The following is a 1,153,433-nucleotide window of genomic DNA, read 5'->3' as shown; positions in this document are numbered from 1 at the left end:
TGTGGCTTTCTAACAGCTGGGAAACATGCGGCCGCGGGGACTCAAAAATGTTTCTCGAGCACCCGTGGTACTCGGTGCATACCCAAGCTCGACCACCCTAGGCAAACTCGACTAACAAGCACTTATACTCATTACTAGCAGTAATCAAAACTATAAGTTGTTTCACAAAAAACAAGCCCTCATCAACTATGTCGATGGAAAAGTAAAAAATGTATGGCTCTTGGAAAGAGGGGAGGAAAAAATAGAAGCAAAAAAATTCCTGGTCATAATGAGTATTACATCTTTAAAAGAACTGTTGGCAGTAACAGTTATGAGTAAAAACACAGCTGCTCAAAATGAATTGGTGTGCTGTCAATATTTTTTTAAGATGTATTAACATATACAAAATTTATCACAGTAGCTCAAGTTGGATGGTAAAAAAAACTATTGAAGATGCATGACCTGCCTTACAAACTTCGGTATTGTGCTCTTACCCGAGACCCCATTTGGATAAGTTACTAAAGTAATTTTCATTCAAAGTAGATAATATTTATTTACCTGTATAATAGGATTACTTGTGGTCTCAACTCTTCAAACGCTATAGGTGGGTATAAGCTGTATTCTATACTAATTAAAAAACATGGCTGGCTAAATGGATTTTTGTTAAAATGAAAGCAGTCACCAACTCCGCAGCAAATTGCAAAATAAAATGGAGTAGATTCATGCCTCCAAACATGATAAAATGAATGAACAGGAGCTAAATTGCTGTGACTGAAATGTAAATACATGCAAAATACCTGGAAGAGTGCAGATTCCCACTGCACGCAATAATATATATGCAGATATATTTCATATTATTTCTTTCGTTTGCATTACAGGTACTTTAATATTTTGCAATACATGTGGGGAGTGCTATATATAGCTGACATATAACTAGCACTGCACCAAAGTGTCCAGATTCTCCCATTAAAAAAACATTGGTAGCACTGTGTGCTGACACGACAATATTTATGTGCAGGTTCACAAATTAACAGCTATTGCCTTATGTAGTCATCCTTTTGTGTTCCAATACATATTCTTCCCACAGAAATGAGTACTAAGAGCTCCTATGGCATCCCATGTATAGAGGCTATAATGTAGGCTAAGTGTATGGAATAGATACAATGGTGGTAATACAATAGCACACAAAAAAAATATCAGTTAATATGCTAATACATATTAAAGGGGTTGTCCCACGAACTAAGTTAATTTTAATAGATCTCGGAATAATGATAAGTTCCACAAATGGATGTGTTTAAATAAAATGTTCCTGTGCTGAGATAATCTTATAAATGTTCCCCTGCTGTGTACTGTGTAATGGCTGTGTCTGACCGTGCAGGAACATGGCCTGATCATACCACAGCTCCTGGGTAGGGGAGGAAGCAAATGAGTATACAGACAGGACTGCATAGCATATAGCAGACGAATCTTTCTGTGAGGTAAAACATTTTCCTACCTGTTTTAGCACATCAGCCTTTCTGTTGCCGAAACACGGGCATTCTCTGCATGTTTAGCGGCGGCGTATCAGTCACGATACATGCAGCTGTAGCTATCTGAGCATTTGACTTGAGCACGCCGGCTCCTCTATCCAAACCCGAGCATGCTCGCTCATCCCTAATCCCTAGCTCTCTGAGCTCATCATAAATCAAGTCTGTGACATATGAGCTCAGCAGCAGCTGGAGCTCCTACTGATTTGATTTGTGATGAGCTCAGGTAACTGGAGAGGTGACAGAAACACTTGCTCATGTGATAAAACAGGCAGGGTAATGTTTTACCTCACAGAAAACAACAGCTGCAAGCCACTGCTATGTCATTTGTATTATCACTTATTCTTCCTCCCCTGTCCAGAAATTGTGGTTTGTGCTAACCATGTTCTTGCATGGTTAAAGGGGGAACGCTTCTCCTTGTGGAGAGGGCCAAGCCAGCATATATAAACTAAAGGGACAAGCAATGCTCCTCGGGTTTAAATATGCAAATAGCCCACCAAAACACATGTTTACAAATGGTGTTTCTGGTTTGGCTTCTTATCCTAAGTCATAACACATGGCTTGTTAAAGGGTCGTTGTTGACTTTTAGGATTGCTACATTCAATATGTGGTGCCAGAAAGCAAGTCCTCTCCCTTCTGAAGAGGCTATTTGCATATTTAAATTCCCAGAGGAGTATTGCATGGCCTATAAGTCTCCTTACACCGATGTGACACTTTCCACAAAGAGAAACGTTCCCCATTAGACCCCAATCAGAGGCTTCTCACCTAGCCAAATCAGATCTCCTGCTTTTCACTGAGGAGGGGCAACACCCTGAAACATGTGTCTGTAAATGTAGTTTCTGGTTCGACTCCTTATCCTAAATCATGTGGCTCGTTAAAGGGTCGATATTGACTTTTAGGATTGCTACATCCAATAGGTGGTACCAGAGATCAAGTTCTCTTTCTTCTTAAGAGTCTATTTGCATACTAGCATAGTCAGACACAGTCATTATACAGTACATTAACATTTTTAAACACATCTAGGTGTGGAATTTATTTTTATTTGAATATCTATTGATTAAAATGTACTTTGTCCATTGGACAACTCCTTTAAAGAGTTATTCAATCGCATTATTTTTTACAAAGTATAGTAAAGGTATACTTATTTTTAATATACAGGCTAAGCAGAAGTTTCCTTCTTGTACTGCAGTATATCACTCCTTTCAACCCCTCTATATGCAGCTTATCCATCAGTATATCACTCCTTTCAGCCTCATACATATAATTATACAAAGCCCCATCCTGCAGCATATCACTCATTTCAGCACCATCTTGTAGTATATCACTCATCTCAGCCCACTATAAACAAATCAATCCTGTAGTATATCACTGCTTTCAGCCTCTATATACATAACCTCATATTGCACTATATCACTCTTTTCAACCCCCTATATACAGCTCTATTCTGCAGTATATCACACATCTCAGCCCACTATAAATAAACAAATCCTTAACTGAAGTATATCACTCCTTTCAGCTCCTCTATATATGCCTCCATTCTGTAGTATATCACTCCTTTAACCCCTTTGCATGCAGTCCATCCTGCAAAATACCACTCCTTTTAGCCCCTCTATATATAGCCCACCCTGAAAGTATTTTTCTTTCTCAGCCTCATATATACAGTCTCTTCTGCTCTCCTTTACAAGGCCCCGTCGTGCAGTATATCAATCCTTTCAGGCCCATCCTGAAGTATATCACTCCTCTCAGTCCCCTATATGCAGCCCCATTGTAACATACCTGGCGGCGTCCTTGCATAGTGGTCCATCTCCCACTGTGCAGGAGCGCGCACTTGATCTCCTGTCCAGAATGTCTCTCTGGCTTCCCTCCATGCTGTCTGTTTGTGTCTGTCTCTGCTGCTTAAGGGCGGCGCCCGATCACTTCCTGCTTTTTTTTACCTGCTGTGGGTCACGCCCCTTGTGCGTCCTCAGCCTATTGCTGTCTGACACTTGGTATATAGCTCAGCAGCTCCCTTCTATCCCTGCCTGTGCATAGTGTTTCCTTCAGTGTGTGCTTGCACTCTGAAGGTGCCAGGTCCCGTCTTTGTTTCCTTGTCTGCCTTTCCTGGAGGCTGTATTTCCAGGCCTGTCTGAACTTAGTCCTGTATGTCTCCTGCTTTGCGGTATCAGCTCCCGTGTCTGAACTGTGTCCTGTATGTCTCCTGCTTTGCGGTATCAGCTCCCGTGTCTGAACTGAGTCCTGTATGTCTCCTGCTTTGCGGTATTAGTTCCCGTGTCTGAACTGAGTCCTTTCTGTGTATCTTGTCTGTCCTGTCTGAACACGCTCCTAGCCTGTTCCTCCCGCCTTCTAGGGGCCGATTACCTAGACCCGCTCCTGTATCTTGTCTGTCCTGTCTGAACACGCTCCTTGCCTGTTCGTTCCGCCTCTCTGGGGGCAGTATTCCCAGACCCGCTCCTGTATCCCGCTGCAGTGTCGGTCTCCTCCGTACACTCAGTTCCAGTCTGAACTCTCTCCTATCCTTTACCTGTTTTGCCTCTATGTCCGTTCCCTTCCTTTTTCTGCAGAGTCTGAACTCGTACCTAACTCCTGCCTGTTGTCTCTGTACTCCCGTTTGTGAGTTTGTGGTCCACTCGCTACTTCACTGCAAGTACCCTGTGGGTGTCTGGCTCTGTCTTTCCCTTCCTGTCTGTTCCGTGTAAACAGAGCCCTGTCCTCCCTGCTCAGCCTTGTCTGCACTCTAGCAGTGCTTGCCTGTAACCCTCAGCCTGTATTGTTCCTGAGTCCCGGTGTGTACTGGGTCCTATCCCGCCTGTGTTCCTACCTGCTAGTGCCTCCCTGTCTGCACTCTAGCTGTGCTTGCCTTTACCCCCCTGCCTGCATACCCGCCTGCCTGCATACCAGTCGTGCCTGCCTATACCCACCAGTCTGTGTGCCAGCCTACCAGCCTGTTCCTGTATTCCCCTGTGTGGGTCAACAGCCGTGTCCGGGGTCTGTCCTGGAGTAGCACCTGGTCCCTCTGCTCGGTTCCTCCTTGGTGCACTGGCGTCGTATGCCGTCGTGCGACCCTGGTCGGATCGGGTGAATACTTAGTCACGCCCCTCCAGGCATTCACTCTCCGGCACGGTCCAGTGGAATCACTACCAATCACACGCACACGCCGCTTAGCCCGGGCGTGTGCATAACAGCATGCTCAGGCCATGGTTCCCGTTGAGCCCCACGGCCTTCGCCCTCTGAGAAGTTTTCCAGCGAATATATGCATTAAAATAAATAAATAAATTTTTTTTCTCTTAGCTGAGTTCCAGGCGAAATTACGCACCGTCCAGATGGATCTATCAGCTCTCGTTCCTGCGGATCCGCCACGTTACTATGGGGATCCAAGACAGTGTCGTGCATTTGTGGAGCAATGCATGCTACACTTTAAGGCCTACCCTCTCTATTTTCCTTCCGATTGGGCTAAAGTGGCCTTTATTATGTCTTACCTGGCGGGTGATGCCTTGGAATGGATCAACCCCCTATATGAAACACAGGATCCGATCCTCCGGGACCTAATGGCCTTCCTGGTGGCCTTTCTAATGGTCTTCGATGATCCTAACCCGGAGGCTCCTGCTGAAGCTTCACCTCCCAATATCCCGGAGCAGCCCCGATGGGTAATGTGTGTGGGTAGCGCAATAGTCCTCCAGCCCAATGAGACTACTGCCCACCCAGAATCCTCACAGGGTGACTACGCTTTCCGGAATACTTCTCTCAACCTCAAGAGGCAGTCCAGACGTGCTAGACTTAGAGGCAAGCCGTCACGCCAGGGTCTGTCCTCCCTGAGACCTCCTGACCCCAACCTTGAAGTCCCTACTGAAGCTTCATCTCCCTGTATCCCAGAGAAACCCCAATGGGTAATGTGCGTGGGTAGTGCACCAGTTCTCCTGCCCGAAGAGACTTCTGCCCATCCAGACTCCACACAGGAGAACTTCCTGCACCCGGCATCAGATGCTTCTCTCTCTTTAACCGGTGTGCATGTCCAAGGATGCTCCAAAGCTGTGGTTACCTCTGAGTCTGTGCACCTCTACTACCTGGCGGAGGATCCCCTGTTGCCTCCTGAATCCTCCGGGATACCACTCGATGACAAATGGAGAGAGACTTCTCTACACCCGGTACTCAATACTTTGTCCGCTTCGTCCTGTGAGCCTGACAATGGGTACCCCAAAGTGGTAGTTACTCCCGAGTCTCTACACCCCTCCGACCAGGCGGAGGACCTCCAGTTGTGTTCAGAACCCTTCGGGGTGCCACCTGGTGGTGAATGGACAGAGACTTTCCTATACTCGGTACCCGATACCTCGCCTGCTTCCTCCAGTGAGTCCAACCTAGTGTACTCCGAAGCAGAGGTTACTCCCGAGTCTCTACACCCCTCCGACCAGGCGGAGGACCTCCAGTTGTGTTCAGAACCCTTCGGGGTGCCACCTGGTGGTGAATGGACAGAGACTTTCCTATACTCGGTACCCGATACCTCGCCTGCTTCCTCCAGTGAGTCCGACCTAGTGTACTCTGAAGCAGTTGTTTTCTCTGAGCCTCTGCACTCTTCTGACCCGGCGGAGGACCTCCAGTTGTTTCCTGAATCCTCCGGGGTACCACCAGATAACAAAGAGACAGTGACTTTTCCTCATTATGTACCTGATAACCCGTCTATTTTTTCCTGTGAGCTTGACAAGATGTACCTCGAAGCAGAGATTACCCTCAAGTCTCTGTCCCCCTCCAACCCAGTGAACGACTGGTCCTCGAATTCCCTGCGGAAGATTCTGGCAGGCCTGAAGAAGAGGGGGCGTAAGGGGGGAGGTACTGTAACATACCTGGCGGCGTCCTTGCATAGTGGTCCATCTCCCACTGTGCAGGAGCGCGCACTTGATCTCCTGTCCAGAATGTCTCTCTGGCTTCCCTCCATGCTGTCTGTTTGTGTCTGTCTCTGCTGCTTAAGGGCGGCGCCCGATCACTTCCTGCTTTTTTTACCTGCTGTGGGTCACGCCCCTTGTGCGTCCTCAGCCTATTGCTGTCTGACACTTGGTATATAGCTCAGCAGCTCCCTTCTATCCCTGCCTGTGCATAGAGTTTCCTTCAGTGTGTGCTTGCACTCTGAAGGTGCCAGGTCCCGTCTTTGTTTCCTTGTCTGCCTTTCCTGGAGGCTGTATTTCCAGGCCTGTCTGAACTTAGTCCTGTATGTCTCCTGCTTTGCGGTATCAGCTCCCGTGTCTGAACTGTGTCCTGTATGTCTCCTGCTTTGCGGTATCAGCTCCCGTGTCTGAACTGAGTCCTGTATGTCTCCTGCTTTGCGGTATTAGTTCCCGTGTCTGAACTGAGTCCTTTCTGTGTATCTTGTCTGTCCTGTCTGAACACGCTCCTAGCCTGTTCCTCCCGCCTTCTAGGGGCCGATTACCTAGACCCGCTCCTGTATCTTGTCTGTCCTGTCTGAACACGCTCCTTGCCTGTTCGTTCCGCCTCTCTGGGGGCAGTATTCCCAGACCCGCTCCTGTATCCCGCTGCAGTGTCGGTCTCCTCCGTACACTCAGTTCCAGTCTGAACTCTCTCCTATCCTTTACCTGTTTTGCCTCTATGTCCGTTCCCTTCCTTTTTCTGCAGAGTCTGAACTCGTACCTAACTCCTGCCTGTTGTCTCTGTACTCCCGTTTGTGAGTTTGTGGTCCACTCGCTACTTCACTGCAAGTACCCTGTGGGTGTCTGGCTCTGTCTTTCCCTTCCTGTCTGTTCCGTGTGAACAGAGCCCTGTCCTCCCTGCTCAGCCTTGTCTGCACTCTAGCAGTGCTTGCCTGTAACCCTCAGCCTGTATTGTTCCTGAGTCCCGGTGTGTACTGGGTCCTATCCCGCCTGTGTTCCTACCTGCTAGTGCCTCCCTGTCTGCACTCTAGCTGTGCTTGCCTTTACCCCCCTGCCTGCATACCCGCCTGCCTGCATACCAGTCGTGCCTGCCTATACCCACCAGTCTGTGTGCCAGCCTACCAGCCTGTTCCTGTATTCCCCTGTGTGGGTCAACAGCCGTGTCCGGGGTCTGTCCTGGAGTAGCACCTGGTCCCTCTGCTCGGTTCCTCCTTGGTGCACTGGCGTCGTATGCCGTCGTGCGACCCTGGTCGGATCGGGTGAATACTTAGTCACGCCCCTCCAGGCATTCACTCTCCGGCACGGTCCAGTGGAATCACTACCAATCACACGCACACGCCGCTTAGCCCGGGCGTGTGCATAACACCCATCCTGCAGTATATCATCCATTTTAGTCCCATCCAGCAGTACATCACTCATCTCAGCCCACTATAAACAAATCTATAGTGTAGTATATTCCTCCTTTCAGCTCCTATGTACATAAACACATACTGCAGTATATCATTGCTTTCAGCCTCTATATACTGCCCCATTTTGCAATATATCACTCATCTTGTCCCAATATAAACAAACCCATCCTGCCATATTATACTTCTTTCAGCCCCTCTATACATGACCCCATATTGCAGTTGATCACTCCTTTCAGTCCCCATTTACAGCCCAATCCTGCAGTACATCACTCCTTTCAATCCAACATACACAGGCACAGCCTGCAGTATATCACTCATCTCAATCTATCCAAATACATTACTCTCTTGCAGTATATCACTTCTTTCAGTCCTACTATACACAGCCTCATCCTGCAGTATATTACTCCTTTTATCCCCATCCTGCAGTGTATCACTCTTTTTAGTCCACTAAATTCAGCCCCATTTTGCATTCTATCAATCATATCAGCCTTCTTATATACATCACTCCTCTTAGTTACCTCTTTATACTACTGCTGCTTCCTTCTATGAGCTCTGCCATGTAATATCATCACTCACAGAAGCAACTATATTATAGACATGATCCAGCAGAACTATGCTGTCAAAGACAGCAGAGAGAGACTGCACTGCGCAGGATCGACAAGTAACCATGGAACTCCACCAGAACAGTTCCAATGGCAACTTAAGAATAAATAGAGCCCGAATGGCCATGCTTTGGGAGTTGAAAAAGGGATAATTTTTCCATGGCTTTATAAGAAACAACTGATTATTCTATTTCCAAGCAATAAACCAGTTGCTGCTTCCAAAAAAAAGGATAATTTTTGGAAGGGTTGTTAAAAAACTCTATGGTTTTGAATCATGAAGGTGCTTTCATCAGTTTTCTTCATAAATAAGTTTCAAATTTGGCAAAAATGTAGTACAAATTGAAGTTTTTAATGCCAGTCACAGCCAGCTCCTTCAAAATGGGTGGAACATGAGTATGGCAGGGTATGATTAAGCCTGGCCATCTAATTCATCAAAAATTGTGTTACTTTGGTGACATAAATTTTACCAGGAATTTACTTCAGTGTCTCCACAAGTCACATGCCAGTTGCAAAGGCCGACTAATTCATTAAATGGCATATGTCTCTTAATGAACTAGGCATATCTCACTCTAGAAATCATTCCTCATCACTAAGGAGGACCTTTCATCAAATGTTTCAAGTTGAACTGCACACCTAATAAAATAGACACTGCAGAGCAGAAAATAACTTTTATTATCATTATTATTATTATGATTCTCCATTGCACAGATGTTAGCAATCAATGTATTCAGCATTTTTTTTTATGTCCAAGTGGGCATTACCAGAGAGATTTCACTGGGGGCATTTACTTCTTCCTATTTCTGATGCTTAGTGCTGACCAATCATAAGCAGGCAGCAGCACATTGGAGAAAGAAAAAAAATCACCCCCACAAAAACTCATGTTCAATGCAAGAATTAATGAGTCTGCTCTGCTCACTGAGTGAAAAGTGATGACATGTGCTGGAGAACAGCAGACCTGAGTGTTATTAACTGACAACTTTCAGCTTTCATCTCTGGTAGTGAGAGTTGAGTCTCATTACTCACTTATATTCATTCTCCTCTTAAATTCAAATGATTTTTATTTGCAAGACCAAAAATACTGTACATTAGCTTAGCTCAGGCAAGTTTACCGCTGCCAACTCTGCTGTACTGCCCCTCCCCTACACTGCTTCAGATGAAAGCTGTATATCACACTCAGGTCTGCGGTACTCTAGCACATGTAATCACTCTGCAGTGAGGAGAGAAGACTGTGTTATGCCTCATGCAAGGCTTATTATAAGCTATAGTGTATGTGTGTGTCGGGGGTATTCTGTTTCCTCTTGTATGTAGATGCCTGCTTATGATTGACAGAGCTGGCAGTACTATGAAAAGAGAGCTACTAGAGGTGTTTGTAATGAAACTCAACTCTGACTGCTGGAGATGAAAGCTGTCAGTTAATCACTCTCAGATCTGCTGTTCTCCTGCACATGTCATCACTCTGCAGTGAGTAGAGCAGACTGTCATAATGTCATCACACTCTATTGAGAAGAGCAGACTTTTTGTCAATACACACAGTATCTAATACTGAGCCTAGTTCTAATATATTGTGGAGGGCGTGTTCTTGTTTCTGCCTGCTTATGATTGGTCAACATTAGAAAGAGGAAGAAGTACACACCCCCAGTGAAATATCTCTGGTAATGCCAACTTGGACTAAAAAAAAACTGTTCAGGTGCCAAATCATTTGATTGCTAACATCTCCACAACAAAGAAGCCAAATTTAAAAGAAAAAATGAAAAAGAAAAAATAAGCTTCATTCTATTATGCAGTCACTGTTACATTGTGCGTCCAACATGAAAAATTTGGTGAAAGGTCTTCTTTAAGAATACACCAATAGCTTCTTCATTTAACAAACTAACCTATTGCTGCTCTCCAAACAGGGATACTTTTTGGACCATCGCTTGTCAAAAAGCCACAGCTTCTTCTGTGTACACAACTTTTATGTAAACAATGTCCCTACAGTTTTCAGCCCCAAAAAATAGACAATTTTGAAATCAGTTTTCCATATTAAAAAGCATAAAAAGTCTGTCAGTGCAGTGTGTTATTAGCCAGGCTTGAAAGGGGTTCAATATAGTTATAGGGGACCTCAAAATGTTATATACTTTATATCTTTACAGGCAATTGGAGGCTTCGTGATTGCAATTAGCAACAAATCAATTATCTGCAAATTCCATTTTTGGGAAAAATGTTATGAAACTGGCAAATATGAATTTCAAATCATTTGTTTATCTCTATTTATCGCCTTTCAAATTATCTCCTATCTTGCCACTAGGATTTCCATGTATCCAGAGAACAGGGCTTTTAAAAATACTGTTTTATTAGAGTGATGATAGTGTAGAGGGCTGAGGGTGATGAAGACGTCGAGTTGAAAATGGGGTTAATAATTGTTATATGTGTTTATATTTATTTGTGTGATAAAAATGTGTCTTGCTGTGAAATCCTTATGGCCGATTATTGTATGCCGGTTCTCCTATAGGCTTTTCCTAAGGCCGTCCCTGGGATGCGGGAGGTCTGCCCAGCAGGGGGAGCCATACAATAGAGATAGGGATTTAGTACACTACACTGCTTAGACAACCAGAGGGTTATGATAAGGGTTACATCATCAGCTGGGAGGAGTTACAGCAGAAGAACAGTTTTTACAGAAAATCATTTCCTGGTTACAGACAGTCTAGGAGGGGAGAGTGAGGAGTGAGGAATATTAGGCAGTGTACGCCTGCCGTTAGGAGAGGCTTGTGCCAGGCCACTCCATTCCTGGGTTCAAGACCCAAGTGCACAGAATCGGGGTAGGTTCTGTTCCTATACACAGAGAGAGACGGAGTGTGGAGGACAACTGAGCATATAGGAAAGCAGACTCTGACAGCAGTATCAGCAGTGAAGAAGTGTTTACTAGTGCAAATTATCTGAACAGAATGAGGACACATTTGAGACAGAATCTGAATGCTGGTATTGTCCTAGGCTCATGGCCTGTGAGAGGTGCTCAGTGCGAGGCCTCTGTTTCTCTAGAGAGGAGTCTCTCAGCTAGGTCTCAGAAGATGTGGAAGATGTTGAGACTCAGGAAGGGACGAGAACTTACATTGGAAAGGTACATTCCCAAGGGAGCTTCACTAACCAAAGAACTTGTCTTGATCTGTATACTGCAGCTGTGTATGGAAGAATTGCACAGTAAAAGTGAGTTTGTTATCCTGGATCTACGATCTCCTGTCTTGCTTGCGGTCGGTGTCAGTCCTGGTCCAAGGGACAGCGTAGTAGTGAGTACAGCAATTCCTCCATTGCAGCACACACTCCAGTCTCAGTCCTTAATAGTAGAGGGGATATTCAGCGAAGAAAAGATAGTTCAGGCACACAGCATGATGGTAGCGGCCCTGGGTGCTCCCCTCTACAAGTGGCGTCGCGAACAGGATGCGAGTCCCTGGAAAGTAAAGAAACGGAAGAAAATGAAGAAAACCAAGAAAGCAGGGAAACTAAAGAAGAAGCAAGATAAAAATGCCAGAATGGTGGATGGCAGGAAGTTAAAGAAAGGAACAAGTGCTGTGTAGGTGAAGAAAAAGATGAAAAATGCCAGAATGGTTAATGGCGATGAGTTAAGTGAGAAAAGTGCAAAATTCAGTACCTTAAAGAAGAATCGTGACATAATTGCCAGATTGGTGGATGGCGGTGTGTTTCCAAAAATGACGGACAGCGACGTGGTTCCCAAGATGGCGGCGACCAAGTGTCCGAGAAGGAGAAGTTCGGCCCATCGTGGGCGTGGTAAGAGACCAAGAGCGCGAAAATGGCGAGTACAGCCCACCAGTCGACCACCCCTCACAGGGTGGTCCAGAACCAAAGTGCAGCCCAGGAGAGGTGGAGCCATATGGAAGAAAGGGCGTACCAGGAAGAGAGAGGCCTCACCTGGTAAGAGACAACAAAATCAGTGGGCGTGGCAAGAGGCGGAGTTGAGGAGTGACTGCGGAGATGTCATCAGCGTCACTGGTGCGACTGGCAGGGTTTGTTGAGCAGGAGACGCACCGAAAGTGACTTGCCAGTGCCATTCTGCTTCCAGCTCAGCACACGAGGAGACGTGGGTCCAGAGCTGCTGCTACGGAAGAACATGAGCCACACCGCGCGTTTCACCAGAGAGTCAGACGATATGGATTCCACATCGGATGAGGAGGTGATCTACTTAACAACCCCGGGGGCCGCAGCCGGGAAGATTGTACAGGAGGAGGAAGAAGCCGTCCCCATGTTGGCCGCCGCACGATAGGAGGCAACGCCGCGACCGGAGCTGAGTCCGGTCCAGCACGAGATAAAGGTGACCTACTGGACCCAGATGGAAGAGGAAGAAAGGATGCCACCGCTCGAGTGGATCCACGAACCAGGTCGGTGTACTCCCCCTGGGCCGTCTGTATCTCCTCAGATGGCCGAAGAGGAAGAAGAGCTTACTCTTCCTGCCTTGCTTCCCCAGAGAGCTCCCATTACGCGGCCGGTTCCTGCTGTGCGACCTGCCCCTACCCCTCAGCCTGCTCCTATCCCTTTACTGGCACCCAAGGCTCCACCACGGTCTGCACCTGATGAATTTGATTGGGACAACGGGTACTGGGACCCCGCTGTCTGTCCAGGGTCCTCCTCCTTCAGTTTATGCTGGCCGCAGGAGCTACCTGACTTGGTGGAGGAGCGTATGCAGGCTGATGCACTCGCTCAAGAGTGGCTGGCAAGCCAGAGGCGGGCTCAGTTTGTGGAGCAATGCACTGAGGGGAGGGTTGTGGACTTCAACATGGTGAGAGGATTTGACTTTATCAAGGAACAGGGCACAGGCGATGATGTGTACGTTAACAGAGCCATGGTAAAGAGAGACACTTTGCCATATTGCATGCACAGTCTGTATGTAGAAGAAAAGTGGGGTTTGGAAAAAGTTAAAAATGTTTTTATTATTATATATATATATATATATATATATATATATAAGTAGAATGGTCGGGGACGACCAAGTTCTGAAGTGGGGGCATGTAGGGGGCTGAGGGTGATGAAGACGTTGAGTTGAAGATGGGGTTAATAATTGTTATATATGTTTATATTTATTTGTGTGATAAAAATGTGTCTTGCTGTGAAATCCTTATGGCCGATTATTGTATGCTGGTTCTCCTATAGGCTTTGCCTAAGGTCGTCCCTGGGATGCGGGAGGTCTGCCCAGTAGGGGGGAGCCATACAATAGAGATAGGGATTTAGTACACTACACTGCTTAGACACCAGAGGGTTAGGCTAAGGGTTACATCATCCGTTGGGAGGAGTTACAGCAGAAGAACAGTTTTTACACAAAATCATTTCCTGGTTACAGACAGTCTAGGAGGGGAGAGCGAGGAGTGGGGAATATTAGGCAGTGTATGCCTGCCGTTAGGAGAGGCCTGTGCCAGGCCACTCTAATCCTGGGTTCAAGACCCGAGTGCACAGAACCGGGGTAGGTTCTGTTCCTATACACAGAGAGAGACGCAGTGTGGAGGATGACTGTGCAGATAGGAAAGCAGACTCTGACAGCAGTATCAGCAGTGAAGAAGTGTTTACTAGTGCAAGTTATCTGAACAGAATGAGGACACATTTGAGACAGAATCTGAACGCTGGTATTGTCCTAGGCTCATGGCCTGTGAGAGGTGCTCAGTGCGAGGCCTCGGTTTCTCTAGAGAGGAGTCTCTCAGCCTGGTCTCAGAAGATGTGGAAGATGTTGAGTCTCAGGAAGGGACGAGAACAGACATTGGAAAGGCACATTCCCAAGGGGGCTTCACTAACCAAAGAACTTGTCTTGATCTGTATACTGCAGCCGTGTATGGAAAAATTGCACAGTAAAAGTGAGTCTGTTAACCTGGATCTACGATCTCCTGTCTTGCTTGCGGTCGTTGTCGGTCCTGGTCCAAGGGACAGCGTAACAGTGAGTACAGCAAATCCTCCATTGCAGCACACACTCGGGTCTCAGTCCTTAATAGTAGAGGAGACACTGGGCGAAGAAAAGATAGTTCTGGCACACAGCGTGATGGTAGCGGCCCTGGGTGCTCCCCTCTACAATAGGAAATGCACGCTACTTCTATTAATTGTCAGTTGAGACTGCCTGACACTGAGAGCTCCATTTTTGGTGACATCTTGGGTGATCATCACTGTGAATATACTGTAGACACTTTGCAGGAAGCCACTAGAACCTATTTGATGCTGACTTGTACAGTTATCTTAATTACCTCTCTTCTCTATTCTCCAACTGTACTCTCTCCTTGTTGTTACCTCTACATCTACTCTCTCTTCATCATCTCCTTGCCTTCTAATTCCTCTTTTTCTCCAGTCTCTTCTACTCGCTGCTGTACTAAACATGCTACACTACATCTCTCATTATAGGACATGATTTTTTGCTGCCTATATTTCAATTCACTGGTCACCAACATGTTGAGTGGCGAGGGACATATCCATATCCCATAACCATTCCTATGGACTTGGGTAAGCTCCTCTACACCTTTAAGCATGTTCTGAGCTGATCTGAGGGTATGTCATTCCATACCAGTAGCTTATTGTCATATTGGCACTTTGGACAGCCAAAGTTTCCCCAGGAGGCTTAGAACCCGGCCCTGGGCAGTTGCCCAAACCACTCATATGATAATCCACCATTTGATCTGACAGTCAACTAGGCAGTAAAATAACTCCAGAGTCACATCAAAAATCACTGCACAGTGTATTCTTAAGCATACATAATCATTTTCAGTCACAATGGATAATATATATTGTTGTTGACAGCTCATCGCTTCAAGTGAGTACTTTTAGGGTCATAAGAAAACCCCACTGAATCAACGGTGGGCAGACTACCAACCTCACACATCATGAAGGCTTTAGATGCAGCCCTTGTCATAAGCCAAGGGCTGCAGATGAAAGTGGCCCCCAGCCACTCAATGACTTTGAGTGTTGCCAATTTCTAGTATGACAAATAGAAGATACCATACAGAAGCAATGACTTGAAACCTTGTTCTTATTTTCTCTCCTTGAAAAAAAATCACAGCATACCCTAGTCTGGTCTTATTTATGTGCATCTAAATAGCAGGCAGCTCATGCACTGTCCGATACAGTATGTGGATGAGCAACCAGAGCTGAACACGGAGCTGGTCCATGTCCACAATTTGCAAATGTGGCTGGTTCATTCAGCTCTAAAACTTTATATATCGCTCTTACTTGCCCTTTTATCCTGTAAATTGTAGGTTCCCTGTCTTGTATGTAAGATTTGATCACTTTTCTATCAAAGGGGTGGTCCGAAACACAAATACATTTTAATTTTAAATGCTTATCTATTTAATGTCATCATTTATTCTATTTTCTAATATACTTTACTTAAAAAGTTCCTATCCATTCCTAACTATACTATCTAACTGCTTTTTTATTTATTCATTTATTTATTTTTTACTACTTCCGTTTTGATGATGCTTTGTTTGAGAACCCTAGTGCATGCTCCCTGAAATGAAACATCATCAGTGACCTTTGTTTCAGGGGTTGGGCTAGTCCCTGCTCTGCTGCATGTGGTGGTTGTCAGTTCCGATGTATGCTCAGTAGATTATTGTTACTGTGTGATTTACACAATGAATGTGCACTCTCTCACCGGCTCTAAGTAGAAGTGGTGAGCCAGCAACAGAGCGACAGTGCGGGGTGGTGCTGGTCTCTGCATGCCAGGTAATCATCTTACAACGCACACTGACAGTGTTCTCTGTTGCTGGCTCGCTACTTTTAATTAGAGTCTGCAAGAGAGCGCACTGTCATTGTGCACATCGCACAGTAACAAGAATCTACTGAGCATATGTCGGAATTGACAACCGACACTTGCTCAGTAGAGCAGGGATTAGCCTAACCCCTGAAATGAAGGTCACTGGGGGGCAGAGGCTGTGGCAGTGACTACCACCTCTGCCTCTTGATGACGCTTTGAGCACCCTAGTATGCACTGGGATTTTAAAACAAAAAGGAAGTAGTAAAAAATTAAATAAGTAAAGTAGTTCGACAGTGTAGTTAGGGAAGGATAGGGACTTTTTAATTAAAGTATATTAGAAAATAGATTGGATTGTGGCATTGAATAGAAAGGCATTTAGAATGAAAATGAAATTGTGTTTCAGACCACCCCTTTAATAAGTGACTATCACTGTACAGTACAACTGTATAACATGTCATAAATATTAATACTAATAGTCTTGAAACAGGAGAAACACTTGAGTATGCTCGCATAAGAAACAATTTTTATTATAATATAATTAAAAGACAATCATCAGGTATTCAACCACAATACATGGAATGGGTTGTAAGGTGCAGTGTGCCAAACAGAACAACGCCACAGGGAGTGAGAGGAACCAATTGAGATTCATATCAGAATAGCAATAAAAGAAAGGGGAGAGCAGTCAACATGTTCAGTCAAAATATGTAACGGAGTCCCAAGAGCCATAGTGGGTTAGTGTAATAGGACTCAAATAGACACTGACAAATTACATGCTCACCAAATTAAAGCGGAGGACCTCAGGCTTCAAGGGCGTCTCAGAGACAAGGTGGGTGTGTGAAGGAGCCCCTACGTGCGTTTCGCCTGTTTTTTGTCAAGAGGTGCATAGAGACTGCACCAGCAGGACCTTCCTAAATACTTCCAGAGTGTGGTCATGAGACCACACATCATGGAGTATCCATAGGTCACATTGGAGGTATATCGTCGCATGCGCCAGGAGCCCTGCCCCCCACTGCGTGCACCCAGGCCGCAATTGGTTCCTCTCACTCCCTGTGGCGTTGTTCTGTTTGGCACACTGCACCTTTCAACCCATTACATGTATTGTGATTGAATACCTGATGATTGTCTTTTAATTATATTATAATAAAAATTGTTTCTTATGCCAGTATACTCAAGTGTTTCTCCTGTTTCACCTTGCTTAGATGAGTAGGGATTGCTTCAGCCCACGGTCTTGTCACTGTTGACTTGTTCCGTGGCCTGATCATTAACATGCTGAGGGCCGCTGTTTTGTTTTTAATATTCTTTCTAGTAATTTCTATTTCAAAATGTGCATCCCCCCATACTCTGAATATTTGCTGCAGACTATGTTTATGTAGATAACCAGACTTTTAACATGTAACACACTTACTTTACTAGATCAAGGACATTACAGGACATGGAGGAAAACAGATTTTCCAAGAAAGATTTTGTAAAGGATTTAAAGCCAAGAGGGAATAAACATGCAGAAAATATTTTTACTGAAGATGATGAACGTATGGAGCAGTCTCCTGGTGAAGAATGCAGAAGCAGAAAAAGAAAAGAAAACGCTTTAGTCTCATATTGTCAAAGAGGATCAAAAAAAATTCACTGTTTTCTATCTGAAAATGAATTTAAAGCAAGGAGCCGACGCGGCTGTGCGATCTTTTCTTTAATTATAAATATGCCAATTAACTCACTTAATTACTTATTGTTCTGGCCATAGCAGGAGGAATTGGCCTAGATTCCTTAGATATGCGACCTGACCTCAGCAGGTTGTGTTTATTGATAAAATGGCCCAGAGTGCTTTCAGTAGAGCGGCTGCAGCCTGTTCTGTGGCAAGACTTGTTATGGTAGCGAGGGAAATATTAAGGGCAGCACTGCCCTGGGGGGACTATAGGCAGAAAAATAGCATCAACTGCATAAACAGAGCTCCCTAAGAGGTATCAAATAGGAAGCACAGCTTGGCTTCACATGTCAACAGAGACATCTACATCCCCCCTTCCCTCTTCACCCCTCCCGGCGTATAGATGGGGAAAAGCTGTATAAAATTGACTCTTATCTTATTCAAATCCAGGTGTAAGAAACCCCCCTGATGTGCAATCAGTTTGGTTGAACACCCTCTTCTCTGTCTTTCCAGTCTATTATTAGAATGAAAAGCTTCACTGCGAGCATTGAACGTGCGGCTGCCATTCTCTACCTGCCTGTTATATTCCACGGATTCTCCATCACAATGCCGCAATGTCTCACTGACCAGCAGATTTCATTTGTCAGAATTTGTTTCCTTCATGAAGTCGTAAAGTTGGTTTAGTTGCTTCCGATTATAAATTAAAAATGCGCTTTATCCAATGGTCATTAGGTCTTTAGAATTAGAACTTGTCAAAATTCAGACACTATAATGACATCGACATTCCCATGCAAATATAGGGCTTCCCTATTAGCCAGGAATTAAGGTTCACGATACAGATTAGACTAAATTAGGGTGGGATCGACTGACAATCTAATGTGTTTGGGGGGCCTCCCAATTCACCCCCAACAATTGATGACGGGGAAGATAAGGAACTAGCAGCTTGAATTTTAATGCTCTACACCAGGGGTGGGGTACCTTGGACCATTTACGGCCCTCAGTGACCTTTTATCTGGCTTCCAGGCAGATTCCTGGGGACTGCAGTGTTTGGGCCAGCAACTGTATATTGACCCTTTAATTTCTTCTTAATCTATGAGTACACGGACGCAGTATTCACTGCTGAACGCTGAGGCGCGAGCAATGGAAGATTACGTCCTGACACCAGTTTTATTATCAGGACGTACTTTGCGGGCTGAGTTAGCGCACAATTTGTACGACCCCTGTAGAAGGTTATAAATATCCATAAGGCCCTTGACAGTAAAAAGGTTCCCCACCCCTGCTCTACAATTTTGTTATGTAGCAGATAAGCCACCACCAGAGATGTCTGACAGCAGCCAAGTCAAATTTTCATGTGTATGAAGGAGTGGAGAGAGATAGTGGTCAACTGAACTATCATCCAGCCAACAGCTATCTACTGGGTATCTACTGGGTCCTTTCAACTATGATCACCTATAATTTAGGGATTACATCCAAGGGCTTGAGGTTAGAGTAAAAGGGTGCTATTTTGCTAAGGTGATTTCATGCATACGGATAGTAGATTTTAAAGGAAAATTATTTCTATCTCTATGTCTTGCTGGTTTGCAAACCTTGAAAAAAGACTTGATTGCTGGAGAGAAGGATACATATTAGACAGATGTTGGCAGAGCCCACTGATTTCAACTGGATCCACTGAGAATCAAATGTGTATCAGGGCAGACTGAGTGAACTTCACCATTATCTCTGAAGGAAAATTACAATTAAAATGGTAATGACATTTTGACAACTCCTTTGTGAAGTGAAGGTATACACAACAATCAGCCAATTTGTGAAGGTCCTACTACTGAAAGCTATCAAAATCAGCTATTATACCCAAGAAAAGATGAGTCAACCATACATTTCCTTTGTTATATTTTTCAATGGGCAGTCAATGACATGAACAACATGAGTTTGTAAGTTGAGAGCTTCTCTTTTGTAGCTGCTTTCCATTTTGGTTCATAAAGGAGATCCTGAATATGAGACATCCCTCTATGAAATCCATATACCATACTATTAAACAAGTTCACTTAAAGGGAATATGTCAGTAGGATCAATCTTCCTAACCATCTGCGATCTAAAGTCTTATTCCAATGGAATCCACATTTTTCTTTAAATGTAAATAAGCTGTTAAGATTTGTGGGCCGGACACTGATCTGCATGAGAATCTGCCTTCAGAACTTATTTTAAATGAAAGGGTGATGTCCCACCCATAGATCTTAACAGCTAATTTACATATTAGGAAAATCATGGCTTTTTCGAAAATAAGAAATCGGATTGCAGATATTAAGGTATCATTTTATTCCGCTTCCTATGACCTGCATGTCCATATAGACAGCTTAGTAGTGTTCATCCTACTGAAAGATGCCCTTTAATGAGATGACCCCCTTAGGCATATTCGATTTTACTCTGCCAGATCTTATTCCCCTGAAGACACAATGGGGGCCAAATGTGATTGCCATTGGGTTAAACCCCTAGATTAACCTTATAAAGACACATTCACATGCAGGGTCGGACTGGGGAGTCTGGGGCTAACAGGGGGAATTGACCTTAGGGGCCCACCCTACACTTATATGCAAATATCCGTTAGCCGTTATAGTGGAGCATTGTCTGTAAAACACAGGCGGCTCCTGCACATCTACTGTGCGCCACTCTAACTGGGATGTACAATTATGGTAGTTTGCATTAAAGGGCTCTTTGATGAAAGCAAGTCATCACTGATCCATAGGTTAAGAAGGTGATAACTTATTGATCAGTGGAATCTGACCCTTGGAAACCGCACAGATGAGAAGAATGGGGGAACTTTTATCCCTCACAGGACACTTTTATCCCCATGTTAATATAGAGCAGCAGGTGGGACGTCTGACCGCAGCTCCATTCCCCCATTCTTTTTGGGCTTCCAGAAAAAGCAAAGTGCAGCCCCTTAGGGAATGAATGGATCAGTGGTCGAGTCATACATGCCATACTAATGGGGAAAAAAGTCCCACAATCTGCAGATCGGTGCAGGTCCCAGCAGTTGCCCCCCCCCCACCAATAAATAACTTCTCATTTATTCTTTGGCCATATTCACACGTTCAGTATTTTACCTCAGTATTTGTAAGCTAAAAGCAGAAGTGAAATAATCAGAGGAAAAGTATAATAGAAACACGTCACCACTTCTGTATTTATTACCCACTCTTGGTTTTGGTTTACAAATACTGAGGTAAAATATTGACCAAATACTCAAAGTGTGAACGTGGCCTTAGAATAAGTGATTACTTGTTTTTACTGTAGAACTCCTGTAAGTGCATATTTGCTACTGTGTAATAGTCACAGGACAGGGAGCGGTTAAATGTTCAAGTAATTAATCTCTATAGGAAATCAAGAATCTTTCCCTTATTGATATCAGAGAGAACAAATTACCTCCATACACAGCACAATCCACTATACCAAGACCAATAACACCACATTCAGTGGACAAATACCGCCACAACATGACCAGACCACATATTACCAACACATAGTGACCTAATAATAATAATAATCCCCATCCTTGGCCCCTCCAATTAGTAATGATGTCCCCATCCTAAGCCCCTATGTCACCCCACCCTAGGCCCCCCACCTAGTAATGTCCCCATCCTGGACCCCCCACCTAGTAATGTTCCCATCCTGGACCCCTACACCTAGTAATGTCCCCATCCTGGACCCCTACACCTAGTAATGTCCCCATCCTGGACCCCTCCACCTAGTAATTTCCCCATCCTGGCCCCCTCCACCAAGTAATGTCCCCATCCTGGGCCCCCCCACCTAGTAATGTCCCCATCCTGGGCCCCCCCCCACCTAGTAATGTCCCCATCCTGGGATGCTTTGTCACAGTCACGGAGGGTGGGGGAATAAAAAAAAAATTCTTCTTACCTTCCTGTGCTCCCCCGGTGTCCTCTTGCGGCTTCATACTTGGCGCGGTCTTTTAAATGGCCGCCGGCTGCAGCTGTGTCAGGGCGCTCTGCTCTGACAGGCTGTGCTCTGACTTCAACTTCTGACCAACTATTGAGAGAAACTTGTAGAAGGATATCCCAAATGTTTGACCCAAGTCATTCAGTTTAAGGGCAATGGTACCAAATACTAATGAAATGTATGTAAACTTTTGAGTTTGCAGTAAGTAATAAAAATGCCTGAAAACATTCTCTCTCTCACTCATTATTCTGGCATTTGGCAAATATTAAAAATGATGGTAATCCTAATTGACCTAAAACGGGAAAGGTTTATTCTGATTTCATGTCAGATATTGAGAAAAACATGCATATGTGTCTTTTTATATAGTGTATGTAAACTTCTGGTTTCAACTGTATATACTGTGTTAAATTTACATAGAGCTGCATGTGAAATCTACTACATTATTGTAACTTAGAGCCATCACAATGCCTAAATGATGCATCTACACATAATTTATTAACAAATTGAGAATTGAGTTCTACTACATCTGTCCACAAATGAATTCTAAAAAGTGATAAGGTATCAGAGGTTTAAGGATATTCTATAGCTAATAATATAGAGCGTACTAATAATGTTGGAGAACATAATTAATTTGTACTTTTTAGAACTCGTCAGTATGGTATATAAGTGTTTACTTGCGCTCGCTCAGCTTGTGTTTTGCTTGCTGCTCACAGACTGCCTTATTCTGATTCCCCTCACACTGTGCGATTGCCCCTCCATCCTCTCTCTCTCCATCTTGTCTCCCTCCATATCATCTTCATTCTCTCTCGCTCACTCCTCTGGTTTCTGGTGACTCCATTAGATACTCTTTGGGGACCTTCCAATCACCTGAAAAATCAGCCACAGCTGTTTAAATGCAGCTCCTTTCCCAGAGGAACCGCGCAGAGCTGCTGGACTTATATTTTTAGAAGAAAGCAAACGTCTTGTTTGAATGTTTGACTTCTTTCCACCTGAACAAAAGACACTAACTTTCATTCCCTGCTGGCAAAGCAAACAATGTGACTTTAGTATGCTCCAGCTTGATATAGCCAGGAAATAAGACATGGGTGGTGGGGAGAAGAGGAGGTGAGCAAAGTGCAAGCTTGGGAGGGGGTCTTAAAACAGCCCAACACCTAGCACAGACAAGCACTCAGCTAAGAAACATGGATTAACCCATTCAAGTAGAAAAGACAGGAGATTTTGGAACGTTGTGAATATTTTAAAATGACAGGTCTGTACACAAGGATGAACACAGAACTTGGCACCGATGTAGCAGAGAGATCACCAGGCTAGTGGTAGAGAGACTAAATGGTGTGTTTTGATGGATCAGTGGAGAAATTGCTGGGCTCTGAAAGACCGGATTAGCTTTACCTGTGACAGACTACACAGCAGAGACATTATTAACAGCACTGCAAGTCAGCCACTAAAATGTATGCTCTCATGGCAGGGACAGTAAAGAGATCATCGGCTTTTCTAAAAAATCAACACGTGTGGTGGTTTTAACAGCAGGGTGACCAGGTCTAATGGAAATTGTAGACTTATGTTAGATGGCCATAAATGAAGGGAACTGTTCTACTTTATGTAACATATTAAATATATTCTCTTTTACCATCATTCAGATCAAACATTTGTAATGATGAAAACCGCTATACACGTACCATATTAGGGTATATTGATGTCATAGTGGAAGGCCTACTGACTAAGATTCTCATGTATGACACAGAAAAGAAAACTACTAAGTAGGAGCAGTTCCTTCTCTGGCTAACCTGGTCTGTCCATGTTTTATATAGTTGGGTATTTAATTGAATAATGGTGTCACATCTCCATCAGAACCTACTCCTGAAACTTTTGCTTCTGTCGCAAAGTGCTGCCATATTCACTCTGCGGGCGGCACTAGTGATAGAGGAGATGTCAGAACCAAAAGCTCTGGATGGCAGGCTCTGTCCAACCACTAAGGTAAGAGTGGCTGGGACCTACAGTGCTTTCCAGTCTGATAGTGTGTGTGCTGTCCAGCTGGAGTTATCAACTGCAATTGGAGAGCACCACACCCTACTTAAGCTTCCAGCTTACTGCTGGAAGCTGCCATATATAGCTTTGTGTTTCTATGGTTAAATGTGTGTTTTCTGCTTCTGTTTGGTTTTAGTGTTTTCCTGTTTTGACCTTGGCTTATGTTTCCGACTGCGCTTATGAATTCTGATGTTGTCCTTGATGTGACCTCTCAGCACTGACCCTGCTTGGTGACCATTACTTCCTCTGGATGGCAACCCTTCTGTGGTAGCATTCCACTGGGTCCTGTTGTAAAACCAGATCCCTATGCAGTGGTTAAAATATTTGTCTGGAATCTGCCAGACGGAGAGGCTTGTGCCAAGTCTGTCTGAGGTATCCATTTGAGCCTGTGGCCTCAGACAGACATTACAAATGGCATGTAATTCTTCCTTTCTCCTGTCCTGTAATGACTACTGCAGGGGTATTATTTGGCCAGTGGTGGCTTCCCTGTAACGTGACATTCCCAGGAGGAAGCTGTACAAAAATCATCCAATGTTAAGGTTTGTTTGCCAAACAGTAAATCATGACAAATTTGAAGAAAAACCGCATCCCATACACTTAAATGGGGTTTCCACAATCCTGTTCACTTGCAAAGGAGAATTTAGGGTGTATTTTTTAACCCAGGCAATGGGGCTAGGGCACTTTACAATCCATTGATAAGAATGTATTTACAAAATGGGGAGAACCCCAAAAGAGACTCCTCTCTAACAAGCCATAAAACTTAAATAAAGCTTTTATTTCATATTTGATTAAAAACGCATAGGCGTATATAAAAAAACTTTGTTCCTAATCTGCCTTTAGTATTTTATAGTGGTATTCGTATTTCTACACACACTTAGCGGCACCCTGGTGCCTTCATTCAAACGGCAGAATAGGACAAACTATATTCATAGCACAAGTCCCCCCAACACGTTTCACCACATGTGCGGCGTCATCAGGGGATGGGACACTGGCAAATATTTTTAACATTTGACACTATGCATAGTGATTTTAGGCTTGGGTGCAGATGTTCAGTTATGGAAACCAATTTCTTGAAGTTCCCAATGCACAGTTTGTGCACTGATATAATTTTCAGACAGTTTGAAGCTCACTAGTGAGTGATGAAACAAAGCAAGACGAACTTGTAAGTGTGACTAGTTTCAGCGCTCAGCAGCAATGCTTTGTCAGTCCCAGTGGTCTACTACTTCATGACTGAGCCTATGTTACTCCTAGAGGCATACATTTTACCTGGGCCAATCTAGCAGATTAGAGACTTCTTGTCGCAAAAGTGGCACCTTTTGAGGCCTTGAGTGCTTAATTTCATGCTCCTGGTTGCAATGGGACTGTGTGAAGCACATACAGGCAATAATCAAAAGCCCACATACGTTTTAGGGGGTGCAATGGCTACGGTTGATACCAGACCTGGTACCAGAGAGAGTCCAAAGTCCTCTCTACCATATTGAAAGGCACACATATTTTACACATAAGTTTTGGAAGTCATGCGCTTAATGTTTTTTCTCCTTTTCTCCTTTCAGCTGTTAAAAAGGGTCTCACAATACAGATACAAGGAACTGCCTACTGCTCCTTTTATAGACGTAATTGTATGTTTCTAAAGCTCTCAGAATTGACAGAAGAGCGTTGGTTTTGCTAAAAGCAAGGGAAAGCCTACTACACTAACAGATTGTCCTACAGTATAAAAATATGGTGCGGAAAAAGAAAATAAAAAAAAGATACATTTGTGTTTGGTTATATACTGTGCTTAAAAGGCCACAAACTTGAAGAAAAATGGACCAACTAAACTTAGTATTGTTAAATGATGATGATGAATAATATTATGCAGATGATGGAACCAAACCATTGTCAATGTGTAGTCACATTCCTTAAATTATAGTTGAAATATCAGTGCTAACTTTTAGAGGAGACAAAACCATGAAAACAGTACATGCCCTGAGTAGGCTGTGCTCAATATGGATTAGAATGGGGGACAGAATCCCATCCTGCTTTCTAGGTTTAAATGGTAACTTTAAAGGGAATCTGTCATCAGGTTTTTGCTATTTAATCTAAGAGCAGCATAATGTAGAGCAAGAGAGCCTATTTACAGCGATGTGTCACTTACTGGACTGTGTGTTGTAGTTTCAATAAAATCAGCGTTTTATCAGCAGGAGATTATCACTGCAGGACTAGATCTCATGTACATGGCAGTCCAGCTAATCTGTGTTACCTCGCGCCAACCACTGATTGGCAGCTCGCTGACAATTTACAGTGTACACAGGAAGCTGCCAATCAGTGGTGTGGACAGGGTTATACATAGGTCAGCTTTTTGACAACTGCTATTTCTGCAACAGTTAAAACAAGGTTTCTATGAAAACTGCAGCAAGCAGTCCAGTAAGTGATACATAACTGGAATCAGGCTTTCTTGCCCTATGTTATGCTGCTCTCAGATTAGATAGCAAAACCCTGCTGACAGATTCCCTTTAAATGATCAAGTCTCATTGTGAGTGTTGCATAAGCAAACATCACAGCTCAATACCACAAAGCAAGAGTCTGTGTATGAACCAATTTATTGGCACTTCTATTCTTTGCTTTTACATTTGCATTTTCTTCTTCCTCATTGTCTCTTTGGTTGCCATTTAAATTTAATTTATTTTATATTTTTTTTATTTAAATAGTAAATCAATTCAAATTTCAATACATTTATTTACATATGATTCTACTGACATTTAACTTGATTTCATCTACTATATATAGAAATTCATATGAATTTCCAACCCATTATTTCAAATAGGTTACATGGTCCACTAAAACATTATCATTACTGTATACAGTCATGGCCAAAAGTATTGAGAATGAGACAAATAGTAATTTTTCCAAAGTTTACTGCTTCATTTTTTGTAATGGCACTTTGCATATACTCCTGAATGTCAAAGAGTGATCAGCTTAACAGCAATTACTGTACTTGCAAAGTCAATATTTGCCCAGAAAATGAACTTTAACCCCCAAAACACATTTCAACATCATTGCAGTCCTTTAAAAGGAGGCTGGTTCTTGGTATCATTGTTTCTCTTCATTTATCTCTTAAGAAACACGTGCAGCCATCATTGCACTGCACAAAAATGGCCTAACAGGGAAGAGTATCGCAGCTACAAAGATTGCACCTCAGTCAACAATCTATCGCATCATCAAGAACTTCAAGGAGAGAGCTTCCATTGTTGTCAAAAAGGCTCCAGGGCGCCCAAGAAAGACCAGCAAGCGCCAGGACCGTATCTTAAAACTGTTTCAGCTGCGGGATCGGACTTCCAGCAGTGCCGAGCTTGCTCAGGAATGGCAGCAGGCTGGTGTGAGTGCTTCTGCACGCACTGTGAGGCGGAGACTCTTTGAGCAAGGGCTGGTTTCAAGGAGGGCAGCAAAGAAGCCACTTCTCTCCAGAAAAAACATCAGGGACCGACTGATATTCTGCAAAAGGTACAGGGAGTGGACTGCTGAGGACTGGGGCAAAGTCATTTTCTCTGATGAATCCCCTTTTCGATTGTTTGGGACATCTGGAAAACAGCTTATTTGGAGAAGAAGAGGTGAGCGCTACCACCAGTCTTGTCTCATGCCAACTGTAAAGCATCCTGAAACCATTCATGTGTGGGGTTGCTTCTCAGCCAAGGGAATCGGCTCACTCACAGTCTTGCCTAAAAAAACAGCCATGAATAAAGAATGGTACCAGAATGTCCTCCAAGAGCAACTTCTCCCAACCGTCCAAGAGCAGTTTGGCGCCCAAAAATGCCTTTTCCAGCATGATGGAGCACCTTGCCATAAAGCAAAGGTGATAACTAAATGGCTCATGGAACAAAACATAGAGATTTTGGGTCCATGGCCTGGAAACTCCCCAGATCTTAATCCCATTGAGAACTTGTGGTCAATCATCAAGAGACGGGTGGACAAACAAAAACCAACAAATTCTGGCAAAATGCAAGCATTGATTATGCAAGAATGGACTGCTATCAGTCAGGATTTGGTCCAAAAGTTGATTGAGAGCATGCCAGGGAGAATTACAGAGGTCTTGAAGAAGAAGGGGCAACACTGCAAATATTGACTTGCTGCATTAACTCATTCTAACTGTCAATATAACCTATTGGTACTCATAATATGATTGCAATTATATTTCTGTATGTGATATAAATATCAGACAAACACTAATAAAAAACAGAGGCCAGCAGATCATGTGAAAATATAATTTTGGTGTCATTCTCAAAACTTTTGGCCATGACTGTAATTGTATACTTATCATCCTCTGATCGAACCCACCATGTGTACCTGAAGTGTGTTTACTAGCATTTCCAAGCTAACTATATCATTATTTACCTCTAGCTAGTATGCAAGGACTAGGAGTAATGCCATCCAAGGTTTCTTTATCAAATCATGGAGTTAGCATCCGTAGCAAATGTGCAGCAGTTCCTGCTCTGTATAAAGGGGAATTTGCACTGCACGTATATCATGAATGAGTATTTCCAAGAATGCTCATTTCTAAACAGCCTACCGATCACTCAATGAATGAGAAAAATGCTTGCTGATTAGGTGATAATCTTTTCGTCAAAACAAAAGATCATATCGTTCCATGGCAGCTCACCATCCTGTGTAAGCAGTTTCTGCACTGCTGAGAACAATGGCAACCTATGCACACTGAACGATCTTGGGAATGCCGAGAATGATGATCTTTTATGCAAAACAAAAAAGCATATCACCGGTTGAACATTGACGCACCTTCTGACGGTGTAAACAGGCTATTAAGAACTGCCGATCCGCAAACAAATAGGTGATTGGCAGTAGTTGACTGGTGTGAGCAGACCTTACGTCTTCTTGCCAGTGAAAGCCTATTCATTGGTACTTGAGCTAACACACATAGGAGCAACCATGATTTGTTATAGCCAGCTGAATTTTACAATTGTCATCTTGTAACGTGATTTAGAACTGACACCATCCTTATTGCTCTGCGTCTTGTCAGACCTGATGAAGGTGTTTATGTGTCACATATAAAATAATGGGGATGCATTATTCTATCTGTTCATCCTGAAGTTATCTTGATTGGAACATCAGGTAGCACATTACCTCCACCTGTTTGGAAGCACAATTCAGAGAAGCTCTTTTTTTCTCACTAACTTTTCCTCTATCCAGTCTTTTCTGAATGGAGCAACCAGGTTCATCTTTCCAATTGGTTCCCATGTGCCAGTCTAGGAGCTTAATAACTTAATAATTACAATTTAAACATACTGCTGTTACCCACAAAGCTCTCCATTGTGTTGCCCCGCTCTACATCTCCTCCCTAATTTATTTACCACCCTGCCTGTACTCTCCTTTTTTTGTCACGTAAGACTAATACTCTCCATAATCTAAACCTTCTACTTTTGTTTCCAAGACTTTTCATGCTGTACCACCTTTCTGAAATGCGCTCACCTAGATCCTCAGATTAATTGTTAATGCATCTATCCCATTTTATATCTATGAGCTGTGAATCAAAGTACCGGGGCATGCTTATAGCTGGTGCTCACAGTATAGTGAGTGGTTCTATGAGTGGTGAGTGTAGCCGCTTTATGCACTCTCCCTAGAGGAAATAAGTGCACTTTTCTCAGGTAGTTGCTATTTCAATAAAGTGGCCAGACAGCTTTGTAACACTATTTACCTGCAGATTAATCCTAAATCTGCAAGTAAATAGCATTTTCTGAGGTGTTAGGTTTCCTTTAAATGGGTCAACACTACAAATATAACAAGTCCTCCAAATTTATCACAAAATGCCATTTTACTGTATATGCATATGTCTACTGTAGTCTCTTTAGCACTAAAGCCCCCGTCTCACATAGCGAGATCGCTAGCGAGATCGCTGCTGTGTCACGGTTTTGGTGACGCAACAGCGACCTCACCAGCGATGTCGCTATGTGTGACACTTTTCAGCGATCAGGCCCCTGCTGTGAGGTCGCTGATCGCTGCTGAATGTCCTGGACCTCTTTTTGGTCGTTGCCCTCCCGCTGGTCAGCACACATCGCTGTGTGTGACCAGCGTGAACAGCGATCAGGCTGGTAACCATGATAAACAGTGGGTTACTAGGGGCGCACGCGCACTTAGTAACCCGCTGTTTATCATGGTTACGAGCCTGCTACAGTGAGCGGTAACCTCCCGCTCACCGTAGCAGAGTGGTAACCATGATAAACAGCGGGTTACTAGGTGCATGTGTGCCCCTAGTAACCCGCTGTTTATCATGGTTACCAGCCTGCTCCTGCTTCAGCAGGCTGGTAACCAGGAGCAGGACATCGTGGAAAGATTCATAGAGCCTCTGTTATGCTTCACTGTAGGTAGGGTGCTCTTTTCAGCGTAGGCTTCATTTTTTTTCCTTTCTCCCCCGATTCCCAGCTCTACCTTTGATCCGCAGGTCCCTAAAGTTGCAGTTGTGTTTCATCGCTTCATAGAACAGAATACCAAAACTTCTGTGGCCTTATTTATATGGTTTGAACTTTGTGGAGCCAAATTTTCTTGCACCTTTGGGTGAGTAAAGGTGCAGTTCTTCACACGTTAAGTATTTGGTGGAGAAATTTCTTCGCCTTTTTTGCATCTCTTGTCAGGAAATATATATAGGGAAAAATGCATGATTTTGCCACGTCTTTGCTGAGTTTTTTACTTGCGTTTTTGGGCAAGATTTTTCCCCACTTATTAGTATGGAGGAAATCTGCAGCACAAACGCTGAAAGAATTGACATGCTGCAGATTTAAATCTGCACTTAATCTTCATGTCACAAATAAGCAACATGTGCATGAGACTTCAGGAATCTCATTCACTTTGCTGGCATCAGGAAACCCTTCTGGTTTTGTGACATATCTGCACTGAAAAAAAAAGCAACAGAAACGCAAAGTGTGCACAAAGCCTTAGAGGTCAGGCATAGAGACTTTCAACACTTAATTTGTGCCTTACTGTTGCCACCAAATCTTGGTGACTTTTTTTTTGCAGTCACTGAAGGGTTTCCTCAGGAATCTGGTGGCAGTCAATGATAGCTTTTTCTTTCTGCCACATCTAGGTAGTATAGCCAATGCTCTTTTAACTTTTAATCTACAAGCTATGTCTCTAGGAACATTTATGTCTTTGATATATTTTTTCATCCTTTTACTTATTTGTTCTAGGCAATGATCTCTTCTCTTAACTTTTTAGACCTCACTCTTGCCAACCCAAGAATATTAGTGAACTGGAGACAATTGCCCATGAGGAATGGACTAAGAATCTCAGGAATGGTGCTAGAGCCCCGGTATCTAGCTTTACATCACGATTGCACAAGGGCATAACAGCCAAAGGTGCTCAACTAAGTGCTAAAGACGCTTATCATGAAGGAGGTGGATAGTTCTGAGACTGCAGTAGTCAGTAAAAGCATTTTGTGCTGAATTTGGAGTAACCAATGTTATATTAGTTGTGTTGAGATAATTCATTTGTTCTTGTTTGAGTGGTTTATTATTTATTAGTCATTTATTAGTTTATTACAAATGGCAGAAAGTTTGTAAATTTTACTAATAAACCTAATTTTCAAAGGAGATATTTTATTGCAGCTGTATATAGTATTTTTTATAGTTTACTACTTACTAATTTTGGTTGCTTATTCATTTGCACAATAAAAAAAATATATGATTCTGTTAACGGAGCTGTGTGAGGGCTTTTTTTTTTGCACACTGAGCTATTGTATTGTTTGGTATAATGTTGGTGTTTGTTTTCTTTTTGATTACTTTCTTTTTGGCTATTTGTGAGACTGTATAGGAAAAAACATCAATTTTATAACCAATTACCAATACTAATCATTTTGTTTCATATACTAGACAAAGAAAATGGGGGGGTGTCACATTTTTGTTTGCTTTATAGTACTTTTCAGTTTTTTATGTTTTAATTAAGTGATTGCTTTATCACAACTGTAATGGTTATGCATTGTAATATTTCCTCTGACTGAAGCATTGACATAGGTATAGTAAGATGGCTATATCAACCTGTGGCAATGGCATGGGGGGACATTGTGGTTTGTTCCCTCCTATGGGAAGATTATCCAACCATTTAGATGCCATGGTTTCCATTGACTGTGGCTTCTAAGGAGTAAAAATGGCTGTGATCACAGTTAAATCTAAAGCTGAAAATGTACTGCTGCTGTCTATATGACCCTAATATCAGAAATGTATTGTGCATGGTGGCTAGAGGTTAACGTATTATCTGGCTACAGCACATTAAATTAAAAAGAACTATTAGGCCACGTTCACACGTTAAGTATTTGGTGAGTTTCTTACATCAGTATGTGTAAGCCAAAACCAGGAGTGGGTGATAAATACAGAAGTGGTGACGTGTTTCTTTTATACTTTCCCTCTGATTGTTCCTCTCCTGGTTTTGTCTTACACATACTGGAGGTAAAAAACTCACTAAATACTCAACATATGCACGTGCTGGATAAAAACAATAAAAAACATTGCAAAACACAGCGTGAGAAATCAGCCATACTATAACATTTCAGCAACAGAAATATCTGACCCTATTTCCATACAGTGAAAAACAGTAAGATATAAAAATATGTATAAAAACTATTAATAAAGATATATATTGCACTGTATACAAGCATACCATACACAAACCTACCTACTTCTTTATACAATGCCTGATTATGCAGACATGTCAGGCCAACCATGTTGGGTTTTGTTCCGAAGCGTGTTACACGGACAGGAACATTTGGCAGGTGCTCCCTTAAGATGCAATATTAAGGCTATGTTCGTGTCGGCAGTATCCCCTAATGTATACCTCCAATGAAAGCCTACAATGTATTCCACTATAAAGGCATACATTGGCTATTGGCTCACATCCATTGTAGAATAAAAATAAAAGCATGCAGCCGGGTACATCTTTTTTATTGAGTCCCTCTGTATAGGAAAGCGCGGCAGATTGAGGTCTCCTAAACAGTAAAAAAAGAGAATGCCGATGCAGAGCAGCACAGCATATGTCAAGAGGACACGCTTGGCAAATGCTGGATGTGCTTCAGGAGCTTTTCGGACATCTACTCTGATTGTAGAGTAAGAACAAAAGGAACAGGTCTTTAAAGGGCTATTCGAACAATCAAAGAGCAGTTTTTATTTTTTAAACGGCAGTAAGAAAATGAAACCTGCATTATGATTGGTTGTTTAGGGCAGGGTTCCACAACTGCAGTCCTCAAGGCCCACCAACAGGTCATGTTTTCAGGATTTCCTTAGTATTACACAGGTGATGGGATTATTGCCTGTGCAGGTGATGGAATTATCACCTGTGCAATACTAAGGAAATCCTGAAAACATGACCTGTTGGTGGGCCTTGATGACTGGAGTTGGGGAACCCTGGCTTAAGGCAACAAAGATAGTATTGGATCAAAAAGAGGACATGATGCGCCCCTGGGCCTGTGTCGCGCTGCGTTGCGCACGCGGGAGCTTACCCGGAGCCGGATCTCTTGAGGGTTGTAGTCTCGTGGCGGTGATCCGGTCCGTGCCCAGGGAGTCAGACTAAGTGGCGGTCTATGGCAGTAGATGTTAACTTGATCGACTACGCCACCCGTTGAGTGCGGCTTTGAAGCCGCCACTGCAGAACAGTCCACTGAGGCCAGGTGTATGAGGATGTGCAGCGTGGTGGTATAGCCCCCAACGGGAGGGGTATGGCCTCAGGGCAGCAGGGATAGATGATGGGGGTGATGGTGGTATACGAGCGCAACAAAGACAACTCGGAGTCTTGGTGGTGCAGTTCAGGGTCTTTACTCACGGTTACTCGGTTACTGCTCCAGGCCACCGCTGCAGAGGTGGCCGCCTGTGTCGCGCTGTGCTCACCAGGTGAGGGGCTCGGTTAACTCCCAGGTCTTTCTGGAGTGCTTTGCAGGACCCCCTTTATGTCCCCTGTCTCTGGTCTTCAACCCCACTAGTGACCACGCTTATGTCCAGCTGCCTCGGACCTTCTTGGTGGGCAAACGTTGGCCTGCGTTTCCCAGGTCCTATGTGGTGCCTTCCTAGCGGGTGTGGTGAGGGGCTGCTCCACATGTAATGTCGCAGCCTCCGGTTCTTAGTTGAGGGTAGTTTCTCTCCTCCACTAATTTGGGATCCGGTTCCCATCTTCTTGACCTGACCCCCCTACTCAGGTAGCGGCGGGCGTGTGGTGGCTACCAGCCAGTCCACACCCCTGGGGTCCCCTCTGTCCTTCCTGGAGCCCAGTCTGCTCCTCTTCCTCCTTCTTCCCTCCTCCAGGCTCAGGCCTCCTGACAGGGCCTGCCTGTGGAGCAGAGCCCATAAAGCAGCTCTGCTCCCTGTCTTCTCCTCTCTCCACTCACTCCCTTTCCAAGATGGTGCCTCCCTTTATACTCCTGTACAGAGTGCACCCAGGATCTACTTCCCCCACGCACACACTACCGGGTTCCCTTCTCTAGGTGTTCCCTCCCCCCACTCCAGCCAGGGACATGCTCACTCGTGCCTGCATAACTAATGGGAGCACCGTCGAGCTGTCCCCCAGAAATGTGGTGTAGTGCATGTGGGTGTTAGGGTCCTGAGCCACACTCCATCCTTACCTGGAAGTGAGATATCGCACATCTGGGTGAGATGCAATACCTCTGTAGCAACCGAACCCTCGGGGTGCTACAGACACATGGGGGAAAATATACCTGAAACACAAACACTTACAGAATTGGAGAAAGGATGATTAGAAACTCTATATAGGGTGATGCTAATGCTATCTGTGCAGAGTGGAGAGCAGGCGGCCTGGAGAAGAAGCAGAGTGTTTATGGGAAATGCAGTTTATAGTGGTCACATAGGCGGCACTAAAGGTCCACCCGCTTGACACTGAGCATAGGGATACAGTTATGGAGGAGCTGGAGACCAAATAAAATGTAAAACATGAGCCGGTGAGGTTCTAATGGTATCACTTGGGGAACTTTACAAAGGCTATTAGACTACAGTAAGTTTGAAAAAAAATAATACATTCTGGGATAATCCTTTTTGATTTGTTCTAAAACAACAATTGCAACTGAAAAGTAAAGCAAAATTAAGCCACAACTGGTAGCGGATTCTAAAAAAGTGAGTGCTTATTTATAAAAGTCAAAAGAAGTATTCTACAACTTGAGGTAGTTTGGTAGTTCCACTATATTTCTTAAAGAGAATCTGTCAGCAGGATGTTGCTATCCAATCTGAGGACAGCAAAAGCTGAGACATAGACTTCAGAGATGGGTCATGTTTTAGGATGTGTGCTGTTGTTTACTTACAATGAAGGTTTTATCACCAGGAGATTATCATTGCCTGATCCCTGGTCTGAAACAGAAAAAACTGACGGCATTTCCAATACAAGAAATAGGTGTGAACAGGTGCTTACTTGGAGCTGCTACCTCCATATACAACTAACAAATAAAGTAGCACTCTGCAATGCTAAGTATGTAAATGTGAAGTATGAAATATGAATAGCATTACTCCTGTAGAAAATAGTAATAAATTAGAAATCTTAGCACATAAATTGCCCAATTCATGTGTACCTGACAGCCGCGGTAAGGCGTTTCTCAATGTCAAGACGCTACCAATGTGAATACCTCTCTAAGGGACATCCATCTGCTTATATGTGGGAAAGCAGTAATGCTATTCATATTTCATACTTCATAATTACATACTTAGCATTGCAGAGTGCTACTTTATTTGTTAATTGTATATGAAGGTAGCTTCTCCTAGTAAGAACCTGATCACACCTATTTCTTGTTTTGGAAGTGCTATCAGTTTTTTCTGTTTCTATGTATAAGCTCTGACTGAGCACTCCACCTCTATGCCACAGGCGGTTTTAATTGCAGTAGGATCTTACTTTCCCACATTTAAGCAGACAGAGATCCCTTATAGAGATGAGCGATGTTCGACTAGAACTGTTCGCCAATCTCAAATTCGAGCTGTTTTGGGCGGTGTTCAAGTCGTTCGACGAACGCGAACGATTTGCAAAAAATTCGGCTATTTGAGGTTATGTTCGATAACTGTTCGTGCACCAAAAGCGTGTCCTGCATGTCTGGTGCTATTTAGAGCACCAATCATGCAGGGATTGTCTGCCACTCACTGTAATGCCACAGCCATGGTGGTTGTGTCATTACAGTGGTTGCCCAAATCGATTGGAACAGTGCTCACAGTGAAACATGAAAAGGCGGCAATTCAGCAGCGGCATACACCGGTACCCGACAATTTATAACAGAAAGAATAGAGCATCACACATAGATTAGATAGATAGAAACATGTCAGTCACATATATAATAAGTACAGTGACAGTGCTGGTTACTGTACTTGTCATTTAGTGTTAATCCCTTTACAGCCCATGACGTATTAATACGCGTCTGTGCCCTGGGCTTTAAGAGCCTGACCCGTATTAGTACGTCATTGCGATCGCGCGTGCACACAGGCTGTGCGGGCGCGATCGCCGCCGGGTGTCAGCTGATAGTACCGGGTGTCAGCTGTGACAATGTGCAGGGAGCGGTCCCGCACCGCTCCCGGCACATTAACCCCCGCAATGCTGCGATCGAAGTCGATCGCAGCATTGCAGTGGCATGGGGAGGTGATCGGTATACTCACCTCCTCTTCCGGCCTCCAGCGCTGTCTGCCGCGGCTTCCCGGGTGTTGCCATGACGACCCGATGTCGTCATGACAACATCCGGGTCACCAGGCAGCAGGAACATTGTTTGGTCATGCGCAGTGCACGACCAAACAATGTTCTCACTGTGCAGCGCTGACTGCCTGCATGGCACAGGGATGGTGCTCCATCGCTATGCTGTGCAGGCGATCAGAATAAAAAAAGTTAAAGTCCCATAGTGGGACAAAAAGTGTAAAATCTCTCAGAAAGTGAAAAAAAAAAAAAAATTGTAAAAATATTTTGTAAAAAAATAAAAAAAATAATCCACCAAAAATAAAAATATAATGTACCCATCAATAAATATTATTATGAAAAAAAAGCAAGCAAACAATAAAAGTACACATATTTGGTATCGCCGCATCCGGAACTACCTGACCTATAAAACTGTCCCACTAGTTAACCCCTTCAGTGAATGCGGTAAAAAAATAAAATAAAAAACAAAGCAAAAAACAATGCTTTATCATCATACTGCCAAACAAAAAATGGAATAACACGCGATCAAAAAGACGAATATAAATAAAAATGGTACCACTGAAAACATCATCTTGTCCCGCAAAAAACAAGCTGCAATACACCTCCATCATCCGAAAAATCAAAAAGTTATAGCTCTCAGAATAAAGCGATGCAAAAAAATATTTTTTTCTATAAAATAGCTTTTATTGTGTAAAAGCGCCGCAACATAGAAAAACGATATAAATGTGGTACCGTTGTAAACGTACTGACCCGAAGAATAAAGCTACCTTATCAATTTTACCACACGCAGAACAGAATAAAAAAAAACAAAAAAAACAATTCCTGAATTGTTGGTTTTTGTTTATTCTGCCTCCCAAAAATTGGAATAGAAAGCGATCAAAAAATGTCTCGTGCCTGAAAATGGCACCAATAAAAACGTCAACTCATCCCGCAAAAAACAAGCCATCACATGACTCTGTCTGCCAAAATATCGAAAAATTATAGCTCTCAAAATATGGCGATGCAAAAACTAGATTTTACAAAAAATGCGTCTTTTAGTGTGTGACAGCTGTCAATCATAAAAACCCCATATGATTCTGGTATCACTGTAATCGCACCGACCCGAAGAATAAAGTAATCTAATCACTTATACCACACGAGGAATGGCGTAAAAAATAAACTCTCGGGTTAGGGTTGTGCTAGGGTTAGGGTTGTGCTAGGGTTAGGGTTGTGCTAGGGTTATAGTTGGACTAGGGTTAGGGTGGTGCTAGGGTTAGGACTGGGGTTGGGGATGGGATTTTTTTCAAAAGTAAGAAAAAAAGACGATATGGCGACTAGTTGAGTTGAGCGCAAGTGCTCGCTACTTGAGTTTGCATCTGGTGCTCTGGTATGCATTGAGTATCGTGGGTATTTGAGTGACATGCTCGAGTCTCCGCCCCATATGCTTCGCGGCCAAAAAAACTTTGCGGGGATTGCCTGCCATGCACGAGCGATCCCCGCATGTTTTTTTTGGGGTGTCTAATAACCGTGAAACATGCGGGGCAGGGACTCGAGCATGTCACTCGAGCACACAATGCAAACTCAAGTAGCGAGCACTTGCGCTCAAGACTAATGACAACTTATTCAATATGATGACCTAATGTTATCAAATTCTGTGTCGTACCTCTGGGTTCAAAATGTTCACTATACCCCTTGATAAAATCCTTGAGGGGTCTAGTTTCCAAAATGGGGTCACTTGTGGGGGGTTTCCACTGTTTAGGCACACAGGGCCTCTCCAAACGCGACATGGTGTCCGCTAACAAATTGAATGGAAAATCGGCTCAAATTGTTAGCAGACACCATGTTGCGTTTGGAGTGCCCCTGTGTGCCTAAACATTGGAGCTCCCCCACAAGTGACCCCATTTTGGAAACTAGACCCCCCAAGGCACCTATCTAGATGCATAGTGAGCACTTGGAACCCCCAGGTGCTTCACAAATTGATTCGTAAGAATAAAAAAGTGGAAAAAAAAATACTTTTTAATTTTTACGAATCAATTTGTGAAGCACCTAGGGGTTCTAAGTGCTCACTATTCATTTAGATAGGTGCCTTGGGGGGTCTAGTTTCCAAAATGGGGTCACTTATGGGGGAGCTCCAATGTTTAGACACACAGGGGCTCTCCAAACGCGACATGGTTCCAATTTGTTAGCGGACACCATGTCACGTTTGGAGAGCCCCTGTGTGCCTAAACATTGGAGCTCCCCCACAAGTGACTTCATTTTGGAAACTAGACCCCCCAAGGCACCTATCTAGAAGCATAGTGAGCACTTGGAACCCCCAGGTGCTTCACAAATTAATCCGTAAAAATAAAGTGTTTATTTTTCCACTTTTTCATTTTTACGAATCAATTTGCGAAGCACCTGGGGGCTACAAGTGCTCACTATGCATCTAGATAGGTGCCTTGGGGGGTCTAGTTTCTAAAATAGGGTCACTTGTGGGGGAGCTCCAATGTTTAGGCACACAGGGGCTCTCCAAATGCAGCATGGTGTCCGTTAACAATTTGAGCCGATTTTCCATTCAATTTGTTAGCGGACACCATGTCGCGTTTGGAGAGCCCCTGTGTGCCTAAACATTGGAGCTCCCCCACAAGTGACCCCATTTTGGAAACTATACCCCCAAAGGCACCTATCTAGATGCATAGTGAGCAATTGGAACCCCCAGGTGCTTCACAAATTGATTCGTAAAATGAAAAACTGTAAAAAAAAATACTTTTTCATTTTTACAGATTAATTTGTGAAGCACCTGGGGATTCAAAATGCTCACCACCCATCTAGATAAGTTCCCAGGGGGGTATAGTTTCCAAAATGGGGTCACTTGTGGGGGGTTTCCTCTGTTTAGGCACATCAGGGGCTCTCCAAACGCAACATGGCGTCCGATAATTATTCAAGCAAATTTTACAATCGAAAATTCAAATGGCGCTCCTTCCCTTCCGAGCCATGCCGTGCGCCCAAACAGTGGTTTTTTCCCACATATTGGGTATCTGCGTGCCCAGGGGAAATTTCACAACAAATTTTGGGGTCCATTTTTTCCTGTTACCCCTGCAAAAATAAAAAAAATTGGGTCTAAAGTAACATTTTTGTAAAAAAAAGTTAAATGTTCATTTTTTTCTTCCACATTCCAAAAATTCCTGTGAAGCATCTGAAGGGTTAACAAAGTTCTTGAATGTGATTTTGAGCACCTTGAGGGGTGCAGTTTTTAGAATGGTGTCACTTATGGGTATTTTCTGTCATAAAGACCTCTCAAAGTGACTTCAAATGTGATGTGGTCCCTAGAAAAATGGTTTTGTAAATTTTGTTGGAAAAATGAGAAATCGCTGGTCAACTTTTAACCCTTATAGCTCCATAACAAAAAAAAATTTTGGTTCCAAAATTGTGCTGATGTAAAGTAAACATGTGGGAAATGTTATTTATTAACTATTTTGTGTGACATAGCTCTCTGATTTAAGGGCATAAAAATTTAAATTTTGAAAATTGCAAAATTTTCAAAATTTTCACCAAATTTCTGTGTTTTTCACAAATAAACGCAAGTGATATCGAAGAAATTTTACGACAATCATGAAGTACAATATGTTATGAAAAAACATTCTCAGAATCAGGGGGATCCGTTGAAGCGTTCCAGAGTAATTACCTCATAAAGTGACAGTGGTCAGAATTGTAAAAATTGGCCTGGTCATTAACGTGCAAACCACCTTGGGTTGTAAAGGGGTTAAAATAAAGGATTTATTAAAAAAAAATTGGCGTGGGGTTCCTCGTAATTTTAGTCTCTAGCGGAGGTTAAGCAGACGGCTGGGGCAGACGTTTGAAGCCTGGGAAGGGGGTAATACCCACGGAGATTCCCAGGCTACTAATATCAGCCCCCAGCTGAATACCTAGCCTTTACTAGCTATTAAAATGGGGGACCCCCAAAAAAATGACGTGGGGTCCCCCCTATTTTAATAGCTAGCAAAGGCTAGGCAGACAGCTGGGGGCTGATATTGATAGCCCAGGAAGGGTGCCATGAATATTGGCCCCCTCCCAGGCTAGAAACACCAGCCGTCAGCCGCCCCAGAAATGGCGCATCCATAGGATGCGCCAATTCTGGCACTTACCCTCGCTCTTCCCACTGCCCTGTAGCGGTGGCAGTGGGGTAATAGGGCTGGGGTTGATGTTAGCTTATAATGCCAGCTGACACCAAGCCCAGGTTAGTAATGGAGAGGCGTCTATAAGACACCCCCATTACTAACCCCATAGTCAAAGTTAAAAAAAAACACAAACACCCAGAATAAAGTCCTTTAATTGAAATAAACACACAATTGTTTATTGTTCTAAATTAAACCATACTTACGATCACGCCCATTCCAGCTGTTGCCAATGTCTTCTGCAATAAAAGTAAAATAATAAAGCAACATCATCCTTACCTTTCCATGGTTCCCACGACAGCTTCAGCTCGGCTACATTCACATGACAGGCTGGATCGCAGCCGAAAGCTGCCATCCAGCTTGCCATGCCGCAGACACTGAGAAGCGTAGGCATGCTTGTGCTCCTCAGTGTCTCGCTGTGACGGCATAAAGATGAGCCGAGGTCATGTCCAATGAACTCAGCTCACCTCATGCACGTCACTGACAGCGTGGGAAAATTCTCCTGCGCTTGCAGTCAGCATGAAAGAATTCTCCAGCTGAAGCGCTGAGCGCAGGAGAATTTTCCCACGCTGTCAGTGACGTGCATGAGGTGAGCTCATGTCCAATGAACTCAGCTCACCTCATGCACGTCACTGACAGCGTGGGAGAATTGCCTGCGCTCTGCAATGTCTATGAAGGATGGCATGCTGGATGGCAGCGCTCAGCTGCCATCCAGCCTGTCATCTCAATGCCATCCCAGCGTGGGAGAATTCCCCTGCTCAAGCGCTGAGCGCAGGAGAATTTTCCCACGCTGTCAGTGACGTGCATGAGGTGAGCCGAGTTCATTGGACATGACTTCGGCTCATCTGGATGCCGTCACAGTGAGACACTGAGGAGCGCAAGCATGCCTGCGCTTCTCCGTGTCTGTGGCGTGGCAAGCTGGATGGCAGCACTCGGCTGCGATCCAGCCTGTCATGTGAATGTAGCAGAGCTGAAGCTGTCGTGGGAACCATGGAAAGGTAAGGATGATGTTGCTTTATTATTTTACTTTTATTGCAGAAGACATTGGCTTCAGCTGGAATGGGCGTGATGGTAAGTATGGTTTAATTTAGAACAATAAAGAATTGTGTGTTTATTTCAATTAAAGGACTTTACTCTGGGTGTTTGTGTTTTTTTTTAACTTTGACTATGGGGTTAGTAATGGGGGTGTCTTATAGACGCCTCTCCATTATTAACCTGGGCTTGATGTCAGCTGGCATTATAAGCTGACATCAACCCCAGCCCTATTACCCCACTGCCACCGCTACAGGGCAGAGGGAAGAGCGAGGCTAAGTGCCAGAATTGACGCATCCTATGGATGCGCCATTTCTGGGGCGGCTGACGGCTGGTGTTTCTAGTCTGGGAGGGGGCCAATATTCATGGCACCCTTCCTGGGCTATTAATATCAGCCCCCCAGCTGTCTGCCTAGCCCTATTAAAATAGGGGGGACCCCACATCATTTTTTTGGGGGTCCCCCGTTTTAATAGCTAGTAAAGGCTAGGTATTCAGCTGGGGGCTGATATTAGTAGCCTGGGAAGCTCCGTGGGTATTACCGCTTTCTCAGGCTTCAAACATCTGCCCCAGCCATCTGCTTAACTGCCGCTAGAGACTAAAATTACGGGGAACCCCACGCCAATTTTTTTTTTAATAAATCCTTTATTTTAACACTAAATGACAATTACAGTAATCAACACTATCACTGTACTTCTTATATATGTGACTGACATGTTTTGTTTCTATGTATCTAATCTATGTGTGATGCTCTATTCTTTCTGTTATAAATTGTCGGGTACCGATGCTGAATTGCCGGCCGGCTTTTTTAAAGAGACGGTGCATGTAAACACTATTATTTTTTTTAATAAATCCTTTAACACTAAATGACAAGTACAGTAAGCAACACTGTCACTGTACTTCTTATATATGTGACTGACATGTTTCTATCTATCTAATCTATGTGTGATGCTTTATTCTTTCTGTTCTAAATTGTGGGGTACTGGTGTATGCCGCTGCTGAATTGCCAGCCGGCTTTTTTAAAGAGAGTGTCTTCTGAGCAGTTTGTCATCTTTTGGACACCTTTGAAGGTGTTTTCTATGTGTTTCTATGTGTTTTTGTTTGCCTGCCATTGGTTTTAACGGTGTTCGACGGTGTTCGACGGTGTTCTAAGCTGTTCGACGAACAGTTCCACGAACATCCTGGTGTTCGACGAACCGAACCCGAACACTACGGGGGTGGCTCAACACTAGTCCCTTAGAGAGGTATTGTAACCGGTCTGGGAGGTGGAACCTCTGAGTAACTATACAAGGGGGCAGTCCTTGTAAGGAAGCGGGTGGCTCCCAGGGAAGACGGGCAGGTACTCACGGCAAGTGACAGGGACAGTCTCTGGGTAGAAGGGCAGGTAGTCACGGCAAGTAACAGGGACAGTCTCTGGGTAGAAGGGCAGGTAGTCACGGCAAATGACAGGGACAGTCTCTGGGTAGAAGGGCAGCAGACAGGTGGCTGGTGAGCGCTCCCAGGTGAGCGGGCGAGAGTCTCTGGACAGGCAGGTGGTCACGGCAAGTGACGGCAGAACCTCCAGGTAGACTAGCAGACAGATAGCAGGTGGACGCTCCCAGGTGAGCGGGCAAGAGTCTCTGGACAGGCAGGTGGTCACGGCAAGTGACGGCAGAGCCTCCAGGTAGGCTAGTAGGCAGGTAGCAGGTGAACGCTCCCAGGTGAGCGGGCAAGAGTCTCTGGACAGGCAGGTGGTCACGGCAAGTGACGGCAGAGCCTCCAGGTAGGCTAGCAGGCAGGTAACAGGTGAGCGCTCCCAGGTGAGCGGGCAAGAGTCTCTGGACAGGCAGGTGGTCACGGCAAGTGACGGCAGAGCCTCCAGGTAGGCTAGCAGGCAGGTAGCAGGTGAGCGCTCCCAGGTGAGCGGGCAGGCTGGTCCATAGACAGACTGACAGGTGTCGGAAGGCAGACCGTCGGACCGCAGGCTTGCAAGCAGGTAAGCGGATATCAGGCAGGTATCTAGCAGGAAACTGTCAGGTGACTGGCAGGTAACAGGCAGGAATCTGGCAGGTGACTGGCAGGTAACAAGCAGGAATCTGGCAGGTGACTGGCAGGTAACTGGTAACGGGACCTGAGGGCTGAAGCAGAGTGAAGGCTTTGCAACAACATTGCTCGGGAACCTCCATTTTGGAGGAGGTGCCTTATAAATGGAGAGGTCCTCCGGCCATTGGCCGGGGACTCCTTAGGACGGCGCGCGCCCTAAGCACAGAGGCCGGGAAGCAGCGCGCGCTGCCAGCAGAGCGGGAGGAAGCCGCCGGGCACGGAGCGGAGAGGTGAGGGGAACGGCGTCCCTGCCTAGGAGGGGCAGGGACGCCGACGCTACAGTACCCCCCACTATTGGCCCCCTTTTTTAGGCCAGAGAGAAATTTAGCAAGGATGAGAGGGGCATGGATGTTCTCCCGGGGCTCCCATGTTCTCTCCTCAGGACCAAACCCCTTCCAATCTACCAAAAAAAAGGTCTTTCCTTTTACCCTCTTAGTGGCCAGAATACTCTCTACCTCAAAGACGTCTTCAGCGGAAACCGGAGCAGGAGGAGTACCTGGATTGTTGGAAAAAGAGTTAAAGACAACGGGTTTGAGGAGAGATACGTGGAAGGAGTTGGGAATCCGTAAGGTGGCCGGGAGTTTCAATTTGTAGGCCACTGGATTAATTTGCCTGAGGATTTCAAAAGGACCGATGAAGCGAGGACCTAACTTGTAGGAGGGTATCTTGAGCCGTACATGTTTGGAAGAGAGCCAAACCTTGTCTCCCGGACGGAATTGAGGCGGATCCAGACGTCTCTTATCAGCATATCGCTTCATCCGCTCGGAGGACTGAAGAAGTGCAGACCTGGTACTCTCCCAAATGGTAGAAAACTCGCTGACAAGAGACTGCGCGGCAGGGTTGTCCACAGAGGCGGAGACGGGAAACGGAATCCGGGGGTGCTGGCCATAGACAATAAAGAACGGGGACTTGGAAGAGGATTCGCTCTCGTGGTTATTATAAGAGAACTCGCCCCAAGGAAGGAGGTCCACCCAATCAGAATGGTGGGCATTAACAAAGTGCCGGAGATAGCTGGTAAGGATCTGATTGATCCGCTCCACTTGACCATTGGTATGAGGGTGGTAAGCGGAGAAGTCCAGGGTGATGTCCAGCAGTTTACATGTGGCTCTCCAGAAGCGTGAGGTAAACTGAACCCCTCGATCCGACACAATGTGGAGGGGTAGGCCATGGAGACGGAAGATATGGCGAATAAAGTCCTTAGCCAGCTCAGGTGCAGACGGAAGACCAGGCAGGGGAATGAAGTGGGCCATTTTAGAGAAGCGGTCCGCGACCACCCAAATGACAGTACACCCGGCAGAGACAGGAAGATCGGTAATGAAGTCCATAGCGATGTGTTGCCACGGGGCAACAAGTATGGGAAGCGGCAGGAGATGACCAGCTGGTAAGTGTCTGGGAACTTTGTTGCGGCCACAAGATGAACAGGCAGAGACGAAGTCTACCACATCCTTACGCAGGGTAGACCACCAGTAATGATGGGAAATGAGTAGGAAGGTCTTCTTTTGACCGGCATGGCCAGCTAGTTTAGAAGAATGACCCCAGCGAAGAACCCTCTCACGGTCTGGAGGCGCCACGAACGTCTTGCCGGGTGGATGACGAGTCAAATCCAAGGGGGCCACATTCATCACCTTGGAGGGGTCGATAATGTGCATAGGCTCCTCCTCTTGGTCGGAGGACAGGAAGGATCGGGACAAGGCATCAGCTTTGACATTTTTGTCCGCTGGGCGGAAATGAAGGATGAAATCGAAGCGGGCAAAGAACAAAGACCACCGGGCCTGACGTGGATTAAGTCTCTGGGCATTTTGGAGATATGCCAGGTTCTTGTGATCCGTATAGATGATCACCGGGTATAGAGCCCCTTCAAGCAGGTAACGCCATTCCTCCAGCGCCAATTTAACGGCAAGCAGTTCTCGGTCTCCTATGGAGTAATTGCGCTCAGCGGAGGAGAAGATTTTAGAGAAAAAGCCGCAGGTTACCATTCTCCCGGAGGAAGACTTCTGGGTGAGCACCGCTCTGGCTCCAGAGGAGGAGGCATCAACCTCCAGGTAGAACTGTTTGTTGCAATCCAGACGGTGCAGCACAGGGGCAGAGGAGAAGGCTTGTTTCAGGGAAAGGAAGGCCTCCTCAGCTTCGGATGACCATACCTTGGGATTGGCTCCCTTACGGGTGAGCGCGGATATGGGCGCAGTCCGTGATGAGAAGTGAGGAATGAAGAGACGATAGTAATTAGCGAAGCCCAGGAATCGCTGTATCGCCTTCAAGCCCTCCGGACGGGGCCACTTTAGGACAGCAGAGAGCTTCTCGGGATCCATTCGCAAGCCTGTCTGGGAGATAACATAGCCCAGGAAAGGAAGAGAGGTCTGCTCAAAAAGGCACTTCTCGTATTTAGCATAGAGGTGGTTCTGCCTGAGCCTAAGCAGGACCTGACGAACATCCCTCCGGTGTGTGGGAAGATCCGGAGAGAAGACCAAGATGTCGTCCAGGTATACCACCACGCAGGAGTAAAGAAGGTCACGGAAGATGTCGTTGACCAGTTCTTGGAAGACGGCGGGAGCATTGCAGAGACCGAAGGGCATCACACGGTACTCATAGTGTCCGTCCCGGGTATTAAATGCTGCTTTCCACTCGTCTCCCTGACGGATACGGACCAGGTTATATGCTCCGCGTAGATCCAGCTTGCAAAAGATCCTGGCGCCTTTAAGACGATCAAATAACTCAGAGATGAGCGGAAGCGGGTATTTATTTTTAACCGTGATCTGATTGAGTCCTCTATAGTCAATACAGGGGTGAAGCGAGCCATCTTTTTTTTTGACAAAGAAAAATCCGGCTCCAGCCGGGGAAGTAGACTTCTGGATGAATCCCCTGGCCAGATTCTCCTCTATGTACTCAGACATGGTCCGGGTTTCTGCTGCAGACAATGGATAAATACGCCCGTGGGGTGGAGTGGCACCAGGTACCAGGTCGATCGGGCAATCATATGGCCTATGAGGAGGCAATGTCTCTGCTTCCTTCTTACCGAAGACGTCAGCATAGGGCCAGTAAGGAGCCGGAAGACCGGGTAAATTAGCTGGGATAGGTGGAGGACGAACCGGACGAACCGGAACCAGGCAGGTCTTATGGCAAGCCGGCCCCCAACGGAGTACTTCACCGGAATGCCAGTTCAACACGGGTTCATGTGTCTGGAGCCAAGGTAGACCTAGCAATAGGGAATGGGAGAGTCCGGACAACACATGGAAGGAGATTACCTCAGAGTGCAGCATTCCCACCTGCAGTGTTATGGGTTCCGTGACGAGCAGGATGGTCACCGGAAGGAGTCTTCCATCCACGGAGGCGACTGACAAAGGTTCAGCCAGAGACTTGGTGGGAATACGGTATTTCTCAACCAGGGACTGAGAGATGAGGTTTCCAGCGGATCCAGAGTCCAGGTGGGCGAGTTCAAAGTGACGGTTCTCTCCCCAGGAGATAGATACAGACAAAGTCAGGGTTGGAGAGGACTTATTTTTGTCTAGGGCGACCTCTCCGAGCGGTCCTAGACACTGGAGTTTCCCGACCTCTCCGGGCAGGAACGAATCAGGTGCTCCTTACTGCCACAATAGAAGCAGCTCCCTTTGGCTCGGCGTGACTCTTGGCGAGATTTGACCAACTTGGTCTGGTCGATCTGCATGGACTCGGGTGAGTGCGCCCGGGGAGTGACAGAAGAGGAGACAGGTTTCTGGAAAGTAGGAGCTAGGCAGGGAATCCTTCTCTCACGGGTGGTCTCTTTGGTACGTTCTTGAAACCGGATGTCAATCCGGGTGGCCAGAGACACCAGGTCATTCAGGGTGGTAGGAATGTCCCGACCGGCGAGCTCATCTTTAATCCGACCGGAAAGGCCCTCCCAGAAGACGGACACCAGGGCCTCATTATCCCAGGCAAGCTCAGAAGCGATGGTGCGGAACCGTATGTCATATTGACCCACGGTGAGACTCCCTTGGCGGAGACATAGCAAAGAGGAGGCAGATGAGGTCTTTCGTCCCGGTTCATCGAAGACCCCTCGGAAAGCAGTGAGGAAAGACGACAGGTCGGACACCAGGGGATCCCCTGTCTCCCACAGAGGGTTAAGCCATGCCAGTGCCTCCCCAGTGAGATGGGACATGATGAATGCCACTTTGGCTCGGTCGGAGATAAACTGGTGGGCCAGGAGTTCAAAGTGCAGGGTGCACTGGTTTTTGAAGCCCCGAGCTTGAGCGGGGTCGCCTCCGAAGCGAGGAGGTGCAGAAAGCCGGGGACCGGGGTAGGATGCCATGGTATTGGTGGGCAGCGGCGCTGCCGGGTTGCGAGTCATGACACTAGCGATGGTTGCTGGTGGAGCAGTCAGAGTGTCCAGGCGAGAGTTGACATTCCGCAGGTGGCTCAGGATGGACTCCTGTTGGGACCTTTGACGGGACAGTTCATGGCATAGGTCTGAGAGCGAGGGAGATTGGGTGCCACCGGGTTCCATGGCCCGAGCAAACTGTAATGGGTCTGGGAGGTGGAACTTCTGAGCAACTATACAAGGGGGCAGTCCTTGTAAGGAAGCGGGTGGCTCCCAGGGAAGATGGGCAGGTACTCACGGCAAGTGACAGGGACAGTCTCTGGGTAGAAGGGCAGGTAGTCACGGCAAGTAACAGGGACAGTCTCTGGGTAGAAGGGCAGGTAGTCACGGCAAGTGACAGGGACAGTCTCTGGGTAGAAGGGCAGGTAGTCACGGCAAGTAACAGGGACAGTCTCTGGGTAGAAGGGCAGGTAGTCACGGCAAGTGACAGGGACAGTCTCTGAGTAGAAGGGCAGCAGACAGGTGGCTGGTGGACGCTCCCAGGTGAGCGGGCAAGAGTCTCTGGACAGGCAGGTGGTCACGGCAAGTGTCGGCAGAGCCTCCAGGTAGGCTAGCAGGCAGGTAGCAGGTGAACGCTCCCAGGTGAGTGGGCAAGAGTCTCTGGACAGGCAGGTGGTCACGGCAAGTGACGGCAGAGCCTCCAGGTAGGCTAGCAGGCAGGTAACAGGTGAGCGCTCCCAGGTGAGCGGGCAAGAGTCTCTGGACAGGCAGGTGGTCACGGCAAGTGACGGCAGAGCCTCCAGGTAGGCTAGCAGGCAGGTAGCAGGTGAGCGCTCCCAGGTGAGCGGGCAGGCTGGTCCATAGACAGACTGACAGGTGTCGGAAGGCAGACCGTCGGACCGCAGGCTTGCAAGCAGGTAAGCCGATATCAGGCAGGTATCTAGCAGGAAACTGTCAGGTGACTGGCAGGTAACAGGCAGGAATCTGGCAGGTGACTGGCAGGTAACAAGCAGGAATCTGGCAGGTGACTGGCAGGTAACTGGTAACGGGACCTGAGGGCTGAAGCAGAGTGAAGGCTTTGCAACAACACTGCTCGGGCGCCTCCATTTTTGAGGAGGTGCCTTATATATGGAGAGGTCCTCCGGCCATTGGCTGGGGACTCCTTAGGATGGCGCGCGCGGCCCCTTTAAGAGAGGGGGAGCGCGCGCACCCTAAGCACAGAGGCCGGGAAGCAGCGCGCGCTGCCAGCAGAGCGGGAGGAAGCCGCCGGGCACGGAGCGGAGAGGTGAGGGGAACGGCGTCCCTGCCTAGCAGGGGCAGGGACGCCGACGCTACAGGTATTCACATTGGTAGGGTCCTGACATTGAGAAATACTTTACCGTGGCTATCATGTGGATATGATGCAATTCAATTCAACTCTCTTCCAGACCCGGGTACCATAGTACCTGTAGTTAAAAAATAATTAAAATAAAAAAAAACATTTACTCACCTTCTGATGGCCCTCTGTCTGCTCCCAGTGGTGCTGATGGCTCTTCAGCTGCTCGCGGTGGTAAAAGGACCTTCCATAGCGTCATTTAGTCATGTGACAGGTCACGCGACCGCTGATGTCGGTGGTCCTGTGACCTGTCACATGACTAAATGACGTCATGGAAGGTCCTTTTACACCACCGCGAGCAGCCGAAGACACCGGACGCACTGCACAGGAGACCAGGGGCCATTGGAAGGTGAGTATAATGTTTTTTTTTATTTTTCACCATTTTTATTCTTTTTTTTACTATTGATGCTGCATTTGCAGCATCGTGGCTTGGTCACACAACATAAATCCATGCCGGTTGCATGGATATATACAGTGTGACCAAGTTGTCAAGCACTTTCCAAGTCATGCTAAAATCGCTTGGAAAAGTGCTTGACAACCCGCATGCGAAATCGCATGTTCAAAACGCTTCACAAACGCTTCTACCTGGCAGAAAAAATGCATGTAAAATCCACATGCGTTTTTTCTGCCAGGGAGATGCAGAAACGCTCAACAGCATTTTTGCATCGTGGGCACTTAGCCTTTGGGTCTCTTTTCCTACGTTATGCTGCTTTCTGATGAGGTAGCAAAAAACTGGTGACAGATTCCCTTTTTTTGTCATTTGTTTTCATGGGGAATATGGCATTTTCCATACCTTACTGTTGCCATATTATAGTTAATTTTTTTTAAGCTTTAGATTTTTGTCAAGAATTCAATGGACCCAGGTAAAGTATAATTGCAAGAAAACTACAAGTAATCGACTATCAGATTGTTATAAATGAATAAGGTTTTTATATACAATCACTACAGATCAGATCTAACAATACAGTAAGACCAATATAGCCCAAGCCATATTGACCCCAATCTCCTATATTATATAATATTATATAATGACCTATTTTTTTTTATCATCACTCCCATAGATTTCACCTTCAACTTACAGCAATGTTCTATGGCAAGATATGAAACCGCCTAGAAATCCTAATGGCATTCCCTTGCAAAATCTGTTCAAAGACAAGAAACATCAACTATGTCAACAGTAGCTGCTTTTATTAATTAGATGATTGATGGATATGTTTTAGCAGCAAATTAGCTAGCTACTTTGTGCAGTAAATAAAAGTAGCTTGTATTACCCTTGTCCAGTATTGTAAAGTCAATGTTTCTTCACAGGAGAGAATTCACTTCGTATTCCCATTCATCATTTGTATGGCATTAACGTGTTTCAGAACGCTGAGCAATCAACAGTATACAAGTAGATGGATGTATTCTGAATCCTATAAGGAAGAATGCATTGTTAAGTAGAAGTGGCATGCTAAAAATACTGCATACAACTTGGACTGACTGAATTGTTCAAAGGAAATTCGAAGTGGTCAAGGATCCACTTAGTTCCCCAAAAGTGACACTGGCAGCTTTGAAGTTCCCAGTATTCGCTGTACAAGAAGGGTGGTGACTAGAAAGCTTTTTTCTCCAAGCAGGATCTGAGGGTTGAGAAGTGTACTTGTAGTTGTGTATCAGTAATAGACAACACATATATTCGATGAGCTGCAGGGTCATATACAATCTGGGGTTAGAGGATAAAGGTTGTTAGCCAAAATAAGAAAGTTCTGGTAAGAATTCAATGTGCAAGAAGGGCGCAGGCCTTTTTCAAACTGAAAATGATACACAACTGTAACACCAGTGAACCCAGTGTTTTGTCACCTGTAAAGGGGTTGGCTACTACTATGATATTGATGACACCCCTGTTGATCCGCTGTTATCCGGTCTGACAGTGTCCAGATTTAAACAGTTTACAGATCAGAACACCAAAGCTCCATAGAGTGATTAGTGGCTGTTCCTGGGTAGTGTGGATCTGCTTACATTGAGCTGCAGTTGATAGTTTTGCATCATAGAAAAGTAGGGGATACAGTGGTGGCCAAAAGTATTGGCACCCCTGCAATTCTGTCAGATAATACTCAGTTTCTTCCTGAAAATGATTGCAATCACAAATTCTTTGGTATTATTATCTTCATTTAATTTGTCTTCAAGCAAAAAACACAAAAAGAATTGTCCTAAAGCCAAATTGGATATAATTCCACACCAAACCTAAAAAAGGGGGTGGACAAAAGTATTGGCACTGTTTGAAAAATCATGTGATGCTTCTCTAATTTGTGTAATTAACAGCACCTGTAACTTACCTGTGGCACCTAACAGGTGTTGGCAATAACTAAATCACACTTGCAGCCAGTTAACATGGATTAAAGTTGACTCAACCTCTGTCCTGTGTCCTTGTGTGTACCACATTGAGCACGGAGAAAAGAAAGAAGACCAAAGAGCTGTCTGAGGACTTGAGAAACCAAATTGTGAGGAGGCATTAGCAATCTCAAGGCTACAAGTCCATCTCCAAAGACCTGAATGTTCCTGTGTCTTCCGTGCGCAGTGTCATCAAGAAGTTTAAAGCCCATGGCATTGTGGCTAACCTCTCTAGATGTGGACGGAAAAGAAAAATTGACGAGAGATTTCAACGCAAGATTGTGCGGATGGTGGATAAAAAACCTCGACTAACATCCAAACAAGTTCAAGCTGACCTGCTGTCCGAGGGTACAAGTGTCAACCCGTACTATCCATCGATGTCTGAATGAAAAGGGACTGTATGGTAGGATACCCAGGAAGACCCCACTTCTTACCCCGAGACATAAAAAAGCCAGGCTGGAGTTTGCCAAAACTTACCTGAGAAAGCCTAAAACGTTTTGGAAGAATGTTCTCTGGTCAGATGAGACAAAAGTAGAGCTTTTTGGCAAAAAGCATCAACATAGAGTGTACAGGAAAAAAAAAGAGGCATTCAAAGAAAAGAACACGGTCCCTACAGTCAAACTTTGCGGAGGTTCCCTGATGTTTTGGGGTTGTTTTGCTGCCTCTGGCACTGGACTGCTTGACTGTGTGCATGGCATTATGAAGTCTTAAGATTACCAACAAATTTTGCAGCATAATGTAGGGCCCAGTGTGAGAAAGCTGGGTCTCCCTCAGAGGTCATGGGTCTTCCAGCAGGACAATGACGCAAAACACACTTCCAAAATCACTATAAAATGGTTTGAGAGAAAGCACTGGAGACTTCTAAGGTGGTCAGCAATGAGTCCAGACCTGAATCCCATAGAACACCTGTGGAGAGATCTCAAAATGGCAGTTTGGAGAAGGCACCCTTCAAATATCAGGGACCTGGAGCAGTTTGCCAAAGAAGAATGGTCTACAATTCCAGCAGAGCATTGTAAGAAACTCATTGATGGTTACCGGAAGTGGTTGTTCGCAGTTATTTTGGCTAAAGGTTGTGCAACCAAGTATTAGGCTGAGGGTGCCAATACTTTTGTCTGGCCCATTTTTGGAGTTTTGTGTGAAATGATCAATGATTTGATTTTTGCTTCATTCTCTTTTGTGTTTTTTCCTTACAAGCAAATTAAATGAAGATAATAATACCAAAGAATTTGTGATTGCAATCATTTTCAGGAAGAAACTGAGTATTATCTGACAGAATTGCAGGGGTGCCAATACTTTTGGCCACCACTGTAGATTGCAATCACTAATTGGTGCATCTCCCTGGGTCTGATATAGCTAGATATGACACGGGGTGCCATAGGTTCCATTGAGAACAGGGGCATTTATGCATATAGCATTTATGCATCCTTTATCGAAGTGCCATAGGTTATCAAAGTGCCACGGTAGTTAGATATGGCAATTATAATATTCATCTTTCTTTTCTTCTTACAGGTATATATATCTCACTACTCTGCTACGTGTTGTCTATTCTGAAACCTGCATTGTATCTCCATGTTACTTGCAATGCTCTGCAGCTAATCACTGGTATACATATCTCACTCCTCTGCTACATGTTATCTATTCTGAAACCTGCATTGTATCTCCATGTTACTTGCAATGCTCTGCAACTAATCACTGGTATATATATCTCACTCCTCTGCTACGTGTTATCTATTCTGAAACCTGCATTGTATCTTCATGTTGCTTGCAATGCTCTGCAGCTAATCACTGGTATATATATCTCATTCATCTACGTTGTTTCATCCATGATACTTTAAGGTCATCACACTTACTTTAACAGTTTATGATCCATGCTGAGTTGCTAGTCTGTTTTTTTTTTCTGCAGTTTTATTGTCTCCTATTGTCTTAAGCTAGTTGATTGATTGCTAACTAGTTAAATCTGCGTAGATCTAAGCAGATACGTCCCTATATATGGAGACATAGTCAAGGGACAGCATTTATGCAGGGGCATTTATGCATATAGCATTTATGCATACTTTATCGAAGTGCCATAGGTTATCAACGTACCATGGCAGTTAGATATGGCAGTTGGACAGGGTAAGAGACAGGTAAGACATGCAAGACAATTAAACAAACTTGATTCCAGGTCATCTGTTTTGAAAACAGTATTCACCATTTGTATTTGTGCCATTTATATTCTGGCTGCTACAATCATCCACATTCACCGTTCTCCCACAAATTTGACACACTTCATCCATATTAACCCCTCTCTCCTCTATTCTCCTATGTACAGCTGTCATGCTCTCTTCACAATCTTATACCACACAGATCCATTCATTCCCACGATACAACACAGGAAACGCTCTCACAAATCACTCAACCATCTGCTCACTCTATGTTAGAGATGAGCGTTGTTCTACTCGAACTGTTCGCCAATCTCAAATTCGAGCTGTTTTGGGCGGTGTTCGAGCCGTTCGGCGAACACGAACAATTTGAGAAAAATTCGGCTGTTCGAGGTTATGTTCGATAACTGTTCGTGCACCAAAATCATAACTGGATTTTTTATCAGTAATGATGAAAATTAATGTTAATACGCAGTTTGAGTGTACAGCGGGGTGGGGGGAGGGGCAGGGGTTGGATCTCTGCAGGAACAATGAAGATCTCCATTTTTTTTTCTCTTACCCGCATTTGCAGTGGGGAGGTGCAATCTGTCAGCCTATCAGCAGCGCACACACGGAGCGAAGTGCTTTTTTTCACACAAGCAAGGGCATGTGTCATTGGCAGTGTATGTCACATGTCCTTGCCCTATAAGACCAAGCCATTTTCCCCGTCGCCACCATTTTCTCACTGCTGCAGCTGCGTGTTAGATGGACCGCTGTTGCTGTGTGCGCTATACCTTGTTAATTTCAAGCCAATTTTCGCACAAATCTACAGATAGCTTGGGAGTAGGGAATAGTTGTGATTGCAGTCCTTTTAAGGACTAGGTTACAGCATTTCCTACGACTTTTATCAGGCAGGTCTGTGCTCTTAAATAGATAGATTGTGGGAGTAAAGACTAATTGTAATTGGAGTCCTTTTCAGGACTAGGTTACATCAGTTCCTATCAGTTTTTGCCAGGCAGGTCTGTGCCAGTGCTGTGCAAGTTTTTTTCACAGCATTTGGCTGAATCTAGCAAAGCTAATCCTTTTTGGCCTATTGCAGAGTGTGTTAGTCAGTGGAGTAGCCTATCTGTGTTGCAAGATATACCACCTGTGTATAGAATACTAATTTTTTTACTGCACCTAGTGAAGTAAAATCTTTTGGGCATAGCATCATTCTATTAGTCCATCTATACTGACCTCCATCAGGTTGCAAATTGAATATAATTTTTTTCTGCATCTAGCTCTGAAAAAAATATTGGGCTTCTAGCTGTGTGTGGGACTTGTTCTATTAATCCATCTATACAGACCTCCATCAGGTTGCAAACTGAATATATTTTTTTCTGCATCTACCTCTGAAAAAATATTGGGCTTCTAGCTGTGTGTGGGACTTGTTCTATTAATCCATCTATACAGACCTCCATCAGGTTGCAAACTGAATATATTTTTTTCTGCATCTACCTCTGAAAAAATATTGGGCTTCTAGCTGTGTGTGGGACTTGTTCTATTAATCCATCTATACAGACCTCCATCAGGTTGCAAACTGAATATATTTTTTCTGCATCTACCTCTGAAAAAATATTGGGCTTCTAGCTGTGTGTGGGACTTGTTGTATTAGTCCATCTATACTGACCTCCATCAGGTTGCAAACTGAATATATTTTTTTCTGCATCTACCTCTGAAAAAATATTGGGCTTCTAGCTGTGTGTGGGACTTGTTCTATTAATCCATCTATACAGACCTCCATCAGGTTGCAAATTGAATATAATTTTTTTCTGCATCTAACCCAGCCAATAGTTTTGGCCTAATACCACAGTTTGGCCACTCAGCTCTGCTCGGTTCCCATCCATTGTTTTATTGTGCAAACAACTCCAGAGTTGTGAATTAGTTAACCACCAAAATGAGTGGAAAAAGGCCTGCTGCTGGTGGAAAGGGGAATGGGCGTGTTGGGAAGGGGAAAAAAGGTTGTGTCCGTGGGGTAGGTGTTAAAGCAACAGTAACATCTGCAGAAGAAAGACCATCTTCCAGCCAAACTAAAATGTCTACTTCTTTTAGCGGACAATGTGATAAGATCCCTTTCTTACGGCCACGCCAATCGCTACAAATTCCAGATGAGGCACAAAAACAGCAGGTGCTTCAACGGATATCAAGTGCTCCTTTAAGTGGGCTCTCCTCCACATCAACTTCAACATCACAAATACTCCAGTCCTCAAAGGTGTCACCCCAATCGCACTTGCTTCCTCACAGCTCCCAAATCTCCAGCTGCCTGTCTGAGTATGAGGTAGAACAGATGGTTGAGTCTGCAGAGCTGTTTACTCATACTATAGCCTGGGAATCAGAGGTCGACTCCAGCGCTTCTGTGAATCCAGACGAGGAAATGATCTGCACTGATGCCCAGAATCTTTATGAGTCGGATCCAGGACCAGACGCAGAAGGTTCTGACCATAATGTAGACCCTCATTCCCAAACTGTAACTCCTGTTGGTGGAGACAATGAGGAAGACGATGATAAGACTCAAATACCTGATTGGAGCGACAACTTTAGTTTTTTGTCAGGGCAGGAACAGGTTGGCTCTGAGGACGACGGGTGTGATAACGCACAGGGTGATGATGATGAGGTTGGAGATCCCACTTACTGTCAACCCACAGTCAGCCAAGAGATGAGGTCAGCAGAGGAGGTGGAGGAAGATGCTAGTGACGACGAGGTCAGGTTGCGTCTTCCTGGACAGAGACGTAGTACTGGAAGCACGTCAACAACTGCATCCTCAAACACAACTCTGCCTCTCACCACAAGTCGTGGTGGCTCTTCAGGTCGCATGGGTGCTAAGCCTTGCATAGCCTGGGCATTTTTTCAGATCGATAAAGATGACCCAACTCGTGTTATCTGTAACATTTGTCAGCAAAAGCTAAGTAGAGGCCAAAAAATACATAGTTTGTGTAACGGGTCTGGGAGGCGGAACCTCTGAGCTACTATACAAGGGGGCGGTCCTTGTAAGGGAGTGGGTGTCGACCAGGGTAGACGGGCAGGCAGTCACAGCAGGTGACTGGGACAGTCTCTGAATGAACGGACAGGAGGTCACGGCAAGTGACCGGGGCAGTCTCTGGATGAACGGGCAGGAGGTCACGGCAAGTGACCGGGGCAGTCTCTGGATGAACGGGCAGGAGGTCACGGCAAGTGACCGGGGCAGTCTCTGGATGAACGGGCAGGAGGTCACGGCAAGTGACCGGGGCAGTCTCTGGATGAACGGGCAGGAGGTCACGGCCAGTGACCGGGGCAGTCTCTGGGTAAAGGATTGTTACGACCTGTGGCGGCAGATGATAGACGTGAGCTCCCAGGTGAGCAGGCGAGAGTCTTTGGATAATCGGGTGGTCACAGCATGTGACGGCGGAGCCTCCAGGAAGACCAACAGACAGGTAGCAGATGAGCGCTCCCAGGTGAGCGGGCAGGAGTCTCTGGACAGGCGGGTGGTCACAGCACGTGACGGCAGAGCCTCCTGGTAGGCTAGCAGACAGGCAGCAGATGAGCGCTCCCAGGTGAGCGGGCAAGCTGGTCCTTAGACAGACTGACAGGAGTTGGAAGGCAGACCGTCGGACCTCAGGCAAGCAGGCAGGTAGAAAATGTGCGCTCCCAGGTGAGCGGGCAGGCTGGTCCTTAGACAGACTGACAGAAGTTGGAAGGCAGACCGTCGGACCTCAGGCTAGCAGGCAGGTAGCAGGATATCAGGCAGGAATTAGACAGCAGACTGGCAGGAATCTGGCAGGTATCTGGCAGGTAACTGGCAACGGGACCTGAGGGCTGAAGCAGAGTAGTGAACAGTGCTACAACATTGCTCGGGCACCTCCATTTTGGAGGAGGTGCCTTTTATATGGGAGGTCCTCCGGCAATTGGCCGGGGACTCCTTAGGACGGCGCGCGCGGTCCCTTTAAGAGAGGGGGAGCGCGCGCGCGCCCTAAGCACACTGCCGGGGAAGGAGCGCGTGCCGGAAGCAGCGGGGAGAGAAGCGCTGGAGGACGCCGCGCCAGTAGCGGGGAGGTGAGAGGGACGGCGTCTCTGCCTAGAACGGGGCAGAGACGCCGATGCTACAGTACCCCCCCCTTTAGGCCCCCTCTTTTTTTGGCCAGAAAGAAATTTCTCAAGGAGAAGCGGGGCGTTGATGTTCTCCCTTGGTTCCCAAGTTCTCTCCTCAGGACCAAACCCCTTCCAATCTACCAGAAAAAAGGTTTTTCCTCTTACCCTCTTGGAGGCCAGAATACTCTCTACCTCAAAGATGTCATCAGCAGAAACCGGAGCAGGAGGGGCACCTGGATTTTTGGAAAAAAAGTTAAAGACAACGGGTTTGAGGAGAGATACGTGGAAGGAGTTGGGGATCCGTAGGGTGGCCGGGAGTTTTAATTTGTAGGCCACAGGGTTAATTTGCCTGAGGACTTCGAAGGGGCCGATGAATCGAGGACCCAACTTGTAGGAGGGTACTTTGAGCCGCACATGTTTGGATGAGAGCCAAACCTTGTCTCCCGGACGGAATTGGGGCGGATCCAGACGTCTCTTATCAGCATATCTCTTCATCCACTCAGAGGAGAGAAGAAGAGCGGACCTGGTGCTCTCCCAAATAGTAGAAAATTCGCTGACAAGAGACTCCGCAGCAGGGTTGTCCACAGAAACGGAGACAGGAAGTGGAATCCGGGGATATTGGCCACCGACTATAAAGAACGGGGATTTGGAAGAGGACTCGCTCTCATGGTTGTTATAAGAGAACTCGGCCCATGGTAGGAGATCCACCCAGTCCGAGTGGTGAGCATCAACGAAGTGCCGGAGGTAGCTGGACAAGATCTGATTGATCCGCTCCACTTGACCATTGGACTGAGGGTGGTAAGCGGAGGAGAAATCCAGGGTAATGTCCAGCAGCTTACATGTGGCTCTCCAGAAGCGAGAGGTGAACTGAACCCCACGATCCGACACGATGTGGAGGGGCAGACCATGGAGACGGAAGATGTGGCGGATAAAGTCTTTAGCCAGCTCGGGTGCAGACGGAAGACCAGGCAGGGGAATGAAGTGGGCCATCTTAGAAAAACGGTCAGCAACAACCCAAATGACAGTACAACCGGCAGAAACTGGAAGGTCGGTGATAAAGTCCATAGCGATGTGTTGCCAAGGAGCAGCAGGTACGGGAAGGGGCAGGAGATGGCCGGCAGGTAGATGTCGGGGAACTTTGTTACGGGCACAGGATGAACAGGCCGCGACGAAGTCTACCACGTCCTTACGCAGGGTAGGCCACCAGTAATGCCGGGTAATAAGTTGGAAGGTCTTCTTTTGGCCAGCATGGCCAGCTAGTTTAGAAGAATGTCCCCAGCGAAGAACCCTCTCCCGATCTGGCACAGCTACGAACGTCTTACCGGGTGGAAGACGAGTCAGATCCAAGGGGGCCACATTCATCACCTTGGAGGAGTCGATGATGTGCGTAGGTTCCTCCTCTTGATCGGAGGACAGGAAGGACCGGGACAAGGCATCAGCTTTGACGTTCTTGTCCGCCGGACGGAAATGAAGAATGAAGTCGAAGCGGGCAAAAAACAACGACCACCGGGCCTGGCGAGGATTGAGTCTCTGGGCATTTTGGAGATATGCCAGGTTTTTGTGATCCGTGTAGATAATTACCGGGTAGAGAGCCCCTTCAAGCAGATAGCGCCACTCTCCCAGTGCCAATTTGATGGCTAGCAATTCCCGGTCTCCAATGGAGTAGTTGCGCTCCAACGAGGAGAAGATTTTGGAGAAGAAGCCGCACGTTACCATTCTCCCGGTAGAAGACTTCTGGGTGAGCACCGCTCCGGCTCCGGAGGAGGAGGCATCAACCTCCAGGTAGAATTGTTTATTACAGTCCGGACGGTGCAGGACGGGAGCAGAGGCGAAGGCTTTCTTTAGGGAAAGGAAGGCCTCCTCGGCTTCAGGCGACCATGTCCTGGGGTTAGCCCCCTTACGGGTAAGTGCAGATATGGGAGCAGTCCGAGACGAGAAGTGTGGGATGAAAAGACGATAATAATTAGCGAAGCCCAGGAATCGCTGTATCGCCTTCAAACCTTCAGGACGAGGCCATTTTAGAACGGAAGAGAGCTTCTCGGGATCCATTTGCAGACCTGTTTGGGAGATGACATAGCCCAAGAACGGAAGGGAGGTCTGATCGAAGAGGCACTTCTCGTATTTGGCGTAAAGGTGGTTCTGCCGAAGCCTAAGCAGGACCTGACGAACATCCCTCCGGTGTGTGGGGAGATCCGGAGAGAAGACCAAGATATCGTCCAGGTATACCACTACGCAGGAATACAGGAGGTCACGGAAGATGTCATTGACTAGTTCCTGAAAGACCGCGGGAGCATTACAGAGACCGAAGGGCATCACAAGGTACTCGTAGTGACCGTCCCGGGTATTGAATGCCGTCTTCCACTCGTCTCCTTGACGGATACGGACCAGATTATACGCTCCTCGTAGATCCAGCTTGGAGAAGATCCTGGCGCCCTTGAGACGGTCAAACAATTCGGAGATGAGTGGCAGGGGATATTTGTTTTTTACCGTGATGAGATTGAGTCCTCTGTAGTCAATACAGGGACGTAGCGAGCCGTCTTTCTTTTTGACAAAGAAGAAGCCGGGGAGGTAGATTTTCGGATAAATCCCCTAGCCAGATTCTCTTCAATGTACTCAGACATGGCTCGGGTCTCGGCTGCAGACAACGGGTAGATACGCCCACGGGGAGGAGTGGTGCCAGGTACCAGGTCGATCGGGCAATCGTATGGCCTATGGGGTGGCAACGTCTCAGCTTCCTTCTTACCGAAGACGTCCGCATAGGGCCAGTAGGGAGCCGGGAGACCAGGTAAGTTAGCTGGAGTAGGCTGAGGGCGAAGTGGACGGACCGGGACCAGGCAGGTCCTATGGCAGTCAGGACCCCATCGGAGTACTTCACCGGACCGCCAGTTCAATACGGGTTCATGTGTCTGGAGCCAAGGTAGACCTAGCAACAGGGAGTGAGAAAGTCCGGACAGCACATGGAATGAGATCTCCTCAGAGTGCAGCATTCCCACCTGCAGGGTTATGGGTTCGGTGACGAGCAGGATGGTCTCCGAGAGAAGTCTTCCATCCACGGAGGCGACTGACAATGGTTCAGCCAGGGACTTGGTGGGAATATGGTATCTCTCTACCAGAGACTGGGAGATGAGGTTTCCAGCAGCTCCAGAATCCAGATGGGCGAGTTCAAAGAGACGGTTTTCTCCCCAAGCAATAGAGACCGGTAAGGTCAGAGACGGAGAGGGCTTACTTTTGTCTAGGACGACCTCTCCGAGTGGTCCTAGACACTGGCGTTTCCCGGCTTTTCCGGGCAGGAACGGATGAAGTGCTTCATACTGCCACAATAGAAACAGCTTCCCTCGGCTCGGCGAGATTCTTGGCGAGAACCGACCATCTTGGTCTGGTCGACCTGCATAGGCTCAGGAGAGTGTAGCTGAGGAGAGACGGAGGGAGTGACGGGTTTCTGAAAAGTAGGAGCTAGACGTGGAAACCTCCTCTCACGGGTGACCTCTTTGGCACGCTCCTGGAACCGCAGGTCAATCCGGGTGGCAAGAGTTATTAGGTCATCGAGAGTGGTAGGAATGTCCCGACCGGCAAGTTCATCTTTAATACGGCCGGACAGACCCTCCCAGAAGACGGAAACCAGAGCGTCATTATCCCAGGCCAGCTCCGAGGCAAGGGTACGGAACCGTATGGCATATTGGCCCACGGTGAGACTTCCCTGACGGAGGCGTAGCAGAGATGATGCGGATGAGGTCTTCCGTCCGGGTTCGTCGAAGACTTTCCGGAAAGCCGTGAGAAAGGCAGGCAAGTCGGACACCAGGGGGTCTCCTCTCTCCCATAGAGGATTTAGCCAGGCCAGGGCCTCTCCGGTGAGATGGGACATGATGAAGGCAATTTTGGCCCGGTCGGAGTTAAACTGGCGAGACAGGAGTTCAAAGTGCAGGGTGCACTGATTTATGAAGCCCCGAGCCTGGGCGGAGTCGCCTCCGAAACGAGGAGGTGCAGAAAGCCGGGGTCCGGGGTAGGATACCATGTTATTAGTGGGCAGTGGAGCTGCCGGATTGCGAGTCATGGCACTGGCGGTGGTTGCAGGCAGAGCAGTCAGAGTGTCCAGGCGAGAATTGACATTCCGCAGGTGACCCAGGATGGATTCCTGTTGGGACCTCTGACGGGACAGTTCATGACACAGGTCCGAGAGCGAGGGAGCTTGGGTGCCACCGGGTTCCATGGCCCGAGCAAACTGTAACGGGTCTGGGAGGCGGAACCTCTGAGCTACTATACAAGGGGGCGGTCCTTGTAAGGGAGCGGGTGGCGACCAGGGTAGACGGGCAGGCAGTCACAGCAAGTGACTGGGACAGTCTCTGAATGAACGGACAGGAGGTCACGGCAAGTGACCGGGGCAGTCTCTGGATGAACGGGCAGGAGGTCACGGCCAGTGACCGGGGCAGTCTCTGGGTAAAGGATTGGTACGACCTGTGGCGGCAGATGATAGACGTGAGCTCCCAGGTGAGCAGGCGAGAGTCTCTGGATAATCGGGTGGTCACAGCATGTGACGGCGGAGCCTCCAGGAAGACCAACAGACAGGTAGCAGATGAGCGCTCCCAGGTGAGCGGGCAGGAGTCTCTGGACAGGCGGGTGGTCACAGCATGTGACGGCAGAGCCTCCTGGTAGGCTAGCAGACAGGCAGCAAATGAGCGCTCCCAGGTGATCGGGCAAGCTGGTCCTTAGACAAACTGACAGGAGTTGGAAGGCAGACCGTCGGACCTCAGGCAAGCAGGCAGGTAGAAGATGTGCGCTCCCAGGTGAGCGGGCAGGCTGGTCCTTAGACAGACTGACAGAAGTTGGAAGGCAGACCGTCGGACCTCAGGCTAGCAGGCAGGTAGCAGGATATCAGGCAGGAATTAGACAGCAGACTGGCAGGAATCTGGCAGGTATCTGGCAGGTAACTGGCAACGGGACCTGAGGGCAGAAGCAGAGTAGTGAACAGTGCTACAACATTGCTCGGGCACCTCCATTTTGGAGGAGGTGCCTTTTATATGGGAGGTCCTCCGGCAATTGGCCGGGGACTCCTTAGGACGGCGCGCGCGGTCCCTTTAAGAGAGGGGGAGCGCGCGCGCGCCCTAAGCACACTGCCGGGGAAGGAGCGCGTGCCGGAAGCAGCGGGGAGAGAAGCGCTGGAGAACGCCGCGCCAGGAGCGGGGAGGTGAGAGGGACGGCGTCTCTGCCTAGAACGGGGCAGAGACGCCGATGCTACAGTTTGAGTACTTCATGCATGAACCGGCACATGGACATGAAGCATAAGTTGCAGTGGGAAGCTCAGTGTGCTACAATGCGGCCTAGCCGGCCGGGCCAACCACCGTCTGCCATATCTTGTGCATCCGCGGCCTCTTCATCCTCTGTGACTGGGGGGACAGCAGTCACACCTGTTTTGGGGCGCAGACCTGCCACCTCTTTACCCGCAACAGCCAGCGTGATTGGCAGGTCATCATTTTCTTTGGAGGTGGTAACACCAGCTGGTGTTGAGCGCTGTCCGACATCGATAGCACCACCTTTGGATCAAGGCAACCTAACATGTCTGCATCTTCCTCACTGACCGGCAGTTTGCCGGGGACACCCTTATCAACCCCGTCTAAGCACAATAGCCAGCCCTCGGTCCCTCAGATGTGGACAAGTAAAAGACCATTTCCTCCTAGCCATGAGAAAGCTAAGAGGTTGAATTTCACCATCTGCAAGCTCTTGGCTACAGAAATGCTGCCTTTCCGCCTGGTGGACACAGAGGATTTTCGAGACCTTATGTCCGTCGCAGTGCCCCAGTACCAGATGCCCAGTCGGCACTACTTCTCAAAGAAAGGTGTGCCTGCGCTCCACCAGCATGTCGCACACAACATCACCGCTTCTTTGAGAAACTCTGTGTGTGACAGGGTGCATTTCACCACAGACACTTGGACGAGTAGGCATGGACAGGGGCGTTACATGTCGCTGACTGGGCACTGGGTAACTATGGTGACAGCAGGACAAGGGGCTGCTGTCCAAGTCTTGCCATCCCCACGAGTTGTGCGTCAATCCTCTTTATGTCAAAGTTCCTCCACTGCTTCTGCCTCCTCAACCTCCTCTCTTCCACCTGCACCCAAAACCTGTCTGGTCATGCCACAAGCTTTCTAACTGCGCAGAAGGGATCCTGCACACCTCCTTACTATGCTGGCAGTAGGGCTCAACGTCATCAGGCGGTTTTTACATTGAAATGTCTGGGAAATGTGAGTCACACAGCTGAGGAGTTGTGGTCAGCTCTGGAGAACGAATTTCATGAATGGTTGTCTCCACTGGACCTGAAACCAGGGAAGGCCGTGTGCGACAATGCTGCAAACCTGGGTGCGGCCCTTCGCCGGGGCAATGTCACACACGTGCCTTGTATGGCTCACGTGTTGAACCTGGTTGTCCAGCAATTTTTAGCCCACTATCCCAGACTAGATGGCCTTCTGCAGAGGGCACGGTCGCTGTGTGCTCACTTCCGCCATTCGCATCCCGCAGCTCAGCGACTTACATCTCTACAGAAGTCGTTGGGCCTGCCACTTCACCGGCTAAAATGCGATGTGCCTACCCGGTGGAATTCAACTCTGCACATGTTGCAGCGACACATAGTCAACGCCTAGAGACGATGGTACAGGAGTATCTCCAAGTAAATATTGAAGCCACGACTGTGTCACTGGACCCTTGCTCTTTTTGGGCTTCCAATCTGGATAAATGGCCGGAGCTAGCCACTTACGCCTTGGAGATCTTGTCATGCCCCGCAGCCAGCGTTCTGTCTGAACGTGTGTTCAGCGCTGCTGGTGGTGTGCTGACAGATAATCGCACGCGGCTCTCCACTGATAATGTAGACAGACTCACGTTCATAAAGATGAACAAATCATGGATCCGAAACGACTTTTCTACCCCTGTGTCATCCTGGGGAGAGTAAAAGCTTGATGATTGGTTAAAATCACCCTACCAACCGTTTTAAGCTTTCAAATTACTAATCATGTTTATCTGTATCTTGGCTGGAAAATAATTTGGGCTTTGTAGCAGTGTGCAGCACTGATCCTATTAGGCCATCTATACTAAAGCTTCACCAGATTTAAAATTAATAATAATTTTTAGCTGCATCTAGCCCGGAAAATAATTTTGGGGCTCCGAGATGCGCAAGACACATAAGTGCCTTCTTGCTGCACTACCTGCAGCATGACCCTCATATTGTCAGAATTCGAAGTAATCATGACTACTGGGTTGCCACACTCTTAGACCCCCAAACTTTTCAATCAACCTTTTCATTTTAATAAAGACCAAAAAAATGGTCATTTTTGAAATTATAAGCATTAGCAGGTTGTTAGAAACTGAAATCAAACAGTTTTCAACTCAAAACTTTATTCTAGGTGATGTTACATTTTCACATAGGACCCCTTGTTCGAAAGGAGCTTCTGAACTCTCTGGTCCATTGAATTTGTCAGGTTTTGGATGGTTTCTGCTTCAATTGTTTTGCATGAGGACAGAATACCCTCCCAGAGCTGTTGCTTAGATGTGAACTGCCTCCCGCCATCATAGACACTCCTTTTAATGATGCTCCAAAGGTTCTGAATGGGGTACAGGTCAGGGGAGCATGGGGGTCACACCATAAGTTTGTCCCCTTTTATGCCCATATCAGCCAGAGATGCAGATGTTTTATGTGCAGCATGAGATGGTGCATTATCATGCAGAAAAATGATCTTGCTGTGAAATACACGGTTCTTCTTCTTGAACCATGGCAGGAAGTGCTGTTTGAGAAAATCCACATACATTATGGAGTTCATCTTTAGCGCCTTCAGGGATCCTAAAGGGGCCGACAATCTCTCTCCCCATGATTCCAGCCCAAAACATTACTCCACCTCCTCCTTGTTGGCGCTGTAGCCGTGTTTGCGTGGGGTGTCAACCAGCCATCCTCCACTCCATCCATCTGGACCATCGAGCGCTGCACGGCACTCATCCGTGAACAAAACAGTTTTGAAATCAGTCTTCATGTAATGTTTGGCCCACTGGAGCCGTTTCTGCTTGTGTGAAGTGGATAGAGGAGGTCGACAGGATGGCGTATGCACAGCTGCAAACCTCTGAAGGACCCTGCATCTTGTTGTTCGGGGGACGTTGGAGGCACAAGCAGCTTCAAAAACTTGTCTGCTGCTATGACAAGGCTTTTTTGCCGCTGCTCTTTCAACCTGACGTAATTGCCTGTAGGAAAGAGTCCTCAATTTGCCCTTATCAGCACGCACACGTGTGTACTGTGAATCAGCTACATACTTCTTGATTGCCAAGACACTTCATCCTGATCATCGCACAATGTTGATTGTAGTCATGCCTTGACCTAAACACTCCACAATTTGTTGCTTCTCAGCAGCCGACACATCCTTTTTCTTTCCCATTTTGGCAGAAAATGTAGGCTGCTTAATAATGTGAGACAGCCTTCTTAAGTAGTCTTGCCTTTCATTGGACACACCTGCCAAACTAATTAGCACAGGTGTCTGCAATTGCTTACAGTGATATAAAGAGCCCTGACACACATCACCATCAATGAGTTTAACTGACAAACAAACAAATTCTTCCCTTATCACTCCTAAACACTTTTTGCATAATAATTTGGAACGCAGTGTACATGTGCTTTTCCACAAAACACCAGTGGTTCACGTAGTGAATTTTACAGTTCTAACGTGCCAACCGTGGTCTGTATGGAGTTGTTCAATAAAGGGCCCAAAATTAAGATAACATAGATGGGAGAGGTCTCTATGAATAGGAATTCCTAAGTATTTGATACCCTGTGAGGGCCAGGCAAAGGGAAAGTTGGACTGGATGGAATCCTATATGGATTTGGGGAGGGAGACATCGAGGGCCTCAGACTTCGCTGCATTGATTTTAAAATTTGACCATGTAACAAAGTGATCTATTTCAGCCATAACAGCAGGGATGGATATATGTGATTGAGTGATATATACTAGGACATCATCAGCAAATAGAGAGCACTTGTACTCGGTGCCTCCCACCTCAATCCACCTAATATTGGGGTTATGGCGAATTGATGAGAGCAGGTGCTCCGTCACTAGGATGTATAAGAGAGGGGACAGAGGACATCCCTGCCTTGTCCCATTGGTGATTGTGAAAGGTGATGAAAATGTTCTGATGCACCCCCTGGGCCTTGGGACACCCGGAGCCGGACCCTTTTTGGTGGATGCTGGTGGTTGTAGTCTTTGTGGCGGCGACCCGGTTCCGTGGCTCAGGGTGGTCAAACCAGTGGCGGAACTATTTATGTGGTTTTGATGTTTAAATGTCCGACTACGCCACCCGTGGATTGCGGTCAGAGTGAACCGCCGCTGCAGGGCAGACCGCTGAGGCTGGTGTTGTGGGTGCAGCAGAGCGTAGCATAACTCCCCACGGGAGGAGTATAGCCTCAGGGCAGTGTATGCGGAGGATGGGGGTGATGGTGCAGGGCAGCAGCAGTAACGACACGGAGTCAGTGATGCAGTCCAGGGCCTTTACTCACAGTTCTTATTATCCAGACCACGTCTGCAGGTAACGGCTGCCCACGTCGTACTGTGCTCACCAGGTGAGGGGCTCAGACAACTCCCAGATAACTTTGGAGCGCTTCACAGGACCCCCTTTGTGTGTCCTTTGTCTGGCCTTTCTTACCAACCCTTCTGTCCGGCTGCCTCGGGCCTCCTCTTGGTAAACTTGGCGCCAGTTTCCCTGACCCTATGTGGTGCCTTCCTAGCGGGTGTAGCGAGGGGCTGCGCCACATAAAATGTCACAGCCTCCGGTTTCTAGCTGAGGGTCGTTTCCTGCCTCCACTAGTTTCGGGGACCGGTCTCCCCCTTTGGCCTGACCCCTCCACGCAGGTGGATTCGGGCGTGCGGTGGCGACTCGCCCGTCCGCACCCCTGGGATCCCTTCATTCCTCGTTCCTGGAGCCTTCTCCGCTCCTCTTCCTTCCTTCTCCCTCTTCCAGGCCTGGGCCTCTGTTACTAGGCCCGCCTCCGGAGCAGAGCTCATGCAGAGCCCCTGCTCCCTGCCACTTCTGCTCAGACTTCTCTGCACTGAACTAAGATGGTGCCCACCTTTTATACTCCCTTCTCAATGCACCCAGGAACTGCTTCCTCCCTGCTCCTGCACTACAGGGTTCCCCTTCCTCAGTGTTCCCTCCCCCCACTCCAGCCAGGGACAGGGACTGTCATGCCCATCTCAGAGGCATATTGGTCGCCCTGCCCCACGGCAATGTGGTGTAATGCATGCAGGTGTCGGGTCCTGATCCACACTCCATCCTAACCTGAGAGTGAGATATCACACCTCTGGGTGAGGTGCAATACCTCTGTAGCAACCGAGCCCTCAGGGTGCTACAGTTCCATTTATCTTCAGCCTAGGTGACGTATTGTGATACAGGGCCGTGATTTTGGCTATAAAAGGGTCCCCTAGACCCCTACCCCAAGCTTTTTAAGAGAATCATATATGGCGTGCCAGGAGACTCTATGGAATGCTTTCTCAGCATCCAACGAGAGTATCTAATTACAAATTTTTAACTGCATCTAGCCCAGGAAATACTTTGTGCCTAGTAGCAGTGTCTGCTAGTCAGCGGATTATCCCGGCTGTTAAGCAAGCTACACCACCTGTAGTTTAGACACTTAATTTTTTCAAAGGAAATGCTTCGGGACCATGAGATACTCAGTGAAGAGCATCAGGAGGCACCCCAAGGCATAGGGGCTGGGACTGGCAGTAGGATGCCTTGCGGTGGACAGCCGAGCTCGATCCTTATAAAAGCTTTTTAACTGCAGCAGCTTTAGTGGACGCTACTGGAGCTGGAATTACGCGGCTGCTGGCATGAGACTTGCCCTCCAATAGATCCTTGTAAATGGATTTAAAGTGTATTCATTCAAATTAGAGAGACAATTTAAATTAAAAAGCTTAGAGCTGCCTCCACCACAGGGGGGCTCGCTCGACCCACCAGCGGACAGGCACCAGTATTGGGAGAGGGGGGCTGGCCATCAGGGTTCACCGCGGCTCTGGCACAAACTCGGCGACACGGAGGTGGCACGGGCAGGAGCGGACTGGCCGTGTCGGCTTCTCACTTTTTGGATTTTAGAAGGGCATGACATGCCTATATCTGTGTCTCCCCCTCCTTTTACTCCTCCACTTCTTTTATTTTCGCATGACTATATGTACTTGTCACTTTTCCATGTGTTAGTTATGTCTTCTGAGCAGTTTGTCAGCTTTTGGACACCTTTGAAGGTGTTTTCTATGTGTTTCTATGTGTTTTTGTTTGCCTGCCATTGGTTTTAACGGTGTTCGAAGGTGTTCGACGAACAGTTCGACGAACAGTTCGGCGAACACACGGGTGTTCGACGAACCGAACCGAACTCGAACACTACGGGGGTGGCTCAACACTACTCTCTGTATCTTCCTTCTCTTAGTTGCAGGTGATATTTCTCCTAATCCAGGACCCTCCAGTAATGTTAACACTAACTCTTTCCCTGATACATTCAGAAACTCTGCTTATCTCATTAATATTCCCTGCATATCTTCTGTCTCATTCAACTGTGCCCTTTGGAATGCGCGCTCAGCATGTAATAAACTCTCTTACATGCATTACTTTTTCCTCTTTAATTCCCTCAACCTTCTGGCTCTCACCAAAATCTGCATCCAGCAGTCGAACACCACTGCCGCTGCAACTCTCTCCTATGGTGGCCTACACTTCTCTCATACCCCGAGACCTGACAACAGATCAGGTGGAGGTGTTGGTCTGCTTCTTTCAGCAAAATGTACTTTTCAGGTTATCAGCCCAGTACCCTCCCTTATCTTCCCTTCTTTTGAGGCCCACACAGTCAGACTCTACTGGCCCTTCTCCCTGCGAGTGGCGGTTGTCTATCGCCCTCCAGGTCCCTCCCATCAGTTCCTGGATCACTTTGCTGCCTGGCTTCCAAATTTTCTATCTTGTGACATCCCCACTCTAATCATGGGAGATTTTAACATATCCTAATTGGCGATTCTCTTTCCCCATCTGCCTCTCATCTTTTATCCCTAACCTCCTCCTTCGGCCTTTCACAGCTTGCTAATTCTCCTACACATGAAGACAGGAATAGAGATGAGCGTTGTTCGACTCGAACTGTTCGCCAATCTCAAATTCGAGCTGTTTTGGGCGGTGTTCGAGCCGTTCGGCGAACACGAACGATTTAAAAAAAATTCGGCTGTTCGAGGTTATGTTCGATAACTGTTCGTGCACCAAAATCATAACTGGATTTTTTCTCAGTAATGATGAAAATTAATGTTAATACGCAGTTTGAGTGTACAGCGGGGCGGGGGGAGGGGCAGGGGATGGATCTCTGCAGGAATAATGAAGATCTCCATCTTTTTTTCTCTTTCCCGCATTTACAGTGGGGAGGTGCAATCTGTCAGCCTATCAGCAGCGCACACACGGAGCGAAGTGCTTTTATTCACACAAGCAAGGGCATGTGTCATTGGCAGTGTATGTCACATATCCTTGCCCTATAAGACCAAGCCATTTTCCCCGTCGCCACCATTTTCTCACTGCTGCAGCTGCGTGTTAGACGGCGCCGCTGTTGCTGTGTGCGCTATGCCTTGTTAATTTCAAGCCAATTTTCGCACAAATCTACAGATAGCTTGGGAGTAGGGAATAGTTGTGATTGCAGTCCTTTTAAGGACTAGGTTACAGCATTTCCTATGACTTTTATCAGGCAGGTCTGTGCTCTTAAATAGATAGGTTGGGATTAAAGACTAATTGTAATTGCAGTCCTTTTCAGGACTAAGTTACATCAGTTCCTATCAGTTTTTGCCAGGCAGGTCTGTGCCAGTGCTGTGCAAGTTTTTTTAACAGCATTTGGCTAAATCTAGCAAAGCTAATCCTTTTTGGCCTATTGCAGAGTGTGTTAGTCAGTGGAGTAGCCTATATGTGTTGCAAGCTACACCACCTATGTATAGAATACCAAATTTTTTACTGCACCTAGTGAAGTAAAACCTTTTGGGCATAGCATCATTCTATTAGTCCATCTATACTGACCTCCATCAGGTTGCAAACTGAATATAATTTTTTTCTGCATCTAGCTCTGAAAAAATATTTGGGCTTCTAGCAGTGTGTGGGACTTGGTCTATTAGTCCATCTATACTGACCTCCATCAGGTTGCAAATTAAAAATAACTTTTATCTGCATCTAGCTCTGAAAAAATATTTGGGCTTCTAGCAGTGTCTGGGACTTGGTCTATTAGTCCATCTATACTGACCTCCATCAGGTTGCAAATTCAATATAATTTTTTTCTGCATCTAGCTCTGAAAAAATAATTGGGCTTCTAGCAGTGTGCGGGACTTGGTCTATTAGTCCATCTATACTGACCTTCATCAGGTTGCAAATTAAAAATAATTTTTATCTGCATCTAGCTCTGAAAAAATATTTGGGCTTCTAGCAGTGTGTGGGACTTGGTCTATTAGTCCATCTATACTGACCTCCATCAGGTTGCAAATTAAAAATAATTTTTATCTGCATCTAGCTCTGAAAAAATAATTGGGCTTCTAGCAGTGTGTGGGACTTGGACTATTAGTCCATCTATACTGACCTCCATCAGGTTGCAAATTGAATATAATTTCTTTCTGCATCTAGCTCTGAAAAAATATTTGGGCTTCTAGCAGTGTGTGGGACTTGGTCTATTAGTCCATCTATACTGACCTCCATCAGGTTGCAAATTGAATATAAATTTTTTCTGCATCTAACCCAGCTCTGCTCGGTTCCCATCCATTGTTTTTTTGTGCAAACAACTCCAGAGTTGTGAATTAGTTAACCACCAAAATGAGTGGAAAAAGGCCTGCTACTGGTGGAAAGGGGAATAGGCGTGTTGTGAAGGGGAAAAAAGGTTGTGTCCGTGGGGTAGGTGTTAAAGCAACAGTAACATCTGCAGAAGAAAGACCATCTTCCAGCGAAACTAAAATGTCTACTTCTTTTAGCGGACAATGTGATAAGATCCCTTTCTTACGGCCACGCCAATCGCTGCAAATTCCAGATGAAGCACAAAAACAGCAGGTGCTTCAACGGATATCAAGTGCTCCTTTAAGTGGGCTCTCCTCCACATCAACTTCAACATCACAAATACGCCAGTCCTCAGAGGTGTCACCCCAATCGCACTTGCTTCCTCACAGCTCCCAAATCTCCAGCTGCCCGTCTGAGTATGAGGTAGAACAGATGGTTGAGTCTGCAGAGCAGTTTACTCATACATAGCCTGGGAATCAGAAGTCGGCTCCAGCGCTTCTGTGAATCCAGACGAGGAAATGATCTGCACTGATGCCCAGAATCTTTATGAGTCGGATCCAGGACCAGACGCAGAAGGTTCTGACCATAATGTAGACCCTCATTCCCAACTGTAACTCCTGTTGGTGGAGACAATGAGGAAGACGATGATGAGACTCAAATATCTGATTGGAGCGACAACTTTAGTTTTTTGTCAGGGCAGGAACAGGTTGGCTCTGAGGACGACGGGTGTGATAACACACAGGGTGATGATGATGAGGTTGGAGATCCCACTTACTGTCAACCCACAGTCAGCCAAGAGATGAGGTCAGCAGAGGATGTGGAGGAGAATGCTAGTGACAACGAGGTCAGGTTGCACCTTCCTGGACAGAGACGTAGTACTGGAAGCACGTCAACAACTGCATCCTCAAACACAACTCTGCCTCTCACCACAAGTCGTGGTGGCTCTTCAGGTTGCATGGGTGCTAAGTAGTGTTGAGCGATACCTTCCGATATCAGGAAATATCGTATCGGATTGGATCGGGCCGATACCCAAAAAGTATCGGATATCGCCGATTCCGATACCGGAAACCAATGCAAGTCAATGGGACACAAATATCGGAATGAAAATAAACCCTTTCTTTCCTTGTAGGTTAATTCTACATGAAGTAAAACAACTAAGAATAATGTAGAATGACATGAAAAGCCGGCAATTCATCAGCGGCATTCACCGGTACCCGACAATTTACAACAGAAAGAATAGAGCTTCACACATAGATTAGATAGATAGAAACATGTCAGTCACATATATATGAAGTACAGTGACAGTGTTGCTTACTGTACTTGTCATTTAGTGTAAAGGATTTATTAAAAAAAATATTAGTGTTTTCGTGCACCGTCTCTTTAAAAAAGCCGGCCGGCAATTCAGCATCTGTACCCGACAATTTATAACAGACAGAATAGAGCTTCACACATAGATTAGATAGATAGAAACATGTCAGTCACATATATAAGAAGTACAGTGACAGTGTTGCTTACAGAACTTGTCATTTAGTGTAAAGGATTTATTTAAAAAAATAATAGTGTTTTCATGCACCGTCTCTTTAAGAAAGCCGGCCGGCAATTCAGCATCTGTACCCGACAATTTAGAATAGAAGGAATAGAGAATCACACATAGATTAGATAGATAGAAACATGTCAGTCACATATATATGAAGTACAGTGACAGTGTTGATTACTGTACTTGTCATTTAGTGTTAAAATAAAGGATTTATTTAAAAAAAAATTGGCGTGGGGTTCCCCTTAATTTTAGGCTCTAGCGGAGGTTAAGCAGACAGCTGGGGCAAATGTTTGAAGCCTGGGAAGGGGGTAATACCCACGGAGCTTCCCAGGCTACTAATATCAGCCCCCAGCTGAATACCTAGCCTTTACTAGCTATTAAAATGGGGGACCCCCCCAAAAAAATGACGTGGGGTCCCCCCTAATTTAATAGCTAGCACAGGCTAGGCAGACAGCTGGGGGCTGATATTAATAGCCCAGGAAGGGTGCCATGAATATTGGCCCCCTCCCAGGCTAGAAACACCAGCCGTCAGCCGCCCCAGAAATGGCGCATCCATAGGATGCGCCAATTCTGGCACTTAGCCTCGCTCTTCCACGCTGCCCTGGTGCGGTGGCAGGGGGTAATAGGGTTGGGGTTGATGTCAGCTTATAATGCCAGCTGACATCAAGCCCAGGTTAGTAATGGAGAGGCGTCTATAAGACACCCCCATTACTAACCCCATAGTCAAAGTTAAAAGAAAACACAAACACCCAGAATAAAGTCCTTTAATTGAAATAAAGACACAATTCTTTATTGTTCTAAATTAAACCATACTTACCATCACGCCCATTCCAGCTGAAGCCAACGATCTCCTGCAATAAAAGAAAAATAATAAAGCAACCTCATCCTTACCTTTCGATGGTTCCCAGGACAGCTCCAGCTCTGCTACATCGAGATGACAGGCTGGACCGCAGCAGAAAGCTGCCATCCAGCCTGTCATCCCGCAGACACTGAGAAGCGCAGGCATGCTTGCGCTCCTCAGTGTCTCTCTGTGACGTCATCCAGATGAGCCGAGTTCATGTCCAATGAACTCAGCTCACCTCATGCACGTCACTGACAGCGTGGGAAAATTCTCCTGCACTCAGCGCTTCAGCGTGAGAATTCTCCCACGCTGTCAGTGACATACATGAGGTGAGGTCATGTCCAATGAACTCAGCTCACCTCATGCACGTCACTGACAGCGTGGGAAAATTCTCACCCTGAAGTGCTGAGTGCAGGAGAATTTTCCCACGCTGTCAGTGACGTACATGAAGTGAGCGGAGTTCATTGGACATGACCTCGGCTCATCTGGATGCCGTCACAGCCAGACACTGAGGAGTGGAAGTATGCCTGCGCTTCTCAGTGTCTGCGGGATGACAGGATGGATGGCAGCGTTCTGCTGCGGTCCAGCCTGTCATCTCGATGTAGCAGAGCTGAAGCTGTCATGGGAACCATGGAAAGGTAAGGATGAGGTTGCTTTATTATTTTACTTTTATTGCAGGAGATCGTTGGCTTCAGCTGGAATGGGCGTGGTGGTAAGTATGGTTTAATTTAGAACAATAAAGAATTGTGTGTTTATTTCAATTAAAGGACTTTTTTCTGGGTGTTGTGTTTTTTTAAATACTTTACTAGAAATTCATGGTGGTCATGTCTAATATTGGCGTGACCCCATGAATTTTGGGCTTAGGGCCAGCTGATAATGCCAAGCTGGCCTTAACCCCTTTATTACCCAGTGAGCCACCGCACCAGGGCCCTGGATGAGTTGGGTACAGCGCCAGAAGATGGCGCTTCTATGAACGCGCCATTTTCTGGGGCGGCTGCGGACTGCAATTTGCAGCGGGGGTGGCCCAGAAAGCTTGGGTCTCCCTGCGCTGCGGATTCCAGCCCCCAGCTGCCTAGTTGTATCTGGCTGGGCACAAAAATAGGGCGAAGCCCCACGCATTTTTTTTTAAAATTATTTCATGAAATTCATGGAATAATTAAGAAAAAAAGGGCTTCCCTATATTGTTGTGTCCAACCAGGTACAAATAGGCAGCTGGTGGTTGGGGGCAGCCCATTCCTGCCTGCTGTACCTGGCTGGACACAAATATAGTGCGAAGCCCCACGTCAATTTTTTTTTAATTATTTCATGAAATAATTTTTTTAAAAAAGGGCTTCCCTATATTGTTGTGTCCGGCCAGGTACAAATAGGCAGCTGGTGGTTGGGGGCAGCCTGTTCCTGCCTGCTGTACCTGGCTGGACACAAATATAGGGCGAAGCCCCACGTCAATTTTTTTTAAAATAAGTCCTTTATTTTAACACTAAATGACATTTGAGGAGTTAATAAAGATGCAGTCCCTAAATTATTATTTATTTTTTAATTAATTTTTCCCAAAACTTTTGACGTGGGCTTCGCCATATTTTTGTATGCCAGCCAGGTACAGCATCCAGCTTCTATGAACGCGCCATTTTCCGGGGTGGCTGCGCACTGCAATTTTCAGCGGGGGGAGGGGGGGGGGCAGAAAGCTTGGGCCTCCCTGCGCTGCAGATTCCATCCCCCAGCTGCCTAGTTGTACCTGGCTGGACACAAAAATAGGGAGAAGCTTCACGTATTTTTTTTTTTTAATTATTTCATGAAATTCATGAAATAATTAAGAAAAAAAGGGCTTCCCTATATTGTTGTGTCCAACCAGGTACAAATAGGCAGCTGGTGGTTGGGGGCAGCCCGTTCCTGCCTGCTGTACCTGGCTGGACACAAATATAGTGCGAAGCCCCACGTCAATTTTTTTTAAATCATTTCAGGAAATTCATGAAATAATTTAAAAAAATTGATGTGGGGCTTCGCCCTATATTTGTGTCCAGTCAGGTACAGCAGGCAGGAACGGGCTGCCCCCAACCACCAGCAGCCTATTTGTACCTAGCCGGACACAACAATATAGGGAAGCCCTTTTTTTCTGAATTATTCCATGAATTTCATGAATTTAAAAAAAAAAAAACGTGGAGCTTCGCCCTATTTTTGTGTCCAGCCAGGTACAACTAGGCAGCTGGGGGCTGGAATCTGCAGCGCAGGGAGGCCCAAGCTTTCTGGGCCCCACCCGCTGCAAATTGCAGTCCGCAGCCGCCCCGGAAAATGGCGCGTTCATAGAAGCGCCATCTTCTGGCGCTGTACCCAACTCATCCAGGGCCCTGATGCGGTGGCTCACTGGGTAATAAAGGGGTTAAGGCCAGCTTGGCATTATCAGCTGGCCCTAAGCCCGAAATTCATGGGGTCACGCCAATATTAGACATGACCACCATGAATTTCTAGTAAAGTATTTAAAAAAAACACAAACACCCAGAAAAAAGTCCTTTAATTGAAATAAACACACAATTCTTTATTGTTCTAAATTAAACCATACTTACCATCACGCCCATTCCAGCTGAAGCCAACGATCTCCTGCAATAAAAGAAAAATAATAAAGCAACCTCATCCTTACCTTTCCATGGCTCCCACGACGGCTCCAGCTCTGCTACATCGAGATGACAGGCTGGACCGCAGCAGAACGCTGCCATCCAGCCTGTCATCCCGCAGACACTGAGAAGCGCAGGCATACTTCCACTCCTCAGTGTCTGGCTGTGACGGCATCCAGATGAGCCGACAATGAACTCGGCTCACCTCATGTACGTCACTGACAGCGTGGGAGAATTCTCCTGCACTCAGCGCTTCAGCGTGAGAATTTTCCCTCGCTGTCAGTGACGTGCATGAGGTGAGGTCATGTCCCATGAACTCGGCGCACCTCATGCACGTCACTGACAGCGTGGGAGAATTCTCACGCTGAAGCGCTGAGTGCAGGAGAATTTTCCCACGCTGTCAGTGACGTGCATGAGGTGAGCTGAGTTCATTGGACATGACCTCGGCTCATCTGGATGACGTCACAGAAAGACACTGAGGAGCGCAAGCATGCCTGCGCTTCTCAGTGTCCGCGGGATGACAGGCTGGATGGCAGCGTTCTGCTGCGGTCCAGCCTGTCATCTCGATGTAGCAGAGCTGAAGCTGTCCTGGGAACCATGGAAAGGTAAGGATGAGGTTGCTTTATTATTTTACTTTTATTGCAGGAGATCGTTGGCTTCAGCTGGAATGGGTGTGGCGGTAAGTATGGTTTAATTTAGAACAATAAAGAATTGTGTCTTTATTTCAATTAAAGGACTTTTTTCTGGGTGTTAGTGTTTTTTTTAAATACTTTACTAGAAATTCATGGCGGTCATGTCTAATATTGGCGTGACCCCATGAATTTCGGGCTTAGGGCCAGCTGATAATGCCAAGCTGGCCTTAACCCCTTTATTACCCAGTGAGCCACCGCACCAGGGCCCTGGATGAGTTGGGTACAGCGCCAGAAGATGGCGCTTCTATGAACGCGCCATTTTCCGGGGCGGCTGCGGACTGCAATTTGCAGCGGGTGGGACCCAGAAAGCTTGGGTCTCCCTGCGCTGCAGATTCCAGCCCCCAGCTGCCTAGTTGTACCTGGCTGGACACAAAAATAGGGCGAAGCGCCACACATTTTTTTTTTTAATTATTTCATGAAATTCATGGAATAATTAAGAAAAAAAGGGCTTCCCTATATTGTTGTGTCCGGCTAGGTACAAATAGGCAGCTGGTGGTTGGGGGCAGCCCGTTCCTGCCTGCTGTACCTGGCTGGACACAATTATAGGGCGAAGCCCCACATAATTTTTTTTTAATTATTTCATGAATTTCCTGAAATAATTAAAAAAAAATTGACGTGGGGCTTCACACTATATTTGTGTCCAGCCAGGTACAGCAGGCAGGAACGGGCTGCCCCCAACCACCAGCTGCCTATTTGTACCTAGCCGGACACAACAATATAGGGAAGCCCTTTTTTTCTTAATTATTCCATGAATTTCATGAAATAATTAAAAAAAAAAAAACGTGGAGCTTCTCCCTATTTTTGTGTCCAGCCAGGTACAACTAGGCAGCTGGGGGATGGAATCTGCAGCGCAGGGAGGCCCAAGCTTTTTGCCCTCCCCCCCCCCCGCTGAAAATTGCAGTCCGCGGCCGCCCCGGAAAATGGCGCGTTCATAGAAGCTGGATGCTGTACCTGGCTGGCATACAAAAATATGGCGAAGCCCACGTCAAAAGTTTTGGGAAAAATTTATTAAAAAATAAATAATAATTTAGGGACTGCATCTTTATTAAGTCCTCAAATGTCATTTAGTGTTAAAATAAAGGATTTATTTAAAAAAAAAATGGCGTGGGATCCCCCATAATTTTAGTCTCTAGCGGAGGTTAAGCAGACGGCTGGGGCAGATGTTTGAAGCCTGGGAAGGGGGTAAAACCCACGGAGCTTCCCAGGCTACTAATATCAGCCCCCAGCTGAATACCTAGCCTTTACTAGCTATTAAAATGGGGGACCCCCCAAAAAAAAATGACGTGGGGTCCCCTCTATTTTAATAGCTAGCAAAGGCTAGGCAGACAGCTGGGGGCTGATATTAATAGCTCAGGAAGGGTGCCATGAATATTGGCCCCCTCCCAGGCTAGAAACACCAGCCGTCAGCCGCCCCAGAAATGGCGCATCCATAGGATGCGCCAATTCTGGCACTTAGCCTCGCTCTTCCACGCTGCCCTGGTGCGGTGGCAGGGGGTAATAGTGGTGGGGTTCATGTCAGCGCCAGCTGCCATGAAGCCCAGGTTAGTAATGATGGCCGTCTATATGACACCCCCATTACTAACCTACAAAGTGTTAAAAAGAAAAAACACACTACACCCAGAAAAAAATAATTTATTTGAAATAAAACACCATTTTATTTAATTCTTAGTTTACTAAAAAAAAAATAGTTACCTGTCCACGTTCCTGCGCTGATCTCCCATGCACAGCTGTCACATCTGGAGATGGTGACAGCTGTGCATGGCTGCTGTAAGCTCACGCTGCCGGGAACACGTCCGCTCCCGGCAGCGGGAGCCACTGACTGAGGTCACCGGAGTGCATTCAGGCAGCGCAGCTCCGGAGACCTCCTTTACGGCAGTGCTGTACCGTGGGAATTTCTCACGATACAGCAGTGCCGTAAAGGAGCTAACCGGAGCAGCGCTGCCTGAACTCCGGTGAACCCTTACGGCCCCGTCATTCTAGCGGCGGCAGCGGTTCAGAGCGGTCACATTCTATGTGGCTGCTCTGAACTGGAGATCTTCGTGGGACACCCGTGGACTACTACGGAGGGGTAAGGATAAGGTTGTGGTTTATTATTTTATATTTTATTACAGGAGATCGATGGCTTCGGGGAATTAGGTGTCTTGGTGAGTATAAGTGTAGTTTTTTATTTTTTACTTTATTTTAGGTGGCGATCGGCGGGGACAGGTAATGTATGAACTAATTTCTTTTAGGTAACCACTGGCCACCAATGACATGTATTTAACATTTATTGGGGACACAGTAGGGCAATTTAAATAGCAGGATCAGGCTGATGGGAACTACTGCTCCCATCGAGCTGATCCTGCTGGCAGGAGTGGACGGGGGACAGACATAGGCCGATGGGAGTAGTAGTGTCACATCGGCCTATGTCTGCCCGCACACACACCCGCACACACACCCGCACACACACACCCCGCACACACACCCGCACACACACCCCGCACACACTAATCATGACGGGTCCGGGAGGTGAGGCTGACCTGTGCGGCCGTGGGAAAGTTGATGTGAGTTCATGCAGTCAAGCATGAACTCACATGAACCCTCTAAGGGCACCGCGGCTACTTCAAATGAACAGCTGATCGGCATCACCTGATACCTCAGCTGTTCATTTGAAATAACCGGCGGGAAAGCGCAGCACAGAACGGGAAAGCCGGCGGTGAAGTCTTTTCACTGCCGGCTTCCCCGCCCGGGTCCTTCGCTCCTTGGTGCTGCGCTCCCCGCCCGGTCCTAATTTACGATCGGGATGGGAGGTGGTGAGGGGAGCGGAGGATCGGGGTGGGAGGCTGCGGGGAAGCAGTATGGGGCTGCGTGATTGTTTAAAAGCCGGCGGCTTTTTACCGCGCGCCGGCTTTTAAACAATCAGGAGAATTCTCCCACGCTGGGATGGCATTCTGATGACAAGCTGGATCGCAGCTGAGCGCTGCCATCCAGCTTGTCATCCTTCAGAGACACTGCAGAGCGCAGGCATTATGGGAACTTCCGATTCCGGTATTCGATATTATAAAAGTATCGGAATTAAGTATCGGAATTCCGATACAGTGAATATCGGCCGATACCCGATATTTCAGTATCGGAATGCTCAACACTAGTGCTAAGCCTTGCATAGCCTGGGCATTTTTTCAGATCGATAAAGATGACCCAACTCGTGTTATCTGTAACATTTGTCAGCAAAAGCTAAGTAGAGGCCAAAAAATACATAGCTTGAGTACTTCATGCATGAACCGGCACATGGACATGAAGCATAAGTTGCAGTGGGAAGCTCACTGTGCTACAATGCGGCCTAGCCGGCCAGGCCAACCACCGTCTGCCACATCTTGTGCATCCGCGGCCTCTTCATCCTCTGTGACTGGGGGGACAGCAGTCACACCTGTTTTGGGACGCAGACCTGCCACCTCTTTACCCGCAACAGCCAGCGTGATTGGCAGGTCATCATTTTCTATGGAGGTGGTAACACCAGCTGGTGTTGAGCGCTGTCCGACATCGATAGCACCACCTTTGGATAAAGGCAACCTAACATGTCCGCCTGCATCTTCCTCACAGACCGGCAGTTTGCCGGGGACACCCTTATCAACCCCGTCTAAGCACAACAGCCAGCCCTCGGTCCCTCAGATGTGGACAAGTAAAAGACCATTTCCTCCTAGCCATGAGAAAGCTAAGAGGTTGAATTTCACCATCTGCAAGCTCTTGGCTCCAGAAATGCTGCCTTTCCGCCTGGTGGACACAGAGGATTTTCGAGACCTTATGTCCGTCGCAGTGCCCCAGAACCAGATGCCCAGTTGGCACTACTTCTCAAAGAATGGTGTGCCTGCGCTCCACCAGAATGTCGCACACAACATCACCGCTTCTTTGAGAAACTCTGTGTGTGACAGGGTGCATTTCACCACAGACACTTGGATGAGCAGGCATGGACAGGGGCGTTACATGTCACTGACTGGGCACTGGGTAACTATGGTGACAGCAGGACAAGGGGCTGCTGTCCAAGTCTTGCCGTCCCCACGAGTTGTGCGTCAATCCTCTTTATCTCAAAGTTCCTCCACTGCTTCTGCCTCCTCAACCTCCTCTCGGTCCTCCACCTGTACCCAAAGCCTGTATGGTCATGCCACAAGCTTTCTAACTGCGCAGAAGGGATCCTGCACACCTCATTACTATGCTGGCAGTAGGGCTCAACGTCATCAGGCGGTTTTTACTTTGAAATGTCTGGGAGATGTGAGTCACACAGCTGAGGAGTTGTGGTCAGCTCTGGAGAACCAATTTCATGAATGGTTGTCTCCACTGGACCTGAAACCAGGGAAGGCCATGTGCGACAATGCTGCAAACCTGGGTGCGGCCCTTCGCCGGGGCAATGTCACACACGTGCCTTGTATGGCTCACGTGTTGAACCTCGTTGTCCAGCAATTTTTAGCCCACTATCCCGGACTAGATGGCCTTCTGCAGAGGGCACGGTCACTGTGTGCTCACTTCCGCCGTTCGCATCCCGCAGCTCAGCGACTTACATCTCTACAGAAGTCGTTGGGCCTGCCACTTCACCGGCTAAAATGCGATGTGCCTACCCGGTGGAATTAAACTCTGCACATGTTGCAGCGACTGTGGCAGCACCGACAAGCCCTGGTGCAATACGTTCTGACGTATAGCCTGGGCCAACGAGATCCAGAGGTGGGGCAAATCATGCTGGAGGAGTGGTCTCAGATCAGGGACCTATGCACCCTTCTGCACAGTTTTGAAATGGCGACGAAGATGTTTAGTGCTGACGATGCCATTATCAGCAAGACTATTCCGGTGATTTACATGCTGGAGCACATGTTAAACAGAATTCGGAGTCAGGTGGTGGCACAAGAGGAGGTGGAGGAAGTAGAGGAGGAGGAGTTGTATGCGGAAGGGCTAACATCTGCAAGGTCCAGACGGTCAGCAGCACCAAGGCGGCAGGCATGTGAGGGTGGGGGAGATGGTTTTACCAGGGCGCATGGTAGCAGCCAAACTAGTGAGGAAGGTGCAGGAGCCCAGGAAGAAGTGGAGGACGAACTGATGGAAGACTCATCAGATGAGGGAGACCTTGATCACATTTCTGTTGTGCGAGGTTGGGGGGAGAGGACAGAGGAAGGAAGCATGATTGTTACCTCGCCACCAACACAACAGGGACTTGGTGCTCCTGGATGCGCAACACACATGAGTGCCTTCTTGCTGCACTACCTGCAACATGACCCTCGAATTGTGAGAATTAGAAATAATCCTGACTACTGGGTTGCCACACTGTTAGATCCCCGGTACAAAAGTAAATTTGCAGAAATTTTTCCTGCCATAGAAAGGGATGCACGCATGCAGGAGTATCAGCAGAGACTGTTGCAGAATCTTACATGTGCTTTTCCACAAAACACCAGTGGTGCACGTAGTGAATCTCACAGTTCCAACTTGCCAACCGTGGGACCGTCGAGTGTTCAGCACTCAAACCGTAACAGAAACACAGTATCTGCTGGTAACATCAATTTTGCGGAATCATTTTACCATTTTTTTAGCCCATCCTTTGCAAGGCCACAGGAGACAAGAAGTCTGACACATAGTCAACGCCTAGAGACGATGGTACAGGAGTATCTCCGAGTAAACATTGAAGCCATGACTGTGTCACTGGACCTTTGCTCTTTTTGGGCTTCCAATCTGGATAAATGGCCGGAGCTAGCCACTTACGCCTTGGAGATCTTGTCATGCCCCGCAGCCAGCGTTCTCTCTGAACGTGTGTTCAGCGCTGCTGGTGGTGTGCTGACAGATAAGCGCACGCGGCTCTCCACTGATAATGTAGACAGACTCACGTTCATAAAGATGAACAAATCATGGATCCGAAACGACTTTTCTACCCCTGTGTCATCCTGGGGAGAGTAAAAGCTTGATGATTGGTTAAAATCACCTCACCAACCGTTTTAAGCTTTCAAATTACTAATCATGTTTATCTGTATCTTGGCTGGAAAATAATTTGGGCTTTGTAGCAGTGTGCAGTACTGATTCTATTAGGCCATCTATACTAAGTTCCACCAGATTTAAAATTACTAATCATGTTTATCTGTGTCTTGGCTGGAAAATAATTTGGGCTGTGTAGCAGTGTGCAGTGCTGATTCTATTAGGCCATCTATACTAAGCTCCACCAGATTTAAAATTACTAATCATGTTTATCTGTATCTTGGCTGGAAAATAATTTGGGCTTTGTAGCAGTGTGCAGTACTGATTCTATTAGACCATCTATACTAAGCTCCACCAGATTTAAAATTAATAATCATGTTTATCTGTATCTTGGCTGGAAAAAAATTTGGGCTTTGTAGCAGTGTGCAGTACTGATTCTATTAGGCCATCTATACTAAGCTCCACCAGATTTAAAATTAATAATATTTTTAGCTGCATCTAGCCCGGAAAATAATTTTGGGGCTCCGAGATGTGCAAGACACAAAAGTGCCTTCTTGCTGCACTACCTGCAACATGACCCTCAGATTGTCAGAATTCGAAGTAATCCTGACTACTGGGTTGCCACACTCTTAGATCCCCCACACTCTTCGATCAACCTTTTCATTTAATAAAGACCAAAAAAATGGTCATTTTTGAAATGATAAGCATTAGCAGGTTATTAGAAACTGAAATCAAACAGTTTTCAACTCAAAACTTTATTCTAGGTGATGTTACATTTGCACATTTGGACCCCTTGTTCGAAAGGAGCTTCTGAACTCTCTTGTCCATTGAATTTGTCAGGTTTTGGATGGTTTCTGCTTCAATTGTTTTGCATGAGGACAGAATACCCTCCCAGAGCTGTTGCTTAGATGTGAACTGCATCCCGCCATCATAGACACTCCTTTTGATGATGCTCCAGAGGTTCTGAATGGGGTAGAGGTCAGGGGAGCATTGGAGTCACACCATAAGTTTGTCCCCTTTTATGCCCATATCAGCCAGAGATGATGATGTGTTATGTGCAGCATGAGACGGTGAATTATCATGCATGAAAATGATCTTGCTGTGGAATACACGGTTCTTCTTCTTGAACCATGGCAGGAAGTGCTGTTTGAGAAACTCCACATACATTATGGAGTTCATCTTTACCCCTTCAGGGATCCTAAAGGGGCCGACAATCTCTCTCCCCATGATTCCAGCCCAAAACATTACTCCACCTCCTCCTTGTTGGCGCTGTAGCCGTGTTTGCGTGGGGTGTCCATCAACAAGCCATCCTCCTCTCCATCCATCTTCACCATCAAGCGTTGCACGGCACTCATCCATGAACAAAACAGTTTTGAAATCAATCTTCATGTATTGTTTGGCCCACTGGAGCCGTTTCTGCTTGTGTGCAGTGGATAGAGGAGGTCGACAGGATGGCGTACGCACAGCTGCAAACCTCTGAAGGGCCCTGCATCTTGTTGTTCAGGGGACGTTGGAGGCACCAGCAGCTTCAAAAACTTGTCTGCTGCTATGACAAGGCTTTTTTGCCGCTGCTCTTTTAACATGACGTAATTGCCTGTAGGAAAGAGTCCTCAATTTTCCCTTATCAGCATGCACACGTGTGTACTGTGAATCAGCTACATACTTCTTGATTGCCAAGACACTTCATCCTGATCATCGCACAATGTTGATTGTAGTCATGCCTTGACCTAAACACTCCACAATTTGTTGCTTCTCAGCAGCCGACACATCCTTTTTCTTTCCCATTTTGGCAGAAAATGTAGGCTGCTTAATAATGTGGGACAGCCTTCTTAAGTAGTCTTGCCTTTCATTGGACACACCTGCCAAACTAATTAGCACAGGTGTCTGCAATTGCTTACAGTTCTAACTTGCCAACCGTAGTCTGTATGGAGTTGTTCAATAAAGGGCCCAAAATTAAGATAACATAGACGGGAGAGGTCTCTATGAATAGGAATTCCTAAGTATTTGATACCCTGTGAGGGCCAGGCAAAGGGAAAGTTGGACTGGATGGAATCCTGTATGGATTTGGGGAGGGAGACATCGAGGGCCTCAGACTTCGCTGCATTGATTTTAAAATTTGACCATGTAACAAAGTGATCTATTTCAGCCATAACAGCAGGGATGGATATATGTGATTGAGTGATATATACTAGGACATCATCAGCAAATAGAGAGCACTTGTACTCGGTGCCTCCCACCTCAATCCACCTAATATTGGGGTTATGGCGAATTGATGAGAGCAGGTGCTCCGTCACTAGGATGTATAAGAGAGGGGACAGAGGACATCCCTGCCTTGTCCCATTGGTGATTATGAAAGGTGATGAAAATGTTCTGACACGCCCCCTGGGCCTTGGGACACCCGGAGCCGGACCCTTTTTGGTGGATGCTGGTGGTTGTAGTCTCCGTTGCGGCGACCCGGTTCCGTGGATCAGGACGGTCAAACCAGTGGCGGAACTATTTATGTGGTTTTGATGTTTATCCTCCGACTACACCACCCGTGGATTGCGGTCAGAGTGAACCGCCGCTGCAGGGCAGACCGCTGAGGCAGGTTTTGTGGGTGCAGCAGAGCGTAGCATAACTCCCAACAGGAGGAGTATAGCCTCAGGGCAGTGTATGCGGAGGATGGCGGTGATGGTGCAGGGCAGCAGCAGTAGCGACACGGAGTCAGTGATGCAGTCCAGGGCCTTTACTCACAGTTCTTATCATCCAGACCACTTCTGCAGGTAACGGCTGCCCACGTCGTACTGTGCTCACCAGGTGAGGGGCTCAGACAACTCCCAGATAACTTTGGAGCGCTTCACAGGACCCCCTTTGTGTGTCCTTTGTCTGGCCTTTCTTACCAACCCTTCTGTCCGGCTGCCTCGGGCCTCCTCTTGGTAAACTTGGCGCCAGTTTCCCTGACCCTATGTGGTGCCTTCCTAGCGGGTGTAGCGAGGGGCTGCGCCACATAAAATGTCACAGCCTCCAGTTTCTAGCTGAGGGTCGTTTCCCGCCTCCACTAGTTTCGGGGACCGGTCTCCCCCTTTGGCCTGACCCCTCCACGCAGGTGGATTCGGGCGTGCGGTGGCGACTCGCCCGTCCGCACCCCTGGGATCCCTTCGTCCCTCGTTCCTGGAGCCTTCTCCGCTCCTCTTCCTTCCTTCTCCCTCTTCCAGGCCTGGGCCTCTGTTACTAGGCCTGCCTCCGGAGCAGAGCTCATGCAGAGCCCCTGCTCCCTGTCACTTCTGCTCAGACTTCTCTGCACTGAACTAAGATGGTGCCCACCTTTCATACTCCCTTCTCAATGCACCCAGGAACTGCTTCCTCCCTGCTCCTGCACTACAGGGTTCCCCTTCCTCAGTGTTCCCTCCCCCCACTCCAGCCAGGGACAGGGACTGTCGTGCCCATCTCAGGGGCATATTGGTCGCCCTGCCCCACGGCAATGTGGTGTAATGCATGCAGGTGTCGGGTCCTGATCCACACTCCATCCTTACCTGAGAGTGAGATATCACACCTCTGGGTGAGGTGCAATACCTCTGTAGCAACCGAGCCCTCAGGGTGCTACAGTTCCATTCATCTTCAGCCTAGGTGACGTATTGCGATACAGGGCCGTGATTTTGGCTATAAAAGGGTCCCCTAGACCCCTACCCCAAGCTTTTTAAGAGAATAATATATGGCGTGCCAGGAGACTCTATGGAATGCTTTCTCAGGATCCAATGAGACTATCTAATTACAAATTTTTAACTGCATCTAGCCCAGGAAATACTTTGTGCCTAGTAGCAGTGTCTGCTAGTCAGCCGATTATCCCGGCTGTTAAGCAAGCTACACCACCTGTAGTTTGGACACTTAATTTTTTCAAAGGAAATGCTTCGGGACCACTGGATACTCAGTGAAGAGCATCAGGAGGCACCCCAAGGCATAGGGGCTGGGACTGGCGGTAGGATGCCTTGCGGTGGACAGCCGAGCTCGATCCTTATAAAAGCTTTTTAACTGCAGCAGCTTTAGTGGACGCTACTGGAGCTGGAATTACGCGGCTGCTGGCATGAGACTTGCCCTCCAATAGATCCTTGTAAAAGGATTTAAAGTGTATTCATTCAAATTAGAGAGACAATTTAAATTAAAAAGCTTATAGCTGCCTCCACCACAGGGGGGCTCGCTCGACCCACCAGCGGACAGGCACCAGTATTGGGAGAGGGGGGCTGGCCGTCAGGGTCCACCGCGGCTCTGGCACAAACCCGGCGACACGGAGGTGGCACGGGCAGGAACGGACTGGCCGTGTCGCCTTCTCACTTTTTGGATTTTAAAAGGGCATGACATGCCTATATCTGTGTCTCCCCCTCCTTTTACTCCTCCACCTCTTTTCTTTTCGCATGACTATATGTACTTGTCACTTTTCCATGTGTTAGTTATGTCTTCTGAGCAGTTTGTCAGCTTTTGGACACCTTTGAAGGTATTTTCTATGTGTTTCTATGTGTTTTTGTTTGCCTGCCATTGGTTTTAACGGTGTTCGAAGGTGTTCGATGAACAGTTCGACAAACAGTTCGGCGAACACACGGGTGTTCGACGAACTGAACCGAACTCGAACACTATGGGGGTGGCTCAACACTAGACAGGAACACATTGGACCTGATCTTCTCCCGGCTTTGCGCGGTACATGAATTTACTAACTCTCCCCTTCCACTCTGACCATAATCTTCTTTCATTCTCTGTCAAGAACTGTGAGGCTACTCAAGAAACCCCCACTTTTCACACTTATAGAAATATATGCGCCATTAACACGCAGAAATTTATGAAAAAGTTGCAATCATCATTGGCCCCAATCTCCTCCCTCTCATGTCCCGACTCTGCATTAAAAGCATTATAACAAAATATTGCTATGTGCCCTGTATGAAGCTGCACCTCCTACACAAAGAACAATTCGGCATAGACGGCGACAACCCTGGCACACGCCTCAAACACGTCTTCACCAGAGGTGCTCCAGGTGCGCTGAACGGCTGTGGAGAAAATCTAATCTGCCCGAAGATTTCCTCCATTATAAATTTATGCTGAAAACATATACCTCTGCCCTTCACCTTTCCAAACAAACCTACTTTAACAATCTCATCATATCACTTTCCAATAATTCTAAATGCCTCTTTGACACGTTTAATTCTCTCCTCAATCAAACAGCACAGGAACCGACCACCGACCTCAGCGCTGATGATCAGGCCAATTATTTCAAAGAAAAAATTGACCATATCCGACAGGAAATTTTCTCTCAATCCCCAAACGTTATGCATGCTCTCCCCCGCCACATTGTATCTTGCTCACTTTCTGACTTTGAACCAGTCACGGAAGATGAAGTTATCAGGCTCCTTGCATCTTCTCGCCCTATTACATGCACCAGTGACCATATTCCCTCACATCTCCTTCAGTCCCTTTCTCCAGCTGTCACCACTCATCTAACTAAAATGTTCAACCTCTACCTCTCACCTAGTATCTTTCCCTCTTCTTTTAAACACTCCAGCATACATCCATTACTTAAAAAACCATCCCTTGACCAGAACTGCAAGGCCAACTACAGACCTGTTTCCAATCTTCCATTTATCTCTAAACTCCTGGAATGCCTGGTCCATTCCCGTCTAATCCGCTATCTCTCAGACAACTCTCTTATTGACCCTCTACAATCTGGTTTCCGCTCTTTACATTCTACTGAAACTGCCCTCACTAAAGTCTCTAATGATCTACTAACAGCTAAATCTAATGGTCACTACTCCCTGCTGATTCTCCTGGATCTCTCTGCAGCATTCGACACTGTAGATCACCAGCAACTCCTCACTACGCTCCGCACTATTGGCCTCAAGGACACTGTTCTCTCCTGGTTCTCCTCCTATTCCTCTGACCGCTCCTTCTCTGTGTCTTTTGCCGGCTCCTCATCCTCTCTCCTTCCCCTTACTGTCGGGGTTCCTCAAGGATCAGTCCTTGGCCCCCTTCTTTTCTCCTTATACATCGCTCTTATTGGACAATCAGCAAATTCGGTTTTCAGTACCATCTCTATGCTGATGACACCCAATTATACACCTCTGCTCAGGACATCACCCCTGCATTACTACAAAAGACCAGTGATTGTCTTTCGGCTGTGTCTAATACTATGTCCTCCCTCTGCCTAAAACTGAATCTGTCAAAAACTGAACTACTCATATTTCCTCCCTCCACTAACCTACCTGTGCCCGATATTGCCACTTCCGTTTGTGGCTCAACCATTACTCCCCAGCAACAAACCCGCTGTCTTGGGGTAATTTTTGATTCAGATCTTTCCTTCACTCCTCACATCAAATCACTCACTCGTTCATGTCATCTACACCTCAAAAACATCTAAAAAATCAGGACATTTCTCACCTTTGACTCGGCAAAAACTCTTACTGTAGCTCTTATTCATTCTCGTCTCGACTATTGCAACTCTCTACTAATTGGTCTCCCTCTTACTAAACTCTCCCCTCTCAAATCCGTCCTTAACGCAGCAGCAAGGATCATATTCCTCGCCAACTGCTACACCGATACCTCTTCACTGTGCCAGTCAATGCATTGGTTACCCATCCAATATAGAGTTCAATTTAAACTTATCACGCTTACCCACAAAGCGCTCCATGCTTCAGTACCCCCCTACATCTCCTCCCTTGTCTCAGTCTACCACCCTAAACGTGCCCTCCATTCTGCCAATGACTTAAAACTAAAATCCTCCATAATCCGAAATTCCCACTCCTGTCTCCAAGATTTCTCACGTGCTGCGCCAATTCTTTGGAATGCACTACCCAGGACAGTTCGATTAATTCCCAATACCCACAGCTTCAAGCAGACCCTAAAAACCCATTTCTTTAGACTGGTGTATCGCCTAAACACACTGTCGGTCCCAGTTTTCCCCCATATTAAAATTTTCAATTTCAGGTTCATACCATCCATGTACTTAATAGCCTCGGTCAGGACTGTACACATACTGGCTGGCGACCAGTGCATGTATTATTATTTATCCTATTTAGTATATCAAGGCTGCATTATACAATATATGTACACTTTACCTTTTGTGTCTCCCCCATTTCCTCATAGACTGTAAGCTTGCGAGCAGGGACCTCACTCCTTTTGATTTGTGAAATACTTATTCTGTATTGTTTGTATAACTCCCCCCTAAAATTGTAAAGTGCTGCAGAATATGTTGGCGCTATAAAAATAAAAATGATTATTATTATTATTATTATATTGAGAGTATAGTCCCTGTGTGCTGTTCCAAGCAGAGTAAGGCTGGCCAGCCTGTAAGGAGGAGTTAGAGCTGTCCGCTAATGAGAGTAATGGGGTAACTCACAATTGATAGGAACTGAGGAATTTATGCCTGTGGGAGAGTTGGAAATTGCCACAGAAGAGCAAGTGTGCCCGCATGTACTGTCCACTAGAAAGGTGAGGTGTCACTACCCATAAGAGAAAGATGTAGAAGAGCCACACCCAGAGGTGCCTCAGATCGAACGAGCCCTTGAATGAAGTGACGCATCACAGCAGAGAAAGCTCAGTATAGCTATGGATAAGGGCAAGAAATGAGGTGTGCATATGGCCATGCAGAGACTGCTGCCAGTGGAATGTAAACTGCCAGAAGAAAGTCCTAACCCATGCTTCCTGTTGAAAGATGGCCCAACAAAGACAGCATCCTCAGCATGATATCCTCCTGTAGAGTCTGGCACAAGATTGAGGGAGTACAAAAGTCCACACAAATTTACAAATTTTGAGTGAGAGTGCAGTGAGTACACCTCCATAGATCCAAGTAGAGAGTGGATGTCTGAGAACTGATGAGACCCTGATGGGTCAGAAAAGTAATCAGAGAAGTTGTATATTGTCAGCCTTAAGCTCTTGTAAAGGTGGTAAATAGTTTCTCTAATGTTGTAAGCCAAGAAACGCCCTGTGCATGAGTCATCAACTGTGTCTATCCATATCTTCCCTATGTTCCCATTTCATTACAGGCCCAAAAATCCTGGTAAAGGGTCTCACCACACATAATGTGCATACCTCTTTTTACAGTGTATCTACATTGGGTTCTGGGAGTATGGCAGCTACACGTTAAACCCTTTATGGGCATTGGTTTAGATGACTCATGAAAGAAACACTTTAAGAATATCTGAATGTCAACATAGACAACGGGATACAAAAGACCAGATTAAAAGAAAAATCAATATAGTTCTCAGTTACTCGAAGTAACTATTGCACAGATTGGAAATGATGAATGCAAGTTGAGTGAAGAATCATTAGTGATTTATTACTAATGTAAGAATTTATTGTATTTTATTGATTTTTTATTATATAAAAACAAACATTTCACTTGATGACTTATTTGTCCCTACTTTCGTGGTCCGCCTCCATATCTGCCTCTATGAATAGTAAAATGTGATTTCTGATCATTTGTCTCCCGTGTGTCTGCTAATAAAGAGCAAGAGTGAATTTTCTTTATGAATATAGAAATCTTCAGCATTCCTCATTTTTATCCATTTAATGTATTATGAGGTATGGTACTGACATATATTACCCTGTACCGTGTTCTGTGGGGTGCTTTTTGTAAATCTGTCATCAGCACTATCTAATTAAACATAAACCTGCGTGTAATTGGAAGTTGTGCCATAAAATAAACATCTCGGAGTTAGAAAATTATTTTCTGAATAAAACATGCTGCTGATGCAAGTCAAGATATTCCATTGTAAAACCAATTTTTATGTTGTTGTGGGTATACAAAGAAAAGACAGTACATTTCTTACAACTCATTATTACAGTTTCCCGATAGCAGAAGCTTGAGACTACACAATCAATGAAATTATATAATCAATTATCATATTCAATCCATGCATTAAAATCCCAAGTATAAATAGGCACATCTCATGAATTTTACAACATGACATTAAATCTTTCGTAATTTACTTAAAAATGTCAACGTCAAATTTTTCTACAAACCTACAGGTGCCCTCCCAAAATTTTTGTTTTGCTCCAAATAGAATACACAACAGTGTCCTATTGCAAATTGTGAAATAAACTAGGAAATTATAAATCCACACTCAGTACTACAAGGCAAAAAGACTATATTGCTCTCAACCTTAATTGCGAACACTATAGTCTAGATGAGGGGTGGGGAACCTCAGGCCCGCAATGACCTTTTCTCCTGCCCCCGGGCAGATTCCTGGGGGCCACAGTGCTTGGGCGGACTGCTGTGTTTTGATGGCCATCTGCCTTTTAATTTATTCTTGCTCTGTGAGACAGAGTTAACACACAATTTGTACAGCCCCAGGAGGATGGCTTGAATATCAAATTGGCCCTTGGAAGAAAGAAGGTTCCCCATCCCTGGTCTAGATGCCTATACTAAATTATAGTAATGATTTGACCCTCACTTGTGCACAATAGTTCCTGGAAATGCCAACTGCCTGGGAACCACACGTAAAGGAGTAGAATGTCACATTTGGCTTCCAAGTCATCAGTTAGGCCCCAATTCATTATATCCATCCAGTCTCAATGAAAGGACGTGGTAGAGTAAGAGGCGCCTGATTCATAAAGAGATGCAAGCCATTTAATGAATTAGGCGCATCTTACAAGAGGCATTCACCTAAATGTGCCTCTTGAGAATTCATACTCCAGTAAGGGACTTGAGTAATATTTCTGGCATAAGATACACTACAATTGATCATGAATTAGATAAGTTTTTATTGCCAACTCACCTTGTCATAGCTGGCTGGAACTGGCTTGAAAAGGCAAAAAGTTGCAATATTTAGATGCAACTTCCAAGTTGTGCAAAAATATTACAACTTATGAAGGTGTTTTACCCTAGAATTCTGGCATAAAAGCCATAATAAATTTGCTCCTTAAAATCTTCTTAATTAAAATCTATTAATTCTGTTAATTACATTCATAATCAGTATAAATGTAATTTCAGGTGACTTTTCAGAATGTATTGTGTGTATACTTGTGGAATAGCACTATTCATTGTATAACTTGTATCTCCCATTGTTCAGCAGTTTTCTTACTTTAAGGTTGAGTGCACACGATGCAGTTTTAATGCGTTTCCGCGGCGGTTCTTCTGCTTGGTAATAGGTCTGACATGTATAGCAATGATAATTCGCATGTGCTGTGCACATGATGTGGAAATTTCCGCTCTGGATTATCATTGCGGCAAAAACCGGAGCATAACCAATTCAGGCGTGATTCTGCAGCAAATTTGCGCCCATTGACTTGCATTGATTGCAACAAACCCGCATGTATAATATCTATACATGCGGATTTGCTGCGTTTCAATGAAACTCAATAGGCGCAAAATCGCACCGGATTTGCGCTGCGGCTGGTACCCAGGTCAGGAGAGGAGACTGCTACTCCTCTCATCCGACTGCTACTCTGACTGATAACAGCGAGAGCAGCGTGGATGGAGAAACAAAAACCTTTATACTCACCTGACCGGCAGCCCCTGGTGTCAATTCTCTCTCGTCGGTGGCCAGCGGTACACTGCAGTGTACTGCCAGGACCTGCGGTGACGTCACTGATCACCTGATGGACACGCGACCATCAGCTGATCGGTGACATCAGCGATCACCTGATGGTCACGCGACCATCAGATGCTCGGTGACGTCAGTGGTCAGCTAATGGTCGCGTGACCATCAGCTGATCAGTGCCGGCAGCAATCAGCTGATAGTCATGTGACCATCAGCTGATTGCTGATGCCGGTAATCAGCTGATCTGTCTCATGACCGATCAGCTGATGCTCACCGTGGAGACATTCACCGGAGCTCATCAGCTGATGAACCCCAGTGACCATCTGCAGCCTGTATACGGACAGGGGGGGATTTTACACCCCTGTCAGTATACAGTGCTATATTCTACAGCAGTGACATCAGTGATGGCTGATGTCACTGCTGTAGAAGTGACCCGGATCATCGTGGGACACTCGTTGGCAGTACGTGTATTGCGTCATTGACGGCGGCAGGTGGGGAATATTGTTGTTTGCTTTTTTAAATTTTTTTCAGGAGATTGAGGGCTTCGTGGAGGCGTGTAATAAAAAAAATTGTACAACTGTGTGTGTTTTATTTCATTAAAATACTTTATTCTGGACGTGTCTTTTATTGAAGCAGCGACCATTTTACCACATGGTTAGTAATGGGGGCGTCTTACAGATGCCCTCCATTACTAACCTTGGCTTCACATCAGCTGCCAATACAAGGCTGACGTGAACCCCAACCCCATTACCCACTGCCACCACGGCAGGGCAGTGGGAAGAGCGATGCTAAGTGCCAGATTTGGCACATCTTATGGATGTGCCATTTCTGGGACTGCTGAAGGGTGATATTAATAGCCGCAGAGGGGGCTAGTATTCATGGCCGCTTCCATGGCTATTAACATCAGCCTGCAGCTGTGTAGTTTAGCCTTTGCTGGTTATATTTTATAGGGGGACCCCACGTCAGTTTTTTTCTGTGGTCCCTCTGTAATCTAGCCAGTAAAGACTAAACAAACAGCTGTGGGCTGATATTAATAGCCATAGAACATTGTTGGCTAATGGCCCCTTCCGCGGCTACTAATATTCAACCCCCAGCGGTCAGCTTTCCCTCTGCTGGTTATAAAAATGACGCGGGAGCCCACGCCATTTTTTTTTACATTTTAGGCTCTGTGCCCATAATTTAGACATAGCAGCACTTTGGATGCAAATTTTTGCTGCGTCCAAAATGTTGCATTCTATTGAACGCAGGTAAATCCACATGTGTTCACTGAACCATGCGGATTTACCACAATTTATACTTTCTACTGGTCAAATTTATGTTGTGGAGACTAGCGACTCTGCAAGAGAAATTGACATGCTGCGGTCCTGAAAGATGTGCTGCATGTCAGTGTCCACGGGTGATTCGCAGCCTCTGATGCACGCATAGCTGACATGGGATTTCTAGAGATCTCATCCACTATGCTGTAATATCTGGACGCTGCGGGTTTGATGCTGTATATACATGCAGTGTCAAACCTGCAGTGGCTCCTGATCGTGGCCACGTACTCAAACTCACCCGCAGCATATCAATTTCTGTAGCGGACACGCTAGTCTCCGCTGCAGATTTTGACTGATTGAAGTGTCATTATATACGGTGGATTCACATGTACCGACAACAAAAGTGCGGCATTAGAACACCGCGTTTTGGACACAACATAAATACATTGTGTCCAAAGCACTGCTGAGTGCTGATTGGGGGGGGGGGGGCGTAGTGGCTAACAAACCAGCTGTGAGATATTATTTAACACTAGAACTACCGATGGAGTCATTTTGACTCCTCGCAATTTTTATGTCTCATCTGTGACTACATTTTTCCGAATTCCGGCTTCAGACTCAGTGACTTTTACTCATTCAGGATGCGAAAAAAGATTTTGTGACAATAAATAATTTTGGAAAAAAAAGAGTACCTTTTTTTCAAAATTTACCTTTAATTACCAAAGGGAGTCATTTTGACTCCCTACTATATTTTGATAGTCTTTGTAGCTAAATGTTATTATTTCTTTTAGTCTTCATTTCATTTTCATTTTCCGTCAGTGAACTCTCGAGTGGACTACATAATTTCTGAAGAATACAGCCTGCAGTTTTGCTAATTGCTAATATGGCTAGAAGACGTGCGCTAAAGCCTGATGATATTCTTGCTATTTTCCATTCTATACAGGAGGATGAATCGGAATGCGAATCTGAGGAAAATGAATTTGATGCTGACACTGACGAAGATTTCAATCCTCAAAACGTTTCTAGTGAATCTGAACATTCAGAAGGAACAAATCCGGAAGGTAAGTAGTTATGTATATTTATTTGTTCTTCCATACACTGAGTTACAAAAAAATACAAAATATTCAACAACTTTTTTCCAGATGTTGCAAGCTCATCAACTGGGGATCACGCTCGTGTGGCGTTGTTGCCTCGCGACCATCCTCCAGGTCGTGGACAGAAACAATCTGCAAAACGTGGCAAAAATGTATCCTCAACAGATAACGGCGGCGGCGAAGGCGATGCAGCCACCAACACCACAGAAGGCAATGACAAATCTCCAGGAATACTTGTTTCAGCTGATGGAATTCGATGGAAACCTCTCGAGATTGGAGAACACTTACCTGGTAGGCGTGCAAGCCAAAACATACTTAGAGAAGCGCCTGGCCCTACAGGATGCACGAGAAGGAAAGTAATTAGAGATAGTCCTTTGAGTGCATAGCAATTATTTTTCGATTCGTTCATCATGACTCACATAAAGAGCTGTACAATTGCAGAAGCACGCAGGAACAATGATGAAGACTTTACTTGTTGCGCTCGCGCCCGGACTGACTGTCGTGAGCGTGATTAGTGATCCCACTGTACCATGAACCGAGGAGTGCCTGGAGGGGCGTAACTAAGTATCAACCCGATCCGACCAAGGTCACACGGCGGCTCAGTCGACTCCTTGAACCAGGGAGGAACCGAGCAGAGGGACCAGGTGCTACTCCAGGTCAGACCCAGGTCACAGCTGTTGACCCACACCGGGGAATGCAGGAACAGGCAGGTTAAACTGGCATATTGACTGGTGGGTACTGGCAGGCACAGCTGGTATGCAGACAGGTGGATATTGACAGGCACGGCTGGTATGAAGACAGGTGGACACTGGCAGGCACGGCTGGCATGCAGACAGGTGGGCACAGGCAGGCACGGCTGACATGCAGACAGGCGGGTACTGGGAAGTAGGAACGTAGGCAGGATAGGGACCAGTACAGACTGGGATACAGGAACAGAGCCGCAGGTGCGGTAGACAAGCAGAGCGGAGCAAAACCCGCAGATGCGGTGAACAAGCAAAGCAGAGCAAACACTCGCAGATGCGGTGAACAAGCAAAGCAGAGCAAAACCGCAGATGCGGTGAACAAGCAAAGCAGAGCAAAACCCGCAGATGCGGTGAACAAGCAAAGCAGAGCAAAACTGCAGATGCGGTGAACAAGCAAAGCAGAGCAAAACTGCAGATGCGGTGAACCAGCAAAGCAGAGCAAAACCCGCATATGTGGTGAACAAGCAAAGCAGAGCAAAACCGCAGATGCGGTGAACAAGCAAAGCAGAGCAAAACCCACAGATGCGGTGAACAAGCAAAGCAGAGCAAAACCGCAGATGCGGTGAACAAGCAAAGCAGAGCAAAACCCACAGATGCGGTGAACAAGCAAAGCAGAGCAAAACCCGCAGATGCGGTGAACAAGCAAAGCAGAGCAAAACCGCAGGTGCGGTGAGAAAGCAGAGCAAAGCAAAACCCGCAGATGCGGTAGACAGGACAGGGCTCTGTTCACATGGAACAGACTGAGAACACAAGAAGATAGCTGGAACACAGGAGTTAGATACAGAGGCAGGGAAACAGAACGAGCAGAACCAGATACACACAAGGTACTTGCAATGAAGTAGCGAGTGGACACAAAACTCACAAACAGAAGTACAGAGACAACGAGTTGGAGTTAGGTGCAGGTTCAGATACTGCAGGAAAAGGGGAAGGTACAGACATAGAGACAAACTGGTAACGGACTAGGACACTGTTCAGACAGGATCTGAACCAGGAACAAGATACAGGAACAAGCCTGGGAACTCAGCCCCCAGGGAGGCAGAACAGACTAGAGTCAGGACAGGACCTGGCAACTCAGTTGCAAAAGACAAACTGAGTGAAAGTGTTGCTCAGGCCCCTCCTACTGGGTGGAGGGGGTTTAAGTATCCAGTGACTCACAGCAATAGGCTGGGGACGCATTAGGACTGTGCACACAGTAGCTATAAGAAACAAGCAGAAAGCCGCGCCGACGCCCTAAGCAATCAGACAAGAGACATGGACACAGCAGGTACTGAAACAAAGAGTGCAGCATGGACTTACAGGTAAGATTGCGGTCTTGCATGGTGGGAGGTGGTGCACCATGCAAGCAAGCCGCCAGGGATGTTATATTACTCTTTCCGATGAGGAGCTAGAGGCATTTTTTGCCATATTTTATGCTCGCGGAATATCAGGCACGAGCCATCACTCTATTGCCAGTATTTGGTCAAATGACTGGGGAATACCATTTTGTAGAAGTACGATGTCTAGGAACCGTTTTGTACAAATTTTGCATTACCTAAGATTTGATGAGAAGTCCAATCGATCGCAGCGACTCAAAACCGACAAGTTTCCTCTCTTTTCTATAGTGTGGGATAGATTCATTGATAATTGCATTGCTTCTTACAAACCTGGTCCATACATTACTGTTGATAAACAACTTTTCCCCAGAAAAACTAGGTGTCCTTTCACTCAGTATATTCCTTCAAAGCTGGACAAATATGGCCATAAATATTGGCTAGCTGTTGACAAGAATAGCAAATATCTTGCAAATGGCTTCCCTTATCTTGGAAAAGATGATTCACGCCGTGCTGATGAACGTTTAGCCGACCACGTAGTCATGAAACTAATGCAGCCGTTTTTGAAAAAAGGAAGAAATGTTACCACAGATAACTATTTTACGTCAGTTAAACTTGCTAAACAACTAAAAAGCCAGGGAACGACCATCGTGGGAACGATAAATAAGAAAAGACGAAGTGCCTAAAGAGATCAAATCAATGAAGGAAAACTTGTACAACACTAAAGTTTTTATAAACGAAGATGATTTTACACTTGCCGTGTATCAAGGTAAACCAAGCAAGAATGTTATAATTTTGAGTTCCATCCATCCCGATGTCGGGGTTGCTTCAGAATCTGCTAAAAAAACCTCCTGAAACTGTAAAGTTTTATAATGAAACTAAATACGGAGTAGATGTCGTACATCAAATAGAATGCAAATACACCACAAGAACATGTACTCAGAGATGGCCTGTTCACTCATTTGAAAATACCATCGACTTAGCAGGTATAAATGCTTGGATAGTGTACAAGGAGACAACATCAGAAAACATTTCACCCAAGGCATTTTTGCAAAAGCTTGTTACAGAATTGGTGTTAGAACCCTCCTGTTTGTTTTTTCCATTTTGTGTTTTGCGGTCACGTGACCATCTGCCTTTATATTCCAGCTCCGCCCTTTTGGCTGTGCTGGACTTCAGTGTTTGACTGTTTCTCTAGCCAGGTGCTTCGGTGCCTTTCTCTGTCAGTTCGCTTGGTCCTTCTGGGACCTCTAGTACCTTTTTGTCAGTTTGTCTTTTTGTGTTCTGCAACAACTTCTCTGTTTAGGAGGTGTCCCATTTTTGTCCCAGTCCTTAGTTCTTTTAGGGACCCCTCCGCTTATGCTATAGGTCTTCGTTCAGACTAGCCAAGGACTAAGGCGGGTCTGTTCGCTAGGAAAAGTCAGCCCACTACATTGTAGGGATTCAGCTTAGTCTTACTGTAGGAACAGCTTTCCCCTATCTTTCCTTAGTACTTGTTGCAGATCATAACAGTTGGGTGGTCCTTACGTTAGATCTAGGCGAAAGTGTGGCGTGTCCGAAGTCGCAAATTCTTCTGATGGGATGCTGCAAACAAAATTTTGCCAGATAAAACAAAAATGCAAAAAGAATAGATCAGTTGGAAGTTGTATGACTTGCAGTAAATCCTTGTGTGGGCAATGTACCGCTGTAAATGAACGACGATGCCTGAACTGTGAAACAACTTAGACAAATGTTTAGTATCTCAATTTTACATACTTTTTAGTAAGAATTTTACTATCTCTTTTGAATTTACATGTTTGTACTTACCGCATTTTATGTCAACTCACCTTCAAAAGTTTGTTGTTGTTTCTATGTGTGTACTTTCGAAACTTACAAAATAAGTCAATTCTCAGTTTGAAATCAGATTGTTTCAAGCAAATACAATTACATTTATCACTATGATTGCTTTTGTCAGCCAAGTTGCAATTCAAAAGTAAGTTCAAAGCAAAAACTAACAATGTATTCCATCTTCTCTTATGTGTAGTTTAATTTTCAACATGTTGTGTATGCATTTGATCTTACAAAATTAATAATAAATGATTGTAAAACGTCTATTATTGTTTTACTTAGTTTATTTTTGTTATTTCCTGTAGAAAAATATGAAAATCAGAAAGAAACATTCCACAGCACTACTGTTGGATCACACAATAAAAACACGTAAGAAAAAATAGAATTATTATTAGAAACCACAAAAGAACTCTAAAAATAAATGAAAACAAGCCAATGACTCCTTTCGGTAGTTCTAGGGGGGGTGACCAGTCCAGTAGTCCTAGTGTTAATGGGCAGGGAAATGTTTGCCTAATGGCACCTTCCCAGGCTAACAAAGACAGCTCCCAGCAGTCGCATAAAATTCATGAATAGAAATGCTAATGAAGATTGAGTGAATGGGACTAGCTGACACCCAGCTCTTATGTTTGGTCATGTCAAGGTTTCAATCAGACCTTTTCATGACCAACCAAAGTAAAGAAACACACAGACACAGTGTAAACATTATATTTGAAATACAACAGACCCATTCTTTAATCATTTAAATAAACCAATATACTCACCCCAGTTCTTATGGTAATCCAAGGGCTTAAGCAATGTCCCACCAAATAACTTTATTTAGCTCCAAAAATCATTCATTGATGCTCAAAAACGCTTCAAAACCGCTTCAAAAACGCATGTTATAATGCATATAAAACTGCATCAAAAATGCATGCAAATTAGCATGCATTTTTTTCTGCCGGGTTGAGGCAAAAACGCTCAGGAAATTTCTGCTTCAATTCCTGAACGTTTTCACATACCCGAATACTTTGCAGTTGTCTACAAGCTAATGGGTAGAAGCAAGCTGCTATCATGCCTCCCATATAGAGTACACCGATATATGAGAGATTACTCTCTTTTAGTTTATATGTAGCATATTTTGATAAGTAACAGAATAGACAATGTTATGCAGCAGATAAGAGCAATGTAACTGTAAATCCAGCTCTAGAGTGAAATAAGCATTTACTAGAAGGCTTCTGCACAATTTGTCTCTCTGCTTCCCTCACTCTGCTTTACCTATCCCCCTCTCCATAGACTTTAATAGGCAGGCATAATCTAATTGATCAGTGAGCTGGCAGAATGAGAATTTAAGAAGGGGCTGTCTTAAGAACCGAAGAAAGTGTATCCATGCTAGGGAACAGGGGAGAGTAGTCTAAGAAGGATACAATAAAGTCAGTAGTGTTTTAGAATAAAATCCTAGAAAAGTGGCAAAACACATTGAGTCCTGCCGCTTTGTTTGGTTACTCTTCCTATCACTCCCTTATCCTCTTTCTGATATGTGACACATGTTACACACATGGTATCTTGAGCTATATGTGGCATGGATACCCACATGCACCTGCCAGGAACCAAGATAACTCGGAGTGCCAAAGTCATTTCTGCTATATTAGTACTTCTATAAGAGAATGTTGACAAGACAATAAACTGCAATGTACCAGAGACTGAACAATTTCAGACTTAACCCCTTCCTGACATAAGACATAATATTACGCCTTATGTCATATCCTTGTGTATGGAGCTGGCTCAAAAGCTGAGCCTGCACCATATCAGGCAGATGTCAGCTATAATGTTTAGCTAGCATCTGTCTGTAAATACAGCGGCCTGAGCGTGCACCAATTGCTGCAACACAGTAAAAAATGCAATAAGAAGCAATCAATTATTGTATCTACCCAAAATTGAATTAATAAAAACATGAGCTTGCCAAGCAAAAAAAACAAACCCTTACACAACTTCATTAACTGAAAAATGAAAACATTATAGGTGTCGGACAATAGTGAAACAAGCTATTATTTTTTTTTACAAACTTCTGAATTTTTTACTACATTGATATAAAAAACTATACAAGTTTGGTATCACCGTAATTGTAATGACCTGCAGAGTCATGATACCAAGTATAAAGAATGCTGAAAAACCAAAAGCCAAAAAAACAATTATGGAAATGTGTTTTTGTGCAATTGCACCACACTTCGAATTTATTTTCCATTTTTCTCTACGTTGAATGATAAAATGAATGGCACATTCAAAGCTACAACTCCTCTCATGAAAAAATAAGCCCTCATATGGCTATATTTGTAGAAAAATAAAAAAGGTAAAAGCAAAAGCACAAAAATGTAAAAATCGCATGGCCAGGAAAAGGTTTAAAAAGGACTTGTCACCTAATCAAAGTAGCACATTTTCACTCTAATTTTATTCCCGCTGCTCCCCTGACTATTCCACATTTTGTTGTTGGTTTTTTTAATACATTATACTGTTGCAGAAATACTGGTTAGTGCTAACGTTTTATGTTTTTTACCAAGAAGGAGCTGCTGACAGGAATCTTAAGGGTGAGTCTTTAGACTGCGCGGCATTATTACCTGCATTATGCCCCCTTGGTAAAGACCATAAAAATTAACACTAAATAAAAGAGTTCTCTCTGGAATCATATGGTAGATTAAAAAATAAATAGAATACTTCGAGCAGTGAGAATAAAACACAAGCAAAAAATTCCACTTTTGACCTGATGACAAGTCCTCTTAAAGGTCCCTAATGAGACTAAAAGAAAACGATTAAAAAGAACTCAGAAATAGATCAAACATATTTTAAAAACCACAATATGGAAAAGTCAAATCTCTTTTCCATTTGTTAAAAAAATGTGGTGAACACTATTATAAAAAAGGGAGAATTGCTATTTGTGGTCATCTCATCTCTCTAAGAAAATAGAATAAAAAGTGATTAAATAGTCATATCTACCTCAAAATGGAACCAACAAAAGCTACAGCTCTCCTTATAAAAAAGCAAGCTCTAACATTGCTCATTGGTTCTGTAGAATCAAAAAATAAAAATGTAAAATTCATATCTACGAATAAATATAAAGCTTTGCCTCAATAAACAATCCCTTACACAGCTCTATCAATTGAAAATTAAAAAATGTTTTGGGTATCAGAATACTAGATCGATTGACACATCCTATCGACAAGGGAAAGGTAAGGGTACATACAAATGGTGTTTTAGACGCCTGCGTACCTGTATCATTTTTGAAGAAGAAGATGCTTCAGGAAACTGCAGGCAATGTTTTCCCTGAAGAGTCCTTTCTGATGTCTTCTTGGACAGCTTTTAGAGGTGGCCCTACCATTAGCATTTTCTTTTAATTCTATATATAATACAGTAGTGGCTTCAAAGCAGAAGCCACAAGAAGGATGGACCTGTCACTTCTTTTCAAAGCTTTAAAAGCTTGAAGCAGTTAAAAGAATTTAAAAAAGACAGAATATATGCTCAGCAAGTTGGTTTGACATTGCTGTGCACACGTTCATTCTTTTTGTCGCTTTTTAGTGCAATTTCTAGCGGAATCCGTCTGAAAAAGACATTGTGTGAACATGCCCTAAAGCTAAGTTGTCAATTACACAAAGACTTTCTGAAGTTCATATAATTGATTTTTGAGTGACACCTGAAGTTTGCAAAATTGCAGTAACTAAATGTATGATTGTATGCTGCAGCTCCATGCTTAAAATGTATTAGTTGCATTACAAACAGTTTCTAAATGTAAACTGCCTTTTCAGAGAAAGAGAGCTTCAACTCTAGCACCACCTATTGGAAGTATCAATACTAAAAGTCAATATCAACCCTTTATCAAGCCTTGCAACATGACTTAGAGTAGAAGCCAAAACATATACTCTATTTGCAGATACATATTTCTGGGTTTGTGCCTCCTCAACAGTACAAAGCACTGTTGGACGAGAGGTCTCTGACGGTAATCTAAGGGGTAATATCTCTCCTTGTGGAGAGTGATATGTCTGACATGCAAATGTGAGGAGTCTTTTAGGTCATGCAGTGTTGTTCTGGGTAATTAAATATAAAAATTGCCTGTTCAGCGGGAATGAAGACTTAAACTCTAGTGCTTTCTATTAGAGGTAGCTTTTCTAAAAGTTAATATCAACACTTTACCGAGCCTCACCACGTCACATTGCTACTTCCAATATGTGTCAGGAGAGATTATCATAGCCTGATAAAAAGCTTAGGCAGGGAATGAAGCAACCGTTTAGGATGATTTACAAGAGGGAAAGAACATCAAAGCTCACAGCTCACTAAAAGAGACAGGAAAAGAAAGGCCTAAAGCATTGGACAAATCCTCCGGACAGTAATGCATAGGTGAAAAAGAGGAGTGTAGTAGTCTGTGAATAATACAGAGATTCAATTGATAGGGAAAAACAGAAAGAAAGGAAAAGCGCCAGCAGCAGCAGTGCCAGACACAGTGTCATTGATCAGGGTTATGGTGTGTCTGGCATTTTTTCAGCTTCATTTGAATTACAATTACACATTTTTTTCTTCATTCATAATGCACTAGAAAGCAGTAGCAAGCAGGACAATATTTTTCACAGAAAAAAAAATCTGAAATCACTGTCAGTCAGAGACAGTGTGTTTGCTAGTCACACGTTTTTGCAATTCTTGTGCAATACTTTTTGTGAAAGGGGAATAATTGTTCTTTTAAAAAAAATGCACAATAATATTCCCCAAATCCAAACATTTAACTGCCTCTGTCTACCTCACAAAGTGTGCATGTCACAAGCTATTGTTTTACATCTCTGTTTTACTGGTCAAAATTTACAACTGTACACAATTCACCAATAAAGTACCCCCCACTTTGAATTTCTTGTTATGTCATTTTTGGGAAGAATGTTGAATGTTGTTAAAAAATATATCTTTTCTATTTTTAAATGTAGACATTTTCCTAAAAAAATTGATTTGTGGTAAATTTATTCACTGCAAATTGCAGGTAGTTTAATTGTGCTGAAATGATGTGGCTAATAGTATGAGGTTTCTTAGCAGTACATGGTGCAAGTTTTAATAGGTTTAAGGGGTCTATCATCTCAATAAGTTGGAAGTGAAGGGAAATATAAGAGAGACCGAGAGATCGGGACAGTTCTGTGTTAAGTCATGATCCTGCTTATGGACATGTGAATCTAGTGTCTATTGTCCGTCATTATATAATGGTAGATTTTTTAGAGGAACGATAAGTGAGAAAAACAACAGGCACCACTAAGGAGGAGAAATGAGAAGCTATTTATAGGAAAAAAAGAAGTATGTGTGGATAGAATCGCTCATTACTTGAATTGGAAAGGATCTGCAGATTTTAGGAAACGCAACACTCAAATTCGTTTAGCATCAAATCAATTAGATCATCTCTACTCTGCACGTCTGTTTTTACGTACCTTTTTTACTTGTCTAATTTCACAGCCACACACACCACACCTATACTGCAGCTTGACGCCACAGTTTGCTTTCTGCCTGTATCTACCTAATTAGTATTAAATCCATTTTGGTAAAGGCATAATAATTGCGGTTGAAAAGTTTGCCAAATGTAAATTGTTGTTTTGTACAAAATGTATGGTAAAAGAAAAGTGGCAATGTGAAATGCACAAAGTAGTGTAAGAAAAAAATAAACATATCACAGTTAAGGCTAAGAATGTGGGGAAAAAAAGGGGATCCGGCCCATTCATTCACATTGGTTTTTCATTGCGGTTTCTAAGCACACAATCTAGATTCAACAGCTGATTAGCTGTCTGGATGGTGCTTACCAGGAAATAGTCCAAAGAGTAATGTAAGGAAAAAATGGGTCACTCACCACTGCGCGTTAAAATAAGCTTTATTTGCGGTTCCAAATAGAGATTGTGGAGACAATGTGGCTGACAGCCGTTTGGCATGTAAGCAGGGGCTGGCTGGCAAATTCTGGCCCGGGGCGGCAAGCAGACAGCAGTGACCCACGAACAGCGGCCCATCCTCATTGTGTTTACAGTATGAAGTTCTCCATTGAGTGGGTTACATAGAAGCAGTGACAGGACCAAACCTACTACACAGATATGGTATCAAAAACAAGCTCAGGGTAGATACACATCTTTTTCAGGTGGATTCTCCCTGAAAAAGAGCTGCAAAAACAGCACAAAAAATGGACATAATGCACAGCAATGCATACAGACATTGCTGTGCACATGTTCAGTGTTTTGTTATCTCTTTTAAGAGTTTCAGGGTATGGAAACCGTGAAGAGTCTAAAAGAAGTGACATGTTCATTCTTTTGTGAACCACTATTGTGTTAAAGTGAAGAGAAAAGACGAATTAAAAAAAAAAGACAGAGACATATCCTGTATATAACATGTGATATCTGTGCATAGTACTGCACATACATTGTATAGGATAATATATGACCGGTATCTGATATACTGAGTGCAGACACCTGATATCATATACAGGATAATATATGACTGTTGTACACTATGACTACACATTTCAGATATTACACCAGTCACATAGTATCCTGTATATAACATCTGATATCTGTGCACATAGTATAATACATACCATCATATATTATCCTGTATATACTGTCTAATATCTGCAGTCATAGTATATCATATAACGGTCATGTATTCTCCTATATACAATATGTAATGTACTCTGAGCACAGATAGATGTTATATACAGGATAATATGACTGCTGTATACTATACTATGATTACAAAACTCAGATATTACACCAGTTAGATATTATCTTGCAAATAACATCTGATATTTGTGCACATAATACAGCACATACAGGAGAATAAATGACCGTTATATGATACTAGCTATTGAGTCCGTTCTACGCCCGGGTGGCAATCATTTTTATAGGTATATGGTCTCCCATGCTGGTATGTGCTGCCCCCATCCTGGTATTTGTGCTCCCCAATCCTGTTCCCCCATCCTGTTATGTGCTGCCCTCATCTCTATCCTGTTATTACTGTTATGCATGGCACCCCTCATCCCTAATCCTGGTATGCAAGGCACCCCTCATCCCAATTCTGGCATGCTTGGCACCCCTCATCCTGGTATGCCTGGCTCCCTCATACCCAATCCTGGTATGAATGGCACCCCTCACCCCAATCCTGGCATGCATGGCACCCCTTATCCCAATCCTGGCATGCTTTGCACCCCTCATCCTGGTATGTGTGGCTCCCTTATACCCAATCCTTGTATGCATGGCACTCCTCATTCCTATCCTGGTATGCATGGCACCCCTCATCCCAATCCTGGCATGCTTGGCACCCCTCATCCTGGTATGCATGGCTCCCTTTTATCAATCCTGGTATGCATGGCACTCCTCATCCCTATCCTGGAATGCATGGCACCTCTCATCCTGGTATGCATGGTACCCCTCATCCCTAACCTGGTATGCATGGCACCCCATATCCTGGTATTAATGGCCCCTCATCCGAAACCTGGTATGCATGGCATCCCTCATCTCTATCCTGGTATGCATGGCACCCTTCATCCCCAATCCTGGTATGCATGGCACCCCTCATCCCCAATCCTGGTATGCATGGCACCACTCATCCCCAATACTGGTATGCATGGCACCCCTCATCCCCAATCCTAGTATGCATGGCACACCTCATCCCCAATCCTGGATCCTGGTATGCATGACACCCCTCATCCCCAATCCTTGTATGCATGGCACCCCTGATCCCCAATCCTGGTATTCATGGCAACCCCATCCCCAATCCTGGAATTCATGGCACCTCCAATCCCCAAACCTGGTATGCATGGCACTCCTCATTTCAAATCTGGTGTACATGGCACCCCTCATCCCAATCCTCGTATGCATGGCACCCCATCTCTCATCCTGGTATGCATGGCCCCCTCATCCCAAATATGATATACATGGTACCCCTTATCCCAATCCTGGTATGTATGGCACCCCTCATCCCCCAATCCTGGTATGCATGATATCTAATCCCTTATCCTGGTATGCATGGCTTTCTCATCCTCAATCCTGGTATGTATGGCCCCTTCATCCCTATCCTGGTATGCATGGCACTCCTCATCCCTATCCTGGTATGTATGGTACCCCTCATCCTGGTATGCATGGCAGCCCATCCCTCATCCTGGTATGCATGGTACCCCGCATCCCTATTCTGGTATGTATGGTACCCCACATCCTGGTATACATGGCACCCCTCATCCCAATTCTGGCATGTATGGCATCCTCATCCCTCATTCCTGGTATGCATGGCACTACATCAGTCATCCTGGTATGCATGGTACCCTTCATCTTTATTCTGGTATGCATGGTACCCCTCATCCCTATTCTGGTATGCATGGTACCCCTCTTCCTGGTATGCATGGCACCCCATCCCTCATCCTGGTATGCATGGTACCCCACATCCCTATTCTAGTATGTATGGTACAACTCATCCTGGTATACAAGGCATCCCTCATCCCAATTCTGGTATTTATGGCATCAATCATCCCCCAGTCCTGGTATGCATGGCTCCCTCATCCCCAATCCTGGTATGTTTGGCCCCCTCATCCCTATTCTGGTATGCATGGCACTCCTCATCCCCCAATTCTGGTATGCATGGCACCACATATTCCTATTCTGGTATGCATGGTACCCCTCATCCCTATTCTGGTATGCATGGCACCCACCATCCCCAATCCTGGTATGCATGGCACTCCCAATCCCCAATCCTGGTAAGCATGGCACTCCATCCCTCTTCCTGGTATGCATGGTACCCCTCATCCCTATTCTGGTATGAATGGTACCCCTCATCCCTATTCTGGTATGCATGGCACACCCATCCCCAATCCTGGTATACATGGCACCCCAATCCCCAATCCTGGTATGCATGGCACCCCTCATTTCAAATCTGGTATACATGGCACCCCTCATCCCAATCCTGGTATGCATGGCACCCCATCTCTCATCCTGTTATGCATGGCTCCCTCATCCCAAATTTGATATACATGGCACCCCTCATCCCAATCCTGGTATGTATGGCACCCCTCATCCCCCAATCCAGGTATGCATGGCACCCCTCATCCCCTAATCCTGGTATGTATGGTATCCAATCCCTCATTTTGGTATGCATGGCTTTCTCATCCCCAATCCTGGTATGTAAGGCCCCCTCATCTCTATCCTGGTATGCATGGCACACTTCATCCCCCAATCCTGGTATGTATGGCACTCCTCATCCCTATCCTGGTATGTATGGTACCCTTCATCCTGGTATGCATGGCACCCCATCACTCATCCTGGTATGCATGGTACCCGCATCCCTATTCTGGTATGTTTGGTACCCCGCATCCTGGTATACATGGCACCCCTCATCCCAATTCTGGTATGTATGGCCTCCTCATCCCTATTCTGGTATGCATGGTACCCCTCATCCCTATTCTGGTATGCATGGTACCCCTAATCCTGGTATGCATGGCACCCCATCCCTCATCCTGGTATGCATGGCACCCCATCCCTCATCCGGGTATGCATAGTATCCCTCATACCTATTTTGGTATGCATGGTACCCCTCATCATGGTATGCATGGCACCCCATCCCTCATCCTAGTATGCATGGTACCCCACATCCCTATTCTAGTATGTATGGTACAACTCATTCTGGTATACATGGCACCCCTCATCCCAATTCTGGTATGTATGGCATCAATCATCCCCCAGTCCTGGTATACATGGCTCCCTCATCCCCAATCCTGGTATGTATGGCCCCCTCATCCCTATTCTCGTATGCATGGCACTCCTCATCCCCCAATTCTGGTATGCATGGCACCACATATTCCTATTCTGGTATGCATGGTACCCCTCATACCTATTCCGGTATGCATGGTACCCCATCCCTCATCCTGGTATGCATGGTACCCTGCATTCCTATCCTGGTATGCATGGTACCCCTCATTCCTATTCTGGTATGCATGGTACCCCTCATCCCTAATGCTGGTATGCATGGCACCCTTCATCCCCCAATCCCGGTATGTATGGCACCCCTCATTCCCAATCCTGGTATGCATGGCACCCCTCATCCCCAATCCTGGTATGCATGGCACCCCTCATCCCCAATCCTGGTATGCATGACACCCCCCATCCCCAATCCTGGTATGCATGGCACTCATCATCCCCAATCCTGGTATCTATGGCACCCCTCATCCCCAATCCTGGATCCTGCTATGCATGGCACCCCTCATCACCAATCCTAGTATGCATGGCACCCCCCATCCCCAATCCTGGTATGCATGGCACCCCCAATCCCCAATCCTGGTATGCATGGCACCCCTCATTTCAAGTCTGGTATACATGGCACCCCTCATCCCAATCCTGGTATGCATGACACCCCATCTCTCATCCTGGTATGCATGGCTCCCTCATCCCAAATTTGATATACATGGCACCCCTCATCTCAATCCAGGTATGTATGGCACCCCTCATCCCCCAATCCTGGTATGCATGGAACCCCCCTTCCCCCAATCCTGGTATGTATGGTATCCAATCCCTCATCCTGGTATGCATGGCTTTCTCATCCCTAATCCTGGTATGTATGGCCCCCTGATCCCTATCCTGGCATGTATGGTACCCCTCATCCTGGTATGCATGGCACCACATATTCCTATTCTGGTATGCATGGTACCCTTCATACCTATTCCGGTATGCATGGTACCCCATCCCTCATCCTGGTATGCATGCTACCCTGCATTCCTATCCTGGTATGCATGGTACCCCTCATCCCTATTCTGGTATGCATGGTACCCCACACCCCTAATGCTGGTATGCATGGCACCCTTCATCCCCCAATCCCGGTATGTATGGAACCCCTCATTCCCAATCCTGGTATGCATGGCACCCCTCATCCCCAATCCTGGTATGCATGGCACCCCTCATCCCCAATCCTGGTATGCATGGCACCCCCCATCGCCAATCCTGGTATGCGTGACACTCCTCATCCCCAATCCTGGTATCTATGGCACCCCTCATCCCCAACCCTGGATCCTGCTATGCATGGCACCCCTCATCACCAATCCTAGTATGCATGGCACCCCCCATCCCCAATCCTGGTATGCATGGCACCCCCAATCCCCAATCCTGGTATGCATGGTACCCCTCATTTCAAATCTGGTATACATGGCACCCCTCATCCCAATCCTGGTATGCATGACACCCCATCTCTCATCCTGGTATGCATGGCTCCCTCATCCCAAATTTTATATACATGGCACCCCTCATCCCAATCCTGGTATGTATGGCACCCCTCATCCCCCAATCCTGGTATGCATGGAACCCCCCTTCCCCCAATCCTGGTATGTATGGTATCCAATCCCTCATCCTGGTATGCATGGCTTTCTCATCCCTAATCCTGGTATGTATGGCCCCCTGATCCCTATCCTGGCATGTATGGTACCCCTCATCCTGGTATGCATGACACCCCATCCCTCATCCTGGTATGCATGGTACCCCACATCCCTATTCTGGTATGTATGGTACCCCGCATCCTGGTATACATAGCACCCCATCCCTCATCCTGGTATGCATGGCACCCCATCCCTCATCCTGATATGCATGGCACCCCATCCCTCATACTGGTATGCATGGTACCCCTCATCACAATTCTGGCATGCATGGTACCCCTCATCCTGGTATGCATGGCACCTCATTCCTCATCCTAGTATGCATGGTACCCCACATCCCTATTCTAGTAGGTATGGTACAACTCATCCTGGTATACATGGCACCCCTCATCCCAATTCTGGTATGTATGGCATCAATCATCCCCCAGTTCTGGTATGCATGGCTCCATCATTCCCAATCCTGGTATGTATGGCCCCCTCATCCCTATTCTGATATGCATGGCACTCCTCATCCCCCAATTCTGGTATGTATGGCACCACATATTCCTATTCTGGTATGCATGGTACCCCTCATCTCTATTCTGGTATGCATGGCACCCCCATCCCCAATCCTGGTATACATGGCACCCCAATCCCCAATCCTGGTATGCATGGCACCCCTCATTTCAAATCTGGTATACATGGCACCCCTCATCCCAATCCTCGTATGCATGGCACCCCATCTCTCATCCTGGTATGCATGGCCCCTCATCCCAAATTTAATATACATGGCACCCCTTATCCCAATCCTGGTATGTATGGCACCCCCATCCCCCAATCCTAGTATGTATGGTATCCAATCCCTCATCCTGGTATGCATGGCTTTCTCATCCCCAGTCCTGGTATGTATGGCCCTCTCATCCCTAACCTGGTATGCATGGCACTCCTCATTCCCCAATCCTGGTATGCATGGCACTCCTCATCCCTATGCTGGTATGTATGGTACCCCTCATCCTGGTATGCATGGCACCCCATCCGTCATCCTGGTATGCATGGTACCCCGCATCCCTATTCTGGTATGTATGGTACCCCACATCCTGGTATACATGGCACCCCTCATCCCAATTCTGGTATGTATGGCCTCCTCAACCCTCAATCCTGGTATGCATGGCACTCCATCCCTCTTCCTGGTATGCATGGTACCCCTCATCCCTCTTCTGGTATGAATGGTACCTGGTACCCCTCATCCCTATTCTGGTATGCATGGTACCCCTAATCCTGGTATGCATGGCACCCCATCCCTCATCCTGGTATGCATGGCACCCCATCCCTCATCCTGGTATGCATAGTACCACTCATGCCTATTCTGGTATGCATGGTACCCCTCATACTGGTATGCATGACACCCCATCCCTCATCCTAGTATGCATGGTACCCCACATCCCTATTCTAGTATGTATGGTACAACTCATCCTGGTATACATGGCATCCCTCATCCTAATTCTGGTATGTATGGCATCAATCATCCCCCAGTCCTGGTATGCATGGCTCCCTCATCCCCCAATCCTTGTATGTATGGCACCACATATTCCTATCCTGGTATGCATGACACCCCTCATCCCTATTCTGGTATGCATGGTACCCCGCATTCCTATCCTGGTATGCATGGTACCCCTCATCCCTATTCTGGTGTGCATGGTACCTCTCATCCCTAATGCTGGTATGCATGGCACCCCTCATCCCCAATGCTGGTATGCATGGCACACTTCATCCCCCAATCCTGGTATGCGTGGTCCCCTTACCCCCCAATCCTGGTATGCATGGTCCCCTCACCCCTTTTCCTGGTATGCATGGTCCCCTATTCCCCCAATCCTGGTATGCATGGTCCCCTCATCCCCCAATCCTGGTATGCATGGCACTCCTCACCCTCCAATCCTGCTATGCATGGTACCCCTCACCCCCAATCCTGGTATGTATGGTACCCTTCATCCCCCAATCCTGCTATGTGTGGCCCCCTCACCTCCCAATCCTGGTATGTATGGCACCCCTCATCCCTTTCACGCTGCACACATTAAAAAAACAAACACTTATACTCACCTTTCTTCCCTGTGTTCCACCGCTGCTGTGTCCTGGTCTGCCAGAGGCCTGGGGAGGAGTGCGGCGCCGGAGTACGCGCGTGCCCATACCGAGCCGTCCGGTGCCATTTTGCTGAAGACACACTGCAAATGTGTCTTCAGTAAAATGGCGCCGGATAGCGCTATGCGCATGCGCCGATTCCGACGCCTTCACTCCGCCCCCGGTCTCCGGCCAGAAGAGAGGCGCCGCGGCAACGCTCCTCCAGGTCAGGTAAATATGTAAGTATGGCGCCGGAGATCGCGGTATGCATTCAGTGTCTATGCATACAGCGATCCCCGACGCCATACACACTCCTCTTACCTGTAACGGCTCCATGCATTCTTCTCTCTGGAGCCAGATTGCGCAGGCGTGTCGCGCTTGCGCAGTCTATAGCGGCTTCAGACAGAGGGACGCTTGTATGATTATATTATAGATACTGTGACTACAGATATCAGACAGTTTATATAGGATAATATATGATAGTATAAAACATTCCATGAATCTACACATCAGATATTACACCAGCTACATATTATCCTGTATATAACATCTGATATCTGCACATATTATACCACATTCAGTATATAGGTAATATATCAAAGGTGTATTATATATTGTGACACCAGATATCAGATGTTACACCAGCCCTTATTATCCTGTATATAACATCTTCAGGGGCGTAAAGATCACGCTCACAGAGGGTGTGACTGAGACCAGGCCCATGGAGTCACGGGACCCCCAAAACCTGCCCTGTCTGCAGTTAATGTGCGTCCGCAGATGCACATTCAGCTGAAATGTGTTGGACGCAGAAATGCACCAGCTCCCCGCACTGCAATAGTGGCCGCCGGCGTATCATAGACTGGCAGCTGATGTCGGCATGCCAGACATGGGTGGCACATGATGTTTACTGCCATGTGCTATTCGCCCCCCTGCGCCAGCTAAAAGGAAGAGGACATTGCTCACTATGGGAGTGAGGACTGGGGAGAGGAATCTGTTATTTTCTTGTATTTAAATGTGTTTGATGAGAGCGCTAAATGGGAGCATTATTACAGGACCGGGACATTATTACAGGACATGGGATGTTATTACAGGACGGGGGACATCAGTACAGGATGAGAACATTATTACAGGATGGGGGACTTTATTACAGGACGGGGGACGTTATTACAGGACGAGGACATCAGTACAGGATGAGGACATTATTGCAGGACATGGGATGTTATTACAGGACAGGGGACATTATTACAGGACATGGAACATTATTATAGGATGCGGAACATTATTACAGGATGGAGGACGTTATTACAGGACGAGGGACGTTATTACAGGACGATGGACGTTATTACAGGACGGGGGACGTTATAGCAAGACATGGGATGTTATTATAGGACTGTGTACAATATTACAGGACATGGGATGTTATTACAGGACGGGGGACATTATTATAGGACATGGAATGTTATTACAGGACGGGGGATGTTATTACAGGACATGGGACGTTATTACAGGATGGGGACATTATAGCAAGACATGGGACGTTATTACAGGAAGAGGTACGTTATTACAGGACATGGGATGTTATTACAGGACGGGGGACATCAGTACAGGATGAGAATATTATTACAGGATGGGGACATTATTACAGGACGGGGGATGTTATTACAGGACGGGGGACATCAGTACAGGATGAGAACATTATTACAGGATAGGGGACTTTATTACAGGACGGGGACATCAGTACACGGTGAGGACATTATTGCAGGACATGGGACGTTATTACAGGACAGGGGACATTATTACAGGACATGAAACATTATTACAGGATGCAGAATATTAATGCAGGATGGGGGACGTTATTACAGGACGAGGGACGTTATTACAGGACATGGAACGTTATTACAGGACGGGGAAGTTATTACAGGACATGGGACGTTATTACAGGATGTGGGACGTTATTATAGGACATGAAACATTATTAAAAGATGGATGATGTTATTACAGGACATGGGACGTTATTACAGGATGGGGGACATTATAGCAAGACATGGGACGTTAATACAGGAAGGGGTACGTTATTACAGAACATGAGATGTTATTACAGGACAGGGACGTTATTATAGGACATGGGACATTATTACAGGACGAGGGACGTTATCACAGGACATGGGGTGTTACTACAGGACGGGGGACGTTATTGCAGGACAGGGGACATTATTACAGGACGAGAGACGTTATTACAGGACATGGGGTGTTATTACAGGACATGGAACATTATTACAGGATGCAGAACATTATTACAGGATGGAGGACGTTATTACAGGAAGGGGGACGTTATTACAGGACCGGGAACATTATTACAGGGTGTGGGATGTTATTACAGTACGGAGGACTTATTGCAGGACAGGGGATGTTATTGCAGGACGGGGGACATTATTACAGGACGGGGGACATTATTACAGGGGCCCAAAGATCTGACCAACATACTGATAGGGTTCTCGGTCCAAATTTTGCACCGGGGCCTGTAGGACTCTAGTTGTGCCTTTGTCCATCTGATGTCTGTGCAGACAGTACAGCATAGCCAGTATACAGATTAGTATATACTATACTGTGACTACAGACTTCAGATGACATAACAATTTTGGGTGTGTTATAATGTGCACAGATATACAATATAATATGCACTGACTGGATCCTCGGCCTACAGGACCCCTTATGCTATAATATATGGTCCTATCTATACTATATGATGTCCTGGAGGCTGATGATCAGTCAATGCTGGGTCCTGCATACACTGCCTGCAGTCTCTATCTGACTCTCACTGACTTATTGCTGCAGACTAAACTTCCATACAGATCGGATGACACTGGAGCCGATGATCCCACTGACCTGATCTGTGTGAGGGTCCAGGTTGCTGCAATAAATCAGCCTGAGCCACAGACAGAGTGACTGCAGATAATGCCATGAATATTGTCCTGTCACCTCCTTGTTCTTCACTTCCTACCTTGGCCTCATGTTGACCTCCATCTTGCTCCCCAGCTCCTCTCCAGCCCAAAGAAGCAGCCTGGCGCTGGTGAGGTGAGTTCAGCAGACTCTGCACACCGTGTGGGTGTGTATGCAATGCTGGGATGCGGCTGCCGGGACTTGTACACATTCAAATGTACAGCGTCAGACAACCAGCGACCTGAAACTGCTGCTGGGGGACCGGCCTGGGGGGAATATGCCCTACTTTTTCCCCTGCTCACATGAGTGTATAATACTACACAGCCACCCCCTCCATATATTGGTAGGTTATATAATACCACACAGCCACCCCCTCCATGAATTGGTAGGTTATATAATACCACACAGCCACCCCCTCCATGAATTGGTAGGTTATATAATACTACACAGCCAACCCCTCCATGAATTGATAGGTTATATATTACTACACAGCCACCCCCTCCATGAATTGGTAGGTTATATAATACTACACAGCCACCCCCTCCATGAATTGGTAGGTTATATGATACTACACAGCCACCCCCTCCATGAATTGGTAGGTTATATAATACTACACAGCCACCCCCTCCATGAATTGATAGGTTATATATTACTACACAGCCACCCCCTCCATGAATTGGTAGGTTATATAATACTACACAGCCACCCCCTCCATGAATTGGTAGGTTATATAATACTACACAGCCACCTCCTCCATGAATTGGTAGGTTATATAATACTACACAGCCACCCCCTCCATGAATTGGCAGGTTAGGTTATATAATATTATACAGCCACCCCCTCCATGAATTGGTAGGTTATATAATACTACACAACCACCCCCCTCCATGAATTGGTAGGTTATATAATACTACACAACCACCCCCTCCATGAATTGGTAGGTTATATAATACTACACAGCCACCCCCTCCATATATTGGTAGGTTATATAATACTACACAGTCACCCCCTCCATGAATTGGTAGGTTATATGATACTACACAGCCACCCCCTCCATGAATTGGTGGGTTATATAATACTACACAGCCACCCCCTCCATGAATTGGTAGGTTATATAATACTACACAGCCACCCCCTCCATGAATTGGTAGGTTATATAATACTACACAGCCACCCCCTCCATGAATTGGTAGGTTATATAATACTACACAGCCACCCCCTCCATGAATTGATAGGTTATATATTACTACACAGCCACCCCTCCATGAATTAGTAGGTTATATAATACTACACAGCCACCCCCTCCATGAATTGGTAGGTTATATAATACTACACAGCCACCTCCTCCATGAATTGGTAGGTTATATAATACTACACAGCCACCCCCTCCATGAATTGGTAGGTCAGTGAGTGGCTGTCTGCATCAGTATCCTGAATATGTGCTGCCCCCGCCTTTACCATGGAGGCTTGCTGCATCCTGCAGTGCACTGGTAATCTGACCTGGTGTTGGTAAGGCATTATCTTTTACTGCGATGTTTTTTGAAATGATGTCCAATGTTAACTCGGCAAATGACACGCTTCCTCTGGGATGGCTCAGAGAATGCGTGACTTACACGCAAAACAGCTGTCAGCTACATTGTCTCCACAATCTCTGTTTGGAGCATAAAATAAAGCTTATTTTGGTGAGTGGTGAGTGCCTCATTTCTCCTTACATTGCTAAGAATGTGGGATCTGCTAGTATCAGCAGAGGCGCCACCAATGGCACTAGCTGTCATGACAGTAGTACTCTCAAAAGCAGGTCACATTTGGCCTTCAATGTCTCTGCCAAGTGTATTATTGGGGAGGAAATGAGACTGTTATGCAATATATGGCACATCACTCATGTCAGTCACAGCAGGATGAAGTTACCTCTGACAATGACACCATCAGTTGTAGCCATTGTTTTCCATAGAGTAATCTGCCTGATAACAAATGACTAAGAGGGATAATGTTTGGATTCTTTTTTAATATTAAAAAAAAACATTAAAAGTCTGTCAGTGTGCTGTGTTATTAAATGGGCTGATGGTTACTATTGAGTTATCGGTTTCTATGCTGAGGTCACTATAACATTACTAAGTCAGCGTTTGCGTTCAAGAGCTTAAAAGGGGTTGACTACAGTCCTAGGAGAACTCAAAGTGTTCCACATGTCTATTCAATTCAGTTGGAGGCTTTATAGTATTGTAATTTGCTTTGAATTGATTCGCTGTAAATCAAATTTTTTGTCAAAACCCGTCGAATTTGAAGTTCAAAATATTCGACCATCTCTAATATATTTGATCGCCAATTCTGTTGTATGTGCTCAGTTTACTATACAGGCTGTTATATAGCATTTATTTGATATTGTTGCTAAAGACATTGGTAGGGTCTAGAGATGAGCGGTATTCGACTCGAACTGTTCGCCAATCTCAAATTCGAGCTGTTTTGGGCGGTGTTCGAGCCGTTCAGCGAACACGAACAATTTGAAAAAAATTTGGCTGTTCGAGGTTATGTTCGATTACTGTTCGTGCACCAAAATCATAATTGGATTTTTTCTCAGTAATGCTGAAAATTAATGTTAATACACAGTTTGAGTGTACAGCGGGGCGGGGGGAGGGGCAGGGGATGGATCTCTGCAGGAATAATGAAGATCTCCATTTTTTTTTCTCTTTCCCGCATTTACAGTGGGGAGGTGCAATCTGTCAGCCTATCAGCAGCGCACACACGGAGAGAACTGCTTTTTTTCACACAAGCAAGGGCATGTGTCATTGGCAGTGTATGTCACATGTCCTTGCCCTATAAGACCCAGCCATTTTCCACGTAGCCACCATTTTCTCACTGCTGCAGCTGTGTGTTAGACGGCACCGCTGTTGCTGTGTGCGCTATACTTTGAGTGTTAATTTCAAGCCAATTTTCGCACAAATCTGCAGATAGCTTGGGAGAAGGGAATAGTTGTGATTGTGTAGCACCCTGAGGACTCGGCTGCTACAGGGGTATTACACCTCAAGCCAGAGGTGTGGTATTCCACTCCCGGGTAAGGATGGAGTGTGGGACTGAGCTCAGATAGCTGCATACACTACATACATCCCATTTCCGGGGGACAGTCCGACGGTACTCCCACCAGTATATGTGCAGGTACGACAGTGTCTGTCCCTGGCTGGAGTGGGAGGGGGGTGGAACATCCCAGTAGTGTAGGGGCAGATAGGGGGAGCAGTCTGGGTAAGGCTAGGAGCTCATTGGGTGCTGGTCACCTGAGCTCACACATAGAGGGAGTATATAAGGTGGGCACCATCTTAGATCAGGGTCAGTCTTCTGTAGAGGGTCAGTCAGTCCTGAGAGAGGTCCAGGAGCGCCTGCAGAGAGAAGAGAGAGAGGAGAAGAGAAGGACCCAGAGGGGGAGAAGAAGGAACCCCAAGAACCCAGTATACAACCAGAAGGGTGAAGGGTTGGCACGCAAGGGAACCGGATCCCAAATTAGTGGAGGAGAGAAACTACCCTCAACTAAGAACCGGAGGCTGTGACATTACATGTGGAGCAGCCCCTCACCAAGTCCACTAAGAAGGCACACCGAGCATAGGGTCAGGGAAGCCAAAGAAGGTTCACCCAACAGGAGACCCGAGGGAGCCGGATATAAGTGGACCCCTGGTGGGAACGGCCAGTAGAGAGGACAGTCAGAAAGGGAGCTCAGGACCACGCTCCAGAATTGCTTGGGGGTTGGCCGAGTCCAGGACCTGGTGGACGCAGCACGGCTCGGGCGGTCACTCAAGGCCAGAGTGACCAACAGAACAGCAGTAAGTAAAAACCCTGAACTGCACAGCCTGACTCTGAGTCTTCTTACCATCCACACTGCACCACCACTACCACCATCCTCTACACCTGACCCCCTGAGGCTATACCCCTCCCGTTGGGGGTTATACTACCACAGCTGCACATATACCACCAGCCTCAGCGGACCCTGCTGCAGCGGCGGCCTTTTGACCGCAAATCAACGGGTGGCGTAGTCGACACTAAGAACAACTAATAACATCTGTAAAGACTGCCACACACTGAGTTTGACACCCTGGGCACGGACCGGGTCGCCGCCACTCGGAGACTACAACCCCCATCTGATCCGGCTCCGGGTAATCCCCAAACAGCACTGGCCCAGGGGGCGCGTCAACTTTGGCGTAGTCGGCAGGATTTCGTGCCCGCAACCACCGGGTACTGCGTGCCTGATGAAAAGTTCAAATTTACCTCAAGAAGAAGTCTCCCGCCGGTTCCAGAGGGTCCCCGCCATGGGACGCCATCACGGATCGTTTCCCGCCGGTTGCCCGCCATCTGCAGCTTTTTCCCGCCATCCACGGAGTTTCCCGCCACTGGGAGACGATTCCCGCCATTTCCAGAAGATTTCCCGCCTTGGAAGAGCGGACGCCATTATGGGCGTGCCAGAGGGTGGCAAGAGGTCACCTCCCATCGTGGGCCAGGTCAAGGAATGGCGCCAAAAGCGGAAACCGCCCCCACCAACGGAGACTGTGATGCTAGAGATGTCCATCAGCGTGAGAGAACTGCCCCTGGAACTGACAATCACAAAGTTGCCCCGGGACCACCTTCAATGTGGGCGGAGACAGAACAAGAGAGCGAAGATGGGTGCAGCCTGGAGGAGTCTGGAGAGAGCGCACCCGGAGACAAGAAGTCTGGAGAGGACTCCGGAGAAGTCGTACCCGGAGATGGAAGGAGAGTCAGGCAGCACCGACCCTGTGGTCAGGAGCCTGCTGCAAGCAACAACCCCACTAGGCTTAGTGGAGATCCTGGCACAGCTCCCCCGAGACCGGGAGTGTGCGCAGACCGCGCTGGAGCGCCTCGCATGGAGGATGGCCCAGGTGCAGCGAGAGACGCTGACGGAGTGGAGCCGAGAGATGGCCCTGCAGGCAAGAACCCGCCAGCGAAGCACGCCACCCGAGACGAGGAGACAGACCGCCTCTGAGGATGGTGCAGGAGGAGTGAAGGCTGGAGACGGCACCGAAGAGGGAGCTGAACAGATGGAGGCAGGTAAAGGGGACGTCACTACCCCGAGCCGAGAAACCGCGTGCCTGCCCCAGCTCCCCGTCGCAGAGCCCGAAATTCCCCCTGCCGTGCCCGTCGCTGCATCGTCACCGCTCCAGACAAGGCCTCAAGCAGAAGCCGCGGCCGCGACCCCTGTGACGTCACGCGCCTCAACCCTGAGCGCGGCAAAGCAGGAAACACCACCGGCCTGGTCGCAAGGTCTAGTACCCCCGGGCGCCGCAGTACCAACAGCGCCCTCTACCTCCACTGAGCCACCGGCCTGGTCGCTGGGCCAAGTAACCCCGGGCGCCGCCGTCTTCACGGTGCCCTTTACGTTCAGGGTACCCCAGGCCTGGTCGCAAGGCCTGGCGAACCCGGGCGCCGCTACCACCACCGCGCCCTCAACATCCACAGCGCCACACCTGGGTGAAGACCTATTTGCCCAGCATACGTGCCCGGATGGGCAGCCCTTTAGATGGCCAGCGGAGTACTACCAACTGGAACTCCAAAAAGCAAGGCCCCTGTGCGAGCCCCTGATTCCGGCTCCGAAGCCCGTTAAGAGGACCCCGCTCCCGCTGGAAGAAGCGCAGTTCGAGTGGGACCCCACCGGAGGAGACCTCATGGGGTTCACTCAGGAAACTCGGGCAGCCGCAGCGGAGCGTGTGGAGTGCTGCCGCCAGCAGTTGGCAGTCTTCGAGCAAGAACGGAGAGAGAGGCGGGTCCGTGAGCAGCGACTGCAGGAACAGAGCGCAGGGCAGAAGAGCAGGACCAGGAGAGACCCCCGTGCAGCTCATGGTCCCCGTACCACCGGGACTGTGATTAAGTTTCAATTGCAGCACGGGTGGGGCTTCATCAGGGATCACCACACCCCCGGCGACGTCTTTGTGACCAGAAGAGACGTGGAGTCCCATCTGCCGGAGGGACACAGAGGTCGTGACCTATATGTAGGGGACGAGGTCACGTTCACCCGGCACAAGTGTGCCAAAGGACCCTACGCCCTCCATGTACACCGGCTGACGGAGGAGGAGCTACGGTGTGAAGAGGAGCAAGAGGACCCGGACGGGTCTGAAGGAGGAGCAGGAGTACGCCGTCATTAAAGTACGGTAAAGAGACTGTACATAGTTACCCGTCAGGGTATAAGAACTGTTACTGCTGCTAGTTAAAATATAGTCCCCGTTGGGACCAGCAAATTGAACTGAAACCCGTGTGTCCCTCTTCCCACTGACCGAGGACTGAGAGCGGTCATTCCTTTCCTAATACCTGGTCGAGGACTGAGAGCGGCCATATTTCCCCTTGTATATAGTTGCGCTTTTTAAGGCGCCCCCTACTGGTTTTATAGGAAAGCTGTGTTATTCTACAAGAGACTGTCGCACTTTACCCGGTCACAAGTTGCACCGTGGCCGGAGGAACAAGAAAGTTTACAAGAATGTTTATTATGAAAAAGTTTTATGCTGCAGAAATATATATATAATGTTTTATATGTTTATGTTGTTATGAAAAAATTGTATGTTTATGGATGTTTTATTCTCTTACAGCCCGAGGACGTGCTGTGATTTACCAGGGGGGAATGTAGCACCCTGAGGACTCGGCTGCTACAGGGGTATTACACCTCAAGCCAAAGGTGTGGTATTCCACTCCCGGGTAAGGATGGAGTGTGGGACTGAGCTCAGATAGCTGCATACACTACATACATCCCATTTCCGGGGGACAGACCGACGGTACTCCCACCAGTATATGTGCAGGTACGACAGTGTCTGTCCCTGGCTGGAGTGGGAGGGGGGTGGAACATCCCAGTAGTGTAGGGGCAGATAGGGGGAGCAGTCTGGGTAAGGCTAGGAGCTCATTGGGTGCTGGTCACCTGAGCTCACACATAGAGGGAGTATATAAGGTGGGCACCATCTTAGATCAGGGTCAGTCTTCTGTAGAGGGTCAGTCAGTCCTGAGAGAGGTCCAGGAGCGCCTGCAGAGAGAAGAGAGAGAGGAGAAGAGAAGGACCCAGAGGGGGAGAAGAAGGAACCCCAAGAACCCAGTATACAACCAGAAGGGTGAAGGGTTGGCACGCAAGGCAACCGGATCCCAAATTAGTGGAGGAGAGAAACTACCCTCAACTAAGAACCGGAGGCTGCGACATTACATGTGGAGCAGCCCCTCACCAAGTCCACTAAGAAGGCACACCGAGCATAGGGTCAGGGAAGCCAAAGAAGGTTCACCCAACAGGAGACCCGAGGGAGCCGGACATAAGTGGACCCCTGGTGGGAACGGCCAGTAGAGAGGACAGTCAGAAAGGGAGCTCAGGACCACACTCCAGAATTGCTTGGGGGTTGGCCGAGTCCAGGACCTGGTGGACGCAGCACGGCTCGGGCGGTCACTCAAGGCCAGAGTGACCAACAGAACAGCAGTAAGTAAAAACCCTGAACTGCACAGCCCGACTCTGAGTCTTCTTACCATCCACACTGCACCACCACTACCACCATCCTCTACACCTGACCCCCTGAGGCTATACCCCTCCCGTTGGGGGTTATACTACCACAGCTGCACATATACCACCAGCCTCAGCGGACCCTGCTGCAGCGGCGGCCTTTTGACCGCAAATCAACGGGTGGCGTAGTCGACACTAAGAACAACTAATAACATCTGTAAAGACTGCCACACACTGAGTTTGACACCCTGGGCACGGACCGGGTCGCCGCCACTCGGAGACTACAACCCCCATCTGATCCGGCTCCGGGTAATCCCCAAACAGCACTGGCCCAGGGGGCGCGTCAACTTTGGCGTAGTCGGCAGGATTTCGTGCCCGCAACCACCGGGTACTGCGTGCCTGAAGAAAAGTTCAAATTTACCTCAAGAAGAAGTCTCCCGCCGGTTCCAGAGGGTCCCCGCCATGGGACGCCATCACGGATCGTTTCCCGCCGGTTGCCCGCCATCTGCAGCTTTTTCCCGCCATCCACGGAGTTTCCCGCCACTGGGAGACGATTCCCGCCATTTCCAGAAGATTTCCCGCCTTGGAAGAGCGGACGCCATTATGGGCGTGCCAGAGGGTGGCAAGAGGTCATCTCCCATCGTGGGCCAGGTCAAGGAATGGCGCCAAAAACGGAAACCGCCCCCACCAACGGAGACTGTGATGCTAGAGATGTCCATCAGCGTGAGAGAACTGCCCCTGGAACTGACAATCACAAAGTTGCCCCGGGACCACCTTCAATGTGGGCGGAGACAGAACAAGAGAGCGAAGATGGGTGCAGCCTGGAGGAGTCTGGAGAGAGCGCACCCGGAGACAAGAAGTCTGGAGAGGACTCCGGAGAAGTCGTACCCGGAGATGGAAGGAGAGTCAGGCAGCACCGACCCTGTGGTCAGGAGCCTGCTGCAAGCAACAACCCCACTAGGCTTAGTGGAGATCCTGGCACAGCTCCCCCGTGACCGGGAGTGTGCGCAGACCGCGCTGGAGCGCCTCGCATGGAGGATGGCCCAGGTGCAGCGAGAGACGCTGACGGAGTGGAGCCGAGAGATGGCCCTGCAGGCAAGAACCCGCCAGCGAAGCACGCCACCCGAGACGAGGAGACAGACCGCCTCTGAGGATGGTGCAGGAGGAGTGAAGGCCGGAGACGGCACCGAAGAGGGAGCTGAACAGATGGAGGCAGGTAAAGGGGACGTCACTACCCCGAGCCGAGAAACCGCGTGCCTGCCCCAGCTCCCCGTCGCAGAGCCCGAAATTCCCCCTGCCGTGCCCGTCGCTGCATCGTCACCGCTCCAGACAAGGCCTCAAGCAGAAGCCGCGGCCGCGACCCCTGTGACGTCACGCGCCTCAACCCTGAGCGCGGCAAAGCAGGAAACACCACCGGCCTGGTCGCAAGGTCTAGTACCCCCGGGCGCCGCAGTACCAACAGCGCCCTCTACCTCCACTGAGCCACCGGCCTGGTCGCTGGGCCAAGTAACCCCGGGCGCCGCCGTCTTCACGGTGCCCTTTACGTTCAGGGTACCCCAGGCCTGGTCGCAAGGCCTGGCGAACCCGGGCGCCGCTACCACCACCGCGCCCTCAACATCCACAACGCCACACCTGGGTGAAGACCTATTTGCCCAGCATACGTGCCCGGATGGGCAGCCCTTTAGATGGCCACCGGAGTACTACCAACTGGAACTCCAAAAAGCAAGGCCCCTGTGCGAGCCCCTGATTCCGGCTCCGAAGCCCGTTAAGAGGACCCCGCTCCCGCTGGAAGAAGCGCAGTTCGAGTGGGACCCCACCGGAGGAGACCTCATGGGGTTCACTCAGGAAACTCGGGCAGCCGCAGCGGAGCGTGTGGAGTGCTGCCGCCAGCAGTTGGCAGTCTTCGAGCAAGAACGGAGAGAGAGGCGGGTCCGTGAGCAGCGACTGCAGGAACAGAGCGCAGGGCAGAAGAGCAGGACCAGGAGAGACCCCCGTGCAGCTCATGGTCCCCGTACCACCGGGACTGTGATTAAGTTTCAATTGCAGCACGGGTGGGGCTTCATCAGGGATCACCACACCCCCGGCGACGTCTTTGTGACCAGAAGAGACGTGGAGTCCCATCTGCCGGAGGGACACAGAGGTCGTGACCTATATGTAGGGGACGAGGTCACGTTCACCCGGCAGAAGTGTGCCAAAGGACCCTACGCCCTCCATGTACACCGGCTGACGGAGGAGGAGCTACGGTGTGAAGAGGAGCAAGAGGACCCGGACGGGTCTGAAGGAGGAGCAGGAGTACGCCGTCATTAAAGTACGGTAAAGAGACTGTACATAGTTACCCGTCAGGGTATAAGAACTGTTACTGCTGCTAGTTAAAATATAGTCCCCGTTGGGACCAGCAAATTGAACTGAAACCCGTGTGTCCCTCTTCCCACTGACCGAGGACTGAGAGCGGTCATTCCTTTCCTAATACCTGGCCGAGGACTGAGAGCGGCCATATTTCCCCTTGTATATAGTTGCGCTTTTTAAGGCGCCCCCTACTGGTTTTATAGGAAAGCTGTGTTATTCTACAAGAGACTGTCGCACTTTACCCGGTCACAAGTTGCACCGTGGCCGGAGGAACAAGAAAGTTTACAAGAATGTTTATTATGAAAAAGTTTTATGCTGCAGAAATATATATATAATGTTTTATATGTTTATGTTGTTATGAAAAAATTGTATGTTTATGGATGTTTTATTCTCTTACAGCCCGAGGACGTGCTGTGATTTACCAGGGGGGAATGTAGCACCCTGAGGACTCGGCTGCTACAGGGGTATTACACCTCAAGCCAAAGGTGTGGTATTCCACTCCCGGGTAAGGATGGAGTGTGGGACTGAGCTCAGATAGCTGCATACACTACATACATCCCATTTCCGGGGGACAGACCGACGGTACTCCCACCAGTATATGTGCAGGTACGACAGTGTCTGTCCCTGGCTGGAGTGGGAGGGGGGTGGAACATCCCAGTAGTGTAGGGGCAGATAGGGGGAGCAGTCTGGGTAAGGCTAGGAGCTCATTGGGTGCTGGTCACCTGAGCTCACACATAGAGGGAGTATATAAGGTGGGCACCATCTTAGATCAGGGTCAGTCTTCTGTAGAGGGTCAGTCAGTCCTGAGAGAGGTCCAGGAGCGCCTGCAGAGAGAAGAGAGAGAGGAGAAGAGAAGGACCCAGAGGGGGAGAAGAAGGAACCCCAAGAACCCAGTATACAACCAGAAGGGTGAAGGGTTGGCACGCAAGGCAACCGGATCCCAAATTAGTGGAGGAGAGAAACTACCCTCAACTAAGAACCGGAGGCTGCGACATTACATGTGGAGCAGCCCCTCACCAAGTCCACTAAGAAGGCACACCGAGCATAGGGTCAGGGAAGCCAAAGAAGGTTCACCCAACAGGAGACCCGAGGGAGCCAGACATAAGTGGACCCCTGGTGGGAACGGCCAGTAGAGAGGACAGTCAGAAAGGGAGCTCAGGACCACACTCCAGAATTGCTTGGGGGTTGGCCGAGTCCAGGACCTGGTGGACGCAGCACGGCTCGGGCGGTCACTCAAGGCCAGAGTGACCAACAGAACAGCAGTAAGTAAAAACCCTGAACTGCACAGCCCGACTCTGAGTCTTCTTACCATCCACACTGCACCACCACTACCACCATCCTCTACACCTGACCCCCTGAGGCTATACCCCTCCCGTTGGGGGTTATACTACCACAGCTGCACATATACCACCAGCCTCAGCGGACCCTGCTGCAGCGGCGGCCTTTTGACCGCAAATCAACGGGTGGCGTAGTCGACACTAAGAACAACTAATAACATCTGTAAAGACTGCCACACACTGAGTTTGACACCCTGGGCACGGACCGGGTCGCCGCCACTCGGAGACTACAACCCCCATCTGATCCGGCTCCGGGTAATCCCCAAACAGCACTGGCCCAGGGGGCGCGTCAACTTTGGCGTAGTCGGCAGGATTTCGTGCCCGCAACCACCGGGTACTGCGTGCCTGAAGAAAAGTTCAAATTTACCTCAAGAAGAAGTCTCCCGCCGGTTCCAGAGGGTCCCCGCCATGGGACGCCATCACGGATCGTTTCCCGCCGGTTGCCCGCCATCTGCAGCTTTTTCCCGCCATCCACGGAGTTTCCCGCCACTGGGAGACGATTCCCGCCATTTCCAGAAGATTTCCCGCCTTGGAAGAGCGGACGCCATTATGGGCGTGCCAGAGGGTGGCAAGAGGTCATCTCCCATCGTGGGCCAGGTCAAGGAATGGCGCCAAAAGCGGAAACCGCCCCCACCAACGGAGACTGTGATGCTAGAGATGTCCATCAGCGTGAGAGAACTGCCCCTGGAACTGACAATCACAAAGTTGCCCCGGGACCACCTTCAATGTGGGCGGAGACAGAACAAGAGAGCGAAGATGGGTGCAGCCTGGAGGAGTCTGGAGAGAGCGCACCCGGAGACAAGAAGTCTGGAGAGGACTCCGGAGAAGTCGTACCCGGAGATGGAAGGAGAGTCAGGCAGCACCGACCCTGTGGTCAGGAGCCTGCTGCAAGCAACAACCCCACTAGGCTTAGTGGAGATCCTGGCACAGCTCCCCCGAGACCGGGAGTGTGCGCAGACCGCGCTGGAGCGCCTCGCATGGAGGATGGCCCAGGTGCAGCGAGAGACGCTGACGGAGTGGAGCCGAGAGATGGCCCTGCAGGCAAGAACCCGCCAGCGAAGCACGCCACCCGAGACGAGGAGACAGACCGCCTCTGAGGATGGTGCAGGAGGAGTGAAGGCCGGAGACGGCACCGAAGAGGGAGCTGAACAGATGGAGGCAGGTAAAGGGGACGTCACTACCCCGAGCCGAGAAACCGCGTGCCTGCCCCAGCTCCCCGTCGCAGAGCCCGAAATTCCCCCTGCCGTGCCCGTCGCTGCATCGTCACCGCTCCAGACAAGGCCTCAAGCAGAAGCCGCGGCCGCGACCCCTGTGACGTCACGCGCCTCAACCCTGAGCGCGGCAAAGCAGGAAACACCACCGGCCTGGTCGCAAGGTCTAGTACCCCCGGGCGCCGCAGTACCAACAGCGCCCTCTACCTCCACTGAGCCACCGGCCTGGTCGCTGGGCCAAGTAACCCCGGGCGCCGCCGTCTTCACGGTGCCCTTTACGTTCAGGGTACCCCAGGCCTGGTCGCAAGGCCTGGCGAACCCGGGCGCCGCTATCACCACCGCGCCCTCAACATCCACAGCGCCACACCTGGGTGAAGACCTATTTGCCCAGCATACGTGCCCGGATGGGCAGCCCTTTAGATGGCCACCGGAGTACTACCAACTGGAACTCCAAAAAGCAAGGCCCCTGTGCGAGCCCCTGATTCCGGCTCCGAAGCCCGTTAAGAGGACCCCGCTCCCGCTGGAAGAAGCGCAGTTCGAGTGGGACCCCACCGGAGGAGACCTCATGGGGTTCACTCAGGAAACTCGGGCAGCCGCAGCGGAGCGTGTGGAGTGCTGCCGCCAGCAGTTGGCAGTCTTCGAGCAAGAACGGAGAGAGAGGCGGGTCCGTGAGCAGCGACTGCAGGAACAGAGCGCAGGGCAGAAGAGCAGGACCAGGAGAGACCCCCGTGCAGCTCATGGTCCCCGTACCACCGGGACTGTGATTAAGTTTCAATTGCAGCACGGGTGGGGCTTCATCAGGGATCACCACACCCCCGGCGACGTCTTTGTGACCAGAAGAGACGTGGAGTCCCATCTGCCGGAGGGACACAGAGGTCGTGACCTATATGTAGGGGACGAGGTCACGTTCACCCGGCAGAAGTGTGCCAAAGGACCCTACGCCCTCCATGTACACCGGCTGACGGAGGAGGAGCTATGGTGTGAAGAGGAGCAAGAGGACCCGGACGGGTCTGAAGGAGGAGCAGGAGTACGCCGTCATTAAAGTACGGTAAAGAGACTGTACATAGTTACCCGTCAGGGTATAAGAACTGTTACTGCTGCTAGTTAAAATATAGTCCCCGTTGGGACCAGCAAATTGAACTGAAACCCGTGTGTCCCTCTTCCCACTGACCGAGGACTGAGAGCGGTCATTCCTTTCCTAATACCTGGCCGAGGACTGAGAGCGGCCATATTTCCCCTTGTATATAGTTGCGCTTTTTAAGGCGCCCCCTACTGGTTTTATAGGAAAGCTGTGTTATTCTACAAGAGACTGTCGCACTTTACCCGGTCACAAGTTGCACCGTGGCCGGAGGAACAAGAAAGTTTACAAGAATGTTTATTATGAAAAAGTTTTATGCTGCAGAAATATATATATAATGTTTTATATGTTTATGTTGTTATGAAAAAATTGTATGTTTATGGATGTTTTATTCTCTTACAGCCTGAGGACGTGCTGTGATTTACCAGGGGGGAATGTAGCACCCTGAGGACTCGGCTGCTACAGGGGTATTACACCTCAAGCCAAAGGTGTGGTATTCCACTCCCGGGTAAGGATGGAGTGTGGGACTGAGCTCAGATAGCTGCATACACTACATACATCCCATTTCCGGGGGACAGACCGACGGTACTCCCACCAGTATATGTGCAGGTACGACAGTGTCTGTCCCTGGCTGGAGTGGGAGGGGGGTGGAACATCCCAGTAGTGTAGGGGCAGATAGGGGGAGCAGTCTGGGTAAGGCTAGGAGCTCATTGGGTGCTGGTCACCTGAGCTCACACATAGAGGGAGTATATAAGGTGGGCACCATCTTAGATCAGGGTCAGTCTTCTGTAGAGGGTCAGTCAGTCCTGAGAGAGGTCCAGGAGCGCCTGCAGAGAGAAGAGAGAGAGGAGAAGAGAAGGACCCAGAGGGGGAGAAGAAGGAACCCCAAGAACCCAGTATACAACCAGAAGGGTGAAGGGTTGGCACGCAAGGGAACCGGATCCCAAATTAGTGGAGGAGAGAAACTACCCTCAACTAAGAACCGGAGGCTGCGACATTACATGTGGAGCAGCCCCTCACCAAGTCCACTAAGAAGGCACACCGAGCATAGGGTCAGGGAAGCCAAAGAAGGTTCACCCAACAGGAGACCCGAGGGAGCCGGACATAAGTGGACCCCTGGTGGGAACGGCCAGTAGAGAGGACAGTCAGAAAGGGAGCTCAGGACCACGCTCCAGAATTGCTTGGGGGTTGGCCGAGTCCAGGACCTGGTGGACGCAGCACGGCTCGGGCGGTCACTCAAGGCCAGAGTGACCAACAGAACAGCAGTAAGTAAAAACCCTGAACTGCACAGCCCGACTCTGAGTCTTCTTACCATCCACACTGCACCACCACTACCACCATCCTCTACACCTGACCCCCTGAGGCTATACCCCTCCCGTTGGGGGTTATACTACCACAGCTGCACATATACCACCAGCCTCAGCGGACCCTGCTGCAGCGGCGGCCTTTTGACCGCAAATCAACGGGTGGCGTAGTCGACACTAAGAACAACTAATAACATCTGTAAAGACTGCCACACACTGAGTTTGACACCCTGGGCACGGACCGGGTCGCCGCCACTCGGAGACTACAACCCCCATCTGATCCGGCTCCGGGTAATCCCCAAACAGCACGGGCCCAGGGGGCGCGTCAATTGCAGTCCTTTTGAGGACTAGGTTATATAATTTCCTACGACTTTTAAAAGGCAGGTCTGTGCTCTTAAATAGATAGGTTGGGAGTAGGGACTAATTGTAATTGCAGTCCTTTTGAGGGCTAGGTTACATCAGCTCCTATCACCTTTTGCCAAGCCTATCTGTGTTGCAAGCTACACCACCTGTGTATAGAATACAAATTTTTTTACTGCACCTAGCCAAGTAAAACGTTTTGGGCATAGCATCATTCTATTAGTCCATCTATACTAACCTCCACCAGGTTGCAAATTAAAAATAATTTTTATCTGCATCTAGCTCTGAAAAAATATTTGGGCTTGTAGCAGTGTGTGGGACTTGTTCTATTAGTCCAGCTATACTAACCTCCACCAGGTTGCAAATTAAAAATAATTTTTATCTGCATCTAGCTCTGAAAAAATATTTGGGCTTGTAGCAGTGTGTGGGACTTGTTCTATTAGTCCATCTATACTAACCTCCACCAGGTTGCAAATTAAAAATTATTTTTATCTGCATCTAGCTCTGAAAAAAAATTTGGGCTTGTAGCAGTGTGTGGGACTTGTTCTATTAGTCCATCTATACTAACCTCCACCAGGTTGCAAATTAAAAATAATTTTTAACTGGATCTAGCTCTGAAAAAATATTTCGGCTTGTAACAATGTGTGGGACTTGTTCTATTAGTCCATCTATACTAACCTCCACCAGGTTGCAAATTAAAAATCATTTTTATCTGCATCTAGCTCTGAAAAAATATTTGGGCTTGTAGCAGTGTGTGGGACTTGTTCTATTAGTCCATCTATACTAACCTCCACCAGGCTGCAAATTAAAAATAATTTTTATCTGCATCTAGCTCTGAAAAAATATTTGGGCTTGTAGCAGTGTGTGGGACTTGTTCTATTAGTCCATCTATACTAACCTCCACCAGGTTGCAAATTAAAAATCATTTTTATCTGCATCTAGCTCTGAAAAAATATTTGGGCTTGTAGCAGTGTGTGGGACTTGTTCTATTAGTCCATCTATACTAACCTCCACCAGGTTGCAAATTAAAAATCATTTTTATCTGCATCTAGCTCTGAAAAAATATTTGGGCTTGTAGCAGTGTGTGGGACTTGTTCTATTAGTCCATCTATACTAACCTCCACCAGGTTGCAAATTAAAAATAATTTTTAACTGGATCTAGCTCTGAAAAATATATTTGGGCTTGTAGCAGTGTGTGGTACTCATTGTATTAGGCCATCTATAGCAAGCTCCACCAGCTTTGAAATTAAAAAGAATTTTTAGCTGCATCTAGCTCTGAAAAAATATTTGGGCTTGTAGCAGTGTGTGGGACTTGTTCTATTAGTCAATCTATACTAACCTCCACCAGGTTGCAAATTAAAAATAATTTTTATCTGCATCTAGCTCTGAAAAAAAATTTGGGCTTGTAGCAGTGTGTGGGACTTGTTCTATTAGTCCATCTATACTAACCTCCACCAGGTTGCAAATTAAAAATAATTTTTAACTGGATCTAGCTCTGAAAAAATATTTGGGCTTGTAGCAGTGTGTGGTACTCATTGTATTAGGCCATCTATACCAAGCTCCACCAGCTTTGAAATTAATAAGAATTTTTAGCTGCATCTAGCTCTGAAAAAATATTTGGGCTTGTAGTAGTGTGTGGGACTTGTTCAATTAGTCCATCTATACTAACCTCCACCAGGTTGCAAATTAAAAATCATTTTTATCTGCATCTAGCTCTGAAAAAATATTTGGGCTTGTAGCAGTGTGTGGGACTTGTTCTATTAGTCCATCTATACTAACCTCCACCAGGTTGCAAATTAAAAATAATTTTTATCTGCATCTAGCTCTGATAGAATATTTGGGCTTGTAGCAGTGTGTGGGACTTGTTCTATTAGTCCATCTATACTAACCTCCACCAGGTTGCAAATTAAAAATAATTTTTATCTGCATCTAGCTCTGAAAAAATATTTGGGCTTGTAGCAGTGTGTGGGACTTGTTCTATTAGTCCATCTATACTAACCTCCACCAGGTTGCAAATTAAAAATGATTTTTATCTGCATCTAGCTCTGAAAAAATATTTGGGCTTGTAGCAGTGTGAGGTACTCATTGTATTAAGCCATCTATACTAAGCTCCACCAGCTTTGAAATTAATAATAATTTTTAGCTGCATCTAGACCGGAAAATAAATTTTCTTCCCAATAGTGGTAGCAATAGAAATATGGGGTGCGCGCCTGGCTAACAAAAATATACGATTCATTACAAAAAACACCAGCCTAGCGCACTGCATTAATAAGATGGCATCATCGTCTCTCCCAGTGCTAGGCCTACTACGCCGGCTAGCATTCCTGTGCCTAAAACACAATGTATGGGTCCGCGCTAGCCACGATGCTGAGGGGTCTAAAGATGCTGCTAACGCTTTATCACAATTCAATTGGCAGATTTTCACAGAGCTCCTCCCCAATGCCCACCCATCGGGCAACAGTTGCCCACCCTCCCTATAGGATCTAGTGGCGAATAGTTGATGCCATTAATCAGAGCGTCAGTTGCCCCGTCGACGTGGCAAGCATAAGGTAAGGCATGGGAAGAGTGGACACGACTAGTAGCAGGCAGACGGGTTGACCAATGTGAACAAGCCAGATCACAAGTCACCATAGAATTTCCCCACCAGCTAATGATGAGGGGCATATCAGGGGCATCAGCGCAGCGGTGTCTGACCGGAGTAGCATTTCACTTCCAACTACTGAATTGGGGAGATGTGACAAACAGATTCATCATCAGACAATCCATAAAAGGGTGGAAAAGGGGTCAGCCAAGTCAGGAGTGTAGACGTCCCGTCCCGTGTCACTAAAACTGATTTCTCACATCATATCCCTAACACCATTAACATGACACTCACAATTTGAAGCAACACTACTGTCTACTGCATTTGCGATCGCCTTCTTCGAGGCGCTATGAATAAGCGAATTAGTCCCTCAATCCAAAATTACCACCAGTGGAGGCTTATTACACCAGGACGTAGTCATAGCCAATAATGCAATACGTCTACACATACGCCAATCGAAAACAGTTCCAGCGGGCAGGGGCATTTGGGTACTTCTACAACCCACAAACGGTACACTGAGTTGGGTAACAATAGCAAAAACATATATAACCATCAGATCACAAAGTAATTTCTTCCTATCACACATTGATGGAATGCCATTATCAAGATACCAGTTCCAAGCTATATTTAATAAATGCATAACATCGGCAGGGAACCACCCCAAAGATTATGGGACACACTCATTCCGCATAGGCGCGGCCACGGAAGCAGCAAGAGCAGGACTGTCAGAAATGGAAGTTCAGAGGATAGGGAGATGGTGATCCACGTGTTTGGCGAGATACATAAGACCGGACTTGTTATCCTAACGTGGTTTGTTTCTTTTACAGGTGACGCTAAGCCAACAGTGTGGGTAATAGGCCACTCGTATATATATTGGGCAGAAAAAAGGGCGAAAGTCCGCCCAGGCGGGAGGAAATTAGAGTTTCATAACACATATTTCAACTGGAGAGGTATTAGAGGCCTGCTATGGCCACAGGTACTAATGGAGGTAATCAAGGTAGTGAGAGAGGCAAGAGGTCCGGTCATCTTAGTTATACAGGCCGGGGAAAACAACCTAGGTCATCACAAGAACGCATAACTAATGGCAATAATGAAACTAGACACTGAGCGCTTCAGAGAATTTTTCACAAAACTAACTATAGTATGGTCAGAGATTGTTCCGATAGTGGTATGACAAGTTGCGCGAGACATCACAGCCATCGAACGGACAAGGCAGGTAATAAATATTCGGATGGCAAAATTTAGAAGAGACAGAGGCGGTGTAGTGATACAACACCGACAACTGGAAGGAGATAAAGCAGGCCTCATACGGCCCAACGGTGTTCACTTAATGGATATTGGACTGGACATATTCCTGTCAGGACTCCAGGACGGAGTGGAACAAGCGTTAAGAGTGATGGATGGGGGTCAGAGTCCTGCATACGAGTACTCAGGATCCTCCGTGGCCTGGAAATAGAAAGGACATGTTGGAGAGTTACACTTGTTGGCCAACTTACCGGTGTGGAGACCCAAGGCATGCTGCAACAAGCTGTATTATTTTAGAAATAAAATGCCTTTCTAATGGAACGAGTATAAAGAGTTAATAAAGCTGTGATCGATCCTCACACATCCAGTTGTAAGAGTTACATTATTGTATTGTCAAGGAAAGGGGGACGGTAGGGGGGCTGAGCGTCTGGGTTTGGTTGGTCGTCCCCACAGTCTGCCTAGGCTAGATGCATTTAAAAATTCTTATTAGATACACAGGCGGTGCAGCTTGCTTCGCAGCTGGGCTACTACGCCCAAAGTATTGCCTAGGCTAGATGCAGTTAAAAATTCTACACTGACTAGCAGACACTGAAGCTTTGGAGCAGACCTCTGAGTAAACAGCTCTTCAGAATCAACCATTTGTGTTACCCCAAGCCATAGTGTATGTAGTTTCTTACAGTTAAAGGGGGAAGGGGGCGACCCAACCCACCTGGAATTGACGATGCCAACGTCACGTAAAACAAAGCAAGGGGTCTCCAAAAAGAGTCTCCATTTTTTCCAAAAATTATGGCACAGACACCACTTAAGTGGCATCAATTGCCCCAGAGTTGCTTAAAACGGTTGGTGAGGTGATTTTACCAAATCCTCAAGCTTTTAGTCTCCCCAGGATGACACAGGGGTAGAAAAGTCCTTGCGGATCCATGATTTGTTCATCTTTATGAACGTGAGTCTGTCTACACTCTCAGTGGACAGCTGCGTGCGCTTATCTGTCAGCACACCACCAGCAGCGCTGAACACACATTCAGAGAGAACGCTGGCTGCAGGGCATGACAAGATCTCCAAGGCGTGAGTGGCGAGCTCCGGACATTTTTCCAGATTGGAATCCCAAAATGAGCAAGGGTCCAGTGACACAGTCATGGCTTCGATGTTCACTTGGAGATACTCCTGTACCATCCTCTCTAGGTGTTGACTATGTGTCAGACTTCTTGTCTCCTGTGGCCTTGCAAAGGATGGTCTAAAACAAGTGGTGAAATGATTCCACAAAATTGCTGTTACCAGCAGATACTGTGTTACTGTTACTGTTTGAGTGATGAAGACTCGACAGTCCCACGGTTTGCAACTTAGAACTGTGAGATTCACTACGTGCACCACTGGTGTTTTGAGGAAAAGCACATGTAAGATTCTGCAACAGCCTCTGCTGATACTCCTGCATGCGTGAATCCCTTTCTATGGCAGGAATTATTTCGGCAAATTTACTTTTGTACTGGGGATCTAAGAGTGTGGCAACCCAGTAGTCGGGATTACTTCGAATTCTGACAAACCAAGGGTCATGTTGCAGGTAGTGCAGCAAGAAGGCACTCATGTGTCTTGCGCATCCAGGAGGACCAAGTCCCTGTTGTGTTGGTAGCTAGGTAAGAAACATGCTTCCTTCCTCTGCCCTCTCCCCCCAACCTCACACAACAGAAATGTGATCAAGGTCTCCCTCATCTGATGAGTCTTACATGCCCATCGCCAGTTCGTCCTCCACTTCTTCCTCGGCTCCTGCACCTTCCTCAACAGTTTGGCTGCTACCATGCGCCCTGGTTAATCCCTCTCCCCCTCCCTCCCATGCCTGCCGCCTTGGTGCTGCCGACTGTCTGGACTGGACCTTGGAGATGTTATCCCTTCCGCATACGACTCCTCTACTTCCTCCACCTCCTCTTGTCCCACCACCTGACTCTGAATTCTGTTTAACGTGTGCTCCAGCATGTAAATCACTGGAATAGTCATGCTGATAATGGCATCGTCAGCACTAAACATCTTCGTCGCCATTTCAAAACTGTGCAGAAGGGTGTGTGGCGCCCCTGAAGGTTCAGTCGCCACAGAGGTACTGCCTCTCACCCAGAGGTGTGGTATCTCACCCTCAAGTAAGGAAGGAGTATGGCTCGGGACCCTAACACCTGCATCCAACACATACCCGCAGTGGGGGTAGGGCGAGATTGCTCCTAAGGGAGAGCACAGTCCCAGGTCCCTAGCTGGCGGGAGGGTCCTATGTAGTGGGTGTGGGTGGAGAAAGCAGCTTAGGGGAGCACATGACAGGGAGAGTATAAATAGGAAGCCATCTTAGAAAGAGCAAGCCAGTCAGAGGAGGAGAAGTGACAGGAGCAGAGGCTCTGCATGAGCTCTGCTCCGGAGGCGGGCCTAGCCTGGGAGGCCCAGCACTGAAGGAGAGAAGAGAGGAGTGGGAGCAGGAAGGCTCCAGGAACCGAAGGGACCCTAGGGGTACGGGCCATGCAGAAGGCCACCCGTACGCCCGCTGCTACCAGGAGATAGAGGGGTCAGGCCATATAAGGGGAACCGGTCCCTCAACTAGCGGAGAAACAGCAAGGCTCAACTAGAAAAAGGAGGCTGCGGTATTTAATGTACTGCAGGCCAAAGTCCACACCAGTCTCACTAAGAAGGTAGCCACATAGGACCCAGGGGACGGAACACACGTCGCCCGCCAAGGCTCGAGGATACCGGATAGAAGTGTCACTCACTGAGTGTGAGGTGCAGGGAGAAGGCCAGAGAAAGGACACTCAGAAGGGGGTCCTGCTAAGTACTCCGGAGCTATCTGGGGGTGGACTGAGCCCCTCACTGAGTACGCACAGCACGACGGGGGAGATTGCTCTGGTACCTGTAATCTGGACTGCAACAACTGTGAGTAAAGATCTTGGGACTGCATCACACGGACTCTGTGTTCATTACTGACTCCCTGCACTACAACCACCATCATCCACCCACACTGCCCTGAAACTACACTCTTCCTGTGGGGAGTAATAATACCATTGCTGCAAAACCACCAGCTTCAGAGGACTGTTCCGCAGCGGCGGCCCCTTTGGCCGCACTCCACAGGTGGCGTAGTGGGACATTATAAAACCCATATATACAAATTACCCTTGGATTGACCGCCCTGGGTCACGGACCGGGTCACAACCACAGTGACTACACCCCCCAGCGTCTACCGGCCCGGCTCCGGGTACCCGACGGCCCAGGGAGAGCGTCAACTTCATAGGTCCCTGATCTGAGACCACTCCTGCAGCGTGATTTGCCCCACCTCTGGATCTCGTTGGCCCAGGCTATACGTCAGAACGTATTGCACCAGGGCTTGTCGGTGCTGCCACAGTCGCTGCAACATGTGCAGAGTTGAATTCCACCATGTCGGCACATCGCATTTCAGCCGGTGAACTGGCAGGCCCAACGACTTCTGTAGAGATGTAAGTCGTTAAGCTGCGGGATGCGAATGGCAGAAGTGAGCACACAGCGACCGTGCCCTCTGCAGAAGGCCATCTAGTCCGGAATAGTGGGCTTAAAATTGCTGGACAACCAGGTTCAACACGTGAGCCATACAAGGCACGTGTGTGACATTTCCCCGGCGAAGGGCCGCACCCAGGTTTGCAGCATTGTCGCACACGGCCTTCCCTGGTTACAGGTCCAGTGGAGACAACCATTCATGAAACTGGGTCTCCAGAGCTGACTACAACTTCTCAGCTGTGTGACTCACATTTCACAGATATTTCAAAGTAAACACCGCCTGATGCCGTTGAGCCCTGCTGCCAGCATAGTAAGGAGGTATGCAGGATTCCTTCTGCGCAGTTAGAAAGCGGGTGGCATTACCAGACAGGCTTTGGGTGCAGGTGGAGGACCAAGAGGAGGTTGAGGAGGCAGAAGCAGTGGAGGAACTTCTAGATAAAGAGGATTGATGCACAACTCGTGGGGACGGCAAGACTTGGACAGCAGCCCCTTGTCCTGCTGTCACCACAGTTACCCAGTGCCCAGTCAGCGACATGTAAAGCCCCTGTCCATGCCTACTCGCCCAAGTGTCTGTGGTGAAATGCACCCTGTCACACACAGAGTTTCTCAAAGAAGCGGTGATGTTGTGTGCGACATGCTGTTGTAGCGCAGGCACACCTTTCTTTGAGAAGTAGTGCCTACTGGGCATCTGGTACTGGGGCCCTGCGACGGACATAAGGTCTCGAAAATTCTCTGTGTCCACCAGGCGGAAAGGCAGCATTTCTGTAGCCAACAGCTTGCAGATGGTGAAATTCAACCTCTTAGCTTTGTCATGGCTAGGAGGAAATGGTCTTTTACTTGTCCACATCTGAGGGACCGAGGGCTGGCTGTTGTGCTTAGACGAGGTTGAGTAGGGTGTCCCCGGCAAACTTGCCGGTCTGTGAGGAAGATGCAGGCGGAAAAGTTAGGTTGCCTTGATCCAAAGGTGGTGCTCTCGATGTCGGAGAGCGCTCAACACCAGCTGGTGTTTCCATTTTCAAATGAAATGATGACCTGCCAATCACACTGGCTGTTGTGGGTAAAGAGGTGGCAGGTCTGCGTCCAAAAACATGTGTGACTGCTGTCCCCCCAGTCACAGAGGATGAAGAGGCCGCGGATGCACAAGATGGGGCAGACGGTGGTTGGCCCGGCCCGCTTGGCCGCATTGTAGCACAGTGAGCTTCCCACTGCAACTTCTGCTTCATATCCATGTGATGGTTCATGCATGAAGTACTCAAACTATGGATTTTTTGGCCTCTACTTAGCTTTTGGTGACAAATATTACAGATAACACGAGTTGGGTCATCCTTATCGATCTGAAAAAATGCCCAGGCTATGCAAGGCTTAGAGCCCATGCGACCTGAAGAGCCACTACGACTTGTGGTCAGAGGCAGAGTTGTGGTTGAGGATGCAGCTGTTGACGTGCTTCCAGTACTCCGTCTCTGGCCAGGAAGGCGCAACCTAACCTCGTCGTCAATAGCATCTGTGACGCCCAACTGCGCTTGGTATCACCGATCCTAGAAGAGTGCATTGATGGAATCCTCCACAAGTGGCCCCCATAAACATTCACACATCTCCCCCTTCCACCTCAGACCAGCAGAGGGAGCCCGTTAGGGATATAAATACGGAAGGTGGAGCTAGGCAGTTCAGTTCCTCTGAAGAGTTCCTGCAGTAGAGAAGCCTAAGAGAGGTCAGTCTGCAATGGAGCTCAGTCTAGTCTTGAAAACTCAGTTAATAGTTCAGCAGTGGAGCACGAGGCTCCTATTAGCTAGATTCAGGGAGCCCAGTTAGAGCTTAAGGTGTGCCGGCGCCATAAGATCGGTGAAGCGCGGCAAACTGCCGTTAGTGTGTATAGCCTAGTGAGGGCCCGAGTAGGCCAAAGGCGAGTGGAGAGTTAGTACATAGGGGGCAGAGGAGCTTAACCAGCTCACCCCGAAGCATTTACCGGACACCGGATCCGAGCTTACCGGGAACTCTATGACCCAGTAAGGCATAACCGGAATCCCTGGAGAACTACAAGTCCCAGGATCGCTAAGGTGCTGATACGTAACAGAGCCACGAGACGCTTAGGCCCCGCATACTGGGAGCGTGAACTCCAAGACAAGGCCCTACCACAATGTCAGCCAGCGCAGGATAGAGACAAAGTTAGGCCTAGCTCCAGGCAGGTCAGAAACTTACTGCACAGAGGCAAGAAACAGGAGGCCCTAAACCCGCTCATTGGGGAGGATCCTGATATGCACCCTTCACCCTACAGTGCTCCGGGATGTGCCTGAATTTCCACCAGTATAAGGTACTGAAGTGACTACCTTATCCGTTCCCGTTCTTGCTCTGACCCAGCTGGGTCTCGCCTGTCCTACATTCCCCCTGCATATGCTTTTCTGAGGCCTAGCTCCACCTGTGGAGAGCTATACCATCGAGCTGCCTTATCACCGGCCTCAGTGGACTGCTGCAGCGCTGGTGCTTCTCACCAGATACCACATTGGCGTCACGAACTCTTATAAAATTAACAATTATCCAACCTTTTAAAGAGTGACCCCAGGGTACGGGTCCGGGAGCCGACCACCGCGACATCCCCAAGGCCAGGCAAAGGCCCGGGTACCGAGTCATCCCCATCCCCTGGGCTAGTCACATCCTCCTCCACCTCCTCTGCTGATCTCATCGACTGGCTGACTGTGGGTTGACAGTAAGTGGGATCTCCAACCTCGTCATCATCACCCTGTGTGTTCTCACACCCGTCGTCCTCAGAGCCAACCTCTTCCTGCCCTGACCGAAAAGTCAAGTTGTCGCTCCAATCAGGTATTTGAGTCTCATCATCGTCTTCATCATTATCTCCACCAACAGGAGTTACAGTTTGGGAATGAGGGTCTACATTATGCTCAGAACCTTCTTCATATGGTCCTGGATCCGACTCATAAAGATTCTGGGCATCAGTGCAGATCATTTCCTTGTCTGGATTAACAGAAGCTCTGGAGCAGACCTCCGTTTCCCAGGCTCGCCCGTAACCTCAAAGGGATGCGCAAGCGGCCTTTCTTCCCAGGGCTGTTCCCCGCCCAGCAGGAACTTGGGGGAGCTCAGGTCGGCCTTCCACTGTACTCCCTTACCTCCCTCGCCCTCTTTCCTTCTTCTGTTCTCCATCTAACCCCTCGGCTCTGTCGTGTCCGCTCTCCCCCTGCTCTCTCCTTCTCAAAGGTGGACTACCGCGTGTATTCACACTGTGGCGAATCTTTTGGGCCCAGGCATAAGAAGTTGTCGAGGTAATGGATAATATGTGCCCCCTTAGAAACGTCCATTACAACCCATTCGAGGAAGCAACTAAACGCCTCAAATAGTGAGCAGGATCTGGAGCACCCCATGGGCACACAGCGATCTATATAGTATGCTCCTTCCCAGAAGCAGCCCAATAGGTGGACACTATTCGGAGGCACAGGTAGTAAGTAACCGGAATGCCGCATCAATGTCTGTTTTGGCCATTAGAGTGACCCTTCCCAACTTCTTGATCCACCTGATTGCCTTGTCAAAAGATGTACAGTATATACTACTGTACTTGGTTCCGTGTCGATGTTGTCGTTTACTGACCTGCCCCTTGGATATGACAAATGGTGGATTAGTCCGAATGTATTGGGTTCCATTTTTGGCACAACTCACAACGGGGATACCACTACATCTTGTAAGGAAAGTGTTCTGAATGGAACCGCCATTCTACCTAAAGATATTTCTTTTTTTAATTTTCTTGTTACGACGTCTGGGTGTTGGTAGGCTGATTTTAGATTTTTACTCCAGCCTTTCTTGATTTTAGAAGGGCATGACATGCCTATATCTGTGTCTCCCCCTCCTTTTACTCCTCCACCTCTTTTCTTTTCGCATGACTATATGTACTTGTCACTTTTCCATGTGTTAGTTGTGTCTTCTGAGCAGTTTGTCAGCTTTTGGACACCTTTGAAGTGTTTTCTATGTGTTTTCTATGTGTTTCTATGTGTTTTTGTTTGCCTGCCATTGGTTTTAACGGTGTTCGAAGGTGTCCGACAAACAGTTCGACGAACAGTTCGGCGAACATACGGGTGTTTGACGAACCGAACCGAACTCGAACACTACGGGGGTGGCTCAACACTAGTAGGGTCTAAATATTAACCCTGTCACCATTGCATCAAGTTGTCTGAATACTGTGTATATTATAATAAATAAAGTACATCGGTTATTTTGCCAACACTTCTAGAGTGCCGCAAAATGTATCTACTGGATTTACTAGGAGCTACCCTAGTCGACTAGCTCCTTCCAAATTTGTGATTGTGCACACCAATTTCTTTAAGCTTTATCAGACTCCTTGTATATACTGTATACTGTATAAACAGCTCAACCAAGTATTGATGTGTTTTCATGGGGAGACGGAGAGGTTTCTGCCCAATCCTTGCCTGACAGTTGTTGTGGGGAGATGGACTTCAGTCCCATTAAAATCTGTGGGTTTTGCAGACTTTAATCTAATGTTTATGGGGACCTTAACATATTGGGTTTCCTATGACATCAATGAAGAAAAAGTTGTAATCCACATGCAAAACCCATGATAGTCATTTACACATAGTGCAAAAAATTGTGATTTTACCTACATAGTTTTAGAAATTTTCTTTCCAAAATAAGCTTTGCCATATTATTTATGGGACCAAATCCTGAAGACAATATAAACCCATGGCACAAGCTTGAATGGTTGACCTCAATAAAGATCCATATTTACCCCTCTATTTCTGAATGTTTCTAGTCTGAAGCCTATTAACTTGAAGTCACTTTATTATGTTAGGGAAAGATATGGTCAGCATTTATATATATACAGTGTAATGGGTCTGGGAGGTGGAACCTCTGAGCAACTATACAAGGGGGCAGTCCTTGTAAGGAAGCGGGTGGCTCCCAGGGAAGACGGGCAGGTAGACACGGCAAGTGACAGGGACAGTCTCTGGGTAGAAGGGCAGGTAGTCACGGCAAGTGACAGGGACAGTCTCTGGGTAGAAGGGCAGGTAGTCACGGCAAGTGACAGGGACCGTCTCTGGGTAGAAGGGCAGGTAGTCACGGCAAGTGACAGGGACAGTCTCTGGGTAGAAGGACAGCAGGCTGGTGGCTGGTGAGCGCTCCCAGGTGAGCGGGCGAGAGTCTCTGGACAGGCAGGTGGTCACGGCAAGTGACTGCAGAACCTCCAGGTAGACTAGCAGACAGGTAGCGGGTGGACGCTCCCAGGTGAGCGGGCAAGAGTCTCTGGACAGGCAGGTGGTCACGGCAAGTGACGGCAGAGCCTCCAGGTAGGCTAGCAGGCAGGTAGCAGGTGAGCGCTCCCAGGTGAGCGGGCAAGAGTCTCTGGACAGGCAGGTGGTCACAGCAAGTGACGGCAGAGCCTCCAGGTAGGCTAGCAGGCAGGTAGCAGGTGAGCGCTCCCAGGTGAGCGGGCAAGAGTCTCTGGACAGGCAGGTGGTCACGGCAAGTGACGGCACAGCCTCCAAGTAGGCTAGCAGGCAGGTAGCAGTTGAGCGCTCCCAGGTGAGCAGGCAGGCTGGTCCATAGACAGACTGACAGGTGTCGGAGGGCAGACCGTCGGACCGCAGGCTTGCAAGCAGGTAAGTGGATATCAGGCAGGTATCAAGCAGGAATCTGGCAGGTGACTGGCAGGTAACAGGCAGGAATCTGGCAGGTGACTGGCAGGTAACTGGTAACGGGACCTGAGGGCTGAAGCAGAGTGAAGGCTTTGCAACAACATTGCTCGGGCACCTCCATTTTGGAGGAGGTGCCTTAAATATCGGAGGTCCTCTGGCAATTGGCCGGGGACTCCTTAGGACGGCGCGCGCGGTCCCTTTAAAAGAGGGGAAGCGCGCACGCGCCCTAAGCACACTGCCGGGGAAGGAGCGCGTGCCGGAAGCAGCGGGGAGAGAAGCGCTGGAGGACGCCGCGCCAGGAGCGGGGAGGTGAGAAGGACGCCTAGTACGGGGCAGAGACGCCGATGCTACATACAGTATATGCCAATTATCTTTTCTTTGGGAAGCAATTAGGGGTAATAGAGAAGAGAAGCAATAAAGATATCAAATTTCTCAGCACTTCTATAGACAGCATTTACCTTGAACTAAGGTGCTTCCATCACTACATTCACAAAATCGCAACTGTGTCTCTATTCACTCCAGTCTAAAGAGTAACCTCTCTCCTTGTGGAGGGTGACATGTCTGACATGCCAGTGTAAGGAGACTTATAGGTCATGTAAGTTTTCCCTGGATGGAAAATTAAATATGCAAATTGCCCCCTATTGAAATTAGCAATCCTAATAGTCAATTTCGACCCTTTAATGACAATTCACTGAAAAAGGACTAAAAATCAGAGGACTTGAACACTTCTGCCACCTATTGGAAGTAGCAATCCTAAAAATCAATATCAACCCTTTATCGACAATTCACAGAAAAATTACTAAAATCAATTAAAAACATCACTGAAAAAGAGAAATAACAGCCATACTTGCAATACCATGTCCAGACACAAATGCACAACAGGATGCAGCATGTCCCCCATGATAAAGGCTAGGGCAGCACACGTGCAAAATACTATTAAAACACCACTTCCTAACCCACCAAACATCTGTGGGGTGGCTGCCTAGTATTCAAAATGCACACAGGCTTGCATAGGATGCCTTTCATACCATTATGTGAGATGCACCTCTGTCAGTATAACAGCCTATTATTACCAATGCCCCCACTCTTACATCACCATATTTACACCCACAGGCCAGACACCCCACAATACCCAGGCACAACTTGAGGGACCCGGCCTGCACCCTGCATAAAAAAGTTCAAAAAAGATGTATATAATGCATAAGATATTGGTCAATATCCTGGCCACTCACGTCAAGGGTCCTCATGATCTTTGCACCTGTGCTGCCCCGCCTTTATCATGGGTGACCTGCTGCATCCTATTGTGCATTTGTGTCTGGACATGGTATTGCAAGTATGGCTGTTATTTCTGTTTTTCAGTAATATTTTTCAACCCTTTAACGAGCTATGCCATATGACTTAGGATAAAAGCCAAACCATAATGTCAATTTGCAGACACATGCTTCAAAGTATTGTCCCTCCTCAGTGAAAAGCATGAGATCTGATTTGGCTGCATGAGAGGCCTCTGACTTGGGTCTAAGGGGTAACATTTCTTCTTGTGAAGAGTGACATTCCTGACATGCCAGTGTAAGGAGATTTAGAGGCCACGCAAAGCTCTTCTGGAAATTTAAATATGCAAATTGCCTCTCCAGAGGGAAAGAGGACTTGAACTGCAGTGCCACCTGCTGGTAGCTGTAATCCTATTATCCTAAAAGTTAATATTGACCCTTTAACAAGCCTTGCCATATGATTTAAGATAAAAGCCAAACCAGACTCTCAATTTGTGGACTCATTTATTCACTCCATTCAGCAACACCAGGTTTTCATAAAATAATAGTCAAATTTCCTGCCATCGTCTGTTGGTTACATTTCTGCTACTTTTGTAAAGATATCTATTCTGGCAATAGGTACACAATATAAATTATGTAGCAAGTTATATCTCAAACTCAGACTGCCAAGAATTTCATCATGTATTTAAAAGAGTTAATCTGTAGGCCAAGGTTAGCGCTGTTCATCTTAGGAGCTGTGACATTCCAACAAGTCATTATACATGTCTTGTGGATCCCGGAGTTCGGGGCCTTATAATCCACACATTGATGGACCATTCTAATGAAAGGTGACCAATGTCATTAATATTGTATAAAAGAAAGCCCCTTTAAATATTGTCAATCAGATGAAAAAAGTAGACAAAAAAGAAGCTTGCAAATAATAATGTATACTAGATCTTCTGAAATACATCATAGCCATGATGATTACAGAAAAATAGAGAACGTAATGCCTTTATAGAGAACAAAAGGTAATTATATTTTCAAAAAACAGGCACATTTGAAAAAGTATAGTTGCGGAATGCAGTAAGGAATTTGTGAACAGTGAAAGTACAGTGTCGTTCCTTTCAGGATGATGAATATATAACAACAGCAAAAATAGAAGAGTCATGCAATGTTTATAACATAAGTGTTGCCCACAGGCAAGTGGAATCTTGTAAAGCACCATGAACAAGCGTAAGCAGGGTGGTGCGGGGAATATCCTGCAAACGTGGTTTCATGGGAGTACTTAAAGAGTTTGCTGGAGAACGCCAAAGAACCGTTCATAAGTCAGATCACGATGCAGTGTAGATTCAAAATAGATGAATGTGTAGGAGCTAGGTAAGGTGTGAGTGAATGTGCACTTACAAGAGTACTTGTTTCAGGCCCACGGCTTTTGCCGCTGGCAGTGAAGGATTGGAGGTACACGGAGGCTTTATAGACAGTAAGTCACACAGAGAGTTATAAGAGTCGCTAACTGGATAATCGAGGATTAGCAGATTAATGTACAGCAGTGTAACAGAGCAGCTCATTCCTCTCACGCTCCCTAGTTAGATATATTCATACCCTATTGCTCAACATTTGCATTAACACTTTAGAGTAAGGTATAAAAACTTAGCTAAGAGGTAACGGAGCTGTCTTTTTCCATCAAATCTACATATTTAAAATATGGTCCATGAGTAATCTTTTTTTTGCAGTTGTTTGAGATTGCAATCTGTAATCTGAGTTATATTGGTTTCCTAAATGGGTATATTCTGGAAGGTGACCAGTAGTGATGAGCGAGCACTAAAATGCTCGGGTACTCGTTGCTCGGGTCGAGCAAATTGGAATACTCGGGTGCTCGACCCGAGCAACGAGCCCAATGTATGTCTATGGGAAACTCGAGCATTTTTCAGGCGGCTCCCCCCGGCGGTGTGCAGAGGGCCTAAAAATTGCCCAAATCGATGGAAACAGTGCTCAAATGACATGGGGACAGCATGGGGAAGACCCCTGGAAGCATTTCTGACTTCCAGGTCACAGCTGTCAACAACGTTGTCAAAGGTATTACGCCACTTTTATGGACTCACAATAAAACATACCAAAACGAAACCAAAATGGATTTTCCTGGGAAATATGTTAAGGAACATCCTTTCCATGACATGTACAATGTATATAAAGAAAAATAAATAACCAAAAACAAAAATACTCCTCAACACCTTGGGCTATGTTCACACGTAGCGTTTTTGATGCATTTTTGCACTTTTGCATTGCTTTCAACCAAGACAAATGCATTCACCAGGAAATTTAATTTTAACATTTTCCAACCTTATCTGGCTATGTGGTGTGTGACACATCATCAGACACATGCATACAGTGCTGAAAAGTCATGGAAACAGCATGGGGAAGACCTCTGGAAGCATCTCTGACTTCCAGGTCACTACCTTAAATTGTGCACTACATAAGTGATCCTTGGCACATGCGAAGATGCCTCCCGCCATGAACCTGTCATTGCAGACTTGCAACAATCACCGTCCACGTCCTTGTCCCACTGCAGCGTTCAGTTGTCCCTACCCCATTCCTTGGAATGCAAGCGCAAGTATGCAACCAGCCACCCACCCACCCACAGGCTGCAATACTATACTGCCAAATTTTTGACAGCTGCTTGGACTTGAAATGTAGCCTTTTAGGCTCATGGAGGCGGAAGCTTTTCATAACCTCATGCCGGCGGCAGCCGGGTGTCCATACTCGGTCCCCAGCCGCCACTGTATTTCCCGGTATCGCCTCTGCCTTCCACAAGCACGGGTCCCACAACATTACCCGTGCCTTCCCCAGTCCCCAGTGCACTTACTCGGAAGGGCCGCCTAACCACAAACACGTGGACAGGTGAATGTGGCCAGGGACGGTACGGAGCCAGTCCACAACTTTTTTTGCTGACAGTTGTATTTAGCTCGGTGAAAGGACTGGCAGAGAGGGAAACCCTATCTATCCTGCTTGTCATTTCTCACAGGAAGTCCTGTAATGCAGCTTGTTGCAGAAGCAATGGCAGCCCGTCCAACATCAACTCGCCCTTGTCGGTGGTGCTTTGACACACACACATCTTTCTTTGCGCATTTAATTTCTTGAATACAGAGTTGGACAATGGCCTGATCTGTAATGCGGTTTGAGAAATAACATGCATAAGCATGGCCGATCCACATTGAAAAAGCAGCCATAGAGTGTCCGGGAACATTCCCCCACACTGTTCCTAGCCAGAGCTGCTTTTCGACAGGGTTGGACGGGCCCACCAGAGAACCGGAGACTCGTCCGGCGGGCCCTGGCTTCTCCTTCAGGAGAGTTCATAGTGCCGAGGTGAGGCCATGATGATGATGATAGAGGCCACCATCTGCTTTGTTTTCTGTTTCTTGGAATGCAAGTGCAAGTATGCAGCCAGCCACCCACCCACCCACAGGCTGCAACACTAAACTGCCAGATTTCTGGGCAGCTTTTTGCACTTGATATATGGCCTATTAAGCTCGTGGAGGCAGAAGATTTTCACAAACTCATGCCGGCGGCAACCGGGTGTCCATACTCGGTCCCCAGCCGCCACTATATTTCCCGGTATCGCCTCTGCCTTCCACAAGCACGAGTCCCACAACATTACCCGCGCCCTCCCCAGTGCACTTACTCGGAAGGACCGCCTAACCACAAACACGTGGACAGGTGAATGTGGCCAGGGACGGTACGGAGCCAGTCCACAACTTTTTTTGCTGACAGTTGTATTTAGCTCGGTGAAAGGACTGGCATAGAGGGAAACCCTATCTACCCCGCATGTCATTTCTCACAGGAAGTCCTGTAATGCAGCTTGTTGCAGAAGTAATGGCAGCCCATCCAACATCAACTCGCCCTTATCGGTGGTGCTTTGACACACACACATCTTTCTTTGCGCATTTAATTTCTTCAATACAGAGTTGGACAATGGCCTGATCTGTAATGCCATTTGAGAAATAACATGCATAAGCATGGCCGATCCACATTAAAAAAGCATCCATAGAGTGTCCGGGAACCTTCCCCCACACTTTTCTTAGCCAGGGCTGCTTTTCGGCAGGGTTGGACGGGCCCACCAGAGAACCGGAGACTCCTCTGACGGGCTCTGGCTTCTCCTTCAGTATCGCCTCCGCTTTCCACAAGCACGGGTCCCACAACATTACCCATGCCCTTCCCAGTGCACTTACTGGGAAGGACCGCCTACCCACAAATACATGGACAGGTGAATGTGGCCAGGGACGGTACGGAGCCAGTCCACAACTTTTTTTGCTGACAGTAGTATTTGGCTCGGTGAAAGGACTGGCATAGAGGGAAACCCTATCTACCCTGCGTGTCATTTCTCACAGGAATTCCTGTAAAGCTGCTATCACTTGAAATGTGGCCTTTAAGGCTCGTGGAGGCAGAAGCTTTTCACAACCACATGCCATGCCTCGTGTCCATACTTGGTCCCCAGCCGTCACTATTTCTCCCGGTGTTGTCTCCGTCTTCTACAAGCGCGGGTCCCCGAACATTAATGCTGGTACTTTTCTGTGGGAATTTGCTTGCCTCCTACCAGCCTGGAATATTTCCAGCAAACTATGGTACGACGCCATGGTATTAGCACTGCCCCCAGTACCAGTAGTGAAGCCATCCCCAATTTCCTTCTCAGGAATTTTATTTGGTAGACTGAGTGGCTGCACAAATACATTTTCTCACAAAGGAGCTGAAGATAGAGTTGCAGTAGGTGCAAGATTCTCCAGCCTGTCAGATATTAGAGGGTGAACGGCAGCACATTGGATCAGTGGTCAGCACTGAAGACTTGCAGCGCTGGGAACCTGGGTTCAAATCTCAGCAAGGACAACATCTGCAAGGACTTTGTATGTACTCTCCGTGTTTGCGTGTGTTTCCTCCTCAGTAAAAAAGCAGCCATAGAGTGTCCGGGAACCTTTCCACACACTTTTCTTAGCCAGGACTGCTTCTTGCCAGGGTTGGACGGTCCCACCAGAGAATCCTCTGGTGTGCCTTGGCTTCTACCTCAGAAGAGTTCATGATAGCGCTAACTTTGCAGCTGCTATGGGGCTCTTGAGTGGGGGAGAAAGGTTAGCCCTCAGAATCAAATCCTCTGGTGGGCACAATGTTTTTCAATCTGAAACAGCTTCTCAGTGGTAGTTGTATTTCAACACAGTTATATTCTTTAGCTCGGTGAAAGGACTGGCATAGAGGGAAACCGCATCTACCCCGGCTGTTAATTCTCCATCACCAGGTTCCGCCCATTGTCACACACGACAATGCCTGGCTGTATGTTCAGCGGTGAGAGCCACAGATCAGGCTGCTGTGTTACAGCTTTCAACAACTCTGCAGCGCTGGGCGGTTTGTCAATTAAGCATTAAGCATGTTATCTTCAGCACAGCCTGTTGCCGCTTGGACAAGGCAGTGCTGTCAGCTTGTGACTGATGTGGTCATTTCTGAGATGGAGGAGGAGGTGCATGAGCTGAACAATGTGATTACGTTGTTGTTAAATTGGTGACGCTGTTTTTTATGCTAAAGAAAAATCCTATTGTTTTGTATTTTTTCGCTTTTTTAAGACAAATGCATTCACCGGGAAATGTCATTTTAACATTTTCCAATCTTATCTGGCAATGTGGTGTGTGACACATCATCAGACATATCCTGTTTTATTTATGATGGAGGGACTCTGAAAGTCATAAAGCCTATTTTTATAGGGACATTAGATGGCCCTTACTATTCTTAAAAGGCCAGCAGTCGGCCCTAGCTATTGTTAGAGAGCCATCAGCCGGCTATGCTTTGTTGTTCCCATTATTAACAAGTGGGTCTCCTATACTGTTTTTGCATATCCAGTGACTGCAAAGGCTGCCAAAAATTTTGACGCAACCCAATACCCCTTTGAAGAGACATAGAGGAGGGTCTCAGTAAAAAAAATGTTCCCATTATAAAGGAGCGGGTCTCCTATAGTGGTAATGCCCATGCTGTGACTGCAAGGGCTGCCAAAATTTGGGAAAAACCCCACTAAGAATTTAGACACATAGAGCAGGGCCACAGTAACAAGGTACGACATGTTCCCATTAGAAAGGAGAGGGTCTGCTATACAGGTATAGGGTAGGCAGTGAGTCCAACGGCTGACAATTTTAGGAAAAACCCCACTGAGAATTTAAAGACACATGGAGCAAGGCCACAGTAACAAGTACAACATGTTCCCATTAGAAAGGAGAGAGTCTGCTATATAGTTATGGGGTATGCAGTGAGTCCAACGGCTGACAATTTTAGGAAAAATCCCACTAAGAATTTAAAGACACACAGAGCAGGGCCACAGTAACAAGGTATGACATGTTCCCATTAGAAAGGAGAGAGTCTGCTATACAGTTATAGGGAGAAACCAAAGACAAGAAAAATACCCAAATAACTGAAAGTAAATGTATAGATCGCACAGTGCAAAAATAATAATAAATAATAAAGGGTATTTAGTTAACATAATTTTGATCAGAATAATGTAAAAGCCATCCCGCCACTTCATGGCAACCCTTATGGGACAGTCCTAACTCTAATATTAAAAACCTTACCATTTGTCAAGTGACATACATATGGACAAGGGCAGAGAGACTGGATCCCTAGTGTAAGCATAAAACCGAGGCAGAATGAGCATCTCAGCCCAGACAAAGGGTGGCCACACCCTTTTATATGCACTAAAGCATACTGACTGCAAAGAAAAAACTGGAGGTCTGAACTGAAACGTAATTTGATGTGCATGCAAAATGTAAATGCATGTTCACACAAGGCCATTAAACAGAGAGAAACCAAAGACAAGAAAAATACCCAAATAACTGAAAGTAAATGTATAGATCGCACAGTGCAAAAATAATAATAAATAATAAAGGGTATTTAGTTAACATAATTTTGATCAAAATAATGTAAAAGCCATCCCGCCACTTCACGGCTACCCTTATGGGACAGTCCTAACTCTAATATTAAAAACCTTACCATTTGTCAAGTGACATACTGTACAGACCAAAAGTTTGGACACACCTTCTCATTTAAAGATTTTTCTATATTTTCATGACTATAAGAATTGTACATTCACACTGAAGGCATCAAAACTATGAATTAACACATGTGTAATTATATAGTTAACAAAAAAGTGTGAAACAACTGAAAATATGTCTTATATTCTAGGTTCTTCAAGGTAGCCACCTTTTGTTTTGATAACTGCTTTGCGCACACTTGGCATTCTCTTGATGAGCTTCAAGAGGTAGTCACCGGAAATGGTCTTCCAACAATCTTGAAGGAGTTCCCAGAGATGCTTAGCACTTGTTGGCCCTTTTGCCTTCACTCTGCGGTCCAGCTCACCCCAAACCATCTCGATTGGGTTCAGGTCTGGTGACTGTGGAGGCCAGGTCATCTGGCGTAGCACCCCATCACTCTCCTTCTTGGTCAAATAGCCCTTGCACAGCCTGGAGGTGTGTTTGGGGTCATTGTCCTGTTGAAAAATAAATGATGGTCCAACTAAACGCAAACCGGATGGAATAGCATGCCGCTGCAAGATGCTGTGGTAGCCATGCTGGTTCAGTATGCCTTCAATTTTGAATAAATCCCCAACAGTGTCACCAGTAAAGCACCCCACACCATCACACCTCCTCTTCCATGCTTCACGGTGGGAACCAGGCATGTAGAGTCCATCCGTTCACCTTTTCTGCGTCGCACAAAGACACTGTGGTTGGAACCAAAGATCTCAAATTTGGACTCATCAGACCAAAGCAGATTTCCACTGGTCTAATGTCCATTGCTTGTGTTCTTTAGCCCAAACAAGTCTCTTCTGCTTGTTGTCTGTCCTTAGCAGTGGTTTCCTAGCAGCTATTTTACCATGAAGGCCTGCTGCACAAAGTCTCCTCTTAACAGTTGTTGAAGAGATGTGTCTGCTGCTAGAACTCTGTGTGGCATTGACCTGGTCTCTAATCTGAGCTGCTGTTAACCTGCGATTTCTGAGGCTGGTTACTCGGATAAACTTAGCCTCAGAAGCAGAGGTGACTCTTGGTCTTCCTTTCCTGGGGCGGTCCTCATGTGAGCCAGTTTCTTTGTAGTGCTTGATGGTTTTTGCAACTTCACTTTGGGACACTTTCAAAGTTTTCCCAATTTTTCGCACTGGCTGACCTTCATTTCTTAAAGTAATGATGACCACTCGTTTTTCTTTACTTAGAATTTGTATTATGGCAAGAAAAAAGCAGTTAACAGTCTATTCAGTAGGACTATCAGCTGTGTTTCCACCAGACTTCTGCATAACACAACTGATGGTCCCAACCCTATTTATAAGGCAAGAAATCCCACTTATTAAACCTGACAGGGCACACCTGTGAAGTGAAAACCATTTCCGGTGACTACCTCTTGAAGCTCATAAAGAGAATGCCAAGAGTGTGCAAAGCAGTCATCAAAGCAAAAGGTGGCTACTTTGAAGAACCTAGAATATAAAACATATTTTCAGTTGTTTCACACTTTTTTGTTAAGTATATAATTCCACATGTGTTAATTCATAGTTTTGATGCCTTCAGTGTGAATGTACAATTTTCATAGTCATGAAAATGCAGAAAAATCTTTAAATGAGAAGGTGTATCCAAACTTTTGGTCTGTACTGTACATATGGACAAGGGCAGAGAGACTGGATCCCTAGTGTAAGCATAAAACCGAGGCAGAATGAGCGTCTCAGCCCAGACAAAGGGCGGCGACACCCTTTTATATGCACTAAAGCATATTGACTGCAAAGAAAAAACTGGAGGTCTGAACTGAAACGTAAGTTGATGTGCATGTAAAATGTAAATGCATGTTCATACAAGGCCATTAAACAGTTATAGGGTATGCAGTGAATCCAACGGCTGACAATTTTAGGGAAAAACACACTAAGAATTTAAAGACACACAGAGCAGGGCCACAGTATCAAGGTACGACATGTTCCCATTAGAAAGGAGAGAGTCTGCTATACAGTTATAAGGTATGCAGTGAGTCCAAAGGCTGACAATTTTAGGAAAAACCCCACTAAGAATTTAAAGACACACAGAGCAGGGCCACAGTAACAAGGTACGACATGTTCCCATTAGAAAGGAGAGAGTCTGCTATACAGTTATAAGGTATGCAGTGAGTCCAACGGCTGACAATTTTAGGAAAAACCCCACTAAGAATTTAAAGACACACAGAGCAGGGCCACAGTAACAAGGTACGACATGTTCCCATTAGAAAGGAGAGAGTCTGCTATACAGTTATAGGGTATGCAGTAAGTCCAACGGCTGACCAATTTTAGGAAAAACCCCACTAAGAATTTAAAGACACACAGAGCAGGGCCACAGTAACGACAAATTCCCGTTAGAAAGGAGAGAGTCTCCCATAGTGTTGGCCTATGCAGTGAATGCAAGGGCTGCCAAAAATTTGGAGGCACTTCAATGCCCCTTGGAAGAGACGTGGAGGAGGGCCTCATAAAAAAAATGTTCCCATTAGAAAGGAGCGGGCCTCCTATACTTGTAATGCCCATGCACTAAGTGTATGGACTGACAAACATTTACCCCTGGGGGGTATACATGAACATACTGTATAAAAAAAATTTTTTACGGGCATCATAAACACCCTTTACAAAAATTAGGTGGGTGTTGCATCACGGACCACGGAGGAGGAGGACAAGAGCAAATAGCCAAAATCAGAGAGCGTATACCCATGTGTGGGTGTGAAAATGGGAATACACCTCCCAAGAAAAGACACTGGATTGGAGTTTATGTTACGCTGCTATCATTCGGTGGTGTTGAGAAGTCATGCCCAATCTAGCCCTTGTTCATTTTTATAAGAGCCAGCCTGTCAGCATTTTCAGTTGACAGGCGGATGCTCTTATCAGTTATAATTCCACCAGCGGCACTAAAAACCCGCTCTGATAAAACGCTGGCGGCAGGGCAGGCCAGGACCTCTAAGGCATAGAGAGCCAGTTCAATCCACGTATCCAGCTTGGATACCCAATAATTATAAGGCACAGCGGAATCACGGAGGACGTTGGTACTGTCGGCAAGGTACTCCCTCAGCATCTTCTCAAACTTTGCACTCCTTCCGGCCCTCAGGGCCTGTCCGATGGGAGGGTCTGAGAAAACTCTCCCAGAACTTTGACAGTGTTCCCCTGCCTCTGCTGGATTGAAGTTGTGTCTCTCTCGCTTGTACGCCTTGGTTGTCCAACGAAGTGTGCCCTCTGCCACCAGCGTTCTGAGATGGGAATTTTTTTAATAGTTCCGCAACTAGGAGGAGGAGGCTGAGGAGGATGAGGTGCAGGAGCTGTACACCATGGGGGCAACCCTTATTGACCTAGGGCCCGCAATTCTTGGCGTCGGGAGGACGTGTTCCGTACCAAGGTCCGACTGGGTCCCGGCTTCCACTATGTTATCCCAGTGTGCCATCAGCGAGATGTACCGTCCCTGCCCACAAGCACTTGTCCATGTGTCCGTGGTTAGGTGGACTTTACCGATAACTGCATTGTTGAGAGCACGGCTAATGTTTTGGGACACGTGCTTGTGTAATGCGGGGATGGCACACCGGGAGAAATAGTGGCGGCTGGGGACCGAGTACCGAGGGACGGCCGCCGCCATCAGGTTGTGGAATGCTTTCGTCTCCACGAGCCTAAAAGGCAACATTTCGAGCGCAAGCAGTCGTGAAATGTGAGAATTTAGTAGTGTGGCCTGTGGAGCGTTGGCTGCATATTTGCGCTTGCGTTCCAAGGACTGGGGTATGGACAACTGAATGCTGCGCTGGGACAAGGACATGGACGTGCTTCCTGATGCTGCTACTTGAGAGTGTGCAACGACAGGTGCAGGGCAGGAGGCATTTTTGCATGCACCATGAACAGGGGATTGGCTTGCATGCACAACAGCGGAAGAAGCAATGGTGCCACCTGCAGACACTGTTCCTGGACCCTGGGGTTCAGCCCACAAAGTCGGGTGCTTTGCTGCCATGTGTGTGATCATACTGGTGGTGGTCAGGCTGGTCGTTTTGCCACCCCTGCTGATGCTGTCCTGGCAGGTGTTGCAAATGGCCTTTTTGGGGTTATCGGCAGAGTCTTTAAAAACTGCTGTGAACTGCTTTACTGACACACTGAAAGAAATTTTTAATGGAGGCCCGAAATGGCAGTATTTTCTGACAACGTATATGTAATCCGTGTGACGGAGAAAACACAGATTTAAATACCTGGCCTGTAGGTAACTGTTTTGAACAGCAATCTGGTGTCAATTACTTCACTGACACACTGAAAAAATTTTTAATGGAGGCCAGAAATGGCAGTATTTTCTGAAAACGTATATGTGATCCATGTGACGGAGAAAACACAGTTTTAAATAGATGGATTTTTAGCGCTGTAATACGGAAAGGACCTGGCTGTATTCTGCAGTGCCAACAAGCAAATGGTGCAGAAAAACGGTGTTCTCTGGATTGCTTTTTAAGCAAATAATGAGGACTAAGATGCAAAAAAAATTATTCCTGGCCCCTGAGACTTGGGTCTATTTCCAGAAATATCTAACAGCAGCAGCTGACAGAACTGGAAATGAGCCTCTTGTGCTATGTGCACTGCAGTCTGCTATATACACTGCCTGCCTGCCTATATACACTGCCTGCCTGACATCTCTGCAGATGGATTAGTTAGTCCTCAAAAGGACTGTTTGTTAAGATGGATATATGTAATGTACATGTTTTCTCCCTACACTACCTAATACACAAGCAAATCTCTCCCTAACGCAGCAGCAGCTCTCCCTACTCTGCCTGATTCCGGAGTGACTGTGACGAGCATGGCGGCGCCAGGTCTGATATACACCTGATGACGCTGTGCGGCCAGCCAATCAATGTAATGCCCACAACCAACATGGCTACGGCATTACAGTGCATGGCAGGCAATCCCTGCATGTTCATTGGCTCTCTAAAGAGCGCCAAACATGCAGGGAGGGGACCCGAGTTCCCACCCGAGCAACCCGGAAATACTCGCCGATTGCCGAGCTTGTCGAGCACCATGATGCTCGGGCGAGTACCGAGTAGTGGCGAGCACGTTTGCTCATCACTAGTGACCAGTAATTGTATCTCTAGGAATATGTGAACACATCAAAGTGAGTCAACTTTGAAATCCATCTGAAAAAGCACTTACAGAATGCTCAAAAGAATGAATATATATGCTATATATATGCACTGCAATGTCAAAACGACTTGCTGTGCATATGTTTGGTCCTTTTGAGCTTCTCTTGACTATTTGAGACTTCAAAAGTCGCAAAGAAGAGACCTGACCATTCATGAAGATCCTTATGCTTGGAAGCTGATGAATATTGTATACATAATGGAAACATATAAAAACGCCAGCGGCAAAATTGGCATGTTCCTAACACATCTTCCTATTGCAAAATGGGTAAAACAGCATCTGTAAGACATAGTGTTCACATAGCCTTATTGTGCCCAATTTTATTAATGAAATTTCCACAGAGCAGTGGATGGACAACCTGTTACGAAGCCAGAGCCAGAGTGTCAGACAGTGAACCAATCCCAAAGGGTAATACCATCTGAAACACTTATTTCATGCCCAAATATATGGTGTATATGTCTGATATATGCTGGTTTTTCTATTACAATTCCAACCCATCAAAAGAATAGGCGTCCTCCTCTCTTCCATTTTTACACAAAGAAGAAAAAGACTAGACTCTCTCAATTATTGTCATGTGAGTTAATAAAACAACCAAGTGTTTCTCTGTCCCAAAAAACTCCAATGTAGATAGCTTAATGTATTTGTGTCCACCTACAATCTCATTTGCTCTTTTCTCGAGTCCCACACAGAACTGAGTAGACCCCAAATCTACATAGATCTCAGAGATAATCACACAATGCAGCATTAATCCTTAACTTTTCTTCCTACAATGCTACGGAGAGAGAGAGACCCATAGCAGAGATCTATTATATTGGTTTGATATTTGCTTGCCATGACTTTTCCTCCAAATCCTTACTGCCTTTGGTAAGAACAAGAAGCGTCCTGGAACACAAGGGGTAAAACCAACAAGAGCGGGGCTCCCTCTCTCTAAGATAGGGATTTCAAAATCAAACACACAGAGGGCCAAAATGAAAAACATGGACAAAGTCGTGGACAACCAGTATACAGTATAATGGAATTCCACAGAAAATACACCTAAAATTTACAGTTTATTGATATAATTTAAAAATTCCCAGTATACAAGAAAAAACATCAAAAAAGCAAAAAAAAATGTCAAAAACAGGCCAGTAAAAAATTCCAGCCAATTAGACACAGATAAATGGGGAAGGGGCAATGCTCTGAGCAGACCCTTGACCTGTTCTTGCCTGTCAGCAGAGGTTGGCACCCTCTTGAATGCAAATGGTGCCCCCCCCGCGCTCCTCGACAGCTCTCCCTGAATGACCCTAGGAAAATGGGAATGATGGAAGTAAAGTACAGAATAATGGGCCCCACACAGTACTCCATACAGAATAATGGGCCCCACACAGTACTCCATACAGAATAATGTGCCCCACATAGTCCTTCATACAGAATAATGGGCCCCACATAGTCTTCCATACAGTATAATGGGCCCCACATAGTCCTCCATGCAGAATAATGGCCCCACATAGTCCTCCATGTAGAATAATGGCCCCACATTGGGGTGGTGGTTCTGGTGTCGTGGGCCAAATATAATCACCCTGAAGGCCAGATTTGGCCCATAGGCCAGAGTTTGACATGTACGCTCTAAGAGACGCATGGTCTGCCTCCATTATATAATCCCTTAACACGGACACTTATTGGTACATAAGTTGAATATGAATTTAAACACTAAGATAAAGAGTGACGTAGATTAAACTCAAAGTGTATGATATTATACTGCGAGGAACACAATTTTGTAAAGACAACTATAGAAAGTATTTTTTTTCTTTTTAGCCAAAACATGATTATAATTCATAAGCAATGCTGCATCTGAGGCAGTAATCTACGGGGGCCTCCTTGAGGAGCTCTTTATGACATTAGATCTGAATCACATTTATTAAAATGTCTCATGCTTCCTGAAGAATGTTACAAATCCAATTTAAGTAGCTAAGTACTTTGTAGCATCCACAAATATAAGCTCCCTATGACAGCACATAGGAGTCACTGAGCCATGAAGGTTTAATGATAAAGGAGGAAGGGTTTTCTTTTATTTACAGTGAACGTTATGTGCAGGAAATCTATAACAAACTCCACCTACATAAAAGATTGTATAGCACTCACTGAAATCAGTAGACTTAAAGGGGTTTTCCAAGATTAAAAAATACACTTTATATGTACAGAAATAGAAAAAGTAAACCCATTGTCATTCAATTACATTATGGACTTCCGGCCATTTTCATGTTACTGATCCTGGAGGTCACAGACATTCTTGTTTACCACCGACATGGGATTACGGGACATACATTGATGTCACTTCATGCAATGGTGATTGGCTGGAGTGGTCACATGATAAGATGTCACATGGATGTCTCATATATCTAGTGAATAAGAATGACCGATGTGGTGTAGTTGGCATGGACAATAATTTTTCTTTTTTTCCATTTTAGGCATATTAAATCTAATCTTCTTTCTTTGAGGTAAAACATTGCCTAAAAACAGGCAGTGAAATGTTTTACCTCACAAAAAGAATCAGCTGTCTTGTCTGTATACTCTTTTGCTTCCTCCCCTGCCCAGGAGCTGTGGTATGATCAGACCATGTTCCTGCACAGTCAGACACAGCCATTACACAGTACACAGCAGGGGAACATTTATAAGATTATCTCAGCACAGGAACATTTTATTTAAACATATCCAATTGTGGAACTTATTTTTATTCCAATATCTCTACAATCATCTTTGATTGTGTTTTTTTTAGATTTCTAACTGATTTTTTGGTGTTGTAAAGAAAAGCTTATAGAAAAAAAACATCATATAGAGGGCTTAGTGTATTTTGAAAAAAAAACAGTGACCCCAAAAAAAAACACTACCAAAATGTCATATTTTTATATAGAATCTAAAGTAGCATTTGGCTGCCATATTTTTTGCAAACCAAAATTGCTGGTTGAAACGCTATGACAAATGCCATAAAAACATGGCGCTTTTTTTTTTACAAAAACTGCTATGTGCAAACCATTCTTAAAGACACTCATTGATTTCAGTAGGTGTTCTGCCATGTTTCTGCATGGCAAACCTCTATTCACAATGTTCTTCGAAGGGGTTGAATCTCTCAGCAGCAACATCTTTCCATTCAGCTGATCTCAGGACCAGTCATAAATGTGGTAATGTGGTGAGGAATATACCACAACTGTAATATTATCTATATCTAGATGTATAGAAGATATAGCTGTGATAGACATATTGTAGAGACTATGAAAATATAAAATAACAGAGGGGGAAGGACAGGGCTTATTCTCTCTAGGCAATAAACACATGATTAACTAAGCTCAATTTTTTTTATTTTTCAGCATCTTAAAAATGTATGTACAGTTCTAATCTTTACGGCATTTACGAATATATGTAGGAGTCAAGTAGGATTCAAAGAATTTCCTATTTATATGTAAGACCTATGAATCAGAAAATCCTTTTGCCATTTGCTGGCTACGGCTTGCTAAGCAAGCAATAAACCAGAATAAAATTACTGATGTCGGCGCACGGACAAGTAAAGACTTGGATCACAATGTCCAGTCAATGAATGTTGTATAGCACATTGCTTTTAATTAGCACATCAATACATCAAACAAGAAGAGAAGTGAAACAGAGACTGGAAAAGGCCTCACATAACAATCGTGTACCCATCAGTAGATAGATGGGCTGATTGTGAAGGGGGTACTTGAGAGTCTGCAAATGCTAGCAGCAAATAAAGTACTGTGCTGAACCGTATCAGCACGCATACACACAGCACATAAGGCCACTTACAGTGATAATACAGGACGGCCATACATACAGAAACAGTGTTTTCTATTTAGGGTTTAAGCATGAAGATGCACAACCTCATGTTTTGGTCTTTATTCTATTGCTGCTAAAAGTTAGCAGATTGTTCTAAACTCAAATTTGCCAGTCTCACTCAATTTTCCCCAAAAATTTGATTTGCGGCTAATGAGTTTACACAAACCTCAATTTGGGGAGAGATGAAGGGCAAATTTCGATTTGTGAAACGCACCTCAAAGTGTTTGAATCTAAGAGAAACCACAAATTCCAGAAAATTCGACTCAAACTTGATCGATCCCCACATCTCCAACCACTGTGTTTTAAGTTTCTGGTTTTTCTACTATATATTACTTATACAGTGGGCAAAAAAGTATTTAGTCAGCCACCAATTGTGCAAGTTCTCCCACTTAAAAAGATGAGAGAGGCCTGTAATTGACATCATAGGTAGACCTCAACTATGAGAGAGAAAATGAGAAAACAAATCCTGAAAATCACGTTGTCTAATTTGGAAAGAATTTTTTTTTCAAATTTTTTAGTGGAAAATAAATATTTGGTCAATTACAAACAAGCAAGATTTCTGGCTCTCACAGACCTGTAACATCTTCTTTAAGAGGCTCCTCTGTCCTCCACTCATTACCTTTAGTACTGGTACCTGTTTGAACTTGTTATCAGTATAAAAGAAACCTGTTCGCAACCTCAAACAGTCACACTCCAAACTCCACTATGGTGAAGACCAAAGGAGACCAGAAACAAAATTGTAGCCCTGCACCAGGCTGGGAATACTGAATCTGCAATAGGCAAGCAGCTTGGTGTGAAGAAATCAACTGTGGGAGCAATAATTAGAAAATGGAAGACATACAAGACCAATGATAATCTCCCTCTATCTAGGGCTCCACACAAGATCTCACCACGTGGGGTCAAAATGATCTCAAGAACAGTGATCAAAAATCCCAAAACCACACAGGGGGACCTAGTGAATGACCTGCAGAGAGCTGGGACCAACGTTACACAGGCTACCATCAGTAACACACTACGCCACCAAGGACTCAGATCCTGCAGTGCCAGACGTGTCCCCCTGGTTAAGCCATTACATGTCCGGGCCCTTAGACAGCAAGTTACCAGTAAGTACTTCAAGCTGTTTTGAGAAAGATTTGCAATCTGATAAACTTTGATAAAAGCCAAATTATGATAGCAAAATGCTGGGTCAAAGCAAAACAGCAGGTCTTCTGGGGTGTTCCTGGCAGGCATACAGAGGATAGTTACTGCCTGAAATGGCCAAAGGAAGGAATGTGTGCACGTTTTGCTTACCTGGGTAAATTATGGCACTGGAATACAATATGGGACATTTGAGATGGGCGCAGCCGGCAGGGGAGCAACATCAGGCCACCTGATGTGGTGGTCCAAAGTGTCTCCACAGCGGCCTCACTTTGCTGTCCACCCACTGGAATGGAATTCGGCAGTTCTCAAAGCCGGATGCCAAGCTGACAGCCGGCTCAGAGAAGATAAAACACGCCTGTTCCCAGTTTTCAATCGTACTCTCGTCTATCAGGCACAAGTAAAATTGAAGCCCTCACGACTGGCACTTCCGGGTCAGGGCAATGTCAGCAGCATGATCAGGTCATCAGATCATGCTGCTGACGTCACTCTGCTGCGCCGCATAGGCGTAGTTAATGTTGCTCTGGTAAGCTCTCCAATGGAGCTGAAGAAGCAGAAGATTTATTGTAAAGTACTTTAATGTAAGAGGACAGTATGGGGGATTGAGAAGACAGTATGGAGTAGAATGTGTGATGAGAAAATAAGGGGAGCAGGTGGAGAATGTTCAAGGAGATAGTATGGGGAGTGGAGGGTGGGGCGGAATAAGTGAGGAGACAGTCAGTTCACACATTGCGTTTTTGCTGTGTTTTTTTTCTGCAGCAAAACCTGATCTCTTGCCAGGAGGTTTGTTCAGGATTTTTCTGGCTTTTTTGGTATATTTTTTTCAGTGTTTTTTTCACTGTCCTTTTGTCTCTTTTATGCATGTACATAAAGTTCAGTGTAAAAGAAATCTCATTTTGGTTTTGGCAGAAAAACGCTGAAAAAATGCTGAAAAACCTGACACCTGCATTTTTGATGCATTTTTTTTCAGCGTCTTTTTTACCACCCATTACTTCCAATGGGTGAAAAAACGCTGAAAAAATGCTGAAAGAAGTGACATGCTATATTCTGCAAAAAAACACGCAAAGCACAAAATCCTGATAAAAAAAACCCATCATGTGCACATGAGATTTCTGGAATCTCGTAGACTTTGCTGGTACTGTAAAATGCAGCTGAAAATTGTCATAAAAAAGCATCAAAAATGCTGAAAAAACCAAGATGTGTGAACATAGCCTAAGGGGAGTGGGAAGATAATTGTGTTAGGAGACAGTATGGGGAGCAGTGTGGAATGTCTGAGGAGACAATATGGTAGAGAAAGGTATGGTTGGAGAAAAAAAGTGAGGGGACATGTCGGGAGACAAGTATGAGGGGGGTCAGTATAGAGAAGGGACAGCATGGGAGGGCTGTGTAAGGGCACAGCAAGTAAGGGACAATATGCTGAGGAGGGGGAGTGTGAGACAGTGACACAGTATAGAGACTGGGAGGGGGCCCATTATTGAAGGGAGAAGACAGTTTGGAGGGCATGTACCATAAAAGGGACAGTGTGAGATTATCGATTCAGGGATACAGCGTAGAGCAAATATTTTTCTTCAGGCGCATTATAATCATGTTGCTCTTTTTAAAGGCACTGTGTCCGGATGTGCTGCAGAAGGCTGTATAAAAATCATCATAATATTTGGACCAGATGAAGAAGAAAGGGAAGGAGAATGACTCCAATCAGAGAAAATGTCACCTATAAGGTATCTGGATGTAAGTGTCTATTTGTGATACTGCCTGCACCTCATCAGCAATGTGCTTGCCAGTTCCAGTGGTCATCACATGACTACTCATATGTGATTTTCAAACTTACGGTCACTAGCTTCTCTTCCTTGTTCTCTCAATGAAGCAGAGGCAGTAGTATTTCATTGAACATTGAGAAGATTATGAAGAGCAGCTAGTCAGCACAAATCACATATGAGTGGTCACATGAAATCAGTTGCTGTGTATATGCTGAATTCTTGCCCCGGGTGCCGGAAAACCTAGATCTGCCTCTGGGCTCTAGACACTGAAACCTTGCTTGACTAATGATGAACAGAAAGTATTCAGATAAATACATTTATACAGCATACTTATACAATATATAAATACATACAAATATATGCATTATACTGTATACTAATATACACAAACTAAGAACTCATAGCATGCCAATAATTTTAGATGAATACAAGGTTTATTCATTCAAGTTCAGCGCTGAACAAGAGTGAATAAACCCTCGTTTTCATCTATAATATTTTTAGTGCTATAAGTTTTCCCTTTCTCTTTGAAAAGGACCTAGGATCAAGGTCGAGTTCACCCAATATACACTATTTCACAGTACTGCTTCTTAGAGCAACTTGTCTAAAACACCACCTATTTGAGAAGACCACTTCTTCGTGTACAGCAGATTTCCTCTTTCAGATTTTCAGTTCCATCATCTTTATACTTATCGATCATCTTCTATGAAAGTAGTCATATTTTCAGGTAGACACATTAAAAGAGGCTTTATAAAAAAAAATAATAATAAAATAATATACAGCAAGTGAAATAAGTATTGAATACGTCACCAATTTTCTAAGTAAATATATTTTTAAAGGTGCTTTTGACATGAAATTCTCACCAGATGTTGGTAACAACCCATCCAATTCACACAGGCAAAGTCATCAAAACATATATGTCCAAAAATTAAGTTATGTGTAATAATGAGAAATGACACAGGGAAAAAGTATTGAACAAATTAAGAAAACGAAGTGCAAAAAACTATGGAAAGTCACGACACTAGCTAAAATCTATCAGTAATTAGAAAGCAATCCTGCCACTTAGTGAAAAATAATATCAGCTGGTTCAACTGATGGCCTATAAAAAAGCATCTCATTAACAAGGTGCCACACGAGAAATATCTCATGATGGGTAAAACCAGTGAACTGTCTCAAGACCTTCGCAACCTTATTGTTGCAAAGCATACTGAAGGCATTGGTTACAGCAGAATCTGTAAACTACTGAAGGTTCCAGTGAGCACTGTCTAAGCGCTAATCCAGCAAGATTTCAGACAGAGGATTGAAAAGAATTATCAGAAGAGTTGTGCAAGTGCTAAGTAGAGCTACATAAAGGCCTGGAAATAGCAGGTACAATTGTTTCAAAGAAAACTAAAGGTAATGCACTCAACCTCAGAAGTGTTTAAAGTTTACTCAAGAACATTTATACAAGCCTGTGAAATACTAGGGGAATATAATCTGGTCAGATGAGACCAAAATTAAACTCTTTGGATGCAATAATACACATAATTTTTGGAGGCCTAAAGGCACTATATATAACCTCAAAAACACTGTACCAACAGTGAAGTTTGGAGGCGGGAACATCATGGTGTGGGGCTGTTTTTCAGTATATGGCACTGGCAAACCTCATGCAATTGAAGGAAGGATGAGTGGACAAATGCACAGAGACATTCTTGGTAAAAATCTGCTGCCATCTACTAGGATGATGAAGATGAAATGAGGGTGGACATTTCAGCAAGACAATGATCCTAAACACACAGCCAAGGAAACTCTCAATTAGTTTCAGAGAAAGAAAAAGCTGCTGGTATGGCCCAGCCAATCACCTGACCTGAATCCAATAGACAATTTATGGAAGGAACTAAAGTTTAGAGTTCATAGAATTAGCCCACAGAACCTTTAGGATTTGAAGAGTGTTTGTGTGGAAGAATGGGCCAAAATCACATCTGAGCAATGCATGCAACTAGTTTCTTCATACAGGAGGCATCTTGAAGCTGTAATCATAAACAAAGGCTTTTGTACAAGGCATTAAATAAATGTCAGTAAGCGTGTTCAATACTTTTACCCTGTGTCATTTCTCATTATTACACAAAACTTAATTTATGGACATCTATGGTTTGACTTCTTTGCTAGTGTGGTGTGGATTGGATGGGTTGTTACCGACACCTGGTGAAAATTCATGTCAATAGCACCTTTAGAAATATATTTTCTTGGAAAATTGGTGCCATGTTCAAAACTTATTTCACCCGATGTATATATGTGTATATATATCTATTTATATATAAATTATTCAGGATTTATATATACACTACCGTTCAAAAGTTTGGGGTCATTTAGAAATGTCATTATTTTTGAAAGAAAGCACTTTTTTTTTTCAATGAAGCTAACATTAAATTGATCAGAAATACACTCTATACATTGTTAATGTGGTAAATGACTATTCTAGCTGCAAACGTCTTGTTTTTATTGCAATATCTACATAGGTGTATAGAGGCCCATTTCCAACAACCACCACTCCAGTGTTTTAATGGTACATTGTGTTTGCAAACTGTGTAAGAAGGCTAATGGATGTTTAGGAAACCCTAGAAAACCCTTGAACTAGTATGTTAGCCCAGCTGAAAACGGTTTGGCTGATTTGAGAAGTTATAAAATTGACCTTCCTTTGAGCTAGTTGAGAATCTGAAGCATTACATTTGTTTGTTCTATGAAACTCTCAAACTGGCCAGAAAAACTTTTTCATGTGAAACTCGACAGTCTATTCTTGTTCTTAGAAATGAACGCTATTCCATGCGAGAGATTGCCAAGGAACTGAAGATTTCCTACAACGGTGTGTACTACTCCCTTCAGAGGAGAGCACAAACAGGCTCTAACCAGAGTAGAAAGAGAAGTGGGAGGCAACGCTGCACAACTGAGCAACAAGACAAGTACATTAGAGTCTCTAGTTTGAGAAATAGATGCCTCACAGCTCCTCAACTGGCAGCTTCATTAAATAGTACAGGCAAAAAGCCAGTGTCAACGTCTACAGTAAAGAGGCGACTCTGGGATGCTGGCCTTCATGGCAAAGAAAAAGCCATATCTGAGACTGGCTAATAAAAGGAAAATATTAATATGAGCAAAAGAACACAGACATTGGACAGAGGAAGATTGGAAAAAAGTTTTATGGACAGGCGAATCAAAGTTTGAGGTGTTTGGATCACATAGAAAAACATGTGTGAGTAGAGATGAACGGTGTTCGACTCGAACTATTCGCCAATCTCAAAATCGAGCTGTTTTGGGCGGTGTTCGAGTCGTTCGACGAACGTGAACGATTTGCAAAAAATGCGGCTGTTCGAGGTTATGTTCGATAACTGTTCGTGCACCAAAAGCGTAACTGGATTTTTTCACATCATGCAGGGATTGTCTGCCACTCACTGTAATGCAACAGCCATGGTGGTTGTGGCATTACAGTGATTGCCCAAATCGATGGGAACAGTGCTCACAGTGAAACATGAAAAGCCGGCAATTCAGCAGCGGCATACACCGGTACCCGACAATATAGAACAGAAAGAATAGAGCATCATACATCGATTAGATAGATAGAAACATGTCAGTCACATATATAAGAAGTACAGTGACAGTGTTGGTTACTGTACTTGTCATATAGTGTTAAAGGATTTGTTTTAAAAAATAATAGTGTTTTCATGCACCGTCTCTTTAGAAAAGCCGGCCGGCAATTCAGCTTCAGTACCCGACAATTTAGAATAGAAAGAATAGAGCATCACACATAGATTAGATAGATAGAAACATGTCAGTCACATATATTTTAAGTACAGTGACAGTGTTGGTTACTGTACTTGTCATTTAGTGTTAAAATAAAGGATTTATTAAAAAAAAAATTGGCGTGGGGTTCCCCGTAATTTTAGTCTCTAGCGGAGGTTAAGCAGACAGCTGGGGCAGATGTTTAAAGCCTGGGAAAGGGGTAATACCCACGGAGCTTCCCAGGCTACTAATATCAGCCCCCAGCTGAATACCTAGCCTTTACTAGCTATTAAAATGGGGGACCCCAAAAAAAAATGATGTGGGGTCCCCCCTATTTTAATAGCCAGCAGAGGCTAGGCAGACAGCTGGGGGCTAATATTAATAGCCCAGGAAGGGTGCCATGAATATTGGCCCCCTCTCAGGCTAGAAACACCAGCCGTCAGCCGCCCCAGAAATGGCGCATCCATAGGATGCGCCAATTCTGGCACATAGCCTCGCTCTTCCCACTGCCCTGTAGCGGTGGCAGTGGGGTAATAGGGCTGGGGTTGATGTCAGCTTATAATGCCAGCTGACATCAAGCCCAGGTTAGTAATGGAGAGGCGTCTATAAGACACCCTCATTATTAACCCCATAGTCAAAGTTAAAAAAAACAACACAAACACCAAGAATAAAGTCCTTTAATTGAAATAAACACACAATTCTTTATTGTTCTAAATTAAACCATGCTTACCATCACGTCCATTCCAGCTGAAGCCAATGTCTTCTGCAATAAAAGTAAAATAATAAAGCAACCTCATCCTTACCTTTCCATGGTTCCCAGGACAGCTTCAGCTCTGCTACATTCACATGACAGGCTGGATCGCAGCTGAAAGCTGCCATCCAGCTTGCCATGCCGCAGACACTGAGAAGCGCAGGCATGTTTGCGCTCCTCAGTGTCTGGCTGTGACGGCATCCAGATGAGCCGAGTTCATGTCCAATGAACTCAGCTCACCTCATGCACGTCACTGACAGCGTGGAAAAATTCTCCTGCGCTTGGCGTGAGCGCAGGAGAATTCTCTCACGCTCACGGCAAGTGCAGGAGAATTTTCCCACGCTGTCAGCGTCGTGCGTGAGGTGAGCTGAGTTCATTGGACATGAACTCGGCTCATCTGGATGCCGTCACAGCCAGACACTGAGGAGCGCAAGCATGCCTGCGCTTCTCAGTGTCTGCGGCATGGCAAGCTGGATGGCAGCTTTCGGCTGCGATCCAGCCTGTCATGTGAATGTAGCAGAGCTGGAGCTCGCCTGGGAACCATGGAAAGGTAAGGATGAGGTTGGTTTATTATTTTACTTTTATTGCAGAAGACATTGGCTTCAGCTGGAATGGGTGTGATGGTAAGTATGGTTTAATTTAGAACATTAAAAAATTGTGTGTTTATTTCAATTAAAGGACTTTATTCTTGGTGTTGTGTTTTTTTTAAATACTTTACTAGAAATTCATGGTGGTCATGTCTAATATTGGCGTGACCCCATGAATTTCGGGCTTAGGGCCAGCTGATAATACCAAGCTGGCCCTAACCCCTTTATTACCCAGTGAGCCACTGCACCAGGGCCCTGGATGAGTTGGGTACAGCGCCAGAAGATGGCGCTTCTATGAACGCGCCATTTTCTGGGGTAGCAGCGGACTGCAATTTGCAGCGGGGGGGGGGGGCAAGAAAGCTTGAGCCTCCCTGCGCTGCGGATTCCATCCCCCAGCTGCCTAGTTGTACCTGGCTGGACACAAAAATAGGGCGAAGCCCCACGTATTTTTTTTTTAAATTATTTCATGAAATTCATGAAATAATTTAAAAAAAAGGGCTTCCCTATATTGTTGTGTCCGGCCAGGTACAAATAGGCAGCTGGTGGTTGGGGGCAGCCCGTTCCTGCCTGCTGTTCCTGGCTGGACACAAAAATAGGGGGAAGCCCCACGTCGAATTTTTTTTAATTATTCAATGCATCCTATGGATGCGCCATTTCTGGGGCGGCTGACGGCTGGTGTTTCTAGCCTGGGAGGGGGCCAATATTCATGGCACCCTTCCTGGGCTATTAATACCAGCCCACAGCTGTCTGCCTAGCCTTTGCTAGCTATTAAAATAGGGGGGACCTCACGTCATTTCTTTTGGGGTCCCCCATTTTAATAGCTAGTAAAGGCTAGGTATTCAGCTGGGGGCTGATATTAGTAGCCTGTGAAGCTCCGTGGGTATTACCCCCTTCCCAAGCTTCAAACATCTGCCCCAGCCGTCTGCTTAACCTCTGCTAGAGACTAAAATTACGGGGAACCCCACGCCAATTTTTTTTTAATAAATCCTTTATTTTAACACTAAATGACAAGTACAGTAATCAACACTATCACTGTACTTATTATATATGTGACTGACATGTTTCTATCTATCTAATCTATGTGTGATGCTCTATTCTTTCTATTCTAAATTGTCGGGTACCGATGCTGAATTGCCGGCCGGCTTTTTTAAAGAGACGGTGCATGAAAACACTATTATTTTTTTAAATAAATTCTTTAACACTATATGATAAGTACAGTAACCAACACTGTCACTGTACTTCTTATATATGTGACTGACATGTTTCTATCTATCTAATCGATGTGTGATGCTCTTTTCTTTGTGTTCTAAATTGTCGGGTACCGATGATGAATTGCCGGCCGGCTTTTTTAAAGAGACGGGTGCATGAAAACACTATTATTTTTTTTAATAAATCATTTAACACTAAATAACAAGTACAGTAACCAACACTGTCACTGTACTTATTATATATGTAACTGACATGTTTCTATCTATCTAATCTATGTGTGATGCTCTATTCTTTGTGTTCTAAATTGTCGGGTACCGCTGCTGAATTGCCGGCCGGCTTTTTTAAGGAGAGTGTCTTCTGAGCAGTTTGTCAGCTTTTGGACTCCTTTGAAGGTGTTTTCTATGTGTTTTTATTTGCCTGCCATTGGTTTTAACAGTGTTCGACGGTGTTTGACAGTGTTCTAAGGTGTTCGACGAACAGTTCCACGAACATCCCAGTGTTTGACGAACCGAACCGAACCCGAACACTACGGGGGTGGCTCAACACTATTTGTGAGATGCAGAACAACTGAAAAGATGCTGGAAGAGTGCCTGACGCCATCTGTCAAGCATGGTGGAGGTAATGTGATGGTCTGGGGTTGCTTTGGTGCTGGTAAAGTGGGAGATTTGTACAAGGTAAATGGGATTTTTAGTAAGGAAGGATATCACTCCATTTTGCAACGCCACACCATACCCTGTGGACAGCGCTTGATTGGAGCCAATTTCATCCTACAACAGGACAATGACCCAAAGCACACCTCCAAATTAAGCATGAACTATTTAGGGAAGAAGCAGGCAGCTGGTATTCTATCTGTAATGGAGTGGCCAGTGCAGTCACCAGAACTCAACCCCATTGAGCTGTTGTGGGAGCAGCTTGACCGTATGGTACGCAAAAAGTGCCCATCAAGCCAATCCAACTTGTGGGAGGGGCTTCAGGAAGCATGGGGGTAAATTTCTCAAGATTACCTCAGCAAATTAACAGCTAGAATGCCAAAGGTCTGCAATTCTGGAATTGCTGCAAAGGGAGCATTCTTTGACGAAAGCAAAGTTTGAAGGAGAAAATTATTCTTTCTAATAAAATCATTATTTCTAACCTTGTCAATGTCTGGACTATATTTTCTAATCATTTTGCAACTCATTTAATATATAAAAGTATGAGTTTTCATGGAAAACACAAAATTGTCTGCGTGACCCCAAACTTTTGAACGGTAGTGTATATATATAGATATATACACTGCTCAGAAAAATAAAGGGAACACTTAAATGACAAAATATAACTCCATGTAAATCAAACTTCTGTGAAATCAAACTGTCCACTTAGGAAGCAACAGTGATTGACAATCAATTTCACATGCTGCTGTGCAAATGGAATAGACAATAGATGGAAATTATTGGCAATTATCAAGACACACTCAATAAAGGAGTGGTTCTGCAGGTGGGGACCACAGACCACATCTCAGTACCAATGCTTTCTGGCTGATGTTTTGGTCATTTTTGAATGTTGGTTGTGCTTTCACACTCGTGGTAGCACGAGACGGACTCTACAACCCACATATGTTGCTCAGGAAGTGCAGCTCATCCAGGATGGCACATCAATGCGAGCTGTGGCAAGAAGGTTTGCTGTGTCTGTCAGCGTAGTGCCTAGAGGCTGGAGGCTCTACCAGGAGACAAGCCAGTACACCAGGAGACGTGGAGGGGGCCGTAGGAAGGTAACAACCCAGCAGCAGGACTGCTACCTCGACCTTTGTGCAAAGAGGAACAGGAAGAACACTGCCAGAGCCCTGCAAAGTGACCTCCAGTAGGCCACAAATGTCCATGTGTCTGCACAAACAGTTAGAAACCGACTCCATGAGGGTGGTATGAGGGCCTAACGTCCACAGATGGGGGTTGTGCTCACAGCCCAACACCGTGCAGGACGCTTTCCATTTGCCACAGAACACCAGGATTGGCAAAATCGCCACTTGCGCCCTGTGCTCTTCACAGATGAAAGCAGGCTCACACTGAGCACATGTGACAGACGTGACAGAGTCTGGAGACGCCGTGGAGAGCGATCTGCTGCCTGCAACATCCTTCAGCATGACCGGTTTGGCAGTGGGTCAGTAATGGTGTGGGGTGGCATTTCTTTGGAGGGCCGCACAGCCCTCCATGTGCTCGCCAGAGGTTGCCTGACTGCCATTAGGTACCGAGATGAGATCCTCAGACCCCTTGTGAGACCATATGCTTGTGTGGTTGGCCCTGGGTTCCTCCTAATGCAGGACAATGCCAGACCTCATGTGGCTAGAGTGTGTCAGCAGTTCCTGCAAGATGAAGGCATTGAAGCTATGGACTGGCCCAATTGTTTCCCAGACCTGAATCCGATTGAGCACATCTGGGACATCATGTCTCGCTCCATCCACCAATGTCACGTTGCACCACAGACTATCCAGGAGTTGGCGGATGCTTTAGTCCAGGTTTGGGAGGAGATCCCACAGGAGACCATCCGCAACCTCATCAGGAGCATGCCCAAGCATTGTAGGGAGGTCATACAGGCACGTGGAGGCCACACACAATACTGAGCCTCATTTTGACTTGTTTTAAGGACATTACATCAAAGTTGGATCAGCCTTTAGTGTGTTTTTCCACTTTAATTTTGGGGGTGACTCCAAATCTATGCCTCCATTGGTTAATAAATTTGATTTCCATTGATGATTTTTGTGAGATTTTGTTGTCAGCACATTCAACTATGTACAGAACAAAGTATTTAATGAAAATATTTCATTCATTCAGATCTAGGATGTGTCATTTGAGTGTTCCCTTTATTTTTTTGAGCAGTGTATATATATATATATATATATATATATATATATATATATATGACGCGCCCCCTGGGCCAGTGCTGTTTGGGGATACCCGGAACCGGATCAGATGGGGGTTGTAGTCTCCGAGTGGCGGCGACCCGGCCCGTGCCCAGGGTGTCAAACTCAGTGTGTGGCAGTCTTTACAGATGTTGGTAAAGGTCCTTAGTGTCGACTACGCCACCCGTTGATTTGCGGTCAAAAGGCCGCCGCTGCAGAAGGGTCCGCTGAGGCTGGTGGTGTGTGTGCAGCTGTGATAGTATAACCCCCAACGGGAGGGGTATAGCCTCAGGGGGTCAGATGTAGAGGATGGTGGTTGTGAAGGTGCAGGATGATTCAGCAAGAAGACTCAGAGTCGGGCTGTGCAGTTCAGGGGTTTTTACTTACGGGTGTTCTTATGGTCACTCTGGCCTGAAGCGACCACCCGAGCCGTGCTGCGTCCACCAGGTCCTGGACTCGGCCAACCCCCAAGTAATTCTGGAGCGTGGTCCTGAGCTCCTGTCTGACTTTCCCTCTCTTCTGGCCGTTCTCACCAGGGATTCACCTATGTCCGGCTCCCTCGGGTCTCTTGGTGGGTACACCCCTTCTGGGTTCCCTGACCCTATACCTGGTATGCCTTCCTAGTGGATTTAGTGAGGGTCGTGGCAGATCCTGCCCACGACCTCCGGTCTCTGGCTAAGGTGTGCTTTGTCCTCTGCCAGCTTGGGATCCGGTACCCTGGGTGCCAACCCTTCACCCTGCTGCTCGTATTCTGGGGTCTTGGGGTTCCTTCTCCTTTTCTCTGGGTCCTTCTGACTCCTCTCTCAGACTTGGCCTTGGAGCTGGGCCCAGCCGGAACCACAACTCCCTGTCAGCCCTTCTGGCTGAGCTTCTCTGCTCTGCTCCTCTGACTCAACTCTGACAGACTGACTCACTCTACAAAAGACCCTGTCCTAAGATGGTGCCCACCTTATATACTCCCTCTATGTGTGAGCTCAGGTGACCAGCACCCAATGAGCTCCTAGCCTTACCCAGACTGCTCCCCCTATCTGCCCCTACACTACTGGGATGTTCCACCCCCCTCCCACTCCAGCCAGGGACAGACACTATCGTACCTGCACATAAACTAGTGGGAGCACCGTCGATCTGTCCCCCGGAAATGGGATGTATGTAGTGTATGCAGCTATCTGAGCTCAGTTCCACACTCCATCCTTACCCGGGAGTGGAATACCACACCTCTGGCTTGAGGTGTAATACCCCTGTAGCAGCCGAGTCCTCAGGGTGCTACATTCCCCCCTGTTAAATCACAGCACGTCCTCGGGCTGTAAAAGAATAAAAACATCCACAAACATACATTTTTTTTTTTTCATAAAACATAAACATATAAAACATCATATATTATCAGCATAAACTTTTCATAAATAACACTCTTGTTCTTCCGGCCACGGTGCAACTTGTGACCGGGTAAAGTGCGACAGTCTCTTCAAGAAAAACAACAGTTTCCTATAAAACCGGTAGGGGGCGCCTTAGGAAGCGCAACTATATACAAGGGAAGGTATGGCCGCTCTCAGTCCTCGGCCAGGTATCAGGAAAGGAATGACCGCTCTCAGTCCTCGGTCAGTGGGAATAGGGACACACGGGTTTCAGTTCAATTTGCTGGTCCCAACGGGGACTATATTTTAACTAGCAGCAGTAACAGTTCTTATACCCTGACGGGTAACTATGTACAGTCTCTTTACCGTACTTTAATGACGGCGTACTCCTGCTCCTCCTTCAGACCCGTCCGGGTCCTCTTGCTCCTCTTCACACCGTAGCTCCTCCTCCATCAGCCGGTGTACATGGAGGGCGTAGGGTCCTTTGGCACACTTGTGCCGGGTGAACGTGACCTCATCCCCTACATATAGGTCACGACCTCTGTGTCCCTCCGGCAGATGGGACTCCACGTCTCTGCGGGTGACAAAGAAGTCGCCGGGGGTGTGATGATCCCTGATGAAACCCCAACCGTGCTGCAGCTGGAATTTAATTACAGTCCCGGTGGCACGGGGACCGTGGGCTGCACGGGGGTTCCTCCTGGTCCGGCTCTTCTGCTCTGCACTCTGTTCCTGCAGCCGCTGCTCTCGGACCCGCCTCTCTCTTCGCTCCCGGTCGAAGACCTCTAACTGCTGCCGGCAGCACTCCGCACGCTCAGCTGCGGCTGCCAGAGTCTCTTGGGTGAATCCCATGAGGTCTCCTCCGGTAGGGTCCCACGCAAACTGCGCTTCCTCCAACGAGAGTGGGGTGATCTTAACGGGCTTCGGAACCGGAATCAGGGGCTCATCTAGGGGTCTTTCTTTCCGGAGTCGGGGATGGTGGAACTCCGGTGGCCACACAAAGGGCTGCCCATCCGGGCACGTGTGCTGGGCAAACAAGTCTTCACCCAGGTGCGGCACTCTAGATGTTGAGGGCGCGGTGGTGGTAGCGGCGCCCGGGTTCACTAGGCCTTGCGACCAGGCTTGGGGCACCCTGAAGGTAAAGGGCACCGTGAAGACGGCGGCGCCCGGGGTAACTTGGCCCAGCGACCACGCCGGTGGCTCAGTGGAGGTAGAGGGCGCTGTTGGAACTGCGGCGCCCGGGGGTACTGGACCTTGCGACCAGGCCGGTGGTGTTTCCTGCTTTGCCGCGCTCAGGGTTGAGGCGCGTGACGTCACAGGGGTCGCAGCCGCGGCTTCTGCTTGAGGCCTTGTCTGGAGCGGTGACGATGCAGCGACGGGCACGGCAGGGGGAATTTCGGGCTCTGCGACGGGGAGCTGGGGCAGGCTCACGGCTTCTCGGCTCGGGGTAGTGACGTCCCCTTTACCTGCCTCCATCTGTTCAGCTCCCTTCTCGGCGCCGTCTCCGGCCTTCACTCCTCCTGCACCATCCTCAGAGGCGGTCTGTCTCCTCGTCTCGGGTGGCGTGCTTCGCTGGCGGGTTCTTGCCTGCAGGGCCATCTCTCGGCTCCACTCCGTCAGTGTCTCTCGCTGCACCTGGGCCATCCTCCGTGCAAGGCGCTCCAGCTCGGTCTGCGCACACTCCCGGTCTCGGGGGAGCTGTGCCAGAATCTCCACTAAGCCTAGTGGGGTTGTTGCTTGCAGCAGGCTCCTGACCACTGGGTCGGTGCTGCCTGACTCTCCTTCCATCTCCGGGTACGACTTCTCCGGAGTCCTCTCCAGACTTCTTGTCTCCGGGTGCGCTCTCTCCAGACTCCCCCAGGCTGCACCCATCTTCGCTCTCTTGTTCTGTCTCCGCCCACATTGAAGGTGGTCCCGGGGCAACTTTGTGATTGTCAGTTCCAGGGGCAGTTCTCTCACGCTGTTGGACATATCAATCATCACAGTCTCTGCTGGTGGGGGCGGTTTCCACTTTTGGCGCCATTTCCGATCCTGGCCCACGATGGGAGGTGGCCTCTTGCCATCCTCTGGCACACCCATAATGGCGTCCGCTCTGCCAAGGCGGGAAATCTTCTCAGATGGCGGGAACCGCTTCCCAGTGGCGGGAAACACTGCAGATGGCGGGAAAAGACTGCAGATGACGGGCAAATGGCGGGAACTGATCCGAGATGGCGTCCGATGGCGGGGACCCTCTGGAATTGGCGGGAGACTTCGTTTTGAGGTAAATGCGAATTTTTCTTCAGGCACGCAGTACCCAGTTGTTGCGGGCACGTGATCCTGCCGACTACGCCAAAGTTGACGCGCCCCCTGGGCCAGTGCTGTTTGGGGATACCCGGAACCGGATCAGATGGGGGTTGTAGTCTCCGAGTGGCGGCGACCCGGCCCGTGCCCAGGGTGTCAAACTCAGTGTGTGGCAGTCTTTACAGATGTTGGTAAAGGTCCTTAGTGTCGACTACGCCACCCGTTGATTTGCGGTCAAAAGGCCGCCGCTGCAGAAGGGTCCGCTGAGGCTGGTGGTGTGTGTGCAGCTGTGATAGTATAACCCCCAATGGGAGGGGTATAGCCTCAGGGGGTCAGATGTAGAGGATGGTGGTTGTGAAGGTGCAGGATGATTCAGCAAGAAGACTCAGAGTCGGCCTGTGCAGTTCAGGGGTTTTTACTTACGGGTGTTCTTATGGTCACTCTGGCCTGAAGCGACCACCCGAGCCGTGCTGCGTCCACCAGGTCATGGACTCGGCCAACCCCCAAGTAATTCTGGAGCGTGGTCCTGAGCTCCTGTCTGACTTTCCCTCTCTTCTGGCCGTTCTCACCAGGGATCCACCTATGTCCAGCTCCCTCGGGTCTCTTGGTGGGTACACCCCTTCTGGGTTCCCTGACCCTATACCTGGTATGCCTTCCTAGTGGATTTAGTGAGGGTCGTGGCAGATCCTGCCCACGACCTCCGGTCTCTGGCTAAGGTGTGCTTTGTCCTCTGCCAGCTTGGGATCCGGTACCCTGGGTGCCAACCCTTCACCCTGCTGCTCGTATTCTGGGGTCTTGGGGTTCCTTCTCCTTTTCTCTGGGTCCTTCTGACTCCTCTCTCAGACTTGGCCTTGGAGCTGGGCCCAGCCGGAACCACAACTCCCTGTCAGCCCTTCTGGCTGAGCTTCTCTGCTCTGCTCCTCTGACTCAACTCTGACAGACTGACTCACTCTACAAAAGACCCTGTCCTAAGATGGTGCCCACCTTATATACTCCCTCTATGTGTGAGCTCAGGTGACCAGCACCCAATGAGCTCCTAGCCTTACCCAGACTGCTCTCCCTATCTGCCCCTACACTACTGGGATGTTCCACCCCCCTCCCACTCCAGCCAGGGACAGACACTATCGTACCTGCACATAAACTAGTGGGAGCACCGTCGATCTGTCCCCCGGAAATGGGATGTATGTAGTGTATGCAGCTATCTGAGCTCAGTTCCACACTCCATCCTTACCCGGGAGTGGAATACCACACCTCTGGCTTGAGGTGTAATACCCCTGTAGCAGCCGAGTCCTCAGGGTGCTACATATATATATATATATATATATATATATATATGACTCACCCCCTGGGCCAGTGCTGTAGTGCGGCGCGCGTGCGCGCGGGGAATACCCGGAGCCGGATCCGATGGGGGTAGTAGTCTTCGTGTGGCGGTGACCCGGTCCGTGCCCAGGGTGGTCAAACTAAGTGGCAGTTATTGGTATGATGGTATTAGTGTTCGACTACGCCACCCGTTGAATGCGGCTATGAAGCCGCCGCTGCAGGGCAGTCCGCTGAGGCCGGTGGTACGGATGTGCAGCGTGGATGGTATAACCCCCAACGGGAGGGGTATGGCCTCAGGGCAGAGGATGAGGTTGATGTTGGGAGTGATGGTGCGGATGTCCCAGCACTAATGGTGCGACAAGGAAGCACGGAGACGCGAGGGTACAGTTCAGGGTCTTTACTGATGGTACAAGGCAAATTCCCCCGGGAGTACTGGCTAGTAGTTGGGGCCTGGTTAGTCTGCGAGTAAGCCGGAGTTCCCCTGGCCAGGTGGAGTTGTAGGCCTTCCCGCTAGTCTGTACCCTTCCTGGCTACCCTGCTTTCGGCGATTACAAGTAGCCCACGTCCCTGGGTATACCGTGTGGTGCTCACCCGTATGGCTGGTGACCTGGGGCCTCCTGTTAGCCTCCGCTCCGGGATGGCGGTGCTGGTCCCTTCGTTGTGACTGAGCCTCCGGGCTTTTATGGCCAGAGGACCTGGAATCCCCTGCCGGATGGATTCTGCTGCTGGGTATATCTTAGTCCCCACAGCCTCGGACTCCTGTGTCCGGTTTTTGTACCTTCTCCCAGGGCGAGCTCTGCACAGCTCCAGCCCCTGGCGCTTCTCCTTGGCTCCTACAGAGCTCCTGAGGTCTATCTGTCCCTGTTTCTGCGTGTCCAGACCAGACTCCGTCTCTGTCTGGAACTCCTCTCTCTAACCCTGCTTCAGCCCCAGTTTATATAGGGGAAGTTCTTCCCCTCCCAGGACTGGGCAGGAGGTGTGGCATGCTTAGGATTCCTGCCCAGGAGACCTCCCACCTGCTCACAGACGTAATACTGCTATTACTGTGGAAACCAGACCCCTGGGGTGCCACATTCCCCCCTAGTGAAATTTAGTACTCCCGGACTAAACATAACAGGGTATAAACAATAACAATTAAATACATGAGATGGTCACGGCGTGTCCGTAACCGGGAAGCAATAAGGGTGTCCATTTCACCAAAGAACAGGGAGCCGTAACCAGGTAGGGGTCTGTCCTGCCCCGAGTCTTTAACAGTCTGTAGTCCATTCCTGGGTTACGCTCCAAACATATTTACAACAGAGTTCCGGTTACTCACTGTCCATAACCTGTCAGTTCATATAAAGAAACCTGTAACTGAAAAACATAATTAGCAACGGCTACAACAAAACAGGTAAACATAAAATAGTTAAAGCAACTAGCCAACTTAGATTCTCCGACGTACGGGCATCTGGCCTCTGGTAACCCTAGTGGACCTACGGAGCTCACTAACTGGTCCTGCACTACAGGGTGTAGGAGGTGTTATGGGCAGGCTGGGCAGCTTTCTGCGCACTCTTTGGCTCACTAGGGGCACGGCAGGCTCACTACTAGCAGAGGGTTGATCCTCCTGTACTGCTGGTGTGGACTCTTCTGCCTCTTGGGCCGGCTGCTCTTCCAGCTCTACTGGTTCTTCTGTAGGAACTTGCGGGGCTGGCTGGAGAAAGGTGAGGACGGGTACCACGACAGCACCGTTTACTTGTGTCCAAGACCGGGGGAAGTCTCCGAGTACAGTCCTGATCATTTCTTCCCTTTCCTCTGCGGGTCAAGGGTTTTCTTGATCTTCTTCTTCAGGGTTTTGCAGCTGCTCGGGACACTTCTTCAGGTGGTCCCTGGAGACAACGGCTGTGGTTTCTCCTCCATCCTTACTGATCACGCAAATCTTTGGGCTCTCATGGCTTGATGGCAGTACGGTGTACGGGTCCTTCTCCCACTGGTCGTCCAACTTGTGGAGCCGTCTTTTCCTCTTCAAGACCTGCTCTCCAGGTACCAGGGGAACAGCGGGAGCATACTGATTATAAGCCCTCTCTTGCCTTTCTCTAGCTTGAGACAGACTTCGCTCGACGCTCTCCTGTACTTTCCGATACTGCTGCTGCCGTTCTGTATCCCAGTCTGCCTCTGGCGAGGTGTCCTCGGGCGTCAGGACTCCCATATCCAGGTCGATAGGCAGCTTACCAGGTCTCGCTCTCATTAGGTAAGCCGGGGTACAGTTGGTAGAACCTACAGGGATGTGGTTGTATAGGTCCACCAGATCAGGCAGCTTCTCAGGCCACATACTGCGTTCTTCCAGGGGCAATGTTTTCAGGAGGTCCATCACCACCTGGTTCATCTTCTCGCAGAGTCCATTGGTTTGAGGGTGATAGGGCGTTGTTCTTATCTTCGTGCAGCCATACAGGTTGCAGAACTCCTGGAAGACTTCCGCTTCGAAGGCTGGCCCTTGGTCTGTCAGCACTTGGTCCGGGTACCCGTGTGGACGGCAGAAGTGCTGCTGGAAGGCTCTAGCTGCTGTTTGAGCCGTTAAGTCCTTGACCGGGACCACCACCAGGAACCGGGAGTAATGATCTACGATTGTGAGGGCGTAGACATACCCAAATCTGCTTGGAGCCAGTTTCACATGGTCCAGGGCTACCAGTTCCAGTGGCTGTCGGGTGATGATGGGCTGCAAGGGGGTCTTCTGGCTGGCACGGTCCTTCCTTCTTAGGTGGCACGGTCCACAGTCTCTGCACCACCTCTCGATGGCTCCTCTCATGCCTACCCAGTAGAACCGTTCACGCAACAAGAACTCCAGCTTCTTCCACCCGTAATGTCCTGCTCCGTTGTGGTATGCCTCCAGAATCATAGCCGCGTCTCGTCTGGGGACCACTACCTGCCAGTTCAACTAATGTGTTCGAGAGTTAACCATTCTCCGGCACAACTTCTCCCTGTAGAGGAACAGCCTACTTTTCTCCTTCCACAGTTGCTTAGTCTCCTCTGGGGCGTCTGGGTCCAGACTGGCATCGGCTTGGGTCAGCATTTCCTTCACCAGACGGACTGCGGGATCACTGTCTTGCGTCTCCGCCCAGTTGTAGTGGGGCAAGGGATTGAACGTCGCGGAGCGCCTGTCCTTCACACGGCTGGAATACAGGGTAATCCCATGACGGTGGAACGCAGGGAGCTCAACTTCTTCCAGATCTTCTGGATCTTCCCCTACGTCCGGTAAGTTCGGCATTCTAGACAGGGCATCCGCGTTGGCATTTGAGCGTCCTGCCCGGTATTTGATGGTGAATTCAAAGTTGGACAGGCGAGCCATCCATCTCTGTTCCAGAGCACCGAGCCCTGCAGTGTCCAGGTGTGTCAACGGGTTGTTATCCGTGTACACGATGAATTTGGAGGAGGCAAGGTAATGCTTGAAACGTTCGGTCACTGCCCACACTACTGCCAGGAACTCCAGCTTAAATGAGCTATAATTCTCAGGGTTCCTCTCCGTGAGCCGTAGCTTTCGGCTGGCGTAAGCGATTACCCGTTCTTTCCCCTGCTGGATCTGGGACAGTACGGCTCCTAGCCCGATGTTGCTTGCGTCCGTGTGGAGGATAAAGGGCTGGCTGTAGTCTGGATATGCCAGGATTTCATCCCCCGTGAGGGCCATCTTCAGCTGGCAGAAGGACTCCTCTTCCAGCTTTTCCCACCTGAAGGGCGGCTTCTGGTTTTTGGCTTTCCGAGATTGACCTATCAGGAGGTCCTGCATAGGGGCTGACATTTTGGTGAAACTGGGAATGAATCTTCGGTAGTAGCCTACCAACCCGAGGAACTGCCGCACTTCCTTTATGCTGGAGGGTCTTGGCCAGTCCTTAATCACGGTGATCTTATCAGGGTCAGGAGCCACTCCGTCAGCACTCACCACGTGTCCCAGGTATTGCACCTTTGGTTTCAGGAGGTGACACTTGGAGGGTTTCACCTTTAGGCTCTAGTTTGCCAGAGCTTCAAACACTTCCGCCAGGTGTTTCAGGTGGTCCTCGTAGGTCTTGGAATAGACGATGACATCGTCCAGGTATAACAGGACCGTCTCGAAGTACCGGTGTCCCAGACAGCATTCCATCAACCGTTGGAAGGTTCCTGGTGCGTTGCAGAGCCCGAACGGCATACAGTTAAATTCGCTGAGACCCATCGGGGTGGTGAATGCGGTCTTCTCCCGGTCTGCCTCTGCTACAGGAACCTGCCAGTACCCGCTAGTGAGATCCAAAGTAGAGAAGTTAGCAGATTTTAATGCAGCTAAGGACTCTTCTATCCTTGGTAACGGGTACGCATCTTTGTGTGTGATACGGTTGACCTTCCTGTAGTCTACACACATTCTCATAGTGTTGTCCTTCTTTTTCACTAAGACTAGTGGAGCTGCCCAGGGGCTACAGCTATCTCTGATTACCCCAGCCTCCTTCATGTCTCTAAGCATCCCCTTGGCGTGTTGGTAGTGTGCAGGGGGTACGGGTCAGTATCTCTCCTTTATGGGAGGATGGTCTCCCGTGGGGATGTGGTGTTCTACCCCCTTTACTCGCCCGAAGTCTAACGGGTGTTTACTAAACACTCTCTCGTACTCTTGAACCACCCGATAGACTCCTTGTTTCTGGTGTGAGGGAGTGGAGTCAGTACCCAGATGTAGTTGCTGACACCAGTCCTCCACTGGTTTCTTAAAGCCGTTACCTTCCTCTGGTTGAGATGGAGGCAAGGGTTCCACGGCCTGTACAGAATTCTGGTTTATGGTGAACAATTTGGCTAGCGTGGCATACCGGGGCAGGTGTACTTCTCTCTCCCCGATATTTATGATGCGAACGGGCACCCTCCCATGGCGTACATCGACCACCCCCCGTGCTGTCAAAATGGTGGGCCTACTGTCTGAGTAGACGGGTTCTACCATTGCTTGGTAGTCTCTACCTCTTAGACCAATAGCCGCCCGGCACCAAATCATCATCTCACTTTTTGGGGGCATGGCAATAGGGAACGGGTCACACATTCTCACGCTACCTATCTCACCACCAGATAGTTCCACCTGTTGCCGCTTCATCAGTGCCCGGATCTCTTTTTGGAGCACACGCTGCTGGCCGGAACTGGCGTTCTTGGCCACCTGCTGTAAAATGAGAATCACCTCTGCAAGACAATTTTCAATTACATTGGTTCCCAGGGTGATTCTAGGGTGACTCTCATGACGGTCTATGTCCACTATAATCAGTCCTTGTGCCGCCAGTTCGACTTTACCGATCTTAATGGTCACCTTTTTGAATCCCACCTGCGGCACGGGCTGACCATTGCTGGCGATGATACTCAGGTCGTCATCTGGGTAGCGGGTTATGTCCGAGTCATTCCAGTACTGCTTGAAGAGCACGTACGGGATGGTGGTGACCTGTGACCCGGTGTCTAGTAGGGCACTCATAGGAATGCCATCCAGTACCACAGGCAAGATTGGACGTCCCCCTACGTATTTATCACGCCAGTTTGATGGGCCTGATGGTCTTATGCCTGGGGGTTGGCCCTCTACCCCAGGTTGTGCCCGTTTAAATGACAGTACCTTGCCACATGTCCGGGTTGATTGCAGCGGCGGCAGATGGGTCGTCCATCCTCGTTGTATCTGTCGCTGGGTCTTCCTCTGGCCGGTGGGGTCCTCCTCAGTCGGCGCCACGGGACGTCCTCCGGTCCGGATGCCAGCTGGATCTTTCCTGGAGAAGAGACCTGTAAAGACTGCACAGTTCTGGTTAGCGCGGCAACACTCTTAGTCAGCTCTTGGACCTGATGGTGCAGGTCTGTTGCCGGGTCATTGTTCAAAGCCTGCGCATCAGCTCCCACAGGCCCTGCAGACAAGGGCGCCGTCTCCTGGTGATAAGTGATAGCAGGGCGCCTGTGGGTCACAGCGCCACCTGGTGCCGGTTCTCGGAGCACCCGGATGGCTCTGTCCTTGAACTGTGCAAAGTCCAGGTCAGGGTCCTGTAAGGCCATTGCCCGCAACTGGGTTCGGTGGGCATTGCACAGTAGACCCTCAATGAATTGTTCAGTCAACAGCTTATCTTCATTTCCCACGCTGTCAGGGTCTGCCTGCTTAATGGCTCTCAGGGCCTCTTGTAGGTTTAGAGCATAGTCTCTTATACTCTCATGTGCCCGTTGTTTGCACCCATAAAATCTTAGTTTTATTTCGGCTGAGGTGCGGGTGTCAAATGTGTCTTTCAGCCGGGTTAGTATGTCTCTGACAGTCCTCTTCCTCCCAGGTGGCCAGGACTTTACCTCCCTTTGGGCTGCCCCGATTAATTGGGACACCAGGATGCTCACTTTTTGCGCCTCCGTGAGGGGATACACCTGGAAGAGGCTATCCAGCCTTTCTCTGAAGTCATTTAGGGTATGTGACTCCCCTGAGTACTGGGGTAGCCAGGCTGCCCCCGGGATGTAGGGCATGGTGAAAGGCATGACCGCAGCAGCGGTGGTGCTGGCGGTGGCTGTGGCAGTGAAGCTCTCCTCCGTATCCGACATCCTCCTCCCCCCTAGTGGACCGTGGCCTACCTTGCGATGATCCTCTTCCGTAGACCGCGGCTCCGCAGTGGATCGTCAGGGTTGAGGACCTTCCGTCGCGCTCCTGTGACGTCGGCGTCTGCTGGGCTCCTTCCAGGACCTTACGCAACGTCCGGACGTGAGGCGGGGCTTCAGTTCTCGCGGGCTTTCGGAGTCCACGCCCCTCTTCTTCCCGCGCGGCGCCCTCAAGATGGCGTCCAATGGCGGGAAAACTCCACGGATGGCGGGAAGAAGGCAGAAGATGGCGTCGGATGGCGGGAATCGGCTCCAGATGGCGGGAAACGACTCCGGACGGCGGGAAACTTCACCACAGGTAAGTATAAAAGTCTCTTTTTTCAGGCACGCAGTACCCGGTGGTTGCGTGCACGTAATCCTGCCGACTACGCCAAAATTGACTCACCCCCTGGGCCAGTGCTGTACTGCGGCGCGCGTGCGCGCGGGGAATACCCGGAGCCGGATCCGATGGGGGTAGTAGTCTTCGTGTGGCGGTGACCCGGTCCGTGCCCAGGGTGGTCAAACTAAGTGGCAGTTATTGGTATGATGGTATTAGTGTCCGACTACGCCACCCGTTGAATGCAGCTATGAAGCCGCCGCTGCAGGGCAGTCCGCTGAGGCCGGTGGTACGGATGTGCAGCGTGGATGGTATAACCCCCAACGGGAGGGGTATGGCCTCAGGGCAGAGGATGAGGTTGATGTTGGGAGTGATGGTGTGGATCTCCCAGCACTAATGGTGCGACAAGGAAGCACGGAGACGCGAGGGTACAGTTCAGGGTCTTTACTGATGGTACAAGGCAAATTCCCCCGGGAGTACTGGCTAGTAGTTGGGGCCTGGTTAGTCTGCGAGTAAGCTGGAGTTCCCCTGGCCAGGTGGAGTTGTAGGCCTTCCCGCTAGTCTGTACCCTTCCTGGCTACCCTGCTTTCGGCGGTTACAAGTAGCCCACGTCCATGGGTATACCGTGTGGTGCTCACCCGTATGGCTGGTGACCTGGGGCCTCCTGTTAGCCTCCGCTCCGGGATGGCGGTGCTGGTCCCTTCGTTGTGACTGAGCCTCCGGGCTTTTATGGCCAGAGGACCTGGAATCCCCTGCCGGATGGATTCTGCTGCTGGGTATATCTTAGTCCCCACAGCCTCGGACTCCTGTGTCCGGTTTTTGTACCTTCTCCCAGGGCGAGCTCTGCACAGCTCCAGCCCCTGGCGCTTCTCCTTGGCTCCTACAGAGCTCCTGAGGTCTATCTGTCCCTTTTTCTGCGTGTCCAGACCAGACTCCGTCTCTGTCTGGAACTCCTCTCTCTAACCCTGCTTCAGCCCCAGTTTATATAGGGGAAGTTCTTTCCCTCCCAGGACTGGGCAGGAGGTGTGGCATGCTTAGGATTCCTGCCCAGGAGACCTCCCACCTGCTCACAGACGTAATACTGCTATTACTGTGGAAACCAGACCCCTGGGGTGCCACATTTATATGTATATATCTCTACTCACAAGCACACACTGTACATACTATATGATATATATTTTATGCTGTTTGACAATGTATGACCATTAGTGCTATTTGCACATATTTTGCCAATAAATAGTCCTGATCCTCCCATTACAAATATATAATAGGAGAATTTATTGGACACTTTTGCTGGAGAGTCAGAGCAAATTATTGATGAAATTATGTACTTATTGTATTCTATAGGCTTGCAAATTGGTGTGGATTGATTTAATCATCCCTCTTAAGAATGTTATTCTGTAATAATAGTTAAAAATAATAGTACATTACGGAAGTAAGCACATTGATCTGCCCCTTTTCGACAATTCGCTTGTTTGCTAATTCTTTAGATCATGAAATACAAATGCGGAAATAATTCTGAGTTGTTTCACATGTTGCAGTTTAGCAAAAATGTAGTTTTTTCTTTTTTTTTCTTGCTACATTTTTTTTACGGTGACATATTGCCATCTCTAACATTTGGCTTTGTATGTACAGTTTGCAAAAGATGTGTTTTCTTTTTTTCTCATGGTTTTTTTCAATAGGAGAAAGAGCATGAAAAAAAAATACAGAAAACTACAGAAAGGGGTTGTCATCAGATACACATTGGTGGCAGCTAGAAAAGTACCATCACACTTTGTCTCCTGGCTGCCTTGCTAGGTTTTCTTTGAAGGCTGCATGGCATAGGATGTACAGTATATAAATTAACAGTCTATAATAACCGAGGCCAGTCTCAGGCAATAAGTGAATACACTGCAATTTTTAATAGAAACACAATTATATACATAATCTTGACCTTAAAGAACATGAATTGCTCTGAATGGATCAAAAAACACCTAGAAATATAGAAAGAATCTTAATGTCAACCTTGGAAAAACTGTATGAGGGCCGATTTTAGCTTTTCAGCTGCCTCAGGCAAAAATTTAAATGGCGCACCTCCCGGTAGTATAATTTAAACCTGCAGTGAACAAATGCAATTGTATCATTGTTTTTTGGTTTATGCTTTTACGGTATTCATTCATTATTATTTAGTCCTCTTAAGGGACAGGAACCTGTGATCGTCTGATTACTTATATTGTATACTGCAATTCCATGGTATTCAGTATATAAAACAAATCACTGTCTCTTATGAATATATACAGCAACAGAACCACCATTAGTATAGGAATACAGCAACAGTCCCAACATCAATACAGAAATATAGCATCAGAACCATCATCAGTACATTAATGCATCACCAGAATCATTATCAGTACATCAAATCATCAATCATCAGTACATGAATACGGCACCAAAACCACGATCAGTGCATGAATGCAGCACCAGAACCACCATCATTATATGATTACAGCACCAGAACCACCATCAGTAAATGAATACATCACCAGCACCAATATCAGTATATAAATACACCACTAAGCTTAGTACAGTGATCCATTCATTCAGTATTCACAATGACAAGGAGATACTAGTAGTGGTTGTTAACAGCCATTATCAGACTACGGACCATATGGATTATAATCTCCACACTGCTTACTCTTATAAACTATAACACACCATCACCTTGTATGATCTATAATTTCCACATTGCTCACCCTTATAAACTATAACTCCCACCCTGTCGACCCTTAAAAACTATGGTTTCCACATTATCCCCCCCCATGACCTGTAACCTTCATCCTATCCCACTTATGAATTATAACCACCACACTTTTCAGCCCCTCATGCTGCCCCCTCAAGTCAATCTGCATCTTCAGTATGTCCCCCTCTCTATAATGTGCCCCTCTCTATACTACCCCTTTGTTATGTCATGCTCTATCTATTCTGTGGCTCCTATGAATACTGCCCCCTCTTTATGCTATGACTCCCCTCTACAGCCCCACATACACAGTATGATGACCCCCATACACACTGTGATTGCCCTACAGCTCCCACACTCAATATGATGGCTCCTACAGCATCACACACAGTATGATAGCCACCCCAAACAAGTATTATACTCACCTAATCTAGATTTCTCATCCATCACAGACTCCATCTTCTTTTGCAGCTCATATCACAATGGTCCAGCTCAAACATGTAATCATGCCACCTGACATCCCCTGGGTGGTGCCAACCTCTAACAGGCCACAGGGGAGAAGTAATCTGCGACTTGCTCTAGTAAGTGGTGAAGCAGAGAGCCAATGGATCTCTGCTCTCTTACAGCTGTTAACAGTATTGGTGTCTTAAGGATGAGTTTTGCCGGCCAATGTGGACTACAGCCAGATTGGCTTGGCTCCTAGTGGGTGGCAAAATTCAACCACCTGAGAGTCACTTCAGCCCGCCACCTTGGGCTGAAGCATACCTTGGCTGCACTTATCAATTGGATCATGAAGACAAGAACAAGAAGAACTGGAGAGCAGGGTCATATATGGTACATCAGGTTTATGGAAATTTGATAAATTTCTTACAACAATCAGCAGTTTTTCAGACTGTAATTTGCTTGAGTAGGTGGCACGCTTTAAGATAACATAATGAAGGCTACATACAGTAATGCAATACTTTTTTTATCATCTGCAGCACTTTAGCTTATCTTTGCACTGGTTTAAAACATTTAATAAGAATGATAATTGCAAATCTCTACAATTTGGGGGCAGCAGGTGGGCAGAGGTTGCAATCTCAACTCAATTCTGTTTTTGGATGCTGCAATATACCAATGGCAGCACCGCTGGTGTGTAAATGTAGTTTTCCAATATTCACATAACATGTCTGATAAATAAGGATTCCAACACTGAGATCTTCACCTTTTAGAAGATTAATTCCTTGACTTGCGATTGCTCAAGACTAGGCAATGTATAGTTTTTGTAAACAAAATCCAATCCCCTGTAATAGGTTTACATTTTTTATTTTTATTTTTTTTAATTATCCACTAGCAAGGTTTATTAATACAGAGTGACTGACTGTCCAATATACCTCAGCAGGATTCACGATTAAAATAAGACATAAAGAGGTATGTCAGGTGCTGCTTTTGAAGGACAAAATAATTATTTTTTAATATGTTATGCTACTCTGTGAACAACTCGATGTCACCTTCCCTTGCCTGGCACAACTGCAATATTTACTCAGAAAGTGACATATTACTTTGCCTCCTTCTTCACTTTGCTCTAACATGTTTTTGGATAAAGTCCATCCAATTCAGGTCACTAACCTATGTAAATTTCATCCCGCCATATTAGCTGCATAATAATGCACAGAAGGAAGTTATTTTACCTGCTATTATGCTATGTTCACACAACAGTTAAGAAACCTTGGAGTAAATGGTCCACCAAATTTAATATTCAAAAGTCTATTAAAAATATCAGAATAAATGGCATAAAAACATACAAAATAGTAAAAAGTCTACAGGGAAGACTCAAGCGAATGTGGCATATAGTCCACACATATAAAGTAGGGAGGGACAGAATAGATCTGAATTGCTTATTGTAATAGTTAATACATAAAGTGTGAAAAAGTATCATAATATATATCATCATTAGTAAAGATAGCATGAGATAGATTTAGATGATCTACATATAACAAGATTGTTAACTTAATTGCACAACATTCATGTATTAGGTATAAGCATGTTGCAATCGTAACAATCACAAGGCAGTAAGAAAAACAAATATAGAAATGCATAAAAATTGTTACATACTGTCACGATTCAAGCCCTCAGTGTGTCAGGGATACAGTTACTGACAGCTCAGCCATCCAATCTGGTATAAGGGTGAGCTGAAGCTGTCAGTACTTTGACAGCTCAGTGTCTAGTTTGGTGTAGGGGCGTGCTGAGCTGTCGGTGTTTTGACTGACAGCTCGGCCCTCCAAACTGAGACTGGGAGGTGCTGAGCTGTCTCCATGTGTTCATTGTCCAAGGTGATTGCCTGGCTACTTAGCGAGGCTGTTAGTGCCAGACCTCTGCCAGATGTAGCTTCAGCTAAGTGTGGTTTGTTTTCTCTGTGCCTAGTGTTTTGCTTGATGATCTTTCGTTGTCTGACCTTGGACCTCGTTTTGACCCTCCAACTGTTTAACACCTTTGTTCTGATCCACTATCCTCCTTGTATTTTGTCTTCAGACTGTTACCTGAATACACCTTTGTTTCTTCCCTCCGTTTATGATGTACCCTCCAGGCTTTTGACCTCGGACTCCTTGACTATTCCGACTCATGGCTTGTCCATGAGAAGTGACTCAGCGTCACATTATGTCTGGCTAATACATTTTCCTTTTTTGCCAGTATGAATCCTGTTCACACGCGTAGTGACCAGGTGGCGAATTTGACACAGATGGCTCAGGATCTGGCTAAGGCATGCCAGACTCTGGAGTCATCATAATATCAGTTGGAGGGTCAGATACTTCCTGTACCCCCTCCATTGCCCGCAGTAGCTGTGATGTCAGTACCATCTGACATACAGTTGGTCTCTCCCAAACCTGTAATAGCCCTCCCTGATACATTTTAATGAGAAAGACCAGTTTAGGGTGTTTAGGGAGAGCTGCAAGTTATTTTTTACTATGCATCGCTGGTCGTCAGGGGATGAGTTCCAACAGGTGGGAATAATCATGTCCTTGCAAAGGGGTCCTCTGACCTGGGCATTTTCCTTGTCCCCACAAGCCCCAGAACAGTCGTCTGTGGACGCTTTTTTTGACACTTTAGGAATGTTCTATGATGAACCCGACATGATCCAGGTCGCTGAGGCTAAGATCATGAACCTGGCACAGGAGGGGTCGCACAACTAAGGACTACTTCACTGAGTTCTGGTAGTAGTCCACTGAAGTTCTGTGGAACAATGCAGCTCTCAAGTGCCAGTTCGACAAAGGCCTTTGCAAAACTATTAAGGATGCTCTGGTCCTTAATAATGCCTCTTGTTCTCTGGTGGAAGCCATGACCCAAGCCATACGAATAGACCGCAGAATCCATGAGAGATGTGGTGAACAGCAGGCTACCCATTATACCTCCCAGGAGCAGGTCAATATGAGATCCTGTATGAGATCAGGTCAATATAAGATCCTGGAGGTGGCCAATCTGGTGGCATTCACATTAAAGCTTCCTTCATCCCTTCGCATCCCTAATGTGTTCCCTGTTAAAGGAGTTTGCCCGCCTCCTCCTGTTTTTGTCGACGGTGGCTTAGAGTATGAGGTTCAAAGGGTTGTGGATTCTCATAGAGTCCAAAATTCCCTCCCATACCTCATCCACTGGAGGGTACTTGGACAATAGGAGAGATCCAGGGTCCCAGTTCGAGATGAGAAGGCCGAGCAGTTAGTCAGGGACTTATATCAAAAATTTCCCGGGAAACCTGGGGGTCCGGTGCCCTCCCTAGAAGGGGGACTACTGTCAGGATTCCACCCCCTCTATGGCTGAGTCATCCTATCTGGTACAGAAGCGTGCTGATGCTGTCAGTACTTTGACAGCTCAGTGTCCAGTCTGGTCCAGGGGCGTGCTGAGTTGTCGGTGTTTTGATTAACAGCTTGACTGTCCAATCTGAGACTGGGAGGTGCTGAGCTGTCTCCAAGTGCTCATTGCCCCAGGTGATTGCCCAGCTACTTAGCTGGGCTGTTAGTCCCAGTACTCTGCCAGACGTAGCTTCAGCTAAGTGTGGTTGGTTTTCTCTGTGCCTAGTGTTTTGTTTGATGATCTTTAATTGCCTGATTTTGGACCTCATTCTAACCCTCCTTCTGTTTAACCCCTTTGTTCTGGTCCGCAATCCTGCTGGTATTTTGACCTGGGACCGTTACCTGACTACAGCTTTGTCTCTTCCCTCTGTTTATAAAGTACCCTCCTGGCTTTTGACATCGGACTCCTTGACTATTCCGACTCATGGCTTGTCCATTAAAAGTGACTCAGCGTCACGCATACACTATCCCAATGCAAAAGATCATGCCTTACCCATAACTCCCTATGTGGAACGATGTGCCTGCAGCCCCAGTGGGCAACCCTTTTATTGCTATGTTCACATCATGTTTTGGCCACATATTTGTGACACTGTTTGTAGTTCCATACAAACCCCTCCCAAAAAATGGATTCAGATGAGCACCAACTATGCTATTGTTTCAAACTTCAAAACTGCATAAAGCTTAAAGTTGCATGTTTTAGGCTCAGTGTGATAACCAAAGTCTAGGGGCATGCCCAAGTGTTATTGTCATGAATGTGTGGCCGAAATGTGATGTGAACTCGATCTAACAGGAACAGGTAAGTGATGGTTCTTTTAATTTTTTTCCATTTTATAAAGAATCTTGCTATGGGAAACTTTTTGAAAATCTCAGACACACAGAACTGCATCTTTTAAATTCACGCTTATGCAATAATTAGTTGCTCCATATCAGAAAGATCTGATACTGAAAAACATTCAGTAAAAAATACAGTAAACTATGAAATATATCAGACTTGAGTGTTGTATCTAAAATAATGTGGTGATTAAAGTTAAACTTTCACTAGTTAGTTATTCTTAATCTATATCAGACAAATATAATTCCAGAGAGAAGGGCAAGAATGGAGAATAAAAGCTTCACATAATGGAGATGGAGAATTATTATTATTAGTTTGTAAATAATAAAATGTTATAGATTGTAAGCTCTTGTGATCCCATTAAGCCTGATATTATGTAATGTCTGATTTTTGTCTGCACATGTACATGTTTTTTTTCTAAATAAAGTTTATTAAAAATTAGAAAAGAATGGACCTTTTGAAATTTAAACTCACAGCTTCACCAAATTTTCCTGAAAAAATTCAATTTGCAGTGAATAATTTCGCCATGAATCACATGATTAAAAAGCCTCTAATTGCCTTAAAAATATGTGTATAACACTCTGAATTCCACTTGGAGTCTATTGAATCCATTTTGAGCTTTGTAATGCAAACACAGCCTTCTTAATGTTCAAGTGACATCAATCTACAGTGGCATGTAAAAGTTTGGGCACCACTGGTCAAAATTACTGTTATTGTGCTCAGTTAGGCAAGTTAAAGCTGAAATTATCTCTAAAAGGCATAAAGTTAAAGATGACATATTTCCTTTGTATTTTAGGCAAAATGTAGATATATTGTCATTTTTTACAATTAAAAAATTAGAAAAAGGAAAATGGGCCGATGCAAAAGTTTGGGCACCCTTGGAGATTTATGTGCTCAGATAACTTTGATCAAGGTTTTAGACCTTAATTAGCCTGTTAGGGTTATGACTTGTTCACAATCATCGCTAGGACAGCCAGGTGATGCAAATTTCCCATTTTTATAAAAACTCAGCCCCTCTAACCTTGTGCCAAAAAAATAGTAGCCAAGGGTTCTTCTAAGCAGCTGCCTAGCACTCTGAAAAGGAAAATGGTGGAGGTCCACAAAGCAGGAGAATGCTATAAGAAGATAGCAAAGCATTTTCAAGTTGCCCTTTCCTCAGTTTATCATGTAATTAAGAAATGGCAGTTAAGAAGAACAGTGGAGGTCAAGATAAGGTCTCGAAGACCAAGCAAAATTTCAGTGAGAGCAGCTCATATGATTGCTAAAGAGGCAAATCAGAACTCCCTCTTGACTGTAAAAGACCTTCAGAAAGATTTAGCAGACTCTGGAGTTGTTGTACATTGTTCTACTGTTCAGAAACAACTGCACAAATATGGCCTTCATGGAAGAGACATCAGAAGAAAACCTCCCATGTGTCCTCACCATAAAATTCAGTGTCAGAAGTATGCAAAAGAACACCTAAATAAGACTGATGCATTTTGGAAACAAGTCCTGTGGACCGATGAGATTAAAATAGAACTCTTTGGCCACAATGATCAAAGGTATGTGCTGAAAAAAAGGCACAGAATTTCAGGAACAGAATATCTCGCCAACTACTAAACAAGGGGGTGGATGAATCATACTTTGGCGTTGTATTGTAGCCAATGTTATGGTGGACATTTTGCGAGTAGAGGGAAGAATGGATTCAATGAAATTTCAACAAATTCTGGATGCAAACATAACACCATCTGTAAAAATCTGAAAAGAGGATGGCTTCTACAAATGGATAATGATCTTAAACAAATGTAAATATCCACAGCAGACTACCTTAAAAGACGCAGGCTGAAGGCTTTACAATGGCCCTCACAGTCCCTTGATCTGAACATCATTGAAAATCTGTGGCTAGACCTCAAAATAGCAGTGCATGCAAGACGACAGAGGTATCTAACAGAACTGGAAGAATTTTCCATGGAAGAATGGATGAAAATCGCTCAAATAAGAATTGAAAGACTATTGGCTGGCTACAAAAAGTGTTTACAAGCTGTGGTACTTGCAAAAGGGGGTACTAGCCATGCAGGGTGCCCAAACTTTTGAATCGGCCCATTTTCCTTTTTATAATTTTTAAAATGTAAAAGATGAAAATATATATTTTTTTACTTAAAATACAAAGGAAATTAGTCATCTTTAACTCTAGGCCTTTTAGAGATAATTTCATCTTCATCTTGCTTAACTGTTCGCAATAACAGTAATTTTGATCAGGGGTGCCCAAAGTTTTACATGCCATTGCATCTAGCTAGGGGACAACGGATGGTAGGTGGTGGGAACCAGCAGCCTGTTTAACCAAAAACAGCAGTTTCAGTTTATAAGCCACTTATATTGAATACAAAGTCCAAAAATTATCCCTTTTAGAAGGTAGATTCATGTCTTGCTGTTGTTTATACACAGATGGCGCAAACGGAAAAAGCAGCCTTCACATGGGGAAGCAAAAAATATTCATGTGTGGGGAGTTAGAAGAGCTTAGCACTTAGCACTAAATGAAGAAGTGATAGCTTTTATTAATTAGTGAAACAAAATAGGTGCATTGTTTTGAACGTGAAGAAGGTATTGTTTCTCAACAAGAATTGAAAAATTATACCTTTTTGGAGTGTGCAACTAATTTACTAATCATGAAATTATATGGCAATTACAAAGGTGTTTTATAAAAAATTATCCCATTTTTTTAGGGAGACCAAACAGGAGTACTGTTTTCAAACTGAACAAGCTATGGCTTGTTGTCACCAAGTCTTTTCAAAAATTAGTCCAGTTTTGAGAGCTGTTTCATATTTGTATACCCTAAAAAGAATACAGGCCTCAGCATCAGCAGTACTGCAGTCCCAACAGCAGCAGTACAGTCTAGCACTATGAAATAGTGGTCAGCCAGGAGATGTGTTACAGTGCTGGATGTGCAGTGACTGTGGAAGGAGCAGCATGGTATTATGTTAGGACAAGGCAGTCAAGGAAATTTGTGACAGTTTAGGGACAGGAACGGCAGTTCCAGCAGCAGCACCTCAGTATAAATGATATGATGAACAGGAAGTAGATGCCCAGCTAACCATGGACAATTGGCGTTAGAGGCAGAAGAGCCGTGTAGAAGATAAATAACGAACAGTAAGGCAAGCAGGTGGTATGGCTGATTTAATCATTGGCATCAGCTATAGGTGAATGAAAGTTGGTACTGATTCATTCCCTATTCATTTTGCCAAATGTTACATATTCCACGCATGAGTTGGATAGCCTACTCTGTTAATTTTGTGAAAGAAAATTGCACTCATGGAAGTGAAATAATTTTGGTGGGGTAAATTTAAACGATTAGCCCTTTCTGACAATTTTTCCCTTTCTAACCTACCCTGTTTAGAGACCACACACACAGGGAAGATTTTACTCTACAGGGAGCCCTTAGTGGTCACCTGGTCATACATTCAGTCTGCAACCATCAGTTGTGCAAAAGCTTCACCAATTAGGAAACAGATTTCCATGGTAATATGGCAATTCCCTTGCCCTAGAAAATTTCTTAACAATTTTGGAAAAAAAATATATTTTTTTACGAAAAATTTCACTTAAATAATTCAAAGAATTTTGATTTGATGATTTTACACAATTTTTCCCTTTCTTTTTCCTGCGTGAGGGCCCCACATATGGGGTAGTGCTGACTCTGAAGGGAAGAAAGAGGAGTCATCTGGTCATACATGCAGCCGTCAACCATTTACTGTATAAACACTTCGATAAAAAAACAGAGAATTTGGTAAAAATAGATTTTTTTTTTTAAGAAAATTTTACTTAAGGAATTCAAAGAATTTTTGTTTGATAATTTTGAACAATTGTGCCCTTTCTCACAATTCAGACCAGAGTGATATTGGGAAAATGTAACCAGTTTATTGTACATTATATTAAGAAATTCGTACACATAACACGATAAAATTTGTTGTTGAAAAATGTTTGCATTTTGTGCTAAAACCTGGCTGGGATGGCTTTTTAGTGCAATAAATAATGTTGGCTAGGTATCTTCCATTAACCCTGATTCATGATTCATTTCCAAAAGGGAGAACAATCTAGGAGATCTAGCATCATTTCTGGTGAACTTAGACATATTTGAGTACAATTCCCACGTAATTGGAAAACTTAACCCATGTTTTTAGGCACACAAAAGAATAACTGTTCATACAATGGAGATAGATGAGGAAGTGCAAAGAAAGCACTAAGTGATAATGATGATGGGGTTGCTGAAACAACATATCATTACTTGCAGGTGCAGACTGGTTACCATTAGGGATGAGCGAGTAGTGAAATAACTACTACCATCCAGCCTGCCATCTCAATGTCATCCCAGCGTAGGAGAATTCTCCTGCTCCAGCGGTGACATCATTTGCTGGCACCGCATGCACAGGAGAATTCTCCCACGCTGTCAGTGACGTGCATAAGGTGAGCTGAGTTCATTGGACATGAACTCGGCACATCTGGATGCCGTCACAGCCCGACACTGAGGAGTTTCTCAGTGTCTGCGACCTGGCAAGATGGATGGCAGAGTTCTGTTGCGATCCTGCCTGTCATGTCAATGTAGCAGAGCTGAAGCCATCCTGGGAACCATGGAAAGGTAAGGATGAGGTTGGTTTATTATTTTACTTTTATTGCAGAAGACATTGGCTTCAGCTGGAATGGGCGATACGGTAAGTAGAGTTTAATTTAGAACATTAAAGGAATGTGTCTTTATTTCAATTAAAGGATTTTATTCTGGGTGTTGGTGTTTTTATTTTACATTTGCCTTACACTATGGGGTTAGTAATGGGGGGGTCATATAGATGCCTCTCCATTACTAACCTGGGCTTGATGTAAGCTGCCATTATAAGCTGACATCAAGCCCAGCCCTATTACCCCACTGCCACCGCTACAGGGCAGTGGGAAGAGCGAGGCTAAGTGCCAGAATTGGCGCATCCTATGGATGCGCCATTTCTGGGGCAGCTTAGGGCTGGTGTTTCTAGCCTGGGAGGGGGCCAATATTCATGGCACCCTTCCTGGGCTATTAATATCAGCCCCCAGCTGTCTGCCTAACCTTTGCTAGCTATTAAAATAGGGGGACCCCACGTCATTTTTTTTGGGGTCCCCCATTTTAATAGCTAGTAAAGGCTAGGCATTCAGCTGGGGGCTGATATTAGTATCCTGGGAAGCTCCATGGGTATTACCCCCTTCCTAGACTTCAAACATCTGTCCCAGCCGTCTGCTTAACCTCCGCTAGAGACTAAAATTACGGGGAATCCCACGGAAATTTTTTTTTTAATAAATCCTTTATTTTAACACTAAATGACAAGTACCGTAACCAACACTGTCACTGTACTTATTATATATGTGACTGACATGTTTCTATCTATCTAATCTATGTGTGAAGCTCTATTCTTTCTGTTCTAAAATGTCGGGTACTGGTGTATGCCGCTGATGAATTGCCGGCTGTCTTTTTTAAAAAGACGAGTGCATGAAAATCGGAGGGCACTAGTGTGTTCCAAGTGCCCTGCTATGTTTTTCATGCACCCTCTTATATACCCTGCCTGCCTGTCTGCCTATATATTCTGCCTGCCTGACGTTTAATTGAGCACTGTTCCCATCGATTTGGGCAATTTTGTATGCTCCCCCGCCGCCTCCCATCCCAATCCTAAGTTAGGACCAGGCGGGGAGCGAAGCACCAGGAAGCCGGGAGCGTACATCAGGGAGTGGTGAGCGCAGCACCGAATGGGAAAGCCGCCGGTGAAGTCTTTTCACTGCCGGCTTCCCCGCCCAGGTCCTTCGCTTCCCGCTCACTGGTGCTGCGCTCCCTGCTCCCTGGTGCTTCGCTCCCCGTCCGGTCCTAACTTAGGATCGGGATGGGAGGCAGTGGGGGGAGCGGGGGATCGGGATGGGAGGCTGCGGGAAAGCGAGTATGGGACTGAGTGATTGTTTAAAAGCCGGTGGCTTTTTACCGCTGGCTTTTAAACAATCATGCACCCATTTCAGCCTTTTCCTCAGCCCCCAGACCACTTTATAGGCTCCAGCAGACACTTACTCGGCTTACTCGCATTTCCCATTGACTTACATTGTACTCGTTACTCCTAGCGAGCAATCACAAGGAAACTCGGGCAGTAACGAGTAGCCCGAGTACCGTTCTATTCAGCGAGTACTGAATAGTAACGAATATACTCGCTCATCCCTAGTTACCAGAAAGACAATAGAGAGGAGAGGAAGGATGACAGTTTGAGCCTTGCTCACTATTCTGGTCAGTTTTCTTTCTCCACACGAGCAAGTGATGCTGTTTCATAGGCTGATGGAGTGATGCATCTCCTAGTCAATGTGTGCCAGGATGTACCCAGTACAACAGCACAACCTGCACACTGCAACAGATTAGTCCTCCAGCAACTTGAAAAAAAATTACCACTCAAAAGATGCCCACATGTAGGAATCGCTACCACCACAATCATCACCAAACTTTTAGGCACTGTTGATCCTCCTGCATTTACAACAGTCGCAACATCACTACTCCAGAGCTGATGGCAGAACAAGCAGATTTTTCTCCAGATGCTGTTTTAGTCACAAATCACATGCACTGTGTTTGCTGAGGCCAATAACCTCTTCCTCTGATGACATTGCCCCCTCAATGCCTCTGTCTGGTTCCCAGGTTTTGTCCTCCACAGAATCATCATTATCCTCATATTCTGTGATTCGGCTGACAGTTGCCTCAATGTGAAAAATTACCTGAATTCCTTGTTGCCCTGCCTGATTTCTATCTTGAGATTTGCCCTGACACAGAGGGCTACTACCACTGCCAGTGCCCATGCCAATATGGTTTGCTGAGCCAGAAACATAGCTTGGCATTAAAATCGTGTTCTCTATCTCCTCCAGGCCCCTTGTCATCCAGGAACAAAGGCTGACTATTCATCTCTTGCAATAAATCAACTGGAAGAAGTAGTATGTTCCTTACCCGCAAAGTGCTGTAGATTAGGGAATAATGGGGTAGAATAGAAATAGGTGTCATTGACAAAATGGAAATTCCTCTCTGTACACCATTAAGTATTATGGTGGCAGAGGAAGTGGACTGAGCAGTACACTGACTTCAGCTGATGATTTCACTGTCAGAGACTACATCATCCTGCTGTGATTGAGATGAGTGATGGATCCTAAACTCCAAAATGCCCTCCGCTCCATCTTTGCATACTTGTTTTCTAGAGACTAAGGAAGCAATATGTGACTTGTGTTTGGTACTACAATTGATGGGATGGTTGCTGCCAGCAGTGCCAGTGGTGTTGCTGCTGCTATCGGCTAACACATTCTTATTTGTGATATTAGTAGTATTTTTTTGTATCACCCTATCACATCAATTGCCTGTGCCTTGGTTGGGTTTACCATACATTTTGGACACAAGAATAACGTTTAATTAAAGGGGTTTTCCCATGAACGAAAGTTCATTTTAATCAATAGCCCTTGGAATAATAATAACTTCTACAATTGGATGTGTTTAAACAAAATGTTCCTGTGCCAAGATAATCTTATAAATGTTCCCGTGTAATGGCTATGTCTCACCATGTTTGGAACATGGTCTGATCATACCACATCTCCTGGGCAGGGGAGGAAGCAAAAGAGTGTACAGACATTACAGCCGGGGATCACAAATGATTCTTTTTTTGAGGTAAGACATTTCCCTGCCTGTATTTAAACAATGTTTTACTTCAAAGAAAGAATCTGCTGCAATCACCTGCTCTAATGTCTGTATACTATTTTGCTTCCTCTCCTGCCCAGGAGCTGTGGTATGATCAGACCATGTTCCTGTACGGTCAGATACAACCATTACACAGTACACAGCAGGGCAACATTTATAAGATTATCTCAGCACAGGAACATTTTATTTAACATCCAATTGAGGAACTTATTATTATTCCAAGATCAATTGATTAAAATGAACTTTTGTTCATGGGAAAACCCCTTTAATTTCTAAACTTTATTGACAAACTTCACCAATCTTGAAAAAATATGACATCGACCATAAATGGAAGGCATCGGCATGGTTCACGTAAAGGACAAAAAGGACAATTCAACAACAACCTGCCCATTATTAGTCTGCCCATAATATCAAAGTGATGTGTCTATTTCTCCAATTTGCCAATTAAAAAAGGTGTTGTAAAACAGACCTGCACTGTTAAATGTCTCTATTTACTGTAGTAATTTATTTACTATTTTTTTACGTTTGACATGAATTGCCTCTAACCAAAAAAAGCTTCTTTATAAAAACTATGACTGTGCCACTTCTTTTTTTGTCTTACAAATACTGAGGTAAAAAACTCATTAAATACTCAATGTGTGCACTTGGCCTTAAACCCAAATATGCTGGAGCATTATTACCTTTGTCAAGATGATTGTATTCACCTTGGTCTCTGTAATTTGGTAATTTTTTTCTTGTTATATCTAGTCGTTTCCTGTGCTGTGCTAAAGTCCTGTTTCATATTTTCCAGCACTGAGTTTCTAAATCCCTTTTTCTAGTTTTCCAGCCAGGTTCTTGCTGCTAATGGTGACAGCTAGATAAACTGAGTTAGTGTCTCCATCCTAATTTTTATTGATTGCCTAATCTTGATTCTAATTTTTGGCGATCTAAACTTGATATTGCTAGACATCCTCATTAGTGATGGGCGAGCACTAAAATGCTCGGGTGCTCGTTGCTCGTGTCGAGCAAATTGGAATACTCGGGTGCTCGACCCGAGCAACGAGCCCAATGTAAGTCTATGGGAAACTCGAGCATTTTTCTGGCACCCCCCCCTCCCCACCCCGCGGTCTGCAGAGGGACTGGAAATTGCAGAAATCGATGGGAACAGTGCTCAAATACCATGGGAGCAGCATGGGGAAGACTCCTGGAAGCATTTCTGAAACATACAAAAACGAAACCAAAATGGATTATCCTGGAAATAATGTTAAGAAACATCCTTTGCAGGGTAATGACTTGTATAAAAGGCAAAATAAATAACCAAATAGAGCAGAAAAAAGATTAGGGCAACAATGTTCATAATGGACCAAGACTCAAATATATAATGTATACCTACAATGCACCAAAATGGGAGTCATGAAGAGATCCAAAGATCAATCATTTTTATAGAAAATAGACATGTTTTTATTGGACAAAAATACATACAGACACAATAAAAATAACTGGGTCAGATTAAGCACCAGAGCAAGAGGAGAGTGCCTCATGAAATAAGAACGAGGTCCAGATACAGGCTTCAAAAAAATGCAGTGGAAATCACATTTATGCAGGAGGAGACTAAGGATGTTACTGGTGATAGGGCATTAAATTCCTCATCATAAGCAATAAGTCGCAATAATATATGTATATAAATATCAAATATAGTTTAAGTAAACAAAAGACAAAGGACTTAGCCCATAAATAAAAGGTTTTTTTTGCATAAAGCAACAAGATTTCACAAAGACATGGTGTCCACATCCAGGTCTCACATTTAGACCATAAGAGGTGCTTGAAAGATTAATACGTCATGTGAGGAAAAAAGTCTCCATCTGGTAAGTACCTACCCTGCGTCTGTGTACTGCTGGTTCAATGCCCCGTGCCCCAACGCACGTTTCGGTGCATATAGCACCTTTTTCAAGGGGAAAATGACCTAATATTCAAAGAGGCTTTCGTTTCTTATATGCTGCAAACGCAGCTGTGAAATCATGTGACAGGACGGAGTCGCGCATGCGCACCAGCACACATGCCGCACATCGCTCAGTGTCCGGGGAATCACAGTGACGCGCTAGGATCAGAGGGTGCACTAAATAAATAACCAAAACCAAAAATGCTCCTCCACACCTGGGCTATGTTCACACATAGCGTTTTTGATGCGTTTTTGCACTTTTGCATTGCTTTCAACCAAGACAAATGCATTCACTGGGAAATGTCATTTTAACATTTTACAACCTTATCTGGCCATGTGGTGTGTGACACATCATCAGATACATGCATACAGTGCTGAAAAGACATGTGAACAGCACGGGGATTAACCCTGGCAGCATCTCTGACTCCCAGGTCACTGCCTAAAAGTGTGCCCATCATAAGTGAATCTTGGCGCATGCGAAGATGCTTCCCACCATGCACCTGTCATTGCAGACTTGCAACAATCACAGTTCACGTCCTTATCCCACCGCAGCATTCAGTTATCCCCACTCCATTTGTTGGAATGCAAGCGCAAGTATGCAGCCAGCCAGTCACCCAATCACAGGCTGCAATACTATACTGCCAAATTTTTGACAGCTGCTTGCACTTGAAATGTGGTCTTTTAGGCTTGTGGAGGCAGAAGCTTTTCACAACCTCATGCCAGCGGCCGGGTGTCCATACTCGGTCCCCAGCTGCCACTATTTGCCCCGGTGTCGTCTCCGCCTTCCACAAGCACGAATCCTACAACATTACCTGTGCCGTCCCCAGTGCACTTACTGGGAAGGACCGCCTAACCACGAACACGTGGACAAGTGAGTGTGACCAGGGATGATACGGAGCCAGTTCACAGCTCGTCGGTGTGAGTTGTATTTCACCACAGCCATATTCTTTAGCTCAGTAAAAGGACTTGGGAAACCTTATCTACTCCAGCTGTCATTTCTCCCAGGAAGTCCTCTAATGCATTTTCTTGTATAAGCAATGGCAGCCCATCAAACATCAGCTCACACTTCTTGGTGGTGCTTCGACACACAAACATGTTTCCTTGCGCCTTTAATTTCATGACTACATAGTTGAGCAATGGCCTGATCTGCAATGCGGTCTGAAAAATAATATGCATAAGCACGTCCAATCCAGAGTAAAAAAGCAGCCATAGAATGTCCGGGAACCTTCCAACACACTTTTCTTAGCCAGGACTGCTTCTCTGCAGGGTTGGACGGTCCCATCAGAGAATCCTCGGGTGGGCCCTGGCTTCTCCATCAGAAGATTTAATGATGATAGCGCAAACTCTGAAGCTGCTATGGGGCTCTTGAGCAGGGGAGAAAGGTGGGCCATCAGAATCAAATCCTCTGGTGGGCCCTGTAGGGTAGCTACCGGGGGGGGAGTGGGGGATGGTGGCCCCGGGCCCAGTGCTGGTAGGGGGTCCACCCAGAGCTACGCTAGTGAAACTGTATCCGGCATTCGCAGCATGCCGATACCGTTACACTCCAGGACAAAGCAGGGAGACTCTATCCCTGCACTGCTCAGTGGCCACTATGCAGCCATTGAGCAGGAGGGGGGCCCCCGGTGCCAGCATTGGACCACCCTGCCCGTCACCACAAGCTCACTGAGAGAGGGAGCGCGATTCTCCCTCTCCCATAAGTCCCCTCTGATGAGTCTGACATCAGTGACGTCATCACTTCGCGCCCGGCCCGCTGTGCTGAAGATGTGCGGGCCAGATGTGGAACGAGGAGGAATGCAGTGAGTTCAACAGCTGCCTAAATTAGGGAAAAACCCCAATACCAATTTAAAGACACATAGAGGTGGGCTTCAATAACGTCATGTTCCCATTACAAAAAGAGTGATTCTGCTATATAGTTATAGGGTATGCAGTGAGTACAACGGCTGAAAAAAATTTGGAGGCAATCCAATGCCCCTTGGAAGAGACGTAGAGGAGGGCCTCATGAAAAAATGTTCCCATTATTAGGAAGTAGGTCTCCCATAGTGTTTGCCTATGCAGTGAATGCAAAAGCTGCCAAAAATTTGGAGGCACTCCAATGCCCCTTGGAAGAGACGTAGAGGGCCTCATGAAAAAATGTTCCCATTATTAGGTAGTGGGTCTCCCATAGTGTTTTGCCTATGCAGTGAATGCAAAAGCTGCCAAAAATTTGGAGGCACTCCAATGCCCCTTGGAAGAGACGTAGAGGGCTTCATGAAAAAATGTTCCCATTATTAGGAAGTGGGTCTCCCAAAGTGTTTGCCTATGCAGTGAAGCAACGGCTGCCAAAAATTTAGAGGAACTCTAATGCCCTTTGGAAGACACGTAGAGGAGGTGATATGGTATATATGGTGGTGAATGATTTGGTGATGGAGGATGAGGACAAGGAGGAGGACAAGAGCAAATAGACAAAATCAGGATGTTACGCTGCTATCATTTGGTGGTGTTGAGAAGTCTGGCCCAATCCAGCCCTTGTTCATTTTTATAAGAGTCAGCCTGTCAGCATTTTCAGTTGACAGGCAGATATGCTTATCAGTTATAATTCCACCAGCGGCACTAAAAATCCGCTCTGACAAAACGCTAGCGGCAGGGCAGGCCAGGACCTCCAAGGCGTAGAGAGCCAGTTCATGCCACGTGCCCAGCTTGGATACCCAATAATTATAAGGCACAGAGGAATCACGGAGAACTTTGGTACGGTCGGCAAGGTACTCCCTCAGCATCTTCCCAAATTTTGCACTCTTTGTGAGAGTACCCCGCGCCTCAGGGCCTGTGCGATGGGAGTGTCTAAGAAAACTGTCCAACAACTTTGACAGTGTTCCCCTGCTTCTGCTGGATTGGAGTTGTGTCTCTCTCGCCTGTGCTCCTTGGTTGTCCAATGAACTGTGACCTCTACCGCCAGCGTTTTTAGATGGGAATTTTTTTAATAATTCCGCAACAAGGGCCTTCTGGTACTGCCCCATTTTTGTAGACCTGTCCGCCTCAGGAATAAAAGATAGAAAGTTCTGCTTGTAGCATGGGTCTAGAAGTGTCACCAACCAGTAATGACTGTAACCCAAAATTTTGAGAACGTGAGGGTCACGGGAAAGGTAGCGTAACATAAACTCAGCCATGTGTGCCAGACTGCTAAGATGCAAGACTTCCATGTCCTCACCAGGGGGGCAACTGACCATGCTCTCCTCCTCCTCCCTGTCTTCAGGCCATCCACGCTGAACAGACGGTATGACAGTTGTGCAGGTAGTACCATGTATAGCGCAAGAAACAAGCTCCTGTACTTTCTACTCCTCCTCTTCCTCATTGTCACCCAATCCACGTTGGGATGAGATGAGGCTGGGCTGTGTGTAATCACCCTGTATGGTTCCTTGCTCCATCTCATCGTACTCCGCCTGCAATAAATACTCTTTGATTGTGAGCAGAGAGCAATTCAGAAGACAGAGAAGAGGGATGGTGACGATAATTATGACGTCATCGCCGCTCACCATCTTGGTGGAGTCCTCAAAGTTTTGGAGGATGATACATATGTCTGACATCCTTGTCCATTCCTGAGGTCTTATGTGTGGAGTCTGAACTGAATACCGACGGCCTTGTTGATGCTGGTAGTCGACAACTGCCCTCTTCTGCTCACAAATCCTTCCCAACATCTGCAATGTAGAGGTCCAACGTGTGGGGACATCACACACCATTCGGTAAGATGGAAGCTACAAACACTGCTGAAACACAGCAACGGCAGTGGAAGCTGTTGCTGACTTTCTAAAATGGGCACACAGAGGCGTACTTTGGCAAGCAGATCAGGTAGCTCCGGGTAGTTTTTGAGAAACCGCTGAACCACGAGGTTAAGCACATGGGCCAGGCATGTTACGTGTGTAAGCTCGCCTCGCCTCAGAGCCGCCACCAGGTTCCGGCCATTGTCACACATGACCATGCCTGGCTGTAGGTTCAGCGGTGTCAGCCACAGGTCTGCCCGCTCTTTCAGAGCTGTCCACAAGTCTTCAGCATTGTGCAGTTTGTCACCTAAGCATATTAGCTTCAGCACAGCCTGTTGCAGCTTGGCTGAGGCAGTGCTGCAGTGCTATCAGCTTGTGACTGACGTGGTCAATTCGGAGATGGAGTCTGAAAAGGAGGAGGGGTAGGAGGTGCAGGAGCTGTAGAATGTGGGGCCAACCCTGATTGACCCAGGGCCCGCAATCCTTGGCGTCGGGAGGACGTGTTCCGTCCCAAGGTCTGACTGGGTCCCGGCTTCCACTATGTTAACCCAGTGTGCTGTCAGCGAGCTGTATCGTCCCTGCCCACAAGCACTTTTCCACGTGTCCGTGGTTAGGTGGACTTTCCCAGTAACTGCATTGTTGAGGGCACGGCTAATGTTTTGGGACACATGCATGTGTAATGCGGGGATGGCACACCGGGAGAAATAGTGGCGGCTGGGGACCGAGTACTGAAGGGCGGCAGCTGCCATCAGGTTGCGGAAAGCTTCCGTCTCCACGAGCCTAAAAGGCAACATTTCGAGAGCAAGCAGTAACAAAATGTTTGAATTTAGTAGTGTGGCCTGTGGGGCGTTGGCTGCGTATTTGCACTTGCGTTCCAAGGACTGGAGTAGGGACAACTGAATGCTGCGCTGGGACAAGGACGTGGACATGCTTGCTGATGGTGCTAGTTGAGAGTGTGCAATGACAGGTGCAGGGCAGGAGGCATCTTCACATGGGCCATGGACAGGGGATTGGCTTGCACGCACAACAGCGGAAGAAGCAGTGGTGCCACCCACAGACACTGTTCCTGGACCCTGAGTTTTGGCCCACAAAGTCGGGTGCTTTGCTGCCATGTGTCTGATCATGCTTGTGGTGGTCAGGCTGGTAGTTTTGCTACCCCTGCTGATACTGGCCTGGCAGGTGGTGCAAATGGCCTTTTTGGGGTTATCGGCAGAGTCTTTAAAAAACAACCGGACTCGGGAAGACCTAACATTTGAACTGGCAACTTCCGTCGTGTTGGTGTTACGGGGAACGGTTGCCCACCTTCTGTCTGGGGCAACCACACTGCTTCTTCCTGCCTGTTGTGGTGCTACACCTCCCTCCCACTGTGTGCTGCTGTCCTTGCTCTGTATGTCTCCCTGCCAGGTTGAGTCAGTTACTATATCATCCACCACCTCGTCTTCCACTTCCGCACCATGTCCTCCTCCTGACTTTCTGGCAATTGTGTCTCATCATCGTCCACCTCTTATGACAGTTTCCCACTGTCACCTTCGTGTGACTGTGGTGGCTCAAATATTTGCGCATCACTACATGTGATCTCCTCTTGCCCAGCTTCAAATAGACTGGGCAAGAGGCCCAAATCTATAAATGGAAAATTGAACAGCTCTTCAGAGTGTCCAAGTTTGGGATCAGTTGTCTTCGGGCACTCAGCATAGTGGGAGGAAGGAGGATCAGGGTGAGGAATATGCAGTCCATACTCATGGCTACTGAGACTTGACCGTGTGGAAGACAAGGTGGTGGTGGTTTAAGTGACTGGCAGCATTATCTGCTATCCAACCAATAACCTTTTCACACTGCTCTGGGTTCAATAGTGATGTTCTGTGGTCCCCTATTATTAGGGACAGGAAGATCGAGCAAGAAGATGTGGGTGTTTGTTGTGGCACAATTTCAGCTAGCCCACGGCCTAGGCCTCGTCCTCTGCATGCCCCATCATCACCATCACGTCCACTTCCCCGTCCTATGCCAATATTTTCCACGTTCACTGGAAATGGCTGGATTTGAACCGCAGTGATATGTGATACGTGTGACGGAAAACATAGTTTTAAATAGATGGCCTGTAGGTAACTATTTTTAACAGTGAACTGGTGTCAATAACTTCATTAACACACTGCAACAAAATTCAAATGGAGGCCAGAAATGGCAGAATTTTGAGCGCACTTATATGTGATCCGTGTGAGGACAAACCACAGTTTTAAATAGCTTGCCTGTAGGTAACTATTTTTAACAGCGAACTGGAGTCAATAACTTTGCTAACACACTGTAACAAAATTTAAATGGAGGCCAGAAATGGCAGAATTTTGAGCGCACATATATTTGATCCGTGTGACGGACAAACCACAATTTTAAGTAGCTGGCCTGTAGGTAACTATTTTTAACAGCAAACTGTTGTCAATAACTTCATTAACACACTGCAACAAAATTTAAATGGAACCCAGAAATGGCAGAATTTTGAGCACTTATATGTGATCCGTGTGATGGACAAACCAATGCAATAAGTTTTATGTAATCCAAATTGTTATCAATAAAAATGCCTACTCAGCATGTAAACAATAAGCCCTCACACAGATACTTCGATGGAAAAATATAAATGTTACAGGCCTTACAAAATGGAGACACAAACAGAAAAAATTTTTTCACAAAACTCCAGAATTTTTTTCTCTTTACTAGAATATAAAAAGAAAACACTATTCAAGTTTGGTATCGCTGTAATCGTACTCACCTGGAAATACATTATTGACAGGTAATTGTTTTTTACTGAACACTGAATACAATCACAATAATACAAAAATAAAAAATAATGATTTTCACTATTCCCCATCACCCTCCTTGGAATTTTTTCCACATTTTTCAGAACATGTTACAGTAAAATGAATGTTGTCATTCAAAACTAAAGCTTGTTCTGCAAGAACATAAGAGTTCATATTTCTACATTGAATGAAAAATAAAGTTATGGCTCTTTAAAGACAGGACGTAAACATATAAAACATTGGGAAAAATCGTCCGGTCAACAAGGGGTTAGGAATAATGCAGCGATATTACACATGCCAGCATTTAAAATGAACCTGTCAGGTCTGATACATTAATAATCTACAGATATTGGGTTAATCTGCAGGTTAATAGTTCTATGAAGGTACCCAGCCGCTGCACTAAAAGTTTGGCACCCAGGAAAAAATGAACTTTATTCATCCAGGGAGTGGCCGTCTTTCAGTCATGCAGGCTTACCGGCACGGCTACAGTCACCACTCTGTATATAGTGAATAACGGCTGTAATCACACTTACACTTTGACAGCTGGTTTAGCAATGCATCAGGTCTGAGACACTTGTCAGACAAAGTGCCAGGATGGTGACTGCAGCCACTCTGGAACTCCTGCATGACTGAAAGCCAGCTACTCCCTGGAGGAATAAATGTAATTTCTCCTGTTGCAGTCCGAACCTGTATATCGTTAGTGCAGAAAAACATTTGTTAAAATTGATAAAAAAGTGAGTCAAAGGCATAGCAGTAATGACTGAAACTGTCTGATGACCCAAGTGCCTGATTGCAGAGTCTACACGATTATTACTTCAATAGACTGTTTTCAGCATTTCTTACATTGTGCCTTAGATTTATAGACTCTAGACTTGCCTCTGACTATCATGAGATTTCTGTCCTTTTAATGAAAAAATGAGATTTTTTTAATCCTTCACAGATGTTCCATAGTGGTCCAACTTCAAATGAGTGATGATTGACCTATTTGTCAACTGGGGAAGTGGGTACACCAGCAGGGTGCATGCGGTTTGGCAGTGTTTAGCCTTTTCTTGCTGCGAGTAAGGGCTGCCGAAAGACTAGTTGATTTATGTAGCAGCTTGCGTCCACTTTAATGTTGCCCCTGATAATGTATGATGTCAACGTGCAATATTCTGTCAATTGCAGGTGAACTCACTCTGTAATTATGTGCGTGTCGGAATACTGTATATGCTTCTGTATGCATTTTGTGCCTGTATATGCAATTAGTGCTTTCCTTTTGCTTGTGAATGGACACTTGCAATTGTTTGTATGTTAAAACTGTATACATTAGTTTTCTTGTGTATTTGCCTAATAGAAAATTATTTAACCAGTTAAAGGCCGCAACATTTTTCTCAGTTCATGATCAGGAACATTTTTGTTATCTTTCGTACATAAGGTTTTAAGAGTTCCAAAAAATGTTTTTGTCTGTAACGTTTATGTCATTTGTTATTATGTGATTTGTTATTTTTATAACACTTTTATAACATGAATATGCGTGTGTCTTTTTTGTATACAGACACATAGTTTTGTGTATTCAGCGATCAGGAAGGCACAGATGGTAATACAGTTTCTCTGTCTGGTCTATGGGGAGTCTGGCTGTAGCTTACAGACAGCTCTCTGATTCTGCAGTTGCATATCTCATGCTGCTGCTGACTCTGCAATGACATTCTAAACTGTCAGTACAGAGTTATATGCGGACCAGCTCAACGTTTTAAAGTTAATCTGTCACCAGGTTTTTGCCACTTAATCTGATAGCAGCATGATGTGATTCCAGCTATATGTCACTTGCTGGGATGTTTGCTGTAGTTTTGATAAAATCACTGTTTTATCAGCAGGAGATTATCATTAAAGGACTGGTAAACCTGCTACTAGGTAATCCTCCATATTTATAAGCTCCATATAACCCTTCTCCCACTACTGATTGATAGCTTTTTGCTTATGCACAGTGTACACAGAAAGCTGCCAATCAGTGGTGTGGGCAGGGTTATACAGAGCTCAGCATTGAGAAAACTGGTGGATCTGCAGCAGATATAATAGTGATTTTATAAAAACTGCAACAAGCAATACAGTAGGTGACACATTTCTGGAATCAGGATTAGTGATGAGTGAGCATGCTCGCCACTGCTCGGTACTCGCCCGAGTATCTCAGTACTCGAGATGCTCGGAGCTCGCTGAGTACTTGCGCGATGCTCGGGCGGGAGCTCGGGTCCCTGTCCTGCATGTTTGGCGCTATTTAGAGCACCAATCATGTAGGGATTGTCTGCCACTCACTGTAATGCCACAGCCATGGTGGTTGTGGCATTACAGTGATTGCCCAAATCGATGGGAACAGTGCTCACAGTGAAACATGAAAAGCCGTCAATTCATCAGCAGCATACATCGGTACCCGACACTTTAGAACAGAAAGAATAGAGCATCACACATAGATTAGATAGATAGAAACATGTCAGTCACATATATATTAAGTACAGTGACAGTGTTGGTTACTGTACTTGTCATTTAGTGTTAAAATAAAGGATTTATTAAAAAAAAAATTTAGTCTCTAGCGGAGGTTAAGCAGACAGCTGGGGCAGATGTTTGAAGCTTGGGAAGGGGGTAATACCCACGGAGCTTCCGAGGCTACTAATATCAGCCCCCAGCTGAATACCTAGCTTTTACTAGCTATTAAAATGGGGGACCCCCAAAAAAAATGACGTGGGGTCCCCCCTATTTTAATAGCTAGCAAAGGCTAGGCAGACAGCTGGGGGCTGATATTAATAGCCCAGGAAGGGTCCAATGAATATTGGCCCCCTCCCAGGCTACAAACACCAGCCGTCAGCTGCCCCAGAAATGGCGCATCCATAGGATGCGCCAAATCTGGCACTTAGCCTCGCTCTTCCCACTGCCCTGTAGCAGTGGCAGTGGGGTAATAGGGCTGGGGTTGATGTCAGCTAATAATGCCAGCTGACATCAAGCCCAGGTTAGTAATAGAGAGGTGTCTATAAGACACCCCCATTACTAACCCCATAGTGAAAGTTAAAAAAAACACCAACATCCAGAATATAATCCTTTAATTGAAATAAAGACACAATACTTTAATGTTCTAAATTAAACTCTACTTATCGTATCGCCCATTCCAGCTGAAGCCAACGATCTCCTGCAATAAAAGTAAAATAATTAACCAACCTCATCCTTACCTTTCCATGGTTCCCAGGATGGCTCCAGCACTGCTACATTGACATGACAGGCTGGATCGAAGCAGAATGCTGCCATCCAGCTTGCCATGCCGCAGACACTGAGAAGCTCCTCAGTGAAGCTCTTCAGTGTCTGGCTGTGATGGCATCCAGATGAGCCAAGTTCATGTCCAATGAACTCTGCTCACCTCATGCACGTCACTGACAGCGTGGGAGAATTCTCCTGCGCATGCGGTGCCGGCAAATGACGTCAACGCTTGAGCATGAGAATACTCCCACGCTGGGATGGCATTGAGATGGCAGGCTGGATGGTAGCAGAACGCTGCCATCCAGCATGTCATCCTTCAGAGACACTGCGGAGCGCAGGCAATGTCTCTGAAGCATGACAAGCTGGATGGCAGCATTCTGCTACCATCCAGCCTGCCATCTCAATGCCATCCCAGCGTGGGAGAATTCTCATGCTCAAGCCGTGACGTCATTTGACAGCACCGTTTGAGCAAGATAATTCTCCCACGCTGTCAGTGGCGTGCATGAGGTGAGCTAAGTTCATTGGACATGAACTCGGCTCATCCGGATACCGTCACAGCCAGACACTGAGGAGCTTCACTGAGGAGCTTCACTGAGGAGCTTCTCAGTGTCTGTGGCATGGCAAGCTGGATGGCAGAGTTCTGCTGCGATCCAGCCTGTCATGTCAATGTAGCAGTGCTGGAGCCATCCTGGGAACCATGGAAAGGTAAGGATGAGGTTGGTTAATTATTTTACTTTTATTGCAGGAGATCGTTGGCTTCAGCTGGAATGGGCGATACGATAAGTAGAGTTTAATTTAGAACATTAAAGTATTGTGTCTTTATTTCAATTAAAGGATTTTATACTGGGTGTTGGTGTTTTTTTTAACTTTCACTATGGGGTTAGTAATGGGGGTGTCTAATAGACGCCTCTCCATTACTAACCTGGGCTTGATGTCAGCTGGTATTATTAGCTGACATCAACCCCAGCCCTATTACTCCACTGCCACCGCTACAGGGCAGTGGAAGAGCGAGGCTAAGTGCCAGAATTGGCACATCCTATGGATGTGCCATTTCTGGGGCGGCTGACGGCTGGTGTTTCTAGCCTGGGAGGGGGCCAATATTCATGGCACCCTTCCTGGGCTCTTAATATCAGCCCCCAGCTGTCTGCCTAGCCTTTGCTAGCTATTAAAATAGGGGGGACCTCACGTCATTTTTTTTGGGGGTCCCCCATTTTAATAGCTAGTAAAGGCTAGGTATTCAGCTGGGGGCTGATATTAGTATCCTGGGAAGCTCCGTGGGTATTACCCCCTTCCCAGGCTTCAAACATCTGCCCCAGCCGTCTGCTTAACCTCCGCTAGAGACTAAAATTATGGGGAACCCCACGCCAATTTTTTTTTTTATAAATCCTTTATTTTAACACTAAATGACAAGTACAGTAACCAATACTGTCACTGTACTTAGAAACATGTCGGTCACATATATAATATCTATCTAATCTATGTGTGATGCTCTATTCTTTCTGTTCTAAATTGTCGGGTACCGGTGTATGCCGCTGATGAATTGCCGGCTGGCTTTTTTTAAAGAGACGGGTGCATGAAAATCGGAGGGCACTAGTGTGTTCTGAGTGCCCTGCTATATTTTTCATGCACCCTCCTATATACCCTGCCTGCCTGTCTGCATATATATTCTGCCTGCCTGACATTTAATTGAGCACTGTTCCCATCGATTTGGGCAATTTTTGACCTTCTGCAGACCGCCAGGGGGGGCTGCCAGAAAAATGCTCGAGTTTCCCATAGACTTACATTGGGCTCGTTGCTCGGGTCGAGTACCCGAGTATTCCAATGTGCTCGACCCGAGCTTCGAGCACCCGAGCATTTTAGTGCTCGCTCATCACTAATCAGGATTTCTACAGCTACCTCATGCTGCTCTCAGCTGTAGTAGTGAAAAACAGGAAAATGATTTGATCTAAATTGTTAGGCGGCCCACAATTAGTTAAAGAATACAGATGAAATTCAGAGATAATTAATCGCCATATGTTGGAATTGAACAGGTGGTGATATACAGTACACCAAGGTATTCTATATACAAGACTAATCATAGAAGAATCAAAAAGCCCTGAAAATGTAAGTTTTATTGAAATGCATTAAAAGTATTCAAAATATCCATTATTCTTAAAAGCAATTAAGGCATATGTGCCAGCTCTTATTCAAAATAAAGAGAAAACATTAGTGACGTGTAAACCGGGAAAAGTCAAGAAAGGTACACCAAATATAATCCCAAATTAAAGTAATAATCGGTCTGCAGTGCTAGAGTGCCATGTTGTGGAATTCCTTTTTGAGATCCAGAGGTGATAGCATATTGAGGGGTAAGGTGATTGGTGGTCTTACCCTTGCATTACCCTAGTTTACAATAATCAATAGTTCAACATATTTTGTTTGAAACCTGGATACATTTCTGTTTGTGATTTGGCCAACTTCATCATTGGGAAGAAAATTCAATTAGAATCCAGTAACAGAACATGGTTATTAGTAGAGATGAGCGAATCTTTTGATGTTTGGGTTCACCAACGAAACCCGAGCATCGGAAAAAGGTTTGCATTTGAGCACCTGAGCCTGAATGCAAACCCAAACGGGGCCCCGAAAAGTAGTTTCCCACGATGTCATCTGTATGACAGCTTGGAAAATAGAAGCTTTGATCTGCGGTAACATTGTTACTGCCGGTCACAACACTGCGGGATCACGCTGTCAGATGTTAGCGTGATCCCGCAGCTGTGACAATGACATGCGGTAAAAAGCTTACCACGGATCACAGACGCCGGCTGATGAGACTACTTGTCCCATCAGATGGCGCCTGTTGTCACTGTTGACAGCGAACGCAAGCGCCGCTGATGAGATGAGTAGTCTCTCATCAGCCAGCGCCTGTGCTGAAAGCAAAAAAAAAGTTAAAATTAATAAATAATTATTTAAATAAAAAGCACATTATACTCACCAACACCTAATCCCCGATGCCCATGTCACCTGTAATAAACAAAAAATAAAAAAACACCATATACTCACCTTAAAGGGAATCTGTCACCCCTTTGGAGTTATCAGACCTCTAATATGGGCATACAGGTTAAAGAAATGTAAATCTATTCTTACCTGTATGGCCCATATTACAGGTTTAATTGCAGAGAAATCGGGGGGACGCCAAGAAATGCCTGGCTATATGCTTAATTTAAATATCCCCCCCTCCCCTGCATATCACAGGGCCATGTGAAGTGCAGTCTAGAGCTGAACATCCTATGGCTGAAGGCGTTTATTTTTTTCTCCATGCACTATCTTACTTGTCTGCTCCAGTGCGCAGGCGTCGGAAGTCACTGTGACTTCAGCTCCAGTGACCTCCGGCGTGCGCAACAATGAGGTTTGGTCCCCACTTCCTGGCATCCTATTAAGTGGGAAGAGCGGAGGCTAAGCGCCAGAATTGGTGCATCTTATGGATGTGCCATTTCTGAGGAGGCTGAGAGCTGATGTTTTAGCCTCGGAGGGGGTCAATATCCATGGCCTCTTCCTAGGCTATTAATATCAGTCAGCAGCTTTCTGCCTAGCCTAGCCTTTGCTGGCTATGAATTACAGGGGGATCACCCATTTTAATAACCAGTAATGGCTAAGCATATATTAGTGGGCGGATATTAATAGCCTGAGAAGCTCCATGGGTATCACCCTCTTGCCAGGCTATAAACATCAGCCCCAGCTGTATGCTTTCCCTCTGCTGGTTAATAAAATTTAGGGGGGATCCCAAGCCATTTTTTTCTGAAATTTAACCATTTATTAATAAGTTACATATACAGTAAGCTAAAAACACAAAACACTGATTATATATCTCACTCACATATTTCTATCCATCTATCTATCCAGATATCTGTGATATCTGCAGGGCATTATGCGGAGGCCCGTGCTGCAACTCAAAAAAACATTAGCCTGCTCTTTGATGTTTCAGCAGTGTAGGAAATGGTGCAAGTTTTTATTTTTTGCAATCTGAATCCCAAAGTGCTCAACTTCATATTTATTAAGATTTAAAAAAAAATAATAATAATGCAATAGTATTTTGAAAAAACATTCATGCAAACTTTGGACTTACAAAATATAAGAATGGGAATAGTAAGGGAAACAATCAGGGGAAGAAAGAGGGGGAAGGGGAAAAGGTGCCTGAGAGGGAGTTATATTCTATATAACAGGTACAATTTGATAAATAGCGAGAGAAACACCTCAGTAAAAAAATGCCTAAGAGCTCACGTAGACCTTTGTTCAAATTAGGCCACCGCTCCACTATCAGTATTTGGTCAGTATTCGGTCAGTATTTTCTCTCAGGAGTGGGAGCCAAAACCAGGTGAGGAACAATCAGAGAAAGGTATAATAGAAACAAGTGGACCAATTCTGCATCACCCACTTCTGGTTTTGGCTCCCACTCCTGAGAAGAAATACTGACCGAATACTGACCAAATACTGATAGTGGGGCCGTGGCCTTAGTCTGATTTCAGACCTCTAATGCATAGACTGGCTGCAGCTCTCCCAACCCAAACGTGACAGGCTCATAAAAATACATGAAGCTGTCACTCTCATATTGGGAAAGATGTGGCAAGTCTGGGCATTAGCGGTCTATGCTCAGACTGATATGCAAGGACATCTGCAGGAGCCCTAAGTGTTAAAATTGTGATAAAACCATCCTGTGAAAATTCAGTCTAAGGACACATTTACACTGGCCAATTATTGGGTACTATCTTTCCTAGGAACGTTCATTTCCTGATAATCGTTCAGTGTAAACAGGCTGTCAATCACATATCAAACTAGCAAAACACTCTTTCGTCAGGTGAAATAAGTTGTAGGCTTGCTTAAAAATCAGTGATAAACTGTTGATAACTTGATGTTCTATAGCAGCAAAGCAATTATATTAGTGACGCGCCCCCTGGGCCGTGGGGTACTCGGTGCCGGGCCGGTCGTTGCTAGGGGAGATGTCACAGTGGCGGTGACCCCGTCCGTGACCCAGGGCGGTCATTCAAAAGGGGATTTTTATAGGGGATTTATGTACAAAGTTCGTGACGCCACCTGTGGTATGCGGCTAAAGAGAGCCGCCGCTGCGGAGCAGGTCCTCTGGAGCTGGTGTTAGTGCAGCAAAGCTGGTGTGACTCTCCACAGGAAGAGCTTAGCTCCAGGGCAGTGTAGATGTTATAGGCGATGCTGGGCGTTGTAGTGCAGGGGTGATGGGGCGGGTAATAATCACAGAGACAGTGGGGTGCAGTCTTCCGAGTTTACTCACAGTTGTTAAGTTCCTCAGGTTACAGGTTCTGGACTACAACCTCCCACGTCGTGCTGCGTTCACCAAGCAGGGGTTCAGCAATCCCTCAGGTAATTCAAGAGTGCCTGACAAGACCCCTTTCTATGTGCCTTCCTCAGTCGTCTTCCTGCACTGGTTCTCGCCCTCCTGCCCTGCGCCTCGCAATCAGTGTCCCAATCCGGTAGCCTCGGGTCTTGTCGGGCGACCTGCAGTCCCCTGGACCCTCTGTGGCCACCTTTTCAGCGATATAATTGTGGTTGTGGCCACTGCACCTTGCAAGTACTGCAGCCTCCGGTTTCTAGCTGAGCCTTGTAGTTCTCCACTAGTTTAGGGGCCGGTCCCCTCTGCGGCTCGATCCCTCCACCGCCTGGCAGATTCGGGCGTACGGGTGGCCTCCAGCACTTCCCGTACCCCTGGGATCCCTTCTGTTCCTGGAGCCTTTCTCCTGCTCCCTCTCCTCTTCTCTCTCTCTCCTTCTTCAGACTGAGGCCTCACTGGCTAGGCCCGCCTCCCGAGCAGAGCTCCTGCATGTAGCGCCGGCGTCCCTGCCCTCTGCTAGGCAGGGACGCTGTTCCCCTCACCTCTCTGCTCCGTGCCCAGCGTCCTCCTCCCGCTCTGCTGGCAGCGCGTGCTCCTTCCCGGCCACTGTGCTTAGGGCGCGCGCGCTCTCCCTCCCTCTTAAAGGGGCCGCGCGCGCCGTCCTAAGGAGTCCCCGGCCAATGGCCGGAGGACTTCACCATATATAAGGCACCTCCTCCAAAATGGAGGTGCCCGAGCAATGTTGTTGCACTGTTCACTACTCTGCTTCAGCCCTCAGGTCCCATTGCCAGTTACCTGCCAGATACCTGCCAGATTCCTGCCAGCTTGCTGTCTTTTCCTGCCTGATTATCTGCTACCTGCCTGCTAGTCTGAGGTCCGACGGTCTGCCTTACTACTCCTGTCAGTCTGTCTAAGGACCAGCCTGTCCGCTCACCTGGGAGCGCACTTCAGCCACCTGCCTGCTTGCCTGAGGTCCGACGGTCTGCCTTCCAACTCCTGTCAGTCTGTCTATGGACCAGCTTGCCTGCTCACCTGGGAGCACACATCTGCTACCTGCCTGCTAGCCTACCTGGAGGCTCCGCCGTCACGTGCTGTGACCACCTGCCTGTCCAGTGACTCCTGCCCGCTCACCTGGGAGCGCTCATCTGCTGCCTGTCTGCTAGCCTACCTGGAGGCTCTGCCGTCACGTGCTGTGACCACCCGCCTGTCCAGAGACTTCTGCCCGCTCACCTGGGAGCGCTCATCTGCCGCCTGTCTGTTGGTCTTCCTGGAGGCTCCGCCGTCACATGCTGTGACCACCCGTTCATCCAGAGACTCTCGCCTGCTCACCTGGGAGCTCACGTCTATCATCAGCCGCCACAGGTCGTACCAACCCTTTACCCAGAGACTGCCCCGGTCACTTGCCGTGACCATCTGCCCGTTCATCCAGAGACTGCCCCGGTCACTTGCCGTGACCATCTGCCCGTTCATTCAGAGACTGCCCCGGTCACTTGCCGTGACCATCTGCCCGTTCATCCAGAGACTGCCCCGGTCACTTGCCGTGACCATCTGCCCGTTCATCCAGAGACTGCCCCGGTCACTTGCCGTGACCTCCAGCCCGTTCACTCAGAGACTGTCCCGGTCACCTGCTGTGACTTCCTGCCCGTCTTCCCTGGTCGCCACCCGCTCCCTTACAAGGACCGCCCCCTTGTATAGTAGCTCAGAGGTTCCGCCTCCCAGACCCGCTACAGTTTGCTCGGGCCATGGAACCCGGTGGCACCCAAGCTCCCTCGCTCTCGGACCTGTGTCATGAACTGTCCCGTCAAAGGTCCCAACAGGAGTCCATCCTGGGTCACCTGCGGAATGTCAATACTCGCCTGAACACTCTGACTGCTCCACCAGCAACCTCCGCCAGTGCCATATCTTGCAATCCGGCAGCTCCGCTGCCCACTAATACCATGGTATCCTACCCCGGACCCCGGCTTTCTGCACCTCCTCGCTTCGGAGGCGATTCCGCCCAGGCTCGGGGCTTCATAAATCAGTGCACCCTGCACTTTGAACTATTGTCCCACCAGTTTAACTCCGACCGAGCCAAAATTGCGTTCATCATGTCCCATCTCACCGGGGAGGCCCTGGCCTGGCTAAATCCTCTATGGGAGAGAGGAGACTCCCTGGTGTCCAACTTGCCTGCTTTTCTCACGGCTTTCCGGAAAGTCTTCGACGAACCCGGACGGAAGACCTCATCCGCATCATCACTGCTACGCCTCCGTCAGGGAAGTCTCACCGTGGGCCAATATGCCATACGGTTCCGAACCCTTGCCTCGGAGCTGGCCTGGGATAACGACGCTCTGGTATCCGTCTTCTGGGAGGGTCTGTCCGGCCGTATTAAAGATGAACTTGCCGGTCGGGACATCCCTACCACTCTCGATGACCTAATAACTCTTGCCACCCGGATTGACCTACGGTTCCAGGAGCGTGCCAAAGAGGTCACCCGTGAGAGGAGGTTACCACGTCTAGCTCCTACTTTTCAGAAACCCGTCACTCCCTCCGTCTCTACCCAGGTACACTCTCCTGAGCCTATGTAGGTCGACCAGACCAAGATGGTCAAAACCCGTCAGGACTTACGCCGTGCCGAGGGGAGCTGCTTCTACTGTGGCAGTAAGGAGCACCGGATCCGTACCTGCCCAGAGAGGTCGGGAAACGCCTGTGTCTAGGTTCGCTCAGATAGGTCGACCTAGACAAGAATAAATCCTCTCCATCTCTGCTATTGTCAGTCTCAATCGTCTGCGGGGAGAACCGTTATTTCGAACTAGCCCAACTTGACTCTGGAGCAGCCGGGAATCTTATTTCACAGTCCCTGGTAGAGAAATACCGCATCCCCACCAAACCTCTGGCTGTACCCTTGTCTGTTGCTGCCGTGGATGGGGGCCTCTTACCACGCCCCATCCAACTCATCACCAAATCCATTACTCTGCAGGTGGGAATGCTGTATTCTGAGAGTATCTCCTTTCATGTTCTGCCTGGACTCTCCCACGCCCTCTTGCTAGGCCTACCTTGGCTCCAGAGACATGCACCCGTGCTTGACTGGCAGACCGGAGAAGTCCTTCGCTGGGGACAGGACTGCCATAAGACCTGTCTGGTTCCCGTCCATCCCGTCCGTCCTTCTCCTACCCCAGCTAATCTACCTGGACTTCCGATTCCTTATTGGTCTTATGCTGATGTCTTTAATAAAAAGGAAGCGGAGACACTACCCCCTCATAGACCATACGACTGCCCTATCGACCTGTTACCTGGTACTACTCCTCCCCGTGGGCGTATTTATCCATTATCCGCTGCTGAGACCCGGTCGATGTCCGAATATATTGAGGAGAATCTGGCCAGGGGATTCATTCGGAAATCTACCTCCCCGGCGGGAGCAGGCTTCTTTTTCGTCAAAAAGAAGGACGGCTCTCTCCGTCCCTGTATAGACTATAGAGGCCTTAACCAGATCACGGTGAAGAATAAGTACCCCCTTCCGCTCATTCCGGAGTTATTTGATCGTCTGAGGGGGGCTAGAATCTTCACCAAACTGGACCTCCGTGGGGCGTACAACCTGGTGCGTATCCGTCAGGGGGATGAATGGAAGACGGCATTCAACACTCGGGACGGCCACTATGAATATCTGGTAATGCCCTTTGGTCTCTGTAACGCTCCTGCCGTCTTTCAAGAGTTGGTCAATGACATCTTCCGGGACCTTCTCTACTCCTGCGTAGTGATGTACCTGGACGACATCTTGGTCTTCTCTCCGGATCTCCAGACTCACCGGAGGGACGTTCGTCAGGTCCTGCCAGGCTCAGGCAGAATCACCTCTTCGCTAAATACGAGAAGTGCCTCTTTGAGCAGACCTCGCTTCCGTTTTTGGGCTACATTATTTCTCAGACCGGCCTACGAATGGATCCAGAGAAACTGTCTGCCATCGAGAAATGGCCTCGACCGGAGGGGTTGAAGGCCATTCAGCGATTCCTGGGCTTCGCTAACTACTACCGCCTCTTCATACCACACTTCTCTTCCCGGACCGCCCCAATTTCCGCGCTCACCCGTAAGGGTACTAATCCCAAAGAGTGGCCGCCCGAAGCAGAGGAGGCCTTTCTTTCCCTAAAACAGGCCTTCTCTTCCGCCCCGGTGCTGCATCGCCCGGACGGCAACAAGCAGTTCTTCCTGGAAGTTGACGCCTCCTCCTCTGGAGCCGGAGCGGTACTTACTCAAAAATCATCTTCCGGGAGAATGGTAACTTGTGGCTTCTTCTCCAAACTCTTCTCCTCTTCTGAGCGCAACTATTCCATAGGAGACCGAGAGTTATTGGCCATCAAGCTGGCGTTGGAGGAGTGGCGTTACCTACTCGAGGGGGCTCTTCACCCGGTAATAATTTACACTGACCACAAGAACTTGGCTTACCTCCAGCATGCCCAGAGACTTAACCCGCGCCAAGCCCGGTGGTCCTTGTTTTTTGCTCGCTTTGATTTTGTTCTTCATTTTCGCCCGGCTGACAAAAACGTCAAAGCAGACGCCTTGTCCCGATCCTTTCTGGTGTCCGATCTCGAGGAAGAACCTAAACATATCATCGATCCCGCCAGAGTAATGCAGGTGGCTCCCGTGAGTTTAAATCGTCTCCCTCCCGGTAAGACGTTTGTTTCAGTACCTGATCGGAAGAAGATCCTACACTGGGGCCATTCGTCTAAACTAGCTGGCCACGCCGGTCAGAAAAAGACCCTCCAGCTTATTGCCCGGCACTACTGGTGGCCTACCCTGCACAAGGACGTAATAGACTTTGTTTCTGCCTGTGTGTCCTGCGCCCGCAACAAAGTCCCGAGACACCTGCCAGCCGGTCGCCTCCTTCCGCTTCCTGTGCCTGCTGCCCCCTGGCAGCATATTGCTATGGACTTCATAACTGATCTCCCCGTCTCCGCCGGTTGTACGGTCATTTGGGTGGTCGCTGATCGCTTTTCCAAGATGGCTCACTTTATTCCCCTGCCAGCCCTCCCGTCTGCACCCGAGCTGGCTAAAGACTTTATCCGCCACATCTTCCGTCTTCATGGCCTGCCCCTCCACATCGTGTCGGATCGTGGGGTACAGTTCACCTCACGTTTCTGGAGAGCCACTTGTAAACTGCTAGACGTCACCCTGGACTTCTCTTCCGCTTACCACCCACAGTCCAATGGTCAAGTGGAGCGGATCAATCAGAACCTGACCAGTTACCTCCGGCACTTCGTTAATGCCCATCATTCAGACTGGGTGGATCTCCTACCATGGGCCGAGTTCTCTTATAACAATCACGAGAGCGAATCCTCCTCCAAATCCCCGTTTTTTGTAGTCTTCGGTCAGCATCCTCGGATTCCTTTTCCTGTCTCCACCTCTGTGGACAACCCGGCTGCGGAATCTCTCGTTAGCAAATTTTCCTCCATTTGGGAGAGTACCCGATCCGCACTCCTTCAGTCGTCCGAACGGATGAAAAGACACGCTGACAAAAAACGCCTGGATCCTCCACAATTTCGTCCTGGAGATAAAGTCTGGCTCTCATCTAAATATGTCCGACTCAAGATACCTTCTTACAAGTTAGGGCCTCGGTTCATCGGTCCTCTGGAGGTCATCAGTCAGATCAACCCGGTGGCCTATAAATTGAAACTCCCGGCCAACTTACGGATCCCTAACTCCTTCCATGTATCTCTCCTCAAACCTGTGGTACTTAACTCTTTTTCCAAGTCTACAGGTACGCCTCCTGCTCCGGTTTCTGCTGAGGACGAGTTTGAGGTAGAGAACATTCTTGCCACCAAAAGGGTAAGAGGAAAGACCTTTTTTCTAGTAGATTGGAAGGGGTTTGGTCCTGAGGAGAGAACGTGGGAGCCCCGGGAGAACATCCATGCCCCTCTTATCCTAGCTAAATTTCTGTCTGGCCTAAAAAAGGGGGGGCCTAAAGGGGGGGGTACTATAGCGCCGGCGTCCCTGCCCTCTGCTAGGCAGGGACGCTGTTCCCCTCACCTCTCTGCTCCGTGCCCGGCGTCCTCCTCCCGCTCTGCTGTCAGCGCGTGCTCCTTCCCGGCCACTGTGCTTAGGGCGCGCGCGCTCTCCCTCCCTCTTAAAGGGGCCGCGCGCGCCGTCCTACTGAGTCCCCGGCCAATGGCCGGAGGACTTCACCATATATAAGGCACCTCCTCCAAAATGGAGGTGCCCGAGCAATGTTGTTGCACTGTTCACTACTCTGCTTCAGCCCTCAGGTCCCGTTGCCAGTTACCTGCCAGATACCTGCCAGATTCCTGCCAGCTTGCTGTCTTTTCCTGCCTGATTATCTGCTACCTGCCTGCTAGTCTGAGGTCCGACGGTCTGCCTTACTACTCCTGTCAGTCTGTCTAAGGACCAGCCTGTCCGCTCACCTGGGAGCGCACTTCAGCCACCTGCCTGCTTGCCTGAGGTCCGACGGTCTGCCTTCCAACTCCTGTCAGTCTGTCTATGGACCAGCTTGCCTGCTCACCTGGGAGCACACATCTGCTACCTGCCTGCTAGCCTACCTGGAGGCTCTGCCGTCACGTGCTGTGACCACCTGCCTGTCCAGTGACTCCTGCCCGCTCACCTGGGAGCGCTCATCTGCTGCCTGTCTGCTAGCCTACCTGGAGGCTCTGCCGTCACGTGCTGTGACCACCCGCCTGTCCAGAGACTTCTGCCCGCTCACCTGGGAGCGCTCATCTGCCGCCTGTCTGTTGGTCTTCCTGGAGGCTCCGCCGTCACATGCTGTGACCACCCGTTCATCCAGAGACTCTCGCCTGCTCACCTGGGAGCTCACGTCTATCATCAGCCGCCACAGGTCGTACCAACCCTTTACCCAGAGACTGCCCCGGTCACTTGCCGTGACCATCTGCCCGTTCATCCAGAGACTGCCCCGGTCACTTGCCGTGACCATCTGCCCGTTCATTCAGAGACTGCCCCGGTCACTTGCCGTGACCATCTGCCCGTTCATCCAGAGACTGCCCCGGTCACTTGCCGTGACCATCTGCCCGTTCATCCAGAGACTGCCCCGGTCACTTGCCGTGACCTCCAGCCCGTTCACTCAGAGACTGTCCCGGTCACCTGCTGTGACTTCCTGCCCGTCTTCCCTGGTCGCCACCCGCTCCCTTACAAGGACCGCCCCCTTGTATAGTAGCTCAGAGGTTCCGCCTCCCAGACCCGCTACACTGCAGAGCCTCTGCTCCTCTCACTTCTCCTCCTCTGACTGATCTGACTGAGCTCACTTCCCAAGATGGTTCCCCTTTTTATACAGCTTCGTTTCATGCTCCCCTTATCTGCTTCCTCCACAGACACCCACTACATGGTTCCCCCTCACTTGGTTCCCCTCCACTCCAGCCAGGGTCCAAGGACTCCCTTAGGAGCAATCTCGCCCTGCCCTACTGAAGTGGATGCGTTGGATGCAGGTGTTAGGGTCCCGGGCAGCACTCTATCCTTACCAGAGAGTGGGATACCACACCTCTGGGTGAGATGCAGTACCTCTGTGGCGACTGAACCCTCAGGGGCGCCACATTATCAATCGTTCTTTGCGCATGAAAATCCGATCAGCTTGCATAAGCAGGCTTTTAAATGGCTGTCGATGGCTCATATATAGCTGATAAGTGGTCATTAATAGTTGTGATTGGGCTGTGTCATAGCTCCCAACCATCCCAGATCCAGTGGGACACTCCCAGATTTGGGTCTCTGCCCCGGGCAGTCTATCGATTGTCCCGCTCTTCTATTCCCAAATCATTAGTGTAATGCTGTGCAACTGACGCGCCCCCTGGGACATATTCCTTTTTGAGGGGAATACCCGGCACCGGATCAGATGGGGGGGGTTGTAGTCTCCGAGCGGCTGTGACCCGGTCCCGTGCCCAGGGCGTCAAGCTCAGGGTTATGTGGCAGTCTTTACTGATGTTATTAAAGTTCGTTGTGTCGACTACGCCACCCGTTGTGATGCGGTCACTGTGGCCGCCGCTGCAGCAGGGTCCGCTGAGGCTGATGGTGGATGCGCAGCTTGGTGGGATAACCCCCAACGGGAGGGGTATAGCCTCAGAGGGGACAGGCGCAGAGGATGGGGGTTGTGGTGGTGCGGTGCAGCCGGTAATGATGACAGACTCGGGTAGTGCAGTTAAGGGTCTTTACTTACTGCAGATGTTCCTGGTCACTCTAGCTCCAAGTGACCTCCCGAGCCGTGCTGCGTCCACCAGGTCCTGGATCCGGCCAACCCCCAAACAAGTCCGGAGCGTGGCCCTGAGCTCTCCCTCTGTCCTTACTTCAGCCGTCCCCACCAGTGATTCACCTAAGTCCAGCTCCCTCGGGCCTTCTGTTGGGCAACCTTTGGCCTTAGGTTCCCTGACCCTTCCTGTGGTGTGCCTTCAGGGTGAATGTAGTGGGTGACCGTGACAGACACTGCCCACGGTCTCCGGTCTCTGGCTGGGGAATGTCTTTGCCCCCACCAGCTTGGGTTCCGGTACCCTCTTGCTGACTCCTCACCCGGTGTTCTTATTTGGGTTCTTGGGTCCCTTCTTTGTCCCCCTCTGGGTCTTTCTTCACTCCACTCTCTCTCTCTCCAGGGCTGCTGTTTCCTGCTCTCTGCATCTGACTTGTCCTCTGCAGCTGACTGACTGACCCTGATTCTAAGTTGGTGCCCTCCTTATATATCCCTCTATGTGTGAGCTCAGGTGACCAGCACCCAATGAGCTCCTACCACTACCCAGACTGCTCCCCCTATCTGCCCCTACACTACATGGGATGTTCCTCCCCCCTCCCACTCCAGCCAGGAACAGGCTCGGTCGCACCTGCACATTTCTAAGTGGGAGTGCCGTCGGCCTGCTCCTCTGGAATGGGATGTATGTAGTGCATGCAGTCTATCTGAGCTCAGTTCCACACTCCATCCTTACCCGGGAGTGGAATATCACACCTCTGGGTTGAGGTGCAATACTCCTGTAGCAGCCGAATCCTCAGGGTGCTACATTCCCCCCTGGTAAACCACAGCACGTCCTCGGGCTGCAAAGACAAAAACACCAAAACATACAAATTTTTATAAACATATAAAACATATAAAATATTATATATATATAACTTTTTCATATAGACATCATTATAACATTCTCGTCGTCTCTTTCTTTCTTCCTCCTCTGGTCACCGTGCAACTCGTGACCAGGTAAAGTGCGACAGTCTTTTGATAAGCAGTTTCTCATAAAACCAGTAGGGGGCGCCTTAGGAAGCGCAACTATGTACAGGGAAGTTTTGGCCGTTCTCAGTCCCCGGCCAAGTAAAGGGAATGGGATGGCTGCTCACAGTCCTCAGCCTGGTTTGGGTAGGGGACACACGGGTTAAACTGTTCACTGGTCCCAACGGGGACTAAACTTTAAAGCAGCCACGGTTACTTGGGTACCCCGACGGGTAACTATTTACATCTCCTTTGTACTATTTCAGTCATAGTACCTTCTAGCCTTGAGCCCGTCCGGGTCTTCTGGCTCCTCCTCCCTACACCGCAACTCCTCCTCTGTCAGGCGATGCACGTGGAGGGCGTAAGGTCCCTTGGCACACTTGTGCCGGGTGAACGTTACCTCGTCACCGACGTAGAGGTCACGGCCTTTGTGACCCTCTGGCAGGTGGGACTCGACATCCCGTCGGGTAACGAAGACGTCACCCATGGTGTTCCGGTCCTTTATGAAGCCCCACCCATGCTGCGCATTAAACTTTATTACCGTCCCGATGGTACGGGGACGATTTGCTGCACAGGGGTCCCTTCTGGTCCGACTCTTTTGCTCCGCGCTGCGGGTCCGGGCCCATTGCTCTCTGGCCCGCCTCTCCTCCCGCTCTCTCTTGAACTCTGCCAGCTGTTGACGGCAACACTCGGTACGCTCTGCTGCAGCTGCCCGAGTCTCTCCGGTGAACCCCATCAAATCTTCTCCCGTGGGGTCCCACACGAATTGGGCTTCTTCTAGTGGAGGCGAGACCCGAGTCACGGGCTTTGGAGCCGGAATCAGGGGCTCACACAGGGGACCTAACTTCTTTTGTCGCTCCAGTTCCAAGAATTCTTCGGGCCAGATGAAAGGCCGCCCGTCCGGCCACGCTAGCTGGCTGAAGGGGTCCTCTCCCAGATATGGCACCCTTGGTGTTTCGGGTGCGGGCGCGATGGTGGGGGCGCCCAGGTTACCCAGGCCTTGCGGCCAGGCCGGGGGCATCTGGAAGGTAAATGGAACTGTTAACACGGCGGCACCCTGGGCCACCTGGCCTTGCGACCAGGCCGGAGGCTCCGCGGAGGTAGATGGCTCTGCTGGGGATGCGGCGCCCGGAAACGCTAGGCCTTGCGACCAGGCCGGAGGCTTCCCTTCCTTCGCCACGCTCCGGGTCACGACGCGTGACGTCACTGGGGTCGCGACGGCGGCTTCCGGTCGGGGCCTAGTCGGTGGCGGTGTCATGGCGGTCTCGGGTACGGCAGGGGGACTTTCGGGCTCTGCGACGGGGAGCTGGGGCAGGTGGGTGGTCTTCCGGTATGGGGTATAGGCGTCCCCCTTACCTGCTGCCATACGTCTCGCTCCCTCTTCTGCGCCGTCTCCGGCCTTGGGTCCTCCCGCGTCATCCGCAGAGGTAGTCGGTGTCTTCTTCCAAGGGAGCGGGTTCCGTGGACGGATTCCAGCTTGCTGGGCCATCTCCCGGCCCCACTCCGCCAGGATCTCCCTCTGCACTCGGGCCATCCTTCCCGCGAGGCCCTCCAGGGCACTCCGCGCGCACTCCCGATCTCGGGGAAGCTGCGCCAGGATCTCCGCTAAGCCTAGCGGGGTTGTTGACTCCAGCAGGCTCCTGACCATCGGGTCGGTGCTGCTCTGCTCTGCTTCCGGCAGGCTCCTGGCCAGCGGGCCGGTGCTGCTCTGCTGCCGCTCCATTCCCGGGTCTACTCTTCCTCTTCTCGACTCCGGGTGCTCTCGCTCTGGACACCTTGCCTCCGGGTGCGCTCGTTCTAGACTGCTCCAAGCGACACCCATCTTTTCTCTTCTCTTTCGTCTCCTCCCACTTCGAGGGCGGTCCCGGGGCAACTCGGTGACTGTCAGCTCCAGGGGAAGTTCTTTCACGCTGACAGACACCTCCAGCATCACAGTCTCTGTTGGTGGGGGCGGTTTCCACTTTTGGCGCCATTTTCTGTCCTGGCCCACGATGGGAGGTGGCCTCTTGCCCTCCTTTGGCACGCCCATAATGGCGTCCGCTGCTCTTCCAAGGCGGGAAATCTGCGGTTTTGGCGGGAATCGCTTCCCAGTGGCGGGAAACTCTGCAGATGGCGGGAACAAGCTGGAAATGGCGGACAATCGGCGGGAAACGACTGGTGATGGAGTCCGATGGCGTGGACCCTCCGGAACCGGCAGGAGACTTCTTTCTGAGGTAAACTTGCACTTTTCTTCAGGCACGCAGTACCCGGGTGTTGCGGGCACGTAATCCTGCCGACTACGCCAAAGTTGACGCGCCCCCTGGGACATATTCCTTTTTGAGGGGAATACCCGGCACCGGATCAGATGGGGGGGGTTGTAGTCTCCGAGCGGCTGTGACCCGGTCCCGTGCCCAGGGCGTCAAGCTCAGGGTTATGTGGCAGTCTTTACTGATGTTATTAAAGTTCGTTGTGTCGACTACGCCACCCGTTGTGATGCGGTCACTGTGGCCGCCGCTGCAGCAGGGTCCGCTGAGGCTGATGGTGGATGCGCAGCTTGGTGGGATAACCCCCAACGGGAGGGGTATAGCCTCAGAGGGGACAGGCGCAGAGGATGGGGGTTGTGGTGGTGCGGTGCAGCCGGTAATGATGACAGACTCGGGTAGTGCAGTTAAGGGTCTTTACTTACTGCAGATGTTCCTGGTCACTCTAGCTCCAAGTGACCTCCCGAGCCGTGCTGCGTCCACCAGGTCCTGGATCCGGCCAACCCCCAAACAAGTCCGGAGCGTGGCCCTGAGCTCTCCCTCTGTCCTTACTTCAGCCGTCCCCACCAGTGATTCACCTAAGTCCAGCTCCCTCGGGCCTTCTGTTGGGCAACCTTTGGCCTTAGGTTCCCTGACCCTTCCTGTGGTGTGCCTTCAGGGTGAATGTAGTGGGTGACCGTGACAGACACTGCCCACGGTCTCCGGTCTCTGGCTGGGGAATGTCTTTGCCCCCACCAGCTTGGGTTCCGGTACCCTCTTGCTGACTCCTCACCCGGTGTTCTTATTTGGGTTCTTGGGTCCCTTCTTTGTCCCCCTCTGGGTCTTTCTTCACTCCACTCTCTCTCTCTCCAGGGCTGCTGTTTCCTGCTCTCTGCATCTGACTTGTCCTCTGCAGCTGACTGACTGACCCTGATTCTAAGTTGGTGCCCTCCTTATATATCCCTCTATGTGTGAGCTCAGGTGACCAGCACCCAATGAGCTCCTACCACTACCCAGACTGCTCCCCCTATCTGCCCCTACACTACATGGGATGTTCCTCCCCCCTCCCACTCCAGCCAGGAACAGGCTCGGTCGCACCTGCACATTTCTAAGTGGGAGTGCCGTCGGCCTGCTCCTCTGGAATGGGATGTATGTAGTGCATGCAGTCTATCTGAGCTCAGTTCCACACTCCATCCTTACCCGGGAGTGGAATATCACACCTCTGGGTTGAGGTGCAATACTCCTGTAGCAGCCGAATCCTCAGGGTGCTACACAACATGAGTACGGACCTTCTAATCTCACACTGCGCAGCACCGTACAGATGAGCTGACTCCTGCGTGCGTAAGGTGCCCAGGGCAGTAACGGTGTGCGAGCTGTTGCTTCTCCACAACCTGGCAACCCACAAATAAACAGTGTCCCAGTCCATCAATGTTTTGTTGTGTACAATGCAATGTACTCACTTTCAGGCCAGAGGCCTCCACTGGCTCTATGCCTCTAGATCCAGGAACAGCCGCACATAAATCAGGGGACACCCGCTTCAGCTTAACCAGTTCAACTTTACTTAACAGTCCAAGTTCCATAGATGACAAGATGCAGTATTGGGCATAACCTTCTTTTCTACTTAATTTCATAGCACCTCACATTTTAATGTTCTCTGTCATTTCAGCCTGAACTATCCCTCCACTTTCTAGCTTCTTCAGCCCCAGGGATTTTCCGTTCGGCTCCGCAGTGCTCACGAGATCTGCCACGTTCCCCTCATGCGTTTCCCCATCCGGCATCCACTGTAGAGAAGGTTTGTCAGCACTCTCCATAGCCACTGACACAAGCCTTAGGCTCCGGACATTCCAGGAATGTCCGCAGGGAGTTCCACAGAATCCCATACCACCAGAACAATCAGTACTTCTCGTGCCCACTGCCCATGAACTTGACTCTCTTGTCTATAATACTGAACGCTATCTCTGTCTGATCTAATCAGGAAACGCTTTCCCTTTTTCCCTGACCCATCACCTCTAATGATGGGCTGGTCCCAAACATATTAACTGTATCCTAACCTGTACACTATTTACTACTACTACTATGCCCACCACTGCATATTTCCCTTTCTTAACCTAAACTCTAAGCTATACTAAACCTTGTAGCATAAATCTAACTCTATACTTTTCCTATGCAATACACATTATTCACATTGTACACTGTACATAATATTACAAGAACCGCATCAATTAGTACCTATAAGATTCTATGCATTTTCACATATTACACCATTCAATAAAATAAAATAAAATCATAACACACATTTTACCATGATTGTCTTCAGGAGGAAAGGCATATGACAGTCCCTGTCACACTCTTATTTTTAGCTGGTGAGGACATTCAGTGTCCCCATAGAAGATAGAAGCAGTTTATCACCGCTATATATGTTTTCTTTTGCAGGCAGAGAGCACTCAATGAGCACCGTGTACTGAATAGAAATCTAGACACAGCTAGGCTTCTATTACAAGCAGCAATCACATGATCGCTGGGTCTCTGCCTGACACAACAAAACTGCTGGGTCCTAGCACACCCACATCAGCTTTGCCAGGGACTTCTCACTGGATGTATTCGCTGTCACTGCGGCTCCTAGAGATGCATTAGTTACAGTGGTAAATATATACAATAAAAAAAATGAAAGCTATGTCCCCCAGAGATATGCTATGAGTTCTTGAAGAACAAAATACTATCTATCACTATTTTGTCTATCACTTTCTAAAATGTTCTTAATGTGGTCAGGTGAGAATGAAATGGTATATGGGTATGGTTGCAATGCATAGTCTTTCCCGCTTTCTCTTCTTCAAAAGTTGGGAGGTATGACTGTAGAAATGCACCCTTATGATACAAATTAAGAATCAAAATGGACAGGATGGTTGGTGGTGGGCCCTGATGATTTGTCAGTATGTAATTGTAGCGCCCCGAGGGTTCGGTCGCTACAGAGGTATTGCACCTCTGCCAGAGGTGTGGTATTCCACTCCCGGGTAAGGATGGAGTATGGACCAGGGCTCAGTTAGCTGCATACAGCACACACACCCCATTTCCGGGGGACAGCTCAACGGTGCTCCCATTAGTACAGTAATGCAGGCACGACAGAATATGTCCCTGGCTGGAGTGGGGGGGGGGGGGGGGAAACCCAGTGATGTAGGAGCAGGAGGGGACGGTCTCTGGGCATAGGTAGGAGCCCATTGGTTGCAAGTCACCTGGGCTCATACACCGAGAGGGAGGTATAAAAGGTGGGCACCATCTTAGTTCTAAGTCAGTTCAGTCAGGAGGAGAAGAGAAGAGGAGTTCAGCCAGAGAGGGCTGACAGGGAGCTGTGGCTCCGTCTGGGCCCAGCTCCACGAGGCAGGCCTAGGAGGAAGGCCAGAGCCAGCAGAAAGGAACAGAAACAGAAAGGAACAGAAACAGAAAGGAACAGCAAAGAAAGAGAAGTACCCAAAGTGTTGAAGGGCCCAGAGACACGAAAGCAGAAGGAACCCTAAGGACCCAGGAGATTGCGGGTGACGGGTTGGCAGAACAGGGTACCGGATCCCAAGTTGGTGGAGGCGACTAATCCTTAACCAAGGACCGACGGACATGACCATTTACTGGTGCGACCCCTCACAACACCGACTAGAAAGGCACACCACATAGGGTCAGGGAAGTGGACACCCAGTCCTCCCAGGAGAAGACCCAAGGCAGCTGGACAGAAGTAGTGTCACTGGTGGGGCACGGCTGACGAAAGGATAGAAGGGAGTCCTGTGCCACACTCCAGAATTGCCTGGGGGTTGATCGAGCCCCCTGCCTGGTGGACGCAGCTCGGTTCGGGCGGTCCTATCTGTGCACAAGTGACCTGGATGAGAACTGTGAGTAAAGAACCTGAACTGCAACACCTTGTCTCTGTGCTTTCTCACCGCGTCAGCACTACTTGTACTGGGACGCCCCGCACAACCACCATCATCTCTCTACACTGCCCTGAGGCTATACTCCTCCAGTGGGGAGTTGTACTACACTCTGCTGCACCCACAACACCAGCCTCAGCTGTCTGCCCTGCAGCGGCGGTACACCCTGACCGCAATCCACGGGTGGCGTAGTCGGACATTAAACCACAAAAACACTATAAAGACTGCCACTTGGTTTGACCACCCTGAGCCACGGGACCGGGTCGCCGCCACGGAGACTACAACCCCCAGAGACCCGGCTCCGGGTAACCCACACACGTGCACACACGGCCCAGGGGGCGCGTCATAATTCCTGATGGCAGCCCTGAATACCGCCTCTTGTCACAGGTCAAATGGTGAGAATGGTGGCATGTGGACTAAAAGAGATGAGCTGTGCAAAGCCAGCCCTATAACTAGTTATTAAGAGGAAGTGAGTAGTACCTGCTATAAAAGATTTGCTACCCCATTGGCTTTGATAGGGCCACAGAGGGACAAGCAAAAATGTTGTGCTTGTAATGGAAAGTGTCTAGTATATCCTAGATGAGCAAGACATGCCAACTTGCTTGAGAGTACAGCTGATACTGAGAGGATGGGCTAAAAATCCAACACAATTGGAAACAGATATGCTTACTCCTGTGAGTGAAGAGTGCATTCACCAGTAAGGCAAATTGTAGCTGCCCACAAGGTGGCCTGACTGTAAAGAAGAATTTCAGAGGAGATAGGTGTCTGTATGTGAGGATCTGCTGTAAATGTGATGCAGTAGACAGCAGGAGTGTGCAGAATTGCCAAGGGCTGTAACACTCCCTAACAGAGTGCATTGTGATCCATTGTTGTGAGATACACAAAGATTGTGAAGAAATCAGGAGGAGCTGCTGAACAGATTGCCAGCAGACTGTGAAAATCCACAATTGTCAACTGTTGTAATTTCCAACTGTCTATCTCTGTAGAACTGTCTACAAACCCAGCCCATGCCTCTTGTAAGATAATTGGAGCTATCCAGTTTGTTGCCTCTTATAAAGCTCTGTAACCGCCAAGCTTGTTGACTTTTCATGAGTAAAATTGTTCTTGAACTGTCTTCAGTAAATAGCATTTCATTTACAATCCCTAACTGGGAATCCTCTCTAACATCAGGGGCACTGCATCCTATGTAAATGAAGGGGCACACAAATACCCAACCATGCTTTACACACATGTCATATATATGATGTAGAGCAGCAAAAGCAAAGAAACTGCAGATTGGAGGAGGAAAGCTGATCCATAGTGCATCTCCTAATAATCTTGTCCAACAAGATGGTTGAAGCTGAACCTTTTATCTCACAAATGCTGAATGAAATCTTAGGCCACGACCCCACTATCAGTATTTGGTCAGTATTCGGTCAGTATTTTTTCTCAGGAGTGGGAGCCAAAACCAGGAGTGGGTGATAAATGCAGAATTGGTGACTTGTTTCTATTATACCTTTTCTCTGATTGTTCCTCATCTGGTTTTGGCTCCCACTCCTGAGAAAAAATACTGACCGAATACTGACCAAATACTGATAGTGGGGCCGTGGCCTTAGGAGTATAACAAGGATGTCCCTATTTAAAGACTTATGCAAATGTCATTTTTAGCTATGTCTAAAGCAGACCCACTTGTGGACAATCTTCACTGTAGTGCACTCTATAGTCCTGTGCTAGGTTAAAAAAACATGAACACTGCATTTCTATGTAGAAGCAATAATCCATTGGCGGGAATACTGATGCCATTAGTTTTGTATTTTGCTTTGTTTCAAGAAGAATGGTACTTGACAACAAATGGAAATGGAAATTATTTGCAGCTTTGGGGCGACTTATCTTTGCTGCCCATTTGCCCTGAAGCATTTCGCTTTCCTTGGCTTCCTCTGTTTGGCCTTTTAGTTGCGATAATTTTATGAATGTTTTGTCAAGATGAAAGAAGTTATAAAACTCTCAGGATCAAGAGGAACAGCTTTTAACTTTCAATTCCGGAGGAGACACAGGGAAAGCTGTCTTGGGTCACAGAGAATAGAAGGAACAAAGAAAAGAGGAGTTCCACAATGAAGGAAGAGGCAATGAGGCAAATATAAACTGTCTGTAGGAATAAAACAGTAAGGAGCAGTAGGAAATGAGCAGAAAGACAAAAATACAGGGTGAACAGATTATATGGACATCTGACTAACAATCTGCAAATATCCTATATACAGACTGTACCATGAGACCAGGGGTGGATTAAGAGTAGCAAGGGCCCCAGGCAGTTTAGAAGGCGCAGGACCCCCCCCCCCACACACACACACACACACACACACGCCTGATTTATCACGTGACATGTCACATGATCCCCTGTGATAGATCATGTGATAGTTCACGTGAAATGATAATCCGCATGTGCTGTGTACATGCTGCGGTAATTTCCGCTGCGGATTATCATTGCGGAAAAATCCGCAGCATTACCAATTATTTTGCGGAAGCGCGGCATTTTCGACGCCATTGACTTGCATTAGAACGCATGGAATCCGCATCCCTGCATCTGTAGATGCGGAATCCATGCGTTTCAATGTGCGGATGGTACCTGGGTGTGGAGAAGAGGAGACTCTCCTCCGGACCCGGGTACCATAGAACCTGTAAAAAAGAATAAAATAAAAAATAAATATTATACTTACCTTCTGATTGCCCCCGGTGTCTTTATCCGAAGCGTCCTGGCTTGCCGGCAGCTCGTGATGGTCTGAAAAGGACCTGCCGTGACGTCATTTAGTCATGTGACGGGTCACACGACCGCTGACGTCGGCAGGCCATCAGAAGGTAAGTATATATTTTTTACCATTCTTTTACGGTCACACTATATAAATCCATGCTGGTTGCATGGATTTATATAGTGTAACCAAGTTGTCAAGCACTTTCCAAGTGATGCTAAAATCGCTTGGAAAGCGCTTGTCAACCCGCATGCGGAAATGCAAGTGAAGAACGCTTCACATCCGCATGTTCCTGGCAGGAAAACGCATGTACAATCCGCATGTAAAATCCGCAGGTAAAATCCGCATGCGTTTTTTCTGCCAGGGCAATGCAGAAACGCTCAAAAAAAATCCGGAACATTTCTGTATCGTGGGCACAAAGCCTTACATTAATTGTATGACTCAATATTGAGCACACGTAGCCATCTATACACAGCAGGAGGCTGCACAGTGCCATCTATACACAGCGGGAGGCCGCACGTAGCCATCTATACACAGCGGGAGGCTGCACAGTGCCATCTATACACAGCGGGAGGCCACACGTAGCCATCTATACACAGCGGGAGGCCGCACGGCGCCATCTATACACAGCAGGAGGCCGCACGGCGCCATCTATACACAGCGGGAGGCCGCACGGCGCCCCCCCCCAGAGACAGCAGGAGGCCGTACGGCGCCATCTATACTCAGCAGGAGGCCGCACGTAGCCATCTATACACAGCAGGAGGCCGCACGGCGCCATCTATACACAGCAGGAGGCCGCACGGCGCCCCCCCCAGAGACAGCAGGAGGCCGCACGGCGCCATCTATACTCAGCAGGAGGCTGCATGTAGCCATCTATACACAGCAGGAGGCCGCACGGCGCCATCTATACACAGCAGGAGGCCGCACGGCACCATCTATACACAGCAGGAGGCCGCACGGCACCATCTATACTCAGCAGGAGGCCGCACGTAGCCATCTATACACAGCAGGAGGCCGCACGGCACCATCTATACTCAGCAGGAGGCCGCACGTAGCCATCTATACACAGCAGGAGGCCGCACGGCGCCATCTATACACCGCAGGAGGCCGCACGGCGCCATCTATACCCAGCAGGAGGCCGCACGGCACCATCTATACACAGCAGGAGGCCACACGGCGCCATCTATACACAGCAGGGGGCCGCACGGCGCCATCTATACACAGCAGGGGGCCGCACGGCGCCATCTATACAGAGCAGGAGGCCGCACGGCGCCATCTATACAGAGCAGGGGGCCGCACGGCGCCATCTATACACAGCAGAGGGCCGCACGGCGCTATCTATACACAGCAGGGGGCTGCACGGCGCCATCTATACACAGCGGGAGGCCGCACGGCGCCACCTATACATAGTGGGAGGCCGCACGGCGCCCCCCCAGAGACAGCAGGAGGCTGCACGGCACCATCTATACTCAGCAGGAGGCCGCACGTAGCCATCTATACACAGCAGGAGGCCGCACGGCGCCATCTATACACAAGCAGGAGGCCGCACGGCACCATCTATACACAGCAGGAGGCCGCATGGCACCATCTATACTCAGCAGGAGGCCGCACGTAGCCATCTATACACAGCAGGAGGCCGCACGGCGCCATCTATACACAGCAGGAGGCCGCACGGCGCCATCTATACACAGCAGGAGGCCGCACGGCGCCATCTATACACAGCAGGAGGCCGCACAGCAGGGGGCCGCACGGCGCCATCTATACACAGCGGGAGGCCGCACGGCGCCATCTATACATAGTGGGAGGCCGCACGGCGCCCCCCCAGAGACAGCAGGAGGCCGCACGGCGCCAACTATACTCAGCAGGAGGCCGCACGCAGTCACGCATGCAGTGACGCACACACACAAACATATACAGACATATACATACACGCATAAACACATTTGAAACACAAAAATACATATAAACAGACATCACACAATGATATCTGCCTACACACACACACACACACACACAGACTCTCCATCCCCCGGCTCCATTCCTCCTGCCTGCTCTGACTTCTCCGTTGCAGCAGTGCAGGCCGGGCGCGCACTGCGTGACGTCACAGCTAGGAGACACGGCCACGCACAGGGCCGTGTCTCCTAGCAGTGACGCGGCCGGGCCAGCACAGGGAAGTTAACTGCTGCAGTGGTGGCCCGGCCGATGAAGAAGTAGCAGCCGTGCGCCGCTGCTGGGGGAGCAGTCCGGGGCCCCCCCCTCCCGCCACTGCTACCGGTATGTGCCGCAGCGGCCCGCACATATAATGAGGGCAATCCGGCATTAGACACCCCGCCCGGAGCCGCGGGCCCCCTGCCAGGGCGATGCAGAAACGCTCAAAAAAAATCCAGAACATTTCTGTATCGTGGGCACAAAGCCTTACATTAATTGTATGACTCAATATTGAGCACACGTAGCCATCTATACACAGCAGGAGGCTGCACAGTGCCATCTATACACAGCGGGAGGCCGCACGTAGCCATCTATACACAGCGGGAGGCTGCACAGTGCCATCTATACACAGCGGGAGGCCACATGTAGCCATCTATACACAGCGGGAGGCCGCACGGTGCCATCTATACACAGCAGGAGGCCGCACGGTGCCATCTATACACAGCAGGAGGCCGCACGGCGCCATCTATACACAGCGGGAGGCCGCACTGCGCCCCCCCCAGAGACAGCAGGAGGCCGTACGGTGCCATCTATACTCAGCAGGAGGCCGCACGTAGCCATCTATACACAGCAGGAGGCCGCACGGCGCCATCTATACACAGCAGGAGGCCGCACAGCGCCATCTATACACAGCAGGAGGCCGCACGGCACCATCTATACACAGCAGGAGGCCGCACGGCACCATCTATACTCAGCAGGAGGCCGCACGTAGCCATCTATACACAGCAGGAGGCCGCACGGCGCCATCTATACACCGCAGGAGGCCGCACGGCGCAATCTATACACAGCAGGAGGCCGCACGGCACCATCTATACACAGCAGGAGGCCGCACGGCGCCATCTATACACAGCAGGGGGCCGCACGGCGCCATCTATACACAGCAGGGGGCCGCACGGCGCCATCTATACACAGCAGGAGGCCGCACGGCGCCATCTATACACAGCAGGGGGCCGCACGGCGCCATCTATACACAGCAGAGGGCCGCACGGCGCCATCTATACACAGCAGGGGGCCGCACGGCGCCATCTATACACAGCGGGAGGCCGCACGGCGCCATCTATACATAGTGGGAGGCCGCACGGCGCCCCCCCCAGAGACAGCAGGAGGCTGCACGGCGCCATCTATACTCAGCAGGAGGCCGCACGTAGCCATCTATACACAGCAGGAGGCCGCACGGCGCCATCTATACACAGCAGGAGGCCGCACGGCACCATCTATACACAGCAGGAGGCCGCATGGCACCATCTATACTCAGCAGGAGGCCGCACGTAGCCATCTATACACAGCAGGAGGCCGCACGGCGCCATCTATACACAGCAGGAGGCCGCACGGCGCCATCTATACACAGCAGGAGGCCGCACGGCGCCATGTACACAAAGCAGGAGGCCGCATGGCGCCATCTATACACAGCAGGAGGCCGCACGGAGCCATCTATACAATGCAGGAGGCCGCACGGCGCCATCTATACACAGCAGGGGGCCACACGGCACCATCTATACACAGCAGGGGGCCGCACGGCACCATCTATACACAGCAGGAGGCCGCACGGTGCCATCTATACACAGCAGGGGGCGCACGGCGCCATCTATACACAGCAGAGGGCCGCACGGCGCCATCTATACACAGCAGGGGGCCGCACGGCGCCCTCCCAGAGACAGCAGGAGGCCGCACGGTCCAACTATACTCAGCAGGAGGCCGCACGGAGCCATCTATACAATGCAGGAGGCCGCACGGCGCCATCTATACACAGCAGGGGGCCACACGGCGCCATCTATACACAGCAGGGGGCCGCACGGCACCATCTATACTCAGCAGGAGGCCGCACGGTGCCATCTATACACAGCAGGAGGCCGCACGGCGCCATCTATACACAGCAGGGGGCGCACGGCCCCATCTATACACAGCAAAGGGCCGCACGGCGCCATCTATACACAGCAGGGGGCCGCACGGCGCCATCTATACACAGCGGGAGGCCGCACGGCGCCATCTATACATAGTGGGTGGCCGCACGGCGCCCCCCCAGAGACAGCAGGAGGCCGCACAGTGCCAACTATACTCAGCAGGAGGCCGCACGCAGTCACGCATGCAGTGACGCACACACACAAACATATACAGACATATACATACACGCATAAACACATTTGAAACACAAAAATACATATAAACAGACATCACACTATGATATCTGCCTACACACACACACACACACACACAGACTCTCCATCCCCCGGCTCCATTCCTCCTGCCTGCTCTGACTTCTCCGTTGCAGCAGTGCAGGCCGGGCGCGCACTGCGTGACGTCACAGCTAGGAGACACGGCCACGCACACGGCCGTGTCTCCTAGCAGTGACGCAGCCGGGCCAGCACAGGGAAGTTAACTGCTGCAGTGGTGGCCCGGCCGATGAAGAAGTAGCAGCCGTGCATCGCTGCTGGGGGAGCAGTCCGGGGCCCCCCCTCCCGCCACTGCTACCGGTATGTGCCACGGCGGCCCGCACATATAATGAGGGCAATCCGGCATTAGACACCCCGCCCGGAGCCGCGGGCCCCCTGCAGGCTTGGGGCCCCGGGCGGTAGCCCGGATTGCCCTCATTATAATCCGCCTATGCATGAGACTAGTCTGTAGAAATAATTATGAATCAGTTGTATACTGGTAAAACAAGACTGATACCGTACATATAGATATCTACTATATAATCTGGATTTCATGTGGTGACCAAATACAGTGGCTTGCGAAAGTAATTCACCCCCCTTGGCTTTTTACCTATTTTGTTACCTTACAACCTGTGTTTAAATATTTTTGTTATCCGATTCGTGTGTGATGCATCAGAATTCAGAACTAAATAGTCTAAGTTGGTGAAGTGAGAAAAATATAGGCATAAATTAAACTTATGGGATAAAAATAACTAAAAATTATATGTATTGATCCCTTTTGCGATGAAGCTCCTAAAAAATTCTGGTGCAAGCAATTTCCTTCATAAGTCACATGTTTAGTGAAAGGAAGTCCACCTGTGTGCAATCTAAGTGTCACATGGTCTGTCAGTACATACACACCTTTTCTGAAAGACCACAGAGTCTGCAATACCATTGAGGAAGAGGAACCACTAACCAAACACCATGAAGACCAAGGAGACCTCCAAACAAGTCAGAGACTTAGGCTGTGCCCACAATGCGTTTTTTAAGCGTTTCCGTAGCGGCAAAAACGCTGCAGAAACGCTTAAAAAATGCATGGTAGAAGGCCTGCCATGTTCCCCAATGATAATCCGCATGTACTGTGCACATGCTGCGGAAATTTCCGCTGCGGATTATCATTGCGGAAAAATCCACAGCACTACCAATTATTTTGCGGAAGCGCTGCTTTTTCGCCGCCAATTGACTTGCATTAGAACGCATGGAATCCGCATCCCTGCATCTGTAGATGCGGAATCCATGCGTTTCAATGTGCAGATGGTACCCGGGTCTGGAGAAGAGGAGACTCTCCTCCGGACCCAGGTACCATAGAAACTGTGAAAAAAAGAATAAAATAAAAAATAAATATTATATTTACCTTCTGATGGCCCCCGGTGTGCTTGTCTTCGCTTGCTGGCAGCTCGTGGTGGTCTCAAGGACCTGCACTGACGTCATAGTTATGTGACGGCAGGTCCTTCAGTGTACCGCGATCTGTCGGCAGTCAGGACGGAGCGAAGCAAGACTGCGGGGGCCATCAGAAGGTAAGTATAGATTTATTTTTTCTTTTTTACCATTCTTTTACGGTCACACTATATAAATCCATGCCGTTTGCATGGATTTATATAGTGTGACCAAGTTGTCAAGCACTTTCCAAGTGATGCTAAAATCGCTTGGAAAGTGCTTGTCAACCCGCATGCGGAAATGCAAGTGAAGAACGCTTCACATCCGCATGTATTTGGCAGGAAAAACGCATGTACAATCCGCATGTACAATCCGCATGTACAATCCGCATGTACAATCTGCATGCGTTTTTTCTGCCAGGGAGATGCAGAAGCGCTCAGGAAAAATCCGGAGCATTTCTGCATCGTGGGCACATAGCCAAAGTTGTTGAGAAGTACAAGTCAGGGTTGGGTTATAAAAAATATCCCAATCTCTGATGATCCCCCTGAGCACCATCAAATCCATTATCAGCAAATGGAAAGAACATGGTACCAAAACAAACCTACAAAGATAGGGCCACCCACCACATTTCTCAGCCCAGACAAAGAAGGCATTAATCAGAGATGCAGCACAGACACCAAAGGTGACCCTGAAGGAGCTGCAGAGTTCCCAAGCAGAGACTTGAGTATCTGTCCATACGACCACAATAAGCAGTACACTCCATAGAGGTGGGATTTATGGAAGAGAGGGCACAAAAAAGCCTTTACTTATACACAAAAATTGTAAGGCTCATTTTGAGATTGGCAAAAGACATGTGGGAGACTCCCCAAATGTATGGAGGATAATGGAGTCTTAAATCGCTAAAAGTTAAAACAGATTTTTATTAAGATTATTAAAAATATGTATCACAAATGACACATAATATAAAAGACATGAGACGAGCACACAAATAAGGCTGGGCGCAAACAGAGGTGTCAGTAATCAAAGTTTGGGACAAAGATAAGGAAAATCAGCGTCACTCAATAAGATGCGATAGACAAGATAAGTGATGTTGGTACATATATGCACAAAGGCACATGGGGATATTAACAGTCACACTTAATTAATAGCATAGTACAGAGTAAATACCCATGTGCTAAATCATGTGTAAATAGATGGTTAATCAAAAAATGTCCAACACGTACCCGAATAGGTAAGCAAACACCAATGGAGCAGCCAGCACAAGAAGACTTTGGGGCGCGCATGCGCCGCCGAGATATTTACACATTGGCTGCCTGTATACCATGTGACCTACCACCAGGGTGATTTAAGGTCCTGGAGGGTAAATTTTACTTATCCCCCTTGATGAAGCGGTGTAAGATGACAGCGAAACATGCGTAGGGGTCCGTGGGGGCTTCCTTCTTGTTCTGGCTGCTCTACGTATCGTGTCTATCGCATCTAATTGAGCGACGCTGATTTTCCATATCTTTGTCCCAAACTTTGATAACTGACACGTCTGTTTGCGCCCAGCCTTATTTGTGTGTTCGTCTCATGTCCTTTGTATTATGTGTCATTTGTGATACATATTTTTAATAATCTGTCACTAATAAAAATCTTTTTTAACCTTTAGCGATTTAAGACTCCATTATCCTCCTTGCTCTCCTTATGTACGGATGGGGTCATTTTGAGATTTTTCTTGGGGCACTGTTTCCCCTTTGACTCCCTGAATATGTGTTTGTTCCCATAGATGGGTGTTTGTTTAATAATTTTATATAGCATTAAGGAACTATTCTAAGGATAGCAATTACTGGTATATTGCAAGGTTATGCCACGAATGATGCGGTGGTAGGGATCTCAGCAAAAAAAAAATTAAAGTTATCTCTGAGCTCAACTCCCCATCATATATTCATATGTTATTAAAATGTAGCAATTCACGTAAATTGGGCTATGTTATACCAATACACAGCTGTGGGTTGGCAATGGGAAAAAAGTTTGTTTACCTAGTATTGCTCCCCTTACTTCTGGGCATCTGTTGAGGTCTCAGTGGTTTGAACCCCAAGAAATTCGACATTTCTATCACTATGTCAGTGTCATAAACTTCCAGTATACCTCTTTAAATTGGACATGATTAACTATGAATAAAAAGGAAGGCAAAGGGGATAATATGTCATAGGGCCTCCGCTCAGTATTTTGAAGTATTGCCCCTTGCAGTCACTATTTATATCAATAGTGAATATATTGATTATGCCTGGGTCCTCTCCCTCCCATGGGCCTCCCCTTAATGTTTTTTGTTGAGGGTCCTTTAACCTGGCCCTGGACATGACAGGTGCCTGATAATGAAATATCCTGGATTTCAAATTGGTTGTAGAAAAGTCTATAAAATTTACTCTAAAATGTTGAGAAACTCAAGGAAGAGCTTATAAAAAATGCTACCATAAAGTATACTACTATTCTAAATGGAGCCTAGCAATGAATATATAAAAGATGCACGAAGATGCACTTTTCGGTAAAGGGTATGACATTCCTAGCCCTATTCTCAAAGATTAAAATTAGGTCAGATTCCGCAGAATAAGGATGCAGCCGGTTTGTCTTGGCTCCTCAGTGTCACCACCTCCTTGGCTCTAGAGGGCATTGAACTTCTTTATCAAAAGTGGGTATCTACTTGGGCTACTAAACACATTGTTGAAAATACAGTAGTCAAACGGTATGGTAGTGGTGACAGTTTAGGTGGCAAAAGGACTTGACTGGTCCCCTATAAATTTCATCATAAACCGACCTGTAAACCATAATCCAATGAAATATTCCACACTTTCCTGGTCCCATAAACATTTGATTAAAGGGATTTTATTGCGTATAACATAAAAGTACTCCGTTATTACTTGTCCATATGTGCAGGCCTAAATTAGAAGAGCAACTTATTGTACCAAAATTGTTTAGATTGTTTTTTAATTATTATTTTTATGAGAAAAGGTGGATTTCTTTAGTAGGGTCTTCTGTGCAGCACGTGGTGGCTTTATAAATAGCACGGCACTATGTTATCTGTGGCATTGTGTGTGCTGTGTTCCCAAGTATGTTTATTTTTCTGTCAGCTGAAAAACAATGTGGCCTTTGAAATCTTTAATAAGCTTGTCGAAATGCGGTCCCTGTGGTGGGTTAGGGTCACACGATGCCTGACTCTGTGCATGTTGGTGTCAGGAAATGACCTCCGAGAAGAATTAATCTGGATTTATCTGTTCAGGCATGCTTATGGGAACCTAATAATGCAGTTAAAAAGCGTGGCTCACAGTTATGTTCTGTCAGAGGAGATACAGAAGCAAAAACTTTCTCATGAACATATGTTCAGATTGCAAATTAAATTACTTGAAAATTGAAAACGGATGTGTTTGGTATTCTTCAGTTTTTTAAAACACCTTTTTTTAATTCATCGACAGGGCCTGGCAGATGCCAGATTATCAAATTACCAGACAAACAGAATAATATATTATTAAACACATTATAATACATATTTTTAAACAAACAGCAAAAATGACTCTTTCCTTCTTTTCTTCTTTTCCTTCTGGAAAATATACATCCCAAATAAAATTACCATAGTAGGCAAAATAAGAAAATTCTAATCAAAAATATGCACATCGTGTCTCATATTGAACTATTTATTGCCCCTCAATTTCAATATCCAAGATTTCTATTGTAGAAACTATTTCAAAGTCAAGGTTTGTGCTTAGACTAAGACAATATGAAACACTGTCTGGTTTAACTAGGAAAGACTACACCCCATCTCAAACTTTAGAATGTCTTGCCAGCCCACTATTGTGTGCCTAAAGCCAAAGTCTGGTAAAGGGTACATTCAACAGAAGTTTATAACGAAGTCAGCATCAGGAGACTTTTAAGACATGCAATACTCCTCTGGGAATTTAAAAGGAATCTGTCTGCAGGTTTTTGCTACATAATCTGAGGACAGCGTGAGTAAGGGGTTAAAACTCAGAATTCAACAATGCTGTGTGCTGTTGTTTACTTACAGCGAAGGTTTTATCACTAGGAGATTCTCATTACCAGGTCTGATGGTCATGTTACTGTTGATCAGACTCCGCCCCCTCCTCTGATAAGCAGCTCACTGTTAATACCCTATGTACATACAGAGCCTGATGTGGGTGGGTGCAGCTTTCTCAGCTCTGCTGCATGCTAAATCTAAAAACTCTGATTGTGTCAGACCCACTGTACCCAATACACTAAGTGAGGATTCAGGATCTTTTTGCCAACATCATGCTGCTGTCAGATGAGTAGCAAAAACCTGCTGACAGATTCCCTTTAAGTATGCAAATAGCATCTTCAAAAAGGAAGAGGACATGAACTCCAGTGCCACCTATTGGCAGTAGTAATATCGACCTTTTAAAGGGCCTTGCGACAGAACTTATGATAAGAAGTCAAACCAGAAACTTTATTTGCAGACATATGTTTCGGGGTGTTGGCCCCTCATCAGTGCAATGCATGTCAGCTTATTTGGCTATGCAAGAGGCTTGACCAATATTGACCAATCATAGGCAGGGGGCATCATTCAGTGGAAAAAGAACACACTTTGCTCTCAGCCATGATCTCTGCAGGTACTGTGCAGTTTAGATCACAGCTTAGTGTCATTATAAACATTTCCAGATCTCCTCTCAGGCAATCAGTGCAGGGGAATAGTGAATGCAGCACAGCTGAATGCCATTTCAAACACTTTCAGCATCTCATGGCAGTCAGTTTACGGAGAAAGGGTTAGGCTGTGTGCCCACGATGCATTTTTTAAGCGTTTCCGCAGCGGCAAAAACACTGCAGAAATGCTTAAAAAACGCATGGTAGAAGGCCTGCCATGTTCCCCAATGATAATCCGCATGTGCTGTGCACATGCTGTGGAAATATCCGCTGCGGGTTATCATTGCGGAAAAAAACGCAGCACTACCAATTATTTGCGGAAGCGCTGGGTTTTCACCGCCATTGACTTGCATTGAATCGCTTGTATTCCGCATCACTGCATCTGTACATGCGGATTCCATGCGTTTCAATGTGCGGATGGTACCCTGGTCTGGAGGAGAGGAGACTCTTCTCCGGACCCGGGTACCATAGAATCTGTAAAAAAAAGAATAAAATAAAAAATAAATATCATATTTACCTTCTGACTGCCCCCGCTGCGCTTTTCCTCCCTTGCCGGCAGATTGTGGTGGACTGAAGGACCTGCGCTGACGTCATAGTCATGTGACGGCAGGTCCTTCAGTGCAGTGTACCACGAGCTGCCGGCAGCCAGGACGGAGCGAAGCGAGACTGCGGAGGCCATCAGAAGGTAAGTATAGATTTATTTTTTTACCATTCTTTCGGACACACTATATAAATCCATGCCGTTTGCATGGATTTATATAGTGTGACCAAGTTGACAAGCACTTTCCAAGTGATGCTAAAATCGCTTGGAAAGCGCTTGTCAACCCGCATGCGGAAATGCATGTGAAGAACACTTCACTTCCGCATGTCTCTGGCAGGAAAACGCATGTACAATCCGCATTCGTTTTTTCTGCCAGGGAGATGCAGAAACGCTCAGGAAAAAATCCTGAGCATTTCTGCATTGTGGGCACATAGCCTTACAGTAGAGCAGTTTTTACAAAAAGTTTGAGTCCTCTCATGATAGTATTAGTTTGCTGGAAAGGGACGAGATGACAGCTCTGTGAGAGGAGAGCTGCATCTGCACACTCAGCTCTACTTTGCTCCTCCTCCCTCCCACACTGACTGCCATAAGACAAGATGTTTAAGTGTTTTGTCATCACACTCAACTTTCATCTATGCTACGCAATATTTGCAGAGATCAAGGCTGAGAGCAGGGCTGTCTATCATTACATCTCACAGGAGAAAACACATTCTTCTGACCTTGTGAGGGAGTGTTCTTTTTTCCTACATGATGCCTCCTCCTTATGATTGGTCAACGACATGCAGAGGACAAAGTACACACCCCCCAGAGAAAACACTGTGGTAATATCAAGTTGGGCTTATCATAAATTATAACCAAAATTTTACAAGATAATATCTCCGTCATGGAGATCAGAAATGAAAAAATAAGAAATATGTTTTACTCAGGTCTGCAGTCACTATTTCGTGATGTTGCATGTTTAAAATGCTAAAATTAGTAAATGAGCCTCTTTAAAATCCTTCAATCTGATCAGGCAGAGCTGCAGTCTTTTTAAGCATGGAGTTAATTTCAGACTTACTAAGAGCTCATTCAGTCACTATTTTGTCATGTATGAATTCTACCTGTGTTTTTCACAGATAGAATTTGTAACTCTTATAATCTATAGGGCTGTTCACATACTGTATCTATGAATGTTTACGCAGAGTAGTCCGCACCAAAACATGTTTGATTTTGAATGAGTCACCAATGAAACTCGCCATTATAAGTGCAGATGTGTGACCTGGAGAGGAGAGCAGGGCTGTGTGTCATTTTTTGTATACCACTGTGCAGTATTCCCTGATGCCTGGGATACATGTGGAGTAATGTATGTAATGACTCACAACTCTGTTCTCCTGCATTTATAATCACAATAGGTTCCAGGGTAATATCAGTGTGACCTAGTTAAATATATTGGTCTTAGAAGATCACACAGAGAAAACTGGTTGTAAGTAGAGTTGAGCGAGTATGTTCTATTAACCCTTTCGCCGAGTATGCTCGGGCCCAGCTCCGAGTATTTACAGCTGCTCTGTGATGAGGTTAAATCGCTCCCGTGTGCATGATTTGACTGTTTGACAGTTTTATTACATGTGAGGAATGTCTATTTCTTACACATTCCTCACATGTAATAAAGCTGTCAAACAGTTGCAAATCATGCACACGGGAGCGATTCAACCATATCACCGAGTAGCTATAAATACTCGGCGCTCGGCCCGAGCATACTCGGACAGAACATACTCGCTCAACCCTAGTTGTAAGCTTTTCTACATGCAGTTTTTTTTTTTCTGCATGATGCTGCCTGTTAATGATTGGGCAGTCTCATACAGGGGAAAAAGTAGAAACATTTTTGCTAACACCTCTTTGTTATAGTGGAAATTAGCATATAAACTTTACAGGTCAATATCTCCACAACAGAGATAAGAAATAAATCATTTAATATGTTTTATTCAGATCTTCAGCTACTTTATCATGATGTGGCCAGTTTAGCATGTAAAAAATGGTGAAAGATCCTCTCTAACCCTCTGTCAGGCGCAGCTGATTTGACAGGCACAGCTCAATTAATTATGTTTCTCTTCCCAAATTATCAGAAAATCTCCGCCTTCCCAGTTCTTTCCAGTCTTTATATGCTCTTTGAAACCTGATCTCACATTTAAAGGTTACTATTTCCTTTTTTTATTAATCCCAATTGTTTATTTAGCTTGTTTTATGAATGAATAATGCAAAGTTTGTGGAAATAAGAAATAAAGAGCGTGGCCTCTAAGGCACAATGTATAGTAATAGTTAGGTCATAAAAACTGGAGGCTATTTGGTGGTAGTTGAGAAATTTGGTATTTTTAGTTTTAATATGTTTATGGTTATTAAATGTTTTTTTTGGCATCTGATTTTGTGTACTCTCTTTTAACACATCCCTATGAAGGTCACTGATTTCTTTTAGAGTCCTGAAATTGAAATTATTAGATATTATAGATGGTTTTGTAACCTCTGCCTGTCAGGCGCACTGCGAAAAAGACTAAAAGAACTTGCTGCCATTTGCAATTTCTTGGTCTCCAATTGGAGCCCTGGCCTCACAATAGTCTGTCATTCTGAAGTTGTTTGTAACATATCAAAAGGCAATTTAATATTATGCAGCCATTCAATCTACCTAATTCACTTTGCAGATACGCTGTATTAAGTTTTATAGTTCTGTCTGTGAGTCAGTTATATGGTGACATTTCATAGACAGAGCCCTTGTCCTCAGAACCAAATGGAAGCCCAGGGATGGTAGAACGCAGGGATGGACAATCCATTGGTGCAAACTGGGCAGCTGCAGAGGGGCCCAATAGGTAACGGGTCACTTCTACCTACAAAGCAGTTAGAATTGTGCAATATGATAATCTATTGGACTGCAAAGAACCCATATACTGCCCTTGCACAGGGGTCCTCCTTTCTGTGTACGCTCCTGGTGGAATATTCTATACATTTCAGCCACCATGTATGGTAAGTGAAGTACAATATGCTGCAGTGCTTTTCCTACTTGAATATTCGCTTCTGCATGTTGTGATACCTCTTTATCCCCAGCTGAAGGTGCCATTCTTTATCATATCATGAATGTTGAATGTTTATCACTTGGACCAACATATGTGGTCACCAGTAGTTATTCTGTGCAGCACAAAGGGTGACCTTGACCATACAGGAAGGAGCTTTTAAGTGGTTACTATTCAATGACTGCTATCTTACAAATGTCTCCTTAGCTCCATAATGGTAAGATTAGCTTTATACCGCTGCTTTGTGAAGGCTATTGTAATTTTTGAAAACATCATATGAGTATGTAATATGTTTATATGGCATTCAATTACAAGGTTATGCAAAATGCTCAACTTCCATATACTATAATATATTTCATTTAACCCATTGAAGAGAAGGTGCATTTTGAACTTGAGTAGATTTTTTTTCATAGTAGAAACCTGTCACGTGAAAAAATGCTATGAATCTGCAGATATGTGGTTAATCTGCAGGTTAAAAGCACTCTGAACCTGCCCGGCACCTGCACATTGAGCACGCTGAACTGACTGACAGCTCACTCAGTATTAGATACAGCTGTCAGTCAGTCGCAGGGGCGCGGTTACAGCCAACGCTGTCTATACATATTGCGGTGACTGAACCAGCACCACCAATGTGACTGAAACCCAAATGCTGCCAAGGGGAATAAAGTTAATTTTCTCTTGGCAGCGGGCCTCTCAGTGCCAGAACCGGGAGGGTTCAGAACGCTATTAACCTTCAGAATAACCCCATATCTGCAGATTAATAGCATTTTTTTACATGACAGGTTCCCTTTAAATATTTCTCTTTGCATTCTTGCGGTAATAAAATATTTGTTTTCACTTTAACATATCTTGTTCTTTACGGGCGAGTTGTGCTTTCTCTTTGCAATAAGTATAATACTTTAAAATGTACTTAAGGACCCTTGACGCCGGTTGCGAGCTTGCGTAAAAAATATCGACCAATACCTCGTGGTGTATTTATGTTATACACTATTTTTTATCTTTTTTACACATTTTTATGCAGGATGCAGCTAGGCCCTTTAATGTTGGCTGGGTGTATTGGGGCATTAGTCCTGTGGGGTGCATTTATAGTGTTGGCCAGCCTGCCTGATCTAATAGTATGGCCGTAAGCCATGCTATATTATAGGCTGTAAGCGAGACACTGTGCATCACACGTATCTGTGTGACCTATGCAAGCTCCCTCTGTATGCATGTATAATACTACACAGCCTTCCCCTCCATGAATTGGTAGGTCAGTGAGTGGCTGTTTGCATCAGTATTTTGCACATGTGCTGCCCCCGCCTTTATCATGGGGGTCATTGGTAATCTGACCTGGTGTTGGTAAGGCTATATCTTTTTCTGTGAAGTACTTTGACATTTAACATACTGTATACTGATTTTTATTTTACGCTAACAGTGCGCAATTTTTAGGACTTATCTAAGTAATGCCCTGGAATCAGCCATATTACTAGAAAACACTGGGTTTATAGTTGTAAAAAAATGGAATATCTACCTATAGATATTGATTACATCATAAGGACTTGTTGCCATTTCATGCAGGGATCATAGTTATTAGTGGCACACAAAGAGTTAAACGCTGTAGAGGGCATTGGTTGTGTATAACAGTGGTTGCCTAGCCATTGACCGAACTGTAGCAGTGCCTATGTAATCATGCGGCTACATCTCTCTTGCTCGTGACAGGCATACTTGTCATGTTTTGGCAACTGGTTAAAATTAGAGATGAGCGGTGTTCGACTCGAACTGTTCGCCAATCTCAAATTCGAGCTGTTTTGGGCGGTGTTCGAGCCGTTCGGCGAACACGAACGATTTGAAAAAAATTTGGCTGTTCGAGGTTATGTTCGATAACTGTTCGTGCACCAAAATCATAACTGGATTTTTTCTCAGTAATGCTGCAAATTAATGTTAATACGCAGTTTGAGTGTACAGCGGGGTGGGGGGAGGGGCAGGGGATGGATCTCTGCAGGAATAATGAAGATCTCCATTTTTTTTTCTCTTTCCCGCATTTACAGTGGGGAGGTGCAATCTGTCAGCCTATCAGCAGCGCACACACGGAGCGAACTGCTTTTTTTCACACAAGCAAGGGCATGTGTCATTGGCAGTGTATGTCACATGTCCTTGCCCTATAAGACCAAGCCATTTTCCCCGTCGCCACCATTTTCTCACTGCTGCAGCTGCGTGTTAGACGGCACCGCTGTTGCTGTGTGCGCTATACCTTGTTAATTTCAAGCCAATTTTCGCACAAATCTACAGATAGCTTGGGAGTACGGAAGAGTTGTGATTGCAGTCCTTTTAAGGACTAGGTTACAGCATTTCCTATGACTTTTATCAGGCAGGTCTGTGCTCTTAAATAGATAGGTTGGGAGTAAAGACTAATTGTAATTGCAGTCCTTTTCAGGACTAAGTTACATCAGTTCCTATCAGTTTTTGCAAGGCAGGTCTGTGCCAGTGCTGTGCAAGTTTTTTTCACAGCATTTGGCTAAATCTAGCTAAGCTAATCCGTTTTGGCCTTTTGCAGAGTGTGTTAGTCAGTGGAGTAGCCTATCTGTGTTGCAAGCTACACCACCTGTGTATAGAATACCATTTTTTTTACTGCACCTAGTGAAGTAAAACGTTATGGGCATAGCATCATTCTATTAGTCCATCTATACTGACATCCATCAGGTTGCAAATTGAATATAATTTTTTTCTGCATCTAGCTCTGAAAAAAAATTTGGGCTTCTAGCAGTGTGTGGGACTTGGTCTATTAGTCCATCTATACTGACCTCCATCAGGTTGCAAATTGAATATGATTTTTTTCTGCATCTAGCTCTGAAAAAATATTTGGGCTTCTAGCAGTGTGTGGGACTTGGTCTATTAGTCCATCTATACTGACCTCCATCAGGTTGCAAATTAAATATAATTTTTTTCTGCATCTAGCTCTGAAAAAATATTTGGGCTTCTAGCAGTGTGTGGGACTTGTTCCATTAGTCCATCTATACTGACCTCCATCAGGTTGCAAATTAAAAATATTTTTTTTCTGCATCTAGCTCTGAAAAAAAATGTGGGCTTCTAGCAGTGTGTGGGACTTGGTCTATTAGTCCATCTATACTGACCTCCATCAGGTTGCAAATTAAAAATATTTTTTTTCTGCATCTAGCTCTGAAAAAATATTTGGGCTTCTAGCAGTGTGTGGAACTTGTTCTATTAGTCCATCTATACTGACCTCCATCAGGTTGCAAATTCAATATAATTTTTATCTGCATCTAACCCAGCCAATACTTTTGGCCTAATACCACAGTTTGGCCACTCAGCTCTGCTCGGTTCCCATCCCTTGTTTTTTTGTGCAAACAACTCCAGAGTTGTGAATTAGTTAACCACCAAAATGAGTGGAAAAAGGCCTGCTGCTGGTGGAAAGGGGAATAGGCGTGTTGGGAAGGGGTAAAAAGGTTGTGTCCATGGGGTAGGTGTTAAAGCAACAGTAACATCTGCAGAAGAAAGACCATCTTCCAGCCAAACTAAAATGTCTACTTCTTTTAGCGGACAATGCGATAAGATCCCTTTCTTACGGCCACGCCAATCGCTGCAAATTCCAGATGAGGCAAAAAACAGCAGGTGCTTCAACGGATATCAAATGATCCTTTAAGTGGGCTCTCCTCCACCTCAACTTCAACATCACAAATACTCCAGTCCTCAGAGGTGTCACCCCAATCGCACTTGCTTCCTCACAGCTCCCAAATCTCCAGCTGCCCATCTGAGTATTGGGTAGAACAGAAGGTTGAGTCTGCAGAGCTGTTTACTCATAATATAGCCTGGGAATCAGAGGTCGGCTCCAGAGCTTCTGTGAATCCAGACGAGGAAATGATCTGCACTGATGCCCAGAATCTTTATCAGTCGGATCCAGGACCAGACGCAGAAGGTTCTGACCATAATGTAGACCCTCATTCCCAAACTGTAACTCCTGTTGGTGGAGACAATGAGGAAGACGATGATGAGACTCTAATACCTGATTGGAGCGACAACTTTAGTTTTTTGTCAGGGCAGGAACAGGTTGGCTCTGAGGACGACGGGTGTGATAACACACAGGGTGATGATGATGAGGTTGGAGATCCAACTTACTGTCAACCCACAGTCAGCCAAGAGATGAGGTCAGCAGAGGAGGTGGAGGAGGATGTTAGTGACGACGAGGTCAGGTTGCGCCTTCCTGGACAGAGACGTAGTACTGGAAGCACGTCAACAACTGCATCCTCAAACACAACTCTGCCTCTGACCACAAGTCGTGGTGGCTCTTCAGGTCACATGGGTGCTAAGCCTTGCATAGCCTGGGCATTTTTTCAGATCGATAAAGATGACCCAACTCATGTTATCTGTAACATTTGTCAGCAAAAGCTAAGTAGAGGCCAAAAAATATATAGTTTGAGTACTTCATGCATGAAACGGCACATGGACATGAAGCATAAGTTGCAGTGGGAAGCTCACTGTGCTACAATGCGGCCTAGCCGGCCGGGCCAACCACCGTCTGCCACATCTTGTGCATCCGCGGCCTCTTCATCCTCTGTGACTGGGGGGACAGCAGTCACACCTGTTTTGGGACGCAGACCTGCCACTTCTTTACCCGCAACAGCCAGCGTGATTGGCAGGTCATCATTTTCTTTGGAGGTGGTAACACCAGCTGGTGTTGAGCGCTGTCCGACATCGATAGCACCACCTTTGGATCAAGGCAATCTAACAAGTCCGCCTGCATCTTCCTCACAGACTGGCAGTTTGCCGAGGACACCCTTATCAACCCCGTCTAAGCACAACAGCCAGCCCTCGGTCCCTCAGATGTGGACAAGAAAAAGACCATTTCCTCCTAGCCATGAGAAAGCTAAGAGGTTGAATTTCACCATCTGCAAGCTCTTGGCTACAGAAATGCTGCCTTTCCGCCTGGTGGACACAGAGGATTTTCGAGACCTTATGTCCGTCGCAGTGCCCCAGTACCAGATGCCCAGTCGGCACTACTTCTCAAAGAAAGGTGTGCCTGCTCTCCACCAGCATGTCGCACACAACATCATCGCTTCTTTGAGAAACTCTGTGTGTGACAGGGTGCATTTCACCACAGACACTTGGACGAGTAGGCATGGACAGGGGCGTTACATGTCGTTGACTGAGCACTGGGTAACTATGGTGACAGCAGGACAAGGGGCTGCTGTCCAAGTCTTGCCGTCCCCACGAGTTGTGCGTCAATCCTCTTTATCTCAAAGTTCCTCCACTGCTTCTGCCTCCTCAACCTCCTCTCGGTCCTCCACCTGCACCCAAAGCCTGTCTGGTCATGCCACAAGCTTTCTAACTGCGCAGAAGGGATCCTGCACACCTCCTTACTATGCTGGCAGTAGGGCTCAACGTCATCAGGCGGTTTTTACTTTGAAATGTCTGGGAAATGTGAGTCACACAGCTGAGGAGTTGTGGTCAGCTCTGGAGAACCAATTTCATGAATGGTTGTCTCCACTGGACCTGAAACTAGGGAAGGCCGTGTGCGACAATGCTGCAAACCTGAGTGCGGCCCTTCGCCGGGGCAATGTCACACACGTGCCTTGTATGGCTCATGTGTTGAACCTGGTTGTCCAGCAATTTTTAGCCCAATAACCCGGACTAGATGGCCTTTTGCAGAGGGCACGGTCGCTGTGTGCTCACTTCCGCCGTTCGCATCCCGCAGCTCAGCGACTTACATCTCTACAGAAGTCGTTGGGCCTGCCACTTCACCGGCTAAAATGCGATGTGCCTACCCGGTGGAATTCAACTCTGCACATGTTGCAGCGACTGTGGCAGCACCGACAAGCCCTGGTGCAATAAGTTCTGACGTATAGCCTGGGCCAACGAGATCCAGAGGTGGGGCAAATCACGCTGGAGGAGTGGTCTCAGATCAGGGACCTATGCACCCTTCTGCACAGTTTTGAAATGGCGACGAAGATGTTTAGTGCTGACGATGCCATTATCAGCATGACTATTCCGGTGATTTACATGCTGGAGCACATGTTAAACAGAATTCGGAGTCAGGTGGTGGCACAAGAGGAGGTGGAGGAAGTAGAGGAGGAGGAGTTGTATGCGGAAGGGCTAACATCTGCAAGGTCCAGACGGTCGGCAGCACCAAGGCGGCAGGCATGTGAGTGTGGGGGAGATGGTTTTACCAGGGCGCATGGTAGCAGCCAAACTAGTGAGGAAGGTGCAGGAGCAAAGGAAGAAGTGAAGCACGAACTGATGGAAGACTCATCAGATGAGGGAGACCTTGATCACATTTCTGTTGTGCGAGGTTGGGGGGAGAGGACAGAGGAAGGAAGCATGATTGTTACCTCGCCACCAACACAACAGGGACTTGGTGCTCCTGGATGCGCAAGACACATGAGTGCCTTCTTGCTGCACTACATGCAACATGACCCTCGAATTGTGAGAATTAGAAATAATCCTGACTACTGGGTTGCCACACTGTTAGATCCCCGGTACAAAAGTAAATTTGCAGAAATTATTCCTGCCATAGAAAGGGATGCATGCATGCAGGAGTATCAGCAGAGACTGTTAAAGAATGTTACATGTGCTTTTCCACAAAACACCAGTGGTGCACGTAGTGAATCTCACAGTTCCAACTTGCCAACCGTGGGACCGTCGAGAGTTCAGCACTCAAACCGTAACAGAAACACAGTATCTGCTGGTAACATCAATTTTGCGGAATCATTTCACCACTTTTTTAGCCCATCCTTTGCAAGGCCACAGGAGACAAGAAGTCTGACACATAGTCAACGCCTAGAGACGATGGTACAGGAGTATCTCCAAGTAAACATTGAAGCCATGACTGTGTCACTGGACCCTTGCTCTTTTTGGGCTTCCAATCTGGATAAATGGCCGGAGCTCGCCACTTACGCCTTGGAGATCTTGTCATGCCCCGCAGCCAGCGTTCTGTCTGAACGTGTGTTCAGCGCTGCTGGTGGTGTGCTGACAGATAAGTGCACGCGGCTCTCCACTGATAATGTAGACAGACTCACGTTCATAAAGATGAACAAATCATGGATCCGAAACTACTTTTCTACCCCTGTGTCATCCTGGGGAGAGCAAAAGCTTGATGATTGGTTAAAATTACCTCACCAACCGTTTTAAGCTTTCAAATTAATAATCATGTTTATCTGTATCTTGGCTGGAAAATAATTTGGGCTTTGTAGCAGTGTGCAGTAATGATTCTATTATGCCATCTATACTAAGCTACACCAGATTTAAAAGTACTAATCATGTTTATCTGTATCTTGGCTGGAAAATAATTTGGGCTTTGTAGCAGTGTGCAGTACTGATTCTATTAGGCCATCTATACTAAGCTCCACCACATTTAAAATTACTAATCATGTTTATCTGTATCTTGGCTGGAAAATAATTTGGGCTTTGTAGCAGTGTGCAGTACTGATTCTATTAGGCCATCTATACTAAGCTCCACCAGATTTAAAATTAATAATCATGTTTATCTGTATCATGGCTGGAAAATAATTTGGGCTTTGTAGCAGTGTGCAGTACTGATTCTATTAGGCCATCTATACTAAGCTCCACCAGATTTAAAATTACTAATCATGTTTATCTGTATCTTGGCTGGAAAATAATTTGGACTTTGTAGCAGTGTGCAGTACTGATTCTATTAGGCCATCTATATTAAGCTCCACCAGATTGAAAATTAATAATCATGTTTATCTGTATCTTGGCTGGAAAATTATTTGGGTTTTGTAGCAGTGTGCAGTATTGATTCTATTAGGCCATCTATACTAAGCTCCACCAGATTTAAAATTAATAATAATTTTTAGCTGCATCTAGCCCGGAAAATAATTTTGGGGCTCCTAGATGCGCAAGACACATGAGTGCCTTCTTGCTGCACTACCTGCAACATGACCCTCAGATTGTCAGAATTCGAAGTAATCCTGACTACTGGGTTGCCACACTCTTAGATCCCCCACACTCTTCGATCAACCTTTTCATTTTAATAAAGAACAAAAAAATGGTAATTTTTGAAATTATAAGCATTAGCAGGTTATTAGAAACTGAAATCAAACAGTTTTCAACTCAAAACTTTATTCTAGGTGATGTTACATTTGCACATAGGACCCCTTGTTCGAAAGGAGCTTCTGAACTCTCTTGTCCATTGAATTTGTCAGGTTTTGGATGGTTTTTGCTTCAATTGTTTTACATGAGGACAGAATACCCTCCCAGAGCTGTTGCTTAGATGTGAACTGCCTCCCGCCATCATAGACACTCCTTTTGATAATGCTCCAGAGGTTCTGAATGGGGTTGAGGTCAGGGGAGCATGGGGGTCACACCATAAGTTTGTCCCCTTTTATGCCCATATCAGCCAGAGATGCAGATGTGTTATGTGCAGCATGAGATGGTGCATTATCATGCATGAAAATGATCTTGCTGTGGAATACACAGTTCTTCTTCTTGAACCATGGCAGGAAGTGCTGTTTGAGAAACTCCACATACATTATGGAGTTCATCTTTACCCCTTCAGGGATCCTAAAGGGGCCGACAATCTCTCTCCCCATGATTCCAGCCCAAAACATTACTCCACCTCCTCCTTGTTGGCGCTGTAGCCGTGTTTGCGTGGGGTGTCCATCAACCAGCCATCCTCCACTCCATCCATCTGGACCATCGAGCGTTGCACGGCACTCATCTGTGAACAAAACAGTTTTGAAGTCAGTCTTCATGTATTGTTTGGCCCACTGGAGCCGTTTCTGCTTGTGTGCAGTGGATAGAGGAGGTCGACAGGATGGCTTACGCACAGCTGCAAACCTCTGAAGGACCCTGCATCTTGTTGTTCGGGGGACGTTGGAGGCACCAGCAGCTTCAAAAACTTGTCTGATGCTATGACAAGGCTTTTTTGCCGCTGTTCTTTTAACCTGACGTAATTGCCTGTAGGAAAGAGTCCTCAATTTGCCCTTATCAGCACGCACACGTGTGTACTGTGAATCAGCTACATACTTCTTGATCGTGCGATGATCAGGATGAAGTGTCTTGGCAATGTTGATTGTAGTCATGCCTTGACCTAAACACTCCACAATTTGTTGCTTCTCAGCAGCCGACACATCTTTTTCTTTCCCATTTTGGCAGAAAATGTAGGCTGCTTAATAATGTGGGACAGCCTTCTTAATTAGTCTTGTCTTTCATTGGACACACCTGCCAAACTAATTAGCACAGGTGTCTGCAATTGCTTACAGTGATATAAAGAGCCCTGACACACATCACCATCAATGAGTTTAACTGACAAATTCTTCCCTTATCACTCCTAAACACTTTTTACATAATAATTTGGAACACAGTGTACATGTGCTTTTCCACAAAACACCAGTGGTTCACGTAGTGAATCTTACAGTTCTAACTTGCCAACCGTGGTCTGTATGGAGTTGTTCAATAAAGGGCCCAAAATTAAGATAACATAGACCGGAGAGGTCTCTATGAATAGGAATTCCTAAGTATTTGATACCCTGTGAGGGCCAGGCAAAGGGAAAGTTGGACTGGATGGAATCCTGTATGGATTTGGGGAGGGAGACATCGAGGGCCTCAGACTTCGCTGCATTGATTTTAAAATTTGACCATGTAACAAAGTGATCTATTTCAGTCATAACAGCAGGGATGGATATATATGATTGAGTGATATATACTAGGACATCATCAGCAAATAGAGAGCACTTGTACTCGGTGCCTCCCACCTCAATCCACCTAATATTGGGGTTATGGCGAATTGATGAGAGCAGGTGCTCCGTCACTAGGATGTATAAGAGAGGGGACAGAGGACATCCCTGCCTTGTCCCATTGGTGATTATGAAAGGTGATGAAAATGTTCTGACGCGCCCCCTGGGCCTTGGGACACCTGGAGCCGGACCCTTTTTGGTGGATGCTGGTGGTTGTAGTCTCCGTGGCGGCGACCCGGTTCCGTGGCTCAGGGTGGTCAAACCAGTGGCGGAACTATTTATGTGGTTTTGATGTTTAAATGTCCGACTACTCCACCCGTGGATTGCGGTCAGAGTGAACTGCCGCTGCAGGGCAGACCGCTGAGGCTGGTGTTGTGGGTGCAGCAGAGCGTAGTATAACTCCCCACGGGAGGAGTATAGCCTCAGGGCAGTGTATGCGGAGGATGGGGGTGATGGTGCAGGGCAGCAGCAGTAACGACACGGAGTCTGTGATGCAGTCCAGGTCCTTTACTCACAGTTCTTATTATCCAGACCACTTCTGCAGGTAACGGCTGCCCACGTCGTACTGTGCTCACCAGGTGAGGGGCTCAGACAACCCCCAGATAACTTTGGAGCGCTTCACAGGACCCACTTTGTGTGTCCTTTGTCTGGCCTTTCTTACCAACGCTTCTGTCCGGCTGCCTCGGGCCTCCTCTTGGTAAACTTGGCGCCAGTTTCCCTGACCCGATGTGGTGCCTTCCTAGCGGGTGTAGCGAGGGGCTCCGCCACATAAAATGTCATAGCCTCCGGTTTCTAGCTGAGGGTCGTTTCCCGCCTCCACTAGTTTCGGGGACCAGTCTCCCCCTTTGGCCTGACCCCTTCACGCAGGTGGATTCGGGCGTGCGGTGGCGACTCGCCCGTCTGCACTCCTGGGATCCCTTCGTTCCTCGTTCCTGGAGCCTTCTCCGCTCCTCTTCCTTCCTTCTCCCTCTTCCAGGCCTGGGCCTCTGTTACTAGGCCCGCCTCCGGAGCAGAGCTCATGCAGAGCCCCTGCTCCCTGTCACTTCTGCTCAGACTTCTCTGCACTGAACTAAGATGGTGCCCACCTTTTATACTCCCTTCTCAATGCACCCAGGAACTGCTTCCTCCCTGCTCCTGCACTACAGGGTTCCCCTTCCTCGGTGTTCCCTCCCCCCACTCCAGCCAGGGACAGGGACTGTCGTGCCCATCTCAGGGGCATATTGGTCGCCCTGCCCCACGGCAATGTGATGTAATGCATGCAGGTGTCGGGGTCCTGATCCACACTCCATCCTTACCTGAGAGTGAGATATCACACCTCTGGGTGAGGTGCAATACTTCTGTAGCAACCTAGCCCTCGGGGTGCTACAGTTCCATTTATCTTCAGCCTAGGTGACGTATTGCGATACAGGGCCGTGATTTTGGCTATAAAAGGGTCCCCTAGACCCCTATCCCAAGCTTTTTAAGAGAATAATATATGGCGTGCCTGGAGACTCTATGGAATGCTTTCTCAGCATCCAACGAGAGTATCTAATTGCAAATTTTTAACTGCATCTAGCCCAGGAAATACTTTGTGCCTAGTAGCAGTGTCTTCTAGTCAGCGGATTATCCCGGCTGTTAAGCAAGCTACACCACCTGTAGTTTGGACACTTAATTTTTTCAAAGGAAATGCTTCGGGACCCCGGGATACTCAGTGAAGGGCATCGGGAGGCACCCCAAGGCATAGGGGCTGGGACTGGCGGTAGGACGCCTTGCGGTGGACCGCCGAGCTCGATCCTTATAAAAGCTTTTTAACTGCAGCAGCTTTAGTGGACGCTACTGGAGCTGGAATTACGCGGCTGCTGGCATGAGACTTGCCCTCCAATAGATCCTTGTAAAAGGATTTAAAGTGTATTCATTCAAATTAGAGAGACAATTTAAATTAAAAAGCTTAGAGCTGCCTCCACCACAGGGGGGCTCGCTCGACCCACCAGCGGACAGGCACCAGTATTGGGAGAGGGGGGCTGGCCGTCAGGGTCCATCGCGGCTCTGGCACAAACCCGGCGACACGGAGGTGGCACGGGCAGGAACGGACTGGCTGTGTCGGTTTCGCACTTCTTTGCTTTTAGAAGGGCATGGCATGCCTATATCTGTGTCTCCCCCTCCTTTTACTCCTCCACCTCTTTTCTTTTCGCATGACTATATGTACTTGTCACTTTTCCATGTGTTAGTTGTGTCTTCTGAGCAGTTTGTCAGGTTTTGGACACCTTTGAAGGTGTTTTCTATGTGTTTCTATGTGTTTTTGTTTGCCTGCCATTGGTTTTAACGGTGTTCGAAGGTGTTCGACGAACAGTTCGGCGAACACACGGGTGTTCGACGAACCGGACCGAACTCGAACACTACGGGGGTGGCTCAACACTAGTTAAAATCTGCTAATTAAAATAAATCTTTTCAGTTATTCATTCAAAAGTATTACTATAATATGCCACAATGAACACTATTTCATCTTTCTATTTATTTTTCAAAATCATATCCAACCTATTATTTGGACTTATCACTTCAAAATAGATGTGCATTTCCCTTATGTAATACCCAAAATAGACAGAGAAGACATGGGTACAAGTCATAAACAATCCTAATAGACATGGAGACAGGAGAGGAAGAGTAGTGAGGACGAAGCATGACCGTGCAGGACTAGTGAACTGCTGAATACAGCAGGGTGACTAGCTGATCACAAGTACTTCCATAGATCAAAAATGGGTGACAATGGTTGCAATTCTGTTTCAACATGAAGAGCAGTGCTACAATCAGGACCGCCATCAGGGCATTACTGTCCTTACTGTTGTATGGGGCCCGGTGACCAGAAGCAAAAAGGGGGGGCCCCGCCAGCTCGGACCCCAAGCCCACTGCCCGGGACCCCCCTCTCTTTACTTCTGCTTACCATGCCCTTAAGGACAGCAGCTCGGCACAGGATGCACCCGGCAGACGGAAATGAGTGCTGTACCTATAATCCGCCTGGTGCATCATGGTCCTTTGACAGGTTGCGCGGCTGTGCGCTCTCCGCTCTCAACTTCAATTTGTTGCAGCCGGGGATGGCAGTGGGCAGTCAGTCAAGTGAGTGAGTGAGTGTGTGTCTGTCAGTGTGTGTGTGTGTGTGTGTCAGGCAAGGCATTGCATGTGTGTGTTTGTTAGTGAGGAAGCGGCGTGCAGTGTGTCTGTGTGTGATAATGAGGGGGATGCTGAGGGGGAGGCTGCTGAGAGGGAGGCTACTGAGGGGAGGCTACTGAGGAGAGGCTACTGAGGGTAGGCTGCTGAGGGGAGGCTGCCGAGAGGGAAGCTATAGAGGGAATGCTGCTGAGGGAAGGCTACTGAGGGGAGGCTTATGACAGGGAGTCAACTGAGGTGATGCTGCTGAGGGGAGGCTACTGAGGGGAGGCTGCTGAGGAGAGGCTACTGCGGGGAGGCTACTGAGGGGATGCTGCTGAGAGGGAGGCTACTGAGGGGAGGCTGCTAAGGGGAGGCTACTGAGGGGATGCTGATGCGAGAGAGGCTGATGGAGGCTGATGAGAGGGAGGCTGCTGAGGGGAGGCTGCTGAGGGGAGGCTGATGAGAGGGAGGCTGATGAGAGGGAGGCTACTGAAGGGATGCTGTTGAGGGGATGCTGCTGAGGGAGGCTGCTGAGGAAGGCTACTGAGGGGATGCTGGTGAGGAGAGGCTGGTGAGGGGTGGCTGATGATAGGGAGGCTACTGAAGGGAGGCTGATGAGAGGGAGGCTGCTGAGGGGGAGGCTGATGAGAGGGAGGCTGGTGAGGGGGAAGCTGGTGAGAGGGAGACTGGTGAGTGGGAGGCCGGTGAGGGATGGCTGGTGAGGGGGATTCTGCTGAGGGGGAGGCTGCTGAGCGGATTCTGGTGAGTGGCTGTTGAGCGTGGGCACCAATTTTGTTTCAAGAGGGTGACAGTCTCCGCAGACAGGTAGGGACGAGTAGTTGCTAAATGTGGTGGCCCACCTTTACTCTTGACTACTTGATAATTTTTTTTATATCACTTTGAGTTATCATGTTTTGAGGTGTATTTGCATTTATATTCTAGAATTGATAAGTTTTTAATGAATACCAATAAAGATATTTTTAGTAGTGTATAATCAATGAATATATATGCAATAATATACCCTGCATTTATTAATTCGGTGATCGCAGGCTGAGGCAGTGGTCAGGTGGCGGCGTTGGGCAAGCTGAGGCGACCATTAGATTCTTCTTGACTGGGCGGCAGGTGCGGTGGTGCCACTGGCTGTGTGAGTAGCTAACTTAAGTCCATCTATTAATTTGTCCACCATTTCAGTACGTGATTGTATGATGCAATCATACCCTCCCCCCTTCCAACCCCCAACCAAAACTTATAAGCTACTGGATGACCCTGAGCGATGCTGTAAAACCAAATGCCGAATTACAACATCAGGCGGCAGCGCTCAGAATTTTCCAGTAGCTTATACATTCTGGTTGGGGAGGAGAGGGAATTATTGATGGAATCTGCAATCAGAAATTCACATTATAAAAAAATTGTCACAATCTGGTTACAATTAGTTTAAAAAAATGTATGTGACACATTCTCTTAAAGAAAAATGAATAAAATATACCTAAAAAGAGTTTTGGGTATTATAAGAAACTAGATGGAGGCCCAATGCTATCGCATTGGGAGGACAGTAATGTCACGATGGGGGCAGGCTTTACAGCGTTGAGAATCTCTCCCCCCCATGTGCTCACCCACCTATCCACTCTCTCTCTCCCCCATCTGCTGTCTTCTCTCATGTGATCTCTTCTTTGACCTGTCTACCCCATGTGCTATCCCCCTTGTCTGCTGCCTCTCTCCTTCCTGTGGTGTGTTCTCCCCTCATGTGCTGTCCCGTTTGAGCTGTATACCCCCTGTGCTCTGTCTCTCTCCCCCCTGTGCCCTTTCTCTCTCCCCCATCTGCTGTCTTCTTCTCTCATGTGATCTCTTCTTTGACCTGTGTACCTCATGTGCTCTCCCCCTTGTCTTCTCTCTCTCTCTCCACCCCTGTGCTGTCTTCTTCCCTCATGTGTTTTCTCATTTGAGCTGTCTCCCCGCTCAGTAAATCAGCCCGCCGCCATCTTTGTGCAGGCAGATAGTGGTGGTCACATTAAAAGTGCGCATGCGCTCCTCCTGTACATAGATGGCGGCAGTCAGTGAATCATTCGGCTGATCCCGGCGGTGGCGTGTGCGGCTTGTATGGCGTGTTCGCGATGGTGTTCCGCTGGTGGTACCGCGCAAGAGGCTGCATACGGCATGTACACTGTGTGTGTGTGTGTGGTGCGTACAGCTTGTACAGTGTGTGTGTGGTACGTAAGGCATATACATTGTATGTATGGTGTGTACAGCGTATACAGTGTATGTGTGTTGCGTACAGCGTATGCAGTGTGTGTGTGATGCGTACAGCGTATAGAGTGTGTGTGTGTGTATGTGGTGCGCACGGCGTATACAGTGTGTGTGTCTGGTGCGTATGGCATATAGAGTGTGTGTGTGTGTGTGGTGCGTATGGCGTATACAGAGTGTGTGTGTGCTGGTGCGTACGACGTATAAAGTGTGTGTGGTGGTGCATATGGCCTAAACAATGTGTGTGTGGTGCATATGGCGTATACAGTGTGTGTGTGTGTGTGTGTGGTGCGTACGGCGTATACAGTGTGTGTGTGTGTAGTGCGTACGGCATATACAGTGTGTGTGTGTGGTGCGTACGGTGTATACAGTGTGTGAGTGGTGCGTATGTGGCACCCCAGGGGTCTGGTTACCGCAGTAATAGAAATATTACGTCTGAGAGCAAGTGGGAGGTTTCCTGGTCAGGAGCCCTTAAACATGCAACACCTCCTGTCCCAGACCAGATAGGGGAGGAACCTGCCCTATATAAACTGGATCTGGGGTGGGGTTAGTTCAGTCAGAGCCTGGAGTTAGTTCCAGACACAGGGACAGCAACAGCTAGGAGCTCTGTAGGAGCAGGAGCTGAGTGCCAGGGACTGGAAGAAGATATTGCTCGTCCTGGCTGAAGACACTACAAACCGGACAACGGAGTCCGAGGCTGTCAGGATCTCTAAGTCCAGCAGCAGAAACCAGCCGGCAGGGGATTCCAGGTCCTCTGGCCATAGAAGCCCAGAGGCTCTGTCACAAGCAAGGGACCAGCACCGCCGTCGTGGAGCGGAGGCTATCAGAAGGCCCCAAGTCACCAGCCATACGGGTGAGCACTACACGGTATACTCAGGGACGTGGGCTACTTTCACTCGCTTACAGCAAGGTAGCCAGAAAGAGTGCAGACAGAAGGGGAGGCCTACATCTCCACCTGGCCAGGGGAACTCCTGTTTGCTCACAGACTGAACAGGCCTCGTATGCTAGCCAGTACTCCCAGGAGGGTCTGCCTTATTATCATCAGTAAAGACCCTGCACTGCACTGCAAAGACTCTGAGTCATTCCTGCTGCGCTCGTGCACCATCGCTCCCATCATCCACACTCACTGCCCTGAGGCTATACTCCTCCCGTGGGGAGTTATCCCATTCTCTGCTGCGCACACAACACCAGCCTCAGCGGTCTGCCTCGTAACGGTGGTACACCCTGACCGCAATCCACGGGTGGCGTAGTCGGACAATTAACCTAAAACCTATAAAAGACTGCCACTGGTCTGACCACCCTGAGCCACGGACCGGGTCACCGCCACGGAGACTACAACCCCCAGAGACCCGGCTCCCGGTAATCCACACACGTGCACACACGTCCCAGGGGGCGCGTCAACTTTTGGCGTAGTCGGCAGGCTTGTGACCAACCTGCCACAAATGGGTATTGCCTGCCTGAAAAAGACTTTGCACTTACCTGAGTGAAGTTTCCCGCCATCTTCAGCCGTCTCCCACCATCTTCAGTCGTCTCCCGCCATCTTCAGTCGTTTCCCGCCGTCTTCAGCCGTTTTCCTGACATCGGACGCCATCTTCAGGACGCCATCTTCAGGACGCCGCGCGGGAAGAAGAGGGGCGTGGACGTCCAAACCGCGCGAGACCTGAAGCCCCGCCCTACGCACCGACGCTGCGCAAGGTCCTGGAAGGAGAGAGAGCGACGCTGACGTCACCAGGACGCGACGCAAGGTCCTCGCCCGGAGCAGCACCAGCGGAGCCGCGGCCTACGGAGGAAGAGCAACAAAAGGTAGGCCACGGTTAACTAGGGGGGGCGGAAGATACCAGGAATGGAGGGAGCTCCCACCGCCAGCGCGGCCGCTGCCGCAGTAATGCCATTTACAATGCGTTACATCCCTGGAGCGGCCTGGCTGCCCCAATACTCAGGGGAGTCACATACCCTAAGCGACTTTAAAGAGAAACTGTACAGCCTACTTAAAGTGTACCCCCTGACGGAGGGACAAAAAGTGAGCATACTGGTAGGCCAGCTAACCGGCGCAGCCCAACGTGAAGTAAAGTCCTGGTCAGTCAGGGACAAGGAGACTGTGGAGATCTTAGCCCGTCTGAAGGTCACTTTTGATACCCGTACCTCAGCAGAGATCAAAATGAGATTTTATGGGTGCAAGCAGTGGGCCCAAGACAGTATAAGAGACTATGCCTTGAATTTGCAGGAGGCCCTGGGAGCCATTAAACAGGCAGACCCTGACAGTGTGCGGAATGCAGATGAACTGTTGACTGAGCAATTCATTGAGGGTCTGCTGTCCAACGCCCACCGAACCCAGTTACATGCAATGGCCTTGCAGAACCCTGGGTTAGACTTTGCAAAGTTCAAAGACAGGGCCATCCGGGTGCTCCGAGAACCGGCACCGGGTAGCGCTGTAACCCACCGGTGCCCTGCTATTACCTATCACCAGGAGGCGGCGCCCTTGTCTGCAGAGCCTGTGGGAGCTGGTGCGCAGGCTTTGGATAAAGACCCGGCTGCAGACCTGCACCATCAGGTCCAAGAACTGACCAAAAGCGTTGCCGCATTAACCTGGACTGTGCAGTCGTTACAGATATCCTCTCCAGGAAGGATCAAGCTGGCCACCAGTCCGGAGGACGTCCCATGGTGCCGACAGAGGAGGATCCCATCGTCCAGAGGAAGACCCAGCGACAGATGCAACGAGGACGAACAGCCCATCTGCCGCCGCTGCAATCAACCCGGACATATGGCAAGGTACTGTGATTTAAACGGGCACAATCTGGGGCAGAGGGCCAATCCCCAGGCATAAGATCATCAAGCCCATCGAACTGGCGTGATAAATATGTAGGGGGGCGTCCAGTCTTGCCTGTGGTACTGGATGGCATTCCTAAGAGTGCCCTACTAGACACCGGGTCACAGGTAACTACCATCCCTTATGTGCTCTTTAAGCCGTACTGGAATGACTCGGACATAACCCGCTACCCAGATGACGACCTGAGTATCATCGCCAGCAATGGTCAGCCCGTGCCGCAGGTGGGATTCAAAGAGGTGACCATTAAAATCGGTAAGGTCGAACTGGCGGCACAAGGACTGATTATTGTGGACATTGATCGTCGTGAAAGTCACCCTAAAATAACCTTGGGTACTAACGTTATTGAGAATTGCCTTTCAGAAGTAATTGCCATTTTACAGCAGGTTGCCATGAATGCCAGCTCCGGCCAGCAGCGGGTCCTACAAAGGGAGATCCGGGCACTGATGAAATAGCAACAGGTAGAACTGTCGGGTGGTGAGATTGATAGCGTTAGGATGAGTGACCCGTTCCCTATTGCCATGCCCCCGAAAAGTGAGATGATGATATGGTGCCGGGCTGCTATTGGTCTGAGAGGTAGAGACTACCAAGCAATGGTGGAACCCGTCTACTCAGACAGTAGGCCCACCATTTTGACAGCACGGGGGGGTTGTCGATGTACGCCATGGGAGGGTACCCGTCCGCATCATAAATATTGAGGAGAGAGAAGTATACCTACCCCGGTATGCCACGCTAGCCAAATTGTTCACCATAACCCAAAATTCTGTAAAGGCCGTAGAACCCTTGCCTCCATCTCAACCAGAGGAAGGTAACGGCTCTAAGAAACAAATGGAGGACTGGTGTCAGCAGCTGCATTTAGGTACTGACTCCACTCCCTCACACCAAAAACAGGGAGTCTACCGGGTGGTTCAGGAGTACGAAAGAGTCTTTAGTAAACACCCGCTAGACTTTGGGCGAATAAAGGGGGTAGAACATCACATCCCCACAGGAGACCATCCACCCATAAAGGAAAGATACCGATTTGTACCCCCTGCACACTATCAGCATGCAAAGGGATGTTGCGAGACATGAAGGAGGCTGGGGTAATCAGGGACAGCTGTAGCCCCTGGGCAGCTCCACTAGTCCTAGTGAAAAAGAAAGACAACACCATGAGAATGTGTGTAGACTATGTTATGCACACGCCCGGACTGACTGGCATGTGTGGGAGAAGTGGTTCCACTGGACCATGAACCGGAGAGTAACTGGAGGGGCATGACTAAGTATCTGGCCGATCCGACCAAGATGGCACGGCGGCATACGACGCCAGTGCACCAGGGAGAAACCGGGCAGAGGGACCAGGTGCTACTCCAGGTCAAACTCCAGACACGGGGGTTGACCCACACAGGGATTACTGGAACAGGCAGGTTAGGCTGGCACAGACTGGTGGATATAAGCGAACACGGCAGGTATGCAGACGGGTGGATACAGGCGAATATGCAGGCAGGGAGGTACTGGCCGAAAGGACGAGCTGGAGCACAGAGAGGACAAGACCCAGTACAGACTGGGTCACAGAAACAGAACCGCAGATGCGGTAGCCAAACACAGCAGAGAGGGAACGTCCAAAGCGGTGGGCAAGAGCAGAGCAGGACGGGACTGCCGGAGCAGCGAGCACAAGCAGAGCAGGACAGGACTGCCGGAGCAGCGAGCAGATGCAGAGCAGGACGGGGCTGCCGGAGCAGCGAGCAGAAGCAGAGCAGGACAGGACTGCCGGAGCAGCGAGCAGATGCAGAGCAGAAACCGCAGGAGCGGCAAGCAAGGCAAGAGCAGAGTGGAAACCGCAGAGCGGTAAACAAGGCAGGAACAGAGCGGAAACCGCAGAGCGGCTAAGAAGGCCGCAGCAGAGCGGAAACCGCAGAGCGGCAAACAAGGCAGGAGCAGAGCGGAAACCGCAGAGCGGTAAACAAGGCAGGTGCAGAGCGGAAACCGCAGAGCGGTAAACAAGGCAGGAGAAGAGCGGAAACCGCAGAGCGGTAAACAAGGCAGGTGCAGAGCGGAAACCGCAGAGCGGTAAACAAGGCAGGAGAAGAGCGGAAACCGCAGAGCGGTAAACAAGGCAGGAGCAGAGCGGAAACCGCAGAGCGGTAAACAAGGCAGGAGCAGAGCGGAAACCGCAGAGCGGTAAACAAGGCAGGAGCAGAGCGGAAACCGCAGGAGCGGCAAACAAGGCAAGAGCAGAGCAGAAACCGCAAGAGCGGCAAGCTAAGCAAGAGCAGAGCGGAAACCGCAGAGCGGCTAAGAAGGCAGGAGCAGAGCGGAAACCGCAGAGCGGCAAACAAGGCAGGAGCAGAGCGGAAACCGCAGAGCGGCGAACAAGGCAGGAGCAGAGCGGAAACCGCAGAGCAGCAGACAAGGCAGGAGCAGAGCGGAAACCGCAGAGCGTTTGACAAGGCAGGTGGATAGGACTCTGTTCACAAAGAACAGACGGAGAAGGAAAGGCAGAACCAGAAGCACACACAGTACTTACAAAGAAGTAGCGAGCGTACGCTAAATTCACAACAGAGGTACAGAGACGACGAGAAGGAATTTAGGAGCAAGTTCAGACTCTGCAGAAAGACGCAGAAAACAGACAAAGAGGGAAAAGGGAGAAAAGGCAAAAGTAGAAACGAGGCACAGACAACTAGGAACCGAGGAACGGGAACAAATACAGCAAGGCTGGGACACAAACAGGACTCTGTTCAGACGGGAACAGATACCGCAAGGCACAGACAACTGGAAACAGAGAAACGGGAACAAATACAGCAAGGCTGGGACACAAACAGGACTCTGTTCAGACGGGAACAGATACCGCAAGGCACAGACAGGCAGATCTAGGAATACAGCCCCTAGAAGGCGAAAGAACAGGCTAGAAGCGTGTTCACAAGAACAGACCACAGTTCAGACACAGAACTGGAGAACAGGCAGGAAAACAGGATAGGACCTGGCACGTCAGAGGCCAAAAGCCGACTGACAGGACACAATGCTCAGGCGCCATCTTGAGGAAGAAGGTGGTATAAATACCCAAAGATGGACAGCAATAGGCTGAAGGTGCAACAGGGGCGTGTCCGCAGCAGGTACAAGAAACAGGAAGTTCAGCGGGCGTCGCCCTATGCAGCCAAAACAGACAAACAGACAGCAAGGAGGGAAGCCAGAGAGACATTCTGGACTGGAGATCAAGTGCGCGCTCTTGCACAGTGGGAGATGGACCACCATGCAAGGACGCCGCCAGGTATGTTACAGTACCCCCCCCCCCTTATGCCCCCTCTTCTTCAAGCCTGCCAGAATCTTCCGCAGGGAATTCGAGGACCAGTCGTTCACTTCAAGGAGATCACTTCCACTGTCCACAGGAAAAATTGATCTCATCTGATTAGCTAGGATGCTACCTCCTATCCAGCCATCCTTAGCAACAGACGAAACGGGTGGAGTACCAGGAACAGCACACAAGGAAGTCTCTCTCCACATATTTTCAGGTGGCACCCCAGAGGGTACAGGAGACAACTGGAAGTCCTTCACCGGGTTGGAGGGGGACAGAGACTTGGGGGTAATCTCTGCTTCGAGGTACATCTTGTCAAGCTCACAGGAAGAAATAGACGGGTTATCAGGTACATAATGAGGAAAAGTCACTGTCTCTTTGTTATCTGGTGGTACCCCGGAGAATTCAGGAAACAACTGGAGGTCCTCCGCCGGGTCAGAAGAGTGCAGAGGCTCTGAGAAAACATCTGCTTCAGAGTACACAAGGTCGGACTCACTGGACGAAGCAAGCGAGGTATCAGATCCAGGATATAGGAAAGTCTCTGTCCATTCACCACCAGGTGGCACCCCGAAGGGTTCTGGAGACAACTGGAGGTCCTCCGCCTGGTCGGAGGGGTGTAGAGACCCGGGAGTAACCTCTGCTTCGGAGTACACTAGGTTGGACTCACTGGACGAAGCGAGCGAGGTATCAGGTACAGAGTATAGGAGAGTCTCTGTCCTTTCGCTACCAGGTAGCACCCCGAAGGGCTCAGGAGACAACTGGAGGTCCTCCGCCTGGTCGGAGGGGTGTAGAGACTCGGGGGTAACTACCACTTTGGGGTACCCATTGTCAGGCTCACAGGACGAAGCGGACAAATTATCGAGTACCGAGTGTAGAGAAGTCTCTCTCCATTTGTCATCGAGTGGTATCCCGGAGGATTCAGGAGGCAACAGGGGGTCCTCCGCCAGGTAGTAGAGGTGCACAGACTCAGAGGTAACCACAGCTTTGGAGCATCCTTGGACATGCACACCGGTTAAAGTGGGTGAAGCATCTGATGCCGGGTGCAGGAAGATCTCCTGTGTGGAGTCTGGATGGGCAGAAGTCTCTTCGGGCAGGAGAACCGGAGCACTACCCACGCACATTACCCGTTGGGGCTTCTCCGGGATACAGGGAGATGAAGCTTCAGTAGGGACTTCAAGGTTGGGGTCAGGAGGTCTCAGGGAGGACAGACCCTGGCGTGACGGCTTGCCTCTACGTCTAGCACGTCTGGACTGCCTCTTGAGGTTGGGAGAAGTATACCGGAAAGCGTAGTCACCCTGTGAGGATTCTGGGTGGGCAGTAGTCTCATTGGGCTGGAGGACTATTGCGCTACTCACACACATTACCCATCGGGGCTGCTCCGGGATATTGGGAGGTGAAGCTTCAGCAGGAGCCTCCGGGTTAGGATCATCGAAGACCATTAGAAAGGCCACCAGGAAGGCCATTAGGTCCAGGAGGATCGGATCCTGTGTTTCATATAGGGGGTTGATCCATTCCAAGGCATCACCCGCCAGGTAAGACATAATGAATGCCAACTTAACCCGATCGGTGGGAAAACATAGAGGGTAGAACTTGAAGTGTAACATGCATTGCTCCACAAATGCACGACTTTGTCTTGGATCCCCATAGTAACGTGGCGGATCCGCAGGAACGAGAGCAGATAGATCCATCTGGACGGGTGCGTAATTCGCCTGGAACTCAGCTAAAGGGAAAAAAAAATTTATTTATTTATTTTAATGCATGTATTCGCTGGAAAACTTCTCAGAGAGCGAAGGCCGTGGGGCTCAACGGGAACCATGGCCAGAGCATGCTGTTATGCACACGCCCGGACTGACTGGCGTGTGCGGGAGAAGTGGTTCCACTGGACCATGAACCGGAGAGTGCCTGGAGGGGCGTGACTAAGTATCTGGCCGATCCGACCAAGATGGCACGATGGCATACGACGCCAGTGCACCAGGGAGAAACCGGGCAGAGGGACCAGGTGCTACTCCAGGTCAAACTCCGGACACAGGGGTTGACCCACACAGGGATTACTGGAACAGGCAGGTTAGGCTGGCACAGACTGGTGGATATAAGCGAACACGGCAGGTATGCAGACGGGTGGATACAGGCGAATATGCAGGCAGGGAGGTACTGGCCGAAAGGACGGGCTGGAGCACAGAGAGGACAAGACCCAGTACAGACTGGGTCACAGAAACAGAACCGCAGATGCGGTAGCCAAACACAGCAGAGAGGGAACGCCCGAAGCGGTGGGCAAGAGCAGAGCAGGACGGGACTGCCGGAGCAGCGAGCACAAGCAGAGCAGGACAGGACTGCCGGAGCAGCGAGCAGATGCAGAGCAGGACGGGGCTGCCGGAGCAGCGAGCAGAAGCAGATCAGGACAGGACTGCCGGAGCAGCGAGCAGATGCAGAGCAGAAACCGCAGGAGCGGCAAGCAAGGCAAGAGCAGAGTGGAAACCGCAGAGCGGTAAACAAGGCAGGAGCAGAGCGGAAACCGCAGAGCGGCTAAGAAGGCCGCAGCAGAGCGGAAACCGCAGAGCGGCAAACAAAGCAGGAGCAGAGCGGAAACCGCAGAGCGGTAAACAAGGCAGGAGCAGAGCGGAAACCGCAGAGCGGTAAACAAGGCAGGAGCAGAGCGGAAACCGCAGAGCGGTAAACAAGGCAGGAGCAGAGCGGAAACCGCAGAGCGGTAAACAAGGCAGGAGCAGAGCGGAAACCACAGAGCGGTAAACAAGGCAGGAGCAGAGCGGAAACCGCAGAGCGGTAAACAAGGCAGGAGCAGAGCGGAAACCGCAGGAGCGGCAAGCAAGGCAAGAGCAGCAAGCAAGGCAAGAGCAGAGCAGAAACCGCAAGAGCGGCAAGCTAAGCAAGAGCAGAGCGGAAACCACAGAGCGGCTAAGAAGGCAGGAGCAGAGCGGAAACCGCAGAGCGGCAAACAAGGCAGGAGCAGAGCGGAAACCGCAGAGCGGCGAACAAGGCAGGAGCAGAGCGGAAACCGCAGAGCAGCAGACAAGGCAGGAGCAGAGCGGAAACCGCAGAGCGGCAGACAAGGCAGGGGGATAGGACTCTGTTCACAAAGAACAGACGGAGAAGGAAAGGCAGAACCAGAAGCACACACAGTACTTACAAAGAAGTAGCGAGCGTACACTAAATTCACAACAGAGGTACAGAGATGACGAGAAGGAATTTAGGAGCAAGTTCAGACTCTGCAGAAAGACGCAGAAAACAGACAAAGAGGGAAAAGGGAGAAAAGGCAAAAGTAGAAACGAGGCACAGACAACTAGGAACCGAGGAACGGGAACAAATACAGCAAGGCTGGGACACAAACAGGACTCTGTTCAGACGGGAACAGATACCGCAAGGCACAGACAACTGGAAACAGAGAAACGGGAACAAATACAGCAAGGCTGGGACACAAACAGGACTCTGTTCAGACGGGAACAGATATCGCAAGGCACAGACAGGCAGATCTAGGAATACAGCCCCTAGAAGGTGAAAGAACAGGCTAGAAGCGTGTTCACAAGAACAGACCACAGTTCAGACACAGAACTGGAGAACAGGCAGGAAAACAGGATAGGACCTAGCACGTCAGAGACAAAAAGCCGACTGACAGGACACAATGCTCAGGCGCCATCTTGAGGAAGAAGGTGGTATAAATACCCAAAGATGGACAGCAATAGGCTGAAGGTGCAACAGGGGCATGTCCGCAGCAGGTACAAGAAACAGGAAGCTCAGCGGGCGTCGCCCTATGCAGCCAAAACAGACAAACAGACAGCAAGGAGGGAAGCCAGAGAGACATTCTGGACTGGAGATCAAGTGCGCGCTCTTGCACAGTGGGAGATGGACCACCATGCAAGGACACCACCAGGTATGTTACAGACTACAGAAAGGTCAACCGAATCACACACAATGATGCGTACCCGTTACCTAGGATAGAAGAATCTTTAGCTGCATTAAAATCTGCCAACTTCTTCTCCACTTTGGATCTTACTAGCGGGTACTGGCAGGTTCCTGTAGCAGAGGCGGACAAGGAGAAGACTGCGTTCACCACCCCGATGGGTCTCAGCGAATTCAACTGTATGCCGTTCGGGCTCTGCAACGCATCAGGAACCTTCCAGTGGTTGATGGAATGCTGTCTGGGACACTGGAATTTCGAGACGGTCCTGTTATACCTGGACGATGTCATCGTTTATTCCAAGACCTACCAGAACCATCTGAAACACCTGGCAGAAGTGTTTGACGCCCTGGCAAGCTACGGCCTAAAGGTGAAACCCTCCAAGTGTCATCTACTGAAACCAAAGGTACAGTACCTGGGACACATGGTGAGTGCCGACGGAGTGGCTCCCGACCCCGATAAGATCACCGTGATTAAGGACTGGCCAAGACCCTCCAACATAAAGGAAGTGCGGCAGTTCCTCGGGTTGGTAGGCTACTACCGAAGATTCATTCCCAGTTTCACCAAAATGGCAGCTCCTATGCAAGACCTCCTGATAGGTCAATCCAGGAAGGCCAAAAACCAGAAACCACCCTTCAGGTGGGAAAAGCTGGAAGAGGAGTCCTTCCGCCAGCTGAAGATGGCCCTCACGGGGGATGAAATCCTGGCGTACCCTCACTACAGCCAGCCCTTTATCCTCCACACGGACGCGAGCAACATCGGGCTAGTAGCCGTACTGTCCCAGATCCAGCAGGGGAGAGAACGAGTAATCGCTTACGCCAGCCGAAAACTACGGCCCACAGAGAGAAGCCCTGAGAATTATAGCTCATTCAAGCTAGAGTTCCTGGCAGTGGTGTGGGCTGTTACGGAACGTTTCAAGCATTACCTTGCCTCCTCCAAGTTCACCGTGTACACGGACAACAACCCGTTGACACATCTGGACACTGCAAAACTTGGTGCCCTGGAGCAGAGATGGATGGCCCGCCTGTCCAACTATGAATTCACCATCAAATACCGGGTGGGACGCTCAAATGCCAATGCAGACGCCCTGTCCAGGGTGCCGAACTTACCGGATGGAGGGGAGAATCCAGAGGAACTCCCTGCATTCCACCATCATGGGATTACCCAGTTTTCCCACCGTGTAAGGGACAGGCACTCTGCTATGTTCAATCCCTTACCCCACTACAGCTGGGAAGAGACTCAAGACAGTGACCCCACAGTCCGTCTGGTGAAGGAAATGCTGACACAGGCTGATGCCCGCCTTGACCCAGACGCCCCGGAGGAGACCAAACAGCTGTGGAAGGAGAAAAGTAAACTGTTTCTCTACAAGGGGAAGCTGTGCCGGAGAACTGTCCACTCCCGGACACATGAGCTGACCAGGCAGGTAGTGGTCCCGAGACGGGACGCGGCTATGGTCCTGGAGGCTTACCACGACGGAGCAGGGCACTTCAGATGGAAGAAGCTGGAGATCCTGTTGCGTGACCGGTTCTTCTGGGTAGACATGAGAGGGGCCATTGAGAGATGGTGCAGAGACTGCGGCCCGTGCAACCTGAGGAGGAAGGACCGTGCCAGCCAGAAGACCCCCTGCAGCCCATCATCACGAAGCAACCACTAGAACTGGTAGCCCTGGACCATGTGAAGCTGGCTCCGAGTAGGTCCGGGTACGTCTACGCCCTCACCATCGTAGACCACTTCTCCCGGTTCCTGGTGGTGGTCCCTGTCAAGGACTTAACGGCTCAAACAGCAGCTAGAGCCTTCCAGCAGCACTTCTGCCGTCCACACGGGTATCCGGAGCAAGTGTTGACTGACCAAGGTCCAGCCTTTGAAGCGGAGGTCTTCCAGGAGTTCTGAAACTTGTATGGCTGCAAGAAGATAAGGACAACGCCTTACCACCCCCAAACCAACGGGCTGTGTGAGAAAATGAACAATATCGTCATTGATCTCCTCAAGGCATTGCCCCTGGAAGAACGCAGCCTGTGGCCGGAGAAGCTGCCAGACCTGATTGACTTGTACAACCATATCCCGGTAAATGCTACAAATTGCACCCCGGCTTACCTGATGCGCGCCAGACCAGGTAAGCTGCCAATTGACTTGGGGATGGAAGTCCTGACACCCGAGGACACCTCACCAGAAGCAGACTGGGACACGGAACGGCAGCAGCAGTACCGGAAATACAGGATACCAGGGAGCGAAGTCTGTCTCAAGCAAGAGGAAGGCAAGAGAGAACTTATAACCAACATGCTCCCGCTGTTCCCCTGGCACCTGGAGAGCAGGTCTTGAAGAGGAAGAGACGGCTCCACAAGTTGGATGACCAGTGGGAGAAGGACCCGTACACCGTACTCCCCTCAAGCCATGAGAACCCAAAAGTATGTGTCATCAGTAAGGACGGAGGAGAGACCACAGCCACTGTCTCCAGAGACCACCTGAAGAAGTGTCCCGAGCAGCTACAAGGTGCTGAAGAAGACCAGGATATCCTTCAACCCGCAGAGGAAAAGGAAGAAATGATCAGTTTCGTACTCGGAGACTTTCCCCGGTCCTGGACTCAAATCAACAACGCAGTCGTGGTACCCGTCATCACCTTTCTCCAGCCAGCCCCTCACGGGCCTACAGAAGAACAGGGAGTGTCGGGAGAGCAGCCAGCCCAGGAGGCAGAAGGATCCATACAAGCAGCCTAGGAGAATCAACCCTCTGCTAGTAGTGAGCCTGTCGTGCCCCTAGTAAGCCAAAGAGTACGCAGGAAGCTGCCAGGCCTACCCGCAACACCTCCTACACCCTGTAGTGCAGAGCCAGATAGTGGGTTGCGTAGGTCCACCAGGAGCACTAGAGGACAGATGCCCGCTCGCTGGAGAATCTAAAATGTAATGTGAATTTGCCTGTAAATTGCAAAGGCTGAAAATGGTTTGTGTTTTTGTTGCCTGTTTATTGATTATGTTTCTCTAGTTACCCTGCAGGTTTATTTGGACTGACAGGTTATGGACGCTGAATAACCGGAACTACATTGTAAATAGTTGCACTTGGTGCCTCTTGCGAAGACGGCCACGGAAGAAAAACCTGTTTGGCGTGGCCCCGTGTGGTCCAAAGAAATTAGCTTCGCCTTGCAGCCACGCCCAGGGCCAACGTTTGGGGTTTGCTTTGGACAGGTCCCCTATTCCGTTCTAAAACTTCACCTTGGGTGATATGGACACCCGGTCACGGAAGCGCCGTGACCATCAAGACAAAATGTACTTTTTCCTGTTATTGTTTATACCCTTGCATTTGTGTTTTTCTTAAAAATGTGTTTAGTGCCGGAGTACTAAATTTCACTAGGGGGGAACGTGGCACCCCAGGGGTCTGGTTGCCACAGTGATAGAAATATCACGTCTGAGAGAAAGTGGGAGGTTCCCTGGTCAGGAGCCCTTAAACATGCAACACCTCCTGTCCCAGACCAGATAGGGGAGGAACCTGCCCTATATAAACTGGATCTGGGGCGGGGTTAGTTCAGTCAGAGCCTGGAGTTAGTTCCAGACACAGGGACAGCAACAGCTAGGAGCTCTGTAGGAGCAGGAGCTGAGTGCCAGGGACTGGAAGAAGATATTGCTCGTCCTGGCTGAAGACACTACAAACCGGACAACGGAGTCCCAGGCTGTCAGGATCTCTAAGTCCAGCAGCAGAAACCAGCTGGCAGGGGATTCCAGGTCCTCTGGCCATAGAAGCCCGGATGCTCAGTCACAAGCAAGGGACCAGCACCGCCGTCGTGGAGCGGAGGCTATCAGAAGGCCCCAAGTCACCAGCCATATGGGTGAGCACTACATGGTATACTCAGGGACGTGGGCTACTTCCACTCGCTTACAGCAAGGTAGCCAGAAAGAGTGCAGACAGAAGGGGAGGCCTACAACTCCACCTGGCCAGGGGAACTCCTGTTTGCTCACAGACTGACCAGGTCTCGTATGCTAGCCAGTACTCCCGGGAGGATATGCCTTATTATCATCAGTAAAGACCCTGAACTGCACTGCAAAGACTCTGAGTCGTTCCTGCTGCGCTCGTGCACCATCACTCCCATCATCCACACTCACTGCCCTGAGGCTATACTCCTCCCGTGGGGAGTTATCCCATTCTCTGCTGCGCACACAACACCAGCCTCAGCGGTCTGCCTCGCTGCGGCGGTACACCCTGACCGCAATCCACGGGTGGCGTAGTCGGACAATTAACCTAAAACCTATAAAAGACTGCCACTGGTCTGACCACCCTGAGCCACGGACCAGGTCACCGCCACGGAGACTACAGCCCCCAGAGACCCGGCTCCGGGTAACCCACACATGTGCACACACGGCCCAGGGGGTGCGTCACGTACAGCGTATACAATGTGTGTGTGGTGGTGCATACTGTGTATACAGTGTGTGTGGTGCATACAGCGTATACAGAGTGTGTGTGTGGTGGTGCATACGGCGTATACAGTGTGTGTGTGTAGTGTGCATGCAGAGTGTGTGTGTGGTGGTGCGTACGGCGTATACTGTATGTTTGTGTGGTGCGTACAGCGTATACAATGTGTGTATGGTGGTGCGTATGGTGTATACAGTGTGTGTATGGTGCGTGCGGTGTATACAGTGTGTGGTGTATACAGCGTATACATATTGTGAGTGTGGTGGTGCATACGGCGTATACAGTGTGTGTATGGTGCGTACGGCGTACACAGTGTGTGTGTGGGGAGGTTCGTACGGCGTATACAGTGTGTGTGTGGTGCGTAAGGCATATACAATGTGTGGTGCATACGGCGTATACAGTGTGTGTGTGTGGTGCGTACGGCGTATACAGAGTGTGGTGTGTGGGGGGGGCATACAGTGTGTGTGTGTGGTACGTACGGCATATACAGAGTACGTGTGGTGCTTACGGTGTATACAGTGTGTGTGTGGTGCATACGGCGTATACAGTGTGTGTGTGGTGCATTCCGCATATACAGTGTGTGTGTGTGGTGCGTATGGCGTTTACAGAGTGTGTATGTGTATTTGGTGGTGCATACAGTGTGTGTGTGTGTGGTGCGTACGGCGTATACAGTGTGTGTGTGGTGCGTGCGGAATATACAGTGTGTGTGTGTGTAGTGGGTACGGCGTATACAGTAAGTGTGTGTATGTGTGTGTGGTGCGTTCAGCGTATACAGTGTGTGTGTGTGGTACCTGCGGTGTATACAGTGTGTTTATGTGTATGTGGTGCATACGGCGTATACAGTTTGTGTGTGTATGTGTGTGTGGCGTGTACAGCGCATGTGTGTGTGGTGCGTAAAGCATATACAGTGTGTGTGTGTGTGTATATGGCGTATACAGTGTGTGTGTGTGGTGCGTTCCGCATATACAGTGTGTGTGTGTGGTGCGTATGGCGTTTACAGAGTGTGTATGTGTATTTGGTGGTGCATACAGTGTATACAGTGTGTGCCCTGCGTACGGCGTATACAGTGTGTGTGTGTGTGGTGCGTACGGCGTATACAGTGTGTGTGTGGTGCGTGCGGAATATACAGTGTGTGTGTGTGTGTGTAGTGGGTACGGCGTATAAAGTAAGTGTGTGTATGTGTGTGTGGTGCGTTCAGCGTATACAGTGTGTGTGTGTGGTACCTGCGGTGTATACAGTGTGTTTATGTGTATGTGGTGCATACGGCGTATACAGTTTGTGTGTGTATGTGTGTGTGGCGTGTACAGCGCATGTGTGTGTGGTGCGTACAGCATATACAGTGTGTGTGTGTGTGTGTGTGTGTGGATACGGCGTATACAGTGTGTGTGTGTGGTGCGTACGGCATATACAGTGTGTGTGTGGTGCATACGGCGAATACAGTGTGTGGTATGTGGTGCATACGGCGTATACACTGTGTGTGTTTGTGTGTGATGCGTATGGCGTATACAGTGTGTGTGTGTGGTGTGTACGGCGTATACAGTGTGTGTGTGGTGCTTACGGCGTATACAGTGTGTTTGTGGTGCATACGGCGCATACAATGATTGTATGTGTGGTGGGTTCGGCGTATACAGTGTGTGTGTGGTGCTTACGGCGTATACAATGTGTGTATGTGTGGTGCGTATGGCGTATACAGTGTGTGTGTATGTGGTGTGTACGGTGTATACAGTTTGTGTGTCGTGCGTACGGCGTATACAGTGTGTGCATGTGTGTGTTGTGCATACGGCGTATACAGTGTGTGTATATGTGTGTGTGTGTGCTGTGTACGGCGTATACAGTGTGTGTGTGGTGCGTACGGTGTATACAGTGGGTGTTTGTGTGTGTGTGTGTGGTGCGTACGGCGTATACAGTGTGTGTGTATGTGTGTGGTGCGACAGTGTTCCGCTGGTGGTACCGTACAAGAGGTTGGTACCACCAGTGGTTTCCATATTGAGACACCCAACACTTGGGTGTCCCAAAATGGCGGTCGGCGAACTTCCGCCACTTGAAATTCTGGGATCCGGACACATCTGGATGGAACAGGATGTGAAGACATTACATGGTAAGTATATATTAGATGTTTAATAGGTTAGAGCAGAGTATGGCCCGACCAGAAGTCCGGGTAGCGGCTTAAGAAATCTTTTGGCCAAAACAAAAGTTGCTGGCTATGTACAGTGGGGAAAAAACTATTTAGTCAGCCACCAATTGTACAAGTTCTTCCACTTAAAAAGATGAGAGAGGCCTGTAATTGACATCATAGGTAGACCTCAACTATGAGAGACAAAATGAGAAAACAAATCCTGAAAATCACATTGTCTAATTTGGAAAGAATTTTTTTAAAATTTTGGTAGAAAATAAGTATTTGGTCAATTACAAAAGTTCATCTCAATACTTTGTTACGTATCCTTTGTTGGCAATGACAGAGGTCAAACGTTTTCTATAAGTCTTCACAAGGTTGGCACACACTGTTGCTGGTATGTTGGCCCATTCCTCCATGCAGATCTCCTCTAGGGCAGTGATGTTTTGAGGCTGTCGCTGGCAACACGGACTTTCAATTCCCTCCAAAAGTTTTCTATAGGGTTTAGATCTGGAGACTGGCTAGGCCACTCCAGGACCTTGAAATGCTTCTTACAAAGCCACTCCTTCGTTGCCCTGGCGGTGTGCTTGGGATCATTGTCATGCTGAAAGACCCAGCCACGTTTCATCAATGCCCTTGCTGATGGAAGGAGGTTTACACTCAAAATCTCACGATACATGGCCCCATTCATTCTTTCATGTACACAGATCAGTCGTCCTGGTCCCTTGGCAGAGAAACAGCCCCAAAGCATGATGTTGCCACCCCCATGCTTCAAAGTAGGTATGGTGTTCTTTGGATGCAACTCAGCATTCTTTCTCCTCCAAACACGACGAGTTGTGTTTCTACCAAACAATTCTACTTTGGTTTCATCTGACCATATAACATTCTCCCAATACTCTTCTGGATCATCCACATGCTCTCTAGCAAACTTCAGACGGGCCCGGACATGTAATGGCTTAAGCAGGGGGACACGTCTGGCACTGCAGGATCTGAGTCCCTGGCGGCGTAGTGTGTTACTGATGGTAGCCTGTGTAACGTTGGTCCCAGCTCTCTGCAGGTCATTGACTAGGTCCACCAGTGTGGTTATGGGATTTTTGCTCACCGTTCTTGAGATCATTTTGACCCCACAGGGTCAGATCTTGTGTGGAGCCCCAGATCGAGGGAGATTATCATTGGTCTTGTATGTCTTCCATTTTCTAACTATTGCTCCCACAGTTGATTTCTTCACACCAAGCTGATTGCCTATTGCAGATTCAGTATTCCCAGCCTGGTGCAGGTCTACAATTTTGTTTCTGGTGTCCTTCGACAGCTCTTTGGTCTTCACCATAGTGGAGTTTGGAGTGTGACTGTTTGAGGTTGCGGACAGGAGTCTTTTATACTGATAACAAGTTCAAACAGGTGCCAGTACTACAGGTAATGAGTGCAGGATAGAGGAGCCTCTTAAAGAAGAAGTTACAGGTCTGTGAGAGCCAGAAATCCTGCTTGTTTGTAACTGACCAAATACTTATTTTCCACCAAAATTTGAAAAAAAATTCTTTCCAAATCAGACAATGTGATTTTCAGGATTTGTTTTCTCATTTGTCTCTCATAGTTGAGGTCTACCTATGATGTCAATTACAGGTCTCTCTCATCTTTTTAAGTGGGAGAACTTGCACAATTGGTGGCTGACTAAATACTTTTTTTCCCCACTGTATGTGATCTGGTGTTCTGTGGGAACTGTTAATGTGTGATTCGTGAGGATGTGGTGCAGAATGAAGTTTTTCCAAGAGTGGGCGGTGGGACTGTGGAAGGTTTGAGGGGTGGAGGCGGAGCTAGGGTGGAGCATGGGTGGAGTCTCAAGGGGGCCTGGAAATTTTGACAGCATAGGGCCCTGAAATTCCTAGTGGCAGCCCTGGCTAAAATAAATCTTCAGATACAGGTTCTAAGGGTAAATGCACATGTAGCATATTTAGTGCAGATTTTGAGTGCGGATTTGCATGTATAAAATGCACAGCACAATACAATGGCATTCCTAGATTATGTATATTTTTCATGTGCATGCGTCAATTCTCTTGGAATTCATTGCAGACTTCACTCTTTATAATGAACAAGGTAGAGATGAGCGCACCGACTTCAAGTTGAATTCCCATAAACGTGCTGGTCCCCGTGAAGTTAAAGGGGCTCTCACAATGACTATAAAAGAGGAAGGATCATCAAAGACTGACATTTTATACTTTTACTGCCCAGGGATAGGATCTGAAAGCATACAACTCATTTCACATATGGATAGCAGAAGCCCTAATTTGATTCTGGTGTGTTACTGCAGTGTTGAATGACATTGAAAAAAATGGTAGTAGTCTTGTTTTGTGAATAATAAACAAAATATTCAAGTAAGATAGAGAGTAATAGTACCTGAAGAGTCTGTAAATTCATTGACATGTCATATATTGCAGTTAAAGCACCTTATTAACATCATTTTTATAAAGACACATACTGCAAATAAAAAGGGTTTTTTAATTTCTCGCTGTCCTAATTTTACCACTAAACTAAAATCCTGAAACCAAGGCTTGTGTGTTACAAAAAGTGTGAGGATTCCCTAACACACAGGCAATCCCTGCATGTGTTCAGGCTGTCATACAGCTGTAAATCATGCAGACGCAGGGACTGGAACATAATATATGAGCACGCCGAAGATGCTAGGCAAACACCCAAGCATGCTCGGTGAAATGGTTAAACAAGCATGCTCGCTCATCACTGGTTACCACCTTTTACCATACATTTTACCCTAGCCAGGTAGGTTGAGATTACTTGGACATTAATAAGGCTGTGTTTTCAAAGGAATTCACTACAGTCCAAGGAAACTTCTGAGTGTTATACACCTATTTTCTGATCATTTAGAAGCTTTGCTGCATTGTGCCATACATTGTATTTTTGGAAACATTTATCAAAGCTGGTGAATTTCAAATTCCATTCATCTCTCCCTGACACCTTTTCTTTTATATGATGGGCTTTTCTAAATATCATTGCATTCTAGGCAGACTACACCACGTTCCAAATTATTACGTAAATGCTATTTTTCTCAGATTTTCCTAAATGGCCAATACAAATGAGTCAGTATAATGTTCAAATCATCATCAGTTAGCGCATAAATCAAATTTTATTGGACAAACCTCTAAATGATGACAGTAGGTTTTTTTTCAAAGCTAAAAAACCCTCAACATGCACTGTTCTAAATTATCATGAACAACAGAGTTTCCAAACATTTTATAGATTCTAAAGAACTGAAATTGGTCATTTGCTGAATTTGCAGCATTAAGTCACATTTACTGAAATCAAAAGCTTTTTGAATGAAAAACATCTTAACAGGTCAAGTTACAGTGCTGCTCACCATTATTGGCACCCCTTCATTTTTTTCGTACAATTTCTTCAGAAATAAATGTAAATGTAACAAAGTTATATCCTCGGGATTTTTTAATTAGTGGTCCAAAGTAATACAACAATAAAACATTGTTTTTCCACTTTCATGTCGCAATTTTAAGGAAGAAACTGAATAAACAGCATGTGCAGTAATAAAGGCACCCCTAATTAATACTTGGTTGCACACCCTTTGGCATTGATGACCGCCTCCAAACGTTTCTTGTAGCCATCTATAAGCTTCTTGCACTTCTCAACTGACATTTTCTCCCACTTTTCCATTGAAGTTTGTTCAAGCTCTTGAATGTTTGTGGGGTTCTTTTTCCCAATGGCAGATTTCAGCTCGCTCCAAAGATTTTCAATGGGATTGAGGACTCATTGCGGGCCATTTTAAAACAGTCCATTTTTTATTTTTCAACCATTGCTGTGTAATTTTGGATGTGTGCTTTGGGTCATTGTCTTGCTGGAGGACCCATGATCTTCAACTCAAACCAAGTTTTATTACACTGGGTAGGATATTTCCCTCTAAAATCTCTTGGTAATTTTCTGTTTACATGATCCCTGTGATATGGTCAAGGCCTCCAGTACCAAACACAACAAATCAACTCCACAGCATTATGGATCCTACACGATGCTTAACTGTTGGAAAGGTGCTCTTTTCCTTATAAGCGTCAGTGTACCGTCTGTAAACAAACTTTTGTTTTGTATTGCCAAAAAGCTCTATTTTTGTTTCATCTGTTCACAGAACATTTTCCCAGAAGGATTGTGGTTTTTCAAGGTACTCTTTGGCAATGATTAGTCATTCCTTTTTATGTGTTTTCTTCAGCCATGAGTTCTTCCTTGGCCTTTGTCCATAAAGCTCTGCTTCGTTTAGTGTGCGGCGTATGGTACTTGTTGAAACCATGACCCCAGACTGTTCCAGATTGGCCTTCAGGTCTTTGGATGTTTGACATGGTGTTTTTTCCACCATTTGCACCAACCTTGAAGACATCTCTTGTCAATTTTCCTCTTTCCCTCATGTCGAGGGAGGTTCTTGACGGTTTAATGATTGGCAGACTTCTTAATAACACTGTGCAATGTTGAAACTAGGATACCAAAGTCTTTGGAGATGGCCTTATACCCTTTGGAAGTCTTGTGTTTGCTAATAATAGCAGTTCTGATGTCCTCAGACAGCTCCTTTGTCTTCACCATTGTGACAATAGGGCCCACTATGTTGCTTTTTAAAACATAGAAATCATCATTCATTGACTAATTCATGTCACATGGGCACCAACAATTAATCACAGGAGAATCTCTTTTGTGATTTACCACAGGTGAGTCAAAATGTGTTTCCATATTAAATTAATGTAAAGGGTGCCAATACCAGTGTCACAGCAAGCTTTAGTTTTTTCTATTTTACCCCCCTCCCCACCCCCCCCCCCCCCGCCCTATGTTTTTGGTTTTAAATTATTGTTTATCATTTGCTCTTTTGTATTTAACACGAGTGCGCTATACAAAAAGAACATTTCACTTGATTCATTTTTTTCAGGAGATATTCCTTATTATGTACTTAAACTTCATGGGTGCCAATAAAGATGAGCAGGACTGTACATGTAAACTTCAATATCAACTTCACAATTCTTGCATCCATTGAGCTTGTGAGTTTTTGAATAGTTTCTGCTGAATGTCATAATAGCCTCCAACAACTTCTGTTTTGATTTGAACTCTCTCCTATCCTCATAGATCTTTTGCTTGAGGATACTTCAAAGGTTCTTAATAGAGTTGACGTCAGGGGAAGATGGTGGCCACACCATGAGTTTCTGTCCTTTTATGCCCATAGCAGCCAATGACTCAGAAGTATTCTTTGCTATGGATGGCACTGTTCTTTTTGTACCATGGAAGAAAGTGGTCAGTCAGAAATTCTATATATTTTGCCGAGGTCATTTTCACATCTTCAGGGACCCTAAAGGGGCCTACCAGCTCTCTCTCGCTCAATGATTCTGAAGCAAAAGATGACTCCGTCATCTCCTTACTGATGTTGTAGCCTTGTTGGGACATGATGGTTATACACCAACCATCCATTCAGACCATCCAGGGATGCATGGCACTCATCAGTAAACAAGACTATTTTAAAATTAGTCATCATGTATATTTGGGGCCACTTCAACCACTGCTGCTTGTGGTTGCTGTTTAGGAGTGGCCGAATAAAAGGTTTATGTACAACTGCAAGCCTCTTTAGGACCTTCCTACACCTTGAGGTTTTCAGGACTCCAGAGGGAACACCAGCTTAAAATACCTATTTGCTGCTTTGTAATGATATTTTAGTGGCTGATGATGAATTCGTCTGGCAAAAACCTTCCTCATTATGCCTTTATCTGCACAAACCCATCTGTGCCCTGTATCAGTTACAAATCTCTTAAGTTTTAGTGAAATATCTAATGTTTTCATACCTTGTTCAAGGAATTGCACTATTTGATGTTTTTCGGCATCAAAGAGATTATTTTTCTTTCCCAAATTGCCTAAAACCTGAGGCCTACTTAATAATGTGGAACATCTTTCTTAAGTAGCTTTCCATTAATTGGGCTGACCTGGCACACTAATTATCACAGATGTTTCAGATTGATTTCATTGATCCAAAGAGACCATGAGATACAATATCATCGATGAGTTTACGTTCATCTTTATGACACTTAAATCCAATTTGCATAATAATTTTTGCAATGCCTGTAGATGTTTTTCAGACATTATCATTATCTTTAGATATGAGTGAATCTCCTGTCATGCATTTTGGGCAGATTTTCTCAATTTCTCTGGCAGATTCGATTTGGTCCGAATGAATTCTGTGTGAAAAAAAAGTCCCCTTATTGCCTTTAAAAAATATTTTAATTCTCTAAGGTCTCTCATGACCCCCAAAGCATAATAAAACTAGAGTACAGAAGGGTTTAAAAATAAAACACATTATACTCACCTGTCATATGTCCTCACCTGCCCTTATGCTGCCGCAGTTCCCTGGTCCTCTGTGCCAATTTTTAGTTCTTCTGGTGCCAAGGCCAATGATCTGACAAGCTTGTCTCTGACATCAATGATGTGCATCACCCTCCATATGACCACGTAAGGCTATTCATGGCCACAGTGCCAGAAGAACCAAAGACTAGAGTGGAGGACGGAGGAACTGTTGCAGAGGTGACCAGTGTCGGACTGGAGTACATTGGGCCCACCAGAGAAAATCATTCTTGGGGCTCACTATGTAGCTACATAGAAATAAATACAAGACCACCAATTGTGGATCAAGTCAGTGGAAAAGGTGCATCTGTAGTAAACACAGCGATATCTGCACAATATCTGTGTGGATATTACCGCTATTAATTTGCTGTGGGATTTCCATTGTAGAAATTAAGCAGCAAATACATTGTGAATGTGCCTTTTAATAGTGGTGGGTGCCCTAAATCACTGATGTATGACATTGGAGTGATATTGAAAGAGCTTTCCCAAACATCATTCATACACTTTTTACGGAAATCTCTCTGCCACATTTAAGACCTTAACTTTTTATTAAGGGCCTCATTTTGTGAGTAGTGTGGAAAAAAATTAATCACACAGCGGTGATACAGGGAGAGGGCGCTCAGTCAGGGGTGATACAGGAAGAGGAGGATAGGTCAGGGGTGATACAGGGAGATGGGATCAGTCAGTGGTGAGAGAGGAGAGGTGGTTCAGTCAGGGGTGATACAGAGAGAGGGGGCTAAGTGAGGGGTGATGCAGGGAGAGGAAGATCAGTTAGGGGTAATACAGAGAAAGGAGGATCAGTCAGGGATGATGGAGAGGAGGATCAGTTAGGAGTGATACAGGGAGAGGAAGATCAGTCAGGGATGATACAGGGAGAGGAAGATGAGTCAGAGGTGATACAGTCAGGGGTGACAGAGGGAGAGGTGGCTCAGTCAGGGGTGATGTCAGGGGTGATAGAGGAAGAGGGGGCTCAGTCAGGGGTAATAGAGGAAGAGGGGGCTCAGTGGGGGGTGATACTGGGAGAGGCAGCTCAATCAGGAGTGATAGAGGGAGAGGGGCATCAGTCAATATGGAGGTGCCCGAGCAAAAGTTGATGCACAGCATACTTACCTCTGCTTCAGCCCTCAGGCCCAGTTGCCAGCCTGACTACTGTTCCAGTCCGCCAGTCTGACTACTGTCTAGCCCAACAGTCTGCCTTCCGCTCTACCCGCCAGTCTGTCTATGGGCAAGTCCGCCTGCTTACCAGGAAGCACCTGCCAGTTACCTGCCTGCTACCTGCCGTGCCTGTTAGCCCACTCACCTGGGAGCACTCGCCTGTTACCTGCCTGTTACCTGATAGCCTACCTGGAGGCTCCTGCTGTCACTTGTTATGACCACCTGCCTGCTAACCTAGAGACTTCAGTCTGCTTGGCCGTCATTTACCGTAGCCTACCTGGAGGCTCCTGCTGTCACTTGCCGTGACCACCTGTCTGTTACCTAGAGACTTCAACCTGCCCTGCCGTCACGTGCTGTGACCACCTGTCAACTATCCAGAGACTTCTGCCTGCCTGTTGTGTCTATCCGCTATACCAGTCAGTCCCAGTCTGCTGACCCGTGGGAGCCACCTGCTCTCTTACAAGGTCGTCCCCAGAGTAGCACCTGGTCCCTTTGCTCGGTCACTCCCTGGTCACGGAGTCGTTAGCTGCCGTACGACCAGGGTCGGTCTGAGTTGATACTTAGTTACGCCCCTCTGGGTCCCTCCTTGCATCGCGGCACAGAGGTTCCACCACCCGGATCCGTAACAGTTTGCTCGGGCCATAGAACCCGGTGGCACCCAAGCTCCCTCGCTCTCTGACCTATACCAGGAGGTGTCCCATCAGAGATCCCAACAGGAAACCATCCTGAACTTCCTGCGGAGTGTCAACTCCTGCCTGGACACACTGCCTGTCTCTCCTGCGTCCACCTCGAGTCGTAGGACTTCCGCTCCGGCAGCGCCGCTGCCCACCAATGCCATGGCATCCAGCCCCGGTTCCCAGCTTTCTGCACCTCCTCGTTTTGGTGGCGACCCCGCCTTAGCTCGAGGTTTCATAAACCAGTGCACCCTGCACTTTGAACTTTTGGCACATCAGTTCATCTCCGACCGGGCCAAAGTGGCATTCATCATGTCCCATCTCACTGGGGAAGCACTGGCATGGCTAAATCCCCTGTGGGAGAGAGGGGATCCCCTGGTGTCCGACCTGTCGTCTTTCCTCGCTGCTTTCCGGAAAGTCTTCGATGAACCAGGGCGAAAAACCTCTTCAGCCTCCTCTCTGCTACGTCTCCGCCAAGGGAGTCTCACTGTGGGCCAATATGCCATACGGTTCCGTACCTTCGCTTCTGAGCTTGCCTGGGATAACGAGGCTCTGGTGTCCGTCTTCTGGGAGGGTCTTTCCGGTCGGATTAAGGATTAGCTAGCCGGTCGGGACATTCTTACCACCCTGGATGACCAGGTGTCACTCACTACCCGGATTGACATCCGGTTCCAAGAACGCACCAAAGAGACCACTCGGGAGAGAAAGTTCCCCGCCTCGCTCCTACTTTCCAGAGACCTGCCTCTCAACCAGTCACTCCCCGGGCGCACTCGCCCGAACCCATGCAGATCGACCAGACCAAGATGGTCAAATCTCGCCAAGAGTCAAGTCGAGCCGAGGGGAGTTGTTTCTATTGTGGCAGTAAATAGCACCTGATCCGTTCCTGCCCGGAGAGGCCGGGAAACTTCAGTGTCTAGGACCGCTCGGAGAGGTCGTCCTAGGCAAAAGTAAGCCCTCTCCATCCCTGACTTTGTCTGTCTCTATCTCTTGGGGAGAGAACCGTCTCTTTGAAATTGCTCATCTGGATTCTGGAGCTGCTGGAAACCTCATTTCCCAGTCCCTGGTAGAGAGATACCGAATTCCCACCAAACCTCTGGCTGAACCATTGTCCGTCGCCTCCGTGGATGGAAGACTCCTTCCGGTGACCATCCTGCTCGTCACTGAGCCCCTAACCCTGCAGGTGGGAATGCTGCACTCGGAGAAAATCTCCTTCCATGTGCAGCCCGGACTCTCTCACTCTCTATTGCTAGATCTACCCTGGCTCCAGACACATGAACCCGTGCTGAACTGGCAATCCGGTGAAGTACTCCGGTGGGGGCAGGACTGCCATAGGACCTGCCTGATTCCGGTTCGCCCGACTCGTCCACCACCTACCCCAGCTAATTTACCCGGTCTACCGGCTCCTTACTGGTCCTACGCGGATGTCTTCAGTAAAAAGGAAGCAGAGACACTGCCACCTCATAGGCCATATGATCGCCCGATCAACCTGGTACCTGGCGCTACTCCACCCCGTGGGCGTGTTTACCCGTTGTCGGCGGCCGAAACCCGGGCTATGTCTGAGTACATTGAGGAGAATCTGGCTAGGGGATTCATCCGGAAATCTACCTCCCCGGCTGGAGCCGGATTCTTCTTTGTCAAGAAGAAGGATGGTTCGCTACGCCCCTGTATTGATTATAGAGGACTCAATCAGATCACGGTAAAAAACAAATATCCCCTGCAGCTCATCTCCGAGTTGTTTGATTGCCTTAAAGGCACCAGGATCTTTTCCAAGCTGGATCTACGTGGAGCGTATAACCTGGTCCGAATCCGTCAAGGAGATGAGTGGAAGACGGCATTCAATACCCGGGACGGTCACTATGAATACCGTGTCATGCCCTTCGGTCTCTGCAATGCCCCCGCTGTCTTCCAAGAATTGGTCAACGACATCTTCCGTGATCTTCTTTACTCCTGCATGGTGGTATACCTGGACGATATCTTGGTCTTCTCTCCGGATCTTCCCACACACCGGAGGGATGTTCGTCAGGTCCTGCTTAGGCTCAGGTAGAACCACCTCTATGCAAAATACGAGAAGTGCCTCTTCGACCAGACCTCTCTTCCATTCCTGGGCTATGTTATCTCCCAGACAGGCTTACGAATGGATCCCGAGAAACTCTCTGCTGTCCTAAAGTGGCCCCGTCCGGAGGGGTTGAAGGCGATTCAGCAGTTCCTGGGCTTCGCCAACTACTATCGTCTCTTCATTCCGCACTTCTCTCCCCGGACTGCTCCCATATCTGCGCTCACCCGTAAGGGAGCAAATCCTAAGGTATGGTCGCCCGAAGCTGAGCAGGCCTTCCTCTCCTTAAAGCAAGCCTTCTCCTCTGCCCCGGTACTACACTGTCTGGACTGCAACCAACAATTCTACCTGGAGATTGATGCTTCCTCCTCCGGAGCCGGAGCGGTGCTCACCCAAAAGTCTTCATCCGGGAGAATGGTAACCTGCGGCTTCTTCTCCAAACTCTTCTCCTCGTCTGAGCGCAACTACTCCATTGGAGACCGAGAGTTGTTAGCCGTTAAATTGGCGCTGGAGGAGTGGCGCTACCTGCTTGAGGGGGCTCTATACCTGGTGATCACGGATCACAAAAATCTGGCATATCTCCAAAATGCCCAAAGACTCAATCCGCGTCAGGCCCGGTGGTATTTGTTCTTCGCCCGCTTCGACTTCGTCCTACATTTCCGCCCGGCGGACAAGAATGTCAAAGCCGACGCCTTGTCCCGATCCTTCCTGTCCTCCGATCAAGAGGAGGAGACCTGTGCACTTCATCGACCCCTCCAAGGTGATGAAGGTGGCCAACTTGGATCTGACTCGTCTTCCACCCGGTAAGACGTTTGTAGCAGTACCGGATCGTGAGAAAGTTCTTCGCTGGGGTCATTCATCCAAACTAGCCGGCCATACTGGCCAAAAGAAGACCTTCCTGCTCATCACCCGGCATTACTGGTGGCCTACCCTGCGCAAGGATGTGGTAGACTTCGTCTCAGCCTGTTCGTCCTGTGCCAGCAACAAAGTTCCCAGACATCTACCTGCCGGTCATCTCCTGCCTCTTCCCGTACATGCTGCCCCGTGGCAGCACATTGCCATGGACTTTATTACAGATCTCCCTGTCTCTGCCAGTTGTACAGTCATTTGGGTGGTTGCCGACCGCTTTTGTAAAATGGTCACTTCATCCCTCGGCCTGGTCTCCCGTCTACATCAGTGCTAGCTACGGACTTCTTCCTTCACATCTTCCGTCTCCATGGCCTGCCCCTCCACATCGTGTCGGATCGAGGGGTTCAGTTCACCTCACGTTTCTGGCGAGCTACGTGTAAGCTGCTGGATGTCACCCTGGATTTCTCCTCTGCTTATCATCCACAGTCCAATGGTCAAGTGGAGCGGATCAACCAGATCCTTACCAGCTACCTCCGGCACTTTGTTAACGTTCACCATACTGATTGGGTGGATCTCCTGCCATGGGCCGAATTCTCCTACAACAATCATGAGAGCGAATCATCTTCCAAGTCTCCGTTCTTTATAGTCTATGGTCAACATCCCCGGATTCCGTTTCATGTCTCCGCTTCTGTGGACAACCCTGCCGCGGAGTCTCTGGTCAGCGAATTTTCCACCATTTGGGAGAGTACTAGGTCCGCACTTCTTCAGTCCTCCGAGCGGATGAAGAGACATGCTGACAAGAGACGTCTGGATCCGCCTCAATTCCGTCTGGGAGACAAGGTTTGGCTCTCCTCCAAACATGTTCGGCTCAAAATACCCTCCTACAAGTTGGGCCCTCTGTTCATCGGTCCATTTGAAGTCCTCAAACAAATCTATCCAGTGACCTACAAGTTAAAACTCCCAGCCACCTTACGGATTCCCAACTCCTTCCACGTATCTCTCCGCAAACCAGTTGTCTTTAATTCTTTTTCCAACAATCCAGGTTCTTCCCCTCCTCCGGTTTCTGCTGAGGACGCTTTTGAGGTAGAGAATATTCTGGCTACCAAAAGGGTAAGAGGAAAACCCTTTTTTCTGGTGGATTGGAAGGGGTTTGGCCCAAAGGAGAGAACTTGGGAACCCAGGGAGAACATCCATGCCCCGCTTCTCCTTGAAAAATTTCTTTCTGGCCTAAAAAAGAGGGGGCGTAAAGGGGGGGGTACTGTAGCATAGGCGTCTCTGCCCCCTGCCAGGCAGAGAGGCCGTCCCTCTCACCTCCCCGCTCCCCGCGCGGCGTCCTCCTGCGCTCCTCTTCCTGCTGCTGCCGGCGCGCGCAGCTTCCCGGGCACTGAGCTTAGGGCTCACGCGCGCTCCCTCTCTCTTAAAGGGGCCGCGTGCGCCGTCCTAAGGAGTCCCCGGCCAATAGCCGAGGGTCCTCCCATATATAAGGCACCTCCTCCAATATGGAGGTGCCCGAGCAAAAGTTGATGCACAGCATACTTACCTCTGCTTCAGCCCTCAGGCCCAGTTGCCAGCCTGACTACTGTTCCAGTCCGCCAGTCTGATTACTCTCCAGCTCGACAGTCTGCCTTCCGTTCTACCCGCCAGTCTGTCTATGGGCAAGTCCGCCTGCTTACCAGGAAGCACCTGCCAGTTACCTGCCTGATACCTGCCGTGCCTGCTAGCCCGCTCACCTGGGAGCACTCGCCTGTTACCTGCCTGTTACCTGATAGCCTACCTGGAGGCTCCTGCTGTCACTTGCCGTGACCACCCGCCTGCTAACCTAGAGACTTCAGTCTGCTTGGCCGTCATTTACCATAGCCTACCTGGAGGCTCCTGCTGTCACTTGCCGTGACCACCTGTCTGTTACCTAGAGACTTCAACCTGCCCTGCCGTCACGTGCCGTGACCACCTGTCAACTATCCAGAGACTTCTGCCTGCCTGTTGTGTCCATCCGCTATACCGGTCAGTCCCAGTCTGCTGACCCGTGGGAGCCACCTGCTCTCTTACAAGGTCGTCCCCAGAGTATAGCCGTTAGCTGCCGTACGACCAGGGTCGGTCTGAGTTGATACTTAGTTACGCCCCTCTGGGTCCCTCCTTGCACCGCGGCACAGAGGTTCCACCACCCGGATCCGTAACAGAAATGGGGCTCAGTGAGGGGTGATAGAGGAAAAGGGGGCTTAGTGAGGGGCGATAGAGGAAGAGGGGGCTCAGTGAGGGGTGATACAGAGAGAGGGGGCTCAGTCAAGGGTGATAGAGGGAGAGGGGGCTCAGTTAGGGTGATACAAAGAGAGGGTCTCAGTGAGGGGTGATGCAGGGAGAGGGCAATCAGTCAGGGGTGATACAGGGAGAGGGGGCTCAGTCAGAGGTGACAGAGGTAGAGGGAGCTCAGTCAGGGTGATACAGGGAGATGGGGCTCAGTCAGGGGTGACTGAGGGAGAGGGGCTCAGTGAGAGGTGACAGAGGGAGAGGGGGCTCAGTCAGGGGTGATAGAGGGAGAGGGGGCTCAGTCAGGGGTGATACGGGGAGAGTGGGATCAGTCAGGGGTGATACAGGAAGAGGGGGGCTCAGTGAGGTTTCAGAGTGGGAGAAAGGGTTTGGTCACGGGTGATAGAGGGAGAGGGGGCTCAGTCAGGGGTCATAGAGGGAGATGGGGCTCAGTCAGGGGTGATACAGGGAGTGGGAGCTCAGTCTGGGGTGATACAGAGAGAGGGGGCTCAGCCTGGGGTGATACAGGGAGAGGGGGCTCAGTCAGGGGTGAAATAGGGAGAGGGGGCTCAGTCAGGGGTGATGTCAGGGGTGATAGAGGAAGAGGGGCTCAGTCAGGGGTGATAGGGGAAGAGGGGGATCAGTCAGGGGTGATACAGGGAGAGGGGGCTCAGTCAGGGTTGATACAGGGAGAGAGGGCTCAGTCAGGAGTGATACAGGGAGAGGAAGCTCAGTCAATGGTGAGAGAGGGAGAGGGCGGTAAGTCAGGGGTAATAGAGGGAGAGGGGGATCAGTCAGGGTTGATAGAGGAAGAAGGGGCTCAGTCAGGGGTGATACAGGGAGAGAGGGCTCGGTCAGCGGTGAGACAGGGAGAGGGGGCCCCGTCAGGTGTGATAGAGAGAGATGTCTGTATATGTTTCTATTTGTGTGTCTGCGTATTGTATGTACGCATATCTGTTTGCATGTCAGCGTTCTGTGTGTGCATGCTTGTCTGCGTACTGTGTGTGCGTGCTTGTCTGCATACTGTGTGTGCATGCACGTCTGCGTGCGTACTGTGTGCGTGCATGTCTGCGTACCGTTTGCTTTTCTGCGTACTGTGTGCTTTTCTGCATACTGTGTGTGTGCATGTCTGCGTACTGTGTGTATGTGCATTTCTGCATGCTGTGTGTGCATGTCTGCATACTGTGTATGCGTATGTCTGCGTACTGTGTGTGCATGCTTGTCTGCATACTGTGTGCATGTCTGCGTACTGTGTGTGTATGTCTGCCTACTGTGTGTGTGCGTGCTTCTCTGCATATGTGAAGGATGAGGGGACAGCCTGGGCCCTGTATTATATACCTATATTTCACCTCCGTATCTGTTTATCCTGAATGGTGGTATGTGATAAAGGGGCCCACTGAGACTCTTTCGCCCGGGGCCCACGAAAACCTGGAGCCATCCCTAAGAGGGTGCTCAGTCAGGGGTGGTACAGAGAGAGGGGGCTTAGTCAAGGGTGATACAGGGAGAGGGCGTGCAGTCAGGGGTGATACAGGGAGAGGGTGCACAGTCAGGGGTGATACAGGGAGAGGGGGCACAGTCAGGGGTGATATGGTGGAAGAGGGTGCTGTCAGGGGTGATGTAATGGGATGGTGATCAGTCAGGGGTGATATAGGGTGATGGGGTGCAGTTAGGGGTGATGCAGGGAGGGGGCGCAGTCAGGGGTGATATGGGGGAAAAGGGTGCTGTCAGGGGTGATATAAGGGTATGGGGATCAGTCAGGGGTGATATATAGTGAGGGGGTGCAATTAGGGGTGATGCAGGGAGGGGGTGCAGTCAGGGGTAATAGAGGGATGAGGGAATAGGGTCCTCATTCAACCCTAAGTATCTTAGCCCCCTCCCGCTCTATCACCCCTGACTAAAGGCCCCCCATTGCGCTTACTCACAATTAGGCTGGCAGGGGGCCTCCTGCAATCACTGCAGCTGTATCAGGGAGTTGTCTATCTCCCTCTGCTGCTGACACTGTGGGGGAGGTGAGCGGGCACTGTGTGAATCACAGGCTGTGCTCTACAGCCGGGGAGGACACACACAAAGCTAACACTGATTAGCTGCACTGCAGCCAATCAGTGTTAACCTTATCAAGAACTGCACCGCTCTCTCTGCTTCTCCAAGGCAGGGAAGAGCGGTGACATAAGAAGCTGTCAGGGTGCATCAACAGTCTGTTACTTACAACTAGCAGTCTGCAGCAGGGGAGCCTGGCTTCACTGTTCAGTGATGCGCTCTGTGCTCTCCTGCCTGGGTTGTGTTCTCTGGAAGCAAGGAGCTGCGAGTAATGACTAGTGTTGAGCCACCCCCGTAGTGTTCGAGTTCGGTTCGGTTCGTCGAACACCCGTGTGTTCGCCGAACTGTTCGTCGAACTGTTCGTCGAACACCTTCGAACACCGTTAAAACCAATGGCAGGCAAACAAAAACACATAGAAACACATAGAAAACACCTTCAAAGGTGTCCAAAAGCTGACAAACTGCTCAGAAGACACAACTAACACATGGAAAAGTGACAAGTACATATAGTCATGCGAAAAGAAAAGAGGTGGAGGAGTAAAAGGAGGGGGAGACACAGATATAGGCATGTCATGCCCTTCTAAAATCCAAAAAGTGAGAAGCCGAGACGGCCAGTCCACTCCTGCCCGTGCCACCTCCGTGTCGCCGGGTTTGTGCCAGAGCCGCGGTGAACCCTGACGGCCAGCCCCCCTCTCCCAATACTGGTGCCTGTCCGCTGGTGGGTCGAGAGAGCCCCCCTGTGGTGGAGGCAGCTCTAAGCTTTTTAATTTAAATTGTCCCTCTAATTTGAATGAATACACTTTAAATCCATTTCCAAGGATCTATTGGAGGGCAAGTCTCATGCCAGCAGCCGCGTAATTCCAGCTCCAGTAGCGTCCACTAAAGCTGCTGCAGTTAAAAAGCTTTTATAAGGATCGAGCCCGGCTGTCCACCGCAAGGCATCCTAGTGCCAGTCCCAGCCCCTATGCCTTGGGGTGCCTCCTGATGCTCTTCACTAAGTATCCCGTGGTCCCGAAGCATTTCCTTTGAAAAAATTAAGTGTCCAAACTACAGGTGGTGTAGCTTGCTTAACAGCCGGGATAATCCGCTGACTAGCAGACACTGCTACTAGGCACAAAGTATTTCCTGGGCTAGATGCAGTTAAAAATTTGTAAGTAGATACTCTCGTTGGATGCTGAGAAAGCATTCCATAGAGTCTCCTGGCACGCCATATATGATTCTCTTAAAAAGCTTGGGGTAGGGGTCTAGGGGACCCTTTTATAGCCAAAATCACGGCCCTGTATCACAATACGTCACCTAGGCTGAAGATAAATGGAACTGTAGCACCGAGGGCTCGGTTGCTACAGACGTATTGCACCTCACCCAGAGGTGTGATATCTCACTCTCAGATAAGGATGGAGTGTGGATCAGGACCCGACACCTGCATGCATTACACCACATTGCCGTGGGGCAGTGCGACCAATATGCCCCTGAGATGGGCACGACAGTCCCTGTCCCTGGCTGGAGTGGGGGGAGGGAACACTGAGGAAGGGGAACCCTGCAGTGCAGGAGCAGGGAGGAAGCAGTTCCTGGGTGCATTGAGAAGGGAGTATAAAAGGTGGGCACCATCTTAGTTCAGTGCAGAGAAGTCTGAGCAGAAGTGGCAGGGAGCAGGGGCTCTGCATGAGCTCTGCTCCGGAGGCGGGCCTAGTAACAGAGGCCCAGGCCTGCAAGAGGGAGAAGGAAGGAAGAGGAGCGGAGAAGGCTCCAGGAACGAGGAATGAAGGGATCCCAGGGGTGCGGACGGGCGAGTCGCCACCGCACGCCCGAATCCACCTGCATGGAGGGGTCAGGCCAAAGGGGGAGACCGGTCCCCGAACTAGTGGAGGCAGGAAACGACCCTCAGCTAGAAACCGGAGGCTCTGACATTTTATGTGGCGCAGCCCCTTGCTCCACCCGCTAGGAAGGCACCACATAGGGTCAGGGAAACTGGCGCCAAGTTTACCAAGAGGAGGCCCGAGGTAGCCGGACAGAAGTGTTGGTAAGAAAGGCCAGACAAAGGACACACAAAGGGGGTCCTGTGAAGCGCTCCAAAGTTATCTGGGAGTTGTCTGAGCCCCTCACCTGGTGAGCACAGTACGACGTGGGCAGCCGTTACCTGCAGACGTGGTCTGGATAATAAGAACTGTGAGTAAAGGCCCTGAACTGCATCACTGACTCCGTTTCGTTACTGCTGCTGCCCTGCACCATCACCCCCATCCTCCGCATACACTGCCCTGAGGCTATACTCCTCCCGTGGGGAGTTATGCTACGCTCTGCTGCACCCACAACACCAGCCTTAGCGGTCTGCCCTGTAGCGGCGGTTCACTCTGACCGCAATCCACGGGTGGCGTAGTCGGACATTTAAACATCAAAACCACATAAATAGTTCCGCCACTGGTTTGACCGCCCTGAGCCACGGAACCGGATCGCCGCCACGAAGACTACAACCACCAGCATCCACCAAAAAGGGTCCGGCTCCGGGTGTCCCAAGGCCCAGGGGGTGCGTCAGAACATTTTCATCACCTTTCACAATCACCAATGGGACAAGGCAGGGATGTCCTCTGTCCCCTCTCTTATACATCCTAGTGACGGAGCACCTGCTCTCATCAATTCGCCATAACCCCAATATTAGGTGGATTGAGGTGGGAGGCACCGAGTACAAGTGCTCTCTATTTGCTGATGATGTCCTAGTATATATCACTCAATCACATATATCCATCCCTGCTGTTATGGCTGAAATAGATCACTTTGTTACATGGTAAAATTTTAAAATCAATGCAGCGAAGTCTGAGGCCCTCGATGTCTCCCTCCCTAAATCCATATAGGATTCCATCCAGTCCAACTTTCCCTTTGCCTGGCCCTCACAGGGTATCAAATACTTAGGAATTCCTATTCATAGAGACCTCTCCCATCTATGTTATCTTAATTTTGGGCCCTTTATTGAACAATTCCATACAGACCACGGTTGGAACTGTGAGATTCACTACGTGCACCACTGGTATTTTGTGGAAAAGCACATGTAAGATTCTGCAACAGTCTCTGCTGATACTCCTCCATGCGTGCATCCCTTTCTATGGCAGGAATAATTTCTGCAAATTTACTTTTGTACCGGGGATCTAACAGTGTGGCAACCCAGTAGTCAGGATTATTTCTAATTCTCACAATTCGAGGGTCATGTTGCAGGTAGTGCAGCAAGAAGGCACTCATGTGTGTTGCGCATCCAGGAGCACCAAGTCCCTGTTGTGTTGGTGGCGAGGTAACAATCATGCTTCCTTCCTCTGTCCTCTCCCCCCAACCTCGCACAACAGAAATGTGATCAAGGTCTCCCTCATCTGATGAGTCTTCCATCAGTTCGTCCTCCACTTCTTCCTGGGCTCCTGCACCTTCCTCACTAGTTTGGCTGCTACCATGCGCCCTGGTAAAATCATCTCCCCCACCCTCACATGCCTGCCGCCCTGGTGCTGCCGACCGTCTGGACCTTGCAGATGTTAGCCCTTCCGCATACAACTCCTCCTCCTCTACTTCCTCCACCTCCTCTTGTGCCACCACCTGACTCCGAATTCTGTTTAACATGTGCTCCAGCATGTAAATCACCGGAATAGTCATGCTGATAATGGCATCGTCAGCACTAAACATCTTCGTCGCCATTTCAAAACTGTGCAGAAGGGTGCATAGGTCCCTGATCTGAGACCACTCCTCCAGCGTGATTTGCCCCACCTCTGAATCTCGTTGGCCCAGGCTATACGTCAGAACGTATTGCACCAGGGCTTGTCGGTGCTGCCACAGTCGCTGCAACATGTGCAGAGTTGAATTCCACCGGGTAGGCACATCGCATTTTAGCCGGTGAAGTGGCAGGCCCAACGACTTCTGTAGAGATGTAAGTCGCTGAGCTGCGGAATGCGAACGGCGGAAGTGAGCACACAGCGACCGTGCCCTCTGCAGAAGGCCATCTAGTCTGGGATAGTGGGCTAAAAATTGCTGGACAACCAGGTTCAACACGTGAGCCATACAAGGCACGTGTGTGACATTGCCCCGGCGAAGGGCCGCACCCAGGTTTGCAGCATTGTCGCACACGGCCTTCCCTGGTTTCAGGTCCAGTGGAGACAACCATTCATGAAATTGGTTCTCCAGAGCTGACCACAACTCCTCAGCTGTGTGACTCACATTTCCCAGACATTTCAATGTAAAAACCGCCTGATGACGTTGAGCCCTACTGCCAGCATAGTAAGGAGGTGTGCAGGATCCCTTCTGCGCAGATAGAAAGCTTGTGGCATGACCAGACAGGCTTTGGGTGCAGGTGGAAGACCGAGAGGAGGTTGAGGATGCAGAAGCAGTGGAGGAAAAATGACATAAAGAGGATTGACGCACAACTCGTGGGGACGGCAAGACTTGGACAGCAGCCCCTTGTCCTGCTGTCACCATAGTTACCCAGTGCCCAGTCAGCGACATGTAACGCCCCTGTCCATGCCTACTCGTCCAAGTGTCTGTGGTGAAATGCACCCTGTCACACACAGAGTTTCTCAAAGAAGCGGTGATGTTGTGTGCGACATGCTGGTGGAGCGCAGGCACACCTTTCTTTGAGAAGTAGTGCCGACTGGGCATCTGGTACTGGGGCACTGCGACGGACATAAGGTCTCGAAAATCCTCTGTGTCCACCAGGCGGAAAGGCAGCATTTCTGTAGCCAAGAGCTTGCAGATGGTGAAATTCAACCTCTTAGCTTTCTCATGGCTAGGAGGAAATGGTCTTTTACTTGTCCACATCTGAGGGACCGAGGGCTGGCTATTGTGCTTAGACGGGGTTGATAAGGGTGTCCCCGGCAAACTGCCGGTCTGTGAGGAAGATGCAGGCGGACATGTTAGGTTGCCTTGATCCAAAGGTGGTGCTATCGATGTCGGACAGCGCTCAAGACCAGCTGGTGTTACCACCTCCAAAGAAAATGATGACCTGCCAATCACGCTGGCTGTTGCGGGTAAAGAGGTGGCAGGTCTGCGCCCCAAAACAGGTGTGACTGCTGTCCCCCCAGTCACAGAGGATGAAGAGGCCGCGGATGCACAAGATATGGCAGACGGTGGTTGGCCCGGCCGGCTAGACCGCATTGTAGCACACTGAGCTTCCCACTGCAACTTATGCTTCATGTCCATGTGCCGGTTCATGCATGAAGTACTCAAACTATGTATTTTTTGGCCTCTACTTAGCTTTTGCTGACAAATGTTACAGATAACACGAGTTGGGTCATCTTTATCGATCTGAAAAAATGCCCAGGCTATGCAAGGCTTAACACCCATGCGACCTGAAGAGCCACCACGACTTGTGGTGAGAGGCAGAGTTGTGTTTGAGGATGCAGTTGTTGACGTGCTTCCAGTACTACGTCTCTGTCCAGGAAGGCGCAACCTGACCTCGTCGTCACTAGCATCTTCCTCCACGTCCTCTGCTGACCTCATCTCTTGGCTGACTGTGGGTTGACAGTAAGTGGGATCTCCGACCTCATCATCATCACCCTGTGCGTTATCACACCCGTCGTCCTCAGAGCCAACCTGTTCCTGCCCTGACAAAAAACTAAAGTTGTCGCTCCAATCAGGTATTTGAGTCTTATCATCGTCTTCCTCATTGTCTCCACCAACAGGAGTTACAGTTTGGGAATGAGGGTCTACATTATGGTCAGAACCTTCTGCGTCTGGTCCTGGATCCGACTCATAAAGATTCTGGGCATCAGTGCAGATCATTTCCTCGTCTGGATTCACAGAAGCGCTGGAGTCGACCCTGATTCCCAGGCTATAGTATGAGTAAACAGCTCTGCAGACTCAACCATCTGTTCTACCTCATACTCAGACGGGCAGCTGGAGATTTGGGAGCTGTGAGGAAGCAAGTGCGATTTGGGTGACACCTTTGAGGACTGGAGTATTTGTGATGTTGAAGTTGATGTGGAGGAGAGCCCACTTAAAGGAGCACTTGATATCCGTTGAAGCACCTGCTGTTTTTGTGCCTCATCTGGAATTTGTAGCGATTGGCGTGGCCGTAAGAAAGGGATCTTATCACATTGTCCGCTAAAAGAAGTAGACATTTTAGTTTGGCTGGAAGATGGTCTTTCTTCTGCACCTACCCCACGGACACAACCTTTTTTCCCCTTCCCAACACGCCTATTCCCCTTTCCACCAGCAGCAGGCCTTTTTCCACTCATTTTGGTGGTTAACAAATTCACAACTCTGGAGTTGTTTGCACAAAAAAACAATGGATGGTAACCGAGCAGAGCTGAGTGGCCAAACTGTGGTATTAGGCCAAAACTATTGGCTGGGTTAGATGCAGAAAAAAATTATTTTTAATTTGCAACCTGATGGAGGTCAGTATAGATGGACTAATAGACCAAGTCCCACACACCGCTAGAAGCCCAAATATTTTTTCAGAGCTAGATGCAGAAAAAAATTATTTTTAATTTGCAACCTGATGGAGATCAGTATAGATGGACTAATAGACCAAGTCCCACACACTGCTAGAAGCCCAAATATTTTTTCAGAGCTAGATGCAGAAAAAAATTATTTTTAATTTGCAACCTGATGGAGGTCAGTATAGATGGACTAATAGAACAAGTCCCACACGCTGCTAGAAGCCCAAATATTTTTTCAGAGATAAATGAAGAAAAAAATTATTTTTAATTTGCAACCTGATGGAGGTCAGTATAGATGGACTAATAGACCAAGTCCCACACACTGCTAGAAGCCCAAATATTTTTTCAGAGCTAGATGCAGAAAAAAATTATTTTTAATTTGCAACCTGATGGAGGTCAGTATAGATGGACTAATAGACCAAGTCCCACACACCGCTAGAAGCCCAAATATTTTTTCAGAGCTAGATGCAGAAAAAAATTATATTCAATTTGCAACCTGCTGGAGGTCAGTATAGAAGGACTAATAGAACAAGTCCCACACACTGCTAGAAGCCCAAATATTTTTTCAGAGCTAAATGAAGAAAAAAATTATTTTTAATTTGCAACCTGATGGAGGTCAGTATAGATGGACTAATAGACCAAGTCCCACACACTGCTAGAAGCCCAAATATTTTTTCAGAGCTAGATGCAGAAAAAAATTATATTCAGTTTGCAACCTGATGGAGGTCAGTATAGATGGACTAATAGAATGATGCTATGCCCAAAAGATTTTACTTCACTAGGTGCAGTAAAAACATTGGTATTCTATACACAGGTGGTATATCTTGCAACACAGATAGGCTACTCCACTAACTAACACACTCTGCAATAGGCCAAAAAGGATTAGCTTTGCTAGATTCAGCCAAATGCTTTGAAAAAAACTTGCACAGCACTGGCACAGACCTGCCTGGCAAAAACTGATAGGAACTGATGTAACCTAGTCCTGAAAAGGACTCCAATTACAATTAGTCTTTACTCCCACAATCTATCTATTTAAGAGCACAGACCTGCCTGATAAAAGTCGTAGGAAATGCTGTAACCTAGTCCTTAAAAGGACTGCAATCACAACTATTCCCTACTCCCAAGCTATCTGTATATTTGTGCGAAAATTGGCTTGAAATTAACAAGGTATAGCGCACACAGCAACAGCGGTGCCGTCTAACACGCAGCTGCAGCAGTGAGAAAATGGTGGCGACGGGGAAAATGGCTTGGTCTTATAGGGCAAGGACATGTGACATACACTGCCAATCACACATGCCCTTGCTTGTGTGAAAAAAAGCACTTCGCTCCGTGTGTGCGCTGCTGATAGGCTGACAGATTGCACCTCCCCACTGCAAATGCGGGAAAGAGAAAAAAAAATGGAGATCTTCATTGTTCCTGCAGAGATCCATCCCCTGCCCCTCCCCCCGCCCCGCTGTACACTCAAACTGCGTATTAACATTAATTTTCATCATTACTGAGAAAAAATCCAGTTATGATTTTGGTGCACGAACAGTTATCGAACATAACCTCGAACAGCCGAATTTTTCTCAAATTGTTCGTGTTCGCCGACCGGCTCGAACACCGCCCAAAACAGCTCGAATTTGAGATTGGCGAACAGTTCGAGTAGAACAACGCTCATCTCTAGTAATGACGTCCTGCTGGTGGGTCCTCCTAGAGTAACCCGGCAGAGCACAGCACGCATCACTGATAACACTGAAGACACGCTCCCCTGCTGCAGACTGCGGTGCACTAGTTGTGAGTAACAGAGCGTTTCTGCGCCCTGACAGCTTCTTATGTCCCCGTTCTTCGCAGTTAGACAACCAGGGAGAGCGGTCAGTACGCGCATCCCTGGCACATGTGACGTATGTTCACTGTGCCAGGAGATGTCAGTGCCTGGGCCCACCGAAGGATCCTCCGGTCCCCCGGTGTGCCAGTCCGACCCTGGAGGTGACATAAAGGCAGATGAGAGCCTAGGACAGGTGAGTATGTTTTTTTTAATTATTTTTAGCACTTCCTGCCCCATAATCTGAAATTTTGGAGAAATTCATGATGAATTTGATTTAACACAAGTCAATTTATCATCTCTAATTATCCTGTACCATTGTTGGAAGGAGAGAACTTGCCACAGAAAACATAATAATGATGATGTATCAGAATAATGGAAACATTCCATAGAAGAATCACAATTACCACTTGCTATGTGAAGAATATGTCATTTATGAATTGTAACATTAGGAATAGTAACAGATAGAATGATTACATGTAACCCGGATACCATTTTTTTGAGTAGGAAATAAAGATTATTGAGCTGTGAATAATATGACAATACAAAAAAATTACTACCAGCATAAATAACATTAACTGAAGATCTTTGACCAATCTCTTGAGAGTTAGATTTGGATGAGAGGTAGAAATAATAGGATGAAATAAAGGAGAAAGCCAAGCACTGTACATAGCTATCTTCTGCAGAAATGAATGGAGCAGTGTTGCGCATGCCTAGCCACCACTCTATTCTGACAGCTCATTTCTGAGCCCTGTTTTCAAGATTGGTGGTGTCACAGATGTCATAACTCCTGATCCTGTAGATACATAATAACTCTCAATTTTGAGAATAAAGCTTCAACCCTTTCATGCCATGGTAATTTTCCACTTTTTCGTTATCAGTTTTTCCTCCTCTTCTTCCAAGAGCTATCCATTTTTATTTTTCTGTCGATTTAGCCATATGAGAGCTTTTTTTTTTCCATGACGAGTTATACTTTTGAATGACACAAATCATTCTACCACATAGAGAACTGGAAAATGGGAAAAAAATTCCAAGTGTGTTGAAATTGCAAAAAAAAGTGCAATTTCACAATCGTTTTTGAGGTTTTTTTGTTTACCATACTCACTATATAGTAAAACTGACCTGGCAGTATGATTTTCCAGGTCAGCAAGAGTACACAGTTTGTTTTTTTTTAATTTAAGTGATAAAAAAAAAATTCAAATATTTGTAAAAAAAATATTTTTTGCTTTTGTCGCCATTTTCTAAGACCTGTAACGTTTTCATTTTTTGGGGTATCGGGCTATTTGATGACTTATTTTTTTGCGCCAAGAACTGACATTTTTACTGATACCATTTTGAGATAGAATACAATGTTTTGATCTCCTCTTAGTATATTTTATTGCAATGTTGCAGTGGCCAAAAGTCATAATTCTGGCTTTTTTTTCCCGGTACGCCGTTTACTAGTCGGATTAAGTTATTTTATGTTAAGGGATGTGAATTGAACTTTTTTTTTTCATATCTTTGAAAACTTTTTTTTCCCACTTTTTCTTGTATTTAATAGTCCCCTTATGGGACTTGAAGCTGCGATCATGTAATCGCTTGTGCTATACATAGCAGATGTAAGTTTAAGTCATATGTTGTGAAGGAGTTAACGCAAAATCACATACATGTATGCTTTGGTGGGATGTAACTTTGCACATCAGGATGTAAATGTTATGCCTGTGCCATTCGCAGTGGGAGCCAGTTGTAATGTACTTATACAGTGGCGACTAAAAGTTTTACTTTTTTTTTTTAAATGTGACTTCTGTTTGGTTGTTGTGATGACATTTTCCTGGTAATTTTAGTAAACCGGAAGCAAATAGTTGTCAACTATGAGGACAAAAATTGTGTTTGTCATTATTTTATCCCTTTATGTGTTAGTGCTCAAAATTTACTGGGCCAAATGTTTTGCATATTTTGTTATGGGTAGTCGAATTTTGCCTAATTTTTTTTTTTTATGTGAGGTAAAGACAAAGCCAAATTTATCACCAGATGTCAGGAAATTATTATTCTGAGAGCGAAGTCAGGCAAAAGCCAAAAAGAGGTAGCTATGGAATTCAACTGTTCAACAAGAACATGGGGTCAAAGTGAGTCGCCAAACTGTGGTGCGACGGCTAAGAGCACTAGGGTTGAATGCACGAGTTCCAGTTAAGAAGCCTTTCATCTCTGCAAAGAACCGGAAGGTTAGACTTTAGTTTGCCAGAGAACACAGCCAATGGAAAGAGACAGATTGGTCTAAGATGTTGTGGTTGGATGAATCCAAGTTCAATCTATTTGGTAGTGATAGCAAGCACTATATATACGGCCCAATTTGAAAATGTAATGATGTTAGTTACCAGATACCTACAGTGATACAAGGGGGTGACAAGTCATGGTTTGAGGCTGCTTTTCTGCATCTGTCATTGGCCCTCTGCATAGAATTGATAGAAATATGAATGCTACCATCTACAAGGATATACTGGAAAATGTAATGCTGCCACTTGGTAAAACCAAAGTAGGCAGGGGATGGAAATTCCAGCAAGATAATAATCCTAAGCACACATCCAATTTAGTCAAAAATTGGTTAGCAAAGGAAAATGTTCTCCTGTTGCAAAGGCCAAGCCAATCACCTGATTTAAACCCTATAGAGCACCTTTAGGAGGAGTTAGGGAGACTAGTTGGGGCCCGTACCCATAGCAATATAGATTCATTGTTTGCAGATTTTCAAATGGAATGAATCCCTCAAGATGTCTTGAATATCCTAGTGGCTTCAATCCCCGGACGGTGTGGTGCAGTAATTAAAGCAAGAGGTTATGCTACAAAATACTAAGTTATGGCATTGTAAACAATAAATTACTCTCTATGTTGTGATCAATAAATAGTATATGCAAAACTTTTGGCAGTCAGTTTTCTTTAATTAAATGACCATACCTATATTCAAAAGCATTTTGGTTAAAATTAAGGTCTTGCATGATGAACGCATGCATCTGTACGCCGATGACACCCAGATCTACCTCTCTGGCCTAGATGTCACCTCTCTACTGTCCAGAATCCCAGCATGTCTAGCAGCCATATCCTCCTTCTTCTCCTCCCGCTACCTCAAGCTCAATGTGGACAAAACTGAACTCATTATCTTTCCCCCATCTCGCATATCTTTCCCACCTGATCATTCTATCACAATAAGTGACATCACTCTTTCTGCTGTACCGACAATCCGTGGCCTCGGAGTAACCCTTGACTCTGCCCTGTCCTTCAAACTCCACATCCAAGCTCTCGCCACCTCCTGTCGCCTCCTGCTCAAAAATATTTCCAGAATCCGTCCTTTCTTCAACCCTCAATCTACTAAACTGCTTGTGCATGCCTTCATCATCTCCCGTCTCGACTATTGCAACATCCTCCTCTGTGGCCTACCTGCTAACACTCTCGCACCCCTCCAGTCCATTCTCAACTCTGCTGCACGACTTGTTCATCTCTCACCTCGCTAATCCTCTGCTACACCCCTTTGCAAATCCCTTCACTGGCTCCCATTACCCCAGCATATCCAGTTCAAACTACTAACACTGACCTACAAAGCCATCCATAACCTCTCTCCTCCGTACATCTCTGAACTAATCTCCCGATATATTCCCTCAAGTAACCTCCGGACCTCCAAAGACCTCCTTCTCTCCTCCACACTTATCCGTTCCTCACGCAATCGCCTCCAAGATTTCTCCCAAATATCCCTGGTCCTATGGAATTCTGTGCCTCAACACGTCCGATTATCCACCACACTTGGATCTTTCAGACGGAACCTGAAAACCCATCTCTTCAAACAAGCTTACAGGCTGCCATGACCCCACTGCCTCCTCAACAACACCGGAGTTACTGCAACCCATCAACCTACTGTCTTCGCCCCATTCCTGTAGAATGTAAGCCCGCAAGGGCAGGGTCCTCTTCCCTCTGTACCGTTCTATCATTGTTAGTTTGTTTACTGTAAGTGATATTTGTATTTGGTATGTAATCCCTTATGTACAGGGCCATGGAATCAATGGCGCTATATAAATTAATAATAATAACAAGGATAATAATGACAACTGTATGCACTTTCAATTCATCAGCAAGGAAATGGCATCACAACAACCAGACAGAAGTAATCACACCTTTAAAAAAAATGCAAAACTTTTGGTCGCCACTGTAAGCTCCAACTGCTTCTGATGGGACCTTAGATAGCTCTGATCCCAACACTTTAGCTCCCAAGATGCCACAAGCAATAGCACTCCCTCTGTCAATCCATGTGCCCTCTAACAAGTGTGATAGCAGGATGCCAATATAAGTCTAATAGGTCAATTTACAATAAAGCTCCTTACCCAGTTGCCTCTTTCAGTAGTATAATGCACCTGACCACACTCCAAAAATTGTTCAGCAAAGATTTGAGGTACAAGACAATCAGTACAAAGTGTTGACTTGGCCTCAAAAATATACACATCTCAGCTGATCAAGCATCCGTGTGATGTGCTGGAAAAATAAGTCCAATCCATGGAGGTTTCAATTAACAACTGTTAGAGTATGTGTGTAGACCGTGTACTGGGGTGGTCTCTCCCAGAATACAGCAGGCCGAGGACAAAGAACACGACCAGGCAATTTGTTAAGAAACTAATTTTTACTAACAGCAAAAACAGTGTTACCCCAGAAGCGTAAGAAAGAAACACAGATAAATATCACACACACGGCCCAGTATGTTCTGTCAGATACACTATAATTTGCCCGACCTGTGGTTATGCCTAATGCGGTAACCAGGAGTTTCCCAGAGCAATTGTGTAATTAGATGAGTACAAGAGACAGCCCTTGCAGTATTGCAGTGCAGAGATTCACAAACTTAACAATTCTCTAGAATTACAATTCAGTTATGCTTTCTATACACAAGCTCATCCACTGAGGGGAGTATCTAGCTAATATTCACACAGCTCTATTAGCAAACAATGTCTCTAGCTGAGAATTTATGTTTGGTGCCAAACTCTCTCTATAGACTGCGTGCATATGCCCACCAGGATCCCTGTGGTGGGGCCTGACCTCAGGACTTACCGGCCATTAATTGATCACTGAAAAGGCTGTCTGATCATTCGAATGGCCGTTTAGCTGGGAGACCGTGGAGTGGATCCTTGGCTTGTCACCTGAAGTGCAGTTTTAGCCTGACAGGCTAGCAGAAGACCATTCACGTCACAGCCAATGCTTTTGGGGGGGATTCAACTCAGCATCCAACCGTAGTTGTCCACCCAACGTGATTCTTCTTCTCTGACAAGAATTACAGAAGCAGTCTGTCTCTGACAGGAACCCTCTTACATCTGTCTTTATTCACTGTCTTTACAGCTGCAATCTAAGATGGCCGCCTTCAACCCTCAGAAAACCTTCAGTTTTCAACTGTCGCTTGGGCGTCTCAAACCGGTTATTTTCCTGTGTGCCAACTGACACACAGGTAACAGTAGTATGAATGTGCAAACCACTGCCATCTAATCGCCAAAATCCAAATAACATCTCTTATATTTATACATGTAATACATATCTGCAAAACACTAATAACATCTTTTATGTTTACACAAGTAATCATATCTACTAAAACAGCTTTAGATGGGAGTGGAGTGGGAATCTTCAACCACCCCCTCATATGCCACCCCATTAGAGGTTGGCGTCCTCGACACACCTTCCTAGATGAAATTGTTTTGCGCATAACATTGTGGGGCATGCCTGCAGTAACCTGAGTGGTTCTTCACATGGCTGGAGTTGTTGATTCCATCGTTGCACTCTCGTTGGGGGCAGCCAAACGTTGGACTGGGGCAGTTGTCTCTCACTGTATATCGTCTCTGGGGAAACCACAGGTTATGAAATAGTCTCTCTGGGGGGCAATATTGCAACAGATGGACCCTCAGTCTGTAGGGGAACAGATACAGCCCAACAATCATCATCTTTGGACGGGTCCGCTCTCCCTGACTCAGGTTCAGGTGCCGCCTCAATGACCGCGAGTTCTTCAAACTTGCATAGTCACAGCATGTTGCGATGGAGATTCCTAGTCGGCCCCCCAGTCTCCACTGGTTCCACCTCAAACATGGGGATATTGAGGTCCAGCCTCCTTTTCACCACATACTGTACTGCCTCTCACTGGTCATCTAACTTCCCAGACTGCTTTTTGACTCGGACTAGCACTCTTTCCCCTGGAGCAAACACTTCCCTATGCATCAGTCTCTGGTCATGATGTGTCAGCTGTCTCAACTGATCACTAGTGTTGAGCCACCCCCGTAGTGTTCGAGTTCGGTTCGTCGAACACCTGTATGTTCGACGAACTGTTCGTTGAACTGTTCGTCGAACACCATCGAACACCGTTAAAACCAATGGCAGGCAAACAAAAACACATAGCAACACATAGAAAACACATAGAAAGCACTTCAAAGGTGTCCAAAAGCTGACAAACTGCTCAGAAGACACAACTAACACATGAAAAAGTGACAAGTACATATAGTCATGCGAAAAGAAAAGAGGTGGAGGAGTAAAAGGAGGGGGAGACACAGATATAGGCATGTCATGCCCTTCTAAAACCAAAAAAGTGCGAAGCCGACAAAGCCAGTCCGTTCCTGCCCGTGCGACCTCCGTGTCGCCGGGTTTGTGCCAGAGCTGCGGTGGACCCTGACGGCCAGCCCCCCTCTCCCAATACTGGTGCCTGTCCTCTGGTGGGTCGAGCGAGCCCCCCTGCGGTGGAGGCAGGTCTAAGCTTTTTCATTTAAATTGTCTCTCTAATTTGAATGAATACACTTTAAATCCTTTTACAAGGATCTATTGGAGGGCAAGTCTGATGCCAGCAGCTGCGGGAATTCCATCTCCAGTAGCGTCCACTAAAGCTGCTGCAGTTAAAAAGCTTTTATAAGGATCGAGCTTGGCGGTCCACCGCAAAGTGTCGTACCGCCAGTCCCAGCCCCTGTGCCTTGGGGTGCCTCCTGATGCTCTTCACTGAGTATCCCGGGGGCCCAAAGCATTTCCTTTGAAAAAATTAAGTGTCCAAACTACAGGTGGTGTAGCTTGCTTAACAGCTGGGATAATCCGCTGACTAGCAGACACTGCTACTAGGCACAAAGTATTTCCTGGGCTAGATGCAGTTAAAAATTTGTAATTAGATACTCTCGTTGGATGCTGAGAAAGCATTCCATAGAGTCTCCTGTCACGCCATATATTATTCTCTTAAAAAGCTTGGGGTAGGGGTCTGGGGGACCCTTTTATAGCCAAAATCACGGCCCTGTATCACAATACATCACCTAGGCTGAAGATAAGTGGAACTGTAGCACCCCGAGGGCTCGGTTGCTACAGAGGTATTGCACCTCACCCAGAGGTGTGATATCTCACTCTCAGGTAAGGATGGAGTGTGGATCAGGACCCCGACACCTGCATGCATTACACCACATTGCCGTGGGGCAGGGCGACCAATATGCCCTTGAGATGGGCACGACAGTCCCTGTCCCTGGCTGGAGTGGGGGGAGGGAACACCGAGGAAGGGGAACCCTGTAGTGCAGGAGCAGGGAGGAAGAAGTTCCTGGGTGCATTGAGAAGGGAGTATAAAAGGTGGGCACCATCTTAGTTCAGTGCAGAGAAGTCTGAGCAGAATTGACAGGGAGCAGGGGCTCTGCATGAGCTCTGCTCCGGAGGCGGGCCTAGTAACAGAGGCCCAGGCCTGGAAGAGGGAAATGGAAGGAAGAGGAGCGGAGAAGGCTCCAGGAACGAGGAACGAAGGGATCCCAGGGGTGCGGACGGGCGAGTCGCCACCGCACGCCCGAATCCACCTGCGTGGAGGGGTCAGGCCAAAGGGGGAGACCGGTCCCCAAAACTAGTGGAGGCGGGAAACGACCCTCAGCTAGAAACCGGAGGCTGTGACATTTTATGTGGCGCAGCCCCTCGCTACACCCGCTAGGAAGGCACCACATAGGGTCAGGGAAACTGGCGCCAAGTTTACCAAGAGTAGGCCCGAGGCAGCCGGACAGAAGCGTGGTCACTGGTGGGGTAAGAAAGACCAGAGAAAGGACACACAAAGGGGGTCCTGTGAAGCGCTCCAAAGTTATCTGGGAGTTGGCCGAGCCCCTCACCTGGTGAGCACAGTACGACGTGGGCAGCCGTTACCTGCAGAAGTGGTCTGGATAATAAGAACTGTGAGTAAAGGCCCTGGACTGCATCAGTGACTCCGTGTCGTTACTGATGCTGCCCTGCACCATCGCCCCATCCTCCGCATACACTGCCCTGAAGCTATACTCTTCCCGTGGGGAGTTATACTACGCTCTGCTGCACCCACAACACCAGCCTCAGTGGTCTGCCCTGCAGCGGTGGATCACTCTGACCGCAATCCACGGGTGGCGTAGTCATACATTTAAACATCAAAACCACATAAATAGTTCCACCACTGGTTTGACCACCCTGAGCCATGGAACCGGGTCGCCGCCACGGAGACTACAACCCCCAGCATCCACCAAAAAGGGTCCGGCACCGGGAGTCCCAAGGCCCAGGGGGCGCGTCAGAACATTTTCATCACCTTTCATAATCACCAATGGGACAAGGCAGGGATGTCCTTTGTCCCCTCTCTTATACATCCTAGTGACGGAGCACCTGCTCTCATCAATTCGCCATAACCCCAATATTAGGTGGATTGAGGTGGGAGGCACCGAGTACAAGTGCTCTGCATTTGCTGATGATGTCCTAGTATATATCACTCAATCACATACAGTACAGACCAAAAGTTTGGACACACCTTCTCATTAAAAGATTTTTCTGTATTTTCTTGACTATCAAAATTGTACATTCACACTGAAGGCATCAAAACTATGAATTACCACATGTGGAATTATATACTTAACAAAAAAGTGTGGAACAACTGAAAATATGTCTTATATTCTAGGTTCTTCAAAGTAGCCACCTTTTGCTTTGATGACTGCTTTGCACACTTTTGGCATTCTCTTGATGAGCTTTAAGAAGTAGTCACTAGAAATGGTCTTCCAACAATCTTGAAGGAGTTCCCAGAGATGCTTAGCACTTGTTGGCCCTTTTGCCTTCACTCTGCGGTCCAGCTCATGCCAAACCATTTCGATTGGGTTCAGGTCTGGTGACTGTGGAGGCCAGGTCATCTGGCGTAGCACCCCAACACTCTCCTTCTTGGTCAAATAGCCCTTACACAGCCTGGAGGTGTGTTTGGGGTCATTGTCCTGTTGAAAAATAAATGATGGTCCAACTAAACGCAAACCGGATGGAATAGCATGTCACTGCAAGATGCTGTGGTAGCCATGCTGGTTCAGTATGCCTTCAATTTTGAATAAATCTCCAACAGTATCACCAGCAAAGCACCCCCACACCATCACACCTCCTCCTCCATGCTTCACGGTGGGAACCAGGCATGTAGAGTCCATCCGTTCACCTTTTCTGCATCGCACAAAGACACAGTGGTTGGAACCAAAGATCTCAAATTTGTACTCATCAGACCAAAGCACAGATTTCCACTGGTCTAATGTCCATTCCTTGTGTTCTTTAGCCCAAACCAGTCACTTCTGTTTGTTGCCTATTCTTAGCAGTGGTTTCCTAGCAGCTATTTTACCATGAAGGCCTGCTGCACAAAGTCTCCTCTTAACAGTTGTTGTAGAGATGTGTCTGCTGCTAGAACTCTGTGTGGCATTGACCTGGTCTCTAATCTGAGCAGCTGTTAACCTGCGATTTCTGAGGCTGGTGACTCGGATAAACTTATCCTCAGAAGCAGAGGTGACTCTTGGTCTTCCTTTCCTGGGGTGGTCCTCATGTGAGCCAGTTTCTTTGTAGCACTTGATGGTTTTTGCAACTGCACTTGGGGACACTTTCAAAGTTTTCCCAATTTTTCGCACTGACTGACCTTCATTTCTTAAAGTAATGATGACCACTCATTTTTCTTTACTTAGCTGCTTTTTTCTTACCATAATACAAATTCTAACAATCTATTCAGTAGGACTATCAGCTGTGTATCCACCAGACTTCTGCACAATACAACTGATGGTCCCAACCCCATTTATAAGGCAAGAAATCCCACTTATTAAACCTGACAGGGCACACCTGTGAAGTGAAAACCATTTCCGGTGACTACCTCTTGAAGCTCATCAAGAGAATGCCAAGTGTGTGCAAAGCAGTCATCAAAGCAAAAGGTGGCTACTTTGAAGAACCTAGAATATAAGACATATTTTCAGTTGTTTCACACTTTTTTGTTAAGTGTATAATTCCACATGTGGTAATTCATCGTTTGGATGCCTTCAGTGTGAATGTACAATTTTCAAAGTCATGAAAATACAGAAATTTCTTTAAATGAGAAGGTGTATCCAAACTTTTGGTCTGTACTGTATATCCATCCCTGCTGTTATGGCTGAAATAGATCACTTTGTTACATGGTCAAATTTTAAAATCAATGCAGCGAAGTCTGAGGCCCTCGATGTCTCCCTCCCCAAATCCATACAGGATTCCATCCAGTCCAACTGTCCCTTTGCCTGGCCCTCACAGGGTATCAAATACTTAGGAATTCGTATTCATAGAGACCTCTCCCATCTATATTATCTTAATTTTGGGCCCTTTATTGAACAACTCCATTCAGACCACGGTTGGCAAGTTAGAACTGTAAGATTCACTACGTGAACCACTGGTGTTTTGTGGAAAAGCACATGTACACTGTGTTCCAAATTATTATGCAAAAATTGTTTAGGAGTGATAAGGGAAGAATTTGTTTGTTTGTCAGTTAAACTCATTGATGGTGATGTGTGTCAGGGCTCTTTATATCACTGTAAGCAATTGCAGACACCTGTGCTAATTAGTTTGGCAGGTGTGTCCAATGAAAGGCAAGACTACTTAAGAAGGCTGTCCCACATTATTAAGCAGCCTACATATTCTGCCAAAATGGGAAAGAAAAAGGATGTGTCGGCTGCTGAGAAGCAACAAATTGTGGAGTGTTTAGGTCAAGGCATGACTACAATCAACATTGCCAAGACACTTCATCCTGATCATCGCACAATCAAGAAGTATGTAGCTGATTCACAGTACACACGTGTGCGTGCTGATAAGGGAAAATTGAGGACTCTTTCCTACAGGCAATTACGTCAGGTTAAAAGAGCAGCGGCAAAAAAGCCTTGTCATAGCAGCAGACAAGTTTTTGAAGCTGCTGGTGCCTCCAACGTCCCCTGAACAACAAGATGCAGGGTCCTTCAGAGGTTTGCAGCTGTGCATAAGCCATCCTGTCGACCTCCTCTATCCACTGTACACAAGCAGAAACGGCTCCAGTGGGCCAAACAATACATGAAGACTGATTTCAAAACTGTTTTGTTCACTGATGAGTGCCGTGCAACACTCGATGGTCCAGATGGATGGAGTGGAGGATGGCTGGTTGATGGACACCCCATGCAAACACGGCTACGGCGCCAACAAGGAGGAGGTGGAGTAACGTTTTGGGCTGGAATCATGGGGAGAGTGATTGTCGGCCCCTTTAGGATCCCTGAAGGGGTAAAGATGAACTCCATAATGTATGTGGAGTTTCTCAAACAGCACTTCCTGCCATGGTTCAAGAAGAAGAACCGTGTATTCTGCAGCAAGATCATTTTCATGCATGATAATGCACCGTCTCATGCTGCACATAACACATCAGCATCTCTGGCTGATATGGGCATAAAAGGGGACAAACTTATGGTGTGACCCCCATGCTCTCCTGACCTCAACCCCATTGAGAACCTCTGGAGCATCATCAAAAGGAGTGTCTATGATGGCGGGAGGCAGTTCACATCTAAGAAACAGCTCTGGGAGGGTATTCTGTCCTCATGCAAAACAATTGAAGCAGAAACCATCCAAAACCTGACAAATTCAATGGACGAGAGAGTTCAGAAGCTCCTTTCGAACAAGGGGTCCTATGTGCAAATGTAACATCACCTAGAATAAAGTTTTGAGTTAAAAACTGTTTGATTTCAGTTTCTAATAACCTGCTAATGCTTATAATTTCAAAAATGACAATTTTTTTGTTCTTCATTAAAATGAAAAGGTTGATCGAAGAGTGTGGGGGATCTAAGAGTGTGGCAACCCAGTAGTCAGGATTAATTCAAATTCTGACAATCTGAGGGTCATGTTGCAGATAGTGCAGCAAGAAGGCACTCATGTGTCTTGCGCATCTAGGAGCACCAAGTCCCTGTTGTGTTGGTGGCGAGGTAACAATCATGCTTCCTTCCTCTGCCCTCTCCCCCCAACCTCGCACAACAGAAATGTGATCTCCCTCATCTGATGAGTCTTCCATCAGTTCGTCCTCCACTTCTTCCTGGGCTCCTGCACCTTCCTCACTAGTTTGGCTGCTACCATGCGCCCTGGTAAAACCATCTCCCCCACCCTCACATGCCTGCCACCTTGGTGCTGCCGACCGTCTGGACCATGCAGATGTTAGTCCTTCCGCATACAACTCCTCCTCCTCTACTTCCTCCACCTCCTCTTGTGCCACCACCTGACTCCGAATTCTGTTTAACATGTGCTCCAGCATGTAAATCACCGGAATAGTCATGCTGATAATGGCATCATCAGCACTAAACATCTTCGTCGCCATTTCAAAACTGTGCAGAAGGGTGCATAGGTCCCTGATCTGAGACCACTCCTCCAGCGTGATTTGCCCCACCTCTGGATCTGGTTGGGCCAGGCTATACGTCACAGCGTATTGCACCAGGGCTTGTCGGTGCTGCCCCAGTCGCTGCAACATGTGCAGAGTTGAATTCCACCGGGTAGGCACATCGCATTTTAGCCGGTGAAGTGGCAGGCCCAACGACTTCTGTAGAGATGTAAGTCGCAGAGCTGCGGGATGCGAAAGGCAGAAGTGAGCACACAGCGACCGTGCCCTCTGCAGAAGGCAGAAGGCCATCTAGTCCGGGATAGTGGGCTAAAAATTGCTGGACTACCAGGTTCAACACGTGAGCCATACAAGGCACGTGTGTGACATTGCCCCGGCGAAGGGCCGCACCCAGGTTTGCAGCATTGTCGCACACGGCCTTCCCTGGTTTCAGGTCCAGTGGAGACAACCATTCATGAAACTGGTTCTCCAGAGCTGACCACAACTCCTCAGCTGTGTGACTCACATTTCCCAGACATATCAAAGTAAAAACTGCCTGATGACGTTGAGCCCTGCTGCCAGCATAGTAAGGAGGTGTGCAGGATCCCTTCTGCGCAGTTAGAAAGCTTGTGGCATGACCAGACAGGCTTTGGGTGCAGGTGGAGGACCGAGAGGAGGTTGAGGAGGCAGAAGCAGTGGAGGAACTTCGAGATAAAGAGGATTGACGCACAACTCGTGGGGACGGCAAGACTTGGACAGCAGCCCCTTGTCCTGCTGTCACCATAGTTACCCAGTGTCCAGTCAGCGACATGTAACGCCCCTGTCCATGTCTTCTTGTCCAAGTGTCTGTGGTGAAATGCACCCTGTCACACACAGAGTTTCTCAAAGAAGCCACATGCTGGTGAAGCGCAGGCACACCTTTCTTTGAGAAGTAGTGCCGACTGGGCATCTGGTACTGGGGCACTGCGACGGACATAAGGTCTTGAAAATCCTCTGTGTCCACCAGGCGGAAAGGCAGCATTTCTGTAGCCAAGAGCTTGCAGATGGTGAAATTCAACCTCTTAGCTTTCTCATGGCTAGGAGGAAATGGTCTTTTACTTGTCCACATCTGAGGGACCGAGGGCTGGCTGTTGTGCTTAGATGGGGTTGAGAAGGGTGTCCCCGGCAAACTGCCGGTCTGTGAGGAAGATGCAGGCAGACATGTTAGGTTGCCTTGATCCAAAGGTGGTGCTATCGATGTCGGACAGCCCTGAACACCAGCTGGTGTTTCCACCTCCAAAGAAAATGATGACCTGCCAATCACGCTGGCTGTTGCGGGTAAAGAGGTGGCAGGTCTGCATCCCAAAACAGGTGTGACTGCTGTCCCCCCAGTCACAGAGGATGAAGAGGCCGCGGATGCACAAGATGTGTCAGACGGTGGTTGGCCCGGCCGGCTAGGCTGCATTGTAGCACAGTGAGCTTCCCACTGCAACTTATGCTTCATATCCATGTGCCAGTTCATGCATGAAGTACTCAAACTATGTATTTTTTGGCCTCTACTTAGCTTTTGCTGACAAATGTTACAGATAACACGAATTGGGTCATCTTTATCGATCTGAAAAAATGCCCAGGCTATGCAAGGCTTAGCACCCATGCGACCTGAAGAGCCACCACGACTTGTGGTCAGAGGCAGAGTTGTGTTTGAGGATGCAGTTGTTGACATGCTTCCAGCACTACGTCTCAGTCCAGGAAGGCGCAACCTGACCTTGTCGTCACTAGCATCCTCCTCCACCTCCTCTGCTGACCTCATCGACTGGCTGACTGTGGGTTGACAGTAAGTGGGATCTCCAACCTCGTCATCATTACCCTGTGTGTTATCACACCCGTCGTCCTCAGAGCCAACCTGTTCCTGCCCTGACAAAAAACTAAAGTTGTCGCTCCAATCAGGTATTTGAGTCTCATCATCGTCTTCCTCATTGTCTCCACCAACAGGAGTTACAGTTTGGGAACGAGGGTCGACATTATGGTCAGAACCTTCTGCGTCTAGTCCTGGATCCGACTCATAAAGATTCTGGGCATCAGTGCAGATCATTTCCTCGTCTGGATTCACAGAAGCGCTGGAGCCGACCTCTGATTCCCAGGCTATAGTATGAGTAAACAGCTCTGCAGACTCAACCATCTGTTCTACCCCATACTCAGACGGGCAGCTGAAGACTTGGGAGCTGTGAGGAAGCAAGTGCGATTGGGGTGACACCTCTGAGGACTGGAGTATTTGTGATGTTGAAGTTGAGGTGGAGGAGAGCCCACTTAAAGGAGCACTTGATATCCGTTGAAGCACCTGCTGTTTTTGTGCCTCATCTGGAATTTGTATCAATTGGCGTGGCCATAAGAAAGGGATCTTATCACATTGTCCGCTAAAAGAAGTAGACATCTTAGTTTGGCTGGAAGATGGTCTTTCTTCTGCAGATGTTACTGTTGCTTTAACACCTACCCCATGGACACAACCTTTTTTTCCCTTCCCAACACGCCTATTCCCCTTTCCACCAGCAGCAGGCCTTTTTCCACTCATTTTGGTGGTTAACTAATTGACAACTCTGGAGTTGTTTGCACAAAAAACAATGGATGGGAACCGAGCAGAGCTGAGTGGCCAAACTGTGGTATTAGCCCAAAAGTATTGGCTGGGTTAGATGCAGATAAAAATTATTTTGAATTTGCAACCTGGTGGAGGTTAGTATAGATGGACTAATAGAACAAGTCCCACACACTGCTACAAGCCAAAGCCGAAATATATTTTCAGAGCTAGATGCAGATAAAAATTATGTTGAATTTGCAACCTGGTGGAGGTTAGTATAGATGGACTAATAGAACAAGTCCCACACACTGCTACAAGCTGAAATATTTTTTCAGAGCTAGATGCAGATAAAAATTATTTTGAATTTGCAACCTGGTGGAGGTTAGTATAGATGGATTAATAGAACAAGTCTCACACATTGCTACTAGCCGAAATATTTTTTCAGCGCTAGATGCAGAAAAAAATTATATTGAATTTGCAACCTAGTGGAGGTTAGTATAGATGGACTAATAGAACAAGTCCCACACACTGCTACAAGCCGAAGCCGAAATATTTTTTCAGAGCTAGATGCAGATAAAAATTATATTGAATTTGCAACCTGGTGGAGGTTAGTATAGATGGACTAATAGAACAAGTCCCACACACTGCTACAAGCCGAAATATTTTTTCAGAGCTAGATGCAGATAAAAATTATTTTGAATTTGCAACCTGGTGGAGGTTAGTATAGATGGACTAATAGAACAAGTCCCACACACTGCTACAAGCCGAAATATTTTTTCAGAGCTAGATGCAGAAAAAAATTATTTTGAATTTGCAACCTGGTGGAGGTTAGTATAGATGGACTAATAGAACAAGTCCCACACACTGCTACAAGCCGAAGCCGAAATATTTTTTCAGAGCTAGATGCAGATAAAAATTATATTGAACTTGTAACGTGGTAGAGGTTAGTATAAATGGACTAATAGAACAAGTCCCACACAATGGTACAAGCCGAAATATTTTTTCAGAGCTAGATGCAGAAAAAAATTATATTAAATTTGCAACCTGGTGGAGGTTAGTATAAATGGACTAATAGAACAAGTCCCACAAACTGCTAAAAGCCGAAATATTTTTTCAGAGCTAGATGCCGATAAAAATTATTTTGAATTTGCAACCTGGTGGAGGTTAGTTCAGATGGACTAATAGAATGATGCTATGCCCAAAAGATTTTACTTCACTAGGTGCAGTAAAAAAAATTGTATTCTATACACAGGTAGTGTAGCTTGCAACACAGATAGGCTACTCCACTGACTAACACACACTGCAAGAGGCCAAAAAGGATTTGCTTTGCTAGATTTAGCCAAATGCTGTGAAAAAAACTTGCACAGCACTAAAACAGACCTGCCTGGCAAAAAGTGATAGGAACTGATGTAACCTAGCCTTCAGAAGGACTGCAATTACAATTAGTCTTTATTCCCAACCTATCTATTTAAGAGCACAGACCTGCCTGATAAAAGTCGTAGGAAATGATGTAACCTAGTCCTTAAAAGGACTGCAATCACAACTATTCCCTACTCCCAAGCTATCTGTAGATTTGTGCGAAAATTGGTTTGAAATGAACAAAGTATAGCACACACAGCAACAGCGGTGCCGTCTAACACGCAGCTGCAGCAGTGAGAAAATGGTGGCGACGGGGAAAATGGCTGGGTCTTATAGGGCAAGGAGATGTGACATACACTGCCAATGACACATGCCCTTGCTTGTGTGAAAAAAAGCAGTTCGCTCCGTGTGTGCGCTGCTGATAGGCTGACAGATTGCACCTCCCCACTGTAAATGCGGGAAAGAGAAAAAAAAATGGAGATCTTCATTATTTCTGCAGAGATCCATCCCCTGCCCCTCCCCCCGCCCCGCTGTACACTCAAACTGTGTATTAACATTAATTTTTAGCATTACTGAGAAAAAATCCAGTTATGATTTTGGTGCACGAACAGTTATCGAACATAACCTCGAACAGCCAAATTTTTTTCAAATTGTTCATGTTCGTGTTCGCCGAACGGCTCGAACACCGCCCAAAACAGCTCGAATTTGAGATTGGCGAACAGTTCGAGTCGAACACCGCTCATCTCTACTGATCACCCACCACTCTGTGCACCATTCTCAGGCACCGCTGGTGTTCCTGGGCCCACGCGGTAGTGGTCTGAGGAGGACCATCAATGGGATCAGGCATATGTAGGTCTTCAATTTCCCTACCTGTCCTCCAGAACATCAGCATGTGGGGCGAGTACCCGGTCGTGCGGTGCACCCGATTATTGTATGTCCACATCAGTTCAGGCAGGTACTCAGGCCAGCGCGCTTTTTGATCATTCTCCAGGGTTCGCAGCATTTGCAGGAGGGTGCGGTTGAAACGTTCACATGCACCATTGCCTTGCGGATGATAGGGCGTCGTCCTAGACTGTTCAATAACATACAGTTCCTTCATTAAGACACCCTGGAAGCATCCTCCCTGATCAGAATGAATCCGCTAAGAACACCCAAACACTTGAATGAAGTGACGACATACCACCTCAGCGACTGATTCTACGTCAGGTCTCTGGTAGGTGCCGCCACTGCATATTTAGTGAAATGATCAGTCATCACCAAACAATACGAGTATCTCTTTCTGGAATACCCTATTTACACATAGTTTATCATGAGTATCTCCAGCGGAGCGGACGTCTGGATGGTGTGAACAGGAGCTCGCTGTTCCAGACTCTTGCTTAACCCACATGCTCGGCATTTTTGGCATCAATTATCATCTTTCCCAGATCCGGGCAGTAAATTATTCTCCACAACCACTTATAAGTCTTTTTGCTCCCAAAATGAGCCCCGCTCTCATTGGCCTCATGAGCAGCTAGTGGACCTAATGACATGGGAATCATAACCTGATGGCGGTGCTGCAACTCCGATGGTAAGTATGTTTCATGACACAAAAGGCCCAGAATCACACTGAGTTTATCTCATTGACGCAACAGTTTTTCCCCCTCTGAGGACAGCTGCGCACGCTCCTCTGTCTGAGGACAAATATTGGACTGGACCCAATGTTTTACCTGCTGCACATCTCTATTGTCATTCTGGGCCCGCTCCCAATCCTCAGGAGCTTTTCGTAGCACTGTGGGCATCCCAGAGGCCACCCCACTTGAATGCACCATTTTCTGGAAGACAGGCAGTCGAGCTAGGTCGAGGGTCTCAGTGTCCTCGAGTTCCTCATTGAAACACCTAGCCGGCGGTCCCATCAGAACCCGGGATAATGTGTTTGCGTTTCCATTTTCCCTTTCTGACCAGAACTTGATATGGTAGTTAAACTAAGTCAGCAGCGCCATCCACCTCTGTTCTAGTGCCCCTAGTTTGGCATTTTCCAGGTGGGCCAATGGATTATTGTCAGGTATTACTACCACTTCAGCCCCCGTTAGGTACTCTGCAATTCGGATGGTCATAGCCCAAACCAAATCCAGTAGCTCTAGCCTGAATGAACCATAGTTTGCAGGATTACGCTCTGTCTCTCTTAGGGAACGGTTTCCATAGGTAACCACTCTTTCTCGGCCATCCTGTACATGCAATTACACTGCTTCTAGACCATGCAGGCTTCCGTCTGTGTAGAGCAGGAATGGGATATTAAACCGGGCGTAAGCCAGAATTGGAAAGCTGGTTAGGGAAGCTTTCACTTCCTGAAAGGCATTCTGCTGTTGAGGACCCCACTGAATGGGACGATTCTTGGGCCCTCGAAATGTGCCTCTCAGCAGCTTGCTCAAAGGACCAACCAGATGGGTGAACTTTGGGATAAACAGTAGACACTATCCTGCCAGTCCCAAAAAGGCTCTCACCTCTCGCAACATTCTCGGCTGAGGCCACTTCTGGACGGCCCCCACCTTACTGGCAGCTGACTGAAGTCCTTCGGGAGTGAACAAATGACCTAGGTATTGTATACGGTCTTGGAACAATTGGAATTTCTTGGGCTTGATCTTCAGTCCATGGTCTCGAAGTCACTGCAAGCCTTGTCGTAGTTTCTGCAGATGATCCTTCAATGATGTCACGAATATCATCCCATCATCTTGGTAAATCAACACGGACTCGAAGTTCAGGTCACCCAGGCAATGTTCCATTAGCCACTGAAATATCCCAGGTGCATTTGAAAGACCAAACGGCATTCTGATGAACTCATAGAGTCCCATCGGGAGGATGAACTTCATCTTTACTTTGTCCTTCTTTGCTACTGGAACTTGCCAGTATCCACTGGCCAAATCCAGGGTGGAGAAGTACTTAGCCTACTTAGCCCGACCCAGAGCAGACAGTGATTCTTCAATCCGGGGGAGAGGATAGGCGTCACGTACTGTGTGAGCATTCAGTTTTCTACAATCGACACAGAAGCGGAAGGACCCATCCTTCTTACATACCAATGCCACTGGTGCCGCCCAAGGACTCTAGCTCTCTCGTATGACTTGGTTGTCCAACATGCTGGCCACCATGTTCTTTACTTCTTTGTACACTTTTTGAGCAATCTGACGGTAGCGTTCCCAGATCGGAGGAGTATTCCCTGTTGGAATCTGATGCTCGATGTTAGAGGAGCATCCAAAATCTTCCCCATGACAGGAGAAGGCCTCCTGAAATTCCCATAGGGTATTTTCCAGAAGCCTCTGCTAAACAGGGTTCAGTGTCTTCCAATCCACCCCCATCCATTATGAGTTGGCTGTTCCACTCAGCAGTCGGGTTTTCTTTCCTGGCTACTTCAACAGCATAAGTCCAGACTGAAGTCCGATTGGGCAGGAGGTTGAATCCTGTTATTCGGAATATCTTTCCATTAGGCACATAGGCTTCTGCCAGGAGCATGCCCCCGGGTATAGTGACTTCGATATCCAGCACATTAATGCAACGGATGGGCACACAGCCATCTTTCACAGTTGCTAGCACACGAGCTACTGAAGGTCTTGTCTGGGACTCTTCCTCGTATACTCGCTCAATCAGCACCTCCAGTCCATTCAGCCACCGGTAGGCTTCCACAGGTAACAACAGCAATTGTTCTCTCTTTGGTGCGATCACCACTGGAATTCATGATGGTACTCTGACCAAACCCACGGGACGACCGGATGAGGCACTCTTCTGAAAGCTGCAGCTTCTCACCACCTGCTGCAGGACCTTCTGGGTTGGCCGATGGGTTGTCGTGCATTGCCAGCACTACTGACCTTCATTAGCGAACAGACGGTGATACAGATCCCATAGTATATTCATTTCCAAGGTCACGTCCATTCCTCTCCTTGGGGGGTGATCCACCAGAACCACTCCTTTTGTGCCGATGTCTTTACCACATAGCTTCACTCTCATCCACACGATTCCCTTCACAAGCAGCTGGCCATTGTTTGCTGCTGTAATACGAACAACGCTCCCATCTTCGCGTTCCATCATATGACCAAAATACTCTCGAAGACCTCTAGGGGCATAATGGTGCATTCAGACCTGGTGTCCACCAAACACCTCACTTTCTGTCCTTCAAAATCATCCTCTAGCGCCGTACTGCGTGAATACAAATTGTGTTCTCCCCATTGTGGGCTTTGCAAATCGGAGGCTGCTGCAGGGCACCCAGCTACTGCAGCAGTTGGTAGTTTAAAACTGGCCCCATCATCTTGAGGCCAGTTCTGACATCACAGTCTCTGGCAAGGTGGCCAAATAGTCGACAATTTCTGCAGAAGGGCCTCCTGAGTCTATGGGCACTGGACTCATTTCCTCCATTTGGCCTCTGTACCCAAGCTGGGACAGATGGAGGAGCTCGGGGAGCTGGCGTTGTCTCCAAAAGTTGGGCTAACCTCATTTGCATCTGGGACACTTGTAGCCGAAGATCTTTTATTTCTGCCCACAGAGCCTGAACCACATTCTTCAGAGTCTCAGAGTCTTCAGAGCTTGTCCAGCTGTCCATCACTTGAGCGCTTCTCACTATTCTCTCGACCACAGGCGCGGACTCCTCTTCCCTCTCTATTGCGGCATGTTAAACATTGTAAAACGTCAGATCAGACGTCATCCGGGTCATCTCTTGCAACTTGTCCCATAGGAATTTATTGGCTAACCCAGCAGCGTGAGTATTTTGTGTAAGGGTTCCTTTTTGGATTCGTGCCGCACCTTTACTGTGCGTCTGGCATCTCCTTCTAAGGCATTCAGTGCTATTTCTGCTTGCAACTCTGGGACCAAGTGGCACATTTTAATAATACTCAGCACCCTTTCTGTCCAGTCTTGCAATGTCAGGTTTTTACCATCATATTTTGGCAAATGCTGCAGTAGTGCCCAGGCAGAAAAGTACCCTGCTGGAACCAAGGCTGTGGCAGGCGGGTTCAGCACCTGAGCCGGGGCCACGGGCAATAAGGGATTGTCTCCCTCCATGTTCCTGTCCACAACGGTCGCTGTATCCTGTTGACTACACCAAGTTGTAGACCATCTACCGGGGTGGTCTCTCCCAGAATATAGCGGGCCGAGGACAAAGAACACGACCAGGCAATTTGTTAAGAAACTAATTTTTACTAACAACAAAAACAGTGTTACCCTGGAAGCGTAAGAAAGAAACACAGATAAATATCACACACACCTAGCCCAGATCAGCTAGGACCCCTGCGCTGCACATCCGATAGGACCAGTATGTTCTATCAGATACACTATAATTTGCCTGACCTGTGGTTATGTGGTAACCAGGAATTTCCCAGAGCAAGGGTGTAATTAGATGAGTGCAAGAGGCAGCAGCTGCAGTGGTGCAGTGCAGAGATTCACAAACTTAACAATTCTCTAAAATTACAATTCAGTTATGCTCTCTATGCACAAGCTCTCCCACTGAGGGGAGTATTTAGCTAATATTCACACAGCCATTTTAGCAAACAGTGTCTCTAACTGAGAATTTATGTTTGGTGCCAAATAGTGATGAGCGAATATGTTCTGTTAACCCTTTCACCGAGTTTGCTCGGGCGAGCACCGAGTAGTTACAGCTGCTGGGTGTTATGTTTGAATCACTCCCGTGTTGATGATTTGCAACTGTTTGACAGCTTTAATACATGTGAGGAATGTCTATTTCTTACAAATTCCTCACATGTATTAAAGCTGTCAAACAGTTTAGAGAGCCAGTTCATTCCACATATCCAGCTTGGATAATTATAAGGTGCAGAGGAATCACGGAGGATGTTGGTACGCTCGGCAAGGTACTTCCTCAGCATCTTCCCAAACTTTGCACTCCTTGTGAGAGTACCCCGTGCCTCAGGGCTGTGTGATGGGAGGGCTGAGAAAATTCTCCAAGAATTTTGACAGGTTCCCCTGCCTCTGCTGGATTGGAGTTGTGTCTCTCTCGCCTGTAGTCCTTGGCTGTCGAACGAACTGTGACCTCAGCTGCCAATGCTTTCAGATGGGAATTTTTTAATAGTTCCGCAACAAGGGCCTTCTGGTACTGCCCCAATTTTGTAGACCTGTCTGCCTCAGGAATAAGAGATAGAAAGTTCTCATGGTAGCGTGGGTCATGGGAAAGGCAGCATAACATAAACTCAGCCATGCGTGACAGACAGCTAACAGGCAAGACTTCCATGTCCTCACCAAGAGGACAAATGACCATGCTCTCCTCCTCTTCCTCCTCTCTGTCATCAGGCCAACACACTGAACAGACGGTATGACAGTTGTGCAGGTAGTACCGTCTATAGAGCAGGAAACTAGCTCCTGTTCTTCCTCTTCCTCCTCCTCTTCCTCATTGTCACCCAATCCACGTTGTGATGACATGAGGCTGGGCTGTGTGTAATCACCCTGTATGGTTCCTTGATTCATCTCATCGTGCTCCGCCTGCAATGCATCCTCTTTGATTGTGAGCAAAGAGCATTTCAGAAGACATAGAAGCCGAATGGTGATGCTAATTATGGCGTCGTCACCATCTTGGTGGAGTCCTCAAATTTTTGAAGGATGGTACATATGTCTGACATCCATGTCCACTCCTGAGGTCTTATGTGTGGAGTCTGAACTGAATACCAACGGACTTTTTGATGCTGGTACTCAACAACTGCCCTCTTCTGCTCACAAATCCTTCTCAACATCTGCAGTGTAGAGTCCCATCACACACACCAGTTGGTGAGCCGGAAGCTGCAAACGCTGCTGAAACACGGCAAGGGCGGTGGAAGCTTTAGGTGACTTTCTAAAATGGACACACAGGGGGCATTCTTTAACAAGCAGATCCGACAGCTCCAGGTAGGATTTGAGAAACCGCTGAACAATGAGGTTAAGCACATGGGCCAAGCATGGTACGTGTGTGAGTTCGCCTCTCCTCAGAGCCACCACCAGGTTCCGGCCATTGTCACACATGACCATGCCTGGCTGTAGGTTCAGCGGTGTGAGCCACAGATCTGCCTGCTCTTTCAGAGCTGTCCACAACTCTTCAGCATTGTGCGGTTTGTCACCTAAGCATATTAGCTTCAGCACAGCTTGTTGTCGCTTGGTCAAGGCAGTGCTGCAGTGATTCCAGATTGTGACTGATGTGGTCTTTTTGGAGATGGAGACTGAAGAGGAGAATGAGGTGCAGGAGGTGTAGACTGTGGGGGCAACCCTGATTGACCTAGGGCCCGCAATCCTTAGCGTAGGGAGGATGTGTTCCATGCCAAGGTCCGAATGGGTCCCAGCTTCCACTATGTTAACCCAGTGTGCCGTCAGCGAGATGTATGGTCCTTGCCCACAAGCACTTGTCCACATGTCCATGGTTAGGTGGACTTTCCCTGGTACTATGTTGTTTTGGGCAGGCTAATGTTTTGGAACACATGCCTGTGTAATGCGGGCAGGGCATACCGGGAGAAATAGTGGCGACTGGGGACTGAGTACCGAGGGACGGCCGCTGTCATCAGGTTACGGAATGCTTCTGTCTCCACAAGCCTAAAAGGCAACATTTTGAGCGCAAGCAGTCGTGAAATGAGGGATTTTTATAGTGTGGCCTGTGGGGTGTTGGCTGCATATTTGCGCTTGCCTTCCAAGGACTGGGGTATGGACAATTGAACACTGCCCTGGGACAAGGACGTTGACATGCTTCCTGATGCTGCTACTTGAGAGTGAGCAACAGGTGCAGGGCAGGAGGCCTCTTCGCATGCACCATGAACAGCGGATTGACTTGCATGCACAACAGTGGAAGAAGCAGTGGTGCCACCCGCAGACACTGTTCCTGGACACTGGAGTTCTGCCCACAAAGTCAGGTGCTTTGCTGCCATGTGCCTGATCATGCTGGTGGTGGTCAGGCTGGTAGATTTGCCGCCCCTGCTGATGCTGGCCTGGCAGGTGGTGCAAATGGCCTTTTTGGGGTTATCGGCAGAGTCTTTAAAAAACAACCAGACTCGGGAAGACCTAACAGTTGTACTGGCAAATTCCTTTGTGTTGGTGTTGTCCGCCTTCTGTCTGCGGCCACCACACTGCTTCTTCCTGCCTGTTGGGGTGCTCTGCCTCCCTCCCCCTGTGTGCTGCTTTCCTCGCTCTGCATGTCCTTCTGCCAGGTTGGGTCAGTTACTATATCATCCACCACCTCATCTTCCACTTCCGCACCCTGGTCCTCTTCCTGACTTTCTGGCAATTGTGTCTCATCATCATCCACCTCTTGTGACACTTTCCCACCGTCGCCTTCGTGTGACCATGGCTGCTCAAATATTTGGGCATTGCTACATGCGATCTCCTCTTTCCCCGCTTCAAGTGGACCGGGCAAGAAGCCCGAATCTATAAATGGAAAAGTGAACAGCTCTTCGGAGTGTCCAAGTGTGGGATCAGTTGTCTCCGGGCACTCGGCATGGTGGGAGGAAGGAGGATCAGGGTGAGGAATATGCAGTCCAAACTCACGGCTACTGAGACTTGACCTTGTGGAGGTGGTGGTGGCAAAGTGACTGGAAGCATTATCCGCTATCCAACCAACAACCTTTTGACACTGCTTTGGGTTCAATAGTGGTGTGCTGCTGTCCCCTAGGTATTGGGACAGGAAGGTCGGACGAGAATATGTGGGTGTTTGTTGTGGCACAATTTCAGTTGGCCTCTGCATGCACCAGCACCATCACGTCAAGTTCCCCGTCCCTTGCCACGCGCCTTGCCCATTTTAAATTGAGTACAATATCTTCCACGCTCACTACAAATGGCTGAATTTGGAGCAAAGTCATATGTGATCCGTGTGATGGAGAAACCACAGTTTTAAATACCTGGCCTGTAGGTAACTATTTTGAACAGCAAACCGGTGTCAAAAAACTTCGCTGACACTCTGAAAATTTTTTTTAATGGCGGCCAAAGATGGCAGTATTTTCTGAAAACGTATATGTGATTCATGTGATGGACAAACCACAGTTTTAAATTGCTGAATATTTAGCACTGTAATATGGAAAGGACCTGGCTGTATTCTGCACTGCCAACAAGCAATTGGCGCAGAAAAACAGTGTTCACTGGATTGCTTTTTAAGCAAATAATCAGGATTAAGATCCTATGTCTAGAAATATCTAACAGCAGCATCAGCAGACAGAACTGGAATGGAGTCTGCTATATACACTGCCTGCCTGCCTATATAGACTGTCTGCCTAATATCTCTGCAGATGGATTAGTCCTCAGAAGGACTGTTTGTTGAGATGGATTTGTGTAATATACTTCTGTTCTACCTATACTACCTAATAAACAAGAAAATCTCTCCCTAGCTCAGCAGCACCTCTCCCTACAATGTCTGATTGCGGAGTAGACTGTGACAAGCATGGCGGCGCCAGGTTTGATATTGACCTGATGACGTTGTGCGGCCAGCCAATCACAGTAATGCCACAACCAACATGGCATTACAGTGAGTGGCAGGCAATCCCTGCATGTTCATTGGCTCTGTAAAGAGCGCCAAACATGCAGGGAGGGGACCCAGGTATCGGCGAGCTCCGAACATCTTGAGTACTGAGATGCTCGGGCGAGTACCGAGTACTTACGAGAATGCTCGCTATCACTACTAAACACCAATAACATCTTTTATGTTTACACATCATAGCTACTAAAACAGCTTTAGATGGGAGTGGAGTGGGAATCTTCAACCACCCCCTCACATGTGCACAATGCGTCTTTTTCTGGCAGATTCCACATGAAAAGGGGCCTGAAAAGTGCCCCATAAAAAGAACATAATGCAGAGCAGTGTCACTTTGACATTGCTGTGCACATGTTCTGTCTTTTGTCTTGTCTTTGAACCACTTCAAAGTTCAGGAAATCCTGGAGCAGTTAAAAGAATGAACCTCTTAATCGTTCAACTGGCTTCCACTAGGAAGCCACCAACTCTCTATGCTTAAAAGTATAAAGTAAAAGATGGTGGAGGTGGAACTACCAAAACAACTAAGCAGCTTCGCCTTGGAGAACTTAATGTGTGCGCCAGAGTCTAAAACGCATTGTGTACACATAATCCTATGACATGTGCTGATCATGAGTAGATGCCAGTTACTACAGGACCTCGTCAAAGGTCTTGTAAGGTCCATGGCTCATCAAGTCGGATCGGTACAAATAGTCAATATTGCACTTTTTGTAATTAAATTACATAACTAAATACAACTATTATGAAAAATGACCTTCCATCAAGGTAGAGGGTCACTTTAATATCCTGAGATGCAGATTATATTCCATAACAGGACGTGTCATCAACAGCTAGTCTGCTTGCGAATCGTTTTCAAGGGACATTTTATTTCCACATTGCGCAAAGTGGAAACAAACTGAAAAACAGCAATAAGGAAACAAAGCTATATTACAAAGATGGTAAATCTTACATCTGCTGTTTGTGTAGTCAATGTCAAAGGTGAGTTTCACTTTAAATACACATAGAACATTGAGTACCGTTCCAGATATTTTGCTTTCCATATTTTATTCTGGCTTTGAGTTATTTTATGCATTTCCCATTCATACAAAAATCTGCTTTCACAATTCTACAAGTTGCCCTTGGAAACAAATACTAGTTGCTTCTCGCATGAACTTGCAGCTCGGCTCTGACTATGTAACTGTCATCCAAGCTCCTACAAAGTGTTACAAAGTCTGGTTTCAGGGACAAACACTGAAATTCTAAATGTAACTTTTTATTTGTTCGAGAAGATAATACTTAAAATTACTAAAAAACAGTATATGACAATCAAGCAAAGTACCTGCAAAAGAACTCAAATGAAATGTTGTCAAATGGTTTATGTAAGTGGAGATTTTATTTTATTTTTTAAAAAGATACCTTTCATAAGATTTATGCTGCCCAAACCACAGGTACCACAAATCAGAGCCTGCCTGCGCTGTTGCAGCCGGGTATGTTTTACTCTAAAATGCTGCAGCTTGTCAGAGTGAAAAGACTGTAGATTGTAAACCTGCAAGGGCAAAGCCCTCTCACTCTGTGCCAGTCTGTCACTGTTAGTATGTTCATTGGCATTTATGTTTGTATTTTGTATGTAACCCCTTCTCATTCACAGCACCATGGAATCAATGGTGCTCTAAAAATAAATAATAATAATTATAACAATAATAAAAAGACTACCGGGGTCTATACGGAGTAACCTGTCTAGTCCTATGTGTTCTCCAGCCAGTTTCACCCTGCCTTGCTCCAGTTGATTGACAGGTCTCTCGCTATTTACACACGTGGGATAGACCTGTCAGTCAACTGTAGCAGGGAGGGGAGAAGCCAACCGGTGATTGCATTGGACTAGTCAAGTCTTTCACTTTGTCCTTCAGAATGGCCACAGCATTGCAGAGTGATATATACTGTACTTTGGGCAGCATGAATTTATTAGCAGGTTTACGTAATGTATTTAAAGGGGGTACAGGTGCATCTCACAAAAATAGAATATCATCAAAAAGTTAATTTATTTCAGTTCTTCAATCCAAAAATTGAAACATATATACAGTCATATGAAAAAGTTTGGGCACCCCTATTAATCTTAAGCTTAATGTTTTATAAAAATTGGTGTTTTGCAACAGCTATTTCAGTTTGATATATGTAATAACTGTTGGACACAGTAATGTTTCTGCCTTGAAATGAGGTTTATTGTACTAACAGAAAATGTGCAATCTGCATTCAAACAAAATTTGACAGGTGCATAAGTATGGGCACCCTTATCATTTTCTTGTTTTAAATACTCCTACCTACTTTTTACTGACTTACTAAAGCACTTTTTTTGGTTTTGTAACCTCATTGAGCTTTGAACTTCATAGCCAGGTGTATGCAATCATGAGAAAAGCTACTTAAAGTGGCCACTTGCAAGTTGTTCTCCTGTTCGACTCTCCTCTGAAGAGTGGCATCATGGGCTCCTCAAAACAACTGTCAAATGATCGGAAAACAAAGATTATTCAACATAGTTGTTCAGGGGAAGGATACAAAAAGCTGTCTCAGAGATTTAACCTGTCAGTTTCCACTGTGAGGAACATAGTAAGGAAATGGAAGAACACAGGGACAGTTCTTGTTAAGGCCAGAAGTGGCAGGCCAAGAAAAACATCAGAAAGGCAGAGAAGAAGAATGGTGAGATCAGTCAAGGACAATCCTCAGACCACCTCCAGAGAGCTGCAGCATCAACTTGCTGCAGATGGTGTCACTGTGCATCGGTCAACTATACAATGCACTTTGCACAAGGAGAAGCTGTATGGGAGAGTGATGCAAAAGAAGCCGTTTCTGCAAGCACGCCTCAAACAGAGTCGGCTGAGGTATGCAAAAGCACATTTGGAGAAGCCAATTTCTTTTTGGAAGAAGGTCCTGTGGACTGATGAAACCAAGATTGAGTTGTTTGGTCATACAAAAAGGCGTTATGCATGGCGGCAAAAAACACAGCATTCCAAGAAAAACACTTGCTACCCACAGTAAAATTTGGTGGAGGTTCCATCATGCTTTGGGGCTGTGTGGTCAATGCCGGCACTGGGAATCTTGTTAAAGTTGAGGGACACATGGATTCCACTCAGTATCAGCAGATTCTTGACAATAGTGTTCAAGAATCATTGATAAAGTTGAAGTTACGCAGTGGATGGATCTTTCAGCAAGACAATGATCCAAAACACCGCTCCAAATCTACTCAGGCATTCATGCAGAGGAACAGTTACAATGTTCTGGAATGGCCATCCCAGTCCCCAGACCTGAATATCATTGAACATCTGTGGGATCATTTGAAGAGGGCTGTCCATGCTCGGCGACCATCAAACTTAACTGAACTGGAATTGTTTTGTAAAGAGGAATGGTCAAAAATACCTTCATCCAGGATCCAGGAAATCATTAAAAGCTACAGGAAGCGACTAGAGGCTGTTATTTTTTCAAAAGGAGGATCTACTAAATATTAATGTCACTTTTCTGGTGAGGTGCCCATACTTATGCACCTGTCACATTTAGTTTGAATGCAGATTGCACATTTTCTGTTAGTACAAGAAACCTCATTTCAAGGCAGAAACATTACTGTGTCCAACAGTTATTACATATATCAAACTGAAATAGCTGTTGTAAAAACACCAATTTTTATAAAACATTAAGCTTAAGATTAATAGGGGTGCCCAAACTTTTTCATATGACTGTATATAGAGAGAGTCAGTACAAACAGAGTGATCAATTTTAAGTGTTTATTTCTGTTAATGTTAATGATTATGGCTTACAGCCAATGAAAACACAAGTGTCATTATCTCAGTAAAATAAAATAATTAACAAAAAAACACCTTCATAGGCTTCCTAAGCTTTTAAAAAGGTCCCTTAGTCTGTTTCAGGAGGCTCTACAGTCATGGGGAAGACTGCTGACTTGACAGATGTCCAGAAGGCAGTCATTGACACACTCCACCACTCCACAAGGTCCCAGAGTTCCAGTTTTCATTTGGAAATCAAGGTCCCAGAGTCTGGAGGAAGAGTGGAGAGGCCACAATCCAAGCTGTGAAGTTTCCATAATTAGTGATGGTTTGGGGAGCCATGTGATCTGCTGGTGTAGGTCCACTGTGTTTTATAAGATCAAAGTCAGTGCAGCCGTCTACCCGGAAATTTTAGAGCACTTCATGCTTCCCTCTGCTGACAAGCTTTTTGGAGATGGAAATGTCATTCTCCTGCAGGACTTGGCACCTGTACACACTGCCAAAAGTACCAATACCTGGTTTAAAAACAACAGTATCACTGTGCTTGATTGTCTAGCAAACTCGCCTGACCTTAACCCCAAAGAGAATCTAAGCGATATTTTCAAGAGGAAGATGAGAGACACCAGACCCAACAATGCCGACGAGCTGAAGGCTGCTATCAAAGCCACCTGGGCTTCCATAACACCTCAACAGTGCCACAGGCTGATCGCCTCCATGCCACGCCGCATTGATGCAGTAATTGATGCAAAAGGAGCCCTGACCAAGTATTGAGGGCATTTACTGAACATACATTTCAATAGGCCAACATTTCGGATTTTAAAAACATTTTTCAAGCTATTGTTATAAAGTATTCTAATTTACTGAGATAATGACTTTTGTGTTTTCATTGGCCGTAAGCCATAATCATCAACATTAACAGAAATAAACACTTGAAATAGATCACTCTGTTTGTAATGACTCTATATATTATATTAATTTCACTTTTTGTATTGAAGAACTGAAATAAATTAACTTTTTGATGATATTCTAATTTCGTGAGATGCATCTGTATATGGTTAACCCCTTCATGACATGTGGCATACATTTCCATCATATGTCATGTCACTGACTTTGATGCGGGCTTGCACGCTGTGCCACATCTTTCTTGGCTGATGATTAAATCAGCTATCATCTGTTTCTAACAGTGGCGGGTGGAGTGTAATCCATTACATCCCGCTGTCAATCTCTGACAGTGGCATATAACATATGCCAGTCGGGGAGCGCATCATTCCACACACCCATCGGCGCACCCATGACTTTATCTACAGGAGAGACAGGACCCCGATGATCATAAAAGCTTACATTTTACATGTGAGAAAGAAAGAGGACCCCAATGGCCATAAGAGCTTACACTCTACAGAAGAAAGAGGACTCCTGCTGACCATAAGATCTTACACTCTACAGAAGAAAGAGGACTCCTGTTGACCAAAAGAGCTTACACTCTACAGGAGAGCAAGCACCCCACTGACCATAAAAGCTTACACTCTACAGGAGAGACAGGACCCCGATGATCATAAAAGCTTACATTTTATATGTGAGAAAGAGAGAGAACCCCAATGGCCATTAAAGCTCACACTCTACAGAAGAAAGAGGACTCATACTGACCATAAGATCTTACATTCTACAGAAGAAAGAGGACTCCTGTTGACCAAAAGAGCTTACACTCTACAGGACAGAAACTTACCCAGTGACTCTGGAAGATGGACATGACTCTGCCATACAAACTGTGCTCCACTGGGAACCACTAATTTCTGATGACCCAGGTGTTGACCACCACTGTACAAGGTATGATAATCCCGTTAGATGTCATCAATGCAGGGCATTATGAGGAGGCTTGCGTGGCAATGCAAAATGATGTCAGCCCGCTCTGATGCTTCAGCAGTGTTGAAAATGGACCAGGGCAAGCTTTTTCTGTTTGCAAATCGCAAATCAAATTTCAAAATGTTCGAATTCACAAGAAAATACAAATTTGAGACAAGTTGATGTGAACTCGATCCACCGCGGATCGATCCTCTTATCACTATCCACTACTGAAAGTGGGGTCATATGTATTTTGTTTCTTTATATTCCTACCTCTGGTACACAGCAAAGACTCCTTGTCACTTGTCTTAGCTATTATTATAGCTTTGTCGAGCATCCATGTTGGGTACATCCAATTCTGCAAATTCCTCACATTTTTATGACACTATCTCTGGAACTGATGATTCATTTAACTATGATGACTAAAGTGTTTCATTTTGCCTTTAACATTAAAAGATTCTAATAGGCAGCAGGCAGAAATTGATCTTTATTAACATATTCAATGTTGCCAATTGACAAATGAATTACATAAATATCATAAGAACTGTAACAGGGCTGTATCCCACCAAAATATTAAGGGGACTCCTACACCTTTATTGAGGTCCGGTATTAATTATTAATGTCAGACTTGAATATTAATAATTAGTGATGGGTGAGCACTGAAATGCTTGGGTGCTCGATGCTCGGGTCCAGCAAATTGGAATGTTCGGGTGCTCGACCCGAGCAACGAGCCCAATGTAAGTCTATGGGAAACTTGAGCATTTTTCAGATGGCTCCCCCCGACGGTCTGCAGAGGGCCTAAAAATTACCCAAATCGATGGGAATAGTACTCAAATGACATGGAAACAGCATGGGGAAGACCCATGGAAGCATTTCTGACTCCCAGGTCACTGCTGTCAACAAAGTTGTCAGAGGTATTACACCACTTTTACGGACTCATAATAAAACATACAAAAACGAAACCAAAATGGATATTCCTGGGAAATATATTAAGGAACATACTTTCCAGAGTAATAACTTGTATATAAGGCAAAATAAATAGCCAAAAACAAAAATACTCCTCCACACCTTGGGCTATGTTTACACGTAGCGTTTTTGATGCGTTTTTGCACTTTTGCACTGCTTTCAACTGTGACAAATGCATTCACCGGAAAATGTCATTTTAACATTTTGAAACCTTATCTGGCCATGTGGTGTGTGAGACATGATCAGACACATCCTATTTCATTTATGAAGGAGTTACTCTGAAAGTCACAAAGCCTACTTTTATAGGGGCCATCAGGCGGCCTTTACTATTTTTAAAGGGCCAGCAGTCAGCCCTCGCTATTCTTAGAGAGCTATCAGCCGGCTATGCTTTGTTGTTCCCATTACTAAAGAGTGGGTCTCATATACTGTTATTGCGTATTCAGCGAGTGGCAGGTGTGCCCAAAATTTTAATGCACCCCAATACCCCTTTGAAAATTTGGACGCACCCCAATACCCCTTAGAGGAGTGCCTCCAGAAAACAATGTTCCCATTATTAGGAAGTGGGTCTCCCATACTGTTTGCCTATGCAGTAAATGCAAGGGCTGCCAAAAATTTGGACCTACTCCAATGCCCATTGGAAGAGACGTGGAGGAGGGCCACCTGAAAAAAAATGTTCCCATTATTAGGAAGTGGGTCTCCCATTGTGTTTGCCTATGCAGTGAATGCAAGGGTTGCCAAAAATTTGGAGGCACTCCATTGCCCTTTGGAAGAGACGTGGAGGTCAGAGGGCCTCCTGAAAACAATGTTCCCATTATTAGGAAGTGGGTCTCCCATAGTGTTGGCCTATGCGGTGAATGCAAGGGTTGCCAAAAATTTGGAGCCACTCCAATGCCCCTTGGAAGAGATGTGGAGGTCAGAGGGCCCCCTGAAAACAATGTTCCCATTATTAGGAAGTGGGTCTCCCATTGTATTTGCCTATGAAGTGAATGCAAGGGTTGCCAAAAATTTGGAGGCACTCTAATGCCCCTTGGAAGAGATGTGGAGGTCAGAGGGCCTCCTGAAAACAATGTTTCCATTATTAGGAAGTGGGTCTCCAATTGTGTTTGCCTATGCAGTGAGTGCAAGGGTTTCCAAAAATTTGAAGGCACTCCGATGCCCCTTGGAAGAGAAGTGGAGGTCAGAGGGCCTCCTGAAAACAATGTTCCCATTATTAGGAAGTGGGTCTCCCATAGTGTTGGCCTATGCAGTGAATGCAAGGGCTGTCAAAAATTGGGAATAACTCCAATGCCCCTTGGAAGAGATGTAGAGGGCCTCATGAAAAAATGTTCCCATTAGAAAGGAGCGGGTCTCCTACACTTGTAATGCCCATGCACTAAGTGTATGGGCTGACAAACATTTACCCCTGGGGGGTATACATGAACATACTGCATAAAAAAATTTTTTTTACGGGCATCATAAACAACCTTAAAAAAAATTATGTGGGTGTTGCATCACGGACCACGGTCACCCTGGTGATATGGTGGTAGAGGATGATGAGAAGGAGGAGGACAAGAGCAAATAGCCAAATCAGGAAGCGTATACCCATGTGTGGGTGTGAAAAGGTGCATGGGAATACACCTCCCAAGAAAAGACACTGGATTTGAGTTTATGTTACGCTGCTATCATTCGGTGGTGTTGAGAAGTCTGGCCCAATCCAGCCCTTGTTCATTTTTATAAGAGTCAGCCTGTCAGCATTTTCAGTTGACAGGCGTATGCGCTTATCAGTTATAATTCTATCAGTGGCACTAAAAACCCGCTCTGATAAAACGCTTGCGGCAGGGCAGGCCAGGACCTCCAAGGCGTAGAGAGCCAGTTCATTCCACGTTTCCAGCTTGGATACCCAATAATTATAAGGCACAGAGGAATCACGGAGGACATTGGTACAGTCGCCAAGTTAATATTTCAGCATCTTCCCAAACTTTGCACTACTTGTGAGAGTACCACGTGCCTCAGGGCCTGTGCGATGGGAGGGGCTGAGAAAACAGTCCCAGAACTTTCACAGTGTTCCTCTGCCTCTGCTGGATTGGAGTTGTGTCTCTCTCGCCTGTAGCCCTTGGTTGTCCAATGAACTGTGACCTCTGCCGCCAGCGTTTTCAGATGGGAATTTTTTTAACAGATTCGCACAAAGGGCCTTCTGGTACTGCCCCATTTTTGTAGACCTGTCCGCCTCAGGAATAAGGGATAGAAAGTTCTCCTTGTAGTGTGGGTCTAGAAGTGTCACCAACCAGTAATGACTGTCACCCAAAATTTTGAGAACGCGAGGGTCACGGGAAGGGCAGCATAACATAAACTCAGCCATGCATGCCAGACTGCTAACAGGCAAGACTTCCATGTCCTCGCTAAGAGGACGACTGACCATGCTCTCCTCCTCCTCCCTGTCCTCAGGCCATCCACGCTGAACAGACAGTATGTCAGTTGTGCAGATAGTACCGTCTATAGGGCATGAAACTAGCCCCTGTTCTTCCACCTCCTCCTCCTCTTCCTCATTGTCACCCCATCCACGTTGGGATGAGATGAGGCTGGTCTGTGTGTAATCACCCTGTATGGTTCCTTGCTCCATCTCATCATGCTCCGCCTGCAATGCATCCTCTTTGATTGTGATCAGAGAGCATTTCAGAAGACAGCGAAGTTGGATAATGATGCTAATTATGGGGTCATCGCCGCTCACCATCTTGGTGGAGTCCTCAAAGTTTTTAAGGATGGTACAGATGTCTGACATCCATGTTCACTCCTCTCCAGTTCAGACTCCACTTGGAGTCTAAACTGAATACCGACGGCCTTGTTGATGCTGGTAGTCAACAACTGCCACAAATCTTTCCTAACATCTGCAGTATAGAGTTCCAACATGTGGGGACATCACACACCAGTTTGTGAGCCGGAAGCTGCAAACGCTGCTGAAACACGGCAAGGGCGGCGGAAGCTGTAGCTGACTTTCTAAAATGGGCACACAGGCGGAGTACTTTGACAAGCAGATCCGGCAGCTCCGGGTAGGTTTAGAGAAACCAGTGAACCACGACGTTAAGCACATGGGCCAGACATGTTACATGTGTGAGCTCGCCTCATCTCAGAGCTGCCACCAGGTTCCGGCCATTGTCACACACGACTATGCCTGGCTGTAGGTCCAGCGGTGTCAGCCACAGATCTGCTTGCTCTTTCAGAGCTGTTCACAACTCTTCAGCATTGTGCGGTTTGTCACCTAAGCATACTAGCTTCAGCTCAGCCTGTTGCCGCTTGGCTGAAGCAGTGCTGCAGTGCTTCCAGCTTGTGACTGATGTGATCATTTCGGAGATGGAGGATGAAGAAGAGGAGGAGGCTGAGGAGGATGAGGTGCAGGAGCTGTAGACTGTGGGGGCAACCCTGATTGACCTAGGACTCGCAATCTTCGGCATCGGGAGGACGTGTTCCATCCCAAGGTCCGACTGGGTCCCGGCTTTCACTATGTTAACCCAGTCTGCCGTCAGCAAGATGCACCATACCTGCCCACAAGCACTCTTCCACGTGCCCGTGGTTAGGCGGACTTTCCCAGTAACTGCATTGTTGAGGGCACGGCTAATGTTGTGGGACACGTGCTTGTGTAATGCGGGGACGGTACACCGGGAGAAATAGTGGCTGCTGGGGACCGAGTACCGATTGACGGCCGCCGCTATCAGGTTGCTGAAAGCTTCCGTCTCCATGAGCCTAAAAGGAAACATTTCGAGCGAAAGCAGTTGTGAAATATGGGAATTTAGTAGTGTGGCCTATGGGGCGTTGGCTGCGTATTTGCGCTTGCGTTCCAAGTAGTGTTGAGCGAGCATGCTCGACACTGCTCGGTACTCACCCGAGCATCACGCTACTCGGGATGTTCGGCGAGCACCGAGCATTTCCGGGTTACTCGGGCAGGAGCTCGGGTCTCCGCCCTGCATGTTTGGCGCTCTTTACAGAGCCAATGAACAGGCAGGGATTGCCAGCCAGTCACTGTAATGCCACAGCCATGTTGTTTGTGGGCATTACAGTGATTGGTTGGCCGCACAGCGTCACCTCGAGTATTTAAAACCGGGCGCCGCCATCTTGGACAGACGCTCTGGATCAGACAGTGTAGGGACAGCGCTGCTGAGCTAGGGAGAGATTTTTCCTGCAAAATAGTTAGTGTAGGGTCTGTTAAGGCTGCCAGAACAAACAAACAGTCCTTCTCAGGACTAATATCCATCCCAGATATCAGGCAGGCAGGCTGTATAGGAGACGCAGTGGTTATACCAGCAAATGCTGCATTACAGTCCTGTGTGCTCCTGTTTCTGAAATTGCTGGACTTAGCTGCAGGTCTCGGGGGCCAGTAAAAATCCTTTTTAGAGTCTGGTATAGGCCACAGAAGCAGAAGTGTGGTTTTGCAGTTCCACGGGTAAAATCTCTGTAGTACCCAGTTTTGGGCCTTTGGTATCTAAAAAAAAAACAGTTTGAGTGTGTCGCTCACTGTTCAGCCGCAAATCTATATTTTTAAAAAAGTCTGGTATATACACCAGTAAATTAAAACTGTGGTTTTGCTGTTCCACGGAAAAAAATCTCTATTATCCTGCTTTTCGCATTTTTTGCATTAAAAAAAAACAGCAGTGTCTCCTGAGTGTTCTGACACAAAAATATATCTGTTGAAAATAGTCTGGTGTACGCCTGACAAATCCAAGTGTGGTTTTGCAGTTCTACGGGTAAAATCTCTGTAGTATCCAGTTTTGGGCCTTTGGTATCTAAAAAAAACCAGTTTGAGTGTGTCGCTCACTGTTCAGCCGCAAATCTATATATTTTAAAAAGTGTGGTATACACCAGTAAATTAAAACTGTGGTTTTGCTGTTCCACGGTAAAAAATCTCTCTTATCCTGTTTTTCGCTTTTTTTGCCTTAAAAAAAAACAGTAGTGTCTCCGGAGTGTTCTGACACAAAAATATATCTGTTGAAAATAGTCTGGTGTACGCCTGACAAATCCCAGTGTGGTTTTGCAGTTCTACGGGTTAAATCTCTGTAGTATCCAGTTTTGGGCCTTTGGCATCTAAAAAAAAAACAGTTTGAGTGTGTCGCTCACTGTTCAGCCGCAAATCTATATATTTTAAAAAGTGTGGTATACACCAGTAAATTAAAACTGTGGTTTTGCTGTTCCACGGTAAAAAATCTCTATTATCCTGCTTTTCGCATTTTTTGCAGTAAAAAAAAAACAGTAGTGTCTCCGGAGTGTTCTGACACAAAAATATATCTGTTGAAAATAGTCTGGTGTATGCCTGACAAATCCCAGTGTGGTTTTGCAGTTCTACGGGTAAAATCTCTGTAGTATCCAGTTTTGGGCTTTTGGTATCTAAAAAAAAAATAGTTTGAGTGTGTTGCTCACTGTTCAGCCACAAATCTATATATTTTAAAAAGTGTGGTATACACCAGTAAACAATAACTGTGGTTTTGCCGTTCCACGGTAAAAAATCTCTATTATTCAGGTTTTGGTATTTTATCCGTAAGGAAAAACAGTAATAGTTTCTCCCTGATTGTTCTGATTGTTTAAAAGAGTCAGGTGTAGGCCAGAGAAATAGAACTGTGGTTTTCCTCTTCCATGGTTCTAATCTACTTTTTATTACCCTTTTTCCATTGATAGTGCGAGTGTAAGCTATTTTACTTTCTTTACAATGGGCAAGGCGCGTGGCAAGGGACGTGGAACTGAACGTTCTGGTGATGGTGCGTGCAGAGGACGGGGCCTTGGCCAAGGTGAAAATGTGCCACAACCAACAGCCACATCTTCTCGCTCCCACTTCTTGACCGAATTACTAGGGAAGCACAGAACAACACCAGTATTGCGAACTGATCAGTGTGAACAGGTTATTAATTGGATAGCAGATAATACTTCCAGTTACCTGGGCACCACCACCTCCGGTCTGTCTTCCACACGGTCAACTCTTAGTAGCCGTGAGTCTCGACCGCATACTCCTCCTCACCCTGATGCTCCTTCCTCACACCATGCCGAGTATCGTCAGACAGTTATTGATCCCACACTTGGACACTCTGAAGAGCTGTTCACTGGTCCATTTCAATATTTGTGCACCTCGCCTGCTACGCTTGAATTGGTGGAAGAGGAGATCCCATGTAGCGATGCCCAAATATTTGAACAGCCACGGCCACAGGAAGTCGACGCTGGCAATTTGTCACAAGAGGTGGACGATGACGAGACACAATTGCCAGGAAGTGAGGAGGAGCATCATGGTGCGCAAGTGGAAGTGGAGGAGGTGGTGGATGATCTAGTAACTGACCCAACATGGCAGGAGGACATGCAGAGTGAGGCCAGCAACACACAGGGGGAGGGAGGCAGAGTACCCCAACAGGCAGGAAGAAGCAGTGTGGTAGCCGCAGACAGAAGGCGGGCAACCGTTCCCCGTAACACCAACACGAGGGACGTTGCCAGTACAAGCGGTAGGTCTTCCAGAGTCTGGAATTTTTTTAAAGACTCTGCTGATAAGCTCAAAAAGGCCATTTGTACCACCTGCCATGCCAGCATCAGCAGGGGTGACAAAACTACCAGCCTGACCACCACCAGCATGATCAGGCACATGGCAGCAAAGCACCCGACTTTGTGGGGCGAAACCCAGGGTCCATGACCAGTGTCAGCGGGTGTCACCACTGCTTCTTCCGCTGCTGTGCGTGCAATAGAACCCCCTGTTGTGTGTTCAAGGCAATCCCCTGTCCATACTGCATGTAAAGATGCCTCCTCCTCTCAGTCTTCACTTGTTATGGCAGTTTCTCAAGAAACAGCATCAACGTCCACATCCACGTCCCACCGCAGCGTTCAATTGTCCATATCCCAGACCTTTGAACGAAAGCGGAAATTCGCAGCTAACGCCCCACAGGGCACAGTCCTAAATTCGCACATTTCACGACTGCTTGCATTGGAAATGCTGCCTTTTAGGCTGGTGGAGACGGAATCCTTCCGCAACCTTATGGCGGTGGCCGTCCCTCGGTACTCGGTCCCCAGCCGACACTATTTTGCCCGGTGTGCCATCCCCGCACTACACAAGCACGTGTCCCAAAACATCTGCCTTGCCCTCAACAACGCAGTTACTGGGAAAGTCCACCTGACAACAGACACGTGGACAAGTGCTTGTGGCCAGAGACGGTACATCTCCCTAACGGCACACTGGGTAAACATAATGGAAGCCGGGACCCAGTCGGACCTTGGGACGGAACACATCCTCCCCACACCGAGGATTGCGGGCCCTATGTCAGTCAGAGTTGCCTCCACAGTGTACAGCTCCTGCACATCATCCTCCTCCTCCTCCTCATGTTCAGCCTCCATCTCAGATATCACCACATCAGTTACAAGCTGGAAGCACTGCAGAACTGCCTCCGCCAAGAGGCAACAGGCTGTGCTGAAACTCATAAGCTTAGGTGATAAACCTTACACTGCTTGTGAGTTGTGGACAGCTGTGAAAGAGCAGGCAGATCTGTGGCTGAGACCGCTGAACCTACATCCAGGCATGGTCGTGTGTGACAATGGCCGTAACCTGGTGGCGGCTCTGAGGTGAGGTGAGATCGTACCCCGAGTTGCCAGATCTGCTCGTGAAAGTACGCCGCCTGTCAGCTCATTTTCGCAAGTCGGCTACAGCTTCCGCCGCCATTGCTGTGTTGCAGCAGCGTTTGCAGCTTGCGGCACACCGACTGGTGTGTGATGTCCCCACACGTTGGAACTCTACTCTCCACATGTTGCAAAGGATTTGTGAGCAGAAGAGAGCAGTTGTGTAGTACCAGCTGCAACAAGGCCGTCGATATTCAGGTCAGACTCCACACATAAGACCTCATGAGTGGACCTGGATGTCTGACATATGTACCATCCTGACAAACTTTGAGGAGGCCACCAAGATGGTGAGTGGTGATGACACCATCATTAGTGTCAGCATCCCAATTGTCTGTCTTTTGCAACGCTCTCTGTAGAGAATTAAAGAGGAGGCATTGCAGCCAGAGTATGATGAGATGGATCAAGAAGCCATAGTGGGCGATTACACACAGCCCAGCCTCATCTCATCCCAACGTGCATTGGGGGACAGTGAGGGAGAGGAGGAGGAGGAGGAGGAAGAACAGGAGCTGTTATCATGCACTGTAGACAGTAGCACCTGTACAAGTGTCATACCGTCGGTTCAGCGTGGGTGGCCTGAGGACAGGGGGGAGGAGGAGGAGGAGAGCATGGTCAGTCGTCATCTTGGTGAGGATACGGAAATCTTGCCCGTTACCAGTCTGGCACGCATGGCTGACTTTATGTTATGCTGCCTTAACCGTGACCCTCGCGTTGTCAAAAAGTTGGGTGACACCATTACTGGTTGGTGACACTTGTAGACCCCCGCTACAAGGAGAACTTTCACTCTCTTATTCCTGAGGTGGAGAGGTCTACAAAAATGGGCCAGTACCAGAAGGCCCTTGCAGCAGAACTGTTAAAAAAACTCCCATCTGAACACGCTAGCTGCAGAGGTCACAGTTCGCTGACCAACCAAAGCGTGCAAGCGAGAGAGAAGCAACTCCAATCCAGCAGAGGCAGGGGAACACTGTCAACGTTCTGGGACAGTTTTTTCAGACCCTCCCTTCGGACAGGCCCTGAGGCGCGGGGTACTCTCACAAGGAGTGGAAAGTTTCAAAGGATGGTGAGGGAGTACCTTGCCGACCGTACCAGTGTCCTCCGTGATTCCTCTGTGCCTTTTAATTATTGGGTATCCAAGCTGGACACTTGGAATGAACTCGCTCTGTATGCCTTGGAGGTCCTGGCCTGCCCTGCCGCTAGCGTGTTATCGGAGCGTGTTTTTGGTAACTGACAATGCTGACAAGCTGACCCTTATCAAAATGAACAAGGGCTGGATTGGGCCAGACGTCTCATCACCACCAAATGACAGCAGAGTAACATAAAGTCAAATCCACTGTGTTATTTCGGGAGGTGTATTCACATGCACCGCTTCACACCCACAAATGGGTATACGCTTCCTCATTTTGGCTGTTTTATGTTCTTCTCCTTATCCTCAGCCTCCACCACCACTATACCACCAGGGTGACCGTGGACCATGTTGCCATTTTTATATCCTTATTTTTGTCAGCTTTTGCTTGGAAGGCATAAGCAAAGACTGTGGAAGACCCACTCCCCAATAATGGGAATAATATTTTTAAGATGCTGTACTGTATGGCTCTTGTAAGGGGCATTAAAAACATCTTGTTATACCACTCTGACCTCCACGTCTCTTGTAAGGGGCATTAATAGCGCCTTGTTATACCACTCTGACCTCCACGTCTCTTGTAAGGAGCATTAAAAGCGTCTTGTTATACCACTCTGACCTCCACATCTCTTCTGAGGGGCATTAAAACCGTCTTGATATACCACTCTGACCTCCACGTCTCTTCTGAGGGGTATTAAAAGCGTCTTGTTATACCACTCTGACCTCCACGTCTCTTGTAAGGGGCATTAAAAGAGTCTTGTTATACCACTCTGACCTCCACGTCTCTTGTAAGGGGCATTAAAAGCGTCTTGTTATACCACTCTGACCTCCACGTCTCTTGTAAAGGGCATTAAAAGCGTCTTGTTATACCACTCTGACCTCCACGTCTCTTGTAAGGAGCATTAAAAGCGTCTTGTTATACCACTCTGACCTCCACGTCTATTCTGAGGGGCATTAAAACCATCTTGTTATATGACTCTTACCTCCATGTCTCTTCTGAGGGGCATTAAAGGCGTCTTGTTATACCACTCTGACCTCCACGTCTCTTGTAAGGGGCATTAAAAACGTCTTGTCATACCACTCTGACCTCCACGTCTCTTGTAAGGGGCAATAAAAGCATTTTGTTATACCACTCTGACCTCCACGTCTCTTGTAAGGGGCATTAAAAGCGTCTTGTTATACCACTCTGACCTCCACGTCTCTTGTAAGGGGCATTAAAAGCGTCTTGTTATACCACTCTGACCTCCACGTCTCTTGTAAGGGGCATTAAAAGCGTCTTGTTATACCACTCTGACCTCCACGTCTCTTGTAAGGGGCATTAAAAGCGTCTTGTTATACCACTCTGACCTCCACGTCTCTTCTGAGAGGCATTAAAACCGTCTTGTTATACCACTCTGACCTCCATGTCTCTTCTGAGGGGCATTAAAAGCATCTTGTTATACCACTCTGACCTCCACGTCTCTTGTAAGGGGCATTAAAAGCGTCTTGTTATACCACCCTGACCTCCACGTCTCTTGTAAGGGGCATTAAAAGCGTCTTGTTATACCACTCTGACTTCCACGTCTCTTTTGAGGGGCACTAAAACCGTCTTGTTATACCACTCTAACCTCCACGTCTCTTCTGAGGGGCATTAAAAGCGTCTTGTTATACCACTCTGACCTCCACGTCTCTTGTAAGGGGCATTAAAAGCGTCTTGTTATACCACTCTGTCCTCCAAGTCTCTTGTAAGGGGCATTAAAAGCGTCTTGTTATACCACTCTGACCTCCACGTCTCTTCTGAGGGGCATTAAAACCGTCTTGTTATACCACTCTGACCTCGACGTCTCTTCTGAGGGGCATTAAAAGCGTCTTGTTATACCACTCTGACCTCCACGTCTCGTAAGGGGCATTAAAAGCATCTTGTTATACCACTCTGACCTCCACGTCTCTTGTAAGGGGCATTAAAACCGTCTTGTTAACCTACTGGGACCTCCACGAGTCTTCGAACGGGCATTGCATTTCTTCCTAATTTTTGTAAGCTTTTGCTTGGAAGGCATAAGCAAATACTATGGGAGACCCACTCCCCAATAATGGGACTTATGTTTGTAATATGCTGTACTGCATGGCTCTTGTAAGGGGCATTGCAAGTTGCTCCGTCTTAATTTTTGGAAGCTTTCGCTTGGAAGGCATAAGCAAATACTATGGGAGACCCACTCCCCAATAATGGGACTTATGTTTGAAATATGCTGTACTTCATGGCTCTTGTAAGAGGCATTGCAAATTGCTCCGTCCTAATTTTTGGATGCTTTTGCTTGGAAGGCATAAGCAAATACTATGGGAGACCCACTCCCCAATAATGGGAATAATGTTTGTAATATGCTGTATTGCATGGCTCTTGTAAGGTGCATTGCAAGTTGCTCCGTCTTAATTTTGGGAAGCTTTTGCTTGGAAGGCATAAGCAAATACTATGGGAGACCCACTCCCCAATAATGGGACTTATGTTTGTAATATGCTGTACTGCATGGCTCTTGTAAGGGGCATTGCAAGTTGCTCCATCCTAATTTTTGGAAGTTTTTGCTTGGAAGACATAAGCAAATACTATGGGAGACCCACTCCCCAATAATGTGAATAATATTTATAAGATGCTGTACTGTATGGCTCTTGTAAGGGGCATTAAAAGCGTCTTGTTAAGCTACTGTGACCTCCACGTCTGTTCCAAGGGGCATTCAAACCGTCTTGTTAAGCTACTGGGACCTCCACGTCTTTTCCGAGGGGCATTAAAACCGTCTTGTTAAGCTACTGCGGCCTTCACGACTTTTCCGAGGGGCATTAAAACCGTCTTGTTAAGCTTCTGTGACCTCCACGTCTCTTCCAAGGGGCATTCAAACCTTCTTGTTAAGCTACTGGGACCTCCACGTCTTTTTCGAGGGGCATTAAAACCGTCTTGTTAAGCTACTGTGACCTCCACGTATCTTGTAAGGGGCATTAAAAGCGTCTTGTTATACCACTCTGACCTCCACGTCTCTTCTGAGGGGCATTAAAACCGTCTTGTTATACCACTCTGACCTCCATGTCTCTTCTGAGGGGCATTAAAAGCGTCTTGTTATACCACTCTGTCCTCCACGTCTCTTGTAAGGGGCATTAAAAGCATCTTGTTATACCACTCTGACCTCCAAGTCTCTTGTAAGGGGCATTAAAACCGTCTTGTAATATAACTCTGACCTCCACGTCTCTTGTAAGGGGCATTAAAAGCGTCTTGTTATACCACTCTGACTTCCACGTCTCTTTTAAGGGGCATTCAAAGCGTCTTGTTATACCCCTCTGACCTCCACGTCTCTTGTAAGGGGCATTAAAACCATCTTGTTAAGCTACTGGGACCTCCACGAGTCTTCGAACGGGTATTGCATTTCCTAATAATTTTTGTAAGCTTTTGCTTGGAAGGCATAAGCAAATACTATGGGAGACCCACTCCCCAATAATGGGACTTATGTTTGTAATATGCTGTACTGCATGGCTCTTGTAAGGGGCATTGCAAGTTGTTCCGTCTTAAATTTTGGAAGCTTTTGCTTGGAAGGCATAAGCAAATACTATGGGAGACCCACACCCCAATAATGGGACTTATGTTTGTAATATGCTGTTCTGCATGGCTCATGTAAGAGGCATTGCAAGTTGCTCCGTCCTAATTTTTGGATGCTTTTGCTTGGAAGGCATAAGCAAATACTATGGGAGACCCACTCCCCAATAATGGGACTTATGTTTGTAATATGCTGTTCTGCATGGCTCTTGTAAGAGGCATTGCAAGTTGCTCCGTCCTAATTTTTGGATGCTTTTGCTTGGAAGGCATAAGCAAATACTATGGGAGACCCACTCCCCAATAATGGGACTTATGTTTGTAATATGCTGTACTGCATGGCTCTGGTAACGGGCATTGCAAGTTGCTCCGACATAATTTTTGGAAGCTTTTGCTTGGAAGGCATAAGCAAATACTATGGGAGACCCACTCCCCAATAATGGGACTTATGTTTGTAATATGCTGTACTGCATGGCTCTTGTAAGGGGCATTGCAAGTTGCTCCATCCTAATTTTTGGAAGCTTTTGCTTGGAAGGCATAAGCAAATACTATGGGAGACCCACTCCCCAATAATGTGAATAATATTTATAAGATGCTGTACTGTATGGCTCTTGTAAGGGGCATTAAAAGCGTCTTGTTAAGCTACTGTGACCTCCACGTCTGTTCCAAGGGGCATTCAAACCGTTTTGTTAAGCTACTGGGACCTCCACGTCTTTTCCGAGGGGCATTAAAACCGTCTTGTTAAGCTACTGCGGCCTCCACCACTTTTCCGAGGGGCATTAAAACCGTCTTGTTAAGCTACTGTGACCTCCACGTCTCTTCCAAGGGGCATTCAAACCATCTTGTTAAGCTACTGGGACCTCCACGTCTTTTCCGAGGGGCATTAAAACCGTCTTGTTAAGCTACTGTGACCTCCACGTCTCTTCAAAGGGGCATTAAAAGCGTCTTGTTATACCACTCTGACCTCCATGTCTCTTCTGAGAGGCATTAAAACCGTCTTGTTATACCACTCTGACCTCCATGTCTCTTCTGAGGGGCATTAAAAGCATCTTGTTATACCACTCTGACCTCCACGTCTCTTGTAAGGGGCATTAAAAGCATCTTGTTATACCACCCTGACCTCCACGTCTCTTGTAAGGGGCATTAAAAGCGTCTTGTTATACCACTCTGACTTCCACGTCTCTTTTGAGGGGCACTAAAACCGTCTTGTTATACCACTCTAACCTCCACGTCTCTTCTGAGGGGCATTAAAAGCGTCTTGTTATACCACTCTGACCTCCACGTCTCTTGTAAGGGGCATTAAAAGCGTCTTGTTATACCACTCTGTCCTCCAAGTCTCTTGTAAGGGGCATTAAAAGCGTCTTGTTATACCACTCTGACCTCCACGTCTCTTCTGAGGGGCATTAAAACTGTCTTGTTATACCACTCTGACCTCGACGTCTCTTCTGAGGGGCATTAAAAGCATCTTGTTATACCACTCTGACCTCCACGTCTCTTGTAAGGGGCATTAAAAGCATCTTGTTATACCACTCTGACCACCACGTCTCTTGTAAGGGGCATTAAAACCGTCTTGTTAAGCTACTGGGACCTCCACGAGTCTTCGAACGGGCATTGCATTTCTTCCTAATTTTTGTAAGCTTTTGCTTGGAAGGAATAAGCAAATACTATGGGAGACCCACTCCCCAATAATGGGACTTATGTTTGTAATATGCTGTACTGCATGGCTCTTGTAAGGGGCATTGCAAGTTGCTCCGTCTTAATTTTTGGAAGCTTTCGCTTGGAAGGCATAAGCAAATACTATGGGAGACCCACTCCCCAATAATGGGACTTATGTTTGAAATATGCTGTACTTCATGGCTCTTGTAAGAGGCATTGCAAATTGCTCCGTCCTAATTTTTGGATGCTTTTGCTTGGAAGGCATAAGCAAATTCTATGGGAGACCCACTCCCCAATAATGGGAATAATGTTTGTAATATGCTGTATTGCATGGCTCTTGTAAGGGGCATTGCAAGTTGCTCCGTCTTAATTTTGGGAAGCTTTTGCTTGGAAGGCATAAGCAAATACTATGGGAGACCCACTCCCCAATAATGGGACTTATGTTTGTAATATGCTGTACTGCATGGCTCTTGTAAGGGGCATTGCAAGTTGCTCCATCCTAATTTTTGGAAGTTTTTGCTTGGAAGACATAAGCAAATACTATGGGAGACCCACTCCCCAATAATGTGAATAATATTTATAAGATGCTGTACTGTATGGCTCTTGTAAGGGGCATTAAAAGCGTCTTGTTAAGCTACTGTGACCTCCACGTCTGTTCCAAGGGGCATTCAAACCGTCTTGTTAAGCTACTGGGACCTCCACGTCTTTTCCGAGGGGCATTAAAACCGTCTTGTTAAGCTACTGCGGCCTCCACGACTTTTCCGAGGGGCATTAAAACCGTCTTGTTAAGCTTCTGTGACCTCCACGTCTCTTCCAAGGGGCATTCAAACCTTCTTGTTAAGCTACTGGGACCTCCACGTCTTTTTCGAGGGGCATTAAAACCGTCTTGTTAAGCTACTGTGACCTCCACGTCTCTTGTAAGGGGCATTAAAAGCGTCTTGTTATACCACTCTGACCTCCACGTCTCTTCTGAGGGGCATTAAAACCGTCTTGTTATACCACTCTGACCTCCATGTCTCTTCTGAGGGGCATTAAAAGCGTCTTGTTATACCACTCTGTCCTCCACGTCTCTTGTAAGGGGCATTAAAAGCATCTTGTTATACCACTCTGACCTCCAAGTCTCTTGTAAGGGGCATTAAAACCGTCTTGTAATATAACTCTGACCTCCACGTCTCTTGTAAGGGGCATTAAAAGCGTCTTGTTATACCACTCTGACTTCCACGTCTCTTTTAAGGGGCATTCAAAGCGTCTTGTTATACCCCTCTGACCTCCACGTCTCTTGTAAGGGGCATTAAAACCATCTTGTTAAGCTACTGGGACCTCCACGAGTCTTCGAACGGGTATTGCATTTCCTCCTAATTTTTGTAAGCTTTTGCTTGGAAGGCATAAGCAAATACTATGGGAGACCCACTCCCCAATAATGGGACTTATGTTTGTAATATGCTGTACTGCATGGCTCTTGTAAGGGGCATTGCAAGTTGTTCCGTCTTAATTTTTGGAAGCTTTTGCTTGGAAGGCATAAGCAAATACTATGGGAGACCCACACCCCAATAATGGGACTTATGTTTGTAATATGCTGTTCTGCATGGCTCTTGTAAGAGGCATTGCAAGTTGCTCCGTCCTAATTTTTGGATGCTTTTGCTTGGAAGGCATAAGCAAATACTATGGGAGACCCACTCCCCAATAATGGGACTTATGTTTGTAATATGCTGTTCTGCATGGCTCTTGTAAGAGGCATTGCAAGTTGCTCCGTCCTAATTTTTGGATGCATTTGCTTGGAAGGCATAAGCAAATACTATGGGAGACCCACTCCCCAATAATGGGACTTATGTTTGTAATATGCTGTACTGCATGGCTCTGGTAACGGGCATTGCAAGTTGCTCCGACATAATTTTTGGAAGCTTTTGCTTGGAAGGCATAAGCAAATACTATGGGAGACCCACTCCCCAATAATGGGACTTATGTTTGTAATATGCTGTACTGCATGGCTCTTGTAAGGGGCATTGCAAGTTGCTCCATCCTAATTTTTGGAAGCTTTTGCTTGGAAGGCATAAGCAAATACTATGGGAGACCCACTCCCCAATAATGTGAATAATATTTATAAGATGCTGTACTGTATGGCTCTTGTAAGGGGCATTAAAAGCGTCTTGTTAAGCTACTGTGACCTCCACGTCTGTTCCAAGGGGCATTCAAACCATTTTGTTAAGCTACTGGGACCTCCACGTCTTTTCCGAGGGGCATTAAAACCGTCTTGTTAAGCTACTGCGGCCTCCACCACTTTTCCGAGGGGCATTAAAACCGTCTTGTTAAGCTACTGTGACCTCCACGTCTCTTCCAAGGGGCATTCAAACCGTCTTGTTAAGCTACTGGGACCTCCACGTCTTTTCCGAGGGGCATTAAAACCGTCTTGTTAAGCTACTGTGACCTCCACGTCTCTTCAAAGGGGCATTAAAAGCGTCTTGTTATACCACTCTGACCTCCACGTCTCTTCTGAGAGGCATTAAAACCGTCTTGTTATACCACTCTGACCTCCATGTCTCTTCTGAGGGGCATTAAAAGCATCTTGTTATACCACTCTGACCTCCACGTCTCTTGTAAGGGGCATTAAAAGCGTCTTGTTATACCACCCTGACCTCCACGTCTCTTGTAAGGGGCATTAAAAGCGTCTTGTTATACCACTCTGACTTCCACGTCTCTTTTGAGGGGCACTAAAACCGTCTTGTTATACCACTCTAACCTCCACGTCTCTTCTGAGGGGCATTAAAAGCGTCTTGTTATACCACTCTGACCTCCACGTCTCTTGTAAGGGGCATTAAAAGCGTCTTGTTCTACCACTCTGTCCTCCAAGTCTCTTGTAAGGGACATTAAAAGCGTCTTGTTATACCACTCTGACCTCCACGTCTCTTCTGAGGGGCATTAAAAGCGTCTTGTTATACCACTCTGACCTCCACGTCTCTTGTAAGGGGCATTAAAACTGTCTTGTTAAGCTACTGGGACCTCCACGAGTCTTCGAACGGGCATTGCATTTCTTCCTAATTTTTGTAAGCTTTTGCTTGGAAGGCATAAGCAAATACTATGGGAGACCCACTCCCCAATAATGGGACTTATGTTTGTAATATGCTGTACTGCATGGCTCTTGTAAGGGGCATTGCAAGTTGCTCCGTCTTAATTTTTGGAAGCTTTCGCTTGGAAGGCATAAGCAAATACTATGGGAGACCCACTCCCCAATAATGGGACTTATGTTTGAAATATGCTGTACTTCATGGCTCTTGTAAGAGGCATTGCAAATTGCTCCGTCCTAATTTTTGGATGCTTTTGCTTGGAAGGCATAAGCAAATACTATGGGAGACCCACTCCCCAATAATGGGAATAATGTTTGTAATATGCTGTATTGCATGGCTCTTGTAAGGGGCATTGCAAGTTGCTCTGTCTTAATTTTGGGAAGCTTTTGCTTGGAAGGCATAAGCAAATACTATGGGAGACCCACTCCCCAATAATGGGACTTATGTTTGTAATATGCTGTTCTGCATGGCTCATGTAAGAGGCATTGCAAGTTGCTCCGTCCTAATTTTTGGATGCTTTTGCTTGGAAGGCATAAGCAAATACTATGGGAGACCCACTCCCCAATAATGGGACTTATGTTTGTAATATGCTGTTCTGCATGGCTCTTGTAAGAGGCATTGCAAGTTGCTCCGTCCTAATTTTTGGATGCTTTTGCTTGGAAGGCATAAGCAAATACTATGGGAGACCCACTCCCCAATAATGGGACTTATGTTTGTAATATGCTGTACTGCATGGCTCTGGTAACGGGCATTGCAAGTTGCTCCGACATAATTTTTGGAAGCTTTTGCTTGGAAGGCATAAGCAAATACTATGGGAGACCCACTCCCCAATAATGGGACTTATGTTTGTAATATGCTGTACTGCATGGCTCTTGTAAGGGGCATTGCAAGTTGCTCCATCCTAATTTTTGGAAGCTTTTGCTTGGAAGGCATAAGCAAATACTATGGGAGACCCACTCCCCAATAATGTGAATAATATTTATAAGATGCTGTACTGTATGGCTCTTGTAAGGGGCATTAAAAGCGTCTTGTTAAGCTACTGTGACCTCCACGTCTGTTCCAAGGGGCATTCAAACCGTTTTGTTAAGCTACTGGGACCTCCACGTCTTTTCCGAGGGGCATTAAAACCGTCTTGTTAAGCTACTGCGGCCTCCACCACTTTTCCGAGGGGCATTAAAACCGTCTTGTTAAGCTACTGTGACCTCCACGTCTCTTCCAAGGGGCATTCAAACCATCTTGTTAAGCTACTGGGACCTCCACGTCTTTTCCGAGGGGCATTAAAACCGTCTTGTTAAGCTACTGTGACCTCCACGTCTCTTCAAAGGGGCATTAAAAGCGTCTTGTTATACCACTCTGACCTCCATGTCTCTTCTGAGAGGCATTAAAACCGTCTTGTTATACCACTCTGACCTCCATGTCTCTTCTGAGGGGCATTAAAAGCATCTTGTTATACCACTCTGACCTCCACGTCTCTTGTAAGGGGCATTAAAAGCATCTTGTTATACCACCCTGACCTCCACGTCTCTTGTAAGGGGCATTAAAAGCGTCTTGTTATACCACTCTGACTTCCACGTCTCTTTTGAGGGGCACTAAAACCGTCTTGTTATACCACTCTAACCTCCACGTCTCTTCTGAGGGGCATTAAAAGCGTCTTGTTATACCACTCTGACCTCCACGTCTCTTGTAAGGGGCATTAAAAGCGTCTTGTTATACCACTCTGTCCTCCAAGTCTCTTGTAAGGGGCATTAAAAGCGTCTTGTTATACCACTCTGACCTCCACGTCTCTTCTGAGGGGCATTAAAACTGTCTTGTTATACCACTCTGACCTCGACGTCTCTTCTGAGGGGCATTAAAAGCATCTTGTTATACCACTCTGACCTCCACGTCTCTTGTAAGGGGCATTAAAAGCATCTTGTTATACCACTCTGACCACCACGTCTCTTGTAAGGGGCATTAAAACCGTCTTGTTAAGCTACTGGGACCTCCACGAGTCTTCGAACGGGCATTGCATTTCTTCCTAATTTTTGTAAGCTTTTGCTTGGAAGGAATAAGCAAATACTATGGGAGACCCACTCCCCAATAATGGGACTTATGTTTGTAATATGCTGTACTGCATGGCTCTTGTAAGGGGCATTGCAAGTTGCTCCGTCTTAATTTTTGGAAGCTTTCGCTTGGAAGGCATAAGCAAATACTATGGGAGACCCACTCCCCAATAATGGGACTTATGTTTGAAATATGCTGTACTTCATGGCTCTTGTAAGAGGCATTGCAAATTGCTCCGTCCTAATTTTTGGATGCTTTTGCTTGGAAGGCATAAGCAAATTCTATGGGAGACCCACTCCCCAATAATGGGAATAATGTTTGTAATATGCTGTATTGCATGGCTCTTGTAAGGGGCATTGCAAGTTGCTCCGTCTTAATTTTGGGAAGCTTTTGCTTGGAAGGCATAAGCAAATACTATGGGAGACCCACTCCCCAATAATGGGACTTATGTTTGTAATATGCTGTACTGCATGGCTCTTGTAAGGGGCATTGCAAGTTGCTCCATCCTAATTTTTGGAAGTTTTTGCTTGGAAGACATAAGCAAATACTATGGGAGACCCACTCCCCAATAATGTGAATAATATTTATAAGATGCTGTACTGTATGGCTCTTGTAAGGGGCATTAAAAGCGTCTTGTTAAGCTACTGTGACCTCCACGTCTGTTCCAAGGGGCATTCAAACCGTCTTGTTAAGCTACTGGGACCTCCACGTCTTTTCCGAGGGGCATTAAAACCGTCTTGTTAAGCTACTGCGGCCTCCACGACTTTTCCGAGGGGCATTAAAACCGTCTTGTTAAGCTTCTGTGACCTCCACGTCTCTTCCAAGGGGCATTCAAACCTTCTTGTTAAGCTACTGGGACCTCCACGTCTTTTTCGAGGGGCATTAAAACCGTCTTGTTAAGCTACTGTGACCTCCACGTCTCTTGTAAGGGGCATTAAAAGCGTCTTGTTATACCACTCTGACCTCCACGTCTCTTCTGAGGGGCATTAAAACCGTCTTGTTATACCACTCTGACCTCCATGTCTCTTCTGAGGGGCATTAAAAGCGTCTTGTTATACCACTCTGTCCTCCACGTCTCTTGTAAGGGGCATTAAAAGCATCTTGTTATACCACTCTGACCTCCAAGTCTCTTGTAAGGGGCATTAAAACCGTCTTGTAATATAACTCTGACCTCCACGTCTCTTGTAAGGGGCATTAAAAGCGTCTTGTTATACCACTCTGACTTCCACGTCTCTTTTAAGGGGCATTCAAAGCGTCTTGTTATACCCCTCTGACCTCCACGTCTCTTGTAAGGGGCATTAAAACCATCTTGTTAAGCTACTGGGACCTCCACGAGTCTTCGAACGGGTATTGCATTTCCTCCTAATTTTTGTAAGCTTTTGCTTGGAAGGCATAAGCAAATACTATGGGAGACCCACTCCCCAATAATGGGACTTATGTTTGTAATATGCTGTACTGCATGGCTCTTGTAAGGGGCATTGCAAGTTGTTCCGTCTTAATTTTTGGAAGCTTTTGCTTGGAAGGCATAAGCAAATACTATGGGAGACCCACACCCCAATAATGGGACTTATGTTTGTAATATGCTGTTCTGCATGGCTCTTGTAAGAGGCATTGCAAGTTGCTCCGTCCTAATTTTTGGATGCTTTTGCTTGGAAGGCATAAGCAAATACTATGGGAGACCCACTCCCCAATAATGGGACTTATGTTTGTAATATGCTGTTCTGCATGGCTCTTGTAAGAGGCATTGCAAGTTGCTCCGTCCTAATTTTTGGATGCATTTGCTTGGAAGGCATAAGCAAATACTATGGGAGACCCACTCCCCAATAATGGGACTTATGTTTGTAATATGCTGTACTGCATGGCTCTGGTAACGGGCATTGCAAGTTGCTCCGACATAATTTTTGGAAGCTTTTGCTTGGAAGGCATAAGCAAATACTATGGGAGACCCACTCCCCAATAATGGGACTTATGTTTGTAATATGCTGTACTGCATGGCTCTTGTAAGGGGCATTGCAAGTTGCTCCATCCTAATTTTTGGAAGCTTTTGCTTGGAAGGCATAAGCAAATACTATGGGAGACCCACTCCCCAATAATGTGAATAATATTTATAAGATGCTGTACTGTATGGCTCTTGTAAGGGGCATTAAAAGCGTCTTGTTAAGCTACTGTGACCTCCACGTCTGTTCCAAGGGGCATTCAAACCATTTTGTTAAGCTACTGGGACCTCCACGTCTTTTCCGAGGGGCATTAAAACCGTCTTGTTAAGCTACTGCGGCCTCCACCACTTTTCCGAGGGGCATTAAAACCGTCTTGTTAAGCTACTGTGACCTCCACGTCTCTTCCAAGGGGCATTCAAACCGTCTTGTTAAGCTACTGGGACCTCCACGTCTTTTCCGAGGGGCATTAAAACCGTCTTGTTAAGCTACTGTGACCTCCACGTCTCTTCAAAGGGGCATTAAAAGCGTCTTGTTATACCACTCTGACCTCCACGTCTCTTCTGAGAGGCATTAAAACCGTCTTGTTATACCACTCTGACCTCCATGTCTCTTCTGAGGGGCATTAAAAGCATCTTGTTATACCACTCTGACCTCCACGTCTCTTGTAAGGGGCATTAAAAGCGTCTTGTTATACCACCCTGACCTCCACGTCTCTTGTAAGGGGCATTAAAAGCGTCTTGTTATACCACTCTGACTTCCACGTCTCTTTTGAGGGGCACTAAAACCGTCTTGTTATACCACTCTAACCTCCACGTCTCTTCTGAGGGGCATTAAAAGCGTCTTGTTATACCACTCTGACCTCCACGTCTCTTGTAAGGGGCATTAAAAGCGTCTTGTTCTACCACTCTGTCCTCCAAGTCTCTTGTAAGGGACATTAAAAGCGTCTTGTTATACCACTCTGACCTCCACGTCTCTTCTGAGGGGCATTAAAAGCGTCTTGTTATACCACTCTGACCTCCACGTCTCTTGTAAGGGGCATTAAAACTGTCTTGTTAAGCTACTGGGACCTCCACGAGTCTTCGAACGGGCATTGCATTTCTTCCTAATTTTTGTAAGCTTTTGCTTGGAAGGCATAAGCAAATACTATGGGAGACCCACTCCCCAATAATGGGACTTATGTTTGTAATATGCTGTACTGCATGGCTCTTGTAAGGGGCATTGCAAGTTGCTCCGTCTTAATTTTTGGAAGCTTTCGCTTGGAAGGCATAAGCAAATACTATGGGAGACCCACTCCCCAATAATGGGACTTATGTTTGAAATATGCTGTACTTCATGGCTCTTGTAAGAGGCATTGCAAATTGCTCCGTCCTAATTTTTGGATGCTTTTGCTTGGAAGGCATAAGCAAATACTATGGGAGACCCACTCCCCAATAATGGGAATAATGTTTGTAATATGCTGTATTGCATGGCTCTTGTAAGGGGCATTGCAAGTTGCTCTGTCTTAATTTTGGGAAGCTTTTGCTTGGAAGGCATAAGCAAATACTATGGGAGACCCACTCCCCAATAATGGGACTTATGTTTGTAATATGCTGTACTGCATGGCTCTTGTAAGGGGCATTGCAAGTTGCTCCATCCTAATTTTTGGAAGTTTTTGCTTGGAAGGCATAAGCAAATACTATGGGAGACCCACTCCCCAATAATGTGAATAATATTTATAAGATGCTGTACTGTATGGCTCTTGTAAGGGGCATTAAAAGCGTCTTGTTAAGCTACTGTGACCTCCACGTCTGTTCCAAGGGGCATTCAAACCGTCTTGTTAAGCTACTGGGACCTCCACGTCTTTTCCGAGGGGCATTAAAACCGTCTTGTTAAGCTACTGCGGCCTCCACCACTTTTCCGAGGGGCATTAAAACCGTCTTGTTAAGCTTCTGTGACCTCCACGTCTCTTCCAAGGGGCATTCAAACCTTCTTGTTAAGCTATTGGGACCTCTACGTCTTTTCCGAGGGGCATTAAAACCGTCTTGTTAAGCTACTGTGACCTCCACGTCTCTTGCAAGGGGCATTAAAAGCGTCTTGTTATACCACTCTGACCTCCACGTCTCTTCTGAGAGGCATTAAAACCGTCTTGTTATACCACTCTGACCTCCATGTCTCTTCTGAGGGGCATTAAAAGCATCTTGTTATACCACTCTGACCTCCACGTCTCTTGTAAGGGGCATTAAAAGCGTCTTGTTATACCACCCTGACCTCCACGTCTCTTGTAAGGGGCATTAAAAGCGTCTTGTTATACCACTCTGACTTCCACGTCTCTTTTGAGGGGCACTAAAACCGTCTTGTTATACCACTCTAACCTCCACGTCTCTTCTGAGGGGCATTAAAAGCGTCTTGTTATACCACTCTGACCTCCACGTCTCTTGTAAGGGGCATTAAAAGCGTCTTGTTATACCACTCTGTCCTCCAAGTCTCTTGTAAGGGACATTAAAAGCGTCTTGTTATACCACTCTGACCTCCACGTCTCTTCTGAGGGGCATTAAAAGCGTCTTGTTATACCACTCTGACCTCCACGTCTCTTGTAAGGGGCATTAAAACCGTCTTGTTAAGCTACTGGGACCTCCACGAGTCTTCGAACGGGCATTGCATTTCTTCCTAATTTTTGTAAGCTTTTGCTTGGAAGGCATAAGCAAATACTATGGGAGACCCACTCCCCAATAATGGGACTTATGTTTGTAATATGCTGTACTGCATGGCTCTTGTAAGGGGCATTGCAAGTTGCTCCGTCTTAATTTTTGGAAGCTTTCGCTTGGAAGGCATAAGCAAATACTATGGGAGACCCACTCCCCAATAATGGGACTTATGTTTGAAATATGCTGTACTTCATGGCTCTTGTAAGAGGCATTGCAAATTGCTCCGTCCTAATTTTTGGATGCTTTTGCTTGGAAGGCATAAGCAAATACTATGGGAGACCCACTCCCCAATAATGGGAATAATGTTTGTAATATGCTGTATTGCATGGCTCTTGTAAGGGGCATTGCAAGTTGCTCTGTCTTAATTTTGGGAAGCTTTTGCTTGGAAGGCATAAGCAAATACTATGGGAGACCCACTCCCCAATAATGGGACTTATGTTTGTAATATGCTGTACTGCATGGCTCTTGTAAGGGGCATTGCAAGTTGCTCCATCCTAATTTTTGGAAGTTTTTGCTTGGAAGGCATAAGCAAATACTATGGGAGACCCACTCCCCAATAATGTGAATAATATTTATAAGATGCTGTACTGTATGGCTCTTGTAAGGGGCATTAAAAGCGTCTTGTTAAGCTACTGTGACCTCCACGTCTGTTCCAAGGGGCATTCAAACCGTCTTGTTAAGCTACTGGGACCTCCACGTCTTTTCCGAGGGGCATTAAAACCGTCTTGTTAAGCTACTGCGGCCTCCACGACTTTTCCGAGGGGCATTAAAACCGTCTTGTTAAGCTTCTGTGACCTCCACGTCTCTTCCAAGGGGCATTCAAACCTTCTTGTTAAGCTATTGGGACCTCTACGTCTTTTCCGAGGGGCATTAAAACCGTCTTGTTAAGCTACTGTGACCTCCACGTCTCTTGCAAGGGGCATTAAAAGCGTCTTGTTATACCACTCTGACCTCCACGTCTCTTCTGAGGGGCATTAAAACCGTCTTGTTATACCACTCTGACCTCCATGTCTCTTCTGAGGGGCATTAAAAGCGTCTTGTTATACCACTCTGTCCTCCACGTCTCTTGTAAGGGGCATTAAAAGCGTCTTGTTATACCACTCTGACCTCCAAGTCTCTTGTAAGGGGCATTAAAACCGTCTTGTAATATCACTCTGACCTCCACGTCTCTTGTAAGGGGCATTAAAAGCGTCTTGTTATACCACTCTGACTTCCACGTCTCTTTTAAGGGGCATTCAAAGCGTCTTGTTATACCCCTCTGACCTCCACGTCTCTTGTAAGGGGCATTAAAACCATCTTGTTAAGCTACTGGGACCTCCACGAGTCTTCGAACGGGTATTGCATTTCCTCCTAATTTTTGTAAGCTTTTGCTTGGAAGGCATAAGCAAATACTATGGGAGACCCACTCCCCAATAATGGGACTTATGTTTGTAATATGCTGTACTGCATGGCTCTTGTAAGGGGCATTGCAAGTTGTTCCGTCTTAATTTTTGGAAGCTTTTGCTTGGAAGGCATAAGCAAATACTATGGGAGACCCACTCCCCAATAATGGGACTTATGTTTGTAATATGCTGTTCTGCATGGCTCTTGTAAGAGGCATTGCAAGTTGATCCGTCCTAATTTTTGGATGCTTTTGCTTGGAAGGCATAAGCAAATACTATGGGAGACCCACTCCCCAATAATGGGACTTATGTTTGTAATATGCTGTACTGCATGGCTCTGGTAACGGGCATTGCAAGTTGCTCCGACATAATTTTTGGAAGCTTTTGCTTGGAAGGCATAAGCAAATACTATGGAAGACCCACTCCCCAATAATGGGACTTATGTTTGTAATATGCTGTACTGCATGGCTCTTGTAAGGGGCATTGCAAGTTGCTCCATCCTAATTTTTGGAAGCTTTTGCTTGGAAGGCATAAGCAAATACTATGGGAGACCCACTCCCCAATAATGTGAATAATATTTATAAGATGCTGTACTTTTTGGCTCTTGTAAGGGGCATTAGAAGCATCTTGTTAAGCTACTGTGACCTCCACGTCTGTTCCAAGGGGCATTCAAACCGTTTTGTTAAGCTACTGGGACCTCCACGTCTTTTCCGAGGGGCATTAAAACCGTCTTGTTAAGCTACTGCGGCCTCCACCACTTTTCCGAGGGGCATTAAAACCGTCTTGTTAAGCTACTGTGACCTCCACGTCTCTTCCAAGGGGCATTCAAACGGTCTTGTTAAGCTACTGGGACCTCCACGTCTTTTCCGAGGGGCATTAAAACCGTCTTGTTAAGCTACTGTGACCTCCACGTCTCTTCAAAGGGGCATTAAGAGCGTCTTCTTAAGCCACTCTGAACTCCACAGCTCTTCCAAGGGGCATTGAAATGTTGTTTTTAATTACCTCTAACCTCCACGACTCTTCCAACGGGCATTGCATTTCCTCCTAATTTTAGTCAGCTTTTGCTTTTCAATGCAAAGGCAATAACTAAGGGAGACCCACTCCCCAATAATGGGTAGAAGGTTTTTAGTACGCTGTAATCCACATCTGTTTCAAGGGGCATTGCAGTTTCTCATAATTTTTGGAAAGCCTTCCATTCACTGCTTAGGCTAACAGTGTACAGGAGACCCAGTTGCTAAAAATGGAAAAAACGGTTTAGTTAAGGTCCTCTGACCTCCATGTCATTTCCAAGGGGCATTGGAGTGCCTCAAAATTTTTTGTAGGCATTGCACTCACTGTATGCCCTATAACTGTGTAGCCGAACCTCTCCTTTTGTTACAGAAACATATCCTACAAGACATACGTGGTTGACTGGCCTGATATTGATGTGAATGGTCCCTGTTCCTCCTGCTCTTTCTCCTTTGCCACTACCTCATCCATCATTTATCACCTGAAGCTTTGTTTTAACGGGAGTCATAGAACTGGAATAGTAGCAGGAAAACATCTAGCAATCCTCGGAGGAGGTAGGATATACGCCAAAACGCTGACCACCTCAGGCCTAGCCGCTACTACATACATGCGCTTGCATTCCAAGAAAACAAAGCAGATGCTAACTTGTATCATCATCATTATGGTTCTCACCTTGGCACTCTCAACTCCCCTGATGGAGAAGCCATGGCCCACCGGAGTAGTCTGGTTCTCTGGTGGGCTCGTCCAATGCTGCCCTAAAGCAGGCCGGGCTAAGAAAAGTGTGTGGAGGAGATGTTCCAAGGAGAAATAGGGGCGGTTGGGGACCGTTTATGGACACCCGGCTGCCCCCAGGCGGCTGGGGATCGTGTGTGGACACCCGGCCGCGGGCGGCTGGGGACCAAGTATGGACACCCAGCCGCCCCCTGGTGGCTGGGGACCGAGTGTGGACACCCGGCCGCTGGGCGGCTGGGGACTGAGTATGGATTCCAGTCCACCAACACAGCCACGACGTGGTGGCCAGATTCCGCCTCCACATGCCTAAAAGGCCCAATTTCAAGTGCAAGCAGTATGGTATTGCAGCCTGGGGGTGGGTGGGTGGCAGGCTGCATACTTGCGCTTGCATTGCAAGGAATGGGAGAGGTACAATTGAACACTGCCCTGGGACAAGGACTTGAACGGGGATAGTTGCAAGTCTGCAATGACAGGTGCAGGGTGGGAGGCATCTTCACATGTACCATGAACAGGGGTTTAGCATGCACACACTACAGCGGAATAGGCTGTCCTTCCCACTAAATACACTGGGGAGAGCATAGGTAATGTTTTGGTATACGTGCTTAATCTTATGTATAAGGCACACCGGGACAAATAAAGCGACTGTGGACTGAGTATGGATACCTCGCTGCTGAAGCAGCCATGAGGTAGTGGCCAGCTTCTGCCTCCTCCAAACAAAAAGGCCCCATTTCAAGTGCAAGCTAGCAGTATGGCATTTCAGCATGGGGGTGGGTGGGTGGCAGGCGGCACACTTATGCTTGCATTAAAAGAAAACAAAGCAGATGCTAACTTCTATCATCATCATCATGCTCCTCACCTTGGCACTCTCAACTCCCCTGATGGAGAAGCCAGGGCCCACCAGAGGAGTCTGGTTCTCTGGTGGTCTCGTCCAATGCTGCCCTAAAGCAGGCCGGGCTAAGAAAAGTGTGTGGGGGGAAGTTGACAGGAGAAATAGGGGCGGCTGGGGACCGTTTATGGACACCCGGCTGCCCCCAGGCGGCTGGGGACCGTGTGTGGACACCCGGCCGCGGGGCGGCTGGGGACCGAGTATGGACACCCGGCCGCCCCCAGGCGGCTGGGGACCGAGTGTGGACACCCGGCTGCCGGGCGGCTGGGGACTGAGTATGGATTCCAGGCCACCAACGCAGCCATGACGTGGTGGCCAGATTCCACCACAACATTCCTAAAAGGCCCAATTTCAAGTGCAAGCAAGCAGTATGGTATTGCCGCCTGGGGGTGGGTGGGTGGTTGGCTGCATATTTGCGCTTGCATTGCAAGGAATGGGGGAGGTACAATTGAACACTGCCCTGGGCACGGGGATAGTTGCAAGTCTGCATCTTCTGATGCGGCAAGGATGACTTCTGATGGGCACACTTTTAGGCAGTGACCTGGGTGTCAGAGATGCTTCCAGGGATCTTCCCCATGCTGTTCCCATGTCTTTTCAGCACTGTATGCATGTGTCACACAGCTCATGGCCAGATAAGGTTGTAAAATGTTAAAATGACATTTTCCGGTGAATGCATTTGTCACGGTTGAAAGCAATACAAAAGTGCAAAAACGCATAAAAAATGCTACTTGTGAACATAGCCCAAGGTGTGGAGGAGTATTTTTTGGGGCGGGTTATTTATTTTACCTTATAGACAAGTCTTTTTACCCTGGAAAGGAAGCTCCTTAACATATTTCACAGGAAAACAGTTTCAGTTTAGTTTTTGAACGTTTTATTGTGAGCCATTAAAAGTGGCTTAATACCTCTGACCACGTTGTTGACAGCAGTGACCTGGGCATCAGAAATGCTTCCTGGGGCGATCCCCATGCTGTCCCCATGTCATTTGAGCACTGTCACTATCATTTTGGGCACATTGGGCTCGTTGCTCTGGTCGAGCACCCGAGTATCACGGCGAGCTCGGCCCAAGCTTCGAGCACCCGAGCGTTTTAGTGCTCGATCAACACTAGTTCCAAGGACTGGGGTATGGACAACTGAATGCTGCACTGAGACAAGGACGTGCTTGCTGATGATGCTAGTTGAGAGTGTGCAACAACAGGTGCAGATCAGGAGGCATCTTCGCTTGCACTATGGACAGGAGATTGGCGTGCACGCACAACTGCAGAAGAAGAAGTGGTGTCACCCGCATACACTGTTCCTGGACCCTGGGGTTCGGCCCACAAAGTCGGGTGCTTTGCTGCCATGAGCCTGATCATGCTGGTGGTGGTCAGGCTGGTAGTTTTGCTACCCCTGCTGATGCTAGCCTGGCAGGTGGTGCAAATGGCCTTTTTGGGGTTATTTGCAGAGTCTTTAAAAAACAGCCAGACTCTTGAAGACCTAACAGTTGTACTGGCAACTTCAGTCGTGCTGGTGTTACGAGGAACGGTTGCCTGCCTTCTGTCTGCGACCACCACACTGCTTCTTCCTGCCTGTTGGTGTGCTCTGCCTCCCTCCCCCTGTGTGTTGCTGTCCTTACTCTGCATGTCCTCCTGCCACTTTGGGTCAGTTACAATATAATCCACCACCTCGTCTTCCACTTCCACACCATGGTCCTTGTCAGGAATATTATAAAATATTAATGTCAGGAAAATGTTCTTACATATCTGCCTGACATAGATGTTCACCCCCCTCCCTTATTCTCCTTCTGCTCAGCACAAAAGCCCCAATTAACACACGCCTGTGAAATAGTTTATGCAAATGATGCCAAGCATCTTGTCTCTGAAAGACGCAGGAGGTAATTAAAACGCAGGCTGGCACTAATTTGCATGCACCCGTGAGGCTGGTTCCCGAGCCTCAAAGGTAAATTTGGAGACGAACTGACTCCTATATAAATTATGAAATATTATGAGTTTCATAGGTCCGACAGTAACGGGACCCATATGTGTAGTGACCAAATCAGCCCAGGAATGTATAGGTAGTTTTCCAGGGCTGTAACCAAAATCAGGGAGCTGCAGCGCAAAAACACCAGAATAGCAGACTGCAGCTATGGGATATCCAAATAAAGATAAAATCATAAGGGAAAAAATGACATAGTTTGCATACTTCTGTGATAAACGAGCGATGAGTTATCGCAGAAGTTAGCGTTTTTAATAAAAATGTACAGGCTGGAGACCGGCCCACATGATGTCACCACAAGGGGCATCTCCCCTTAGGTATAAGAGAACTCATGGACAGTACAGAAGCACTCATTGCCAGGGGGGAATAAGAATTATAAGCAACGGGTCCTGTTCAATAACAGCATATTCCAACCGGGGAGCCCCTCCTTCGCAGAGAACTTTATAGTGTAAGTTTCACCTTTTAATCCTGTTTTATTTTATGTAACTGCTTATGTATTTTAATGTCTCCCTTGTAACATATATATTTTTCCTAAACACTGCCTCCCTTTTGGATTAAATATAAAATTTAATAGTTCTGTTTCTTTTGTTCTGTAATCATTCCCTTCCCCAAAGCCATATACGCTACCAAAACGCAGGTGTCCGGCCAGGCCTGTATTATATTTTAAACTCGGCCGGTGGTGGCAGAGAGTATTAATAATTGGGCTATCGTGAAGCTGACAGTGACCGTACGGAGGGTGTTAAACACGGATTCCAGGCTGTGGAACCCAGGGTGTTACGCCATACTCTCACTGGTCGCTTACCGATACCTACGTAGAGAGTAGTCTGGATCGCGTGCTCGCGACTCCGGAGAAAATACGGACAGCGTGACGGCACGGTGAGATATTGCGCGATCTCCCCGGTGTCGTTCCTGACTGTGCGTGGGGAAATTCCTGACAAATTGGTGGCAGAGGTGGGATTCCCTGACAGTCCTCCTCCTGACTTTCTGGCAATTGTGTCTCATCATCGTCCATCTCTTGTGACACTTTCCCACCGTCGCCTTTGTATGACCGTGGTTCCTCAAATATTTTGGCATCCCTACATGCGATTTCCTCTTGCCCCACTTCAAGTGGACTAGGCGAGTAGCCCGAATCTATAAATGGAAAAGTGAACAGCTCTTCGGAGTGTCCAAGTGTGGGATCAGTTGTCTCTGGGTAGTCGGAATGGTGGGAAGAAGGAGGATCAGGGTGAGGAATATGCAGTCCCGACTCATGGCTACTGAGACTTGACCATGTGGAAGATTGGGTAGTGGTGGTGGCTAAGTGACTGGAAGCATTATCTGCTATCCAACTAATAACCTTTTCACACTGCTCTGTGTTCAATAGTGGTGTTCTGCGGTCCCCTATTAATTGGGACAGGAAGGTCGAGCGAGAAGATGTTGGTGTTTGTTGTGGCACAATTTCAGCTTGCAAACGGCCTCGGCCTCTGCATGCACCATCACCATCACGTCCAGTTCCCCGTCCCCTGCCACGTGCCTTGCCCATTTTAAATTGAGTACAATAACTTCCACGCTTACTACAAATGGCTGAATTTGTCAATAACTTAGCTGCCACACTGAAAGAAAATTTTAATGGAGGCCAGAAATGCAATATTTTCAGCGCAATTAAATGAGATCCATGTGACGGACAAACCACAGGTTTAAATAGCTGGCCTGTAGGTAACTATTTTTAACAGCACACTGGTGTCAATAACTTCACTGACACGCTGAAACAAAATTTTAATGGAGGCCACAAATGGCAATATTTTCAGAGCAATTATATGTGATCCATGTGACGGACAAACCACAGGTTTAAATAGCTGGCCTGTAGGTAATTAATTTTAACACCACACTGGTGTCAATAACTTTGCTGACACACTGAAACAAAGTTTCAATGGAGGCCAGAAATGGCAATATTTTCAGCGCAATTGTATGTGTTCCGTGTGAAGGACAAACCAGAGTTTTAAATAGCTGTCCTGTAGGTAACTATTTTTAACAGCACCGACCTTGTGTCAATAAGTTCACTGACACCTTGCAACAAAATTACAATGGAGGCCAGAAATGGCAATATTTTCAGTGCAATTATATGTGATCCGTGTGACAGACAAACCACAGTTTTAAATAGCTGGATTTTTAGCACTGTAATATGGAAAGGACCTGGCTGTATTCTGCAGTGCCAACAAGCAAATGGTGCAGAAAAACGGTGTTTTCTGGATTGCTTTTTAAGCAAATAATCAGGATTAAGATAAAAAAAAATAATCCTTGCCCCTGATACCTGGGGCTGTTTCTACAAATATCTGTAAAAGCACCAACAGACAGAACTGGAACTCTTTTTTATTATAAAAATACAAAACACAAACATAAACACAAACATCACATAGAGAGACTGAACCACAGCAAAAAAAAAACAACAACCCTCAAACCCCAAAAGTCCACAGTCCAGCCCCTTTCCCCTTTTCTTTTAACCACCCCCCCCCCAAGCAAGGGAAGAAACCTTAACTTTCCACCATATTGTCAATATGCCAAAAAAATCAACATCCAAACACATCCAAACACATTCATGTCCTCACATTCACACCTAAACCCCCTGATGTATACTTAAAGGAAAACCAAAATCTGGCCCATTGCCCAAAACAAAAGGAAAAATTAGGCCGCCTGGCCAAAACTTACCACTAACACACATATATATTTATATATATATATATATATATATATATATATATATACAGTACAGACCAAAAGTTTGGACACACCTTCTCATTTAAAGATTTTTCTGTATTTTCATGACTATGAAAATTGTACATTCACACTGTAAGGCATCAAAACTATGAATTAACACATGTGGAATTATATACTTAACAAAAAAGTGTGAAACAACTGAAAATATGTCTTATATTCTAGGTTCTTCAAAGCAGCCACCTTTTGCTTTGATGACTGCTTTGCACACTCTTGCCATTCTCTTGATGAGCTTCAAGAGGTAGTCACCAGAAATGGTTTTCACTTCACAGGTGTGCCCTGTCAGGTTTAATAAGTGGGATTTCTTGCCTTATAAATGGGGTTGGGATCATCAGTTGTGTTGTGCAGAAGTCAGGTGGATACACAGCTGATAGCCCTGCTGAATAGACTGTTAGAATTTGTTATATGGCAAGAAAAAAGCAGCTAAGTAAAGAAAAATGAGTGGCCATCATTACTTTAAGAAATGAAGGTCAGTCAGTCCGAAAAATTGGGAAAACTTTGAAAGTGTCCCCAAGTGCAGTTGCAAAAACCATCAAGCGCTACAAAGAAACTTGTTCACATGAGGACCGCCCCAGGAAAGGAAAACCAAGAGTCACCTCTGCTTCTGAGGATAAGTTTATCCAAGTCACCAGCCTCAGAAATTGCAGGTTAACAGCAGCTCAGATTAGAGACCAGGTCAATGCCACACAGAGTTCTAGCAGCAGACACATCTCTACAACAACTGTTAAGAGGAAACTTTGTGCAGCAGGCCTTCATGGTAAAATAGCTGCTAGGAAACCACTGCTTAGGACAGGCAACAAGCAGAAGAGTCTTGTTTGGGTTAAAGAACACAAGGAATGGACATTAGACCAGTGGAAATCTGTGCTTTGGTCTGATGAGTCCAAATTTGAGATCTTTGGTTCCAACCACCGTGTCTTTGTGCAATGCAGAAAAGGTGAACGGATGGACTTTACAAAATTGAAGGCATACTGAACCAGCATGGCTACCACAGCATCTTGCAGTGGCATGCTATTCCATCCAGTTTGCGTTTAGTTGGACCATCATTTATTTTTCAACAGGACAATGACCCCAAACACACCTCCAGGCTATGTAAGGGCTATTTGACCAAGAGGGAGAGTGATGGGGTGCTACGCCAGGTGACCTGGCCTCCACAGTCACCAGACCTGAACCCAATCGAGATGGTTTGGGGTGAGCTGGACCGCAGAGTGAAGGCAAAAGGGCCAACAAGTGCTAACCATCTCTGGGAACTCCTTCAAGCTTGTTGGAAGACCATTTCTGGTGACTACCTCTGGAAGCTCATCAAGAGAATTCCAAGAGTGTGGAAAACAGTCATCAAAGCAAAAGGTGGCTATGTGGCACCCCAGGGGTCTGGTTGCCACAGTGGTAGAAATACCATGTCTCAGTGCGAGCATGGGTTTTCCTGGTCAGGAGCATTATTGCATGCCACACCTCCTGCCCCAGTCCAGGGAGGGGAGGAACCTGCCCTTTATAAACTGGATCTGGGGCGGGGTTAGAGAGTCGAGTCTAGTTCCAGAGGAAGGGACAGAGCAGCAGCAAGGAGCTCTGTAGGAGCCAGGAGCTGAAGACCAGGGACTGGAAGCTAGCAGAGCTCGTCCTGGCAGAAGACGCGAGAACCGGACACTGGAGTCCGAGGCTGTGAGGATATCTACATCCAGCAGCAGAAACCACCTGGCAGGAGATTTCAGGTCCTCTGGCCATAGAAAGCCCGGAGGCTCAGTCACACACAAGGGACCGGCACCGCCATCGAGGAGCGGAAGGAACCAAAGGCCCCAAGTCACCAGGCATACGGGTGAGCACCACACGGTACACTCAGGGACGTGGGCTACTACACGACTACAGCAGGGTAGCCAGGAAGAGTGCAGTCAGACGGGAAGGCTTACACCTCCACCTGGCTAGGGGACTCTTGTTCGCTCACAGACTGACCAGGCCTCTAATGTTAGCCAGTACTCCCGGCAGGGCCTTCTTCATTATCAACAGTAAAGACCCTGAACTTCACTGCACGGACTCTGAGTCATTTCTGCTACGCCCATGCACCACAACCCTCACCATCTACACACGCTGCCCTGAGGCTATACTCCTCCCGTGGGGAGTTATACTACCCTCTGCTGCGCACCCAACATCAGTCTCAGCAGTCTGCCTCGCAGCGGCGGTTCTCAGTGATCGCAATCCACGGGTGGTGTAGTCGGACATTTAAACATTACAAAACCAAAGAAACAGACCCGCCACTGGTTTGACCACCCTGAGCCACGGGACCGGGTCGCCGCCACAGAGACTACAACCCCCAGCATTACACAGAGACCTGGCTCTGGGTATTCCCCTACACACACGGCCCAGGGGGCGCGTCAGCTACTTTGAAGAACCTAGAATATAAGACATATTTTCAGTTGTTTCACACTTTTTTGTTAAGTATGTAATTCCACATGTGTTAATTCATAGTTTTGATGCCTTCAGTGTGAATGTACAATTTTCATAGCCATGAAAATACAGAAAAATCTTTAAGAGGTAGTCACCGGAAATGTTCTTCCAACAATCTTGAAGGAGTTCCCAGAGATGCTTAGCATTTGTTGGCCCTTTTGCCTTCACTCTGCGGTCCAGTTCACCCCAAACAATCTTGACTGGGTTCAGGTCTGGTGACTGTGGAGGCCAGGTCATCTGGCGTAGCACCCCATCACTCTCCTTCTTGGTCAAATAGCCCTTACACAGCCTGGAGGTGTGTTTGGGGTCATTGTCCTGTTGAAAAATAAATGATGGTCCAACTGAACGTAAACCGGATGGAATAGCATGCCGCTGCAAGATGCTGTGGTAGCCATGCTGGTTCAGTATGCCTTCAATTTTGCATAAATCCCCAACAGTGTCACCAGCAAAGCACCCCCACACCATCACACCTCCTCCTGCATGCTTCACGGTGGGAACCAGGCATGTAGAGTCCATCCGTTCACCTTTTCTGCGTCGCGCAAAGACACAGTGTTTGGAACCAAAGATCTCAAATTTGGACTCATCAGACCAAAGCACAGAATTCCACTGGTCTAATGTCCATTCCTTGTGTTCTTTAGCCCAAACAAGTCTCTTCTGCTTGTTGCCTGTCCTTAGCAGTGGTTTACTAGCAGCTATTTTACCATGAAGGCCTGCTGCACAAAGTCTCCTCATAACAGTTGTTGTAGAGATGTGTCTGCTGGTAGAACTATGTGTGGCATTGACCTGGTCTCTAATCTGAGCTGCTGTTAACCTGCGATTTCTGAGACTGGTGACTCGGATAAACTTATCCTCAGAAGCAGAGGTGACTCTTGGTCTTCCTTTCCTGGGGCGGTCCTCATGTGAGGTAGTTTCTTTGTAGCGCTTGATGGTTTTTGCAACTGCACTTGGGGACACATTCAAAGTTGGCCCAATTTTTCGGACTGACTGACCTTCATTTCTTAAAATAATGATGGCCACTCATTTTTCTTTACTTAGCTGCTTTTTTCATGCCATAATACAAATTCTAACAGTCTATTCAGTAGGACTATCAGCTGTGTATCCACCTGACTTCTGCACAACACAACTGATGGTCCCAACCCCATTTATAAGGCAAGAAATCCCACTTATTAAACCTGACAGGGCACACCTGTGAAGTGAAAACCATTTCCGGTAACTACCTCTTGAAGCTTATCAAGAGAATGCCAAGACTGTGAAAAGCAGTCATCAAAGCAAAAGGTGGCTACTTTGAAGAACCTAGAATATAAGACATATGTTCAGTTGTTTCACACTTTTTTGTTAAGTATATAATTCAACATGTGTTAATTCATAGTTTTGATGCCTTCAGTGTGAATGTACAATTTTCAAAGTCATGAAAATACAGAAAAATCTTTAAATGAGAAGGTGTGTCCAAACTTTTGGTCTGTACTGTATATATATATATATATATATATTATATACAGTACTACAACATTAATACAAAATACTCGTAGTAACAGCATAACAATAATAATACACAATTAATCCCACAATTGCTTACCAACTTTCCCACCCATGAATTGAGCAACAGCTGTTTCGCGTGCTTACATGCTTCTTCCAGCTCACATGCTCCTTCTTCCGGCTCCTCTGAATTTTCATGATTACCTATATTTCCTCTCTACTAATGAAGCTTGGTGGGTAAATATTTAAATAAGATACATAATAGTTCAAAGTTTATTAATTTCCAGAAAAATCCGACTGAAATCAAGTTGAAGTCCATTAGTTGTTAATACATATATTCTCTAAGTATTCATAGCCCCTGATGAAGCCATAATCAATAGCTATATTATTTTACTTGGTTTAATAGAGTTGCTATGGCTAACTAATTTGAAATGGTACAACAAAGTAAAATCACTTTGCAGGTCGACCAGCCAAGACTATCAAAATTAGATTGTAGAGTTTGTAAGATGTGATTAGGAGAATCTTTTAAATAACCCTAAGTTTCATTAATGAGAACTGCAACAAGCTATCTTCACATGCACCTAACTTTTTATAAAAGGAACCAATTCCTGATACTGTCAAGAACTTACAAAGAGGGAAGATCCTTTTCTGAATTTTAGGTAGGAAGTGAAGAACTTATAAAAATGCGACTTGTAATGAAAAGATATTTTAGTGTTCTTTGTTTATTTTTGTTTGTTTGGGGTTTTTTTGTCACAAACTCATGAACTTGTTTTTTTTCACAAATTGAAAAAGCTTCCTAGAACAGTTTGTCCGAAACAATTATAAATTACCATATACTGTCCACTGGGAATATTCTATATGTGTCTTTTTTTGCAATGATTTAAAATTATTTTTTATACAGTGAAAATCAATTACAGTTATTGTTCCATCTTGCCATCTTCCTGTATCACCAGGTTTCTATTGTGTTTTAGATCAAATTATGCTTTTCTATTTTGTTCAGATTATGATGAGACAGAGAAAAATACATAAATTTAAAGGGAAAGAGTTTAATGTACTGCTTTCTTTATTCACCCACATCTGTCAGAAATTGATATGACGTGGGTATTAGATACCAAGAAATTGCCATAGACATCAAATGTCAAAGAACGGATGGTCTTTCGTATAAATAAAGCAGAAGACCGTCCACACACAAGCTGCTCAATCAAAGCATTGAACAGAGGAGTAGAAATCAGCAAATTGTTGCAAAAAGGTATAAATATTTTATTAATTATAAAAACACACAAAGTAGAGTACAGACAAAGAGGTAATGGCAGATGGTGGGGAGCATCGAGGTAGGATAAGCAACTGATAAATTCACAACATTTCCAAAGAAGACACAATTGCACAATGCCCTATGGCCCAAATATATATAATCACATATTCCGTATACAATGTCATAGCTAGGCTATTGTCAAGAAATGTGTCATGTATAAATTGAAGGTAAATGGAAAATTGTGTTAATATTAAAGGGTCTTCCTCAATTAGGCTGCATAGAAAACACAAATAAATGGGAAAAGAGCATATCATAAATGGTAAGGGTAAAATGATTGCTGTTGAATAAAGACCTATAATCAGCTCACTCGAACCCATTCAAGATGAAAAGGTGATTTACAGTGGTGAAATAGAGGATTACCTACCCAAGATGGACAGCAAGTCACAGGTGTTGGAGGGGCTCACGGTCAACTTCCCCAGAATCCCAACCTTTTACCTTTAACCTAAAATCCACAAGGACTCTGTCTACCCTCCGGGGCGTCCGATCGTGTCTGGCATCGGTAGGCTGTGTGAGCCCATTTGCAAATTTATTGACCACTGCCTTAAACCGATGGTGGAAACTTTACCATCATACAGAACAGACCAAAAGTTTGGACACACCTTCTCATTTAAAGATTTTTCTGTATTTTCATGACTTTGAAAATTGTACATTCACACTGAAGGCATCAAAACTATGAATTAACACATGCGGAATTCTATACTTAACAAAAAGTGTGAAACAACTGAAAATATGTCTTATATTCTAGGTTCTTCAAAGTAGCCACCTTTTACTTTGATGACTGCTTTGTACACTCTTGGCATTCTCTTGATGAGCTTCAAGAGGTAGTCACCGGAAATGGTTTTCACTTCACAGGTGTGCCCTGTCAGGTTTAATAAGTGGGATTTCTTGCCTTATAAATGGCGTTGGGACCATCAGTTGTGTTGTGCAGAAGTCAGGTGGATACACAGCTGATAGTCCTACTGAATAGACTGTTAGAATTTGTATTATGGCAAGAAAAAAACAGCTAAGTAAAGAAAAACGAGTGGCCATCATTATTTTAAGAAATGAAGGTCAGTCAGTCCGAAAAATTGGGAAAACTTTGAATGTGACCCCAAGTGCAGTTGCAAAAACCATCAAGCGCTACAAAGAAACTGGTTCACATGAGGACCGCCCCAGGAAAGGAAGACCAAGAGTCACCTCTGCTTCTGAGGATAAGTTTATCCGAGTCACCAGCCTCAGACATCGCAGGTTAACAGCAGCTCAGATTAGAGACCAGGTCAATGCCACACAGAGTTCTAGCAGCAGACACATCTCTACAACAAGTGTTAAGAGGAGACTTTGTGCAGCAGGCCTTCATGGTAAAATAGCTGCTAGGAAACCACTGCTAAGGACAGGCAACAAGCAGAAGAGACTTGTTTGGGCTAAAGAACACAAGGAATGGACATTAGACCAGTGGAAATCTGTGCTTTGGTCTGATGAGTCCAAATTTGAGATCTTTGGTTCCAACCACTGTGTCTTTGTGCGACGCAGAAAAGGTGAACAGATGGACTCTACATTCCTGGTTCCCACCGTGAAGCATGGAGGAGGAGGTGTGATGGTGTGGGGGTGCTTTGCTGGTGACACTGTTGGAGATTTATTCAAAATTGAAGGCATACTGAACCAGCATGGCTACCACAGCATCTTGCAGCTGCATGCTATTCCATCCGGTTTGCGTTTATCATTTATTTTTCAGAAGGACAATGACCCCAAACACACCTCCAGGCTGTGTAAGGGCTATTTGACCAAGAAGGAGAGTGATGGGGTGCTACGCCAGATCACCTGGCCTCCACAGTCACCAGACCTGAACCCAATCGAGATGGTTTGGGGTGAGCTGGACCGCAGAGTGAAGGCAAAAGGGCCAACAAGTGCTAAGCATCTCTGGGAACTCCTTCAAGATTGTTGGAAGACCATTTCCGGTGACTACCTCTTGAAGCTCATCAAGAGAATGCCAAGAGTGTGCAAAGCAGTCATCAAAGCAAAAGGTGGCTACTTTGAAGAACCTAGAATATAAGACATATTTTCAGTTGTTTCACACTTTTTTGTTAAGTATATAATTCCACATGTGTTAATTCATAGTTTTGATACCTTCAGTGTGAATGTACAATTTTCAAAGTCATGAAAATACAGAAAAATCTTTAAATGAGAAGGTGTGTCCAAACTTTTGGTCTGTACTGTATGTGAAGGACACAACGGATGTCCTCACCAGGGTTGATGGGATCCTTTTGAAATGTTGCGAATTTATCAGTTGCTTATCCTACCTCGATGCTTCCCACCATCTGCCATTACCTCCTTGTCTGTACTCTACTTTGTGTGTTTTTTATAATTAATAAAATATTTATACCTTTTTGCAACAATTTGCTGATTTCTACTCCTCTCTTCTATGACATGTGGGCATGCCTAAGTGACTAAGATGGGAATAATCCTTTAAAAGGGGCTGTCATATATTAACAACCTGTGTTCATTTTTGGGTGCATCTTATGGGAAGCCAGTAGTGTTGAGCGAACATGCTCGACACTGCTCGGTACTCGCCCGAGCATCACGCTACTAGGGATGTTCGGCGAGCACCGAGCATTTCCGGGTTACTCAGACGGGAGCTCGGGTCTCCGCCCTGCATGTTTGGCGCTCTTTACAGAGCCAATGAACATGCAGGGATTGCCAGCCAGTCACTGTAATGCTGCAGCCATGTTGGTTGTGGGCATTACAGTGATTGGCTGGCCGCACAGAATCACCTCGAGTATTTAAAACCGGGCGCCGCCATCTTGGACACAGTCGCTCCGGATTAGACAGTGTAGGGACAGCGCTGCTGATTTAGGGAGAGATATAAACTGCGAAATAGTTAGTGTAGGGTCTGTAAAGGCTGCCAGAACAAACAAACAGTCCTTTTCAGGACTAATATCCGTCCCAGATACCAGGCAGGCAGGCTGTATAGGAGACACAGTGGTTATACCAGCAAACGCTGCATTACAGTCCTGTGTGCTCCTGTTGCTGAAATTGCTGGACTTAGCACCAGGTGTCGGGGGCCAGGAAAAATCCTTTTTTTTCCATCTAAATCCTCCTTTTTTTTTCCTCCTTCACACTGTACAAATACCCATCTTATTAACCTTTTGGTGTGTCCCCCCTCCCCCCCTCCCCAAAAAAAAGCGTGTCTCTGATTTTTCAGACACAAATATAACTGTTGAAAATAGTCTGGTGTAGGCTAGAGAAACAGAAGTGTTGTTTTGCACTTCCACGGTTCAAACCTCTGTATTATCCATTTTGGGCCATTTGTATCTAAAAAAAAAACAGTTTGAGTGTGTCGCTCACTGTTCAGCCGCAAATATCTCTATTTAAAAAAGTGTGGTATACCCCAGTAAACAATAACTGTGGTTTTGCCATCCCACGGTAAAAAATCTCTATTATTCAGGTTTTGGTAGTTTATTCCGTAAAGAAAAACAGTAGTGTCTCCTGACTGTTGTGACACAAAAATATATCAGTTGAAAATAGTCTTGTGTAGGCCCGACATCCCAGTGTGGTTTCGCAGTTCCACGGGTCAAATCGCTGTACTATCCAGTTTTGGGCCTTTGGTATCTAAAAAAAAAGCAGTTTGAGTGTGTCGCTCACTGTTCAGCCGCAAATATCTCTATTTAAAAAAGTGTGGTATACCCCAGTAAACAATAACTGTGGTTTTCCTCTTCCACAGTTCTAATCTACTCTTTATTACCCTTTTTCCATTGATAGTGCAAGTGTAAGCTATTTTACTTAATTTACAATGGGCAAGGCGCGTGGCAAGGGACGTGGAAGTGGATGTTCTGGTGATGGTTCGTGCAGAGGACGGGGCCGTGGCCAAGGTGAAAATGTGCCACAACTAGTGTTGAGCATTCCGATACTGAAATATCGGGTATCGGCCGATATTCGCGGTATTGGAATTCCGATACTTAATTCCGATACTTTTACAATATCGAATACCGGAATCGGAAGTTCCCATAATGCCTGCGCTCTGCAGTGTCTCTGAAGGATGACAAGCTGGGTGGCAGCGCTCAGCTGCGATCCAGCCTGTCATCAGAATGCCATCCCAGCGTGAGAGAATTCTCCTGATTGTTTAAAAGCCGGCGGGTGGTAAAAAGCCGCCGGCTTTTAAACAATCACACAGCCCCATACTGCTTCCCCGCAGCCTCCCACCCCGATCCTCCGCTCCCCTCGCCACCTCCCATCCCGATCGTAAGTTAGGACGGGGCGGGGAGCACAGCACCAAGGAGCGGGGAGCGAAGGACCCGGGCGGGGAAGCCGGCAGTGAAAAGACTTCACCGCCGGCTTTCCCGTTCTGTGCTGCGCTTTCCCGCCGGTTATTTCAAATGAACAGCTGAGGTATCAGGTGATGCCGATCAGCTGTTCATTTGAAGTAGCCGCGGTGCCCTCGGAGGGTTCATGTGAGTTCATGCTTGACTGCATTGCATGAACTCACATGAACTTTCCCACGGCCGCACAGGTCAGCCTCACCTCCCAGACGATCAGACCCATCATGATTGGTGTGTGTGGGTGTCTGTGCGATGTTTGCGGGTGTGCGCGGTGTCTGTGCGATGTGTGCGGGTGTGCGCGGTGTCTGTGCGATGTCTGCGGGTGTGTGCGGGTGTGCGATGTCTGCGGGTGTGCGCGGTGTCTGTGCGATGTCTGCGGGTGTGTGCGTGCAGGCAAACATAGGCCGATGTGACACTACTACTCCCATCGGCCTATGTCTGTCCCCCGTCCACTCGTGCCAGCAGGATCAGCTCGATGGGAGCAGTAGTTCCCATCAGCCTGATCCTGCTATTTAAATTGCCCTACTGTGTCCCCAATAAATTTTAAATACATGTCATTGGTGGCCAGTGATTACCTACAATAAATTAGTTTATACATTACCTGTCCCCGCCGATCGCCACCTAAAATAAAGTAAAAAATAAAAAACTACACCTATACTCACCTAGACACCTAGTTCCCCGAAGCCATCGATCTCCTGTAATAAAATATAAAATAATAAACCACAACCTTATCCTTACCCCTCCGTAGTAGTCCACGAGTGTCCCACGAAGATCTCCAGTTTAGAGCAGCCACATAGAATGTGACCACTCTGAACCGCCGCCGCCGCTAGAATGATGGGGCCGTAAAGCAGCCCCGTCATTGCATAAGCGGGTTCGCCGGAGTTCAGGCAGCACTGCTCCGGTTAGCTGCTTTACGGCCCTGCTGTACCGTGAGAAATTCCCACGGTACAGCAGTGCCGTAAAGGAGGTCTCCTGAGCAGCGCTGACTGAATGCACTCCGGTGACCTCAGTCAGGGGCTCCCGCTGCCGGGAGCGGACGTGTTCCCGGCAGCGTGAGCTTACAGCAGCCATGCACAGCTGTCACCATCTCCAGATGTGACAGCTGTGCATGGGAGATCAGCGCAGGAACATGGACAGGTAACTATTTTTTTTAGTAAACTAAGAATTAAATAAAATTGTGTGTTTTATTTCAAATAAATTATTTTTTTCTGGGTGTAGTGTGTTTTTTATTTTTAACACTTTGTAGGTTAGTAATGGGGGTGTCTTAGAGACGCCCATCATTACTAACCTGGGCTTCATGGCAGCTGGCGCTGACATGAACCCCACCACTATTACCCCCTGCCACCGCACCAGGGCAGCGTGGAAGAGCGAGGCTAAGTGCCAGAATTGGCGCATTCTATGGATGCGCCATTTCTGGGACGGCTGACGGCTGGTGTTTCTAGCCTGGGAAGGGGCCAATATTCATGGCACCCTTCCTGGGCTATTAATATCAGCCCCCAGCTGTCTGCCTAGCCTTTGCTAGCTATTAAAATAGGGGGGACTCCACGTAAGTTTTTTGGGGGGGTCTCCCATTTTAATAGCTAGTAAAGGCTAGGTATTCAGCTGGGCGGTGATATTAGTAGCCAGGGAAGCTCCGTGGGTATTACCCCCTTCCCAGGCTTCAAACATCTGCCCCAGCAGTCTGCTTAACCTCCGCTAGAGACTAAAATTATGGGGGATCCCACGCCAATTTTATTTTTAATAAATCCTTTATTTTAACACTAAATGACACTTGAGGGGTTAATAAAGATGCAGTCCCTAAATTATTATTTATTTTTTAATTAATTTTTCCCAAAAATTTTGACGTGGGCTTTGCCATATTTTTGTATGCCAGCCAGGTACAGCATCCAGGAACGGGCTGCCCCCAACCCCCAGCTGCCTATTTGTACCTGGCCGGACACAACAATATAGGGAAGCCCTTTTTTTTTAATTATTTCATGAAATACTGCTTGTGAGTTGTGGCCAGCTGTGAAAGAGCAGGCAGATCTGTGGCTGAGACCACTGAACCTACATCCCGGCATGGTCGTGTGTGACAATGGCCGTAACCTGGTGGCGGCTCTGAGGCGAGGTGAGATCACACATGTACCATGCCTGGCTCATGTGCTTAACCTCGTGGTTCAGCGGTTTCTTAAATCGTACCCCGAGTTGCCAGATCTGCTCGTGAAAGTACGCCGCCTGTCAGCTCATTTTCGCAAGTCGGCTACAGCTTCCGCTGCCCTTACTGTGTTGCAGCAGCGTTTGCAGCTTCCGGCACACCGACTGGTGTGTGATGTCCCCACACGTTGGAACTCTACCCTCCACATGTTGCAAAGGATTTGTGAGCAGAAGAGAGCAGTTGTGGAGTACCAGCTGCAACAAGGCCGTCGATATTCAGGTCAGACTCCACACATAAGACCTCAGGAGTGGACCTGGATGTCTGACATATGTACCATCCTGACAAACTTTGAGGAGGCCACCAAGATGGTGAGTGGCGATGACGCCATCATTAGTGTCAGCATCCCACTTGTCTGTCTTTTGCAACGCTCTCTGCAGAGAATTAAAGAGGAGGCATTGCAGCCTTAGTATGATGAGATGGATCAAGAAGCCATAGCGGGCGATTACACACAGCCCAGCCTCATCTCATCCCAACGTGCATTGGGGGACAATGAGGGAGAGGAGGAGGAGGAGGAGGATGAGGAAGAACAGGAGCAGCTATCATGCGTTGTAGACGGTAGTACCTGTACAAGTGTCATACCGTCGGTTCAGCGTGGGTGGCCTGAGGACAGGGGGGAGGAGGAAGAGGAGGAGGAGGAGGAGGAGAGCATGGTCAGTCGTCATCTTGGTGAGGACACGGAAATCTTGCCCGTTACCAGTCTGGCACGCATGGCTAACTTTATGTTACGCTGCCTTAACCGTGACCCTCGCGTTGTCAAAATGTTGGGTGACAGTCATTACTGGTTGGTGACACTTGTAGACCCCCGCTACAAGGAGAACTTTCACTCTCTTATTCCTGAGGTGGAGAGGTCTACAAAAATGGGGCAATACCAGAAGGCCCTTGCTGCAGAACTCTTAAAAAAATTCCCATCTGAACACGCTAGCGGCAGAGGTCACAGTTCGTTGCCCAACCAAGGCGTACCGGCGAGAGAGATGCAACTCCAATCCAGCAGAGGCAGGGGAACACTGTCAACGTTCTGGGACAGTTTTCTGACACCCGCCCAGCTTACAGGCCCTGAGGCACGGGGTACTCTCACAAGGAGTGGAAAGTTTCAAAAGATGGTGAGGGAGTACCAGCGTCCTCCGTGATTCCTCTGTGCCTTATAATTATTGGGTATCCAAGCTGGACACTTGGAATGATCTCACTCTGTATGCCTTGGAGGTCCTGGCCTGCCCTGCCGCTAGCGTGTTATCGGAGCGTGTTTTTAGTGCGCTGGGGGAATTATAACTGATAAGCGCACTCGCCTGTCAACTGACAATGCTGACAAGCTGACCCTTATCAAAATGAACAAGGGCTGGATTGGGCCAGACTTCTCATCACCACCAAATGACAGCAGAGTAACATAAAGTCAAATCCACTGTGTTATTTCGGGAGGTGTATTCCCATGCATCGCTTCACACCCACACATGGGTATACGCTTCCTCATTTCGGCTGTTTTTTGCTCTTCTCCTTATCCTCAGCCTCCACGACCACTATACCACCAGGGTGACCGTGGTCCATGTTGCCAGCATTGCAAGTTCCTCTGTCCTAATTTTTGGCAGCTTTTGCTTGGAAGGCATAGGCAAAGACTATGGGAGACCCACTCCCCAATAATGGGAATAATGTTTTTAATATGCTGTACTGCATGGCTCTTGTAAGGGGCATTAAAATCGTCTAGTTAAGCTACTGTGACCTCCACGTCTCTTCCAAGGGTCGTTAATATTGTCTTTTTATTCCACTGCGACCTCCACCACTCTTCCAAGGGGCATTAAAAGCGTCTTGTTAAGCTACTGTGACCTCCACGTCTCTTCCACAGGGCGTTGATATTGTCTTTTTATTCCACTATAACCTCCACCACTCTTCCAAGGGGCATTGATATTGTCTTTTTATTCCACTGCGACCTCCACCACTCTTCCAAGGGGCATTAAAACCGTCTTGTTAAGCTACTGTGACCTCCACGTCTCTTCCACGGGGCATTGATATTGTCTTTTTATTCCACTGTAACCTCCACCACTCTTCCAAGGGGCATTAAAACTATCTTGTTAAACCACTCTGAACTCCACGTCTCTTCCAAGGGGCATTAAAACCATCTTGTTAAGCTACTGTGACCTCCACATCTCTTCTAAGGGGCATTAAAACCGTCTTGTTAAACCACTCTGAACTCCACAGCTCTTCCAAGGGGCATTGACATGTTGTTTTTAATTACCTCTAACCTCCACGACTCTTGCAACGGGCATTGCATTTCCTCCTAATTTTTGTCAGCTTTTGCTTTTCAATGCATAAGCGAACACTAAGGGAGACCCACTCCCCAATAATGGGTAGAAGGTTTTTAATACGCTGTAATCCACGTCTGTTTCAAGGGGCATTGCAGTGCCTAATGATTTTTGGAAAGCCTTCCATTCCCTGCTTAGGCCAACAGTGTACAGGAGACCCAGTTGCTATAAATGGAAAAAACGGTTTAGTTAAGGCCCTCTGACCTCCATTTCACTTCCAAGGGGCATTGGAGTGCCTCGAAATTTTTGGTAGGCTTTGCATTCACTGTATGCCTTATAACTGTGTAGCTGAACCGCTCCTTTTGGTACAGAAACATATCCTACAAGACATGTGTGGTTGGCTGGCCTGATATTGATGTGAATGGTCCCTGTTCCTCCTGCTCTTTCTCCTTTGCCACCACCTCATCCATCATTCATCACCTGAAGCTTTGTTTTAACGGGAGTCATAGAACTGGGATAGTAGCAGGAAAACATCCAGCAATCCTCGAAGGAGGTAGAATATGCGCCAAAACGCTGACCACCTCAGGCCTAGCTGCTACTACATACATGCGCTTGCATTCCAAGGAACAGAAAGCTACGGAGGTGGATGGCCTCATGATCATGAATAATTTACTTGTTGTGTAGGAGGCCGACCACTGCTGCTGTCTACCTTCTGAACTTTGTGTTGAAGCCTGATTGACCCAGGATCCGCAATCCTCTATGTCTGGAGGACGTGTTGCATCCCAGTGTCCAACTGTGTCCCGGCTTCCACAATATTAACCCAGTGTGAAGGCGTCAGTGAGATGGACCATTCCTGGCCACATTCACTTGTCCACGTGTTTGTGGTTAGGCTGTCCTTCCCACTAAATGCACTGGGGAGGGCACAGGTAATGTTTTGGTATGCGCGCTTGTGTATAAGGCGCACCGGGACATATAGGGGCGGCTGGGGACCGTTTATGGACACCCGGCCACCCCCACGCGGCTGGGGACTGTGTGTGGGCACCCGGCCGCGGGGCGGCTGGGGACTGAGTATGGACACCCGGCCGCCCCCTGGCGGCTGGGGACCAAGCGTGGACACCCGGCCGCCGGGCGGCTGGGGACTGAGTAGGAATACCAGGCTACCGACGCAGCCTTGACGTGGTGGCCAGATTCCACCTCCACATGCCTAAAAGGCCCAATTTCAAGTGCAAGCAAGCTAGCAGTATGGTATTGCAGCCTGGGGGTGGGTGTGTGGCAGGCTGCATACTTGCGCTTGTATTGCAAGTTATGGGGGAGGTACAATTGAACACTGCCCTGGGACAAGGACTTGCACGGGGATAGTTGCAAGTCTGCATCTTCTGATGCGGCAAGGATCACTTCTGATGGGCACACTTTTAGGCAGTGACCTGGGTGTCAGAGATGCTTCCAGGGTCTTCCCCATGCTGTTCCCATGTCTTTTTAACACTGTATGCATGTGTCACACAGCACATGGCCAGATAAGGTTGTAAAATGTTAAAATGACATTTCCCGGTGAATGCATTTGTCACGGTTGAAAGCAATACAAACGTGCAAAAAAGCATAAAAAATGCTACTTGCGAACATAGCCCAAGGTGTGGAGGAGTATTTTTGTTTTTGGTTATTTATTTTACCTTATACACAAGTCTTTACCCTGGAAAGGATGTTCCTTAACCCCTTTCCGACCTGGTCAGTAATAGTACGCACCAGGTCGGGAAGGCCGGTTCAGCTGGGGCTCCGGCGGTGAGCCCGCACTGAAGCGAGCACATGTAAGCTGATTATTGGAATCGCAATCCACCCGCGGCTGTTAACATGTTAAATCTCTGACAGTGGCATTTAACTAGCGCTTCCAGGAGTCCTAAGCCCCGCCCATCAGCGACTCCGTCACGTGATCGCGGGTCACCAATGGGTGGGCATGACAACTCAGGGTCTGCAGCAGACGCCTGTGGTTGTCATGTCTCAATTGCTATGAGCGCCACCTAGTGGTCAGCGCTCATAGCAAGTGAGCATTTCTCCTGCATACAAGCGATCTGCTCATCGCTTGTATGCAGTAGAAGCAATCAGACAACTGCTGCTTCTAGCCTCCTCTGTAGACTATAGAAGCAAGCAGAAAGTGTAAAAAAAAAGTTTTTAAAAAAATTAAAAAAATAAAAAATATATAAAAGTTTAAGTCACCCCCCTTTCGCCCCATTCAAAATAAAATATATATATATAAAAAAAAAACCACATACACATATTTGGTATTGCCGCGTTCAGAATCGCCCGATCTATCAATATAAAAGAAGAATTAATACAATCAGTAAACGGCGTAACGAGAAAAAAATTTTAAATGCCAGAATTACGTTTTTTTGGTCGCTACAACTTTGCAATAAAATGCAATAACAAGCGATCAAAACATCGGATCTACCCCAAAATGGTATCAATAAAAACATTAGCCCGGCACGCAAAAAAGAAGCCCTCACCTGGCCCCAGATCCCGAAAAATGGAGAAGCTAAGGGTTTCGGAAAATGGCGTCTTTTTTTTTTTGTTTTTTTAGCAAGCTTTGGATTTTTTTTCACCACTTAAATAAAAAAGAACCTATACATGTTTGGTGTCTATGAACTCGTAACGACCTGGAAAATAATGATGGCAGGTCAGTTTTAGCAATCTGTGAACGTGGTAAAAAAAGGACCCAAAAAACAACTGTGGAATTGCATTTTTTTTGCAGTTTCACTGCACTTGGAATTTTTTTCCGATTTTCCAGCACACGATATGGTAAAACCAGTGATGGTGTTTAAAAGTACAACTCGTCCCGCAAAAAATAAGCCCTCACATGGCCATATTGAACGAAAATGAAAAAAGTTCTGGCTCTGGGAAGAAGGGGAGCAAAAAAGGAAAACACAAAAACAGAAAGACCCATGGTCGTTAAGGGGTTAACATATTTCACAGGAAAGCACTTTCACTTTTGTTTTTGAACGTTTTATTGTGAGCCTGTAAAAGTGGCTTAATACCTCTGACCACGTTGTTGACAGCAGTGACCTGGGGTCAGAAATGCTTCCTGGGGCGATCCCCATGCTGTCCCCATGTCATTTGAGCACTGTCACTATCGTTTTGGGCACTTTTTAGGCTTTCTACAGACTGCCGGGGGAGCCACTGCAAAAATGTTCGGGTCTCCCATAGACTAACATTGGGCTCGTTGCTCGGGTCGAGCACCCGAGTATCACAGTGAGCTCGGCCCGAGCTTCGAGCACCCGAGCATTTTAGTGCTCGCTCAACACTAGAAGCCAGCATTTACAATGGCAGATTCTAAAACCAGAATCATAAATATTCTGTAAAGCGCTTATATTACTACAATGCAGATATTAAGTTCCAAAGCTTATAGTCAGAAGTTAAATAGGTTCTAAGGTTAAAGATTTTTTTTCTTAAGCACAATTCACACATTTGATTTTGCCTACATTTTTTTTTTTTTTTTTATAGAACACGTCCCTATTATAGTATATAGGTATTTTGGGGCTCTTTTGCAGATCATTGGATTGTAGAGACAAATCCAAATTTGATCCAACCAAAATTGCCTATTGCAGTGAATAGGTCAGCAATAAAAATGGACAGTGTTCGGATGCTATCTATGTTGCATCTATGCACTGTCTGTTTTTCTCTGATTGTTAGGTAGGAGAAGCTTAGGAAACCACAATCAGTCTTTGTTTCTCACACATGAATGGTAAAAACAGACAAACAGCCCAAAAACGGAAAGAGATCAATTCCAACACATTGATGAAAATTTGCACATTTTTTGTGTACAAGAAAGAAATTGACACATTGATCGCCTTAGAAGGGTTACATGATTCAAGCTGTTCACAAGTCCACTGCTAGGTCCACCAAATAATCAATATCTCAGCAGCGCCACCTAGGGGAGATAAAGAATTACATAGTGTCCATTTAAATCAATGAGTCATCTGGTTAATGCATGGAAATATCAGATCATCCAGGGAGACGGATGCTCCTTGTAACTGCCCTCACATTTATCTAAATTCTAGAGATCCACTTACATTACTATAATATGTTTTTTAAGGCACTCCTTTAACCCCTTAATAACATCTGACGTACTAATACGCGTCTGTGCCCTGGGACTTAAGAGCCAGACCCGTATTAGTACGTCATGGCGATCGCGCGCGCACACAGGCTGTGCGGGCGCGATCGCCGCCGGGTGTCAGCTGATTGTCACAGCTGACACCCGGTACTATGTGCAGGGAGCGGTCCTGCACCGCTCCCAGCACATTAACCCCCGCGATGCTGCGATCGAAGTCGATCGCGGCATTGCGGGGGCAAGGGGTTAAAGCACCACTTCATTTTTTTTTAAAATTTTACCACTGGAGTGGTGTCACTAATCTAACTTCCTTCACCCTAGTAAGACGCAGTCTTCATCTGTTCTCGGCATCGCTCCGGTTAGTCTTCTGTAGTTTGTGACCTGCCAAGACTCTCCAGAGTTTGCTGGGGGATTAGGAAGTCAAAACTTAGACTCTATGAGAGCCAGAGTGACTCCAGAAAAAGGCTCTCACAGACTTACATTGAGAGCTTGTCACCATTACCTCTGACTTCCGGTCAGTCAGAAGTTGCGGTCTCAAGATGGCAGCACAGGACCAGAGCGGCACTGGGAACAGCTGAAGAAGGCGGTTGGTGAATATAATACTAAGGTCAGGGAACTTAGAACCACTCCAGAGCTGACATAGAAGAAACCGCTGCAGTGGTGCTTTAATATAAACTAATAAATGCCAGGCTTAGTATATGTATGATCAATGTAATAATAACCAGAGCAACAATATATAATATAAAACAGGAGAAAATACAAAGAAACCCTATCAAAATACTTCTTGTATTACTGGAAAGGTTCAAAGAGAGGTCTCCAAGAGTATTCATCTCGCCATCACTTGATTGCCCTCGGTGAATATAGCAGTCTCAATAATTAGAATAAGCTACCACTTTGTGTCAAGAGGACTAGTGACCCTTACCACTGTAGATATGAGACTGCAGCTCCTACTCCTGACCGTTAAATAAGAACAGCATGTATTTTTAATAATGTTGCAGCGATTCCTTCCTCTTGGTTCAGGAGCGGGAGCTGCGGGCTTTCAGTAAACAATCACAGAAATATGAAAAGACGTTTTTCACTCTCTTGCCAAAAGAAAAAAAAAATTAAATTGCAAGCAGAAAATATGCTGGGCGTATTCTAGCCAATGAAATTATAGACAAACATGAGTAGTAATTGATTTTGTTATATATCTCTGTCCATTTCATAGCCTGCTTATTTCATGTCCTGGCTCTGAAATCTTGTTTCCAATTGTTTTCTGTTTGATCTTTTTATTTCTTGCATTCATAAGTGTTAGTTGCCTATTACAAAGACATTTTTATGTTGGCAACTTTCCATCTCATCTGCTGATTGATTGTTTGATGCAGTCAATTGTAATATACTGTGTATTGTAATTTATGTAGGTCTCCCGCTCTAAGTATATATAAGTATATCTTTAAATAAAGGGACTATTTTTAGATAAGTGTATTCCACCTGTATAACATACCTAACAACTAGACTTCCCACAGTTTACTATGGCCTTTTTATATCATTAGACATAGTGTATCCAGCTGTATGAAAAACTTTAAATAGTATAGAGCCATAATATGGTACTGATAAACTTCTATAGGAATCTACTATATCTCCATATGACAGCCAGTTAATATATGTCAGAGTTATTGTCCTCTAGAAAAAACGCAATAGAATACCCGATAATTAGAGATGAGCGAACTTGCACTTAAAAGTTTGGGATTCGTACCGGACAGTTAGTATCTGATGCTAAACGCCGAACACGGACTTCTCCCTGAAGTCCGTTGCAATGTTCAGAATTCCGCGCAAAGTCTGTTGCAGAGAGAGAAAACGAGAGAGACATTTTCCAGCTCCAAAGTCCGGGTCCCTAATGTTTTCAATGGGGTTCGGGTTCCGGTTCAAGTTCGGGTACAGTTCTGGTACCTGAACCAAACTTTGGAATAAAGTTCGGGTTGGGTACCAGAACCCAAACTTCCACGGGTCTGATCATCCCTACCGATAATGTGGCACTGTATAGTGCATCATATGGCAACACTTGGAGTGCCTATAAGAGGGTTGAGAATGAATCCGCCAAGGCCTTACTACAAAAATCAAGAATTTTTGCTACATGAATCCCATTGTTATACACTGTACTGTCAAGAACTCACATAAGTTTAACTTGTTGCTAGAGATGAGCTAAGTAAACATGTGGAATTGAATTCTACTTGAATATAACAAAAATCTGCATTCATCAAACTGCAGATTTTTTTTGCAATTTTGATTTTACTGGCCACCATTTTTCTGAACTTACACTTTTCTACTTATACTCATTTCTCCAGGCCCCTCTACTCCTTTATCATCTTCTGATCAATACCACAAGCGCTGAATGCCCTGGGCTTCTTCACACTAGGCCAGGCCTTCCAGCTCTGTTGAAGTCGAAGAGGGTTCTGCGCATTCACACAAGGTCACAGTGCACATCATGACCTCTTGTGCTTGCGCAGAACTGCATACTCCTTGCAGATGTTATCCTTGGTATTGGTAAGATTTGAACCCAGGACTTCAGTGCTGTGAAACAACAATGCTAACCAATGATCCACCTTGCTACCCAAATATTAAATGATACTACATTTTGCATCCCCATTCAAAGCTTTTGCAGCTGACATCAAACAATATCTAATCAGTGGGTGTGTTGGTGGGCGGACACTACTGATCTAATATTGATAATCTATCTTAAGGATAGGTCATTAATATGTTGTGACTGGACAACTTCTTTAATTACTGGCCAAATGTCATATTTGTCAAATATTTCGCCATGCATTGCGGTATATTGGGTAAGTTTCCCCTGCTACGTACCTCCAGCTATGTGCACCTTTGTTTGGTAGTATTATGCTCAAACAATTAGAAACCTAAGTGATGCCAATTAAAGCAATACTAATGTTAACTGCTGCCATTTATAAATGTGTATGTTAGGAAAGTACTATGACAAATGCAAACAGTTTTACAACAAATTTAAGAAGTGCAGCATGAGTGATATGAGTGAATGAACATTCTAGAGGAGACACACTCTGGTAAAGTAATACACAAGCAGGAAGATACCGTAGTGGTTAAATGATCTAAGGCACTCTTCATTAGAAGTGCATGTTACGGAGTGTCCTAAAAGACTTCATGCATTGTTTCTGGTGACACAGCGTGGTCACAGAGTGCCATGGGGTCAACACCGAAGTGTACACCCTGTAAGGCCTCTTTCACACATCCCTATATTTCCAGTACTGGAAAAAAGAGTACCGGAGATAACCGTGTCTGTGTGTCCATGTGTTTTATACGTGTGGCAACTGTGTTCCGCATGTGTGCTGTTACGGATCCGGGTGGTGGAACCTCTGTGCTGCGGTGCAAGGAGGGACCAGAGGGGCGTAACTAGGTATCAACTCGGACCGACCAATCGACTCCGTGACCAGGGAGGGACCGAGCAGAGGGACCAGGTGCTACTCTGGGGACCGACCTTGTATGAGAGCAGGTGACTCCCACGGGTCAGAAGGCAGGGACTGACCGGTACAGCAGATGAGCACGGCAGGCAGGCTGACGGGTGATCCGGGCAGATGGACTGGCAGGTAATAGCAGGAGCCTCCAGGTAGGCTGGCTGGCAGGCACGGCAGGTAACACGCAGGAGCCTCCAGGTAGGCTGACCGGTACAGCAGATGAGCATGGCAGGCAGGCTGACGGATGATCCGGGCAGATGGACTGGCAGGTAATAGCAGGAGCCTCCAGGTAGGCTGGCTGGTAGGCACGGCAGGTAACAGGCAGGTGCTTCTAGGTAAGCGGGCTGGCAGGCACGGCAGGTAACAGGCAGGAGCCTCCTGGTAGGCTGGCTGGCAGGCCTGGCAGGTAACAGGCAGGAGCCTCCAGGTAGGCTGGCTGGCAGGCACGGCAAGTAACGGGCAGGTGCTTACAGGTAAGCAGGCGGGCAGAGCCCATAGACAGACTGGCAGTAGGCAGACTGTCGGGCTGGAGAGTAGACAAGCAGACGGACTAGACTAGTAGTCCAGATGGCGGACTGGACTTGTAGTCTGGCTGGCGGGCTGGACTTGTAGTCTGGCTGGTGGGCTGGACTTGTAGTCTGGCTGGCAGGCTGGACTTGTAGTCAGGCTAGCAGCGGGACCTGAGGGCTGAAGCAGAGTATCACAGACAAAGCTACAACCTTGCACGGGCATATATTGGATGAGGTGCCTTTTATAGGGGAAGTCCTCCGGCCATTGGCCGGGGGCTTTTTAGGACGGCGCACGCGGCCCCTCTAAGAGGGTGGGAGTGTGCGCACCCCCTAAGCACAGGGCCAGGGAAGCTGCGTGCACCAGCAGCAGCTGCAGGGAGGCCAGAAGAGGCCGGAGCAGCACTGCGGCAAGGGGGACGGCGTCTCTGCCGGGCAGGAGGCAGAGACGCCAATGCTACGGTACTCCCCTCTTTCTCAGGCCAGCAAGAAATTTTTTAAGGCGAAGTGGGGCGTGAATGTTCTCCCTGGGTTCCCGAGTTCTCTCCTCTGGGCCAAACCCCTTCCAATCCACCAGAAAAAAGGTTTTTCCTCTTACCCTCTTGGTGGCCAGAATGCTCTCTACCTCATAGACGTCCTCAGCGGAGACCGGAGACTCGGGAGGTACCTGTATTATCGGAAAAAGAATTAAGCACAACTGGTTTGAGGAGAGATACGTGGAAGGAGTTGGGAATCCGTAAGGTGGCCGGGAGTTTTAACTTGTAGGCTACTGGGTTGATTTGCTTGAGGACTTCAAATGGGCCGATGAACAGTGGGCTCAACTTATAGGAGGGTATTTTGAGATGAACATGTTTGGAGGAGAGCCAAACCTTGTCTCCCGGATGGAATTGAGGTGGATCCAGACGTCTCTTATCAGCATGCTTCTTCATCCACTCGGAGGATTGAAGAAGTGCGGATCTAGTGTCCTCCCAAATAGTGGAAAATTCGCTGACCAGAGACTCTGCGGCCGGGTTGTCCTCAGAAACGGAAACGGGAAACGGAACCCGGGGATGTTGACCATAGACCACAAAGAATGGGGACTTGGAAGAAGATTCGCTCTCATGGTTGTTGTAGGATAATTCGGCCCAATGTAGGAACTCCACCCAATCGGTATGGTGAGCGTTGACGAAGGTAGCTGGTAAGGATCTAGTTGATAGGCTCCACTTGGCCATTGGACTGCGGATGGTAAGCAGAGGAGAAATCCAGGGTGACATCCAGCAGCTTACATGTAGCCCTCCAGAAGCGCAAAGTGAATTGGACCCCTCGATCAGACACAATGTGGAGGGGTAGGCCGTGGAGATGAAAGATATGATGGATGAAGTCCTTAGCCAGCACAGATGCAGACGGGAGACCAAGCAGAGGAATGAAGTGGGCCATTTTAGAGAAGCGGTCAGCGACCACCCAAATGATCGTACAACCGGCAGAAACAGGGAGATCCGTAATAAAGTCCATAGCAATGTGTTGTACAGCAATGTGCAGCAGGTACGGGAAGACGCAGGAGATGGCCAGCAGGAAGATGTCTGGGAACCTTGTTGCGGGCACAGGATGAACAGGCGGTGACGAAGTCTACCACATCCTGGCGCAGGGTAGGCCACCAGTAATGACGGGTAATGATCAGGAAGGTCTTCTTCTGGCCAGCATGGCCGGCTAGTTTAGATGAATGACCCCAGTGAAGAACCTTCTTACGATCCGGAAGCGCTACAAACGTCTTACCAGGTGGGAGACGAGACAGATCCAAGGGGGCCACATTCATCACTTTAGAGGAATCGATGATATGCATAGGCTCCTCCTCTTGATCGGAAGACAGGAAGGATCGGGACAAGACGTCAGCTTTAACGTTCTTGTCCGCCGGGCGGTAAGGTAGGGTAAAGTTAAAGCGGGCGAAGAACAAAGACCTCCGGGCCTGACGCGGATTGAGTCTTTGGGAGTTCTGAAGATAAGTCAAGTTTTTGTGGTCAGTATAGATGACCACCGGGTGCAGAGTTTCCTCGAGCAGGTAACGCCACTCCTCCAGTGCCAATTTGATGGCTAGCAGTTCTCGGTCTCCTATGGAGTAGTTGCGCTCAGATGAGGAGAAGAGCTTGGAGAAGAAGCTGCAGTTTACCATTCTCCCAGATGGAGATTTCTGGGTAAGCACCGCTCTGGCTCCGGAAGAGGAAGCATCAACCTCCAGAAAGAATTGTTTGTTGTTATCCGGACGGTGCAGCACAGGGGCAGAAGAGAAGGCTTGTTTTAAAGAGAGGAAGGCCTCCTCCGCTTCAGACGGCCATTCCTTAGGATTTGCTCCCTTTCGGATGAGCACAGAGATGGGAGCAGTCTGGGAAGAGAAACGTGGGATGAAGAGACGGTAATAGTTGGCGAAGCCCAGGAATCGCTGAATCGCCTTCAGCCCCTCCGGACGGGGCCACTTTAAGATGGCAGAGACCTTTTCGGGGTCTTAGAGATAATATAGCCCAGGAACGGAAGGGAGGACTGCTCGAAGAGGCATTTCTCAAATTTTGCATATAGGTGATTCCGCCTGAGCCTAAGCAGGACATGAAGAAACATCCCTCCGATGTGAGGGAAGATCCGGAGAGAAGACCAAGATGTCGTCCAGGTACACCACCATGCAAGAAAATAAGAGGTCACGGAAGATGTCATTAACTAATTCTTGGAAGACAGCGGGAGCATTACAGAGACCGAAGGTCATCACACGGTATTCATAGTGACCATCCCGGGTATTAAATGCCGTCTTCCACTCGTCTCCTTGGCGGATCCGGACCAGGTTATACGCCCCATGAAGATCGAGCTTGGTGAAGATCTTCGCGCCTTTAAGGCGGTCGAACAGCTCAGAGATGAGCGGCAGGTGGTATTTGTTTTTGACAGTGATTTGGTTGAGTCCTCTATAATCGATACATGGACGTAGTGAACCGTCTTTCTTTTTAATGAAGAAGAATCCGGCTCCAGCCGGGGAGGAAGATTTCCGGATGAATCCCCTAGTCAGAATTTCTTCGATGTACTCCGACATGGCTCGGATTTCGGCTAACGACAAGGGGTAGATACGCCCACGGGGTGGAGTGGCACCGGGTATCAGGTCGATCGGGCAATCATATGGCCTATGGGGTGGCAGAGTCTCTGCCTCCTTCTTGTCGAAGACATCAGCATAGGACCAGTAGGTTGCCGGTAGACCGGGTAAATCAGTCGGAGAAGATGGGGGTCGAGCCGGGCGAACCGCAACCAGGCAGGTCTCATGGCAATCCTGCCCCCAACGGAGCACCTCACCGGATTGCCAATTCAGAACGGGTTCATGTTTCTGTAGCCAGGGTAGACCTAGCAAAAGGGGCTGAGAGAGTCTGGAAAGAACATGGAAGGAAATCCTCTCGGAGTGCAGCATTCCCACCTGCAGGGTTACGGGCTCTGTGACGAGCAAGATGGTCACCGGAAGGAGTCTTCCATCCATGGAAGCGACTGCCAATGGTTTGGCCAGAGGTTTGGTAGGAATCTGATACTTCTCTACAAGGGACTGGGATATGAGATTCCCAGCGGCTCCGGAATTCAGATGTGCGGTTTCAAAGAAGCGGTTCTCTCCACAGGAAATAGAGAAGGATAAAGTCAAGAACGGAGAGGATTTACTTTTGCCTAGGATGACCTCTCCAAGCGGTCCTAGACACTGGAGTTTCCTGGCTTCACTGGGCAGGAACGAATTAGGTGCTCCTTACTGTCACAGTAGAAACAGCTCCCCTCGGCTTGGCGTGACTCTTGGCGAGATTTGACCATCTTGGTCTGGTTGATCTGCATAGGTTCGGGTGAGCGTGCCCGGGGAGATGCAGGTTGGGAAGCGGGTCTCTGGAAAGCAGGAGCAAGACGAGGAAATCTTCTCTCCGGGGTAGTCTCCTTAGCACGTTCTAGGAAACGGATGTCAATCCGGGTTGCAAGTGACACCAGGTCATCCAGGGTGGTAAGAACATCTCTGCTGGCTAACTCGTCCTTAATTCGGCCGGAGAGGCCCTCCCAGAAGGTGGACACCAGGGCCTCATTGTCCCAGGCAAGCTCAGAAGCGAGGGTATGGAATCGTATGGCATACTGGGCCACAGTGAGACTGCCTTGGCGGAGACGGAGCAATGAGAAGGCAGTAGAGGTCCTTCGTCCGGGTTCATCGAAGACCTTCCGGAAGGCAGTGAGGAAAGCCGGAAGATCGGACACCAGGGAATCCCCTCTTTCCCATAGAGGGTTAAGCCATGCCAATGCTTCCCCGGTGAGGTGAGACATGATGAACGCCACCTTGGCCCGGTCGGAGGGAAACTAATGTGGCAAAAGTTCAAAGTGCAGCATGCACTGGTTCAGAAAGCCCCGACATAGGACGGGGTCACCTCCAAAATGAGGAGGCGCAGAAAGCCGGGGTCCTAGGCTGGATGCCATGGTATGGGTAGGTAGTGGCGCTGCCGGAGCGGGTGTCGCTCGACTTGGGGCGGACACAGGTGGTACAGACAGCGTGTCCAGGCGAGTGTTGACAGACCGCAGGTAGGTCAGGATGGTTTCCTGTTGGGATCTCTGACGAGAAACCTCCTGGTACAGGTCAGCAAGCAAAGGGGCCTGGGGGCCACCGGGTTCCATGGCCCGTGCAAACTGTTACGGATCCGGGTGGTGGAACCTCTGTGCTGCGGTGCAAGGAGGGACCAGAGGGGCGTAACTAGGTATCAACTCGGACCGACCAAGGTCGTACGGCATCTCAATCGACTCCGTGACCAGGGAGGGACCGAGCAGAGGGACCAGGTGCTACTCTGGGGACCGACCTTGTATGAGAGCAGGTGACTCCCACGGGTCAGAAGGCAGGGACTGACCGGTACAGCAGATGAGCACGGCAGGCAGGCTGACGGGTGATCCGGGCAGATGGACTGGCAGGTAATAGCAGGAGCCTCCAGGTATGCTGGCTGGTAGGCACGGCAGGTAACAGGCAGGTGCTTCTAGGTAAGCGGGCTGGTAGGCACGGCAGGTAACAGGCAGGAGCCTCCAGGTAGGCTGGCTGGCAGGCACGGCAAGTAACAGGCAGGAGCCTCCAGGTAGGCTGGCTGGCAGGCACGGCAAGTAACGGGCAGGTGCTTACAGGTAAGCAGGCGGGCAGAGCCCATAGACAGACTGGCGGACTGGCAGTAGGCAGACTGTCAGGCTGGAGAGTAGACAAGCAGACGGTCTGGACTAGTAGTCCGGATGGTGGACTGGACTTGTAGTCTGGCTGGCGGGCGGGACTTGTAGTCTGGCTGGCGGGCTGGACTTGTAGTCTGGCTGGCGGGTTGGACTTGTAGTCAGGCTAGCAGCGGGACCTGAGGGCTGAAGCAGAGTATCACACACAAAGCTACAACCTTGCACGGGCACCTCCATATTGGAGGAGGTGCCTTTTATAAGGGAAGTCCTCCTGCCATTGGCCGGGGGCTTTTTAGGATGGCTCGCGCGGCCCCTTTAAGAGGGCAGGAGCGTTCGCCCTAAGCACAGGGCCAGGGAAGCTGCATGCACCAGAAGCAGCTGCAGGGAGGCCAGAAGAGGCCGGAGCAGGACCGCGGCGGTAAGGGGATGGCGTCTCTGCCGGGCAGGAGGCAGAGACGCCGATGCTACATGTGCAACATCATTATCACACGCGCCTGAGAAAAGCCGGTACAGTTCGCGCTGTTCTCAGGCACCAGGTGCTCACATGAATGTTACCTGGTCTCCCTGAGATCAGTGAGAGCAGGCGACAATGATGGGAGTTGTAGTCGGCACCCGCAATGTACACTATGTGTAAAATAAAGAATAAAATAAAAAAGACAGCGTGGACGCCCGCCGATTATTCATATCCAGCAGAGGGAAAGCCGCCCACTGGAGGCTTATATTACTAGCCAGGGAAATTGGCCATTAGCCCAAAATGTTCCCTAGCTATTAATAACAACTCACAGCTGTTAGATTAGTGTTTACTGGCTAGGCTACAAGGGAACCCAAGAAAAAAATTGACATAGGATCCCTCTATAAATTCTAACCAGCAAAGGATAAACAGACAGCTGTGGGCCGTGGACTAATATTCATAGCCAGGGAAGGGGCCATGATTATTGGCCTACGCTGAGGCTAATAACAGCCCTCAGTGGCCCCAGAAATGGCACATCACTAAGATGCACCTATTCTGGCACTTAGCCTCGCTTTTCCCACTTTACCTGGTGCGGTGGCAAGTGAGGTAATAGGGTTGGGGTTGATGTCAGCTTTGTATTGCCAGCTGATATCAAGCACAGGGGTTAGTAATATAGAGGCGTCTATAAGAATAATAAGTGTATGCATACTGTTATAAATACTGTCTATCTTTGTTCAATCCGAGACACTGTATTTTGTAAGTTTATAGACACCATCAAGTTTGATGCCTTTTTCGAGACTTTATAATCACCAAGCTCGTTGCCTAGGGAGCACAGCTGTTCTTAGACTAGCTCCTATGTGTACCTTCATTTCTTCTACCATTCCTCAGTGGGTAAAATACTCAACCACAAAGGGCCAGGTGCACACAAGCTAATATGGAATGAAGAAGCCCAAGAAGACATAATTTCTTGAAAATGGTCATATTTGGGATAACATTATCTAGAATTCATTGTTACTATGGAGTGTTTGTTAATGTTGATATCTACTTGTATATGATGGAGGTTCAACACCAACTTTGATTCAGCCCTGAAAAACATGACCAGAAATTACACTAGGTCTTTTAATTGTCTTTGTCGTCCTGTTCTCTATACTTCTTCTGGATTCTCTGAAATATGTACAAAAAAGAGGCTATAAGACACACTGTGGTTTCTACTGGCAGGTAACAGCGAAGAAAAGCAGCAAGTGGCACATCTATTGGAAGATAAAATAGATCTACCATTTATGAAATTAATACTTGTTGGCATGGTGGACATCAGCCAACATCACTAAGATTAATTTTAGATGTTGAAGATATCTCCACAAGCCTTCCTCACTACTTGAATATATTCAGCTTTAAATCTTTGCTGATATTAAGAAAGGATCCATCAAAAATCCATAAAAAGATAGCTGTTTAAAAGAAAAAAAACAGAGAATTAACATAATACAAAGTTTACTTATTTCCAGTATAATATACTGTAGTGCACACGCCCGGACTGACTGGCGTGTGCGTGTTTAGTGGTTCCACTGTGCCATGAACGGTAGAGTGTCTGGAGGGGCGTAACTAAGTATCTGCCCGATCCGACCAAGGTCGCACGACGGCATACGACGCCAGTGCACCAGGGAGGAACCGAGCAGAGGGACCAGGGTCTACTCCAGGTCAGACTCCGGACACGGCTGTTGACCCACACCGGGGAATACAGGAACAGGCAGACTAGAGCGCAGGCTGGGTAGGGTCCAGTACAGACTGGGAGACAAATTCGGAGCCGCAGATGCGGTAAACAAACAGAGTAAAGCGAAACCGCAGGTCCGGTAGTCAAGGCCGAGCAGAGCAGAACCGCAGACGCGGTAGACAAGGCAGAGCAGAGCAGAACCGCAGACGCGGTAGACAAGGCTGAGCAGAGCAAAACTGCAGACGTGGCAGACAAAGCTGAGCAAAGCGAAATCACAGACGCGGTGGACAGGGCTGAGCAAAGCGAAACCGCAGACGCGGTGGACAGGGCTGAGCAAAGCGAAACTGCAGACGCGGTGGACAGGGCTGAGCAAAGCGAAACCGCAGACACGGTGGACAGGGTTGAGCAAAGCGACACCGCAGACACGGTGGACAGGGCTGAGCAAAGCGAAACCGCAGACGCGGTGGACAGGGCTGAGCAAAGCGAAACCGCAGACGCGGTGGACAGGGCTGAGCAAAGCGAAACCGCAGACGCGGTGGAAAGGGCTGAGCAAAGCGAAACCGCAGACGCGGTGGACAAGGCTGAGCAAAGCGAAACCGCAGACGCGGTGGACAGGGGTGAGCAAAGCAAAACCGCAGACGCGGTGGAAAGGGCTGAGCAAAGCGAAACCGCAGACGCGGTGGACAAGGCTGAGCAAAGCGAAACCGCAGACGCGGTGGACAGGGCTGAGCAAAGCGAAACCGCAGACGCGGTGGACAGGGCTGAGCAAAGCGAAACCGCAGACGCGGTGGACAGGGCTGAGCAAGCAAAAACCGCCGAAGCGGCAAGCAAGGCAGAGCGGAGGGGACAGGGCTCAGTTCACACGGAACAGACAGGAAGGGAAAGGCAGAACCAGCTACCCACAGGGTACTTGCAGTGAAGTAGCGAGTGGACCACAAACTCACAAACGGAAGTACAGTGACAACGAGCAGGAGTTAGGTACGAGTTCAGACTCTGCAAAAAAAGGGAAGGTACGGACATAGAGAAAAACAGGAAACAGGCTAGGAGAGTATTCAGACAAGAACAGACACAGCAGCAAGATACAGGAGCGGGTCTAGGTATGCGGCCCCTAGAAGGCGGATCGAACAGGCTAGGAGCGTGTACACACAGGCCTGGAAATACAGCCTCCAGGATAGGCAGAAGACAACAGGCTAGAAGATAATACAGACAGGACACAGTTCAGACATGGAAACGGATACCGAAGGCAGGAAACATAAACGGGACCTGGCATATCAGTGACCAGAAGCCAACTGACAGAACACAATTCTCAGGCCAGGGTTAATTGGAGCAGCTGGTTTAAATACCAGGTGACAGACAGCAATAGGCTGAGGACGCACAAGGGGTGTGCCTGCAGCAGGTACAAAAAGCAGGAAGTGATCGGGCGCCGCCTTTAAGCAGCAGAAACAGAAGCAAACAGACAGCATGGAGGGAAGCCAGAGAGACATTCTGGATTGGAGATCAAGTGCACGCTCTTGCACAGAGGGAGATAGACCACTATGCAAGGACGCCGCCAGGTATGTTACAGTACCCCCCCCCCCTTACGCCCCCTCTTCTTCAGGCCTGATAGAATCTTCTGCAGGGAATTCGAGGGCCAATCCTTCACTTCAAGGAGATCACTTCCACTGTCCACAGGAAAAACTGGTCTCATCTGGTTAGCTAGGATGCTACCTCCTATCCAGCCATCCTCAGCAACAGACGAAACGGGTGGAGTACCAGGAACAGCACACAAGGAAGTCTCTCTCCACATATTTTCAGGTGGCACCCCAGAGGGTACAGAAGACAACAGGAAGTCTTCCGCCGGGTTGAAGGGGGGCAGAGACTCGGGGGTAACCTCGGCTTCGGAGTACACTTGTTCAGACTCACTGGATGAAGCAGGTGAGGTATCAGGTACCGAGTATAGGAGAGTCTCTGTCCATTCGCTATCAAGTAGCACCCCAAAGGGTTCAGGAGACACCTGGAGGTACTCTGCCGGGTCAGAGGAGTGCAGAGACTCGGGGGTAACCTCTGCTTCAGAAAACACTAGGTCGGACTCACTGGACGAAATAGGCGAGGTATCGGGTGCCGAGTATAGGAAAGTCTCTGTCCATTCACCACCAGGTGGCACCCCGAAGGGTTCTGGAGACAACTGGAGGTCCCCCGCCTGGTCGGAGGGGTGTAGAGACTCGGGAATAACCTCTGCTTCGGAGTACACTAGGTTAGACTCACTAGGCGAAGCGAGCGAGGTATCAGATCCAGGATATAGGAAAGTCTCTGTCCATTCACCACCAGGTGGCACCCCGAAGGGTTCTGGAGACAACTGGAGGTCCTCCGCCTGGTCGGAGGCGTGTAGAGACTCGGGAGTAACCTCTGCCTCGGAGTACACTAGGTTGGACTCACTGGACGAAGCGATCGAGGTATCAGGTACAAAGTATAGGAGAGTCTCTGTCCTTTCGCTACCAGGTAGCACCCCGAAGGGCTCAGGAGACAACTGGAGGTCCTCCGCCAGGTCGGAGGGGTGAAGAGACTCATGGGTAACTTCTGCTTCGGAGTACACTAGGTCGGACTCACTGGAAGAAGCGGGCGAGGTATCAGGTACCGAGTATAGGAGAGTCTCTGTCCACTCGCCATCAGGCAGCACCCCGAAGGGTTCAGGAGACAACCGGAGGTCCTCCACCTGGTCGGAGGGGTGTAGAGACTCGGGGACAACCTCTGCTTCGGAGTACACTAGGTCGGACTCACTGGAAGAAGCGGGCGAGGTATCAGGTACCGAGTATAGGAGAGTCTCTGTCCATTCGCTATCAGGTAGCACCCCGAAGGGTTCAGGAGACAACTGGAGGTCCTCCGCCTGGTCGGAGGGGTGCAGAGACTCGGGGATAACCTCTGCTTCGAAGTACACTAGGTCGGACTCACTGGACGAAGCGGGCGAGGTATCAGGTACAGAGTATAGGGAAGATTCTGTCCATTTGCTACCAGGTAGCACCCCGAAGGGTTCTGGAGACAACTGGAGGTCCTCCGCCCGGTCGGAGGGGTGTAGAGACTCGGGGTTAACTACCGCTTTGAGGTACCCATTGTCAGGCTCACAGGACGGAGCGGACGAAGTATCGGGTACCGGGTGTAGGGAAGTCTCTCTCCATTTGTCATCAGGTGGTATCCCGGAGGATTCTAGGTGGGCAGAAGTCTCTTCGGGCAGGAGAACAGGTGCGCTACCCACGCATATTACCCGTAGGGGCTGCTCCCGGATACAGGGAAATGAAGCTTCAGCAGGGACTTCAAGGTTGGGATCAGGAGGTCTTTGGGAGGACAGACCCAGGCGTGACGGCTTGCATCTACGCCTAGCACGTCTGGACTGCCTCTTGAGGTTGGGAGAAGTATTCCGAAGAGCGTAGTCATCCTGTGTGGATTCTGGATGGGCAGTAGTCTCTTCGGGCAGGAGGACTAGTGCGCTACCCACACACATTACCCATCGGGGCTGCTCCGGGATATTGGGAAGTGAAGCTTCAGCAGGAGCCTCCGGGTTAGGATCATCGAAGACCATTAGAAAGGCCACCAGGAAGGCCATTATGTCCAGGACGATAGGATCCTGTGCGTCCCATAGGGGGGTGATCCATTTCAAGGCATCACCCGCTAGGTAAGACATCATGAATCCCACCCTAGCCCGATCGGTGGGAAAACAAAGAGGGTAGAACTTGAAGTGTAGCATGCATTGCTCCACAAATGCACGACTCTGTCTTGGATCCCCATAGTACCGTGGCGGATCCGCAGGAACGAGTGCAGAAAGATCCATCTGGATGGGTGCGTAATTCGCCTGGAACTCAGCTAAAGAAAAAAAATATATATATATATATTTTTTTTTTATTTATTTTTAATGCACATATTAGCTGGAAAACGTCTCAGAGAGCGAAGGCCGTGGGGCTCAACTGGAACCATGGCCTGAGCATGCTGTAATGCACACGCCCGGACTGACTGGCGGGTGCGTGTTTAGTGGTTCCACTGTGCCATGAACCGGAGAGTGTCTGGAGGGGCGTAACTAAGTATCTGCCTGATCCGACTAAGGTCGCACGACGGCATACGACGCCAGTGCACCAGGGAGGAACCGAGCAGAGGGACCAGGGTCTACTCCAGGTCAGACTCCGGACACGGCTGTTGACCCACACCGGGGAATATAGGAACAGGCAGACTAGAGCGCAGGCTGGGTAGGGTCCAGTACAGACTGGGAGACAAATTCGGAGCCGCAGATGCGGTAAACAAACAGAGTAAAGCGAAACCGCAGGTGCGGTAGTCAAGGCCGAGCAGAGCAGAACCGCAGATGCGGTAGACAAGGCAGAGCAGAGCAGAACCGCAGACGCGGTAGACAAGGCTGAGCAGAGCAAAACCGCAGATGCGGTAGACAAGGCTGAGCAGAGCAAAACCGCAGACGCGGTAGACAAAGCTGAGCAAAGCGAAATCGCAGACGCGGTGGACAGGGCTGAGCAAAGCGAAACCGCAGACGCGGTGGACAGGGCTGAGCAAAGCGAAACCGCTGACGCGGTGGACAGGGCTGAGCAGAGCGAAACCGCAGACGCGGTGGACAGGGCTGAGCAAAGCGAAACCGCAGACGCGGTGGACAGGGCTGAGCAAAGCGAAACCGCAGACGCGGTGGACAGGGCTGAGCAAAGCGAAACCGCAGACGCGGTGGACAGGGCTGAGCAAAGCGAAACCGCAGATGCGGTGGACAGGGCTGAGCAAAGCGAAACCGCAGACGGGGTGGACAGGGCTGAGCAAAGCGAAACCGCACACGCGGTGGACAGGGCTGAGCAAAGCGAAACCGCAGACGCGGTGGACAAGGCTGAGCAAAGCGAAACCGCAGACGCGGTGGACAGGGGTGAGCAAAGCAAAACCGCAGACGCGGTGGACAAGGCTGAGCAAAGCGAAACCGCAGACGCGGTGGACAGGGCTGAGCAAAGCGAAACCGCAGACGCGGTGGACAGGGCAGAGCAAAGCGAAACCGTGGACAGGGCTGAGCAATGCGAAACCGCAGACGCGGTGGACAGGGCTGAGCAAAGCAAAACCGCAGACGCGGTGGACAAGGCTGAGCAAAGCGAAACCGCAGACGCGGTGGACAGGGGTGAGCAAAGCAAAACTGCAGACGCGGTGGAAAGGGCTGAGCAAAGCGAAACCGCAGACGCGGTGGACAAGACTGAGCAAAGCGAAACTGCAGACGCGATGGACAGGGCTGAGCAAAGCGAAACCGCAGACGAGGTGGACAGGGCTGAGCAAAGCGAAACCGCAGACCCGGTGGACAGGGCTGAGCAAGCAAAAACCGCCGAAGCGGCAAGCAAGGCAGAGCGGAGGGGAAAGGGCTCAGTTCACACGGAACAGACAGGAAGGGAAAGGCAGAACCAGATACCCACAGGGTACTTGCAGTGAAGTAGCGAGTGGACCACAAACTCACAAACGGAAGTACAGTGACAACGACCAGGAGTTAGGTACGAGTTCAGACTCTGCAGAAAAAGGGAAGATACAGACATAGAGAAAAACAGGAAACAGGCTAGGAGAGTATTCAGACAAGAACAGACACAGCAGCAAGATACAGGAGTGGGTCTAGGTATGCGGCCCCTAGAAGGCGGAACGAACAGGCTAGGAGCGTGTACACACAGGCCTGGAAATACAGCCTCCAGGATAGGCAGAAGACAACAGGCTAGAAGATAATACAGACAGGACACAGTTCAGACACGGGAACTGATACCGAAGGCAGGAAACATAAACGGGACCTGGCATATCAGTGACCAGAAGCCAACTGACAGAACACAATGCTCAGGCCTGGGTTAATTGGAGCAGCTGGTTTAAATACCAGGTGACAGACAGCAATAGGCTGAGGACGCACAAGGGGTGTGCCTGCAGCAGGTACAAAATGCAGGAAGTGATCGGGCGCCGCCCTTAAGCAGCAGAAACAGAAGCAAACAGACAGCATGGAGGAAAGCCAGAGAGACATTCTGGATTGGAGATCAAGTGCGCGCTCTTGCACAGTGGGAGATGGACCACTATGCAAGGACGCCGCCAGGTATGTTACATATACATTTTAACAACCAATACTTACTTGTTGGGAAGCATCCAAACCATCTTTATATCCATTAAGTGAAAGTGACAAATGAAACAAGATATGAACATGAATATATATTTCCTTGCAATGATAATTAGCAATGTAGCCGAGTGTCACTGGCAGACACAGTCAGGAGAGGGCCCCTATGCAAGAACAGTATATGGGCCCTTTTCAGCCCAATAGCCCATGATAATGCACAATTCCACCTACTTTGGAGATGGAAATGGGCCTCCTTACCTCTTGGGCCCCCATGCAGCCGCACAGGTTGCACCAATGATATGTCCGCCCCTGCCGAGTGTTGTACATGTGTTATATTTTGAATCCTTTTAAAGTAAAGGAATAAAAGTCCCCAATAACACATGAAAATATCATATTGATATTTAATAACTGAAATATATATTCCATTGTTGTGGGTTTAAAAGTGGTATCCTTATTAGGTATGTTGGCCAACTAGCTAGAGTGAAGAGCAGCTTCAAAGACTGTATTTTGCTCTGGAGGACCTAGACAAAAGATAGCTATTTGACTTCAACAGTATTATGTGTTCACCTGGTGAGGTGAATCCTCTAAGCTGTGGGTCAGGGTAAGCAGCTCAGACCAGAGACGATGATGCAGTGGAGATAAAATGGACTTGCAAGACAGCATATAGATCGGTAAGGATCAATACAACAGGGTACGCAAGGGTACGCAGGGTGGCAAATGAGAAAGCAGAGCTGGAAGCACTAGTTGCAGCTGAGCCAGATGTTCAGATAGTACAGGAACAGCAGAAATGTGTAAGCCACTGATATCTGGGCACAGTAGTGCAGTTACACAAAGGAATAACATAGATGTATGGGCAAACTCATATTTTGCTTGCAGAAGTGCAGTTACACACTTGAATAGCAGAGATGTACAGGCAAACAGGTATCTTGTTAGCAGAAGTGAATTATTTGTCAGGTAACTTGATAGCAGAGTTGAAGGTGTGAACAACATTGAGTAATGTGGAGAGAAGTTGGTCTGGAATCTTGATTGGTGAGACGAGTTTGCTTACATGTAACGTGACATAACAGTGCTGAGAGTGCAATAGCACCAGTATAAGATGTTCAAAGCTTGGAAGTAGAAGTAGTTGGGAAGATAATTAGACAACAGTCTGGTGCAGAATCAAGTGGACCATGAGGCAAAACTCTTGGAAAAGCACATGGAAGCAGTACTTCTGAAATACTCAAGTGTGGGCATCCTATTTAAATGGTTTTAGAAGGCCAAGGTTGATGACATCAATGGTGCTGGGTTACTATAGTTATCCAGTGCAGACTAGCACAAAATGAGCCAGTCATAGGAAAAAGAAGCAAAACCTGGCACTGGAGCAGGGACAGGTATGAAAACTGAACACTACCTGCTAGGATTTCCTACAAATTACCATGTGAGCAGAAGGGAAGAGGCTTAAGATTAGTCGAAGACAGAAAAACTTGATATTACACTTCTTTTACTCTTTTGATCGTCTGCACCATAGCAGCTAATCCAGACTGCCTGCATTTCCGTCATGTTGACAGGACTCTCCACTAGATCCAGATTGTTACATAACAGTCAAATTGTAGAAACACTGTTGGTTAAAGTGTTATTCCCACCTCATCCTTTCATTCAGATGACAAACACTGAGGGCTGAGCTTCCCTAAAAATGAGTGTGTGTTAAGGAAACAGTGGAGCTCAATGTTCTATGCTGTTTCCAATACTTCTATTCATTTCTATGGGAATTACGAAAACAGCATAGCTCAGCTGATCTTGGCAGTGGTCGGTACCTATTGTTATTTTCGTCTCAGCCATAAAAAGATGAAATGGGAATTACCATTTAACTGTAATCCAGCATTGCACCTGTATTGAATTGCACACTATGTATTACTCAGATGATTTACTATTGGCTATATGGTTGTAAAGCTGTTGAAATCACACTATAACACACTGCTAAGACTAGGGCTACACAGTAACATGTGTCATATAATTCCCTAGCAGTCACTTCCACAACACAAGTAATATATAGAACTTCTGTGGATCTTTGTACAATTGTAGTCACTCACATTTTTTCTTTTATTTCATTTAATTTCTTTTTGTTGTTTTTTATAGCTGACAAAGGAACTATGTTATGGAACAAATCACAGGTATATGCAATTGTTATATTCATCCAAGGGAAAAAAGCAATATAATATTTTCAAATCACAAAAAAACACATCTCGCTTCAGTTTAGAAAAAAATGCATTCCAAGCTATGTACCATCTATTTATGTGCTATAGAGCTTACCTAAGAAACATTCTACACCTAGAACCATTCTTAGAGGCACTGGCACTAAGGAGGGCATGGGTGGCAGCAGGGGTGGATTAAGAGTAGCCAGGGCCCCGGGCAGTTTAGAAGGTGTGGGCCCCCCCACAGGTACCCGATGTATCACGTGACATGTCACATGATCCCCTTTGATAGATCATGTGATAGGTCATGTGACTAACACAGATGCTTTGGTGACATCTGTAGACGGAAAATTATGGAATTTTTTTTCCATTATGTACACAGCCCTACACATAACATAGCGCTATATATAGTAGAGCAGCGGTGGGAGATTAATTTCCTTGAGGGGCCACATGAGAGACCATGACTGTTGTGGAAGGTGAATCAATAGGCTGAAATTAATTCTGTTCAATATTAATAATATTAACAAAATAATAAAAAAATATATTAATTGTATGACTCAGGCTATGTGCCCACGATGCAGAAATGCTCCAGATTTTTTCCTGAGCGTTTCTGCATGCGGATTGTACATGCGGATTGTACATGCGTTTTCCTGCCAGTGACATGCGGATGTGAAGCGTTCTTCACATGCATTTCCGCATGCGGGTTGACAAGCGCTTTCCAATCAATTTTAGCATCACTTGGAAAGTGCTTGACAACTTGGTCACACTATATAAATCCATGCAAACGGCATGGATTTATATACTGTGACGAAAAGAATGTTTAAAAATAAAAAATAAATCTATACTTACCTTCTGATGGCCCCCGGAGTCTTGCTTCTCTCCATTCTCCCTTGTCGGGAGATCGCAGTACACTGAAGGACCTGCCGACGTCAGCATTGCGTGACCTGTGACATGACTATGACATCAGCGCAGGTCCTCCAGTCCACCGCGATCTGCCGGCATGGGAGGACGAGCGCACCGGGGGCCGCCAGAAGGTAAGTATAACATTTATTTTTTATTTTGTTCTTTTTTTTACAGGTTCTATGGTACCCGGGTCTGGAAGAGAGTCTCCTCTGCTCCAGACCCGGGTACCATCCTCACATTGAAACACGTGGATTGCGCATCTACATATGCAGTGAAAACGCCGCACTTCCAGAAAACAATTGGTAGTGCTGCGTTTTTTTCCGCAATGATAATCCGCAGCGGAAATTTCCGCAGCATGTGCACAGCACATGCGGACTATCATTGGGGAACATGGCAGACCTTCTACCAAGCGTTTTTTAAGCGTTTCTGCAGCGTTTTTGCCACTGCGGAAACGCTTAAATGCATCATGGGCACACAGCCTTAATATTGAGCAGAATTAAGTATGCTGACATCCCCCTATATACAGTTTGAGCCCCCACATAACTCCCTAGATACAGTATGAGTCCGCACATAGCTCTCTAGATACAGTATGAGCCCTCACATAGCTCCCTATATACAGTATGAGCCCCCACATAGCTCCCTAGATACAGTATGAGCCCGAACATAGCTCCCTAGATACAGTATGAGCCCGAACATAGCTCCCTAGATACAGTATGAGCCCGTACATAGCTCACTAGATACAGTATGAGCCCGCACATAGCTCCCTAGATACAGTATGAGCCCGCACATAGCTCCCTAGATACAGGATGAGATCCTTCATAGCCTCTATATACAATATGAGCCCGCACATAGCCTCCTATATATAGTATGAGCCCAGACATAGCTCCCTATATACAGTATGAGCCCGTACATAGCTCCCTATATACAGTATAAGCCCCACATAGCTCTCTATATACAGTATGAGCACCCACATAGCTCCCTACATACAATATGAGCCCGTACATAGCTCCCTTCTCTGATTGATTGTCGGTTCCACAGCCAGCTCAGAGAATGGTCGAATGCAAAATGCAGCTACCTGGGAGACACCTCTGACCACCAGATGAGGTGGCCCGAAGGCAACCCCCTGACGGCTGTACCCAGGTCACATGCCCCCCCTGATTCCCCTAGGTATGGCCCTGTATAGTTTATATGACAATACATGACTGGTATCTATAGTATAATCAGGGATGTGTCCTTCTGCCAGAAGCCTCTATAGATTGTGCAAGTGCAATACCTGCGCAGTTTGGCCACAGACAGAAAGACACATCCACATCCCAGACAGGGATGAGGAGTGTGGCGCCGGAGATCGCGGTATGCATAAGCACTGAGCGCATACCGCGATCTCCGGCACCATAAACACATTCGTGTTCGGTCCTGTCATCTCTGGAGAGGCCATGGGAGGGGTGTGGCGCAGGCGCCGATTTCCGGCGCTATTTTAGTGAAGACAAATATGAACAGTGTCTTCGACAAAATGGACAGCGTGGTATGCGCATGCGCGTACTTTGGCGCCATTTTGTTGAATACACTCTGCACATTTGTATTCATTCAAATGAAACCAGATATCTAACTATGCGGACATGTGGAGCATGGACCAGAGTGAGGGGGGAGCATATACCAGGATGGGGGGAAGCATGGACCAGGATGGGGGAGCATATACCAGGATGGGGGAGCAGGATGGGGAAGCATACACCAGGATGGGGGACCAGGATGGGGGAGCATATACCAGGATGGGGGAGCAATTACCAGGATGTAGGAGCATATACCAGGATACGGGCCAGGATGGGAGAGCATATACTAATAAAAAAGCTCGCCACCCGGGCGTAGAACAGGTTCAATTGCTAGTATGATATACTGTGATACAGACATTAGATGTTATATGCTATACACATTGTTATATCCCATCTGATGTCTGTACCACAGTATACCATACAGTAATTGATATACTGGATGACATTTTTTGTACATGGGTATACACTGTACTGATCACACTTGGACCTGCACACAGGACCTCACATATTATATATGGAGCAGTATAGTATGTGACGTCCTGTAGGTTCAGGGTTGATCAGTCAGTGCAGGATCCGCTCTGCTGATATCTGTGGTCGCTCTGCTGGGGCTCAATGTGATTTATTGCAGGACTCTGAATTTTCCTGCAGATCTGATGACTCTGGAGCTGATGACCCAGAGTGACCTGATCTGCAGCAAAGGTCAGACTCCGGCCATAAGTCATACAGGGCCCCAGCAGAGCGTCCGCTGACCTGACACTAAGGGATCCATGTGAACTCATCAGGAGGGGAGTAGCGTCCTGCAGCCCCCTCCTCACTCCAGACATCTTGCCCAGGGCCCAACCTCGACCTCGTATTTACCGCCATCCACTGATGCACGAGCTCCTCTCCGGCAGGATGAAGTGAAGAAGCTCCAGGCGCCGCTGTGTGACGTCAGTCCTGGAGACACAGCCACAGCGTGCAGGGGGCGTGTCTGTCTCCCTGATGCGGCCGGCCGGCGTCTAATGGTAACGTGCGGTCCCGATGCCCCTGCCTCTCCAGAAAAGATTATAATGAGGGCGAACTGGCCGTGGGCTATGCCGGAGCCTCAGGCCCCGGGCGGTAGCCCAGATCGTCCTCATTATAATCCGCCTATGGGTGGCAGTGGTGCCTCTTAAATCAGTTGTCTGGATTAGATCAGCTGTTTTAAAGTATCTTATTAGCAGTTGTGTCTCCCATCCAGGACCCATTCATCAAGCATCTAAAAACTACATAAGGTCAAATTCAGACATCTGTGAATAGACCATGATGTACATACTGGCTCTGGGTTTCCCAACCCAAACTCAACTGTCCCATATATGCCCATGAGGCTGTTGGGTCTTGGGTTACAGTTTATTGTTAAATCGTGTTTCATAAATGTCTGACCTCAGCCTAACTACAAAAAATGCTTCTGAAAAATTGGTGCATTTTCCATATATTATCTTCCCCAAAATTTGAATTGATCACTGTTGGATCCAGCAGCTGCAGCGGACAGGTGACTTATGGACTGAACGTCATTACTTGGGGCCCCTGGAGTAGCAGGGGAGTAAGTTATGTTGTTTCTTTATTTTTTTAAATTTCCAATATACCATTCTGGAGTCTAGAGGGAGGTCCTACTCAATGACTGATATTTTTCCATGTACAAGAGTGCATACAGATATATATGACAATCACTGAGGACCTCCCATTGGACTCCAAAAGCTCAGAATAGGCAGAGATTTCAATTCATAAATGACAAGTAATGGTAAATCTTTCCCCATAAATATAATCTTTTAAGTTATATCTTGCTGCCTGCATGTTGGCATGCATGGTGAATGTGTCAGGTTCCTTCCCTTTAACGCTGGAAAAAAAATTACTAATTGCTCCAAAGTTGTGGGATTTCTTTAGGTTCCTATAAGAGCTTGGAATCAAGGTATCACATTAATTCTTAACACCTTGTTTATATTAATAGTCTCTTTACACACTGCTTAGTGATCCACATTCTGTTAGGCCACATGTTCTCCTTAATCATAGATGAACATATGGCCTAATAGACCTTTTCTTTATAGAGGCGTTTGGACCTAAATTGTTGCAGCTTGCAATTCCCTTAACCACAACACAGTTCCGATTGATCAATGGTTCCATATTTCCATTTACAGCCCACAGGAGTCTACTCTGTCTCTTTTGTTCTGCTTAATAGGGGTTTCTTCATTGCTGCACATCCCTCAAGACATGTCTTTGGAAGTTGATGTTTCACATTGGACAATGAAATTGGATTGTCTCTCCTGTTAATCTCTGTAGCTATGTGTGATGCTGTGCTCTGTTATACTCACTTATCATTAATGTGGCCTGATCTTCACCCAACGATGTTACTTAGGGTCATCCAGAACTTTACCTTATTTGATCCTTTCTGCAAATCAAATGAAAAAAAATATGCCTTCCCTGCAATATCCATTAAAACATTAAATGCATTTCTTTACCAGAATCTATTCTGAGTTTACAGTTGGTACAAGCAAGCTCAGCATTAAGAATAAGTAACGTAATGTGTATGACTAAGACATGCAGACATATGAAGCCAAATAACCATCCATTAACACCTTCACTATCTGTCTGGTTCCACCTGTAAGATACTCTCCATATGATTATATGAAAGCTTATTTTTTTACATACAGTACAGACCAAAAGTTTGGACACACCTTCTCATTTAAAGATTTTTCTGTATTTTCATGACTTTGAAAATTGTACATTCATACTGAAGACATCAAAACTATGAATTAACACATGTGGAATTATATACTTAACAAAAAAGTGTGAAACAACTGAAAATATGTCTTATATTCTAGGTTCTTCAAAGTAGCCACCTTTTGCTTTGATGACTGCTTTGCACACTCTTGGCATTCTCTTGATGAGCTTCAAGAGATAGTCACCGGAAATGGTCTTCCAACAATCTTGAAGGAGTTCCCAGAGATGCTTAGCACTTGTTGGCCCTTTTGCCTTCATTCTGCAGTCCAGCTCACCCCAAACCATCTTGATTGGGTTCAGGTCTGGTGTGTTATGATCTGCTACAAGCACTAAGGAAAGACAGGAGATCTGTCCCTACAATCGAACTAAACTGGATCCCTACGATGTAACGTGGAACCTGATCCTGCGATCATACCCGCTAAAGTCCTCGGCTAGTCTGTACGAAGACCTATAGATGCAAGCAAGGAATCCCTACAAGAACTAGGGACTGGGATAAAGTTGGACACCTCCTAGCAGAAATTGTAGCAGTCAAAGACAAACACACAACAAAGAACATAGAGGTCCGAAGACCTAGCAAAACTAACAGAGAACGGTAACAGAGCACCAAGCTAGCTCAAGAGTAGTAAATACAATGAAGTCCAGCAAGGCCAGGAGGGCGGAGCCGGATTAAATAGGCAAAAATGGTCATGTGACCAGCAAACTAGAAAAAAACCTAACGGGAGAGTTCTAACAGTACCCCCTCTTCTAAGAGGATCCTCCGGATCTCCTAGGACCGGGCTTATCAGGAAACCTCCTGTGAAATGCTCTGACAAGTCTGGAAGCAGAAACATCATCCGCCCTCACCCATGAGTTATCCTCAGGTCCGAAAACCTTCAAAGCGACGAGATACTGCAAACTCCCTCTATACCGTCTAGAATTTAGGATGCGGGAAATTTCATATTCCCCGTCCTCCACCACCGGAGGAACAGTGGCAGAGGCGTCACCAACCCACACATCAGCTTTTTTCAACAGAGAAACATGAAACACCGGATTAATCTTCCAGGAGGTAGGAACCTCCAACCTAACAGCAGATTGGTTAACTATCTGAAGCACCTTAAAGGGCCCTACAAACTTGGGACCCAATTTTTTCGAAGGAATACTCAATCGCAGATTCTTAGAGGACAACCAAACCATGTCACCAATAGCAAACGAAACCTCTTGCCGTTTCCTATCAAAGTACCTCTTAGATTTTTTGTTAGCCTCCTGAAGATTATCACGCACATCCGTCCAAACTCTCTCCAAATCACCGGAAAAACTCTCCTCCTCCGGCACAGCCGATACCAATTTGGAGAATGACCCAAAAGACGGATGTCTCCCAGTACAACAAAAAAAAGGCGAACACCCAGCAGAAGAGCATGTATGGTTGTTAAGAGCAAATTCAGCAAGTGGCAGAAACTCAGACCACCCCTCTTGATTGTCTGCCACAAAGCAACGCAAGAACTGCTCAACATCCTGGTTCTTTCTTTCTGTCTGGCCATTAGACTCAGGATGATATCCGGATGAAAACGACAAATGAACTCCCAACCTGTCACAAAAGGCACGCCAAAAACGAGCCACGAACTGAGGTCCCCTATCAGAAACAATGTCAGTAGGAACGCCATGTAGTCTGACAATTTCCTTGACAAAGGCCTTAGCGAGTGTCTTAGCGCAAGGCAGTTTGATGAAGGGAACCAAGTGACACATCTTGCTAAAACGGTCCACGACCACCCAGATGACCGTGAAACCTTCAGAGGGGGGAAGGTCAGTAATAAAGTCCATAGCCAGATGTGTCCAAGGTGCACTAGGAACCTCCAGAGGGCAAAGCAACCCCGCAGCAGGAGCATGCGAAGACTTAGATCTAGCACACACAGTACATTGACGCACCCACTTAATGACTTCCTTCTGCCATCCAGGCCACCAAAAACTGCGACCCACAAGTCTCTTGGTCTCAGAAATTCCTGGATGACCTGCCAACTGAGACTCATGACACTCAACAAACACATCTCTCCTAAAGGTCCTAGGCACAAACAACCTCCCATGGGGAGTGTTAGATGGGGCATTCTCCTGAGCTTTAAAAATCTCATCCTCCAAAACGGAGTCCAAAGCAGCAATCACAACACCTTCTTGTAAAATGCTCTCCTCCTCCTCCTCAGCACTAACCATAGGAGAAAAGCTGCGAGACAAAGCATCCGCTTTAACATTCTTGGTACCCGGGATGTAAGTAACGGAAAAATTAAACCACGAGAAAAAAAGTGCCCACCTAGCCTGACGGGCATTCAAGCGCTTGGCAGCATCAAGATAGATCAGATTTTTATGATCAGTGAAAACCTGAATGGGAAATTCAGCACCTTCCAAGAGATGACGCCAGTGTTCAAATGCGAGTTTAATAGCCAGCAATTCCCGATTACCAATATCATAATTAAGTTCAGTCTCAGAAAATTTTTTTGAAAAAAAGGCACAGGGATGTACTCCATCCTTGCTTTCCTGAGACAACACCGCACCGACCACCACAGAAGAAGCATCAACCTCAACCAAAAATGGCTTAGTCACATCAGGCTGCATAAGGATGGGAGCAGAGGTGAACCTCTCCTTTAGAAACACAAAAGCTTCAATGGCCTCAGAAGTCCACTGAACCGCATTAGCACCTTTCCTGGTGAGATCGGTCAGTGGTTTGACAATAATAGAAAAATTTTTTATGAATTTTCTGTAATAATTGGCGAAACCCAAAAACCTCTGTATCGATTTCAAACCAATAGGCCTAGGCCATTCCTGCACAGCTTGAACTTTAACCGGGTCCATCTCAAAACCTTCACTGGAGATAATGTAACCCAAAAAACTAATTCTCTGTACAGCGAACTCAAATTTCTCTAGCTTGGCAAAAAGCGAATTGTCCATTAATAACTGTAAAACCTCACGTACGCTCCGCCAATGAGACTCCAGATCAGGCGAATAAATCAGAATGTCATTCAAATACACAACCACATTTTTGCCGATCAAAGGTCTAAGGATGTCATTAATAAGATTCTGAAAAAATGCTGGAGCATTGGTAAGACCAAAAGGCATAACCAGATTCTCAAAATGACCCACAGGAGTGTTAAAAGCAGTCTTCCATTCATCACCCTCCTTCATGCGCAACAAATTGTATGCCCCCCGGAGATCAATTTTAGAGAACCACTTGGCCCCCACTAACTGGTTAAACAAATCAGGAATCAATGGCAGTGGGTAAGGATTGCGTACAGTAATTTTATTAATCTCACGAAAGTCCAGACAAGGACGTAAACCGCCATCTTTTTTTTTTTAACAAAAAAAAATCCAACAGCCACAGGAGACTTGGAAGGCCTAATGTGACCGGCGGCCAAGCTTGTCTGTATGTATTCCTCCAAAGCCTTTCTCTCAGGAATAGTAAGATTAAATAAACGACTTTTAGGAAGAGTCGCTCCAGGGAAAAATTCAATGGTACAATCATAGTCTCTATGGGGAGGCAAAATTTGTGACTCCTCCTCAGAAAAAACTCTCCAAAAATCCTGAATAGGTACAGGTAATTCCCCTTTTTCCACCGCAGCAATACGTCCGTTGCAACACTTGTCATAACATTTAGGGCTCCAGGACTTAATTTCATTGGTAGACCAATCCAGTACAGGATTATGCAATTTTAACCAGGGCAACCCCAATATTACTGGAGAAGGCAAATTATTCAATACTACCAAATCCAAATTCTCTTGATGAATACCATTAATAGTGAGGGGAAATTCACAGACCTTGTGAGTAACACTCTTCAAGGGAGAACCATCGACAGAAACCACAGCAATAGGGGATGACAAAGGTTTAGGTTTTAATGTAAGTTTTTCCAAGAATCCCCCATCAATCACATTCAGAGTAGAACCACAATCCACAAATACCCGAAATTCAATTAATTCTTCCTGAGCAGTGGTAGTAGCAGATAGGAATACTCCCTTTGTATTTAAACAGGCAATACGGGCATAACTGACCATTTTTTTTTCTTTGTTCATACGAAGCACACAGTTCTTAATAAAATGACCAGAATTTCCGCAATAGAAGCACAAACCTTCAGAAAGCCTGCGGTCTTTTTCCTGAGAGCGGGGTGTCATCGTCCCAATCTCCATCGGCTCTCCTTTGCCAGCACAGACCCTCTCAAGACTCGGAGCTGACATAGCAGAGGATTTGCTCTCATTAACCCTTGCACGCAGTCTCCTGTCCACCCGTATAGCTAATTGCATAGCCTCCTGCAAGTTTCCGGGTGTGGGATAAGCAAGCAGCAAATCTTTAACCCTTTCACCTAGCCCCGCCAGAAACAAACTTTTCAAAGCTGAATCGTTCCACCCCACCTGGGCAGACCACCGACGGAAGTGAGAACAATACTTTTCCACATTACCTGATCCCTGCCTCAAACGTCTGAATTTAGACTCAGCAGATGAGACACGATCAGGATCATCGTACAACAAACCCAAAGCAGAAAAAAAAGCTATCCACTGATCTAAAGCATGGATCACTAGGTTGGAGAGAAAAAGCCCATCCCTGAGGATCCTTGCGCAAAAGTGACATTATGAACCCTATGCGCTGTGATTCATCACCAGAGGATCCGGGTCTTAAATGAAAATACAATAAACAAGCATTTTTAAAAGAAAAAAAATCTTGTTGTTCACCAAAAAATAGATCAGGCAGACGTCCCTTTGGCTCTACCAAATGTGCTCCAGAACAGCTACTCACGTGTTGTTGGAGCTCGGCCACCTCCAGAGAGAGTCCCTGCAAGCGTTGAGCCAAATCTTGAACCGAGACCATGATGGAAACTGGAGGTCTTTCCTTAGAGAAATTTTTTTTGGGCTGGACTTACTGTTATGATCTGCTACAAGCACTAAGGAAAGACAGGAGATCTGTCCCTACAATCGAACTAAACTGGATCCCTACGATGTAACGGGGAACCTGATCCTGCGATCAGACCCGCTAAAGTCCTCGGCTAGTTTGTACGAAGACCTATAGATGCAAGGAAGGAATCCCTACAAGAACTAGGGACTGGGATAAAGTTGGACACCTCCTAGCAGAAATTGTAGCAGTCAAAGACAAACACACAACAAAGAACATAGAGGTCCGAAGACCTAGCAAAACTAACAGAGAACGGTAACAGAGCACCAAGCTAGCTCAAGAGTAGTAAATACAATGAAGTCCAGCAAGGCCAGGAGGGCGGAGCCGGATTAAATAGGCAAAAATGGTCATGTGACCAGCAAACTACAAAAAACCTAACGGGAGAGTTCTAACATGGTGACTGTGGAGGCCAGGTCATCTGGGGTAGCAGCCCATCACTCTCCTTCTTGGTCAAATAGCCCTTACACAGCCTGGAGGTGAGTTTGGGGTCATTGCCCTGTTGAAAAATAAATGATGGTCCAACTAAACGCAAACCGGATGGAATAGCATGCCGCTGGAAGATGCTGTGGTAGCCATGCTGGTTCAGTATGCCTTCAATTTTGAATAAATCCCCAACAGTGTCACCAGCAAAGCACCCCCACACCATCACACCTCCTCCTCCATGCTTCACGGTAGGAAACAGGCATGTAGAGTCCATCTGTTCACCTTTTCTGCATCGCACCAAGACACAGTGGTTGGAACCAAAGATCTCAAATTTGGACTCATCAGACCAAAGCACAGATTTCACTGGTCTAATGTCCATTCCTTGTGCTCTTTAGCCCAAACAAGTCTCTTCTGCTTGTTGCCTGTCCTTAGCAGTGGTTATCTAGCAGCTATTTTACCATGAAGGCCTGCTGCACAAAGTCTCCTCTTAACAGTTGTTGTAGAGATGTGTCTGCTGCTAGAACTCTGAGGCATTGACCTGGTCTCTAATGTGACCTGCTGTTAACCTGCGATTTCTGAGGCTGGTGACTCGGATAAACTTATCCTCAGAAGCAGAAGTGACTCTTGGTCTTCCTTTCCTGGGGCGGTCCTCATGTGAGCCAGTTTCTTTGTAGCGCTTGATGGTTTTTGCAACTGCTCTTGGGGACACATTCAAGGTTTGCCCAATTTTTCGGACTGACTGACCTTCATTTCTTAAAGTAATGATGGCCACTCGTTTTTCTTTACTTAGCTGCTTTTTTCTTGCCATAATACAAATTCTAACAGTCTATTCAGTAGGACTATCAGCTGTGTGTCCACCTGACTTCTGCACAACACAACTGACGGTCCCAACCCCATTTATAAGGCAAGAAATCCCACTTATTAAACCTGACAGGGCACACCTGTGAAGTGAAAACCATTTCCGGTGATTACCTCTTGAAGCTCATCAAGAGAATGCCAAGAGTGTGCAAAGCAGTCATCAAAGCAAAAGGTGGCTACTTTGAGGAACCTAGAATATAAGACATATTTTCAGTTGTTTCACACTTTTTTGTTAAGTATATAATTCCACATGTGTTAATTCATAGTTTTGATGCCTTCAGTGTGAATGTACAATTTTCATAGTCATGAAAATACAGAAAAATCTGAGAAGGTGTGTCCAAACTTTTGGTCTTTACTGTATGTGAGGTAGTAAAAGATATCTACATCACACAAAGAAACTGTTGTGACTTTTGTCATTTACGTAATTACTGCCTAGTTAACTTGTAGATTTTTAATCCAGTCTCATCCCCATAAATAGAGTCTGCGAGCCTGAATGAAAATCTCATACAAAGAAATGTACTACTTAGATGGATTACAAGTATCTGGGAAGCAGCAATAGTGACAATAGCTGGGGCCCCTATTCTTCCAGAATTACTAGATATTCCCAGAAGAAACTACAGCCAGCGCTACAAAGGTCAAAGAATAGGAAATGAAACACTTGAGTTGGCAATGCGATTTAAGAAAGTTCCTAATGAGTGGACAGACAAATAGGTAGACAGACTAATAGATCGATAGACAGGTGGATAGATATATACTGTAGATGCATATATATATATATATATATATATATATACACTGCTCAAAAAAATAAAGGGAACACTCAAATAACACATCTTAGATCTGAATAAATGAAATATTCTCATTGAATACTTTGTTCTGTACAAAGTTGATTGTGCTGACAACAAAAGCACACAAAAATCATCAATGGAAATCAAATGTATTAACCAATGGAGGCCTGGATTTGGAGTCACCCCCAAAATTAATGTGGAAAAACACACTACAGGCTGATCCAACTTTGATGTAATGTTCTTAAAACAAGTCAAAATGAGGCTCAGTAGTGTGTGTGGCCTCCACGTGCCTGTATGACCTCCCTACAACGCCTGGGCATGCTCCTGATGAGATTGCAGATGATCTACTGTGGGATCTCCTCCCAGACCTGGACTAAAGAATCCGCCAACTCCTGGACAGTCTATGGTGCAATGTGACGTTGGTGGATGGAGCGAGACATGATGTCCCAGATGTGCTCAATTGGATTCAGGTCTGGGGAACGGATGGGCCAGTCCATAGCTTCAATGCCTTCATCTTACAGGAACTGCTGACACACTCCAGCCACATGAGGTCTAGCATTGTCCTGCATTAGGAGGAACCCAGGGTCAACCGCACCAGCATATGGTCTCACAATGGGTCTGAGGATCTCATCTCGGTACCTAATGGCAGTCAGGCAACCTCTGGCAAGCACATGGAGGGCTGTGCGGCCCTCCAAAGAAATGCCACCCCACACCAATACTGACCCACTGCCAAGCCGGTCATGCTGAAGTATGTTGTAGGCAGCAGATCACTCTCCACGGCGTCTCCAGACTCTGTCACGTCTGTCACATGTGCTCAGCGTAAACTTGCTTTCATCTGTGAAGAGCACAGGGCGCCAGTGGCGACTTTGCCAATCCTCGTGTTCTGTGGCAAATGCCAAGCGTCCTGCACGTCTTGGGCTGTGAGCACAACCCCCATCTGTGGACATCGGGCCCTCATACCCCCCTCATGGAGTCGGTTTCTAACCGTTTGTGCAGACACATGCACATTTGTGGCCTGCAGGAGGTCATTTTGCAGGGCTCTGGCAGTACTCCTCCTGTTCCTCCTTGCACAAAGGAGGAGGTAACGGTCCTGCTGCTGGGTTGTTGCCCTCCTATGGCTCCCTCCACATTTCCTGGTATCTGCTCCATGCTCTGGACACTATGCTGACAGACACAGCTATCCTTTAAGCCACAGCTCGCATTGATGTACCATTCTGGATGAACTGCACTACCTGAGCAACTTCTGTGGGTTGTACTGTAGACACCGCCTCATGCTACTGTACCTCTAGGGGTGAGAGTGTAACGGGTCTGGGAGGCGGAACCTCTGAGCAACTTATACAAGGGAGCAGTCCTTGTAAGGAAGCGGGTGGCGACCAGGGAAGACAGGCAGGCGGTCACAGCAGGTGACCGGGACAGTCTCTGGGCAAACGGGCAGGAGGTCACGGCAAGTGACCGGGACAGTCTCTGGGTAAACGGGCAGGAGGTCACAGCAAGTGACCGAGACAGTCTCTGGGTAAACGGGCAGGAGGTCACAGCAAGTGACCGGGACAGTCTCTGGGTAAACGGGCAGGAGGTCACGGCAAGTGACCGGGGCAGTCTCTGGGTAAACGGGCAGGAGGTCACGGCAAGTGACCGGGGCAGTCTCTGGGTAAACGGGCAGGTACGACCTGTGACGGCAGAGCCTCCAGGTAGGCTAGCAGGCAGATGGCAGATGAGTGCTCCCAGGTGAGCAGGCGAGAGTCTCAGGATAAGCAGGTGGTCACAGCATGTGACGGCGGAGCCTCCAGGTAGGCTAACAGGCAGGTAGCAGATGAGCGCTCCCAGGTGAGTGGGCAAGAGTCTCTGGACTGGCAGGTGGTCACAGCACGTGACGGCGGAGCCTCTAGGTAGGCTAACAGGCAGGTAGCAGATGAGAGCTCCCAGGTGAGCGGGCAAGAGTCTCTGGACTGGCAGGTGGTCAAAGCACGTGACGGCGGAGCCTCTAGGTAGGCTAACAGGCAGGTAGCAGATGAGTGCTCCCAGGTGAGCGGGCAAGAGTCTCTGGACTGGCAGGTGGTCACAGCACGTGACGACGGAGCCTCCAGGTAGGCTATCAGGCAGGTAGCAGGTGAGCGCTCCCAGGTGAGCGGGCAAGCTGGTCCATAGACAGACTGACAGGTGTCGGAAGGCAGACCGTCGGACCTCAGGCTAGCAAGCAGGAAAGCGGATGACAGGCAGGAATCAGGCAGCAAACTGGCAGGAGACTGGCAGGTAACTGGCAGGTAACTGGCAGGTAACTGGCAACGGGACCTGAGGGCTGAAGCAGAGTAGTGAACAGTGCAACAACATTGCTCGGGCACCTCCATTTTGGAGGAGGTGCCTTATATATGGAGGGATCCTCCGGCCATTGGCCGGGGACTCCTTAGGGCGACGCGCGCGGCCCCTTTAAGAGAGGGGGAGCGCGCGCGCGCCCTAAGCACAGTGACCGGGGGAGAGTGGGCGCTGCAGGCAGAGCGGGAGGAAGCCGCCGGGCACGGAGCAGAGAGGTGAGGGGAACAGCGTCCCTGCCTAGCAGGAGGCAGGGACGCCGACGCTACAGTACCCCCCCCTTTAGGCCCCCCCTTTTTTAGGCCAGACAGAAATTTAGCAAGGATGAGAGGGGCATGGATGTTCTCCCGGGGCTCCCATGTTCTCTCCTCAGGACCAAACCCCTTCCAATCCACTAGAAAAAAGGTCTTTCCTCTTACCCTTTTGGTGGCCAGAATGTTCTCTACCTCAAACTCGTCTTCAGCAGAAACCGGAGCAGGAGGCGTACCTGTAGACTTGGAAAAGGAGTTAAGTACCACGGGTTTGAGAAGAGATACATGGAAGGAGTTAGGGATCCGTAAGTTGGCCGGGAGTTTCAATTTATAGGCCACCGGGTTGATCTGTTTGATAACCTCCAGTGGGCCGATAAACCGAGGCCCTAACTTATAGGAAGGAATCTTGAGCCGGACATATTTGGATGAGAGCCAGACTTTATCTCCGGGACGAAATTGTGGGGAATCCAGGCGTTTTTTGTCGGCGTGTCTCTTCATCCACTCGGATGACTGAAGGAGTGCGGATCGGGTGCTCTCCCAAATGGAGGAAAATTTGCTAACGAGAGATTCCGCGGCCGGGTTGTCCACAGAGGTGGAGACAGGAAAAGGGATCCGAGGATGCTGACCAAAGACTACAAAAAACGGGGATTTAGAAGAAGATTCGCTCTCGTGATTGTTGTAAGAGAACTCGGCCCATGGTAGGAGATCCACCCAGTCTGAATGGTGGGCATTAACGAAGTGCCGGAGGTAACTGGTCAAATTCTGATTGATCCGCTCCACTTGACTATTGGACTGTGGGTGGTAAGCGGAGGAGAAGTCCAGGGTGACGTCGAGCAGTTTACATGTGGCTCTCCAGAAGTGTGAGGTGAACTGAACCCCACGATCCGACACGATGTGGAGAGGCAGACCATGGAGACGGAAGATGTGGCGGATAAAGTCCTTAGCTAGCTCGGGAGCAGACGGGAGGCCTGGCAGGGGAATAAAATGAGCCATTTTGGAAAAGCGGTCAGCGACCACCCAAATGACCGTACAACCGGCAGAGACGGGGAGATCTGTTATGAAGTCCATAGCTATATGTTGCCACGGGGCAGCAGGCACAGGCAGAGGAAGAAGGCGGCCGGCAGGCAGGTGTCTCGGAACTTTGTTGCGGGCGCAGGACACACAGGCAGAAACAAAGTCAATTACATCCTTGTGCAGGGTAGGCCACCAGTAGTGCCGGGTAATAAGCTGGAGGGTCTTTTTCTGACCGGCGTGCCCAGCTAGCTTAGACGAGTGACCCCAGTGTAGAATCTTCTTCCGATCGGACTCCGTTACGAACGTCTTACCGGGAGGGAGACGATTTAGGCCCACGGGGGCTACCTGCATTACTCTGGCGGGATCGATGATGTGTTTAGGCTCCTCCTCAAGATCAGACACCAGAAAGGATCGGGACAGGGCGTCAGCTTTGATGTTTTTGTCAGCCGGACGAAAATGAAGAATGAAATCAAAGCGGGCAAAAAACAAAGACCACCGGGCTTGGCGCGGGTTAAGTCTCTGGGCGCTCTGGAGATATGCCAAGTTCTTGTGGTCAGTGTAAATTATTACCGGGTGGAGAGCCCCCTCGAGCAGGTAATGCCACTCCTCCAGTGCCATCTTAATGGCCAACAATTCTCGGTCTCCTATAGAATAATTGCGCTCAGAAGAGGAGAAAAGTTTGGAGAAAAAGCCGCAGGTTACCTTTCTTCCGGAAGAAGATTTTTGGGTAAGTACCGCCCCAGCTCCGGAGGAGGATGCGTCAACTTCTAGGAAGAATTGTTTGTTGCCGTCCGGACGATGCAGCACCGAGGCGGAGAGGAAGGCCTGTTTTAAGGAAAGAAATGCCTCCTCTGCTTCGGGCGGCCATTCTCTGGGGTTCGTACCTTTACGGGTGAGAGCAGAGATAGGGGCGGTCCGGGAAGAGAAGTGCGGTATGAACAGGCGGTAATAGTTGGCGAAGCCCAGGAACCGCTGAATAGCCTTCAACCCCTCTGGTCGGGGCCACTTCTGGATGGCAGACAGTTTCTCAGGATCCATTTGTAGACCAGTCTGAGAGATTATGTAGCCCAGAAATGGAAGAGAGGTCTGCTCAAAGATGCACTTCTCATATTTAGCGTAGAGGTGGTTCTGCCTGAGCCTGAGCAGGACCTGACGAACGTCCCTCCGGTGAGTAGGAAGATCCGGAGAGAAGACCAAGATATCGTCCAGGTACACCACCACGCAGGAGTAGAGAAGATCACGGAAGATGTCATTGACCATCTCTTGAAAGACGGCAGGAGAGTTACAGAGACCGAAGGGCATCACAAGGTACTCATAGTGGCCGTCCCGGGTATTGAATGCCGTCTTCAACTCATCCCCCTGACGGATACGGACCAGGTTATATGCCCCACGGAGATCCAGTTTGGTGAAGATTCTAGCCCCCCTCAGACGGTCAAATAATTCAGGAATAAGCGGAAGGGGGTATTTATTCTTCACAGTAATCTGGTTTAGGCCTCTATAGTCTATACATGGACGGAGTGAGCCGTCCTTCTTTTTGACAAAGAAGAAGCCTGCTCCTGCCGGGGAGGTAGATTTCCGGATAAATCCCCGGGCCAGGTTCTCCTCAATATATTCAGACATGGACCGGGTTTCAGCAGCGGACAAAGGGTAGATTCGCCCACGGGGAGGAGTAGAGCCGGGCATCAGGTCGATTGGGCAGTCGTATGGTCTATGAGGAGGTAAAGTCTCTGCCTCTTTTTTATCGAAGACATCCGCATAAGACCAATAGGGAACCGGAAGACCGGGCAGATTGGCTGGGGTAGGAGTAGGACGGGCAGGATGAACGGGAACTAGACAAGTCTTATGGCAGTCCTGTCCCCAGCGAAGGACCTCTCCGGTCTGCCAGTCAAGCACGGGTGCATGTCTCTGGAGCCAAGGCAGGCCAAGCAATAGTGCGTGAGAGAGTCCAGGCAGAACATGAAAGGAGATGCTCTCGGAATGCAGCATTCCCACCTGTAGAGTCAGAGATTCGGTGATGAGTTGGATGGGATGTGGTAAGAGGCCCCCATCCACGGCGGCGACAGATATAGGTACGGCCAGAGGTTTGGTGGGAATGTGGTATTTCTCCACCAGGGATTGAGAGATGAGATTTCCAGCAGCTCCAGAGTCAAGTTGAGCCAGTTCAAAATAGCGGTTCTCTCCGCAGAAGATAGAAACAGACAGCATCAGGGATGGAGAGGGTTTACTTTTGTCTAGGGCGACCTCTCTGAGCGATCCTAGACACAGGCGTTTCCCGACCTCTCAGGGCAGGAACGGATCCGGTGCTCCTTACTGCCACAGTAGAAACAGCTCCCCTCGGCACGACGTAAGTCTTGACGGGTCTTGACCATCTTGGTCTGGTCGACCTGCATAGGCTTAGGTGAGTGTGCCTGGGGAGTAACAGGGGGAGTGACGGGTCTCTGGAAGGTAGGGACTAGACGTGGAATCCTCCTCTCACGGGTGACCTCCCTAGCGCGCTCCTGGAACTGGATGTCAATCCGGGTGGCAAGTGTAATCAAGTCGTCGAGAGTGGTAGGAATGTCCCGACCGGCGAGTTCATCTTTAATACGGCCGGACAGACCCTCCCAGAAGACGGACACCAAAGCGTCGTTATCCCAGGCCAGCTCCGAAGCAAGGGTACGGAACCGTATGGCATATTGGCCCACGGTGAGACTCCCTTGACGGAGGCGTAGCAGAGATGAGGCGGATGAGGTCTTCCGTCCGGGTTCGTCGAAGACCTTCCGGAAAACCGTGAGAAAGGCTGGCAGGTCGGACACCAGAGGGTCTCCTCTCTCCCATAGAGGATTTAGCCAAGCCAGTGCCTCTCCCGTGAGATGGGACATGATGAAGGCTACTTTGGCCCGGTCGGAATTAAACTGGTGGGACTGGTGTTCAAAGTGCAGGGTGCACTGGTTAATGAAGCCCCAAGCTTGAGCGGAGTCGCCTCCGAAGCGAGGAGGTGCAGAAAGCCGGATTCCAGAGCAGGATACTATGGTATTGGTGGGCAGCGGAGCAGCCGGGCTGCGAGTCATGACACTAGCGGTGGTTGCTGGTGGGGCAGTCAAAGTGTCCAGGCGAGTATTGACATTCCGCAGGTGACCCAGGATGGACTCCTGTTGGGACCTCTGTCAGGACAGTTCATGACAAAGATCCGAGAGCGAGGGAGCTTGGGTGCCACCGGGTTCCATGGCCCGAGCAAACTGTAACGGGTCTGGGAGGCGGAACCTCTGAGCAACTTATACAAGGGGGCAGTCCTTGTAAGGAAGCGGGTGGCGACCAGGGAAGACAGGCAGGCGGTCACAGCAGGTGACCAGGACAGTCTCTGGGCAAACGGGCAGGAGGTCACGGCAAGTGACCGGGACAGTCTCTGGGTAAACGGGCAGGAGGTCACAGCAAGTGACCGAGACAGTCTCTGGGTAAACGGGCAGGAGGTCACAGCAAGTGACCGGGACAGTCTCTGGGTAAACGGGCAGGAGGTCACGGCAAGTGACCGGGGCAGTCTCTGGGTAAACGGGCAGGAGGTCACGGCAAGTGACCGGGGCAGTCTCTGGGTAAACGGGCAGGAGGTCACGGCAAGTGACCGGGGCAGTCTCTGGGTAAACGGGCAGGTATGATGTGACGGCAGAGCCTCCAGGTAGGCTAGCAGGCAGATGGCAGATGAGTGCTCCCAGGTGAGCAGGCGAGAGTCTCAGGATAAGCAGGTGGTCACAGCATGTGACGGCGGAGCCTCCAGGTAGGCTAACAGGCAGGTAGCAGATGAGCGCTCCCAGGTGAGCGGGCAAGAGTCTCTGGACTGGCAGGTGGTCACAGCACGTGACGGCGGAGCCTCTAGGTAGGCTAACAGGCAGGTAGCAGATGAGCGCTCCCAGGTGAGCGGGCAAGAGTCTCTGGACTGGCAGGTGGTCACAGCACGTGACGGCGGAGCCTCTAGGTAGGCTAACAGGCAGGTAGCAGATGAGCGCTCCCAGGTGAGCGGACAAGAGTCTCTGGACTGGCAGGTGGTCACAGCACGTGACGGCGGAGCCTCCAGGTAGGCTATCAGGCAGGTAGCAGGTGAGCGCTCCCAGGTGAGCGGGCAAGCTGGTCCATAGACAGACTGACAGGTGTCGGAAGGCAGACCGTCGGACCTCAGGCTAGCAAGCAGGAAAGCGGATGACAGGCAGGAATCAGGCAGCAAACTGGCAGGAGACTGGCAGGTAACTGGCAGGTAACTGGCAGGTAACTGGCAACGGGACCTGAGGGCTGAAGCAGAGTAGTGAACAGTGCAACAACATTGCTCGGGCACCTCCATTTTGGAGGAGGTGCCTTATATATGGAGGGATCCTCCGGCCATTGGCCGGGGACTCCTTAGGGCGACGCGCGCGGCCCCTTTAAGAGAGGGGGAGCGCGCGCGCCCTAAGCACAGTGACCGGGGGAGAGCGGGCGCTGCAGGCAGAGCGGGAGGAAGCCGCCGGGCACGGAGCAGAGAGGTGAGGGGAACAGCGTCCCTGCCTAGCAGGAGGCAGGGACGCCGACGCTACAGAGAGCAATGGCAAAATGAAAAAGTGACCAAAACAATGGCCAAAAAGGATGAGAACAGAGAAATGGTCTGTGGTCACCACCTACAGAAACACTCCTTTATAGGGGGTATCTTGCTAATTGCCTATCATTTCTACCAGTTGTCTGTTCCATTTGCACAATAGCAGGAGAAATTGATTCACAATCAGTGTTGCTTCATAAATGGACAGGTAGATTTCACAGAAGTGTTATTGACTTGGAGTTACATTGTGTTGTCTAAGTGTTCCCTATATTTTTTTGAGCAGTGTATATATATATATATATATACAGTATATAGTGAAGGAAATAAGTATTTGATCCCTTGCTGTTTTTGTAAGTTTGCCCATAGACAAAGACATTAACAGTCTATAATTTTAAGGGTGGGTTAATTTTAACATTGAGAGATAGAATATCCAAAATAAAATCAAGAAAATCATATTGTATAAATGAGATGATTTTTTTTTGCATTTTGCAGTGAGAAATAAGTATGTGATCCCTCTGGCAAACATTTAATACTTGGTGGCAAAACCCTTGTTGGCAAGCATAGCAGTCAGACTTTTTTTGTAGTTGATGATGAGGGTTGCGCACATGTCAGGAGGAATTTTGGTTCACTCCTCTTTGCAGATCATCTCGAAATCATTGAGATTTTGAGGCTGTCGCTTGGCAACTCCAAGCTTCAACTCCCTCCATAAGTTTTCTATGGGATTAAGATCTGGAGAAAGAGCAGGCCACTCCATGACCTTACTGTTCTTCTTTTTGAGCCACTCCTTTGTTGCCTTGGCTGTATGGTTTGGGTCATTGTCTTGCTTGAAGACCCAGCCACGACACATCTTAAATGCTCTTACTGAGGGAAGGAGGTTTTTGGCCAAAATCTTGCAATACATGACCCATCCATCTTCCCTTCAGTAAGGTGCAGTCGTCATGTCCTCTTTGCAGAAAAGCACTCCCTGTTATGCACACGCCCGGACTGACTGGCGTGTGCGGGTGTTGTGGTTCCACTGGACCATGGACCGGAGAGTGCCTGGAGGGGCGTGACTAAGTATCTGGCCGATCCGACCAAGGTGGCACGACGGCATACGACGCCAGTGCACCAGGGAGAAACCGGGCAGAGGGACCAGGTGCTACTCCAGGTCAAACTCCGGACACGGGGGTTGACCCACGCTGGGATTACTGGAACAGGCAGGTTAGGCTGGCACAGACTGGTGGATGTAAGCAAACACGGTAGGTATGCAGATGGGTGGATACAGGCGAGTATGCAGGCAGGGAGGTACTGGCCGAAAGGACGGGCTGGAGCACAGAGAGGTTAAGACCCAGTACAGACTGGGTCACAGAACCGCAGATGCGGTAGACAACCACAGCAGAGAGGGAACGCCCGAAGCGGTGGGCAAGAACAGAGCAGGACGGGGCTGCAGGAGCAGCGAGCACAAGCAGGGCAGGACAGGACTGCCGGAGCAGCGGGCAGAAGCAGGGCAGGGCGGAAACCGCAGAAGCAGTAAGCACGATAAGAGCAGAGCAGAAACCGCAGGAGCGGCAAGCAAGGCAAGAGCAGAGTGAAAACCGCAAGAGCGGCAAGCTAAGCAGGAGCAGAGCGGACACCGCAGAGCGGTAAACAAGGCAGGAGCAGAGCAGAAACCGCAAGAGCGGCAAGCTAAGCAGGAGCAGAGCGGACACCGCAGAGCGGTAAACAAGGCAGGAGCAGAGCAGAAACCGCAAGAGCGGCAAGCTAAGCAGGAGCAGAGCGGACACCGCAGAGTGGTAAACAAGGCAGGAGCAGAGCAGAAACCGCAAGAGCGGCAAGCTAAGCAGGAGCAGAGCGGACACCGCAGAGCGGTAATCAAGGCAGGAGCAGAGCAGAAACCGCAAGAGCGGCAAGCTAAGCAGGAGCAGAGCGGACACCGCAGAGCGGTAAACAAGGCAGGAGCAGAGCAGAAACCGCAAGAGCGGCAAGCTAAGCAGGAGCAGAGCGGACACCGCAGAGCGGTAAACAAGGCAAGGGGATAGGACTCTGTTCACAAAGAACAGACGGAGAAGGAAAGGCAGGACCAGAAGCACGCACAGTACTTACATAGAAGTAGCGAGCGTACACTAAATTCACAACAGAGGTACAGAGACGACGAGAAGGAATTTAGGAGCGAGTTCAGACTCTGCAGAAAGATGCAGAAAACAGACATAGAGGGAAAAGGGAGACAAGGTTAAAGTAGAAACGAGGCACAGACAACAGGGAACAGAGGAACGGGAACAGAGACAGCAAGGCAGGAACACAAACAGGACTCTGTCCAGACGGGAACAGATACCGCAAGGCAGGAACACAAACAGGACTCTGTTCAGACGGGAACAGATACCGCAAGGCAGGGACACAAACAGGACTCTGTTCAGACGGGAACAGATACCGCAAGGCAGGGACACAAACAGGACTCTGTTCAGACGGGAACAGATACCGCAAGGCAGAGACACAAACAGGACTCTGTTCAGACGGGAACAGATACCGCAAGGCAGAGACACAAACAGGACTCTGTTCAGACGGGAACAGATACCGCAAGGCAGGGACACAAACAGGACTCTGTTCAGACGGGAACAGATACCGCAAGGCAGGGACACAAACAGGACTCTGTTCAGACGGGAACAGATACCGCAAGGCAGAGACCCAAACAGGACTCTGTTCAGACGGGAACAGATACCCAAAGGCAGAGACACAAACAGGACTCTGTTCAGACGGGAACAGATACCGCAAGGCACAGACAGGCAGATCTAGGAATACGGCCCCTAGAAGGCAAAAGAACAGGCAAGAAGCGTGTTCACAAGAACAGACCACAGTTCAGACACAGAACTGGAAAACAGGCAGGAAAACAGGATAGGACCTGGCATGTCAGAGACAAAAAGCCAACTGACAAGAAACAATGCTCAGGCGCCATCTTGAGGAAGAAGGTGGTATAAATACCCAAAGATGGACAGCAATAGGCTGAAGGTGCAACAGGGGCGTGTCCGCAGCAGGTACAAGAAACAGGAAGTTCAGCGGGCGTCGCCCTATGCAGCCAAAACAGACAAACAGACAGCAAGGAGGGAAGCCAGAGAGACATTCTGGACTGGAGATCAAGTGCGCGCTCTTGCACAGTGGGAGATGGACCACCATGCAAGGACGCCGCCAGGTATGTTACACTCCCAAAGTATAATGTTTCACCCACCATGCTTCACAGTTGGGACGATGTTCTTAGGGTTGTACTCATCCTTCTTTTTCCTCAAAACATGGCAAGTTGAGTTAATGCCAAAGAGCTAAATTTTTGTCTCATCTGACCACAGCACCTTCTCCCAATAACTCACAGAATCATCCAGGTGTTCATTGGCAAACTTCAGACGGGCCTGCACATGTGCCTTCTTGAGCAGGGGGACTCTATGGGCACTGCAGGATTTTAAACCTTTAAGGCATAATGTGTTACCAATGGTTTTCTTGGTGACTGTGGTCCCAGCTGCCTTGAGATCATTAACAAGTTCCTCCTGTGTAGTTTTAGGCTGATCTCTCACTTTCCTCATAATTAAGGATACCCCACGAGGTGAGATTTTGCATGGTGCCCCAGATCGATGTAGATGGACAGTCATTTTGTATTTCTTCCATTTTCTTACTACTGCACCAACAGTTGTCTCCTTCTCACCCAGAGTCTTACTTATGGTTTTGCAGCCCATTCCAGCTTTGTGCAGTTCTATGATCTTGTCCCTGACATCCTTAGAAAGCTTTGGAGGATAGATAGATAGATAGATAGATAGATAGATAGATAGGTACAACATAGATATTAAATAGATACATACATACATTTTAGCTACATAGCTATGAGATTGTTAGATATGGAAATGATAGATACATAAATAGATATTAGATGGATGGATACATTCAAGATAGATAGAATAGGTACAGTATATACAGGTGCACCTAGCTAAATTAGAATATCATCAAAAAGTTAATTTATTTGAGTTCTTCAGTACAAAAAGTGAAACTCATATATTATATAGAGTCATTACAAGCAGAGTGATCTATTTCAAGTGTTTATTTCTGTTAATGTTGATGATTATGGCTTACAGCCAATGAAAACACAAAAATCATTATCTCAATAAATTAAAATAATTAACAAAAAACACCTGCAAAGGCTTCCTAAGCATTTAAAAAGGTCCCTTAGTCTGTTTCATTAGGCTCCACAATTATAGGGAAGACAGCTGACTTGACAGATGTCCAGAAGGCAGTCATTGACACTCCATAAGGTCCCAAAGTTCTAATTTTCATTTGGAAATCAAGGTCCCAGAGTCTGGAGGAAGAGTATAGAGGCACACAATCCAAGCTGCTTGAGGTCTAGTGTGAAGTTTCCACAATCAGTGATGGTTTAGGGAGCCATGTCTTCTACTGGTGTAGGTCCACTATGTTTTATCAAGACCAAAGTCAGCGCAGCCGCCTACCAGGAAATTTTAGAGCACTTCATGCTTCCCTCTGCCGACAAGCTTTCTGGAGATGGAAATTTCATTCTCCAGCAGGACTTGGCACCTGTCCACACTGCCAAAAATACCAATACCTGGTTTAAAAACAACAGTATCATTGTGCTTGATGGGCCAGCAAACTTGCCTTACCTTAAAGGAGGAAGATGAGTGACACCATACCCAACAATGCAGATGAGCTGAAGGCTGCTATCAAAGCAACCTGGGCTTCCATAACATCTCAGCAGTGCCACAGGCTGATCGCCTCCATGCCACTCTACATGGATGCAGTAATTGATGCAAAAGGAGCCCCGACCAAGTATTGAGGGCATTTACTGTACATATATTTCAGTAGGCCAACATTTCGGATTTTAAAAACATTTTTCAAGCTGTTGTTATAAACTATTCTAATTTACTGAGATAATGACTTTTGTGTTTTCATTGGCTATAAGCCATAATCAGCAACATTAACAGAAATAAACACTTGAAATAGATCACTCTGTTTGTAATAACTCTATATAATATATGAATTTCACTTTTTGTATTGAAGAACTGAAATAAATTAACTTTTTGATGATATTCTAATTTTGTGAGATGCACCTGTACATATATATTAGGTAATTAGAAAGTTAAATAGATATTAAAATGATGTAGAGATAGATAACAGATTTACAGACAGATATTAAATAGATATTTGTATATAGATAGATATATGGATAGATGGAAAGATAGATATGGATAGATAGATAAAAAGATGGATAGATAGATACATAAAAACAATGGACACAATGGATCTAAACTGTATTATTACTGTAGTAGCTGTAGTACTTACAAAAAACGAAGGTGCTTAGCGTATAAATTGGCCAATTCATGTGTGCCCATTAACCGCGGCAAGGTGACCTCCTGTCTGATGGGTCTTGCTCTACGCTACATGCCAATTTTGGCCTACAAGCCTACACCTTTGGACAAAACATGTCACTTCTGGGCTAAAAAGCCTACAATTTAAATGGACAGGTAGAAATGGTTATACATCATCTACTGGTTAATGGGAGGAGTGCAGAGTCAAATAGGAGGTAGTTACAACCTCCTATACTAATATATAGTAAGAAAACATAGCATAGAGCAGGACCCATCAGACGTGAGGTCACCTTGCCGTGCTTTCTTTAGGTCAGTTTTCTTACTATACATAGATGGATGGATGGATAGATAGATAAATAGATAGATATGGATGAATGGATAGATATAGATACTATAGATGGATAGATAGATAGATAGATAGATAGATGGATAGATATGAATAGATAGATAGATATAGATAGATAGATAGATAGATAGATAGATAGATAGATAGACAGCACATCAATAGCAAGGTGGAAAAATAGAAATTAGATAGTTATTATAGTAATATAATATAATAAATATGGCTATATACTCCAGTGTGCATGGATGACGCCTGTGAAGTATCAAGCAGCTTTGTTCAATGTGATGAAAAGGGGTTTTTCAATTCAGCAATGTGAATTAAAAGCAAAAATTCTTTATTGGGACTTTATTAAAATAGTAGCAAGGACATAAAAAATATCTGACTTGTTTTAAGTCTATTGATCTATATTATCTATCTATCTACAGTGGCGGCCAAAAGTATTGGCACCCCTGCAATTCTGTCAGATAATACTCAGTTTCTTTCTGAAAATGATTGCAATCACAAATTCTTTGGTATTATTATCTTCATTTAATTTGTCTTCAATAAAAAAACACAAAAACAATTGTCCTAAAGCCAAATTGGATACAATTCCACACCAAACCTAAAAAAGGGGGTGGACAAAAGTATTGGCACTGTTTGAAAAATCATGTGATGCTTCTCTAATTTGTGTAATTAACAGCACCTGTAACTTACCTGTGGCACCTAACAGGTGTTGGCAATAACTAAATCACACTTGCAGCCAGTTAACATGGATTAAAGTTGACTCAACCTCTGTCCTGTGTCCTTGTGTGTACCACATTCAGCATGGAGAAAAGAAAGAAGACCAAAGAACTGTCTGAGGACTTGAGAAACCAAATTGTGAGGAAGCATGAGCAATCTCAAGGCTACAAGTCCATCTCCAAAGACCTGAATGTTCCTGTGTCTTCCGTGCGCAGTGTCATCAAGAAGTTTAAAGCCCATGGCACTGTGGCTAACCTCCCTAGATGTGGACGGAAAAGAAAAATTGATGAGAGATTTCAACGCAAGATTGTGCGGATGGTGGATAAAGAACCTCGACTAACATTCAAACAAGTTCAAGCTGCCCTGCAGTCCGAGGGTACAACAGTGTCAACCCGTACTATCCATCGGCGTCTGAATAAAAAGGGACTGTATGGTAGGATACCCAGGAAGACCCCACTTCTTACCCCGAGACATAAAAAAGCCAGGCTGGAGTTTGCCAAAACTTACCTGAGAAATCCTAAAACGTTTTGGAAGAATGTTCTCTGGTCAGATGAAACAAAAGTAGAGCTTTTTGGCAAAAAGCATCAACATAGAGTGTACAGGAACAAAAAAGAGGCATTCAAAGAAAAGAACACGGTCCCTACAGTCAAACATGGCGGAGGTTCCCTTATGTTTTGGGGTTGCTTTGCTGCCTCTGGCACTGGACTGCTTGACCGTGTGCATGGCATTATGAAGTCAGAAGACTACCAACAAATTTTGCAGCATAATGTAGGGCCCAGTGTGAGAAAGCTGGGTCTCCCTCAGAGGTCATGGGTCTTCCAGCAGGACAATGACCCAAAACACTCTTCCAAAAGCACTATAAAATGGTTTGAGAGAAAGCACTGGAGACTTCTAAGGTGGCCAGCAATGAGTCCAGACCTGAATCCCATAGAACACCTGTGGAGAGATCTCAAAATGGCAGTTTGGAGAAGGCACCCTTCAAATATCAGGGACCTGGAGCAGTTTGCCAAAGAAGAATGGTCTACAATTCCAGCAGAGCATTGTAAGAAACTCATTGATGGTTACCGGAAGTGGTTGTTCGCAGTTATTTTGGCTAAAGGTTGTGCAACCAAGTATTAGGCTGAGGGTGCCAATACTTTTGTCTGGCCCATTTTTGGAGTTTTGTGTGAAATGATCAATGATTTGATTTTTGCTTCATTCTCTTTTGTGTTTTTTCCTTGCAAGCAAATTAAATGAAGATAATAATACCAAAGAATTTGTGATTGCAATCATTTTCAGGAAGAAACTGAGTATTATCTGACAGAATTGCAGGGGTGCCAATACTTTTGGCCACCACTGTATATTATCTATCTATCTGTTTATCTATCTACCTACCCTGTATCTATCTACCCCATATCTATTATCTATCCATCTATCTATCTATTGTGGTAGACATTAATGGCTGAATTCTGTAACTATGTGGCTTGTGCTCTGCAGTGGTCATTATACTTAAATTCTTGTTTTTATCCGCAGTTGTTCCATGAAGTCTAATAATGGAAGCCTACTATTAGATGGCATTTTCTGTTCAGCAAAAACCTAATTTTCCCCATTTTCTAGTCCTGAAGAATATTTCTGCAGCAATTTCCAGAAAGTAAGAATTAGGCTTCAGGGATTAGTGATTGAGCGCTGACTTTGTGGAAAGTCAGTTTAGGCACCAACTACATAATGATGACAAGACACCAAAGGTCCAGCCATGATTACCCAAGAGGAGAACAGGGATATGCCTACTGAAAGACGCATTAGCAGGCTGGATAACATACAACACGGTAATGAGTGAAGGGCAGCAGTTACAGTGCAAGTAGCTGAGCGGAGAGAGACAGTTTTCTCAGACAGAGAAAAATGGATTCTGTACTGTCAGAATTGTTCATGAGGGAAAGACACTTGTTCATGAGACTCTGCATAATGTATTTTTTGTGTAAGAGCAAGCATATTTCTTCATCCGTAAGTGCACAAGTGATATAGGACAAGCTGCAGAACACACCACTGCAGGGACCCGATCATTCTGTGACTCTGTTATGTTGCTGTGCCAACTGCTGGCACTCCTAAAGATATCACACATCTTATACATAACATTTGCAGAAACGTTAATTTTAACATTTTTGCTTTTTGCACAGTGTAATTTTTTTTTACTGCTTTTTGGTCCTAATTTTTAATTCCTCTTTTCCTCTAATATACTACAGAGTCTATAGATATAACCTAAGATAGAAACAAATTGAACATATACACTACTGTAAGTAAGTAAAAAGCAATAGTGCTTATAAATAATATTGGGTACTTAGTAAACACTGATTTTGATTAAAAAAAAGTGTAATTGCATCCCACCAGCAACAAGGTGTACTCAATCGGGACGGTCCTAACCTCTGGTATTAAAACCTTACCATGTGTCATTTGTCAAAAACAGTCTTTCCTAAGTACTCTATGTTATATACTGTATATATGCACTAATGCTTTTTACTTACTTATAGCAGGGTATATGTTTATTTTGTTTCTAGCTTAGGTTTTGTCTGTTTAATGGCCTGTGTGAACATGCACCTACACGTGATACCAACTTATACTATAGTTCATTTCATTTGGTTTTGCTTCAGAGTCTACAGTTATGGCGGTGCTTGCTATATATGTGGTTTTACTAAGGATTTCAGCTATCTTAGCTTAGTAAGTTATGAAGGTTTCTCCAAAAAACACAAGATAAAAATGATTGTTCAAACCAAGCACAGGCACTCTGTGCACCATTGTCTGGCTGAGCAGTTCAGTGTATCTTCCCAGCCAACTTGTTTTCCATCTCCATCCCCTCTTCCTTGATTGACAGTTCTAGCTTCATAGGAGTCAAATAAGGGTGGAGATATGTAATGCAGGTGCCAGAATAGAACACACAGAGACACAAGACGAGAACAGTGAGGGGTTGATATAATCACTTTATATGAATAACAACTATTCTATAAAGGAGGTTAGAAGCAAGGGTAATAAACAGCAATTTGGAATAACAATGAGAAATATTTCAGTGAATAACGGTGCAGTCCTTTGCAACAGTGTGATGCACCCAGTCGTGGGAGACACCACGTGAGTTCTCTTTCTCTTTATATGGCCTTAGCGGGGATCACCGGTTCTTCCCGCTAGGCCGCAAGTCTCTTCCAGATAAAGTCTATCAGATCCTGTTTAGCCTCCCACGCACCAAATGGCCCCCACCCAACCGGAGATCCTAATCCCAACTGTCCCCTGTACCATAGGTGAGAGTTGTAAGTGACGGCTCTGTTCACTTGCACGGTTCCTCCGCTGCTGCTGGCGCTTCTTTCCTGTCACGGTCCTCTCTCAGCTCTTCTCGGCTTGACCATCGACAGTAGTCTCTCACGTTTGGGGTGCGGGGATCCTGACCTCGGCTCTTGACAGGTGGATGTTGGATCCCGGGAACTTACTCAGTGTGGGACGTAGGTCTTGACTCTGACCAACATGCGCAGGGTTCAGGGGGTCTTCTGTGAGGAGTGCGGAGCCGCTCAGGCGATGATCAACTCTGGTGCAGCACAGCCCTCCGGCTGAGGCCTGTCGCGCTGGGCTCTGCTGTCCCTCTAGAACACGTCTGCAGCTTGACGCCAAATCTCTAGCTGCAGCGTCTCCTCCAGTACACATCCGCACCCTGCGCTCTCTTGGCACCAAAAGCCCCTGCAATCTGGCACACAGGGTCTTTATACCCAGGAAACTCTCTGGGTCACATGATCAGGTCCAGCACACAAAAGTCTCTCCCCCTGCAAATCTGCTAGCAACATTTGGTTCCTGCCAGCACACTTCTTTGTTTACTTTCATTTTCAGTTTGTTCCAGCAGAGGGTGGTGTTTGCTTACAGTTACTTAGTCTCTCTTGTCCATCTCTCTACAGATACATGGAACATAAGTAGGTGGGAAGGTGTACTGAACTGCTTAGCCATTTCAAGAGGGCACCTAGTGCCTGTACTTGATTTCATCAGTCATTTTGTGCTTACAGACTTTCATCTGGCTTTAGACATAGGTACTACATCCGATCCAGCACATAGTTCCTAACTGTCTCAAATTCAGCAGGAAAGTCCTGACTTTGCGGGTCTGTCCCATTGTCATGGAAGGTCAGGAATAAGTCCCGACTTCAACTGCCTCTGTTTCCTTAGGGCTCAGATACAGTTGAATATAATGGTGAGGAAACGAGCCAACATGTCCTTTCTTCATCTTTCCATCTAGGGATCATTTGAAGGTCTTGCAAGGACCTTTGAGAATGTCTCGACACCTGAAGGCAGCAGTTCATTAACCCAGAAGCAGCAATCAAGGATGTGACTGGCAAGTGTGTTTGGAAGGGTGAGGGTGTCTGTGGGGGCATCATGCTTGGTGTGAGGGGAATGTACTGTGGGAGCATCTTACTTTATGTGGAGGATGGGGGGAATCACTCTATGTGAGGAGATTTACTATGGGAGCATCATATATTTTGTGGGGGATGTACTGTGGGGGTATCATACTGAGTGTGAGAATGTACTGTAGGGGGATGTACTGTGGGGGATGTAGCATGAAAAAATGTGGAAAAGTTCACGGGGTTTGAATAATTTTTCAAGGCACTGTATATGGTAATAGATTTTCCCATCAGTAGCACCCATTTAAAAATATATGCTTAATGGTTGACAATTCAACTCTCCTACACCACTGCAGATACACTTACACTAGCTATCATTATAGAATGGTTGTATTAAAGGGGTAACCATATTTTAGTATAGACGATCAATATTAGATCAGTGGATAATCATCTCTTGACTAGTGAATGGGACAAAACTGTAAAACGTAGTACAGTCGCTTCAAAAATTATGATGTTGGCCAGTATCAGGAGGATTGTAGGAGTCCTGCAACACCTTTAAAAAAGCCCTCACATGAAGATTTTTTTTTACTAAATCTGTATACAGTACAGACCAAAAGTTTGGACACAACTTCTCATTTAAACATTTTTCTGTATTTTCATGTGTATGAAAATTGTACATTCACACTGAAGGCATCAAAACTATGAATTAACACATGTGGAATTATATACTTAACAAAAATGTGTGAAACAACTGAAAATATGTCTTATATTCTAGGTTCTTCAAAGTAGCCACCTTTTGCTTTGATGACTGCTTTGCACACTCTTGGCATTCTCTTGTACGGTCTCTTGTACGGCTCGCGATGGTCTAAAAGGACCTGCTGTGCCGTCATTTAGTCATGTGACAGGTCACACGACAGCCGACGTCAGCGACCATCGCGAGCCATACATGAGTCCGGACGCATCGTACAGGAGACCGGGTGACATCGGAAGGTAAGTATAATGTATATTTTTTATTTTAAATTCTTTTTTTTTTACAGGTTCTATGGTACCCTGGTCTGGAGGAGAATCTCCTCTTCTACAGACCTGGATACCATCCGCACATTGAATCACTTAATATCCGCATGTGCACATGTAGTCATGCGGATATCCGCAAAATTAATGGACATGCTGCGTATTTTTCTGCAATGATAATCCGCAGTGGAAATTTCCGCAGCATGTGCACAGCACATGCGGATAATCATTGGGGACCATGAGGCACGTATTACCAAGCATTTTTTAACCGTTTTCGCTGCGGAAATTTCGCGGCAAAAACACTTCAAAAACGCATAGTCGGCACGCAGCCTTAGAGTGAATCACTGGGAGAGCTGGGCATGGTAGGACATAATAAGGTATATGGACACCCTATGATGAGGAGACTCTTTTAGCTCAGGAAGTTGTCATGGTGCACAAAAGAAACAGTTCAGCTCTGCTACATCTGTATATGCAAAATGTTCTTTTGAATTGCAGCATAGTATATTTGAAAAATGTGGCCTTTCAATAAAAACCCTAATATACAAGCAACAAAAAAAAAAGAAAAAGCTAAGTCTGCTGCAGCAAGTCTCACAGCCAGCAGGATGATTTGCTTAATGATCCAGCTAATTTAATAGCTGACTATATGTAAAGTAACCAATGAAGAAAGTGAATAGGATACATAAATATTACTTGTTTACAACATAATTTGCCAAAGATACATATTTTTCCAATTTTACTTTGATAATCCAAGGGTCTATTCTATTTGGATGAGGCATTCGTGTGACCCATCATGCTTGAACCAACTAATCCAGCAGTGTAATCACTACTACAATAACTATCTTTCAACTCAAAGAGCTGAAAATTAAAGGGGTAGTCTTACTTTTATTCAGTATATGACGCATATTTTTTTCCAATTTTCTTCCTCAGTGTTTCTCTTTTATCTCTGCATGCTGTAAGTGAATGAAACAATTCATAGTTTACATTCAGAGGATGATAAAATGCCCGGACCACGGCATGGGTGGCACTATAGATCTGTGTACCTGTATGAGCACTAGATCAGGACAGATTTTCAGCCTTTTGATGTAAGCAAGAAGGAACTCAATTTCTCAGTGCTGACAGGCGCTGGCTGATATAGGTTGTGTCTATTGACAGGCTGCCAGGTGAAACTGTCAAGGGTTATCCTACACGAATGGTCACTTAATTCTACTGGAAGGTAAATTTGCAGTGGCATTGCTATATACTAAGCATTTGGGTAAGGCTGTATTTACGCAGCCCAATCGTGGCTGTTAAAAGTAAAGTATCATCAGAAAATGACCTACTGTATTGTTTAGATCAGGTTTGTGTGTTAAAAGTATTTTTTTTTGTTTTATCTTTGGCATTTTTTTCTTAAACATATCACAATCTGAGTTAAAAATATAACTCTTGACATTTTAACATTGGCAGCTGAAGGTTCTTCAAACTCTAACTTCTTATTGTTTCAGGAAACAACACATGTGCATAGCCACAATGAACAGACTCTGACAATATACTTCAATTGTATTGAAGTGTCAAATGAGCTTGTGCAAAGGTCATTGCGAAGACAGGGGGAGCAGAGTCAACTGTGATATCACCTATTGTGATTGGTGGATCCTCTGTTATTAGCTTTGTATAGAGGTGTTACCAGTCATTGTAATCCTGCCTCTGATGATAATCAGCCTGCTGAAAACTCTTCATGAAAGAACAATAAGTATGAGTCTAAAAATGCCCCATCGTCAGTGTAAGAATAACAAGGTTACTAATATTGTTTTTTTAAAAGCATTCATAATATGAAAAAAATGCCAACATTTTCTGATGACAGTTTCCCTAGCTGCCAATCAGCTACATGTCCTGTTTACATAGAACAAAGTGCTACCGATAATGATAATTTTTAAGCAGGCTTAAAAATTATTTTTCTATTAAAGAATGTTTTGCTTGTTTTTCAGATGATTGGCAGACTGATTAGACATGCGAATAATTGAGAAACAAACGTTCCAAGGCATCGTCCAAGGAATGGCTGATCCCAATTATCAGCCAGTGTAAATGCACCTAAGTTGGATGACAACTCCTACAAGACCTGTAATATTAGCTTTATTATCACTGGTCTTTCCATAAACAGATATAAAAGTAGATAATAAATACTTGCATAGGATTTTGGAATTGTATACTGTATATACAGAGATATTCTCCCTAGAGGCATTGCTTGCTGAGTTGAACATCTCCATAAAGATGGTAAAACATGGTGCCATTGTCACTGACTTTGAAGAAGCCCAATGGCCTTCAGTTGCCACCACATGCTTGATGTACCCGGTGATGCCCAGTGTTTTTATGATTTTAGGAAATATCATCTTGATCTCACCACATGAGATCTTATCCTGTATGTGGCCCTAAATGCATGGCTTAATAAGGCCATATCCTTAAAAGTCTTATAAAGTTCTTATAAGTGTCCCTACTCTATTCACATTTTTCATGATATTTCTAAATTCACTCTATATCATACTTATCCAAAAAAACAACCAACTATGCAGATGGTGAGTCCGCGCATTACTTTATCACTTGAGCGCGACTGTAATTCATGCACAGGTGTTCTATGTCCATACATAAAAATACAGACTGACATCTCAGCATCAGGAACATAATACCCACAGCCAGGAATGCTATACCCAGCTGTCTCAATGTCAGGCCAGCTGTGATATAGTTTTGCTCGTTGTATGCTATCTGTTCTCTTTTCATTTCCATCGTCCTCTACATATAGTATGGCTACACAATTCTAAGCATCACTTCAATTTCATTGTGAATATATATGGAGTGGAGAGAGAAACATGAAATGCCGGGGCACAATGCAATTTGTAGTAAATGATAATGTGTACAGAAATGTAGAGGATAAAATCTGACTGGTCACACTTACAATAGCTTCATATTCAGGTTAATAAATGGCCCAAGATTAAAGAATTATTCTCAAGTTCTTTGATGGGTGAAATTGGAAAGTGCTTGTAAGAATAAGCAACTTTGCAATTTACTGCTCAAAAAAAAACCCTCCGTTCTCAAGAGTGGAGGCATTTTAATTCTATTGTCTTCTACTCATTGCTAAGATTACCAATGATCACTGCAGTGGCTGGTCTCCTAGATAAGGAGCGCAGTGTTTGCAACCTCTTTGCTTTAGAGCTTGTAAGAGCTGCTCTGATATTAGCTGGATCTCATGATTCAACAAGCTTTAGTGCCCTTGCACTTCTCTGACACTGTAGATACCTTGCCTCTGCTTGCAGCGTCTGAGAGTGCAAAGTTGGGGTCAACAGCACAGCCATGCCACTAGTCCAAAGTGTCAATCAATCAGCAGTGCATTGCCCCCCACACCTCAGCACACAGGAAGAAGAGAGGAAGAGGAGCCATGCGCTCCTGAAAATGTTGAGACAACTGCTTTAAATATGAGCACAGGAAAAATAGGAAAGAAATCAGTTTGAGAGTGCGTGGTCAATAATGCTGCAAGGCTTTCAAAAGTAGTACCTAGTTGATGGCACTCTTAAGGCGGCCATACATATTAAGGGAATGTCAGATAAATCCAGGACTGGTGAGTCATCCAGTATGTATGGGGGGGGTCACAATTCTCTGAAGGCAGCAGATGTTCAGGGTAGGAAGGGTTAAGCAAGCTGTATTTCAACATGCCTGATTTTCTTGTTCTCTTGGAAATAAACCACCACCAGAGATGCCTCACGGATAACATGTGAAAGTCAGAGGTGTTCCGCCCATAGTGGCAGACCATGTGGCCCATAAACTGAGGGGCCTGTCAAAATTTCAGCGGCATCCAGATCCTCAGATGCGGATACCAATGAATAGAATGGAGAATCAGAGAACTTAAAGAGGTTGTCCACTACTTTTTCGTTGATGAACTATCCTTAGGGTAGGTCATCAAGGTCTGATCGGCTGGGGTCCGGAACCAAGCACCTCTTACGATCAGCTACTATCTGTGTCGGCTGCAGCTGGCCATTGCAGGATATTGCACATCCGCCTCCAATTGATTTGAATACTCGCAGTACCAAGCCTCGGCCACCATATGAAGACAGAGCTTAGCCGCAAGTGAGTACTTCCGACCGGCGGCCGCTACCGCCAACACCGGCCGACCAGACATTGATGACCTATCCTCCGGATAGGACATCAATGAAAAAGTAGTGGACAACCTCTTAAGGCTGATCCATCATTCAGCCTTTGCCTAAGAGTCTGAGACTCGTCATTACATCGTGCCTGTATTGTGGAGCCTCAATAATGCTGAGTGGGTGATGGGCTGGAGGGGACATCATGCTAAGTGTGACGTGGGCTGTGGGGGTCATCATCACCCATAGAAGTACTAGTGAATGTGAAACGGCCTGTACATGTATTGCAATTTTTCCCCTTGCCTGCAACCTTGCTTTTCATGTGACTTAATAAAGAAGAGTTTTTACCATATTTGAAGAGTGAATGTGGGGGACGTCATGCTTAGTGGGGGGCAGTGGGGCCATCATACTGAGTGGGGGGCTGGCATTAGGGGCCATCATACTGAGTGGGGGCTGGTTTGTGGGGGCCATCATACTAAGTAAGGGGTTGTGGGGATCATGATACTGTGTTAGATGGGGGGCAGTGGGTGACATAGTTCTTAGTATAGGTGGGCTGCGGGGGACCTCATGCTGACTGGGGGGAAGTGAGTAAATCTTTCATAGTGGGGGGCTGTGGAGCCATCATACTGTGTGGGTGGTTGTGGGAGCAATGATACTGTGTGGGGGTGATACTGAGTGATGGCTGTGGGAGCATCATACTGAGTGGGTGCTATCATACTGACAGGTGTGAGGATACTGTAGTTTGTGTGTGTGGTTGGGGAAATTTTCTGAGACTATCAAATTCTATAATGGCAATGAAAGGGGTTACATATCCCTCTCCCTGTTTATAAAAGTTTTGAGATAAGACCCTGACAACTCTGCTGCATTTTTTTTTACAGTAGGGAGTAATTAAAACTTTTGCTATGGGGGAATTTTATGTACACCCCTGGCGAACGCTATGCCACACAGAGTAGGTGTATGATGCTATAGCTATCTAAGATGTATACCCAGCACTGATTGCTAGTCTACCTGCTTCTATCCCTGCCAGTAGCATGTGAGAGCGTTCTTTTCTCCGTCACATTAGCCCCCATTGTATCACTGCTACCTTTACATAAGTACATTACGGATTTTTAGAATTTAATAGTCAGTCCCTAATGTAATGTTATTATTAGAGCAGCACTTTAAAAGCAACAACATTCTCATAATAACATAAATACATTGGAGAATTGCTTATATAGTAATTCCCTAATGTGTTGCTATCATTATCAGCAATAATGTTTAATAATGACACAAAGGTTTCCTGGGAATGTTAAATCTCCTGTGTGAATTTCCTGTTTTATCACTGCCTGCCGTGTATCATTGACATAGGTTTGTAGGGCAATCGCAAAGATACCCACCGTTAAAGATGATTGCATTTTGCCACCACATCCTGATCTGTGAGGATAGTGGGGTCCTTCACCGTTCTTTCCTGCCGCGCAATATCCTTGATCATTTGAATACAGCTGCGTGGCAACTCCCTGCACTGCACAGGCAAAAGCCAAATGGCACTTTAGACCCCTTGCACTTAGGATCTGCAGTAATCCCAGAAGACAGATCCTACCGATTATCATATCAATGAATATCCCAGAGATATGTTAGGGCATTATTCATATTCTCCATAGCTTACTCATATTAATAACTGAACACTCCGGCTCCTATTAAGGGAACTGCTACAATAATAACATTACCTTTTGGAATTCCCTATCAAGCAACTGATATAGATTTGTGCAGGGTCACCAAAAATTAACCAATAGCTGTATTTGCATTACTGTTCCTACATTTACACATATTTTAATCTACAGCATCAAGCAATGTGTTGAAGAACTACAAGTCACAGCGTACCCACACCGCTTAGTACTTTGACCCTTCACGAATATGCTTGATAAAATCAGGTTGAGAATGCCCCTAAATGAGTAGTACAATATGGAACAAAATTTTAATTGTAAATTTACTGACATTCGGTCGGATGGAGAGTAAAGGGATCATTTGTAACTGCAGAGGGTGGAATTGATTCTTCAGATTCAAGATTCACGGAGAATCGATACAGATGTTTTAAAGAATCACTCAGCTCTGTTTGCGACTCGTACTTTAGCGCTAAAGTTGTTCTGAGACTTGTAGTTCCACAGACGCTGGAGAATACCATATTTTAATTTTAGGCTTCTTTCATACATGATCTTTTCTCTTTCTAAATTTGTTCTATAACACATAAAAAAAGACAATATTAAATCCCAGAATCTATTAGCAGCTCATCCACCGTCATAAATCAGCACCTTAAAAACTGAGAGAAAAGCCTAAAATTGTTCTGAGACTTCTAGTTCCTCTGAAGCTGGAGAATATCACATTTCCACCTTGGTCATGCGCAATCTTTTTCCTATGCAAATTCTTTGTATGATAGATAGATATATATATGTATATATATATATATATATATATATATATCTACATACATATATCTATATTTATATATATTGATATATATATATATATCTACAGATATATGTAGATATATATATAAATCGTACAAAGACTTTGCATAGAACATACACATATATATGTGTATGTAGATATATATATATATATATATATCTTACAAAGAGAATATATATATATATATATATATATATATATATATATATATTTCAGAACTCAAAGTAAAAGGCAAAATAAAATCCCAGAATCTAATAACAGCTAAGCCACAGTGATAAATTGGCACCTTAAAAACTGAGAGAAAAGCCTAATAACCTATTGTAGGTGCTCACAACAGCAATCTGCAAGATGTGCCTGGGCATGCAAGGGTTACACTAGGTAGCAGCCGTGCCACACAAAGTTGCCTTTGCTTCCTAAGGGCAATGAGCAGTGCAGGCTGTAGGACGTCACTCTGTCCTTGGCATGCACACATGTTCCCCCCTTTCTGACACAAGGTTTCATGTTTTGCTTATTTCAGTGTGTTTTGTCTTCGGACCACAGTGGTATAAATAAATAAATCTAGATTAAGGAGGTCACATCCCCGGTGATGTAAATGGCCAGCAGCCCTATAGCTGAGCACTGATATCCCTATGTGACCTGTCAGATGAAGTCATGTCTCTTCTATCATGTCTCAAAGTGGCAGCATACACCTAAAAAAAAGGGATTGATGGCCACAGAATTTTGCATGAGAAATAAGTGCAGTTGGGTGGGGAATAAGCAAGAGGAAAAGGCAATCGCCCCCACCTAATGTGATCAAAAAGCAATACTTAACCAAGCCACTCTATAGGGGCCAGCCTCTCGCTGCTGCGAAATGTCTTGCTGGGCTCCTTCGTCACTAAGTAGTTAATATATATTCCAGACAGCACAGTGAATAATCAAGGAGTTAATGGATAAGGGGGGCTTCACAGCTGATCCCCTGAGTTTGTGCCAGTTAAGGGATTTCCTAAGAATCCGATCCCCCCTACAGGATTCAGTGGCCTCCTCCAGCCCAGCTCAGTGAGCAGTAAGCAAGTCTCACATCTTGCTCCTTTCCTTGTGCATTCCCAGAATCTCCAGCAGGGGAGAGCAGGAGAGGGGATTCGAGCCCAGGCTTCTTCGGTCTTCTATCCATCCCAGTCCCCCTTCCCAGACAGCGCTGGATGCTCATTGTGGATCTCAGCATGGAATGGGGATTGGAGGATGCTAGCTGGGTGGGAAAGAGGCAACCTGTCTGCTAGTCCTCAACTGTAGGACCCCAAGGCAGGAGACAAGAGGCTGAGAAGGTAGGACTATGTGTGCGAGCTGGCACAGGGAGGGATGTGTCTGAATGGAGCTGTGTCTGTGTACAGAATAGGTGTCTGTGTATAAGGAGCACATGTGTACGGATGGCTCAGGCTGACGCTCTTTCCTGCATTTTTATAGTGTATGTCTTGTTTTGGATCTTTATATGTATATGTTTATATAGCGTCACATCTACACAGGTAGGCGGATATGTTACATCCTTTAAAAGTACATAAATCGGGGGGGAAGTTGAGTCATTAATTTTGCTGTCACAATTTCTTGTAAACATTTTAAGGCACAATAAGTTCCTGTAAAGCCATACAGGGCACCGTGCCACACAACCGTGTCTGTACGCCTCAGCAACAGAACACACATTGTGCATGGTACCATCAGCATGTACCCAATACAGCCCGTATGCCAGAGGCATAAATTCTCTAAGCATGTGCAGCACCATAATACGGTACTTACGGCAGTGCTCAGTTCACACATGCAAGGCGACGGGCACATGTGCCACATGATAAAACGCCACTCACAGAATTGCAGCATTTACTGCATTGCTATAGTCAGTCCTATATATGGAAGCATTTTACGAACCATGTAAGTTAGTCACCCGTACAATGAGTCACAGGTACACAACCGATATTCCTACAAAATAACACTGTATCTGATGTCTTATTATGTGTCAGGCACAACACACTGATACAAAGTTACCTATTATAATCGCCTATTATATACAGTGCATGTCATCGGCATGTGTCACAAAACACAACACTTCAGAATGAGAAGAATGCAACATGCCCATTAATAATAGAGAAGAACACTGTATTTAATACAAGAAAATGCCTCCATCTGCTTCATAGTTACCATATAGCTACAACAGTACAACAACATCTGTCAATGAAATACAACAACCAGATTATGTGTATAAATAACACAATCTGCCATGTGTTCCTGCAATACAACCGAAAGTTTACATTATTGCCAACCTGTGTGGTGGTACATAGAGCATCTGTCATATAGCACACAAATAAAGGACAACACAATAAGAGCAACCAATACACAAAAGTAATATAGGTTTCAAATGAAATACCTGGATACCTGTTGATTGCTATAAAGGTGCCGGCTGGTAATACATTAATAATGTATTCTATAATAAAACTACTAAACATGATGTCAAATTTCCAACATAGAAGATATCTGCATGGCTGATAAAGCCACTACCCTTTATATAGCCAGGCTTATCTCCCCTCTACAATTTTAAAGGAGTAACCAGAGTGTGGTACTGTGTTTTTGGCCTCCAACTATACAAAAAAGTGCAATTTTTGGTTTATAAATGATGAACTATAGACAAACAATGGACATATAGACTGCTATATGTAAGTTTAATCCCACTAACAAGATAGAATTATTCCATACTAATGGTGTAGTACCATCGATTCAGTCCGAAGTTGATAAGAGACCCTTGGGTAATGGGGGCACTAACTCAGTTTGGCAAAACTTTTTTTACTCATAGTGTCCACCAGCTTTGTCCATGCCACAGGTGTTGCTACAAAGAAGACGGGCACAAACAAACCAATGAGCCTCTATGACCTACTCTACCTCAAGAGATGGGTGTACGCAGGCTTGGATTGGACCACAGGAGAATCCTCCGGTGGGTCCCTGTGCAAGAGTGGGCCACAAGCCTCTTATATGAGCAGTATTTGGCACAATATACTTTATTCACTATGTACAGACAAAGGCAGCATCTTATTTATCCAGTTCACTGTTATATACATTTGTGATTGAGGATAATGTCACATTTGCATGTAGTTGAAAAGTGGGGCCCTGGAGTTGGTTACTGGTGGGCCCTTTGCACCCCAGTCCGACATTGGGTGTATATAAGTTAGTACTAGGCCCTACTGTCCTGAGGTGGAAAGGGAAGTTTATAAACAGTTTCTAGGGTGACCCCATGCTTATACCCCCCTATTGTCTTTCTGCAGGCCTGTCATTTATTTAAAACACATGGACCTATCATCAAAGCCTATCATTTTCATGTAAATATATAATGGATGTTCATGCACCTGAAGCACAACACATCACTTCACTCTATATTACAGCATCCTAAATATGTTAAGGCTTAGAATCCCTTCAAAAGCAAGGCATGATGTTGTAGAGAGACAGATTATAGATTTGGCACTGCTAATATTTTCATTTGACAGGACCGATTATGAGTCTTCAAAATGCTGCAATATGTAAGATACCACGTTCAGAAGTAGTCATTTAATCAACTCAGAAGGTGTTTTAGTAATTTACTTCACTAATTTCTTCCATTCTCTAAAGAACATTACACAGGCAATATAAATTCCTCTGTGATAGAAGACATGTTACATTTCGGTTTACTTTGACAATTTTCACTTCATTTTCTTTAGTTCCATTGGGATAATTTTCTACTCAGAACAGTTTCACATCATGTATGTACAATACCAGAGAATTGTAAGATGGTAACTGAGGTGGAAATTATCAGAGGTGGTAACTTTCTGTGGTGGAAACTATCGGAGATGATAGCTATCTATTTGAGGTGGTAATTATCGGAGATGGTAACTATCTGAGGTGATAACTATTTATTTGAGGTGGTAATTATCGGAGATTGTAACTATCTGAGGTGGTTACTATCTGATATTGCAACTATCGGAGGTGGCAACTATCGGAAGTGGTAACTATCTGAGTGGTACATATCTGAGGTGGTAACTGTTAGAAGTGGTAACTATCTGAGGTGGTACATATCTGAGGTGGTAACTGTCAGAAGTGGTAACTATCTGAGGTGGTAACTGTCAGAAATGGTACATATCTGAGGTGGTACATATCTTAGGTGGTACATATCTGAGGTGATAACTGCCAGAAGTGGCAATTATCAGAAGTGGTAACTGTTGAAGGTGTTAACTATTAGAGATTGTAACCACCTGAGATGGTAACTACCATAAGTAGCAGCTATCAGAGTGGTGCTAACTTCCAGAGGTGGTAACTATCTGAGGTGATAACTATCTTTATGATAGACAGAGGCAAGAGGGGAGCCCAACTTAGGTCATGATGTTTATTACCTCATTTCAATATATATTCTTGCTAAAGCTGCTGAAATCTTTATTAAAAGTGAGTTTGTCAGTAGTGTGGTCAAAGATTTTAGTGCACCTTCTTTCCTACTTGTTTTATACCTATCTCTGCCCTTCCCTGGCTCTATAAAGCCAAAGCTGTCATTCAAAGTGGGTGGTTGGAGATAGAGAAAACGTTTTGGTAGAACGGTGCACCTAAATGTTTGGTCACACCAAGGGTACACCTAGCTCCTGTACTTGGTTTGAATAGTCATTCTGTGCTGACGAATTCCTTGAAAGTGACCCTCCTTACAGATGTCATATGGTGACATCTATTAACCATAGGGTCCCATTGGGAAAAAACACCCTTTTCTCCTGGATACCATTGAATGGCATAGCTAAGTTTTCTATGCTATTTCATATCTTCTTTTCTGGTATACCAATGTACTTTATACCAGCACGAAGGAGGCCAACATGACACTCTTTTGGCCTACTCAAGCTAATAAAGCCCTTTGGACATCCAAAGTCTGTATGTTGGTAGCCATTCACAGGCATCGGCAAAAGGGTCAGGCAACCCTTTACTTCTACTCAGGATGGGAAGGGATGTTCCTTTACGAAGGGACACTGTGTCTGAAATATGATTGATTTCTTCTATGAGTTCTTTTTTGCCTTATGTCCATCTTGGTGGTGAAACTTCACAAGCGGCACCAGCAAAATATTAGAATCAGCATCTTGGTATATTAGTGCATTAGCTGTGAAATTGCCCTGTCTTATCTGTTCCCAGCTTAGATGGCCTTCTGTGCAGTCAGAGCTACATAGTTGGGCTGCTGCTATGTTTGGATGCATCAGACAACAGGTTGCTTAGAATTTATATGGCAGAGGCTACTAGGGGATTCATGATGGCAGCATCTATAGGTCAGCGGTTTAAGTTATAACAATGTAATGACAGAATATGTCATATACCTAGTGATTGATGAGGCTTTTTTGATACAATTCTGTATTTGTAGTGATTTTAAATGTTTTCTAGAAAAGCATGAAATTCATTTCGCAAGTGTGCAACTCATAAGAAAATGCTTATTAAGAATGGTTACTCAGAAATGATGTGAATAGGCAGCATAGCAGAAAATATAATAAGCAACAGCTCATTATACGCGGTGAAGTGTTAGCTCCGGCCTTGCGAAACACATTGTTTTGTATAGATTTTGTGTACATACATATGAGGTTACATGAGTGAATTGCTAAGTATGTCATACCAAGGCCTCATTCAGACGTCAATGATTTTTCGCGTACACGGAAAACTGTCTTATTTTTATCAATATTTTGGATCTGATTTTCATCAGTGTCATTTTTTACTATTAGTGTTTCATCATTAATTTTCTCATATGCAAAAAAAAAAGCTAATTTTCCTTACCCATCTCAATATTAAAATCATTAAAAGCGATAAAAAATGTTTAAAAATGATTTTCATGGACCTTGTATGGATTATTTTGATAATTGACTAGGATCAAAATCGGACATATCTCTGTGATTTTTGCAGACACGCGGTCTGTGTGAAAAAACACGGACATGTAAATACCTCCATAGATTATAATGGGTTCTTGTCCTATCTGTAAAAACAACTGGTTGAACATGTACATGAAAGTCAGACGTCTGAATGAGAACTAAGCCTTTCAATCAGTTTCCTCTATTACCTTCAAAAACAGCTTGACCAGATGGGAACGACAAGGTAAAACTGTTCCATCCCTCTATTGAGATCATTTGCCCAAATGAGCTTTATAGTTTATTATTGGTGCCCACTGATCAACTTGGTACCTTTTGGTGCAAAATGAATTAAATTATGTTTTTTAGATTTCAGTTCCTATCTGATTTTAGGGTAAAAAGGTAAATAGAAGGAAGGTAATGTGACATGACCTTATTAACCTCGATACAAGACCATACATACTTCAATGGGATGGTCCATAATGGTTTATTAGTTACATTTTTCTGCTAATTAAAGTGGTTGTCTTATAAGGGAAACCTATGTCCATATGTCCTCTGTAAATTATAGAGCAGGGATATCAAACTTAAACACACAGAGGGCCAAAATGAAAAACTTGAAAATCGAGGGCCAACCAGTATACAGTATAATGGGCCCCACAAAGTCCTTCATACAGAATAATGGCCCCACATAGCACTCCATACAGAATAATGACCCCACATAGTCCTCCATACAGAATAATGGGCCCCACATTGTCCTCTATACAGTATAATGGGCCCCACATAGTCCTCCATACAAAATAATGGGCTCTACATTGTTCTTAATACAGAATAATGGGCCCTACATAGTCCTCCATACAGAATAATGGGCCCCACATAGTCCTCCATACAGAATAATGGGCCCCACATAGTCCTTCATACAGAATAATGGGCCCCACATAGTCCTCTATACAGAATAATGGGCCCCACATAGTCCTCCATACAGAATAATGGGCCCAACATAGTCCTTCAAACAGAATAATGGCCACCACATAGTCCTTCATACAGAACTATGGGCAACACATAGTACTCCATACAGAATAATGGGCCCCACATGGTCCTCCATACAGAATAATGGGCTCCACATAGTCCTCTATACAGAATAATGGGCCCCTCATAGTCTTCCATACAGAATAATGGCCCCACATAGGGGTGGTGGTTCTGGTGTCGTGGGCTACATATAACCATCCTGTGGGCCAGATTTGGCCCCAAGCCAGAATTTGACATGTATGTTATATAGGTCAGTCCCATCTAGGAGCCCAAACTGATAGGAGCTCACCAAGAACATCTCCTGCTTTGGTGGTCTTGACCCCTAATATTATTTAATAATATATTTCCCATGAAGATACAGTAAAGACCAAAAGTTTGGACACACCTTCTCATTTAAAGATTTTTTTGTATTTTCATGACTTTGAAAATTGTACATTCACACTGAAGGCATCACAACTATGAATTAACACATGTGGAATTATATACTTAACAAAAAAGTGTGAAACAACTGAAAATATGTCTTATATTCTAAGTTCTTCAAAGTAGCCACCTTTTGCTTTGATGACTGCTTTGCACACTCTTGGCATTCTCTTGATGAGCTTCAAGAGGTAGTCACCAGAAATGGTTTTCACTTCACAGGTGTGCCCTGTCAGGTTTAATAAGTGGGATTTCTTGCCTTATAAATGGGGTTGGGATCATCAGTTGTGTTGTGCAGAAGTCAGGTGGATACACAGCTGATAGTCCTACTGAATAGACTGTTAGAATTTGTATTATGGCAAGAAAAAAGCAGCTAAGTAAAGAAAAATGAGTGGCCATCATTACTTTAAGAAATGAAGGTCAGTCAGTGCGAAAAATTGGGCAAACTTTGAAAGTGTCCCCAAGTGCAGTTGCAAAAACCATCAAGCGCTACAAAGAAACTGGCTCACATGAGGACCGCCCCAGGACCGACCAAGAGTCACCTCTGCTTCTGAGGATAAGTTTATCCGAGTCACCAGCCTCAGAAATCGCAGGTTAGCAGCAGCTCAGATTAGAGACCAGGTCAATGCCACACAGAGTTCTAGCAGCAGACACATCTCTTCAACAACTGTTAAGAGGAGACTTTGTGCAGCAGGCCTTCATGGCAAAATAGCCACTAGGAAACCACTGCTAAGGACAGGCAACAAGCAGAAGAGACAAGTTTTGGCTAAAGAACACAAGGAATGGACATTAGACCAGTGGAAATCTGTGCTTTGGTCTGATGAGTCCAAATTTGAGATCTTTGGTTCCAACCACCGTGTCTTTGTGCGACGCAAAAAAAGTGAACGGATGGACTCTACATGCCTGGTTCCCACCGTGAAGCATGGAGGAGGAGGTGTGATGGTGTGGGGGTGCTTTGCTGGTGACACTGTTGGGGATTTATTCAAAATTGAAGGCATACTGAACCAGCATGGCTACCACAGCATCTTGCAGCGGCATGCTATCCCATCCAGTTTGCGTTTAGTTGGACCATCATTTATTTTTCAATAGGACAATGACCCCAAACACACCTCCAGGCTGTGTAAGGGCTATTTGACCAAGAAGGAGGGTGATGGGGTGCTACGCCAGATGACCTGGCCTCCACAGTCACCAGACCTGAACCCAATCGAGATGGTTTGGGGTGAGCTGGACCACAGAGTGAAGGCAAAAGGGCAAACAAGTGCTAAGCATCTCTGGGAACTCCTTCAAGATTGTTGGAAGACCATTTCCGGTGACTACCTCTTGAAGCTCATCAAGAAAATGCCAAGGGTGTGCAAAGCAGTCATCAAAGCAAAAGGTGGCTACTTTGAAGAACCTAGAATATAAGAAATATTTTCATTTGTTTCACACTTTTTTGTTAAGTATATAATTCCACATGTGTTAATTCATAGTTTTGATGCCTTCAGTGTGAATGTACAATTTTCATAGTTTTGAAAATACAGAAAAATCTTTAAATGAGAAGGTGTGTCCAAGCTTTTGGTCTGTACTGTAGCTATGACCAAAGCCGGTCAAAGGTTCTCCTTGGTGGCTCTAGTATGAGGCTGTGGGATGCACATGATGCAGCAGAACATCACTCAGGCATAAGGAGAACACTCAAATAAATTTTATATGGAGGTTTGTACAGTGATTCATGACAGCAGCATCTTTATGTAGTCCCCATATCAACCTTGTCACTAATACTGAGCTGCACAAAATGTGGGGTTTAATGTAGACACATAACATGCAGTAAGTAAAAAGCTTTGCCTCTGGGTACCAGTAGAGAGGGTAAGCATTTTGGAATGTACAGTACAGATCAAAAGTTTGGACACACCTTCTCATTTAAAGATTTTTCTGTATTTTCATGACTTTGAAAATTGTACATTCACACTGAAGGCATCAAAACTATGAATTAACACATGTGGAATTATATACTTAGCAAAAAAGTGTGAAACAACTGAAAATATGTCTTATATTCTAGGTTCTTCAAAGTAGCCACTTTTTGCTTTGATGACTGCTTTGCACACTCTTGGCATTCTCTTGATGAGCTTCAAGAGGTAGTCACCGGAAATGGTTTTCACTTCACAGGTGTGCCCTTTCAGGTTTAATAAGTGGGATTTCTTGCCTTATAAATGGGGTTGGGACCATCAGTTGTGTTGTGCAGAAGTCTGGAGGATACACAGCTGATAGTCCTACTGAATAGACTGTTAGAATTTGTATTATGGCAAGAAAAAAGCAGCTAAGTAAAGAAAAACGAGTGGCCATCATTACTTTAAGAAATGAAGGTCAGTCAGTCCGAAAAATTGAGAAAACTTTGAAAGTGTCCCAAGTGCAGTTGCAAAAACAATCAAGCGCTACAAAGAAACTGGCTCACATGAGGACCACCCCAGGAAAGGAAGACCAAGAATCACCTCTGCTTCTGAGGATAAGTTTATCCGAGTCACCAGCCTCAGAAATCGCAGGTTAACAGCAGCTCAGATTAGAGACCAGGTCAATGCCACACAGAGTTCTAGCAGCAGACACATCTCTTCAACAACTGTTAAGAGGAGACTTTGTGCAGCAGGCCTTCATGGTAAAATAGCTGCTAGGAAACCACTGCTAAGGAAAGTCAACAAGCAGAAGAGACTTGTTTGGGCTAAAGAACACAAGGAATGGACATTAGACCAGTGGAAATCTGTGCTTTAGTCTGATGAGTCCAAATTTGAGATCTTTGGTTTCAACCACCGTGTCTTTGTGCAACGCAGAGAAGGTGAACGGATGGACTCTACATGCCTGGTTCCCACCGTGAAGCATGGAGGAGGAGGTGTGATGGTGTGGAGGTGCTTTGCTGGTGACACTGTTGGGGATTTATTCAAAACTGAAGGCATACTGAACTAGCATGGCTACCACAGCATCTTGCAGCGGCATGCTATTCCATCCGGTTTGCGTTTAGTTGGACCATCATTTATTTTTCAACAGGACAATAACCCCAAACACACCTCCAGGCTGTGTAAGAGCTATTCGACCAAGAAGGAGAGTGATGGGGTGCTACGTCAAATGACTTGGCCTCCACAATCACGAGACCTGAACCCAATCGAGATGGTTTGGGGTGAGCTGGACCGCAGAGTGAAGGCAAAAGGGCCAACAAGTGCTAAGCATCTCTGGGAACTCCTTCAAGATTGTTGGAAGACCATTTCCGATGACTACCTCTTGAAGCTCATCAAGAGAATGCCAAGAGTGTGCAAAGCAGTCATCAAATCAAAAGGTGGCTACTTTGAAGAACCTAGAATATAAGACATATTTTCAGTTGTTTCACACTTTTTTGTTAACTATATAATTCCACATGTGTTAATTCATAGTTTTGATGCCTTCAGTGTGAATGTACAATTTTCATAGTCATGAAAATACAGAAAAATCTTTAAATGAGAAGGTGTGTCCAAACTTTTGGTCTGTACTGTATATAATCCAATTTTCATTTTTAGAGCCATTTTCTTATTCACCCTTGCAAGCAAAAGTTCTGGTTGTAAATTACCCTTGGATAAATATCATCATGATGCAGATCTGAAAATTGTAGCTGCAACCAGCCTTTAATGTTGCAGCTACGGCAGTTCAGTTAAAGGGCATGGACGCCTTCAATGACATTTTATTCTAGGTAAATACATGTATTCCTTCTAAAAATTATTTTTACCGTAGGGTTTCACTACATTTTTACACCATTTGCTTCTATTGAATTTGTAGTACATTGTCTATTGCTAGCTGTAGAATGAGTTAAAGGAAACCTGTCATTAGGTTCATGCTGCCTGAAACATCGGCAGCATGAAACTGAGTTTGTCTGTGCCATTGCGGTAGCATTTTAGATTAAATATAGCTTGTAAAAGCCAGTCGGGGTCTATAGCAGGAGACGTGCCTTGATTGGTGCAGTTTGTAGTTGTCTTCTCCATGCCCAACTATGGTTGACTCACAGGTTCTTTCCCTATAACCTGTGAATCAACTGGAGCGGGAAGGAGAAAAGTCGGCCAGGGGCCACACTGGACTATGTAGGTTTCTCTCGGAGGACTCTGGCCTGCTTTTCAAACCATGTTTCCTCTGAAACACTGCAGTGTAGACCTGTTGACAATCGCTTAGCCAGGATCTGATTCGAGCTGCCCAGGGTTCGACAGCGTCAATCTAATGACAGGTTCCCTTTAACTGAGAAGTGAGCTGGTTCTGAGTTTATTACTCTTATGTTCCTTTTTCTGAGCTCTCAACTGATTTATGACCTCCAAATTAAGCTCAACTTTCATGTAGTCATAAATGAGCTGAGTGGAGCTCAGAAGAAGAAAGATTTTGCAAACTTTGTCATAAAAACTAACCTACTGATGGATTCTCAGGTAACTGATTCTGCATACAGCTACAGATGGTGTCAATTTTTAATTAAATCCAATTGAAAATATGATTTTAAGCCAAAAAATACCTGCATTTAAGTAAAAAAATGGTGTTGACATCCTTTAAATACACCTAGAAGCTTCACCTGCTGCCTGTAATACAAGGCAATACTCAGAAATACCATAATCTCCTCAATGTCACGTGGGTAATTCTGTAGTTGGGAAATCCTGACACAGCATAGAATAAAGAGGGCAATTATTACTTGGCTTGTATAAGCTTCTAATTACATGCAATACCTTTCATATTCAGTGGTCCATTAAATTTTCCTGGTGAGGTCACAATGTATTGCTGAGCACTAAGACTCAAGGACGAAAATGGTGGGGTCTTTTGGAGATGGGCCAATATCAATAAAGTGTGCTAAAAGAAGATATGGGATTAAGAAAAATGAAGAGGGAAAAAAATTAAAATAGAGCAATGTTGAATATGAATGTAATGTTTTTCATAATGTTGGCTCAGCACTGAAGCTTTAATTGTAGACCCAGATGTTTATAGAAACCTTCTATCTATTGCTGTTCTTTAGTCCCCAACCAACTACTTTATCCCATTTCATCTACACTTATCCAATAGCCTTATGAAAGATAAACCTTAATAATGAAAGATAAGTGAACTTTCAATTTCACTACAAGGTCAACATGTCTTCGCGTCATTATGGGAGTCTAAACATAGTCATTCGTGATTCATACTATTGAAGGTACGGTCAAGTCTCAGTTCATGTCATCACAATGTTGTAAGCATAGGGATCAGCAATTTATATTGTTATATCATTTTTTGCTACATTTAATATTTGTCTGAATTGTTAGAATTGTAAGAGCCCAATATTACAAAGTATTGGTGAGCATATACCTCAAATAGAAGGTGGCCACCCATACATTTGTTCTCAGTAGGGAGAGGGAAATAAGCTGCTATTAGACACCTTACTTCCCATGGCAACAATGGATCAGGCATGTGGAAATCATTTGCCATCAGTGAAGAGCTGTTCTTCCAGTCCCACCAAAATCGATGGGTTAAAAAAAGAACATTAAACAGCTATGGGCACATTTCAATCTCTGTGTCTACCTACAGATACTTTGACTAATGTCTAGAATTCAATGATTTGAAGCACCTGAGATTTTGGTTGAAAAATGTAGGGCCCGATTCATCAAGGTGTTTTCTCTAGATTGATGGTGTAAAACAGCTTCAAATGTAGCAACATTTTTGTGCAAGAAGATGTGCAAAAAAAATGGATGACTTTTGGCGTTCTCATGCAAGTTTTGACGAGCTTCACCAAAGTGAGGACAGGATGTGACAAAGTTTTTCCGATAAATTCACCAAAAGTTGTGTCATGACTTAAACCAGAAATGTTACTTCAGTCTCTGATTGGAGTAACATTTCTGGCAAAGCTCAGATCAGTGATAAGATGCGAACCAGGATCTCTGGCCCCAGCTCGTGGTGCTCTCAGATTACATTTCAAAAACATGCTGACAGATTCCCTTTAACAGTTTTCTTCAATGGTCTACCAACCAAGCACAGAATTTATCAGTGGTGCATGGCACTTGGACACTGGATTAATTAGCTTACTGTCATCTTTGTGCATCAGTTATTTCATCTTAGTATACTGGTCAACATCAACTTGGCAAAACCGATGCTTGCATGTCTGTTATTTTTCCTTGCGTGACAATGAGAAAACGTATCAGGAAAAACACCTCTGTTTCCATCAGGGAATAGTGTACCCTTCCTCATAAATATAATAACAGTGCACGCCAACGATCGGGGGCTTACCTTCTTGAAAGGTCCTCTGTGATTTTTCTTTCCTTTATTTAACGACAATGTTTCCAAATATCATTAATAAGTAGAAGGTAAATGACTATTAGTTTTACTACGTGTTTCACCTTCTCCACATTACTGTACATACAGGAGGATGTATTCACCGTCATCAGGCGGCATCGGTGCTGTGCTCACACCATCTGATTATCTCAGGCTTACACACACATATACAGTAAGAGCTATGTCTAATTTCATAGAAAGCCAATTAGTCCACTGTAAGAAAGACCAGTGGAGAGAAAAGTGTGACGTTGCTCATAAGAACCACTTGGATGTATTTTCTTATACGATCCAAACTTAATTTGCACAAAGACAAGTGGAGTCTGATTACTTGCTGTAGGGTAGATAAGTAAGCAACACTGTTTACCCCAGCACCTCAGGATTTTCAAGTGCCATATTGATGATTCATTGTGATTTCTGTCTTTCGGAGGATATACTATGTTCACTGTACATTCATTGCCTATTTTCAGCATCCAATCAACTTATATTGATCTTAAATATCTCATGAGCTTCATTACGTAAATGCAAAAACACATCCTGACAGTTAATGCTCATCCACATGGCAATATGATGTCTGTGTGCATCCTTTGCCATAATACGGAATCCATACTACATATTATTTAACAACATCTCTGTTGGGACATTTTAATTCAGCCACCCTCTCCCGCGTGGAGTGCCCAAAAGTCAGATAGCAATTATCATTTTTATACAGGGATTATTGAAACTTCACTACCTTTCAGATTAAGACAAAGCCAAATATGTAGGGATGGTTTCCAAAAATTTGAGACTGTTGACAACTATGTTGCATGCAGTATTACTATACCCTCTTATGTCTCCAGTTTCATACGGAGGTTTTTTCTGTAAGACTGACGTGCATAGATAAGATGTGCTGAATTTATTAAGAGACTCACGCCACTTAATGAATTAGGTTATTCTTATTGGTGGCGTGTGCCTTACCAGAAATGATACTCTAGTCAGGGACTGGAGTAACATTTCTGTTGTACGAAACTTGGGCGGCATAATCATGGCCCATCCCACCACGTTGACTCCTCCTATTTTAGTGGAGCTGCTTCAAAATTGTGTGAAATTTCCAAGAGCTGCAAAATATTTGCACAACTCCGCGTTGCTCAAACATTTTCAAAGCAATTTATGCCCGTTTTGTGGCATCGATACTTTGATGAATTAGGGCCTTCATCTCCAAGAATAGCTCTTTAATACAGCATTGTAACACCACATGGCATTACCCATGGTGCCTAGAGATCCTTAATACAGAGCCATAAGGCCTCGATATAGATGTGACACACAAACTATTGTCCAACCAAAGTCAACTAGTGGATTCTAGAAATATAATATTAATAACCAAACTTGTGCTTGAGTACCTTCACTTTCAGAAATGATGCACACTGTGCTCTACATATGTTTCCTTAGATACTTCTACATTGGAAAGCAATGTTCGCTAACAGCTATAATTGTGTGCATCTGTTGCCAATATATACATCATAAGGTTCCCTCCACATTCACCTCCTACGGGAAAAGGTATGGAGTGTCTTGTGAGATGACCAGGAAATTATCTCCATAATTCTGCATAATAATGTGAGATAAACAGCAAACAAGATGAGAGACAAACCTGCATGGAACTATTATTTCTTTATTAGCTGGTCAAAAAATATATATGAACAGGTTTTATTCTGTATGACAAGAGTGTTCTGATATTTGCAGAGGTGCATATGTTGGTGGCAAGGGTCAGCCTTGTTGTTCCGCAGCCTGAGGTAGGAAATCACATGCCAGGTGTCCTGTTAATCTGGTATGTAAACTACCCTGAAGGTTAGTAGCCCACACAATGAAGAATTACATGTTATTCGGTGAACATTTCTTTTGAATGCTGGGAATAACTTCTCTTTTTTGATGGAGGTCCAAGAGAAGAGAACTTAGGACCTATCCCGATGACACGTTAGTAGTGTTGAGCGAGCACTAAAATGCTCGGGTGCTCAAAGCTCGGGCAGAGCTCACCGTGATACTCGGGTGCTCGACCCGCGCAACGAGCCCAATGTTAGTCTATGGGAGACTCGAGCATTTTTGCGGCGGCTCCCCCGGCAGTCTTTTAAAAGCCTAACAAGTGCCCAAAACGATAGTGACAGTGCTCAAATGACATGGGGACAGCATGGGGATCGCCCCAGGAAGCATTTCTGACCCCCAGGTCACTGCTGTGAACAACGTGGTCAGAGGTATTAATACACTTTTACAGGCTCAAAATAAAACGTTCAAAAACGAAAGTGAAAGTGCTTTCCTGTGAAATATGTTAAGGATAGTGTTGAGCGATACCTTCCGATATCAGGAAATATCGTATCGGATTGGATCGGACCGATACCCAAAAAGTATCGGATATCGCCGATTCCGATACCGGAAACCAATGCAAGTCAATGGGACACAAATATCGGAATGAAAATAAACCCTTTCTTTCCTTGTAGGTTAATTCTACATGAAGTAAAACAACTAAGAATAATGTAGAATGTATTACGCGAAAAGCCGGCAATTCATCAGCGGCAACGGTACCCGACAATTTACAACAGAAAGAATAGAGCTTCACACATAGATTAGATAGATAGAAACATGTCAGTCACATATATATGAAGTACAGTGACAGTGTTGCTTACTGTACTTGTCATTTAGTGTAAAGGATTTATTTAAAAAAATAATTGTGTTTTCATGCACTGTCTCTTTAAAAAAGCCGGCCGGCAATTCAGCTGCGGTACCCGACAATTTATAACAGACAGAATAGAGCTTCACACATAGATTAGATAGATAGAAACATGTCAGTCACATATATATGAAGTACAGTGACAGTGTTGCTTACTGTACTTGTCATTTAGTGTTAAAGGATTTATTTAAAAATATAATAGTGTTTTCATGCACCGTCTCTTTAAAAAAGCCGACCGGCAATTCAGCATCAGTACCCGACAATTTAGAGTAGAAGGAATAGAGAATCACACATAGATTATATAGATAGAAACATGTCAGTCACATATATATGAAGTACAGTGACAGTGTTGATTACTGTACTTGTCATTTAGTCTTAAAATAAAGGATTTATTTAAAAAAAAATTGGCGTGGGGTTCCCCTTAATTTTAGTCTCTAGCAGAGGTTAAGCAGACGGCTGGGGCAGATGTTTGAAGCCTGGGAAGGGGGTAATACCCACGGAGCTTCCCAGGCTACTAATATCAGCCCCCAGCTGAATACCTAGCCTTTACTAGCTATTAAAATGGGGGACCCCCCCAAAAAAATGACGTGGGGTCCCCCCTAATTTAATAGCTAGCAAAGGCTAGGCATGGTTGGACATGACCTCACCTCATTCACGTCACTGACAGCGTGGGAAAATTCTCATGCTGAAGCGCTGAGTGCAGGAGAATTCTCCCACGCTGTCAGTGACGTGCATAAGGTGAGCTGAGTTCATTGGACATGACCTCGGCTCATCTGGATGCCGTCACAGAGAGACACTGAGGAGCGCAAGCATGCCTGCGCTTCTCAGTGTCTGCGGGATGACAGGCTGGATGGCAGCGTTCTGCTGCGGTCCAGCCTGTCATCTCGATGTAGCAGAGCTGAAGCTGTCGTGGGAACCATGGAAAGGTAAGGATGAGGTTGCTTTATTATTTTTCTTTTATTGCAGGAGATCGTTGGCTTCAGCTGGAATGGGCGTGATGGTAAGTATAGTTTAATTTAGAACAATAAAGAATTGTGTGTTTATTTCAATTAAAGGACTTTTTTCTGGGTGTTGTGTTTTTTTTAAATACTTTACTAGAAATTCATGGCGGTCATGTCTAATATTGGCGTGACCCCATGAATTTCGGGCTTAGGGCCAGCTGATAATACCAAGCTGGCCTTAACCCCTTTATTACCCAGTGAGCCACCGCACCAGGGCCCTGGATGAGTTGGGTACAGCGCCAGAAGATGGCGCTTCTATGAACGCGCCATTTTCCGGGGTGGCAGCGGACTGCAATTTGCAGCGGGTGGGGCCCAGAAAGCTTGGGCCTCCCTGCGCTGCGGATTCCAGCCCCCAGCTGCCTAGTTGTACCTGGCAGGACACAAAAATAGGGCGAAGCCCCACGTATTTTTTTTTTTAAATTATTTCATGAAATTCATGAAATTAAGAAAAAAAGGCCTTCCCTATATTGTTGTGTCCGGCCAGGTACAAATAGGCAGCTGGTGGTTGGGGGCAGCCCGTTCCTGCCTGCTGTACCTGGCTGGGCACAAATATAGTGCGAATCCCCACGTCAATTTTTTTTAATTATTTCATGAAATAATTTTTTAAGAAAAGGGCTTCCCTATATTGTTGTGTCCGGCCAGGTACAAATAGGCAGCTGGTGGTTGGGCGCAGCCCGTTCCTGCCTGCTGTACCTGGCTGGACACAAATATAGGGCGAAGCCCCACATCAATTTTTTTTAAATTATTTCATGAATTTCCTGAAATAATTAAAAAAAAATTGACTTGGGGCTTCGCACTATATTTGTGTCCAGTCAGGTACAGCAGGCAGGAACGGGCTGCGCCCAACCACCAGCTGCCTATTTGTACCTGGCCAGACACAACAATATAGGGAAGCCCTTTTTTTCTTTATTATTTCATGAATTTCATGAAATAATTAAAAAAAAAAATACGTGGGGCTTCTCCTATTTGTGTGTCCAGCCAGGTACAACTAGGCAGCTGGGGGATGGAATCTGCAGCGCAGGGAGGCCCAAGCTTTCTGCCCCCCCCCCCGGTGCAAATTGCAGTCCGCAGCCACCCCGGAAAATGGTGCGTTCATAGAAGCTGGATGCTGTACCTGGCTGGCATACAAAAATATGGCAAAGCCCACGTCAAAATTTTTGGGAAAAATTAATTAAAAAATAAATAATAATTTAGGGACTGCATCTTTATTAACTCCTCAAAAGTCATTTAGTGTTAAAATAAAGGATTTATTTAAAAAAAAATTGGCGTGGGGATCCCCCATAATTTTAGGCTCTAGCGGAGGTTAAGCAGACGGCTGGGGCAGATGTTTGAAGCCTGGGAAGCTTCCCAGACTACTAATATGAGCCCCCAGCTGAATACCTAGCCTTTACTAGCTATTAAAATGGGGGACCCCCCCAAAAAAATGACGTGGGGTACCCCCTATTTAATAGCTAGCAAAGGCTAGGCAGACAGCTGGGTGCTGATATTAATAGCCCAGGAAGGGTGCCATGAATATTGGCCCCCTCCCAGGCTAGAAACACCAGCCGTCAGCCGCCTCAGAAATGGCGCATCCATAGGATGCGCCAACTCTGGCACTTAGCCTCACTCTTCCACGCTGCCCTGGTGCGGTGGCAGGGGGTAATAGGGTTGGGGTTCATGTCAGCGCCAGCTGCTATGAAGCCCAGGTCAGTAATGATGGGCGTCTATAAGACACCCCCATTACTAACCTACAAAGTGTTAAAAAGAAAAAACACACACTACACCCAGAAGAAAATAATTTATTTGAAATAAAACACACAATTTTATTTAATTCTTAGTTTACTAAAAAAAAAATAGTTACCTGTCCACGTTCCTGCGCTGATCTCCCATGCACAGCTGTCACATCTGGAGATGGTGACACCTGTGCATGGCTGCTGTAAGCTCACGCTGCCGGGAACACGTCCGCTCCCGGCAGCGGGAGCCACTGACTGAGGTCACCGGAGTGCATTCAGGCAGCGCAGCGCCGGAGACCTCCTTTACGGCACTGCTGTACCGTGGGAATTTCTCACGATACAGCAGGGCCGTAAAAGAGCTAACCTGAGCAGCGCTGCCTGAACTCCGGCGAACCCTTACGGCCCCATCATTCTAGCGGCGGCAGCGGTTCAGAGCGGTCACATTCTATGTGGCTGCTCTAAACTGGAGATCATCGTGGGACACTCGTGGACTACTACGGAGGGGTAAGGATAAGGTTGTGGTTTATTATTTTATATTTTATTACAGGAGATCGATGGCTTCGGGGAATTAGGTGTCTAGGTGAGTATAGGTGTAGTTTTTTATTTTTTACTTTATTTTAGGTGGCGATCGGCAGGGACAGGTAATGTATGAACTAATTTATTGTAGGTAACCACTGGCCACCAATGACATGTATTTAAAATTTATTGGGGACACAGTAGGGCAATTTATATAGCAGGATCAGGCTGATGGGAACTACTGCTCCCATCGAGCTGATCCTGCTGGCACGAGTGAACCGGGGACAGACATAGGCCAATGGGAGTAGTAGTGTCACATCGGCCTATGTCTGCCTGCACGCACACACCCGCACACATCGCACAGACACCGCACACACTCGCAGACATCGCACAGACACCGCACACACTCGCAGACATCGCACAGACACCGCACACACCCGCAGACATCGCACAGACACCGCACACACTCGCAGACATCGCACAAACACCGCAGACATCGCACAGACACCGCGCACACCCGCACACATCGCACAGACACCGCACACACCCGCAGACATCGCACAGACACCCACACACACCAATCTTGACGGGCTGATCGTCTGGGAGGTGACGCTGTGCGGCCAGCCAATCACTGTAATGCCCACAAACAACATGGCTGCAGCATTACAATGACTGGCTGGCAATCCCTGCATGTTCATTGGCTCTGTAAAGAGCACCAAACATGCAGGGCGGAGACCCGAGCTCCCGCCCGAGTAACCCGGAAATGCTCGGTGCTCGCCGAACATCCCGAGTAGCGTGATGCTCGGGCGAGTACCGAGCAGTGTCGAGCATGTTCGCTCAACACTACACGTTAGTGATACATAAAACCCGGTGACATCCGCCGCACACATCACAAACTACTGCAAAGCTTATCAGCCGCCACGTTGAGTCCTTTCAAACACTAACCCCTTCCTTGCATAGCCAATTTTCTATTTTTTATGCTTTTATTTTTTTTCTTCCAAGAGACATACTGTATGACTGATTTTTATTTGCAGGACTAGTTGTAGTTTTGAATGACCCCATTCATTTCACCATTCAATGTACTGAAAAACGGGCAAAAAAATTCCAAGTGTGGTGAAATTTCTGGCGTTTTGATTTTAACTTCTTTATTTTGGGGTTTACAAATAGGGTTGATTCATTTAAGATTTCTATAGATCAAACTTTTATGAACACATTGATGCCACATATGTTTCTTTTTAAAAAAAAAATTATTATTATTATTTTGGATGAGGGAAAAGGAGGGTGATTTTAACTTTTATACTTTTTTTCTATTTTTTAAAACGTTTTTTAAATTATTTTTTACTGTAATTTTTTAGTCCCTATGGGGACTTAAACCCATGATTGTCCAATAGCTTATATTATATAATGCAATACTACAGTATAGCAGTATATAGGGTAAATCAAAGGAATACCAAGATGGCGGCAATGTTATATACTGCAATACTAGTGTATTATAGAATCTATAATATAACCGGAGATGCGTGTTTCTGTCTGGAGCCTTTATAGACTGCGCAAGCGCGACACGCCTGCGCAGTCTGGCTCCGTTACAGGTAAGAGGAGTGTGTATGGCGCCGGAGATCACGGTATGCGTAGACACTGAATGCATACTGCGATCTCCGGCGCCATACTTGCATACTTACCTGACCGGGAGGAGCGTTGCCGCGGCGCCTCTCTTCTGGCCGGAGACCGGGGGCGGAGTGAAGGCGTCATTTTACTGAAGACACACTTCCGGCGCCGCACTCCTCCCCTGGCAGAACAGGACACAGCAGCGCTGGAGTACAGGGTAGAAAGGTGAGTACAAGTGTTTCTTTTTTTGTATGTGTGTAGCGTGAAAGGGATGAGGGGTGCCATACATACCAGGAATGGGGGATGAGGGGTGCCATGCATACCAGGAATGGGGGGTAAGGGGTACCATACATACCAGGATTGGGGGGATGAGGGGTACCAAGCATACCAGGATTGGGGGAATGAGGGTTACCATGCATACCAGGATTGTGGGGTGAGGGGACCATGCATATCAGGATTGGGGGGTGAGGGGACCATGCATACCAGGATGAGGAATGGGGTGCCATGCATACCAGGATGAGGGGTACCACACATACCAGGATTGGGGGTGAGGGGACCATGCATACCAGGATTGGGGGGTGAGGGGACCATGCATGCCAGGATGAGGGGTACCACACATACCAGGATTAGGGGTGAGGGGACCAGGCATAGCAGGATGAGGGGCACCACACATACCAGGATTGGGGGGTGAGGGGACCATGCATACCAGGATTTGGGGGTGAGGGGACCATGCATACCAGGATGAGGGGTACCACACATACCAGGATTTGGGGGTGAGGGGACCATGCATACCAGGATGAGGGGTACCACACATACCAGGATTGGGGGGTGAGGGGAGCATGCATACCAGGATTGGATAGTGAGGGGACCATGCTTACCAGGATTGGGGGGTGAGTGGTGCCATGCATACTAGGATTGGGGATGAGGGGTGCCATGCATACCAGGATTGGGGATGAGGGGTGCCATGCATACCAGGATAGAGATGTGGGGGGACCATGCATACCAGGATTTGGATGAGGGGCCGTGCATACCAGGATAAGGATGAGGGGTACCATGTATACCTGGTTGAGGGATGGGGTGCCATGCATACCAGGATAGGGATGAGGGGTACCATACATACCAGGATAGGGATGAGGGATGGGGTACCATGCATACCAGGATAGGTATGAGGAGTGCCAAGCATACCTGGATGGGAGTGAGGGGCGCATGCATACCAAGATTGGGTATGAGGGAGCCATGCATACCAGGATGAGGGATGAGGGGTGCCACGCATACCAGGATTGGGGGTGAGGGGTGCCATGCATACCAGAATTGGGGGTGAGGGGTGCCATGCATACCAGGATTGGGGGTGAGGGGTGCCATGCATTCCAGGATTGGGGGTGAAGGGTGCCATGCATTCCAGGATTGGGGATGAGGGGTGCCATGCATACCAGGATGGGGATGAGGGGTGCCATGCATTCCAGGATAGGGTGGTGGGAACAGGATGGGGGCAGCACAAATACCAGGAGGGGGGCAGCACATACCAGCATGGGAGACCATATAAGAGGTGCCATGCATACCAGGATTGGGGGTGAGGGGTGCTATGCATACCAGGATTGAGGGTGAGGGGTGCCTTGCGTACCAGGATTGGGGATGAGGGGTCCATGCATACCAGGATTGGGGGTGAGGGGTGCCATGCATACAGGATTGGGGGTGAGGGGTGCCATGCATACCAGGATTGGAGGTGAGGGGTGCCATGCATACCAGGATAGGGATGAGGCGTGCCATGCATAAAAGGATAGGGATGAGGGGTGCCATGCATACCAGGATTGGGGGTGAAGGGTGCCATGCATACCAGGATTGAGGGTGAGGGGTGCCATGCATACCAGGATTAGGGGTGAGGGGTGCCATGCATACCAGGATAGGGATGAGGCGTGCCATGCATACCAGGATAGGGATGAGGGCAGCACATGACAGGATGGGGGAACAGGATTGGGGAGCACAAATACCAGGATGGGGGCAGCACAAATACCATGATGGGGGCAGCACAAATACTAGGATGGGGGCAGCACAAATACCAGCATGGGAGACCATATACCAATAAAAATGCTCGCCACCCGGGCGTAGAACGGGCTCAATAGCTAGTATAGTATGAACCAGAGGAGTATCAAGACAGCGACAATGAGTGCCTTAATGAGGCCTACAGCTGCCATAGTATCCAATGGCATCACGGGATGCCGATGGGAGCCAGTACGCACAAGTAGTGGTGTGCATTCCATTTATATGCCCTTGTAAGAGATTGACAGCAGCAGTTAAATGGTTAATAGCTGTGGCTGGAGCTCAGCTATTAGGGACAGATGCTTGCTATATAACATAGCTTGTATCTGCTGTGTGAAGAGTAGTTCAGCTCCTGAGCCCTTTCCACAAGCGATCTCGAACTCAATTACAAACATGTATGTGATGTTGTGTTAAGGCATTAAAAGAGGGTAAAGCTTGTTTACAATCGTAAACTATTAAAACTATTGAGTTCCTTAACCAGAGGTAGAAATGGTGGACAGTAGAGCTGAGCAAATATGTTCGAGGCAAATTGAGTTTGCACTGAATGTTACAAAAATTTGAATTGTACAGAATTCAATTTTTTTGCGATTCACTCCAGGTCTGACCACCATTTTGTTAAATTGTAGTGAGCAAAGTGATGAAAATTAAAAATACCTTACTGCTTATCTCTGCTGCCCCTGGGTGATGCTCCAAGCCTCTTCTGGTGTCTTCTTCCAAGATGTTTACTTGGCACCAGGCTTTTAGCGCAGAGTAGTCCTCAGATGTCTTGATTCACAACGTTGTCCAAAGCCTAGTCAATGCCTTGTAGCGTCATGGCATCATGCTATTGTGACTTCTTTGGGCTTCTCGGTGCGGGGAGCTCCCCAAAGCCAAGTGAACATAACGGAAGATGTAAAAGGATGCGCAGAGCACCAAGTGCTGAGGTGCAGCTGTGTGACAGAAAAGCGGCAACTTTTCTTTTATCTCTAAACTAAAGCATGATAAGGAACATTCATTTTTCATCAAATTATTTCCATGAAAAATTTGAGTGATCTGCGAAATTCGAATCTCAGCACATTTGCTCATCTATAGAGGGCAACATTTTAAAAAAGGCTAAATATTTATGAAAAAATGAAAAATTGCATTCTGTTTTAGTTTATTTAGCAATAAGTGATATACTGTATACCATAGGGAATCTTATTTAGGGAAATTGACCAGCATACATAGCTGTAAGGAGATTTGTGCTTTGCCTTCTTCTAGGTCAAAACAGCTCGGTCTGCCACAGGAAGTTATGGTGGTTGAAGGGGAGCCTTGATGTGTTTCTTGCCAGATACTGTGTATGATCACAAGTTATGGGTACTAGGTTGCAGTAGATAGATTGTTATTCCAGTGATTTATTCTAATTGCCATACTGTGTTTGGTCTCAGCAAGGAACATTCTCACTAATATGATTCAATAAGCATTTGCCTCATTGGGAGTTATGTCTTCTTTTGGCTCAGCATTGTAGTAATATAGATTGGATAAGATGGACATGTGTTTTTTAAGATTTTTAACAAAGTAATTATGTAACATAGTGGATATCTGTATTTTTACTAGAGTAATTATTCACTGTAAGTGACTCCTTAAAGGTTAATCCCAATAACAAAGTACAAAGTACCACAGCTCCTGGGCAGGGGAGGAGGCAAAAGAGTATACAGACAGGACAGCAGGGGATCACAGATGCTGCTTTTTTGTGAGGTAAAACATTTCTCTGCCTGTTTAGAAACATGTTTTACCTCACAGAAAAATTCCTTTGCAATCCTATGCTATCCTGTCTGTATACTCTTTTTGTGTCCTTCCCTGCCCAGGAGATGTGGTATGATCAGACCATGTTCCTACATGGTCAGACACTGCCATTACACAGTACATAGCAGAGGCCCATTTATAAGATTACCTCAGCACAGGAACATTTTTTAACATCCAATTGTGGAACTTTTTATTATTCCAAGATCTATAAAATAAAATTTACTTTGTTTATGGGAAAACCCCTTTAAAAAGGACCTTTCACTAGTTTGAGAGTTTGGGCATGTTAAACTGGCCACATCATAGAACATTTTAATATGTCTTCTTTTTTAAATTGGCTTCAAATTTCTGCTTTAGGCTAAAATCACCATATATCCATAGCAGTAACTAACTAGTTTGAAATCAATCAAAAATTTCAAGTTGTAACTGGCTAGCTATGTCGGCTTCTCTTAAACAGCTTTTCTATTGATTTTTGTTGTATAGATTACAGATCATTAACACCCACTGCGTAACTTTACTTTCTAAGAAACCAACAGCATAAATAATGTAAAGCACTTTTGTAACATAATTGATAAAGCTATGGCGCTTTATTTCTTTAGTATCGAGCACAGTTCCTCTGTCCCTTCACACTCTTGACTGCCTCTGCCTGCCACTAGAAGGCCAATATGTATGCAGCTGCTACTAAAGGTAATAGGAGTTATATTCAGCTGTATATAGATTAATCTTTAGTACTTTTGGTCATCGTCTCCTGTATTTTGTGATACCTTATTTTAAACATGATGTAATAAACATTAAAGGGTAACTGTACTTTCAAGTAAGTTTTGCCCATTCTGTGTGTGCACGAGGAATAACACTATTTCTGGCCGTTATATGACTTGCATCCTGCATTTTCCCTGATTTTCCCCTCCACAGGCTCTACCTCTTAATTTGCAGTTGACTCTAAGTCAGTGGGAGGTGATTAGCTGCAATGATCTCTTGCAGACACAGCTCAGCGCATGGAGACAAGCAGCCGCAGCATGGAAGACATTATACAACAGTGCTGAGTTTTCTGGATGTGAATCAAGCTCTCTGGTGAAGTCAAAGATTTCTTAGAGAGCTCAGCACTATGTTTTTGTGTCTCCCTCTGCTTGTTTTCTCTCTCTGTTCCTCATTACTTCTTCCCCCTCTCCATAGAGGATTTAAGCTGTTTTTTTTTTCAGAGTGGATGACAAGTTCAGGAGACGAGCAGAAGAATCAGTGGATGATAAATTGGAAAGAAAGCATAGAACATTTTTCTATGTTTGGGATTTTAAGAATCTGTGGAGCCAGGCCGATGTCCGTGCAACCTCAACACACTAGCAGTGAGCAGATCTTCAGTACATGTTCATTCTTTAGTGATCGTGTCATGATACTGTGGCAGGATTTCCCCAGGGAAATTGAATCCTTCCTTGTCCCTCAGGTTATCCCTGTACCCCAGGTTACCCCTGAAGGCGGAGATGCTGGGCTCTCGTACCTTGCTTTGCTCCTATATGGATGCTGATCTGTTCGCTCCCCCAACCAGGGAGATATGGAACAAAAGTGTATAGGAAAACAATAACCTGAAAGACAGGGAAAACAAATAGGGATAAAAGAAAATTACAATCATACAAATACACTCACCAAACAACCGAATGGAAATCAAGTGAACAGTAGGAGGGGTAAACCAAATGGGAGGGCATTAGGATAAACACATAATTCCAAATCCACACAGATATCTCCTGTAAACTACACCAACCGACTGCTACTAATTCAGAACTCTCCACCAGCAAACTAGGAAGTTGTAACTATCACTGGCAACTCTCAAGTGCCAGTGGCGAGCATATATACCAGAGGGGAGTGACTAACACAGAACAGCTGAGACAATTCAGGGTAGAGAGCTCCAGTTGGTTAACTGAACTGATTAACCCTTGCAATGACAGAGCAAGGAAAACCTGTGCTGTTTAATAGGATGGTGAAGCAGTTCTAATCAGTGCAGGAGTTTGTGTAACCAGACGCCGTGATCTTCTGGCCCCTCTCTGTGGCGGTATCCTCGCGACAGATAGGATGTGAAAGAACAGGGGAACCGTAAATTGTACTAAAGAAACAGCACTATAGCCTTTACAAGTATAATATGAAGACACTCTTAATCGATTAAACTGCTGGTTTCTTGGAAAAAAAAATGTAGACGCACAAAAATTGCATAGACAATTTTGAGCAAGTAATTACTAATTTCAGCAGGTTTTGTAAGAAAGCAGTTGCTATAAGGTGAAAAAGCACTGGCTAAGCTATAACTTAGAAATAAATGCTCTACAATTTGATTGCAAAAATAATCCAAAAAAGTCTTGTAAGGCTCAATGGATTTTTTTTTTTATTCTTCAGCTGGCTCAAAATGTTTATCTTTCCTACGTAAGATGTCCATCAGCTATTTGAAGTCAAGCAGTGATTATTCAATACTGTTCCTATGACAAAATGGCCACTCTTGGTATTTCCTTGTTCTGCTTGACTGGTCGTACACTTGCTCATGCGAAAGAAAGGCCTTGACATACAGTTAAATGTCATGTTTTAGGGCTTGTTCCAGAGAGATGTACTAAATTGAGGCGTTTGATCCATGTTATTGAAGGTGCTGCAAAGTTTCCTGTTAATCGGTATAATTTATATGCTCTGTAAAGGTGCTGCAGTCTTCCCCTATGATCTGACATTCAATGTCAGGTCTGTTTTGTGTTTCCCGAGTCACTTTGTCTGCGAATCGTAATAAAACAAGCTTAATAACCCTTATCAGAATAATACACTGTGGAGCAACATGCTCTGCAGCCGCTGTCTACAATGCAATGACGAAATACACAATTATTTTTGCATATTATAATGTGGCATATCCATTTACTAAGATAAATGGTGACAGATAATTCACGGAAAATAATTTAGCATTGTGTCTGCTTATTAAACTGCTTTATGGCTGTGTTTAAGGGAAAGTCTGAAAGTGGTTGGACTAATAGGTCAGGGTCCTGTCTATATATTGTACGATTTAGGTCAGAACATTGGGTGCTCTTTCCATGCCATTAAACGTAATGCAGAAGGATGGCTGTAGGGATCATTGTGCATGCTGTTTCCCTTGTGTCTGGATTCTGGAACACTCAGTTCTGTTCATTAAAGATGTGCACAGTTAATGAGTGGGGTGTCTTAGCAAAAACCACATATGCAAGTCCTGGGGCTACATGTGTATTTATTAGTGCATAGTGAATAGATGGTATCAGTCTGCGGGAACTAAGAATGGCTGGCAAGAACAACAAAGGGTATGTGCAGAAGGAGTTGTTTGAAGGGGTCAAAACTAAAAGTTTTTCAAATGATAAGAGCATTAGAAAACGCTCCTTGTTTAGAACATTTTTGGAAAAGTTTTATGTTGTGGAAGAGGTTTTTTTTCTGAAGTGGTTTTTGCAGTCCCTTGATTATCCGGTTCTTTGTTTGGAGTAGATTCCATCAGGAGATGCTTCAACAAAGTGGTATACATTTTTTTTATTTCCATTAGAACCTGACGAGAAAAAAAGACGCTCAAAACAAAATTAACTATCACTTTGATACAACATTTTTTACTTTTACTAAATTGGATGGCTGAAATTTTGTGTAAACGCCATCAACCAGAGCCGAGAGCTACTGCAAATAGTGAGTCTTACTCCAGTAGATTGACTAAACCATGTATTATAACTAGTGTTGAGCGAGTATGTTCTGTTAACCCTTTCTCCGAGTATGCTCGGGCGAGCACTGAGTAGTTACAGCTGCTCGGTGTTATGTTTAAATCGCTCCTGTGTGCATGATTTGCGACTGTTTGACAGCTTTATTACATGTGAGGAATGATTGTTTCTTTTGTATTCCTCACATGTAATAAAGCTGTCAAACAGTCGCAAATCATGCACACAGGAGTGATTTAAACATAACACCGAGCAGCTGTAACTACTCAGTGCTCGCCCGATCATACACGGCGAAAGGGTTAACAGAACATACTCGCTCAACACTAATTATAACCCATTCATTGAATAAAAGTCTTTTACCAGTGAAACAAATAGATATTTTCTAAGAACAGGCAAAACATACTTGCATATATTCTGTACATATGCCAGTTTATTATGATTAAAAAAGAGTATGTTTAGTAAAAAAGGGAATCTCGCAGCAGGTTTTTGCTATATAATCTCATAGAAGAATAACATAGGGCAAACAAGCCTAATTCCAGGGATGTATCACTTACTGGGCTGCTTGGTGTAGTTTTCATAGAATACCTGCTTTGTCTGATGGAGATGTAGCAGAGCTAAAAGTTAAACTGGATATGACCCTGCCCACACCCCTGACTTTCTGTGTACACTGTGCATTGTGAGCAAGCTGCTACTCAGTGGTGGGGGTGGGGTCACACAGATTAGCCTGACTGTGCTGCACTTGAGCTGTAGTCAGACATTATTAATCTCCTGCTGATAAAATGCTGATTGCATTGAAACTACAACAATCAGCCTGATAAGTAACACATTCCTGGAATCAGGGTTTCGTGCCCTACATTATGCTACTCTCAGATTAAATAGCAAAAACCTGCTGACAGGTTCTCTTTAAGGACATTTTTAAAAGCCTTCAATGAAAAAAAAACATATTTTTAAAATATTTCATTCTATAAAACACACATGCAATAACATAATTTCAAAATATTCAGGATCTCTATAACCATTACAGCATATATAATAAAAATACTATGTCATCAATGACAATGTAAAACAAAAAGAAATAACAACACGGTGAAGTTGATGGAATTGTTCTTTTGCATGTCTCCTAAAATTAAAATAATAAAAATGAATAACTAACTTATAACAATGCATATCAAAAGAAAAAAAAATATTTGTTCTGGAATAGTGACTGAGATAAAAATACTAATTTCTGGTGTAGGTTTTCTGTACCTACAAGTTCCATAAGGGAAACATGGTGATCACATTTATGGGCAACAACTATACTTTGAAGTAACTTTTTCAAAATAAGCTGTCCTGTGTGTGTACCTGAGGAATAGCACAATTTCTGGCCAATGTCTCTTAACCTGCAGTTTCACCAGTTTTTCACTCTGAGGGTTCTACCTCTTCGTTTGCAATTGACTAAGCTGGTAGGAGACATCTAGCTGCCATCATCTCTCCCATAAACAGCACAGTTCACAGAGAAGGATTTCTGATCTTCATTCATTACTTAGCACACAGACAGAAACAGCAGCAGCATGGAGAGAATTTTGCAGCAGTACTGAGCAGCATAGATGTGAATCCAGCTCTGGTGTGAGGTAAAAGAGTTATTTGAAAGCTCAGCACCACCTTTCTTTGTCTATTCTCCTCTACTCTCTACAGTATAATAGGAAGTGTAATCAGACATATCACTCTGCTGGGTTGAGCTGGCAGGGGGCAGGATTAGGGGAAGAAATGGCTCATAAGTGGAGGAAGAAGCATGTTTCTCTAATAAAGGTATATTGCAAAGTTTCATATATTTGTACTTTTCATTTAATGTATAAAATAAAAAAATAAATACATATAAAAGGAAAAAGAAATATAAAAAAAATTCCTAGAAAAACTAAACTAAAAAAAGACACTACCAGTATAAACTGCTAAAAAAATTTAACAATGGCAAAAAAATGAAGTTACATGTGTCGCGAAAAAAGAGACAAAATGATTTGAATTTCCAAATGAGAAAAAATCATATTCTACAGCCATTAAAAGTGCATATACGTTAAAAGCCAAAAATGTTACTGGTCAGAAAGGCGGTTTAATGGCCCAATCGTGGACCTGTTAATATAATATTATCATTATTGCTCCACGCAGTATAATGAGTAAATCATAAAGAATTTGTGTTTACCAGAATGAATGTACAATAAGAGTCTAGTTTTTTGCTACAAACTTTTGATTTTCCTTTATATCTATTTATCTACAGCACTATACAAAATTTTTGGGCAGGGGAGGGAATGCTGTAAAATAAGAATTCAAAAACAAAAATAGTTTATTTTTATCAATTAACAAAATGCAAAGCGAATGAACAAAAGGGAAATCTAAATCCCATCAATATTTGATCAAAGCATTAATACTTGTAGGCACACTTGCACACAGTTTTTGAAGAACTTGGCAGAGTCCTGATCTCAACATCATAGAGTCTGTCTGAGACTACATGAAGAGACTGAAGGATATGCACAAATCTACATACACAAAAGATCTGTGGTTAGTACTTCTAGATGTTTGGATCAACCTCCCTGCCGAATTCCTTCAAAAACTGTGTGCAAGTGTACCTAGAAGTATTGAGGCATTGATGGGTGGTCACACCAAATGTTCAGTTGACTTAAATTTGTCTTTTATTCATTCACTTTGAATTTTGTTCATTGATAAAAAAAATAAACTACTAACACTGTTTATTTTAAGTATTTTCCCTTTTCAGCATTTGTCCACAGCTGTCTAAAACTTTTGCACAGCACAATATTGTATATACACCTAGATGAAATATTACCGTTTTATCAATGGCCACAGCGGCCTGTTCTGTAGAAGTCATTTTTCAGAAGTCATCTCATTATCATGAAAGGGCTGGACATCTTTTATAATTGTGGAAGCAGATAACACAGAATCACATCATTGACAATAGGTGGAGGGGGTTTTCTAGCTATTTATCACCTATCTACGTATCTATATTTCTATAGGTCATGTTAGAAATAAACCATTTCACATGTCTCCCTGTACTTTGCTGTAGCCCTGCTGTTACTGTATACGGTGCCTTGTAATTGTTAGCATACTCTCCCTGGAATTGGCACCTTTGTCCTCTCTTTCTGTAGAAAGGGCAACAAGATAGCATGCTGCATATTTTCTTGTTTGCCATAAGAGGTTGTTGTGTATCCGCTGGAGTAATAAGAAAGCAATTACAATTTTCTGAAAAACCAAATACCATAGTAACCTAGCTGCTACAAAGTACTTTGGTAATAATATTATTGGGGATGCTGTTTGTCTGTCTGTAGCATGATTACAGGGAGTATTCATGATACCCTTTAAATAGTTACTCCCGCCTAATAATGTTATGGCACATCAATAGGATATGTCACAACATCATGATCAGTGGGGGTACAATCTTTGGGATCCTTGCAGTCTCGAGAAAGAAGATCCTTTGAGCTTATTCCCTACAGTTTTTCCTCCTACCCACTGTGCAAGACACTGCGACACAGCATTGTATCTCCTTGCACAACGAGTAGCAATGCGAACCCCAGTGCAGGGAAAATCTGTAATGGAGCAGCCGTGCTTCACTAATGCTTGGAATATTTCATTCTTAGATTATGATGGTCCTATCTATAAGTGATGACAGTAACAGATGCATAAAGTCTCCATAGATAGTCAACAGAAATAGAATGACGTGATCTGAGGATGTCACTTACTTTTACCATGTTATTGTTATTGTCATTTGATGCCCCTTTAAAACAGCAGCTAAGGGGTGTGAAAAAGTTAGCCATAAGTCCTAATCATTGACTAAATCAAATCCTCTGCCCTCAGTTGTAACACTCATTACTTAGCTCTAAACTAAATCAATAGATCTGTTCCGTAGGAGACTCATCATTAATGTACCCATTGCCATACCACACAATGTCAGCCACTAGCTGTGGCATTGAAAGGCATGGAATAATAACCTTTTCACCATCTGACATTCTGACAGTACAGAAGGATACTGATACCTGACCGCTGTTCACTGGTTAGGCCACTTACTTTGTGGTCACACTTCTTCCTGAAATAGTTTTGTTTGATAACTTGACTGACCTACACAAAGTCCCAATCTCTAATCCACATGAAACATTTGGAATTTATTAGAAATTAACTGTGTGCTATGAGCTTAAAGGGAACCTGTCACATCAAAAAACGCTATTAACCTGAAGATATGGGGTTAATCTACAGGTAAATGGCAATCTAAAGCCATGCTACTGCCACACTGCAAACCCAGCTGCCGGGAATAAATGAACTTTATTCCTCCCGACGGCCTTGGGTTTTCAGTCATAGGGGTGGGTCGGCACGGCTTCTGTCATCGCCCAGTACATAGTGAGTGATGGCTGTAACCACACCCTGGCACTGACTGACAGCTGACTCTACAGTTCATCAGTGCTCAGCCGGCTGTCAGTCAGTGCTGGGGTGTAGTTACAGCCATCACTCACTATGTACTAGGTGGTGACAGAAGCAGTGTCTTTATGACAGAAAGCTGGAGGCTTCCAGGAGGAATAAAGTTCATTTTCTCCCGCTAGCCCAGCTTTAAATGTAACAGTTGCATGGTTTAGAATGCAATTAACCTGTAAATTAACCCCATATCTGCAGGTTAATACCATTTTTGGACATGACAGGTTCCCTTTAGTGTCCTGTCTTGTGTTGCTAAATTAATTTTAGCCTCATGCATTCTAAAATCTATCTTGAAGTCTTGTGAGAAAAGAAAGTGAAAAGAGATAAAAAAAAAAACCACTGTAGAAATTGGATTTTTACAGCTTACAAATAGCCAAAAAATTGTAGCCATCACACTAACTTACTATATTTTTCAGGCTATAGGATGTTTTTTTCCTCCAAAATTTTAGAGGGTAGTGGGGGGTGCGTCTTATAGTCCGGATGTATGGTACCTTATAGTTCAGCTGTGGATGGTGGGTGGTGTGGGGGGAGCGGTGTGCGGCAGCAGCGGAGAAGCTGGTCACAGGAGGCAGGAGCCACTTGCTGCAGCTATCACTGTGCTCGCTGTTAAAGAAAATGAATATTCACTGATCCCCACACCCATGGGCATGGAGATCAGTAAATATTCATTTTCCTTAAAAGCGCGCACACTGTACCTGCAATGCGGCTCCTGCAGCGGTTGGGCGATCATGTGTGTCCGCTATTAAAGAGAATGAATATTCACTGCTCCTCAGCCCATGGGAGTGGAGCCACATTGGTAGTCCATGGCTGCCAGAATAGTTCTGCAAAGCTCATTCAACTTACATCTAAAGGAAAAAGACAAAAAAAGCAATGCTCCATAGTAAAGCAGTTTTGGGTAAATAACGTAACTGTGAGAGAAATGTAACTTCTCATCTTGGCAAGATGAGCCTATAACAGGCACACCTCTATCCAAAAGCTTGTAAAGAGTGGATCAGCTAATGCTCCCCCTTGTGCTGGTTATGCACATTGGCAACCACAGTAAGGGCAGTAGAGTTTAGAACAGGGGTCTCAAACTCGGCTGGGTATATGGGCCGCACATGGAAAAAATTTGAATTTGGGGGGCCGCATTCTTTGTTCAATGAGACATTTTTAGTGATACCATTTTTTTTTTGTATACACCTTTTGAACATTTATTTTATTTTTTTATAGCTTGGGTCGTTATGGATGTGGTGATAATAAACGTGCACTTTTTTGTGTTTACTTTAGTTTACATATAAAACAGCATTTTTAGTGCCCAATATTTTTTCATGCTTTATTTTTATTTTTTAGATTTTTACAATTTTGTTTCCCCCAATTGGCCACATTCAGTAATATTGTCTTACAGTTAGCATCATATAGTAATAATGGCAAACATCTTGTAGTAATGTTCCCCATCCAAGTCCCCATCTTGTACTAATGTGCCCCATCCAGGTCCCCATCTTGTGGCTCTGTGCCCCATCCAGGTCCCCTATTGTGGCTCTGTGCCCCATCCAGGTCCCCATCCTGTGGCTATGTGCCCCATCCAGGTCCACATCCTGTGGCTATGTGCCCCATCCCGGTCCCCATCTTGTGGCTCTGTGCCCCATCCCGGTCCCCATCTTGTGGCTATGTGCCCCATCCAGGTCCACATCCTGTGGCTATGTGCCCCATCCAGGTCCCCATCTTGTGGCTCTGTGCCCCATCCAGGTCCCCTCTTGTGGCTATGTGCCCCATCCAGGTCCCCTCTTGTGGCTATGTGCCCCATCCAGGTCCCCTCTTGTGGCTCTGTGCCCCATCCAGGTCCCCTCTTGTGGCTCTGTGCCCCATCCCGGTCCCCATGTTGTGGCTATGTGCCCCCTGTTCTTCACACACATAAAATAGAAAAAAAAAAAGATGATTCTCACCTGTCCTCCGTTCCCTCGGCGGCCTTCCTGCAGATGTGGCCCGCAGGCACCACAGAGTCAGACCCCTTGACGATCCCGACCTGGTCCAGGAGGAGACGCCGACAGCAGCGCTGCATTGCCGCACAGAGACTGTCTCCCAGCACTGCATTTTCAATGTCAGCCGCCGGCCAATCAGAGGCCAGCAGCTGATAGCTGCGTATGGCAATGACGTCATACTCGCTGCGCCGACACGCAGATATCAGCTGCTGGCCTCTGATTGGCCGGCGGCTGGCATTGGAAATGCAGTGCTGGGAAACAGTCTCTGTGCGGCAATGCAGCGCTGCTGTCGGCGGCTCCTCCTGGACCAGGTCGGGATCGTCAAGGGGTCTGTGCCTGCGGACCGCATAAAGCAGCCTCAGGGGCCGCATGCGGCCCGCGGGCCGCGTGTTTGAGACCCCTGGTTTAGAAGAACAACAAGGAACCACTGGGCATTGCTGGAAAAGATTTTTAGGTAGAAGTATATGTAGCGCCCCGAGGGTTCGGCCGCTACAGGGGTATTGCACCTCTGCCAGAGGTGTGATATTCCACTCCCGGGTAAGGATGGAGTATGGACCAGGGCTCAGTTAGCTGCATGCATCACACACACCCCATTTCCGGGGGACAGCTCAACGGTGCTCCCATTTAAACAGTAATGCAGGCACGACAGACCATGTCCCTGGCTGGAGTGGGGAGGGGGAGGAAAACCCAGTGATGTAGGAGCAGGAGGGGACGGTTTCTGAGCATAGGTAGGAGCTCATTGGGTGCTGGTCACCTGAGCTCACTCTAGTAGGGGAGGTATAAAAGGTGGGCACCATCTTAGTTCTGTGTGAAGTAGAGTGAGAGGAGAAGACAGGGAGCGGAGGCTCTGTAGGAGCTCTGCTCAAAGGCAGGCCTAGGGTGAAGGCCGGAGCCTGGGAGGAGAAGGAGAAGTAGGCCTGGAGAAGAGGCCGAGGGAAGGAGGAGAAGAAGGAACAGGAAAGGAGAAGGAGTGACAGAGAAACAGAAGGGCTCAGAAACAAGAAGGCAGAAGGGACCCTAAGGACCCAGGAAATTACGAGTGACGGGTCAGGCAAGAAAAGGGTACCGGATCCCAAGTTGGTGGAGGCAAATAATCCTCAGCCAAGAACCGGAGGTCGTGATCATCACTTGGTGCGACCCCCTGCTAAACCTTGCTAGGAAGGCACCATATAGGATAGCGGAAAACGGGGCCCACGTTTACCCGCATAGATCCGCGGCAGCTGGACAAAAGCTTGGTCACTGGTGGGGCACGAGCCAGAGGAAGGATAGAAGGGAGTCCTGTGCCATACTCCTGAATTGCCTGGGGGTTGACCGAGCCCCTCGTCTGGTGGACACAGCATGGCTTGGGCAGTCACTACCGGTACCGAAGTGGCTTGGAGTATACTAACTGTGAGTAAAAGACCCTGGACTGCGACATGTTGTCTTTGTGCTTCTTACTTCGCCAGCACTAACGGTACTGGGACTCCCTGCACCATCACCCCCACCATCTACTACACTGCCCTGGGGCTACACTCTTCCCGTGGGGAGTCATACCATCTCAACTGCACACACCATCAGCCTCAGGGGATTGCCTTGCAGCGGCTGTTCACAATAGCCGCAATCCACGGGTGGCGTAGTCGGACATTGCAAAGCATATAGTAGACTACCACTGGTCTGACCACCCTGAGTCACGGGAACGGGTCGCCACTACTACTCCCAGCATTGCCCTGAAGCCCGGTCCCGAGTGCCCCATGGCCCAGGGGGCGAGTCATATACTTATCATTTCAGTATCAAACAGGTGCCTTCATCAGGCCGTGATTTGGTATCCCCTTCAGCAAGAGGAGCTGAAATGTAATGAATTGCAGATAAGACATGATGAAGACACTCATTCGGTTCTGAAATGCGTAGCCTTAATAAAGTGACTTTAATTCTACTTATGAGCCTTCATCTTTGCCAGCATCGCCCAGAGGTTCCTTGTGTTTCTTCCACACTCTACAGTCCTTTTATCTATGACATATCTGGTACCTCTTCTGATTAGCTGCATTGTGCATGCATGATATTGCAGTTAGCCACCAATCAAAAGAGGCGCCAAGGATGTTGTGAGGTTCACAGCTCTCCGGTCTGGCCAGCATGGACTGCCAATGTGTCCACTTGGAATGCTATGAAACTTTTTGCTCAACTCTACCAAATACCATTTTGTACAGTTCCGAAATAACAATGCTATTCAATGCTGCCCCGCTATATAAGTAATATACTTATGTACAAAATACCACCACCATATAATACTTAAAAATAAACATACAGAGACAAAATAATGACTCCATTGATGCTGTTATCTTAAAGTGCTGTTAAACTGTATTATTACTTATTGATAAAATGCTGTACAATTAATATTAAAGAAGTTGTCTCGGGTCCTTAAATAGGTAATATTTTGGAATTTTTAATTTTATATTGTACAGTTCATTCCTAGGTTACTAGCCACCCTGCAGTATCAGGGTGGCTGGTTACCTAAGTAAGGAGCAGGTAAGCTATGTTTTCCAGTCTGCTCTTGACAATCTGAAGCCAGCCAGATGTCTGGATCCAGCCAGCTTCAGTACTCCTGTGCTTCTCTAATGCTGCAGAGGCAAAATTGTATCTACCCAGCTAATTCTTCCTTTTTTCCATTAGGTCCATGACATCACATGACTAAAAAAAGACTAGTTGAATCCTTCTAAGTTCTATGTAGAAACAGTAAGTCTCTTTTTCCTGCATGAGTCATCATTAGAACTACAATACTACATCACTGAAAAGTCCCTGGCAGCCCAGCTCCACCTCCCCTTCAACTCTTGACCCAGCTGCTCTATTCCTCCTCCTACCAGGGACTTTGCAGTAATGTAAAATTGTAGTTCTAATGATGACTTAAGCAGGAAAAAGAGACATTCTGATTTTACATAGAGCTTAGATGGATACAACTAGTCTGTTTTCAATCACGTGATGCCATAAACCTAATGGAAAAGAGAAAAATTAACCAGGTAGAAGGCCGAAGTGACTGCAATATATTAAGAGGATTGATGGGACTGCTTCTTTAAGGTTAGTTGTGGTTGCAAAGGCAAGGCCATCATTTGTAGCCCCTTAAAACTGCTATGGCTGACCCTTAAAATATTATTCCAGTATATGATACAATTGCAGAATTATGACTAATCTTATTTTTTTGTTATATATCAGTAGGTGTTGACTCGTATACACTTACTTGTTTCTTGCCTAATAACGCTTGTGAGGCCAGGGGAAAAAACACTTGAAATGAAGGCTTGGTTTCATTCTGCACCTTATCATTTACATTTCTTAAACTGGAATAATCCTAGGTACCTGTATACGTTATAACACCATTGCCGCAATTCGCAAGCCTTCTCATACCGTTTTCCTGGCTTAAGATAATGAACACTTCCCGGTCTTTTAATGAGTGGGTGGTTATAAGGATTGTTCATGTAGAAAAATGCTTTTCTTCTGCAGCCTGCTCTCTTTTTTCTTTTGTTAAGGTATATGGCTTATCACTGAGTGTGAAATTGTGTTAATGAGTGGGTAACTGTAAAGTTTATCAATGAGTAGCTAAATAAAAGCAATGACTACTTTAAGCCTGTGTCTCCAATGGCTACTTTGCCTTAGCGACACAGTTGCTGAGGCAAATCACCCCAAAAAACAAAGATAACAGATTCAATGAGCTGTGAGAAAGTCTTAAGTACTACTTGCATAGATAGCATTTAGTATTCGTGTATGCTGTCATATTCAGTGGTCCATATAGCGGGACGTAAATGCTTCTACTAGGTCACCTGTCATGGTGATTTGCATTGCAATTAGCAGCTTTTAGAGCTTCTGATTAGAAAATGACAGAGATAACCCTCAGGCTATGAGCACAAAGGAAAGTAGAGATCCACCATGGAAACAGGTAGGAGTAAATAATGTATGATCAGGTAAACTCATACAGAACTTGCTGTTAGCTAATGTTTAATGGGCACATGATTCAGTACACCTAGGAACCATTTTGTTCATTCGATTCATGGATAAATCATGGGTTTCTGACAGCTAGCACCGAAACGAGTAGCTAGGAAATAATGGAACACAATACATTAATTGCAGAGGCGATACATTCAATCATCAGCAGTGTAATTAAGCAAGGTCTACTAGACCAGTACATGGCCATACACAGGGGATGTCCTACCGACACCTGTGCTTTAGTCTCACAATTCCCTCATTTGGACGAAGAATCAAATGTTATGCCAAATCATTTCATTCCTGCCGTGTTCTTCTTTTCCCTTCTGGTATTTTTAAGAGATGTGCTATATTCCTGAAGGCATTTTCTGTATAGTTCCAGGTTGAATATTAGTACCAGGTTGTATCATTATTATTCTCATCCTATGTTATACATTTTGTATATGTGGCTGCCATTTGTGAGCTAATTTGTTAAAGGGGTTGTTCAGGTTTTTTTTCTTTTAATTTTCCCTTAAAACAGAGAAAATAACTGTCACTCACTAGTAAGGGTATGTGATTGGGTACACAAAGTTTTTCCAGACGGTCAAAAATGACAATTTTTCTAATGGAATCCACTTCTGGAAGCATTCCTTCTTTGAGGAGTTTTTGGGGCATTTTTTTTGTTTTGAAGAGTTTTGGAAGAATTTTTCCTTAAAGGGAATCTGTCACCACATTTAACCTATTTAATAGAGATGGGCGAGCATCAAGGTGCTGCACTGAAGCGGGGTATTCCCTTACTGGGAGCGCAGGGACTCCTCTGTCAGCTGGACTCCTTGTGAGCTGTAGAACTCTGGGGACGTGTTCTGACGAGAGAGAGAGTCAAAAAATGCTCGAGTTTCACCTTCACTTCCATTATGTTCACTACTCGAGTCGAGCATGTCCGAGCGTCCGACCTGCTCAATTCGAGTACCGAGCACTCAAGCATTTCAGTGCTTGATTAACACTACTATTTACTATTTAATAGTGATGAGCGAGTATGTTTTGTTAACCCTTTCGCCGAGTATGCTCGGGCGAGCACCGAGTAGTTACAGCTGCTCGGTGATATGTTTGAATCGCTCCCGTGTGCAGGATTTGTGACTGTTTGACAGCTTTAATACATGTGAGGAATGTGTAAGAAGCAGATGTGGCGCCCCTGAGGGTTCAGTCGTCACAGGGGTACTGCACCTCGGACGAGGTGTGGTATCTCCTCTTCCGGGTAAGGATGGAGCATCTCTCAGGACCCCACTTCACCATTCAACACTACACCACTCCTGTCCTGAAGGGGGCCTAAATGCACCAGGGTGCTGCCCCAGCCCGGGATAGAGGAGATGGGGGGAACCAAAAGATAGGGGGAACCATGTAGTGGGTGAGGGTGGAGGACACACTTTTAGGCAACACTTAATATTTCATATATAATCTACGGCCATCTTAAGTTCAAGGTCTTTGATTGTGGTCTTCATCTCTGATTGTGGCCTTCTGCAAAAAGTTCAGCAAAAGTCTGCAGACGACCGAAGATACACGGTCCTCGTACTCTGGCCTTGAGACGAGGAGCGGGTTAGAGTTAACCACTGTCTCTACCCGGTCAAGGTCCTGACCTAAGAAGGCCTGGAGGGGAGCGGAGGAGATAGGCTCCACAGGCAAAATGATCCCAGTGGGATACGGACGGAGCGGCCTACGCAACCTGTATTCTTTATTCTGGCCTAGTCAGAGGGATTCCTGCTGCAAGAGGGGTGACCGGCCCCCGATATCTGATTTTGCTACTTCACGTCGCGGTCAGAAAAGCCCGGAGGCTTAGTGGATCCCAGGGGGGATACGGACAGAGCGGCCTACGCCACCTGTATCTCTCTACCTGCGTTTATCCAGTGGGACCCGGCCTTACACTTCGTTCATACCACGCATACAGTCAGGAGAAGACTCAGTGGGAGAACTTACCAAGGAGAGGAACACACACCAGAGGGGTCTCGACAGGTGCTCCTGATCTACCTGGAAAGTGCTGAACCCCCTTCCCGGTGGCCGCAGTACGCCGTGAGGAGCAGAGGGAAGCTTTGCGGCTGAAACTTCATCAAGTGAGTAAAAACCCTGGATGACTTCACACACCGCCTCAGCCTGTTATTTCCTGCGCTGCACTACACCCACCATTCCACCTCACACTGCCCTGAGGCCTGCTCCGCCTGCGGGGAGCCATCCCATCTTAGCTGCCTGTAACACCGGCCTCAGTGGACTGTAGCAGCGCTGGTGTCCATCACCGGAAACCGCGGGTGGCGTAGTCAAAATACCACTCATCCCTGAAAGCCCATAAAATCTTTTATGTGACCGCCCTGGGCACGGACCGGGTCCGGGCCATGACTGCAACCCCGAGACACCTACACTGACCCGGCTCTGAGTAACCCCATTTCCCAGGGAGGGCCTGTCACAGACATTCCTCACATGTAGTAAAGCTGTCAAACAGTTGCAAATCATGCACACGGGAGTGATTCAAACATAACACTGAGCAGCTGTAACTACTCGGTGCTTGCCCTAGCATACTCGGCGAAAGGGTTAACAAAACATACTCGCTCATCACTACTATTTAACTATTAATATAGGCATACAGGTTATAGACTCTTAAAAAGAGTCCTCCCTGTATGTCTCATATCAGATGCCTTGTGCTGAGAAAATCCTCTTTTATCACTTCATATAAATGACTACTTCCAGACTATGGGGAGGATGTTGTCAGGAAGATAACTCTGCCTCCGCACTTTATCTCCATATATCTCACCTCCCATCAGCATTACTCTGTCCCTGTGACGTCGGCCGCTTGAGAGGAAATTTTGCGAGTGAGCATTACTATGGAGGGAGAGAGGCAAGAAGTCGGGAGGCCAACAAGCTGATCAGACGCGCGCCGGAGAACACTAGTAACGGCACCTATACAGAAGGCACTTGATGCTTATGTCACTAGAAGGGCGGAACTCTGTGAATAAAAGAAGAGGACAGTAAGATGCACGCACGAGATTTCCTCCAAAGTAGCCGACTTCATAGGGACAGAGTGATGCTTATGGTAGGCGAGATAAATGTAGATGAAGTGCAGAGGCAGAGTTATCTTCTGGGCAATGTCCTGCCCATAACTTGGAACAGGGAATTTATATAAACTGATAAAAGATCATTTCTCAGCAAAAAGTCTTTTAACGTGAGACATACAGGTGTCACTTCTTTTTTCAGCAGTCTATGACCTGTATGCCCATGTTAATAGTTTAGATAGGTTAATGAGGTGACAGATTCCCTTTCAGCCTTCGGATTGGACAGTGTCTACTACTGGACACTCAGTGTAGTGGATTTCATTAGGAGCCGCGTCAAACAAGTGACATGCACTTTCTTTTCTCCCACCAGGCATTTTTCAAAACATGATGTGGGAAAAAAAGCGCTCAAAACATTGAACATATGAACAGCGAAGTAGTTTTACAATGAAAATGATTAGGAAGAGCCTTTCAAGCATTTTGAATGTTTTTTAAGTCTCCTCAAAATACTCCATGTGCACATGCCTTAAGTCTCCACCATTCTAGTGACCTCTGCAGCCAAGCACTGTTCTCAGCAATAAAGACTGCATGTCTGACAAAAGATCTCGGATTAGACTAATTGGATGCAGAGGTTTCATGCTCATGGTCAGCACATCATCACTACAGAATAAGTAGTAAAAACTGGTGAGACCACCATTTATTTATTTTATTGACTTATATAGCACCATTAATTCCACAGCACTTTACAGACATCATCATCACTGTCCCCATTGGGGCTCACAATCTAGATTCCCTATAAGTATGTTTTTGGAGTGTGGAAGGAAACCAGAGGAAACCCATGCAAACACGGGGAGAACATACAAACTCCTTGAAGATATTGTCTTTTGTGAGACATGAACCTAGGACCCCAGCGCTGCAAGGCTGCAGTGCTAACCACTGTGTCACCATGCTGCCCTTAGATATTATAGCCTTGGCACTTGAGTAACTGGAGTTTTTCTGGTGAGTATAAGTTATGTTGTATTTTTATCAAATTTCCTGCTTTTAGGCAATCTTTTAAAAATGCTGAACAACCCCGTTATTGAAAACCTGGGATGAACTCGATATACAGTATTCTCTACTAAAATATACTCAATACCCACCAACGGTTTGGGACATTTAGACTTTAACTAAATCTGGCTAGGATTGCACCAAAATACTTTAGAACACCCTCAAAACTACCACTTTAAAGTGGTGTTTGCAGAAGCCCAACTTGATTTGCAGAATTTTCCCAGCAAAATCAGGATTGTTGGCAATGCTACAACATCATTAGGAATTTGGACACAACAAAGACCCAACAAATAAAACAAGTTCTAGATTAATACATGGACAAAATTAAATAAAACCATTGTTTTTGAAAGTTCAGATCTCCCAGGATAAATTGTTCAAATTGGAAGCTCTGTTTATCACCTTTTATTCATTCATGTCTGACCTTGTGAGATTTCTATTTAATACCCAGTTCTGTACCAAAAGTACAAGGCCTACTTTCAGATCCAAATCTACTTCATGGTATCTAATCATGTCATCAGCTCCCACCTGGCCCATAGGTGAATGATATGGACAATACGCCTCTTAACCTTTCATTCTTAAACATATCAAAGCCATGGACATACATGTTTGATGTCAACTTGGCATTTGACCCTGAGATGTCTCTCTGTTTAATTTTTCTGGAACTTCCTGGTCATCCTTAATGAGATTGGCCCCTACATTTTTATTTATGGCCTTTCTTTAAAATAGTTCATCAATATCTGATCGGAGGAGATGTGACATCCAGCAGCCCTGCAAATCAGCTATTACTGATGCTGGCCAAAAGTTCTCAGATGCTGCCGGTACACAGCAGGTCCTTCCCTATAGTGGCCACGGCCAGGTCTTCAAATGAATAGGTGGTGGATCTGCAGTACCCCACTGTGATCACTATAGTTTTGTGGGAGCCACTGTGGTCTGGCACCATCTGAGAACTTTCGGCCGCCTATAACAGCTAATTGGCAGGATGTCGGGTGTTGCATCACCATCAATGAGATATTAATAAGGATAGGCCATCAATAAAGAAAAGCAGTGGTCAACCTCTTTAAGGCTCCCCACCCAAAGTCCTCCTTGCCTTATCCCTATTAAGTTCTAATAGTTGGTGCAATAGAAAAAAATCATGGAGTGGACTCCCTGACTACTAAAGTCTATAGTTTTGGGACCATACCTGTTGAACCAGCATATTGATTTTGTTGAGCACAAGCGTACAGCATGAAAGGTGTTTCCTAGCAGATCTGTGTACCTCTTGACCCATTCCTGGGTGGAACAAATGTTCACATCATTATATAGATCCTGTAGAAGAATTTCCCAATGGATAAATTTCTAAGATTACCTAAAAGGTTGATGTTTTGCTGGGTTGTGCCCCTATCGATGCTCTTTTAATCTCAAACAATAAAAGGGGTTATTGCATAACTAGGTACAAATAGCACTACCGTGCTGAGCCAGAAGCAAGCAATCAAACATCTGTTTGTCTTGCACCAGGCATTCCAGAATTAATATATGATTGTCTGTTATGAATTTTGCTATTTACTCTTTTATATTAGAAAAGCCTTTTGTGTTTGAGAATCAGGTTACGTACATGACCCAGCAAAATATGTCAGAACAATGGAAAGAAAAAGCAAACAGTGGTAGAGGTTCCCGGCAGAGGCCGGTTATTGGATGAAGTATTGGATATTGTATATTCAACAATTTACTGCAGTGTTGGAGCTGTATAATATGCCCGGTCACATATTTATTTCACATCTAGATGTATAATCTCACTTACAAATGAGTTTAGACAGTACACAAGGCACCATCAGAAAAGAAATGTGTAGGTCAATGTCTGGTTTCTACCAGATGAAAGGAAGCAATCCTGCCAAAAAAGGCAGGAGAGATAGGAATATTTGCTGCTACTGACATCACACACTGTTTTGGCAGTTTTTACCTTCACTTAAAATGCAAAGGTCCTCCTAAAATTTCCTATGAGGTCTTGTACTCTCATCGACCTTTCTGTATAAGGAATGTGAAATAGAATGGAGTCCCAAGTGGAACTCTCCATTATCTGGTCTCACTCCTTAGATTAGCGGCTACATCTGCAGTCTATCAGCAGTGGCCAGTCTCCTAGGAAATGATCAAAGTGTGCATCTCTGCATCAATGTGCTCCCGCAATGCTACAGAGGCAAAGTTACCTCTGGTGGCAACATCGGAGAGTGTACAGGTCAGTGGTGCAATTATTCCACTGGTCCAAACTATTAGTTCATCGATCAGGAGCGCACCACACCCTGGCAAGTAGGAAGTCAAGTAAGTAGTCAAAGGTTAGGATGTGGTGTGCTCCTGGAGATCAATGGTGATAACTCTTTAAAGCAACCTTTTCCAAACCTTTCAGGAAGACATACAACACACCATGTCTGACATTTTTTCACAGAGAAAGCATTTAAGCTAATTATCATTTAAAAAAACGAATTAAATCATCTGTGCAACAAGGAAATTCTGGCAGTTGGGAATCATCGAGGGTCAGGTCAAGGAACCCCAACAAACTAGTTGTAACTTACTCTTTCTGTACGAACAGTATCAGATTCAATTTTGAAGCCTTATTCGATTCAGCAATCTCCCCTTTTCTAAGTTTAAAGGCCTCCATTCACATTAGATAGCTGTATGGCCAACAGCTATCTCCCAACTTTGCCATATACAGAAACACTTGGCTCAGGTTTAGCTGCCTTTACTCTAATGTTTATGGGGAATCATCTGGGTGATGTAGAACAGCTGGAGTCTTCTGTCCTAATGGAATATGTAATCAGCCTCAATTTTAACCCCTTCCTGACGGGGCTATTATCCATTTTTTTCGTTTTTGTTTTTTCCTCCCTTTCTTCCAAGAGCCATAGCTCTTTTTATTTTTCCATCGACATAGCCACATGAGCGCTTGTTTTTTGCGGGATGAGTTGTACTTTTGATTGACACCATTGATTTTATCAAGTGATGCACTGAAAAGCAGGAAACAAATTCCAAGTTCTTTGAAATTGCAAAAAAAAAAGTGCAATTCCACGACTGTTTTTTTAAAATTGTTATTTATCATGTTCACTTTATGGTAAAATTGACCTGGCAATATGATTCTCCCGGTCACTATGATTACACAGATGCCAAACATGCATAGTTTTGTTCTTTTTTATTTAAGTGGGGACAAAAAATTCGGAAATTTGTAGAAAATTTTTTTTTGCTTTTGTCGCCATTTTCCAAGACCCGTAACATTTTAAATTTTCGGAATATGGTGTTATGTGAGGACTTATATTTTGTGCCTGGAGCTAACAATTTTATTGATACCATTTTGGGGTAGATACAATGTTTTGATCGCCTCTTATTGCATTTTATTGCAATGTTGCGGAGGCCAAAAAGAAAAACCTAATTCTGGCGTTTCAATTACCTTGTTATACCGTTTACCGATCTAATTAATTTATTTTACATTTTTATTTGATTTGAACTTTTGCATTTTTTTTTTCATCTTTTTAGAAACATTTTTTCACTTTTTTCTGTATTTATTAGTCCCTTTAGGGAACTTGAAGCTGCCGACATTCGATCACTTGTTCTATACATAGCATTGCATCAGCACTGCTATGTATAGCCAAAATCATGATCTTCTATGAATAGCAGCTAAACGCTGGCTTTCACAGTAGTATTATAATGACAGGCATGGGGGTCTTCAGCAGAACCCGGGCTGTCATGGGTGTGCCGATGGGCGCTTGGAATGATGTGCCCCCAGCCGGCGCCTGTTAAATGCCATTGTCAGACATTGATAGCAGCAATTGACAGGTTAACAGCCGCAGGCGGAGCTCCGCTCCACCCACGACTGTTAAAGTCAGATGATGGCTGAATAATTCAGCCATCATCTGCTGGGAAAGATGCAGGTTCTGCTTGCGAGTCCTCCTCAAAGTCAGGGAGCCAGCATATAAAGTACCAGTATGTCATATGTCGGTAAAGGGTTAAGGACACTAGGCTCGGCCAATAGTTTCTGTGTTCCCTATGAGAGAGCCGTTTTCAGACTCTGCTGGCAGCACCTTATCTTCCAGTGAACAAAAGGACTAGCCGTTGGAAATCCAGATTGTATCAGCGGGCTCAGCCGCCTTTAGTCTAAGGTGTATGGGGACTTAGCTGGGTTTTGTAGAACAACTGGAGTCTTCGGTCCTAATAAGGAGGAAGACTATGTCTCCATGAATTCCTAATATCTGGACTGCAGCAATGGGATGGATGAAACGTAACTGCAATTACTCTGTACCATGTGTTTGGTATTTATATCTCTGTAGAACATAAATGTGATTTTCCTTGTGATATATAAGGCAGAAAAGATACAGGGAATAGAGGTTGACTTTATTGAGTCTGGCGAGTGGAAAAGACACTGAATGAACTGATTATGTTAAATATTGTCCTTATTCTTCGGCTAACGGACAAATCTGCTGGGATTCTGCTATCCCTCGAGAATCCAGCTAAATGTTAATAACTAAACCGAACAGTTCTCCTGGGAGCATTTCATTAGTGAACATTGGTCTGATAGGATAAGCTGCTGTCTGTATGAATTGTTTCCACTTACACATATCCCTGGAGCATTAATACTCAATGCAAAAACTATTGTCTGGAATATAGGATTTACACTATATACGTGTCCATATTATCCTCTTAGCCACACGCACTACCATCTTATGCATGCTTATATCCTCTTATGTATACTGGGCTATTAAATCTTTAAATACTGTCCCATGTAAGAACATTATTTTTTCCCTTGCTCAATATCCTTTTATTCATGCACGTATTACCCTCCATCATTATTCTGTACATTGCCAGCAAATACCTTGTTAATCACACCCTAAATCAGACATGGAGAACTGATGATCAGTCAATCACATGGCCCCCCAAAGTGCCTGTGTGGCTGTCTACGCTGTATTTTATTCCACAGCCTTTGAATACTTTCCAGCCCATCAGCTCATGATAATAACAAGTATATGGGTCACAGCTTGAGATAATTGGACGGTATTGCCATAAATAGCCTCATACGTGTGTAATTTTAATGCAGGTTCTCATTTAGATAGAGATAATGTCCTCCTAATGGTGCACACATTCTCTATTCATGTGTTACAATGTTGGTTGTATATTATTATTATTTTTTTTACTTTACTTTTGTTGGAGACATATTGTTCAAAATAAAACAAATGAACATTTGGATGGTCAAAAATACTGTAACACATATTCTATCCAAAATGTTCTAGTTCTTATACTAGGTATAGGAGGTACTGTTAGTGAGATTTTCAAGCTAGTGTAGGGAGACTTTAAGGCCACGCAGTGCAAATTTGTATGCAAATTAAATCTTTTACAAGAAGAAGAAGGCTGAGCCTCTACTGCCACCTATTGGAAATGGCTATTTTATATGTTCTACTTGTGTTCTTACAGCAGAGGGTTTCACGTGTTAGTGCTTGCCCTACCATAGCCTAAAACAAGAACTGTAGTCGTTTAGCCACTAATTATGGATAATTGGGAAGAGGATGTCCACTTGGGAACAACTCCTTACTGGTGGGTCAAGGGAGATGAAGAAAAAAGCGATACTCACCTCCTGAATTGGCACCGCTCCTCTGTACTTCATCCCCCACCAGATCAACATCTTGCGGGAGCGTCACGTGAATACTGCAGCCAATCATTGCATTCCCCTGAGTATGATGGAATAGTAGTGGTCCAGGAGGTGAGTGTCATTTTTTTCTAACCTCCCCTGGCCTGTTATAATGGGGTTGTCCAGTAGAGGACATCTCTTTTCAGAAAAGTCTAGTTTAATAGTTACATAGATTATTTAAATATTTAGATTTAAGAGTCCTCAGTGGTTGATACCTTTTTACAAGAATATATATATTTTCTCTATAGATTATTTAAAAACAACAATGCAAGTTGTTATGACTGAAGCCCATTTTTAAAAGCTGTTATAGTGTCTGCCATTACTATCTCTTGTGGTCGGCATTCCACAGTCTGACTGCTCTGACTGTAAAGAACCCTTTCCTGTTTAACTGCCGGAATTGCCTTTCCTCCGCTGTCATCATGACAAGTGACTAAAATGAAAAGTTATCTATATCTTTTTAAGATTAGCTTAAATGCAATCTCACTTCCATGTATAAATTCATGCATTATCAGTACAAAAAAACCTACACATCCTTCCATGGATCTTACAAAAGGACCCGAGGGCATTCATTACATGCAGAGGAAAGGCAGTTCCGGCAGTTAAATAGGAAAGGGTTCTTTACAGTTGTGAAAGTTCGTCTGAACCCAATCCCCCCAAGAGAATAGCACTAATGTTGTCTATGCTAGGGATATCCCCTATTACCAGAATGTTAAGTATGGACAACTAGGGTGACTGAGGGAAAGCCGCCATGGAGCTGGGGCGCCATATTTCGTATAACTAGGGTGCCGACCTCCGCTGCTAGCTAGGAACAGCCTAGCAGATATCCTAGGGTCTCATAGGCTTAATTGTGTTGTGACCTGGGATATATTTCACTGATCTTTAATCACAATTTAATACCCCTATTCTGCATATGTTAGAAAATTTATCTTGTAGGTACTCTCTATCAAACCTACATGTAGAAAAGAGTAGGTATGTATACATTATCTATGCATCTATAATTTATGTCTGCATGATATATATTGCTGAATATCGGATGAAACAGTTGTGAATACTCAGACATGACAAAAATATATATCTTTTAATTCTTTTGCACAGGGTTTTTCCTGCTGTATTTTAGAATTTGATGATAATAAATTGAGTTTTTAAGAGTTACATGCGCACTACAATATATGAAGATGTACATTTTTGTACGGTTTGATATTCTGGATTTCTCACATCAATGAGTTAAGTTATTGGCTGTTCCTTTAAGGTAAAGTAATTTGATTCCAACAGAACAGGCTGCGCTTTAATAAAACAATAAGAGATTGCTAGCTCCCTCTTAACATGTATTAAAGATGCATTTGCCTGATAGCAATTCATCTCTTGCTCTATTCATTCAGGTGATTCAACCCTGTATAAATGGGCATATAGAAATGAATAAGGAGGTCGGAAGAACAATCACAACCCTGTTACGCTGTTACTGTCTTGATTTAGGGCGAATTAGGAGGGGGATCTAAACTGTTTTGCAGTGAGGAAATCTGGCAGTCATCACTGGAGAGATATCTTCTTGGAATATTGAATACAATTAGTCTGAGGCAGAGCAGAGGTGTATCATGGCTGAAACGTTGGAGAAGGACATGGGATGGGTGATAATAGAAGATGGTAGCCATAGGACATTGCCAGACGTGAGATTGCACATAAAAAGGTAAACAGAAATAAGGTTTTTCGGAAGCTTCAAGCTAGCGGAAAGCTGTGCGGGCAACAAGCGAAGCTTTAAATTGCATTCTGCATTCTCGCAGTGACTGGCAAGCGGCAGAAGCGGCACTATAACCAATAGACAGAAAGTTCAACCTGCTAAAGTATTCACAGATGATTGAAGAGGAGCCAGTTTAGTTAGTAAAAGCCAATTAATAAAGTGATACAACAGTCCAGGCAATAAATGATGAAGGCATGAATTAATGATTTAGCAGTGTCTACTGTGAGTGATTAAGCATCGCACCTGAATAAGGGACAAGTCAGAGTAATGTATAAGCCCAAGACAATGGGCTTCTAGGCATTTTTTCTAGGCATATCTTTCTTTTGAGGGGGGGGGCATTTTGTAGTGATCTGAAACAGAAGAATTGTCATGGAAAGACAACATTTCAAATACAGAAACATTTAAAGAGAATCCGTCACCAGGTTTGTGACACCTAAACTAAGAGCAATATAATATAGGGGCAGAGACCCTGATTCCAGTGATATATCACTTAAAGGGAATCTGTCAACAGGTTTTTGCTATGTAATCTGAGAACAACATGAAGTAGCAGCTGAGACACAGATTTCAGTGATGTGTCATTTATTAGGCTGTGTGCTGTTGTTTTCATAGAATGAAGCTTTTATCACCAGGAAATGAATGCTGCCAGGAGTGAGCTGTTGTCCGACCACGCCCCCTCCTCTGATAAGCAGCTCACTGTCAATAGACGATGTACACAGAAAGCTTTGATGTGGGCAAGGTTAGCTTTCTGAGCTTTACTACAACATCTAAAAACTCTGATTGTATCACAACTGCGGCACAGAGTGAACTAAGTGATACATCACTGGAATCAGGCTATTTTTTCTTATATTACGTTGCTCTCAGATGAAGTAGTAAAAATCTTGTGACAGATTCCCTTGAATGGACTGCTTGCTGTAGTTTTGATAAAATCACAATTTTTATCAGCAGGAGATTATCACTAGAGGACTAGAAAACCATGTAGTCCTCCATATTCATTAGGTCTGTATAACCCCTCCACTGATTGGCAGCTTTCTGCCTATGCACAGTGTACACATAAAGCTGCCAATCAGCGATGGGGGCGGGCTTATACAGAGCTCAGCACTCAGAGAACTGGTAGATTTGGAGCAGATAAAACAGTGATTTTATCAAAACTGCAGGAAGCAGCCCAGTAAGTGACACATCACTGGAATCAGGGTCTCTGCCCCCTACATCATAGTGCTGACCAATTTGGTTGCTAAAGCGATATTAGGCTGGCCTGCTATAATAAAGTCTATGAGATTTACATAGGATTAATATCCTAATGTACAGCCTTTGCATCTAATACAGTAATGTAGTGAGGGTCTCCAGTTTGGCTGTGCCTATTAGACCTCATTCACATATTCAGTATTTGGTCAGTATTTCACATCAGTATTTGTACGCCAAAACCAGGAGTGGGTGATGAATACAGAAGTGGTGACGTGTTTCTATTATACTTTTCCTCTGACTGTTCCACTCCTGGTTTGGGCTTAGACATACTGAAAAATAACTTACAAACAGTTACACAGCAAAAGGTTTTTTAAACAAATGCATGATTTTATTAAACAACTAGATGACAAACAAGTGAGTATCTAAAAAGCCAAAATCCGAACAGGAGGATGATCATATATGAGATACACACAAGTACTGAGTCTGAGCAATGGCAAATGTCTCAGAAATCAGGTAATATTAACATCTATAATATAACGGGGGATGCGTCCCTCTGTCTGAAGCCTCTATAGACTGTGCATGCGTGACGCGCAGTCTGGCTCCAGACAGAAGAACGCATGGAGCTGTTACAGGTAAGAGAAGTGTATGACGGCGGAGATCGCGGTATGCGTAGACACTGAACGCATACCGCGATCTCCGGCGCCATACTTACTTGACCGGGAGGAGCGTTGCCGTGGCGCCTCTCTTCGCCGGAGACCGGGGCAGGAGTGAGGCGTCGGATCGGCGCATGCGCATAGCGCTATCCGGCACCATTTTACTGAAGACACATTTGCAGCGTGTCTTCAGCAAAATGGCGCCGACAGCGTGGTGCTCTGGCGCCGCACTCCTCCCCCGGCCTCCGGCAGAACAGGACGCAGCAGCGCTGGAGCACAGAGAAGAAAGGCGAGTATAACTGTTTATTTTTTTTGGATGTGTGTACAGCGTGAAAGGGATGCGGGGACTACACATACCAGGATTGGGGTGAGGGGTACCACACATACCAGGATTGGGGGGATGAGGGGTGCCACATATACCGGGATTGGTGGGATGAGGGGTGCCACGCATACCGGGATTGGGGGGATGAGGGGTGCCACGCATACCAGGATTGGGGGGGATGAGGGGTGCCACGCATACCGGGATTGGGGGGATGAGGGGTGCCACGCATACCGGGATTGGGGGGATGAGGGGTGTCACGCATACCAGGATTGGGGGGATGAGGGGTGCCACGCATACCGGGATTCGAATGAGGGGTGCCATGCATACCAGGATGGGGATGAGGGAGCCATGCATACCAGGATAGGGATGAGGGGTGCCATGCATACCAGGATTGGGGGTGAGGGGTGCCACGCATACCAGAATTGGGGGTGAGGGGTGCCACGCATACCAGGATTGGGGTGAGGGGTGCCACGCATACCAGAATTGGGGGTGAGGGGTGCCACGCATACCAAGATTGGGGGTGAGGGGTGCCATGCATACCAGGATGAGGATGAGTTGTGCCATGCATACCAGGATTGGGGGTGAGGGGTGCCATGCATACCAGGATGAGGATGAGGGGTGCCATACATACCAGTATAGGATGGTGGGGACAGGATGGGGGCAGCACAAATACCAGGAGGTGGCAGCACATACCAGCATGGGAGACCATATACCAATAAAAATGCTCGCCACCCGGGCGTAGAGCGGGTTCAGTAGCTAGCAGTATATATACAGAGACTAAATGCCAAAATAAGTTTGCAGCTTAACAGTATCATATAAATAGAAAATCCTCTAAACAACATAGAGGCAAACTACAAAAGGAGATACATTAAGGACTTGTATCCATAAATACATAATAAAGTGTCAAGTGCAAATCAACACAGTTAATAAAAGATTAGATCATAAAGTACCAGAGTGCATGGGCAACTGCAGACTACAGTACTGGTAACAAAAATAGTTAAGGTAACATACCATATATAGGGGGGGTATCCCAGACAGACTCCCAACGCGTGTTTCGCCTTATTGCGGGCTTTGACTGATGTAAAATACTGACCAAATATTGAACATGTGAATGCGGCCTATTTTTTAATAAAAAAATAATTGGTTACAAGATGATTGATTGCAAGATTGGTTAAAACGAGCAAACACATTATTCCTCTTTTACAACGTTACTTCTAAAGAATGAAACAAATATCAAATACATGATATTAGAACCCTTGTGAAACAAGGCGTGATCTATTGTGCCAAATGCAGCAAATACATCCAAGATGCTACTGCCAGACAATATGCTAGCGTTCTGTAAGAGCTGCTTTTGCAGAATGCGAAGAACAGAGAACATATTGTAAAGGCTTATTAGAGTGTGAACTGAGAAAATGTTGTGTACATCAGTACACCAGACAATGTTGGAAATTGAAAGGTTAGACACAGGGTAATAGAAGGGCAGGATGGTCAATGGATGCATGACAGCAGTGATTTGCTCATGTTCAAGACTGAAAAAAAGTCAATCAAATGGGGAATAACTGCAACTAGGGTGGTATTGGGGTGAAGTAATAAGGTTTAATTCTTTTAAGTGAATCTGTCAGTAATATCAACCATACATATGGGCAAGCAGGTCTTTAAAATGTAAATCAATTGACACCTTTATATTCTCTATCTGTGGCGGCACTCCCGACTGTTTCGTTTTTTAAGTGACATGAAAATGAGGCATTAAGTGCTTTGAGCGTGACAGAGCACTTAATGTGCCTCCGGTTGTTTTCCTGCCTAGCACCAGCCTCTTTAGCTTGATTTAATAGCTTACTGCCTGATTTTTTTGCCTGGCACCTGATGTCACACAGACAGTGAGCTATCAATCCAGGTAAAGAGGCTGGTACAGAGAGGGAAAGCAACCTGGGGAGGCAGAGACTTCTTAAATGCTTGGTCACTCCTCAAGCACTTAACACCTGATTTGCATTGCTACTGAAACGCTAATTATTCAGGAAAGCAGCAACGGATAGAAGATATAAAGGTTTATTTATATTTCAAAGACATGCATATTCATGTATGTGGTTTGGTGGGAGATGGAAGTTAAAATTACTGACATATTCCCTTTAAGGGCATAGGGCATGATCTAGCTAGTTACTTAATGATGTTTAGGTATTTTTCAGTTTCAAATTCTTTTTTTTAATTTTTATTCTTTTTTTTATTGGCATATGAGGGCTTATTTTTTACAGGATGAGCTGTACTTTTAAATAGCATTACTTCCAGTACATATAATCTGTTCTTAATATATACCGGTATATAGTGTAAGATGGCTGCCGGACATGTCCTTGACGATAGACAGCACACATAGTGCTGAGAGGGTTAATTGGGCATATCAGGGCCGGTTTTTACGAGCAGTCATGAGAGACGGGTGGGATTGGCTGCTCACATATCCCCACCCCCAGGGCGTGTGTATAAAATGAGACCGAGTGTCTCATTGAGTGTCTGTGGCTGGAGGTGTGGAGACTTCCAGCGTGTCTGTGCTACAGGACACTGACTGGTAGCGTGCGAACCCACCATATTGTATGGACTGTTTTGCTTGTTTTGTTACTTTGTGCCGGACAAGGCTATGTTTCATTTACCTGGAGAGTGTGGTTTATGAAGTCCGAATTAACCCACCTTGGGCATTTTTAAAGAAACTGACTCCTGTGATTACCTTGAAAGCGGCTGAGTGAGTACCAACCACCTTACAATTGGTGGAGAATGCTAGCAAGATTCCAGGAAAAAATGTACCTGCCACAGAAATTGGTGAATGTCCTGGGTAAAGGTTGCCAGCCCGCCAGAGATGTCCGGCAGCATGGAGGAGCTACTTAAACACCTGCTGCAAAGCCAACAGCAGCAACATCAACAGCACTTGCAGAGCCAGCAGAGCTTGCAACAGCAGCATCGGGAGCAGCAACAGATGCAGTAAGAGACTAATAAACTCCTGATGCAGCAGATTCAGCAGCAACAACAGAAGATGGAACTTCTAGCATGGGAAGTTCGCAGCAGAGAGGCCGCCCCTCCCCCAACTCCAGGTGATGATTCAGGAAGACAGTAAGGAGAGCCTTGCAAAAGATGACTCCGGGTAAAGACGTTGAGGCGTTCCTGACGGTCTTTGAGAGAGTGGTGGTGCGGGAGAGATTGCCTCCGGAGCAGTGGGCGGAGGTGCTGGCGCCATATTTAACGGGCAAGCCGCAGAAAGCCTATTATGACTTGGCCCTGCAGGACGCAAAGGAGTATGCTAAATTAAAAACAGAAATTTTGGCGCACTTGAGAGTGACTCTTACTGCCAGGACGCAATGGGTGCACCGCTGGGCCTATTGCAGTGATAAACCTCCCTGGTCCTGCACCTGGTTCAAAAGTGGTTGCAACCTGAAATTTCCTCCCCAGCACGAATGGTGGAAAGGGTCATCATGGACAGGTTCATCCACTCCCTTCTGAGGTCGGTGCAAGCCTAGGTTGCCCAGGGAGATCCCCATAATGCTGATGATCTGGTGGGGTTAGTGGAAAGGAACCAGGTGGTAGAGAGTTCATTGGGAAAGCCTGGGGTCGTAGAGTCTCCATACTGGGGTTACCAAAAGGGGGTGGTCACCCAAAAGAGGGGACCTAGAGTTACATCTGGGGGCGCCCTAGAGCCCAGGAGGGGTCTGAGTTGCTGCCAAAGGTCCCGCCCCTTAACATGGTATGTTGGAGATGTCACACCCCAGGTCACATAGCCGCCCGGTGCCCCATGACAACTGAGCCAATGGACTGCAGCGCAGGACGGCGTTGCTCATATTTTGCATATCCTGTCGGGTTGTCCGGGCAACAACCAAGTCAGCCCCGAAGAAACCTCATCACAGGACGCATCAGACGAGTTTCCCTTTTGTGTGCTTGTTGGGGATGAGGGTGAGGCAGCATCCCCAGAGACCAACATACCTGAGCTGGGGGTGTCCGGGGGAAACTTTGGAATCGCCCAGCTCAGGGACTTAACTCTAAAAGGGGCATTTAATAATGTAACTGTTCTTAATAGTATTGCTCAGGAGCCAGGGGGCTGACACCTGATATCCGCACTTTGCCGTAAATGGGGAGTTACTATATCGGGTCACCAAGCTCAGAGGGGACGTAATTGAGCAGTTACTAGTGCCAGGGGCGTACAGACGCAGGGTGTTAGATATGGCCCATGCGCATGTCTTAGGTGGTTATCTGGGGGTAGAAAAAACCCAGGAAAGGGTCCTGCAGAGGTTCTACTGGCCCGGGTGCCACCTCCCCGTTGACTCACTTCTGTAGCCCTTTAGTGCCTCTGCCTATCATTGAGATCCTGTTCGAACGCATTGCCATGGATCTAGTGGGACCCCTGGTCAAGTCCGCCAGACGACATCAGTACATCCTGTTCGTACGGTATTCAAAGGCCATGCCACTACAAAACTCCTCCTCCAAGTGTATAGCCCGGGAGTTGGTCCATATCTTTTCCAGGACGGGGTTGCCTAAAGAGATTCTAATGGACCAAGGGACTCTGTTTATGTCAAAGGTGATGACGGAGCTATGCAGGATACTGAAAATCACACAACATATCAGGGCCGGTTTTTACGAGCAGTCATGAGAGACGGGTGGGATTGGCTGCTCACATATCCCCAACCCCAGGGCGTGTGTATAAAATGAGACCGAGTGTCTCATTGAGTGTCTGTGGCTGGAGGTGTGGAGACCTCCAGCGTGTCTGTGCTACAGGACACTGACTAGTAACGGGCGAACCCGCCATATTATATGGACTGTTTTGCTTGTTTTGTTACTTTGTGCCGCATAAGGCTATGTTTCATTTACCTGGAGAGTGCGGTTTATGAAGTCTGAATTAACCCACCTTGGACATTTTTAAAGAAACTGACTCCTGTGATTACCTTGAAAGCTGTAGAGTGAGTACCAACCCCCTTACAACATATATATATATATGTATATATATGGGTTTACTTTTTACAAGAGGCCCTTTAGTAAGTAGTTTCTGATCACTTTTGATTGTGTTTTGGGGAGATGGAATAAACAGAAAACAGGAGTTTTGCCATTAAGTTTTTTGTGTATTTTTTAACATGTTGGATTAAAGTATGGTTATTTTTTTATGTATATTGTATGTCATGGAAACAAACTGGATCTGCCGCTGAGGCCAGATCCTTTAGCCATGGTGAAGACCACTGGAAAACGGGATCTTGTCCTGAGAGAAAAGTGTCATGACCAACTGGTCAAGGAGATGATTTGAGATCTTGCAGGATACTTTGGCATTTTTTTTATTGGAATTGAAATTGGTGACCACCATCTAGATAGCCTAACTGCCCTATGAAGGACCTTTAAACCATTTCCCATCACAGGGAGATATTTCTGCAATCGATCCTGCTTATGTAATGTTTTTACGACATTCTATGAATTTTAAGAAGCAGAACTGTTCTTATCGTGTTGTGACACCAACAATCTCTTTGAAGGTCCGAGTTTTTTTTACCTATTTTCATAAACCTTGAAAAACACTTGACTGGATTAGATATAGTATGCCTTCTGGTGGACATATTTATGTGCAATATATCAAAAGCATAAAAAACTATATTTTGCAACTCTGTGAAAGCAACACATAACTTGTGACAAATTTTCAAAAATAAAAAATCTCAATGAAGCAATTATGATTTGTTTAATAATTAGTTTAAAATGAAATATAGACTAAAACCAAAAGAATCAAATGTTAAAAAGCAATTATGAATACAAATTACATAAAATATATTGTTCTGCACTAATTAAGTTTGCACTGATTAAGAAGAACAGTGCAATGCCTATTCTATAATTATATGATAATGTATTTTAGAGGGGTTTATCAGCTTAGCTAAAACTATCATCTAATACCAATAATAAGCAAAACTGAAATTGAAATCATCATATATTTATGGTATATGAAAAATACTTTTCTGTGTTTCAAATGAAAAATAAAAAAATATTATATAAAAAAATTATACAGCACGCAAATAAAAGGTGGAAAGGTCACACTTTGTAGAAGATGAGCTTCTCTTTGGAGCAAGTTCAGAGAAGAGCTACCAGGATGGTGAGCGGATGCTGAGAGGACTGCAAACTATGTCCTACGAGGAACGGTTAAAGGAGGAGACTTAATAGCTGTCTTCAAATATCTGAAGGGATGTCACAGTGTAGAGGGATCATCCTTATTCTCATTTCCACATGGAAACACGAGAAGGAATGGAATGACACTGAAAGGCAGAAGATACAGATTAGATATTAGAAATAACTTTTTGACAGTGAGGGTGATCAATGAGTGGAACAGGCGGCCACAAGAGGTGGTGAGTTCTCCTTCAATGGAAGTCTTCAAACATGCTGGACAGACATCTGTCTGAGATGATTTAGTTAATCCTGCATTGAGCAGGGGGTTGGACCAGATGACCCTAGAGGTCCCCTCCAACTCTAACTTTCTATGATTCTAAGATTTTTCCTGTGTCCCCACTACCACACTTCTTGGCAGGTTTGGACTAACCTACTAGAAAATCTTCTAGTGGACCCAGACTTGATTAACATAATAATGGTTCAGAGAGGTTCCTATGATAGCAACTAATTTTACAATGCAATTATTTGTGGATGTGCATAAGTTCTGTATGGATAGAATATGTGCCTCGCCACCATCATAATTGGCAGATCCGTAGCACCCATCTGTGACACTATTGAACATAAAAATATACCTAAAGCATGCCTGTTGGTGACTTTTTAGAATGATTTATGTGTGTAAAATTTAGAAATGCCACCTTTCGTGACATTATATGACTTGTATCCTGCATTTTTCACAAGTTTTCCTCTTTCCAGGTTGTATCTTTAACTTGCAGTTGTATCTAAGCTAATGGGTAGATGTCTCATATAACACAGTACAAAGAGACATAAGTACTGCTTTCCTGTCTCTATGATTAACAGGTTCAGAAGTAGCAACAGCATGGAGGACATTATCCTGCAGTACTGAACAGTGTAGCTGTGAATTCAGCACTGGCAGAATATGTTTTAGAAGTTTTCAGAGTGAATCATAAGTTCAAGAGGCATCAAGGAGGTTAAGAAGCTCCCATCAGCAGATAGTGTTCCCCAGTGTGTGCTTAAAGACAGAGGCCTAAAGTGTCTAAATCTAGACCTAATAGCAATGTATTAAATGACTATATAAACCTAGTAATTCTATTGGGCTAGAGGCATATGACTGTAGGCACTTATCATAGTTTGATCAGAGTGTGAATACAGTGTGCTCTGATTCTCTCAGATGAGAAGATGGAGAAAAAAATATCTCCATCTTCTCTATACTATCAGTCAGTAGAAAATTTGACAGCACTCAGATGACATCGAAGTGCAGTCCTGTGTTTTCCACACAGTCATTGACTTGCATTGCCGAGCCACATATTGGATCAAACTCAGGCATGCAGCGATTTTTTCCTCAGACAGACTCTGTGCAAGGAAAAAATTGGACCTGAGTACGACTCCAAAGAATAACATCCGATGTTTTGTCGGATCGCATTCAGACCAAAAATACGTGTGTCTGCACAAGCCCTAAGTCTCATGATTAATCTTATTTATCCAAATTTTGGGCCAAATATATTTGCTTACAAAATTGTCCCAAATTATGGCAGTATTCTCCATGTGCATGCATTTTTGTAACCATTACTACAGGATTAACCCCTTCACGATCGCCAATGGTAAATAAATGTTGGTGCTTGCTGGGCTTTGTGCAGCGCCAACGTTTGTCTACAGGTGATGGTTTTGTAGCATTCAGGACCCCCAGAGTCCAGCAAGCCCTGGGATTCCGGTGCAGAGTGATAGCTCTGACCGGCAACACCATTTGGACCAGTTTGGCTCATGTCCCGATGATGTTAACCCTTTGTTATCTTCTAGATTCCGATCAATAGCAATCGTGGCATTTAAAAGATTGTAAGAGGCTCCTTCTCTCACCCATCCAGCAGACACATGATGTAATCACGAGGGAGCCGAGTATTGTCATAGAAGCCGGAGGTGAAATGATGACCTCCGGGTCAGCCAGTTACAGTGGCCTGTTAGACACCGCCAGAAGCAGGGTCTAACAGGCGTTCTGTCAGTCTCAAACTGACAGTTCTCATGCATTGCAATACCTATCTATTGAATTACATGAGACCAGCGATCAGAGAAATAAAAGTTCAAGTCCCATACAGGGACTAAGTAAAAAAGTAAAAAAAAAAAAAAGTAAAAACTTTTTAAACTATTCATAAAATGATCACAAAATAAATAAAAAAAAAAAAAAAAAAAACTGCTTTTCCATTATACTGCCAAAGAAAAACTGGAATAATACACGATCAAAAAGGCAAATGTAAATAAAAATGATATCTCTGAAAATGTCATCTTGTGCCGCCAAAACAAGCCAACATACAGCTCCATCAGTGGAGAAATAAAAAAGTTATGGCTCTCAGAATATAGCGATGAAAAAACAATTGTTTTTTCTGTAAAAAAAAATTTATTGTGTGAAAACAGCAAAACATTAAAACAATTATATAAATGTGGTATCGCTGTAATCATACTGACCCGAAGAATAAAGCTGTGTTATCACTTTTACCACATAGTGAACAGCAATAAAAAAACAACTTAAAAAAAAATTATGAATTGCTGGTGTTTGTTCTTTCTGCCTCCCAAAAGTCTGAATGGAAAGTAATTTAAAATACTATGTGCACAAAAATTGTAACAATAAAAACATCAACTCATTCCACAAAAAACAAGCCCTCACATGACTCTGTCTGCAGAAATCTAGAAAAAATATAGCTCTCAAAATATGGTGATACAAAAACAGCAGCCAAACATAAAAAAACAATATACCATAAATCTAGTATCGCTGTAATTGCACCGACCGGAAGAATAAAATTGTCTAATCACTTATACCGCAAGAGGAAAGGCATAATAAATAAATAGAACCAATTCTTGATCTGCTGTTGATTTGTTCATTCTGCCTCCCAAAGATCGCAGTAAGACTCAGCTCACATTTATCTGGTGCTCTATGCTGAGTGCATACGCTGAGGAATCCATGTAAATCTCTGAAATATGTGATTCAGATGAAAACCCCGGTGGAATATTTCCTACAATGAGGCAGATGGAGACGCTGTGAAAACGTCTGTCCTATGATCCGGAGGTGTCCGTCTTTTTAAGCGTGCACCTCTGAAAAAATAAACACCACTAAACAGAGGCCATATGGTGTCCAGAGTAACTCTGCTGCCTTATTCTAGTGATTGGATCCCTAAGGGGTTTCATCTGAATCACATCATTCAGAGATTTAGAAGGTGTACCCGAAAAGCTCAGCGTAGAGAGCAGGATAAATGTGATCTAATATGTTAGTGTGACGCCTCTTCTTGGAAGCCCCTTGTTTACCCTGGGAGATGGGGGACTCGGAGTCGGGTCCTAAGATGGAGAGATGGGGTGCAGCCGTGACCCGGACCCGCTCCGTGCCCAGGGCCGTCACAATTTAAAAGGATGGTACGGGCTTATCCGGGTTGAGTGGCTGATTACGACTACGCCACCTGTGGCACCTGGTGAGAGGCCACCAGCGCCGCTGCAGTCCACTGAGGCATGGTGGTATGGCGGCCGTCGTTGTTACTACTCCCCACAGGCGGAGCAAGGCCTCAGGGCAGAGAGACAGGATGGAGGGGGTAGTAGTAGAGGAGACCAGGCGCTGCGTAATGCGGTGTAGCGCAGAATAAAGAGTCCGGAGGCCATAGAGGTGAACTTCCAAGGCTTTACTCACATAAGAGATGGCGGAAGGAAGGCGACTCCCTGCTCCTCGCGGAGTTCTGCGGTCACCAGAGACGAAGGGGGTCCGACAACCTGCAAGTAAGTCCAGTGTTCAATCAGGACCCTGCACCAGAGTGTTCCTGAACTACAGACCAAATCCTTTCCTGTCTGTGTGTGTAGATAGGCCGGGTCTCCCTCTGAACTCCTCTCAGAAAAAGGGCACGGATGGCAGCTCTGCGCTCCCTCCGATACCCGGTGGGATCCTTAGGGCCTACCGGGCTTTCCCAACCAGGACATGGAGTAACAAGGTCGGGTGTCGGGGGCCGGTACCCCTCTTGCAGCCGGACTCCCTCTGAATATATCAGGTGGTGAGGACAGGTGGCGTATACTGCTCCGTCTGCATCCTCCCTGGGATCCATTTGCTGTGGAGCTACACTCCTAAGCTCTGGGCCTTCTTGGTCGTGGTTCTAGACCGGGTTGAGACATTCCTTGTCTACAACCTACCCCTCGACCCAAGGCCAAGGTACGAGGGCTGTGTCTCCATCCACTGCAGGTCCACACAGGATCCACGCTCAGGGAGGGAGATCACGATTATTGACAGTCAAAAGAACCATCAAAAGACCCGCAACCAAAAATGGCTTTTTATTAAATATGAAATTTTAAGTGTCACTAAAATGTGAGTCCTCCACCCTCACCCACTAAATGGTTCCCCTAACTCTTGGTTCCCCAGTCTCCCTGTAACCAGGAGGGCAGCACATAGTGCATTCTAGCCCCCTCTAGTGGAGAAAGTGTGGTGTTGGATGTGGAGGTGGAGTCCTGACCATCACACTGTTCTTACCTCAGAGGAGGAACACTACACTCCATTAGAGAAGTGCAGCATCCCTGTGGCGGTCGAACCCTCAGGGGCGCCACATTAGGGATAATGTAAAATGTTCCCAATAAAAGCTTCAACTCAATCCACAAATAATCAAGTCCCCACTAAGGTCCTTCATCTGTCAATGGAAAAATAGGGGGCTTCCATGTTACTGGTAGCACAAAAGCTTTGGAAAAGCGCTATGGCTCCTCCCCTCCCCCAAAAAATAATCCAGGAAATACTGCGCTCCTAAATCCAAATGCTCCCCTCCCTTCTGAGCCCCACAGTGTACCTAAATCACATTTAGCATCTACATGTTCGGCATTTCTGTAGCGATGAGAGCCCGCTTAATTTACAGAGTGTGTGTCTACAGAGGCAACAGCTGGGCACACTGTATGGGCATTACAATGTACTGGTCACTACAATGTACTGGGCACTATAATGGCAGAGTTGCAATTTTCACTCAACAACATCCATTGCTGCTTGTTTCTGGAAAACACCCATGGAGTCAAAATCATCTCTACACCTGTAGATACAGTGGCTTGCGAAAGTATTCACCCTTTTGTTCTTTTCGTGTTTTGCACAACCTGGAATTTCACGTTTTTTTGAGGGTTTTCGTCAGTCCATGTAAAGAACATGCCTACAACTGTGAACATTTTGTTTTTTTGTTTTTTTGTGAAGCAAGCAACAAATAGGACAAAATAGATGAAAACTTCAGCATGCATAACTATTCCCCCCCCTAAAGTAAGTACTTTGTAGAGCCTCCTTTTGCAGCAATTACAGCTGCAAATCGCTTTGGATAAGTCTAAATGGGCTTTACACATCTTGCCACTGGGATTTTTGCCCATTCCTCAAGGCAAAACTGCTCGAGCTCCTTCAATTCAGATGGTTTCCTCTGGGGAACATCAATCTTCAAGCCTGACCACAGATTCTCAATTGGATTAAGCTCTGGGCTTTGACTAGGCCACTCCAAAAGATTTACACATTTCCCTTTAAGCCACTCAAGTGTTGCTTTAGCAGTATGCTTTGGGTCATTGTCTTGTTGAAAAGTGAACCTCCATCCCAGTCACAAATCACTGAAAGACTGAAACAAGCTTTGCTCAAGAATATCCCTGTATTTCGCACCATCCATCTTCCCTGTGACATGGACCATTTTCCCTGCCCCTGCTGCTGAAAAACATTCCCACAGTATGATGCTGCCACCACCATGTTTCACTGTGGGGATGGTGTTCTTGGGGTGATGAGCTGTGTTGATTTGTTGACAGACATAGTGTTTACCTTGGTGGCCAAAAAGTTCAATTTTAGTCTCATCTGACCACAGAACCTTGCTCCATACATTTGGGGAGTCTCCCACATGTCTTTTGGCAAACTCATAATGAGCCTTACAATTTTTGTGTGTATAAATGTTTTTTTCTGCCCACTCTTCCATATAGGCCGCCTCTATGGAATGTACTGCTCATTGTGGTTGCATGGACAGATACTCCAATTTCTGCTTGGGAACTTTTCAGGGTTACCTTTGGTCTCTGTGCTGCCTCTCTGATTAAGCCCTCCTTGCCCGGGCTGAGAGTTTTGGGAGCAGCCCTCTCTTGACAGGTTTGTTTTAGTACCATGTTCTTTCCATTTAATGGTAATGGATTAGACTTATACTTCTAAACAACTTTGTCCCTGACTTGTTTGGAGATCTCCTTGGTCTTCATGGTGTTTGGATAGTGGTGCCTCTTGCTTAATCGTGTTTCAGCCTCTGTGGCCTTTCAGAAAAGGTGTGTATGTACTGACAGACCACGTAACACTTAAATTGCACATAGGTGGACTTCCTTTCACTAAGCATGTGATTTATGAAGGAAATTGCTTGCACCAGAATTTTTTAGGGGCTTCACAGTAAAAGGGGTGAATACATATGCACATGCAAATTTTTAGTTATTTGATCCCATAAATTTAATTTATGCCTATATTTTCTCACTTCACTTCACCAACTTAGACTATTTAGTGATCATGCATAACACACAAATCGGATTACAAAAATATTTAAACACAGGTTGCTATGCAAAAAGCCAAGGTGGGTGAGTACTTTCTCAAGCCACTGTAAATTACCAGAAGGGTGCAATTTCCAAAATGGGGTCATTTGAGGGGGGAGTCTGGTCTTCTGGCACTTAGGGGCTCTGTATATGGACCCTACAAGCCATTCTACAAAAATTTGTTCTACAGGAGTCAAATAGCGTTCCTTTTCTCCTGAGTGTCGCTGTGTGGCTAAGTAGTACTATACAGTCGTATATGGGGTATTGCCACGTTTAGCTGAAATTGGTGCCATTTTTACCCATTTCACATTGTGAAAATGTAAAATCTGGGGATAAAACTAATTTTTTTGGTGAAAATCAAATTATTATTTTTTCCCCACCCAATGGTATAAAATTCTGTGACATACCTGTGGTGTCAATATGATCACTGCACCCCTAAATTAATTAAATTAATTGAGAGGTCTAGTTTGTAAAATGGAGTCAATTAACAGGGGTTCTCCTGTTTTGGGACATCAGGGGCTCTGCACACCATGACAGCAAAATCTGAACTCCAATATGACGCTCCTTCCCTTCTGAGCTTACAACTGTGCCTCAAAAGTAGTTTTCAACCACTTATGGGGTATTGGCATACTCAGGAGAAATTGCTCAACAAATTGTACTATTCGTTTTCTCCTGTTACCCCTTTTGAAAATTACAAATTTGGGGCCAAAGCAACATTTTAGTGGAAAAAATGGTAATATTTAATTTACTCAACCCAAAGTTATACAGCTCTGTGATTCGCTTGAAGGGTAAAACTACTCACTACTCCCCAAGATAAATTCATCGAGAGGTGTAGTTTCCAAATTGGGTAACTTGTGGGCGTTTCTACTGTTTTGCCATGTGGAGGGGCTCTTCAAATGTGACATGGCGTCTGTAACCTATTACCACCAAAATGGCATCCATTTCCTTCCAAGCCCTGCCGTGTGCCCAAACAGTAGTTTTCTACCACATATGGCGTACGGCGTACTAAGAAAAAATTGCACAACACAACAAATCGAACAGTCCATTTTTTCCTGTTAACCCTTATGATAGTAAAAAAATTGGGGGTAAAGCAGCATTTTTATAGGAAAAATATGATTTTTTTTTATTTTCACAGCTCAACATTCTAAAATTCTTTGTTCCATTTTCTCCTATTACCTTTGTGAAAAAAAATAAATTGGGGCTAAAGCAACATTTTTGTGAGAAAAATGTGATTTTTTTATTTTCACAGTTCAACATTATAAAGTTCGGTGAGGCACCTGCGGGTTCAAGGTGCACACACCACATCTAGATAAATTCCTTGAGGGTAGTAGTTTCCAAAATGGAGTCACTTTTGGAGGTTTCAACTGTTTCGACACATCAGGGGCTCTGCAAACGCGACATGGCATTCGCTATCTATTCCAGCCAATTTTGCATTCCAAAATTCAAACTGTGCTCCTTCCCTTCCGATCCGTGCCGTGCACACAAACAGTAGTTTTCCACCACTTATGGGGTACTAACATTCTCAGGAGAAATTGCACAATAAATTGTACAAGCTATTTTCTCCTGTTACCGTTGTGGAAATGCAAAATATTTGGCTAAAGTAAGAATTTTTGAGAAAAAGTAAAGTTTTCATTTTTTCCTTCCATATTCCATAATTCCTGTGAAGCACCTGAAGGGTTAAAAAATGTATTGAATTTGGTTTTCAGCACATTGAGGGGTTCAGTTTTTAAAATGGTGTCACTTTTGGGTATTTTCTATTATATAGGCCCCTCAAAGTCACTTCAAATGTGATGTGGTCCCTAAAAATATTGGTTTTGTACGTGTTTTTTGAAAAATGAGAAATTGCTGATAAACTTTTAACCCTTCTAACTTCCTAACAACAAATTAATATGTTTAGAAAATGATGTCGATGTAAAGTAGACATGTGGGAAATGTTATTTACTAACTATTTTTGTGTGAATTGGCTTTTCTAACAAATACTATTGAGAATGAATGTATCTACTGTATGCGTCATTCTATTTATCTATATATGTGCACACATATATATATATATATATAAATATATATATATATATATATATATATATATATATATTTAAAAAGCACTACACAAAACTTCCAACTAAATATTTGTACAACTGTCTATGGGTTTGCTGTGATACTGGGCTAGATATTGCCATTCCATGTAGACATTTAGTTAGAGTTAATTGTAAAGGCATGTTAATCCTTGCTTGATAAAGCATAGAATTCTGCCTGCACAAACCATCTGAGGTCCTGTTCCATGAAATATTATGAATGATATATCATTTCAACTCTACTGAACAAGCATTAAGTCTGTTCAAAGCTAAGGTCTTTTAATATGTATGCACAATATCAAGAAAATTAAGAACATTTTGTTTTATGCTCATTGCCCAGGATTAGAGTGAAATTCCTATTTATATCCTACAGTACCCAATGGGTGGAAAAATGGGTGGAAAATATAAATACATTTTGGAAGCAAGCAGAATCTTTTTTATAAAGAATTTATCTTAATAAACACCAAAAGAAGGTGTTTTTATTGTATTTATGAGCTGCAGTATACCTTTATCTGCCATTGGTAATTAAAATTTTCTGGATCAATTGACATCTGCTAAGCAAGTATAGGATCAATGGGAAACACATTTAAAATAAGAGCCCTATAAAAGGTGTGATCTGCTATAACAATCCTTTTTTCTTGAGGGTTCATCTGCTACAAATCTTTAACAAATCCTGTTGTATGGGTGACGCGCCCCCCGGGGCCGTGGGGTACTCAATATCCGGGCCGGTCCTTCTTGGGGTAGTCACGGTGGCAGTGACCCGGTCCGTGGCCCCGGGTGGTCAAATAATTTTAAAAAAAAGGGAATAAAGTTTTTGGGGATAATGTTCGTGACGCCACCCGTGGTATTCGGCTATATGGGGCCGCCGCTGCGGTGCAGATCCTCTGGAGCTGATGGCAACGCAGCAGAGTTGGTTCAGTTCTCCACGGGCAGAGCTAAGCTCCAGGTGAGTTTATGAGGTAGATGTTGTTGGTGCAGTGTAGTGCAGGGCTGGTGACGCAGTAATGAGTCAAGGACACAGTGGGGTGCAGTCTTCAGGCTTTACTAACAGTTCTTAGGCAGTTCCAGGTTAGCGCTGCAGCCGGTTATAACCGCCCCACGTCGTCCTGTGTCCTCCGTGGTAGTGATAAAGCAAACTCTCAGGTATCTCAGGAGCACTTGGACGGTACCCCGTTCTGTGTACCTCTCCAGGTCGACTCACTGCGCTTGCGCTTGCTCTCGCCCTCTTGCCCTGCAACTCACACTCAGCGTCCCTAGACAGTGGCCGCGGGCCTTGTCGGGTGATGTCCTCTTTGTCCCCTTGGTCCTCTATGGCCACCTTTTCGCCGATTAAGTGTAGAGTGTGGCTACAGCACCTGAAATGCTGCAGCCTCCGGTTTGCTAGCTGAGACCTAAAGTACTCCACTAGGCTGGGGCCGATCCCTTACTGCGGCCTGATCTCTCCACGTCACCGTGAATTCCGGTGCACAGGTGGCATCCGCACTCGCCGTGCCCCTGGGATGCTTTCTGTTTCTTAGGAGCCCTCCTCACTGCTCCCGTCTTCTTTCCTCTCTGTCCTTCTCCTGGGCCTCTCTGACTGGGCCCGACTCCTCTCTCTCTCCTTCCTTGCTCCCCTGAGCAGGACTGAACTCTTCTAGAACTTTCTACCTTCCTTTTATACTCTTCCTTTCAGTGCTCAACTGAACTTCTTCCTCCACCCACCTCCTCCACTTAGTTCCACCCTCCAGCTAGGGACTGTGCTCTCCCTTAGGAGCAATCTCACCCTTCCCTACTGAAGTGGAGTGTGTTGGATGTGGGTGTGTGGGTTCTGGGTAGTGCTCCCTCCTTACCTGAGAGTGGGGTACCACACCTCTGGGTGAGATACAGTACCTCTGTGGCAACTGGACCCGCAGGGGCGCCACATTGGCACTACCTGTGGTACTCATGTGTAGGAACAAAGGATGGTATTTTATGCTCACTATTTGTTTTTTTTTCATATAGGAACTGCATCTGGTATGGTTGCTATTACTATGGGATCAGGTATATACAGATATGTTAGAAAAAATTGTATATATAGATCCATTAATTATGCACAAGGAGTTACCCAATCAAGTCAGAAACATCTATTATTCCTCCCTTCGTTATATTTATAGAAATCACATAAAGTAGTTATATAGTAGTTAATTTGATACTTTTTTCAACACAGCAAACAGAAAGCTTTTTTAAAATGTCATCATTCTGCCCCTAAAAACACCAATTAAAAAATTCTGGGCAGTGTGGTTTACATATAACCTTATGACACATAGATAGTTATAGATGCCATTGTATACATACACATCATTGTATGCAGAATAAATAACCATATACCGTTTCAAAAATACATATAATAAATACAAGTCACTATAAATCAGTATCAATAAGACATTTCATAAATGCATACAATAATCAAGTATCAAGGCAAAGCCTGTCTACATTTAAATAGTGTTTAGTTAAGCATCAAAATACAAACCATTTGCCATGGTAGTGGCCCCACACTGCCCAGCACCCCTACGCACGTTTCGCGTGTTTGCTTCCTCGGGGGGGGTACTGGGACAATGTGCATGCTGATTATATATAGCGATACAAGTGGGCTGAGCATAAAGTATGACCTATCAGTATCCTGTTCCACACATAATTGGCGGCGCTTTTAATAGGCTATGAGAAACTGGACCCGCAGGGGCACCACATTGGCACAACCTGTGGTACTCATGTATAGGAACAAAGGATGGTATTTTATGCTCACTATTTGTTTTTTTCATATAGGAACTGCATCTGGTATGGTTGCTATTACTATGGGATCAGGTATATACAGATATGTCCCTTCATGCCCTATTGAGGAAATTCACTATTTGCTCTCACTCCTCTATTCCCATACCCCCCCGACCCATAGAGTTGCATTGACTAGGGTGGCATGTGCCCCAGGTGCTATATGTTGGAAGGGCAATATGAAGCCACTTTGTCATATTAAAGAAGCTCGCCCATCAAAGTTATTATCCTCTGAATATTTTGTACTCATCATGTTATACAGCACTGTGTACTTACAATTGCTCATGTTGCCCTTCTATCCAGCTAATTCTTCTCTTTTCCATTAGATCTATGACATCACGTGATTAAAAACTGACTAGTTGAATCCTCCTAAGCTCTATGTAGAAACAGGAGGTCAATTTTCCCTGTATGAGTAATGAGTCACTGCAAAAGTCCCTTGTAGAGGGTGGGAGGGAGCAGCTATGTCAGGAGTTGTAGAGGGTGATTACTCATGCAGGGAAAAGAGACTTGTTTCAACATGGAGCAGAGAAAAGAGAAGAATTTACTGGGTAGAAAGGCAAAGTGAGCAATTGTAAGTACACAGTGCTATATAATATGATGACTGCAATATATTAAGAGGATAAAAACTTTGATGGGTGGAGGAGTGTTTCTTTAAGTCAAGTTATTTACATGGATATCAGGGTAAACTAAATGTGTTTCCCAGACTAAGGAAAGCCTATATGTGACTCTTGCTAATTATCAGAAACCTATGCTCAAAAAATCCCTTAGGACCAAAAAACAAGAATTTATGCCACTGATGTTGGTGATTTAAAGGGAACCTGTCATGTTTAAAATGGTATATGATTTTCAGGCAGGAGAAGCTGATCAGACTGATATATTTTTGTGGGAAAAGTGTTGATAAAACTTGTATTTTATTCACTGAAAGCCCTGGTGCTTATATACATATGAGTCCAGTGGGTGATCCTATTCAGTGATCGACAGTCTTCCCTGTATGACTGTGCATGTAGAGATAGCTGTCAGTCACTGAGTAGGACCGCCCACTGGACTCATGTATACTAACATCAGGTATTTCAATGAATAAAATACAAGTTATACTGAATCTTTTCCAACAATCCTAGATATCAATCTGTTCAGCTTCTCCTCTATACCATGTTGTCCACAGATCAGACCACATGTACAAGGTGACAGGTTCCTTTTAATGTGGCAACATGACCTCATCGGATGACTCTTTTGAACAGTGTGAACCCCCACTTGACTCTTTATAGATCATCATAATACAGCACAAGGCATTTAAAAATATATATCACTTTTGCTACACCTTGAAAAGTATACATACAGAGGCATGTTGGAAAGAATTGTAAATTAATTTATTGGGGCATGTTGCAGATTAAGCCTTAAATATCCATAATTGCCTGAAATGAGAACGATTTAGAACACTAGTGATGGGTGAGCATGCTCGTTACTCGAGATTTACGAGCATGCTCGGGTGTTTCCCGAGTATCTTCAGCATGCTCGGGTGTTATGTTTGAGTCACTCCATGCTCATGATTTTCGACTGATTGACAGCTTTAATACATGTGAGGAATGGCTGTTTCTTAGGCATTCCTCACATGTATTAAAGCTGTCAAACAGTCGCAAATCATACGCATCGAGTGACTCAAACATAACACCTGAGCACGCTGAAGATATTCGGCAAGCACCCGAGCATGCTCCCCGAAAGAGTTAACAGAACATACTCACTCATCACTAATAGCAACAGTGGAAGGAAATTACTTTAAGAACAGCATTCCTATTTTCTGTATTTTGCAGTTTTTTGTGGACGCTTCAAATTTTACATGTTGTAAAATGAAACGAGAAATATAAACTCTGAGCCGGAATGTATTTCGCATCCTCCCCCTCTGGTTAAGCGTCTGCTCTTGACAGAGCAGTGCCAGCATGTTCTCACACAGGTCTTGGTTCTGTGCTCAGTCTACAGCAGAGTCCAAAGCACAAAATTATAGTCTGTCAACCCAGAGGTTCAAGAAATTGACTGTAATGTAGTTTTAACAGTGGGGTCCAGACTACAGCATCTGACGATGTTCACGTTGATTTGCACTCGTCTACAGTTTAGTATTTATCAATAATTTTTGCTAGGAGGCTCTTGGTGGGATACTGTTACTCTGCTCATTGAAAAATAAGAACACGCACAGAATAACACAGCCGAATAATGTTATATGCTGTATATTATAAAGAGGTTTTCTGGTCAGATGCTTTTATCATCAATGCACTGAAACCACCACTGGGACTTCTACCAATTCTAAGTATGCAACACACTCCTGTTTCTGTCAGTGCCATGGACCATAGCCCATAGTTATGGTGATCAATGAAATCCCAGTTGTCAGATTTTAATCAATCCAGTATTTAATAACTTATCCGGGGGAACGTTTATAAATGTTTCTGAGCGAAACACCTTTGGGGAAGTTCTCCAAATTGCCATTAAAAGGAGAAAATTTTTTATTTTAGATCAGATTTTTCCATGACTGTTTTTGCTTTTTCTTTCTTTTTTAGTTTCTTTTGCAACACAAACAAATACGGTATATCTGCCTGTATTTGGAAGCTATTGACAATCTGACGATGACAGACCTTCTATTTCTTTATTTTTATTTAAAAAAAATGACTTTTCACAAAATTTTTCATGATGGACATGGACACACAATGTATTAGTGGTTGCAGAGAGGAATAAAAGGATTTTGGCATTTTTCTATTTCGCTTTTCTGTTGGGTAGATTTTAGCAGTCAAAGTATTTGGGGCCTAATGAGTTGACTTTAGTTAAGTCCAACTGGGTGTTATTGTGGCACCCTGCTGTTCACAGGTACCACAGGACCCAGGGTGCATGGATGGACTTCTCCACAAGAAGCCCTCATTACATACAAACACCTCCACCCTTCCACCTCATACCACCAGAGGGAGCCCGTTAGGGATATATATATGGAGGGTGGAGCCAGGCAGTTCAGTGAGTCAGACAGAGTCAGAGAGTCTGAGAGCGTGCTGACGCTGAGAGCAGTGAAGACGCAGCACGTCTGCTGCTGTGTTCTGAGGGCCCCGAGTGTGGCCGACGGCGAGGAGGAGAGAAGAGAGGAGTTGAGGGGGCAGAGGAGCATCATAGGCTCACCCCGAATATACAAACTGGACACCGGGTCCGCGCCTACAGGGTCCTTTATACCCAGTAGGGATCACCGGCATATCAGGAGGACTACAAGTTCCTGGCCGACCTGAAGCTAAACCCTTAACAGGATCAGGAACCACGAAGGCCCCAGCGTTACCAGGGATAGTGGTTGCCAGCAGAAGGTCCTACTACCAAGTGACAGGTGAAGGAACAGCACGACACATAAGCTAGGCCCAGTTGCAGGCTGGCCAGGAGCATACAGAGAGGCAGACACGGACCAGTAGGCCTTATACCCGCTCACTGGGGAGAAGTCCTGAAGTGCACCCATCCTACTGAGTACCCTGGACCGTACCTGACATCCGCACCAGTAAAGGTATTGAAGTGAATCCCCTGTCTCTGTCAGTTACTCCTGCTGCGCCATTCCGCCTGCACTACAGGTCCCAGCATCACCACCCACCATCAAACTGTACCCTGCCCTGAGGCCCGCTCCACCTGTGGGGAGCCGTTCCATCCCAGCTGCCTTATCAACTGCCTCAGAGGTCTGCAGCAGCGCTGGTACAAATTACCAGAAACCACAGGTGGCATCACGATCGAACTATAAACACCCTATAAACTTTCCCCCCTTTTAGTTGACCGCCCTGGGCCACGGACCGGTCCAGCCACTGTGACATATCCCTTTCCCCCAGCATTTATTGGCCCGGACTCCGAGTACCCCATTGCCCTGGGGGCGCGACATTATTAGATAGTTTTCACTGGGGTGTGTACTTCTTCCTCTGTATGAATTGCTATCTGATAACACCCACTTGAACTTAAAATTTAGCTCATTAAGTGCCAATACTTTGATTGCTAATTTCTCCTCAACATAGAGGCGAAATGAAAAAATGACAGCAGCCATTTTTTTATCCTGCTCAACATTTTATTCTGCTCTGCATCCTGGGTCCAGTTTAACATGAAAAATTTGGTGAATGATCATCTTTAAAGGAAAACTGTCAGCAGGTTTTTACTATTTAACCTGAGGGCTGCATAATGTAGGGCAGGATAGCCTCATTACAGGTATGTGTCAATTACTAGGCTTCATGCTGTAGTTTAAATACAATCAGTGTTTTATCAGCAGGAGATTTATCACTACAGGACTAGGTCTCACGTGCAAGCCAGTCCCACTAATCTGTGTAACCCTGCCCCCACCACTTATTGGCAGTTTGCTCACTATGTACAGTGCAGCCACCAATCATGGTTGTGGGCATGGTTATACATAGTTTACCAATCTTGGCACTATTACATCTACAACAGAGAAAGCAGGGATTCTAGCCAAACTGCACTAAGTAGTCCAGTAAGTGATACATCACTGGAAACAGGCTCTCTGTTCCTACGTCATGCTGCTCTCAGATTACATAGCAAAACCTGCAGAAAAATTCCCTTTATTCAAGTTGTGTCTACATGTAGACCTTTGAGAGACAATGGTGAGGCGGATTGTAGGTTGCAAAGATACCCCTGGGGGTTTCACATCGTAGTACCTTTAGGCCAGTTTCAGACACATTTTATGACGTGTATTTTAGCTGCAGAATCCAGACCGGCACCCCACAGTTCTGCTAATCTGATATTAGATCACTATAAGGTTCTATGGTGATCTATGTACTGTTTAGTAGAAGTGCCAGTGTAATCGTGTAATTGTAACACTGGTTCTGGCAGTTTTATATTTTTGGCATTTTATTAATGGCCTAGAAAGGTCAAGGTGAATTGTACTCCCTCCTAGCGTGCAGCATGGAACGGCCAAAGGTTATAGTCAATTTCAATGCTCCGATTATCATCAGCGAGAAATATTGTATCAGTGATTACAATCTATGGGGCCTCTGCAAATAGGTTTTTAATGGTTCAGGAGGGTTTCTTTTAGTTTATACATGCGGCTTTTATTTATCCCAAGAAATTAAGCCAATGTTTCACAGGGGCAAGCTAAGTCCGAAAAAAAATTCTCCTTCATGTTGCAGTTGTTAAATATCTGATCTTTTTATTTTTTACATAATATCTGGTTGTTTTATAAAGGAACATGTACTCTTCCTTTTAAACTGTGAGAAGCCATTTAATATTTCTTGTAAATTGCCATATTATTCCTTATAATAACAACTGAGCTGCTGCAGAAGATCATTGTGAATATCAAAGTGAAACTTCATGTCTACTGACTGAGGTATGTTCACACTGAGTGTTTTACTTGGATTTTGGAGCGAATTTCACTTTACAGTCAACATAAAAAATGCTTTTTTTTTTCTTTTTTTTTTTAATAACTGTCCTATTGCATATGATGGGAAAATGCACCTATACTGTTTCATCTATGTGTTCTATTTTTTCACTGTAAAAAAAAGTGTCAATTCTTGGAATTGTTTTACCATTATACATGCTCCGAATCGAATCAATCAAAAGAAAAATAAAATGGCATATGCAGAAAAATGTGCCTACAAAAAATCCAGCTAATAAAGGTCAACGTTAACATATGCTTAAAGTTCTTGCCATTGTGTGCCTCCATACACTGCCAGCCACAGTGTGCCCCCTATTAACAGCCAGAATGCCCTCTTAATGTCAGATATAGGGACACTTCATAACATCAGCCAAAGCCCCACATTGTAAGTTTGGAGCTTCCATTGCAGATTCTGTAAAAAGAAAAAAACAGAAATAATAACCTGACTAACCCCATAAAACTCATTCGACATGTCATTATTTTTCATCATGTGACAGATCCACCACAGCACTGAGTTGTTGCAAAATTTTTAGCTTTCAATTGGGGCGGACATATTATAGGTGCAACCTGTGTAGCAAGAGGTAAGGGGGCCACCTCTACCTCCAAAGCAGATGGGACTGTGCATTATGATGAGCTATTAGATTGCAAAGGGCCCATATATTCTTGCACAGGGTCCTCTTCTGTCTGTGTCAGCCAGTGGCTTTCAGCATTATCATCAGCATTCAAAAATGGTGGGAGAATAAACTTTTTTGGCTTCGCTCACACTGGCGTATAAATCGGACGAGTGCAATCCTATAAAGGCCGTGCAGATCGGTGTATTTTTTCTCAGCTGTATTCGACATGCTGGGATTTCACTCCGAAATCGAGTGCGAGAAAAAATCACATGCCATACGAACCATCAGTATCACATCTGATTTTTACTAATACATTACAATTCTGTAGCATAGGAAACTGTACATGGTTCTGTAAAAGATTAATAGCTGCTGGTTAAAATACGCATTGTATACGGACAATACAATGATGACAAGTGAGGAAAAATCATCCCACTCTCCTGGATGAGAATGGGACCGATTATTTAAATGCCAATGTGAGCGAACCCTAACTTGGGACACACAGCAACCATCATCTGATCATCACAACATGTAGTATTAGGGTTCGCTCACACTGCCTGTTACAGACAGTCCCTGAACAGTATAAGCCTGCAGTTTTTGTATACTCCTACATGAATGTTTTTTTTTTTTTGCTCCTATGTTGGAAAGTAAAATGGAATTCGTCATGCAGATGTGAGTTGAACCTAATCTATATTGATCCTTTTTCCATTGATGTGTATTATATAGTGCAAATATATTGTGCATCTGTCTGTCTTTTACCTTGCACTTACCGTTGGCACTGACTGTGTCTGACTGCTCTGACCTCTATTATGCAGCACTGTAGAGAGAATTTAGACTTTCAAGTCAGCCTTGCCTCAGTGGAGCTGACAATATAATTTTCCCTACAAAAGGCACATTTACTGTGCACAACTAGACCGGGCTAATTGCTTAGAAAGGCAATAAACCTACCAGTATGTTCCTTGATCGGTGGAAGAAACCAGAGATCCCAGAGGAAACATACACTAACTCAAAGCGCATATACAGATATATGGTTCCCTCTGATGGGTTTTGGGGGTTGTCAGAATGCAGTTTTAGTGATAATTTAAATATAAATTGAGGTTGGCAAATTCTGTAAGTCCTACAGAAAGGCTGAGTACCCCTAATATGTTATATAAGCCTATGTTTCACACAATGTTCAATTGGGACCTTTTGCTCATGGACAGTACTCTAATAGTCATTTTGGGGGGAATTTACTGACAACCTAATGTGAATTTGTAATTGCAGAGCCCTAGAGTCTCCCATTTCTGAATTGATAGGAAATGGAAAGTTAATAGAGGTGAGTAACTGGGTTTGCACTAGGCCGACATTTAGCCCGGTCCTCTATGGCAGCTGGTCATCTTTTCTGCATTCTTGACACATCTGGTGCTTACAAGGCCTCACAACATTATGACGTCTTGGTGCAATGCAATTTATGAAGTTGTAGGGCATAGTAAGCTTCAGAGGCGCCCAGGATGCCGGAAGTGCATCAGAAGTGAGGTCCAGCTGCCATAAAGGATCGGACTAGATGCCAGACTAGGGCAGCGCAAACTGAATTGCTCTTCTCTAGTAATGTGGGATATTCTTCCACCCAATTGACGTTCTTGTACTATAGACATTAGCACATATATTTGGTCACGCTGAATTGATTTTTGATGGGATTCAAGGCTGTCAGCTAAACAAAGGTTTAGCCAATAGTTTTGTCACTAAAAGTGAATGCGCCTAGGCACTTATAGCAAGAAAATGATTTATCTATGTCATTATTCCAACTATACAATAATGATGACTGTTCTTGTAACAGGGAAATCAAACCAATAATGTCTCAAAATCATTTCGTTTATCTACAACCAAAAAATGTGTATATACAGTATTTCCTTAATGACACTTCCAATAATTGAAAAAATTATCCTTATAAGAAATCACACATTTATTGCAGCTTCAGTGGTTTCAAATTAGATTTTTTTTTGGCAGTAAATCTTTAAAGCACCTCTCCAGCGTATTTTATTTCAATGCTGGAGTGGCGCTATTAATCTAAGTTCCCTGACCCTAGCCGCCATCTTCAGCTGTTCCCAGTGCCGCTCTGGTCCCGTGCTACCATCTTGTGACCGCAACTTCTGAGTGACTGGAAGTCAGAGGTAATGGTTACAAGCTCTCAGTGTGAGTCTATGAGACCTAGAATGAGGCAAGAACGAGGCTCTCGTAGACATTGAGTTGTGACTTCCAGATCGCTCAGCAAATAACGGAGCAATCCGGAAGGTCAGAAACTGCTTGAGACAGTGCGGGGTGGCACCAATAAAAAATTAAGACGGTGCCTGGTGAGTATACGAATGGGGGCATGGAACTTAAACCACTCCAGCTCTGCAATAAAAATAATGCTGGAGTGGTGCTTTAAAGTTTATGAATCCACTACCCTAAAATGGGTAATTCTATCAATACTACTTCTGTCTAGTCCTGAAGAAGGATGCATAGGTTACCTAAAAAAGTAGTTGTTACCCTTCAAGACATAGTGCCACCATTGGGGGTGCACATAGAAATCATAGGGCCCCATAGCAAAAGTTTTAATTGAGTCCTCCTAAAAAAAAAAAGGCATTTTTTTTGGATTCATGTCTTCCAACTTTTAAACGTCAGGAGGACATGTATTGTGACACATACACAGTAATTATGTCCCTTTTGAAGCAACTTAATCTTCTCACCAGCAATACCCCTCTTATGGCCATTATAGAGTACGATGCTTCCAAAAATGCCCACAGTTAATCCCCCCACAGTTTAACCCAATATGTACAGTATGATGACCAGCAAAGTATAATGTCCCCACAGTGCCACTAAAACAGCAATAATGCCCCAAAAGTACCCTCCCTTAGTATGCCATTCTCATAGCCCCCAACATGCACACAGTATCATGACCCCAACACAGTATCATGGCCTGTCAGTATGATTTTTTCACTTAGTATGATGGTCCCCACAGGCCCCCATACAGTATGATGTCACCCACTTCCCCTCACACAATATAATGGTCCCACAGCCCCTCACAGAGTATGATGGCAGTTCCCTCACAACTCCCCACTCAGTATAATGGACCCCCACAGCCTCCAGCACAGAATGAGAATACCCACAGCACACCACTTAGTATGGGAGCCTCCACAGCCCCCTCTCAGTATAATATCCCCCACAGTTCCTCACTTACCATGCTGCCCCCAGAATTTCTGTCATTTAAAAAATAAACACACTACTCCGCGGGGTGCTGCGTGAGTCTGTACAGTGTGAGAATTGAAACTCCACACTACAGGCATGATGTAGTGACATCATCATCGTGCCTGTAGTGTATGGAGACTCACATGCTCAAGCTGAATGGTGGATCAGGGAGCTTTCAAGTCCCTAATCCACCATTCTATTCAACAGTATCCTCTTACTGGGGATGCAGATACTGCCGCGTGGGCTGCTGCTGTGGATGGTACACCCCTGGCCACCATATATTTTATGGTCACAGACCAAATTCCATAGATGCAGTGCAATACAAAACTTCAGACAAAATGTGAGGGCACAAACAGTTTTTCTCTCTGATGATCAGTTCAAGTTCATTATAAGGGACTAGCTATTGAGCTTGTTCTATGCCCGGGTGGTGAGCATTTTTATTGATGTATGGTCTCCCATGCTGGTATTTGTGCTTCCCCCATCCTGGTATTTGTGCTGCCCCCATCCTGGTATTTGTGCTGCCCCATCCTGCGATTTGTGCTCCACAATCCTGTTCCCCCATCCTGTTATGTGCTGCCCTCATCTCTATCCTGGTATGCATGGCACGCCTCACCCCCAATCCTGGTACGCATGGCACCCCTCACCCTCAATCCTTGCATGCATGGCACCCCTCACCCTCAATCCTGGTATGCATGGCACCCCTCACCCCCAATCCTGGTATGCATGGCACCTCTCACCACTAATCCTGGTATGCATGGCACCCCTCCTCCCTATCCTGGTATGCATGGAATGCCTCATCCCTATCCTGGTATGAATGGCACCCCTCACCCCCAATCCTGTATGCATGGCACCCCTCACCCACAATCCTGGTATGCATGGCAACCCTTATCGCCAATCCTGGCAGCATGGCACCCCTCACCCCAAACCTGGCATGCATGGCGCCCCTCATCCTGGTATGCATGGCACCCCATCCCTCATCCTGGTATGCATGGTACCCCTCATCCCTATCCTGGTATACATGGTACCCCTCATCCCTATCCTGGTATGCATGGCACCCCTCATCCCCAATCATGGTATGTATGGCACCCCTCATACCTATCCTGGTATGTATGGTACCCCTAATCCCTATCCTGGTATGCATGGCACCCCATCCCTCACCCTGGTATGCATGGTACCCCTCATCCCTATCCTGGTATACATGGTACCCCTCATCCCTATCCTGGTATGCATGGCCCCTCATCCGAATCCTGGTATGCATGGTTCCCCCAGATCCCTATCCTGGTATGTATGGTACCCCTCATCCCTATCCTGGTATGCATGGCACCCCTCATCCCTATCCTGGTATGCATGGCATGCCTCATCCCTATCCTGGTATGCATGGCACCCCTCACCCCCAATCCTGGTATGCATGGCACCACTCACACCCAATCCTATATGCATGGCACCCCTCACCCCCAATCCTGGTATGCATGACACCCCTCATCCCCAATCCTGGTATGCATGGCACCCCTCATCCCCAATCCTGGCATGCATGGCTCCCTCATACCCAATTCTAGTATGCATGGTACCCCATCCCTCATCCCTATCCTGGTATGTATGGTACCCCTCATCCTGGTATGCATGGTACCCCTCATCCCTATCCTGGTATGCATGGCCCCTCATCCCACAATCCTGGTATGCATGGTACCCCTCATCCCCCAATCCTGGTATGAATGGCACTCCCCATCCCCAATCCTGATATGCATGGCACTCCCCATCCCCAATCCTGATATGCATGGCACCCCCCATCCCCAATCCTGGTATGCATGGCACCCCTCATTTCAAATCTGGTATGCATGGCACCCCTCATCCCCCAATCCTGGTATGCATGGCACCCCTCATCCCCCAATCCTGGTATGTGTGGTCTGCTCACCCCCAATCCTGGTATGCATGGTCCCCTCACCCCCCAATCCTGGTATGCATGGCACCCCTCACCCCCCAATCCCGGTATGCATAGTACCCCTCACCCCTCAATCCTGGTATGTATGGTACCCCTCATCCTGGTATGCATGGTACCCCTCATCCCTATCCTGGTATGCATGGCCCCTCATCCCACAATCCTGGTATGCATGGTACCCCTCATCCCCCAATCCTGGTATGAATGGCACTCCCCATCCCCAATCCTGATATGCATGGCACTCCCCATCCCCAATCCTGATATGCATGGCACCCCCCATCCCCAATCCTGGTATGCATGGCACCCCTCATTTCAAATCTGGTATGCATGGCACCCCCCATCCCCAATCCTGGTATGCATGGCACCCCTCATCCCCCAATCCTGGTATGCATGGCACCCCTCATCCCCCAATCCTGGTATGTGTGGTCTGCTCACCCCCAATCCTGGTATGCATGGTCCCCTCACCCCCCAATCCTGGTATGCATGGCACCCCTCACCCCCCAATCCCGGTATGCATAGTACCCCTCACCCCTCAATCCTGGTATGTATGGTACCCCTCATCACCCAATCCTGGTATGTGTGGCCCCCTCATCCCCCAATCCTGTTATGCATGGTCCCCTCACCCCCCAATCCTGGTATGCATGGCACCCCTTACCCCTCAATCCCGGTATGCATAGTACCCCTCACCCCTCAATCCTGGTATGTATGGTACCCCTCATCCCCCAATCCTGGTTTGCATGGTCCCCTCACCCCCAATCCTGATATGTATGGTACCCCTCATCCCCCAATCCTGGTATGTGTGGCCTACTCATCCCCCAGTCCTGGTATGTGTGGCCCCCTCATCCCCCAATCCTGGAATGCATGGTCCCCTCACCCCCAATCCTGGTATGCATGGTCCCCTCCTCCCCCAATCCTGGAATGCATGGCACCCCTCACCCCCCAATCCTGGTATGCATGGCACCCCTCATCCCCCAATCCTGGTATGCATGGTACCCCTCAATCCTGGTATGTATGGTACCCCTCATCCCCCAATCCTGATATGTGTGGCCCCCTCATCCCCCAATCCTGGTATGTGTGGCCCCCTCATCCCCCAATCCTGGTATGTGTGGCCCCCTCAACCCCTAATCCTTGTATGCATGGTACCCCTCATCCCTTTCACGCTGCACACATACAAAAAAACAAACACTTATACTCACCTTTCTTCCCTGTGCTCCAGCGCTGCTGTGTCCTGTTCTGTCGGAGGCAGGGGAAGGAGTGTGGCGCCGGAGTACGCGCGTGCACATACCGCGCTGTCCGGCGCCATTTTGCTGAAGACAAACTGCAATTGTGTCTTCAGTAAAATGGCGCCGGATAGCGCTATGCGCATGCGCCGATTCCGACGCCTTCACTCCGTCCCCGGTCTCCGGCCAGAAGAGAGGCACCACGGCAACGCTCCTCCCGGTCAGGTAAGTATGTAAGTATGGCGCTGGAGATCGCGGTATGCGTTCAGTGTCTACGCATACCGCGATCTCCGGCACCATACACACTCCTCTTACCTGTAACGGCTCCATGCATTCTTCTGTCTGGAGCCAGACTGCACAGGCGTATCGCGCTTGCGCCGTCTATAGAGGCTTCAGACAGAGGGACGCTTGTAGTGTTATATTATAGATACCTTGGTTCCCTGGGCTACATGAATACACACGTGGTCAAAATTGTTGGTACCCCTCGTTTAATGAAAGAAAAACCTTCAATGGTCACAGAAATAACTTAAATCTGACAAAAGTAACAATAAATTAAAAATCTATGAAAATGAACAAATGAAAGTCAGACATTGCTTTTCAACCCTGCTTCCACAGAATTTAAAAAAAAATTAAACTCATGAAATAGGTCTGGACAGAAATGATCGTACTCTTAACTTAATATTTTGTTGAACAACCTTTTGAGACAATCACTGCAATCAAACGATTCCTGTAACTGTCAATGAGACTTCTGCACCTCTCGACAGGTATTTTGGCCCACTCCTCATGAGCAAACTGCTCCAGTTGTCTCGTGTTTGAAGGTTGCCTTTTCCAGACGGCATGTTTCAGATCTTTCCAAAGATGCTCAATATGATTTAGGTCAGGGCTCATAGAAGGCCACTTTAGAATAGTCCAATGTTTTCCTCTTAGCCATTCTTGGGTGTTTTCAGCTGTGTGTTTTGGGTCATTATCCTGTTGAATAGAATGGTGGATTAGGGACTTGAAAGCTCCCTGATCCACCATTCAGCTTGCGCATGTGAGTCTGAGACTCGATACACTACAGACACGATGATGATGTCACTACATCATGCCTGTAGTGTTGAGTCTCAATTCTCACACTGTACAGACTCACTCACGCAGCACCCCGGGATTAGTGTGTTTATTTTTTAATTGACAGAAATTCTGGGGTCATCATGGTAAATGAGCATTTTCTTTCATTAAACAAGGGGTACCAACAATTTTGACCACATGTGTAGATGGGCCTGGAGAATCGCTAGGATGACAGCATCTGGTTGGCTTCAACTGATGATGCCTTATGTTCCATTGTATTTTTTTATTTTCTATTCCTACTTACTTCTTTGTTTCTCTCTGTAGACAGTTCCTGACTTTTCATCCTTTCAGTCCAATAGCTCATTTCTTGAGCATGTACTAAAGAGATTAATAATATGGTCTAAGACTCCATCTGGATAATGTAAGCTTTTCACTTAGCTTCTCTACATAGATTTCATTAGAATTTAGCAGTTTTATTGAAGGTAATTGGACTAATGGTAAGATCCTATTGGGAGCTATTTTCTGATAAGTTCAACATTATGGAGTAGCAGGATGCTTTATATCTTATATCTTGTATCTTTTTCTATGGTAATAAGACTTTAGCGCAAAAAAAAGAACTTCCCATCATGAGTGCCAAACCTGTTGTTGATAAAGGATGAGTGCCAAAAAATCAAACTTCAATTTTTGAGATGGTTGTGGTTGGCAATGACATCCATTTTTCATGGAGACCTGAATAATAAAGTCAATTATGCATGGTACACATCACTGCTGAATTCATTGATACTAGTGGTCATATTTTTTTGTAATTTTCTTTTACCACTTCACAGCACACAACTCATAGTCTTTGTCACTTCTTGTCGTGTGTTGTTCATCTGTTAATATATTTGTAAAGCTCACAATGTCTATAGTTAAAGGATGACTTTACTCCCCCAACATATATCATTAGGAGAAACAGGAATTAGATAGACTGGGTTACAAATCAGGTCCAACTTGTATGAGGTTCATTGTGTTATTCGTGCTTCCACCTTAGAAATGTCCTGACAAATTGACCAAACTAGGCATATATATGGTAGAGTCGGGACAAATAGCTATTGAACAAATCTTTTTGGGCCAACTGTTAACTCAAGTCTGTGTTCAGCTTAAGTCTGAGTTAGAGATGAAAGAATCGATTTGTAGTGAAACGAATTTGCCTGAATCCAATTTTTTTGTCACTCGATTTGCATGAATCCAGCATAATGGTGGCCCTTTAGCTGCTAGTTTGTTGAATTCTTTATAGAGTTAGAAAGTGATTAAAAAATGATAAAGGGTTACTCACATCAGTTCTAGGCTCGCCTCTCATCTTTCCTGCCATAGCATCTCCCCACTGGGCCTTTAGATGCTCTTCAGTGCTTCCTCAAATAGTCCTGACTCAACACTCATGCTACATGTGACTACATGAGGCCAACGTCAAAAAATCCAAAGAGCGGGTGAATAGTAACAGGAGAGGTTTGAAGGTCCTGGCTGCTGAGGCAGGATAGGCGAAGGGCGGCCCTAGGACTAGTGAGTACGAGCTTTTATTATTTTTAACCCCTTCATGACCCTCTGTTTATAATGCCCATAGTACATAGTGAACATCTATTCATGACAATTGTGATTTGGACAAATTTTATTTGGAAGGAATCGAATTTGCTGTCTACTTCAAACAAGTTTTAGGAAATTCACTTATCTCTTGTCAGTGTGTTCATGGGAAAAAAAAGCCCTGACTGTTTCATCAATGACCCTGAGAACAAATATGGTCATGTATGTCATAACTAGTATGCTTCCTACAGACAAAGTATTGCCGCACATAGAGCTATTCTGAACTTCCGATAATTGTCCGGTTCCTTCTCAATCCGATTGTTGGAAAAAGTTTTTGTGGGCGGCTGGAATCTCTGTTTAGTATAAATGAAACAGGTACCAACTTTTGAAGGAGTTCTGTGCTCCCAGTATACATTGTATGTGAGAGTGACAATTTAGGATCATCCAGGCTTATCAAGAGCTTTGTGAAAACTAAAACTTATATGCACTAGAAAAATAATCTCCTCCGTTCTAATAAAAATGGCCATATAAGAGCTTTCCACAAACAGCAAAGAAATAGTAAACCAAGACATCGAATCGGTAAATTCAGTATAAAGCATGTTTGCTTTACAGCTATAAGGGACATAATATAATGTTTTAAACCACACATTTCATATAAATGTTGATCATGGCATTCATTTAAGTAAAAAATGGAGGCAAAACAGAGTACATCATAAATAAAGAAGAGCAAACACCAAAACAGCTATTATTTTTCAGAAACATGTTGGACAGAAGGTGGGTGGAAGCGTCCACCGACAGCCCATTCACCAAATGAATTACGGATATGTGATTCCTCTCGGTTTGTCAGGCCCTTATCCCATGCCTGCAAGTATATAATTTCAGCCCCCTCTAACCTGAGAATGGGGGAGTTATCGTCTGCCATCCATCACTCTCTCTACTGGGAATTACAACATTTATTATATTTTTCAGTTTTTGAAGTACAGACTGATATTGTAAAATATCCACAAATCTTTCTGCATTTGCAATCCATTGGTAATATATGAAATGTATGAGTTTTTCCTGGGGTAACAGAAATTGTGTCCATAAGTTGTGAGTTTATCATGGGTCTCTTGTATTTTTATGTCCTCGATACCGTTCATAAGTGTCATATATTATTTATATCTGGCACTGCAGGAGTAGGTAAAGATAACAATGACATGCATATTATAAATATGTTATGAATTTATAATGATTCTTTACTTTAGTTTATTTCCCTGTTAAAAGGCCATTAAACTTTAATAAGCCATCTATATATGAGTGCTTGAAAATGTTTATTTGCAATATTCAGCCATAAAACACCTTCGGGGTTCTCCCTTTTAACCTGTGACTAGCCTTGTATAGCTATGCAATATAATACCAGTGTCCATACACCGTCTTGTGCCCCTATATAATTTACATGGCACAAGCGAAATCTCCAGCACTACCACTACACCAGCCGTATTTGTCCTCATGACAGCAGGCAGTATATAAGTTGCTTGGTGACCGCCTATATCAATTTTTCTTGTTTAAGAAATACAATTATAGACATTTATCAAAACGACTGCACTGAAGAACGGTAGTGCTGCAAATGAATGTGGAAAAATGCCAACATTTATGAAGTTTCTTCTGCCAGTTTTAACACTATAAAGAAAAATCCACAAAAGAAGTGAGAATCTTGGCATCCATGGAATAATATGTTGTAAACTGATTGCGGCCTCGTAATGTGTTACTAATACACATTGTCGTAAGCAAATCAGCTCCAAATCAGCTGAAAACATGGAAAATAAGGTCCCCAGTGCAGAAATAAAAGTCTAGTTTTGTTTGTTACACTGTATCTTAGCCAAGTCTTTTTATCAGTAGACAGGTGTAACGGAAAATCTACAAGCCAGCCATACACATGAGATGGCTGTTAGCCAAATGAGACTGCGGCTGATGGTTCGGCCAGCAGCTGTCTTGGCTGGTTTTCCCATACACAGGAGCCCACATACGGCCGAGTGCTCCTGTGTTCATTTAGAGAGTGAGAGACACCACCAGACATGCCTGGCGGCGGCTTTTATCGGAGAGAAAAAAAGGATCGGCACTCCAAAATTGGACATGCCGAATCCTTAAAGGGAGACATGCCGGATCCTTGAAGGGAATCTGTCACCATTTTTTCACTTATAATCCCTGCCGATCACCTTTAAGATCATGTGAACCCCTTTATATTTTCAGAGGTGTCCCTGTATACCTCCAAAAATGTGTTTTATACATGTCCCGCACTGCATGTAAATTGCACGGTCCGGTCCAATGGGCGAATCCAGATAGCACTCAGTGTCGCCCCGGTCCCTTCAAACAATGCCTCTCCTCTCTGGATGTAAGTGAGACGCACCTCACTCTGCCCTATTAAACAGTCAGGGAGCTGGGGACTTGACTTTGCACTGTCAGTCTGACTCCACTATGCCTGTGCAAAACTTTGGGCACTGTGTGGACATAAAGACATCACCCACATTCATCCAGTGAGAAGAGGTGGCATTTGAAGGGACCGGTGCAGCGCTGATCGCAATGTGGATTCGCTCATTGGACCGAAGTGTGCAATTTACTTGCAGTGCGGGACATGTATAAAACACATTTTCAGAGGTATGCAGGGGCACCTCTGAGGATATAAAGGGGTTGTAGGAACCCCATTCACATGATCTTAAAGTTGATGAGCAGGGTTTGTGAGCCAAAAATCTGTTGAAAGGTTCCCTTTACCTGAAGACGTACTTATATGACTGAAAGCTGTGGGCTGCTGGGAAGAATAAAGTTAATTTTCTCCCAACAATAGGCGTCTGCACAGCTTTAGAATGCTATTAACCTGCGTATTAACCCTGTATTTGAATATTGATAACTTTTTTTGACATGACAGGTTCTCGTTAACTTCTCCAACAAGCAGTTGTTCGGAACCTGTCGATATCGGCAACATTAGTCTAATGTCTATGGCTTAATTTGTCCCTGCATTTTCCCCCTTGTCTTGTTTGTTAGGAACAATTTATTGTCCTGTTGAATTTCTTTTTCCAATCATATTTTTTTCACTTGCTGATGTGGTCGTTTTCCACCTATGCCTACTATTACAGTGGTCCCTCAAGTTACAATATTAGCTGGTTCTGTGATGACCATTGCAAGTTGAATCCATTGTAACTTGAGACCATAATTTTATGGAACACTAGCAGTTGGTTCCAACCCCCTAATGAAAAATGAAAGGAAAAGAAAGTAACTAAGTTAATACAATAAGATACATTTTTTACATCGAAGTCAGGAATGATTCCAAGGGATGTATATCCAGCACCAGGAGTGAGGTTTAAATCCCAAAACTTTATTTAATACATATTTAAAGATACTGTTGGCAGCAGCAATGAGGCCAACGTGTTTCAAGCAATGGTTATCTTACCTATTACGAAGAGCAGCATTGCTAGAAACGGGCAGGATTTACAATCACTACCAACAGGATTTTGAAATCTGTTTTAAACAAGGTTTTGACCTCATTCATTGTGCTAAATGTACAACCCTTAGGCTAGGCTCACCTTAATACAGTGCTCTCTATTGAGCACTACTTGAGTGTTCCTGTCAGTATTCCTGATAAATTGTATTCTGATGGGAACCTCAACAAAGTCACAATGGAGCCTTTCCCTTAAATGTAGCTGAAGGAGTCACTGTGGACATCTTCTGACCTCCGTCCTGGCAGTATTCGTCTTTTTCAGAGATACACAAATATGCCGCTAACCACGTTTCAGACACGTTTTTGTTCGCATATATATATCATATATTTCATGTTTGCATACCATGGCGCTACAGAGTGCTACTTTATTTTGTTAGTTTTTGTGCATGTCTGAAATATCAATATACTGTCTGGACGGAGGTCACAAAGTGTCCTCAGTGACTCCGACAGCTTCATTCAAGTAACTGGCTCCATCAGGGGTTTTTATGGAGTTCCCCTCAGAATCTAGTTTTTGAGGATTCTAACAGAAATCCAAATGTAGGGTTTGATGGAGAAACCTGTATTAATGTGAACCAAACATGCCTTACATGTCAAGAACTTTCTCAGTAGTTGCAGCAAGAAGAAGTTGACTGCTTCACATGTTATTATTTTTATAAAAAAGATGTTACATGTAAAACTCAGAAATAGCTGCTGGAGGTTGTAAAACACTTTTCATTTTGAGTACAGGAGCTCCTTTAGGTTCCTATGCCGTACACATGGTATTGTGGAAAAGTAAAATAATACCATTCCACTTGATTTCATAAGGTGCAGGCCTTTCTGCTTTAGGTAAAACATAGCAGTAAAGAACATGTACTGTAGAAAGGGTCTACTAGATAATAAGTCAATGTACTTAAAAGGGTTATCTCGGACTTTGAGGTATTTCTGCTATGGGCTAAGAACTCACCGGTGATTCTCCTACTTCTGGTGACGTCACGTCGACAGAGCAGTTTCTTCTCTTCCACTCTGCTCTGTCGATGGGAGAATAACCTATAAATAAATTTTGTACAAAAAGAACTGTAGTTTAAAAAGGTAAAGCTTTATTGTAGTTTACAAAATATCAGATCAAACATCTAAAAATGTGGGAAACCAGTGAATGGCACCACAGCACATGGAGTATCGCAGGAGGTAAATATGGAATCATACAATGTCCCCAAAGTAGACAATAAGGTGAAACAAAAGTAACACATATATACACATCAAAATCTACATATACAGTGGGTGCGGAAAGTATTCAGATCCCTTTAAATTTTTCACTCTTTGTTTCATTGCAGCCATTTGGTAAATTCTAAAAAGTTCATTTTTTTCTCATTAAAGTACACTCTACACCCCATCTTGACTGAAAAAAAACAGAAATGTAGAAATAAGTATTCAGACCCTTTGCTCAGACACTCATATTTAAGTCACATGCTGTCCATTTCCTTGTGATCCTCTTTGAGATGGTTCTACTTCTTCATTTGAGTCCAGCTGTGTTTAATTAAACTGATAGGACTTGATTTGGAAAGGCACACACCTGTCTATATAAGACATCACAGCTCACAGTGCATGTAAGATCAAATGAGAATCATGAGCTCAAAGGAACTTCCCAAGGAGCTCAGAGACAGAATTATGGCAAGGCACAGATCTGCCCAAGGTAACAAAATAATTTCTACATTAATCAAGGTTCCTAAGAGCACAGTGGCCTCCATAATCCATGGAAGAAGTTTGGGACCACCAAAAATCTTCCTAGACCTGGCCGTCCAGCCAAACTGAGCAATCATGGGAGAAGAGTCTTGGTGAGAGAGGTAAAGAAGAACCCCAAGATCACTGTGGCTGAGCTCCAGAGATGAAGCAGGGAGATGGGAGAAAGTTCCACAAAGTCAACTATCACTGCAGCCCTCCACCAGTCGGGCCTTTATGCCAGAGTGGCCCAATGGAAGGCTCTCCTCAGTGCAAGAAATATGAAAGCCCGCATACAGTTTGCTATAAAACACATGAAGGACTCGCAGACTATGAGAAATAAGATTCTCTGGTCTGATGAGACGAAGATAGAACTTTTTGGTGATAATTCTAAGCGGTATGTGTAGAGAAAACCAGGCACTGCTCATCACCTGACCAATACAATCCCAACAGTGAAACATGGTGGTAGCAGCATCATGCTATGGGGGTGTTTTTCAGCTGCAGGGACAGGACGACTAGTTGCAATTGAAGGAAACATGAATGCGGCCACATACAGAGATATCCTGGATAAAAACCTCTACCAGAGTGCTCTGGACCTCAGACTTGGCCGAAGGTTCACCTTCCAACAAGACATTGACCCTAAGCACACAGCTAAAATAACAATAAATGGCTTCAGAACAACTCTGTGACCATTCTTGACTGGCCCAGCCAGAGCCCTGGCCTAAACCCAATTGAGCATCTCTGGAGAGACCTGAAAATGGCTGTCCACCAACGTTCACCATCCAACCTGACAGAACTGGAGAGGATATGCAAGGAAGAATGGCAGAGGATTCCCAAATCCAGGTGTGAAAAACTTGTTGCATCATTTCCAAGAAGACTCATGGCTGTACTAGCTCAAAAGGGTGCTTCTACTCAATACTGAGCAAAGGGTCTGAATACTTATGACCACTTGAAATTACAGTTTTTCTTTTTTAATAAATTTGCAAAAATGTCTACATTTCTGTATTTTTTCAGTCAAGATGGGATGCGGAGTGTACATTAATGAGAAAAACATGAACTTTTTGGATTTTACCAAATGGTTGCAATGAAACAAAGAGTGAAAAATTTAAAGGGGTCTGAATACTTTCCGTACCCACTGTAGGCCCCTCAAATTCACTTCAAATGTGATGTCGTCCCTTAAAAATTGGTTTTATAAATCTTGTTGGAAAATTGAGATATTGCTGACCAACTTTTAACCCTTCTAACTTCTTAACAAAAAAAAATATGTTTCAAAAATGATGCTGATGTAAAGTAGACATGTGGGAAATTTTATTTATCAACTATTTTGTGTCATATAACTATCTAGTTTAAGGGCATAAAAAATAAAAGTTTGAAAATTGTGAAATTTTCAAAATTATCGCCAAAATTTCAATGTATTCACAAACACAAAAAATATCAGCCAAAATTTACCACTAACTGGTAACCAGTGTTATGGGATGGGGGCCCCAGTCACCCATAACTGATTGAGGGCTCCATCTCCCACCACTCTAATCACCCCTTACTGAAATCAAGCCCCGTTCACTCACGCTGATAGCTATACACTATATAAATATATATATACAGTATATTGTTCATGAGTATAAGTACTCACACACAGTGTACACATGTACTCAATAAACACATACCCAAGAAATATAACCACAGAAAACTTTACTTTACAGCTGAGTTGCTGAGTAGTGTTGAGCCACCCCCGTAGTGTTCGAGTTCGGTTCGGTTCGTCGAACACCCGTGTGTTCGCCGAACTGTTCGTCGAACTGTTCGTCGAACACCTTCGAACACCGTTAAAACCAATGGCAGGCAAACAAAAACACATAGAAACACATAGAAAACACCTTCAAAAGTGTCCAAAAGCTGACAAACTGCTCAGAAGACACAACTAACACATGGAAAAGTGACAAGTACATATAGTCATGCGAAAAGAAAAGAGGTGGAGGAGTAAAAGGAGGGGGAGACACAGATATAGGCATGTCATGCCCTTCTAAAATCCAAAAAGTGAGAAGCCGACACGTTCAGTCCGCTCCTGCCCGTGCCACCTCCGCGTCGCCGGGTTTGTGCCAGAGCCGCGGTGAACCCTGACGGCCAGCCCCCCTCTCCCAATACTGGTGCCTGTCCGCTGGTGGGTCGAGCGAGCCCCCCTGTGGTGGAGGCAGCTCTAAGCTTTTTAATTTAAATTGTCTCTCTAATTTGAATGAATACACTTTAAATCCATTTACAAGGATCTATTGGAGGGCAAGTCTCATGCCAGCAGCCGCGTAATTCCAGCTCCAGTAGCGTCCACTAAAGCTGCTGCAGTTAAAAAGCTTTTATAAGGATCGAGCTCGGCTGTCCACCGCAAGGCATCCTACTGCCAGTCCCAGCCCCTATGCCTTGGGGTGCCTCCTGATGCTCTTCACTGAGTATCCCGTGGTCCTGAAGCATTTCCTTTGAAAAAATTAAGTGTCCAAACTACAGGTGGTGTAGCTTGCTTAACAGCCGGGATAATCCGCTGACTAGCAGACACTGCTACTAGGCACAAAGTATTTCCTGGGCTAGATGCAGTTAAAAATTTGTAATTAGATACTCTCGTTGGATGCTGAGAAAGCATTCCATAGAGTCTCCTGGCACGCCATATATGATTCTCTTAAAAAGCTTGGGGTAGGGGTCTAGGGGACCCTTTTATAGCCAAAATCACGGCCCTGTATCGCAATACGTCACCTAGGCTGAAGATAAATGGAACTGTAGCACCCTGAGGGCTCGGTTGCTACAGAGGTATTGCACCTCACCCAGAGGTGTGATATCTCACTCTCAGGTAAGGATGTAGTGTTGATCAGGACCCGACACCTGCATGCATTACACCACATTGCCGTGGGGCAGGGCGACCAATATGCCCCTGAGATGGGCACCACAGTCCCTGTCCCTGGCTGGAGTGGGGGGAGGGAACACTGAGGAAGGGGAACCCTGTAGTGCAGGAGCAGGGAGGAAGCAGTTCCTGGGTGCATTGAGAAGGGAGTATAAAAGGTGGGCACCATCTTAGTTCAGTGCAGAGAAGTCTGAGCAGAAGTGGCAGGGAGCAGGGGCTCTGCATGAGCTCTGCTCCGGAGGCGGGCCTAGTAACAGAGGCCCAGGCCTGGAAGAGGGAGAAGGAAGGAAGAGGAGCGGAGAAGGCTCCAGGAACGAAGGGATCCCAGGGGTGCGGACGGGCGAGTCGCCACCGCACGCCCGAATCCACCTGCGTGGAGGGGTCAGGCCAAAGGGGGAGACCGGTCCCCGAAACTAGTGGAGGCAGGAAACGACCCTCAGCTAGAAACAGGAGGCTGTGACATTTTATGTGGCGCAGCCCCTCGCTACACCCGCTAGGAAGGCACCAGATAGGGTCAGGGAAACTGGCGCCAAGTTTACCAAGAGGAGGCCCGAGGCAGCCGGACAGAAGGGTTGGTAAGAAAGGCCAGACAAAGGACACACAAAGGGGGTCCTGTGAAGCGCTCCAAAGTTATCTGGGAGTTGTCTGAGCCCCTCACCTGGTGAGCACAGTACGACGTGGGCAGCCGTTACCTGCAGACGTGGTCTGGATAATAAGAACTGTGAGTAAAGGCCCTGGACTGCATCACTGACTCCGTGTCGTTACTGCTGCTGCCCTGCACCATCACCCCCATCCTCCGCATATACTGCCCTGAGGCTATACTCCTCCCGTGGGGAGTTATGCTACGCTCTGCTGCACCCACAACACCAGCCTCAGCGGTCTGCCCTGGAGCGGCGGTTCACTCTGACCGCAATCCACGGGTGGCGTAGTCGGACATTTAAACATCAAAACCACATAAATAGTTCCGCCACTGGTTTGACCGCCCTGAGCCACGGAACCGGGTCGCCGCCACGGAGACTACAACCACCAGCATCCACCAAAAAGGGTCCGGCTCCGGGTGTCCCAAGGCCCAGGGGGCGCGTCAGAACATTTTCATCACCTTTCACAATCACCAATGGGACAAGGCAGGGATGTTCTCTGTCCCCTCTCTTATACATCCTAGTGACGGAGCACCTGCTCTCATCAATTCGCCATAACCCCAATATTAGGTGGATTGAGATGGGAGGCACCGAGTACAAGTGCTCTCTATTTGCTGATGATGTCCTAGTATATATTACTCAATCACATATATCCATCCATGCTGTTATGGCTGAAATAGATCACTTTGTTACATGGTCAAATTTTAAAATCAATGCAGCGAAGTCTGAGGCCCTCGATGTCTCCCTCCCCAAATCCATATAGGATTCCATCCAGTCCAACTTTCCCTTTGCCTGGCCCTCACAGGGTATCAAATACTTAGGAATTCCTATTCATAGAGACCTCTCCCATCTATGTTATCTTAATTTTGGGCCCTTTATTGAACAACTCCATACAGACCACGGTTGGCAAGTTAGAACTGTAAGATTCACTACGTGAACCACTGGTGTTTTGTGGAAAAGCACATGTACACTGTGTTCCAAATTATTATGCAAAAAGTGTTTAGGAGTGATAAGGGAAGAATTTGTTTGTTTGTCAGTTAAACTCATTGATGGTGATGTGTGTCAGGGCTCTTTATATCACTGTAAGCAATTGCAGACACCTGTGCTAATTAGTTTGGCAGGTGTGTCCAATGAAAGGCAAGACTACTTAAGAAGGCTGTCTCACATTATTAAGCAGCCTACATTTTCTGCCAAAATGGGAAAGAAAAAGGATGTGTCGGCTGCTGAGAAGCAACAAATTGTGGAGTGTTTAGGTCAAGGCATGACTACAATCAACATTGTGCGATGATCAGGATGAAGTGTCTTGGCAATCAAGAAGTATGTAGCTGATTCACAGTACACACGTGTGCGTGCTGATAAGGGCAAATTGAGGACTCTTTCCTACAGGCAATTACGTCAGGTTGAAAGAGCAGCGGCAAAAAAGCCTTGTCATAGCAGCAGACAAGTTTTTGAAGCTGCTGGTGCCTCCAACTTCCCCCGAACAACAAGATGCAGGGTCCTTCAGAGGTTTGCAGCTGTGCATACGCCATCCTGTCGACCTCCTCTATCCACTTCACACAAGCAGAAACGGCTCCAGTGGGCCAAACATTACATGAAGACTGATTTCAAAACTGTTTTGTTCACGGATGAGTGCCGTGCAGCGCTCGATGGTCCAGATGGATGGAGTGGAGGATGGCTGGTTGATGGACACCCCACGCAAACACGGCTACAGCGCCAACAAGGAGGAGGTGGAGTAATGTTTTGGGCTGGAATCATGGGGAGAGAGATTGTCGGCCCCTTTAGGATCCCTGAAGGCGCTAAAGATGAACTCCATAATGTATGTGGATTTTCTCAAACAGCACTTCCTGCCATGGTTCAAGAAGAAGAACCGTGTATTTCACAGCAAGATCATTTTTTTGCATGATAATGCACCATCTCATGCTGCACATAAAACATCTGCATCTCTGGCTGATATGGGCATAAAAGGGGACAAACTTATGGTGTGACCCCCATGCTCCCCTGACCTCTACCCCATTCAGAACCTTTGGAGCATCATTAAAAGGAGTGTCTATGATGGCGGGAGGCAGTTCACATCTAAGCAACAGCTCTGGGAGGGTATTCTGTCCTCATGCAAAACAATTGAAGCAGAAACCATCCAAAACCTGACAAATTCAATGGACGAGAGTTCAGAAGCTCCTTTCGAACAAGGGGTCCTATGTGAAAATGTAACATCACCTAGAATAAAGTTTTGAGTTGAAAACTGTTTGATTTCATTTTCTAACAACCTGCTAATGCTTATAATTTCAAAAATGACCATTTTTTTGGTCTTTATTAAAATGAAAAGGTTGATCGAAAAGTTTGGGGGATCTAAGAGTGTGGCAACCCAGTAGTCATGATTACTTCGAATTCGGACAATATGAGGGTCATGCTGCAGGTAGTGCAGCAAGAAGGCACTTATGTGTCTTGCGCATCTCGGAGCCCCAAAATTATTTTCCGGGCTAGGTGCAGCTAAAAATTATTATTAATTTTAAATCTGGTGAAGCTTTAGTATAGATGGCCTAATAGGATCAGTGCTGCACACTGCTACAAAGCCCAAATTATTTTCCAGTCAAGATACAGATAAACATGATTAGTAATTTTAAATCTGGTGGAGCTTATTATAGATGGCCTAATAGAATCAGTGCTGCACACTGCTACAAAGCCCAAATTATTTTCCAGCCAAGATACAGATAAACATGATTAGTAATTTGAAAGCTTAAAACGGTTGGTAGGGTGATTTTAACCAATCATCAAGCTTTTACTCTCCCCAGGATGACACAGGGGTAGAAAAGTCTTTTCGGATCCATGATTTGTTCATCTTTATGAACGTGAGTCTGTCTACATTATCAGTGGAGAGCCACGTGCGCTTATCTGTCAGCACACCACCAGCAGCGCTGAACACACGTTCAGATAGAACGCTGGCTGCGGGGCATGACAAGATCTCCAAGGCGTAAGTGGCTAGCTCCGGCCATTTATCCAGATTGGAAGCCCAAAAAGAGCAAGGGTCCAGTGACACAGTCATGGCTTCAATGTTTACTTGGAGATACTCCTGTACCATCGTCTCTAGGCGTTGACTATGTGTCAGACTTCTTGTCTCCTGTGGCCTTGCAAAGGATGGGCTAAAAAAGTGGTGAAATGATTCCGCAAAATTGATGTTACCAGCAGATACTGTGGTTCTGTTACGGTTTGAGTGCTGAACACTTGACGGTCCCACGGTTGGCAAGTTGGAACTGTGAGATTCACTACGTGCACCACTGGTATTTTGTGGAAAAGCACATGTAAGATTCTGCAACAGTCTCTGCTGATACTCCTGCATGCGTGCATCCCTTTCTATGGCAGGAATAATTTCTGCAAATTTACTTTTGTACCGGGGATCTAACAGTGTGGCAACCCAGTAGTCAAGATTATTTCTAATTCTCACAATTCGAGGGTCATGTTGCAGGTAGTGCAGCAAGAAGGCACTCATGTGTGTTGCGCATTCAGGAGCACCAAGTCCCTGTTGTGTTGGTGGCGAGGTAACAATCATGCTTCGTTCCTCTGTCCTCTCCCCCCAACCTCGCACAACAGAAATGTGATCAAGGTCTCCCTCATCTGATGAGTCTTCCATCAGTTCGTCCTCCACTTCTTCCTGGGCTCCTGCACCTTCCTCACTAGTTTGGCTGCTACCATGCGCCCTGGTAAAACCATCTCCCCCACCCTCACATGCCTGCCGCCTTGGTGCTGCCGACCGTCTGGACCTTGCAGATGTTAGCCCTTCCGCATACAACTCCTCCTCCTCTACTTCCTCCACCTCCTCTTGTGCCACCACCTGACTCCGAATTCTGTTTAACATGTGCTCCAGCATGTAAATCACCGGAATAGTCATGCTGATAATGGCATCGTCAGCACTAAACATCTTCGTCGCCATTTCAAAACTGTGCAGAAGGGTGCATAGGTCCCTGATCTGAGACCACTCCTCCAGCGTGATTTGCCCCACCTCTGGATCTCGTTGGCCCAGGCTATACGTCAGAACGTATTGCACCAGGGCTTGTCGGTGCTGCCACAGTCGCTGCAACATGTGCAGAGTTGAATTCCACCGGGTAGGCACATCGCATTTTAGCCGGTGAAGTGGCAGGACCAACGGCTTCTGTAGAGATGTAAGTCGCTGAGCTGCGGGATGCGAACGGCGGAAGTGAGCACACAGCGACCGTGCCCTCTGCAGAAGGCCATCTAGTCTGGGATAGTGGGCTAAAAATTGCTGGACAACCAGGTTCAACACGTGAGCCATACAAGGCACGTGTGTGACATTGCCCCGGCGAAGGGCCGCACCCAGGTTTGCAGCATTGTCGCACACGGCCTTCCCTGGTTTCAGGTCCAGTGGAGACAACCATTCATGAAATTGGTTCTCCAGAGCTGACCACAACTCCTCAGCTGTGTGACTCACATTTCCCAGACATTTCAATGTAAAAACCGCCTGATGACGTTGAGCCCTACTGCCAGCATAGTAAGGAGGTGTGCAGGATCCCTTCTGCGCAGTTAGAAAGCTTGTGGCATGACCAGACAGGCTTTGGGTGCAGGTGGAAGACCGAGAGGAGGTTGAGGAGGCAGAAGCAGTGGAGGAACTTTGACATAAAGAGGATTGACGCACAACTCGTGGGGACGGCAAGACTTGGACAGCAGCCCCTTGTCCTGCTGTCACCATAGTTACCCAGTGCCCAGTCAGCGACATGTAACGCCCCTGTCCATGCCTACTCATCCAAGTGTCTGTGGTGAAATGCACCCTGTCACACACAGAGTTTCTCAAAGAAGCGGTGATGTTGTGTGCGACATGCTGGTGGAGCGCAGGCACACCTTTCTTTGAGAAGTAGTGCCGACTGGGCATCTGGTACTGGGGCACTGCGACGGACATAAGGTCTCGAAAATCCTCTGTGTCCACCAGGCGGAAAGGCAGCATTTCTGTAGCCAAGAGCTTGCAGATGGTGAAATTCAACCTCTTAGCTTTCTCATGGCTAGGAGGAAATGGTCTTTTACTTGTCCACATCTGAGGGACCGAGGGCTGGCTATTGTGCTTAGACGGGGTTGATAAGGGTGTCCCCGGCAATCTGCCGGTCTGTGAGGAAGATGCAGGCGGACATGTTAGGTTGCCTTGATCCAAAGGTGGTGCTATCGATGTCGGACAGCGCTCAACACCAGCTGGTGTTACCACCTCCAAAGAAAATGATGACCTGCCAATCACGCTGGCTGTTGCGGGTAAAGAGGTGGCAGGTCTGCGCCCCAAAACAGGTGTGACTGCTGTCCCCCCAGTCACAGAGGATGAAGAGGCCGCGGATGCACAAGATATGGCAGACGGTGGTTGGCCCGGCCGGCTAGGCCGCATTGTAGCACACTGAGCTTCCCACTGCAACTTATGCTTCATGTCCATGTGCCGGTTCATGCATGAAGTACTCAAACTATGTATTTTTTGGCCTCTACTTAGCTTTTGCTGACAAATGTTACAGATAACACGAGTTGGGTCATCTTTATCGATCTGAAAAAATGCCCAGGCTATGCAAGGCTTAGCACCCATGCGACCTGAAGAGCCACCACGACTTGTGGTGAGAGGCAGAGTTGTGTTTGAGGATGCAGTTGTTGACGTGCTTCCAGTACTACGTCTCTGTCCAGGAAGGCGCAACCTGACCTCGTCGTCACTAGCATCTTCCTACACTTCCTCTGCTGACCTCATCTCTTGGCTGACTGTGGGTTGACAGTAAGTGGGATCTCCAACCTCATCATCATCACCCTGTGCGTTATCACACCCGTCGTCCTCAGAGCCAACCTGTTCCTGCCCTGACAAAAAACTAAAGTTGTCGCTCCAATCAGGTATTTGAGTCTTATTATCGTCTTCCTCATTGTCTCCACCAACAGGAGTTACAGTTTGGGAATGAGGGTCTACATTATGGTCAGAACCTTCTGCGTCTGGTCCTGGATCCGACTCATAAAGATTCTGGGCATCAGTGCAAATCATTTCCTCGTCTGGATTCACAGAAGCGCTGGAGTCGACCTCTGATTCCCAGGCTATAGTATGAGTAAACAGCTCTGCAGACTCAACCATCTGTTCTACCTCATACTCAGACGGGCAGCTGGAGATTTGGGAGCTGTGAGGAAGCAAGTGCGATTGGGGTGACACCTTTGAGGACTGGAGTATTTGTGATGTTGAAGTTGATGTGGAGGAGAGCCCACTTAAAGGAGCACTTGATATCCGTTGAAGCACCTGCTGTTTTTGTGCCTCATCTGGAATTTGTAGCGATTGGCGTGGCCGTAAGAAAGGGATCTTATCACATTGTCCGCTAAAAGAAGTAGACATTTTAGTTTGGCTGGAAGATGGTCTTTCTTCTGCAGATGTTACTGTTGCTTTAACACCTACCCCACGGACACAACCTTTTTTCCCCTTCCCAACACGCCTATTCCCCTTTCCACCAGCAGCAGGCCTTTTTCCACTCATTTTGGTGGTTAACTAATTCACAACTCTGGAGTTGTTTGCACAAAAAAACAATGGATGGTAACCGAGCAGAGCTGAGTGGCCAAACTGTGGTATTAGGCCAAAACTATTGGCTGGGTTAGATGCAGAAAAAAATTATATTCAATTTGCAACCTGATGGAGGTCAGTATAGATGGACTAATAGAACAAGTCCCACACACAGCTAGAAGCCCAAATATTTTTTCAGAGGTAGATGCAGAAAAAATTTTTATTCAGTTTGCAACCTGATGGAGGTCTGTATAGATGGATTAATAGAACAAGTCCCACACACAGCTACAAGCCCAATATTTTTTCAGAGGTAGATGCAGAAAAAAAATATATTCAGTTTGCAACCTGATGGAGGTCAGTATAGATGGACTAATAGAGAAAGTCCCACACACTGCTAGAAGGCCAAATATTTTTCAGAGCTAGATGCAGACAAAAAATTATTTTGAATTTGCAACCTGATGGAGGTCAGTATAGGTGGACTAATAGAACAAGTCCCACACACTGCTAGAAGGCCAAATATTTTTTCAGAGCTAGATGCAGAAAAAAATTATATTCAGTTTGCAACCTGATGGAGGTCTATATAGATGGATTAATAGAACAAGTCCCACACACAGCTAGAAGCCCAAATATTTTTTCAGAGGTAGATGCAGATAAAAATTATTTTTAATTTGCAACCTGATGGAGGTCAGTATAGATGGACTAATAGAGAAAGTCCCACACACTGCTAGAAGGCCAAATATTTTTTCAGAGCTAGATGCAGATAAAAATTATTTTTAATTTGCAACCTGATGGAGGTCAGTATAGATGGACTAATAGAGAAAGTCCCACACACTGCTAGAAGGCCAAATATTTTTTCAGAGCTAGATGCAGATAAAAATTATATTCAATTTGCAACCTGATGGAGGTCAGTATAGATGGACTAATAGAACAAGTCCCACACACAGCTAGAAGCCCAAATATTTTTTCAGAGGTACTGTAGATGCAGATAAAAATAATTTTTAATTTGCAACCTGATGGAGGTCAGTATAGATGGACTAATACAACAAGTCCCACACACAGCTAGAAGCCCAATATTTTTTCAGAGGTAGATGCAGAAAAAAATATATTCAGTTTGCAACCTGATGGAGGTCAGTATAGATGGAGTAATAGAACAAGTCCCACACACAGCTAGAAGCCCAAATATTTTTTCAGAGGTAGATGCAGATAAAAATTATTTTTAATTTGCAACCTGATGGAGGTCAGTATAGATGGACTAATAGAGAAAGTCCCACACACTGCTAGAAGGCCAAATATTTTTTCAGAGCTAGATGCAGATAAAAATTATATTCAATTTGCAACCTGATGGAGGTCAGTATAGATGGACTAATAGAGAAAGTCCCACACACTGCTAGAAGGCCAAATATTTTTTCAGAGCTAGATGCAGATAAAAATTATATTCAATTTGCAACCTGATGGAGGTCAGTATAGATGGACTAATAGAACAAGTCCCACACACAGCTAGAAGCCCAAATATTTTTTCAGAGGTACTGTAGATGCAGATAAAAATTATTTTTAATTTGCAACCTGATGGAGGTCAGTATAGATGGACTAATAGAGAAAGTCCCACACACTGCTAGAAGGCCAAATATTTTTTTCAGAGCTAGATGCAGAAAAAAATTATATTCAGTTTGCAACCTGATGGAGGTCAGTATAGATGGACTAATAGAGAAAGTCCCACACACTGCTAGAAGGCCACATATTTTTTCAGAGGTAGATGCAGAAAAAAATATATTCAGTTTGCAACCTGATGGAGGTCTGTATAGATGGATTAATACAACAAGTCCCACACACAGCTAGAAGCCCAATATTTTTTCAGAGGTAGATGCAGAAAAAAATATATTCAGTTTGCAACCTGATGGAGGTCTGTATAGATGGATTAATAGAACAAGTCCCACACACAGCTAGAAGCCCAATATTTTTTCAGAGGTAGATGCAGAAAAAAATATATTCAGTTTGCAACCTGATGGAGGTCAGTATAGATGGACTAATACAACAAGTCCCACACACAGCTAGAAGCCCAATATTTTTTCAGAGCTAGATGCAGAAAAAAATTATATTCAATTTGCAACCTGATGGAGGTCAGTATAGATGGACTAATAGAATGATGCTATGCCCAAAAGATTTTACTTCACTAGGTGCAGTAAAAAAATTGGTATTCTATACACAGGTGGTATATCTTGCAACACAGATAGGCTACTCCCCTGACTAACACACTCTGCAATAGGCCAAAAAGGATTAGCTTTGCTAGATTCAGCCAAATGCTGTGAAAAAAACTTGCACAGCACTGGCACAGACCTGCCTGGCAAAAACTGATAGGAACTGATGTAACCTAGTCCTGAAAAGGACTCCAATTACAATTAGTCTTTACTCCCACAATCTATCTATTTAAGAGCACAGACCTGCCTGATAAAAGTCGTAGGAAATGCTGTAACCTAGTCCTTAAAAGGACTGCAATCACAACTATTCCCTACTCCCAAGCTATCTGTAGATTTGTGCGAAAATTGGCTTGAAATTAACAAGGTATAGCGCACACAGCAACAACGGTGCTGTCTAACACGCAGCTGCAGCAGTGAGAAAATGGTGGCGACGGGGAAAATGGCTTGGTCTTATAGGGCAAGGACATGTGACATACACTGCCAATGACACATGCCCTTGCTTGTGTGAAAAAAAGCACTTCGCTCCGTGTGTGCGCTGCTGATAGGCTGACAGATTGCACCTCCCCACTGTAAATGCGGGAAAGAGAAAAAAAAATGGAGATCTTCATTGTTCCTGCAGAGATCCATCCCCTGCCCCTCCCCCCGCCCCGCTGTACACTCAAACTGCGTATTAACATTAATTTTCATCATTACTGAGAAAAAATCCAGTTATGATTTTGGTGCACGAACAGTTATCGAACATAACCTCGAACAGCCGAATTTTTCTCAAATTGTTCGTGTTCGCCGAACGGCTCGAACACCGCCCAAAACAGCTCGAATTTGAGATTGGCGAACAGTTCGAGTAGAACAACGCTCATCTCTATTGCTGAGTGCAAGTAAAATAGCTCCACTGAGTATAGATGCAGCCTGCAGACTCCATCCCTCTCTCTGCCCTTACAGCAAAGAAGACAGAAGTTTGTGTGTGAAGGGAAGGAAGGAGATGTTAAGCTGACTCAGGTAGCTTCATAAAGGTAGTACTGCAGAACTCAATGTATATGCCAGTACTACCTTTTATGATGCTTCAGAATTGTCTGTGCCACAAACATACAGAACCAAGGGGGAGGGCCCACCAGAGTATCCTCCGGTGCTCTGCTGGGCCAGTCCCATGCAGCTATCATGTGTAATACAGTCCACTGAATTGTGTATCTAATCATATTATGTGTGATACTATCTGCTGAGCTATGCATCTAATCCTATCCTGTGTGATACATTCCCTTTAAATGTTCATGCTAATTGGCTGGAGCTTGTAGCCAATCACATGTGCCTCTAATAAGCAGTGTCTGTGGCACTGTACGTTGAATGTGCTATCAAGTTAGAATCTGATGGAAACACCATTGTATAGATGTAGCACTTCCAAAGTGCTCACTTTCATTTACATTTTATGAAACTGGTCATGTACATGAGATAGCTCTCAGTCAAAAATTCATTAGCAGACAGATATCTCTCTCCCAACTACACCATACACATCAGTGCTCCATTTGACCAAATGTTCATGGAGGAGAAAGCTGCTGCTAGACATCTCAGGCAGCGACTGTTATGATCTGCTACAAGCACTAAGGAAAGACAGGAGATCTGTCCCTACAATAGAACTAAGCTGGATCCCTACGATGTAACGGGGAACCTGATCCTGCAATCAGACCCGCTAAAGTCCTCGGCTAGTCTGAACGAATACCTATAGATGTGAGGAAGGGATCCCTACAAGAACTAGGGACTGGGAGAAAGATGGACACCTCCTAGCAGAAATTGTAGCAGAAATTAGACAAACAAACAACATAGAACATGGAGGTCCGAAGACCTAGCAAAACTGACTGAGAAAGGTAACAGAGCACCAAGCTAGCTCTACAGTAGAAATTACAATGAAGTCCAGCAAGGCCAGGAGGGCGGAGCCGGATTAAATAGGCAAAAAGGGTCATGTGACCAGCAAACTAGAAAAAACCTAACAGGAGAGTTCTAACAATACCCCCTCTTCTAAGAGGATCCTCCGGATCCCTTAGGCCTGGGCTTATCAGGAAACCTCCTGTGAAACGCTCTGACAAGTCTGGAAGCAGAAACATCATCCGCCCTCACCCATGAGTTATCCTCGGGTCCGAAACCCTTACAAGCGACGAGATACTGCAAATTCCCTCTATACCGTCTAGAATTTAGGATGCTGGAAATTTCATATTCCCCATCCTCCACCACCGGAGGAACAGTGGCAGAGGCGTCACCATCTGACACATCAGCTCTTTTCAACAGAGAAACATGAAACACCGGATTAATCTTCCAGGAGGTAGGAACCTCCAACCTAACAGCAGATTGGTTAACTATCTGAAGCACCTTAAAGGGCCCTACAAACTTGGGACCCAATTTTTTAGAAGGAATCCTCAATCGCAGATTCTTAGAGGACAACCAAACCATGTCACCAATAGCAAACAAAACCTCTTGCCGTTTCCTATCAAAGTACCTCTTAGATTTTTTGTTAGCCTCCTGAAGATTACCACGCACATCCGTCCAAACTCTCTCCAAATCACCGGAAAAACTCTACTCCTCAGGCAAAGCCGATACCAATTTGGAGAATGACCCAAAAGACGGATGTCTCCCAGAACAACAAAAAAAAGGCGAACACCCAGCAGAAGAGAATGTATGGTTGTTAAGAGCAAATTCAGCAAGTGGCAGAAACTCAGACCACCCCTCTTGATTGTCTGCCACAAAGCAACGCAAGAACTGCTCAACATCCTGATTCTTTCTTTCTGTCTGGCCATTAGACTCAGGATGATATCCGGATGAAAACGACAAATGAACTCCCAACCTGTCACAAAAGGCACGCCAAAAACGAGCCACGAACTGAGGTCCCCTATCAGAAACAATGTCAGTAGGAACGCCATGTAGTCTGACAATTTCCTTGACAAAGGCCTTAGCGAGTGTCTTAGCGCAAGGCAGTTTGATGAAGGGAACCAAGTGACACATCTTGCTAAAACGGTCCACGACCACCCAGATGACCGTGAAACCCTCAGAGGGGGGAAGGTCAGTAATAAAGTCCATAGCCAGATGTGTCCAAGGTGCACTAGGAACCTCCAGAGGGCAAAGCAACCCCGCAGCAGGAGCATGCGAAGACTTAGATCTAGCACACACAGTACATTGACGCACCCACTTAATGACTTCCTTCTGCCATCCAGGCCACCAAAAACTGCGACCCACAAGTCTCTTGGTCTCAGAAATTCCTGGATGACCTGCCAATCGAGACTCATGACACTCAACAAACAAATCTCTCCTAAAGGTCCTAGGCACAAACAACCTCCCATGGGGAGTGTTAGATGAGGCATTCTCCTGAGCTTTAAGAATCTCATCCTCCAAAACGGAGTCCAAAGCAGCAATCACAACACCTTCTTGTAAAATGCTCTCCTCCTCCTCCTCAGGACCGACCATGGGAGAAAAGCTGCGAGACAAAGCATCAGCTTTAACATTCTTGGTACCCGGGATGTAAGTAACGGAAAAATTAAACCGCGAGAAAAAAAGTGCCCACCTAGCCTGACGGGCATTCAAGCGCTTGGCAGCATCAAGATAGATCAGATTTTTATGATCAGTGAAAACCTGAATGGGAAATTCAGCACCTTCCAAGAGATGACGCCAGTGTTCAAATGCGAGTTTAATAGCCAGCAATTCCCGATTACCAATATCGTAATTAAGTTCAGTCTCAGAAAATTTTTTTGAAAAAAAGGCACAGGGATGTACTCCATCCTTGTTTACTTGAGACAAAACAGCACCGACCCCCACTGAAGAAGCATCAACCTCGACCAAAAAATGCTTGGTCTCATCAGGCTGCATAAGGATGGGAGCAGAGCTGAACCTCTCCTTTAGAAACACAAAAGCTTCAATGGCCTCAGAAGTCCACTGAACCGCATTAGCACCTTTCCTGGTGAGATCGGTCAGTGGTTTGACAATAATAGAAATTTTTTTTATGAATTTTCTGTAATAATTGGCGAAACCCAAAAACCTCTGTATCGATTTCAAACCAATAGGCCTAGGCCATTCCTGCACAGCTTGAACTTTAACCGGATCCATCTCAAAACCTTCACTGGAGATAATGTAACCCAAAAAACTAATTCTCTGTACAGCGAACTCACATTTCTCTAGCTTAGCAAAAAGCGAATTGTCCATTAATAACTGTAAAACCTCACGTACGCTCCGCCAATGAGACTCCAGATCCGGCGAATAAATCAAAATGTCATCCAAATACACAACCACATTTTTGCCGATCAAAGGTCTAAGGATGTCATTAATAAGATTCTGAGAAAATGCTGGAGCATTGGTAAGACCAAAAGGCATAACCAGATTCTCAAAATGACCCACAGGAGTGTTAAAAGCGGTCTTCCATTCATCACCCCCCTTCATGCGCAACAAATTGTATGCCCCCCGGAGGTCAATTTTAGAGAACCACTTGGCCCCCACTAACTGGTTAAACAAATCAGGAATCAATGGCAGTGGGTAAGGATTGCGTACAGTAATTTTATTAATCTCACGAAAGTCCAGACAAGGACGTAAACCGCCGTCCTTTTTTTAACAAAAAATAATCCAACAGCCACAGGAGACTTGGAAGGCCTAATGTGACCGGCGGCCAAGCTTGTCTGTATGTATTCCTCCAAAGCCTTTCTCTCAGGAATAGTAAGATTAAATAAACGACTTTTAGGAAGAGTCGCTCCAGGGACAAATTCAATGGTACAATCATAGTCTCTATGGGGAGGCAAAATTTGTGATTCTTTCTAAGAAAAAACTTTCCAAAAATCCTGAATAGGTACAGGTAATTCCCCTTTTTCCACAGCAGCAATGCACCCATTACAACACTTGTCATAACACTTAGGGCTCCAGGACTTAATTTCATTGGTAGACCAATCCAGTACAGGATTGTGCAATTTTAATCAGGGTAACCCCAACACTACTGGAGAAGGCAAATTATTTAATACTACCAAATCCAAATTCTCTTGGTGAATACCATTAATAGTGAGGGGAAATTCACAGACCTTGTGAGTAACACTCTTTAAGGGAGAGCCATCGACAGAAACCACGGCAATAGGGGATGACAAAGGTTTGGGTTTTAATTTAAGTTTTTCCAAGAAACCCCCATCAATCACATTCAGAGTAGAACCACAATCCACAAATACCCGAAATTCAATTAATTCTTCCTGAGCAGTGGTAGTAGCAGAAAGAAGTACACCCTTAGTATATAAACAGGCTATACGGGCGTAACTGACCTTTTTTTTTTTCTTTGTTCACACGAAGCACACAGTTCCTAATGAAATGGTCAGATCCACCGCAATAAAAGCACAAACCTTCAGAAAATCTGCGGTCTTTTCCCTGAGAGCGGGGTGACATCGCCCCAATCTCCATCGGCTCTCCAATGTCAGTACAGACCCTCTCAAGACTCGGAGCTGACATGGCAGAGGATTTACTCTCATTAACCCTTGCACGCAGTCTCCTGTCCACCCGTATAGCTAATTGCATTGCCTCCTGCAAGTTTCCAGGTGAAGGATAAGCAATCAGCAGATCCTTAACCCTTTCACCTAGCCCCGCAAGAAACAAACTTTTCAAAGCTGAATCGTTCCACCCTACCTGAGCAGACCACCGACGGAAGTGAGTACAATAATTTTCCACATTACCTGATCCCTGCCTCAAATGTCTTAATTCAGACTCAGCAGATGAGACACGATCAGGATCATCATACAACAACCCCAAAGCAGAAAAAAAACTATCCACTGATCTAAAGCACGGATCACTAGGTTGGAGAGAAAAGGCCCATCCCTGAAGTTCATTGCGCAAAAGTGACATTATGAACCCTATGCGCTGTGATTCATCACCAGAGGATCCGGGTCTTAAACGAAAATACAATAAACAAGCATTTTTAAAGGAAAAAAAATCTTGTTGTTCACCGAAAAATAGATCAGGCAGACGTACCTTTGGCTCTACAAATGTGCTCCAGAACAGCTACTCACGTGTTGTTGGAGCTTGGCCACCTCCAGAGAGAGTCCCTGCAAGCGTTGAGCCAAATCCTGAACCGAGACCATGATGGAAACTGGAGGTCTTTCCTTAGAGAAATTTCTTGGCTGGACTTACTGTTATGATCTGCTACAAGCACTAAGGAAAGACAGGAGATCTGTCCCTACAATAGAACTAAGCTGGATCCCTATGATGTAACGGGGAACCTGATCCTGCGATCAGACCCGCTAAAGTCCTCGGCTAGTCTGAACGAAGACCTATAGATGTGAGGAAGGGATCCCTACAAGAACTAGGGACTGGGAGAAAGATGGACACCTCCTAGCAGAAATTGTAGCAGAAATAAGACAAACAAACAACATAGAACATAGAGGTCCGAAGACCTAGCAAAACTGACTGATAAAGGTAACAGAGCACGAAGCTAGCTCTAGAGTAGAAATTACAATGAAGTCCAGCAAGGCCAGGAGGGCGGAGCCGGATTAAATAGGCAAAAAAGGTCATGTGACCAGCAAACTAGAAAAAACCTAACGGGAGAGTTCTAACAGCGACATAGCTCCACTGAATTCAAAAGTATCATCGTTTATATTCCAGCTTCCTGATTCTTCTCTTCCCCCAACATCATCTGTTGGGGGAGAGTCAGCAGGTCCCCATACACATCAGATGGCTTGCCAGTCTCAATAAAAATTGTCAGGTTTGGCCAATTTTCATCTAATGTGTATGGGCGCCTCTAGAGTAGCTGTGGCATGGAAAGGATGATTAGCTCAAAGAGTGTTTGCTTGGTGTCTGCTATAGCTGCATATGGAAAATATTTAAAGGGAACCTGACAGGTGATACATGCTGCCCAAACTATCAATAGGTCATTTTCTGACTGAAGTTTCTTACATCCATGTACATGCTATAAAACAAATCTCGTAACCGCTCATCACAGTTCTGAGCGGCTAGTCATGCAAAAAACCTGCTTCATTAACCATATAAAGAAAATAACCTCTAAAAATACACATTTTGAAAACAAAAGACAAAATATGTTTCAGTGCATAATTTTATTCAGTAAAATCTTCCTTTAATTTTGTACAAATATCCTTTCTTGTACAATCGTTTTATAATTCTTGCCTTGAGTAGAAGAGACCTAAAACAAGTTTGTGAATAGAGCCTTGGGTATTAAGTGATAGAACGCCCAGTGACCAAAAAGTTGTCACCCAGAGAGGACATCAGGTGCTGGCCACTCCACCTGAAAGTAAGTCATTTATATACCCTTGTTAGTAATTCTGAGCAATTCAATCTCTCAAATCCAATTACCACATAGCAATGAACCTAATAAAGTCAAACGGTATATGTCTGGAGAGGTGCGGCACAGACATAATGATAATAAATGACAAGCCGCCTGACAATCATTATTTCTATGGTACTTAAATAATCAGTTCAGACTAATGGAAATGTATTTCATCGCTCAGAACAATTATTAGACCTAGTCTAAACTTTTCTCTGAATGCTCACCATAAACTCCAGGATCGTAACATTTAATCAGGTGAGCAAATAAATAGCATCCATTAACCATAGCAATATTTGGACAGCACGGTGGCTCAGTGGTTAGCACTGTTGCTTTGCAGCTCTGGGGTCCTGGGTTCAAATCCCACCATCTCCAAGGAGCTTGTATGTTCTCCCTGTGTTTGTGTGGGTTTCCTCCTACACTCCAAAGTCCATACTGATAGGGAATGTAGATTGTGAGCCACAATGGGGACAGTGTCCATAATGTCTGTAAAGCGCTGTGGAATTAATGGTGCCAAAGTAAAATAATTTCAGAATAATTACCATTGTATCAAATATATTAGTAAGTATAACTCTTTACTGACTAGTGTCCTCATAAGTATCCGTAAACTTGTGGCCTCTGAAGTAAATCTACCAGCTTAACTAGCATAGACTAAAGATCCAAAACATTGTGATTTACCATGTTGTGTTGACATAAACCAATCACAGATGTTTAAAGCCCCCCACCCATACACGGTCGTTCGTTCGGCTGGCAGCTATCTTAGCCATCTCTTACATACAAAGGACCACTTGTTGGCCGAGCGCTCCTGTGTTGTTTATGAGAGAGTCGCTGCCGAATGTAATTGGCTGCAGCACATCTCAAGGAGCAAAAAAGTACCAGCAATTGGTCAACATTCGATCAGTATTTTTTCTCAAGAGTGGGAGCCTTTTACCTTTTCTTCTGATTGTTCCTTACCTTGTTTTGGTTCCCACTCCTGAGAAAAAATACTGACAGAATACTGACCAAATACTGATAGTGGGGCCGTGGCCTAATGTGTATGAGGGGCTGTAGAGTGCCATGAATTAAGGCATGACCTTGCCTACCAGGACATCAGCTGGATGTGTGCAAAAACAACAGAGACTACAATTTACATAGTAACAGTAGGAATTGGTTTCATTAGTTAAAATTGCTGTGTCTTGAAAAATAAATTAAAAACCCTGTTAAATGCTTATGGTTATTCCTAATCATTCTGTGCGAATTGAAATTACACTTTGAACCCAACTGATGATTAAAGCTCAAAACTCAACTTTTGTCCAGAGTCGTTGTTCTCCACGGCCCCAATATTCTTATTAACTGAACAGTGTTGTTCTCAAGATCCAATGTACTTTTCTACAAGACTTCATGAGTTACTGGACTCTCTACAAGAGAGGCTGCTGCCACTGCCGGTGTATATACAGTACAGATCAAAAGTTTGGACACACCTTCTCATTTAAAGATTTTTCTGTATTTTCATGACTATGATAATTGTACATTCACACTGAAGGCATCAAAACTATGAATTAACACATGTGGAATTATATACTTAACAAAAAAGTGTGTAACAACTGAAAATATGTCTTATATTCTAGGTTCTTCAAAGTAGCCACCTTTTGCTTTGATGACTGCTTTGCACACTCTTGGCATTCTCTTGATGAGCTTCAAGAGGTAGTCATCGGAAATGGTCTTCCAACAATCTTGAAGGAGTTCCCAGAGATGCTTGGCATTTGTTGGCCCTTTTGCCTTCACTCTGCGGTCCAGCTCACCCCAAACCATCTCGATTGGGTTCAGGTCTGGTGACTGTGGAGGCCAGGTCATCTGGCGTAGCACCCCATTACTCTCCTTCTTGATCAAATAGCCCTTACACAGCCTGTAGGTGTGTTTGGGGTCATTGTCCTGTTGAAAAATAAATGATGGTCCAACTAAACGCAAACCGGATGGAATAGCATGCCGCTGCAAGATGCTGTGGTAGCCATGCTGGTTCAGTATGCCTTCAATTTTGAATAAATCCCCAACAGTGTCACCAGCAAAGAAACCCCACACCATCACACCTCCTCCTCCATGCTTCACGGTGGGAACCAGGCATGTAGAGTCCATCCGTTCACCTTTTCTGCGTCGCACAAAGACACGGTAGTTGGAACCAAAGATCTCATATTTGGACGCATCAGACCAAAGAACAGATTTCCACTGGTCTAATGTTCATTCCTTGTGTTCTTTAGCCCAAACAAGTCTCTTCTGCTTGTTGCTTGTCCTTAGCAGTGGTATCCTAGCAGCTATTTTACCATGAAGGCCTGCTTCACAAAGTCTCCTCTTAACAGTTGTTGAAGAGATGTGTCTGCTGCTAGAACTCTGTGTGGCATTGACCTGGTCTCTAATCTGAGCTGCTGTTAACCTGCGATTTCTGAGGCTGGTGACTCGGATAAACTTATCCTCAGAAGCAGAGGTGACTCTTGGTCTTCCTTTCCTGGGGCGGTCCTCATGTGAGCCAGTTTCTTTGTAGCGCTTGATGGTTTTTGCAACTGCGCTTGGGGACACTTTCAAAGTTTGCCCAATTTTTCGGACTGACTGACCTTCATTTCTTAAAGTAATGATGGCCACTCATTTTTCTTTACTTAGCTGCTTTTTTCTTGCCATAATACAAATTCTAACAATCTATTCAGTAGGACTATCAGCTGTGTATCCACCTGACTTCTGCACAACACAACTGATGGTCCCAACCCCATTTATAAGGCAAGAAATCCCACTTATTAAACCTGACAGGGCACACCTGTGAAGTGAAAACCATTTCCGGTGACTACCTCTTGAAGCTCATCAAGAGAATGCCAAGAGTGTGCAAAGCAGTCATCAAAGCAAAAGGTGGCTAATTTGAAGAACCTATAATATAAGACATATTTTCAGTTGTTTCACACTTTTTTGTTAAGTATATAATTCCACATGTGTTAATTCATATTTTTGATGCCTTCTGATGTCATGAAAATACAGAAAAATCTTTAAATGAGAAGGTGTGTCCAAACTTTTGGTCTGTACTGTATGTGTAGCAATCCTTATCGTGGCTAAAAATTTTTATATTGTATTGTATATGTTAGTCTCATACTTTTACAGATGCAGAAATACCAAATATGCTTATCTTTTAATTATTCTTAATGGGGGGGAGTGGTGATTTGAATTTTCATGATGTTTGTATTTTTTATGTGTTTTAAAAGCTTTTTTCACGTCACAGGAGGGCCAATTGGTGCCCAAGTTGATGTGCCACTGTGAAAGACTTAAATTGCAATATCAGTAATTGACTATGATATTAAGGAGGTAAAGGGAGCTTGACAGCTGATTCATGCTGCTTGAACCACGGGCAGCATATATCAGAAACTGGATGTTTGATTACAGCCATGCATGTGTTACTTTGAACTGCTGCGGTGTTTCAGCCAAATACTTATTTTAATATCCACTGGGGACCAAACCACACTGGAGACTAGTAGAAAAATACAATCCCTGATGGCTTTTCTCCACCCGCTGCCAATGACTGACAGGTCTCTCCTTACACACGCACACAGGGAGAGACTAGTCACTCAAGCGGGGCGGGCGGAGAGAAGACACCAGGGACTGTTTCTTTTGACTAGTCAACCATGTGATTTGGTCCCTGGCCAGCTATTAAACTCTTTTCTCCACCCGCTGCCAATGACTGACAGGTCTCTCCCTACAAATGCACACAGGGAGAGACTAGTCACTCAAGGGGAGCGGGTGGGGAGAAGACACCAGGGGCTTTTTTTTTTGACTAGTCAACCATGCGATTTGGTTCCTGGCCAGCTATGTTTTTGTGTAAATTTCATATGGTCTTTGTCTGGTACATGATGCCCGTGGTTCGAACAGCATGTGCTCACTGTCAGGTTCCCTTTAAACATCAGGAAGAAAAGCTAGCTGTAGAACATACCCATCATCTGTGCAGCAATCTCACAAACTGTGCGGCTCCATGCACCTCAACACATTGAATAACGTATATATACATCATGGTCCATGAAAGGGTTAAGATGTCTATATGCTTATGTTGCCAGTACATATATTAAAACAGTTAGAACATATCTTTACTTTTAAAAATGAATCCTCTTCCACTTCTTGAGAGCTTCCCGTAGTAGAAATCCAGAAATCTCATTGCATTTTAAAATTGAATTTGTACCCTGAGGGGGCACTACCATTTCTTTGAACCCAACAAGGGTTAGAAATACTGTGTAAGAAGGTTGTGTTTTGAGTTTGCATTGGATTAGGCATCTCATTAGGCATCTGCTTTAGAAGTAAAATTAAAAGCCACTTTCAATGTACCCGTCTGATTGACAGCTATTCATCTTTCCTTCTCTAGTTCTCAAGAAGCTCAGAACATGTCTGCACCTGTTGTGGCTCCACTATACATAAAGTTTAAGTGAACGCACATCCAGTCTTCACAATCATTAAATGAAATACACAGATACAGACAATCCCCTAACAGATAAATAATTGAATGCATTGCTCCTCTGTCTATCAAAGGCTCCATAAACAATGTTGCTATGAAAATACATTTGTCAAATAAATAGCTTTACATTGTATCAATAAATATCCTGTGCTTGAATTATAGAATCATGCTGATAGACGGAGTACATTACATGACAGCTGTAATTTATTAAGAAATGTGGCTTTTTAGTCACTGAAATATGTGTTATAGGAAAATTATTTCAATAATTTATATCTTGAGATATTTGCTGCTATCAAAAGCATACAAATCTCGAGTTTATTATGTTATACTTAGTGATTAGAGATAGTGACTGTGGATTTCAGAAAATGTCTTTCCAGATGCAAGGTCTAAGGGGTAACGTTTCTCCTTGTGGAGAGTGACATACCGGCCCTGGCATGCCAATGTAAGAGGGCTTATTTGCAGTACAATGCTCCTCTGGGAAATTTAATATGCAAATTGCCTCTCCAGAGAGGAAGAGGACTTGAACTCTATAGCGCCACCAGTTGGAAGCAGCAATCCTACAAGTCACTATTGACCTTTTAACGAGCCTTGCAATGTGACTTAGGATAAAAGCCAAATCAGAATCTCAATTTGCAGAATGACGCTATAGAGTTTAAGTCCTCTTCCACTCTGAAGAGGAAATTTGCATATTAAATTTCCCAGAGGAGCATTGCACAGCGAATAAACCTTCTTACATTGGCATGCCAGGGCCGGTATGTCACTCTCCACAAGGAGAAACGTTACCCCTTAGACCTCAGTCCAGAGCCTCTCACCTAGCCAAATCAGTTCTCATACTTTGCACTGATGTGGGGCAATAACCCGAAACACCATGGCTGAAAATTGGGATTCTGATTTGGCTTTTATCCTAAATCATATTGCAAGGCTCGTTAAAAGGTCGATAGTGACTTGTAGGATTGCTGCTTCCAACAGGTGGCCCTATAGAGTTCTAGTCTCCTTCCTTCTGAAGAGGAAATTTGCATATTACATTTCCAGAAGTAAGACATAATCATCATAAACTAATAGAGGGGTTCATTAGAGCTGCATTTAGAAAGCCTGCCAATTTTAAACAAGTTCCTGCTTCCATTGACATCAATGGATAGTTACCTGAATTCTTGGAGGGGTTGACTAGGCAAAAAGAAAAGTTTTCCAGGGGCTTGGATCCATAAAAAAATAACAATCTTATTGATACCTTTTGGCCCTAATCTGGATCTAGTGCAAGCTGCCCTGTAGTCTGTGCTTATACAGGAAGAGGAGACGTTACTGTTTCACCAGCATTAGGACCAATATGTCCTGTGATTGGCTGCAGAGGTCAGGTGATTTTAGCAGCACATCATTGGTTTGTTGCATTGCTCAATTCACCTGACTGCAGCAGCGAATCAGATGCTACAGTGGTCCTGTTACTAGTAGAACGGTGACATTTACTCTTCCTGCTTCAGTGCAGACCACTGAGTGGCCTAGTCTGGATCCAAGTGGGGGTCGGTAGGTGAGTATTAATTAAAATATTATTTTTTATATATTCAAGCCCCTAAGAAACGTTTTGCATAGACAACACTTTTAACTTGATAATAATAATAATTTTATTTATATAGTGCCAACATATCCACAGCACTTTACAATTAAGGGGGTCCAAGCGCCATAAAATTACAGCACTTGATCTTGAGCATTAACTTCCCTCCACTGTAAATATATGGCAACGGGATAAAGCTCTTGCTCCTGCAATCTATCATTAATGTGTCTGGCTATCTCACACAGCTGGGTATCTTGGGGAGAAGACAGAATAGGTTTAGTACTGCTTCTGTCTTCTCCTTTGCATACTACATAGTACTCAGTGAGCACTAGTTAATGTACAGAAGCATCAATTACATGATCGACACATCACTACTAGCAAAGCTGAGCTGCTGGGTCCTAACAGACTCAGATGAGCTCTGTCAGTGATGCCAGGCACAATAGGAGACTGTTTTACTATGTAACTAAGGCGGACAAATTATGTAAAAAATAAAATGGATAAAACACGCATGACAAAGAGTGCAAAAAAAAATCGGATTTTTTTATTTAAAATACATTTTATTACATGCATATAACAAAAAAATAACCTTTCCAAAATTTGGTATCTATACAACCTAGAGAGTTAGGCCAGCATAGTGGCTCAGTGGTTAGCACTGTAGCTTTGCAGCTCTGGGGTCCTGGGTTCAAATCCCAACAAGGACAACATCTGCAAGGAGTTTGTATGTTCTCCCCATGTTGGGGTGGGTTTCCTCCCACACTCTAAAGACATACTGATAGGGAATGTAGATTGTGAGCCCCAATGGGGACAGCGATGATGATGTCTGTAAAGCGCTGTGGAATTAATGGTGCTATATAAATGAGTATAATAAATAAATTCATTGCATTTCTTTGCCACAATTTTCCAAATTTGTGGTAAAAATTCATCTGGAATAAAAATGCGACATGATTGCATCTTGTGAATATATCCTTACACCAAACTATATATGAAGTCACAGGGAATGTATCATTTCCCCTTTGCCAAAAACTGCTGTAAAAAAAACCCCACAAGTTATCACACAGCCATACACACATACTTGCAGAAAAACTGGCCACCTTTTTTCCGGTTTTCCCGTTGCTCGTCATGCTTTTCTAGAAAGTAGAAGGTGGTGTTTTGTGGAAGCATTCAGAGCAACATGAAGCAAGAAAAATATACTATTATTCACAGCAGTAATTAGGGTAAATTATAGTGGACATCTGTGGCTGATGTTGATCTGATTTTATGGACGCAAGCACAGCAAGAAATGTGCCTAATATGTTAAGAGGGGTGCATCTCTTGTTAAATATAGCGCATCATACTCCATTGGGCTTTTTATTAAGCCTGGCTTAAAAAATGATGGTCTAAGTCCCCTCCACTGTTCTGGTGAAGAACATTGTGGTCTTTGCTTTCCTTTCAGCATAAGGTTATGAGGGTATCTATATGGCTATGGGGTCAATATCCATGACCCTAAGGGTATGTGCCCACGATGCAGAAATGAAGCGGAAAATTTCCGCTTCATTTCTGCATGTCCTTGCCTGGAAAAACGCATGCGGAATTTGACATGCGTTTTTTGCGCATTTTGCACATGCGGAATTGCTTTGCGTTTTCTAGTGCATTGTAGATGGCAATTCCGCATGCATAGCGTAAGCGCACAAAGAATGGACATGCTGCGGAATTTTCCACACATCAAAAACGCTGCGGAAAATTACGCAGCATGGGCATTGCAATTGCAGAATTACATAGGGGACCATGGGAGAAGGCTTACCATGCGTTTCCCAAGCGTTTACGCTGCAAAAATTCCGCAGCAAAAACGCTTGAAAAACGCATCGTGGGCACGGACCCTAAAACTGCAGGAATTGCTCCTGACTTCAGAGGTATATGTAATTACAGAAGGGCCAATTTCTATTATGTTTGACAATCCTGTAATGTAGGAATCTGTTTTTTTTAGTGCCCATGTCAATCCTTTTGACCACCTGAAATATATGGATGTATGGCTTTAACTTTGCCTTATTAAGATCTTTTACCTTGTCACTACCATGGAAAGTAGAGGGCTGGCAGCATGATACAAATTATCCAGAAGTACAAGAGTGGACATTTTGATTTAATTTTTTCAATTAAATCATCAAAAAGGCGTCACTATTGTAGGAGATGTCGTTTATGAAAATACCATTTACGTGACCTCTCATTAAGATAATGCCTTGCCTTCTTGGTATTCAGAAAATGACGGCAGCAGGGCACATAATCAGAATCCAGCAGTTTAACCTTGATTGTCGCTTATATGAATAAAATATGTATATTTTTTTTGCCATGCGAAGTATTCTAGAATAAGCAACATAAGTCGTAACATTGCTTCTAGGAAAGACTTTGAAACCTCTTTTCCGCTATTGCTTATAGCTAAATAAATGTGTGTGTATAAAGCAGGTATCAGGAATTTATTTCATACAGCTCTGCCAAGAAAATAGAACTCGATGCTTATGGCGTTAGTATCCAGCTCACACTACTAACTACCGAAAATTTAATAGAATCATCAGCCAAAATACTTTGTTACCTGAAAGGTTACCTTATTTGGCCAATAAAAGCCAATGGCAGTTAGACAGGGCAGGAGACAGGTAAGGTGCATAAGATATTCATACAAACATACTGCTTCTTGGTCAGATGTATTGCATTATGCATTGGTCATAGCAATCTGCTTCTTACTTGTTTTACCCTCTGCTTTCTCACATCTCGTCCGCCCTGTAACACATTCTGTGCACTCTCTCCATATCCACCCCTCCCTTCTCCCCTCTCCCATGTATAACTCTGAGGCTCTACTGACATTTCTCACCCACTCCAAACCATCCACTACCTCCATACAGCACTCAAACTGTTCATACAAATCATTGCACCATCTGCTCTTTCTCTTTTTTCTCCTTCTCCTAGTCGCTGTTGACATCTCCCCCAACCCTGGGCCTCCCTCCACTAGCATACACAACTCTCCTCCAGCTGCATATAGAAACCCTGCTAATCTTATTAACATTCAGTGCATGCCCTCTCCTATCGCTTTCCATTGTGCTCTCTGGAACGCACAGTCTGTGTGTAACAAACTACCTTACATTCGCGATTTTTTCCTCTCTAATTCCCTTAACCTTCTGGCTTTTACAGAAACCTGGATCCAGCAGTCAGAAACCACCGCAGCTGCTGCTCTCTCATTTGGTGGGCTGAAATTTTCACATACCGCCAGACCTGAGAATAGACAGGGTGGAGGTGTTAGTTTGCTCCTTTCACCACAATGTGCTTTCCAGGTCATCCCCCCAGTTCCCTCACTTATGTTTCCTTCCTTTTAAGTGCACACCGTCAGACTCTTCAAACCCTTCTCCCTGCGAGTGGCGGTTGTGTATCGCCCTCCAGGCTCCTCCCGCCAGTTACTGGATCACTTTGCCACCTGGCTTCCTCACTTTCTATCCTGTGACATCCCCACCATCATCATGGGAGAATTTAATAACCCCATCAATGATCCCCTCTCCCAATCTGCCTCTCATCTACTTTCTCTAACCTCCTCATTCGGCCTCTCACAATTTACTAATTCTCCTACGCACGAAGACGGGAATACTCTGGACCTGGTTTTCTCCCGTCTCTGCTCGCTGCATGTGACGCGCCCCCTGGGACATATTCCTTTTTGAGGGGAATACCCGGCACCGGATCAGATGGGGGGTTGTAGTCTCCGAGCGGCTGTGACCCGGTCCCGTGCCCAGGGCGTCAAGCTCAGGGTTATGTGGCAGTCTTTACTGATGTTATTAAAGTTCGTTGTGTCGACTACGCCACCCGTTGTGATGCGGTCACTGTGGCCGCCGCTGCAGCAGGGTCCGCTGAGGCTGATGGTGGATGCGCAGCTTGGTGGGATAACCCCCAACGGGAGGGGTATAGCCTCAGAGGGGACAGGCGCAGAGGATGGGGGTTGTGGTGGTGCGGTGCAGCCGGTAATGATGACAGACTCGGGTAGTGCAGTTAAGGGTCTTTACTTACTGCAGATGTTCCTGGTCACTCTAGCTCCAAGTGACCTCCCGAGCCGTGCTGCGTCCACCAGGTCCTGGATCCGGCCAACCCCCAAACAAGTCCGGAGCGTGGCCCTGAGCTCTCCCTCTGTCCTTTCTTCAGCCGTCCCCACCAGTGATTCACCTAAATCCAGCTCCCTCGGGCCTTCTGTTGGGCAACCTTTGGCCTCAGGTTCCCTGACCCTCCATGTGGTGTGCCTTCAGGGTGAATGTAGTGGGTGACCGTGACAGACACTGCCCACGGTCTCCGGTCTCTGGCTGGGGAATGTCTTTACCCCCACCAGCTTGGGTTCCGGTACCCTTCTGCTGACTCCTCACCCGGCGTTCTTATTTGGGTTCTTGGGTCCCTTCTTTGTCCCCCTCTGGGTCTTTCTGCACTCCACTCTCTCTCCAGGGCTGTTGTTTCTTTCTCTCTCTCTCTTGCTGCAGGCTTGTCCTCTGCATCTGACTTCCTCTCTGCGTCTGACCCTGATCCTAGTTGGTGCCCTCCTTATATATCCCTCTATGTGTGAGCTCAGGTGACCAGCACCCAATGAGCTCCTACCACTACCCAGACTGCTCCCCCTATCTGCCCCTACACTACATGGGATGTTCCTCCCCCCTCCCACTCCAGCCAGGAACAGGCTCGGTCGCACCTGCACATTTCTAAGTGGGAGTGCCGTCGGCCTGCTCCTCTGGAATGGGATGTATGTAGTGCATGCAGTCTATCTGAGCTCAGTTCCACACTCCTTCCTTACCCGGGAGTGGAATATCACACCTCTGGGTTGAGGTGCAATACTCCTGTAGCAGCCGAATCCTCAGGGTGCTACATTCCCCCCTGGTAAACCACAGCACGTCCTCGGGCTGCAAAGACAAAAAACACCAAAACATACAACATTTTATAAACATGTAAAACATATTAAATATTATACGAAATACTATATAAATATATATATAAACTTTTTCAGGTAAACAACATTCTCGTCGTCTCTTTCTCTCTTCTGTTCCTCTGGTCACCGTGCAACTCGTGACCAGGTAGAGTGCGACAGTCTTTTGGAAAAATGGTTTTTCCTATAAAAACCGGTAGGGGGCGCTTTAGCAAGCGCAACTATTTACAGGGAAGTTTTGGCCGTTCTCAGTCCCCGGCCAGGTAAAGGGAAAGGGATGGCTGCTCACAGTCCTCAGCCTGGTATGGAAAGGGTTAGAGGTAACAGTTCGCTGGTCCCAACGGGGACTATTTTAGCAGCAACAACAGTTCCAGTTTCAGTTTCAGTTCCGATTCACTGTGCCCCGACAGGCAACTATATACAGTCTCCTGCTCTGCCGCACTCAACGGCGTCTGCCTCCTGCTCTTATCTTACGGCTGGTGGTTTCTTCAGACCCGTCCGGGTCCTCTTGCTCCTCCTCCTCGCACCGCAACTCCTCCTCCGTCAAGCGATGCACGTGGAGGGCGTAAGGTCCCTTGGCACACTTGTGCCGGGTGAACGTTACCTCATCACCGACGTAGAGGTCACGGCCTTTGTGACCCTCTGGCAGGTGGGACTCGACGTCCCGTCGTGTAACGAAGACGTCACCCATGGTGTTCCGGTCCCTTATGAAGCCCCACCCATGCTGCGCATTAAACTTTATTACCGTCCCGATGGTACGGGGACGATCTGCTGCACGGGGGTCCCTTCTGGTCCGACTCTTTTGCTCCGCGCTGCGGGTCTGGGCCCATTGCTCTTTGGCCTGCCTCTCCTCCCGCTCTCTCTTGAACTCTGCCAGCTGTTGACGGCAACACTCTGTGCGCGCTGCTGCAGCTGCCCGAGTCTCTCCGGTGAACCCCATCAGATCTTCTCCCTTGGGGTCCCACGCAAATTGAGCCTCTTCTAGGGGAGGCGAGACCCGAGTCACGGGCTTTGGAGCCGGGATCAGGGGCTCACACAGGGGACCTAGTTGCTTCTGCCGCTCCAGCTCCAAGAATCCTTCGGGCCAGATGAAAGGCCGACCGTCCGGCCACGTTAGCTGGCTGAAGGGGTCCTCTCCCAGATGTGGCACCCTAGGTATTACGGGCGCGGGCGCGGTGGTGGTGGCGCCCGGGTTGCCCAGGCCTTGCGGCCAGGCCTGGGGCACCTGGAAGGTGAAGGGCACCGTTAGGACGGCGGCGCCCTGGGTTACCTGGCCTTGCGACCAGGCCGGAGGCTCCGCGGAGGTAGATGGCTCTGCTTTGGATGCGGCGCCCGGAAATGCTAGGCCCTGTGACCAGGCCGGAGGCTCCTCTTCCGGCGCCACGCTCCGGGTCACGATGCGTGACGTCATCGGGGTCGCGACGGCGGCTTCCGGTCGGGGCCTAGTCGGTGGCGATGTCATGGCGGTCTCGGGTACGGCCGGGGGACCTTCGGGCTCTGCGACGGGGAGCTGGGGCAGGTAAGCGGTCTTCCGGTATGGGGTATAGGCATCCCCCTTACCTGCTGCCATACGTCTCGCTCCCTCTTCTGCGCCGTCTCCGGCCTTGGGTCCTCCCGCGTCATCCGCAGAGGCAGTCGATGTCTTCTTCCAAGGGAGCGGGTTAAGTGGACGGGTTCCAGCTTGCTGGGCCATCTCCCGGCCCCACTCCGCCAGGATCTCCCTCTGCACTCGGGCCATCCTTCCCGCGAGGCCCTCCAGGGCACTCCGCGCGCACTCCCGATCTCGGGGAAGCTGCGCCAGGATCTCCGCTAAGCCTAGCGGGGTTGTTGACTCCAGCAGGCTCCTGACCATCGGGTCGGTGCTGCTCTGCTCTGCTTCCGGCAGGCTCCTGGCCAGCGGGCCGGTGCTGCTCTGCTCTCCTCCTTCTTCCTCCAGCAGGCTCCTGGCCAGCGGGCCGGTGCTGCTCTGCTGCCGCTCCATTCCCGGGTCCACTCTTTCTCTCCTCGACTCCGGGTGAGCTTCTCCGCTACTCCTCATTAGACCTCTTGCCTCCGGGTGCGCTCGTTCTACACTGCTCCAAGCGACACCCATCTTTGCTCTTTTCTTTCGTCTCCTCCCACTTCGAGGGCGGTCCCGGGGCAACTCGGTGACTGTCAGCTCCAGGGGGAGTTCTTTCACGCTGACAGACACCTCCAGCATCACAGTCTCTGTTGGTGGGGGCGGTTTCCACTTTTGGCGCCATTTTCTGTCCTGGCCCACGATGGGAGGTGGCCTCTCGCCCTCCTTTGGCACGCCCATAATGGCGTCCGCTGCTCTTCCAAGGCGGGAAATCTGCGGTTTTGGCGGGAATCGCTTCCCAGTGGCGGGAAACTCGGCAGATGGCGGGAACAAGCTGGAAATGGCGGACAATCGGCGGGAAACGACTGGTGATGGAGTCCGATGGCGTGGACCCTCCGGAACCGGCGGGAGACTTCTTTCTGAGGTAAACTTGCACTTTTCTTCAGGCACGCAGTACCCGGGTGTTGCGGGCACGTAATCCTGCCGACTACGCCAAAGTTGACGCGCCCCCTGGGACATATTCCTTTTTGAGGGGAATACCCGGCACCGGATCAGATGGGGGGTTGTAGTCTCCGAGCGGCTGTGACCCGGTCCCGTGCCCAGGGCGTCAAGCTCAGGGTTATGTGGCAGTCTTTACTGATGTTATTAAAGTTCGTTGTGTCGACTACGCCACCCGTTGTGATGCGGTCACTGTGGCCGCCGCTGCAGCAGGGTCCGCTGAGGCTGATGGTGGATGCGCAGCTTGGTGGGATAACCCCCAACGGGAGGGGTATAGCCTCAGAGGGGACAGGCGCAGAGGATGGGGGTTGTGGTGGTGCGGTGCAGCCGGTAATGATGACAGACTCGGGTAGTGCAGTTAAGGGTCTTTACTTACTGCAGATGTTCCTGGTCACTCTAGCTCCAAGTGACCTCCCGAGCCGTGCTGCGTCCACCAGGTCCTGGATCCGGCCAACCCCCAAACAAGTCCGGAGCGTGGCCCTGAGCTCTCCCTCTGTCCTTTCTTCAGCCGTCCCCACCAGTGATTCACCTAAATCCAGCTCCCTCGGGCCTTCTGTTGGGCAACCTTTGGCCTCAGGTTCCCTGACCCTCCATGTGGTGTGCCTTCAGGGTGAATGTAGTGGGTGACCGTGACAGACACTGCCCACGGTCTCCGGTCTCTGGCTGGGGAATGTCTTTACCCCCACCAGCTTGGGTTCCGGTACCCTTCTGCTGACTCCTCACCCGGCGTTCTTATTTGGGTTCTTGGGTCCCTTCTTTGTCCCCCTCTGGGTCTTTCTGCACTCCACTCTCTCTCCAGGGCTGTTGTTTCTTTCTCTCTCTCTCTTGCTGCAGGCTTGTCCTCTGCATCTGACTTCCTCTCTGCGTCTGACCCTGATCCTAGTTGGTGCCCTCCTTATATATCCCTCTATGTGTGAGCTCAGGTGACCAGCACCCAATGAGCTCCTACCACTACCCAGACTGCTCCCCCTATCTGCCCCTACACTACATGGGATGTTCCTCCCCCCTCCCACTCCAGCCAGGAACAGGCTCGGTCGCACCTGCACATTTCTAAGTGGGAGTGCCGTCGGCCTGCTCCTCTGGAATGGGATGTATGTAGTGCATGCAGTCTATCTGAGCTCAGTTCCACACTCCTTCCTTACCCGGGAGTGGAATATCACACCTCTGGGTTGAGGTGCAATACTCCTGTAGCAGCCGAATCCTCAGGGTGCTACACATGACTTCACTAACACCCCTCTCCCACTCTCGGACAACAACCTTCTTTCCTTCTCTGTCAAGAACCGTCTCCTTACCCGGGACATCCCCACTTACCACTCTTATAGGAATACACGTACCATTAATACCCAGCAGCTTATGGGCAATCTCCACACATCTTTAGCCCCCATCTCCTCCTTCTCCTTTCCAGACTTAGCATTGTCACACTACAATAATACACTGAAGAATGCCCTAGATGAAGCAGCACCTTCTACACGCAGAAAGACCCGATGCAGAAAGACCCGACACAGACAATGGCAGCCCTGGCACACAATGCAAACACGCTTTCTTCAGCGTTGCTCAAGGTGTGCGGCAGTGGAGAAAATCTCTTTTAGCAGAGGACTCCACCCACTATAAATTCATGCTCAAAACCTATAACTCTGCCCTTCATCTGGCCAAACAATCCTACTTCACCACTCTCATCACTTCACTGTCCAACAATCCAAAACGACTTTTTGAAACCTTAAACTCCCTCCTGAGCCCTAAAGCACAGACCCTCACCACCAACCTCAGCGGGGAGGATCTGGCCACTTATTTCCTAGAAAAAATCAACCACATCCATCAGGACATCTCAGCCCAATCTCCCCAGTGCCTGGATCTCCTTCCCTGAAGCACTTCAAACTCACTAGCCATATTTGAGCCTGTTACAGAAGAAGAAGATACCCAGCTCCTCATTTCTTCTCAACCTACAACCTACAACCCCCATTCCTTCACATCTCCTGCAGTCTCTCTCACCGGTGGTCACCACTCACCTGACTAAAATATTTTACCTCTCTCTTTCTTCAGGTATCTTTCCCTCCTCATTTAAACATGCCATCATAACCCCTTTACTTAAAAAGCCATCCCTGGACCAGAACTGCACTGCTAACTACAGACCCGTCTCTAACCTTCCTTTCATCTCTAAACTCCTGGAACGCTTGGTTCATTCCCGCCTAATCCGCTATCTCTCAGATAACTCTCTCCTCGACCTTCTACAATCTGGTTTCTGCTCCTTACACTCCACTGAAACTGCCCTCACCAAAGTCTCTAATGATCTACTAACAGCCAAATCCAAAGGTCACTCCTCCCTGCTGATTCTCCTGGATTTCTCAGCTGCATTTGACACTGTGGATCACCAGCTTCTCCTCACTATGCTCCGCTCTATAGGCCTCAAGGAAACCATTCTCTCCTGATTCTCCTCCTACCTCTCTGACCGCTCCTTCACGGTATCTTTTGCTGGCTCCTCTTCCTCTCCTCGTCCCCTTACTATCGGGGTTGCACAGGGCTCAGTCCTAGGCCCCCTCCTCTTCTCTCTATACACTGCCCCTATTGGACAAACAATCAGCAGATTTGGGTTCCAGTATCATCTCTATGCTGACGACACCCAATTATACACTTCTTCCCCTGACATCACCCCTACCCTAATACAGAATACTAAGGATTGTCTGTCTGCTGTCTCTAACATCATGTTCTCCCTTTATCTTAAACTGAATCTCTCTAAAACTGAACTTCTTGTGTTTCTCCCCTCCACTAACCCAACTCTACCTAACATCGAAATTACCTTGGAGGGTTCAACCATAACTCCCAAGCAGCACGTCGCTGCCTTGGGGTCATATTGCATATATCCTACTGCAATTCTCTTCTGATCGGTCTCCCTCTTACCAAACTTTCTCCTCTCCAATCTGTACTGAATGCGGCAGTCAGGGTCGTATTTCTGTCCAGCCGCTTCACCGAAGCCTCCATCTTGTGTCAGTCATTACACTGGTTGCCCATCTGCCTCAGGGTCCAACAAAACTCATCGCTCTCACGCACAAAGCTCTCCACAGTTCTGCACCGCCATATATCTCCTCTCTCATCTCTGTCTATCGCCCTACACGTGCCCTCCGTTCTACAAATGACCTAAGACTAACATCCCCCATAATCCGAACCTCGCACCTCCGTCTCCAAGACTTCTCTCGTGGTGCGCCAGTTCTCTGGAATGCACTACCAGGGCGATCCAACTGATACCTAGCCCCCATGCCTTCAAGCGCGCTTTAACCGGTTCCCGACCGCCCACTGTAGATAAACGTCGGCGCTTGCCGGGCTCTGTGCAGCGCCGACGTTTAAAAATGGTGGGTGGTCTCGCAGCGCTCAGGACCCCCAGGGTCCTGCAAGCGCTGCGATTCCGGTGCAGAGCGATAGCTCTGACAGGGAACATCATCGGGACCTGATTAGATCAGGTCCCAGTGATGTTAACCCTTAGCTGTCTTCTATATGCTGTGATCTATAGTGATCGCGGCATATAGGAGACAGCAGGAGGAGAGGGGGTCGTCAACTTACCTCTCCGAAGACCTCCGAGTCCTTCCAGGACCTGGGGTTGCTATGGCAGCTGGAGGTCACATGACCGCCTCCAGCTCTGCCATATATGGTGTCCTGTCTGGCTCAGCTGCAGCTGTAGCCAGACAGGAGACTCTGACTGAAACAGTCAGGGAAGATCTCATGTAATGTAATATATGTCTATTACATTACATGAGATCAGAGATCAGAAAAATAAAAATTAATGTCCCATACAGGGACTAAGAAAAAATGTGAAAAAAAGTAAAAAAAAAAGTTTTTAAACTATTAATAAAAAAATCACAAAATAAATAAAAATAAATAAATAAAATATTAAACCAATAAATCCGTATATTTTTACAAAACCAAAAAAAGTACACATATTTGGTATCGCCGCGTCCGAAACAACCCGAGCTATAAAACTGTCACACTAATTAACTCCTTCTATGCACACCGTAATAAAAATAAATAAAAAACGGAGCAAAAAAATATGCTTTTTCATCATATTGCCAAACAAAAAGTGGAAAAAAATGCGATCAAAAAACAAAATAGAAATAAAAATGGTACCACTGAAAACGTCATCTTGTTACGCAAAAAAAAAGCCGCCATACAGCTCCATCAGCCGAAAAATAAAAAAGTTATAGCGCTCAGAATAAAGCAATGCAAAAAAAATATTTTTTTCTATAAAATAGTTTTATTGTGTAAAAGCGCCAAAACATAAAAAAATACAGTAAGTGTAGTATCGCTGTAAACGTACTGACCCGAAGAATAACGCTGCCTGATCACTTTTACCACACGCAGAACGGCATAAAAAAAAAACTCAAAAAACAATTCCTGAATTGTTTGTTTTTGTTAATTTTACCTCCCAAAAAACGGAATAGAAAGCGATCAAAAAATGTCACGTCCCCAAAAATGGTACCAATAAAAATGTCAACTCGTCCCGCAAAAAACAAGCCATCACATGACTCTGTCGGCCGAAATATGGAAAAATTATAGCTCTCAAAATATGGTGATGCAAAAACTAGATTTTGCAAAAAAAGCGTCTTTTAGTGTGTGACAGCTGTCAGTCATAAAAACCCGATATCAATCTGGTATCTCTGTAATCACACCGACCCGAAGAATAAAGTAATCTAATCAGTTATATCACACTAGGAACGGCGTAAAAAATAAATAAAACCAATTCTTCACCTGCTACTGATTTGTTTATTATGTCCCCAAAGATCCCAGTAAGGCTCTGCCCACATTTATCCTGTGCTCTGCGCTGAGCACTTACACCAGAGTTTCCGTGTAAATCTCTGAAATACATGATTCAGCCGGAACCCATGACGGAAGATTCCCTGTAATGAGACAGATATAGGCCACTGTGGACGCCGTCTAGCCTGGGATCCCACGGTGTCATTTGTTTTAGGCGTGCATAAAAGTGCGGTTGGCCACAGTTTTGTGCACTTCTGAAAAAAAGGACACCGCTACACAGAGGCCAGACGGTGTCCAGAGTAACTCTGCTGCCTCATTACAGTGAATGGATCCTGCAGGGGTTTCATCTGAATTACATCACTTGGAAATTTAGATGGAAACCCCGATGTAAGTGCTCAGCCTAGAGCGCCGGATAAATGTTACGTAAAATGTTCCCAATAAAAGCTTCAACTCAGTCCTCAAAAAAAGCTAGTCCCCACTCAGGTCCGTCATCTGTTAAAAATATAAGGGACTTCCAAGTTACTGGTAGCAGAAAGGCTCTGGAAAAGCAAAATGACCCTTGCCCCCCAAAAGAAATTCAGAAAATTTTGTGCTCCCAAATCCAAATGCCTATTCTACAATAATTTGTTCTCCAATTGTCAAATAGCACTCCGTCCCCCCCAGATCTCACCGTATGGCTAAGTGGTACGATACAGCCACATATGGGGTATTGACACTTTTAGAAGAAATTGTGTGACACATTTCGGCACCATTTTTACCCATTGCCCTGTGTGAAAATGTAAAATCTGAGGGTAAAACATTTTTTTGTGGTAAAAATATAATTATGATTTTTTCACTGCTCAATGGTATAAATTTAAAAATTAAAAAATACTCACTACTTCCCTAGATGAATTCCTTGAGAGGTGTAGTTTACAAAATGGGGTCATTTGTGGAGGTTTCTGCTGTTTTGGCATGTCAGCGACTCTTCAAATGTGACATGGTGTCTGCTGCCTATCCCAGCCAACATAGCGCTCCTTTCTCTTCCGAACCCTGCCGTACACCAAAGCAGTGGTTTTCCCCCACATATGGGGTATCGGCGTACTCAGGAGAAATTGTACAACAAATTTCATGGTGCAATTTCTCCGGTTATCCTTATGATAATGCAAAATTAGGGGATGAAAAACATTTTTTATGGGAAAAATGTGAACATTTTATTTTCACGGCTCAATATTATAAACTTCTGTGAAGCAGCTGGGGGTGCAAGGTGCTCACCACACATCTAGATAAGTTCCCTAAGGGGTCTAGTTTCCAAAATGGTGGCACTTGTTGGGGGTTTCCGCTGTTTAGACACATTAGGGGCTCCACAAATGTGACATGGCGTCCGCTAATTATTCAAACAAATTTTACATTCAAAAAGTCAAATGGCGCTCCTTCCCTTTCAAACCCTGCCGTGCGCCCAAACAGTGGTTTTCCCTCACATATGGGGTATCGGCGTGTTCAGGAGAAATTGCACAACAAACTTCATGGTGCAATTTATCCTGTTACCCTTATGATAATACAAAATTAGAGAATGAAAAAGATTTTTTGTGGGAAAAATGTGAAAATTTTATTTTCACGGCTCAATATTATAAACTTCTGTGAAGCAGCTGGGGGTGCGAGGTGCTCACCACACATCTAGATAAGTTCCCTAAGGGGTCTAGTTTCCAAAATGGTGGCACTTGTGGGGGGTTTCCACTGTTTAGTCACATTAGGGGCTCCCCAAATGCGACATGGCGTCTGCTAATTATTCAAACAAATTTTACATTCAAAAAGTCAAATGGCGCTCCTTCCCTTTCAAACCCTGCCATGCGCCCAAACAGTAATTTGCCTCCACATATGGGGTATCAGCGTGTTCAGGAGAAATTGCACAACAAATTTCATGGTGCAATTTATCCTATTACCCTTATGATAATGCAAAATTAAGGGATGAAAAACGGTTTTGTGGGAAAAATGTGAAAATTTTATTTTTACGGCTCAATATTATAAACTTCTGTGAAGCAGCTGGGGGTGCGAGGTGCTCACCACACATCTAGATAAGTTCCCTAAGGGGTCTAGTTTCCAAAATGGTGTCACTTGTGGGGGGTTTCCACTGTTTAGGCACATCAGGAGCTCTCCAAACGCAACATGGCGTCTGCTAATTATTCAGACAAATTTTACATTCAAAAAGTCTAATGGCGCTCCTTCCCTTCCGAACCCTGCAGTGCGCCCAAACAGTGGTTTTCCCTCACATATGGGGTATCAGCACGCTCAAGAGAAATTGCACAAAAAAATTTGGGGTCCATTTTTTCCTGTTACCCCTGTGAAAATAAAAAAAATTGGGTCTAAAGTAACATTTTTGTGAAAAAAGTTAAATGTTAATTTTTTTTTTCCACATTCCAAAAATTCTTGTGAAGCACCTGAAGGGTTAATAAAGTTCTTGAATGTTGTTTTGAGCACCTTGAGGGGTGCAGTTTTTAGAATGGTGTCACTTTTGGGTATTTTCTGTCATAAAGACCCCTCAAAGTGACTTCAAATATGATGTGGTCCCTAAAAAAATGTTTTTGTAAATTTTGTTGGAAAAATGAGAAATCGCTGGTCAACTTTTAACCCTTATAGCTCCCTAACAAAAAAAAATTTTGGTTCCAAAATTGTGCTGATGTAAAGTAGACATGTGGGAAATGTTATTTATTAACTATTTTGTGTGACATATCTCTCTGATTTAAGGGCATGAAAATTCAAAGTTTGAAAATTGCAAAATTTTCTAAATTTTCGCCAAATTTCTGATTTTTTCACAAATAAACGCAAGTTATATGGAAGAAATTTTACCACTATCATGAAGTACAATATGTCATGAAAAAACATTCTCAGAATCAGGGGAATACGTTGAAGCGTTCCAGAGTAATTACTTCATAAAGTGACAGTGGTCAGAATTGAAAAAATTGGCCCGGTCACGAAGGCAAAAACAGGCTCTGGCGCGAAGTGGTTAAAAACCCATCTCTTTAAACAAGCCTACCACCTTAACTACTCAGTAAATTAACTTTCCCCTGTTCCCTCCTTCTAAATATTGTTCAGAATATGTTCCCTACTCTTCATCTGTCTCCATACCCTCCATGCACAAGATAGCTGCACTCGGTACTTGAGTATTGCACTTAAACATACTGGCTGATGACCGGATCATGCAGCTTTATATGAAAATCCCTACTTATTATAATTGCCAGACCTGAAATAACAAGCACTTTTCACCTATTGTGTCCCCCCATTTCCTTGTAGATTGTAAGCTTGCAAGCAGGGACCTCACTCCTAATGTAACTGTTTAAACTGTCTTAAATTGTATTGAATTTATTGTCTGTACATGTCCCCGCTTAAGTGCTGCGGAATATGTTGGCGCTATATAAATAATAATTATTATTATTTATTATTAATAAAAGTGACCAATCACCCATGGACTGAAAAGTGAATAGACACTTCTTAAGTATACTCACTCTACCTGGACATAGTTTTTGAATACTCTCCCATAGACTTCCTACTCGAGACAAGATTATCTTAGAGGCATCTTGAAGTTGGATTATTAACTGCTCCATAATGACCTGCTTGCAGACAGTTGTCATCTTCACTAGTGATGAGTGAGCATGCTCGGTACTCGAGATTTACGAGCATGCTCGGGTGTTTTCTGAGTATGTTCAGTATGTTTCAGTCACTCCGTGCTAATGATTTGCTACTGTCTGACAGCTTTAATACATGTTAGGAATGTCTAACATGTATTAAATGTCTCTGTGGGGTGTACTTATATAGTTCGCCTGATCTAACAGGGCTCGATCACATGACCAAATGTTTGGTCCGAGTGCCATCCATGAAAAAAACAGACAGCACTTGGACCAATTGTATTCAATGGGGCAGTGCAGATGAGTGATTTTGTTCACTGACCGAATCTGTAAGTGAAAAAAATTGCAGCATGCACTAGTTTCTTCCATAAATCAAATGAGACGCGCCCATAAAAGCCTATGGATGCGTAAAAAAATTGGACGCTATGCGGAGCCACAGTATAGAATCAGATTTTTACGGATACATTGCAAATCTGTAACCTAAGAACTGTAAATTGTCCTGTTAGTGTATTGGTAGTGTCACATTTTTTCGGTGATGCTTTTTGAATTTTATATCCTTTTCGGTGAATTTCCTCTGCACTCCTCGTGCTATTGTGCCAGACATCTTGGAAGCAGGAGAATGGCAATCCCAAAAAAAATCTATGAATTAATTACACATCTCAAGTAATCTGATACAGTTAATGTGTAATTTTTTTCCATTCTAGAGAAAAATCATCTAGACCCCTTAAATTAATTAAATGTTGTACTAATTTAATTAATTCCACCACAATATCCTAAGACAGAGAGTTCTGTAGACTCCCTGCTCTGGCAGTAATAACAAACCTTCTATGAAGATGGTGAAACCTTCTTTCCTCCAGAAGCAGTGGATGTTCCCTTATAATATTTATAGGCCAGGGGTATAAGAGATAGTGGAGACACCTGGAATTCTGTCTGTAAGATCAAGCCCTCAATACTGCAATTATGGAAATGCAGGTCTTTGAAATATAAATCCATCGACACCTTTATATCTTCTATCTGTTGCTGCATTACTGGGAGATTAGCTTTTAAATTAATATGCAAAAAGTGACCTTGGCATGACAGAGAACATCCGGATTCTCTGCCTTCTGAGGTTCTTTCCCCACCCAGCACGAGCCTCTTCAGCTTGATCATTTTAAAGGGATTTTTCTATTTTTTTTATAAACTGGTTATGGATCCTTATAAAATATATTAACATTTCTCCATGTGCTGACATCTCACAAAATTTATCTGCCCTAAACTTTACCAACCCCGCTGATTGCTCCCCTGCTAGTACTCTCCTGATGAGCCTTGAATGTAGCAAGATTAGACAGCTTGGAAGCAATATAGGGACACTTTAGGGTAAATGTAGCAAGGGGCATCGTGGTATTTCCCTTGTAGGGCAGGAGTCTCTAACCTGGGAGCAGGGGTGGAATTAATTTTTTTAACAACAGGTTTCCTGTTTATGTTACGAAACCACATTTATTTATAAAGCCATACCCATTTAAATACTGCACCCAATTTGCTAGCCACGCCCATTTTTATGCACACTTTCCTCAACCACAAAATACAAGTAACAGTAACTAAAAGTAAAAGCACTTTCCCCTTCTTACTCCACCCCTACCTTCATAGTTAATCTGATTGCCTCCTGTCCAGTCCACGTTGTTCCAGTCACTGTCAGTCACTTCTTTGTATAGTGTGTAGTATTAAAGGGATGTTCTGCCAGTTTTGAAAATTAGTACTAAAGGAACCCTGCTCAAAATTGGAATTGTTGACCTTTCTGTTGCACCTAAACTTTGGCAGCCACAGGCCAAATATGCGTGAAATACCGCCACACCATGACCACCACATATTACCACCACACAGTGACCGAATAATACCACATACAAGAGACAAATACCGACACACCATGACTAGACCACATATTACCACCACATAGTGACCGAATACCACCATATACAAGAGAGAAATCCCACCATAAAATGACCAGACTACGTATTACTATAAAACACTGAAGAAATAATACCACATACAAGGTACAAATACGTCCACAGCAATGACCAGACTACATATTACCACCATGTGGTGACCAAATACTACCTCATACAAGGGATGGACAAATACCACCACACCATGACTAGACAACATATTAACACCACATAGCGGTCGAACACTACAATACTGATCATTAATAAAAAACACAATACTAATAACACTAATATTACCATCAGTGCCATTATATGCAGAAGCTCTGCATACAGTGTATACTGTACAGGTAAAACAGTGATCACAAGTGACATTATACACATGAGCTCTGTACATACTATATAGTGTGCAGGTAATACAGTGATTACCGGTGACATTATACTCTGTAACTGTGTGGATAGTATATAGTGTAAATCAGTGATCACTGGTGACTTTATACATAGGAGTTCTGTATATAGTGTATAGTATACAGGTAATACTGTGATCACTGGTGACATTATACACAGGAGCTGTGTAGATAGTATATAGTGTATAGTGTACAGGTAATACAGTGATCACAGGAGCTCTGTATATAGTGTATAATGTAAGTGTACAGGTAATAGAGTGATCACCAGTGACATTATACACAGGATCTCTGTATATAGTGTAAGTGTACAGGTAATACTGATCACCAGTGACATTATACACAGGAGCTCTGTGTATAGTGTGTGTACAGGTAATAGAGTGATCACCAGTGACATTATACATAGAAGCACTGTGTAAACTATATAGTGTATATTATACAGGTAATACAGTGATCACCAGTGACATTATACACAGGAGATCTGTATATACTGTCAGTGTACAGGTAATACAGTGATCACCGGTGACATTATACACAGGAGCTCTGTGTATAGTGTATAGTGTACAGGTAATAGAGTGATCACCAGTGACATTATACATAGAAGCACTGTGTAAACTATATAGTGTATATTATACAGGTAATAGTGATCACCAGTGACATTATACACAAGAGCTCTGTATATAGTGTCAGTGCACAGGTAATACAGAGATCACCAGTGACATTATACACTGGAGCTCTGTATATAGTAAATAGTGTATAGTGTAAGTGTACAGGTAAAACAATGACTTACCAGTGACGTCTCATGTTGAAGTAATTCCTCTTCGCTTTTCTTCTTTCTCTGGTGCAGTTCACTATAACTTCTTCCAGCCAGGACTCATCTCTGCAGAAAATAACACATAGACATCTATAGCTGATAACTTGTAGAGCACTTTCCCCAACTTCCATACTTTACCAGATGAAGAAAAAATGGGACATAGTGCCGCCCTCAACAGTAACAGGACCTTCCTCTCGCCCCCATTGAAAACAACAGTCTCAAAAGTAAAATATGGTCCCCTAATTGGCCCCTACAGTAATTATGTCCCCCACTTGCCACCATAAACTAATAATGTATTTTCCTCATTCTGGTCCCCATACAGTAATAATGTCCCCCTTCCTGGCCCCTTCATGTAATAATGTCCACCATACTGGACCCATCCTTTAATAATGTCCCCATCCTGGGCCCTTCCCTGTAATGACCCTTATCCTGGTCCCCATATGTCACCATATATGCTCCATCATGGTCCCCATATGTGCTCCATCCTGGTCCCTATATGACTCCCATCCTGGTCGGCATATGTGCTTCATATTGGTCCCCTTATGTGCTCCTTCCTGGTCCCCTTATGTGCTCCATCCTGGACCCTATATCTGCTCCCATATTGGCCCCATATGTTCTCCCATCCTGGGCCCCATATGATCTCCCATCCTGGCCCCATATATTCTCCCATCCTGGGCCCCATATGTTCTCTCATCATAGCCCCATATATTCTCTCATACTGGACCCCATATGTTCGTCCACCCTATGCCCCATATGTTCTCTCATCCTGGCTCCATATGTTCTCCCATCCTGGGCCTCATATGTTCTACAATCCTAGCCTCATATGTTCTCCCATCCTGGTCCACATATACTCTCCCATCCTGCACCCCATATGTTCACCCATCCTTGGCCTCATATGTCCTTCCCCCATATTGCCAATTTTCTTTAATAAAATAAAAAAAATTATTCTTACCTATCCACTGTCCAACGGCGTCCTCTTCCTGCGGTATGTGCGGCGTGGATGGACCGGCGCATGGCAGTGATGTCATACACCGACGATGTGGCTGGTGGCTGTTAACTATTGTGGTGCAGGAAGCCGATGGCTCTCTGTACCGCAATATATTTCAACTGAATGTGCGTCTGAGGACGCACATTTAGTTGAGAACGGCAGGCACACAGAACCGGGAATTGGGGTGCCTCTTCTTGCCAGTTCAGGGAACAGGCTGCAATTTGAACAATCAATTTCCCCGAACCGGCACGAACTGACCAAATCCCACCCCTGCCTTGAAATAACAGGAATGTTTACAGTGGTACAGGAAAACCAGGTACTGATGAATGGTCTTCCCCACACTGGTCTTAACATGTGATTTCCGGCTATGGATGACTCATGCATTGCTTACCTGACTCCTACCCTTAGGAGATTGAACATGTTTGTATCTACTCATGGGAAGAAATTTTGCACGTCTACATAAGTGGCATATTGTTGCATAACATGTAGTCATTAGACTACATCTGGTGGGTCTGTATATATTTAATGGCACTAAATTTTCATGAGCTTTAATTAAAGGGGAAGTCTCCTCATTTAATTTCTGGAGCACATTGTTCTCCTGCCTCCTGGCTTTCAGCTTGTAGGGGGCAGTGCCCTCCTGATTGATTGACAGCTTCATTCAACGGAATAATTTCATTGCTGGTCTGATTTGTGCACTCTCAGATTGCTGTAAGCAGAGGCAGCTTTGTTGGAGAGAGCTTGTAAGCACTGCATTCCTTCCTTGTCTAAGAGATTGGCCACTGCTGATAGACTGTAGCGGTAGCTTCCAATTTAGGCAATGAAGCATAAAAAATAAAATGAAAAATTCCTCCATTCTTGAGAATGGAGAGGGATTTTAAAAAGAAGTAAATTGCAAAGATGCTTGTTTATAGTAGTAGGTTGAAATCTTAGCACTTAAGAACTTTAGAATTACCGTTTTTCACTTGTGTTGGCATTAATTTTGACTATATGTTGACTATATGTGGGAAGAACGCTTATCTTCACATACAGATATTAGTGAATTTAGTCTATTATGCAATATAAAATGAACTTTCTAGTATGACCACTCTGCCGGGATCTCTGTTGAGATCGGAAACGATGATGTCCTGTCTGTTCAGTCACCTGATGACTGGTAGATAGAACAACATTTCTGGTGCGATGATGTCCATTTCATCAGTCACTTGACCCCACATCCAAACAATGGCTTTTTTGGTAAGGAGACGGAATATATGGGACTTGATCTGGGGGAAAACACCAGGGAGGTAGAGGTCTAGATGGATATGTAATTTTTTTTTTTTTTTAATTTTATGATTCGTTTCCACTCACGGGTCTATGAAGAATAATGAATTTTTGCTTTAACCAATATATAGTTATATAAGAAAGGTTGTGTGATGAAGATAAACCTTTTTAAACAGAAACAAACATGTCTTCTCTACCGACAATCAGCTGTTATTGCTGAATGAGCAACATATGGTCAGGTTTTTCCAAACAGCCTGTGGTCAGATTTTTGCTGCAACCACTCAGACCCTACTATATCCAATTAGCTACAGCGGAAATGAACTACAGGGCGCAATCTGGGTTTAAAGTAGTTCCATGTAATACAACATTTCCACTGCACTGGGCGTTGCAGGTGACATGTAATGCCACATGCCGATTGCCCAAAATATAACATCCGATGGCTGCAGAGAATTTAGGTCCTCATTTAGAAAAGGGGTTGTCCAGTCCAGATAAGACAACACCTTTAAAGGGAATTTGTTACCAGAAAATGACTTGCTGTTTAAATCAGGTTTTTATGATAAATGTATTAAAAATATTTGGTTATGTTTTTTTTCCAGAATTTTTTTATTAAATCAACCTGTACATTAGCAGTAATAGATGACTCAGGGCCTATGTTTTGTACGGAAACATCTAAGTAGCCTGGGCATAGGTCATTGTGAAGGTGTGACATCTGCATCGGTGTCTGCCCTTCCTGCCTTTGTCGCCCGGCCGTGCCACACTCTTTTTGCAAGCGAGGTGAGGGAGGTGACAACTCTAGTTCTGTGTCCTCGAGAACTTGTAGTCCTGTCCATGCTGGGACATCAAGAGTTAACTTTTGCCAGTAGTTCTCCTCCTCACATCCTGGTCAGGTGCAGTCTTGAGTATGATGTACAAAAGATCTGCGACTCTCTGGTTGTTAGAGGATCTCTTCAATATCTCATTCATTGGAATGGTTATGGGCCAGAGTAATGATCGTGAATGTTGGCTAATAACATCAATGCCGGAAAACTGATCAAAAGATTCCTTCTATCCTTAAATGATAAATCTGGCCCTAAGGGTACAAAGGCCCCTCGTAAAATGGTATCAGTACCGTCCTTCTTGTCTCTGCTTCTGTCACCAGTTTGCACAACACTCTGGCTGCAAACAATACAAGACAACAATACTAGTTCTATGTCCTCTAGGACTTGTAGTTCTGTCCATGCTGAAAAGTCAAAAGTTATCTTTTGTCAGTCTTCATTTCCTCCTGTTTGGCCTGGGTGGGGCTGCAAGCTTTAGAAGCTCCGGAAAGCCTGCTGTCCACTGCCAGTTATAATTTGACTAGCTATAGTGAACATCTTAATATCCTGCTTTAATTCTCAGTAGACGCTCCTGACTTTGGCCTTGGCTCGGTTTTTGACTAATCTCCTGCCTTACAATTTGGTCCCTGCGTTTACTTCCTGGTTCAGACTGAACTACATTCAGCTTGCCAGGTTGCACCACCAAACAGCAGCTAACTATATGGCCTCAATCTAGGGGTCCCTGTTAAGTCCAGTTCCATGTATAGGGGGTTAAAGGGTGAAGATATGGATAACCTCTGGGATCTGGAAAACGGAGTAGCTAGTGCCAAGCCTGTTTGTGGTAACCATCTTTAGAGCTTCCAGGTGACCACGGAGAGTGCCTTTGTTACAGAAGGAATGTGGAGCAGGGTCAATCGTGGCATCACCTATTGTGATTGGTGGATCCTGTATAGAGGTGCTACTTGTCATTGTAATCTTGCCTGTGATAATAATGAGACTTCTGAAAAGAACAGGAAATTTGAGTCTAAAATAGCCCCAGTGGCCAGTGTGATAAGATCGTAATATGAAAAAGAAAACCATTGTCAAAATTAAAAAAATACACAAAAATCAGATTTAAACAATAGATCATTTTCTGATTATACATTCATTTTAAAGGGCACAATTGTGCACACTAGTCAAGCTTTAAAATGGCATAGTATAGATTTCCTATTCTAAACTAAACCAATCCAGGCAATAACATCTATTTAACGTGAACAGGCACTTTTGTTGGGTTTTAGTGCGGTATATAGTACCTTTACATTAGGCTTTTACTAAAGTTATACTTGTATTGTTAGATTTTATTCAGTTTGACAGGTATTGTATGCTTTATTCATATAATACATGGCATGACTGTGAAGACATGAAAGCACTATGATTGCTACGGTAGGGTATGGGTGTTTATCTGAAACGTTCCGTTTAATTCTACCACATCATTTGCTGCGATCTGAAATTGTTAGAATGATTACAGTAATAATTCTTCGAATCCCTACAGCCTGTGACAGTTACATAAAATGCCAAAATCCATTTCCTTGTACTCTATGATGTGCCCTTGTGAATCAGAAGTGAGCCTGAACAAGGTGATTGAGAGGAGGTTAAAACCGAATGGGTTTTCAATAAGACATTTGCTAACACTTGAGTTACCTCATTAATTAGAGAAGTAGAATACATTTTTACGTGATACATTACCTTCTCAGGAAAGACTCTTATGACATCAGACTAATCCCATTGCTTTATTGAAGAGACAGACAAAATTACATTTACATTACCTCTCCAAGGCTTGAATATATTGCTGTATTCTGTACACAGACTTGGCCATTAAGAATTAGAAGAGATCCCATAAATACAGATTTTGGGTCAGTAGACGATAATGTCACGGCTGCTAACCAAAATGTATCCAAAGACTGACGTTGTATGGCTAATCATGGGAGAGTATTTCCCCTAAATAATGTATTGAGAATTCTCGTAATATTCTAATGTTGCTTCTGAGCCTTTTAGGCTACAATACACGGGACATAATTGCTTGAAAAACCATTTTGGTCACTATTACAGGGTTTATTGGCTTTATCACTCGGTTTTATGAAGGTCTAAATGTACAGATCTGTATTCTAATGTATAAATCCATTATCATAAGATTATTTGGTACACATCAACCCTTCTGTTTTAAATGGAATCTGTCAGAAGTTTTTTTCTATGTAATCTGAGAGCAGCATGATGTGGGGGCTGAGAGCCTGATTGAAGTGTTGTGTCGCTGACTGGTCTGGCAACTGTCATTTTCATACAATCACTGTTTTCTCTGCTGCAGATCCAGCAGACTGAGCTCTATATAACCCCACCCACACCACTGATTGGCAGCTTTGTGTGTACACTGCGCATAGGCAGAAAGCTGCCAATCAGTGGTGGACCAGGGTTATACAGAGTAGGAGAACTACATGGCATGAGACAACTAGTCCTATAGTGATAATCTCCTGCTGATAAAACACATATTTTATTGAAACAACACACAGAATTCACTGGAATCAGGTTCTCTGCCCCTTCATTTTGCTCCTATGAGATTACATAGGAAAAACCTGCTGGCAGATTCCCTTTAAATACTAACATCATCCATCTTTATTAAAGGTAATTTTAAAACGTACAACTTTAATAAATATTTTATCTAAAAAAAAACTTTTAACCAAAACAACCACCAGTGACTAAAAAGGTTTAGCAAAACTCTCAAGTTAACCATTAGTTTAACTATTTACTCTCCACTCACACAATACCTTACCATCTTTCTAATAAAGAGGCCATGATGAAAAAAAAATTAAACACAATAGTATAATGAAGGGAGGCTGGCAAATCCTATTCCCCTTTCTTATACAGTCTCAGTGCGTCGCATGGGATTTACTGAAACCCAATGAGCCAGTGTTACCAAGATAAGTAAATTGGTTCATCCCTGCAACAGCAGTCTGATAGGTCAAAGCATTTTCTTTATTGCCTTCCCTAGCAACGGACACACATTGACCCAATCATTGGTCAGGTCACTACCCTAAACCCATCTTCCCAAAAACTTGGGTGAAACCTGAATATTTTGTCAGAAACAAATTTCTCAAAAAAGGTACCAAGGAGATAACAGGATAATCATTCAGGATCCCTCCATTTTCTTGTCCCGCTGATATGCCAACCTGGTAGAGCCCTTCCCAGGGTAACATTCGAGCAGAGGGTAGCGATAAAAATGGGAGTGTCACTTTTGGGGTTTTGTGGCTTTACAGACATGCGTCCCCTCTCCAGGTACTGTAGTCACAGACTAAGTGAACCGTGATGGTGACGAAGATGAAAGTCCTGCAGTTGTTACGCACTTCTCCTCTTATGCAAAACAGTCATAGACCATCTCAGAAGGTGTCTCTTCCTCCCCCAACAACTCTTGCATGGACTGCAAAGATTGTGTGATCTAGGGCCTATTGGCTGACACTGATCCATGTTGCATGCTATCTGTACACTTCTGCTGTCACTCATTTGGGAAGTCTTATCCCCTCTTTCCTACATGGCCCCTTGTACCAACACAGTGTATCTGTAATTGACTTCTGGTCAGATGAATAAGACTTTATGATCCCCAACCTGGGTGCGGCGATCACAGATCCGTTAAGCAGTGGTTGTGACTGGGTGAAGTGGGTGGACCTATTAGGTGACTCCCGGTAAATATGGGTCACTTGATGGGTCTGTACTCAATCCGACTGCCAGCGCTGTAACTATAGAGGTAGCAGTCACATCCAGACTCGTGTGCCTGATTGTGCCCAAAGGCCTGTCTGTCACGCAGAAAATCAGCAGTTTCCATTCTCTCATGGCACTGTAATAAAAAATCAGGAGGATCAGGATGAGCCATATTATAGGAGTCATTCAGATAGAATCTGAAATGATATTGCAGTGCAGTTAATGTTGGGGGGAAAGACACAAACAGAATGTCAATTCTGTCAAAGCGTCTTCAATAAGCCGCACTGCAGTCTATGGGGGTTTTCTCTCCACAACACTTCACAAGTACTTGTCTCTAATCATTTCTTTGGCAAGTGGGAGTAATTCATGTAATAGGTATACATTAAAAAGTTCATGTGAATTATTCTCCATAATATTGATACAAGGTTCAACTAAGGTGAAACCTTGCTTTCAATTAGCGTCCTGCCTTAAGACTCATTCACACAGGCATGTGCATTTTGGGACACAAAAAGGTGCAGAATACAGAACTATATTTCAAGCCTCGTCCATTAACGTGAAGCTTTGTTTCATGGGTCGAGTCCAGGGGTGCCAACCGTCCAGAAATTCCAGGACAGTCCATAACAACGGCACATTATTTGCCCGGCCCGTAAAAGATAATTTAAGGCGTTCAGATTTTTTTGAGGCTCAAGGAACTTATACAGATTATTTTGACTGTAATTGTTGTTATTTTACATTGTCTTCTTATCAGAATTACGGACTGTAGACACGTATAGTCATAATGTTTTAATACAGTTTTCAAATGTGTCCGTAAAAAATAATGTCTGGAATTTTCTGGAAAAAATAAAAAGTCAAGTTGGCAATCCTGGTCAAGTGTCCCTCTGGAAACAGTATATTTTGAAAAAAATAATTTAATGGGGTAATCTGCTTGTAAGATCTTGATGAACTTTCCTAAGGATAGGTCATCAATATTAGATATATGGGAATCCAACCCCCCGGTACCCTCAATGATCAGCAGATATAAGGTCCCGTGATGGCCGATTGCACACACACTCAACACAGCTGAAATGCATAATTCTGGGATATGTCACCAACATCAGATTTGGGAGCGTCTTACGCATTGGTCATGTTCCCTGGTCCTGTAGCAGCCAGAAATAAACGGTGTACGGAGCCAGAACCCCGAACTGTGTAGTGGCAGTTCTCGGGTACAGCAGCTCAGCTACTATTGAAGTGAATGGACGCTAACAGCTAATCAGTGTGGACCCTCACTGTTCTAGAATTGTTGACCTCTCCTAAGTGTTATGTCATCCATATCTTAGACCTGGATAACTCCTTTAATAGTGCATTCAGAATACATGTAATATGGATTCTACGAACGCTTGTTGGCATGAGACCTTTATGACATATGTCAATCAGCACCTATCCATTTAATAGAGGGTCTTTCCCAATTTGGGCCCTTTTCTATTAGAAAGAGCAGAGAGGCAGTACGTAGATCAGCCTTCCGACTGGAGTAATGCCTGAATTACCTTGATGACTATGAGATTATGGAAAATTTGAGAACATTTGGGAACAGACAGGCCCAATCGTTGTTTGTTGCAAAAAAAAAACATCACGAACAGCCAATAATCTATATGGACACTTTGGAAAACCTTAATAAATCATTAAGAATATAAGTGATGCATGTCTACAGCCCATAATTCTGATATGAAGCCATCTGTTGCATTCATTGTGGACTGTCAAATCATGGTAATTTCAGGTGTAATAACCTGTATAACGTAAATGGAAACTGTTCTCACCATGCTCCTAAGATTCAGTGGGTAGTTCTCCTACTATCTGTAGTAGCAGGCAGTGTGATCAAGTCATGTCAGTCGTGCCACGTGATCTCACCTCTGGGAGGCCACGAGCTTGAAGGGAAATTTTTTATCAGAAAATTACTGATAGTTTAAATTAGGTCTTTGTGCTAAATATTTTTATGCAATATTTTTTTTCATTACACTCTGTGTAAAAAAAAATTAAAATGATAAATCTTGTAATTTTCACACTGGCCATTGAGGCTTTTCTAGACTCTAACCTCCTGTTGCTTCAGGAAATCCACATGTAAATGAGCAGCAATAGATGGACTTGGGTCATATTGTTTGTACTGAAGCATCTAATAAGTGTGTGCAAAGATCATTGTGATGGGGAGGACAGAGGGAGCTGTGTTCTTACTTATTGTAAATGGTGGATCCTGTTTTAACAGTGGTGTATTACCTGTCATTGTAATCCTGACTCTCTCTGAAAACTCTTTCTAAAAGGACAGGAAGCATGAGTCTAATATAGCCTCAGTGGCCAGTGTAAAAATGGCAAGATTTTTAATTTTCACATATACACAGAGTGTAGTATGAAAAAAATACCTTGGCAATTATTATTTTGCAGCAAAAAATCCTGATTTAAACAATAGGTCATTTTCTGATGACACATTCCTTTAAAAAGGGTTTTTTCATCTTTTTGCTTAGAACATACCGCTTATCAGCTTCCTTCTTGCCAAGGAAGGGTGGGAAGGCGAGTGCTTCTGACTCGCCCCCTGGGCCGTGGGGCACTCGGATCCGGGCAATAGGGGGAACGATGGGAGTAGTAGTGGCAACCCGGTTCCGTGGCTCAGGGTGGTCAGGCCAGTGGTAGTCCGTTATGTGTTGTTGATTATGTCCGACTACGCCACCCGTGGATTTGCGGTCATTAGGAACCGTCGCTGCAAGGCAGACCGCTGGGGCTGATGATGTGTGCAGCTGGGATGGTGTGACTCCCCACGGGAAGAGTGCGGCCACAGGGCAGTGTAGTGGATGGTGGGAGTGATGGTGGTGAGAGTCCCAGTACCGGTAGTGCTGGAGGCGCGAAGGAGCACACAGACAATAGGTTGCAGTCCAGGGTCTTTACTAAAACAGGTAAACTGACCCATAAACAGTCCCAGCTAGGAGGGGACCTGGATGTCTGAGAGCAACGGGGAAATTGGCCCTGGTCAGGGTGAGGGTGTAGGCCTACCGTGCTTTCTGTGCTCCTTCTGGCTATCTCCTCGTTATAGGGTAACAGCCCACGTTTCCGAGCTTTCCGTGTATTCTCGCCTGTATGGCCTGCGACGTGGGTTCCTTTCTGCTCCCAGCCTTGTACGGCTTTACTGGTCCCTTCGGTTGTGGCAGGGCCTCCAGGCTTCTTAGGCCAAGGAATATACAGTCCCTTGCGAACTGGTTATCTGCTGGAGAATGTGGAATCCTCCCAGCCTCAGACACCAAAGTCTGGTAGATTAAGTCCTTTATCTGCCAAGACAGGCTCGCTTCGCCTCTTGTCTCTGGCTTGTGGCTCTCCTCCTGCCACACTTCCTCTTAGGTGCAGTGCAACTGTCTGTCCCTGCTCTGCTCTGGGACAAGTCTCAGTGCTGAGACAGGCCATCAAGTTCTCTCTAACCCTGCCCCCAGCACCAGCTTTTATAGGGGCAGCCAGCTCCCCCTACTGGCCTGAGACAGGAGGCATTGCATGCTAATGTTCCCCTGACTAGAGAACCTCCCCCTTGCTCTCAGACACAGCTTTAATTACACTTGTGGCATCCAGGCCAGGGTGACACACTTCTGCTTGAATGACAGCTCAGATCTGTATCATTGTTGCGCAGCTCGTTTGAACTATTTACTCTCCTAAGATGCAAGCAGAGGGAGCTTTGCCTCTGCACCATCAGAAGAGCACAGAAATCACTTAGGCTGACCACATCCAGCCAAATCAGCTCTACAGTGAAGAACTTGTAGGATCTGCACTCCTTTCCTAGATGACCCACCGCTGATAGACTGCAGCGGTTGCTCGTAAGCTAGGCAATGAGTAGTAAACTGTACTAAGTGCCTAAGTTGGTGAGAATGGAGAGGATTTTTAATAAAAAGTTGCTTGTATTTACAAGTATTTTGCAATTTTACCTATTAAAGACCTTGAGACTAACCCTTTAAAGCAGCTTGTGTTTACCGCGAGTGAGCTGTGCCAATAGCTCTCTGCTGTGCCAATAACTCTTTACTGTGCCATAGCTCTCTGCTGTGCTATAGCTCTCTGCTGTGCCAATAGCTCTCTGCCGTGCCAATAACTCTTTGCTGTGCCATAGCTCTCTGCTGTGCAATAGCTCTCTGCTGTGCCAATAGCTCTCTGCTGTGCCATAGCTCTCTGCTGTGCCAATATCTCTCTGCTGTGCCAATAACTCTCAGCTGTGCCATAGCTCTCCTCTGTGCCAATAACTCTCTGCTGTGTCAATAACTCTCTGCTGTGCCAATAACTCTCTGCTGTGCCAATATCTCCCTGCTGTGCCAATAGCTCTTTGCTGTGCCAATAGCTCTTTGCTGTGCCAATAACTCTTTGCTGTGCCATAGCTCTCTGATGTGCCATAGCTTTCTGCTGTGCCAATAACTCTTTGCTGTGCCATAGCACTCTGCTGTGCCATAGCTCTCTGCTGTGCCAATATCTCTCTGCTGTGCCATAGCTCTTTGCTGTGCCAATAACTCTGCTGTGCTATCGCTCTCCTCTGTGCCAAAAACTCTCTGATGTGCCATCACTGTTATGATCTGCAACATGTACTAAGGAAAGATAGGGGAAAGCCGTCCCTACACTAAGCTGAATCCCTACGATGTAGCTGGCTGCCTGTTCCTAGCGAACAGACCCGCCTTAGTCCTCAGCTAGTCTGAAAGAAGACCTATAGCATAAGGGGAGGGGTCCCTAAAAGAACTAAGGACTGGAACAAAAATGGGACACCTCCTAAACAGAGAAGTTGTTGCAGAACACAAAAAGACAAACAGACAAAAAGGTACTAGAGGTCCCAGAAGGACCAAGCGAACTGACAGAGATAGGCACCGAAGCACCTGGCTAGAAAGACAGTCAAACACACTGTAGTCCAGCACAGCCAAAAGGGCGGAGCTGGAATATAAAGGCAGGTGGTCATGTGACCGCAAAACACAAGATGGAAAAAACAAACAGGAGGGTTCTAACAATCGCTCTCCTCTGTGCCAATAACACTCTGCTGTGCCACAGCTCTCAATTATATCCTTATCCTGAGGATGCAAATAATGTTGAAAGTGATACAGACAACTGATACCAATGAGGCTGCAAGGTTTGGCAACCTGAGTGGCTCATTACAGTATTAGTCCATTTGGCATTTGCTAAAATTCTTAGAAGGGCAGTCCTGCATTGTGGTCTGGAATTTGAATGCAGTTATTTCTGCCTCCATACACAATGACAACATAGGAGGAATAATTAAATACCTTACATACTTTAAGAAACAAACTCAAGACTTGGCATACCTTATCAGGTTCCTTACAACACTGTCCGGATGTTTCTCCTTGGGCCAATTGGCTCCAAATCTTAAAAGAGATCAGCACTGATTTCAGGGTCAGTGACTGATAATAGCATTAAATTTTTAAGGAGTCATCATTAGTGATGAGCGAGCAGTAAAATGCTCGGGTGCTCGAAGCTCGGGTCGAGCACATTGGAATACTCGGGTGCTCGACCCAAGCAACGAGCCTAATGTAAGTCTATGGGAAACTCCAGCATTTTTCGGGTGGTCCCCCCCGGCGGTCTGCAGAAGGTCAAAAATTGCCCAAATCGATGGGAACGGTGCTCAATTAAACATCAGGCAGGCAGAATATATAGGCAGACAGGCAGGCAGGGTATATAGGAGGGTGCATGAAAAACATAGCAGGGCACTTGGAACACACTAGTGCCATCCGATTTTCTTGCACCCGTCTCTTTAAAAAAGCCGGCCGGCAATTCATCAGCGGCATACACCGGTACCCGACAATTTAGAACAGAAAGAATAGAGCATCACACATAGATTAGATAGATAGAAATATGTCAGTCACATATATAATAAGTACAGTGATAGTGTTGATTACTGTACTTGTCATTTAGTGTTAAAATAAAGGATTTATTACGAAAAAAATTGGCATGGGGTTCCCTGTAATTTTAGTCTCTAGCGGAGGTTAAGCAGACGGCTGGGGCAGATGTTTGAAGCCTGGGAAGGGGTTAATACCCATGGAGCTTCCCAGGCTACTAATATCAGCCCCCAGCTGAATACCTAGCCTTTACTAGCTATTAAAATGGGGGTCCCCCCAAAAAAATGATGTGCGGTCCCCCCTATTTTAATAGCTAGCAAAGACTAGGCAGACAGCTGGGGGCTGATATTAATAGCCCAGGAAGGGTGCCATGAATATTGGCCCCCTCCCAGGCTAGAAACACCAGCAGTAAGCCGCCCCAGAAATGGCGCATCCACAGGATGCGCCAAATCTGGCACTTAGCCTCGCTCTTCCCACTGCCCTGTAGCGGTGGCAGTGGGGTAATAGGGCTGGGGTTGATGTCAGCTTATAATGCCAGCTGACATCAAGCCCAGGTTAGTAATGGAGAGGCGTCTATAAGACACCCCCATTACTAACCCCATAGTCAAAGTTAAAAAAAAAACACAAACACCCAGAATAAAGTCCTTTAATTGAAATAAACACACAATTCTTTAATATTCTAAATTAAACCATACTTAACATCACGCCCATTCCAGCTGAAGCCAACGATCTCCTGCAATAAAAGTAAAATAATAAACCAATCTCTTCCTTACCTTTCCATGGTTCCCAGGACGGCTCCAGCTCTGCTACATTCACATGACAGGCTGGAGCGCAGAAGAACGCTGCCATCCAGCTTGCTATGCCTCAGACACTGAGAAGCGCAGGCATGCTTGCGCTCCTCAGTGTCTTGCTGTGACGGCATCCATATGAGCCGAATTCATGTACAATGAACTCAGCTCACCTCATGCACGTCACTGACAGCGTGGGAGAATTCTCCTGTGCTCACCGCTTGAGCAGGAGAATTTTCCCACGTTGGGATGGCATTGAGATGACAGGCTGGATCGCAGCTGAGCGCTGCCATCCAGCATGCCATCCATCATAGTCACTGCAGAGCGCAGGCATGCTTGCGCTCTGCAGTGTCTCTGAAGGATGACAAACTGGATGGCAGCGCTCAGCTGCGATCCAGCCTGTCATCAGAATGCCATCCCAGCGTGGGAGAATTCTCCTGCTCAAGCGCTGAGCGCAGGAGAATTCTCCCACACTGTCAGTGACATGCATGAGGAGAGCTGAGTTCATTGGACATGAACTCGGCTCATCTGGATGCCGTCACAGCGAGACACTGAGGAGCGCAAGCATGCCTGCGCTTCTCAGTGTCTGCGGCATGGCAAGCTGGATGGTATCTTTCGGCTGCGATCCAGCCTGTCATGTGAATGTAGCAGAGCTGAAGCTGTCCTGGGAACCATGGAAAGGTAAGGATGAGGTTGCTTTATTATTTTACTTTTATTGCAGAAGACATTCACTTCAGCTGGAATGGGCGTGATGGTAAGTATGGTTTAATTTAGAACATTAAAAAATTGTGTGTTTATTTCAATTAAATGACTTTATTCTGGGTGTTGTGTTTTTTTAAAATACTTTACTAGAAATTCATGGCGGTCATGTCTAATATTGGCGTGACCCCATGAATCTCGGGCTTAGAACCAGCTGATAATACCAAGTTGGCCCTAACCCCTTTATTACCCAGTGAGCCACCGCATCAGGGCCCTGGATGAGTTGGGTACAGCGCCAGAAGATGGCGCTTCTATGAACGCGCCATTTTCTGGGGTGGCTGCAGACTGCAATTTGCAGCGGGTGGGGCCCAGAAAGCTTGGGCCTCCCTGCGCTGCGGATTCCAGCCCCCAGATGCCTAGTTGTACCTGGCTGGACACAAAAATAGGGCGAAGCCCCACGTATTTTTTTTTTTAATTATTTCATGAAATTCATGAAATAATTTTAAAAAAAAGGGCTTCCTTTTATTGTTGTGTCCGGCAAGGTAAAAATAGGCAGCTGGTGGTTGGGGGCAGCCCGTTCCTGCCTGCTGTACCTGGCTAGACACAAAAATAGGGCGAAGCCCCACGTCAATTTTTTTAAAATTACCCCCTTCCCAGGCTTCAAACATCTGCCCCAGCCGTCTGCTTAACCTCCGCTAGAGACTAAAATTACGGGGAACCCTACACCAATTTTTTTTAAATAAATCCTTTATTTTAACACTAAATGACAAGTACAGTAACCAACACTGTCACTGTACTTATTATATATGTGACTGACATGTTTCTATCTATCTAATCTATGTGTGATGCTCTATTCTTTCTGTTCTAAATTGTCGGGTACCGATGTATGCCGCTGATGAATTGCCGGCCGGCTTTTTTAAAGATACGGGTGCATGAATACACTATTTTTTTTTTAATAAATCCTTTATTTTAACACTAAATAACAAGTACAGTAACCAACACTGTCACTGTACTTATTATATATGTGACTGACATGTTTCTATCTAATCTATGTGTGATGCTCTATTCTTTCTGTTCTACATTTTCGGGTACCGGTGTATGCCGCTGATGAATTGCCGGCTTTTCATGTTTCACTGAGCACTGTTCTCATTGATTTGGGCAATCACTGTAATGCCACAACCACCATGACTGTGACATTACAGTGAGTGGCAGACAATCCCTGGATGATTGGTGCTCTAAATAGCGCCATACATGCAGGACGGGGACCCAAGCTCCCGCCCGAGCATCTCGAAAGTACTCGGCGAGCTCCGAGCATCTCGAGTACTGAGATGCTCGGGCGAGTACCGAGCAGTGGCGAGCATGCTCGCTCATCACTAGTCATCATGTAAAAAGATATCATAAAGGTGGTTATGTGAAATGTTCTATGAAATGGGTTGTTGTTATCGAGGAGTGACATTTGTTGTCTGGCCCGTTCTATATGTTCTCTGTCTTTAGTCTCCCCTATAAGATCAAACATGCTGCCGGGGCTGAATTTAGATATAGCTGAATATTGAATATAAATAATTGAGTTCTTTAGTCTATAACATAAATTAGCATTAGGAATTTTTTGTCTAATGTTTCCCGAACTGTTTCTGTGGAAAAACCCCATTTCTGATATAAAAATGACACCTGGGGTTCCTATGTGCATTTTTATATTCTAAATCCATTTGATATACCTAGAGGATACTGTAATCTCAGAAAGCCACAGCATGATCTAAAACTAATTCAAAATCACAGTTGAAAAAAAATTGAAAGTGTGAATAGGAATTTTATAAAGTTCCATTTACTAACACTTTAGATTTATATACAGCATCCAAATATCACAACGGCTAAGAGGAGACACAACCTCAGCATGCCATCTATACTACTAACTGTGCTATCTCGTGTGAGGTCTTCTGACTTGGAGTTAAAGGGAAAGTGTTACCTTGTTGTTTTTTATGCCTTTTTTACTAATTAAAACCAGAGAAACACTGAAAAAAAATCTAATTTCTTTATTTTTTGTAGACATTTTATGAGTTTTTTGTACACCATTAGGCTGCGTGCACACGATGCATTTTTCATGCATTTAATCTCTCGGCATGCCGGCAGCGCTGAAGGACCTTCGGTGACGTCACAGTCATGTGACCGCAGGCCCTTCACCGCTGTGTCTCGTGATATGCCGGCAGCCAGGAACCAGACAGGATGGAGCGCTGCAGCACACGCCGGGGCATCGGGGGTGAGTATAGCTTTATTTTAAGCATTGTTTTACGGTCACACTATATAAATCGATGCTGTTTGCATGGATTTATATAGTGTGACCTAGTTGTCAAGCACTTTCCAAGTGATGCTTTCGCCTGGAAAGCGCTTGTCAATCTGCATGCGGAAACACATGTGAATCCGCATGTGAATCCGCATGTATTCCGCATGTATTCTGCAGGAAAAACGCATGTACAATCTGCATGCGTTTTTTCTGCCAGGGAAATGCAGAAATGCTGCAGAAATGTTCTGCTTCATTTCTGCATCGTGGGCACATAGCCTTATGGGCATGGCCATCTCTGAGTTGCTACTCTGCTTGATTAGAAGCATTTAGAGATGTATTTAACAGTAGCCACATGGACATCATTTTGTTTAGACATTCTTAGTGACCTGTTGTAGTCAATGTACAAGCTGAGCTGTGACCATAAGCTTCATAATAGAAGTGATATTGATCCATGTAATCCTGCCAGTGATGATAAAGAGGCTACTGCTTAAATAATATCTACAGAACAAGAAGTAACAGCCTATTGTGATTACAGTGAAAACTTTAGTATTTCAGGACTTTTCACCAACACCTAATAGCAGCATCTAAAGATATCGATGATCATAGAATCATAGAATGTTAGAGTTGGAAGGCACCTCCGGGGTCATCGTGACAAACATCTCAGACAGATATCTGTCCAGTCTCTGTTTGAAGACTTCCATTGAAGGAGAACTCACCACCTCTCGTGGCAGCCTGTTCCACTCATTGATCACCCTCACTGTCAAAATTTTTTTTCTGATATCTAATCTGTATCTTCTCCCTTTGAGTTTCACTCCATTGCTTCTCTTGTTTCCATGTGCAAATGAGAATAAGGATGATCCCTCTACAGTGTAACAGCCCTCCAGATATTTGTAGACAGCTATTAAAGTAGCTGTCCAGTCCAAATCGATAAGAGTCAAGTCACTCTGTGTGACTGCAGACTTATGAATCCCCCCCAGCACACACACTGTGCACGCCGATTTCTGAGCAGGGACCATATTCCCGACCAAGGCCCGTCTAGTGGGTGTGGCCTTGCTCGATACACTAGTAATGCAGCCGATAAGTGGGCGTGGCAACTAGTGGGCATGGCCTTGCTGCATAAAAGTGTATGGAAGTGAGGCATTCCCAGATCATTTAACCATTCTTTGTAGGACATAGTTTGCAGTCCACTCCCCATCCTGGTAGCTCTTCTCTGAACTTGCTCCAGTTTTTCGATGTCTTTTTTTTAAATATGGTGCCTAGAACTGGACACAGTATTCCAGATGAAGTCTGACCAAGGCAAAGTAGAGGGGGATAATTACTTCACATGATCTAGTCTCTATACTTCTCTTAATACATCCCAGATGTGTGTTTGCCTTTTTTGCTGTTGCATCACACTGTTGACTCATGTGAAGTCTATGATCTATTAGTATACCCAAGTGTTTTTCACATGATAATGAGTCTGCTGAAATCTCTTCCTGAACGGACAGTAAATAGGAATCTAAAATAGCCCCGGTGACTAGTGTGAATATTACACAAGATTTCTCTTTTTTTTTTTTTAATACAGAGTATGATATGAAATAAAAATTGGCAAAAATGTTTAAAAAATTCATGTAAAAACATCCTTATTAAAACATGTTTTCTGATACCACGTTCTCTTTAAAATGGTTTTTACTTTTATAGCTAAAGGGAAGCTGACAGCTGATATATGCTGCCCGATCCAGCATGTATCAGAAACTGGCTGCATGATCTCAGCCATGTATGTCTGACTCTGAAACGCTGTGGAGTTTCAGAATAAAACATACTTTAAAAGCCCAAACCACACAGAAGACTAGTATGACATGCAAATCTCTGATTGCCTCTCCATGTCCACTCCCTTGACTAACAGGTCTTTCCCTGCATGTGTGCATAGGAAAAGACCTGTCAGTAACTGGCAGTGGGCAGGGAGAAGCCACCAGAGGCTCACTTGTCTCACTAGTCTCCCATGTGGCTCAGTCTCTGGCAGCTTTTAAAGTATGTTTTTCTCTTGATACGCCGCAGCATTTTAGAGTCAAACATGCATGGCTAAAATCATGCAGCCAGTGTCTGATATATGCATGATCATCTGTCAGGTTCACCTTAAGAGTGCACCGCTCCTGGGCCTCTTGGCTTTCTGGCTGCCGGGGTATGGAAGAGCTCCTTATTAAAGGGGGTGTCCACTACTAGGACAACCACTTCTCAATCTGAGTTTTTGGTCTTGGTGTTCACATGAAGTTATGTCGCGTAAGCCAAATGCCCAATCAGCACTGGTGTCACTGGTCCTTCAGAAGTATATGTAATTATCAGGAAGTGAAAGCTGCGTTTCACTTCCTGTTAACTACTTATATGTCTGAAGGTGGGGACAGTGACACCAGTGTTGATTGAGCATAGGGCACACATGACATAACTGTTGTGAACTGCTACAAACACTAAGGAAAGATAGGAAAACTGTCCCTACAATAAACTAAGCTGATTCCCTACGATGCAGCAGGGGACCTGTCCTTGTGAACAGACCCGCCTAAGTCCTCGGCTAGTCTGAATGCAGACCTATAGATATAAGGAAGGGGTCCCTACAAGAACTAAGGACTGGGATATAGTTGGACATCTCCTAGCAGAAATTGTAGCAGAGAAAAGACAAACAAACAAACAGAAGTACTAGTGGTCAAAAGACCAAGCAAACTACAGAGTAAGGTACAAGGCACCTGGCTATCTTAAAAGTAAAAGTAACACTGAAGTCCAGCAAGGCCAGGAGAGCGGAGCTGGATTATATAGGCAAAAAGTCATGTGACCAGCAAAATAGAAAAAACTAACAGGAGGGTTCTAACAGTACCCCCTCTTCTATGAGGATCCTCCGGATCCTCCAGGCCCAGGTCTATCAGGAAACCTCCTGTGAAACGCTCCGACAAGTTTAGGAGCAGAGACATCATCCGCCCTTACCCAGGAGTTATCCTCGGGACCGAAACCTTTCCAAGCGACGAGATACTGCAATCTCCCTCTATGCCATCTAGAATTAAGAATGCAAGAAATTTCATATTCACCGTCTTCCTCCACCGGAGGAACAGAGACAGTGGCGTCCCTATCAGAAACATCAGCTTTTTTCAATAAGGAAACATGAAACACCGGATTAATCTTCCAGGAGGTAGGAACCTCCAACCTAACAGCAGATTGGTTAACTACCTGAAGCACCTTAAACGGACCCACAAACTTCGGGCCCAATTTCTTAGAAGGAATTCTCAACCGCAGATTCCTAGAGGACAACCAAACCATGTCACCAACAGTAAACAAAACCTCTTGACGTTTCCTGTCAAAGTACCTCTTGGATTTTTTGTTAGCCTCTTGAAGGTTACGACGTACATCAGTCCAAACTCTCTCCAAATCACCGGAAAAATTCTCCTCCTCCAGCACAGCGGATACCAATTTGGAGAATGACCCAAACGACGGATGTCTCCCAGTACAACAAAAAAAAGGAGAACACCCAGCAGAAGAGGATGTATGGTTGTTAAGAGCAAATTCAGCCAGTGGCAGGAACTCAGACCACCCCTCTTGATTGTCAGCCACAAAACAATGCAAAAACTGTTCAACATCCTGGTTCTTTCTTTCTGTCTGTCCATTAGACTCAGGATGATAACCAGATGAAAATGACAAATGGACTCCCAACCTGTCACAAAAGGCACGCCAAAAACGAGCCACGAACTGAGGTCCCCTATCGGAAACAATGTCGGTAGGAACGCCATGGAGCCTGACAATTTCTTTAACAAAAGACTTAGCGAGTGTCTTGGCGCAGGGCAGTTTGATGAAGGGAACCAAGTGACACATCTTGCTAAAATGGTCCACGACCACCCAGATAACAGTAAAACCCTCAGAGGCAGGAAGGTCAGTAATAAAATCCATAGCAAGATGCGTCCAAGGAGCACTAGGAACCTCCAGAGGGCAAAGCAACCCCGCAGCAGGAGCATGTGAAGACTTAGATCTAGCACACACAGTACATTGACGCACCCACTTAATGACTTCCTTCTGCCACCCAGGCCACCAAAAACGGCGACCTACAAGTCTCTTAGTCTCCGAAATTCCTGGATGACCTGCTAACCGAGACTCATGACACTCCACAAACAAATCTCTCCTAAAGTTCCTAGGCACAAACAACCTCCCATGGGGAGTGTTAGATGGGGCATCCTCCTGGGCTTTCAGAATCCCATCTTCCAAAAAGGAGTCCAATGCTGCTATCACAACACCTTCCTGTAAAATGCTCTCCTCCTCCTCGGTACCAACCATGGGAGAAAAACTGCGAGATAAAGCATCAGCTTTTACATTCTTGGTACCCGGGATGTAAGTAACAGAAAAATTAAACCGCGAAAAAAAAAGTGCCCACCTAGCTTGACGGACATTCAAGCGCTTGGCAGCATCAAGATAGATCAGATTCTTATGATCAGTAAAAACCTGAATGGGAAATTTAGCACCTTCCAAGAGATGACACCAATGTTCAAATGCGAGTTTAATCGCCAGCAATTCCCGATTACCGACATCGTAATTAAGTTGGGTCTCAGAAAATTTTTTTGAAAAAAAAGCACAGGGATGTACTCCATCCTTGTTTTCCTGAGACAAAAAAGCACCGACCCCCACCTTAGAAGCATCAACCTCGACCAAAAAAGGCTTGGTCTCATCAGGCTGCATAAGGATGGGGGCAGAACTGAACCTCTCCTTGAGATACATAAAAGCTTCAATGGCCTCAGTAGTCCACTGGACCGTATTCGCACCTTTCCTGGTGAGATCGGTCAGCGGCTTAACAATTATAGAAAAATTCTTAATGAATTTTCTGTAATAATTGGTGAAACCCAAAAATCTCTGTATTGGTTTCAAACCAATAGGCCTAGGCCATTCCTGAACCGTTTGAACCTTCACCGGGTTCATCTCAAAGCCCTCGCAGGAGATAATGTAGCCCAAAAAACTAATTCTCTGCACAGCGAACTCACATTTCTCCAGCTTAGCAAAAAGTGAATTGTCGCTTAACAACTGCAATACCTCACGTACGCTCTGCCAATGAGACTCCAGATCCGGCGCAAAAATCAAAATGTCATCCAAATACACCACCACATTCTTACCGATCAACGGTCTTAGGATGTCATTAATAAGGTTCTGAAAAAACGCTGGTGCGTTGGTAAGACAAAAGGGCATAACCAGATTCTCAAAATGACCCACTGGAGTGTTAAAAGCAGTTTTCCACTCATCACCTTCCTTCATACGTAACAAATTGTATGCCCCCCGGAGATCAATCTTAGAGAACCACTTGGCCCCCACTAACTGGTTGAACAAGTCAGGAATTAATGGCAGTGGGTAGGAATTGCGTACTGTAACTTTATTAATTTTGCGAAAATCCAGACATGGACGTAAACCGCCGTCCTTTTTTTTTACAAAAAAGAATCCAACAGCCACAGGTGACTTAGAAGGTCTAATGTGACCGGCGGCCAAGCTTGTCTGTATGTATTCCTCCAAGGCCTTTCTCTCAGGGATATTAAGATTAAATAAGCGACTCTTGGGAAGAGTTGCTCCAGGGACAAACTCAATAGTACAATCATAGTCCCTATGAGGAGGCAAAACTTGCAACTCCTCCTCAGAAAAAACCTTCCAGAAATCCTGAATGGGTACAGGTAATTCCCCTCTTTCCACAGCAGCAATGCGACCGTTGCAACATCTATCATAACACTTAGGAAAGATAGGAAAACTGTCCCTGCAATAGAACTAAGCTGATTCCCTACGATGCAGCGGGGGACCTGTTCCTTGTGAACAGACCCGCCTAAGTCCTCGGCTAGTCTGAACACAGACCTATAGATATAAGGAAGGGGTCCCTACAAGAACTAAGGACTGGGATATAGTTGGACACCTCCTAGCTGAAATTGTAGCAGAGAAAAGACAAACAAACAAACAGAAGTACTAGTGGTCAAAAGACCAAGCAAACTACAGAGTAAGGTACAAGGCACCTGGCTAGCTTAAGAGTAAAAGTAACACTGAAGTCCAGCAAGGCCAGGAGGGCGGAGCTGGATTATATAAGCAAAAAGTCATGTGACCAGCAAAATAGAAAAAACTAACAGGAGGGTTCTAACAATAACCTCACGTGAGACCCGGGAAAGCCAATGCTGACACCACTGAAACGGTGCCGGCACCGGAGGTGACATAACCTCACGTGAGACCCAGGAGAGCCAATGCTGACACCACTGAAACAGTGCCGGCACCGGAGGTGAGTATAAATGTATTTATTTTTACGGGGCCAAACATGGGGAATGAGAAGGGGTTGTCCAAGTAGTGGACAACTCCCTTAAATAACAGCTCAGACCGATGTCCTTGTTGCATAGGAGGCTCGAACAGTGCACTGTCTGAAGTTGCAGTAATAGTCAGCTTTACCTCCACAGAATCAGCGGAGCACAGAGGCGCTGAGACTGACTGGATCCTGTGATCTGGCAAGCTTCAGAGATGTAATTTCATGCTCTATGGAAAAGATCTTGTAAGTGCTCTAGATGTTATTACTGTGTGCTTGTAAAGTGTGTATTCCTTGTGCTAAGAGTATATTAGTATTGGCTTTACATAGATGTTCCTTTGCTTTTACATTTTGCTTTATAACCATCACCCAGTGCTTTTCCGTTCTCTCTTTTCTGTCTCCTGTTTATCTCACTTTTGTGGAAAAGTTTTCTGTATCTTCCTTTGGGCTGTGAGAGGGTGGATAGAGCTTGTCATTGGCTAGGCTTTAATGTACTGTATCTTGGTTCCTATAGTAGCATTCTGGCTGCGTTGTCAGACGTAAAATTCTGAACATTGGGTTTTTTTTTTCAAATAATGCATGTAATTGGTAATAGCAATCAGGCTGTTAACTTGTCACTCCTGTGAGGAGTACATCATGATGGAATGTGCAGCTTGACAGCTTCATACAGTACCTAACAAACTTTAAAAAACTAATTCAAAACTTGGCATACCTTATCAAATTCATTACAACACAGCTTAGACACTTCTCCTGGGGCCAATTAGTACCTTATGTTGAAAAGAGAAAATCATTGAGTTCATTGTCATTGACTTATAATAGTATTCACGTTAAAGTAGACATATAATGTAAAAGATATCTTTAAGGGGGTTGTTCAGCCCCCTACATGCCCCACCACCCTCTCAAAAAGAATGAGATTAAAAATGTAAGTTTTAAAACCGGCCCTGACTCCAGGACCCATTGAAGTTCAGACATGGGCGAAACGGCCATCGGCTGTCCCATGCTCTTCACTCTCCCCTGCAGCCAGTTTTAATATGATGTCTTGAATAAAAATGTTGGATTTTAATAGGACCGGTTAGTGCCACTATGTTTTTCTTTTTTTGCAATTTTCATGGACTTCATCAGGTGTGCACCCGGAACCCCTAGGCGTGATTGCTCTGTCTAAATACAGTTGTATAAGGAAACACACAGGTTTTTGGTGCCAACTTAAACTTTCATTGTTTATAAACACAACAATGTCAAAACCACATGCTGTGCTCATGTTGCGTCTTTTGTAACTTCTTTTCACTACAGGCTTTGAAAGTAATGAAGAGGCTAAATTAAGTTCCCTGACCATTCTTCTGATGGCACTATCTTATATATGGAATTTAAAAAAAGAAAACAAAAAGTAGGTGGCAAAGCTGCCGTAAAACTGATGCATAAGACGTTAAAGAAGACACTTCAGGAAAAACACTGCCAGTGTTTTACTGAAGCATCTTCTGGTTCAAAACTATGCAGGTATTTCAGCTCATAAAAGATGCTGTGTGCACATACACTTAAAGACTAGATATAACTTTGTACTGATTATTTTATTGTTCTTTATTCTAACTTAAAAGAAAGTTAAGCAACATTCAAAGTAGTCTATATTGAAATGTTTTTACCACTTAGCTGCTACAGATGTCGATAATTTCCATATCTAGCTTAGTGGTATGCAAAAATGTTACAAATCCAACAGTGCTCCTGGTTCTGACTGCTCTCTCTGCTCTTCCACTCAGATAGCAGATGTGTGCAGGAGGGGGGAGGGGTGTCTGCACAGATCTAAAAAGTACAAAGGGGAGAAAATATCTCAGTCTCAGGGAGAACAAATAAAAACTATCAATAAGGAGAAAAGTGCATGAAGGGGAAATAAATGCAGTATAGAAACTGTGCTGATCTATCAACTAATGAAGACATCAGCACCTTGGATAAACAAAGACTTCACATCAAGCTAACAAGTGAAAAATCTGATCAAGCTGTTAACTGCATATAGAAGAGTCTGAAATTTAGTGCAGTTTTCTAATCTATTTTATCCCAGCTTTACAGATTACATGTGATAACTGTACCAAAGACCACGATAGTCCAGTGACTGTGGCAGTATAGTAGATCATCTCATATATGGCTGCCAATTGTTTTGGTGGGAAAGCTTAGAATGTAGTTTGTCGTCACAAAACCTTTTTGTGCCAAAGAGGCGATCCCTTTATCCCTACTATAATGAGACCGATGTGAAGAATGGCATATCTCAAATTGGTCCCCTCTCCACAAAGCCACCATTAATAATATAGTGAAGAGGAAAAATAATGTCCTGGGGTGAAAAGTGTAAGGTGAGAACATTCAACCTTTTCATACACCCATTAACTATATGTCTATTTGTTTTTAGCACTGAAATGTCGCATATTTTGATGGTCCTGGCTCTGACCTTTTTTATACTTTTCTGGTTCAATTTTCTGTACTTATTCCTGATTTTGTCTTTTGGTTGCTGACTTGTATTCCACACCCATACATTTATGACTTTGTCTCTTGTCTGCTCCCTAGTACCATTACTAATTGACTTGTGACCTTGAACTCTTGCTACCCATCAATCTAACTTTTGCTTAAGCAGATTATCATGTCTTAGAGTGCAAGTCTGCAGTCACACTATGTGACTATATGTGACAGCAGACTTGTGAATCCTCACATCGCGTGCACTGCATGAGGATTCTTTGGTGGAGGGCGTGGAGCATGACTGCAAGTATACAATTTGTATACATGCGGTCACATGCCAACTAGAAGTGCACCGGACACGTGTAGTCGATATATGGCTAAAAGTATGCAAATTGCATACTTGCGGTTACATGACCGTCCACTCACAAGACCGTAGAATATTCTGGGCAATATGACCTAAGGTGTAGATAAATGTAAAATAAAGAATCCCTTAACCTCTACAGTCCAAGTTAACAGGTGTTGTTTATCTATTCATGGTAAATATTGTCAACTACCTGTGCATGTATTGAGATTTGCATAATTTCTTATGAAATCATCATTGTGTCTGAGGAGTAGTCTTTCAAAAATAAATAAATAAAATAGATATTGATTATAATTCATGGCAGTGGGTTTACTTTCTATGTACAAGAGGGTCCATAGCACATTCCTGCTACTGTTCTTACTGATATTTGTAGACATAGTCTCAGGTATCAGAGGCCAGGGGCAATTTTTTTTTTATCTTAATCCTGATTATTTGCTTAAAAAGCATTCCAGAGTACACATTTTTTCTGCTCCATTTGCTTGTTAGCACTGCAGAATACAGCCAGATCTTTTCCATATTACAGCGATAAAAATCCAGAAATTTGAACTGAACATGGGAAATATTGGCTTACATTTTCATTTCATTGCAGTGTGTCAGTCAAGCTATTCACCCTAAGTCTCTGAGAAGAATAGTATTACTAAGCTACAGGCCTGCTATTCAAAACCGTGGTTCTCTGTCAGACGTATCTCACATATAACTGTGTTCCAAAATCAGCCATTTCTGCCTTCCATTTCGTTGCCATGTGTCAGTCAAGCTATTCACACTAGGTCTCTGTGAAGAATAGTATTAGTAAATTACAGGCCTGCTATTTTAAAACCGTGGTTCTCTGTCAGACGTATCACATATAACTGTGTTCCAAAATCAGCCATTTCTAGTGAAAGTGGAAAATATTGTCCTCCATTTAAAATGGGCAAGGTGCGTGGCAAGGGACGGGGAAGTGGACATGATGGTGTATGCAGAGGCTGAGGCCTTTGGCAAGCTGAAATTGTGCCACAACAAACACCCACATCTTGTTGCCCGACCTTCCTGTCCCAATTGCAAGGGGAACGCAGCACACCACTATTGAACCCAGAGCAATGTCAAAAGGTGGTAGGTTGGATAGCAGATAATGCTTCCAGTCACTTTGCCACCACCACCACCACCACCCTGTCTTCCACACGGTCAAGTCTCAGTAGCCGTGAGTCTGGACGGCATATTCTTTACCCTGATCTTCCTTCCTCCCACCATGCCGAGTGCCTGGAGACAACTGATCCCACACTTGGACACTTCAAAGAGCTGTTCACTTTTTCATTTGTAGATTCTGGCCTCTCGCCAAGCCAGCTTCAAGCAAGTCAAGAGGAGAACGCGTGCAGCGATGCCCAAATATTTGAGCAGCCATGGTCACATGAAGGCAACGGTGGGAAAGTGCAATTTCTGTCGCAGGAGGTGGATGATGATGATGATGAGACACAATTTCCAGAAAGTCAGGAGGAGGACCAAGGTGCGGAAGTGGAAAACGAGGTGGTGGATGATATAGTAACTGACTAAACCTGGCAGGGGGATATGCAGCACACAGGGGGAGAGAGGCGTAGCACCACAACAGGCAGGAAGAAGCAGTATGGTGGCCGCAGACATAAGGCAGGAAAGCGTTCCCCGTAACACCAACACGACGGAAGTTGCCAGTACAGCTGTTAGGTCTTCCTGAGTCTGGTTGTTTTTTAAAGACTCTCCAGATAACTCCAAAAAGGCCACCTGCCAGGCCAGCATCAGCAGGGGTAGCAAATATAGCAGCCTGACCACCACCAGCATGATCAGGCACATGGCAGCAAAGCACCCGATTAAGTGGGCTGAACCCCAGGGTCCAGAAACAGTGTCTGCGGGTGACACCACAGCTTCTTACGCTGTTGTGCGTGCACGTCAATCCCCTGTCCATGGTGCACGGCAAGATGTCTCCCACCCTGCACGTGTTGTTGCACACTCTCAACTAGCCCCATCAGCAAGCACATCCACGTCCTTGTCCCAGCGCAGCATTCAGTTGTCCCTACCCCAGTCCTTGGAATGCAAGCGCAAATATGCAGCCAACGCCTCACAGGCCACACTACTAAATTCACACATTTCGCGAATGCTTGTGCTAGAAATGTTGCCTTTTAGGCTCGTGGAGACAGAAACTTTCCACAACCTGATGGCAGCGGCCGTCCCTCTGTACTCGGTCCTCAGCCGCCACTATTTCTCCGGGTGTGCCGTCACTGCATAACATGAGCACGTGTTTCACAAAATTAGCCGTGCCCTCAACAACGCAGTTACTGGGAAAGTCCACCTAACCACGGACACGTGGACAAGTGCTTGTGGACAGGGACGGTACATCTCGCTGACGGCACACTGGGTTAATATAGTGGAAGCCGGGACCCAGTCAGACCTTGGGATGGAACACATCCTCCCTATGCCGAGGATTGCAGGCCCTAGGTCAATCAGGGTTTCCCCCACATTCTACAGTTCCTGCACCTCCTCCTCCTCTTCAGCCTCCATCTCTTAAATGACCACATCAGTCAGAAGCTGGAAGCACTGCAGTACTGCCTTGGCCTAGCGGCAACAGGCTGTGCTGAAGCTAATATGCTTAGATGACAAACCACAAACCGCTGAAGAGTTGTGTACAGCTCTGAAAGAGCAGGCAGATCTGTGGCTGACACTGCTGAACCTACAGCCAGGCATGGTCATGTGTGACAATGGCCGGAACCTGGTGGCGGCCCTGAAGTGAGGTGAGCTCACACACATACCATGCCTGGCCCATGTGCTTAACCTTGTGGTTCAGGGGTTTTTCAAAACCTACCCAGATCTGTCACATCTGTTTGTCAAAGTACGCTGCGTGTGTGCCCATTTTAGAAAGTCACCTACAGATTCTGCCACTCTTGCCGTACTTCAGCAGCATTTGCAGATTCCAGCTCGCCGACTGGTGTGCGAAGTCTCCACATGTTTGAACTCTACATTGCAGATGTTGGGAAGGATTTGTGAGCAGAAGAGGGCAATTTTTCACTACCAGCATCAACACAGCCGTTGGTATTCAGGTCAGGCTACACACATAAGACCTCAGGAGTGGACATGGATGTCAGACATCTGTACCATACTCCAAAACTTTGAGGAGACAACCAAGATGGTGAGCGGCGATGACACCATAATTAGCTTAACCCTCCCGCTTTTCTGTCTTCTGAAATGCTCTCTTCTCACAATTAAAGAGGATGCATTGCAGGCAGAGCACGATGAGATGGAGCAAGGAACCATACAGGGTGATTCCACACAGCCCAGCCTCATCTCATTCCAATGTGAATTGGGTGACAATGAGGAGGAGGAGAAAACAGGAGCTAGTTTCCTGCGCTATAGACAGTACCACCTGCACAACTGTCATACCGTCTGTTCAGCATGGATGGCCTGAAGACAGGGAGGAAGAAGAGGAGGAGGAGGAGGAGAGAATGATCAATCGTCCTCTTGGTGAGGACACAGAAGTCTTGCCTCTTTGCAGTCTGGCACACATGGCTGAGTTTATGTTACGCTGCCTTTCCCGTGACCCTCACGTTGTCCAAATTTTGGTGACAGTCATTACTGGTTGGTGACACTTTTAGACTCACGCTACAATGAAAACTTTCTATCTCGTATTCCTTTGCAGGACAGGCCTAATAAAATGGGGCAGTACAAGAAGGCCCTTGTTGCGGAATTATTAAAAAAATTCCCATCTGAAAACGCTGGCAGCAGAGGTCACAGTTCATTGGACAACCAAGGAGTAAAGGCGAGAGAGACACAAATGCAATCCAGCAGAGGCGGGGGAACACTGTCAAAGTTCTGGGACAGTTTTCTTAGACCCTCCCATTGCACGGGCCCTGAGGTGCGGGGTACTCTCACAAGGAGGGAAAAGTTTTGGAAGATGGTGAGGGAGTACCTTGCCGATCACACCAGCATCCTCAGTGATTCCTCAGTGCCTTATAATTATTGGGTATCCAAGCTGGACACGTGGCATGAACTGGCTCTCTATGCCTTGGAGGTCCTGCCTGTCCTGCCGCTAGCGTTTTGTCAGAGCGGGTTTTAAGTGCCACTGGTGGAATTATAAGCGATAGGCGCATCTGCCTGTCAACTGAAAATGCTGACAGGCTGACTCTTATAAAAATGAACAAGGGCTGGATTGGGCCAGACTTCTCAACACCACCAAATGATAGCAGTGTAGCATAAACTCAAATATAGTGTCTTTTTTTTGGGAGGTTTAACTCTATTCGCATGCACCTCTATCTTCACACCCAGACATGGGTATAAGCTTCCTGATTTTGTCTATTTGCTCTTGTCCTCCTCCTTCTCCTCATCCTCATCCTCCACCACCATATCATCACAATATCTACCATATCACCATATCTACGTCTCTCGCAAGGGACATTGGAGTTCCTACAATTTTTTGGAAGCTGTTGCATTCACTGCATAGGCAAACAGTATGGGAGACCCACTTCCTAATAATGGAAACATTGTTTTAAGGAGGCCCTCTGACCTCTACGTCTCTTGCAAGGGACATTGGAGTTCCTCCAAATTTTTGACAGCTATTGCATTCACTGCATAGGCAAACAGTATGGGAGACCCACTTCCTAATAATGGAAACATTGTTTTCAGGAGGCCCTCCGACCTCTACATCTCTTGCAAGGGACATTGGAATTCCTTCAAATTTTTGTCAGCTGTTGCATTCACTTCATAGGCAAACAGTATGGGAGACCCACTTCCTAATAATGGGAACATTGTTTTCAGGAGGCCCTCCGACCTCTATGTCTCTTGCAAGGGGCATTGGAGTTCCTCCAAATTTTTGGCAGCCATTGCAGTCACTGCATAATCAATAACAGTATTGGAGACCCACTCCTTTCTAATGTGAGCATATCATTACTGTGGCCCAGCTCTATGTGTCTTTAAATTGTTATTAGGGTATTTTTTAAATTTTGGCAGCCGTTGGACTCACTGCATACCCTATAGCTGTATAGCAAATCCACTCCTTTTTAATAGGAACATGTTGTTACTGTAGCCCAGCTCTATGTGTCTTTAAATTGGTATTGGGGTTTTTCCCAAATTTTGGCAGCCCTTGCAGTCACTGCATGGGCATTACCACTATAGGAGACCCACTCCTTTATAATGGGAACATTTTTTTTACTGAGACCATCCTCTATGTCTCTTCAAAGGGGTAATGGGGTGCGTGCACATTTTTGGCAGCCCTTGCAGTCACTGCATACGCAATAATAGTATAGGAGACTCACTCTTTAATAATGAGAACAACAAAGCATAGCCAACTGCTGGCTCTTTAAGAATAGTAAGGGCCGCCTGATGGCCCTATAAAAATAGTGTTTGTGACTTTCAGAGTCCCTCCTTCATAAATGAAACACGATGTGTCTGATGATGACTCACACACCACATGGCCAGATAAGGTAGTAAAATGTTAAAATGACATTTCCTGGTGAATGCATTTTTCACCGTTGAAAGCAATGCAAAAGTGCAAAAACGCTACATGTGAACATAGCCCAAGGTGTGGAGGAACATTTTTGCTTTTGTATATTTATTTTGCCTTATATACAAGTCATTACCTTGAAAAGGATGTTCCTTAAATTTTTTTTCCAGGAAAATCCATTTTGTTTTTGTATGCTTTATTGTAAGTCTGTAAAAGTGGTGTAATACCTCTGACAATGTTGTTGACAGCAGTGACTTTGGAGTCAGAGATGGTTCCAGGGATCTTCCCCATGCTGTTCCCATGTCATTTGAGCACTGTTCCCATCGATTTGGGCAATTTTTAGGCCCTCTGCAGACCGCCGGGGGAGCCGCCGGAAAAATGCTCGAGTTTCCCATAGACTTACATTGGGCTCATTACTCGGACCGAGCACTCGAGCATTCCGATTTGCTCGACCCGAGCAACGAGTACCCGAGCATTTTAGTGCTCGCTTATCACTAATCACAACATATAATCCTAATTATACTAGACTCTAGTTAAAACTTTTATTTTTAAACAAAGGAATTGCTTTATTTTATTTATATTAAAGATTTTGTTTTATTTTTCTGTATTCTGGTTTCTTTGTTTTTTATGTATTTTTATGAATACAAAAAAACATATTTTCATACTTTTCATTTCTTTTGAATATGTCAAGGACAGAACTTTAAATTCCATATTCAGATATTAACATATTTTAGAAGCATTTAAAGTAGAACTTTAATACTTAAGGACCTTTACTATGTGTCTTTTATGTTTTGTACTTGCCTGAAATGTTTATTTGTGTTAAAAAAGTTTATGTTAATTCGAGTTATTTCTTGAACATTTTTGTTGGCTTGTATTGTTAACCCATTTTGCCTGATGAACATTTGTAAACCCTGCACAATGACATTTAATAACGGCTACATGTTAACGCAGAAAGAAATAAGAGCTTCACAACCATATAAGAGATCGCAGCACTATAGATGGTCCTTCACTCTAAATTGTAGACTGCCAAGAAAGTTGCACATCCCGGATCTATAAACAAATCCTCAAGAGGAGATTTAAGGGGAAAGCATTTTATTTTATTACATATCGATTCTAAAAAAAAAGACAACTTTCAGTGTTAACACCTTGTACAGTTGCTTCTTGTAGAATTCAACCAATTCCCAAGGGATTGTGTATAATACACTTCTTCTAAACATCATTGTAAACCTTTTAAAATAGTGAAATATCATTAAATTAATAAAAGAGAAATCAATCAATAATAATAAAAAAAGAACCATGAAATACAAAAGAAGTGCTAAAAAGACTGGACAGACTCCCTACAACCTCATAGTTTTGCAATCCACAATATGACTGTAGACTGTAAGACCTTAAATATATTCACACAAAATAATACTGAGTTTTTCACTGTCAGTTAAGCGCTGCCATATTATAATTGTTTCCCACTAAAGCCATATGTCTGCACCTATACAGCATATAGCAACATACAGTGTTACATAACAAGCCTTTATGGCAGGAATCTTGGACAACCGCTAACTGTTAAAAACATCTCTTGATAAATAGCTAACAAAGATCCAGTAACTAAGACTTCAAATGTTAAGTTTTAATCTAAAGTTAAGCTAGACAGTAAGGCCAAGTTCACATGTTGAGTATTTGGTCAGTAATTTACATCAGTATGTGTAAGCCAAAACCAGGAGTGGGTGATAAATACAGAAATGGTGACTTGTTTCTATTATACTTTTCCTCTGATTGTTCCACTCCTGGTTTTGGCTTACAATTACTTAGGTAAAGAAACTCACCAAATACTGAATGTGTGAACGTGACTTTAGTGTTCAATTTCTGTAAAAAAAAACTCAAGGATAATGAACCATTGCCCAGTGTCAAATCAATGGATGTGATGGAAAGCACAAGTCTCATAGCAAAAGTTGTTTTTTTAGCCACTTTCTGTTGTGCCCCAGGATGAGGATTCTGAGGAGGGTAAAATTTTCAAAAATAGACAACCCCTTTAGATTGCACAGCGATCCACCCCTGGAAGAGTCAGGTCATAAAAAAAATGTTATGAAGTGAAATTTGCAAATAAATGTTTAAGGTACCACTCCAGTGTTTTTTATTTTTGTTGCAGCACTGGAGTTTCTTGCCTCTAGTATTATACTTACCAGCTGCCATCTTCATCTGTTCACAGCAACACTTGGGTCGGTCTTCTGCAGGTTGTGACCTGCCGGATCTCTACAGTGTTTACTGGAGGAAGTCACCACTCAATGTAAATCTATGAGAGCCAGAACAAGGCTCCCATAGACTTACACTGAGAGCTTGTGAGTGTTACCTCTGACTTCCAGTCATTCAGAAGTTGCGGTCACAAGATGGAGCCATGGGACAAGAACGGTGTTGGGAAGATGAAGATGGCGGCTGGTGAGTATACAACTAGGGTCAGGGAGCTTAGGTTAGTAAAACCACTCCAGCACTGAGGTAAAAAAAACTCTGAAGTTGTGGTTTGAATGGAGTCTGTCACTCCCAAAAAACTTGATTTAAGCTACTTATTCAGTCCTATAGTGGACTTAACTCCTTTAAAATGTATACCAACAGCATTGATTTCCCTTCTTTAATTGTACAGAAATTTTTTTTTTATTTCATATGAAAATGAGGGCTCCTTGGTGCACCCTTAGCATTGTTAAGGGCTAAATGAACCGCTCCGCCCTTTCATTTAATATGTTGCGTACCTCCCCTTAGCTTGATTAACAGCAGTTGCTAGTTAGAGCAAGAACTGCCTGAATTGAATCGCCAACCCTGCACGTCCGTATTGACACTGCAAGAGCCAAACAGACGTGCACAGTACAAATTCGGTCACTCTCTCATCCCTCTCCCCCGTCTGCAGCATACAATGAATAGATGGTATAAACTTAAGACTAGACAGCCTAAGGATGCGTAAAACAGCATAAACCTGTATAATAAAGTTGGCGCATTTTAGGTCTATATTGATTAATATGTTCCAATGTGTCCAAATGTTGTAGCTACTCCTTTTTTATTTCTAAAAACTTCTCTGGGGGCAGCCATATTGTTGATACACACTTCCTTCCTGTATCATCTATATAGACTATATAGCATGTGAAATTAATGAGGATATATTGACAGAGAATTGTCATGGACTACTATAGTCTCCAGGATGTGATGAAGTACAGCCTCATCCCCTGGAGAACAGGGGATAGCAGGGGAGTTGCAGTCAGAGCTTTAAATGTGTGTATATAGTACTGCTATCCTGCCTTATCATAAGACAGAGCTATCCTCCTGCTCTCTAATGATGAAGAAATGACTCTTCTCATCCTGTCCCACTCTATACAGTAAAGCTGACAAGGAAGTTACAAAAAGCAGGAAGTGTCAGTCTATCGGATCTTGCTATTGGCCAGTGAGGAAAATCTGAAATATTTAAAGATTTTTTTTATCAATAATCTCGTAAAAACAGTTCTATTTTAGTGATAGTCTTATAAAAAAGACTATGCTTGTAATATCTATTATTTAATTTCATGTAATTTTCTGATTACACATTGCTTTTTCCAAAGTATGCTAGTATCATTAATACTGATACCAAGTATAATAAGCAGCCAATAGGGTGATTCATTTCTCATGTTAGGTTGCAGTTACTAAGGGCCAGTTCTATGCCTTGAGTAAATGAATGATGTTTGCAGATTATAGATTCCTGCGCACCATTTTTTCCCTTTTTTTTTCTACCACTTAACAACAGCGATTTGGAAAATAGCACCCACTTCGTGTCTTCTCCAATAAAGATTACATAACGGTTCCTGAAGACTACGAGTATAACAAGTTAATTACAGATAATAGAAAGCAGATCTGCTGCCTATGGGTAGGCTACTGTTCACATTTAATGAGTTACACATACACAGGTTGCATGGCTGACTTAGCCTCCAAGTGGATTTCAATGGTCTATTTCCAAGCAAGCTAGTTTACATAGCACAGAAAAAGTCTTTTAATCCAGCACTCATTAGTCTGGAAATGCTAGTATAGTATTTGTACAAAATAACTAAAATGATTAAAAGTCTTGTAACAGTGGCAACAAGTGAGTTACAGAAGAGGAGGGATGTTAATTAGGCTTGCTTTGGTAGCACCACCAGTTTCCGCAATGTCATACAGATATTGAAATCACTCATAATCTAAATTCTCTAATGAGTATGTTTTAGGAGTGTGGGAAGAAACAGGAGCACATAGAAATATTATGGCCAGGTATTTGATGTATGACAAAAAATAGAAAAGTTGTATATTGGCTCAATAACTGTTGAAAAATGCCTTGAATCAAGGTTCGGTGCACCTTCTGGGTGTAGAAATGGCAGCAAAATGGAAAAATCCAGTATCCGCAGGAAATGAGTTAAATATATTTAAATATTTAAATATTATTTTATTAGCAACATCGTTAAAAAAAAGCAGGTCTACGCGTTTCGAACATAAACGGTTATGCTCAAAACACGTAGACCTGTGTCTTTTTATTATCTTTGTATGATTTGATTTTAAATTTTTCCCTTTTTTTAACTATTTTGCTAATAAAATAATGTTTTAATATACTTACCTCATTTCCTGTGGATGCTGGATTTTTCCATTTTCCTGTAATGTTTGATGTATGAGACTATAGAGTCAAGATACCCAACGTGCCTCTAAAATTTGCTTGCTGGAAAATCATCACACTGCTCTAAAAATCATCCTTTTGTGCAGGTTCTTGGCTTTCTTCCATTAGTAGAAGACAAGTCATATATCTACATTAATGTTGCTGGGGTAAAAATGGACATACCTAACAGTAGTTTGAAGGTGGACTTAAAGTCTTGCAGTGTATTTATTATTAATAATAATAATAATAATAATAATAATAATAATAATAATAATAATGATAATAATAATCTTTATTTATATAGCGCCAACTTATTCTGCAGCGCTTTACAATTCAGAGGTTCATATACAACAGTCATAAGTAACATAGCTAAAGATAATACAATAATTAAAGCCAAAATAATGACGACCCTGCTCGTAAGAGCTTACAATCTACAATGAGGTGGGGGTGGCACAAAGTACAGGGGCTTATTTACAATGATGGTCAGCCATCTTGAGGGAATGAGGGATAGATAAAGGCTGCATAAGTTAGTTACCAGCCAATATTTGTAGTGCTTTTGGGTGCGGTGGCGTTTGGTGGAGACTTATGTTTGGAGAAATAATGAATGGCTATAAATATATAAAAGGACTTCGATTAGGGAACGTGATAGGCCACCCTAAACAGGTTTGTTTTTAGGGAGCGCCTAAAACTGTGTAAGTTGTGGTTCGTCCTAATTTCTTGGGGTAGAGCATTACAAAGAATAGGTGCAGCTTGGGAGAAGTCTTGGAGCCGGGAGTGGGAGGTACGGATTAGTGCGGATGTTAGTCTAAAGTCGCTTGCGGAGCGTAGAGAATGGGTAGGCCGATAAACAGAAATGAGGGAGAAGATGTAGGGGGGTGCCGCACTGTGGAGGGCATTGTGGGTGAGTGGGTTAAGTGTTGAATAACATTTAAAGCACCACTCCAGTGCTGGAGTGTTGCTACTAAACTAAGGTCCTGCCCCTAGTCTTATACTTACCTGCTGCCATCTTCAGCCATTCTCGGCAGTGCTCCAGTCCCATGCCGCCATCTTGTGACCGCAACTTCTGACTAACAAGAAGTAAGAGATAGTGGTCACAACCTGTCGATTTAAGACTGAGAGCTTTGTTCTGGCCTCGTTCTGGCTCTCATAGACTTACATTGATTTGTGACTTTTGGATCACCCAGCATACACTGGAGCGATCTGGCAGGTCACAAACTGCTGGAGGCCAACAGGAGCGGTGCTGAGAAAAGATGAAGATGATGGCTTAGTAGCACCACTCCAGTGCCGCAATAAAAAAAACTCTAAAGTGGTGCTTTAACACTTATCCACAGGAGAGGAAAAATATGATCTTTATGGGTCTAAACACTGGGTTATTCACATTTCTCAAGTATGAGGGTACCAGATTCCCTGGTGGCTTTTGTAAAAGATATAAGAAAAAAAATAAAACATTGATCAATTCTTTCCAGAAGCTAGACAGTGTAGTTGACAAATGTATAATCACTGGGGGCTTATCCTAGGTTCAAGTCTTTTATCTCCCATGTGAACAGAGTAGTAGTGCTCATGCTTGACCAACGCTTTATGTGCAATACAGCTTGTTTTACATGAGAATACAAACCTCCGGTTCTTGGGATCCCATTGATTAGACCCCAAGTGACTAATTATTATCACCTAGCTTGTAGATTGATGATCAGTTTTGTTTCTGATGTATTTTCACAAGGGTCTGCAAAAATAAATACAGATCTCAGCTTTCTGAAATGTTTTCATTGTATTTGCCGAATATTTGATTCATGCGACTCTTTCGATTGTGGTTTATGTGAGTTACTGGTACAGTCTGGTGTTTCACTGCTTCCATACAATATAATGAAGATAGCTGCATGCATGGCCATCTCTACACTTCATCTGCTTCTTTCTGCCAAGCCACAACGATTTTATAAAGGAGTTTTCCTGATGAAACAACCCCGTTAATCTCTGTTTACTAAGAATTGCTTTGTCTGTTGTAAATATATCAGCTGTACCTGGCCAGAGGAGCCTGAGGGGTGTTAAAGAGTCCACTCATATTAAAATAGCATTTGATAGATAGGGCCCCTGTTACAGATTTTACACTGGAGCCCAGGAGCTTTAGGATATTTGTCTGCAAATATGTTTTTAAAGGTAAACAATCACCAAAAACAACTTAATGATTAAATCAGGTTTTTATGTTAAATGTATTTCTCTTTGAATTATTTTGGCATTTTTTTACGTAGCCCAATCTATATTAAAAAAATAGAAATCTTGCAATTTTCATACTGGCCACTGGGGATTTTTTAAAGTCATGCTTGCTTTTGTGTAAGGAAACAACACATGTACATAGCAGGTGAAGGCAGCAAGAGTAGGATCAGGTGTGAAATCACCTATTGTGATTGGTGGATCCTGTGTTATCAGTTGTCTATAGAGATGTTACATGTTATTGTAAAACTGTCTCTATTGCTAAGAAAATGTATCTAAGCTTTTCATGAGAGTACTGGAATTAAGAGTCTAAAAAAGCTCAGTTGGCCAATGCAAAAATTGCAAGATTATTTTTTAAAATTTTTTCTTAATAAAGATTGTGATATGAAAACAAAATGCTAAATTTATTTTTAAAAATACATGTAACACAAAAACTGATAATAGCTTCCCTTAGAGATCTATACATCATAAAGTTATTCAAATCTTTTTCTGTAGGGAGATAATCGCTCTTGGTTTTGGCAATTGAGAATTTGGGTGGTTATTAACAAGTTGTATCTCACTGAAATACTGATTCTCATAGGGAAAATCAGCAGAAAAATAAACTACTGCTTTATGGGAAAATATGTAAATATCTCCCCTCCAAAAAGAAGATAATGTCAGTAAATGGCACTTCAGAGGTTGTCTCTCTTTCTTGTGAAAGAGAGCTATTTGCATATTTTTAAAATTAAAAATAATAAACGTCATATTAAAATTCTTTGCCAATTTTACTGAATCAAACCCCTGGAATTTTTCCACAGACGCCCTGGTCTTTTCAGTTTCATGAATATTAACCTCTTCTTGACCAACAATTATAAACCTCAGGAACCTGCTTGTTGACCACCTGAAAAAAGTGTCATAGCTATGGTGATGTGCAGAAATAATGCTCCCTTACCTGCTGCCTTTGTATGAATGTGCCCAGGACTTTTAAATAAGTGACAAATAGTAGGGGATGTGATTAAATTATAAAATAACTTATAGGGAAGATATCATTAGAAAATGACCTAATAGTTATATCAGGGTTTTTTTGTTACATGTATTTTTTTTAAAAATTTGGGAATTTTTTTTTCACAATACAGTTTAATAAAAAGAATATATCAAATTTGTCATTTTGTAATTTTCACACTGGCCACTAAGTCTGTTTTAGACTCGTACTTCCTGTCTTTTCAGAAAGAGTTTACAAACGTTTTCTTACCATCAGAGGCAGGATTACAATGACTGGTAACACCTCTATACACAACTGATAGCACAGGATCCACCAGTCACAATAGATGATATCACAACTGACCCTGCTCACCCTCCCTTCATATTGATCTTTGCATTGGCCCATTAGACACTTGAAAACAAAAGATCAAGTCAGTGTCTGACCATTGTAGCCATGTACATGTGTTGTTTCCTGAAACAATAGTAAGTATGACCCTAAAAAAGCCCGAGTGGCCAATGTGAAAATTATATATATATATATATATATATATATGTATATATATATATATATATATATATATATATTTATTTATTTTATTTTTTTTTATTATTTAACACAAAAGCCTGATTTAATCAATAGGTAATTTTCTGGTGATAGCTTTCCTCTTTAATCTTAAATATAATTTTTTACCACCTACGCCAAAAGTCCAAGTTTGCACATTGTCCCATTATTCCCACTGTTAGCCAACAGCTATCTCCCTTGACTACCACAAACACAGGAATGCTCAGCCTGAGAGCTCCTATGTTGACCATGAGAGAGCCCTTCCCTGACTTTTCTGGCAGCGGCTTAGCTCACAGAGAGCAATAGGACGGTCTTTGGAAATCCAACAGGCTGGATCCTTTTTTCTTTGACATCATTTGTTGGTGAGGAATGGGAAAGCCCTGATATACATTAGACTGTTGGCCAAAATCGGTGAGTTCTGCCTAATTTAGTCTAATATATACAGGGATAGGCCTTACGTTATTTTGGTGTTTTGACTCATCCCCTGCAATCTGGACATTTTTTTACATTTTGGACAACCCCTTCTTAACTATGTAAGTGACAGTTGCTTTGGTTGACTTATAAATTCATGACAAATTATTGACATAATTGAATTCAATGTGTCAGGACGAAGCAGTCGCCGCAAGGTAGACACAGTAAGGGAGATTTTGACACAATTAACATGTGTTCTTCTCATACATAGGTATAAACAGTTGAAAATGTAATCCGCAAGAAGAAAAACAAACAAAAATTCATCTCCAGAATCCGGTTGCGAAATAGTCAAATTGGTTTTTGCCTTTTGCGCGTCTGTGTTATTTTTTTATCTGCGTGTTCACCTATATGAAATACATTTAGATAGTAAAAAAAGACATTCCATTGAAATTTTGACTCATAAAATTCAGTTCTTCCACAGGGAGAAAGAAGCTCTGTCGCCGCATGCTAATACCTTATAAATATACCCATCTTTCCTTGGTTTTAATGTAGCTTGTCTCATAAAAGACAATTTTGTTTCTTCACATATAACTACACAGTGTGAAGTTATTTTCCCAGTTCAGATTTAGCTAAAAACATAAAGGAAGGGTGGTGGGGGGGATTTTTTAAGGCTTTTATGCCAGTTTCCTGACGGGGGGGAGTAGGACATTTTGGCTCACGTCTTTTTTGGCCAAAATGCAACTTATTTTTATTTCTAGATGCTTTTATCACTTTTCTAAAAAGGTCGGTGGGGCTTAAATTATAAGGGAGCAACACATGACTTAACCCCTTAGCGCCCAGGCAATTTTTCATTTTTGCGATATCGCTTTTTCCTCGACCACTTCCAAGAGCCATAACCTTTTATACTTCTGTCAACGTAGATGTGTAAAGGCTTGTTTTTTTTGAAGACCGAGTTGTATATTTAAATGACACCATCCATTTTATCATACAATGTACTGAAAAACGGGAAAAAAATTCCAATTGGGATGAAATGGTGAAAAAAAACCTCATTATTTGGGTTTTGTTTTTATGGTGTTCATTGCATGGTGAAAATGACCTAGAAAGATCGTTCTCCTGGACAGTTTGATTACGTCAATACCCAGCTTGCACAATTTTTTATTTATTAATATTACAAAAATTCTGAAGTTAGTAAAAAAAATGTTGTTTCTGTCGACATTTTCTGTGACTCGTAACATTTTTATTTTTCTATTGATGGAACTGTGTGAAGGCTTATTTTTCGTGTGGCAAGCTGATGGTTTTATTGATACCATTTTGGAGTATATATAATGTTTGGATCACTTCCTGGATTTTTTTTATAGAAGTGTGGTGCCCGAAAAACAGAAAATCTGTTGTTTCCATTTTTATTTTCTCTTTACAGTGTTTGCTATACGTGATTATTAGTTTTACATTTTTAATAGACCTTTATGGATGCGGTGATACAAGACGTATTTTTGGTTTTCGAATTTCTTTGTTTTTAATGTGCGAAAAATACTTCGTATTTTTATATTTTTATTTTTAAAAACTTACCTTTTTTTTTAGTTCCCTCAGGGAATTTGAACTTGCAATCATGTAATCACTTATGCTATATACTGCAATATAGAGTGAAAATCTCTGTCTTTTTGAAGTTCAGCGTGTGGCTGAGCTGCTTAAAAATACCAAGATGGCAACTATGGGGGCCTGACAGGGGCATCTAAATGGTTAACAGCAGCAGGTAGCCAGCAACTGGGCTCAGCTCCTTAGTCAACTTTGCACAGCCTGACCCACTCCATGATGGTGCATTAAGGATCAGCTTAAACATCGGTAGCTATAGAACCATGGCAACACATAGGTCTGCATTGGAGCTGTATACACAAAACATTATTCCCTTCCTGTTTCCTTGCTTTGCACAGTCCCTGAAACATTTATATTTCTGGATTATTCACTGGGAAATGAATGATCATTTGTTTAAAAATGTAGCATCCTTCAAAAAATCCTTTTATGTATTTGCTGAATGTCAGGCTGGCGGAGAATGTCACAAAAAATGTACTACCGAGACATATTTTTTTGCATTTGCATAATTGACTTTACCCCAATTTTTTAATAACTAATAAACAGCTAAGGATTACAGCTGCGGAATGGAATCAGTAAAAGTTGCTCATTTTTCCTTCCATGGTGTTTCTCTGGAAAATCGCGCTCTTTGAGAAACCCGTTTTACTCATGTAATCTCACTCGTCCTTGACATCTAAAAGTCTAATACTATGTAGCAAAATACAAAACCGAACACATCGTAACTGTGCCAGCATCAGCCACGGCAATCAACAGCTTTTTGTGCACATGGCGTCTATTATTCACAACCTCCAATTCTAATCTCAAAAGATCTTGGAAGGGAGAGTCGCCCCCTCCCCAATGTAGCATAATAATTGACAGTTGTCTGAATGAAATGGTACATATATTCATGTCATCGCCCAAGACACTTGGAATATGACTAGTCAAATGTTAAACGAGAGAGAGGAAGCAGCGAGCAATGTAAGAAATTCCTTGTTTCATGTACATATTATTACTAATAATCTTCCCTATATTGGGGGGGGCCTGGTCGCTTACTAATCTGATATGTCGTGTTGGTTCCCAGTTTGCTTTATATTTAGGGAATATGTCCAGACCACACTTGTGCCAAGAGAAGTCATCTGTTATCTTCATATGTCTAGTTGTGTATGGTTGATATACCAGGCTGGTAGCTGCCAGAAAATATATTTGGTGAGGGTTACATGATATATAGTTTTGTACTTCAAAATAAAGTATGGTTTAAGATATGTTTCAATTATATTTTCATCTTTCTTTTCATTAGTCTACTGACTTCTAATTTAAGAGGAGAAGTTAGCTACTTCCTTCTTGTCTCTACCCAGCATTCCGTGCTTTTTAATCTTCTAAAGTACAAATTTCAAACAATGTGAAGAGGGGCTTTTGGGCATCCTCAGGTACTATAATTAAGCCACAGGGATGGGGTAACATCTGGGTGACCGAACGACAGGAAAAGCAATTACAAGAAGGCTAATATGGCTGACGTTAGTAATCAGAAGCTTAATTGTTCTAAAAATTAAAAGGAGAATAAATCTAAAGAGCTGAACTTATAGGAAAGAGACTGCACGAAGTAACAGGAGGATTCAGGACCACAGTCAAGTTTTCATATTTTCTTTTTACAGTAGATATGCTTTACAGATAGTGGGGACATGAAAATGCCTTAGAGGGTGAGAACTGAAAAATAGTCTTATAGCTGTATATTTTCCAAATTATGGAAGAATCCCAGAGACAACAGTGTTTGGGCATCAGAAAAAACATATATAAGAAAAAGCCTCACCATGTGCTAAAAATCAAAGGTAGCTCCTCAATTGTTCCACCAGGATCCCAAGTCGTTGGCCATCCGAAAATCCAAAGAAAAAGAGAGAGAAAAACCAGGATCCACAAGGTGCAAGCAACTTAAAATTTCATAAGCTTTATTCCATCAGATTAAAAGCATGAGTGTGGATATCCAGACACTTTAAAACAAGTAGTCATCTCTCTGACGCGTTTCTGGCCGAAGCCCTTAGTAGTAGAGTGCGTAGTCCATAAGGGCTTCGGCCAGAAACGCGTCAGAGAGATGACTACTTGTTTTTAAAGTGTCTGGATATCCACACTCATGCTTTTAATCTGATGGAATAAAGCTTATGACATTTTAAGTTGCTTGCACCTTGTGGATCCTGTTTTTTCTCTCTCTTTTCATTTTTGGGCATCATCTACCAAAATAAGTAGAGACAAAATTAGAGCTGTCATTGTTCTAAGACACGTTGGAAAGTGTTGGAAAGAGTGGTGGCTAATTTAAATGAAACAATTACACTTACTGATACTTATTATTGATACTGTTTCCCTCACATAACATTCATAAAAAATAATTAATATGGAGAATAGTACCACATTTTAAAATTGAAGTGACAAGTATGAAGCCAGACACTATGAAGATTAAAGAATCTGATGATAGCAAGTTCACTTCTGAATTTTGTGAGTTATATATGTTCACATGTAGTTGATTTATGGTGGATTTTGTGAATTTCATTGATTTTATACTTGACAGAAACCAGTAAAGGAAATATTCTCATTAGAGTCCCTCTATAATCCAGGCTTAAGATTTGGGTTTGTAAGTTCAAAGGTATCTGTTACCAGGTTTTTGCTACCTCATCTGAGAGCAACATAATGTAGGAAAAGAGACCCTGATTCCAATAATGTATCACTTAGTTTACTGGGTGCAACAGTTGTTTCATAAGCAGAATTCTAGATGTAGTAGCAGAGCTCAGAAAGATAACCCCACCCACACCACTGCTTTCTGTGTACATTGTCTATTGACAGTAAGTTGCTTATCAGAGAAAGGGGTGTGGTTGGACCAGGGCTCATGCGAGCATCAGTCCGGGCAGTGATAATTTTCTGATGATAAAACCTTCATTGTATGGAAACAACAGCACACAGCCTAATAAGTGACACATCCCTGAAATCTGTGTCTTAGTCTCTGCCTCATGCTGTCCTCAGATTACATAACAAAATCCTGCTGAAAGGCTCCCTTTAAGTCATAGTTGCCCACTTTTCCAGAACATTTGGGAGACTCTCAGGAAAATTGACGAACCTCCTCAGCGATAAAGAAGCTTCCAGGAAAACAAAGTTTCCTAAATGTTTTCTGCACATTGCTCCAACATACTACATGATTAAACTTAGTCCCAGCACTAAGCTGTATATTCAGGGTATGTCCTCATGGAGTTTTTGAGAGCATATCTGCTATGAAAAACACCAGGAAAATCACAAAAAAAAATGAAAGACTTTTCCTTGTATGAATAAAGAATGAACATTTTTTTCGATTTCCAGGTGCTGGTATTTCTTACTTCTATGATATCCTCAAGTTCAAGACTAATGGCTAGGTAATCAAAAATTGTCAGGGTGAATTGACTTTGTCTTTTTATTGGACTGTTAGGACCCCTTCACACATTAGTTTTTTGGACCGTGTGCGGTCCCGCAAATACAGAGACACGCACACCCATTGTTTTCTATGGTGGTGCGCACATGACAGTTTTTTGACTTGGAAACCAGCAGATATGTCCCTTTTTTCCTGGCAGCACGGAGGAAATGCTTGCCGCATATGTGCAGACTGATGACACACAAATGACATCTGTGTGACACGTACCGTAATGAAATGCTCCAGCAGCTGTGAAAAGCAGTATAGTTAGCACTATTCCCAGGTGTCGGGTGCTGACTACAACTGTCATCATCCACGACTAGTCTCCCTGTGATCAGCGAGACCAGGCGACGCTGATGACAGTTGTAGTCAGCACCCGCTGCCTGGGAATAGCGGGAAGCTTTCTGTTTTTCAGTCACACATTAAATAAATAATTAAATAAAAAAAATGTCTTGGGATCTCCCTATATTTTAAAACCAGAGCAAATAAAGCAGACAGCTGCGGGCTTCTATTATCAGACAAAAAATAGAAGCCCGCAGCAACCCCAGAATGGGCGCATCACATTAGATGCCCCAATTCTGGCGCTTTACCCAGCTCATCCCAATTTCCCTGGTGCGGTGACAATTGGAGTAATATATGGGTTGATGACCACTGTGATTTGTCAGAAATTACATCTGCCATCAAGCCCTGGGGTTAGTAATGGAGACTAGGTGTCAGTCAGACACCCCCATTAGTAACCTTGTAAGTAAAAATCATTAAACACTAGTGTTGAGCGAATTTGTTCGGCATTTTTTGGCGCAAACAAGTCGGAACCCTGAACACGAACATGAATTTGAAATGGCGAACAAATTCGCTCAACACTATTAAACACCCACACAGAAAAGTCCTTTATTTTAAAATAAAAACCCAGTCACCGTCTTTCACCTATTTATTTCTCCAAAACACACCAACACAGGTCCACCATAATCCAGATTGATGTCCCACGACGATCCCTGACTCTGCTACATCCGGAGGCTGTGATGAGCAGTGACATCAGTAACGTTACCGCTCACTACACCTGCCGGAACACGCTGAGGGTAGTGTGAGAACCAGCGGCAGTGATGACATTAAGGTTACCGCAGGTCACAGCTGGCGGCTCTCATGGTAAGCTCTGTGTGATCCGCCAGCTGTGAACTGCGGTGAACTCCGTAAGGTTACCGCAGTTCACAGCTGGCCAGCTCACATGCTGTCCTCTGTGGCTGCTGGCTTCTATTTTTTGACTGGGACGGGCCAATAATCATGGATCATCCCAGCCTGATAATAGAAGCCCACAGCTATCTGCTTTTTCTATGCTGGTTTTAAAATATGGGGGGACCCTGCACTGTTTTTTTAATGAAATTATTTATTTAGTACGTAAAAAAAAACAGTGTTTATCTAGCTCTTTATCTCTCTCCATCTATCTATCAATTATCCATGTTCCTTAACGCTCTCTATCTTTATCTTTAAATATCTTTAATACCTAACACTTTATTTTCTATGCTGCATTTCATTCCATACGTGTCACAGAGACAGTACACTGATAACACACTGACAGCACACAGACGCACAGATACGAACAGCACACGGATACACGGATGTCACATGGACACGGATCTCACTGATATTGGTTTTCCCAGCACTGGAGACACCAAGATGTGTGAAAGGGGCCTTATAATGCTTAAAAATTTCCACTGGCGTAATTTGCACCAAATTTACTACTAAGTTGCAACATTGGATAAATATGTAGTGGTGGAGTTAAAATGAGTATGCTAAAGTTTATGCCATTTTTTGTTATAAATATGAGCCATCATGATCTGAACAGCTACCAAAAAACGCACTTTTAGATACAGCTGTACGTGAATGAAGAATTAAATTTTCCCTGTCACCCAAAGCTACCAACTGACTGCCAAAGTTTGACATAAAAAGCTCCACGTGAACTCTGTTTTAGAGATATTTTATATAAGCAGGTGACTGTGCTAAAGTTGTAGGATATCTATTTTAAAAAGTCTATACTGCAGTTTCTGATCAGAATACAGACTCACACTTTAAGAGTAGCCGTCATTTTAATTTTTATTTCACAAATCAATAGTACACATGAAAATAAGAGAGTTTGTAATATATTTTATAAGAGAAAGTGGCTTCTATCTCCTCTTGGTTTGATCTTTCATTCTCAATTCATGAGTAAAATCTATAATATCTATATTTAGTGAAGACAGATGTTCCCATTAATGAGATCGGAGATGACAATTGGTGCTCATAAAATTCTATGGAGAGGTTAGGGGGATGTAGAGTGGAGAGGCTGATACAGACATTCTGCTGCAAGTTCTCCTAAAATGACAGTTACAGTTCTCCATAGAGTGTTATGAGCACCAACTGTCATCTCCTATCTCAGCAATGGGAATATCTGTATTCAATAAAGACAGAGTGAATTGAGAATTTGAATAATGAAAGATCAGTCCAGGAAGAGAAAGAAGCAGATTTCTCTGAGATATATTACAGAGTTTCGTATTTTCTTGTGTACTATTGGTGATACTTTAGCTATATAGATACTGTAGCTATTTCAGGCTTAATCTATGGGCACTTTCAATATATATTTTTGAGTTTATTGGATGGTTTCTGTATTGCATTTACTTGTATTTTTACAAATAATGGCCCCTTTAATGTAAAAAAAAAAATCTAAGACAAAGGAAGGGATATCAGAGGGTCAATGGAATAGACTTAAATACCAGTCTGGGATTTCCTCCAGATGGGACTCTGCAGCTGCTGCGTTTCTCCATTTTCCTTTAGCAGGAATGCTGTCTGTCTAGTGGTGCTTGCAGTATAGAGATTATACATCATGCCATATTCTGATCTAAATGCAGTGGTTTTCTCCAACAAGGTTATTACGAATTTGATTAATGCATAAGGTAGACTGCTTTAGAAAAAAGCACGCAGGGCTGTGTACATATATTTATCTTCCCAGAGGAAAAGACTTGTCATGTAGGACATGTAGCGTTTGCAAAATGGCAAAATTAACAACCATGGCTCGACTTCAGTGTCCTATAGTAATCATAAAAATGTATCTTAGACAGCTTCAAGGAAGGCAATTTAGCAGTCAATTTTTTAACAAGTTTACAATTCTTTTTAATCATAGAATGTGTTGTGAGATTAACGGTAATTTGCATACTGTTATGTTTTATTTAGAGATCATTTTTCTCTAAAATAGGAAAAAATCAGCCACCGCTGTTAAAAGGGTTTTCTCATTATAGGAGTTTGAGACATTTCTTTAAAATATGCAACCAAAGTCTGGGGAAGTGTTGAAAACCCCATTTAAAAATGAATGACCTAGAATTGCTAAAATGAACTCCACTAGGATTTTTCGAATGTCCGTATAATCAGCCATTGGCTACAATAGCTGCCATTAAAAGAAACAAGAAATTGGGGAGGGCCAGGGGTCATAGCATCCCCCTGAAGACTAGATGTTGGTGATACATCCTGGTGATGTGACACCATTGTCTATAATGAGACAGCCCTTTATTAAAAATTCAACTTATTTCTTTGCTTCTGGTTAAGTTTCCATTAAACCTTCCATAGGAGATTTCATCCAGCTTTCCTTGATTCCCGAGTGGACAATCTTAAAGACGTTTTTCATTTTTAGAAAGATGAACCTCAAACAATTCTAGTAATGTTAAAAAAGGAAGACAGATAGTACTGCACATCATTGCGCCTTACTGTTTGGGATATGGACCATCAAGTCCAGTATGGTCGATTGTCTCCTGATGAATACTGACCACTGATAAAGGTGCTTTCACATTGCGTTTGTGGGTCCCATCGAGGCTTACGTCCGAACCCCCCAGCAAAACTGGGTTCGGACATGTGCTCTGATGCGGCCATAGACTGTAATGGTGACGGCGGAGTGAACGTGCGCTCTGGCGTGCACCATTTTCAGGAGTGTACGCCTACAGGAGGCAGACATGTCTGGGTGTCCGCCTCCTGGGTGTTCGCTCTGTCTGCATCATTAGAGTCTATGGCCCCATCGGCTCATAAGTCAGAACCTAGTTTTGCGGGGGTGATTCGGACGTATGCCCAGACGGGACCCATGAACGCAATGTGAAAGCACCCTAAGGGGGAAATGCGTGGAGACTGGGACTTCGTGGATTGGTCCTCCGAGGCTGCCATTACGAAGATATTCACCAGCATTGAGATTGGGACTTTGGTGATTACTATATTGGGACTGCCTTGATGAAGTTGTGGATTTCCATCTATCAGTAAGAGATTTCTGATCTGCATAAGTGCTTGCTCTATTTTTAACTATTGCCTTATTTATTGATGTGCACTATTTATTTCCATATTACAGGATATAATAGGGCCCATATAGGGATTTTTGAGCCATCGTTGAGTGGGGGCACCACTGTCACTATTTAGGGTGCCAACCTCTGCGGCAAGGAAGAGAACAGAACTTTGTAAGGACTATTTAAAGGGATCTTGTAGTTAATCGCCTGGGGTTTGTCTCCTTCTATATCCCTTTTTGTATACTTTAAATATAAAGAATATTTTTTATTATCTCTTTCGGGGAATATATGGTGATTCTGGAATATTTATTGCTTCCATTCGCGATACTTCCTCCCTATTTGGATTAAATATTACCACATATGAATTAATTTTTTGTGTGTGTGTGTGTTGTTAAGATGGTCAATTTTTAATAGTTTGAAATAAAGATTCAATATTTTATACATATGGGAAGTGATTGTTCTGGACACAAGATAGTACTCACTCCCCTGTTCCAGTGCTGACTCCCTGCTCATGCGATCTGTGTTTTGGCGGTAGCGATTACATCACAGGTCACATCACGGGAGCAGCCAATCACTGAGCTCGTTGACTCCACCAGTGTAGACAATGCAAGCCACTGATCTCAGTGATTGGCTGCAGCAGCGATAACAGGTATCGATGTGACTTCATCGCTATTATTGTTATTTTACAGTACAGGAATAATTTTGGGGTCCACTTTTCTAAAAGTGGAAAACTCTTATAAGGCTGTTTTCACGAATCTGAAATTCACAGTCTGAGTGGGGAACGCAATGTCCAGACCAGCCACAGATCTTCTAATCCAAATTCAACAGCCTTGTAGGCATACATAAGGATATTGAGTACTGGTCAGAAGACCCAAGCCTAGCACAGATACTATTGTCCATTTTTGAATTATGAGGCCACGTGCAGACACGTTCAGTATTTGGTCAGTATTTTACCTCCAGTATCAGCTCAAACCAGGAGTGGAACAGTCAGAGGAAAAGTATAATAGAAACACGTCACCACTTCTGTATTCATCACCCACTCCTGGTTTTTGCTTTCAAATACTGATTTAAAAAAACTCACCAAATACTGAACGTGTGCACATGGCCTAAATGTCAGTGAAAATCTAGACTGTTCTACAGAAGAAAATTGACAGTTTCTTTTTGTTATTATTATGGCTAAATTACTCAGGAAAATTGTACCTTGTGATGTCCCCTTTTGTAGAATTCCTTATGGCTTTGCCACAAGTGCTTTGTTATGAATACTTAAAATATAGGTTTACCTATGGAATGTATAGAAGCAACATTTATGTCTTAGGGAATTGAATAGATGATAATTCCCTCTTATAAAACCATAATTCGAATCCCACTCTGTAAAAGCTAGAATATTCAGATGATTCATACTAGAGCAGCAATGTGGAACAGTGAGTCACAAGACATGGAGGCCACAAAGAAATTGTCTTCTTTGACATTGTCTTAAAAGGGTTGGGCCAAACTTGGACGTTATACTCTATTTGTAGGATAGAGTATAACTTTCCCAATCACTGGGATTCAGACCGCTGGAACCCACACCAGTCCCAAGAACAAGGCCTAAACAAGCCCTGTCTAAACGAAGTGCAGGTCAAGCATGCGCATCTTCACATCATTCATTCTTAATGGGAATGCCTGCCGAGTGCAATGCTTGACGATCCCATTAAAAATGAATATTTTGGAGGGAGGTGCGCACGATTTACCACTTATCCATTCAGATGGGGCTCTACAATGATCCATTCTCAAGATTGGTAAATGTCCAAGCAGTTGGTAAATGTTCCAGCGATCCGAGGGGATAAGTGGGATAGGGGATAACTACCAGACTTGGCATAACACCTTTAAAGTAGTAATACTCATTAAATAAGTTAATGATTTGTAAAACTGTTCCTTTGATGCAATATTACATAGCTGTGGCTAAATTGGTGGTTACAGTAATATAACCTGGCCATACACCGCGCAAAGGATGAAAGATCGTTCTGGGATGTTCTTTGAAAGAAAACTTTATGTACGACAGATCCATGACGACTTCTTTCCAGAAGATGACAGCGTATTATCAATGAGCTAAGTCCAAGTTACATTTCACTTGGCAATTTTAGTTTAATGTATATGGACACCTTTAGGCTATTGCCAGGTCCTGCTAAAAACAGGAGCTTTTCTAAAATGTATGGGGTTTAACTTTAATAAACCTTTGCTATGAATACTGTGCATGATGGCCATGCTTATGATCCAAGTGACCATTTAGAAGAACACAAAAGCTAGTTAATAGATTTACCCAGCAAGCTCACCAAGAATCTCCATGATGAGTGTTTTGCCTATATAGGGGTCGTGTATTTTTTCAAATGAGCTAAAAATATGTGATACAAGCTAGCTACTAATATCTCTTACACGAGCTTATACATCGAACGAGTTCTGTCCGATGTTTTATCAGATAGCACTCGGACCAATGGTATACTATGGGGCATGCTGCTTTAGTATGAGAAAAAAATCATAGTATGTTGCGATTTGCAACATCAGATTGCACTCAACCATTCAAATCTATGGGTGCATGGAAAACATCAGACTGCACTTGGATGACATTAGAGTGCAGTCCAATTCCAGTGGACTCACACAATGGAGCAATTTTGTTTTCCATATTCTCCTCACCTGTGATATGATTCTCTTATCCGAGAGAATCGGATCACACTAAGCTGACAATCGGCTCAAACTCTATTGCATCGTCAAACTCCCTAGTAGACCGCAGATCTTAAGCAGACTATGACTTACCAGAGCTAGTGAGCTAGGGCTCTCTGCTCCACCACAGTGCTTAAGCGTATCCACACCATGAAAAAACTCATTTAGTTATGTAACACTCCTTTAAGCCGCCTCTGTTGGCAGGGTGTCCGGTAGTTCTCACCTCAATATAGGGCAATGCCTCCACCTGAATCTTGCTGGGAGATGTAGTGGAATGCAAGACTCTTCTGCTAGGGGTTGACTTGGAAAACCCATGTCCATGCTCTGTACACACTCACAAGAGATGAGGTTGAAACACTTAACAGGTTTACTGTACAGGGGTTAGAGGTGTAAAAGTCAGAGGGCATAGCAAGGAACAGTGAACAAGGGATATCACGCAAACACAGCATATATGCTATCCTCTTAAAGGTAAAGGATGTACTTTGCAGTCAGTCTAGGTGTTGTGATAGCACAGGGCAATCCCTTCAGGGTACAACAGTACTTCAATCATACATAAGTTCCCCAATTCTACCTACACTGTTGACCCTCAGTTAAGGATGGTACTTCCCCTCTAAGTGAAAGCGAACACACTCCTGGCGACGATGGACATCTCTTGGTAACCTGGCTGGTATGTAGATGTGGTGTGGCTGCAGGATTATCTTCTCCCCTCACACACAGAGCGGCTGGACGATTAGCACTCACTCTTTGCCTCTGTCTCCTGCTCTCCAGGATCAGACTCTCACATGTCTGAAATTGAGGCTCGCACACATCTCTCTGCTGCTACTAGCTCCACCCTTCTTCTCAAATCTGCTCAGCCAATCAGTCCCTTCCTCTGCTGCTCTTCCTCCCCTATGATGCAGAGTAGTGATGGGCAGTCTGGCTGGCTCTTTTTGGTGATCTAGCTCCGCTCACCAAAAAAGAGCCGGCTCTTTTGGATCCTGAATGGATCCCTATTAAATATGTGTTCACCATAGGCTGGGGCTTGTAGTCTCCGTGGCGGCGACCCGGTCCCGTGGCTCAGGGTGGTCAAACCAGTGGCGGATCTGTTTACTTGGTTTTTAATGTTTAAATGTCTGACTACGCCACCCGTGGATTGCGGGCACTGAGAACCGCCGCTGCGGGGCAGACCGCTGAGGCTGATGTTGTGTGCGCAGCAGAGAGTAGTATAACTCCCCACGGGAGGAGTATAGCCTCAGGGCAGTGAGTGCAGATGATGGGGGTGATGGTGCGCGGGAGCAACAGTAATGACTCAGAGTCCAGTGATGCAGTCCAGGGTCTTTACTCACAGTTTTACACTCCAAGCCACTTCTGCAGGTAATGGCTGCCCACGTCGTACTGTGCTCACCAGGTGAAGGGCTCGGCCAACTCCCAGGTACCTTTGGAATGCTTTTCAAGACCCCTTTCTTGTGTCCTTTCTCTGGCCTGTCGTACCCCACAATTGACCACGTTTCTGACCAGCTGCCTCGGGCCTTGGCGGGCAAACGTATGTTCCTTTTCCCTGGGTCCTATATGGTGCCTTCCTAACGGGTGTAGTGAGGGGCCGTGCACGTACAATGCCACGGCCTCCGGTTACTAGCTGAGGGTAGTTGCTCTCCTCTACTAGATGAGGGATCCGGTTCCCTTTCTTGGCCTGACCCCCCTACTCTGGTAGCGGCGGGCGTGCGGTGGCGGCTGGCCGGTCCGCACCCCTGGGGTCCCTTCACTCCACTCCTGGAGCCTCCTCCATTTCTCTCCTCTCCTTTCTTCCCCTCCAGGCCCAGGCTTTGAGACTTGGCCTGCCTGCGGAGCAGAGCCCACGCAGAGCCTCTGCTCCCGGCCTCCTTCTCTCCCACTTTCTCCTTCTACTCTGACTCTAAGATGGTGCCCACCATATATACTCCTCTATACAGTGCACCCGGGATCTACTCTCCCCACCCACACACTACCGGGTTCCCCCTTTCTAGGTGTTCCCTCCCCCCACTCCAGCCAGGGACAGGGGCAGTTGTGCTCACACCCGGGAGCATTGTCGCCCTGTCCCCCGGAAATGTGGTGTAGTGCATGTGGGTGTTAGGGTCCTGAGCCACACTCCATCCTTACCTGGAAGTGAGATATCACACCTCTGGGTCAGATGCAATACCTCTGTAGCGACCGAACCCTCGGGGCGCTACAAGAGCCATTCAGAGAAGTTAGTGGCTCTCACTGGGGTACCGGCTCCCATCATTCACAGGAGGGAGCCAGCTCTTCATCTCAGATCGATTGTGACCGACGCATCACTAATGTAGAGAGGAATAATGTCTGCTGGGAGTTGTGGTCCAGAGCAGTGCAGCAAGAGAATCATTAGTGTCTGCTGCTGTGAATGTCGGTGTAATCCCAGCAGCAGTCTCTTTACACAAAGGTTTCACTGCAGGGGTTATAGCTAACAGCATCGATTAACCGAGGAATCAGACGGGCCCCCTCTCTACCCTGTCCAGTCGCGGTTGCAGGGGGTGCGATCATTACATTACTATTTTTCTCAAACTTCAGATACTGACAAACATCACATAGGACCCCTGTGCAAGAAAAGTATTGCCTGCTATATAAGAGCTCATTTATTGAGGCTGTAGTACTTGTATGACAGCATTTTTTAGCAAGCCCATCAATGGTGTGCCAATTTCTATGTTGGATTTAAATCCACCAGTAATAAATAATCTTATACATATAATCTAGTAGAAAGTAGGAAGCACTAACTTCTTTTTTATGATGGAAATGGGCTTTTTTTTGCCTCCAGGGCCCCTGTGCAGTTGCCAAGGCTGCACATATGGTTTGACTGTCACTGCCAATACTAGTCCCCTAGCTATTTTTGTCTTCGTATCTGGTAGCGAAGACACAGTCTTGACACCCATTATCTGCCCATAGGCAATTGTTCCTCTCTGTAAAATCATCCCACTGGTATGACCTGCTTGGTGCATTCATATCTCACTTCATTGTGATGTTATGTATTTGCCATGTAGCTATATATCACAGCACATTTCCCAAGACTGTGATTTCCAAGTGTCTCACATATACATAGCTCTTGGCTACAATCCACCTCCCACCGTATGCGGTGTCTGTGTGAGCAGCGCTATATAAGGTGCATATGGGGTTTTTCTGTCACAAGGGAATAACATTATCATACAAAGGGGCCTGTTCAGTGTGATCTCCGAGTTTATGTGCCCACCCGTCCTGTTTGAAATTAATTCTCCCGTCATTAATATTCGCATTCAGCAGGTGGGGGAGTTGAATGTCCCTGGGGACAGTGCGAGAAGGCGGAGGGAATAGTGACAGCTAAGCAAGCAATTCTTGCAAGAGCTATGAATAAGGATACACTTTCTTCCATCAAAGATTTATAGGTCCACAAATGCATATGAATGAAGCTAGAGGCACAAATTCAGAAATGTCTCCCTCGCCTCCCTGGCCCACCACAGACAGCACTCTGTCCTCTCTCCTCATCTTCCTGTCACAATCAGGACTCTCCGTACTCCTCCCTTCATCCAGCTCTCTGTGTCACCCCTTTATTACATAGACAGATAGCCCCCTGGCTCCTACTTACATAGTCAGACAAAACGGCCTTTTCACCCTATACTTAAAGGGATTTTAAAACACAGTAAAATCGAAAGCACTTTCAGCTGCGCTTGCTGATCACATACAGTCTCTGAAATTTTGAATATTGTGCTTGTTCTACGACGCTGTTCTACCAACGTCTATGGATCTGCTACATATTGCATCTATAGACTGCGCTGTGTAGAGGATGTAAGGATCTAGCACAAGAAGGGTTAACCCAGTCTGCTTTTCATTTAAACTTGACTTTATGGGACTCATTCACGCACAGGCCACTCTTTGTTGCGGTAGCTTGCCATATCTCTGCATTTCACAGACATTTCTTTCCCTTGTGCGTCTTTACTTATGGTATTCTTCATATTAATATAATCTATAGAACTCGGCGGATAAACTCTTTCTGATGTACCGGTCTTAATTTTTGTCCCATGTCTATCCTATGATAGATGCCTATTCAAAGCCATTTGTGCTTGTGCTCGACTCTGTCAGCATCATCTGGGCCCATAATTTATAATGCTGCACTCTTGTAAAAGTGAGTCCCTTCCTCCCGATGAAGCCTCTGATGTTACTCCTCCTATACAGGTGCTTCTCACTAAATTAGAATATCATCAAAAAGTTCATTTATTTCAGTTCTTCAATACAAAAAGTGAAACTCATATATTATATAGAGTCATTACAGACAGAGTGATCTATTTCAAGTGTTTATTTCTGATAATGTTGATGACTATGGCTTACAGCCAATGAAAGCACAAAAGTCATTATCTCAGTAAATTAGAATACTTTATAACAACAGCTTGAAAACCAGGTATTGGTACTTTTGGCAGTGTGGACAGGTGCCAAGTCCTGCAGGAGAATGAAATTTCCATCTCCCAAATGCTTGTCGGCAGAGGGAAGCATGAAGTGCTCTAAAATGTCCTGGTAGACGGCTGCGCTGACTTTGATCTTGATCAAACACAGTGAACCTACACCAGCAGATGACATGGCTCCCCAAACCATCACTGATGGTGGAAACTTCACACTAGACCTCAAGCAGCTTGGATTGTGTGCCTCTCCACTCTTCCTCCAGACTCTGGGACCTTGATTTCCAAAATAAATGCAAAATTTACTTTCATCTGAAAACAACACCTTGGACCACTGAGCAACAGTCCAGGTCTTTTTCTCCTTGGCCCAGGTAAGAAGCTTCTGACGTTGTCTATTGGTCATGAGTGACTTGACACAAGGAATGCGACACTTGAAGCCCATGTCCTGGATATGTCTGTATGTGGTGGCTCTTGAAGCAGTGTCCCCAGCATCAGTCCACTCCTAGTGAATCTCCCCCAATTTTTGAATGGCCTTTACTTAACAATCCTTTCAAGGCTGTGGTTATCCCGGTTGCTTGTGCACCTTTTCCTGCCACACTTTTTCCTTCCACTCAACTTTCCATTAATATGCTTGGATGCAGCACTCTGTGAACAGCCAGCTTCTTTTTAAATGCTTAGGAAGCCTTTGCAGGTGTTTTTTGTTAATTATTCTAATTTACTGAGATAATGAGTTTTGTGTTTTCATTGGCTGTAAGCCATAATCATCAACATTAACAGAAATAAACACTTGAAATAGATCACTCTGTTTGTAATGACTCTATTTAATATGAGTTTCACTTTTTGTATTGAAGAACTGAAATAAATTAACTTTTTGATGATATTCTAATTTTGTGGGAAGCACCTGTATATAGTCTCTAATTTCCTTGATTTGTTGTTCAACAGGTTGCAGTTCTGCTTCCTGAGCAATTAGCTGACTGTCTGATCCTGGAACTCACTCTTGGCTGGAGTTTTATATCCTCTTTCCCAAAGGGCTTGCTCACACAAGCGTATAATACGGCCGAGTGCTCTCTGATGTTTTATCTGATAGCACTCGGCCCAATGTTATGCTATGGGGCTGTGTAGATCTGCAATTATTTTCTCATGTCAGATCTGAAAATGAGAAAACAATCATAGCATGCTGAAAGTACATCAGATAATCAGATAGCACTCATCCATACAAGTTTATGGGTGGTTGTGAAACATCAGACTGCACTCGGATGTCATCCAAGTGCAGTCCGATTACAGCGGATGCCGGCAATGGAGAAGATGGAGATATTACTTTCTCCGTCTCCTCCACACCTGTGTATTGATGACTTTATGCGAGAGAATCGGAACACAGTGCACTTGACACTCAGCTCACACTCTGAGCACAATGTCATATGAGTCCCGGGAGAGCCAGAGCCATCAGTGCTGGAGCGACACCCTCACTCATATGAGTATAGCTGTTATTATTTTATCAGGGGGAAACATGGTGATTGAGCATGGGTCATCAGATTAGTGGACAACCCCTTTAATACATAATGCAACAGTATATTACCACCCTATATTAAACAGCGATATATTTTTTCTCTGTGTCAAGAAAGATCTGGATTCCTTCATACTGTCCTATGTATGTATTGGCTGCTTTATATTCATTTTCTGTAACTGTCAAACTTTCCATCTCATTGTTTTCAATCTAGCAATGTCTTTAGCCCAGTAAATTAAGATGGAGATGCAAATGATTTCTATTGATCTTCAGTTGCCTCCCTTGCATTTTTTTTCACATAAACTGGTCATTTTTATCTTTATTATTAGCGCTTTTACCAACATTTTTCAGCTTTTTGTTTCTGCTTTCCTATAGTATTAATGTAATTTAAAGATGAATGTATGTAAATATTAGCTTTATTTCACATATTTCATTTACCTCTTTACATCTCAACTCTTGTTTAGAGACCACTTTGGTCATTCTCCGTTTAGAAACCACTTTGGTCATCCTCCGTTTAGAAACCACTTTGGTCATTCTCCGGACAGCATAAGAGCTGTAACTATAATCACTATGTCTACAGTGGATATAATAACCTGGCTATATTTTGTACTTAAATGTGAAGATACAAAGCCAAGTTGTCCAGGTGAAAGACAATGATATTTACAATGAGCAACTTACCAATGAAAAGATATTCCCAACCAATGACTGAAGCTCAAGAAGCTTGATATTGATAATGATCTGACATAGCTAAAGTAGGATGGGAGAAACATGTGGAAGTTGTGTGTTAAATCCTGAAATTTGTAGGCTAGTCTAGTCAGGCCACCAGATGCCAATATAATATTCTAAGGCGATGCTAATACCACATTTATGGCCAGGAAAAGCACCCAACATATTAAAAAAATGGAGGCCACCAACAGAATCCATGCAGTCTGTGTAAAAAAACTACTAAGCATTATGTCATTTTTTACCGAATCCCTTTGTAAGGTATTATGTAGACTACTGCTAAGGTATTACTTTTTTGCATACTGGCACAATAGATTCTGAAATGACCCTCTTTTGGCTGTCATAATACTAAAAAAGAAACAGTGCTTCCAGACCTCAAAGATATATATATATCCACAAAAAATGGAGGCATCACACAGATAAAGAATGAAAAATATCCAATTTATTTGCCCATGTGGCTGTGGCAATGTTTCGGTCCAATATTGTGGACCTTTCTCAAGCTGATATTGGACCGAAATGTCGCCACAGCCCCATGGGCTAATAAATTGTATATTTTTCATTCTTTATCTGTGTGCTGCCTCTATTTTTTGTGGATATTCATGGGTCCGGTATGTACCTGGGTGGCTTAGCACCTCCTGCTACAATTTTTGTGCTGCTTTTGTTTTTGTCTTTTTATTTTATTGCTACTATATATATATATATATATATATATATATATATATATATATATATATATATATATATATATATATATAGTAGCAATGCCTGGTAGGCTAGAATTAAATCCTAGCTCTGCAGGCTTTGATTAGTGCACCTGGCTACCTCTGCATATAAACAGGCTAGGTGTTCATCTAAGTCAGTCTGCTGGGAAGACTGAGCAGACTGGATGCATCTTGGAGCTAAAGAGAGAGACAAGCCAGAATCCCTCTCGGAGAGTCTGTATTAGCCATGTGTAGAGATCTGCAAGTATTAGTGATTGCTAAGGACAATAGCTGTTTTGTTTGACAGAGCTGAGGCTAGCTCAGCCATGTATGAATAGCCAGGGTCTGTTCTGTTTAGTTAGCGTCTGGGCAAGGCTAGGGATAAATGTTTATTAGTTTGTTTTGGTGCTCTGCAACCTGTGGAAAGAAATAAAAACTGCACTCAGACCAAAGCTGAAATGCCTGTGTGAATGCTACATAAGGCCTAATGCCTTCCAGAGAGAGTGAATTCCTACAATTGGAAAAGAATGCAGGCATGAAGTCCCAAAGAGCACAGGCAATTGCAGTGTAAAGATTGAATTTCCTGGGTAAGGGCAGCTTAAGGGTCACTACAGCATTAAAAACGCAGTCTGAAAGCATGAAGGAGTTTGTGAAACAATTAGGTGCAGCAGCAGCAGATGCAGCAGCATCAGCATCAGATAAAGCAGTTGCAGCAGCATCAACAGCAGATACAACAGCATCAGCAGCAGTTACAGCAGGTTCTGCAGCAGCATCAGCAGAAGATGGCTTTCCTGGCAGAAACTATGCGGGCTAGGGAGATAGCACTACCCACCAGCCAAACTGAAGGTATCCAGGTAAGGCGAATGGTACGGGACAAAGATGACTTTGGAGAACAATGTTGAGGCTTTCCCGACTCTCTTTGTGAGAGTGACAGACAAGGAGAAATTATATTGTTGAAGCCAAGCCCACTAGACGGGTTCTGCCTGGGAGTATGCATATCACATACTTGACAGCTGTTCCCAGGGCAGACAATGGGGAATCCTCGTAGCGCACAGTGCATGCGCATGGAGGATTCACAAGTCTGCAGTCACACAGAGTGACTGCAGACTTTTCATTTTAGACGGTACAACCCCTTTAAGCTTTCTCTGCCATGTGTTTGCCCATACAGACTTATTTAAATCATTATGTAATATTACATAGCCAAGCACAGACTTTTATTATCCTACATAGTTTTTGGAATCCACAAGGGCATTATTAAAGAGTTTCAAAAGATGGTCCTAACACTGATTCTTGTAGTCCCCACTGCTGACTTTATCCAACTTAGGAAATGTTTCATTAACAACATCTCTTTGTTTCTTGCCTCTAAAAAAATACAAGTGAACATATATAAAATAGACTTTAAAAAAATCGCAAAATAAAAGAAAAATAAGGCACAAATGAAAAACAGGAGAGAAATACAAAGAGCTAAAAAAAAAGCGGAAATGCAATAAGGAATCAGGCCCATAATATTTATTTTACTTTTCTTTTACCTTCCTCATATAGTCGGAGCTCAAAATTATTTTTTTAGTCATCCTTTGTACCACCTGCAATAGAAGACTTTGCAGTAGATATAACAAGAAGTATCGCAAACTATGGAAAACAAAATCACAATTGTGTCACTGAGTTCCAAGAATGTGGTTCTAGAGCATATGTCACTTTTTTCTTGTTTTTTGTTACAGTTAAAAAAAAAGGCCTATTGCTGATATAAAAGTCAGCAGCATGCCCGGAGTTGTATATGGATTTTTCTGTTACAAAAACTTGAGGTTCTTAACTTAGGCTATGACCGTGGCAGAAATCTGCTGTCGATTAGAGTTATTCAGTGGTGTGAAAAGTAAGTTTTCAACATTTATCTTGAGCCCATGCTATGCATGCATTGCCTGTGGAATGTCAGCACATATTTTTAAGACTGAAGCACTGAATATACACACCAAAATCTTGACAAATACCATTAACCTGTCAACATGACCTTACTTTATGTTTACATGAATTGGTTTTTTTTGATGATATTTGTAATTGTGGCAAAAATAGGATAATTTTGGTGCAAGTCCAAAATTTTGATACAATCATTGTAAAATCATTAATAATATCAAAATATAATAAGATGGTTTGGTAGAGAAAGGACATGGTCACCAAATGGAAAAAAAGGTCTATGGAAGAAGTGAGAAGTCTGAAATACTCTCAGGAGTCTCCACTGGTACCTGTTGGTAACCGGGATAGAAGAAGGGAGAAAGTTAGAAAGAGAGCATTTAAATCGAAAATTTTTTTATTTTAACACTATAGAAAACCAAGACAGGTGGGTGGTATCTGTTTCCTGCTGATAGGGAATTTCTGCTTTCTCTTTTGTTCCCATGGTCTCCTTTCTTCATGTTGCTGCTGGTTGAACAGCCTCATTGTCCTTGTCACTTAAGACTGATGTGGACAAGATTTCTGGTGTCACTGACTTACGGTCTTAAAGGGGTTATCCTAGAACAAAGTACATTGTAATCAATAGATCTTGGATGAAAAATAAGTTCCACAATTGGATGTGTGAAAAAAAAACATTCCTGTGCTGAGATAATCTTACAAATGTTCCCCTGCTGTGTACTGTGTAATGGCTGTGTCTGATCTTCCAAGAACATGATCTGATCATACCACAGTTCTTGGCCAGTGGAGGTGTAAAATAGAGTATACAGACAGAACAGAACGGAATCACAGCTGCTTCTTTTTTTAGGTAAAATATTTCACTGCCTGTTTAGAAACATGTTTTACCTCACAGAAAGAATCAGCTGTGATCCCGTGCTGTCCTGTCTGTATACTCTTTTGCGTCCTCCCCTGCTCAGCAGCTGTGGTATGATCAGATCATGTCACTGTACGGTCAGACACAGCCATTAGACAGTACATAGCAGGGGCACATTTATAAGATTATCTCAGCACAGGAACATTTTTTAACATATCCACTTGTGGAACTTATTTTTATTCCAAGATCTATTAATTAAAATGTATTTTGTTAATGGGAAAACCCCTTTAAAGGTGTTTTCCACTACATTTTTAGTAGGGCTCGTTTGACCCAAGGGGGTATAATAAAATAAAAAAACCTATACTCACCTCCCTGAGGGGTGCCGTTTCTCCACTCTCAGAGGTACACTGATGAGCAAAAGGGTAACAATGTTTTGAACTTTTGACTTTCAGGCTCCATATCTCACCATCCACTACTGTTTTGAACGTGAGACTACCATCATTTTATAGACAATCATCTTAGCTATCTCATACATAAATTTGACTTGCAACTATTTTGCATGAGTTATGCAGATTCTTGTCATGTCACTGCATTGATACTGTTTTGCTCCTAAAAATCAAATTTTAATTTTTACTATTTTGTAAATCCTCCTTTGGCTTTCAACACTACTTGAATACTTCTGGGCATGCTTTTGATCAGATTCAAGCATATCTCAACCAAAATCTGATCCCAGGTCTCTTCTTCATATTCCAAAAGTTGGTGCACACTGGTCGACTCACTTGGGTATGTATACAGCTTTTTCTTCAACTCTACCCACAAGTGTTCGATTGGGTTAAGGTCTGGGGACTGTAGAGGCCAATCCAGCACCTCTACTTCATTGTCATTGAACCATTTCTTCGCCAATCTCAAGGAATGCTTCAGGACGTTGTCCTGCTGGAAGACTATGTCGTCCTTTTCTCCTTTTCATACCCATAGTACTCAAATGTACGAAGTAACTTGTCTTGTAGGATACTCACATATAGCTCAGTACTGAGACCACCATCGATCCTGGTCAAGTATTCAATGCCTTTGGCTAAGAAACAACCCCATGTCATCACGATTCCTTCACCAAACTTGACAGTCCTTTCAATTTCTCAGTCCAATAGCCCCTTTTTCTCTTGTATTGACTTTCATCTCATCGCTCCAAATCACTTGTTTCCTATCTTCTGCTGCCCACTTTTCATACTTTTTTGCAAACTCGAGCCAACGCTTCTTATGACGATATTGAAGTTGAGGCTTCTTCACTTTTTTTCGGGCCTCCATTCCAGACTTGTGTAACATGTATCTCACAGTGCTTGCATGAACGTCTGTGATCTCACCATTATGAAGCATACAAGCCACCTCCACTGCCGTGTTTGTGGCTCTTGAACAAATAGACATTGTGATGAGCTGACTTATTGACTCCATATTTTGCCTGGACATCCAACTCTTGGCTTTTCAATGGATGGATTGACTGTCATTTTGTATTCTTCCAATTCTCATGGCACTCTCATGATGCAGTTTGGCAATTTTCTCTGCCAAGAGACTGCTATAGATGAGCTGGATGATGTTTCTCTTTTCTTGGGAAATCTTCTTGGCTGCTCCTTGATTAGAACCAGTGACGTTTTGCTTGGGAATCAACCTAATAACATATTGAGCTATTAGGGAATGTGAGAAAAGGTTATAATTTGTAGTATACAGGAAGAAAAATATTTTTCCACCACCAGGAGCAAAACAGTAACAATGCAGTGACATGACAAGAATCTGCATAACTAATCATATACTAAATATTTGCAAGTCAAATTTATGTATGAGATAGTTAAGACGAAGGTCTATAAAATGATGGTAGTCTCACTTTCCAAGCAGTAGTGGATAGTGAGATATGGAGCCGGAAAGTCAAAAGTTCAAAACATTGTTACCCTTTTGCATGTCAGTAGTCGAAGAAGAGGATTAAATGGCGCATCCAGTCAGGAAAATAAAATTCAATACTTTAATGAAAAAACTTTAAAATTAATTTTGCATGTCAGTGTATGTTCCCCGCTGAACTACAGAAAGCAATATCTTGTGGGAATGTCCCATGACAGCTGAAGTCAATGAGCGGCCTCTAAGCGCCTGTAGTCTTCTCATTCTGTCTGAGTCAAGAATTCACTGGATGTTGCTGTTGCTGGCAGACCGGTGGGGACACCGCCCTGGGAGCAGAAGAGCCAAACTCCTCAGGGAAGTGAGCCAAATGACTTAAAATATAGTGAAAAAACCCTTTAAGTGAGATTGCTGGCATCTATCTATTTATCTCTCAATGTGTAATGTCCCCTACACCCTCTACTATGTCACAGGTATACCAGCCGCTGAGTTGATAACAGGACAATCAAGGAATACTCTGCTTCTGTAGCTCGGATCTTGTTTGCCCCAGAGGGCCTCTGCTATAACTGCGGTGCTGAGAGAGACTCGCTCATTTGTTTCCTCCTGTATTGGATGATAAATAATTCAAGCTTAACGCCAAATCTTTGATTAAAATCTCCTGTCCCGTGCGAGAGAATTTCAGAAGGGTAATTTTTCTACAGAGACATAATTCATATTGGGAAGAAATAAAGGGCTTTATTCTATAATAGAGTATACAAGATATACAGATGTGCCTATAAGCTTACATATAATAGTGATTTAGGACAGCTTGTTTGCCGAGGCATGGCACTTAAAAGATTTTGGATGATTATTTTCTCTTTTTTTTTCTTGGGTATATCATTTCAGCGTCAGGACACCTTTTTCCAGTCATTTTATGGCAGTGTCATCATTTTGACATTACATTCCAAAACCTGATTCTGTATCTGCCTTCTTAACGGTTCATCAAATGCCGGATTTATGAGCATCAGAGATGGAGGTAAAAGTTCTGAAATAGTTCAAGGTTCAATAGTGGTTTCTTAAAGATGTACTGTGATATTAATGAATTTGGGTGATGGCTATTTGGCATATTTTAAGATAATATGATGTTTTCATTTGATATAGACAGTGCACCTATTGTTATCTCAACATAACTGAATGGCATCATTTGTGCTTCAAAAGCAGATCTTATAGCAAAACTTAATTGGCCATGCAGATATACAACGTTCTTACCTGACGCGCTGGCTATTCTATTTGCACTTCCATTGAAAAGGGTTCACTCCCCCTTTGGGTTTTATTCAAGACTTTTCTTAAAGGGTTTATCCAGGACTGCCACCTACCTGCCTGTTGTGCCTGGCGCCAATCTCTGGCGGCTCAGAGCAGTCACAGACCCCTCCTACCTTCAATTCAGCAGCGTCCGCTGATGTCATGTCGACAGAACAGCGGCTTATCTTTTGCTGTGCTCTGCTGACATGGCGTGACTGCTGACATTATGCTGATTAACAGCCAGCTCCCGATGCCTATCTGTGGCGGTGAAGATGAAGAACTGCTCTGTTAACGTTGAGTAGCTGAATTGCCAGCTGGAGACCGCTCTGAACCGGCACTGAGTAGGACAGGCAGGTAGCTAGCAACTGCCTCCCTTTTAAATTTTAGGTCCATATTAAAAAAATAGCCCTGAATAAACCCTTTAATATCATATCTGTTCAGTATAACCATCGAAAACTAATGTGTGTCCTCTTTCGAGTCTACTTGCATTTTTACAACTTTTTAATATCCCTACTACCCTATGACGTGCCCTTTTTTTTTTTCTTTCTTTATCTTCTTTATTATCTGCATTATCTGAGTAGGTATCCGCTTTCAATTGTTAGAGCGATTAACCTCAGACATCCATCGGTTTACTCACAAAAGTCAATAACCACAATATAGATAAAATGGATGGAAAATCAATTTACTACATCAAGCAGCGTGGCCTTACAGCACTGGGGTCCTAAGTTCAAATCCCACCAGGACAACATCTGCAAGGAGTTTGTATGTTCTTCTAGTGTTTGCTGGGTTTCCTCCAGGTTCTCCGGTTTCCTCCCACACTCCAAAGACATACTGATAGGGAATAGTGATGAGCGAGTAGATTTTGTTAACCCTTTCGCCGAGTATACGTATGTATTTATAGAATGCTCAGGCTTTAAGTTGTCATCACTCCGTGAACATGATTTGCAACTGTTTGACAGATTTAATACATGTGAGGAATGCTGGAAAAACAGGTATTCCTCACATGTATTAAAGGGGTATTTCCATCTCCAAGATCATATCCCAATATGTAGTAGGTGTAATAATAATAATATTACCAAATACCTCCAATTAGAAATGTAGTATAGTATTTTTGATTCACTATCTCTCTTTCCTCATGTGCAGGCATCGCAGGACCTTAGGTATCCATGGTTATGACCACTAGCAACTACCTAACTAACTGTGACTTTATCAGTGGACGTAACCATGGATACCTAAGGTCCTGCGATGCCTGCACATGAGGAAAGAGACATAGCGAATCAGAAAAAAATATACTACATTTCTAATTGGAGATATTTGCTAATATTATTATTATTACACGTACTACATATTGGGATAGGATCTTGGAGATGGGACTATCCCTTTAAATCTGTCAAACAATCGCAAATCATGTTCACGGAGCGACGAAAACGTAAAGCCCGAGCACGCTATGAATACTCGGTGCTCGGCCGAGTATACTCGGCAAAAGGGTTAACAAAACATACTCGCTCATCACTAATAGGGAACTAAGATCATGATCGCAGATGGGGACTGTGAAGATAACGTCTGTAAAGCGCTGTGGAATATGATAAGATAAATAAAGACTGTGTTCTATCAACAGAAAATAGTGTTTTTTACATCCTTGATTCCTGTATGAATATCTCTATACAGTATCTCTATATCTCGTGCATATTCATACAATCTGAGATACTTAATGTGTAAAGTATTTACTAACTGTTCAGTAACAAATATTTCATGGATTTGGATTGGTTGTTATAAGTATCCAAAGACAAAACGGTGTATTAAAAAAAGCCAATACTGGTTTTTACAGAACTAATTAGAATTATTATTAAAATATTTGCTACATAATCTCCTTTGGGTACATCTAGCATTGATTAATAAATGATCAAGAGTGAAGATCAAGAAGAAGCCTCCCATTGGTTGACCAGCATGCAGATGTAGCGTTCCATATTGGACTCCGCAATTTAGTGTTGAAGGTCACGCATGTGACTGAGGTTGGAGCAAGATCTAAAAAAACAGATCTCAATGAATAGTCAACTGAAATATTCTAGCATACTGTAGGTCATAGGATTGAAAGACTTCACATGTATCATTCAGGACTCCTGCGAATCATCTTTTTTTTTCATGGTACCACGGAACAGTTACATTTCTTCTCTAGCATTTGACATGAATGCTAGCTCCTTTCAATCTAGTTTGTTAAGGAAGACTGACATACTAGACAAGCTTTCCACTCGGCAAATGCCCACACACTATAATAACTCACATTCTCAACTACATTTTTTCTGTCTGGTGAACAATAATCAATGCCAGTAATGCAGCCTTTCTGCTGCACAGATCAAACTAGGTACTACTCTCTGTGATACAGTGCTCACAATAGTGAGTGACATCTCTCTTTTCTTAATAGCCAATTCAGAAACAGATATGCCCCACCATTTACAGATTAAGTAGCAGTTCATGGTTAAGCAACTTCCATGTCATCCTGTCTTGAGTAAGTCTCCATTAACAAAATGACTTGACTTTTTAGTTTAAGTCAGATATGATTGGAAGATTGGATAATTGGTATTCACATACAGAATTACTTTTTGAGCTGCAGAGTAAAGGTAAGAAGTGTATATTTTTATATATTTGTACACATGGTTTTTTATTAAAAGCAGCATTCTAGTATATTGTTGAAATAGAGAAAACTACCTATATCATCTATCAACAGGATAGATAATGAATGTATAATTGCTAGTAATTATGAACATTGTAGGAATGGGGTGCCCAGGGACCACCAGTAATATTGACTCTGGATGCCCAAAGTTCAGCTACATGCAAATATTATATTACCCTCATTCACATATTTATATAATAATAAACTGGGTAGTTTGTTAAATGAATGGTAAGATGCTGCTTCAGTCTGTACATAGTGAATTAACTGTATTGTGCCAACTACTGCTCATATAAGGGTATAAGTAGTCTATTCCTGCACAGGGGCCCACCGGGGGATTGACCTGTTCGCCTTTGGGCCAGTTCAAGCCTGATTACGAGAATGTTCCAAAGTCTTCCGTGGTAGTTGAGCAGTATTGAGCATGTGTGACCACAGCTCCATTCGTTGTCTATAGGAGTGGTGGTTGCACATGATCACTACAGCTACATTCACAAAGGGGAGTTTCATGGAATTGGAGGAGGTCTGAGCAGACAATCCAGCAATCATACATTTACCCTCCATCCTGTGGAGAGGGAGTGAAAGTTGACATTGTATTTTGCATTTTTACTTCCCCTTCTAACCACAGTAATTTTGTATCTAAGGTGCAGCGGTTATGATCTTTGACATATAAGGGACCACTGGATGAAATTTACATTTTAAATCTGAAGATAAATGCAACACAACAGTGCCCCATTCCACCATAATCCAGTGGCATTTATCTTTAAAGTGGTCATCCACTGATGGTCCAGCATGCACCATGTCCTCTTTATTGTATATCCATTAAAAGATGTATTTGGATGCATTGTGATTAATAACAGGTCTAAGCCCCTACCACCACCAAGAATTTGACTATTCTTCCCTATGGATAGAACATCAATAAGTTAAAGATATTGCTTGTGACTAAGGACTAAGGCTTGACTGACCTATGGAAGGAGAGGAGGAATCTCTGGTTGGCCAATGTTCAGATACATCATAGTAAACCTCAGTGACAATTTATTTGCAGAAGGGATCTATCATGTTATTGGGATATCCCATAAATAAGCTATGGCTCATTACTACACATATGACCAGTGTGGGAAAAGTTTAAAATGCAATAAAGAGTGAACAGAAATTTGTTTTGTATAGTTAATGCCTCAGAATAATTTAATGTAGTAAAATGGTGGGCGTCATGAACCCCAGTTCAACACGACTGAGGACTCTGCACAGTGTCCAAAATGTCTATGTAGAAAAACAATGAAATCCTTTGACTAGTTCACCCTTACTCTTATACAGAAGATTTAAGGAAACGGGCCTGCTTGTCCTGTTATATAACCATACATAGAGAAGAATGCAATGAAATTATACACCATTGATGATTACTATAATTTGGCTTATTCAAAGGTATTGTCTTATTTTTCCTTTCTATAACAAGGCTGAGTACATCAACATAAAAACAGCTGAAAATAACCCAAACACCAGAGCTCCGATTCAATCTGCCTCTTTCCTGCTTACCAAAGGGTCTGTCATCTAATGAATAACACTTAGTACCGATCAATTAGGCTGCCCTCCGCTGTGCTGCACATCGCCAATCAGTCAGTCTGCCTCCGACTGAATGACACTCACCACTGATCAGGGGTGCTTGCCCTCCACTAAATTAAATTCAATACTGATCACAGAGCCTGTCCTACACTAAATAACATTCCATTGACTCGTTGTGAAAGGTTATGGCTTTGATATTAATAAGGATACTGTCACTAAGATGTAAATGTCATCCCAACAATAGTAGTTAAAAAAATGAGATGAAAAACATTTAACCATGGACATCGAATTCTCAAGGGCTATTTACTTGATAGGGAATTTTTAATGATATTACTGGAAGCTGGAAGCTGTTTACAGGAGGCATAATCACGCCGATGACAGTGAGCAAACACGGATGAATAATACATTTAATTGTTTTCTTTAAATAACTGGTTTCTTAAAGAAGTACTACAGAAGGATGTTTGTCCCAAACCAACAGGTTTTATTCAGTGCTCTAAAAGTTCAGCGCAATCACAGCAACATTGGATCTCATGCCACTTGATCACAATCAGACCAATAGGCATTGTTAATAAAACATTAGCAAAAGCTTCTTCTCATAGTAGGGTTGTAGCATAAACCTCAACACAAAGGAAATTTAAAGTCTCATGCCAGCGTTTTTTTTATTGCAGCACTGGAGTGGTGTTGCTAATCTAAGTTCCTTGCCTCTAGTCTTCTACTCACAGCCGCTTTCTTCATCTATTTCCGCCGCCATTCCTATCAGTTGTCAGTAGTTTGAAGGTTCACAGGGCTGTAGTCATTGGCGAGGGTCTGCTGTTCTCCCACACCCTGACACCCCACAAGAAGATAATTTCCCGTCTCCCTGTAGGTGTGTGTGTACGTGATAACACTCATAGTTTGTCTGGTAGCCATTGCTGACTCCTCCATTCCGGTTCCAGGATCAGCCACACATTGCACAGGGCACGCTTGTTTTTTTTCCAACAAATGAACTTTACTAAACAGTCCAAACTCCATCTTATTCACAGCAGAGTACATTGTTACAGTCATTTCCGTTTCAGCCCCTGGGATGCTCTATCCAGCTCCACATCTCCCATGGGTTCCGACCTAATTTTCTAACATGGTTTCCCGTCCGACTCCCCCTTCTGGAAGGGGAATAAGGCACTCGCTTCTGTACCTAATTCGGGCCATAGGCCCCGGACATCCCAGGAAGAACCGCTGACGTTAGTGGCGGCTGTCAGCATGCTGCTCCCAAAAAGTTTCGTACTTTTCCGTGCTTCCCAGCCTACTGGCCTGCTCTTCCTTTCCATCTAATCTCGCACTCTTTCTTTATCTAACTACAATCAGGAAGTCCTCACTCTCTTAACTACCCCTGCCCCTCCCATACTGGGGCTGTTCCTGAGTACTTTAACTGTTCCTATGCTAACTTATCTATTTGCTGATTCTATGATGCCCTCCACTGCACTTCCCCATTCCTATCTATATCTATCACTTTGTCCTATTCCTATACCTATACTGTCCCTATACTCCATACAATACCACATTACATCATTATCAAAATACATTTGAGTCATCCACATGCTAAATACCTATAACATCCTATAAAATTGTACGTACTATGTCAACCACAATATTACATATAAACCGTTTGCATTGGTGCTTCTAAATACTCTAAGCACTCGAAATACATTAAAAGCGCACCATTTTAGTAGTGAGCGAAGTCTATGAGAGCCTGAACGAGGCCAGAATGAGGCTCTCATAGACTTACATTGAGAGCTTGTGACCATTATCTCTGACTTCTGGTCAGTCAGAAGTTGCAGTCACAAGATGGCAACACGGGACCAGAGCGGCACTGGGAACAGCTGAAGACGGCGGCTGGTACTTATAACACTAGGGTCTGGAAACTTAGATTAGTGGCATCACTCCAACGCTGACATAAAAAAATGCTGGAGTGGTGCAGTGATAAAACACTGATTGTATTGAAGTGACACATTGCTGGAATCAGGCTCTCTGCTCCTACATTATGCTGCTCTCAGATTAGATAGCAGAATCCTGCTAACAGATTCCCTTCAAAGGCTACATTATTTATACCAGATATTTTTAGACTATACCTTCCGTATTATTCCGTGGTATAGTTACCTCTCTGTCTGCAGTTAATTTTCAATTATATTTGCTAATATTATTTGTAATTTTTTTAAATCACTTCTCAAAACATAAGTGGGTCCTAGTGGAAAAACTGTATCTTCCATGTGCTTTTCTTAATGCAGGTCCTTTCTTATGAAGGTCATTCAGGTTGCTTCAAGTGTCAGGGCCCAGATACATTTGCTGCCTTGGCACCCCTATAGCTACGCACGTCTACATCACATATCTCCAGTTCTGAGAATCTCCAGGAACATTCACAAACATATTGTCTGTGTGAGTGATATTAGCGGCTCTCTTTATAAGCAGAACATTTTATGTTTAATGCTCCTTTAATAGCACTAAATGCTTTATATTTCCTGTAATAAGTACATTCTTTCATGCACTTTTCTCTTCCAAGCAGTAAAGTGTCTCTCAGACATTTGAGCAGCATTGTTATAGTCTTCAATAAGAGCCTTGAAGAACAGCTTTGAATCTTAAAGTAGCTAATGTTTCACTTTTGTCATGTAACACTTCCAATAAGTCCCCTTTTCCATTTCTACGTTTATTTCTACGTTTCTTATCTTAAAAACAACATTGAAAGGAAAAAAATATATAATTAGCAAAGTATTTGTGAAATAATTGTAATAATATAGTCAAGTCTTACCGGAGAATAACCTTATTTGCAGGTAATTGTTAGCAAAAAATTTAAGAGTTTAATACAGTTGTAGCTAAAAGTTTTGAGAGGGACACACGTTTTGGTTTTCACAAAGTTTGCTGCTTCAGCGTTTTTAGATCTTTTAGCCAGATGTTTCTATGGTTACTGTAGTACAATTATTAGCATTTCTTATGATTTTACACTTTTAGTGACAAATATAGCAAGTTAATGCAAAGACTTAATATTTACAGTATTGAACCTTAGTATTCAAGTTTTCTGCCCTTCGCTACGGCATGCTGAATATCAGCTTTTCGGCCAAATCCTGACTGATGACAACCCATTCTTGCATAACCAATGCTTGGAGTTTTATCAGAATTTCTGTGTTTTCATTTGTCCACCCGCCTTTTAAGGATTGACCATAGGTTCTCATTGGGATTGAGGTCTGGGGAGTTTCTTGGCCATGTAGCCAAAATTTCAATGTTTATGTTCACCAAGCCATTTAGTTATCTATTTTACCATATGACATGGTGCTTCATTGGAGAGGGGAGCACACGGGGCCACTACCATCACGCTGTGTGCCGAAAGTATCTTTTCTTCACCCAATTCCCCCTCTACTATTAAGGACTGAGACCGGAGTGTGTGCTGCAATGGAGGATTTGCTGTACTCACTGTTACACCGTTCATGGAACCGACACTGACTTCAAGCAAGACAGGAGATCGTAGATCTGGGTTAACAGACTCACTTTTACTGTGCAATTCTTCCATACACGGCTGCAGTATACAGATCACAACAAGTTCTTTGGTTAGTGAAGTCCCCTTGGTACTATGCCTTTCCAGTGTTTGCTCTCATTCCTTCCTGATACGCAACATCTTGCACTTCTTCTGGGACCCAGCTGAGAATCTCCCCTCTAGGGATACAGAGGCCTCGCCTTGAGCACCTCTAACAGGCCATGAGCCTAGGACTGTGTCGGTGTGCAGATTCTGTCTCAAATGTGTCCTCATTCTGTTCTGATAACTTGCACCAGTAAAACACTTCATCACGGCTGATGGAATCTGCTTTCCTATCTGCTCAGTCATCCTCCAAACTCAGTCTCTCTGTATATGGAACAGAACCTACCCCGGTTCTGTGCACTCGAGTCTTGAACCCAGGACTGAGGTGACCTGACACAAGCCTCCTCTGATGGCAGGCGTACTCTGCCTAATGCTCCTCACTATTCACTCTCCCCTGCTAGACTAGACTGTCTGTAACCAGGAAATGCTTTTCTATAAAAACTGCTCTGATTGTGTAACTCCTACCAGCTGGGAATTTCCCTTGTGCTGTGGGAGTAAAGCCCCCGTCTCACATAGCGAGATCGCTAGCGAGATCGCTGCTGTGTCACGGTTTTGGTGACGCAACAGCGACCTCACCAGCGATGTCGCTATGTGTGACACTTTGCAACGATCAGGCCCCTGCTGTGAGGTCGCTGATCGCTGCAAAGTGTCCTGGACCATTTTTTGGTCGTTGCTCTCCCGCTGGACAGCACACATCGCTGTGTGTGACCAGCGGGAGCAGCAATCAGGCTGGTAACTATGGTAAACATCGGGTTACTAGGGGCACATGCGCACCTAGTAACCCGTTGTTTATCATGGTTACGAGCCTGCTAAAGTGAGCGGTAACCTCCCGCTCACTGTAGCAGAGTGGTAACCATGATAAACAATGGGTTACTAGGAGCCCGTGTGCCCCTAGTAACCCGATGTTTACCATAGTTACCAGCCTGCTCCTGCTTCAGCAGGCTCGTAACCAGGAGCAGGACATCGTGGAAAGATTCTTTCCACGATGTCTCTGCTCCCCTGATCATTGGTGAGCCTGCCTGTTTGACAGCTCACCAGCGACCACATAGCGACGCAGCAACGATCCCTGTCAGGTCGTATCGTTGTCGGGATCGTTGCAGTGTCGCTAAGTGTGACGGGGCCTTAATGCTTAACTACTTCTATAATGAACTTAACTAACTTCCTGAACTACAGAGCCCTTTCCCATTACTAACCTAAACTATGAACCCTATACTATACCTATGTCCTACAATTAACCCTATGTGTTTTACATAAAGAACATTATACATTCACATATGATAACAGTCACAAATCAGCATGAACACTGTTTAGAGAGGGAGAGGCATGTGTCAGCCCGTCACACCCTTACATCATCATTAGGAGCAGTATCTCTTGAGGATGTTCAGATCCCATTATTTATTCATGGCTGTGTTCTTAGGGAAAAACCCTTACCCTTGATAAAAAGCAACTGCACATATGAATGGTCACAGGATGCTTTTGTTTGTATGACACAGGACTCATGGTAGGGCTCACCTTTTCTTCTACGCACAATTATTCTTATAGATGTCCCAAATGGTCTGTAAGGGGGTTCTTCAGAGAAAATAGCTTAACTCCAGTCCTCTGCAATCCAATCCATTTACTTCCTGCAGAACATCAGTCTGTCCTTGATGTTTTTCTTGGAGAGAAGTGGCTTCTTTGCTGCCCTTCATGACACCAGGCCAGCCTCCAAAAATCAATGCCACACTGTGCATACAGATGCACTGACACCTACCAGCTGCCATTCAAGGGCAAGCTCTGCATTGGTATTAAACCGATCCTGTAGCTGAATCCTCTTTCGCAGATAGTCCTGGCACTTACTGGACTTTCTTGTGTGCCCTAAAGCAATCTTACCAGTAAATTAACTTCTCTCTTTGAAGCTCTTGATGATCTGATAACTGGTTATTTTACATTTGCAAATCATTCGATCATTCTCCATAGCAATCTAAAGTTGATGTAAATTGCCGCTATTAAAACTGAAGCAGCAAACTTTGTGAAAACCAAACTTTGTGAAGTCTCATTTAACATGGCCGCACAAGAAGACCCGCCCATCGGCACGCCAGTCACATGATCGAGGGGTGCTGATGGGTTGGCATGACAACCCAGGGTTTGCAGAGACCCCTGTGGTTGTTATAGCCGATGTGCTATGAGCGGTGTAACCCAGCGGTCGGCGCTCATAGCAGATGAGCATTTTTGCTGCACAAGTGATCGAATGATGGCAGCTTCAGGTCTCCTACTGAGATTATTGAAGCATTTAAAAAGTAAAACATTTTTTTAAAAAAAATATAAAAAAATTAAAAATATAAAAGTTCAAATCACCCCCCTTTTGCCCCATTCAAAATAAAACAATAAAAAAAATAAAAAATACAGCTATTTGTTATCGCTGCGTTCAGAAATGCCCGAGCTATCAAAATACAAAAAGAATTAATCTGATCGGTAAATGGCATAACGAGAAAAAAAATCAAAATGCTAGAATTATGTTTTTTTGATCGCCGCTACATTGCAATAAAATGAAATAATAGGCGATCAAAACATCGTATCTAACCCAAAATGTCAGCTCCCACGTGCAAAAGATAAGACCTCACCTGGCTACCACTTAAATAAAAAAGAACCTATACATGTTTGTAATCTGCAAACTCATAACGACCTGGGGAATCATAATGGCAGGTCAGTTTTAGCATTTAGTAAACATGGTAAAGAAAAACAACTGTGGAATTGCACTTTTTTTTTGCAATTTCACTGCATTTGGAATTTTTTTTCCAGTTTTCCAGTATATTATATGGTAAAATCAATGGTGTCGTTCAAAAGTACAACTCGTCCCACAAAAAGCGAGCCCTCACATGGCCATCTTGACTTAATAATACAGGGGTCGTCCTTTACAGAACAATATCTTCTTAATTAATGAAGTACCACACATAAAATGAAAAAAAAATCATATACTCCCCTCCCTGACCTGTGCTGTTCCAATGATATCAGTATTGTAATTCCCAGCAGTCACAGGACATTATTGTAGCATCAGATGAGCTGAAGCCTTTCAGAACTTCGTCCATGTTGACGTCTGGGTGCTAGTCCAGGAGGTGCTGGATATATGGGGTCTCTTTATATTAATATGGGGAACTTAAGCAATTAAAGGAGTTGCCCATCCTTATGGCACAAATCTGCAGTCACTCTATGTGACTGCAGACTTGTGAATCCTCACATCGCGCACACTGTAAGGATTCTCCGGTGCCGGGTGCTTAACCACAAGTATGCGATTTACATACATGCGGTCACGTGTCAACTAGATGGACGCGGCCTTGCTCAATGCAAGTGTATCAAGCAATGCCGGACACATTTAATCAGATTGTAGGTGGAAGAATGCAAATCATATACTTGCGGTCACATGACCACCCGGTACCAGCGCCGGCACCGAAGAATCCTCACAACATACAGGGCACGCGATGTAAAGATTCACAAAGAGTGACTGTAGACCTATTCCCTAAGGCCACATGCAGACATTGAGTATTTGGTGAGTTTTTTACCTTCCTATTTGTAAGCCAAAATCGGGAGTGGAACAATCAGAGAAAAGGTGTAATAGAAACACATGATTTTGGCTTATAAATACTGAGGTAAAAAACTGACCAAATACTCAACGTGTGCACATGGCCTAAGGCCAGACAACCCCTTTACGAAGGGTTGTCCAGTAGTGGACAAACTCTTTAAGAACTGACTGCTTATGTTCTAATATATTCGACAAGAGCCATTGTAGTGAGATAATCATTGATATTTACTTCACCTGTCAATGGTTTTATTGTTTAGACTGATGAGTCTATCTATCTGTGTATTACTGATATTACATACATATGTATATATTGGATTGAGCTAATACATACCTATCCCCAGATGGAAATTTTCATTCAATTTCTAATCCAATTGAACACTTTTTCACCATTTACGTTATCTATTAATACCTTAGGGCCAAATAGCAAGATTGTGAGTATATGCGCGGCTGTGCATGTCCGCTCCCGGTGCTCGCTGTGTATTCATGGCACATAGCTGGGGTTGGTAATAGCTTGCCTTTGTAAATTCCAAGGTAGGATCTGTTCCCTGGAGAACGGTGTAAGATGAGTGCAGATAAAATGGTTATACACTGCAAACATCTAATCCCAGCAGATCCCTATGGTAAACAGTCCATGTGAGATCCTCCTGGAAGTGTAAAGTTACCTGGTAGAACATAGTCCAGATCGTCGATGCCCATGTCTGTAATGATTTCTGCGTCCTTTTAAAGGCAGTTCTGGCGGAGGTGAGCTGAGGTAGCCTAACAGCTTGATGATGTGGTTTTTAGGGACATTAAATCCTGTAATTATTCTTTTAATGATGGGATTGAATTTCATAAAATTGAGCATTTACGTTAACGCGACAAGGGATTCCAATTTTTTGTTATTTTTTTTTTATTCAGTAATGAAAGAGTGAAATTAGATGAGCATACATGAAGGAAGTAGGTAACTTCTTTCTCACTCATAATTAGAAGAAGATTCGTCTTTTTCCCTCAGGGGGTCTCTTTATTTTTGCAGACATTAAAAATTTCTTGTTGAGCTCGCGGCTATTAAACTGCCCTGTAGATTATTGTATATCTGAGAGATGTAATTTACTCTCCATGCTGCAGCATCTGTACGGTCCTTCACATGTGCAGTGGAACTGTGGGTTATGTCTGATTACTGTTCCTCTGCTCAGCCATGATTAGAGAAGAGTGGGGGTTATGGAAAATCTGTCAGACTCTTTACTAAAGAGCATCTAGAAGATGCTGATAGTTGTGTGCTTCAGCGGGTGCTGAACGGTGCGGCAAACTCCCATTTGGGGCTCTGCTCAAAAAGCGTAAGCCATAATTATGGCAACACCCAGACTAATTGGTTGAGGCGACACATGGCACATGACACTGTTGTGACTCCTTTCAGATCATGCTGTGGCCATAACTATGTGTTGTCTCTTTGCCAAAAAGATGTAATTAGCATACTGGGCTAATTTGTAAAATATTAGTCCTGTAACTTTCTAATAAGTGAATCGAAGTATATTAAAATCTTTTTTTTCCAAGGGATTCATTCTAAACTTTCAGGTCTCCCCATATTGAATTAGAGGAACATGTATGTACAGGTCCTGTGTGTAGCATCGGCGTCTCTGCCCCGTACTAGGCAGAGACGCCGTCCCTCTCACCTCCCCGCTCCTGGCGCGGCGTCCTCCAGCGCTTCTCTCCCCGCTGCTTCCGGCACGCGCTCCTTCCCCGGCAGTGTGCTTAGGGCGCGCGCGCGCTCCCCCTCTCTTAAAGGGACCGCGCGCGCCGTCCTAAGAAGTCCCCGGCCAATTGCCGGAGGACCTCCCATATTTAAGGCACCTCCTCCAAAATGGAGGTGCCCGAGCAATGTTGTTGCAAAGCCTTCACTCTGCTTCAGCCCTCAGGTCCCGTTACCAGTTACCAGCCAGTCACCTGCCAGATTCCTGCTTGTTACCTGCCAGTCACCTGCCGGATTCCTGCCTGTTACCTGCCAGTTACCTGCCTGATTCCTGCTTGATACCTGCCTGATATCCGTTTACCTGCTTGCAAGCCTGCGGTCCGACGGTCTGCTTTCCTACACCTGTCAGTCTGTCTATGGACCAGCCTGCTCGTTCACCTGGGAGCGCTCATCTGCTACCTGCCTGCTAGCCTACCTGGAGGCTCCGCTGTCACTTGCCGTGACCACCTGCCTGTCCAGAGACTCTCGCCTGCTCACCTGGGAGCGCTCATCTGCTACCTGTCTGCTAGCCTACCTGGAGGCTCTGCCGTCACTTGCCGTGACCACCTGCCTGTCCAGAGACTCTTGCCTGCTCACCTGGGAGCGCTCACCTGCTATCTGTCTGCTAGCCTACCTGGAGGCTCTGCCGTCACTTGCCGTGACCACCTGCCCGTCCAGAGACTCTCGCCCGCTCACCTGGGAGCGCTCACCAGCCACCTGCCTGCTGTCCTTCTACCCAGAGACTGTCCCTGTCACTTGCCGTGAGTACCCGTCCTTTTACCCAGAGACTGTCCCTGTCACTTGCCGTGACTACCTGCCCCTCTACCCAGAGACTGTCCCTGTCACTTGCCGTGACTACCTGCCCGTCTTCCCTGGGAGCCACCCGCTTCCTTACATGGACTGCCCCCTTGTATAGTTGCACAGAGGTTCCACCTCCCAGACCCGTTACAGTTTGCTCGGGCCATGGAACCCGGTGGCCCCCAGATCTCCGATCTGCACCAGGAAGTCTTACGTCAGAAAACTCAGCAGGAGGTGGTACTGTCCTATCTACGGTCCGTTAACTCTCGTCTAGGCGCATTGTGTGACTTGTCTATGTCTACCTCTGGTCCAGCTGTGCCCATTCCTGCGGTACCGCAATCCAGTCCCTTCATGGTACCCGACTATGGACCTCGGCTTCTGGCACCTCCACGCTTTGCCGGCGAACCTACTTTAGCTCGGGGTTTCATAAACCAGTGCACCCTGCACTTTGAGCTATTGGCATACCAGTTCATCTCTGACCGAGCCAAGGTGGCCTTCATCATGTCCCATCTTACTGGGGAGGCACTGGCATGGCTAAATCCCCTGTGGGAGAGAGGGGATCCCCTGGTGTCCGACCTGCCGTCTTTCCTCGCTGCTTTCCGGAAAGTCTTCGATGAACCTGGACGGAAAACCTCTTCTGCCTCCTCACTGCTACGTCTCCGCCAAGGGAGTCTCACCGTGGGCCAATATGCCATACGGTTCCGCACCCTCGCTTCTGAGCTTGCCTGGGAAAATGAGGCTCTGGTGTCCGTCTTCTGGGAGGGTCTTTCCAGTCGGATTAAGGACGAGTTAGCTGGTCGGGACATTCCTACCACTCTGGATGACCTGGTGTCACTAGCTACCCGGATTGGCATCCGGTTCCAAGAACGTGCCAAAGAGACTACCTGGGAGAAAGACTTTTCTTGCTCTGCTCCTACTTCCCTGAGACCTGCCTCTCAATCAGTCACTCCGCGGGCGCCCTCGCCTGAACCTATGCAGATCGACCAGACCAAGATGGTCAAATCTCGCCAAGAATCTCGCCGAGCCGAGGGAAGCTGTTTCTATTGTGGCAGTATGGAGCACTTCATCCGTTCCTGCCCGGAGAAGCCGGGAAACGCCAGTGTCTAGGACCGCTCGGAGAGGTCGTCCTAGACAAAAGTAAGCCCTCTCCGTCTCTGACTTTACCGGTCTCTATTGCTTGGGGAGAAAACCGTCACTTTGAACTTGCCCACCTGGATTCTGGAGCTGCTGGAAACCTCATCTCCCAGTCTCTGGTAGAGAGATACCGTATTCCCACCAAGTCCCTGGCTGAACCATTATCAGTCGCCTCCGTGGATGGAAGACTTCTCTCGGAGACCATCCTGCTCGTCACTGAACCCATAACCCTACAGGTGGGAATGCTGCACTCTGAGGAAATCTCATTCCATGTGTTGTCCGGACTTTCTCACTCCCTGTTGCTAGGTCTACCTTGGCTCCAGACACACGAACCCGTATTGAACTGGCGATCCGGTGAAGTATTCCGATGGGGTCCAGACTGCCATAGGACCTGCCTGGTTCCGGTCCGCCCAGTTCGCCCTCCGCCTACTCCAGCTAATTTACCAGGTCTCCCGGCTCCTTACTGGCCCTATGCGGACGTCTTTGGTAAGAAGGAAGCAGAGACGTTGCCATCCCATAGGCCATATGACTGCCCGATCGACCTGGTACCTGGCACCACTCCTACCCGTTGTCTGCAGCCGAGACCCGGGCCATGTCTGAGTACATTGAAGAGAATCTGGCTAGGGGATTTATCCGGAAATCTACCTCCCCGGCTGGAGCCGGATTCTTCTTTGTCAAAAAGAAAGACGGCTCGCTACGCCCCTGTATTGACTATAGAGGACTCAATCAGATCACGGTTAAAAATAAATACCCCCTTCCGCTCATCTCTGAGTTATTTGATCGTCTTAAAGGCGCCAGGATCTTCTCCAAGCTGGATCTACGTGGAGCTTATAACCTGGTCCGTATCCGTCAGGGAGACGAGTGGAAAACAGCATTTAATACCCGGGACGGACACTATGAGTACCGTGTGATGCCTTTCGGTCTCTGCAATGCTCCCGCCGTCTTCCAAGAACTGGTCAACGACATCTTCCGTGACCTTCTTTACTCCTGCGTGGTGGTATACCTGGACGACATCTTGGTCTTCTCTCCGGATCTTCCCACACACCGGAGGGATGTTCGTCAGGTCCTGCTTAGGCTCAGGCAGAACCACCTCTATGCTAAATACGAGAAGTGCCTTTTTGAGCAGACCTCTCTTCCTTTCTTGGGCTATGTTATCTCCCAGACAGGCTTGCGAATGGATCCCGAGAAGCTCTCTGCTGTCCTAAAGTGGCCCCGTCCGGAGGGCTTGAAGGCGATACAGCGATTCCTGGGCTTCGCTAATTACTATCGTCTCTTCATTCCTCACTTCTCGTCACGGACTGCGCCCATATGTGCGCTCACCCGTAAGGGAGCAAATCCCAAGGTATGGTCATCCGAAGCTGAGGAGGCCTTCCTTTCCCTGAAACAAGCCTTCTCCTCTGCCCCTGTGCTGCACCGTCCGGACTGCAACAAACAGTTCTACCTGGAGGTTGATGCCTCCTCCTCTGGAGCCGGAGCGGTGCTCACCCAGAAGTCTTCCTCCGGGAGAATGGTAACCTGCGGCTTTTTCTCTAAAATCTTCTCCTCCTCTGAGCGCAATTACTCCATAGGAGACCGAGAACTGCTTGCCGTTAAATTGGCGCTGGAGGAGTGGCGTTACCTGCTTGAAGGGGCTCTATACCCGGTGATCATCTATACGGATCACAAGAACCTGGCATATCTCCAAAATGCCCAGAGACTTAATCCACGTCAAGCCCGGTGGTCTTTGTTCTTTGCCCGCTTCGATTTCATCCTTTATTTCCGCCCGGCGGACAAAAATGTCAAAGCTGATGCCTTGTCCCGATCCTTCCTGTCCTCCGACCAAGAGGAGGAGCCTATGCACATTATCGACCCCTCCAAGGTGATGAATGTGGCCCCCTTGGATTTGACTCGTCTTCCAGCCGGCAAGACGTTCGTGGCGCCTCCAGACCGTGAGAGGGTTCTTCGCTGGGGTCATTCTTCTAAACTAGCAGGCCATGCCGGCCAAAAGAAGACCTTCCTACTCATTTCCCGGCATTACTGGTGGTCTACCCTGCGTAAGGATGTGGTAGACTTCGTCTCTGCCTGTTCATCTTGTGACCGCAACAAAATTCCCAGACACTTACCAGCTGGTCATCTCCTGCCGCTTCCCATACCTGTTGCCCCGTGGCAACACATCGCTATGGACTTCATTACCGATCTTCCTGTCTCTGCCGGGTGTACTGTCATTTGGGTGGTCGCGGACCGCTTCTCTAAAATGGCCCACTTCATTCCCCTGCCTGGTCTTCCGTCTGCACCTGAGCTGGCTAAGGACTTTATTCGCCATATCTTCCGTCTCCATGGCCTACCCCTCCACATCGTGTCGGATCGAGGGGTTCAGTTTACCTCACGCTTCTGGAGAGCCACATGTAAACTGCTGGACGTCACCCTGGACTTCTCCTCCGCTTACCACCCTCAGTCCAATGGTCAAGTGGAGCGGATCAATCAGATCCTTACCAGCTATCTCCGGCACTTTGTTAATGCCCACCATTCTGATTGGGTGGACCTCCTTCCTTGGGCCGAGTTCTCTTATAGTAACCACGAGAGCGAATCCTCTTCCAAGTCCCCGTTCTTTATTGTCTATGGCCAGCATCTCCGGATTCCGCTCCCTGTCTCCGTTTCTGTGGACAACCCTGCTGCGGAGTCTCTTGTCAGCGAATTTTCTACTATTTGGGAGAGTACCAGGTCCGCTCTTCTTCTGTCCTCTGAGCGGATGAAGAGATATGCTGATAAGAGACGTCTGGATCCGCCTCAATTCCGTCCGGGAGACAAGGTTTGGCTCTCGTCCAAACATGTGCGGCTCAAAGTACCCTCCTTCAAGTTGGGCCCTCGATTCATCGGTCCCTTCGAAGTTCTCAGGCAAATTAACCCTGTGGCCTACAAATTAAAACTCCCGGCCACCCTACGGATTCCCAAATCCTTCCACGTATCTCTCCTCAAACCCGTTGTCTTTAACTCTTTTTCCAATAATCCAGGTGCCCCTCCTGCTCCGGTTTCCGCTGATGACGTCTTTGAGGTAGAGAGTATTCTGGCCTCCAAGAGGGTAAGAGGAAAGACCTTTTTTCTGGTAGATTGGAAGGGGTTTGGTCCTGAGGAGAGAACTTGGGAACCCAGGGAGAACATCAACGCCCCGCTTCTCCTTGAAAAATTTCTTTCTGGCCAAAAAAAGAGGGGGCCTAAAGGGGGGGGTACTGTAGCATCGGCATCTCTGCCCCGTACTAGGCAGAGACGCCGTCCCTATCACCTCCCCGCTCCTGGCGCGGCGTCCTCCAGCGCTTCTCTCCCCGCTGCTTCCGGCACGCGCTCCCTCCCCGGCAGTGTGCTTAGGGCGCGCGCGCGCGCGCGCTCCCCCTCTCTTAAAGGGACCGCGCGCGCCGTCCTAAGAAGTCCCCGGCCAATTGCCGGAGGACCTCCCATATTTAAGGCACCTCCTCCAAAATGGAGGTGCCCGAGCAATGTTGTTGCAAAGCCTTCACTCTGCTTCAGCCCTCAGGTCCCGTTACCAGTTACCAGCCAGTCACCTGCCAGATTCCTGCTTGTTACCTGCCAGTCACCTGCCAGATTCCTGCCTGTTACCTGCCAGTTACCTGCCTGATTCCTGCTTGATACCTGCCTGATATCCGTTTACCTGCTTGCAAGCCTGCGGTCCGACGGTCTGCTTTCCTACACCTGTCAGTCTGTCTATGGACCAGCCTGCTCGCTCACCTGGGAGCGCTCATCTGCTACCTGCCTGCTAGCCTACCTGGAGGCTCCGCCGTCACTTGCCGTGACCACCTGCCTGTCCAGAGACTCTCGCCTGCTCACCTGGGAGCGCTCATCTGCTACCTGTCTGCTAGCCTACCTGGAGGCTCTGCCGTCACTTGCCGTGACCACCTGCCTGTCCAGAGACTCTTGCCTGCTCACCTGGGAGCGCTCACCTGCTACCTGTCTGCTAGCCTACCTGGAGGCTCTGCCGTCACTTGCCGTGACCACCTGCCCGTCCAGAGACTCTCGCCCGCTCACCTGGGAGCGCTCACCAGCCACCTGCCTGCTGTCCTTCTACCCAGAGACTGTCCCTGTCACTTGCCGTGAGTACCCGTCCTTTTACCCAGAGACTGTCCCTGTCACTTGCCGTGACTACCTGCCCCTCTACCCAGAGACTGTCCCTGTCACTTGCCGTGACTACCTGCCCGTCTTCCCTGGGAGCCACCCGCTTCCTTACATGGACTGCCCCCTTGTATAGTTGCACAGAGGTTCCACCTCCCAGACCCGTTACACTGTGCCAGGGTGGCTTGTGCTGTAACGTGAAAAATGTAGCTCAAAAAGATTGCCCCACAATCAAAACTTATCACTTATCCTCAGAGTAGATCATACGTGCCAAACTCCAGCCCGTGGGCCAAATCAGGCCCGCAGGGTGGTTATATCTGGCCCACAACACCAGAACCGCCACCCCTATGTGGGGCCATTATTCTGTATGGAGGACTATGTGGGGCCATTATTCTGTATGGAGGACTATGTGAGGCCCATTATATTGTATGGAGGACTATGTGAAGCCATTATTCTGTATGGAGGACTATATGGGGCCCATTATACTGTATGGAGGACTATGTGGTGACCATTATACTGTATGGAGGACTATGTGGTGACCATTATACTGTATGGAGGACTATGTGGGGTCTATTATACTGCATGGAGGACTATGTGGGGCCCATTATTCCAAATGAAGGACTATGTGGGGCCCATTATTCTGTATGGAGGACTATGTGGTGCCCATTATTCTGTATGGAGGACTATGCGGGGTCCATTATTCTGTATGGAGGACTATGTGGGGCCCATTATTCCAAATGAAGGACTATGTAGGGCCCATTATTCTGTATGGAGAACTATGTGGGGCCTATTATTCTGTATGGAGGACTATGTGGGGCCTATTATTCTGCATGGAGGACTATGTGGCGCCCATTATTCTAAATGGAGAACTATGTGGGGCCCATTATTCTGTATGGAGGACTATGTGGGGCACATTATACTGTAGATTGGTTGACCGTCGACTTTGCTCAAGTTTTTCATTTTGGCCCTCTATGTGTTTAAGTTTGACATCCCTGGGATAGATGGTAAGTTGCTGATTGCTAAGGGTTCCCACATCATAGGGGGAGGGATCCCCAGTCCTTCGTTTAAGTGGCTGAGCACAAGAATTGGCATTCCAATCAAAACCTAGTGGACTAAGGGCTTGTTCAGACTAGAGTATAATATGAAAAAATGGAACAGCACACTGACCATTGTAAATCAATAAGGTTGTGCACATGGATGTTTTTCCACTTGGACACTCAGAGTGTGCACTATTCTCTTCCAAGTATCGGATAACATGTATGCGCAAAAAAATGGATCCTGTATGGATCATCCGTATCGCATCTGATTTTTATGGATACATTGCCAGTATTAACATAGGAAACTGTATTTGATGAAGTACATTTTAAAATGTTGATGCATAAAAACAGAGAGAACATGGATGCAATGCGGACGTAAAATATGGATACTCAGATAGTGCACAAATGACTTTAAGAATGAAAATTGTCAGAGTTTTTTAGATGAAAATCGGACAATTTTTCATACTATCTGACCATGGCCTAAAAAGTGATAGCCAAGAATAGCGCTCAGATATCTTCATCAGTCTCATAGACATAGAACTGCAGTTCGCATGCTCGACAGCTGTTCCTTTCAAACAATGGACTCAGGACTCCCGTTCTTATCAAGTGTGGGTCCCAGGTCCGGGACCCAAATAATGACCATTGTATCACCTATCCTGTGGAGAATAAGTAAGTTGGTCGATTTTTATTTTAGAAAAGCTGTTTTAAGGGAATCTGTCACCAGGTTTTTGCCACCTCATCTGAGAGCTGCTTAATGTAGAAACAGAGACCCTTATTCCAATGATGTATCAATTAGTTTACTGGGTTCAGCAATTGTGATACAATCAGAGCTCTTAGATGTAGCATGTAGCAGAGCTCAGAAAGCTGGCCCCGTCCACACAACAGCTTTCTGTGTACATTGTCTATTGACTGTAAGCTACTAATAAGTGCAAGGGGGCATGGTTGTACCACGTCTCATGTGGTGATAAAACAATCATTGCATTAGAGCAACAGCATACGGCGTAATAAGTGACACATCAATGAAACTAGTGTCTCAGCTCCTACCTCATGCTGCCATCGAATTACAAAGCAAAAACCTGCTGACAGATTCCCTTTAACTGTGTTAAACAACCTTAGGTAAAAAAAAGACAATGTCTGATTACCCAATTAATATGCAAATTGCCTCTTCAGAGAGGAAAAGGACTTGAACTCTATAGCGCCACCTGTTGGAAGCAGCAGTCCTACAAGTCACTATCAACCCTTTAACGAGTATTGCAATATGACTTAGGATAAAAGCCAAATCAGAATATCAATTTTCAGCCACAGTGTTTCGGGGTATTGCCCCACGTCAGTGCAAAGTATGAGAACTGATTTGGCTAGGTGAGAGGCTCTGGACTGAGGTCTAAGGGGTAACGTTTCTCCTTTGAATTCATATGACACCAACAGTACTTAGAGTATTATATAATTAAATGAGCATTTTAATATGTCATTTAAAAATGTATGTTTTCTAATTCCAGTATGGAATAAATTGTATTCTTCCGCTCCTTATTCCTTTTTACTATAAGGCAACAGAAGTGCAAATATCTGCGGTACAACCACAATTCCCCAGTTTCTCATCCTCACCAGTAACCAATAATGATCGTGTCTCTAGAGCTTGCTAGCCTGATTGTACTGGCCTACCACTTGATGTTTTTCAATTCATCAAATAATACTATCTACTGACCTAGAAAACGTACCAATAAATATACATGTCATGCTACACTGTTAGTATTGTAACAAAAATAGAGGATTGCAGGTTGAACTTAAAAAAATATATGCTTAATTTAAGCTTCTGTTTGGATCCACGTTTATGGTAAGAACTTTCGGGAATCTGAATAAATAGCAATTCTCTAATCTAATATTTTTTCAAGATTTATTTCATTTACTAATAGAAGGGATTTCAAGAGGAAATCCTATTCAGAAAACTCATTTCTGTATGCCCTCTATGGACTTACACCTCCAAAGAACTGACCTCAGAATGCAAGCCAAGCAAGATGGTCGGCGTCAGAAACATATTGGAGAAGACTAATTGAAAAGGCGGCCAGTCACGACCAACCTATTGGCTGCTTGTATCATTTTCACTCGGATAGTACAGCCACTTCTTTATTAGGCCTTTGCTCATATATATCTGTTGCCCACTGTCTTCCCCACCCACCAGACTTTTCTGATATATCTTCTTAATATTCTGTATATGTCTTAAATAGTGATGAGCGAGCATGCTCGTTACTCGAGATTTACGAGCATGCTCGAGTGTTTTCCGAGTATCTTCAGCATGCTCGGGTGTTATGTTTTAATCCCTTGCTCATGATTTGCGACTGTTTGACAGCTTTAATACATGTGAGGAATTCCTGTTTCTTAGGCATTCTTCACATGTATTAAAGCTGTCAAACAGTTGCAAATCATGAGCACTGAGTGACTCAAACATAACACCGAGCACCGCTGAAGATACTCGGCGAGCAACCGAACATACTCGCTCATCACTAGTCTTAAATTAAAAGAGAACCTTAATTAGGTAATAATTAGAGTTCAACCTCAATAGTTGTAAAAATGGTCCATCAGATCCTTACTCAAAGCACAGGAGAGGCAGCAGATTGCCCCATATGCAGCAACATTTATGCCACAGTCGCAGTAAAAACACCAACCCACAGGGTTGAAACAGTAGCCTCACATCATGTACAGGGAGCTCTGAATGAGATTGAGTAGGAGCAGCAGAATACATAATTCTAAGATTTGTTGACACATGGAATAATCTAGAAAATTCTTGCTAGTTATGACCCAGGTACAATGTTCCTGATACTTTCTACAAGAGCCCAAAAGATAGCAGTGACATAAGATGTTTTTAAGCAGGTGATAAATCACATGGGAAATATATAGACATAGCCATTGCAGTTACCACCTCCACAAGCTCCCACTTCATACATTTTTGTGATAAGAATGATCAGGAAGCCCTGACTGCTTTTTATGAGTTAAAGCACCACTCCAGTGTTTTTTCTTATTTCAGCACTGGAGTGGTGCTGCTAAACTAAGTATCTGCACCTAAATCTTATACTTACCAGCCTTCGCCTTCAGCTTTTCCTGGCGCCACTCCAGTCCTATACCACCATCTTGTAACCACAGCTTCTGTCTGACCGGAAATTAGAGGTAGTGGTCACAAGCTCTCAATGTGAGTCTATCAGGGCATCGTTCTCGCCTCATTCTGGCTCTCAGAGACTTACATTGAGTTGTGACTTTCGGATCACCCAGCAAATACTGGAGTAATCTGGCAGGTCGCAGACTGCTGGAGACCGACCGGGGCGGCACTGATAACAGATGAAGAGTGGAGGCTTGTAAGCATAAGACTATGTGCAGGGAACTTAATAGCACCACTCCAATGCTGCAATATGAAAAACCGCTGGAGTGGTGCTTTAAGCAAGCTGAACTTTGACATTTAACATTTTTTTCTATTAACTTAAGTAACATTTTGTAAATACAACAATAGCAAATAAATGAGCCCAGTACCAAAAAATAATCTTTTCAATATTAATTCACTCATTAATTATATTTGCCTGCTTATTGTTCAAAATAAACAATAGAAAATTATCTTACCTCACAGAAGATAAGATTTATGGCTGTGAGAAGAAAATTATTTTATGAAGTAAGAGGATTGTATGTACTGTAGTTATGTGTTTTGGCACGGGGGGTGTGTGTGTGTTAGGGCAGGGGTGTGTATATGTAGCACCCTGAGGATTCGGCTGCTACAGGGGTATTGCACCTCAACCCAGAGGTGTGATATTCCACTCCCGGGTAAGGATGGAGTGTGGAACTGAGCTCAGTTAGCTGAATGCACTACACACATCCCATTTCCGAGGAACAGACCGATGGTACTCCCACTAGAGAAATGTGCAGGTACGACAGTGTCTGTTCCTGGCTGGAGTGGGAGGGGGGTGGAACATCCCAGTAGTGTAGGGGCAGATAGGGGGAGCAGTCTGGGTAATGCTAGGAGCTCATTGGGTGCTGGTCACCTGAGCTCACACATAGAGGGAGTATATAAGGTGGGCACCATCTTAGGACAGGGTCTTTTGTAGAGTGAGTCAGTCTGTCAGAGTTTAGTCAGAGGAGCAGAGCAGAGAAGCTCAGCCAGAAGGGCTGACAGGGAGTTGTGGTTCCGGCTGGACCCAGCTCCAAGGCCAAGTCTGAGAGAGAGAGAGGAGTCAGAAGGACCCAGAGAGAAGAAGAAGGAACCCCAAGACCCCAGAATACAAACAACAGGGTGAAGGGTTGGCACCTAGGGTACCGGATCCCAAGCTGGCAGAGAGAAAAGCACACCTTAGCCAGAGACCGGAGGTCGTGGGCAGGATCTGCCATGACCCTCACCAAATCCACCAGGAAGGCAGACCAAGTATAGGGTCAGGGAACCCAGAGGAGGTGTACCCACCAAGAGACCCGAGGGAGCCGGACATAGGTGGATCCCTGGTGAGAACGGCCAGAAGAGAGGGAAAGTCAGACAGGAGCTCAGGACCACGCTCCAGAACTGCCTGGGGGTTAGCCGAGTCCAGGACCTGGTGGACGCAGCACGGCTCGGGTGGTCGCTTCAGGCCAGAGTGACCATAAGAACACCCGTAAGTAAAAACCCCTGAACTGCACAGCCCGACTCTGAGTCTTCTTGCTGATTCATCCTGCACCTTCACAACCACCATCCTCTACATCTGACCCCCTGAGGCTATACCCCTCCCGTTGGGGGTTATACTACCAAAGCTGCACACATACCAACAGCCTCAGCGGACCTTGCTGCAGCGGCGGCCTTTTGACCGCAAATCAACGGGTGGCGTAGTCGACACAAAGAACTCTAATAACATCTGTAGGACTGCCACACACTGAGTTTGACACCCTGGGCACGGACCGGGTCACAGCCACTCGGAGACTACAACCCCCATCTGATCCGGCTCCGGGTATCCCTAACAACATGGCCCAGGGGGCGCGTCAACTTTGGCGTAGTCGGCAGGATAACGTGCCCGCAACAACCGGGTACTGCGTGCCTGAAGAAAAGTTCACCGTTACCTCAAAAAGAAGTCTCCTGCCGGTTCCGGAGGGTCCCCGCCAACGGACCCCATCACAGGTCGTTTCCCGCCGGTTGTCCGCCATTTGCAGCTTTTTCCCGCCATCCATGGAGTTTCCCGCCACTGGGAGACGATTCCCGCCATTTCCAAAGATTTCCCGCCTTGGGGGAGCGGACGCCATTATGGGCGTGCCAGAGGGTGGCAAGAGGCCACCTCCCATCGTGGGCCAGGTCGAAGAATGGCGCCAAAAGCGGAAACCGCGCCCACCAACAGAGACTGTGATGCTGGAAGTGTCCATCAGCGTGAGAGAACTGCCCCTGGAACTGACAATCACAAAGTTGCCCCGGGACCACCCTAAATGTGGGCGGAGACAGAACAAGAGAACGAAGATGGGTGTCGCCTGGAGCAGTCTGGAGAGAGCGCACCCGGAGACAAGACGTCTGGAGGAGAGTCCAGAGAGAGCGTACCCGGAGATGGAGGGAGAGACAGGCAGCACCGACCCAGTGGTCAGGAGCCTGCTGCAAGCAACGACCCCACTAGGCTTAGTGGAGGTCCTGGCACAGCTCCCCCGAGACCGGGAGTGTGCACAGACTGCGCTGGAGGGCCTCGCATGGAGGATGGCCCGGGTGCAGCGAGAGACGTTGGCGGAGTGGAGCCGAGAGATGGCCCAGCAGACCGGAACCCGTCAGCGGAGCACGCCACCCGAGACGAGGAGACAGACCGCCTCTGAGGATGGTGCAGGAGGACTCAAGGCCGGAGACGGCGCCGAGAAGGGAGCCGAACGAATGGAGGCAGGTAAAGGGGACGTCTCTACCCCGAGCCGGGAAACCGCGTGCCTGCCCCAGCTCCCCGTCGCAGAGCCCGAAATTCCCCCTGCCGTGCCCGTCGCTGCATCGTCACCGCCGCAGACTAGGCCTCAACCGGAAACCGCGGCCGCGACCCCTGTGACGTCACGCGCTTCGACCCTGAGCGCGGCAAAGCAGGAAATACCATCGGCCTGGTCGCAGGGCCTAGTACCTCCGGGCGCCGCAATACCAACAGCGCCCCCTACCTCCGCGGAGCCACCGGCCTGGTCGCAGGGCCGAGTAACCCAGGGCGCCGCCGTTCTTACGGTGCCCTTTGCCTTTAGGGTGCCCCAAGCCTGGTCGCAAGGCCTGGTCGACCCGGGCGCCGCTACCATCAACGCGCCCTCAACATCTAGAGTGCCGCACCTGGGTGAAGACCTGTTCGCCCAGCATACGTGCCCGGATGGGCAGCCCTTTGTATGGCCCCAGGAGTATATTCAGCTGGAACTCCAGAGAGCAAGGCCCATGTGCGAACCCCTGATTCCGGCTCCGAAGCCCGTAAAGAGGACCTCGCCCCCGCTGGAGGAGGCACAGTTTGAGTGGGACCCCACCGGAGAAGACCTCATGGGGTTCACTCAGGAGACTCGGGCGGCCGCAGCGGAGCGTGCAGAGTGCTGCCGGCAGCAGCTCGAGGTCTTCGAGAGGGAGCGGAGAGAGAGGCGGGTCCGGGAACAGCAAATGCAGATAAGGAGCGCGGAGCAGAAGAGCCGGACCAGGAGGAAACCCCGTGCAGCTCATGGTCCCCCTTCCACCGGGACTGTGATTAAATTCAATATGCAGCACGGATGGGGCTTCATAAGAGACCATCAGACCCCCGGCGACGTCTTTGTAACCCGCAGAGACGTAGAAAGCCATCTGCCGGAGGGACACAGAGGTCGTGACCTGTACGTAGGGGACGAGGTCACCTTCACCCGGCACAAGTGTGCCAAAGGACCCTACGCCCTCCATGTGCATCGCCTGACGGAGGAGGAGCTGCGGTGTGAGGAGGAGCAAGAGGACCCGGACGAGTCTGAAGAATCTAAAGAAGGAGCAGGAGGACGCCGTCGTTGAAGTACGGTAGAGAGAGACTGTACATAGTTACCCGTCAGGGTATAAGAACTGTTCTAGTTAAAATATAGTCCCCGTTGGGACCAGCAAATTGAACTGAAACCCGTGTGTCCCTATTCCCACTGACCGAGGACTGAGAGCGGTCAATCCTCCCTAATACCTGGCCGAGGACTGAGAGCGGCCATAATTCCCTTGTATATAGTTGCGCTTCCTAAAGCGCCCCCTACCAGTTTTATAGGAAACTGTTTTCTTCCAAGAGAGACTGTCGCACTTTACCCGGTCACAAGTTGCACCGTGGCCGGAGGAACAAGAATGTTTCTAATGAGGAGTTTTATATGAAAAGTTTTATGATATATATATATTGTTTTATATGTTTATGATGTTTATGAAAAAAAAAAAAAAAGTATGTTTTTGGATGTTTTGTTATTTTACAGCCCGAGGACGTGCTGTGATTTACCAGGGGGGAATGTAGCACCCTGAGGATTCGGCTGCTACAGGGGTATTGCACCTCAACCCAGAGGTGTGATATTCCACTCCCGGGTAAGGATGGAGTGTGGAACTGAGCTCAGTTAGCTGCATGCACTACACACATCCCATTTCCGAGGAACAGACCGATGGTACTCCCACTAGAGAAATGTGCAGGTACGACAGTGTCTGTTCCTGGCTGGAGTGGGAGGGGGGTGGAACATCCCAGTAGTGTAGGGGCAGATAGGGGGAGCAGTCTGGGTAATGCTAGGAGCTCATTGGGTGCTGGTCACCTGAGCTCACACATAGAGGGAGTATATAAGGTGGGCACCATCTTAGGACAGGGTCTTTTGTAGAGTGAGTCAGTCTGTCAGAGTTTAGTCAGAGGAGCAGAGCAGAGAAGCTCAGCCAGAAGGGCTGACAGGGAGTTGTGGTTCCGGCTGGACCCAGCTCCAAGGCCAAGTCTGAGAGAGAGAGAGGAGTCAGAAGGACCCAGAGAGAAGAAGAAGGAACCCCAAGACCCCAGAATACAAACAACAGGGTGAAGGGTTGGCACCTAGGGTACCGGATCCCAAGCTGGCAGAGAGAAAAGCACACCTTAGCCAGAGACCGGAGGTCGTGGGCAGGATCTGCCACGACCCTCACCAAATCCACCAGGAAGGCAGACCAAGTATAGGGTCAGGGAACCCAGAGGAGGTGTACCCACCAAGAGACCCGAGGGAGCCGGACATAGGTGGATCCCTGGTGAGAACGGCCAGAAGAGAGGGAAAGTCAGACAGGAGCTCAGGACCACGCTCCAGAACTGCCTGGGGGTTAACCGAGTCCAGGACCTGGTGGACGCAGCACGACTCGGGTGGTCGCTTCAGGCCAGAGTGACCATAAGAACACCCGTAAGTAAAAACCCCTGAACTGCACAGCCCGACTCTGAGTCTTCTTGCTGATTCATCCTGCACCTTCACAACCACCATCCTCTACATCTGACCCCCTGAGGCTATACCCCTCCCGTTGGGGGTTATACTACCAAAGCTGCACACATACCAACAGCCTCAGCGGACCTTGCTGCAGCGGCGGCCTTTTGACCGCAAATCAACGGGTGGCGTAGTCGACACAAAGAACTCTAATAACATCTGTAGGACTGCCAAACACTGAGTTTGACACCCTGGGCACGGACCGGGTCACAGCCACTCGGAGACTACAACCCCCATCTGATCCGGCTCCGGGTATCCCTAACAACATGGCCCAGGGGGCGCGTCATATATGTGTGTATTAGGGCAGGGCGTGTGTTTGTGTGGATTAAGGCAGGGTGTTGTCATGTTATGGCACAGGGTGTTTTTGTTAGGGCAGAGTCTGTATGTGTTAGGGCTGGGTTTGTATATGTGTGTGTTAGGGCTTGGTGTGTGGATGTGTGTTTGTGCATTTGTTAGGGCAGCTTGTTTGTGTATTAGGGAAAGGTTGTGTGTGTCAGGGCAGGATATATGTGTGTTAGGGCAGAGTATGTATTTGTGTGTTTTAGAGCAGAGTTGTGTGTGTTAGTGTTAGAGCAGGGTGTGTGTGTTTGTGTGTTAGGACAGGATATGTGTTTGTTAGTGCAGGGTGTGTGTATGCAGGTGGGTATGTGTTATTGCAGGGTGTGTGTGTGTGTGTTAGGGTAGTGTATGTGTGTGTTAGGGCAGGGTATGTGTGTTTGTGTGTGTGTTAGGGTAGGGTGTGTGTGTGTTAGGGTAGGGTTCATGTGTGTGTTAGGCCAGGGTTCATGTGTGTCTATGCTTGTGTTAGGGCAGAGTGTGTGTTTATTAGTGCAGGGGGTGTGTGTTTGTGTGTGTGTTAGGGTAGGGTATGTGTGTTATGGCAGGGTTTGGGCGTGTGTTAGGGCAGGGTTTGTGTGTGTCTGTATTTGTGTGTTAGGGCAGAATGTGTGTGATGGTGTGTGTTAGTGCAGGGTGTGTGTGATGGTGTGTGTTAGTGCAGGGAGTGTGTGACGGTGTGTGTTAGTGCAGGGTGTGTGTGATGGTGTGTGTTAGTGCAGGGAGTGTGTGATGGTGTGTGTTAGTGCAGGGGGTGTGTGATGGTGTGTGTTAGTGCAGGGAGTGTGTGACGGTGTGTGTTAGTGCAGGGTGTGTGTGATGGTGTGTGTTAGTGCAGGGGGTGTGTGACGGTGTGTGTTAGTGCAGAGTGTGTGTGATGGTGTGTGTTAGTGCAGGGTGTGTGTGATGGTGTGTGTTAGTGCAGGGTGTGTGTGTGTGTTTGTGTGTTAGGGTATTTGGCTTTGAGCTTCTATCCTCATGAATTACATTTAACTGGGTTCAATAGAGAGTTAGTCAATCTTTTATTTTGTCGGGTCTCCACACGTCATCCCCATTTGTGGAATGAAATAAATATTGATACGGTCTGGATGTATTCAATTTGTCCTGATCATTGGCTCGCAGTCATTCTGACAGGAGTCTGTGTGAAACAGAGACTAGGATGTAATTTTTATTGTCAACATGATGTACAGTAGAGCTCAGCCAAACCTAGAGTATTGCATCTACAGTACAAGTAGGCTTCGAGGAATAGTAATGTACATACTTCAACAAACATAGTATCTGCAATTCCTTACATGTTCTGAACATCTCACCAATCCCATAGTGAAGCTATTTTATCTTGTTATTGCATATAAAGAGTCAATTGAATTACCTAGAATATGTATCCAAGGCTACATTGGAGACATAGAACATGACAGCAGGTGCAGGTACTAAAACTCCTTGAAGAAGTAACCTTATACATAACTTATATTTTACACTTGCCTAAATTGCTGCTGTTTTATTATAATATGCTATTAATGTATAGAGTGTCACAGTTCTAAAAAATGTAATATTCCAATTTAATACATCTTTAAAAGGGTTTTCTCTTAGGAGTGATTGCATATCACTAGCATATGTTATCACTGCCTGATGGATAGGGGTCTGACTATGAGGTCCTCCGCTAATACTCAGAATGAAGAAGCTGTAATACTAGCTCTACAATATTTCCCTGCACAGCAGCACTCTAGTCCACCTACTTTGCAGATAAGTGCAAAACACATGTAAAATATGAACAGGACCTCCGCTCAATTCTCAGATATTGGGCTCCAAATGTCAAACCTTCAGTCATCATAATGGTTTTGCACACCCTGCAGTACCACTTAGGCCCCCTTCACATGTCTTGATGATTCCGGTACTGGAAAAACCAGTACTGGTGAGATCCGTGGTCCATGTCCGTGTGACATCCATATGACATCTGTGTGACATCCGTGTGTGTGCTGTCCCTGTCCTGTCCATGTGCTGTCAGTGTGCTTTCAGTGTGACACATATGGAATGAAATGCAGCATAGAAATTAAAGATGTTCAAAGATAGAGATAGATTGCGATGAGGAACATAATAGATAGAAATATGTCAGTGTGATATATAATTAGTGCTTATTTTTATGTACTTGTATTTATTGATTGGGGTTCCAATTCATTTTATAAACCAGATGAGGTAAAGCAGACAGCAGGGGGCTGGTGTTATTATTCTGGGAAGGGGCCAATATCCATAAAGTTTCCCAGCCTATTGCTATCAGCTCACAGCTGTCTGCATAGCCGTTACTGGTTATTACAAAGAAGGGACCCTAAAAAAATGAAGTGGGGTCTCACCAATTTTTAATAACAAGCAAAGGCTAAACAGACATCTGCAGGCTGATCATAATAGGCTGAGAAGGGGCCCCACCAGTTCTCAGCCATCCCAGAAATGACGCATCCATTGGATGCACCAGTTCTGGCGCTAAGTCTCGGCTCTTCCTGTTTGCCCTGGTGCGTTGGCAAGCGGGGTAATGGTTTTGGGGTTGATATCATCTTTGTAATGTCAGCTGGCATGAAGCCAAGAGGTTAGTGATGGAGAGGTGTCTATCAGACACCCCCATAACTAAACCCATAGTCCAAAGTAATAAACACACACACACAAAAAAAAAGTCCTTTAATGTAAAAATCACGCCGTGACCCCCTTTTACAAATTTATTACCATACAGACAAAAAATAATCCAAAGTGGCCAACCGTAAAATTCATTCCAATGGTTCAACAAACAAGCAGAATATTTCATTTATACCAGCAAAAAAATAATCTTGCAGCACATCGCCCCATGTAAACAGACACAACACAGTATGGGAACAGGATACTTGTATTAGTGATTGCTCTGTCCCCGTTATTGTTTTTCCTCCTATTGTAAATTGTTTTTCCTCCTGGTAAATGAGCACCAAATGTCTTATATACAATTTGTGCTTGTTTAAAGGTGTGAAATCTGCCTGTGGAAATGTATGATTAGACTAGACAATCTTAAAATGCACCAAATTTATCGAAGTGGTGAATAACGTACAAAAAATGGGGTGCATTGATGGACTGCCTAATCTAAGTTTACACCACCCAAATTGGAACACTAATTTTTCTGCAGTTTTTGGTATAAAATGTTTAATTTAGGCCACACTAGTGAGGCGACACCACCTGTCAGACAATCTACAGAAAACATCTAAAACACTTAAGAAATATGGTGTGAGTCATAAAAGACATTTTTTTTGGTGCAAAATGGCCCAGTATTTTGGTGTATTTAGCCTTAAGGGGTATCCATTACTCGGGAACCCCTTCTTAAATACTGTATTCTCTGGTATAAAATAACAGACAATCAACTCCCACACCAATGCCATTTAGCAATGTCGCATCCGATTCTTCAAGGTGAACGCTGCAGCCAATCAGTGGTCACTAATTCACAAACCCAAGGGAACTGTTAACAAAGCAGCCTATTTGCAGCCGCTGATTAGCTGCAGCACTCACATTGCATAATGCAGCTCCACCATTCCTTAAATGGCGCCAGTATAGGAGATGAGTATTTGGTATTTTTATTTTACACTAGGGAAAACATCATTTAAGAAGGGGTTTTCCAAGTAGTGGACAATTCTTTTAACAAATCTCCCCCTCTATGTTCCTATAAAGTTTTTTTTCCAAAGGGGTATATAAAGTAAATAGATCCTTTGGGTCCTTTGGGTGGAAGTCTTTTATTCCGGTCAGTAATTCAATCACCCATCTATCACTTTTGTACCCCTTACAGGTAGCCTAGTTCAGGTTATGGGGTGCTTATCGGTGAGGGGTAAAATCCCTACATATTGCCCACTTAACATATTTCATTCAGTCGACAAAGCAGCCGGTACAAATGCATTCTGTATGGCATACATGTTTAAACGTGAGCATCTGGTCTTCTTTGACGAAAAATAAATTTGAATAAAATATATGTATATTTTTTTTTACATCCATTTAAACTTTACTCAATAAAAGTAACAGTAGATACAAGAACTGCATGTTTCTTCATATACATTTACATGATTTTAATTATAAACTTCTATTGATGCTATACCCTGACCCAAACTAATTGATATCAAAGACAACATATATTTCTTTCTCTCATCAGGTCTCAGACTGCTCAACTGCTACCAGAACATATGAATGCAAATTCAGCACCACGGACAGGTCTTCCCGCTGTCTTATTTTGGACCAGGATGAAAAGAACATTGATGTCTCCGACTCTACAGTGAGACAAGCATCGTGTGGCCCGGTTCTAATCAGGCTTAAAAGGAAGCAATCTGGATGATTCAATATAAAACTTCAACAGAGGCCCACACAGTTAAAGCTTGACAAGTCATACAAGTCGTACATGCTTTTCAGTGTACTAAGAGTTGAAAAGTGACCCATCTTGTTCCAAATGAGCCTATGCAGATTATATTCTCCTCATTCAACTATTTTTTTTAAGATTCCTGGCACATTTCCTTCAACGTCAAGGATCCTCGGTTTTAGAGCCTTCATTTCAATGACCAACATAGCTACAGATATGGCTACATTATAATTGTGGCACTATTATCATATGAATATAATACAATACTGTTAACAACCATCCACTGTATATAATAGGGTCTATATCCCCTAATATAATCCTGAATAGATTTGTATATGTCCACAGTTTTTCATAGATGGTAGCATTGACCGGCGTGTTGCATATCACCATATGAAACCATTATATATCCTACTAAATTCTATTTTGCATCGCGGTATATTCCGAAACAGCTGTGCCTACCATATTAATGCAATCTGGTTTTTCTGAGATATCTTAATTACCTCCAAGTATTGTACATACCAGCTGAGTGTCTTTTAATACCGCACAGCATATTCCAGCATTGTATTGTATAGAGGAACATTATATTAAAGAACAGCTGGGTTTAGCTGTTCAAAAGAGGAACTCAAGTCCATTACACTACAGCAAAAGACAGCTTGAAGTGCGAGTTTATTACAGTACCTGCATAAGTTCATTATCATTGGTGTATTGTAGTCGAGATCATACGTGCCTACTGGGCGCAAATGCACAATGAAGATCTCTGCTGTGCCACAGAAAATCAAAGGTATCCGAAGCCAGCATGGTATTTTTGGATGAGAATACAGTGTGTTTGCACCTTCGTATAAGCCTCGTCCAATCCATGCAGAACCCTAAACGATCTGATAAAGTATAAATCACCGCATTATAATCGAAGGCTACACCGACCCTACTCAAACTGTCCATTGCATTCCATGTAGGAGGTGCCTCCTAATCCACCCTGGGATATCGTTGACTTATTTTGGCAGCAGGTGGTTTCACGTACTTGGAAAATGTCTTGAGAGAATGTCTACAAACTAGTAAAAGAAGAATGAAGTTCTCGCGTGCCATTGCGAGTCCTTGCGTACCTATCCCCCCTGCGTGATGTGAGGCCCCAAGGATCCTGTGGACTTGGGATGGCTGCACAAGGCTTTGCCTGGACTGTGCTGCTGATTTTCTGCAGCTCGAAGCTCTTGGGAATGGTTTCTATGGAGACAGGATTGTCGTTAGAGGTGTCTGGACGGGTGAAGCGTGGCTGGGTGTGGAATCAGTTCTTTGTTGTGGAGGAATACACAGGGACAGAACCACTATATGTGGGGAAGGTAAGGAGATGTGTGACAGCCCTTCAAATGTAAGAGACTCAACGGGTGGGGGCTGCTTGTAAAGGGTAAACTCACAGAACAGTGCCTGAAGGAGAGAACATAAGGAGGACACAGTGTCTGAGGGTCCTCACAAGGGAAAAGTCAAAGCCTAGGGGAGAGCAAACGGAGACAAAAGCCTGAGGGGGACACGTGGGCGAATCAAACACTGAGAGATCATACTCACGAGATGAGGTTTGAGAGCAAACCTGAGACATGTTATACCGCAGGGTAATCACGCTGCTAGGAGTAATAGAGGTCTAGTCATGAAAGCACGGGAGAACATTCGCATCATCTATTCCATTTCAATTTCATGGATTTTTGTTGCCGTCTTTCCTCTTCATCAAAGTCTGGAAATTTACTTAGTGAATTTGCATTGCAATCAAGTGCACCTTTAAATCCTTTCTTCATTGAAGACACATTTCATATACAAATTCAATTTATACAAGTTTGTCTGCCAACCAGGTAATGTCTGATATTTGGGTCTCCAAGGCCAGGGCATTTGCTTGCAAACAATTTTCTATGGGATTCCAATTTTTTTTTTTTTTTTTCATGTTCTCAAGTTATTTTTGTACATCAATAGCAACAATGCAAAGTTATATTATAAGATATGAGTTTTCCCAATGCTGGAGTTGAAAAAAAAAAGTTTACTTGAGCATTTGTTTTAGGTCTAGCCAAGGACTTAGTGATTAAATTACTACTTTTTTTGCATAGATATTTTATGCAGAAGGATAGAGACAATATACATGAAAAGACAACATAATTGTGAATATTAAAATTGAATTAAAAGGAATCTATCAACAGTTTTTTTCCACCTAACCTGAGATCAGCATGATGTAGAGACAAAAAACAGAGAGACTGATTCCAGTGATGTGTCTCTTTCTTTGTTGTTTCCTGTACTTTTAAGAAAAATCACTGTTTTATCAGCAGGAGATTATCATCTGCTGACATGTAGTCCAACCACACCCCCTTCACTGATTGGCAGCTTTCTGCATATGCGCAGTGTACACAGAAAGCTGCCAATCAGTGGTGTGGGCAGGGTTATACAGAATTCAGCATTCAGAGAAATGGCATGTCTGCAGCAGATAAAACAGGGATTTTATCAAATCTGCAGCAAGGAACCTAGAAAGTCATACATCTCTGTAATCAGATGGGGCAGCAAAAACCTGGTGACAGATTCCCTTTAAGAGAGTTTTGCAAGATATTGTGGTGTCTAAGCTCTGATCTCAGGGACTGCAGCTGATAGAGAGCAAGAAGAGATGTTTTACTACTTGAAAAGAGAATATGGAAACAGACTTCCTCCCCCCAAAGATTATTTCCCAAGAACCCATTAAAAATTGCTATAGAAAATACATGTTTTATATTGCATATGACTCCTATGGTTTCAATTTACAAAATTGTACGATACATTTAAGAAAACATTATGGATTTTCTTTTTACAGAACCTATGATAGGTATGAGGTATCCATTATAAGTCATTTGATGGACTGATATTTCCACTACCCTAGTGACATATAATGGGCCTTCAGGTAGCTATTCATAGTACTATGTAGATCATTACAACATGCGCCACTATTCTGATTATTCAAAAGAAATGAAAAAGTGATGGAAAAGAACTAATGCAAGTGTGCACAGGGCATCAAAGTTGGTTCAAGTCATGAACATATGCCTTAGTTCTCCTGCTTACATTATCGAGGTCTTACTAGTTTATAGAAAAATGTTTGCCTGTAGCAGGAGATTTCTACTGGACCGATTAAGTCTGTGCACAAATGACACCAATTCTCTGACTATTCATCCGCTAGCTGTCTAATGAAATTTCAGTACCAAGAACCAGTCTCACTGTATTCTTAAGGGGAACCTGTCACCTTGTACATGCGGTCTTATTTGTGGACAACATGGTGTAGAAAAGGCGAAATTGAGCAGAATGATAAACAGGTTTTTTGGAAAAGATTCAGTATAAGACTGCGTGCCCACGATGCGTTTTTCATGCGTTTCCGCTGCGGAATTTCCGCAGCGGAAACGCATCAAAAACGCTTGGTAATCCGCACCACATGGTCCTCAATGGCATTCCGCAATGTCAATGCACATGCTGCGCATTTTTCCGCATTGTTTCTGCAGCGCTCATGTTCATTAATTTTGCGGAAGCGCAGCGGAAGCGCCGCCATTGACTTGCATTGAGACGCATAGAATCCGTGTCTGTACATTTGTACTCACGGATTATATGCAGTTCAATGTGCGGATGGTACCCAGTTCTGGAGGAGAGGAGACTCTCATCCAGACCTGGGTACCGTTGTACCTGTAAAAAAAAGAATAAAATAATAAATAAAGTTTATATTCACCTGTCCGGCGGCCCCTGCAGCGCTTATCTTCCAGCACCTGAGATGACGTCATGTGCCAGCAACCCGGAAGAAGCCAGGACGAGCGCGACAGCACACGCCGGGACATCGGGGGTGAGTATAGCTTTATTTTTTTATTTTTACGGTCACACTGTATAAATCCATGCCGTTTGCATGGATTTATACAGTGTGACCTAGTTGTCAAGCACTTTCCAAGTGATGCTATCGCCTGGAAAGTGCTTGTCAGTCCGCATGCGAAAACACATGCGTTAACGCATGTGGATACGCATGTGAATCCGCATGTATTCCGCATGTATTCTGCAGGAAAAACGCATGCACAATCTGCATGCGTTTTTTCTGCCAGGGAGATGCAGAAATGCTGCAGAAATTTTCTGCTTCATTTCTGCATCGTGGGCACATAGCCTTACTTGTATTTCCCTAATTAAAATCCCTGGTGTTTGTATGCATATGAGTTCAGTGGGTGGTCCTACTAGTGATTTACATGCACAATCATACAAGGATAACTGTCAGTCACTGAATAGGACCACCTACTGGACTCATGTACAGTACAGACCAAAAGTTTGGACACACCTTCTCATTTAAAGATTTTTCTGTATTTTCATGACTATGAAAATTGTACATTCACACTGAAGGCATCAAAACTATGAATTAACACATGTGGAATTATATACTTAACAAAAATGTGTGAAACAACTGAAAATATGTCTTATATTTAGGTTCTTCAAAGTAGCCACCTTTAGTTTTGATGACTGCTTTGCACACTCTTGGCATTCTCTTGATGAACTTCAAGAGGTAGTCGCCGGAAATGGTTTTCACTTCACAGGTGTGCCCTGTCAGGTTTAATAAGTGGGATTTCTTGCCTTATAAATGGGGTTGGGACCATCAGTTGTGTTGTGCAGAAGTCAGGTGGATACACAGCTGATAGTCCTACTGAATAGACTGTTAGAATTTGTATTATGGCAAGAAAAAAGCAGCTAAGTATAGAAAAACGAGTGGCCATCATTACTTTAAGAAATGAAGGTCAGTCAGTCTGAAAAATTGGGCAAACTTTGAAAGTGTCCCCAAGTGCAGTTGCAAAAACCATCAAGCGCTACAAAGAAACTGGCTCACATGAGGACCGCCCCAGGAAAGGAAGACCAAGAGTCTGCACAAAGTCTCCTCTTAACAGTTGTTGTAGAGATGTGTCTGCTGCTAGAACTCTGTGTGGCATTGACCTGGTCTCTAATCTGAGCTGCTGTTAACCTGCGATTTCTGAGGCTGGTGACTCGGATAAACTTATCCTCAGAAGCAGAGGTGACTCTTGGTCTTCCTTTCCTGGGGCGGTCCTCATGTGAGCCAGTTTCTTTGTAGCGCAAACAGCACCAGCAACAGCACATCAGCAGCGATCTCGCTACTTTTGACATGTAGCAGTGACCAGGCCCCTGCTGTGAGATCGCTGGTCATGTTGAAATGGCCTGGACCATTTTTTGATCATTGAGGTCCCGCTGGGTAGCATGCATCGGTGTGTTTGACACCTTACCAACGACCTCGTTGGCGACTCAGAACTGAGACACATAGGCGTGCATTTGCATTGTATCGTTATACAGGTCGCTACGGGTTGCCGTATCTTGCTGCGTCGTTGGGAAGATCTGACTGTTTGACATCTCACCAGTGACCACACAGCGATGCAGCAACGATCCCTGACAGGTCGTATCGTTGTCGGGATCGCTGTAGCGTCGCTAAGTGTGACGGTACCTTAAGGTAGCCATTAGTATCCATCTGACCTGATTTTTTCTTCTCAACCTTACTAAGTAATCATTGTAAAACCATGCACATAATTACTAACCTATGCATGGAGCTACAGGGTCGTTTGCTAAGTGCAGTACCATTGTCTAATGACTGTAGAAACTCATCTCCTTAGCTCTAGAGCACATTTCTTAAAGTAATGATGGCCACTCATTTTTCTATACTTAGCTGCTTTTTTCTTGCCATAATACAAATTCTAACAGTCTATTCAGTAGGACTATCAGCTGTGTATCCACCTGACTTCTGCACAACACAACTGATGGTCCCAACCCCATTTATAAGGCAAGAAATCCCACTTATTAAACCTGACAGGGCACACCTGTGAAGTGAAAACCATTTCCGGTGACTACCTTTTGAAGCTCATCAAGAGAATGCCAAGAGTGTGCAAAGCAGTCATCAAAGCAAAAGGTGGCTACTTTGAAGAACCAAGAATATAAGACATATTTTCAGTTGTTTCACACTTTTTTGTTAAGTATATAATTCCACATGTGTTAATTCATAGTTTTGATGCCTTCAGTGTGAATGTACAATTTTCATAGTCATGAAAATACAGAAAAATCTTTAAATGAGAAGGTGTGTCCAAACTTTTGGTCTGTATCGTATATAAACTCCAGGGATTTCAATGGACAAAATATAAGTTTTCCTGAAACTTTTCCCACAATAATGTATATCAATGTCATCAGATCAGTTACCATTTTCAACACGATAGGTTCCCATTAAGAGTAGAAAAGAAATGTCTCAAACACTACAAAAACATTAATCTCGAACAATATGTAACAGTACCCTTCGTTGAAAGTCAAACAGCAGGGAAATAGGGAAGGAGAGTCAGCTCACTTGGGTAATGAACACCTGAGGCTGCTACTGAGAAGCATCGCACGGAGACACCCTGGTCAGGGCTGAAGCAAGTCAAACGTCAGAGAAGAGATCATCCAGCGATGATAGGTGAGTATAAAAGTTGACGTTTATTCTCATAGATTAAAAGCAGAAAAGTGGAGAGTTTAACGGAACCTACGCTTTTTTTTGGTATGCCATGAATTAGGCAATACACCGAAATGTGTAGGTTCTGCTGAACTCTGTTGATTTGCCTGCATTTTCCTGCTTTTATTTTATAAGAATAAGCGTCAAGTTTTATACTCACCTATCATCGCTGGGTGATCTCTTCTCTGAAGTTCGTCTTGCTGGATGATCTATTCTCTGAAGTTTGACCTGCTGGATGATCTCTTCTCTGAAGTTCGTCTTGCTGGATGATCTCTTCTCTGAAGTTTGTCCTGCTGGATGATCTCTTCTCTGAAGTTCGTCTTGCTGGATGATCTCTTCTTTGAAGTATGTCCTGCTGGATGATCTCTTCTCTGAAGTTCATCTTGCTGGATGATCTCTTCCCTGAAGTTCGTCTTGCTGGATGATCTCTTCTCTGAAGTTTGTCCTGCTGGATGATCTCTTCTCTAAAGTTTATCCTGCTGGATGATCTCTTGTCTAAAGTTTGTCCTGCTGGATGATCTCTTCTCTGAAGTATGTCCTGCTGGATGATCTCTTCTCTGAAGTATGTCCTGCTGGATGATCTCTTCCCTGAAGTTCGTCTTGCTGGATGATCTCTTTTCTGAAATTCGTCTTGCTGGATGATCTCTTCTGAGTGCCCTTCTATGGATGCAGCTTCATTACAGTTACCTTTAGGTGCCCAAATAATACTATCAAATACTCCCCAATCTATAAAGTAGAAAATGTAGTTCAATCTCATGTATATGCCTTGCCATAAGTTTAGGTCATCAACTTTGTGATCAGGGCCATAAGCCTCAAGTGCCATTAGAACCTGTTGCCCTCCCTTCAGCAGCCATACGTGATGTACTGGATATGACCACAAGACCAGCCTTGCATGTAGCATAGCCTTAAATGGGCTAAAGAGAAGCAATGTGTGTTTTATACAATATAGGTCAAGCAACCTGAGATGTTGCTAATTTCTCCTTATTATATGCTAAAACCATACTTTTACTTTTATCCATAGTAGACTACGTTCAATGAGGCTAAAGCCCCCGTCACACTAAGTGAGATCGCTAGCGAGATCGCTGCTGAGTCACAAGTTTTGTGACGCAACAGCACCTCAGCAGCGATCTCTCTACGTTTGACATGTAGCAGCGACCAGGCCCCTGCTGTGAGATCGCTGGTCATGTTGAAATGGCCTGGACCATTTTTTGATCATTGAGGTCCCACTGGGTAGCATGCATCGGTGTGTTTGACACCTTACCAACGACCTCGTTGGCGACTCAGAACTGAGACACATAGGCGTGCATTTGCATTGTATCGTTATACAGGTCGCTACGGGTCGCCGTATCTTTCTGCGTCGTTGGGAAGATCTGACTGTTTGATATCTCGCCAGTGACCACACAGCGATGCAGCAACGATCCCTGACAGGTCGTATCGTCGGGATCGCTGTAGCGTCGCTAAGTGTAACGGTACCTTAAGGTAGCCATTAGTATCCATCTGGCCTGATTTTTTCTTCTCAACCTTACTAAGTAATCATTGTAAAACCATGCACATAATTACTAATCTATGCATGGAGCTACAGGGTCGTTTGCTAAGTGCAGTACCATTGTCTAATGACTGTAGAGACCCATCTCCTTAGCTCTAGAGCACAAAGGAGCATGTCAAGTCATGTCAAGTATCTCGCCTCCTCCATATTCCTCTTGGATTACCCAACCTTTTACTCAATAGAAAATTATTACTGGTACACTGGGCATGTCAACAAGATTTTTTCATTACATGGGTTGTCTCATTTTTATATATAAGCTCAGGTACAGCAAAAAATAAAAGTATGCATACTGCTAGTAATGTTTTATACCTGCCAATCCATTATTTTCATTTTTCTTGTTCCCCATTTACTCTATTTCACTTCTTTGTTGGGAGACGGCTAATAGCACCATATGACTGCTGTCAGAAAAAAACTGATAGGGCACCAGGGGTAGGTTATTGTAAGTATAAAATTAAAGGTTTAACAAATTCTGCTGCTAACAATAAATTCATCAATAGCTCACTGAGCAGCATCCTCCAGCTTCTCCTGCAGATGAATAGACTGTTTCAATGCAGAGTGGAGTGTGCATGCCCAGAGTATGCACTCAGCAATACTGGGGAGGGGTAGCACTGGAGGACTATATGTTTTCTGCACATGCTCCTCTTCCATTGCTCTGCACTGCGGATGTTCCAATAGCAATCTAGAAAGACCACCAATAGACTGTGAGTAATCATTTTTCTCGATAAGGAGGTATTTTCAATACAAGATTGCATTTGGACCTTTCACCAAATTTTTTTGTTTGTTTTAAATTTTGGTTCTCCCATGCAGAGATATTAGCGATCAAAGTATTTGGCACATAATGAGTTAACCTTTGCTAAGTCCAAGTGAGTGTTTTTAGTGGGGGTGTGTACTTCTTCTCCCTGTATGAGTTGCTATCTGATAACACCCACTTGGATTAGGTGCCAAATATTTGAATGCTAATATCTCCACAAAGGAGAGGGGAAATTAAAAGCATATAAAAGTTAGTTTATTCCATTTTAAAGTCACTATATTACAACGTGTCCAATACAACATGAAAAATTTGGTGGAAGGTAGTCTTTAATTCATTATAGGACATAAGGAACCATCCCCAATATAACGCCTATAAAGCGAATTCCCCTAGAAATTACTTATGAGAGAGTATAAGGAGTTAATGTAATTTATTACATTGGGCAGGATACCACATATGAATATGCCTATACCAGCTAGCATTTTGAAAAATGGGATTTTCAATGAATTATTCATTGTAAATGCACTAAAAATTGAAGCATATGCACTAAAATCCTTTATTCCCACAGTCATGATATGCTAAGCAGCACTCTTCTATTTATTCACATCATATAAATTGACATTCAGGCTCCTCACCTAAAATTAAGATCTTCTTCATAGGAAAGCTAGGAAAGGGAAACCCACCTAAAATACAATCCTCAACATCAAAATTGCAACACCAAGAAGGAAACATCATGGAATTATGGTAATCACAGGATTGATAGACATGTTAATGATATGCAAATCATGAAAAATTGAAAAAAAATGTAAAAAATATTTTGATTTATTCATTATCAAGTATTGGAGCCAGACATAGAAATACACGCACTTTTGCTGCTATCAAAGAGGTTATTAGTGGGTGAGCAATGTTCTACCACACTGAATACACTTGTACACACAAATCATCAAGATCCACTGCTGGCAGCTCCCTTTGCAATTGCCCACCAATGACCCAGATGTTCTCAATGATAGACAAGTCTGGAGATGCTGCGGGCCATGGTAGCACGTTTATACTAGGCAGGCTGATCTCGGTAGCACGAGCAACAAGCGACCTCGAGTTGTAGTTTTGAAAAATAGCTCATGGCATATTTTGGATCAATAGCCATATCACTGGTTTCATAGCCATATTAATCTAACACCAATATATTATCGTGCATGGAATGAAAACTGGAGGAGTCTGGCTACCCTAAATTATGCCATCCTACACAATAATCCTGGTAGTAGGACCAGTGTGATGTTCAACCATGATTGCCTGTTCATGACCTGGTCCACGTCTCCAGTCCAATCTGCAGCTATCATTGCGTCAAGGACAAAAGCAGGACTCATCGCTAAGGAGGATAGACCGACCAATACAGCTTCCATTGCTGTCTTGCTCGGCACTATGATAACCTTTGAGAATGGTGGCACAAGGTCAGTGGAAGACCTGTAGCTGGATGTTGCAGTACAGAATGTATCAAAGATTGAACTGGTTATACGGTCATTTCTCCAATGTGTCCCAAGAGCTATTTCTCAACATGGCCTGTAGCGTTTCATCACCCTCCTCCCATTGAGCACATCTCAGACGCCATTCGGTGACAATTGCAAAGGGAGTTGCCAGCAGCTGATCTTGATGATTTGCCCAAGTACATTCATCACGGCAGAACATTCCTTAGACATCCATTAATAACCTCATTAATAGCAGCCAGGGCGTATACAGTAAGTGCGGGTATCGATTCTGAATAAATCGAGATGTTTGCATATCATTAACATGTCTATCCATCTGGTGATTTCCATAATTCTAAGACTCTTTCCTCTTTGGAGTTGCAATCTCAATTTTGAGGAGTGTATATTCTTGGTCTTGCAGAAATTTTAGTCACCAAGTAATGAAAAAGATTTGTCTAAAGAAGTATCAGGGAGAAGTCAAGGAGTTGCCCAAGGCAACCAACTCAGTTTTGTTACACATTCTTCAGGGCTCTCTGAAAAATTAGAACTGGATCTGATCTGTTACTACGGACAATTGTCCCATTATTTATTTGCATTAGCTTTGATAAATCCTTCCATAATAACAAAGACAGAGCACAATCGGAATATGAAAACTAGTTAGGAGGCATATTGTTAGATGTCTATACTAATGGAAAGTGAATGGGGCTGAGTTACAATACCGGGAATTGGATGTTTCGCCCCCAGCAGTTCGCCCCCAGCAGTTCGCCCCTGGGTACATTTCACCCCCGCACATTTTGTCCCCAGCATTTGGCCCCCAGGATGTTTTGCCCCCACACATTTCACCCCCGCACATATCACCCCCAGTTCGCCCCGGTCCGGGGGCGAAATGTGGGGGGGGGGATCTTCCTGGAGGCGAAATGATAAGGGCGAAATGTGAGGCGGCAAAATGTACCTGGGGGCGAACTGCTGGGGGAAAATTGCTGGGGGCGAACTGCTGGGGGCGAAACTTCCTATAACCACAATACCAGCTACAGCCCGTGTAAAACAATGGAGCTATTTCTAAAAGAAAAAGGAAGATATTTTAGACTAATCTAATACAAGCTCTTTATATGTAAGCTGCCCCTATACTGTACCTTGCAGGCTGTGTTGCTAATACCCTCTTCCGTGATAACGTAATCAGGATTAAAAGGGTCATTACCTGGCAGATTAGAAAATGTGTTTATAAGATGGTGCCCTATAGGAGCATATATATGGCTTCTTCCCAGTCGGTAACAAGGGCCTACAGCTCCCTGGCTGAGAAGCTGAATTGATGGACCTTGACCAACATAGATCGAGTGACAGAATCAACCTCTGCCAGACAAAGTCATTAATAAATAACATGTGCAGGCTGGATGCACTGATCAATCTTTACCTGCTGTCACAAGCCTATGTTTCTGCAGAATATTATAGTGCTCGGTAAATTGTATTGCGGACATTATTATAGTCACAACTAACCGCCTTCCATAATTCACACTGATGTATAATGCACATGCCTATTTAAGAACCTGTGTAATAAATGTGCTATATACAGTAAAATCTGACATGTTTTTGAAAATAACTCCTAAAAAAAAAAGAGTAGCGAGATAGAGACATGCTGATACACAGACATGTGGATGCGTTCTAACTGCTGCATCGCAGTTGTCCATGTTCCTGCTGCTTCGGGTCTATAGGACTACACAGAGATAATTATAATGTGTGAGTAATACGTGTTCCAACTGCAATAAAACCTTATATTTTACCGCCTTACAGGGGTGTACATACCATATGTGCAACCTATGGAGTTGGATATGGGCCCAGTTGATAATGAGAGACCATTGTCACCTCACAAGGTGCTTTTTACCGTCTATCAGATTGTATGTGAGGGACTGAAATAATTAATTACATGGCTTATAATTACTACAGTTGTGGCTTATTAGAGAGACATAAGACAGATGCTCTATAATGAGCTGTTAGGAACCGAGCAGCCCATACACCCTGGCCCCTTTAGTGCAGATAGTACATATTTAGTACAACTTCCCATAGAAGTTCTGATAATGCCGCCTATTAATTATCAATTAATATCACAAAGGGCAACAAGATAAAATGCAGTAAACTCAAGGCAGATTGAGTAGTGTGGAAAGTAGCGTTTATGGCTGCTATAATAGTAGTTCTGTGTTGAGTCAGCCCTTTTAAAAATGAGCCTGAGAAACAGTTGGTATTCACAGAGGATAGCTTGCCACATATTTCCAAATTAATTGTTGGCTGTGTAACAAGTGAATGGAACTTTCCCATCTTTCTCCTATTCTTCACTATCATTACAGCTAATACTCCTTCCCCATGGGTGGTGCCAACAGTGGGGAAGGTGGTGGTAACTTCAGATCCTCAGGGGTTGAACCAAGCGATCTCCTGATTAGTCTTTTAAAATACAAGTTTGTCATTTGTCTGTATCTGATTCTAACATTACTTGCTTACACACACTTGTCAAGAAGACAAGTCTCCAAGGCAAAATCCCTCTCTCACAAAATAATTACATACATACTGTATACCAGTACTTGTCAAAAAATACAACTGTACCTGGACCAAATATTATCACCACACAGTTCATAAATATTACTGCTATACTGTTTTAAACAAAACACACTATACAAAGACCAATATTCTCAATGACAATACTATACAGGGCCCAAAAATACACCACAACATGACTATTAATGTTACAATCTCTTAATATGTAAATGAGCTGTTAAGATCTATGGCCTGGACATAGATCTTCTTGAGAATCTGCCTCTATAGCTTATTTTAAATGAAAGTGGGCATTTTCAATGTGATATGAAATGACTGTGGAAAACAAAAAAATATGTGCAAAAGAAGGACTGCAAATCCAAAAATTGAAAACTTTATTATAACAAAAGAGAACAACTATAACACAGCGATTAAAAACAATTAAAAACACCGAACATATTTCAGCCCAAGAGCAGGAATAGACTACTTCCTTAGACAAAAATAATGGATGCAGATATGTGGTTGGAACACTCAAAAATCAAAAAACAAAACCCCCAATAATAATAATGTAATATAATTTAAAAAATACAGTATATGAAAAATGGGTGTTTAATAAAGTTTTCAAAGATAAAATTAAAAGGGTTGATGAGAGAATAAGAAAAGAAACACACAGCATCTTTGTCAGGCCCTCCACTGTGGGTCTGTCTGTCCATCTCCCCATCTCCAAATATGGTTGGCTAAATCTGCTTTTTTATTTTTTTTTTTTGTCTATGGGATGATGTCACTATTATTTACATTGTCTATTTACTCGATTTTTCCACCATGCATGGTTTTTCTATCTTGACCAGTTGCCGCTACACACCTCTAGGGTTTTTTTCCTTTTCTTATTCTCTCATAATTTCTTTTAACTGCTTCGCGATGGCCCACTCTAGATAAACGTCGGCGCTTGCTGGGCTCTGTGCAGCGCCGATGTTTAAAAACGGTGGGTGGTCCCGCAGCGCTCAGGAGCCCCAGGGTCCTGCAAGCGCTGCGATTCCGGTGCAGAGCGTTAGCTCTGACAGGGGACATCATCGGGACCTGATTGGATCAGGTCCCAATGATGTGAACCCTTTGCTATGTTCTATATGCCGCGATCTATAGTGATCGCGGCATATAGAAGATAGACAGAGGAGAGGGGGTCGTCTTACTTACCTCTCCGACCACCGCTGATACCTTCCAGGACCAGGCGTTGCTATGGCAGCTGGAGGTCACATGACTGCCTCCAGATCTGCCATATATGGTGTCCTGCCAGGCTCAGCCTGCAGCTGAAGCCTGGCAGGACACACTGACTGTAAAACAGTCAGCAAAGATCTCATGTAACGTAATACATGTCTATTACATTACATGAGATCAGTGATCAGAAAAATAAAAATTAATTTCCCATACAGGGACTAAGTAAAAATGTAAAAAAAAAGTTAAAAAAATGTTTTTAAACTGTTAAAAAAAATCACAAAATAAATAAAAATAAATAAATAAAATATTAAACCAATAAATCCGTATATTTATGCAAAACCAAAAAAAGTACACATATTTGGTATCGCCGCGTCCGAAACAACCCGATCTATAAAACTGTCACACTAATTAACTCCTTCTGTGCACACCGTAATAAAAATTAATTAAAAATGGAGCAAAAAAATATACTTTTTCATCATATCGCCAAACAAAAAGTGGAAAAAAATGCGATCAAAAAGCAAAATGGAAATAAAAGTGGTACAGCTGAAAACATCTTGTTCTGCAAAAAAAAAGCCGCCATACAGCTCCATCAGCCGAAAAATAAAAAAGTTATAGCGCTCAGAATAAAGCAATGCAAAAAAAATATTTTTTCTATAAAATTGTTTTATTGTGTAAAAGCGCCAAAACATAAAAAAATATACAGTAAGTGTAGTATCGCTGTAAACGTACTGACCCGAAGAATAACGCTGCCTGATCACTTTTACCACACGCAGAACGGCATAAAAAAAAACCTCAAAAAACAATTCCTGAATTGTTGGTTTTTGTTAATTTTACCTCCCAAAAAACGGAATAGAAAGCGATCAAAAAATGTCACGTACCCAAAAATGGTACCAATAAAAATGTCAACTCGTCCCGCAAAAAACAAGCCGTCACATGACTCTGTCGGCCGAAATATGGAAAAATTATAGCTCTCAAAATATGGCGATGCAAAAACTAGATTTTGCAAAAAAAAGCGTCTCTTAGTGTGTGACAGCGGTCAGTCATAAAAACCCGATATAAATCTGGTATCTCTGTAATCACACCGACCCGAAGAATAAAGTAATCTAATCAGTTATATCACATGAGGAACGGCGTAAAAAATAAATAAAACCAATTCTTCACCTGCTACTGATTTGTTTATTATGTCTCCCAAAGATCGCAGTAAGGCTCTGCTCACATTTATCCTGCGCTCTGCGCTAAGCGCTTACACCAGAGTTTCCGTGTAAATCTCTGAAATAGGTGATTCAGACGGAACCCATGACGGAAGATTGCCTGTAATGAGGCAGATATAGGCCACTGTGGATGCCGTCTGGCCTGTGATCCCACGGTGTCATTTGTTTTAGGCGTGCATAAAAGTGCGGTTGGCCACAGTTTTTTGCACTTCTGAAAAAAAGGACACCGCTAAACAGAGGCCAGACGGAGTCCAGAGTAACTCTGCTGCCTCATTACAGTGAATGGATCCCGCAGGGGTTTCATCTGAATTACATCACTTGGAAATTTAGATGGAAACCCCGATGTAAGTGCTCAGCCTAGAGCGGCGGATAAATGTTATGTAAAATGTTCCCAATAAAAGCTTCAACTCAGTCCTCAAAAAAAGCTAGTCCCCACTCAGGTCCGTCACCTGTTAAAAATATAAGGGACTTCCAAGTTACTGGTAGCAGAAAGGCTCTGGAAAAGCGAAATGGCCCTTGCCCCCCAAAAGAAATTCTGAAAATTTTGTGCTCCCAAATCCAAATACCTATTCTACAATAATTTGTTCTCCAATTGTCAAATAGCACCCCGTCCCCGCCAGATCTCGCCGTATGGCTGAGCGGTACGATACAGCCACATATGGGGTATTGCCACTTTTAGAAGAAATTGCGTGACACATTTCAGCACCATTTTTACCCATTGCCCTGTGTGAAAATGTAAAATCTAAGGGTAAAACATTTTTTTGTGGTAAAAATATAATTATGCTTTTTTCACTGCCCAATGGTATAAATTTAAAAATTAAAAAATACTCACTACTTCCCTAAATGAATTCCTTGAGAGGTGTAGTTTACAAAATGGGGTCACTTGTGGGGGTTTCTGCTGTTTCGGCATGTCAGCGACTCTTCAAATGTGACATGGTGTCTGCAACCTATCCCAGCCAACATAGCGCTCCTTTCTCTTCCAAACCCTGCCGTACACCAAAGCAGTGGTTTTCCCCCACATATGGGGTATCGGCGTACTCAGGAGAAATTGAACAACAAATTTCATGGTGTAATTTATCCTATTACCCTTATGATAATGCAAAATTAAGGGATCAAAACGTTTTTGTGGGAAAAAAGTGAAAATTTTATTTTTACAGCTCAATATTATAAACTTCTGTGAAGCACCTTGTGGTTCAAGGTGCTCACCACACATCTAGATAAGTTCCCTAAGGGGTCTAGTTTCCAAAATGGTGTCACTTGTGGGAGGTTTCCACTGTTTAGGCACATCAGGGGCTCCCCAAATGCAACATGGCGTCCGCTAATTATTCAAACAAATTTTACATTCAAAAAGTCAAATGGCGCTCCTTCCCTTTCAAACCCTGCCGTGCGCCAAAACAGTGGTTTGCCTCCACATATGGGGTATCGGCGTGTTCAGGAGAAATTGCACAACAAATTTCATGGTGCAATTTGTCCTATTACCCTTATGATAATGCAAAATTAAGGGATGAAAACGTTTTTGTGGGAAAAAAGTGAAAATTTTATTTTTACAGCTCAATATTATAAACTTCTGTGAAGCACCTTGTGGTTCAAGGTGCTCACCACACATCTAGATAAGTTCCCTAAGGGGTCTAGTTTCCAAAATGGTGTCACTTGTGGGAGGTTTCCACTGTTTAGGCACATCAGGGGCTCCCCAAATGCAACATGGCATCCGCTAATTATTCAAACAAATTTTACATTCAAAAAGTCAAATGGTGCTCCTTTCCTTTCAAACCCTGCCGTGCGCCCAAACAGTGGTTTGCCTCCACATATGGGGTATCGGCGTGTTGAGGAGAAATTGCACAACAAATATCATGGTGCAATTTATCCTACTACCCTTATGATAATGCAAAATTAAGGGATGAAAAACATTTTTGTGGGAAAAATGTGAAAATTTTATTTTTACAGCTCAATATTATAAACTTCTGTGAAGCACCTTGGGGTTCAAGGTGCTCACCACACATCTAGATAAGTTCCCTAAGGGGTCTAGTTTCCAAAATGGTGTCACTTGTGGGAGGTTTCCACTGTTTAGGCACATCAGGGGCTCCCCAAATGCAACATGGCGTCCGCTAATTATTCAAACAAATTTTACATTCAAAAAGTCAAATAGTGCTCCTTTCCTTTCAAACCCTGCCGTGCGCCCAAACAGTGGTTTGCCTCCACATATGGGGTATCAGCGTGTTGAGGAGAAATTGCACAACAAATATCATGGTGCAATTTATCCTATTACCCTTATGATAATGCAAAATTAAGGGATGAAAAACATTTTTGTGGGAAAAATGTGAAAATTTTATTTTTACAGCTCAATATTATAAACTTCTGTGAAGCACCTTGGGGTTCAAGGTGCTCACCACACATCTAGATAAGTTCCCTAAGGGGCCTAGTTTCCAAAATGGTGTCACTTGTGGGGGGTTTCCACTATTTAGGCACATCAGGGGCTCCCCAAATGCAACATGGTGTCCGCTAATTATTCAAACAAATTTTACATTCAAAAAGTCAAATGACGCTCCTTCCCTTTCAAACCCTGCCATGCGCCCAAACAGTGGTTTGCCTCCACATGTGGGGTATCGGCGTGTTCAGAAGAAATTGCACAACAAATTTCATGGTGCAATTTATCCTATTACCCTTATGATAATGCAAAATTAAGGAATGAAAAACGTTTTTGTGGGAAAAAAGTGAAAATGTTATTTTTACAGCTCATTATTATAAACTTCTGTCAAGCACCTTGGTGTTCAAGGTGCTCACCACACATCTAGATAAGTTCCCTAAGGGGTCTAGTTTCCAAAATGGTGTCACTTGTGGGGGGTTTCCACTGTTTAGGCACATCAGGGGCTCCCCAAATGCAACATGTCGTCCGCTAATTATTCAAACAAATTTTACATTCAAAAAATCAAATGGCGCTCCTTCCCTTTCAAACCCTGCCGTGCACCCAAACAGTGGTTTGCCTCCACATATGGGGTATCAGCGTGTTCAGAAGAAATTGCACAACAAATATCATGGTGCAATTTATCCTATTACCCTTATGATAATGCAAAATTAAGGGATGAAAAACGTTTTTGTGGGAAAAATGTGAAAATTTTATTTTTACTGCTCAATATTATAAACTTCTGTGAAGCACCTTGGGGTTCAAGGTGCTCACCACACATTTAGATAAGTTCCCTAAGGGGTCTAGTTTCCAAAATGGTGTCACTTGTGGGGGGTTTCCACTGTTTAGGAACATCAGGAGCTCTCCAAACGCAACATGGCGTCTGCTAATTATTCAAACTAATTTTACATTCAAAAAGTCTAATGGCGTTCCTTCCCTTCCGAACCCTGCAGTGCGCCCAAACAGTGGTTTTCCCTCACATATGGGGTATCAGCGCGCTCAAGAGAAATTGCACAAAAAATTTTGGGGTCCATTTTTTCCTGTTACCCCTGCGAAAATAAAAAAAATTGGGTCTAAAATAACATTTTTGTGAAAAAAAGTTAAATGTTAATTTTTTCTTCCACATTCCAAAAATTCCTGTGAAGCACCTGAAGGGTTAATAAAGTTCTTGAATGTGGTTTTGAGCACCTTGAGGGGTGCCGTTTTTAGAATGGTGTAACTTTTGGGTATTTTCTGTCATAAAGACCCCTCAAAGTGACTTCAAATATGATGTGGTCCCTAAAAAAATGTTTTGTAAATTTTGTTGGAAAAATGAGAAATCGCTGGTCAACTTTTAACCCTTATAGCTCCCTAACAAAAAAAAAATTTGGTTCCAAAATTGTGCTGATGTAAAGTAGACATGTGGGAAATGTTATTTATTAACTATTTTGTGTGACATATCTCTGTGATTTAAGGGCATGAAAATTCAACGTTTGAAAATTGCAAAATTTTCACCAAATTTCCGATTTTTTGACAAATAAACGCAAGTGATATCGAAGAAATTTTACCACTATCATGAAGTACAATATGTCACGAAAAAACCATCTCAGAATCAGGGGGATCCGTTGAAGCATTCCAGAGTTATTACTTCATAAAGTGACAGTGGTCAGAACTGAAAAAATTGGCCCGGTCACGAAGGCAAAAACAGGCTCTGGTGCGAAGTGGTTAAGCTTTGAAGCTTTATATTTATTCCTCACCCATTCTTCAAATATTTAGCTGAATTGTATTACATCATTATTATTGCGGGTATTGCTATTTTTATATTTGTTTGTTCCAACTACATATCTGCATCATCCATTATTTTGATTTGAGGACATATTTTATTCCAGCTCTTGGGCTGAGATATGTAATCATATACACCTGTAGTATATTTAATTGTTTTTAATTGTTGTGTTTATTTGTTCTTTTTTTTATAATAAAGTTTATTTTTTGGATGTGCAGTCCTCCTTTTGCATATATTTTTACATGTCTTTTACTGGCAATGCCGCCTTTTATTTAAAATAAGCTCTACAGGCAGATTCTCTCGAAGATCAGTGTCCGGCTCATAGATCTTAACAGCTCATTTACATATTAAGAAAAATGTGCACTTCTCTGGAATAATAAATCGGACCACGGATGTCAAGGCATCATTTCATTCAACTTTCTAATGACAATATATGGAAGAAAAGACACTACATAGCGACGAGCACACCTCCAATATAGAAAATAGAAAAAAAGTTTATTGGACAACACATGATAAAATCATTTAAAAAAGCCAAAACATGGCATACACACTATTCCCCGCATAACAAATATCAATAATAATCGTTTCCCCTGACGAAGCCGTGTGTGTCACGGCGATACGCGTGGGGCCTTTCCGTGTCCCCCGCTTATGTTATTCAGGTCCCCTTCTTTCCCATGTGAGTTGGTGTTCTAGGTAATTATTTGCTCCATTAGGACGTCTGCCACACACACCCCTTTGGAGGATTATCATTATTTTTAGATCTTCCAGTCTAACACTGGGCATTTTTGCTCTGTCTATTGGTTCGAGATATTTTCCATCTGTGGACCATATTAGGTTTAGGGATTCACATTATCTTTTATTGTGAAGGTTATTTGATTGGGGTCGGCGTTTGTTGGGACATACAGTACAGACCAAAAGTTTGGACACACCTTCTCATTTAAAGATTTTTCTGTATTTTCATGACTATGAAAATTGTACATTCACACTGAAGGCATCAAAACTATGAATTAACACATGTGGAAGTATATACTTAACAAAAAAGTGTGAAACAACTGAAAATATGTCTTATATTCTAGGTTCTTCAAAGTAGCCACCTTTTGCTTTGATGACTGCTTTGCACACTCTTGGCATTCTCTTGATGAGCTTCAAGAGGTAGTCACCGGAAATGGTTTTCACTTCACAGGTGTGCCCTGTCAGGATTAATAAGTGGGATTTCTTGCCTTATAAATGGGGTTGGGACCATCAGTTGTGTTGTGCAGAAGTCAGGTGGATACACAGCTGATAGTCCTACTGAATAGACTGTTAGAATTATTATGGCAAGAAAAAAGCAGCTAAGTAAAGAAAAACGAGTGGCCATCATTGCTTTAAGAAATGAAGGTCAGTCAGTCCAAAAAATTGGGAAAACTTTGAAAGTGTCCCCAAGTGCAGTTGCAAAAACCATCAAGCGCTACAAAAAAACTGTCTCACATGAGGACCGCTCCAGGAAAGGAAGACCAAGAGTCACCTCTGCTTCTGAGGATAAGTTTATCCGAGTCACCAGCCTCAGAAATCGCAGGTTAACAGCAGCTCAGATTAGAGACCAGGTCAATGCCACACAGAGTTCTAGCAGCAGACACATCTCTTCAACAACTGTTAAGAGGAGACATTGTGCAGCAGGCTTTCATGATAGCTGCTAGGAAACCACTTCTAAGGACAGGCAACAAGCAGAAGAGACTTGTTTGGGCTAAAGAACACAAGGAATGGACATTAGACCAGTGGAAATCTGTGCTTTGGTCTGATGAGTCCAAATTTGAGATCTTTTGTTCCAACCACCGTGTCTTTGTGCGACGCAGAAAAGGTGAATGGATGAACTCTACATTCCTGGTTCCCACCGTGAAGCATGGAAGAGGAGGTGTGATGGTGTGGGGATGCTTTGCTGGTGACACTGTTGGGGATTTATTCAAAATTGAAGGCATACTGAACCAGCATGGCTACCACAGCATCTTGCAGCAGCATGCTATTCCATCCGGTTTGCGTTTAGTTGGACCATCATTTATTTTTCAACAGGACAATGACCCCAAACACACCTCCAGGCTGTGTAAGGGCTATTTGACCAAGAAGGAGAGTGATGGGGTGCTACGCCAGATGACCTGGCCTCCACAGTCACCAGACCTGAACCCAATCGAGATGGTTTGGGGTGAGCTGGACCGCAGAGTGAAGGCAAAAGGGCCAACAAGTGCTAAGCATCTCTGGGAACTCCTTCAAAATTGTTGGAAGACCATTATCCGGTGACTACCTCTTGAAGCTCATCAAGAGAATGCCAAGAGTGTGCAAAACAGTCATCAAAGCAAAAGGTGGCTACTTTGAAGAACCTAGAATGTAAGACATATTTTCAGTTGTTTCACACTTTTTTGTTAAGTATATAATTCCACATGTGTTAATTCATAGTTTTGATGCCTTCAGTGTGAATGTACAATTTTCATAGTCATGAAAATACAGAAAAATCTTTAAATGAGAAGATGTGTCCAAACTTTTGGTCTGTACTGTACGTCTCTGTATATTCATATTTATGAGGTCTCCTATTTCTGTGCATATTATGTTTTACAAGTCATTCACTTGTTAATGTTTATTCTATTTTTCACATGCACAACTAGGGATTTCCAGATTTTATCTGAAGGCGTTTCTCCATTGATCACCACAATTGAACAAACCTTGGGGTACCATCAATTGTTTGCTTATTGATATTTGTCATGCGGGGACAGTGTGTATGCCATGTTTTGGCTTTTTTAAATGATTTTATCATGTGTTGTCCAATAAACTTTTTTTCTATTTTTTATATTGGAGGTGTGTTCGTCGCTATGTAGTGTCTTTTGTTCCATATATTGTCATGTATCTTTTCTCTACTTGACGTAGCACCCCCTTCTAACACTAGAATCAGTATTGGTAGTGCAACCCCGCTCTTTCTTCTTCGTCTTCATTCAACTTTCTATGACTTGCATGATCATATAGACCGCTTAGGAGGGTTGATCCTACTGACACTAACACTACAGTGTTAAGGTGCCCATAATACCTAGATATATACCAGCTGATCATTCATTTGACCAAAAGCCAGACACTTCAATCTCCTGCAGACACTTCCTTTCGCAGACACCTTCCCCTGAGTCACCTATGTCCTCCCCTCAAGATACCTTAGTCCCCTCCAGACACCTTTGTCCCATAAGTTCCCTCAAAACAGCTGTGTCACATAACACCTCTACAATACATATGCACAAATGTGCACATTAGTGTGTAAATATACAAACTTAACAAAAATTACATTTACATTTTATGCAGACTTCCTGAGTGCAACAAGAGAGAAATCCAGTTGTTGAGAAACCTGCAGCTTCATGCACATTGCATCAGAGGGGCTGAGAGTCTCATTGTGGCATGACATCAACCCCCATCACATCATCCTTCCCGACTGACTGTCAGGAGTTAGATGATGCACGGCTTGCTGGTAGATGCTGCCGGCTGCTGATGGTGTGCTTTTGATGCCAACCTAATAGCCCTATTAGCAACTGTATACAGTCAAACAGGGATCCCCGTTAGGCATGGGTGCCATGGGTAATTTCCAAATTGCCCAATCCTTTCAACACCATCCTTGCCTGTGTTATGCTGTAGGTCATGAAGACTGGAAATGTCAAATACAGACAACCCCTTTAATAAGTATTAGAATTTGCATTTTGCGTACAGTATTTAGCTATACTGATAATACAGCAGAAAACTATAAGCACAGAATACACATGCCATTATGTTATGCTCTCTAAAATGGATTTAGGATGCCGGGGAGATGACGTTCTTAAAGTGTACCATATTTAGGCTTTAATGGCACTGTTTGTTTGCTGACCTGGCAATATATTTTTCTATTTTGTCATTAGAAAGGTTCATAGTTATACCATTAAATGTAATCTGCTATACTCTGGAGGACCATATGCTACTTCGCATTGCCAAAAGAGTCTTGTGAAGAATATTGAAGATACAATCCCATGTCAATCATGGTCTCCTGTTTCGCGGGGGATTATAGAGGTCTACAATGTACAGCTGTAACTGGACACTTTTGCAGCTAAACAAGAAGGGAGGGGGCTGAGGGACAGTGAGTGACAAAACCCCCATTTTCTGCTGTGGAGCTGCCACAGGAAGACCCCCTGTGGACCCCAGCCATGCAACATGTCCTTTGTGTCAGACAAATATAATTCAATACCAAGTTATGGGAATATGATACATCCCAGTGATACACCAAATAGATTTTTGGAGTCCCACGAACAGGGAGAATGTCACCCTGGCTTCCAGCACAGTCTAGAGTTTAGGGAAGGGGAGATACACAGCACAGCCTTTTGGAAACCCCTAGGGCCACTGTGTTTGGTCTCCCCGCATAGCAGGGGCCTGGCTGGATCCAATGACATCAGACCCGACTCCCTAGGACCATACATTAAGGAAGTATAACCCATTTTAGTTTTTAAGGTTTGTAGCTGAGAGAGGCCAGGGGTGGAGATTTAGGTCCAGCCAGAGGGCAGAAGGGGGAGTGACCCAGAGGGGTTAAGAGTTCCAGCAGCCCTAGCTCAGTGTCTTTTACCTGGGAGGTCGCGACGACACATCATGTGGGAGAAGTCCCCCAACAAAGGGGACCACAAGCCTCCCATGTGGCAGTGCCTTCCTTGCAAGCCAGGCCTTCCATCTGACTGGTAACTGACTCTTAGCATCTGCTTATGTCTTTTGTACCACTATTGTTGTGTTTGCATCTCTGTGTATATAGTGTATGGTCTAGTGTGCCCTTAAGGCGATTAAATATATAATATAACCTTGGGCTGCTCTTTTATCTCGATCCACGAATCCTCACATCCCTTGTTAGGTCCAACAAACACGCTACCGGGGCTGGTTCCTGGCCCTATATAATTCCCTGGCCCTAGCGGGAATTATATTTAATAGGAACTGGTGGCAACTCTACTAGGCCGACAGGGTTTTGCTTCACTGGGGCTAGTGAAGGGGCCTGTCAGGGGTGTGAGCGAGTATGGTGCCACATCAGTGACTGAGTGGGCCACCTTTTCTCTCACCTGGTGCTTTCCTGTACCTGTGTTGACAGGGGGTGTCTGTGTAGAACTGTACCAATCTAACCTTACGGGTCCCCGAGGGGGTACGGAATGTCATGTTGGTGCAAAGTGTAGATCCATATGACGTATTCCGTCTGACGTAACTGTGACATCAGGCGGGTGGCGAGGTGTGGATCCTTCACAAGTGGCAGCGGTGGGATTCTGCGGGATCTCTCTGGCGGCATTCTTCACAAAACTCATATGACTGGAAATGTATAGTTAATCACGTAATCTGCAACTGTCATGTGACATTTTGAGAAATATGTTGGGTAGACTGACAACGATAGTGAATGCAGTTTTAAAGAATGTTGCAGTTCATAAGATCTCCATTATTGATACTCGCCCCCAGGATATCCTGCCATCTTCAATATATAATGCAATCGCACTATTGTAAGTCTCTTGTCTATATATAATGCATTCCCATGCCTACTCTAAGTCTTGAAAATCACATTAGAGGAAGATTTGAATAAGCTCTTACTCTTTTTCTTAAGCTGTCAAATGTCAGATTGAGATCCACAAATACTAATACGTGCCTTACTGTCAATACACTGTCATAGTCAGACATTCTCTTAACCATAGATGCAGCCTACCAGAAATATATATGTAAATAAGCCATTTGATTTCAGCTGATACTGCCCTTTCAACATTTAAAGATTTTTGGATGCTGACTGTATAATATTAAATGTAAATAGGACTTTTAATTTCCAGCTGATACTGCCAATTTAATGTTTGTGATGTTGCATAATGTGTACTGTTTGAGATGATCTGTGCGCTTACATGGGGTTTGGTATTTTTACTATGATAGTTTGTGATGGGCAATTAGACAGTATAAAAAATGAAAGCAGACCTGTTACCACTTCTTACATGTATGTTCTAGGAAATACTTTTCCCCTAAAGCAATATCGGTATCTTTTCATACAATTGTAGTTCCTTTCCTACGTTAGTCTTCGAAATTTATTAGAATTAAGAATAAAAATTTGCAGGACCCTGGTCCCGCGGTCACATCACTAGTCCGGGGCGGTCAAACCACAGCGTTGCGAACTTCCTCCTACCCTCTGTCATCCCCAGTGCTCCTTCTGATTAGTAGACCTTGCACAACACATGTATTCCTTCCATCTGAGACTACTAATACCATATTTCTCCGTTAATAAGACACTGTGTTATATTATTTTTTGCTCTGAAACTTGGGTAAGGGCTCATTTTCAGAGGATGTCTTATTTTTTTCCATGAACAACAATCCACATTTATTTTTGAGCAAAAAAAAAAAAATCAACATTTATTCAAAAATATTCATGTCATCATACACACACTGCACCTACACATGTATATACAAACACACACGTAAATATACACACACTGGGCATACACATTTATGCACTTACACACACCCTCACAAACACATGTAAATATACACACACTGCACATATTGTACATGTCAGTCTGTCTCCTCTTCAGTTCCTAAGAGTAGGGGCTCTGAGAAATTGCCTAGTTTGTCCCCACGTCCCTCTAACACTGGCCCTGCATACCAGCCTGTAGTTCCTCTAGATTAAGCCAGTTAAAGGACTTTTGGTGACATCATGTCACATGATCATGATGTCACCAACGGTCCTTAAGCAGTTTTAACCTTGGAATAGAAATGCTGGGGGCCCCTAAGAGAGTGGGAGGCCTTGGGAATTGATCAGTTTCCCCACCCCCCACACCAACAAACACCAGTCCTGACTGTACTAGGGCTTATTTTTGGAGTAGGGCTTATATTTCAAGCACACTCCAAAAATACTGTAAAATCACGCTAAGGCCTATTTTTGGGGCGGGTCTTATTTTCAGGGAAACACGGTATGTTAATAAGCTGGAGATACAAGCAGGTAGGAGGAGAATTGTAGGGCTCTGGTCCGGCAGCCACGGAATACCAAAGTGGTCACGAAAACAGGGTCCTGCAAATATTTCTGCTCTACTTTCAAATGTAAGAATAAATTAACAACTCGGTGTTACCAGTTGGAGGATATGTCCATACACAGTCTGGCATAGCGTAGAAGGGAGAAGGGGAGAGGAAATGTAGAAAGCTTACCACGTTGTCGATTTCAAAACCATACAGTACACACCAAAAGTTTGGACACACCTTCTCATTTAAGAGTTTTCTGTATTTTCATGACTATGAAAATTGTGCATTCACACTGAAGGCATCAAAACTATGAATTAACACATGTGGAATTATATACTTAACAAAAAAGTGTGAAACAACTGAAAATACGTCTTATATTCTAGGTTCTTCAAAGTAGCCACCTTTTCCTTTGATGACTGTTTTGCACACTCTTGGCATTCTCTTGATGAGCTTTAAGAGGTAGTCACCGGAAATGGTCTTCCAACAATCTTGAAGGAGTTCCCAGAGATGCTTAGCACTTGTTGGCCATTTTGCCTTCACTCTGCGGTCCAGCTCACCCCAAACCATCTTGATTGGGTTCAGGTCTGGTGACTGTGGAGGCCAGGTCATCTGGCGTAGCACCCCATCACTCTCCTTCTTGGTCAAATAGCCCTTACACAGCCTGGAGGTGTGTTTGGGGTCATTGTCCTGTTGAAAAATAAATGATGGTCCAACTAAACGCAAATCGGATGGAATAGCATGCCGCTGCAAGATGCTGTGGTAGCCATGCTGGTTCAGTATGCCTTCAATTTTGAATAAATCCCCAACAGTGTCACCAGCAAAGCACCCCCACACCATCACAACTCCTCCTCCATGCTTCACGGTGGGAACCAGGCATGTAGAGTCCATCCGTTCACCTTTTCTGCGTTGCACAAATACACCGTGGTTGGAACCAAAGATCTAAAATTTGGACTCATCAGACCAAAGCACAGATTTCCACTGGTCTAATGTCCATTCCTTGTGTTCTTTAGCCCAAACAAGTCTCTTCTGCTTGTTGCCTGTTTGTAGCAGTGGTTTCCTAGCAGCTATTTTACCATGAAGGCCTGCTGCACAAAGTCTCCTCTTAACAGTTGTTGAAGAGATGTGTCTGCTGCTAGAACTCTGTGTGGCATTGACCTGGTCTCTAATCTGAGCTGCTGTTAACCTGCGATTTCTGAGGCTGGTGACTCGGATAAACTTATCCTCAGAAGCAGAGGTGACTCTTGGTCTTCCTTTCCTGGGGCGGTCCTCATTTGAGCCAGTTTCTTTGTAGCGCTTGATGGTTTTTGCAACTGCACTTGGGGACACTTTCAAAGTTTTCCCAATTTTTCGGACTGACTGACCTTCATTTCTTAAAGTAATGATGGCCACTCATTTTTCTATACTTAGCTGCTTTTTTCTTGCCATAATACAAATTCTAACAGTCTATTCAGTAGGACTATCAGCTGTGTATCCACCTGACTTCTGCACAACACAACTGATGGTCCCAACCCCATTTATAAGGTAAGAAATCCCACTTATTAAACCTGACAGGGCACACCTGTGAAGTGAAAACCGTTTCTGGTGACTACCTCTTGAAGCTCATCAAGAGAATGCCAAGAGTGTGCAAAGCAGTCATCAAAGCAAAAGGTGGCTACTTTGAAGAACCTAGAATATAAGACATATTTTCATTTGTTTCACACTTTTTGGTTAAGTATATAATTCCACATGTGTTAATTCATAGTTTTGATGCCTTCAGTGTGAATGTACAATTTTCAAAGTCATGAAAATACAGAAAAATCTTTAAATAAGAAGGTGTGTCCAAACTTTTGGTCTGTACTGTATGTCAGCCGGAATCCATCCTGAGGGTGCCGCACCCATTGGTGATCACAAGCAATTGAAAACGAAAAGGGAAATCCACCGGCACATCCAACAGGAAATAATTAAAAATTATTCTTTATTGAAGAAAAAACTAAAACGTGCTAAAAATTAAACCTCAGAAACCTGACGCGTTTCTGGTGTATACAACACCCTTATTCATAGGACGCGTCAGGTTTCTGAGGTTTCATTTTTAGCATGTTGTAGTTTTTTCTTCAATAAAGAACAATTTTTAATTATTTCCTGTTGGATGTGCCGGTGGATTTCCCTTTTCTTTTTCACAGTCTGGCATAGTCAGTAGTGATGAGCGAGCGTGCTTGCCACTGCTCGTTGCTCGATCGAGTATCGCTGGTGCTCAAGCGCCACGCTCGAGTCCCCACATCACATGTCTCGCGGCTGTTAGATAGCCAATAAACATGCAGGGATTGCCTGCCATAACACAGTAATGCCATAGCCATGTTGGCTACTGGCATAACTGTGATTGGCCGGCCGCATTGAGTCAGCGGGTCTTAAATAAGACCCGGTGACATGATGCTTGGTACACTGTCCTCTGAAAGCAGTTCAGGGACAGTTGATCTAGAAGGGAGAGCTTAGATTAGAGCAGGCATGTAGGAAACTAGATGGTGGCCCGATTCTAACGCATCGGGTATTCTAGAATATGTATGCGGCCGACCGGGCGCAATCAGCAGAACGTTGTTTAAATTTGGCGCCAAAATCGCTGATTGGTCGCGGCCGGCAACTGCGACCAATCAGCAAAACGGTGTTTAAATTTGGCAGCAATATCGGTGATTGGTCGCGGGTGGCGGCCGTGACCAATCAGCGAACTGTGTTAGTGACGACCGGAGAGCTTGTTTAAATTTGCCGATAAAATCGCTGATTAGTCGCGACCGCGACCAGTCAGCAAAACGGTGTTTAAATTTGGCGCCAATATCGCTGATTGGTCGCGGTCGCCGGCCGCAACCAATCAGCAGAGCGTTGTTTAAATTTGGCGCCAATATCGCTGATTGGTCGCGGCTGGCAGTCGCGACCAATCAGCAGAGCGGTGTTTAAATTTGGCGCCAATCTCGCTGATTGGTCGCAGATGGCAGTCGCGACCAATCAGCAGAGCGTTGTTTAAATTTGGCGCCAATCTCGCTGATTGGTCGCGGCTGGCCGGCTGCTGCGACCAATCAGCAGAGCGGTGTTTAAATTTGGCGCCAATCTCGCTGATTGGTCGCGGTTGGACGGTGGCCGCGACCAATCAGCAGAGCATTGTTTAAATTTGGCGCCAAAATCGCTGATTGGTCGCGTCCGGCTGGCGGGCGCGACCAATTAGCAGAGCGGCGTTTAAATTTGCTGCCCATATCGCTGATTGGTCGTCTCCGGCGGCTGCGACCAATCAGCGTCGTATTAGCGAGGACCGGGGAGCGGCGCTGCCTGTGCGGGTACTTCCGCTGCGAGCAGCTGGGAGGTGAGCGGCTGCTCGCAGCAGAAGCATCCCGACCGGCGGCGCCGCTCCCCGGTCCTCCGTTCACACTTGCCGTCGGGAGACAAGCGGTCCTAGCCGCTGATCTCCCGACGTTAGCCGCATGGAGGTCAGCGGCGCCGCCGGTCGGGGTAGTTCTGCTGCTAGCGCCGCTCATCTCCCGGCTGCATCGCCGCTGACCTCCGTCCGGCAGATGAGCCGCTAACAGCCGCCATCTTTTTTCTGATATCCTGCGTCGCTGATTGGCCGCGGCCGGACCAATGAGCGACGCGGGATTTCCTGGACAGACAGCGGCCGGACCAATGAGCGACGCGGGATTTCCTGGACAGACAGACAGACAGAAAGACAGACAGACGGGATAAGACAATTATATATATAGATGTTTAATTGATGTTGCAGTACTTGTATACTGCTGCTGCACCATTAAAATAAAAGTCTTTTTCAGTGCTATATACTGTCTTTTCTCTAGTAAAACCACTGATACCTGCATTCAGTGTAGGAATAGCTGGTGGAGGAGGGATAGTTTTGGATTAGAGTCATGCAGGAAGGGTTTATTGCCTTACAGTCCTTCCATAGGTATACTGCTGCTGCAACCTAAAAACAAAAGTCCTTTTCAGGGCTACATATTTTGTTTTCCCTATTAATGTCAGAAAGTTTGCATGCAAATATTATATTCCTAATTTAAAATATACAAGGTGTGCGATAAGGGACGTGAAAGTGGACGTGCTGCTTATGGTGCATGCAGAGACATCAAGCCAATTCAAATGTTCCTTTTTTTCTGGTGTATTCCCATGCACCACTTCCCATCCAAAAAAGAGTATACGGTTCATGGTTTCTTCTTTTTCTTGTCCTCCTTCTCCGCCATATTAACAGGGTCATTAGAGAGTCATCATGCGGACCTTGCTTCAAATTTTTAGAGGGTAATCAGGTGGCCCTCATTCATAATTTTTAGAGGGTCATCATGTGGCCCTCACTCATAATTTTCAGAAGGCCATCAGTTGGTCTTTGCTCCATATTTTTAGAGGGCCATCATGCGACCCTCGCTCATAATTTTTAGCGGGTCGTCAAGCGGCCCTCACTCATAATTTTTAGAGGGTCATCAAGCAACCCTCACTTATAATTTTTATAGGGTCATCATACAGTCCTCACTCATAATTTTTAGGGTGTCATCAGGCAGCCCTCGCTCCAAATTTTTAGAGGGTAAACAGTCGGTACTCACTCATAATTTTAGAGGGCAATTGTGTGGCCCTTGCTCATAATTTTTAGAGGGTCATCATGCTTCTCTCGTTCATAATTTTTAGAGGGTCATCAGGTATCCCTCACTCATAATTTTTAGAGCGTCATCATGCGACCCTCGCTCTTAATTTTTCCAGGGTGTTTATGATACCCTCCTTCATAATTTTTACAGGGTATGTATGAGCCCTACCTCTACAATATATTTATATATATTTTTATATATATATATATATATATATATATATATATATACATGTATATATATACCCCCCAGGGGTAAATGTTTTTCAGCCCTTTCACTTAGTGCATAGTCTTTCCCAGGCTATGAGTCACACTCCTTAAAAATGGGGAAAAAATGTTTTCTGAGGCCCTACTTTACTTATCTACCAGGGTGTATTGCAGTCCCGCCTTCTAATTTTTGGCAGCCCTTGCAATTAGTTCATAGACCTTACCAGTCTAGGAGTCCCACTCCTTAAAAATGAGGAGAAAAAAAATTCTGAGGCCCTCCTTTATGTGTCCTCCAGGGTATTTTGCAGTCCCTCCTTCTAATTTTTGGAAACCCTTACAATTAGTGCATTGGCTTTCTGAGTCTAGGAGTCACGCTACTTAACAATTTATCAGACTGTTTATGAGTCCCTCCTTTATGTCTAATACAGGGTGTATCGTAGTCCCTCTTCCTTCTAATTTTTGGCAGTTCTTGCATTATCCGCATATGCTTTGTACGTTTCAGAGCCCCTCCTTCATAAATTAAATAGGATGTGTTTGACCATGTCACATACACCACATGCCCAGATAAGGGAGTAAAATGGTAAAATTATACTTACCGGTGACTACCAGTGAGTGTAGTTTTATTTACTCCTCTACTATGTAATCTATTGTAGTCATTGGCTACAGGGAAATACGGTGAGAAATGGCCTTGCTATTAAGGGGCGGAGGAGGCGAGATTTTTTTTTCTCTTTTTCATTTTGCCTTATATACAAGTGATTATACAGGAAAGAATGTTTCCTAGCATTTTTTCCTGTAAAATCCATTTTATCTTTAGTTTTGGATGTTTTATTGTCAGTCCATAAAAGTGGAGTAATACTCTGACAACATTGTTCCCAGCAGCGACCTATGAGTCAGAGATGCATCCAGGCGACTTCCCCATGCTGTTCCCATTCCATTTGAGCATGGTTTCCATCCATTTTATCAATTTTCCTGCTCCCACAGCCCTCCTGTTAGGGTCTTTTGGAAAAATGCTTGCGTTTCCCATTCACTTTCATTATACTGGGTACTCAAGTCAAGCCCGTTCGAGTGACTGAAGTGCTCAATTCAAGTACTGAGCACTCAAGCATTTTAGTGCTCGATTCAAACTATTAGTCAGCACTGATTGGACTGTGTCATGGTGTCCTAGGACACCCCCTTCCTTGGCCGGAAACACTTAGTTTTTACATTTTGTGCATTTCTAAGAGAAGCGGCACAACAGAGTTATATGAAAAGAGCATTAAAATTGTTATTTTAGAATAGAAGTACTTACTAAAAATAGACACGTGAGGAGAAAAGACAGGACTTCTTTGAAGAGTTTGCGAACTCTGTTAGTCACTCAATAAGAATAATATAGGTGGGAGTCCAGTCACCAATCTCCAGGGCCAATTGTAGCGTTTCTGCTGCCTGAAGCAAAAAATTTAAATGGCGCACCCATATATAAAAAAAAAAAATCATTGCTAAAAAATCAACACAAAAATAAAATCTAAAATGATCCTTCTCTAACTTATGGAAACACACTCACAAAACCTTTTATTGCCTAAACCTTTGTAAATGTGTATGTAGTGTAGTGAAGTGTGTTAATATACTCTTCGATTGCCATCTTCCCGGTTTCCAGCACCGCTCTGGTCCTCTTCTGAGTCAAGTAACTTTAATTCAACCAATTGGATCACACTGAGCTTTATGTGTCAGCTGTAATTCTCTTTTTCAATGTAAGTCTATGAAGTCTCGTTCTGACAATCCATTGACTTATATTGTAAAAGCCACTTTTGGCTCACATATAGACCGGAGTGTGAGCCAGCAGGTTTAAATAACCTTCACATGACCAAGAAGAGGACCAGAGGGGCCCTGGAAACCAGAGAAAATGGCGATTGATCAGTATGTTAACACACACTACACTAAGTATAAAAGTTTAGGCAATAAAAGGTTTGGTGGGAGTGCTTCTTTAATTTTTACAGTAACTGTATATGACTGCAGATTGCCAAATCCAGATAATGTGTAATATGCACGCTGTCAGGATCCCCCACTATTTCCAGCTCTAACATGCAGTCACTTGGCCACTCAAATGCAGTTTGCAAAAATGTGCATATTTGTGATCGTGATCATCTCATCTGTTTCTCTCAATGTACAGGACAGGAGAAATATTCATATATACCCAGAATAAGAAGCAGACACTTATATACACAGCGTACTTTAGTTCTATAAAGCCTTCCTACAACTTTGTTTTCTTTTTGTGCAGCTGTGGCACCCCAGGGGTCTGGTTTCCACAGTAACGGCAATGTTATGTCTGAGAGCAGGTGGGAGGTCTCTTGGTCAGGAATCCTATGCATGCCACACCTCCTGCCCAGTCCTGGGAGGGGAAGAACTTCCCCTATATAAACCTGGGGCTGAGGCAGGGTTAGAGAGTTCAGAGGGAGAGTTCAGCAAGGAGGGCTGACAGGGAGCTGTGGCTCCGGCTGGGCCCAGCTCCTGGGCCATGCCAGAAGTAGAGAAGAGAAGCAGCATAGGAAGAAACAACAGGAGCTCTGTGGGAGCAGTGTTACAAAGAGTCAGGGGCTGGCAGCTGCAGAGCTCGCCCTGACTGAGAAGATTTCTTACCGGACCCGGAGTCCGAGGCTGTGGGGACTAACTCCTACCCAGCAGCAGAATCCGTCAGGCAGGGGATTTCAGGTCCTCTGGCTCTGAGTGGTTCCTGCTACCCCCATCATCCACGTCGGCTGCCCTGAGGCCATACCCCTCCCGTTGGGGGTTATACCATCCACGCTGCACCATTCTTCCACCGGCCTCAGCGGTCTGCCCTGCAGCGGCAGCTCCATAGCTGCATTCAACGGGTGACGTAGTCGTCCATCATCTACCGCTGATACAGCGCCACTTAGTCTGACTCCCTGGGCACGGACCGGGTCACCGCCACGAGACTACAACCCTCAAGAGATCCGGCTCCGGGTAAGCTCCCGCGTGCGCAACGCAGCGCGACACAGGCCCAGGGGCGCGTCAACTTTTGGCGTAGTCGGCAGGATTTCGTGCCCGCAACCACCGGGTACTGCGTGCCTGAAAAAGACTGTTCAAACTTACCAGTGGTGAAGATTCCCGCCATCCGGCGCCATCTTCCGCTTCCTTCCCGCCATCGGTGGAGTTTTCCTGCCATCCGGCGCCATCTTCGGCCTTCTTCCCGCCATACGTGGAGTTTTCCCGCCATTGGACGCCATCTTGAGGACGCCGCGCGGGAAGAAGAGGGGCGTGGACTCCGAAAGCGCGCGAGAACTGAAGCCCCGCCTCACGTCCGGACGTTGCGTAAGGTCCTGGAAGGAGCCCAGCAGACGCCGACGTCACAGGAGCGCGACGGAAGGTCCTCAACCCTGACGATCCACTGCGGAGCCGCGGCCTACGGAAGAGGATCATCGCAAGGTAGGCCACGGTCCACTAGGGGGGAGAAGGATGTCGGATACGGAGGAGAGCTTCACCGCTTCAACCCCCGCCAGCGCCACCGCTGTTGCGGTCATGCCTTTCACCATGCCCTATATCCCGGGGGCAGCCTGGCTACCCCAGTACTCAGGGGAGTCACATACCCTGCATGACTTTAGAGAAAAGCTGGATAGCCTCTTCCAGGTGTACCCCCTCACAGAGGAGCAAAAAGTGAGCATCCTCGTGGCCCAATTAACCGGGGCAGCCCAAAGGGAGGTAAAGTCCTGGCCACCTGGGAGGAGGACTGTCGCAGAGATACTAACCCAGCTAACCGAGGAGGAGCTGCAGTACTACCAATACGAGGAAAGCCAAGAGGACCCGGACGGGTCTGAGGACTACCCTCAGGAGGGAGCACAAAGAGGACATAGCTACTGAAGGGAAGTAGCGTGAATAAAGAGCTGTAAATAGTTACCCGTAAGGGTACAAGGACTGCTGCTAATTAAAATATGGTCCCCGTTGGGATTAGTGAATTGTTCCCCATGTGCCCCTATCTTAAACCTGGCTGAGGACTGTGAGCAGCCATTCCTTATCCCCACTGGCCGAGGACTGAGAGCGGCCATATCCTGTAAATAATTATGTGTTTCTAGTAATTTATAGGAGTCCTTGGTGGATTTACCGGGAATCCTTTGTACAGTTAGTGGAGCGTAACCCAGGATAGACTAAAAGACTGTTAAGGACTCGGGGCAGGACAGACCCCTACCTGGTTACGTCTCCCTGTTTTGGTGAAATGGACACCTTACTTTTCTTCAAAGACTGCACCCGGTTGCGGACACGCCGTAACCATCTTTATGTGTTTTTCTTATTGTATTATTATTGTTTATACCTTGTTATGTTTTTCTAAAAATATGTTTAGTCCCGGAGTACTAAATTTCACTAGGGGGGAATGTGGCACCCCAGGGGTCTGGTTTCCACAGTAACGGCAATGTTATGTCTGAGAGCAGGTGGGAGGTCTCTTGGTCAGGAATCCTATGCATGCCACACCTCCTGCCCAGTCCTGGGAGGGGAAGAACTTCCCCTATATAAACCTGGGGCTGAGGCAGGGTTAGAGAGTTCAGAGGGAGAGTTCAGCAAGGAGGGCTGACAGGGAGCTGTGGCTCCGGCTGGGCCCAGCTCCTGGGCCATGCCAGAAGTAGAGAAGAGAAGCAGCATAGGAAGAAACAACAGGAGCTCTGTGGGAGCAGTGTTACAAAGAGTCAGGGGCTGGCAGCTGCAGAGCTCGCCCTGACTGAGAAGATTTCTTACCGGACCCGGAGTCCGAGGCTGTGGGGACTAACTCCTACCCAGCAGCAGAATCCGTCAGGCAGGAGATTTCAGGTCTGGCTCTGAGTGGTTCCTGCTACCCCCATCATCCACGTCGGCTGCCCTGAGGCCATACCCCTCCCGTTGGGGGTTATACCATCCACGCTGCACCATCCTTCCACCGGCCTCAGCGGTCTGCCCTGCAGCGGCAGCTCCATAGCTGCATTCAACGGGTGGCGTAGTCGTCCATCATCTACCGCTGATACAGCGCCACTTAGTCTGACTCCCTGGGCACGGACCGGGTCACCGCCACGAGACTACAACCCTCAAGAGATCTGGCTCCGGGTAAGCTCCCGCGTGCGCAACGCAGCGCGACACAGGCCCAGGGGCGCGTCACAGCCACCATATTTCTTAGTGGCAGAGTGTGAGTTTATTGAGCCTGTGGTAGCACAGTCTATTTTGCGCTGCTATATATACCAAGTCTGCTAGTTATCACAATGCAGGAAGAATTCAGTGATACATAATTAGCTCTGCTGCATCAAGTAGCATGAGCAAAAAGGAAAACTGTCTACTGACTTGTTAAATCATTTGATCAAACCAGGGGTCAACAGGGTATACACGTGATTGAGCAAGTCCAGCATGCCTAATCCTCTTTTCATTCAACATCTGCTGTCGGCAGAGGGTTGGAAGTCATCCATACACATTAGAAAGGCAGTAGGTCAACAAGTTTGGCCAATTTCCATCTAATGTATATGGACAGCTTCATAACCTTATAGAGGGAATATCGTGTTTATGTTTTTAACTGGGTAATTTAGCACAGGAGACTACAGCATTCTGCCCATCGAAATCAATTGAGTTTAGACAAAGCCAAAATATGTTCATCTTAATTGATTCTTGACCTCAATAGTTTAGTTAGTCCAGTTACCCTGGAAGTCTGCACATATGGAAGTTGGTCGGATTAAATAATTCAGTGTTTCCCTGACATCAGCCAAATAAATTTCTTTTGGACAACACAAATCTCAGTCATTGAAGAGAATTACTAAAATTACCCCATGTCAGTCTTCTTCTTGCACCCTCATGTGCTGATCCCAGGGCAAATTGCTGTATATAAGGCTCCCTAGACAAATAGCTGTAGATCCTCGCAGACTAATGGGCTCAAAAGCAAAGGTAAATGCTCTATTTGTCAAAAGCACTGGGCTTTCCAACTTGACAATGACACTGCCTTTAACGATGTAACTAAAATGTACTCTAATGATACTTAATACAGAGTCCTTACCTATCTGACTCACCAATATTTTCTTACCCTCATTATCAGGCCGAAAAATTGTTTTTCATGATTTCCTAATTAAACTTATTTTACTACCTTAAATAGTAACTGGAAAAAACAAAGTGTCATTAAATACTGTATTATTATATATAAGACAATTCCTGCAGAAGAACGGGTAAACTAAATTATTAGTTCCTAGTCACAAAAAAGTCAGTGCATAGCTCTATGCTATGTCTATAAAAGTCGAAGGCATAAAGTGTGATTATTTAGTATGACTAGATATTGTTGAATAAGTTGATCATTCTGGGGACCAATTACATACTTTTTTAGAGAAAATCTAATTTTGTTCCAGTGTCGACATCTCAGAAGAACTCCAGTCATTGTGTGTATTTATACCAATCCTGCAAGCAAGCAGATGCAAGCGATCATTGGTTCTCTTCTCCGGATTTCCCAGTCCTTTCTTCTTTTGCAGTTTGTTCACTTGCATTCTCAGTTATAGAAGAAGAAGTGGCAGATGCCGAGAAGCTCAAATGCCTTCACGCTCTAAATGCCCTATGGGTTTTCTGCTTTTGTTATAAAGTCTCCGTTATTAATTTTAGCAGATGACCCACTCTTAAAAATTTCAGGACGTCAATATCTCTATGATCCCAAATCTGGGCAAAGATAATTCTCACTGTCAGATTGTGCCCCCAATATTCATCCTTAATATATTGATTATGAATTATTTTGTTGAATACTAACCCTTTTATGTCCTCACTAATTAAACCTGATAAATCAAGCTTCATTCTGTTAAATCAAACAATGGCCAACATACAGCTAATAGTTGACATTTTCCAACATGAGATTCATAAAAGACAGGAATTACTTCTACAAAAGGCAGTCCGGCAACCCCAAAAAGCATTTTAAATGGGCTAAACAGTGTTGTAGGGGACTAAGTCCCTATAACATCCATACTAGGACTGTATCTATTACTGGTAAAGCTCCTGAGAAAATAAGTTGCAAATGAGGAGACTTTGGTGTCCCATTAGTGTGGCCAAAAGTTTGGTTCACCATCATGCCTCCTCATTTGCATACTGGAGACCTTCCTCCGGTTCTGAATGACATTGCTCGCTTCCCAGAGTCAGCACTGTCTGAATGCTTTCAGCATGTGTGCGGCCTCATGCCTGCAGTGGCCATGTGCTTTCTCCTCCCTGTTTCCTTTCTTCTGATGCTGCTCACTGCAGTTACAATACACCCAGAAGTGCAGCAAGTGTCATCAGAAGAAAGGAAACAAAGAGAAGAATGTGCGCAACTACTACCGAGCACTGTCAATCAGAAGCAGAGGAAGTCCCCAGCAACACTGAATAGCCAATATAAAATGGATTTTAGGTGTGGCAGACTCCCTTTAACCCCTTTCTGACTTGAGATGTATCTATACGTCCCTGTGCCCTGAACCTTAATGACCAAGTACGTATAGTTACGTCTCGGCGATTGCGCCTGCACAGAGGCTCTTTCTGACAGCTGACACCTGGCACTGGGTGCCAGGAGCAGTCCCTCATCGCTCCCGGCACGTTAACCCCTGAAATTCTGCGATCGAAGTCGATCACAGCATTTCGGGAGCAGGCAAAGATAAGAAAGCCCCTCTTACCTTGGATTGGAGACGGTCATCGTGGGGTCCTGATCGTTGCCAGGCACCAGCAAGTTAGTTAAATCATTCACAGTGAATGATCTAACATGCTGGCTTGCAGTGCAGCGCTGGCAGCCCGCATAGCATAGGGATGCTCCTGCATCCCTATGCTATACAAGTACTCAGCCTGCAAAAAATGAAAGTCCCATAGTGGGACAAAGTAAAAAAGTGATAGAAAGTGAAAAAAAGTAAAAAAATAAAAATAAAATAAATAAAAAAAAATGTAAAAAAAATCCTCAAAAAATAAAAATATATTGTAAACATAAATAAATATTATTTTGAAAAAAAAAACTATAAACGTACACATATTTGGTATTGACACGTCTGGAACGACCTGACCTATAAAACTGTCCCACTAGTTAAACCTTTTAGTGAACAAAAATAAAAAATAAGCAAAAAAACAGTGCTTTATCATCATACCGCTGAACAAGAAGTGGAGTAAAACACGATCAAAAAGTCGAATGTAAAAATAATTATACCGCTGAAAACGTCATCTTGTCCTGCAAAAAACAAGCCACCATACAGCTCCATCAGCTGAAAAATAAAATGGTTATAGCTCTCATAAGAAAGCGATGCCAAGAAAATTATTTGTTCTATAAAATAGTTATTATTGTATAAAAGCACCAAAACATAAAAAAAAAATGGAATATCGCTGTAAGCGTACTGACCCGAAGAATAAATCTGCCTTATCAATTTTACCACACGTGGAACGACATAAAAAAAAACTAAAAAAAAAATTCCTGAATTGTTTGTTTTTGTTTATTCTGCTTCCCAAAAACCAGTATAGAATGCGATCAAAAAATGTCACGTGCCTGAAAATAGTACCAATAAAAACGTCAACTTGTCCAGCAAAAAACAAGTCCTTACATGGAAAAATTATAGTTTTCAAAATATGGCGATGCAAAAAATAGTTGTTGCAAAAAAAAAGCGTTTTTTAGTGTATGACAGCAGCCAAACATAAAGACCCGATATAAATCTGGTAAAGCTGTAATCGCACCGACCTGAAGAATAAAGTTGACTAATCACTTATACCACACGAGGAACAGCATGAAAAATAAATAAAAACAATTCTTCACTAGAGATGAGCGGTGTTCGACTCAAACTGTTCGCCAATCTCAAATTCGAGCTGTTTTGGGCGGTGTTCGAGTCGTTCGGCGAACACGAACAATTTGAAAAAAATTCGGCTGTTCGAGGTTATGTTCGATAACTGTTCGTGCACCAAAATCATAACTGGATTTTTTCTCAGTAATGCTGAAAATTAATGTTTATACGCAGTTTGAGTGTACAGCGGGGCGGGGGGAGGGGCAGGGGATGGATCTCTGCATAAATAATGAAGATCTCCATTTTTTTTTCTCTTTCCCGCATTTACAGTGGGGAGGTGCAATCTGTCAGCCTATCAGCAGCGCACACACGGAGCGAACTGCTTTTTTTCACACACGCAAGGGCATGTGTCATTGGCAGTGTATGTCACATGTCCTTGCCCTATAAGACCCAGCCATTTTCCACATAGCCACCATTTTCTCACTGCTGCAGCTGCGTGTTAGACGGCACCGCTGTTGCTGTGTGCGCTATACTTTGAGTGTTAATTTCAGGCCAATTTTCGCACAAATCTACAGATAGCTTGGGAGTAGGGAATAGTTGTGATTGCAGTCCTTGAGAGGACTAGGTTACATCATTTCCTACGACTTTTATCAGGCAGGTCTGTGCTCTTAAATAAATAGGTTGGGAGTAAAGACTAATTGTAATTGCAGTCCTTTTGAGGGCTAGGTTACATCAGTTCCTATGACTTTTTGCCAGGCAGGTCTGTGCCAGTGCTGTGCAAGTTTTTTTCACAGCATTTGGCTAAATCTAGCTAAGCAAATCCTTTTTGGCCTCTTGCAGTGTGTGTTAGTCAGTGGAGTAGCCTATCTGTGTTGCAAGCTACACCACCTGTGTATAGAATACAAATTTTTTTACTGCACCTAGCCAAGTAAAGCCTTTTGGGCATAGCATCATTCTATTAGTCCATCTATACTAACCTCCACCAGGTTTCAAATTCAAAATAATTTTTATCTGCATCTAGCTCTGAAAAAATATTTGGGCTTATAACAGTGTGTGGGACTTGTTCTAGCAGTCCATCTATACTAACCTCCACCAGGTTGCAAATTCAAAATAATTTTTATCTGCATCTAGCTCTGAAAAAATATTTGGGCTTGTAGCAGTGTGTAGGACTTGTTCTATTAGTCCATCTATACTAACCTCCACCAGGTTGCAAATTCAAAATAATTTTTATCTGCATCTAGCTCTGAAAAAATATTTGGGCTTGTAGCAGTGTGTGGGACTTGTTCTATTAGTCCATCTATACTAACCTCCACCAGGTTGCAAATTCAAAATAATTTTTATCTGCATCTAGCTCTGAAAAAATATTTGGGTTTGTAGCAGTGTGTGGTACTCATTGTATTAGGCCATCTATACCAAGCTCCACCAGCTTAGAAATTAATAATAATTTTTAGCTGCATCTAGCTCTGAAAAAATATTTGGGCTTGTAGCAGTGTGTGGGACTTGTTCTATTAGTCCATCTATACTAACCTCCACCAGGTTGCAAATTCAAAATAATTTTTATCTGCATCTAGCTCTGAAAAAATATTTAGGCTTGTAGCAGTGTGTGGGACTTGTTCTATTAGTCCATCTATACTAACCTCCACCAGGTTGCAAATTCAAAATAATTTTTATCTGCATCTAGCTCTGAAAAAATATTTAGGCTTGTAGCAGTGTGTGGGACTTGTTCTATTAGTCCATCTATACTAACCTCCATCAGGTTGCAAATTCAAAATAATTTTTATCTGAATCTAGCTCTGAAAAAATATTTGGGCTTGTAGCAGTGTGTGGGACTTGTTCTATTCGTCCATCTATACTAACCTCCACCACCTGTGTATGTAATAAAATTGTTTTACTGCATCTAACCCAGCCAATACTTTTGGGCTAATACCACAGTTTGGCCACTCAGCTCTGCTCGGTTCCCATCCATTGTTTTTTGTGCAAACAACTCCAGAGTTGTCAATTAGTTAACCACCAAAATGAGTGGAAAAAGGCCTGCTGCTGGTGGAAAGGGGAATAGGCATGTTGGGAAGGGAAAAAAAGGTTGTGTCCATGGGGTAGGTGTTAAAGCAACAGTAACATCTGCAGAAGAAAGACCATCTTCCAGCCAAACTAAGATGTTTACTTCTTTTAGCGGACAATGTGATAAGATCCCTTTCTTACGGCCACGCCAATCGCTACAAATTCCAGATGAGGCACAAAATCAGCAGGTGCTTCAACGGATATCAAGTGCTCCTTTAAGTGGGCTCTCCTCCACCTCAACTTCAACATCACAAATACTCCAGTCCTCAGAGGTGTCACCCCAATCGTACTTGCTTCCTCACAGCTCCCAAGTCTCCAGCTGCCCGTCTGGGTATGGGGTAGAACAGATGGTTGAGTCTGCAGAGCTGTTTACTCATACTATAGCCTGGGAATCAGAGGTCGGCTCCAGAGCTTCTGTGAATCCAGACGAGGAAATGATCTGCACTGATGCCCACAATCTTTATGAGTCAGATCCAGGAACAGACGCAGAAGGTTCTGACCATAATGTAGACCCTCGTTCCCAAACTGTAACTCCTGTTGGTGGAGACAATGAGGAAGACGATGATGAGACTCAAATACCCGATTGGAGCGACAACTTGAGTTTTTTGTCAGGGCAGGAAGAGGTTGGCTCTGAGGACGACGGGTGTGATAACACACAGGGTGATGATGACGAGGTTGGAGATCCCACTTACTGTCAACCCACAGTCAGCCAGTCGATGAGGTCAGCAGAGGAGGTGGAGGAGGATGCTAGTGACGACGAGGTCAGGTTGCGCCTTCCTGGACAGAGACGTAGTACTGGAAGCACGTCAACAACTGCATCCTCAAACACAACTCTGCCTCTGACCACAAGTCGTGGTGGCTCTTCAGGTCGCATCGGTGCTAAGCCTTGCATAGCCTGGGCATTTTTTCAGATCGATAAGGATGACCCAACTCGTGTTATCTGTAACATTTGGCAGCAAAAGCTAAGTAGAGGCCAAAAAATACATAGTTTGAGTACTTCATGCATGAACCGGCACATGGATATGAAGCATAAGTTGCAGTGGGAAGCTCAGTGTGCTACAATGTGGCCTAGCCGGCCGGGCCAACCACCATCTGCCACATCTTGTGCATCCGTGGCCTCTTCATCCTCTGTGACTGGGGGGACATCAGTCACACCTGTTTTGAGATGCAGATCTGCCACCTCTTTACCCGCAACAGCCAGCGTGATTGGCAGGTCATCATTTTCTTTGGAGGTGGAAACACCCGCTGGTGTTCAGCGCTGTCCGACATCGATAGCACCACCTTTGGAACAAGGCAACCTAACATGTCGGCCTGCATCTTCCTCACAGACCGGCAGTTTGCCGGGGACACCCTTCTCAACTCCGTCTAAGCACAACAGCCAGCCCTCGGTCCCTCAGATGTGGACAAGTAAAAGACCATTTCCTCCTAGCCATGAGGAAGCTAAGAGGTTGAATTTCACCATCTGCAAGCTCTTGGCTACAGAAATGCTGCCTTTCTGCCTGGTGGACACAGAGGATTTTCGAGACCTTATGTCCGTCGCAGTGCCCCAGTACCAGATGCCCAGTCGGCACTACTTCTCAAAGAAAGGTGTGCCTGCGCTCCACCAGCATGTCGCACACAACATCACCGCTTCTTTGAGAAACTCTGTGTGTGACAGGGTGCATTTCACCACAGACACTTAGACGAGTAGGCATGGACAGGGGCGTTACATGTCGCTGACTGGGCACTGGGTAACTATGGTGACAGCAGGACAAGGGGCTGCTGTCCAAGTCTTGCCGTCCCCACGAGTTGTGCATCAATCCTCTTTATCTCAAAGTTCCTCCATTGCTTCTGCCTCCTCAACCTCCTCTCGGTCCTCCACCTGCACCCAAAGCCTGTCTGGTCATGCCACAAGCTTTCTAACTGCGCAGAAGGGATCCTGCACACCTCCTTACTATGCTGGCAGCAGGGCTCAACGTCATCAGGCGGTTTTTACTTTGAAATGTCTGGGAAATGTGAGTCACACAGCTGAGGAGTTGTGGTCAGCTTTGGAGAAACAGTTTCATGAATGGTTGTCTCCACTGGACCTGAAACCAGGGAAGGCCGTGTGCGACAATGCTGCAAACCTGGGTGCGGCCCTTCGCCGGGGCAATGTCACACACGTGCCTTGTATGGCTCACGTGTTGAACCTGGTTGTCCATCAATTTTTAGCCCACTATCCCGGACTAGATGGTCTTCTGCAGAGGGCACGGTCGCTGTGTGCTCACTTTCGCCATTCGCATCCCACAGCTCAGCGACTTACATCTCTACAGAAGTCGTTGGGCCTGCCACTTCACCGGCTAAAATGCGATGTGCCTACCCGGTGGAATTCAACTCTGCACATGTTGCAGCGACTGTGGCAGCACCGACAAGCCCTGGTGCAATATTTTCTGATGTATAGCCTGGGCCAACGAGATCCAGAGGTGGGGCAAATCACGCTGGAGGAGTGGTCTCAGATCAGGGACCTATGCACCCTTCTGCACAGTTTTGAAATGGCGATGAAGATGTTTAGTGCTGACGATGCCATTATCAGCATGTGATTTACATGCTGGAGCACATGTTAAACAGAATTCGGAGTCAGGTGGTGGCACAAGAGGAGGTGGAGGAAGTAGAGGAGGAGGAGTTGTATGCGGAAGGGCTAACATCTGCAAGGTCCAGACGGTCGGCAGCACCAAGGCGGCAGGCATGTGAGGGTGGGGGAGATGGTTTTACCAGGGCGCATGGTAAAAGCCAAACTAGTGAGGAAGGTGCAGGAGCCCAGGAAGAAGTGGAGGACTAACTGATGGAAGACTCATCAGATGAGGGAGACCTTGATCACATTTCTGTTGTGCGAGGTTGGGGGGAGAGGGCAGAGGAAGGAAGCATGATTGTTACCTCGCCACCAACACAACAGGGACTTGGTGCTCCTGGATGCGCAAGACACATGAGTGCCTTCTTGCTGCACTACCTGCAACATGACCCTCGAATTCCTGCCATAGAAAGGAATGCACGCATGCAGGAGTATCAGCAGAGACTGTTGCAGAATCTTACATGTGCTTTTCCACAAAACACCAGTGGTGCACGTAGTGAATTTCACAGTTCCAACTTGCCAACCGTGGGACCGTTGAGTGTTCAGCACTCAAAATGTAACAGAAACACAGTATCTGCTGGTAACATCAATTTTGCGGAATCATTTCACCACTTTTTTAGCCTATCCTTTGCAAGGCCACAGGAGACAAGAAGTCTGACACATAGTCAATGCCTAGAGACGATGGTACAGGAGTATCTCCAAGTAAACATTGAAGCCATGACTGTGTCACTGGACCCTTGCTCTTTTTGGGCTTCCAATCTGGATAAATGGCCGGAGCTCGCCACTTACGCCTTGGAGATCTTGTCATGCCCCGCAGCCAGCGTTCTGTCTGAACGTGTGTTCAGCGCTGCTGGTGGTGTGCTGACAGATAAGCACACGCGGCTCTCCACTGATAATGTAGACAGACTCACGTTCATAAAGATGAACAAATCATGGATCCGAAAGGACTTTTCTACCCCTGTGTCATCCTGGGGAGAGTAAAAGCTTGATGATTTTTTAAAATCACCTCACCAACCGTTTTAAGCTTTCAAATTACTAATCATGTTTATCTGTATCTTGGCTGGAAAATAATTTGGGCCTTGTAGCAGTGTGCAGTACTGATTCTATTAGGCCATCTATACTAAACTCCACCAGATTTAAAATTACTAATCATATTTATCTGTATCTTGGCTGGAAAATAATTTGGGCCTTGTAGCAGTGTGCAGTACTGATTCTATTAGGCCATCTATACTAAACTCCACCAGATTTAAAATTACTAATCATGTTTATCTGTATTTTGGCTGGAAAATAATTTGGGCTTTGTAGCAGTTTGCAGTACTGATTCTATTAGGCCATCTATACTAAGCTCCACCAGCTTTCAAATTAATAATAATTTTTAGCTGCATCTAGCCCGGAAAATAATTTTGGGGCTCCTAGATGCGCAAGACACATGAGTGCCTTCTTGCTGCACTACCTGCAACATGACCCTCAGATAGTCAGAATTCGAAATAATCCTGACTACTGGGTTGCCACACTCTTAGATCCCCCACACTCTTCGATCAACCTTTTCATTTTAATAAAGAACCAAAAATGGTCATTTTTGAAATTATAAGCATTAGCAGGTTATTAGAAACTGAAATCAAACAGTTTTCAACTCAAAACTTTATTCTAGGTGATGTCACATTTGCACATAGGACCCCTTGTTCGAAAGGAGCTTCTGAACTCTCTCGTCCATTGAATTTGTCAGGTTTTGGATGGTTTCTGCTTCAATTGTTTTGCATGAGGACAGAATACCCTCCCAGAGCTGTTGCTTAGATGTGAACTGCCTCCCGCCATCATAGACACTCCTTTTGATGATGCTCCAGAGGTTCTCAATGGGGTTGAGGTCAGTGGAGCATGGGGGTCACACTAGAAGTTTGTCCCCTTTTTTGCCCATATCAGCCAGAGATGCAGATGTGTTATGTGCAGCATGAGATGGTGCATTATCATGCATGAAAATGATCTTGCTGCGGAATACACGGTTCTTCTTCTTGAACCATGGCAGGAAGTGCTGTTTGAGAAACTCCACATACATTATGGAGTTCATCTTTACCCCTTCAGGGATCCTAAAGGGGCCGACAATCTCTCTCCCCATGATTCCAGCCCAAAACATTACTCCACCTCCTCCTTGTTGGCGCCGTAGCCGTGTTTGCGTAGGGTGTCCATCAACCAGCCGTCCTCCACTCCATCCATCTGGACCATCGAGCGTTGCACGGCACTCATCGGTGAACAAAACAGTTTTGAAATCAGTCTTTATGTATTGTTTGGCCCACTGGAGCCATTTCTGCTTGTGTACAGTGGATAGAGGAGGTCGACAGGATGGCTTACGCACAGCTGCAAACCTCTGAAGGACCCTGCATCTTGTTGTTCGGGGGACGTTGGAGGCACCAGCAACTTCAAAAACTTGTCTGCTGCTATGACAAGGCTTTTTTGCCGCTGCTCTTTTAACCTGACGAAATTGCCTGTAGGAAAGAGTCCTCAATTTTCCCTTATCAGCACGCACACGTGTGTACTGTGAATCAGATACATACTTCTTGATTGTGCGATGATCAGGATGAAGTGTCTTGCAATGTTGATTGTAGTCATGCCTTGACCTAAACACTCCACAATTTGTTGCTTCTCAGCAGCCGACACATCCTTTTTCTTTCCCATTTTGGCAGAAAATGTAGGCTGCTTAATAATGTGGGACAGCCTTCTTAAGTAGTCTTGCCTTTCATTGGACACACCTGCCAAACTAATTAGCACAGGTGTCTGCAATTGCTTACAATGATATAAAGAGCCCTGACACACATCACCATCAAAGAGTTTAACTGACAAACAAAAAAATTCTTACCTTATCACTCCTAAACACTTTTTGCATAATAATTTGGAACACAGTGTACATGTGCTTTTCCACAAAACACCAGTGGTTCACGTAGTGAATCTTACAGTTCTAACTTGCCAACCGTGGTCTGTATGGAGTTGTTCAATAAAGGGCCCAAAATTAAGATAATATAGACGGAAGAGGTCTCTATGAATATGAATTCCTAAGTATTTGATACCCTGTGTTGGCCAGGCAAAGGGAAAGTTGGACTGGATGGAATCCTGTATGGATTTGGAGAGGGAGACATCGAGGGCCTCAGACTTCGCTGCATTGATTTTAAAATTTGACCATGTAACAAAGTGATCTATTTCAGCCATAACAGCAGGGATGGATATATGTGATTGAGTGATATATACTAGGACATCATCAGCAAATGTAGAGCACTTGTACTCGGTGCCTCCCACCTCAATCCACCTAATATTGGGGTTATGGCGAATTGATGAAAGCAGGTGCTCCGTCACTAGGATGTATAAGAGAGGGGACAGAGGACATCCCTGCCTTGTCCCATTGGTGATTATGAAAGGTGATGAAAATGTTCCATTTATCTTCAGCCTAGGTGACGTATTGCGATACAGGGCCGTGATTTTGCCTATGAAAGGGTCCCCTAGACCCCTACCCCAAGCTTTTTAAGAGAATAATATATGGCGTGCCAGGAGACTCTATGGAATGCTTTCTCAGCATCCAACGAGAGTATCTAATTACAAATTTTTAACTGCATCTAGCCCTGGAAATACTTTGTGCCTAGTAGCAGTGTCTGCTAGTCAGCGGATTATCCCAGCTGTTAAGCAAGCTACACCACCTGCAGTTTGGACACTTAATTTTTTCAAAGGAAATGCTTCGGGCCCCCGGGACACTCAGTGAAGAGCATCGGGGAGGCACCCCAAGGCACAGGGGCTGGGACTGGCGGTAGGAAGCCTTGCGGTGGACCGCCAAGCTCGATCCTTATAAAAGCTTTTTAACTGCTGCAGCTTTAGTGGACGCTACTGGAGCTGGAATTACCGCGGCTGCTGGCATGAGACTTGCCCTTCAATAGATCCTTGTAAAAGGATTTAAAGTGTACTCATTCAAATTAGAGAGACAATTTAAATTAAAAAGATTAGACCTGCCTCCACCGCAGGGGGTTTCGCTCAACCCACCAGCGGACAGGCACCAGTATTGGGAGAGGGGGGCTGGTCGTCAGGGTCCACCGCGGCTCTGGCACAAACCCGGCGACACGGAGGTCGCACGGGCAGGAACGGACTGGCCGTGTCGGCTTCGCACTTTTTTGGTTTTAGAAGGGCATGACATGCCTATATCTGTGTCTCCCCCTCCTTTCACTCCTCCGCCTCTTTTCTTTTCGCATGACTATATGTACTTGTCACTTTTCCATGTGTTAGTTGTGTCTTCTGAGCAGTTTGTCAGCTTTTGGACACCTTTGAAGTGTTTTCTATGTGTTTCTATATGTTTTTGTTTGCCTGCCATTGGTTTTAACGGCGTTCGACGGTGTTTGACGAACAGTTCGACGAACAATTCGGCGAACATACGGGTGTTCAACGAACCAAACCGAACTCGAACACTACGGGGGTGGCTCAACACTATTCTTCACCTGCTGCTGATTTGTTCATTGTGCCTTTCAAAGATCGCAGTATGGTTCGGCTCACATTTATCCTGCGCTCTGCACTGAGCGCTTACACCGGGGTTTCCGTGTAAATCTCTGAAATACATGATTTAGACGGAACCCCTGGTGGAAGATTCCCTGTAATGAGGCAGACAGAGGCATCGTGGACGCCGTTTCGTCTGTGATCCCACGGTGTTCATCTTTTTATTAGGCGTGCATAAACGTGCCACCGGCCACAGTTTTGTGAACCTCTGAAAAAAAGGACTCCACTAAACAAAGGCCAGATGGAGTCCAGAGTAACTCTGCTGCCTCATTATAGTGAATAGATCCCTCGGCGGATTTCATCTGAATTATGTAACTCGGAGATGTAAATAAAAACCCTGATATCGGTGCTCAGCGTAGACACAGAATAAATGGGAACATTTTACATAACATTTTGGATCACAGTAAAAGCTTCAACTCAATCCACAAAAAAAGCAAGTCCCCACTCAGTTCCGTCATCTGTTAACGGAAATGTAGGGGGCTTCCACATTACTAGTAGCACAAAGGCTCTAGAAAAGCTAAATGGCCCTTGCCTCCCAAAAGACATTCAGCAAATTCTGTGCTCCCAAATACAAATTCCCACCTCCCTTTTGAGCCCCACGGTGTGCATAAACCTCAGTTAGCGTCTACATTTTTTGCATTCCAGTAGCGATGAGAGCCTGCCAAATTTACGGGTGCATGTCTCCCAGAGCACGAGCTGGGCATAACGTACTGGTCACTACAAAGGCAGTCTGCAATTTTAAGTCAGCAACATCCACTGTTGCTTGTTTCTGGAAAACATCCATGTAGTAAAAATCCTCACCACACCTGTAGATAAATTCCCAAAGGGGTATGTATAATTTCCAATATAGGGTCACTTGAGGGGGGATTCTGCTCTTCTAGCACTTAGGGTCTCTGTATATGGAGTTTGCATACTATTCTTGGAAAATCTGTGCTCCAGGAGGCAAATAGTGCTCTGTCCCTCCCGAGTCTCGCCTTGTGGCTATGCAGTACTGTACAGCCACGTATGGGGTATTTCTACATTCAGCAAAAATTGTGTGACAAATTTTGGTGCCATTTTTACCCATTTCCCAGTTTGAAAATGTAAAATCTGGGGCTAAAACAAAACTTTGGTGGTAAAAATGTAATTATAGTTTCTTCACCGCCCAATGGTGTAAAATTCTGTGAGGCACATGTGGTGTCCACATGCTCACTGCACCCCTAGATTAATTCATTGAGAGGTGTAGTTTTTAAAATGAGGTCTCTTATGGGGGGTTCTGCTGTTCTGGCACCTCAGGGGCTCTGCCAATGTGACATGGCACCGTCAAACCAGCCTAGCAAAATATGAACTCCAATATGGCGCTTCTGAGCTTTGTACTGTGCCTCAAAAGTAGTTTTTGACCACCTATGGGGTATCGGCGTACTCAGAAGATGTTGCACAGCAAATTTTGCGGTCCATTTTCTCCTGATATCCTTGTGAAAATGAAAATATTGGAGGCTAAAACAACATTTTTGTGGGAAAAATATATTTTTACAGATCCATGTTGTAAAATTCTGTGAAGCACCTGGGGGTTTAAGGTGCTCACCACACATCTAAATAAGTTCCATGACGGGTCTAGTTTCCAAAATTGTGTCACTTGTGAGGGGTTTTCACTGTTTAGGCACATCAGGGCTCCCCAAATGCAACATGGCATCCGCTAATTATTCAAGTAAATTTTACATTCAAAAAGTCAAATGGCGCTCCTTCCCTTGCGAACATTGCCGGGCGCCCAAACATTGGTTTGGGGGTATCGGCGTGCTCAGTAAAAATTGAACAACAAATTTTGGTGTTCATTTCTTCCTGTTATCCTTGCAGAAATAACAAAAATTTGGGTCTAAATTAAAATGTTTGTGAAAAAAATGTTAATTGTTTTCTTCCACATTCCTGTGGAAGCACCTGAAGGGTTAATAAACTTCTTAAATGTGGTTTTGAGCACATTGAGGGATGCAGTTTTTAGAATCGTGTCGTGGGTATTTTCTATTATAAAGGCCCCTCAAAGTCACTTCAAATGTGATGTGGTCCCTAAAAAATGGTTTTGTAAATTTTGTTGGAAAAATTTGAAATCGCTGGTCAACTTTTAACCCTTATAGCTCCATAACAAAAAAAAAAATTTGTTCCAAAATTGTGCTGATGTAAAGTAGACATGTGTAAAATGTTATTTATTAACTATTTTGTGTGACATATCTCTCTGATATAAGGGCATGAAAATTCAAAGTTTGAAAATTGTTACATTTTCGCCATATTTCTGATTTTTTCGCAAAGTAACACCAGTCATATCAAAGAAATTTTAGGACTATCATGAAGTACAATATGTCACGAAAAAACACTCTCAGAATCAGTGGGATCTGTTGAAGCGTTCCAGAGTTATAACCTCATAAAGTCACATTGGTGAGAATTGTAAAAATGGGCCTGGTCATTAACGTGCCTTCGGGGTAAAGGGGTTAAGGTTGCACATAGAAAAAAACTTTTGATTCTGTCAATAGGGAGTACCTGGGTTAGGTTTTGGCTAAGAGGCATTGTTGACCTTCTCCATAGTCCCTTAAGTTCTTTTATTCCTACAAATTACAGTAAAATTGTGAGGACAATTATCTTCTTCATTCACTAGAGTCTGTTGGACAAGGCAGGAATATCCCTTATCCATACTTTTTATTTATCACCCACCATTGAGCCTTTAGCCCAGACATTTCAGGCTGTATTCTGACAACATGTTTCATTTATCTGAGATCCCTTCTGAAATGTGTGTAACAGTTTAACTCAGTTTGAATTTTGCTCATGACTTTGAGTTAATCCCTTCAAGTCAGAAGCTTTGCGAATAATTATGACCCTCTGACTTGAAATGAAAAATGTCCCAGAATTTTGGTTTTAAGGAACAAGCAGATGCATACTGTATGTTTTATTCAGGTGTGACCATTCCCTAAAATCCCACAACACTCTGTGCAATTACCCTAATCTATTCACTTTTATCAGAAGACTTTTGGAAGAATTTAATGATTAAAGAGGTCTGTTGCATACCGTATGAAAATCCTTCCTAAGTTGCTCAATTTTTCCAGATTATTCATTACCCATTCCTGTGCTGCAATTTTTTTCAAGGTGTGTCATAAACTCCCAGTCCATAAACAAAAATGATAAAAGTATACCTTATAGGATGGCTTGAGCCTCCCAAAAAAATATATTTCTTAGCTGCACAAATATATCAGATTTTGATCTATAATGTTAACTCTATACAAGTAATGTAATCTAATGTGGGCTGCTAATCTAGTCAAACACACTCCATTAGCAAGACAATTGTGGCACACTTACTGCACTGGTGGCATTTATACAAGAGTAGCCTTACAATGATGTGACAATCTCCATGACTGCATTTTATACAAACCAAAGAGTGCAGCAGCATACTGTGTGCACCAAGATGTTTGCAATCAAGTATATAATTTAAGTACAGGATTTATTCAATAGACTATATTTTTTCCTGGGTCAGTCCTTTTCTACCTTTATTTCGATGGGAAGATCAACAATGTACTTAAATTTTTCATCCAAATGAAAGGTGGAAAAATCAAGTCTCACTAAAGGAACACTAAAGGAACACTTCAAATTCTCCAGGATCCTCGCATCTACATTAGGATAATAAAATAACAATCACAACTGTAACTCAGCCATGCAGGTCCAGCACTGTTACTCCAGTCTTTGTTGATTGGGTGCAGTGGTGAAATCTACAGCGCTGATCAGCACTATAGCCATTCACTGGACTTAGGAGCTAGTGCCTACATCAGTATAATTTCTGAGCCCAGTGATTAGCTACAGAGGTGACATGCACTTTCAACAAAGACCAGAGAAGAGGAAGAGAGGCAGTGCTAGACCCAGGGAGGGCGAGTCAAAAGCTGTGATTGTTATTTTATAGGTTTGCAGCCGAATAAAAAAATAAACAAAATTCAAAGATATTTGGGACTTTGAACATTTTATTGCTGTTTTAGAAGGTAAAATTCTCAGTATGACACAATTTGGTCCTAATGAAATTGTTTTCACTCTTAGTCATAAATGTTTTGATCTACGCAGGATATCACTGCTGGCATGAGGAATCGACTTGACATCCCTTCTTTTCATGTAATATCCACCCATAGACCTATTGTTTACTTATTTCTTTTTGAAGGCTCTTTTAAATAAGTTATTTTGTATTCTCAAATATTTTAATGGTATAATATTCAATACCTCCAATAGGTGGCACTGGAGTTCCTGTCCTCTTCCTCTCTGAAGAGGCTAATTTCATATTTAAATTCCAAGAGGAGCATTGCATGGCCTATAATTCTCCTTACATCCACTCTTCACATTGAGAAACTTTACTCTTTAAATCACCTGTCAGAGTCTTTAACCAGCCAAACCAGTTCTCCTGCTTTGCACTTATGAAAGGTAAAGTCCCCAAAACATGTGTCTACAAATGGAGTTTTTGCTTTGGCTTCTTATTCTAAGTCTTGTGACAAGGCTTGTTAAAGGATCGATACTGACTTTTTCGGTTAGCTACCTTCAATAACTGGCATTGGAGTTCATGTCCTTTGCTTCTCTTAAAATGCTTTCTGTAAATTTAAATTCCCCGAGGAGCATTGCATGGCCTAGAAGTCTCCTTAAACCGACTTGGCGCTCTCCACAAAGGAGACATTTTCCCACTTAGATCCAATGGTATAATATTATTATTGTTTTTTCTACTGTCTTTATCTTGTCCTTTCCCCTGTTTCCCACCTTTCCCTTTTTTCCTCTTCTTCCTTCCCAGAATGCAAATTATGTGCGAGTGCTGCATTACCTGAGCAGTTATTCTTCATTCTTTGGTTTTCGTAGCTTTGCAGTGGTTTTTTTCTTCATTTAGAAGAGAAAATAAAGTATTTTATAGAAAAGAACCTCAGTCATGAAGGATTTATGTGTAGTTATGTATTGTTTTTTTGCCATTGGATTGTCTGTTTATGTAACTACACTTTTATATAATTCTCCCAAAATCTTACTAATCTTTTCGTGTAGATACAGTGTTTTCACGAGTCTGTTTATTGCGTGACATGTAACGAGTGGAAGCAGAGAGTTCCCACAGTGCATAATTGTGTTTTTCTACCTATGGAAATCAAAGTACCTGAATAGCAGCAAGTCTTTATCTGCGATTCTCTATGAGTATAATTGAGCTCCTACAATTACAGGGTGTATGATGCTGTTTTCTATGTAGTTTTGTATGCTTTCCTGTGTGCAGGTCAGAGTTATCCAGCTGTCCCTTTCAGGCTTTTTTGGGACCCCAGATTTCTTTCTAAGTCGTCAGGGTCCTAATATATTACATATTTTTTCTATTTGTAGTCAGCCAGAGGCATTATAATTTTGCCATATGGCTGTCGATCTCTAGTTAACAGTTTTGTACATTGCTGGTTTATGTGAATTAGAGGCAACGATAATGAGATTGATCTAATTTAAAGAGATTTCAAATTCATTATGATTAAGTTAAACTCATTACTTACATTTAATATTTGTAACAGATTACAATTTATGGCGTAAATGATTTTGCACCTGGTACAGCAAAAAAAATATATATATTTTAATATCACGTAAAATATGCTTTTATTGGGCCACTATATAGAAGTTTGGTAGCTAAACAGTGGTGCAGCAAGTGGCCCAAATCAGCTGTGTGATTTATATAATACCAATATATTGGAAGGGTTCTCTAAAAATAACATTTTATAATTGAAGCAAACTCGCAGCAGGTGTTCAATTTCCCTAAAGCGCCTCTACAGGAGATATAAAGCATTGTATCACGCCCATTGAAAAGGAATGGAATGTCTATGTGATGTAATGGGCTGGAACCTCCAGAGAGCTAGACTCTTTTATAGTCACTATTCACTGTGGCTTATTACCAAAACATAGAATATATTACTACAATGTTTTGAAACAGTTTTTCTAAACAAGAAAACCTCTTTAGTTATGTACAGAAAATATTATGCAAGTAGGCATAAAGAATATGACTACAACTAAAGAGCTAGAGGTGCATTATGAGTAACTCCCTAATGTATTGTTATTTACAGATGCAAAAAGGATTCCAACACAGATGCCGTGGGTTTCTTACTTTTGCTTCTTTAGTTTTTTGTAGAGTTTAGAAATGGGCTAGGTGTCATTTAAAATATTTACCAGTTAATAGAGATGAGCAAATATTTTGAAATTTCAGTTTGCCAAGTACTCCAAATTCTTCTCAAAACTTAGATTTTTGACTAATCGCAAGTTTTCCAATTACCTGATAAGCCATGTATGCCATTCTGAGGTCTCCTAGGACTGTATCTAACTAATTTCAAGCTCTTTAATTAAAACACAGCTATAATAATGATAAAGTGACTAGAGATGAGTGAACATGTTTGAAAAACGTTCCGTTTTTCCAAATTCGGCATGACTATTGCGCATTCGGAATCGTGATCGGACAACTGAGGGTTTTTACTGAAAAACGGCCCAATTTGGTAAAAGTGCGGCAAATGATCGCATCTCCACTACTGTATTTATTAGGACTCAGGCTAGGGTAGTGGTGCTGTATGATGAGTGGGGGGGACGTGTTTGATGAGGGGAGGGGGTGGGAGCATTCAGAGTAGCGGCAGACTGTTAATCTTTTTTTTTTCTTAACTTAATGTGTGCAGATTCCGGCAAGCCAGTCGGGGCACAGGAACCACCCACAACGTCCAGACACAAGGGCTTCTGTCATTGGATGCTGAAGTCATATGTCCCTCTCCATATAAAGAGCAGACATGTTGTTTTAGCTCCATTTTGTCAGTATAACAGCGCAGAGAGGCTGCTCCTGACGCTGGTCCTGGATACTGAGAGATTTGAGATAATTAGCTAGGCAGTTGCTTCTAAGTCAGATAGGATCCTGTGTGGCTGGGAAATTGACCTTCAAGCAGATTAATAGTTTTTGCTATTAGTCTGGTCTAGACAGCGACAGCAGGCCACATATCAGCATAGAATTTTGTTGTGCACTGAAGATACTGTGCTGCATGCAGGAGTACACCTTTGAAACTTTAATTTTTTCTGTAACTGCGGTGCTACATACAGCAGGCCACATCTCAGCTTGTATTTTTTTTGCCGTGAAATTCAGCGGTATCTAGAGCTCATCCACAGTAAGAAAAATCAAATTTTTTCTGTTACTAACGTGATACAGCAGACATCTCAGCTTGAATTTTATGGAAAATATATTCTGCTGTATACAGACCTCGTCCACAGTAGAAAATCTAATTTCTTCTGTTACTACCGTGATACAGCAGGCCATAATACGGCTTAGAATTTTCTGGCTGAGAAATTCAGCTGCATCCAGAGCTCGTCCACAGTAAAAAAAAATCAAATTTCTTCTGTTATTAATATGATACAGCAGGCCATAACTCAGCTTGTAATTTTCTGGCTGTGAAATTCAGCTGTATCCAGAGCTCATCCACAGTAAAAAAAATCTAATTTTTTTGTTCCTAACGTGGTACAGCAGGCCACATCTCATCTTGAAATTTTTTGGCGCATATATTCAGCTGTATACAGGCCTCGTCCACAGTAAAAAAATCGAATTTTTTGTTGCTAACTGAGCAACATGAATGGGAAAAAGCAAGTTCATGGTGGAGAGGGGAATAGGCTTGGTGTTCAAGGTGTACGTGGGATAGATGGTAATGTTAGTGAAAGCTCTACCGAACCAACATCATCATGTCCTACCCAAAGACAACTGACAACTTCTGTTACTGGACAGGCTACTCCACTCCCTTTCTTTGTCAGCCGCACAGCTGTACGCCTTGTAGATGAGGGCCGGAAAGAGCATGTGCTCCAGTGGATGGCAAGCGCTGCATCAAGTGGCCTCTCCTCCTCTTTCTCCACCTCAACATCACACACAGTATAGTCCTCAGAGGTGGCACCCCAATTACCCTTGTTTCCCCCCGCGTCACAAGTGTCCAACCGCCCAAAGGACTGTAGGGAATGGGAATCAGAGGTCTGCTCCATAGATTCACAGACTCAAGAGGAGGAAAGTATCTGCTCCTCTTCTACCTCCTCCCCCTCCTCTAGGGCCTTCACCTGCGCCCTCAACCTCTGCCTTAATGAGACATGCATTCCAACAGTGCAGAGCGAATCCCCACCATCTCCGTACTGCGCAGCCAGGGCTCACCACAGTCAGGCAGTGTTAACCACTTCGCGCCAGAGCCTGTTTTTGCCTTCGTGACCGGGCCAATTTTTTCAATTCTGACCACTGTCACTTTATGAAGTAATTACTCTGGAACTCTTCAACGGATTCCCCTGATTCTGACAATGTTTTTTTGTGACATATTGTACTTCATGATAGTGGTAAAATTTCTTCAATATCACTTGTGTTTATTTGTGAAAAAATTGGAAATTTGATGAAAATTTTGAAAATTTTGCAATTTTCAAACTTTGAATTTTCATGCCCTTAAATCAGAGAGATATTTCACACAAAATAGTTAATAAATAACATTTCCCACATGTCTACTGTACATCAGCACAATTTTGGAACGAAATTTACAAAATTTACAAAAATATTTTTTTAGGGACCACATCTTATTTGAAGTGACTTTGAGGGGCCTTTATGACAGAAAATGCTCAAAAGTGACACAATTCTAAAAACTGCACCCCTCAAGGTGCTCAAAACCACATTCAAGAAGTTTATTAACCCTTCAGGTGTTTCACGGGAATTTTTGGAATGTGGAAGAAAACAATGAACATTTAACTTTTTTTCACAAAAATGTTAATTTAGACCCAATTTTTTTATTTTCACAAGGGTAACAGGAAAAAATGGACTATACAATTTGTAGTGCAATTTCTCATGAGCACGCTGATACCCCATATGTGAGGGAAAACCACTGTTTGGGCGCACTGCAGGGTTCGGAAGGGAAGGAGCGCCATTAGACTTTTTGAATGTAAAATTTGTTTGAATAATTAGCGGACGCCATGTTGCGTTTGGAGAGCTCCTGATGTGCCTAAACAGTGGAAACCCCCCACAAGTGACACCATTTTGTAAACTAGACCCCTTAGGGAACATATCTAGATGTGTGGTGAGCACCTTGAACCCCAAGGTGCTTCACAGAAGTTTATAATATTGAGCTGTAAAAATAAAATTTTCACATTTTTCCCACAAAAACGTTTTTCATCCCTTAATTTTGCATTATCATAAGGGTAATAGGATACATTGCACCATGAAATTTGTTGTGCAATTTCTCCTGAACACGCTGATATCCCATATGTGGGGGAAAACCACTATTTGGGTACACTGCAGGCTTCGGAAGGGAAGGAGCGCCATTTGACTTTTTGCATGTAAAATTTGTTTGAATAATTAGCGGACGACATGTCGCATTTGGGGAGCCCCTAATGTGCCTAAACAGTGGAAACCCCCCACAAGTGACACCATTTTGGAAACTAGACCCCTTAGGGAACTTATCTAGATGTGTGGTGAGCACCTTGCACCCCCAGGTGCTTCACAGAAGTTTATAATATTGAGCAGTAAAAATAAAATTTTCACATTTTTCCCGCAAAAAATGTTTTTCATCCCCTAATTTTGCATTATCATAAGCAAAGGCAGCGCCGACGTTTATGTACAGTGGGCGGTCTGGAAGCGGTTAAAATTAATATGTCTTTGAGATCTCAGTCACACAGGTGAATAGTTCCGGGCAGCTATTCAGGCTGAGTTTCAGCAATGGCAGTCTCCACTGAACCTGAAGCCAGGGAAGGCCATGTGTGATAATGGTGAGAATCAGGTGGGGATCCTACACCGGTGCAACCTCACACACGTGACTTGCATGACTCATGTCCTCAACCTGGTGGTACAGCAATTTCTCTGCCACTATCCCAGCTTGGATGCACTGCTGCAGAAAGCACAGTTGCTGTGTGCTTGCTTCTGCCGATCGCACCCCGCGGGTCATCGACTTGCACCGCTACAGAGGTCTTTCGGCCTACCGGTTAACCGGTTGATATGCGATGTGTTGACACAGTGGAATTCCACTCTGCATATGTTGCAGCGACTGTGGCAGCAGCGATGTGCCCTGAATCAGTATCTCATGTCGTTTAGCCTGGGCCAATGCAGTACGAATGTAGGGCAAATCATGTTTGCGGAGTAGGTACAGATTAAGGACCTCTACACCCTTCTGCACAGTTTTGAAATGGCTACTAAGATGGTTAACGCTGACAATGCCATCATCAGCATCACAATTCCGGTCATCTGCATACTGGAGCAGACTTTGAATAACCTGCGGGAGGAGGTGGTGGTCCCAGAGGAAGAGGAGGAAGCAGAGGAGGATGCGGAAGGGATAACAATGACTGTAAGTTCCACACTGTCCTCACACAGGCGGGTGTCATGGGAGGATGGTGTTATGTTCTGCTACCAGAGCTAAGGAAAGAGAGGAGATCTGTCCCTACGATAGAACTCAGCTTAATCCCTACGATGTAACAGGGGACCTGATCCTGCGATCAGACCTGCTAAAGTCCTAAGCTAGTCTGTACGGAGACCTATAGATGTGGGGAAGGAATCCCTACAAGTACTAAGGACTGGGAGGAGAATGGGACACCTCCTAACAGAAATAGTAGCAGACAGACGAACAAACAAAATATATAGAACATAGAGGTCCGTAGACCAAGCAAACTAACAGAGTTAGATACAGAGCACAGGCTAGCTAGAAAGTAGTTATACAATGAAGTCCAGCAAAGCCAGAAGGGCGGAGCAGGATTAAATAGGCCAACAAGGTCATGTGACCAGCAAAGGAAAAAACCTAAGAGCAAGGTTCTAACAGTACCCCCCCTTCTAAGAGGATCCTCCGGATCCCCTAGGACCAGGCTTATCAGGAAATCTCCTGTGAAACGCTCTGATAAGTCTGGACGCGGAAACATCATCCGACCTCACCCAAGAGTTATCCTCGGGTCCGAAACCTTTCCAGGCCACAAGATACTGCAAACTACCTCTATACCGTCTAGAGTTAAGGATGCGAGAAATTTCATATTCCCCGTCCTCCACCACCGGGGGAACAGAGGCAGAGGCGTCACAATCTGATACAACAGCTTTTTTCAACAGAGAGACATGAAATACCGGATTAATTCTCCAGGAGGTAGGAACCTCCAACCTAACAGCAGATTGGTTGACAACCTGAAGCACCTTAAAGGGCCCTACAAACTTGGGACCCAATTTCTTAGAAGGAATCCTCAACCGCAGATTCCTAGAGGACAACCAAACCATGTCACCAACAGCGAACAAAACCTCCTGTCGTTTCCTATCAAAGTAGTCTTTAGATTTTCTGTTGGCCTCCTGAAGATTACCACGCACATCCGTCCAAACTCTCTCCAAATCACCGGAAAAATTCTCCTCCTCAGGCACGGCAGATCCCAACTTGGAGAACGACCCAAACGACGGATGTCTCCCAGAACAACAAAAAAAAGGCGAACAACCAGCAGAAGAAGATGTATGATTGTTCAGAGCAAATTCAGCAAGTGGCAGAAACTCAGACCACCCCTCTTGATTGTCTGCCACAAAACAATGCAAGAACTGCTCAACATCCTGGTTTTTCCTTTCTGTCTGGCCATTAGATTCAGGATGATATCCGGACGAGAACGACAAATGAACTCCCAACCTGTCACAAAAGGCACGCCAAAAACGAGCCACGAACTGAGGTCCCCTATCAGAAACAATGTCAGTAGGAACGCCATGAAGTCTGACAATTTCCTTGACAAAGGCCTTAGCGAGAGTTTTAGCGCAGGGCAGTTTGACGAAGGGAACCAAGTGACACATCTTGCTAAAACGGTCCACGACCACCCAGATGACAGTAAAACCCTCAGAGGGGGGAAGGTCAGTTATAAAGTCCATAGCCAAATGTGTCCAAGGAGCACTGGGAACCTCCAAAGGACAAAGCAACCCCGCAGCAGGAGTATGTGAGGACTTAGATCTAGCACATATAGTACATTGACGCACCCACTTAATGACTTCCTTCTGCCATCCAGGCCACCAAAAACTGCGACCCACCAGTCTCTTGGTCTCAGAGATTCCGGGATGACCTGCCAACCGAGATTCGTGACACTCAACAAACAAATCTCTCCTAAAGGTCCCAGGCACAAACAACCTCCCATGAGGAGAGTTAGATGGGGCATTCTCCTGTGCTTTAAGAATCTCATCTTCCAAAACGGAGTCCAAAGCAGCTATCACAACACCTTCTTGTAAAATGTTCTCCTCTTTCTCAGCACCGACTATGGGAGAAAAACTGCGAGACAAGGCATCCGCCTTAACATTCTTAGTACCAGGGATGTAAGTAACGGGGAAATTAAACCGCGAGAAAAACAGTGCCCACCTAGCCTGACGGGCATTCAGGCGCTTGGCAGCATCAAGATATATCAGATTTTTATGATCCGTAAGAACCTGAACGGGAAATTCCGCACCTTCCAAAAAGTGGCGCCAGTGTTCAAATGCGAGTTTAATAGCCAATAATTCCCGATTACCAATATCGTAATTCAGTTCAGTCTCCGAAAATTTTTTTGAAAAAAAGGCACAGGGATGTAATCCATCCCCGTTATCCTGAGACAATACTGCGCCAACCCCCACAGAGGAAGCATCAACCTCAACCAAAAACGGCTTAGTCACATCAGGCTGCATAAGGATGGGAGCAGAGGTGAACCTCTCCTTGAGATACACAAAAGCTTCAATGGCCTCAGAAGACCACTGAACCGCATCAGCACCTTTCCTGGTGAGATCGGTCAGAGGTTTGACAATACTAGAAATTTTTTTTATGAATTTTCTGTAATAATTGGCGAAACCTAAAAACCTATGTATCGATTTCAAACCAATAGGCCTAGGCCATTCCTGTACAGCTTGAACTTTAACCGGGTCCATCTCAAAACCTTCACTGGAGATAATGTAGCCCAAAAAACTAATTCTCTGTACAGCGAACTCACATTTCTCCAGCTTAGCAAAAAGCGAATTGTCCATTAATAACTGTAATACCTCACGTACGCTCCGCCAATGAGACTCCAGATCCGGCGAATAAATCAAAATGTCATCCAAATACACAACCACATTTTTGCCGATCAAAGGTCTAAGGATGTCATTAATAAGATTCTGAAAAAATGCAGGAGCATTAGTAAGACCAAAGGGCATAACCAGATTCTCAAAATGACCCACAGGAGTGTTAAAAGCAGTCTTCCATTCGTCACCCTCCTTCATGCGCAACAGATTGTATGCCCCCTTAAGGTCAATTTTAGAGAACCACTTGGCCCCCATTAACTGGTTAAACAGATCAGGAATCAATGGCAGTGGGTAAGGATTGCGTACAGTAATTTTGTTAATCTCACGAAAATCCAGACAAGGACGTAAACCGCCGTCCTTTTTTTTTACAAAAAAAAATCCAACCGCCACAGGAGACTTAGAGGGCCTAATGTGACCGGCGGCCAAACTTGTCTGTATATATTCCTCCAAAGCCTTCCTCTCAGGAATAGTAAGGTTAAATAAACGACTTTTAGGAAGAGTCGCTCCAGGGACAAATTCAATAGAACAATGATAGTCTCTATGGGGAGGCAAAACCTGCGATTCCTTCTCAGAAAAAACTCTCCAAAAATCCTGAATAGGAACAGCAATTCTCCCCTATCCAAAGCTGCAATACGCCCGTTACAACACTTGTCATAACATTTATGGCTCCAGGATTTAATTTCACTGGTAGACCAATCCAGTACAGGATTGTGAAATTTTAACCAGGGCAATCCCAATATTACTGGAGAAGGCAAGTTATTCAAAACTACCAAATCCAATTTCTCATGGTGAACACCATTAATAGTGAGAGGAAATTCACAGACCTTGAGAGTAATATTCTTCAAAGGGGAACCATCCACAGAAACCACAGCAATGGGGGATGATAAAGGTTCGGGTTTTAAATTGAGTCTTTCCAAGAATCCCCCATCAATTACATTCAGAGTAGACCCGCAATCAACAAACACCCGAAATTCCATTAATTTTTCCTGAGCAATCGTGGAAGCAGCTAAAAATACACCCTTGGAATTTAAACAGGCAATACGGGCATGACTGACCATTTTTTTTTCTTTCTTCATACGAAGCTCACAGCCTTTAATCAAATGACCAGATTTTCCGCAATAGAAACACAAGCCTTCAGAAAATCTACGGTCTTTTTCTTGAGAGCGAGGTGCCACCGATCCAATCTCCATCGGTTCACCACTGTTAGTACACACATTCTCATAACCAGAAACTGACATAGCAGAGGATTTGCTCTCATTAACCCTTGCACGCAGTCTCCTATCCACCCGTATAGCTAATTGCATAGCCTGTTGCAAATCTTCAGGTGTAGGATAAGCAATTAGCAGGTCTTTAACCCTTTCATTGAGCCCAGCAAGAAATAGACTTTTCAGAGCAGAATCGTTCCACCCTGTTTGAGTAGACCAACGACGGAAATGAGTACAATATTTTTCCACATTACCTGATCCCTGTTTCAAACGTCTCAACTCAGTCTCAGCTGATGAGACACGGTCAGGATCATCATATAATAGTCCCAAAGCAGAAAAAAAACTATCCACTGATCTGAAGCATGTATCACTAGGTTGCAAAGAAAAGGCCCACTCCTGCGGCTCTTTGCGCAAAAGTGACATTATGAACCCTATGCGCTGGGATTCATCCCCAGAGGACTTGGGTCTCAAACGAAAATACAGTAAGCAAGCATTTTTAAATGAAAAAAATTCTCGGTGTTCACCAAAAAATAAATCCGGCAAACATACCTTAGGCTCCAAGAAATGTGCTCCAGGACAGTTACTCACATGCTGACGGAGCTCGGCCACCTCCAGAGAGAGTACCTGCAGGCAATGAGCCAAATCCTGAACCGACACCATGATGGAACAGAAAAATATTTCCTTAGAGAATTTGCAGGGCTGGACTTACTGTTATGTTCTGCTACCAAAGCTAAGGAAAGAGAGGAGATCTGTCCCTACGATAGAACTCAGCTTAATCCCTACGATGTAACAGGGGACCTGATCCTGCGATCAGACCTGCTAAAGTCCTAAGCTAGTCTGTACGGAGACCTATAGATGTGGGGAAGGAATCCCTACAAGTACTAAGGACTGGGAGGAGAATGGGACACCTCCTAACAGAAATAGTAGCAGACAGATGAACAAACAAAATATATAGAACATAGAGGTCCGTAGACCAAGCAAACTAACAGAGTTAGATACAGAGCACAGGCTAGCTAGAAAGTAGTTATACAATGAAGTCCAGCAAAGCCAGAAGGGCGGAGCAGGATTAAATAGGCCAACAAGGTCATGTGACCAGCAAAGGGAAAAACCTAAGAGCAAGGTTCTAACAGATGGATTACAGTGATCGAGGGGGCTTGTGTTACCAGACAAACTGTTAGTGAGGGTGCAGGAGCCGAGGAACAAATGGAGGAGGATGAGGAGGAAGAGGTGATGGTCAAGCATGGTTGGGCTTGGACCTCATGGAAGAGCTCAATAGATGAGCGTCTTCTTGCTGCGCTAACTGCAACATGATCCCCGTATAGTGCTAACTACTGGGTTGCAACTCTGTTAGTACAACAGTAAATTTTGCCAGATGCTTGCCACCATGGAAAGGGATCCGTGCATGCTGAAGTATCGAAACACACTTTTAGACAACCTTAAGAGAGGTTTTCCCCAAGACAGCAGTGAGGCACACAGCGTGCATCGCAGCTCTAGACTTCCAACCTCAGAAACGTCAATTCGTCAATGCAAAAACATTAGCAGCAGCAGTGTAAGTGGCGGAGGCAATTTCTGTGAGTCGTTTCAAACATTTTTTAGACAAGTTCCACCAGCACAATAGAGTACAAGTCTGACACATGGTGCATGACTGGAAAGGATGGTGCAGGTGTATCTCGAGGTGAATTACATTTTGGTCTTCAAAACTGGAAGAGTGGCCTGAGCTCTCCTGGCACACCATGAAGGTTTTGTCATGCCCGGCAGCCAGCATTCTCTCAGAACATGTCTTCAGCACTGCTGGTGGTGTCCTGATGGATAAGCGCATCTAGCTGTCCCCTGAAAGTTTAGACCACCTAAATTTCATAAAGATGAACAAGTTATGAATCTTCAAGGAATTTTGCAACCTAATCGCAGACTGTGCAGACTAGACGATGGTGTTGTTTTTAGTGTGCTGCATTGATCTCACGTTATTGCAGTCTGTGATATCTTTGTCATGGCTTCTGTTTTTTTGTTCTATTTTTTTGAAATGTGGAGAGTCCTGATTGGGTCTCCATCTGCTGGGTTGGATGTAGTGGAAGGGGTGTCAGTGGCCCATTATACTAGTTCTACTCTGGTGAAATTGATGCCACTTTGCTGGTGTCTGCCTCTAATTTTTGGAAATGTGGAGACTCCTGATTGGGTCTCCATCTGCTGGGTTGGCTGTTGTCGAAGGGATGTCAGTCCCCATTTTACGATTTCAACTGTAGTAAAATTGATGCCACTTTGGTGGTGTCTGGCCCTAATTTTTGGAAATGTGGAGACTCCTGATTGGGTCTCCTTCATGTGTTTTGCCTGTAGCAGTAGGGCTCTGTGAAGAATGGCAGCAGAGAGATCCCGCAAAATCCCACCGCTGCCACCACTTGTGATGAGGGGCACCACAGAGATCCCGCTGAATCCCACCGCTGCCACCAATTGTGAAGAATAACACCAGAGAGATCCTGCAGAATCCCACCGCTGCCACCACATGTGAAGGATCCACACCTTGCCATAATTACGTCAGACGGATCACACGATACGGATCTGCCCTTTGCACCACACCCCCTCGGGGACACGTAAGGTCAGATTGGTACAGTTCTACACAGACACCCCCTGTCCACAAGGGTACAGGAAAGCACCGGGAGTGAGAAGAGGTGGCCCACTCAGTCACTGATGTGGCACCACACTCGCTCACACAGTGGACAGGTTGAGAGGCCCCTTCACTAGCCCCAGTGAAGCAGAACCTTGTCAGCCTGGTAGAGCTGTCACCAGTTCCTATTAAATAAAATTCCCGCTAGTGGACCGAGGGATTATATTGGGCTAGGAACCTGCCCCGGTAGCGTGTTCGTTGGACTGAACAATGGACGTGAGGATTCGTGGATCAAGATAAAAGAGCAGCCCAAGGTTAAATTATATATTTTTTGCCTTAAGGGCACACTAGACAATACCCTATATACCCTATATACATAAGGGTTATACATACATAATGGTCAGAGATGCAAACACAATAGTGTCAGTACAAAAGATATAAGCAGATATTAAGAGTCAGTTACCAGTCAGATGGAAGGCCTGGCTTGTGGGGGAGGGAATGCCACATGGGAGGCTTGTGATCCTCTTTGTTATGGGACTTCTCCCACACGATGTGTCATCATGACCTCCCTGGAAAAAGACACTGAGCTATGGTTGCTAGAGCTCTTAACCACTCTAGGTCACATAAATCTCCACCCCTGGCTTTTCTTAGCTAAAAACTCCAAAATCTAAAATGGGTTATACTTCCTTAATGAACGGTCCTATGGAGCCAGTTCTGATGTCATTGGATCCAGCCGAGCCCCTGCTACGCCGAGAAACCAAACACAGTGGCCCTAGGGGTTTCCGAAAGACTGTGCAGTGTATCTCCTCATCCCTACACGCTAGACTGTGCTGGAAGCTATTGTGACATTCCTCCTGTTAGTGTGATTCCAAAAATCTATTTGGTGTGTCGCTGGGATGTATCGTATTCCGATAACTCGGTATTGAATTATACTTGTCTGACACAAAGGACATGCTGCATGGCTTGGGTCCACAGGGGGTTTTTCTGTGGCAGCTCCACAGCAGTAGGTGGGGGTTTTTGTCACTCACTGTCCCTCAGAGCCCTCCCTTCTTGTTTAGCTGCAAAAGTGTCCGGTTACAGCTGTACATTGTAGTCCTCTATAATCCCCTGCCAAACAGGACACAATGATTGACTTGGGATTATATCTACAATATTCTTCACAGGCTCCTAGACCGGCAGGCCTGCACTTACTTTCAGTCAACTACCTGTTTTAGTATCCTTAAATTTTTCTAGCAATAGTAGTCTACAAAGCTGATATTTGTGCCACCTGAGTGTGGTTGAGCAGAAAATCAGCTTGAGCTGTTGCATGTGGTATCAGGGCTCCAGGCACAGCAGGTGTACACCGATCTCTCACCCACCTCATCTTAATTTGAAGTTAAATTCAAAGCTGTAAATGCTGGCCCAGACCCTGATACATCATGCATGCGTGACCCATGGCTGACTGCTGCTGTGCCATTATAAAATTTGTACTGTGGGACAATTGATGCCATTTTCCCAGTGTCTGCCCCTAATTTGAGCGGTTTTGGCAGCTTTTGGGCCCCTTTGAAGGTGTTGTGTATGCGTTGGGTTTTGCCTCCCATTGAATGTAATTGGATTCGGATATGTTCGACAAACTGTTCAGCGAACAACGGGAAGTTCGTCGATCTGAAACGAATCGAACCTTGAGAGGTTCACTCATCTCTAACAGTGACCTTTTAGAGAAAGGCAATTTGCGCAAAACAAATTTGCAAATTGTTAGAATTTGCAGAGTTCCACGAATTCCTAAACATTTTACACAAATTCAATTTGCAATGAATCGATTCACTCATATCTACTAATCAAGTATCATAATTGCAGAAAATTAGAGGCAGCAATGAAGATATCAGAAGCCATGTCGAAGATAAGCTATATATGGGAATTTGTGAGTCTAGATGGATAGTTCTATCCCATATGTCACTGATTAAAGCAAGAGGTGCAGGTTAAAATTCTTATTTTACACATTTATGGGAAACAAGTGGGACCCCCCCCCCCCACTTATCTGAATAACAGAAGCTCCAATCTCTTGGCTGCAGTCAGTGAAGAGGTAGCCGAAAATATGCAACTCTCTTTATTGACTTCGGTGTGCAGTCACCTATTCACTGTCAGCAGCCACCAGGCAAGGGACAAAAGACTCCATTGTCAAGATAGGTGCTGGTTACAGAGATGGGACCCACATCTATCAGACATGTATATAATAATCTATGGATATGCCAAATGCTTCTGAGATGAGAAAACTTTTTAAGTACAGATTTGAGATTTAAAAGCAAAGTACAGTAAAACCTAATCTTTGAGACCAGGATCCAATCTATACTGACCTTCTACTTTGCGTTGACCACTCTTCTAGAAATTCATTTTTTTAATGCTCATTTTGGGTCATTGCACAGCAAGAAATGTTGGCTAAGTGTATTAAACTACCTACTGAAGAATGAGTTCTATGGTGGCTATGATCACCGTTGGAAGTAGGGTTTCTCCTCCAGTTTGAGTCATCCTACTTCCTCATGGATGACAGTTGTAGAGTTTTGCTCTGTCCTCCTGACTTCAATGATAGTCCGTGACAGTGTAAGCAAGCACCAGAAAAGATGCTTAAAATGGGGTCATCTCTGATATATTTAGGAAGCTCCTGTACCTTTTTGCATGTCTGTTAGAGGTCATATCAAGAGAATACTCAACATGATAATGGCCAAGTTGTTCGTTTGATATTACAATCTTTTTATGTCTCATCATTAAAGGACGACATTTGGCGATAATTTTACCTAAACTTATTTACAACATGCTAAAAATGCTGTCGTGATGTCAACGTTGTCCACAGGAGATGTGCATCCTGTGAAGTTGCAATTTTATTTAATGTAATGTTTGCCTTATGAACTAAATGTAGCAAAAAGGTTGAAATATTTGCATTTTTGTAATACGAGACTTCATTGCAGCAACTGCGGTGACTTCAGGGCTTCCAGCTGGCAACATTCTCAAAGATAGAAGATATATCTGGGCACATTGCCATTTGGAAAATCTTACTTGTCTGAGTTGAAGCTCTGGTGTCTTGTAAGTTTCCCATTGTCCTTAAGAGACTCAACCGCTTTGTGCTTAATACTGTGCTGTATAGTAGGTGATACTGTGCTGGTACGCATCTCAATCTAACTCCTTGGAAAAGCCCTGTTACATTGATACACAATCACAAAATGACACACGCCTTTTTTAAAGAGTGTTTTTGTAGATACAGTAGCGCCCCCTGCTGTTCTTGTTGTTTACTGTTCTCCATGTGCAGATCTCTCTTGTTTAATAGGATTATAGGGTCAGAGCCTGCCAGGGAAGACAGAATGCAGAAAGATCTATTTTAGATATAAAAAGGATTAAACACAAAGCTCACACGTTTAATTAACTTGCTGAGAATTAAAGGAAAGTGTTGAAGTTTTCTCTTTCTCTGGGGATACCAAACAACTGAATATTAAATTCTGCTTATTTAAAAAGCTTAAGTTGGATTACGTGTGATTTGAAACAATGCTTCCACGATAGCAAATCACATTCTTTTTGATTGCAATAAGGCACTTCACTGGATATAATTGGCTTTGTATTGATGGGATTGTAAGCACAGGACTGACATTCTAATACAGTCACCCAGCATGGAAGGCTCAGGCGAGCATTGCATGCACAGTCCTGCCACATTTATTGTGCACATCAATACTAACCTAGCAGATCATACAATGGGCCTTATGTATTAAAAGGAAAACTGGATATAAATCAGATTCCGACTTTTGCAGTAAGACATTTGCTGTAGCTACTATATGTAGTGAGAGTGTGCAATAAATGTAGTGTTTATTTATTTTACTTTCTTATATAGCACCATTCATTTAAAGACATCATTACCATTGTCCCCATTGGGGATCACATCCTAAATTCCCTATCAGTATGTCTTTAGAGCAGGAGTGGGGAAACGTTTTTCTGCCAAGGACAATTTGGATATTTATATCATCCTTTGGGGGCCGTACAAATCGCCCAGCACCACCCGCAAAGTACATCCTGACGCTGGCACTGGTGTCAGGACTAATCTTTCATTGCACGCAGCTCAGCATTCAGTAGTAAAGACTGCGTGCACGCGATCACAGAACAAGAAGAAACTAAAGGGCCGGCGGCCGTCAACACACAGCTGCCAGCCCAAACACTGCGGTCCCTGGGAATCTGCCTCTAGGGGGCCGGATAAAAGGTCATTGCAGGCCGTTTACTGGCCGTGGGCCTGAAATTTCCCACCCCTGCTGTTGAGTGTGGGAGGAAGTCCACACAAACAAGGGGAAACCCACACAATGTTGTCCTTGGTGGAATTTGAACCCAGGACTCCAGCGCTGCAAACCAACAGTGCTAATGTGTATATATAATAAATATGCAAATGCATGTGTATAGTAAGTGTATGTAAACATGCAATACATGTGTGCTTAGTGATTTCATAAATGTGTATGCAACAAGAAGCATTACCTGGCCTATAAGACCCTCTACACCATCGGGTGGTTTTCAGAAGAAGAAACATTACTCTTGTAGACCCACGTAATAAATATGTATGTGTGCATTTAATTGGTTGGTATATGCAAGAAATGATCAGTAGCTTTAGCCTTGGATGCTGTGATAGGATGGGTGCATACAATACACTCAAATGGAAACTTCTCAGTGTACAAAAGTTGGCTCTTATAGCCAACAGGAGGTTGACCCAGACCCTCATGATCTAAGCTGTGGTCTTGGTTGTTTGAAAGGCAGAGATGCAAAATTGCCCCAAGAGTGGTGACTTGGGATGCCATAACTTACTGTGTGTGTAACCCTCACTGAGTTTTGGATATTGCACGCACTTCACTTTCACACATTCTGAATGTATTCAGCTCTACTTGCTTGCTCATCTCCCTAGGCCAGTATGAGGAAATTTTAACATCCAGGTCATATTCAGAGACGTATATCTTTTTTTATTTATTTTTATGTCGCTTGTATGTTCACTGTCCACATTTTTTGTCACAAGGATTTTCCAGAATCAGATGCCCTCACAGGGTGTCCGTCCCAATGTCTTAGAAGGGTTATGTGGACCAACAGATGTCTCACCCACCTGCATCTTCTTGCTCACTCATCACAAGAAAACAGATCTCGACTGAGGATTTTGACCAAAACACGTGTGGCAGCACAGGGGAAGTCGGGAGCAAAATGGGCTCTCCCTAAGCTTCAATGAGGGGAGATTGACTATACCCGTGTTTTGTTCCAGAGGGATGGTTAAAAGTTAGTTGGGCATCCTTCTCCTTTTGGAGTGGACTGGCAATAGACTGTATGTTTGTGTACTTTTTTGAGTGACTTGCTGCACTTCGCTGACAATACTCAAACGAGTGAATAACACTGCTTAGTGCTCTCTGATGTTTTATTGGATAGCACTCGGACCAACGTACTATCCATGGGGCAATGCTGATCTGCATTTTTTTCTCATGCCGATTCGCCATGAGAAAAATATTGCAGCATGCTGCGAGTGGATTCGGATCACTTTCACCCATGCAAGTCTATGGGTGCATGTGAAACATCGGACTGCACTCGGGTGTCATCTGATTGCAGTCCGACATCCGCGGACTCCCCGAATGGAGAAGATGGAGAAATTAAGCTCTCCGTCTGCTGCACACATGTGCCTTGACGACACTAAGATGACACTAGGCTCAAACTATTGTAAAAGTGGAGAAGATAGTGAGGACTCCTGCTGTTTTAATATGTGCAAATTGTATTTTATTGCATTTTATTCCTAGAGGCTGCAGTTCCTGTTAGTCGGGTAGCAGTGATAACTGTAGAGCCGGCCCATAGTTTGGGAGGAGTAATGGTGACTAGGGTGTGAGCTCCTGGTTTTATAGTTAGTTGGTAGTGAGCTGGAGAATAGGAAAGACACCTTCAGAGGAGAGTTGCCTTCTCTGGGTGTGTGTGGGAGTAACAGACCAGCAAGAGAGCAAGTCATTCAGCAAGCAATCTAGAGTGGCGGTAGTTTTCTTCATAGCAGGTGAGCTGAGGCACCTAAGAAGGAAGAGTTAAATCATGTCTCAGTGTTAGCCAAACCTGGAGATCAGTGTAGCACCCTGAGGATTCGGCTGCTACAGGGGTATTGCACCTCACTCCAGAGGTGTGGTATTCCACTCCCGGGTAAGGATGGAGTGTGGAACTGAGCTCAGTAAGCTGCATGCACTACATACATCCCATTTCCGGGGGACAGAACTACGGTACTCCCACCAGTATATGTGCAGGTACGACAGCGTCTGTCCCTGGCTGGAGTGGGAGGGGGGTGGAACATCCCAGTAGTGTAGGGGCAGATAGGGGGAGTAGTCTGGGTAAAGCTAGGAGCTCATTGGGTGCTAGTCACCTGGGCTCACACATAGAGGGAGTATATATGGTGGGCACCATCTTAGGACAGGGTCTTTTTAGCCTGAGGAGCAGAGCAGAGGAGTTCAGCCAGGAGGGCTGACAGGGAGCTGTGGCTCCGGCTGGGCCCAGCTCCAGAGCTAAGCCTGCAGAGGAGAGAGGAGAAAGAAGGACCCAGAGAGAAAGACAGAGGGAACCCCAAGAACCCAGAAACAGACCAGAAAGGGTGAAGGGTTGGCGGACACGGGTACCGGAACCCGAACTGGTGGAGGCCACTTATCCTCAGCCAGGAACCGGAGGTCGTGGTCAAGATTTGCCACGACCCTCACCAAATCCACCAGAAAGGTACACCAAGTATAGGGTCAGGGAGCCCAGAGGAGGTTTGACCACTAAGAGACCCGAGGGAGCCGGCCAAAGGTGGATCCCTGGTGGGAACGGCCAGAGACAGAGAGAGAGAAGGGAGCTCAGGACCACGCTTCAGAACTGCCTGGGGGTTAGCCGAGTCCAGGACCTGGTGGACGCAGCACGGCTCGGGTGGTCACTCAAGGCCAGAGTGACCGAGAGAACACTTGTGAGTAAAACCCCTGAAACTGCATCTCCTGACTCTGACTCTTCTTACTGACCGACACAACCCCCATCATCTTCACCTGCTGCCCTGAGGCCATACCCCTCCCGTTGGGGGTTATACCATCATCGCTGCACCCATACCACCGGCCTCAGCGGACTGTTCTGCAGCGGCGGCTGCAAAGCCGCACTCAACGGGTGGCGTAGTCGACATCCAAGTTAACATCTACTGCCATAGACTGCCACTTAGTTTGACACCCTGGGCACGGACCGGGTCACCGCCACAAGGACTACTACCCCTATCCAGATCCGGCTCCGGGTATCCCCTGAACATGGCCCAGGGGGTGCGTCATCAGCGTGAAAGAATAAGGGATCAGCCAGGCTGAGGCACATCAGTAAGGTGGTAGCTAGTGATAGCTCCCTTACATCATTCACAAAAGTGCAGCTAGGGTACAGTGGGCAAAGAGTAACATATTGACTCGTGTGTCCCTGTACTAGGAAGATGAAGGCCCCCAGCGTAACCTGTTATTCTTATGCAATGTTCTAGACAAGTAATATGCTGCTGTCCAGAACCACTAAGAATGTGCCTCTGTGTTATTCAGATGAAAAAGCCAAACATTGTTCCTGCTACCTTTGTGCATAAGTTCTAATCTCAGTAAACAAGACTTTATTTTTGCAAAGCTGTTTGGTTTCTTAATCGGGAAGTTAAAGGGGTCCGGTGCTGCACAAATTGTGCCAAAATGTAATCTGAAGGTGTCCACAGCAGAAACATGACCACACACACACACACCCAGAGACCCCTATTTAAGGTGATTTGGGATGCGGATATACAGTGCATTTTGAAAGAAACTTTTCAGTTTTTAATTTGTTAAAAAAGTTTAAAATATCCAATAAATTTCGTTCCACTTCATGATTGTGTCCCGCTTGTTGATTCTTCCCCAAAAAATTAGAATTTTATATCTTTATGTTTGAAGCCAGAAATGTGGCAACAGGTAGAAAAGTTCAAGGGGGCCAAATACTTTTACAATGCACTGTAGATGTTGACCGAAATACCCCCTTACACTATGACAAAGTTTGAGCGAAGTGTCATTAGCCTAATCAATCTGATTTTCTCGCAAGAGAGAATCATTGTTCGTGTGACCCCGGCCTTATAGTTATAAGTTTGGCATATACAATCATGCTATAAATAAGGCTATGCGTTATGCATGTAGAGTATATAGGGAGTCTGTGCGTGTATATAATTCAAACTGCCCGATTCTTACCTTCCCCAATATCATTTGTCTAGGGAGAGTCAGTAAGCTCCCAGACACATTAGATACACATTTTAATCAAATGCTTATGTGGCCCTTAACATTTTCCAAACATAATTGCCTTATTGAGAAGTTAGAAAACCACTTTATTGAAGGACAGGATGCTGAGTGGATTACATGGAACAATAGAGCTGAATGTTCCTTAATTCAGTGTAAGAAGAAAGATATTATAAATGTGTCATGTTACCTAGAAGACACTGTATGCCAGTACTATGTTAGCATTTTTTAGTGTTATTATGTTAGCACATTTTTTAAGTAAAATTGTAATACTATGTGACACTAACACTTGGGATTTGTTTGAAACAGTATTATTATGGTACTGTAAGACACTTTTATTCTGGAAACCGTACGATAAAACTACAGTATTTGGACAGTATAGGGTGATTAATTCAAGGTAATAATCATAATACTAATATAAAATAATAATCTACATAATAGTAATGTTGCTTTTTGCAGTTAAAGGGAATCTGACTGAAGCTCTTTGCTTCATAATCTGAAAGCAGCATGATGTAAGGGACAGAGAACCTGATTCCAGCAATATGTCACTTACTGGGTTGTGTGCTGTTGTTTCAATAAAATCAGAGTTTTATGAGCAGGAGATTATCACTACAGGACTAGGTGTCTTGTGCCGCCTAGTCAACTGCTCTGTGGAACCGCGCCTCCACCACTGATTAGCAGCTTTCTGTCAATATACAATATACACAGAAAAACAGAAAGCTACCAATCAGTGGTGTGGACGGGTTATACAGAGCTCAGCATTCAGAGAACTGCTAGATCTGCAGCAGAGAAAACTGGTTTTATCACAATTACTGAACCCTGTAAAATAAGTGATACATCTCTGGAATCAGGGTCTCTGCCCCTACAGTATGCTGCTCTCAGTTGAGGTAGAAAAAAACTGATGGCAAATTCCCTTTAATGTTTCTCATATAGTTTTTATGCTATAAAACTCCCATGTCCTATCATCCACCTTTTTTTTAAAGTTGGTATAACTACACATGCAATGGGCCTAGATTTTCCTACATAACAATCTGCAGTTCACAGCAATCTATTGTTTTTTTGTATCAGGCTTATCATTGTGATTAGAACCCACGATTACTTATGTAACACTATTTTTTTACCTGGTCAGGTTGCATTCACCTTCATGTTCATGCACTGAATGGTATTACTGTACAGATAGATGTAAAAACACCCAGGAGAGCAATCCATTAACTCTTCTACCTTGCCCTATCGTACCATTGTATTTATCTGTGTCCCATAATCCAATAATGCCTAAGGATGGAAGTCTCTCCTGTCATTCTCTCACAATTAAACACCCGGGGGCTGCTAAGGATATAATTTAATATACTGGAAAGACTTGAAAGCTTGTGAAGTGCGACATTGCATTTCACTATAGGATACTAACATAGAAAACTGATTCAATATAACTTATGGAAAATGGGAAAAAAAGAAAGCAAGTTAACATGTGAACGTTAAAGGTCTTATTTGGCTTAAAAATAGGATAAGATATCAAAGCAGATGTACAGTATATTCCCCAATGTACGAACTGTAAAATTCAGCTAAGTAGGACTTTTTGAGGGGCTTCTACACCAACTTCCAAGCTGTACTATCTCCAGAAGAACAAAGGAAATCAACCATTTAGATGTCCAAGCCTGGATTCGCACACCATTGTTTGGGTCGCACTTTTGTGAGTTTGATGACATCTATTAGATCTGACCCTTGTTTTTGTTTCTTCCCGCTGCCTCCCAATAAAGGGTAGCACAAATTCATCATGCTACAGTATGATGTGTCCACAGGTTTAAAAGGTTTATAGTTTAGAATTGGTATTTTTAAACCGCCACCTATCAGGGACTTTTTTACATAAAAGAGGCAGTCCGGACTTCCATTTACTGTCCTTATTGGAGCGGAGTCCTATCTCTGTTTCTGTAGTACATATCCATGCACTAAACAGACAACTCATTGATTTCAATGGGCAATATGTAATACAGATTCTTTACTGTAAGAGCCGTGACACTACGGAGCGCTCTGCCACATGATGTTGTAATGCTTAATTTAATGCTAATATTCAAGAAGGGCTTGGATAACTTTCTTGATAAATATAATATATCATGTTATGGGTTCTAGACTCTGATTGGGCATTGATTCAGGGAACTAGTCTGATTGCGATATGTGGAATCGGGAAGGAATTCTTCCCCTAATATGGAGCCACTGGAATCTGCCCCCTGGTGTTTTTTTGTCTTCCTCTCAATCAGCACGTTAGCCTATAGGTTGAACTCTATGGACTTAAGTCTACCTTCAACCTTTAAAACTATAAAAACTATGAAACAATCTCTCCTGTGGCTGCGCTGCTGGAAACTATATACTTCTTGTGTTTTTTTCCAAAGATGATAGGGTTCCCATATGTGAGACACCCTGGCGTCACCATATTTTTGGACATAGTGGACAACCGCTTTAAGGTAAAAAGAACTACTTTTGGATCGGGAAAGGGCATACTGTACGTGGCTAATCCTGACAAGAAGTCAACCATTCCCCCTATGTATCTCATTATTTATCCATCTAACCCACCAATTTTTCCCTAATGAGAAATTCTTCCAATGCTCTTCACTTCAATGTAATTTGACTGCTATGCATGCCCCTGTCCTGAATAGAAATCGCTTCTTTCCATGTACTGAATCATATCTAGTGCAGCAGATTCACACACAGTCCCAGAATCTGATAATATTGCCTAAATAAAAAAAACTTATGTAATTACTTTTTTATAGTCTTCTTCTATGACTGCATTAATCTCTGCGTTCAGGTCCTAATACATTTAGCAATAGCTGAACTTTTGTTTGGTTAGCTATTTTTTTTATTAGGGATTGTAAAAATACACACTCTGTGTCAACTGCTCATTATTTGCAAGCTTCAGGCAGGGAACTTCATAATTGCTTAAGTTCAGAATGTCTTGTGAGCTTAATAATTGCCAATATTACATAAAAGGACTTTGAAAGTGAAGGATTTTGTGCAGCTTCTTTTAAAAGTTATAGGCAAGGGACAGTTGAAGGGTCTAACACTTTTAGTTAAAGGATTCATCAATCAAAGCTGAAGGGGTATGACTATATACAGAATTCACAGACTCTTTTAGGGCTCAGATCTCATCTTCCAGAATGTTAGATAGACAAGCCTTTATTGGGCCACTTGTTGCCATATACTTTAAATAAAGTAAAGCATCATACAGTATATAGTTTGTGTTGCTGCCTACTCCAAGTAAAGGTGTTTTCACACTGCGTTCTGAGAAGCTCTGGAAAGGGACAGAAGCGCACACAAAATAGGGCAATAGCGTCTGGTAAGGGATAGGTATAATCGATGGTGACACTCACCTAAGGATGTTGTGTGCAGGCACTACATCTATAAAGGCATGAAAAGCTGCTGCTGCAGCCCCGTGGCTGGAGGAAAGGTTCTTCCAGAGGTATATCGTAAAAATGGAAGCTGGCGTGTTTAGGCGGGCTGTGCTGTGGGAATGAAGAGCCTAAGACTTGTCATTCCCACAGCGCAGCCCGCCTAAATGTGTCAGCTTCCATTTTTGCCTTCACACTGCGTTCTGGCACCCATTCATTGGCCCTGTCAAGGCTTACGTCCGAAACCCCCGCATAATGGGATTCGGCTGTATGCGCCAATGGGGTCATAGTCTATAATGGTGCCGTCAAAGCGAACATGCGCTCTGAAGTGCATCATCTTTGGGTGTGTATGCCTACTGGAAATGGACACCCAGATGTAGTCTACTACATCTGGGTATCCGCTTCTAATAGATGCACACAACCAAAAATGATGCTCAACAGAGCACACGTTTGCGCTGCCGGCACCATTATTATCTGTGGCCCTACCAGCACATATGCTCGAATCCTGTTTTGGGGAGGTTTTGGACGTAAGACCCAATGGGACCGATGATTGGGTGCCAGAACACAGTGTGAAAGCAAACTAAGGCTAATGGGATCAAATTACAATCAACAGATTTTTAGAGTGAATGGTTGGGTAAAGGACTTGCCTAATCAGATCGACTTTTCTCTTGCCCTTTGAAGACTAAAATGCTTCATAGCAAGAGCTTATAATAAATAACAGCTCTTGCTCTGGGAGTCCCGGCCCTGTTTGTCTGACTGTTCTGTTATAGTAAGTTCTACCTGCAATGGTCACCAATTTCAGGTGTGTTTTGGGGGGCTTCTGAAGCTGATCACCAAACATGCCACAATTTAATAAACAGATTATCTGGATCAGACGAGTCCATTTAATATACTTAATGGGGCACTTTTAAGTTATCCCCTATCCATTTGATGGGGATAACTTTCCGATTACTCGGAGGCCCAATTGCTATGACCACCACTGATCCCAAGAACTGGAGCTCTGCAGAGCCTCTCCAGTCATTCTATTGGGAGTGCCGAAGACCAGCCAAGTGCAGCATTTGGCTATCTCCAGCAATCCTGACGCGCCCCCTGGGCCAGAGCTGTAGTGCGGCGCGCGTGCGCGCGGGGAATACCCGGAGCCGGATCCGATGGGGGTAGTAGTCTTCGTGTGGCGGTGACCCGGTCCGTGCCCAGGGTGGTCAAACTAAGTGGCAGTTACTGGTATGATGGTATTAGTGTCCGACTACGCCACCCATTGAATGCGGCTATGAAGCCGCCGCTGCAGGGCAGTCCGCTGAGGCCGGTGGTACGGATGTGCAGCGTGGATGGTATAACCCCCAACGGGAGGGGTATGGCCTCAGGGCAGAGGATGAGGTTGATGTTGGGAGTGATGGTGTGGATGTCCCAGCACTAATGGTGCGACAAGGAAGCACGGAGACGCGAGGGTACAGTTCAGGGTCTTTACTGATGGTACAAGGCAAATTCCCCCGGGAGTACTGGCTAGTAGTTGGGGCCTGGTTAGTCTGCGAGTAAGCCGGAGTTCCCCTGGCCAGGTGGAGTTGTAGGCCTTCCCGTTAGTCTGTACCCTTCCTGGCTACCCTGCTTTCGGCGGTTACAAGTAGCCCACGTCCCTGGGTATACCGTGTGGTGCTCACCCGTATGGCTGGTGACCTGGGGCCTCCTGTTAGCCTCCGCTCCGGGATGGCGGTGCTGGTCCCTTCGTTGTGACTGAGCCTCCGGGCTTTTATGGCCAGAGGACCTGGAATCCCCTGCCGGATGGATTCTGCTGCTGGGTATATCTTAGTCCCCACAGCCTCGGACTCCTGTGTCCGGTTTTAGTACCTTCTCCCAGGGCGAGCTCTGCACAGCTCCAGCCCCTGGCGCTTCTCCTTGGCTCCTACAGAGCTCCTGATGTCTATCTGTCCCTGTTTCTGCGTGTCCAGACCAGACTCCGTCTCTGTCTGGAACTCCTCTCTCCAAACCCTGCCTCAGCCCCAGTTTATGTAGGGGAAGTTCTTCCCCTCCCAGGACTGGGCAGGAGGTGTGGCATGCTTAGGATTCCTGCCCAGGAGACCTCCCACCTGCTCACAGATGTAATATTGCTATTACTGTGGAAACCAGACCCCTGGGGTGCCACATTCCCCCCTAGTGAAATTTAGTACTCCCGGACTAAACATATATATATTTTTTTTTTTTTTTTAAAACATAACAGGGTATAAACAGGAACAATTAAATACATGAGATGGTCACGGCGTGTCCGTAACCGGGAAGCAATAAGGGTGTCCATTTCACCAAATAACAGGGAGCCGTAACCAGGTAGGGGTCTGTCCTGCCCCGAGTCTTTAACAGTCTTTAGTCCATTCCTGGGTTATGCTCCAAACATATTTACAACAGAGTTCCGGTTACTCACTGTCCATAACCTGTCAGTCCATATAAAGAAATCTGTAACTGAAAAACATAATTAGCAACGGCTACAACAAAACAGGTAAACATAAAATAGTTAAAGCAATTAGCCAACTTAGATTCTCCAACGTACGGGCATCTGGCCTCTGGTAACCCTAGTGGACCTACGGAGCTCACTCACCAGTCCTGCACTACAGGGTGTAGGAGGTGTTATGGGCAAGCTGGGCAGCTTTCTGCGCACTCTTTGGCTCACTAGGGGCACGGCAGGCTCACTACTAGCAGAGGGTTGATCCTCCTGTACTGCTGGTGTGGACTCTTCTGCCTCTTGGGCCGGCTGCTCTTCCAGCTTTTCCGGTTCCTCTGTAGGCACTTGCGGGGCTGGCTGGAGAAAGGTGAGGACGGGTACCACAACAGCACCGTTTACTTGTGTCCAAGACCGGGGGAAGTCTCCGAGTACAGTCCTGATCATTTCTTCCCTTTCCTCTGCGGGTCAAGGGTTTTCTTGATCTTCTTCTTCAGGGTTTTGCAGCTGCTCGGGACACTTCTTCAGGTGGTCTCTGGAGACAACGGCTGTGGTTTCTCCTCCATCCTTACTGATCACGCAAATCTTTGGGTTCTCATGGCTTGATGGCAGTACGGTGTACGGGTCCTTCTCCCACTGGTCGTCCAACTTGTGGAGCCGTCTTTTCCTCTTCAAGACCTGCTCTCCAGGTACCAGGGGAACAGCGGGAGCATACTGATTATAAGCCCTCTCTTGCCTTTCTCTAGCTTGAGACAGACTTCGCTCGACGCTCTCCTGTACTTTCCGATACTGCTGCTGGCGTTCTGTATCCCAGTCTGCCTCTGGCGAGGTGTCCTCGGGCGTCAGGACTCCCATATCCAGGTCGATAGGCAGCTTACCAGGTCTCGCTCTCATTAGGTAAGCCGGGGTACAGTTGGTAGAACCTACAGGGATGTGGTTGTATAGGTCCACTAGATCAGGCAGCTTCTCAGGCCACATACTGCGTTCTTCCAGGGGCAATGTTTTCAGGAGGTCTATCACCACCTGGTTCATATTCTCGCAGAGTCCATTGGTTTGAGGGTGATAGGGCGTTGTTCTTATCTTCGTGCAGCCATACAGGTTGCAGAACTCCTGGAAGACTTCCGCTTCGAAGGCTGGCCCTTGGTCTGTCAGCACTTGGTCCGGGTACCCGTGTGGACGGCAGAAGTGCTGCTGGAAGGCTCTAGCTGCTGTTTGAGCCGTTAAGTCCTTGACCGGGACCACCACCAGGAACCGGGAGTAATGATCTACGATTGTGAGGGCGTAGACATACCCAGATCTGCTTGGAGCCAGTTTCACATGGTCCAGGGCTACCAGTTCCAGTGGCTGTCGGGTGATGATGGGCTGCAAGGGAGTCTTCTGGCTGGCACGGTCCTTCCTTCTTAGGTGGCACGGTCCACAGTCTCTGCACCACCTCTCGATGGCTCCTCTCATGCCTACCCAGTAGAACCGTTCACGCAACAAGAACTCCAGCTTCTTCCACCCGAAATGTCCTGCTCCGTTGTGGTACGCCTCCAGAATCATAGCCGCGTCTCGTCTGGGGACCACTACCTGCCAGGTCAACTCATGTGTTCGAGAGTTAACCATTCTCCGGCACAACTTCTCCCTGTAGAGGAACAGCCTACTTTTCTCCTTCCACAGTTGCTTAGTCTCCTCTGGGGCGTCTGGGTCCAGACTGGCATCGGCTTGGGTCAGCATTTCCTTCACCAGACGGACTGCGGGATCACTGTCTTGCGTCTCCGCCCAGTTGTAGTGGGGCAAGGGATTGAACGTCGCGGAGCGCCTGCCCTTCACATGGTGGGAATACAAGGTAATCCCATGACGGTGGAACGCAGGGAGCTCAACTTCTTCCAGATCTTCTGGATCTTCCCCTACGTCCGGTAAGTTCGGCATTCTAGACAGGGCATCCGCGTTGGCATTGGAGCGTCCTGCCCGGTATTTGATGGTGAATTCAAAGTTGGACAGGCGAGCCATCCATCTCTGTTCCAGAGCACCGAGCCTTGCAGTGTCCAGGTGTGTCAACGGGTTGTTATCCGTGTACACGATGAATTTGGAGGAGGCAAGGTAATGCTTGAAACGTTCGGTCACTGCCCACACTACTGCCAGGAACTCCAGCTTGAATGAGCTATAATTCTCAGGGTTCCTCTCGGTGGGTCGTAGCTTTCGGCTGGCGTAAGCGATTACCCGTTCTTTTCCTTGCTGGATCTGGGACAGCACGGCTCCTAGCCCGATGTTGCTTGCGTCCGTGTGGAGGATAAAGGGCTGGCTGTAGTCTGGATATGCCAGGATTTCATCCCCCGTGAGGGCCATCTTCAGCTGGCAAAAGGACTCCTCTTCCAGCTTTTCCCACCTGAAGGGCGGCTTCTGGTTTTTGGCTTTTCGAGATTGACCTATCAGGAGGTCCTGCCTAGGGGCTGCCATTTTGGTGAAACTGGGAATGAATCTTCGGTAGTAGCCTACCAACCCGAGGAACTGCCGCACTTCCTTTATGCTGGAGGGTCTTGGCCAGTCCTTAATCACGGTGATCTTATCAGGGTCAGGAGCCACTCCGTCAGCACTCACCACGTGTCCCAGGTATTGCACCTTTGGTTTCAGGAGGTGACACTTGGAGGGTTTCACCTTTAGGCCGTAGTTTGCCAGAGCTTCGAACACTTCCGCCAGGTGTTTCAGGTGGTCCTCGTAGGTCTTGGAATAGACGATGACATCGTCCAGGTATAACAGGACCGTCTCGAAGTTCCGGTGTCCCAGACAGCATTCCATCAACCGTTGGAAGGTTCCTGGTGCGTTGCAGAGCCCGAACGGCATACAGTTAAATTCGCTGAGACCCATCGGGGTGGTGAATGCGGTCTTCTCCCGGTCTGCCTCTGCTACAGGAACCTGCCAGTACCCGCTAGTGAGATCCAAAGTAGAGAAGAAGTTAGCAGATTTTAATGCAGCTAAGGACTCTTCTATCCTTGGTAACGGGTACGCATCTTTGTGTGTGATACGGTTGACCTTCCTGTAGTCTACACACATTCTCATAGTGTTGTCCTTCTTTTTCACTAAGACTAGTGGAGCTGCCCAGGGGCTACAGCTGTCCCTGATTACCCCAGCCTCCTTCATGTCTCTAAGCATCCCCTTGGCGTGTTGGTAGTGTGCAGGGGGTACGGGTCGGTATCTCTCCTTTATGGGAGGATGGTCTCCCGTGGGGATGTGGTGTTCTACCCCCTTTACTCGCCCGAAGTCTAACGGGTGTTTACTAAACACTCTCTCGTACTCTTGAACCACCCGATAGACTCCTTGTTTCTGGTGTGAGGGAGTGGAGTCAGTACCCAGATGTAGTTGCTGACACCAGTCCTCCATTGGTTTCTTAGAGCCGTTACCTTCCTCTGGTTGAGATGGAGGCAAGGGTTCCACGGCCTGTACAGAATTCTGGTTTATGGTGAACAATTTAGCTAGCGTGGCATACCGGGGCAGGTGTACTTCTCTCTCACCGATATTTATGATGCGAACGGGCACCCTCCCATGGCGTACATCGACCACCCCCCGTGCTGTCAAAATGGTGGGCCTACTGTCTGAGTAGACGGGTTCTACCATTGCTTGGTACTCTCTACCTCTTAGACCAATAGCTGCCCGGCACCAAATCATCATCTCACTTTTTGGGGGCATGGCAATAGGGAACGGGTCACACATTCTCACGCTACCTATCTCACCACCAGATAGTTCCACCTGTTGCCGCTTCATCAGTGCCCGGATCTCTTTTTGGAGCACACGCTGCTGGCCGGAACTGGCGTTCTTGGCAACCTGCTGTAAAATGAGAATCACCTCTGCAAGACAATTTTCAATTACATTGGTTCCCAGGGTGATTCTAGGGTGACTCTCATGACGGTCGATGTCCACTATAATCAGTCCTTGTGCCGCCAGTTCGACTTTACCGATTTTAATGGTCACCTCCTTGAATCCCACCTGCAGCACGGGCTGACCATTGCTGGCGATGATACTCAGGTCATCGTCTAGGTAGCGGGTTATGTCCGAATCATTCCAGTACTGCTTGAAGAGCACGTACGGGATGGTGGTGACCTGTGACCCAGTGTCTAGTAGGGCACTCATAGGAATGCCATCCAGTACCACAGGCAAGATTGGACGTCCCCCTACGTATTTATCACGCCAGTTTGATGGGCCTGATGGTCTTATGCCTGGGGGTTGGCCCTCTACCCCAGGTTGTGCCCGTTTAAATGACAGTACCTTGCCACATGTCCGGGTTGATTGCAGCGGCGGCAAATAGGTCGTCCGTCCTCGTTGTATCGATCGCTGGGTCTTCCTCTGGCCGGTGGGGTCCTCCTTGGTCGGCGCCACGGGATGTCCTCCGGTCCGGATGCCAGCTCGATCTTCCCTGCAGTAGAAACCTGTAAAGACTGCACAGTTCGGGTTAGCGCGGCAACGCTTTTAGTTAGCTCTTGGACCTGATGGTGCAGGTCTGTAGCTGGGTCATTGTTTAAAGCCTGCGCATCAGCTCCCACAGGCCCTGCAGACAAGGGCGCCGTCTCCTGGTGATAAGTGATAGCAGGGCGCCTGTGGGTCACAGCGCCACCTGGTGCCGGTTCTCGGAGCACCCGGATGGCCCTGTCCTTGAACTGTGCAAAGTCCAGATGAGGGTCCTGTAAGGCCATTGCCCGCAACTGAGTTCGATAGGCATTGCACAGTAGACCCTCAATGAATTGTTCAGTTAACAGCTTATCTTCATTTCCCACGCTGTCAGGGTCTGCCTGCTTAATGGCTCTCAGGGCCTCTTGTAGGTTTAGAGCATAGTCTCTTATACTCTCATGTACCCGTTGTTTGCACCCATAAAATCTTAGTTTTATTTCGGCTGAGGTGCGGGTGTCAAATGTGTCTTTCAGCCGGGTTAGTATGTCTCTGACAGTCCTCTTCCTCCCAGGTGGCCAGGACTTTACCTCCCTTTGGGCTGCCCCAATTAATTGGGCCACCAGGATGCTCACTTTTTGCGCCTCCGTGAGGGGATACACCTGGAAGAGGCTATCCAGCCTTTCTCTGAAGTCATTTAGGGTATGTGACTCCCCTGAGTACTGGGGTAGCCAGGCTGCCCCCGGGATATAGGGCATGGTGAAAGGCATGACCGCAGCAGCGGTGGCGCTGGCGGCGGTTGTGGCGGTGAAGCTCTCCTCCGTATACGACATCCTCCTCCCCCCTAGTGGACCGTGGCCTACCTTGCGATGATCCTCTTCCGTAGGCCGCGGCTCCGCAGTGGATCGTCAGGGTTGAGGACCTTCCGTCGCGCTCCTGTGACGTCGGCGTCTGCTGGGCTCCTTCCAGGACCTTAGGCAACGTCCGGACGTGAGGCGGGGCTTCAGTTCTCGCGGGCTTTCAGAGTCCACGCCCCTCTTCTTCCCGTGCGGCGTCCCGAAGATGGCGTCCGAAGGCGGGAAGCAGCTGCGGATGGCGGGAAGAAGGCAGAAGACGGCGGGAAACGGTCCAAGATGGCGTCTGATGGCGGGAATCGGCTCCGGATGGCGGGAAACGACTCCGGACGGCGGGAAACTTCACCACAGGTAAGTATAAAAGTCTCTTTTTCAGGCACGCAGTACCCGGTGGTTGCGGGCACGTAATCCTGCCGACTACGCCAAAGTTGACGCGCCCCCTGGGCCAGTGCTGTAGTGCGGCGCGCGTGCGCGCGGGGAATACCCGGAGCCAGATCCGATGGGGGTAGTAGTCTTCGTGTGGCGGTGACCCGGTCCGTGCCCAGGGTGGTCAAACTAAGTGGCAGTTACTGGTATGATGGTATTAGTGTCCGACTACGCCACCCGTTGAATGCGGCTATGAAGCCGCCGCTGCAGGGCAGTCCGCTGAGGCCGGTGGTACGGATGTGCAGCGTGGATGGTATAACCCCCAATGGGAGGGGTATGGCCTCAGGACAGAGGATGAGGTTGATGTTGGGAGTGATGGTGTGGATGTCCCAGCACTAATGGTGCGACAAGGAAGCACGGAGACGCGAGGGTACAGTTCAGGGTCTTTACTGATGGTACAAGGCAAATTCCCCCGGGAGTACTGGCTAGTAGTTGGGGCCTGGTTAGTCTGCGAGTAAGCCGGAGTTCCCCTGGCCAGGTGGAGTTGTAGGCCTTCCCGTTAGTCTGTACCCTTCCTGGCTACCCTGCTTTCGGCGGTTACAAGTAGCCCACGTCCCTGGGTATACCGTGTGGTGCTCACCCGTATGGCTGGTGACCTGGGGCCTCCTGTTAGCCTCCGCTCCGGGATGGCGGTGCTGGTCCCTTCGTTGTGACTGAGCCTCCGGGCTTTTATGGCCAGAGGACCTGGAATCCCCTGCCGGATGGATTCTGCTGCTGGGTATATCTTAGTCCCCACAGCCTCGGACTCCTGTGTCCGGTTTTAGTACCTTCTCCCAGGGCGAGCTCTGCACAGCTCCAGCCCCTGGTGCTTCTCCTTGGCTCCTACAGAGCTCCTGATGTCTATCTGTCCCTGTTTCTGCGTGTCCAGACCAGACTCCGTCTCTGTCTGGAACTCCTCTCTCCTAACCCTGCCTCAGCCCCAGTTTATGTAGGGGAAGTTCTTCCCCTCCCAGGACTGGGCAGGAGGTGTGGCATGCTTAGGATTCCTGCCCAGGAGACCTCCCACCTGCTCACAGACGTAATATTGCTATTACTGTGGAAACCAGACCCCTGGGGTGCCACAATCCCAATTAGAATGAATGGAGTGGCAGTGCACATGATCAAACTGCATCCCACTCACCCTGGTTCTTGGGATCTCAGTGGTCAGACCCTCAGCGATTGGGAAGTTTTCCCCTATCTCATTTATTAATGCAGCAACCAGACAGATTCCTATAGTCTACTGATGCATAAGAAAGGACAACAACATACTTTTATAGAAACTTAGGCTGAAAAAAAGACACTTACCAATCATCTTCAACCTTTCTCTGTGTAATTTATCAATAGATAAGCATGTACAGTATCTTGAAACCTGGTCAGTGAAAAACGAGTAAGCCACTGTCAGACATCACTGGTTTCTTTTTTCCTTTGAAACACAAAAGGAACGGGTATGGGGAAATCCGTCTGGCAGATCCTTCTTTCCCCCAATATGATCTGTAGGGAAAAAGTTGGAACCCCTCATATATATTAAATGGTCAGCCAGTTGCATTCAGCGAACATAGATCTAATGTAAATAGCCAGCTTATTAAGGGAATAAAAAATATGGCATTCACATGTCCTCAGCACTTTCTGTACCTGTCCCACCACTTATGATCCTTCTATCCTTCCTAGCCAGGTTTCAACTCACGATGTCACACTCTGTTAAGACATGCAGTTTTAGACATGTCATTGATGTACATCACACCCCATGTGATGACATGAGTGTGTCACACGTTGCTGACATGCATCGTTCCCCACATGACAGTGTGAGGTCTAGTGAATGGAAAACCCAGCCATACGCAATCTAAAAGACAAAAGAGCCAATTAATACATGAACTGGTGTATGCGGGGCATACAGAACCATTATCTTCATCAAACTAACACAAACCAAAGAGGTCATACAATACAGTCTAGAGAGGAGCTACACATATATCAACAAACTGTAACAGTTAGCACAGTGCTCTCTGCTGCCTGCTCAACACAGTCTCTCAAGCATAAGCCTGCAGCTGTTGTATACTTTAATGCTACCGTGGCATCAAAACCACTGCCATGAGGAGTGGCAGTCACATATTCTCCCAGCCTCTATAATTAAGTTTGTTGTCTTCTGTGTCATGAATTTAAATTGAGCTTTAGGATCTATAGGAAACCTGACATGCCATTTATCTCTTAGTGTTTGTAGTCTTGAGGCCAAAGAATAAAGGGAGACATACTATATCCTTGAATCCCATATTTAAGATGTGGTCTTCACAAATCAGTACCTTACCAATCTAATGACGTTAAAAGGAAAAGTTCCCCCACTATTTTTATCAACACAACTGTACCCTCTTCTAAACCGAAAATTATATTCCTCCATGTAAATCTCTCACTTGAGTACCATCTTTGCAATGCTGTGAAATGCTGAATGAAAAACCTCTGGTGGTGCCTCACCCATAGATGGAAGCTGTTTGTCATAGTAATTATAGATGGAAATACATAAAAAAGTACTGTGGTGGATCAGCTCACTCGGCTGCTCACGGAGGTAGACTCAGGAACACAGTCTTTTTTAAATCTCTCACTGGTTTAAAGGTGCTGCATAAACCAGTGTAGAGTTATCAAAAACAAACACTGCCTATCTGGCCAAAGGAAAAACAAAACATAATACACAACACAGTCCATGTTGTTGCAGGCATCCGCTGGTAACATACAATAGATCAGCTTTCCTTACCAAGAAACAAAGCCCTGGAGTTCCTATTTCCAGGCCTACTGAACACCCAATGACTCAAAAGGCTGGCTATCTGAATCCCAGACCACCCCCTGGGGTGGAGATATGGCGAACAACCTCCCACCTGCTTTATGGTTGTTCACATAGAATCCAGCCCTTAAAATGGCCGATTAACCCCTCTCAGCACTTAGTGTGCCGGAGCAAACTTCCAGATTTCAAATCACTGAAGCTAATAGCCTCAGTGAAACATATCTCCCCTACAGCACTTTTCCAGTGACTTAGTCACAGTATATTATACTGTACATCAAGTCTCTGCAAAAAACTAGTTACACCAGTTCCAGAGGTCTTCTTAACCTTTTTAACAGTTGCCACTTGCTAACGTACTGGACTGGCTCGCTAGAGGGACTTCCAGTGACATGATAATTAGATCTTACCGTAACAGGGTTCACGCGATGCAGTAGAAGAAATCCATCTGTAAAAACATCTCCATCTAACACTGATGATTCCCAACACTTTAAAAAAGGCACCAACTTATGCCAGGAAAATATCCAAAGGCTTACAGTGAACCTGTCAACTAATTCATGCCACCTGAACAACAGGCAGGACGAATCAGATCCCGGCAGGGTTATTAAAGCCGTGTATGTTTTACTCTGCAATACTGCTGTCCTCGATCCCCTATTCCCCTGACTGACCTGTCAGTCAGAGGCAGCTGGGCAGAGAGAAGCTGCCAGGAACATGCCTCTTATTAGTTATCTGAGGTGCATAGTCCCCGGCTAGCTTTTTCAAGTTTTTTTTTTTTTTGAAATGCCACAACTGTGATAACACAAATGGTCTCTGATACATTCTGTCCATGGTTTGGGCAGAATGAATCGGATGACAAGTTTGCCTTAAGACGGCCGTCAACTTGGATAGCTGTTGGCAAAATGCTTGTTTGGCCAACAGCTATTCCTACCTATTGCTCCATACAGATGCACACTCATCTTGGTCAAGCATGAACGTGTTCTAAGTGAGAGAGGTAAATAAGCCACTGACAGACATTTCTTGCCTAATCTTCTTTAAGAAAAAAATGATTAGGCATGCTGAAATGCCTGATGCTTCTTTTCTTTTGCCATCAGGGAAGAGTCTGGAGCTGCCATATATACATTAGTAGGTTGGCCACTGAAATCAGTGGGTTGAGCTGACGTTAATCTAGTGTGTATAGGCACCTCTACAAGCAGCAGAAAGTAGAAATGAAGTTCTACCTGTAGATACCAAGTTCCCATGTAGCTCCATATCCAGTGACAATGACCTTTTTTTCAGGCAGTTCTCTGAATGTTTTCTTTCTTTGACTGATTTCAACTAAGCAAACTAAGACATTGTCATTCTTACACAACACTGAATTGCTATCTATAAAACATCTAATTAGGATATGTCTAATTAGCGTTGTTAATGAGAAATTAAAGCTGAAGACGCGATATGTTGGAGAGGAGAGTTAGCTGTATTGTCTTGTATTTCATTGTATGGAGCTTATTCAGCTTAGAGTAATGCCAAATCACAGCATTTGTCAGTTTTAGAAGCATAGGATAAGCGAGCAGAAAGTGTGAGCTTCTGGGAAGGCTGCACATACCTATTCTAGACCTGTTACTTCTCACTCTATGAAACCTTCTTCATTCCAATGTTCTAGCATGACCAAAACATTGTGTGTCCTATGTGACACTAACAATAAAATGATCCTCTACTAATACTCTTACCAAATGAACAGAGCACCAGTAAACATAAGGGTCCGTTTACACAGACCGACTGGCAGCATGATACGACCGCCGGCCGGTAAACTTTTATTGATTGGCAGTCGTTTGAATTCCTGTTTACACAGGCAGGACAAAGTAAACTATGCGCATTGAGCGGTCTATATTACATAACGCAAAGCACACAGGCTGCCTTTGTTCTCAGCAGTTTGAGTCCTGTATATACTGGACAATAATATTAATATTATTTCTTTATACTGCATAACAGATCATTTCACCTGCTGCTTGTGCATCAGGTGATTGGCAGCCTGTTTACACTGCAAGATTATCATGAAGCGAGTGTTTTTATCAATGCTCGTTCATGGTTATCTTGCAGTGTAAATGCCCATTAAGACCCTGTGCTGTCCCCCATGTTAATTCTAATAAAATCTGTATTTTAGTAAGTGATTGAAGAAACACAAAACCAAAGATAACGATTAGTTGTAGTTAAATGAGAGTCCCTCTACCAGGTTTCCTGTACTACATATGCCAAGTATGTTGGATAACCTTTGTTACCTATACCCTGGTAATGGGATAGGTACAAGGAAGGAAGAATAGATAGGGTTGTAGGTTTAGAAAATTAGCTAAATAGTTATCTTTGTATATGTAAATGAAATAATGGCCTAATGTGTGACAAAGCATTTCTAGAAGCTATGATATATATACAGTGCCTACAAGTAGTATTCAACCCCCTGCAGATTTAGCTGGTTGACACATGCGGAATTAACTTGGCATTGTGACATTTGTATTGTAGATCAGCCTGGAAGTGGGAAATGCACTGCAGCAAATTTTGTTTTTGCTTTTTTTTTTTTTTTTTTTTTAAAACGTTAAAAGTTAATTCAGAGTGTCATTTATTATTCAACCCCTCAAACCACAAGAATTCTGTTTGGTCCCCCTAAAGTATTAAGAAGTAGTTCAGGCACCAAGAATAATGAGCTTCACATGTGTGGATTAAAGATCTCTTTTGCCAGCCTTTTCTGACTATTTAAGACCCTCCCCAAACTTGTGAACAGCACTCAGACATGGTCAACATGGGAAAGACAAAGGAGCATTCCAAGGCCATCAGAGACAAGATCGTGGAGGGTCACAAGGCTGGCAAGGGGTACAAAACCCTTTCCAAGGAGTTGGGCCTACCTGTCTCCACTGTTGGGAGCATCATCCGTAAGTGGAAGGCTTATGGAACTACTGTTAGCCTTCCACGGCCAGGACAGCCTTTGAAAGTGTCCTCCCGTGCCGAGGCCAGGCTTGTCCGAAGAGTCAAGGCTAACCCAAGGACAACAAGGAAGGAGCTCCGGGAAGATCTCATGGCAGTGGGGACATTGGTTTCAGTCAATACCATAAGTAACGTACTCCACCGCAATGGTCTCCGTTCCAGACGAGCCCGTAAGGTACCTTTACTTTCAAAGCGTCATGTCAAGGCTCGTCTACAGTTTGCTCATGATCACTTGGAGGACTCTGAGACAGACTGGTTCAAGGTTCTATGGTCTGATGAGACCAAGATCGAGATCTTTGGTGCCAACCACACACGTGACGTTTGGAGACTGGATGGCACTGCATACGACCCCAAGAATACCATCCCTACAGTCAAGCATGGTGGTGGCAGCATCATGCTGTGGGGCTGTTTCTCTGCCAAGGGGTATGGCCATCTGGTCCGCATCCATGGGAAGATGGATAGCACGGCCTACCTGGAGATTTTGGCCAAGAACCTCCGCTCCTCCATCAAGGATCTTAAGATGGGTCGTAATTTCATCTTCCAACAAGACAACGACCCAAAGCACACAGCCAAGAAAACCAAGGCCTTGTTCAAGAGGGAAAAAGTCAAGGTGTTGGAGTGGCCTAGTCAGTCTCCTGACCTTAACCCAATTGAAAACTTGTGGAAGGAGCTCAAGAATAAAGTCCACATGAGACACCCAAAGAACCTAGATAACTTGGAGATCTGCATGGAGGAGTGGGCCAAGATAACTCCACAGACCTGTGCCGGCCTGATCAGGTCTTATAAAAGACGATTATTAGCTGTAATTGCAAACAAGGGTTATTCCACAAAATATTAAACATAGGGGTTGAATAATAACTGACCCACACTTTTATGTTTAAAATTTAATAAAATTCAACTGAGCAGCATAACTTTTTGGTTTGTAAGATTTATGGTTCTGTTCATAAAACCTACTCTCGTTTGCAGTTTGAAGGCTCTAACTTATTTGCATCTTATCAAACCAGCTAAATCTGCAGGGGGTTGAATACTACTTGTAGGCACTGTACTTAATGAGGCCAAGTTGCTGGCCCATAAGGCCTCGGAAGAGTGGAGTTGCTGAAACCCTTTGGAGCCATGTGTAAGTCATAGTGCTGGGTGTGGAATAAGGAATTAGCTTCTTTTCGCAAATGCCATTACGATTCCAAATGCAGCTGTAGGAGCCAGCAAATTGAATGCTAGGACGCCTTAAACATGTTGAAGAGGGCTACAAAAATACTAGCTTTATAAATTGTGTATTTTACAATGCCTTTTAGAGAAAATTTGCTCTCTTCCCTAGTCCTGGGTAGAAAATGACCCTAAAATCAACAATGTTGGTCAGGGTGGAAAATGATAATATTAAAAGGGTTGTCTCACTTTCAGTCTGCAGGTGTGCACCACTCCACTGCCACTGCTTCCCAGCTACACAGCTGATGATTCACAGTTCTGACAAATGGCATAGTTGCATTGCTGTCCAGAGCTGTAAGCTCTCTGATGCTGCAAACAAAGGGAGCCTTCACTCTGGGGCATCAGAAGAAGCGTAGGGGCGCTAATCCAGCAAGCTTCAAAGCCACTGCAAGAGCTTGCAAATGCTACTTTCCTTGGCTAGGAACCGGCCACATCTGATAGACTGCTTAGATCCTAGGCAACAAGCAATATGCAATTGGAAGTATTAAAGCAAACCTGTCAGCAGAATTTTGCTAAGTAAACTACAGGCATTATCATGGTGGGGCTGCTGCACTGATTAATATGATATCTGAGGTGAAGAAATCCATCTTCTGGTTCTTGTGTAATTAGTGTTTGCAGTTTTAAATTAATGATATGTCCGTGTTCCAGGGTGAGACTGTAGGGGTCTTTCCTTGGTGCTCTAGGCCTGATCAGCAAGATAAGACCTGCCCACAGGCCAGTCCCTATCTGTGTCTCTGGCTGGCTGTCTCTATGATGAAGAACATACTTGTGCTTCGGGGCGGCCTGTGGGCAGGTCTTATCTTGCTGATCTGGCCTAGAGCACCAAGGAAAGACCCCTACAGTCCTGCCCTGGAACATGGGCATATCATTAACTCAAAACTGCATACACTGATTACACAAGAACCACAAGACGGATTTCTTCACCTTAGGTATCATATTAATCAGTGCAGCAGCCCCAACATAACACTGCCCATAGTTTACTTAGCAAAATCCTGCTGACAGGTTTAAATGTACATCAGCTCACCTGGCATCAGATGGTCACATAGTAGTTTTTGAGGCAAGGAATAGAGCAAATGGAATGGAAGAGAGCATCCAGAATATTTATTTGTTCAGGATAAAAGCATATCACAAATGATTCAAAAAACAGTAAACAGGTAGCAGAGTATGGTATTTTTGTTGCTTTTATTTCACTCCCCATCTTTTTAGGCCTTCCCTGCTCTTTATCCCCTTCACCATGAAGCCTGTTTTCACCTTCCTGGCCAGGCCAAATTTTCCAATTCTGACCAGTGTCACTTTATAAGGTAACACCTCTGGAATGATTCAACATATCTCAGTGATTCTGAGAATATGTTTTTTTGTGAAACATTGTACTTTATGTTAGAGGTGAATTTAGGTCAATATTTTATATTTTTATTTGTGACAAAATCTCAATTTTGTTTAAAATGTAGAAAATTTTGCAATTTACTTCACGTCAGTATTATTTTTGGATTACATTTTTTGCGTTGGGAAGTCAGAAGAGTTAAAAGTTTATCAGTAATTTCTAATTTTTCTAACAAAATTTACAAAGGCATATTCTTTAGAGATCACATCACATTTGAAGTGACTTTGAAGGGCCTATGTGACAGAAAATACCCAAAAGTGACACCATTTTAAAAACTGCATCCCTCAAAGTGCTCAAAACCACATTCAAGAAGTTTATTAATTCACAGGAATTAAAGTAATCTGAAAGAAAAAATAAAAAATTAAATTTGTACCACAAAAATGTTGCTTTAGCGCCATTTTTTCCTTTTTAACAAGGATAACAGGAGAAAATGAACTTAATATTTGTTGTGCAATTTTTCCTGAGTACACCGATACCCTATATGTGGTGGAAAACTACTGTTTTGGCACACGGCAGGGCTCAGAAGGGAAGGAGGACCATTTGACTTTTGGAGCGGAAAATTGGCTGGAATTGATAGCGGACGCCATGTCACGTTTGCAGAGCAACTGATGTGCCTAAACAGTGGAAACCTTCCACAAGTGACCTCATTTTGGAAACTACACCATTCAAGGAATTTATCTAGAGATGTGGTAAGCACCTTGAACACACATGTGCTTCACAGAATTTTATAAAGTTGAGCCATGAAAATGGAAAGTAAGATTTTTTTCCCACAAAAATGTTGCTTTAGCCCCAAATTTTACATTTTTACAAGGGTAACAGGAAAAAATGGACCCCAAAATGTATTGTGAGTACGCCAATACCCCATATGTGGTGGAAAACTACTGTTTGGGCACATTGCAGGATTTAGCAGGGAAGGAGTGCTAATTGACTTTTGGAGCGGAAAGTAAGTGACTCCATTTTGGAAACTATACCTCTCGAGGAATTTATCTAGAGGTGTAATGAGCATTTTTAACCTTCAGGCAATTCACAGAATTGGGCTGAGTCAATGGAAAATTGCCATATTTTCTAGTTTTCAAAAGGGTTAATAGGAGAAAATGATCAGTACAATTTGTTACACAAATTCTCCTGAGTATGCGAATACTCAATATATGTGGTCGAAAACTACTTTTGAGGAACAGCACAAAGCTCAGAAGGGAAGGAGTTCCTTATTAGAGTGCACAGTTTGCTGTTATGGTTTGCTTTGCCATGACATATTGTCAGAGCCTCTGAGGTGCCAGAACCTTTCCATAAGTGACCCCATTTTACAAACTACACCTCTCAATGAATTAATCTAAGTGTGCAGTAATCATATTGACACCAGAGGTGGGTCACAGAAATTTATACCGTTGGGTAGTGAAGAAAAATTAATTACATTTTTACCCCCAAAATTTAGTTTTAGCCTACATGGTGAAATGTTTAAAAATGGCACCAAAATTTATCACACAATTTCTGCTGAATGTGGCAATTCCCCATATGTGTATGTATAGTATTGCTTAGCCACATGGCGAGATTTGGGAGGCAAAGATTGACTCTTGGAGCAAATATTTTCCTAGAATAGTTTGCGGATTCCATATACAGAGCCCCTAAGTGCCAGAAGAGCAGAATCCTCCCTGCAGTGACCCCATTTTGGAAATTACATCCTCTGGGAATTTATTTACATGTGTAATGACAATTTTGACTCCATGGGTGTTTTCCAGAACCAATCAGCAGTGGATGTTGTGGAGTGAAATTTGCAAATCTGCCATTGTAGTGCCCGCACTTTGTAGTGCCCAGTATGTTGTAATGCCCGTATATTGTAGTGCCCATACATTGTAGTCCCCGTATATTATGCCCAGCTTGTGCTTCTAGAGCTTGTGCTTTGGCATTACTGCTAACTACAGTAATGCCTAACATGTGGATGCTAAATGTGATTTAAACACACTGTGTGGCTCAGAAGGGAAGGGGACATTTGGATTTGGGAACTCAGAATTCGCTGGATTTCTTCTGGGGGGAGCCATTTTGCTTTTACAGAGCCTTTGCGTTAACAGAAACGTGGAAGTCCCCTTTATTTTTTTGTGGATTGAGTTGAAGCTTATATTGGGAACATTTTACATAAAATTTTGGATGACAGTTATCCTGTGCTGTACACTGAGCCCTAACATCGGGTTTCCATCTAAATCTCCAAATGACCAGATTCAGATGAAACCCATGAGGGATCCATTCACTATAATTAGTCAGCAGAGGTACTCTAGGGTTGCAATAGCGTTGTGCCGTTCAGAGCAGAGAGGGAGCTCCCTCCCTCTCCAAGCCAATCAATGTCGCTGTCAGTATTGACAGCAGTATCAGAAGGGTTAAACATCTGCGATCAGCGCTGATCATGGACATTACTGCAAGGTGTAAGCTATGATGTATAGCTGACACCTGCTGATAATAGTTAATAGATAATAGTAGATAATAGTTGTGCAGCGGTTTGTGGGAACACACTTCCCGCAGTGCCTTACGTGTATGGTGCATGTCGTGAAGGGGTTATCCTCGAGGGCTATTGAGCTCCTAGTGTTTTGTAGCAGAAGGGGGCATTTTGCTGAGGTTTGTCTGGGTTGACAGGTGTTAGCACAACCAGAAAAAAAGCATAAAGCAGCCCAATGTGGGGCTCAAACCCACAACGCTGAGATTAAGAGTCCCAACTGAGCTAGCCAGGCTTTGAGTGCCGTGTGTACCAAGCCACTGTGGCTTTAGTCATAATAGTAAACAGTAGATTTAAAAAGCCCTCTTTTCTTGCGGAGGGAGTATTTTTATTAGAACCCCTTATGACAGCCCCTTTAATGTTCCACTTAAAAACCTATGATATCAAATAGGAAGTGCTTTTATTAATTTAGCATTAGTTAGTGTCTGGATTTAAAGTGATCAACTGCATTGGTCTATTAATAGCATGAGATAAAGGGAGGTGTAGATAGTTTTGTTGCCCATTTCTTGATGTGTCAATCAGCATTGCAAAATAGAATCCTTGCAATGGATGGACAGGAAAAAAAATGAGAAAGATTGATATTTTTTACTAAAATGGAGTTGTTGAGGGTGGGGTCTGATGGCCCACTAAGGCAGTTGTGTGTAGTCTTAGTTTTTAGGGCCGTACTAATATATTGATAGTATCCTGCCATTTATTAACCAATACTTACCTTGGACGGTGGAGGAAGATGCCTGAAATCTGTTGGAATGGATCTGTGGATGGCTTGTGGCCAGTAGCAGTGCTCATTACCTGGGAATTGTTGGGTCCTAGCAACTCCTTCCTGGACCTCCTTCTTGCTATTCTGTGCAGCATGGTAGTAGAATTGCTTATATAAAGGGAGCCTGGCAAAACTCCTAAATATCAGCCTGCTCTTAGATGGTCTAGAAAATTGAGTTTATGTATATCAAAAGGACTTGTCCTGTATTTTGATTCTTGGGTTGACCAGTTAGACACTCTTATACATATGTTGGCTCTGTTGTGGTGCAGCACAGGGAGCTGTGGTTGCCTGACCTTATTCCTATCTTGATTGAGTAAGCCATCTCCATTGGACTCCTGTTCCTTATTGAATGACTGGAGAAAGAAGGTTTGGAAAAGATTCTGGGATAGCCAGGGTGCTGTAGGTAATCTGGAGACATCTGTTCAAGCAGATGGTCTCCTCGATAAACAGTAATTCAATGGTAAAGTTAATGACAACCAGGGTCAATCAGAATTAGGTACTCTGGCAGACATACACTTGCAGTTGACACAGAACGTGGTACAATTTTAGCACAGTAACTGGTGTTAAGTGACGCGCCCCTGGGCCTGTGTCGCGCTGCGTTGCGCACGCGGGAGCTTACCCGGAGCCGGATCTGTTGAGGGTTGTAGTCTCGTGGCGGTGATCCGGTCCGTGCCCAGGGAGTCAGACTAAGTGGCGCTGTTTTAGCGGTAGATGTTGGACGACTACGCCACCCGTTGAGTGCAGCCAGGGAGCTGCTGCTGCAGGGCAGACCGCTGAGGCCGGTGGTAGGATTGTGCAGCGTGATAGTATAACCCCCAACGGGAGGGGTATGGCCTCAGGGCAGCCGACGTGGATGATGGGGGTAGCAGGAACCACTCGGAGACGGTACTGTGTAGTTCAGGGTCTTTACTGGTGACAAAGATAGACCCTCCCGGAGTACTGGCTAGCGATTGGGGCCTGGTCAGTCCTTGAGCAGATGGGATCTCCCCTGGCCAGGCGGAGTTGTAGGCCTCCCAAACTAATGATACTCTTCTGGCTACCTTGCTAGAGGCGGGTATAAGTAGCCCACGTCCCTGAGTGTACCGTGTGGTGCTCACCCGTATGGCCGGTGACTCGGGGCCTTCGGGTTTCTGGGCCAGAGGACCTGCAATCCCCTGCCGGTCGGTTTCTGCTGCTGGATAGGAGTTAGTCCCCACAGCCTCGGACTCCGGGTCCGGTGATAACTTCTCAGTCAGGGCGAGCTCTGCAGCTGCCAGCCCCTGACTCCTTGTAACACTGCTCCCACAGAGCTCCTGTTGTTTCTTCCTATATTTTCTTCTTTTCTCTGCTTCTTCTCTACTCACTCACCCTGCCTCAGCCCTAGGTTTATATAGGGGAAGTTCTTCCCCTCCCAGGACTGGGCAGGAGGTGTGGCATGCATAGGATCCCTGACCAAGAGACCTCCCACCTGCTCTCAGACATAACATTGCTGTTACTGTGGAAAACCAGACCCCTGGGGTGCCACATTCCCCCCTAGTGAAATTTAGTACTCCGGGACTAAACATATTTTAGAAAAACATAACAAGATATAACAATAACAATAAAGAAACACATAAAGGTGGTCACGGCATGTCCGTAACCGGGTGCAGTCTTTGAAGAAAGCAAGGTGTCCATTTCACCAAAACAGGGAGACGTAACCAGGTAGGGGTCTGTCTTGCCCCGAGTCCTTAACAGTCTTTAGTCCGTCCTGGGTTACGCTCCAACTATGTACAAAGGATTCCCGGTAAATCCACCAAGGACTCCTAAAAATAACTAGAAACACATAATTATACACAAGCAACAATAAACAGGTAACCACAAATAAAACAATTTATACACTTCAAATCCTCCAACGTGCGGGTAACTGGCCCCTAGTGGCCCTAGTGGACCTACGGAGCTGACTGTCTGGCCCTGAACTACAGGGTGTAGGAGCTGTTAAGGGTAAACTGGGCAGCGGTCTACGGGCCCTTTGGCTCACTAGGGATATGGCAGGCTCACTGCAAGCAGAGGGTTGATCCTCCTGGTCTGCTGGTGTGGGGTCTTCTGCCTCCTGGACCGGCTGTTCTTCCAGCTCTACCTGTTGCTCCGTAGGTGCTTGGGATGCTGGTTGGAGGAAGGTGAGTACGGGTACCACAACTGCACCATTGACTTGAGTCCAAGACCGAGGGAAGTCTCCGAGCACAGTATTAACCATGTCTTCCCTTTCCTCTACGGGTCGAGGGTCTTCTTGTTCCTCTTCAGGGTTCCGTAGCTGTTCGGGACACTTCTTCAGATGATCCCGGGATACAATGGTTGTGGTTTCCCCTCCGTCTTTACTGATGGTACAGATCTTTGGGTTGTCGTGGCTTGAGGGCAGTACGGTGTACGGGTCCTTCTCCCACTGGTCGTCCAACTTGTGGAGCCGTCTTTTTCTCTTCAAGACCTGCTCTCCGGGTACCAGGGGAACAGCGGGAGCATACTGGTTGTAAGTTTTCTCTTGTCTTTCCCTAGCCTGACAGAGACTTCGCTCCACGCTCTCCTGTACTCTCCGGTACTGCTGCTGCCTCTCTGTGTCCCAGTCTGCTTCTGGTGAAGTGTCCTCAGGTGTCAGGACTCCCATTTCCAGGTCAACAGGTAACTTACCAGGTCTCGCCCTCATTAGGTAAGCCGGGGTACAGTTGGTAGAACCTACCGGGATGTGGTTGTATAGGTCCACCAGATCGGGCAGCTTCTCAGGCCACAGACTGCGTTCTTCCAGGGGCAACGTTTTCAGAAGATCCATTACCACCTGGTTCATTTTCTCACAAAGTCCATTAGTTTGCGGATGATAGGGTGTCGTCCTTATCTTCCGGCAGCCATACAGAGTGCAGAATTCTTGGAAGACCTCCGCTTCAAGGGCAGGTCCCTGGTCTGTCAACACTTGGTCCGGGTACCCGTGTGGACGGCAGAAATGCTGCTGGAAGGCTCTCGCTGCTGTTCGAGCTGTTAAGTCCTTGACGGGGACGACAACCAAGAACCGGGAGTAGTGATCCACGATGGTTAGTGCGTAGACGTAGCCACTTCTGCTTGGGGTCAGTTTTACATGATCCAAGGCTACCAGTTCCAACGGCTGCCGGGTGACGATGGACTGCAGGGGAGTCTTCTGGCTGGCACGGTCCTTCCTTCTTAGGTTGCACGGGCCACAGTCTCTGCACCACCTCTCGATGGTTCCCCTCATGCCTACCCAGTGGAACCGCTCGCGCAGCAGGAACTCCAGCTTCTTCCATCCGAAGTGTCCAGCCCCGTCGTGGTATGCCTCCATCACCATGGCTGCGTCTCTTCGTGGCACCACTACTTGCCAGATTAGTTCATGCGTCCGGGAGTTAACCATTCTGCGGCACAACTTCCCCTTATAAAGGAACAGTCGACTCTTCTCAGCCCACAGTTGCTTGGCTTCCTCCGGAGCGTCTGGGTCAAGGCGAGCCTCTGGCCGAGTCAGCATCTCCTTCACCAGTCGGACGGCAGGGTCACTGTCTTGCGTTTCCTCCCAGTTGTAGTGAGGCAAGGGGTTAAACGTAGCGGCTTGCTTACTCCTTACCCGGTGGGAATACTGGATAGTCCCATGCCGGTGGAACGCAGGGAGTTCGACTTCTTCCAGTCCCTCTGGATCTTCTCCTACGTCCGGTAGGTTTGGCATCCTGGACAGGGCGTCCGCGTTGGTATTGGAGCGTCCTGCCCGGTATTTGATTGTGAACTCGTAGTTGGACAGACGGGCCATCCATCTCTGCTCTAGGGCACCGAGTCTTGCTGTGTCCAGGTGTGTCAACGGGTTGTTATCCGTGTACACGACGAACCGGGAAGAAGCGAGGTAGTGCTTAAAGTGTTCGGTGACTGCCCACACCACTGCCAGGAACTCTAGCCTAAATGAGCTGTAATTCTCAGGGTTTCTCTCGGTGGGTCGCAGTTTTCGGCTGGCGTAAGCGATTACTCGTTCTTTCCCCTGCTGGATCTGGGACAACACGGCTCCTAGCCCGATGTTACTTGCGTCGGTGTAGAGGATAAAGGGCTGGCTGTAATCCGGGTACGCCAGGATTTCATCCCCCGTGAGGGCCATCTTCAGCTGGCGGAAGGACTCCTCTTCCAACTTCTCCCATCTGAAGGGCGGCTTCTGGTTCTTGGCCTTCCGGGACTGGCCTATCAGGAGGTCCTGCATAGGAGCTGCCTTTTTGGTGAAACCGGGGATGAACCTGCGGTAGTAGCCTACCAACCCGAGGAACTGCCGCACTTCCTTTACACTGGAGGGACTTGGCCATTCCTTAATTGCGGTGATCTTATCAGGGTCGGGAGCCACTCCGTCAGCGCTCACCACGTGTCCCAGGTACTGCACCTTTGGTTTCAGGAGGTGACACTTGGAGGGTTTCACCTTTAGGCCGTAGCTTGCCAGAGCTTCGAACACTTCCGCCAGGTGTTTCAGGTGGTCCTCATAAGTCTTAGAATATACGATGACATCGTCCAGGTACAACAGGACCGTCTCGAAGTTTCTATGGCCCAGACAGCACTCCATTAATCGTTGGAAGGTTCCTGGTGCGTTGCAGAGTCCGAACGGCATGCAGGTAAACTCGCTAAGTCCCATCGGGGTGGTGAATGCGGTCTTCTCCCGATCCGCCTCTGCTACAGGAACCTGCCAGTACCCACTAATGAGATCCAAGGTAGAGAAGAAGTTAGCAGATCTTAAAGCAGCCAAAGACTCCTCTATCCTTGGTAAGGGGTACGCATCCTTGTGTGTGATACGGTTGATTTTCCGGTAATCTACACACATCCTCATGGTGTTGTCTTTCTTTTTAACTAAGACTAGTGGAGCTGCCCAGGGGCTACAGCTATCCCTGATCACCCCAGCCTCCTTCATGTCTCTAAGCATCCCCTTGGCGTGTTGGTAGTGTGCAGGGGGTACGGGTCGATACCTCTCTTTTATGGGAGGATGGTCTCCCGTGGGGATGTGGTGTTCTACCCCCTTGACTCGCCCGAAGTCTAACGGTGTTTACTAAACACTCTCTCGTACTCTTGAACCACCCGATAGACTCCCTGTTTCTGATGTGAGGGAGTGGAGTCAGTACCCAAATGCAGTTGCTGACACCAGTCCTCCATTGTTTTCTTAGAGCCGTTACCTTCCTCCGGGTGAGATGGAGGCAAGGGTTCCACAGATTGTATAGCATTTTGGTTAATGGTATATAATTTGGCTAGCGTGGCATACCGGGGCAGGTACACTTCCCTCTTCCCGATATTGATTATGCGAACGGGCACCCTCCCATGGCGTACATTAACCACCCCCCATGCTGTCAAGATGGTGGGCCTATAGTCTGAGTAAACTGGTTCTACCATTGCCTGGTAATCTCTACCTCTCAGACCAATAGCTGCCCGGCACCAAATCATCATTTCACTTTTTGGGGGCATGGCAATAGGGAAAGGGTCACACATTCTCACGCTACCAATCTCACCGCCAGAGAGTTCCACCTGTTGCCGTCGCATCAGTGCCCGGATCTCTTTTTGGAGCACTCGCTGCTCGCCGGAGCTGGCGTTCTTGGCAACCTGCTGTAAAAGGAAAATCACCTCTGCAAGACAATTTTCAATTACATTAGTTCCTAGAGTTATCTTTGGGTGACTCTCGTGTTTGTCAATGTCTACAATGATCAGTCCCTGTGCTGCCAGTTCAACTCTACCAATTTTAATGGTCACCTCTTTAAATCCGATCTGTGGCACGGGCTGACCATTGCTGGCGATGATACTCAAGTCGTCGTCAGGGTAGCGGGTAATATCCGAGTCATTCCAGTACTGCTTGAAGAGCACGTACGGGATGGTGGTGACCTGTGACCCGGTGTCCAGTAGGGCACTCATAGGAATGCCATCCAGTACCACAGGCAAGACTGGACGTCCTCCCACATATTTGTCGCGCCAGTTTGATGGGCCTGATGATCTTTTTCCTAGGGGTTGGCCCTCTACCCTAGGTTGTGCCAGTTTAAAGGACAGTACCTTGCCATATGTCCGGGTTGATTACAGCGGCGGCAGATGGGTCGTCCGTCCTCGTTGTATCGGTCGCTGGGTCTTCCTCTGGCCGGTGGGGTCCTCCTTGGTCGACGCCACGGGATGTCCTCCGGTCCGGATGCCAGCTGGATCTTCCCTGGAGTGGAAACCTGTAAAGACTGCACAGTTCGGGTTAGCGCAGCAACGCTTTTAGCTAGCTCTTGGACCTGATGGTGCAGGTCTGGAGCCGAGTCATTGTTCAAAGCCTGCGCATCAGCTCCCACAGGCCCTGCCGACAAGGGCGCCGCCTCCTGGTGGTAGGTGGTAGTGGGGCGTCTGTGGGTCACAGCGCCACCTGGTGCCGGTTCTCGGAGCACCCGGATGGCTCTGTCCTTGAACTGTGCAAATCCCAGATGAGGGTCCTGTAAGGCCATTGCCCGCAACTGGGTTCGGTGGGCATTGCAATATAAACCCTCTATAAATTGTTCAGTTAACAGCCTGTCCTCGTCTCCCACGCCGTCAGGGTCAGTCTGCTTAATGGCTCTCAGGGCCTCTTGTAGGTTCAGGGCATAGTCCCTTATACTCTCGTATGCTCGCTGCTTGCACCCGTAGAATCTAAGCTTGATCTCGGCTGAGGTGCGGGTATCAAAGGTGTCCCTCAGCCGCGTTAGTATCCCTGCGACAGTCCTCCCCCCAGGTGGCCAGGACTTTACCTCCCTTCGGGCTGCCCCAGTTAATTGGGCCACCAGGATGCTCACTTTTTGCTCTTCTGTGAGGGGGTACACCTGGAAGAGGCTATCCAGCTTTTCTCTAAAGTCATGCAGGGTATGTGACTCCCCTTAGTACTGGGGTAGCCAGGCCGCTCCCGGGATATAGGGCATGGTGAAAGGCATGACTGCAGCAGCGGTGGCGCTGGCGGGGGTTGAGGCAGTGAAGCTCTCCTCTGTATCCGACATCCTCCTCCCCCCTAGTGGACCGTGGCCTACCTTGCGATGATCCTCTTCCGTAGGCCGCGGCTCCGCAGTAGATCGTCAGGGTTGAGGACCTTCCGTCGCGCTCCTGTGACGTCGGCGTCTGCTGGGCTCCTTCCAGGACCTTACGCGACGTCCGGACGTGAGGCGGGGCTTCAGTTCTCGCGCGCTTTCGGAGTCCACGCCCCTCTTCTTCCCGCGCGACGTCTTCAAGATGGCGTCCAACGGCGGGAAAACTCCACGGAAGGCGGGAAGAAGGCTGAAAATGGCGCCGGATGGCGGGAATCTTCACCGATGGCGGGAAGAAGGCTGAAGATGGCGCCGGATGGCGGGAATCTTCACCACAGGTAAGTTTGAACAGTCTTTTTCAGGCACGCAGTACTCGGTGGTTGCGGGCACGAAATCCTGCCGACTACGCCAAAAGTTGACGCGCCCCTGGGCCTGTGTCGCGCTGCGTTGCGCACGCGGGAGCTTACCCGGAGCCGGATCTGTTGAGGGTTGTAGTCTCGTGGCGGTGATCCGGTCCGTGCCCAGGGAGTCAGACTAAGTGGCGCTGTTTTAGCGGTAGATGTTGGACGACTATGCCACCCGTTGAGTGCAGCCAGGGAGCTGCTGCTGCAGGGCAGACCGCTGAGGCCGGTGGTAGGATTGTGCAGCGTGATAGTATAACCCCCAACGGGAGGGGTATGGCCTCAGGGCAGCCGACGTGGATGATGGGGGTAGCAGGAACCACTCGGAGACGGTACTGTGTAGTTCAGGGTCTTTACTGGTGACAAAGATAGACCCTCCCGGAGTACTGGCTAGCGATTGGGGCCTGGTCAGTCCTTGAGCAGATGGGATCTCCCCTGGCCAGGCGGAGTTGTAGGCCTCCCAAACTAACGATACTCTTCTGGCTACCTTGCTAGAGGCGGGTATAAGTAGCCCACGTCCCTGAGTGTACCGTGTGGTGCTCACCCGTATGGCCGGTGACTCGGGGCCTTCGGGTTTCTGGGCCAGAGGACCTGCAATCCCCTGCCGGTCGGTTTCTGCTGCTGGATAGGAGTTAGTCCCCACAGCCTCGGACTCCGGGTCCGGTGATAACTTCTCAGTCAGGGCGAGCTCTGCAGCTGCCAGCCCCTGACTCCTTGTAACACTGCTCCCACAGAGCTCCTGTTGTTTCTTCCTATATTTGCTTCTTTTCTCTGCTTCTTCTCTACTCACTCACCCTGCCTCAGCCCTAGGTTTATATAGGGGAAGTTCTTCCCCTCCCAGGACTGGGCAGGAGGTGTGGCATGCATAGGATCCCTGACCAAGAGACCTCCCACCTGCTCTCAGACATAACATTGCTGTTACTGTGGAAAACCAGACCCCTGGGGTGCCACATTAAGCATAACCCTTTCTGGCCCTTCCTACATATTTGAGGGTTCTTCTAGTCTGTCTACATCTCACGCTCCATGTATCAAATCACCTTCTCTGACTTCAGTCAATCAGAGATTTTCTAAGATTTTGACTACAGTTGAAAACTGGTAAAACATGTCAGTTTCTAAAGTGGATGACCTCAAGCAAGTATTTGTAATCCTCAAGCATGATTTTAAGAAAAAGGACCTTCGAATATGAGCGTAGAATAACAGATCTATAGGATGCTCAACACACCATATCCAGGGCCGAATATATGCCCTTCTGAGAAAGATGGTGGCATTTGAAAACCAAGCCAAGAACATAGAAAACCACCTCAGACTAAATAACATTCGCATTGTGGGCCTTCCGGAAAAAGCTAAAGGAGAATCCCTGGCCTCAGGCCTGTTGAAATAATCTCTTCAATAATTCTTTTTTTTTTCCCTTTTTAACTATTGAGAGAACGAATAGGGTGCCTGTACACCTGGTCCTCCAGGTGCCCTTCCCTGTCCTTTAGTGGCCCATCTATTGCACTTCAGGAACAGAGATGTGACGCGCCTCCTGGGACATGTTTGGGGAATACCCGGAGCCGGATCTGTTGGGGGTGGTAGTCCTCGTGGCGGTGACCCGGTCCGTGCCCAGGGTGTCAAACTAAGTGGCGATGTTTTTAGTGGCAGATGTGATATTGTTCGACTACGCCACCCGTTGAATGCGGTTACGAAACCACCGCTGCAGGGCAGACCGCTGAGGCCGGTGGTACAGTTGTGCAGCGTGGGTAGTATAACCCCCAACGGGAGGGGTATGGCCTCAGGGCAGCAGACGTGAATGATGGGGATGGTAGAATTGCACGCAGGCACCAGGAACCACTCAGAGACGGTGCGGTGTAGTTCAGGGTCTTTACTGGTGACAAAGATAGACCCTCCCGGGAGTACTGGCTAGCGGTCAGGGTCTGGTCAGTCCGTGAGCAGACAGGATCTCCCCTGGCCAGGCGGAGTTGTAGGCCTCCCCAACTAACTGTACTCTTCTTGGCTACCTTGCTAGAAGCGGGTAAAAGTAGCCCACGTCCCTGAGTGTACCGTGTGGTGCTCACCCGTATGGCCGGTGACTCGGGGCCTTCTGGTAGCCTCCGCTCCACGACGGCGGTGCTGGTCCCTTGCGTGTGACCGTGCCTTCGGGTTTCTTGGCCAGAGGACCTGAAATCCCCTGCCGGTCGGTTTCTGCTGCTGGGTATGGAACAGTCCCCACAGCCTCGGACTCCGTGTCCGGTGAGATCTCTTCAGTCTGGACGAGCTCTACAGCTTCCAGTCCCGGACTCCTTTTATCACTGCTCCCACAGAGCTCCTGTTCTTATTTTCCCTGTAACTGATCCACACCAGACCAGACTGTGTCTCTGTCTCTGTCTGTGTTCTTTTCTAACCCCACCTCAGCCCCAGTTTATATAGGGGAAGTTCTTCCCCTCCCAGGACTGGGCAGGAGGTGTGGCATGCTTAGGATTCCTGACCAGGAGACCTCCCACCTGCTCACAGACGTAATATTGCTATTACTGTGGTAACCAGACCCCTGGGGTTCCACATTCCCCCCTAGTAAAATTTAGTACTCCGGGACTAAACATATTTTTTGAAAACATAACAGGGTATAAACAGGAACAATACAATAAGGAAAAACATGTTAAAGTGGTCACGGCGTGTCCGCAACCGGGTGCAATTTTTGAAGCAAAAAGGGTGTCCATTTCACCAAAGAACAGGGAGCCGTAACCAGGTAGGGGTCTGTCCTGCCCCGAGTCTTTAACACTCTTTAGTCCGTTCCTGGGTTACGCTCCAAACATATATACAATAGAGTTCTAGTAAATCCACAAAAGATACCTATAAAATAACTGGAAAAACATAATTATTTACAAGCAACAGTAAACAGGTAAATATTAATAAAACAGTCTAAACACTTTAGATCCTCCAACGTACGGGCAACTGGCCTCTAGTGGCCCTAGTAGACCTACGGAGCTTACTGACCGGTCCTGAGCTACAGGGTGTAGGAGCTGTCAAAGGTAAGCTGGGCAGCTGTCTACGGACTCTTTGGCTCACTAGGGGCACGGCAGGCTCACTATAAGCAGAGGGTCGATTTTCCTGGTCTGCTTGTGTGGGGTCTTCTGCCTCCTGGACCGGCTGCTCTTCCAGCTCTACCTGTTTTTCCGTAGGCACTTGGGATGCTGGCTGGAGGAAGGTGAGGACGGGTACCACAACAGCGCCATTTACTTGTGTCCAAGACCGAGGGAAGTCTCCGAGTACAGTACTGACCATCTCTTCCCTTTTCTCTGCGGGTCGAGGGTTTTCTTGATCTTCTTCAGGGTTTCGTAGCTGCTCGGGACACTTCTTCAGGTGATCTCGGGAGACAATGGCTGTGGTTTCTCCTCCATCCTTACTGATTGTGCAGACTTTCGGGTTTTCATGGCTTGAGGGCAGTACGGTGTACGGGTCCTTCTCCCACTGGTCGTCCAACTTGTGGAGCCGTCTTTTCCTCTTCAAGACCTGCTCTCCAGGTACCAGGGGAACAGCGGGAGCATACTGGTTGTAAGTCTTCTCCTGTCTTTCTCTTGCTTGACGGAGACTTCGCTCAACGCTCTCCTGTACTTTCCGGTACTGCTGCTGCCTCTCTGTGTCCCAGTCTGCTTCTGGTGAAGTGTCCTCGGGTGTCAGGACTCCCATATCCAGATCAACAGGCAGCTTACCAGGTCTTGCTCTCATTAGGTAAGCCGGGGTACAGTTGGTAGAACCTACAGGGATGTGGTTGTATAGGTCCACCAGATCAGGCAGTTTCTCAGGCCACAGACTGCGTTCTTCCAGGGGCAATGTTTTCAGAAGGTCTATCACCACCTGGTTCATCTTCTCGCAGAGTCCATTGGTTTGCGGATGATAGGGTGTTGTTCTTATCTTCCGGCAGCCATACAGGGTGCAGAACTCCTGGAAGACTTCCGCTTCAAAGGCAGGTCCTTGGTCCATCAGCACCTGCTCTGGGTATCCGTGTGGACGGCAGAAGTGCTGCTGGAAGGCTCTAGCTGCTGTTTGAGCCGTTAAGTCCTTGACGGGGACTACAACCAAGAACCGGGAGTAGTGATCCACGATGGTTAACGCATAGACGTAGCCACTTCTGCTGGGGGTCAGTTTTACATGGTCCAAGGCTACCAGTTCCAACGGCTGCCTGGTGACGATGGACTGCAGGGGAGTCTTCTGGCTGGCACGGTCCTTCCTTCTTAGGTTGCATGGGCCACAGTCTCTGCACCACCTCTCGATGGTTCCTCTCATGCCTACCCAGTGGAATCGCCCGCGCAGCAGGAACTCCAGCTTCTTCCATCCAAAGTGCCCAGCTCCGTCGTGGTATGCCTCCAGTACCATAGCCGCGTCTCTTCTTGGCACCACTACTTGCCAGATCAGTTCATGCGTCCGGGAGTTAACCATTCTGCGGCACAACTTCCCCTTGTAAAGGAACAGTCGACTCTTCTCAGCCCACAGTTGCTTGGTCTCCTCCGGAGCGTCTGGGTCAAGGCGGGCATCTGGCTGAGTCAGCATCTCCTTCACCAGTCGGACGGCGGGGTCACTGTCTTGCGTTTCCGCCCAGTTGTAATGAGGTAAGGGGTTGAACGTAGTGGATTGCTTACCCCTTACACGGTGGGAATACTGGATAGTCCCATGACGGTGAAACGCGGGGAGTTCAACTTCTTCCAGTTCCTCTGGATCTTCCCCTTCGTCCGGTAGGTTTGGCATTCTGGACAAGGCATCCGCGTTGGTATTGGAGCGTCCTGCCCGGTATTTGATCGTGAACTCATAGTTGGACAAGCGGGCCATCCATCTCTGCTCCAGGGCACCGAGTCTTGCAGTGTCCAGGTGTGTCAACGGGTTGTTATCCGTGTACACGGTGAACCGGGAAGAGGCGAGGTAGTGCTTAAAGCGTTCGGTGACTGCCCACACCACTGCCAGGAACTCTAGCTTGAATGAGCTGTAATTCTCAGGGTTTCTTTCGGTGGGTCGCAGTTTTCGGCTGGCGTAAGCAATTACCCGTTCTCTCCCCTGCTGGATCTGGGACAGTACGGCTCCTAGCCCGATGTTACTTGCGTCGGTGTAGAGGATAAAGGGCTGGCTGTAATCCGGGTACGCTAGGATTTCATCCCCCGTGAGGGCCATCTTCAGCTGGCGGAAGGACTCTTCTTCCAACTTCTCCCATCTGAAGGGCGGCTTCTGGTTCTTGGCCTTCCTGGACTGGCCTATCAGGAGGTCCTGCATAGGAGCTGCCTTTTTGGTGAAACCGGGAATGAACCTTCGGTAGTAGCCTACCAACCCGAGGAACTGCCGCACTTCCTTTACGCTGGAGGGTCTTGGCCATTCCTTAATCGCGGTGATCTTATCAGGGTCGGGAGCCACTCCGTCAGCACTCACCACGTGTCCCAAGTACTGCACCTTTGGTTTTAGCAGGTGACACTTCGACGGTTTCACCTTCAGACCGTAGTTTGCCAGGGCTTCAAACACTTCCGCCAGGTGTTTCAGGTGGTCCTCGTAGGTTTTGGAATAAACTATAACATCGTCCAGGTACAGCAGGACCGTCTCAAAGTTCCGGTGTCCCAGACAGCATTCCATCAATCGTTGGAAGGTTCCTGGTGCGTTGCAGAGTCCGAACGGCATGCAGGTAAACTCGCTAAGTCCCATCGGGGTGGTGAATGCGGTCTTCTCCCGGTCCGCCTCTGCTACAGGAACCTGCCAGTACCCGCTAGTGAGATCCAAAGTGGAGAAGAAGTTAGCAGATTTTAAAGCAGCCAAAGACTCCTCTATCCTTGGTAAGGGGTACGCATCTTTGTGTGTGATACGGTTGATTTTCCGGTAATCTACACACATTCTCATAGTGTTGTCTTTCTTTTTAACCAAGACTAGTGGAGCTGCCCAGGGACTACAGCTATCCCTGATTACCCCAGCCTCCTTCATGTCTCTAAGCATCCCCTTGGCGTGTTGGTAATGTGCAGGGGGTACGGGACGATACCTCTCTTTTATGGGAGGATGGTCTCCCGTGAGGATGTGATGTTCCACTCCCTTCACTCGCCCGAAGTCTAGCGGGTGTTTACTGAACACTCTCTCGTATTCCTGGATCACCCGGTAGACTCCCTGCTTTTGGTGAGCGGGTGTGGAGTCAGTACCCAAATGCAGTTGCTGACACCAGTCCTCCATTTGTTGCTTAGAGCCGTTACCTTCCTCTGGATGAGATGGAGGCAAGGGTTCCACAGACTGTACAGAATTTTGGTTGATGGTATACAATTTGGCTAGCGTAGCATACCGGGGCAGGTACACTTCCCTCTTCCCGATATTTATTATGCGAACGGGCACCCTCCCATGGCGTACATCAACCACCCCCCGTGCCGTCAAAATGGTGGGCCTACTATTTGAGTAGACTGGTTCTACCATTGCCTGGTAATCTCTACCTCTCAGACCAATAGCTGCCCGGCACCAAATCATCATTTCACTTTTCGGGGGCATGGCAATAGGGAAAGGGTCACACATTCTCACGCTACCAATCTCACCACCGGAGAGTTCCACCTGTTGCCGTCGCATCAGTGCCCGGATCTCTTTTTGGAGCACTCGCTGCTGGCCGGAGCTGGCGTTCTTGGCAACCTGCTGTAAAATGAGAATCACCTCTGCAAGACAATTTTCAATCACATTAGTTCCTAGAGTTATCTTTGGGTGACTCTCGCGCTTGTCAATGTCCACAATGATCAGTCCCTGTGCTGCCAGTTCGACTTTACCGATTTTAATGGCCATCTCTTTAAATCCGATCTGTGGCACGGGCTGACCATTGCTGGCGATGATACTCAAGTCGTCGTCTGGGTAGCGGGTTATATCCGAGTCATTCCAGTACTGCTTGAAGAGCACGTACGGGATGGTGGTGACCTGTGACCTGGTGTCAAGTAGGGCACTCATAGGAATGCCATCCAGTACTACAGGCAAGACTGGACGTCCTCCCACGTATTTGTCACGCCAGTTCGATGGGCCTGGTGATCTTATTCCTAGGGGTTGGCCCTCTACCCCAGGTTGTGCCAGTTTAAAGGACAGTACCTTGCCATATGTCCGGGTTGATTGCAGCGGCGGCAGATGGGTTGTCCGTCCTCGTTGTATCGGTCGCTGGGTCTTCCTCTGGCCGGTGGGGTCCTCCTTGGTCGGCGCCACGGGATATCCTCCGGTCCGGATGCCAGCTGGATCTTCCCTGGAGTAGAAACCTGTAAAGACTGCACAGTTCGGGTTAGCGCGGCAACGCTTTTAGTTAGCTCTTGGACCTGATGGTGCAGGTCTGTAGCCGGGTCATTGTTTAAAGCCTGCGCATCAGCTCCCACAGGCCCTGCCGACAAGGGCGCCGCCTCCTGGTGGTAAGTGGTAGCAGGGCGTTTGTGGGTCACAGCGCCACCTGGTGCCGGTTCTCGGAGCACCCGGATGGCTCTGTCCTTGAACTGTGCAAAGTCCAGATGAGGGTCCTGTAAGGCCATTGCCCGCAACTGGGTTCGGTGGGCATTGCAATGTAGACCCTCTATAAACTGTTCAGTCAACAGCTGTTATGTTCTGCTACCAAAGCTAAGGAAAGAGAGGAGATCTGTCCCTACTATAGGACTCAGCTGAATCCCTACGATGTAACAGGGAACCTGATCCTGCGATCAGACCTGCTAAAGTCCTAATCTAGTCTGTACGGAGACCTATAGATGTGGGGAGGGAATCCCTACAAGTACTAAGGACTGGGAGGAATATGGGACACCTCCTAACAGAAATAGTAGCAGACAGACGAACAAACAAAATAGATAGAACATAGAGGTCCGTAGACCAAGCAAACTAACAGAGCTAGATACAGAGCACAGGCTAGCTAGAAAGTAGATATACAATGAAGTCCAGCAAAGCCAGAAGGGCGGAGCAGGATTAAATAGGCCAACAAGGTCATGTGACCAGCAAAGGAAAAAAAAACCTAACAGCAAGGTTCTAACAGTACCCCCCCTTCTAAGAGGATCCTCCGGATCCCCTAGGACCAGGCTTATCAGGAAATCTCCTGTGAAACGCTCTGATAAGTCTGGACGCGGAAACATCATCTGACCTCACCCAAGAGTTATCCTCGGGTCCGAAACCTTTCCAGGCCACAAGATACTGCAAACTACCTCTATACCGTCTAGAGTCAAGGATGCGAGAAATTTCATATTCCCCGTCCTCCACCACCGGAGGAACAGAGGCAGAGGCGTCACCATCCGACACAACAGCTTTTTTTAACAGAGAGACATGAAAGACCGGATTAATTCTCCAGGAGGTAGGAACCTCCAACCTAACAGCAGATTGGTTGACAACCTGAAGCACCTTAAAGGGCCCTACAAACTTGGGACCCAATTTCTTAGAAGGAATCCTCAACCGCAGATTCCTAGAGGACAACCAAACCATGTCACCAACAGCGAACAAAACCTCCTGTCGTTTCCTATCAAAGTAGTCTTTAGATTTTCTGTTGGCCTCCTGAAGATTACCACGCACATCCGTCCAAACTCTTTCCAAATCACCGGAAAAATTCTCCTCCTCAGGCACGGCAGATCCCAACTTGGAGAACGACCCAAACGACGGATGTCTCCCAGAACAACAAAAAAAAGGCGAACAACCAGCAGAAGAAGATGTATGATTGTTCAGAGCAAATTCGGCAAGTGGCAGAAACTCAGACCACCCCTCTTGATTGTCTGCCACAAAACAACGCAAGAACTGCTCAACATCCTGGTTTTTCCTTTCTGTCTGGCCATTAGATTCAGGATGATATCCGGACGAAAACGACAAATGAATTCCCAACCTGTCACAAAAGGCACGCCAAAAACGAGCCACGAACTGAGGACCCCTATCAGAAACAATGTCAGTAGGAACGCCATGAAGTCTGACAATTTCCTTGACAAAGGCCTTAGCGAGAGTTTTAGCGCAGGGCAGTTTGACGAAGGGAACCAAGTGACACATCTTGCTAAAACGGTCCACGACCACCCAGATGACAGTAAAACCCTCAGAGGGGGGAAGGTCAGTTATAAAGTCCATAGCCAAATGTGTCCAAGGAGCACTGGGGACCTCCAAAGGACAAAGTAACCCCGCAGCAGGAGTATGTGAGGACTTAGATCTAGCACATATAGTACATTGGCGCACCCACTTAATGACTTCCTTCTGCCATCCAGGCCACCAAAAACTGCGACCCACCAGTCTCTTGGTCTCAGAGATTCCGGGATGACCTGCCAACCGAGATTCGTGACACTCAACAAACAAATCTCTCCTAAAGGTCCCAGGCACAAACAACCTCCCATGAGGAGTGTTAGATGGAGCATTCTCCTGAGCTTTAAGAATCTCATCTTCCAAAACGGAGTCTAAAGCAGCTATCACAACACCTTCTTGTAAAATGTTTTCCTCTTTCTCAGCACCGACTATGGGAGAAAAACTGCGAGACAAGGCATCCGCCTTAACATTCTTAGTACCAGGGATGTAAGTAACGGAGAAATTAAACCGCGAGAAAAACAGTGCCCACCTAGCCTGACGGGCATTCAGGCGCTTGGCAGCATCAAGATATATCAGATTTTTATGATCCGTAAGAACCTGAACGGGAAATTCCGCACCTTCCAAGAAGTGGCGCCAGTGTTCAAATGCGAGTTTAATAGCCAATAATTCCCGATTACCAATATCGTAATTCAATTCAGTCTCCGAAAATTTTTTTGAAAAAAAGGCACAGGGATGTAATCCATCCCCGTTATCCTGAGACAATACTGCGCCAACCCCCACAGAGGAAGCATCAACCTCAACCAAAAACGGCCTAGTAACATCAGGCTGCATAAGGATGGGAGCAGAGGTGAACCTCTCCTTGAGATACACAAAAGCTTCAATGGCCTCAGAAGACCACTGAACCGCATCAGCACCTTTCCTGGTGAGATCGGTCAGAGGTTTGACAATACTAGAAAAATGTTTTATGAATTTTCTATAGTAATTGGCGAAACCCATAAACCTCTGTATCGATTTCAAACCAATAGGCCTAGGCCATTCCTGCACAGCCTGAACCTTAACCGGATCCATCTCAAAACCTTTGCTGGAGATAATGTAGCCCAAAAAACTAATTCTCTGTACAGCGAACTCACATTTCTCCAGCTTAGCAAAAAGCGAATTGTCCATTAATAACAGTAATACCTCACGCACGCTCCGCCAATGAGACTCCAGATCTGGCGAATAAATCAAAATGTCATCCAAATACACAACCACATTTTTACCGATCAAAGGTCTAAGGATGTCATTAATCAGATTCTGAAAAAATGCAGGAGCATTAGTAAGACCAAAAGGCATAACCAGATTCTCAAAATGACCCACAGGAGTGTTAAAAGCAGTCTTCCATTCATCACCCTCCTTCATGCGCAACAGATTGTATGCCCCCTTAAGGTCAATTTTAGAGAACCACTTGGCCCCCAATAACTGGTTAAACAGATCAGGAATCAATGGCAGTGGGTAAGGATTGCGTACCGTAATTTTGTTAATCTCACGAAAATCCAGACAAGGACGTAAACCGCCGTCCTTTTTTTTTACAAAAAAAAATCCAACCGCCACAGGAGACTTAGAGGGCCTAATGTGACCGGCGGCCAAACTTGTCTGTATGTATTCCTCCAAAGCTTTCCTCTCAGGAATAGTAAGGTTAAATAAACGACTTTTAGGAAGAATCGCTCCAGGGACAAATTCAATAGAACAATCATAGTCTCTATGGGGAGGCAAAACCTGCGATTCTTTCTCAGAAAAAACTCTCCAAAAATCCTGAATAGGAACAGGCAATTCTCCCCTATCCAAAGCTGCAATACGCCCGTTACAACACTTGTCATAACATTTATGGCTCCAGGATTTAATTTCACTGGTAGACCAATCCAGTACAGGATTGTGAAATTTTAACCAGGGCAAACCCAATATTACTGGAGAAGGCAAGTTATTCAACACTACCAAATCCAATTTCTCATGGTGAACACCATTAATAGTGAGAGGAAATTCACTGACCTTGAGAGTAATATTCTTCAAAGGGGAGCCATCCACAGAAACCACAGCAATGGGGGATGATAAAGGTTCAGGTTTTAAATTGAGTTTTTCCACGAATCCCCCATCAATTACATTCAGTGTAGACCCGCAATCAACAAACACCCAAAATTCCATTAATTTTTCCTGAGCAATCGTGGAAGCAGCTAAAAATATATCCTTGGAATTTAAACAGGCAATACGGGCGTGACTGACCATTTTTTTTTCTTTCTTCATACGAAGCTCACAGCCTTTAATCAAATGACCAGATTTTCCGCAATAGAAACACAAGCCTTCCGAAAAACGACGGTCTTTTTCTTGAGAGCGAGGTGCCACCGATCCAATCTCCATCGGTTCACCACTGTTAGTACACACATTATCATAACCAGAAACTGACATAGCAGAGGATTTGCTCTCATTAACCCTAGCACGCAGTCTTCTATCCACCCGTATAGCTAATTGCATAGCCTGTTGCAAATCCTCAGGTGTAGGATAAGCAATTAGCAGGTCTTTAACCCTTTCACTGAGCCCAGCAAGAAATAGACTTTTCAGAGCAGAATCGTTCCACCCTGTTTGAGTGGACCAACGACGAAAATGAGTACAATATTTTTCCACATTACCTGATCCTTGTTTTAAACGTCTCAACTCAGTCTCAGCTGATGCCACACGGTCAGGATCATCATATAATAATCCTAAAGCAGAAAAAAAACTATCCACTGATCTGAAGCATGTATCACTAGGTTGCAAAGAAAACGCCCACTCCTGAGGCTCTTTGCGCAAAAGTGACATTATGAACCCTACGCGCTGGGATTCATCCCCAGAGGACTTGGGTCTCAAACGAAAATACAATAAGCAAGCATTTTTAAATGAAAAAAATTCTCGATGTTCACCAAAAAATAAATCCGGCAAACATACCTTAGGCTCCAAGAAATATGCTCCAGGACAGTTACTCACGTGCTGACGGAGCTCGGCCACTTCCAGAGAGAGTCTCTGCAGGTGTTTAGCCAAATCCTAAACCGACACCATGACGGAACAAAAAAAAAAAAATCTTTCCTTAGAGAATTTGCAGGCTGGACTTACTGTTATGTTCTGCTACCAAAGCTAAGGAAAGAGAGGAGATCTGTCCCTACTATAGGACTCAGCTGAATCCCTACGATGTAACAGGGAACCTGATCCTGCGATCAGACCTGCTAAAGTCCTAATCTAGTCTGTACGGAGACCTATAGATGTGGGGAGGGAATCCCTACAAGTACTAAGGACTGGGAGGAATATGGGACACCTCCTAACAGAAATAGTAGCAGACAGACGAACAAACAAAATAGATAGAACATAGAGGTCCGTAGACCAAGCAAACTAACAGAGCTAGATACAGAGCACAGGCTAGCTAGAAAGTAGATATACAATGAAGTCCAGCAAAGCCAGAAGGGCGGAGCAGGATTAAATAGGCCAACAAGGTCATGTGACCAGCAAAGGAAAAAAAAACCTAACAGCAAGGTTCTAACAACAGCTTGTCTTCGTTTCCCACGCCGTCAGGGTCGGCCTGCTTAATGGCTCTCAGGGCCTCTTGTAGGTTTAGCGCATAGTCCCTTATATTCTCATGTGCTCGCTGCTTGCACCCGTAGAATCTAAGCTTGATCTCGGCTGAGGTACGGGTATCAAAGGTGTCCTTCAGCCGGGCTAGTATCTCTGCGACAGTCCTCCTCCTCCCAAGTGGCCAGGACTTTACCTCCCTTTGGGCTGCCCCTGTTAATTGAGCCACCAGGATGCTCACTTTTTGCTCTTCTGTGAGGGGGTACACCTGGAAGAGGCTATCCAGCCTTTCTCTGAAGTCATTTAGGGTATGGGACTCCCCTGAGTACCGGGGTAGCCAGTCTGCCCCTGGGATGTAGGGCATGGTGAAAGGCATGACCGCGGCAGCGGTGGTGCTGGCGGTGTCTGTGGCAGTGAAGCTCTCCTCCGTATCCGACATCCTCCTCCCCCCTAGTGGACCGTGGCCTACCTTGCGATGATCCTCTTCCGTAGGCCGCAGCTCCGCAGTGGATCGTCAGGGTTGAGGACCTTCCGTCGCGCTCCTGTGACGTCGGCGTCTGCTGGGCTCCTTCCAGGACCTTACGCAACGTCTGGACGTGAGGCGGGGCTTCAGTTCTCGCGCGCTTTCAGAGTCCACGCCCCTCTTCTTCCCGCGCGGCGTCCTCGAGATGGCGTCCAATGGCGGGAAAGCTCCACGGATGGCGGGAAGAAGGCAAAAGATGGCGTCGGATGGCGGGAATCTTCACCACAGGTAAGTTTATCAGTCTTTTTCAGGCACGCAGTACCCGGTGGTTGCGGGCACGGAATCCTGCCGACTACGCCAAAAGTTGACGCGCCCCCTGGGACATGTTTGGGGAATACCCGGAGCCGGATCTGTTGGGGGTGGTAGTCCTCGTGGCGGTGACCCGGTCCGTGCCCAGGGTGTCAAACTAAGTGGCGATGTTTTTAGTGGCAGATGTGATATTGTTCGACTACGCCACCCGTTGAATGCGGTTACGAAACCGCCGCTGCAGGGCAGACCGCTGAGTCCGGTGGTACAGTTGTGCAGCGTGGGTAGTATAACCCCCAACGGGAGGGGTATGGCCTCAGGGCAGCGGACGTGAATGATGGGGATGGTAGAATTGCACGCAGGCACCAGGAACCACTCAGAGACGGTGCGGTGTAGTTCAGGGTCTTTACTGGTGACAAAGATAGACCCTCCCGGGAGTACTGGCTAGCGGTCAGGGTCTGGTCAGTCCGTGAGCAGACAGGATCTCCCCTGGCCAGGCGGAGTTGTAGGCCTCCCCAACTAACTGTACTCTTCTTGGCTACCTTGCTAGAAGCGGGTAAAAGTAGCCCACGTCCCTGAGTGTACCGTGTGGTGCTCACCCGTATGGCCGGTGACTCGGGGCCTTCTGGTAGCCTCCGCTCCACGACGGCGGTGCTGGTCCCTTGCGTGTGACCGTGCCTTCGGGTTTCTTGGCCAGAGGACCTGAAATCCCCTGCCGGTCGGTTTCTGCTGCTGGATATGGAACAGTCCCCACAGCCTCGGACTCCATGTCCGGTGAGATCTCTTCAGTCCGGACGAGCTCTACAGCTTCCAGTCCCGGACTCCTTTTATCACTGCTCCCACAGAGCTCCTGTTCTTATTTTCCCTGTAACTGATCCACATCAGACCAGACTATGTCTCTGTCTCTGTCTGTGTTCTTTTCTAACCCCACCTCAGCCCCAGTTTATATAGGGGAAGTTCTTCCCCTCCCAGGACTGGGCAGGAGGTGTGGCATGCTTAGGATTCCTGACCAGGAGACCTCCCACCTGCTCACAGACGTAATATTGCTATTACTGTGGTAACCAGACCCCTGGGGTTCCACAGATGCCATTTTGAATGCGATCAGAGCAAAGCGTGATATTTGTTGCAATAACCCCAGAGTCTCCTTCTACCCAGACTTTTCTGTTGCTATACGTAAACAATGTATGAGGTTTAATAATGACTACAAAAGTTGAGAGAAAAAGGCTACCACTATGCAGTGGTTTGCCGAGGACTGTAGATGAGACCTTCACAAGACTCTTCACTTAGCTGTCGGAGGATATGGTGTGGGTGGATGCTGCTCCTCTTCTGTTCTATTGTATTTGTCTGTCTTGGATACCAGAGTAAAATTGCACTCTTTTCCCCTGCTCAAACTCTATTCATTGGTGACTTTAATGCTGTCTTTGATCCTGATTTCGATCACATGTACCCAAGTACAACTAGCTGTGAGACATTTTCAATATGGTGCTCAGCTTTTAATTACTCTCATATATGGTGGTTGAATTTTCCATCCAAGAGAGTCTTTCTTTGTTATTCCATTTCCCATAAAATCTTATCCCGCATTGACATGGTGCTAGTGTTAGGAGGGCGGTTGCAAACAACTTTAATAAATGGAACGCAACCGACCCCGGGGTCCGCAATGTAGCCTGGTGGACTGCTGCCGAACACTTTCTGGGTGGAAAGGAAAGCGACAAACTTAAATGTTAAACCCTTCCGTGTTTCTGCACACAGGAACGGGTATAGCGGTTCGCTCTATCTCCGTTAACTGCACGGGAGAAGAGCGTCCGGGATAGCACCTACTTAACTGATAACCCACTCCGTGTTAAAGCACGCGGAGCGGATTTCAGAGGTTCACACAAACTTCAAGAACCGCAGGGAGGCGTGCGACCGGGGGAAAAGCAGTAGCCCTGTCTTCAATACAGGCGCTACGCAGTAGGAGTTGGCGCTAAGATGCGTGTGTGACTCACGCCGACGGGTACGTGCCCTCTGCCGGTGTGCTACCGGACAGAGGAGTATTTCTCCACGTGGACCACAGGTGTCTACAGGAGTAGGACGTCTGAAGGCTGCTCGGGGTGTAAGGCGACCCCCTCTGACAGAGCCAGACTGCAAGGCGAAGCTACCTGCCTACTTTCACTAGCCTGCCTACTTTCACTAGACCTGCCTGAGGAAACTAAACGTGGAGCAAGTCGTCCACACAACAGCATCATGCTCAATGATCCGAGCGCGCCGCCATGTTTGTGGGCGGGCCTTTTAAAGACTAAGCCCTGCCCACCAACGCGCCATTGGTGGCGTTACCCGTGGACCAATCAGGCGGTGCCAGGTCACCGGGTCAGGTGGGTGCCAAACCACCAATCACGATCCGCCAGGTCACGGGCATGCTCAGTACGGCGAATCCTGGACTTAAACTCCAAGCACCCTGTCTCCCTCTGCATCCTATGCTTAACCTTGCTAGGTGCCAATACATGGGAGACAATCTGTATGTCTCGTGGACCAGCCAGGCATTGGGGCTGATGATGATGCTGAGCAGCATCAGCCCTGGCTGGACTGAAATGGGAGACCACAGAAGGTCTTGGACCCATTTTGAATCCAGAACCAGACCGGCACCTAACATCCCCCTCCACTTGACGATCATTTTCCTCCATGAGCCGTGGGGCAAGGATGTGATCCATCGGATCACAGAGAGGATTCACGTAACTGTGACCCCTCCAGTGTACAGGATACCCTTTTTTAGGGCGGGAAGCAGGATGGCAAGAAGTGACAACTGGTTCTCTATGTGTGGGATCCTTCACGGTTGACAGAGGGAAAGGACCCGCCGGTCTCTGGCAGAAAGATTTATCTCTCGCACAGACGGGACATGCGAGAACAAAGTCCTTGACGTCCTGGCGCCACCGGGGCCACCAATAGGACCGTTGAAGGGACTTAGTGGTATGTTTGAACCCCAGGTGAGCTCCGGTTTTAGGGGCATGAGCCCAGGAGAGCACCATACTCCGTAGAGTAGGGGAAACAAACGTCCTCCCCGACGGAACCGGGTTGGTATACACTGCAGCCACCCTCTCCTCCTGAGAGTTCTTTGCGACATAATCTGATAAGACCCGGGTCCTGGAAACAGACAAGGAGTCTGTACTGGATGTCGCAATGATAGGAGGCTCAGAGACTACCCTCCGGGTGACTTTGACCAAACACTGAGATGCACAATTCTCACTCCAGGAAGAAATTCTCCCCTTATTCCAGTCAATGTGTGGAGTATAGCAACGTAAACAGGGGAGACCCAATAACACCTTGTCTAATCCACCGGGAATAATAAGAAAAGAGATAACCTCCCGGTGGCCCTGAGCAAATGACATGGTGAGAGAGATCGACTGATGAGTGATTTGCTCATCCAGGAGTGAACCATTGGCAACACTAATGTTCATTGGAATAGAGAGTAGCTCAATAGGGATGGCATGCCTCTGGGCAAATGTAGATGATAAAAAATTGCCCTCAGCACCAGAGTCCACCCACGCCTTGGCAGTAACTGCAGATTTACCAAAGGACAATTTCACATCATATGATAACTTGGAGGAAGAAATCCCGGAATTTAATATGCCTCCACCAACGGTGGTAAGACCTACTCGTTTTACCGACTGCTTGGAACCCTTATTTACGGGGTGCTCCAAGAGATGTGCAGGTTGGGAACGAGAGGGACTAGACTCAGTCCGGGATATATCCATAGCCTCAGGCTCCGAGTCGAAAGTCTTGGGTTTGGATCTAAAGACGCCTGGTGCCAACAGATACTGAGGTCTGCCAACCTCTAGCTCTAACTTGTGTTCTGCATGACTCAAGTCTATATGGTCAGCGAGAGATATTAACTCCTCCAGAGAGGTTGAAATCTCTCTGGTAGATAAAGCATCTTTAATATGCCCGGCCAGACCCTTCCAGAACACCGGGATAAGCGACCGCTCAGACCAATCCAGTTCAGCCGCTAAGGTTCTGAACTGGACAGCATAGTGACTGGAGGTGGCCGAACCCTGGACCAACGCAAGGAGCTTAAGAGCCGTATCATGCGTGACCTGAGGACCCAGGAAAACACTTTTTAAGGTCTTAAGGAAAAGATCCGCATTTACTACAAACGGGTCATTCCGCTCCCATAGAGGAGTAGCCCACTCCAGAGCCCTGTGAGAAAGCAATGAGATGATATATCCCACTTTGGCTCTTTCGGAGGGGAACCGTGCCTCCTTCATCTCCAAATGAATGGAGCATACATTAATAAAACCCCTGCAGAGTTTACTATCCCCAGAAAATTTCTCCGGGAGAGCAAACCGGGGTAATGGGGCACTTGCAGTGGTTGCAGTATTCACCGCAGCCGAGTTAATGATATTGGCTGCTAGAGTAGCCGCCTGGGTAGCTACTGCAGTGATATCAGCGACCGGAGCAGTTTGTTCCAGAGTTCTAAGTCTGGTCTCGAGTTGCTGTATATAACACTGCAGTTGTTGATTGTCGGCCATGTTCGGCAAGACCCTGGCGCTCGAATACTGTTAAGAGGGCGGTTGCAAACAACTTTAATAAATGGAACGCAACCGACCCCGGGGTCCACAATGCAGCCTGGTGGACTGCTGCCGAACACTTTCCGGGTGGAAAGGAAAGCGACAAACTTAAATGTTAAACCCTTCCGTGTTTCTGGGAGACCACAGAAGGTCCTGGACCCATTTCGAATCCAGAACCAGACCGACGCCTAACAGCTAGCATCACTGGACCTTAATACACTGGTGACCAAAAGAAAATATAACCCAAGAGGTATATCAGCCCACTCAACAATTCTTTTACCATCAAAATTGGATCTGCTTTAGGTAAACAATTCTGCAGACTGCACCTTGATTGGCTGCAATCCCCTTTAGTTATAGAGACATTTACCTCAGACCATGCAGTGTACTGAGCCAATAATGCCAACTATCAACATTCACTAGTAGGCTGGGATGCCTGTAAGGCTACTGTAAGGGCACATTTGTAAATGGAGTGATTTCGCATAGGAAGAGTCTCAATAAGTGAGAGCTAGATTTATCTAAGCAAAGGAAATTACTATAATATACTACTGACCCCTCTAAGCATAATAGATAATAATGAGTATACACGCAAAGGGAGCTATTGATCTTGAGTAAAGAAAGAACAAAAAAAATCGCTGCTTCATACAGACGTGGCTATTTTCTAAATATGAATATGAAATAAAAATGGAAGGCTGCTTGACTTCTTGGGCCAATAAGATTGTCCCTGTTCCTCCATCACCTTGGCTTTGGACTGCTTTGTGACCCAGGGAGATTAATGAGGTATTTTGTAGGTATTTTGGAAATATTGTGTCAAACTTTATACTTCAAAGTGTAATTCTGACTCAGCTTAGGTGGTGATTTTTCGGGAAGACCTGGCCCTGTGGAGGCTATATGATGAATAGTCTGTATCATGATGAACAATCTGCATCATTAGACTCTCCCATTACTGAAACTGAAATAATGAAGGTCATTAAATCCTTCCCCTTGTGTAGGACCCCTGGCCTAGATGGCTTATCTAATGGTCTACAGATATTAACATCCAAAGTATTTTTCTTAACATTGATGTTAAGATTATTTGATTACTTGACTATTTAGATACAAGAAAATGCATTTAACTTTGTTGAGTGGCCTTACCTCTGGGAGGTTCTTTAACAGGCATAATATTGGCTAAAATTTATATCTTGGGTTAAGCTTTTATATAATGCCCCACTGGCTAAGGTCAGTACAAAGTTGGGCATATCTAAAACCTTTTCTTTGAAAAGAGGTGCTAGGCAGGGTTATCCCTTGTGTCCCTCCTTTTTGCCGTGGCAATTAAGCTCTTTCCTGATGACATTTGTCAATTCTAGTCAATCATAGGTACCTGCAGAGGTGATATAGTGGAGAAGGTATCTTTATATGCATATTATACTTTAGTCTGTTTGGCAGAAGCTGGTCCCTCCCTGGCGTCTGTTAGACTTGACAGAGATATTTGGTGCTTTTTCTGGCTTAGGAGTTAATTGGGTAAAGTCTGCTCTCTTCCCGTTGCTCACTCAAAGCCCACTTTTCTTTAACCTTCCCGTCGGATTAGTTTTTGCCCCAATTCAAATATCTAGATATGCAGATTTCCCCTGTCCTGGAACACTATAAACAATTGAATTTGGATCCTCTGATTCAGACAACTGATGGAAAATTTAAAACATGGGCCTCCCTTCCACTTCATTGGGAAGAATAAGTGTTTTTAAGATGATATATCTATCAAAATTTCTATATTTGTTTCATACTTGTTCAGTCTTCCTTTTCCCTAGGTTCTTTTGCGACTTAGACAAGATTCAATGCACCCTCTATTGGCAGGGTTGATCCTCTACATTGAAACTAGAAATGCTGTAGGCAGTTGGTGAGTCAGGCGGTTTGGCAGCTCCTAATATAAGGAATTACTACTTAGTGGCACAGCTGGTGTATGCAAACTGGTAGCTGGATATGAGCAGCGCAGCTAAAGCCTTACAAGGGGCCTTGTCAAACTATCTTTGCAGACGCAAGACTCCGTGCCAGTCCGAGCTTCTTCTAGTAAAACCTTTCTCGAGAATGGATACGAGCAGGAGATACTATCAGGAGTCATATAAAACTAAAATAATGCAGAACGTTTCCCTTACACTCCCCTATGACATAACCCTCTTTTACTTCATCTGTGAGACCACCCAGATTTGGGGTTGGGAATTGACTTAAGTACATGGGTCAGCTTTTTATGTAATTGAATATCTTCCCTACTTTTGATGCCTTGAAATCTCAATCATGTGCTTCCTAACTCTACTTTCTGTCAATATCTTTGCATGCATGACTTTATTTTAGCTCCCTCCAGAATAAGTCTGGCACCTCCAATTTAGAAAATGTATTGAGATCCTCATATCTAGAGAAAATCCTGATGTCTACATATAGTGCCCAATCTATGTCTGCTGCAACACTTTTTGAGCATGATTTGGCCAAATGGACCTGTAGGACAGTGATTGGGAGGAAGTAAGGACTCACTTTGGTCATCAGTTGTAAATGTGAGGGCCCTGCTAATACAGTTTTGGTTCCTACATCAGGCATATTACATCCCTGTTAGGCTGTGTAAAATTGGTGGGTTTCAGGTAGATTTATGTTTTTGGTGCAATGTGGCCCCTGGAACCTTGGTACTCTCAGTTTGGTCTTTTTCCAAACGTACCCCATTCTGATCATCTGTTGTACTTTTATGCATACTTTGACTTATATTTTGATTTTCCTACTTTTTTGATACTTTTGATTTTACTTAGACTTTCCTAGAATCCTCTACCAGTAAATATGTTTATTAAACACACTAGTGGATACAGTTAAAAGTAATTATGTAAGAGGGTGCTGACGCTCCCTCCTCCATCATTCTCTTTGTGCCTCTGATGTCTCTGCGCAGGAGGCACGATGACGTCATTACATCGTGACTGCTGTGCTGAGTAGTGCAGACCACGCGTAGCAGCAGGGGAATGGGGAGAGTTGAGTATTTATTTTTTTAAATCAATGAGTACTTTGTGGTGGCCATCATACTATTTGGAGAACTATTTGTGGAGCCATCTTACTATTAGAGTTCTATGTAGGGGCCATTATGCTACTTGAGGGGCCATCATACTATTTGAAGGGCTGTGTAGGCAGTCATCATAGTATTTAGAATGATGTGAGGGGGGCCATTATATGATTTGGGGGCATCATACTATTTGGAAGGCAGTGTGGGGAACCATCATACTATTTGGAGAGCTATGCGGGGGCCATCATGCTATTTGGGGGGCCATCATACTATTTGGAAGACTAATTGGGGGGCCATCATGCTATTTGGAAAACATTGTGGGTGACATTATACTGTTTAGAGGGCTGTGCCGGGGCCAATTATACTGTTTGAAGGGCTGTGTGGGGTACATTATACAGTGTGTAAGCTTGTGCTGGGCCATTTTACTGGGTGGAGGGTTATGTGGGCCCTAAAATGAGTATCATTGATGATGCTTCATTTCAGGGAGGGGGCAGAAACTGTGGCAGTGACTGCAGCTTCTGCCCCCTGATGATTGAATATCCCAACATGCACTGGGATTCTCAAAGGAAGTGTCATCAAAAAGGAAGTGAAAAAAAATAGAAAAGCAGTTAGATAGTGTAGTCAGGGAAGGATAGTGAATTTTTAATGCAAGTACAGTATATTAGAAAATAGTTTAGATTATAGCATTAAATAGATAGGAATTTAAGAGGAAAATTACTTTGGACTTCAGACCACCCCTTTAATGGCACTAGACCTCTATTCCTACATTGCTGGAACCATCGAGTAATGTAGTCCCGCAATTACAAAATAGGGCAACTTAGCAACTTTTTTTTGTTACAATTTTTATTCATATATTACTTGTTTTTAAAGCTCATGGATATGCATAAATCTCCAAATAAGCAGAATCTCCAAAACTATAATACACGAGGACAACTCAATGATTTCTATTCATTGCATATTTTTTTCTTTCAAAAAGAATAGTGTTCCAGAAAGATAGTTTTCTGCAAAATGTTACTACTTTACAAGTGAGAAGCAAAAAAACCCAATTCTACTATGTAGTTGTTTTTACTGTCAGGATGTCATTGTTTTCTATGCCAAGAGACATCATCATTAAAGTTTCTTAGAAACCAAAAACTAACAAAAAAAGCAACCTAGAGAAAATGTATTATACAGTACAATGGTCATTTATCACTTTGAAATATATGAATGGATGGCCATTACATTGAGCTCCTTAATAAGAGCTTTCATGTTACGGGTTTAGTTAAACATTAAGTACAGCAGTTTCATTCCTTTTAGCAAAGCTTTTTTGGCAGGGGCAACACTTCTTGCCTGCTGAAATTGTGACAATACCAAGTTGAGCTTGTCCCTGGCTCGAAGTAAATGCTGCCTGCTAATAAGTGGAACAAGCGAGATAGCAATGTACTTGTTGCTTGTATTAATGATTAGAATATATAAGTCAGGTACGAGAATCATGTCTGGAACCAAGGCACCCAGAACCTGCCACAGTCTTCTGTTGTTTTATGCTCGGAATTAGACAGTGCAGCTACCTCTTTCCCTGCTGAAGATTAAGACTGCTCTCGCTCCAGCATCATGGCTTCTATTCTTTCTAAAGCATTTGAAACATAAGAGATACTGACAATATTCATAGTTGTATATCCTTAGTGGTCAACACAGGTACATGGGTTAATATGTAATATATTGGGCAAAAAATGGAATAATGGTAATATTCAAGATTATAATCTAACATCTAAAGTTTCTGTGCTTTAAAGAGGTATTCTCATCTCCAATATCCTATGCTATTATGTAGTAGGTGTAATAATATTAGCAAATACCTCCAATTAGAAATGTAGTTTAGTTCTTCTGATCTGCTAAGTCACTTACCCCATGTGCAGGGCATTGCAGTAGCTTTGATATCCATTGATATCAGGCGGCTCCCCCCCTGAGGTCTGCAGGGGGCCTAAAAATTGCCCAAATTGATGGGAACAGTGCTCAAGTGACATGGGAACAGCATGGGGAAGTCCCCTGGAAGCATTTCTGACTCCCAGGTCACCGCTGTGAACAATGTTGTCAGAGTATTACGCCACTTTTAAGGACTCACAATAAAACATACAAAAACGAAACCAAAATGGATTTTCCTGGAAAAAATGTTAAGGAACATCCTTTGCAGGGTAATGACTTGTATATATAATGCAAAATAAATAACTAAAAACAAAAATTATCCTCCACACCTTTGCCTATGTTCACACATAGCGTTTTTGATGAATTTTTGCACTTTTGCATTGCTTTTAACTGTGAAAAATACATTCAACTATAAATGTAATTTTAACATTTTACTACCATATCTGGCCATGTGGTGTGTGAGACATGATCAGACACATTCATACAATGCTGAAAAGACATGGGAACAGTGTGGGAAAGACTCCTGGAAGCATCTCTGACTCCAAAGTCACTGCCTAAAACTGTGGTCATCAGACGTGATCCTATATTACTGCAGTAATAATACAGACATTTTGGGTAACATAAATAGGGCAAGGTGTGTGTCAGGGGACGGGAAGTGGATGTTATGGTGATGGTGATAGTGAACGCATAGGCCGTGGGCAAGATGAAACTGTGCTTGCTGAGGAAGCACAACAAACACCCACATCATGTTGAACTACCTTCCTGTCCCAATTTATAGGGGGCCGCGGAACACCACTATTGAAGCCAGAGCAGTGTGAAAAGGTTATTGGTTGGATAGCAGATAATGCTTCCAGTTTGCCATCACCACCACAATGTCTTCCACATGGTCCAGTCTCCGTAGTCGTGAGTCTGGACTTTAGCGCCATTTATTCCATGGTACTTTACATGTGAATAAGGGGTATATATCGCTAAAACAATTACAATTATCTTGAACAAAAATGTGACAGTGACTGGTACAGGAGAGGAGAGGACCCTGACCGCAAGGGCTCACAGTCTACAAGGGATGGGTGAGGATATAGTAGGTGAGGATAGAGCTGGTCGTGCAGCGGTATGGTGGAGCGATGGTTACTGCAGGTTGTACGCTTGTCGGAAGAGGTGGGTCTTCAGGTGCCTTTTGGGGGTTTCAACAGTAGGCGAGAATCAGAAATGTTGGGGTAGAGAGTTCCAGAGTAGGGGGGATGCACGGGAGAAATCTTGTATGCGATCGTGGGAAGAGGAAATAAGAGGGGAGTAGAGAAGGAGATCTTGTGAGGATTGCATGCAGGTAAGTATCAGAAGGCTAGGAGGTCACAGATGTATGGAGGAGACAGGTTGTGCATGGCTTTCCTTGCCAAGGTTAGGGTTTTGAACTGGAGTCTATGGGCAATGGGGAGCCAGTGAAGGGATTGACAGAGAGGAGAGGCCAGGGAATAGCAAATGGACAGGTGGATTAGTCGGGCAGCAGAGTTTAGGATAGATTGGAGGGGTGTGAGAGTGTTAAAAGGAAGGCCACAGAGCAAGAGGTTGCAGTAGTCGAGGCGGGAGATGATGAGGGTCTGCACGAGTGTTTTTGTAGATTCGTGATTGAGGAATGTGCGGATCCGGGAGTTTTTTTTACTTGGAGTCGGCATATTCCTCACCTTGATCCTCCTTCGTCCCACCATTCCGAGTGCCCTGAGACAACTGATCCCACACTTGGACACTCCGATGAAATGCTTCGTTCATCTTTCCATTTATAGATTCTGACCTCTCGCTCGGTCCGCTCGGAAGTGGAAAGAGCTTGGATATGTGGTTTGAAGGAGAGATTAGAGTCCAGGGTTACCCCAAGAGCTGTTCACTTTTCCATTTATAGATTCGGGCCTCTTGCCCGGCCACTTCAAGCAGGGCAACAGAAGATAGCATGTAGCAATGCCCAAATATTTGAGCAGCCATGGTCACCGAAAGGTGACGGTGGGAAAGTGAAATTACTGTCGCAAGAGGTGGATGTACGGGTCCGGTTGGTGAAACCTCTGTGCCGCTGTGCAAGGAGGGACCCAGAGGGGCGTAACTAAGTATCTACTCGCACTGACCCAGCGGTCCGAGCAGCGGGGAGAGGAGTGCTGGAGGATGCCGCGCCAGGAGCGGGAAGGTGAGAGGGACGGCGTCTCTGCCTAGCAGGGGGCAGAGACGCCGATGCTACATTGTACATGCACGCCAAGCCTCCGTCCATGATGCAGGCGAAAATGCTTCCCAGTCCGGACCTGTTGTTGCACACTTGCAACCATCACCATCAGCAACCACTTCCTTGTCCTAGTGCAGCGTTCAGTTGTCCCTACCCCAGACCTTTGAACGCAAGCGCAAATACACAGCCAACCACCCACAGGCAATAATACTAAACTGCCACATTTCTCAACTGCTTGCACTAGAAATTTTGCCTTTTTGGCTCGTGGAGGCAAAAGCTCATGGCGGCGGCTGGCCCTTGGTACTTGGTCCCCAGCTGCCACTATTTCTCCCGTTGTCATCCATGCCTTATACAAGCACGGTTCCTAGAACATTACCATGCCCTCACCAGCGCAGTTAGTGGGAAGGACAGCCTAACCGCAGACACGTGGACAAGTGAATGTGGCCAGGGATGGCACATCTTAATGATGCATCACTGGGATAATATTGTGGAAGTCGGGACCTAGTGGGACCCTGGGACGGAACACGTCTTCCCGACGCATAGGATTGCGGGCCCTGGGTCAATCAAGCTTCAACACAATGTTCACAAGGTACACAACAGCAGTAGTCGGTCTCCTAGTCAATGAGCAAATTATTCATGATGATAGAGGCCACCATCTCCTTATCTTTCTGGTACTTTTCTGTGGGAATCAGCTTGGCTCCAACCAGCCTGGAATATTTCCAGTGAATTATGGCACGGCGCCATGTTATTTTCAGTGCCCCCAGTACCAGTAGCGAAGTCATCCCCAATTTCCTTCTCAGGAATTTTAATTGGTAGACTGAGTGGCTGCCCAAATATATTAGTTTCTCGCAAAGGATCTGAAGATACTGAGTGGCAGTAGGTGCAAGTTTCTCCAGCATGTTACACTGGAGATTACATAAGGGAATATATGGGAGATTAGTTCCGAGATGTATCGATTCACTATAGATTGCAATCTTATAAATTGCTTGAGCCAGTCCACAGTAAAAAAGCAGCCAGAGAGTGTCCAGGAACCTTCACACAGACTTTTCTTAGCCAGGGCTGCTTCTTGGCAGGGTTGGACAGGCCCACCAGAGAATTGGAGACTCCTCCGGAGGGCCCTGACTTCTCCTTCAAGAGAGTTCATAGTGCAAATATTGCAGGTTGTGATGATGATAGATGCCACCATCTCTTTAGCTTGCTGCTGGTACTTTTCTGTGGGAATCAGCTTGGCTCCAACCAGCCTGGAATATTTTTCCAGTGAATTATGGCACGACGCCATGGTATTAGCAGTGCCCCCAGTAACAGAAGCCATCCACAATTTCCTTCTCAGGAATTTTATTTGGTAGACTGAGTGGCTGCCCAAATACATTAGTTTCTCACAAAGGAGCTGAAGATACTGAGTGGCAGTAAATGCAAGTTTCTCCAGCATGTTAGACCAGAGATTACATGAGAGAATATATCGGGAGATTAGTTCAGAGATGTATGGAGGAGAAAGGTTATGGATGGCTTTGTAGGTCAGTGTTAGTAGTTTGAACTGGATACGCTAGGCAATTGGGAGCCAATGAAGGGATCTTATAGATTGCAATCTTATAGACTGCTGGAGCCAGTTCTTATCCAGGGCTGCTTCTCGGTGAGAGTTGTATTTCACCACAGCCATATTCTTTAGCTCAGTGAAAGGACTGGCATAGAGGGAAACCGTATCTACTCCGGCTGTCATTTCTCCACCACCAGGTTCTGGACATTGTCACACATGACCATGCCTGCCTGTATGTTCAGCGGTGAGAGCCACAGATCTGCCTGCTGTGTTACAGCTTTGAACAACTCTTCAGCGGTGTGCGGTTTGTCACCTAAGCATAAGCAAATTATCTTCAACACAGCTTGTTACAGCTTGGCCAAGGCAGTGCTGCAATGCTTACAGCTTGTGACTGATGTGGTCATTTTGAAGATGGAGACTGAACAGGAGGAGGTGCAGGAGCTGTACAGTGTGATTACATTGAGGTAACATTGGCGAGTCTGGTTTTTATACTAAAGCTCCTACTGTATTTTTACTTTTTTTTTTGTTACATCTCTTCAAATGTGTATTGGAATGCCTCCTAATTTTTGTCAGGCCTTGAAATTGCTGCATATGCAATAACAGTATAGGAGACCCACTCCTTAATAATGGGAAGGACAATTCTAATAGATTCTATATTCTAGAATATTACCTGTCTTATCTGAAATTCGTTTACGGGTGAGGTATCGCAGTATGGATAGCGTATTACACCAATCCAGCCAGGTATTATTGCCTTATACCGCCTGATGCTGGTGCTACCCAAAAAAAATTAAATCTATTCTATTCCCTATCAATAACGCTGCAAGATGCATTTACAATAGGGGCAGGTGCTAAGTGGTATCATCAGCTCCTGATGAGTGTTCATTCTGGTCGCATAAATCTCTTCTACAGTTCATAACTTTTTTTTTTAATTATTTCTTTGGCCTTATATACTAGTCATTACCCTGGAAATAATGCTTATTAACATTCTTTTCATTTTAGCTTGTTTTCTGTATGTTTTTTTATTGTCAGTCCATAAAAGAGACATGATACTCTGACAACATTATTCACAGATATGCTATTTTCAGCAACCAACTGTGAATAGGTTTGAACCCACAGCTACAATACTTTAAATGGAGTGTAACATTTGACATGCTTCACCAAATTTCTGTATTATTACGGCAGACATATGGGATCACGTCTGATGGCCACGGTTTCAGGCAGTTGCCTAATAGTATGGTGTTTGTCAGCGACCAAGTGTCAATTGCTTCAGCAAAACACAGCCGGCTGACTTTAAATGGAGTGTAATATCTGGTATGTTCCACAAAATTTCTGTAAAATGACGGCAGTCATATGGGATCACATCTGATGGCCACGGTTTCAGCCAGTCGTCTAATAGTATGGTATTTGTCAGCGACCAACTGTGAATAGGTTTGAACACACAACTGCCATACTTTAAATGTAGTGTGATATCTGACACATTCCCAAAAATTTCTGTATTATTACGGCAATCATATGGGGTCACGTCTGATCATTGAAAAAAGTTTCTCTGCTTCCACAATACAGTAATGCCAACAAAATGAAAAAAATCTGGAAGTATTCTGCTAACAAGCAAATGAAGCAGTAAAATGGTGTGCTCTGGATTGATTTTTAAGCAAATAATCAGGAATAAGAGCAGGGAAAAAAAATTAGCCCGGATATGTAGGGCTATATGGATATCTGTAACAGCAGCAGACAGAACATGCAATGGACCCTCTTGTGCTGTATACACTGCTACAAACCCTGCCTCCCTGCCTGCCTAACTCCTGCTATCACCACTGAATATATGCAGCTGGATTAGTCCTCAGAAGGACTGTTAGTTCAGATGGATATGTATCCTGGTGTGGAATATCTATATCTAACTATTACACCGCCAATTCTGTCCCTAGCTCAGCAGCATCTCTCACTACTTTGCCTGTTTCCGGCTTTGACTGTGACGAGCATAGGGCCACCAGGTCTTATATAGACTTGATGACGCTATACGAACAGTCAATCACTGTAATGCCACAACCAAGGCTAGGGAATTACAGTAAGTGGCAAGCAATCCCTGCATGTTAACTCGCTCTCTAAAGAGCGCCAAACATGCCGGACGGGGACCCGAGCTCCCGCCAGAGCAACCTGGAAAAGCTCGCCGAGCATGTCGAGCAGTGAGATGCTCGGGCGAGTACTAGGCAGTGTCGAGCACGCTCGCTCATCACTAGTAACTAGCTAACTAACTGTTACTATCTAAGTGGTTGTAACCATGGATACCTAAGCTACTTCGATGCCCTATGGGGTAAGCGATATAGCAAATCAGTACTATACTACATTTCTAATTGGAGGTATTTGTTAATGTTATTACTTATTACATATTGGGATAGTATCTTGGAGAGGGGAATACTCCTTTAAAGGCTGAAATCTATTATTCCTAGTGATTTAGGAATAGGAAGTTAATAAGGAGGATTTGTCAGCCTAAAGGGGTTGCCTCCAACCTGATTTAAAAAATATAGGCCCAGCATGACTGCAAAAAAACAATAAATATGCTCCTGCTACATACTGTGTAATGGCTGTGTCTGAACGGACATGGACATGGTCTGATAATACCACATCTCCTGGGTAGGGGAGGAAGCAAAAAAGTATACAGACATTACAGCATGGGATCACAGCTGATTTTGTCTGCGAGGTAAAACATTTGCTGCTTGTTTTTAAACAATGTTTTACTTCACAGAAAGAATCAGCTGTGATCCCATGCTGTAATGACTGTATACTCTGCCTAACACACTGATCCAACCATGAAGCATGGTGGAGGAAACCTAATTCTTTGGGGTGCTTTTCTGCAAAGGGGACAACACAACTGTACCGTATTGAAGGGAGGATGGATTGGGTCATGTATCGCGAGATTTTGGCCAACAACCTCCTTCCCTCAGTAAGAGCATTGAAGATGGGTTGTGGCTGGGTCTTCCAGCATGACATTGATTCAAAGCACACAGCCTGGGCAACTAAGGAGTGGTTTTGTAAGAAGCATTTCAGGTCCTGGAGTGGCCTAACCAGTCTCCAGACCTGAACCCAACATAAAATCTTTGGAGGAAGCTGAAACTCAATGTTGCCCAGCGACAGCCTCGAAACCTGAAAGATCTGGAGAAGATCTGTATGGAGGAGTGGGCCAAAATCCATGTGCGCAAACTTGGTCAAGCACTACAGGAAACGTCTGACCTCTGTAATTGCAAACAAAGGTTTCTATACCAAATATTACGTTCTGTTTTTCTATTGTATCAAATACTTATTTCATGCAATAAAATGCAATTTAATTATGTAAAAATCATACAATGTGATTTTTCTGGATTTTGTTAAGATTCTGTCTCTCACAGGTGAAGTGTACCTACGATAAAAATTACAGACCTCTCCATTCTTTGTAGGTGGGAAAACTTGCAAAATCTGCAGTGTGTCAAATACTTATATTCCCCACTGTATATTCTATAATATAATACTACATTAGTTTTCCTTGAATCTGAACATAATACGAATTCTGCATGATAGCAGAACATAATGATCATATACAAAAAAAGTATTTTACTAATATATCCACACTTAGGCTACGTTCTCACCATCAGTATTTGGTCAATATTTTACCTCAGTATTTCTAAGCCAAAACCAGGAATAGGTGAAAAAAGCAGAAGTGGTGCCCGTGTTTCTATCATAGTTTTTCACTGATTGTAAGCCAAAACCAGGAGTGGAACAAATACTGATGTAACATACTGACCAAATACTAAACAATTTAGGTTGTCTATATACAGTATATTGACTTTTTTTGCACTTAATTTTTTGCACTTATGCACTTATTTGTTTAAGTAATGGTGTTCTTTACACCTCTTATTAATTCCCTCATATCACAACTTATCTATATAAAATAATTCATATTAGATGATATGTGAGAACAATGATCACACAAGGACCACACAATAGAATAGTGTTTTTATTCACCAAAATGTCCATTCACTATATATTTTCTCTTCTTTTATTTTTACAGTATTATAATTATTGTTTATTTTATCATCATTATTATTCAGTATTTGTTATTTATTTCATATTTTGTGTCATTCAATTAGTAATGGGTATGTTAAAGGTGTGGGACAGTTTTCTCAGACCCTCCCAATGCCCAGGCCCTGATGCACAGGGTATTCTGACAAGGAGGGAAAAGTTTGGGAAGATGCTGAAGGAGTATCTTGCCGACTGTACCAATGTCCTCCGTGATTCCTCTGTGCCTTATAATTATTGAGTATCCAAGCTGGACACGTGGCAAGAACTGGCTCTCTACGCCTTGGAGGTCCTGGCCTGCACTGCTGCTAGCGTTTTGTCAGAGCGGGTTTTTAGTGCCGTGGAGGTATTATAACTGATAGGCCCATCCGCCTGTCAACTGAAAATGCTGACAGGCTGACTCTTATAAAAACGAACAAGAGCTGGATTGGGCCATACTTCTGAACACCACCGGATGATAGCAGCGGAACATAAAGTCAAATCCAGTGGGTTTTTTAGGGATGTCTATTCCCATGCACCTCTTCACACCCAGATGTAGCGCCCCAAAGGTTCGGCCGCTACAGGGGTATTGCACCTCTGCCAGAGGTGTGATATCCCACTCCCGGGTAAGGATGGAGTATGGACCAGGGCTCAGTTACCTGCATGCATCACACACACCCCATTTCCGGGGAACAGCTCAACGGTGCTCCCATTTATACAGTAATGCAGGCACGACAGACCATGTCCCTGGCTGGAGTGGGGAGGGGTGAGGAAAAGCCAGTGATGTAGGAGCAGAGGGGGAAGGTTTCTGAGCATAGGTAGGAGCTCATTGGGTGCTGGTCACCTGAGCTCACACTCAGAGCGGAGGTATAAAAGGTGGGCACCATCTTAGGACAGGAGTCAGTTCAGAGGGAGAGGGGAAGACAGGGAATGGAGGCTCTGTAGGAGCTCTGCTCAAAGGAAGGCCTAGGGTGAAGGCCGGAGCCTGGGAGGAGAAGGAGAAGTAGGCCTAGAGAAGAGGCCGAGGGAAGGAACAGGAAAGGAGAAGAAGTGACAGAGAAACAGAAGGGCTCAGAAACAAGAAGGCAGAGGGGACCCTAAGGACCAACGTGAAATCGGGTGACGGGTCAGGCAAGAAAAGGGTACCGGATCCCAAATTGGTGGAGGTTAATTATCCCTCAGCCAAGAACCGGAGGTCGTGATCATCACTTGGTGCGACCCCCTGCTAAACCTTGCTAGGAAGGCACCATATAGGATAGCGGGAAATGGGGCCCACGTTTACCCGCATAGATCCGCGGCAGCTGGACAAAAGCTTGGTCACTGGTGGGGCACGAGCCAGAGGAAGGATAGAAGGGAGTCCTGTGCCATGCTCTTGAATTGCCTGGGGGTTGACCGAGCCCCTCACCTGGTGGACGCAGCACGGCTTGGGCAGTCACTACCTGTACAGAAGTGGCTTGGAGTATACGAACTGTGAGTAAAAGACCCTGGACTGCAACACGTTGTCTTTGTGCTTCTTACTTCGCCAGCACTAACGGTACCGGGACTCCCTGCACCATCACCCCCACCATCTACTACACTGCCCTGAGGCTACACTCTTCCCGTGGGGAGTTATACTATCTCAGCTGCACACACCATCAGCCTCCGGGGACTGCCTTGCAGCGGCGGTTCATAATAGCCGCAATCCACGGGTGGCGTAGTCGGACATTACCTAAAACATATAAAAGGCTGCCACTGGTCTGACCACCCTGAGCCACGGGACCGGGTCGCCACTACTACTCCCATCGATACACTGAAGCCCGGCTCCGAGTGCCTCACGGCCCAGGGGGCAAGTCACAGACATGGGTATACGCTTCTTGATTTTGGCTATTTTCTGTTGTCCTCCTCCTTCTCCTCATCCTCCACCACCATATCACCAGAGTGACCGTGATGCAACACCCACATAATTTTTTTGTAAAGGTGTTTATGATGCCCGTAGGAATTTTTTTTAGAGACCTACCTCTAACATTCTGTATGATGTACAGTATGTTCATGTATATCCCCCAGGTATACTTAGTGCATGGGCCTTACCAGTTTGTAAGAACCATTCCTTAACAATGGTAACGTCCTCTATCTCTCTTCAAAAGGGTATTGGAGTGCGTCCAATTTTTTTGCCAGCCCTTGCAGTCACTGCATGGGCATTACCAGAATAGGAAACCCGCTCCTTTATAATGGGAACATTTTTTTACTGAGGCCCTCCTCTACGTCTCTTAGAATGGGTATTGGAGTGCATCCTAATTTTTGGCAGCCCTTGCAGTCACTGCATACGCAATAAAAGTATAGGAGACCCGCTCCTTTATAATGGGAACATTTTTTTTACTGAGGCCCTCCTATATGTCTCTTCAAATTGGTATTGGGGTTTTTCTAAAATTTAGGCAGCCATTGTAGTCACTGCATACGCAATAAGTGTATAGCAGAACCTCTCCTTTATAATGGGAACATTTTTTACTGAGTCCCTCCTCTGTGTCTTTAAATTGGTATTGGGTTTTTCCAAAATTTAGGCAGCTGTTTTAGTCACTATTTTAGTCACTGCATATGCTATAACACTATAGGAGACCCGCTCCTTAACAATAGGAATTTTTTTTAAAAAACAGGCCCTCTATGTGTCTATTTTTGGAAGACCTTAGCGTTACTGCATATGCAATAACAGTATAGGGCACTCTAACAATAGTGAGGGATAACTACTGGCCCTCTAACAATAGTAAGGGTCGCCTGATGGTCTTGTAAAAATAGACTTTGAGACTTTCAGAGTCCCTTCTTCATAAATGAAACAAGATGTGTCTAATCATGTCTCACACACCACATGGGCAGAAAAGGTAGTAAAATGCTAAAATGACATTTACAGGTGAATGTATTTTTCACCGTTGAAAGCAATGCCAAAGTGCAAAAACGCATCAAAAACGCTACGTGTGAAAATAGCCCATGGTGTGGAGGAGCATTTTTGTTTTTGGCTATTTATTTTGCCTTATATACAAGTCATTACCCTGGAAAGGATATTCCTTAACATTTTTCCCAGGAAAATCCATTTTGGTTTAATTTTTGTATGTTTTATTGTGAGCCCGTAAAAGTGGCATAATACTCTGACAACATTATTCACAGCATTGACATGGGAGTCAGAGATACTTCCAGGGGTCTTCCCCATGCTTTTCCCGTGTCATTTCAGCACTGTTCTCAACGATTTTGGCAATTTGTAGGCCCTCTGCAGACCTCCAGAAAAATACTCGAGTTTCCCATAGACTTACATTAGTTTCATTGCTCGGGTCGAGCACTCGAGCATTCCAATTTGCTCGACTCAAGCAACGAGCATCTGAACATTTTAGTGCTCGCTCATCACTATTTATTAACCTTACTTTCAGGTTATAGGTTAAAAAGTGTTCTATGAAACTGTCTAGTCTTGTGTTCAGTGAGATAATGATAAAATCTTACTTTTCAAAGGTGGTGTACAAATTTATGCTGAGCACTTTATGTATTTATCTATGTGTGTATTAATAGATACTGTATATACATAATATACACTACAATGTATGCTGATCTTTTCAGCTTCATGAGTGAGCCAGCAATTGATTATACCTTCCCCCCAGCAGAATATGCTAGAGATAAATGTAATAATTGTTGTTGGATTTAATTTTACACTTGTCAGGAACTTGAATTCAGTTTTTTTTCCAGGATAATCAGCTATTAGTATACCACCAGGGAATAACACCAGAAACACATGTTGAGAAACATAATGTTAAGAATAGGACTATTATATTCTACAAACCCAAAGCAGCCTCTAATAGCCACGGCTACAGAATACTTGCATTGATTTTTTTCTTCGCTCTGAAGGAATTATGAAATATACACTTCCTAGCCCATAGGAATGACTAGATTCAAAGGCCTGGAATAGATAGGTCTTCTCGAGGGAAGCTGCTCGTCAGAAGTGCAATCATGCTGGAGCAGATTGGTGAGGGGTTTTGTGGATCTGAGCAAGGCTAGACAGATGAATGCCTAAACTAACAGATAGTTTTTGGCATCGGGTATGTGGGTAACATTGAAGGAGTTAAAGCATATAAAATCGTGTGTTCTAGCCTATTATCCTGTATGGACAACCTTCCTCTAACATATGTACATTCAGCACTTGGTCACTTTTGTTTTGTGTGGTGTAAAAATAAGTATTTCTTGCTGGAAACCATAAACATATCTGCCACTATAAGCCATACTTTTCAGAGTGGCCAAAGATGCGGAGAAGGGAGAATATTTTTTCAATGTGTTCATGCCCCTTCTCTTTCCATGTATTCATGGTGATGAATGTTGGTCGGTTGGTGTGAAAGCCTCCCACCTTTTACTCCCACCTTAACCGCTATCAGAAGATAAAGTCACCAGGGTCCACTCTTATTTCTACCCTACTACCTACATCAGTGACCTTGTTCCTTCACTCTTTAAGTCTTCCCCCCGGCTGTCACTACTGATCTGACTAAAGTATTTAATCTCTCTTTTTCTTCTGGTATCTTTCCTCTTTTAAACATGCTGTTACTACCCCATGAGAAAAGCATGTCTTGACCCCTCCTGAGCTTAAATACCATCCTAACTTTAATCCTCTCTTCATTTTCACTCTCCTGGAATTCTTGGTGTACAGTCATCTAATCTGATATCGCTCTTTGCAGTCTTCTTTTTAACCCTTTATAAACTGGTTTCCTTACTCCACACTATACAGAAACTGCCATTACTCAAGTCTCAAATGATCTCCCGTCGGCAAGAGTGACTACTCTATTTTGATTCTTCTGGTTCTGTCTGCAACATTTGACACTAGCTCACTAAATTCTACTCAGTACACTCCTCTCTTTGGCCTTCAAGGGAATCTGCCATTAATATCAACTCTCTCTTCCACCCAAACAACATATCTGGGCTACAGGTCTTTGAAAGCTAAATCCATCAACACCTTTATTTCTTCTATCTGTTGGTGCATTCCCATCAGACCATGTTCCTGCACGGTCAGACACAACCATTACACAGTACACAGCAGGGGCACATTTAGAAGATTATCTCAGCACAGGAACATTTTATTTTAACACATCCAATTGTGAAACTTATTATTATTTCAAGATCTATAGATTAAAATTAATTTTTGTTCGAGGGAAAACCCCTTTAACTAGTTAAATACTGCTGTCAGTCTCTGACAGCAGTATTTAACTTGCGCAAACTGGATCCGTGTCTTAGCTCTGCCCATCGGCGCCCCTGTCACATGATTGTGGTACGCCGATGGGTTTGCATTAGTGATGGGCAAACCCGTGACTGTGTCGGACAAGTGAGGATGAGGTTGCTTTATTATTTTACCTTTATTGCAGGTGACATTGGCTTCAGCTGGAATGGGCGTGACAGTAAGTATGGTTTAATTTAGAACATTAAAGGTGTTTGTGTTTATTTCAAATAAAATATTTTATTCAGTGTGGGTGTTTTTATTTTACATTTGACTTCCACTATGGGGTTAGTAATGGGGGCGTCTTATAGACGCATCTCCATTACTAACCTGGGCTTGATGTCAGCTGGCATTATAAGCTGACATCAACCCCAACCCTATAACCCCACTGCTACCGCTACAGGGCAGTGGGCAGAGCGAGGCTAAGTGCCAGAATTTCCGCATCCTATGGATACGCCATTTCTGGGGCAGCTGAGGGCGGCTGTTTCTAGCCTCGGAGGGGGCCAATATTCATGGCCCCTTCCAAGGCTATTAATATCAGCCCCCCGCTTTCTGCGTAGCCTTTGCTAGCTGTTAAAATAGGGGGACCCCACGTCATTTTTTTGGGGGTCCCCCATTTTAATATCCAGTAATGGCTAAGTATACAGCTGGGGGCTGATATTAGTAGCCTGGGAAGCTCCATGGGTTCATTTGTTCATTTGCCGGCAATACACTGACACTCAGTGTATTGCCGGCTAATGGGGTCAGCGCATGCGCGGTGAGTATTTTCCCACGCTTGAGTCAATGAGTTGAACTCAGTTCAACTCATTGACGTCAGCGCAAGCATGGGAAAATACTCACCGCACATGCGCTGACCTCATTTGCCGGCAATACACAGAAATACAATGTGGCCATTCTGTTCATGGGATCATCAATATTTGGACTGCATAGGACAGTTGAGGATGAGGTTGCTTTATTATTTTACCTTTATTACAGGTGATCATGGGCTTCGGGGATTAGCTGTAAGGTGAGTATATGGTGTTTTTTTATTTTTTAATTTTTGCAATCGCGGAGAACATCGAGGACAAGGTGTAGGTGAGTATAATGTGTTTTATTTTTATTTTAATATTTTTTGATTCATTTTAACATTTTTGTTTTTTACTTTCAGCAGAGCACAGGTGCCGGCAGATGGGAGACTACTGCTCCCATCTAGCGGTGCCTATGCTCGCTGTTTCCTATGGCAGTAGGCGCCAGCTGATGGTGGTAGTACAACCCCTGGCAAAAATTATGGAATCAGCGGGCTCGGAGGATGTTCATTCAGTTGTTTAATGTTGTTGAAAAAAAGCAGATCACAGACATGGCACAAAACTAAAGTCATTTCAAATGACAACTTTATGGCTTTAAGAAACACTAAAAGAAATCAAGACTAAAAATGTGGTACTTAGTAAGGGTAATTTTTTTCAGACCAAGCAGAGGGAAAAAAGTGACAAACAGTACTCTTCATCAATCTGGCTCCAACTTTCTCTGATTGCTGTTGCCAGATCAGCTTTACAGGTTGGAGCCTTGTCATGGACCATTTTCTTCAACTTCCACCAAAGATTTTCAATTGGATTGAGATTCAGACTATTGGCAGGCCATGACATTGACCTTATGTGTCTTCTTTCAAGGAATGTTTTCATAGTTTTTGCTCTATGGCAGGATGCATTATCATCTTGAAAAATGATGTCATCATCCCCAAACATCCTTTCAATTGATGGAATAAGAAAACTGTCCAAAATATCAATGTAAACATGGGCATTTATTGAAGATGTAATGACAGCCATCTCCCCAGTGCCTTTACCTGACATGCAGCCCCATATCATCAATGACTGTGGAAATTTGCATGCTCTCTTTATGCAGTCATCTTTAGAAATCTCTTTGGAACGGCACCAAACAAAAGTTCCAGCATCATCACCTTGCCCAATGCAGATTCGTGATTCATCACTCAATATGACTTTCATCCAGTCATCCACAGTCCACGATTGCTTTTCCTTAGCCCATTGTATCCTTGTTTTTTTCTGTTTATGAGTTAATGATGGCTTTTGTTTAGCTTTTTTGTATGTAAATCCCATTTCCTTTAGGTGGTTTCTTACAGTTCGCTCACAGACATTGACACCAGTATCCTCCCATTCGTTCCTCATTTGTTTTGTTGTGCATTTCCTGTTTTGGAGACATATTGCTTTAAGTTTCCGGTCTTGACGCTTTGATGTCTTCCTTGGTCTACCAGTATGTTTGCCTTTAACAACCTTCCCATTTTGTTTGTATTTGGTCCAGATTTTAGACACAGCTGACTGTGAACAACCAACATCTTTTGCAACATTGCATGATGATTTACCGTCTTTTAAGAGTTTGATAATCCTCTTATTTGTTTCAATTGACATCTCTTGTGTTGGAGCCATGATTAATTTCAGTCCACTTGGTGCAACAGCTGTCCAAGGTGTGATCACTCCTTTTTAGATGCAGACTAACGAGCAGATCTAATTTGATGCAGGTGTTAGTTTTGGAAATGAAAATTAACAGGGTGATTCCATAATTTTTTCCTCAGAATTGAGTGATTCCATAATTTTTTCTCTCTACTTGGTCTGAAAAAAATTACCCTTGCTGAGTACCACATTTTTTTCTTGATTTCTTTTAGTGTTTCTTAAAGCCATAAAGTTGTCATTTGAAATGACTTTAGTTTTGTGCCATGTCTGTGATCTGCTTTTTTTCATCAACATTAAACAACTGAATGAACATCCTCCGAGCCCGGTGATTCCATAATTTTTGCCAGGGGTTGTAGTACTATCAGCCAGCTCCTGTGACCCGCTGTAAGCTTTTTACCGCGGGTCACTGTCACAGCTGTGGCATCATGCTGACACATATCAGCATGATGCCACAGCGCTCTGACCGCGGTAATGCTATTACCGCCGATCAGAGCCTGTGTTTTCTGTGCTGTCACGCAAGTGACAGCACGGGAAACACCCGAACACGAACCCGACCATTAACACGGGGTCCGTGTTCGGGGTCCGTGCCCAAACAGTAGTACGGATCCCGAATTTTGGTGTTGAGGCTTGCCCATCACCAGTTGGCATGACAACCTGGGGTCTGCAGGAGACCTCTGTGGTTGCCATTGCCGAACTGCTATGAGCAGATGAGCACTTTTGTTACAAACAGCAGGGCTGCAGCCCTGCTATGTGTAAAACAAGTGATCAGAAGATCACAGTTTCTAGTTTGGGTGATCAAAACGTCGTATATACCCCAATATGGTATCAATAAAAAGGTTAGCTTGGTGCACAAAAAATAAGTCCTCACCCAGCCCCAAATCATGAAAAATAGAGATGCTACGGGTCTCTGTAAATGGCGCCTTTTTTTTTTTTTTTTTTACAAACTTCTGAATCTTTTTTCACGGCTCAAATGAAAAAGAACATATACATGTTTGGCATCTACAAACTCGTAATGACCTGTAGAATCATAATGGCAGGTCAGTTTTAGCATTTATTGAACATGGTAAAAAAATAAAATTATTGTAGAATTGCACTTTTTTTGCAACTTCACCACGCTTGGAATTTTTTTCCTGTTTTCCAGTACCGGATATGGTAAAAACAATTGTATTGTTCAAAAGTACAACTCGCCCCGCAAAAAAATAAGCCTTCACATGGCCATATTGATATAAAAATAAAAAAGTTATGGATCTGGGAAGAAGGGGGGCAAAAAACAGAAACTCAAAAAACAGAAAAACCCATGGTCCTTAAGGGGTTAATGAGCTTATCTAATTTTTTGTAAAACCAAAACAGCTGCTTGTACTGGGAAAAAAAAGCAGAATTATCAGGACTAGTGTTGAGCGATACCTTCCGATATCGGGAAATATCGGATCGGATTGGATCGGACCGATACCGAAAAAGTATCGGATATCGCCGATTCCGATACCGGAAACCAATGCAAGTCAATGGGACATAAATATCGGAATTAAAATAAACCCTTTCTTTCCTTGTAGGTTATTTCTACATGAAGGAAAACAACTAAGAATAATGTAGAATGTATTGGGGGAGGTGGGGGAGACAATAAAGGCATAGAGGTTTAGCCCAGTCAAATGGAATAGCAGGAATTAATATTTTTTTATTATGTTCTGAGTTACGGAAATATTAACTATGTTAAGTATTTTTATATTTTGTCAGATATTTATGTTTCACTACTTCCATGCTCTTCACCTTCTTTTTTACTTCTCCCACACTTTCTCCTTCATCATCCTCAGCATCTTTTTCATCCACTTCTTCTTCACCTTCTTCTTCTTCACCTTCTTCGTATTATTCTTTTTTTTACATTCTTCATATTCTACTTCTTCATCTTCTTCATATTCTTCTTCTTCATCATATTCTTATTTGTGACAGGCATTCCTGTAGTTGTTATCTATAAAAGGTTGGACATTACACCTTTCGTTCTGCCCGTCACAAAAGATTTACAACAGGATTTGTCCGCGTTCAGTTTGGCCTGCAGCAGCAGGTCTTTTCCAGGGGCACCACGAGGAGGAACGGACTCACCCCCATACACTGCTTAGTCATCTTCTGCTTATAATTTAGATATTATCTTTTGCTCTGATTTTTAGTCTTATGCTTAATGTTCTTCCGCTTTTTGTTCTGCAGCTTCTTGTATTTCTGCTTCTTGGTTTTCTGTCTCTTGTTTTTCTGTATCTTGGTGCTTGTCTTCTCTTCTTTGTCTTCTTGGTCAACTTCTTCAGGGTCATCTTCTTGGTCTTCTTCGGGGTGGTCTTCAGGGTCGTCGTCTTCGGGGGTCCTCGTCTTCGGGGTCCTCGTCTTCTTCGGGTTGGTCTTCTGGGTCCTCGTCTTCGGGGTCCTCGTCTTCTTCGGGGTGGTCTTCAGGGTCCTCGTCTTCTTCGGGGTGGTCTTCAGGGTCCTCGTCTTCTTCGGGGTGGTCTTCAGGGTCCTCGTCTTCAGGGTCATTGTCTTCGGGGTCCTCGTCTTCTTAGGGTTGGTCTTCAGGGTCCTCGTCTTCAGGGTCCTCGTCAGGGAGATCCAGAGTGATTACCAAGAACCATTTCAAAAAGCTTGAACTTGGAAATGTAGCAGAAGGTACAAGAAAGCTGAGGAACTACCGAGGACCAGCTGACGGTACTGGAACCCGGATGGATAGCAGAAGGTCCAAGAGCCAATGGAACTACCGAGGACCAGCTGATGTTACTGGAACTCGGTTACTAAGCAGGAGGTACCTGTGCCAGAAAGCACTACCAAGGACCAGCAGACGTTGGTGGAACTTGGATACCGAGAAGGAGGCACCTAATCCAAAGGCACTGCCGAGAACCAGCTGACGGTACTGGAACCCGGATGGGTAGCAGAAGGTACAAGAGCCAATGGAACAACCGAGGACCAGCTGATGTTACTGGAACCCGGATGGGTAGCAGAAGGTACAAGAGCCAATGGAACTACCGAGGACCAGCTGATGTTACTGGAACTCGGTTACTAAGCAGGAGGTACCTGTGCCAGAAAGCACTACCAAGGACCAGCAGACGTTGGTGGAACTTGGATACCGAGAAGGAGGCACCTAATCCAAAGGCACTGCCGAGAACCAGCTGACGGTACTGGAACCCGGATGGGTAGCAGAAGGTACCCATGTAAAAAAAAAGTTCAAGGCCGCGAGCCGGCCGCAGTTACCAAAACCCACAGTCCTACAGAGGGTGCTTGTCCTATTGGCACTATGGAACCAGCCTTCATTGCCAGATCCCGCAGCCCACATAGGAGTCACCTAAACTGCAGGCACCATAGAGTCGGCTAACCCGACCGCAACACGACAGGACAACGCATTGGAGGCAAAGTGACGTTGACACTACCCGGAAACAGCTGGCGTGCTGGAACCAGGCTGGGCAGGAGGGAGTACCCGTGCCAAAGACACTGCCGAGAACCAGCTGACGGTACTGGAACCCGGATGGGTAGCAGAAGATACAAGAGCAAATGGAACTACCGAGGACCAGCTGACGGTACTGGAACCCGGATGGGTAGCAGAAGGTACAAGAGCCAATGGAACTACCGAGGACCAGCTGATGTTACTGGAACTCGGTTACTAAGCAGGAGGTACCTGTGCCAGAAAGCACTACCAAGGACCAGCAGACGTTGGTGGAACTTGGATACCGAGAAGGAGGCACCTAATCCAAAGGCACTGCCGAGAACCAGCTGACGGTACTGGAACCCGGATGGGTAGCAGAAGGTACCCATGTAAAAAAAAAGTTCAAGGCCGCGAGCCGGCCGCAGTTACCAAAACCCACAGTCCTACAGAGGGTGCTTGTCCTATTGGCACTATGGAACCAGCCTTCATTGCCAGATCCCGCAGCCCACATAGGAGTCACCTAAACTGCAGGCACCATAGAGTCGGCTAACCCGACCGCAACACGACAGGACAACGCATTGGAGGCAAAGTGACGTTGACACTACCCGGAAACAGCTGGCGTGCTGGAACCAGGCTGGGCAGGAGGGAGTACCCGTGCCAAAGACACTGCCGAGAACCAGCTGACGGTACTGGAACCCGGATGGGTAGCAGAAGATACAAGAGCAAATGGAACTACCGAGGACCAGCTGACGGTACTGGAACCCGGATGGGTAGCAGAAGGTACAAGAGCCAATGGAACTACCGAGGACCAGCTGATGTTACTGGAACTCGGTTACTAAGCAGGAGGTACCTGTGCCAGAAAGCACTACCAAGGACCAGCAGACGTTGGTGGAACTTGGATACCGAGAAGGAGGCACCTAATCCAAAGGCACTGCCGAGAACCAGCTGACGGTACTGGAACCCGGATGGGTAGCAGAAGGTACCCATGTAAAAAAAAAGTTCAAGGCCGCGAGCCGGCCGCAGTTACCAAAACCCACAGTCCTACAGAGGGTGCTTGTCCTATTGGCACTATGGAACCAGCCTTCATTGCCAGATCCCGCAGCCCACATAGGAGTCACCTAAACTGCAGGCACCATAGAGTCGGCTAACCCGACCGCAACACGACAGGACAACGCATTGGAGGCAAAGTGACGTTGACACTACCCGGAAACAGCTGGCGTGCTGGAACCAGGCTGGGCAGGAGGGAGTACCCGTGCCAAAGACACTGCCGAGAACCAGCTGACGGTACTGGAACCCGGATGGGTAGCAGAAGATACAAGAGCAAATGGAACTACCGAGGACCAGCTGACGGTACTGGAACCCGGATGGGTAGCAGAAGGTACAAGAGCCAATGGAACTACCGAGGACCAGCTGATGTTACTGGAACTCGGTTACTAAGCAGGAGGTACCTGTGCCAGAAAGCACTACCAAGGACCAGCAGACGTTGGTGGAACTTGGATACCGAGAAGGAGGCACCTAATCCAAAGGCACTGCCGAGAACCAGCTGACGGTACTGGAACCCGGATGGGTAGCAGAAGATACAAGAGCAAATGGAACTACCGAGGACCAGCTGACGGTACTGGAACCCGGATGGGTAGCAGAAGATACAAGAGCAAATGGAACTACCGAGGACCAGCTGACGGTACTGGAACCCGGATGGGTAGCAGAAGGTACAAGAGCCAATGGAACTACCGAGGACCAGCTGATGTTACTGGAACTCGGTTACTAAGCAGGAGGTACCTGTGCCAGAAAGCACTACCAAGGACCAGCAGACGTTGGTGGAACTTGGATACCGAGAAGGAGGCACCTAATCCAAAGGCACTGCCGAGAACCAGCTGACGGTACTGGAACCCGGATGGGTAGCAGAAGGTACCCATGTAAAAAAAAAGTTCAAGGCCGCGAGCCGGCCGCAGTTACCAAAACCCACAGTCCTACAGAGGGTGCTTGTCCTATTGGCACTATGGAACCAGCCTTCATTGCCAGATCCCGCAGCCCACATAGGAGTCACCTAAACTGCAGGCACCATAGAGTCGGCTAACCCGACCGCAACACGACAGGACAACGCATTGGAGGCAAAGTGACGTTGACACTACCCGGAAACAGCTGGCGTGCTGGAACCAGGCTGGGCAGGAGGGAGTACCCGTGCCAAAGACACTGCCGAGAACCAGCTGACGGTACTGGAACCCGGATGGGTAGCAGAAGGTACAAGAGCCAATGGAACTGCCGAGAACCAGCTGGCGGTGCTGGAGCCCAGGGTAAATACTAAAAACAGAAGAGCCAGAGGTGTATTTGGAGGAGGTTTTAAATCCGTACTACAGTGGATGTGGACAAAGCAGGAGAATTTGCCGGACACACAGCTGGGGATCAGCTGACGTTACTGAATCCCAATAACACTGGAGCAAGCGTTGACTGTGCAGACGGCACTTCTGAGCAGCAACTAGCGGTATTGGAGCCCAGGGTAAATACTAAAAACGGAGGAGCCAGAGGTGTAATTGGAGCAAGTTTTAAATAAGTAGCACAGTGAATATGGACAGAGCAGGAGAAATTGCCGTGAACACAGCAGGGGAACAGCTGACGTTACCGAACCCCAATAACACCGCAGCAAGTGTTGACTGTGCAGACGGCACTTCCGAGCGCCAACTGGCGGTGCTGGAGCCCAGGGATAAGAATGAAAACAGAGGAGCCAGAGGTGTAATTCGAGCAACTTTAAAATGTGTAGTACAGTGGATGTGGACAAAGCAGGAGAAATTGCCGTCCGCACAGCAGGAGAACAGCTGACGTTACTGAACCCCAATAACACGGCAGCAAGTGTTGACTGTGCAGACAGCACTTCCGAGCGCCAACTGGCGGTGTTGGAGCCCAGGGTAAATACTAAAAACGGAGGAGCCAGAGGTGTAATTGGAGCAAGTTTTAAATAAGTAGCACAGTGAATATGGACAGAGCAGGAGAAATTGCCGTGAACACAGCAGGGGAACAGCTGACGTTACCGAACCCCAATAACACGGCAGCAAGTGTTGACTGTGCAGACGGCACTTCCGAGCGCCAACTGGCGGTGCTGGAGCCCAGGGATAAGAATGAAAACAGAGGAGCCAGAGGTGTAATTGGAGCAACTTTAAAATCTGTAGTAGTGAGAATGTGGACAGAGCAGGAGAAATTGCCGTCCGCACAGCAGGGGAACAGCTGACGTTACTGAACCCCAATAACATGGTAGCAAGTGTTGACTGTGCAGACAGCACTTCCGAGCGCCAACTGGCGGTGCTGGAGCCCAGGGATAAGAATGAAAACAGAGGAGCCAGAGGTGTAATTGGAGCAACTTTAAAATCTGTAGTAGTGAGAATGTGGACAGAGCAGGAGAAATTGCCGTCCGCACAGCAGGGGAACAGCTGACGTTACTGAACCCCAATAACATGGTAGCAAGTGTTGACTGTGCAGACAGCACTTCCGAGCGCCAACTGGCGGTGCTGGAGCCCAGGGATAAGAATGAAAACAGAGGAGCCAGAGGAGTAATTGGAGCAACTTTAAAATGTGTAGTACAGTGGATGTGGACAAATCAGGAGAAATTGCCGTCCGCACAGCAGGAGAACAGCTGACGTTACTGAACCCCAATAACACGGCAGCAAGTGTTGACTGTGCAGACGGCACTTCCGAGCGCCAACTGGCGGTGTTGGAGCTCAGGGATTACAGTTCAGGTGGTAGAAACATGAACAGAACAGGAGACCTGGATACTGTTGCCAACCAATTATTTATTCTGGAAGAGGACTGGCAAATTCATGAGAGATCCAGGCCTTGTTCATTTTGAGAAAAGTAAGCCGGTCAACGTTATCGGAGGATAGTCGCATGCGACGGTCTGTTAGTACACCACCTGCGGCACTAAAGACGCGTTCCGATAATACACTAGCAGCAGGGCAAGCTAGCACCTCCAGTGCATACTGACTAAGCTCTGGCCATGTATCCAGCTTACAGACCCAAAACTTGAAGGGAGAAGAGCCGTCTGGGAGTACACTAAGAGGGCAAGACATGTAGTCTGTCACCATCTGACGGAAACGTTGCCTCCTGCTGACTGGAGCTGTCTGTGATGGTGTAGACATTTGTGGCGGCGGGGACACAAAACTTTGCCACATTTCGGCCATACTGGTCTTGCCTTGTGCTGAGGCGCTGCTTCTGCTCCCTCTTTGTGCAGAGCTTCCTCCACTGCCTCGACGCACTGAGCTGCTTTGTAAAGCACTAGCAGCACTGCTCTCGGTTGGAATGGAGAACATGATGGAATGCACCAGTGCGTCTTGGTACTCCCGCATTTTACGCTCCCGGTTCAATGGTGTTATGAGGCTTTGTAAGTTGTCCCGGTAGCGAGGATCTAGGAGGGTGGACACCCAATAATCAGCCGTGTTGAGAATGTGGGCGATGCGGCGGTCGTTTCTGAGGCACTGCAGCATGAAATCAACCATGTGCTGCAGACTGCCAACTGGCCAAGAAACGCTGTCCCCTGCTTGAGGCGTGATCTCTGCCTGCTCTGCATCACCCCACCCTCGCTCTAGATACTGACTACTAGAGCATTGTGTACCTCCCTCCTCTGGACAGATGTCTTCCTCATCCATTGACTCCTCCTCATCCTCCTCACAAAGTGTCCCCTGCCTAGGCCTTTGTGAGGAACCACGTTGCGCAGACTGTAGAGAAGCAGATGGCATTTGTGACTCCTCATCCTCCACCTCTTCCAAAACCTCGTCCCTTAGTGCTTGCAGTGTTTTTTCAAGCAGGCAGATAAGGGGGATAGTCATGCTGACTAGTGCATCATCTGCACTCGCCATCCGCGTGGAATAATCGAAGGCACGCAAAACGTGGCAAATGTCCTTCATAGAGGCCCACTCAGTGGTGGTGAAGTGTGAACGGCGCGCACTGCGACTTGTTTGCGCCTGCTGCAGCTGGTACTCCATTACTGCTGCCTGCTGCTCACACAACCTCTCCAACATATGTAACGTTGAATTCCACCTGGTGGGTAGGTCACATATGATGCGATGTTCCGGAAGACATAATCGGCGCTGCAGAGCTGCAATGCGTGATCTTGCATTGCTGGAACGCCGCAAGTGAGCGCACTCTATGCGGACCTTGTGAAGCAGTGCATCAAGATCCGGATAGTCCCTCAAAAAACTCTGCACGACCAAGTTGAGCACATGTGCCAGACATGGGATGTGAGTGAGGTTGCCTAGGCCCAGAGCTGCCACCAGATTTCGGCCATTGTCACACACTACCATGCCTGGCTGGAGATTCGCTGGCACAAACCACACGTCACTCTGCTGCTTGATGGCATTCCAGAGCTCCTGCGCTGTGTGGCTTCGATTCCCCAAAGAAATTAATTTTAATACGGCCTGTTGACGTTTGGCCACGGCTGTGCTCATATCGGTCATCATAACAGGTAACCGTTCACGGGTCGATGTGGAGGTAGACCGTGACGGCTCCTGCAGCGCTGATTCAGAGGAACTGGAGTATGAGGAGGAGTCAATGTGTACAGACTGGATTCCTGCAATCCTTGGAGTTGGCAGAACACGTACAGCGCCACTCTCAAGATCTGTACCCGGCTCCACAACATTTACCCAATGGGCAGTGAGGGAAAGGTATCGTCCCTGTCCATGCTTACTGGTCCACGCATCAGTGGTCAGGTGGACCTTGCTACTGACGGCGTTTTGTAGCGCATGTTTAATTTTTCCCTCCACATGATGTTGCAGGGCAGGGACGGCTTGCCTGCTGAAATAAAAGCGGCTGGGCACGTTGTATTGTGGGACTGCCAATGCCATAAAGTTACGGAATGTGTCAGTCTCCACCAGCCTGAATGATAGCATTTCAAGGGCCAGTAGTTTAGCAATGCCAGCATTCAGAGCCTGTGCTCGGGGGTGGTTTGCCGAGTATGGGCGCCTTTTCTCCCATGCCTGTGCTAACGATGGCTGTAGACTGGCCTGGGAGTGTGAGGATGACTGGGAAAGTGGTGCTGTGGGTGGAATTACACTGTGTCTCTGTACAACAGTGCCAGAGATTCTTCCATGGCGATCCTGTGAGGAAGCCGAACCAGCTGTGTGTGAGCTGGAGGAAGAGGCTACAACACGAGCTGAAGAGGTGGTAGGTGGCGCTGTAGGTTGGCCTAGGTCTTCAGTGTGTTTGTGTAACTCCACCACGTGCTTGGTCCGCACATGTTTCCACATATTTGTGGTATTGAGGTTGCTGACACTTTTCCCTCTTTTCACCTTCTGATTACACAGCTTGCATTTGACAAAGCAAATGTCATCTGCAACTGTGTCAAAAAAGGACCAGGCACTGCAAGTCTTGGGAGCGCCCGCTTTGGATTTTGGAAGAGCCATGCTCCTAATGGGTGCCGAAGTGGAGGCTACAGGCAACCAAGTCTGCCCCCTCCCTCTCCCTCCTTTTTGGGCCGTTCGGGGAATCTCTTCCTCAGAGCTGCTCCCACCACCTTCCTGTCCCTCACGCCATGATGGGTCAAGGACCTCATCATCTACACCACCCTCTTCAAACAACTGCTTCTCCTGGGTAGTCTCGACAGCACAGTACGCACCAGAAAGTGGCACCTGAGTCTCATCATCAGATGCGTACTGAGGTGTGCTGCTGACCATAGGCACTGGCCCACCCGCCTCTTCAGATTCAGAGAGACAAAACGGTTGCGCATCACTGCATACTACCTCTTCTTCAAATTCTCGAATTCTGCTTGGCTGGCCCCCTCTTTCCAAGCCAAGAGATTCAGAGAACAGAAGTAGAGATGGCTCCTGTCCAGGGCTCTCTGACTGCCTGGGCAATTTGGCAGGTGGTGAAGAGACAGATGGGTGCTCTTCAGTGCTCAGGACCTGAGAGGATCTGGAACTAATTGAAGTCGATGCGTTAGCTGCCATCCATCCGACAACGGCTTCAATTTGGTCCTCGCGCAGCAGTGGGGTACGGCTAGCTCCTACAAAGCTGCGCATAAAGGACTGTTCCCTGGTAAAACTGGGGGATGCTGAGTCACTGGTGCCCGCAGCAGGCACAGAATCCCCACGTCCTCTCCCTGCAGGCACAGAATCCTCACGTCCTCTCCCTGCAGAAACTCCACGCCCACGCCCACGACCACGACCACATGCCTTACTCCCTGCCTTCTTCATCTTGGTAGACTGATAAAGATAGGCAGAAAAGTACTAAGGGCTTAGTGTGCTTATTCCTGAACAGCTGCTAACAGGTATAAGAAACACTAATTTTATAAAGTGTGGACTAGACTTTAATATGAGCTAATGTGGCCTACACAACTGTAAAGTGGAGTGTTTGGTGAACTTTATTTAGGTTTTTTTTGTCACAAAAAGACACTGGATGTGCCTAAAGATGTAATAACGATAGTATCACAAACTTTTTGTAGCTATTACAATGTAGGAAGGTAACCTACAATGCAATAGATGAGGCTGCAAAAAATAGGCTAATACTAATCTGGCTGGGGCTGCAGGGCCCAATGCTGCAGAAAGGCTCCTCTATCTACTCCTATATAGTGTGTTTGGAATCAATTTAGCTGAATATGGATGGAACCACCACACTAATAGGAGATATCAGGAAAAATTATGAATTGGCAATAAAGGACAATGTATGAGGCAGTGACACACACTGAGTGCACTACAACCAGACGGGGTTGAAGCACACACTACAGGGTGAGCTGCACTCACACACCAGACCTTGCAGACAGCGGTGAACAGTACAGATGCAGAGCACTGTGCACTAGTGCTGCAAGACGGAAAAAAATTCTCTATCTACTCCTATATAGTGTGTTTGGAACCAATTTAGCTGAATACAGATGGAACCACCACACTAATAGGAGATATCAGGAAAAATTATGAATTGGCAATAAAGGACAATGTATGAGGCAGTGACACACACTGAGTGCACTACAACCAGACGGGGTTGAAGCACACACTACAGGGTGAGCTGCACTCACACACCAGACCTTGCAGACAGCGGTGAACAGTACAGATGCAGAGCACTGTGCACTAGTGCTGCAAGACGGAAAAAAATTTCTCTATCTACTCCTATATAGTGTGTTTGGAACCAATTTAGCTGAATACAGATGGAACCACCACACTAATAGGAGATATCAGGAAAAATTATGAATTGGCAAAAAAGGACAATGTATGAGGCAGTGACACACACTGAGTGCACTACAACCAGACTTGGCTGAAGCACACACTACAGGGTGAGCTGCACTCACACACACAGACCTTGCAGATAGCGGTGAACAGCACAGGGAACTGTGCACTAGCACTGCAAGGCACAGTGATTTAGAAAGTAGCTTGGGTAAAGCAGTATAGAGCAAATAGGTAGCTAAAACTGTCCCTCAGAACAACAGCGTCCTATCCCTAACTGAATTCACAGCAGAGTGAGCTCAAAATGGCGGCGGTGGCTTTTATAGTGCATCATGACATCATTTCAGCAGCCAATCACAGCCATGCCATTAGTTAAGATGCCTACATGCCTAACAGGATGTGCCCACACTTCTTAGGATCCTCATTGGCTGAATAGAATGAAAATGTCTCATTGCATTATGGGAACTTCCGATTCCGGTATACGATATTGCAATAGTATCGGAATTAAGTATCGGAATTCCGATACCGCGAATATCGGCCGATACCCGATATTTCAGTATCGGAATGCTCAACACTAATCAGGACTCATCTGCATTTTTCACTAGTGATTTTGTGCTCACCCTCCTGCAGGAGGGTCATGGCAGGATTGCTGGAGAAAAAAGTAGGTGAGTAGTAGAGATGGTGTGAATGGATTTGTAGGTCCCACTCTATTGGTCACAACAGTGATCTGTGGCCGATGGACAGGAGAAGGAGTACCACCTCTTACCTGGCAATGTCAATGGCTCATCTTTTCAGCAGGCCGAACGCGACATCATTGTTGCAGTGTGACACACATGTTGCATTGTGCAGTGACAGCTAATCAAGCCGCAGATGCTGCCAGGTAAGTGACGGAGCTCCCTCTCCCGTTGTGGCCAATGTAATGGGATGGGACATGTGAATAAATATGTCCCATGTCTAGTAAAAGTTATAAATGTGTTATTTTACAGTACTTACAGTCTTTTTATATAAGTTTTTATATAAGTTGTATAACTTTTTAAGGATACGGCTCTCTCTTTATTTTCCGTACCTCTATGACCACTTATTCAGAGTCTCACTTGGTGACTCTACCTCATACTTTCTTCCTCTTTTGTTGGCGTTTCTTAGGGTTCACTACTAGGTCCTCTCCTCTTTTCTCTCTACACAGCTCCTATTACATAAACTATATCAGCAGATTTGTCTTTCAGTATCATATTTACACTGTTAAAAGCCAATTATACACCTTCTCCTCCTGCACCACTATAAAATACCAGTGATTGTATGTCCTGTGACTCTAACATTATGGCCTCTTTCTCTCTGAATATTTATAAAAAACTTTTTTTGTTTCTACCACCTACTAGCTTAATAAATCAGCAAATAATGAGTTTTACTTAAAACATAACCTTTTAATCATAATGTTAAAAATTATTGTTTGCACACAAAAAATAAAATAAACAGGTGATGAACAGGTAAACACCAGTAAATTACCAAATCCACATTGGTAGGTATAGGACCGACAGACAAAATCACTCAAAACTACAATAAATCCTCAGATATACAGTATATGTAAGGGTGGTGGACAATGACTGTCGCGTTCCAACCCCTGAAGACACCAATCACGTTATGTGTTTTGCTGCAGTGTGAATAATGTCTTGCGTCTTTTATACACTGTGTGTCGAATTATTAGGCAAGTTGTATTTTAGAGGATTATTTTTATTATTGATCAACAACTATGTTCTCAATCAACCCAAAAGACTCATAAATATCCAAGCTTAATATTTTTGGAAGTTGGAGTGGGTTTTTTTTTAGATTTGGCTATCTTAGGAGGATATCTGTAATATATAATCCCATCTCATTTGTTTATTTTCACCAGGTAAACCAATATCAGTGCACAAAATTTAGAAATAAAAATTTCTGACATGCAAAAACAAAAACCAAAAAAATTAGTGATCAATATAGCCACCTTTCTTTATGAGGACACTCAACAGCCTTCCATCCATAGATTCTGTCAGTTGCTTGATCTGTTTTCGATCAACATTGCGTGCAGCAGCCACCACAGCCTCCCAGACACTGTTCCGAGAGGTGTACTGTTTTCCCTCCCTGTAGATCTCACATTTTATGATTGACCACAGGTTCTCTATGGGGTTCAGGTGAAAAAGGGGGCAATGTCATTATTTTTTCTTCTTTTAGACCTTTACTGGCCAGCCACGATGTGGAGTAGTTGGATGCATGTGATGGAGCAATGTCCTGCATGAAAATCATGTTTTTCTTGAACGATACCGACTTCTTCCTGTACCACTGCTTGAAGAAGTTGTCTTCCAGAAACTGGCAGTAGGTCTGGGAGTTGAGCTTCCCACCATCCTCAACCCAAAAAGGTCCCACAAGTTCATCTTTGATGATACCAGACCATACCAGTACCCTACCTCCACCTTGCTGGCATCTGAGATGGAGTGGAGCTCTCTGTCCTTCACTGATCCAGCCTCTGGCCCATCCATCTGGCCCATCAAGAGTCACTCTCATTTCATCAGTCCATAAAACCTTTGAAAAATCAGTCTTAAGATATTTCTTGGCCCATTCTTGACGTTTTATCTTATGTTTCTTGTTCAAAGGTGGTCGTTTTTCAGCCTTCCTTACCTTGGCCATGTCCCTGAGTATCACACACCATGTGCTTTTTGATACTCCAGTAACGTTGCTGCTCTGAAATATGGCAAAACTGGTGGCGAATGGCATCTTGGCAGCTTCACGCTTGATTTTCCTCAATTCATGGGCAGTTATTTTGCGCCTTTTTTGGCCAACACTCTTCTTGCGACCCTGTTGGCTATTTGCCATGAAACGCTTGATTGTTCGGTGATCACGCTTCAAAAGTTTGGAAATTTCAAGACTGCTGCATCCCTCTGCAAGACATCTCACAATTTTGGACTTTTCAGAGCCCATCAAATCTCTCTTCTTACCCATTTTGCCAAAGGAAAGGAAGTTGCTTAATAATTAAGCACACCTTATATAGGGTGTTGATGTTATTAGTCAACACCCCTCCTCATTACAGAGATGCACATCACCAGATTTACTTAATTGGTAGTTGGCTCTCAAGCCTATGCAGTTTGGAGTAGGACAACATGTATAAAAAGTATCATGTGATGAAAATACTCATTTGCCTAATAATTCGGCACACAGTGTATATATTGTGTAACGTGAATTGTAATGTATTGTGATGTGGTCATGTATAATGTTATAAGAAGAGGAAGTCTGGATCAGCTGCAGTCCTGGCTTCCTCTTCATGTTCCGTTTGTCCAAAGGCAGAGACTGTGACGCCATCGCAGACTGGGTACGGGTATCACGTCTCATTCCCCCGCATTACACCCCCAGGACCGCGAGTGCCGACACCTCTGGAACTGAGCCTGCATGGGAGGTGAGTATAGGTTTTTTTATTTTATCGGGGCAGAACATTTAGTTTAAGAAGGGGTTGTCCTAGTAGTGGACAACCCCTTTAACATTTTGATTAAAATTTATGTTTTAAGCAACACTCACCATTTGCTCATTTATTGAATAATACAGTGAGTTTGTTAGGAGTTCTTGGCATATTGAGACTTAAGTGTCTTTGTTCCATTTTTTGCTATACTTACATTTACTGACTTAGCAAAACCTGCTATTTCTATGTCAGTGTGTATCATGCCCGCTCTCTTGTGGTTATGTCTGACTTATCGACTTAGATCTGTCCTTCACTTACACACTCATGTTACCTGCACCTGAAAAATATCTTCAGAATACAATCTTTCTTACAGTGGAAACTACAATAAACTCCTACTGTTGCTCAGTTTCATTCTAGTCCTGATTACTCCCCACTCTCCATTATCCAATCTATCCTCAATACAACACCCAGACTCATCGTTCTTTTAAACCACTACACTGATGTCTATACCCTTATTACCGTCACCCACAAAGGTCTCCACAATGCTGCATCAGCCGATATCTTCTCCCTCACCTTTGTCTACCACCATACCTTTGCTCTAAAAGTAATATCCTCGATAATCCGAACTACTGTCTCCATTACTTTTCTTATGCTACACCAGTTCACTGGAATATGCTACTTGAAACTATCAGATTAATTCCCAAGTTCCACAGCTTTAAAGGGTAACTGTATTTTCAAGTAACTTTTCAAAATAAGCTGCCATGTGTGTACATGAGGAAAAACAATATGTTTCATTATTATGTGACTTGTATCCTGCTTTTTCACCCGTTTTCATCTTTACAGAATCTATCTCTAAATTTGCAATTGACTCTGAGATGACTTGTTAGAAAGCTCTTAAAAGACTTGTTTGAGAGCTCAGCATTCTGTTTCTGTGTCTTCCTCCAACTATGTGCCTCTCTCCTCCTCCACACAGTGACACCACAGTGAGCAGGCAGTCCAACAAAGGTTTCAACAAAGGTTGAAAAAACACACAGGTCTATCAAGTCCAACTTTTCTCCACCAGTTTTACATTCTCTTTTGCTTGGTTATTTATAACCCACAATGCCACTTGTTGTAAGAAAAGCATCTAGTCCTTTTTTTAAGTGCTGTTATAGTATCTGCCATTACTACCTTTTGTGATCAGGCATTCCACAGTCTGATTTCTCTAAATGTAATGAAGCCTTTCCTATTTAAACGTCTGAATTACTCCTCCTCCACACTTCATGAAGGTATCCTTCGCTGAGCAAGAGGAATTTGAGCTTTTTTTTTTCACAGTAAATAATACATTCAGCAGGCCGGTGGAAAGGAAAAAGTGGCTGATGAGTAAAGAAGAAAGCAGATTTCTCTGATAAAATATATTACAAAGTTTCTTGAATTCGCCTGTACTATTGATCTATGCAGTTTGTTAAGAGTATATTTTCCATTCAAGCATGCTCTAAAACACATCTTTTTAGGCTGGCTTAGCCTATCACATTACCTATTCTAGCTAATCTTCTGCGTTAGTCTTGAGAACCTTACTCCTTCTTTCAGCAACATTCCCTAGACATCTTGCATGTAAATGCACCTTATACCTGTGCATGCATAGATAATGGCTGGTAACTGGCTCATGGTGCTTTATGTCTATCACCCTGTATTTTGAAAGCCAGCTTGGCCATACAGTGCAAGCATTATTTCCTCAGAACTGAACCTGTACCAGGGCTGACCCCGTGACTTAAGCCTGAACGCTGCCAGGGAGAATAAAGTTGACTTTTTCCCAGCAGCGTTCAGCTAAGTGCGGACACCAGGCAGGTTAATAACGCTATTAACCTGTAGATCAACCCCATATTTGCAGGTTAATAACGTTTTTTCTGGTGACAAGTTCCATTTAAAGAATACAGTACATATGTAACATACAAGACGCTATGCAAAAATTGTAACCTAGGAGATAGGTGCATGCCAAGTACAGGTGTGTTCTGAGGTCAATGGGAATTTGTTTCTTAACTGACTAGTAACTTATCCTTGTGTGGCGCCCCTGAGGGTTCGACCGCCACAGGGATGCTGCACTTCTCTAATGGAGTGTAGTGTTCCTCCTCTGAGGTAAGAACAGCGTGATGATCGGGACCCAACCCTTGCATCCAACACCACATTTCTCCACTAGAGGGGGCTACTATGCACTAGGTGCTGCCCTCCTGGTTACAAGGAGGCTGGGGAACCAAGAGTTAGGGGAACCAGTTAGTGGGTGAGGGTGGAGGACTCACAATTTAGTGACACTTAATATTTTCATATTTAATACACAGCCATCTTGGCTCATGGTCCAGTCCTTGTAGTTTAGTTCTTTGACGGTCCTGGTTAGTTAACCTGCCTGGCTGTCATGTACTGTGATCTCCTACCCTAAAAGTGGATCCTGTGTGGACCTGCAGCGGATGGGGACACGGCCCTCGTACCCCGGCCTTGGGATGATGGGCAGGTTGCAGACGAGGAATGTCTCAACCTGGTCAAGGACCATGACCAAGAAGGCCCGGTGCTTAGGAGTGTGGCTCCACAGCAAATGGATCCCGGGGAGGATGCAGATGGAGCGGCGTACACCACCTGTCCTCACCACCTGATCTATTCAGAGGGAGTCTGGCTGCAAGAAGGGTACCGGCCCCCGACACCCGACCTTGCCACTCTATGTCCTGGTCAGGAAAGCCCGGTAGGCCCTGAGGATCCCAGCGGGTATCGGAAGGAGCGGAGCTGCCACCCGTGCCCTTGTTCTGAGAGGAGCTCAGAGGGAGACCCGGCCTATTCACACACACAGACAGGAGAGGATGCGGTCTGTAGTTCAGGAACACTCTGGTGCGGGGTCCCGATTGAATGCTGGACTTGCTCGGAGGTTGTCGGATCCCCGTCCCTGGTGACCGCACGACTCCGCGGGGAGCAGGGAGTCGCCTTCCTACTGCCATCTCTAATGTGAGTAAAGCCTTGGAAGTTCACCCCTATGGCCTCCGGACTGTTTATTCTGCGCTACACCGCACGACGCGGCACCTGTTCTCCTCTACTACTACCTCCTCCATCCTGTCTCTCTGCCCTGAGGCCCTGCTCCACCTGTGGGAGTAGTAACAACGACTGCTGCCATAACATCCTGCCTCAGCGGACTGCAGCAGCGCTGGTGGCCTTCACCAGGTGCCACAGGTGGCGTAGTCGTAAATCAGCCACTCAACCCGGATAAGCCCACACCATCCTTTTTAATGTGACGGCTCTGAGCACGGGTCGGGTCCGGGCCACGGCTGCACCCTATCTTTCCATCACAGGACCCGACTCCGAGTCCCCCATGTCCCAGGGTAAAGAAAAGGGCTTTCGAGTAGAGGCGTCACAAACTTGGCGTAGTCGGCAGGATCGTGTGCCCGCAGCAAAGGAAGGGATTACCCATTGTGCCTTACACCTTGAACTGTCGTTTTCCACTTAAAATGGCGCCCCGCCCAAGAAGAACAGGCGCCATAATGCTGTGAAAAGACTGTCTTTAAACACCTCCCATCGTGGGCTGGGCTCCCACTTGGCGCCAAAAGTATGGACTGCCCCTTCCATCAGAGACTGTCCGCGGGGTAATGCCCGTCAAACCGGATGAGCTGAACGAAGGCGAGCCTGTCAGCATGCCGCCCAGGAACTGCCCCGAAAGAGGAGGAAGAAGAAAAGCTACAAGGTGCAGCCATTGCAGTCGGAGGTTGGCAATCTTCAGAGGCAGACATGGACGCTTCTGGAGCGCAACCCACTGAACCTTCTGAACCTGGTTCAGGCCCTTCACCCGGCGGGGAGCGAGGCGGCTGCGTGTTAACAGCGGGAGATATGGAATTTCTCCGACAGGAAGCCCCGGGTCTTATGCGGCGACAGAGAGAGGCCCAGGAGACAGCGACGGCTGCGTGGCGGGAAGAGATGTTGCTACGTATCCGGGCCCGCCGCCAAGGAGTTGAAGCCCAAGGAGACACGGTGACAGAGGTCGTGAGCGGCCCAGCGGCGGGTGAGTGTGCTACCCCTGCCCCGGCTGCAGAGCCTACCGTTCCTATCCTGGACCTCATGGCCGAATATCTCATACCCGGCGCGGCCACCTGGGAGCAGGTGTTGGCTCCGGAGCTGCAAGCGGCAGCTTTAGGTGGGGACCTGCAATGCTGCCCTACTCCCGAACCCGAAGTGCCTGAAGCTGCAGAGGTGTCCACCGGCTCCAACCCGGACTGGTCCGCGCTTGCAGAGGACCCGCAGCAGTCCCTAATGACACCGCTACCTGCACGAACAGTCACCTGGCCGGAGGCTGAGGAGTGGGCCTGGAACAACCAGGGGGGGACCTGATGGGTTTCCCCCGAGACACCCAGGCTGAAGCGCAGAGAAGGAGCCAGCGGTGCAGCGAGCAGATACTCCAGCTCGCTCGGGAGCAACGTCAATGGGAGCTCCGCTGCGAATGCTTCGAAGTACGGGCCAAAGCTGCTAAATCCCGGGCTCGTCAGGAAGAGGCCACCCGTCCCAGTCCCCGTGTGGAAGGGCAACTCGTCCGCTTCCACCATGAGGCGGGGTGGGGGTTCATCAGAAGTCCCCAGCACGAGGACGACGTGTTTGTCAGCAGGCGGGATGTCGAGCCTCGGCTAAGGAAGGGACACCCTGGCCAGAACCTCTTCCCGGGTGATATAGTGACTTATTCTTGCCACCAGGGGGTGCGGGGGTGGTACGCCCTGGATGTCCACAAAGTGTCCGGGAGCGATGCCCCCTCGCGCTCAGCCTCAGGGGACTGGTCAGCCTCCGTCGGGAGGAACAAGCCTTTTCCCAGGAGGAAACCCGAGGTTTAAGCAGCCCCGGCAGTTGCAATTTGTTTATAGTTAAAATGTTGACATTTAAATTTTGATTTTCTTTCTACCCCGGTTTCTAGAGACATGTGTTCCTGCAGACTTGCAGCAGACAGACTCCTACCTTGTATATAGTTTGCATCTTTTTAGGTGCTCCATATTGGTTTTATACAAAACCGCGGACATTTCTACCTCAAGACCTCAGAAGAAGAACCTGTCAGGGTGGCTCTCCTGGAGGTCCAACTCAGAATCTTCATGCCCTGCAGCCACCCCAGAGCCCACGTTGAGTGTTTTGGACAGGTCCCTCGCACTTCTGAACTGACTCTGCGTCTTTGCACCTTAACCCGTCTGGCTGCACATAATGTCTCTGGAAAATGCTAGCACTTTTATAATTTTATACTTTTGTACTTTTATAATATATTATATTTGCAATGTTTAAGAAGATGTGCCTCCCATAAAGGGAAGATAGTTTATGGTTATATATAAAAAGAAAATTTCTTGGGTATTACTCTTTTGCAGCCCGCGGACGTGCTGTGTTTCACCAGGGGGGAATGTGGCGCCCCTGAGGGTTCGACCGCCACAGGGATGCTGCACTTCTCTAATGGAGTGTAGTGTTCCTCCTCTGAGGTAAGAACAGCGTGATGGTCGGGACCCAACCCTTGCATCCAACGCCACATTTCTCCACCAGAGGGGGCTACTATGCACTAGGTGCTGCCCTCCTGGTTACAAGGAGGCTGGGGAACCAAGAGTTAGGGGAACCAGTTAGTGGGTGAGGGTGGAGGACTCACAATTTAGTGACACTTAATATTTTCATATTTAATACACAGCCATCTTGGCTCACGGTCCAGTCCTTGTAGTTTAGTTCTTTGACGGTCCTGGTTAGTTAACCTGCCTGGCTGTCATGTACTGTGATCTCCTACCCTGAAAGTGGATCCTGTGTGGACCTGCAGCGGATGGGGACACGGCCCTCGTACCCCAGCCTTGGGACGATGGGCAGGTTGCAGACGAGGAATGTCTCAACCTGGTCAAAGACCACGACCAAGAAGGCCTGGTGCTTAGGAGTGTAGCTCCACAGCAAATGGATCCCGCGGAGGATGCAGACGGAGCAGCGTACGCCACCTGTCCTCACCACCTGATATATTCAGAGGGAGACCGGCTGCAAGAGGGGTACCGGCCCCCGACACCCGACCTTGCCACTCTATGTCCTGGTCAGGAAAGCCCGGTAGGCCCTGAGGATCCCAGCGGGTGTCGGAGGGAGCGGAGCTGCCACCCGTGCCCTTGTTCTGAGAGGAGCTCAGAGGGAGACCCGGCCTATTCACACACACAGACAGGAGAGGATGCGGTCTGTAGTTCAGGAACACTCTGGTGCGGGGTCCCGATTGAATGCTGGACTTGCTCGGAGGTTGTCGGATCCCCGTCCCTGGTGACCGCAGGACTCCGCGGGGAGCAGGGAGTTGCCTTCCTACTGCCATCTCTAATATGAGTAAAGCCTTGGAAGTTCACCCCTATGGCCTCCGGACTGTTTATTCTGCGCTACACCGCACGACGCGGCACCTGTTCTCCTCTACTACTACCCCCTCCATCCTGCCTCTCTGCCCTGAGGCCCTGCTCTGCCTGTGGGGAGTAGTAACAACGACGGCTGCCATAACATCCTGCCTCAGCGGACTGCAGCAGCGCTGGTGGCCTTCACCAGGTGCCACAGGTGGCGTAGTCGTAAATCAGCCACTCAACCCGGATAAGCCCATACCATCCTTTTTAAATTGTGACGGCCCTGAGCATGGAGCGTGTCCGGGCCACGGCTGCACCCCATCTCTCCATCACAGGACCCGACTCCGAGTCCCCCATCTCCCAGGGTAAACAAGGGCTTCCGAGTAGAGGCGTCACACTTGCATAATATTATTATAATATATTTTCAGAATTACAGAGTTTTGATTTTGTGAAAAATCTGATGCACAATCCCAAGAAGTAAATGCCATGGGGAGTAATTACTAATAAAGTGTAAAATCACGATTGTGTCATAACCCACCGTGGCAAAAAAAGAAGTTTGACTTTATGATTTTCATAGATTGCGTTGTTACTTTTGCTCCCTATTAGCAAGTAAATACTAAGCTTGTTGGCAGAGTTCCCATATGTGTTCTGTGATGCCAAATAGGAATAGAAACATCCTCTTTGGTGGTAAAAAAAAAATCTCTTCATACAAGTTTTGCTGTTATTTTTTTTTCAATTGACCAATTCTAGATTAGCTAAGGGAAAAAAATCATCAGGGCGTCCAAGTGTACTTAGGCCAACTGGCACAATGGCTGAGCATGTACCCAATGTTATTATGGTGTTATTTTGTGACAAACACACATATCTGTAGTAGACATCTGTATGGGCATCTGTGGTAAGCATGCATAGGAGGATTTGAGGAAGGCACACTGTTTTGGGACATCTGAGGCTGCTATATTATTATATGGCATCTGTGAATGGAATCAAACCTTCTAAGCATAGTATGCATATCATGAGTAGTTGTATCTAGTTTTATTTATGAATGCTAAAGGGTTTGGTATAAAGTAAATCGCCAGTTACCTGTGCAGTGCCAAAATGATCATTTTTCCTGCTCTTCTGACCACATTCCCTCTTTCCACTGTTAGTTGTTGTTCTTTTTTGATTGATTTATTGCATATGTCAGAAAGTCATAAATGTTGCTAATTAACCTACAGTGCCTACAAGTAGTATTCAACCCCCTGCAGATTTAGCTGGTTTGATAAGATGCAAATAAGTTAGAGCCTTCAAACTGCAAACGAGAGTAGGATTTATGAACAGAAGCATAAATCTTACAAACCAAAAAGTTATGTTGTTCAGTTGAATTTTATTAAATTTTAAACATAAAAGTGTGGGTCAATTATTATTCAACCCCTATGTTTAATATTTTGTGGAATAACCCTTGTTTGCAATTACAGCTAATAATTGTCTTTTATAAGACCTGATCAGGCCGGCACAGGTCTGTGGAGTTATCTTGGCCCACTCCTCCATGCAGATCTTCTCCAAGTTATCTAGGTTCTTTGGGCGTCTCATGTGGACTTTATTCTTGAGCTCCTTCCACAAGTTTTCAATTGGGTTAAGGTCAGGAGACTGACTAGGCCACTCCAACACCTTGACTTTTTCCCTCTTGAACCAGGCCTTGGTTTTCTTGGCTGTGTGCTTTGGGTCGTTGTCTTGTTGGAAGATGAAATTACGACCCATCTTAAGATCCTTGATGGAGGAGCGGATGTTCTTGGCCAAAATCTCCAGGTAGGCCGTGCTATCCATCTTCCCATGGATGCGGACCAGATGGCCAGACCCCTTGGCTGAGAAACAGCCCCACAGCATGATGCTGCCACCACCATGCTTGACTGTAGGGATGGTATTCTTGGGGTCGTATGCAGTGCCATCCAGTCTCCAAACGTCACGTGTGTGGTTGGCACCAAAGATCTCGATCTTGGTCTCATCAGACCATAGAACCTTGAACCAGTCTGTCTCAGAGTCCTCCAAGTGATCATGAGCAAACTGTAGACGAGCCTTGACATGACACTTTGAAAGTAAAGGTACCTTACGGGCTCGTCTGGAACAGAGACCATTGCGGTGGAGTACGTTACTTATGGTATTGTCTGAAACCAATGTCCCCACTGCCATGAGATCTTCCCGGAGCTCCTTCCTTGTTGTCCTTGGGTTAGCCTTGACTCTTCGGACAAGCCTGGCCTCGGCACGGGAGGACACTTTCAAAGGCTGTCCAGGCCGTGGAAGGCTAACAGTAGTTCCATAAGCCTTCCACTTACAGATGATGCTCCCAACAGTGGAGACAGGTAGGCCCAACTCCTTGGAAAGGGTTTTGTACCCCTTGCCAGCCTTGTGACCCTCCACGATCTTGTCTCTGATGGCCTTGGAATGCTCCTTTGTCTTTCCCATGTTGACCATGTCTGAGTGCTGTTCACAAGTTTGGGGAGGGTCTTAAATAGTCAGAAAAGGTTGGCAAAAGAGATCTTTAATCCACACATGTGAAGCTCATTATTCTTGGTGCCTGAACTACTTCTTAATACTTTAGGGGGACCAAACAGAATTCTTGTGGTTTGAGGGGTTGAATAATAAATGACACTCTGAATTAACTTTTAACGTTTTAAAAAAAAAAAAAAAAAAACAAACAAAACAATATTTGCTGCAGTGCATTTCCCACTTCCAGGCTGATCTACAGTACAAATGTCACAATGCCAAGTTAATTCCGCATGTGTCAACCAGCTAAATCTGCAGGGGGTTGAATACTACTTGTAGGCACTGTATATGCATTGGGGGTGAATAGTTATGATTGCAACTCTATATTTTGTAAGTTTGAGAAGATAAATATTTTTATGAAGTTCTGCTTGTTAAAGGGAATCTGTCAGTAGGATCAACCCTCCTAAGCCATCTATATGTACATGCAGGTCATAGGAAGCAGAATTAAATGACACCTTGATATCTTTGATCTGATGTATTATTCCAAAGAAATCTATGTTTCTCTTATATGTAAATGAGCTGTTCAGGGCACTGATCTCCCTGTGAATCTGCCTCCAGAGCGTATTATAAATCAAAGGTAAGTTACCAGTGTGATGTGTAATGGTCACTCTCTGCTCTCCTGATCTCACTGCAGAGCTGTGAGTGATTATACCTGACACATCTGCAGGTTCCTCTCAGCTTCAGCTTCCATCTCACAGGCAGACAGAGCTGCAATATTGTTCCAATACAGCAGAGCTGTGAGAGCTGCAGCAAATGTCTTTGTAAGGAGACAAAGTTCCGTTGTCCTGTTCTGAGTTAGTTACATGTCCCATACTCGTAATGTTCCCTTTTATTAAAAATAATCTCTGGAGGCGGATTCTCATGCAGATCAGTGTCTGGCCCATAGTCCTGAACATTTATATATAAGAGAAATGTGGATTGCTCTGGAATAAGACATTGGATCGCAGATATCAAGATATTTTATTCAGCTTCCTATGACCTACATGCCCATATAGACGGCTTAGGAAGGTTGATCCTACTTGCAGATGACTTTTAAGGTGCATTGTTGATTCTGAGAAAGACAAAAATAATCCTGATGAATTTGTAGAGTTAAGTAACGTCTATGGGCAAAATCTGCTAAAATAGTAACAGATGTAACTGTACAAGCAGGTATCATGCCCGAATATAATGCCTGGGTTAAATTTAAAGAGTAACTAAACTTTTATTTTTGGAAATAAATTTGTCCAGCCTGGGAGGTTATGAACATGTGCAAATCGCTTTGGAGATATGTCTTCATTCATGTAAAAAACCTCTGCTCTTTCCTAATCTATTTGCCTGCTTTCATTTGAATTGACATCAGAACATACTGATGTGGAGTACTGATGATGGCAGTGAGAGGGTCAGCAGTGTCCTTCTCTGAGCGTTCTGCTTATCAGAACTATCCCCTGCAGCAGGTTTGACAGACCCTCACTGTGTCTGTACTCGTGGAGCTTGTCAAAACAAATTCAATTCTTCCATTACATTACACCGGGGGCAGCGAGGGTCTTTTTCTTGACACATATTAAAGACATTAATTATGATACAGAAGTGACTGGAGCGGTTTCTAAGCTCACTAACTTTCAGGACAAGCAAGCCTGCAGCAGAGGAGTCTTCTGATAAGCAGAACACTCAGAGGAGAACTCTAGGTGAGTATGTTCTGATATCAATGCAGCTGAAGACAGGCAAATAAACTGGGGAAAAGCAGGGGTTTGGAGGATATATAAAAGCAATTTTTTTTACAGGAATGAAGAAAAATCCCCTAATAAAGTGATTAGCAAAGTTTTATGACTTTCTATGCTGTACAAAAGTATTTAAAAAGGAAGGTTTATTTATGTTTTAACTATTCAGATCCTGGAATTTTAAGCATTTTTGACTTCTCTTTTGAGATCAGCCAGGAAAATATATTTTATTTTATTCTTTTTGTTTTAGAACCTCCACACAGAGATGCTGGAAGACCCCGCTCCATCCGCCCTGTGATCCTCCCTGAACATATATTCTCTGTGTTGGCTCTGTCCCCTTGCTCCTTCATTGTCATGGTAGTGCCCTTGTCACAGGGCGCAGTCATTGTGACATTATTCGGTCTCCTAGGGAACTGAATGATTTTGTTCTACTTAAAGTGTATGTTCAGTTGAGTTTTTTACCTGAATTACATTCAATATTTCACTTTATGTCAAATAACAAACGTCATATTTGTTTTTTTTCATCTCAGTTCTTCTGATTCGTATCAACATCCCATTTGTCTTCACAGATTCACTCAGACTCAGACGGAGAAGATGGTTCCATTAAATACACTATTTCTGGAGAGGGAGCTGGCTCCATCTTTATCATTGATGAACTGACCGGAGATATACATGCCACCGAGCGCTTGGATCGGGAGCACAAGACCTTCTACACTCTCCGTGCCCAGGCCAGAGATAGAAACACGGATAGACTACTTGAACCAGAGTCTGAATTCATCATTAAAGTGCAGGACATTAATGATAGTGAACCTCGGTTCCTGCAGGCCCCATACATTGGAAGTGTCCCTGAGCTATCTCCTGTTGGTGAGTCAAATTTCCTGGGCAAGTTGGCCATAAGGCCACGTTGAGCATTTGGTCAGTTTTTTACATCATTATGTGTAAGCCAAAACCAGGTGAGGAACAGTCAGATGAAAAGTATAATAGAAACAAGTCACCAATTCTGCATTTTTCACCCACTCCTGGTTTTGGTTTACAAATACTGATGTAAAAAACTGACCAAATACCGAATGTGTGAATGTGGGCTAATGCTAAGTTCCCACTATGAGCTTTTGGTGCATTTATTTTTCAGAAATTCTACACCATTTCCGCACCTATTATTTAAATTAGGTTGCCTGTAGGGATAAGCGTACCCATGGACGTTCGGGTTCTGGTACTAGAACTGTACCTAAACTTGAAACTGAACCCCATTGAAATCAATGGGGACCTGAACTTTGGAGCTGGAAAATTCTCTCTCTCCCTCCCTCTCTTCCTCCCTCCTTCCCTCTCTCTGTGTGTCTCCCTCTCTACCTTCACCCCCTTCCTCCTATCTCTCTCTCCCGGTACTCCGAACATTAAAACGGACTTCCAAGAGTGTTCGGAGTTTACATCTCTAGTTACCTGCATTTTTTATTGCATTTTTATGTGCGTTTTTTAACATGCGTCTTCATGATGTTTTTGACGCTGTGTTTTTTGCCCCCATTTGGTATGTCATGCTTTAAATAAAGCTGCTTTGTTTTTGATACTTTGTTTTTTGATACTTTGGTATTTGGCTTTGACAAAACTTTATTGACATACTTAGGTGTGAATTACATGTGTTTTAATGTGTTTCCGCCAACAGAAACACATGTCTGTTTTTTACCTGTGAATTTCCGCTCCTAATGTAAGTCTATAGGGAAATTTTGAACAGAAAACTTAGCATACCCACAGGAGAAATTGACAAGCTGCGGATTTGAAAGACGCACCGCAGGTCAGTTTACGCAGAGTTAAAAGAAGCTCAGCGGGCATGAGATTTATATAAATCACATTCACTTTGCTGGAACTGTTTTTGAAGCAGCAAAAATATGCAGCATCAAAAACGCAACAAAAGCTCATCATGGGAACATAGCCTAAATAGTGAATGGGATTATGACGTCTGTTTGTGTCCTCCTTATAGGAACATGCGTTATGGCGGTTTCAGCATTCGATGCAGATGACCCAGCTTATGGAAGCAGTGCCAGAGTGGTATATAGTGTCGTGGAGGGGGAGAAGCATTTCACTGTGGACAGCAAGACAGGTAAGGACATTTGTCACCATGACTAAGGTATTGGCAAGGAAATATAGAAATTGATGGCCACAGAAATCTATTTAAGAAAAGTGGAGACTTCACTACATCAATCTTGTTAGTGACAGGCATAAGGCAGATTGTTCTGTTGCTTAAAATGTAACTTTCCCCCCCCAAATGCATGTTAATTAAATGTTGTGACCATAAATTATGGTGAATGATGAATTTGAACAATGCATGCAGTCTCCAGCTAGTCAAGCACTTAAGCCTTTTTACTACAGCTTCCTCATTACCACATCATGTTCACTAACTATTGACGTCTATCAATCTACAGTAGGAAGCTGTCATGGACGCTTGTAAAGAACCATTGAAAAATCCCACATCAGCAGTATAGGACTACATCACAGCTCAATACTACATTCTGCCAATCACTTAGCCCTTAATTACAAACTTCAGGCGCTAAGATAAGCATTTTTGACGACAAAAGTAGCAGCTTTACATGTGTACAGTAAATCTGACAAGTCATTGGAGAGTGCTGACATAAAATACATGCATATTCCAAGACGAGAGTTTTATTTTGGATCCACAATGTGTGCGACTATTCTATTATATATTATCGTTAGCCGGCCCGAAATTTGAGAGGCAGTAGTAATCATTTTCAGTATCTAAATAAAAGTAGTCAAGTCTTAATTGTCATCTAAATTTATATCATATATTGGAAGTGGTCAAGAAATAATGTTCCATTTATTCTGTGAAATATACTAATATTTCCCCTCTTTAAAAAGATGCTAGGACCCTTTCTATATTGAACCATCTACTTAATGCACCAATTAAAAGTCTAGAAAGAGTCAAATTTCTAAGTATGAATTAAGTGGTTTATTAATTATGATAATGATTGGCACTATAGGACAATTGTACAAATACAGTTGTGTCCACAATATATATACTGTATGTATATATATACACTACCGTTCAAAGGTTGGGGTCATTTAGAAACTTCATTATTTTTTAAAGAAAAGCACATTTTTTTTCAATGAAGCTAACATTAAATGAATCAGAAATACCCCCTATACATTATTAATGTGGTAAATGACTATTCTAGCTGCAAACATCTTGTTTTTATTGCAATATCTACATAGGTGTATAGAGGCCCATTTCCAACAACCACCACTCCAGCGTTTTAATGGTACATTGTGTTTGCTAACTGTGTAAGAAGGCTAATGGATGTTTAGAAAACCCTAGAAAACCCTTGCACAAGTATGTCAGCCCAGCTGAAAACGGTTTGGCTGATTTGAGAAGCTATAAAATTGACCTTCCTTTGAGCTAGTTGAGAATCTGGAGAATTACATTTGTTTGTTCTATGAAACTCTCAAAATGGCCAGAAAAAGAGAACTTTCATGTGAAACTCGACAGTCTATTCTTGTTCTTAAAAATGAAGGCTATTCCATGCGAGAAACTGCCAAGAAACTGAAGATTTCCTACAACGTTGTGTACTACTCCCTTCAGAGGAGAGCACAAACAGGCTGTAACCAGAGTAGAAAGAGAAGTGGGAGACCCCGCTGCACAACTGAGCAACAAGACAAGTACATTAGAGTCTCTAGTTTGAGAAATCGACGCCTCACAACTCCTCAACTGGCAGCTTCATTAAATAGTACACGCAAAACGCCAGTGTCAATGTCTACAGTGAAGAGGCGACTCCGGGATGCTGGCCTTCAGGGCGAAGTGGCAAAGAAAAAGACATATCTGAGACTGGCTAATAAAAGGAAAAGATTAATATGGGCAAAAGAACACAGACATTGGACAGAGGAAGATTGGAAAAAAGTTTTATGGACATATGAATCAAAGTTTGAGGTGTTTGGATCACACAGAAGAACATTTGTGAGACACAGAAAAACTGAAAAGATGCTGGAAGAGTGCCTGACGCCATCTGTCAAGCATGGTGGAGGTAATGTGATGGTTTGGGGTTGCTTTGGTGCTGGTAAAGTGGGAGATTTGTTCAAGGTAAATGGGATTTTGAATAAGGAAGGCTATCACTCCATTTTGCAACGCCATGCCATACCCTGTGTGCAGCGCTTGATTGGAGCCAATTTCATCCTACAACAGGACAATGAGCCAAAGCTCACCTCCAAATTATGCATGAACTATTTAGGGAAGAAGCAGGCAGCTGGTATTCTATCTGTAATGGAGTGGCCAGTGCAGTTACCAGATGTCAACCCCATTGAGCTGTTATGGGAGCAGCTTGACCGTATGGTAAGCAAAAAGTGCCCATCAAGCCAATCCAACTTGTGGGAGGGGCTTCGGGACGCATGGGGTGAAGTTTCTCAAGATTACCTCAGCAAATTAACAGCTAGAATGCCAAAGGTCTGCAATGCTGGAATTGCTGCAAAGGGAGCATTCTTTGACGAAAGCAAAGTTTGAAGGAGAAAATTATTCTTTCAAATAAAAATCATTATTTCTAACCTTGTCAATGTCTGGACTATATTTTCTATTCATTTTGCAACTCATTTGATAAATAAAAGTATGCGTTTTCATGGACAACACAAAATTGTCCGGGTGACCCCAAACACATTACAGACCAAAAGTTTGGACACATCTTCTCATTTAAAGATTTTTCCGTATTTTCATAACTATGAAAATTGTACATTCACACTGAAGGCATCAAAACTATGAATTAACACATGTGGAATTATATACTTAACAAAAAAGTGTGAAACAACTGAAAATATGTCTTATATTCTAGGTTCTTCAAAGTAGCCACCTTTTGCTTTGATGACTGCTTTGCACACTCTTGGCATTCTCTTGATGAGCTTCATAGTTTTGATGCCTTCAGTGTGAATGTACAATTTTCAAAGTCATGAAGATATAGAAAAATCTTTAAATGAGAAGGTGTGTCCAAACTTTTGGTCTGCACTGTATATATATATATATATATATATATATATATATATATATATATATATATAGAGCATGAGATTAAACAATTGCAGGTTCAAGTCTCTTAAGGGGACCAAAAATTAAATCAAATAATAATAAAAAGTAATAACTGTATTCATTTTCCCATTTTAATAATAAAGAAATTAAAAAATAAATATATAAATGAAATGCCAGAAATGCCGTCTTTTTTGATCACTGCATCTCCCCACAAAAAATGCAATAAAAGCAATCAAAATATGTTATGTACCGCAAAATGGTATTAATAAAACATCATCTCGGTTCACAAAAAATAAGGCTTTACATTGCCTCATTGACAGAAAAATGAAAAGTTATGTGTCTCAGAAAATGCACATAAAACATATTTTTTCTTTTTTTTTTCTTTTTCACAAATTTCCTCAAAAAATTTTCAGCACTTAAGAAAAAATAATAATTTATATATTGTAGGGGTTTGGTACTCACTCCACCGCGGTTCAGGTAGGAGCAGGAAACGTTTTCATAAAAATATTCAAGCAGGTTTATTCCAACACACTGGAGATCCACACGTTTCCAGGCACAGACACCAAATGAGACACTTGGCCTCCATTTTATTTACAACAAACCACGCCCCGGGGTGGGGATATGTGAGCAGCCACTCCCACTCATCTCTTATGACAGCTCTTAAAAACAGGCCCTGATGCACCCTATTAACCCTTTCAGCACTATACGTGCTGGAACATACTTTTCAGGTTTCAGATCACCGAAGCTACCAACCTTGGTGATACATATCTCCCATTAAGGACCTGTCCGACGGCCATCTTACATACCCCCTCCTCTGCCCAAAGCCGGGGAGCTTGGCACCTTCCGCTAGCAAACAGTGGACCCTTGACAGTGCGTCATCAGGACCATGCAGTTTCCCAGGCCTATGCTCTACATGGAAGCTGAAATCCTGAAGGGCTACGAACCACCTGGTCACTCGGGCATTGTTCACCTTCTTCTCGTGCATCCATCTGAGTGGGACATGGTCTGACACCAGCCTGAACTTCCTGCCTAAAAGGTAGTATCTCAGGGTGTCCAGCGCCCACTTGATGGCGAAACATTCCTTTTCCTCTATGGAGTAATTATTTTCACATGATGTCAACTTCTGGCTTAAATACATTATGGGGTGCTCTTCCCCGTTAATCTCTTGTGATAGGACAGCCCCCAACCAGACATCTGATGCATCCGTCTGGACCACAAACTCCTTCGAGAAATCCGGTGCCACCAACACTGGTTGTTTACACAGGACTTGCTTGAGTTCCTGGAAGGCCGTCTCAGCTTCTGAAGACCACTTAGCCATAGCTGATTTTGTCCCTTTAAGGAGGTCAGTCAAAGGGGCGGCTGTCATGGCGGAGTTAGGTATGAACCGATGGTAGTAGCCCACGATGCCCAGGAATGCTCTGACCTGCTTTTTTGAGAGATGTTGTGGCCACCCCCGGATCACGTAGACTTTATTTATTTGGGGCTTCATTACGCCTCTGCCTATGACATAACCCAAGTATTTGGCTCCCTCCATGCCCATGGCACATTTCTTCGAGTTTATGGAAAACCCCGCCTTCCATAGAGCATCAAGTATCGCCTGGACTTTGCTCAGATGGCTTTCCCAATCCTGAGTGTAGATCACAATGTCATCCAGGTAGGCCGCTGCGTACTTCTTGTGAAGAGCTAGGATCCGGTCCATGGCTCTCTGGAAGGTGGCTGGTGCTCCTTGTAACCCAAACGCCATCCTTGTGTACTAGAAGCATCTGTCTGGCGTTGAGAAGGCTGTCTTCTCCTTGGCGTCTTGGGACATAGGAATTTGCCAATACCCTTTTGTGAGGTCAAGCGCGGTAATGTATCTGGCCGATCCTAACCTTTCAATCAGTTCGTCTACCCTGGGCATTGGGTAGGTGTCGAACTTTGAGACCTTGTTGAGTTTCCTATAGTCATTGCAAAACCGCCATTCTCCATCTGGTTTCGGCACCAAGACTATGGGACTGGTCCAGCCACTCTTGGACTCCTCAGTGACTCCCAGGCTCAGCATCCGCTTCACTTCCTTCGAGATCACCTCTCGGTGGGCTTCCGGAATCCAATGCAGCTTCATGTTTTCTCGGACATGAGGCTCCGTAAGAACCTCATGCTCTATGATTTGGGTACAACTTGGTAATTCAGAGAATAGATCTCTGTTCCGATGTAGCAACTCTCAGCACTGTTGCTTCTGGGCACGTGACACTGACTTCCTCCACGTCGGCTTCAGTCTTTGCCACCAAACACAGAGCTTCCACGGGCTTCCTAGCTCACCAAGGCTTAATCAGGTTGACGTGGTACACCTGGTAGGGCTTCCTTCTCCCTGGTTGGTGGACTCTATAGTTGACGTTGCCAACCTTTTCGACTACTAATTTGCTCTCCACTGTAGGTACCAGTACCAGTACCCGATCCCCAGGGTTGAAGTGTCTCACCCTCGCCGATCTATTGTACACCCTCGACTGTGCCTCTTGTGCTTTGAGGAGGTGTTCTTTCACAATGGGCATCACCTCTGCAATCCTCTCTAGCATCTGGGCCACGTGTTCGATTACACTCCTGTGTGGTGTAGACTCTGCCTCCCAGGTCTCCTTCGCTACGTCCAGGAGTCCGCAGGGGTGTCAGCCATATAATTGCTCACATGGGGAGAATCCAGTAGAAGCCTGTGCGACTTCTCTAATAGAGAACAGAAGGTACGGCAGTAGACAGTTTCAGTCCTGGCCGTCTTTCTCTACGACCTTCTTCAAAATGGCCTTCAAGGTTTTATTAAACCTCTCCACCAAGCCGTCTGTCTGTGGGTGGTAGACTGAGGTCATGAGTTATGTGATTTGCAGAGTTTTGCACAACTCCCTCATCACCCTTGACACAAATGGGATCCCTTGGTCCGTTAGGATCTCCTTAGGCAACACCGTTCTCGAAAAGATGTGGACCAGCTCCCGGGCTATGCACTTGGCAGAGGCCTTTCATAGTGGTACAGTCTCTGGGTACCGGGTACTGTAATCCAGTACCACCAGGATATACTGATGTCCTCTGGCGGACTTGACCAGGGGCCCCACTAGATCTATGGCGATGTGGTCGAATGAGACCTTAGTGATGTGCAGTGGCACTAAGGGGCTACGGAAGTGAGCCACAGCGAGGTCAGCTGACAAGTGGGACAGGACCTACAATAATTCATGATCTCTCGGTGAAAACTGGGCCAGTAGAACCTGTGGAGTATCCTTTCTTGGCTTTTTCTACCCCTAGATGCCCACCTAAGACATGTGTATGGGCCATATCTAACACCCTGCGTCTGTACAGGCCTGGCACTAGTAACTGCTCGATTACCTCCCCTCTGAGCTTGGTGACCCGATATAGCAACTCCCCATTCACAGCAAAGTACGGATATCGGGTGTCAGCCCCCGGCTCTTGAGCAACACTATTCAGTAAAGTGACATTATCAAATGCCCCTTTCAGAGTTAAGTCCCTGAGTTGGGCGGTTCAAAAGTTTCCCCCGGACACCTCCAGCTCAGGGATATTGGTCTCCGGGGATGCTGCCTCATCCTCATCCCCAGCAAGCACACAAAAAGGAAACCCGTCAGCGGTGGCCTGCGATGAGGTTCCTTCAGGAGCGACCTGGTTGTTGTCTGGACAACCCAGCTTCCTCCCTTTTTCCCACAAGTCCCAAAACAAGTCAAAGTCCCACCCTATTATCACCAGGTGCAACAGGTCCTTGACTATGCCCACCTCGTGGGACTCGGCACCATAGTTTGAATCTATGACCACTCAGGCCACAGGGTAGTCCTTAGCGTCCCCATGGATATAACGGACGCTGACCTTCTTCCCCGGAATCAGCCGATGAGGAATTGTGGCCCTCACTAGGGTTACCAAACTCTCCTAGTCTAACAGAGTGGTCACTGGCACTCCATTCACCAACACGAGACATGCCTGTGGTCCATCGCCTGACTGAGGAACAGCACTACAGTCAGGATAAGCAAAATATGAACAGCGCCGTCCTGTGCTACAGTCCATTGGCTCGTTGGTCATGGGGCAACTGGCGGCTATGTGACCAGGGGTATGACACCTCCAACATACTATGTTATGGGGCGGGACCTTGTGCAGCAACTCAGACCCCTCCTGGGCTCTAGGACGCCTCCCAGACATGTCTCTAGTTCCCCTGTTTTGGGTGTCCGCCCCCTTTTGGGATCCCCAGTATAGAAACGCTACAACCCCTGGCTTCCCCAAGGAACTCTCTACCGCCTGGTACCTTTGCACCAATCCCACCAGGTCATCGGTATTACGGGGATCTCCCTGGGCAACCCAGGATTGCACCGACCTCGGAAGGGAGTGGATGAACCTGTCCATGACGACCCTCTCCACCATCTGTGCTGGGAAGGTAGATTCAGGTTGCAACCACTTTTGGACCAAGTGTAGGAGGTCGAACATTTGGGAGCGGGGAGGTTTGTCACTACAATAGGCCCAGTGGTGCACCCGTTGCGCTTTGACAGTCAGAATCACTCCCAAGCGCGCCAAAATCTCAGTTTTCAACTTGGCCAAGTCATAATAGGCCTTCTGCGGCTCCCCTGTTAAATATGGCGCCAGCACCTCCGCCCACTTCTCCGGAGGCAATTTCTCCCGTTCTGCCACCCTCTCAAAGACCATCAGGAACGCCTTGACGTCATCACCGGGGGTCATCTTTTGCAATGCTCTCCTTACCGTCTCCCTCACGTGAGAGTCATCACCTGGAGTAGGCTGTGGGGCGGTTGCCCGGCCATGGATCACCTCGGCCAGGAGCTCCATCTGCTGCTTGTGCTGTAGTTGCTGCATCTGCTGCTGCTTTTGACACTGCTGCTGCTGTTGATTCTGCTGCTGTGCCTACTGCTGCTGTTGCCACTGCTACTGCTGCTGTTGATGCTGCTGGAGGTTAGCCTGCAGCAGTTGCTTAATCAGCTCCTCCATGCTGCCAGACGTCCCTTGCTGGCTGGTGGCCTTCACCCAGGATTCATGCCCGCATTCTCCACCAATTGTGGGGGTTTGGTACTCACTCAGCCACGGTTCAGGTAGGAAAAGGAAACCTTTTCATAAAAATGTTCAAGCAGGTTTATTCGGACTTCATAAACCGCTTAGCATAGGCAAACAAAAGACAGCCTTTTCCAGGACAAAGGGAAAACATAAAGCAAAATGTCCATGCAATGGTGCGGGTTCGCCCACTACAGGTCAGTGTCCAGTTCTCAAGGCCTTAGCACAGACCAGCACACTGGAGATCCACATGTCTCCAGACACAGACACCAAATGAGACACTTGGCCTCCATTTTATTTACAACAAACCACGCCCTGGGGTGGGCATATGTGAGCAGCCACTCCCACCCATCTCTTATGACTGCTCGTAAAAACTGACCCTGATACGCCCTATTAACCTGCTCAATTTAGTATTGATATAATTATACTTGCCTGGAGAATCATTTTGCTAGGTAATTTTTTAATGCAAAATGAACACTGTCAAAACCAAACCCAAAGAAGAACAATAGCAAAATGCGTTTTCTGCACCATTTCACCAAACTTTAAATTTTCCAGTAGATTGTATAGTAGAAAAAATAGTGGCATTGAAAACTACAACTCATCCTACATTAAACAATCTCTCATATGACTATGTAGACAGCAAAATGAGTGACAAAATTAGCGCAAAAACAATAATTGGCCAGGTGGGAAGGAGTTGGTACATGTAAATTAGGTCTTACTGATCAGTCAATGAGTGGGTCCAGTCAGCAGACTAATTGCAGGATGGTGTTCGGTGGCCAGTGGTACAGCCTTATTCAAGCTTCCCCTGACATCTGGTCCCTTGCCAGTTATAAGCATTTATTCTGTTCCTAATACTAGATTCCTGATTGATGCTTATGTTAGCTGAAAAGCCTTGTTACCTACTACTCTGCTCCTTTAGACCACATTCAGGCAACAGTTATATTTATGCATACGAGAAAGAAAACAGACTATTTTTCATCAGTGTGCAGATGTGATTATCATCCTTTTTTGTGTTTTAACCATTAGTGTGACATCTAATTTTTTTTCATATTGAAAAAAATCTAAGTTTCTACTACTTACTAAATAGTAAATAAAAGGACAGCACTTGGATGACACACAGATGGTATCCGAGTGCTAGCGCATTATTTTTTACATATTCGTTCAATTGAAGAGACAATTTTGATCTGCAAATGGGCTGAAAAATGGACATGCCTTTGTTTTTTGGACAATTGTACTTTGTTCTAGACTGTCTTACTACCTGGCTTGACTGCTGATTTTGTCTGATCACATTTCACTTGTTAGGCCACGGCCCCACTATCAGTATTTGGTAAGTATTCGATCAGTATTTTTTCTCAGGAGTGGGAGACAAAACCAGGTGAGGAACAATCAGAGAAAAGATATAATAGAAACAAGTCACCAATTCTGCATTTATCACCCACTTCTGGCTTTGGCTCCCACTCCTGAGAAAAAATACTGACCGAATACTGACCAAATACTGATAGTGGGGCCGTGGCCTTAGGACCCAATTTGTAGACAGCATCTCTGCCAACTTGCTTCACCAGCCAGTAGGTGGACCCAACTAGTAGACAATATCTCTGCCAACTCGCTTCACCAGCCAGCAGGTAGTTCACGGCCATAACCTAGAGACTTTTGTATAAAAGGCAACCAAATCCTTGTACAGATCTGGGTGTTCCCTGGGATTTACTAAGAAAATTAGCTATTGCAAACATTGTATGTTAAAGCCTTCAAAGAATTAAAGGGTTGGTCTGAAACAATTATTGATTTACATCTTAAATGTCTCTCTATTTATCTGAATAATACAAAAAAAATTTGGACTATTGTTTCATTAAAAAATCTCTACCCTTCACTCGCTAATCTATTTTATTTATTTTTTTATCTATTTCCGTTTTGATGATGCTTCATTTGAGAATCCTCAGTGCATGCTGGGATACTCAAACGAGATGTCATCAAGGGGCAGAGACTGCGATCACTGCTACAGCATTTGTCCCCACCCTGAAATGAAGCATCATCAGTGACGTCTATTTCAGGGTTTTGACCTGCTGTACTGAGCATGCATCAGTTGTCAATTCCAACGTATGCTCAGTATGAGCTCCATTCTTAGGCCACATTCTCATGTTCAATATATGGTCAGTATTTTAACTCAGTATTTGTAAGCCAAAACCAGGAGTGGGTGAAAAAGGCAGAAGTGGTGACGTGTTTCTATTATACTTTTCCTCTGATCATTCCACTCCTGATTTTGGCTTACAAATACTGATGTAAAATATTGACCAAATACTGAACGTGTGAACGTGGTGTTACTGTGCAATATTCTTCCCGGTGCGCATTATTTTCGGAGGCATGACTGGTCTCTGCTCGCTGCGCTCTCTTGTCGGCTCGTCATATCTAATTAGGGAGCGCACTGTCACTGTGCACAGAGAACAATATTGCAGACGTCTCTGATGACGCTTTGATCAGGGTGTGGACTAGGCAGTGACTGCAGCCTCAGTTCCCTGATGATGTCTCATTTGAGTATACCAGTATGCATTGTAGATCCTCAAAGCCAGCACCACCAAAACAGATATAGGTAAAAAAAAATACAGCAGTTAGATTAGAGAGGGAACAGTAGGGATTTTTTAATTAAACCATATTAGAAAAACTATTATATTATTATAATAAATAGAGAGACATTTAGGATGAAAATCAATATTAGTTTTGGACCAACCCTTTAAGAAAGTGCTGTTCAGTGTTCTCTCTACATGGGACTCAGCCGTAGAACCTTAGCCAAGAGCTGACAATCACTCTGCTATGTATCGAAAACATAGCAGTAGCCAGTACAGGATAATATTTTATTATCCAAGATGCAGAGCTGACCTTTTGTTAAGCTCATTTATTACACCTTTAAGTGACCATGTCCTGGAGACAGCTTTAATTTATGGAATAGAATGGCTATTTCCCTATGTATAGATGATTGCACATTTTACATTCTGTGATTGTGGCATTTAAAATAGAGTGAGGGTCATGTCGATAGAAAATACATTAGCAACCAGTGTGGATTAATGACCACAAAAAGTTACAGTTGATTGCATACACATAACCCCCCTGATGTTCTCTGCGTGTCAGTTTTAGAACATTTTGAACTTTCAATCAGAGTTCTTAAATATAAACCATATTTATATTTATGAAGAAAATTGAATTTTTGCCATTTTTTCAATTTCCTCCTATTAAAAATAAAAGATTAAAAAGATATTTATGTTTTATTAGCGGGATTATGCTCTTAAAAGTTAGTACTATTGCCAGATTTATGACTCTTTGTGTGTAATCGTTATTAGGTGGCCGAGCATGCGCAGTCACTCTTTATTCTCCTGCCACTGTAGGTTCGCTCAGCTGTAAGAGTATAATCCTCCGTCCTGGCCAGCTTTCTTCTATTGCTGTAAAAAGCCAGAAATAGCATATATAAAGCAGGCCAGGATGGTAGAAATCTAATTTTTCCTACTGTGTGTGGCTACCGTAACAGAAGACAGATGGTCGAGGAAGTGCAGTAAATTTGTCTTGAAAGCCGCATGCAGCAGTAAAATTAGACTCTTCTATCCTGGCTAGCTTTGTATAAAGTTTCCCCCTATTTTTACTGCTCTGGGAGAGAACTAATCAGGGCAAAGGATTATACTTTTACAGGATTATACTTTTATCCATAGTGACAAGAGAATAAAAAGTTAATACACATGCTCAACCATCTAATAACAGTCAAATATACAGAGCCACAATATTACTAACTCTTATGGGCACCATTCTTATCATAAAACACAAATATCTCTATAAACATGTATTATTTTTAATAGAAATACATTGAAGAAACATCAAAAATACTATTTCTTCCCAAAATAATATAAATATGAAGGTGGCACAACTTCTTTAAAGAGAGTCACCCCTAAAATGCTAATTAAACTCATTAAATAGTTATATAAGGGACTTATGAGTTAGGAAATTCTTATAAGCAGTGTATATTTCATTGCTATAATTACTTATAAAACTTGCACCCTGGGAGTGGCCAAGAGCTCGGTGCATCGTTACGCTCCCCTCAGTTTGCATTCTGAGCAATTCCCTTATTCTGGTGGATAGCGCTCACTTGGCACATAACTGATCCTCTCTGCCCTCTTCTCCTCTCTCAAGCTGCTTGCTACAATTCTGATCGTAGCGGGTAGCGGCAGCTGACAGGAGGCAAAGATGAAAGGGGAACCCGTCCTCACAGTGTGTGTGTGCCGCTGACCTTGGCAGCACCTGCTCTGGCCAAGTGAGCACTGTCAATGACACCTAACCGCCTAACTGCCTGAACCCTAACCGCAGCGCTGCACGTGCACACTGACTATGATGGAGTCATTTGCATATGAAATAAAATAAGTCTTTTACCCGCTTCTCGACATCCGCCATACATGCACGTCGCAAGTTGGGAGTGGGTATAAAGAGCGGGCTCAAAGGCTGAGCCCGCCCCATAGCCAGCAGATACAGACGACCGTATTATCGGTCTTGAGTGCAATCCGATAAAATATCAGATTGCACCCGGACCAATGTTAGTCTATGGGCCGTGCACATGTTCGATTTTTTCCTCGGACAGACTTTGCATGACTCATTGCATGTCCCAGTTTGCTCTGATATTTGGATTGCACTCGGCCATACAAGTCTATGGGTGCATGGAAACCACTGGACTACACTTGGATGACATCTGAGTGCAGTCCGATTTCCATACACTGATACAATGGAGAAGATTGAGAAAATTTGTTCTCCCTCTTCTCCTCACAGTGTGCTCCAATTTTCTCATCCAAGAGAATCGGATCACACGATGCTGACACTGATCAAATTCTGTTTTCAACAAGACCCGTAGTAACGCACTCCCAAGCTTGCACACACTTCCTGACCGGCATTCACCTGAGCCGGACGTTCCTTCCTCTTCTCCCTATATCAGTGCGCATTCCTCTTCTGTTCTCCCATATATCTCAGTGCATATAGCGCCTACTACCTTCTATCTCCTCCACAAGATGGGCACAGGTATGTTATTGAGTCGGTGCACTCATGTCTTGATTTAATACAGCTTTAAATAACCACTGGGGATGAGCGAGCACTACAATGGTCGAATGCTCGTTACTCAAACCGAGCAATTCCTAATGCTCGGATGCCGGTTTTGAGTAACGAGCACAATGGGAATCAATGGGAAATCCTAGCATTTATCTGGCAGACCCTACAAGGAGGTCTAGGACGCAGTGAAAATGTTCAAATGGATGAAAAAAGTGCTGAATGGAAAGAGAACAGCATGAGGAAGACCCCTGGAAGCATGTCTGACTCCAAGGTTGCTGATGAGAACAATGGTGTCACACAATAAAACATTCAAAATTGAAGAGAAATTGGAGTTTACAGGAAAACAAAATGTTAAGAAACATTCTTTCCTGTATAATGACTTGTATGTAAGGCAAAATTTAAAAAGGATTTAAGAAATAATAATAATATAAGTAAACCAAAGTTGAATTTTTATTAAAACATTGGAAATGTCAGTGTCATTTTTGAAAGAACTGCCAAAAATTAGATGGAAAGACTCAGATACACCCTGTATTAGACATAAACAAGGGCCTCATCCATATTCTGCTCAAATTGTCATGTAGTGGTACTTCTAAACTAATAAAGGCTATGCACTAAGTGCAAAGCCCGACAAAAATTTCAAGCTGGGTCATCCATACATCCTTGAAGGCACCAACTGTAGTGCCTCATTCAAATATTGTGAACAAAGTGTAGTTGTGGTACTCCTACATTCATAAAAGCTCTGCACACAGTGCAAAGCCTGCCAAAAATTACAAGCTGGGGCATCTATACGCTCTTAAAGGCACCAACTGTAGTGCCTCATTCAAATATTTTTAAAGTGTAGTTGAGGTACTCCTACACTCGTAAAGACTTTGCACAAAGTGCAAAGCCAGGAGAAAATGATGAGGAGGGTTATACAGTCATCCATAGACCCTTGAAGGGAACAACTTGCGAGCCTCATTAAAATATCCATAGAGTGCTGACCTGTCCAGATCATCAGTCATTCATTTCCTCCCCTCCCCTTTTTGCTGGTAACAGCCCCTTTTAATAGCACAGCCCATAGGGACAGAAAAGGTCTTGTGTCCTTAAAGAGTTCAGTGTCCCTTAATGCAGCAGGGGAATGCGCAACCGTGCACAAAAACAAACCGGGAACTCTTCTGGCTGTCCTGGCCAACACCGGGATCCTTGGCACACTTTAGGCCTCCTGCCCACAGGAACGCTGAACAGTTCCTCAGTGGTTCCTTCCTGTGCAACAGGCACAACTGTGGCTTAGAACAAAATCCTTTTCAGGTGTCCGCTTCTTCTTCTCTTTATTTGGGAGGCCGGGGGGACTGCCTCCACCTGCTTCCTGGACCTTGATTCCCAGGTGCTTGGGCTGTAAGTGACCCGGTTTTGGTTAGGGCCAAAGCCCATGACATGTAAAAATGGGCGCCAGCCTTCTGTGTCACCTGCACCATCGCCTAATCCTGCATAGGAAGTGGGTAACCCCAAGGACAGTCCAATCTCTCGGCGGTGGTAGCCCCATCTCGAGCCGCTCCCAGGCCCATTCATTTCTCAAGAAGGGTTCATCCAGCTCCCATCCTTCTCAGATCACAATTAAAATTAATGAAAATGACAATCCTAATTTGCCATAAATAGATTAGATTATGCACATATATCAAATAATCTAATCTATTTATGGAAAATTAGGATTGTCAATTTAATTCATTACCCCATCACTGTTTTATCAGCAAGAGATTATTATGAGAGGACTAGTAACCCTGCTGCCAGGTAGTCGTACATATTCATGAGATCTATATAACCCCTCTGTGACGAAACACCTTCTAATCTTAATCAGCAAGATGTCTAGATTTGTTAAGCCAAGAGAAATACCCTAGTGTTTTTGTGTTGACTTGTAAATATATGTGTATTTCTGTGGCTGGTCAAGAGGACAGACCAGTACTTGTATAACCCTGATTGTTGTCTTCTCTTATTCTCAAACAATGATGTTTGTTACTATGCTAATTTCATATTATACTAAAGCCAGCTAGATGTTGATTTAAAGAGCCCCCCTGCTACGTCGGCTGTGTGGGTTGATTGAATGCTCAAACAATGAGACCTGAGACCTGTGGAATAACACCCTCCCTAATCCTTGACCTGTGGATGTGTACTTCAAAAGACACTTGTAACTATTTTAAGGACATACACCTCTGTAGCAAAGATTTTTGAAACAGAGAATTGAAAGAGACTTTACAAGGAGAATCAAAGATCAGACTCTCTTAAGACCATCAGCTTGGTAGCATGGCTTTATCCAAAGAGACACAGATTTGGATTCTACATGATTCCAGCCTAAGGGTATATGGTCTTGACTGGAAAGGTACGGATATGCTCCTTGACCATTAGGAAGCTCATAGATACATTTGGGGAGACCAGGTTGGGACGATGAAATCACCTGACCCCATGGATATGTTGTTTGGGGTTACCAGGTGGGACCCTCCGGTCACCTGGCACCCATGGAGACATTCGGAGAAGCCAGATTGGGACCAGCCGATCATCTGGCCCAATGGAAACTCTCGGAGAGGTCATGGTGGGACCATCTGGTCTCCTGGCCTTGTACCTCGATGGACAGTCGGCTTCCTAAGCTTGCCACTACCTTCTCTCTGTGGGGTCCGCCAAAAGCGAGGGGCCACTGGTTGAGGTAGTTGGCCCTGGAAGTCCCAAAGTCGCAGCTGTTCTATCCCAAGCGGGCCATTGGAAGGATGAGACTGTGTACCATCTTGGGTATTTGCTGGGACTGTTCTGTTTATTGTCTGCTTTGTGGTTCAATAAAGTATTGGCACACTGTTTTATCCTCACCCTGTGTTGTCTGAGTAGTATCAGGCCCACGGAAGACCCCGGGTCTTCACACCCTCCCTCACCACTGAATGTCAGCTTTCTGTGTACACTGCATGGGCAGAAAGCTGCCAATCAGTGGTGTGGCTCCAGCCCTGCTGTGCGTTGCAGAAATGCTCATCTGCTATGAACGCCGGCCGCTGGGCGGCGCTCATAGCACATCGGCTATGACCACCATAGGTGTCTTCTGCAGACCACGGATTGTCATGCCAACCCATCAGCGCCCTGCGATCATGTGACAGGCATGCCGATGGGCGGGTATTATGACGCTCTTCCAGCGCGACCATGTTAAATGCTGCTGTCGGAAATCGACAGCGGCATTTAACATGTCAACAGCCGCGGGTGGATTTATAAGATCAGCTGTCATGTTCCTGAAACAATGCAGGCTCAGCGCCGGAGCTCACATCAAAGGGAGGGAGGCCACATTTGACATACATATACATCATATGTCGTGAAAGGGTTAATGTTTAAACAAAACTTAAGTTTGTTTCCATATGAAAATTTTCATAGTTATATTTGATTATATAAGGAAAAAGTTCATCTATTGTAGTCATTTTATTTTCAATAAATATCAAGGTTGGACTGCGACTTTGTCAAAGTTTTTAATTTTGGCCTATTGTATATTTGAGTTTGACATCCCTGGGTTAGAGGGAAACTGTCTCCAGGTTTTTGCTACCCCATCTGAGAGCAGCAAGATGTAGGGGCAGAGACCCTGATTCCAGCGATGTGTCACTTACTTTACTGGTTGCTGCAGTTTTTATTAAAACTATTTTATCTGCTGCAGATCTACCAGTTCTCTGAATGCTGAGCTCTGTATAAGCCCACCCACACCACTGATTGGCAGCTTTCTGTGTACACTGTTCATAAGCAGAAACCTGCCAATCAGGGGTGTGGGAGTGGTTAGACTACCTGACAGCAGGCTAAGTAGTGCACTAGTGATAATCTACTGCTGATAAAACAATCATTTTATAAAAACGAAAACACTAAGCAGTGATCAGGCTCTCTGTCTCTACATCATGCTGCTCTTGGACTACATGACAAAAACCTGGTAACGGATCCCTTTTACACAATGGTTATGCCTTACTTACATAAAAGTAAAAATCACCACTAATACCATTGAAAGCTAGATTTAAAGGGGCTGTCCAGCCTTAGGCTACAAGTCTGCAGGCACTCTGTGTGAACATTAGATTTACATACAGGCTGCAAAAAGACAGAGGGGGGAGCAATATATACAGAATGGAGAGGTGCATGACCAAACAAAAAGCGAACATTTAGAGGCATTTAGTCCAGGTAAAAAATGACATATAACAGGTGACAGATCCTCTTGAAACCTATGATAAATTATTAGTGCGTTACTTTAGTAGCAATTTCTAATATTGTGTTGACGCGCCCCCTGGGCCAGTGTTGTTGGGGATACCCGGAGCCGGATCAGATGGGGGTTGTAGTCTCCGAGTGGCTGTGACCCGGTCCGTGCCCAGGGTGTCAAGCTCAGTGTGTGGCAGTCCTTATGATGTTACTAGATGTTCTTTTGTGTCGACTACGCCACCCGTTGAATTGCGGTCAATACGGCCGCCGCTGCAGCAGGGTCCGCTGAGGCTGGTGATGTATGTGCAGCTCAGGTAGTATAACCCCCAACGGGAGGGGTATAGCCTCAGGGGGTCAGTTGCAGAGGATGGGGGTTGTGGTGGTGCAGCGGGGATGGAAATGAGACTCAGAGTCGGGCTGTGCAGTTCAGGGTTTGTTTACTTACTGCAGTTGTTCTGGTCACTCCGGCCTTAAGTGACCACCCGAGCCGTGCTGCGTCCACCAGGTCCTGGACTCGGCCAACCCCCAGGTGATTCTGGAGCGTGGTCCTGAGCTCCCTTTCTGTCCTGTCCTCTTCTCTGGCCTTCCCCACCAGGGATCCACCTATGTCCGGCTCCCTCGGGCCTCTTGGTGGTAAACCCTTGTCTCTGGGTTCCCTGACCCTATTCCTGGTCTGCCTTCCGGGTGGATTTAGTGGGTGATCGTGGCAGATCGATCCTGCCCACGACCTCCGGTTCCTGGCTAAGGTGTGCTGTAGCCTCTGCCAGCTTGGGATCCGGTACCCTGTTGCCAACTCTTCACCCTCTGGTCTAATTTGGGCTCTTGGAGTTCCTTCTTTCTCCCCCTCTGGGTCTTTCTTTCTCCTCTCTCTCTCTTGGCCTTGGAGCTGCTCTTCTCCTCTGCTCTCTTCCTCTGCTCTGCTCTGACAAAAGACTGACAGACTGACCCTGATCTAAGATGGTGCCCACCTTATATACTCCCTCTATGTGTGAGCTCAGGTGACCAGCACCCAATGAGCTCCTAGCACTACCCAGACTGCTCCCCCTATCTGCCCCTACACTACTGGGATGTTCCACCCCCCTCCCACTCCAGCCAGGAACAGACACTGTCGTACCTGCACATTTCTCTAGTGGGAGTACCGTCGGTCTGTTCCTCGGAAATGGGATGTGTGTAGTGCATGCAGCTAACTGAGCTCAGTTCCACACTCCATCCTTACCCGGGAGTGGAATATCACACCTCTGGGTTGAGGTGCAATACCCCTGTAGCAGCCGAATCCTCAGGGTGCTACATTCCCCCCTGGTAAATCACAGCACGTCCTCGGGCTGTAAAATACAAACATCCAAAACATACAAATTTTTTTCATAAACATAAACATATAAAACATATAAAACATCATCAGCAGCAATAAACTTTTCATATAAACATTCTTGTTTCTGGTTCCTCCGGTCACGGTGCAACTTGTGACCGGGTAAAGTGCGACAGTCTCTCTTGGAATAAAACAGTTCCCTATAAAACCGGTAGGGGGCGCTTTAGGAAGCGCAACTATATACAAGGGAAATATGGCCGCTCTCAGTCCTCGGCCAGGTATTAGGGAGGATTGACCGCTCTCAGTCCTCGGTCAGTGGGAATAGGGACACACGGGGTTAACAGTTCACTCTTGGCTGGTCCCAACGGGGACTATATTTTAACTAGAACAGTTCTTATACCCTGACGGGTAACTTTATACAGTCTCTCTCTACCGTACTTCAACGACGGCGTCCTCCTGCTCCTTCTTTATATTCTTCAGACCCGTCCGGGTCCTCTTGCTCCTCCTCACACCGCAGCTCCTCCTCCGTCAGGCGATGCACATGGAGGGCGTAGGGTCCTTTGGCACACTTGTGCCAGGTGAAGGTGACCTCGTCCCCTACATACAGGTCACGACCTCTGTGTCCCTCCGGCAGATGGCTTTCTACGTCTCTGCGGGTCACAAAGACGTCGCCGGGGGTCCGATGGTCTCTAATGAAGCCCCATCCGTGCTGCATGTTGAATTTTATCACAGTCCCGGTGGAAGGGGGACCATGAGCTGCACGGGGATTCCTCCTGGTCCGGCTCTTCTGCTCCGCGCTCCTTATCTGCGCTTGCTGTTCCCGGACCCGCCTCTCTCTCCGCTCCCTCTCGAAGACCTCGAGCTGCTGCCGGCAGCACTCTGCACGCTCTGCTGCGGCCGCCCGAGTCTCCTGAGTGAACCCCATGAGGTCTTCTCCGGTGGGGTCCCACTCAAACTGTGCCTCCTCCAGCGGGGGCGAGGTCCTCTTTACAGGCTTCGGAGCCGGAATCAGGGGCTCGCACATGGGCCTTGCTCTCTGGAGTTCCAGCTGAATGTACTCCTGGGGCCATACAAAGGGCTGCCCATCCGGGCACGTATGCTGGGCGAATAGATCTTCACCCAGGTGCGGCACTCTAGATGTTGAGGGCGCGTTGATGGTAGTGGCGCCCGGGTCGACCAGGCCTTGCGACCAGGCTTGGGGCACCCTAAAGGCAAAGGGCACCGTAAGAACGGCGGCGCCCTGGGTTATTCGGCCCTGCGACCAGGCCGGTGGCTCCGCGGAGGTAGGGGGCGCTGTTGGTATTGCGGCGCCCGGAGGTACTAGGCCTTGCGACCAGGCCGGTGGTATTTCCTGCTTGGCCACGCTCGAGGTCGAGGCGTGTGACGTCACAGGGGTCGCGGCCGCGGCTTCTGCTTGAGGCCTAGTCTGGCACGGTGACGATGCAGCGACGGGCACGGCAGGGGGAATTTCGGGCTCTGCGACGGGGAGCTGGGGCAGGCACGCGGTTTCCCGGCTCGGGGTAGAGACGTCCCCTTTACCTGCCTCCGTCCGTTCAGCTCCCTTCTCGGCGCCGTCTCCTGCCTTCATTCCTCCTGCGCCATCCTCAGAGGCGGTCTGTCTCCTCGTCTCGGGTGGCGTGCTCCGCTGACGGATTCCGGTCTGCTGGGCCATCTCTCGGCTCCACTCCGCCAACGTCTCTCGCTGCACCCGGGCCATCCTCCGTGCGAGGCCCTCCAGCGCGGTCTGTGCACACTCCCGGTCTCGGGGGAGCTGTGCTAGGATCTCCAGCAGGCCTTCTGGAGTGGCGACCTGCAACAGGCTCCTGACCACTGGGTCGGTGCTGCCTGACTCTCCCTCCATCTCCGGGTAGGCTCTCTCTGGACTCTCTTCCAGACGTCTTGTCTCCGGGTGCGCTCTCTCCAGACTCCTCCAGGCGACACCCATCTTTGCTCTCTTCTTCTGTCTCCGCCCACATTGAGGGTGGTCCCGGGGCAACTTAGTGATTGTCAGTTCCAGGGGCAGTTCTCTTACGCTGATGGACACTTCCAGCATCACAGTCTCTGTTGGTGGGCGCGGTTTCCGCTTTTGGCGCCATTCTTCGACCTGGCCCACGATGGGAGGTGGCCTCTTGCCACCCTCTGGCACGCCCATAATGGCGTCCGCTCTTCCAAGGCGGGAAATCTTCGGAAATGGCGGGAATCGTCTCCCAGTGGCGGGAAACTCCATGGATGGCGGGAAAAAGCTGCAAATGGCGGACAACCGGCGGGAAACGACTTGTGATGGGGCCCGATGGCGGGGACCCTCCGGAACCGGCAGGAGACTTCTTTTTGAGGTAACGGTGAACTTTTCTTCAGGCACGCAGTACCCGGTTGTTGCGGGCACGTTATCCTGCCGACTACGCCAAAGTTGACGCGCCCCCTGGGCCAGTGTTGTTGGGGATACCCGGAGCCGGATCAGATGGGGGTTCTAGTCTCCGAGTGGCTGTGACCCGGTCCGTGCCCAGGGTGTCAAGCTCAGTGTGTGGTAGTCCTTATGATGTTACTAGATGTTCTTTTGTGTCGACTACGCCACCCGTTGAATTGCGGTCAATACGGCCGCCGCTGCAGCAGGGTCCGCTGAGGCTGGTGATGTATGTGCAGCTCAGGTAGTATAACCCCCAACGGGAGGGGTATAGCCTCAGGGGGTCAGTTGCAGAGGATGGGGGTTGTGGTGGTGCAGCGGGGATGGAAATGAGACTCAGAGTCGGGCTGTGCAGTTCAGGGTTTGTTTACTTACTGCAGTTGTTCTGGTCACTCCGGCCTTAAGTGACCACCCGAGCCGTGCTGCGTCCACCAGGTCCTGGACTCGGCCAACCCCCAGGTGATTCTGGAGCGTGGTCCTGAGCTCCCTTTCTGTCCTGTCCTCTTCTCTGGCCTTCCCCACCAGGGATCCACCTATGTCCGGCTCCCTCGGGCCTCTTGGTGGTAAACCCTTGTCTCTGGGTTCCCTGACCCTATTCCTGGTCTGCCTTCCGGGTGGATTTAGTGGGTGATCGTGGCAGATCGATCCTGCCCACGACCTCCGGTTCCTGGCTAAGGTGTGCTGTAGCCTCTGCCAGCTTGGGATCCGGTACCCTGTTGCCAACTCTTCACCCTCTGGTCTAATTTGGGCTCTTGGAGTTCCTTCTTTCTCCCCCTCTGGGTCTTTCTTTCTCCTCTCTCTCTCTTGGCCTTGGAGCTGCTCTTCTCCTCTGCTCTCTTCCTCTGCTCTGCTCTGACAAAAGACTGACAGACTGACCCTGATCTAAGATGGTGCCCACCTTATATACTCCCTCTATGTGTGAGCTCAGGTGACCAGCACCCAATGAGCTCCTAGCACTACCCAGACTGCTCCCCCTATCTGCCCCTACACTACTGGGATGTTCCACCCCCCTCCCACTCCAGCCAGGAACAGACACTGTCGTACCTGCACATTTCTCTAGTGGGAGTACCGTCGGTCTGTTCCTCGGAAATGGGATGTGTGTAGTGCATGCAGCTAACTGAGCTCAGTTCCACACTCCATCCTTACCCGGGAGTGGAATATCACACCTCTGGGTTGAGGTGCAATACCCCTGTAGCAGCCGAATCCTCAGGGTGCTACAGTGTGATTATTGAGATGACTTCTTTTCATCTGCAGTAACATTGTAATAAAACCATGGAGCTATGCAGGGGCACTAGATATAGATAATAGCAGCATAACAATCTGTGGTCTGTGGAGGCATCCGACTGGGAAGTCATTGGAAATTTGTTTCTGCAGAATGAAGTGACTCTTTTCACAAATTCACAATATATTCCTGTAGGTTCATAAAGTAGGTTAACCTTCAGTTTAAATTTAATATTCCTATTCACGGTACTGTTTTTCATTACAGTACCAGGTTACCGGAGTACCAAGAAACCTTTTATGTAGATGCCAATCCCACAGCGCCACTGGCTGTGAATACTAATGAAAACAAAACACAGATCTTTGCAATGCAACAAATCTTGAATGGAACGTCGACACCCATTTGCAGGGACATTGCTTAGACCGACAACCAGAGCTGTAAAATATAAATTGTATGCTTTTGATAATAATATATGGTTTTGCTTATTCAAGCACACTATATTTATGTAAAATATAGAAATTAATAGCTGTAGAAATATAATTAATATGAAGGTGATTTGGTCACTTGATAGAGGTCTCATGATGTAAAAGTAAAAAACTCCAGAATTTTAAATCAGAGTTTCTTAGTATGCTAGTGCCCATGTCAGAGATGACAATATGCCCACTGACAATGCTCCCTTTAACAATTTTCTACATGTGCTGCGTCTCATTAAACGGACTTTAGTGTTAGTGATAGAATTTATAGTAGTTTAGGGCTCAATACTCCATATTTCTGGTGATTAGGTATTATGAAAAGATACAATTAATATCCATTATCCATATGGGTTCAGGATAACTATAAAATAATATCTTGGGGTCTGCCTTGGGGTCATATTCGACACCTTTCCTTTATTCCCTATATGCGATCACTCACTCGCTCCTGTCACCTGCACCTTAAAAACATCTCCAGAATCCGACCTTTTCTCACCTTTGAAACTGCTAAAACTCTTACTTTTGCTCTTACTCACTCTCGTCTGGACTGCTGCAACTCTCTTCTGATCGGTCTCCCTCTTACCAAACTTTCTCCTCTCCAATCCTTCCTGAATGCTGCAGCCAGGGTTGTATTTCTGTCCAGCCGCTTCATCGATGCCTCCATCTTGTGTCAGTCATTACACTGGTTGCCCATCCGCCTCAGGGTCCAATATAAACTCATTGCTCTCACCCACAAAGCTCTCCACAGTTCTGCACCGCCTTATATCTCCGCTCTCATCTCTATCGCCCTACACATGCCCTCCGTTCTACATATGACCTAAGACTAACATTCCCCATAATCTGAACCTCGCACTTCCGTTTCCAAGACTTCTCTTGTGCTGCGCCAGTTCTCTGGAATGCACTACCCCCTATCCGACTGATGCCTAGCCCCCATGTCTTCAAGCGCGCTTTAAAAATCCATCTCTTTAAACAAGAGACCACCTCAACTACTCAGTAAACTAACTTTCCCCTGTTCCCTCCTTCTAAATATTATTCAGGATCTGCACCCTACTATTCATCTGTCTCCACACCCTCCATGCACATAATAACTGCACTCGATACTTGATTATTGCACTTAAACACACTGGCTGATGACCGGATCATGCAGCTGATTTCTCTGGAGGTTTATGGTTATTTACTGATTAACTCTTAATATTCTTGGTGGTTTATGATTGTGAAAAGGCTAAGGCTATGTTCGTATGTGATGGTCGCAGCCCTGCCCTGGGAAGAAGATGGGGGTACTCGGAGCCGGGTCATATGACCAGGGGATGTAGCCATGGCCTGGACCCGTTCCGTGCCCAGGGCCATCACATTAAAAATAATGGGCTATCGGTGTTGATGAGGACGAGTGGTGGAATTGAGACTACGCCACCTGCAGTGTCTGGTGATGCACCACCAGCGCTGCTAACAGTCCTCTGAGGCTGGATGTTATGGCAGCTTGAGATGTTATGACTCCCCACAGGCGGAGCAGGGCCTCAGGGCAGGGGAGCAGGAGGATGGAAGGAGTAGTTATAGGAATACTCTGGTGCTGTGTGGTGCGGTGCAGAATAAAGAGTCCGGAGGCCTTAGGGGTAGTCTTCCAGGTCTTTTACTCATGTTATTGTAAGCAGCAGCAAGGCTTCTCCCTGCTCCTCATGGATTACTGTGGTCACCAGAGGCGAGGGCTCAGCGCACACAGGATATTCAGGCACTTCGATCAGGACCCTCTGAGTGTTCCTAAACTGTCCCTTTTGACCTCTCCTGTCCGCTTGCGTGCAAAGGCTGGGTCTCCCTCTGGACTATGCACAGATTTGGGGCACGGCGGCAATTGCTGTTCCGTCCGTCCCGCGACGGGATCCACTGTAGCCTTCCGGGCTTCTCTGACAGAGACGTGAAGTGGCAAAGTCAGATATTGGGGGCCGGTACCCCTCTTGCAGCAGGAATCCCTGTGGCTGGGCCAGAATGGAGAGTACAGGTGGCGTACGCCGCTCCGTCCGTACTCTCTGGGATCCTTTTGCTTGTGGAGCTGTTTCACTATAGCTCCCGACCTTCTTGAGCAGGGGAACTTGACCGGGGTAGAGACACTGTTAACTCATACCCGCTCCTCATGTCAAGGTCAGAGCACGAGGACCGTGCATCTACAACATGCTGCAGGCTCCAACACATGGCCGCTGCCAGCTGTGAAGATCACACTCCATGAATAGGAACTAAGAATCAAGACCCTTGTGCTCAAGATGGCTGGCTATTATATAGCAAATTATGTGTGTAAACTGTGTTCTACCCTTCACCCACTACATGGCTCCCCCAACTTTTGGGTCCCCTCACTTGTGATCCTGCTGAGGCAGCACTATGGTGCATACTTGCCTCCCATAGGTCAGGAGTGTGTAGTGTTGAATGTAGATTAGGGTCCTGACCAGTGCACCTTCCTTACCTGGGTGAGGAGACACTACACCTGCTGACAGGCTGCAGTATCCCCCCTTGTGGCGATCGAACCCTCAGGGGCGCCACACGTACATGTTGGGTTTTTCAGCGTTTTTTGCTGCAGATTTTTAGGCAAATTTTCAGCTGCGTTATGCAGTACCAGCAAAGTTTATGAGAAACCAGAATTCTCTGTTCACACATCATGTTTTTTTTTTGTTGCGTATTTTATGCCTTGGTTGGGTTTTTGGACAATAGAGTATGTCACTTCTTTCAGCGTTTTTTCAGCATTTTTTCACCCATAGGAAGTAATGGGTGGTGAAACAAACGCTGAAAAAACCCATCAAATACGCACCAAAATTTGCATCAGCATTTTTTCAGCGTTTTTGATGGCAAAATAGAATGGGGTTCTTTTTTTCTCACAGAACTTTATATACATTCATAAATAGAGGCAGAAGGACAGTGAAAAAAACGCTGAAAAAACACACAAAAAATGCATAAAAAATGCAACAAAACCTGCGTTTTTGACGCAGCTGATTTCATGCCAGAGATTAGGTCTTGCTGCAGATTTGTGTCACTGAAAAATCCAACATGTGTGAACATAGTCTTGCAACAGCTTTCTTGGGCTGAAAGATGTACCTGAAAAAGTTTGGAAATCTTTATAGGAGTTCTGAAGGGTAGAACCCAGCCAAATCAGTTCTCCTGCTTTCCACTGATGAGGGGCAAACACCCCGAAACACGTGTCTTAAAAAATTATGTTTCTGTTTTGGCTAAGTCAAATGGCGAGGCTCCTTAAAGGATTGACAATGACTATTAGGATTACCACTTCTAATAGGTGGCCTTAGAGTTTAAGTTCTCTCCCTTTCTGAAAAGGCAATTTGTATATTTATGGGAGTTTTAACTGAAAAAAATAATAATTCCCTGCAACCATTCACAATATTAAAGAATAAAATTTTGTCTGCCCACATCTACCTCTACAGGGAGATGACTGTATGGGGTCTTCACATGGAATTCAATGATAAATTATGATAAATTAGCGATGGTAACAGAAATAATAATTTGATGTTATCAATGGCTCAGAGGGGTTGTCAGAGAGTGCTTCTCTACTATTGTCAGCTTAAAGGGTGAAAAGATACAATATTTGGTTATTTATACAGAAACAGCTATTTTGTACAATGTGATTCAGATTTCTTCTCAATGGTAGCAGCTATTTGTAAAAATAGAAATTCCCTAACATGCTTTCATTTTGAAAGGGGTGAGGAAGCCAACCAAGAACACTTGCCTGCAGGTAAAAGTATCTCATTCATAAACTATAGGCAGTAAATAGCAGCCTGCTGTCTGCTAATTGATTCACAACAGTGAATCATGGGAGAATTCAAACTTCCCTGCATCCTTATATTTTATTTTTACTGAAAAGAGAAGTCCTGACAATAGCATTTTTTTTATAGGAAACTGTTAATTAAGGGGCATCTGTCAGCAGGTTTTTGCTACCCCATTTGACAACAGCATAATGTGGGGGCAGAGACCCTAATTCCAGCAATGAATCACTTACTGGGCTGCTTGTTGTAGTTTTGATAAAGTCACAGTTTTATCTGAGGATGCTGAGCTCTGTATACAAGGAAATAAACCAAATCAAAATAGGGAAATAGGGGCCCAATAGACAAAAAATAGTAAGAAACAAACATAAAACAATCATTTTTGTCTGTATATTAAAACCAACACACAAAAAATGCTTTTATAAAAACACATGAACGTATTCTTATGCATGAGAGCCAGGAAACGGGGCTAGGCACAGAAGGATATTCGCCTAAAGTATGTACCCGGAAACTATGTAAGTGGCCGATGGGAAGCTAATTGCCATCCAGCCGGCAGGTAGTACCGCCCCTAAGCAATGGGGATGACATAGGTAACCACCGAATCACAAATGTGCGTCAGCGGGGAAAAAACATAGCAAAAATATTCTAAGAAATGATTGGAGCCCAGCGTGCTCATTGTGACACTGCTTTATCTTCTCTGAAGAGTCCCCTGATGAACCTCAAAAGCTACCTGTGGGGGAAAGGCATCGAGATTATGCTATCATTACCAAGCTAAGTATCTAATTCCTTTGTGGGATTACATACCCTACAATATGGGGCATTAATATTTGGTCTATAATTCTTCTACTATGTATGGCTTCACTATGAGCTGAGATAGGGTTCTTGTCAATCGTTGACTTACTTCTCTGGTTTTTCTGAGCATTTTATTTAGACTATTGTTAATTGGGCATATATTGGCTGGTTTTGCTAGTTACATTATTGTGGCTCGACACCCCTCTGCTACTATCCATGATATTACAATGTCTTCTATAATGATGGAAGGTATTGTTAATATATAGGCCATCTCTTTAGCCCTAGATGTATTAGCATTTTTCCGGTGTCTATTACCAGTTCTAGGGCAATTTAGGGATATTCAATGGTGAGCGGGGGCACCATATCGTTCCTATTAGGGTGTCAACCTCCGCGGATAGGCAGGGTAAATTTAGGGGCAGTTAAGCCCTTGCTACCAGTTCTATTAAGATATTGAATATCCTTCCATGCCTAGCCCCATTTCCTGGCTCATATGCATATGAATACATGCATGTGTTTTAAAAAATAAAAATTTGAGTTTAATATATCTATAAAAATTATTGTCTTTGGGGTTTTTCTCAGTGAGCTCTGTATATCCCCACCCACACCACTCATTGGCAGCTTTCTGTGTACACTGTGCATAGGTAGAAAGCTGCAAATCAGCGGTGGGGGACGGGGTTATATAGAGCTCATGAATATGAAGAACTACATGTCAGTAGGTTTACTAGTCCTCTAGTGATAACCTAGATAACAAAACTACAACAAGTAACCCAATAAGTGACACATCACTGGAATCTGGGTCTCTGTCTGTACATTATGCTGCTCTCAGATCAGGTGGCAAAAACCTGGTGACAGATTCCCTTTAAGAAATTCCAGGATAAATATGTATGGCACCTTGAAATGAGTGATATGCAAAGTTGGTGGTCAGCTTAAGTGCCGTAGAGTGAAAGAGAGTTAATTATGGATTTAAAAAAAAACTTTGTCTTTCAAAATTTTGTACAGGCAGTCAGAAGTTGTAGCTAAGCAGTTGACTATGCTGTAGGTGATCATTGAGCCTTTCCCTCACAGTAAGGCCGAGTTCACACGTCCGGATATTTCTGGTAGGCCATGGCCCCACTATCAGTATTTGGTCAGTGTTTTTTCTCAGGAGTGGGAGCCAAAACCAGGAGTGGGTGATAAATGCAGAATTGGTGACTTGTTTCTATTGTACATTTTCTCTGATTGTTCCTCCCCTAGTTTTGGCTCCCACTCCTGAGAAAAAATACTGACCGAATACTGACAAAATACTGATAGTGGGGTCGTGGCCTTACCAGAAAAACCGTTACCAGAGATATCCGTGTGCCATGTGTCCGTGTATGTCACACGTGTAGCAACCATGTGCCACATCAGGATCACACGGACGGCGCCTAGGAATCAGCGCTATAGTTAGCGCTGTTACCAAGCGCCGGTACTGAATGTTGCCCTCAGGAGCCAGGGAGAATGAGTGGCTCCGGAGCTGCAGCTCAGGAGCGGTGTTCTGTCACTCACTGAGCGCAGCTTCGGAGCCGCTCATTCTTCCCGGCTCCTCTGCAGCAGCAGTCGCATGAATTACAGTGGGGGACACTTAGGAGAGGTGAGTACATGGATTTTATTACTTTATTCTTATTTTGAAAGGTGGACACTGCAGAATCAGACTACTACTACCCTCATCATTGTCCCTGCTGGTGCTGATCGCAGCACCGGCAGGGAACCATGATGAGGGCAGTGTTCAGCGCTTTGGAACAGCGCTAACTGTAGGGCTGATTCCCAGGCATCGGTTTGTGTCACACTGATGACACACGGATGTTATTTGTGTGTGTTCAGCGTGAGGCACTTTTGCGGACCGTGTATCCGCAAAAAAACTGACGTGTCTCCTTGTGGAGCACACTGACAATGGTCCGTGGAAACACACTGACATGTGCGCAGACCCATTGATCCACTCGTACCGGAGATACTGACGTGTGAAAGAGACCTAAAGGAAAGTACGCATTTGTGTGAGAATGCTTGTTCGGCTGACAGCTAACTCTCCTGTCTCCCCTCATAAACATGCAGGATTAGCTACGGGTGTGCATGTGGTCACTATTGAGAAAAAGAGAAATTAAGCCGCTACTAAACTACTTTGTTGATGGCTTATAACCTGTGAGAACAAAGGAACTGGCATCTAAATGTAATATTCTGAAGCTCATACCCAATATCTATTGGTGGAAGATATGGGAAATCATCATAACTTTATGGTCAACCAATACCACTGAAATCGTTGTTTTTGGTCTACTTAACTCCGATGTTTTGGAGCCTTTACACCACTGGGGCTGTTAGTTGTCAGCTGTCTAGCTGACAGAAATCTTGCTGAAAATGCCTTAGTGTGCTGGAAAGCATTCTGAAACCTCTGTGTTGGGATTAAGAAGGCTTGTAGCGAGCCTGTGTGATGTTCACACGGTAAATCTGCTATTCTTGCTTTTTCCTCCTGAAGAAGGAGCGTTGTACAGGTGATTGTTAAGAGAGTGGTTTAAGTGCATCATATCAACTTAACAACAAAGCCGAATAGTATTCATTAGAGGGCAACAGAACATTGCTACTGCTTTTCATCTCCAAATGCACATGTAAAAAGCTTCTTTACAGGATACAGTGATATTTCTGCTAGCCCTGTCACCCCAAGAGCTTTATTCACTCACGGCTGCCGTTCCTCAGTTGAACTGAAATGAACTGTCAGAGTATGAAATATACTCCAAACGCTTCAATCGCTGTCTTTAATCATTAGCTGTTAAATGCTACGAAAGCTTTTTCAGAGCTGAAAATGTGTTTGCTTAAAAGGCTCCAGTATTCCATGTTGTAATGCTCAAGACATAATTCTTCCATTATTACATTTGTTTGTTTTTTTCCATTATTTTAAATCTTGCGTATAAGATGAAATTAACAGTAAACTTTGCAATGTAAAACTTTAGGACTCGTAAATATACCATTTTTCTAAATGCATGGTGCCTACAATGAAACATGGTGGTGGCAGCGTCTTTATGTGGGGCTGCATGAGTGCCAAGTATGTCCCTGATCTGAACCCAATTGAACACCTATGGGGAATTGTGAAGAGACAAATTGAGCATCACTCTCCATCCAGCATCCAGGCTCTAAAAGAGATTGTTCTTGAAGAATGAAAAAAAAAGATATTGCAATATGTCACTAACTTATAAGTTTCATGCCTAGAAGACATGGTGCTGTCCTTAAAAATCCTTAAAAATCATGGAGGTTATACAAAATACTAGATGTAGTAGTTTTTGATGTTATTCATATTCATTTCTGCTTCAACTAATTTGAGTAAGGCCTCTTTCAGACGTCCGTTTTTTTTGGTCCATATGCGGTCTGTTTTTTAAGGACCGCAAATACAGACACACGCACACCTATTGTATTCCATGGTGGTGCGCACATGTCAGGTTTTTCACACAGACAATGTGTCTGTGTGAAAAACCTGCAGACGTCCTCACACTGCAAGCGGTGATGTCAGTAAGCAATTCACACCTGGCAGATCACACAGAGGTCACCATGAGAACCGCCGACTGTGACCATCTAATGGATGTGCCATTTCTGGGGTGGCTGAGGGCTGGTGTTGTTAATCTGAGGAGGGGCCAATATTCATGGCCACTTACCAGCCTATTATTATCAGCCTGCAGCTGTCTGATTAGCCTTTGCTGGTTATTAAAAATATTGAGGACTCCACATCATTTTTTTAGGGTCTTCCCTTTTTAACAAGCAATAAAGTATAAGCAGACAGGTGTGAGCTGTTATTAATAGGCTGGGAAGCTCCATGGATATTGCCCCCTTCACAGAGTAAAAACATTAGCCCCCCAGCTGTCGCTTTCCCTCAGCTAGTTATTAAAAATAAGGGGGACCTCACACCATTTTTCTCATTTATTTATTTATTTTTGTGCTAAATACAAGTACAGAAAACTACACACACTGCACTGATTATATATCTCACTGACATAATTCTATCTAGTGTACAGACCAAAAGTTTGGACACACCTTCTCATTTAAAGATTTTTCTGTATTTTCATGACTATGAAAATTGTACATTCACACTGAAGGCATCAAAACTATGAATTAACACATGTGGAATTATATACTTAACAAAAAAGTGTGAGACAACTGAAAATATGTCTTATATTCTAGGTTCTTCAAAGTAGCCACCTTTTGCTTTGATGACTGCTTTGCACACTCTTGGCATTCTCTTGATGAGCTTCAAGAGGTAGCCACCGGAAATGGTTTTCACTTCACAGGTGTGCCCTGTCAGGTTTAATAAGTGGGATTTCTTGCCTTATAAATGGGGTTGGGACCATCAGTTGTGTTGTGCAGAAGTCAGGTGGATACACAGCTGATAGTCCTACTGAACAGACTGTTAGAATTTGTATTATGGCAAGAAATAAGCAGCTAAGTAAAGAAAAATGAGTGGCCATCATTACTTTAAGAAATGAAGGTCAGTCAGTCTGAAAAATTGGGCAAACTTTGAAAGTGTCCCCAAGTGCAGTTGCAAAAACCATCAAGCGCTACAAAGAAACTGGCTCACATGAGGACCACCCCAGGAAAGGAAGACCAAGAGTCACCTCTGCCTCGGAGGATAAGTTTATCCGAGTCACCAGCCTCAGAAATCGCAGGTTAACAGCAGCTCAGATTAGAGACCAGGTCAATGCCACACAGAGTTCTAGCAGCAGACACATCTCTTCAACAACTGTTAAGAGGAGACTTTGTGCAGCAGGCCTTCATGGTAAAATAGCTGCCAGGAAACCACTGCTAAGGACAGGCAACAAGCAGAAGAGACTTGTTTGGGCTAAAGAACACAAGGAATGGACATTAGACCAGTGGAAATCTGTGTTTTGGTCTGATGAGTCCAAATTTGAGATCTTTGGTTCCAACTACCGTGTCTTTGTGCGACGCAGAAAAGGTGAACGGATGGACTCTACATGCCTGGTTCCCACCGTGAAGCATGGAGGAGGAGGTGTGATGGTGTTGGAGTACTTTTCTGGTGACACTGTTGGGGATTTATTCAAAATTGAAGGCATACTGAACCAGCATGGCTACCACAGCATCTTGCAGCGGCATGCTATTCCATCCGGTTTGCGTTTAGTTGGACCATCATTTATTTTTCAACAGGACAATGACCCCAAACACACCTCCAGGCTGTGTAAGGGCTATTTGACCAAGAAGGAGAGTGATGAGGTGCTGCGCCAGATGACCTGGCCTCCACAGTCACCAGACCTGAACCCAATCGAGATGGTTTGGGGTGAGCTGGACCGCAGAGTGAAGGCAAAAGGGCCAACAAGTGCTAAGCATCTCTGGGAACTCCTTCAAGATTGTTGGAAGACCATTTCTGGTGACTACCTCTTGAAGCTCATCAAGAGAATGCCAAGAGTGTGCAAAGCAGTCATCAAAGCAAAAGGTGGCTACTTTGAAGAACCTAGAATATAAGACATATTTTCAGTTGTTTCACACTTTTTTGTTAAGTATATAATTCCACATGTGTAAATTCATAGTTTTGATGCCTTCAGTGTGAATGTGCAATTTTCATAGTCATGAAAATACAGAAACATCTTTAAATGAGAAGGTGTGTCCAAACTTTTGGTCTGTACTGTATCTATTTATCTATCTTTCTATCTTTATCTTTGGACATATAACACCAAAACATCTGTCACTTTTATTCTTTATTCTATTCCAGTACTTGTCACACTGATGGTGCACACAGACGGCACACGGATTGCACAAGGATGATACACACAGAAACGTACACACGTACATATATATGTCACACGGATGGTGTCACACTGACACACGGACAAGGACCACGGACCTTACCGGTACTGTTTTTTCCAGTACCGAAATCACCACAAAGGGGGCCTAACACTGAATATTTTGTAATGAAAATGCTTCTGAAAGTTTAAAATATTTGCCAGGGAGAGAACTTGGGCACTATGACTATCCTGTGTGCTGTTACGGTGTTCAATTTTGTCATAGTGTATGAAACTGTCTTCCACAACCTCACCTTTGTAGCAGAGATTGAATGTTCGTCATCCAGTTTTAAGCCTCCTGCGTAGCTGTTGCTGTTTCAGTTAAAGACTATATTTAAACCTCCATTTGAAATTGATGGTCATTATAGCCTGTTTGGTATAATTTGTTAATCGAAAAACTGACTATAATCCTACAAAATCTCTGACACTCTGCGTGTATCTGTAGCGGTGTCCAAAGAACACCGCAAGGCAGGTCTCAAATTCGGTACAGTAGAGGAGGAGACAGAAACAAAGCACCGGCTTTATGAGAGACAGAGGATTATATGCCGGAAAATAAGACTAACAGTTGTAATGATAAATACAATAGTGGTTACAAGAAGAGATAGCTGGAGCATGTCACACAAGCCGTGCTCCAGCTATGGCAATGCAAATTACAATACAAACAGTAAAAAGAATTTCTATCAACTACTCTCTGCTAATTTCCTATCTGGCTTCCGATGATTGGGCCGTGCTGCTGTGGCGCCCCGAGTATTCGGTTGCCACAGGGGTATTGCACCTCAACCAGAGGTGTGATATTCCACTCCCAGGTAAGGATGGAGTGTGGACCAGGGCTCAGTTAGCTGCATACACACACTCACCCCATTTCCAGGGGACAGCTCGACGGTGCTCCCATTTATGCAGGCAGGACTGACTATGTCCTCGGACAGCTCGACGGTGCTCCCATTTATGAAGGCACAACTGACCATGTCCTTGGCTGGAGTGGGGAGGGGGGAGAGAACCCAGTGATGTAGGAGCAGAAGGGGACGGTTTCTGGAGCACAGGAAGGAGCTCATTGGGTGCTGGTCACCTGAGCTCAGACACAGAGAAGCAGATAAAAGGTGGGAGCCATCTTAAGTCAGGGAGAAAGAGAAGTTCAGTTCAGTCAGAGCTGACAGGGAGCCGAGGCTCAGCCTGAGCTCAGCTCCACGAGGCAGGCCTGGAGAGAAGGCTGGGGCCAGAGAGGAGACGAGGAGAAGGAGAAGGAAGGAAAGAGGAGAGACAGAGGAGTAGAAAGGCTCCAGAAACAAGAAGGCAGAAGGGACCCTAAGAGAGCAGAACGGACAGCAACCGTTGCAAGCCCGCGTTATATCGGGTGAAGGGTCAGGCTGTGGAAGGGTATCGGATTCCCAAGTTGGTGGAGTTAAATTATCCCTCAGCCAAGAACCGGAGGTCGTGATCATTTATTGGTGCGACCCCTTGCTACACCCGCTAGGAAGGCACCACATAGGATCAGGGAAACTGGCGCCAAGTTTTACCAGAGAAGGCCCTAGGCAGCCGGACAGAAGCGTGGTCACTGGTGGGGCACGAGAGGCCAGAGAAAGGATAAAAGGGGGTCCTGTGCCACACTCCTGAACTGCCTGTGGGTTGACCGAGCCCCTCACCTGGTGGACGCAGCACGGCTTGGGCAGTCATTTCTGACAGAGGTGACTTGGATATCAACTGTGAGTAAAAGGCCTGAACTGCACCATTGGACTCTGTGTGATTTATGCTGCGCCTGCACCATCACCCCCAGCATCCACCTACATTGCCCTGAGGCTACACTCTTCCCGTGGGGAGTTATCCTATCACTGTGCTGCACACCAACACCAGCCTCAGCGGTCTGCCGTGCAGCGGCGGTCATCCCTGACCGCAATCCATGGGTGGCGTAGTCGGACATTCCAAAACACTGATAAATAGACTGCCACAATTTGGTCTGACCACCCTGAGCCACGGGATCGGGTTGCCACTACTACCCCCAGCATCGCATAGAAGCCCGGTTCCGAGTGTCCCACGGCCCAGGGGGCGAGTCACTGCTACGGCGCCCTAATTAGAGAAACCTGCTCTAAACCCTAAGTCAGTTTGACACCGGCGTCACTCACAGCTTTGTAGTCTTAGAAGAAGGTCTTATAACTGCTTCTTGGTTCTGATGCGATGAAGCAGAGTTTGTTGTGTTGAGCTCTTCCTTCAGGTTAATAGATCCGTCCTCTTCCAGATCTGGGCACGTTTTGTTCCCACTTTCAATGTTGAAGGATTACTGGTACCTCTGAGTAGCTTTCCTCCATCAGATTGCAGGCACTCGGGGAGAATTACCCTGGATATGCAATGCGCCTTTCTCCTTCTGACACGGTCCTGGAGATCGATCCCGTGGTAGACGGGCACTATCTTTTCTCTTGTTAGGACAGACTTAATGTCTTGCCTGTCTCTTTCTCATGGCAGCAGTCGGCTCTCCATGGCAAAAGTCTCACACAGCATCCACGAGTCCCCCTCGTCCATTGCTCAACCGAACTGCCCCATGTCCCAACCAACACACCGCAGGCTGCAGGGGGGAAAAGGACTAGTACACATACACACAAATCAGAGGGGCGTATTGTCTCTTAAAGTAACAGTGTAATTAGTAGGCTGACTAGGGGCCAACTCCCTACATATCTACCTGCGAGTCTAAGTGTACCTAGAAGAATTGATGCTCTTTTAAAGGCACAATATGGTCACACCAAATATTGCTTTAATCTGGATTTCTTTTTTGCTCATTCACTTTACACTTTGTTAATTTCTAAAAATAAATTATTAACAATTCTACTTTTGCAGCATCTTTTCCACACCTGTCTAAAACTTTTGTACAATAATAAAGGATTTTTCATATCTTCAAGACCCTGGTGCTGTTGTCTCTTTAATATATTACAGTCAACCCTAGGACATTGACTAGGGACACATTATTTTTGAGTCCAGCATATTCATGTGCATAACACCCCAGCTTCTTCCCACCCCTCACAGGATGAGTCACAGGGGGCGACCACGTTTCTGTATATACAGCAGCCTGATAAAGAGTTTCATACATGCACTGGGGAAAATTTCACAGAAATTGACATGCAATGGACATTTTAAATCCAAAGCATATTTTTTCATACCCTTTCATCCAAAATTGGTGTCTGACCTCACAAATGCTTTTCTGGATTAATTAGTAAAAATTCCCCCAGACACACTCCAGAGTCTTGTAAAAAGCCTTGACAGAAGAATGGAGACTATGCTAGCTGCAAAGAGAGAACCAACTCCTTATTAATGCCTATGGATATACTATAGGAAGGGGGGTGATAAAAGCTCCTGTAGATGTAATGTGTAGGTGTCTCAATACTTTTGTCCATATAATGTAATAAAATTGTTATTACACTGTAGTCATATAATGGAAGTATTTTATTTGATGAGTTCTTTCTATTTCAGGTGTGATCCGAACAGCAGTAGCAGACCTTGACCGGGAGTCTCAGGACCGATACGACCTTGTGATACAGGCAACAGATATGGCTGGACAGATGGGAGGGCTCTCTGGATCAACAACAGTAACCATCGTGATCACTGACGTCAATGACAACCCACCAAGGTTTCCCCAGAGTAAGTAAAAGAGAATAAAAGAAGTTGTAGATTTGTAAGGAAGCCATTAACGGGCATTTTCATGTACAAGGAAGAAAGCAGCACATATGTATAATACAGAATTAGAAGAGGTCCATACGTTTTAGATAACAGAACTTGAGAACATGATCCAGATTGAGAAAGTGTTGAAAATATAAATACCCTAGTCTAGGCCCGTCTTTTTTCATTACAGGGGACCTCTATAAGGTGCATTCAGATTCAATGCAAGGCGTATAGCTATATCGTGTAAGAATGGCTTTCAACTGAACTGATCCCTAGAAAAATCTGACTAATCATGCAGGCTGATATGGGTAATGATACAGCTTGACCGATTAAAGGCTTGACTTTCACAAAGTGCCCTGCAGCTTTAAGTTGACAGTCTGGTTGATCTAAGACTGATCGGTTGCCAAGGATACCGTGCCTTCTGGTCAAAGCACTTTACTGCGGTAGACAAGGGACAAGGAGGATTACCTCTACCTCTTAATGCCATAATGATCAGATATTCGTAAAAGCTACATTTGAGTTGAAGAACCTCTTTAAAAAAATTTAAGACATTTAAAAATGCAATTCCTATAATCCATAATTTCTTCTTCTTTTTAGAGCTTTATCGGTTTAGTGTAATGGAGACTGCTCCTCCGGGCTCAGTCATTGGTCGTGTAAGAGCGGAAGATGCTGATGTGGGAGAGAACACAGACATGTTCTACCAGATCCAGCAGCAAGAAGCGGCTGCATACTTCAGTGTGACCACAGATGCAGACACTCAGGAGGCTATCCTCAGCATTCTGCAGGTACTGACTTATGGGGCACGAGACTGATAGCATTGTCATCCTACATGTCACTGGTCATCTACCGCATAAAGCTCTTACTATCCTTGCATATTTGTCACACTGAATAGTTTCTGATCTTTAACCCCTTGGTGCAGGATGATCATGTGGGTATATGGGTAGAATTTCTTTGGTGTTACTAAACTGTCCAGGTGAAATGTACAGTAAGTTTTTACTTGGTTTCAATAACATTTCATTTTGTTCAATGGAAACGGAAGACAATCTATTACACATGTTGACCTAAGAATGTTGGGGGAATTTATCATTTAGAGTTGAGATCTCCAACCATTTGTAGGTCAAGATTTTATTGAGCTTCATTAAATATTAAAGGCTAGCCCCAGTTCAAAATAAAAAATCATATGCTGCAATACTTACAATAAGTTTGGATTTTTCAAAGTAGATGACTAGTATAATCAACTCCTTCTTCAATGTATAGATAGACAGGATTGAAATAAGCAGTCAGCTCACACCCTTCACACATCTTCAAAATGCTGTACTGTGGTGACCACAGGACTGTAAGATAAGCAGCCGAAACCCAGGCTGGAGCAGCTACTAGAAGTAGGCATGTGGCTTAAAGGGAATCTGTCACTACTTTGGAGTTATGATAATGCCCCATCTCATGCTGCACATAACACATCTGCATCTCTGGCTGCTATGGGCATAAAAGGGGACAAACTTATGGTGTGGCCCCCATGCTCCACTGACCTCAACCCCATTGAGAACCTCTGGAGCATTATCAAAAGGAGTGTCTATGATGGCGGGAGGCAGATCACATCTAAGCAACAGCTCTGGGAGGGTATTCTGTCCTCATGCAAAACAATTGAAGCAGAAACCATCCAAAACCTGACAAATTCAATGGACGAGAGAGTTCAGAAGCTCCTTTCGAACAAGGGGTCCTATGTGCAAATGTAACATCACCTAGAATAAAGTTTTGAGTTGAAAACTGTTTGATTTCAGTGTGTAATAACCTGCTAATGCTTAGAATTTCAAAAATGACCATTTTTTTGTTCTTTATTAAAATGAAAAGGTTGAAAACTCTGCTGTGCATAATAATTTGGAACATGCATTTTGAGTGCAGTTTGAGTTTTTCATTTTTTTTTAAATATACTGTTATCATAGGCAGTTTGTACAAAAACCTTTCAATTGTACTCTAATAGTTATTTGACTGGAAAATTACAATGACTGCTATTCATATAGGTAATTTGGGAAAATCTGAGAAAATATTATTTGCATAATAATTTGGAACACAGTGTAGAGATCTTGGGAGTTCCCCAGGACTGACGCTTATAGTATATTCAAAGTCTTCAAGAAGTATATTCCGTATCTGTATTAATGGTCATGTGTCACCAGACAGTGCCCTGTTTGATAAGGCATCTGCTCCCACTGGAAGGATATCACATGATCGTATACAGTAGAGGGAGTCATACAGTATGATGACCCAAAGGTTTGTGATACCACCACGTCAAGTAGACAAGATAAACTTTCACCTTGACAAAAAGACAAAGTGGAGTGAGTCTAGAGATGTATATAAATCATGACACATGTCCATATGTTCACACACCCTCCATGCACTTAGTAGCCCTCTGTGTCTGTACTTGTACACCAGGGATGTCAAACTCAAACACACAACGGGCCAAAATAAAAAATTTGAACAAAGTCGCGGGCCAACAAGTATACAGTATAATGGGCCCCACATAGTCCTCCATACAGTATAATGGGCCCCCACACAGTTCTCTATACAGAATAATGGGCCCCACAGAGTCCTCCAAACAGTATAATGGACCCATATAGCTTTCCATACAGAATAATGGGTCCCACATAGTCCTCAATACAGAACAATGGTCCCATATAGTCCTCCATACAGAATAATGGACCCATATAGCTTTCCATACAGAATAATGGGCCCCACATAGTCCTCCATACAGAATAATGGGCTCCACATAGTCCTCCATACAGAATAATGGGCCCCACATAGTCCTCCATACAGAATAATGGTCCCACATAGGGAAGGTGACTCTGGTGTCGCGGGCCAAATATAATCACCCTGTGGGCCAGATTTTGCCCATGGGCCAAAGTTTGACATGCATGTTGTACACAAACTGGCTGGTGACCGGTTCATGCAGCATTATGTGAATACCCTATTTACTATATTGATGGGTGGGCCTTACAATACAGGGACTTTTTACCATCTACCTTTCATGTCTCCCCTATTTCCTCATAGATTGTAAGCTTGCAAGGAGGACCCTCACTCCTTTTGGTAACTGTTGAATTATGTGTTACTCTGTAATATCTGGTATTGTCTGTACATGTCCCCTCTGAATTGTTAAGTGCTGCAGAATTGATGCTATAGAAATAAATGTTGTTATTATTATTATCATGACTAATAAAACCAAGTCTGACATGTCGAACGTATGCTCATAAGTAAAGAAAATGCTACACAGAATTCATATAGTAAATAATAACCATCACAGATTGGGCAGGAGGAATGAAGCAAATGTGCTGACGTGTGCATAGCTATAAATTACTGGGCAATAGCTGTGAACAAATGTTGAACACTATTTCTGGAGGAGAGGGGAAGACGGACTCCTTTGATTCTCCCACACTTATCTGAGATAGAGAATTGCTTGCAAAATGAGTGTGTTCAGGGAGTATCTGTAAGAAGAAACATTATACATAAATATAGTCAGCTCAGATTTCTCATCCAAGGGCAATGTAATCGTCTCAAATGTGTAGTTCTGGAAAAAGTAAATGTGGAAACTTTCCTTAAATCTATCCATTTATCTATATATCTGTTGTTTGGTTCTATTTTACACTATTCTCTAATTTACTATAAAATTTCTCATTACAAATTATATTGTCAGCAAAATATTTTGATTAAATCAAATCCCCTTTGAAAAATACACTGATCAAAAAAATAAAGGAAACACTCAAATAACACATCCTAGATCTGAATGAATGAAATATTCTCATTCTCATTGAATACTTTGTTCTGTACAAAGTTGAATGTGCTGACAACAAAATCACACAAAAATCATCAATGGAAATCAAATTTATTAACCAATGGAGGCCTGGATTTGGAGTCACCCCCAAAATTAAAGTGGAAAAACACACTACAGGCTGATCCAACTTTGATGTAATGTCCTTAAAACAAATCAAAATGAGGCTCAGTATTGTGTGTGGCCTCCACGTGTCTGTATGACCTCCCTACAATGCCTGGGCATGCTCCTGATGAGGTTGCGGATGGTCTCCTGTGGGATCTCCTCCCAGACCTGGACTAAAGCATCAGTCAACTCCTGGACAGTCTGTGGTGCAACGTGACGTTGGTGGATGGAGCGAGACATGATGTCCCAGATGTGCTCAATCGGATTCAGATCTGGGGAACGGGCGGGCCAGACCATAGCTTCAGTGCCTTCATCTTGCAGGAACTGCTGACACACTCCAGCCACATGAGGTCTGGCATTGTCCTGCATTAGGAGGATCCCAGGGCCAACCGCACCAGCATATGGTCTCACAAGGGGTCTGAGGATCTCATCTCGGTACCTAATGGCAGTCAGGCTACCTCTGGCGAGCACATAGAGGGCTGTGCGGCCCTCCAAAGAAATGCCACCCCACACCATTACTGAGACACTGCCAAACAGTTCATGCTGAAGGATGTTGCAGGCAGCAGATCGCTTTCCACGGCATCTCCAGACTCTGTCACGTCTGTCACATGTGCTCAGTGTGAACTTGCTTTTATCTGTGAAGAGCACAGGGTGCCAGTGGCGACTTTGCCAATCCTGGTGTTCTGTGGCAAATGCCAAGCGTCCTGCACGGTGTTGGGCTGTGAGCACAACCCCCATCTGTGGACGTCGGGCCCTCATACCATCCTCATGGAGTCAGTTTCTAACCATTTGTGCAGACACATGCACATTTGTGGCCTGCTGGAGGTCATTTTGCAGGGCTCTGGCAGTGCTCCTCTTGTTCCTCCTTGCACAAAGGCGGAGGTAGCGGTCCTGCTGCTGGGTTGTTGCCCTCCTATGGCCCCCTCCACATCTCCTGGTGTACTGGCCTGTCTCCTGGTAGCGCCTCCAGCCTCTGGACACTACGCTGACAGTCACAGCACACCTTCTTGCCACAGCTCTCATTGATGTGCCATCCTGGATGAGCTGCACTACCTGACCAACTTCTGTGGGTTGTAGAGTCTGTCTCATGCTACCACGAGTGTGAAAGCACAACCAACATTCAAAAGTGACCAAAACATCAGCCAGAAAGCATTGGTACTGAGATGTTGTCTGTGGTCCCCACCTGCAGAACCACTCCTTTATGGAGTCTTGATAATTGCCAATAATTTCCATCTATTGTCTATTCCATTTGCACAAGAGCATGTGAAATTGATTGTCAATCAGTGTTGCTTCCTAAGTGGACAGTTTGATTTCACAGAAGTTTGATCTACTTGGAGTTATATTCTGTTGTTTAAGTGTTCCCTTTATTTTTTTGAGCAGTGTATATATCATGTCATTATAATTCTCTCATGTAGTAGTTATTAAAAAGTAAATATAAGCAATCACTGAATATCACTGTATAATGGCCTCCCAGCCCACCTCTCCATCGGTCCTCCCCAATGCAGTGATAGAGCACGGCATCACTCTTCTCCACCATATCAGGTCATGATGTGCGCACCCCTCCGTGGCAGTGGCCAACTTGAGAACTCCTTCTCTCAGCAATGTGACTTGCACATAAGAGACAGACACCCTGGACAGGTGTGGATGGGAGCAAAACTCAGTCTTTGCCCGGGTTGACAATAGCTAGTTCACATAAGTGATGGTATGAACTTCATAGGTTTGTGCAAAGCCTGATAATTTATTTGAGAAAGTCCCAAAAAATTATGTGATGTGTTAGATCTAGCTGAGGTCAGTAGACTGTAGAGGAAAGTTCCAGACTTTTAGCATTCTCTGCTCTTCTTTCATCTTCAAGTAGGTCTTGCAAAGTCTTGGCATGTGCGTTGGGTCAGTACCCTGCTGCAGTATTAATTTTCCCCACAAATATTGAACCAAGGGTATCACACAACCTTTTTAGAAACCAGCTGCAGTCCAGCCCTCATTTCATTGTGAGAAAGCTCTTCTTTGCTTAGAATGACTTCTTGACTTCTGAAACTTTGACTTCATTTTACTGTCATATTTTCCAATGTTACTAAATTCTTTGCTGAAAACCAGAAGCACATTGTCCGCCTGGGAGTCGTCTGAACATCTGCTTCAATGGAAGTAAGAAAAGACAAGGAAATCTGACCTTTGTACAAAGACTTTAACTTGGTCAATGTTACAAATTAGCTGAAATTTGAATAGTGACCTAGAAATAGCACAGTATGTCTTCATTTTACTTTTTAGAGCTTTACTTTGTTTCTAATTTTTCAAATGATATGGCATGTGTGAAATGTGCTACTTTTCTTCTCAGTATAAGCAAGAGGTATCACTTGTTTTCCTTGGGTATTTTAGTAGAATTAGTGACTTTATTTGTTTCACCCCACAGAGGTATAGCATGCTTAGTGGTTACTGTTCAAAAATAAAAAAAACTATACAGTACAGACCAAAAGTTTGGACACAACTTATCATTTTAAAGATTTTTCTGTATTTTCATGACTATGAAAATTGTACATTCACACTGAAGGCATCAAAACTATGAATTAACACATGTGGAATTATATACTTAACAAAAAGTGTGAAACAACTGAAAATATGTCTTATATTCTAGGTTCTTCAAAGTAGCTACCTTTTGCTTTGATGACTGCTTTGCACACTCTTGGCATTCTCTTGATGAGCTTCAAGAGGTAGTCACCGGAAATGGTTTTCACTTCACAGGTCTGCCCTGTCAGGTTTAACAAGTGGGATTTCTTGCCTTAAAAAGGGGGTTGGGACCATTAGTTGTGTTGTGAAGAAGTCAGGTGGATACACAGCTGATAGTCCTACTGAATAGACTGTTAGAATTTGTATTATGGAAAGGAAAAAGCAGCTAAGTAAAGAAAAACGAGTGGCCATCATTACTTTAAGAAATGAAGGTCAGTCAGTCCGAAAAATTGGGAAAACTTTGAAAGTGTCCCCAAGTGCAGTTGCAAAAACCATCAAAGAAACTGGCTCACACGAGGACTGCCCCAGGAAAGGAAGACCAAGAGTCACCTCTGCTTCTGAGGATAAGTTTATCCGAGTCACCAGCCTCAGAAATCGCAGGTTAACAGCAGCTCAGATTAGAGACCAGGTCAATGCCACACAGAGTTCTAGCAGCAGACACATCTCTACAACAACTGTTATGAGGAGACTTTGTGCAGCAGGCCTTCATGGTAAAATAGCTGCCAGGAAACCACTGCTAAGGACAGGCAACAAGCAGAAGAGACTTGTTTGGGCTAAAGAACACATGGAATGGACATTAGACCAGTGGAAATCTGTGCTTTGGTCTGATGAGTCCAAATTTGAGATCTTTGGTTCCAACCACCGTGTCTTTGTGCGACGCAGAAAAGGTGAACGGATGGACTCTACATGCCTGGCTCCCACCGTGAAGCATGGAGGAGGAGGTGTGATGGTGTGGGGGTGCTTTGCTGGTGACACTGTTGGGGATTTATTGAAAATTGAAGGCATACTGAAAAAGCATGGCTACCACAGCATCTTGCAGCGGCATGCTATTCCATCCGGTTTGCGTTTAGTTGGACCATCATTTATTTTTCAACAGGACAATGACCCCAAACACACCTCCAGGCTGTGTAAGGGCTACTTGACCAAGAGGGAGGGTGATGGGGTGCTACGCCAGATGACCTGGCCTCCACAGTCACCAGACCTGAACCCAATCGAGATGGTTTGGGGTGAGCTGGACCACAGAGTGAAGGCAAAAGGGCCAACAAGTGCTAAGCATCTCTGGCAACTCCTTCAAGATTGTTGGAAGACCATTTCCAGTGACTACCTCTTGAAGCTCATCAAGAGAATGCCAAAAGTGTGCAAAGCAGTCATCAAAGCAAAAGGTGGCTACTTTGAAGAACCTAGAATATAAGACATATTTTCAGCTGTTTCACACTTTTCTGTTAAGTATATAATTCCAAATGTGTTAATTCATAGTTTTGATGCCTTCAGTGTGAATGTACAATTTTCATAGTCATGAAAATACAGAAAAATCTTTTAATGAGAAGGTATGTCCAAACTTTTGGTCTGTACTGTATACTTGATGGTTATGACACCCTCTAGGTGGAACAAAGTAAGCTTGTGACTTGCTGGATACTCTGGATGGTCCAGAAAACTTGAAAGCTCTGAAAAACAACTCACATTCGGCGGAGACCTTTCATAAAGGCTGCCGGGACCTTTGGAGATATGGGACCTGACGCTTCTCAGCCACCATTAGAGAGAGCTCACTGCATTGAAATTTATACTACTCGCAAAGGGGTGGACTAATTCTGAGTTTTGCTTTGTAGTCCTACAATTTTTGTACGCAACCCTGTTGATATCAGGGTTAGACTGGCCCACCAGAGAACTGGAGAATCCTCCAGTGGGCCCAGGCTTTTCCTTCAGGATAGTTTATAGTGCAAGCCTTGCAGCTGCTAAGGGGCTCTTGAGTGGGGGAGAACCTGGCTCCACCATCTGGATTTCAACAGTATCTGAACAATCAGATAACCGATCGAATCAGCAAGCCAAGCTGAATCCTCTCATTTTGTATCTTATGACTATACAGTGCCTGATAAAAATTAGTCTAGGTCCGAATAGCCACTTTAATGATAATTTAATGGTTTTGTGTACATGAAAGGTGGGCCCTCAGAATCAAGTCTTTTGGTAGGCCCAATGTTCTTCAGTCTGACACTGGTTGACATCCTGCTAAAAATATTCTGTTTTGGAGCTGTGGAACAATTTGATATTGATACAGTATAAAATGTCATTGGAACAGTTGGTGCAAATCGATTTGCTGGATCTGGTTGACATTGGTAATCTGTAGCCACCGGACGGGAGCCCCGAGAACTGCTTCTGATATACACTGCTCTCCTTTTGATTGGCTAGCCTGGTATGATGTCATCGTAGCACTGTGATGCACATGTGGCATAGCAGCAGGCCGGCTAATCAAAAGAAGCGTTGCAAATGCTGGAAGGTAGGAGGGGATTCCAGTCCAGGGGCTACCAAATTACTGATTTGGCTAATGAACCTTCTAAAAATCGATTCACACCATCTCTAATTATCGGTAAATATAATTTTTTAGATCTTCTGACAAGTTTTCAAAAGTTCTGTTCCACAATGTTATAATTATACCTGTTTTTGGGAAAGCTGGGTCAGCAATACACCTGAAATCAGCTATGCAGTTCCACATTACCCATAGTCCATGCATACCTAGGCAGACTCCCTGTAATGGGACCTTTATTGGTAGTCACCCAGGTTTCCCACGCCATGACATACCTAAGAAACATGTACATAAGCCCTGTATATAGACTGGTGATGTTTTTTATTGACAAAAATGCCATTACTTGGTGCACGTACAAATGGACTGCCCACATTAGTCCGCTTGCATAAAGTCTCTTTGGTGTAATTAGTCAGTGACTATGCCTGTAAAAAAAATCATGTGAAAAACTACTATACATCTATGAGAATATTGACAGAAAGTCTGATGGTAGTCATGGGGAGCCACCATGATAGCTATTCAATACAGGACAAAAGATATTGAAATCCATCGTAACAGGGGTGGGGGTAGAACAACCTGAGCTATTAAGTTTGGACTTTTTAGTGAAGTGGCTTCTTTTTCTCCTTTGTATTATTGAACGCCTCTGTTTTTTCTTTCTTTATGTTATTGACTACCCCTACCCACAGAGAGAGGCATAATGATGTTTGTATTCCAAACAATGTCATAGCCTTGGATCCAGGCTGTGTCTCCGCCACTGTTAAGCGCACTGAATATAGGCTTTTGTGTGCCAAGCTGGTTTGGAGACTAAACCTATATTTTTATTTTTATTTTCATTATTTTGTTTTGATGCAGTGACATGGTCCAAATTCAAAACCATTCTTCTCTAAGATCTCATTATTAAATGGAAATAAGCGACAATTAGTTGTTCTATTATGCAAAGTCTTTTATTGCTTGGATGCAGCTGACTCTATACTACTAATCCCCAATACTGGTTGTCATCCAGCTTTTCACACACTGAATGGCATATAAATCTGCATTGTCAGTCAGAATCATGGCCTTATTAAAAGGAATCTATGATCAGGTTTTTGCTACCTCATCTGAGAGCAGCATAATGTTGAGAAAGAGACCCTGACTCCAGCGATGTATCACTTAGCTTACTGGGTGCAGCAATTGTGATACAATCAGAGTTCTTAGATGTAGTATGTAGCAGAGGTCAGAAAGCTGGCCCCAAACACCCCACAGCTTTCTGTGTACATTGTCTATTGACAGTGAGCTGCTTATCAGTGCTGGGGGCGGAGTTGGACCAGAAGCTGTACTCCTGTAGTGTTAATATCCTGCTGATACAAATTGGCTCTTCAGAGAGGAAGAGGACCAGAACTCTATTGCCACATACAGGAAGTAGCAATCCTAAAAGTCAATAGTGAACCTTTAACATGATTAACATGTCGCTCTCCAGAAGGAGAAATGTTACCCCTTGGATACCGGTCTGACGCCTCTCACCCAGCCAAACCTAAACTCACACTTTGCACTGATGAGGAGCAGTACCCTGAAACACAGTATGTGCAAATTGAGTTTCTAGTTCTGGCTTTTATCCTAAGTGATGTGATAAGGCTCGTTAAAGGGTCACTATTGACTTTTAGGATTGCTACTTCCTGTAGGTGGTGAGTTTTGGTCCTCTTCCTCTCTGAAGAGACAATTTGCATATTTCCTAGAGGAATATTGCGGCTTTAAAAATCTCCTCACCGTGACATGCTTAACATGTCGCTCTCCACAAGGAAAAATGTTACCCCTTAGATATCGTCTGCTGATAAAACACTCATTGTATTTAAACAACAGCATGCAGAGTAATAAGTGACACATTGCTGAAATCAGTGTCTCAGACCCTACCACATGCTGCCCACAGATTAAGTAGAAAAATCCTAGTGACATATTCCCTTTAAGAATCTAGCAATCCTATGAGCAGCTCTCACTGAAATTTTGCTTGGTCTTCCAGACCTTATCTTGACCTCTACTGTTCCTGTTAACTGCCATTTCTTAATTACATGTTGAACTGAGGAAAGGGCAACTTGAAAACGCTTTGCTATCTTCTTATAGCCTTCTCCTGCCTTGTGGGCCTCCACCATTTTCATTTTCAGAGTGCTAGCCAGCTGCTTAGAAGAACCCATTGCTGCTGTTTTTTGGCACAAGGTTAGAGGAGGCTGGGTTTTAAAAAGCTGGGAAATTGTCATCACCTGGTCTTTCCTAACGATGATAGTAAACAAGCCACAACCCTAACAGGCTAATTAACCCCTTAAGGACCGAGCCACTTTGTACGTTAATGACCGGGCCAAATTGTTCAATTCTGACCACTGTCACTTTATGCGTTAATACGTCTGGAATGCTTCACCGGATCCCCCTGATTCTGAGATTGTTTTTTCATGACATATTGTACTTTATGGTAGTGGTAAAATTTATTTGATATCACTTGCGTTTATTTGTAAAATAAACAGAAATTTGGCAAAAATTTTTTAAAATTTTGCAATTTTCAAACTTTGAATTGTTATGCCCTGAAATCAGAGAGATATGTCACACAAAATAGTTAATAAACAACATTTCCCACATGTCTACTTTACAAAAGCACAATTTTGGAACCAAAATTTTTTTTTGTTAGGAAGTTATAAGGGGTAAAAGTTGACCAGTGATTTCTCATTTTTTCAACAAAATTTACAAAACCATTTTTTTAGGGACCACATCCCATTTGAAGTCACTTTGAGGTGTCTATATGACAGAAAATACCCAAAAGTGACACCATTCTAAAAACTGCACCCCTCAAGGTAATCAAAACCACATTCAAGAAGTTTATTAACCCTTCAGGCACTTCACAGGAACTGAAGCAATGAGGAAGAAAAAAATTAACATTTAACTTTTTTTCACAAAATATTAAATTTAGACCAATTTTTTTTTTCATAAGGGTAACAGATAAAAATGGACCCCAAAATGTATTGTGCAATTTCTCCTGAACATGCTGATACCAAATATGTGTCGGAAAACTACTTTTTGGGTGCATGGCAGGGTTCGGAAGTGAAGGAGCGCCATTTGAGTTTTTGAATTCAAAATTTGCTGGAGTAATCAGCAAACGCCATGTTGCATTTGGAGAGCCCCTGATGTGCCTAAACAGTAGAAACCCCCCACAAGTAACCCCATTTTGGAAACGAGACCCCTCAATGATCTTATCTATATGTGTGATAAGCACTTTGAACCCCCAGGTGCTTCACAGAAGTTTATAACATAAAGACGTGAAAAAAAATCACAACAATTTTCTTTTAGCCCCCAATTTTTTATTTTCACAAGGGTAACAGGAGAAAATGGACCCCAAAAGTTGTTGTGCAATTTCTCCTGAGCACGCCGATACCCTATATGTGGCAGAAAACCACTGTTTGGGAGCACGGCAGGGTTCGGAAAGGAAGGAGCGCCATTTGACTTTTTGAATTCAAAATTTGCTGGAATAATTAGCGGACACCATGTTGTGTTTGGAAAGCCCCTGATGTCTCTAAACAGCTGAAACCCCCCACAAGTGACCCCATTTTGGAAACTAGACCCCTCAGGGAACTTATCTAGATGTGTGGGGAGCACTTTTAACCCCCAGGTGCTTCTCAGAAGTTTATAACGTAGAGCCGTGAAAATAAAAAAAATCTCAAAAATTTTCTTTTAGCCCCAAATTTTTTATCTTCACAAGGGTAACAGGAGAAAATTGACCTCTCATTTTGTTGTGCAATTTCTCCTGAGCATGCAAATACCCTACATGTAATTGGCAACTACTTTTGGGGCACAGTGCAAAGGTCAGAAAGGAAGGAGCACTATATTATAGTGCAGATTTTACTGTTGTGGCTTGCAGGTGACATGACCCACTGGGAGATCCCCTGAGGTGCCATAACAGCAGATTCCCCCATAAATGACCTCATTTTACAAACTACACCTCTCAATGAATTTATCTAGGGGTGCAGTGATCATACTGACACCAAGGGTATGTCATAGAATTTTATTCCATTGGGCAGTGAGGAAAAAATAATTACATTTTTACCGCAAAAATTTTGTTTTAGCCCCAGATTTGACATTTTCACACTGGATAATGGATAAAAATGGCACCAAAATTTGTCCCATAATTTCTGCTGAATGTGGCTATACCTCATATGTGGCTGTACAGTACTGCTTGGCCACACGGCGACACTCTGGAGGGACGGATCGCTATTTGCCTCCTGAAGCGCAGATTTTCCTAGAATAGTATGCAGACTCCATATACAGAGACCCTAAGTGCTAGAAGAGCAGAATCCCCCCTCAAGTGACCACATTTTGGAAATTATACCCCTGCCAAACATGTGGACACTAAATGTGGTTTAGACACACTGCTGTGCTCAGAAGGGCGGGGGGATTTGGATTTGGGAGCGCAGATTTTTCTGAATTTCTTTTGGGGGGTTAGGAGCCATTTAGCTTTTCCAGAGCCTTTGTACTACCCATAACGTGGAAGCCCCCTATATATCCATTAACACATGACAGACCTGAGTGGGGGCTTTTATGTGAAGCTTTTATTGGGAACATTTTACATAACATTTTAGATCACATTTATCCTGCGCTCTACGCTGAGCACTTACTTTGGGGTTTCCATCTAAATCTCCAAATGACATGATTCAGATGAAACCCTGGAGGGATCCATTCACTATAATGAGATGAGGCAGCAGAGTTAATCTGGACTCTGTCTGGCCTCTGTTCAGCGCTGTCCTTCTTTTCAGAGGTGCACAAAACAGTGGCTGACCGCGCTTTTATTTACGCCTAAAAAGATGGACACCGCCGGATCATAGGTCAGACGGTGTCCACAGTGCCTCCATCTGTCTCATTATAGGGAATCTTTCGTCAGGGGTTTCCATCTGAATCACATATTTCAGAGATTTACACGGAGACCCCGTTGTAATCACTCAGCGCAGAGCGCAGGATACATGTGCGCCGTGCCATACTGCGATCTTTGGGAGGCAGAATAAACAAACCTGCAGCAGGTGAAGAATTGGTTTTATTTATTACGCCATTCCTCATGCGGTATAAAAGTGATTAGACTACTTTATTCTTCGGGTCAGTGCGATTACAGCGATGCCAGATTCATATCGGGTTTTTATGATTGACAGCTGTCACTCACTAAAAGACGCTTTTTTTTGCAAAAACGAATGTTTGCATTGCCATATTTAGAGAGCTATAATGTTTTCATATTTTGGTCGACAGAGTCATGTGACGGCTTGTTTTTTGCGGGACGAGTTGACGTTTTTATTGGTACCACTTTTGGGCAAATTAAATTTTTTGATCGTTTTCTATTCTGATTTTTGGGAGGCACAATGAACAAAAAACAACAGTTCAGGATTTTTTTTTGTTGTTACTTGTGTGGTAAACTTGATAAGGCAGCTTTATTCTTCAGGTCAGTACGTTTACAGCGGTACGACATTTATGTAATTTTTTTATGTTTTTGCGCTTTTACATAATAAAACTTTTATAGAAAAAATAATTATCTTTGCATTGCTTTATTCTGAGAGCCGTAACTTTTTAATTTTTCGGCTGATGGAGCTGTATAGCAGCTTGTTTTTTGCGGGACAAGATGACGTATTCAACGGTACCATTTTTACTTACATTCGTCTTTTTGATCGCGTTTTATTCCACTTTTTTCCAGCGGTATGATGAAAAGTCATAGTTTCTCATGTTTTTTTTTCTTTTACGCTGTTCACTGAAAGGGTTAACTAGTGTGACACGTTTATAGATTGGGTCGTTCCGGACGCAGCGATACCAAATATGTGTACTTTTTTGTTTATTTTTATTTTTTTACCTATAAATCTGTATTTATTAGTGTAATATATATTTTTTTTTTTTTACATTTTTTTTTAGATTTTTACAATTTTTATTTTTTTTTTTTACTTTTTTACTTAGTCCTACTATGGGACTTTAGCTTTTTCACTTTTTTTCATAGATATAATGTATTGCAATGCACTGGCATTGCAGTACATTATACCTATATTGAAAGCTCCTGAGACCATGCTGTGCATTGGTCTCAGGAGCTTTCTGTAGCTTGGTGACTTGGGGGTCGTCATGACGACCCCTGGTCACCATGGCAATGGTCGAGCCCCCGCGATGACGTCACGGGGGCGCCGACCTGAAGGCAGAGGGAGCTCCCAGACCTCTGCTTGCCTCCTGAACACTGCGATCGCGCTCGATCGCAGTATTCAGGGGGTTAACAGCCAGAGGCGGCGCTGACACTGCCCCTGGCTATTTAGTGCAGGAGCTCAGCCACTGGCAGCGCTGAGCTCCGGCACTGATCGGGCAGCAGACGCTGAAATTTCAGCGTCTCCTGCTCCATCGTGCTGTGATTGGTCCGTCAGATTGACTGACCGATCGCAGCGATCTGGGTACAACGACCGACGGCATGGGTCCCTGCACCCCTTCTCGTGCCACTCAGCTGTCACAGACAACTGAACTGGCACATTGTGTTTACACGCTGTCCCAGTTCAAGGCTATGACGGACATGACGGAGCATTAACTTATACCCGCTTATGCCGTGCAGTGTCCGTCATTGAGCACTATGGGGTTAAGGTCTGAAACCTTAGTCAAAGTTATCTGAATCTCCCAAGATGCTAAAACTTATGCATCGGCCCATTTTCTTTTTTGTAATTTTTAAAATGCAAAAGATGAAAAAAAAATATTTTTTACCTAAAATATAAAGGAAATGTGTCATCTTTAATATTAGGTCTTTTAGGGATCATTTCATTTTCAACTTGCTTAACTATTCACAATAACAGTAATTTTGACCAGGGGTGCCCAAACTTTTACATGACACTATATAGAGCATATAACTTTAGAAAAAAATGTGCTAACATGTGCCCTTTAAATATCCGCTATCTTTCATGAATGTAGTCACTGAAGGAAGCTATAAGTAAGCATATCCCTTATGGTTGCCCCTGGCTTATTTCCCTTTTACCATCCCTAATATATTCTCTAGGTGACTATTCCGTCTCTACAGGTAAATTATTCAAGCACAGTAAATAGCTATTGAGATTTGCACATCAGTTTCATTTATGCTCTTTTCTTATACCTGGGAATAGTAAAAAACATATGATACACCTTCTCCCAATTGCCGGGGTCTGATACTAAGGCAGGTTAGTAAATGGTTGAAAAGCAACTTGTCACATCACCGCCACCTGCTGGTAAATTGGGTTATCTTTATCTCAGTTTAGGATACACCTAATTCATAACTTTCTTATTGAACACTTATAATGGGTAATAAATAATAGTAAGTTATTTGCTAAACCTAATTAATTAATTTATAGTATAATCTGTAATTGAATATGATCAAAACTGCTTTTAGAGTTCTCAGAGCAGAGGGGTAAATAAATCTGCTAACCCACCACTTGTGCCATGCGCCATTTATATAAGGGGGATCCCAGGAAAGTTTCACAAAAAATAAGCTGCATATATCAAACACCTAATATACCTCTGGGGTGTAAAATGCCACATACCCTGTCCCTTAGCTAAATCTCATGATATATTCTTGTTCTGCAAACTCCCAGATTTGGTTTCAATTTAGCTCATTAAGGCTACGTTCACAGCTGTCTTGGAAGCTTCATTCTGAGCCACCAGTGCAGATTTTACTACAAATTCTGGCCATCATGGCAGAAACCCATCAGACAATTTTATGGTCAATCGTGCCCATTACGTGCTGTTACTTTTGTATTTCTGTACCTATGATAAAACAGAAGATTTGAAATAAATGTGCAGATGTGAACAAAGCCTGACACTGCTCAGATTGTGAATCGAGATATTTGGGGATACAGTGATTTAAAATTTTGATTTAAAATTTTAAGGGTTTGTTTGACTTAAAGGGGTTGTCAGGTCAAACCTAATAAGTCTGCAGTCACTCTGTGTGACTGCTGACTTATGAATCCCCCCAGCGCAGGCATTGTGCGCTGCGGGGATTCACTGGTTTCTGACCCAGGACTAGAGGGCATGTATGATTTATACATACTCCCGGCCAGTGGGCATGGCCTCGCTCCATACACTTGAATAGAACTGGGGCCACGCCCAGTGTAGTGATGCGCCCGGCCAATGGGTGTGTCAGACTAGAGGCCGCGGCCTCACTCAATACAAATGTATGTGTGAAGCCTCATTCTCGGAAAAAGCCCTTTTAGTTTACCCTGGGTGATGGGGGACACGGTGTCGGGTCCTGTGATGGAGAGATGGGGTGCAGCCGTGGCCCACACCCGACCCGTGCTCAGGGCCGTCACATTAAAAAGGATGGTGTGGGCTCGTCCGAGTTGAGTGGCTGATTTACGACTACGCCACCTGTGGTACCTGGTGAAGTCCACCAGCGCCGCCGCTGTCCGCTGAGGCATGGTGTTATGACGGCTAGAGTTCTTACTACTCCCCACAGGCGGAGCAAGGCCTCAGGGCAGAGGGACAGGATGGAGGGGGTAGTAGTAGAGGAATGCGGGTGCCGCGTCGTGCGGTGTGGCGCAGAATAAACAGTCCGGAGGCCATAGGGGTGAACTTCCGAGGCTTTACTCACTTTAGAGATGGCAGAAGGAAGGCGGCTCCCTGCTCCCCGCGGAGTCCTCGCTCACCAGGGACGGGGGTCTGACAACCTCCGAGTAAGTCCAGCATTCAGTCGGGACCCTACACCAGAGTGTTCCTGAACTACAGACCGAATCCTTTCCTGTCCGTGTGTGTGCAAATAGGCCGGGACTCCCTCTGAACTCCTCTCAGAACAAGGGCTCGGGTGGCGGCTCCGCTCCGTCCGATACCCGATGGGATCCTCTGGGCCTACCGGGCTTTCCCGACCAGGACGTAGAGTAGCAAGGTCGGGTGTCGGGGGCCGGTACCCCTCTTGCAGCCGGACTCCCTCTGAATATATCAGCATGGCGAGGACAGGTGGCGTACACCTCTCCGTCTGCATCCTGCCTGGGATCCATTTGCTGTGGAGCCACACTCTTAAGCTCCGGGCCTTCTTGATCCTGGTCCTTGGCCGGGTTGAGACATTCCTGGTCTACAACCTGCCCCTGGTCCCGAGGCCGGGGTACGAGGGCTGTGTCCCTTGCCGGTGCAGGCCCACACAGGATCTGCGCTCCGGGAGGGAGGTCACATTACACACAGTATTTGACAGCACAGAGAACAGCCGAAAGACTAGCAAAGGCTAGACAAAGGACCAAGATCAAAGATGGCTTTTTATTAAATATGAAATTTAAAGTGTAACTAACTTGTAAGTCCTCCACCCTCACCAACTAACTGGTTCCCCTAACTCTTGGTTCCCCAGTCTCCCTGTAACCAGGGGAGCAGCACCTAGTGCATACTAGCTCCCTCTGGTGGAGAAATGTGGTGTTGGATGCAAAGGCTGGGTCACGACTATCACACTGTCCTTATCTCAGAGGAGGAACACCACACTCCATTAGAGAAGTGCAGCATCCCTGTGGCGGTTGAACCCTCAGGGGCGCCACATATGGAAGCGAGGCCGCGCCCACGGCCTGGGAGTATGTATAACTCATACATACACTCCGTTACCGGGTCTGAAACTGGTGAATCCCCGCAATGCACAGTGTTGTGCTGGGGGGATTCATAAGTCTGCAGTCACACAGAGTGACTGCAAACTTATCGTTTTTGACCGAACAACCCCTTTAAGCCATCATTAAATTTACTGTTCCATGCTTCTCTGCAACCCCCGTCTATTCCCCTGGAGGAGTAACAGTGCTATTCATCAAGCCCTGACATTAGCGTTGCGTGAACATGCAGGGATAAGGAATTATTTGAGCAAACACAAGTCCTAACCAAGTATCTTCGGCTTGCTTGCAAAATATGTACACGTCGCTGCGGCGGCATGTCTCGTGACTGTTAGACAGCCGCAACACATGCAGGCATTGCCTGTTTGTCAGGCAATCCCTGCATGTCTTGCGGCTGTCAAACAGCCATGAGTCATGCAGCCTCGGTGATGCAAACATATTTTGGAAGCACACCGAAGATACTCTGTTAGGACTCGAGCGTACATTCTAGAGTATATTCTATAACTGAGTTAACAGTTAGTGTCTAGTTAAAAAATATTTTTTGATTAGTGAAGTCTGAGATTTTCATTTTCAATCTCCATTAAATAGCTGGAGTATACGGCATATTTAAAAAGCATAATTTTCCAGCCAAACTGGCATACCTGTGATCATATATGTCAATAGGCATCATATAATGCCTCATTTTCCCTGCAGTATTGCTGGAAAGGAATTATAGGGAACCTGTCATCTGATTTTCCTATACTCCAAATACCTTCATCGCCTTGTCCTAATGTAAGTACATATCTAAATGTAACCTTATTCTCGCAACCACAGTTCTGTAAAAATAGTCCTTACTCCTGTCCTAGGCTGATGCAAATCTCCATCAAGCAGATGGAAGGGAAAATAGTCCCCCTTTGGAGCCTTCTGCATGTAGATAATCGCTCCTTGGAGCCTCATGCAGCGAAGATAGTCCCCCTTTAGAACCTTCTGCAGTGTAGATAATCCCTCCTTGGAGCCTCATGCAGTGAAGATAGTCCCCCTTTAGAACCTTCTGCAGTGTAGATAATCCCTCCTTGGCGCCTCATGCAGTGAAGATAGTCCCCCTTTAGAACCTTCTGCAGTGTAGATAATCCCTCCTTGGAGCTTCATGCAGTGAAGATAGTCCCCTTTTAGAGCCTTCTGCAGTGTAGATAATCCCTCCTTGGAGGTTCATGCAGTGAAGATAGTCCCCCTTCAGAACCTTCTGCAGTGTAGATAATCCCTCCTTGGAGGCTCATGCAGTGAAGATAGTGCCCCTTTAGAGCCTTCTGCAGTGTAGATAATCCCTCCTTGGATCCTCAGGCAGTGAAGATAGTCCCCCTTTAGAGCCTTCTGCAGTGTAGATAATCCCTCCTTTGAGCCTCATGCAGTGAAGATAGTCCCCCTTTAGAGCCTTCTGCAGTGTAGATAATCACTCCTTGGAGGTTCATGCAGTAAAGATAGTCCCCCTTTAGAGCCTTCTGCAGTGTAGATAATCCCTCCTTGGAGGTTCATAGATTCATTGTCATAAGCCCTGTTGCAGTTGCATTATGAGTTGAAGTCTGTTTACACGGATCGAACGTCGGCATGATACGACAGGCAGACTAAAAGAAACTATGCGCACTGAGCGATCTTTATTAGATCACTCAATGCCTACATGCTGCCATAGTTTACGACTGTGAGATTCTTGTTTACACAGCACAATGCACTGCCGAGAACGATGATCTTTCATGCTGCATAAAAGATCATTTCACCCAATGAACGAGTGTTTTGCTCGGTCATTGGGTGATCGGCAGACTGTTCACACGATAATCGTGAAACGAGCATTTTTATCAACACTAATTAACGATTGTCTTGCAGTGTAAATGCCGCTTAAGTCTACTGAGCTGGATTATGTAACTCGATGTCTGCTACTTCTGTATTAATGTTCTGTCCTTAGCTGTTATCTCTTATAGCGGATGGTGAATATAAGAGTGTACGAAGCAGAGAACCACAGCTCTGCTCACTGGCTCTGTATCCGGCCACTACACAGTATACAGAACCATACTGTTCTGCTCTTTACACTGTTTACATCCGGAGATGATAACTGATGATTGTTTGGGGTTCCAGGTGTCGGACCCCCACCAATCTTATATTGTTTACTTATACTAAGGATAGGTCATCAATATAAAAGTAGTGGACACCCCCTTTAAGATGTGGAATACAATTAGTTTGTCCTGTGAGATAGTAAATGAACTCCCTTAATGCAAACAGATGAAATGGGCTCATGTGCCCTATAAATAATTATATGTATATCTGTCATGCATACCCGATCAATACTACTTAGGAAAGACTGCTTTGCAAGTAGAGTTGCTACTAGCTACAATCAAGAATGACACATCTTTATCATCTCCTGACACCAATGTTTTATCCCTGCAGCTCATCTGGTAGCTTTCACTTTGGGACTCTTTCATTTAAAGGAAACTCCTAACTATTGATCCATGTGATTTATAGTCTTCTAGCAAGAAAGAGAGGAGGTAGAAATGTCACGTCCCATGGGGCCCTTTTGTAACACATAGGGAAAAATAACCTTAGAGTTCTAGCAGAAGACTATGAAGTACCAAAGGGATCTCATTAGTGGAATCCAAAGTCTGGTGGTCTACATTATGCTCTACAAAAGAGGATAGTTCGCTCTAGCATATGAAAAAGTGGTAATTTTAATAGTATATAACCAAATTAAAATACTGTAACAGTGTCATTATGGTGAGACAGTATGTGTATTAGTTAAAGACAATCTGTCACCGCATTTGCGCTATCTAACATATTAATATGGGCATACGGGTTATAGAATGCTGAAAAAAGTCCTACCTCATTGCCTCTTGAAAAATAATAATAATAATTTTTATTTCTATAGTGCCAACATATTCCATAGCACTTTACATTACAGAGGGGACTTGTACAAACAACAAAGACATTACAGAGTTAGGCTATGTGCACACGATGCGTATTTCATGCGTATTTTGTGCGGAAAATTCCGCAGCGTAAACGCATGAATTACGCATGTTAGCCTTCTGCCATGGTCCCCTATGGCATTCCGCAATTGTAATGCCCACGCTGCGGAATTTTCCGCAGCGTTTTGTTGTGCGGAAAATTCCGCAGCATGTCAATTCTTTGTGCGTTTACGCATGCGGAATTGCCATCTACAATGCAGTAGAAAACGCAAGGCAATTCCGCATGTGCAAAACGCGCGAATTACGCGCGAAAAACGCATGACAAATTCCGCATGCGTTTTCCAGGAAAAAGGACATGCGGAAATGAAGCGGAAATTTCCGCTTCAAATACGCATCGTGTGCACTTAGCCTAAGGCTGTGTGCCCACGATGCAGATTTAATGCGTTTCTGCAGCGCCATCTCCGCCGCGGAAACGCATTAAAATCGCTTGTTAAGATGTCTGCCATGTTATCATTGCGGAAAAATCTGCAGCACAACCAATTTGGGCGCGATTTTGCGGCAAAATCGCGCCCATTGACTTGCATTGAACCGCATAGCATCCGCATGTATACATGCGGATGTTAGGCGGTTCAATGCGCGGATGGTACCCGGGTTGGGACAAGAGGAAACTCTCATCCGACCCGGGTACCATCGTACCTGCAAGTTAAAAAAGAATTATAAAGTTTAAAAATGAAAAAAAAATACTCATACTCACCTCTCCGGCTGCCACTGGTCTCCTCCCGGCGGCAATTCTCTCTCTTCGGTGGCCCGCGGTGTACTGGCAGGACCTGCGGTGATGTCATTTAGTCAGCTGGTGGTCACACGACCGCAAGTACGGACACAGAGTGCTAAAAAGTGATGGACGGTGTGTGAACAGATGCTACGAGGGTCCTGATTTGGAAGAAAATTTTGGAGGGGCAGAACTGGAAGAGTTACATAAGTTAGGTGAGGTGATAGGCCAGTCTAAAGAAGTTCGTTTTTAATCCACGCTTAAAACTGTGGGTATTGGCAATTAATGAAATTGTCCAGGGTAGTGCATTGCAGAGAAGTGGTGCAGCTCGCAAAAAGTCTTGGAGACGGGAATGGAAGGTTCGGATTATTGAGGATGTTAGTCTTAGGTCGTTAGCGAAACAGAGGGCACAGGTAGGATGATAGATAGAGATAAGGGAGGAGATGTAGGGTGGAGTAGAACTATGGAGTGCTTTGTGGGTGAGAATGATAAGTTTATATTCTGCATTTCAGAAAGAAAAAAAATTGGCTGAAAAATGGACAACTCTTTAGACTAACAGAGTCATCATGGCTTAGAAAAAAGTGTACATATTTTATTGAAGCATTCATTTAAAAATATATAACTCAAACAAAACACAAAAAGCAAGGTAGACAATGGAATATCCAATCCGGCCAGAACAAAGCCTGCCCTGATATTAGGTATTTGATCAAATTTGCATAGCTTTACAGATAGAAAATAGTTGGGGCATCAAACCAAAAGAAAATTGTACAAGGATATGAGAAAGCACATAAGAAAACATGAAAGAGCACTATACCAAAAAATTCCTGACCAAAATCGTAAAAGAGTCTTTTGTATAATTATAATTGAATCAGATACATAATAAAGTCAGGATTAAATGGGTAATACTTAGGCTGACCATATGGTGGTATACTTTAAAGTGCATTACTGACAGGCAGTTAGACCAAACCAATCAAATAAAGTGCAATGTGCATGTTTCCAGTGTTAACAGATTTTAGCAAATAGCAAAATATTTCAAACAAGATACCCCAAAAGGCAAAAATGAGGGAAGGTAACCTCTCATAACTAAATGTCTTAATGACAAAGAAAATTCATAGAATCATAGAATCATAGAAAGGTAGAGTTGGAGGGGACCTCCTGGGTCATCTGGTCCAACCCCCTGCTCAAAGCAGGATTCACTAAATCATCTCAGACAGATGTCTGTCCAGCCTCTGTTTGAAGACGTCCATTGAAGGGGAACTCACCACCTCTCGTGGCAGCCTGTTCCACTCATTAATCACCCTTACTGTCAAAAAGTTTTTTCTAATATCTAATCTGTGTCTCCTCCCATTTAGTTTCATCCCATTGCTTCTAGTCTTTCCTTGTGCAAATGAGAATAAAGATGATCCTTCTACAATGTGACAGCCCTTGACATATTTGTAGACAGCTATTAAGTCTCCTCCCAGTCTTCTTTTTTGCAAGCTAAACATTCCCAAATCCTGCAACCGTTCCTCATAGGACATGGTTTGCAGACCAGTCACCATTCTGGTCGCTCTTCTCTGAACTTGCTCCAGTTTGTCTATGTCTTTTTTAAAATGTGGTGCCCAAAACTGTACACAGTATTCCAGATGAGGTCTGACCAAAGAGGAGTGAAGACCGATAATGACTTCACGTGATCTAGACTGTATGCTTCTGTTAATACATCCCAGAATTGTATTTACCTTTTTTGCTGCTGCATCACACTGTTAACTCATGTTCAGTCTATGATCTATTAGTATACCTAAGTCTTTTTCACATGTACTGTTGCTTAGCTCTATTCCTCCCATTCTGTATATGCTTTTATTGCCCAGATGTAGTACTTTGCATTTTTCCCTGTTAAAAACCATTCTGTTGGTTGCTGCCCACTGCTCCAGTTTATTTAGGTCTTTTTGAATCCTCTCTCTCTCTTCTCTAGTATTAGCTATCCCTCCTAGCTTTGTGTCATCAGCAAATTTAATCAGTTTACCCTCAATTCCTTCATCTAAATCATTGATAAAGATGTTGAACAATACAGGTCCCAGGACGGAGCCCTGTGGTACCCCACTTGAGACATTCATCCAGCTGGATGTGAAGCCATTTACAACCACCCTTTGAGTCCGATGTAACATACCTGGCGGCGTCCTTGCATGGTGGTCCATCTCCCACTGTGCAAGAGGGCGCACTTGATCTCCTGTCCAGAATGTCTCTCTGGCTTCCCTCCATGCTGTCTGTTTGTGTCTGTCTCTGCTGCTTAAGGGCGGCGCCCGATCACTTCCTGCTTTTTGTACCTGCTGTGGGTCACACCCCTTGTGCGTCCTCAGCCTATTGCTGTCTGACACTTGGTATATAGCTCAGCAGCTCCCTTCTATCCCTGCCTGAGCATAGTGTTTTCCTTCAGTGTGTGCTTGCACTCTGAAGGTGCCAGGTCCCGTCTTTGTTTCCTTGTCTGCCTTTCCTGGAGGCTGTATTTCCAGGCCTGTCTGAACTTAGTCCTGTATGTCTCCTGCTTTGCGGTATTAGTTCCCGTGTCTGAACTAAGTCCTGTATGTCTCCTGCTTTTCGGTATTAGTTCCCGTGTCTGAACTGAGTCCTGTATGTCTCCTGCTTTTTGTATCAGTTCCCGTGTCTGAACTGAGTCCTGTATGTCTCCTGCTTTTTGTATCAGTTTCCGTGTCTGAACTGAGTCCTGTATTTCTCCTGCTTTGCGGTATTAGTTCCCGTGTCTGAACTAAGTCCTGTATGTCTCCTGCTTTTTGTATCAGTTCCCGTGTCTGAACTAAGTCCTGTATGTCTCCTGCTTTTTGTATCAGTTCCCGTGTCTGAACTGAGTCCTGTATGTCTCCTGCTTTTTGTATCAGTTCCTGTGTCTGAACTGAGTCCTGTATGTCTCCTGCTTTGCGGTATCAGTTCCCGTGTCTGAACTGTGTCCTGTATGTCTCCTGTAGTTCCCGTGTCTGAACTGAGTCCTTTCTGTGTTCTCTTGTCTGTCCTGTCTGAACACGCTCCTTGCCTGTTCGTTCCGCCTTCTAGTGGCCGATTTCCTAGACCCGCTCCTGTTTCTGGTCTGTCCTGTCTGAACACGCTCCTTGCCTGTTCGTTCCGCCTCTCTGGGGGCCGTATTCCCAGACCCGCTCCTGTATCCCGCTGCAGTGTCGGTCTCCTCCGTACACTCAGTTCCAGTCTGAACACTCTCCTGTCCTTTACCTGTTTTGCCTCTATGTCCGTTCCCTTCCTTTTTCTGCAGAGTCTGAACTCGTACCTAACTCCTGCTTGTTTTCTCTGCAAGTACTGTGTGAGTATCTGGCTCTGTCTTTCCCTTCCTGTCTGTTCCGTGTGAACAGAGCCCTGTCCTCCCTGCTCAGCCTTGTCTGCACTCTAGCAGTGCTTGCCTGTAACCCTCTGCCTGTATTGTTCCTGAGTCCCGGTGTGTACTGGGTCCTATCCCGCCTGTGTTCCTACCTGCTAGTGCCTCCCTGTCTGCACTCTAGCTGTGCTAGCCTTTACCCCCCTGCCTGCATACCCGCCTGCCTGCATACCAGTCGTGCCTGCCTATACCCACCAGTCTGTGTGCCAGCCTACCAGCCTGTTCCTGTATTCCCCTGTGTGGGTCAACAGCCGTGTCCGGGGTCTGTCCTGGAGTAGCACCTGGTCCCTCTGCTCGGTTCCTCCTTGGTGCACTGGCGTCGTATGCCGTCGTGCGACCCTGGTCGGATCGGGTGAATACTTAGTCACGCCCCTCCAGGCATTCACTCTCCGGCACGGTCCAGTGGAATCACTACCAATCACACGCACACGCCGCTTAGCCCGGGCGTGTGCATAACAGCATGCTCAGGCCATGGTTCCCGTTGAGCCCCACGGCCTTCGCTCTTTGAGAAGTTTTTCCAGCGAATACATGCATTAAAATAAAATAAATAATTTTTTTTCCCCCTTTAGCTGAGTTCCAGGCGGGTTACGCACCCGTCCAGATGGATCTATCAGCTCTCGTTCCTGCGGATCCGCCACGTTACTATGGGGATCCAAGACAGTGTCGTGCATTTGTGGAGCAATGCATGCTACACTTTAAGGCCTACCCTCTCTACTTTCCTTCCGATTGGGCTAAAGTGGCCTTTATGATGTCTTACCTGGCGGGTGATGCCTTGGAATGGATCAACCCCCTATATGAAACACAGGATCCGATCCTCCGGGACCTAATGGCCTTCCTGGTGGCCTTTCTAATGGTCTTCGATGATCCTAACCCGGAGGCTCCTGCTGAAGCTTCACCTCCCAATATCCCGGAGCAGCCCCGATGGGTAATGTGTGTGGGTAGCGCAATAGTCCTCCAGCCCAATGAGACTACTGCCCACCCAGAATCCTCACAGGGTGACTACGCTTTCCGGAATACTTCTCTCAACCTCAAGAGGCAGTCCAGACGTGCTAGACGTAGAGGCAAGCCGTCACGCCAGGGTCTGTCCTCCCTGAGACCTCCTGACCCCAACCTTGAAGTCCCTACTGAAGCTTCATCTCCCTGTATCCCGGAGAAACCCCAATGGGTAATGTGCGTGGGTAGTGCACCAGTTCTCCTGCCCGAAGAGACTTCTGCCCATCCAGACTCCACACAGGAGAACTTCCTGCACCCGGCATCAGATGCTTCTCTCTCTTTAACCGGTGTGCATGTCCAAGGATGCTCCAAAGCTGTGGTTACCTCTGAGTCTGTGCACCTCTACTACCTGGCGGAGGATCCCCTGTTGCCTCCTGAATCCTCCGGGATACCACTCGATGACAAATGGAGAGAGACTTCTCTACACCCGGTACTCAATACTTTGTCCGCTTCGTCCTGTGAGCCTGACAATGGGTACCCCGAAGTGGTAGTTACCTCCGAGTCTCTACACCCCTCCGACCAGGCAGAGGATCTCCAGTTGTCTCCTGAACCCTTCGGGGTGCTACCTGGTAACGAAAGGACAGAGACTCTCCTATACTCTGTACCTGATACCTCGCTCGCTTCGTCCAGTGAGTCCAACCTAGTGTACTCCGAAGCAGAAGTTACTCCCGAGTCTCTACACCCCTCCGACCAGGCGGAGGACCTCCAGTTGTGTTCAGAACCCTTCGGGGTGCCACCTGGTGGTGAATGGACAGAGACTTTCCTATACTCGGTACCCGATACCTCGCCTGCTTCCTCCAGTGAGTCCGACCTAGTGTACTCTGAAGCAGTTGTTTTCTCTGAGCCTCTGCACTCTTCTGACCCGGCGGAGGACCTCCAGTTGTTTCCTGAATCCTCCGGGATACCACCAGATAACAAAGAGACAGTGACTTTTCCTCATTATGTACCTGATAACCCGTCTATTTCTTCCTGTGAGCTTGACAAGATGTACCTCGAAGCAGAGATTACCCTTAAGTCTCTGTTCCCCTCCAACCCAGTGAACGACTGGTCCTCGAATTCCCTGCGGAAGATTCTGGCAGGCCTGAAGAAGAGGGGGCGTAAGGGGGGAGGTACTGTAACATACCTGGCGGCGTCCTTGCATGGTGGTCCATCTCCCACTGTGCAAGAGGGCGCACTTGATCTCCTGTCCAGAATGTCTCTCTGGCTTCCCTCCATGCTGTCTGTTTGTGTCTGTCTCTGCTGCTTAAGGGCGGCGCCCGATCACTTCCTGCTTTTTGTACCTGCTGTGGGTCACACCCCTTGTGCGTCCTCAGCCTATTGCTGTCTGACACTTGGTATATAGCTCAGCAGCTCCCTTCTATCCCTGCCTGAGCATAGTGTTTTCCTTCAGTGTGTGCTTGCACTCTGAAGGTGCCAGGTCCCGTCTTTGTTTCCTTGTCTGCCTTTCCTGGAGGCTGTATTTCCAGGCCTGTCTGAACTTAGTCCTGTATGTCTCCTGCTTTGCGGTATTAGTTCCCGTGTCTGAACTAAGTCCTGTATGTCTCCTGCTTTTCGGTATTAGTTCCCGTGTCTGAACTGAGTCCTGTATGTCTCCTGCTTTTTGTATCAGTTCCCGTGTCTGAACTGAGTCCTGTATGTCTCCTGCTTTTTGTATCAGTTTCCGTGTCTGAACTGAGTCCTGTATTTCTCCTGCTTTGCGGTATTAGTTCCCGTGTCTGAACTAAGTCCTGTATGTCTCCTGCTTTTTGTATCAGTTCCCGTGTCTGAACTAAGTCCTGTATGTCTCCTGCTTTTTGTATCAGTTCCCGTGTCTGAACTGAGTCCTGTATGTCTCCTGCTTTTTGTATCAGTTCCTGTGTCTGAACTGAGTCCTGTATGTCTCCTGCTTTGCGGTATCAGTTCCCGTGTCTGAACTGTGTCCTGTATGTCTCCTGTAGTTCCCGTGTCTGAACTGAGTCCTTTCTGTGTTCTCTTGTCTGTCCTGTCTGAACACGCTCCTTGCCTGTTCGTTCCGCCTTCTAGTGGCCGATTTCCTAGACCCGCTCCTGTTTCTGGTCTGTCCTGTCTGAACACGCTCCTTGCCTGTTCGTTCCGCCTCTCTGGGGGCCGTATTCCCAGACCCGCTCCTGTATCCCGCTGCAGTGTCGGTCTCCTCCGTACACTCAGTTCCAGTCTGAACACTCTCCTGTCCTTTACCTGTTTTGCCTCTATGTCCGTTCCCTTCCTTTTTCTGCAGAGTCTGAACTCGTACCTAACTCCTGCTTGTTTTCTCTGCAAGTACTGTGTGAGTATCTGGCTCTGTCTTTCCCTTCCTGTCTGTTCCGTGTGAACAGAGCCCTGTCCTCCCTGCTCAGCCTTGTCTGCACTCTAGCAGTGCTTGCCTGTAACCCTCTGCCTGTATTGTTCCTGAGTCCCGGTGTGTACTGGGTCCTATCCCGCCTGTGTTCCTACCTGCTAGTGCCTCCCTGTCTGCACTCTAGCTGTGCTAGCCTTTACCCCCCTGCCTGCATACCCGCCTGCCTGCATACCAGTCGTGCCTGCCTATACCCACCAGTCTGTGTGCCAGCCTACCAGCCTGTTCCTGTATTCCCCTGTGTGGGTCAACAGCCGTGTCCGGGGTCTGTCCTGGAGTAGCACCTGGTCCCTCTGCTCGGTTCCTCCTTGGTGCACTGGCGTCGTATGCCGTCGTGCGACCCTGGTCGGATCGGGTGAATACTTAGTCACGCCCCTCCAGGCATTCACTCTCCGGCACGGTCCAGTGGAATCACTACCAATCACACGCACACGCCGCTTAGCCCGGGCGTGTGCATAACAGCATGCTCAGGCCATGGTTCCCGTTGAGCCCCACGGCCTTCGCTCTTTGAGAAGTTTTTCCAGCGAATACATGCATTAAAATAAAATAAATAATTTTTTTTCCCCCTTTAGCTGAGTTCCAGGCGGGTTACGCACCCGTCCAGATGGATCTATCAGCTCTCGTTCCTGCGGATCCGCCACGTTACTATGGGGATCCAAGACAGTGTCGTGCATTTGTGGAGCAATGCATGCTACACTTTAAGGCCTACCCTCTCTACTTTCCTTCCGATTGGGCTAAAGTGGCCTTTATGATGTCTTACCTGGCGGGTGATGCCTTGGAATGGATCAACCCCCTATATGAAACACAGGATCCGATCCTCCGGGACCTAATGGCCTTCCTGGTGGCCTTTCTAATGGTCTTCGATGATCCTAACCCGGAGGCTCCTGCTGAAGCTTCACCTCCCAATATCCCGGAGCAGCCCCGATGGGTAATGTGTGTGGGTAGCGCAATAGTCCTCCAGCCCAATGAGACTACTGCCCACCCAGAATCCTCACAGGGTGACTACGCTTTCCGGAATACTTCTCTCAACCTCAAGAGGCAGTCCAGACGTGCTAGACGTAGAGGCAAGCCGTCACGCCAGGGTCTGTCCTCCCTGAGACCTCCTGACCCCAACCTTGAAGTCCCTACTGAAGCTTCATCTCCCTGTATCCCGGAGAAACCCCAATGGGTAATGTGCGTGGGTAGTGCACCAGTTCTCCTGCCCGAAGAGACTTCTGCCCATCCAGACTCCACACAGGAGAACTTCCTGCACCCGGCATCAGATGCTTCTCTCTCTTTAACCGGTGTGCATGTCCAAGGATGCTCCAAAGCTGTGGTTACCTCTGAGTCTGTGCACCTCTACTACCTGGCGGAGGATCCCCTGTTGCCTCCTGAATCCTCCGGGATACCACTCGATGACAAATGGAGAGAGACTTCTCTACACCCGGTACTCAATACTTTGTCCGCTTCGTCCTGTGAGCCTGACAATGGGTACCCCGAAGTGGTAGTTACCTCCGAGTCTCTACACCCCTCCGACCAGGCAGAGGATCTCCAGTTGTCTCCTGAACCCTTCGGGGTGCTACCTGGTAACGAAAGGACAGAGACTCTCCTATACTCTGTACCTGATACCTCGCTCGCTTCGTCCAGTGAGTCCAACCTAGTGTACTCCGAAGCAGAAGTTACTCCCGAGTCTCTACACCCCTCCGACCAGGCGGAGGACCTCCAGTTGTGTTCAGAACCCTTCGGGGTGCCACCTGGTGGTGAATGGACAGAGACTTTCCTATACTCGGTACCCGATACCTCGCCTGCTTCCTCCAGTGAGTCCGACCTAGTGTACTCTGAAGCAGTTGTTTTCTCTGAGCCTCTGCACTCTTCTGACCCGGCGGAGGACCTCCAGTTGTTTCCTGAATCCTCCGGGATACCACCAGATAACAAAGAGACAGTGACTTTTCCTCATTATGTACCTGATAACCCGTCTATTTCTTCCTGTGAGCTTGACAAGATGTACCTCGAAGCAGAGATTACCCTTAAGTCTCTGTTCCCCTCCAACCCAGTGAACGACTGGTCCTCGAATTCCCTGCGGAAGATTCTGGCAGGCCTGAAGAAGAGGGGGCGTAAGGGGGGAGGTACTGTAACATACCTGGCGGCGTCCTTGCATGGTGGTCCATCTCCCACTGTGCAAGAGGGCGCACTTGATCTCCTGTCCAGAATGTCTCTCTGGCTTCCCTCCATGCTGTCTGTTTGTGTCTGTCTCTGCTGCTTAAGGGCGGCGCCCGATCACTTCCTGCTTTTTGTACCTGCTGTGGGTCACACCCCTTGTGCGTCCTCAGCCTATTGCTGTCTGACACTTGGTATATAGCTCAGCAGCTCCCTTCTATCCCTGCCTGAGCATAGTGTTTTCCTTCAGTGTGTGCTTGCACTCTGAAGGTGCCAGGTCCCGTCTTTGTTTCCTTGTCTGCCTTTCCTGGAGGCTGTATTTCCAGGCCTGTCTGAACTTAGTCCTGTATGTCTCCTGCTTTGCGGTATTAGTTCCCGTGTCTGAACTAAGTCCTGTATGTCTCCTGCTTTTCGGTATTAGTTCCCGTGTCTGAACTGAGTCCTGTATGTCTCCTGCTTTTTGTATCAGTTCCCGTGTCTGAACTGAGTCCTGTATGTCTCCTGCTTTTTGTATCAGTTTCCGTGTCTGAACTGAGTCCTGTATTTCTCCTGCTTTGCGGTATTAGTTCCCGTGTCTGAACTAAGTCCTGTATGTCTCCTGCTTTTTGTATCAGTTCCCGTGTCTGAACTGAGTCCTGTATGTCTCCTGCTTTTTGTATCAGTTCCCGTGTCTGAACTGAGTCCTGTATGTCTCCTGCTTTGCGGTATCAGTTCCCATGTCTGAACTGTGTCCTGTATGTCTCCTGTAGTTCCCGTGTCTGAACTGAGTCCTTTCTGTGTTCTCTTGTCTGTCCTGTCTGAACACGCTCCTTGCCTGTTCGTTCCGCCTTCTAGTGGCCGATTTCCTAGACCCGCTCCTGTTTCTGGTCTGTCCTGTCTGAACACGCTCCTTGCCTGTTCGTTCCGCCTCTCTGGGGGCCGTATTCCCAGACCCGCTCCTGTATCCCGCTGCAGTGTCGGTCTCCTCCGTACACTCAGTTCCAGTCTGAACACTCTCCTGTCCTTTACCTGTTTTGCCTCTATGTCCGTTCCCTTCCTTTTTCTGCAGAGTCTGAACTCGTACCTAACTCCTGCTTGTTTTCTCTGCAAGTACTGTGTGAGTATCTGGCTCTGTCTTTCCCTTCCTGTCTGTTCCGTGTGAACAGAGCCCTGTCCTCCCTGCTCAGCCTTGTCTGCACTCTAGCAGTGCTTGCCTGTAACCCTCTGCCTGTATTGTTCCTGAGTCCCGGTGTGTACTGGGTCCTATCCCGCCTGTGTTCCTACCTGCTAGTGCCTCCCTGTCTGCACTCTAGCTGTGCTAGCCTTTACCCCCCTGCCTGCATACCCGCCTGCCTGCATACCAGTCGTGCCTGCCTATACCCACCAGTCTGTGTGCCAGCCTACCAGCCTGTTCCTGTATTCCCCTGTGTGGGTCAACAGCCGTGTCCGGGGTCTGTCCTGGAGTAGCACCTGGTCCCTCTGCTCGGTTCCTCCTTGGTGCACTGGCGTCGTATGCCGTCGTGCGACCCTGGTCGGATCGGGTGAATACTTAGTCACGCCCCTCCAGGCATTCACTCTCCGGCACGGTCCAGTGGAATCACTACCAATCACACGCACACGCCGCTTAGCCCGGGCGTGTGCATAACATCCGATCACTAAGCCAGTTATGAATCCACCTAACAGTTGCCTGGTCCATTGCATGCTTGGTCATTTTTTCAATAAGGATGGTGTGAGATACTTTGTCAAATGCTTTGCTGAAGTCAAGATATACTATATCTACAGCATTTCCCTGATCCACCCAGTCAGTGATTCTGTCATAGAAGGAAATTAAGTTAGTCTGACATGACTTGTTAGTTACAAACCCATGCTGACTCTGGTTAATCACTTCATTCTTATCCATGTACTTACATACATGTTGTTTAATAATTTGTTCAAAGATCTTTCCTGGTATAGAAGTCAGACTCACCGGCCTATTCATGAATGGTTGACCCTGAGAGGACTGGTGTACTTACCAGTAATGGCAGGCTGAAATGGTCGGACAAGGATAGAGAGTGCGTCCCCTCTCTATACATTATTATGTATCTGATTCAATTATAATTATACAAAAGACTCTTTTACGATTTTGGTCAGGAATTTTTTGGTATAGTGCTCTTTCATGTTTTCTTATGTGCTTTCTCATATACTTGTACAATTTTCTTTTGGTTTGATGCCCCAACTATTTTCTATCTGTAAAGCTATGCAAATTTGATCAAATACCTAATATCAGGGCAGGCTTTGTTCTGGCCGGATTGGATATTCCTTTGTCTACCTTGCTTTTTGTGTTTTGTTTGAGTTATATATTTTTAAATGAATGCTTCAATAAAATATGTACACTTTTTTCTAAGCCATGATGACTCTGTTGTTCTCTCTTTAACTAATGTTGTTTTTGAGTCGGTATAGGAGGGTGTTTGGGGGGATGTTTTTCCCCCACTTACACCTCTCTTTTGATATTTGGGCTATCTATCTAACTCTTTAGACTAGTAATTTAAGTCTAATCCTTTTTCCCTATACAGTCTGCATAACAGGACCAGATGCCAAATAGTTTAGAGTATCAGACTGGACATAATGTATTTTTCTGATCCTAACAGATGCTCTGGAGAAAAAGTCACACATAACATACATTTTACTTACAGGAGTCTCTTTTCCTTTATACTACCATAATATTCAGCCCTGACGTGGTATTCCTCAAAGTTTATTCCCTGAATTATTTTGGCTAAATAGTAGAAGATGACTTAGATGACTCTTTTTACTTGCTTTGTAGTTTTCGTGTATAACTGCCCAATCCATCATACAAAAAATACCATCAATGCCCAATTTCCCCCATTGACTTATATTGGTATTCGTAGGATTTCATCATGGTGTCCTTCATTATGACATAAAAAATAGTGCTGCGTGCAACGTATTCTACTTGTCAAATTAGACAAGATTGCCGATGGAGTTTCTGAAGAAAGTTTAATAGAGCCTTAACTGAACACGCTGCTGCCCATAGAGTATACAGTCATCAGTAGGCGGTCACACATGAATGGAAGTCAAGAACGAGCACTTAGTCACCAATAGTGGATAGCGAGGCAGAAAACCATGTATAATGAAATCCAAACAAAGGCTTAGCAACAAGCAGTCTTACAAAATATGAGGAGAAAAAGTAGTCAAGTCAAACCACATTGAAATCATGAGATTAATGGTCAATTACATGACGGCACATAGGAGATTTTAAAAAAGATGTATGCTATTTCTGACTCCACTAGGGTGCCAGAGAATGATGTAAAATTGCTGCTTCTTGATTGTGTAAAGGTAACATTGTACCTGCACTGCCTGCCTCCCCAGCTTACTGCATGCCCCAATGTATTGAGCAGCACATGCAAAATCATTTTAATTATCCTCTACAGCAGGTGAACCAAAAAGCATTGTCACAGCCCATAACAGACAACAAATCCTCAAACTGTATTATTGAATTGGACTTTAAAGTAATTGGCCAACCTGAATTATGGTGCTCCTGTCTATGCTATATTGTTATAATGAGTAGAGATGAGCAAATTTGTTCAGAAAACGTTCGCCAATCTCGAAGTCGGCACGAACATTGCACATTCGGATTCGTGTTTGGATTCCCGAGCATTTTCCTCAAAATAGGAAAAATTCGCCTAGACACATTTCAGTATCTAAACACTTTGTGCTAATTGTGTGGTCGAGACACTAGTCCACATTTCAGCATCTAAATCCTTTGTGCTAATTGTGTGGTCCAGCCATCAGTCCACATTTCAGTATCTAAATCCTTTGTGCTAATTGTGTGGTCCAGACACTAGTCCACATTTCAGCATCTAAATCCTTTGTGCTAATTGTGTTGTCCAGACACCAGTCCACATTTCAGCATCTAAATCCTTTGTGCTAATTAGTTGGTCCAGCCAGCGGTATACATTTCAGCATCTGAATCCTTTGTGCCAGTTATAGGGTCCAAACACATGTCCACATTTCAGCATCTAAAGCTTTTGTGCTAATTGTGTGGTCCAGACACCAGTCCACATTTCAGCATCTAAATCATTTGTGCTAATTGTGTGGTCCAGACACCAGTCCACATTTCAGCATCTAAATCCTTTGTGCTAATTGTGTGGCCCAGCCATCAGTCCACATTTCAGCATCTAAATCCTTTTGTGCTAATTAGGTGGTCCAGCCAGCGGTATACCTTTCAGCATCTGAATACTTTGTGCCAGTTATGTGGTCCAAACACATGTCCACATTTCAGCATCTAAATCCTGTGTGCTAATTGTGTGGTCTAGACACAAGTTCATAATTCAGCATCTAAATCCTTTGTTCTAATTGTGTGGTCCAGATACCAGTCCATATTTCAGCATCTAAACCCTTTGTGCTAATTGTGTGGTCCAGCCAGCAGTATACATTTCAGCATCTAAATCCTTTGTGCTAATTGTGTGGTCCAGACACCAGTCCAGATTTCAGCATCTAAATCCTTTGTGCTAATTGTGTGCCAGTCACCAGTCCACATTTCAGCATCTAAATTCTTTGTGCTAATTGTGTTTATCCGCTGCAGTCAGGGTGAGTGAGAGCCCATCAACTGTTATGGAAGTGGACATGCCTGCTGTTTTTGACTGATCTCAGACACCTAGCACACCACATCTTTCTCTATCCACCATAACATCTCCGCCTGCACCTCACTCACAGTCAAAAAGTTTGTTGTATTCTCCCTACTCTACCCTCTCTCAGCACAGCGGCCAGCCCTCGGTCCCGCAGATTTGGTCACGTAAAGGATTGTTTCCTCCTACACATGCCAAAGCTAAGAACTTGAACTTCACCATCTCCAATCCTTTGGCCACGGAAATGCTGCCTTTCTGCCTGGTGGATACAGACGGTTTCCAAAAGCTGATGGCTGTCGTAGTCCCCCAGTACCAGTTGCCTATTCGGCATTAATTCTCTAAGAAATCTGTGCCTGTGCTACACTAGCATGTCACAGACAACATCACCCATTCCTTGAAAAAACAGGCCTTCAGGGGGGCCCAAAGCTGCCAAAACAGCTCAAATTAGGGGCAGACACCAGGAAAGGGTCACCAATTGACCCAGAGCACAAAAAATATAATTGCCAGCATGGATGCATGGGACAGGGCCTTGGACAGGGCTTGGACCAGCATTTCTAGCTTAAACATTGATCAGTATCAGAGGGTTCAGTGACAGGTGTAGACCTGGAGCTCTGAGAGCCCTGCTAAATTCAGGCAACACATATGAAGGAGATCCAACTTTAAATCCAAACATTTCCAAAAATTAGGGGCAGACACCAGGAAAAGTGGCATCAATTGACCTACAGTAGAAATTGCACAGCAGCAGACAAGCATGGACCATGCATGAGACAGGGTCTGGGCCAGCATTTACAGCTTTGAATTTAAGTTCAAATTAAGAGGTGGGTGAGGTACCGGTGTAGGCCTGCTGTGCTGGGAGCCCTGATATCTCATGCAACAGCTCAAACTGCTTTTCTGCTCAGCCACACTCAGGTGGCTCAAAAATCAGCTTCGTAGACTACTATTGTTAGAAAAATTTAAGGATAGTAACACAGGTAGTTGTCTGAAAGTAAGTGCAGGCCTAGCAGTCTGGGAGCCCTACTGCTACAGGCAACACACATGAAGACCAACTTGGAGTCCAAACATTTCCAAAACTTAGGGGCCGACACCACTAAAGTGGCATCAATTTCCCCAGAGTATAAAAATAAAAATTATAACAGGACTCAGACACCCCTTCCTCTACATGCAACCCACCAGGATGGAGACCCAATTTGCAGTCTCCACATTTCAAAAAATTGTTAGCAACATCAGCAGCAGTAGCAACAGTAGGCACAAGTCATTGGAGATCCATGACTTGTTCATCGTGATGAAGGTTAGGCGGTCTACACTTTCAGGGAACAGTCGGATGCGCTTATACATGAGGACACCACCAGCAGCGCTGAAGACACGTTTTGAGAGAATGCTGGCTGCCGGGCATGACAAAACCTCCAAGGTGTGACAGGTAAGCTCAGGCCACTCTTCCATTTTTGAAGACCAAAATGCAAAAGGGTCCAACCCCCCTCCGATGACATATATATTGAGCTTCAGATACTCCTCCACCATCCTCTCCAGTCATTCACTATGTGTCAGACTTGTACTCTGTTCTGCTAGTGCATGGGCTGGTCTAAAAACTGTGTGAAACGACTCACACAAATTGCTTCTGCCACTTACACTGCTGCTGCTAATGTTTTTGCGTTGACGACTCGACGTTCCTGAAGTTGGAACTCTAGAACTGCGATGCACACTGTGTGCCTCACTGCTGGAGAAAACCCCCCTTAAGATTGTCTACAAGTGTGTTTCGATACTCCAGGATGCGCACGTCCCTTTCCACTATGTACTACGTGCTTGTAGTACATAGTGACTCATGTAAGCACATATATTTGACTTATGACATTAATGTGCCTGTATTATTGATGAATTACATGGGCACCTACTTATGATATATGATATATGGTCTCAACTCTTGTGTCTTCCATACTCTCCATGACAGGGGTATTGATTAGTGATGAGCGAGCATACTTGCTACTGCTCGGTGCTCGCCCGAGCATCTCACTGCTCGAGATGCTCAGCGCTCGCCGAGTATTTCCTGGCTGCTCGGGCGGGAACTCGGGTCCCCTCCCTGCATGTTTGGCGCTCTTTAGAGACCCAATGTACATGCAGGGATTGCCTGCCATGCACTGTAATGCAGTAGCCATGTTGGTTGTGGGCATTGCAGTGATTGGCTGGCCGCACAGCGTCATCAGGTCTATATTAGACCTGGCGCCGCCATGCTCGTCACAGTCACTCCGGATCAGACAGTGTAGGGAGAGCTACTGCTGTGTCAGGGAGAGATTTGATCGTGTATTAGGTAGTGTAGGGAGAAAAAACGTACATTACACATATCCATCTTAACAAACAGTCCTTCTGAGGACTAATCCATCTGCAGAGATATCAGGCAGGCAGGGTGTATAGGCAGGCAGTGTATATAGCAGACTGCAGTGCATATAGCACAAGAGGCTCCATTCCAATTCTGCCTTCTGCTGCTGTGAGATATATCTATACAAAGGCCCAGGTCTCAGGGGCCAGGAATACTTTTCTTTGGATCTTAATCCTCATTATTTGCTTAAAAAGCAATCCAGAGAACACCATTTTTTCTGCGCCATTTGCTTGTTGGCACTGCAGAACACAGCCAGGTCCTTTCCATATTAGAGCGCTAGAAATCCAGCTATTTAAAACTGTGTTTTCTCCATCAAACGGATCACATATACGTTGTCAGAAAATACTGCCATTTCTGGCCTCCATTAAAAATTTCCTTTAGTGTGTCATTGAAGCAATTCACCGCAGTTTGCTGGTCAAACTACTTACCTACAGGCCAAGTATTTAAAACTCTGTTTTCTCTATCACACAGATCACATATAAGTTTGCTCCAAACTCAGTCATTTGTAGTAAGCGTGGAAGATACTGTCCTCCATTTAAAATGGGCAAGGCACGTGGCAAGGGACGGGGAACTGGACGTGATGGTAATGGTGCATGCAGAGGCCGAGGACAAGGCCGTGGGCAAGCCGAAATTGTGCCACAACAAACACCCACATCTTCTCGCCTGACCTTCCTGTCCCAATTTCTAGGGGACTGCAGCACACCACTATTGAACCCAGAGCAGTGTCAAAAGGTTTTTGGTTGGATAGTGGATAATGCTTCCAGTCACTTAGCCACCACCACCACCACCCTGTCTTCCACACGGTCAAGTCTCAGTAGCCGTGAGTCAGGACCGCATATTCCTCACCCTGATCCTCCTTCCTCCCACCATGCCGAGTACCCAGAGACAACTGATCCCACACTTGGACACTCTGAAGAGCTGTTCACTTTTCCATTTATAGATTCGGGCCTCTCGCCCGGTCCACTTGAAGCGGGGCAAGAGGAGATCACATGTAGCAATGCCCAAATATTTGAGCAGCCACGGTCACATGAAGGCGACGGTGGGAAAGTGTCACAAGAGGTGGACGATGATGAGACACAATTGCCAGAAAGTCAGGAGGAGGACCAGGGTGCGGAAGTGGAAGACGAGGTGGTGGATGATATAGTAACTGACCCAACCTGGCAGGAGGACATGCAGAGCGAGGACAGCAGCACACAGGGGGAGGGAGGCAGAGCACCCCAACAGGCAGGAAGAAGCAGTATGGTGGCAGCAGACAGAAGGCAGGAAACCGTTCCCCGTAACACCAACACGAAGGAAGTTGCCAGTACAACTGTTAGGTCTTCCCGAGTCTGGTTGCTTTTTAAAGACTCTGCCGATAACCCCAAAAAGGCCATTTGCACCACCTGCAGGCCAGCATCAGCAGGGGTGGCAAAATTACCAGCCTGACCACCACCAGCATGATCAGGCACATGGCAGCAAAGAACCCAACTTTGTGGGCCGAACCCCAGTGTCCAGATACAGTGTCTGCGGGTGGCACCATTGCTTCTTCCGCTGTTGTGCATGCAAGCCAATACCCTGTCCATGGTGCATGCAAAGATGCCTCCTGCCCTGCACCTGTCGCTGCACACTCTCAAGTAGCAGCATCAGGAAGCACTTCCATGTCCTTGTCCCAGTGCAGCGTTCAGTTGTCCATACCCCATGGAATGCAAGCGCAAATATGCAGCCAACGCCCCACAGGCCACACTACTAAATTCTCACATTTCACGACTGCTTGCGCTCGAAATGTTGCCTTTTAGGCTCGTGGAGATGGAAGCATTCCACAACCTGATGGTGGCGGCCGTCCCTTGGTACTCGGTCCCCAGCCGCCACTATTTCTCCCGGTGTGCTGTACCCGCATTACACAAGCACGTGTCCCAAAACATTAGCCGAGCTCTCAACAATGCAGTTACCGGTAAAGTCCACCTAACCACGGACACGTGGACAAGTGCTTGTGAGCAGGGACGGTACATCTCGCTGACGGCACACTGGTTTAACATAGTGGAAGCCGGAACCCAGTCGGACCTTGGGACGGAACACGTCCTCCCGACGCCAAGGATTGTGGGCCCTAGGTCAATCAGGGTTGCCCCCACGGTCTACAGCTCCTGCACCTCATCCTCCTCAGCCTCCCCCTCCTCTTCAGCCTCCATCTCCAAAATGACCACATCAGTCACAAGCTGGAAGCACTGCAGCACTGCCTCGGCCAAGCGGCAACAGGCTGTGCTGAAGCTAATATGCTTAGCTGAAAAAACGCACAATGCTGAAGAGTTGTGGACAGCTCTGAAAGAGCAGGCAGATCTGTGGCTCACACCGCTGAACCTACAGCCAGGCATGGTTGTGTGTGACAATGGCTGGAACCTGGTGGCGACTCTGAGGCGAGGCGAGCTCACACACGTACCATGCCTGGCCCATGTGCTTAACCTCGTGGTTCAGCGGTTTCTCAAAGCCTACCTGGAGCTGCCAGATCTGCTTGTTAAAGTACGCCGCCTGTGTGCCCATTTTAGAAAGTCAGCTACAGTTTCCGCCGCCCTTGCAGTGTTTCAGCAGCGTTTGCAGCTTCCGGCTCGCAGACTGATGTGTGATGTCCCCACACGTTGGAACTCCACACTGCAGATGTTGGGAAGGATTTGTGAGCAGATGAGGGCAGTTGTTGAGTACCAGCATCAAAAGGCCGTCAATATTCAGTTCAGACTCCACACATAAGACCTCAGGAGTGGACATGGATGTCAGACATATGTACCAGCCTCCAAAACTTTGAGGACTCCACCAAGATGGTGAGCGGCGATGACGCCATAATTAGCGTCACCATCCCGCTTCTCTGTCTTCTGAAACGCTCTCTGCTCACAATCAAAGAGGATGCATTGCAGGCGGAGCACAATGAGATGGAGCAAGGAATCATACAGAGTGATTGCACACAGCCAAGCCTCATCTCAACCCAACGTGGATTGGGTGACAATGAGGAAGAGGAGGAGGAAGGACAGGAGCTAGTTTCATGCACTATAGACGGTACTACCTACACAGCTGTCATACCGTCTGTTCAGCATGGATGGCCAGAGGACAGAGAGGAGGAGGAGGAGAGCATGGTCAGTCATCCTCTTGGTGAGGACACGGAAGTCTTGCCTGTTAGTAGTCTGGCACGCATGGCTGAGTTTATGTTACGCTGCCTTTCCCATGACCCTCGCGTTCTCAAAATTACAAGGAGAACTTTATATCTCTTATTCCTGAGGCAGACAGGTCTACAAAAATGGGGCAGTACCGGAAGGCCCTTGTTGCGGAACTATTAAAAAAATTCCCATCTGAAACGCTGGCGGCAGAGGGCACACTTCGTTGGACAACCAAGGAGTACAGGCGAGAGAGACACAACTTCAATCCAGCAGAGGCAGGGGAAAACTGTCAAAGTTTTCTCAGACCCTCCCATCGCACAGGCCCTGAGGCGCGGGGTACTCTCACAAGGAGTGCAAACTTTGGGAAGATTCTGAGGGAGTACCTTGCCGACCGTACCAACGTCCTCCGTGATTCCTCTGTGCCTTATAATTATTGGGTATCCAAGGTGGATACGTGGAATGAGCTGGCTCTCTATGCCTTGGAGGTCCTGGCCTGCCCTGCCACCAGCGTTTTATCAGAGTGGGTTTTTAGTGCCGCTGGTGGAATTATAACTGATAAGCGCATCCGCCTGTCAACTGAAAATGCTGGCAGGCTGACTTATAAAAATGAACAAGGGCTGGATTGGGCCAGACTTCTCAACACCACCGAATGATAGCAGCATAACATAAACTCAAATCCAGTGTCTTTTCTTGGGAGGTGTATTCCCATGCACATTTTCACACCCACACATGGGTATACGCTTCCTGATTTTGTCTATTTGCTCTTGTCCTCCTCCTTCTCCTCATCCTCCACCACCATATCACCAAGGTGACCGTGGTCCGTGAGGCAACACCCACATAATTTTATTAAAGGGTGTTTATGATGCCTGTGAAAAAAATTTTTTATACAGTATGTTCATGTATACCCCCAAGGGGTAAATGTTTGTCAGCCCATACACTTAGTGCATGGGCATTACAAGTATAGGAGGCCCGCTCCTTTCTAATGGGAACATTTTTTTATGAGGCCCTCCTCCACGTCTCTTCCAAGGGGCATTGAAGTGCCTCCAAATTTATGGCAGCCCTTGCATTCACTGCATAGGCCAACACTATGGGAGACTCTGTCCTTTCTAATGGAAATTTGTCGTTACTGTGGCCCTGCTCTGTGTGTCTTTAAATTCTTAGTGGGGATTTTCCTAAAATTGGTCAGCCGTTGGACTCACTGCATACCCTATAACTGTATAGTAGACCCTCTCCTTTCTAATGGTAACATGTCGTACCTTGTTACTGTGGCCCTGCTCTTTGTGTCTTTAAATTCTTAGTTGGGTTTTTCCTAAAATTGGTCAGCCGTTGGACTAACTGCACACCCCATAACGTATAGCAGACCCTCTCCTTTCTAATGGGAACTTGTCGTACCTTGTTACTGTTTCCCTGCTCTATGTGTCTTTAAATTCTTAGTGGGGTTTTTCCTAAAATTGGTCAGCCGTTGGACTCACTGCATACCCTACAACTGTATAGCAGACCCTCTCCTTTCTAATGGGAACATGTCGTACTTGTTACTGTGGCCCTGCTCCATGTGTCTTTAAATTCTTGGTGGGGTTTTTCCTAAAATTGGTCAGCCGTTGAGCTCATTGCATACCCCATAACTGTATAGCAGACCCTCTCCTTTCTAATGGGAACATGTCGTACCTTGTTACTGTGGCCCTGCTCCGTGTGTCTTTAACTTCTTAGTGGGTTTTTTCCTAAAATTGGTCAGCCGTTGGACTCACTGCATACCCTATAACTGTATAGCAGACCCTCTCCTTTAAGAACATGTACCTTGTTACTGTGGCCCTGCTCCGTGTGTCTTTAAATTCTTAGTGGGGTTTTTCCTAAAATTGGTCAGCCGTTGGACTCACTGCATACCCTATAACTGTATAGCAGACCCTCTCCTTTCTAATGGGAACATGTCGTACTTGTTACTGTGGCCTTGCTCTATGTGTCTTTAAATTCTTGGTGGGGTTTTTCCCAAATTTTGGCAGCCCTTGCAGTCACAGCATGGACATTACCACTATAGGAGACCCTCTCCTTTATAATGGGAACATTTTTTTACTCAGACCCTCCTCTATGTCTCTTCAAAGGGGTATTGTGTTGCGTCCAAATTTTTGGCAGCCCTTGCAGTCACTGAATACGCCATAACAGTATAGGAGACCCACTTGTTAATAATGGGAACAACAAAGCATAGCCGGCTGATGGCTCTCTAACAATAGCTAGGACCGACTGCTGGCCTTTTAAGAATAGTAAGGGCCGTCTGATGTCCCTGTAAAAATAGGCTTTATGACTTTCAGAGTCCCTCCATCAAAAATAAAAAAGGATGTGTCTGATGATGTGTCACACACCACTTTGCCAGATAAGGTTGTAAAATGTTAAAATGACATTTCCCGGTGAATGCATTTGTCTTAAAAAATAACGTAAAGAAACCAAAACAATAGGATCTTTCTTTAGTATAAAAAACAGCGTCACCAATTTAACCTCAATGTAATCACATTGTTCAGCTCATGCACCTCCTCCTCCATCTCCGAAATAATCACATCACTCACAAGCTGACTGCACTGCAGCACTGCCTTGACCAAGCGACAACAGGCTGTGCTGAAGATAACATGCTTAATGCTTAATTGACAAACCGCCCAGCGCTGCGAGTTGTTGAAAGCTGTAACACAGCATCCTGATATGTGGCTCTCACTGATGAACATACAGCCAGGCATGGTCGTGTGTGACAATGGGCGGAACCTGGTGACAGAGAAATGACAGCCGGGGTAGATACGGTTTCCCTCTATGCCAGCCCTTTCACCGAGCTAAAGAATATGGCTGTGGTGAAATATAACTCCCACTGAGAAGCTGTTTCACATTGAAAAACATTGGGCCCACCAGAGGATTTGATTCTGAGGGCTAACCTTTCTCACCCGCTCAAGAGCCCCATAGCAGTTGCAAAGTTAGCGCTATCATGAACTCTCCTGAGGTAGAAGCCAAGGCACACCAGAGGATTCTCTGGTGGGACCGTCCAACCCTGCTGAGAAGCAGTCCTGGCTAAGAAAAGTGTGTGGGAAGGTTTCCGGACACTCTATGGCTGCTTTTTTACTGAGGAGGAAACACACGCAAACACAGGGAGAACATACAAAGTCCTTGCAGATGTTGTTCTTGCTGGGATTTTAACCCAGGATCCCAGCGCTGCAAGGCTTCAGTGCTAACGACTGATCCAATGTGCTGCCGTTCACCCTCTAATATCTAACAGGCTGGAGAAACTTGCACCTACTGCCACTCTGTCTTCAGCTCTTTTGTGAGAAAATATATTTGGGCAGCCACTCAGTCTACCAAATAAAATTCCTGAGAAGGAAATTGGGGATGGCTTCGCTACTGGTACTGCGGGCAGTGCTAATACCATGGCGTCGTACCATAGTTTGCTGGAAATATTCCAGGCTGATAGGAGGCAAACAAATTCCCACAAAAAAGTACCAGGAGTAATGTTCAGGCCACATTTCAAGTGCAAGCAGCTTTAGAGGACTTCCTGGGAGAAATGACACACAGGGTAGATAAGGTTTCCCTCTATGCCAGTCCTTTCACCGAGCTAAGTACAACTTTCAGCCAAAAAAGTTGTGGACTGGCTCCGTACCGTCCCTGGCCACATTCACCTGTCCACGTGTTTGTGGTTAGGCGGTCCTTCCCAGTAAGTGCACTGGGGAGGGCACGGGTAATGTTGTGGGACCCGTGCTTGTGGAAGGCGGAGGCGTTACCGGGAAATAGAGTAGCGGCTGGGGACCTAGTATGGAAAACCGTCCGCCGCCGGCATGAGGTTGTGAAAAGCTTCCGCAAGCAGCTGTCAAAAATTTGGCAGTATAGTATTGCAGCCTGTGGGTGGGTGGGTGGCTGCCTGCATACTTGCGCTTGCATTCCAAGGAATGGGGTAGGGACAACTGAACGCTGCAGTGGGACAAAGACATGGACGGTGATTGTTGCAAGTCTGCAACGACAGGTGCATGGCTGGAGGCATCTTCGCATGCGCCAAGGATCTCTTATGATGGGCACACTTTTAGGCAGTGATCTGGGAGTCAGAGATGCTTCCAGAGGTCTTCCCCATGCTGTTCCCATGTCTTTTTAGCACTGTATGCATGTGTCTGATGATGTGTCACACACCACATGGCCAGATAAGGTTGTAAAATGTTAAAATGACATTTCCAGGTGAATGCATTTGTCTTGGTTGAAAGCAATTCAAAAGTGCAAAAACGCATCAAAAATGCTACGCGTGAACATAGCCCAAGTTGTGGAGGAGTATTTTTGTTTTTGGTTATTTATTTTGCCTTATATACAAGTCATTACTCTTTAATCTTTTTAAAAGCCCTTCTTAATCAGCATGTTTGCCTCCAATAAAATAATAACACTTATACTCCCCTCCGGTGTTGGCGCTGTTCCAATGGTGTTGGCACTCGATCTCCCATGGATCGTGTCACACTGCTATGCTATGTGATCCTTGCACCCATTCAGCGCTGGCTTCACTCTCCCCATCTTTGGACGAATCAGACATCAAGAGGAAGTCAGAGTTGCTACTGTCTGCTCACTTCCTCTTGATGTCTGATACATCCAGGAGAGTGAAGCCAGTGCTGATTGGGCACAGGGATCGTGTGTCATAACAGTGTGGCACGATCCCCAGAAAGCAAGTGCCAACACAGCTGGGACAGGGTTGGCACTGGAGGGGAGTATAAATTTTGTTATTTTACTGGGGGTAACCATGCTGATTGAGAATGGGGTTGTCAGAGTAGTTGACAACCCCATTAAACTCTTACATACCTCTGTCAAACAAGAAAGCTGAATTTAAGAAAATAGGGATATGGGGGCAGTTGCTTTCCATTGTCCAAAGTCCACCCTGCACAACATGATGTTTGAGTGACAATGGGTTTCCATGGCAGTTGGAGGCCTGTTGAAGGCTCTGACTGCTGCCATCTTGATACATCTGTAAAACCTCATGTCCCCTTGGTGAATATAAAATGCAGTGTAAACTAAAAAAAAAGTAAAAAAAAAAATAAGTCGTGGAATTATGGAAATCACAGGATCTACAGTCATGGCCAAAAGTTTTGAGAATGACACCAAAATTATATTTTCACATGATCTGCTGGCCTCTGGTTTTTATTAGTGTTTGTCTGATGTTTATATCACATACAGAAATATAATTGCAATCATATTATGAGTACCAATAGGTTATATTGACAGTTAGAATGAGTTAATGCAGCAAGTCAATATTTGCAGTGTTGCCCCATCTTCTTCAAGACCTCTGTAATTCTCCCTGGCATGCTCTCAATCAACTTTTGGACCAAATCCTGACTGATAGCAGTCCATTCTTGCATAATCAATGCTTGCATTTTGCCAGAATTTGTTGTTTTTTGTTTGTCCACCCGTCTCTTGATGATTGACCACAAGTTCTCAATGGGATTAAGATCTGGGGAGTTTCCAGGCCATGGACCCAAAATCTCTATGTTTTGTTCCATGAGCCATTTAGTTATCACCTTTGCTTTATGGCAAGGTGCTCCATCATGCTGGAAAAGGCATTGTTGGGCGCCAAACTGCTCTTGGACGGTTGGGAGAAGTTGCTCTTGGAGGACATTCTGGTACCATTCTTTATTCATGGCTGTGTTTTTAGGCAAGACTGTGAGTGAGCCGATTCCCTTGGCTGAGAAGCAACCCCACACATGAATGGTTTCAGGATGCTTTACAGTTGGCATGAGACAAGACTGTTGGTAGCGCTCACCTCTTCTTCTCAGAATAAGCTGTTTTCCAGATGTCCCAAACAATCGAATAGGTGATTCATCAGACAAAATGACTTTGCCCCTGTCCTCAGCAGTCCACTCCCTGTACCTTTTGCAGAATATCAGTCGGTCCCTGGTGTTTTTTCTGGAGAGAAGTGGCTTCTTTGCTGCCCTCCTTGAAACCAGCCCTTGATCAAAGAGTCTCCGCCTCACAGTGCGTGCAGAAGCACTCACACCAGCCTGCTGCCATTCCTGAGCAAGCTCGGCACTGCTGGTAGTCCGATCCCGCAGCTGAAACAGTTTTAAGATACGGTCCTGGCGCTTGCTGGTCTTTCTTGGGCGCCCTGGAGCCTTTTTGACAACAATGGAAGCTCTCTCCTTGAAGTTCTTGATGATGCGATAGATTGTTGACTGAGGTGAAATCTTTGTAGCTGCGATACTCTTCCCTGTTAGGCCATTTTTGTGCAGTGCAATGATGGCTGCACGTGTTTCTTTAGAGATAACCATGGTTAACTGAAGAGAAACAATGATACCAAGAACCAGCCTCCTTTTAAAGTGTCCAGTGATGTCATTCTTACTTAATCATGACTGATTGATCGCCAGCCCTGTCCTCATCAACACCCACACCTGTGTTAATGGATCAATCACTAAAACGATGTTAGCTGCTCCTTTTAAGGCAGGACTGCAATGATGTTGAAATGTGTTTTGGGGGTTAAAGTTCATTTTCTGGGCAAATATTGACTTTGCAAGTACAGTAATTGCTATTAAGCTGATCACTCTTTGACATTCAGGAGTATATGCAAATTGCCATTACAAAAAATGAAGCAGTAAACTTTGGAAAAATTACTATTTGTCTCATTCTCAATACTTTTGGCCATGACTGTACATGTGAATGATAAGTAAATAATAAAAAATGGAAACAACATTTTCAAAACATCTCAATTTATTCATTATTGAGTATGAGCATCACATTCAGAAATCAATGGACTGGAGTGAACTCCTGAGCCTAGAATGTTACTCCTGTGTATACGTGGCCAAGCTCTGGTAGGTGGTCTCCTTAGTAACAAGCTGTTCACTATGTAAGATAAAAGCTCTCACAGGAGAATGAAATCAGATAGAAAAAGCAAGTCAGTTGCAATCTTGCTTATCTTCATGTTGCCTAAAAAAGTATATCAATTTCGTAACATGAGAATACTGTTTTAACCTCATGCCTTTTTTAGAAGCTATAAAGGCTATGCCTGGCTTCCTCAATATCAGTACACCTATTTCAGGTTAGTCCTGCTGTGTCTGAGTAATGAACCATCCTAAAGCTGGAAGATGGGTTTGTAAAATGGCCACACAAAAGTTCTGCCTGGTGTAAAGCCCGGCCCACACATTCATGTGCATATATCATATATATAAATAGCAACCATAGAAAAGTGAAGCCTGTAACAAATGCCCTTTCGTAGAATCGGTTGGTATCCAAGCAATTGAGTTGTAATTATATTCCTCAAATCAGCGAGCCCACTTTAAATATCCATTAGCGCCACAGGTTTTCATCCTTAGAGACCAACAATATTCAGTTGATTTGTGGAATATATTACTGTGATTTATGTGGTAAGCTGCATTGACATGTGCACAATTACAATTATTAGCTTTCTCAAATGTGGCCAACACAGCCTGTGAGCCTTCCGACTCCAGACTAAACATCATTTAAATTCCGGGGCTGGAGAAATGTCTTTTTATCTTAAAGTAATTACAAGGCAATCATTAATAAGGATATTCTTGAATCCGATGGAGGCAGAAATATTGAGCATATCCATTTATCAAGCATTTTAAATAAGGACGCAGACAGTAAGGTGATTGCGAGTAATTGATATTTGCATCTATTTATCATTGTCATGTTGAAATTATATATATTTTTTTACATAATCATGATTGAGAAACAGTGCCATAGCAACACACTATCAACAAGTTCTCTTCACTATGTCTTACAGCCGCTGGATTTCGAGACCCAGAAGGAGCACTCATTGGTTCTAGAAGCCCAAAATCGTTTTTTGGATCCTCGCTTCTCTGATCTGGGGACTTTCCGGGATCAAGCAATTGTGAAAGTGGCAGTGCTGGATGTAGATGAACCTCCTCAATTCCATCCATTGAGTGGGATAATTGAAGTGTCAGAGGATGCACATGTTGGCTCTGTGATTGGGATAATCACAGCTACTGATCCAGATAAAGCAAACAACTCCATCAGGTATCATGCTGAATAGCAAAGCACAATGTATTAAAGAATTGTTGCTCATGTGGAAGAATTCTTATTCTCTGCTTGTCTTGGATGCCCCCACCTCATGTTGTATTGTCGTACAGTTTATCAATTGGCATACCAAATATTGCCTAATTATAGGTGTCAGAAATTAAGGTGCCTACTACGTGCAAACATTGAATAAATGCCTTCCATACTGCTTCCTAAGAAAACTAGTTTTCAGTGCATATATTAGAAAAATGACATATTGTACAGTATATAGGTAACCTATGATAACCACCATAACATGCCCAAATAATACCAATATGAAGCAAAGAAACCTACAGCGTGTTATATAAGGTAAGAGCTCGCTCACAGGAGCGTATAACTCAGATGAGTGCTATCTTATGTTTTATCGGCAATGTTATACTACAGAGCAAGTGCAGATCTGCATTTTTTTTCTGCAAGTGGCTCCGCAAATCGGATCATGCGCACCCATTCAAGTCTATGGGTGCTCTTAAATCAGATGTCATCTGAGTGCAGTCCAATTTAAGCGGACACAGTGGAGAAGATGGAAAAATTAAGTTCTCCGTCTTCTCCACACCTGTGATACTATTCTCTCTTCCGAGAGAATCGGATCACAGTAAACTGACACTCGGCATAATCTACGATCAGAGTTTCAGCAGAGTGCCATTACCATAATCGGCCCAATTTTCTTGGAAGAGAGAATCATCTAAAAGTGGAAGAGAGCCCTAAAAGTGATACTGCTATACAATTGATATGAAGGTTGGTGATGTTGAAAAGCCTTAAGTGCTAGGTCATCTGGTGTGCTCCCTCAGCTTGTTTAAATGCACAGGTTCACACCCTTAAAGGAAGTCTGTTAGCACAATCTGATAATATGAACTAAGCACAAAGATATACAGCCACTATAAAAATTGCACCTTTAGTTTTCTAATTGTTGTCTCTGTTCGGTAGAAAATGAATTTATAGGGGTTGTCGACTCATATAACCCCTTCTCAATCCATATGTTTGCCCCCAGTAAAATAACCAGATTTATATTGACCTCCATTGTCAGCGCCGTGTCAGCGGTGTCAGCAATGGCTCTCCCGGTGATTGCGTAACATTGTTTGTCACGCAATCCCTGTCGATTCTCTCCCCCTGCCTTTGGACATATCACATACATCTGGAGGAAGTAAGAACTGCTGCTTGAGATGTACTGTATGTGATACATCTGAAGGGAGAGTGAGGCAGGGAGATTGATTGACTGCAGGGATCCCGTGACGTAACAATGTTGCTCAATCCCCATGAAAACCAGTGTTGACACTGCTGGAATGGCATCGGTAACAGAGGTCAGTATAAATGTTATTACTTTATTTCGGACAACTGTGCTGATTGAGAAGTCAGATATGCTAATTAGAGTGTTTGATGTACCCTTGGCGTGGCCAAGAGACTCACTGCACAATACTACCCACTGATTTTGCATTTCCACCTCGATCACTGATGATTGACAGCACTATAATAAGCACTGTCTGCAGAGAAAGCTCAGGCCAGTACTGTCAGTCACCAGAAGCAGCGATTAGAAAAGGAAAGGTGCAGTTTTTATATGGGCTATATCCCTTACAAGGCAAGTCACTTATCTTTGTACATGGTGGCTCAGTGGTTAGTACTGTAGCCTTGGAGCGATGGGGTCCATGCTTGAAATCCCACTAATGACAACATCTGCTAAGAATTTAGATGTTCTCCCCATGTTTGCGTGGGTTTCCTCCCACATTCTAAAGATATTACTGATAGGGAATTTACGCTATATTGTAAATATGGGGATTGTACTGATGTTGTCTGTAAAGAGCTGTGGAATATGATGACACCAAATAAAAAAACATGTTAAATCATAGATAGAATTGTACAATAGAGGAGTATTTCTTATTGATGTCTGTGACTTACCCTTTTACAGGGATCAGAAATTCTACTCTACTAAATTTTGATGACTAAAAATAGTTACAGTCACATTGTCTCAGATGATACAGAACAGAGATATCATGACAAGAAGTTTAATTTGAAACCTAAATTAACATACGTCAATGGCTAGTATAATGTTAAGTTATCTTAAAGGGAATCTGTCAGGCGATACCAATTTCCCCAAGTACAAGAGCATGAATCACAGCCTGGATGCACGTTTGCAACCACATATATTAATGATTGATAGGTCTCTCTCATTGCACATACAGTACAGACCAAAAGTTTGGACACACCTTCTCATTTAAAGGTTTTTCTGTTTTTTCATGACTATGAAAATTGTACATTCACACTGAAGGCACCAAAACTATGAATTAACACATGTGGAATTATATACTTAGCAAAAAAGTGTGATACAACTGAAAATATGTCTTATATTCTAGGTTCTTCAAAGTAGCCACCTTTTGCTTCGATGACTGCTTTGCACACTCTTGGCATTCTCTTGATGAGCTTCAAGAGGTAGTCACCGGAAATGGTTTTCACTTCACAGGTGAGCCCTGTCAGGTTTAATAAGTGGGATTTCTTGCCTTACAAATGGGGTTGGGACCATCAGTTGTGTTGTGCAGAAGTCAGGTGGATACACAGCTGATAGTCCTACTGAATAGACTGTTAGAATTTGTATTATGGCAAGAAAAAAGCAGCTAAGTAAAGAAAAACGAGTGGCCATCATTACTTGAAGAAATGAAGGTCAGTCAGTGCGAAAAATTGGGAAAACTTTGAAAGTGTCCCCAAGTGCAGTTGCAAAAACTATCAAGCGCTACAAAGAAACTAGCTCACATGAGGACTGCCCCAGTAAAGGAAGACCAAGAGTCACCTCTGCTTCTGAGGATAAGTTTATCTGAGTCACCAGCCTCAGAAATCGCAGGCTAACAGCAGCTCAGATTAGAGACCAAGTCAATGCCACACAGAGTTCTAGCAGCAGACAAATCTCTTCAACAACTGTTAAGAGGAGTCTTTGTGCAGCAGGCCTTCATGGTAAAATAGCTGCTAGGAAACCACTGCTAAGGACAGACAACAAGCAGAAGAGACTTGTTTGGGCTAAAGAACACAAGGAATGGACAGTAGACCAGTGGAAATCTGTGCTTTGGTCTGATGAGTCCAAATTTGAGATCTTTGGTTCCAACCACCGTGTCTTTGTGCGACGCAGAAAAGGTGAACGGATGGACTCTACATGCCTGGTTCCCACCGTGAAGCATGGAGGAGGAGGTGTGATGGTGTGGGGGTGCTTTGCTGGTGACACTGTTGGGGATTTATTCAAAACTGAAGGCATATTGAACCAGCATGGCTACCACAGCATCTTGCAGCGGCATGCTATTCCATCCGGTTTGCGTTTATTTGGACCATCATTTATTTTTCAACAGGATAATGACCCCAAAAACACCTCCAGGCTGTGTAAGGGCTATTTTACCAAGAAGGAGATTGATGAGGTGCTATGCCAGATGACCTGGCCTCCACAGTCACCAGACCTGAACCCAATTGAGATGGTTTGGGGTGAGCTGGACCGCAGAGTGAAGGCAAAAGGGCCAACAAGTGCTAAGCATCTCTGGGAACTCCTTCAAGATTGTTGGAAGACCATTTCCGGTCACTACCTTTTGAAGCTCATCAAGAGAATGCCAAGAGTGTGCAAAGCAGTCATCAAAGCAAAAGGTGGCTACTTTGAAGAACCTAGAATATAAGACATATTTTCAGTTGTTTCACACTTTTTTGTTAAGTATATAATTCCACATGTGTTAATTCATAGTTTTGATGCCTTCAGTGTGAATGTACAATTTTCATAGTTGTGAAAATACAGAAAAATCTTTAAATGAGAAGGTGTGTCCAAACTTTTGGTCTGTACTGTACATAGGGAGAGTCATGTCAATCACCTGTAGCAGCACTAGGGGAGGGGCCAGACTAGTCTGATCTCCTGCAATGGTCCCCGGCAAGAGCGTTTCAGAGAATAATATACCTGGTTGCAGTCGCATAGCGAGGCCGAGGTTTGGACTGCATCTATTGCCTGACAGGTTCCTGTCCAGGTTCTTGTCATAGAGAGGACATATCACCCTCACATTGAACATATGGGATTAATTATAACTGGGGAAGTGAGAAAGAGTATACTCAGAGGTGGAGAAGTAAAATTCCCGAGAGCTTCCTCTGTTCAAAGGAATTACATCAGACACTCCAGATCATTGGTCAGTGATGAATTTTGGGGTTTGCATTGATCCGATATTTATGAAAAATATATTTTCGGAGTCATGGCAAACTGATGAACATAACGCATTCACTCACATCACTGTAAGGGCATCTTAACAGCTTAATGTCGGGAAGATGGATGATGCTGTCCATGCCATGTTTCATTTCTATAGAAAGGTAGAATCGTGATAGGAAACATGACAATATCTCCCGCCTGAGACCTCCAGTAGTGAATATATCCTGGAAGTTGGGGATTTCACGGTCTTCTAAAGACCTAGCACATCACAGAACCAGCCCCCCATATGAGATCAGGTATGTGGGCGTAACCTTGATCTAATGTCATTTGTCAGTTTTGGAAGACACAGTATTCTGTGGTTCTGTCCGTTGCTCTAAGGAGTTGTTCTAAGAAGTGCTTCCCTCCGCTAAGCTCTTTTTCTTTTGTTATCCCCTTTTGTTGTATGTGATTGTATATACCGTATTGTTTTGTTCCCGTTTTGCAACATCTTTGTATATTTTTTATAAACACTGCCTACCTTACTGGATTAAATATATAAAATTGAATAGCTCTGTTCCTCTTGCTCTGTAAACTGTTACCCTGAAGCCTTAAGCTACCTGTAACAGGTGTCCAATCGGCCTGTATAAATGATTGTTGGTGGCAGCTAGTAGTTCCTTTTGTTATTGTGGAGTTGGCACTGATCATATCGGGGTATAGGTATATATTCCATGAGTTGGATTTGGAGGTGTATATACCATACACTCATTGTGACTTCCCCAATAACTGGCCTTCTAGGGAAAACACTGGTCAGTCAATTGCATAGTTGTCCTGATGATTGTAGGCAGCGGGGTTGCGTCCCCTGAAAGTTCCCTTTAATCCTCTTCAATGAGAAAACCTTTTTCGACAAGTTATCAAAATGTTGCGTTGTGAATCATGATAAAATCTTTGCTACATCTGTATCTGTTGCTAGAAAAGCTGTGGGAAAACCAATATGACTTCCAATACATGTTGTTTGCATATAGACCCAAGCAAGTAAACCTGTCAGTTATGTAATATTAAATTTATATGTAATAGAGCGAGGATGTGAATATTGCTGATGCAACTCACAGTAAGATTTCATGTATGCAGCCCCATTCTTCTGCCTCCTTCTTATTCCATCTCTTACTTTTGATCTTCTCACTTCATATCTGTTTGGCACTGTCACCCAGATACACACTGGAAAAAACATCTGATGATGGGATTTTTGAAATTGATGAAGAGTCTGGTGAGATCAGGATAACCAAAGCCCTGGACCGTGAAACCTCTGGGTGGCATAATTTGACCATACAGGCCAAGGAAGCAGGTTAGTTCAAGCCAATAATTATTTTTTTAAGCTCATATCACTTTTTTTTTTTTTTTCCAATTTCCATCAGCAAATATATTTATTAGATGCGGGCTCCTCACTCTCATCTGTCATGTCAATCACTTACCATTTAGGGAAGTCATTCTTTGAGTGTACCCCCACATTGTATCTATTGAAGTGGTGTTTATAAGTTCTAGATTTGTGTGTGCTTACCCTTGAATCTGGCCACACCTTGACTGTATACGCCCTACTTCTCAAATGGAGAGCATTCCGTCACTTAGGTCAAAGACTCAGTTTGCAAACCCCAATATTGAAATCTCAAATGCCTTTGGCCAATATCTAAATTCACTGTCTAGGCTGAGTAACAGAAGCTATTATTACATCCTTTACAATATATTAAAGGGGATGTCCGGCCTTATGAATCCTCACATTATGCGCGCAGCGAGCTCTGAAGATTCTCTGGTGCCGGTGCCAGTAGCTGTGGGTCCGTGACAGCAAGTATGTGATTTGCAAACATGCGGTCACGTGCCAACTAGATGGGCACTTCCTCGCTCAATGCAAGTGTACTGAGCAAAGCTGGATGTGTTTTATCGTAATGTGGCTGGAAGTACGCAAATCACATACTTGCGGTCACTTGACCGCCCACTCCCGGCACTGGCATCGCAGCATGCTCACAGCGCGCATGCACGCGATGTAAGAATTCGCAAGTCTGCAGTCACATAGGGAGCCTGCAGACTTGTACCCAGAGGCCGGACAACCCTTTTAATATAAGAAAGGGTTTGTTAAAGTAAGTCAAACCCTGGAGGTAGTAGGGAAAAAAAACAATGTAAGAGTTGGAAGCAAGCTTGGACATTTACATTATATGAAAGACGTAGATACATACACTGCATTCTGTTATTAAATTGCATTACTTGCCTTTTTATGCTTTTAGCTTTTTCACTTGCTCTAGGTATGGCTTTTTTTTTCAGGCAGTTTGCTTTTTTTCACATCTCCATGCATGTTAATGACATTAGCTGTTTTACAACTATAGTCAGCTTAACCCCTATCTGAGAAAGGACATACCAGTAGATCCTATAGTATGTCGGACGCAGGTCTATGGATTGTGCTCAGGAACAGTTAAATGCTGCTGTAACCTCTGATTGAGGTATTTAAGTGGACAGATTGTATCAGGTTCTCTCACATTGCATCATTTCTTAGTGTTCTTTCCCCCCAAAACCTGAGTAAACATTGTGATTATGGCGAGTTTATGAGTTACCATGACTGGAAGCCCCTGCCACCACCATCTTTGTACATCCATGAAGCCCAGCTAGAGGCTGGACTGTGCTTCATAGAAGAACGTCCTTTCATCTATATACTGCAATACTGTAGCATTATACAGTAGATCATAGAACATGCAATTAAATGATTACAGGTTTTAGTCCCCTAATGGGACTAACAAATTGAGGCAAAATTAAAGAATAAATATTTTTAAAAATGTATTTAAAAGTTTGAATCACTTCCTTCTCTCAGTTCAAAAAACGACAAATAAAAAATAATCATATTTGGTATTACCACAACCGTAGAAGACTGATCTATGACAACATTAAATGAAAAAAAAAATTGAAATGGCAGAATAGTTGTTTTCAGTCACATCTCCTCCAAAAACACAATAAAAAAGAAATCAACGACAGAAAAATAAGAGTAATGGACTTCAGAAAATGTTTACACAAAAAAACTTTCAGAATTATTTACCCACTGAAACAAAAACAGAACTATACAAATTTGGTGTTGACGTAATTCTACTGAAATGAAGAATCATATAGTGGGCGCATGTATTGGGCATTTTGTATAGCACACACTACTATGTGTAAGACTGACTTTACTATTAGTGTGTGTTTTTGATCTAAGCATTACAGAATTGATTACTTATTTGTTGGATCTACTATTTACACCCCACATGTAACCTGTGAAAACACAAAATCTCAGGACAGCAAAATTCATCATAGATGAAGGCAACTCGATATACATATCAATTAAGCCTAGAAAAAAATGAGTCACTATCACTTCCAATATAGTGTGAATATCATCATAAATTTTATTAACTAACAAAATATTTAGATTTGAGAGTCCTCAGTGATTGATACCTTTTAATGGCTAACTGAAAAGATGGTAACAAATTGCAAGCTTTCGAGACTACTCAGGCCTCTTCATCAGGCATAGTATACCACAAAACCTGAAGTCACATATTTATACACAATAAGACACACAAAAAATAATGCAATAGGTAAGACAGGTGATGAAAAGCAGAGTTATTATGGAAGAGATAAACAGTTCTGGCTATAAATATTTTAGCAGTTAATAGATAAGGAGTGTGAAGGTTTTATTGCCCTGTGACTAGGTCCAGTGTTATGATGGCCTCACAAGTCTGAGGAGCACATTCCTTAGTTGATGTAGAATGACATAAATCCATGCGAGGCATTCATTCCTGCTCTGAAAGTGTTAAAGGTCACCATCAGTTTATATTCTGAGATTCTTCTTTCTCTTTGAGATTTGAAGTTACCTTTTAATACCAGTAATTCCATGTATTTTGTGCTGTGATCAGGGGAACAAAAATGCTTGGCTACAGGTAGATCTATTCTTTTTTTTTATTGTGTGGCGATGATGATTCATCCTTGTCCTAAGTTTTTGCCTTGTCTCCCCTACATGAAGACCTCCAGCTGGACATTTGTTACTTATAATTAAGTACACTATGTTAGATGTGATACAGCTGAAAGTACATGGGATCTTATAGTACTTATGTGAATTGGAGATCTTTATCTTATCCGTGGTCATTATAAACGGACAGGTTTTACATTTTTTCTGGTTGCAAGGAAAGGTACCTGTAGCTGGTGGAGATGACAGGGAGCTTCTGACAATGATGCTTCCTAGATTTGGGGGCTGCCTGAAACACAGAAGTGGGGGGTCTGGAAATATGGATTGTAATCGGGCATCTTTTTGTAGCAAGGGTTGTAGTTTCCGTGCAGCTCTCCTTAGCACCTCCAGATTTGGATTGTAGGTGACTACTAGAGGCACCCGGTTGTTTTCTTGTTTGGTTTTGTAATGTAGGAGATGATTCCTTGATATTCTGGTGGCTCTTGTAATCTGGTTCTCAATTGTTCTTGGATGGTAGCCCTGATTCAAAAAAGTCTTTCTGAGGCCATCAAGGTGTTTGTCTCTATCCATAGGGTTGGAACATATCTGATTGTATCTGATGGCTTGGCTGTAAACAATAGAGTTTTTTATGTGTTTTGGATGGAAACTGTCCCATTTAAGGTATTTAGGACGTCAATTGGTTTCCGGTACAAGGATGTCTCTATTTCATTGTTCTGTAGCTTGAGGATGGTGTCCAAAAAGTTAATTTTAGTACAGGAGTAGTTGAGTGTTACTTTGAATTTGATAACAACATATATCTACAGGAGACTGGTACAGCGATGGGAAGTAAAATGGCTCCACAGTACGCAAATCTTTTCATGGCCAAGCTTGAAAGTGACTTTTTGTCCTCATGTCCCATCAGGCCTCTGGCCTACTATCGTTTCATTGACGATATTTTAATCATCTGGACGGGGTCTGAGCAACAGCTGAAGACGTTCCATGAACACCATCATCAAGCTACAGAACAATGAAATAGACACATCCTTGTACCGGAAACCAATCGACCATCCTACATACCTTAAATGGGACAGTTTCCATCCAAAACACATAAAAAACTCTATTGTTTACAGCCAAGCCATCAGATACAATCGGATATGTTCCAACCCTATGGTTAGAGACAAACACCTTGATGGCCTCAGAAAGACTTTTTTGAATCAGGGCTGCCATCCAAGAACAATTGAGAACCAGATTACAAGAGCCACCAGAATATAAAGGAATCATCTCCTACATTACAAAACCAAACAAGAAAGCAACCGGGTGCCTCTAGTAGTCACCTACAATCCAAATCTGGAGGCGTTAAGGAGAGCTGAACGTAAACTACAACCCTTGCTACAAAAAGATGCCCGATTACAATCCATATTTCCAGACTCTCCACTTCTGTGTTTTAGGCAGCCCCCAAATCTAAGAAGCATCATTGTCAGAAGCTCCCTGTCATCTCCACCAGCTACAGGTACCTTTCCCTGCAACCAGAAAAAATGTAAAACTTGTCCGTTTATAACGACCACAGACAAGATAAAGATCCCCAATTCACATCAGGACTATAAGATCCCAGGTACTTTCAGCTGTATCACATCTAACGTAGTGTACTTAATTATATGTACCAAATGTCCAGCTGGGGGTCTTTATGTAGGGGAGACAGGGCAAAAACATAGGACAAGGATGAATCATCATCTCCACACAATAAAAGAACAAAGAATAGATCTACCTGTAGCCAAGCATTTTTGTTCCCCTGATCACAGCATAAAAGACATGAAATTACTGGTATTAAAAGGTAACTTCAAATCTCAGAGAGAAAGAAGAATCTCAGAATATAAACTGATGATGGCCTTTGATACTTTCAGAGCAGGAATGAATGTGTCGCATGGATTTATGTCATTCTACATCAACTAAGGAATGTGCTCCTCAGACTTGTGAGGCCATCATAACACTGGACCTAGTCACAGGACAATAAAACCTTTACACTCCTTATCTATTAACTGCTAAAATATTTATAGCCAGAACTGTTTATCTCTTCCATAATAACTCTGCTTTCCATCACCTGTCTTATTTATTGCATTATTTTTGTATCTTATTGTGTATAAATATGTGACTCTTCAGATTTTGTGGTATACTATGTCTGATGAAGAGACCTGAGTAGTCTCGAAAGCTTGCAATTTGTTACCATCTTTTCAGTTAGCCATTAAAAGGTATCAATCACTGAGGACTCTCAAATCTAAATATTTTTCTATCTACTGGCTAACATGGTACAATAATATATATTTTCCCTATATTAACTAACAAGACATACAATTCTAAAAACATAGAACAAGAATGGTAGTCATGTTCCAAAACAGGGATATTTCCCCAAGATATAAATTGAAGTTTAACATGATGGGCTCAAAGGAAAAAATCAAGACAAGACGACTTGGGCTACAAAGGACAGTCAAAACATGTGTCTCAGAAATGCGGTGCAATCCTGATGCTGTCCACAAACAATCTGTGTGGAGTCCTATATAATATATCTATGTGAACATCAATTGATATAATTACTCTAGAGACCTGTACACCTCAGATGAGAGTGGTGAGCACCAGGCAGAGCACCCATATTGATTAGATCATAAGAAAATAAATGTCAAATAACATTATCAATAATGAATTTAGTAATAGTGAATATGACACTCACCAATGGCCCCTGGACGCTGCACCCTGATGCCCCAACATACGTTTCGATATTTCTTCTTCTGGGGGTGAAGCTGTCTAGATCTGGAAAGTCATCCTAAATATTTCTTAGGCCTGTTGCTATTTTTAATTATGTACAATAAAATGTCCTTTAATTAGCTTTAATATTCTTTTTTTTTGGGGGGGGGGGGGGGGTTGTAAGTATAGAATTATGGAGTTGCTAATATTTATTTATTTTTGGTATATTAGAGAGGTTTTTGTATATTCATTAATGCCTAGCTCCTGACTAGAGATGAGTGAACCTGAATATTAAAGTTCGGCGTTCGTACCGGACAGTTACTGTCCGGTGCTAAACGCCGAACACGAACTTTCTCTGGAAGTCTGTTGCAATGAGAGAAAAAGAGAGTTTTTTCCAGTTCGGGGTCCCCATTGTTTTCAATGGGATTCGGATTCTGGTTGAAGTTTGGGTACTGTTCTGGTGCCCAAATCAAACTTTAGGCTAAAGTTCGGGTCAGGTACCAGTACCCGAACTTCCACCGGTCCACTTCGCTCATCCCTACTCCTGACTCTATGATATGCCCAGTGGGTCGGGTTTTTCTGAATTGAAGATTTGTTGTCAGGTCAATGAATGCCCAAAAAAACAATTCAACCCACTTGTAATATTGTTCCCATTTTTCAGTACTTTATATGATAAAAGGAATGGTGTCATTTAAAACTGCAACTCATCCCACAAAGAACTAGCTTTCCTATGGCTATGTTGATGTAAAGATATAAAAAAGTTATGGCTCGTGAAAGAAGGTTAGGGGAAAAACGAAAATGCAGAGACGAAAAATTGTCAGAAAAGGGTAAACTGTGTACCCCTAGCTCGAGGCACCAAATCTAGGAAATGAAAATAATTAATTATTTATTTATTTATTTTGGATTCACCTAATGCTATATTTATCATGTATGTTGACAATGCAGAAATGCGTTTTTCAGCTCTCTAACTTACAGCTTGTACTTTCTTTTTGTCCGTTGCCAATATATAATTTAGTATTTCACGGATTTACTTTGTCTTCAGATAATATTATTAGATGTAGTGTTGAGCGAGTATGTTCTGTCCGAGTATGCTCGGGCCGAGCTCCGAGTATTTACAACTGCTCGGTGTTATGGTTGAATCGCTCCCGTGTGCATGATTTGCGACTGTTTGACAGCTTTATTACATGTGAGGAATGTGTAAGAAATAGACATTCCTTACATGTAATAAAACTGTCAAATAGTTGCAAATCATGCACACGGGAGTGATTCAACCATAACACCGAGCAGCTATAAATACTCGGAGCTTGGCCCGAGCATACTCGCCAAAAGGGTTAATAGAACATACTCGCTCAACACTAATTAGATGTGTTTTTAGCATATTGTTTTTATATAATGCATTCAGTAATATCTTTGTTTTAAAGAAATACAGTAGTTCATTCATTGCCGTAATGTTTCCTACAGATGACCCTGAAAAAGTTTCTATCCTTTCTCTGAGGATACGCATCCTGGATGTAAATGACAATCCTCCGGAGCTAGCTACACCCCATGAATCTTCTGTGTGTGAAGATGCTCTTCCAGGACAGGTAATGTTCTGTCATTTATCCCTATAGAAAAGTAAATAAAGGGACTAGGAGATATTTTCCGTTCCTTAAATCATCACTTCTACCAATCTGCTGATATCTAACCTTGCACACCCCTATTACTATGACGAACAGGAAAACTTTTCATGAAATCCTTTTTTTTATGGTGAATAACACTATATTATAATAGTGCAGTCTGTGAGATCCTCAAGCCATACTAGAAGTTTTCCTCTTCTCACTCTTGTGACACATTAGATTGTTTTTATATGTCAGCACCAAATACCAATAATGTCAGCACAAGATTATATCTAGCCAATATTAACTGTATTCGAAGCTGATTTTTGCCTTTTTACTTGTGCTTCATGCCTAGGCTCAAACGCTAAACAGAATTTTATAGCTTTTTCTGCCTGACTTCTAATAAAATGAATGGAACCAAGTAAAAATGTTTGTATTTCTTATTCCCAGGTGCACTTGGATGGTCATTTTGAAAGACTCAAAAGTTGCCAGTTTTTTTCTTATTTTATTTCCACTGCTCCCCTGATTATTTCTGTTTTTGTTTTGTTTTTTTAATTCACCATACGATTCCAGAGATATGGGCATGTCTATTCAGTGCTAATTCTTATGGTCTTTATCAAGGGGGAGTTGCTCACAGAAAAATGATGTAGAGTAGCCTAAAGATATGCCCCAAGAGAATCATGTGAGCCACACCTCCTTGGCAAATACCAAAAAATTAGCAGTAAAAAAGGCTCACATCTCTGGAACAATATGATGGATTTAAAAAAATGGATGAATCATGGGATCTGTCGGACTAAAATAAGAGGAAAACTGGCCACTTTTGACCTGGTGACAGGTCTTCTTTAAAGTCAAAATAGAACATAATTAAAGTGACCCACCAGTTCATAAAAATTACACAATGAAATGCAGATTTTATAATTGACATACCAGGTGCCCTCATTTTTACTGTTTCGGGCATGGGTTTGTCCAATTGCCATTCCTCTCTATTTCTGTAAAATGGCAGCCACATTTGTAGACAACCCAATTAGTGGTGTAACTTGAAGTTTGTTGACTCTTATGCAATGCATTCTTTTACAGGGCCCCTAACTATCATGGGTCTTTAATAGTGGTGGACTCTCATATGGATCAAAAGAACCTTTTGGGTCCCACACAAGGATCCAGGGCCAGGGCCAGGGTGCGCCTGTAACCAATGCACCCACTATAGTTATGCCTTGGTACCCTATGCTCATTGTGCTTCAATAGTCTATGACACTCCTTCTGCTCTTGGATGGACACAGTGCCGATGTCAGTCAAGAGAAGGGGTGCTCCTCAGACAACCAAAGCATAGTATACATGAGATCAGACATCAGTAAATTGGGCAGCATATTGGCTATTTTAACTGACACCAAATCATTTTATGCATTTTTATTCTAAAAGTAAATGACCTTATTAGAAAACTTGCATTTCTCCTTTGCATTGAAACATGTATTATCCATCCTTACCAAGCTTGGACAAATAATCTGTGCTCCTTTTGCTGTAGCTGATTCAGACCATCAGTGTGGTGGATCGAGATGAGCCAATGGGGGGGCATCGATTCTACTTCAGACTTGCTCCAGAAACCAGCGCAGAACATCACTTTACTCTGCTCAATGTCAAGGGTGAGCCATATGCTGGTCACCTACCATATATCTACTTTAATCATGCCATCCATGATATCCATCCATTCACATTCTTACAAATACCATAAATTAGTTTGTATTGTGTCATGTAACATTATTCTTCATGATATTCATGAGATCAATGTTAGATAGCCCAGTTTTTACACTACCCTTACTAAAACTACCAACAGTTTTTAAGGCTCATGCACAAAGATTTATTATGGATCCATTATAAAGCCTATAATTACCTAAGGACCCATAACGTAACTCAGAGAAGAATATGATGCCTATAGATAGCCATCTGGTAAAACAAGGAGTGCCTACAGGTCCATGACACTAGCCCATAGGGTTGCGATTTTAGGGTTTGCCACCATATAGGGTCAGTGCTTTGCAACATACATAAGCCCTTACCTTTACACACTAAAACTTTCCAGCATCAAATACTATTTCTTATAATGGAAAGTCAGGTCATAGTCAATAATAATTCCTTTTATTATAATTAATTTTAAATTAAAAAAGTTACATTAAACTTTATTCCCATAACTTTTGTCAGGTTTGAGATTTTTTTTAGCTTTATAAGATAGCCACACTTTTGCTTATTGCCATTCCTGGGTGAGTAGGTACTCCATTTCATTTTCTTGTTCTCCTACTTTCTACCTGTCTATATGCATTCCCGCCTCACTATCTCAATATTTTTTATTCATATATCCTGTATTTTTACTTGTATACTAAAAACTCCACATGTTTATCTAGAACTCTAAATCATTTTAGCTCATTTCTTTCATCACACTTATTGAATTCCGTCTTGATAGTGCTATGTATTGCATGTTTTTCTCCATTCATGTGCTAATACCTCCAGGTCTATATTTGACGAGTTACAAGTGATCTATGTTGTGTTGTAATTATAATGTTACATTTGTGTATCTTATATTAAGTAAGGCTGCTGTTACACATACGACATTCTGAAGACAATATCGGCATCGGTCGTGGTCTGTATTCAGACTATAAATGTTGGACATGATGTTGGATGTGTACAACTGACCTGAGGCTGCTTTCAGGTGACATTATCACAGGAGCAAACAATGATTCTGCCACAGTTGTACTGAACTAAACCTACATGTAGATTACTATAGGACCCTACAGTGATCTAAGTGTGGATTAGTGGATTGGTGGGAGGTCCAGGTATTGATCAATGCTGGATATTGTTTTAAACCAAATTCCTGGAATTATTTAATTTGTCCCAACTTCTTTCACTTAATACACCTATATAGATCATTCTGTATAGTTCTCCATAATTGTTCTCCTAAAAATAAAACACAATTGAAAAAGTTCAGTCACTTGCTCCAAAAAATTTAGTTGAATCCCAAAATTCCCCTGATTCTGACACTCTTTTCCGTTCCATGTTGCATCACTTAATTGCAAAGATACTTATGTTTCTTACTTTTGGAACATAGTGAAGTCTCTTCTGGTAGTTCAATTGGGCGATCCTTCATCTCTGGGGGCGTACGCTGTCACCCCTCCCAGACGCTGCCAAGCACAGCTCAGCAGCTGATCTAGCACTCTATCAGGCTCAGAAGGTGTCGAGCTGTAATTAGCCGCATTTGGGAGGTAGAGGTAAAAGCGCATACCCCCAGAAGTGACTCTGAAAAACACCCAGTTGAACTTCAAGCAGAGATTTCACATACTGCGCTCCAAAAATAATAAATGTGAATATTTCTACAATGAAGTGATGCAGCGCAAAATGGAAAAGAGCGGAAGAATCAGGGAAGTTCAGAGATTTCTACAAGGTATTTATCTCAGTTTTTTCAGCGATAGGTCCTCTTTAAGCAGGGTTATCTCTCAGCAGGGTTATCTCTTGAGTCTTACAAAGAAAGAGGGTTAAAGGTTACTTAATTCCAGCAGCTGTTCTTTTATATCCAACCAATACCATGTATTTTCTACATTACAGATAACACAGCTTCAGTACATACACATCGAATGCCATTTGACAGAAGGGAGCAGGATATGTTTATCTTGCCAATACTAGTTGTCGATGGAGGTACTCCAGCTTTGAGTAGCACGGGAACTCTTACCATTCGGGTGTGTGGGTGTGACAGCACTGGTGCGGTGCAGTCATGTAACACAACTGCCTATGTGATGGCTGGGAGTCTGAGCCCTGGAGCACTTATTGCCTTGTTGGTGTGTGTTCTCATACTTGTAGGTAAGTTACAAATGTTTTTATTACCTATGTATATTCCAACTTCGAATCTGCCTTACTTGATCAGATTTTTATTACATTATTTCCAATTCCAAGCATAACTATAAATTATTTTTACCAGTGGTTTATAAACAAAAATCACCATTATTCCCAATTTTACCCCTGCCGAAACCCGTATGCTTTATTTGGACATATTGGTTTCATAACTTGCTCTGGAAATCTCTCTACTAGCCAAAGTGGAGTACTGCTGCAAAGAAGGGCTCCGATTGTGGAGAACTAAGTACAACCACGTAGTACCACATTTCTTCTGGATCTACAAAATATATGGCCTTTCATAGCTTTCCTCCGTGATAACTGATGTTTTCAGCGATCAGCTGGCTATTAGCGGACCCTCATTTGGAGAAGAGGGTTGCAATAAAAACACAGCTGGGAAACATTAACCCTGACAATCTGATAGCAAAATTCCCGATGTAGGTCAAGTGTAAGATCTCAAAACACATTTATGGGTTATCTAAAAATCCACCTTATGTTCTGCAATGTAAGGTCTGCTTCTCAAAACAGGAAAGGCGATTTACAACATTCACCCATTTGGCTACTGTTAAAAGATAAGAGGACATCCATTTAGCGGCTGTAGATTTTCTAGCTATCTATAGTAATTGGGAGACTGCCAGCTACAAAAACTCATCACCCTGCATCTCATCCAGACAATCCAAAACATAGCAATGGATCAGGAGTCATTTGAGCCGAAAAGTTGGAATTTATTTTATCTATTACCACAATCCAAAACCAATTTACCTTGGGGCAACTCCATAAAAGATGCATTAAATCTACTGTACTCCGCAGACATACTGGACACCTAGAATCATCACTCAGTGTTGTATGATAGGTCCTAAGTGGAGCACTATCACTCAATAAAGGGATATCACCGGTTCTTACGAAATATAGAACCAAAGCGCCTGTAGAGATCTTTCTCATATCAAAAGTGGGTTGAAGCTGACTATTGACATTTTTAATTAAAGAGAACCTTAGGCCTTTATCTATACTTGGTGACACATAAGCCAATAATGGAGTATTTCTGATCTGACTTTGCACACTATGGCATAACTCTAATAATTCATATAGTTATCAAATAGTTGGTAAATCAGTATTACTTAAAGGGGTTTTCACTTTAAGAAAACTGGTCCCCAAATGCTTTTATACTTGTAAAATACCAAAGAATAAATAATACCCTCCACCACTGCTCCAGTCTCTGTAGTTTGGCTGTAGTGTTGATGTCACGTCAACAGCACACATCACCACTGCAGGCAATCACTGAGATCAGCAGCTCTGCCAATGTAGATGGTATGAGCCATGGCTCAGTGATTGGCTGCAGTGGTGTCAGTCACGCACCTGCTGTAGTTGTGACATCATAACTGCAGCCGAAAAAACAAAGACCACAGCGGTGGCAAAGAGTCGGCACCGGTTCTGGGGTGGATGAGTACCTACTTTATTATTAAAGCTTTTGGAGATCACATTTCCTAAGGAGGAAAAGTCCTTTAATAGTTTAACTCTTCATAGCCTGAAGCTTTTGCATTTTAGCATTATGACACAAGGCTGAAAATAGCTTTCTTTCACAATTACCTAGGATTCTACCATGCTGTATGGAGAAGGAAAAGTGTGAGGTGATCAGAGGCATTAAAAAAGACACTCTTAACTTTTACTAGGACACTATGACATGCTTTAAGGGATATACTTGCAAAGGAAAAGTCTAAATATCCGACTATAGTATGAAACAAAAAAAAAAGTGCGTTCACCTTTCCAATCAATGTTCCTCCTATGCTGACATTTCCCTGGCTGCTGCTGTTATATGTCATTGATAAGTTGTGGAAACAACACACCATTCTTGGAGCCGGGCAAAAATGGCTTCTGATTGTCATGGAAACAGTGGTCAAGGAGTGTCTGTCATTGAAAAGGTCCTAAAAAAGCATTCATTGAAAAGGCTTAGCTATTATTCCAGTAAGGAGAAATAAAAGAGAGCACTGAAATAGAGAATAATGCCGAGTACTAAACAGAGAGTGAATTGTACTCTCTCCTAATTGTATCAGCTGTCATGGAACCTGACAGATGATACACGCTGCCCGGTCCACAGGCAGCATGTATCAGACACTGGCTGTATGACCTCAGCCGGGTACGTTTGGCTCTGAGACACTTAAGTGTTTCAGAAGGAAGCATACTTTCTAAGCTGCCGGGGAGGAAGCAGCGCTGGAGACTAGTCGGACATCTGTGTCTTCAGGACCTTCTTCCTGCCTGCTGCCAATGACTGACAGCTCTCTCATCATACAGCCAGTGTCTGATACATGCTTCCTGGTTTGGGCAGCATGTATTAGCTGTCAGGTTCCCTTTAAAAAGAGTCTGTCACCAGATTTTTGACACCTAATCTGAAAGCAGCATAATGTAGAGACTCTAATTTCAGCGGTGTCACTTACTAGTCTTCTTGCTGTAGTTTTGATAGTATTAGTATTTTATCAGCAGGAGATTATCACTTAAGTACTAGTAAACCTGCTGTCATGTAGACATCCATGTTCATGAGCTCTGTCACCACTACTGATTGGCAGCTTTCTGCCTATGCACAGTGTACACAGAAAGCTTCCAATCAGTGGTATGGCCGGGGTTATACAGGGCTCAGCATCCACAGAACTGGTAGATCTGCAGCAGATAAAATAATGATTTTGTCCAAACTGCAGCAAGCAGCCCAGTAAGTGATACATCATTGGATTAACAGTCTCTTCCCCTACATCATGCTGCTCTCAGATGGGGGAGCAAACTCCTAGTGACAGATTCCCTTTAAAAGGCAATTTTGAAAGTAATCAGATTCTGTATCACAGGCATAAATATAGAGTTTTGTCCAAAAATAAGGGAATGGCGAGAGTTTAAAGAACATTGATGAAAGGAGATGTAACAAATGCCACCACAGACATTCTAGACTCAAAATAAATGTATGTCTTATAATCCTTGTTTAAAGGAGTAATCGCAGCCATGAAAATATCTGAAAAGATCATAAAATGTTATGAAATAAAACTAAAAAAGGAGTCCTACTTACCATATCGATACTCTAATAATGTCATGTCACTCTGATTCCAATGCTTCCCGGTTCACACAGGTATCTATAGTTCCTTGCAGCTGATCATGTGCCATCAATCACTGATTGACTCCATTAGTCATGTAGCTGGACTACACATGATCGCATGCAGAGAACTAGAGACGGCTGTGGATATAGAAAGCTGGAGTGGTAGGGGATAGGTAATACTTGATTACCACTTTTTTCATTTCATAATATTCTAAGCTGTTCTCAGATTTTTTATGGCTGACTGCACAACCCCTTTTAATATTGAGGCTGAAATCATTTTATGAATAACCAGCAAGAAATCTACCACTTTTTGAGCAAAAAGTTCTATTTCACAAGGCCAACCATCGAGTGTTAAACAAGGTAGCTCAAAAGGTAAATGGACGCAGAGGACATAGAGGTTTGCTGGTTGTATTTTATTATTTTTCCATACTATATCATTTAAATATTCTCTTATTTTATTGCTTACAGTGCTGATTCTTCTTATCCTGGCTTTAAAACGACACCACCAGGGTCATCTTTCATCAGATGAAGATGAAGACATGAGGGATAACGTCATCAAGTACAATGACGAGGGAGGTGGAGAACAGGACACAGAGGCATATGATATGTCAGCCTTGCGCAGCTTGTACAATTTCAGTGAAGGAAGTGAGGCTGGAGGGGACAGTACTCTTGCTACTCAGCGTCACCCCTTGCCTCAGTGGTTTCCAGGAGCTGAACTGGACTTCTCACTGTTCAAAGACTACATCAGTAGAAAAGTGAGGCTAGCAGATCAGGACTCATCAGTGCCTCCTTATGATTCCTTCCAGACTTATGCCTTTGAGGGCTCAGGTTCCAGTGCTGCATCTCTCAGTTCAATCAGCAGTTGGTCTACAAGTTCAGAACAAGACTTTTCTCAGTTGGGTTCTTGGGGTCCTAGATTTCGCCAACTGGCAGCTCTATATGCTGGACACAAGGGACATGAAGAAATCCAGAGCTCCTAGCCCAAGTCAATCCCTCAATTTTCAGGGTACCAAGACCTTATGCGCTAATTACAGGGGCAAATGTGCTCCATATTTATTACATATCAATATGTAAACACCATGTGACATTGCTCTACTATGATCATCAATTGTTTCATTCCACTGGTGGCCGATTATTTACAGATCTCTACCACCATTGATACTCATGTTCCTTACCTTCTCTGACAAGATCAAAGCAGTCCATAAACAAACTCTAATCACATTCTGACGCCATTTCACATGTACTTTTTCCAGCAATGCATATGTATAACACTTAAGTAATTGTTTTAACAATTCTGTATTCCTTATTTAATATGGCTTCCAGTCAACTTCTTGTCAAAAATAATTTCCTGACATATGTGTTATATCTCACTCGGAATACAGACACACAGTGATTTCCAGAATATAAGGGTTGCAGTACTCTAAAGAGTGCCTGAACACCTTGAAGCCTTTTATTTTTCCTATGATGCTAAGCACCACAGATAATTGCTAACTACCTTCATGTGCTGCACTGCGACAATCTCTCCGGCTCAGATCAGTCATCGACCGCTTCTGCCAGCGATTCTCCTGCTTCTTGTGATATCACATGGACAGAGCAGTTCCTTCTCTTCTTTCTGTTCTGTCCATGAATATTCATTGCCAATGTCATCTAAATTGATAGCCAGCTGACCCTAACAAAGCCAGCTTAGCAGGGAGCCAGTTGTTGATCAACATGACATTGGAAGTGACTCCCCATCAACATTGCAGAGCAGAAGAAAAGGAACTGATGTGTCAATTTGACATCACAGGAAGCAGGAGAATTGCTGGCAGGAGTGATCTATAACCACTTTGAGCTGGGAAAGATTGTTGCAGGGCAGCACAGAAAGGGTGTTAGCAACTACCTGCCGATAAGTGCTTAGCCCCCTAGGAAAAATAAAAACAGCACCTGATAACCCCCTTAAACAGTTTAGAATGGGTGTGCTATAGTTTTAGTAGCTGATGGAGGTCACACCATTCCATACATTTTGATACGGTGACATATATTTATGATATGTCAGAAGATAGGTATCGGGTGATTTTTGCCTTAAAGAGGTTATCCCACAAACAATACTTGTCACCTATTCCAAAGATAAGTGATAAGTGTATAATGGATGTTGGGAGATGACTGCTGGAACCTCCACTAATCATGAGAACAGGGGACCTGTGCCCCCGTTGTGAAAATAGCAGTAGTGTGTGACCGCCATTACTTTCTCGGCTTATGGTAATGGTGGTCAACAACCTTTTGGAGCTGCCAATTCAAAACCATGAAATTTGCACAATTTAAATATTATTGCATGATATGAAATAAGCAACTAAGCCAATTCAAATAAAAGTTAAAGCAATGAGCAATGCAGTAAAGAAGGTAGGCATAACCAGCTATCCAGAGAGAGCTTCACAAAAGATTTAGCTGAAGCCAAATCAGATAGCTTCAAGCTATCAAACCTATAAAGTGAGTTTACATTTTTCTCAGACTATGTAAAAATTATTCAATTTTTTTTTCATTCCTATGCTACGGTTAAGTTTTTAAGAGTTTTTTGGAATACATGTACTTTTTATATACAGTATTGCATTCATCTCCTAAGCAACCTCCTCCTCATGATGCTCATTGCTGCCATTATCACCAGCTGGGACTCCAGATTCCAAAACAGCTGAATCTAACAGGGTAACCTCAAAGGATTGACAGTGATCCTTACGAGGGCATATCTGCAGTATTAGCTGTCATTGTAATAAACTTTCATTGTATCAACTCTTGAACCTGTGATCTGTCATCTACATCTATCGCCTACACAGTGCAGTTATAATGACTAAGTTTCCCACAGTGCACTACCACAACTCCAAGAGGAATTGTCATTATTTATCATGATTCCTCAGAGGACAAAATAAAAGTTTCTTCTACTAAATTTTTATTCCGTGTCTTAATGCGATCAGAAACATTATTGTATCTATTTAAAGGGTAACAGATGGTAACACTCACTATTAAATTTGGTGCGAATCAAGTTGCAGGACCCAATCTATTGGCCACTTTAAAACCGCCTCTTACCTGATGGCATCCGTGGCTCTTCTTTTGATATGTGACATGTGCATCACGCTACAATGTTGCAATCAGATCAGGCCGGCTAATCAAATAAGATCCGTCAGGAAAAAGGCTGTTCTCAGGGCTTCCATTCAGCCGCTACAGCTATATTCACTAGCAAATATAGCTATCCAGGTGTTGGATTCCTGGTGAAACACCACAGGACAAAAGAAATCAAACTTGATAGACAGATGGCCAGCTGATGCCACAGAGTAGGAGAACAAGAAGGAACTAGTAGGTAACAAACCAACAGGTAGCTACCTGGAGGCCACATGTAACCCTCATGATCTGAAATATGGCCCAAAAGATGTAAGCAAAGTCAGCGTTCAGTCAGTAATTTTAGTCTTTGGTGATCAATGGGCTACTAAAACTTTGGTGCCCGATAGTTGACTAGTTCTTATTTTCTTTGCTGAATGGGTGACTGTTTGGTATTGTGTATTAATGTAGCATTTTGGAACTGTTACATTAGCCAGTGTAGCTCACACTTTCAACATATTCTGCTCCCATTCTAATCCTCATACTACTAGTGTTTCCTGTTGTGTTTTGTTCATAACTCATCTGACTGTAAAGTATCTGCCAGAAGATAGTACATATTAGAATGCCAGGTTTTTGTCATATAAAAAAATCATACCAAGAAGAATTTTTCCACTTTTAATGCCACATATTTGTACAAATCCATTGGGAAGCAAACTGAAATCATTTTGAGAGGGGAAATAAAAATAAAAATAAAATAATGTGGTTGCATAAGTATGAACATTCTAATTGGAGATGTGGTTGTGTTCAGAATTAGCAAATCACATTTAAACTCATGTTAAATAGTAGTCAGTACTCAGCTGCCACTTTTTATAGTGATTTTGATTAACTCCATATAAAGTTTAGCTGTTCTAGTAGGATTTTCTTAGTTTAATTTTACAGCAAAAGCCATGGTCCATAAACAGTTACAACACAGCAAAAGGATCTCATTTTTGAAAGTTATCAGTCAGGAAAGGGGTACAAAAAAAATTCAAAGATATTAGATATACCATGGAACAGTGTGAAGATGGTCATCAAGTAACATACTAGAACTCTATGTCTCCAAAAAATTGCTGAAAAGACAAGAAGAAAATTGTTCCAGAAGGATGCCAAGGGATCTACAGCAAGAGTAAAGGATCTGCATGAATTTCTGGTTGTGCAAGTCACAATAATCTCCTGTATTCTTCATATGTCTGGCCTGTGGGATAGGGTGGCAAGACGGAAGCCTTTTCTTACAAAGAAAAACATCCAAGCCCAGCTATGTTTTGCCAAATCAAGTCTGTCAAAGCATGTGGGAAAGACATTATGGTCTGATAATACCAAGGTTGCAATTTTTGGGTATAATTCCAAAAGGTACATTTTGCACAAAGCCAACGCTGCACATAAACAACAAAACACAATTCCAACAGTGAAGCATAGGAAAGGCAGCATTATGCTTTTGGGGAGTTTTTTCAGGAGCTGGAATAAGAGCTTTAGTCAAGGTGGAGGGAATTATGAACAGTTCCAAACATCAGTCAATTTTACATCTAGTTCTTCATGCCTTTCCTAAAAAACTGAAGATGAATTTCACCTTTCAGCACAACAATGACCATTATTATACCTCCAAATCAACAAAAGAATGAGTTCAACTAGAAGATGATCAAAGTTTTGGAATGGCCCAGCCGGAGTCCAGACTTGAAGATAGTTGTACACAGGAGGTGCTCTTACAATCTGACAGATTTGGAGCGCTACTGCAAAGAAGAGTGGGCAAAGATTGCCAATTCTAGATATGTCATTCTGATGAACTCGTACCCAAAAAGTCTGAATGCTGTCATGAATTTAAAGTGTACTTCAAAAAAGTATTAGTTTAAGGGTGTGCATACTTATATAACCACATAATTTAAGTTCTGTATTTTTTCTTTTTTCACCCTAAAAGATTTCAATTTGTTTTCAACTGATTTTCACAGATTAGTGACATTAAAGATGGAAAAAGTTCTGAAAAACGTTCTTGGTATGATTATATGAATATTTTACATGGCAAAAACTTGGCATTATAACAGGGGTGTGTAGACTTTTTACATCTACTGTATATATAATTTTTCCTCTAGCAATGTGGATGAAAGTTTGTTCTTGTCATTTGTTACTTCTGAATATACAAACATTTTAAAGATTAATTGAAGCTAGAAACACCACGGCAATCAATGGTTGTTGCTGTTCTCTAATCCATTGGGAGTCAAGAGACTGCATTATTTGAACATGACTGCTCTTATTATAGTATTTGAGACAATGTGAGGTATCCAACAACTGTATGAATGCAAGTGGGTCATAGTAGATTAATTTCCGCATTCTATTCTAACCATCTTTCATTGTAGCCCAGGAGGTTGATTGCTTTTCTTTTAAGCCACAAGTGGGTAAAGAAATAAGTTTAGTCGAGATCCTATTTTGCTTTCCAGTACCACACTGAACTCCTGCTGTTTGTATACCAATTTATCCATATGATATCTTGAGATTGCCTGTCGGTCTACGGTAACCTCTCTCTAGGTTCCCATCCCTCCTTTCCCTCCTCTTCTCCGCTCCCAACTCATCTAAATTCACACAAACTGAATTAATGCGCCAGCTAATCAGGATCTGGTCGGATTTCACTCTGTCCTCATTTAATTAACCGGCTTCACCAGTTTCATTTTCCACCAATTAGTTTGCAGGGTGGATGCAAATTAAGATATTTGTTCTTTTTTTAAGTCAAAAGAAAAATCCTTTGAGGCTCTTATTAGTTTTTCTGCTGAAAAGGAAGAAATCATTTAATCAGAGGAGGCCTCAGAGACCCGTAAACCATAGATGGTTGTGGAAGAGGAAGGGAGGGGGAGAGGAGAGATAGAAAAATGAGAGACGGGAAACAGCATGAGACAGAAAGAGAATAGTTAGATATAGAAGCTTGTATATTTTATCATGTACTTCAATATATATCAGGTTTTTTGGCACTGAAATTTGCTTACAACATTGCCTCTAAGGATATAGCTAATGTTACTTTCCTCACCAGAGAAGTGGATCGCCCCATTCTTCCTCTTTATCATCACTTGGACGTATGAATTTTCTCAGTAGGACTTCAAAGTTTCAGTCATCAATTTGCAGTGTGTACACAGCGAAGAGCATGTTGAGCAGTGGTAGATGCAACATCAAGAACAAAGCCATGCATCGCAGTAAGGTAGGACAATCAAGAGACAACTCAGGGTCAGGGTCAAAAAAGCAAACTAGATCAGGCAGAAAGTACTCTATATACAGACCAAGGTAAGCAACCCGATCTTCTGTACTAAACTTGTCCCTCTATGACTTAATCACAGAACCTTGATTCCTATGGAAATACAATGTGGTCTGCAGAAGAGCAAAGAGATGGGTGCCAGAAACATATTTACTAATGTTTTAAAGGCCCAAAATTAGAACATTTAAACCTCTCACCATGAACGCTCAAGAATGCCTCTGTAGCGCCGGCGTCCCTGCCCTCTGCTAGGCAGGGACGCTGTTCCCCTCACCTCTCTGCTCCGTGCCCGGCGTCCTCCTCCCGCTCTGCTGGCAGCGTGCGCTCCTTCCCGGCCACTGTGCTTAGGGCGCGCGCGCGCACTCTCCCTCCCTCTTAAAGGGGCCGCGCGCGCCGTCCTAAGGAGTCCCCGGCCAATGGCCGGAGGACTTCACCATATATAAGGCACCTCCTCCAAAATGGAGGTGCCCGAGCAATGTTGTTGCACTGTTCACTACTCTGCTTCAGCCCTCAGGTCCCGTTGCCAGTTACCTGCCAGATACCTGCCAGATTCCTGCCAGCTTGCTGTCTTATTCCTGCCTGATATTCTGCTACCTGCCTGCTAGCCTGAGGTCCGACGGTCTGCCTTACTACTCCTGTCAGTCTGTCTAAGGACCAGCTTGCCCGCTCACCTGGGAGCGCACATCAACTACCTGCCTGCTTGCCTGAGGTCCGACGGTCTGCCTTCCAACTCTTGTCAGTCTGTCTATGGACCAGCTTGCCCGCTCACCTGGGAGCGCACATCTGCTACCTGCCTGCTAGCCTACCTGGAGGCTCTGCCGTCACGTGCTGTGACCACCTGCCTGTCCAGTGACTCCTGCCCGCTCACCTGGGAGCGCTCATCTGCTGCCTGTCTGCTAGCCTACCTGGAGGCTCTGCCGTCACGTGCTGTGACCACCCGCCTGTCCAGAGACTTCTGCCCGCTCACCTGGGAGCGCTCATCTGCCGCCTGTCTGTTGGTCTTCCTGGAGGCTCCGCCGTCACATGCTGTGACCACCCGTTTATCCAGAGACTCTCGCCTGCTCACCTGGGAGCTCACGTCTACCATCAGCCGCCACAGGTCGTACCGACCCTTTACCCAGAGACTGCCCCGGTCACTTGCCGTGACCATCTGCCCGTTCACCCAGAGACTGCCCCGGTCACTTACCGTGACCATCTGCCCGTTCACCCAGAGACTGCCCCGGTCACTTGCCGTGACCATCTGCCCGTTCATCCAGAGACTGCCCCGGTCACTTGCCGTGACCTCCTGCCCGTTCTTCTAGAGACTGTCCCGGTCACCTGCTGTGACTGCCTGCCTGGTCGCCACCCGCTCCCTTACAAGGACCGCCCCCTTGTATAGTAGCTCAGAGGTTCCGCCTCCCAGACCCGTTACAGTTTGCTCGGGCCATGGAACCCGGTGGCACCCAAGCTCCCTCGCTCTCGGACCTGTGTCATGAACTGTCCCGTCAGAGGTCCCAACAGGAGTCCATCCTGGGTCACCTGCGGAATGTCAATTCTCGCCTGGACACTCTGACTGCTCCGCCAGCAACCTCCGCCAGTGCCATGACTCGCAATCCGGCAGCTCCGCTGTCCACTAATACCATGGTATACTACCCCGGACCCCGGCTTTCTGCACCTCCTCGCTTCGGAGGCGACTCCGCCCAGGCTCGGGGCTTCATAAATCAGTGCACCCTGCACTTTGAACTCCTGTCCCACCAGTTTAACTCCGACCGGGCCAAAATTGCCTTCATCATGTCCCATCTCACCGGGGAGGCCCTGGCCTGGCTAAATCCTCTATGGGAGAGAGGAGACCCCCCTGGTGTCCGACTTGCCTGCCTTTCTCATGTCTTTCTGGAAAGTCTTCGACGAACCCGGACGGAAGACCTCATCCGCATCATCACTGCTACGCCTCCGTCAGGGAAGTCTCACCGTGGGCCAATATGCCATACGGTTCCGTACCCTTGCCTCGGAGCTGGCCTGGGATAACGACGCTCTGGTATCCGTCTTCTGGGAGGGTCTGTCCGGCCGTATTAAAGATGAACTTGCCGGTCGGGACATTCCTACCACTCTCGATGACCTAATAACTCTTGCCACCCGGATTGACCTACGGTTCCAGGAGCGTGCCAAAGAGGTCACCCGTGAGAGGAGGTTTCCACGTCTAGCTCCTACTTTTCAGAAATCCGTCTCTCCCCAGGTACACTCTCCTGAGCCTATGCAGGTCGACCAGACCAAGATGGTCAAAACCCGTCAGGACTTACGCCGTGCCGAGGGGAGCTGCTTCTACTGTGGCAGTAAGGAGCACCGGATCCGTGCCTGCCCGGAGAGGTCGGGAAACGCCTGTGTCTAGGTTTGCTCAGAGAGGTCGACCTAGACAAGAATAAATCCTCTCCATCTCTGCTGCTGTCAGTCTCAATCGTCTGCGGGGAGAACCGTTATTTCGAACTAGCCCAACTTGACTCTGGAGCAGCCGGGAATCTTATTTCACAGTCCCTGGTAGAGAAATACCGCATCCCCACCAAACCTCTGGCTGTACCCTTGTCTGTTGCTGCCGTGGATGGGGGTCTCTTACCATGCCCCATCCAACTCATCACCGAATCCATTACTCTGCAGGTGGGAATGCTGCATTCTGAGAGTATCTCCTTTCATGTTCTGCCTGGACTCTCTCACGCCCTCTTGCTAGGTCTACCTTGGCTCCAGAGACATGCACCCATGCTTGACTGGCAGATCGGAGAAGTCCTTCGCTGGGGACAGGACTGCCATAAGACCTGTCTGGTTCCCGTCCATCCTTCTCCTACCCCAGCTAATCTACCTGGACTTCCGATTCCTTATTGGTCTTATGCTGATGTCTTTAATAAAAAGGAGGCAAAGACACTACCCCCTCATAGACCATACGACTGCCCTATCGACCTGTTACCTGGTACTACTCCTCCCCGTGGGCGTATTTATCCATTATCCGCTGCTGAGACCCAGTCGATGTCCGAATATATTGAGGAGAATCTGGCCAGGGGATTCATCCGGAAATCTACCTCCCCGGCGGGAGCAGGCTTCTTTTTCGTCAAAAAGAAGGACGGCTCTCTCCGTCCCTGTATAGACTATAGAGGCCTTAACCAGATCACGGTGAAGAATAAGTACCCCCTTCCGCTCATTCCGGAGTTATTTGATCGTCTGAGGGGGGCTAGAATCTTCACCAAACTGGACCTCCGTGGGGCGTACAACCTGGTTCGTATCCGTCAGGGGGATGAATGGAAGACGGCATTCAACACCCGGGACGGCCACTATGAATATCTGGTAATGCCCTTTGGTCTCTGTAACGCTCCTGCCGTCTTTCAAGAGTTGGTCAATGACATCTTCCGAGACCTTCTCTACTCCTGCGTAGTGGTGTACCTGGACGACATCTTGGTCTTCTCTCCGGATCTCCAGACTCACCGGAGGGACGTTCGTCAGGTCCTGCTCAGGCTCAGGCAGAATCACCTCTTCGCTAAATACGAGAAGTGCCTCTTTGAGCAGACCTCGCTTCCGTTTTTGGGCTACATTATTTCTCAGACCGGCCTACGAATGGATCCAGAGAAACTGTCTGCCATCGAGAAATGGCCTCGACCGGAGGGGTTGAAGGCCATTCAGCGGTTCCTGGGCTTCGCCAACTACTACCGCCTCTTCATACCGCACTTCTCTTCCCGGACTGCCCCAATTTCCGCGCTCACCCGTAAGGGTACTAATCCCAAAGAGTGGCCGCCCGAAGCAGAGGAGGCCTTTCTTTCCTTAAAACAGGCCTTCTCTTCCGCCCCGGTGCTGCATCGCCCAGACGGCAACAAGCAGTTCTTCCTGGAAGTTGACGCCTCCTCCTCTGGAGCCGGAGCGGTTCTTACTCAAAAATCATCTTCCGGGAGGATGGTAACTTGCGGCTTCTTCTCTAAACTCTTCTCCTCCTCAGAGCGCAATTATTCCATAGGAGACCGAGAGTTATTGGCCATCAAACTGGCATTGGAGGAGTGGCGTTACCTGCTCGAGGGGGCTCTTCACCCGGTAATAATTTACACTGACCACAAGAATTTGGCTTACCTCCAGCATGCCCAGAGACTTAACCCGCGCCAAGCCCGGTGGTCCTTGTTTTTTGCTCGCTTTGATTTTGTTCTTCATTTTCGCCCGGCTGACAAAAACGTCAAGGCGGACGCCTTGTCTCGATCCTTTCTGGTGTCTGATCTCGAGGAAGATCCGAAACACATCATCGATCCCGCCAGAGTAATGCAGGTGGCTCCCGTGAGTCTAAATCGTCTCCCTCCCGGAAAGACGTTCGTATCAGTACCTGATCGGGAGAAGATCCTTCACTGGGGTCACTCGTCTAAACTGGCTGGCCACGCCGGTCAGAAAAAGACCCTCCAGCTTATTACCCGGCACTACTGGAGGCCTACCCTGCACAAGGACGTAATAGACTTTGTTTCTGCCTGTGTGTCCTGCGCCCTCAACAAGGTTCCGAGACATCTGCCAGCCGGTCGCCTCCTTCCGCTTTCTGTACCTGCTGCCCCCTGGCAGCATATAGCAATGGACTTTATAACTGACCTCCCAGTCTCTGCCGGTTGTACGGTCATTTGGGTGGTCGCTGACCGCTTCTCCAAGATGGCTCATTTCGTTCCCCTGCCAGGCCTCCCGTCTGCACCCGAGCTAGCTAAAGACTTTATTCGTCACATCTTTCGTCTTCATGGCCTGCCCCTCCACATCGTGTCGGATCGTGGGGTACAGTTCACCTCACGCTTCTGGAGAGCCACTTGTAAACTGCTAGACGTCACCCTGGACTTCTCTTCCGCTTACCACCCACAGTCCAATGGTCAAGTGGAGCGGATCAATCAGAACCTCACCAGTTACCTCCGGCACTTCGTTAATGCCCATCATTCAGACTGGGTGGATCTCCTACCATGGGCCGAGTTCTCTTATAACAATCACGAGAGCGAATCCTCCTCCAAATCCCCGTTTTTTGTAGTCTTCGGTCAGCATCCTCGGATTCCTTTTCCTGTCTCCACCTCTGTGGACAACCCGGCTGCGGAATCTCTCGTTAGCAAATTTTCCTCCATTTGGGAGAGTACCCGATCCGCACTCCTTCAGTCGTCCGAACGGATGAAAAGACACGCTGACAAAAAACGCCTGGATCCTCCACAATTTCGTCCTGGAGATAAAGTCTGGCTCTCATCTAAATATGTCCGACTCAAGATACCTTCTTACAAGTTAGGGCCTCGGTTCATCGGTCCTCTGGAGGTCATCAGTCAGATCAACCCGGTGGCCTATAAATTGAAACTCCCGGCCAACTTACGGATCCCTAACTCCTTCCATGTATCTCTCCTCAAACCTGTGGTACTTAACTCTTTTTCCAAGTCTACAGGTACGCCTCCTGCTCCGGTTTCTGCTGAGGACGAGTTTGAGGTAGAGAACATTTTTGCCACCAAAAGGGTAAGAGGAAAGACCTTTTTTCTAGTAGATTGGAAGGGGTTTGGTCCTGAAGAGAGAACGTGGGAGCCCCAGGAGAACATCCATGCCCCGCTCATCCTTGCTAAATTTCTGTCTGGCCTAAAAAAGGGGGGGCCTAAAGGGGGGGGTACTGTAGTGCCGGCGTCCCTGCCCTCTGCTAGGCAGGGACGCTGTTCCCCTCACCTCTCTGCTCCGTGCCCGGCGTCCTCCTCCCGCTCTGCTGGCAGCGCGCGCTCCTTCCCGGCCACTGTGCTTAGGGCGCGCGCGCGCGCTCTCCCTCCCTCTTAAAGGGGCCGCGCGCGCCGTCCTAAGGAGTCCCCGGCCAATGGCCGGAGGACTTCACCATATATAAGGCACCTCCCCCAAAATGGAGGTGCCCGAGCAATGTTGTTGCACTGTTCACTACTCTGCTTCAGCCCTCAGGTCCCGTTGCCAGTTACCTGCCAGATACCTGCCAGATTCCTGCCAGCTTGCTGTCTTATTCCTGCCTGATATTCCGCTACCTGCCTGCTAGCCTGAGGTCCGACGGTCTGCCTTACTACTCCTGTCAGTCTGTCTAAGGACCAGCTTGCCCGCTCACCTGGGAGCGCACATCAACTACCTGCCTGCTTGCCTGAGGTCCGACGGTCTGCCTTCCAACTCTTGTCAGTCTGTCTATGGACCAGCTTGCCCGCTCACCTGGGAGCGCACATCTGCTACCTGCCTGCTAGCCTACCTGGAGGCTCTGCCGTCACGTGCTGTGACCACCTGCCTGTCCAGTGACTCCTGCCCGCTCACCTGGGAGCGCTCATCTGCTGCCTGTCTGCTAGCCTACCTGGAGGCTCTGCCGTCACGTGCTGTGACCACCCGCCTGTCCAGAGACTTCTGCCCGCTCACCTGGGAGCGCTCATCTGCCGCCTGTCTGTTGGTCTTCCTGGAGGCTCCGCCGTCACATGCTGTGACCACCCGTTTATCCAGAGACTCTCGCCTGCTCACCTGGGAGCTCACGTCTACCATCAGCCGCCACAGGTCGTACCAACCCTTTACCCAGAGACTGCCCCGGTCACTTGCCGTGACCATCTGCCCGTTCACCCAGAGACTGCCCCGGTCACTTGCCGTGACCATCTGCCCGTTCACCCAGAGACTGCCCCGGTCACTTGCCGTGACCATCTGCCCGTTCATCCAGAGACTGCCCCGGTCACTTGCTGTGACCTCCTGCCCGTTCTTCTAGAGACTGTCCCGGTCACCTGCTGTGACTGCCTGCCTGGTCGCCACCCGCTCCCTTACAAGGACCGCCCCCTTGTATAGTAGCTCAGAGGTTCCGCCTCCCAGACCCGTTACAGCCTCTATGACAATGGCACTTTTGGGCAGGGAATAAACCCCACCTCTTTTCCAGCCCTGAACGCACAATTGAGACTGATGGCAAACATCAATAAAGCAAGTACTCTTTTTTTTCAAAATAAAAGCACAAATTACTCAGTTCCTTCTAGGAACTGTCAAGGTAGGTAAGTACAAACTTTGCTAAAAGTGTTGGAAAGCCCCTTAGCAACTTTGGAGTATGCCATTGGCAACATGCTATTGTTGTATTGCACACGTTTCAGGCAATTAATGCATAATTTATTTTTCAAAACAAGTTATCACCTATCTGCAGGATAGGTGATAACTTGCTGATCGGTGGGTATCCTGTACCAATTGGCTGAATGGGAAATTTTTTTCACTAAAGGGAAAATGTATTAGTTACAAAATGGCACAGCAAGTCAAATTCCCAAGAGCCGCTCCATTCATTCTTTATGGGATTGCTGGAAAAAGCCAAGCGCGCTGCTCGGCGGCCCAATACATATATAAATGGATCAGTGGTCGAGCAGGTGCATTGCTGCTCCATTGTAATAGGGATAAAAGTTCTCTGTTCTGCTGATCAGTGCAAGTCACAGTGGTTAGATCCCCACTGATCAAAAGATTATCCTAATTTTACAAAAAAAATTTGATTTGCGGAGAATAAATTAATGGGAATCTTAATACTGGAAAGCTTGTACTTTCTCGAAAAATATACGCTCATATATAGTGATATAGTGATTACTTGTTTTAACAGGATAATCACTTTAAGCTTGTTACAGTATACCCTTTTAGGTTGATGGATTGAGTTTCTTGAGAATATGAACAAAGTTATTAGCAGCATTCAAGATATTTATCCCAAACATTGTCCCTCACAATTTATCCAAGTAATGATTGTCTGGCAGAAAAAAATAAAAAAATGACCAATTAATAGCCAAGACCAGGGGTGGCAACATTTCATCAGAGTAAGTCCAAATTATGCAATAATTTCCCCCACGAAACTACTTATGGAGCACCAAGATCTCAATAAAGGTGGAACTTGCAGTAAATTGTCACCTGTACAGATTCCAACACAATTAAAGAGTGATTTTCAGTTGTCATACGGAATGACAATGACAGCAAGAGAATCCCCCAATGCAGTGCCTGCCGCTGGATGTCTGTAGAAGTCTAACCTAAAAGACCCTCACAACAGTGAAATTTTCAAAACCTCCTTAATGTGAGGATGTGGTTTTAGTTGTGGATTAGCAGGATGAAGTCTACAAGGGCTGCGCCCCTCCGGATCATCCTGCTGCACTTGCTATCCAGTAGTGCAGAGGAAAATTCTTAGGTGCACCATGCACCACTTCTAGTACCCATACATAGACCCATTTCTTGACCAGAAAATGTGTAGAAAAATAAAAGATCTTTGAGCAATACTTAAATGGCCACGGTGAATGCTTCTGGAAAAATTGGTTGAAAGAAATACAACAAGTTGTGTAGATGGGAAAGAGTTTCATCAGAAACTCATCAGAATACCATTAAGGATCTCTTTAAAAGCTACATTAATTTTTTTTGCATTTGATTAAATCAATTCACTAGCATAAATTAACGACGGGTGATCTCCACATCCAATGAGGTGTTAAAATTGGGAACATAAACAGACTGATGACTAATACATTAGAAAGTGCTCCCAATATTATAAAGCATTTCACCATTTCCAGTTCACTATGTCTAATGAATCTAAAGTCTTATTTCATTTATATGTAATTACATTTAGTTTTCTAAATTAGCAAAGAAAAGTGATTCATAACCATATTTGCTTATATTTTACACTTTAAGGACCACAAATCCAATCCTAACATACACAAATGTAATTTCTTCTGGACTTATTTGGAAATCAGAGTGGTAATGATGATTTACACTCAAATTAGATTTCCTGCTAAGTAACCTCAGTGAGAAGTGCAGACAGCCTCTTAAGATATTAAAGGAGTTGTCCTGTCTAACTCTTATCATGCTATAGGCTGGTAGACTGATAAAATAACAAACAACTTTTACTTACTCTCTCTGGAGCCAGTGATACCTCTACGTCACTGCTCCAGTCTTTGTTGATTGGCTGCAGAGGTGACATCACGTTTACATCACTTGGAACTGCTGCAGCTAATCACTGGGCTCAGCTGCTTTTCATATCTAGATGGCATGAGACACTGAGCTCAAAGATTGGCTGAAGCTCCAGAGGGGCCACATGAGAGATCGTGATTCATGACTATTGTGGAGGGCCGAACCAATAGTCTGAAATTAATTCTGCTCAATATTAATATTTGCATATTAATTATAATTTTATATTAATATTAATTGTATCACTTAATATTGAGCATAATTAAGTATGCTGACACCCCCTATATACCGTATGAGACCACACACAGCCCCCTATATACAGCATCAACTCCATACAGCCCCCTATATACAATATGGGCCCCCTATATACAGTATGGGCCCCCACATAGGCCCTGTATATACAGTATGAGCCCCCACATAGCTTCCCTATATAAAGTATGATCCCCATACAGCCCCCTATATACAGAATGAGCCCCTACATATCCCCCTATATACAGTATGAGACCCCCACATTGACCTCTATATACAATATGAGCCCCACACAGTCCCCATATATACAGTAAGAGCTAACACATAGCCTACCTATATTCAGTATGAGCCCCCACATAGCTTCCCTATATACACTATGAGCATCCACATAGCCCCCTATATAAAGTATGATCCCCCACACAGCCCCCTATATGCAGTATGAGCCTCTACATATCCCTTATATACAGTATCAGCTCCCACATTGCTCCCTATATGCAGTATGAGCCCCACACAGCTCCCCTATATATAGCAAGAGCCCTCACATAGCCTACCTATATTCAGTATGAACCCCCACACAGTCTCGCAATATATATTATGAGTCCTCACATAGCCCTCTATATACAGACACACATCCCACACATGTATAAAAAAATACTCACCTCGTTCCCGTTCCCCTGGCGCTCTGCTTCCGTCTTTGCTGTGTGCACTATGCTCCGCTCAGCAGACACAATTAGTGACGTCATCTGCTCTCTCAGTCACATGCGCCTATTGGTGGAAGGAGGATTTGGTGGCTCTGTCCTCCACCATTATATTCACCGCTATCTACATCATCTGAGGATGCAGATAGCAGGGCAATCGAGAAGTGGACGGGGAAGGCGGCCACATGATGCAGCCCGGGGGTCTGTGTTTTAAGTCCTTCAGCCTTTTTGGTCCGCAAGTCAGACTGGAACAGCTAGGGGGCGAGATGTGGCCCGCAACTTGCTCAGGTCTGCTATGGAGTAATAAAAACAAGACAATCACTTTAAGTGGTTGATAGCAGAGCAATAATAGAACGTTGAAGGTGATCAGGCACATTAAATAAATGTCAATAAACTCACCATTTTGGCTGATTCAGAAGACAAAAGGTGTATGGAGGTCTCCTGACACTCTTCTATCAATGGATGTTGGTGAAGAAATATTGATGTTCAATTTCAACGTCTAATCTTTTGTTCCCTACTGAGTGTTACACACCTGTCCCAGGTACGGGCTTTGCTTCCTTCAACCCGTCCCTTGAACTCTGTTGAGTAACATGTCGTGCTTTCCAAGTGGCCCGGCGTGCTCCAATTTGATCGTCTGCCTAGGCTTGTGTAAGGCTCACCAAGACACACGGTACTAAAGGTCTTAGTTCTCCTGTATCCTGTCTGCCTGAGGCCTCCAGTGCTTCCATTACCTGTTTCATATCCGCTTCCCAGTGTTCTGTCTGCCTACACGATCCTGTGCTTCCTGTAACTGTTTCCCGCATGCTTTACCTGCTTGCTGCACCTACGCCCGTAACCCGTGTGCCCACCCAGACCTACAGCTTGGAGGATCCACCTCACCAGGTGAGCTAAAAAACACTGAGATAACCCACCCAAAAATTAATCTGATCTACTGTAATATTACCATCTAATCAATACAGTATTTAACAGAAAATGCCTGATAAACAGTATACGTGCGGCCCCCTGCTGTGTATAGATGGCGCTGTGCGGCCTCCCACTTTGTATAAATGGTGCTGTGCTGACTCCTGCTGTTTATAGATGGCTACATGCGGCCTCCCGCTGTGTATAGATGGCGCCGTGCTGCCTCCTGCTGTTTATATATGGCTACATGCGGTCTCCCGCTGTGTAAAGATGGCTACGTGCGGCCTCCTTCTGTGTATAGATGGCTACGTGCGGCCCCCTGCTCTGTATAGATGGCTACGTGTGGCCTCCTGCTGTGTATTGATGGCTACGTGCGGCCTCCTGCTGTGTATTGACGGCTACTTGCGGCCTCTTGCTGTGTATATATGGCTACGTGCGGCCTCCTGCTCGGTATAAATGGCTATGTGCGGCCTCCTGCTGTGTTTAGATGGCTACGTGCGGCCTCCCACTGTGTATAGATGTCTATGTGCGGTCTCCCACTGTATCCTGGGGGCACAGTGCGGCCTCGCGCTATGTATAAATTGCTATGTGCGGCCTCCCGCTATGTATAAATGGCTATGTGCGGCCTCCCACTGTGTATAGATGGCTACGTGCCACTTCCTGCTGTGTATAGATGGCGCCGTGCGGCCTCCCGCTGTGTAAAAATAGCACCGTGCTGCCTCCTGCTGTTTATAGATGGCTATTTGCAGCCTCTCGCTGTGTATAAATAGTGCCGTGCTGCCTCCTGCTGTTTATAGATGGCTATCTGCAGCCTCCCGCTGTGTATAGATGGTGCCGTGTTGCCTCCTGCTGTTTATAGATGACTACATGCGGCCTCCCGCTGTGTATAGGTGGGTACGTGCGGCCTCCTGCTGTGAATAGATGGCTACGTGCGGCCTCCTGCTGTGTATAGATGGCTACGTGCGGCCTCCCACTGTGTATAGATGGCTATGTGTGGCCTCCCGCTGTGTATAGATGGCTACGTGCAGCCTCCTGCTATGTAAAGATGGCTATATGCAGCCTCCTGCTATGTATAGATGGCTATGTGCGGCCTCCTGCTGTGTATAGATGGCTATGTGCAGCCTCCTGCTGTGTATAGATGGCTACGTGTGGCCTCCTGCTGTGTAGAAATGGCTACGTGCGGCCTCCCACTGTGTATAGATGACAAGGTGTGGCCTCCCGCTTTGTATAGATGGCTACGTGCGGCCTCCTGCTGTGTATAGATGGCGCCGTGCGGCCTCCTGCTGTGTATAAATGGCACAGTGCTGCCTCCTGCGGTGTAAAGATGGCTACTTGCGGCCTCCTGATGTGTATAGATGGCTACTTGCGGCCTCCTGATGTGTATAGATGGCTACGTGCGGCCTCCTGCTGTGTATAGATGGCTATATGCGGCCTCCTGCTGTGTATAGATAGCTATGTGCGGCCTTCTGCTGTGTATAGATGGCTACGTGCGGCCTCCTGCTGTGTATAGATGGCTATGTGCGGCCTCCTGCTGTGTATGGATGGCTTTGTGTGGCCTCCCGCTGCATATAGATGTCTATGTGCGTCCTCCTGCTGTATCTGGGGAGCGGCGTGCGGCCTCCCGCTATGCATAGATGGCTACGTGCTGCCTCCCACTGTGTATAGATGGCTACGTGCGGCCTCCCACTGTGTATAGATGCTTACGTGCGGCCTCCTGCTGTGTATAAATGGCGCCGTGCGGCCTCCCGCTGTGTATAAATGGTGCCGTGCTGCCTCCTGCTGTTTATAGATGCCTATGTGCAGCCTCCCGCTGTGTATAGATGGTGCCGTGCTGCCTCCTGTTGTTTATAGATGGCTACCTGCGGCCTACCGCTGTGTATAGATGGCTACGTGCTGCCTCCCGCTGTGTAAAGATGGCTACTTGCGGCCTCCTGATGTGTATAGATGGCTACTTGTGGCCTCCTGATGTGTATAGATGGCTATATGCGGCCTCCTGCTGTGTATAGATGGCTATGTGCGGCCTTCTGCTGTGTATAGATGGCTACGTGCGGCCTCCTGCTGTGTATAGATGGCTATGTGCGGCCTCCTGCTGTGTATGGATGCCTTTGTGTGGCCTCCCGCTGCATATAGATGTCTATGTGCGTCCTCCCGCTGTATCTGGGGAGCGGCGTGCGGCCTCCCGCTATGTATAGATGGCTACGTGCTGCCTCCCACTGTGTATAGATGGCTGCGTGCGGCCTCCCACTGTGTATAGATGCTTACGTGCGGCCTCCTGCTGTGTATAAATGGCGCCGTGCGACCTCCCGCTGTGTATAAATGGTGCCGTGCTGCCTCCTGCTGTTTATAGATGCCTATGTGCAGCCTCCCGCTGTGTATAGATGGTGCCGTGCTGCCTCCTGTTATTTATAGATGGCTACCTGCGGCCTCCCGCTGTGTATAGATGGCTACGTGCTGCCTCCCGCTATGTATAAATGGCTACGTTCGGCCTCCTGCTGTGTATAGATGGCTACGTGCGGCCTCCTGCTGTGTTTAGATGGCTACGTGCGGCCTCCCGCTGTGTATAGATGTCTACGTGCGGCCTCCCGCTGTACCTGGGGGGCTCCGTGCGGCCTCCCGCTATGTATAGTTGGCTACGTGCGGCCTCCCACTGTGTATAGATGGCTACGTGCGGCCTCCTGCTGTGTAAAGATGGCTACGTGCGGCTTCCCGCTGTGTAAAAATGGCACCGTGCTGCCTTCTGCTGTTTATAGATGGCTATGTGCAGCCTCCCGCTGTGTATAGATGGTGCAGTGCTGCCTCCTGCTGTTTATAGATGGCTACATGCAGCCTCCCGCTGTGTATAGATGGCTATGTGCGGCCCTCTGCTGTGTATAGATGGCTATGTGCGGCCTCCTTCTGTGTATAGATGGCTACGTGCGGCCTCTTGCTGTGTATAGATGGCTATGTGCTGCCTCCCGCTGTGTATAGATGGCTATGTGCGGCTTCCAGCTGTGTATATGACTCGCCCCCTGGGCCGTGGGGCACGCGGATCCGGGCGATAGGGGAACGATGGGGGTAGTAGTAGTGGCGGCCCGGTCCCGCGGCTCAGGGTGGTCAGGCCAATGGTAGTCTGCTACGTGCTTAGATAATGTCCGACTACGCCACCCGTGGATTTGCGGTTATTAGGAACCGCCGCTGCTTGCAGACCGCTGGGGCTGATGATGGGTGCAGCTGAGGTGATGTGACTCCCCACGGGAAGAGTGCAGCCCCAGGGCAGTGTAGTGGATGGTGGGAGTGATGGTAGTGAGAGTCCCAGTACCGGTAGTGCCGGAGGAGCGAAAAAGCACACAGACAACTTACTGCAGTCCAGCGTCTTTACTCACGGTTAATATCCAAGTCACTTCAGCTGGCAATGACTGCCCGAGCCGTGCTGCGTCCACCAGGTGTGGGGCTCGGTCAACTCCCAGGCAGTTCAGGAGCATGGCACAGGACCCCCTTTTATCCTTTCTCTGGCCTGCCTCACCAGTGACCCACTTTTGTCCAGCTGCCGCGGACCTGTGCGGTTAAACGTGGGCCCCGTCCTCCGCTGTCCTATATGGTGCCTTCCTAGCAGGTTTGATGAGGTGTCGCACCAATATATGATCACGACGACCGGTCTTTGGCTGAGGGTTGTTTCTCCTCCACCAACTTGGGATCCGGTACCCTTAATCTGCCTGACCCTTCACCCTGGATTCTCGTGGGTTCTTAGGGTCCCTTCCACCTTCTTGTTCCTGAGCCCTTCTGTTTCTCTGTCTCTCCTTCTTTGCAGTTCCTTTCTGCTTCTGTTCCTTTCTCTTGGAGCTGAGATGAGCTAGAATCTCAGCTCCCCTTCACCTCCTCCTCGGCCTCTTCTCCAGGCCCACTTCTCCTTCTCCTCTCAGGCTCCGGCCTCTTCTCTAGGCCTGCCTCTGGAGCTGGGCCCAGACTGAGCCACAGCTCCCTGTCAGCTCTCCTCTCACAGAACACTGATCTAAGATGGTGCCCACCTTTTATACCTCCCTCTAGCCATGAGCCCAGGTGACCAGTAACCAATGGGCTCCTACCTACGCTCAGGAACCGCCCCCTATCTGCCCCTACAGCACTGGGTGTTCCACCCCTCCCTCCCCACTCCAACAGGGACATGGTCGGTCGTGCCTGCACTTCTGTCTAGTGGGAGCACCGTTGAGCTGTCCCTGGGAAATGGGGTGTGTGTGCTGCATGCAGCTAACTGAGCCCTGGTCCATTCTCCATCCTTACCTGGGAGTGGAATATCACACCTCTGGTCTGAGGTGCAATACCCCTGTAGCGGCCGAGCCCTCGGGGCGCTACATTCCCCCCTGGTAAAGCACAGCACGTCCTCGGGCTGGAAAAGAGCAAAAACAGTTATCCACAGGACATGCAAAACTTTTTAAAACTTTTCACATTAGAAACAGACAATACGGTTCAACTCCCTTCATGGGACACACTTTTCTTTTCACTAGACATTATAGAAAACTTTTTCATTACTATTTAGCAGCATATAAAATCTAAAACATTTTCAACTAAAGCACATTCTTGGGTTCTTGATTCATGGTCGCGGTGCAACTTGCGACCAGGTGTTCCTTCTTCTTCTAAGTGCAACAGTCCAGCAAATTTGTAGACTAGAGGTAGACGTTGCGGTTCTTTTTATAAAACCAGTAGGGGGCGCTTTAAGAAGCGCAACTATATACAAAGGGGTGGCCGCTCTCAGTCCTCGGCCAGTTTTGGGAAGGGAAATGGCTGCTCACAGTCCTCAGCCTGGTAGGGGATGTAGGGGATAACTTTCACACAGTCCTATATCAGTCCCAACGGGGACCACACTTTTCTCTGAAACAGTTCCAAACAGTTCCTTTGTACCCTGACGGGTAACTATTTACACTGGCGCTTTTTCTTACTTTCTACAGTCGTCCTCCATATGCGCCTTGCTCCTCCTGGTGATGATCTTCAGGCCCGTCCGGGCCCTCTTGGTACTCAGAGTCCAAGTGGTACTGCTCCTCCTCAGTGAGCCGATGGACATGTAGGGCATATGGTCCTTTTGCGCCTACGTGGCGGGTGAAGGTGACCACATCACCAGGGTTTAGGTCAGTCCCAAGGGGTGGTGGCTTCGGGACCGCGGGCGCACGCGGTTGGGAGGCGCCTGGGGAGTTCAGGCCTTGCGACCGGTCCGGTGACGCTTTTCTCTTTACGGCGCCCGGGGTCAAGGGGCGTGGCGACGGGCGGGGCGTGGCCGCGGCGCTCACCGCTTGAGGCCTAGCTGGAAGTAGTGGCGGCGCGGCAACAGGCGCGGTGAGTGGGGCTTCGGGTGCCGCGACTGGGGGCTGGGGCAGGCTTGCGGTTGCTGGGCTTGGGGTGGTGACGTCCCCTTCACTTGCCTCAGTCCTCGTGGCTCCCTCCGCGGCGTCGCCTCCGGTCCTCTCTCCTCTTGCGCCGTCCTCCGAGGCAGGCAAACCGCGGGATGCGGCTGAAGCCTGTCGCTGGTGGGTCTCGGCCTGCCGGGCCAGTTCTTTTCTCCACTCTGTGAGTGCATCTTGCTGCGCCCGGACCATCCTCCGCTCCAGGTCCTCCAGTGCAGCTTGCGCACGCTCCGGATCTCTGGGAAGCTGCGCCAGGACTTCTGCTAGGCTGCAGAGCGGTTCGGCCTGCAGCAGGCTTCGGGCCAGGAGACTGGTGCTGCTCAGGGCGTCCATTCCCGGGTGCGGTCTGTCTGGACTGATCACGACTGCGCCCTGCCCCACAGTTTTCTTCACTCTCCGCCCCCAGAGGGGGTGGTCCTGGGGCATTCTGCTGACAATCACTTTCAGGGGCAGCCCCCCCATGTTGATGGACATCTCCACTGCTGCGTTCATGGCTGGTGGGGGCGGGCTCCTTCTTTGGCGCCATTCTGGGACCTGGCCCACGATGGGAGGTGGCTTCCTGCTGTCTTTTGGTGCGCACATAATGGCGTCCGCTCTGCCAGGGCGGGAAAGACGGATGAAGATGGCGGGAAACGGTCCAAGATGGCGTCTGATGGCGGGAATCGGCTCCGGATGGCGGGAAACGACTCCGGACGGCGGGAAACTTCTTTTTAAGGTACATGTGCAATTTTCTTCAGGCACGCAATACCCGCTTGTGGCGGGTTGGTAATGATCCTGCCGACTACGCCAAAGCTGACTCGCCCCCTGGGCCGTGGGGCACGCGGATCCGGGCGATAGGGGAACGATGGGGGTAGTAGTAGTGGCGGCCCGGTCCCGCGGCTCAGGGTGGTCAGGCCAATGGTAGTCTGCTACGTGCTTAGATAATGTCCGACTACGCCACCCGTGGATTTGCGGTTAATAGGAACCGCCGCTGCTTGCAGACCGCTGGGGCTGATGATGGGTGCAGCTGAGGTGATGTGACTCACCACGGGAAGAGTGCAGCCCCAGGGCAGTGTAGTGGATGGTGGGAGTGATGGTAGTGAGAGTCCCAGTACCGGTAGTGCCGGAGGAGCGAAAAAGCACACAGACAACTTACTGCAGTCCAGCGTCTTTACTCACGGTTGATATCCAAGTCACTTCAGCTGGCAATGACTGCCCGAGCCGTGCTGCGTCCACCAGGTGTGGGGCTCGGTCAACTCCCAGGCAGTTCAGGAGCATGGCACAGGACCCCCTTTTATCCTTTCTCTGGCCTGCCTCACCAGTGACCCACTTTTGTCCAGCTGCCGCGGACCTGTGCGGTTAAACGTGGGCCCCGTCCTCCGCTGTCCTATATGGTGCCTTCCTAGCAGGTTTGATGAGGTGTCGCACCAATATATGATCACGACGACCGGTCTTTGGCTGAGGGTTGTTTCTCCTCCACCAACTTGGGATCCGGTACCCTTAATCTGCCTGACCCTTCACCCTGGATTCTCGTGGGTTCTTAGGGTCCCTTCCACCTTCTTGTTCCTGAGCCCTTCTGTTTCTCTGTCTCTCCTTCTTTGCAGTTCCTTTCTGCTTCTGTTCCTTTCTCTTGGAGCTGAGATGAGCTAGAATCTCAGCTCCCCTTCACCTCCTCCTCGGCCTCTTCTCCAGGCCCACTTCTCCTTCTCCTCTCAGGCTCCGGCCTCTTCTCTAGGCCTGCCTCTGGAGCTGGGCCCAGACTGAGCCACAGCTCCCTGTCAGCTCTCCTCTCACAGAACACTGATCTAAGATGGTGCCCACCTTTTATACCTCCCTCTAGCCATGAGCCCAGGTGACCAGCAACCAATGGGCTCCTACCTACGCTCAGGAACCGCCCCCTATCTGCCCCTACAGCACTGGGTGTTCCACCCCTCCCTCCCCACTCCAACAGGGACATGGTCGGTCGTGCCTGCACTTCTGTCTAGTGGGAGCACCGTTGAGCTGTCCCTGGGAAATGGGGTGTGTGTGCTGCATGCAGCTAACTGAGCCCTGGTCCATTCTCCATCCTTACCTGGGAGTGGAATATCACACCTCTGGTCTGAGGTGCAATACCCCTGTAGCGGCCGAGCCCTCGGGGCGCTACATATAGATGGCTACGTGCGGCCTCCTGCTATGTATAGATGGCTATGTGCAGCCTCCTGCTATGTATAGATGGCTATGTGTGGCCTCCTGCTGTGTATAGATGGCTATGTGCGGCCTCCTGCTGTGTATAGATGGCACCATGCGGCCTCCTGTTGTGTATAGATGGCTATGTGTGGCCTCCTGCTGTGTATAGGAGGATTGTGGCATCTCATATTGTGTGTAGGGTCTCATACTGTATATAGGGGATGTAAGCATACTTAATTGTGCTCAATATTAAGTCATACAATTAATGTAAAAAAAATATTATAATTAATATATTAAAATTGTGCCAAATTAATTTCAAGTGAACTATCACATGATCTATCACAGGGGATCATGTGATATGTCACGTGATACGTCAGGTGTTTGTGGGGACCCCCACCTTCTAAACTGCCCGGGGCCCTTGCTAGTCTTAATCCACCCCTGGGTTTACAAACCCCTATAGACCAATACTTATAACTGCAGACAGAGATCTGTATGTATTCAGTGTCTTGTGCAGGGGGTGATGGTTTTTAATGTTTTTTTTAAATTAATCCTAAACTACATCATTACATTAGGTTATTGCCAAGACGGAAAGTTCTCAATATCTTTCACCCGCTCGTGGCTGGGGGTCACAGCACTGGAACCCCCAGTGATCGTGAGATTGGCTCTCTGGAATCTGCGAGGACCGGACCCTGCAGATCCAATTCCTGCATACAATGGGGGTGTATGTGCTCGATCTATGCTCCATTTATTGTCTGTGGCACTGCCGGAAATAGAGGAGATCTGTACTCCGCTTTCTCTGGCAGTCTCCTATCTGCAGAGTCCAGTTCTCGTAGTCTAAGGTCCCAGTCTCATGATTACTGGGTGTTCCTGTGCTCTGTCCCCTAGCGATCATTAGATTATCCATCATCCCTCGGATAGGTGATAACTTGCTGTCTTGGGAACAACCTTTTTATATTCTGTTAATTCCACATAATTTTTGACAGCAAGTACATTCTTAATAGAACTTTGAATTGAACATTGACAGGATGAAAAATTGTATTATATCTTTTCACAAATATGCAATTTTTTTGCCAGGAAGCGCAGTACCTGGAGCAAAAAAATCCTGCCGCCTTTTTCCTTTAGCTGATCACTCTCAGATTAGGCCTTTTCCCAAATATCAAGCAAAAAGTAGAGTGATCCCTCCATAATATGGTGACATTTTAGCACCCGTATTGCCTGAGTCTGTAGCACATGGGTTATGTATACGAGCTGGAGAACTCGTCCTGGCACATTAATTACACAGATGTACAAATTCTACCAATTTCATCTTTAACAGTTTCATTGAGAAATAACCTAGTTGACTTTTTCTTTTTTTGTAGCTATGGAAAAGATGCTGGTCATGCCACTGACGATGCAGTAAATTCTGCTATCAGTGTCGGGGTGATTGCACTTAATATTGACCATTTGGGTACAAAGGCAATGGTGAAAAAAACTGCAAAAGAAAGCAGTCATGTCATTCTGGATGAACACAGACAGAAAGAGAAACAGGACAAGATGGATCCGCACTGCCCCGTAATCCCGCTCTCCCCTCTGCCTTAATGTCTGACACTAAACCTTTCCACTAGTTAATACAATATCTGGTTTTTAATAGACTTTTCTTCTGTGTGTTAGAATAAGAACCTTGTGAAACGTTGCCACAAAGATCAGGTCTGCTAAAAATATTCCACTATACGAATAGAAACAATAGCAATATTAATATTCTGAGACTCAAAGTAGTAATAAGTAGGCCTGGTTCTAAAAGGAAATATTCAGACTTTTTTTCTCCAGACAGATGAATTACATGTATTATTCCTTGTTATATAATTTTCTGAAGACAATAGTTTTGCACTTTTCAGATTTGTGGCTAAAGGGGCTATCCCAGGAATAATTTTTACACTAATATTCCTGACAGGGGATCAGTGTGTTAAGGTAATTTGCAGTGCTTATAGTATAAAAAGTACCCACAATGGTTTGCTTCCCAAGAGTACTGCAAGGGGTGGGTGATCAGCAGAATTGGTCTCCTTCACCTTCTGGCAGTTAACAATATAGCACCTATGTCTCCAGCAGAAGGAATCTTATCAGCTACACTACAATATACCTTGTAAAAAGTCATTTCTATTTGCAGTAAACAGGGGATCACTATGTCTAGAACTGTCTGCAGAGGAAGGGACGGCGCATGTGTGACCACCAGCCTCAGCTCATAAGGTGGACATGCTACAACAGAAGGTGGTGCCAGAAATAAATGTTATAAGTGTTCACTGGATTTTTTTTGTTCCAACACGTAAATTGCAAGCACTGTATACAATGAATGATATTTAAAGGGGTTTTTCCCACCAACACAAAATCATTTTAAACAACAGATCTTGGAAGAATAATAATTTCCACAATTGGATGAGTTTAAAACAAATGTTCCTGTGCTGAGATAATCTTATAAATGTGCCCCTGCTGTGTTCTGTGTAATGTCTGTGTCTGACCGTACAGGAACATGGTCTGATCATACCACATCTCCTGGGTGGGGGAGAACGGAAAAGAGTATACAGACATTACAGCACGGATCACAGCTTATACTTTTTGTGAGGTAAAACATTTCTCTGCCTGTATTTAAACAATGTTTTACTTCAAACAAAGAATCAGCTGTGATCCCCTGCTGTAATGTCTGTAAACTCATTTGCTTCCTCCCCTGCCCAGGAGCTGTGGTATGATCAGACCATGTTCCTGTACGGTCAGACACAGCCATTACACAGTACACAGCAGGGGAACATTTATAAGATTATCTCAGCCCAGGAACATTTTATTTAAACACATTCAATTGTGAAAGTTATTATTATTCCAAGATCTATTGGTTAAAATCAACTTTTGTTTGTGGGATAACCCCTTTAATGGTGGCACAATCCCTTTAAAATGACCATTTATTTTATCTACTAGCAGCCTTTGTGAAAATGAAGTGCTGGAGTGTAAATAATGTAATTGGGAGGAAATGTCAGCCCTTTCCTCTTGATTCTCAGTAAAGCTGAAAAAAATATTCTATCACATGCTATAGAAGTCGTCAGGGCTGCCACCAGGAATTTCAGGGCCACATACTGGCAAAATGTTCAGGCCCCCTTGAGACTCCACCCAGGCTCCACCCCAGCTCCGCCTCCACCCCAGCTCCGCCTCCACCCTAGCTCCGCCTCCAACCCTCAAACCTTCCACAGTCCCACCGCCCACTTTGGAAAAACTCCACTTCTGCACCACGTCCTCACCAATCACACATTAATAGTTTCCATTGAACACCAGATCACATACATAGCCTTCAGGATTTGTTTTGACCAAAAGATTTTTTAAGCCTGCCACCACGACAAGGTAGACTCTTTCGGCAGGGCCCTACTCTACTCTAACCTATTAAACATTTCTTATAATATCTAATACTCTTTTTATGTATATTTTTTATTTATTTTTCTTTAAGGGAATGTGTCAAATGCATTTTTTTTAAACTAATTGAAACCAGATTGTGATAATTTTTTTATAACCTGTATTTCTGATTGCAGATTACTGTTTTTTTTGTACATTTATGGAAGCTGCTCTCTTGCCTGTTTGGAGATTGGACATTATCTATCTATCTATCTATCTATCTATCTATCTATCTATTTATCTATCTATCTATCTATCTCACAAGACAATCTAGGGGACTTTATTTCGTTCCTTGGGAGAGTTTTATATAGAGGTTCTCATGTTTAGTGACATAAAGATGTCATTGTGCAGGAAGGGGGAAGAGGTGAGCTGTGACACTACCTACTGTGAATGGTGGATTCTGTTATCTCTCATTGTAATCCTGCTTGTTATGATAATGCGGTGACTGCTGAAATGGGATCTCTTCTGGACGTGTCAGTCTATTAGAAAAGCAATTTCTGTTTATTTGTTATTTGATGATATAAGGGGTGACAAACGTTAAAGTAAATTCTTTCCAAATCTTTAAACTATGATTAAAAGCAATGGCCATCTTCTGTTTTTTGTTGACCCATGTGTTTGAGATGATGATAAGGCACTTACTAATATGGCCTTTCTTGAATTTTGTCACCAAATATGAATTATGGGAAATAGTGCAGAATAGCCTATATTTCTAAGTGCCTTTTAATCATCTCACAAACACATTATTTAACAATAATCAGAAAGTGGTCAATGCCTTAACATAAAAGCTTCCTAACACATTACTAAACATTTCGCTAACTAAATCTACTTTTTATAAGAGTCATTTAGTTAAATCCTTTGGTCAATTATGTAAAGGGCAAATTATAGTGTTATTAGCCGGCCATCACGTACCTTTACCCCTCACCTACAGCTCTATCATGGATAAGAGGAAATCCTATTACCGGTCAGTTTTAGAATTTACTATACACAGTGGATACATCTGTATATAGTAATAAATATGTGTCATAGGCATGTGCTAGATGTTACTAAAAACAGAACAAAAAAACCATGCCTCCTTAACCCCTTCACCCCCAGGCCATTTTCCGTTTTGCGCTTTACTTTTTTGCTCCCCTTCTTCCCGTAACCATAACTTTTTTTCCTAGCAATTTGGCTATGTGGGGTCTTATTTTTTTGTGGGACAAGTTGTACTTTTGAGCGACGCCATTGGTTTTACCATATCGTGTACTGGAAAATGGGAAAAAAAATTCCAAGTGCGATGAAATTGCAAAAAAAGTGCAGTTCCACAGTTGTGTTTTTTTTACCATGTTCTCTAAATGCTAAAACTACCCTGCCATAATGATTCTCCAGGTCATTACAAGTTCACAGATACCAAGCATGTATAGGTTCATTTTTATTTAAGTGATGAAAAAAAAATCCAAATTTTGTAAAAAAAAAATAAAAATGTCGCCATTTTCTGAGACCCGGGTAGGGCTTATTTTTTGCACGCCAAGCTAATGTTTTTAATGATATCATTTTGGGGTAGATATGATGTTTTGATCGCCCGTTATTGCATTTTATTGCAATGTTGCGGCGACCAAAAAAACCGAAATTCTGGCGTTTTCATTTTTTTTCTTGTTACACCGTTTACCAATCAAACTAATCCTTTTTATATATTGATAGATCGGGTGATTCTGAATGTGGCGATACCAAATATGTGTATATTTGATTTTTTTATTGTTTTAGTTTGAATGGGACGAAATGGGGGTGATTTTTATATTTTTACCATTTTTTTTATATTTTTAAAAAGATTTTTTTCTACTTTTCACTTGCTTCAATAGTCTCCATGGGAGACTAGAAGCTGCGACCATCAGATCGCCTGTGTGTAGCAGAAATGCGCACTGGCTATGAGCAGTGACAAACGCAAGGGTCTCCTGCAGACCCTGGGTTGTCATGCCAACCCATCAGCGACCCACAGTCATGTGACAGGGGCGCCGATGGGAGGGACTTATGACATCCTTCCACTGCGGCCATGTTAAATGCCGCTGTCAGAGATTGACAGCGGCATTTATCTAGTTAACAGCCGCGGGTGGATCGCAGTTCCACCTGCGGCTGTTAAAGGCACATGACAGCTGATCAAATTAGCTGTCATGTCCCCGGAAAGGTGCAGTCTCATCGCCAGAGCCTGCACCAAAGGGAGAGACCTGACATGTGCCGTACATATACGGCACATGTTGGAAATGGATTAATAGTCGGCCATCACGCACCTTTTGGTTTTGTTCAACCCAAGACAGCACAACATGGTGGTGCTATCATGAATATGAGGAAACCCAGTTACCGGCCTTTATATTCTGGAGTGTATGATACATGCCTATGTGTGAGCACAGATGTTCTGGCTTCTACTTACCACCATTGTCTGAGCTGATCTTTTGGTGTACAGGAGCCCTATCGCTCAGAATCCTCCATCTATTGGAAAAAAAAAAAAAAATCCGGCCTCCTCCACCCCTAAATAGCCGGCCATCACTCACCTTTTTCCCCTCACCTATGACAGCTCTGTCATGAATCAGAGGAAATCCTATTACCGGTCAGTTTTAAAAATTACTATACACAGGGGATACATCTGTATATAGTAACACTTTTAAGAGTCATAGGCATGTGGGACATGTTACTTAAAAAAAAAAAAAAAAAATCCGGCCTCCTCCACCCCTAAATAGCCGGCCAACACTCACCACTTGGTTTCTTCCAACCCAAGACAGCACAATATGGTGGTGCTGTCATGAATGTGAGGAAATCCAGTTACCGGTAGATACATTTTGAAGTGTTTTTCACATGCCTATAAGTGGAAAGGAGCGCAGATGTTCTGGCGCCACCACTTACAACCATCGGCTGTGCTGGTCTTCTGCTGTCTTCTTGTCGGGTCCCTCGACATCTCCACTGACAGGTGTCTTCACTTTCAGTCTTGTCCTCATCTCTGATGAATTCTTGGGTAGATGATGTGTTTCGGTCCTGTGCCAGTTGTAGGTGTTATTAGACCTTCCAGTTCTTCGATGCCTGGGTCCACTCTTCTACACGGCAGTAGATCTTCTTCCAGGAGCTCAGGAGGACAACTCGCTCTGGTGACATTAGAGCTGGTGTCTAGAGGATTCACCAGGTGACAAACGATAAACCTCTGAACATGGCCGTAGAGTTAACTGGTAAAGGTCCCTTCTCGGCCTCTGCTCTCTCCATGTTGTTCAGGTTGAATTTTCTGGCACGGCGTTGAGGTATAGGTGGCTGTAAGAGAGAAATAAAAATAGATTATGATGTTCTGATGATCAGACGATACGTCCTAATGGCATCCTAGCATGTAACTTACATGATAGTATATATTTTGTGCTTTTCTCTCCCCATCATGCACATAAAGCTCTGAAGGCTCACAAGCATATTTGGATTTAGAATGAAGTGGCTGAATCATAGGGATATCATGCCCTATCACTACTGCAGATGCGAACACTGAGAATTAAAGGCCCTTGTCCGAGAATTCTTAATTGACCCCCTCACTTAAAGGGTTATCCACTGCTCGGACAATGTCTTTTCAGTCCCTAAGTGTCCCCTCAGTAAAATAACACAGTATAGTCACTACTAGCAGCGGCTGCACTCACTTCATCCGAAAGTCAATTATGTCCATAGGAGAGGAGAGTGAAGCCAGCGTTGATTGGCTGCAGGGATTGCATGACATAACAATGCCTCACGAGCCGCAGGAGAGCCAGTGCTGACACTGCTGGAATGGCACCGGCAACAGAGGGGAGTATAAGTGTTATTATTTTACTGGGGGGAAACATAGGGATTAAGAAAGGTTTGTCTAAGTAGTGGATGACCCCTATAAGTACAACAAAACATTATAGAACAAAAACATGATAAAAACACATCACACAAGCACAGTGCACAACTTACACAGCACAGTGCACAGATCACAAAAGCACAGCACACACATGCACAGTCCACATATTACACAAGCACAAGACATGCACTTGACACGTACATCAGACAAACGCAAATACACAGGTTATACACACATCAATAAATCATGCCAATCACATTGGTATAAATACTTTCCACATCCAGCACTGACCTCCAACAAGATCAAACCAAACAGAAGAAAAAGTCCTCCCCGATCATTAACACTTGCATCTTTTATGGTCAAACCTTCAGAGTTGGTGAAGGGCCCCCTCCTCACTATGCTTGTGTGTAACTACCCTGGCTGCACAGGCTATATGTCCACACTACTGCTGAATGGCATCCACACCTTCCTCTGCAGCCCCTGGGCACATCCCTCTTCATCTACCTCCTAACATTAGGTAGCATATATTGTCTATAAAATGTGTCCAGAATGTAGAATGTTTGTGTATATACTTACTATAGGGATGTGTGGTGGGGGCATCCGAAGGGCTTCCACAGAGACCCAGTCAATATGCTGGAACAAGTGATGACCTCTAATGTTTCCGTGGACTCCTAAGCGCTTGGCAGGATCTCTCTGGAGGAGCTGAAATAGAGAAACATCATTAGAAACAACATTTAGCAAAGACCTAAGCAAGAAGATTGCACATGGAGGCTTCTAGGTGTGAAAAGATGCCTTCCGTAGATCTGCTACCAGACTGATACTGTAAAGGGAAACTCACACCCTTATTATTCATTAGGTCAGTAAAATTTTGTCCCTTAAAGGGGATATCCGGGATATTCTGAAAAACAAAGGCAGGCAGGTGGCCGACACTGCTCTTTCACCGTACAGGCGATTCAGCTGCCTCTGCTGACGTCACGTCGACAGAGAGATGGCTTCTTTTCCGCCCTGCTCTGTTGACGGAGCATGACTTCTGACATCATTCTGATTGACAGCCGTATTCCCGCTGCCTAACTGGAGGAGCCGACTATGAATCAGAATGACGGCAGAAGTTACGTTCCGTCAATAGAGCATGGCGGAAAAGAAGCCGCTACTCTGTCAACATGTCAACAGCAGAGACAGCTGAATCACCGACAGGAGCAATCTGTGCCGGCAAAGAATGGTGTCAAGCACAACAGGCAGATAGATAGCAACTCCCTGCCTGTTAGTCCTTAGCTATGTTTTTTGTTTTTCACTATGTGCTCGATATCCCCTATAATGGGGCAGTTTGGGGTGTAGTAGGGGGGGGATGTCTTTCTGTCGGAGGTTTTCATGTAATATGGTATAAAATACAGTGGTGTCTTATTACAGTGCCATACTCACCTTTTTGATGAGGTCTTCAGCGCTGGAGGATAATTGATTAAATAGTGCAGGATGGTAATTGCACTTACTGGTAATCATTTTATTTAAGATGATGCCAAATGAATACCAGTCCACTCCAGCGCCATACTCCTCCTCAGCCAGCATCTGCCAAAGAGGAGAGAACAGTTACTGCACAGAAAATACTACCAACATTGTGGACTGACCAGACTTGATGACCGGACGCTACTATTTAGAGGGGACATTCACCCCTATGTAAGAGATGGGGTAACACTTTTCCTGGTCTTGTATTGTCCATGTTCCTAATCTCTCCACCTCTCCATTGTCTGTGATGTAAAATTATTACTATCATTGCATCAGTAAAAAGAGGAAAATTCTCTTCTCACCTCAGGAGCCACGAATTCTTTGGTCCCAGCATATTCGGTGGCTGTGCGGTCTCCAAGCATGTTCTCAAGTGCGAGACCGAAATCTGTGATCTTAACATGGCCCGACTCAGCCACCAGGATGTTCTCGGGCTTGAGGTCTCTGTGGACGATGCCCTTAGAATGGAGATACTGGATGCCACACACGAGCTCCGCGGCATAGAATCTGGCACAAAAGAAAATGGAAAGATGTAATGTGAGGAGACCCTTAGAAATCCACACTAATCTATAGACTGACAGGTGAATGTTATATCTTATTACCTTGCACTGGGGATGTTAAGCCTCCCCTTCATCTGTAGAAAGTGGTGGAAGTCCCCGCAGCTCATGTATTCCAGACCAAGTAGCACAAACATCTGTGTCATGGAAGAAACACGGCGAAGAGAAGATATAATTACTGAATCATCCTAACATCTACACATTTACTATACAGAATACATTAGCGGCTTCTCTAATGCTAGAAGGGATATTCCAGCTTTAGCAAGAAAAAAATATTATTTTTTTAAAGAGAATCTGACAGCTCCTCCTTGTCCCCCAAACCACCACCATGTATTTATTCTTATGATAATACCCTTCCTAACAAGCCCTTTGTACTGTATATTTGATTGTAGTGAATGACAAAAAATTATTTTATAAATTTTGTTTACAATATGCCAATTAGCATCAGACTAGTCAACACGGTGTAGGCTTCACCAGACTAGTCGTCCCATCAAATATACAAAGGTCTTGTTATAAAGTGGTATAACTACAGAAAAGCAAATCAGACAAAATCCTAGGACAGGTGGCGGTGGGTAGTAGAGGGGCCTGAGATGTGAGCGGTAAGATGAGGATTTGTTTTATTTTTTTTAACCTTTGAATGGCCCTTTTATGATTAAAAAAATGTGGCATTTTGTTGAATCCAAGCAGAAGCGAATTGCAAAAAATCAGCATTTTGGCAAATTTGGATTTTTGAAAAATTTTATTAAAATTTGAATTTATTCGCTTATCTTTAGTATTAACAAAATAATAAATGCAGGGTGGTTTGGAGGGCATGGGGACCTGTCAGGTTTTCCTTAAAGAGGTTTTCCAGTACTATTTTTTTACTATGGGTCTAAGAACTAACAGTCAGGTAGTTGCTAACTACCTGGCTTTTCTACCCGGCGTCTGCTCTGTTGACGAGGCATGACTGCTGGCTTCATGCTGATTGGCAGTCAGTTTCCTGCAGTTACTCAATGAGGAGCCGGCTGTCAATCAGCATGACATCAGCAGTCACACCCCCATCAACAGAGCAAAGTAGAAGAGAAGCCGCTGCTCTGTTGATCTGATGTCAGTGGAGGCCACAGAATCACTGGCAGTAGCGGTCTCTGACTGCTCTAAGCCGGCAGAGATCACCGCCAGGCACAACAAGCAGGTAATTAACAATCACCTGCCTGTCATCTCTTAGGCCCATAGCCAAAAAAAATAATTAGTCATGGATAAACCCATTAATGATTAGTTATACAATTTTCCACTTTGCTTTTTATATCCATTCCTCAAACTTTCTAAGATCTCTGCTTTCAGTCACTGTGTAGGAACCTACATTGTTCACCTCCAGTGACTACAAACCCTCTCCTGATCATGTATTGGACACACAGGTCACTTTACAAGAAACAGATCCAGCAACTGTCCTGCAATGAGCCGTGCGCCTGAGCGTCCATCACATGATCAGGAAAGGGTTTTCATACATTGGAGGCAAACAATGGCGCTTACTAACTGACTGAAAGCAGAGATCTTAGAGACGGCGATGAATTGATATAGAAAGTAGATTATGTGTAGAATCCATGACCCTGTGTCCGGTACTGCAGGGCATTCCCATTCTCAGTACCAGACAATTTGCTCGCACATGGCCGGGGCTCTGTCAGGTAGTGCAGTGAATCGGTCAGAGTATCCAAGTAAGCGCTGCTGCCCTCCTGATCTGCTGATTACCTATGGGGATAGTAATAAAGTAGTAGTCAGTATTATACCTTGGTCTGGAATGCAAAGTCTGCGTGGACGAGGAAGGGGCTCCCAGATGCCAGCTGTAACACTCGGTGCTCCACCATCACATCCGCCTCATCGCCAGTAGAGAGCAGGGATCTCTTGCTGATGATCTTCACAGCATACTTCTGATGGTTAGAAGCATCCTCCGCCAGGACAACCTTCCCATAACTCCCCTGCCCGAGCACATGATGGAATATTAATCTCTGCCTGATGTTATCTGAGATTGTGCTACTAGAGCAGGTCGGCCGAACACCGCTGTCCTCTACTAGGGGGAAGAATTACAGAACAGGAGACATTTACAAGGATGTTCCCATCTAAGGCATTTCTGACATTTGCATTTATTTGGCTCTTTCTATAACCCTCATGTACATTAATGAAGAGGGCCACATGCACATGCGGCCTCCTCACGATTGAAGTGTATGGAGAATGTCAGGAGTTGACTTTTGGGAGCCTCAGGCAAGAGACGGTACTTATGGCTTATTCTGGGAATGGGAAAATCCCTTTTACATTTCACAAAGTGTTCAAAGTATTTTCAGAAAGGGGATTCCTAGGTTTACAATATGAATGTCCTATCCTTAGAATAGGCCATCAATAACAGATCGTGGGAGGTCCGACTCTTATCACCTCCACCATCAGCTCTTTTGCTGGTTTCCTCTGACCAGATAGTAGCGACTGTGTTTGGTATTTCAGTGTCCCATTCACTTCAATGGAACAATGTTGCAAAATCCATCAGATGCTGTAGTATGTAGCCAACGTGCAGGTAAGCGGGGCAGAAGAGGCTGCATCACTTACTAAGTTCTGAGACCCCTTAAAAAAGTCATTCAGGTGTTACTGGGAGTTGGTTGGAAATATCCCTTTTAATGTCTGTTGTTATCAAGTAAGGATAAGCACCTTAAATGGAACCTGTCATGTGCAAAACCACTATTTACCGGCAGATATAAGGTTAATCTGCAGGTAAAAAGCATTAAAATGCTGTCTGGCCACATTACTGATGAAATTAGCTTCTATCAGTAATAGAAATTAGCTTCTATCCTCCCTGTGTTGAGGAGAGCCATAGGATCAAATACTTAATTAACCTCAAGACATAGGAGATTAAGAGAAAAGACCCACAAAGTGTATTATTTCACCTTACATAAGCTTGTTTAGATCAAAAGATGGCTGCCATTTCCTGTTTCATCACACCATGCTCTGTTCTGGGAGGAAGCTGCATTCTATAGAGGGACTAACCAACCACAGAGCAACACATTGCTTGGAGAAACCCACCCTGATGACCTCATGGATCACGCCCTCTGATGACCTCATGGATCACGCCCCCTGATGACCTCATGGACCAACCCACCCTGATGACCTCATGGATCACGCCCCCTGATGACCTCATGGATCACGCCCCCTGATGACCTCATGGACCATACCCACCCTGATGACCTCATGGATCTGCCCATGGACTAACCAATGAATACATCTGGTTACTCACATTCTAGGGCTAACCGAGCCCCTATTTACAGTTTATATAAGTCTATGTTCGGGTTGAATAAAGACACTTGGAGCTGTGTCATATCTGATCAAGGAGAGCTTACATCCGACTGTGTGTGTCTGATGTTATTCTTTCTTGCATGCACTTGATCATATTCATTAGGCCAGGAGCAGGCAACTAATGAACATACCAAAGTGTTCACCCTAACACCTGCAGCCACTCCATACCAGTGGCGTACCGCCAATGGCGGCACACCATGCCACTGGTGCCGGGAGGGCCCCAAGCAGCGTGGGAACGAGGAGGATAGGTGAGTAGGAGGTTGCGGCGGCAGAGGAGCGGGTTGCAGCAGTGGAGGAGCGGGGCACACGCAGTAGCCAGTGCTGCGGCTACTGCATGTGCCCGCTGCTACAGGGACATGAAAATTCCCTCTTCTCCACTCCCATGGGCGTGTAGAAGACGGAATATTCATTCTCTTCAGCAGTGGGCACGGAGGAGCGCTGAGCCGTGGCTCCTGTCAGTGCCCGCTGCTAAAGAGAAAGCATATTCACGCTTCTTCACACCCATAGTCTCGGAGTGGAGAGGAGTGAATGTGCCGGCAGCAGCAGCAGCTCACCTCGGCCTATGAGAGCGCGCGTTGCTCAGATGCCGACATGAGCTGCTGCAGACAGGACTCAGCACTAGAGCAGAGGTGATGAAAGAAGGTGAGTATAAGTGTTTATTGTTTTGTGTGCAGTGATTGGGGGATGAGGGGGCCACACATACCAAAATACTTGGATTGAGGAGGCCACACATACCAGGATTGAGGGGTTGAGGAGGCCACACATACCAGGATTTGGGGATTGAGGAGGTCACACTTACCAGGATTGGGGGATTGAGGAGGCCACACTTAACAGGATTGGGGAATTGAGGAGGCCACACATACCAAGATTGGGTGATTGAGAAGGCCACACATACCAGGATTGGGGGATTGAGGAGGCCACACATACCAGGACTGAGGGGTTGAGGAGGTCACACATACCAGGATTTGGGGATTGAGGAGGCCACACATACCAGGATTGAGGGGTTGAGGAGGGCACACATACCAGGATTTGGGGATTGAGGAGGCCACACTTACCAGGATTGGGGGATTGAGGAGGCCACACATACCAGGATTGGGTGATTGAGAAGGCCACACATACCAGGACTGGGGGATTGAGGAGGCCACACAAACTGGGGTGGAGGAGGCCACACATACCAGGATTGAGGGGTTGAGGAGGCCACACATACCAGGATTGGGGGATTGAGGAGTCCACACATACCAGGATTTGGAGATTGAGGAGGCCACACCAGGATTGGGGGATTGAGGAGGCCACACATACCAGGATTGGGGGATTGAGGAGGCCACACATACCAGGATTGAGGGATTGAGGCGGCTACACATACCAAGGATTGTGGGATTGAGGGGGCCACACATACCAGGGATTGGGAGATTGAGGAGGCTACACATACCAGGAATTGTGGGGGCCAAAGATACCAGGGATTGTGGGATTGAGGGGGCCACACTAACCAGGATGGGAAATTTAGCTGCTGCTGCATTTCCCACCCTAGGCTTATACTCAAGTCAATAGGTTTTCCCATTTTTATGTGGTAAAATTAGGGGCCTCGGCTTATATTCGGGTTAGTTTATTTAAAATATACGGTATTTTAAAATCAGTGAGTACATGGTGCCCATAATACTGCAGGACTGTGGCATGCATTATACTATACGGGGGCTGCATTTTACCCTATGGGGTGTGTACTGTATGGAAGACTATGGGGAGTTCATTATATTCTATGGAGGACCATGGGAAGTTCATTATACTATATGGAGGATTATGGGGGGCGCATTATACTATATGGAGGATTATGGGGGCGCATTATACTATATGGAGGATTATGGGGGAAGCATTATACTATATGGAGGATTATGGAGGCGCACTATACTATATGGAAGATTATCGGTGGTGTATTATACTGTATGGAAGACTATGTTGGGCCATTATAATATTTGAGGGCTATGTTGGGGGCCATTATACTGTATGAAAGCAATTATACAGTGTGAAGGTTTGTGTGGGGTCCATTATACTGTTTGGAGGGCTGTGTGGGAGCCATTATACTGTTTGGAGGGCTGTGTGGGGGCCATGAGAGTGTATGGAGGGCTCTGTGGGGTTCACAGTTGGGGGATTATACTGCGTTAGGGTCACCATACTTTGCCGTGGGAGTTGAAGTGGGGTACAATAGGGTCATTATACTGTGCATGTGGAGGAATGCACTATAGGGGTATCATACTGTTTAGGGGGCACTTTTGTTGGCATCATACTGTATGGGGCAATGAAAGAGGAATCTACGACTTCAGAAGGAGGAAAATTTCTATGTAAAGGCTGGAAAGTTATGAGATCTGCTCTTCTGTGACACAGACAAATATTTATTTATTTTTTGTGGTGGGAGAGGCCCAATTAGAGCTTCTGCTATGGGGCCTCATGACTTCTATGTACGCCCCTGCTCCATATGGAGCGGTTACAATCACCCCTCACTATACACCGTGTGCAGAATTATTAGGCAAATGGTATTTTGATCACATGATACTTTTTATACATGTCATCCTACTCCAAGCTGCATAGGCTTGAGAGCCAACTACCAATTAAGTAAATCTGGTGATGTGCATCTCTGTAATTAGGAGGGGTGTTGACTAAAGACATCAACACCCTATATAAGGTGTGCTTAATTATTAGGCTACTTCCTTTCCTTTGGCAAAATGGGTCAGAAGAGAAATTTGACGGGCTCTGAAAATTCCAAAATTGTGCGATGTCTTTCAGAGGGATGCAGCAGTCTTGAAATTTCCAAACTTTTGAAGCTTGATCACCGAACAATCAAGCGTTTCATGGCAAATAGCCAACAGGGTCGCAAGAAGCGTGTTGGCCAAAAAAGGCGCAAAATAACTGCCCATGAATTGAGGAAAATCAAGCTTGAAGCTGCCAAGATGCCATTAGCCACCAGTTTTGCCATATTTCAGAGCTGCAACGTTACTGGAGTATCAAAAAGCACAAGGTGTGCGATACTCAGGGACATGGCCAAGGTAAGGAAGGCTGAAAAACGACCACCTTTGAACAAGAAACATAAGATAAAACATCAAGAATGCGCCAAGAAATATCTTAAGACTGATTTTAAGGTTTTATGGACTGATGAAATGAGAGTGACTCTTGATGGGCCAGATGGATGTGTGGCGCCCCTGAGGGTTCAGTCGCCACTGAGGTACTGCACGTCACCCAGAGGTGTGGTGTCCCCTTCTCTCAGGTAAGGAGGGAGAGCTGCCCGGAACCCCAACACCTGCATCCAACACTACACTGCTCCAGGCCGGCTGGAAGGGCAAGATGCAATGTGTTTTCCTGCTGAGCCCTGTCCCTGGCTGGAATGGGGGGAACCCAGAGGTAGGGGGGAACCAGTAGTGGGTGTGGGTGGAGGAAGTAGTTAGGGGGAGTACTTTGGAAGGAGTATAAAAAGGGAAGCCATCTTAGGGTGGCAGGAGAAGATAAGTTAAGTGGAGTAGTGAGAGGACAGTTCAGAAGAACAGTCCGGCAGCAGAGTCTCAGTAGGAGATCTGCTCCACAAGTAGGGGCCAGTGTCAGAGGCCCAGGAGGGGAGCAGAGGAGTAGGCTCTGTTCTAAGAAGGGATCCTAGGGGGTACGGCGAGTGCAGGAAGGCACCCGTATGCCCCGAATCTGTCAGAAGACAGAGGGATCGTAGGCCGCAAGAAGGGGACCGGCCCCTGGCCCAGTCGTGTACTTCAAGTCTCGGCTGGAAAAACCGGAGGCTTCTGGCTTATATAGTCAGTTGCCGAAGCCGTATTCTAATCCCCAGAAGGGTCAAGCAGGTCCGGGAACTCCGACGCACAGGAGGGACTTCAGAGCACCCGAGCGGGATTGAGAGTGGGCAGCGCAGGGCAGGAGGGAGAAAGACCCAGCGTGAAATCGGTCTAGCTAGGAACACAAGAAAATGAGGTTCTGTCCGGTACTCCTAATCTGCCTGAGGAAGTGCTGAACCCCTGCCTGGTGAACGCAGCGCGACGTGGGAGGCTAGCACCCGTACACTGCACCAGTGGAACTGTCATAAAAACTGTGAGTAAAGACTCGGATGACTACACGGCACTGCCTGCGTCCATTCTTTATCTGCGCCATCTTTCCCTCATTGCACTACAATGCCCAGCGCAATTTCCACATCATCCACTGCCCTGGAGCTTGCTCTACCTGTGGAGAGCCACACCACCCCTGCTGCCGTAACACTAGCTCCAGAGGACTGCTCCGCAGCGGCGGCTCCCTCTAGCCGCAATCCACAGGTGGCGTCACGAACACTTTCCCAAATCCCCTATAAAGTACCCCCCTTTTGCACTGACCACCTTGGGTCACGGACCGGGCCAGCCACCGTGATACTCCCCTACCGGCATACACAGGGGCCCGGCAGCCGAGTACCCCACGGCCCTGGGGGCGCGTCAGATGGACCAGAGGCTGGATCAGTAAAGGGCAGAGAGCTCCACTCCCACTTAGATGCCAGCAAGGTGGAGGTGGGGTACTGGTATGGGCTGGTATCATCAAAGATGAACTTGTGGGACATCTTCGGGTTGAGGAGGGAGTGAAGCTTAACTCCCAGACCTACTGCCAGTTTCTGGAAGACAACTTCTTCAAGCAGTGGTACAGGAAGAAGTCGGTATCGTTCAAGAAAAACATGATTTTCATGCATGACAATGCTCCATCACATGCATCCAACTACTCCACAGCGTGGCTGGCCAGTAAAGGTCTAAAAGAAGAAAAAATAATGACATGGCCCCCTTGTTCACCTGATCTGAACCCCATAGAGAACCTGTAGTCCATCATAAAATGTGAGATCTACAGGGAGGGAAAACAGTACACCTCTCGGAACAGTGTCTGGGAGGCTGTGGTGGCTGCTGCACGCAATGTTGATCGAAAACAGATCAAGCAACTGACAGAATCTATGGATGGAAGGCTGTTGAGTGTCATCATAAAGAAAGGTGGCTATAGTGATCACTAATTTTTTGTTTTTTGTTTTTGCATGTCAGAAATGTTTATTTCAACATTTTGTGCACTCATATAGGTTTACCTGGTGAAAATAAACAAGTGAGATGGGATTATATTTGGTTTTTATTAAGTTGCCTAATAATTCTGCACAGTAATAGTTACTTGCACAAACAGATATCCTCCTAAGATAGCCAAATCTAAAAAAAAAACACTCCACTTCCAAAAATATTAAGCTTGGATATTTATGAGTCTTTTGGGTTGAATGAGAACGTAGTTGTTGATCAATAATAAAAATAATCCTCTAAAATACAATTTGCCTAATAATTCTGCACACAGTGTATTGTGAGCAGCAGCAGTAATCACTCCCCGGCAGACTGATTGGCAGCTTTCTCTGCACATACACGCGGCACATACACGCTGCAGAGAGAGCTGTCAATCAAAATGCAGAGCAGTGATTACAGCCCCCGCCCACAGTCTAGTCAGTGATGACTGCTCCGTGCACGCCCCAGGGACTGAGACGAGTCGCTCCTGGGAGAATGTAAAGTCATCTCCTCCTGGTAGCCGTGCTGTCATTTAGGCAGCTGGCCAGGCTGATAATGCTGCTTACCTGCATATAAACTCCATATCTGCTGACAAATAGTATTTTTGCACATGACAAGTTCTGTTATAAGGGGTTGTCCGGGCTTAGGGTTCATTGTGCACGCTGTCAGCATTCACTGGCGCCAGAAGTGGGCAGAAACGTGACTGCAAGTGTGTAATTTGTATACATGCGGTCACGTGACGACTAGAGGGCCGCGGCCTGGCTCAATACAAGTGAATAGACAAAAGCCGATCATGTCTAGACGGAATGTGGCCGGGAGTATGCAAATCACATACTTGCGCCCACTCCTGGCGCCGGCACAGGAGAAATCTGATAGCACTACTGTGCGCACTGTGAGGATTCACAAGGCCGCAATCATATACAGTGACTGCAGACTTTAGCCCCAAGCCTGGAGAACCCCTTTAAAGTTCAGAACCTAGAAAACCCTTTAACCCCTTACTCACATGTATGTCACATGACTGTTGAGCCTGTAAAAGTCAGATCCTTCAAATGTGACATTATTTCTCTCATTCGATGAATACGATAAAAGAGAAAAAAAACACCTGGGTTGCTGTTTTTCAGCCATCCCACATCCCCCCAAAAATGTAACAAATGTTGTTTGTATCCCTAAAGTGGTACCAATAAAAACTAAAGCTCAGCAAGAAACAAGTTATGGATCTTACATAATAATAATAATAACACAAACTAAATAAAAAAAAGTTTTTTAATGTTTTAACCACTTCGCACCAGAGCCTGTTTTAGCCTTCGTGACCGGGCCAATTTTTTCAATTCTGACCACTGTCACTTTATGAAGTAATTACTCTGGAACGCTTCAACGGATCCCCCTGATTCTGAGAGAGTTTTTTCGTGACATATTGTACTTCATGATAGTGGTAAAATTTCTTCGATATAACTTGCGTTTATTTGTGAAAAAATCGTAAATTTGGCGAAAATTTTGAAAATTTTGCAATTTTCAAACTTTGAATTTTCATGCCCTTAAATCAGAGAGATATGTCACACAAAATAGTTAATAAATAACATTTCCCACATGTCTACTTTACATCAGCATAATTTTGGAACCAAAATTTTTTTTTGTTAGGGAGCTATAAGGGTTAAAAGTTGACCAGCGATTTCTCATTTTTCCAACAAAATTAAAAAAACATTTTTTTAGGGACCATATCATATTTGAAGTCACTTTGAGGGGTCTTTATGACAGAAAATACCCAAAAGTGACACCATTCTAAAAACTGCACCCCTCAAGGTGCTCAAAACCACATTCAAGAACTTTATTAACCCTTCAGGTGCTTCACAGGAATTTGTGGAATGTGGAAGAAAAAAATTAACATTTAACTTTTTTCACAAAAATGTTACTTTAGACCCAATTTTTTTTATTTTCACAGGGGTAACAGGAAAAAATGGACCCCAAATTTTTTTGTGGAATTTCTCTTGAGTGCGCTGATACCCCATATGTGAGGGAAAACCACTGTTTGGGCGCACGGCAGGGCTCGGAAGGGAAGGAGCGCCATTAGACTTTTTGAATGTAAAATTTGTCTGAATAATTAGCAGACGCCATGTTGCGTTTGGAGAGCCCCTGATGTTTCTAAACAGTGGAAACCCCCCACAAGTGACACCATTTTGGAAACTAGACCCCTTAGGGAACATATCTAGATGTGTGGTGAGCACCTTGAACCCCAAGGTGCTTCACAGAAGTTTATAATATTGAGCTGTAAAAATAAAATTTTCACATTTTCCCACAAAAATGTTTTTCATCCCTTAATTTTGCATTATCATAAGGGTAATAGGATAAATTGCACCATGAAATTTGTTGTGCAGTTTCTCCTGAACACGCCGATACCCCATATGTGGAGGCAAAGCACTGTTTGGGTGCACGGCAGGGTTTGGAAGGGAAGGAGCGCCATTAGACTTTTTGAATGTAAAATTTGTTTGAACAATTAGCGGACGCCATGTTGCATTTGGGGAGCCCCTGATGTGCCTAAACAGTGGAAACCCCCCACAAGTGACACCATTTTGGAAACTAGACCCCTTAGGGAACTTATCTAGATGTGTGGTGAGCACCTTGCACCCCCAGCTGCTTCACAGAAGTTTATAATATTGAGCCATAAAAATAAAATTTTCACATTTTTCCCACAAAAAATGTTTTTCATTCCCTAATTTTGCATTATCATAAGGGTAACAGGATAAATTGCACCATGAAATTTGTTATACAATTTCTCCTGAGTACGCTGATACCCCATATGTGGGGGAAAACCACTGCTTTGGTGTACAGCAGGGTTCGGAAGAGAAAGGAGCGCTATGTTGGCTGGGATAGGCAGCAGACACCATGTCACATTTGAAGAGTCGCTGACATGCCGAAACAGCAGAAACCCCCACAAGTGACCCCATTTTGTAAACTACACCTCTCAAGGAATTCATCTAGGGAAGTAGAGAGTATTTTTTAATTTTTTAATTTATACCATTGGGCAGTGAAAAAAGCATAATTATATTTTTACCACAAAAAAATGTTTTACCCTCAGATTTTACATTTTCACACAGGGCAATGGGTAAAAATGGTGCCGAAATGTGTCACACAATTTCTTCTAAAAGTGGCAATACCCCATATGTGGCTGTATCGTACCACTCAGCCATACGGCGAGATCTAGGGGGGGACGGAGCGCTATTTGACAATTGGAGAACAAATTATTGTAGAATAGGCATTTGGATTTGGGAGCACAAAATTTTCTGAATTTCTTTTGGGGGGCAAGGGCCATTTTGCTTTTACAGAGCCTTTCTGCTACCAGTAACTTGGAAGTCCCTTATATTTTTAACAGATGATGGACCTGAGTGGGGACTAGCTTTTTTTGAGGACTGAGTTGAAGCTTTTACTGGGAACATTTTACGTAATATTTATCCGGCGCTCTAGGCTGAGCACTTACATCGGGGTTTCCATCTAAATTTCCAAGTGATGTAATTCAGATGAAACCCCTGCGGGATCCATTCACTGTAATGAGGCAGCAGAGTTACTCTGGACTCCGTCTGGCCTCTGCTTAGTGGTGTCCTTTTTTTCAGAAGTGCACAAAACTGTGGCCAACCGCACTTTTATGCACGCCTAAAACAAATGACACCGTGGGATCACAGGCCAGACGGCATCCACAGTGGCCTATATCTGCCTCATTACAGGGAATCTTCCGTCATGGGTTCCGGCTAAATCACATATTTCAGAGATTTACACAGAAACTCTGGCGTAAGCGCTCAGCGCAGAGCGCAGGATAAATGTGTGCCGAGCCATACTGCAATCTTTTGGAGACATAATAAACAAATCAGTAGCAGGTGAAGAATTGGTTTTATTTATTTTTTTACGCCGTTCCTAGTGTGATATAACTGATTAGATTACTTTATTCTTCGGGTCGGTGCGATTACAGAGATACCAGATTTATATCGGGTTTTTATGACTGACAGCTGTCACACACTAAGAGACGCTTTTTTTTTGCAAAATCTAGTTTTTGCATCGCCATATTTTGAGAGCTATAATTTTTCCATATTTCGGCCGACAGAGTCATGTGATGGCTTGTTTTTTGCGGGACGAGTTGACATTTTTATTGGTACCATTTTGGGTACGGGACATTTTTTGATCGCTTTCTATTCTGTTTTTTGGGAGGTAAAATTAACAAAAACCAACAATTCAGGAATTGTTTTTTGAGGTTTTTTTTTATGCCGTTCTGCGTGTGGTAAAAGTGATCAGGCAGCGTTATTCTTCGGGTCAGTACGTTTACAGCGATACTACACTTACTGTATATTTTTTTTATGTTTTGGCGCTTTTACACAATAAAACAATTTTATAGAAAAAATATTTTTTTTGCATTGCTTTATTCTGAGCGCTATAACTTTTTTATTTTTCGGCTGATGGAGCTGTATGGCGGCTTTATTTTGCGGAACAAGATGACGTTTTCAGCGGTACCATTTTTATTTCCATTTTGCTTTCTGATCGCATTTTTTTCCACTTTTTGTTTGGCGATATGAGGAAAAAGCATAGTTTTTTGCTCCGTTTTTTATTTATTTTATTGCGGTGTGCACAGAAGGAGTTAGTTAGTGTGACAGTTTTATAGCTCGGGTTGTTTCGGACGCGGCAATACCAAATATGTGTACTTTTTTTATTTTTGCATAAATATACGGATTTATCGGTTTAATATTTTATTTATTTATTTTAATTTATTTTGTATTTTTTTTTAACAGTTTCAAAACATTTTTTTTTACTTTTTTTTACATTTTTACTTAGTTCCTGTATGGGACATTAATTTTTATTTTTCTGATCCCTGATCTCATGTAATGTAATAGACATATATTACATTACATGAGATCTTCACTGACTGTTTCACAGTCAGAGTCTCCTGCCAGGCTTCAGCTGCAGGCTGCAGGCTGAGCCAGGCAGGACACCATATATGGCAGAGCTGGAGGCGGTCATGTGACCTCCAGCTGCTATAGCAACCCAAGGTCCTGGAAGGTATCAGGGGTCGTCGGAGAGGTAAGTGTACGACCCCCTCTCCTCCTGCTGTCTTCTATATGCCACGATCACTATAGATCGCGGCATATAGAAGACAGCAAAGGGTTAACATCACTGGGACCTGATCCATTCAGGTCCCGATGATGTTCCCTGTCAGAGCTATCGCTCTGAACCGCTCCTGCAGCGCTTGCAGGACCCTGGGGGTCCTGAGCGCTGCGGGACCACCCACCGTTTTTAAACATCCGCGCTGCACAGAGCCCAGGCAGCGCGGACGTTTATCTACAGTGGGCGGTCGGGAAGCGGTTAAAGGGAACCTGTCACATCCCAAAGCACTATTTAACTGCAGATATGGGGTTAATCTGCCGGGTAATAGCGCTCTGAAGCCGTGCAGCCGCTGCTTTGAAATCTGGCTACAGGGGGTGAATTAATTGTATTCCTCCCATCAGTCTCCGGCTTTCAGTCATAGCGGCGCGGCTGTGGCCGCTTCAGTCACCACGCAGTACAACCACGCCACAGCACTGACTGACAGCTGGCTCAGCAGTGCATCAGTACAGAGCTGGCTGTCAGTCAGTACCGGGGAGTGGTTGCAGCCGTCACTCATTGTGTACTAAGCAGTAACTAAAGCCACATCGGCCGCCTCTGTGACTGAAAACCGGAGGCTGCCGAGAGGAATAATCTTCCCTTCCTTCTGGTAGCCGAGGCTCTCAGTACGGCGGTCGCATGGCTTTAGAAAGTTATTAACCCGCAGATTAACCTCATATCAGCCGGTTAATAGCATTTTGGGATGTGAGAGGTTCACTTTAAAAGCAATAAAATAAAAAAAAGTCCACATAAGTTTGGTATCAGTGTAATTGTAGTGACCCGTAGAATTAAGTCACCAGCTCATTGCACTGTAAAAGCAAAACCTCAGCAACAACAGTGGTTGTTTTTCCTGTGCAGCACATTATATGGTTAATGTAGGGGTGCAATTCAAAGCTATAACTCGACTTGTAAATAAAACAAGATCTAATACGGCTATGGCAATGAAAAAACTAAAAGGTTATGGCTCTTAAACTATGGGGAAGAAACACTGACTGCAGCAGTAAGGTGTTAAAGGGAACGTGTCATGTGATCCATTGTGCCCAAACTGCGGGCAGCGTGAATCAGAGCCGGCTGCACAATTGCAGCCAGGAATATTTTCCTCTGAAATGCTCCAGTATTTCAGAGAAAATACAGTTTGAAGACGCTGCTGGATCATAGGATGTGACGTGACCAGTCCGGTGCTGCCACCCAGTCGGCTTCCCCCAGTACCGCTCCAGGTGATTGACAGGTCTCTCACCATTGAGGACAGCAGTGCGGGATGGACACTTTATCACTGTGGCCAAGTTTGTTTCCCCATAGTTCAACAGACATAATGTTTTTATTTTTTCATTGACAGCCATATTAGGCCTTGTTTTTTTACGAGACAAGTTATAGCTTTAAATTGCACCATTCAGTTTGCCATATAATGGACTAAAAAGCAGAACATTTTTTTTATTTAAGATAAAATGGTTAAAATTTTTTAATTTTGCTGTTGTTGCCAAGGCTTTGTTTTTACAGTGAAATGACCTGACCAGGTTACCGTTAATTACTAGTTTGTATCCAGTAATAACTTAAAGGGGTATTCCCATCTCCAAGATCCTATCCCAATATGTAGTAGGTGTAATAATAATAATATTAACATGAACAAAGAAAGTTAAAGCCAGCACCAAAACCTGTGTGTTTCCTTATACACTTGTATTTAGACAGAGCAATCACGCCTAGAGATACCGGGTGCACACCTGATAAAGTCCATGAACATTTCAAAAAAAGAAAAACATAGTGGCACTCTCCAGTCCTATTAAAATCCAACGTTTTTATTCAATGCATAAAACTGGCTGCAGGGGAGAGTGAAACACATGGGATGGACGACAGCCATTTCGCGACTTTCTGCACTTCAACGAGTTCTGGAAACGGCCGTCGTCCATCCCATGTGCTTCACTCTCTCCTGCAGCCAATTTTTATATGATGTCTTGAATAAAAACGTTGGATTTTAATAGGACCGGTGAGTGGTTCTTTTTTTGCAATAATGATATTAGCAATTGGAAATGTAGTATAGTTCTTCTGATTAGCTATGTCACTTTCCCTATGTGAAGGGCATTACAGTAGCTTAGATATCAAAGATTACATTCACTAACAACTAACTAACTGTCGCTATAGAGCTTGTGACCACCAACAGGGAACTCAGCACCCAGTGCACATGCCATGCTACCAACCCCCCTGCCATGCAATAAATGTATATTTGTAATAATGTCACTTGTGTTTGTCCCAAATCTCAGTACAATAGAAGAGACTTCATATAAAATGCTTGTGTAGGGGATGTGACTATGACTCCTATGTTAGTGTGTGTATTTATATATCTACCTGAGTCTTTTGGGACATCCAGACGGTCTTCTTGCGTCTGGATGTCATCTTCTTTCTTGATCAGCGGTTTCTTTGCATTTTTTGAAGCGACCAGGATGAGTTTTCTCTTCTTGGCACATTTTTTCACCATTGGCACATCTTCATCGGCTTGAATGATGTTTTGGTTGGAAGACATCTTCGTAGAGTAGCTGGATGTTGTCTTCTTGCTCTTGTTCTTTGGCATCTTTTCTTCATCAGATGAGGTGTGGATGGCACGTCGTCTCTTTGGTCCTTTCCTCTTTAAGGTGACCTCTTTTTCCTCTATCACATTCTGCTCCTCAGCCGATGAGTCAGAAATTGGTCTTACCTTCTTCCCTCTTCTCCTCCTCACAACAACTTCATCTTTGTACTCCATCATATTCTGCTCATCAGCCGATGAGTCACAAATTGATCTTAGCTTCTTCCCTCTTCTCCTCCTCACAATTATTTCTTCTTCTTCCTCCATCATATTCTGCTCATCAGCCGATGAGTCAGAAATTGGTCTTAGCTTCTTCCCTCTTGTCCTCCTCTTAACTTCTTCTTCATCCTCCATCATATTCTGCTCATCAGCCGATGAGTCAGAAATTAGACATCTTTTCTGTCCTCTTCTCCTCTTCACTACAATCTCCTCTTCATCCTCACAATCCATTATAGCGCTTTGTTTGGGGCTAGCAGAGTTCTCCACCATCTCCAGTCTCTGACCAACTGCCAACTGTCGCTCACATAGAACTTCCTGGCCGCACGGGCAGCACTGGTCATGTGATCACTAACTGACCAATAGAGCTCAGCCTTATGTGCCATCCATATATATGGCATAATCTTATATGTATTATAATCTTTTCTTTAACAAATATTATAATGAATTTTATTTTTCTTTCTGATAATTAAGAAATACATTGGGGACTTTTATAAACACTCCAGGAAAGTGGAGTAATAATTTTCTAGAAATGTGTGCTGTAGAAAAGACAGGAGAAACGGGTTTATGAAAAGTTTTGAAGTGACATACTGTAAATGACAACTCTAAATAAATGCATCAGATATGGTGAACACCCCCTAAATCGGTATCAGATGGCGTGGACAATATTTTATGCAGTGATACTATTGATACAATTTGCTCCACATTTTCCTTTGTAAAGTAAAACTCTCACATTATTGATCACTAGACTTAGTTTATTTAGAGGGAAAATGTTACTTTCAAAGGTTTGCTCACAACTATTAACCACTTAATGACCAGACCTGGAAGGCTGGGGCGTAGCTTAAGGCTTGTGTGTCTAAAATCTCCAACAAAGACCCCATCTATCACAGCTCATTAATAGTATTGATCTTTTCATGTGGGACAAAGGTATCTTTTGGGTCCCTTTAGGCTCAAGAGCCCAGATGTGACTGTGACTCTTCCATCAACTATAGTTACAACCCTGCTGGATGGGCTTTAATTACTGGCCATGTTTTTCCCTTTCTGCTTTTTAGCAGCCATATCTTTATTATTTTTTAAGTGGCATAGCTGTATGAGGCTTTGATGTATGCAGGACACATTGCATTTCTTTCCAGCACCATTCTGGTGTAGGGTTGTATTTGCTACAAGGCACTGAAGGTCCAGTGCCCAGGGCGGCAGGTGGCAGGACGGCGTCAGTCACAGCTAATAGAAATAACATATTTTTATGTTAAACACCCTCCTCAACTTTCTGTCCAACTCAGGCTTTATAGGATAGGTAAAAAGGGGGGACCAAACAGTAACAGCAGTTAGTGGGCTCCTCATCCCCTTCCTAATCTCGGGTAAGTCCAAAGGCGGTGAAGGTAGAGATATACGTCCGCGGCTGAAAAATCCTCAAATCAGGAACATATAATAAAATTCTTGTTTATTGGTAAATGCCTACGCGTTTCTGGGTGTTCCACACCCCTTCATCAGGGCACCAACAGATATATCAATGTATGCACTAAAACACTCCATTTATATACAGACATAAAGTGAAAAAGAAAAAGTGTTCAAAAAGGAAGAGCAGAAAAAAACAAACAACATAACCTTTGCACCTGAGGCCGTGTGCAAAAACCTTCAACAAAACTTTATCAATGAGTGTCACCAATATAAAAAGTGAGTATAAAAAACATGTATTAAGACACGTATTACAAATAATGTAGTGTAGAAATGTATAAATAATCAATATACAGAATAGTCAAATGTATCAGTCAAATGGAGTAAATACATGAAAGGAATATTACTCACTAATAAGTAAGCGTTCACATTAGGTAAGAACAATATAAATATATATATAACATTAAAATCTCTAATGAGAATACACCCATCAGCTGTCGTTCCATAAAGGGAGATGGAAAACGAAGGAACAAAATAAAAATAAAAAGTACCCACATGTAGAAAATAGCCCGTAATAACCTCTATCAACGGAGGAATGGTACAAGGAACAGGTTATCTGACATATATCATGTAGTGACATAGAGACCTAGTGTGTAGTAATAGGACCCAAAGAAAACGCCGCGATGTAGTGCAAAGGCTGCGGCACAGATAAAGGAGATACACAGACAGGTAGTGAATCACCTGACGTGCGGTGGCGTAGAAGGAGAGAGGTGTGTGATTGTAGCAACCAGCAGAGCGCTACGATGTGGGTTCGAGTTGTACTGCTCCAAAAAGGAAACCATAAAAGAGGGAATATTTATAATAGCGTGCAGGATTTTAGAGGAACACAATATGTGTGTCAGTAAAACTATGATGAATGTAAAAACACAGATTTATGTGTGTATATATAAAAAACAATATTAACTATAAAAAAAACTTCAGAGACATCATTCAGACCAAAGGGCTTAAGAGTATTCAGTCTGTAAATCCAATAAATTTCCTCGGGTAAGTGTGCACGGCGCTGATAGGCAGAGCAACAGTCAGCAAGCAGGACTGCTCCACCAATCAGTGAGCTTATTGCACACTATCACATTGTCAGCAGCAGCAGGAAGGAAAAGCAGCGGCTGCGTGCCTCCATATAGGACCCTGAACTAAAGCTGCCTGAGTGTAAGCAGTTACACGGGGCAGGTATCTTTGTATATGTGGAAAATGTGAAATGACATTCTGAAAGGAAAACAGAGGTGTCGGGAAAGGGGAAGAGGAAAATGGGACTCCTAGGCACCCTGAGAGAGATAGGGAGAGATATACAGTACAGACCAAAAGTTTGGACACACCTTCTCATTTAAAGATTTTTATGTATTTTCATGACTATGAAAATTGTACATTCACACTGAAGGCATCAAAACTATGAATTAACACACGTGGAATTATATAGTTAACAAAAAAGTGTGAAACTACTGAAAATATGTCTTATATTCTAGGTTCTTCAAAGTAGCCACCTTTTGCTTTGATGACTGTGTGGCACTCTGCTGATGCACAGGTACCACAGAACCCAGGGTGCATGGATGGACTTCTCCACAAGAGGCCCTCACTACATACAAACACCTCCACCCTTCAACCTTATACCACCAGATGGAGCCCTGATAGGGATATATATATGGAGGGTGGAGCCAGGCAGCTCAGTTAGTTTAGTCAGTCAGACAGAGTCAGAGAGTCTGAGAGCGTGCTGGCGCTGAGACCAGTGAAGACGCAGCATGCTGGCAGCTGTGCTTAGGCGAGCCAAGGCCTACAGCACGAGTTGAGTTCTGAGGGCCCCGAGCGTGGCCGACGGTGAGGAGGAGAGGAGAAAGGAGAGAGGAGTTGAGGGGGCAGAGGAGCATCATCCCGATATACAAACCGGACACCGGGTCCGCGCCTACAGCGTCCCTTTATACTCAGTAGGGATCACCGGCATTCCAGGAGGACTACAAGTCCCTGGCAGACCTGAAGCTAGACCCATTACAGGACCAGGAACCGCAAGGCCCCAGCATCCAGGGAGAGTGGTTACCAGCAGAAGGTCCTACTACCGAGCGACAGGTGAAGGAACAGCACGACACATAACCTAGGCCCAGTTGCAGGCTGGCCAGGAGCTTACAGAGAGCCAGACACGGACCAGGAGGCCTTATACCCGCTCACTGGGGAGAAGTCCTGAAGTGCACCCACCCTACTGAGTACCCTGGACCGTACCTGACAACCGCACCAGTAAAGGTATTGAAGCGAATCCCCTGTCTCTGTCAATTACTCCTGCTGCGCCATCCGCCTGCACTACAAGTCCCAGCACCACCCACCATCAAACACCATCCCTTCCCCGGGGGCCCGCTCCACCTGTGGGGAGCAGAAACACCTCAGCTGCCATCCCATCACCCCCCGGAGGTCTGCAGCAGCGCTGGTAAACCTTACCAGGTACCACAGGTGGCGTCACAAACTATTTATTTTATTTTTCCTATCCAAATTACAATCCCCCTTTTTGGTTGACCGCCCTGGGCCATGGACCGGGCCAGCCCCTGTGACATACCCCCCAGCATCCATAGTCCCGGACGCCGAGTACCCCATTGCCCTGGGGGCGCGTCAACTTCTGGCGTCACGAACAGGATTTCGTGCCCGTTGCAATGAACAGGATTCCGTGCCCGTTGGCACCGGGTACTGTGCGCCTTAGAAGACTGTAACACTTACTGTGGTGAAGATTTCCTGCCATTCCCGAGGTTTCCCGCCATTATCCGCCATTTTCCTGTCGCCAAGCGGGAAGAAGAAGGGCGTAACCGTGGGAATCAGAGAGGCATAACCGTTGGAAGCGAGCGAAGCCCAGGCCCCGCCTAGCGCCTTGACGCCGAACCAGGAAGCATCAGGTCCATGAAGAAGACCGTTGTCAAGCGCACGCTCTGACGTCAGCCGCGAGGGAGACGCAAGGTCCTGGAAAGAGACCGCCGTGCTGGGAAGAGCACGCCCTGACGTCAGAGACGCAAGGTCCTGCACCGGAGTTGCTCGACGGGCAACTCCCCTGTTCCCATCCGGAGGACCGCAGCTAGCGCTAGAAGCCGGAAAAAAAAGTGAAGAAGGTAGGCTCCGGTTCACTAGGGGGGTGCAACCATGGCCGAAGACCAGCAAGCCGCCGGAGCACCGGTTACCACTCCTAATGCTCAACTAGCGCCCGGCGCTGCACAGGCCGGAGCGGTCGCCCCACCAGCAGGGGTCGTGACTCCATTGATACCCATGGCCCTGCCGTATATCCCTGGAGCGAAATGGCTTCCCCAGTATGATGGCAAACCAGACACCCTGTCTGGGTTCAAGAGAAAAATATGCGGTGTACTGGACATGCATTCTATGACTGGTAAGCAGAGAGCCGCTGTTGTGCTGGGACAATTGACTGGTGCCGCAGAGAGGGAAGTTGAAACCTGGCCAGCCGCAGACCAGGAATCAGTATCCATGATCTTTAAGAGACTACAAACTGTGTTTGAAAACCGCACTGAAACAGATCTCCGGATGAGGTTCTACCACTGATACCAGAAACCTGAGGACAGTATCCGGGACTACGCCTGGCGCTTACAGGAAGCCCTGCGGTCCCTGAAGCAGGTTAGTCCAGCCAGCATACAAGATGAGAATAAAATGCTGACGGAACAGTTCATCCGGAGGTTGAGGTCCCAGGAGGAGAGCAGAACTGTACGGTGGTGTGGTGGGTTTTAGATCATCCAGACGCCACCTTTGACACCCTGAAGGACATGGCTATTAAGGGTCTACAGCCCCTGGAAACATCAGGGACTGCTATCCAGCGTTACCAGGGTGGGGCCACCCCAGTGCCCGCAGCACCCACTGCTCCTTCATTAACGGCTGAAACAAAAATGCAAACAGTGCCTCCTAGCGAGCTGGACAGCCTGTGCTCTGAAGTGTGTCAGCTAAGTAAAACCCTGGCCACTGTCCTGATCATCCTGCAGCTACAGACGGAGCCCGAGCCGGAAGGAAGGATCCTACTCGCCGACAGTCCTGAGGATGTCCCCTGGATGAGGAGAAGAAGGAGGACAACGACCAACATTGCCCTCCAGGAGACTTTATCTGCTACCGTTGCCACAAGGCAGGCCACGCAGCGCGGAACTGTCCTTTAAACGGGCAAACCCTGGGGCCGAGGGCCGACACCCAGGAGTAAATCAACCAGGCCCATCAAGCTGGTACCACCAGTTCGTAGGAGGAAGGCCTTTCCTGTCCATCGTACTGGACGGCATAGCTACACCTGCGTTACTGGACACCGGCTCACAGGTAACCATCATACCTGATGTCCTCTACAAAAGGTACTGGTCCGTAGATGAACTCCACCCGCCAGCCCCGAACCTCTCTGTGTATGCCTCTAACGGCCTTCCTCTTAACCTAGTAGGGGTTAAGGACGTGACAGTGAAGGTGGGGAAAGTGGAACTAAAGGACCAAGGACTAATTGTCATAGAATCTAACCCTGGTGATACAGACTTGTATATGATACTTGGTACAAATATTGTTGGTAACTGTTTGGGAGAAGTGTTGTTTTTGCTCCAACAGATTGCTGACACTGCCAAACCAGGGCAGAGGAAGGTGCTCCAGAGAGAGATTCGAGCCCTCATGTACCAGCAACAGGTAAAGCTAACAGGTGGTGAGATTGGTAATGTATGGGTGACAGACCCGATACCCATTGTGATTCCCCCAATGAGTGAGATGCTGATTTGGTGTAGGGCAGCAATAGGTCTCAAGGGACAGAACTACCATTCCAGAGGCTGATGGAGTGTAGCTTGGGACATCGGAACTTCGAGACAGTGCTGCTGTATCTGGATGACGTTATCGTTTACTCGAGGACGTATGAGGACCATCTGAAGCACCTGGCGGAGGTATTTGAAGCATTGTCCCGGTATGGGATGAAACTAAAGCCTTCTCAATGTCACTTGCTCAAGAAGAAGGTTCAGTACCTGGGGCACGTAGTCAGCTCGGAGGGAGTAGCACCAGACCCGGAGAAGGTCACTGCCATCCAGAAGTGGCCTGGATCGAGAAGTATCAAAGAAGTACTGCAATTCCTGGGACTGGTCGGGTACTACAGGAGGTTCATAAAGGACTATACCAAAAAGGTAGCACCTCTACAAGACCTCCTGGTAGGACAGTCCAAAAGAGGAAAGAGTCCCCCATTTCAGTGGGGCAAAGAACAGGCCGAATCCTTTGCAGTAATGAAGGAAATCCTGACTGGTGAAGAAATCCTGGCTTACCCTGACTACAGCCAGCCTTTCCTGCTGTACACCGACGCCAGCAACGAGGGACTGGGAGCTGTGTTGTCCCAGAAACAAAATGGAAGAGAGAAGGTAATTGCATATGCCAGCAGGAAGCTAGGCCCTACCGAGAGGAACCCGGAGAACTACAGTTCCTTCAAGCTGGAGTTCCTGGCCTTGGTCTGGGCTATCACTGAAAGGTTAAAGCATTACCTAGCCTCAACTAAGTTTACAGCTTTTACTGACAACAATCCCTTGACACACCTGGAGACAGCCAGGTTGGGAGCCATGGAACAGCGTTGGGTGGTCAGACTGTCAAATTATCAGTTCACCATCAAGTACCGGGCAGGTCACAAGAACACCAATGCTGATGCCCTGTCAAGGATGGCCCACCAGTCAGACACCGAGGATGAAGTGGATGATTTAGAGGAAGTTGAATTACCTGCTTTCCACCGAAGCGGAGTCGTCCATGAGCAACAAGTCACCAGAAGACGTCAGGGAAGGACGCTGAATCCTCTACCCCATCACAGTTGGAAGGAGACTCAAGACAGTGACCCGGTTGTCAGCCTCATCAAAAGACTGATCACCCTACATTGGATAAAACCCTATTTGTGCTTAATTGTTTTTCCAGTATCTAAGTCAATTAGGAATGATTTCGAGCAGGAGCAGACATACCATTGGTGCAACTTGTGCAGCCGCACAGGGGCCCAAGAAATAAGAGGGCCCATTTCTTCCTCCAAAGCAGGTGGAATTGTGCATTATCATGAGCTTTTGGACTGCACAGGGCTCATATATTGTTTTTGCACAGGGGCCCTCTTCTGTTTGCGTCCACCAGTGATTCCAACCCTAAATGTATCTAATAAGCATTAACTTTGGAGTTGAACTGCGCTCATAGAAGGGTCATTTTAATGCCTGTTGTTTTAGAATGGGATGTCATTAGTGATGAGCGAGCACTAAAATGCTCGGGTACTCGTTGCTCGGGTCGAGCAAATTGGAATACTCGGGTGCTCGACCTGAGCGACGAGCCCAATGTAAGTCTATGGGAAACTCGAGCATTTTTCAGGCGGCTCCCCCCGGCGGTCTGCAGAGGGCCTAAAAGCGTTGTTAGAGTATTACGTCACTTTTACGGACTCACAATAAAACATACAAAAACAAGACCAAAATGGATTTTCCAGGGAAATATGTTAAGGAACATCCTTTTCAGGGTAATGACTTGTATAGAAGGCAAAATAAAAAACCAAAACCAAAAATACTCCTCCACACCTTGCGTTTTTGATGCGTTTTTGCACTTTTGCATTGCTTTCAACCAAGACAAATGCATTCACCAGGAAATGTAATTTTAACATTTTACAATCTTATCTGGCCATGTGGTGTGTGACACATCATCAGACACATGCATACAGTGCTGAAAAGACATGGGAACAGCATGGGGAAGACCTCTGGAAGCATCTCTGACTTCCAGGTCACTGCCTAAAAGTGTGCCCATCATAAGTGATCCTTGGCTCATGCGAAGATGCCTCCCGCCATGCACCTGTCATTGCAGACTTGCAACAATCACCGTCCACGTCCTTGTCCCACTGCAGCGTTCAGTTGTCCCTACCCCATTCCTTGGAATGCAAGCGCAAGTATGCAGGCAGCCAGCCACCCACCCACAGGCGGCATTACTATACTGCCAAATTTAAGACAGCTGCTTGCACTTGAAATGTGGCCTATTAAGCTCGTGGAGGCGGAAGCTTTTCACAACCTCATGCCAGCGGCGGCCGGGTGTCCATACTCGGTCCCCAGCCGCCACTATATTTCCCGGTATCGCCTCCGCCTTCCACAAGCACGGGTCCCACAACATTACCCGTGTCCTCACCAGTGTACTTACTGGGAAGGACCGCTTAACCACAAACACATGGACAGGTGAATGTGGCCAGGGACGGAACAGAGCCAGTCCACAACTTTTTTTTGCTGACAGTTGTATTTAGCTCGGTGAAAGGACTGGCATAGAGGGAAACCCTATCTACCCTGCATGTCATTTCTCACAGGAAGTCCTGTAATGCAGCTTGTTGCAGAAGCAATGGCAGCCCGTCCAACATCAACTCGCCCTTGTCGGTGGTGCTTTGACACACACACACATCTTTCTTTGCGCATTTAATTTCTTGAATACAGAGTTGGACAATTGCCTGATCTGTAATGCGGTTTGAGAAATAACATGCATAAGCATGGCCGATCCACATTAAAAAAGCAGCCATAGAGTGTCCGGGAACCTTCCCCCACACTTTTCTTAGCAAGGGCTGCTTTTCGGCAGGGTTGGACGGGCCCACCAGAGAACCGGAGACTCCTCCGGTGGGCCCTGGCTTCTCCTACAGGAGAGTTCATAGTGCCGAGGTGAGGCCATGATGATGATAGAGGCCACCATCTGCTTAGTTTTCTGTTACTTGGAATGCAAGTGCAAGTATGCAGCCAGCCACCCACCCACCCACAGGCTGCAACACTAAACTGCTAGATTTCTGGGCAGCTTTTTGCACTTGAAATGTGGCCTATTAAGCTCGTGGAGGCGGAAGCTTTTCACAACCTCATGCCAGCGGCGGCCGGGTGTCCATACTCGGTCCCCAGCCGCCACTATATTTCCCGGTATCGCCTCCGCCTTCCACAAGCACGGGTCCCACAACATTACCCGTGCCCTCCCCAGTGCACTTACTGGGAAGGACCGCCTAACCACAAACACGTGGACAGGTGAATGTGGCCAGGGACGGTACGGAGCCAGTCCACAACTTTTTTTTGCTGACAGTTGTATTTAGCTCGGTGAAGGGACTGGCATAGAGGGAAACCCTATCTACCCTGCATGTAATTTCTCACAGGAAGTCCTGTAATGCAGCTTGTTGCAGAAGCAATGGCAGCCCGTCCAACATCAACTCGCCCTTGTCGGTGGTGCTTTGACACACACACATTTTTCTTTGCGCATTTAATTTCTTGAATACAGAGTTGGACAATGGCCTGATCTGTAATGCGGTTTGAGAAATAACATGCATAAGCATGGCCGATCCACATTAAAAAAGCAGCCATAGAGTGTCCGGGAACCTTCCCCCACACTTTTCTTAGCCAGTACTGCTTATCGGCAGGGTTGGACGGTCCCACCAGAGAATCCTCTGGTGTGCCTTGGCTTCTACCTCAGGAAAGTTCATGATGGCACTAACTTTGCAGCTGCTATGGGGCTCTTGAACGGGGGAGAAAGGTTAGCCCTCAGAATCAAATCCTCTGGTGGGCACAATGCTTTTCAATCTGAAACAGCTTCTCAGTGGGAGTTGTATTTCACCACAGCAATATTCTTTAGCTCGGTGAAAGGACTGGCATAGAGGGAAACCGTATCTACCCCGGTTGTCATTTCTCCGTCACCAGGTTCCGCCCATTGTCACACACGACCATGCCTGGCTGTATGTTCAGCACTGAGAGCCACAGATCAGACTGCTGTGTTACAGCTTTCAACAACTCTGTAGCACTGGGCGGTTTGTCAATTACGCATTAAGCATGTTATCTTCAGCACAGCCTGTTGCCGCTTTGCCAAGGCAGTGCTGCAGTGCTGTCAGCTTGTGACTGATGTGGTCATTTCGGAGATGGAAGAGGAGGTGCATGAGCTGAACAATGTGATTACATTGTTACACCGTTATAGGGTATGCAGTGAGTCCAACGGCTGACAATTTTAGGAAAAACCCCACTAAGAATTTAAAGACACACAGAGCAGGGCCACAGTAACAAGGTATGACATGTTCCCATTAGAAACGAGAGAGCTTGCTATACAGTTATAGGGTATGAAGTGAGTCCAACGACTGACAATTTTAGGAAAAACCCCACTAAGAATTTAAAGACACATGGAGCAGGGCCACAGTAACAAGGTACGACATGTTACCATTAGAAAGGAGAGAGTCTGCTATACAGTTATAGGGTATGCAGTGAGTCCAACGGCTGACAATTTTAGGAAAAACCCCACTAAGAATTTAAAGACGCATAGAGCAGGGCCAGAGTAGCGACAAATTCCCATTAGAAAGGAGAGAGTCTCCCATAGTGTTGGACTATGCACTGAATATAAGGGCTGCCAAAAATTTGGAGGCACTTCAATGCCCCTTGGAAGAGACGTGGAGGAGGGCCTCATAAAAAAATGTTCCCATTAGAAAGGAGCAGGCCTCCTATACTTGTAATGCCCATGCACTAAGTGTATGGGCTGACAAACATTTACCCCTGGGGGTATACATGAACATACTGTATCAAAACAATTTTTTACAGGCATCATAAACACCCTTTAAAAAAATTAGGTGGGTGTTACATCACGGGCCACGGTCACCCTGGTGATATGATGGTGGAGAAGGAGGAGAAGGAGGAGGACAAGAGCAAATAGCCAAAATCAGGAAGCGTATACCAATGTGTGGGTGTGAAAAGGTGCATGGGAATACATCTCTCAAGAAAAGGCACTGGATTGGAGTTTATGTTACGCTGCTATCATTCGGTGGTGTTGAGAAGTCTGGCCCAATCCAGGCCTTGTTCATTTTTATAAGAGTCAGCCTGTCAGCATTTTCATTTTACAGGCGGATGCGCTTATCAGTTATAATTCCACCAGCGGCACTAAAAACCCGCTCTGATAAAACGCTGGCGGCAGGGCAGGCCAGGACCTCCAAGGCATAGAGAGCCAGTTCATTCCACGTATCCAGCTTGGATACCCAATAATTATAAGGCACAGTGGAATCACGGAGGACGTTGGTACGATCGGCAAAGTACTCCCTCAGCATCTTCCCAAACTTTGCACTCCTTGTGAGAGTACCCCGCGCCTCAGGGCCTGTCCGATGGGAGGGTCTGAGAAAACTCTCCCAGAACTTTGACAGTGTTCCCCTGCCTCTGCTGGATTTAAGTTGTGTCTCTCTTGCCTGTACTCCTTGGTTGTCCAACGAAGTATGCCCTCTGCCGCCAGCATTTTCAGATGGGAATTTTTTTAATAGTTCCGCAACAAGGGCCTTCTGGTACAGCCCCATTTTTGTAGACCTGTCCGCCTCAGGACTACTAACAGGCAAGACTTCTGTGTCCTCACCAAGAGGATGACTGACCATGCTCTCCTCCTCTCTGTCCTCTGGCCATCCACGCTGAACAGACGGTATGACAGCTGTGCAGTTGTACCATCTATAGTGCATGAAACTAGCTCCTGTCCTTCCTCCTCCTCCTCCTCCTCCTCTTCCTCATTGTCACCCAATCCACGTTGGGATGAGATGAGGCTTGGCTGTGTGTAATCACCCTGTATGCTTCCTTGCTCCATCTCATCGTGCTCCGCCTGCAATGCATCCTCTTTGATTGTGAGCAGAGAGCATTTCAGAAGACAGAGAAGCGGGATGGTGACGCTAATTATGGCGTCATAGCCGCTCACCATCTTGGTGGAATCCTCAAAGTTTTGGAGGATGGTACATATGTCTGACATCCATGTCCACTCCTGAGGTCTTATGCGTGGAGTCTGAACTGAATACCGACGGCCTTGTTGATGCTGGTACTCAACAACTGCCCTCTTCTGCTCACAAATCCTTCCCAACATCTGCAATGTAGAGTTCTAATGCGTGGGGACATCACACACCAGTCTGTGAGTCAAAAGCTGCAAACATTGCTGAAACACTGCAAGGGAAGCTGTAGCTGACTTTCTAAAATGGGCACACAGGCGGCACACTTTAACAAGCAGATCCGGCAGCTCCGGGTAGGATTTGAGAAACCACTGAACCACGAGGGTAAGCACATGGGCCAGGCTTGGTACGTGTGTGAGCTCGCCTCGCCTCAGAGCCGCCACCAGGTTCCCCCCCATTGTCACACACGACCATGCCTGGCTGTAGGTTCAGCGGTGTGAGCCACAGATCTGCCTGCTCTTTCAGAGCTGTCCACAACTCTTCAGCATTGTGCATTTTTTCAGCTAAGCATATTAGCTTCAGCATAGCCTGTTGCCGCTTGGCCGAGGCAGTGCTGCAGTGCTTCCAGCTTGTGACTGATTTGGTCATTTCGGAGATGGAGGCTGAAGAGGAGGGGGAGGCTGAGGAGGATGAAGTGCAGGAGCTGTAGACCATGGGGGCAACCCTGATTGATCTAGGGCCCGCAATCCTTGGCGTCGGGAGGAAGTATTCTGTCCCAAGGTCCGACTGGGTCCCGGCTTCCACCATGTTAACCCAGTGTGCCGTCAGCGAGATGTACCATCCCTGCCCACAAACACTTGTCCATGTGTCCGTGGTTAGGTGGACTTTACCGGTAACTGCGTTGTTGAGAGCACGGCTAATGTTTTGGGACACATGCTTGTGTAATGCGGGGACGGCACACTGGGAGAAATAGTGGTGGCTGGGGACCGAGTACCGAAGGACGGCCACCGCCATCAGGTTGCGGAATGCTTCCATCTCCACGAGCCTAAAAGGCAACATTTCAAGCCCAAGCAGTTGTGAAATGTGAGAATTTAGTAGTGTGGCCTGTGGGGCGTTGGCTGCATATTTACGCTTGCGTCCCAAGGACTGAGGTATGGACAAATGAACGCTGGGACAAGGACATGGACGTGCTTCCTGATGCTGCTACTTGAGAGTGTGCAACGACAGGTGCAGGGCAGGATGCATCTTCGCATGCACTATAGACACAGGGGATTGGCTTGCATCCACAACAGCGGAAGAAGCAATGGTGCCACCCGCTGACACTGTTCCTGGACCCAGGGGTTTGGCCCACAAAGTCGGGTGCTTTGCTGCCATGTGCCTGATCATGCTGGTGGTGGTCAGGCTGGTCGTTTTGCCACCCCTGCTGATGATGGCCTGGCAGGTGGTGCAAATGGCCTTTTTGGGGTTATCGTCAGTCTTTAAAAAACAACCAGACTCGGGAAGACCTAACAGTTGTACTGACAACTTCCTTCGTGTTGGTGTTACGGGGAACGGTTGCCTGACTTCTGCCTGCGGCCACCACACTGCTTCTTCCTGCCTGTTGGGGTGCTCTGCCTCCCTCCCCCTGTGTGCTGCTGTCCTCACTCTGCATGTCCTCCTGCCAAGTTGGGTCAGTTACTATATCGTCCACCACCTCGTCTTCCACTTCTGCACCCTGGTCCTCCTCCTGACTTTCTGGCTATTGTGTCTCATCATCGTCCACCTCTTGTGACATTTTCCCACCGTCACCTTCATGTGACCGTGGCTGCTCAAATATTTGGGCATCGCTACACGCGATCTCCTCTTGCCCCGCTTCAAGTGGACTGGGCGAGAGGCCCGAATTTATAAATGGAAAAGTGAACAGCTCTTCAGAGTGTCCAAGTGTGGGATCAGTTGTCTGTGGGTACTCGGCATGGTGGGAGGAAGGAGGATCAGGGTGAGGAATATGCAGTCCAGACTCACGGCTACTGAGACTTGACCGTGTGGAAGACATGGTGGTGGTGGTGGTGGCTAAGTGACTGGAAGCATTATCCTCTATCCAACCAACAACCTTTTGACACTGCTCTGGGTTCAATAGTGGTGTGCTGCGGTCCCCTAGAAATTGGGACAGGAAGGTCAGGCGAGAAGATGTGGGTATTTGTTGTGGCACAATTTCGGCTTGCCCACAGCCTTTTCCTCGGCCTCTGCATGCACAATTACCATCACGTCCAGTTCCCCGTCCCTTGTCACGTGCCTTGCCCATTTTAAATGGAGGACAGTATCTTCCACACTCACTACAAATGACTGAGTTTGGAGCGAACTTATATGTGATCCGTGTGATAGAGAAAACAGAGTTTTAAATACTTGGCCTGTAGGTAAGTAGTTTGAACAGAAAACTGCGGTGAATTGCTTCAATGACACACTAAAGAAAATTTTTAATGGCGGCCAGAAATGGCAGTATTTTCTGACAGAGAAAGCAGTTTTAAATACCTGCCCTGTAGGTAACTATTTTGAACAGCAATCTGGTGTCAATTGCTTCACTAACACACTGACATTTTTTTTTAATGGAGGCCAGAAATGGCAGTATTTTGTGAAAACGTATATGTAATCCGTGTGACGGAGAAAACACAGTTTTAAATACCTGGCCTGTAGGTAACTGTTTTGAACAGCAATCCAGGGTCAAAAACTTTAGTGACACATTGAAAGAAATTTTTAATGGAGGCCAGAAATGGCAGTATTTTCTGACAACGTATTTGTGAGCCGTGTGAGGGAGAAAACACAGTTTTAAATACCTGGCCTGTAGGTAACTATTTTGAACAGCAAGCTGGTGTCAATTGCTTCACTGACACACTGAAATTTTTTTTTTAATGGAGGCCAGAAATGGCAGTATTTTCTGACAACGTATATGTGATCCGTGTGACGCAGAAAACACAGTTTTAAATACCTGGCCTGTAGGTAAGTAGTTTGAACAGCAATCTGCTGTGAATTGCTTCACTGACACACTGAAAACATTTTTTAATGGAGGCCAGAAATGGCAGTATTTTCTGAAAACGTATATGTGATCCGTGTGACAGAGGAAACACAGTTTTAAATAGCTGGCTTTTTAGCGCTGTAATATGGAAAGGACCTGGCTGTATTCTGCAGTGCCAACAAGCAAATGGCGCAGAAAAACTGTGTTCTCTGGATTGCTTTTTAAGCAAATTATGAGGATTAAGATGCAAAAAAAAATATTGCTGGCCCCTGAGACCTGGGCCTAGTTCTAGAAATATAACAACAGCAGAAGGCAGAACTGGAATGGAGCCTCTTGTCCTATGTGCACTGCAGTCTGTTATATACACTGCCTGCCTGCTTATATACACTGCCTGCCTGATATCTCTGCAGATGGATTAGTTAGTCCTCAAAAGGACTGTTTGTTGAGATGGATATGTGACACCCCAGGGGTCTGGTTGCCACAGTGATAGAGATATTACGTCTGAGAGCAGGTGGGAGGTCTCTTGGTCAGGAATCCTATGCATGCCACACCTCCTGCCCAGTCCTGGGAGGGGAAGAACTTCCCCTATATAAACCTAGGGCTGAGGCAGGGTTAGTGAGTAGAGAAGAAGTAGAGACAGAGAAAAGAAGCAAATATAGGAACAGAACATCAGGAGCTCTGTGGGAGCAGTGTTACAAGGAGTCAGGGGCTGGCAGCTGCAGAGCTCGCCCTGATTGAGAAGATTTCTTACCGGACCCGGAGTCCGAGGCTGTGGGGACTAACTCCTACCCAGCAGCAGAATCCGTCAGGCAGGGGATTCCAGGTCCTCTGGCCAAGAAACCCGAAGGCCCCGAGTCACCGGCCATACGGGTGAGCACCACACGGTACACTCAGGGACGTGGGCTACTTATACCCGCCTCTAGCAAGGTAGCCAGAAGAGTACAGTTAGTTTGGGAGGCCTACAACTCCGCCTGGCCAGGGGAGATCCCATCTGCTCAAGGACTGACCAGGCCCCAATCGCTAGCCAGTACTCCGGGAGGGTCTATCTTTGTCACCAGTAAAGACCCTGAACTACACCGTACCGTCTCCGAGTGGTTCCTGCTACCCCCATCATCCACGTCGGCTGCCCTGAGGCCATACCCCTCCCGTTGGGGGTTATACTATCACGCTGCACAATCCTACCACCGGCCTCAGCGGTCTGCCCTGCAGCAGCAGCTCCTTAGCTGTACTCAACGGGTGGCGTAGTCGTCCAACATCTACCGCTGATACATCGCCGCTCAGTTTGACTCCCTGGGCACGGACCGGGTCACCGCCACGAGACTACAACCCTCAACAGATCCGGCTCCGGGTAAGCTCCCGCGTGCGCAACGCAGCGCGACACAGGCCCAGGGGCGCGTCAACTTTTGGCGTAGTCGGCAGGATTTCGTGCCCGCAACCACCGGGTACTGCGTGCCTGAAAAAGACTGTTCAAACTTACCTGTGGTGAAGATTCCCGCCATCCGGCGCCATCTTCCGCTTCCTTCCCGCCATCGGTGGAGTTTTCCCGCCATCCGGCGCCATCTTCAGCCTTCTTCCCGCCATACGTGGAGTTTTCCCGCCATTGGACGCCATCTTGAGGACGCCGCGCGGGAAGAAGTGGGGCGTGGACTCCGAAAGCGCGCGAGAACTGAAGCCCCGCCTCACGTCCGGACGTTGCGTAAGGTCCTGGAAGGAGCCCAGCAGACGCCGACGTAACAGGAGCGCGACGGAAGGTCCTCAACCCTGACGATCCACTGCGGAGCCGCGGCCTACGGAAGAGGATCATCGCAAGGTAGGCCACGGTCCACTAGGGGGGAGAAGGATGTCTGATACGGAGGAGAGCTTCACCGCTTCAACCCCCGCCAGCGCCACCGCTGTTGCGGTCATGCCTTTCACCATGCCCTATATCCCGGGGGCAGCCTGGCTACCCCAGTACTCAGGGGAATCGCATACCCTGCATGACTTTAGAGAAAAGCTGGATAGCCTCTTCCAGGTGTACCCCCTTACAGAAGAGCAAAAAGTGAGCATCCTGGTGGCCCAATTAACCGGGGCAGCCCAAAGGGAGGTAAAGTCCTGGCCACCTGGGGGGAGGACTGTCGCAGGGATACTAACCCGGCTGAGGGACACCTTTGATACCCGCACCTCAGCCGAGATCAAGCTTAGATTCTACGGGTGCAAACAGCGGGCACATGAGAGTATAAGGGACTATGCCCTGAACCTACAAGAGGCCCTGAGAGCCATTAAGCAGACCGACCCTGACGGCGTGGGAGAGGAGGACAGGCTGTTGACTGAACAATTTATAGAGGGTTTATATTGCAATGCCCACCGAACCCAGTTGCGGGCAATGGCCTTACAGGACCCTCATCTGGGATTTGCACAGTTCAAGGACAGAGCCATCCGGGTGCTTCGAGAACCGGCACCAAGTGGCGTTGTGACCCCCAGACGCCCCACTACCTCTTACCACCAGGAGGCGGCGCCCTTGTCGGCAGGGCCTGTGGGAGCTGATGCGCAGGCTTTGAACAATGACCCGGCTCCAGACCTGCACCATCAGGTCCAAGAGCTAGCTAAAAGCGTTGCTGCGCTAACCCGAACTGTGCAGTCTTTACAGGTTTCTACTCCAGGGAAGATCCAGCTGGCATCCGGACCGGAGGACATCCCGTGGCGTCGACCAAGGAGGACCCCACCGGCCAGAGGAAGACCCAGCGACCGATACAACGAGGACGGACGACCCATCTGCCGCCGCTGTAATCAACCCGGACATATGGCAAGGTACTGTCCTTTAAACTGGCACAACCTAGGGTAGAGGGCCAACCCCTAGGAAAAAGATCATCAGGCCCATCGAACTGGCGCGACAAATATGTGGGAGGACGTCCAGTCTTGCCTGTGGTACTGGATGGCATTCCTATGAGTGCCCTACTGGACACCGGGTCACAGGTCACCACCATCCCGTACGTGCTCTTCAAGCAGTACTGGAATGACTCGGATATTACCCGCTACCCTGACGACGACTTGAGTATCATCGCCAGCAATGGTCAGCCCGCGCCACAGATCGGATTTAAAGAGGTGACCATTAAAATTGGTAGAGTTGAACTGGCAGCACAGGGACTGATCATTGTAGACGTTGACAAACACGAGAGTCACCCAAAGATAACTCTAGGAACTAATGTAATTGAAAATTGTCTTGCAGAGGTGATTTTCCTTTTACAGCAGGTTGCCAAGAACGCCAGCTCCGGCGAGCAGCGAGTGCTCCAAAAAGAGATCCGGGCACTGATGCGACGGCAACAGGTGGAACTCTCCGGCGGTGAGATTGGTAGCGTGAGAATGTGTGACCCTTTCCCTATTGCCATGCCCCCAAAAAGTGAAATGATGATTTGGTGCCGGGCAGCTATTGGTCTGAGAGGTAGAGATTACCAGGCAATGGTAGAACCAGTTTACTCAGACAGTAGGCCCACCATCTTGACAGCACGGGGGGTGGTTAATGTACGCCATGGGAGGGTGCCCGTTCGCATAATCAATATCGGGAAGAGGGAAGTGTACCTGCCCCGGTATGCCACGCTAGCCAAATTATATACCATTAACCAAAATGCTATACAATCTGTGGAACCCTTGCCTCCTTCTCACCCGGAGGAAGGTAACGGCTCTAAGAAAACAATGGAGGACTGGTGTCAGCAACTACATTTGGGTACTGACTCCACTCCCTCACACCAGAAACAGGGAGTCTATCGGGTGGTTCAAGAGTACGAGAGAGTGTTTAGTAAACACCCGTTAGACTTCGGGCGAGTCAAGGGGGTAGAACACCACATCCCCACGGGAGACCATCCTCCCATAAAAGAGAGGTATCGACCCGTACCCCCTGCACACTACCAACACGCCAAGGGGATGCTTAGAGACATGAAGGAGGCTGGGGTGATCAGGGATAGCTGTAGCCCCTGGGCAGCTCCACTAGTCTTAGTCCAAAAGAAAGACAACACCATGAGGATGTGTGTAGATTACCGGAAAATCAACCGTATCACACACAAGGATGCGTACCCCTTACCAAGGATAGAGGAGTCTTTGGCTGCTTTAAGATCTGCTAACTTCTTCTCTACCTTGGATCTCACTAGTGGGTACTGGCAGGTTCCTGTAGCAGAGGCGGACCGGGAGAAGACCGCATTCACCACCCCGATGGGACTTAGCGAGTTTACCTGTATGCCGTTCGGACTCTGCAACGCACCAGGAACCTTCCAACGATTAATGGAGTGCTGTCTGGGCCACAGAAACTTTGAGACGGTCCTGTTGTACCTGGACGATGTCATCATATATTCTAAGACTTATGAGGACCACCTGAAACACCTGGCGGAAGTGTTCGAAGCTCTGGCAAGCTACGGCCTAAAGGTGAAACCCTCCAAGTGTCACCTCCTGAAACCAAAGGTGCAGTACCTGGGACACGTGGTGAGCGCTGACGGAGTGGCTCCCGACCCTGATAAGATCACCGCAATTAAGGAATGGCCAAGTCCCTCTAGTGTAAAGGAAGTGCGGCAGTTCCTCGGGTTGGTAGGCTACTACCGCAGGTTCATCCCCGGTTTCACCAAAAAGGCAGCTCCTATGCAGGACCTCCTGATAGGCCAGTCCCGGAAGGCCAAGAACCAGAAGCTGCCCTTCAGATGGGAGAAGTTGGAAGAAGAGTCCTTCCGCCAGCTGAAGATGGCCCTCACGGGGGATGAAATCCTGGCATACCCGGATTACAGCCAGCCCTTTATCCTCTACACCGACGCAAGTAACATCGGGCTAGGAGCCGTGCTATCCCAGATCCAGCAGGGGAAAGAGCGAGTAATCGCTTACGCCAGCCGAAAACTGCGACCCACCGAAAGAAACCCTGAGAATTACAGCTCATTTAAGCTAGAGTTCCTGGCAGTGGTGTGGGCAGTCACCGAACGCTTTAAGCACTACCTCGCTTCTTCCCGGTTCGTCGTGTACACGGATAACAACCCGTTGACACACCTGGACACGGCAAGACTCGGTGCCCTAGAGCAGAGATGGATGGCCCGCCTGTGCAACTACGAGTTCACCATCAAATACCGGGCAGGACGCTCCAATACCAACGCGGACGCCCTGTCCAGGATGCCAAACCTACCGGACGTAGGAGAAGATCCAGAGGGACTGGAAGAAGTCGAACTCCCCGCGTTTCACCGTCATGGGACTATCCAGTATTCCCATCGGGTAAGGAGTAAGCAAGGCGCTACGCTTAACCCCTTACCTCACTACAACTGGGCGGAAACGCAAGACAGTGACCCTGCCGTCCGGCTGGTGAAGGAGATGCTGACTCGACCAGAGGCTCGCCTTGACCCAGACGCTCCGGAGGAAGCCAAGCAACTGTGGGCAGAAAAGAGTAGACTGTTCCTTTACAAGGGGAAGTTGTGCCGCAGGATGGTTAACTCCCGGACGCATGAACTAATCTGGCAAGTAGTGGTGCCACGACGAGACGCAGCCATGGTGATGGAGGCATACCACGATGGAGCTGGGCATTTCGGATGGAAGAAGCTGGAGTTCCTGCTGCGCGGGCGGTTCCATTGGGTAGGCATGAGGGGAACCATCGAGAGGTGGTGCGGAGACTGTGGCCCGTGCAACCTGAGGAGGAAGGACCGTGCCAGCCAGAAGACTCCCCTGCAGTCCATCGTCACCCGGCAGCCGTTGGAACTGGTAGCCTTGGATCATGTAAAACTGACCCCAAGCAGAAGTGGCTACGTCTACGCGTTAACCATCGTGGATCATTACTCCCGGTTCTTGGTTGTCGTCCCCGTCAAGGACTTAACGGCTCAAACAGCAGCTAGAGCCTTCCAGCAGCACTTCTGCCGTCCACACGGGTACCCGGACCAAGTGCTGACGGACCAGGGACCTGCCTTTGAAGCGGAGGTCTTCCAGGAATTCTGCAATCTGCATGGCTGCCGGAAGATAAGGACGACACCCTATCATCCGCAAACTAATGGACTTTGTGAGAAAATGAACCAGGTGGTAATGGATCTTCTGAAAACGTTGCCCCTGGAAGAACGCAGTCTGTGGCCTGAGAAACTGCCCGATCTGGTGGACCTATACAACCACATCCCGGTAGGTTCCACCAACTGTACCCCGGCTTACCTAATGAGGGCGAGACCTGGTAAGTTGCCTGTTGACCTGGAAATGGGAGTCCTGACACCCGAGGACACTTCACCAGAAGCAGACTGGGACACAGAGAGGCAGCAGCAGTACCGGAAAGTACAGGAGAGCGTGAAGCGAAGTCTCTGTCAGGCTAGGGAGAGACAAGAGAAAACTTACAACCAGTATGCTCCCGCTGTTCCCCTGGTGCCCGGAGAGCAGGTCTTGAAGAGGAAAAGACGGCTCCACAAGTTGGACGACCAGTGGGAGAAGGACCCATACACCGTACTGCCCTCAAGCCACGAGAACCCGAAGGTCTGTACCATCAGTAAAGACGGAGGGGAGACCACAGCCATTGTATCCCGGGATCACCTGAAGAAGTGTCCTGAACAGCTACGGAACCCTGAAGAGGAACAAGAAGACCATCGACCCGTAAAGGAAAGGGAAGATATGGTTAGTACTGTGCTCGGAGACTTCCCTCGGTCTTGGACTCAAGTCAATGGTGCAGTTGTGGTACCCGTACTCACCTTCCTCCAACCAGCATCCCAAGCACCTACGGAGCAACAGGTAGAGCTGGAAGAACAGCCGGTCCAGGAGGCAGAAGACCCCACACCAGCAGATCAGGAGGATCAACCCTCTGCTTGCAGTGAGCCTGCCATATCCCTAGTGAGCCAAAGGGCCCGTAGACAGCTGCCCAATTTACCCTTGACAGCTCCTACACCCTGTAGTTCAGGGCCAGACAGTCAGCTCCGTAGGTCCACTAGGGCCACTAGAGGCCAGTTACCCGCACGTTGGAGGATTTGAAGTGTATAAATTGTTTTATTTGTGGTTACCTGTTTTTCTTGTTGCTTGTGTATAATTATGTGTTTCTAGTTGTTTATAGGAGTCTTTGGTGGATTTACCGGGAATCCTGTGTACATAGTTGGAGCGTAACCCAGGACGGACTAAAGACTGTTAAGGACTCGGGGCAGGACAGACCCCTACCTGGTTACGTCTCCCTGTTTTGGTGAAATGGACACCTTGCTTTCTTCAAAGACTGCACCCGGTTACGGACATGCCGTGACCACCTTTATGTGTTTCTTTATTGTATTGTTATTGTTATATCTTGTTATGTTTTTCTAAAATATGTTTAGTCCCGGAGTACTAAATTTCACTAGGGGGGAATGTGACACCCCAGGGGTCTGGTTGCCACAGTGATAGAGATATTACGTCTGAGAGCAGGTGGGAGGTCTCTTGGTCAGGAATCCTATGCATGCCACACCTCCTGCCCAGTCCTGGGAGGGGAAGAACTTCCCCTATATAAACCTAGGGCTGAGGCAGTGTTAGTGAGTAGAGAAGAAGTAGAGACAGAGAAAAGAAGCAAATATAGGAACAGAACATCAGGAGCTCTGTGGGAGCAGTGTTACAAGGAGTCAGGGGCTGGCAGCTGCAGAGCTCGCCCTGACTGAGAAGATTTCTTACCGGACCCGGAGTCCGAGGCTGTGGGGACTAACTCCTACCCAGCAGCAGAATCCGTCAGGCAGGGGATTCCAGGTCCTCTGGCCAAGAAATCCGAAGGCCCCGAGTCACCGGCCATACGGGTGAGCACCACACGGTACACTCAGGGACGTGGGCTACTTATACCCGCCTCTAGCAAGGTAGCCAGAAGAGTACAGTTAGTTTGGGAGGCCTACAACTCCGCCTGGCCAGGGGAGATCCCATCTGCTCAAGGACTGACCAGGCCCCAATCGCTAGCCAGTACTCCAGGAGGGTCTATCTTTGTCACCAGTAAAGACCCTGAACTACACCGTACCGTCTCCGAGTGGTTCCTGCTACCCCCATCATCCACGTCGGCTGCCCTGAGGCCATACCCCTCCCGTTGGGGGTTATACTATCACGCTGCACAATCCTACCACTGGCCTCAGCGGTCTGCCCTGCAGCAGCAGCTCCTTAGCTGTACTCAACGGGTGGCGTAGTCGTCCAACATCTACCGCTGATACATCGCCGCTCAGTTTGACTCCCTGGGCACGGACCGGGTCACCGCCACGAGACTACAACCCTCAACAGATCCGGCTCCGGGTAAGCTCCCGCGTGCGCAACGCAGCGCGACACAGGCCCAGGGGCGTGTCAGATATGTGTAATGTACGGTTTTTCTCCCTACACTACCTAATACACGATTAAATCTCTGAAATTAAATCGTGGCAGCAGGGCTCAGGCGATCCAGGGTCGGACCACAACTTCTGCCACGCCAAACAGGTTTTTGCTCTGAGGTCGCTAAAAAGGCACTCCAGGGAGTGCAACTATGTACATGACAGTTTTTGGGCTGCTCACAGTCCTCAGCCACTGAGTCCTTTATATATACCCTTATGGGTAACTAAATGCAATGAGAAGTGTCCGTGTCACATAAATTGTCCATTAGCAAGGCAAAATAAATCAATAAATACATGAAATTATTACAAGAACATGCCCTACGGGGTAACTATTTATACTGTCAGTGTCTCTCTATTTACTCCCTATACCTGACAACCTGACAGGGGTCTGGCCTTTTGTGCTACGTGATGACCTACGTAGTAGTGGGATGCGTGTAGTGTGGATGCTTGCGCTATTTTCCGCCCTATCAGCTCTATGTGTTGGTGGACTGCAAGATTGCCTTAACCTCTCTACAGGACTGGCAAGTGTACTGGTTACTGGGCCTACTGGCTCTGCTTCTACCGGTGATCCTTCTTCCGGGGATTTTTCCTGAGCAGGCTCTTCTGGGGCACTTACAGGTGTTACTTGCAGTGGAGAGTCTTCTGGCTGTTGGTAGAAGTGTATCACAGGTATTATTACCGCTCCATCCAGTTGAGACCAATCTGCCGGGAAATCTCCTAAGACAGTATGGAGTACTTCTTCTTTAGGCTCCTCCGGTACGGTGAGAGGAACTTCTTCCTGGGGATTCAGCGGACTTGGGCACAACTTCAGATGGTCTCTTGATACCGTTGCAGTTGTTCTTCCTCCGTCTTTGCTAATTAGACAGGTTTTCCTATTGTCGAATCTGGAATTCAACACAGTGTAAGGTTTCCTTTCCCACTCTTCGTCAAGTTTGTGGCCTCTTCTCTTTCATTTCAGCACAACTTCTCCAGGTGTCAAGGGTTCGGCTGGTGCACTCTTGTTCTACTGTGCTTCCTGCTTATCTCTCACCCTATTAAGACTGTCTTAGACACAGGCCTGTACTCTCTTGTACTGCTCCTGTCGGGTCACATCACAGTCTTCAGTGGACATATCTGCTTCTGGCTCTACCACTCCAAGCTCCAGGTCCATGGGCAACTTTCCGGGTCTTGCTCTCATGAGGTACGCTGGAGTACAATTGGTGGAACTCACAGGTATGTAATTGTACAGATCTACCAGGTCAGGTAGTTTGTCTGGTCACTGGTTTCTTTCTTCTAGAGGTAAGGTCTTCAACAGGTCGATGACTATGTTATTCATCTTTTCACATAACCCATTGGTTTGGGGGTGGTACGGTGTAGTCCGGATCTTCTTACACCCGTTCAGATGGCAAAACTCTTTGAACAGCTCGGCTTCAAAGGCGGGGCCTTGATCCATTAGCACCTTATCCGGGTATCCATGGGGCCTGCAGAAGTAGGCTTGGAATGTCCTTGCTGCAGTTTCTGCCGTCAGATCCTTGACGGGGGCTACCACCAGGAACCGGGAGTAGTGATCCACCATGGTCAGGGCATACGAGTAGTCTGACCTGCTGGGTGACAGCTTGACGTGATCCAGGGCGACGATCTCCAGGGGCTGGGTTGTCTTGATGGACTGCACGGGTGCTTTCTGGCTGCTGTAGTCTTTTCTTCTGAGGCTACAGGGTCCACAATCCCGGCACCACCTCTCTATGGAACTCCACATTCCAACCCAATAAAACCGATTCTTCAGGAGAGTTTCCAGCTTCTTCCAGCCAAAGTACCCTGCTTGATCGTGGTAGGCCTCCAATACCATCTGCATGTGTGTCCTGGGCACTACGATCTGCCATACCATTTCATGGGTCCTAGGGTTGACATACCTTCGGCACAGCTTCTCTCTATAGATGAACAGCCGGCTTCTCTCATTCCACAGTTGCTTGGCTTGGGGAGGAGCGTCCTTCTCCAGGGAGGAACCTTCCTGGGTTATCAGTTCTTTGATACGGCTGACAACCGGGTCGCTGTCCTGTGTCTCCTTCCAACTGTGATGAGGTAAAGGGTTTAGTGTCTTACCACGATACCTCCTGGAGGTGCTCTGCTCATGGACCATCCAATTTCTGTGGAAGGCAGGTAGCTCAATCTCCTCCAGGTCATCCACTTCTTCTTCAGTGTCCGACTGGTGAGGCATTCTGGATAGGGCATCGGCGTTGGCGTTCTTGTGGCCTGCCCGGTACTTGATGGTGAACTGATAGTTTGACAGCCAGGCCATCCAACGCTGTTCCATGGCTCCCAACTTAGCTGTCTCTAGATGTGTCAAGGGGTTGTTGTCAGTGTAAGCTGTGAACTTACTGGAGGCTAAGCAGTGCTTGAATCGTTCAGTGAGGGCCCAGACCAAGGCCAGGAACTCCAACTTGAAGGAGCTATAGTTTTCCGGATTCCTCTCGGTCGGACAAAGCTTCCTGCTAGCATAGGCAATCACCTTCTCCTTGCCATACTGCTTCTGACTCAACACAGCTCCTAGTCCCTCGTTGCTGGCATCAGTATACAGCAGGAAAGGTTGGCTGTAGTCAGAGTAGGCCAGGATTTCTTCGCCGGTCAGGATCTCTTTCATCACTGCAAAGGACTCAGCCTGCTCTTTACCCCACTGGAAGGGGGGGTTCTTGCCTCTGTTGGACTGTCCTACCAGGAGATCTTGCAAAGGTGCTGCCTTCTTGGTGTAGTCCTTCACAAATCTTCGGTAATACCCGACCAGTCCCAGGAACTGACGCACCTCCTTGAGATTCTTCGGTTCCAGACATTTCTGGATGGCAGTGACCTTCTCTGGGTCTGGTTCTACTCCTTCTGGACGAACAATGTGCCCCAGGTACTGAACCTTCTGCTTGAGCAGGTGGCACTTGGAAGGCTTCAATTTCATCCCATACCGGGACAATGACTCAAATACTTCTGCCAGGTGCTTCAAATGGTCCTCATATGTCTTGGAGTACACTATCACGTCATCCAGGTATAGCAGCACGGTCTCGAAGTTACGTTGTCCAAAACAGCACTCCATCAATCTCTGGAACATTCCAGGAGCGTTGCAGAGTCTGAACGGCATGCTGTTGAACTCGCAGAGTCCCATCGGGGTAGTGAAGGCCGTCTTCTCCCAGTCCTCTTCAGCAACTGCTACTTGCCAGTACCCACTAGTGAGGTCAAGGGTAGAGAAGTAATTTGCAGACTTTAGTGCAGCCAGGGATTCCTCTATACAGGGCAAAGGGTATGCATCTTTGTGTGTTATGCGATTTACCTGTCTGTAATCTACACACATCCTCATGCTTCCATCCTTTTTCCTGACCAGGACCAGGGGAGCTGCCCAGAGGCTACAGCTATCTCTTATTACCCCTGCCTTCTTCATGTCATGCAACATTTCCTTCGCTTTCTGGTAGTGTGCTGGTGGTATGGACCTGTAACGTTCTTTGATGGGTGGATGGTCACCTGTGTGTATATGGTGTTGTACCCCTTTAATCCTCCCCAAATCAAGTGGGTGTTTGCTGAATACCTGCTCGTATTCCTGGACCACCCTGTATACACCTTGTTTTTGATGGACCGGAGTGGCGTCAGTCCCAACATGGAGCTGTTGACACCAATCCTCCAGCTGAGCTTCGGAGTCATTGTTCTCCACTGTATCTGGTGGGATCAAGGATTCCACTGTGTGTATGGCATCATCATTCACAGTATACAACCTGGCAACCGTGGTGTATCTTGATAACTTAACTTCATCCTCCCCACAATTTAGGAGACGTACGGGTACCCTCCCATTGCGTACATCAACCACCCCCCCTGGCAGTTAAGAGTGTAGGTCTGTGCTCTGAGCTAATGGGCTCCACTACCTGTCCCTTGAGACCTATTGCTGCCCTACACCAAATCAGCATTTCACTCATCGGGGGAATCACAATGGGTATCGGGTCTGTCACCCGTACATTACCAATCTCACCACCTGTTAGCTTTACCTGTTGCTGGTACAGGAGGGCTCGTATCTCTCTCTGGAGCAGCTTCCTCTGCCCTGGTTTGGCGGTGTCAGCAATCTGTTGGAGCAAAAACAATACTTCTCCCAAACAGTTACCGACAATATTTGTACCAAGTATCATATAGAAGTCTGTATCACCAGGGTTAGACTCCACCACAATCAGTCCTTGGTCCTATAGTTCCGCTCTCCCCACCTTCACTGTCACGTCCTTAACCCCTACTAGGTTAAGAGGAAGGCCGTTAGAGGCATACACGGAGAGGTTCGGGGCTGGCGGCTGGAGTTCATCTACGGACCAGTACCTTTTGTAGAGGACATCAGGTATGATGGTTACCTGTGAACCGGTGTCCAGTAATGCAGGTGTTGCTATCCCGTCCAGCACGATGGACAGGAAAGGCCTTCCTCCTACGAACCAGTGATACCAGCTTGATGGGCCTGCTTGATTTACTCCTGGGTGTCGGCCCTCGGCCCCAGGGTTTGCTCGTTTAAAGGACAGTTCCGCGCTGTGTGGCCTGCCTTGTGGCAGCGGTAGCAGATGAATTCTCCTGGAGGGTGACGTTGGTCGTTGGTCCTCCCACGGGGAGGCGTTGTCCTCCTCCGGGGTTGCGTTGTCCTCCTACGGGGTGGCGTTGTCCTCCTTTTTCTCCTCATCCAGGGGACGTCCTCAGGGCTGTCGGCCAGTAGGATCCTTCCTTCTGGCTCAGGCTCCGTCTGTAGCTGCAGGGTGCTCAGGACGGTGGCCAGAGTTTTACTTAACTGGCGCACATCAGAGCGTAGGCTGTCCAGCTCGCTAGGAGGCACCGTTTTCATCTTTGTTTCAGCCGTTAATGAAGGAGCAGTGGGTGCTGCGGGCACTGGGGTGGCCCCACCCTAGTAATGGTGGATAGCAGTATCTGTTGTTTCCAGGGGTTGCAGCCCCTTTATAGCCATGTCCTTAAGGGTGTCAAAGGTGGCATCTGGATGGTCTAAGGCCCACCACCGTACAGTTCTGCTCTCCTCCTGGGACCTCAACCCCCGGATGAACTGTTCCATCAGCATTTTATTTTCATGTTGTATGCTGGCGGGACTAACCTGTTTCCGGGCCCACAGGGCTTCCAGAAGGGGGCTGGAGGCATGGGAACCTAGAAGGAAGCCCCACATGACCGGGATTGGCCAGGAGGGTGCAATTTTTAAATCCCAATGGTCGGGATTGGGTATAGGCTTGGAGGGGCTGGCATTTGGATGGGGGTAGGGAAAAGGGGGGAAGAGGTATAATAGGGAAAAGTGCGGGAAAACGGGCAGTCCAGGGAAGAAGTCATTGAGAGAAGTTCTGGAGCACTGATCAAAAAAAAAATATATATATATTTTTACCTTTCTAATTGCTTGGACACTCTTCTCGCTATTATGGAGTCCGTGGAGTCCCTTATCGCCAGGCTGAGGGAGACTGCCAGATCCAGGCAAGGAGGGTGGCTTGAGGCCCAGCTGGCCGGACTTCTGGGGAATGCCGGAGAGGAAGAATCCCCGTCGGGTTTGGGAAGAAGTGCCAGGAGGACGCGGCCCCCCGAGAGGCTTTCCCTGGAGATGGTTGGTACGGGCAGCAGGCGCAGGCTGCGGAGCCCCTCAGGGGACCCTGTGTCCGGGGAGCATGCCGGCGGAATCCCCTGCCGGCGTGCCTGCCGCGGCAGGAATCCGCCCAGCCGGTCTGCGGGCTCCCCCTGCATCGGGTCGCGGTCCGCGACTGAAGTTCCCCGGTCCGTCGTGGTGCGGCCTCCCCCGTCGGCGCGCCGCAGTACTAGAGCCCAGGCCGCACCGGAAGCAAGGCCCGGGCCGCAGACGCGTCATCCGGGGGGCGGGGACTCACCGGAAATGGGGACTACGTCACTTCCGGCCCCGGAGACAGACGAAAGGGACGCACAGCCAATGAGCGGCGGGCGCAGGGACACGCCCCCCGCTCCAAGATCTAGCGGCGATTCAAGACGCCGGTTATTCAAAAGAAAAAAGGGCGGCAATCCTGCAGCGGGGAACGGAGGGAACACCAGCGCGGCAGGCACACCTGGCGACGTTCCTGTCGGGGTGCCTGCCAGACAGACCAGAGGGCGCAGACAGCAGTGGAGCTACACGGGCAGGCAGCAACAATTCCAGGACCTGCTGCCTGGCTCAAGTTTCTCCAGGCAGAGGGATGGAGCGGCGGGCAGCAGCACGGAGTTGCCTGGCAGTTATCCACGGACCAACACGGATCGAGCTGGTGAGTCCGGGTCTAAAAATCGCGGAGGTGCACGGTCGGCGGTGAGGACTGGAGGACGAACGGCGGGGAGGTCGGCACGGGCTCGGGTCCCCCCTGGTGACGAGGAGGCCAGGGGCGCGGGCCTTGAGCAGCAGGGGTCGGTCGGACTGGATTATGGAGAAGAACAAGACGAACCAAGGACTCATCAGGACTCGGGGAGTACGGCTGGCGGGGACACAGCACCTGCGCAGCTTCGTGAGTATGCGTCTATGTATGGTTTGTCGCCCGCGGGGTCTGTAGCGGATGGGTTAGGTGATAGGCAGGTGTCTGGGCCCAGCAGGGAAAATGGTAGGGGAGGTAGTGGGTCAGATGTAAGCGGGTTTAGGGATTTGTTGGTTAGCATGTCACGCATTTTGGCGAGAATAGACGGCGGGGGGGGGCCATTCAAAGGGGGTTGTCACCGGCGGGGGCTTGGCTACCTAGTCAACCGGCGTTGTTGCAGGTGGGGAGCGAGTCGGCCAGGTCGGCGGGGTGTACAGCTGGGACACCTTCTGGGGTGTCGGTGTGTGTGCAGACAGAAAAGGAAAATGCGGATAGTATAAAACTGGATGATAGGGCGAAAGGGGAGGTATACGTGTGCTTTGAGGGGCCATTGGGGGCGCATTTAAAAAAAGAGGTTAAAGAAAAAATTTGGCGGGACGAGTATGTCGAAATTTTTTCCCTTCTTCCGTTGGAAAAGTTTAACCTGGATAAGGGAAAAAAGGAAGACAGTAAAAAAGAGGAAGAAGAGAAGCGTAGGTGGAGGTTGATTCCACAGACGTTTGTCAATTGGTTGCAAGCTTTTGCAATAATGGCTAGCGTTATTGGAGAAAAAGCTCCTGATAATTGTTCGGGTTTGTTTTGCTACCTTGATGCTATTGGGGAGGCTCATAGGACTTACGGGGGTCAGGCATGGTTACGATATGACGAGCAATTTCGGCAGAGGAAGGCAGTCCGCCCTGAGATCAGATGGGATCAAAAGGACATTGGTTTGTGGCTGAAGGTTATGGCCCCAGTGAGGTATGGGCAGTCCTTTCACGGGAGCAGCAGTAGTGGTAACCAATCAGCAGGACAAGGGGGAGGTAACCAAGGGGCACAAAGCACTAAGAAGGAAGTGGGAACTTGCTGGCAATTTAATGACGGCCAATGCAAGTACGGGACCTCCTGTAAATTCAAACACGTGTGCTCCCATTGTAATGGAAGCTCACACGGAGCATCAAAATGCTTTAAGAAGGGTAAGGGAAAGCCGACAGTGGGTACCGGTCAAAGGGTTGACTCCGGTGAGGGTGCACGCGATGGCCCCCTTTCTAAGTAGGTATCCGGATCAGTCGAAGGCTAAGGTCATTTCGGATGGGTTTTTGGAAGGTTTTAGAATCCCTCCTCCTGAGCACGAGGTCCCCTTTTCACTAAAAAATTTGACGTCGGCTTCCCTTCATCCGGATGTGGTTAGCGTGAAGTTGGCTAAGGAGGTGGAATTGGGCAGGATGGCGGGACCGTTTCGGGTATTACCTAGCAGCAGGGTGATTATCTCGCCACTGGGGGTTGTGCCCAAAAAAGAGCTGAATAAGTTTCGTTTGATTCAGCATTTGTCGTACCCGAAGGGGCTCTCGGTGAATGATGGCATTGCACAGGAATTATGTTCAGTTGAATATACATCATTTGATGCGGCGGTGCGATGGGTACGGCGATATGGGTCAGGATCGTTGCTAGCCAAGACGGATATCGAGTCGGCTTTTCGGTTGCTGCCAGTTCACCCGGATAGCATCCCGTTGTTAGGTTGTTTTTGGAATGGGGCATATTACATGGATAGGTGTTTGCCAATGGGTTGTGCAATTTCGTGTTCTTTGTTTGAAACGTTTAGTACCTTTTTGGAATGGGTGGTGAAGGACCTGGCATCAGTTAATTCAGTCATTCATTATTTGGATGATTTTTTGTTTATAGGCCCTCCGCAGTCGTTATTGTGTAGGAATTTGTTAGGTACTATGGTGTGGGTAGCGGAGCATTTTGGCGTACCATTGGCAAAAGAAAAGACGGAAGGCCCTTGCACAATCCTAAGTTTTTTGGGCATTGTTATTGATACAGAAAGGATGGAGTGACGGTTACCTGAAGATAAATTGTGTCTGCTCAAGCAGGAGGTCGATAGAGTCGGGAGGTTGCGCAAGGTGACCCTGAGGGAGCTACAATCGCTGTTGGGGCGCTTAAATTTTGCATGCAGGATTATGCCAATGGGCAGAATATTTTGTCGCAGGTTGTCAGGCGCCACAGCAGGAGTGCGTGGGGTTCATCATTTTATCCGCCTAAATAAGGAACACAAGGAGGACCTGAAGGTTTGGAAGTTGTTTTTGGAAAGCTATAATGGCAGGTCATTAATCCAGCAGGAGTTTGTAAGCAGTTTTGATTGTGAGATTTTTACAGATGCTGCGGGAGGTGCTGGATACGGGGTCTACTGGAAAGGGCGGTGGAGTGTTGGGGCATGGCCGATTGGGTGGACGGAGAGGGGACTTACGAGGAACCTGGCGTTTTTGGAATTGTTCCCTATTGTTGTTGCGGTTACTATTTGGGGGGAGTGTTTTGCCAACAGGAGAATTCGGTTTCATTGCGATAACATGGGAGTGGTGTCTGTCATCAACAGCTTGTCGGCCTCGTCCCCACCGGTTATTAGGCTGCTCAGGGAACTAGTTCTTTGTTGTCTCAATTTGAACGCTTGGATTACAGCGGTACATGTTCCAGGTGTACAAAATTCTATAGCAGATGCCTTATCTCGTTTTCAGTGGGACCGTTTTCGGGCGCTAGCACCAGAGGCAGGGGACGTGGGTCAAGAATGCCCTTCGCATTTGTGGCAACTGGTTATGGAGGAGCCGGATGGTTAATAAGGGAGTCCATTACGAGGCAGACCTGGGCATCATACGAGGCATCGTGGCGAGTATGGCAAAGTTGGATTCTGGAGTGGGGTGTGGTGGAAGGTGAAGGAGATAGAGAGATGGCGGTGTTGTTTCTTGTGGGAAGGGCAGCAGAGATTGGATGGTCTGTGTCAAAAGTTGGTAAATTTGTTGCAGGATTGGCATTCGGTTTTAGATTACAGGGGTTAAAAGATGTTACAAAATCGTTTTTAGTGAAGCAAGCACTTAGGGGCTTTAGGAGAGGAAGTAAAGTGTTAGATAAACGAAGACCGGTGACTTTTAGCATTTTAGAGCGGTTGGGTTTAGTGTTGGATAAGATGGATCAATTGGGCAGAGGCAAGCTAGTGGTATTGGGTGAGGATAATGGATCTTTTATTTGTCCTAGGAGATGTTTAATGGCTTACTGGCAGGTTTGGTCGGGACGTAAGGGCCCATTATTGTGTCATAAAAACGGAGAGTTTTTGTCACGTTTTCAATTTATTGCAGTATTTAAAAAAGGGATCCGGGAGTTGGGCCTTAGTCCTGAGGTGTACGGGTCGCATTCTTTCAGAATCGGTGCGGCGTCAGAAGCGGACGGTTTGGGTTTAGGAAAGGATGTGATAAAACGCATCGGGAGGTGGAGTTCAGATCGTTATCTGTCCTATGTACGGCATTAGGTATGCGGAATGGTGGTTTTTATTTTGTCCAGAAGTGAATACCCCCCCCCCCTTTTTGGTTGTCTTATTGCAGGTGACGTCCCATTATTAGTCTGGATTCTTGGACACTCTTTCGTTCATTGGGGGGCGCTGCGGGCAGATGTGAGGCCAAACGGTAGGCAAATGGGTTTTAGCAGAGAGCAAGTGGTGGTCCGGTGGCTGGGTTTTAGAGGGATGGTATGGAGAAGGGTGCTGCCTGAATTCCATAAGGCGGCTCGTTTGGACCGGGCGCCGGACATTTTGGTGGTGCATATGGGGGGGAATGATTTGGGGGTTCGGCCAGTTAGGGAATTGATGAGGGATATTCGAATTGATTTTTTAAGGTTATGGACATCTTTTCCTGGGGTGTTGACGGTTTGGTCTGACATTGTGCCGAGAAAAAATTGGAGGGAGGCCAGATCAGTGAAGGGCATTAATAGGGCACGAGTAAAGTTGAATAGAGCCATAGCAGCTTTTGTTGGTAGAAATGGGGGTGTAAGTGTTCGGCATCTTGATCTTGAGGCAGGGGTTGGTGATTTTTGGGCAAAGGATGGGGTGCACCTGAACGATATTGGGATTGATTTATGGGCATTATCTATACAGGAGGGGATTGAGAGGGCTTTGGCAGTGTTGGGGCGCTCACGAGCCTGAGGTGGTCAGGGCTGTTCGTTTGTGGCGGGGGGTGGGGTTCTTGGAGTTGGCACAGAAGTGTCGGTGGGAAAGTTATTGGAAATTTACAGGCAGTGGCTCGATTAACCGGGGTGATCTGGCATTTGGTTTTTGGGGCTCTGGATGGGGTTTTACCCTGGGAGCTGTTTGGTGCCCTTGAGCTGGTGATGGACGGCTGAGGGTAATACGGTGGTTCGATTTCGGTTTAGTTATGCCAGATCTAATTTTTAACTCCAAGAACCCTCCCTTCTTATTTATTTGAATAATAATGTTTATATGTTAATGTTGTTTGTTAATAAAATGGCCGCTGTGGCCAAATTTATCCAAAGAAATTACAGGTGCAGTGTTTTTATTTGTTAAGGTACTTGAGGTCGGTAAGATGGGGAGGGGTCTTACGGAACTATGGAACCCGGGTTGGCCGTACACGGTCAAGAAGGGGGCTGGAGGCATGGGAACCTAGAAGGAAGCCCCACATGACCGGGATTGGCCAGGAGGGTGCAATTTTTAAATCCCAATGGTCGGGATTGGGTATAGGCTTGGAGGGGCTGGCATTTGGATGGGGGTAGGGAAAAGGGGGGAAGAGGTATAATAGGGAAAAGTGCGGGAAAACGGGCAGTCCAGGGAAGAAGTCATTGAGAGAAGTTCCCACCCACCCACCCTCTTTTTTGTTTTCCATTGGTATATTTTGTGATTAATGGTAAAAGGGTGGTTGTTTATCGTGAAAGAATTAAAGGGGTATTTGATGTTGTGCATTATACTGGGTTATATTAAAAGTGTTATGTAAAGTTGTGTAAGAAGGTATGTCGCAGTGGCTTGGCGGGGGGTGGGGTTCTTGGAGTTGGCACAGAAGTGTCGGTGGGAAAGTTATTGGAAATTTACAGGCAGTGACTTGATTAACCGGGGTGATCTGGCATTTGGTTTTTGGGGCTCTGGACGGGGTTTTACCCTGGGAGCTGTTTGGTGCCCTTGAGCTGGTGATGGACGGCTGAGGGTAATACGGTGGTTCGATTTCGGTTTAGTTATGCCAGATCTAATTTTTAACTCCAAGAACCCTCCCTTCTTATTTATTTGAATAATAATGTTTATATGTTAATGTTGTTTGTTAATAAAATGGCCGCTGTGGCCAAATTTATCCAAAGAAATTACAGGTGCAGTGTTTTTATTTGTTAAGGTACTTGAGGTCGGTAAGATGGGGAGGGGTCTTATGGAACTATGGAACCCGGGTTGGCCGTACACGGTCATGTAACCGCCAGGAGTAGTCCCGGACACTGTCCTCAGGTTTCTGGACACAGTGGTAGAACCTCATCTGGAGATCTGTCTCTGTGCGGTTTTCAAACACAGTTTGCAGTCTCTTAAAGACGATGGATACTGATTCCTGGTCTGCGGCTAGCCAGGTTTCAACTTCCCGCTCTGCGGCACCAGTCAATTATCCCCGCACAACAGCTCTCTGTTTACCAGTCATAGAATACATGTCTAGCACACCGCATATTTTTCTCTTGAATCCGGACAGGGTGTCTGGTTTGCCATTATACTGGGGAAGCCATTTCGCTCCAGGGATATACGGCAGGGCCATGGATATCAACGGAGTCATGATCCCTGCTGGTGGAGCGACCGCTCCGGCCAGTCCAGCGCCGGGCGCAGATTGGGCATCAGGAGCGTCAACCGGTGCTCCGGCGGCTTGCTGGTCTTCGGCCATGGTTGCACCCCCCCTAGTGAACCGGAGCCTACCTTCTTCACTTTTTTTTATCAGGTAGGCCGCAGCTCCGCGGGCGACGGTCTTCTTCAGGACCTTGCGTCGCTCGCGTCTGACGTCAGAGCGTCCTCAGGGCTCCTTCCAGGACCTGACGCTTCCTGGTTCGACATCAGGGGCGGGGCGTGTCCTAGGCTTTGCGCGCTTCCAGCGGTTACGCCTCTTGGGTTCCCGCGGTCACGCCCCTCCTCTTCCCGCGCGGCGACAAGAAAATGGCGGATAATGGCGGGAAACAGCGGCAATTGGCGGGAAAACTTCACCACAGTGCGTATTACAGTCTTTTAAGGCGCACAGTACCCGGTGGCGACGGGCACGGAATCCTGTTCGTGACGCCAAGTCTGATGCGCCCCCTGGGCCGTGGGGTACCCGGCGCCGGGGCGGTGGATGCTGGGGGGTGATGTCACAGTGGCGGTGACCCGGTCCGTGACCCAGGGAGGTCATTAAAAGGGGGGATATTTATAGTGGATTTATAGTGTTTGTAATTAGTTTGTGATGCCACCTGTGGTGTCTGGTAAGGATTACCAGCGCTGCAATAGTCCTCTGAGGCAGGTGTTTGGGCAGCTTCGTTAGGACGGCTCCCCACAGGTGGAGCGGGCCTCAGGGCAGTGTAGGGGTGGATAGTGGATGCTGGGGAGAGATGGCAGGATGGTCCCGGAGGAAAGACGGACACTCACACGGGGGTAAGCTTCAGTACCTTTACTGGTGTAGATGCAGGCATGGTCCAGGGTACTCCGGACGAAGGGCGCACTTTTGGACTCTCCCCAGAGAGCGGGTATAGGGCCTCCTGATCCGTGGCTTTACTCGCTAAGCTTCTGGCCTGCCTGCAACTAGGCCTAGCTTGGTTATGGTCTCTCTCCTTGCACCTGCTGACCTGGTGGTAGGGCCTTCTTTTGGAGATCACTCTCCCTGGACGCTGGGGCCTCCATGACTCCTAGCCCTGATACTGTAGTCAGCGTTCGGTAAACCTGGGACCTGTAGTCCTCCAGGGGTTCCGGTGGTCCCTACTGGGTATAAAGGGACCCTGTAGGTGCGGACCCGGTGTCCGGTATATATCTCGGGGTGAGCCTGGTATGCTCCGCTGCCCCCTCGCTACTTCTTCCTTTTCCTCTCGCCTTCGGCCACACTCAGGGCCCTCACTAGGCCTTCACTCTTGCTGTAGGCCTTGGCTTGCCTAAGCACGGCAGCCAGCATGCTGCCTCTTCGCTGCTCTCTGAGCATCAGCACGCTCTCTGCTCAACTTCCCGTCTGACTGAAACTAGCGCACTGACTGAGCTGCCTGGCTCCACCCTCCCTATATATATATCCCTAACGGGCTCCCTCTGCTGGTCTTAGGTGGTAGGGTGGAGGTGTGTGAATGTGTGAGGGCCTCTTGTGGAGAAGTCCATCCATGCACCCTTCTGGGTTCTGTGGCACCAATGTGCAGCAGGGCGCCACAGCTGGAAGCTCCAACTTCTACTAACATAGTTTATCTCAGGCGATGGAGACTAGTCCAACTATAGGAGAGAAATAAGTGTAAGATGCCTGTTTATACCAAGCTTTGTTTATGTCAATCATTTACCTGTCAATTTTCTGACTTTTGTGAAAACATTTTGTATCCACCATGAGTGTTGCCCTTTAGGAGACTCTATAACTATCAAGTGTATTTCCTCTTCGGGAGTAAGTTTATCTTAAACTACTCCTGTTGTATATCTGCAATCTTTCTTCCAACCCTAAGAGGGGACACGAGACACCACTCTACTACCATGGGCCTTTGTATTCAAGGGTGTTTCCATGGTTACTTGTAATGAGTACCGTTGGGATGGTGGGACGCACCATTATCTCAATTGTTTACCTTACAGTAACCATGGAGACACAGTTCTATTTAGGAACTGTATATACAAAATGGTAGTGCATCTTTAAATGAGGGAAGTTGAATGCTTGTATCCTCATGAAAAATAACCAGTTGTTTTTCTAAAACTCTAGACTATGAAGAATACAAATGACACATTTAAACATTAGTCATGTTTTTATTAATATTTAGTGTAAATTGTTTATAAAATGTTGAATAACTGGGTCAATGATCCACTTTACGTTTGTGTATTGGCTTTGGGTAGTTTTCCATTTATTTTAATATCCCACTAAATTCTGCTAGTTGTCCATGGAAATAGACAGCGTATATACTTCACAATTAAAAATGTGTATATTTTGAAGAATGAAAAAAATTATGTAACACAAAACAGACACAAAGTAAGTAAAGCAAAAAATAGAAATATATTATTTTTATGTAGACATTCAGAAGTGGAGATTTTCTTTAGGGGAATACATCTATTCCTTCACTTTAATAGATTGTCCACCATGCAGCCAGAATTTATTACTATGACCGCAACCCGATTGCTATGCAAAACACATTTAAGGATACTTTTACCATCATTTATAAGGAGCCAGTTCCAGAAAGACTAAAAGTATCAGGAAAAAGGAAAAAACGGTAGTACCTTGGCATTGCAAATGCATTTTAATGAGCAAAATCCATGAACAGTGAGTAAAAAAGGGCTCACATTCTGTATGTTCATAAATTATCCTTATTAATGTATGAGAACAAAATAGTTCATTCTTTTTCTGCATGAATTTACAAATAAGTATTTAGACAAGTGATATTTAGTATCTGGTTTTGTAAAACGTAAAGGGAACCTGTGATGTAAAAAATGCTATTAACCTGCAAATATGGGAATTGAGAGCCCCTAGAAGGGAATAAACTTTATTCCTCCTGGGAGCCTCTGGCCGTGTGGCCGGCACGGCTTTAGTTACTGCTAAGTACATAATGAGTGATGGCTGTAACCACACCCTGGATCTGACTGACAGCTGGCTCTGTATTAGGCTAGGGTCACACCAGCGTATATTCTCTCATCCAAGAGAATCAGTTCAATTATGCAAATCACACTCTGATCAAACGCTGAGAATGTGATCATAATGTGATCATAGTGTGCTCCAATTTTCACGGATGAGGAGAAGGTGGGGAAAAAAATGTCTCCATCTTCTCCATTCCGTCAGTCCGTGGAAATTGGACTGCACTCTGATGTCATCCGAGTGCAGTCCGATGGTGTCCACGAACTCATTGACTTGTATCGTCGAGTGCGATCTGAATATTGGATCAAACTCATGCATGCAGTAATTTTTTTCTTCACACCTGCTCGGTCCAAGAAAAAAATCTGACTTGTGTATGGCCCCAAATGTGATGCCACAAAACATCGCACTTGGACCGAAGATACAGTCATATGCACAAGCTCTTGGAGCCGACTGTCAGTCAATGCCAGGGCGCAGTTATACACAGTGCTCACTGTATACTGAGCGGTGACTGAAGCTGCGCCAGCACCACATCTATGACTGAAAGCTGGAGGCTGCGAGAGGAATAAAGTTCATTTCCAATCGGCAGTGGGGCGACGAGCAGCTGTTCTGCAGAGCAAAGTGTCAGGTGTTCCCCAGTCTGGGACTTTTTAAGGAGAGTTCTGAGGCAAAAAATGTTCATTTGCAACTTGTGCAATGCCAAGATCAGCAGGGGCCTGACCACTAAGAGACTAACCACCACCAGCATGATCAGGCACATGTCATCTAAGCATCCGACTCGGTGGGCTAAACACCTGGATCCACAATTGCTGCCAGCACTGCCTTTTCCCCTGTACTATGTGCTTCCCAATTTCCTGTCCATGACACTGGTGCAGATGCCTCCCGCCCTGCACCCGTCCTTGCACATTCTGAGGCATCATCATCAGGCACTTCCAAAAACTTGTCCTAGCTTGGTGTTCAGCTGTCCCTACCCCAGGCCTTGGAATGGAAAAGAAGGTTCCCATCCACCCACCCACAGGCCCAAATACTAAACGGGCATATATCCAGGCTTCTTGTCATGGAAATGTTGCCTTTTAGGCTTCTAGACAGGGAACACTTCCGCCGACTTATTGCGGCAGTCGTATGTTGGTACTCCGTCCCAGTATGGCGTCCCTTCCTTGTTCCAGCACTTGTCTGTGAACATCACCCATGCCCTTACCAACGCAGTTACTGGGATTCTACACTCAATGACCGACACATGGACAAGTGCTTGTGGCCAGGTACGCTACATTTCCCTGACGGCACACTGGCTGATCATTGTGGAGGGGGGCTGAGTCCCACCCTGGCGTGGCATACAGTGGGCAGGAAAGTATTCAGACCCCTTTAAATTTTTCACTCCTTGTTTCATTGCAGCCATTTGGTAAATTCTAAAAAGTTAATTTTTTTCTCATTAAAGTACACTCTGCACCCCATCTTGACTGAAAAAAACAGAAATGTAGAAATTTTTGCAAATTTATTAAAAAAGAAAAACTGACATTTCACATGGTCATTAGTATTCAGACCCTTTGCTCAGACACTCATAATTAAGTCACATTCTGTCCATCCTTGAGATGGTTCTACTCCTTCAATGGAGTCCAGCTGTGTTTAATTAAACTGATAGGACTTGATTTGGTAAGGCACACACCTGTCTATAGAAGACCTCACTGCTCACAGTGCATGTCAGACCAGAAAGATCTGTGGCTCTCGCAGCTGAACCTACAACCAGGTATGGTCGTGCGTGATAACGGCTGTAACCTGGTGGTGACTGTGAAGCTTGGAAAGCTCACACACGTAACATGCTTGGCCCACATGCTAAACTTTGTGGTTCGGCGGTTTTTGAAAACCTACCCAGATTTGTCAGAGCTTCTGGTCAAGGTACACCGTGTCATCGACCATTTCCGCAAGTCAGCTACAGCTGCCGCCATTCTGGCAGTGCTGCAGTGGCACATGCAAGTGCCAGCTCACCGGCTGGTGTGCGACGTGACCACGCACTGGAACTCCACACTGCACATATTGGCAAGGCTTTGTGAGCAGCAGAAGTCAGTAGTGGAACATCAGCTCCAATGCGCCTGTTGGTATTCTGGTCAGCCTCCGCAAAACAGCTGAAGAGTGGGCATGGATGTCTGACATATGTGCAATTCTCCAAGACTTTGAGGACTCCACAAAGATGGTGAGTGGCAATGACGCCATAGTCAGTGCAACGATCCCACTTCTGTGCCTACTTAAACAGTCGCTGCTCACAATTAAAGCTAAAACTTTGCATGCGGACCAGATGTAGATGGAGGAAGACATGAGACAGGGAGATACTACCCAGCCCAGCCTCATCTCATCTGCTCAGTGCGGATTGGGTAACAATAAGGAGGTGGAGGCTGAGGAGGAGGAACAGGAGCTGGTTGCTAGCGAAACAGAGGCTAGTACCCACACAAGCTTCATCCCGTCTCTCCTACGTGGATGCGCAGAGAAGGGGAATGAGGAGGAAGAGGTGGAGGAAAAGGTGGATAAGAAGCGTAGTCATCATGGTGGAGACAGGGAAGTGTTGGCTGTAGGGAGCTTAGCACATACAGTGATGGCCAAAAGTATTGGTACCCCTGCAATTCTGTCAGATAATACTCTTCCTGAAAATGATTGCAATCACAAATTCTTTGGTATTATTATCTTCATTTAATTTGCTTGCAAGGAAAAAACACAAAAGAGAATGAAGCAAAAATCAAATCATTGATCATTTCACACAAAACTCCAAAAGTGGGCCAGACTAAAGTATTGGCACCCTCAGCCTAATACTTGGTTGCACAACCTTTAGCCAAAATAACTGCGAACAACCGCTTCCGGTAACCATCAATGAGTTTCTTACAATGCTCTGCTGGAATTGTAGACCATTCTTCTTTGGCAAACTGCTCCAGGCCCCTGATATTTGAAGGGTGCCTTCTCCAAACTGCCATTTTGAGATCTCTCCACAGGTGTTCTATGGGATTCAGGTCTGGACTCATTGCTGGCCACCTTAGAAGTCTCCAGTGCTTTCTCTCAAACCATTTTATAGTGCTTTTGGAAGTGTGTTTTGGGTCATTGTCCTGCTGGAATACCCATGACCTCTGAGGGAGACCCAGCTTTCTCACACTGGGCCCTACATTATGCTGCAAAATTTGTTGGTAGTCTTCAGACTTCATAATGCCATGCACACGGTCAAGCAGTCCAGTGCCAGAGGCAGCAAAGCAACCCCAAAACATCAGGGAACCTCTGCCTTGTTTGACTGTAGGGACCGTGTTCTTTTCTTTGAATGCCTGTTTTTTTTTCCTGTACACTCTATGTTGATGCTTTTTGCCAAAAAGCTCTACTTTTGTCTCATCTGACCAGAGAACATTCTTCCAAAACGTTTTAGGCTTTCTCAGGTAAGTTTTGGCAAACTCCAGCCTGGCTTTTTTATGTCTCGGGGTAAGAAGTGGGGTCTTCCTGGGTATCCTACCATACAGTCCCTTTTCATTCAGAAGCCGACGGATAGTATGGGTTGACACTGTTGTACCCTCGGACTGCAGGGCAGCTTGAACTTGTTTGGATGTTAGTCGAGGTTCTTTATACACCATCCGCTCATTCTTGGGTTGAAATCTCTCGTCAATTTTTCTTTTCCGTCCACATCTAGGGAGGTTAGCCACAGTGCCATGGGCTTTAAACTTCTTGATGACACTGCACACAGAAGACACAGGAACATTCAGGTCTTTGGAGATGGACTTGTAGCCTTGAGATTGCTCATGCTTCCTCACAATTTGGTTTCTCAAGTCCTCAGACAGTTCTTTGGTCTTCTTTCTTTTCTCCATGCTCACTGTGGTACACACAAGGACACAGGACAGAGGTTGAGTCAACTTTAATCCATGTTAACTGGCTGCAAGTGTGATTTAGTTATTGCCAACACCTTTTAGGTGCCACAGGTAAGTTACAGGTGCTGTTAACCCTAGAACGTATACCTGGGGCCTCGCAGGCCGCCCTGTTAATTGTTTTCTATTTTCTGCAAGATTACTTTAGTTAGAATTTTGAAACTCTAGGTATTCCTCAGGTATATAGTCGTTTGTCATTTTTGTTTGAGTTATTCCATGTTATTTGCACACAGGCCTAAAAGGCCCCAGGTATGTGAAAAAGTAGATTTTTATGGTCATGCTTTCTAGGGTTAATTACACGAATTAGAGAAGCATCACATGATTTTTCAAACAGTGCCAATACTTTTGTCCACCCCCTTTTTTAGGTTTGGTGTGGAATTGTATCCAATTTGGCTTTAGGACAATTCTTTTTGTGTTTTTTCATGGAAGACAAATTATATGAAGATAATAATACCAAAGAATTTATGATTGCAATCATTTTCAGAATTGCAGGGGTGCCAATACTTTTGGCCACCACTGTATGGTCGACTTTATGTACCGCTGCCTTTCCCATGACCCTCACGCTACATTCATCTTGGTCAAAGAATAGTACTGGTTGTTCATCCTGCTAGACCCACAATAAACGGAGAACCTTGCAACTCTCCTTTCTGAGGCCTACTAAAATGGTGCTATACTAGAAGGCCATTGTGGAAAACATGTTGAAAAAATTCCAATCAGACAATGCTAGCAGGGGGCAAGCTTCCTAGCCCAACTAAGGATGAGAAGAAGGGAGACAGACACCAGGTACAGCAGAAGCATGGGTACACTGTCAAAGGCCTGGGCCAGTTTCATAACACCCTCCCAGTGTCCAGGCCATGATGACTGGGCTTTTTTGACAAGGAGCGAAAAGTTTCTAAAGATGGTCAAGCAATACCTGGCTGACAAAACCAGGGTACTCCCTAATTCCTCTGCAACTTTCAGCTATTGGGTCTCAAAGCTGGACACCTGGCATGAGCTGTCCCTCTATGCCTTTGAGGTGTTGTGCTGCCCTGCCGCTTGGGTCTTGTCTGAGCGAGTGTTTAGTGCCGCCAGGGGAGTCGTAACAGACAGGCACTTTTGTCAGAATGCTGAAAGGCTCACTCTGATAAAAATGAACAAAGCCTGGATTATCCCCGACTTTTCCACACCACCAGATGACAGCAGCACATAAAGTGTTTTTAATCTTCAATATTTTAATGAGGCCCTCCAGTTGTTGCCTTCAAGGGTCTATGGATGACTGGATGACCCTCCTTATAATTGTTTCCTGGCTTTGCACTTTGTGCAAAGCCTGTATGATTGGAGTACATCAACTACACTTTCAAAATATTTGAATGATGCCCGCCAGTTGTTGCCTTCAAGGGTCTATAGATGACGGGATGACCCTCATTATAATTTTGTCCTGCCTTTGCACTGTGTGCAAAGCCTTTATGAGTGTAGAGGTGCCACAACTACACTTTCTTAATTTTTTTATGAGGCACTCCAGTTGGTGCCTTCAAGGGTGTATGGATGACCCCGCTTGTAATTTTTGGCAGGCTTTGCGCTGTGTGCAGAGTCTTTATCAGTGTAGGAGTACCACAACTACACTTTATTCTCAATATTTGAATGAGGCATTACAGTTGATGCCTTCAAGGGTGTATGGATGACCCTGCTTGTAATTTTGGCAGGCTTTGCATTGTGTGCAGAGCTTTTATGCGCGTAGGAGTACCACAACTACTCTTTGTTCACAATATTTGAATGAGGCACTAAAGTTGGTGCCTTCAAGAGTGTATGGATGACCCTGCTGGTAATTTTTTTGCAGGTTTTGCACTTAGTGCATAGCCTTTATGAGTCTAGGAGTACCACTACATGACAATTTGAACAGAATATGTATGAGGCCCTCCTTACAGTCTAAAACAGGGTGTATCTGAGTCCCTCTTCCATCAAATTTTTGGCAGTTCTTGCTTCCTTCATAAATTACATTGAAATTTCCAATGTTTTAATAAAAATTTCCTGTGGGCTCTACCAGCAGCGCAGAAAAGCCACTCAATTTTCCTTCACAGATGCAAAGATGCACAGTGCCAGACACACCTTTAAAAGTATCCTCTTAGGCCACGTGCACACATTAAGTGTTTGGTGAGTTTCTTACCTCACTATTTGTAAGCCAAAACCAGGAGTGGAACAATCAGAGGAAAAGTATAATAGAAACACGTCACCACCTCTGCATTTTTTACCCCCTTCTGGTTTTGGCTTGCAGAAACTTAGGAAAAAACTCACCATATACTCTACTTGTGCACGTGGCCTAAGGCTATGTTCCCACAATGAGCTTTTGGTGAGTTTTTTAATGTTGCAGATTTTCTGCCCCATTTCTGCACCCATTAAGTAAGATAGGTTACTTTATTTTTTTTTTCAAAAATACACAGCATAAAAAACTCACCAAAAGCTAATCGTCGGAACGTAGCCTAAACTAGTTGTCTCATCTGAAAAAAAAAAAACACTCTTTTAATTAATGCCATCCTGCTTTAGAATTCACTGACAATCAGCTTTTTAAAGACTATTATGGTTCAAATGTGTTCAATTGTGTAAACACTGAAAATGCGCACAGACTACTATGGTTTAAAAAGGACATATCACCTCCTGGAAGTGGCGTACCGCTAGTAGCGGCAGCCCACGTGGCTGAAACCGGGCTCCCCCACCCGACTTTCAACTGTATCCGCATCCTGGATACAGATACAATTGACAGCAATGATGAAGGAGGGAGCCGTTAGCTGATGCTCCCTCCTCCATCCCTCCCTCCTCCATCATTCTCCCTGTGCATCTGACTTCTCCGAGCAGTGGACGCGATGACGTCATTAGATTATGACAGCTTTGCCGAGCAGTACAGATCACATGCTGTAGAGACCAGAGCAGCGGCAAGATGGGATGAGGTGAGTATGTTTTTTAATTGAGTACTATGTGGGGGCCACACTAAGGGGCATTAATAAGGGCAAAGTTACTTTGTAAGGGCTGCAAAGTTGTGGCATATGCTTTTCTGTAACCCAGACAAATATTTTTTGTTTTTGGGGAGTGAAGGGGCACTTAGGACTTCTGCTATGAGGCCCCATAATTTTTATGTCCTCCAGGGAAACCACAAAAAGTAAAGGTAGGCTAAATATATACTTTTTGAAAAAAAAATTCATATACAGTTACTTGAAAAAGAATTCAGAACTTTTCCACATATTTTCACGCTAAACCCACAAACTTAAATGTTTTTTACTGGGATTTTATGTGATATACCAACACAAAGTAGCAAGTATTTGTGCAGTGTAAAGGAAATGATACATGGTTTTCTAAATAGTTTAAAAATAAAAATCTGAAAATTATGAAGTGCAATTTTCTTCTGTCCCTTGTAGTCTAATACCTTTAAATAAAATTCTGAGTGACCAATTGCCTCCAGAAGACACATAATTATTAAATCGAGTCCACCTGTGTGTAATTTATTCTTAGAATAACTAGCTGTTCTGCGAAGGCCTCAGGGGTTTATTTGAGAACACTAGGGGTCAAACAGCATCATGAAAACTAATAAATACACCAGACAGGACAGGGATAAAGTTGTGGAGAAGAGTAATGCAGGGTTAGGTTATAAAAAAATAGCCCAAGCTCTGAACATCTCACAGAGCACTGCTCAATCCATCATCCAAAAATGGAAGGAGTATGACACAACTGCAAACCTACCAAGACATGCCCATTCACCTAAACTGACACCCCAAGCAAGGACAACAATAATTAGAGGAACAGCCAAGAGGTCCATTGTCACTCTGGAGAAGCTGCAGAAATCCACAGCTCAAGTGGAAGAATCTGTCCACAGAACAACTATTAGGCTACAGCCCCACTATCAGTATTTGGTCAGTATTCGGTCAGTATTTTTTTTCAGGAGTGGGAGCCAAAACTAGGAGTGGGTGATAAATACAGAATTGGTGACTTGTTTCTATTAGATCTTTTCTCTGATTGTTCCTCACCTGGTTTTGGCTCCCACTCCTGAGAAAAAATACTGACCAAATACTGACCGAATACTGATAGTGGGGCCGTGGCCTTAGTCATATACTGCACAAATCAGGCTTTTATGGAAGAGTGGCAATAAGAATGCCATATTTGAGAGCAAGCCATAACAAGTCCCGATTGCAGTTTGCAAAATGCTACAATTAAATTGTTTAGATCAAAGCATACTGTAGATTTCAAAGCTGGTAGAAACATACCCCAAGATACTTGCAGAAGTACTTGCAGCTAAAGGTGGCCCTACAAATAATTGAGTTAGGGGGGCGGAAAACAAATGCAAACCAAATGCTTCGGATTTACAGTACAAACCAAAAGTTTGGACACACCTTCTCATTTAAAGATTTTTCTGTATTTTCCTGACTATGAAAATTGTACATTCACACTGAAGGCATCAAAACTATGAATTAACACATGTGGAATTATATACTTAACAAAAAAGTGTGAAACAACTGAAAATATGTCTTATATTCTAGGTTCTTCAAAGAAGCCACCTTTTGCTTTGATGACTGCTTTGCACACTCTTGGCATTCTCTTGATGAGCTTCAAGAGGTAGTCACCGGAAATGGTCTTCCAACAATCTTGATGCTTAGCACTTGTTGGCCCTTTTGCCTTCACTCTGCGGTCCAGCTCACCCCAAACCATCTCGATTGGGTTCAGGTCTGGTGACTGTGGAGGCCAGGTCATCTGGAGTAGCACCCCATCACTCTCCTTCTTGGTCAAATAGCCCTTACACAGCCTGGAGGTGTGCTTGGGGTCATTGTCCTGTTGAAAAATAAATGATGGTCTAACTAAACGCAAACCGGATGGAATAGCATGCCGCTGGAAGATGCTGTGGTAGCCATGCTGGTTCAGTATGCCTTCAATTTTGAATAAATCCCCAACAGTGTCACCAGCAAAGCACCCCCACACCATCACACCTCCTCCTCCATGCTTCACGGTGGGAACCAGGCATGTAGAGTCCATCCGTTCACCTTTTCTGCGTCGCCCAAAGACACGGTGGTTGGAACCAAAGATCTCAAATTTGGACTCATCAGACCAAAGCACAGATTTCCACTGGTCTAATGTCCATTCCTTGTGTTCTTTAGCCCAAACAAGTCTCTTCTGCTTGTTGCCTGTCCTTAGCAGTGGTTTCCTAGCAGCTATTTCACCATGAAGGCCTGCTGCACAAAGTCTCCTCTAAGCAGTTGTTGAAGAGATGTGTCTGCTGCTAGAACTCTGTGTGGCATTGACCTGGTCTCTAATCTGAGCTGCTGTTAACCTGCGATTTCTGAGGCTGGTGACTCGGATAAATTTATCCTCAGAAGCAGAGGTGACTCTTGCTGGGGCAGTCCTTATGTGAGCCAGTTTCTTTGTAGCGCTTGATGGTTTTTGCAACTGCACTTGGAGACACTTTCAAAGTTTGCCCAATTTTTCGCACTGACTGACCTTCATTTCTTAAAGTAATGATGGCCACTCGTTTTTCTTTACTTAGCTGCTTTTTTCTTTCCATAATACAAATTCTAACAGTCTATTCAGTAGGACTATCAGCTGTGTATCCACCTGACTTCTGCTCAACACAACTGATGGTCCCAACCCCATTTATAAGGCAAGAAATCCCACTTATTAAACCTGACAGGGCATACCTGTGAAGTGAAAACCATTTCCGGTGACTACCTCTTATAGCTCATCAAGAGAATGGCAAGAGTGTGCAAAGCAGTCATCAAAGCAAAAGGTGGCTACTTTGAAGAACCTAGAATATAAGACATATTTTCAGTTGTTTCACACTTTTTTGTTAAGTATATAATTCCACATGTGTTAATTCATAGTTTTGATGCCTTCAGTGTGAATGTACAATTTTCAAAGTCATGAAAATACAGAGAAATCTTTAAATGAGAAGGTGTGTCCAAACTTTTGGTCTGTACTGTATATTTTTAAAATACACTGCTCAAAAAAATAAAGGGAACACTCAAATAACACATCCTAGATCTAAATGAATGAAATATTCTCATTGAATACTTTGTTCTGTACAAACTTGAATGTGCTGACAACAAAATCACACAAAAATCATCAATGGAAATCAAATTTATGAACCAATGGAGGCCTGGATTTGGAGTCACCCCCAAAATTAAAGTGGAAAAACAGACTACAGGCTGATCCAACTTTGATGTAATGTCCTTAAAACAAGTCAAAATGAGGCTCAGTATTGTGTGTAGCCTCCACGTGCCTGTATGACCTCCCTACAATGCCTGGGCATGCTTCTGACGAGGTTGCGGATGGTCTCCTGTGGGATCTCCTCCCAGACCTGGACTAAAGCATCCGCCAACTCCTGGACAGTCTGTGGTGCAACGTGACGTTGGTGGATGGAGCGAGACATGATGTCCCAGATGTGCTCAATCGGATTCAGGTCTGGGGAACGGACGGGCCAGTCCATAGCTTCAATGCCTTCATCTTGCAGGAACTACTGACACACTCCAGACACATGAGGTCTGGCATTGTCCTGCATTAGGAGGAACCCAGGGCCAACCGCACCAGCATATGGTCTCACAAGGGGTCTGTGGATCTCACCTCGGTACCTAATGGCAGTCAGGCTACCTCTGGCGAACACATGGAGGGCTGTGTGGCCCTCCAAAGAAATGCCACCTCACACCATTACTGACCCACTGCCAAACCGGTCATGCTGAAAGATGTTGCAGGCAGCAGATCGCTCTCCACGGCGACTCCAGACTCTGTCACATGTGCTCAGTGTGAACCTGCTTTCATCTGTGAAGAGCACAGGGCGCCAGTGGCGACTTTACCAATCCTGATGTTCTGTGGCAAATGCCAAGCATCCTGCACGGTGTTGGGCTGTGATCACAACCCCCATGTGTGGACATCGGGCCCTCATACCACCCTCATGGAGTCGGTTTCTAACCATTTGTTCAGACACGTGCAGATTTGTGGTCTGCTGGAGGTCATTTTGCAGGGCTCTGGCAGTGCTCCTCCTGTTCCTCCTTGCACAAAGGCAGAGGTAGCGGTCCTTCTGCTGGGTTGTTGCCCTCCTACGTCGCCCTCCACATCTCCTCATGTACTGGCCTTTCTCCTGGTAGCGCCTCCTGCCTCTGGACACTAAGTTGACAGACACAGCAAACCTTCTTGCCACAGCTCGCATTGATGTGCCATCCTGGATGAGCTGCACTACCTGACCAACTTCTGTGGGTTGTAGAGTCCGTCTCATGCTACCACGAGTGTGAAAGCACAACCAACATTCAAAAGTGACCAAAACATCAGCCAGAAAGCATTGGTACTGAGATGTGGTTTGTGGTCCCCACCTGCAGAACCACTCCTTTATTGAGGGTGTCTTGATAATTGACAATAATTTCATTCTATTGTCTATTCTATTTGCACAACAGCATGTGAAATTGATTGTCAATCAGTGTTGCTTCCTAAGTGGACAGTTTGATTTCACAGAAGTTTGATTTACTTGGAGTTATATTCTGTTGTTTAAGTGTTCCCTTTATTTTTTTGAGCAGTGTATATAGTAAACCATGTATAATTTCCTTTTCACTTCACAAATACTTGCTACTTTGTGTTGCCCTTTCACATAAAATCCCAATAAAATATATTTAAGTGTGTGGGTGTAATGTGATAAAATGTGGAAAAGTTCATGGGGCATGAATATTTTTTTCAAGGCACCCTATATCTTTGAGAAAATTAAAACATTTTCTAATTAATTTATTGCTAAAAGCTCTGGCCCTTTAAAAGAAAAAGAATGATGTTGGCTCAAATCAGACTCTCCGCTTTCTCACCATTTTGACACATAGTACAATACATAGTAAGAGACTCAGATTAAACCTTAAGGGTATGTGCCCACGATGCAGATTTGAAGCAGAAATTTCCTGAGCATTTCTGCATCTCCTTGGCAGAAAAAACGCATGCGGATTTTACTTGCATTTTTTCAGCGTTTTTACATGCGTTTATGCATGCGTTTTTTTCAAGCGTTTTTCCAAGCGATTTTGAGCATCACTTGGAAAAGGGCTTGACAAGTTGGTCACACAATATAAATCCATGCAACTGGCATGGATTCATATTGTGTGACCAACTTAGTGGAAATTTCTACTATCAAATGCTCCATCTAAAGAAAAAAAAAGAATTAAAAAGTAAAAAGAAATAAAAAAACCTTATGGTCACCTCTTCAGCGGCCCCCGGTCTCCTCCCGGCGGCGTCCTCTCTCCTCGGCGTCCCGCGGTGTACTAGCAGCACCTGCCGTGACTTCATTTAGTCAACTTATGGTCACGCGACCATCACCTGACCGCTGACGTCAGCGGTCGCGTGACCATCAGCTGACTAAATTACGTCACCGCAGGTCCTGCCAGTACACTGCGGGACGCCGAGGAGAGAGGACGCCGCCGGGAGGAGAGAGGGGGCTGCTGGAGAGGTGAGTATGAATATTTTTTTTATTTTTTACTTTATAATTCTCTTTTTACTTGCAGGTACCATGTTACCCGGGTTAGAGGAGAGTCATTAAAACTGCATCGTGGGCACTCAGCCTTGCAAGTAGTTGTGTCCTCATTTTAGTAGATTAGCCTTGTAGAAACAACTTAACCAGCAATTTAACTCTTTAGAAGCAGCTACATCCTTTTCCTTTAGTTGGTCTGCAGAATAAACAGGGGCATCTTATCACATGTTGTACATTCAACAATATTCAGTATGAGGTAGAATTCAGGCTCCTGGTTGAAGAGAAAGAAATTTTTTGCCTGATTTGCTTTTGACTGATTTCCTGCACATTGGGGATTGATTGGTGAAATAATTTTTAATCTGTTTAGGCAAATTTTTGAGAAAAACAGTTTAATCTCTTCTCCCATTATATTTAGAGATGAGCGAACATTTCAATGTTTGGTTTTGAAATGTTCGCCGAATATTTAGACATTTGACGAATTTATTCATCAAACGTTTGACAAACATTTCCGAACACCATAGGATTCAATGGGGGGACAAAAAAAAGCATATGTAACACCTTCAAACGTGTCCCAAAAGCTGTCAAAACACATCAAATTAGTGGAAGACACCAGTAAAATGCCATTTATTGACCCAGAGTACAAGTACTATAATTATTATTACTATTACAGCGACATTTATTCCGTGGCGTTTTACATGTGAAAAGGGGTCACCAACTGGTACAAGAGGAGAAGGAACCCTGTCTACGAGGGCACACAAACAACCTACAAGGGATGGGTGAGGATACAGTAGGATACAGTAGGTCAGGGTACAGCTAGTCATGCAGCGGTATGCTGGAGCGAGGGTTACCACAGATTGTATGCTTGCCAGATGAAGTGGATCTTCAGCTTCCTTTTCAAGGTTTCCACCGTAGGCAACAGTCTGATGTGTTGGCATACAGCATTATCACAGTAGGGGAGATGCACGGGACAAATCTGCCGAGAGCCTAAATCACGGTAAGATTCCAGGAGCTCACCACTGAGCAGATTAACCCTGCACCAATTAATATAAAGACGAAATGACTGCAGGAGTGTGAGGAATCAGACACTGCGGTCTTTTGGCTCTTCTCTGTCACGGTAAACCCGTGACACCTTGCAAGCTTCAACACAATATTCACAAGGTAGACAGCAGCAGTGGTCGGTCTCCTAGACAATGAGCTAACTCCTTTAGGACAACATCTGCAAGTAGTTTGTATATTCTCCCCATGTTTGCGGGGGCTTTCCCCAGGTTCTCCGGTTACCTCCTGAATAAAAAAGCAGCCATACAGGAGTGTTCACAGTTCAAAAAATTAGGGCCTGACACCACCATTTCCATGGCCAACAGATTGGAGATGGTGGAGTTCGACCTCTTAGCTTTGTCATGTGTGGGAGGAAACAATCTTTTACTTGACCATAACTGTGGGACCTCCTCTTCTTGCCCTGACAGCACAGTAAAGTCACGGGTCAGGAAGCTGCTCGTACCCAACCTTTTTTTTCCCTGTATGGAGAACAATAGCTGCCACAAACAATTTTAAGCAGAGATGTAGTCTGCTTTATATACCGATCTTGAGTTTATCAGGTCTGTGTACCCCTGTGTGGAGAACAATATCTGCCCCAAACAATTTTAGGCTGAGATGTAGTCTGTTTTATATACCAATTTTGAGTTTATCAGGTCTGTGTACCCCTGTGTGGAGTACAATATCTGCCCCAAACATTTTTAAGCTGAGATGTAGTCAGCTTTATATACCAATTTTGAGTTTATCAAAATTGAAAATTATTTCACTAAAGTACAACCAAAACCTCTTCCACTACAGCCAACCCTGTAGATGGAGACCCAATCATGAGTCTTCACATTTCCCTAACTTATGGTCTAACACCACCGAAGTGGCATCAATTTCACTACGGTAGAAATAGTATAATTAGGACCGACACTTCTTCCCCTACAGCCAACCTAGTAGATGGAGACCCAATCAGGATTCCCCACATTTCCAAAAATTAGTGGCAGACACCAACAAAGTGGCATCAATTTCAGTACAGTAAAAATTGTAGAATTAGGAACGACACCTTTTCCACTACAACCAACCCAGTAGATGGAGATCCAATCAGGAGTGTTCACATTTCCCTAAATTATGGCCTAACACCACCGAAGTGGCATCTATTTCACTACAGTAGAAATTGTACAGTAGAATTAGGAATGACACCTCTTCCCCTACAGCCAACCCAGAAGATGGAGACCTAACCTGGAGTGTTCACATTTGAAAACATTTGGGCCTAAAACCACCAAAGTGGCATCAATTTCACTACAGTAGAAATAGTTTAATTAGGACCAACACTTCTTCCCCTACAGCTAACCCATTAGATGGAAACTCAATCACATTTGAAAACATTTGGGTCTAAAACCACCAAAGTTTCACTAGAGTATAAGTAGTATAATGGGAACCGACACCCCTTCCATTACAGCCAACCCAGTAGATGGAGACCCAATCAGAATTCCCCACATTTCCAGAAATTAGTGGCAGACACGAGCAAAGTGGCATCAATTTCAGTACAGTAGAAATTGTAAAATTTGGAACGATGCCTCTCTCTTCCACTACAGCCAACCCAGGAGATGGAGACCTAACCTGTAGTGTTCACGTTTCCCTAAATTTGGGCCTAACACCATCAAAGTGGCATCAATTTCAGTACAGTAGAAATTGCAGAATTAGGGATGACACCTCTTCCACTACAGGCAACCCAATAGATTGAGAGACCCAATCTGGATTCTCCACATTTCAAAAAATTAGGGCCTAAAACCTGCAGCAGCAGCAAGTGTTAGAATCTATGTTGTTTTTCTTTTCGGCCATCTTTTTGTGGTTTTCTAGCTTCTAGTCTTTTCCTCTAGTGCAGGGTGTCTTGGTCACGTGATCTCCTCACTCTTTATTACTCAGCACCTGTCTCCCTTTCCTCGCTGGACATCAGTGTTGTTACGCTTGTACTCTGGCTAAGTTGCCTTGTTAGTTCTTTGTGCTTAGGACAATTGATATCCTGGGACTTCTTGTTCCACCAGTTTTGTTTCCTTTTATCTTGGTTTCTTCAACTAACTGTTCTTTTAGGAGGTCTCCTGTTTTTGCTTCCAGTCCTTAGATCTTTTAGGGACCCCCTTTCCTCTTCCTTCAGGTCTTCGTTTGAGTTCAGTGCAGGAGTGTTGGTGGGGCTATTCACTAGGAATAGGGCACCCACCCCAGCGTAGGGTTTAAGCTGAGTCTCGTGCAGGGACAGTTTTTCCTTTCTATTCCTTAGTTCTTAGTTGCAGAACACAACAGTATGTCCAGCCCCATTTAAACAAAAAAAAAAGTTGTTTTTTTTCTCCTCTCCTCTTCCTGGGTTTTCTTCAGTATGAGTACCATCCAGGAGCTGGCTCAACGCTTACAAGGGTTGATTCTGGAGGTTGCCGGTCTTCAGCAGTACGTGAGTAAATACCCTGCAAAACGCTATGAAGAACCTAAGGTAGGATTACCTGAGTGTTTCTCGGGGAAATGACAGGATTTTTTTTCATTTAAAAATGCTTGTTTGTTGTATTTTCGGCTCAGACCTAGATCTACTGGGAGTGAACTACAGTGTGTCGGGATTATTATGTCTCTATTGCGTAAAGAACCTCAAATCTAGGCATTTTCCTTGTCTCCTGATGATCATTGTTTGAGGTCTGTGGAGGCATTTTTTGATGCCATGGGTTTGCTGTATGATGATTCTGATTGGGTTACATCAGCTGAGACAGAGCTGAGTCGTCTCAAACAGGGTTCTCTTGATGCTGAGAGTTATTGCACCCTGTTCAGACGATGGTCTGCAGAGGTCAGGTGGAACGACCCTGCACTCAAGTTTTAGTTTCTGGCAGGCTTGAGTGAAAGGGTTAAAGATTTGCTCATTGCATTCCCTGCACCTGATGCTTTGCAAGTTGCCATGCAGTTAGCTATCCGTGTGGATAGAAGGTTGAGGGACCTGTCAGGGTCGTTCGATTGAGTTTCAGGTAATGGTGGATTGTGGTTCTGCACTTAATTTGATTGATCAACAATTTCTTGAAAAGTATAAGTTCGGTTCTGAACTTTTGTCGTCTCCTTTTCCTGTGGTGGCAATTGATAATACTCCCCTGGAGCATGGCAGCATTCTTCGAAAGGTCACTGGGTTTCCGCTTACTATGAATGTGGAACATCAGGAGCAGATTGACTTATTTGTACTTGCTAAATTGCCTTCCCCGGTCATCCTGAGGTTGCCCTGGTTAAAAGTGCATAAACCTTTGCTGGACTGGTCATCTGTTCCATAAGATCCTGGGGTATGGGGTGTTATGATAAGCATTGTAATGTTCACATTGCGGCTGTTATGAAGGGGGAGTTACCTGAACCCATTCAGGATTTTTGGAGGTTTTTTTCTGAGGTGGAGTCGAAAGTTTTACCACCTCACAGAGATTACGATTGCGCTATTGAGTTCGTCCCTGATGCTAAACTCCCAAAGAGTCTGTTGTTTAATCTGACAATTCCCGAGAGGGAGGCTTTGAAAGAATACCTTCAGACTAGTTTATCTGCAGGTCACATAAGACCCTCTAAGTCTCCTGTGGCGGTTGGGTTCTTTTTTGTCAAATAGAAGGATGGGGGTCTTAGGCCATGTCTGGATTTTCGGGAGATTAATAAGATCACTGTGCACAATCCCTACCCATTACCACTTATTCTGGATTTGTTTAACCAATTGACCGGAGCTAAATGGTTTTCTAAGATTGACCTTCGTGGGGCATATAATTTGCTGCGGGTGAAGGACGGAGATGAATGGAAGACAGCTTTTAACACCCCAGAAGGTCATTTTGAGTGTTTGGTGATGCCTTTTGGGCTTACTAATGCTCCTGCATTTTTTCAAAATTTCATCAATGACATTCTGAGACCCTTGATCGGTAGGAGTGTTATTGTTTATCTGGATGATATTTTGATTTATTCATCGGATCTTGAGTCTCATTGGCTGAGAGTCTGCAAAGTTCTTCAGATACTAAGAGATAACACACTCTTTGCTAAATTGGAGAAGTGTCAGTTTGCTGTCCAGAAAATTAGTTTTTTGGGTTACTTTGTCTCTTGTGATGGTTTTGAGATGGACCCGGTGAAAGTTCAGGCTGTGCCGGAGTGGCCGAGGCCTGAAGGTTTGAAGTCGGTACAGAGGTTTTTGCGGTTTGCCAATTATTACAGGAAATTCATAAAGAATTTCTCTGTCATTGCTAAACCCATTATTGATCTCACCAAGAAGGGTACTAATACAGTCCAATGGTCTACTGAGGCTATTGAAGCTTTTGAGTATCTCAAGGAGAGGTTCAGCTCTGCTCCTGTTTTTATCCAGATGGATGAGACCAAGCCATTTTTGGTTGAGGTGGATGCCTCATCTATAGGCGTAGAGGCAGTTCTGTCCCAGAAGGGAGAGGATGGGGTGCATCCCTGTGCTTTCTTTTCAAAAAAAAATTCTGAGACAGAGCTCAACTATGATGTTGGGAATCGTGAGTTGTTGGCTATTAAACTCGTGTTCGAGCATTGGCGACATTTTTTGGAGGGGGCTCGACATCCTATACAGGTTTTCACTGATCATAAGAATTTGATTTATCTGGACACAGCTAAACGTCTGAATGCCTGTCAGTTTAGGTGGGCACTGATTTTTGCGTAATCTTTGTCCTGGGTTCAAAGAATGTTAAGGCTGACGCTTTGTCTCGTAGTTTCTCTCCAGCGAAATGCTGAGAGGGAGGAGTGTATTTTGCAGAGAGGGGTGGTGGTGGCCACATTGGATTCTGAGTTGGAGAATAGCATCCTAGGAGCTCAGAGTGCGGCACCAACTAACACTCTTTGTGGTAAATTGTTTGTGCCTAGAGCCTTGAGGAGAGCATTGTTTGTTGACTGTCATGAGTCTCGGTTGGCGGGTCACCCAGGGATTTTGGAAACTAGGAAATCTATCGGTCGGAGTTTCTGGTGGCCAGGGTGGCTAAGAGAAGTCATCAAGTGGGTGCGTCAGTGTTCTATGTGCGCTATGTCGAAGGCCTCTCACGCTCCAGCTGCGGGGTTGCTGTGCCCCTTGGAAGTTCCTAGTTCGCCATGGACGCACCTTGCCATGGATTTTATCACCGATCTGCCTGTATCGGAGGGTTTTTCTGTCAGCTGGGTTGTTGTGGACCGGTTTAGTAAAATGTGTCATCTGGTTCCGTTCAACAAGTTACCTTGCTCCAAGACTCTTGCTAACGCTTTTGTGAAGGAGATTGTCAGGCTCTATGGTGTTCCCATGGACATTGTTTCCGATAGAGGACCACAGTTTGTGGCTCGCTTTTGGCGTGCTTTTTGTGACAGATTGAAAATTCATTTGTCTTTCTCATCGGGGTATCATCCAGAGTCCAATGGATAGACTGAAAGGAAGAACCAGGGTGTCAAGCAGGTTTTGAGATGTTTTGTGGCAGACAATCAGGAAATGTGGTCGGAATTTCAACCACTTGCGGAGTTCGCCCTTAATAATCATACTTCTTCCTCGGCTGAGTGTTCTCCTTTTTTTTGTTGTACTGGCAGGTATCCATCTTTTGGTCCATTTTCCAAAGTTGGGGCTGCTGTACTGGAGGAGGACAATTTTTCTGGTGATTTGGAGAGGGTTTAGACCAGTGTACGCCTGAATCTTAAAGAGGCTAACAGAAGATCAAAAAGGTATTTTGACAAGAAAAGAAAGGAGTCATTGTTTGCTGTAGGGGACATGGTTTGGTTGTCCTCTAGGAATCTTCGTTTGAAAATTCCTTCTAAAAAACTGGGGCCTAAATTTGTGAGTCCTTTCAAAGTGGTTCAGATTGTCAACTCAGCAGTGGTGAGGTTGGGCATTCCCTCGTCCTGGAGGATTAATTCTGTGTTTCATGTGTCGTTACTTAAGAAGGCGGACACGCCTGATAAGCAGGCGAAGCCCACTATTCCTCCTGTTGATGAGGACGGTGAATTTGAGATTTCTCGCATTTTGGATTCCAGGTGGCATAGATAGAGATTACAGTATCTTGTGTCCTGGAGAGGTTTCGGCCCCAAGGATAATTCCTGGGTGAAGGCCGAGGACGTCTCAGCCTCAAGGCTAATTAAGGCTTTTCACAGGAGATTTCCTGGTAAGGCTCGGCCTAGAGGATCCAGAGGATCCTCGAAAAAGGGGAGGTACTGTTAGAATCTATGTTGTTTTTCTTTTCAGCCACATTTTTGTGGTTTTCTGGCTTCTTGTCTTTTTCTGGGTGTCTTGGTCACGTGATCTCCTCACTCTTTATTACTCAGCACCTGTCTCCCTTTCCTCCCTGGACATCAGTGTTGTTACGCTTGTGCTCTGGCTAAGTTGCCTTGTTAGTTCTTTGTGCTTAGGACAATTGATATCCTGGGACTTCTTGTTCCACCAGCTTTGTTTCATTTTATCTTGGTTTCTGCAACGAACTGTTCTTTTAGGAGGTCTCCTGTTTTTGCTTCCAGTCCTTAGATCTTTTAGGGACCCCCTTTCCCCTTCCTTCAGGTCTTCATTTGAGTTCAGTGCAGGAGTGTTGGTGGGGCTACTCACTAGGAATAGGGCACCCACCCCAACGCAGGGTTTAAGCTACCATGGTAGTTGACCCCGGATACCAACATGGACCTCCGGTCCGTTCCCTGACTGGGTGACCGGCATATGGAAACACGCTTCTTACAGCTGACGTTAACTATGGTAAATACCAATTTGAGGCAAATATAAGGCCAGTAGGCAAACTAGCCACAATCGCCTCCCCTGATGAAGCTGCTTGTATAGTGGCGATACGCGTGGGGCTCTTGGTTGCTTTTTTACCCTTTCAGGTATAGCTTATGGCTTACCTTTTGATTCAGTCATACCATCTTCTGACCATCTACTGATGTTTTACTTTACCAGTAGCTTTGCCATATTTATTATATGACGGCATTAATGCTTTAAAATAATTTTTGTGTCAGCAGCATACCTTTATACAATTTACTACTACCTTTACTTAGGGTTTTTTGTGCAGCCTTACCTTTTCCTACATATGACACTTCAAGGTGTCGTCATTATAATGGACTCCTTTATATTTTGTCTTTGGCTTGCATATATGAGGGTTTGCCATATCATGACTTGCTATGGTTTTTGATACATGTTGAGGCATTCATGTTTTAAGTGTTTTTAATACTTTGTGGGGTTGTTTGCATGTTTTTTGTCTAATAAATATTGATTTATGGTGGGTTGATCCTTTCATATTTTGATAGTGGTGCCCTCCTCATTTCGCTACTAGATGACCAGAATAGTAATGCTGATGATGGCATCATCAGCGCTAACTATTTTAGTAGCCATTTCAAAACTGTGCCGAACGGTGCAGAGGTCCTTAATTTGTTCCCACTCCATAAACTTGATATGCCCCACGCTATACGACATGACATACTTCGCCAGGGCTTGTTGCTGCTACCACAGTCGCTGCAACATGTGCAGAGTGGAATTCCACCACGTCAACACATCGCATATCAGCCTGTTAACTGGCATGGAGAAAGACCTTTGTATTGATGCAAGTCGATGACATGAGGGGTGCGAACGGCAGAAGTGAGCACACAGCTTCCGTACTTTCTGAAGCTGCTCATTCAGGCCAGGATAGTGCCGGAGAAATCGCTGTACCACCAGGTTGAGGACGTGAGCCATGCAAGGTACATGTGTAAGCTCGCCTCGGCGTAGGGCCGCCAACAGGTTCTCACCATTATCACACACAGCCTTCCCTGGCTCCAGGTTCAGCGAAGACAGCCATTGCTCAAACTGAGCCTGGAGAGCAGTCCACAACCCTTCAGCTGTATGACTGCAATCTCCAAGGCATATTAATTTGAAGACTGCCTGACTGTGGTAAGCCCTGGCTGAGCAGTATGGAGGTGGTGTGGATTCGTTCTGCACTATTGGAACGTTAAGGCAGAGGTTAAATGCGCAGGTGGAGGCCCTAGAGAAGGTGGAGGAGGCAGAAGCAGTGGAAGAAGTGGGAAATACAGAGGTTTGTTCTGCAAGCCTTGGGGATTCCAAGATATGTGGAGCAGCCCCTTCCCCGCCTGCCCCCACAGCCACCAGAGTCACCCAGTGCCCAGTCAGCGAGATGTAAGGCCCTTGGCCGTGCTTACTCGTCCAGGTGTCTGTGGTGAAATGCACTCTGGCAAATATAGATTTAGTCAAGGAACGGGTGATGTTGTCTGCGACATGCTGGTTTAGCGCAGGCACAGCTTTCTTAGAGAAGTAATGGCGACTGGGCAACTGCTACTGGGGAACTGTGATGGTCATCAGCTTTCGGGAACCGTCTGTATCTACCAGGCGGAAAGGCAGCATTTCCGTGGCCAACAGATTGGAGATGGTGGAGTTCAACCCCTTAGCTTTGTCATGTGTATGATGAAACAATCTTTTACGTGACCACAACTGCAGGACCAAGGGCTGGCTGCAGTGCTGAGAGAGGGCAGAGTATGATGAAATGGACAAACTGCTGGACCGTTAGTGAGGTGCAGGCGCAGATATTATGGTGGATTGAGAAACATGTGGTGTGCTCGGTGAAACAAACACAGCAGGCATATCCGCTTCAGTTGAGCAGTCACTCAGCCTGACTGGAGTGCGTAGAGAACCAGAGGTTCTGCGGTGGGAGACCTCCATGACAATACTTGGCACGATAACAGAGGAAGGGGAAGAAGCAGCGGATGCGGTTGATGGGGCAGCTGATGGTTGTTGAGGACCGCATTTCAGCACCTTGAGATTCCCAGCATCACAAATGTTGTTTGCACATGTGAACGCTCATGCATGTATTAGTCAAATTATTACACTTTTTCCCTCTACTGAGTTTTTTTATCGCAAAGTTTGCAGATAACGTGAGTTGGCTCATCCTTTGCGGTGACAAAAAAGGCCCAAGCTAGGCAACATTTGCCACCCCGCGACCGCTGCTGGCCATAGCCACAGTTGTGGCTAAGGATACAGTGCTCCTCGTGCTTGCATCACTCCGTGTCTGCGCCATAGGGCGAAAGGTAACCCCCTCATCTTCCTCCTCCACCTCCTCAGATGAGCTACTCGGATGTGACTCTGGGTTCACACCAAGTAGGATCTTCAACCTCGTCATCATCCAATGTGTTATCCCATTCCTCGCCCTCAGAGTGACCCTTCACCTCTTGTTGACCTGACAGCACAGTACAGTCTGCATGAGCCTCAGGTATCTGAGTCTCATCAGGATCACTTCCCTCCCCAGTGGTTAACGTCTGGTGACGAGGGTCAGGAACCTGCTTGGATCCTACTCTGTCCTGCCCCGAATCCAACCTAAAAAAATGTCCTCCTCTTCTTGACTCTGCGAATATTTGGAGTACACTTCTGATTCCCATGGTATAGAATGGGTGAACAGTTCTATAGACTCGCCCATGTGTGGTTCGCTACAGTCAGTTGGGCACTTGGACAGTTGTGACGCAGGGGGAAGCAAGGATAATTGGGGTGCCACCTCTGTGGACTGTACTGTGTGTGATGTTGAGGTGGAGGAAGAAGAGGAGAGGCCACTTGAAGCAGCGCTTGCCATCCACTTGAGCATCTGCTCTTTCTGACCATTATCAACAAGGCGTATCGCTGTGCGACTGCCAAAGAAAGGGAGTGGAGTAGCCTGTCCACTATCAGAAGTGGTCAGTTGTCTTCGGATAGGACATGACGGTGTTGGTTCACTAGTGTTTTCAATAACATTACCACCTACCCCACGTATACCTTGAACACCAAGCCTATTCCCCCTTCCACCATGACCTCTCTTTTTCCCATTCATGTTGCTCAGATACTGTGGTGGGAGCAAGCTATTAGCAAAACAAAATTTGATTTTTTTTTTGGACTCTGCCTAGCAAGACAAAAAAAATCAATTTTTTTACTCTGAAAACAGCTGAACTTCAATGCCACTAATGTAGTAGGTGGCTTTTAGCAGAGTGTGTCACGTTTGCGACACAAAAAACTCTTTTTGGACTCTGCTTAGCAAGACAAAAAATCTATTTTTTTTACTCTGAAAACAGCTGAAGTTCACCGTCACTAAAATAGTAGGTGGCTTTTAGCAGAGTGTATCACGTTTACGACACAAAAAATCTTTTTTGGACTTTGCCTAGCAAGACAAAAAATCTATTTTTTTACTCTGAAAACAGCTGTAGTAGGTGACTTTTAGCAGAGTGTATCACATTTGTGTCACAAAAAAATATTTTGTGGACTCTGCCTGCCAACAGAAAAAAAATATTTGTTTTACTGTGCATACAGTTGAATTTCACCCACCAAAAAATGACAAACTGGGCTAACACAGCTTGAACTATCACATTAGCAAATGAAAAAAAAAATGTTTTTGTGCTCTGCATTCAGAAGTTCTATGACAAGCTCTGCAGACAGCTGAATTTCAACCCCACAAAATCAAAAAGCGGCCTACAAGGGCTTGCTTACTTTATCACATTAGCAAGTGCAAAAATAGATTGAAGGTATACTCGTGCATGGAGCACAATACAACTGGTGCACAACACTGTTCTATGGCATGGGCCCTGCTCTTTCTGTCAGAATCTCAGTAATTGCACAACAAAAAAAATGTGCTGCAAGGTCAATTGAACAGGTACACACCAGAGGACTTACAGGTGCATCTCACTAAATTAGAATATCATCAAAAAGTTAATTTATTTCAGTTCATCAATACAAAAAGTGAAACTCATATATTATATACTATCATTACAAACAGAGTGAACTATTTCAAGTGTTTATTTCTGTTAATCTTGATGATTATGGCTTGCAGCCAATGAAAACACAAAAGTCATTATCTCAGTAAATTAGAATACTTTATAACAACAGTTTGAAAAATATTTTTAAAATCCGAAATGTTGGCCTACTGAAATGTATGTTCAGTAAATGCACTCAATACTTAGTAAATTAAAATAGCTAACGTTAACAAAAACACCTGCAAAGGCTTTCTAAACATTTAAAAAGGTCCCTTAGTCTGTTTCAGTAGGCTACACAATCATGGGGAAGACTGCTGACTTGACAGATGTCCAGAAGGCAGTGACTGACACACTCCACAAGATCCCAGAGTTCCAATATTCATTTGGAAATTAAGTTCCCAGAGTCTGGAGGAAGAGTGCAGAGGCACACAATCCAAGCTGTTATACACACGCCCGGGCTAGCGGCGTGTGCGTGTGATTGGTAGTGATTCCACTGGACCGTGCCGGAGAGTGAATGCCTGGAGGGGCGTGACTAAGTATTCACCCGATCCGACCAGGGTCGCACGACGGCATACGACGCCAGTGCACCAAGGAGGAACCGAGCAGAGGGACCAGGTGCTACTCCAGGACAGACCCCGGACACGGCTGTTGACCCACACAGGGGAATACAGGAACAGGCTGGTAGGCTGGCACACAGACTGGTGGGTATAGGCAGGCGGGTATGCAGGCAGGGGGGTAAAGGCAAGCACAGCTAGAGTGCAGACAGGGAGGCACTAGCAGGTAGGAACACAGGCGGGATAGGACCCAGTACACACCGGGACTCAGGAACAATACAGGCAGAGGGTTACAGGCAAGCACAGCTAGAGTGCAGACAAGGCTGAGCAGGGCAGGACAGGACTGCCGGAGCAGCGGGCAGAAGCAGGGCAGGACAGGACTGCCGGAGCAGCGGGCAGAAGCAGGGCAGGACAGGACTGCCAGAGCAGCGGGCAGAAGCAGGGCAGGACAGGACTCTGTTCACACGGAACAGACAGGAAGGGAAAGACAGAGCCAGACACCCACAGGGTACTTGCAGTGAAGTAGCGAGTGGACCACAAACTCACAAACGGGAGTACAGAGACAACAGGCAGGAGTTAGGTACGAGTTCAGACTCTGCAGAAAAAGGAAGGGAACGGACATAGAGGCAAAACAGGTAAAGGATAGGAGAGAGTTCAGACTGGAACTGAGTGTACGGAGGAGACCGACACTGCAGCGGGATACAGGAGCAGGTCTGGGAATACTGCCCCCAGAGAGGCAGGACGAACAGGCAAGGAGCGTGTTCAGACAGGACAGACAAGATACAGGAGCGGGTCCAGGTAATCGGCCCCTAGAAGGCGGGAGGAACAGGCTAGGAGCGTGTTCAGACAGGACAGACAAGATACACAGAAAGGACTCAGTTCAGACACGGGAACTAATACCACAAAGCAGGAGACATACAGGACTCAGTTCAGACACGGGAGCTGATACCGCAAAGCAGGAGACATACAGGACACAGTTCAGACACGGGAGCTGATACCGCAAAGCAGGAGACATACAGGACTCAGTTCAGACACGGGAACTGATACAAAAGCAGGAGACATACAGGACTCAGTTCAGACACGGGAACTGATACAAAAGCAGGAGACATACAGGACTCAGTTCAGACACGGGAACAAATACCGAAAAGCAGGAGACATACAGGACTTAGTTCAGACACGGGAACTAATACCGCAAAGCAGGAGACATACAGGACTAAGTTCAGACAGGCCTGGAAATACAGCCTCCAGGAAAGGCAGACAAGGAAACAAAGACGGGACCTGGCACCTTCAGAGTGCAAGCACACACTGAAGGAAAACACTATGCTCAGGCAGGGATAGAAGGGAGCTGCTGAGCTATATAGCAAGTGTCAGACAGCAATAGGCTGAGGACGCACAAGGGGTGTGACCCACAGCAGGTACAAAAAGCAGGAAGTGATCGGGCGCCGCCCTTAAGCAGCAGAGACAGACACAAACAGACAGCATGGAGGGAAGCCAGAGAGACACTCTGGACAGGAGATCAAGTGCGCTCTCTTGCACAGTGGGAGATGGACCACCATGCAAGGACGCCGCCAGGTATGTTACACAAGCTGCTTGAGGTCTAGTGTGAAGTTTCCACAATCAGTGATGGTTTGGGGAGCCATGTCATCTGCTGGTGTAGGTCCACTGTGTTTTATCAAGACCAAAGTCAGCGCAGCCGTCTACCAGGAAATTTTAGAGCACTTCATGCTTCCCTCTGCTGACAAGCTTTTTGGAGATGGAAATTCCATTCTCCAGCAGGACTTGGCACCTGTCCACACTGCCAAAAGTACCAATACCTGGTTTAAAAACAACAGTATCACTTTGCTCGATTGGCCAGCAAACTCGCCTGACCGTAACCCCATAGAGAACCTATGGGGTATCGTCAAGAGGAAGATGAGACACCAGACCCAATAATGCAGATGAGCTGAAGGCTGCTATCAAAGCAACCTGGGCTTCCATAACACCTCAGCAGTGCCACAGGCTGATCGCCTCCATGCCACGCCGCATTGATGCAGTAATTGATGCAAAAGGAACCCCGACCAAGTATTGAGTGCATTTACTGAACATACATTTCAGTAGGCCAACATTTCGGATTTTAAAAATAGTTTTCAAGCTGTTGTTATAAAGTATTCTAATTTACTGAGATAATGACTTTTGTGTTTTCATTGGCTGTAAGCCATAATCATCAACATTAACAGAAATAAACCCTTGAAATAGATCACTCTGTTTGTAATGACTCTATATAATATGAGTTTCACTTTTTGTATTGAAGAACTGAAATAAATTAACTTTTTTGATGATATTCTAATTTAGTAAGATGCACCTGTATATACACTATCTAACTGCCAAACAAGAGCCCATCTATCTAGCTAATATCTCTCATTAAACAGGAGAACACTCAACTGCAGCATCTGTCAGCAGTGACATGCATAAAATGGCGCTGAGGGAACATGGCCGCTTTTTATATAGAGAGGATATGTGATTTCAGCAGCCAATTGCAGAAGCCCTTGTGTCTGGACAGTGTGGATGCTTCCTGCGCTCTGATTGGCTAGCTGCACTTTCCTGACTTAAAATTACCGCCTACATGAAGAAAAAAAAAGTACAAGCACGCCGCTGATCTGACCTGTTCTGAGTTATCACCAGCCCCCCCCACTCATCTACCACGTCCCCCCGCTCATTATATACAAGCACTATGCTAGCAAAACTGTTCAAAATGCTGTAGTTGCCCCGCAATCACGTTCCTGCATTTATTCGCCGAACATTGCCGATTCTTCCCGAATATAAGAAATTTTACTCGCCTTTCCGATCACGAATCCGAATGTGCCATATTCGTGTTGAATTTAAGTTGTAAGTTCGGATTTCGAACAAATTCGCTCATCACTAATTATATTCAATGGACTTGATGACTTGACAGAATGGCAGAACAGACAAATTGATGAGTCTACTCTACATCCTGCAGATCTGAGTACTAAACTTAATTTACCATTCAGCTCCCCTCTCTAACAGTTTGTATCTCCCAGAGAAGAGAATCTCACTAAACTTGACCTCACTATGGTAAGTGAAACTAAAATCTGCATTTCTGTAATACTTTGATAAATCAACTGATAATATATACAGTATTTAAGAAAAGTCTTACATTTTCATCTATTAGAACTGATAGCTCCAATTTAAAGGGACTTTGTCAGTAGGATCAACCCCACTTATGGGCATGCAGGTCACAGAAAGTTGAATAAAATAATCCCTTGACATCTGCAATCTGATGTCTTATTCCAGAGAAATCCACCTTTTTGTTAATATGTACCGTAAATGAGCTGTTAGGATCTATGGGCAGGACACAGATCTCTCTGAGGATCTGCCTCCAGAGCTTATTATAAATGAAAGGAAGCGTTACCAGTGTGAGTCTTGTAGATCAGGAGAGCAGACTGTCAGTCATTACATGTCTCACACTGGTAATGTTTTTGTGAAATATTTTTCATTTAAAATAAGCTCTACTGTCAGATTTTCATGCAGATCAGTGTCCGGCTCATAGATCTTAACAGTTCATTTACATATAAGAAAAATGTGGGGTTCCCTGTAATAACACATTGGATATTCAGATATTAAACTGCCATTTTATTGACGCTTCTACATGCCCATATAGATGGCATAGGAGGGTTGATCCTACTGACAGACTCCTTTTAAGCCTAGTTCAATCGTCTTTTCTGATATAGAAAGATCTACGCATATACAAACCACAACCAAATAGCAAAAATAGTTCACCTTTATTGATATTACACATTTTTAATAAAACCACAATTAAAAAGGGTATAACACTCACAGTAAAGGAAGAGTAATGATCCGTAATTCATTAAACAATGTGTAGTAAATTCAAGGAACACAGCATAAAAACACCAAATTAGCCAAGTGTTGCCAATAAATTGTAAAGGCTGTCACTCATGAATAAATACTTAAAAGAAGCCCAGAACAGAGAAATGTTAAAAAACAAGGAGTCCATGTAATGTAGATACTGACAAATACAGCAGCTGCCCCCATAGTACATTTCAATGTTTGCTTCTACCAGGGAGTACGTCTTCTAGGGAAGTCTTTACTGACATGTTGAAGCTTCTACTATTACTCTTAGTAATATTAATGACTGTAAGACTGTTGCCTATTTCAAAAGTATGATTCTGAACCTTTGCTTATTTTGACGTCCTTAGTTCTCTCAGACTTCCTCCTGTGACATGTGGTAGTCCTTCCCCTGCTCCTGGGCCACCGGTAGTCCTTGCATTGTAATATCCTGATCATCCTGATCTTCTTCAGGAAGGTTGATATTGACTTCTAGAGGTTTAATTGGCTGCTGTTCATTGATTTCCTTAGGTGGAGTCTGTGAAAAATAGAAAAAAGGCAAAAAAATAATCAAGGTAACAATGATGTGGGGATTGGGCTCCTAAATAGATTTACATCCACATGGACACTAGTGACTTTCTTACCTGTCTTTTTTTGTTCTTGTCCTTACAATATGATTTCCTAACTAAAAAAAAAAGAGTAAAAAAATGAATCAACCTTTGGAGAATAATGGCTAAGAAATAAGATGTCTAATAAGATATCTATTTAAATGGGTATCATCAAGGTGATCCTGTAAAAGCCAAATGGTGCAAAATTTGTAATGAAAACCAATTGAAAAATTTCTTTTTAGCCTAAAATACATGCAGTTAAAAGGAAAAAACTGCCCCATCATTTGGCTAACCCCTTTAACTATGCATAAATATTTTAATAGACAAAGGGGAAATAAACCTCTAACAGACACCTCTGTAATTTGACATGCTCAATCCTTCTCAATGTCAGGTATCAGGGAACTGACACTATGTACATAATCATTAGACTGTAGACTACACTACAAAGGGCACATTTTAATTTAAAATGTATGCTCAGTTCCAGTGCTCTGCATAGGCAGCAGGTCTTCATTTGCTGTCATTTTCTGTTGTGAATATATTTGTACTTACTAAAGACTATAGCAGGCACAAAAAGTACCACAAGGACCACCATGATGACTACAACGTACACCCAAGTATTGGATCTGGGTTCTGGAAAGGAAAGAAAAAAAAAATCACATTATAACAATTAATCAGTGGTGGACTCTACAGCAAACATTGGCTGGAGCCAACACAACACTCATCCACACAGTATACAGCTGTCAGCCAGTGCATGTTATCTCAATACCCCTCTGTAAGCAGGCTTACAGGCAGCCTAGAATATTTTAACACAGCTACTCCCAAACCTTGTTTGAAAGTTAAAACCTCCTGTCCACTGCAATGCTCAGTATCTCAGAGTGCCCACAGGTGGAGCATACAGTCAAAACCTGCAGCCCAGCACAGCTGCAATGCTCAGTATCTCAGAGTGCCCAACTGGTGGCGCATACAGTCAAAACCTGCAGCCCAGCACAGCTGCAATGCTCAGTATCTCAGAGTGCCCACAGGTGGAGCATACAGTCAAAAAGCCCAGAACAGCTGCAATGCACAGTATCTCAGGGTGTCTGCAGGTATAGTATACAGTCAAAACCTGCAGCCCAGCACAGCTGCAATGCTCAGTATCTCAGAGTGTCCACATGTGGAGCATACAGTCAAAAAGCCCAGCACAGCTGCAATGCGCAGTATCTTAGAGTGCATACAGGTGGAGTATACAGTCAAAACCTGCAGCACAGCACAGCTGCAATGCTCAGTATCTCAGAGTGCCCACAGGTGGAGCATAGAGTCAAAACCTGCAGCCCAGCACAGCTGCAATGCTCAGTATCTCAGAGTGCCCACAGGTGGAGTATACAGTCAAAACCTGCAGCCCAGCACAGCTGCAATGCTCAGTATCTCAGAGTGCCCAACATGTGGAGCATACAGTCAAAACCTGCAGCCCAGCACAGCTGCAATGCTCAGTATCTCAGAGTGCCCACAGGTGGAGCATAGTCAAAACCTGCAGCCCAGCACAGCTGCAATGCTCAGTATCTCAGAGTGCTCACAGGTGGAGCATACAGTCAAAACCTGCAGCCCAGCACAGCTGCAATGAGCAGTATCTCAGAGTGCCCACAGGTGGAGCATACAGTCAAAACCTGCAGCCCACCACAGCTGCAATGATCAGTATCATAGAGTGCATACAGGTGGAGTATACAGTCAAAACCTGCAGCCCAGCACAGCTGCAATGCTCAGTATCTCAGAGTGCCCACAGGTGGAGCATACAGTCAAAACCTGCAGCCCAGCACAGCTGCAATGCTCAGTATCTCAGAGTGCCCACAGGTGGAGCATACAGTCAAAAAGCCCAGAACAGCTGCAATGCTCAGTATCATAGAGTGCCTGCAGGTGGAGCATACAGTCAAAACCTGCAGCCCAGCACAGCCGCAATGCTCAGTATCTCAGAGTGCCCACAGGTGGAGCATACAGTCAAAACCTGCAGCCCAGCACAGCTGCAATTCTCAGTATCTCAGAGTGCCCACAGGTGGAGTATACAGTCAAAACCTGCAGCCCAGCACAGCTGCAATGCTCAGTATCTCAGAGTGCCCAACATGTGGAGCATACAGTCAAAACCTGCAGCCCAGCACAGCTGCAATGCTCAGTATCTCAGAGTGCTCACAGGTGGAGCTTACAGTCAAAACCTGCAGCCCAGCACAGCTGCAATGCTCAGTATCTCAGAGTGCCCACAGGTGGAGTATACAGTCAAAACCTGCAGCCCAGCACAGCTGCAATGCTCAGTATCTCAGAGTGCCCAACATGTGGAGCATACAGTCAAAACCTGCAGCCCAGCACAGCTGCAATGCTCAGTATCTCAGAGTGCTCACAGGTGGAGCTTACAGTCAAAACCTGCAGCCCAGCACAGCTGCAATGCGCAGTATCTCAGAGTGCCCACAGGTGGAGCATACAGTCAAAACCTGCAGCCCAGCACAGCTGCAATGCTCAGTATCATAGAGTGCATACAGGTGGAGTATACAGTCAAAACCTGCAGCCCAGGACAGCCGCAATGCTCAGTATCTCAGAGTGCCCACAGGTGGAGTATACAGTCAAAACCTGCAGCCCAGCACAGCTGAAATGCTCAGTATCTCAGAGTGCCCAACATGTGGAGCATACAGTCAAAACCTGCAGCCCAGCACAGCTGCAATGCTCAGTATCTCAGAGTGCTCACAGGTGGAGCATACAGTCAAAACCTGCAGCCCAGCACAGCTGCAATGCTCAGTATCTCAGAGTGCTCACAGGTGGAGCATACAGTCAAAACCAGCAGCCCAGCACAGCTGCAATGCTCAGTATCTCAGAGTGCCCACAGGTGGAGCATACAGTCAAAACCTGCAGCACAGCACAGCTGCAATGCTCAGTATCTCAGAGTGCCTGCAGGTGGAGCATACAGTCAAAACCTGCAGCCCAGCACAGCCGCAATGCTCAGTATCTCAGAGTGCCCACAGGTGGAGCATACAGTCAAAACCTGCAGCCCAGCACAGCTGCAATGCTCAGTATCTCAGAGTGCCCACAGGTGGAGTATACAGTCAAAACCTGCAGCCCAGCACAGCTGCAATGCTCAGTATCTCAGAGTGCCCAACATGTGGAGCATACAGTCAAAACCTGCAGCCCAGCACAGCTGCAATGCTCAGTATCTCAGAGTGCTCACAGGTGGAGCATACAGTCAAAACCTGCAGCCCAGCACAGCTGCAATGCGCAGTATCTCAGAGTGACCACAGGTGGAGCATACAGTCAAAACCTGCAGCCCAGCACAGCTGCAATGCTCAGTATCATAGAGTGCATACAGGTGGAGTATACAGTCAAAACCTGCAGCCCAGCACAGCTGCAATGCTCAGTATCTCAGAGTGCCCACAGGTGGAGCATACAGTCAAAACCTGCAGCCCAGCACAGCTGCAATGCTCAGTATCTCAGAGTGCCCACAGGTGGAGCATACAGTCAAAAAGCCCAGAACAGCTGCAATGCTCAGTATCATAGAGTGCATACAGGTGGAGTATACAGTCAAAACCTGCAGCCCAGCACAGCTGCAATGCTCAGTATCTCAGGATGTCTACAGGTAGAGTATACAGTCAAAACCTACAGCCCAGCACAGCTGCAATGCTCAGTATCTCAGAGTGCCCAACGTGTGGAGCATACAGTCAAAACCTGCAGCCCAGGACAGCCGCAATGCTCAGTATCTCAGAGTGCCCACAGATGGAGCATACAGTCAAAACCTGCAGCCCAGCAGAGCTGCAATACTCATTATCTCAGAGTGCCCACAGGTGGAGTATACAGTCAAAACCTGCAGCCCAGCACAGCTGCAATGCTCAGTATCTCACAGTGCCCAACATGTGGAGCATACAGTCAAAACCTGCAGCCCAGCACAGCTGCAATGCAGAGTATCTCAGAGTGCCCACAGGTGGAGCATACAGTCAAAGCCTGCAGCCCAGCACAGCTGCAATGCTCAGTATCTCAGAGTGCTCACAGGTGGAGCATACAGTCAAAACCAGCAGCCCAGCACAGCTGCAATGCTCGGTATCTCAGAGTGCCCACAGGTGGAGCATACAGTCAAAACCTGCAGCACAGCACAGCTGCAATGCTCAGTATCTCAGAGTGCCTGCAGGTGGAGCATACAGTCAAAACCTGCAGCCCAGCACAGTCGCAATGCTCAGTATCTCAGAGTGCCCACAGGTGGAGCATACAGTCAAAACCTGCAGCCCAGCACAGCTGCAATGCTCAGTATCTCAGAGTGCCCACAGGTGGAGTATACAGTCAAACCCTGGAGCCCAGCACAGCTGCAATGCTCAGTATCTCAGAGTGCCCAACATGTGGAGCATACAGTCAAAACCTGCAGCCCAGCACAGCTGCAATGCTCAGTATCTCAGAGTGCCCACAGGTGGAGCATAGTCAAAACCTGCAGCCCAGCACAGCTGCAATGCTCAGTATCTCAGAGTGCTCACAGGTGGAGCATACAGTCAAAACCTGCAGCCCAGCACAGCTGCAATGCGCAGTATCTCAGAGTGCCCACAGGTGGAGCATACAGTCAAAACCTGCAGCCCAGCACAGCTGCAATGCTCAGTATCATAGAGTGCATACAGGTGGAGTATACAGTCAAAACCTGCAGCCCAGCACAGCTGCAATGCTCAGTATCATAGAGTGCATACAGGTGGAGTATACAGTCAAAACCTGCAGCCCAGCACAGCTGCAATGCTCAGTATCTCAGAGTGCCTACAGGTGGAGCATACAGTCAAAACCTGCAGCCCAGCACAGCTGCAATGCTCAGTATCTCAGAGTGCCCACAGGTGGAGCATACAGTCAAAAAGCCCAGAACAGCTGCAATGCACAGTATCTTAGAGTGCATACAGGTGGAGTATACAGTCAAAACCTGCAGCCCAGCACAGCTGCAATACTTAGTATCTCAGAGTGCCCACAGGTGGAGTATACAGTCAAAACCTGCAGCTCAGCACAGCGGCAATGCTCAGTATCTCAGAGTGTCTACAGGTAGAGTATACAGTCAAAACCTGCAGCCCAGCACAGCTGCAATGCTCAGTATCTCAGGGTGTCTACAGGTAGAGTATACAGTCAAAACCTACAGCCCAGCACAGCTGCAATGCTCAGTATCTCAGAGTGCCCAACGTGTGGAGCATAGAGTCAAAACCTGCAGCCCAGCACAGCCGCAATGCTCAGTATCTCAGAGTGCCCACAGATGGAGCATACAGTCAAAACCTGCAGCCCAGCACAGCTGCAATACTCATTATCTCAGAGTGCCCACAGGTGGAGTATACAGTCAAAACCTGCAGCCCAGCACAGCTGCAATGCTCAGTATCTCAGAGTGCCCAACATGTGGAGCATACAGTCAAAACCTGCAGCCCAGCACAGCTGCAATGCTCAGTATCTCAGAGTGCCCACAGGTGGAGCATACAGTCAAAGCCTGCAGCCCAGCACAGCTGCAATGCTCAATATCTCAGAGTGCTCACAGGTGGAGCATACAGTCAAAACCAGCAGCCCAGCACAGCTGCAATGCTCAGTATCTCAGAGTGCCCACAGGTGGAGCATACGGTCAAAACCTGCAGCACAGCACAGCTGCAATGCTCAGTATCTCAGAGTGCCTGCAGGTGGAGCATACAGTCAAAACCTGCAGCCCAGCACAGCCGCAATGCTCAGTATCTCAGAGTGCCCACAGGTGGAGCATACAGTCAAAACCTGCAGCCCAGCACAGCCGCAATGCTCAGTATCTCAGAGTGCCCACAGGTGGAGTATCCAGTCAAAACCTGCAGCCCAGCACAGCTGCAATGCTCAGTATCTCAGAGTGCCCAACATGTGGAGCATACAGTCAAAACCTGCAGCCCAGCACAGCTGCAATGCTCAGTATCATAGAGTGCATACAGGTGGAGTATACAGTCAAAACCTGCAGCCCAGCACAGCTGCAATGCTCAGTATCTCAGAGTGCCTACAGGTGGAGCATACAGTCAAAACCTGCAGCCCAGCACAGCTGCAATGCTCAGTATCTCAGAGTGCCCACAGGTGGAGCATACAGTCAAAAAGCCCAGAACAGCTGCAATGCACAGTATCTTAGAGTGCATACAGGTGGAGTATACAGTCAAAACCTGCAGCCCAGCACAGCTGCAATACTTAGTATCTCAGAGTGCCCACAGGTGGAGTATACAGTCAAAACCTGCAGCTCAGCACAGCGGCAATGCTCAGTATCTCAGAGTGTCTACAGGTAGAGTATACAGTCAAAACCTGCAGCCCAGCACAGCTGCAATGCTCAGTATCTCAGGGTGTCTACAGGTAGAGTATACAGTCAAAACCTACAGCCCAGCACAGCTGCAATGCTCAGTATCTCAGAGTGCCCAACGTGTGGAGCATAGAGTCAAAACCTGCAGCCCAGCACAGCCGCAATGCTCAGTATCTCAGAGTGCCCACAGATGGAGCATACAGTCAAAACCTGCAGCCCAGCACAGCTGCAATACTCATTATCTCAGAGTGCCCACAGGTGGAGTATACAGTCAAAACCTGCAGCCCAGCACAGCTGCAATGCTCAGTATCTCAGAGTGCCCAACATGTGGAGCATACAGTCAAAACCTGCAGCCCAGCACAGCTGCAATGCTCAGTATCTCAGAGTGCCCACAGGTGGAGCATACAGTCAAAGCCTGCAGCCCAGCACAGCTGCAATGCTCAATATCTCAGAGTGCTCACAGGTGGAGCATACAGTCAAAACCAGCAGCCCAGCACAGCTGCAATGCTCAGTATCTCAGAGTGCCCACAGGTGGAGCATACGGTCAAAACCTGCAGCACAGCACAGCTGCAATGCTCAGTATCTCAGAGTGCCTGCAGGTGGAGCATACAGTCAAAACCTGCAGCCCAGCACAGCCGCAATGCTCAGTATCTCAGAGTGCCCACAGGTGGAGCATACAGTCAAAACCTGCAGCCCAGCACAGCCGCAATGCTCAGTATCTCAGAGTGCCCACAGGTGGAGTATCCAGTCAAAACCTGCAGCCCAGCACAGCTGCAATGCTCAGTATCTCAGAGTGCCCAACATGTGGAGCATACAGTCAAAACCTGCAGCCCAGCACAGCTGCAATGCTCAGTATCTCAGAGTGCCCACAGGTGGAGCATAGTCAAAACCTGCAGCCCAGCACAGCTGCAATGCTCAGTATCTCAGAGTGCCCACAGGTGGAGCATACAGTCAAAATCTGCAGCCCAGCACAGCTGCAATGCGCAGTATCTCAGAGTGCCCACAGGTGGAGCATACAGTCAAAACCTGCAGCCCAGCACAGCTGCAATGCTCAGTATCATAGAGTGCATACAGGTGGAGTATACAGTCAAAACCTGCAGCCCAGCACAGCTGCAATGCTCAGTATCTCAGAGTGCCCACAGGTGGAGTATACAGTCAAAATATGCAGCCCAACACAGCTGCAATGCTCAGTATCTCAGAGTGCCTACAGGTGGAGCATACAGTCAAAACCTGCAGCCCAGCACAGCTGCCAGAATACAGCAGACAGTATAGTCTGTTTTCCAGCATGCACTCTTGACTCCATTGTAGCTCTCTGTGAGCAAAATTACAATAGCTGATTTGCTGTCCCCCGCAAATATTAGGAAATATATGTAACAAATATGCATATAGCAGTATATTATTTTCTGTGCACATGGCAGTATTATAGCTCCAAATGGGAAATACAAATTCAGTGGAAAGGTAAGGGATAGGAACCTGCCCTAGGAAATCAGGAAAGTCTTTCCCAAAGATTTCCCAGGACAAGATCAAATACAGTTATATGAAAAAGTTTGGGCACCCCTATTAATCTTAAGCTTAATGTTTTATAAAAATTGGTGTTTTTGCAACAGCTATTTCAGTTTGATATATGTAATAACTGTTGGACACAGTAATGTTTCTGCCTTGAAATGAGGTTTATTGTATTAACAGAAAATGTGCAATCTGCATTCAAACAAAATTTGACAGGTGCATAAGTATGGGCACCTCACCAGAAAAGTGACATTAATATTTAGTAGATCCTCCTTTTGCAAAAATAACAGCCTCTAGTCGCTTCCTATAGCTTTTAATGATTTCCTGGATGCTGGATGAAGGTATTTTTGACCATTCCTCTTTACAAAACAATTCCAGTTCAGTTAAGTTTGATGGTCGCCGAGCATGGACAGCCCTCTTCAAATGATCCCACAGATGTTCAATGATATTCAGGTCTGGGGACTGGGATGGCCATTCAAGAACATTGTAATTGTTCCTCTGCATGAATGCCTGAGTAGATTTGGAGCGGTGTTTTGGATCATTGTCTTGCTGAAAGATCCATCCCCTGTGTAACTTCAACTTTGTCACTGATTCTTGAACATTATTGTCAAGAATCTGTTGATACTGAGTGGAATCCATGCGTCCCTCAACTTTAACAAGATTCCCGGTGCCGGCATTGGCCACACAGCCCCAAAGCATGATGGAACCTCCACCAAATTTTACTGTGGGTAGCAAGTGTTTTTCTTGGAATGCTGTGTTTTTTTGCCGCCATGCATAACGCCTTTTTGTATGACCAAACAACTCAATATTGGTTATATCAGTCCACAGGACCTTCTTCCAAAAAGAAATTGGCTTTTCCAAATGTGCTTTTGCATACCTCAGCCGACTCTGTTTGTGGCGTGCTTGCAGAAACGGCTTCTTTCGCATCACTCTCCCATACAGCTTCTCCTTGTGCAAAGTGCGTTGTATAGTTGACTGATGCACAGTGACACCATCTGCAGCAAGTTGATGCTGCAGCTCTCTGGAGGTGGTCTGAGGATTGTCCTTGACTGATCTCACCATTCTTCTTCTCTGCCTTTCTGATGTTTTTCTTGGCCTGCCACTTCTGGCCTTAACAAGAACTGTCCCTGTGTTCTTCCATTTCCTTACTATGTTCCTCACAGTGGAAACTGACAGGTTAAATCTCTGAGACAGCTTTTTGTATCCTTCCCCTGAACAACTATGTTGAATAATCTTTGTTTTCAGATCATTTGACAGTTGTTTTGAGGAGTCCATGATGCCACTCTTCAGAGGAGATTCAAACAGGAGCACAACTTGCAAGTGGCCACTTTAAGTAGCTTTTCTCATGATTGCATACACCTGGCTATGAAGTTCAAAGCTCAATGAGGTTACAAAACCAAAAATAGTGCTTTAGTAAGTCCGTAAAAAGTAGGTAGGAGTATTTAAAACAAGAAAATGATAAGGGTGCCCATACTTATGCACCTGTCAAATTTTGTTTGAATGCAGATTGCACATTTTCTGTTAGTACAATAAACCTCATTTCAAGGCAGAAACATTACTGTGTCCAACAGTTATTACATATATCAAACTGAAATAGCTGTTGCAAAAACACCAATTTTTATAAAACATTAAGCTTAAGATTAATAGGGGTGCCCAAACTTTTTCATATAACTGTACATTCATCACACAAAATATACAGTTTATGCATGGAGCCATGATATGGTCATGTGCTTCTAGTCCTAAATGTATGTAAACTTCACATTATGTTTACATGTATGCAATTTGTGGAAGAAACCAATAAAACTGCAAGGCTCATCTATTGTGCATTAATGATTCAATGGTTGACTTCTATCATGCAAACAACTCCACAATTCTTGTAAAATGTATAATTATGTTCATTTGTCTGTGAATTTCTCATAATTTGCAAGGGTTTAAGGGGTAAAGCTTATCCTGGTGGACAGTGCCCAAGAGGTGTAGGAAGACTCATTGGACATGCAATGCTAAGTTGGGAATTTAAAACATGCAAATGTCCTCTTCCCATGTGAAGAAGCTAAGAATTATAATGCCAGCTATTGGAATTAGTAATCCTATAAGTCAATATCGACCCTTTAAAGGAACTTGCCACATGACTTAGGCTAAGAAGCTGAATCAGGAACTTCCTCGTCAGTGCAAAGCAGAAGAACTGGTTGGCTAGTTCAGATGCCTCCAACAGGCTTCTTTTCCTAAGTCATGTGGCAAGGCCCTTTAAAGGGTCAACATTGACTTTTAGTATTGCTACTTCCAATAGGTGGCCCCTGTTCCTGTCTTTTTCTTCTATGAAGAGGCTGTCAACATTTTGAAGTAATCTGAACAGCGTTAAAGAGCAGTACTCCTGTATCAAACTCGAGTCATGCAAGGTTTAGGCGATATTATATTACAATTTCACTATATTTCACTTTTATCTGTAACGAGCTTCTCCTTTTTGCAGTGTTTTCCTAAGAAGAGTGTGAAAATATATCAATATAAATCTGACATCCCATTAGGCCGAGGGTCATATCTCACCACAAACAACATCAGTAGTTGGAGATCCTTCCTGTTGTATCATATCGGCATCACCACATCTAAACCAAAAAAAAAATAGTTAAAAGGCATATTGCATCTTTTGTAAAAGAAAAAGTTATTATACATTGCAGGTAAGAAACTAAACTGACGAAGCACTCAATGATCTCTCCTAACACTCCAATTCATATAATCACTTGTCCAAAATTGTATGTGTTTCCAATAGGAAGAGTTGAATTAAGCCCCCCATACACATTAAATGGCTGTTCGTACCATCATTTAGCAGACAGCTATATTGACCGTCCCTCTCACATACAAAAGATATCTCACTCTGCTGAGTGGTCCTGTGTTCTCTATGGGAGAACCGCTGCCAGACATCTATTTCGTAAGGGAGAACAAAAGGATCGGCAGTCTGAAATTGGACATCCTGGATCTTTAACTCCCAAGAAAATCATCTGGTTTTGGTCCCCTTACACATTAGACTGTCGGCCAAAGCCATCAATATCCGTGGTTTTATAAAACAATAATTTAATGTGTATGGGTGGCATAAGCCTCTGTCAGATACCTCTTATCACTAGGATGAACAAAAGGATTGAGCATTTAAATTCAGAATGCCGGATCCTTCTCTCCCCCAACATCACCTGTCATGGGAGTATGATGAGGCTCCCATGCAATTTAGATGTTCAGCAGGTCATGCCAAAATAGGCAGTTTTAGCTTTAATCTAATGTGTATGGGGGGCTGGAAGGGGCTGTCTAATTTAGAAATTCGATTTCAAAATACCCAATTATAAAATTTTAATTTAATTGATGTCTTGTTGATCTTGTTCAAAACCTTCATCTTTTGGTTAGTAGAGAAAGACCATAAAGAGTACCTTTCACTTTGAAGAACATCCAGTACACATCCCATAAATGTTCAGGATGGAAACACAACATGTATGGGCCCATGTAGATAATTTGCCCATAACAAGTGGTGATTGATGATATAGCAAGTTGATCAGCATTCATTTAATTACAATTACGTGTTACAATTATCGAGGGGTTTGGCGTATAATTCTACGTTCCTTACAGATTTCAGTATTGATGATAGTACATCCCTGTTTACCTGGGGGAATGTGCTGCTGACAATGTGATCAATGACAAACAAGCATTCTCCAATCTGTTATTCGATTGCAGGAAGTGATTACCTGGGTGAATAATTGCGAACGAAAGTTTGTATGAATGATCATTTAGGAGATCATCGTCCTGGGTTCATGGGCCTTTAATTGATATTTAATAGTTGCCATTATGGACTAAAGTACAGATTTGAGAGGACATTCCTTCCTTTACCTGAACAAAATCCATGATAGCCCTTTAAGAAACATTATCTGAGCTCAGTATAACAACAGTATCATTGATTGCAGTAGCACCAATATTCCCAGAAGCACACTCATCATTGTTTCCATTAGGGTTATTCTCGTCAAGAGTTGTAACTTCTTGTCAACATATTCCCCTGTTTCCTACAAAAAAAACCCACCTCCAAATTTGTAAGCTCCATGAACCACATACCAAATAAACTGAAACAGGTGGTTGTATAGCGCCAACATATTCCACCGAGATTATCACCATTTACACAAGGTCCAGTCCTTAACTAGGCAGACAATCTCTTTTTTCTATCTCGGATTTGCTCCTCGTGCCAACATATTCCCATGTTCCCTACTATACGCACACAAAGAACACACTTCCAAATTGTAAGCTCCATGAACCACACAACAAATAAACTGAAACAGCTGGTTGTTTAGAGCCAACATATTCCACCAAGAATATCACCATTTACATTAATTCCTGTCCTTAACGAAGCTTATTATCTCCTTTTTCTATCTCGGATATGTTCTTCTCGTCAAAAGAATCCTATGTTTCCTACTGTACGCATACAATAAACCCACCTCCAAATTTGCAATCTTTACCAAACACATACTGAACTATGTTATAACACTTTGTAGAGCACAGCGAAATATGTTGATGCTATGCAACCGAGATTGTCACCATTCACAATAGTTCCTGATCTATTTCAGACACACTCGAGGGAAAATTTCATAGGAAGTCAATTAACCTATCAATATTGTAATCAATTGATATTTTACTTGACCATGCAGTGAAAGAGAGAAGTGATTTTCTTACAATCCATTCGATGCGCTGTGTGTGTCTTACATTGCCTTACAGAAGAATTACCAGATATAATATATTGCGTGGAAGCAGACTGAGTTTTCTTCATATAAAACACATTTATATCACTGCTGCCTGTTTGCACAACACTTTGCAATTAAATAGCTATCTCGATTGAGTTCTACAAAGTCGTTCCCTGTAGCCGTAACATTTTATTAATAAACAGAATGGAGACTACACATTCATAATTTATATTCATTATAGCAGTTTCCACTTAACAAATAAATGAAATGACAGAATGATGTTATAGGGAAACAAAACCTACAAACAATACTTTGATTTGTTGCGTGTTATTTCATTTCTACTGTATATTCAGGCAGAACGTGAATATCTGTTCAGCACAATTGATGTGAAAACCATATTAATATAGTAACTTTAGTACTAGTAGAAACAGACGTAGTAAAAATATAGTAACATGCACTCCGGAGTCAAAATAAAATATCTATCTGGTCCAAATACGACATGTTCCGCACAGCTATAATATTGGCAAAACTGTTGACTCCCCTATCATTGTCTTCAATTTGAAACATTGCAGCATTCTCAACTAAACTGTCACCCCTAAAATCAATGCTCCTTGAAACAGACTGCTATAAGATATGCAGTTCACTTACTACAGGACAGTCATGTTTAATTTAATCCCAAATTATCAGGGCTAGCTATGCAAGCAAAAAGTTTAGTGCACGAGTTAATTCTCGTGTCAGTGTAATAGTGGGGAAGGACGTAGCCTTCCCTAGGCACTGAAGTAGTTTAGGAAAGTGTTCCCTTAATTAATCCTCTCTGAACTGTGGTAGGCCAAGATAAGGGGTTAGCTCTGGCATAGTTCCTTGTGGGCCGCAGTACCTGTAATCAGCCACAAGATGCCACTGTCCTGGGTGCAGATGTCAGGTTGAGTCTGCCAGCAGTGTTATAGAGAGTGATGGGTTAAAGTTCTGTGATGACAGCTCACATATGGTGGGCACATTAGCAAAAAGCCTCTGTTTTAGTGTCCAGGGGGCAGTTAGAGATAGGACAGTGACCATTACGGGCAGCCTGAATATATGTGGCTGCTAGGGTAGACAGGAGCTCCATACCCTCTGACAGTGGGATCCCCAGTGTGCAAGTCTCCCCACACAAGAACACGAGTCCTGTTAGCCGGCCGGAGAAACTCATCTGAGGTAGTGAGGACCCGGGGCACTTCTAGTCTGCAGGAAGCAGAGGAAGAGGAATAGGACTCCAGGCTAAGACGTGGGGGAGAGATTGGATCCAGATTACTGTCAGTACTACAGAAGAGTCTCTTGGGCTGGAGATAGAGTCACAGAGATGCTTCATTTAAAGAGGGAACCAGGGCTGAAGATGTTGCCAGCGCCTGTGGGAGAGATGATAGCCTGTCGGGCCTTATCCATTATATGCCTGTAAATATTGTATATATTCCTCTTCCCCAAGTAAAGTCCAAGTTCTGGTTAAGAAACTCGTGTCCTCTGAATTTATTGCTGCCCTGGTCCCAGAAGAAAAATGCCTGGAGACAGCCGCAATCGGATGGCTTGAAGTAAGTGAAGAGCACTACATACACAGCCACACTTCAGAGGGAGGACACGTATTGTCTGTAGGGTGCCATAGCGAGAGGGGGCTACAGCTCGCCCACGACTACCTCGCTGGGGCACCTTACATTTGGCGTAGTCGGCAGGATGCGAGCTCCTCGCATGAAGAAAGCGGGGAAGAGCCGACGCAGAACACTGAGGAGAAAGTGTTGGAAGGCATGCGGCACAAGATGGCGGCCCGAAGCATGGATTCCAAGATGGCGGTAAAGTCTGGGAGAAGAACCGCCTATCGTGGGAGTGGACGGCGCCGGAGGGCGCGAAAAGATGTCCAGCCCCTACGAGTTCCGGCCCTAAGAAGGATGGGCCCAGCAGTGAAGATGCGTCCCAGGATGAGACGCCCAGTGAGGAAGAGGGCGCGGCGTAAAGTGAAGTCCGGCCCCGTGAGCATCAGCGCGCACAGAGAAGGGTCGCGGCTGAAGGCGGAGCGGCCAAGAGTGACGAGTGACGCGGCGGTTGCGTCAGAAGGCCGGCCTAGGAAGAGGCGGAGCTGGACGCGCAGGACGCGCATCACCATTAAGCGACCGGCGCCATTTTCTGCCCAACACGCAAGGAGAAGGAGGTACGGCAGCGGATGTCCTGAGAGGATGGCAGCCCCAGAGCCTAACAACGTGTGTGAGACAGGCGGAGAGGAGGAACCCCTGCAGATTGCCACCCCAGGGGCCGCGGCTGGAAGCCGTTCGCCGGCGGGCGCTGCCCGCGAACCGTCGCCCTTACCCCCAGTGGCTGTCCAGTGGGCCACTAGGCCTGATCCGGAGCTGGGCCTGCTACTTCACGAGCTTCGCGTGTGGTGCTGAAGCCGGATGCCGGAGGAGTCGTCCCCCTCGGCTGAGGGAGGAGAACATCCCGGTGGGGCCGGAGCAATAGTTGCAGCGGAGCTGAGAGAAGGTGAGCGGTCCATGCCCCAGTGGCCGGTCACCATTGCAGGATCTGCCCCAGCAGCTTCGGCGGCAACAGAGGCCCTCAGGCCCTAAGGAGGCGGAGCAGAAGGGAAGCCCCCTAAATGAAAGGCCCCGCAAGAGAGCTTTTGGTCATTGGCCTTGGAGGCCCTACATTCCCCCTCCGCAGAGCGGTACACCAAGCCCAGAAGTCCACAATGGGCCACTCATGACCCTCCGATGACCTCGCGAGAGCAGCGGCGGTGGACCAACACCTTCCTAAGAGGCTGGCTGGAGGGGTCCAACGCGGCGCGGAGGGAGTCAGTGGAGGACTCCCAGACCCGGGGGCGGGTTGTGGAGTTCTGTGTCCGCGAGGGATACGGGTTCCTAGAGGAAGAATGGACCAGGCATGAAGTGTTTGTCAGCCGAGAAGCCATCAAACGTGAATACCTGCCCGATCGCCTCCACAACCTGCATGAGGGGGAAATTGTTCACTTTGTGAAATGCGAATGTGCCAGGGGGTGATACGCGGCTGCGGTCACCCGCCCATATAAATGGGAGGACGTCCTGGAGAAGGACAGGCAGGTCTTCTGGCGGAGAGCTGAGAGGGAGGCTCGGCAGCATCGGGCAAGGGAATCCCCTGGAGAATTCTTGCCCCCTCCCAAGGCGGGCATCCAGAAGGAGGAAGAATCCGGAAGTCAGCAGCAGGGAGATGACATCGATAAAGAGGAGGAGGATGTCCCGGGTTGTAGTAGAGCCGACTCTCCCAGTGGGGCGCCGGAGGTAGGCTCAACAACCAAACACCCAGAAGGGGCTGAGACGGTTAGTCGTAGAGTCGTCGAAGGGACTCAGGCTGCTGTCAGTCAGGAGGTTCACCGCTTCACCGTGACCAGCTACGGCCCCACGCTAGTCGGCTGTGGCAGCGCCACTTCCTCGGATGAAGACCCCGGGCGTAGCCGATACCCTGACCAGCCCTGGAGGTGGAAGAAGCCAGCCTCCTCTGCAGCATGGGCCGCCTTAATGAAAGAAAAGAAGGAGGCCCGGAAGAAATGAGGTGATGAGCTGAAAGGTCCGTTGACCTTCTACTTTCCTGTTTAGGACCCATCACCGGTGGTCCTGTTTTCCTTTTGGGACTGTTGCCCAATGGGGGCGGAATGCCCCATAACGAGTTGAAAAAAAAAAAAAAAGGAGGACTGTTCCCCTTCCTCCCAGGCCAGGAGGGCCTTAAGCAGCACCCAAAAGTTGTGTGCCCAGGAGAGCTGCTCTTTTTGTTTTTACTTTTTATTTTTCTTTTTGTTGCGCTTGTTGCGCCTTTTTCTGCTGGAATTTAAAATGCTGAGGCACACCTTGAGGATGGATATCCTCCAAATCTAAGAGACTTGCGGCCTAGCGGGAAGAACCGGTGACCCCCGCTAGGGCCAAGAAGAAAGAGACTCACAGGGTGTTTGTTACCTGTGACTGTGTGCCTCAGAATGCAGCCCTTGAAGGAGATTGGGGGCTATTGAGGTGTTGGCCTGTCTTAAAAATATGGACATGGACACTGTGTTTCCAGGGTCCTTACCAAGAAGGACCGGTATCTTTGAGAAGTTTGAAACTTGATAATGGACTGTTCTGAATTTCAGTTCCAGGGCCCTTAACCGAGAAGGGCCGGTCTCCTACTTAAGAAGAAGACTTCAGGACCAGTCATGTACTAAAATGCTTTAGTAAATGTATAGGATGTCAAAGCTGCTGATATGTATTGATTGCTTAGTGTGGTCGGGGACGACCAACATTAAAGTGTTGGGGAATGTAATAGTGGGGAAGGACGTAGCCTTCCCTAGGCACTCAAGTAGTTAAGGAAAGTGTTCCCTTAATTAATCCTCTCTGAACTGTGGTAGGCCAAGCTAAGGGGTTAGCTCTGGCATAGTTCCTTGTGGGCCGCAGTACCTGTAATCAGCCACAAGATGCCACTGTCCTGGGTGCAGATGTCAGGTTGAGTCTGCCAGCAGTGTTATAGACAGTGATGGGTTAAAGTTCTGTGATGACAGCTCACAGAGGGTGGGCACATTAGCAAAAAGCCTCTGTTTTAGTGTCCAGGGGGCAGTTAGAGATAGGACAGTGACCATTACGGGCAGCCTGAATATATGTGGCTGCTAGGGTAGACGGGAGCTCCATACCCTCTGACAGTGGGATCCCCAGTGTGCAAGTCTCCCCACACAAGAACACGAGTCCTGTTAGCCAGCCGGAGAAACTCATCTGAGGTAGTGAGGACCCGGGGCACTTCTAGTCTGCAGGAAGCAGAGGAAGAGGAATAGGACTCCAGGCTAAGACGTGGGGGAGAGATTGGATCCAGATTACTGTCAGTACTACAGAAGAGTCTCTTGGGCTGGAGATAGAGTCACAGATATGCTTCATTTAAAGAGGGAACCAGGGCTGAAGATGTTGCCAGCGCCTGTGGGAGACATGATAGCCTGTCGGGCCTTATCCATTTTATCTGCCTGTAAATATTGTATATATTCCTCTTCCCCAAGTAAAGTCCAAGTTCTGGTTAAGAAAATCGTGTCCTCTGAATTTATTGCTGCCCTGGTCCCAGAGGAAAAATGCCTGGAGACAGCCGCGATCGGATGGCTTGAAGTAAGTGAAGAGCACTACATACACAGCCACACTTCAGAGGGAGGACACGTATTGTCTGTAGGGTGCCATAGCGAGAGGGGGCTACAGCTCGCCCACGACTACCTCGCTGGGGCACCTTACATCAGCAAAGGGCATGAGTGCAAGAGGCAATTCACTCAAAAACCCTGCTTCTCAGGAGCAGAGAGTTGCAAAATCAGCTGTCCTGATAGCACTCTGCTAGTATATCAAGGAGCCACAATGATCACAAAGTCACAAATCAAGACAGTGGTATCTCTCCGGGCAATTGTAGCTTGTAAGCATGGCAGACAAAATTTAGCTTTAGAAGGTGAGACTAGAAAAGAAAAAATGGCAGGATTGGTGGGTGGGGGATAGTATCATACAGAAGTGGACATGCCATTGGAGCAACCTATGTAATCGGACAAGGGCTCAAGAGGTAATGGGGACCACTTCTACCTCTAAAGCAGCATGCAGTGTCTGTCATAGACACATTATTGGACTACAAAGGGCCCATAAACTAGTCTTGCACAGGGACCCTCTACTGTGTCTGCCCTTGGTAAATGATTATATAGTGTAGGGTTTCTACTCACTTGGGTGCATCGGGAGGCAAACAGGAAACATTTTCATTTAAATGTTTATGTCAGTTTATTATCTCATAAACCGTTCATAAGAAAAAGGAAAAACAAACAGCCTTTAGTGCAGCCAAAACAAAGTAAACAGTCTTTTAGGCAAAGTCTCTGGTTAGAGAGTCCTGTGGGCACACAGGCTGGATAGCGTCCAGTACACTGGCTCAGTCTAAGATAACAACACACAGGAGGCCTTCTCCCTCCAACCACAGAACCATGTGTCAAACAAAGGACTCCATTTTTAACCTCTTAACCACATCCAGAGATGAGGTATGTGGGCAGCCAGACCCGCCCATCTCTCATGGCTGCCCGTAACCTGGTCCCGTGTGCACTAAACAATCCTCTTAGTGTTATGTGCACTAGAGCAACACTCCAGGATTACATCACAGATAACAAGCAGGGCAACAAAGGAGTGGCTTCGTAAGAAGCATTTCAAGGTCCTGGAGTGGCCTAGCCAGTCTCCAGATCTAAACTCTATAGAAAACCTTTGGAGGGAGTTGAAAGTCGGTGTTGCCCAGCAACAGCCCCAAAACATCACTGCTCTAGAGGAGATCTGCATGGAGGAATGGGCCAACATACCAGCAACAGTGTGTTGCAACCTTGTGAAGACTTACAGAAAACGTTTGACCTCTGTCATTGCCAACAAAGGATAAATAACAAAGTATTGAGATGAACTTTTGTAATTGACCAAATACTTATTTTCCACCAAAAATTTAAAAAAATTCTTTCCAAATCAGACAATGTGATTTTCAGGATTTGATTTCTCATTTTGTACCTCATAGTTGAGGTCTACATATGATGTAAATTACAGGCCTCTCTCATCTTTTTAAGTGGGAGAACTTGCACAATTTGTTGGCTGACTAAATACTTTTTTTCCCCACTGTATCTCCCATCAACTATATTTCTGGTAGCTGCCTTACATACCACCTTCCCCCCTAAAGCCATGAGGCTTGGCACCTTCTGCTACTAGACAGGGGATTCTCGAGAGGGCATGAGCATTCCCATGTAGCTTCCCAGTTCTATGTTCCACATGAAAGCTGAAATCCTGTAGGGACAAAAACCAGCGGGTGACCCTAGCAATTTTCCCTTTTTTTCTCCCTCATCCACCTGAGTGGGCCATGGTCTGATACCAACTTAAACTTTCATCCCAACAGATAGTACCGTAACGTGTCCACCACCCACTTTGTGGTCAAGCATTCCTTTTCTATAACAGAATAATTTTTCTCATATGAGGATAGCTTCCTACTCAGCTAGAGGACAGGGTGCTCCTCCTAGTGTATCTCCTAATAAAGGACTGCTACTAAACCGACATCTGAGGCATCTGTGTGGAGAATAAATCCCCTCTTGAAGTCGGGGGTAACCAGAACCAGTTGCTTACACAGAGCCCCTTTCATTTCTTGAAAGGCAGTCTCCTCCTCTGCAGTCCATTTGGCCATTGCTGATTTCTTCTCCTTAAGGAGGTCAGTCAGGGGTGTGGCCATCATGGCGAAGTTTGGGATGAACTTCCTGTAGTATCCCACAATTCTCAGAAAGGCTCTAACTTGCTTCTTCAGCAGCAGTCTCGGCCAGGTTTGGATTGCCTCCACTTTACTGATTTGGGGTTTGATCTCGCCTCTACCAACTACATATCCCAGGTATTTGGCTTCTTCTTTCCCCATGGCACATTTGTTTGGGATTTATTGAAAACCCTGCCTTCCTTAGAGCATCAAACACTGCCTGGACCTTTTCCAAATGACTTCCCCAGTCTGGGCTGAAGATTACAATATCTTCCAGGTATGCCGCTGCATATTTCTTATGGGGTGCAAGGATTCAGTCCATGGCCCTCTGGAAGGTGGCCGGGGCCCCCTGCAGTCAAAACGGCATCCGGACATATTGGAAGCACCCATCGGGCATATAAAACGCAGTCTTCTCCTTGGCCTCCTGTGACATGGGGATCTGCCAATATCCCTTCATTAAATCCAAGATTGTTATGTACCTTGCTGGCCCAAGTCTTTCAGCTCATCAACACGCGGAATTGGATATGCGCTGAATTTGGAGACCTCACTAAACTTTCTATAGTCATTGCAGAATCTGCATTCGCCATCGGGTTTTGGAGCCATGACAATCGGGCTTGAACAACCACTCTTGGATTCCTCAATGACCCCGAGTTTCAACATATAATCCACTTCCTTGGAGATCAATTCTCGTCGGGCCTCAGGAATTCGATAGGGCTTCAATTCACCCGCACATGTGGCTCCGTCAGAACCTTTGTGCAACCAGGCAATTCCAAGAACAGGTCCCTGTTCTTCTGCAGCAATTCCCGACACTGCTGTTTTTGGGCCTTCGTCAGCGGCTCCGCTATTGCGACTCCTCCAACCTCGCCTTCTGGCTTGACCAGCGAGCACGGAGTTTCAACAGGCTCTCTGTCTTGTCATGGCTTGATGAGACGGACATGGTAGAATTGGTATGGTTTAAGTCTTCCTGGTTGATGAATCTTATAATTCACTTCATCAAGCTTTTCCACCACCTCATAAGGCCCTTGCCACTTGGCCTAGAATTTAGTTTCCACAGTAGGAATTAGCACAAGGACCCGGTCTTCAGGATTGAACTGCCTCACTCTGGCTGACCGGTTAGACCTTGGCCGGAGCCTCTTGTCTTGTGCCTGGAGGAGATGTCCTTTTACGATGGGCATCACCTTCGCAAACCTCTCCTTCATCAATGCAACATGCTCGATGACGCTCCTGTGGGGCGTGACTTTGGCTTCCCAGGTTTCTTTTGCTATTGCTAAGAGACCCCACGGATGTCTGCCATACAGGAGTTCAAATGGCAAGAACCCAGTAGATGCCTGTGGAACCTCTCGGACAGAGAACAACAGATATGGCAGGAGACAGTCCCAGTCTCTACCGTCCTTTTCTATGGCCTTCCTCTGCATACTCTTCAAAGTTTTATTGAACCTTTCCACGAGGCCATCAGTCTGAGGATGGTATACTGATGTCCTCAGTTGGGAGATTTGCAGGACCTTACATAATTCCCTCATCACCTTACTCATAAAGGGTGTTCGTTCCCTGGTCGGTCGGGATCTCCCTTGATAATCCTGTCTGGGAAAAACCGTGGACCAACTCGCAAGCTATACTCTTTGCCAAGGAGTTTCTCAGGGGGTTTGCTTCAGGATAGCGTGTGGTATAGTCCAGGATGACCAATATATATTGATGCCCACTAGCAGATTTAACCAGGGGACCCATGAAGTTCATAGCAATTCTTTTGAATGACACTTCAATGATGGGCAATGGCACGAGGGGACTTCGAAAGTGAGAGGTGGAGGCAGTTAACTGGCACGAAGGGCATGACCTGCAATACTATAAGATTTCCCGGTGACATCCAGGCCTATAGAACCTCTGCATGATCCATTCCTGAGTTTTTTCCACTCCCAGATGGTCACCCAAGACATGTGAATGGGCCATGTCCAACACCCTCTGTCTATAGCGCCGGACACCAATAACTGTTCCACAAGCTCCTCCCTCACTTTCGGAACCTGGTACAACAACTCCCCACTCAACATAAAATAGGGAAATCTTGTGTCAGCCCCCGGCTCCTGTGCAATACCATTTATGACTGTGACATTGTTAAAGGCTTCCCTTAGAGTTAGGTCCTTTTGTTGGGCAGACCCAAAATTCTTGCTGGTCACCCCTAACTCAGGAATGCCAGTCTCAGGGGACAGTACCTCCTCATCCCCCACAAGAACACAGAATGGAAACCCGTGCGACTCTGGGTGAGGTGATACCTTTTTAGGGTTAATATCCAAGCCACTGAACCCTTCCCCCACAGATCCCAAAACAAACGAAAGTCCCGGCCTATAATAATGGGGTGCAACAAGTCCTGGACGACGCTGACTACGTGGTACCGTGGTCTGTTTCAATGTTCACTCTGGCCACCGGATAGTCTTTAGCATAACCATGAATGCAGAGGACACCAACCTTCTTCCCTGGGATCAGTTGGAGAGGAAGTGTGGCACTCACAAGAGTCACCAGATTTCCGGAGTCTAGCAGTCCAGTTACCTGCCAACCATTTACCTTCACCGGACAAGCTTGTGGCCCCTCGCTGGGTGGACAGTTCACACTGCAGGCCGGATACGCATAGTATCAAGAGCGGCGTCCCAGGCTGCAGTCCATTTGCTCGGGGATCAGGGGACAACAGGCGGCTATATGGCCTGAGCCGTGGAATTTCCAGAATGATATAACCTTGGACGCCCCACCCCATTTTGGGCCTCCACCCCTGTTGGAATTCCCAGTATGGAGTAGGCTGCCTTCCCAAGGACCCCCTGATACCTCTCGACCAGTCCAATCAGTTCATCGGCATTCCGGGGATCACCCTGGACAACCCAAGTCTGTATTGGACTTGGCAGGAAATGCACAAACCGGTCCATCACCACTCTCTACCATCTGTGCAGGGGTAGAGGACTCCGGCTGCAACCATTTTTGGACCAGGTGCAGAAGGTCAAACAGCGAGGGGGTTTGTCACGGTAATACGCCCAGCGGTGGACCCGCTACACCCTCACAGTAATCGTCACCCCAAGCGCGCCAGAATTTCCATTTTTAACTTGCCATACTCCTTGGCGTCCTGCAAGGTCAATAAGCCTTCTGGGGTTCCCCCATCAAGTATGGAACCAGCACCTCTGCTCACTGCTCTGGTGGAAGTTTCTCCCTCTCGGCAACCCTTTCAAACACCATCAAAAAGGCCTCTATATCATCCCCAGGGGTCATTTTCTGCAGGGCTCTCCTTACAGCCTTCCAGATGGAAAAATCGTCCACTGACCTTGTTGGAGCTGTCGCCATGCCATGAATCGCTCTACGAGCACATCAATATCCTGCTGCTGTTGACGGTGCTGGTCCTGTTGGAGCTGCTGCTGAAGCTGCTTACTTGTCTCCTGTTGCACCGTTTGTTGCTGCTACTGCTCCCTGTGCTGCTGTAACAATTGCTGGTGCTGCTGGTGCTGTGCCTGCTGTGCTTGTAGCAGAAGTTTAAGCAGGTCCTCTATTTTGAATGGTGTCGCTTGCTGGCTTGTGGCAGACTTCACCCAGGACATACAGCACGTCTTGTAGCAGTCACCCGTATCTGCTGGGAATGCTGCCCGTATTCTCCACCAATTGTAGGGCTTCTACTCACTTGGGTGCGCCGGGAGGCAAACAGGAAACGTTTTCATTTAAATGTCCATGTTGGTTTATTATCTCATAAACCGTTCATAAGCAAAAAGAAAAACAAACAGCCTTTAGTGCAGGCAAAACAAAGTAAACAATCCTTTAGGCAAAGTCTTTGGTCAGCCAGTCTTGTGGGTACACAGGCTGGATAGCGTCCAGTACACTGGCTCAGTCTAAGATAACAACACACAGGAGTCCTTCTACCTCCAAACACAGAACCATGTGTCAAACAAAGGACTCCATTTTTAACCTCTTAACCACACTCAGAGAAGAGGTATGTATGCAGCCAGACCCGCCCATCTCTCATGGCTGTCCGTAACCTGGTCCCGGATGCACCAAACAATCCTCTTAGTGCTATGTGCACTAGAGCAACACTCCAGGATTACATCACAGATGACAAGCATCTCTATGACACATACCTCCCATCAACTATATGTCCGATAGCTGCCTTACAATAGATATTATTACAATTGCATGGTGTGCGGGGGACTAGCCTTACTGGAGGCATTATAATACAGTGTGCACCAAAGTTAGGCAATAATTAATGTAGATAGATGCCAATCGCAGAGAGGGGCTATGCGCTTATGAGTAGTGTGGTTTCTAACATTATAATGGGAGTCACTTGACTAGATCCGATGATCTGTCCATTTCAGCCCCTGTACTGCAAAAATATTCAGGAGTCAGAAAAAGAGGATGGAACCAGCAGTGGAAGGTAAGGAAAATAAATGAACATGATTCCACAAGTTTCTGAAGTGGAAAAACTCTTTAACCTTTAGGCTGATAGCTCAGAAGGCACAAATTAAAGATCACCTTGAAATGTTGTACCCATTTTAATTTCAGCAAAAGAGAACTATGAGGTAGAATTACTATTCCAATTGTACTCCTACAGAATTGTGCCTTAAAGGGAACCTGTTAATTTTCTCCCTGTAGCGTTCGGCAAAGTGCGGGCTCCGGACAGGTAATAACGCTATTAACCTGCAGATTAACCCCATATCTGCAAGGTAAAAGCATTTTTTCTGGTGACAGGTTCCCTTTAAATTGAGACACAATCTCGCTTATATGCTGTTTTTAACATGGCTTAGCAGTAAAGACCATGCCAAAAAAACAGTCAAAATATAAGACAACCAAAGTGATGTGAAATAAACCACCCAGGAAGTAATGTCAAGTTAGGCAAAAGTGTGTAAATATGAGCCAACTTTATTGGCCAGCATATGTGATGAATCTGGAGCACATGGTCTAATTCTTGTCTGTCTCATTCTAAGACAGTATTGATAAATCTGCCCCTATGTCTTTGCATCAGGAGAGGTGATTATAAGAGATGAAGAAACATTTTTTACAGTTTTTTTGACCATTCGGTAGGTGTAAGGTTTCTTCTACAAACACACCAATAACAGAAGCTGGCTTTCTATATGGAAGAGGCCAAAAATTACAAATTTCCCATAACACTGCAAGTTTCTTATATTACCCCCATTTGTAAAGAGAACTATTCCGATGTTAACTATATATTAATATATTTCGATAACTAAGCTACTATGCTACAAAAATAACGACCAGCATATCAGTGATTCATCTTCAATGCTTTCTGTTATTTTAATTGAAAGGAAACCTGTCATTAGATTCATGTTGCTCAAACCACAGGCAGCATGAAGATATGTTTTACTTTGAAATGCTATGGCATTTTAGAGAAAATAGACATTCATAAGCCAACCGGGGTCTATGTGTCTTAGCTTAGTAGTTCGAGTCAGGTTTAGAGGCAGCTTTTCCCCACTCTACTCCAGTTGATTGACAGGTGTCTCCTTGTATGTATGTCAGTCAGAGAGAAACTGGTCGGGGGCCAGATTCGAACTAGTCATCTGGGACACATGTACCTTAGCTGGTTTTCCAAAATACACTTAGGTCCAGATATATTTGGACAGTGACAGAATCTTCGTGATTTGGGCTCTGCATGCCACTATTTTTTATTTAACCGCTTCCCGACCGCCCACTGTAGATAAACGTCCGCGCTGCCTGGGCTCTGTGCAGCGCGGACGTTTAAAAACGGTGGGTGGTCCAGCAGCGCTCAGGACCCCCAGGGTCTTGCAAGCACTGCGGGAGCGGTGCAGAGCGATAGCTCTGACAGGGAACATCATCGGGACCTGATTGGATCAGGTCCCAGTGATGTTAACCCTTTGCTGTCTTCTATATGCCGCGATCTATAGTGATCGCGGCATATAGAAGACAGCAGGAGGAGAGGGGGTTGTCCACTTACCTCTCCGACGGCCCCCTTATACCTTCCAGGACCTGACGTTGCTATGGCAGCTGGAGGTCACATGACCGCCTCCAGATCTGCCATATATGGTGTCCTGCCTGGCTCAGCCTGCAGCTGAAACCAGGCAGGAGACTGACTGTGAAAACAGTCAGGGAAGATCTCATGTAATGTAATATATGTCTATTACATTACATGAGATCAGTGATCAGAAAAATAAAAATTAATGTCCCATACAGGGACTAAGTAAAAATGTAAAAAAAGTAAAAAAAAAAGTCTTTAAACTGTTAAAAAAAATTACAAAATAAATAAAAATAAATAAATAAAATATTAAACCGATAAATCCGTATATTTAAGAAAAAATAAAAAAAGTACACATATTTGGTATCACCGCATCCGAAACAACCCGAGCTATAAAACTGTCACACTAATTAACTCCTTCTGTGCACACCGTAATAAAAATAAATAAAAAATGGAGCAAAAGACGATGCTTTTTCCTCATATCGCCAAACAAAAAGTGGAAAAAAATGCGATCAAAAAGCAAAATGGAAATAAAAATGGTACCGCTGAAAACATCATCTTGTTCCGCAACAAACAAGCCACCATACAGCTCCATCAGCCGAAAAATAAAAAGTTATACCTCTCAGAATAAAGCAATGCAAAAAAAATATTTTTTATATAAAATGGTTTTATTGTGTAAAAGCGCCAAAACATAAAAAAATATACAGTAAGTGTAGTATCGCTGTAAAGGTACTGACCCGAAGAATAATGCTGCCTGATCACTTTTACCACACGCAGCACGGCATAAAAAAAAAACTCAAAAAACAATTCCTGAACTGTTGGTTTTTGTTAATTTTACCTCCCAAAAAACAGAATAGAAAGCGATCAAAAAATGTCACGTACCCAAAAATGGTACCAATAAAAATGTCAACTCGTCCCGCAAAAAACAAGCCATCACATGACTCTGTCGGCCAAAATTTGGAAAAATTATAGCTCTCAAAATATGGCGATGCAAAAACTAGATTTTGCAAAAAAAAAGTCTTTTAGTGTGTTACAGCTGTCAATCATAAAAACTCGATATAAATCTGGTATCTCTGTAATCGCACCGACCCGAAGAATAAAGTAATCTAATCAGTTATATCACACTAGGAACGGCGTAAAAAATAAATAAAACCAATTCTTCACCTGCTACTGATTAGTTTATTATGTCTCCCAAAGATCGCAGTAAGGCGCAGAGCCGTACATTTATCCTGCGCTCTGCGCTGAGCGCTTACACCAGAGTTTCCGTGTAAATCTCTGAAATATGTGATTCAGCCAGAACCCATGACGGAAGATTCCCTGTAATGAGGCAGATATAGGCACTGTGGATGCCGTCTGGCCTGGGATCCCACAGTGTCATTTGTTTTAGGCGTGCATAAAAGTGCAGTTGGCCACAGTTTTGTGCACTTCTGAAAAAAAGGACACCGCTAAACAGAGGCCAGACGGAGTCTAGAGTAACTCTGCTGCCTCATTACAGTGAATGAATCCCGCAGGGGTTTCATCTGAATTACATCACTGGGAAATTTAGATGGAAACCCCGATGTAAGTGCTCAGCCTAGAGCGCCGGATAAATGTTACGTAAAATGTTCCCAATAAAAGCTTCAACTCAGTCCTCAAAAAAAGCTAGTCCCCACTCAGGTCCGTCATCTGTTAAAAATATAAGGGACTTCCAAGTTAATGGTAGCAGAAAAGCTCTGGAAAAGCGAAATGGCCCTTGCCCCCCAAAAGAAATTCAGAAAATGTTGTGCTCCCAAATCCAAATACCTATTCTACAATAATTTGTTCTCCAATTGTCAAATAGCACTCCGTCCCCCCCAGATCTCGCCGTATGGCTGAGCGGTACGATACAGCCACATATGGGGTATTGCCACTTTTAGAAGAAATTGTGTGACACATTTCGGCACCATTTTTACCCATTGCCCTGTGTGAAAATGTTAAATCTGAGGGTAAAACATTTTTTTGTGGTAAAAATATAATTATGCTTTTTTCACTGCCCAATGGTATAAATTTAAAAATTAAAAAATACTCACTACTTCCCTAGATGAATTCCTTGAGAGGCATAGTTTACAAAATGGGGTCACTTATGGGGGTTTCTGCTGTTTCGGCATGTCAGCGACTCTTCAAATGTGACATGGTGTCTGCAACCTATCCCAGCCAACATAGCGCTCCTTTCTCTTCCGAACCATGACGTACACCAAAGCAGTGGTTTTCCCCCACATATGGGGTATTGCTGTACTCAGGAGAAATTGCACAAAAAATTTCATGGTGCAATTTATCCTGTTACCCTTATGATAATGCAAAATTAGGGAATGAAAAACATTTTTTGTGGGAAAAATGTGAAAATTTTATTGTAAACTTCTGTGAAGCGGCTGGGGGTGCAAGGTGCTCACCACACATCTAGATAAGTTCCCTAAGGGGTCTAGTTCCCAAAATGGTGTCACTTGTGGGGGGTTTCCACTGTTTAGGCACATCAGGGGCTCCCCAAATGCAACATGGCATCCGCTAATTATTCAAACAAATTTTACATTCAAAAAGTCAAATGGCGCTCCTTCCCTTCCAAACCCTGCCGTGCGCCCAAACAGTGGTTTGCCTCCACATATGGGGTATCAGCGTGTTCAGGAGAAATTGCACAACAAATTTCATGGTGCAATTTTTCCTATTACCCTTATGATAATGCAAAATTAAAGGATGAAAAACGTTTTTGTGGGAAAAATGTGACAATTTTATTTTTACAACTCAATATTATAAACTTCTGTGAAGTGGCTGGGGGTGCAAGGTACTCACCACACATCTAGATAAGTTCCCTAAGGGGTCTAGTTTCCAAAATGGTGTCACTTGTGGGGGGTTTCCACTGTTTAGGAACATCAGGAGCTCTCCAAACGCAACATGGCGTCTGCTAATTATTCAGACAAATTTTACATTCAAAAAGTCTAATGGCGCTCCTTCCCTTCCGAACCCTGCCGTGCGCCCAAACAGTGGTTTTCCCTCACATATGGGGTACCAGCACGCTCAAGAGAAATTGCACAAAAAATTTTGGCGTACATTTTTTCCTGTTACCCCTGTGAAAATAAAAAAAATTGGGTCTAAATTAACATTTTTGTGAAAAAAGTTAAATGTTAATTTTTTTCTTCTACATTCCAAAAATTCCTGTGAAGCACCTGAAGGGTTAATAAAGTTCTTGAATGTGGTTTTGAGCACCTTGAGGGGTGCAGTTTTTAGAATGGTGTCACTTTTGGGTATTTTCTGTCATAAAGACCCCTCAAAGTGACTTCAAATATGATGTGGTCCCTAAAAAAATGTTTTTGTAAATTTTGTTGGAAAAATGAGAAATCGCTGGTCAACTTTTAACCCTTATAGCTCCCTAACAAAAAAAAATTTTGGTTCCAAAATTGTGCTGATGTAAAGTAGACATGTGGGAAATGTTGTTTATTAACTATTTTGTGTGACATATCTCTCTGATTTAAGGGCATAAAAATTCAAAGTTTTAAAATTGCAAAATTTTCAAAATTTTTGCCAAATTTCAGATTTTTTCACAAATAAACGCAAGTGATATCGAATAAATTTTACCACTATCATGAAGTACAATATGTCACGAAAAAACAATCTCAGAATCAGGGGGATCCGTTGAAGCGTTCCAGAGTAATTACTTCATAAAGTGACAGTGGTCAGAATTGAAAAAATTGGCCTGGTCACGAAGGCAAAAACAGGCTCTGGTGCGAAGTGGTTAAAATTAAACAACTGAGATACAATTGAAGTGTAGACTTTCGTGTTTAATTAAAGGGGTTCAACAAAAATATCTTGTGAAAGTTTAGGAATTCCAAACATTTTTTTTTTACGAAGCCTTCTTATTTCAGTGGCTCAAAAGTAATTGAACAAATTAACTTTACCATAAATAAAATGCTGATTTGTAATACTTTGTAGAGAATCCTTTGCAAACAATGACTGCTTGAAACCTGGAAGCCATGGATGTCCTCCTTTGTGATGCTTTACCAGGTCTTTAATGCAGCTGGCTTCAGTTGTTGTTTGTTTCTGGGTCTTTCTGTCTTAAGTTTTGTCTTAAACATGTGAAATGCATTCTCGATGGAGTTGAGATCTGGTGTTTGACTCGGCCATTGAAGAATATTCTACTTCTTTGCCTTAAAAAACTCCTAAATTGCTTTCGCAGTTTGTTTTGGGTCATTGTCCATCTGTGCTGTGAAGCACCGTCCAGTCAATCTTGCTGCATTTAGTTGAATCTAAGCAGAAAGTATCGCTCTGTACACTTCAGAATTAATCCAGCTGCTTATGTCTTCAGTCACATCATCAATAAACACTAGTGACCCAGTGCCATTGGAAGCCATGCATGCCCATGCCACCACACTTCCTCCACTATGTTTTACAGAGTATATGGTGTACTTCATGAGCCGTTCCAAGCCTTCTCCATACTTTTTTTTCCCATCATTCTGGTACAGGTTGATCTTAGTTTTACCTGTTCAAAGAATGCTTTTCCAAAACTGGACAAGCTTCTTTTAATGTTTTTTGGGCAAAGTCTAATCTGGCCTTTCTATTTTAAGGCTGATTAAAGGTTTTCACCTTGTGGTGAACCCTCTGTATTTGCTCTCATGAATTCTTCTCTTTATGATAACTTAAAAATCTACTGTAAGTCCTTTAGAGTTTTCTTCACTTGGGTGGATGTTGTGAAGGGGTTTTTCTTCACCATGGAAAGGATTCTGCGATCATCCAACACCGTTGTTTTCCATAGATGTCTAGTCCTTTTTGCGTTCCCAAGCTCACCAGTGTGCTATTTTTTTGCAGAGTGTGCCAAACTGTTGATTTGACCACCCCTAATATTTCTGCTATCTCTCTGATGGAGTTCTTCTTTTTTTAGCTTAATGATAGTCTGTTTCTCTTTGATTGAGAGTTCTTTTGAATGCATGTTGTGGGTTCGCAGCAACAGCTTCCAAATTCTTATGCCACACTTGGAATTAGTTCCAGACCTTTTACCTGCTTAACTGATGATGGATTAATGAGGGAAAAGCCCATGCAGCCCATTAGACAACTTTTGAGCTATCTGTACAATTACTCATGGTCCCTTTAAAAAGAATGTTGGGTTAATTTAAAATATAACTTTTAATACAATCTCTAAAAAGCTAGTATTGCCACATAAACATACATAATAAGCACATATTAAAATCCTGAATCCAAATCTCGAAATGCACTATTGTTATAGGATATATGCCATATGACTAACTTGTTGGTGCTACAGAGTTCAGATATGTGCCCTGAATCAAATCATCTGGCAGTAAGAATAAAGGAAAGAAATGCCTCCTAGGTAAATGTCTTAGCCACGTTTGCGGTGATGTCCCTCCAAACCTAGCCAATGTAATGAACGGCCATTACCACTGCCCTAATGAATCTGCAGAGGAAACACATCGGGAGAAACCTTCGGCCAAAGATTCTTCTAACACAGGTGATATGTGGGCATGAAAACTAAGTGCCTACCCCTGGATTATTCAGAGGATCTCCATTCAATACTCGTAAATTCCCTGAAAGGATCTGGGTAAGATCTTTCCTTCATTCTTACATTTTACTGCCAAATGATTTGATTCAGGGCACATATCTGAACTCCACCATACGGCATATATTCTGTATATATGCACAATACTACATTTAGAGATTTGAATGGGAATTTTAATATTTATTTATTTATTTTACTCACTTATATAGCGCTATGAATTCCACAGCGCTTTACACACATTATCGGTTGTGTTTACTATGTACTGTATGTTTATGTGGCAATACTAGCCACATTTTAGAAATTGTATTAAAAGTTATATTTAATATTAACCCCAGATTGTGCTATAGCATATTGATAGGAACGGTTGGGTTGGTTAGTTTGGGAATACCACTATACATTGCTTACTATTCCCTTTAAAGAGAGGCAGATACATATTAAAGAACTGTAATTCCTAAACCCTTACTCCAATTAGGATGTGAATACCCTCAAAGTAAAGCTGAAAGTCTGCACTATAAGCTCTTATTGATTATATAACAGTATATTAATTATGTTTTGGTAAACAGCTAAAATGACAAAACATGTGTTACTGTCCGAATATTTCTGGACCTAACTGTATGTTTACTCTGAAATGCTGCAATCACACAACCAGTGTATGATCCATGCTGCCTGTGGTTGTGGATGACAGCTTCCCTTTAATATACTAATTTGTTTTTACTCTATGCAGTATAGAGACCATCAACAATCTACTGTTGACAGATCCTTTATTCCTATTACTCTAAATATTTAGTATCTTAACATAATAATGGTGTGTTAATGAGAATGGGTTTTGAGTCCATAATACTCCACAGATTTGCTCATAAACACAAAATACTGAAACAATTTTTAGTTATTTAGTTTACGTTTTATTTCATATTTTCAAGTATTAATGAGCTAAGCTGTTTAATGTGTTCAGAACTGGAAACAAATACCCTAGCCTGTTTTCAAAATTTATTTAGTGGCATTTCAAAATTAATAAAGATTTATTACAGATGTTAGATACAAAGATGCAAGATCTTACACTTGCTAACTTCACTGTAAACGGAGATCTTAGAAGCTGAGCTTGGAAAATTCTGATAAGCTCAACAATACTGTTGAAATAAATTAAATATTGGTAATCTTCCGGCACCCCGGCAGCAATGGTATATTTATCTATTGAATTTAATACCACATAAAACTGTTCTGAAGCATGGTGCTTAAGTGTTTTCTTACTTGCTCCAGTTTTGACATGGCTCCACATCTGATTCTTCATTTGAATACGTCCCCTCTTTGCATAGCGAGCATTGAGTGTCTGAAGATCTGGTAGCTGAAAAAGAAATAAACACATGAAAAGAAAAGGAAACATACAGTAAATACATGCCTGTGTAATATAATGCAAAAAATAAAACTATTATAATAACTTGTGCAATACCGTGCTATCCATAAAGAATCAGACTGCATTTACATATTTGCCATTCCTTGGCTCAAAATATTCCGAGAAGTATAGCGCAAGATAACTAGATTGTAACAAAAAAAGTGATGTGTCATACTATGATGTGAAATGACAATATTTCATATGTATCCATGTATATATATATATATATATATATATATATATATTATATATGTCTATTAGACTTGAATAAAAAGATTCACAGTACTCTGTTGCAGCAGCCACATTGGTAGTCCGTGGCCCCCAGGCCAGAGCCTTATAAACCTCCTCCTAATTGCTGTTATCCCCACCGCCACAATAGATTAGTAGTCTTGGTGCGGTTTTTGCTCAACTCTAATGTCTATATGTGGTCACCCCAAGGGTGTGATACAAACTACAGTCTGTCAAGGGTTTAGATAGCATGGTGTCATATTTTATTATAAGTGCTCTACAAGATATAGTTATCAATATATAGGATAAAAACATAAATAGTATTTATTGGTAATACTATGTTACATTATGACACCTACAGGTCATTGTATTTTAGTATCTATTGAATATCCTGCAGCATTCTTACTACCATTATTTTACCTATTTTACTTGGTATTGACTCATAGATGTCACCAAAAGTCTTGAACAATAGAACAATATGTGCAGATTTCAAGAACACCAATTATACAATTCAACTCACAAAGGATCTTTCACCAAATTTTTCATGTTGGTAAAAGGATGTAATAGTGGCTGCAGAGTAGAATGAAACTGCTTTTCTTTATTTTGGCTCTCCATGGCAAAGATATTAATAATCAAAGTATTTAGTAGATAATGAGTTAATTTTTGTTAAGTCCAAGTGGGTGATATCAAACAGTTTTCACTGGAGGTATGTACTTCCTCCCCTTGTATGATTCTGACCATTCATAAGCAGACAGCAACACTCATAGGAAAGAAGAACACACTCCACAATGGCTCAGAACAGGCTACTCCTGTGTGAGACGTAATGACAGGCTGATCTCACTGCAGGGTGATTACAAGTTGCTGTGAGAACAGCAAACATCTAGAGATGAGCACTCAAAGGTGTCAGTAATCATACATCTGTCTGCTGTCTTCACAGCAACTCTTCAGCGAGATCAGGCTGTCTATCATTATATATCTCAAAGTGAGTAACATGGTCTAAGTTAGGCTGTGTGCCCACAATGCGTTTTTTAAGCGTTTCCGCAGCGGCAAGAATGCTGCAGAAACGCTTTAAAACACATGGTAGAAGGCCTGCCATGTTCCCCAGTGATAAGCCGAATGTGCTGTGCACATGCTGCGGAAATTTCCGCTGCGGATTATCATTGCGGAAAAATACGCAGCGCTACCAATTATTTTGCGGAAGCGCTGCGTTTTCGCCGCCATTGACTTGCATTGAAATGCATGGATTACGCATCACTGCATCTGTACATGCAGAATCCATGCGTTTCAATGTGCGGATGGTACCTGGGTCTGTAAAAAAAAGAATAAAATAAAAAATAAATATTATACTTATCTTCTTGCCCGGCAGATTACGGTGGACTGAAGGACCTGCGCTGACGTCATAGTCATGTGACGGCAGGTCCTTCAGTTTACCGCGATCTGCTGGCAGCCAGGTTGGAGCGGAGCAAGACTCCGGGGGCCATCGGAAGGTAAGTATAGATTTATTTTTTTATTTTTAACCATTCTTTAAGGTCACAGTATATAAATCCATGCCGATTGCATGGATTTATATAGTGTGACCACGTTGACAAGCACTTTCCAAGTGATGCTAAAATTGCTTGGAAAGCGCTTGTCATCCCGAATGCGGAAATGCAAGTAAAGAACGCTTCACTTCCGCATGTCCCTGGCAGGAAAACGCATGTACAATCCGCATGTACAATCCGCATGTACAATCCGCATGTACAATCCGCATGTACAATCCGCATGTACAATCCGCATGTACAATCCGCATGTACAATCCACATGTACAATCTGCATGTACAATCCACATGTACAATCCGCATGTACAATCCGCATGTACAATCCGCATGCGTTTTTTCTGCCAGGGAGATGCAGAAACGCCAGGAAAAATCCGGAGCATTTCTGCATCGTGGGCACATAGCCTTATGGTGGAGACGTGTTCTTATTTCCTTTGAAAGTTGCTGCCTGCTTATGATTGATCAACATCATACAGGGAAAGAAGTATATGTCCCCAGTGAAAACTCTCTGATAACACCCTCAAGGACTTACCAAAAATTTACTTATTAGCTACCAAATACTTTGCTAATATCTCCGCAACGGAAAAATGGAATTAAAAAAAACACACAAACATGTTTTATCCTGATCTGCAGCCAGTATAACATCCTGGGTTTAGTTCAACATGAAAATTGTGATTTAAGGTCCTCTTTAACAACAGTATTGTGTACTACAATATCATCAGGTGAGCAGAGCTGGAATTGATCAATACTGAAGGTTTTTTTATTCCATGTAGCCTGCACTATGGAGTGCTATGTTGTTTTGCTTCCAAATCAACCACATTAAATTGGAGTGCCTTAAGTTAAAGGAGTTGTCTGTGATCTGTTTTTTCCTTTAGTGACATTTGTTATAGTGATCCATAGGCAGCCATTGGAAGGCATGGTCATATCATATTACACTTTTTTTTCCAAGATGTTTCTCAAGATCATCTTGTATCCACTTCAGTTGACAATATCTTTTTTCTCTTACCCATCTGTATAACACCTTCTCCTGGGCCACACACTTTGTTCCTCACACATGTCTCGCACGCTTCGCTTGAGCAGTGCTTCTTAGATTGGCATCTGCAATCTACATTTTTGGTTCGTGTTCCATTACTTATCATCTGAAACCCAAGCTCTAATGTAAAAATAACATATTGGTTAGAAAACTAAGAAAAATATGGAACAGGTTAGGTCAAGTCAAAAAATCATTTGAATAAATTCAATATGTGGATAGAAACATCATGTGTCATTAGAAATACATCTATATAACAGCCTGGACACAACTGCGTACTAAGCTTCAAAGTCATGATGGATTATAGAGTAAATTAGAATTAATCGCATATGTGACACCACGGTGAGGTATCCTCTGTAAATGTGAACATGCATTATTTACTATTAGCATGATGGGCATGTCCTATAGACGACATATTAATGCATCTAAAGTAGTCAGGTAGTATTAGCGTCTCAATTCCTTGTGAGGTCTGGAGATGTGGGTGGTTGGTAAGTTTCTAGTTCATATAGTTTAGCAAAAAAAATAAAATCTATGATGATAATGGGTCCGTCCAAGCATTATCATTTTTAAAGGGATCCCCTGGCACTGACTGACAGCTGGCTCAGTCACACTGATCGGTGACTGAACCTGAGCCAGTGCCACCCCTATGACTGGAGCCCAATCCCTGCCAGGAGGAATAAAATTCATTTCTTCCTGGCAGTGGGGCTTCAGAGCGAGCGCCAGTCAGATTCAGAAGGCTATTAACCTGCAGATTAACACCATATCTGCCCGTTAATAGCGTTTTTTCATATGACAGGTTCCCTTTAAGTATTTATCAACCTCTTGGTGGAATAGGAAACAGACCAACTGACGTAACCTCTTGTGTTGCCCTAATAGGACATCTGTTAGCTAGCTTCATTATTCCGCATATGAAATCAGCTTATTTTGTCATTAACCAGGCCATTTACCCTTGCTCCTGACCCTGCATATTTTTTTGCACATGTGGTTTAAAGGTTTTTTCAAATAATTTTTGCATCTCTTTTTCAAGATACGTGGGACTTAATATAACATTTTTTTTCATATTTTCTTGCCAATATATGGCAATATCAATGGGAAAATAAAGGAAATACGTGTCTGTTTTTTACTTTTTTATGACCACTGAGGACCACTAAAATACATTTAAAAATGTGTTTCCTTTTCTGTAACAAATATGCTTATACAGTAACAGTGATCTGAATTGTCGGTGGGTTTTTTAATTAAATTATTTATTTTTCAGATATTTCACATATTGTGCCCCCTTCAGGTCATAAAAGACCTATGAGGGGCTTTTCAATATCTAAATAATATATTTTTATATGATTTCCCATGTAACTGGGGCTAGTATATTAACCCAAGTTGCAGTAGAAATATAGCCTTCTGGCTGAATAGCTGAGTTGATCTCGGTCTCCTAGGACTCAGCAGTTCCTGCTCTCACCCTAAACCCAGTGATCACATGACTGCTGAATCGTAGGACGAAGCATGGTTAACATTTTCTAATACTGTATACACAGAGATTGTTCAGCTCTACGTTTACAGCAATCAAGAAGGCAGAGACGGTATTAAATTGTCTCCCTGCTACCACAGCTGCATGATCAAGTGCAGATGCTGTACTATGTAGTGAAGTTTTAGAACATCACTTCAGAGTAAAACGTGGACCATCTGAAAATGTATTGTCTATGGGTGATCCAGAAGTAGTTAATGGTATATGGTATGATCTAATGGTCACATATTTCTGAGCATTCATTATCGAGAACTGAATATTTAAAGTGTAGTTCTACCTTATTACTTTTGCAATTCTTTTATTACTTGTATGCATCTAAAATAAAAAATTAAGCAACTTTGCAAATAGTCTCAATCTAAATATATCCTAAAGACTTGTGAATACAGCTCCAGTACACTAAAGTTGTTGAGACAAGCATATAAATATAAATTTTCTTATACATATCCATATTTTGTTAGCATGATCCATATTGGTGGCATCTGTATGTAAAACAGGTCCATGAGTAAACTAGTCCTCACCTACATAAGGTCAAAGATTGAATGAATAGCTCTGTTCCTTAAAAGGAACTTGTTATGAAACAATGCTATTAATCTGCAGATATGGGGTTAATCTGCAGGTTAATAACGTTCTAAAGCTGTACGGCTACCGCACTGAAGGCTCAGCTACTGGGAAGAAATAAACTTTATTCCTCCTGGTAGCCTCCAACTTTCAGTCATAGGGGTGGGCCGGTGCAGCTTCAGTCACCGCTCAGTACATAATGAGTGGCGGATGTAACCACATCCTCGGCACTGACTGACAACCTTCTCAACACCACATCAGTACAGAGAAATGACAGACAAGTCCCACATACGTTCATTGCACTCTTTGTGCAGGAGACAGCTAGTTTCTCTATTGTATTTTTCCTGGTATTCTCCTTCAGGACAGGGGATGCATAATGTCTTAGTATGCTCTGTGCAGTCTTCAAGCAGTCTTTGTCCTGTGAATGATAATTTTAGATATTAAACAAATAAAACGCAATTATTCTAATATATCCAAGTAAAAAAATTGTAAGTGGTGCTGTGAGACAAAAATTGTGCACATGATCAAGTCATTGAAATAAAGTTACAGCAGTTATTTTTTCGCCGTCTTTGTTACTAAACAGTAATGTGTGCGTATAATGTGTGCAGTAAAATACTTACTGTCGCTGCCTTCTGCTGTTTGCAGCTCAGCTCCATTCTTCTCTTGCATCATGTACCACAGCTCTGACTTGCCGGCTCACACAGTGGACCAATAGTTTATTTCATGATGTAAGCCTATGAGAGCCTTGTTCTTAGTCTCAAAGACTAGTAATGAAGGAATGATCTATGGTCGGTCCACACAGAAGACGCTGTGTGTGCCGAAGGGTCATGGTTGCTTTCACATGATGCAGGAAAGGACCGAAGCCGCGCTCGAAACGACAAAACATAGTGACTGGTAAGTATTTTAATGCACACATTTTACAGACATTACTAATTGCTAATAAGGAAGGGGATAATTATAAAGAAAACTACAGCAGTAGTCCTTTAAAGATGACAAATGTCACTGATACATTGAATAGAAGCTGCCGCATTTTACATGCAGTCCATGGGATGTTTGGTATGGGAGAGGAAGACCCGAGCAAATTGACATATACTTTTGTGGAGAATAAAATACTTGACTTGTATTATGTTTAAATTACAGCTTGACCAAAAGGCTGTTTAATTTTATGATCTAATGCTCCCTGACTGACAATTTCCAATTGTAAAGCTGACCATACACACCAGAATAAGGTGTATAATGAAAGCTATCCAATGTGTACGATCAGGTGGAAAAATATCTAGACAGTCAGTTTAAATCGACAGACAGGCCCTGATTCATTAAGAATGCCATCTTGCTCACCTGTCTTAACGAAGGGAGCGCTGGAGTAAGATGCTCCAAGTTCATTAAATGGGTTTTCCAACGAACAAAAGTTAAATTTAATCAATGGCTGTGTCTGTCCGTACAGGAACACGGTCTGATCATACCACATCTCCTGGGCAGGGGAGGACGCAAAAGAGTATACAGACATTACAGCACGGGATCACAAATGATTCTTTCTTTGAAGTAAAACATTGTTTAAAAACAGACAATTTTTTTACCTCACAAACACAATCAGCTGTGATCCCCTGCTGTCCTGTCTGTATACTGTTTTGCTTCCTCCCCTGCCCAGGAGCTGTGGTATGATCAGAGCATGTCCTTGTACGGACAGACACAGCCATTGATTAAAATGAACTTTTGTTCGTGGCAAAACCCCTTTAAGAAGTGTGCGCCTCTTTAATGGTTTGTCATATCTTTAAACTGTCGTGTGCCATCTCCAGCAATTCACACCAGGCAGGCGCTGACGTACATTTCTGTTGTAATTTACACCATTGTTTTGGTTTAAATTATGATGAATTTGACTCTGAGCCACGTACCCTCCTGCCCAATTTTCAAAAAGTTGGCAGAGCTGACCCAGGACCTAGAATTGTGGCAAAATGTAACTAATCTGAATCTATGTCAATATCTTATGTTATTGTTTCCTCTTCCTGTATGAAAAAAAGAAAACAGAAAACTGTATGTAAAGTGGTACTGTTTAATAAAAATAATCTGATTCAAGAAAAGAATTGTGGCAAAGGCTGCTTGCTGAATAGGCCTGATAGTTTTTCTTACTGATTTGTATCCAATTTACGCTTACCTGGCTCACATAATGAACAACATCTATCGTTTTTGTCGTACTCTTTAACATCGCACAGCAATTCTGAACTCTACAAAAAGAAGATACATTATAAACATTAGTGATATGTCAAATATATTCTGAATTGTTCCGGTAAACCATTTATTAGGAGCCATTTACAATATAAAAATGGCTGCATGAAATACATTGTCCATTGCAAACAACTTTCTAACCTTTGCTATAAACCATAGAAAATGGTCTACTTTTTACTTGCATGAGTTTTCATAAATGAGCCCCTTTGTGAGCTATTAACCAGGTCTCCCTACACAGAGACTTCCTCTAATAAGCGCTAGTCTCAGGCAGCATGTGTTGAGAGTAGCAAAAGATAAGGTATTCATTAAATGTAAGTTTTCCCCAATGTAATAGTTCATATTAGTAATTCCCACTCTGTTGGTAAATAATAAAATGTGTTATCGTTGTTTTTCTATGTGATGAAGAATAGCAGTATTTTAGTGGCTGCATCAGTCTTTCTGATGACTAGGAATGTGCCTGCTCCCAAAGAAAAATGACAAAGTATTTTCTATATTAGAAGCCATGGAGGAAACCTGCTGAGATCTTGCTGGTAAAATGAATAACAGTTATGAAAGTGCTAAAACTTGTCATGATGCATGGCTTACATTCTGCACTTCAGTAGTTTGCTAGAAACTTTCCTACATAGATATCTAGCATGTAAACGATCATCAAGGACTAGTCCAGAATTTTCCTACCGTCTGTTATGCCGAACATTACAGCAAACTCTAGTTTTCCTACATGAGCTTCTTAAGCGTACAGTACTTTGTACTGTGTGTCATCCACACATTAATATGTATTCAAATGTGACGTATATACAGTACAGACCAAAAGTTTGGACACACCTTCTCATTTAAAGATTTTTCTGTATTTTCTTGACTATGAAAATTGTACATTCACACTGAAGGCATCAAAACTATGAATTAACACATGTGGAATTATATACTTAACAAAAAAGTGTGAAACAACTGAAACCTGGTATCCCTTTCCTTTTATTTTGGTGCTATACCAATAACATGCATGTTATTCCTCATGCCAATTGTGTTTCCTTGGCCCCCCATTGATTTTACGGTACTCAACGTTCCCTATTTCTTGTTCTCCTCAATGCTAAAAAATACAGACAGATATTTATTCATCATTCAATACCATCAAGGAGGCATCTGATTGGCTCCAAAAGTATTCTACAGCCAAATGACACCCGACATACAGCCAACATCAAAAAGAACTATCGGGATAAAGAAGAACAAGGAAGTGATGATATGGCCCCCGCAGAGCCCTGATCTCAGCATCATGTCTGTGTGGGATTACATGAAGAGGCAGGAGAATCTGCACAAGCCTAAATCCACTGAAGATTTGTGGTTAGTTCTCCAAAATGTTTGGAACAACCTCCCAGCCGAGTTCCTTCAAAAAACTGCAGGCAAGTGTATCTAGAAGAATTGATGCTTTGAGGCTGTTTTAAAGGCAAAGAGAGGTCACTCCAAATTCCACATTTTATTCACTGATAAAAATAAATTAACTATTGTAGAAAGTGTTCTTACTGTGCAGCATTTTTTTCACACCTATTTAAAACCTTTGCACAATACTGTTAATAAAAAACAAGATGGGCAATGGTTTACAGAAATTTGTAAACTGGCAGGCTCAGAAGTACATAATGATATGACTAATTATTAAAGTCAAAAATGTTTGAAAAGTTGTATAATTGAGAGAATACATTTCCTAAATGCTATCATTGGCCCAACCTAATGATTTCGGCTGGATCGACCCACCATCTCTAGTATGTATAGGGACCTCCCGACTCTTCCCTGACAAGTAATGTAAAAGGATCCAACTGTTGAAATTTCAATGGCTGATCTTTTCGTTTGGCAGGGAGATAATCCATAGTCAGATGATTTCGACAGTAATTCTGTCGTAGAGAACACAGGAGGGGACAGTCAAGCAAAGTGTTTCTGTGTCTGGGGGACTTGGGAGTGACAGCTGTCAGTTCAACATTTGGCTAACAGCTATCTAATGTGTATGGGGGGCCTGTAATTAAAGTGGAACTGTGATCAGAGTAGACTGTCCTATTTCAAGGGGTAGCTAGTCAGCTAGGCTATTGAACCAAATAGTAAGGTAATAGCAGTTAGGAAAATAGATATGAGTGGTTGTAAGTCCTCTAAAGAACATTACATGTCCTACTTCACATTCCATATAAACGAGTGATGACTAGTGTTGAGCATTCCGATACTGAAATATCGGGTATCGGCCGATATTCACTGTATCGGAATTCCGATACTTAATTCCGATACTTTTATAATATCGAATACCGGAATCGGAAGTTCCCATAATGCCTGCGCTCTGCAGTGTCTCTGAAGGATGACAAGCTGGATGGCAGCGCTCAGCTGCGATCCAGCTTGTCATCAGAATGCCATCCCAGCGTGGGAGAATTCTCCTGATTGTTTAAAAGCCGGCGCGCGGTAAAAAGCCGCCGGCTTTTAAACAATCACGCAGCCCCATACTGCTTCCCCGCAGCCTCCCACCCCGATCCTCCGCTCCCCTCGCCACCTCCCATCCCGATCGTAAATTAGGACCGGGCGGGGAGCACAGCACCAAGGAGCGAAGGACCCGGGCGGGGAAGCCGGCAGTGAAAAGACTTCACCGCCGGCTTTCCCGTTCTGTGCTGCGCTTTCCCGCCGGTTATTTCAAATGAACAGCTGAGGTATCAGGTGATGCCGATCAGCTGTTCATTTGAAGTAGCCGCGGTGCCCTCAGAGGGTTCATGTGAGTTCATGCTTGACTGCATGAACTCACATCAACTTTCCCACGGCCGCACAGGTCAGCCACTCCTCCCAGACCCGTCATGATTAGTGTGTGTGCGGGGTGTGTGTGTGCGGGGTGTGTGTGTGCGGGGTGTGTGTGTGCGGGTGTGTGTGTGTGCGGGGTGTGTGTGTGCGGGGTGTGTGTGTGCGGGTGTGTGTGTGTGCGGGGTGTGTGTGCGGGGTGTCTGTGCGATGTGTGCGGGGTGTGTGTGCGGGGTGTCTGTGCGATGTGTGCGGGTGTGTGTGCGGGTGTGTGTGTGTGCGGGTGTGTGTGCGGGGTGTGTGTGCGGGGTGTCTGTGCGATGTGTGCGGGGTGTGTGTGCGGGGTGTCTGTGCGATGTGTGCGGGTGTGTGTGCGGGCAGACATAGGCCGATGTGACACTACTACTCCCATCGGCCTATGTCTGTCCCCCGTCCACTCCTGCCAGCAGGATCAGCTCGATGGGAGCAGTAGTTCCCATCAGCCTGATCCTGCTATTTAAATTGCCCTACTGTGTCCCCAATAAATGTTAGATACATGTCATTGGTGGCCAGTGGTTACCTAAAAGAAATTAGTTCATACATTACCTGTCCCCGCCGATCGCCACCTAAAATAAAGTAAAAAATAAAAAACTACACCTATACTCACCAAGACACCTAATTCCCCGAAGCCATCGATCTCCTGTAATAAAATATAAAATAATAAACCACAACCTTATCCTTACCCCTCCGTAGCAGTCCACGAGTGTCCCACGAAGATCTCCAGTTCAGAGCAGCCACATAGAATGTGACCGCTCTGAACCGCTGCCGCCGCTAGAATGACGGGGCCGTAAGGGTTCACCGGAGTTCAGGCAGCGCTGCTCCGGTTAGCTCCTTTACGGCACTGCTGTATCGTGAGAAATTCCCACGGTACAGCACTGCCGTAAAGGAGGTCTCCGGAGCTGCGCTGCCTGAATGCACTCCGGTGACCTCAGTCAGTGGCTCCCGCTGCCGGGAGCGGACGTGTTCCCGGCAGCGTGAGCTTACAGCAGCCATGCACAGCTGTCACCATCTCCAGATGTGACAGCTGTGCATGGGAGATCAGCGCAGGAACGTGGACAGGTAACTATTTTTTTTTTAGTAAACTAAGAATTAAATAAAATGGTGTTTTATTTCAAATAAATTATTTTTTTCTGGGTGTAGTGTGTTTTTTCTTTTTAACACTTTGTAGGTTAGTAATGGGGGTGTCATATAGACGGCCATCATTACTAACCTGGGCTTCATGGCAGCTGGCGCTGACATGAACCCCACCACTATTACCCCCTGCCACCGCACCAGGGCAGCGTGGAAGAGCGAGGCTAAGTGCCAGAATTGGCGCATCCTATGGATGCGCCATTTCTGGGGCGGCTGACGGCTGGTGTTTCTAGCCTGGGAGGGGGCCAATATTCATGGCACCCTTCCTGAGCTATTAATATCAGCCCCCAGCTGTCTGCCTAGCCTTTGCTAGCTATTAAAATAGAGGGGACCCCACGTCATTTTTTTTTGGGGGGTCCCCCATTTTAATAGCTAGTAAAGGCTAGGTATTCAGCTGGGGGCTGATATTAGTAGCCTGGGAAGCTCCGTGGGTTTTACCCCCTTCCCAGGCTTCAAACATCTGCCCCAGCCGTCTGCTTAACCTCCGCTAGAGACTAAAATTATGGGGGATCCCACGCCATTTTTTTTTTAAATAAATCCTTTATTTTAACACTAAATGACATTTGAGGACTTAATAAAGATGCAGTCCCTAAATTATTATTTATTTTTTAATAAATTTTTCCCAAAACTTTTGACGTGGGCTTCGCCATATTTTTGTATGCCAGCCAGGTACAGCATCCAGCTTCTATGAACGCGCCATTTTCCGGGGCGGCCGCGGACTGCAATTTTCAGCGGGGGGGGGAGGGCAAAAAGCTTGGGCCTCCCTGCGCTGCAGATTCCATCCCCCAGCTGCCTAGTTGTACCTGGCTGGACACAAAAATAAGGAGAAGCTCCACGTTTTTTTTTTTTTAATTATTTCATGAAATTCATGGAATAATTAAGAAAAAAAGGGCTTCCCTATATTGTTGTGTCCGGCTAGGTACAAATAGGCAGCTGGTGGTTGGGGGCAGCCCATTCCTGCCTGCTGTACCTGGCTGGACACAAATATAGTGTGAAGCCCCACGTCAATTTTTTTTTAATTATTTCAGGAAATTCATGAAATAATTAAAAAAAAATTATGTGGGGCTTCGCCCTATAATTGTGTCCAGCCAGGTACAGCAGGCAGGAACGGGCTGCCCCCAACCACCAGCTGCCTATTTGTACCTAGCCGGACACAACAATATAGGGAAGCCCTTTTTTTCTTAATTATTCCATGAATTTCATGAAATAATTAAAAAAAAAAATGTGTGGCGCTTCGCCCTATTTTTGTGTCCAGCCAGGTACAACTAGGCAGCTGGGGGCTGGAATCTGCAGCGCAGGGAGACCCAAGCTTTCTGGGTCCCACCCGCTGCAAATTGCAGTCCGCAGCCGCCCCGGAAAATGGCGCGTTCATAGAAGCGCCATCTTCTGGTGCTGTACCCAACTCATCCAGGGCCCTGGTGCGGTGGCTCACTGGGTAATAAAGGGGTTAAGGCCAGCTTGGCATTATCAGCTGGCCCTAAGCCCGAAATTCATGGGGTCACGCCAATATTAGACATGACCGCCATGAATTTCTAGTAAAGTATTTAAAAAAAACACAAACACCCAGAAAAAAGTCCTTTAATTGAAATAAAGACACAATTCTTTATTGTTCTAAATTAAACCATACTTACCGCCACACCCATTCCAGCTGAAGCCAACGATCTCCTGCAATAAAAGTAAAATAATAAAGCAACCTCATCCTTACCTTTCCATGGTTCCCAGGACAGCTTCAGCTCTGCTACATCGAGATGACAGGCTGGACCGCAGCAGAACGCTGCCATCCAGCCTGTCATCCCGCGGACACTGAGAAGCGCAGGCATGCTTGCGCTCCTCAGTGTCTTTCTGTGACGTCATCCAGATGAGCCGAGGTCATGTCCAATGAACTCAGCTCACCTCATGCACGTCACTGACAGCGTGGGAAAATTCTCCTGCACTCAGCGCTTCAGCGTGAGAATTCTCCCACGCTGTCAGTGACGTGCATGAGGTGCGCCGAGTTCATGGGACATGACCTCACCTCATGCACGTCACTGACAGCGTGGGAAAATTCTCACGCTGAAGCGCTGAGTGCAGGAGAATTCTCCCACGCTGTCAGTGACGTACATGAGGTGAGCCGAGTTCATTGTCGGCTCATCTGGATGCCGTCACAGCCAGACACTGAGGAGTGGAAGTATGCCTGCGCTTCTCAGTGTCTGCGGGATGACAGGCTGGATGGCAGCGTTCTGCTGCGGTCCAGCCTGTCATCTCGATGTAGCAGAGCTGGAGCCGTCGTGGGAGCCATGGAAAGGTAAGGATGAGGTTGCTTTATTATTTTTCTTTTATTGCAGGAGATCGTTGGCTTCAGCTGGAATGGGCGTGATGGTAAGTATGGTTTAATTTAGAACAATAAAGAATTGTGTGTTTATTTCAATTAAAGGACTTTTTTCTGGGTGTTTGTGTTTTTTTTAAATACTTTACTAGAAATTCATGGTGGTCATGTCTAATATTGGCGTGACCCCATGAATTTCGGGCTTAGGGCCAGCTGATAATGCCAAGCTGGCCTTAACCCCTTTATTACCCAGTGAGCCACCGCATCAGGGCCCTGGATGAGTTGGGTACAGCGCCAGAAGATGGCGCTTCTATGAACGCGCCATTTTCCGGGGCGGCTGCGGACTGCAATTTGCAGCGGGTGGGGCCCAGAAAGCTTGGGCCTCCCTGCGCTGCAGATTCCAGCCCCCAGCTGCCTAGTTGTACCTGGCTGGACACAAAAATAGGGCGAAGCTCCACGTTTTTTTTTTTTTAAATTCATGAAATTCATGGAATAATTCAGAAAAAAAGGGCTTCCCTATATTGTTGTGTCCGGCTAGGTACAAATAGGCTGCTGGTGGTTGGGGGCAGCCCGTTCCTGCCTGCTGTACCTGGCTGGACACAAATATAGGGCGAAGCCCCACATCAATTTTTTTAAATTATTTCATGAATTTCCTGAAATGATTTAAAAAAAATTGACGTGGGGCTTCGCACTATATTTGTGTCCAGCCAGGTACAGCAGGCAGGAACGGGCTGCCCCCAACCACCAGCTGCCTATTTGTACCTGGTTGGACACAACAATATAGGGAAGCCCTTTTTTTCTTAATTATTTCATGAATTTCATGAAATAATTAAAAAAAAAAAATACGTGAAGCTTCTCCCTATTTTTGTGTCCAGCCAGGTACAACTAGGCAGCTGGGGGATGGAATCTGCAGCGCAGGGAGGCCCAAGCTTTCTGCCCCCCCCCTCCCCCCGCTGAAAATTGCAGTGCGCAGCCACCCCGGAAAATGGCGCGTTCATAGAAGCTGGATGCTGTACCTGGCTGGCATACAAAAATATGGCGAAGCCCACGTCAAAAGTTTTGGGAAAAATTAATTAAAAAATAAATAATAATTTAGGGACTGCATCTTTATTAACTCCTCAAATGTCATTTAGTGTTAAAATAAAGGACTTATTTTAAAAAAAATTGACGTGGGGCTTCGCCCTATATTTGTGTCCAGCCAGGTACAGCAGGCAGGAACAGGCTGCCCCCAACCACCAGCTGCCTATTTGTACCTGGCCGGACACAACAATATAGGGAAGCCCTTTTTTAAAAAAATTATTTCATGAAATAATTAAAAAAAAATTGACGTGGGGCTTCGCACTATATTTGTGTCCAGCCAGGTACAGCAGGCAGGAATGGGCTGCCCCCAACCACCAGCTGCCTATTTGTACCTGGTTGGACACAACAATATAGGGAAGCCCTTTTTTTCTTAATTATTCCATGAATTTCATGAAATAATTTTAAAAAAAAATGCGTGGGGCTTCGCCCTATTTTTGTGCCCAGCCAGATACAACTAGGCAGCTGGGGGCTGGAATCCGCAGCGCAGGGAGACCCAAGCTTTCTGGGCCACCCCCGCTGCAAATTGCAGTCCGCAGCCGCCCCAGAAAATGGCGCGTTCATAGAAGCGCCATCTTCTGGCGCTGTACCCAACTCATCCAGGGCCCTGGTGCGGTGGCTCACTGGGTAATAAAGGGGTTAAGGCCAGCTTGGCATTATCAGCTGGCCCTAAGCCCAAAATTCATGGGGTCACGCCAATATTAGACATGACCACCATGAATTTCTAGTAAAGTATTTAAAAAAACACAACACCCAGAAAAAAGTCCTTTAATTGAAATAAAGACACAATTCTTTATTGTTCTAAATTAAACCATACTTACCATCACGCCCATTCCAGCTGAAGCCAACGATCTCCTGCAATAAAAGTAAAATAATAAAGCAACCTCATCCTTACCTTTCCATGGCTCCCACGACAGCTTCAGCTCTGCTACATCGAGATGACAGGCTGGACCGCAGCAGAACGCTGCCATCCATCCTGTCATCCCGCAGACACTGAGAAGCGCAGGCATACTTCCACTCCTCAGTGTCTGGCTGTGACGGCATCCAGATGAGCCGAGGTCATGTCCAATGAACTCCGCTCACTTCATGTACGTCACTGACAGCGTGGGAAAATTCTCCTGCACTCAGCACTTCAGCGTGAGAATTTTCCCACGCTGTCAGTGACGTGCATGAGGTGAGCTGAGTTCATTGGACATGACCTCACCTCATGTATGTCACTGACAGCGTGGGAGAATTCTCACGCTGAAGCGCTGAGTGCAGGAGAATTTTCCCACGCTGTCAGTGACGTGCATGAGGTGAGCTGAGTTCATTGGACATGAACTCGGCTCATCTGGATGACGTCACAGAGAGACACTGAGGAGCGCAAGCATGCCTGCGCTTCTCAGTGTCTGCGGGATGACAGGCTGGATGGCAGCTTTCTGCTGCGGTCCAGCCTGTCATCTCGATGTAGCAGAGCTGGAGCTGTCCTGGGAACCATCGAAAGGTAAGGATGAGGTTGCTTTATTATTTTTCTTTTATTGCAGGAGATCGTTGGCTTCAGCTGGAATGGGCGTGATGGTAAGTATGGTTTAATTTAGAACAATAAAGAATTGTGTCTTTATTTCAATTAAAGGACTTTACTCTGGGTGTTTGTGTTTTCTTTTAACTTTGACTATGGGGTTAGTAATGGGGGTGTCTTATAGACGCCTCTCCATTACTAACCTGGGCTTGATGTCAGCTGGCATTATAAGCTGACATCAACCCCAACCCTATTACCCCCTGCCACCGCACCAGGGCAGCGTGGAAGAGCGAGGCTAAGTGCCAGAATTGGCGCATCCTATGGATGCGCCATTTCTGGGGCGGCTGACGGCTGGTGTTTCTAGCCTGGGAGGGGGCCAATATTCATGGCACCCTTCCTGGGCTATTAATATCAGCCCCCAGCTGTCTGCCTAGCCTGTGCTAGCTATTAAATTAGGGGGGACCCCACGTCATTTTTTTGGGGGGGTCCCCCATTTTAATAGCTAGTAAAGGCTAGGTATTCAGCTGGGGGCTGATATTAGTAGCCTGGGAAGCTCCGTGGGTATTACCCCCTTCCCAGGCTTCAAACATTTGCCCCAGCTGTCTGCTTAACCTCCGCTAGAGCCTAAAATTAAGGGGAACCCCACGCCAATTTTTTTTTAAATAAATCCTTTATTTTAACACTAAATGACAAGTACAGTAATCAACACTGTCACTGTACTTCATATATATGTGACTGACATGTTTCTATCTATCTAATCTATGTGTGATTCTCTATTCCTTCTATTCTAAATTGTCGGGTACAGATGCTGAATTGCCGGCCGGCTTTCTTAAAGAGACGGTGCATGAAAACACTATTATTTTTTTAAATAAATCCTTTACACTAAATGACAAGTTCTGTAAGCAACACTGTCACTGTACTTCATATATATGTGACTGACATGTTTCTATCTATCTAATCTATGTGTGAAGCTCTATTCTGTCTGTTATAAATTGTCGGGTACAGATGCTGAATTGCCGGCCGGCTTTTTTAAAGAGACGGTGCACGAAAACACTAATATTTTTTTTAATAAATCCTTTACACTAAATGACAAGTACAGTAAGCAACACTGTCACTGTACTTCATATATATGTGACTGACATGTTTCTATCTATCTAATCTATGTGTGATTCTCTATTCCTTCTATTCTAAATTGTCGGGTACAGATGCTGAATTGCCGGCCGGCTTTCTTAAAGAGACGGTGCATGAAAACACTATTATTTTTTTAAATAAATCCTTTACACTAAATGACAAGTTCTGTAAGCAACACTGTCACTGTACTTCTTATATATGTGACTGACATGTTTCTATCTATCTAATCTATGTGTGAAGCTCTATTCTGTCTGTTATAAATTGTCGGGTACAGATGCTGAATTGCCGGCCGGCTTTTTTAAAGAGACGGTGCACGAAAACACTAATATTTTTTTTAATAAATCCTTTACACTAAATGACAAGTACAGTAAGCAACACTGTCACTGTACTTCATATATATGTGACTGACATGTTTCTATCTATCTAATCTATGTGTGAAGCTCTATTCTTTCTGTTGTAAATTGTCGGGTACCGGTGAATGCCGCTGATGAATTGCCGGCTTTTCATGTCATTCTACATTATTCTTAGTTGTTTTACTTCATGTAGAATTAACCTACAAGGAAAGAAAGGGTTTATTTTCATTCCGATATTTGTGTCCCATTGACTTGCATTGGTTTCCGGTATCGGAATCGGCGATATCCGATACTTTTTGGGTATCGGCCCGATCCAATCCGATACGATATTTCCTGATATCGGAAGGTATCGCTCAACACTAGTGATGACCACTATGTATACATGCAAATACATTTACAGACAGCCAGATAGACTAGAAATTGTAATCTTGACTTCTTGGTCTTTACTGTTGGAGAATAAAAAAAATACTCTTACTTTTTCTTTAAAAAGAAGTAAGTTCCTCTTTTCTATTCATGTTTAGTATCAGTAAAAACAAAACTCATGGGCGCAATTTTTATGAAGTGAAAATGTTTACTGTTGCAAATATAGACTATTGTTCCCATCATTTACATTAATGATCTTTTTAATGAACTAGAAATATATAGTAGCATATATGGTCGTTTTTTATTTTCTATATCTGTCATATTTATTTTTTGTATCTATATGTTTATTATCTATATGTTTAATGTTTGTTTCACTTGTCTTCACTGTTATGTGGAAAGTCATCCTGTCTGTTCTGCTGAAGCAACAGTTTTCGGAGATCTGAATCACAGCAGACATTTTAAAGTAGATCTGTCATCACTCCTGACATGTCTCTTTTAATATATAATATTGTATTCTCCATGAAATAGATATTCTGGGACATTTCGTTTCTTAAAAATGTGTGTTGTACTGTTTCTCTGTTGTCCCTACATATTTACGAAAAAATTGACAACTGGGTGTTACTATTCACCTTGCCAAATGTGTGTGTCCCTACTCAGTCTGGCACAGTCAGCACTGATTGGACAGTGTCAGGGGGTGTATGGACACACCCCCAACTGGTAAAGCCCAGTACTCAATTTAGTCTTAAATCTCTAGGGGGAATAACAGAGGAATGGTACAACACATATTTCTAAGAAAAGATGTTCCAGAATTTGCATTCATGGTGAAATAGATCATCAGTTTCAGATTGTGGGGGTTAAGGATTACCTTCGCAGCCGGAGCTGGTAACAGCTGATCAATACAGGTGTCAGGTGATTTCCCCAATTTGATATTGCTGACCTATTCTGAGGATATGGAATCCCCAAATGACATCCATATTCCTATTAAGGCACATGGACATGAGTTGGACTTTAGACAAGCCCTTTAATTTAAAAACTAATTAATTAATTGATTACATTTTAATTTAAAATTTGACAGTTTGTAACAACTCTGTGCGTGTTGCTAGCGGAATAGGAATACAATAAATATACTTGGTAAATTCCAATTTTTTTATTTTTACAATTATAGGGTTAATATGGCAGAATACAGATGGACATAAAAAAAAGTCATTTCCGTACTTCCAAGCCTTTTTTTTCATTTACTGTTTTCGGTTCTCTTGCAATTCTTTCCTGAACTAAGTGCCCAAGTTATTTGAGGCACAATGTCAAATGTGACTTGTGGTTTGCTCAGCTAAACTGGCACTGTGCTGACAGCAGAGAAGAAAATGATCTGCTTGGCAAAAATCGAGCCATGCTACTACCTATCTGAGGCTGAGGAACTAATCAGATTGTTTTTTTAAATGACAGTGAGCTTTGGTCTTTATTTTCAATTATATTTGTTCCTTAAAATTGACTTGATCTCTGATTGCTTCCAGTAAATAGAAACTTTCTCTCATCTGACAACACTGTTCTACAGCCAAATTGGTTCAGAGACAAAAACAGTTGAACTTAACTAATTCTGTGTTGTTGAAAACTGATACGATGCTTAAATTTGTTAATTAGCTCTAATTTTTAAGACCCAGAGAAGGTTGAAATTACCGTATTTTTCAGCCATAAGACGTTTTAGAGGAGAAATCTAGAAAAAAAATTGAAGCAAAAAATGTGGTTATGATGCACTGTTATGGGGGAGGGGTCTGCTGCTGACACTGTAATAGGAGTAATGTCCCCCAATTCTGCACTAATATCCCCCATCCTGGTATATATGGCCCCACTTACCTGTTATATGTGGCCTCCATCCCCATCCATGGCATGGCATCCACATCCTGGTATGCATGGCACCCCCATCTTGGTATGCATGGCATCATCATCTCCATCCTGGTATGCAAGGCATCATCATCCCCATCCTGGTATGCATGACATCCCCATCCCCATCATGCTGCACACATAAAAAAAATAAACAATTATACTCACCATCCTTCCCTCTGCTCCAGCGCTGTGTCCTGTTCTGCTGCCAGCACCTGATCTCACCATGTAAGCAGTGCAGGACGTCACTGCCATGCGCCCTCACACGCTGAAGTCAGCTGACGGAATATTCACTGCTCGCCTTGACTATGGGCCCATGGGCGTGGGGAGCAGTGAATATTCACTTTCTTTAACAGCGGGCACAGTGTAAGCTGCAGCAGGCGGCTCCTGCCTCCTGTGCCCCGCTCCTCCACCGCTGCCGCTCCCTCCACCATCCACTGATGGACCTTACATCTGGACTATAAGACACGTCTTATAGTCCGAAAAATACGGTACTTATGACACCGATCATGCAGAATTATAGAAAACTTAGCAGCTAGGTTATTATCTATTTAGCCTATTGACCTTTCAGCATTCTATCATCTTAGGGTGATCAATCAAAAAACACCAACTCAGCTCCAATGACATAATCCTAATTACAGTTGCATCACTTACTTTTAGAAATGCTCTCTGTGTAAGGTATACATTTTTAGGATTTCTTAGCTTAGTTTCTTAGCATATTGACATGTTTCTTCATGGGTTTTTTTAAGATATTCCTCGTTCCTGCATTAACAAAGCAGATAGTTTTTGCTACATATGCGGAAAAGTTACTTTTTTGTCACAAAGGCAAAACTGGACTACCCTGATAAGGAAAGTTTACAATCTGTTTTTTGGCCGCAGAATAGGAGATCGGGACAAGAGTTGGGTGCCACACATATTCTGCAATAGATGTGCATCACAGTGCATCACATCTTACCCAGTGGTTTCATGGGAAGAGGTAATCTATGCCTTTTGCACTCACAATGATCTGGTGAGAGCCAATCGATCACACTACCAATTGCTATTTATTTCTGCATGGTGTCCCCTATTAAGACAGGAGTTTCAAGGAAGAAGTGCCACAGAAAAAAAGAACTGCCAGTTCCAAAAGCACCAGAAACATTTTCAGTCAAGTAAGGAAGAAGAGGGCACTTGATGTCATGCAGCATCTTCCTCTCACGACACAGACTTTCGGTCAGCAACCTCTACTGAACCACACCTTTTAGCACAAAGTGAACTGAATGATCTTGTTAGAGATTTGGATCTGCCCAAGAGTAAGACTGAGCTCTTAGGTTCCAGGCTACAGCGGTAGAATCTGTTCGGGGGCGATGTGCGGATTTCTTTGTTCCGTAACCGTGATAAAGATCTTGTCCTATTCTTCTTCATGGAGGGCGATCATGTGGCATGCAACAACATCAACAGTTTAATGGAAGCTCTGAAGATAAGTCATAATCCAGAGGAATGGAGGCTCTTCATCGATTCGTCCAAAACAAGCCTAAAAGCCCTCTTGCTGCATAATGGCAATGCGCTACCTTCAATTCTAGTTGGTCATGCAGTCTACATGAGGATGGGATGGATGGGATGTAGGATGGATGGGGTCATGTATCGCGTATATACATGTATATTGGCCAACAACCTCCTTCCCTCAGTAAGAGCACGTAAGATGGGTCGTGGCTAGGTCTTTCAGCATGATAATGACCCGAAACACAGAGCCAGGGCAACTAAGGAGTGGCACCATAAGAAGCATCTCAAGGTCTTGGAGTGGCCTAGCCAGGCTCCAGACCTGAACCCAATAGAAAATTTTTGGAAGGAGCTGAAATTCAATGTTGCCCAACGACAGCCCCGAAACCTGAAAGATCTGGTAAGAGCTGTATGGAGGAGTAGGCCAAAATCCCTGCTGCAGTGTGTGCAAACTTGGTCAAGAACTACTGGAAACGTCTGACCTCTGTAATTGCAAACAAAGGTTTCTGTACCAAATATTAAGTTCTATTTTTCTATTGTATCAAATACTTATTTCATGCAATAAAATTCAATTTAATTATTAAAAAATCATACAATGTGATTTTCTGTTTTTTATTTTTAGATTCTGTCTCTCACAGTTGAAGTGTACCTGCGATAACAATTACAGACCTCTCCATTCTTTGTAGGTGGGAAAACTTGTAAAATCAGCAGTGTATCAAATACTTATTTTCCCTACTGTAACTATGACGAGTTGGTGGAAAATCTCCTCAAAACATATATGGCTGTAACATGTCCTTAAAGATTCATTTCTTACATTTGCATCTAGACTTCTTCCACCAAACTGCGGAGCAGTGAGCGATGATCACGGTGAGAGATTTCACCAAGATATTGCAGCTTTGGAGAAAAGATATCAAGGAAAGTGGAATCCATCAATGCTTGCAGATTACTATTGCACAATTGTAAGAGATGATCCGATGCAGTTAGACAAGAGACAAGCAAAAAAGAGTTGTCACTGAATGAGGACCATATTTTGTAGTGGAATTTCTGTAACTGTTTATAATTCATAATAGTGTTTAGACATGTTTTAATTATTTGAATTGGTGCTAAGTTTCCTCTTGGAAACAAGAGCCATCTAAAACATTTCATTGTCAGATTTGAATTCAGGAAGTCAAAATCATTAAGAAATGGCTTATTTCATAACTGAACCTGAGAACTTTTGAAAATATGTGAACAGTGTAATCTGTACTGGTCAAACTGAAGGTGTGTCATATGGCATCCCTGAACGATAAGTGAAATGGAAACTGGTGGTAATGTGGTTAGCAGAAAGAAAATTGTCTAGATCTAGGGTGGGCACTTAATTTTCCATTGGGGCTACATGAGAGACCGTGACGGTTCTGGAGGGTGAAACCAATAGGCTGAAATTGATTATTCTCAATATTAATATTAACATATTAATTATAATTATATTATTATGTTACATTAATATTAATTGTATCACTTAATATTGAGCAGAATTAAGTAAGCTGACATCCCCCTATGTATCGTATAAGTCTTCACACAGCCGCTCTATATACAGCATGAGCTCCCACACAGTCCCCCTATATAACGTATGACCCCTCACATAGCCCACCTATATACAGCATGAGCCCCCCACATAGCCTCCCTATATACAGCATGAGCCCACATAGCTTCCCTATATACATGATGAGCCCCCACATAGCCCCTTATATACAGCATGAGCCGGCAGCTCCCTCCTCCACCATTATATTCACCACTGTTTGCATCCTGAGGATGCAGATTGTGCTGAAATCGGGTCACTGGGCAAGGAGTGCGGCCCATGAGCCAGTGTTTTCAGCCCTTTGGCTGTCTCGGTTCCGCACTTTGCCCAGGTCTGGTCTAGACTAAATCCAGTTAAGTAGAGAGCCTTCATGTGTGATGAAAATCAGACTATACTGAAAGTAAGCAGTAAAATGGTGAGGAATTAAAACACAAAGGTGCATATAGAATGTTTTATATATAGTGCCTTGGAGAAGTTTTCATACCCCGTGAACTTTTACACATTTTTCCACATCACACCTACAAACTTTAAAGTATTTTATTAGGATTTTATGTGATATATCAACACAAAGTAGCAAGTATTTGTGAAGTGTAAAGGAAATGATACATGGTTTTCTAATTATTTTAAAAATATATATCTGAAAATTTGGATGCATTAGTCTTCAGCCCCCAAGTCTGATACCCCTAAATAATATCCTGAGTGACCAATTGCCTCCAGAAGTTACATGATTAGTAAATTGAATTCACCTGTGTGTAAATTATTCTCAGTATAACTATAGCTGTTTTGTGAAGACCACAGAGGTTTGCTTGAGAACATTACTGATCAAATATCATCATGAAAACCAAGGAATACACCTCGCAGGTCAGGGATAAAGTTGTGGAGAAAAGTAAAGCAGGTTTAGTTCTGAACATCTCACGGAGCACTGTTAAATTCATCATCCAAAAATGGAAGGAGTATGGCACAACTTAAATTATACCAAGACATGGCTGTCCACATAAACTGACATCCCAAGCAAGGAGAGCACTAATTAGAGAAGCAGCCAAGATGTCCACGGTCTCTGTGGTGGAGCTGCAGAAATCCACAGCTCAGGTGGGAGAATCTGTCCATAGGAAAGCTATTAGTTGTATACTCCACAAATCTGCCCTTTATGGAAGAGTGGCAAGAAGAAAGCCATTTCTGAAAGCAAGTCATAAGAAGTCCCGTTTTCAGTTTGCAAAAAGCCCTGTAGGGGACACAGCTTGCATGTGGAAGAAGATGCTCTGGCCAAATGAGACCAAAATAGAACTTTTGGGCTAAATGCAAAACACTATGTGTGGCGGAAAACTAATACTGCACATCACCCGGAAAATACCATCCTCAACCCCAAAGATGTTGGTGGAAGCATCATTCTGTGGGGATGTTTTTCTTCAGCAGGGTCAGGAAAGCTGGTCAGAGTTGATGGGAAGATGGATGAAGCTTAATACAGGGCAATCTTGAAGGAAAACCTGTTAGAAGCTAGAAAGGACTTGAGACTAGAGTGTAGGTTTACCTTCCAGCAGGACAATGACACTAAACATACTGCCAGAGCTACAATGAAATGCCTTAGATCAAAGAATATTCATGTATTGGAATGGTTCAGTCAAAAGCCATACCTAAATCCATTTGAGAATCTGTGGCAAGACTTGAAAATTGCTGAATACACACGTTGTCCATCCAATCTCACTGAGCTAGAGCTAATTTGCAAAGAAAAATGGGCAAAAAAATTCATCCTCTAGAATTGCAAAGCTGGAAGACATTTTAGAGACATACCTCAAAAGATTTGAAGCAGTAATTGCAGCAAAAGGTGGTCCTACAGAGTATTGACTCAGGGGGGTTGAATAATGCATGTCACAATTTTCAGATTTATATTTTTAAAATATTTAGAAAACCATGCATCATTTCGTTTATACGTCACAAATACTTTCTACTTTGTTTTGGTATATCACATAAAATCCCAATAAAATACACTTAAAGGGAACTTCTTTCCCTCAGTGCATTAATCCTCTAAAGGCGGGTGTACGCTTCCAACTTACAAACAAATCCAAAACTTTATCCTCCGGTTCGCAGCCGCAACATCCGTGTCAGTCCGTTGCCATGGACTACTGAACCACCATATAATCCATGGGTGCGGTAATGGTTTGCTCAAGTCTATGGTCTGTGTTTAGTTTCACACAGACAGGCCTGCCCAGGGCTCCTGTTCTGTTGCTTGCAAAAACCCAATACTAACACACCCAAACGTTTAAGTGAAAGTTTAAATAGGAATCCTTCATATGGGCCACTCCCAAGATGCAGAGTGGGGGGAGAGATCCATTCCACTACCATTCTACAGATCTCTCCAAAAATAAAAGCCCATATCAGGTTCTCTTAATTTTGACTTGGTCAAATAGCTTGACCAAATCCACACTGTATTTTGTTTGGCATTGTAACCACAGCTGTGACTGTAATTACAGTTCTCTCCAGCGGGTTTCTATGCATTTCCTGGGGGACATGTAAAGACCCTCATATATGGTTCCCCCTCACTGCCTCACATACCACCCCATCTGTTCAAACTTTGGGGGTTGAACACCTATTACCATACAGGGCGCCCATAATAGGGCATCCACATTTCCTTGCGCCTTCCCACCTCAATGTTCCACCGATAAACTAAAGTTTTGCAATGACAGAAACATCTGGTGACTCGAACATTCCTCTCCTTGGCATTTCTCATCCAGACCAAGAGTGAATGGTCTTTTACCAAGCGAAACTGTCCCCCGAGTAAATAATAACATAGGGACTCCAAAGCCCACTTAATGGCCAAGCACTCCTTCTCCACTACGCTATAATTTTTCTCTGCCGGGGTAAGTTTCCTACTCAAGTAGGCGACAGGATGGGCTGTCCGCATAATGCCAACTTCATGGACTGAAATGCTTCCTCTGCCTGATGGTTCCACCGAACCATGACCGATTCCTTCACTTTTAGAGATCAGTCAAAAGTGTCAATTTCACGGCAAGATTAAGTATAAATCAGATTCCGCGCCAGGACAGACCTTAACCCTGGGAGGATTCTTTTTACTTTCCCACAGGGACCAGAACAGGGGCAAGTCTCTTTCCAATACAGTCCCGTAAGGAAGGGTCTTCACTACTCCCATCACATGTTTAACCTCCCCACATGGAGTGGAAAAGATAACTTCCGCCGTCAGATACTTCCGGAGTTCGCAGTGTATACAAATGACCCCGACTTTGCCCCCAGTGGGTTTCAACCCGGAGATCAGTGACCCATGGACAAGTGTCACTAGGCTCCATGAGTCCAAGAGAGCCTCTGCCCGGAGGCAATTGACACGCACCTGGTACAGATGGGGTTCACCAGCTGAACTAACAGTGTCCGTGGTGTACACTGGCTGGGCATACACCGACACCCAGGGAGTAAACCCACAGTCCATTGGTTTAGCAGTCAGAGGGCAGCAACATGTCCGGGCTCTTGGCATCACCATCACCTGATAGCAGGTGGCACCACTAGTCCATAAGACCGGTTTAGGGGTAACTGGTCTCCTGCCACCCTCACTCTGGAGTAGCTACTTAGTATGAGCTCGGTTCTGACTGAGCCGAGAAGAGGGTCTCCTGGGCTTGCAGGGGCCGGCGTGATACTCACAGTGGGAAAAGTCCCGTATGAAGTCCTGGGTGGCCACATAACGCTTGATCAGGCAACCCACCTGATCTAGGATGCCCGGGTAACTTTGCCCCACCCAGCGCTGTGTGGTGACTAGCAGAGTTTGCACCAACTGATCGAATACTACCCTTTCTACCATCTGGGCTGGGCTCAAGGTCTCAGGCTGAAGTAATTTTTTTACTGGCTGAAGTTAGTTATACGCCTGAGACCTAGCGGGTCGGGTCTCCACAAAGGACCACTGGTTCATTCGTTGTGCCCATACATACGTATTAACTCCCAGTTGGGAAAGGATCTCACCTTTGAGTTTCCCATAGTTCTGGGCATCCTCCCGGCTGAGGTCAAAGTAAGGCTTCTAGGCATCTCACTTCAGGACACTGGGAAATCGGCAAACTCTCCCGCTCCGCAATGCATTCAAACACGGTAAGGAAAGCTTCCATGTCGTCCTCCGGACTCTTCTTCCCCAGTGCTGATCTGACTTTGTTGCGGGCCTCGGCACAAACCTGGATCAGCGGTGGGGGCGTCTCTTGCAGTGCCGCAATCTATTGCAGAATCAGGTTGTTGGTCTGCTGCTGCTGTTGCTGCTGAAACTGCTTCTGCTGCTGGTGCTGCTCCTGCTTTTGTCGCTGAAACTGCAGCTGTTGCTGGGTGAGGATCGACTGCTTAAGTAGCTCCTCCATATTGTCCATGGGCCTGATTTGTAATTTTGCAGGCTTAATCACGGACATGCAGTTTGTTGTTTGTTTGTTTTTTTCGGGGTATGCCTTAGTTCACACTGCCTGCATTCGCTGCCATATGTAAGTAGCATTGCCTTTCGTGTCCGTGCATCAATGAGGCAGTGATCCAAGAAAGTTAAACTTAAACAACTTTATTTTCCAACTTACAAACAAAATCCAAAATGTTATCCTCCGGTTCGCAGCCAGGATGTCCGTGTCAGTCCATATCGGTCAGTTGCCATGGACTACTGCACCACCATATAATCCATGGGTGCAATAATTGTTTGCCCGGCATGGAGGAAAAGATCCATTCTGCTACCATCCTACAGATCTCTCCAAAAATAAAAGCTCATGTCAGGTTTTCTTAAATCTGACTTAGTCAAATAGTTTGACCAAATCCACACTCTCCTTTATTTTGCATTGTAACCACAGCTGTGGCTGTAATGATATTGTTCTCCAGCGGGTTTAGTATGTTTCTATGCACATCCTGGGGGACACGTAACATCCCTGGTATATATTTCCCCTCACTGCCTCACAATATATGTACATGTATATACAGTATAAAACAGAAAGTGGAAAGCTATGCATATACTTCCAGTATATTTTTATACCATATTACAAACGGTATCTGACCACCAATCACCAATGTTTCCATGTTTCTTCTATGTGCAGCAGTTTGGGGGTTTGGTTCGTTTGTTTGTTGTGAGCACATTTTATAAGGTGCAGACAACACTTTCAGTGAAGTTTGATGTTAGTTGATCTATGCCTTGATTATAGATGTACCAGATGATGTCGCTGTCTAGGCTATGTCAGACAGGGCGCACGCAACCAAAATGTCATAAATTTTTATTTATTTTGTAATGTGTGTTTTTTCTAATTTATATACTTGACAGTTACATTTGTTTACATTTCCTAGCAGAAACACTTTTTACAACACTCTTTCTAGAGGCCTAATAAAGTGTATAAAGAAGCGGCATGCTATAATGGTAAAGAAGATTTATCTACATAAAACTGGAAAATCCCTTACATAATCTCAGCATGGGAAAACCCATTTAGTAGATCTGTAATAAAGGCAGAATAACCTTTCCCAATAACTTCGTACACGGAAGCAACAATGCACGAAAAATTAAATAGTAAATAAAGGGAAGTAACAGCATGGGATTATTTATGATGATTCATAAAATTATTAATCACTTTCTTCTCCTTGTCTGAAAGGTCAGGTTAAAATTATATTCTATTCCATGTGATATTCTTGACTAATTTTCGTGAATGAGAGAAGGCTACTGGTAATTTTTCATAGGCATTGTCACATGCATATGGGGTGCCTACACACCAGCATTACTCAATGTCCATGGTATGCTGCCTTCACGCGGAGCTTCTAGGGGACAGCAGATTTATATTTCCAAGTCTAGTCATTTTGCAAATAAATATTTTAACTATTTTCACATCAACTCGAAGTTATTTTATATTATTTTATAACATTTATCCCATCCATATACATAGTTGCTTTTAACTATTCACCCCCCGAGCCTGTTTTCACCTCCATGACCAGGCCAAATTTTACAATTCTGACCAGTGTCACTTTATGTGGTAATAACTCTGGAAGGCTTCAATGGATCCTAGTGATTCTGAGACTATTTTTTGTGACATGTTGTACTTCATGTTAGTGGTAAATTTCGGCCAATATTTTTTGCGTTTATTAGTGAAAATATCGGAATTTTGGCAAAAATTTTGAAATTTTGCAAAACTAATTTTTATGCCCTTAAACCAGAGAGTTATATCACACAAAATTACATTTACCCCACGTCTACTTCACATAAGCATGATTTTTTAAACATAATTTTTTTGTTAGGAACTGAGAAGGGTTGAAAGTTGATCAGCAATTTCTCAATTTTCCAACAAAATTTACAAAATCAATTTTTGTAGGAACCACATCACATTTGAAGTGACTTTGAGGACCTATATGACATAAAATACCCCAAAGTGACACAATTTTAAAAACTGCACCCCTCAAAGTTCTCAAAACCACATTCAATAAGTTTATTAACCCTTCAAGTGCTTCACAAGAATTAAAGCAAAGAGGTTTGGTGAGCACCTTGAACACAGGTGCTTCACAGAATTTTACGATGTTGAGCTGTGAAAATGAAAAATAAATTTTTCCACAAAAATGTTTGTTTTCCCCAAATTTTTCATTTTCACAAGGGTAACAGGAGAAAATGGACCATACAATTTGTTGTGCAATTTCTCCTAAATACACTAATATTCCATATGTGGTGGAAAACTACTGTTTGGGCACAAAGGCAGGGCTCAGAAGTAGTGTTGCACGAACGTACTCAGATAAGGGGTTACTCGAGCACACTCAAGTCCTAACTGAGTATCTTTGGCATGCTCGCAAAATATTTTCGCGTCGCCACAGCTGCATGTCTGTTTGTCAGGCAATACCTGCATGTCTCACAGCTGTCAAACAGCCGTGTATCATGCAACCGTGGTGATGCGAACATATTTTGCGACCACGCCGAAGATACTCTGTTAGTATCCAAGCGTGCTTGGATAACCCCTTATCTGAGCACATTCACGCAACACTACTCGGAAGAAGTGCCATCTGAATTCTGGAGCTCCATTTTGGCTGGAATAGATTGCGGATGCCATGTCACATTTGAAGAGCCCCTGACATGCAAAAACAGCAGGAACCCTCACAAGTTACCCCATTTTGGAAACTACATTTATCGAAGAATTCAAATAGCGGTGTGGTGACCATTTTTAATCTTTAGGCGATTCACAGAATTGTATAACATTCGAAAGAGTAAATGGAAAATTAACATTTTTTCCACTAAAATGTTGCTTTGGCCTCAAGGTTTTAATTTTCAAAAGGGATAAAAGGAGAAAGTGAACAGTACAATTTGTTATGCAATTTTTCCTGAGTATGCCAATACCCCATATGTGGTCAAAAACTACTTTTGAGGCAAAGTGCAAAGCTTAGAAGGGAGTTCTGATTTTGCTGGAATGGTTTGAGGGTGCCATGTCATATTTGCAGAGCCCCTGAGGTGCCAGAACAGCAGAATCCCTCTATAAGTGACCCCATTTTATAAACTACACCCCCCAATTAATTAATCTAGGGGTGCTGTCAGCATATTGACATCACATGTGCCTCACAGAGTTTTATACCATTGGGCAGTGAAGAAAGAATAATTACATTTTTACCACTAAAATGTTGTTTTAGCCCTAAGTTTTTATCTTTTATAAAGGCTAATAGAAAAAAATGAACCTCTCAGTTTGTTATGCAATTTCTCCTGGTGGGCCAATATCCTACATGTAATCGGGAAATACTTTTCAGGCACAGTAGAAAGCTCAGAAGGGAAGGAGTGCCATAATATAATACAAATTTTGTTGTTCTTGTTTGCGGCTGCCATGACCCACTGGAAGGGTCCCTGGAGGTGCCAGAACAGCAGAACCACCCCATAAGTGACCCCATTTTACAAGCTACAGCTCTCAATGAATTCATCTAAGAGTGCAGTGAGCATGTTGACACCACGAATGTGTCACAGAATTTTAAACAAGTGAAGAAAAAATAAGTACATGTTTACCACAAAAAAATTTTAACCCCACATTTTACATTTTTACATAGAGAAATGTGTATAAATGGCACCAAAATTTGTCACACAATTTCTGCTGAATGTGGAAATACCCCATATGTGTCTGTACAGTACTGCTTAGCTACATGGCGAGACCTGGGGTAGAAGGAGCATTATTTGACTCTTGCAGAACAATTTATTGCAGAATAGTTTGCAGACTCTATATACAGAGCCCCTAAGCACTAGAAGTTACCCCATTTGGAAACTATAACCCTCAAGGAACATATCTAGAGGTGTGGTGAGCACCTTGAACACATAGGTGCTTCACAGTGTTTTTTACGATGTTGAGCTGTGAAAGTGAAAAATACATTTTTCCACAAAAATGTTGGTTTTGCCCCAAATTTTTCATTTTCTCAAGGGTAACAGGAGAAAATGGACCATACAATTTTTTGTGCAATTTCTCCTAAATATGCTAATATTCCATATGTGGTAGAAACTACTGTTTGGGCACACGGCAGGGCTCGGAAGTAGTGTTGCACGAACGTGCTCGAATAAGAGGTTATCCGAGCACACTCGAGTCCTGAGTTTCTTTGGCATGCTCGAAAATATTTTCGCGTCGCCACGGCTGCATGTCTGTTTGTCAGGCAATACTTGCATGTCTCACGACTGTCAAACAGCCGCGAATCATGCAACCGCGGTGATGCAAACATATTTTGCAAGCACGCCGAAGATACTCTGTTAGTATCCGAGCGTGCTCGGATAGCCCCTTATCCGAGCATGTTTGCGTAACACTACTCGGAAGAAGTGCCAACTGCATTCTGGAGCTCAATTTTGGCTGGAATAGATTGCGGATGCCATGTCACATTTGAAGAGCCCCTGACATGCAAAAAGAGCAGGAACCCTCACAAGTGACCCCATTTTGGAAACTACGTTTATCGAAGAATTAATTTAGGAGTGTAGTGACCATTTTTAACCTTCAGGCGATTTACAGAATTGTATAACATTCGAAAGAGTAAATGGAAAATTAACATTTTTTACACTAAAATGTTGCTTTGGCTTCAAGGTTTTAATTTTCAAAAGGGATAACAGGAGAAAATGAACAGTACAATTTGTTATGCAATTTTCCTGAGTATGCTAATACCCCATATGTGGTCAAAAACTACTTTTGAGGCAAAGTGCAAAACTCAGAAGGGATTTAATATTTTGCTGGAATGGTTTGAGGGTGCCATGTCATATTCGCAGTGCCCCTGAGGTGCCAGAACAGCAGAATCCCTCCATAAGTGACCCCATTTTACAAACTACACCCCCAATTATTTAATCTAGGGGTGCTGTGAGCATATTGACATCACATGTAGCCTCACAGAGTTTTATACCATTGGGCGGTGAAGAAAGAAGAATTACATTTTCACATAGAGAAATGTATATAAATGGCACCAAAATTTGTCACACAATTTCTGCTGAATGTGCAAATACCCCATATGTTTCTGTACAATACTGCTTAGCTACACGGCGAGACCTTGGATGGAAGGAGCATTATTTGACTCTTGCAAAACAATTTATTGCAGAATAGATTGCGGACTCTATATACAAAGCCCCTAAGCACTAAAAGAGAAGAATCCCCTCTCTAGTGACCCCATTTTGGAGATTACACCCCTTCCTGGGTGTTTTCCAGAAACAGGCAGCAGTGAATATTGCCTAGTGAAAATTGCAAATCTGCCAGTGTAGTGCTCGTACATTAAGCCCATCTCGTGCTTCTGGAGACACGCACCCGCAATTTAAGTGGGCTCTCATTGCTATAGAAATGCCAAACCTGTGGATGATAAATGTGGTTTAGGCACACGGTGGGGCTCAGAGGGTAAAGGGGCATTTGAATTTAGAAGCGCAGAAATCGCTGGATTTCTTTAGGGGGGCGTGGAGTCATAGCGCTTTTCAGATCCTTTGTACTACCAGTAACATTGAAGCCCTCTATATTTTTATTGACAGATGATGGACTTAATTGGGGACTTGCCTTTTTATGGATTGAGTTGAAGCTTTTATTGGGAACATTTTACATAACATTTTGGATCATATTTATCCTGCATTCTATGCTGAGTACTTACATTAGGGTTTCCATCTGAATCTCCGAATGACGTGATGAAACCCCGAGGGATCCATTCACTTTAACGAGGCAGCAAAGTTACTCTGTACTCCAGAGATGAAAGGGGTAATTTCAGCACATCAACTCAGGTAGAATAAAATCTCTTTTTAATCGAACAGTTTAAAAATGTTTAAAAATGTAGGGTTGCCTTCCATTTTTAAACTGTTCTAATAAAAGAAGATTTTATTCTACCTTAGTGGATGTGCTGGAATTACCCTTTTCGTCTCTGCAATCTTGGCTAGAGTCACCAGCAGGTATGGCACCCACCAGTTATATTTGCGTGCCTATGATCGGTAATAGCAGCGTTTTGGACGCCGCTCACCTGTGCTGCGTTCTACAGTAGAAGCACAATGGATGGGATTTACAGAAATCCCATGCCCACTGTGCTTCTATGTGACACTGCGTAAACTCACCGGCGACAGGGGTTTATGAGCCGCAGCATGTCAATTTCTGTTGTGGAGACGCTAGTCTCTGCAAAATAAATTTCCCTCAGTAGAATGTATGGGGTGCTGTAACTCCACATGTGTTCAATGAATACATGTGGTTTAACCATTCGTGCTATAGCCTGATCACTTTTCTAGCGAGCCAAGCTCCTACCCTCTCTCCTCCCCTTTTCCTATCCAATTACTCTGTACTCCGTCTGGCCTCTGTTCAGCAGTGTCGTTCTTTACAGAGGTGCACAAAGCTGTGGCCAACTATGTTTGCATGCACATGTAAAAAGACCGACACCACTGGATCATAGGCCAGGCAGAGTCAACAGTGCCTCCATCAACCTCGTTATAGGGAATCTTCCGCCGGGGGTTCTGTCTGAATCATGTATTTCAGAGATTTATACTGAAACCCCGGTGGAAGAGCTCAGCGCAGAGCGCAGGATAAATATGAGCCAAGCCATACTGCAATCTTTGGGAGGCAGGATGAAAAAATCAACAGCAGATCAAAAATTGGTTTTATTTATTTTTTATGCTGTTTCTCGTGCGGCATAAGTGATTAGACGACTTTATTCTTTGAGTCAGTGCTGTTACAATGATACCAGATTTACATAATTTTTTAATGTTTGGCTGCTATCATACACTAAAAGACGCTTTTTTTGCAAAATGAAGTTTATGCATCGCCATACTTTGGGAGCTATAATTTTTCTATATTTCTGCCGACAGAGTCGTGTGAGGGCTTGTTTTTTGCAGGAAGAGTTGATGTTTTCATTACTACTATTTTCGGGTAGATAACCTTTTTTGATCACTTTCTATTCCGATTTTTGGAAGGCAGAATGAAAGAAAACCAACAATTAAGGAATGATTTTAGAGGTTTTTTTTAATGTCATTCACCATGTGGTAAAAGTGATAAGGCAGCTTTATTCTTCAGGTCAGTACGATTACAGTGATACCACATTTATATAATTTTTAATAGAAATTTTATAGAAAAAAGAATTGTTTTTGCATTGCTTTATTCTGAAAGCTATAATTTTTTTATTTCTCCACTGAAGGAGCTGTATTGCAGAATTTTTTTGTGAGACAAGATGACGTTTTCAGCATTTATATTTTATTTTTGATCGCGTTTTATTCCACTTTTTTTTTTTGCTGTATGATGAAAAAGCATTTTTTTTGTCAAGTTTTTTTATAAAAAAATAATTACTGAGTTCACTGAAAGGGTTAAATAGTGTGACAGTTTTATAGGTCTCTCTGTCTCGATTGCAGCATTTAGGGGGTAAAATGACCAGAGGCGATGCAGGCACTGCTCCTGGCATTGACAGCCGAGGCTCGACTTTCACTTAAGCAGAGCTCCTGGCGGCGATTGAGCGGGCAATGCTCCTGCGCCCACATGATCATCATAACTTAAATTTATGCCATTTCGTGGGGACCCCTTCCCGACCATGACGTAAACTTACATCAAATGTCGTGAAGTAGTTAATAATACTCATTCACTCAGTCTTGTGACTAGACATGAGTGAACCCGAACTGTAAAGTTCAGGGCTCGTACCGGACACCTACAGTCCAGTGCTGAATTCCAAACACGGACTTCTCATAGAAGTCCATTTTAGTGTTCGGAGTTTGGAGAGAGAGATTGATTCTGTGGCTGTACTCGGATTATTTTGGCAGCCCCTAGATCTTACCACGACCATTTTAAAGCCCCAAAGTTTGAGTCCTCATTGACTTCTATGGGGGTCGTATTTAAGTTTGGGTAGAGTTCTGGTACCCGAACCGAACTTTGGACTAAAGTTCAGTTGAACCCGACAAAGCCAAACATCCACTGGTCCGCTCATCCCTACTTCTGACCTAACAGTAAAGTTCTGTTGGAGCTCATACACATTAGATTAAAGTTGGCCAAAATGGGAAATTTATATTTTTTGGATTATTTTCAAGCAGTTGATCCACCCTTGTGGCAATGTGCACAGGACATTCTGTTCTTTTGCAGATGAAAGCTAGTGCGGGCTCCATAATATAATTGTAATATGATCAGAAAATGGTATAAAATAGGTAGAGCAAATAGCTTACAAAATGTATTTGTAATTATTTTATAGGTTTTAGTGGCTGTGTCATCAGACAATGACCTATGGTTTAATATACAGGTTTAGGGTTATAAATTAGGATTATATTTAGTTATCTGATGCCCAACCATCAAGTGCCAGTTTGAGAACAAGGACGTTGTGGTGTAGTGTAAAAGAACAGGAGGAAAATCAATAAATATATATATGTGTATATACTGTATATTTACAAGACTAGGCCCCTACTAGAGCACCATCTTGTTTTGAGTGCTTGGTGGTCAAAATTAATTCTGGATTTCTTCTGGAGATTGGATATACTTATGAGTCTTGTCTTGGATCTGAGTTTATTTTGGGTGCTCATCTGTGGTTTGATACCTTCCATACCTACACCTTGAAGTTTCTATTTATGTGTGTGATAACATTTTCACAGTATGCCCTGATCATTTGTCAGGTCATGATGGAAGTATGTTCACAGAAGTTGTTGGGGGGGGGGGTTGGTCATTGTACTTCCCTATGTGACTGGTTACAGTATACTCATCTGATCTGTTCATCTAAAATAATTCTTTTAACCAAAGCTTTTTTCATGATGTAGATGAGAATGATGTTTGTTGTCTCTTAGCGTGTCCTACTGACCAGTTTCTATTGGGTTACAACCCAAGAGGTCTTTTAACAATGAGGCTGCGTGCCCACTATGCGTTTTTCAAGCGATTTTGCCGCGGAATTTCCGCAGCGAAAACGCTTGGTAATACGTGCCCCATGGTCCCCAATGATAATCCGCATGTGCTGTGCACATGCTGCGGAAATTTCCGCTGCGGATTATCATTGCGGAAAAATACGCAGCATGTCCATTAATTTTGCGGACACGCAGCGTAATTGCCGCCATTGACTTGCATTGGACCGCGTGACATCCGCATCACTGCATCTGCACAAGCGAATATGACACAGTTCAATGTGCGGATGGTACCAAGGTCTGTAGGAGAGGAGACTCTCATCCAGACTCGGGTACCATAGAAATTGTAAAAAAAAGAATTTAAAATAAAAAATAAAGATTATACTCACCTTCCGATGTCCTCCCGGTGTTTTCTCCCCTCCGTCTGGTCTGCTGTATGGGTCGCGTTGTTGTGAAGGACCTGCCATGACGTCATTGAGTCATTTGACCTGTCACATGACTCAATGACGTCACCACAGGTCCTTCACAACACCGCGAGCCGCCCAAGACACCGGACGCAGCAGAGAAAACACAGGGAGGACATCGGAAGGTGAGTATAATCTTTTTTTTTTATTTTTTACCATTCTTATTATTTTTTTTTTAACTAACTTGGTCACACTACTATAAATCCATGCCGGTTGCATGGATTTATATAGTGTGAACAAGTTGTCAAGTACTATTCCAAGTGATGCTAATATCGCTTGGAAAAGCGCTTGATAACCCACATGCAGAAATGCATGCAAAAATGCTTGACAAATGCTTCTACCTGGCGGGAAAAACGCATGTAAAAACCGCATGTGCTTTTCCTGCCAGGGAGAAGCGGAAAAAATATGCAGCATTTCTGCATCGTGGGCACATAGCCTTAGGACCATCAAAAACAACTAACGTAACTCTATTACAATAGATAGAGATGGGAAAACTCCCTGACTGTCATCCACTTTCACAGAGGTTTTACTTTTGCTTTCTTTACTATAAGTTTTTCAGGATTTGCAAACTTCCTTAATCACATGAAGCACTAACACAGCATGTACTATTCTCTTTTGATTATGGGATGAGAATTGCCTATACAAGTCTATAGGTGTGCTAAAAAAGATCATCAGTCTACCATCCGATACTTACGGATACATTGCCATTATTAACCCAGGACATTGCATATGATCATGTACATTTTAGTATAAAAGTGCAGAACACTTCCGATCATGCGCAGTGTGTCTCTCTGAAGCCGGTACGCGTACACCTGGCTTCAGAGGATCAATGCAGTGAGGGAAAGAAGCCGCGCACAAGCGTGAGGTATATGTATAGCGCTGGCGATGCCGCCCGTGCTTGTAAGTCATGTTATCACGCCCACAGGGGTGTGATAACATGCTAAGTGGGCCGACTAGTCAGGGGACACTAATGCCCCATCAACTAGTCAAAGGCCTCATTTACATATCATAAATGGACTTTAGAAATACTTTTTCTAATGATCTGTTTATGTGTATAATGTAATACAGGGACTGTTAAGCAGGGAATTTATAAATGCAGACACAACTACTGGTGGTTCTGGGGACACGGCGGACCTCACAGGTTCCCTGTAAGACTTTCTGGTTGGCATCACTATCATGTTGTTGCTGCTGCTAAATGTCCAAAAAGACCGAGAGAGGGCATAAAACATCCCAACCACTGATAGTCCACAACAGGAGTCTGGTTAAGCTGGTTTACCTGTAATCTTTTTCAGTATATCTACTTCACAAAACAAATTTTAGGCTTGATACAATAAAAAACAATAGAAAATTGTCTTTAACTTCACTGTTCACTTGCTTCCGGTTATTTTCTAGTTTTATTAATTCTTACTGACGGTGGCTTCATTAAACATAATTCTCGGTGGGTTATTCTGTGAACAGAAGTGCTGCCACGGTGTACAACTTACCAAGATATATTCATTGTTAACACAGAAAAGATTATTCGATCATGGCATGAAATTAGCCTACCAGTGGGATACCAAAGTGCAGACATATTTAGATAGTACACAGCACTTCCCCGACTTTAGATATAGACCCCAGGGAGGCAAACAGCAGGTGCTTGGAAATTACCGGTATCAGAAATGAGGAACAAATATATTAACTCTTTGGGGAAACAAGAGCGAAGATTGATGTAGCACACAGACACGCTAGACACGGGAGGGCAGAGCAGCACCGGATTTGCCGGTTATGAATATTTGTGACTATACAAGCAGTGATTACAGTAAGGTAGCCTCCGTCATGTCTCACCTGGCAGTAGCAGATACAGAGGACCAACAGTATAATCCAAGGGGACATTGCAAGACCTCAGTGTTTCAGAAAGTGACGATATCAATAGGATGGTCCCAGGGGTATCTGTTAAACAGCAGTTGTATCGCACAGGATCTCGGGTCCCCAGAGGAGTTACCAGGAATACGGCATCACATGAAGATTAGGATGACGATAACCCCTAAAGGAGAACATAGGAGGTTCAGCAAGTCGATCCAGTTAGAGCACCAACTGCAATGCCCCGAGAACTCTGCCGACAAGTCCTTATTATGTGTTCTCTCTTCTGAATTACACAGTAAGACCCGCCCAAGGATTGCTGCTGAGCGAAAGTGAAACTGGGAACTACATGGATTACAGGAAGGAGCAGGGGATTTCTGTAAGGGAACTTTACACACTTTTAAAACATATACCTTCAACAGAATGTCTTAATTTGTATCGTTCATAATAGTAATAATAATTAGAATATTAATAATAGGATAATAATTATTTATTTCCTATTTATTTTTATATTGATCTGGTGTTAGAGACAATATGACTCAGTACTACAAAATATAGGACTCGCACACCATTAGTATTAAATTAATGTACACGTGCCCAAATACGCTAGGTGGACAATATACTGACATATACATACACGATGCGTCAGGACCTTGCTATTAAAGAATGCGTTAACTCCAATATTGCTGTAAACTTAAAAACGTTAGGTAGTTTGCTAGCATTTTTTTAACAAAGAGCCCAAAACCCATCCAACCACGTCAAGGTGGTTTTGTAGTATTGGGGGGCCCCTTCCAGGGCACCGTGCCCTTATCTAATCATTCTTCCCAGACAAAGTTTTAATTGCAAACTCCGTCTGGATTTATTTCACTCCCCATTCAGATGATGCCTGGTTTGGCACATGGGGAGGCAGGACATAAGTAATAGGGTCCATGCATATTTAGGTATAACTTGATGGATAGCTTTTGTGCTCTTTGATCAAACAACGCTAAGTACGTCACATTTTTAACATTTACAGCAATATTGGAGTTCATGTATTCATTAATCGCAGTCTACTGATGCATCGTGTGTGTACATACTAGACATGATAAAGAAGCACTCTCCCAAATGTTTTTTTATTTTGTAATGTGTCTAAATGTTTATGTAATGTAGTAAGATTTGACTGAAAAGTTAGAGCTCACCACCTGTATGACTGAATCTGGAGGTATGTGGGGCACTCATCAAAGTGTAAAAAGTGATTTGTGCTCTAAATACTCTGACATTTTGCTTGAGACAAACATGTTAGTGATGCATTGTGCATCACTAACAAGACACTGGGGGCAGTTTAATTGCCATAAAGGATGTGATAGGTTCCCTTTAATAAGGTAAGGTTATGATCAAAATATGGTTAGTCGGTAACCCGTCTCATCATTACGCAATTATATTAGGTGGACAGTACAACCAAGTACAAGCAAGACACCTAAACACCAAACAGAGTGATGTTTGTTTCTCAGGTGTCAGAGAATGCACATCTGTCACGTAAGGTGTGGGAAAGACTTAGTGCACCACAAAGGGAAGAGGTAAAGGAAGCCCATACTCTAGGGAAATGGGGGAGTGGAGACCTCCTGGCTGATAGAATATAACCCTGTCTCCCCTAACTTTGCTATATTGGCTCTTCACCAATCGCCGCACGCGTTCCTCGCCCTGCCTTTCCCTGGCGTTGGCTAAGGCTAGGGAAGGGAGGAGATGAGCACTAGCCGATCCCCACTGAACACTTAAGACAACAAGGGAGGACAAACAGGGGGAAATAGCTTAGCTTTAGATGACTGCAGACAAATGCGCACACGTCCTCAAGCTCCAGAGAGGAAGAAGTACTGCTCTTGCTAAAGCCTTCACAAGGAGTAATGAATATCGTCGGCACCTCCCTCTGGAACACAGCAGGTATTTATACACCCAGGTCAGGGTGTTAATTAGCCAGAGGAAGGTAGCCGCTGGGTCCTAGAGACAGCCTCTAAGAAGGTGTCTGCAATTCCAAACATAGAGATCTCCTGCAACCCACTGCAGGGCGACTGTCTGTCACTTCTGACACACCCGTGACAGTACCCCCCCTCTACGAGTGGCCTCCGGACACTCAGTACCGGGTTTCTCAGGATATGAGGTCTGGAATGAATGAACCAACCTGGGAGCGTTCACCTCTGATGCTGAAACCCATATCCTCTCCTGTAGACCATAGCCTTTCCAGTGCACCAAGTATTGTAGAGAAAGACGTTGGAGACAAGAATCTACAGTCCTGTAAGTCTGGAACTCCAGATTACCATCAACCATTACTGGGGGTAGTGGTAGAGGTGAGGGCTCAAGAGGTTCCACATACTTCTTGAGTAAGGACCTATGGAACACGTTGTGGACCTTAAGGGCCTGAGGAAGTTCAAGACGAAACACTGCTGGGTTAATGACGGCGGTTATTTTATAGGGACCAATAAGCCTAGGTCCCAGCTTCCAAGAAGGATCTTTCAATCTTATTTTCCTGGTAGACAACCACACAAAGTCATTCACATGCAGGTCCGGACCTGGCAAGCGTTTTCTGTCAGCCATACATTTATACCTGTCCGCCATGATCTTTAAATTATTCTGAACACCCTGCCATACCGAGGAGAGCGACGAAGCAAACCGTTCTTCCTCAGGAACTCCTGAATCTCCTCCCCCACTAAAGGTACCAAACTGTGGGTGATAACCGTATGCACCGAAGAACGGTGACCTGCCAGTGGATTCTTGACGATGATTATTAATGGCAAATTCTGCCAGCGGTAATTAGGATGCCCAATCCTCCTGATTATTGGAGACGAAACACCTGAGGTAGGTCTTCAAATTCTGATTGACAAGCTCGGTCTGTCCATTTGACTGAGGGTGGAAGGCAGAGGAAAAGTATAGCTGCACCCCTAGTCGAGAACAGAATGCCTTCCAGAACTTGGAAACAAACTGAGTCCCCCGATCTGACACCACATTGGAGGGAACCCTGTGAAACTTCACAATCTCATTTACAAACACCTAAGCAAGTGTCTTGGCATTTGGAAGTGCAGGCAATGCGACAAAGTGAACCATTTTACTGAACCTATCTACTACCACTAAAACCACTGTTTTGCCTGCAGAAACTGGTAGGTCATTAATAAAATCCATGGACAAGGGTGTCCATGGCCTACTAGGGATAGGTAGCAGAAGAAGAGTACCAGACGGACGGGTATGCGAAACCTTAGAATGCGCGCAAATACTACAAGCAGTTACGTGTTCAATCACATCCCGATGCAATCCCGGCCACCAAAAATTAAGAGAGAGGAGGTCAGCGGTTGCCTTACCACCTGGGTGCCCTGCAAGCACAGAGTTATGATGTTCCTTATTTACTTTGTGGCGCAGAACAGATGGTACAAATAACTTTCCTGAAGGGCAGGAGGCAGGGGCGTCCCCCTGAACACTAAAGACAGCAAGGGAGGACAAACAGGGGGAAATAGCTTAGCTTTAGATGACTGCAGACAAATGGGCACACGTCCTCAAACTCCATAGAGGAAGAAGTACTGCTCTTGCTAAAGCCTTCACAAGGAGTAATGAATATCGCCGGCACCTCCCTCTGGAACACAGCAGGTATTTATACACCCAGGTCAGGGTGTTAATTAGCCAGAGGAAGGTAGCCGGTGGGTCCTAGAGACAGCCTCTACGAAGGTGTCTGCAACCCACTGCAGGGCGACTGTCTGTCACTTCTGACACACCCGTGACAACATCTGAGTGTGTGCTCTGCACTATTAGCTAATATATGCACAATAACAAAATCAAATGTTCTTATGATCACCTCAGTGGTGAATTAGACTCATTATAAACATTAATAAAGATAACAATGGAACGTCCTCACCCAATGATGAGCTGCTAGCAGTCTGGCGCAGGGGATATTCCTGGTAGGATAAACCAGGTTTCGGGTAATTTATAACATGCTTGAGGGAATGGCAGCTGATTCTGCCCCTATATTTCCCTAAAGTATCTGCACTGCCCTGTTTCCCCTTTGCTCCTAACAAGGGCAGTCCACAGCTAGTACTGCAATATTAGGCCCTGCACTTGTAGTAGTGGGGAAGGAAGTAGCTTCCCTCTGGAACTAAAAGGGTTAAAGAGAATGTTCCCGACAGTTAGATCTCTCTGGGCTGCAGTTAGGTCTAGTTTTGGGGTTAGCTGTGATAATTCAGCCCAGTAGAGGAAAGGGGAACCCAGTGCTATGGTTGAGCATAGAATGTGAATACGGCTTAGCCCAAGATGGCTGCCAGAAGCATGGACTCCAAGATGGCGACAGCGGCGGTAAAGTGAAGGAGAAGAACCGCCTATTGTGGGAATGGACAGTGCCCGAGAGCGCGAAAAAGTATCCAGCCCCCACAAGTTCCGGACCAAAGAAGGATGGGTCCAGCAGCCAAGATCCGTCCCAGAATGGGAGGTATGTTGATGAAGAGGGCGCGGCGCAGAATAAAGCCCGGCCCAGTGTGTGGCAGTGCGCCATGGAAGGAGGCGAGGCTGAAGGCGGAGCCGCAGAGAGTAAAGTGTGGCGCAGTGGCCGCGTCAGAAATTTGGCCTAGAAAGAGGCAGAGCCAGACGTGCAGGAAGCGTATAGCCAGAAAGCGACTGGCGCCATTTTCGTCCCAGAACATCAGAGGTAAGGAGCTGGGGAAGATATCAGTTGTGATGACACACCGTGATCGCGAGGCAAGAGTCCAGCCTGCATGGCGAATGAGCATTGGCGGTGATGACGAAGAGATGGAAGACATGAGCGGAGAGAGTCAATATGGGGACCCGTATGCAGTAGACGAGTACTGAGGGGGTTTGGAGTCTTTTGTCTGACCTGGGGACCTGATTACCACGATCAAGCAGTTCCAGAGATACTACTATCCCCAGTTATTGTGGCTCAGCCTGAAGGGAGACACTCAGTGCATACCGCTCCGGGGACTGGAGAGTACGTGACCACTCCAGAGTACCAAGAAGAGGTGGAGCACACTGCAGATGGTATGCGAGCCTCAGCTCCATCCCGTTCAGTAAGGCCTGATGCAGGCTATTATTAATTATAGGGGGACCCCACGTCAATTTTTTGTGGTCCCCCATTTTAATAACCAGTAAAAGCTACAGCTGGGGGCTGATATTAACAGCCTGGGAAGCTCCATGGGTATTACCCCCTTCCCAGGCTAAAAACATCATCCCCAGCTATCCGCTTTCCCTCTGCTGGTTAATAAAATTACAGGGGACCCCACACCATTTTTGTCAGAAATGTAATAATTTATTAATAAATTACATGAACAGTAAAGTACACACACAAAACACTGATTATATATCTCATATATTTATATCTATCTGTATATCTATCTATTATCTATCTAGCAGTATATCTATTATCTATATATCTAGCTATCCATAGCTATCAAGGCTGACATCTGTCAGCATGATCCCACAGCGCTCTGACCGTGGTAACTATGTACCACCAATCAGAGCCTGTGTTTCCTGAGCTGTCACGCAGATGACTGCGTGGGAAACCAGGTATGTTCGGCTCCCCTATTCATATGAATGGGGTCCGTGTTCGGGTTCGGGTTCTGGTGCCCAAACCCAAACTTTTAATAAACTCTTCAGCGTTCGGCTCAATCAGCTAAACCCAAACAGTCATGGGTTCGCCCATCACTAATCAATATATAAAAAGAATTAATCCGATTGATAAACGACATAACAGGAAAAAAAATCAAAACACCAAAATTATGTTTTTTTTGGTTGCCGCAACATTTCAATAAAATGCAATAACAGGTGATCAAAATATCGTATCTGCCAAAAAATGTTATCAATAAAACATCAGCTCGGCGCGCAAAAGATAAGCCCTCACCCGGCCCCAGATCTCGAAAAATGGAGACGCTACGATGGTAACTTTTTGTTTCGTTTTTTTTTTACAAATTTTGGATTTTTTTTTCACCACTTAAATAGAAAAGAACCTATACATGTTTGGTATCTGCAAACTCGTAGTGACCTGGAGAATAAAAAAGATGTTCTATGAAACTCTATGAAATTTTGGAAACTGTTCTTGTGTTCAGTGAGATATTGATTAAAATCTTAGTTTTCAAACAGGGTGTACACATTTATGCTGGTCACTGTACATCGCCTTATGTAATGAATCTGCGCCTAAATGGTCGCCTTGTTCAGGGGCCACCTAAATATAACATTAGCTAGAAGCTCAACCCATTTTGGTTGAAACTATTTGGAACTGTGGACATTATTGAGCATATAAGGGAGTATTTTCATTTCAACGTGAGATCAGCGACATCGGGCGTGGTGGAAGACATCATGAAGGCATATTTTAGAGCAGCAATGAGTAGATATGTAAATAGAATAAGGATGAATAATAGCTGGGAGAAGAATTCAAGAGAAGGTTCGAGCAATCGGAAGTAGAACATGTGGATTTACAAAATGATACCACAATGCATAATCGGAAGCAAACAAAACCTGCTGAACTCCTTGATATCCTTGAGCAGGCTACTGTAACATTAAAAAAATATTTTATTTTTTATTTATTTTATTAATAGTACATTTTAAATAGCGTTCACTTCATCATTCAAACAATCAAATTTTATTACTACAATTCAAAAATTCAGCTGTTGTTCAGTAGAGACAAGTGGATAAGTAATGTATGTAGCATAAAGAATAGACTGCATAAAAAATATAGCCAATTAAATCCACAAAGCATGCAAGTATTCAGTTGGAATTGCTAAATAGATTAATACTGAAAGCAGTTCCTGTGGTATTTGACAGTGTTTTCTTCTACTATACAACTAATAATTACTAATGTACAAGCATCTTTAAACAAAGACAAAATAATATACAACTTAACCTTCATGTCACAGTGAAGCAGGAGTTAGATGTGTTGAAAGCTTTAAAACATCCATCAGTTCTATTTAATAGGTATGTAAATAGCCTCTTCTGAGAGGAAAAGGACTTAAACTCTAGCTCTACCTATTGAATGTAGAAACCCTAGAAGTCAATATTGATCCTTTAAAGGGAATCTGTCAGTAGGATCAACCCTACATATGGGCATGCAGGTCATATGAAGTTGAATAAATTGATACTTTGATATCTGTGATCCGATGTCTTATTCCGGAGAAATCCACATTTTTCTTGTTGTTCAAGACTATGGGCCTAAAACAGATCTGTATGGGAATCTGCTTCCAGAGCTTATATTTAAAGAAGGTGTTACCAGTGTGATGTGTAATGGCCGCTCTCTGCTCTCCTGATCTCACTGCAGAGCTGTGCGTGGTTATAACTAACACATCTGCAGGTTCCTCTCAGCTCCAGCTTCCATCTCACAGGCAGACAAGGTTACAATAGTGTTACAATACAGCAGAGCTGTGAGAGCTGCAGCAAATGTCTTTGTATGGAAACAAAGTTGAGTACTGTGTTAATTACATGTCTCACACTGATAATGCCCCCCTGTATTAAAAATAATCTCTGGAGGCAGATTTTCATGCAGAGCAGTGTCTGACCCATAGTCGTGAACAGCTCAATTACATATAAGAAATGTGAATCTCTCTGGAGAAAGACATTGGATTGCAGATATCAAGGTATCATTTTATCAGCTTTCTTTGACCTACAAGCCCATATGGATGGTTTAGGAGGATTGATCCTACTGACAGATTCCCTTTAACAAGCTTTTCCATGTGACTTAGAATAAGAAGACAAACCAGACACTCCATTTGCAGAAAAGTATTTCGAGGTGTCAGCCCCTCCTCAGTGCAAAGCAGGAGATCAGATTTGGTTAGGTGAAAGGCCTGTGACTAGGAGTCTAAGGGGTCACATACAGTTGAAACCAGAAGTTTACATACACTATATAACAAGACACATATGCATGTTTTTTTTAATATCTGACATGAAATCAAAATAAACATTTCCCATTTTAGGTCAATTAGGATTACCATAATTTTTAATATTTGCCAAATTCCAGAATAATGAGTGAGAGAGAATGTTTTAGGGCATTTTATTACTTACTGCAAAGTCAAAAGTTTACATACACTAAGATTATTATGTCTTTAAACAATTCTGGACTGCCCATATGATGATGTCATGTGTTTGGAAGCTTCTGACTTTTTGGCAACATCTGAGTTAATTAGAGACACACCTGTGAATGTATTTTAATGCACACTTGAAACATACTGCTTCTTTGTGTAGCATCATGGGAAAGTCTAAAGAAATCAGCCAAGATATCACAAAGAGAATTGTGGACTAGCACAAGTCTGGCTCATCCTTGGGTGCAATTTCAAGATCCCTGAAGGTGCCTCGTTCATCTGTACAAGCAATTATATGCAAGTGAGGCGCCCCCTGGGCCAGTGCTGTTAGGGATACCCGGAGCCGGATCAGATGGGGGTTGTAGTCTCCGAGTGGCTGTGACCCGGTCCGTGCCCAGGGTGTCAAGCTCAGTGTGTGGCAGTCCTTATGATGTTACTAGATGTTCTTTTGTGTCGACTACGCCACCCGTTGAATTGCAGTCAATACGGCCGCCGCTGCAGCAGGGTCCGCTGAGGCTGGTGATGTATGTGCAGCTCAGGTAGTATAACCCCCAACGGGAGGGGTATAGCCTCAGGGGGTCAGTTGCAGAGGATGGGGGTTGTGGTGGTGCAGCGGGGATGGAAATGAGACTCAGAGTCGGGCTGTGCAGTTCAGGGTTTGTTTACTTACTGCAGTTGTTCTGGTCACTCCGGCCTTAAGTGACCACCCGAGCCGTGCTGCGTCCACCAGGTCCTGGACTCAGCCAACCCCCAGGTGATTCTGGAGCGTGGTCCTGAGCTCCCTTTCTGTCCTGTCCTCTTCTCTGGCCTTCCCCACCAGGGATCCACCTATGTCCGGCTCCCTCGGGCCTCTTGGTGGTAAACCCTTGTCTCTGGGTTCCCTGACCCTATTCGTGGTCTGCCTTCCGGGTGGATTTAGTGGGTGATCGTGGCAGATCAATCCTGCCCATGACCTCCGGTTCCTGGCTAAGGTGTGCTGTAGCCTCTGCCAGCTTGGGATCCGGTACCCTGTTGCCAACTCTTCACCCTCTGGTCTAATTTGGGCTCTTGGAGTTCCTTCTTTCTCCCCCTCTGGGTCTCTCTTTCTCCTCTCACTCTCTCTCGTGGCCTTGGAGCTGCTCTTCTCCTCTGCTCTCTTCCTCTACAAAGACCCTGATCTAAGATGGTGCCCACCTTATATACTCCCTCTATGTGTGAGCTCAGGTGACCAGCACCCAATGAGCTCCTAGCTTTACCCAGGCTGCTCCCCCTATCTGCCCCTACACTACTGGGATGTTCCACCCCCCTCCCACTCCAGCCAGGAACAGACACTGTCGTACCTGCACATTTCTCTAGTGGGAGTACCATCGGTCTGTTCCTCGGAAATGGGATGTGTGTAGTGCATGCAGCTTACTGAGCTCAGTTCCACACTCCATCCTTACCCGGGAGTGGAATATCACACCTCTGGCTTGAGGTGTAATACCCCTGTAGCAGCCGAATCCTCAGGGTGCTACATTCCCCCCTGGTAAATCACAGCACGTCCTCGGGCTGTAAGATATAAACATCCACAAACATACATTTTTTTTTTTTCATAAAACATAAACATATAAAACATCATATATTATCAGCATAAACTTTTCATATAAAACTTATCATAAATAACACTCTTGTTCCTCCGGCCACGGTGCAACTTGTGACCGGGTAAAGTGCGACAGTCTCTTGAAGAAAACAGTTTCCTATAAAACCGATAGGGGGCGCTTTAGGAAGCGCAACTATATACAAGGGGATATGGCCGCTCTCAGTCCTCGGCCAGGTATTAGGAAAGGAATGACCGCTCTCAGTCCTCGGTCAGTGGGAATAGGGACACACGGGATTAACAGTTCACTCTTGGCTGGTCCCAACGGGGACTATATTTTAACTAGAACAGTTCTTATACCCTGACGGGTAACTATGTACAGTCTCTCTCTACCGTACTTCAACGACGGCGTCCTCCTGCTCCTTCTTTGTGGACAGTTTCAGTTTCAGACCCGTCCGGGTCCTCTTGCTCCTCCTCACACCGCAGCTCCTCCTCCGTCAGGCGATGCACATGGAGGGCGTAGGGTCCTTTGGCACACTTGTGCCGGGTGAAGGTGACCTCGTCCCCGAAATACAGGTCACGACCTCTGTGTCCCTCCGGTAGGTGGGACTCAACGTCTCTCCTGGTCACGAAGACGTCGCCTGGGGTGCGGTGATCCCTGATGAAACCCCACCCATGCTGCAGATTGAACTTTATCACAGTCCCGATGGTACGGGGACCATGCGCTGCACGGGGGTTTCTCCTGGTCCGGCTCTTCTGCTCCGCGCTCCTTATTTGGGCTTGTTGTTCCCGGACCCGCCTCTCTCTCCGCTCCCTCTCAAAGACCTCGAGCTGCTGGCGGCAGCACTCTGCACGCTCCGCTGCGGCTGCCCGAGTCTCCTGAGTGAACCCCATGAGGTCTTCTCCGGTGGGATCCCACTCAAACTGGGTCTCTTCTAGCGGGGGCGAGATCCTCTTTATGGGCTTTGGAGCCGGGATCAGGGGTTCGCACATGGCCCTTGCTTTTTGCAGCTCCAGCTGGATGTATTCCTGGGGCCATACGAAGGGCTGCCCATCCGGGCACGTATGCTGGGCGAACAGGTCCTCACCCAGGTGCGGTACTTTAGGTGTTATGGGCGCCGTGGTGGTAGCGGCGCCCGGGTTAACCAGGCCTTGCGACCAGGCCTGGGGCACCTTGAAAGTAAAGGGCACCGTAAGAACGGCGGCGCCCTGTGTTACTTGGCCCTGCGACCAGGCCGGGGGCTCCGCGGAGGTAGGGGGCGCTGTTGGTATTGCGGCGCCCGGAGGTACTAGGCCTTGCGACCAGGCCGGTGGTATTTCCTGCTTGGCCACGCTCGAGGTCGAGGCGTGTGACGTCACAGGGGTCGCGGCCGCGGTTTCCGGTTGAGGCCTAGTCGGCGGCGGTGACGATGCAGCGACGGGCACGGCAGGGGGTACTTCGGGCTCTGCGACGGGGAGCTGGGGCAGGCACGCGGTTTCCCGGCTCGGGGTAGTGACGTCCCCTTTACCTGCCTCCATTCGTTCGGCTCCCTTCTCGGCGCCGTCTCCGGCCTTCAGTCCTCCTGCGCCATCCTCAGAGGCGGTCTGTCTCCTCGTCTCGGGTGGCGTGCTCCGCTGACGAGTCTCGGTCTGCTGGGCCATCTCTCGGCTCCACTCCGCCAACGTCTCTCGCTGCACCCGGGCCATCCTCCGTACGAGGCCCTCCAACGCGGTCTGTGCACACTCCCGGTCTCGGGGGAGCTGTGTTAAGATCTCCAGCAGGCCTTCTGGAGTGGCGACCTGCAACAGGCTCCTGACCACTGGGTCGGTGCTGCCTGGAGTGGCGGCCCGCATCAGGCTCCTGACCGCTGGGTCGGTGCTGCCTGGCTCTCCCTCCATCTCCGGGTAGGCTCTCTCTGGACTCTCTTCCAGACGTCTTGTCTCCGGGTGCGCTCTCTCCAGACTGCTCCAGGCGACACCCATCTTTGTTCTCTTCTTCTGTCTCCGCCCACATCGAGGGTGGTCCCGGGGCAACTTCCGTTCCAGGGGCAGTTCTCTTACGCTGATGGACACTTCCAGCATCACAGTCTCTGTTGGTGGGGGCGGTTTCCGCTTTTGGCGCCATTCTTCGACCTGGCCCACGATGGGAG

The 1,153,433-nt window shown here is 45.6% G+C and overlaps 2 protein-coding genes across 4 annotated transcripts; one reads left to right on the top strand and one right to left on the bottom strand.

The window, feature by feature from the left end:
- Positions 1-446,776: 446,776 nt before the first annotated feature.
- CDH22 (cadherin 22) lies at positions 446,777-956,441 on the top strand. 2 transcript variants are annotated; one of them, XM_073683913.1, is made up of 13 exons: positions 446,777-447,076; positions 603,091-603,182; positions 678,161-679,695; positions 846,953-847,247; positions 848,356-848,475; positions 884,827-884,994; positions 885,613-885,800; positions 933,880-934,133; positions 939,510-939,643; positions 946,451-946,572; positions 948,104-948,221; positions 950,170-950,421; positions 953,993-956,441. In XM_073683913.1, exons 3-13 carry the CDS (start codon positions 679,510-679,512, stop codon positions 954,502-954,504), a joined length of 2,349 nt encoding a protein of 782 aa, XP_073540014.1. In that variant the 5' UTR covers positions 446,777-447,076; positions 603,091-603,182; positions 678,161-679,509; the 3' UTR covers positions 954,505-956,441. The 2 variants fall into 2 exon arrangements, with proteins under 2 accessions (XP_073540014.1, XP_073540013.1); XM_073683912.1 differs by lacking the exon at positions 603,091-603,182.
- Positions 956,442-1,070,306: 113,865 nt separating this feature from the next.
- Positions 1,070,307-1,142,057, bottom strand: CD40 (CD40 molecule). Of its 2 annotated transcripts, XM_073681188.1 has the most exons (9): positions 1,141,705-1,142,057; positions 1,110,549-1,110,618; positions 1,108,689-1,108,814; positions 1,106,296-1,106,442; positions 1,103,385-1,103,478; positions 1,081,295-1,081,353; positions 1,071,547-1,071,627; positions 1,071,034-1,071,074; positions 1,070,307-1,070,927 (listed from the first exon to the last, which is right to left on the bottom strand). In XM_073681188.1, exons 1-9 carry the CDS (start codon positions 1,141,750-1,141,752, stop codon positions 1,070,766-1,070,768), a joined length of 828 nt encoding a protein of 275 aa, XP_073537289.1. In that variant the 5' UTR covers positions 1,141,753-1,142,057; the 3' UTR covers positions 1,070,307-1,070,765. The 2 variants fall into 2 exon arrangements, with proteins under 2 accessions (XP_073537289.1, XP_073537290.1); XM_073681189.1 differs by lacking the exons at positions 1,110,549-1,110,618; positions 1,141,705-1,142,057 and adding an exon at positions 1,109,017-1,109,130.
- Between the last annotated feature and the right edge of the window lie 11,376 nt (positions 1,142,058-1,153,433).

The sequence above is a fragment of the Phyllobates terribilis genome, unplaced genomic scaffold, assembly GCF_046119375.1.
Source record: "Phyllobates terribilis strain yellow unplaced genomic scaffold, ASM4611937v1 Scaffold_5__5_contigs__length_657084704, whole genome shotgun sequence".
Lineage (NCBI taxonomy): Eukaryota > Metazoa > Chordata > Amphibia > Anura > Dendrobatidae > Phyllobates > Phyllobates terribilis.
This window is presented reverse-complemented; position numbering and strand designations above follow the sequence as displayed.

What these genes read in the sequence shown, in the direction of transcription:
- CDH22 (XM_073683912.1), top strand. Translation starts at nt 679,510, where the DNA reads ATGGCTGCACAAGGCTTTGCCTGGACTGTGCTGCTGATTTTCTGCAGC. An exon ending in CTATCCTCAGCATTCTGCAG is followed by an intron (nt 885,801 to 933,879) that starts GTACTGACTTAT and finishes TATGTCTTACAG; the next exon opens with CCGCTGGATTTCGAGACCCA. An exon ending in GTGTGTTCTCATACTTGTAG is followed by an intron (nt 950,422 to 953,992) that starts GTAAGTTACAAA and finishes TATTGCTTACAG; the next exon opens with TGCTGATTCTTCTTATCCTG.
- CD40 (XM_073681188.1), bottom strand. Translation starts at nt 1,141,752, where the DNA reads ATGTCCCCTTGGATTATACTGTTGGTCCTCTGTATCTGCTACTGCCAG. An exon ending in TCTGTATCTGCTACTGCCAG is followed by an intron (nt 1,110,619 to 1,141,704) that starts GTGAGACATGAC and finishes TTCTTTTTGTAG; the next exon opens with AGTTCAGAATTGCTGTGCGA. An exon ending in TGTGCCTGCTATAGTCTTTA is followed by an intron (nt 1,071,075 to 1,071,546) that starts GTAAGTACAAAT and finishes TTTTTTTTTTAG; the next exon opens with TTAGGAAATCATATTGTAAG.